The sequence below is a fragment of the Battus philenor genome, unplaced genomic scaffold (genome assembly GCF_028537555.1).
Source record: "Battus philenor isolate CCGP_79_NKW_IND1 unplaced genomic scaffold, ilBatPhil1.0.hap1 SCAF_17, whole genome shotgun sequence".
In the NCBI taxonomy this organism is placed as follows: Eukaryota; Metazoa; Arthropoda; class Insecta; order Lepidoptera; family Papilionidae; genus Battus; species Battus philenor.
In genome coordinates, this window is record NW_027181679.1 from 3,354,935 (window position 1) to 4,428,568 (window position 1,073,634).

The 1,073,634-nt window shown below is 34.0% G+C and overlaps 32 protein-coding genes, 1 non-coding gene and 1 pseudogene across 36 annotated transcripts; 17 read left to right on the top strand and 17 right to left on the bottom strand.

Moving 5' to 3' along the window:
* Nucleotides 1-9,151: 9,151 nt before the first annotated feature.
* Nucleotides 9,152-58,679, top strand: LOC137920075 (uncharacterized). Its single transcript, XM_068763306.1, has 48 exons — nucleotides 9,152-9,314; nucleotides 12,811-13,021; nucleotides 13,963-14,049; nucleotides 15,136-15,368; nucleotides 16,238-16,451; nucleotides 19,996-20,091; nucleotides 20,162-20,391; nucleotides 22,723-22,939; nucleotides 23,787-23,882; nucleotides 24,183-24,412; nucleotides 24,963-25,179; nucleotides 25,372-25,464; nucleotides 26,557-26,786; nucleotides 28,331-28,538; nucleotides 29,134-29,229; nucleotides 29,759-29,985; nucleotides 31,082-31,301; nucleotides 32,171-32,266; nucleotides 33,637-33,866; nucleotides 34,654-34,867; nucleotides 35,365-35,457; nucleotides 35,840-36,069; nucleotides 36,900-37,107; nucleotides 37,588-37,683; nucleotides 38,546-38,775; nucleotides 39,302-39,521; nucleotides 39,975-40,070; nucleotides 40,740-40,969; nucleotides 41,051-41,267; nucleotides 42,764-43,086; nucleotides 44,108-44,315; nucleotides 44,738-44,833; nucleotides 44,972-45,201; nucleotides 46,751-46,967; nucleotides 48,293-48,385; nucleotides 49,113-49,336; nucleotides 50,023-50,236; nucleotides 50,438-50,533; nucleotides 50,684-50,919; nucleotides 51,902-52,115; nucleotides 52,730-52,825; nucleotides 52,985-53,211; nucleotides 54,057-54,264; nucleotides 55,301-55,381; nucleotides 55,468-55,694; nucleotides 56,348-56,570; nucleotides 57,521-57,625; nucleotides 58,386-58,679. Exons 1-48 carry the CDS (start codon nucleotides 9,189-9,191, stop codon nucleotides 58,595-58,597), a joined length of 8,721 nt encoding a protein of 2,906 aa, XP_068619407.1. The 5' UTR covers nucleotides 9,152-9,188; the 3' UTR covers nucleotides 58,598-58,679.
* Nucleotides 58,680-60,562: 1,883 nt separating this feature from the next.
* On the top strand, nucleotides 60,563-72,052 carry PpD3 (protein phosphatase D3). Its single transcript, XM_068762807.1, has 9 exons — nucleotides 60,563-60,769; nucleotides 60,898-61,139; nucleotides 63,514-63,661; nucleotides 64,893-65,014; nucleotides 65,791-66,061; nucleotides 66,586-66,816; nucleotides 67,079-67,298; nucleotides 68,616-68,697; nucleotides 70,069-72,052. The coding sequence occupies exons 1-9, from the start codon at nucleotides 60,676-60,678 to the stop codon at nucleotides 70,126-70,128; spliced, it is 1,470 nt and encodes a 489-aa protein (XP_068618908.1). The 5' UTR covers nucleotides 60,563-60,675; the 3' UTR covers nucleotides 70,129-72,052.
* An 8,234-nt stretch (nucleotides 72,053-80,286) lies between these two features.
* On the bottom strand, nucleotides 80,287-85,159 carry LOC137920026 (uncharacterized). Its single transcript, XM_068763258.1, has 5 exons — nucleotides 85,080-85,159; nucleotides 83,491-83,638; nucleotides 82,562-82,718; nucleotides 81,975-82,158; nucleotides 80,287-80,443 (listed from the first exon to the last, which is right to left on the bottom strand). The coding sequence occupies exons 1-5, from the start codon at nucleotides 85,157-85,159 to the stop codon at nucleotides 80,287-80,289; spliced, it is 726 nt and encodes a 241-aa protein (XP_068619359.1).
* A 3,859-nt stretch (nucleotides 85,160-89,018) lies between these two features.
* On the top strand, nucleotides 89,019-89,090 carry TRNAE-UUC (transfer RNA glutamic acid (anticodon UUC)). Its single transcript has one exon. It is a non-coding gene; the product is annotated as a tRNA-Glu (tRNA).
* Nucleotides 89,091-94,731: 5,641 nt separating this feature from the next.
* Nucleotides 94,732-101,876, bottom strand: LOC137919975 (uncharacterized). The gene is made up of 5 exons (XM_068763208.1): nucleotides 101,809-101,876; nucleotides 97,636-97,733; nucleotides 97,414-97,520; nucleotides 96,520-96,744; nucleotides 94,732-95,320 (listed from the first exon to the last, which is right to left on the bottom strand). Exons 2-5 carry the CDS (start codon nucleotides 97,718-97,720, stop codon nucleotides 94,772-94,774), a joined length of 966 nt encoding a protein of 321 aa, XP_068619309.1. The 5' UTR covers nucleotides 97,721-97,733; nucleotides 101,809-101,876; the 3' UTR covers nucleotides 94,732-94,771.
* On the bottom strand, nucleotides 99,271-101,292 carry LOC137919967 (uncharacterized). The gene has a single exon (XM_068763197.1). The coding sequence runs from the start codon at nucleotides 101,290-101,292 to the stop codon at nucleotides 99,271-99,273; it is 2,022 nt and encodes a 673-aa protein (XP_068619298.1).
* Nucleotides 101,877-105,482: 3,606 nt separating the features above from the next.
* On the bottom strand, nucleotides 105,483-135,459 carry LOC137919669 (L-asparaginase 1-like). Of its 2 annotated transcripts, XM_068762809.1 has the most exons (14): nucleotides 135,071-135,449; nucleotides 123,633-123,758; nucleotides 122,767-122,879; nucleotides 121,530-121,655; nucleotides 120,779-120,903; nucleotides 119,415-119,644; nucleotides 118,155-118,309; nucleotides 117,258-117,371; nucleotides 116,504-116,560; nucleotides 115,759-115,903; nucleotides 115,371-115,500; nucleotides 107,685-107,910; nucleotides 106,458-106,676; nucleotides 105,483-105,559 (listed from the first exon to the last, which is right to left on the bottom strand). In XM_068762809.1, the coding sequence occupies exons 1-13, from the start codon at nucleotides 135,324-135,326 to the stop codon at nucleotides 106,524-106,526; spliced, it is 1,956 nt and encodes a 651-aa protein (XP_068618910.1). In that variant the 5' UTR covers nucleotides 135,327-135,449; the 3' UTR covers nucleotides 105,483-105,559; nucleotides 106,458-106,523. The 2 variants fall into 2 exon arrangements, with proteins under 2 accessions (XP_068618910.1, XP_068618909.1); XM_068762808.1 differs by lacking the exons at nucleotides 105,483-105,559; nucleotides 106,458-106,676; nucleotides 107,685-107,910 and adding an exon at nucleotides 113,612-113,763 and having other exon boundaries at nucleotides 135,071-135,459.
* Nucleotides 135,460-138,617: 3,158 nt separating this feature from the next.
* LOC137919865 (uncharacterized) lies at nucleotides 138,618-141,076 on the bottom strand. The gene is made up of 4 exons (XM_068763079.1): nucleotides 140,808-141,076; nucleotides 139,461-139,628; nucleotides 139,242-139,391; nucleotides 138,618-138,915 (listed from the first exon to the last, which is right to left on the bottom strand). Exons 1-4 carry the CDS (start codon nucleotides 140,892-140,894, stop codon nucleotides 138,871-138,873), a joined length of 450 nt encoding a protein of 149 aa, XP_068619180.1. The 5' UTR covers nucleotides 140,895-141,076; the 3' UTR covers nucleotides 138,618-138,870.
* A 1,534-nt stretch (nucleotides 141,077-142,610) lies between these two features.
* LOC137919811 (N-acetylneuraminate lyase-like) lies at nucleotides 142,611-147,372 on the bottom strand. Its single transcript, XM_068763008.1, has 6 exons — nucleotides 147,248-147,372; nucleotides 146,954-147,099; nucleotides 145,041-145,209; nucleotides 144,215-144,360; nucleotides 143,093-143,264; nucleotides 142,611-142,904 (listed from the first exon to the last, which is right to left on the bottom strand). Exons 1-6 carry the CDS (start codon nucleotides 147,351-147,353, stop codon nucleotides 142,759-142,761), a joined length of 885 nt encoding a protein of 294 aa, XP_068619109.1. The 5' UTR covers nucleotides 147,354-147,372; the 3' UTR covers nucleotides 142,611-142,758.
* Nucleotides 147,373-150,990: 3,618 nt separating this feature from the next.
* On the top strand, nucleotides 150,991-163,389 carry Sgf11 (SAGA associated factor 11kDa). The gene is made up of 4 exons (XM_068763026.1): nucleotides 150,991-151,432; nucleotides 157,954-158,143; nucleotides 159,095-159,244; nucleotides 162,102-163,389. Exons 1-4 carry the CDS (start codon nucleotides 151,078-151,080, stop codon nucleotides 162,334-162,336), a joined length of 930 nt encoding a protein of 309 aa, XP_068619127.1. The 5' UTR covers nucleotides 150,991-151,077; the 3' UTR covers nucleotides 162,337-163,389.
* A 6,272-nt stretch (nucleotides 163,390-169,661) lies between these two features.
* Adss (adenylosuccinate synthetase) lies at nucleotides 169,662-199,866 on the bottom strand. The gene is made up of 10 exons (XM_068762778.1): nucleotides 199,621-199,866; nucleotides 188,587-188,689; nucleotides 182,786-182,919; nucleotides 175,428-175,573; nucleotides 174,631-174,836; nucleotides 173,481-173,635; nucleotides 172,942-173,066; nucleotides 172,181-172,307; nucleotides 171,327-171,447; nucleotides 169,662-170,904 (listed from the first exon to the last, which is right to left on the bottom strand). The coding sequence occupies exons 1-10, from the start codon at nucleotides 199,807-199,809 to the stop codon at nucleotides 170,852-170,854; spliced, it is 1,359 nt and encodes a 452-aa protein (XP_068618879.1). The 5' UTR covers nucleotides 199,810-199,866; the 3' UTR covers nucleotides 169,662-170,851.
* A 335-nt stretch (nucleotides 199,867-200,201) lies between these two features.
* LOC137919854 (post-GPI attachment to proteins factor 6) lies at nucleotides 200,202-209,727 on the top strand. The gene is made up of 4 exons (XM_068763065.1): nucleotides 200,202-200,597; nucleotides 202,307-202,555; nucleotides 206,972-208,120; nucleotides 208,752-209,727. Exons 1-4 carry the CDS (start codon nucleotides 200,315-200,317, stop codon nucleotides 209,483-209,485), a joined length of 2,415 nt encoding a protein of 804 aa, XP_068619166.1. The 5' UTR covers nucleotides 200,202-200,314; the 3' UTR covers nucleotides 209,486-209,727.
* Nucleotides 209,728-215,671: 5,944 nt separating this feature from the next.
* On the bottom strand, nucleotides 215,672-217,806 carry Saysd1 (SAYSVFN motif domain containing 1). The gene is made up of 2 exons (XM_068763033.1): nucleotides 217,454-217,806; nucleotides 215,672-217,229 (listed from the first exon to the last, which is right to left on the bottom strand). Exons 1-2 carry the CDS (start codon nucleotides 217,595-217,597, stop codon nucleotides 216,861-216,863), a joined length of 513 nt encoding a protein of 170 aa, XP_068619134.1. The 5' UTR covers nucleotides 217,598-217,806; the 3' UTR covers nucleotides 215,672-216,860.
* Nucleotides 217,807-218,231: 425 nt separating this feature from the next.
* Bili (FERM domain-containing protein 8 Bili) lies at nucleotides 218,232-226,952 on the top strand. Its single transcript, XM_068763195.1, has 11 exons — nucleotides 218,232-218,362; nucleotides 218,613-218,830; nucleotides 220,118-220,243; nucleotides 220,486-220,725; nucleotides 221,021-221,186; nucleotides 221,998-222,159; nucleotides 222,862-223,047; nucleotides 223,463-223,592; nucleotides 225,118-225,258; nucleotides 226,503-226,620; nucleotides 226,724-226,952. Exons 1-11 carry the CDS (start codon nucleotides 218,232-218,234, stop codon nucleotides 226,906-226,908), a joined length of 1,803 nt encoding a protein of 600 aa, XP_068619296.1. The 3' UTR covers nucleotides 226,909-226,952.
* An 889-nt stretch (nucleotides 226,953-227,841) lies between these two features.
* On the bottom strand, nucleotides 227,842-458,037 carry lobo (lost boys). Its single transcript, XM_068763185.1, has 15 exons — nucleotides 457,612-458,037; nucleotides 457,069-457,194; nucleotides 242,734-242,928; nucleotides 240,698-240,859; nucleotides 239,701-239,886; nucleotides 238,498-238,708; nucleotides 237,487-237,634; nucleotides 235,961-236,070; nucleotides 234,976-235,123; nucleotides 233,570-233,711; nucleotides 232,859-232,993; nucleotides 231,309-231,530; nucleotides 229,939-230,148; nucleotides 228,859-228,950; nucleotides 227,842-228,039 (listed from the first exon to the last, which is right to left on the bottom strand). The coding sequence occupies exons 1-15, from the start codon at nucleotides 458,035-458,037 to the stop codon at nucleotides 227,889-227,891; spliced, it is 2,664 nt and encodes an 887-aa protein (XP_068619286.1). The 3' UTR covers nucleotides 227,842-227,888.
* On the top strand, nucleotides 452,089-456,600 carry LOC137919716 (protein distal antenna-like). Its single transcript, XM_068762875.1, has 2 exons — nucleotides 452,089-452,342; nucleotides 453,878-456,600. Exon 2 carries the CDS (start codon nucleotides 453,894-453,896, stop codon nucleotides 455,472-455,474), a length of 1,581 nt encoding a protein of 526 aa, XP_068618976.1. The 5' UTR covers nucleotides 452,089-452,342; nucleotides 453,878-453,893; the 3' UTR covers nucleotides 455,475-456,600.
* A 1,160-nt stretch (nucleotides 458,038-459,197) lies between the features above and the next one.
* elm (calcineurin like EF-hand protein 1 elm) lies at nucleotides 459,198-464,340 on the top strand. The gene is made up of 4 exons (XM_068762934.1): nucleotides 459,198-459,553; nucleotides 462,918-463,181; nucleotides 463,588-463,681; nucleotides 463,762-464,340. Exons 1-4 carry the CDS (start codon nucleotides 459,487-459,489, stop codon nucleotides 463,904-463,906), a joined length of 570 nt encoding a protein of 189 aa, XP_068619035.1. The 5' UTR covers nucleotides 459,198-459,486; the 3' UTR covers nucleotides 463,907-464,340.
* A 1,474-nt stretch (nucleotides 464,341-465,814) lies between these two features.
* Nucleotides 465,815-480,725, bottom strand: Sec23 (transport protein Sec23). Of its 2 annotated transcripts, XM_068762909.1 has the most exons (14): nucleotides 480,584-480,725; nucleotides 480,212-480,499; nucleotides 479,467-479,722; nucleotides 478,450-479,020; nucleotides 478,146-478,288; nucleotides 477,373-477,512; nucleotides 476,637-476,755; nucleotides 475,507-475,660; nucleotides 474,462-474,613; nucleotides 473,644-473,818; nucleotides 473,182-473,337; nucleotides 468,461-468,526; nucleotides 467,704-467,724; nucleotides 465,815-466,549 (listed from the first exon to the last, which is right to left on the bottom strand). In XM_068762909.1, the coding sequence occupies exons 2-14, from the start codon at nucleotides 480,488-480,490 to the stop codon at nucleotides 466,460-466,462; spliced, it is 2,322 nt and encodes a 773-aa protein (XP_068619010.1). In that variant the 5' UTR covers nucleotides 480,491-480,499; nucleotides 480,584-480,725; the 3' UTR covers nucleotides 465,815-466,459. The 2 variants fall into 2 exon arrangements, with proteins under 2 accessions (XP_068619010.1, XP_068619012.1); XM_068762911.1 differs by lacking the exon at nucleotides 467,704-467,724.
* A 446-nt stretch (nucleotides 480,726-481,171) lies between these two features.
* MTA1-like (metastasis associated 1-like) lies at nucleotides 481,172-556,303 on the top strand. The gene is made up of 18 exons (XM_068763018.1): nucleotides 481,172-481,559; nucleotides 497,660-497,821; nucleotides 518,942-519,049; nucleotides 542,321-542,514; nucleotides 545,257-545,374; nucleotides 545,934-546,136; nucleotides 546,979-547,167; nucleotides 547,524-547,657; nucleotides 548,231-548,361; nucleotides 548,954-549,054; nucleotides 549,707-549,826; nucleotides 550,573-550,789; nucleotides 551,854-552,072; nucleotides 552,919-553,044; nucleotides 554,019-554,179; nucleotides 555,223-555,329; nucleotides 555,636-555,807; nucleotides 555,917-556,303. The coding sequence occupies exons 1-17, from the start codon at nucleotides 481,532-481,534 to the stop codon at nucleotides 555,802-555,804; spliced, it is 2,487 nt and encodes an 828-aa protein (XP_068619119.1). The 5' UTR covers nucleotides 481,172-481,531; the 3' UTR covers nucleotides 555,805-555,807; nucleotides 555,917-556,303.
* A 48-nt stretch (nucleotides 556,304-556,351) lies between these two features.
* H (Hairless) lies at nucleotides 556,352-565,975 on the bottom strand. Its single transcript, XM_068763037.1, has 3 exons — nucleotides 565,326-565,975; nucleotides 560,559-561,929; nucleotides 556,352-559,115 (listed from the first exon to the last, which is right to left on the bottom strand). Exons 1-3 carry the CDS (start codon nucleotides 565,498-565,500, stop codon nucleotides 559,087-559,089), a joined length of 1,575 nt encoding a protein of 524 aa, XP_068619138.1. The 5' UTR covers nucleotides 565,501-565,975; the 3' UTR covers nucleotides 556,352-559,086.
* An 804-nt stretch (nucleotides 565,976-566,779) lies between these two features.
* LOC137919633 (eukaryotic initiation factor 4A-III) lies at nucleotides 566,780-570,683 on the top strand. Its single transcript, XM_068762750.1, has 5 exons — nucleotides 566,780-567,099; nucleotides 568,548-568,883; nucleotides 569,268-569,490; nucleotides 569,912-570,166; nucleotides 570,319-570,683. Exons 1-5 carry the CDS (start codon nucleotides 566,949-566,951, stop codon nucleotides 570,569-570,571), a joined length of 1,218 nt encoding a protein of 405 aa, XP_068618851.1. The 5' UTR covers nucleotides 566,780-566,948; the 3' UTR covers nucleotides 570,572-570,683.
* A 124-nt stretch (nucleotides 570,684-570,807) lies between these two features.
* Nucleotides 570,808-573,780, bottom strand: LOC137919634 (ubiquitin-conjugating enzyme E2 J1-like). Its single transcript, XM_068762751.1, has one exon. The coding sequence runs from the start codon at nucleotides 573,639-573,641 to the stop codon at nucleotides 572,883-572,885; it is 759 nt and encodes a 252-aa protein (XP_068618852.1). The 5' UTR covers nucleotides 573,642-573,780; the 3' UTR covers nucleotides 570,808-572,882.
* A 434-nt stretch (nucleotides 573,781-574,214) lies between these two features.
* Nucleotides 574,215-583,908, top strand: Sf3b2 (splicing factor 3b subunit 2). Its single transcript, XM_068762795.1, has 13 exons — nucleotides 574,215-575,077; nucleotides 576,342-576,475; nucleotides 577,069-577,232; nucleotides 577,924-578,119; nucleotides 578,367-578,576; nucleotides 579,310-579,512; nucleotides 580,609-580,759; nucleotides 580,995-581,198; nucleotides 581,734-581,809; nucleotides 582,251-582,419; nucleotides 582,777-582,883; nucleotides 583,198-583,400; nucleotides 583,770-583,908. Exons 1-13 carry the CDS (start codon nucleotides 574,354-574,356, stop codon nucleotides 583,836-583,838), a joined length of 2,610 nt encoding a protein of 869 aa, XP_068618896.1. The 5' UTR covers nucleotides 574,215-574,353; the 3' UTR covers nucleotides 583,839-583,908.
* A 1,419-nt stretch (nucleotides 583,909-585,327) lies between these two features.
* On the top strand, nucleotides 585,328-588,959 carry Etfb (Electron transfer flavoprotein beta subunit). Its single transcript, XM_068763001.1, has 6 exons — nucleotides 585,328-585,513; nucleotides 586,541-586,699; nucleotides 587,685-587,843; nucleotides 587,917-587,997; nucleotides 588,360-588,500; nucleotides 588,657-588,959. The coding sequence occupies exons 1-6, from the start codon at nucleotides 585,463-585,465 to the stop codon at nucleotides 588,825-588,827; spliced, it is 762 nt and encodes a 253-aa protein (XP_068619102.1). The 5' UTR covers nucleotides 585,328-585,462; the 3' UTR covers nucleotides 588,828-588,959.
* On the bottom strand, nucleotides 588,956-597,573 carry LOC137919804 (DDB1- and CUL4-associated factor 10 homolog). 2 transcript variants are annotated; one of them, XM_068762999.1, is made up of 11 exons: nucleotides 597,198-597,573; nucleotides 596,690-596,803; nucleotides 595,633-596,002; nucleotides 595,296-595,451; nucleotides 594,580-594,639; nucleotides 592,774-592,934; nucleotides 592,124-592,256; nucleotides 591,481-591,563; nucleotides 590,985-591,113; nucleotides 589,943-590,096; nucleotides 588,956-589,676 (listed from the first exon to the last, which is right to left on the bottom strand). In XM_068762999.1, the coding sequence occupies exons 1-11, from the start codon at nucleotides 597,419-597,421 to the stop codon at nucleotides 589,401-589,403; spliced, it is 1,860 nt and encodes a 619-aa protein (XP_068619100.1). In that variant the 5' UTR covers nucleotides 597,422-597,573; the 3' UTR covers nucleotides 588,956-589,400. The 2 variants fall into 2 exon arrangements, with proteins under 2 accessions (XP_068619100.1, XP_068619101.1); XM_068763000.1 differs by lacking the exon at nucleotides 590,985-591,113.
* On the bottom strand, nucleotides 593,725-593,832 carry LOC137920111 (U6atac minor spliceosomal RNA; annotated as a pseudogene).
* Nucleotides 597,574-598,011: 438 nt separating the features above from the next.
* Gle1 (nucleoporin GLE1) lies at nucleotides 598,012-600,180 on the top strand. Its single transcript, XM_068763067.1, has one exon. The coding sequence runs from the start codon at nucleotides 598,039-598,041 to the stop codon at nucleotides 600,013-600,015; it is 1,977 nt and encodes a 658-aa protein (XP_068619168.1). The 5' UTR covers nucleotides 598,012-598,038; the 3' UTR covers nucleotides 600,016-600,180.
* Nucleotides 600,181-601,937: 1,757 nt separating this feature from the next.
* On the top strand, nucleotides 601,938-633,434 carry PolE1 (DNA polymerase epsilon catalytic subunit 1). The gene is made up of 41 exons (XM_068762938.1): nucleotides 601,938-602,060; nucleotides 602,133-602,256; nucleotides 602,415-602,633; nucleotides 603,701-603,930; nucleotides 604,464-604,784; nucleotides 605,409-605,509; nucleotides 606,148-606,289; nucleotides 606,916-607,048; nucleotides 607,795-607,908; nucleotides 608,015-608,189; nucleotides 609,272-609,539; nucleotides 610,608-610,717; nucleotides 611,829-611,947; nucleotides 612,030-612,169; nucleotides 614,000-614,182; nucleotides 615,005-615,123; nucleotides 615,490-615,608; nucleotides 616,407-616,608; nucleotides 617,352-617,673; nucleotides 618,203-618,434; nucleotides 619,207-619,392; nucleotides 620,115-620,279; nucleotides 620,373-620,460; nucleotides 621,057-621,175; nucleotides 621,888-622,120; nucleotides 622,490-622,615; nucleotides 623,097-623,190; nucleotides 623,450-623,631; nucleotides 624,189-624,385; nucleotides 625,013-625,163; nucleotides 625,256-625,411; nucleotides 625,925-626,130; nucleotides 627,106-627,250; nucleotides 627,585-627,769; nucleotides 628,686-628,810; nucleotides 629,394-629,471; nucleotides 629,744-629,901; nucleotides 630,840-631,005; nucleotides 631,321-631,496; nucleotides 632,711-632,843; nucleotides 633,214-633,434. The coding sequence occupies exons 1-41, from the start codon at nucleotides 601,978-601,980 to the stop codon at nucleotides 633,379-633,381; spliced, it is 6,693 nt and encodes a 2,230-aa protein (XP_068619039.1). The 5' UTR covers nucleotides 601,938-601,977; the 3' UTR covers nucleotides 633,382-633,434.
* Nucleotides 633,435-633,964: 530 nt separating this feature from the next.
* Sec13 (secretory 13) lies at nucleotides 633,965-635,708 on the bottom strand. The gene is made up of 2 exons (XM_068762998.1): nucleotides 635,063-635,708; nucleotides 633,965-634,759 (listed from the first exon to the last, which is right to left on the bottom strand). The coding sequence occupies exons 1-2, from the start codon at nucleotides 635,630-635,632 to the stop codon at nucleotides 634,388-634,390; spliced, it is 942 nt and encodes a 313-aa protein (XP_068619099.1). The 5' UTR covers nucleotides 635,633-635,708; the 3' UTR covers nucleotides 633,965-634,387.
* A 215-nt stretch (nucleotides 635,709-635,923) lies between these two features.
* Nucleotides 635,924-639,284, top strand: LOC137920093 (uncharacterized). The gene is made up of 5 exons (XM_068763336.1): nucleotides 635,924-636,060; nucleotides 636,129-636,188; nucleotides 636,265-636,438; nucleotides 638,121-638,264; nucleotides 638,796-639,284. The coding sequence occupies exons 1-5, from the start codon at nucleotides 635,989-635,991 to the stop codon at nucleotides 639,156-639,158; spliced, it is 813 nt and encodes a 270-aa protein (XP_068619437.1). The 5' UTR covers nucleotides 635,924-635,988; the 3' UTR covers nucleotides 639,159-639,284.
* Nucleotides 639,285-639,514: 230 nt separating this feature from the next.
* Nucleotides 639,515-642,377, bottom strand: Rab8 (RAS oncogene family member Rab8). The gene is made up of 5 exons (XM_068762976.1): nucleotides 642,186-642,377; nucleotides 641,880-641,940; nucleotides 641,601-641,805; nucleotides 641,139-641,279; nucleotides 639,515-640,202 (listed from the first exon to the last, which is right to left on the bottom strand). Exons 1-5 carry the CDS (start codon nucleotides 642,307-642,309, stop codon nucleotides 640,098-640,100), a joined length of 636 nt encoding a protein of 211 aa, XP_068619077.1. The 5' UTR covers nucleotides 642,310-642,377; the 3' UTR covers nucleotides 639,515-640,097.
* Nucleotides 642,378-643,611: 1,234 nt separating this feature from the next.
* Polr2G (DNA-directed RNA polymerase II subunit Rpb7) lies at nucleotides 643,612-645,709 on the top strand. The gene is made up of 6 exons (XM_068763115.1): nucleotides 643,612-643,762; nucleotides 643,837-643,946; nucleotides 644,231-644,390; nucleotides 645,151-645,201; nucleotides 645,342-645,479; nucleotides 645,600-645,709. The coding sequence occupies exons 1-6, from the start codon at nucleotides 643,751-643,753 to the stop codon at nucleotides 645,648-645,650; spliced, it is 522 nt and encodes a 173-aa protein (XP_068619216.1). The 5' UTR covers nucleotides 643,612-643,750; the 3' UTR covers nucleotides 645,651-645,709.
* A 676-nt stretch (nucleotides 645,710-646,385) lies between these two features.
* On the bottom strand, nucleotides 646,386-778,528 carry Myo81F (Myosin 81F). Its single transcript, XM_068762901.1, has 39 exons — nucleotides 778,421-778,528; nucleotides 736,169-736,227; nucleotides 679,790-679,914; nucleotides 678,053-678,115; nucleotides 677,657-677,746; nucleotides 676,265-676,424; nucleotides 675,082-675,272; nucleotides 673,291-673,512; nucleotides 672,928-673,092; nucleotides 672,122-672,364; nucleotides 671,482-671,607; nucleotides 670,570-670,830; nucleotides 670,313-670,446; nucleotides 670,017-670,223; nucleotides 669,383-669,524; nucleotides 668,487-668,719; nucleotides 667,605-667,842; nucleotides 666,767-667,139; nucleotides 666,459-666,624; nucleotides 666,228-666,381; nucleotides 665,246-665,414; nucleotides 664,278-664,432; nucleotides 662,728-662,856; nucleotides 662,141-662,374; nucleotides 661,525-661,760; nucleotides 661,021-661,159; nucleotides 660,450-660,626; nucleotides 659,440-659,587; nucleotides 658,851-659,022; nucleotides 657,859-658,095; nucleotides 656,864-657,032; nucleotides 656,071-656,256; nucleotides 655,016-655,201; nucleotides 652,370-652,577; nucleotides 651,559-651,691; nucleotides 650,416-650,551; nucleotides 650,073-650,312; nucleotides 649,530-649,733; nucleotides 646,386-648,880 (listed from the first exon to the last, which is right to left on the bottom strand). The coding sequence occupies exons 3-39, from the start codon at nucleotides 679,907-679,909 to the stop codon at nucleotides 648,776-648,778; spliced, it is 6,651 nt and encodes a 2,216-aa protein (XP_068619002.1). The 5' UTR covers nucleotides 679,910-679,914; nucleotides 736,169-736,227; nucleotides 778,421-778,528; the 3' UTR covers nucleotides 646,386-648,775.
* A 451-nt stretch (nucleotides 778,529-778,979) lies between these two features.
* Nucleotides 778,980-791,745, top strand: LOC137919930 (lysM and putative peptidoglycan-binding domain-containing protein 2-like). Its single transcript, XM_068763153.1, has 4 exons — nucleotides 778,980-779,168; nucleotides 779,253-779,548; nucleotides 789,877-790,101; nucleotides 791,482-791,745. Exons 1-3 carry the CDS (start codon nucleotides 778,998-779,000, stop codon nucleotides 790,082-790,084), a joined length of 675 nt encoding a protein of 224 aa, XP_068619254.1. The 5' UTR covers nucleotides 778,980-778,997; the 3' UTR covers nucleotides 790,085-790,101; nucleotides 791,482-791,745.
* Nucleotides 791,746-1,073,634: the final 281,889 nt, after the last annotated feature.

Genomic DNA, 1,073,634 nt, shown 5'->3' on the forward strand with positions numbered 1-1,073,634 from the left:
GGTATATCACATTTATTTGCTTATATTTATTATTTATTTTGCTTCAGTCTTTTGTTTTCTTATGCCTAGGTTTGGTTTTTTTGTATTGCTTTTTTTACTATTATTTTGCAATACTCTATGAAATCTTTCCTAATTGTATTATCGCCTATCAGGGAGGCTATTGTCTCCTCCCTGATATCCTCCCAGACCGGCACTCGAAGCCGAACCGGAGTCCCCCGAATGCGGGACACCGGGCCACAAGGTGGATCACGGTCTGGTCCACGCCCGGTTCACAGAAGCACGAGGGGTCCTCCTTGAGCTTAAACCTATGAAGGTACTCAGAGAACCCCCCGTGCCCCGTGAAGAGCTGGGCCGAGACCGCGTCCACCTCGATGCTGCGGAGCACGCGGTAGGCTGAGACGGCGTCCGGGAAAAACATCCTCGTTACCGAAGCCGTCGTTCCTTCCACATACCTCCTGTTCCATTCGTCGAGCGACTCCAGTCTCAGTTGCCGCTTGACGAATGAAACAGGGCATCTCTCGTACTCTGGTCGTCTTTTACTCTTCAGGGCCGCTTCCTTGGCCAGCTGGTCCGCCCTCTCGTTCCCCTCCATCCCCGCGTGCGCTTTCACCCAGAACAACCTTACATCCTTCCCTTTTTCTCTCGCTTTCATTACATTCTCCTTCACTCTTAACGCTAAGGGATGGAGGGTGTCCGATCTTGCGACAGTTTCGAGAGCGGACCGCGAGTCGCTCAGTACGGCGCAGACTTGCGCCGACTCGCCGGCCGCGTACCCTGTTGCCTCAGCTAGAGCCAGCAGCTCTGCCTGGTATACGGTGCAGAAGTTGCCCAACTTGAGTTTCTTTGTGTATGACTCTACGGCGCCCCGCTTGACGCAGAACGCCGCACCCACCTTATCCTCTATGCGGCTGCCGTCGGTATAAATTACCAGATCGGCAGCTGCGGTGGCAAGTCGGACTTCCTCCGCACTTTCCCCCAGACAGGAGAACTCCACACCAACTTGACCAGACGGGTGTGGTAGTCTCAGGTAGCTGACCGGTACCTCCAGGTCTCGGTCCTTTACCACCTGCCGGGAATGACCCTTTCTTATTTCAAATAAGCGGGCTGCTTCTTGGACCCGAAGGTCCAGGGGAAGCAACCCGGCAAGTATAAGGGCCGAGTGCAGGGACGCGGTCCTGTGGGTCCTCGCGATCTTCTGCGCGAAGCCCCGCTGGACCGCGTCCAACTGCCTGCGGACCAGCAGCTTCCTAGCCGCCGGCGCCCATGCACTCGCTGCATACAAAATCGTCGGCTCCAGCACCGCCAGATACATCGCTCTGATCACCTCCGAGTTCAGACCCCAAGATACCTTCGCAGCCCTGCACAGCTGACGATAGAGGCCCTGTGCCTTCTTGCTCACGTTCTTCACGTGACTGTTGAACGTGAGCCTATCGTCAATTGTGAGGCCTAGTATCCGGACCTCCCCAGTCCGGCCAAGCGGCTCGCCCCCCATGCTCAGTAATGGGTAGTCGAACTTCTGCTTGTTGGTTAGCACCATCACCTTGGTTTTGTGTGGTGCGAACCTCAGCTTGTTCCTAACCCCCCATTCATGAACATGGGCGAGAACGGCATTGGCCCGACTCGAGATGTCCTGGGCCTTCTGCCCCGAGAAGACCAGCACGACGTCATCTGCGAACGCCTGGCAGTGTGTCCCGGTCTTTACCACCTCCTCCAAGAGAGGGTTGATGAGGAGGGTCCAGAAGGTTGGGCCGCCTACGGATCCCTGCACGCACCCCTTGGTGGTCTCTCTGGCCCACTCTGCCCCCGCGTACCGTACGGACACCTTGCGATCGCTAAAATAGCTGTCGGCAAGGCGCCGCAGATTCACGGGGCAGCGAATTTCTGCCAGTCTGCACCGTATAGCAGGCCACCAGGCGTTATCGAAGGCTCCCTCTATGTCCAATGATACCAGCACTGCGATCTCCTTCTCCTTCAACCGAGTTCGCAGATGCTGGATCAGGACATACAGGGAGTCCTCGGTACACCTCTGCGGCATAAAGCCGTATTGGTGGCTGCTGACATACGGCGCAGTGTACCACCGGATCCTACGGACCATCATTTTCTCTAGGACCTTGCCGAGAATCGGCAGGAGTCCGATGGGCCTGTAGGATTTCGGGTGCGTGTAGTCCTCCTTGTCCGGCTTCCGCAACGCTACGACCACTGCCTCCTTCCATCTCGTGGGGAAGTGGGAAAGCGCGAGACACCGGTTGGAGAGCGCGAGGTACAGAGCGGGGTCCACGGCGACGGCCGCTCGGCAGATGTCCGCGGTGAGTCCGTCAGAGCCAGGTGCCTTCTTGGCATTGAAGGTCGGTCGTAAACGGGGGATCGCATGTTCCGTCATGGTCCCCCGAATTGACTTCATCGGCCTTAGCTCTTACAGTTCTGTGGTCCGCATTGTCCTTCCCGGAGTCATCCTCCGGGAAGAAAACCTCCGCCAACAACCTGGCTGATCCCGCTGCGTCCAGCACTTTACCTGACTGGACGAGGGGGACGTCCTCTCGCCTCACCTCCGTGCGACGCATCACACGGTGGATCCCGTCCCACATGGTCTCGCGATCCTGCCTCTCGCAGAAACGCTTTCAGCTATGGGTCTGAGCGCGCCTCGCCACGAGGCGGTATGCCTCCTTCGCGTCGCAGTACTCGCGCCAGACCAGCTCCTTACGAGCCGGCCTCGCGGCCCTGATCCTTCTCTTCTTCCTCAAGACATCCGCCTTGAGGAGAGAGAGCTGTTCGGACCACCAGGGCAATTCCGTCCTCTTCCGCTTGGAGGCCTTCGGCAGGACATTCAACATTTAGAACCTGGCAGAAATATAAGGATAAAATTGTGGCCAATAAATGCTATGTATCAATCAATGTTTTGACTTTTAGAAGATAGGAAATAATAAATAATTATTTCAATGTTTGATTAAAATCGACACAGTCTTATGTTTGCTTTTGTCACAACAATACATTAGAAGAATGTAATATTAACTTATTCTATACATATTTAGACTGACTTATATTTATTTAATCAGAGTGCCTTTAAATTAACCTATCTTCTCTATTAAACTTTCATATGGTTTCTTCTGCTACACTTGAAATATCATATTTCATCGCCTAAATGCTGACCCGCGAGTCCCGACCGATGTCACACTTGACGCAAAAAGAAAATTATCGTCTTATTGATACAGGACACAATTACAATGGCCTAAAATCCAACAAGACTATATATCTCCCGTGATATTATTCTTGTAGGTGAAGCCATGTAACTGGAAATATAAGTTTACCACAGGTTCTTTCGCGACCGAGATCGGACATTTGACATTTGATGTATTAGATGTTGTGCTGCTAGCCGGTCTAGGTTTAGACAGCTTCATCGAAATTGAGCCCGTGGAAACAGAGGTCCACGAACTAAAAATTTTACGCTGGGGATCGTACCTCAGTTACGAAGAAGACGTCTACACGCGGAGAACTATAACCGTATAGGTGTATAGTGTAGTGAGTGGGGTGTTGAGTATGTAGCACAAAGCGAGGACTACTCGGCGGTCGGGAGAGACACGGGCCTCTCCGGACCGCCCCCGCTTGAACGCGGGTTAGGCGGACGCGGCCGCCGTGTCATGTGTAGGTAAGTAGTGCATGACATATGCATCGGGATCGCCGGGTCGCGGCGAGAAGGGCCGAGTGTTCCGCAATACAAAGAAAGCGCTCCGAGGGACCGAAAGCTTTGCGGAGTTTTGCGGCGAGAATGTAGACCTCGTTGAGGTCTACATTGGCTAGGTATTAGGCGAGGGCTTGTGTGTCGTGGAGAAAGACGGGCGGGGGAGGTTTAGTCCCGTTTTCGGGAGGGCCTTGAGAGGTCGCTTGTTGGGGATGGGCGGTCGGTTGCTTGGGAGCAACCGTTGGAAACGGCTTGCGTACGGCTTTTTGGCTGGGCTAGCCGATGGGGAGGTAGTTTTGGAGGTACTGCAACGGTGAGTGGGAGTGCGAGCAGCACGGAGTGACCCCTTCCTCTTACCGGTGACGAGGGTTAAGTCTTCGGTTCGGGTAATAGACTTCGGTCCGTCGATCTCCATCTCTGAGTCCGAACCAAGATACTCGGACCCGGAGATGTAGTCCGACGAGCCGTCGCTCAGGTGTGGGTCGTCGACGGGGAGGGATTTTCGCGCGTCATAGCGAACGGGGGTGTCTGGTGACTGCGGGGAGTCACTCAGGAAGCGGGTGGGACGGTCCTTGGCATCTGCCTTGTACTCGTCCGGGTATTTCATGGCCATCTTACGGTTAAAAGTGATGACCGGATCTTCGCCGAAGGGAAGGCCCGTAAAATGACGCCAGGATTGCGCCATTGTTGGGTGTAGTGGTGAGGTTGGGGTGGAACTACTCAGCACCTCCCTGCCGAACGGCAGAGGGGAGAAAAGGACACTGCGAGCACGGAATGATGGAGAACGCGGGATCGCGGTAGTCTAAATGAAGTCACCTCTGAGGTCACTCTGGGCACTTCTGTGCCGTACAACGGTGTCCGGCGAAAGGTAAACCCGCGTAGATGAGCGTCAAAACGCGTCAGCAAATCTAACTAAGCTCGGCGAAGACCGAACTCTAAGTGGTCGCACGGACGTGGAATCACCTGGCGTCAGTAAAACGCGCCTAAAGGCCCTAGCCTTACCTACCTAATTCGCGAGGGTGCCGATGGCGGGGAGAACAGTGTCTAGTCACACGCGAAACGCGGCCCCGTTCCCGGGGCGGAGGATAACAGCGACGACGCGCGACGGATGTCGGAACGCAGAGGCGCAGGGAGCGGGCAGGCTGCCAGATGTTGACCGAACACGTGGTTCGGGTGCGGCTTGCTTCTTGACTTGGCACGACGAAGGAGCCGTCAGGACCGAAGCAATAGGAGCAGCGCAGTCTGCGACCGTTCACAGGCTGAATGTGCATTCAACAATAATAGGTCAGAGGTTTGCAAGAGAAAATGGCCTCCTACGCACCGCCTTTTACCAGACAGGTTTACCATAAAAATGTTAAAAGCGTTTTAACTAGCGCTTTCTGACTGTAGTAATTCTAGGGGTCCTGGGATTATCCGCCAAATAAACCTCAAAACTTTTCGACCTTCTAATACAACAAAATAATAAATATAACGGCTCGAACCGAGGTCTACAAGAGAACTGTCGAGCAGTCACTATAAATAGGTGAAGCCTAAAAGCCTTTTGCTACCTGCCATCCTAAAAACTATGAAGTCGTTAATGTCTAATAAAAATGACTTCTTCGTGTACGTATCAAAAATATTCTTTGCCTATCGCTGATTCTTATATGAACTCAACAACTAGAAAATATCAATCACTGCAAACGTGTGTTGCACATTTATGTTATCGTTCGGTGTTAGCAACTATGAGTCGAGTTGTCGGATACTTTTATTCATTACTTCATAAGCCACGAGTGCGATATAGGTACACCATAAAGCAATTAAAATTATAACGAACATGGGAAGTACCTCGTTAGATAACTTAACGTATTGTATGATTATCGCTAAGTAAACTTTGGTCCATTACTTTGAGTCATTCTTAATCCTCAAGGACGACTTCGCTAGTTTCACTTATAACACGATATATTATAGTCCAGGAGCCTGCCACTAAATCTATGTTTTATTAAAGCTAAATACTAATATGTATGTTTATATACACAAGTCATCTACCCATTATTAGCACTTCTTCCTTTTCCATATTATGATTGTCTGTAAATGATTGCCTTGTGTGATGAGACCGGCCTTTGCACTTTTTTGTATATTATTGTGAAACTATTTAAATGTATCCTAAAGTGTACTATAAGGAATATTAAATAAATAAATAATATGTATAAATTTCACTCAGATTAAATGAAATAAAAATATTTTAGCAAATCTTTTTATTCAACATTGTTTACGTCAAGTTGATTCTACCATTTGTTCAAGTGATAAATTCAACACAAAATAAAGCGAAACGAAATTCTTTAGAACTATGTATTTTAAATTATATAAAATTATAAAGATTTGTAATATTTTTTTTTTATAAATAAGCTTTAAAATGGTAGGCGAAAACATCATTCCTGAATTGTGCAATCATCTGTGAAGCCATTCACAGTCTAGACCCTGTTAACAAAGGAAGCTTTCTTGAGTTTCTTGACTTGCCGACACGATAATACCAAGTCTTAATAACACAAAATTTATTGTTGCTCCTGTTATTTATATCGTGTATGTCATACTTTCCAGAAAAACCCTTAATGTTTTTATACACACTCATATGCGCATTGAGAAGGAACACACACAGGATTTGACGGTGGCAGTTGTGTAATTCGCATTGTTTGCCGCATACGCATTTATCAGCGGACTGGCGAGCGGTGCAATTTGTGGCACGACTACCACTGCATGTGCGGAAGTGGCTAAATATTGGTCCTTTTCTTACTTAGGATGTACTTCCGCAAGGTAACGCCTGATTCCATTAAATAAATGAGAAAGAACAGTCAATATATAACTTTTTTTATCTTGTTTTTCTATAAAAGACACTACAACTGAAATTGTAAATATATTGATATATATTGCTTTAGTTAGCATGATTCCTCAATAGTATGCCATAAGATATAATACTATGAAAGTAATTGAAGTAAACAATCTTCATCATTTCAACCCATAGAGCCCACTCTGAGGCACAGGCCTCCCTCGAAGATATCTATGGAGGAATATACCATAATCGCCACGCTTGGGAGGCAGGTTTTTTTATGGCTTCCGCTATTAGTGATCTCTCCTTCCATCCCGATTTATGTGGGAACAATGATTTTTATTTTTCACATTCCAACTTTATTTCCGTACTCTTCTTTCATGCACCACATTATATGTTTTTTCGTTCTTTCACTCTACAAATCTATCCGTCTTTCTCTTCCAATCTATTCCATTCATCCATTGACAGGCAAGTTGGCGATCGCAATGTATGCATATGTATGATACGCAAAGGACGTTGTGGCCCATCCCCTGTAAACTTGTTTATAAGCTGTGGTAATCCTGTAATTAATGCAAAAAATGTGAATTATATACGATTGTATCCAGGGAATCGAACCCATGACCTATCTATGATCGCTAGTCTTAGTATTTTATCAGAATATTAATTGTTAAATTTTTATATGAAAAGAATAAAATTAACTATAATTGTCTTTTTTTCAAATATTATTAATGTAGTGCACTGAAAATTTAATTAGTTGCTTTAATAGTATAAACAAAATAAGTTATTAATATTTAATCTATAATATAGACCGTAATTGATTATAGATTTAATAGCTTTAAGGAAGTGAATGTGTAGCTTATTTTTCAACAAAAGGCTTTTACATCTATTTCTATTCAACCTGTATAGAGTGATCACTTAGATATATTTTAAATAAATTCTCTAACACTGCAAAGCTTCTAGCAGTACAAAGTTTAGCCGAGGTGTCGGATTGGGTGCACCATAGATCACAATTGTGTGACTCAAATATGTGTATAAAAAACGAATTCTAATTTTTGTATTTGTCTTTACTAGAATAAGTAGCGATGCAGAAATAATTTAAATCAACACTTATTAAATATGTCTGCCTCTATTTTTAAAATAATCTTTAAGTCTTTGCGACTACTCATCGATCGCTGCACGCACCATATTGTCTGTTTTGATAAATATTTTTCTTAAGTATAATTTAAAACTCTCCAGGTTTCTACAAAGTCTAGCACAAACTTTAGCCTCAAAAACCTGACAAATTTTATAATTCAAAGGATCAATCTTCATGACTATTGACGTTAATTCACGTTCATTGATATTCAAACCAAGCTTGAGTGATGCACGCAATGGGTACCGGTACATAGTCCTGCTGAAATACCCCAGGTTACTTTCGATTGGCGTGGAAGACAGATTGTTCACTTTCCAAAATAGTTTTAGTAAAATTTCAAAAACTTGATGAACTTGTTATACTCTGGCATTAGTTTTTACCTCTTTCTCACAGAAATATTACTCACTAGCCCTATAGTATTAGATCTCAAACTGAACCATCACCGACGATGGATGATGACCACCTTGATCTCTCGGAAATGGTAAGCTTTTGTAGAACTGCGTACGCTAATGACTTCATCGATTAAAAAATACTTAAATATCGAAAAATTATCATCGGTAAATAAAAGGTTCCTGGCGTAGTTTCAACGCTTTAGCTATTTTCAACCTTGTTATATTTAACTCATGGGTGAGTAAGTTGGAAAAAACCTTTTTTTTGTAAGCCCGCAGTCCTAGATCGTCATTAAGTATCTTTTTCACTGTTTATCTACTCAAACTATTGAAGAACCAACAACTTTTGCTTGCAGACAGCATTTCGCTTTTGATGGCTTTGGTAACTGCTGGTGTCCTATCAAATCTACGCCAACTTCGTGCTATTGATAGCTAACGACTTTATTGTACCTTTTTAACAGTGCGATAAAAAAAATTTTTATATTTAATTTTATTAACAAGTCGAAAATTGTTGTTGGCCAGTGACTACAACGGTGTCCTGAAATTTTAGTATTACATTCCAATGTAGAGAATGTACTAAATAATCTAATTTTAGCATATTAAATTACGAGTATTTGAAAACCAAATGCATTAAAAGAAAATACAACTTATATTTTGATAATAATTTTTCCCAATTCCAAATACTCATGTACGAGTACAAGAGGTTTTTAACCATGTAAAGACTCATCACGATATCTCTGGAATCAAAAGAAAATTTCTTCAATAATTGTGGAAATAATTTCCACTTTTCTCAAACAGAGGTCAGCTAAGAACGAATTTTACGAGAGAAGTGACACACAATTTTTTTATTCGAAGCCATGCGTAATAGACGTGAAACTGCTAGTGATCGGTATTGCTCCAATTTCCCCAATAATTTTTTTTAGGAACAATTAGATAATTATCGATTATATTATCGGTTTTTGTGAGTCATTCATTTAGTGAACCTATCACGTAGTCGAATATCATATGATAAAATTTATCGAATATTGATTCTACATTCTTTGGTGCAAGTTCATTATGATTAACTCATAACAGTCATACAAGATAAATCCATTGATAAGATTTCGTATAAAGGTGATAATTTATTAAACATATCGCCATTTTTCCGATCTCTCGCGCAGTGTTGTGAACGGAAACTATGATCTCAAAATGATTAGTGGAATATTAGTATTTTTTAGTATTTTAGGACTTACTAGATTAAGCAGTGCACAGTTAGTACAATTCGGACAGTGCGACCAGAACATCACGTTGGTTGAAAATTTCAATGCATCACGTGTAAGCATATTTGACAGTTTATAAACTTAGTAATTTATTAAACATATCACCCGGCATTTCATTAGACACATCGGTGATGTTAATTTAGTATACCTATACTATATCATGTTTAAGTACGCTATATACATTTAGGAACAACGCAATCTTTTCTGTCAAAAGATATTTTCGTGTGAAATGAAATGCCGGATTATATTTTCAAATATGTGATTTAGATGGTGTAGATCTGAATTGTTTGGCTTAACTATGAATCAAAAAGTAATGACTCTGAATTTTAAGAACAGAGACTTATGTCTCATGAATATGTTATTATGTCGTATGATCTTTAAATAGATCTTTGAATAGATTTAAATAGATTTCTAAATATTGAGAGTGTAAGCCTTCATCAAGAGAACTCGCTCGCCTGGAAAGTTAGGCACAAAGTACTGAAGATGTTACTTAGTAAATCTTATATAACCCTATCTTTCGCCCAGAGGGCAAAGTACCGATAGGATATAGTAATATCAGATAAGATCTTTAAGAGTATGTAATCAAAATATCACAATTATTTTTGCTGACCAAGTTGATGCAATGTTAATGTACATATCTATATAAATATTCATAAGGTTTACAATCAATGTGTTACCGTTGACTTACGGCAGAGAACCGTGGTCACTCGCATTGGCATCAACTATGAAGAGGGCTTAAATTGGGTTCCGTAGACTAACTGCAGAGTCCGACATAACCCACCTTATTGATAATTGTAAGTGTTAAGCACTATAGCGCACAACAGATGGCTGATTTGGTTCAGGAGTGAAGAGTTTAACCGGTAAGCATAGGAGGTCCATCCACAAGGTGCATAGATGACCTTACAGAGGTCATTTGGAGTCGCTAGATGCAAGCCGCTTTTAATCCGTCTGATTGAAAATCTATGGCGAAGACCTAAGTTCAATAGTGGACACCGTACGGCTGGGCGCGGTTATTACCTTTTATTAGCTATTAAATATCTTTCCGAAGCAAATCGTGTGTCTTACACCTAAGCATAAATTTGTTTATCCAAGTTGATTGCTCATTTGATAACTGATTTCGACTTCGATCTTAACAAAATTAAATCATTGTAAAATATCGATTCCTCCAATGGTTATTTCTGAAGGAGGGTAGTGAACGGTGTCACACAAATAAATAAAAAAATACAGGCCGAGTAAGCCACCAAGTATATACGAAGTAAAATTAAAATTAAACGTTAAGAAAATAAAACGTTAATTTAAACATGGCGATCTTTGATATATAGTAGTAATTAGCAAATTTAAGGAGGATAAAAATTTTAATAGCATTAACAAATATACAAACGTGATAATACTGTGATAGTTGAGGAACTAGGCGAAAGAAGTGAGGCGATGAATGAATGCAAATTAGTATGAAAAAGAATGAAACAAATTTGTAGAATGAAATAATATAAAAGATAGATCTTAAGAGGAATGATACAAGAGCATAAAAATAAAAAAAAATTAAAAAAAATTAATAAAAGTGAAATAAAAACCCTGTCCCAAATAAGATAGGGGTGCGAGAGGTCCCGAATAGCGGAGGCCATTTAAAAAAATGATTATGTCTGGAACGCTAATATGTTTTTTACAGGAACATACTTCTAATAATTTTGCTTGTACTAAGAGAGCGCCTTCTAAGTGTATTTTTATAAATATTTTATAGACCATTTTTTTGTACGTTTAACATTTTCTACTTGTTTCTCCGTGCTATCATTAAATAAACGGGTGAATTAAAATTATTGTATTATTAAAAATCAAAAATTTACACTGTTTACCAAAAACACGTACCAAATAAATCGATAATAACAAAAGTTTTGAAATATATCAGGCATGCATTCTCGCATATTTGTTACTACACTACAAAGTGTACATCAAGCAGTTTAGCAGTTAGAAGTAACTGAAAGATTAACATTATCAGATTAATTCTTCACAGATACAAGATAAAACATAATGTCTCGAAATGAAATTTTAAATATGGAACTTTGATAAGTATTTACCCCTTAAAGTTGAATTTAGTTACTAATCATTTGAAAGTCATTTCTAAACGTTCTTATTTTGATTTCGGACTAGCTGCTTTTTATATAAAATATGTAAATAAACACTATCATCATCATAATTATAATTTTAGCCGTTTAAGCCTACTGCTAGGCATGAACTTTCCCCAAAGTTCTTCACGGTGACCTGTCTTGCGTTGCCACTTCCTGCGACCCTAACTAATATGTCAGTCATCATAATTGAGACTCTAAAAACTGTTTGTGTAACACGAAATAAAAGAAGAAAATTGTAGTACAAAATTTATTAAAACTAACACACCATCCATTGCTGCCGGTCTCGCCGTAAGTCTACATTAAAACCAGGTGAAAGCGACCTGGATACAGCGTCTTCCGATGCCTTTATTAAAGGGTCTCTTGTTTATTAAGTTCAGATCTTGCGATACACTTGCCGGCCCAAGGTTTCTAATCCAAAACCTTAAGGTCAATGCGATTCATGTCAATGCCACGAATTACTATCAGCGGCAATTCGTTTTACACTTGCATAGAAAAAATACAATAAATTTATATAAATAGTCATACGTTTTACGCAATAAAGAACTACTTTATTCGCTTGAGTGATAAGAATACAAATGAAATAGTGCGATAAATGCACTTGAGACAGTTGTTGACAGCATTCGGAAATCGAGGTAAAGTGTGTTGTGTTTTGTAACTACAGATTAGCCTATTGACATCCGTAGACAATAATCCAATATTTTTATTATACGTATATGTGTTTTTAATACAGAACTTTAATAAACAGAGTGATTGGTTATAGGTGTAAAAGTTAAATAGGTGAGTGTATAGCTCAGGGGAGGCCAAACTGCGACTCGCATGCCACATGCGGCTCTTTGAACGATTGATTGTCGAATTATTCCAATATTTAAATTTATATTACCTATGTTAGCACCAGGGAAATCGAAACAAATTACCGTTGTGAATAATAGTAATTATTATTCCACCATATAATTAGCGAAATCCAAACACCGATCATAATTAACTAACCAGCATCTTAAGTATTATTAGGAGTGCTGTCATATACGTATGCCATTATATCTAACTTCAATACACATATTTATTACTTTTATTTAAATAATTTTAATAAATTTGATTTTGTCGTCTATACATATATAAAATTATTTTTGTATAATAATTATATTAAATACATAATTATTAATTCATAAGAATTTTGAACTTATCTGAGAGAGAGAAAACAAAGAAAATAATTGAAAAAGATCATAATGAATCAGACCATTTTTTTTAATTTGTTTCTGGTGTAAATAGATCCTAACACTACTCTTAGATTATAAATATTACGATCGCATACATCGAAATGTTGTTAATCTAAATAAAATTATATATTGTTCTTATCTTATTTACTTAAAAAAAAAAAAATTTATTGTACGCGTTGTCCTGTCAAAAAATTAATCAATTAAATTATTTCAGTTCCTCGGCCAGTGGTATGGAATCGCAAGAACTGATAACGCATATCAAAATGGCGACTGCGCAAAATTACAACTGACTCAAGGAAATAATAACATTATAAACGTACGAAATGAAGCGGTCAATAATAACTTCTACGAGGAATTCACAGGAACGGCGAGTGTCGAAACTGGAACAGCTAAATTCAGATTGAACATTTCCGCGGTTAATGAACGTGAGTGACTTAATTTTCTTTATCTATGGTATTGTTACAGCTCTATTAAGTTTTAATTGGCAGAATATCTATTTATTTATTTAATCACACTTTTCACAACTTGTGTAATGGCTTACTTAAGGCCTTTTGCCATTCTGTACCAGTCAACCTAAGATGGTGCACTTATAATTAGTAAGTAGTTGTCTAAATAAGAAAAGTACCAATATTTAGCCACTTCCGCACATGCAGTGGTAGTCGTGCAACAAAGTGCACTAATGTCTAACTAGACCTCTAAGTATGAATGTAAAACCTATATAATTAATAACGAGCATGCATATCGAAAGACAGTCCTATTTGGTAGTAAAGATCTATTAAATAATATGTTAATAAAAATATATGCCGGCAATAAAATATAAAATCCACCGATGTAATCCCACTGCAAAGCGTGGGCACTGAAAAAAAAACTTACAAAGAATATTTTTGAATGTATCGTATATTCTTACATATTAAATTAAACTGCGTAGGTTATTGAGAAAGAAATTTTTGTGCAATTCTGCAAAGTTGTTCTTTGTTACGATGTGCGTCTCTCCTCACGAAAGAAGTGTCCATTTTCCAATGTTCACCATCATCTGCATCTTGTCTGATGGTAGAAGCTACTGCAAGGCATAGATGCTTCTCAGATGTGACTTCACACACGTGTGTTTGCCGAGGCTACTGTCTCCATAAATTAAATTAGGTCTTTTGTATTTAGGCTGTGGTTGTTAAATATACTTCAGATAATCCTGAACGGGAGCCAGAACGAGTCATAGATAGCTTTGATATTCACTTGTCGTCAACAGTTACTGAATACGCGTTCAGCATTTTAATTCTTTGGCATCTAAGAGACAACAGCTTGACCTAAATCGTAATTTTATTTGCAAAAATATATGGATATTCATTTTTATTTTTTGTGTTTTGCACAGCTTTTGATTTCTGGATACTTGTGACGGACTACGACAACTTCGCTGTTGGTTACTCTTGCGAAAACCGAGGAGCAACATTGAGAGAAAGTAAGTAATTTTTTTTTAATAAAGAGACTAGATTTATCTGGACGGTTCTACATAGAATTTTGTAATATAACACATCGGTTTTAGTCGAAAATTGCCAACCATGGCTTTCTTAGTACTGTCTAATTGTTAAACTGTCGTATGGGATCCGAAAGGGAACCAAACCGTGGTACACATTACCACCAGCTGTCCTGTGTTTGGAGGACTCCTCCTTGATTTCGAGGTTGACATTGGCAAGAAAGTGGAAAAGGAAAGTTTCGCCTCCCTCATGTGCGACTACAAATATTGTTCTACATTTCTGAGGTTCTTCAGAGAAGTGGTGCAGCAAACCATTGCTCGAAACAGGAGCAAGGATTAAAATAAAAATTCCAAAAATATTTACACCCGTATTATAACTTCCCTGTCCCAAACAAAGCAGGGGAAACGAGTATTAACAGAAAAGTTTAAAAAATATATCTATTCGATAGTACATAAGCTTGGGATATTAATAATACGAGTTATGTTTACAGAATTAAAATCACCATTATCGCACACAAACCTCACAATTATTTCAAATTACTCAAATACTAATCTTTTACAACTTCCTCTGTTTCACTGTTTGCATTTCTATGCTGTAACGCAGGGTTGAATAACCTTTTTAATCAACGACCCAATTTGAACTTTTAAAATATTTGCGATGCGCTCATAAAGTAAAACATATAATTTACAAAACATTATCTATAATAAACATTGGTATGAAAAAGGTTACGTTTACAAATTTTAATGCGTAATAAAAACACGAGTAAGGAAGAGAAAAACGAACTTCATATTTTTAATGAGAAATTTGGAACTGTTATTTCGATATAAGTTGATCAATATTAGCAATTGATGAGATGTCGGAAGTACATGCCGGCAAATTTTGATTAATTTAATGGTTAAAAATATGTTACTTACATATTTTTAACCAAACCATCGCAAACAGTGTGCTTATGAACAGAGACATTATTTTTCTATAAACAGAATTTTCCCAGGATTCAAATAAGATTTTCTATACTGTACGAGGAATACTATGACTGTGGCTATCTATTAGTACAATTTATTTAATTGCAGTTAACATATGGCAGTTGGGAAGAGAAACCTCTTACCCGACGGAGATGATGGAAGCGCTGGTGAACACAACTCTAAGCACACTTCTCGGCATAGATGGTTCAAACCTTCGACGAATTGATCACTCTGATAACGCTTGTTACATTTTACCTCTTATACCGAATAATGAGGCCATTATACTGCCTGGACAATGCAATCCAAATATGACTGTCGTTCAGAATTTCAACGCGAGTAGGGTAAGTATATATACAGATAGTTAACATAAAAGATATAAATGAAAATAATTGATGTAGGTCTAACAATATCTCGTTTGAAGTGCTATTGGGCGTGGCACATTGTGGAAGTTTCTCGAGTGGCAACTAGGAATACTCATTCGTAATTGCCACTCACATCATTCAGGTCGTTGTGACTCAACGTACTCACGTGCAGCGCGAGTTCGTTCAATCGTGGTAATCTTTAAATGAAGCTTATGCCCTGCAACGAACGTCTATAAGCTGACGTGATGATAATGAAAATAAAAAAAATCTTTAAATAGTTTTTCCTAAATTGATTTTAACGAAAACTCATATTTAGTATTTTTGTTAATCTATTTTTGATGTTTGTTTTCTTCTCATATCTCTTTCTCCTGCCAAACTTAACCTGGACAAATATTACTATAGGCATTTGCATGGTGTTCTATATATACGTTATATCCTCTAAATGTTAACTATATGGTCTCTGTTCAACAGTGGACATTCTTTGACTGAAAATACGGTGATAATGATATGTTTAGTAAGAAGAGGACCAATATTTAGCCACTTCCGCACAAGCAGTGGTAGTCATGCAATAAAGTGCACCGCCCGTCAGCCCGCTGATAAATGCGCATGCGGCAAACAATGCGAATCACACAACCGCCACCACCAAATTACTCAATACGTGTTTCACTCCTCCACGGGGCATCTTCAGGAGTTATGTTACTCCGATTAGTGCCAAACACAGAACGGTGTACCACTGCATGTGTGGAAGTGGCTAAATATTGGTCCTTTTCTTACTTAGGGTGGACTTCCTCCAGGTGACGCCAGATTCCATTAAAAATGATATGTTTAACTTTTTATTATAATTTCAGTTCGGAAATGTATGGCATGAGATATCTAAATACTATACAGAAAACGAAAGAGGTACCTGTAATAGAGCGCGGTACACTTTAGCTGACGACGGGGTCGATGTCCTTAACAGTCAAGTGGTTAACCAAACACTGGAGACAATTAGCGGTAGAGCCGTAATCTCAAGTACTGACGGTTCTGCCAAGCTTAATGTCACCTTGGAAGTTACTCCTAATAGTAAGTATTTTGTGTCTATATGCCCGTACGTGGTTCACATGCATATTTCTTACATTTAACCCTGTTCCAGTAGTTTACAACTGTGGTTTTCTCAGCTATGGTTTTCTTAAAAAGGATTCAAAGTTAAACTTGTATATAATCTCTCTCTGCTCTTTTAAAAGTCATAAGGTGATATGATTATATGGGTGACATATAGATAAAACAAAGGTATTTTTAAACGGTTTTATTTAGTTCGACCCGTACGGAATTTGTTTGGGTCAAAATTAGAAATTGAAATTTAAGCACCTTCCCGTTGTCAGATTGATCTGAAATTTGGTACGCACATTTAATTTAGATGACAATACAATATAATAAAATCAATAATATTATAAATCTAAGATGGCCGCCGATACAAAGTGGGGGATAACATATTTTTCCTTAACCCCCTCAATATGGGTATCAAATGAAAGGGCTACACTAGTAAAACACGATGATTATGTCAAAATTTAAAATTCAAGATGGACGCCGTTCCAATATGGCGGACTAGGTACATATTTTTCCACAACCACCACAATATGGGTACCAAATAAAACCGTTTAACTTAAAAGTTTTATTACCTATTTTATATATATATTCTTTGCTGTGGTGTATACCTGTAATACACGGTGACTGTAAATATGTGTCTTTAAAGATGCCAATATACAGCTCACTTAATGTCAGTTAATGTATGGTACTTACACCCTATTCAAAAGTCAATGGTGTCAGAAAAAAAATAAACAAAATAAATTAATTGCACCAGATATACGTAATAAATTATTTGATTTATTACAATTGAAAAATGATATTTGCCTGTCAACTGTGGTAAATTCTTCACGAGATTGCAATAGGAATGACGAGTCGCATATACGGACAATGGTAAGGAATATATACCAGCAAATTAACAATTGAAGTGGAGGTGAACAAGCCACATAGCGCTCAGAATTAAAAGCAAATGGGACTTAATGTTCTGGGCTGGCAGGACCAACAAGCGTTGGATGTCCACAGTTAGACAGATGACCTTGTTAAGGAAGTCGGAAGACGCTGGAGACAGGCCGCTTCCAACCAGTCCATCAGTGAACATCCTGCGGCTAAAATGATGATGATGATTTCGCCCATTTGCATTTACAACCTCACCTAGTTAAAAGCATAGCTAAGAAGACATTCAACCTTCTTAGGGTGTGGTACCGCCAGGCTCAGCTCGTTCTCTATTATAGGATATATTTTCATTCAACAACATTACTCTTACAACAATATGTATATTTTGTGTATACATACATACATAACTTTTTACATTACTTTGCAATATTTCACTGGCTAGAATTCTACAAATGCCGGTCGTCGTTGTTGTCAAAGGAGTGTTTTAAAATTACGATAATTTTCTGTTACAAGCGTGTGGTTAGGCGATATTCATGTAATTATTCGATAAGAACAATTTCGTAGAATTTATGATAACGTATGTTTTTATAAAATTACTGCCTACTCTATGCTTTTATTATTAATTTTCTTTATAAATAAACATAAATATCCGTTAAAAATTATTAATTTAGTTGCATTACGAAGTATATGATTGTTATAGTGTTGAAGTTTTTGGCAATGTTAATTAACTATGCTATATTAAGTGTTTTGAATTTGTTAAAAATTAAACAATTATCTTTACATTAAAACATGTCAATAGATGGCGCTGTCAATATTAAATAATTTATTCTAAATACTAGCATCACAGTTATATAATGCCCTGGATAAAGGTGTTTACCGCCGTCGCCTTGATTAAGTTTTGTAATTTATACATAAAGAGGTTACTCTTTCAGTAATAAGGGCATATAAAAAGTCACATCGAACAAAATACTCAACAATTTTGTGAGAGAAGGTTCAAAAAAACATTTATTGATTTTAGTTACTACTGCATCATTATGAATGTGATGCACATAAACTTAAGAAATCGTTACTATACGTAGTTTTGTAATTCAATTTTCCATGTAATTAATTTCCATTATATAATTAACGTTCATTACGACAACCAGAATTATTATCGTCCTGACTTTAATACGCTTCGCACTCTCATTTACTAATTTAAATCTCTTATAGTGCTACCGTAACGGCTGTACCGCGCCTTAGGTATGCTCGCAGCGAGACGGGGGGAGGTATCAACCGCTCCCTTCTGTCAGTCTCCCTGTAAAGCTCACGTGGGCGACGAACATGCTTTTTTTACCTCTCCGTGCTTTCCTAAGACGCGTTACAGCGGTGTCGGTGGACCTATAGTAGAAGTAGAGATTTATAATAAATATTTTATGTTATCTACAGAAACCTAAAATTTTATAAATTTTTAAATACCTTCGCGCGTTTTTATCACCGTTGATCACTATCTGATTTTCCTGTAAATACAATAATTTAAATGCATTATCACTTCCTTCCATGATAATCTACTTAGTTAAATAAGTCAAACATTTAATCCTACAATATATTAAAAGAAAATTCACCATCTTATTACATGTTTTGGCACATTTAAAATAGCATTGTTACATTTAATGAATATAGAAAACCATATTTATTGTATATTATTCATTTTGAGTTGTCGAAAACATATCATTTGATACTTGAAAAATGTCAAAGTATTATGGATACTTTGATATTTTTCATAAATATTGTCATCATTTAAGCCAGATGACTCTTCTGTCCACATTGTCTTATGCTTCGTTACGTTGTCAACTCCTGAACATCACGGCCCTGACGGCCATTCGTTATGCACTCTATGCTATATATGTAGCTTGCTCACTGCTCCTTCAATTTGCCAAACTGCTGGGCTATGTTCTGCACTACGCTTTTCCAAAAATAAGGAACAGTGTTTTTTTTTAATGCCGATCATAAAGATAATGTTGGTTATGAACATAATCTGCAATAAACGATGCTGTAAAATGAGATAAATGCGATAAGATACATTCTAAGTAATTTGCTACACAATTCTCTTTTTAAAATTTTTCTCGGGATTACCTTTGATACTTTTTCATAATGTTATACCTGAAACCGCTGCACAGCGGTACAGCAGTTTCGGTCATAGTTAAAACACTATTAAATTTGGTTCATTACTGTATCGATAAAATCAATTAGACATTACTAAATAAGCTTTTTTTATTTAGTAAAAATTAAAAGAGAGATACATGGTTTATACTTACGCTATCAGATTTGGTATTGAAAGATGAAATAAAATAATGTGCACATATACAAGCATTTATAAAGAGTGGCGTTGAAGTCAAAAATATACAGAATGATTTGGTTATATGTGTAAAAACTTTAAGATGCACCTATTTTGAAACAACCTGTTTAAAGTGATCATTCTGAAACAAGTTACATTAATTTATTTGTTCTGATATTACAAGGTCTGCAGGGACTGGCAGTAAACAATAAACGTCTATCATATTTAGGACGTGCCTGATGGGGCGAACTTCAGCCTTCATCGACTTTGAGCAGTTATATACCCTCCTGCATCTATATAATATTACAGAAATTCTTTAGTACAAATATTTTGCAGATTTTTCAAATTCGGAACTATGGATAATCAGTACTGACTACGACAACTATGCCATCTCATACAGCTGCGTCAATCTACCTAATAATCGAAGACGAGGTGAGAAATCAATAATTTTTAATTCATAACATACTTAAATAGTTAGTAAAAATGTTTAATTGTTTTCTAGTGTTCAGTTGGATACTCAGTCGAACAAGACAAATGTCGAGTACCGTGCAAGAGAGAGTGAACCAAGTAATTAGGTCGGAAATTGACTTAAACAACAGATTCTACCTAATTTCCGATCAGACTGATGAAGGATGTTTCTATTTTCCTGAACCAACAACGGATAGACCGGTTGTCTTCCCTGGCCAGTGTGATATGAATATTCGCGCCATGCCAAACTTTCAACCAGAACGGGTGAGTTTGTTTCTTTTTTGAAAAACACGTCGTCGTTCCCACCGAATAAAATATACATATTACAGGAGAAATAAATAAACAAACTTCTTTAATAACTTTCATTATATTTAACCTACAAAGGTAATTAATTTATATAACAAATCAAAGCTATTTTTTTCCGCATCCATAGATTTAATTTCTGTATATATATTCTGAAAATTATTAAAGTCATTAGTGAAAATTTATTTTAACTGTAATTAAATTTAAACGTTTTTGAAAATATCTTTTACGATTTTATTTGATCGAAATTTAATAATAAAAAAATAAATGCATGTGTACATTTCTACCAAGTCTTTCTCCGCAATAGTTTTTTACAGTTTTATTCCAGTCACATTGGCTTAGTTTGTGATCGATTCTTTGAAATCGATTATGATAATAAGATGTTACTGTAAATACATTCATTAAAAAGTACAAAAATATCATACTATACCCATTACTGGAAACTTCTCGAACATTTTTCCTGCGAATAATATCGTACTCGCAATTTCGTTTCCTTCATTTTACAATAGAGAAATTTCAAAAAAAAATCATAAGGTTATTACGTGTAGATGCCGAATTTAACAGAAACGGAATAAACCCTCAATAGCATAATACGGGCTTATTCGGTGGGAGCGACGACATATAGAGTGATTCTTTTTAGTTATAAAAACTTTAAAGTGGTAAACGTGTAGCATATTTGCCGGCAAAAAGATATAATGCTTCTTCATCTTCTTATCAACCCGTATAAAATTACTCCGAAGTGTGTCACCTTCTTGTTCTTTTTAATTACGTGACAATGCAATAACATCTGGCAGTAAAAAGTTTGCGGTGGGACAAACAATAAATAATAATTAATTTGATTACCATATTATTACGAGGTAACCTATTATTATTAGGTAACTTCTATTATTTTGATGAAACAATTATTAGATAAAGTGTACTATATATTAGTCGACGGCAAATGAACTATATACATTTAGTTTAAAATTTTTACAACTATAACCAGTCAAGCTGTATAAATTGGACGTAGTTATAAAAATAAATACATTTAAAAACTTTTAAGTTAAACGGTTTTTTGATACCCATATTGTGGTGGTAGTGGAAAAATTTGTACCTAATCCGCCATATTGGAACGGCGTCCATCTTGAATTTTAAATTTTGACATAATCATCGTGTTCTACTAGTGTAGCCCTATCATTTGATACCCATATTGAGGGGGTTAAGGAAAAATATGTAATCCGCCATTTTGTATCGGCGGCCATCTTAGATTTATAATGTTGTTTATTATATTGTATTGTCATCTAAATTAAATGTGTATACCAAATTTCAGATCAATCTGACAACGGGAAGATGCTAAAATTTCAATTTCTAATTTTGACCTAAATAAATAAACAAATAAGGGTCGAACTAAATAAAACCGTTTAATAAACTGTCACACATTATATTAGACTATTGTTTTAGATAAGAAAGTTTAATGGAAAGACTGGCGACTACTAAAAATTTTAGGACGATGTAGTCATTTTTACTCGGTACTTGTTGACATATTTGTGTACTAACATATGCTTGGCATCATGGATCTTTGCTTTTGTAATCTCATTAACATATATAGTTGGTATCTTTGCGATGTAGTTATATTTGAGGACATTCAATGATCATTCACTAATTCTTGTCAGCCGCTAGACGCCCACTGTAGGGCATGGGCCAATGTTTCCTCAGAAGATTGCCAAATTGGCCGGTTTTGCGCTGCCCGTATTCAGCGACTTATCGCAAACTTGGTTCGTAGTCGCCACTCAAGAATTTTTTGGCCTAAATGGCAGTTGGCCGCACGAGTGATGTGTCTCACCATTTTATGGTGCCCTTTCTTCTTCGGGTCTCCTTATCTCTGACTCTCGCAGCGAAACTACGACCATAGCCCTCTCCATTACTCTCGAGATAACTTTGAGTCTTAAAAAAGCACCTCCTTGCATCCACGTGTCAGATTTGTCTGTCATCACTGGCAACACACATTTACACCTTCGTCTTCAGACATTGCGAGATTTTTCCACATGCATAACTACGTCCAATTATAGAAGTAAAATGTCGAGCTCTGTGAAACATTTAATTATATTAATATCCTAAGACTCAATGAGTCTAAATAATTTAAGCTGATGTTACAACATCGTTATGAACTTAGACCAGCAATCGACGATCGATTTTCTACAAGGACATAATTTAAAATCTATATATAGCCTAGTAGTATATCTTACAATTGATTAGTCGGTTACTTTCTATTTAAAAATTTTAAAAATTTTGTGGTATTAATATATTCAACAGTACCTTGGCCTGTGGCATGACATCGAGTCGTATCCAACATCGTTCCAACAAGGAACTTGCAGTAACGCTCTATACTCCTTGTTCAACGGAACCGTTCTCGTTAAAAACACTCAAGTAATCAACGAGACGTTAGATACCATTAACGGCGAAGCTATTGTAATATCAGACGATGGAAGTGCAAAACTGGAAGTTACTTTCCCAGTTATGGGTACAAATCGTAAGTATAATTTGTCTTTCTATTATCAATGATTCTTAACAATACTGGGGTCTGAGTGTGGAAGTTTCAAACACGTAATACCTAAATTTCTTCTTCAAAACGTAAATAAAGCTTTCATAGGTGTACGCAAATAAAAAAAAGCTTCAATAGATATCTCAGATGTGCTTTTTTTAGTTTTGACAGTATATTATAGAATACATCTTCGTTCAGTACATGTGAAACTTGGTTCGTTGACTCATTTGTTGGATTTATATTATAATTTGTACACCAAACTTTATTAAATTAAAAAAATACCAACTGTCGTGTTTCTTGTCGGGTCAGAATGCTTTTCTTTTCAGCGATTACAATTCTATGACAATGGTAGCTTATTACTAATAATGAAAAAATAATTGCTAATTCAAAAGTGGGTGTATGCCTACTTCAATAAAGTATATTTTATTTTTGAGAGGGCTTATGTAAGACAGTCCTTAGACCTTAGACCTTAGACTTCATTTACCGCTTATAGAATTATTAAAAATAATAAATATCAAAATTACTGAATCAGAATTGATCTGCAGAAGAAACAAAGTCGCCGACGTAGCTAGAATACTGCCTCGTCTGAAATGGCAGACGGTTTATATCGCTCGTGTCACCGACAGCTGTTAGGACCGAAAACTTCTAGTTTAAAGATCACAAACCAGTAAAAGTGTCATGGATAGGCCCTTCACTAGATGGACCAACGACTTATATATGGTGTAAGGGAGGTCGCTGGGACCGGCCATGTTGTAGATTTTTAGCCTAAGCTTTGCAGCAGGCGACTATTGACTGACATTGGTTATATAATATTATTGTATTGAATTTCTTTCAGTTACCAATACAAGGAGCTACTGGGTTTTGGGCACGGACTATGATAGTTATTCCTACGTGTATACATGTAGAAATATCAACAACGATGAAAGAGAAGGTATGTTAATTTATCTCTGTTGCTATAGTAATAGTATGTTAACGAAAAGAAATATCAAATGTATACATAACATACCATCCCAGAATTTCTAAGAATTCGAACTTGCTGTGATTAAGCGTGATCGCATTCTTATTTTTACTCTTTTACAGATAATTCAGTAAGCTTAAATAGCTAGATTTAAATGTTTCTTTGCAAAAACTCCGCATCCATTTACAAATTAAGTGAACGTTTAAAAAATGAACAGCTAAAAAAAATTTTTAATCGTGAACATTAAGTTATCTAAATTTAAAACGTTTTCAGTTTACGCCTGGAAGCTTAGCCGAACCAAACAATTGACCGCAGCCGGTAATGCTGCTATCAATGCAATTACAAATAACATTACGGTTCTGGATCAGCGTTACTTCATTACACAAGATCAAACTCCTTCCGGATGTTTCTATTTTCCGGAACCAATGGAGAATACACCTGTCGTTTTTCCCGGACAGTGCGATGAAAACATTCAAACTGTTAACAATTTCAATATGGCACAGGTACTGACTTCAAATTCTTTTCCTATTTTAACTAAAATATATTTAAATATATTTTTCTCATCTATTGTAATCTTTATCATAATACTTTAATTAACTCTCGGACTCTGTATCTGGCACTAATCGGTGTGGCGTGGCTCCTGAAGATGCCCCGTGGAGGGGTGAAACACGTGTTGAGAGATTTGACGGTGGCAGTTGTGTAATTCGCATTGTTTGCCGCATGCGCATTTATCAGCGGGCTGGCAGGCGGTGCACTTTGTTGCACGACTACCACTGCATGTGCGAAAGTGGCTAAATATTGGTCCTTATCTTACTTAAAAAAAATATCAACTCAATAACCCGCAACATAAGATTTCAAATTCATCCGAAAAAAGCTCTCTATAATAACATTTAAGTTTTTTTTATCAAATGTTCCATGTTATGGTTATGTGGCATTATAGAAAGGAGGTACTTATTTTGTGAAGTCTACAAAAATTGTGTATATAACTTTATTTTAATGTTTGTCACTATTTTATATACACATGAAGATTTATGTTTAAAATTTTCTCTCTAGTTCCAAGGTGTATGGTACGAAGTTCAGGCATATCCTAAAGAACAACAAACGGGACAATGTATATACCATAACTACACATCTGGGTCAGCCAACACATTGAACCTACAGTCATCTAGTGTCACTGAACAACTGCTTGGAATTACAAACGGAGTTTTGTCATTTAATTCAACAAATGCCAACGGTAGATTGAACATTAGAATGCAAACCAGCGCCGGAGGTACATGTACTTTACTATTTAATTTCACAATCCTAAAAGATTATAATTAACAGAATTATTATTAATTTACGATATTTAATTACATATTTTTGAAAAACTTTTGTACAGCCTATCCATATTCGAAGGCAAGTCTTTCACAAAATAATTAATAAAAAAAATAAAATTATTTTTAACACATTAACAATGTTTCAGAAATTAACATTCCGTTCTGGATTCTCAGCATCAACTACAACGACTACGCATTAGCTTATAGTTGTATCAACGAAGGGAACGACTTGAGAAGAGGTAATTTATTTGAGACTTTAAACTTCTTTAAATTTAAAATAATATATATCATACATTAAAATAATTTGTTTTAAAAAGCGAGTTGCAAATGCAAAAGTGGATCGTCATTGTACCGCCTATCCAACATGCAACCGTTTTTTTTAATTTAGTCACTTTACTAAAGAAGACATTAATATGGTCGTTGGAAGACGTTTAATGCAGGCCGCTTACAACCGAACATCTACAAGATCTCTCCAGGAATCTTTGTAACTCAACAGTGACGATCATGATAATAATGGCGTCCTTCAATTTGAAATAACGATCAATAGATTCCAGAGTAGCCCTGATCGTAAAAGAGGCTACGACAGAGATCCTTTATTAGCCGTTACCTTCAACTGTTCACTTTGAAATTATCTTTCAAATAAGTATGATGATCCACTGCATTCTCGTCGCGAACCTACTGTACTAATAGATGACCGTAAATTATTCGTATTAAGCTTTTTTCCACTAGAAGATATTAATACAACAAATCTTATGAAAAAAAAAAATTATTTACTATTTATCCTACATCAACATTGGATGTTAAAATTAATCAAACGATATGGTGATGGATGGATGATAAAGAGAGAGTTGCAATATTGTAATCGAAACAAAAGACTTCTGTGTAAAACTGTGGGATGTTTTTACGGAACGCTGCTAGGGAAAGCTTGTACTTTCAAAGTTACATAGGTTTTTACAAACCTGTGGAAAAATATCGTGCAAGAAGGCTCTTTATCCGTTACTAGACTTCCGAAGTTAACAACAATAAGGTTGCTCTGGTGTCGGTTGCGACACACAAGTTAACGAGCAAACGATAAAATATAAAGATTCAAGTTGAAGTTACATAGACAAAAGATGAAGTACAAATGGGGGTTTTGCCGCTAGACGTAAATTTCAGAGAACCAATAGATGGACTTCTCTATAAGAGAAAAAAAAATTAACAAATACGTAGTTTTGCTTTTCTTTATCTGATTATTTGCAGACTAGATTGCAACATTTTGATATGGAATTTAGTTCAAGGGCTTATGTATGAAAGGCTATGCTTCGAAATAATCAACAAAATTGTCTTATCAGTTTTCAGTTGGAAACTCAGCCGCACAAAACAGTTATCTAATGCAGCTAATGTCGCCATAAACAACGTTACTTCAAACAACATCGTGCTAGATGACAGATACTATAATAACATCGATCAATCAGATCGGGCTTGCTTCTACTTACCTGACATCCCGCCGGGACAACCTATCATATTGCCAGGACAATGCGATCCAAATATTACAGTTATTCAAAACTTCAACGTTTCAAGAGTAAGTAAATTTTAATAAACAGATTCTTAATAATTGTAATTAAAAAAATATATTCTTTCTTCTTAATTACCACTAACTGGGGTAAGAATTGTACTAACAAGTATACATACGACTCAACTTTTAAACCTATTAACAATGTGTACGCACTTATAACAGAATCTTAGAAAATGGTCAGAAAAATTTAACTAATCTCTAATCTTTCCATAGGACCGGTAAAATTAAAAAAAATCTAATAGATTCAGGCGTTACCCCGCGGAAGCCCATTCTAAATAAGAAAGAGACTAATACATAGCTACTTCCGCTATGCAGCAGTAGTGCACCGCCTGCTAATAAATGCGAGTGCGGTAAACAATGCAAAACACAACTACCACTGTTAATTTACTCTACATGTGTTTCACCCCTCCACGGGGCATCCTCAAGAGATGTTACACCGACCAATGACAAACACCGAGTCAGACTCGCTCGGTGTTTGTCACTTCATTGCACGACTATTGCTACATAGCGGAAGTAGCTACATATTAGTCGCTTTCTTAGTTAAAAAAAAATGTCAAAGACTATTCTGTACTAATGGCTATTTTACTATAAACGATTTAAGAGGCAATATGTATCCAACATCCAGGCTATTTGAATGATAAATAAATACATAGTTGTATTCCTTAAAATTAAATATTTATATATATATAGTGCATACACGTATATATAGTCCCTCTGAGTTTCTGTCTTGATCTTCTCAGGTATGAGACTTTTTTGAACAGAGTATATCATCTCGATAGGAGGTATAATCTATTACATTATAAAAAAAATTATGCCGGTATAATTTACTACTATAATAAAAAATGTCACCACAAAACATATGAAGTTTCTCTATTCCGCACTAGATGGCGCCAGTAGTTTTGACAAGGCGCTATCATTTGTACACTGCCTGATACATCAGCAACTCAAACAAATATCGATTATTCGGATCGGAGAGTCGCGAACCCTGTGACAAACTTGCAAAATCGATTATTGCTTCGAAGATTCTTCGGACCTACAAGCTCTGAATCCGACAAAGCCAATCTAATATATATCTAAAATTTATATTCAGTATTAGTTTATTCTACTCAAGTACACATAGCTAGTTATGGGTTTGTTTTTACTAAAATCCTCTTTGAATGCTTACATAGACACTCCCACTTTCCAGATCTATCGTAATAGCCACAATAGAAGGGTGAACTTAAAAATAAACAAAGCTAGATTGGTGCGTTCTAGATGCACGAAGTCGTCGGCACGTAGTAAAACTCTGTACCCGAGTAGAGCTGTGTAGTGTTTATGAGCTACGAGCCAAGGGGGGATCGGGATCCAACCTCGGTTCGCCCACGCTCTAACCACAGTCTACGTAGTAGGAAAATGGAACGCTTTAATTATTTATAAATACTTTTAGTGTTAAGAAAATCACTCATCTCATATGTTCGACTGTCAATTGCGTATCTTTTCACACCATCATCCGCCTCTCTTACATTACTTTAGTAGTTTTAAGAATAACGACAACTTTCTGAAATTTTCAGTACGGTGGTCGCTGGCGTCTAATCGAGAGTTATCCCGCCGAAGCTCAAACCGGTACTTGTAACGACGCGACCTACACTTTAAACAGCAGTGGTGTCGTCGAAGTATTCAATACTCAAGTTATAAATCAAACTCTGGACACAGTTAATGGGTATGCAACAGTTGCATCGACAGATGATAGTGCGAAATTGCACGTATACTTTCCAGGAAGTGAGTTCTTCTGTTTATCATTTTATATTCATCATTATTTTATTACAGTTTTCGTAATGTTTTGGCCCGTTTACAAAATCTCAAAACAAATCGGAATGCTTAACGAATTTAATTACATCACTAGCGAAAGTACTTTCTCCATCATAATTACAATTTCAGCCGTAACACATCCACTGCAAGACTTAGGCCTCCTCTATAGATTTAAAGTGGGACCGGTTGTAATCAACCTGGATACAGCTTCTTCTATCGACGACCTTGCCCACACTCCTGAACTTTAATGCCCAGCTGTAATCTCTTCTGCATATTAAATGACATGCCCAATGACACTTTAAATTGGCAATCAGCTGGACTATGCAGGCATCTTTTGATCATTCACAGATTTCCTCATTCTTGATTTGATTTAGTAGTTAAATTTTCAATGTAACCAATAAAAACCGAAGTTAGATATCTCGCATTCAAATTAAAAAAAAATAATCATCACATCACTCTTAACGACTAACGACTCTTGACTACTTACTACCGTTATAATATCTAACATGACTAATAAAGTTTATTATAAAATCAATAAAGTGTACAAAAAACGTTTTCATTACAGGTACAACACCCGCGGACTATTGGGTTTTGGATACAGACTACGACTCTTACGCATTGGTATACGCCTGTAGGAATATCAATGATGAACAACAAAGAGGTATTTTTAACTTCAACTATAAATAAATAACGTTTTTTTATACACAATAACTAACATTTTAAGATTTTATCGTCTACAACATGGACTTAATTGACTAAAATATGATTTAAAATACATTTCAGACATTTTAGAAAACATTCCATATTTGAAATAGTGTCAAAAAATATAACCAATAAAGACAATAACTCTTTAGAACGCAACAGTGTTCGATTTTACAATAAGCACCTTCGTAATTCTTTTAAATAAACATGCAATAGATTAATTTAATTTATTTAACGAAAATTTATTAGAAAACTCTTTGTATATAATACACGATTTTGAATAAAAATACAATGGGAGAGTCCTTCTCACTGATAGCGTCCGAATTCAAAATGGCGTTCAAATCTGAATTCAAACGCGCAAAAATAATTTAATTCTAAAAAATACTGCAGCCATAGTGGCCAGTAATATGGAGCATTCACAAGTATACTTGAAAAATAAGCTATAATGTATAAAGGTACATGAAATATTAATAAATGTTCACGTAAAGTTTTCAGTTGGAAGCTCAGTCGTACGAGGGACTTGACAGCTAACGCAATAACAAGAATCAATCAGGTCATCAACGAAGTGGACGTTCTAAACAATCGCTTTTATGAAATTGTTAACCAGTCGGATGATGGTTGCTTCTATTATCCAGAGCCCGATGGCAATCCGGTCGTTTTTCGCGGACAATGTGATCCGGACATTAGAGTCGTTACCGGATTTGACGCTGCACAGGTACATTATGTTTATCTTATTATAATATTAATAATTATACAGTACACACACAAATTACAAATTGATTTATGGTCAAATACCCGCTAAACGATAATTCATAATTATTATTATTACAGCATCTTTATTTCCGTAAGGAAAAAATATTACTATTAATAATCATTAAATATTAATTGCAATCATAATAAATAATTTCAATGTTTACACATTTTAAATGGTAAATAAATTAAAAAGAATTAAGATCAATATTCATTATTAATCATAAATCATTATGGACCCCTCTACGGGTGAAGGCCTCCTCCGTATTGCTTTACATCTGTCTGTTTACATCTGTTTTGCATTAGTGATCTAGTTTTCTCCAGCTTTTCTTTTTATATTATCCATTTTTCCTTTGGTCTACCTCTTAATTCTTTATTTGTTGATAGTTTCCAGGTAGTTACCCTTGGTGTCCATTTTTTTTTGTTTATGCGTGCAATATGACCCGCCTAATTCCATTTTTGTTTTTGATAACATTCAAAAGCTTTTATTATTTTTGTTGTTTTCCTTTTTTCTGTATTTCTTATTAGATTTTGTCTTTGTATGTTTAGTAGACTCCTTCCCATCGCATATATGACTTTATTAATGAAACATATAATAATAGTTATAAATAAGCAAAAAATCTATTGCCCACTGAATTCTCGAAATTTCTACAGCAATACCTATTAAATGGTAAACATTTATCGAATAAATGTCACTTATATACATACTATATATACTATATATATGTATATACTCATACTACCGTTACTATATATATATATATATATATATATATGTGTGCGTGTCTTGATTTCTTCAAATAGATAGCCAACTTAGATCAGCTTGGCCAGACTAGATTTACCACGAGCTAACTACTAACTAACTTGGACCCCTGTGTGTGTGTGTGTGTGTGCGCGCGCGCGCGCGCGCGTGTGTGTGTACGTGTGTGTGTGTGTACAATCTAAATGTAATTTTATTGTATAACTATAATTCAAATTCATGGTTTTTGTGTAAACAGATATTTGTTTCATATTAAATATTTGTAAATTTTTTATAAATGTAAAAACTTTAATGTTTACAGTACATGAATCTGTGGCACGACATCGAATCTTACCCGACACCGTTCCAAATGGGAACATGTCCCAACGCCCGATACGAAATAGTAGACGGAGCTGTAGATGTATTTAATACGCAAGTTATAAATCAACGACTCGATACAATTAGAGGCGTAGCTGCGTTACAAAACTCAACTGACGGCAGTGCAAAACTCGATGTTACTTTCCCAATCGTCGGAACAAATCGTAAGTTCACACGAAAATATTATATAAACACAATTAAAAAAAATTTCAGTAGTAATACTTTGTATATTATATCACAGACATTCCTTTTCTTAGTTCAAACATGTTTTATAAATATATCATTAGAGTATCAGTGACATTACGGTTTAAAAAAAACATTTTGTGTACCAAACGCTTGACTCTATAGAGTTAGCTAATCTTTCATTAGACAATGTATTCTCTTTTACAATAGGCTTCCAGATAACGTGCATATTTAACACGTTCACTGCGGGCCCAATGTTGTAGAACTTTCAGCTGGTGCGGCTGAGGTCGAATCAGCCTCAAGCTGAACTTCCTAGTAGTGCGGTTGAGGCCTTTTCTGCCTCATGCTTCAATCATTTTTTTTACAATATTGAGTCAATGTTTCGCAGACATAAAGAAAGCTATATTTGTCTTTGTCATATCTCATACGGTTGAGTGTAAACAGCCGCCGCACTAGAGAGAAAACACGAGTTTTACGCGCCGCACCAGTGCAAAGTCTACCATGAAGCTGAATCGGCCTCAAGCCGCAGTGAACGTGTTAAAAAAACGTCAAAGGGTTTTGTATGCTAGTGCCTACTACAGCGTAAACGACTTATTAAAACAAAGCATACCTTGATAATGACGTTAATATACTTAAACCTATATTATTAAAATATTAAAAATATGTTTCGCCTGTTTTCCTCAGATCTGAGCCATATATTATCGAAACAGGTAGTAGTCCCATGGTACGTCGAAAATAAAAATTCTTTAAATTTGAATTTTCGGCATCAAGCATTCGTATTTCAATGAAACCTAAAATATTTTTATACGATAATTTATATATAAGGAATTTCATTTTTTTTGTGTTTCAGAAACTATAACAACTGAATACTGGGTTTTGGCCACGGATTATAGTTCATATGCTCTCGTGTATAGCTGCCTCAATATTGACGAAGAATACAGACAAGGTGAATATTTTTTACAAATCTCAAGTATGCAAACAGAATGAAACTGAATACTTTATTATGATTTCAGCGACTTCCACTGCTAGATATAAGCCTCCCTGATATATTTTTACTATGACTGTTAAGAAGCGGTCTGCATTCAGCATCTTCCAATGATCTTAAGAAGTTCGTTTCTCCACTTTGTGGGTCCTCCACTCCATCTGTTCTGCTCGCTATATAACTTTATATTTTATTACTACACTAATTAAAATTACTAGTATGTTCCTCAATCATTATTTAATGCTATCACAGTTTACTCTGGAAATATTGTTACAAAAGTAGACCCCTCATAGAAAAAATATATATATATATATAAAAACCTTAACGTTATTTAATGTCTAAAGTAGAAAACAAATACGTATTTTTTACTATACAAATATCAATAGGTTTGTTTAATATTCTGTTATTTTTGATCATCACTATTTTTTAATACATTGATAATGATATATTGTTTATACAAAGAGTTAACAAATTTTCCATGGGTCTGAGTTCACGCTTATATTATGCAACATATCTTTGACCAGGGGTGAACAACCTTTTTAATCAACGGGACAATAATTTTTTTTACTTTTTTATTTACAATACTTTATTTATAATAAACAATATATAATAAACAATTAATGAATAAAATTTTATATAAATAAATTCCAATGCAAAACAAACATCAAAATAAATAAAAAATAAATTTCAGTTATAATTATTATGACAAAATTTTGACAATGTTATTTTGACACAAGCTGATCAATATCAGCGGGAATTGTTAAGGTAGAGCATTGATCGGTGATCATTTTTGATTAATTCTTTAGGTTTAGTACGTTTATTTTTATTATAATATAAATAATTTTGTAACAATATGTACCATTTATATTGTATAATTATATTACAAAAATAAATTAAATTCCGAAATGATTTGTGGGCCATATAAACATGTTACCGGGCCGCACGTTGGTCATCCCTGCCTTAGACCATCCTATTCTTAGTTTTAAATCTAAAATTAAAAGTATATTGTAGCATTATGTAAAATCATATGTCATATAATAGCATTAAATAGCTTTTAGTTGATTTGTTTAAATTATTTAATTTCCTAAAATATAAAATCCATTTTATAATGAGCAACTGTTGAGTTTCTCTCAGGCTTTTCTTTGTAAAACAGCGTTCTGAGCCAGTGGTAACTTACTAATCGTATACTGTAAAAATAAAGAGATTTTGAATTTTATTTCAAATTGAATTTCTTCAGAATGAACCTATTTTTATGTTAACTAAAAGTATGTTAAATAAGAATGTAAATTTCCAAAAGCATTTACTAATGTATATACCTTTTTACTGTTCTTCAGTTTCGAGTTGGAAACTCAGCAGAACTAAGCAACTCACAGCTCAAGCAGCGGCCGCTATCAACACAGCTGCAAGTAATGTACCCGTATTAGATCAGCGCTACTATGTTACAAGGGATCAAAGCACGGATGGCTGTTTCTATTATCCAGAACCGCAGCCAGGAGTACCTGTCGTTTTCCCTGGACAATGTGACGACACAATAGCAGCAATTCCCAACTTTAACCTAAGCAGGGTAATAATAGATCTTAGACCTTTCTTTTCTTTGTTATAAACCTAAAATTAAAAGTATATAGCTTTCAAGAGTTTTTGGTTAATCAAAATGTTTGGTTTACATTTTACACATTTTATGTCAAAAATTGTTAAATTTCATTTAAAAAGAGCATTAATTGAATTTCTTATAATGTTAAAATAATTAACGATTCTTATAAATGCCTATTTGAGTAAAAATATTTTGAATTTGTATTTGAAAAATGATATATTTCAAATTTACGTTGACGATATATTTATAGATCAAATTATTCGTATATTACATTGTAATATTTACATTTTAAATCCATCTACTGGCAATAAAAATGCGAAACTAAACCTTAGTTCAATTAGAGATGATATGTGATCTTTTTCATATTAATTATAGCTTAGGATATTAAATAGCATATATTATCATTGGTCAGTTATCTCATTAGCAGTATCAATATTGTAATTTATATATCAAACATTTTTAAATTTTTAAAAAGCAACTGCATAATTTAGCTAGAAGGTTGTGGTGTTCCACAGACAAAGTACGTAAACATTTTTATAATGTATGTGTGTGTGTGTTTTATAATGTGTGTAATAAAATAATTAATGATACAAAAATGCGTGTATATGCCTAGTAAAATAAAGATACTTTTAATTATAATATGATATAGTATGATAATTTCAAATAACTAAAATAAACGATAATCATTCTTCCAGTATTCATTATTCAAAAGTAATGAAATGGCTTACAATAATTTTAAACTGTATTTTTAATTTGGCAGTTCGAAGGTGTTTGGTATGAAATTCAAGCGTATCCTAAAGACCAACAATCAGGACAATGTATCAATCATCAATACAGATTAAATCCGTCCACAAACACTTTCAATCTTGAATCGTTGAATGTTCTCAATGAAACTTTGAGAACTACTAACAGCGTGGTCAACACTACAGACTCTAGCGGAAGACTACTAATTACACTCACCGAAGGCAATGAACGTAAGTATTTACAACTTAATTTATTTTTGACACTATGATCTTAAACTTGTGAAGTTACAGCCTAGCAGTTCTATTCCCGGAATCTTATTTAATTCAAACTTTGTGCATGAATTGGATTTGATTGACACTGATTATTAACAAGTTTCCAGAGGATTGCAAACAGCGTCTTGTTAGAGTATTCGTCATCATGAGGCGACATTACATGGCCTTTCTGACAGTGTTCTGCCATCTTTACCTCGCTGAAGAACAAATATTTAAGACCTGATCTGTTTTTCCATCATTTATCGTTCTATACTACCCTATGGGTGCTAAATCAGATTTGTTACTATTATATATACTTCTCACGACGTATGCAAGTGAATACCGCAAATAATTTTATTATCGTACCTTCACATAAAGTAGCAAATGAATTTGAAAGAAAAATGTCTTTACTTCGTATATAATTGCATACACTTTTAAAACAAAAATCAATAATCTATCTTCTTTTTGGTTTCCAGCTATTCAAATTCCGTTTTGGATTCTAAACACAGACTACACCGATTACGCTTTGGCATATAGTTGCGTGAACCGAGATCCAGACTTCAGGGCTGGTAAGATATGATTAAATACTTTATATACCCTATCTTGTATCTCTGCTCTATAATATTTCTTCATTATAAATTATTTTCAATGATTTTATATAATTTATTTTTTGTTTTATAAATCAATTTTATATTTATAGCGTAATCATTTTTAAATATCACTTTCTAGTATTTGAACACACTTTGTCCAGTTAAAACATTTATAGTGTTTTTTTTTATCTCGTCAAATTTCGGCCTTAAGGTTTAGAAGTACAAATCACAATCCTAGCGCAGCGTTGAACGTCCACTTGAAATGTGCATAGGCTTTACCCAGCTGTGCATGTCGTACGGCTGAAATAATAATGATTGCCAAGTTTCCCTTTTGGCTTCTTAATTTTTTTTTTTGGTTCAGTCTACAGTTGGAAACTCAGCAGAACTAAACAGCTGTCTGCCGCTGCTAACACGGCCATCAACAGCGCAATCGCAAACATAACAGTTTTGGATAACATATATTACGAAAACATTGCACAAACCGACCAGGCTTGCTTCTATCTACCCGATCTTGGTCCGACTCAACCTGTCATATTCCCTGGACAATGTGACGTCAACATTGAGGTCGTGAGAAATTTCAACCCTGTTAGGGTAAGTTAAATGTCGTTTATGGCATCTACAATCTGTATATTTCAAGAGTTCAAATGTAACAAGTGATCTTAAAAATAGGCAACAATTTTCATATATTAGTTTCTTTGGTTTAAAAAACAAGTATTAACGTAGGCTTAACAGAAAGAACGAAACTAATAGAAACGCATTTTTATGTATGAACAGTTTTTGAGTAAATAATATCTATGAACATATATAAGAGATTTCTATCGATATACTGACACATCAAGATGTCTTTGAAGACTTAGATAATGCTTAGAGAATCTTGAATTTTGTAGAAGCATTCCTATCGAGGATCAAGACGTGCTCTGTGACGATCTATTAATAAAATTATTTGCCTACTTATTAATTTATTTATAAGACCACAGGACTAATAATTTAAGTAAATTAAATAATAATTTTACTTCAAATTAGTAGTAGTAGTGGTAGCAATAGTCATAGTGGTAGTGGTCGATGCAACAGTGGCAGCAGTATTAACACATCGCTTATGCAACCGATGATTGTTGGGACTGCAAGGGTCTTGAGTGATGACCACGGTAGACATGATGTGGGTAGATACCCCCTCCCCCCTCAAGCGGACACAGTTAAGGTCGCGGGGAATTGCTGAAAGCGGGCAGCGCAGGACGGGTTATTGTGGCGATTTTTGATAGTGACCTATGCTATGATTGCAGAGAGCGTCTATCGGCTGACATGATTGATTAACTACGACTTAGTAATAGTGGCGTAGTAATACTCTTAATAATAGTAGTAGTAGATAGTAGTATTCGTTATAGCGGTATTATTAGAAATAATTACAAAGTTATGCTTTCCAGTACATGGGGAGATGGCGTATGATCGAGACGTACCAATCCGATTTCCAATTCGGTGCCTGTAATGAAGCCAACTACACACTTCTGCCAAACTCGACTGTTGACGTCATTAACACGCAAGTCGTGAACCAAGAGCTGCAAAGTGAAAACGGTAATGCTGTACTGGCTACAACCGATGGAAGTGCGAAATTGCTTGTCACATTCCCGAGCGGTAAGAATCTTATGTACTAATCCTTTTTAAATGTATTTTGACCAAAATCTGTAATATTTCGCGAATTATTATTCCGAAGCTATGATTTTTATACCTTTCTCCAGGCGTATTGTATTACAATGCACTCTTATGTCATGTTTCTAAATTATCTTGTAAGAAAAATAAGAAGTTGAAACTAAAACATTTAAAAATGCAATTCAATTGTTTTTAACGTTTTTAACTAATAATTGACCTTGAAAATGAATTGCTTTAACTAATGTATTAAAAATGTTGTGAAAGTGACCACAGAAAAAACGCGTTTGAGTTTGTTGTGATCCTTTCTTAGATCATAAAGCTTTTGGAAACAACGCAACTTCAAAGAAAAAGATAGCTTTTTAGGGGTATTAAATTTGATTTTACTTTACTAAAAGGAGACTTTATATGATCCTATGATCCTACGCAGATAATTGTATGAATAAATTAATAATTAAAATGTTTCAGCGCCGGAGCCATCTGAATACTGGATCTTGGATACCGATTACGATAACTACGCATTAGTTTATAGTTGCAAAAACTTGGACAATCAACGCCGGAGAGGTAACACCATTTTTTTTCCTTTCATTTATACCTTTTTTTATGTATTTAAGATACATAGAAAGACTAAATACATAGCTACTTTTCTTGTAACTAACATATACCGTTTGCCTGTTGGCAAAAAAAACTTCATCAGATTGGAAATGGGTAAGGATTAGGTTAGCCCTAACATCTGCAGTAACAAACTCGGGGTCTACTTCGGGAGTACAGGCAGCTAAATCAGATATTACCTCATATTTTTGCCCAGGCTAAAATTGTAAAATTTTGAATAGTCTCAAGTTTATCATCACTTTAAGTTGAATAATGTATTGAATTGCTACAAATGCTGGCTGGAATCGCGATAGCGAGACTCGAATGGCACCATCTAGCAATAAAATTATTGTTCACCTTTCCCTTAAATTATATCGTCGGTTGGGATTCATCGGTTAACAAGTGTGATTTTTTTATTAAATCTAATTTGTATCCATATAATATTTATTGCCGCTATTTGATACGGATCTTTCTTCTCCCTGCTGCAAGTCGTGACAGCGATTTTTTTTGTATTTATATACAGCTAAAATTTATTTATACAAACAATAAATGTAAGACTTTTACTCAAATATTATAGTATAATATTACTTTCTGCTTTATTTCATTTCAAGTCGCTACCCAAGAGCTACAGATAGTTAAATGCCTTTATAAAGTGTGTTAACAACGTGTTGTTCAGGCATTACTCGAAAATCGTTTTCTATTAACAAAACCATTTTTTTTGGATTAAAATGTGACACCAAGGTCCCATTTCATGCATCTCGGGACTCGCTTGTTAGCAAGTGTATGTAACTTTAAGTATAGTAGATAGAAAGGAACTAATAAATACTGTTTTCAGTTTGGAGTTGGAAATTAAGCCGGGACAGGCAGCTCAGTACGAACGCTATAAACAGCATCAACCAAGTCATCAACAGAGTGAACGTATTGAACGATAGATATTACGTGCGCATCACACAATCTGATGCGGCTTGCTTCTATTACCCCGAACCTAGCCCTGGCAAACCCGTGCTATTCCGCGGCCAGTGTGACCAAAACATGACCGTTGTGACCAACTTCAATCTAACCGGGGTAATTACCTACATAACCTTTATTTTGGTTTATTTTATTATATGTAGAGCGATGATAGCTTAGCGGTAAAGACTAAAACTTGCGATAGTAGGTCGTGGGTGCGACAAAAAAAGTTTCCAAAAGACGCCACACTGCGATCGCCAACCCGCCCGCCAAGCGAGGCGATTATGGTATATCTCCCGATAGATATCTTTGGGAAAGGCCTTTGCTTTGCGGTTGGCCTCTATAGGCTGTTAAGACTTATGTATATCATGAGAAGAATTCTATAAGAGCCTAATTTGAGAGAAATTAGAATACTACTGAGTTCCCCTGTAATTACATCTTTTAACTTAAATTGACAAACTTAGACAGGTTGTTTTATTTCTTCGTCACTTTTAAAATATTCTCAAACCGCTTAGTTATCGCTTCAAAAATACTTTACATTACAATAGGATTTTGTAAAAGTTTTTTTCTAAAAATAAATCTAAAATCCTGCACTAGTATTATGAAATTTATTTTAAAAGCGTCTTTTTGCATATATTTACAGTATTTGGGACAATGGTACGATATCGAATCTTACCCTACTGAATTCCAAGGTGGCACTTGTAGCAACGCTTACTACGAACTAAACGGCAACGTTGTCGACGTATTAAATACGCAAGTGGTACAGGAGCGCCTGGAAACAATCAGAGGAACCGCAACACTCACGAGCGACCCGAACGATAGTGCTAAAATCGTTGTCACTTTCCCAGTCGCTGGTACAAATCGTAAGTAAATTATATAGTATAACATGTACACACGTGTATTTAAAACAACATTTTGCAAGATCTCGTGATCTCTCATTATGGGCTTCATAAGCAAGCTCACAGTCCTTCAACGAGACAAGGACAGAGCTATGCTCGTTCAGCAATGAGGATATATAATGACGAATAAAAGTCACCGTCATGGTCCTGCGAATTGGCTATTTGAAGTGGCAGAGGGTATGCCACATATCGCGCAGAAATGGCCGTTGGAGCTTTAAACATTCTGGTGTGGAGACCACGTATCGGTAACCTTACAGACGACTTTATTATGATCAGAAGAACGACAGATGTGGGCCGTTTCAAACTGGTTCTCTTGGAAGATTCTAGGGGAGGCCTATACCCAGCAGCCGATGTCATAAGGCTGAAATGATTATGATGTACGATTTCACTTTGATATAACAACTTTTATAATTCCAGTAACAATCACAACCGATTATTGGGTACTAAGCACTGACTACACGTCGTATGCGTTGGTGTATTCATGCAGAAATGTAAACAAAGAATACAAACAAGGTAATGAATTTCAAGTTACAAAATATTTTATTTATATACAATATTATAATAAAGATTTGTTTACACGTGGTTTTTTATATCCCCTGTTATTAGGGGCTTTATTTCCCCTATCTTGTGAAAGGACAGGGACATTTCTTTTCGTTTAATAATTTTTTCACACCTTATTTTATTTCCGCACGATGCATCCATTCATCTTAATTCCTTAGTTTTGCAATATTTTTTTACAGTTATTGTTTTGTTTGCAATTCATTTTTATTTACATGTGGTTACATTTTCGTTGCACATTAAAAGTATTAAATTACATGTATATAAATTAACATAATATTAAATTAGCATAGAAATGGTAAACTTAAAAGAATATATGATTAATATAAATTAAAGACAATCAGTGGTTATTATGAACACTACTGCACTAAATAAAATGAGTAACTCCTCTGTAGCAACATTATGCTTTTATAATAAAACCCCATGTAATGCCAATCAATTATAATGAAATAAATCTTAAACAATGTTCACCCACAAAGTTCACAGACTACTTCGTTAATGTCGTCGGAAGACGCTGGATTATGTCCGATTCTTATCGGTTCTATGGAAAATATATGAAGGAAGCCTGTGTTCAACAGATGATAAATAATGTCAAATATGTTTACAAGTAAAAATTTATTCCAGTTACCAGCTGGAAACTGAGCAGGACTAAACAACTAACAGCCAGCGCTAACGCAACAATCAATAGCGTGATAAATAGAGAACAAGTACTTGATTCACGTTACTACCAACAAACAGACCAGAGTCCAGAAGGTTGCTTCTACTTCCCTGAACCTCAACCTGGAGTGCCAGTTGTGTTCCCTGGGCAATGCGATGAAGGCATCCAAGCCGTTCCTAACTTCAACTTAACTCAGGTAAAATCACTAATTCCATACATGTTCACATTTTAATACATTCTTCATAATTGGACGTGTGCATTGTAAAATCTACTTTAGTTCCAGGGCATTTGGCATGAAATTCAAGCGTATCCCAAAGAACAGCAAACTGGTCAGTGTATCAATCATCAATACTCACCTGGAGTTGATAACACATTGAATCTGCAGTCGTTAAATGTTCTTAATCAAACGTTGTTCACCACAAATAGTGTTGCCAGGTTGAACTCGACCGATTCTAGCGGAAGACTATTGATCACCCTCACGCAAGGCTCCAATTGTAAGTTATTCAAAGATATCGTTCTATAGGCCTTTTTGTAGATAACTGTTTTGTAGTATAAGAATATACTCCTACAATACGTCTCTAAATTATCATGTAATAAATTTAACAAGTATTTAGCGTTCACAAACCGTATAACTGGCCATTACAGCCACAATATTTTTATGTAAAAACATTCTAGAAATTTCAAATTCAAATTCGAACTCCTATCGAAATGAACGAAGAGTATACATACATTAAACAAAATGTATATAAAAATCTTATTATAATTTGAAAAATTTTTTAGTGATCACAAAACTCGGAACCCTCGGAAACCTAGTTCCTTAATTCGGAGTGGAATAGTCCAACTGTTTTTTTTTATAATTAATCAAATAATTAAATTTAAACCTGTTTATTCTATCACTAAATTCATTTATATTGTTAAAACATTTGTAGCATTGATAATAATAGTAATAATTAAGCTTTATTTCATTCCATACAAATGACTTAAAATTAGTAATTTTAAATGATAGTTTTGATAATTTTGTACTAAGTTTGTATGGACCACCTCAGGGTAAAAGCTTTCCATTTTTCTCTATCTTTTGCAACTTGAAAGGTCTACCTCTCGTTCTGGTACTTCGTGGTCCCGTCCATTTTATAACTCTTTGTGTCCACCTGTTATCAGCGTTATGTAGCATTAATAGGCCCATAGAATAAATTGATTTTTGGCAAGTTTGGGGGAGTCATGACACCAAGTTTCTAGTTCTTTACACCGAGAAGTTAGTTTTCTTTACTTTATTTCAATATTGCTTAACAAATATAGTTATTTTTATTATAAAAAAATTTTGTATAGATATATCAAGTCTCTGAGGCCTTGATATTAAGTCGCTGCATACACTAGATGCCTTGCCAATAAATCAGCTGGAATTTCACATAAGCACACAGACAACCTTTTTTAACAGCCATATAATTTCGGACTTAATAACAACAATTTTTTTTACTAAAAATTTACATCACTTTATTAACCTGAGAATACAAATGGAGATGTTCCCTATAAAAACCTAATCTAGGACTACGCGACCTTTTTATCAGAATAAACAATATTTACAATAATTATGTGCAAAATAGCTAAGTTCGACAGTTTTGAAGACTCTGACAGAGTGCAAAAGTACGAAATCTGGGCTATTATTTTAACATAGATTCCACGCATCTTATTAATATTAGGACAGCCGATTTGTAATCATTCTGTTCTGTTTTATTTATATCATTTCGTTATTATAGCTGGCGCTGTATAAGTTTTATAATAGGCAAAAAAATTTAATTTTGTAATATTTGTACGTAACTAATTGCATATTTTTTATTGTTGGCTAAATAGGCATCTATTTAGAATAAAAAATTAAATTATGTCGATTTTGTACACTACTATTTAAATTATTAACGACGTGTACATAATAAAAAAACAGATTAACATGTGCTATATAAATAGTTAAATATTTTTAATTTTTTTTTTGTTTCAGTAACCGAAATCCCATTCTGGATTATAAATACGGATTATACAAGCTACGCATTGGCCTACAGTTGTGTTAATCTAGAAGGAGATTCTAGAGCAGTCTACAGTTGGAAACTCAGTAGAACAAAGCAACTGTCAACAGTTGCTAACACAGCTATCAATAACGCCATTGCAAACATTACAGTTTTAGACAACATGTACTACGAAAATATTGACCAATCGGACAATTCGTGCTTCTATTTACCAGATTTACAACCGGGTTCGCCCATAGAGTTCCCCGGACAATGTGACAGAGACATTCCAGTAGTGAGAAACTTTGATCCCGTTAGAGTAAGTAATTTGAACTACTCCGATACCGTTTAAAATTGATAAATACATACCATCGTCCTTTATTTGAGGTCAGCAATTATACTTATTTAAAGCGAAGTTTTATTAGATAGATACCGTGCCTTACGCCCTTAAGGAGCTTCTATTAGCAGCGCTTACCTCATAGCTACTAAACTATTACACATCTTTAATCGCCGAGGAAAAAAGAAGAGGCCTGGTAGATTTCATGTAGATAGAACTAATTCTATATGTTGCTAACTAATTTGACTCGACAAAAAAAAATATTCCTTAAAGCCATTAGAACAACATTCCATTCATCCATGAAACAAAATATTGCGAACCGAAAGAAAATTAAAAACTACACTGAATTTAATCTGTTAAAATTTATATGAGTTCTGGTATAGAGATACGTTCTAAAAAGAACTATAAAACCATTGAAATGACTGAAAATAAATATATATATTTTATATATAAGTTATTTTAAAAATTTAGTGTCAATTGTATAAATTGAATTAAACATCTTTTGAAGGTCATAAAACCAAAAAGAAATGACTTTGACCATAACAATGAGATAATGACTAAAAATGTTATTATTAATATAAGAAACCTATACACTGACAGCGATAAAGAAGAATTTTTGAATTAGATTAGAAAAAAACTGTTACTTGCATTAAAAAAGTTACCGTGTGTAAACGTATCTTAATTTTTTTTACATTGACCATCTAATGATCGTCACATTAACACGGTCACGAAAGTATAATAGAAGGGTCACCATATAAATTTTATTCAGGCGATAGAATAGCTTCTCAGGGTTTTATATTTGAAAAAACCGCTGTTCCGCGTCTTAGGTATACGCAAAGAAACGGGACGATAACCAGTCGTAATGTTAATGGTCATCTTCTTTTGGCCCCTCCCCCCACCGCGAAACCCTTAGGCGCGGTACAGCGGTTTCGGTAGGACTAAAACATTAGTTTTAAGCTTGCTTTAAGCTACAATTTGTTAGTGTAGTTCTTGGTAATTCCAGTACGCAGGTCGCTGGCGATTGATTGAAAGCTATGCCTCGGACTTCCAATCGGGGGCGTGCAATGAAGCCACGTACACATTGACACCAAACGGAACAGTCGACGTTTACAACACACAAGTCATCAATCAAACTTTAGACACAATGATTGGATCTGCTGTATTAGCGACAAATGACAGTTCTGGAAAATTACTTGTCTCTTTCCCCACCAGTAAGTTCATTAGATAAATATTTTTTCTTTTAAAATTCAAAGCATTCGACTATCTTATAATGTCCTGTTTAAAAATTATAAAAACCGAAAAGCTCGAAAGCTATTTCAACTATCTCCAAACAAATTAATCTAAATGTGATAGATATATACAAGTATATTGAGAATTTATACTGCTAGGTTTTTGTTATAAAGAATTTTAGCATTTTCTTTACTTCTTGTCGAAATAATCTACGCAACTGAGTAAAAACTGAGTTTTTTATAGTTGATAACCAGCTAGAGAATTAAAGCATCAAGTCCGCTCTTTTATTCAAAATTTCAATGAATATATCTATACAAACTTACGATTGTCTGTATGTCATTTTTAATTAAGTCTTTCCTTTATTTAGTCACTATTGACACATTGTTTTTTTTTTTTATTCCAGGTCCTGAGCCCGCGGAATATTGGATTTTGGATACAGACTATGATTCCTACGCTTTAGTTTACACTTGTGTTAATATTAACCCAGAAAGACGAAGAGGTATAGACCTTGTTTAATTTATTATTATGCTTTCGTTCTTTACTACATTTTATTTTCCTAATTTAAAAAAAAAAGTATTAAATTTACAATGGGTGTTTATAATCTATATCGATATGACATATTTAAAACATGTTTTAGTATGGAGCTGGAAATTAAGCCGTACGAGACAGTTATCAAATGATGCCGTAATAAATATAGATCGGCTGATTAGTAATATCAATGTTCTGGATAACCGCTACTACCAGAGGATTGAACACAATGACAACAGCTGTTTCTACTATCCCACACCGAATCCGACCACCTCTGTCCGATTCCGGGGACAATGTGACGAAAGCATTCCCGTCGTTAGGAACTTCAACCTTACAATGGTATAGTATATTAATAATGTATTCTTTACGTGCTATTGTAACAACATATTTCCATGTATTATCATGAACCATAAAAAATCGTAAATAAGATTTTTTAGTGATAAATTAGACCTTAAAAATAAGTAATAAAATAAGTAATTCTACTGTATTAAGATAAAGGAAAAATAATCGAAAAAGATACGTACTCGTCTTGGTTTATATGTAGATCAGGACATGTTTGGAAACCTCGTAGCTTTAAAGTAAAGGATACCATTACAGGAGGAACTCTTTCTGATCCCTTTCTATCAATTTAGGTTCTCAACCCATTTTTCTCATTACACTAATGGTCACTGTAAATATTAGTATTATGTGGATAGTACTTTGAATATTATAGTATTATATATAAATGGTAAATAGATAGGGGCCCGAGTGCCGCTAGGTGGGTGCAAGCTTATAAATTGGCTATCCGAACAAAATGTTTAAAATAAAATAAAGAAATGTTAAACTGAGGAATGAGGTGAGGAATTTAAGATATCGAATGAAAAATAAAGGTTGAAGAAATGTAGAAAGAAACATGAAGTACGAATGATTATAAGAAGAATGCAAAAAGAAGAAAGAGCGAGCAAATAAAAGTAACATGGATAAAATTTATTAAATAAAATAAAACGACCTAAGTTTTCACTTTTTATAATTAAAATAAATACCGGAACGTGATGATTTTAAACGTGTCAGTTGAGATTCCAAATTTATTATAAGGAATTCTCACAAAAATACTCACACATATTATTCTTTATTTATGATTTAAATTCAATTATAATAAAAATAGTTGGTAAAATTAATGATATAAGCAAAATAACAACAAATCTAACACTCAAGTACATGGCGTATAATTGAATATCATATTTATTAGGTAATAAAAAAACATTTCTCCACGATATTATCCGCTTGCCTCGTCCGAGGCGTTACCTTTTAACCATTCATCATCATTATCATCATCAATTCAGTTGCAGGACATCCATTGCTTAACATAATACTTTCTTATACAATTCTTATAGAACTAGTCAATCCACCTTGTGCTTGGACGTGCTATACTACGCCTGACGGTTCATGGTCTTAAGTCTAGAATCAAAAGGTCACATAAGATCTGCGTGGCTAAGTAGATTATTGACAATCGTCTACGGATCTCGTCATTCTTAATACAATTTTAATCATTCAAGTTGTTACTAGTTAACCGTTGTGTTTGAAAGTAGATCTTTAACTGGTAAAGCAGACTTGAGTATTGAATTACGATCATTCACTGCATTTTTAATAACTGACTATAGGCCGCCATTAGATCAATTATTTAATCATGATTATATCAGCTGATAGACGCTCACTATAAGGCATGAGTTTTATTCAAAGATCGTTACTGTTAACGGTCCTGCGCTGCCTGTATTTAGTGACGTCCCGCGAATTTGGCTATCTAGTCGGTCTATTCAGTGGAATGCCTATCCAAGCTGTGTATCAGCTCGTAATAAAAATTAAATTAAATAAAGTTATTAGTTTATTTTATTAATGTGTTCGGTTTTAGTATATGGGTCGTTGGTATGACGTTGAAAGCTACCCACAAGGATTCCAAGGGGGAACTTGCCCCACCGCGACTTACACTCTCACCCCCAACGGTGTGGAGGTGTTGAACACTCAAGTTGTTGGCCAAAGATTGGACACCATATTAGCTAACGCTGTTCCTGCTTCAACAGATGGCTCTGCTAAATTTACTGTAACTTTCCCCATCGCTGGCACTAATGGTAATTATTTATTTCCCTGTTTATTATTTTATTTATTTAATAACAAACTATTCGTCTGGATTTCCACAGCTTAGTTCAATGATTCTCAAAAACTGTACTAAAAATATTTTTTCTCCGCGGTGTATTTGCCTTAAAGACATAGTTTTCGTTTATTGTCCATGGAAGGACACAAAAGCTTCGTTAACATATATGTAAAAACTTTAAAGACGAGAATACATAGCTTATTAGCCAGCAAAAAGCTTTCAAGCTTATACAGCTATTTCCAATAACTCTGTATAAAACGATTAGACAATCTGAAATACGTTACATTAATTATTTTTTTATTAAGGCGAATAATTTCTGGCAATAAAATCTTAGTGACAGATAGGAAATAACAATATTTTTTTGTATATAACACTTCGAATTTTGAAAATTTTTTTCTTTCTTAATTAACCTAATGTTATGCATTATTTCTGAAACAATTGAATTTTGGATAAAGAAAAATATATTTTTTTTAAATTTTAAAGCTCTTCTAGTTAGTTTTTTTTTATGTGACTTTCATGGCTATTTTTAAAATTTCTTATTGACAGCATCATTATTAATAAATAGAAATTAATATTTGCATAAATAATCTATTATTGTTACATTCAAAATTATGATTAAACACTGACAAAAAAAAGTTGACAAATATTAGTGTAAAAATAAATATACGGATTCTTTTCCGTTAACCGGGCGCAAGCAACAATTATAAAGGTAATGACTGTTTCATAGTGTTTAATTTTCTAAATTCATTCAAAACAAAGCACATTCTTTTCGTCAATTTTTGTCAAAGCACAAATTCTCCCTTGATTTTTTATTTATCTAGGATCAAATAAGAAGCAATCTCTTCGTTTAGAAAGATATATGAGCAAAGTGCAACCTGCGGTCAGAATGATTAGGTTAGGTTTTTTTTATAGCTCCGGCTTTTAGAGGCCCTCGGTTTACCATTTTATTATTTGGACAGGAACTTATACTTTCCATATTTTTAATTTTTGGTTTTTATAACGTTCTTTATCCAAACCTTCATTTTTTTACTTTTTTTTTTATACAATACACGCTTATATACAATTAGATTAGTTAAGGTTATCAACAAAGTTTTGTCTCGGACGACACGATTGGTCTCTTTGACCGGAACATAAAGCAGTCCCTCCATTACCGTCGGGTTTTTTGAACATCCAAAAAATAGGTTAAACAATAAATAGGTAAAATAGTTTTACAAAAAAAATATGTTTATTATAGCATTTGATTCCCAACTAATGCCATTTAAGCCCTACTCATATATTAAAATACTATTTTTCTTTTTTCAGAAACCATTAGCACTCCATACTGGGTTTTGGCCACGGATTATTTTAACTACGCCTTAGTCTACTCATGCGAAAATGAAAACGAATATCAGAGAGGTAGGTAACATGAATGAATTTTGCTCTCTAACGTTAAATTATATTCTTTTGAAATCCATATATAAAATAAATATTATTCATAACAACGCTGACGTGAAAAACGAATACTGTACATAAATATATTTAATTTCGTATTTAAAAAATAATGCGTCTACATCGAGCAAATCTTTTTATGCGCAATATGGTGCACTTTAAAAATCGAATCATACTGCAAGTCATAGTGCTCTTCCAGAAATATCTGTCGAAGGATATACCATAATCCACACCCTTGGGAGATGGATTGACTATCACAGCATAGTACGCAGAGAACACTCCCTTGGAAACTTGAACTTGGAAATGAACAAAATGTGGATGATTTAAAATTGTATCTCTGAAGTCAAACCCGGGACCTACGACCGCACGTGTCGTTCCTTTACCGTTGGACCACCGCTATTCAAATTACTACATTGTAAATGACTTTCACACCTATATTAACTCCACATACATATATAAAGTGTCGCTGCATTTCTTTGCCTGTTCTCGGACGTGACGAATTTATCATCCGAACAGGTGATAGATTCAACTTGACGTCAATAAAAGATAAATAAACCGTTAGTTGAATAAATAATTTTTGGACTTATTACACTGTTCATAGTTTTTATCCTTAAATTTATACATTACTGTGTTGTGGTTTTAAATTTCTTTTAACAACATAATATTTAATGAAAAATCTATTGTATTGCAACAGTGACAACCTGGAAGCTCAGTAGACAGCCAAGCTTAACTTCAGATGCAAATCAAGCCATAAATAACGCCATGGCTAATGTTCAAGTCCTTCGTCAGCAATATTTCGTCGAACGTGGACACACCGAAGAGAACTGTTTCTACTACCCCGATAATAACGGTGGACCTGTAATATTAGACGGAGTATGCGAAGAACAAACACCTGTAACTGGTTTCAACATTGATGCGGTAGGTTTCTTTTTATACTTAATAAAGTTCCTTGAGATATCCAAGAACTTCCCTTTCTTAGTTTGCGTAAATCTTAGTGCAGTCTTCAAGAGTTTTTAGTTTATCGACATGTATTGATCTTGGTTTGTTGGCTTATTTATATCGAAAATAGTAAAAATTCATTAAAAACTGCAACTATTAGGTTTCTGGACGGCTTTTGTAAATAGATCATCATTTTGAGCCGGTTGTAAATTCTTATGTAAATAATGTTAAACTAATCGACGATTTAAAAGTGTATCGTCGTTTCAGCCCATATACACCCACTCCAAGCCATAAGCCAACCCCTAAGATATCTATGGGGGGATATACCAATCGCCAATCTTGGCTGGTGGGATGGCAATTGCATTGTGATATTATGGTACGCAAAGGACATCGGTGCCTATTTTCTAAAACCTTCTTTGTAAGCAGTCGCAATCCTGTATCATGAACTGACAATGTGTGAATTATATAAAATTGTATACTAGGGAATTGAACCCGTGACCTATAATCGCAAAACTCAGCCCTTTACCACTGAGCTACCGCTGCTCAAGAGTGTATTTAAATGCCTAATTCAAATAAGGAAACGAAAAAATTAAGTTAGAAACAAATTTCGTTACTGAAAAACCTAAAAATATTAGGACCTAACTGACATCTTTTTTGGTTCACAGTTCAGAGGCATCTGGTACGAAGCTTCACGATTCCCATCAGAATTGCAAACGGGCCAGTGCGTTGCAAACGAATTTAACAACACCGGTCAAAATACGTTGACCATTTCGCAAACATTTATAGTTAATGAAAGATTGTCTACACTTACAATAACAGCTACAGCCTCCGCTGACGGACGAGGTGTTTTAAATGCAACAGTAACCAATCCTGCAGGAGGTAAGAAACTGTTCTTAGAATTTGTATTAGATAAAAAAGGTACTTCAGCCAATGCTATAACCATGTGAAGAGTAACAGTTCCATTCAATGAGTTGCTTTCAATAGTCAACGCATATGAACATCCAAAGATACTTGCTCCTTGGGGAAATATCCTTTACAACACGACTATATTTGTACTAATATATTTTACTTCACTTTTAGAAACATTTGACGCAACCGTCTACATACTGGCCACTGACTACACGGAGTACGCCTTGCTGTTCAGTTGCAGAAACCTCGCGAACCAAACAAAACAAAGTAAAATATTTTTTTTTATTTATTAGTTCTTATTTCGATCTGCTTCTAATATTTTTCTGCCAAACAATAAACCATACGATGTTTCTTACACAAACGAAGTATCCAGTAACTAATCTGTTACTAATATTTTTATTTTATTTTCCTTTCTAGTTTACAGTTGGAAGCTTAGCCGATCTCAATCCGGACTATCGCAAGCCGCTAATAATGCTATAGATACAGTCGTCACCAATACAACTGATCTATTTGAGGATTATTACGAAAGAAGTGATCAGAGCAGTAATGCTTGTTTCTATTACCCGGTGTTTGATCAACTTCCTGCAACAATTACATTACCAGGATTGTGCGATGCAAGCATACGAGCAAAACCTAACTTTAATGCAGCAAATGTAAGCATATTTTCCATTATCATCAGCGAACCCGATGAATCATCATTGTCAAAGTATTAACCAGATAGATTTTCAAAAAGACCAGTGGAAAACCGTCTGCATATTATCCGAACATCTTTACCATGGTATCCATGTCCATCTTGTATGTAGAAGTTTTACGCTAGCTAGCCTGTGGTCTTTACTACAGAACTTTAAACCCTCAACAACAGTCTGTTATACGCAACAGTTGCAACACTGCCTCTTTAACCTACAAATCTGCTGGGCTATTTATGTGATAGATCTGAATATTATTCTCTTCCCATTATCGAACAACTGAGTAAAACATATTGATCACTTGTCTGATGTACACAAGTCTGTATATAAATACTGAAACAATCTAATTTGGAACTGGTATGAAATTGAGCCCGTCTATAATGATGTCCCATAACTTAAAGATTCAAACACGCTCATATCTAAAAAGATCTTGCATTAAACCCGATGTGGTTTTTTGTGATCAATTTCACCGACACCCTTCAGTACCTTTTTACATTTTTATGAAAATTTGTCAAACTGTGACTATTTACAACATTAACCAATTTTTGATTTATTTTTAAGTATATTGAACAGAATGTTCTGTAATTTGCCTTGTTATCTATTTCCCTATTTTTCTAACTATTATAGTTTATAAGATTACGAGAAGCTAATAAAAAATTACTTTAATATGTTCGCTTCGCTAATCTATAATCACAAGAAACATACAAGCTAATTTGAACTTTAATCTATTTAAATTAAATCTATTGTCAAATACTCTAATACCATCTGAGCAATAACAAATTTTCCACAGCAAATTTCCTATTTCACCGCATTCTATATCTTACAAAACTATGGCTCTTTTCCTGATTACTTCATTATCGAAACTTCCAAACAAACAAGCTCATTAACGATGTAAAGTTCGTATTTATTAACCAACTTCTCACAATTAAACTATTTTTCCTATTGACAGTACGCCGGAAAATGGAATGAAATCGCTAGATATCCACACGTATCCCAGCAAGGACAGTGCAACAGACCCGAATATGTTCTAGGAAATAACAATGTTGAAGTGATTAACACACAAGTCATAAATAATACATTAGATATAGTAAGGGGATCAGCGGTTGTAGCTTCAACAGATGGAAGCGGAATACTTGAAGTGACCTTCGCTTTGCCAGGTGGAAGTAAGTATTATATGTTAAATCCTTTACTATTTTTTTTCTTAATGTTTAGTTTCTGTGTGATAGTTAACAAAACGAGAGAGACTAGTCTACTGTTTAAGTCAATAATATAGCCATCCAGAAATTATTTACCATTACCATAAGACGAGTACCTTAAAATTTATTTTCAAATTTGCTTCCGTTTAATTTTTGTTACTTCGACACATCTCAAAATAGATATCAGTAACTGCCAAGACAATTTTTTACCACAACACCTGTTCCTAGGGGGCGGCCGCCAGCTTCCTAACTGCAAATAGCGTGGGCGGACCAAAGTTGGATCCGGATCCATCCTTGGCTCACCTGTGGCACACGCTGCCATTCCAAGCCACATATTCACAAAATAAACACTATACTCGGGTAGAACGGTTTACTACGTGCGAATTCATCGTACAACTGGAATGCGTCTGTCCAGCTTCTGTTTTATTTTTAAGTTCACGGAGCCGAAGGCCTGATGAAGCTGTAAAAGCCTCCTGGGCTAACAGCATTAACTTCAACCTAAACCAAACTTTCAAATTCTTATTGATTTACCTTAAATATTATAAGTTTTTCTATAATTAATGATTCTTTTTTCATTTCAGTCGTCAATGTTGCCACATTGTACATCCTGGAAACCGATTATGTGAACTACGCTTTAGCATATAGTTGCCGTAACCTACCCAACGGAAATAGACAAGGTAGTAACTTAATATTTTTAATAACTTGTCACTATCTTTTCAATCATATTCTTTATTTAATAAATGTTGAAATTTTGCAATTATTCATTCTGATTTCGATCCATTCTTAAATTTAACTTATAAAAATACTAATGCGTGTTTTCTATAATGTTCTAACAGTACATAGTTGGAAGCTTAGCAGAACACTTACACTAAGTGCACAATCGAATACTGCAATAAATAATGTAATTAGCAACACCCAAGGTCTATTAAATGATTATTACATGACAACTGACCAAAGTGACGAAGCATGCTTTTATATACCTGAAGTTGATCCATCGCAAGCTCCGGTATTCAGAGGACAGTGTGAAAATATCGATGGTATCCAAGGTTTCGATATACAAAGGGTAAGTTTAAATACCATAAAAGTCACTCTGCGTTTGCGTATCCGATAAACATAAGTTAATTTTGTATAAAATTGTTGAGAAATCCTGAATATTGATATCTATTAATTTTTTTCTTTCGATGTCTTTATTTTCTCTCAGACAACTTCGGAGTTATCCTAATTAAATTGATGTTTTTACTTGTTGTTGTATTTATATTTATATATTATAATGTATTTTTTATTAGTATACATTAGTATGTTTATAAGTACGTGTTGACTGCTTGTTTTACTGCCTGTTGAGTGATAAGACCACTTATTTAGCTTTTTTCAATTATATTTATCTATATATATTTCTTTTTTGACGTGTAACATTAAATAGGTAAATAATTCAGACTTCTGGAGATCATTTAAATCATTAAGTTTAACTTATTTCGATCCAATGGTGATAAATTTGATTTTGATCAGGTTTATGAAGTTATTACAAGTAGAAAGATATTCTTTCCTAACTGAAATGAAACACTATTGTGTCATGACATGATAGATATGCGAACTATCCCATACGGAAAGCTTGCATTTGTAAAACTACATAGCCATTTATAAATCCGCGGAAATAATAACAAATAATTTCATCAGTAGCTCTACATGAATGGCTATGATTGGCTGTTGTTAAGACTTTTGTCAACGCGATGTCCTGTTGATGTGGCGCTCTTGAATGTTAAGTGTTACTACTGTCAGGTTTCACGGGTTAATTGTGCCATAATGTGCCATTGCAGCTTCTAGAGTGACAGCAGGCTATGTAAAAATTCGTTATACTGTTAAATATATAAATAATATAATATAAAAACCATATTTTCATCTTTGTTTTAGTATTTGGGTTGGTGGCATGAAATCGAACGATACCCAACTGACGAGACGGTCGGCGATTGCCTCAGCTCAGAATTCCGTGCGTCTGGTAATCAGTACCAGGTGGTCGATACCGGTGTGTTTGGTGACAATGCTGTAGTCAATACTAGTTCTTTGACGGCGACCAACAACGGCAGACTAAGAAAGACGTTAAGTAATGGAAGAGTTATAGGTATGTTTTATATTTGTTTTTATTTAAATAGAGTAATTGTTCCTAAAGCGCTCGAGATGCTACCTCAGACGTCCACAAAAGATTTGACAGGGTTTATGTTGGTGTTATAGATGACCTTCATTTTTCCAGTTGGATTTATTTCACCTATCAATGTTAGCAGATAATGTCTCTGGTCGGAGACTGTTGTTTTGATACCGTCTAATCTTCACATTTTTGTCGAGTTTTTTTTGCATGGGATCCAACAAAACTGGGTAAATTTTGAAAGTAGGTTATGTAAAATTCTGGGAACCTGTAATTAAGATATAGTTTGTCTTTCGACGTTTACTATATTATATGCCGCTTATCGAACGCACAAGCAATAATATTATTACATACCTAGAGAATTAGCCGCATAGATATCAATTAAATAAAGCGCTATACGGGGCTCGAGTATAAATGAGTTTATGACGATGGTATTTTGTTACCAGCACTTAGATCAATATCTCCCTTCGCATCTCTCTCTCTCTCTCCCTCTTCAGCGCTCTCTGTCTCTTTCTATCTCTATCTCTCTCAGACTCTTAGAACGTGTGTGTGTTTGTGTAAAGTGTTGGTATTAAAAATAATAAAAATTAGAATCAAACTCCCACAAACGCATACATTTCATCTTCATCATTTCAACCGTGGTACATCCACTGTAGCTCCATCACAGATTTCCATTAGGAGGCGTTACACGCTGCCTGCATACACGTTTTTACACAACTTCAATGAGGTTCACTGTACACCTTGAGCAAGGACGTCTTACTCTGCGACAATCCGTTCCTCCGTCTCCACTCTTACCTCAAAGCTGCAGCGGCCATCTGTTTTGTCCCCTACCACTTGTCAAAACGCTGGACTATATCAGTTAGTTTCGTTCGTGTGCACATATTAAGTAATAAAATAAATAAAAAAAACCATTACTACAATCACTTTTTTCAGTGCTTTGTACTTCAACAATGGAAGCCCCGGAAGGTTAATATATACGTATACTCATCATTTTATGTTTTATATATTGTTACAGATATCTGGGTTTTGGCCACCGATTACGAAACCTATTCTCTCCTGTATTCATGTGAAAACATCGATACAGAACATAGGCGAGGTTCGTGCTAACCTTTCACTCATTTTATGTTAAAAATATTTAGTTCTAAATTTAAAATTATTTGAGTTTTAATTAAATAATTTCAGTATGGAGTGCCAAGCACAGCAAATCGCGACAATTGAGCGCAGCGGCGCAGAATATCATGGCGCCCATTATCGCGAACAACAGTGTTCTATATCCTCAGTTCTATCAGACGGTAGACCAGAGTGATAATGCCTGCTTCCACTACCCTGAACAAACTGGCCGTCAGGTCATTTTACCCGGTCAATGTGACTTAAACATCCCGGTCTTGCGAAACTTTGATGCCACCGAGGTACCATATTCACGTTTTTTATTTTTATTTTTATTCAATTTGCCGCAATTATAATAATTTCAGTAAGCTTTTTATTGTTTAACATAAGCCTCCTCTATAGATTTTCTATAGAATCAGTTCCCGACCTTAAGAAGGTTGGACAGACCACCTTGTAGGCCTGTACTTCTGAACTTTATACAAGTCTTAATTTATCTATGTATACATATATATATATATATAGGTATCTTAAAAAAGGTTGTAGGCAAAGGGCCATCTGCGCCTTGCCCCTTTGCACCCACCGAAGTTGCAAATGCTACTCGGGCAGCATCGCGAGTCACGACAAAAAAAATTAAACACATCCATTGCTTTAAAGCATGTCTCCAAGTGATCGCCTTCTCACTTGACATTCTTGTTAACAACGATATAATTGACTGCGTTCTTAACGCGAGTAGCACTAGATAAAATGGCGGTCAAGCCAAACGACCGTCACAAGCGTCAAATTTGAACCATTTTAATTTTGGAATTCCAAATTTAAAACTTATCAGTTTTGACGAGACGTAAATTTTATCATCGATTGATCGCTTTTGTTACTTATTTTTTATAATTAGTCGCTCAAAACTCAGAAACAGGCCCTAAACGCAAATGAAATATGAACCATATTTTTCGTTCACCAGTACACTGGCACGTGGTACCAAATCGAACGGTATCCGCAAATACATGAAAGCGGCACTTGTACGGGAGCCCGGTACACTTTGAATGAAGCTACGGGTGTTGTTACTGTACTCAACTGGGAAGTCGTTGATGGTGTCTTAGACACCATAGAAGGAACAGCAACCGTTAATTCGACTGACGGTAGCGCAAAACTGATTGTCACTTTACCGGATAGATCTACTAATGGTAAGTCGTACTTTCTAAAACATTTCATAAAGATACCTCCTCCTCCTTGCTTCATAATCCTCATTGATCGACGAATTCAGTTTAACGAACCTGCGTCATCGGTTGCGATTGTCGGCTACATGCATCTAAAACTTTGCTATATATAGTGAGGCAGATTTAATCCGTTCAGCGCACTGGGCTTTCTTTTCTTAGTCTTTTATCTTCGATATTATCGATAATGATCTTTGAGGGTAATATGACCACAATACTCAAGGACTCTTTAAAGATAAATAGATAAAAGCCTCGTTGTCACACTAAGTTCCTAAAGTATTAAGACGTTCGTTCGTTCGTCAAGCCTTTGACAGAATGCTCCAGCGCCATGTAACTTTTTGCACAGAAACTATAATTAAAATAATAAATTACGTTTTTATTCAAACATTTTGTTATAATCAAAGAAAACTATTTTTTACGCATTATTTCACGGTTTATTTATATTTACATATTCCTATTTTCCTATTTTTTTAATGCCTTGCAATACCCATATCTCAAGAAGGGCTGTCGTGTTATACGTACATATTCATAATGTACATATGTCATAGTTTCAAATTCATTTATTATTGTTATATACGTCTGTTCTAGATAAAACGATATACGGTGCCGGTCGATCTTGCAGTATCACAGATAATTTTCATTTCTCGTATAAATCACACAGTTAATATATGTCTGTAATACAATATAAATGTACATATAAATATACACACATGAATGATAATTTCGCAACGCGTTACAATGTATGAAAATGAAAACAAATTTTAGTAGGAGTTAAATATATTGTGTCATGTATTGATTGATAACTTTGAAATAAGGCTTATTTTGTTGTGTACACCGTCTAGGCAATGACTTTTAGCAGCAGAAATTCTGTAACAGCAAGTATAAAAAAATTAATGCAATATTTATAAAATATTTTACAGATACAGAAGCAACAGTTACCACAAGACTTTACGTCCTTACTACTGACTACGTATCCTATTCTTTGGCCTACAGTTGCGTAAACGTCGACCAGTTCCATAGAGCAGGTAAGTCCCATTCTATTCAAGCGCACACAGATAATATCTACAAAGCTTGCCCCAATGTATTCAGGAAATAATAGATAAGAATAAAATTGAAAATGATGATTTCATATACCTATTCTTTTTCCATAGATCTAAAATCATTTTCTAGCTATTTATAATTATTTTTCTTTCTCAATCTCTCTAAGTTACTTGTTACAATTAAAACATTGAGGCGCTTCAGCTTTTACGAAAAGATTATTATTCTGCAGGGAGTAAACGAATATACATTTGTCACTTTTGACATAAGGAGTGTCGACTTCATTATTAATGTCAAAAATGACATATATGGCAGAAAAATTGTTATCGGGCAACATTAGTATAGAAGGAAGTAAGGGTTGACATTAACAGGGAATGTCACGGGAACTGTCAGATTTGCAATGTAAATCAAACGTTTTCAGTGCTATATCCCCACATATATGTATTTCTTAAAACTATGTTAATGATGAATATATTAAATTAATCATTTAAGCTGGAAGCATAAAAAGATTGTAACGAATAAAGGAAATTTAATAAAACATAATTTCATTTTTAGATAGAAATAAAATCACCTACTTCGTTAATTTTTAATCGAAACCATTATTTTCTCTAATTTTAATTATATCACTATTCAATGGTTATTTTTCCAATATACGAATATTTTAGGCTATGGATGATATTATATTTTAGAACTAAAAATAAGATTGATTTTATTTTCGTAGATTATTTTAATAAAAATGTTTTACAGTTGGTGTATGGAAACTCAGTCGCACTAGGACTATGCCCACAGCTGGAACGACAGCAATAGATACGTACATGGCAACCAGAAAAGAACTACATCAACCCTACTTTGTTCAAGTTGAACAAAATAATGATTGTGAAGAGCCCAGTTCAGCTATTTTAGTCAAAAGTAGTATTATAGTAATGCTAGTGTGTTTAGCTTTGCAAATGTTTAAGTAATAAGTGATCTTACCATGTCTTAGACTTAATAATAGTCTTTTTATTAATACTTTTGTAATAACTAAAATAAATGTTTTTAATATTAAACAGAAATATGGTTTCATTTCCTTACCTGAAACTTCTACATAGATCAAATTAATTAAAAGGAGCAGAAAGATATATTTACCTTTTAAGGAATAGAGAGATTCTCTATCCCAACACCTAAACCACGTGCCTAATCCAAACGCTTGTATTGACAAGATTACATGGCGCCATTCCCGCGGTTATGATATACTAAAAGGTTTCAACAAAGCGGCGTATCAAATTGCGTTTGTTGTGACATCATTTACCAACAAGGTGTCTTGTCGCAGTGTCGTTCTACGAAGGGCGGTTCGTTACGACGGTGTTTTTGAAGGCGGAATAACACCATCTCGGTAACCAAACCGTCTCATCTTGGCTTCTAAAACCGTATAATCCGATCCCGACATTGCTGGACGAGGAAGAAGCCGAATACTATTGCTGTGTAATCTGGACCTCCTGAAGGTGGACCGGGAAGTCAAAAGACGCTCCTGAGAGACCTTACTAAACCCTATAAATTGGTTCCGTGTGTCAAAGCTGACGATGTTATCCACAATTTACCTTCGCGAAATTCTGGGATCTGATGGCATAACCAATAAGGAGTATACCGGTCCAGGCGCATGTGACCCAATGATTGGTCCTTGGTCTGGTTTTATACACGCTCTATATCAGCGTCATCCCACATGTCACAGGTATACAGCTCGCCCTATTCGCATTGCTATTGCATTTATACTCCTGATGTCAACACGGGATCCCTTGAGTGCAGTCACTCTTTAAAGCGTCAACCAAAACGATCTAAAAGCTCGGTACCCTCTCAATCTGTTGAAAAGTTGTATGTAAAACAACAAAGTGATATTTATAATTTTTTAACATCTTTATGTAATATTTGTTAAACTTCAGCTAACATACAAGATTTACAAGGCCATAGCTCTTCCCCGAAAATTGCCTCGATAACATATCTTGCGCAGCCTTCATCTATTGACTCGAGCTTAACTATGTCGTTGATTCATCTAGCGGGGGCCTACTTGCGCTGCATCTACCGGCTTGTGGTCACCACTCGAGTACTTTTGGACCCCTTTCGCCATCGATTGCACGAGTGATGTGCCCCACTCACTGCCACTTAAGACGAGCAATTTTTCGATCTACGTTAACGACCTTAGTTCTATATAGGATATACTTATTTCTCATTTGGTTTCGCAGCAAGACTTCGAAAATAGCTCTCCCCGTTGTTCTGTAGTTTACCTTGATCCTTCTTTTTCTTTTACCATTTTTTTCTTATGTACTCTTCCTAGACCTTTATTTAAGACTGAGCATAATACCGTTTTTTAAGTATTGCAATTTTATTTTTATGTATAATTATAATAATCTAAGCGATCCTTACAATCGCTTTTCGATAAATCTAAAATTTTTGAAAAATATAGACTTTGTTAAATAGAACCAATTCCAGTGTAAGCGCAGTGTAATGACTAATCAATAAACTGTGATTTTCTAGAGTTATATAATTCCGTAAAATATAATGTTAAACTAATTTCCATTTTTAATATTTAAGTAAAATGTTGCGATTTTAATAATTATATTAATGTACAAAAATAATTTAGATCTTAATAAGCGAATAGTTTTCTAATTACATTTTGTAACAAGAATTTTTTTAAAAGATTGGCAAAACGTGTTTTAACTCGAAGGCCATATGCAATAACCTTGCACTCTTTCATCTTATAATAAAAAAAATAATTACAGTTCAATATTATGTCTTTATTCACATTTTTCTTTAATTTAATTCAAATGTTTTAAACATAGATAAAACGGATCTTCGTAGTATCGGTAATTTTAATCGTTATATAACCTGTGATTAAATTTAAAACAATAGCAACACAAAACATTATCAGTCATTCATTGTTCTATCGCTTAAATTCTCATGAATTACGGACGAATTACGTTTCGCTATAAATCACATTATCTCGATGTTTGATACATTTAACAGTGTATCTCTTTAATTTTATTATTAATTTAATTAAATAAATATGGCTACAAACGCCGAAGTAACCGGCCCTGTATCTCAGGAGGATATAGACGCAGCTGAAGAATTGAAAAATGAAGCTAACGAATATTTTAATAGTGAGTCCAGAATTTTATTTAAATAAGTATATTCAAGTGAACTGTTTTAACTTAACGCCACATTTAAATGGAAATAAATTTCGGCAAAAAGATAAAAATGTATGGTGTAATCTAACCTCAATTTTTAGAGCAAAATTACAACGAAGCTATCGAATTCTACACAAAAGCCATAGAGAAAAACCCTAATAATGCAGTCTTCTACGCTAATAGAAGTATAGCGAATCTAAGGTTAGAGAACTTTGGGTATGCTCTTCGGGATGCAACCATAGCAATTGATCTGGACAAGACGTATATTAAGGCCTACTACAGACGAGCGGCTGCTCACATGTCTTTAGGAAAGTACAAATTAGCCCTTAAGGATTTTGAATATGTAAGTATTGATAACATATCCAATGGATGTGCATATGACAATTCACTCACTACAAAATCATTTTAATGTTTTGAACATATGTCAATGTGTTATTTAAAAGGGCAAATTCTCTATGACCATAAAAATCAATTTTTAACTTTATTATCATATATCATTATGTCCTCACCAAATATTTTTTTTTGCATATAAAAATATGCTAATATTTATTTGTGACATGCTATGATATAGGTATGCTTAACTTACTTAAAATACTATGTATATGTATAGACATATATATTTATTTATTAAATATAACAACAGTTGTTGACAATGATTATACTTATATTTCCAAACAAGGAATTCATATTCACTAAATATGTGTATAATGTTCAAACCTTCACTTCCACCTTTTATTTCTCATACTATTTCATAATAGCCAGGTTTTACTCTATTGATGATAAGTGTTACACGAGTTTTTTTTCACCACTCTTCTCTACTTTAAATGGTAGTAATGCTGGATGTAAAAGTTTGCCTTATCAATAATAATTTAATTTTTATTAGTATATGTCTCTGGATCACATCCAAATCTGAATACTAAATGCATATTAAGTGAAAGCCAAATCGGTACCACAGCTTTATCGGGGCAATTTGAGACCAAGCAAACTCCTGGCAATTTCAATTTTTTCTTCTGTTATCAGTCTCAAACTATAAGCATATTTAATCTTTTCCCTTTTTCTCATTGAAAGCACTCCTCAGCAAGAGATATCTCATCCTTCACCATCTTTTACTAAGTTCTGTATGTCTTGGCTTTTTACTTGATTTTGTGACAATTAGGTTTTCCAGTTTATTTTTAAGTGAGTTCTACTCTCTGGTAGCTTTCTTAAGTGCAGTCTTATGACTTATACATAATTTAGTGCCATTTGTATCGGATTAGTAATGTATTGAGTTTCATCGTCTATCTCATCAAGTGTTTTAGACAAACTTTCAACTCTATTCAAGTAGGAAGTTACATGTACTTTTGAAATGTTTGTGGTTTTAATGTTATAAGAAGTAAGTTACCAGCTTGAAATGCTGATCTGTTGAAAAGAGTCAGCTAAAAACCCAACAGCAGCTCTTTTTCTTACAATCATTCTTACAATTTTTCCTGTGGGTATGTGTTCTCTTAAGAAACCATAAACCTTTATGGAACAACAACACAGATTAATAAATAATATTACATCCTTAGTGAAGACACCAGAGAGAACCATCCAGCTTATTTACTTTGAAGAGGTTTAGACTTGTGGGAATCTTTACATGTTGAATTAAGAATGATGTAGGAGCAACTTTACATCTTCATCAGCGAAAAGGGGAATTTCACAGAAATATAAATCTTTATTTACCTCAATATAAATATAGGCTCAGCCAATAGAAATATAATTCTGTTTTTACATCTGTATAAAAATGGATGAAACCCAAAGAAATATAGTTCTTTATTTATGTTGGTATAAATATAGGTGAAGCTCGAATGAAAATACCAACTAGTACTTTGGCCTTGATGTTATATATACCTCAATACCTACCGGCCCTAGGAAGATTCCCACAGACTAAACATCTTCAGTATTTAGCTGTGTAAAAGTTACCGGGATCTCTGTGACATTGTAAATTTAGAATATATGGTTGCTATGCTATATCCAAATATATATAATTAAAAAAAATCTTTTGGATTACAATCTATTTGTCCTAAAATTTAAAATTAACATTTACACACTATTCACACTATTCGACACTATTTGATTTTGCAGTGTGACAATTTTAGTATTGCTTGTAGTATTCAGGGGCTATATATCCTAACATATTTAACATCAAGTTAATGGTGCTTGGCTTTGTATTCTAATGGTGCTTCAACTACTGAAAATGTAACTAGTGCTTAGATTCTAGCATTGTATTATCACTAGTAGTTTTAATTTACATTTCCTTCCTTTATTCATATCAGACCATAGATGCCTACTATATGGCTTAGGCCTCTCATAAAAAATGTCATGTAAATGAAAATATTATTTATAACTATTATTAGAGTAATTATCTTTATTATTTATCATATTTATTCTAAGTATATTTCCATTAACCTTATATTGAAGGTCTTCACCTTCTTCCTGCTTCTTTTTTACTGGAATGTTTAAGTTGTAGTCATTGGGTTGAATATTCATTTCGGGGTTAAGTTTGTTATGAATTATGTTGTACTTTTATTGTTTTTATTTCTGTTTATTTATATGGTTGGTTTCTAGTTGTTCTAGCTGCCTTTAGCGGTTTTTCCAATGCAGTGAGAAGTTTACTATAAATTCATTTTTATCTGATGAAATGTTTAGTTATTTTGTGTGTTGCGTCATGTTAAAATATTTGACTACAATTATTTCAGGTAACCAAAGTTAAGCCAAATGACCAGTTTGCAAAAAATAAATATGATGAATGCAATAAAATTGTGAAAAAGATTGCATTTGAAAAAGCAATATCTGTAGACAAAAAGGAGGTTAATATAGCTGATTCAATTAATCTGGATACTATGAGTAAGTAATTTGATTCATATGGGCACTGGATTGCAAAGTAGATATTTTTGACCTTTCAATTAGTCTAATGAATTTTATTTAAAAAAATGAGAATTTGATAGTGCGCGCCATTTTTAAATTTGATATGCAAAAGAATGTTTATTTTTACAAAAACCTTTTTTATTGAAAACATTTAAACAAAAGTACAAAATTGTGTATCGGAGTTAGATATAATGCACACATATATGACAGCAATCCTAATAATACTTAAGATACCGGTTAGTTAAGTGTTTGGATTTCCCTAATTTTATGGTGGAAAAAGAATAATAATTATTCACACTAGTAATTTGTTTTGATTTCCCAGGAGCATAGGTTATATAAATTTAAATATTGAAATAATTTGACAATCAATCGGAGCCTAAAATAGTTGTTCAAAGAGCCACATGTGGCTTGCAAGCCTAGTTTGGCCACCACTGCCATTTGTTGGTTTAATGTCATAAATTTTTCTTAACATTTAAAAAATTTATCCACTATGCTTTGTACTAAGAAGGCATATTTATTTTAACTAACACCCTCTCAATACCTCTTGAAATTTAAAAAAATCCATTCTTAGCTGGCCTTTACTCAGTAATAGAACTATTCCTTAATGTAGTTGTCATATATATATATATATATGTATATAAGCTGCAGGTTGGATTCCCGAGGATACATTCTTATATAATTCACATTTTGTGCATTATTTTTATTGGATTTCCACTGTTCACAAACAGTTTTTTAAAGGATTGACAATATTCTCTACATACCAAGTGTGCTAAGCATGGCGATTATGGTATATCCCCTAATAGATATCTTTGGAGTAAGGCCTTGGCTTCGGCCTTGCAGTATGGGTGTACAGGCTGAAACGACGACGACGATAATTATATATTGTAAACTTTCTTAACAAACAAACAATGAATTAAGATTCAAACAACAAACTAGATATGTTATTAATAACTTAGATTGATAGGTATTACAAACTTTAAAGGAGAATTTTTTTAACAAAATTAACTAGTGCAGTAAAATTAAAAATTGTGTATAACGTTATTGAAATGTGTTAGTTATCTTCAAATTATTAATACACCAAGTTACACAGGTGACCAAGATACCATAGGCATAACTAACAATTTTTCAATTTAACCTTCAATGACATAATGATTCGATTATGAATGGTTTAAAATGTATAGTTGTTATAAGATAATGTATTATTTCATAGCTATTGAAGATGAGTATCAAGGTCCAGCATTAGAAGATGGGAAAGTGACACTCAAGTTTGTTACTGACCTGATGGAACATTACAAACAACAAAAACGTCTGCACAGGAAATATGCTTACAAGGTAGACTTGTTTATGAATGCATTATTTCTAAAAAAAATAATAAAATCTTAAAATTGTTACGAAATAATGCAAGATTTTTTAATAACAAAATAAATTAATTCTTATTAGTAAGATACTTAGACATGTTACTTTTACATTTGTAAAAAAAATAGTAGGTTATTAGTTTTTGTTACCAGTAACTTTGGTAGTTTTTACTTAGAAGTTTCGCTGGGCTGATTTATATTTGACTGTAAAATAGCCACTTGAGTTAGACTATTTCTGCATGCAAAGGTGTGGTTATAAATACTTTTTTACTGTTCTACAAAATATTGATTATTGCTCTCACATACTAAATTACATTACAGGCTATAATAACAGTTTAATAACAGTTTAAGGAAATCAATACAGTACCCGGCATTTGATTTGGCACATTTTAAATAACTATCAGTATTTATAAAAATGAATCACACCAGTTGTTTATAGAGTGACTTCACAAATTTCATTCCTATAGGAAGAAAAACTATATTATTGCACAGGAACTGAAAAAAATATACAAAATGTAATAAAAAAGAACTGTGTATTTGTGTATTTTCTTTGAAATTTGTGAGTTTAACTGTTCAAGCATTTACCTTCTTGCACCCACTAGGAGACTATACACCTTAATTTAGAGCCTCTCTATTAACTCCCTCTCACAAATAAAACACAAAAAGAAGTGATTTACGTAAAAAAAAATCTTCATTGTAGTCTACCAATAATAACCAATATATTTAACCTTTATTTGATATCTTTTTTTTCAGATTCTAATTGATGTGAAATCGTATTTAATGAACCAACCAACGCTTGTCGACATAAAAGTGCCTGATAACAAAAAGTTTACAGTGTGTGGAGATATTCATGGACAGTTCTTTGACTTAATGAACATATTTGAACTCAACGGCCTGCCGTCTGAGTCTAACCCTTACTTATTCAATGGGGACTTTGTTGACCGAGGGTCTTTCAGTGTTGAATGCATTTTCACACTCTTTAGTTTCAAATTACTGTATCCAAACCACTTTTTCATGTCTAGAGGTAAGCCAAATATTTTTTGATTAAATCCATAAAGACGCAGCCTATAGAGCCCATTATCTAACTTAACAGAACACATAGCTGCAACAACAATAGTGGAAACAAAATATATCAATGAGCTTCAAGTTTTCTCGGATCAGGATGTGTTTAGATCCCTTATTGCTTTCTACGAAACTTTAGGATGTTATTAAAAGAAAGCTCAATTCTAGTTTCAATCAAATTGGATCAGATTCGGATCATCTGGCCTTATTCGCCAAATGTAGAGAAGCAAATAACTAGTTCATTGGTATACATGTGTGTGTGTGTATATATATATATATATATATATATTACCCAAATTGTAGACGGAGTTTTTGGGCGAAAAAAATACATTAATATTATAATATTAACTAATCTTTTGTACATTATTTAAAACGTGGAACTGAAACTGTGATACTGAAATTCATAGTAAGGCCTATGTAATGTAAAATGTCACATATTTGGCCCGATTATTTTATTGATTACATTATATAATTAAAATATTTCAGGTAACCATGAGACCCTGGATATGAACCGGATGTACGGTTTCCGGGGCGAGGTGATCTTCAAATACACGGTCCAGATGGCAGACCTGTTCACTGAGGTGTACAATTGGTTGCCACTGGCGCATTGCATTAACAGCCGTGTTCTGGTGATGCATGGTGGATTGTTCTCCAGTGATGAAGTCACTCTCGACGACATACGGATGGTGGACAGGAATAAACAGCCACCCGAAGATGGTGAGATTTTGCAATATTTCACTACTGTTCATTAGTTTTTTTTTTTTCCAAATGCATTAATTTCTTATACCAATATTATCATCAACATCCAAGGGACGTCTAATACTCTTTTGTCTGATTAATGAAAGTTGATAGAATTCAAAAATATTTTTAGTTCAAAAATTTTAATTCATTGTATTGTTACTAAAAATAAAATAACAAACTCTATTTAGTTTGTAATGATCTATATATAATAAAGTTATTTTGACTGTATAAATTGCAGGTATAATGTGCGAGCTACTGTGGTCGGACCCTCAGCCGATGTTGGGCAGGGCACCGTCGAGGCGCGGCGTGGGCTGCCAGTTCGGTCCGGACGTGACGGCCAACTTCCTGAAGCGCAACGGTCTTGACTACATCATAAGAAGCCACGAGGTCAAGAACGACGGGTATGAAGTCGCGCACGACGGCAAATGTATCACGGTATTCTCAGCACCCAATTATTGGTAAGTGCCACTGCTACTGGTCCTTCAACTAAACATAGTATGGGCTTGGTCGCCCGAGACCATGCTTAGTGATCCGGGCCACCCGAAGTAGATTCCAAATCCCCTTCTTTGATCAGCGAGTAGTCCTCTCTGCCATTCAATTTTATACTTGCACTCACTATACTCTACAATCACATGCATGATGTACTACCTTCGCTCAATCATCAGTGAGAATCTGGATTAACTAACCAGCAAGTTTTGTTAAGTTCATTGATGATTGGAATTGAGTTTGCAGAAGTAAAAAGCCTTCCGGGCTAACACAACTACATGTACAGAAATAATGCAATTAAAGATTAAAACCCTGAGAACAGTGTGATAAGATAAATTCACATAAGCAAGATGTGTGGTGTTTTTAAATCTAAAACATCTGATACCCTGTCGCTAGGGACGTTAAGAAAGACTAATATAGTAAGGTATGGGGCAGAAACATAGTACCCGTCTTATTTGGTCCATATATTGCAAGCTGCAATTTTGGTAAAAGTTCACCATTGTCTTGTTCATATATGTTAAGTAAAATTGGCATTGCAATAAACATGGAATACTTTAAATTATCATCTATGTACTTCATTCATCAAAATCATAAGTGTTATAAATTCAAATAAGAAAATTGTATATTTGTCATATGATAAATTTCATCTCTTGATGTCAAATTGAGTCTACCGTCTGTATACATGATAAATACCACAGACCAGATAAGTTAATAAGTTAATAGGAAACTCAGCAGGAATATATATATAAAAATTGTTAAATAATACTAAAAAACACATAGCCTGTAGGTGATCATATCATTACTAAGATGTGTCGTGTTCTATGAAGTTATTAGATACCGTCCAAGTCAAAGGCGGTACATAAAGTATGTCACCAGTGATTTCAGTTTTTAAGCCTCCTCCCTGGCAATATTAATATCTATAATTGGTAATAAAATGCCTTAACCATGATTGTCAAATTTTGGTAGTGGCAAGAGGCTTTAGAGTTCTGGAGTGAGACCATGGACTGGCAAATTAGACTAACACCATTGCCAAGATGCTGGATGCAGACTGCTTCCTACTGCTCCTATTGTAAATCTAAGGGAGGGAGGCCTTTGTTGAAATTGTACTGTGGTCGAAACTTTGTGATAGTTTTTGTTATCTTTATTTTGTAAATGTGTTGACATGACACTGAAATTAATTCTATTTTCGATACAGTCACCTTGTGCTGAAATGTTCACCATAGACAAAAGAAGATAATACAAAAAAAGTGAAATATAAATCAAATAATTTGAAATATTTTTCATTCCAGTGACACAATGGGTAATCTCGGAGCATTTATAACAATGAATGGGAAGGATTTGAAGCCGGAATTCACAAAATACGAGGCTGTGGTAAGTGATCCAATCAAACTTATTGTATTTTAGAGTCTTTGGGAGCACTTAAGCCTATTCACTTCATAGAGTGTCCTGCAAAGCTTTATATTCAAGTAATATAGTAGTATATAGCAGTTCGAGCCGAGGCCCCTAGAGCCCTAGAATTTTGCTACTTTAAAATAAGTCTTAGATGCCCTCTATACCCTGCCAGCCCAACCGGCGGAATCTACAAATGCATAGAGTGGTTGGTGAGCAGGTAGTTCTAAATAAACATTAATTAATATGTAATGATTATGTACATGATCTCAAGCTATCGCACAGCTACAAAATCGTTAAATCTTACTTAATAATTTCTAGATGTAACTCACAATCCTAAATGGTATATTGCTTCAAGTCTTATTGATACCGTTAAGTCTAACACCCAAAATAAAGAAATTGCCTTTTTGTAAGCTTCATAAAATTTATTATTCATTTGTGAGCAACTGTGTACAGTACTACAATACTCTCCCATGTAATGTCACTAAAATAACTTAAATAAATTTGAGAAGTTCGTAAAATTTTATTTAATATTCTTTACTGTAACTGCTAAAATACATATTGTTATAAAGCACGAGTTACAGAACCCTCTAAACAATAAACACGGAACCCGAGTAAACGCCAAACATAAAAGTTCCGTAAACACTCAGGACCTTGAAGTTATTTAAAGATTTTTGTGAGTGGTTCTCGAAAATTCCCACCGAGAACTATCGCGAACTTTTCCGAGTCAGGACCGTGCCAATATAAATAGTTTCACAATAATAACCAAAAAAAGTAAACGGTTTTATCACACGAGGCAATCTCTCAGACAACCTTAGTGTGGGAATAGTAGAAGTATTAGGGGGACCAGAAAATAATGTCATTTCTGTCGACATATTTTACTGAAAAACCGATTAATTTTTAAAACTCCGGCATTGAAAATTTGCCAAAAGATGGTTGATAACATGAAAACACAAAAAATGTTGAAAATATGGACATGTGAGTTTAAGTTAAGAAACCCACATTACTTTCCGGTCCTCCTAATAATATATATATAATGGGTAGTTAATGTGTACAAAACACATTTACATAAAACATATTTGATATGAAAATAGTTCATTGAGGACTCCTTTCAGATCAGAGCGAGTTGGAAACAATTTTAGATTTAAGTTAAAGGTTGCCTTACAAGGAAGTTCAATCTGATTCTGGTTTCTATCAAATTGGACTCTTCTAAGCATTCTTTCACGTACAAAAGTGGTCACCTTAAATGAGCATTTGAATAAATAAATTTTATCTTATGTGGTGTCTACATAAAAACAAATAAATTATTGGATTGTTTGTATAAAATTTTAAATATTAATAATTTGTTTTCAGCCTCATCCAAACGTCAGACCAATGACCTATGCCAACCCATTCTTCACCATGATCTGCTAGTGAACTCTCCTGATCATACACTGAGTACGGTCAATGCGGGAAGATATTATAATAAAAACCCAATATGTTTTCAATGTGATTACATTTAACCAATGCAGAATCCAGGACTTTAACTTCATATGTGCGTATGAACATTTTTCTTGTATAAGTTACATGGTCGAAGTATGTGAAACTTGAAAATACAATACATACCACCGCGGCAAAAAGCCAGCCATTTAAACTTGCTCAGATCAATTCCAAATCTTAAGCTATATTTTTTTAAACACTAAATTAAAACAATGTGATCATGGAGTGACTTATTAACTTGATTTGTTCTTATTTTTATTTGCTTTACTTTCGTGTTCTTCTAAAATTATGTTTCATTCAATCGGGGGCTGGGATATGTCAAGAATGTTGAAATTAATGTGCGCCCGTTATATAAAATATTATTTTGCATTTTGCAATATCTTATTTATGTGAATGTTATATTCCAGATGATTTCGATAAATGTCAAATAATAATTAGTTAAAAGAACTTATTTTAATTTTAGCTATATAACAAATATAGGGATTGTATATAAACAATTCTTAGTTCTCAAACCCAACCATCGACAATTTAAATATGGCGGATAAATTACATTTCACACGCGTATTGTATTAACATTTAAAATAATATTTATTTCAAATTAAATCATCACAGAGGTTATGTATGAAATGGTTACATAATTTTTTTTAAAAATTAGTCATGATCAAGTTAAACTTTTTCGTCGTAATAATTATAAATATAAAGCAGTTGATGAAATTCATTTTTTATATATATAATTATCTATGAAGTCTTCACTTTGCTATCGCTTGCACATTATGAAAAAAACAATTTATTTCGTATTTTCAATGATTGAATAGATAGAGAATGAGAGACATTTCTGATTATGAGCTTAAATTTCAAACATGTGGAAGTAATACACTCATATAGATATATAACGGACCAGTTTTAGATGTAGTATGCCTAATTGTAAATGATCATCTACTAATGTCCCCAACATGGTTCATCATTACAAACGATTTTAACTTTTCATTACCTAAATCAACTTGATCATACATTCGAATGTATTGCCTTATATATATATGTGTTTAAGCTTAGAAATTATGGAATGGAGTTATGTAAATCTTAGATAAAACAGGTAATTTTCGAAGATCTCACATACTTTTTTCATCTCATTGGACCATTCTCAAAATGTTTTTCAACCCTCTAGGTATGTAATTTTACAGAACTTCATGTATTAACTGTGTGTTTGCTAGGTACATCTTGTAATGCATAAGTGTTCACCTTCACCGATCAAGCCCCTTTATGCAACTAACCAAATATTTAAATAAATCCTACTAATATTGCTTCGGAAGCCTGTTCTGATTAACTGACCTGACTCACTTTTCACTGGCCTTAATCTCTCAGGTTATAGAAAGATTTTTCTGTTATGGGACCTCTCGCTCCTAACTCCCTAGAGTAATCACTATGGACTTATTTCTATTCATATCATTGACCGCTCGTTCACCTTGTATGGTCTTATACATTTGTTTCCCATCTACACATTTCTGTTCTAAGAAATGAGAAATATGATCTCCAGAACCTAGAACTCTAGACCTCAAGAGAAGACTTCATCTCCATATCCTTAAGGGTTCTATATTCAAAGTTTAATTTTGCGCTTTCTCTATTAACAACAAACAAACTACAAACTACAAACAAACAAAATTTAACATTTACTTTGATGGTGTAAAAGTTGTTTCTAAGGTCTGGGAATATTCAAAAAAATATTGTTTCGCCAACACCTAAGCATAATTAAATTTTTATTCTATTATGTATTACAATATTGAACTAACCAAACCTTTGATTGTGAAATTTTTGATACAAGTTTTTTCCATAATAACACTTCAACATGGTACATATGCATTCGAATATTCTATTATATGTAAATACATATATATATATATATATACATATATACATACATATATACATATATATATATATAAATATATATATATAATGAAGTCATTATTTCAAGTTATAGTTTTTTTTTTAAATAATATGTATGTGAAATTTCCACCTAAACACTAACTCATCACGATATCTCTAACACTACTTGGATTAGTGATGTGAAAATTGGTAGAGATATTCCTTTTGCTAAATAGAAGCCAGCTAAGAATGGATTTTACGAAATTCTACCCGTAACCTCCTTGAAAGGGTATCCATTAAGTTCACGAAGTGGGAGACGATTAGTATCATATTTTTTTTATATTATATAAATAATTGTTTTTGTCCGTCTATCAAATTAAAAGGTATAATTCACAAGATTGTTTTGTCAACGACGTATATTTTATCTTGCCTATATTCATGTGTTTTACTAGGAATGAGGACCTTGTATGTAATTAATCAAAATAATTTCAAATTTGCTATGTCATAATAAGTACGAAGTGGCTTAGATTAAAATAGTTTTTTTTTTTGTAGCTAGCTGTCATGTCAATCATACTGTGTTGCATAATGAATATTTTTTGTACATTAGATACTATTTTGTTTTTTTTTAAATTTAGTAAAATTTTAGTTGTTAAAAAAAATTAATGTTCCGCCATTTTGTATATCAGTCCCTTTTTTGGTGAAATTTGCATTGTTTGCTTTATTAAAAAATAATTTGTTTTAAATGATATCCAATGAATTTTCCAAAACTGTTGCGATATGAAATAAAGACAATTTCGTCTAATTTTTTTTTGTTTATAAATTCACTATTCATTATTTTTGTTTTTTATCATACAATTCAATTAAATATAATAACCAAGATTACAAGTGAGTTTTAATGACAAAATAAATGAAAGGAGTCAATCATTAATGACTTTGAAGTTACTTTCCTATATATTAATCAAATTATTATAGAGTTGTAAACTTTCACTAAACATTTAATACCCAGTGATAGAAGACAGAAACTTGCGGTCGTAGGTAGCTGGTTCAATTCCCGGAATATGATTTGATATAATTCACACTTTGTGCATTATTTATATGGCATGGCCACTGCTAACAAACAAGTTTCCTGATATGCAGCAGCGCCCTCTGTGTACCATAATACCACACTGATCGCTAAACGTGAAGATTATGGTATATTCCCGTATAGATATCATTGGCCTTGAAGTTGGAGTCTATGGGCTGAAACGACTATTACGACTACGTTATCATTTCTGAAACCACCGATTTTTGCATAGGATGTACCGTCACACCTTTAAACTTTTATATTTATTACCATAGTGTTTACTATTTTCTCTAAACATATTTCAAAGCGATCTTGCAACCGCACTGTAAACGAAAAAGGACAAACAATAGTTTTAGTCGTCAGTGTTAATAAATGTAAAGATGCGTCTACACACTTTACAAATACATTTTGGAAAGTAATAATTTTGTTTAATATACTGAAAATAATTGTCGCCGTCTGCTTCCCTATTAATGATAAATTTCATTATAATTCGCCTCATACAATTTTTTATTTGTAATTTTTTTAACATCTTGTTTTATTAATAAGTTAGTTTCAGGCTATGTATTTATGTACTATATTTTATCTAAATTTTCAAAATCTACGAGCATATCTTAGAAGAGATGTTAAAAATAATAAACTAAGAAAGGACAGTCTTCAGTTATAAATTACTAAAAAAAATATTTTTATGATTTGACAATAATTTCATTTATTTTTTACATTTATCAGTTAGACATGTTCATTTTAATTTACAAACATGAATTTCTATGACTTGAAAATATTTACTTTCCTTTCGTCACCTCCGTAATAATATCTACAATTGTATAATACTGTCTTAATAATAGAATTTTAAAATACTATTATTTACGTTTTAATATTAAATTTATTACTACAATAATATGGAAATGTATAATAATACGCGGGAAAACAACGATAATGACATGAAAGTGTTGCTATATTCCAATCGATAAAGCAAGAATAGGGTTGTGAATTAATATTATGAATTTATAATATACCGGTTAGGTAAGCTTGGAATATAACGTGACATAAAATTAAGCGTGAGTAACGCTTATAGCGGAGTTTATTTTTGCTTTTTTTATAACAGGGGTAGCCAACCTGCGGTTCGCATGTCGCATGCGGTTCTTTAAACGATTAGTTTTGACTTTCTACAAATGTACCAGAGCTTTTTGTGTTATTATATTTAAAGTAACAGAAGCCGGTAGACGAGACGATAACGACAGACATATTTTAGACTTTGATTTACATGTCATGTATACATATTTTTTAAAAATAATCATTTATTCTGTCATTGCAAGATGTCAATAATTATACAATATGAAAAAAATGAAAATGTCAATGTGAGTGCCCACATTAGCCGCGCCCCGGGAACGGCAAATAAAACCAAGCGATCCGATCAAAGTCTAATTGGACACTAATTTATTTTATAAAAATAATCCATGTGCAGTCAAATGTCAATGAACTTAAAATCTAAGTCGCGATGAGGCGAAGCAAAAATTAAATCAAAATGCATTTGTACACATTTTGCATACTTTTTAAATACATATTTATTAGTGGTATTCGAAGAATTAAAATAAAATTGAAAATTGCACCAACTGTCAAGAAGTTTGGCCACCCCTGTTATATAAGATATTCATTTATTTCACACTACAATTCGACAACATGCTACAGACAATACTTAAATAAAATATAACAAAGTAAACGGTTAATAAAAATATTTTAGCAAGTACAATTGATGTGTCGCAGTATTGTGGAATGGTCATCATGATTCAACGATAAGAATGTATTTACACTCAACTCAATTTTACACGGTCTCTTTTCTAATACGAATGCTTCAAAATTAGTATTTTAATTCTATAAGAAGCATGCATTAAAGTTTCAACACAATCTTAAGTTTAGTGTGGCTGGATATCAAGAGTTATATAAGCAATTAAAGACAACAAAACAACAGCCGCTTATAGCAGACTATAACGCTAATAGCAGTTTTGATATGTATGTGGCGCATTATCTATTTAGGATTCTATTTTTGATCTAGTACTTTATTAACGTACGCAGTTTTTATATTTTATGCATGTGGATTTAATATTTAATGTACACTATTTTTTGATTAAATTGAATTGTTTTTATTTAATAAACATAACATGGATTTAATTATTACTTTTTCTGCACGGTTTTTTGAATAAAGTTAATAGTAATTATTTTATAGACATTGAACCTAACCTCTAATGTACAATGTCACGTGTATTTTTATACGCATTTTTATAGAACGTATCAACCGTGTAAATAAAGAGTTGGGTGTATTACATTTTATTAATTAAATTTTCCTTAACAATATTCATTGTACGTTTTGTCTCATTTGACGAATTCGCATTTACATACTTGATTTGGTGCTCCTTCCATTGTCTTTTTTTATATAAATCGCCGTAATTAAAAAATAATTTAGTGAAACTAATTTAAATTGTGGAAAATTACTAATATAAAGTCGTTGTGAACGCTTTAAATTGATTTAGCTTTATAGCTAGATTTGTCAATTATAAATAAGATTAAAAAAATTTGAACTAATAATAGGGTAATAGCTCCGTTACGACCCGATTTTGAATCTAAGGACAATAAGTATGCGGGATACAGTGTAGATATAAAGGATCTTCGGATTGTGAATAGACTCTTTAAGGCGAGTACAAGCCTATCAATTATAAAAAAAAGATGGGTGCTATCAGAGTGAACACATAGTGGTATATCGAAAGTTGACCAACTGTGTATACAAAATAAATAAATTTGTATGTAATTATCGTAATGCGTATTTAATTTATAATTTGTATTTTGGAAAGAATATAATGAATGACAGTTCCAAATTCAAATTTGACAAGTAGAACAGATCTGTCATACAAATTTTTATATGTCATACGTATGCGTTGTTGGTAGATTGGTACGATTTGATTCGATTGGAAATAGGGTAGTCAGGCATTATCACCAGCGCAGCAAAAGTTGCGTTAACACGTTCATTTAGGCCGCCTGGGACGTATACGACTCACTTTAAAAATTAAAAATAAGTCGTTTAAGATTCTTTAGTTTTTTAATATTACAAAGCTATAATTACCGGGGAAAAGTTATAAATTTTAATATGCCTTACGCACGCGGCATACATGATGTGAAGTTATCTATATTCGACCCTACAATTCATTTGTTTAAGAATCCTTTGTTTTTCATTGAGAACTGCAAATGGCCTGAACGGAAAGTGCAGCGGAGCTCGCATATGCCCCACATGGCTTGGAATGTGTTAATGAGAAATCAATTATCACCCAATCTCAAAACTGTACAAATTGAAATTCGGCTTCCCTCAAACCAGTTGACTTTTCTAGTACCTATTTACTGTTCACTCTCTTAAATTACATTTCCAAAACTAATGGTTTCCCAAAAAAAGTTTCATGTGATGGTTATTTTAATAAATCAATTCCCATGGCTTGGTTTATTTCTTTAAAACTTTATGTTGTACACTACAGAAAAGGAATACGTAAATGTAATAAAATAAAAAAATATATTTCAATTTTTTTTTTTGGAAATTAAATTGCATATTGTTCGATTTTTTATCCATTTTCGTAGCACTAAAAATGGCGTCCAAAATAAACACAACATGGAATCCAAAAGATAACTGAGTGTGTATACGAACAATATTATTCCTTACGCATTCGTATTAGCTTAACTTATTCTGTGGTGACGTTAAAACGTATCCGGAAAAGTGAATAAAAAATATGGGAGCGCCAAATCAAAAGTTTTACACAATGCTAAGCCAAAACGCGTTTGCCAATGTTCTAAAAAATATACGTATTAGCAACGCTCGGAGGCGAAGTGTTCGTTCGAGAACATTCCTTCAAATTCATTCTAAGTCCTGTTCACATTTAAGCTTGACTCACGCATTTATAACTTAAATTGGCTATACAAATGCCCCCACGTGCTAGCAATAAATATAATAGAATTAAAACAGAACTTTGATCTGTGTGAACAGGTCTTAAATTGTACTATACATATGGGATAACCTGTACGAAGACATATACAGTTCGTCCCATAAATCGAATCAGGCCAAAATCGGGTGATAACTTAAGAAAACTAAAAAATACAGTATTAATATTACATGATACATAAAATTGATTTACTTTTCCTGGTCTTAGCTACTGTCACTTGATTTTGGCTTGGAGTTGATTTTTGATACACGCTGTATATTTATGTTGAAAACGTATGTTCTACATACGAAATAGACGGACATATATACGAATTATAAACACTACGAGGTAACCATAATGCACCGAACGGTGAAACAAAATAACCCGGAACCTATAGAAATAGGTCGTGAATGAATGTGTGCAAATGATTTTATTCGTCGATGATTGAATTGCCGAGCATATCAGATGTAGATAGGGTTGGGTGTTAACTTAATAAAATTGTTAAATTTGTACATTCGTTGTTTTATTTTCGTAAACCCTCACACCTCTACAACCAGATGACTTCCTTTTTAAAGTCCAAAGATCTAAATGACCCTAAAAGTCTGAGAGTGAAAGGACACAGAAACATCAACATTTTCCCAAGAAAACATTTAAGGATATCATCCGCATAGGATAATTTTGGAGTGACCACTCGTGTACGTGAGAACAACGCCGGTGCCTTATTTGACAGAAATTAAAATCAGATTGTACTCCCCCGTATAAGAAACAAATACTGTTTTTTTCTTACATGTTCACTTTTACAGTATTCTTAACAGTTTACCGACCGGCCGTCAAATAACCTATAAAATCTTTTGATGTTTCTGTTAGATTTGTTTAGACAATACCAGTGATTCCCAAAGTGGTCTATATCGACCCCTAGGGGTCTATGACAACCTGCAAGGGGTCTACGTCAGCAAAAAAAAATTTGGGGGTCCATGAAATGAAAATGGGCGTCTACGATAGTGGATCTCAACACATACACTGATAGAACCTATTTACTTACATCATACTATCTTATAATATCAAAACATTTAATGTTACGTATATTTTACATAACAGATACAAAATTTTATTTTGAATAGTTTTAATTGAAATTCAATTAATAAATGTATAAATTAACATGTGTTTTTACTTTAAATTTTTAACGCTAAACTTCACTGCAGTTAGAAATTTACAGGAAATCAATATCAGATAAATAGGGGGTCTACCCAACACAGAATAACATGGCAAGGGGTCTACGACACAAAAAAGTTTGGGGAACTCTAGACTATACTGACAAATAGCAAGCAGCAAGCATTTCGCATTCTTTTTAGGCAATCGGTGCTTTTTTCTAAGCTTTAGCTTTTAAAAATTAATGAAAAGGATAAAGTCGGTGAGTGTTATCTCGACGAACTGTCAGATTGTTGAATGCCGTATAGCAAGTAATACTGATGACGAATAAAAGGGCAAAGAATGCTCGAACTGCTACGGGTCGGTAAAGTGTTAATACAGTAGTAAAAGCAATTCATTCTCAAGCTTTATTATCACACAAAAATCCTTCACACACTTATAATTTTTTTTTTTTTTTTAATTTTGATAAGTTAATTTTAAAAGAGATTTACTAATTTTATGAGGCCTAAAGAAAGGTACAAGTTTTTTTTAAGATTGTAATATATTACGACAGTGTAAACCTTCTAGGGAAGCATTCGTGGAGGAAGTCACGACCATCAGCATTAGATTACGAGTAGTAAGTATTACGGTTGAATTAAAAATGCCTTTACGAAAAAAATAGCCAAAGTAGTCGTTCTGAAATTTTGTACTGAATTGTCAAGACAACGTATGTAGGTAATCAAATTAAATTTGGATTATAAAGCTACCGAAACCGCTGTACCACGCTTTGGCTATGCACACGACGAGACGGGAGGAAAGAGGGGAGTAACAGCCACTTGATAGAGTGATAAAGTTCGAGATTAGACGTCAACACTCACTAAGATCGAGAGCTCTACGAGAAACTGGCCTAGGCCCGAGCAGTGAATATTTCACCAGATTGTAAATGAATTGCCCTCATCGGTATAGGCCAGTGATGGTGAATCTATGACTCAATGCTGACACGCAAACTAAATTTAATGACACGTATCTTCACAATTTAAATATTTGTATCTTAACCTCCGGATTTGATAAGTTATATAATTTAAATTAATTATCATTCTGAAATCAGATGCCATGAAACAATACAATAACATTGTGTTACAAATATACATATTTACAAAAACATTTAAATACTTTGTATAATTTTTTTATTTCTAACAAATGTCGTGTCTTCTTTGATTCTTTTTTGTAAATTTACCCTTTCGTTACCAGCTCCTAACTTAGTCGGCGTCCACTGGACGAACCGTATGTACCAGCATATTTACCTTGTAATGTGGACTTATATGTAGATCCCTGTTTTAAGATTTATTACAGCCAAATAAATTACTTATCCTAACGTCCATTTTTAATTAATATACCAGTAAAATCTTTCGGCGGAATGGACTGCGATAAGAATAGGGTTAAAACCGACACAGCGGTGCCGTATTCGACTAACCGACGTTGAATGATCGACAATCGACTACTAGCGACATCTATCATCATATCCATCACTGTCCGAAGTAATAAAGTATATTAAGTCTCTATGAAATATGTAAATGTAAATCACATTTATTTATATCAAAGTAATTTCAAAATAGCTTACGTAAATTTTAAATGCTCATATTTATTATTGATATCTCGTAGCTCATAAAGTCCGCCATTACTGGTATAGGCAGATGAGTTGACAGATATTTGGCGCTATTGATGCGTGAGTATATAAAATAATGGAATAGAACCACAGACATTAAAAACAGATCATAATCTTTATGGTTACATAAAAATTTATTTTTTAGGTCGTTAACATTAAACTGATATTATTTTATCTACAAAATTACATAAACGTTTAAATGAGTGGAATAAAATTTATAACGTGTAGTTTAAGGATTAGTTATACAAAATGTTGTTTCAAACAGAGACATTTATGGAATGTATATGGAAGAAAAATATTATGTATACTATTAAACAAAAAGTTCTTTATCTACTTCATTTCTCATTTATACAAAACATAAAAAATATAACCTAATACATTGATAAAGTTTTTAATAAAAAAAAATGTTAAATTTATCTCTAAGAGGGTACTAATTGAGTCATAATTTTTATCACAGTTTTCTTGTCAAGCTTACACTTGGGATACAATGTTTGACAATCCGTATCTAAAGATTTTCCAGCAGACATTGCTTCGAATATTGAAGTACCGTCTATCATGCGACGCACTAGGGAATTGCTGAAAAAAAATATGAAAGAAGAATTATATACCTCTGAAACTGTGCAAAAAAAACTGTGCAAAAAAATGCAAAAAATCTTATATTGCAGTTATAAATATATCTTGCAAATTCTTACAACTGCATTGTTTTTGTGGGAATTATTACATCAAAACGTCTAAGACTGATTATACTTTAAGCCAGTGCTCCGCAACCGGTGTGCCGTAGGTCGGATACAAGTGTGCCGCGATAAAAATTAATAAATTGAAATTTTACAATTTTTCATTATACATATTTTGTATTTGAGTGGCACGATACGTTCATTCGTCTCTTAAATTTTTCTTTCAGTGTATCGCAAAATTTTAGTAACTTTAGTGTCGTAGATGAGAAAAGGTTGCGGAGCACTACTTTAGGCTTTTCTCAGAACAGGACGCGTTCAATACCAATCAAGTATTTTAAATTAAATTATGCCATTACGTTGTACTTTCATAGCGCTCTTCTCATGAATTACACAAGTAATAACTCTAAACGATTCTTACTACATAATATTATTAATAAATAAATAACGAAAATCGAAATTGAAAAGAAGCAGCAAATAACTAGAAATTAAAAAAAATGTATGAATTTTTTTCCAATTATATTTACCTGAGTATTTATATACCCTAAAAATAGTTTTAAGTACAGTATTCATATAAAAATATATTTGCATAATATTTACTGTAATAGGACATCGTAGTTGTCACCGATTTATTAAAGTTGACATAATCAAGGATGACGTAACAATTATGCTTATTTATAATAATTTATCATTTCATCCGTAGGACGTTCACTGCCGAACAGCTTCTGCTATAAATTGTCTTTCATTTGAAACCTTCGTAGCTTTTGAAAGATGCCAATATAGAAGAGTTCAATATGATTCTAGATTCTTTCAAATCGGTATCTAGCATTATTTTTGACGTATACAAGTAGTCACTGTAAATGATCTCTGACGCCCGCCCAAATATCTAACACAAAAGAGACCGTCAGAAACAAAGGTTGCATTCCGCGATCGAGCTAATCGGGGCTAACGGCGACACATCGAAAATGTACAGGTGAGATAATTAAGGCAATATGGTTATGCGGACTCTATTGTCTATCCTTCGCATTTTTCAAAGCAGCTGGCAGGCGATGAGAAGAAATAGAGTAATGACTACAATATAGGCTTGTCCTTCAGGTAGATTTATTGTTTTTTTACCTCACCTCCCAACCCAACGTCGAATCGTCTAGAAATTACAAAAGCAGGGGAATAAGTCAGACCTCTTGGGGCGACAACGAAGCAATATTCAGCAAGTTACCGGGTTTCGAAGTGAAGTACCATTCGTGGAGTTCCAGTCTACTGTTCGCGTTGTTACAGATTGTGCGCGGATGGCGAATATTCCATTACTTGTTTAAACTCATCGCAATAAATAAACACATCTTTTCAGTACAAGTGGCATTTTAATTAGACCCTCACCCTGATACGTAACAATTACTATGTGGCTAATAATATGGTTAAAATAAAAGAATATAACTAACCTGGATAAAGAAGTCAACAAGATGTCAAAATCTGTAGCGTTTCCTGAATGCATGTTCTCATTAGCTAGCTGCAGGTAAGAGCATGTAAGTCGCTGCACACATGCAGCCGAGTCGATGTTGTACCTGCTTAGTACATCGTCCAGCTTGCCAAGCATATCTGACACTGGCAACTCCGTCTCTGCGCCTTTAAAAAACAAACTATGTCTATTCCCAGGTTTTTTTTCGACATCAAAAAAAATTGTAACGTAAAATAACTAAAATGTTGTTGATCTTAAAATCTTGAAGTGTAACGGATCCTGATATACAAGGTGTAAAATGTAATGTTTGTGGAATAAATTATAATTTACACAAATTACAATCTGCCCTATACCCCTTAACAAACGCACGTACGTCAAAGTGAACTGTCAAACGCGCGAAGTTCAGGGCATAGTGTCAAATCTGCCAATTTTCTATTAAAAACATTCTGCACAATTTTGTACTACCGTATTCTTAAGAACCTTTTATAAAGGTAACTTATAAGAAGGTTAATGAATCTGTAGACGTTCTCGATTTAGGGCGTAATTTATTTAATCAAAATTAAGACTCACTCCTTCCATATCCACCTCCGTACCCATAAGAGAAGGCGTGAATAATTTTGGGCAGTATAATAACAGCGCCAAAGCCCAAAATCGAGCCCAAGAGAACACCTCCGAGGTCAATTTTCACTGGTCCGTATATACCGGGAGCTGACCCGCCATATGGAGACTGAAAACAAATTTAAAAATCACATATCGCCATCAACCTTTCAACCGTAAAATCAAGATCATCTGTCTTTGTCGGTGGACATCCTGCCGGTCTGTGGTCTTCACTCCAGATTTTTACAGCCCCTGCTGCCTTCTGTTCTGCGTGCGCAAGATCTTAGAGGACTTGTTTTGTACCGACCGCTGCTGAACATGTGGTACAACCTAAGAATTGCCAAAACACTGCCTACCTAGACTGGATAGTGCACCGGTGTTCAAGAGAAGCAATACAAGTTGATCATACAAAAGGCTATCTAGATAACTTACAACGTCGAAGTGCACCGGTGAGTTTTTGGAATTTTAGTAAACAGAAATTCGACGTATCCCCGAAAGATTCGCATATTAAATAACAGTGTATATACTGTTGTATATATTTTCACACACACACACATAATATAAATAATTCCAACAAAAACTATTAGGCTCAGAAGACTAGTTGTTTCTTTACAAAAGAGAACAATTATCTTATACATATATACAAAATAATGTATATAATAAGATTTCAACCTAAAAGAACGAAATACAAGAAAACTCTAGAATATTCGAAAAATAAATAATCAATTATGGTACTTTTCCGTTTGCCGCAGGCGAAAAATCTTGCAGTGTACATTAATGAAAAGCTGGTGATTATTTAGATATTCGTAGAATGAAATGAGTATTCAAATTAATTAGTTTCTATAAATAATTAGAGAAACTAGTCCGGCTAAAATAAAAGCGCCTCAATTTACGACACTTACCCCAGTACTGCCGTATGTAGAAATACCGAAACGTTGAGTTCTGTCCGACTGGTTGTCTCTCTCTTCCCTGCTGTTCCTTTCCGCCCTCGCAGAAGGTTCAGCCAGTTGGTCTTCGGTGCGTTGGAAAGCTGCGCTTGGCACGAAACCTCTGTGATACCTCAAATGATTATCATAAAAGGACAGGAGAAAATTCAACACCGGCCATATATTACTACAAGTTCATAGTTTGACTAAGGTCGCTTATAATTAAAAAAAATTATGTAAGAAATATAGTTTTTATTTTAGATCACAAAAAGCTCCATTGGAAATCTCATCTCTGAACAGTAAAACAACACAGAAGTCTTTGAAATTAAAAAAGTAAGACAAATATCGGACGTTAATACGGCTAGACTTGTATACTTTAGTTATTTTCATACCATTCTCTCTTACGGTATTTTAGTATAGGGCAAAGCCGCGGATATTATTTCTATATTTATTTTAGAGATGTGTGAGTGTGAGAAAAAGACCTGTGTAGGATATTTATAACTTACATGTAGGAATACCAGTTTTAAAACATCTCCCAGGAGATCTACCTGGGAGATGTTTTAAAACTGGTATTCCAACAGTTGCTTCACATAACATATTATTTATACGCCATAATTTAAAACCTTTTTTGAAAAATAGTGACAGACATAATAAATATAGAAAATAAAATCGTAATGCAATTACGTCTTCAAAATATACCAAATCCTTCATGGGCTGATTGTACTACACATGTATCATAGAGTTCCACAAGATATATTACACTTTCCTTTTATTACTCTCAAATCTTAAATTGAATATACATTATTAAATTAATGTTATTATAGCATTCAAGTATTTTTAGTTAATGGAAATGTCTGAAACTTGGTTTGTTGAATCATTTACATGGTTATTATAACATTTACGTGAAAAATTATTAAATTTCATTTAAAATTGCAACTGCTGAATCTCTGGCTGACGTTTCTCTACAGATCAGCGTTCCGAGCCGGTGGTATCTTACTAATTACAATGTTAAAGAGTTCGACGATTCAAAAGTACTTGTTAACGCCTACTTACATAGGCAAATAAAAAATATCATTCCGATTGAATATGAATAGGAGCTACTAATGAGTTAGCAAGGATTAAGTTACCTGGATCTCCTTATAAATAAGGATTGGTTAAGATTAATAGAGTTAATAGTAAAATTAGATTGATAAATCTAATTAAATCTTTGAATGTAAATATAATAGATGGAAAGGTATTTTATCTAAAATATTATTAATTCCTATGGAATCATTGGATCCTGTTTGATGTTAAAATAAAAGATGAATTATTGTAACAATAAGAACAAGAAATAAAAAATAAAAAAATAAAAGGAGCATTATCTACTGCAAATTCTCTTCAAATTCAATTTACTAGCATAGTTCCTAGGGAATAGCAATATTTTGAAATTTTAGATAAGTACAAGTTTCCTTACAAAGATGTTTATGTTTGTGTGCTATACATTCAACCTTTTAAAGCTTGCACTAAACATTCACTCTGCGTGATTTCTGAAGAGCACTAAGGCGAAGATAAAATTAAATGCTCACCCATCGGACCTATAGTTCGACGCTGCCACAGCCAAGCAGAGTCCAAGGAGGGCTACCACTAAGGTTATCTTATCACCCATCGCTACAAAGCTCAGTTTCCGACTGCCGCGTTCCACACATCCCATTAATAATTTATACGAGACGTTCCAACGCTTGAGTCGGAACAATAACATGGGGAAACGGCATTGTCGCGTCTTTATTACACAATAACACTTTTACTGGAGACAGTGTTACGGTGTTTAGACCGATGTGGAAGGAACTGAAAATGATGGTACTTCTGCAAGAGAGAAAAACAGCGTAAACTTACCACAGGGTCGAGTTAAAAACAATGAACTGTGCTTTAAATACCATTATTAACGTTATTTATTACAGCTTCAGATGCGATAATATGTAAAGTTTTGACTTCTACTTAGAGAATTAGATAAGAAGCTGGGTGATAACCCAGTTTCTTATCTAATTCTACAATGTCGTCAATTGTTCAACCTTAGTGAATTGGCAAAATTTGTATCGATGCATTTATTAGAGGAACCGGAAAGTAATGCCGTTTCTGCGCACGTCGATATTTGTTTGTTATTTAGTAGCTCATTACCACGGAAGACGTATACTAAATGGCAAAAGTTTGTTGATATCGAAGGTGAATATATCGTTCATTAGATATAAAAACTTGTTAAAATGAAGTCGTGTGGTTTTAAACTAAATAAAGCGACATTACTTTCCGGTTCCCCTAATATAAATAACGGGTTAACCTGTACAAAATATAAATATATACCCACATACATACATAAACATTTTTTTTAAATCTTTTACAAAATCTTTTTTTTTATGTATTTTATTTTGAATGACTGTTGTGAGCAGTAACAACCAGTCATTAAAAATAAACATTCAATCAACTGGATCTCTTACTGAAAATCAGCGCAGTAGTACCGCAGTATCTTAAAATATTTTTCTTTTATTAATTTTAAAATGAGCCACCAATAAAAACCTACTTTTGTTCTTTCAAAATACTTGTATAAACAACATTTACGCCGCTATAAAAAAGAAAAAATATATGTCATAATTATATAACCAATATTCTTTACACACAAGTTATAGTGAATTAAACTTGTTATACCTGGCGCAAATAGTCAAATAAGGTAGGTCTAACTTCAAGAAAGCGGTCTATCGTTGAATCTAACACGGCTACACAGCGTTCGGGAAACTACAAAACATGTCGTACTTTACCTAAAGGCGAGAGTCTTCGACCAATGTTTGTTAGTAAAAATGACTTACAGGCTGTAACCGTCATAGTTCAGCATATTGGTTAGTGGAAGTGGCAGTGATCACATAAGACGCAAAACAAATGGTCGCTTGGATCTTGAGGTTCGGAAGTGGAGACCACAGATCTGTCGACGTCCACCCACGAGGTGGACAAACGACTTTTTGAAGGTCGCTGAAAGACGATGGAATCCGATCGCTTTAAACCAATCCTATTGGAGGCCTGTGAAGTAGGCCTATCCAACAGTCAACAGTGTTCTTTTAACAATAGAGGCCCAAATCTCGAGGTGTTTTCACAAAATTTGTAGAATCCAAGCGGCGAAGAAAAACATTTTATTTAGAGGTCCTTTTAGTCATTTATAAGGAAACACGTTACAAAAAAACATAGCCATCTAAATGTCGGCGTTAAAAACACTTTTTGAAATTAACAAGTTAAAAAAATATTTAAGAGTTATGTAAGAAGAGAAGAACAGAGAATGTTAACTAACTAAATGAGCAAGTTATTCATGATGTAATTATTCGCTTTGTCATCTGATTTCGATTATTTTCAAATAAATTATAACTCTACAAGTTCTGTGCTCATACGACATCTTACTTCCTACCCTTATATCCTTATGATATATCTACATTCAAACCGTAAATTAGAAATGGAACTTGCCTCTCACGAGCAATATATTATATTCTGATCACAAAGTAAAAATGTTTAATACCCCTCCATAACTTGATGTTTGAAGCTTGTTTACTTTTAAATTTACCTAAAACCAGGAAAAATCAAAACATCAAAAATACGTTTTTTATATAATTTTACTCAGATAAATATAATGCATTGATTGGTTGGGTCTTACGCTGTATGATTTTCAACAGAACTGTTGTCTTATTTGATATTAATATACCAGTAACCAGTGTTCTGGGTGCATTTATTTCTCAAAATACCAATACAAGATTAAAAACAAAAGCGACTACAATTAAGGAAAATATATTATTATATAGGAATGTTCAGGAATTTTGGTCCAGCCATGAAAATTATCCAGATCAAACGTTTGTGCAAACTGTTAAAGATGGAAGTTCTCTTAAATTAATCCATAAGATTAATCGTCGCCTGAGCAATTGTGACGACACAAGCATATTTGTGATTCAGAGCATAACCTAAGCAAGTGTATTGTTCACATTAATCGTATTTCTGCTTAGAAGCTTATATAACAGCTTAGATTTTTTATCTATTTTAAAAAATATATCACCAAATGTGTTGCTATGCACATAACTCTAAACAGAGCATTTCGAACAAAATCCATTTAGTATATATTTATTTACGTATGCAAAAGTAGCAAGGAAGATAGTAAAAACAATAAACAAATGTTTATCTATGTCTTTGTTGAAAGTCAAGGCATTGATGTAGTCTTCTCATAATTGAATTTACATAAATCTATAACCAAGAAAACAATATAATAAAGTTAGATATTAATGTAACTATTTACCAAATAACACTGACTTTACTGTGGTGCGTGGTCGTTAAAAGAATATATTCTTCGCGGTACCCTGACAATCGAATGCAGGTACATGGTTAACTTTCTTTACACCTCTAACCACACCCACATCTGTTATGTTCTTAAATCACCAAGCGTCCTTTATGTATATATATACATACATCTATATGTATATATATATATATATATATATATATATATATATATATATATATATATATATTCATATATTTTATAATCATAATATTAGAAATATCGTAAAAGAGAAACTCATGGCCATTTAAAGGTTTTTACTGTAATGTTACAGAATGATTGTAAGTAAAATTGATTAAATATTTAGTATGTCGTCATCAATTTAAATGAAGTTACTGCGTAAAGGACGAAATGATTAGCAATAGCATCGTGTAGAATCTTTCTTTAAATTATGTTAAAGCTCCTGCTTGCTCACACCGCGTATTTTGTCTGTAGGTAGAGGTTCCCAGACTTTTATTCTTATAGACCTCTTTTAAAAGTTATCTCGTTCTGGTGGACTACCTTTTCTTCTTGGACTATCTCTGCTCCTTTCAGCTACATTTCTACCATATTCGGAAAACTCAACTAAAATGTGAAAAAATAGATATTATTATGAAATTTTGCGTTGCGGCTGAATTCCAAATTTATTGTAATTTTTGGATAAAAAAAATTGTGAATTGACTTTTTACAACAGGCGCTAAGGGTATAAAATATCTTACTCATACTATCTTATCTATGTATAGGTGAAGTCAACATTTTAGTTTTTCAATATAGTAAGCATAAAATTTTAGTGGTCACTCGTTTACGAATTTTAATCATCAATCTTTTTATCACACCAACTTAGGACCCCGTCGAGTCTCCCGAGGACCACAAGGGTCCAACTAGACCACATTGGTAGCAAAGGAATCAGAGGAAGCTGGTGGGACTTAGATGTAAAGTTATAAGCTAATATTCAGCTAATAATCACCTTATACGGGATTCTTAAAGAAACCTGGACATTCAATTTCTTTACATATTCATTAAAAAAAAAACAATATCTAATGAAAGTTATCAGTAACTTCAAGACTACTTGTTAGCGGCAAAATGTAAACAAAACTTCAATAAATTATTAAAATTATAATTTTTTTCTATGAATGTTTTATTTAGTATTTTCTGTCTTTTGTTGTCTAATTTTTACCTGATGTTCAAATCCCGTATGGTCTAGTGACTAGGATACCTGGCTTTCACCCAGGAGGCTCGGGTTCGATTCCCGGTACGGGAAAATCTTCTTTTTCAGTTAAATAGTTATTTTTTCTAAATTTGGATTTTAACCTATTCCATTTTGACATTTTTTTTCGAAAAAATTTATAACTAAAAGTGTTTAAAACAAATTTACATTTATAATAGAAATCTTAGTTTAAAAACTTATCTCCCTGTATTCCTTCCTTCATTGGTAACTATAATAATCGATTGACCAGCAGATAAAACGTTAGAAATGGAGCTGGATAGGTCACATCCTCTGGATAAAGCATTTCCGGTGGCAGACCATAACAGCAGAGGCGGCACAAATAGAGAAGACGTAGACAGAGCTGAAACACGAGTCACTAGATCCTCTGCTCCATTTGGAGGATACATGAACTTAAATGAGATAAATGAATAGCGATGATGGTATATTTTTGTAATATATAATGAAGATTCGAGCATCATTTATCACATTGAAATTAATTTATTTTGTTAAAAAGTATGCGAAAAAAAGTATTTTCTATTTGTGATACGATTGGCCGATATCGAGGCCTATGGCCGAAATATCTATGGTGTCATATATAAGTGTCTATTTCCGCATCTGCAGGCGACATGATACTGGGATCCAACAATATTATGTATTTGTACATATATGTGTATATATATATATGTATATATGTTATATATGATTTATGTTAGTTGGTTTTCCGATAAATATATAAAAAAATACGAATGAGGAATTTGTGCAAAAGTGTATTTAAATAATTATCCTCCTTGCGTCTTATTCTTTCCTACTGAGTCGTTGTTTCAACCCATAGACGCCCACCGCAAGGTACAGGTCTGCCCAAAGATATTTATGGGGGAATATAACCGTTACGCTTGACAGGCGGGTTAGGTATCAAAATGTCGTATTAGGGTACGCAGACGACGCTACTGCCCATCCTCTGGAAACTTATTTGTGAGCAGTGACAAAGCATATAATTGATACTCAAAGTGTGTATATATTATTGTATAGCGGGAATCGAATCCGCACCTACGATCGCTCACACTTCCACACATCTTTTTGTCCAGCCTACCTACTGAGTACCGTGACTCTTTTAATAAAGCTTGTCGAGCACTGTTACGCCATTTGCACCAATCTCCGGTGCTGTGTATTGCTTCGGCTACTATGGTATCAATCGTAGTCTGGACCTGTTCACATCAGCGAATAAGACTGCGATCTCGTGGTCGCCGTCCATCTACATTTCCAGTGATCAAGTTTTTCTAAATTATTTCTGTCTTTTCTAGCTATGTGACCAAAAACTAGCATATGAGTGAAATCGTATACTTTGTATAAAGACGCAAGACTCTGGATAGATATCGCTTCAAACCGCTTCTATTTAAAATTTACGAGGATGCCTTATCCCAGCAGAGAACGTTTTAGGGTTGAAATGATGATAATAAAACGCAAATATAATCGTGCAACACCAAGGGATCGAACCCAGAAAACTTGAACAGACAGCATCCACAATAGTAAATTGCGCATACTAAACAATAGTTGCACCAACAAAGTTGCATAATAAACGTCCATTTGTTATTACAGTACAGTGTTTGAACAAGAAAGGCAGAATTAAAGCACATCGCTCCATGTGAAATTATCACAAATTACCTTCACTGTATAAAATAAAAACATCGGAATTTCACAGACATGTCATTTAAAAATATAAACTTTATAACACGATTTACAATCTACCGGATGTTTCAAATTGTCGGTAAATATGCTATTCATTCAACCGTTTAAAGCTTTTACTTCTATTTCCAATCATCCTGTACAAAGTGATCACTTTAAAATATGTTACATTAATTTATTATTTCTACTGTACTGTACTGCTTCGAAGAAATTAATGCTCCGTGCCCTAAGACTTTTAAGTTTCATGTGACACGAGTTCGGAGCGGAAGGGTCTGTGAACTAAAAACTAAAGCGTTCATGTTTCAGAGTCTACATGTGACACTTTGACGCAAATGAAAGCGGTCGCGAGGCTTACCTGATCATGTCAGTGTTAATGTTATTGTTTTGATTGTGGATTGTAGGGCAGCGTGGACCTAGCGGCAATTAAAACGGTAACTGCAGGACTGTTTGCATGTAAGTTTCAGCTAGTGCGTTGTGAAGTCATATAGAACCTAACAGAACATTTTTTCATTGGAACGTGAGGTAATATTTGCCCACAGACCTGGCGGTTTAAATTAACTGTCAATCAATAACGCATTGAAATATCATTTTTTTTAAATATAGAAACATAAAGTTGAATATTGGATAAAGCTATATGTAGCTGCATTTTTAAATTAGAGGAACAGTATAGGTATAAAAAAAGAATGAATTTGTGAGTACAATTCGACTGAGATATTGTTGCCGTAATAAGGGAGAGAACGCTATTTTTCTCTAGGCACACGATGCAAGCTATGCGTAGGTCAATATGACCGCGTGCAGCAGTAACCGTGTTAAGTAAATCCAACACTGTCCTCCCCCCAGAGGCGGGGCATCTTGAACGTCTGGAAGATTTTCCCCCCAAAACCAAAAAAAAAAGGATACTGATCGTACCACGGATCGCCCACACTGTTCGCGAAAACGAGGTCGGCAGCCGACGCCGTTTACGTGCGGTACGGTGTTTTGGTTTAATACATCGCACGCATTTTTTCGTGCGGTGAGCGGACGTCAGTGGAGTGGCTATTGCTGTAGAAATATTTGCGCTTGAAAAGTTGAAAGTGTCTGAAACGTGTGGTGTGCAATGACTGATTTTCTGAAGGAGGTGCCGGGGGAGTGGCGTGTACAGTTATTATAAGTTTATTATTTCTATTCGAATACGAAAAAAAGCTGTTTTTATCTCCAAATCTTAATGCTCCCAGCAGCTGTCTGTTTTGTGTGCTATGTGGTCAATTACTTGAGTTACAGAATACGAATTATAAAACTTATTTTTGTAAATAATGTCATGAAATCAGTGCGCAGGGCACATCGCTCGTGCAACTGATGGCCGTTGAGGCCGACTAGATGGACCGACGACATAGTTAAGATCTCGGGAAGTCGCTGGGTGCAGGCAGAACACGCCTAGTGCTCTTTGGGGGAGGTGTAGCAGTAGGCATCTTTCAGCTGATATGATGATAATTATGATGAATAGACATACTTTATTTAAATATATGTCAATTCTATTTAATTCAAAAGTCAACAAGCTCTTGCATCTTCATGTTTAAATGTTCTAATTGTTATTTCCACACAATACACGGAAACTTAGCGCCAACGCTCCCCGATTGCATTGCTCATGGACCGCCATTACGCTGGCAGAGTGGCGCCAAACACATAAATGTCGTGGAGCGAATGACATTGCGTTTTATTAGCTGTATTTATTCCACATGTTTATAATGTTCTACTTATTTTTTTTAGTTTGCACGATGGTAAAGTTTGTTGCCAGCAATGAAAAAATAAATGAAAATTCAAGATCACCGAGACATTTAACTTTCAACTCGGTAACCGATGATATTGAAGTAAGCATTCCCAAAAGTTTAAGTAATACTAATATAATATACGTAAAAACGGATTTAGTTAAAAATATCTCTTTTTCTTTGCAGATTAGTTTAGATTTCACCGTACCATTTTTGAAAATTCCGTTGAAAGAAACTTTAAATTTTCCACAAAATCTTCACATGGTAAGTACAAACACCTTATTACTCTTTAGTTTTAAAAATGACTCGCCAGTGTTTGCACAAATGTATACATTGTAATATCAATTGTTGTAACTAGAGCTATTATCTCCCCGATATAAATATTTAATTCCTTCCAACGATAAAAACACATGTTCTTGATTAAAGTAACTATAGAGGACATTTTCCGAAAATAAATGTTTTCCGAAGTGGTAGAAAAAATCATCAGGTAATATCAACCGACAAAGTTGAGGTTCGTCTCTCAGGCGCCCTTGGGTCGGAATGCTAATCGAGTATTATCGACTTATAACAGCCCAAGCCAAGGTTCCTTGAGCTTGGTCACACAAAACCTTGGCGACCTCCCAAACCAGGAAAACTGCAGTACATAGCGGCACGAGCATAATCTCCCCAGGATGCTCTCGAGATTCACTACTTTAACAAAAGATTTAGGCTATTCACCTTTTCAACCCCGCTGCCTCGAACACGCTGAATCTCCAAGTGTCACTTAAGTAGAAGTCAAAAAAAGAAAATATTTACAACAATTTTACTTACTTAAATATACTGACATAGACAAAAAATCAGTTTAAAAACAAATTATTATTTTGCTAATGTAAAGCACCAGAAACTTGTAAAGCATTTTTTTCTTTACGTAGATTTCACGGATTAATTACACCATGAATTATTTTTAGTAATACTTGAAAACGTAGAGTGAAATAATTTTTACCTTATTATTTGGTTACCTATAGGTACATTTCGTTGTGATGGAATTTTCTTGATTCCTTCTTATTCCAGAAGCAATATTTTAGAACTGACAAGTATATCAGGGATATTTTTATTTGGATTTTGGATCTGATCTTTGTCTCCGCCGTCAAACCATTATTCGGCCGTGGAAAATGAATATCACATTCATATGATCATCCATTTAGAAGATAAAAAGAAAGAATTTTACCATTGACTTATCTTAAAATTAATGTAACCCCTACTTAGCTACGTATTGTACGTCATAAGAGAAATGTCAGAAGAGCTCAAACTTTTTTGCTATCGTGCTTTCTTGAACTAATTTTTAGGATACAACGAGACAATTTTGTGAAGCTAAATAAAAAAAACTAGACAAACAAGGTTATACAGAGGTTTTACTGTTTTTGTGTAAGAAAATATTTACATTCAAAGTAATAATAATGTTGTGTTCTCACAGGGCTTACCAAAAATAAACATCGACCCAAAATCATTGGCGCTTGGAGGTGCAATGGTGGTTGTAACGAGTGTGCTTGCCTCCATCTTCAGCAAAGGTTTCCCTGTACACCAGGATTTTCGTCATAGCAGAAGTAAGTAAAATAATCAACCAATACTCATTTTGCAGAACATAAGTGGCAAAAATTATGTAAAAACAAAGTGACGATTTACTTTCAAAATTGATTATGTTTCTACTATGCTATTTTTACGTATCTAATTGTGAAAATGTTCACAATAAAATATACTTACGTTTAATGTGGACTCTTCTACGAAGATATAACTGCTTACCGAAACCCTTATTATTTTGCCTTATTATATATGCGTATTTAAACTATCTGAATTATTTATTCAGCAAATACGAGAAAAGTTCTGGAAATCGATAATAACACTAAAGTGTTCAAGTAATCATGCTACAGCTTGGATACCAAATTTAAACTGTAGTTAAAAGTACATTGTAAAGGATTGTTGTGATAATAAAAGTTTGAAAATAAATTGCTTTAAGTCTAAAAGTGATCACAAAATCATTCATTTGAATGATGAGAGAGAATGGTTCAAATCATTATACTTGAAACCTTTAAGTCGAAGGACATCATTACAGAAAAGCACAGTTTGATACTAGTTTCTATCAAATTTGACTCTTCTTTTGATGTGCATAGGTGAGTGTTATAATTGATTCAAAGTAAAATAAAATGACTAATCTTAGACACGTTTATTAAATTTGATAATACTTAAACTATTATTAAACAACCGTTAACGATAACAATAATTATGTTTGTATAATAAAATAAAGTATAAAAATATTTCACGGGATATATATTAACCAGAACACGGGGGACAACTTTTCCTCGATTTCTTTTGACCGCAAGCCTTTTTTGGCTTTATAGACGTGCCGGATTTCTTGTTAGTCTTCGCTGCAGACACGATCCCCGCGTCTTCAGGCACGTACTGCGTTTCCACATGCACAAGCATCTCACGTTTCCGTGGCGCCAGGTCGAAACAACCGAATGGTGGAGTATATTCGATATCCCACGTTGCATTACTCGACAACGAACTTAGAGACTCCTCTTTACAAATGCAATCAGGCTCCTTGAAAGCCGGGCAGCTGTCTATGACCTTGTCTATCGCACTCAAATCGTTGCAATAAACGTCCATGTATGCACATTTGCAAATGTCTTCCACCGCCTCAGCCAACGCCTTTCGTATATCGGCATCTCTCTGCTTTTTGAGCTTCACCATTCTTCGAGCTTCCACCTTTGCTTGTTCCTCGGGACTTCTTTTCTTGATTATCTTGAAGATCATGGGGTCGCAGTCGACGTAAGGGTCTTCGTTATGTGCGATTTCAGTGAGATCTTTCAATGGATTTACCTTTATGAAATAAGTAATTTATTACAATTATGAAATTTACGTTACATTTATGTACACAACAAACATCTATATAAATGAAAATCATTTTGCATTCTATCTGAAAAAGTGAAATTTGCTTTAAATTTCTACTGTACGTACGGTACATCTAACGAAGTTAGTTTAATGCCTTGCATTTTGTCAAGAAAAACTACTTGTAACGAAATTTTGGAAAGAACGGTCAGTCTTACATAAAACACGGTTGGCGTTGTAAAATAACTAATAAAACATTCCATGTGTACTCATGTACGTACATAATACATTTATTTATTTATTTTTTGTAGGACTTGTATTAACTAAAGCCCCCTCGATGTTCCTCAATCATCGCTATATGACGGAATCCCCACGATGTTCCTCAATCATCGCTATATGACGGAATCCCCACGGGAATGTTCTCATATATGCAACCCCACAAGTGGCGGTCACCCACACAGCTTCATTTCAGAGAACAAAGTTACCCTCTTCTTCTTCCAAATAAAGGCACGCCGGAACCTAGCGGACCTTAATTCTCCGCCTATCTTAACGCAACAATGGACTCATCCGAGTCGGGAGATTGTGAATTGTGGCATGATCAACTATGTGGGTCATAAAAAGTAAATCAAAAGAGTCCTACTTGTTAGAAACTAATATCAAATTAACCTTCTCTGCAATGATGTCCTTAAATTTTTAAAAGTTCTAAGCGCGCGATGAAAAAGAAAATCCCACAACAAACTCAGACTGTTTTTGTAATTATTTTTACAAATTTTCTTGACACAATAATTGGATATCTAAAAGATTCAGGCGTTACTTTGCGAAAGTCTATCCTAAGTAAGAAAAGGACTAATATATAACTACTTCCGCTATGTAGCAGCAGTCGTGCAATAAATAGCATCGCCCGCCAGCCCGCTGATAAATGCTTTACAAATACAATAGTTGGAGCAACCCATTCCTAACCTTGTTATCACATAAAAAATCCTATACATTGTAATACGATTTTTTTCCAGTAAATTGCTCGGAAGCGTTCAATAAAACTATACAAAAACAAAAATTTACTAATTAAAACTTAAAATTAAAGTCGGGAAGCCGCTGTAGACCGCTTCCAACAGATCTTATTTGAAATCTAAGAGAGAACTTTATGATCAGTAGACATCTTTCGTCTTATGATGATGGAAAATGTAGCATACCTGTATAGTGAAAATATCTCCTTTCCTCTGCACTTTCAACGCTGGCTTAGGCTCCAGAGGTTCATCGGGCTCGGAGTCACCTCCACCCATGTTAGCGCCCGGTCGTTGACCTTTTTTTTTCTTCTTTTTGCTCTTGTCCTTGTCCTGACCGCCTCGAGGGCATTTGAAGGTCATCATTTTGGACACACTCTTACCAATCACGCCGGGCTGCCAACCACGTCGAGGCTAAAATAACACACCATATTCAATACACAGTGGTTAAAAACTTGATTTTTATATCTCATCACAAAATTCTATCTATCTACATATATTCTCGAAATAATCTAGCACATACTGAAAAGGTTCTATAAAGCATAGGTCAATAGTTCATAAATCTCTAATTACTACTAAAAAAAATAGTCGTTCGATTTAAATAAATTGAAGTAAAACCTTTTATTTTAACATTAACGGGAGGTCAGTGACTAGACAAGATTCTTCAAAATAGGTTTACATAATCGGATAATCGTAACCTATCAAGCTGAGGTTAGATCTGCACGGTGTTTTTGAATGGAAATACCGAGGACAACGTAAGACTCATTTATTTATATGTTTATTTACCCTTTTCACATTTTGTGTAATGTCGGATGTAACGCCTTTAGGACTTTTCTACCAACCATCCCAAAGCTTACTTTTACTACCAGACAAACCAAGTCTACCTATAAAACTTAACAAGACCGTCAACGTCTCAATACGGGGAAATAAATAACGTAAAAAAACCATTAAAAGGTTCCTGAGGGTTCTTCGCAATCGTCTTTTGTGCTTTGATATAAAAAACCCATTCAATGTATAAACCCCTATGAGTAAACAACAACAAAAATTCCAATCAAATATAACTTCAATAATAAATAATAGCACCTTCCAACCCGGTATATCTGGAGCGTTCCACAGCCAACCCATACCGGCTGGGACAGGAAGACCCGGCTTTTGAAATGGATTGCATGTCTTATGACCAATCACGATACCTATAGCACAAAGAAGTATTATTAGAAACTTTGTACTTTGTACTTATGTAACTATAAACATTTATCATTATCTATACACTTACAACCTTCTATTGCTACTGTGTCTCTAACATACCTGGATATTCATCTCCAAACGAATAATTGTATTTCGACGAATTTTTCTTTTTCTTCTTCTTATCATTTTCTTCGTCGTCCCCCATCTTGTCGGGTAATCTTAAAACAATTCATTAAATAATAAAGAAAATATCTTATTTATTGAAATAATGCTTTAAAATGTCCATTATTCTGAAGATGAGTAAGGTAACAACTTGTGGGTTACATTTGTAAGAGTCCCTATAGGTATTACTTGAACAACTATTTCTGCCCCTACCTAAGTAAACAAGTGTAAGGTCCGATATGTCCGCCCAAAAACGTACTTTAAAAGCTATAAATAATGATATATGTCGTATCTGTCTACCTAAAGTGCCTATATTATAATTATGAAAATGAAAGTTTTGCACATTATAATGATCAGGACTCAATATCTTTTGAATGCGTATCTGTTTTAAGTTCTAAATAAAAATATCTGCCGTGATGTATGAACTTTCACTCCTATTTGATATCATAAAAGCTTATATTTATATTTTTACTTCCTTACTCAAGGCTTATATAATAGTTCTACTAAAACTGCTGTACCGCGTCTTAGGTATGCGCAAGGCGAGGAGGGTTGGAGAATCGGTCACTCCGTTCTATTAGACCCTAGAGCCCACCTTTACCTAAGGCGCAATACAGCAGCTTAACTAGCACTATAACTCTTACATACATGCAAGGAGTCCTATCATATCTATCATATATATAAGTTTTTTGTCCTATCATATATATAAGTTTTTTAATACTCGTTGCCCCTGCTTTGTTTGTAGCCGGGCCGTTACAATGCGGATATGAATAATTTCCGAATTTTTTACTTTTATTACTCTCTCAACATTCTTTCCTCACAAATTCTATCTCTCTTTTGCCCACATCCTATACAAGTCTTTCATTCTTCACATCGGTTTGTTAAAATCAAGTAAAGCAAGTACAAAAACTGATGCCTCACAGGATCAAATTGATATAGCTGTCCAAAAATGAACGTTATCGTTAATAAAAAGAGTTATCGCATGTCATTCCCATCATCATATTCACATCAACGGATAGACAACCACAAGGCAAGCCGCAAGGCAGAGCACGCCTCCAAAGATTGCCACGATGGTCGGTAATGCACGGTCCGCTTCCAGTCCCTTCTCGCGACCTTTGGTATGTTGTCCGACTACCCTGTGGGAGATCCCTACTACCGCCATCACTCCCACGGCGTCCAAGCCTAGAAATCTAAATAGCAATGCGAATGGGATCTGTCGAGTAATGGAAATCAGCCAGCGTTTGACTGTTATGAACATCACTCACAACTATACAAATCTATTAAAATATTTATTACTAGATGAGAATTAAAATTATGGTAATTATATGAATATCACTAAACGGGCAGCTTTACCATATATATTTTTTCACAATGCTTAGATTCAAATGTAATAGTAGAGAGTAAATAATTTTACATGAATAGACATTATAATATACATCCATTTGAACGAAGAAAATAAAATTTAAATCCAGTTAAATAATTGTTTATTTCAATGTAATATGTCAACAGATGTAGTAATAATTATTTAGTTAATAATATATTAATATAGTTATTGTTTCAGGATTACGAAATAAAATGTCAACGAATTATTCAACACTATTTCTTATCTTCCTTGTATTTTTCTTGGACAGACAATTTGTGCGATCCGCAACAGTCCCTACCCATCAACGCCATCAAGTGTTGCTCTTTGTCGCAACAGCGTTTTTCAGTGTCGACGTCAAACTTATTTATGCATCTGTAGTCATGGTCTTTCTCGTATTTCATATACTCGTATAGTGCTTTCCTTATTCTTTCGTATTCTTTTGAACAGCAAACTTTGCCTGCGTCGCTGTAACTCGGTGGCTGAGCAGGCATTATACCAGTCTTATACATTTTGGCAAATCCATCAGGTACGCTACATGGTCTGCCCAAAACAGGACAAGGTCCAAGTGTTATCGGAGGTAAACCGTAAGGTAAAGGTTCAGCTTCATCTTCATCTTCCTCTTTCGTAGCTTCTTCCTCATTTATTTGTGTAACAGGACACGTGCTCTTATGCTTATATAAAGGACAAAACGGTTTATGCGCTTTCCTTGATGCAGCTTCAGTCATTTCAGTAATACATTCACAATCAAAAGTCCTGCATAGTGGAGTTGGCTTCGGCGGTTTACACGTGCAATCTTTTTCATCTCGTACAACGACACAATTGTAAACGTTTATATAGCGCTTAGAGTCGTCAATGTCAACATCTTTTTCTGTTTGACTTTGATTATTCGAATACGTACTATGTGACGATTCCTGCCTACTTCTTAAACACTTAACATTTTCCGATTGACATAAAGTAGCAGTCTGAGAACAAGAGCACCCACTTCTGGTCGAATCGTACTGGTAATAAGATCCCAAAACTGAATTCTGAATGATAAAGTCGTTTCTCAATTTCGCCGCATGCTTACGCTCTTGAAATTTAACAGTACTAAATAAATAATTGATTTGTGTTTTACTTTCTCTCGGTGTTGCACCAGTGCCATGTAACTGTTGCTTTTTATCTTCACACGTTTCCCCGGCTTCGGTTATACCACAACAACCGGGGCATACTGCTTTTTCAGCTTCCTCTTGTTTCACTGGACATGTATCCCTGTGCCACCGATCATCTTTGCAAACACAAGAACCGCATATCTTTTTAGTTACGTCACCTTTTTTATCACCTACTTGACCCGCATCTCGTTTGTAAGTATCCAGGTTTCTTATATACATTTTCACTTTATGAGCTAAGGGACAGTTTGCGTTACCACAAGGACCTTTAATGTCACCCATTCGGATTTTGTCTATAGGATATTGTTTTTGATTTTCATCAACAGTAGGATGTTCGCATACATTATCAGCATTTGATTTATTTGCACCGCAACTGGACTGTTCTGTACATATTTCTATTTTTGTTGTTGCGTTGTTTATAACATCAGGATCTTCAAGCGTGGTCGTTTCGTATAAGCTACCAACCATACAGAAGTTAGGATTACCTTCTTCGATCCTTTTACATTCAAACATGCTAGGGGCTTTATTTGTTCTGAAGACAAACGTTTCTGGATTATTTAGTGGCTGTTGAAACTCTGTAATTATACTATTGCCGAGAGCACTGATTCTCAATATAAAAGAAATTTCCCCCACTTGCTTGCAATTACAGTCAGCCATCAATGGTGTGTTTTCTTTAATAGATAGCGGTTCGTGAAGCTTGCAGATATCAGCGGTGTCCTTGAGCATATGGAAGAATTCCGTTTGCCAATACATAACTCCATGGCCAACAAATATGTCTACTTCTGTATCATCGTCATTCCATGCCTCTATTTCTAATGGACATGTACTGAGTACCACAAGCAGTGTGTCAGGGTATGATGGGAAAAGATAGGATTTACCGACTCTAATTGTTCTTGACCATTTCCTTCGTCCCTGTTCATCTACTTCGATAACATCATCTTTTGCTCCTTCGTTAACGGCTAGTTGACCTTCTTTTATGATGAATTCAACTTTAGGTCCGAATTTGACTTTAATGATCATTTTTTTGTTTGTTGAACTACTTTCATCATCATCGGATACGAATATGGTTATTTTATCAATCATAATCTCTAGCATGTATAGTTGCTCCATCACCTGTCAAATTCAACAGATGTGTATCAGATTGTGACCCTCTTGTTACACTTTGTAAGCAATCTTGACAAGCTGAGAGGTTACAAATTTTAATCACCAACATTTTTTGTATCAATTCATATATTTACTTTAGTCCTAATAATACTTTTCACGTAGTATTAAGGAAATTTTCAACCAAAAAGAGTATCAGACGTCTACGCGATGTTATTATTACAATATCTCTAAACAAACAAAAGTATGTTTGTCTGTAAACATAATATTTTGATTTTAAACACGGATTAAGAAAATCAATCACGTAAAATATGCGATGTTTTCCGGCAATCCAAAAGACAATTTATTTGACACAAAAAATCAGTTAATTTATTTGGTGTTTCGTTGTTGTACATTGTAATGTAATAATGTGTAATGTAGTTTATTACTTACTTGTTTAGAAAAAGTGCAAGTATAAAGAGTTAACATAAATATTATAAAAAGTCAAAAATATGTACCAGAAATGTTATTTATAAAAATACTTACGAATGTAAACACTATATAGTATCGACTGGTTGAAATGGTTAAAAGTAAATGTAATCACTGAAATTTTATTTTGTAACCCCTAAAAAATTTTAAGCCATGTTATTGATGTAACTGACAATTTTGTAATAGATTTATAATTTAAATTTAGAATTCCATAGCCGATTATTTAATGTTTTCTTTTTCGTACGTCTTCATAATACAGATAAATTAAACACAAGAAAAAATTTTGAAAAATTTTTGATCTGCTTTGAAAAATATTTGCAAAAAAGTTAAAAATTTTTTTAGCGTTTGTTATATAACTGGCAAAAATAAAACTTCGTGCCTTAAATTCTTGAAACAATTTGATTAAAAATTTATAATATGTACATGTAAAACTGCAATATTGCGAACTTCGTATTGTAAAGTTCTAGATCTGTTAAAGTCCTATAGAAAACTATTTATTATAAACAAGATGTATTATAGTTTCCTTATTCATTGATTAAATGTCTAAATTGTTTATACTTACGTTTATACATGTTTATACTTACATAAAATAGTTAAAGCAACAATTTTCTTGTTCAATAAAACCACAGATAAAATTTAAGTACCTTCCTTAGCTACCAAACATTTGATCTTAATGAAGAGATTGTATATATTTAAACGTATATATATAATATACACAAGGGACATATTACAAAAGGTAATTTTAATATGCTTTTTTTATTGACATCAAATGTTTGATAGGAACAGATATTTTTATTACAGGTATTTTGTGATTTTATTAATCAAAAAGTGTTATTTTAACAATTTTCCTCGCATTTTTTTCTAAAAAAAAATATGAATAAAATGCCAAATTAGTCGAACAGCTTTCGAGTTTTGCTTTTAGCAACATATTAACGCAAACTAACTTTTATTTTTATAAATTACTTGAACATCCTTATATAAAAAAAGCTATATGTACTAAATTAATATTCGAAAAAAAAACTTTTCGATAAATTTAAATTTTTTTTTAAATGATTAGATCTGAATGGCTACCATTTTGATTTTTGCTCTCTTCTATACGAGTGTGGAAATTTTCATATACTCGTCGTTGATGTTTTCTTTCAGTTGATGAAGCGTATTTTGTTTATGGGTTTAGATACGACTTAAATAACCTCTAAAAAAGAAGTCTGCTGGGAATAGATCTTAGCTTCTCGATGGCCATGGCAAATCAGCTTTTCCGGAAACGTCCCCGTGGCTTCATCTTACTGAAGTCATATGTTACGATTGTTGTCTAAAATTCCAGAAGCATCAGTACCAAGAGCTTGTGCGTTGTTTGCTTGAGATGTCAGATTTAACTATAAATGAATTCTTAGCCCACCTTTTATAAATAAACATAAAACATATTCTATATTATAATTTATGATAGCCCAGAATAATTCTTTATTTTTTAAGATGATGATAATTACTTGGAAGAATCCATTATGGACACAGTGAACATGTTGTTGTCAAGAAGCCATAGCTGCCCTTCGCGGGTAGCTTGTTGGGCCGGTCGCAATTACAACAAGCATAGTATTGCTCGCTGGAAGCAGATAACCAGGTATACGATCAATTTTAATTAGTGGCCGATTTATACAGGTGTTCCATAAATCAACGACAAGCCAAAATCAAAGGATAAAGTAAGTGGATGTTAAAGTAAAGCCCGTTTCTATGCAATAATTGAGAATGGCGCATCTAAATAGGGAAGCATTGATTCTACACCAATAAATTAAAAACAATATCAATAAAATTATATATTAACAAATTAAAGTAAGTTACGACTGAATAGTAGTTTCAAACAGCGACCGGGAGAGTCTTGTTATTATCCAGTGTGTACGTTCAAAAAGTAAATTATTGTCGTCGTTTTAACTCATAGATGCCCACTGGAGACACCATAATCTTCACGCTTGGCTAGTTGGATGACGATCGCAGTGTGGTATGATAATACGCAGAGGACGCTACTGACAATCTAAAAACTAGTTTGTGAGCAGCTTTAGAATTATTTAAGACTATCCCTTGAATCGAACCCGCGACTTATTTACTACTTTATTTACTTAATTCAACCATGAGACACTACTGGTTATATTTTTATACATACTAGACTTGACTATATATTAGGAGGACCGGAAAGTAATGTCGCTCTCTTAGTTTAAATCACACGAATATATTTTTAACAAGTTTTTATTTCTAATCAACAATTTATTCATCTTCATTATTAATAACCTTTTGTCATATTGTATACAACGTCTTTCAAGTACGTAATGAGCTACCAAAAGACAATGTATTTCGACATGCGCAGAGACATATGTGGAAGTAAAAAAAGGACCAATATATAGCTACTTCCGTTATGCAGCAGCAGTCGTGCAATGAAGTGCACCGCCCACTAGCCCGCTGATAAATGCGCATGTGGCAAACAATGCGAATTACACAACTACCACCATTAAAACACTCAACATGTGTTTCCCCCTCCACAGGATGCCCTGACAGAAGTAATGTTACACCGATTAGTGCCAAACACCGAGTGCACTCGATTGCTATATATTGGTCCTTTCCTTACTTAGGATGGACTTAAGTAACGCCTGAATCCATTAGACACATATATGGAAGTAAAAAAAAATCTTTTTTACAGGAACAAACTACTGGCAACAATATTTAACACTACGGAAGTCGAATACGCATTCAGAGTCGGAAGGAAAGGTGGAGAATGTGAATCGTTCAGACCTTGTCCCCTGAGCGAAGAGCAAATGACAAACCTGTACAACTTCTCTTTACATAATTCACCAAGTGTTACCAATAACTGATTTTATTTCATCATTGATTATATATATTTAAATACTTTGGATTGAAAGTAACAAAAATAAACTTTCTTCATGTTGGAGAGATGGTTATACTAAAAATAATGCAACAGGATGATGTCAATATTGTCATTTAAGCCGTAGCACGTCTACAACTGGTCGTAGACCTTACCTACCAGGACCAGGTGGGAGCGGCCTGTATCCTGCATCTTTGACCACATCCTAAAAGCCAAGAAAGCAGCCTGTGTCCTTATGGGTGGATGTCCAATACTACGCATGTCGGTTCGTGGTCTCGGCTCCATAGCTTTGTGGCTCCAGCGACTATCTGTTCTACGCACTATATGACCTGACCACTGTTCAACATTCCAATCCGCGTTAAATCGAATACCTTGAATATATTAGTAATTTTACTACCTTAATGCTTTTTAACACCTACATACATATTATTCCTCGTAGAAAATACCTAAAGGGCTACCATTTCCATAGCGGTAGGAACGAGTCTAATACCGGACTTCTCCTGGATATATCCCCATGGTATTCTTTTCATCTGGTCAGCCTATAGACGCCCACTACATGAAGTCCTATTCCAATGATCGTCAGGATGACCAATCTTGCACTGCCTGCATTTAATGACTTACTATAGCCTTGACTATGCCTCGCGCCGCATCCACAGGCACCAGGTTCGCATACTTAGTTTTAACGGCACCGGCCTTGTGGCTCTGTTACTTTAAAACTTGGCGCTAAACTCATTATAATGCGAGCAAAGTTAACTCAATGCTTTCTGATGATTTTAGGAGGACCGGGAAGTAATGCTGCTTAATGAAGTTAAATTCATACGACTACATTTTTAACAAGTTTTTATTTCTAATCAACAATATATTAACCTTCGTTATCAACAACCTTTTTCGATCTAGCATGTATATTTTCAATTCCGGAGCGGTACAAATCAATCGGTTTTTCTATAAAATATGTACAAAATGTAATGACATTACTTTGTAAATTACATTAATTTTGTAAATGACATTACTTCCCGGTCCCCCTAACATATACACGTCACAAGTGAGTTGTCGCTTAACCCTTAATAGCCTGATTTACGAAAGTGATTTTTTTTTTATATTACTGTGTTTGCTTGATGAAGTGAAAAATAGATTATTTTTAAATTTCGTTGGAAAGAATATATACAACAGTAAAATTCGCCAACCTATAAAAAAACTAATAGTAATGTGAACATTCGGTTGAAAAGATTGGTATCACAATTGAAACTCTAGGCTATTGAGGGTTAAACTGCCGTAGCGTCAGGATCTCTAGATCAGGGATGACTAACACGCGGCCCTTTTAAAATGTTTATGCGGCTTGTCAAGGATTCCGAAAATTCATTTTATTTATAGTTTATCCCATAAATATATTATTATAAACTTAATAATAAAATGGTAGTACCTTGCTAAACTAAACCTAAACAATTTGTTTGTGACGAGTTACTCACACAGTGACTTCAAACGTGCACTACAAAATGTGATTTTTTTGTATTGAAATTGCATATGAAAACTACATTTAATTTTACTTTTTTTTCATTTATTATATAGTTTTGAAAATTATTAATAAGTTACTTTATATGCAGCCCGCCAATTTTAAAATTTGCATCGGCATGTTGATTAAAAAGATTGCTCACCCCTGCTTTAAACATTCTTACGCTGTTAGCCTAATTAAACTGTTGTATTCGAAGTGTGTTGAAACCAAGAAAATTAAATAATTTTAATGACGACACACACTGAAAAACTTAAAAAATACTACTTGTGCTATTTCCTTCGACATATACGTGTATAATACTTACGCTTTACAAGAAAAGCATTCATCTACACAGATTGGTGCAAATAAAATACTACACATAAACTTTATTTTATAAATAAAATGATTCAAATTGATTCATTCGATTTTGTTCCAACAATCTACAATGTTATTGAGTTGTAACATCTCCGCATACTGGAGCGCCGTGTGTCCGAGTAAGTCCACTTGATCGATATTGACTTCATGGGCTAGCAAATAGCTCACCGCAGTCTCTTGATTACATAGAACAGCCTGGAACACATGCAAAATAAAAACCATGATTTACTTAGTTACACTAACATATTGTGTAAATAATGTATAATAAAAAATCTATAGTAAAGACATTCCTTCCATTCAATATGACCTCTGTAATGTCATAATATTGTTATGATGCTGGAATGTTTTCGTAGATGATTTAATAAATGACTACTATATGTGTAAAAGCTTTAAAATGATGAATATATTATATTTTATTCATTGCAGATGTATGTTATTTACTTGTGAATGTATGTTTGTATATATGAATGTTTTGTACACGATAACTACCCATTATTTATACTTCTACCTTTTCTATGCCATGGTTGACAGTAACAGATTGCTTCGCGTGATAAGACCGCCCATTGTACTCTTTTGTTTATTATTATGAAACTATTTAAATGTATCCTAGCGTGTACAATAAAGCATATTAAATGAAAATAAATAAATGTATAGCTCATTTGATTTGAAAAACCTAATGGTACATCCTGTCCAATGGTCAAAAGTTTTAAAAATAATAAAAACCTAATGATAATGCAGTTAGAAACAGTGTTTACAAAATTCAAATTACTTCGTATTATAATAAAATATTGTTAACAATTTGTCCCCGCAGATTTTATACTGCCAGAATTTATTGACCTCTCGTGTCAAGAATAGAAAATACACATTAATGTAACATATTTTGGAGTGATTACATAAATAGTTTATATATATATATATATATATATATTATAGGTAGGCTTGGTAGGCTGTTGCCTACCTGGACACAGTATTGAGAAATATTCTATGGAGTGTAAAAAAAATATTCATTGGAAATATGATTTTAATCTATCACTCCGTATATTCTAGAAAATTGCAACAATCTTCTAGAATAAACGGGGATTGCATGTAGCATCTAGTATAGCAGGTGCAGGTGCTTAGTCCTAAACCACTTGAAAGCGAACATTGATCTCGGGCTCCTCCTATTGTCTTAGTATGGCAAACAATGAAGAAATATTTACCAACCTGATGCAATGGTGTCTGTCTAAGTTCATCGCAAAGGTCCAGATCAGCACCAGCTCGTTTAAGAGATTCCAACTTCCTTATATCTCCGCTCCTGGCCGAACTTGACATGAGAGCGCTCACGATTTTGTTGTCCGCAGACGTGAGGTGTGCGCCACATTGAACCAATAGATTGATTGCCGCGTAATCGTCTTGCTTCACCGCCGTCAGTAGCGGGGATTCCCCAGACCTAGTTTATTTGCCATAATATTTCATTAAACATTTTTTTTAAATATAACATTTGTTAAGTGCCCTAACTCCTGTGTTAGGTGTAAATTATGTTGCTGTGTTACAGAAATCCGGACTCTAACCCGTAGTAAGAATGTATGTACCAGTAATAACACGTAATTAACACAATGAAAGAACAATTCTTATAATATATTTATGATCGCAACGACACATACGGAGAGCCATTTCTCCTCTCCCTTATGCTAGGCTCTCTCCTCGACTCTTAGGTTAGCTAAGCGTACGGATAATCAATTGACTTTCGGTGACTTTCGGAATAAATAACAAGTTTCAGAGTCAATTGACTGTTCGTACGAGTCGCTCCGCCCACACATGAATATATATATATATATATATATATATATATATATATATATATATATATATATATATATATATATATATATATATATATATATATATATATATATATATGTGGGCTATGTATTATTATGTCTATGTTATACATATAATATTTAAAGACTCAAATTAATTAGGTAACATGCCAATATTTACGTATAGACGAAAGTATACCCGTATTATTGACACGATGCGAAGGAATGAATATTAAAAATATGTTGATTGTTATACAGGATCTCCTCGAATTTTGATGTTTTAATTATTCAATTAATTACATGTCGATTTAATTTACAACAGTTGCATAAAAGATGAACAAATTAAGTTATTCGATGAACCCAAAATTAATTAAAACTATGTTAGACACGATGTTATTTAACCATTCATAAATTAATTAAACCCTAGACCTGTAATGTATGGTAATGTTTTTAGTTTTAAATCCCAATGTCTGTATTAAATTAATCAACTATTTATCTTACCTAATATTTTTACTCGTAAAGAGCCTTCATTAACGACGCCGGGGCGGCCATTTTTTATATTAGAAACAGACAGTGTCCTGGACTTTCGCTTGATAATAAATTATACATGTTTACGTTTTTGTCATACAAAACTGTAAACATATACACCAATACCTCGCTTTGCGTCGTTTCGTTTTGCGTTTTTTTCGAAGTTGCGTTGCTGCTTAATTTGTACTAATTTTCACTGTGCTTCGTTAGATTTTCGAGGTTGCGTTGTTTTGGGTTCGAGTCTTTAATCATTTTTTTTTTAAATTTTCTTTTTTTTTTTCTAAAAGATGGCAACACTTGTTTCCTATTGTGCCATGCCATCAAAAAAATCAACTCAATTTGAATATAGTTTTATTTTCACTTTGTTTTGCTAATTTTAAGAGTTCAATTTTAATTAAGTAATATTGTAATGTAATGTAGTGTGTTGTGCTTTTTTTTAAAGAGAATTATGAATTTATATAAATTTTTACGTGATGTTTCTGGTAACAAAAAGGTTAAATATTATTCCAATTTATTTATTGCCAGAATTATATAATTTTTGTTTTTTTTTTTTTAATGTTTACTTTGTTCAATTTTCTTTTTAAAAAGTATTTTCGGGACCCTAAAACCTATCTTCGATCTTTACATGGTTTGCTATAGAAAATCTTAATTCACTTTGCGGCGTTTCAATTTGCGTCGTGTTTTTTAGAACGTAATCACGACGCAAAGTTAGGTATTGGTGTATCTCTTTACCCTGATACTTGAAATTGTTTTATTTATTTACATACAGCTTAAACATTTATATTACATTTACAATGATTGTATATCCATATAAACTAGCATTTATATACAACGTCATATAGGTCGATCACAAGACAGCCACTGCAAGGCAAAGGTCACGACGATAACCAATCTTGCGCTGCCCGGACCCAGCGACTCCTCTCGAACTTAATCATGTCTTCAGCCTTTCACTAGGTGAACCGCTATGGTCTGCCAACCCAAGCCACGTCTACCGGCACGTGGTCGCCACTCGAGAATCTTTCGACTCCAATGATCATCGATTTCTCGAGTCTGAGTTGAATTAATCTTTAAAATTTAATGAAAATAAACTAAGGTTCACAATTATAATTAAAATAAAACAAGATCACTTAAAATATTTAAGGTTACAATATCTGTTACAACTTCAAAACCTTTTTTATGGCTAATGAGCTTAAAAGCTGTATTAAAATACTGCTTTAATTTTTACAGTGGCAATGCCGTTTTCAGAATGAAACTCCGTAATGTTTACACTCCTCTGTATTTGCATGTATTTGTTCACTGTTGTGCCGTATTGATATTTAGTTTCTACGGTTTTCAAAGAACAAGAGGCAGATACAGCTTAAATTCACCTTGATTTTGGTAGCCAAATTCGAAGCCTCAATAAAAACTCAATAAAAACCGAAAAATATTAGGGTGACCAGAAAGAAAGGTCAACTTTGTCGATATTTTTTACAGAAAAACCGATTGATTTTTACCGTATACTACAAATAGCTGTTGATAACGAAAGTGAATATATTGTCGATTAGAAATTAAAACTTGTTCAAAATGTAGTCGTGTGAATTTAACTTAAGAAAGTGACATTACTCTCCGGTCCCCCTAATGCATAAAAATGTTCACTGAACATACATAAAGCATATAAAAAATTAATTTCAGAAGTAGGACATGGTAAACCGCGGGCTATGTTTATAGGTTAGAACACGTGTCACCTACCAACGTGTTTATAAACTTACACGGCTATAGTGAAATGATTATACGAAACAAACACAACTTGAAAACATATAAAGTATATTTATGATATACTGGACAGTACAAAGGTTTAAATATTTTATAATTTCTTATCCAATATTAAAGGTAAAGAATACGAATTATAAAGACACAAAAAAGATGACAAATGTATTGTATGATGACATGATAACATTAGCTAGTTGTATGATTATATGTAGCAACCCCCTTATAACGCGGTATTATTACACGATTTTCAAATCCATCATATAACACGTGTACATGGGGATTTCCGGGAATTTTTTACTCAGCACTCCAAAAAAGGCGGGGATCCCCCAGCAGTCTGTACATTGTATCAATGTCAATGTTGTTCTTATAAAATATATCCGATTTAATCCTTTTTAAATGGAAAAAGTTAAACCAATGTTTTCCTACAACGCTGAACTAATCTACCATGTTATGAGGGAATTACTGTTCCACCTGGTTATACATCATTATTATTTTAAATATTGTATTAATACAAAAATAAAGTAGTATAAATTATTTTTTGCTTACAATTCTAGGCGCTTTGAATGTCTCTTATTAACTATTTTGGTGTTTTTAAAAAAAATTATAAATTAAAGTTTATATTCATGAGGTTTTCAATTTTGTAATTGGCTTTACTTAACACGTCAATCAAATAAGTAAAACTAGAGAAAGTTTCTATATTTCTGCTTTAATTAAAAATAAGTGGCGAATTAGAATTCTTATGGAGGTTTATAATTCTCTCGAAAGCTTTTTCGAATACAGTACCCGGCGATAAATATTGCACATCGAACTTTAGAAAGAGACACTCGGCTAGTTTCGGATTCGTAGAAAGTTATCTCTGTCGCACGAAATACGACTGACAAAACGTCACATAGGTAGTGTGGGACAGAGATAGTGCTCTGTGAAGCCGAAATTAGCCAGTTGTCTCTTTCCAAAGGTCGATGTGCAATATTTATCGCTGGGTACTGTAATAGACATATATTGATAAAACTACTTCTGTCTTTATATCTGTATCCACCAAATTACCAACAAATATTACGAAATCATGCGAGTTGGAAGTTGTCACAACTTGTTGACCAGGACTCTGATATATAAATCAATTTTAGCAGCCATTAGACCGAAGTAACATTTTGACAATATAGATTTAATTTTCCTAACATTAATGCAAATAATAACAATATTTGTAAATATATGTTAATTACAATACTAATAACAATCGTCATTATTTCAGCTGTAGGAGATAGAACTTCTTGGATTTCCAATAACCTCCGAAGTTTACAATAGGTCTTTCATCCTTTTGACTGGACTTCTTACTTGTCCAAAAAAGTAACTTAACCTATATTAATACTTTTGATAAAAAGTCTATTCGACCCGTCCACAATTCGCCGGTCAAACATCTTCTGATATTATATCTAGACTTTGGCATAGTTTATGATTTGAGTTATGTACGCCAAGACCAGCTGACGTTTTACCAAAGACAGAATATTATCAACAACTTATATGTCGGCTATATGTCAAATGTCGTAAAAATGTGTATAAACGCGCAAAAGGGATAACAGATCGCCCATAGCGTTTCAAGCGGAACTTCCATCTTCTCCACCGTTGAACAAGTACATCACTTGCACTTTCAATTCTTCCCCAGAAATAAAAAAAAATAGTTTCTTATAAATTAAAACAAGAAACGACACTTTTAAACACTACTGAAATTTCTTTTCTTAACTTTAAAACATAAATCAGGCCTTTTTTCGACACTTTTTTGAGTGACTCGGTAATTACCATTCTTCACCATTGTACTTGAGATAAAAATAGAAATAAATTGTTTTTTCTAAAGTAAAATTAAATTAAATAATTTTGACTAATTTTTTTAGGTAAAAGTTACCAATATAAATTTTTCATATTTTCGAAATCTCATTGGGTTATATTGCGTGCCACCACAAAAAGAGCCCTGATATAACTTATATATCTAATTGACATCACAGGCATTGTCATATTTGTAAACTCCACATCAAAGGCTATATGTCTACTCTTCATAAGTTTATTATATTATACTTAACGAAATTAGTAGAAATATTACATTTTGTTTTGTGATCAAATTATATTATACAAGATATATCAACAGCGCGAGCGCAACCCCAGCAGAAATCAGGCTAACGCAACTGCAGCGGCAGTTGCACTTACGCAACTGCAGCAGAAGTTGCGCTAACGCAACCGCAGCAGAAGATGCGATAATGCCTCCGCAGCAGAAGTCGTGCTAATGCTTGGTGCATTAAACAACAATTTTGTTGTTCGCACACATATGCAATAATCTTTCAAGTTCCTTGTTTTCTGATTTTTATCATTATTTTCAAGTGCAACTAAGTTAGTTAATAATTGATATCAAGTTTGACTTTGAACCTTTTTAAATTATAACAGTTAAATACCTAAACCTACGAAGTATAGATTTAAAATTTTAAACAATAAATAAAGTTATAAAATTATTAATAAGATTCAGACAATACGTAATAAATCTTACAATAACACAGTCAAACATCACAGTTATATCACATACGGTTTTTTTTTTTAATACAAAAGAAACTGAAACGTCAGAACCAGAGATGGATATTGTCGCATATTACCTATTAGTTGAAATGCTGGCCTATTTTGTTTTAAAAAAAATTGATATAAAATCAGAAGCGAGATGGATGTATGACTATTTGTGCTTGTGTGAGTGAGAGGTCTTATGATATATAGTTCCACATACTTTCGCGCAGTTTCTTTCATTTAACCCAGGACCAATTTTTTGAAATTGACCAACAGCATCGAGTCTATATAAATACACGTCACGGTGAATGCTCAAAAGTTTTTTTTATATATTTTTTACGTTGAAATACTCTGCTATGGAACCACAGAAACCTACGTGGACTTTCTTCGTATCATTTTTACAACACTTTTGACCATAGCTTCCCTTTTAATAACTTCAGAAAGTGCAAAAAATGTGCCCAATGATCACTGCAATATAGGTCCAGAATTCTGCATTTTTCGCGCAAGTGCAAAAAGTGTAGCAAAGCGGTTCCGGTAAATAGTCATTAAAACCGTCTCAATCTCAAATCATAAAAATAAAAATAACTTTAGGTAAATATGCATTACAAAGCTGTTCATGATAGAACTAATTTATTAGGTCCTCTAGAAGATCCAAGCTCGAAGACATCCTGTATGTATAAAAAACATTTTAAACTTTAAAATTATATTAATTTTTAATTAATATGTGGAGAAATTTATTAATGTTTATATTTCAATAGTGATATATAAATATAAAAGTAAATTATTTTTTATAGTAATCATAAAATATTTTAAGTTAATAAAAAATACATAAATCAATAAAGCTTCCACTTAAAGAATTTATACAGTGCAATACAGGATATTGGTGAATAAAAAAAAACAGTTAACAAAGGCAATGTTATTTAAATACATGTAAGATATGCAACTAAGTTGTTTCTCCAAAAATAATTAAAAGTTTACACAAACACTTCAAACAAGTTCAGAAAGGACATATTACTAAAATGGACATTTATCTGCCGATTTCACGTTGGCTTCTACACATAATAAAAAACAATACACGTGTGAGTGGGTGTACAAATGAAAAATTTTAGTCTAAGATCAAATTAGAATGCATATTCCCAAAGGGAACAAGCCAGGAAGAATTACGAAACAAAAGGAATGTCTCCAAGAAACAGAAGGGAAGATTTGGATTGGAAGCAAATTTCTGAAAACAAAGCATATTAAAACATCACGCATTTGACAGTTCGCTATGAGCATTGCGCGTTTGACAGTAGACATGCTTCAAATTTACAGACGTGAAACTGGTGCATGTGTCTGCATTTATAGATAACAAAATTTATTTATCTCACATTTAATTAATAAATAAAATAGGCATTTGAAAATATTTCACATTAATTTATCGATTCGATTCTACAGATAATGATTATATCTTTGAGCAGATTAAACAAATACAATAATCAAGGATCGAAACTTGATCACGGGTCACGGGTTCGAATTCAATTTAATGCATTTGTGTATGATAACATCACCACTGATCATCATCACTGATCATGATCAGGAGTAAGCAACATTTAATTAACGAACCAATTTAAATTACTAATATCTTGACACACCGCACATAAAGTAACTTCGTATTAATTTACAAAAGTTTGTACATAAAAAATAATACATTAAAAATATTTAATAAGATGTTTAGATATCATATACTCATTTTAATACAAATTAAAAACAAACAAGAATTGAACAGAAAAACGAATTTACCTCAAATTGTTAATGAAAAATTTGAGGTAAATTCTCTTTTTTTTTCGATAAAAGCTGATCAATACCAGCAGGAATTGATGAAGAGCTCAGTATTGATCGGTGATCATTTTTGATTAATTTCACGGTATAAAATGACTTTTCAAATCAATGTACTTACGAAGAACAGACACATTGTTTTCTTTACATTTTGTGAAAAGCGAAAATTTCCAATAATAAAAATTTTCTGCATGTCAATCACTTCCATTTGAAAGTCGATACAATAAATTAAATTTTAAAAATACTTGGTAAGCCGTATAAACATGCCGCGTGTTGCTCACCCCTGACATAAAGCTGGCTACCAAATTAGAAGAAACACGGTAACGGTACAACACAAGAATTTCATAGTTTTACATACTGAACCCGTAACATTGATTGACTATATACTCTCCGCAATGAAATTTGAGAGTGGAAACTTCATGAGCCTGATGATAATGAATAAAAATACATAATTCCTTGCCTTGTTTTCAGATGAACGCTAGCACCGTTCTTTAGCAAATACTCGATGATGGTCGTGTTCCCTTTGATAACGGCTTCCTGTAGCGCCGTCTTACCGTCCGAGTCTTGCGCATTCACGTCCGCGCCCATATCTACGAATAAATTTTTATATATATCCGTGTACACTTTACACTTGGTATAATAGTGGACTTAAAATCATATTACACGAGTCAACTAAGAGTGGAACAGAGACAATAAATATAAAGATATGTAAATGTTACGTCACCTTTGCAGAGATCACAAACATATTCCTGGTGATATAAAACAAACAATACAAAGCAGTTTATAACACTAGCTATGAAATTTAATTTTATTTGTACATAACTAACTACCATATTAACTGAACTAACCTAACATTTTTTTAACACCGCGGAAGTCGTTATTCTCGATGGCGTAAACCAAAAGAGCTCTGTACACCTTCTCCGTTATTTCTACCAACTTCTTCGGGCACTGAATATTCAGACTGGATGCTATGGCGTCGATAATTGTGTTGTCCTGCGAAAAGAGGCGTAAATTCTTTACATTTCATAGCATTAGGTCTATTGCGTTGTAGAGAGACAGGTACGGTGCTCTGGATTGACGAATCGTGCAGCAATTTTAAAATACCCTACTTGCAATGAATTACCTGATGTGATTACCTTCACCGACAACTCTTACTCTTACGCAACTATATTCCAAATAGTTCCGTCAATGCTACTTAAGAAACCCGTTTCAAAAATGAGACGATGATCGCATTTGGCTGGCCTAAAGATATCCTCTAGCGATTTTGCGATGATACCTGTCGCTCCTACCGCACTATATAAATTATTGGATATTTTATTAAAAAGATTTCGATAAAATAGTTATGTGCATAAAAAAATGTTGAGGGTACTACAGCATTTTGAGTTTACAAAGGAAATCATTTTTTCCAAAGATACCTTTTTGATATACGGAAAAACACAATTTATCCGGTAAAAACTGACTTTGCAATTTTAATAACAAAAACTTGATACTTGGTACTTGATGATCTTTACTTTTTAACATTGGTTAAGTAATCCTTACTAAGGAAAACGCGCTAGATTTGAACAATTTATATTGTAAAATATTAACACTTACCGCAATAGCTATAGTAGAGGTATTCGTCAATTCTCCTCTTATATTCGTCGACATCATCTGAAATAAATAATAATTTTAAAAAAAGAATTAAAATTTCGCATAACGATTGGTCGATAGATCGTTACGCGGGGAATTCCCGTATCTCGCAGCACCGCGCGGTCGCCAATCGCTTTTAACCCACGCACCGCGAACCACGTACATTTGGTCAGGCATCACAGTTCACCGAACTTATTTAATTTGAAATAACTACGTTTATACAAGTAATTTTGAATTATCGTCATGTATTTTAGATGCAATAGAGACGCTCGGAGCTTTACTATGAGATCGAATCAGAAATGAGAAAATCGAAAGAAGAACCAAGGTCATCGACGTAGCTTGAGGAATTGCTCATCTGAAGTGGCAGCGTTGCAGAGCTTGTAAGATTCTCGAGTGGCAGCCACGAGCCTGTAGACGCGGCGTGGGTCGGCCCTCCACTATTTATCGACGACATAGTGAAGGTCGCGTGAAGTTTCCGGATCCGGACAACGCAAGACTGGTCATAATAGCAATCTTTGCCTTGTTGGGCCTATACCTTGCTTCTGTTGGCTGTAATATTGTAGACGCTGTAAGCAAGCCGCTTCCCATTGGAAATCTATGCTGAAGGTCTATGTATTTCCAGCAGTAGACGTTCTAGGACTTAAATGACGATAACCTTGAATTACTTTATAGGTAATTCAACCGATAGTGACTAAAAAGAAATTTATTTAGAAATCACCTCCATTTTCTGTTGATAAGTAAGCTCAGTTTTAGATAGCACATACGACAGCTTGGTCAAAGCTGCTTCGGGCGTCATATCAAAACCAGAAACGACACCGCACTCAGCAACCAACTGTGAAAAATTCAAATAAATTCAAATTCAAAATAACCTTATTCAATTAGACATTTTGTATTTTAAATTAAAATTAAACTATGTTTAATGTATACGTTATTATCTTTAGATATATACTCATTTATATTATATGGTTTACCATATAATATAAATGAACTCATTTATATTATATGGTTTACCTTATAATATAAATGAGACAACACACCAAGTTTCACATATTTCTATGAACAATAAACTCTTTATTGCAATAATAAGATTTATTTAATAATATACTTTTAGTTTTATATTTAAAACTAAGAAAAAGATCATCTAAGATATCTTGCGGAACTTATTTATATATATGTACACTGAAACTCATGAAGAATTTTTTAAGTGGTTTAGACGTTTAAAGTCTGTATTGTAGAACAGTTGTCACATCAAGCAGCTGGTGTAATTGACGTGTTTCCTAGTAGTGGGTAGTGGGTATAGGTCATGATTCAGTAACAAAAATCGAGTCAGTGACCAGTATCGATTAAGACAACAAGAATCGATTCAGTGATAAGAATCGATTAAGATAACAAGAATCGATTAAGATAACAAGTATCAATTCAGTGACAAGAATCGATTTAGTGTTAAGAACCGAATTAGTGATAAGAATCACCTAGTGGACAAGAGCTGTTTTTTTCAATCATGACCCCGCAGACTCTCTGAACAGTGGAAAGAGCTGTTCCTAATGTTGTATGTACAAAATATTGTATCTATCGAGACGGACCTCCTACCAGTATTACAAAACAAGCAACGTACCCGACCAGTCTCATACAGCGACGCTACTGCACCCGTATTGCACTGAGTGATGTTGACAACGATGACGCCGCGCTGCACGGCCGCCTTGATCTCCTCTATGATATCCTGCCGATTAGATGGCATGTTTCCTGCGCCGTAGCTCTCCAAAACAACACCTTAAACAAAACCACGTACATGGTAATTGGTTACAAGTGTAAAAGTTCTAAAAGGATGAAGATATTACTCATTCGTAACTGCAAAAAGATTTATAGCTTTTACACCTATTTTCAATCATCTTATGTAAAATCATCCACGTGTCAGCATAGACGCCCACTACAATTTTCAAACCTCCCTCAGATATTTATGTAGGGATATACCATAATCGCCACGTATGACAGGCGGGTTGGCGATCGCAGTGTGATATTATGGTATGGAGAGGACACTGCTACCAATCCTAGTGCCAATGGATGCACAAAATGAGAAAATTATACAAGGCTGTATCTCGAAAATCGAACCCACGACCTACTATTGCAAGTGTCAGTATTCTACCGGTATTTCTTTTGTTGAAATCATTACTGTTAGTCTGGAAGGCTTTTGCAGCTTCATCAGAACCGAGTTAATAGAACTAAAAGATCCATAAACTTAACAAAGTTAACTGGCCGATCCTACTCCAATTGTACGATGGTGTTCGCACAGAGACCGACTTTACCCGTGTAGGTGTACAGTGTGGTAAGTGAAGTGTAATGTAGAACACTCTGAAATATGTAAGCTTAATTTATTATTTCGATAGGCAAATGACCTTTTGCAGTACAAAGTCGGCAAAGACAGATAGTAAACAACGATCAATTCTTTCTGGTCTTGTAGGAGGTGCGGTGGATACGATGAAATTTCGGAGCAAAACATAGTATCCTTACAAGGTGTAGGTAGTTGCTAACGTCAAAAAATTTATGCAAAAAACCAATGTAATAATAAATACATGATTTTGCAAAAGTGCAATTTTCTATCCACAAAATTTGAATAGAAATTTTTTCTTATAATATCCAAAGTTTCTGAACAAGTTTTATTACATAACAACCTTTTTCAAAGTATTAGAAAAACCGGATCTGAAAATGTATCTAATACGCACGAAATATTTTATAGGATAGTATACAAAAATTGTTACCAAAAAAATATATTAAATATTAGAAAAGTGCGGAAGCATCTTAAACTTCTTTACGATTGTTAATGATTACTATTAACTGTTTAAAATAGTTAAATAATTCCTAGAAAATGTAAACATACCTTCAATGGGGGGCTGACAGAAAGCTCTAATGACCGACGCGCTTATACTCGGGAATATTCGCAACAGTCCCACGTTCTTAGACATCTTTGCGTGAAGCTGCAACTTCTCGATGACAGTCGGCTTGAAGATGGCTTTCTTGTTCACTTCGAAATCGATACCAACTTCCACTAAAGGAACACAGTTCGGCGAATCGAAAGCGAAGAAGTTGTTCACTGAGATCTTACGAGTTCTAGAACAAGATAGAAGTAATCAAATTTCAGTTGAGGAAAACGATATTGATGGACCAGTATGCGGTGCAGATGACAATGATGAGAAATCAGGTATATTATTATTCACTGGTATTAGGTTCAACTCAATAGAGCCCACAATAGTATTTTTGTAATGCTGCGCCCACACTGCTTACCAAACATCCCTCTCCTCGCTTCGTTTATCCAACACTGAGGGTCATGACATCAATCACGAATTGATCATACGATGTTTCTTCATCTGCTCCGCTTCTTCCTAACATATACGGCTTCAAAAACATTCGTGTTTAAATCAGACGATAAGGAACCTCCTTACCCTCGATTTTACCCGTGATAATTTATATTGGAGGCCGCCGCCAGGTTTTTCAGGTGATATGTCTAAAAAACTCGACGAATCTCCTTAGGCAAATATTTGAAAGCCTCTCTTATCTATCTTCAGTTCTTCAAGTATGGATTTATTAGTTCTGTGCGTAGGGATGCATAATAATTTCCGCCGGCACCACATTTCAAAAATGTGAACGCGCTTGTTGCAGCCTTGAGCGTCCATGCCCCTGTATAAATATATGAAGAACACTAGACTGTTGACCAAACCTCAAAAAACCTTCACGAATTCAAACGCGTAAGCAGTGACTTGATTTGTGTAGGATAGCAAAAGTTTGTAGTGGAATTAAAATTGGATTGGCTCTTCAGAACATTTCTAGACAACAAACGTTTATGGAAGTCAGGAGTTTGCACTCAGTTGGAAGCGTGTGAACGCAGCTTTCTGAAACCTTCTATCATTCCCAAATTATTTAACTGATTCATTATCATCATCATCACGTTAGCTGATCATCAGCAAAACTTAGGCCTCCCACAAAGATTGCCATGATGACCAGTCTTATGGTGCCCGTACCCAGCGATCTTCTGCCACCTTGACTACCTCGCGTCTACCGATTCGTGGTCTCAACTTCAGAACCTTTCGACCCCAAAGGTCGTCGGTTGAATTTATTTATTATTATATGAATTTTATTTAAATTTATTACAGATAGATAAAATTATTTTTAGTTACAAATATACTTATGAGTATAAAATGGAAAATTTATCATGATAGTATAATATATGAAACGATAATATACTACCTATTTCCTCTGAAGAGTTTACTTCCGAAGAAAATGGTTACTTCAGGGATATTTAGAGTTCCCGCGATCATCAACGACGACACAAAGTTGTCGGCACCATCGCTTCGCGGCTCAAATATCGGAATCTACAAAAGAAAATTGTCATTGCCACCATCATTTCAGCCATAGTTCGTCTACTACTGAACAGATACGTAAACTGGATTTGTTACAGGACCGGTGGAAAACGGCCTGGATTCAATGTCTCTTGACGAGCTTCACCAGTTCGTATGTCCACCTTGTAAATGAACGTCGTACGCTACGCCTACCGGTCTATGATCTCCTCTCCTAAACTTTAAAGCTCTGTTCTGTTCTGTAAAGTTCTGTTCTATTGTGCGCTGTATTTGCCCAGTTGTAATTAATCTGTATTAATCAGATAATTTTTGAAACGGGCTTCTGAAGCAGAATTGTCGGAACCTTTTAAGAAAAAGAGAGAGAGAGACGAAAAGAGTCTGGTCGGTGAAGACGAACGCCAATGCATTGTAAAGGCTCCTTAAACTTCGTAAGCGAGTCGTCAGTTCCGAGCGATATTCACTGCCCCTCTCCCTACAACGCGATGGATCTGATACACAGAGAATACTTACTAAGAACAACTTTTCGTCGTGTTTTTTTTTAATATTTGTCAAGTTCTAGTTTACCATAAAAAACTTTTCCTTTTAACAGTACGTAAATCTAGTAGCTATTATATAAAATTAAAAATAATTTGTAAATATACCTGTGATCCAGTGATTACGACGCACTTTCCAATATTCTCAAACATGAAGGACAGAGCTGATGCTGTGTACGACAGTGTATCAGTTCCTTGAAGCACTACAAAGCCGTCATACTTTTCGTAATGTTTCTAATACAAAAACAATCGAAATTTAAAAATACTCTGAACAATTTGATATAGACAAATAATATAAAAACTTTTTAGACAATTGTTACAATATTTACTTTTGGAGCGTGCAAAAGGTCATTTAAGTATAGAACTTAAAAGAAAAATGTTTTAGGTGCGCAACTTAGTACTCACTGTTTGTTTATTATAAGAGTATATCTCTTGAACTAAAATCTTATAACCAGCACAGACCAATATTATAATACAGAACTAAAATATCTAGCAAACTAAAACCAAAATATGCATTTTAAGGCAGAAAAGTTGTTCATCATCACTATTTAAACCGCTGCTGCACAGGTCTCTGGAATCAGTCTGCGTCTTTTAACGATCTTAACAGTTCCATCTTTTGGGTGGAAATTTTACTCTCCACTCTGGAACCTTTAGGCCCAACAGGTTACTACAGCCACTAGATCTTGCCAATCCGCTAGTTACTTTCGTTTCGAGTCCAAACTGAGGTCCCTTAAAATACTTTTACAAAGCACGAGTTACGTTTGTTATGAACCTCAGAACTCTCTTAACAATAAACACTGAACTCTAGAATCAAGAACACGCGTGACCTTAAAAGTTATTTATAATTTTTTGTATAAGATTCTCGATAATTCTAACCGAGTACTATCTCGAATTTACGAGAACTATATCCGTAGTATAAATAAGTGTACGCCCCATGACAACAGTTTAGTGTTGTTTTTCAAGTTATAAGATTAAGATCTACGATCAGTGATACAAAGTGACCATTTGGCAAGTTATTTGGACAATGATTTCTTAAGCGATTTGGAAGCCTAGTTTAAACTAAGCGAAAGTACACTTTATGTTAAAATAGTGTGACCATTTTATTTGTGAATAAAAGACTCGTTGTGAACAAGTTGTGTTTCATTTAGAGTCAGAACCCACAGTACATAACAATATTTTGGTGTAATAAAATATTGTGTAATTTGGCCAGAGCTTAGACTTCTGAGGCTTCATTAGCTATCATGCGATCTTTATTATATGAAGAGGTTCTAGCTTAAACGTCGTTATCTCATAGAAAGTATTTGTCCATGACATAATAAAAATAGCACACAAAAACAATTTTTACCATAATATCCTCGGCAATTTTTATCCATTCCGCTTCTGTCATGTTGGAGGAGTCCATCAGGTCGTCATATTCTATTATTTTGTATACTACCCTCAGACTTAAATCTTTAGTATCTAAAATTAATACAAAACAATTACAGCACATTTATTAAAAACTTAAACATAAATTTACTTAAATTAGTTAACTATAGTGCTACCGAAACCGCTATACCGCGCCTTAGGTACGCGCGCGGCAAGATAGATAGCATTATCGGCTACTCCATTAATTTAATTCTCCGTCAACGATCGCGGTTGCGGCGCTCATTCTTTCTACTTGGGTCCAGGTACCACTATAGTTAAAGACTAAAAGATTATCTCGATCAAGAATGTAATTAATAATTATAAAATGGTATCAATATCTTAACCAAACTTCGTTATTCGGACCTTTTACCTAAAGTTGAAGAGGTGGCATATAGTAGCAGTTACTTTTGTATCTAAAATATCCCGGGATGCAAATTTAAGACGGATTAAGACACGAACCTTATGCGATAGAAAATAGTTACATTAGTTCATCAACAATCACTAAAATTTACTGATTCAATGTTTTCGACGGTATTCTATGAAAAGCATTTGAATATTAAAGTGTTATGAAATGACGGTATTCTTGAAAGTGACCTTTAGAAATAGAGGGTAATCTAGGAAAGTAGTAATAAACGATGTCCGTTTAATTATTCGTTGTAAGGACTATTACGAGGTAATCGATCTTCATTAGATCTTTGATACATTAGGTAAACATGGATCTAATTATCGTATTTCTGGTTATTTCCATGTAAAATTTATATATTTTTTCCTTTTTCTAAATAGTAAAAAAAATTACAAGTCACTAACCTGGCAACACTAGATAAGAGGTGTCAAAGTCATGGTCACATAACTTCTGCTTCCATAGCGCGTTGTCGTGAAGTTGCGGGTAGGTTCGAATTAGATTTTCGAATGCACCCTTTTGCGGGACTAATACTGTAACAAATATATATCGTTACAACAACTTATCATTAACTTAAACAAATATGAAATTTTATTCAATCTATTACATGTACATGTAGGAAATATCAACATATGTACTGAGTCGTAACGATATCTCCAGAACCCTAAGGCTAGACTTTTGTACGAATCTCTAACAGCTTGTAGTAGATAAAGTAATATATAACCAAGTAAGCAATTTATTTAAAAAAATATAGTATTACACGGATTCGGACGATGGAGCAATACTACCACTACGCTCGCGCAATTCGCCGACCACAACAATTACAATTTGAACGAAGGAAAGTTTGTTGATGGTAAATTACACCTTAACAAGAACTCTGAGCAGTAGGGGACAGACTTGCAATCGTAAGTTCGATTCCTAAGACACAATCTTATATAAATCATACTTTGTACTTTAATTACATAGGATTGCTACTGTTCACAAATAAATTTCCAGATGATGAACAGCAGCGTCTTCTGTTTACAATAGTAGCGTGGCGATATATATTATGGTATATTTAACCAAAGATATCTTTGAGGGGATACACCCATCTTTATGAAGTATTAGCAATGTTAGCTAGTTCAACCAAACCGAGTTACCATCCACTCAGGAGCTTTTGAGTCGGAATGATAGATGGGTATTATCGATGGGTGATAAGCCGAGGAGCACCTACAGCCTTGCCGTGGAGTAACATCGTCTTCCCGTGCGAATTAAGAGCTCAGCCGCCTTACAATCCAGTTAAACTATAGTATAGAGATGCTTTCCTTTAGCCTTGGAGCTTCGCTACCTTTAACAACTCTCACCTTTAACGCCTCCACAAACTCTCGAAATTCACAAATTCAGAACACCATCTGCTCTGCTGCTGAAATTTTAAGATTCTAGAGTGGAGACAAGGAACCGGCAAGCGTAGCGTAAGACGTCCACCCACATGGTTGACAAGCTATCCAGTTAAGGTCGTCAAAAAACAATAGAAGCATCTAAAATCTCTGTGGAATATATAGCTCATTTGTCAGCAAAAAGTTTTTAAGTTCACCCCGTATAAAGTGACCATTGTAAAATTATATTATATTATTTTTTTTCTATTGAAATGCGACAAGACAATAATTTTTAACAGTTCAAATTCTACAGGGAAGCAAATCAATCAAGCAAATTTAATTTTTTGGAGAGACTATTTTAAACTAACGTGTTTAAATTATTAAGAATCGATTTTGGGACTCTGTAAGCCTAATTCAGAACTGACTCTATCACCGTCCGATGTTCCCTGCGTTCTTCAGTTGTTTTTCTCGCAGAGGACGTCGGATGTTTAGACAATCTTCCAGAGAGCTTACTCATTAAAGAGAAGTCTAAGATAATATATGTTATGACTAAGCAGTCTGCTGTTTTTATAACTATATAGTAAACGATAATTTTAATGTGTAGTAATCCGAATTTGGAACGTTTATTAATTATTTCTTAAACCGTTGATTTTTATAAGATATTTCATTTATTATTTGATAAAATACGACCGATATGTTCCTCCTCTTTTAGGATTTTACGTCTATAACTAATCATTCTGCATATTAAATTACGTAGCCTGTATTTAATAAACAAAATAAAGTTGCATTGACGCATAACTGTTTATACAGTAGTTAACCATGTTATGATTGACTTTGAACCTCTGCGCAAATGTTTTCTACCGGTGATTCCCTTCATGATGTCATTTAATTATTGCGACGCAAGCGAGTCATGGCATGTAATACTAACTATTGTAGCCACGTGGACCGTACTCTTATCAAATGTATATCAAGTTTCAACTGAACTATTTAATATTAATGTTTATAGGTTTTATCGTGAATAATATGAATATGTATGACTGACTCGATCGCGATTATATAAGCTATAGAACTGATTCAGTACGATATACACCAATTAAAATTTATATAAATTTATTATTCTCTTTTAAAAAAAGCAAAACACACTACATTACAACTCCAAAATTAGGAAAACAAAGTGAAAATAAAACTGTATTCAAATTGCGTTGTTTTTAGTTAGAAAGAAAATCCCCGAGTTTTGATGGCACGGCGCAATTACAAACAAAAGTGTTGCCATCTTTTTAAAAAAAAAAAAATTAAAAAAAAATTAGACTCGAACCCAAAACAACGCAACCTCGAAAAGCTAACAACGCACAGTGAAAATTAGTACTAATAAAGCAGCGACGCAACTTCGAAAAAAACACAAATCGAAACGACGGAAAGCGAGTTATTGGTGTATAAGAAACTACACACTACAATACACTGTCTGAGATAAAGAAGAATTTTTGAATTAGATTAGAAAAAAAAGTGTTTAGTAATATTTATGTTGTATTGTACAACTCCTTGCAGCTATCCTCGGAACAGAATATCACCTCTGTCCTGCTCGGTTTCTCTATAAGAATGATTCCGGGGCGCAAATAGTCAATATAAAAACTCTACCAGTGAGCAGTAGAAAGTCCAGTGATAGAGGACTGAGACTTGCGATCATAGGTCGAGATACAATCTTGTATAATTCACACATTGTGTATTAAATATAGGATTGCCATTGTTCACAGGCATGTTTCCAGATACCACACTTTGATCGCCAACCCGCTTGCTAAGCGTGACGATTGTATCTCCCGGAAATGACCGGCCTTGTACCGCCCGCGGCGACTTCTCGCAACCTTAATCATGTATTGGGTTCTCCTAGTGGTGGGGGGCATATTCACGCCGCGTCTATTGGGTAGTGTTTTACCTAACCTAACCACTCACGAATCTTTTGGTCCCGATGGCCATCGAACGGATTATATTATTATTAGTTTTTTGAGATCAATCGAAGGATTAAAGTGGTATAATAGTTCAGAGAAACATTATTTTTCAATTCAAATAGCACGTAATGTTTTACGGTTAACTTATTAACTAAATAAAACATCATGACGACAATGTAAATAAACGTGTATACCAAAATATCTATTTTATATAAACACAAACTATACTGAGATGCTTAGCAGTAAAGACATCGTATGCACCTCACATCAAGCCCCGGCGGTCTCGATGCACATGTTATGCACTATACACTTACACATGATACGGCGGCCGCGCCTGCCTAACCCGCGTTCAAGCAAGAGCGGTCCGGAGAGGCCCGTGTCTCTCCTAACCGCCGAGTAGTCCTAGCTTCGTGCTGCATACACTACACCTCATTCACTACACTATACACCTACACGGGTATATTTCTCCGTGTGTATACGTCTTCGTTGTAACTTGGGTACGATCGCCGGCGTTAAATTTTTTAGTCCTTGGACCTCTGTTTCCACGGGCTCAATTTCGATGAAGCTGTACAAAGCCTAGATCGGATAGCAGCATAACTTCTAATACATCACAAGCAAAGACATCGTAATGTTCGCGGTACGCGATACCAAGTCGGATTGGCAATTGAATGCAGCTAGGTACGGTTTCTTTCTTGACGCCTCTAGCGACACCGACATCTGTTCCTTAAATGATATGTAGGAGTGGTCGTGGTACGGTAGCTTCTTGTTCTTCGGTAGCTTCTTGTGCTTCGGTAGTTCGTCGGTTGTATCTTGTTCGTCGATTGCTTCTTGTTCGTCGGTCGCTTCTTGATCTTCAGTTGCTTCTTCCTGTGTTGACCGCACCTCCGCTAGCCCTTATAATGAGCGCGGAGACTCTCAACAGCGCGATGCAGATTTTCGTTGCGTCTACTGTGGCGCCATCTGTCATGTATCTGTTTCACTGCCGCCGCCGCCATGCGATTGACGGTCACGTGGGTAAGAGCTTGGTGTTTGAGTGGCGCGCGATATGCACGCCACATCACTCCCCCGCCCAGACCGTAACTATGGTCGATAACAATTTGGTAACCTTACTCTTCTGCCGCTCCGGGTCCTCTTGTCTCCGTCTGAGGTAGTAGCAGTTGAAGTGGTTGAAGTGGCTGTAGCGGTTGTGTTTCTCTGTCAGGAGAGAACAGGATAATGTCATCAACATATCCGTAGCAGAAATCCAGGCCTGATAGTACTTCGTCGATGAAGCGTTGGAATGTTTGAGCCGCGTTTCGAAGTCCGAAAGTCATGAACGGGAACTCAAACATTCCGAATGGCGTCGTGATCGCCGTTTTTTGGATATCCTCGGGACTTACAGCGATCTGATTGTACGCTTTCACGAGATCAACCGTAGAGAAGATGGAGCATCCTGACAGCTGGTGGGCAAAATCTTGAATATGTCGGATAGGGTATCGATCAGGTATAGTCCTGGCGTTAAGTGCTCTGTAGTCACCGCAAGGTCTCCAGCTGTCATCTTTCTTTTTTACCAGGTGAAGAGCAGAAGACCATGGACTCTCTGAGCGTCGAGCTGTACCAGCTGCCAACATTTCCTCGAACTCCTTCTTGGCTGCCTGAGAACGAGCTGGATCTAGACGTCGTGGCTTACAAGAAACCGGCTGACCTGGAGTGGTTCTAATGTAGTGCATCGTGGAATGTTTCGAGGCACCACGCATGCCTGCAGGCCTCGTAATTTCGGGGAACTCGCGTAGAATCTCGTGGAACTCTGTATCTCCGCTAAAGGCTTTGACGGAAGAGATGTCGTCGATAGTTTCTGCGTTTTCTGAAATTGCGGCTACATGTAGAGTAGTGATACCATCAACCAGACGCTGGTTTCTGCAGTCGACTAGCAAGTTGTAGTAGCTAAGAAAATCTACGCCAATGATGGGCTTAGACACATCAGCTACCGTAAAACTCCATGAAAAATCGCGACGAAGACCGAGGTTGAGATGCAGGTGAATAGGGCCGTAAGTGTGAATAATACTGCCGTTGGCTGCGATGAGATCGTACTTGGATTGAGTGCAGGGCGTCTTGACGGCTGAACGTGGAAAAACGCACAAGTCTGAGCCAGTGTCTACCAGGAACTGCATTTTTGACACACGATCGGTAATGAAAAGGCGGCCTGCGGATGGCGGGCAGTCGTTGACCGCTACTTCCGACCGCCCTGTTCGTTTCCCGCCTGGAATGTGCAGGGTTGTCTGCATTTAATCGCTTTGGAGCCATAAGTGTAGTGGTAAAAACAGTATGGGTGGTCTGGCGGTGGTTGTCGTGGCGTCGAACGACTTCGGAAGCGGTTCCTCTCGTATTTAGATTCTGAGCGAGCACTATTTCTGCCGTTTCGAGATGTAAGGGCGGCTACTTGTCTAGTTAGCTCACTGACTTGTCTGGTAAGCTCCTCCAGCGTTGAAGACGAAGCGCTGCCAGAGGAAGTAGTCGCCATGGAGATCTGCGGTGTGGTAGGGGCGATTTCGTACACTTTGTCCGCCAGCTCCCCCAGCTTTTCTAAAGAAAGGTCTGTCTGTGAAGCAATCACTGTTTGTATGTTTTGAGGTAGACCGTTAGACCATATTGATTTTACTATATGCGAAGGTACTGATGGGCCTGCTAAATCCTCCAAGTAGCGTAGGAATCGTGAGGGTGTCCTATCTCCGAGCTCTTCGAACATTAGTAATTGCTTCACGCGTTTCTCTTGTGAAGCTGACAGGCGTCGTATAAGTTCCGTTTTTAGTTTTTCATATTTTTCTCTGTCTGGAGGACGAATAATTACGTCTTTCACTTCGACGGCGACTTGGTGGTCTAGTTGTGCTACCAAGTAATTAAATTTGGTTTCGTCGGTACTGATGCCAGACAGGCTGAACTGGCACTCCAGCTGTGAAAACCATAGGGCCGGCTCCTCAGGCCAAAATGGTGGCACTCTTACGCCAACGCGTAACATTTCGGCGATTTTGTGGTCGTCGTTTCTAGGCTGACTCATATTGTGGTTTATCTGCGCGTCTTTCGAGTGTGGTATCAGCTGGGTCCAGAAGGTGCTTCTCGTTGTCCTTACTCGGGGTCTCCAGTGTAGGAGTGGTCGTGGTACGGTAGCTTCTTGTTCTTCGGTAGCTTCTTGTGCTTCGGTAGTTCGTCGGTTGTATCTTGTTCGTCGATTGCTTCTTGTTCGTCGGTCGCTTCTTGATCTTCAGTTGCTTCTTCCTGTGTTGACCGCACCTCCGCTAGCCCTTATAATGAGCGCGGAGACTCTCAACAGCGCGATGCAGATTTTCGTTGCGTCTACTGTGGCGCCATCTGTCATGTATCTGTTTCACTGCCGCCGCCGCCATGCGATTGACGGTCACGTGGGTAAGAGCTTGGTGTTTGAGTGGCGCGCGATATGCACGCCACAGATACAATCCCCACATTGCTACCCTTCAGGTAGCCTAAATAATATAACGTATCTAACTTATGTATAAAACTTGTTAGGATAGATATTAAAATAAAGAATGGTGTTACTAAAATTTTTGGACAATTTTTTTTTTCTTTAAAATGAGTAAATTTATTGAAAAAATTTAATAAAAATAAAGTGAATAATACATGTGACGCTGACCTAATATAGTGTCTGTAAAAGTATCACAAAAGCGTATGCAATCTAAAAATTTTGATATCAATGGTGCACCTTGCCCTGGTCAACCAGTTACTGACATAATGGACGACATTTTATTAAAAAAATAGATCGATATCAATATATAGTAAGTATCGCGAAAATACACTTTATGATTTGACATGAGGGTAACATGTCTCGGGGGCTCTTATGTCCGTCCAAGTGAAGCAAGTGTACTTCGGCCTACTAATCTGATATTATTGCAAGTGATGTAATGTAACTCACCGAGGTTCCTGGAGGAACGACTTAACATAAGGTTTAATCTAAGCGCCTTCTGTATTGTTTCTGAAGATGATAATGCTGATAGCCCTAAGGCTTTTACAGCTTCGTCGGTACTGAGTTCACGGAGCGGAAGAGTCCGTGAACTAGATTTCAAAACTAGAAACTAAGGCTGGTAGGGCGCCTACCAGTTGTACGAGGACGCACGCACTTTGTTAAGGCTCTTTCGCGGTAGAGCTTTGACGGTGTGCTTGCGGTTTGGAATGGGCAGCGTGGACCACCGGCGAGCCTAAGAGGAATCCGGATCCAACCACGATCCGCCCACGCTGTTCGCGGTTAGGGAGCGGGCGGCCGCTCACTAAAAACGGGTGCTAAGCACCCCCTGCGCTCTGCATCCTTAAGCAAAATTCTGTAAATGCCAGTAAAGTAAATATGGTACTTATTAGATTCTAAAGCCACTATATTAAATTCCTGCTATTCATTTCCTGAATGCAAACAAATTTTCAGCTTTTATAAAATAACAAGTCTAGTGTTCTTGCACTATCATCATACTAATCTTCACTTATAATTGCGATGACGTCACATGTTACAAGATATGAGGAAAACATTTACTTGGTACTTCGCAGAATTATTTCAAAACAATTTCAACGAGACGATGTTTAGAGAACAGATGCATAACACTTGCGTTGCTTTTGTTGCGTAAGATAAGTACAACATAATTCACAATGACCATTTCATTTATCATTTATTGGTTCTTTCATAGTCGACATCAATTCTCCCGTATTTCCTCTGCCGGACCTATGTCCGATCTATCTACATCGTTCCTAGGGTTTCGGAGAAAGGTAGTATGCACTATATAAAAACAAGACTCAAGAGTTGTACAAGCGTCGGGTAAGACCCTAAGGCAAGTAGATTAAGTAAACTAGTAAATAAAAAATGATACCAAAATTCATCTGTGATTTAACCCGTGATCTAAAGCGAGGATGAAAGAAAAAGGTGATAAAAGACATGATATGTAAGAGGTGGAAAGATAGATATTGTAAAGGACGTAAGAAAATAATTTGTGAAGAATAGGGGACAGATAAACATAAAGTTTTAACTTAAAAAAATATTTACCCGAATATGTTCCTGCCGCACACATGGCAAGAGGAACGAGAATTCACCAAATACGGGGGGACATAAAAACATTATAGCAATAACAAGATTTTTTATTTATTACTTAACTGTACATCTTATAAATATAACATAGAAACATTCCAATAATAATACAGAAGTACAATTGGCGGTCCTATCGCATTTGTTGATTTTTCATGGACAAACACTGGATGGACTGAAAAAGATTTGTATTTTTACAGAAAGGTGACTATTGAACGGTAAGCGAAGAATTATGTAATGTATGAGAAATGTATATGTGCCTGTCTATCCGTCAAAAAAATTTATTGCGCCTTTAAACTATTGTTAATTTAGACAAGAAATTCAAAACGAAAATTTTAAAATTCCTAGAATCCGTTTAAGAGCGGGTAATTCGTCATTCCGACCATCTTTAATATACTTACAAACATTCTTCTGTATTTATTTAAGATTGATAATAACCTTGTTCTGTAATTAAATTTATAAATTATAAAATTAATAAATGAACATATTTTATAAAGGTCATATTATTTTTATAGATTGGTTAGGTCAGAAAACAGTTGGCGCCCGCTATAAATTTTTAATTTAGTATTTCACTAGGGACATTAAAAACGTTGCCGACCTCTGTCTTAGACTATCATTTATTGGTTAAAATCCACGGTGTGGCCCTACCAGGAATATAAGAAAAAGATGCAGGATGTTATGTTATATTTATTGTAATACAATAATACGAACATGTGACGCTCACAGGCTCCGGTACTGCAATCACAGAGTAAACACCACGCAAAGGCTACATCAACAAACGTCACTGCGATAGCTTTGCTTTGATATTTATAATCTGTCACGGTAATCTATTGTCTTACTAATCAGTGCAAGCGTTAATTACATCTTGACGCCTTGCAAACTTATTAGCAGAGATCGGATGTACGCAAATTTACCTAGTTAGTTTAGATAAGAAACTATGAAGGCGTATTCAATGATTGTTATATATCAATTAAATCATGCTCAATTAGAAAGACGCGTTCACATTGACCAGTTGTGTCCTTTGTCAAATTTAAAAATGCAACCTACGAGCTTAATGCAACGAACTTTTGTTCTCTATTTTTGTTAAAATATCAAACAGAGTAAATGATGAAGCCTGCTCAAAATTTGACAATAATCTATTGATAAATGGTGGTTGACGACAATGTTGTCATTTAATGTTACTGCGAGAGAAATTCAAAATTCACGTAGTTATCAATAAGCGTTCATAATATATAATATATATTATATTATATTCATATATATATAATTTCATAAACGATGAATCTCTATTTTCTCATCGTAATAGACTGGAATAGATAAATTAAAAGAGGAACTATATCAGGGTCTGCAACTGTGCATATAGCCTTTTATTTCGAGAAATTAACAAAAAAAGGCATTTATAAAATGTCCGAGAACGTTATGCCTCTTGGCATAGGCCTCCTCTAGCGAATTTCACTGTAGTCTGTCTACTTTTTTCCTTTGCTCAACAGATAGGAAACTGTTATTTTGATACCTTCTTTCGACCACAGCCGCTGTTAACTTCGACTTCTATGACTTTTTTTGGTACCAATGAATCATAGTCGCACATCCCTGGATATCTGCTAGTTTATTTGACTTAGAATTTTTTTTAATGGGGCTCTTCTGTCATCTTTTTGCAGTCCGAGGGCTGACGCGGACTTTCCATAAATATGCTGGTAGGGCCTTCGAGAGTCTACCGGAGATGGTGTTTGATCACTAGCTGTAATTCGATAAGCTTTTAGAATTCCGATTCAAATGTGCTCGAAAGATTCGTTTATGTAGTTAATAATAGTACTACCGAAACCGCTGTACCGCACATTAGGAAAACACGGCGAGGGGAGGGCCGAGGAAAAAACAGCATGTGTGCCGCCGTCGTAAAAGTTGATGAAACGGAGAGGCCGATACTCTCCCCTCTCGTCGCATAAATACCCAAGACGTTATACATCGATTAAGGTATTACAAAGATTACGGATCTAGGGTTTTCCAGACCCACTCTGGTGCTGTTAATGTAGCAAGGCTACAGGCATAGATATTTTTTTTTAAATGAACCTCTCGTTCCACTAATATTTATGTGGGAACAGGGATTTTATTTTCTATATAAATTTATTCACTTTCTTTACATATATCACAGTTATTATTGTATATATCACAGTTCTTTAATTTATCACGAGTACAATATTGTGGTTTCCTACATTTCACTTTTCCTGATATAATTAATTCTAGTTGTCATTTTTTCTTGCCTGTTTTACTTATTTATTTTTATTCATCACAGTTTTTGCTACCAAACTTCAGAACTTGAGCAAGGATTCTTTCTCTTTCTTCTTCTATCGTGAAGGAGGCAATGGTCGCCTCCTCAATCTTTCTCCCCAACCGGCACTCGGTATCAATTCGGGGCCCTCCAAATACGAGGCAATCGGCTACCAGATGGATCACGATCAGGTCCACGCCCGGTTCACAGAAGCACGAGGGATCCTCTTTGAGCTTAAACCTATGAAGACACTTAGAGAATCCTTCGTGCCCCGTGCGGCATCGATATTATTCGAAGATATATACAATTTTTCACTGGCGGCAAGTATGAAAATTAAGTACCTCTTGTTAATAAATTAAATAAAATGAAGCGTTTCTTTATATATCATTAATCTTTTCATTGTGTTGGATATATAGCATGTTAATATTATTTTTTTGATATAGTAGACTACAATCACCATACAATGCTGTTAGCACTTAGTCATTCTTATTAAAACAAACAATGAAACAAATATTTATTACTTCGAATAGGCTTTGCAAGGCGTCTTTGAATAATCTAAACATTGGCACAAAGTATTTTGGTTATAGTCGATTGCTTATAGTTGACCTTTTAAAATTTTTTGGAACGAATTTATGAATTTGTTGTATATAGGACTGCTTGCTAATAATTTCCTGTTTTTAATCTATTGATTTTATGTGACAATTGTCAAAATAGAGATATGTTATAGAACGTGGTAACACTTTCACATGGCATCGCTTGACAGTGAGAATTTAAATACGAGTGTATAATTATAACTATAATAAAAATGTTATATTCAATTATGAAAGGAAGATATATTGAAAATAATCATATGAATATTTTTAATTATCGCACTGTTGTAACTCTAATACATAAATAAGTTACATCACAAACTTCCGACATTTCAAGTTGGATTATGAACCGCACACGGTTAAAACCGATTGTTACAAATAAAGTTTTTATCGAAAAACGTTACAATAAATTATTATTTATTGTTACTAATTTGGAGTTAAAAACGTGGAAATTAAATCAATATTATGCGTAATTTATTCGTAATTAAATTCCCTTTTGTAGGAAATTATAATATTACTTTCATAAAATGAAAGGTAAATTATGCTGTCACAAAGAACTTTATTATTAATTTTGAGAATATTATATATTGTACTCACTAGTCAATTTTGCTGGTACTTACCGCCTTTAACATTTTTCACCATGCCAATCGTTCCTCCTGTGTAAATAACTAGCACCCTCCTCTCATGAACGTTAAGACTCTGTGCAGAGCTCATAATACTCAACTCGATGAAACTCCTCGACTTTTTAAATTTCGCTGTCACTTTGGCATTTCCATCAGACTCGCCCGTGCAGTTTTCATATTTCGCACCATTTTTTAAAATTGCACCATTAATTAAATACTCTATATTGTGTTCCGTATTACCATTAGTTTCCATGTCGAAATTAACAATCGAATTAACTATTTAGCATTTATAACCTGAACTAAATTTAAAATCACAATATAAGACGCACGCGCACGCGACTTTTAGCCGCGAACTGATCTGAAGTAATAAATAGCGAGATAGTGGTGGGATACGTAAACAATTGTAGATCACAATATAATGTACAGAAGCTGGTAATAATGTTAAATTGAAACACTAACATGTAATAGACTGGTTGACACTTTTAAGTAAACATTAAACTTAAACAAAAAATATTCATAATGAAAAATCTGATTTCTTATTGATTCGACCGGACATTACCACTGTTTTTTAGGTTATATTTCCATCGTTTAATGGACTATACTTTTTAATTTGAATCCATTATTAATATACAAGAAACAGAATTTTTAGATGGCATTTTATATTCCCTATTCTTAAACACACGTTCATGACTCTTCACCTCCCGCGGAGTATTTTTTTAAATCACTTCATAATTAATATAGTTGTCATAACTCTATTTTTACGGCCAGTATTAACCTGTCAGTTCAGGTATATGGAGGAATGTACTTTGATCAATAATAAAATTATATAATATTCAATTGAATGTCAGGAACACGTATTGCTCATGCTTTTTTCAATAATACTACAAATATTGACATTCTATCGTCTTAAATAATATATTATGGTTTCAAAAGTGAAATAAAAGATTCATGTTACTCGTAATGTCGTAATTTAATTTAACCTACGACATTACGGAAGATATCTTATCTGTTATTACTTAAAATAATCCCACAATTTGTCTCGTGTAAAAATAGGATCTACACATAATCAAGTGATTCATTATTGTCACAATTATTTTAAATGTTAGTCTTGCTTACTATCTTAATTTTTCATTAGCCGTATTTTTAGTTCTGTTAATTATGTCCAGGAAGTTGATCTCTGGCTGATAATTAACCTGCTCAAAAATGTTTTATCGTCGCCTTCAAAATTTAAATTTACTTTAAATTAATTTATAGAATATCGTTCCAAATAAATAAATATATAATATGGACAAATACATAAATACAAGTATAACGGATATTCTTAAATAATACACAGTGAAATTTATAATAGGTGTAAAATCTAAATATATAGTTTCATTTGCTGCCAACCGTATGGTATACTATCGACAAACAAATGGTTTCAGAAATAATAAAAAAGAGTTTTCAAAATTATTATTGTTTACTATTTGTCCATTTAGACTTCGTGCCGCTAAAATTTATTAACCTGTTGCATTCCAATAGAAAAATATACTAATGTAACATATTTCAGAGTGATCACTGTAAACATGATTGTTGAAAACTGGTGGTAAAAGTTTTAAAAGATTTTGCTTACAAAAGAGATATACATATACTCCTGAGCTTTTACATTTATAACCAATCACTCTGTACTATGTATATTGCAACATAACTGTTTTAGCTTTAGATACCAAATATGAAATTTGTAGGAGTAAATAAATACTTAAAAACCATTTAAAGATCTTGAATTTTAATTACCAATGCTCAAAGTTTAAATACTAAATATAAAAGTCAGTGAACGTTCTAGATACTTACGACGTGTTATTGACATTTTGGTTCACAAAATTTATTAATATCGCGGCCATTCGCTTCACTAGTATCATACATTTCTACATCAAAATTCTATTGCATCTCCAGTTTAAATAAAAGGAGAATGTTTGTTAAAATTTAATTATCTTTTTTACTAAGCCGACCGACGAGACTAGTGATAAAAAAAATCTCATTAGAGTTGGCAAACAATACACTTTAATAAAAGGCAGTAAAACATTATTTTATTTACAAACAATTTACAAATTAATTTTCAAAATTCCAATAATATTAAATAAAAAACAGAAGTGAGTAACACAAATACATTTCTTTGGACCATATGCAATACAGATTATAAATCAATACAATTAACAATCAAATGAAGATATATGAATGATATTGAATAGACGCTCATCATAAATTTTTACTTTCTTCGGTTGGCTCTGATAGCTTTCATTACCAGATACAACTATAGGTAGGAACTTCTAAAGTAATATTAATTTAAGCCAAAGTTTCTTTTAACTTTTTCCATAATAAATTGCTTGTGTGATATGGCCACTGGGTTTTATTCAAGTTTTTGTCAATATATCATTCTGTTACATGTTTGTGAACAAAACTTTTTACTGAAACACTATACATTTGATACTACTGTTCCAACTTTAAACATATAATTTGAAAGTTCTTAATCATCAGAGTAAATTTGTTAACATATGGAATCTATTTCAAAATGTTTCATTATTTATTCTTCACCAAGTTAGAATTATGCATAGTCAATGAAGGTTTCATAGGCAGTGTTTACCAAAATTGTTTTCACAAGAATATTACTTAAACATAACAATTACAAAGTATGGCAGCCTTATATTATTACATATAATTGAATAGGAACAACCACACAGGCAACGGGAATAAAAACACAAGTTTCATTTCACACTGTGTACTGTTAGTATGATATTATTATTTCTCAGGATTGAGACAAGTACCAAATTTATTATTACAAAATGTCTATTTCAGAATGACTAACATCTTTCACATTTACAAATATAACAATTCACTCATCAAGATAAATAGATAAAACCACATACTAACACATTTAAATGGTTTCTCTCTAAGACTATTACAACATAATCCCTAAGTAGTGTATTTTCGTTTTAAATGTTTACCTAGCTTACAATAAAGATATTTAAACATTGAGAACTTTAATCGAAACCAAAATTTAAAATCAGATTATAATTTAAAAGAAATTATACCTTACATTATGTACACTGTAGCAATAAAGCTTACAATGAATACTAATCAAAAATAATTCTTTTAAACAGCAGAATGATAATGTTCCAACATTACATGATACATATATATATGAGAACTAAGGCATTTGATTAACCAGTTATGGTTCAAATATTCACAATAATAGCATAGTTTAACTTGTAAGGAATTGATAGACATGCAACCAAAATCTCGCAACCAAACTCCCAACAAAGTTTAAAACAACAAAAGTTAGTCACCTGTATTGAAGCATCACATGATTTCTAGTGTTCAGTGAATCAAATATATAGAATTAAACATCTTAAAATTGTAGGATTTGTCTAATTATAAGACTATACCTGGGCCACTGTGATTACCCATGGAGCTTTGCTGATTTTTGACAAACAAACTAAATGTATATATTTTTTAATGAACATTTAATATTTAAAATATTTTATAAATTTAAATAAATTTAAACCTGTTAAAATCAAACAGTCTTAACATTTATATTCGAAAATTAACAAGAGCAGCAATAACTTGCTTGCACGCTGGATGTAAAATCAAAAATAAATATTTAATTAAAAAAATAAAATGCTTTGAGCAAAGCATACTTAATATTTCAAGGAGTAAAAAAAACTTGCTTTACAAGAGAACAGTGAGACAATGGAAGCATAATAATATAAACAAAAATGTATGAACTAAATATCTGTTTTCTAAATTCAATAAGAATGCCTTTATATTTTTCTGAGCTGTCCAATTCTTCTTTTTTGTTTTTTCATCTGGAAATAAATTTATATTTTAAATTTTCAATAGTAAAAATTTAGTTAGTAAAAAACGCTTAAATATATTTTGTTACATTACACATTCATAAAATTCAACTAAACAATTATTGCAATTACATGTTCTAAGAGTATATTTTGCATGTGGGAGAGTAATTAACTTGTCAAATGCCATATTGTAAAAATCATATTTTTTTCAAACATGGCTATTTGTGTAATGTCGGCTATACATTTTTTTATCTTGACATTACTCTACTTTATTACTAAGCTAATTTAATTATACAAGATATTTGTAATCAATAATGAGTATTAAAATATGTACATACCATAGCCTTATTCCTTGGCAAGTGTTCCAATGTGACTTCTAATGAATGGTTACCTTTGCTATCTATTTCATTTGGTTTAATTTCATTTGACAATTCAGATGGTTCAAGAGTTGCCATTTGTTTAATTATGGCAATTTCAGATAGAGGCAACTATAACAAATTGTAAATTAAAATTAAATAAGATAAATATTGTGTAAAAATAGATCATTGGATACTTACCATAGATCGGCCATTTGTCCGTGCTAATGCCGTCATCAAGTGCTCTGGTAACCTCTCAAGAACAACTTCAGGTGTCTGTTTACATGCAGAAATTTTTCTTCGCAACATCATTGCAACTGTAGCCATGTTTAATGCAGGCAGGGACTGAAGTGCCAAAAAATTTTGTTTCTGCAAAAAATGTTACTTACCGACTTATATATTTTTATATAAATTTAACATTTTATTTATTTTATAAAAAATCTTATTTAGAGGAACAATCGTTAATTTTTCCACTACATAAAACATTTATTAACGTAAAGTGTGCTTGTTTAAATATCAATATAAGAAATAAAAAGAAAAAAATAAACTTGTGTCTATGAATAACCGCCTTTTCCCATAAAGTACTGTTACTCCCTGCTAGGTAAATGTGACTGTAATTGTTTAGTAGACTGTAAGCGTACAATCTACTAAACAATCACTTCAGACAGATGACTAAGTAGATAGCTTCTATAAGGCTTTGAACATAAACTGGGTTATTCCAGGTATTAAAACATTGAAATATGTGGTTGTAAAAATTTTCTTTTTGTGAATAAAATTTTTCTTCTACTATTCTCTTTGCATACTGCTTAAGAAGTAGTTAAATTAGTTAGTAAATTATCTTTAGTATATAAAAAACAATGCTTGAGTCTTTCATATCATATCCCCAAACATATGTTTTAGCAGACAGGATTAAGAATTTTCTTCACTCTTAATCATAGAAAAATACAAATAATATACGTAAAACCCAATCTTTTTCTGTTATAAAACTGTCCAATACATACAGAGGTGTTGTACCAGTTTATAGCCTGGTACAGAAACATTCAACTAAATACACATTACAAGCCCGATGACGAATTTCAAAAATTACTTTCAGTTACATCTCTTATATGTAAATTGGATCTCATTATCAACCCACTGCATTTTAATACTACAATAAAACATAACAATAATTAGTGCAAAAATAAAACAATAAATATTTACAGAAAAATATAAAAAATCGAAATTGAAATGTAAAATGTTTTTTTTTTTTTTTAAAGTATTAATAGCCAGATTAATTATAGTCAACTATAGTAGCTAAAAACATGCTATGTGCAAAAGTACTGACTCAATTATATTTTTGCACATAGCAGATGTATTAAAAAAGAAAAGGAGATAAGAAGACAAATGTACTAAAGATAGGTATATACTGTTATTTTTAGTTATAAATACCTAAGTTTCACATTTTTGAAGGCGGTAAGATAAATGCAGTCAACAACTTCTCGAATGGTGACTATTAACTCAAAACATCGTGTATTAATGAGACGAAATAAAAACTGCAAATACACTTACCACAATGGGGCCTTCAAGAGCATCTATAACAGCTAGAGGTAGTCTTTCTAGCCTAACTGCAGGCATCAAAGTATCTTTTTTAAGCATACTTGTTCTTTTTAAAGCCTCTTTTACGAAACAATACTAAATTCGTGGGAAACTAGAACAGAATTATATAGTGTACGGGATTTAAATATAAATAATAATTTTCCTAAAGACTTTAAATTAAAAGAGTGTTTTCCGGATTAATATTAAAGATTATTGACTGATATATACATTTATCAATCTTAAGCACTAAGTATACTTTTGACACTGACAGCAAAAGGCAAGACTTTACTGAACACAGAATCAATATATCTTCGTGTTTATTGTGACATTAATAAAAGTATGAATCAATCATATGTATTATGTTAACAAAAGTATTATATTCACATACATGTTTATTATAGGTAAATTAAACTATTTATATTAATCAATGCTTTCTTTGATTAACAGACAGAAAGCGAGCTGAAATATTTGGCACAGTTACAAACTCGGAACAGAATTTTTTTTAATTGAAAAATCTACAGTTACAACGTTTGTAATATCAATACAATGAAATAATTTTGGAGTATTGTAAAGTAAAATCAAGTTATTTACCCGATAGTAAACATTACATATATTATTTACGCTCCAAACCTTTAAGATCAAATTCTGAAACCACGACGTTTTCCCGTTTCCTGTATATGGGATTGACAGATACAATTTTCTCAAAATTGACGATATTCTCAACAAGATAATTCGATAATAATTGACGTTCGAAAAAAGCGCCACAGAAACATCTAGTTAAATCGCTTCCAGTGTGAGACAAAAACCTAGCAAATATTAAACTTACTTATTGTCTTAGAATTTAGCGTCTTTTATGTTTTTTACATATGAATCTCATAATAACCATATGAATATCAAAATGAATAAAAAGTTGTAAGAATGACGCCACTATCTTTGTAAAACTGACTGACTGACATTTCTGTCCTAAAATTAAATATGGCAACACTTTATTTCTTTTCATGACTTTCTTGAGAGACTGTGTGTGTGCATAGCAGTCGGCGGTGGCTCTCTGTCGGCAAACTCTTTGAACAGAAATTGAGGAGTGGACCTTTGAGTAGACCTTAACTACTTGAAAATAAAGGTCAAAATTCCTATCCACAATTTCTTTATGATTTAGGTACATATTTTAATCTATTGTATGTAATATTGTTTCTTTATAATTATAGTACTTTATATGCAATATACTTACCTACATAGGTATAAACTGCATAGGTAACTAACACAAGACCAAGTATTGTCGATAATGATGTGTAAAAACACTGTTCTTATATTTTAGTAGGCGAGTTTTAAACCGTTTAAAAAGATTTATTTGGGGTTTTAAACCACCACTTTTGGTTTTAAACGTTTTAAATCGGCTTTTTTACATCTATACCCATACCACAGTTCAATTAATTTCAGAAGAGAGCTGTGCCATAACAAAAACTTAATGTTCAATTACTTAAGCAAGATTACTACTTTAAAAGCTGACACAATGTCAAATTTTAATCGATTTTTTATTATATATATCATACAGTAAAATATGTCATCTGTTGTTTTAAATTCTCACAAGTTAACCTGTATTCAAAAGCAAAATGTTAAAATTATTAACGGAAATTTTGAATGATACACTTTCACAAGAAATTTATGTAGTAAATATTATATTGGTGACAGATCTAAATAAAATAATTAAAAAATTGTGACTGATACTAATAAATACAATTTAATATCAGGTCAGTTAAGTAAAAATTGCATTAGATTATGATAGCATTTTTATTCAAGTACTAATTTATTATTCAGTTAGATAAAAAGATTGTGTAGTACATATAATTTCAGTTCATATAATTTTGTATTACATTGGAAGGCTATATTTTCACAAACAGATAACGAAAATTGTCATATTTTAATTTTAGTGGATAATTTTTAATTTTTTCAGTCTATCTTCTATTCTTTTTCTCGCTTCTTTTGATATTGGTCTTTGGGGTAAAGAAGGAGGACCAACTTTTATACCGGAAACGATTTCCATACCAGCTTTCATAATAGGCACCCATGGACCTGGAAAGAAAATAAATTAAAAAAAAAACAATAAATCATTTTGTATCTGTAAAATTAACTGTGAAAACTAGTTTATAGCAATTATGCAGTTTTTTTAAACAATTGTTTTGTTACTTTTTGATACGACCTCAATTTTATTTTTATTAACCGTTACTTTGAGGTGATATTGCCATAGTCAAATACACTACCTTCAACTGTATGTGCTTCAATTGCTAGACAGAGCTTCTCTTGTAATTCCCTCGCTTTGGCGACATCGTTTCTTTCAACAGCCTCCAGTATATCTGAAGCTAATCGAGGGAACAGGTTCCACGTTGTACCGATACTGGACTTAATACCCAATAATGCTGCAGGTGCGATTAACTAAGAAAATAAGAGATTTAAAATAGTGCAAATTATTTAGAATAAATAATTTTGTCTAAATTAAAAATATTTCTAATTAAACAAATGGCATAAGATCACGCTGCTTTTCCCGCCGGGGAACCCCAATGTGGGATTCTTCCTTTCCTTAAAACTATGAAAATAATATTCTACCAATAAAAACCGTCAGCCAATCACATGGCGAGAAATATTGTGGTCTGGCTGTATTCGAATGTTGATGCGAGCTGTTAGCCGTTTTGGCTTTTACAGCTTGCTCGGGGTCATGGCTTGCAGATCCGAAATCCGCGAGCTAATAAACTAAAAAAAATCTACGTCAGATGCTTCACCTGACTTATTGTGGTACGCTCTCTATCGCCTGACGTAAATACAGGGCGCTTTGGTGTGGGATTCCCCTGTTCCTTACGCCACTGCCCATGACGTAATGAAGCTTGCAAGGCAAACGTTAAAACAAACCGGATGAAATATTAATGTCCGACATTTTTATCGAAAATATTTATTATTTTATTTAATTCTATCGGTAATGTTTACTATACTACTCACCCCAATAAAAAAAATAGTATAATTTATTAAATACACTGCGATGCGGCTCCGCAAACAGAAAAAAAATATGTAACTTATCCGTGCAGCTATCTACAGCACCCGACGATAAATATTGCACATCGACCTTTGGAAAGAGACAATCTGCTAATTTAGGCTTCGTAGAGCACTTTCTCCGTCCCACACTACCTATGTGACGTTTGTCGGTCGTTGTATTTCGTGCGACAGAGATAACGCTCTACGAAGTCGAGACTAGCCGATTGACCCTTTCCAAAGTCGATGGGCGATAAATATCGCTGGGTATTGTAATTTCTTTTAATTTTTTACAAATTTGATAAAATAGTCGTTTCTTATCTAGGCTTACATCTATTAGTGTTCTTTGATTATTATCTTACAGTATCAGCGCCAAGAAACATCTCCTGATCACTCTTCAATGCTCTCAACACTTGAGCTCCCTCACTCAAGTCGTTCGACGTAAACTTAATGCCTTTGAAGTTGGGAATCTGGGCCGTGGCTGCTGTCACGAAGGCAGGCATGTTGACTATGCAACAAAATTTATGTGTAAAGTACTTTATTAATAGAGGGGTTCCTTACTTAATTGAAATAAGACTTATGTGAAATAATCCGCATGATTTTTCCATACTATTGCAGAATTATTGATTTGACAAAGTTACATAGTTATTTATAAACCTGCAGGAATAATTTCATGTAGGGTTCCACAGTCGGGCGACATATGTACAGCTCTTTGTGGCGACGTTTATCGACGCAATGTCTTGTTACACTTTTGGCGTTATCTAAGGTACGTAGTATAAAAGATGATTATTAACTCCTCGTTTAAAATGTTGTCATACACTCTGGGATGTCGTGCTAATAATTATATATCCTTTTTATTTTCGTCTGTGAACAAAACGATATATCTCTCCTAGCTTCACGTCGTGAGTCGTGTGTCAGGACAAGCAGATTTGGAATTTAACCATAAAATATTAAGATTTATGTGTTTCAAACAAAACGACCCTTCAGTTTTCTAATCATATCACAAATTCTAATGGGGAAAGTAAATGGAAATGGGGAATGATGCTAAAGAATCATGAAATTCATTGGAGTACGAAGATGATTCTTGATATCTGTAATAAGTCGTTGATAGAATATAACAGCTTCCGTCACTTTAATGTAATAACATGTTTGTAGAAATTCCTCCCAAAAAAAGACCTCAATACTTACTTTCCACCTTACTCATGCTCGGTATGTGGTAATAGAGAACAGGCAGATTAGGTGCGGCTTTCGCGACCAACTCCACGTACGAAACCAGTTCTGGCACATTTTGCGGCTTAAAATACAATTCAGGGAGTGTCAGAAGAGAATCGGCACCAGCCTTCTCACAGTAAGAAGCCTGCAAGTTAAAAATGAAGCTTAATTTCAAACACTCTTTTTATATCCTGTGGATAAAACGGCATTAGCAAAGATTGACGTTGTGTCAAAATTATTAAAAAAAAGTAATATATTTAGTATACGTAGTAATGATAGGAGATACAACCAAAGCTTCCTTTCCTTACATGTAAAAGATTGATTTATCAAACTTTCTTAAGCCGCATAAATTTTCGACAATGTTTGAAAAGATTTGGGAATGATATTTCTAGCCCACATTGAAAATATAACGAATATTTAAAGTTAGAAGTATACCAATACCTCACTTTGCGTCGTGGTTACATTCCAAAAAAACACGACGCAAAATGAAACGCCGCAAAGTGAATTAAGATTTTCTATTGCAAACCATGTAAAGATCGAAGATAGGTTCCAGGGTCACGAAAATACTACTTTTTAAAAAGAAAACTGAACAAAGTGAACACTTAAAAAAACAAAAATAATATAACACTGCCAATAAATAAATTGGAATAATATTTAACCTTTTTGTAACCAGAAACAACTCGTAAAAATTTATATAAAAGCACAACACACACTGAAACTGAACTCATAAAATTAACAAAACAAAGTGAAAATAAAACTGTATTTAAATTGCGTTGATTTTTAGTTAGAAAGGGAATCCCCGAGTTTTGATGGCATGGCGCAATTAGAAACAAATGTTGCAATTTTTTAGAAAAAAAAGAAAATTTCAAAAAAAAAATTAAAGACTCGAACCCAAAACAACGTAACCTCGAAAATCTAACGACACACAGTGAAAATTAGTATTAATTAAGCAGCGACGCAACTTAAAAAAAAACGCAAAACGAAAAGACACAAAGCGAGGTATTGGTGTATCATCATGATGTGATCCAATATCAATACATGCGAGATCTGGATATCCCGAGGCTTTGCCCACGTAGTCTAGCAACATTTTTAAAGTAGCCAAATCGTATGAAGTCTGGCATAACAGGCCCGAAAACGAATTATATGAGTACGGCATTTGCATCACAGCGTATGCATAACATGAAACATTTTTAAGAATCAAACATTTAAATTCAAATATTTGACAAGTGGGTATGCTAATAAAAAAACAACCAGTTCCAATACCTCTATCTATGCAAGGCCCAGTGTATCAATGACACGCATTAAAGTTGGCTCTTCTAGACCATTCCTGCTTATAAGCTTCTAGTATTCACATTGTTGACAAAGTCGAATAAGAGCTGTCAAAATCATAGGACACTAGTTTCGGAGATGGAAGCTCCAAAAAAAACTTCAGATACGAGGCTTTTATAAGCGATAAATGAATAGCTTCGCTTAATGTTTTATTATTATCATTATTATTATTAGATATCAACTCGATATGTTTGAGATTATTATTGAGAGCAACACAAGTCACAAGTCAATCAATTTGACAACTGAAAGTTACATAAATGATAAAATTCGATTGTTCTGCACGGCGATAACAAAATTACTCCGCGTGACCTTCGCAATTGTTTACCAAATCAATAACAAAGCAAGAAAATCCAAAATTTTTGTTATTAAACACATTCATGAGGTTTTAATCTCACCAAGTGCAAGCGACTATGACGACGTTTTCGTCGTATAACTTTTGTGATCCATAAATACGTCGGAATTCGAAATTTCGTCCTTGAAGACTAATTCTTTCGCCGAGCCATTCTCTGCAACCATAAATACAAAACCAGAGCACTTAAATCCGTGTAAAAGGTCCTTACCAGATCCAGAACATCAGCTAGTGGCGCCCCACCAACTTGAACTTGGATATGCAGCCCATTGGTTTTACCAGCTTTCACCCAAGCATCGATCACTTTCTTTCTGTCTGCGACACTAAGGGACATGTGCTCTCCCGTAGTGCCTCCAACTATGAAAACGTAGGTTATAACATAAAATTGTGTAAACAATCAACTAATAAATAACCAATTAATGAAATTCTTAAAAATTAAAATTGATTCTTGCCATATTTAATTTAAAAAATTGGTAAACTTTTTTTATACTGTCATTTCACTTACCGAGAACGGATTTAATACCGGCTTTTGCGAGATAAGAAGCATAACCAGGTATGGCTTCGTAATTAACGGATTGATCTACGTTTAACGGTGTAAATACTGGAGGCATCAAGCCACGAGCTTTGAAAACCACCTGTAGAATACAATTATAAAAAGTATTACTTTTAAATTTTTGCAAAACAAATTGCAAGAATTTCGATAAATATTGGTTTTTAATTTCTTTCATATTTGTATTACTATAGCCAAAGCAAACAGAGTTAACGATAGTTTTTATAAACAATAGATAAAGTCTTTCAAGAAATAATAACAATAAACATATATAACCTAAAAAGAACAAAAACATTTTACTTAAGGCACTGCTTTTTTGAAACACTCTCAAAAATAATATTATTAATTTAACTCCAATTATACAAAGAATTTCTAAAATTAATGCTATTTTTAAAAGTCTTGTTTTTGTTTTATCTGTTATTGTTTTAAGTAAAGTTTTATTATAATAATCCACCAGTATTCATGACAACGGAATAATTAATTCAAGATTTAATGTAAGAAAAATTTATAGAAAAAAATTATTAAAGTTAATATAAATAATTTACTAATATCCTTACCATTATTGCCAAATATGGTACAGAGCTGTAAAACGTGCTAACGGGACGATGTACTTCGTCGAATTGTCGTTTGAAAGCAATATTACGTTAATATGAAACTGTTATCGTATATTTTATACTTATCAAATGTTTAATGTGAACAAAATGACAAAATATTTATGTAAACATATTTTCTTGTATGTAAAATTTTACAAAGTTAAGTTAAAACTTTATGAGTTAAGATTTATGATTACAGAATTTGCTTCGATAATTCTATATATAATTAAAAGGTTAAATTTTTGAACACTTCAAAAACACGATTAGAAGAATCGTTGGAGATCTCTTGCACCCGCGGAATCTGCAAATGCTACAGAATAGCAGTGTAAGACAGGACAAAAAATATAAATATGAAGCGCCATCTACATTTCTGTATCTCTTAACTTAAAAATAAAGTTAACTCAATGTTTTCATGATAAATCATATATAGAGAATATGTCACATGCTTAATGAATTTGTCGTCAATGTGTACGACAATTATATATAGACAAATTAATTATTAACTTTTTTTTATTAACCTGCAATCACAATAAACAAATTAAGGTAAAGAAGAAGTGCCTTTTAACCATAAGTATTTCTATACTTAAAAATATATTCTCAAACGAAGTTTGAATTAATTATTTATAGCTATGACGAGACAACTTCTGTTTAGTGAGTACTAAATAAAAATGGACAACCCTAATATGATACATGAACAAAAACGTCACATATTTATTTTGTTCCCACTCTAGTATAACACTCGTAGAGAGCCTAAAGAATTGAGTTACACGACGTGTTATACAAGAATTTATAAACTTTAAATTTATGTTATTCAGGGTAATGTGACTCCGAAGTTTATTGAGAGCACCATATTATCACAAGTCATTCGATATGACAAGTGAAAGTTACGTAATTAATAAAACATGACCGTTCTGTTCAGCGATAACAATTTAATCCGTGCGACCTCCGTTTATTTATTTAATTTGTTTATACAAATAAATAAGAAACCTAAGAATATAACACATTTATCGTATATTAAGTAAATGAAATAAAGTGTGAAAATATAAAGTGGAACCGGACAGTGGTCCCACTAACATGATTTTAGGTTACACAATCCGTTCAATGATCCGTAGTGGAAATAGACCAGTGTAATGTATATAAAAAAAGATCTCCTTGGAGGCTATTTCTTTCAAGAAGCAATACTTTATTGCTATAAAATTGCAATACTTGATATACTTAAAAGCCGTGGTTACCTTTGCGACTTTTTCATAGAGAATTTTCAGTGCAAATTTACGTGTAGTAATTTAATAGTCCTAATAATTCTTGGGAATAGATTAAAGGTAATAATAAGATAAATAAATATTGTAGCTATTAAAAACATAAACATATTTTAAAATATTAAAAATTCTGTTTATATAAAAACTATAAAATTTTTTAAATAAAGCCAAACGGATCAACGAGATATTTTTGTTTGTATGTGAATAAAGGAAATAAAAAGTATTTTTAATGTTTTTTTTAACATTTGCCTTGTCCGTTATGTCTTCGTTAGCGATGCATTGAACACGGGAATCCCACGCCAGAGCGTTCTATATTTAGTCGGCGAAAAAGAGCGCTTTACAAAACTTATTGCTTTTTATGATTCGCTGGCGGATTTTATTTGTTGAATATTATTTCCATAGTTTTAAGAAAAGGAAGAATCTCACATTGGAGCTCCTCGGCGGGAATGGAAGCGTATCTCATGCCATTTTCTATTGCTTTCATAGTTATAAGAATTATTATAGACATGGTTTGATCAATATAAACCCTAAAATCTTACATCGGACCTCCGTCGGGCGCCATGAACTGCACACGCATGACATTAACACTCACATTGGCGGCCGTTTCCACCTCGCTTCATGATGGCGGTCAGGAGAGGCCTGTGTCGCTCCCGATCACCGAGTAGTCTTCGCCTTAAACTATACTAGTCACAACACTATACACCTGCGCAGGTATACTCCTCGTCGTGCAAACGTCACCTTTATAACTGGAATACGATCGACTATGGTATAAATTTTAGCTCAATTTCGATAAAGCTGGAGAAAGCCTTAGCCAGCTAGGAGCATAGCGGCAATCACATAAAATTCATTTCGATATAAACCCTTATATTTTGAACTTGCTGTAGCCATTACCTCCTAGACCTACTGGCCCTAGGAAGAAATCCACGAACAATTAAAAAATGTTCAATAAAGCAAAAAAAAGATTTATTTAATATTTTATTTGTCCTTAATTTGTCCTCAATCTTCAAAATAAGATGCAAGTAAACAGTAGTAGTATAATAGGATCCGTCCCCACTTTCTAAAGTCGGAATGTTCTGTGTATGAATTTTTATATCCTTATTTTGTTGTAAGTCTCGCACGTGAATATTCATGCTTGGTTGATTGTAAAGAATTCAATCTATTCTTTATAAGGGCAAAATCTAGAAATAAGGTCACGTAATATATTAAAACGCGAAGTTACACCTATAGTTGCATGTGCCAGATAAATAATCTTACGAACAATTCTAACAAATGATTGCGTTGCAGCGACTATGTTAGCGCCACCATCAATAGTGAAAGAAACGATTTTACTTTTATCTATGATGAATTCTTCATATATTTTACTCCAGGTTTCTTTAACATACTCAGCTCTATGACTCTGAAATAAATGTATATTTATACTGTATGTTAAATATTACCAGTTGAAGTAATCGAAAAGAACCTTTGCATGTTTTAATTTAAAAAATTTTGTTGAAATATACATGGACAATTCCTGCACACAAAGATTTAATGTCTAAACAGTAGATTTTTTCTTTTTATATATAGCAATAAGGTGGACCTTTAATACTAATAAACCTCTGAATTCTTTATTGTATGTTATTTGTGAAGCACAAAAAAATTGCTGAATCTAAAGTTTTCATCAGAACCTTATGTGTAATTTTATCTGTTTTCTATTAAATAGGTTACTTAAAATTAAAACCCTTAATAAGGATTTTCTCAAAAATGTCAAAAATTCATCATTCGTTCATTGCTACCATCGATTTATTGATATATTTCGTGCGTTTTCAGAGACTACGCCGACGCAACTAGTCTGTGGTTGACTTTGATTTAATTTATGATTTGATTTCAACTCAGCTCAGCTGTGTTTTTGATTTAGTGTTCTGTCCCAGAAAATAAAAACAATATTCATGTATATATTATGAATACAATCCATAGTGAACTCAGTATGAATGATTTGAATAGCAAATTTTTTGAAATAATGCAGAACGAAAATAGCGCAGAGGAAGCGGCTAATTTTATTTATGATAATGTGTTTGACGATGTTACTTTGGGTTTTGTTTTCGAGTTTCATCACGGTCTTAAAACTGGGCTAACAGATCTGCTTGAAGGGGAGAAAGAGGACGATGATACTTTTAAAATAGTTAATTCTCCTGAGTGTGATGTTTTCGGTCTTTCCATACTTAAAAAGACCCAGGATTCAAATTGTGCGTGTCCCAACTGCGATAGACCCGTGTCTGCTACGCGGTTTGCTCCACATTTAGAGAAATGCATGGGTGAGTTAATAGAACATTAAATAGTTAATTGACTAGATAGTAGTACCTCTAACCTGGTAAAATTCCATTTTGTATAATTGATTTGCAATAGCGAACTCCTAAAATTACTAATTTTGTCATGCTGTTTATAATATTATAATTATACTCTTAATATTTTACCTATTAAAACATACGTATTACTTTCGCCATTACAACTCTTACATAATATATATTTTGATCATATAATAAATAGAAGTAGTAATATATAAATAAATTCAGAATGCTTAGTCAATACTGCCACAGTAAATTTTTTTGTGTTGTTCAAATAAAAAGCAATTTTATTATATTGTATTAAATTGTAACAATACATTTAAGTTCTTGTAAAACTAACCCTCACTCTTGTTTTATATCATCGATAATATATCTTTTTAAATTTCTAGATAAACTTAATGTTGTATTAATAAATTAATATGTTTATTTTTCCTCCCTTCTGTTCCTTATTATGAAAGTTGCTATTTATATAATAAAAAAGACATGGTTATGTTTTCTTGGATTAAAATCTAGCCCAGATGTTAGTTTTTTTCTATCAGACAAGATGTACTTGTTATGGTTCTGGGAAATACTTTATAACACAAATTATATGTTTCATAATCAGATGTAAAATAATGTATACTTTCCATCTTTTTGAAATTTCCTGTATGTGATTATGTAATTAGTTTTGTTAATTGTTCCAATGTTAAATTTATAATCCTTGGCAACCTGTCTGGTGAAATTGATTCTACTATTTTCAATTGTATATTAAACATATTTAACATTTGTAGATATTGCATGAGAAGCAAGAACATTCCAGAATTTTCTAATCCACGTTTTTTTAAAAGAGACAGGACTGTGATTAATTTGGCCTGACATATACCCATCTTAAACATTTATGTGGTGTACTTAAGTCTGTCTTATTCTGTCTTTGAGTAACAAATTATTTAGGGCTGTTGGACGCTTGTGATATTAGTGCTGAGACATACTGTACTAAGGTTAATTAGAGAGCTTTTACACATAGTTACTGTACTGTACTTACACAGTTAAAAAGTGAACCTCTTTTCGCTGTCTATCGATGAAATATCTATGGATAAATAACATTAGTTCATTCATATAAGTATAATTGGGCTTGTTGTTTCATTCTCCATTATAAGTTTAATGGTTCTTCTTTAGTTCTTTAATCTTACAAAAATTTAACAGTACAGTGGCCTGTGAACTGATATCACCGCACCTATCTCTGATAAACCTTTAGCTGTGATTCAGAAATATTTTGTTCCTCTTTTCCTAAATGTTTCTAATAAATTTTTTTGGTGTGATTGTGTTCATGTACTCAATTTTTTTGATTAGTGATAAATGTAGTTTATTTCTTGACATTGACAACCATGTAAAGCAATGAACATGCTTAACATAAAAATAGTATTAGCAATAGGCGGTAGGCTCAGACAGGAGCGTAGTTGGGGCCATTAAATTGCATGCTCCACTGAAAGGGGGGTCACTAAGCTCTTAGCAACTTTAAAGGGGCAATTGTATAGCTTATTTTCCATGAATTATGTATCAACCTATCCAAAATTTATAAATAATGATTAATGTTATATTAAAAAGAGCCTTTTTTATCATTTGGATAACTATGTTTAATATCAATTATTGTTTAATATTTGTCCTTGCAGAGTTTGTACTGCCTGAAGTTAAATAGCCTTATTCCAATAGAAAAAATAATGAAAAATTGTTCAGAGATCACTTTAATACAGTATGATTAGAAATAGGTATAAAAAAATTAAAGCATTTGTCTGACAAATGAGCTATACATTCACCATTTTAATTACACATATAATCCATTATCCTGTATAAGCTATCAGTTATGGCATAATATTATGTGTTAATATAAAAATATCATATCCCATAGCTCTTTAGCTAGAATAATGCTACACTAGGTATCCAATGAACCAAAATTGATAAAATCTAGAATGTGCTGGGAAGATGAAAACAAAACCATAAAAGAATTTTTATTTTATTTTGTTTTAACAACTAAAAATTATGTTATAAGAATTAACCTAATTACAATAGTAAAAAATTAAAAAAAGAAGAGTTGTTGCTATATTATGGGAAATATAAATAAATTATTAAATACAAATGTTTGAAGCCAGATAAAATTTTTACTCAGAGATATATCTTATTTAAAATCTCTGGTGAATATATTAAACAACTTATAGGTTCATGTCAAAAAGGTTATTAATATTGGCACTTACATTGTAATAACATTTTGTGAAAACCATGAATTAATATATTGAGCAGTGGTTGTCTAGTGGTTTAAGACTAAGACTAGCTATTCTAGGCTGTTGGTTTGATTCGTGGGATACAAGGTTATGTAATACACACTTTATGTATTAATTATAAGGGATTATCACTGATCACAAACAAGTTTTCATAGGATGGGCAGCAGTGTCATCTGCATACCACAATAGTATACATATATTGCCAACCCCCATGCCATATGCATATCCCCCTCATAGATATCATTGGGTGAGGCCTATGCCTTGCAGTGGGTGTCTATGGGCTGTAATAAATGATAATTTGGTATCCTAATTTTTATATTAACATCAATATTACTAATCATTTGTAGCTTGAGTCTTCATATTGCTTCTTATTTAACCCTTTCACGACCACGGGGACGCCGGTGTCCCAAGCAAAAATCATGGATTAATTAAATATTTACGTAACAATTGTAAATTATTTTTTTGTTTTAACATTTCGGAAAGTACCTTTTTATTATTTTTTACTGGAAATACATGATAACTAACACCGTTTATTGTCTATCGTCACCGGAACATTAGAGTTCTTTTGGCGCGAATGATCTGCTGTTTGGAATAAATAATTAATATTGTAAAAGTGCTTTTCAAGTTTTTACAGTGTCAAATTATCATTACCTGGTAATTAAATTGTTATTCTAAATATTCAGTAGTAACGTATTTATGTTGTATTCTGTGATAAATCGTTATAAAGATTATGGGACACGCAGTGGCGTACCTAGGGGGGGGCGGTGGGTGCGGTCCGCACCGGGCGGCACTTACCTAGGGGCGGCATTTTTTAAATTTACTTATAGTTGTAAAAAGCAACATATTCATTTCATATTTATTTTCTTTCTTGAATAATAAATTAAATTATCTTCGTTCTACAATGAGTCAATTAGGACCAAAAACTCTTGCAATATTGCCAATAGAACAAGAAATTACAAATAATTTTAATTTTGAGAGCATTATACACGATTTTTCTAGTATGAAAGCTAGAAAGAAGAGTAGATTTTATATAAATATGTTTACGAGTGCATACACATATGTCTAAAAAAATTTACTTTGTGTATTAATTAATATTGATTAAATAACTTAATAATTTATTTATGTGTATCAATTTATAAAAAACCACTATTTGATTGAATTATAATAGAAGGGGCGGCAAATTGGAGACCGCCCCGGGCGGCAAAAGTTCTTGGTACACCACTGGGGACACGGATGTCCCTGTCGGCGTAAAGGGATACTTTTTATACGGAATTTCTTAACTTTTGGCCTGGTGATATACCAAAATGCTATCATTTTCTTATTCATATTCTTCGCAGAATATGTTTCGTAAGGAACGTGAAGTTTTTGAACTTCGAAAAAATAAAATTCTTCAAATTTTTGTGGGTGACAATAGCGATGAGGAAAATGACTTAGTGCTTGATGACGAAGACCAAAGACTTCTAGTACAGGATGATGACTAAGGGGTATTTGATGTCGAGGTTGAAAAAACGACGACTCTTCATCGGCAAGAATCACCTGAACCTTCAACATCTCAAAACAACAATCCATCTAATCACTAACCAATCATCTAACAACAGGAATTGTTTCGTCGAGTACCACAAATAACTTGCCCTATTATATTTATATTATTCATAAAAAAGTACACTAAGTAACAAATGTACATTATTTACAACAAAACAGACTTACCAACAAGTAAACCAAAATTTAGATGTTTAAGTAGAAAGTAACCCTTAGCGACCATAGGGACATATTTGTCCCATAAATTTCCAAAAAAAATGTAAAACGTTTTTGAATTTTTAGTGTAAATTATGTTTTTAGGATGCCTATTAATTCATTACATCTAGCTAAATTGATTAAATAAGGTACCGTAACCTTATGGTCCTGAAAGGGTTAACAAAACAATTTCATTGAAAATGTTATTATGTAATCCAATTAAATAACATGTTGTGCCTAGTGTAGAGCTATTTATTTAATATTTATGTTAATCATTTTGATTAATTATAATTGACTTGTGAAAGTCTTAACATAGTTTTGTTTTAATTTAGTGTTAGGAAGAAACTGCAGAAGATATTGTTCTTAATGTCTTTCATGTCAAGACACAAGTTTGTTGCTAAATATAATTCAAGTGCTAGATGTAATTCATCATGTCAACAATGAAATTATTCACTTACTTCTTACCTTCTGACTTCTTATACAAGTGTTCAATATCAAATATCCTGTAAAAAGCTAACAAGCTACAAGCTAACTACATAAACTAAAGTAATTTTCATTAAAAAGTTTTTCTCCTCTTATTTGTCTTTCTTTTTATACTTTCAATGGTTAATGTTATGACAAAATTGAAAAAAAATAACCTCTTGTTGCAACCATTGCAGTGATTAGGTTATATCTATGGAGAAATCTTCTTTATTTGTTTATAGATATATTTTTGATAGACTTAATTTACCTAGTTATCAAGTCTTTTACCTGTAATATTTGTAACCAATTGTTTAATTAAAAAAATATTAGAATTATAAAGGCTCATATTATTACCTAAAAAATACATTTCTTTACCCCATTTTGTAAAATAATTCATACTTGTGTTAACCCTACTTAATTACCATAGGTTTTGTATTGAAAATCACAGACCTGAGAACACCAGGCTAGACAACCTTGTAGAAGATATGAGGCAGAGTTAAGTAAATAGAAATAGATCACCTTTAAAAATAGTAGATATTAGATAATGGAGAAAGAAATTTGATTTAACAGTGTTCCAAATGCCATCTATTTGTATAATAGATGGTACACATACAAACTAAGATGAAAATAGTGTTTATTTAAAACAATATCAATGTTATGGTAATATCTTTTTTATCTTAATTTTGAGAAGGGTTTTATCTTTAAAAGCTTTGTCAACTCCACAGAAACTTCTCTTCTCAGAAATTATCATCAGCTGGGATAGTGTGACCATGTCATAGACTAAACTAGCGGTCTCAGTGTAGCGTTTTGATAATATGGCTTGAAATAAACCGACATTGAGCCTAGAAATCCCAGGCCTCCCAATAGAGTCTTTCTATGGATATGATTCACACTATATTATCAAATGTTGCATATTTTCAATTATGGTAATTGTTGTAAATCTGAAAAACAACAATAATAATTACTTATTTAATAGTATTCTTAATATTCCATATTTATATAAAATTGCCAATTCTTTTGTGACATTGTATATAAAAATATTGATGTGGTATTAAAACCTTTTTTGCTCTGTCCACTATGTATTGTTGCATCGAATTTTCGTAATGTAGACACTTTATTAAAACAATTTTCAACGGAGCTTGCATTTGTAATGCCGATAGATATGTCATATAGCAGGGGCAGTCCTCGAGTGTTTTAATTTATTTTATTATTACTATATTTTTCACATAGCCAATTGCATATTACATGATTGCATGTTTTAAAAGCATTGACATATATTTACGCATTAAAAATATTGATTATTGGATGTAAGACATGACAACAACTGTGTGTATGTGCGAGTAAATTATAATTACAGGGTGATTATTTATAGGTGTAGAAGCTAGGAGGGGTGAATATATAGCTTATTTACTGTTAATTAATGTATGTTACATCTTATCCAAAAATCAATGGTTTCAGAAATAATAAATAAAAAAAGTGTTTTGAAAATGTGGATTATTGCACAATAAAATTAATTATTGAATTCTATCCATCGCTGTAGACTTTGTATTGCCATAATTTATTAGCCTGTATGCAATAAAAAATATGTAACATACTTGAGAGTGACCACAGAGTGAAAGACTTTATATATGGTGATTGAAAATATGAGAATAAAAGCTGTGTTTACTGACACATGGGCTGTAAACTTACTTTGCCGTTAAAGTTTTTTTTTTATCAATAATCAGTCATCCCAGTCTATAAATTCAACTGACTATAAGACTGTTTGTAGTCTTCTGGTTCCAGTATTTGCTTGCAGTTAAGGCATGTTCCTTTTAATGCTAACTTATTTAAAATCAACTTATTGGTGCTCAAATTGTGCGTAATCTAATGTAACTTCAACTGCTGACAGTGTAACTTCTGATAAGATTCTCTTGTTGTATTGTATACTATTGTACTGTAATGGACTGACTTACCTCGACAATAGGACCCCTATTAAATTATTATAGCATTTTCTGAAAACGAACTTATAGACACTATATAAAAAGTGTGGTTTCTCCAAAGGTATGGGACGTAACAGCTCCCGTATCGCGTCGCGTAGGATCGCATCGAACAGCCGGGAGCCAACGTCGTACGCGGGGCTGCTGAGCGACGACGAGGATGACGCAGACTGGGCGGGCGGATCGCTGCACACCGAGCGACGCAAGCGCAGGATCAAGAACAACAACAACAGGAAGCCGAACAAGCTTCACAAGTGAGTTGATTACGTTGGTTATCTGGCCCTTTGTATTATATTTCATTTGAAGTACAGGCCATAGTTATATTTTTAGAGCCTCGTGCGGTTAGCTATTCTTTACATGGACTTTAGATATATACTCACCCTATTTTGATACAGACACTGCCAGATACCAGTCTATACCATATCCATTTGAATCTGAAATGCAAAGATTCACCCGAGTGTCTTTGTAAATATATTTTGGAGGAATCATGTGTACTCATAATTTGATTACCCAGAAATCCGAAGACCTGGCGATTACCACCAGTTGACTACGTAATGTCCAGTGGTTGATCACGCAGTGTGGACTCGTGTTTTTTACTAGTGCCACTTACTTGACTTATTTGCGCTCGTCGATCCGAAACCTGTTAGCTTAGTGATTTTAATCACAACAAATCACACGATAATAAGTGTGTTTTCCACCAGTTTTCTTTATCAAATTAAGATAAACAAAAATACCGCTGTACCGCGCGTCAGTGATATAATGTCAAATAATTCACATTTTGTGCATTAATTATACGGGCTTGTCACTCCTTTAAAAATTCTCGAGAATGGAGAGCGTCCTCTGCCTACTATAATTTCACACATTGCAATCGCCAACCCGACTGTCAATCGTGGCGATTATGGTATATCCCCAATATATGTCTTTGGGAGAAGCCTATTCCTTGCAGGGGCGTCAGCGGGTGTCGTGAAGCGACGACAATTGGATTTCTAGAAAATCTTTGAATGCCGGCAGCATGCCGGCTATCATAGCGATCTTTGTGGGAGCCCTATGCTTTGCAGAGGACGTCCGTCATCTGAAATGTTGATGATGAAAGACAGTCCTTACTTTATCGAGAAGTGAACATAGAGTATTATGTATTAAGAGGGCCCCAGCGCACGAACTTAAAGACCGTCACTCTAGTAAACCATTTTTCTGTTAAATTGAAGCGGCAACAGTAGGAATAACAATGGAACTCATAACTCCGACGCCAACGACGGTGGCGCCACCTACGAGACTATGACGGCCAACGAGAAGAAGAACCTCTTGCTACAGATATGCGGCGTGGTCTCCGAGCATACCAAGAAACTTTGTACAAGGTATTTTGCAATTACAATAACTAGATTCTTCTTTTTTATTTAAAAAATGTTTTCTAAAAATAGAGATAATATTTTCTTTTGTAATGCTTTATAGGGTGTATGATGGCAGATTTATTTCTTTAAATACGAATATTTCAAATAATAATAAACGGTGCGGGGGGAGATCAGATGTCGTTGGAATCGCTGACCATATAGATTTTTGTCACGATGTGGCAGCGGTCATGTGACACCGCGTGTTCGTCATCGAGGAATTTATTAGCTCGTCTATAATTTTGTTCACATTGTATCGTTTCATGATGTGGGTGGGAGGTGAAAAGAAACAGCGAACTCTGCAACAGAAGAAAAATATATTTTTATTAGAAGGGTAGTGAGCAGAAGGCCTTGTCTGATTTTACACCGTAGGTCGGTGTACTCCCCTGATGGTGGTAGTAAGCAGCCGCATGATCTCCCAGGACTGGTCAGGAGGTAGCAGGTTGAAACGAGGATCGCCGGTAGTGTAGACAGGGATGAGTTCGTGCCGGTGCGAGGTACGAATAGATTCAACCTCAATGACGGAAGATTATTTTAATAACAAAACTCGCACCCCAGAAATGCGGGGTGATATAAAGGTTATGGCGTCATTTTAAAGATGCTACGAGAATGAAGTTGGAGAAGGGAGCCGGGAATTTATAACGTACATTCAAATTAGCCCCGGCGCATGAGACGTCATATAGTTGTTGAACGCAACTAGCACAGAGTGTGCGTCGGTGTGTGAGACGTCACCTAGCTAGTGAAGGTGACAGAGGCCAGGGTCCTTCTCCCGGGCAATGGATGTATACTTCTGTGGCTGGCGCGCGGGCGCATTGAAATGTAAGTTATGACGATAGCACGTTTTCACGATCCCACGCCACTTGAGATGTACCGTGCCCCGCTAAGCATTCAAACATTTTTTTTTATATTACAATTTATGTGACTTTCGCGCTTTTATATTTTTTTTGTTAAAAATTTTAATTTAGACATATGGAACGCTAATATGTAACGTTACAATGGTTATTTAACGGATTTATGAAGGACCGAGTGTAAATTTAATTCGTTCCTGAGTGTAAAGATTCCTAGTTATGAACACCCCAAGACCATAGCTCAGTCGATCTGGTTGAAAGCAGTTTATGTGAAAATCACGACTTTTAATACGGGAAAGAGCAGTCGCATTGGAACTTCCAAGAGCGATTATTCAGGAAGTTTCAAAAAAGGACCCGAAGTTCAATGTTTTGAAAATGCAAATCGTTTCAAGAACTAAAAGAAAGCGATATTTTTTTACACAACAATTTTTTGACAAAAAATTAGTGGGGTTTTCGCAACGTAATTCTTATTTTTTGGATCGACGAGGCTTATTTTCACTTAAACGGCCCCGTCAAGAAGCAAAAATCATGTTACTGGTCTGCGAGGATCCGCAACCTTCGACTGACACATATAAAAAAATCACTGACCTAGGGTAACTGTTTGCCTACGAATGGAATAATTTGACCATTTTTTTTTTCGAAAATGCTCGAGGCCAGGCGACGATTGTCCAGGTGTGGGATGCATCGAAGTTTGATTGCAGATTTCTTTTTGCCGTACTCATTGTTTGCACTTGTAATTCCAACAGGATGGTGCGACAGCGGCTAAAGCTTCGATAAATTTCTATCGGGAAGCCTTTCCCAAAAACTGATCAGTTACATTCGTGATATCATTCAGTAGCCTTCTAGATCACCCGACTCAACTCCAATGTATTCTCTTATGTGGATACCTCAAAGAGAGAGTTTACAGTAACAAACCCTGAGCTCTCGTGAATTTAAAATAAAATATTCGTTTAGAAATCAGTTCAATTGAACCAAGCTTACTGCTGCGTGTGTCGCAGAATACGAACAGTGAACAGCGTGTGCAAATCAATGGAATACATTTGACATCGTTCAATGTTTTTTTTTTTCGTTAAAACTATGTGTCTTATATTACATTTATTGAGGATCAAAACGTAAATCTACCACCAGACACCTTGTAAAGAGTGGGTAATGATAATCATCATCATTTCAGCTGAAGTAAGTCTACTGATGGACGTAGGCCTCCACCTAGATTTCCAATAGGACCAGTTGGAAGTGACCTGGTTTCCTCTCCAGAAACTTAAGGTCCCAGCGGCAGTATGTTCTGCGCGCTATGTGACCCGCTCAGTGCTCCTTCAACTTACCATTTCGAATACTTTAAAAATACACCACTACCTCACTTCGCCTCGTGGTTGCGTTCCAAAAAAACACGACGCAAATTGAAACGCCGCAAAGTGAATTAACATTTTCCATAGCAAACCTTGTAAAATCGAAGATAGGTTCCAGGGTCACGAAAATACTACTTTTTTAAAAGAAAATTGCACTAAGTAAACATTTAAAAAACAAAAATAATATAACTCTGCCAATAAATAAATTGAAATAATATTTACCTTTTATATAACCAGAAACAACACGTAAAAATTTATTATTTATAAATTCATTATTATCTTTAAAAAAGCACAACACATTACGTAATTGAAACTGAACTCTTAAAATTAGCAAAACAAAGTGAAAATAAAACTGTATTCAAATTGCGTTGATTATTAGTTAAAAAGGGAATCCCCGAGTTTTGATGGCATGGCGCAATTAGAAACAAAAGTGTTGCCATCTTTTAGAAAAAAAGAAAATTAAAGACTTGAACCCAAAACTACGCAACCTCGAAAATCTAACAATGCACAGTGAAAATTAGTACTAATTAAGAAGCGACGCAACTTCGAAAAAAACGCAAAACGAAACGACGCAAAGCGAGGTATTGGTGTATAAATATACCTATTTTAAATCACCTATATGTATGTTGGCAGGTCCACGCGTTGTCCGCAACACACGGAAGAACAGCGTCGGGCCCTGCGCAACAGTGTATTAGAACCCTCTACGCCGGAGTCCCAAAGCATGGCGGCCGACGAGGCAGGCTCCCCACCCGACTCCAGTCCCTCTTCCTCCTGCTCCTCCTCCAGCCGCAAACGTGATCGCCATCGCGCTCCGCCCAAGCACAAAAACAAACGAGAAAGGAATATGTCTCCTAACGGTAGGGATTAAAGTCCTATTTCCCTTTGAGGTTTTTCTTTTTCTTTCTGACGTAAAAAATGAGAGTACTTAATTAATGCTGAGTGTATATAAATTATCAATATTTTATTGCTTTTATTTCAATGACATGACGAAAAAGATCTATAGCTCGTTCGCGTTAAGAATGCAGTGGATAGTCGTTGTTCGCTGAACTAGCCACGCCCCTTAACCAATCAAACCGTTGCTAATTGGTCGTTGCTTTTGATATGTCTGTTTTTGACCGGTCACTGTCATTCTTAATATGAACGAACTGTAGTTTAAATTTATCTATAATAAAAATTATGAAATATACCCATTAAATTGTATCAAAAGGTAATATTACCATAATACACGGCATTTGATTTGGCACTTCGGGTAGAAGATGACTTGTGACAATGATCAGCCGGGTTCGATTTTGTAGACCGAGTAATTATAATCGACGGTGCTTATAAAAGATTATACGTGCCAATTCAAATGCCGGATACTATTTTATCATAATCAAGTAAACTGAGGGAAGTGGTTTATTGAACAAAAATTTGTTAAATAAGCCAATATTACATTGTGAAGGATTTTAATTGATAATGATCCTTGGAAATAAATTGCACTATTATTGTATTGATGTTATTGTGGAAGTGAACACACCGAAAACGCGTCTGAGTTTGCTGTGGGCTCTTCTCATATCTGGGCGCGTTAAGAACCCTCGTAGTTTTAAGTTAAATGATGCTATTTAAAACGGCTCATTCTGATTGTAGTTACTATCAAATTGGTCTCTTCTGACTTTCTTGTAAATGTTCATATGTGGTTGAAGAGAAAATCATTGAGAATTTTCACTTACCCAATTTAAATTAAATTTCACTTATCATTTATGTGAAAACCTAAGAAATCTATGTTAAGTGTTATTTATTGAATATATCAATAATATAATTTACCTCGATGTAAATGAATTATGAATACTATATGTGTAGTGACGTATTATTAGATACTTGTATGAAATAATAAAATGTAATACACTTATATCTAGTATAAGGTATCTTTCCATAATTTCGATATGTGCCATATATCACTGATGGATGCATTTTAATTGAAATTGAATTTTTATTGACATTTTTATTGTGATTCTCGTTTTTATATTTGATTCCGAATTTTTGGTACAGATTTTTATGAAATAGTGTTATATTATGTCTCAAATACGGATACAATAGCATTGATGCGCCATATTTTGCATTTCAAAAATCATGTAGTCCCGTTATTTTGTAGTGTAAAATGTAATAAAAAAATTTAAAAAATAATTATTGTATTGTTTCGAAAGTTAATGCTGTTTAGCCCTAAGGCTTTTACAGTTTCGTCGGACAAGAGTTCACTGAGCAGAAGAGTCCGTGAACTATAGATAAAAAATTAAGTGTTATTTATAAATACAATGGTCAAAGGTTTTGGTGTATCTTCAGATACATGCATTGGACTTGGTGATAGCTGCATGTCGTCACGGATGTGGTTTATTCTCACAAACTTCTAGCCGTGTCCCAACGATGGACAGATGATGACATGTCTATAGTAAAGAGAACTGCAAAATATGTAGCGGCCACAGGCAGGGTTAAGTTTAAACCCACTACACCTTTAATGTTATTCTCAAATTTAATGTTCATTCTAAATGTGTATTATAGTGTTTAGTATAAGAAAACTATAGATGGTTGATTTTAAGGTAGTTTATCATGTATTTATCTACAATCCAAATTATATGTTGTAAGTCGGGACAATTTATCCGAAAGTTTATTACTTATATTGACCATATTTTAGTCATTGACGAGTGTATTTACAGCTTTACTAAATTTGACCTGGTAGAACGAGGAGGGTATAAACCTTCCTAGCTTGGAACTCGTTAACAGTCTGGGACTCTTAAGAGCTGGTAGGTCTTGGAGGTATTAACAACATAAAGTCCAAAGTAGAAGTTTGTATACTTTTCAAACATAGCCCATGTTTATACTGATTTAAAAATATGAAAACAATATTCAACGTAAGCCAATCACTATTGTAAAGCGCTCTCTTTCGTCCGATATGTATAAAGAATTATATTTCTGTGGGATTCCCCTTTTCGATGCGCCGCTGACGATGACATTCAACATATTCATCGGACAGTGTTAATACTAGAAAATACGTATCTCATTACGTACGATGTAAAGATGTGTTTATATTAGCATCAGAATGTTGAGAAAAATATTTTATTATTGTAGGAATTCTACCAGGTGTCCACGGGATACTTGTCGGGGAATTGTGCAATTAAAATTCGCAAACAGCAGTTCATAAAAATTTATCTGTTTTCGATAGTAAAGAATTAAAATGTTGACATGAAAACATGTATCAGTTTTCTTTTGGTCAGGACTGTCACTGCTGCCCATATGGCATTTGCAGATTTCGCGGGTTTCTTTTTCATTTAATACTCTTTTCCTATTTTATTTTTGGGATATTTACTTTCCTATTTTCACACCCTATCTCGGATCAAAGAAAAGAGAAATTTTGAATGATGAGACCTTAACAATTTCATGTTTTCTGTCATTCTCACAGCATTCATTTACATTACTTTCTTGCATCGTCTCCTATTACTCGCCACATTTCTTGTTACACGATGTTGTTACAACAAAGAATACGATTTTGTTGTAACAAAAAAGAAGAGATGCTGCCGCAAACAAAGCTCCAACCCATTTCCACTTCACAGGCCACTCTAAACCCACCATATACGGGACAAAAAGTAATTGCGTGCACCACGGTCTGGTCCACCGCTGTGTCACAGATGCACGTGGGACTCCGTTTGAGCTTTAACCTATACAGGTGCTGAGAATCTGAGAATCCGCCGTGATTCGTGAATATTTGAGCCAGACACATATCTAGCTCCACTGTGCGCAGTAGGGCTTCTCGGCGTCCGGGAAGAACTTCCGCGTTTTCGAAGCCGTCTCGCCTTTCACATACCTTCTATTGCATTCGCCAAGCGTGTCCAGTTTTAGCTGCTGCTTAAAAGAAATGGGGCACTCCCCGTATTCCGGTTTTCTTTTAATCTTTAGGGCCGCGTCCTTGACCAGCTTATCCACCCTGTCATTGCCCTCCAATCCCGCGTGCGCTTTTACTAAGCGCAATCTTACGTCGTTCTTTTTTTTTTAGGGCCCCCGTTGTTGAGGGCCTCTCGTACTTCCCTATTTCGTTTAGGGACAGGGAACTTACAATTTTTTTCCTCTTCCAGTGTTCTTAAGATCATTAATTCAGTCTTCTAACATATTTCACATGATTTATATTTCATTTACTTTTTATATTTTACTTTCATGCGTCGTTCTCACTTCCATCACCTTGTTCTTCGACTATAACAGATACATGTATTTATTACTCTAATTATTATTGACTTACATTTTTGCTTTGGTATTCAATATCCTTAATTTGCCTAATTAATTTCACATTTTACGTCTGTTGCTAGTAAAAACTTGCATATTCCTGGTCTTACTTCCACATGTTTGTCGAATTTTGGGAATACGGTAGAACAAAAAATGTATGGGAACTTCTGCTTTACATCATATTTTTAAAAATGTTCAATGCCTACCTTTTAAGTCGCGACGTATAAACACCAGTTCACACCCACTTTACTTCTCTCTAACTTGCTTAGAAAAATAAGTATATTACGTTACCTCTGTCCAGCATATATGGCTTACACATAAGCTCCAGAGCTCCCTAATTGTATATTTCACCTAAATCATTTGGTTCTTTCACAAGAACCAGTAGCGGGAATTGTAATTTTTATGGCCGCTGCCATTCCCATTAACTTTAATGTCGCTATGATATTGCTAACGAAACCGCTGTACCGCGCCTGGGGTATGCGTGCTAAGGGGCGGAAGTATCGGCCGTTTAGTTATATCAGACCACCGTCAACGCTTGGGGCAGAAGCGCTCGTACACTTTTTGACCTCCCACTTCGTCGCCATTTCCTAAGATGCGGTATAGCAGTTTCGGTAGTACTGTCAGGGGCGGCTAAACCTATAGTGCAGGATATGCAATGTACACGGGCGCCGCGGCGCTCCCTGAGACAGCTAAGAGCATCGTATAGGAATCTATCGTGGCTCGCCGCTTAGTTTCGCAACAGAGATGTGCTACAGGCATAAATGCAATGAGTGTAATTAATTATTAGAAAGGGTAGTGACACCCTTACCATACTGTAAGCTCTACTACCTACTTATATAATAGCTTGTAGGAATATGAAAAAACTTTCTTGTTACGATGACAAAGGTAATAGTTATAGCCGCGGATGGGGGGGGGGGGTCCAGGCCTAGAGCTATAGCCGCCCCTGAGTACTATAGTCATTTAATGCTTGGTTAGAAAGGAACTTACAAGTAGAAGGTATACCAGGGTAGGGTTCGGCCCGAGAGTTGATATTTAATGTTATAGCATACCTTGAATTTCATGTACACTTGTGTAAATAAACTATACTGTATTAGATGGGTGAAATACGCATTTAGATCTATGTATAACGCACCATGTAAATTGTTGGCCACTCGCCATTACTTTTGGCTTGAAATCTCTGCGTTGCGCATTTCGTTTTAAGCTAAACTTAAGTTTATGTTTAGTCATTGGACTGATGTATATATATTATGTTATTAAAATCTTTCGTATTGATGTATATACTAATGTTTAATTTTCCTTGTCCTGCGATGTTAATTTTTTTATTTAATTTTAAGTTGACATCCTTTTTAACCTTTTCAAGTAATGATCTGATTAAAAAAATATATGACAAACTTTTTTGACATCCATTTAAAGAGTTTTTAGTCTAAAATCACTTTATAAGTGTACTTTTGTTTACAAGGAGCATATGCATATAGAAGTAATGATAATATATATGAATACCTGTCTCCTTCGGTCACGCACCTTAACGGTGTCAGTGATTTCATTCGTTCTTTTTTTAAGTTTGCAAACATTTTTGGATGTTTGAATGAAAAAAAAAATATAAATTGCACAGATACTTGAAAAAATTTCAGAACATGTAATGACTATTGGGACTTCGTGCGTTTGAGGCTAGGTTGATGGCTAGGTCCGCGTTTTAGTATTCCTTCTTTACAGTCTTCCCTCTGAAATATGTTACATTCATCAATTTTTTTCAATGAAATGTGCCAGACTAATAATTTGTGGCAGAACAGTCTGTCTAAACAGCTAGTATAAAGTAAAGTAATTGTCTGATTTTAATACATTTTTTGGTTCAAATTTGAAATGTTATCAAAAAAGATAAAATTTATGTCTTATACATCACATATGAATCATTATTAACTATGAAAATAGTCCTTAGCAATAATGACGCTTGATTATTTTCATTTAATTTAGGATATATCTGTATAACTTTATTAAAAGATGTGTTGTTGTGTTTTTCTTGCTTTTTCTCTATAAATATAACATTTTGCGAATCAGGGTAAAGTCAACAATAAAACAGATTAAAAATAAGGTAATGATCAATAACTAGTCTTGTTAAAAGTTCCAATGTTGAATAATTTAATTTTATCTTTTATCTTTAAAAATACAAACATCGTATTTTGTAATAGGACAATGGTGAACCAGTTGGCTCAACAACTGGTTAAAAAAACACCACATAAAAGAATAAACCATTATTTTATTGGCATAATAGTAACTGTAATGAAATTATTTACATTAAAATAGTATATAGATATCACATAAAAACACACCATCAAAATATCTGTAAAAGCTGTACGATGATGTAGTTAATGTAAGTACATATAAAATATTTCGAAACATTTTTCGGAATGAGACGCGCGGACAAATTTCAATATGCGTGTTCTCACTATACACATATAAACTTGACGAAATTATCCGTCCGCCAATGCAGTATATCGTCATTGTCCACGGAACTAACCACGCTGTGACCAATAAAATCGTTATTAATTATCTGTTCTATTCAAAATATATACTTACAATTGGTTAATGCGCAAACTTTAATTTAATTTATACGATTTAATTGTTTTAGGTCTGCGGACAATGAGTCACTGCATTTTTAACGCGAACAAACTAGTTGCAAATGGAAATAACTTTACTATAAACCGATCTACGATTATAATTAGCTATAAAAGTATTTTTTTTCTAAGAACGCAGCATATAAGATGTAATATTTTCTGAACGTATTTCATCCCAATAGTAAACTTACCACACATTTTTAAACTGGCAATCCGTTTGTGCATTGCATTATAAACATTAGTGTTGCTATTTAAAACGTACAGCGCAGACGCCGCTTAGGAACCAAGCTTTTAGTAATATTTCGAGTGAAGTGCATTAAATATGCAATTTTAACTCTAGACGTTTATATATTATTGCTGCAATGTTCATCTCATTTAAGCACCGATGAGAAATAACGGATAACAGATGTTAGGCCTTAAAATTATTCTAGTAGTCAAACAAAAATATTGAAATTAAGCATGATTATTATTACACATATTTTAGAATTTATAAATGGAAATCTTGTACTCTATATTAACAGAGGCAGGTATTAAAACAATATAGATGTTATAAGCAGAGATCAGATATTATAATTCATATTTAACTAGTGTTAGATTAATATAGAAAGCACTTCTGTGAAAGCCTTTTGAATTATGTCGGCATGTGCTAATCAGTGTAGAAACTCAGGTGTATCATCGTAGGAACTACGAAAATAGTTTCATTTGTTATTTTATCTATTAGCAACTGCATAGTAAAAGAAGCCACCTTCGTTACAATATTAGATGTCTCCTTAAGAAAGGAAGTCTTCTCCATACTCAAAGGAGCCACCTCCATAATAAACGAGGAAAATACGTAATTTAGGATTCTTTTCTCTGCTTATAAGACGAATAAGATAATTGATCTTATAGAGAAACAATTAATAAATATTTTTGTCCCATTCAAATACAATTCTAAAATTAGTTTCCATCTTGCTTTGTTTCAATAAACAAAATATAATTTGTTTTAATTTGACTAAGAATAACACTTGATATGGCTTTTACAGAAGGTTAAAATTTAAAATATATTTTGGAAGCGGGATAGATGCCGAAATTGAGGCTGTAATGAGTTCACAATGTTACAAATAGGTAGTTTATTGTTATATTTATATAGTTAAGTTTTTTTATTGGCATAAAAATGTATGACATTTATTCAAGTTCTTTGAAATATTCATTTCGGATAAAGATAGTCAATATAATACTAATATTTTATTGATACAATAGGTTTAGACCTTCATTAATGTTAAGCCTAAATACAATAAGTATTAATAAAGAAAATACATACAATATTGTATTTAACAAAAAATGCATTAAAAAAATATATGGAAAATAAGAAGAGTACATCAATTTCAGCATCTATGTAAAGCGAATTGTTTTAACACTAGTTTATCGACACCCTTTTGTTATAATAAATACTAAATGAAAAACAATACTGTCAATTGATTTATAAGAATATTAAGGTTGTTTACAAAATTGGCATATTTTATTTTAAGCGCTTTACAGAAAAATTCCCATTTGTTATGTTTAAATATTTCAGATAATCTGAATAAAACATCATTCCTAGCTTCAAATAAAAAATATTATAATAATACGCTATATAGCTCTCGCCTCTTTGAACATCTGAACTATTTTTTCAACATAATTTGAATTTTAAAGGAGACAATCGAATATTACAAATGATTTTAAAATTGGAAATTATACAAATTGTAATATAATAAAATAAAAATGTATGTAAAAGAATTAACTTACTGAAATTTTTTACATTCAAGTATTATTAAGTTGCTAACACACTAGTGTAATCGAGCGTTCATTATATAATTAATCAGGGGGATCTTGAGGGGACTTGTTATTTTACTAAAATTAAGTTTTTCAGAGTATATCCCAAAGAGAATCCTTGCAGGAGCAACTCCTAGTTCAAGGCTCTGGCAACATATGCCATGATATAAGTAAGTTCTCATTGGGCAAGACACAAGACAACTGGGGTATTCAGGTTCTGGAGCAGAGAATATAAACTGACAAGCGCAGTGCAGAATGTTCACCCACAAAATGGAAAGACGACTTTAAAGTCTGGAGACACTTGGGCCTATTCCAAATCTCTGGCTGAGGCCTATGTCCAATAATGAACGTCCTATGGTTAAAATGATGATAAAGGTGTTTATTTTATATTTCTTCGATACTTGTTAATTTTTAAAGATTTCAGTAAACTTCCTAGTAGGCCACTACTTATTCCTGTATTGAAAGCGCTTTCTTTCTGCTTTTATAAAATAATAATAATTTGAATTTTCAAACTATTTTAAGTGTATTGTGTTAAAGAAATATAATAATTTATAAAACTCCTGAATGTAAGTGTGAATGCTGATAGCACTAGTGTGTTAATAGGTTTACAGTGAACTAAAGTTATTTCCAATAATAACCTTAATATTATGTGAAGATATAATTGGCTAATACGCACGAAGCGGCTGTGCTTTAAGTAACGATTGGCGGCGCTGGGCCATTGACGCGGCGTCGTTATTCGGTACTGATGATCGACTCCCTGCCTTGGCCCACGCCGATGTACTTTACTGCAATACATACAAATTTCATATTAATTGATGCAACCATTTTTTAACTATAAATAATAACCACAACATTCACATTATACACTCGGGTGCAAGCAAATCGATTAACTGAGATCATTTTCAAAGTCACTACATGTGAAAATATGAAAATATTTTTTCTATAAACTATGTCTTCCTAAAGGCTTTTTTTTATTTAATGAAATAAAAACGTTATGAACAAATTATTTTCAATTATATTGGGTGGAAGCCTGCCTCTATTGGTGTGAAAATTAATTTGCACAAAAACAAAAAACTAGATCTTTAATACTGTGGTATATCTCATATCAATCATCATCACCATGATTATTAGCCGATAAATGGCTAATATGGCCTTATATAGGCCTCTCCCATATCGCCAGTATTATAAAAATTAAAACAACACTAACCAGGTATTTGTAGGAAGTCCTCAATGGTCTTGACATAGTTTCTCGCCTGTTCCGGCAAATTGTGCAATTTTCGTACATCTTCTATACTGCAATCCCAGCCGGGTACTGTGATGTACTCCACCTAAGAAACAAATACATTGAGTTTAATATACATAGAAACGTGGTAGTAATGAAGTCTGTACGAATCTTTTACTTATTTACAATAATAATTACAGCGCAGATTATCCTTCAAGAGCATGATATATATGATGGGAGGCCAAACTGCGGTTTGCTAACCACATGCAGCACTTTGAACGATTATTTTTGGCTCAGATTGATTGTCGAATTATTTCAATATATATATTTATAATTTAACCTATATCAGCTACTGGGAAATCGAAACAAATTACTAATGTGAATAATAATAATAATTATTGTTCCACTATAAAATTTGCAAAATCGAAACAACGATCATAATTAACTAACCGGCATCTGAAGTGTTATTAGGAGTGCTGTCATATACGTGTGCCATTATATCTAACTTCAATACGCATATTTTGTACTTTTGTCATACTATCACAATAAATATAATTTTTGTGTAAAAATATCCGTTGGTGTGTTTTAAACGCGTATTAAATTGTGCATGCAAAAATTTAAAATTTCGTACTCGAACTATTAAGGACCTTGGCCACCCCTGATACATACATACATACATACACATATGTATATATATATATATATATATATATATGTACACACACACACATACATACAATCTAGTGGGAATATTTTTTATTTTGCCCCGTATAACTATGCCAAGGATGAATTATTCGAAATTCCCGCTGCAAGATGGTTTAAGGTGGTTCATCAAGTACCTCAACATTACTCAGCTCGGTCATCGACGATGGGAAATAGTCGATCACTTTGCCGTTCAATTTGTATGCCACGCCTATTTTGATTTCCTTCAACGTGTCCAAGATGTCCAACTTTGTTAGGCACAATCTGAAATAAAAAAATATTTCATTACTTTAAAGAAATACCTAATGGCATAGTTCCTGCAGTATTTGACAAATAACGTGAGTATTTGTTGGGCAAGAATAAAAAAATATGTATACATACAAATGAAACTGTCAAAAGATTATGAACAAATTAAGAAATCTAAAGACGCATTTATACAAGGCAAGCAATATTTTTTCACTAAGCGCGTAAATCGCAACTAAATTTCACTTAAAATAAACAATATCACGTCCTTATTAAACTCGATGTTTCTGCGTTTTTCACTCTAATATTTATATAAAATTTGATATTTTTTCGTTTTCGACAATGAAACAATAGCAGTTTTATTTTTATCTCGACAGGCGCAGACTACTTATGTAAAATAAATACTATTTTGTCACCAATGTAAACACATCTTTACATTGTTGAATAAAGTGGAAGTGGCTTTCATTTAGTATCTTCCATTGAAATTAACAAGATCTGTCTATCTTGTGGGTCTCGCTCCGTGATCTATATTCCAGAAACTGAAGGTTCAAGAGGCCATCTGTTCTGCATACCATGTGGCCTGACCAATGTCGCTTTTAAGTTGATTACGAGCAACATATTTGATGACCCATTTTTTAAATAAATTTGTACTTACGACGTGTATCCATTGACCATGGCAGTATAACGCACCACGACGAGATCCAGCCACCCACAGCGACGCACCCGCTTGGTGGTGACACCCACCTCGTGCCCCCGGTCTTGGAGCAACCTGCCCGTCTCCTGAAAACATACATAACACAACTTTACTATAATTGTAAAAAATAATTTATTACCTAATTATCAAAATACATCTATCGTTAAATTGTATTAAGAATCATTTTGTATGTCAACACATAAAAAAAATCCTGACCTGAGTTTGTTTTGAGCTCTTTTCAGATCAGGGCATGTTTGGAACCATCATTACTTTAAGTTGAGGCATATTAGTAACTCGCATTGATTATATTTTCTAACAAGATTTATCTCTTATGGAGTTGTTTACTTGAAATACACAGGTGATCAATACATAGATCCAAAGTCGAAGTAACAAAGACAAAGTTAAAATAAAAATCATATGAATGGCGCTCTTAGTCTGTTTTTTTATTTGCACATACAACTTGTTTAATATTGTAAAAGAAAAAATTCTTTAATACTAACGTCATGCAGCTCGGTGGGGAAAGGTCCGTCGCCCACGCGGGTGGTGTAAGCCTTCACAACGCCCATTACCTCACCGATGACGTTCGGAGGCAGGCCCAGCCCGGTGCACACGCCGCCTATACTGCAGTTTGATGATGTCACATACGGGTAAGTACCTATGAAAGAAAACATACGATATAGTATTTGGAAAATATGTAAACATACGAATTTCTATTTAAGGTATCTAAGCCTATATAGGTATATATATAAAAGTAATAAAATTATTAAGACGTGTACCACACAATGTGGTACTCCAACTTGTCTCAACGGTCTTTTCATTCCTGAAAGCCGTATCTCCTTTTTGAAATGTCTTAACAGAAGTGATGATAAACTTTTTTCATACTAACTTAACCACTAACCACTAACTACCTCACACAAGGCAGTAGCAACGAAGAGTCCAGTTATGTATTTAACTTGATCAGACCAGCAGATACATAAATATATTTTAATGTGGCCTCCGTTATTGGGGACCTCTTGTACGCCCTATCTTATTTTGGGAATAAGACTTTGTCTTTAATAATTTTGTTACATTTATTTTTATATTCATTCTCTTCTATCGATATTCATATTATCATTCATTCTCCTTTATTCTTAATTTCCTTCTTTGCATCGCCTACCATCCACTCCTCAAGTATCATAGTAGTAAAAGTGGATATATCGTTGATCACCAACATGGTCTTCTACATTTACTTTTACCTCTACTAAGTGGTTTGTCAAAGTTGTACGGTTCTCTACCGGTGACATAGTGAAAATAAGTTATGGCTTGTTGGAAGCAACTTGTGGTGCTGTGTCATTAAAACTTTTTTTCTTACTAGGGGGAAGGACATTTTTATGTGGGTTTCTTACCCACTAAAACCTATCAGTGGACATCTTCCATACTTTTTAAGAGGCCCCCAGATTTCCTATGGAACGAGCAGGACCAGCTCGCTAGCACCCTCTAACAGCATGAGCTGGTATGCTCTATGTCACCGACGTCGTACTAAGCGGTTTTTAAGTGATTTTTAAGCTGGAATGTCTATCAGCCTTTTGAAAATGTAATTTTATTTTTGTTTGAACTACAATCCTTTGCTAGTTTTAAACACCACGCCTCAATTATTCAGTCATTAATTACCAAAATCAATATCCAACATCGCAGCATTGGCTCCTTCTACCAAGACTTTCTTGCCGTTCTTGATCTCCTTGTGCAGGTAGGTGACAGTATCACGAACCAGAGGTCGGATCTTGTCTGCGAACACACGGTACCGCGCCAGCTCGCTCTCGATGTCCACCTCCAGCGCTGGGAACATTCGCTTGTACCCAGCAGCCAGCGTACGGAATCTGAAATTAAAAACAAATTGATGTTAATTTACATTTAAGTTAAAAAAAATGTACTTTTAAATTTAGAAAGATTGGTTATATGTGTAGAAGTTTCAAAGTAGTGAATGAAAAGCTTATTTCCTGTCAATTAATGTATGGCACACTATATAAAAAAATAAATGGTTTCCAGAAATAACAAACAACAAACAAAATGATTATATTGTAAGTGATTTCAAAATTCAGATTACTGTATTAAAATAAATATTTTTTATTATGTGTCCCCGGCAAGCTTTGTACTGCTAGAAGTAATTTGCCTCTTCCTTTCAAATAAGAAAAGATAAATGATATTTCACAGTTATCACTTTGACTTCATATAACTATCTATAAACTTTTTATATCTCTTTCCAATCTTTATATACTTGATACTATTGTAAGATGTGAACTTGTCTTAATAGAAAAAAAACATATTTTAGAGCGATCACTTTATCGATTTAAAATTTTAATTTAAAAATAATTAACGACATTTTTTGTGTGTGTTTGATACCTATTTTGATCAGCATTTTGTTATCTCAATTTTAGTTTGTCAAACGAAATGTAACATTAATAACTCACTTCTCTTCAAATATGGCGAAGTCGCCCAATAGATCACCGATTCTGACCCCATTGCGCGTTGCCTTGGACGAGTAAGTTGGCCCGATGCCCTTTTTGGTGGTGCCCAGGGAGTTTTTGCCCTTCTCCGCCTCTTGCAGCCCATCAGCCTAGATTAGATAATTATTATTATTTATTACTATATTGAACATCTTATAAAACTAACAAAAAAACGTTACAATAACAGTACAGAAGTACAATTACCGCTCTCATCGCATTACGCGATTTCTTATATATCAATATTTGAACGAGTTGGAAAAGATTTGTATTTTAATAGTACGGTGTCGATAAGAATTATATAATGAATAAAAATGTAGCTATTGTTGTAAAAATAACTGATAACGTATGACATAATAAAATACTTAAAAATAAACGCACAATATTGCAATACATGAAAAACTTAAAAAAAAAACATAAATAATACGGAAGACTAATGAATATACAAATCAAGACATTGACAAATAATGCAACATGAATTCCCTATCAGAAACGAGCAAGGTTAGCGACGTAGCTTGAAGAATTGCTCGAATGAAGTGGCAATGACCCCAGTGGCGATAACAAGCCAGTGCAAGTAGACGCGGCGTGGGTAAGCCCTCTACTAGATCGACCAATGACATATTCAAGATCGTGGGAAGTTGGTGGATGCGGGTGGCTCAAGACCGCTCATCGTGGCGATCTTTGGGATGTGTCTCCCCCATGTCTCTCCAGAAAAAAGAGGGATGGCGTGTCTCATTATAAAAGTAAATATAATCTAATGTAAAATAACAGTTGCTTATCAATGTTTATTGATTAAATAAATTATAATTAAGTTAATAATATAAATTAATTAATTAAATGAGTTGTGTTCGATCGATACTGGCTTGTAGCTATTTTAAATGGCAACATATATTTGGAGCGCGTCAAGTATCAGACGCGCGAATTTCAAAACGAACTGTCATATACGCGAAGTTCAAAGCGAACTTTCAAACTGCCGAATGCAGTTTCAATATCATTACATTTTCTGAAAATCTTACAAGTTTCTTCGCCATTTTTTAAGTTATTTTTCCCATAAGAACCTTCTATAAAGTATCTAATCAAATCGAATCAAATCGATAATCATTCTCAGGTTATTGGCGTGACCAAGAGAAATTGGGGTTATTTATGATATTTAGAAAAATATGAATTTTTATAAGTTTTTGTCCGTATATAGTGGCATTGGTTATAGGTTACACAATTCGATGGTTTAAAGTTATGATAATATAATAAGAAAAAGTATTTTAAAAATTCTGATTATTGTATGACCATATATTAAAATTAATTAGTTTATTATTTATCCTCGCAAACTTTGTACTGCCAAAAAGATAAGCTTGTCGCATTCCGACAAAAAAGAAATATGTTTGATTGATCACTTTATAAAGGGGCTTTTACACTTATAACCAATCACCTGTATGTAGTTTATTATTCCATTCAGATTTATTACAGTGACAAATTAATACATTAATATGTAATTAATAAAACAGTAACATAACCACTAGTTGTATTATATAAGCAATTGTAAAGGTAATTAACATTAAAACTAAATTAAGATTTAGAACTAATAAAGTTGACTCAACACAATTGTTGACCTGCAAGCGATAGTTACAAATAATCTAATTATTATATATTAACTGTTTCTAATAGATTGATCGAATCAGACATGAGGTTCTCAGAAGGATCATGGATAGGGACGTAACTCGAAGAATTGCTCGTCTGAAGTTTTAGTGGGCGTGGCATATGTCGTTAGAGGTGAAAGATTCTCGATTGGCGACCACAAACTGGTAGATGAGGCTTGGGTTCGCCCCTCATAAGGTAAACCGACAACATAGTAAAGCTGGCAATTTTACGGAGACCTAGGTCTTGTAGTGAACATATATCAGCCGAAATGATGGACTAATTTCATTTAAAAATTTTCTAACATCCACTTTCATATAGAATTCATTACTTAAATATCGCAAAAAAAGAATTTGTTCGTGTAAATGTCACCAACTAAGGTGTGTGTTACATTAATATTTTCTTTATATAGATAAAGGGGTATTTTCTTCGTTGAATTACATTATAAAACAGAGTACCCCAAACTTTTTAGTGTCGTAGACCCCTTGCCATGTTTTTCCGTGTTGGGTAGACCCCCTACTTACCTGATATTGATTTCCTGTAAATTTATTTGTTTGTCCCACATTCGTATTTATAGAGTGACGAATTGAACAAGTCAGTGCGAGGTAGCGAAGCTTTGAGACTGCGACACTCAGGTTTCTACATGTTCAAAATGTATTGCGACCACAAAGCGAATACCAACATCCTACAAGTTACACAATTTTATAAACATATATAATATTTTATTTACTTCATAGGTACTTTTATAAATAATGTATATGTTTTGATATTATAAGATAGTATGATGTAAGTATAGGTGCTATCAGTGTATGTGTTGAGATCCAATATCGTGGACCCCCATTTTCATTTCATGGACCCCCAAATTTTTTTTCGATGACGTAGACCCCTTGCAGGTTGTCATAGACCCCTTAGGGGTCGATATAGACCACTTTGGGAATCACTGTTATAAACTAACAAATTCTGTGAACAACGTTTAGTTGTTTATAAATATGTATTGTCCATTATTCCACACACTTCTTGGTTCTAAGAATAATAACAATACAATATAAACGCACCAATCTCTCGAAATGTTATTGTTATGGTTCTATACATCCTGGATTTGAAGGGTGTGATTGTTAGACGAAGTACTATCTAAAATAGTTCAGTCTTTGTGCCTTTTTAAAAACCACGTGAAGGCGTTACATAGATGAAGAGAAATCTTAACTGAGTGCCTTATAAACCGATAGAGTTGTGTTTCGGTCTCTTGGCGCTAATTACAAAATAAATAAAGTAAATCAGTACATAATATTTGGTAATTGGCGGTAAAAGAGTACCTTAAAACGGGGCCAAAAATAAACCTAACTTCAATTAACCAAAATAAAGTAATTAGGTTTGATATCTTAATTTATTTTTACAATTATTGCCATGTACAGTAATACCCCGCTTTACGCGACCCTGTTATACGCGGTTTCACTATAACGCGAATTGTAAATTTCGCGCTCAAATGCCTTGAATTACGCGAAAGAGTGCGTATAAATATAATGTAGTCATCAACTTCTCTATGGTGTCTTGACCATCTGCCAAACAATTAAAAACAGTGTTGGGTGGCACGAACGTATTTTACAAGAACGTAAACAAAACGTTACCCAAAAGACAATAGATGTATTTTTCCGTAAAAAATAAGAGTATGTATTGCATAAAGTGCTCCTAGAATTAAAGTGATTGATTAAAATGATCTGTATTTTTTTGTAATAATTTTTGACTGTGTTTAATCATAAACCTCGTTATACGCGAATTTCAGTTAACGCGATTTTTTTTTAGAACGTATCCCTCGCGTAAAGCGGGGTATTACTGTACTCGATGAGAATACAAAATGCATATAACTATTTTCTCCTTAACATGACTTGAAATTATGTAACTATATACCATAAAGAGTTTCTACAATTCAAACAAGTGGCGCAAAAGTAATAATGTGAACGCGCCTTAATTTTTACAAATGGCGCCAAGGTAACTGTGCATTTATAATGTACATTTATAGAGGATTAGTTGCTTGTTGAAGTGACATTTTAATATTGTTGTGTAATATGTATAATACCTTATTTATTTTGAGTAGATACGTTATGTACATAAGTATGTAGGTCTATTTATGTTTATGTATGTATGTGTGTACATGTGTATGTTTTGTTCACGTTAACTACCAATTATTAGCACTTCTACCTTTTCCATACTATGGTTGTCTGTAACATATTGCCTTGTTTGATACAACCGTCTATTGTACTTTTTCGTTTATTAAGAAACTATTTAAACGTATCCCTAGCGTGTACAATAACGAATATTATATTAAACTAGCTGATCACGCAAACATTGTTTTGCAAAAAAAGTTAAAGTTTTTAATTAACAAATAAAAAATAAGGGTTAATCGTAGAGGGGTGAAAATTTAGGGTTGTATGTATTTTGGCATGCTGTATCATAATAAAATAAAAACCAAAACTAAAAAATTTGTTTAAAAAAAAAAAAGAAAAATTAGGGGTGGACCACCCTTATCACTTAGGAGTATGGAAAATAGATAGTAGCCGATTCTCATACCTACTAAATACGCATATAAAATTTGGTAAAAATCGGTGGAGCCGTTTCAGAGGAGTTCAAGTTCGAACACCGTGACACGAGAATTTTATATATTAGATTAAATGTATGGAAACAAATGGGAGAAAAGGCGCAGTGTTTATATCCACACAGTCTTACGATAGACAGCTATTGCTGACTTACGGAAGAAATTAGCATATTAACGCAAGTTAGTAACAGGCCTCTGACGTCATCGACAGGACTAACATGAGTCAGGTAACTGAGTGCACGCTTATCAATTTCAAGGGTACATTATGGAAAAACACTGATGACTTAATGCCTCTAAGTGTATATATTTACTTATAGATACACTTTTACAAAATGCGAAGTATAATCTTGATATATTTAATCCTTCGCGAACGAATGCCACCATACTTGCGACATTGCAAATATTCTAAAAAAAATCGAAGGCCATGTATAGCGAGTATGGCGGCATTCGTTCTCTAAGGGTGTATGTACCTTTTCTCGCTCTGGAAATAAAGCAATTTCTTAAAAATCCGCCGATCAACTGGTCATCGTTCTAGAAAAATGCGCTCGTTCTAATATAATTTTTTTATGTTATTTAATATATCAGGAAAGAGCAACATTAGGTCCGCGCGCCGATTGCGGCCCGCCAAACGTTTTGTAAATTGAATTTATTTATCGTCTTTCTCCCATCAATATCTTATTATAAACTTAATTATAATAAAATTACTAGTTATTAACACAGCGACTTGTTCAAATTTTTTTGTATTAAATTTGTTATTCACTTTTAGAATTTTACATATTTTAATTGTAATATTTATTATGAATATATTTTTGTATATTATTAATAAGTGTTACTCTATATGCGGCCCGCCAAACTATTTTAAAATTTAAATAGAATAGTTGATTAAAAATGTTACTAACCCCTGTAATATATGTATCTTCTACATATTTCCCCGAGTCATTCATAGGCTATTTAAGCATGTTTAATTTCATTGGTATAGTCGATTTATTCAGTTGGATATATTAGTGAAATTCAACTATATTTTTTAACTAACAGGACGCAAATGGTCACTATCGTTTAGTAATTTTGTCGTACTTGAGATATACCAGCATTATTTATAATAATAGTACACTCAACTCTTTTTTTTGCACGATAAATACGTTCCTTAAAAAAGTGTGAAAAAACAATTATGCAAAATAAATACGTTAGACTTATGGTTTTAAGTTTGGCAATATGTTCCAAAATTTTAAAAATATCATGTAATGGGACTACATGTCTACAAGACCTTTGGATTGTCTTAAAAATGGCATATCATTTGTCGCCATATTGATAAATTTCTCGAACTACCGTCATATATTTTCCCGAAGTATTTACATGTACATCATATAATGCGCCCAATTGTGGACTTATGTATATGAGTAAGAAAAGGACCAATATTTAGCCACTTCCGCACCTGCAGTGGTAGTCACAGAGACTGTGTTTGGCACTAATCGGTGTAACATAACTCCTGAACATGCCCCGTGGAGGGGTGAAACACGTGTTGAGTAATTTGGCGGTGGCGGTTGTGTGATTCGCATTGTTTGCCGCATGCGCATTTATCAGCGGGCTGGCGGGCGGTGCATTTCATTGCACGACTACCACTGCATGTGCGGAAGTGGCTAAATATTGGTCCTTTTCTTACTTAGAATGGACTTCCGCGAGGTAACGCCTGATTCCATTAAACTATGTATATGAATCCTGGACGCTGACACAGAGGAACTAAAGCTGACAATGTTCGAAAGGAAAAAAGAAAATTTTTCGGACCAGTTTAAGTATAAATGACGAGTTGAACTATTTGAAACACAACGAAAGGATTGTAAGTTCTGCAAGTCAAAAAGGTTCAGAAAGGTAGGCCGCTTAAAAAATATATGAGCAACACCAGGGTTGTTTACGATAAGAAGACCCGGGACGAGGTGGCTGAAAAGTGTAGACGAAGTCCTTAGGTTTATTGGAAGAAAAACATCTTGGCGAAGAGCGGCTGAAGATAGAGCGAGATGGAAGAAGATGTTAGGGGCCAAGATTTACAAGGGCTGTAGAGCCATAAGAAGAAGGCCTTTATCTACGTGTACATTACGTTGATGATCCTTATAATACATATATGTAAAACAAGCAATGAACGGTGTATCTACTTTATTATAGTGATAACCTATCTATTTTCGACTGGCATTAGAACATATTAAAAATACATTACAAGCGTTTAAATTAATTACACAGATATGAAGACCGCGTAGTGCGACCAGAATTAGTCAGCAAAAATATAACCTTAGAAATATATGAGCAAGTTAAAATCCAGTTCATTTTAGCTTTCGCGGCATAAGTTAGTCTAGTAAATAATGTTACTTGTACATGTAATTTTTTTTATTTCGTTCCCGTACATTAAATCTTTAACAAGGACTTTTTATACACGTGTGGTCATTTGTTATAGGCGGAAAAGGTTTAATGTGTTGCTCTTTTTCTTCTTTTTGACACACTGCAAGGCGACGACCAGTCTTGCGCTGTCCATATCCAGCGTCCTTAATTATTTAAGAAAAGGACCAATATTTAGCCACTTCCGCACATGCATGCCCGCCAGCCCGTTGATAAATGCGTATACGCCAAACAATGCGAATCACACAACTGCCACCGCCAAATCACACAACACGTGTTTCACCCCTCCACGGGGAATCTTCAGGAGTTATATTACACCAATTAGTGCCAAACAGAGACTATGTGTTGGCGGGCGGTGCACTTTGTTGCACGACTACTATTGCATGTGCGGAAGTGGCTAAATATTGGTCCTTTTCTTATTTAGGATGGACTTACGCAGGGTAACGCCTGATTCCGTTAAAGACCTTAATTATGTCGTCTGACTGCCTAGTGGTGGTTTACGCACTCTGCGTCTATCCGCTCATGATCGTCTAATAAGACGGATTATTTTAGATTATTTGCAAATTGCTTTGTAAGTTATATTGTCGTCGGGTTGTCGGAATCGAGTCTAAATATCCTCGGAATAATTATTTTATAGGTGACAACACCTGGATGCTGAATAACAACACGAATTACACAAAGATCTTTGAGGATAGATAAAAAAAAAAACATTATTCACCTGCTGATGTAAGTCGAACACGATGTGTGCTCTGTCGGATATTATGAGACGCTCCTGCCAGCCTTGCATTCCTTTCATCTCGTTCTTCTTCAGCTCGTCGAACAGCCCCGGCAGATGTATCACCACGCCGTTACCTGCGAACATTGACCACTGAATAAGCGATCGTAAAATGTTTTATAATATTCATATTTATTAAATAATTCTTATACACTGTGCATTGAAATCCAAAATTTTAACTAAATACATTTGTATATGTCTTAGTAAAGTATTTATACAACAAGCATAAATAAGCAGAATGACGAAGGTAATTTGCTATCAACTTATAAGAAAATAAAAACCAGTTCTGCGTAGTGATCCAGCGAACCGTAGAAATGAATTACATAGGTGATCTGTTATAGATGAAAAAGCTTTAAAGGGTGAATGTTTATTTTATTAATTTTAATTTGTACCGCTAGTGTTTTTTACTTTTACAATATTTTTTACTGAACGCAGACAGTTGGGAGAGGGTTGCCGCTATTTGATACGGATCTTTATTCTCCTAGCTGCGACGTGCCAGCATTTTATAATTATTTTCAATTTTCTCTTATGGGTAAATACAGCTGCTCAAGCGTTTCAGTTACAGACCGTTAAATGCCTTAAGGTTTAGGACAATGTGCCGGGCCAACTCATCAAAAGATTTAGCCGTAGATTTTTTCTTGACTCCTCAAGAAAAATCTATAAGGAATTGTAAAAACTGACTGTACTAAAGTTATGACCGCTAAAATTCATTTGTAATAAACAGATGTTTTAATAAAATTCTGCGAAACATTATTGAACTACCATTTATAAAATTCAAAATGCATGTTAAAAGTAAAAAGACAGAAAAGGCAATTTAATAAACGAATATTTAAATGACAAAAATCCTTGACAATGACGTCGCTTGATTATTTAGTTTTCGTTTAGGATATATCTGACAAAAGTAATGTATTTAAATCGTTATTGTTAAACTCTTTAATAAACGTGTTGTTGTGGAATTTTTTCCAACTTCTCCACAACACCTTGTAAGAGTTGAGTAAAGATAAAATAGATTATAAAAACAGGTTGACGATTAATTATATACACCTTAAAAGTTCCACTGTTGAATAAATTAATTTTATCTTTAGAATTTAAATAAACAAAAGAAATTACATCGATTTTAACATTAATTTAATTTACTTAAAAAAGCAAACAGTGACATTGACTGATTACACATGATATGTTCTTATACGGGGAGGATAAAATATTCCTTAATATTGCATTTATGATTAACGCACGCAATAAATGAAAACGAAACATAATTTCGATTATCATACAACTGACAAACCTTTAAGGATCGTTAATTTACAAATTACCATTAACAATCGTACCTTGACGTACCCGGCACAGATTACCTTCTGCGACTGCCGCCATTTTTTTTTTCAATATTCCCGCCATAATGTTAACTGCAGGTTATATTTACTCGCATGCAATATAAAGATTTATCAGAGTAGTAATGAAATTGTAGGTATTTGTTTGCCTTCAGAAATACTATTCACGGTTTTAATACGGCCTGTCACGGCACGCGAAGTATTTTGTAATCAACTTACTTATGTCATATATACAAAAGTAATTTAAATGTCACTAACATTTCTTTGTTAACATCATAATAAAGTTACTATGCTAAACTTTATTATTTCTTTTTTAACGTAGGATATTCTACAGACTTTAACGTCTGTACCTTTGATATTTTTGCATGTCATAATGTTTACTAAATCTCTTAAACAATAACCTAACTGAAATCATAAACTCTTGAAATCAACTATTTTTTTTTAAATGATAGGTTGTTTGTTTATTTTTAATGACTCCCTAACAGTGTCTAGTTTTTTAAATTACAGTTCGTGACGAAAGATTATAATGGATTTGAACTTCTAAATTCTATTTAATACTATAGATATGTGAAATTAGTCTTGAGAAGTAATAAAAATATCGTAGGCTCGTCTAAGATCAGGACTTCTACGTTACGGATGCCAGTTCACTTTTGTGCACTATTGTAATTTTTTTTCTATGAATTAATTACTTTACATCGTGATTATATGCATGAGTCAAAGAGAGGGCGGTGCTGAATTTCAAGGAGGAAAACCTAGCGGATTGGTCAGTTAAAATGGCACCTTAAAGTTCTGGAGTGGCGAGCATAGTGAAAGAAGTCCACCATGGACTTACGACATTGTGAAGGTCGACGGACGCTTAATGCTGGCCGCTTCTAATCGATCCCATGAGAAATCGATGGAAGAGGACATAGGCCAGAAGTGGATTTCACAGCGAAAATTATGAAAACCTTTGCCTTATTTAAAAATAAACTGGAGAGAATTGTGTGCTGTTATCAGATTAAGATGCGTCATAATAGCAAAGCTAAATTTGATTCTGATTTCTATCAAATTGGACTATTAAGTGATCACTATATATGTTCAAAAGTGAATAATAATGGAATAAGTGGATCATAATATAATTACCTTCGGTAGATAAAAACAATAAACTTATTAAAAATGTTGTCGCAACGTCTTTTTTCTAATTTCCGCTTTTCTACGTACGTAGTTTGCGCATAGTATTTTTTTCCCTGGTAAATCATGCGTTGTTAAATTTTGTTCGGTTCTAAAATAATTTTTGGCACGACGACGTATTCTTTTTCAACAAGTCGTCACGAGCAACACGCCCTCTCCGATGCCTGGGATTTGTTTATTTTTGTCTGTTACATATTGGATTTTACCGCCGGTTGTAAATTTCATTGAGGGTAGATACGATTTAGCAAAGTTTTACGTAACGGATGATGAAACATTTTGGGGCCGCGCCAAGGACGGGAGGCGGGTCGTTATCGGTCACAAGTTTCTATTGCTATCAATTTCCTTGACATTATTGTGTAAATTTAGGTAAACATATGTATATTGAATATTTAAATATATATATATATAGTATAAATTAAACATGTTAGGAGTTAAAGGCCCTACTATGGTACATATATGCTGTGTGTGGTTTCTTGCAAAACCAGACTATACATGCACTTATCGAACATGAGTTCGGAGCCATAGCTTCTTCAATCGCGGAAGCGACAGAACATTAGTTCTAATTACCTTTGAAACATATTTGTAAATTAGTTAAAAAACTTCTAATACCAATGGTTCAAAAATGTTATTACTCAATTCAAGAATGGCTTACCTAAAACAACGATTTATTTTTAACATTGATTAACAAGAAATGTATCATTGTTACTTATTGAGCAGTTGTAATACAGCGGTAGAGAAGATACCTCCGAGATCGCGGGTTCAATTCCCGGGATACAATCTTATATAATTCACACTTTGTGCATTACTAATGCATGATTGTCGCTCCTCAAACAAGTTACCAGCGGATAGATAGCACCGTCTTATATTCCCCCTTAAATATTTTTAGGGGAGGCCTATACCTTGCAGTCTTGTCTGAAACGACGTCGATTATTCTCATTAGAAGAAAAATTTAAATTTGTGTAGAAAATAGTAAAACTGCCTGTTACAAAAAAAGTGATCACTCTGAAAAACACCTTATTTGTTTATCTTTTCAATTGTCTTGTTTCCGTCCAATACATTATGATAGTACAAAGCCAGTCACAAAAGCTAGTACATAAATACATTACAATTATTTATGAAATTTTAAATGCTGTACATCCATTTACCATTAATTGTTGGTTCTACATTCGCCGACATTTTTCATTAAACGCTTTTCTTCAGTTGTTTAATTCAATCATTTTAATATTCCTTAGAAATGCAATTATTTAGTTGAACTCACATTAGTTCTTTGAGATTATGTGCAGTTTAGTTTTTAAATGGTTCTATTTCTTTATATTATTAACTGCATTTAATAAGTTATTTAAGATAGTATTGTTTTAAAAATAATATCATAATAACGTATTTAACGTTATTATGATATTATTTTTAAAACAATAATCAAAATCAAAATCATAATAACGTATATCATAGTAACGTTATTAATGATGTAAGTTATAGATTTTGTGATATCTCTTTACGGCCAGTACAGAATAAATACTTTTATATGAACTTGGCCAATACGTTTCCTGGGTTTAATCTATATCTGTATACGTTGTATTAGTATTAATACTTCTAGTACCATGATACGCTAAAGGTTCGGGAGAGAAGACCACGGACAAGAAACCATATTCCTTATAGGGGGCCAGACGCCAGTGTTAAGATCGTCGGAAGACATTGGATACGGGCAGCATAAAACCGGTCCTATTGGAAATCTGTGGGATGGGCCTATGTCCAACTATGGACACCCCATGGCTGAAATGATGATGAACTCCTCAAATAGGAAGATAACACTTTTAGCCCACTGTTCCTGAAAGATATTTGTGCCTCTAGTAACGGGATAAATAATTTTACCAATGCTACAATTGGTGCAATAAATTTTCAAGATGTTGCAAGAGAACGATATTGATTTGAGGCCAGTGCATTGCAGTATTGACCTTGCTTGCTGCACTGCAGTTTCAACAAAGGACCTTGATGCTATATAACGTTAAATTGGAAAACATCTCAAATTGTAGACAATGTTTGGCAAGGGAACTTTCACATCTACATTTTTAGTTAGACTGAATGAAATAAAGACGATATCGTCTTTCTTTATTTATAGGATGATCGGTTATGGATGTAAAAGTTTTATAACTTTTAAGCCTATTTTCAATTAACATATTAAAATTATTTTTTATTTACTATCTGTCTCCGCAAAACATTGGAAGTTATTTAACCTCTAGCATTTTAAAAGAAAAATAAATGTTACATATTTAAGCATGACTTTATACAAGGTAATTGGAATTTTTTTCCGTCAAACGAGATATACATTCACACCTTAAGCTTTTACATCTACTATTGTTTCGGTTGAGGTTTTTATTGTAAGCGCTGGAGCCTTTTACAGCTTCATCGTTCGTTTGAAGAGTTCGTGTACCATCTTACGTCTATAACCGACGACAATGTGTATGTTTTATATTCAAAGTAAATGTTTTTAGTAATTAATTTCATGTTTAGAACTAAAACTGTTTGCAGAATGTGAAGCTGGTTTGGTGAGGTCAGTATCAACGTACACTGGTCAAAACCGACGCAAGCGAGCTGCCTCGTTCAAAAGCAATTGGCGTGTAATTGAAAGCAAACGCTGACAGCTCCGCGTGACGCCCTTTCACATACTTCAGCACTGACGAGCCAAAACAGTTACAATAAAAAAACAATATTGGCAGTGTAGTTGTTGTCTAGTTTTCCAACTGACATTTACATTTTTACGTATTTACGTATTTTATGTCGCTTTTGTATTTTGCATACAAGTTATTTTCCCCCCTTGTGTTTACTGAACAAATAAGAGATTGCCGCTATTTGATACGGATCTTTCTTCTCCCAGCTGCAAGTCACGCGACAGCCTTTCATTTTACTCTCAAAACTATTTTTGTGCGGTGCATAGAATCCGCATTAAAACTTCACATTATATAAAAAATTGTTTTCGCAATACATTTAAAATTTCTTACGCGACATAAAAATTCTTGCGTAGAAAACTAGTCAAAACCTTGGCATTGCTAAAATGTTTACTTTTTTGCGCTAAACTATTTCAAATAAAATAGCTTTCATCACATGAAGATATTACTACACACACGTTTAGAGTCGACTGTTGTTTCTCTTTAGATAATAATTTTCAATGTTCATCAACTTTTTATACACCGCACAAAAAATTTCCCGAGTGTATTTAAAGTAGAAGAAAAAAATTATTAAATCACTTACCAATCACAGATGTACATTTCGAATTAATGATTCCGCTAGGAAGTAGATGAAAATCGAACTCTTTGCCGTCAACCACGACCGTGTGACCCGCGTTGTTTCCTCCCTACAAATAATAAAAAAAAATATATAAGCATTTGTACATCTTCTGTATACACTGTTCATACACATCCTGTTCCTTTATAATTTTATCCAAATAATCCTATCGATGAAATGGATTCATTAATTTAATCTATGATTGTTTTTTATTTACCTTTTTTTACATAATTATTCATATAAGGGTGTACAGTACCAGGCGATAAATATTGCACATCGATCTTTGAAAAGAGACAATCAGCTAATTTCGGCTTCGTAGACTGACAAAACATCACATAGGTAGTGAGGGACAGAGATAGTGCTTTACGAAGTCGAAATTAGTCGATTGTCTCTTTCCAAAGGTCGATGTGCAATATTTATCGCCGGGTACTGTAACCAATATTTGACAACTGTCTTATTTAAAATAATTGTGCATTAACCCTTTAGGCGAGTCTCACTCACCATGTGTTGCCCGGGTTTGGAAATTTACACAATAGTTTCATATATACTGTTTATTTACTTGTGATATTTGTCCTGAAAAGCCGAAGATACATTTCGGCAATTGTTTCATAAAATAACATAAAAAGTAAAATTACAAAGACTAATGGCTAAGAAATAGTATATGTACTTAAATATAATTGCTTTGTGTGTGTAATTATTTTACGCCAGGAACAGCAAATTCAACAAGAGTGTTCCGAATCGTCTCTAGTTGCTGGTTAGCGTGCTCGCAAAGGTCCTTCAGAGCAAAGAGTTAAAAGTTTAAACATTATTGTAAGGTAGTTTTTAATCTAACCCAATCATAGATAATAAAGCACAAGTTTTGTAATAGAATTGTGAACAGCGATAGCCCAGCGGTAGAGGACTGAAACTTGCAATCTCAGATCACGAGTTCGATTCCCGGGATATAATTGTATGTAATTCACACTCTATGCATTGATTATAAAGGATTGGCGCTGTAAACAAGTTTCTAAAGGATGGGCAGCAGCATTCTGTGCATTACCACACTGCCATCGCCAACCCACGCCTGCCTGCCAAGCGTGGCGATTATGGTATAGAAACAACGACAATTGTAATTGATTCATTTACATCACCTATTAATGTATCACATTACCTTCCTTTTTTAAAAAAAAGTATTATATATTAAAGAGTTAAATCATAACGTAATTAGTTAATTTTTAACGAGTTTTAATAAAACACAACACGTAAATTTATTAAAGATTTTTGTTTATATTCAATGTACAACAAGGGGTGTTTCCCGCCGGGGAGACTCCTTTCAAAGCTATAACCACTCAACAAATCCGCTTATAGTCCTGGGACTGATCGCAGATGAAATAGGGAACACAAAAAAAAATTCAATGTACAGATAGCAAAAAAAAAAACACCAGTCTGTCTTATGCGAAACATTTTTGTTAATAGGATGAGAAAGATATTTCTTTATCAAATTTAAATGTTTGCTTATTTGTACGTGTACACAACACTCACCTTATACCCTCTAGTCTTAAATACTGTGAACGAATAAAAAAATAATAAAACTGCTCTTTTGATAATAAAATAAGCTATAATTATTCGATACTAAATTAATTATAAATATGATAATAGAATACAATAAAGCAGGGAGGGCAAACCTGTGGCTCGCGATCAATATGCGGCACTTTGAAGGATTACTTTTGGGTTTTAATAAATGTACTCATGTTACATTTTCATTTTATCTTATTACATTGTAAAAAATATCACGAAATTCAAGCACTGAACAGTATCAACTAACCTGTATTTGAAATATTAAGCGTGAATTGTCGTCACCAATTATTCACCAAATTTTAATGAACTATCAAGTTTTCAACCTTTTAAATACGTATTAGGGGGATCAAAAAGTAATTTCGTTTCTGCGCATGTCAATATTTGATTGTCATTTGGTAGATCATTACGTACTTGAAAGACGTTTTGTACTAGATGGCAAAAGGTTGTTGATAACGAAGGTGAATGTACTGTTGATTAGAAATAAAAACTTGTTAAAAATGTACTCGTATGGATTTAACTTAAGAAAGCGACATTATTTTCTGGTCCGCCTAATATTTAATAGCTTGCGAAAATATATAAATTTTAAAATATGACACGGACAATGGGCTTGTCCACTAGGTAACATTACCGTGATATTGTTGATAACTAAAATATTATTTAAGATTAAATTTGTTTATGTATGAGGCTTATGTTATATATGTGACATTCATTGCACAGAATTAAATGAAATAACGATGAAGGAGGCGCGGTATCTTTACGATCCAATGTTGATTTAAAATCGTTTATCGCATATACTAATCGGTCACAGTGTTTTGCCAACGAATAGACTTCTATTTACTTACACGTGTTTGTTAGGTTGATATCGAGTTTATGAATGTTTTCATTGTTGCAAAACACAAAGTTAAATGCAATCACGTGTCTTGTTTCAATGTTAACAATGTCAATTGTTACGAAGCCAAATGCGTAGTTGCAGATTTTGTGTAACAGGGTTATCCCCCTGTACCACGGTACATTCATAGCCCTCATACAGCAAGTTTGACTTCCGGTACAAAAACATTTCGCGGGGACTCCCCACTTTATATTTCTGTACTGTATTTACAGCGATATGTAAAGTTGATAATCAATTCTGCCTAAGACTTTTTATTGTCTCAAATATGTTTTTATAAATTGAAATATACTCGATTTAAATCTATTTTAACGAGATAGAGGTCTAAAATTTCTATAATACCTTCTATAACTCGATACAGTGATTGGTAATGTTATAGGAGTAAAAACTACTTACATAAGGGGGGTGAATGTGAATTCATTTGCCAGTAAAAATTTAGATGCTTTTACACCATTTCCAATTATAGAGTATGAATCGGACGCTTTGAAATATAGTACGTTATATTAACTCGCGAAATCACTGGACTGGCAGCGTGAGACAGATCATTTTGGTGGTTTTTTAAAGGATGCCTATGTCTTGAAGTGGGTGTCTATCGGCTGGCTGGTGATGATGATGAATTTATTTTTTCTATCGGAATTTGTCACGCCAATAATTTCACTGACAATATAGGCCAGTAGATAAAAATTAATTTTAATAAATCGTAGTTCGAATTTTCAAAACGATTTTTCTTGTTATTATTTCTGAAATTATTATTTTTGCATACAGCAAATGGCCCATAGCCAGTCATCCCGTATGTAATAATTTTGTCTATGTACATAACGTAAATACTAGAAATAAAGTTAGGCCAGTACTTGAGTTAAATAAAATTAGTAACTCTTGTAGGCGACTCTGCACCGGTTTTACAATATACTTCCCCGTGCAATGACTGAATCATCGTCTAATAAATTTAAAGTTTATTAACCCTATCGTTACGGAGCGCCAAAAGTGAATTACTCTTTCAGCCATTTACTCATGATAGGGGCGAAATTGATGAATAATTGTATTTGGTCATGTGACAAAACATCTGCACAGGAAGCGTATGCCAGCTGTCGCGATGGTAACAAACAAACGCTCGTAAAAATTTCCATTACAATGTAACGAATTTTCAGTGATAAGAAAACTTAAGAATAAATTGTTTCAACTACTGTATTTAATATATTTATTTAGGTGATAATTTAAAAAAAAATCTTGTTCTGAGTTTATTGTGGGCTCTTTTTAGAACAGGGCACGTTTTGGAGCCCTGCGGTGGCACGCGAACTGCATCTCGCGTATTTATGTTGGTTGGGCGACTCCAGCTCTAGTCTAAGAAGTTGAGGCACAAGGTCACCACCGTTGAAACTATGGTAGTTTGTGAAAACGTTCCCGTAGTTTTAACATAAAGTGAAATAACGGTAGTATGTGGAAGCGTAGTTTTAACGAAAACCGTTAAAGAAGATCGTAGGGTTTTAGCTGGTAAGAGTCCAGCATAATCCTTTCGTTGCCCCCACAGCGGCGGTGTATCCCATGCAGGATTTCCCCCATAAAAAGGCACGTTTGGAACCCTCGTAGATTAAAATTAAATGATGCCAGTGCATTTTTGTTGTGCAATTTTGTACTTGACAAAAAGTTATCGACATAAAAGACCTTAAGTGGTTAACACAACTAAAAAACATGAATAGCTGGTTTGAGCGCTAACTGTTGATAAGAAAAAAATACTGCCATTTAGTCACTTCGAATAATTGTCCACGTGCGAGATGTGCCGTGGTAGTCCGGCGGTTAAGACTGAGACTTTCGATCATAGGTCGTGAATTCGCTTTCCGGGATACAATCTTATATAATTCACACTATGTGCATTGTTTATATAGGATTGCCACTGCTCACAAACAAGTTTCTAGAACATGAGTAGCAGCGTTCTCTGTGTATACGACACCGTGTTTGTCAATCTGCCTGCCAAGCGAGGCAGCAATTGTGGTAAATCCCTCTATAGATATCTTTGGGGGGAGACCGGTGCCTCGCTTTGGGTGTCTATGGGCTGAAACAACAACGTACTCCCATATATTGCATAGGTTAGAAGGGATATTCTGTAGTATTTCAAATGAAAGTATTTGAATTTATTTATTAAAATGTATGTTTAACATTAATTAATTGTATATGCTCCGTTATATGTTACAACTTATTGCCACCTTTCAGGTAACCTGTGTATTACTGTGAAGTTCTAAACTTTAAAGTTAAAATAGTCAGCAACTGCCTTAGACACTTTCAAAAGACTTGATTTCTTTTCCTGTTATTTTGCAGGGACTTCTGTCCAACGCAGTCAGTTTTTTTGTGTCACCATTGCAGTATGTGGTCGAGCATTATCATAGTGGAACACTATTCCTTTTCAGGACGTTAATGCCCTATTTTCTCTGATACCTGCATTCAATTTAACTAGGTGATTGGTGACATTACAGATACACCTTGATAGTTTTTCCCTATTTCAGCAACTCATTGTACACTGGACCTTTCCTATCCCTCCACAAACAAAGAAGTACTCGATACTTGGTTTTGGAGGTATTGCTGATGATATTCCTATTTTGCAGGAAGACGTTTTCTCCTAATATTCCCACAAAGAATCCATTTTTCATCTTCAATAATCATCTTGTCTAAAAACAGCCCCACATTGTGTCTAATCAGACGTGATATTCTTACACGATCAGATAAATTGTTTTCTGTTAATTTATTTGGAACTCAAACAATGCTTTAATAACGCAAACACAAGAGATTGAATGTGATATCAAATTGTTGTATGATAAAAGCCAAACTCTTCAGCAATTTCTCGGACGATATCCAGATTTTTTTTTATTTACAAAAAAAATATATCTATCTATTTAAAATGTGACAGAACTTTCCCTCCAATCTAATATAAGCCGTAGTACGACTTTGTAATAGCAAATTGTAATAAATATTACGACAAGCACAAATTACATTATCTTTTTAGAAAACAACCTTGTCATGGTTATTGTCGATTGCCAGTTGCTCGGCGACTGAATAAACTTAATTAAATTCCTAATAGAATTGATCTGTGAAGAAACTTATCATTTAGCGAAATTTATGTACCACAAATATTTATATAATTTTTTGTCTTTGATTCAAATTTTTCTATCGTTTTGCGGTATTTCTCTGCCAATATAATAATACAAACTCAATTAAAGAGAAGTAATTTTTATAATTTTTTTTTATTGCTTACTTTATTTTTTAGTTTTTTTATTTGTTAACATGTGCTTTTTTGTTTAAATTTATTTTTCCAGTTATATGTTGTATTTCAAATCATCGTTTCAACTTCGTTCCACTTGTGGTAATAGGCCTTCTCAAAGATTTGCAATAAGAATCACAGAATTGTAACGCGTCGCTCACCTTCAAGGAACATTATTACAGTATAGAACCCCCGCTGATTAATTCCACAAACTGACCTTTCAAGAGGGAAACATGATTATTTTTAATAGTGCAATGGTAGACTGGCATCTATCCGAATAATTCAACAAAGTTACTAGGCCCGTCGGATTCCTACAGAAATTTTTTTTTTTCAGAATGATGACTGTATCTTGTGATCGATGTAGAAACGTGGGCAGTGTCCTTATGTTTACTGAAAGAATATTCTACAAGCTGTTAAGAAAGTTATTAAAAAGGATAAATGAAATTGGTAATCGTTCAGGCTATGATGTGTGTATTAATTCTTATACATTTGGATATAATACAGAAGGTATTTTGAACCAGTGATTCAATACAGCCTTTGAACGGTCATCGACGGATCATCGACTTTCCTCCTAACACGCTCTTGTACGTATAGAGTCAAAATATTTATTTTGACATCTCTGCGCTCAATCACAAAGTTGCTTTATGTTTTCGTTGCTTGTGTTTTGATCAGTATTTGCCTTGCTGTGATATAAATTTAAAAAATATCCTACTATAGTAAATTTTAAACACAATATAGGGAAGAAATTAATTACTCTAATATATGTATTTATGTTTTTACCGATATAATCTAATATATAAAATTCTCGTGTCACGGTGTGCGTGATTTGGACTCCTCCGAAACGGCTCGACCGATTTTCGTGAATCTTAGCGTGTATATCGGGCAGGGTGGAGAAACAGACGTCTATTTTTCATCTCCCTAAATGTTAAGGGTGGTCCACCCCTTGTCTTTTTTTATTTTTCAGACAAAATTTTTTGATTTTATTTTTTATGATACAGCATACAAAAACACATACGACCCTAAATTTTCACCACTCTACGATCAACCCTTATCTTTTATTTGTTTATAACATACATGGCAAAACAACGTTTGCGGGATCGGCTAGTATATATAGTAGTATGAATTTAACTTAAGAAAGCGACTTTACTTTCCGGTCCCCCTAATAGATAACTCCGTATCTAGGTCACGACCCACAGCAATGGGCATAATGGATGGGAGGAGGAGGATAGGATAACCGATGTTTCGTCAATTTTAGCCTCACTAGACCCAGTAAGTTTCCTCTTATATCTGTTTTTTGTTAAGAAGTAGGCATTTTAACTATATCCAACTTTTCTTGTCAATTTCAACTGATTATCGTCGTGGAACGCGTGATGTACTCATGCTACAATCAGTATGGGAACCTTCCTTGTAACAGATAAGGCGTATCATTTATCTACAGGCGGCCGTACTATTCATCTTTTCATTTGACAAATATCCGTTATTAAGCTCTCATGATAAACTGTATATATCAGGGGTGGCCATGTGCCTTGATAATACGAGCCTATTTTCGAAATTTGAAATTTTTGGCGAGCTACAATAAATAACGTTTCAAAAATGTTTTATTTTTTTTAAAAAAACTATGGGAAAACTATGGGTTTTGTAACATACAAAACGATAACAATTTTTTAAATATAATTACGTAAAAATAAAAATTGTACTCGGTTACATTTATCGCGAGCTATAAATAATCTTTCAAAGAGCCGCAGGTTGGTCACCCTTGGTATATATCGAACAGATTGATTAAGACTCGTGCGTTGACTATGTTGAAATCAAGTTGTATATAAACACATTAAATAAGATCATCATCATTTCAGCTATACAGGGTTTAGTGATGGACATGGACCTCCCCTAAAGATTTCCAATAAGACCGGATGGAAGCGGTGTGTCTTCAACATCTTCCAACGTCCTAAAATAGTTATTGCAGAGCTTGCCAGTTCATGGTCACTACTCCAGAAGCTTAAAGTCCTATTGTCTTTTTGTTCTGCTTGCTATGGGACCAGAAATCACATACAAATACAATTTATACTAGACTAATTAAAAGAAACTGTGAAGACACAAATTGCAGACTGCTTTCAACCGGTCCTATTTAAAATCTCGGGAGAAGGTCTATGTATAGAAGTGGACAATTTACGACCGAAATTAGAATGATGATGATGAATTAAAAGAGTGAGCCAAGTAAAAATACACCAGAATGTAATTACTTAAATAAAAAGATGTTTTATGATCATTTTTTGGTTGGTTGATTCAACTATTATTAGTCTTGCAGTTTATGCAATTTAAACTCTTGTCTTCTAACAAATTCATTTGAGTAAATATATTACCAAATGAACTGCATCTCATAAAACTTAAGCTTAAACATTAAATCAATTAATAAAGTCATTTCTCCTTAATAAATTTACTATAATTTTTTAATTGGATTGAGATGGATTGGTAACTTTTGAATAGCCAAACTGTTGGGGCAGCTCAAAGTAATTAATAAGGGAATCGGAAAGTGCTTTTTTAATTTAAATTCATACAACTACATTTTTAACAAGTTTTTAATTCTAATCAACAATATATTCACCTTCTTTATCAACAACCTTTTGCCACCATGCCGGAGTGGTAAAAATTAATCAGTTTTTCTGGAAAAATATGGCGACAGAAACAACATTACTTTCCATGCAAAATATTTCATAAGAGCCCAAAGATATAAATGTGACATAATTATAAGCCTTTGAACCTAATTTTAAATAAAATACTTATGATATTACATATTGGACAAAGACTAAAGTTTCCACTTCAGTTGTAATGACTAATAAAAATGAAAAAATTGTTTATAAAGACCAGTCCTTTATGATAAAACTAATTAAAATTCATATTAAAAAAGTTAACATACATATATTACAATTTAAATTCAATGAGAAAAACCACATACATACTCTATCTCAACTATTCAGCTGTCAATGCCATTGTATCAATAACAAAACTCCATTATTATCATGTATAAATTATTTTGTAGATCTTTGTTATCTATTCAAGGCTGTACTGTCTTAAGTATGAGACAAATATAAGCTGCAATTATGTGTGTGTGTAATATTCATGTGACAATGTTTTTTATATAACATGCATTATATGTCCAACTCACATTGAAGGTTTTTTTTACATTAACATCTAAATGTTAATCTAATATAATTAATCAATTTAGCCAATCAGGAAATATATTAGTCTGAAAGAAACAATGTTTTCATCTTTTCTTTTAAAAATCCTGTGTGCCGTGCACATTTCTGATTATGACTGGCCAAGGAGTATGCACAAAAAAACAATACTTTTATCATGTTCATTTTTTGAAAAAGATATCCTGGTCATTGAATGACATATAGATATTTATTTTGTATTTGTAACTTTGTGTGTCAGAGTGGTGTAAAATATACATACATATATTTTATCTATCTACTTTATAAAACCTTTTTTTTAAACATAGTCTAATAAGATAAGGTTGACATATTTAAAAACAAATGTACTAAAATAATCAGGGTTGCAGGACCAGCAGGACAAACCAGTTATTGCAGCAAGCATCAATCGGCATATGTGAATGAATCAATAAATGAATACTAAAATAGAATGCTATTCTTATATTTATTTGTTTTTAGTTATGATTGTGGTCAAAAGGCAAAGATTATAAAATATATAATCTTTCACAGTAATAGAACACACAATTAACATTCAGCTCTCAGAGATAAACTTAAATGAATGCAAAATGAATATTGACTGACAGGCTAATCTAAGATCTAGTCTTAAAAGCCATGCCTATAATTACTCCATAGAGAGCCTCATAATTCTGTGAAATAAATAACTTAAAAGCCCAAGGTAAGGCTCTTGATGAAATCCTCAAGATTAACTAAACAATTTTAGTGCTCTACCATTTTAAACATGGCAGAGTAATAAATAAGCAAACATATTTTAAGTGATGTTATAATGAAACTTAACCATAGGTTACAGTTCCCTGAACTTTGACATGGAGGTGACAGCAATAGTAAAGGCAAATGGACACATTATGAAATCTCAATTCCTCTATTTCAATTAAAAAATATCTAGACATTTAGTTTATCATATAATTTTAGCATAAAATCAAAACTTAAAAGAGCAGAGGGATTATATGTTTTTGCAAAGGAGATAATAACTAATAAGCGTCTAAAAGGTTGTGGATGTTAGTTCTAAAAAACAAACATAAAATTTATATACCAATAAGAATTTAATTTTTTTTAATGTGATTATAATTCAAAAGAGTACAAATGTAGTAACAACTATAATAAACTGGACCAGGATGTGAGTAACATAAACTATCTGGTAGAAGCCAGTACAATCATAAGTTCAACTGGGAACTAATTAACATAAATATTATCATACCTCATTTAGTGTAAGGCAGTTTAATCCAGATGTGTTATTACACAATCATTTTATCACAATACTATCCATACAATGCAATTTAAACATTACGAATATATGCATAGAAGTTAGTATTTAATTTTCATATAAATTGATACATTTTTAATTCGTATATCATCATAGTTCGATGTGTGAATGATTTCAATTAGTAACTATAAACATAGCGTGATTTGATTAGTGATTTAGATTTTAAAGTTAATACAATGTTCTTATAAAATATTTTAAATATCTTTGGAAGGCGCATTTTTTTAGAATTTGTAATTAGAAATTGCTGTAGAGGCCAACAAAAAAATCAGATTATATGATGCGGCCAGTAACCATGACAATAAATGCCCAAGACCTTGGCAGTCATCCATTGTTTAGTTATACAAACTACATCACGAGAATTATTTACGTGACGGTCAATCAATGTTCATCACATGACTTGAAGAAAAAAAAACATTTCGCACCGTTTGCAAGAAATATGCATATACTGTGTTACGTAAGTGATTTAATGTACAGGCGCTTACGCAAGTTCCCGCCTGAACTCGACAATTACAAAAATAATACAAAAACATTGTTACTATGTTTTCAAACATACTGGCGATGTGCCAGCCCTGTTTGTATGCACAGTGAATTAACCGAATTATAATATTAGGAGGAAAATAGCAGAAAATAACAAGAAAACATGAAAAATATTAAAAAAAAATTGTTGTTGATAAATATACACTATAATATTAAAAAACACAACCCTAACCTCAACTTTGTGTTGAATGTTTGTTTATTATAAATTCATGAATCTCATAAAAATATAATAGTAAAATGTTTAACAAATAGAAGTTTCTAATAATTATAAAAGTATAACCTGACAACGACACACGATGTCCGAGTTTACAGCCAATAAATCTACCACTTTTCCTTTTCCTTCATCACCCCACTGAGCACCCAGCACCACAGTCACTTTGTTCTTATTTTCCATATTAAATTTATTAAAAGGATAGCAAGGCAGCTCCCCGTTAACTCGCGGGTGCTTCGAATTTGTGGGCGAAGCCATTATTCTGCGAAGTGCAAAATTCCAAAATTTATACCAGCAAACGGGACATGCGCGCGCACAAACCGAAAAGTTGAGAGAGAACCACAGTCGGAAAACAATAACTCTTACAAGTGCTACAGATTATAAATAATTACAAGCAATAAAAGTGTATAAATAAAAACATAAAACGAAATACTTAAATTTACTAAAAATATATTAATAATAAGTGAATATTTTATAAAATGCACACAATACATTTTAAAATAAATATAAACGAAATGTTTCTAAACGAAAAGTTAATGTCAGCTTGACATTGTTATCAGTAGTAAGAATTTATCGTAGCAATGACTTACGGCGGTTGTCGATCGATTACGTTCAGTTGTTAGGTGCCGTCCGTTAATCTATTATTAAAATAAATATCTTTAATTACATTTCAATAGTGAAGTATAATAAGGTAGTAAAATTTATACATTTAAACTGTGCAACACGCGAGTTGCATTTCACAGGTAGGAGAATTATAAATACAATGAAAGTTTACTATTTATTGTTGTTATGTGTGTGTTGTGTGACAAGTAATAGTGATAAAGAATCTGAAGACGATAGTAAAAGAAAAAGAATTATAGAACAGTTAACAAAAACACGAACGGTGATCCGTGATAACTATACATTAGTGACACGGCAGATCGCAACAGATGTGTATACTTACAGGAGTTATCGCACTGTTTCTGTTATCTTTTATCCTATCATGAGGGACGTTACCGATGCACTTTTTACTTTCCAGTCAGAAGAGCTTCACTTGAATAACATTGGTAGGTTACATTTACACTTCTATACTTGCAAGTTAAGATGTTAAGCTTTCGAGAAATGTAGGTAAACAATTCATCTAACAGTAATATTTATTTTAATTTCATAAAATGTTGTTAATTTAAGTAACTATGAGCCCGTACCATCTTTTGTTACTAATGCAACCAAGTTGTTAGTTTGTTTACCTTAGAGCTCTTAGTGTGACCAAGTCCCTATTTAGCACTTGGCTTATGCTTTGAACTCCAAGGTGTTTGAGAGAGGCAAACCAAGATTTGATTATTATCAAGAGTAGCTGATGGAGCAAGTAGTTGATGTAACTAAAGCAATGTTTCTGAAATTAACAGGGAGTGTAACTTGTTCACTGTAACAACTCCTAGATGTGTTCTATTAGATTTGTGTTGAGTTTTAAAAAATAACTATCATATGGCTACTTATTATGCCTGGAGCTCTAATATCTAAATACTACATATGAATTATTGAGTATACTACTGTATTTCAATAAATAATATATAGTGCATGTATTAGCTTGTTAGTAGATGTTATTAATATGCATATGTAATCATAAAAGCATGCTGCATTATATAACTAATTATAAGTCTGTATAACTTAAACATAGTTATTTTAATTATCTATAGATAGATTTTTATAGTGGTGCATAACATAATAAGGAAAGGTATTAATTCATTTGGCAGTAACAATATATATAGAGTTAAAGAGTTAGAGCCTTCTTCTGGAAAGTGCTCTCATATTAAAAAATTTGAAGATGCAAATAAATATTTTAATCAGAAAACAAAGGATGGGCAAAACTTTGAAGATCAAGAAAGAAAATTTTTATCTATAACAAGGGCATTTTAAAGTTAAAAATAACAACACTAATGTATCTGCTATCTAAACATATTCTGCTTGAATCTAGACTACAAATTAATGAAAACTCAATGGCATATTGCTTATTTGATCGCAGACATTTCTTTGCAAATGTTGCTTTTGGGAAGGGGCCATGATCATAGGTTTATTGGCATAAACCAACCAACAAATTTATTGGCACTACTTGGTTACACCCAAAGAAAAAAATTCAATGTTGTGAGATCAGGGCTTCCAAGAGGCCTTGGCTGTGTCCCCTTAACATGAGTTTTCCACTAAACATTTTATTTACAACAGCTCAAGGCTAATTGGATGTGTGGAATGTTAATGCCCACTTGTCGGATCCAGGTCCTGGTTGTAGGTTTCAAAATTATATAGATGTGTTTATAAAGACATTATCTAAAGTTGAATTTGCCAAATATTTTTAGGTAATAGTTTTCTATGGTTATATTTCAATGCTTGAAACTTGTTTTAGTGATGGACATTTTGTGGCTTTGTAGCATTCTTTTCACTAATTAAAGTATTTAATGTTAATTGCTCTATGATTGACATAAAACTAATGAGGTTTTTTCCTTAATTGCTGATTTGATATTTTAGGAACAAAACTTTTATAGTTTCATCAACATGCTGGGCATGGGCACCCCATAAATTTCAAATCAGACTGGCTGGAAGCAGCCTGCATCCAGGGCCTTTAGAAAACCTTAACAAGGTTGTCTACATATATATTAATGTGTAAATAAGTGTCCTAATGAAATTGTGTTACTATTTCTCTATACTTCATATGATTATTATTAAAAAAAAATAAGCATTGATTGTTAACAATTTAAAAATTACTCAAGTCTTCTATTTGCAGGGTCGTGCAGCCCACAAGATGTCATTGTCAACATAAAACATGGATCATATCCGGCGGTAAATCCAGATGGCTATGAATTTCCTAAGGGTTTTGTTGACCCAACGGTTAGGGAAAGGATCCATACAATAGAACTATTATCAGATGGCAACAATAAAACTTACTCTATAAGAAACCCCAAGCCTGGGAATTGGTATGCGCTTGTATATTTAAAGTGGGAAGACCCAAGAACACAAAAAGTCGAGCAACAAGGTAAATGTTTAATTTTCAATTATACTTTTAAAGGGTAGATCAAAGCCTTCCTTGACAGTGATTTTTGTATCTAATTTTAGGTAATAAAATTTGACTATTCTGATATAATTATATGGGGAAAAAAGTTTTGTATTTATAATAGAATTTGAGTCATATTTTTGTAAAGTTTATTTACATTTAATTATAGCATATAATTGCCATTCTCTTCAATGACTTTTTGTTAACTTGTATGTATTGATATGATTCTGTGGCTGTAGAAAATTTGGGACTTTTGATTAAACAAACCCGACAAAATGTTTTGATAGTCCTCTCTTGATGTTAACCTGAGACTGCCTAAAGATTTCTGAGAAACCAAAACTGGTATTAATTATGGTATTAATATTATTGGTATTATTATTCACCACCACATTGGTATAAATTTGAAGGTGCAAGGTCATGGTTATATGGTGAATGCAAATGTATGTGGTTTAGTATTATCATAATAAAAGACTGAATCCCTTAAATTGATTAATTCTAGCAATTTCTTCTCAACTTTTACTTTAATACCATCAATTGTTGGCAGTACATATCCGAATTGTTGGTTTCGGTCAATGAATGCTCATAATAAACCATGCTCTTCTAATCTCATCTTACACATAGCAACACCTTATTGTGAGTTAACCTGAGTTTTGTCAGTTTGTAAAACTTAATCAATCTTCGACCACCACCTTTTTCATTGGTTCATCACTAGTTGTCTATGTGTAATCTCTTAAAAAATGGTTCTGTTTCACATCTCAACAAAGAATCACAAAACCTCATGGTTAATTTGGTTTCTTTTAGTGACCTTGTATGGTGTCTGATCTTTCTCTCTCTCTCTCTCTCTCTCTCTCTCTCTCTATATATATATATATATATATATATATATATACATACACACCTACTTATATATATGTATATATATAAGTATGTATATATACTACATCCTACATACTACTACTTTCTACATCGTAACTACCAATATGCCGATCTAGGTCCACTTTTTCAAAATGGCGTCCATTTTATACCTTATTGCATCAAATCTAGCCTATTTCTTGTCGTTTCATATATATTCAACATTCTTTACCTCAGACGCTTCGCGTGATCCGCACTGCTTTCTGTTAGTATAATTTCATAAAATCCATTTTTGGTAATTATAAATAAACAAATTTGGTAATATAAATAAACATACTATAAAAATATTTTGACCAAGTTTATGTATCTCTTTATGTATTTATAAGAATTATAGTAAGAAAATATGCTTTAATGAACTCCCCAACTAAGAATTTCATAAAAACCGAACTTTTTCTTAGCTGACCTCTACAAAACGACAGGAACATTCCTACCAAATTTCAAGTCTCTAAGCCTTATAGTATTAGAATAGTTAGAGATATCGTGATGAGTTAGTACGTATTTGGAAATCTCATATATACAGGTTTATTAGTTATAGGTGTAAAAGCCTTAAAGTGGAGAAAATAGCTCAATTGTTAGCAAAAAATTTTCAAGCTTTGACAAGTTTTTCCAATCAACCTGTATAAAATGATCACTCTGAAACTATTACGACAAGGCAATAATATCGGATAGTACAAAGTCTGCAGAAACAGATAGTAAACAATAATTATTTTAATACGCGGAAATTCCAATTTTGAAAACGCTTCCTATTTCTTTATTATAATTACGTTATTTATCATTTGTGAAACAATTAATTTTTGGATCGAGTGTACCTTACATATTTGAAATAAAATGAGCAATATATTACCACATTAAAGCATTTACACTTAAATTAAAATAATTTATAAATGCGATATTACATCAGTCTGTGTTCAGACAGTCGCAGTCATCTATAAAATCAAATTCGTAATTGAGCGACCGCTCGGCGAGGCCCCGTTGCCCACGCCGGGCTACATTGACGCGACTTCCTGTCCTACTTCGCTTTCAATTGTATCATTATCCCCTAAGTACACCTGCGTCTGTATCTATCAACGCTTTATATCTATGATATTGTATAGGCCACACAAATGTATGCATATGATGACTTACTAACATTTATTTTTGCTATATATAAAGGAAAATAACGCATTAACGTCAGAGCACCTAATTGGCGGTTTATAAGTCCCACCTAAAACTTTAAACGTAATTTTTTTGCGATCTTAACTACTTCATAATTCGAAACACTCTTGAAACCAACCTAACCTAACCCAATTTTCTGCTTCGATGACGTTAATACGAAAGTACCCAATTAAGTTTACGATAATTTATAGTACTACATTTATAACACTTTTTATCTTTACTAAATTATTATAGAGATTTATTTATAAAGTAAGTTAAAAAATAAGAAAAATATAAGCAAAAATTTTATTTACACATATCGCGTTATATGTCGTCATATGGTGATGGATACTCCTAGAAAGCTTTATTCTTTAATGCAGAATCAACCTATCGTGTTAGAGGGAGATTACTGTACTGTAAAATACTATAAAAAATAATAAATAGACTTGAGGTAGAAAATATTTTTTGGTTTTAAAATTTGGGATGAAGAAGAACATGATACTGGTTATAATATTAGTAAAAACTAAACTAAATGATGAACTTTGTACCAGAATGAATTTGCTATAAGAAATTTTAAGATGTGCAACGTCCAAATTCAGTTGGCCACGTTCCATTTATAATGTTTAACACTCGCAGTCTCTTTATCTTTTAGCTTAGTCATATATTTCCGAATGAAATGTATATGTAATTTATCAAAGGTGAAATGTTTCCGTGATATGTAGTTGCAGATATATCCGCGCCAGGTAGTCGCGACTTTTGTCTGGGGGAGTCTCTTTTTAACGTATTTGTTTTAGTCTTATTTCTGGCGATACGACTAGAATTGCATTTACCTGATGATAAGCGGTAAGATCTATCCCACATTATGTAGAGATTCTAAAGATTTTGTTAACAAAATACTGAGACTTAGTATGACTTTCATCAATGTCATTTGATCCGTAGAACGTCTATCGCTTGACTTAGACTTCTGGCATATTTTTCAACACACCCTGCTGAAAGGCAGGCCGCCCAAATTCAATTCTTCCAAATTTGACAAGATCATCTGTCCATCTTGTAAGTGCACATGTGCCATACGCTGCGCATCCTGGTCCGTGGTTTCTGTTGTGTGCGCTTTGTGGACTGTTCACTGCCACTTCATATTGCCAATCCATTTTATTTCGTTACATTTTTACTTCGGTTAGGTATTGGAAGATTTCAATACCACGGACATACTTGATAGGAGCGTTTCTGGAGTTTCTTCTGCCATTTTTCCCAGCGCTAATGATTTTTGAAGTGATAGTAGTGATATTAGCCTGACGATAGCAACCGCTCAAGCCGAGGTTTGGACCTCCCGGTCGCCTTCGTGTCGAATGCTAAGCGGATATAATCGACGAGTGACACCTTAAGCCGAGGTCCCCTCTTGAGAGCCCTTGTACTTTTTTACCCCTCAGTGCGTTTACCGAAGTGATCTAAGAGCACGGCGACTTCCCAATCTGGTTAGTAATATGTAGCGACCCGAGAAACCTCAAGCTTGCTTCTTGGGCTAGGCGCAATTTGCGCCCTGCCACCTCATACCCGCGGAATCTTCAAATGCCATTAGGACAGCAGTGAGAGTCCATTGAAGAAGTGTCGTTCGTCTAAGGACTCTCTAATTTAGATGACGTCGTACTAATTGAATAATCGTACTTATATTTAAGGCTATGCTTTAAGGCGAGAAAATTTGTACAGTACAGAGTTAATAAAAGCACAGAATTTTTTTGCTCAAACTCTGAATAGCATTATTTTCCCCATTCTCCAGCAGCACATGACCTTAGAATCAAGAATCGCTTTTTGTCAATCGTTCAATTGAATTTTAAAATACTTTGATTACGTTTTGAGACAGAAAGACGAAGCTATAAAGAGAATTCTTGTCCAGGGTATACTATAAATCTAAATCTGGTTTGTCTTCCAAAGGTATTGATCCAAACGTTGTCCAGTGATTCTAATGTGCATATATCAATGTAATTGGGTGTAAAATATACATGAAAATATGCATTGCATTCGTTATAATTTAAGTTTGGTGTTATTTAGAATTGTATTACAATATTCTACAATCTTTATTTTCCTCCTTGCTTTTATTGAGAGGGAAATGTGTTGACGTAGTTGACGTTGGAATTTATACAAATGTGTTTCCTTAGGCGCTCGTAAACAACATTCTGCAACCGGTATCTACACATTTCTTTACATCTTTGATTTTTGTGTTTTTTGTCTTATCTTGTTTGTTTCTTATAAATAACTCTGGGTAATTTTAGCGCGATGAACGCGAGGTAGATAAACAAAGGTCAGGTTGAACGTTTAAATTTTTAAGTATCTTATTTCAACTTGTTTTTCTTTCAGGTCTTGTCGCGGACTGTCACACGATTCTGTACACTGATTTGCAAGTGAAACAAGAGGAAAATGTAGAACTTATTGACTGTTATTCAGGGCTCACAATCGACTACAGTAGGTTACCAAGAGCTTTCAAATGTATATCTTTAGATAGTAGCGATCCAATAACGTTAAATATAACTATTAAAAATACATCGGTAAACAATTCAGAAATACTATTCAGAATACAGTCTTTATCTTTGCCGACGGAAGAAAATTATTTAGTGTCCTGCGCATTCGATCCGAAGCTGAGCAACGAACAGACGATTACCTTCAAACCTTATCCTAATAGTTGGCACTACATGCAACTTGATAACGTCGTGGGCAATGCAACAAGATATGCCGACTGCGAATCTTACTACCTCCGTTATGATCCCGATGAAGCAAGCAATCAAACGACTTTAGATCTTATGCGAGACGATAAAGGTAGGTTTTTCACTTTCAATTACGGTCTGCCCACGACCGACCTTCAGGATGCTACAAGTTTAGTGAATCTGACGTCAGGCGAAGTAAAAAGTTTGAGGTTTAAGGTCAATCAGTTTCTAGATATTGGGGGCAATTTGGCAATAGAGATCAGTCTGCTCATGAGCCTCAAATACTACATGGGATATAGAAGAGAGCTGAAAACTGATGGCTTGCTCGCCTTCACTGATGAAGATCAGTTTTATAAAGTTGTCGTTTGCTTGGACATAGGACACGCGAGTCTGCCTTTGGAAAGCGGTAGATGTAGATTTAACGATCACGAGAAACCTGCTCTCTTCGTATTGAATAGTACGGATTCGGAGTCAATTTACGAGAAAGTGATCATACCATACCCAGATAGTGGTACATGGTATATAACATTTCGAATGTTCTGCGACGAGATTGCCTGCCCTTGTCGAACCTCACATAACGGTACCGTGTATTACGTAGATCCTGATGGAATATATAAGAATGATCTTTATGTAGGCCGAACGAATAATACAAGACAAGGAGAGAGTTCGTGTAATGCCACTGCAGTTTTATCTTTATCATCTACTTCATGTGTAAATGGAAGGTGTAGCAATCATGGCAATTGCGGTTTAAATACGTTTGGCGGTTTGGTGATGTCCTTCTGTTCCTGTTCTGCTGGATACGGAAGTAAGTATGATTTTATATATAAAATTATCTATTATCATTTATATACATAGTCAAGACAATATAGCATCTTGTTTTTTATAAATACAGGGTGATTGGTTATAGGTGTAAAAGCTGTAAAGGGGTGAATTTATAGCTCATTTATTGTCCAAATAATGTATGGTACACCCTAACAAAATCAATGGTTTCAGAAATAATAACGTATTGAAAATAATAAGTACTAGCATTTATAAAATTCAGTAATGTATGTTAAAATTAATTGTTTACTATCTGACCACGCAGATTTTTTACTGTTATTGGCCTGCCGCATTCTAATAGAAATATTACATTAACACAACATATTTCAGTGTGATCGCTTTATATAGGTTGATTGGAAGTAGATGTAAAAGCTTTATAGCTTTTTGCTGACAATTGAGCTATACATGCACCCCTTTCATAGCTTTTACACCTATAATTAAATACAAAATTTGATACAATACAATGTTGCATTAGGTAAGAGATCCATCAACGGAAATAATTATAATTCTTTCATTAGAAGAACGTGTGTCGCTTTGAATGTCAACTGTTTTCAAATTATGTCGTATTTTTGTTTACAGTCGGTTTTTGTGTAATCATTTTTTTTTTGATATTTCAGGTTGGGATTGTTCAGACGAATCAAGAATGGACAGCCGCGCGTATATGCTTGTCTCCGTTCTCCTGCTTACTCTAAGCAATCTTCTGTTTCTCTTCTCAATCTACGTGGCTGTCATCCGTTTGTATTATTCCGAAGCGATGATGTACACTTTTACAATGGTTTTCTCAACATTCTACCACGCGTGCGATGCTCCCGCCCAAGTCGCGTATTGCATCACCAGAGGTAACATTCTACAATTCGGTGATTTCTACTGCGGCCTCATGTCTTTCTGGGTCACATTACTGGCTATGAGTATTGTAAACGAAAAAATTAGATCATCATTCCAACTGACCGGTGCAATTGTTATAGCGTTACTAACAACTTGGAACATGCATTCATTCGTCGCATTTTTACTCCCTGTTGCAATTGGTATCACCATTCTTCTTATCTCCTGGTACATGGACTTCAGAAGAGTGCGGAGTATGCGTTACCCTCGATCTTATTACACCATGTACTTGCCTCTCGGCGTCGCTTTCGTTTCTGTAGGTCTTATTTGTTATGCATTTTTGCAAACGGAGCAAAATTATAAAATAGTTCATTCCTTCTGGCATATGATCATAGCTGTAAGTGTTGTATTTTTATTGCCGGACGTAAAACGGAACGGCGTAAACCCTTTTTTACCCAGTCCGGATTATTTCAAGTCGCCATTTTGGAGAATTTTTGACAGATCACAGACACCTATAGCTACCGATTGAAGGTTATATATTTTAATTAATCTTCCAACATTTAATAATATGCATAGCAATAAATAAAGAGGCTTTTAGTTTATTAATAAGCATCATTATTTGCTATAATTTTTATTCCTTTTCAATTATGCGGAGTAATAAATTTAAAACTATAAAATTTAAATGTTCCGGTACAACAACCGAATAAATCTTGCTTCCGCCTAAGAAACGATATAACTTACATAAATATGTCGAAAGTCATACTAGTTTCTTTTTTTAATTTAATAATAATCTTAGGTATGTCCTATACGTCTTATCCTGTGCTATATGCGATAAAATGAAAACAGAAAAAAATACACGAAATTAAATTAAATTTGGAATGACCGAAGCATACTTTGTATATTTTAAAACACTTTATAACATCAACATTTCTCTGCTCTGATATAGTAATTTTATTTATGTTATTTTTTTCCTGTAATGCATAATAATCATATTTACGTTCCTTTCAATGCTGTGGTATCTAAATATTACTGCCACTAATGTCAACTATTGCATTAATCAGAGATTATAAAGTACACTTATAACCAAAGAATCATTGAACTTTTATTATCTGTGATTAGTAATTATTGGTTAAAAAAAATTGCGCCGCGAATTAGCCATTTTCCCAATAATTCTATGTTATTATTTTCGGATTTAAAACATACGATGATCCATTAATTTACTATTTAATCATATGGTGTAATTATAGTGATTATTTTTATAAATACTGAAATATTTTCTTTACTTTTATTGTTAATTCATTCATATAATATATACCAATATTATTTCTTTAAGAAAATATTAATTTGTATTTAATAAATATAAATGTTCTTCAAATTATAATTGAAAACTATTCTCAATAATTGTACTATAATATATTGATAGCTTTTAGTACAAGAGGGCATTTTTACAATAGATATTGCCAATTTATAATATACTTTAACATTCATTTTATATATGTAAATTCAAAATTTTTAAAATTTTTATCATAGTTGTTAAAAATTCAACAACAACAAAAACGATCGATCACAGTTTAAAGTTTAAATCAAATTAAAAAAATATTATCAATTAGATTAAAAATGGCGGCTGATATAATTTTTTTTTGCTTTTAGAGCAATCATGTGTTTATAACAACGAGATGTTAAAATTATGACAATAGACGCGCAGATTAAAAATAATCTCTTAAAATTGGAATTTGTTATTTTTAATCTGTATCTCTCGTTTTTATGTTTTACTATTGGTATATGTATTGTATATATTTTATTTTAATAACATCTTATATTTCATTTAGTAATATTTTTTTATTTATACCATGACTCTTTTTTAAATAATTTAAATTCGAACAAATAAGTTTTAGATCGAAAGACTTGTATGTTAGTTATATACATAAGTAAATATGTTTTATTTGTAAAGCAATGGGTTACCAATCTCAATGGTCTTCAAAGTATACACATACAAAAACCTAACCTTCGACAATAGGTTAGATTTTTGTAAATGTTTTTCGAAATTGTTATATTTAGTTAACTAGTTCGTAAAATCCTATTAAAAAAGAGAATTAAATGCAATTTTGTATGAGCCTGTAAGATTAAAAAAATACCTGACTTGTAGCATAATAATAAAAGTAGCCTTTACGATAAAATTAAGGATTAAATTAATAAGTTAAAAGAAATTACAACTAAAATTTTATTTTCATAATCCATTAATTATATTATTAATAGATTTTGATTAAATATTATTTAGTATAGCGTTATACTAAATATAATATTAAGGTAAATGTTTTATAAATACTTCCCTCGTCATTAAAACAAAGTAAAGGGAACCTCAAGTCTCAATGTCCATCATACATTAATACTCTGTGCCTTATATAGTCTACTACAACTTAGAAAAAAAAAACAATAGTATTGTGCCATTAAAAAAAGAACGATGCATGACATTTTAGACTAGGGCAATATTTTAAAGCTGTTATGTAGATATTTTTTTTACAATTTATAATCTTCTGCTTTTATTTTTACGTTTAGTTTTAAGACAAATTATGTTAGGAACTTTTGTTCTCATTATAAATGGCATGAAAGTATTACTTTTTTTATTAAACTGTATTCGTCGGAGAGTTAATATAGCGCTCCTTATACTTTTGTAAGCAGATGAAACTGACGGATGAGATTTATGAACGACGGCAATCATGTAAAAGTGTACAGATGTTTGTACAGGTGGCTTTATATTTTAACATTTACTGACATCATTTTTTTCTAGGACTTCTAGTTACTGGTTGACTAGAAATCAGTACAAAAATATGTCAATTCGTAGCGAAAGTTATATACGTAGACTGACATAATTCTTTAATGTAAACGCATGCTTACCTCATTATTAACTAAATATTTATCAATATCATAAGTTGCGTATTCTCTGTTATTAACTCTCCGGCGAATACAGTATAGTGGCAGGTTTAGGATGACTAGTTGGTACCTATTTCTGCCGCTGGTGAGAATGAACAAACAATATTGTATTCCAGTTTGTTGGCTTTAGCTATAGTTTTTTCGCGTTAAGAATGTTTCTGCATGATCAGCAATACACACGTTGTGAAATCGTTCCTAATTTGAAATTCTAGTACAAGTAATCGAGAGACGGACTAGGTCAGCGGACAATGATGATACACTGCATTCTTAACGCGAATGAACTATAATGGAATTAGTACTCTAAATGACACGTAAATAGCGTTCAAATTAAAACGCTCTATATTACAGGCCACTACAATTACAATATGTGGTTAAATTGTTGAGCGTTTGAATTTAAATCTGCTTTCGAAATAACGGTGGGTGTTAACCGTGCATTTATTTGTTTTCCCTTCGATGACGAGGAAATTGAAAGCCAGATGTAATTGAGTTGTGTATATTACATACATATAATCGTTGTGGACATTTACAATTTTAACCCAAATATAATGAACGCGAATATTTCACTGCTATGATTTCAAATCGAAATTCGAACGCTCAAGAATAATTCTCTAAACTCTGAAAAGTATTGTGGTGTGGTTGCCAGTAATATCGTTATAAATAATAATATCATAATATATAATGAACGCTGCATCTGTTTAGGGCAATAAGTGTAAATGAAGGGTTGCATAACTTTTAGAACCCTAATATGACATCGTGACACTTGAGTGTGTGTTTACGTTACTTTAGAAGCTTATATACTCAATTATGCTGGAATTACGCAACCATGATATGTGTTATATGACCGTTAGTCAATTATTGTTGAATTAAAAATTGTATGGAGCGAAAACGGGTGTATTTTCGTTAGCCGGGCGCAAATTCAAATATGAGTGCAATAATTATTTATTATACATATTAAAAAAAAACCTTGGTCTTTGGGTTTCTTAAAAAGACGGTCACTCGACGAGCCTTGGCAGGGGTTATAAATCAGGGATCAGTAGATGAACAAAAGTAACTGACAAAAGTAACGCAGCGGATTAGCAAGTTGAGGTGGCAATAAGCAGGCTATATAGCGGACAAAACAAATAGCCGTTTGAACCCAAGATTCTGGGGGAATAGCCACAGGCAGGCAAGCGCAGCGTATGACGTCCATTAATGGTGGACAGACGACCTTTCTACTGAAAAAAAAAATAGGACACTGCTATATCCAGTAGTAACCATCTACGGCAGTAATGTTGATTAAAAAATTAATTTTAGCAATAATTTTAAAATATTGAATTCAAAACAGCAACATGAATATTGTTTTTATGATTTTTCGCTTGCGCCCGGCTAACGGAAATATACTTTAAACGATTATATAGAAGATTTAACCTCCTTTGAATTGATGCTATAATTATATATTCTTACTGCCAGTTCGTCTTTAATGTATATGTTGAGGGAATCACTAATTCATTCACAGATAGAGTAAGTTTGTTATGTCTACCAGAGTTTGCAATCATTTTCTCCTATATAAGTAATTTTCTTTATTCCCAACATTCCTTGGCATAGTTTGCTCAAAAGTTAAATACGCTGTTATATTATATCATGATCTCACGTAATGTGTTTGCATTATAACTCATTTTTGTATTTTTGCTTTAGTTATTTTTAAAATTTGATAAATTATATTTATTAATATGTGCCCCAAGACTCCAGACGTGGTTTCCGATATTTGGACTGTTTTTGGGACCAGATTTGTATTTACATCAAACTGAAATTGTTAAAGTAAAATTAGGTTTTAAGTCCACATGTATATGCCCGTTTAGATTTAATATCTTACCTTTTTTTCTTAGAGATTTTTTGTTGTGAATGTTTATGCTAAATTAGAGTCTAAAATGCTGAACGGCGAAGGAGATTCAGACAATATTTGTATCTCTCTTTGTCAATAACGTGTAGGTGATTGAATGCTATATATACTAATTTCATTCGACCCTAGCGTTTCTATAATGCATTCGCATTAAAAAAATGGCTCATCTTTGTCACCTAACCAATAAGATTATAGTAAATTAGAAAGCAGTGTTCACATTTAGTTGAAGTAAACTCATCGTGAAGTCCGTACGCGCTACTTTCTTCCATTTTAATAATATCTCACCTATTTATTCATTATATTAGAGCATATGTGAATCTGACTGTAAGCAGATGGAAGGTAGTAGTATAAAACTTCTTAATTACTTCCCTAAGTTTAGTGACAACGATGGGTTACATTTTTAACGCAAATAGTAAGGTTATGCAATAAAAGTTACATTAACTGTTATGTAAATGTTAAAAAAATATATAAATATTTTGTATCCGTTTCTTCCTGTAATCTATATAGTTTTTATTATAAAAGATTCTTTAATTTGTTATTAATATTACAATAATGATATATTCATAAATCATTGTAATGTACCTGTGTAGTAACATTGCTTTAAGCCGTTTTAAGTCACGCCATTCAAATAAGCAATAACGAATTATCTCTGTGAATATTTACAGAAAGTTCTACCTACCGTATTTTAAAATTGATTCTACAATTTTTAGAACGATTGTTAATATATAACTTATACTATTTACAAAGAAAATTCATTCAACGTATATATTAACCATAGTAATAATGAGATGTCGGATGTATATTTGCCTAAAATACAGTTAATACAGATTCTTAGCCTTGTTTACTATGCTACCGAGACCTCTGTACCTCGCCTTGGGTATGGCCGCGGCGAGACGGGAGGGAGTAATGGCCGCTCCGTTCCGTCAGTCCGTCGTCAAAGCCCGCGGCGCTTATGCTTATAGCGGCAACATTTAGTTAAGTTAGGAACGGGGCGTGACAATCAAAATGACAGATGCATATTACAATGTCGATCATATAAAACTGTAAAACATAAACAAGTAATAAATACAAATTGTACACAGTAGGAAGTTTATATTATTTTTCACAGGCGGTGACCCCGACGCATGTGGCTATTCGCTACACCCTCTATTTACCTCCGCCCTGCCTCGTCTCGCTTACGTATGGCGCGATATAATGTTTTTGGTAGTACTGCCATCAATAAATTAACAAAAAGCAATTATTTTCCTAATCTAATCAGGTACAATTTGTCGTCTCACTTGCACAAGCAGATGTAGTTATCGGTCTCACTCAACTATTGGCAAAAAGCCTTTCAATCAAAATCTTGTTTTCGAGGTGTTAATTAAAAATAAACTAATCTGGCTTCGGTACCTGATTGTATAATGTTTATCTACCACCAAAAACTAAAATAAAGTTGTTTACGGCGGAAATACTGAAAACTTGGTTATGAAGATGCTCTGTGAAATATTTTTATTTTTGAATCTATAGCATAATTACAAAAATAAATTTACCAATTTCAAAATAGCGTTATTTTTTTTCTCAGATTCTAAAGTGCTTTCCATAATAGACAAACCCCTTGATTTTAGGCAGAAATGCATCCATATGTTAGATCTCTGGTGATAATGCCAAATAATTTTCATTACATTTAGGAGTTATGTTGCATCGCATACTTTGTGATGTAAACGGGTATTTGTAAAAGAAATAAGTGAAAATATTTTAACGAAAACTTTTGTAAACTATGGTTTAGTGATAAAATGAATGTGAATTGTAAACACTATTTAATTTTATTGATTTATCATTGTATTGCTGTTCCATGTGTATTCATACTTGTTGTCAATCTGTAAAAGTGATTAATAAAACTACATTTTATTAAAATTAACTGTTGGGTTTATTTTCAAAAAATACTTTTCCAGATATGCCTTAATGGTGCAGGTGAGACATTCAATGCACACTCAAATTTGATTATTATTGAGCTCTTCTTTTCTTACGTTAAAAGCCCTTAAAAGTACATAGATATCTTTGTTAAAGATTCATTTAAAAGCATTACTGGGCACTGGTTAATAGGCAAGATAATGTATCTATTGGATTAAATGAGCTAAGTTTTGTCAAGTATAACACATATGTCTATATTAACTACAAACAAAAACACTTTTTTCTTATATTGCTGAGGAAATTTAAACACCTGTTCTTAGTGTCAAAGGTTTGATGATAATCAGAACCAGACATTTAGGATGTAATATAACAAAAAATATTTTGTACCATAAAGTATTGCAATGAAAATATAAATAATGCTTCTAAAATATTAAAGTGTGCAAATTTACCCCATTTGGTTTTTATAAATACATTTACATCATAAGTGTATATATACATTCAATTTTTAATATCACTAGTGTAAATATAGGGCAGTTGCATTCAACATAGTAACCAAATATTTAAATAATAATAACACCCTCCCTAAATGATATCACAAAGACAAGCGCCAATATAGATAAATGATGATTTTATAATATGGTGTTATTTTGCTTCTCTTTGTTGGTAAATGAATTTATTTGTTGCCTAAAAAAAAAGGGAGATAATCATTAACCAGTGAAAATTGTAGTGGCTGTATGCTTTTTACTTTTGAAATATGGCCATACTGCACAAAAAATAATGCAAATATGACTTCTTTTTTGTATTACACAATTTACCACTTACATCATAAAAATATTTGGTTATCTGATAATGTAATAAATAAAATTATCACACTGAAATATGTTTTACTAATTTTTCTTTTCAATAACCAAAAGACTGACAAAAAAACTTAAATTAATTACATGTGTATTACATATTTAACGATGGTTAGTACAAGTAAGGTGATGAATAAGACATTGTTTTCCAAAATTTTATGGAGCACCAAACAATGGGGCAAAATATTTACCATTGGCACATACCTTTAATGTTATCAAAAAATTTAGAAGTAGCAACATCCATCCTATTATATCATTGAAGAATTTATTTCTATAGCTAATTGAAGAAAGACTTTTTCCCTTGCTTATAAAAAAGTGTTTAGAATTACCATTGTTTAACAAGACATCTATTACGTAAAACTGACTGGTCCATACATGATTTCTTTTACTAATTGTTCAGCATTTAATGTACCTTCTATGCTTGTACAGTTTTCATTAAACACACTGTATGCAGATACCTCCCCTTTCTTCTTTGGCCCTGTTCTTGTGTTCAAATAAATGCCAATTAATACAGAGAAAACAAAATATACAGCGCCAAATTCTAGCTTTAAGGAAATAATATAAATAGTTAGCCATATAATAAAATAAATGGTCCATTTAACTGTGAAATATGTCCAGGATTCTTGTGTTGCATTATCTAATTCCCTGACTTCTGACAAGACATCCTCCTCTGATTGGATTAAAATTTTTCTTGTAGGCTGAACTTCTTCATTTTGTAACTGAAATGGTTAATTAATATTACTTAAAAAAGATATTATAATAGTTAAGAAAGTTAAAAATTAATATTTACATGTATTCGTTTAATCGCTATTCAATATAGAAAAATTTAACATAACAACCATTATAAATAATTGTTACCATTGATTAGCAATATTGTTTTATCAGACACGAACAATCTTTGATACGCTTTCTTAGAAGAATAAATCAAGTATTTATAACTTACCAAAACAACTTCTTCCTCCTGTTTTTCCTGGTCCATGGTCATGTCCTCGGAATTTTCTAACTTGTCATTAACATTGTCAGCAAGGTATTGGCGTCGTCGGCGAGCGCGATATTCTTTTAATTGGGCTTCCAAACGCGTCGCCATATGATTCTTAGAAAATGCGATAAAACTTATACAAATTTATAAAGACGCGATCTTAGCGTAAAAAATGCGCAGTTATTTGTTAATGGAGTTGATATGTAACAAGCTTTACGAAAGATATTCTTAATTCCGTCAATTATTTTATTTATCCTGTAAAACTTCAATGGGTGTATTTATTTGTATATCTTCAAAATCAAAATTGACGTGTTGGCAAACATATATCGTTAAATGACAGTTTAATCGTATACAGTGTCTATGAAATGCACAAGGTACATCGTCTTTTTGATTAAAAATAAAATTATAGGAATATATTTTTATATAAAATAAAAGTTATTACTTATTTTTTAAATTCTATTATTCTAATAATTTATCCAATTCTCGCATTAATTCTAATAACAATTAATATGGAACTTACTGGTACTTTAAAATAAATATTTTTTAATAAAGTTAGTTACTAAACAATCTAACATGTAATACGCCGACAAATTTAGTTATTTTTTAATAATGTTTTACGATTTTATTATCTACACTAAAATTAATCAATATTTCAGCGTTGGTTCACATCCATTTGTGTCTTTCATGTTACAGTATCGATTATTTAAATAGCAATATGATAACTGTGTTCTGTTGAAAATAAATGGAACATAAATCAGAGATGGGAGCTTACGGTGAGAGTTCAAGTGTGCAGAATAGCGGTAATTATATTACTATCATACCAGTTGAATATTCTCGACGCGGTTATCCTATTCAGGCCGAATATCAGTACAAGTAAGTTTAATCCAGATATTTTCTTGGTTCATTAAATATCAGTAGGTGCTATTAAATAAGAAAAAAATATGAAAGAAATATTTTTTTGGTATAAATTAAAAGAAATGCTTTTATTAGTTATATATTTAGCATGTTACTGTGTAGTTTTATTTCATCAGTCTAACTTATTTGCCATTATTAATACATAAGCAAAAAATATGCATACTTCATAGTAAAAATAATTAAAAAAAATTGTTCTTGTATGTCATAGCGAATTTAGGTCCCGCGAGGAATACTACAGTGTTCAGAGCCAGAAGCTCCAGGCCGAAGTGAATGCACATTTATACTCTGTTTCGCAGCGGCTACCGCATTTATCGTACAGCCCGTTGGGACGTCATAATGAGTGGGATAAGCATGATCCTCACAAACCACTCCAACCAGACTCTAAAGAAAGTAACAGCTCGGATTCGTTGGAGAAGAGTGTCATGGGTACATTATTTACATATATATTATACATTAATTATATATGGTGGACTCTTTGACAAGATAGAAAAAGTCAAATAGTGTTACCAGTTAATTGTGTTCCGTTTCGTGTGAAATATGACAAGGGTAACCCTATTCAGCGCATAATTTCGAACTTAAAATTCAGGATGTTGCACTATTTTGACTCCTTATATAAGATTTTTTATCAGTTTAATAATATAATAATAATGGTTACCATTTTAATTACGAATAGTGCCCAAACAATTATCCATATTTACAAACCTGCAGGGTTAATATCATGAAGGCTTGTTGTGACACGCATTATTTGATGTAATTCTTCTGTCAACAAGTGGATTATTCTTTATTCGCTAATGGAGCAGTCGGGACTTGCGTGTATAATATTAGGCAATAACATACGTAGGTTCAAGTGTTGTAGCTACAACGTATTGCCAATATATTGTGTTCCGGTTTAAAATGCGACAAAAATAAAGAATTTGATTAATGAGATAATACATCTTGTGTTATAGGGTGACTAGGGTATGGGATATTATCTTCTGTTTTATTGTAATAAAGTTCATAATGTAACACTTAGCGTATGTAATATAAATCCACAATAAAATCGTAGAGTTCAATATTTTCAATGCGAGTCGTATGTCTTCAAGTAACGCGCTTGAAGTATGGTAACACTAGTTAGTATTTTCTTTCTGTCAAAATTATAAAGAGTCTCTATATGTGTGTACATATACATCGAACGCATCTGTTGATTATTTTTCTCGTCATCAAAAAGAAACAAAAATATGCACGTATAAAAGTACACCTAAACAAAAATAAAACAAAGTTAAAAAACCAATAATATATAACGATAATAATAAAGGTATTAATATATAAGTAAATAAACAAAATGAAATATATAATAACCAGAAGTTTTTTTCTATAAGACGCAGTTTACATTGTCTATGTAAATAAACAAAATGGAAATGTCTTTTAGTAATATTAAAATAAGCGTTTTGTACTAAAGGCATATGAATAAATAATTATATTATTTAAAATATTTGCCTGTCTAGCTTTTTCTTGCTAATCCCTGAAATGGCTGGACGGATTTTGACGGGATTTATATCGGCAGGTAGCTAATGTAATAAGCAGTAACTTAGGCTAAATTCTGAAACAAAAAACTAAACTAACTAAATATTTTTTTGTTAAAGTCCACGCGGGCACTGCCAGTATATTATAAGTTTTTTAGATGGAACATTGTTTACATTTTTTATTATCAAGTTGTGATTGATTTTGTCTTAGGATCAAACCTAAGTAGTTGTTCAAACCAAACCGGGTCAAGTAGCATAGCAGCTGGATCATTTAGTACCACGGAGCCGATGACCAGTGGCGGCAGCTCGTCCAGTGCTATATCACCTCCCTTACCAGGTAAATGATTAGTGACATTGTCGATACTCGAATGCTAACTAATTCGCAAAGTTTTATAATGCTAATGAAGCTAAAACAATATCTTTCTTGATGAACTTTTAGAAAAAGATTAAATTCTATATTTGATAAATTATTCTGTCCTGGCAGATTTATACCGACATAAGTTGCCGGCTGTGTATTAGTTATCAACTTATACAAAACCAGTTTCGCAATATTATATACGTAATTTTGAAATCGCCCAGGGTCTTCAGGCAGCACTGCATCATCATCGACTGTGTCGTCAAGTCCTGTGACGTGTGTATACCTGATGTCTCGTACTGCGATAATGGTGGAGATGAGTTCGGAAGAAGTGCCTTCGAATGTAACTGCGGCGAGGTTCCTCAACGCGGTGCTGGCGACCGAGGAGATGGGTCTAATTCAGCCGAGTACCAGGAGTTTGGCTGCGAACGTTTTCTCCTTGTGGATGTGCAGCCCTCTATTAGGCGAGTTAACGAAAAAGCATTACTCTGCTTATGTTATAACACAAGCCCATTTTGAATAATTTGCGAGTTATAACTCATAGGACCAGTGAGAGTAAGGATGTCGCATATTATTTGTACTTTTTTCGGATGATATGACAATTTTCTTATGTTGTCTTTTCTTCAAAGTTTTTGATAATCGTTTATGTTCATATAAAGTCGTTAAATCCGTCTCTATGCACTCCATCATTTAAGTCATAGACATCCCCCATGGTTTCCAAGGTATATAGCTTTTACTATGGCAGCAATTATTTTGCAGAGATTCAACTGAAGCCGCATCATTGTCCATGGCGCATCTGGGCCAGTTGGCAAAAGCTCCTGCAGCGCTACGGACATGGGTCGGAGTCGCGGCGAGCTCGGGACCAGCCCGTGTTGCGGCTGCAGAGGAACGTCTTCTTCCCCAAACATTTAGAGGAGGGGATCAAGTAAGTGCAAATCCGGTAAGAGTAAGATAAGTAAGTTCTATACTTCACAAGTTTAGATATTAAACTAAATGTAAGAGATAAAAATTAGAATCAGGCATAGCTCTCTAATAATGGCATCATTCAAAGTAAATATAACTGAATTCCTTTTTGGGTTTTTTTTTCTTGAGATCATCAATTTATTTGCAAGCTTTATCATCATCATGATCGTAATTTCAGGCGTAGAAGGACCTCTGTTGGCCACCTCATAAGTTTCCAATGTAACTGATAGACGGCTACCTTCGTTTCAGTCTTCCGACGATCTTAACAGAGTCGTCTGTTCAGCTTTCGGGTGAAAGCCTTACGTGAGGCTGACAGTTCGTGGTCTCCACTCCAGAAGCTTAACGCCGAGGCAGCCATCTCCCATGCGCGCTATGTAGCCCACCCATAACCTCTTCATCGTTCGTTCATCAACGGATCTCTGAAAAATGGAAAATCCGGAGCATATTCCTCCTCTTGGATCAATTAAGGGCTGTGAACTTCAACTTACTATTGCTGAGTTATGTTGGTTCCTTAGTAAGGTTCCTCAACCTGATACGATCTCGTTGAGAGATGCCGAGCATAGATATCTCTATGGGCGACTGGCCAGCTTGCTAATGAGCGCCGAAATAATAAACAACGTTTCACTGCATTAAATTATTATTATATTAACAAAAGAGTATTTCTTTGGGAGAACTATGTTCAGCAGTAGATATCTTACATGTATAGTTATGATGAATGGTACGTTGCGTAGTACTGGCCACCGGATCTACTAGGCATCATTTTGTTTTTTCAGAGATTCAAAAATACAAGAATTACTTTACGAAGAGGCACGATACAACGTTGTAAACGGCAGATATCCTCTTGAGAGCGCCCAGGCGGTGATGTTGGGAGGCATCCAGGCGAGGGTACAGCTTGGACCCTATGATCCTCATAGGCATACTGCTAAATTTTTCAGGTATTCTAGTTCTAAAATTTTTTAGATCGAAATTCTATCATTTTTTTTAATTTATGATTATATTTATTTAAATTACAATTCGTAATTTTATTAAAAAGCTGATATGGACCATTACAGTTCTTAATAAATCAAAATAATTATTTCCTCATCATATCTTCGTCATTATAACAGCCGTAGGATATCCATCGTAGGACATAGGCATCTCTGGGAGGTTTCTTGCTAGGGTTCGCAAAATTGATGCCTCTAAAAATAAACAGTTGCGCCTTTTCGATCTATTTATCGACTATGCAAATTCAATACTGATATTTGTAATTATTCCATAAGAATTTTTAACAGGTAGTAGGAAACTTTTTAAAAAAATGTGTCAAGTTATTGCATGACCAAGAAAAACAGGAATTCTTTTTTATATTCATTTACTCGTAAGATTTATCCATTGATTTGTATTTTTCAAAGCTAGGTGTCAATTTGCAATAATACACTGACTTACTCTGTCCGAGATCTGTATTGCTACTCGAACATAATCAACCTTACCGTTTCGTCTCCCTTTGCGAAGAAACGATTGCTATTACCAGAAATGCATTCAACTTCCAACATTCCAATCCAAAATCCGAAAATCCAAATTCCAACTAAAGACCTATTTCTATACAAAGCTGTTGAGGTGGAAACGAATATAATAACTTTGATATACAATTCGTTTGGCAGAGAGAACCAAGATAAGTACTTGCCTCTGCACGCGAGGTCCGGTAGATGGGCGGCACTGCTTCCTGCGGGGCGGAAGGGGAGTCCCGAGGCGCGATTGCTGGAACAAGCGCAGCGTCCGGCTGCTGCCCCACCGCGGAAGCTTCGTCACAAGTACCTCGCCCATACCAGGATGCTACCTACTTACGGGTGAGTTTTTTTTTTTTTAAATCAGAAAGCAACGACATTTAAAATCGAGGTCGAAATAGCTTTATTAAACGATAATTACAATCATCTTTTATCGTAAGGTTAAAATTAAATTTACGTTAGTTCGTAACGCTTCACCTACTATGGTGAAGCGTTCTTATAACTAAGAATAAATAAATCTCTTCATTTCGGATTTGGTTCGAAATAATCATGACACAAATCTTGACCTCTGGGCGAAAGAAAGCGTTAAGTGGTATTATATGCTCTTTGATACCAGGACATGGGCCTTCTCTATAGATTTCTATATAAACCGGTTGGAAGCCGCCTGCATCCAGTGTCTCAAATGATGATGATACGGAATGAGGTGGTGTCGAATCATGGCCCTTGTCGGAGACTGAACATAAAAATCCGTTTCCAGAGCAGCGTTCTTCCAAGGTCAAATCGAGCAGCCAGTGCGAAGCCTTACCAGCCTGCTCACCCATGAAGACATTCCTGTTCTGGTCGCTGTCAACTCCAATGGAGTTTACGTCATTGATGATACAGAGAGTGTGAGTTAATTCACCTTAACAATAAAAATGCATGTCTTTCGCTGCTTATAAACAAGATTTCGTTGTCGCCAAACTATTTAAATGACAATAATATTTTTTATATATTATTACATCCTATAAACAACTAAATTGAATAGTAGTATAAAACTCTGAAAGTTTTTAGAATACCGAAAATGAAACTAAATTGAAACAAATATAAAAATGATTAATTGTTTTCAAAATAGCCCCTATAAGAATCGATGTACCGTTGCATCCTGTAATAGAATGAAACAGTGGGCCCCTTCTTATTTGAAGAAAGATTTCTACGTAAGAAAAAGTAAATATTGGTTATTTAGCTACTTCCGCACATGCAGTGGTAGTCGTGCATAATGCATGTGCGGAAGTGGCTAAATATTGGTCCTTTTCTTACTTAGGATGAAATTCGGCAAGGTAACGCCTGATTCGATTAAATAAAGTTTTCTACGATCTAATAAGAAGCATATTAGTATGCTTAATGACGCTGAAACTTTTTTTTTTGTGGGCAAAGAATGTGGTAAAGTAATTAAAAATCGTAGTAAAGTATCATAGATTTAAAAAAAAATGTTTTTGTATTTTTTTACCGGCCAGCTGTTATAAGTTCCATTTATGTTATGGTATAACTGTATTATATAAAATACAAACGTATGCTGGAATAGTATCATACTGATATTCACGTGACAAATAGATTTGTAGGCGATAAAAGAGTAACTATCGATGTTCTTGCCATATTCTTCACAATGAAACCAATTTTCCGGACCAATAACACTATTTATACATACGTACTTAAACGTGTATTATACTAATGTCTTAATTTAACAAAGCCTGTTCGCAGAATAAATATGTTGTTTCATTCTTTCATTATTTTATTTTTGTAGCGTGACGTTCTTTTTGGCCTATTATGAAACTTACAAAACTTGAAATTGAAAGAATCTCGAACAGTTAAACCTTTTTATCTTTATAATCGAGAGATTCAATAGTAATTTAGTTCATTCAAATTCATGAGGATCATGAAAAACTTTTGGATACAGGTTAGAAATTTGAGCACCGTGAACCTTTTTTTACGGTTTTTTCAACACCTATCACTTTATGACCGTACGTCGTTTGGAAGAAATCGCCGTTTATAGTGAGACCGTTGTTTGAAATATTTCCCTTCTCATGTAATTTTTTTCTTATGATATACAATAAAGTATAATTCATTTTTTTTTCTTTCTCTATTGTTTTTTGAGACAAGTGCAATCTAAGTCAGTTTAACGTTTTTATATATTATTGTATTTATAATTATATATTATACCGTATTTATTATAAGTATTTATGTATATGTATTAGTATGTATGTTTTGTCTATGTGTATACGTAAATTACCCGTTATTTGTCCTTCTACTGTTTCGTTTTTGAAATTGCCCTCGTGTCATAAGACCGTACATTGTACTTTTTTACATAGACATAATTACTAATTAACTATTACTAATTTTCTACAACATATCAATTAAGACAATACGCCATTGCAGACTGTACTCTTGGGCCTTCTTTACGAGGAATTGTCTTGGGACATCGGTCTCCCGTCCGATGACAACGAGGACTGCTTGCCGTGCCTCTTCCTCCAGTTCATGGTGGTGGAGAATGGTCTACGAGTATCTAAGATATTACAGGTATACTTTATGAATAATAGAAATTTATTTACATTTATATATAACCTATTCTTAAGTTTTCTAGTTCGAATTGTAATAAGATGTTTTAAAAGGATATTTAAAGAGAAGTGTTTTGTTTGGATATGACGATCTAGTCATATACCTTAGATATAATACACAGGAACTCTCTAGTGTCTAAAACACAGGCTAGACCTAGTTTAGATACTACTGCCCTATGATGACAAAATAATGCAACCCGGGTTACGTAGTTTTGTCGTGCGCGTGCGTGCTCATTGAATTTTTCGTGTCCCAATTTGTCACTGAAGTGTCGAAAACTTTTTTCTATATTATAAAGCGAACCAAAATAAAGAAAAAATTTCATCGCTTTTTTTGGTAGAGCTACAACAAAATAAAGTAAATCTTGGTTACAGTATTAAATGAATAAATTGTAATTTTAATTCTCACGGTATATTTATGTAGGTATATGTATATAAATATCTAAGTAAATATATTTAGTACTTATACAACTGTTAATAGTGAATCAAATTGAATAATGTCTGTACTTTTTGTCTCTTCAAGAAAAAAATATATTTAACAAGTGTCATTAGGTCAAATAATCCTGCAAATTATTTAATACAATCCCTCCTTAACAAAATAAATAAGATATTTATAATTTAGGATCTGAAAACTTTAAACACAAACTTTAGTACTTTTGAGTTGCGTTATTTTATCATTAAAGGACAGACTAGTGAAAATTCAATTTAATCCAAAAGCAACACTTGTTATATATACCCAACATATTGTATATTGTAAGTAGTTAGACAGGCGTTGTAACTTTTTTTTTTAGTATAAGGGAAACAGACTTAAATTTGTGAGTTTGTGAGGTTTTTATATAAAATATGTCAAAAAGTTCACCGCTTTATTAGCCAAACTCATTTTTTGTATATTTTGGTTCTACCTCTACGCTGTGATATTATGTTATAATATAATATATTTCTGTTACAACAAAATAGATATCTTTTGCTGCTTAGAATCAAGTTTTTACTGCCACCAAATTCTTCACAAAATGACAATAATATTACTATCTATGAATAAAATAAGACAAAAATTATACACACAGTAATATCATTTCCAATACTACAAGTGACGCTGAAAGTTTCTTTCTATAATGTACGTGAAAAGGTTCTTCTTCTCTGTTTAGAATTTTAAAAATGTCACTTCTAACTTTATTTAGAGCAATTGCTCATAATGATATCATTATCCAGGTGTTCTCGAAGCAAGCGGTAATGATGGACACGCTCATCGAGCACTTCGCCGGAGAGTTCCGCAAGCGGTTGGGCCACGACACGCCCAGCGAACACGCTAATTACGACTACCATTCTGGTAATTTATCCAATGATATATCCCACAACAAATTATCTATTTTTTTAATACGTAATTATTGCACACAGATTAAAAATAAAGCTTTAAGTTGTTTTTATGTCAGATTCTGGCAGCATCTCCCTGCCGCCTTTGTCTCGGCCAGACTCTCCGCAGCGGCGATTGGCAAATAAGCTGTCGCGGCTGGCACTGGCCACGCATGATGGTCGTGGTCACCTGCTGGGCGGCGCTGGCGACTGGAATACCGACTTAGACCACCCGCAGCCATCTTGGGTGCTGCCCAAACATTGACCACGGGGGATATTTGCTCGCGGATTCCGAATCTGTGTATCCTGAGTTTGACGAAGCTGTAAAAGCTATGAAGGTAGGCATCCACGAATGTACGTGGAAGAAACATGAAGAAATAAAGAGAAAGTAGAAGATAATACTTCACGCGAATGTCATCGTAATCTTTAATAAAGATATGTAGTTTAAAACTCATTGAAGATAAATAATTGTTTAATTAACACACAAATAAAACATTTTCATGTATATATTCGTTTTATTTAAATACTTAATAACGTTGTACATAAATTTTGTACTTTAAAATAAATCAACTCAAAAATTTAACAAAGATATATATATAAAAACAAAATCATAGTAACAATTTTATTAAAAAGATACCAATATATATATATATTGAAAACAATAGTTCTATATAGGGTTATTGGTTATAAGATGTAAAGCTTTGGTAGGGTGAATTTATTGCTTATTTGTCAGCAAAAAACTTAACACATAAGTGTTTCCATTCAATTATTTATTTTTACTATTTAATGAGACGGACTATTTCAATGTAAGGTCTGCAAAGATAATAAACAATAATTAATTTTAATATGTAGTAATTTGAATTTAAAAAAATCTTTCTTTGCGATTCGTTATTGGTTATTTCTGAAACTATTTCGTTTTTGGATAGGGTGTACCATTAGTTGACAGCAAATCATCTATATATTCACAAATTTAAAGCTTTTACACCTTTAACTATTCATCCTGTGTATAACAAAAGTTACAATATTAATATTTATCAGAAGACTTGTAAAGATTTGTGTAGTTTAATAATAGCTAAAGATTCTTTATTAAATCGTTGATACAAGAGTATTAGTACTATTAATTAAATATTCTCACTAATACTATTGCTAATGCATTAACAAGATTTATGGAGCCTTCATTCAACGTCCTATATTTGGTCCTAAATATAAAAACCGGTTTAAAGTTTGTTATTGATACTTCTTGAATTATTTGTAGCTTCTTTTCACGCGGTTATATTCTTTTAGCAGAGGGTGCCTGTTGAGATATTCCTCCAGCGCCCTGAACCTTGGCCCAGAGAGGTCCCTGTGCCTCGTCAGCCGAACTTCCAGCGAATGCACACGAAACGCCAGTTCCGCACTGTCAACATATTACTTTATAGGTGTATTAACGTACATTTTCAATTTATAGAAATATATTTTAGGGTATTTTTACTTCGACGGTGTTGTTCCAGCCCATAGACGCCCATTGCAAGACATGGGTCTCCTCCAAAGATATCTATGGGGGGGATAATATCAAAATGGTCATGCTTGGCTGGCGATCATAGTATGCTATCATGGTACACCAAGAACCCAGAAAACTTGTCTGTAAGCAGCGGCAACCCCATATAATTCCCAATCCTGGGAATCGAACGCATGACCTTCGACCGCAAGTCTAATATTACGCTTTATACTATTTTACAAAGTTTAAAAATTTAAACTAAGAAAGGAACTAATATATAGCTACTTCCGCTATGCAGCAGTAGTCATGCAATGAAATGCACCACCCGCCAATCCGCTGATAAATGCGCGTGCGGTAAACAATGCGAAACGCAACTACCACCGTTAATCTACTCTACACGTGTTTCACCCCTCCACGGGGCATCCTCAGGAGATATCAGATCGACCAGTGCCAAACACCGAGTGGGAAGTAGCTATATATTAGTTCCTTTCTTAGTTAGGATGGACTTCCGCGAGGTAACGCCTGATTCTATTAGATAAAAAATTAAAAACCTAATAAATAGTACATTAAGACCGACAAATGTAAATAATAGTGAAGAAGGAAGCTAAAAACCTTTGACCCCAAGCGAGGAATATTTGATTTTAAAAATCATTCGCTCTGAATATGCTACCTTTTGTTATCTTCTATGATTCATACGTATGTTGAATACTGTTTCAAAAAGAAAGGAATTTTTTTTACCTTGCTGCAAAATAAGCTGTTTCTTTTTCTGGCGTTAGAATAAACTGGTTGGCCAGGTACCACAGTCGTTTCGCTTTGTATTCGTTGTTTAACTGAAAATAAGCATTAATAATTTTATCGACATTGAATTTTTTTATTTAATTATTTATTTGTATACAGTGTAACACGATCGGATCAAACGTGAACTAGGGTGTATGTAGACCGTTTGTTACACCCAACATATGTTTTAATTTAATTTAAACGTCGCTCGTCAATAGCTGGACATGGTCTGTTAAAGTTTCCAAAACACGACACTCAATGTTATAGATTAAATTCTACTCTGAAACAGAAGTTGAAATGCTTCCGAACCGTCGTAATAGCACAGGTTATCCAAATGATAACCGTTGATGACTCAATGCGAAGGGCAGGAGAGATCATAACTTCTGTAAAAATTAAACACCCCATCTTAGGCGGCAGGGAATAGCATCACCATTCACAACACGTAAAGCGGTACCCAGTTTTCAATGTCTAAATCCCATTAAAAATCTGATCCGGAATAAAGTGGAAACCCATCAGCATTGTTATCCCAAGAAAATTTCCCTCAGAAGAGAGAAGGATGTAAGGATTCAAAAGGTAGCGTGAGTGGTTTATATTTTAAAACAGTATAACGTCAGAAGCTATGGTTGCGTTCCTAACGGAGATTTTGTATCTTGACAGATTATACAATGGCTACGGACATAGTATTAAAGACGAGGTTCGGTTTTCTTTATTTTTTTTTGTATTTTCGATATAAACGGATTAATCTCAGTGCTATGTTTTATTATTGATTACTTTTTCACGATACTAATAAAACTAAATTTAGAAACAAACTTAACCTAGAATCACACTGATGCCACATAAGTTATCGTAGCTCTAACTTAATCCAGAAAGATGTATTTTGTCCAAAGAATATTTTGCACATGATACCATACATGCTAAAGCTTTCTTGGTAATTTCCGTCAAAGTTCGGACATCCACCTCTGATGTTTTCTGGTAAGCCTATAATGACATATTAATTGAATATTCCCTGGAAAGCTAAGATGGTAATACGTGTTAACTTACCTTATCATATCTCGCCTGAATGAGGGTCTGTCGCGCAAGTTGCCTGGTTTTGAAGTCGTTTATGCACTGCTCGCGCACGAGGCTTGCCTCCTTGAACGTGAGCGGTGAGCCTGTCCCGTGTCCTGATCCGAACATGCGCGCTAAGTACGGTGCCAGCGGGTCTATCTCGGCCTCCTTTTCACGCTCCGTCACTTCAGCTTTTTGTGCTTCCTAGATAGGAACGAAGTAATATAAAAGCATAGTGCTAAGATAATTCCGAATTCTAAAGAAACCTTGCATTGCTGATAGAAAAGTTACACTAGTTTTTAACTGGGTATAATATGGTGGATTTTATATTTATATTCCCGACGTTTCGAGTGCGTTACAGTATGTGTGTATTTCTCATAGTCTTGATTAGGACAGAGGTCTTGAACATTTTTATGCCTTTGTCATTCAGGGATACCTTCAAACTTGTTAATATTTTTTTATTTTTAGTTAAGTATTTTTGTCCTTCCTATCGACGCTTTGGTTTTTAGTGTAATTATATTAATTATAGGTCACCAGATAGATAGAAGCACCTAGCTATCTAATCTATTTAAGTTACGATCTCATAAAAAAATCTTTCAAAGAAGTCTACAGTCTGAGTGTTAGACAGGCCCATACATTAGATTTAATAAACTTGATTCATTTACACGGTTGATTTTATAATATATATATCAAACATTGTTAATTTTAATTTAAAAAGAGCAAATGTTGAGTTTCAGATGGTGGTTGTTTACTACTCATAATGTAAAATAAACAACCAAGCAAACGTGCGTTTAAATGCATGGTTGAATATAATCATTTGTATTTGAAACCATAAATCCTCGTGAAAGAACATCGATTACTATTAATGTTATCGAATTGTTATTGTAATCAATAATATGAGTATTCACGTAAATCTAAGAAATCGTTAAGAAAATTTAATATGTAAATATTTCGGAAAATGACCACAAAAAGAACTTTGATATCGTTCCCTAGCATAAGCTTTAAGTTAGGTTGAGCCATTTAGTCTTCGTTGAATTGTTATTCAGAGGACCACTTAACATATACTGATACAGATAAGCGTTCATACAAAATTCTATTTTCATTTATAGCTTCCTTTTTTTAGTTTACGCATAATCACACTTGCGTATTCACACACATACACTCTCAAGTCAATTTAAATTTTGAATTTTATTTCCAATCAAATTTACTATTACTGTTTTACTATTAATATATATAATTATAAATAATTATATTATACGTTGTCAACCATACTAACGTTCTATATCAATGTACCAATAAAATAAAAATTGTTATTATTTGAAATAGATATTCTTCGGGAAAATGTTGCGTATCGCTGGTCTGACCTGTTCCTTCCACCCTCGCTTAGCTTCCTCGTTCCTCTCGGTGTCGAAGAGTGCGACGTAGAGCTTGGGCTCGGTGAGCTCGCGATGCCGCTGCACCAGGTAGTCGTTGACGTCGGACTCGCGGTCCCGGATGTGCTTGTTGGTGCGGTTCTCCCACTCCATGTTGTCGCATAGCGCGTAGTAAACATTCAGAGGACGCGGCTGCTTCGCTGTAGGGTCGGCCTAAAAACAATATTTAATAAGAAAATTTTTGACATATATGTACCGTAAAATAAAAAAAAACAAAACAGATTTTGTCACCATACGATGGTTTTAATGACGCCTTGCTTGTGTTTTATATCAGAATTTATCTTGATGTGACGTATACTAAAATGAATTCTACAGTGTATAGTTTTTTTTAAAAATAGACAGTAAAGTTGGGAAAGGACTGCTTTTACTATTGTTACAAAGCTCTAGTTACAGAACCCTCTAAACAATAAACACAGAACCCTAAGATCAAGAACACGCGTGACCTTGAAGTTATTGATAGATTTTCGTGTACGGTTCTCGGAAATTCTAACCGAGTACTATTTCGAACGTACTAGAACCTTATTTGTAGTATAATTAGGTGTACTCTCAATGTCTACAGTTCAGTGCTGTTTTTCGAGTTATAAAATTAAGATCTACGATCAGTGATAATGTGACTATTTGAAAAATTGTGAAAAATTATTTGGAGAGTGATTTCTTGAGCGATTTGGAAGCGAAGTTTGAACTAAGCGAAAGTAACACCAGATGTTAAAGTCATCTGATTTGTAAATAAATGACTCCTTGTGAACCAGTGGTGTTTCATTACAAGTCAGAACGCACAGTACGTAACACAATGTTTTGGTCATTTGTGAAAATTATCACAAAAAAACGATAGAGTTTGTTATAACGTCAAAGGTGCTCTTTATGCATGTATTTTACAGTATTTACCTTGCTATTACGTGTATTGAAGAAATTCTTTACAACAAATAATTTTTAAATTTTTATATAATAGAAATTGTTTAAATTTTTTAATTGGTAGAACAACTTAAAATGTAAAATATATAAATAAGCTACAGTATTAGCAGTGGTAGCCCAACCGTGAAGGAGTGAGAATAGCAATCGTAGGTCTCGGGTTAGATTCCCGGGGTACAATCTTGTATGTCACTTTAAGCATTATTTGTTTAAGATTGCCACTGATCACAAAACAGTTTCCAGAGGATGGGCAGCAGCGTCCGCTGCATACTATAATATCACACTGCGATCGCCAACCCGCCTACCATGCGTGATGATTATAGTATACACCCCTTAGACATTTTTGGGGTATATACCATATCCCATACCTTGCAGTGTGCATCTATGGACTTAAATGACAACTGTATTAAACATATCAGTGAAAGCGATTATAAGAAAAAAAAAACTCTTTTACATTATTTTGCGGCCACTTCTCCGTCATATAAAAATTAAGAAGCAAAGATACTTAATAAAATAATATTATGAATTAATCACAATAAAATGACGTGATGTATATAATAAAATATACTTACAATATATCCGGATGTTTTGTCCGGATAGAAGAGTATCTTTCCACCGGTTTCGGCGAGATTGGGCTTGATGAAGCTGCGGGTGTCGTTGGTGACGAAATTATACGCGTAGTGGTACAGGAGCTCTATGGTGTTATCCTGTAACCAAAATTCTATTGCTATGCTATTTTTCTAAAATTTAGCTTAACATTTCTCAGTGTTATGAATATATTAAAAATTAGTGAAGCGATAAGGACTGAGACTTACGAACGTAGGTCGCGAGTTCGATGACCGGAATACAATCTTACATAATTCATAATTTGCGTCTTAATTATATAGGATTGCCATTGCTTCCATTGCATTGATTCTTAGAGGATAAAAAGCAGCGTCCTCTGCGTGCCCATTATACTACACTGCGATCGCCAACCCGCTTGCCATACGTGGCGATTATGTTACTTCCCTCCATATTTATCTTTGAGCGAGGTATTTGCCCTGCAGTGGGCGTTGATCGAATCAGAAATGAGGTGATCCGTGGACGAACGAAAGTACGAAAAAGAACATAGTCTAGTTGATTGGCAGGTTGTAGCAGCAGTGGATGTTCTGCGGATGAAATGATGATGATGATAAATTCTTTAATTTGAGAAATTAATTTCTAATTTAAATGATTTTTATAATCATCTTTATCATTAAATGATTTTATCATCTGATTAACATGAAACAAATTCTTCAACATACTTGCAGATGAAAGATCCTTTTCCAAATATCGTCTTTGGACGGCACCGTCGGGTTCCTCCCGTACGTCTCAAAAACGTCTTTCACTTGACGTTTCGGTTCGGCCTTGGTTCCTTCCGTGTACAATATTAGCCGGGATTCCAACCTACAATTAATTTTATGTCAAAGTTGTTACGATGGACCGATCTAGTGGCAAAATACTTTGGTAAAAGAGAAGAAAAGGGCCATGGGAAACGCTTTACTTCTCATTATTGAATCTCTACTAATTTATTTCTAGTTACACTTTATATTTGTTAGAAGCTGTAAATTTGCTTATTACCGAAAGATGGCGTTAGTAGTAGAATGCCTTGAGTTATTGTTAGGCGCAAGTGTCGTACAATAGGGTAACGTGCATTGTGAAGTTATTAAAATAGATTCATTGATAAAATACATATCCACGAGAAAATAATTAAACCAATTAAAACTGTGATACTGGTGAGAAATGGATAACTGAAGTATTTGAGGATGTACGAAACGAATGGAATGATTGAGAAAGGAAGATGGAATTGTAGAATGATAGAAGGAGGAAACAAAAGATATTGTGTACTGTGGAACACGAGAATGAAAATAAAATTCAAGTGAAAAAATTATTATGAAATACAACCCTGTTCCCAATCAGGGGGTGGAAGGAGAGGTCCCCAATGGCGGAGCCAAAAAAAAATTGGATACCGCTGTATTAAATCAAGAATAATCATCGTGATCCGACATATTTAAAACATTCCTCACTTCCAAAAAGCTGCTGCTGTAACAATATCACTACCTACCAGAGCATCGAGTTCATCGAGAAAAACTGAAATACTTTATCAGCGGCATTAGCAACTATAGCTTTAATAAACAAGGCTAAGCAGACGCTGCTTCAGATCGTAGCACATATCTATCACATAAATATAGATATTGACAATTTGTATCAATTAAACATTATCTTTAAGTAATTTTAAAAGGAACAAAAGTAAAATATGTGCTTTGTGATCAGGAAAAAAGCCTGAAATTTGTCGTTAATTATTATTTACAACATATTAATAAAACTATCGTTATAAAAATAAGTTGGCGTGATCGCGTATTAAAATTTCCTTACTGTTGAAGTTAATTATTATTTACAACATATTAATAAAACTATCGTTATAAAAATAAGTTGGCGTGATCGCGTACTATAATTGCCTAACTTGAAATTTTATTACAAAAGAGTAAAGACATTCTGTAAATACATGATCGTTAAAAATAATTATTATATCATATCTCCGATAAAATAAATTATTTCCTAAATAAACTCTGAATTTTACATCGTTATTTTTTGTTGACGTTTTGTCATTTATTCAACCAAAACCTAAAAAAAAACTCAAAGTATTAATTTCTTAATTTACATATTTTACCTATCGGCCCTGTCGGTGTAGTACTCGTCGAAGGTCAGCGGCGTGCACACTATGGTGGTGAGGTGGTCAAGTCGCGGGTAGTAGTTGAAGTGAAGTGTTCGTTTACCTTCCACTGACGTCACGGGGGCGTCCATAGAATATTCATGCTCTGTATGTTTGCAAAGTAAAAATGTAAAATTAAAATCGTAAATCACTGAACAGTACAGTACAGATACAATACCGATATATTTTTTTATAATATAAAGGAAAAACTCAGTTACATATTAAACATCTTTTCAAACTTTGTAATTTCGGATAGCGCCGATAGATGACGCAAGTCGTCGATTGCCTCGCGCATTTGTTTCACACGATAGTCGCGCAACACAATGACAACCAATCGCTAAAGCTGGCAATTAAATATTAACGACGAATCAATGAAGACCCAACATATATCTGTATATCCTCGTACTGTCCTCTCATTGCTCAGGATCATAATTCTCTGAAAACGGAGTAATCTTTGACATATACATAATGTGTATGTATATGTCAAAGTATGAACAGTTACATATATTTACATAGTTATACAGTGTAGATACAGATATTCTATCTCTAGCATTTGAAGTTTGGTATTTTAGTACACGATCTGTAAGGACTACGACCGCCCGTAGGGTTGCTGACTTTTCAGTTACTACCAATTGTTTCTACCTTTCTTTATATGACTGAAAAACTAGTTGAAGGCCTGATATTGATTTTGAGATCGCTTAAAATGGACTTATTAGGGTGAAATTATTACATTTCACCCACATACAAAATCAGAAGCATCTTCATCCAGTACCACATTTCGAAAGCATTTTTACGATCTCGGACGGCCTTCTTCAAAGTCTATATTTTAGACCTAGATATGAAGACAACTAAGGACTTAACATTTTTATTATTACTTTAATAATTGTAGATATTAACTCGAGTAAAATATTACACATGTTCCCACTTTGTTCACCAAACTTACTTAACAAATGGTCCTTTCTGCCTATACCGAAGATCTCTCGCACCTCCCTCGCCTTGTGGTCTACGCGACATGTTTCCATCTTGTCAACTCTGTTTCTGTACCATTCGTAACTGTAAACAAAATAGGTTAAATATTATCGAACGAACTCGTATCATTAAGACTACAGTAAGTTATTTATGTAAAAGAAACGGTGGGTCTCTTTTTAAATTGATGCATATCAAAAGTTTAATAATACACTACTTTTCATCAGTCGCCTCGGAAGGCCTGTTCGTCACTCCCGAGCGCCATTGAGTTGAATTGCTAAACACACCTCTAGTGACAGCCCAAGCTAACATCCCCTCTCTGGTGAGAGAGGTACCAGGTCACGCACATGAAGCGGCGTTTGCCAGCCTAACAATCCGATTATATAGTAGAATGCATAGGCCCAGGTCAAGGTTCCCAAGGGAACTTTCGAAACCTCTTCGCACTGCCCCCTCAACCCATAGACATGCAAATGCTATTTGGCCAGTGTGTGTCCAGTTAAAAAAAAAGATCAGTCGTGGGCACAATTTTGCGCTTCCAAATCAAGCGTGAAACTGAATAATTGTTGTTCATGCGTAACACCTGCTACCTGTTACTCTTCGTTTTGTCGAAAAGTTAAACTTCTGTAATCTCTAAAACTCTCGTATGAATCTAGGCAAAATTTACAGTAATGAAGGTGCAAACGAAACTTACTACCTATTCAAGCCAAAATTCTCAAGCATTAGGCATTAAAAAATAAGAAAGGGTGAATTATAGCATATTCTTCTTTTCAGCCGATAAACGCCTACTGAAAACTGGCCTTCCCCAAAGATTGACACGATGACAGATCTTGCGCTACCCACATCTAGCGACTTTCGGCGATCTTAACTATGTCGACGGTCCATCTTATTGGGGGCCTACCCACGCAGCATCTGTCGGCTCGTGGTGACCACTCGAGAAACTTTTAGCCCCAATCGTCGTCGGCTGCAAGAGCGATGTGCCCAGCCCACTGCCACGTCGAACTAGCAATTTTTTGAGCTATGTCCGTGAATATGGTTCTTTTGCAGATCTTATTTCTGATTCGATTCCATAGTATAACCCCAAGCATATGTCTCTCCATTACTCTATGTGCGTGCGTTGCGGACGTCTCAGATCCGTAAGTCATCTCTGGCAACACACATTGGCCAAAGACTTTCGTCTTTAATACAAAAAAAAGAAACCGAAACATAAGTAGTTATACTCGGGTAGACCAATACTATTACTATCTAGAAAATGAATGTAAACGGGCGTATTGTCAGGGAGGTCTAGGGAGTAATATGAGTTTACATAAACTACTATTGACTAGCTAAACGAAGGTCTAAAGGTTACGTGCGTTGCGTTTGCGTAACTTAATAGAATGTCACACAAGTTCTACACAGTTTATATTGATTCTCGCCTAACCTAAAAGAGATTTGAAACAAAATTAAAAAATTACATGTTTTGCATTGTGGTTTCTAGATGGTATGTGAAACAATTATTATACTCACGTAAGAATCGGGACGCTCAATGCGTAATCTTCGAATATTTTGATTCTTTTGACGACCCCGTCACACTGGGAGTACGGCGAAAAGAGCTCTAACAAAACCTTCTTGTAATGCACAACCTTGTGTGAGCCGGGGTAGCGTTGTTCGTATTCTGTACAAAATGTATACATTAATACCCAGCTTATGACCTATATATTCACCTCCTTAAGGCTTCTTTAAAGTGATCACTCTGAAAAATGTAACATTTTTTTTCTAGAGGAATGCGTTAGGTCATTAACTTCTAGCAGTACAGTTTGCGGTAACAGATAATAAACTATAATTAATTTTAATATACAGTAAACGGAATTTTAAAAACAAAAATTTTCTTACTAATAATGATGACGTTTGATTTTTGAAAGTAGTGTACCATGTGACAGCAAACAAATAAATTCACTAATGTTGAAGGATGTACATTATAAAACCACACCGCACACATTAACTATACTTAATAACTATATTAATAATAATAACTAATTATAACTACTATAAATAAGTTATTCATTCACTTTATATTATTGCTTAAAATTGTATGTTGTTTTGTCCCCCCCTACCGGGGGCCTGTCGTACATCCACGCCTTGGATACACAGGGACATTATTTTTCTTAAAAAGTTTTTCATAAACAATTTAATTTTTATCTTTTGTCCTTTTCGATATCTTCCAAACATCTTTTTACTATTCATCACATAATCTATCGTTTCTTACCATACTTAATTTTCCTTTCTTACAACGCCTTCCATACTTCGCCTTCACTTCCAGAATACAACTTGTTACATTTTTATTTTTGTTATATACTACATTTACTTTTATTTATATTTGTTGTATTTTATTTTATTTAGTTCTAATATTCCATAGTCTCACAATTTAAACCCCATTCTAGTTTTATATAATTAGGACTTATTTCTTTTAATTACGTAACTTATAACCTTTTTGCAGTACTCTTAGAATATGTGGCGTCTTTCTTAGTATAATCTTACCGTCAATACTGATGTCCAGTTTCTCCACCCAGCTCGCGGGCGCGTCCAAGTGTTTCTCAGTCAAGATCGCAGTTGCTCGATCCGCGCAGTCCACGCCCGTCAACTGCCGCCGATGATTTGGCTCGCCGGCAAGGAGATGTTCCCAGCAACTCAAGTCACCCAGGTCGTAATTTAACGACCCTAAGCCATTCTCATACGACTGTATATTTACCTAAAAGTAACTTTAAACATAATAACGTTAAGAATATTTACGATAACCGTGATGGAATGAGATAAATGACAGGTGGTTTTTAAAAATAATTTTGTTTAATCAGAGATATATAGGTTGATTTATTACAAGTGTAAAAGATTTAAAGGGGTGAAAGTATTGCTCATTTCCTGTATCCTATAACTAATCACTCTATAGTTATAAACTCGCAGAATAAGCATTTAAATCTTGCAAATATCTTTGATTATAACACGCTTTCCTCTCTTAAATGGAAGGTGCATAAACGCCCGGTTCCTGGGGCCCAAAATCGATTCTTAAAAACCGTAGTATCTCTTTCAGGGGCAAATACTCGACAACCAAGTAGGGTCACTTGAACCAACAAAATTGAAAACTACACTCCAATAAATGCAGTAGTTCGACACCGTTAGACCTATTTGAATATTTGGGTTGCTGATTCTAGATCCTGTTTTTATTCCTTCAGTACTCATTGGTGCTTTTTAAACCACCAAGACGAGCTGTAGGAGGGTTTATACCACATTTATATCTGGATGTGATTCTATTCCGATGTCCTGATCTTCTGCTGCAGATGAGGAGCTCTATTATTCTTACGATTTAACATCACTCTATTATCATTTGTTTGGCATTTTTATATAGCGATTCATTGTAACCTCTTAACTCTATGATGTAATTAACGAAATATTCAATCAATTTGCAAAAATGTGATTAAAATTTTTGATAGAGGAATATACATCTAGACGTATAGTCGATTCTGTCCGATTTAATTTTACATTTATACTTAACTTATCTAACGCGATAAATGACTGTCACATAAGTTGTAGGGGCTCTTATATAGCATATTTTAGTTTCATGTCATACTTTTCATTTCATTCACACACAAGCACGTACGCATGCATTTAACAATACTTGCGAGTACATTTTTGTTAATATTACTCCTAAATTATTATTAATTCTATATTATTTATTCTAGTACTTACGTAATAATTTTCATTGTTATAAACAGATTCCAGAAATTGATATTGTTGTGCGTCGACTGGATAGCCCTTGCCTTCGCTTGGTTCGATGAAGAAAGGCGCCTCGACGCCCATGAAGCCGGGCACAACTAAAACCCATGCGTGAGAGCGCCAGCCGTCGATACTGTCCGGCGGAGGTTTCTCTAACTCCTAGAAATGTACTTGATTTCATTGGCTATAGATTCGTACGAAATTATCATGTTAAGGTTTAAATATAGAATGTCTGAGAATAAAGCTGTTCCGTTTCTGTACCGGACTTACACCTAATTTCAATAACATTGGAACGTGCGGTACACAACAGAACTAAGGTAAACAAGTACTGTGACCTAGTTCATAAAATAACATGGAATAATTGAACATTGAATTTGTATGCGTAGAGAGAGCTTATAGAGATCTCTCTATAAGCAGTTGAAGAGTTTAGGCTCGCCAAGAGAGAACATAAACTCGTTCCTGGAAGGTTTTTCAAAGCAGCTTGGCAGAAGAAACTCTGATAACCTATCTATCTATACGCTTGACGTTTGACCACCAACTAGCCCACTGAAAGGCGACGATGTGGTCAAAGATTGAGAACGCAGACTCAGTAGGTACCTATTTACTCTGACCCAAAATGGCATGGGTTTTAATTCTAGGGCAATAAAGAAGCTGGTAGAACGTTCTATATTCGGTACTTCTCCAAGGAAACTTCACAGTGTAAGGGTGGCAGTGGGCCGATTTCCTACTCATCCTATAGAGAAAAGATAAGGTAATGTATTCCCCAAAATTAATCCTGCAAAAGTTGACAGACACCAGATAGAAAGATTCCATGTTAACATTTATATCGACCATCCAACATCTCGAAAATATTAACGCATATAAGTTTAATTTGAGTCAATGGGACATACCTTCTCATGTCTGAGAATGAAAAAGGGCAGATTCTGCATTATGAGATCATGTACGATTTATTTGTATTGTTAAAAATTACCGCAATCCTCTCTTGTCTTGCTCTTTCGATCTTGTCTAACTCTTTCTGTCTGAGACCTTCTTCCTTAATATCCATATCCCTGCAGTACTTAGACGTGAAGTCGGGTAGCGGTACCAGGCGATACCGCGGCTCGGTATCCGGCGGCTTAGGTGCTTCTACAACCTGGAATATTTTACGAAGAAATTTATAAAAATACACATTTTTTTAACATCTAACCCTTTGTCGAAAGAATTTCATAAAAGCTGTTCTTAGCTTATATCTACGTAATTAAGGATATACTATTACAAAATTAATAGTGTTTAAAAGTTATAATTCCAGAGATATCGTGATGAGTAGGTTCGTAGGTGAAAAATAGATAGATAGTTATATATGTTGTACCTTAGTTATTTTTAAGCCATTCCATTTCGTAACACATTGTATAATTCAGAAGGATATAATTAAGGGGCACACCTAGTGTGATAGCCAAAAAAAAGGCGATTTTTGGGAATTATTAAAAAAAAAACTAGTTAATCAATCGTTTTAAAATTTTGAGAGTATGTTTATACATGTTTTGAGAATACACAGTAAAATTTTCAAAATAATATATTAAATATTTTTAAAATAACACGCGATCTCCGGCGGCGCCAAAAAAAAAGGTCCTCCACTGCTGGAGTGATTGCAGCCTTTTCCATTGATAAAACCTAAAAAAAAAAATTCTCGTTAAACAAAAACATATTGTCTGTACGATGACCCTCGGGCGAACCAAAAAATCAAAAATTGACAAAATGGCTGCATGTTGAAAAAAAAAGTTAAATTTTACCCAAAATTTTGGTCGTTTTTGGCCTACCAAAATCCGATTTTTGATCAGATCAAAAAACTGGAGGGTCATCGTATGGAGAACTATATAGAGAAGATGTGAAAAAAATTTGATAGCGATCGGATCATTTGTCTCCGAGTAATCACTTCAGCAAATTCGAAAAATGCTGTTTCGAGAAAAACGCGTTTAAAGATAAATGATCGTTTTCACTGTTATAAATGGATTAAAGTCATACTTACAGCTAATCTGCTATTCCAGGCCCATATATTTCACCTTCCTCTTCCTCAAAAAGGTCTTGTTAAGCTGAAGAAGCTTTTCTTCGAGATGATCGACCCTCTTTTGAAGAAGCCCGTTGGCGATGATCTTGCTAGATCCATTAGTCCGCAAAAAAGATTGATCCCATTTATTTCGACGCCCAAAAGACGCATCACAGCAACAAGATGTCTATTTATTTCAAATGCATTATCGATCATTGGTCCAGAATTAATGTACGAATTACCACATTCACAAATGACAGCTATTTTAAACCCCAGGCCTCTTGGACTTGCCTGATTAAAAGTAATTTCCTTGTGACAAGTTTTGCACATCACTAAATTGCTGATTGCACTAAAAACTGAGACAAACTGTAGAATACAATATCCATGGGATGGGTCAATCACAATATTCTCATCATTTTTATGCAATCGTTTCTCTGCGGACGTACTTGTATGCCGTAGATTGCTCAAATGTATGTTGGTTTCCAGTAAATTTTCGTTTTTTTGTTTTTCATCGGTATCTGGCAACATCGTGAGTTCCCTTTTGATTTTTTACTTTTATTGTTTACTCATTTTTATTTAATAAAATGCGCTTACGAACTACTCGATACAACGGTCAGAATAAAACTAAATGTATCTGGCTCCGAAAATACGTGACGTGGCAGTAAACGAAAAATACACCGAAATAATTATATTTAAATATTTCTGTATACTTGGAGGTTGACAATAGAAACCGGAATCCTATTCGCAAAGGTTGGAAAAGACTGTAGACTCCGAACAGTAGCTCAGGAATGTCCCGTAGCCAATGCAACTACCTAACTGCCGAGCGGCTACTCTTTTAAACGGCTGTAACTCAAAAACTATTTAAGATATCGATTCAAAATTTTAGTATGTTATTTTTAAAGGTATAACCTATCGAAATATGAAATATAAAAAAAATCGATTTTTTGAAAATTTCACACTAGGTGTGCCCCTTAACAACTCACAGGTCTTTCATCTGGTAAACAAGGGCATTCGGTCCGGTAACGGATGGCCATGCAGACGTCGCGTTTTGCGCAGCCGACCACCACATACGCATCATATCCGCCGCCCAGCAGCCAGGAGACCAAAACGTGCGCCAGCTCGAATGGATTACCGCTGCGTCGCATTATTACTGTATACGGCGACATGATGCGTTCCGGCTGAAAAAATATTGTGTTGAATTAAACGCCATCTATTAATATAAAACAGTAACGTTGACTTTATTACTCTCTAAGATTGAAAGGTCACAGTAGTTTTATAAAACAACACTAGGGGGCGCTATAATATATTTCTTAAATTTTAATTTATATCTAAAGCATTTGTTACATGTTTGCGCCATTCGCAAAAGTTACAATTGAACGACTTTTTTAGTGAGCAACAATTTTAATAACACAAATAATATTTTAAACCTGAAACAATGTAAACCACTTTTTTATTTTTTATTCATATAAAATATACGTCCATAATTTTATAGGTACAAAAAAGTAGGTATATATTAAAAATATATACCAACAACCACTATTCAACAATACTGATTTTTATATAAATTATACCGGTATGATATATACGTACACAATTATTGCATCTTAACCCGATTTTCTTATTTATTTGCACATATATTTTAAATATTGTGAATATTGTACACACGTTATACAAGCAGGTGTATCGGAATTTTTAGTAGTTGTAACTCTTGTATGATTTTAATCACATCCTAGCATCTGTTTCTGGTGTGCCTTTCTAATAAATAAATAATAATACCATCTCTTGCCATGTTCATAACATAAAAATTACAATAATTTAAGTGGTTAAATGGAACTTCAGGTGATAGTTAAAAATACTACCAAAAAGTGTAACTTTTCAGCTAACGCGCGATTTTCTTTAAGACTCTAGAAGTCGATATGCTACGCCGCAAATCACAGATTCTTTCATACGAGTCATACAAATCTAAAATTTTCTGCATATAAAATATTCGCTGTTGTGATATTTAAAACAAGGTGTTCTTAAAAATGTCTCCGTCTCAAAATAATAAGCGAATATAGCAAACATTTTTTTAACTTAACAGTAAACAACGATAAAGAAACGTCTATTCTGAAAGAATCTAAAATTTACTTTAGATTTATTTTTGTGTAGTCTACTGCTTAGACATATTTTAAAGTGTCGATAAAAGTGCAATGAGTCAAAAAAAGTTTGACTTTTGTAGGTACATCCAAATACATGTTTGAACTCGACGCCAACATGGATAGTTATCTAAAAAACATGTAACATTCCATTTATTAACCGCAAAGTCACCGAAAAGATTCATTCACATAAATAAATAAAATAAGACGCATTCAGACCATTATTATAATGGACTTACAAACGTCTTAACCGTACAATAAAGATAAACAAATTGCGACACTTGTTCTCGAATAAAATCATAAACGGTTCATTGTTGCGTGACTACCCCGCGCCAAGGAGGAGGGGGAGGGGAGAGGTCTGAGAGGCCACCCGGCAAATTGAATCTAAAGTTGAGTGAAAACAAAGTCGGTGGCCGCAACTTTTGCGACTGCCTTTCGCTTTTCGCTGAAAACTTTTGATCACTCTCACTGGGCGAGCTTCTTTCTTTGTCGTTTTCTTACTACGGCATCCATTGAGAAAAGTTTTTAATGTCTCCGCGTGTAGTTTCATTGAAGCGGTTTATGTGTTGCGACTTGCTGATTCTATTTTTAAATTATTGCAGTTATTTTGTAGAATATGCAACATAAAAGTAGATCATGTTTTTACGTAGAGATACTTGATATAATAACGTAATGATATACTCTCTAAGTCGAAAGGAAAAAATTATCTTAAAATCAGAACATGCAAATATATTTATATATATATATATATATATATATATATATATATATATATATATATATATATATATATATATATATATATATATATATATATATATATATATATATATATATATATTCTCCAGAATATATAAATAGATATACTAGTATAAGTTAAGCGATGAAATAGTAACAATAGCGGGTAAGAAATGGAGAAGAAAGACGAATAATAGAGAAGTTTGGTCTGAAAAAAAGAAATAAAGGAAAAACATGTGGGAGCGTAAAACTTTAAAAATAATCATACATTTATATATCAATAAATACTTCCGAAGAAGAGTATTTTAAATAAAATTTATCCTTATTTTCTGTCTGTATGTTGTAATTGAGTCGAGATTTGATATCAAATTTTTGCTGGTTGTTCAAAAAACAAAACATAGTTTATCCCATAATAATTGTTAAAAATCAAGTTTGGTTAGGTTAGCTATGCCCGACAGAAGTTTTAACAAAAAGAATGCATTTGACCAAACATAGATAATGTACTAAGAAACAATAAGAGGTGACATTAAAGACATTTATATTTAGAGTACAAATGATGTACCAGTAAAGTCACAAGAATAATAAATAATTATTTAATACAATTTCAAATTATTATGTAAGATTTGGATTTCATTTGCGTGAATGAAAAATCACGTGCATTATTTTTTTAAAAGTGCTCCGTTACATGTAGTGAACGACAATGAATTGTGAATTAAAATTTCACGTCGCATAGTTTCACGGAATTCAGCTGTTTATTGATCACTTCTATTATGCGATTTAAAATTAAAGAATTATTCTTTGTGGGAGATAGCAGAATCATTTGTAGAAAAACGTTGACTGTCACGGCTATTTCTAGAAATCTGGCCTAAAATGACAATTTGATTGAATAAAATTATATTGTTAAAAAATCTCATTCTACATCACATTACCTATGTAACGTTTTGTTAGTCGTTGTATTCCGTATGACAGAGATAGTGCTCTACGAAGCCGAAATTAGCCGATTGTGTCTTTCCAAAGGTCGATGTGCAATATTTATCGCCAGGTACTGTAGCGTATAGTTATCATAAAAAAGCATGAAAATGTGTTTTTTTTTTATTAGAAACAAAGTGAAGTAGTAAAATTATATTTTATTTTCTGATATCGAACGTTTTGTTTGTTTTTTTTTTAAATCTGTTCGTGAAAGTCAAAAAGGATTTTTTGTTCTTTTCCCAGATGCCGTCTATCGATATTAGCACTAATATATTTCTAGTATAATCGTAGCGGCACAAAAATGCCAAGTAAATACAGGACGAGATAACTAGTAGTTGGCGTCCTAGAAAACGCAATCTACGAATTATCTCGCAGTTGGCATTCAACGTGTTAATGCCGCTGCCAACCGATCCTAATGGAAGTCTCTGCGGGAAGTCTTTGCTCAGTAGGGGACATCTAACGGCTGAAATGCCGATGATGATGACGGGACGATGATGTCGAGTCATAAATATAGCTTTTGTACACGAATAAATAAAATTTAAAAAATCTATCAAATATTGTAAATGATTGTCTTTAGTTTTATTTTTTTGTAATTATGTTTCATTATAGCGAGAAATGGATTTTTATTCTATCTTATTTATTTATTTTACTCCCTTTAAATTTTGAATGACGGCTTATAGAAATATAATTTACCGAATTACGTCAAGAGAAAACGTATTAAGAATGAACCGTTTTAAAAGTACAAAGGAGGGAAGTAGGTGATAGCACGTAATGCCGGGCTGGATTATATAGCTGCGGGTGCAATTTCCGTAAGTACGGGGCGCGGGCCGCGCAAATTGGAGCAGGACACGTTCACGGGGTCGACCGCTTTACGGGAAGCTTGTAGTCCGATGTTCGTGGTAGTTTCTCTAATCTCTACAATGTGGTGTTCTTATTTCAAAAAATTACAGAGCGTAGATGAGCTTTTGGAATATCTAAAACAGATCGTTGCAAAAACTGGCACTGATCATTTTATTTTTTAAGAGGATACACGTATCGTTATAATTTTTAAACATAATATAAAATTGCGGTTGAATTTATACTTGCATCCGATTTATTCTAAAATAAATATGTAAAATATGGGGCTCTTTAGAATTAGATATAATTCATTCATTCTACGACCAATGTCACGGAACTGACACGTGGTCTCTTACTTCGGTTCTCATTGGCAAGCTCTCTATCGCTCAATGAGCCAAGAAGACAGTTAAAGTCGTTTCTTTACGAGATCTGATTTGATGAATTTGATGAGAGCAAAGTAGTTGACATAACCCAACTAGTTGGCAAGTAAAAAGTGGGTTACAAAGCAGGAGTGGAGGCCCCGGGCCGCCAAGTACAGCTATGACATCCATCCAAAAAGTGGACAGACGATGTTATAAAAGTCGTTGAAATCTATAAATAATCGAATTGGTAAAGTCGTTCTCGGGTTTTGTGCGTTGCAAAACAAATTCGACAATTAATATTTATTAATATAAGATAGTATACTATAGTTGAAGGTGCATACACGCCTTCACCCAAATCTCTTAAGACACAAAGACGTCACTCCAAAATGAGAGCTCTGCCACGTGTCCGGCACATAGGGCGGCCAGTACATAATGAATGCAGGCGGGTACATAGCGTACATAGTGAGTACCTAGTGCTCCGAGAATACGGGCACCGCAGAGCTAGCGCAAATTAGACCGTACCACGTTCCTCGCTTTGAGATGCGCTTGACCAAGCGTTATTCGAATTTCAAGCAAGACGCCGGAGCGATAGTGTTGCGCGTGCTACCTTGCTGTTATCGATACGCTACGCTCGCGATGCCTTAGGGATGACACTCGATCTTATTTATAGTTTACCGTTTAATGAAATATATTCACAGTTAGTAAAATAATTTTAATCCTAAATCAAAAATATTTTTCTATTCCGTAGTAATAAGTAAGATTTATATTTTCAAATTATTACTGGACTCTCCATTAGTAATGCTCGAAGAAAGCAAAGGATGGGATAGTATGAAAAGACCTCTTCATCGATTCCGTCAAACCCTTTCAGCAGTGAAGAGATGACGCGGAAGAAGTTTTTAAAATATTGGTTCGAAAACCAACCAGTGTCGTCAGAAACGTGTTCGGCTTGGCGACCTCCGTTTTCAACTTCCGACTACTTTTGTAAGAAGCGATGCTTTAGCTTCTTCTACCGCTTCTCCTCCCAACCCTAATGCGTTCCGAAGCGGTAGTAACATCAACCAGGCAATAGCAACCTCGAGGGAGCCGATGTAAAAGCGATCTAAGAATTTAGCGGCGCATCTGGTGAAACTATGCTAGATAGCGGCTCTCATAGGAGCCCTAGAGTTTCGTCACCCCTCCCCACAACCCGCGAAATTGCAAATGTCACATTTGATTTCACAGACAAGGGCACAAAAAAAATTGTTAAGGAAAATATCGTCGGTTTAAATTGATTATGACGACGACATAATTAATGAAATTTAATTGTCAATTATTTCCTCCACCTACCTGTTGACTATAAAGGGAAAGGTAATGTTTAGAGAGACTTGAATTAACGGCCTTTATCTTCGGAGAAGGGTTTGTTGGCAGCTGAGCGGACCATCAAATTCTCGACTTATCGTAAGTATCGATTCCAGCGAGGGTCCAGCGGGGAGCGAGGCGGGAGAGGGGAGCGGAGGGGGGGACGGTCGGCTCTAGCGCGAACAACGCCGCCGGCGACGCGCACAGATGCCACTCATGCGAGACCGTGCTGTGCCTCTAATTGAATGCGCTGCGACTTTCTTACTATCGACTATCGATGTTTTTATATACAGATAATATATATACAGATATAATCTATCAACCCTAACATTTTTAAAATGGCCTGCTAATAAACGGCATTATACTCTATAAGCTTATTTTTTTTTTGACAAATATAAAAATGCTATTCTCGATAGCATATTTTAGGAGTAGAAATATACTCTCTCTAAAACGCTCCAGTTGGAACACATACATACAAAATTCTGCTGTTATGTATACATCTGTGAGTATAATATCACAAAGGTTCCTATGTTGTTCGGCCATGTTCCTAAAAGCTCCTTGTCGGTTGTGATGGTATTTTTCAAGACGAGTAACAGATCGAATACAAGCCAAAGTGATTGAAATGAGTTCATTTTGCAAAGATTTGACTACAGCCGCATCGTTGGGGCAGATGTATAGTAGGTATCAAATCTATATTTATATAAAAATTACACATATCATTGAAGCTGCCACCCTAATTAGCTTCTAAAGTAGGAGCAACAATTGACGCCTCCTTGCTATCTAAGTTCGAAGGTTTCCACGGCAGCTTCAGATTGGGTTGTTACACTATTTTTTCCCGGATTAAAAGGCTGATTAGTTCTTATGTCGATTAGGCGGTAGCACCATAGGTAATTTGGATGCCAGAGCCGAAAATAAGTTTAAAAATTCAACTCATATCTAAAAATCTCAGGATTCGATTCAAGATGAACGCTAGAGCAATTTTCATACTATGAGATGCTTGATCATCTCAGCAAGAAGAAAATAAATTTAACAATGAAGAGCGATCTTTTTCCGGATTTCTCAATTCTCTGTTTAATCTTGCTAGTCTTTCAGAAAAAGATCGAGCTCATCTTTGTCTTGGTCTGGATCAAGAACAACAATTAGAATATTTCCTTTAGCTTGTCCTGTCAAATGTCTTAGTCCATTTTCATAGTTACGTAATTAATTATATTTTAAAATAAGTTTACAACGATGGATTTTAACCATTATTGGAAAATAACAATAAAATTAAAATGTAGCTTTTAACTCGCTAGAAGTAAACAGGTTTTTTTTTTTAATTATTTAAAGAATTTTAATCATTAGATTTGAATTTTTTATCTATTCATACGTAACGTTAAAATATAGGCTTCATCTTTGTTACACAGTTTAGTAACGCCCGTGAACGATTAGATCTTAATAAATTTAACTCGTATTTACTCTCTAAAGTGCCTAATGCAACTGGTCAATATGAACACGGCTTTCCTATCTAACTTGTCAGGGGCCGAGGAACAGTAGCCAACCATTTAACATCTAAAAACATTAACCATTTTGTAAATTACAATCATCATTAAATCAGTCGATACAAGTCTATTGCAAGGCATAAGAGACTGTCAATGTCGTTCGTCACATAGTGGGGCCCTTATCCAAGCTGCGTCTACCGGCTAAACATGAATAAATTTTAGTAATTAATAATAAAATTTATAATTATTCTTAACAAAGATATGTCATCAAATAATTTGCAAAAAAACACAGTTCATTTATTTGTCAAACGTGGCGGGTGGTAATTTAAAATCGCTCTCGATAAATCATGAATCAGGCTACCGTCCGAAACCTCCCGGCGCATGACGTTTTTGTCGATGAATAGAAATAAAAACGCGAGCAAGCGGTCGCAACACGGACGGGGGAGCTCTCCAAGAACGGCAGTCCGCGCGACTGATTTGCACCACCCGACGCCACGCGCTCGCGAATTAGTGATGTTATTAATTTCAATTTTTTTCATATCGATATTTAATAATTTAATTTTTAAATAAGATTTGGTAGTGAATTTTTTTAGTGTGTGGCATAATGTATGCATGTATGTTTATTTAAAGAAGTGTGTTATAAGAAGTCGTAGTTTAAAGTAGGGTGAGCGTTTAGGATAAGATTGGGGAGTCGTTTAGGAGCTGAGCCCTTTCACGGCGGGGTTTCGCGTCACGTCGGCGAACAAAGGAGTGTTTTTGTCACGGCGCCACCCTCTCGCGACGCGTCCGTGGCGTCGGCCGGCCGCGGATCGATATCGCTCGAGATGTCGGCCTACGCTCGCCGCGCCGGCCATTTGCCTACCTCGACGCCTCGGGCTCGTGTGTACATAACCCACCACCCACCGCCCGCTCCGATACACCCCCGCAGATTACCGCCTACAAAGCAAACTTCATTGGTACGTGCATGCAATATGCGCAAGGAACGCTCCGAATTGCGCCGCCCGTCCGATTGCTTTGATATTGCACCCGACCCCGCGTGCGACCCCGTACGGCTCCGTGCTTTTCGGATCTTACAGGCCGTTCCTGATCCGTACGAGTGACTGCCCACTAATCACCTTAATTCTCAAGGCAGAAATGATAACAATCGTATCGTTGTGTTAGAATGCTATGTGTTACTGGCAACTAATCTCACGACACTTTTTAGACTTCAATTATAATTGAGCGTTCGATCGAATGCTGATTTAAATTTGACGTTACGTCGTCGGTTTGGGTCAAACCCATGATCTGAAAATAGTAAACATGTAAATACTACCTCGATCGCACCTGGCTTTTATTTACCTCGCCATCAAGAAGGAAAGGATACGCGTTACTAACCGCCTCCTGCATAACACGTAAAGATGGAACCAAATTGTTACAATGTAATAATAAAAATAATCCCATTAACTTTTTAAAAATTTCCTTTTGATAGCGTTGGCTACATATCAATATATGTTTTATATCGGAGCCATTATTTCTTAAGTAAATCAAGCAAGAATAATATTTAACCACAATAAACTGAACAGTAACAATAAGAATAACAGTGTATGCGTCTCATTAAATGAGATATGGAGTTCTAACGAAATAAAAAAAGATGTATTTATAGTTACTTAACAAAATATTAGAACAAAAAATTATGCTTTTTGTCAAGTGAGACGAGAAGGGCACTCATTGAATAACTTGAAAGATTTTCCTTGCTGATATCGATGCAGTACACAAGCTTTTAAAATACATTCTAACGTAATACCGGCCAAATCTTGGACAATACCATTTCTGCAATCATCGTCATGAAAGACGTCAAAATTTTAATGAACGCCTCAACAAGAGATCCATTTTAAAATTCTATAAAAATTACGAATGTTTCAATATAGTTACACGAAAATTTCGAATATTTTTTTTTTATTTTATTTATATTTATGTCATAATAATATACAAGGTTTTATTATAATATAATAACAAAATAGTGTAGTTGCCTGAATTCTATGACAGGTGGACCTGTATTACTGAAGTACGAATCCTTATTCGTGAATAAAAATTGAATATTAAATCTTCATAAAAAAATTAAATAGAAATCAGTGGAAGGTATGATTATATATTTAAATGAGTGGTTTTTAACTTACTTACTTTACTAGCTGTCTATTAAGATATGTAACTGTGTTAGTTTTAATTACAATATGTTGAAAAATAATTCTTGAAATTATAATTCAAAAATTGACCTGATCGTTGACGAACCTTTAACTTGTTATTTAAAAAAAAAACAAATACGTGGAAGCATGTGTGCTTGCGTGTGAATTCAAGTTCAAATTCGGAATATGTTCATCCGAGTATGTACGTGCTTTGGAATTGTTTTAAGATTATAAGTAGTAGTGTAATTAGCTTGCCAGAAAGTCAACAGATGCTCTTTTTAAATGAAATTTAACAATGTTTGATGTATACATTGTAATATCAATCATTTGAGTTAGATTTATTTACGAGTGCCTAAGATGCTTGAGGACACTAAAATAGTTATTTGTTTAAAGTTAAATCTAATAACTGTTTAATTAATTGCGATATGATAAACGAAGCGTCGTTCAATAACAATAAATGTAACAGGAATGCGACGGCGAGCGTTGTAAAAGTCCGTGAAAAGTTGGTGGCTCGGGAGGGCCATAAATCGGCCAAGTGCAGCGCGCTCCCTCCCCCCTCCTCGCGCCTCGTTCGCTTGCCAGGGAAAGTTCACATTTGCATATTGGCCTACGCCGCCAACTCCGACTCGACTAACTCCGTTCCACTAATACTGACGTCGTTCAAATGCCAAAATAAAGGTTTTTTTTTAAGATACTTTCATTTAAATTATATACCCATATCAATCATATAATCAATATATAAATATGAGATAGATAAAAATACAATTGGTAATTTTGCCTATACTTTTTTCAACAATATACAGATGAATATATAGCGCATTCACGTGAAAAAGATTTATAACTTTTACCCTTAATTCTAAATATTCCGTATAAGTCGAAACAGTACCTGAAGGTTATTAGCACAAAAAACGAGGGCCCATGTTATATACATACACGTGTTGTGTATCACAAAAACAATAGTGACTCATTAGTACAATCGCAAAGAAAAGTCATAACCATTCTGTATTAACTATTAAACAATTAATATTAGAATAACGTTTTTATTGCACACTATTTTAATGTATCAATGTTATTCACTCATTCATAATTATTATCTACTTAAGTCTACTTGTATGCGTCCTAAGAAAAATACCATAAGAACATATAAATCGGAATCAAATAGATCTCCCCTATGGCATTTTTAACTTAAATTACATGACTACAAGAGTTTCACATGCAACTTAATTTGAACAGAGCCCACTACAAACTCAGTCGAGTTTGTTTTTGCGATCACTTTCGTATATATAAGGTAAAATTATATATTATTTATTTATATCTATTGGTACACCAAAATTATACATGTCGATTACAAGTAGTAAGCATCTAATAGTTGTAAGTTGTAGGTACTATAAGTAACTATAAGTACGACCGGAAATGTACTGCGCTATCGGTACAGCATACTGCCTTCACAGGCTGATTGTGATTCGTTCACCCTTCTAAAGCCTAGCACTGTACAGTGTACCTACTGTACTTTTTTTATAAACAAGAGTACTTCAAGAAGACAATGTCACGTGGTTGCTATTAACATACGATAATTTAGTTTGCATATTTAGTCGGTAAAAATTGCAAATAAAAACTCTGCATTTGCTATGTTAAATCCAAAAAGATTTGAACGTTGTTAAAAAAAGTTAATAAATAGTTTTGCGTTGAAAGTGTTCGTGCAGTGCGGTGGTTCGAGTTGAAACTAAATACGGGGTTAGAGTCAACGGCGCACTCGTTACGGTATCGCAGTGCAGCTAACCGAAAAAACAAATAATAAACTGAATGAAAGGAGTTGTAACGCGGTCTGAATGTGAATGAAGCGCGGTCGGTTTGCTGTAGAATTAAAATGTGTCCACTGTTGGAACAACAATGCATACCTGGTGCAACCGGAGGCCGTTGGAGCTGTAGAGTTCTCAAATGGCGCACAGGAACTGATAAGGGCGATATGGGTAGGCTCTAGGTCAGTGATTCCCAAAGTATAGACCACTTTCGACCCCTAGGGGTCTATGAAATGAAAATGACCCCCATTTTACGATGGTGGATCTCAATACATACACTGATAGTACCTATTTACTTACATCATACTATCTTATAATATCTAAAACATATACATTATTTATAAAAGTACCTATGAAGTAAAAAAATTATTAATGTTACGTATATTTTACATAACTGATACAATAATTTATTTTGAGTAGTTTTAATTTAAATTCAATTGATAAATGTATAAATTAACATGTGTTTTTATTTTAAGTTTTTAACACTAAACTTCACTACAGTTAGAAATTTACCGGAAATCAATATCAGGTAAGTAGGGGGTCTACCCAACACTGAAAAACATGGCAAGGGGTCTACGACACAAAAAAGTTTGGGGAATTCTGCTCGACAATATTGTCAAGGTCACGAGAAGTCGCTGGATTCGGTCAGGGCAAGACCAGTGATGGTAGCGTTCTTTGGCGGAGGCCTATACCTTGTAATGGACATCTATCAGCTGATATGAGTTGGAATAAATATATAATGCCAGGAGAAAGTGTGACATACATAATCCATCATAAGCATAAAATGAATTTGTAGATGTAATAGCTTTGAAGGGCTGAATGTATGTGCTCATTAGTAAGCACAATTCTTTAAAGCTTTCCTATATATATTTATATACAACCATTCTATATAAAGGTGTTACTATTAAAGTTGATACATCAGTTTATTTTTTCTGTTGGAATGTGACGGACCAAAAACTTCTCTACAAAGTCTACAGGGTCCGAGTGTAAAAAATAATGAATTTTAATATGTTATACGTATGAAAATAATCCTAATTTTTTTTTAAAAAAATTCCTTAATATATTATCATTACGTTATTTGTATATATCCGAAACCATTGGTTTTTAGATAGTGTGTACCATATATTAATTGACAGCAAATAAGATATACATTCATATATTGCTCCTAGAATATATCGTATGTCAGTAGTGTTGATTTCATAATTATTTATTTAATAATTTTTCTTAAAAGTGTGCTCTTTGAAAAATCGTGTATTATATTAATGATGTTGGTCATTGAAAAGCATTTCTCACAGTCCTCTGTTATCTTTCCATTCAGGCACTTCGATACCATGAGAATTCATCCATTCCAATGCTGGGCGACCTATGGATCTAGAGCAGTGTTTCTCAATGTGGGACCCACGTCCCACAAGGAGAGAGACGACAATATGACTATTAAGGGGTGCAATTCAAAAATGAACTCGACACATTTTAATTTTGCGCTATTATAAAAAAAAAACATGCTATTACATAAGTGGGCGTACGAAATTTAGAAAGGCTTAGGTAGTGTATGACACATAAAAGGTTGAAAACACTAATCTAGAGCCAATCACTCTACCTTGAACAGCAAGTATTTCCATAGCGACATCTTTTATTTATTCGGACTATGTATACGTCATTAGACGAATACCGGAAGAGGGCGATTTGATAGAAATTATAACAAGATTAAGCTCCCCTATAAGGCATTCCTCAACTTAAAGCTGCTAGGGTTCGAAACGCGCATTTTTGTGGTAATTTTAACTATATCCTAATGCAGTACAGATTTTCGTTGTTAAGCTTTATTATCACTTAAAAATTACTTCACACGTTTATAGGATTTTTAAGTTAACACGGTTGCAGCTAGACTGATTTTTGCGCACTTTCATACTGTTTTAAGCCAGGTCGGCTCGACCCGATAGAGGAATCTACTAGTTTGAACCAGGCATTTAAGACCTGGTGCCATTTTCCTAATAAAACTCAAATACAATCGTGAAAAAAAAATATGTCATTTTTGTTTTTATATACATATTTTTTGTTTATATATATATATATAACTATTTCTTTTATACCGCAATACTAACAGATGCTACAGCTCCCGCATTGAGCGACAGGTGACAACCAGAACAAAAAGTCCTGGTTTTGCAGCAAGCGTATTAACTAAACTTTATAATTCTTCTAAGGTCAGTAAAGCATTTGACCTATTTCGCCTAATGTTAAGTGATGATAATAGCTACGATGGTACATGCTTGCCTAGAAGGTACCTATTCTCTCTTGTCTTATTACATGATAATTCAGAGATATTACATAATTTTTTCATATCGTGTCCAAAGTATTTTAAAGTTTGAAAGTGAGAGTGCAGAGAGGTTTTATTCAGTATTATCTCTCTATTAGTTTACTTATGATAAATTATACTAAATCTGAAGACGTAACGTTAATATAACCTAAATGTCAGAATCCTTCAAATTAAGAGTAACATGTTCAAGAAGGCATTTTTGTATCGTAAATTATTTTGACTTTACAAGTATATGCTACCACTTTATTGGAAGGCTAAACGAATAAAAAGAGCCGGCCAGAAATCCAACAGTTGGTCTTTTAATATGAATGAACAATGGTTGATGTATACATTAATATATCAACCGTAGAAATGAGTCAACAAACCAAATTTCACACATTTTGATCAATTTAAAACTCTTGAATATTATTAAAATGTTGATTTAATACTTTTAATTTTAAGATTGAAACCTTATTACATACCAGATGCACCGGTTCACGCGTACCAGTGTTATACATCTAATTAAAGATTTAACAATAAGATAGTTTAGGTACCTTAAAGGAAACTGATAAAAAACTATTTTTCAAAAACATGCCCGGAGAAATACCTTATAATTTTTCAAATTTTCGCCGATTGGACATTGTTTTTGAATATAACGAGTATTTGCGTGTGTAGATGCGTATACCCTATATGAAGGATTAGTTTACTTATACAAGAAAAAACTTTAGCGTAACGAGTTTAAAAACTAACTTGAGTATATAATTATTATGCAGGCGTTGCTTGATTCTCGCAACGTTTAAACAACATGTCTCTTTCCGGACGTCGAGCCTGGGAACTACGGCCGTACGCCAGACTTGTATCAGTGAGCCACCGCAGCTCGCGTACTTCGGGAATATTTTAGCGTATTTCAATAAAGCCGCGACATCTTTAATCTAGGCGGGATCGGGCAGGGGCATAAATCTTGCAGGTCCGGGCGAGTTTTGAATCATTTAGCGCGGTGCGGCTCGACGCCCCGCGCGACTTCCGTCCGGCACGTGCTGCGAACGCCCCCCCGGGCCCCGCGCGCCTCCCGGTTCGCCCCCCGCGGTTCAGACCCTCACTGTGCCACCCGCGCCACGAGCGCGTCTGTCTTGCCGAGACAAAGGGGCGATAGTGATGTCATCAATTCCCATTCAGTTTTATCGATCTTTATTTTTCAGCAAAAAAACTTTACAAAAAGGATTACGACTCTCGGTAGTGAGGGAGACGATGCAAGAATGAGAAAATTTTTTTCATAAAAACCTAAGAAAGATTTATTATTACGTCAGTAAATAAAAATGAAAACCCTACTTGTCTTAACTTATGAATCACTGGTCAGTAAATGGTACGTATAATAATTACAAATAATAGCACCATTTTGAGGTAAACACTGCCAGGCATAAGTCTAACTGTGAATTATATATAAGATTGTATCCCATGAATCAAACTCGCGACCTGCGATCGTTAGTCACAGTTGTCTACCGCTGGGCTAGCACTGCGCAGCTGTTATGCCGGTTTTTCCTTAATCTTGTTTTACTTGGTAATAAGTTACTTATATAACTGACAAATAGTCAGTAATGTAATAACAATTATGTTAAAAATTTACAAAGAACATTGATTTTTTAAAAAAAGTAAAAAAATGTTTATGACTTTGTCTCTATAGTTGTACCCATGCGCGAGACAATTTCAAACAGGGCTACAAGTTTTTAAGAAGAAGGTTCTAAAGAACTTTGTCGAAACAATTATTTCAAGATGTCGATAGTTTCGCAACCCTATAGAGCACGACGTCCGAGCTGCCTCTAATTTGAATTCACGGAGACTCCGCGACGCGTCCGCCGCGTTGGCCGCGCCCGACTTAATGAATCGCGAGGGGTGGTGGGGGGATGGGGAGCCGGGGGCGATCGGACGGCCGCCGCATCCTCCGCGCGGATAAGTGACGCCCGTGTTGCTCCCTACATAGGTACATAGCTCCTTATCAGGGTACCCACACGACAGGAATTTTGACGAAACTGTCCCATTTATGTCTAACCAGAAAACTTAAAATCCTATCTCTAAACTGCAATATCTTTGTTATTCCTTGACAATATGATTTATTTTACTCATAATGGTAACTGATTTGTAAACAAATACGAATTTTTCGTCTTATAAGATTGTTTCAAGTTAAAAGAGGGTTGGTTAGAGACGATGTGATAGTTTTTCCAAACGGTATTTGTCCGAAGTTTTACTGCTGTTGCCATGGGTGTCCTAACCTTATATACCACGGTACATAGCCGGCCTGTACCTACGTAACGCTCGCCAAATTTATGTCCCGCACATGTCTGGAGACCGCGGCGTACCTTTAGAGGGATTTTGCGTGTTTACGTACAAACGGGTACCCCGCCGAAGATATTCGAGACGGAATTTCGCACGGACCTTTATTGATGAGTCTTAGCCGGGATTTTCTACGTTCCACATGATACAAATACGTTTACGTGATACGCCGGTCTACGTGTAATACGGTAAGGGTACAGTAGTTAAGTTGTCAGTAATGATCTGACCTTTACTTATGCCGGTGTTGAGTTACTCGTTAAAGTTATCCTATTATTTTACGAGACACGCACAAAGTACGCAGCATCCGATGCGAGGCTGTTTGATATCATTTTTCAGCATTGTATCCCGCGAGTTCCGCGAGCGAGAAATTAAAATCTCACCGTACAAATTAGATCTGCCTCAAAGAATATAATATTAAGATTTTTTTGATAAATACGTAAAGTCCTTTAAAGTGCACGAGTAAAAAAAAAGGATTAGTTAAAGTTCATAAAACAGGATGATTACTGTAAAGTACAAGTATGCATCATAGGGATGAGTATAGTATTTTAGAAAACAAAAGACGCGCTAAAAATAATTGTATACACAAAACAATTACTTCCAGCGACGTCGATAAATCTTGTGCAGACAAAGAAAAAAAATTACGTGTCAGTTGTAAAAGAGAACCCAGGAAGGGCGAGTTCAACTTCCCTGGTGTCCCTCTAAAGGTACGAAGGATTTCCTCGATCAGGTTACCATAAGGCACCCCATAAGGCATCAACAATATATATTTTGCGTATATTTTCCCTACCAAATTAAAAACACGCAGATCGTAGCGATGGACAGCCGAAGATATATTCGAAAATATTTTTAGTCGTCATATAAACAATTTTCAGACTACACAATAAATAGGAGAAATAATAAAAAAAACTTGTAGCGCTAAGTTTCGTCTTATAAAGTTCAAACAAAACAAATCTACATGATCCTTTTCTAAGTTTATAAACTAAAATTGAAAGCATATTATTAAATAAATCTTACTGTAGTGTCAAAAAGTTTTTAGTTGATCAAAATGTGTGGAATTTGGTTGACTCATTAGCAAGTTTGATATTATAATGTACATACAAAATATTGTTTAATTTCATTTTAAAAAGAACAAGTGTTAGATTTCGTTCGGTGATAGCTTATTCACGTACTGATTTCACTTATTTTTGAAAATGTAAAAATAACGATCGATATAAAAACGCGTGTAAATGCCTGCCTGATTAAAGATATTTAGTATTTGAATATACAAATATTTTAAAAAAGAAATAACGTTAGTACAACGTCGATGCGTACATAAAAAAAAAACTAAACCTTGCGTAGCATTTCACGTGTGGGGGCATCCTTAATTTAGCGTATGAACACACGGTTCTGTCACAAAGAATTTCAAAGCCGCTAATGCAGACTGTCCCTCTGATGAGTTAACACAAACCGTACTCATATTGATACAGTGGTCTAGTCTTGTTAACTGTAATTTACTAACTAATCTCTAAGGATTCGAATGATGTTAGCTAACTACATATCTATTTGTCTACTGATTCACACAAGCAAGTTTAAAGTCATTTGTGTTTTGCAATGGGCACGTAAATAACAACAATAGCTATGTTTTCGTCTGTTTTTCTTAGGTCTGAGACTTAAATTGTCGTCCACAAGATATGTAATTATCGTATGTCGAACATAAAAAATCATTTGAATAATGTCACCAATTTGTATTTATGATGCATGTCATTATCACCATAGAGCCCATCTCCCCACAGAGATTTCAAATAAGATCGTTCATCTGCATAAGTGTATATACACGCTAAAATTTTTTAGTTACTACTAAAATTGAGGTAATAATAACACACTGCCTAACAACAAGTAAGTAAAGCAAGTACAAGATTATGCATAAAAGCACTGATACTGAAAAACTGTTAATGTTTGTTTTGTTTCTTGACATTGGTATACATAAATGTAGTATATTTTTTATTTCTTCTAATTTATATCGCCCGGTTTTTTTTTCCAATATTTTTTTTTTGCATTTACTAAACGCAAACAGTTGGGAGAGAGTTGCAGCTATTTGATATAGATCTTTCTTCTCCCAACTGCGAGTCACGGCAGCGTTTTCTCATTATTTACAATATTTGTACATACTCACACAGAATTTTATGCATATAAACGTAGTATATGTTAGAGGAAGAATTTTTTTTTTTAATTTTGACATGCATAGCAGAAAGGTTAAATGTATGTTTCTCTTTGTTTTTGATAAAACTAATTCAGTATTTTACTCTACACCGGGGTAAAGCCCGATTATCGGCGTTAGGTTACTGCGTTGCGTAATGTATTCAGCTGTGCGGCATCGCAGCGGAACTTATCGCAGCGGCCCCTAATAGGTCCGCGGGCGTGGAATTATCCGTCGTCGGGGGCTCGGGTGCGTCAAAGCGCCGTGGGCAGCGACCGTGGGAGTCCCGGTGCCCATTATTCTCGATAATCACGCGATATCGATTGTCGACATGCGTGCGTCCCTAATTTAGGGACGAACGGACGCTTTGTTTATAATAATGTATTATAAAACGCGAGATCTCTTCAATAAATTATCTGTACAGTACGTGTGAGAAACTACTATATATATATACACTTTCGTACACAATTACATATTTTTTCTTAATATTCGAATATTTTATATTAACTTTTGGACTTCATTTTAAGAATATTTTAAATGATGACACTAGCAACTATCACGTTGAGTGCCGCGTACTTTTATAACGACTTATCAGACAGGCCGCACGGGATGGTATCGAAGCAATACAGAATTTATTAGATTCAACTGTATATTATCCAAAAATTTTACTAAACAGTTCGTAGTTTATCATGTTGTAATAAAGTCCATAAAGTTATCTGAAAACATGTTTAATTATATTGATACTAAAATATCGCATTAATTAAAAATTAGGTTGACTTAATTGTTGGATAAACTTTAAATTACAACTGTCAGTCACTAGTGATTGTCGGGACCCGAACGAAAGGTTGTGTCAGCCACTGGTGACTGACACGGCTTAAATGGAAAGCTCAGTGTCAGTCATATGTGACTGATGTGACACTCAACGTGCTATTTAAAATATTTTGCATGCTGCACTGGACGTGTTAAACTGGGTTTCATAAATATAGTTTAAATTCCTTTGGTAGTATGAAGTATGGTCTAGCTTAGGCTTCTTTTTATTTAGAATTAAAAAAGAAGATAAAAATTTTTATTTATATAAGCCTTTGTAATACAAAAAGGCCGATTTTTTCTATACAACCTTATGATGGACTTTGTTACTATGAAAAGAACGAGCGGTCATGAAGTGATATAGAGGCTAAACACAAATCCGATGTACGTAAATAATATAATAAGTATTCTGTTGCTTATAGTACACATGTATCAAAAATTACTTCGTACTTAAATGCATAAACTACACATATAAATATATTTAAAAATCAAAATAACATTATTCTTAAAGGCTTTTACATGTACTTTTGAATCGTCAATATCCAATACTAGGCAGAATAATAGAGACAAAATTTTACAGTAATAAATAAAGAAGCTTTTCTAGTCTTACAATTTATCTAAAAAAGATATCTTCTATATCTTATATCTCCTTCTTTTCTGCCGACAGACGCCCATTGCGAGGCATGAGGTTGCTATGGTGATCGGTTATGCGCTGATCACATTCAGCGATTTCCTATGACCATCAGTCCAGCTATTGGTAGTCCACACACGCTGTATCTACCGGCCCGTCACTCGTTGGTCGTCACTCGAGAACTTTTAGGCCCTAACAGCCGTCGATTGCAGGATTGATTGCATGAGCTTCGCCAACTGTTACTTCAGACAAGTAATTCTTCGAGCCACATCCGTGACTTTTGTATTTGTTTGAACCTCTCCATTTCTGATTTAACAATTTTTTTAATCAAAAATACCTATATTATTCTAAAGAAAACTTTCATGTTGTTTTCGTGTTTTGTCAATTATGTCGAACAGTATAATATTTTAACTTATATCAGCTGGTAGAGTCTGCGAAGATCGCTATTTACTGATAAATAATTTTAAATCCTGTTTATTAGCATTGTAAAGTTTTTTTTTAACCTTTAAGCATTATGTTTCATATTATGATTCATCCTCGCAATCTATAATCTAACGATGCTTACCTTTTTGGTACTCACGCATGTAAGGGCTACAAACCATATAACAAATAGTTTATAAAAATGTATACATATATGTTTTTTTTACGGAGAAGGTTTATATGCTAACTCCGTCGTTGTATTTCGCCACCAGGTGACGCTGCAACCTATTAGTATTAAGTTATCTTCGGTTAATATTATTATTTATTACTTGATGTCGTATTTGTCAGCGTATTTACTTAAATGAATCCATTATTAGTTTATTACCAACGCCCGATATTAAGGAACTAAACTTAATATATTTTTAAATTGTAATTTTATATCTATATACACATATAGATGCCACATGCGGGTAGTCCGGTCATCATGGTCACCTTTGGAGGGGGGGGGGGCTATACCTTGATGATGATGATGATGGTGACACAAATTAAAAAAGATCAGCTGATCATATAATTAAAAAACTTCGGTTAACAAAACTAAACTAACAGTAAACAAAATTATTAACTGACAGGACTTCTGCCAGATTAATCTGGTTTATTGTAAAAAAATAAAACAGACATTTCTAGTAAATTTACATCTTCGCTTGTAACTGGCGCAAACCGGATGTTTTGTTATATAACAAGTCGCCCCCTGGCGGCGCGATAAAGCAACAGGTGGTGTCACTACAAGTTATTTTATAACTCTGCAGTGAAATAAATGCTTACAATTTTTTATTTCTTAAATCCATTGCATTGATATTTGCAAACCAATTTATTAAACACATACCACTTGTATTTTGATAATGTAATATCACTTCTATAGTCTTAAATACGTCTTTCGTTTATTACGAAGCTGTATAATAGGTTGATGTTGGGTCATTTTCATGGGGCAGTCATGTAAACTGTAAATCATCTCAAATCACCAAAGAATGACTAAGTTTGTCATTCAAATAAATGAATGTTTTTTTTTAATCCTAACTATGTCTTATTTAAACCTATTCAGTTTAAAAGCTTTTATAGCTTCAACCAAGGGCTTAGCGTTTTTGCTACTATTCTTCATTTGATTAACAGAGTCTACTTTTAATCTGATAACATAGTAGTATATAACATCCCGTGTCGAGGTTCATGAGCAGGCCAACGAGCTTCAGGCAGAGTCGAGATTAAGCCATGTACCATCTATATACTGAATTTTCAAACCCGCGGCATTTGTTAGTGAAAATAGTAAAAAAAGTTTACAAAGCTCTCTTCCAACTTATTTATATTTAAACGTGTGTAAAAGGAAGGAGACTAATAATAGTGGTCGTAAACAAACGTAAAGAAATCTAAAGATGCGTTTACACATTGATACTTTTTAAAAGAATATGTAAGAAATTAACATCTGTCATAAATTTTTAATAAAAATTCATTTGTTATCCTACCATCGTCCTTTTGGTTGAAGATAAATACAGTCATAATTTTTCTGCATTATTCTTATGCAATATTCTTGGTTTAAATGCATTTGGGATAAATATTCTAAAGACACTTAAAAGAAACCAATACACGTCTTTACAATGAATAAATAAAAATTTGTCCAAGAATACATCAATTACTTGGGTAAATAGCAATAAGCAACATATATAGCGAGATGCATGTAAACACATCCTTAGCTTATTATCACTAAGAGATGAAATAGGTTGTACATTTTCCGGTATTAATTCTGTCCAACGACAATAATATAGTGAAGAGACTTTTTTCTTCTTCAACAAATCTGATATTAATGTAACATATACGGGAAGATGAAATCAAAGGAAGTCACGGGAACTCTTTATACTTCATTATTAATACAAAGCGTAGAAGCGCTGAGCTCGAGTTTTACATTGCTATTCAAAGGGAGACGCTTAATTCTCGCCGGTCACATATCTAATTACCGGTTTATTCTTATCTGCGGGACGGTAATCTAGAATTGTTTACTCAGTTTAGAATAATAAAATCATTACACGAATTCGTATAGTAATTATTTAATTGACTACAAATTAACAAATTAAAAAAGAAATTAACTGCAATAGTTGCCGATTTGTAAGTTTCTTTTGATACAAATAATTTATATTTAAAAATGTATCATTGTTTTTCATCTTTGCACTAGGTTTGCAGGACTGTATCTTTATGTATTACACTGTTTATTAATTACTTATGTACTTAATTTTAATTCATATTATTTACCAGGGGTGGCCAAACTGCGGCTTGCGAGCCACAGGCGGCTCTTTACTAGTATTTTTCGCTCCAATTGATTGTTAAATTATTTCAATATTTATATTCATATTACCTGTATCAGCTTCTGGTATATAGAAACAAATTACCGGTGTGAATAATTGCTATTATTATTCCACTATATTATTAGCGAAATCTAAACCGATCATAATTAACTAACCGGCATCTTAAGTATTATTAGGAGCGATGTCATATACGTGTGCTATTATATCTATCTTCAATACACACATTTTGTACTTATGTTTAAATAATTACAATGAATATGACTTTTGCAAAAAATATTCTATTGCGTTTTTTAAATTCGTATTTCATTGCGGCTCGCAAATAATTTCAAATCTAAAAAAATCGCTTGCATAATCAAAGTGTTTGGCCACCCTTGTTATATATTAACATAAATCAAATTGAAGCTCAATAACATAAGTTTTATTTTTAATTTCGTTTATTGTTGTCAAAGTTAAGACTAATTAAGAGGTAGGTTAATACAATGCAAATTTAGTTGCAGTCGTAGATAACATATTCGGATATAGCTTTTATAGCAATAACGTTTCATCTAGCGGTGGTCAGCGAGCTTTTTATGGAGCATATGATTAAGGAGGTTTATGTTTTTAGCTTTTATTTTTAGAGAATCATGATTAAAATTAAGGGTACGATTAAATGAATGGCATTAAATAGTTAAATTTACAATCTCTGTTTTATTCTTCTCTATGTTCTCTAATTACCAGCTAGGTAGTTTGATTTTAGCCGCCGTCTACACGTGATTATCGGACCCATTGTGAGGTACAATTTGACCGCTCGCCAGGTGCGTGGCACCGCTAAGCGGACCTCTCGTGGGAGGGACGTTCCTCCCAGCTGCGCGGGCGACGATCCGCGTCGCCTGCGATTGTGTGGACCTCTAGTGATGAACCTATCATACTATCGATAAATCATTATTCAAAGCTATGATTGGTATATACGTAGTTATTTTTAAATGCAGAATATCGTTGCTGTAAAATGAAATTCTTGTGGGTGTTTGATGTGATTGGCGTTATGCTGCTAGCAGATTTAGGCTTTCTGCAGCTTCATCGAAATTGAGTTTACACAAATAGAGTTCTGTGAATTTAAAAATTTACTCTGGACTATTGTGTTTCAGTTACATTGTGTACAAAATGATTATATTTAATGGAATCAGGCGCTATTTTGCGGAAGTCCATCCTAAGTCAGAAAAGGACCAATATTTAGCCACTTCCGCACATGCAGTGGTAGTCGTGCAACAAAGTGCTCCGCCCGCCAGCCCGCTAAAAAATGCGCATGCGGCAAACAATGCGAATTACACAACTACCACCGCTTAATCACTCAACACGTGTTTTACCCCTCCACGGGGCATCTTCAGGAGTTATGTTACACTGATTAGTGCCAAACACAGAGTATCTTATCCATAATTATTATATTTGCGATTTTAGTGATTTGGAAATTTTAAATGTTATTACTTTTTTTGTGTTCATTATATGCATGCATTCTACGACTAATGTGTTCTACCAGTAATAACTTATGGCACTAAATCATGGTTTCTTACTTCTGGCTTTATTGGTAAGTTCACAGCCTCTCGTCAGGCCATGAAATGCACTATGCTCGGGAACTCTCTATGAGACTAAATCAGGGATGAAGAAATCTGTAGATGAATGAAAATAATTTACATAGCCAAACGGATTGACATGTTGAAGCGGCATTGATTAGTTCACGTAACTCACTGAATGAATGTCGAGGTATTGGGGTATTGGAGCGGAGTCCATGGATTGGCAATGCCGTTAAAAGTCGCTTGTTATAAGCCGCTTTAACGGTTTATATTCAGTAATGGATGTCCGTGGAATCTTTTTTTGAATTTCGAATACTTTCTCTTTAACAACTTTGTAAATCGATATCGATAAAATTTCGATCAGATGCAGGCAAACAAGGCGATTTCTCTGCGACGATATCGCGTGCGGCCGTGATCCCCGGCGGCTGCGATGCAATCTCGCGGGCGTGCGTGACCGCATCCTGCCGCGTCCTGCCGCCGCGGGCGATGCGCTAGCGCGGACGCTTGCTTCCTGTCGCGGTGGCCCGCCACACGGCCTCGTATCCTTCCACCAAGTATTGTTTCACTACAACCCACGCTACTACATTACCAGCCATACAACAATATCTACCCAGTAGTTATATTTCATTATTTGATATTTTTTTATATGGTCCCCGCTGTTGGGGACCTATCGTTCCCCTATCTCGTGTGGGACAGGGACTTTTTAATTCTAGTAATTTATTTATATTTTTTATTATTATCATTCTTCTCTTTCATATATCATCTTATCTGTCGTACTGTTTCTTTCATTCTACAGTTTTCCCAGCCTTTCTCTTTCATTCCATTAGCCATACATTCATCCTCAACAACTACAATCTAGGTTTCCTTACTATTTTATTTTGCAACATTATTTATTGTTCAAATATTTAACACGTATTTTCTCTGTAATTATAATCTTATATTTATACTATTTATTTTCATTATTAGATCAGCGGCTTTATAACAATGGCTTTGTCCATATTTACAGAGAACTTATATTTATTTATTATTAACCACTTGTCTACGACACGGGAAGAATGCCTGAAGAGCCAAATTAGACAGAGACCAGAATCAGATTAAACTCTCCTTTATTAGCATTTATCATTTTAAAGCCACGAGCGTTCCAAACGCGCGCTGATTTGAGAAGAGCCAAAAAACTCAGGTGGTTTTTTGTGGTCATTTTAAAAACATCCTTAATACAGTAGTATTCATTTCGAAGCCTTATCATCACACAAAAAATCCTTCTTACTACTGTTTTTTACAAGTGTTTTGTTTAATGCACTTCTTAAATACATTGCAAGATAATTTAGAAACATTACATGTAATGTAATACCAACTATGACACGAAAACGATTCAACTTTTTATTGTATTATAAAGACTAAGACGAACGATTAAAACGATTTCAAGCATATGTCTACTACGAGCGATATAAATGTCCATTATTTTATATATAAATTTCAATAAGATTTTCCGCAAAATGTCGGGTTTATTTCCTTACTAACTTCACGGATAAAGAGTTTTAAGGCTGCAATCGATTCAATCGTTTCTTTATAGGCCTATCACTAGATATATCACACTGGTGTTAAGATGCATGATTATTCTAGTTATCACTAGAACTATGTGAAATTATGCAATAGACATTGGTTATAGGCTTAAAATCTTTAAATAGATGAATATATATATCTTATTTGTCAACAAAAAAATTTAAAGCTTATATGCCGATTTCTGACCACTCTGTATAAAGTGATCAAATCTGAAATATGATACATTAAACTTTTTTTTTCTTATGGATTGTCAATAACCTCTGGCTGTATAGTAAGCAGTTACTGAAAAAATAAGAATAAAATAATGGATACTAGAGTCTGCATTAAATTCATTCATTGTTTTGAAGGCCCCGTCCTTTTAAAAACACATGTCGATATCTACTTTTCTGTGAAAATAAAGTTCACGTAACAAAAATACAGAATTCGTGCTCATTGATACTGGTAGAATGCGATATAGATATTAAGTATCAACGTTATAATAAATCATTTCATGAAACACTTCACGTAAATTTGCTATGATATTTTAAATACTTTATAGAAACTTCAGATCGCATCTTCCTCCTCATTCTAATCACTTGCACTTCAGACAAGTCACTTTCATAATCCGAATCATCTATTTGAAATATTGGCTTTTTGCCACAGCGTATTAACGACTGCAACATGTTTTAATCGAATTATTTTATAATCTGTGGCTATGCTTGCACATGTGTTGTGCTATTTTAGTGAGTTGTGTAATAAACAGCTGATTGGCAAATTTAAGTAGCAGTGGGCGTGCGTCAAGTTGCGAAGAACAAATGGCCGCTGAGGTCTTAATGTTCTGGAGTGGAGACCACAGACTGGCAAAAGCAGGGAAGGAAATGACACCACAGACGTCTTAGTAAAAGTCGTCTGAAAACCCTAGATGCAGGTGACTTCCAATTGGTTCTTCTGGAAATCTATAAACCACATGTCGTCGTCAGGCGGCTGATATGAAGATGATGAATTAAAATTCAAATTCAAAATGTCTTTATTCAAGTAGATATTTACAAGCACTTTGTAATACATGATTATTTTTAACATTAAAAAGAAACCAGTGTAGTCGATCTATGGTTAAGCTACCTCCGGCTCCAAATTGTGATATTCTGTGTAGAGCCGCCTAGAAACTCAACTGAGAAGAGATGATGCTTAAAAGTCAAGTAAGGTAATAAAGAATTATAAAATACAGTATACATTTACAAATTACCTTTAAATATGAGACTTGCATTTAAAACAACATTGTTGTTTGTTCTAAACATGAACGGATCGAGTTGATATGGGAAGCCTATCAAGACAGCGTCCGTTACTATAAGTGTACAAATGGAACAATTTAAAACAAAAACATATATTTGTTCTAATAATATTTTTGTTTTAACTAACTAAAATAGAATTATAATACACACATATTAATAACATTTACGTAACAGGTCTGAATAAAAGTTTTTTTTTCATATTTATATATCAATCTACATATAACCATCATATCGGCCGATAGACACCAATTGTAAAAACGAACCAGGTGCTGTGAGATAGGGTACAGGAAAGTGTGAATAAATTTAGATAATATTGTTACAAAGCACGAGTTACAGAACCCTCTAAATACTAATAAATAAACAATGAACCCGGAACCCTAGGATCAAGAAGTGCCGCAAACACTCATGACCTTGAAGTTATTTATAGATTTTTGTGTACGGTTCTCGAAAATTCTAACCGAGTACAATCGCAAACTTACTAGAAGATCCGTAGTATAAATAGGTGTACTCCCCATGTCGACAGTGCAGTGTTGTTTTTTGAGTAATTTCTTGAGAGATTTGGAAGCGAAGTTTGGACTAAGCGAAAGTATACTTTGTGTATAGCAGGGTGACCATCTGATTTGTGAATGAAGAACTCCTTGTGAACCAGTGGTTTTTCATTCAGAACGTAATAATATAATAAATATAATTAAGATGTTTATTATATTATTCGTTTTTAAAGCCCTGTTTTTGGGTGCTCTTGTTTAACCATTATTATGGATGGACAGGGTCTATATGCATTTATATTTTTTAAAATAGTTTTACTAATTTCCATAGTCATCTTTCGTCCTTCTCAATGTATTTCTTTGTATTTTAATTATACTAAGATGTAGTTGAAAGGATACATAATAGGTGGTAACCTTAAATAAAGAAAGTATATCAAAGTATGCAAGAAATCACCTATTATTGATAACAGAATCACAGGCATTTTATATTGTAAGAGAATGGTAAATAATAAAGAAAAAATAAAATAAAAATGCGCATAAAAGGATCCCTTTTTTCCCGTAGTCACTTAAGAACACCATAACTTGAGAACGACTCCATCGATTTTATTCATCTTTCTTTTATAAGTTTCCTATTACTTCGCAGAAGGTTGAAACTTGAAATATTTTAGAAAATATAGTAACTATTGAAACTTTGTGTATTTGACAGTTCGCTGTGAACTTAGCGCGTTTCTCAGTTTACTTTGAGGTTCAAATTGATTGATAATAGTTGCGCCAGAACAACATCTAACGGGTCAACCAGTAAAATATAAATTAAGTTATTTTTAATGATTGTTTATTTACATATGATTATGATACATTAGTGCCTGTTTTTCTGAAGCGTTTTGTCCCATTGTTATAAAAATTTCAAAGACAAATTGTTATAAAAATTTCAAAAAAAAATTCAAAGACTTATGAAAAAAATAAAACACTGCCGTGTAGTTTTTTTTTTGCATCTCATGTTGCATTTTTTGTAATAACACTTCAAAATATATTGAATATCTTCGTTAAGTACGAATAGCGTTTGTTTTTTAATATTTTTGTAATTGTGTCAATAACAGCCAGAATAGTATATTCGAACGATTTTAATTGAACTTCCATTTATAAAACACGAAAAAGCTTGTCCACCAAAGTAAGAATCATTTATTTTACTAAACTGAATAGTTAGTTCGTGCTTTTTTTATTTAATTTCACATATATAATTAGCAAAAAAAATTGTGCATACTTAATCCAAAAATTGTGCAGATAGTTGACCAAAATAAGCGACCTTATAAATAATTATTATTAAAGTAGGATATATTAATATTAACTAACTTGGGCCACACAGTTACATTACAAATAAAAGTTTATACACATTCGTAGAGGATTATTCACGACAATATTTTGTAAACAAAACGTGTCTGTCGGGTCTATTCTTTAAAGTTTATCGCTAAGGTATTTGGTCACATTTTATACAAATTCTATTTTATTAATATATCATCACACTCAAATATTTTCGACTTATTTTATCATAATAGTTTCTTACCGATGGTATCACCTACTTCCTTTGTTTCACTTGCCGATAAGCCATAAATATCTAACTATTTGTCTTAGATATTTCATCATCATCATCATATTAGCCAATAGAAACCTACAATATATCATAACTATGTTGCCGGTCTACCTAGTGGGTCCATTCACGCTGCGTCTACCGGTCACTTCCGGCTCTCACAATACACACACACACACACATACTCATATATATATATGTAAATGTGTGTATGTATGTATATAGGTATTTGTTCGTATAATATTATTCAATATAGCTATTGTTACTGATACATACTGTTCTCTACATTAGATTGCACTGGAATGCAGTTACAGTCAATATATTAAATAGGCGAGTTTTTATTGTAAAATATTCAATAGTGTCTCTAATTCGGTCATTATCGCCGCGCATATAATTAATGGTTGCGCATTAGTTAGCCCCTTAGTTAAATATAAATATGCCGCTCCAATCGTCTGCTTTATTCTGCGGAGGAGGGTTACGCTTTCAAATTTTTTTAGCCCGTAAAGACGAACTGATGGTTGAATAAATTTTACGACAATTTGAATAAGTATTAGATTTTGCTTATTTTGTTAATGATTAATCCCATTTTAATTAATTATTATACAAGCTGTAGTTAATAGCTGTTTTTAAAGAAATAATTTCTTGTACATGCATAACAGTTGTAGACTAATTATTATTCAATAAAATAATAAATAAAAAAAATAAATAATAAGGTATACCAATATTACATCACATTTTTCGAACGTTTGCTGTTTTTCTAGATTTTTATTAATATTTTTCTCAATGGCTATATCAATTAGGATAATCTTAACATAAGTTGCATCTTATTTAATAAAAGCATCATTAAATTAGTCATGTTATGTCTGTTTTGACGAAAAATTAAATTATATATATTACGAACGATAAATATTTCAAACGAAAATATAAAAAAGTAACACATGTAAATAAAACATTTATTATATATTCTGTAACACTCGTCTAAATACGTTAATAAATCATTTAATATATTAATTTTATGTCTTAATAAACAAGAGTTACCAAAAAGGTCCTATTTCCCACACTGCAAGATTTTAATAATAATGTGATTATATTTTCATTACTTTATTTACACGACGATTGAAACGCTATGATATGATATACAATATACAAATTATATACATACAGATGGTGAATGATGATAAAGGAACAGGAACAAATCTACTTATAAGCAGACTATAGTCTGAGATTGATCGCAGATAAACATTGGTTTAAATATAGTACACCATTTTTATGTCTTCGATTTTGACTTTTTGACAATTAGATACATTTGTTTTAATGTACCCTGTAGTTGTATCCGCAAATAAATACTTTTATTCTCGCTCTTTTCCATTTGCTTGAACGCATCAATTTTTTTGAAAAAGAAAAAAAAGACAACCGAATTTATCGAGCCAAAGTGTTTTAGCAATATATTTTGCGATTTGTTTTCATTTATATTTAAAGGCATAGAAAAAAAATGTCTAACCACGAAAACGTAGTGCCTTTTTTTAAAAAAAATAGCAGTGATTAAAAAATTCGCAGCGGGACCGCACCTGCGAGCCGCTAACGGCTGCCAACGTCGTAAATAGATCGTAAAATTGTGACCCCACCTAAAAGGGGTCACATCGGGGCTCGCACACCTTTCGGGATTACCTACTTGTATATTAGAAATTACGAGATTACTCTGTGCGCATTCAATACTTTGAGCAGGTTATTCATGAAATATGCTTTCAAGCTCCGTACGGAATTTATTTGGATCAAAATTAGAAATTTAAATATTAGCACCTTCCCGTTGTCAGATTGATCTGAAATTTGGTACACACATTTAATTTAGATGACAATACAATATAATAAAATCAATAACATTATAATATTATAGTAAAACACGATGATTATGTCAAAATTTAAAATTCAAGATGGGCGCCGTTACAATATGGCGGACTAGGTACATATTTTTCCACAACCTCCACAATATGGGTATAAAAAAACCGTTTAACTTAAGTTTTTTTAAATGTATTTATTTTATCTAATTGCGCCTTTTTTTCGCCTCTGGCGCATCTAGAAAGGCACTCTGTTTCGCGTGCTATGTGGCTTACTAACTGCTACTTCGGCGTGTCAATCCGCTGGACAGTGGCTGTTTCTTTCGTTAATCTACCCATCTCATCATTCCTGATTCGATCTCGAAGAGAAATCACAACATGACCTTTTCACCGGCTTATTGAGCGACTGTTAGATTGCCATTATAGATCGACTCATTACTACTTATGCTTGACTATAAAATATTATAAAATATTTATTTAAATATAACGAACAATGGTCGCCTAGCGGTAGAGCATTTACAATTGTAGGTCGCAGGTACGAATCTTGGGATACAGTTTTATATAAAATTCATACTTTGTGAAATAACTTTGCTCACAAGCAAATTTCTAGAAGATGGGCAGCAGCTTCCATTGCGTACCATAATACCACACTATGATCGCCAACCTACCTGCCAAATGTGGCGATTATGATATATGGATATACCCCTTGTAGATATCTTCGGGGAAGGTCTACGCCTTGCAGTGGGCGTCAATAGTTGAAAAGATTCTAATAATATATTGATTTAAATATATAATATACACACATACCCATAAAATATAATACAATTTAATTGCATTTAAAATAGCATTTTGCGAAGTATTACAACAATATGATCCGAGTAAAGAGGTGGCATAATAATTTTATATATTTATAAAAGGTTTTGTTCATCAAAAGTGAAAACACAAAGAAAACGCGTGAGATCGTCCAAGACTTAAGTCAACTTGTTTATTCAGCTACCTTGTACCACAACTTCTGCTAACTAGCTTATCTTAATGTGCGAACATTGCTTGATAGGCACTTAGATTAATGACCGTACAAGTAATATCCTCGATAACTTTTAAGTGTCGTTAACTTCCGAGTTGGTCTTACAGACCAATTATTACACTAGACGAAAATAAAAAGGCTTTGACGAATGTTTCAAAGATCTTTTTGATTATTTCATGTTCCGGATTTGATTACGCCTCTTGATTGAAATTATGACAATGATTTGATTATATTATCAATAATATATTATATCAAAAACATTTGGAGTTATTAAAAAGAATAAATACGATTTCCTGAATGGAACATAACACGTCTTATTTTAAGTACTATACAGGGTGATTTGTTATAGATGAAACGTATTTGCTTGCAATTATTTTTATGTTACACCGTATCCAAAATTCTGAGAAATTATTAATAATTTAATGATAATATTGAAAGAAAAAGCATTTTATATTCGTGTTACTAGATGTTAAAGTTAATTATGCAGACTTTGTACTGCTGGAAGTAATTGGCCTGTTATATTCTAATCGAGTTTCAGAATGATCACTTTATACAGGATGATTGGGAATTGGTGGGATAGTTTAAAAGATTTTTGCTGAGAAATGAGCTGTTTATCCAACCCTTTACAGCCTGTAAAGGGCTATATAAACCTTTAGAAAATCGCCCTGTATAAATGCAGTTTTTATTTAAATCTTACAGTTCATGTTCGTTCAATTTATTTATTTATTCTTATAAGTTTTCATAGACGAAAAAAAGCTATTTAATTCACAAGTTGAAGGGGCATGGGGAGACCATATAGCACGCAGAACAGATGGCCGCTTAGGCCTATACGATTCTTGTCCAATGCTCTATACATTCATATCTTTAAAGTTTTTTCAAATGTAATCAAACAGTCTTTATATGTAATATCAGATGTCCTAACAGATTTCCCACAGTCAAAAGTTATTTGTCTTGCTGCATTCTAATAGAAAAAATATTTATTTAATCTCTTAATAGTAAACAGCGATAGCTTACATATATAAATTTACTATTTTGCGTATTTCAAGACGTTAATAATATTATATGTATAATTTTAAAACATCTCACGTTTTTTTACAAGGTGTTTTGTTACGTTGTCTATATTGGTATGTAAAAGAAAAGTACTGGTTGTTTTTAAAAAATCGTCAATAATAATATGAATTTCGAACTGGAAACCAATTTGAAAATTTAAAAGAAAAAATACGGCATTTAAAATGCGCGTCCGTACAGAGATGCAGTTGGCGCGCAGATTACTTGAGGCCGTCGCATCGCGTCTCGCGGGAGTCGCGTTTTTTCCGCCGGGTCAACCCCCCGGGCGGAGGCCGAGCCACCCGGGGAGGGCCGGGAGGGTTAATTAGTCGCGAACGCGGTCCGGCTCCGTTCGATCCAACTTGTTTCCTTCTTTATTTGCCCACTTGATACAAATGTGGGGATTCGTCGGGTTCGGCCGATAGCAAAATAAGCAAACGGAGCGAGCTAAGCTTTATATAGCGTTCCCTGGTATTTAATGGCGTGTAGAATTTAACAAAATTCGTATGGGAATTTACTTGATATTTGATATTAAAGGCAAATGGCTGACTATACTACGTTTTAAAAATTTCGAATGAACACTTCATACTAAAATAAAAAAAAACATTTTTATTCGTATTTCGGGCATCTTTTGGCATTTGAATATGTGATTATATCTGCGTTAATTAATGAAAGACGCTGGTTGCAGTCGGCTTTCAACGAGTCCTATTGGAAATCTATGGGGGAGGCATATGTCTAGCAGTGGATGACCTTCATCTGAAATGATGGTGCTGAACTTTTTATATATTAGGCTGATTCTAAGAATTTAGATAGTGACGAGCTAAAGATGTTCTCTGGGCTTCACCTATATACGGATAATATGTTAAAAAGCTCAGCGATTGTTTTTTGTAAAACTTTTATATTCCATATTCACGCAACTCAAATTTCTATAATAAGATCAAATGTTCACATTTGTTGTTTAGGTATCGCAATATGATAGAAATAAAGTTGCAAAAGATTCACCATCACTAGGCAAATTTTTAAAAGTTATCTATGAGTTTAAAAATAACGGAACCAACTCTGTAGACCTGTAAAAGATCCAAAGTTTGTTGATTGTATTGCTCATAAGAAATTAAACTATATAAGCTATAAGCTTGTTTACAATAAATCAAGTTATATTCGAATCTTATTTAGATTTATAAAAGTGCATGAAGTAAAGATATGTGTACCATTACACATCTCGTTCATTCATGTTCACTAATATTTTTTCCTATTCACCGTTTATTCTTCGTTGAAGCTTTGCCCTATGGAAAACTCTGATTTAAATTAAAAGAGGAGACAAATAAATAAATGTATGTATAGAAATAAAAGTATGTAAATAAACTAGTTTCATTAATAATTATATTTTTTAATGTGCCGCGCTTATTTAAAGTCGGTAAATCAGTGGCTGTTTAACCTTAACACATGATGCCGCTGTAATAATGGTGTTTTGATGGCGTCGATTGCGGTCGCGGGAGTTGGTTTTTTGTGACGACAGCAAGATAAAAGATATCGGAGAATAAAGTTTTAAAAGCAATCAATAATTTAAATAATATCTTTAAATGTCTTTTCTTTGTTTTCAGGACAACGGCGACGCATTATTTTTTTTATTTTAAAACATACACCTATATAGTTAAGAGAAATTTTTTATATATGTTGGTATGAACACGTTGACTATCTACTATTTGTCCTTCTATTTCTATAATATAGTTGTCTGAAAGAAATTGATTTGGGTGGTAAGACCGCCCAATGTAATTTTTTTGTGTCACTTATTATGCAGGTACTCATTTCTTTTCTGTACAATACAGAGTATTAAATAAATATTCCAAATTCTTTAGGTAAAAATTGTAGTCGCGGAGTTGTTTGCGTCGGTACACAGGGAGCGCGGGGAGCGGCAGGCCCGCGGGGTCAGCTGTGCTTCGCATTAATGAACGGCGATCTTCAAAGGCTAACAGTTCGCGCCGCCGCCGCCCGCGGTCATCTGAATCTTTAAAAGGGTCGCAGAGAACTCCGACCGAGCGAACGTTGGTGGTATTATAGAATTTTCTCGAAGTATTTTATAACGTTTATTTATTTTAAATCATCCAGAACTGGTTAAGAATTTTTCTGATTACGTTTCTGTATTGATGTTTTTTCATCGTTTCCTTTACAGAACTTGAGAATATTATATTTCTATTTCGTATAAATGGGTTTCGATTACTATTTTTCATTTCTTTTTCTTACGATATGGTAATTGCAATGGGCATGGTATACAATAATAATAATAAATAATAACAATAATAGCTACGATGACTAGCTGACTTCATTCGACCTTCATGTCTGCCTAGTGGAAGGCAATTCGTGGTCATCACTCGTGAACCTTTCGGCTCTAATGAGCAATTCTTGGAGCCACGTCGTTGATCTTCGTTCTTCTGTGGATCTCCTCATTTATGATTTGTACTATACATTCATTGACGGTAAAATTTATAAGGCCTATAGAAGCCAATCATCCTATAGACAAAGTGACTTTTGTCATGCAGTTTAATGATAATCAGTAAATTAGAAAGCGGTGTCCACATTCACCAGTTGAAGTAAGCTGTTCAGGGGTTACGCACGCGACTCCACAATTTACCATGGGAGGTTGGTAAGTCCAGAATAATTAATTTAAAACTATTGTCTAGTGTTCGAAGTTTTACTCTTCCGTGTTAACTTTTTCCCCAGCTATACGTTCGAAAATGAAATCACGTGTGTGTGCGTATGTTATATGTATGCATGTATGCGTGACCTAGTAATCGAAGTGGCGTTCGGTTTTTGCCCCTATATAGAGACGTTTAGGTAACAAATTCGAGTGGCCATATCCGAACAGTTCATTTAGGCGGGAATGCAACTCGGCAATATGGCCGGCGCCTCACGTTCCCGCTTCCCGCTCAAAGGCCGGAATCCCTGGGCGCCTTTTATAAACTGTGCAGTTTGCGATGCGGACTCGAATTGAGAGCTCGCTATTCTCGAAAACGCTGAAAATTACATGAGGACATTTCACCGGTCGTTTGCTGATATATTCGTAACGAGACGCCTGATTATTTTATTATCTGTATTCACAAACATACAATTTATTATTAAAATTATCTGTCAAACCATGACGTATTTAATACTATTAAGAAAAGTATTTAGTACATTGTTTTTAATAATTCTATTAAGATATTTATTGCAAAACATCATTCATTTCTGAGGTTCTTGATGTCATTTACGTATCAAACAAAATTGGTTTAAACATAAATGTTTTGACAACCCTGTAAAGTAAATATCCTCCATTCAGAGAATTCTAGAAGCATTGTTTAGATAAATACGGAAGTGCTAATTCTTTTACACTGTTTATACAGGAACCTTTACCATCACCAGAAAAGTTTTTAATTAGTTTTTGTTTATATAAATAAATTAAAATGTACATAACAATATTTATTAAATGCGTTATAATTATTGAAATATTTTAATCGTGCTTTTTATATTACGACCAAATAATATGATATACTATATCGTTGGATGTATGTTCTTATAGTTTTCGTCATTCAAAACGATATAAGAGTTTTAACAAACTCATTGTAAGCTGTCTAAGTCAGTTCCGATAAAAACCGAAAGTTTCGTTAGTTAGCGTACATGCAAATTAATTTAGAAAAGTTCACGGGTTATTCTATATACGATCATTGTATTTCTACACGAATAGACTGGTACTGTAAATTCCAAGTGACATGTATATACGGCAATTATAGATATTGTTCACTGTACATTGCTGGTCGTGCATACATGGCTTCGAACGTCGTGTTAAATAAAAACGTAATCGGTCAACGTGTAGAATTTTTTTAGCGTTTTTTATAACATGGTGACGGCGCGTTAGAGGTCCATTTAACGACAGAACCACTAATGGTGTGATGATTCATTCAGAGTTTTTAAGCTTAATAATATGCGCAGGAGTACTCAGAGTGATCGTTTTATTAATTCATTGAATAAAACAGAACAGACAACGCAGAGGCGCCTGAGGTGCTATCTCTTTAATTATCTTCAAGACTCGAGTTGACTCTTCGAGACTCGAATTCGGTCGATCGATTAGAAGTTGAGCTAATATTATTAAAGTAGCAGGAAATAATTAAAAGTACTACGCATAAATGCCTCATTATAATTTAAAATGTAAATAAAACCTATATTTAAGGCATTAAAATAATAATGTATTAGGGCAACTGGAAAGTAATGTCGTTCCTGTTGACAAATTTTACAGAAAAACTAATTGATTTTTACCGTATACTACATGTCAAAAGGTTGTTGATAACGAAGATGAGTATATTGTTGATTAGAAATAAAAACTTGTTAAAAATATAGTCGTGTGGTTTTAACTTAGGAAAGCGACATTACTTTCCGGCCCCCCTAATAGTTTATCCTAAAAATTTAATTATATAGTATAATGGATCGTTTAAATTTGATTAAAAGTATGAAAACAATAAGGAACCAAAACATCAATGTACCTCAATAGAATGCATAGATATTGAATCAAAACCCGGCAAAGATACGTCAAAGCTTTGAGGCGACCCGTATCTATAGATGTTGTGCTCAATTCACGTTTCGGAACACCTCAGGTACTCCTTCGGACATCGTCGGGTGGGCGGAAGTGTGGGAGGGCGGGAAACATCGCAGCACACAGCTGACTTGGCGCACGGGCATAATGTCTTCTACATATCTGATAAATATATACAGCGCTAGTTAATTTTTGCTACAGCCTGTACTAAAATATATAAATATGCGAATCACATATATGTTTAAACAAAAACCTATAAGTAAGAATATAGTGAGAGAAGAAGAAGATCGCGGTGAAAATTAATGAATTGAAATTTTACAATTTTTCATTATTCATATTTTGAATTTGACACACAGTGGCACGTCATGTACTCTCGAATTTAGCTTTCGGTGTGCCGTGAAGTTTTAGGAAAGATTTAAATGTGCCGTAGATGAGAAAAGGTTGAGGAGCACTGCTATTAACGACTACGACGATATAAGATAGAAAGAATAGGAAGACCTAGGAAGACCTAGCAAGGAGTGCCCTTGCTAGGTATTAATTCGCTTCCATGATATAAGTAATTTTAAATTCTGTATTAATATATATGCGGTATTTACATAATACATATCAATAGTTATACTATTCTCTACTTTAGATTTCACCGGAAAGGAATCAGTCAATATGTTAAATGGGCTATGAAATATTCAATAATGTTTCAAATTATCGCCGCGTATATAATTAATGCGCAACCGCCCTTTACTTAAAAATAAATATGCCGCTGCAATCGTCCGTTCTATTCTGAGGAGGGTTTCGGCTATATGTATAGTCCCCCAAATTTTTTCAGTCTGTTCTTCTCAGGTCTAAAGCATTTATAATTCGGAAAGATACTAGACTCAATTCGACGTTAATAAGACGTAATCATTCGTATGTTGAATAAAGAATTTACTTTTGAGTCAAATAATTTTTTTTCATATGATTATATTTATATTAACAAAAATGTAAATAAAGTTCTATTCTGAAAGGATTTATTGCTCACGCATGAACCATTATATCACGTTTTCTTCTAAGATAATTTTCTTGTTACATATAAATATAGTTTTGTTGGTTTAGTAGTAAAAAGGTATGCCTCCTCTATGAACTTTATGCTCTGTGGTAAACCACGTCACATAACGTCAGTGGCGCGGGTATGGATTTGTGTGCGCTAGTGTTTCACAGTTGACATATTAAGACTAAGTCTACATATCGGTTCCCGTGATTGGAATATACGTTTGGAATATAGCCGTTGTTCAAATAGATTTGTGTTGTATTGTGCAATAATTAATGCAACTATTTGCTCTCCACGACATTCATACAGGAAATATTCCTGAATTTGTGCTATCTTGAGGCCAAAACCATAACTTTAGTGTTCTACTATAGTATTATAATATAGCTAGTCTTATTCGATAAGACGAGAACATAAATATAAAAATAAAAATCGCTATAATACATTGAAATTTGAGACCGGAAAGTAATGTCGTTTCTGCTGACGTAATTTACAGAAAAACCGATTGATTTTTACTGCTCTAGCATTGAAAGTTTGTATACTAGATGACAAAAAGTTTTTGATTACAAAGGTGAATATATTGTTGATTATAAATAAAAACTTGTTAAATATGTAGTCGTGTGAATTTAACTTAAGAAAGCGACAATACTTTCCGGTTCTCTAAACATATTTGCTTGAATCTACAAAGTTACTGCAGTGTGATTTACGTTAAAAATTGTAACTCATATTTCCGCTAGCCATGTCCCTTGACTCATAATTGAATATTATTTTAAAAATTAACAAAAGCATATCCGTAATTTCTGAAAAATATGACGCAACATGTCAATGTGAACACGACTTTCTTAATTAGTCTAATTCAATAGGTATAAGTAAAGTATCAAAACTGACTCATTATTTATTCTTAACGTGAATAATCAATACTAATCTCTTTTTAGTGGCAGCCGGAATGATACCATCACGGCTTTTTAAGAGAACATTATTGTGTATTTACATTAATATAAGAAGAACCAAAAAAAAGAATTCTAATTATGAAAGCGGATAACTAGAGTGCAGAAAACATAAATAGATAAACTCGTTGTGGTCATTTCGCTACATAGACGCCCACTGAAAGGCATAGGCATTTCCCAAAGATATCTATAGGGGATATATTATAATCGCCATGCTTGACAAATGGGTTGGCGATTCCATGATTAAAAGCAACGATGTATCCTTAAAGTTAAAATAGTTGTAGTTTTCTTAACAGTCAAGAACTGTAAACAGTTTTTTATTTTTGCCGCTTAAACCATTTTTTTCATTATTTATTTATATTTTATTTATCAATTTACCCTGTTTGCTATTTGCATGGTGGCGGACTTAATACCTTTAGGTATTCTCTTGTAGGGTTTGTCTACCAGTCAATCCAAAAATATAAATAGTATAGTAATAAATTTATGTAAATCAAGTTGCTTTTTTTAATTAGTCGCATTGTTATGAATAAACGGATGGCCACAATCGAAGCAATCTTCGCGCGTCGATTAGAAAGCTTAGCATTGTTAAGACGGGTTCATCCTACAGTGACTCTGTGCTTATCGAGAACGGGAACAAAGGCAGTAAGACAAAGGGGCTGCGGGGCCGCGTGTATAGGGTGTTCGGAACATCGACGGGCTGCAGTCCGGCCGCGGTCCGCGCACTAATTAAAACACCCCGCGACCCTCCCGCTGCCACCCGATCGGCACATGGATCAATTATGTAGATGCATAACTAGGTACAAAATTGCTAAATCGTAGGTCCATATTAATTCTAGTTATTCATTTGTTTTCGTTTTAATCATCTACAAAAACAAACGGCATAAGAAACATACGCAGACATAAGTCCAGAACAAATCTGCTTTTTCTGAGGGGCGATATAAAAACCAATCTGCTCCTATATACTTATGTAGGTATTATTATGTATAGGTATGTATATATATTGCAAGTTGATTGTACCTTTTTTTCAGTTATAACCCTGAACCACTCTTGCATACTTGCACAGACTTTGAAGGAAATTTCTTGGGTATATTCCTGAATGCAATTTTATATAAAGTGGGAATATTTTAAAATTGTATTTCGGGAATCCAACCCGCGACTTACAATTGCTAGTTTTAGTTCTCTACCTCTGGGCTACTATTGATGTTGTGGACGGTTGTGTATGCATTAATTGCCAACGAAAGAGTTATATTTTTACGCTTTTAAAGCTTTTACATCTGCAACCAAAAATAAAATTTATACTATTTTTCTTTGCTATATGTTTGGTGTAATTTTCATACCAGTTTATTAGTAACTAGTTTATTGTTGTATATAAAAGTATTTTAGTGATTCTCACACGTCTACATTTTTATTCTTTGACGGGAACGGGCAGCGCGACGTAAAAAAGGACAGCCACGCACCGCGCGAGTAAGATGGCCTCGTAAAACTCCACACATCCACTCGCCGTCGCCCCCACGCCTCTCGCACGCACTTATCACCACGGCCCGCCATTTTAATTAACCTTTATGGATCACGTTTCTTCTTTATACCTATTGAAGCTTAATTTCAAGTTGAAGTCGACGAAAAAAAAAACTCATAGTGAGCATAGCTGTCGTTTTTCAGCGGTGATCGTACTTTTTTAATTTCCCTTTTTCCAGTCTTGTAACTTAAGCGGCGGAAGGCTATGTTCGTCACCAATGAGTAAGTATATATACGCGCGAAGAACAAACACCTTGAGAATCAACGCATTTTGATTCATAACTTGAAGAGTTCGTTATTTTTCATCCCAATTCTTTCACTCAATACGTCTCTATAAAGTAAATCACGTAAACATTTATATACAGATTGATTGATTATAGGCTTAAAAGCTATAAATTTGGGTGAATGTATAACTCGTTTGTCATTAAAAATATTTAAAAGTAGTATATCTATTAAAAATTATCCTTTATAAAGTGATTATTATAAAAATGTTACGTTCATTTTTTTCTATTGTAATACGACACGCTAATAACTTCTGGTAATACAAATTCTACGAGGATATATCGTATATAATAAATAAATGTAAGATGCATTTATCCGAATTCAGAGAACGGTTTTATTACCTATTTTATTTCTACTAGTCTTTTAATGTCTTTTTATAATATTTATCAGTATAGAAAAGTGGAAAAAAGTTTTATTTACTCATAAATTGATTTATTATGCACATACGGAACTCTGTAAGATATATTTACAATTACTTAAATTTTGAGAAAATAAATTATTTAAGATATTATCAAATGAATAGAACAGATAGCCGGTTGTTGGCCTTAAGATTCTGGTAAGTAGACCACGAATTGGCAAGCGCAGCGTTGGATGTCCCCTCAGAAGGTGGACAGGTGAGGACGTTGGATGCAAATCGCTTCCCACCGGTCCTATCGTATGCGCGGGAGGCTGATGTCCACTAGCAGTTTTCCTATGCTTAAAATGATTAAACTGGACAAAAACTACTAAAAATTCAACAGTATTAATAAAGGCAGTTTCGGAATTAATATTTCTTACTACTGTATTAAAGTCGACCGTGAAAGTGATCGTAAAACTAAGAAACCTAGTAAACTTTATTGAGGGTTCTCCGATCGGGGACCGTTTTGAACCCTTGTACTCATGTATTTTAAGTTGACGGACGACAGGAGATCAATTTATTTCTAGTTTACATCTAGTTGGGCTCTATAAACGTTTTTCGTATGAATTTATTCTATTTTATACGTACATATGAGATCACTGTAAATAATGTGAAGTATATGAATAAATTAATATAGTGAACCGGCCATAATTCACCACTGAGGCCTTTGGGTTATTGGATTATTTATCATTCGAATTTTTGTCTCCATAGGTTTGCTTATAGCACGAAGTATTGCTCGTTTGAAGTAAAGGACGGGGCACATCGTTCGTAACCTTAATGTTCTTGAATGGTGACCACAACTGGTAGACACGGCGGGGGTAGGTCCTACACTAGCTGAATCGACAACGCAGTCAAGGTCGCGAGAAGTCGGTTGATACACGCATCGCAAGACCTATCTTTGGGGATTCCCCCTATGACTTGCAGCGGGCGTTTATTGGATGAAATGTTATTGATGTATACATGATGTATGTATGTTTGTTTGTAAGTATCAATACTCTGAGTTTAAAAATATTTAACTCAATGAGATCTGTGAATACCAAAATGTAGTATAAAAAATAAAGGACAGTGTAACGTCGGGCTATGTAGTCTAGTATTTCCCTATGTAACTCATAAGCGGTACATTGAGTTGGCTAGCCGACGTGGCTACATGCATTTCAGGCGCTAGATGGCAGAAGCTACGCGCGCGGGTGCCAAGTGCCATCGTGTACAGATAAGGGCGGGGCGGCACGACCTGACTCGGCGGAAATTACAACGCATAATCAAAGCGCGCTACGACGTAGCTAGGCCTCTACGCCGTGCATCATGACGGTTCTACGACGTAATTTTTACAATGCTACGCGGAAACACAACATTTGTTTTAACGCGCACACAAGTAAACTTTAACTTAATACTTTAAAATATTTTTTTGCAAAAAGTACCGAATAACGTAGCGCTAGTTAATATAATGCATTATACTAAGATATGTAAATATACATATACACATGTAAATATATATTTATAAAAATTTATAGGCTATACATTTAAACATTATATTTTTCTCCAGGCTTTATAAAATTCATGACTCTCGTAGGAAACTATGTATTATAATACTCTCCAAAGTTGTGTCTCTTAATTATCTTGTAACAAATATAAGATTATTAAACGAAATTAGTGAAAATATCTTATTACAATTTTAAGGATTTTTAAAGACAGCAAAAGAATTAAAGATATTGTAGAAGTGACCACAAAAAATTGTCTTTGTTGTGGGCTCTTCTTCGATGAGGAAACGTTTGCAGCTCTCGTAGGTATAATACTATTATAGCAGAGTTAAATCTGATTCTAGCTTCTGTCAAATAGGACTTCTCTGGCATTTTTTCTTATAACGTATTCAATTGGTCACTTTAAATGATCCTTCGTGGATAACAGTACTAATAATTGAATACGTAAACCGTTAAGTTAAATAAGTTATTAAGAAAATAAATTATAGCAGCAACCAAAGCATGCATTTCCAGCCCTTTAATCTTTTTGACAAATAGACGGATTTCATAATGTATTAATTAAAGATTTAACTCCATCAAAAAAATTGGAAAAATAATTTCGTAATCCACGAGTAAGTATTGATACGAGCAAAGAACAGCATTAAGCATCAACGCATTCTGATTCAGTTATTTCACTAGATGCGTCTCTATAACGGAAACCACGTAAGAATTTATGTATATAAAATCTTACGTGTATATGTTGATTAGTTATAGGCATAAAAGCCTTTAATTGGGTATATGTATAGCTTATTTGTAAACAGGATTCAGAGAGTGTTATGTGTATTTACAATTATCCATTACAAAGTGATTATTATAAAAATAATAGAGTTGGAATACGACAGAACAATAACTCCTGGCAATTCAGTCTGCATGGATAGATCGTAACTAATAAATAAATGTAATCTGTATTAATCCGATTTATGGGAGTGGTCGATTTTTGGATAGGGTATACAATTCATTAAAAGGTTTTTAATAAGTAAATATACATAATATTAATAATTTTATAAGTAATTGTTAAGTTTAAAATGTTATTAGGAAAATAAATTATGGGCATTTAAAGTAACATAAACATACATTTGCCTTCGTTAAGTGTTATACAAATAAAAATTATTAAACTCAATGTCATAAGTATTAGACAGATAATAATTATTAAAGTTCTTGTAAAAAATTCTCAATTTTTTAAAGATATATAAATGTATTTATTAAGATGTAGTGTTGTTATATAGCGAAAATTCGAAGCACGCTCCGCTGTACATACTCGTAGGTATATACGACTCGTGAGGTCGAGTACGAGACAAGGGTCGCTCGTCGAATCCCGCTGATGAAGCCCGCGGCGTCGCGAGAGGGACGCCGTGCGCCTCCGTTGCTATACCATTACACCCACATACTTATATACTCTATACCGTCTTTCACGTCTTTATACCGGACATTTAGAGATAATATACATAGCTTACCGTGTTTACATAACTCGTATGTATTTCAAAATTGGCTCACTTATATAAGTGTATAGCTTTAAATGTAATATCCCTGGATAAGAATCCTTCATTTCGTTGTGCTCATTGTTTCAACCGATATATGCTCACTGCAAGGCATAAGCCTGCCCCAATGGTATATATTGTGGGATATTATCGCCAAGTTTGGAAGGCGGGTTCTAGCATCCTTTGGAAATTCGTATATTAGTTTCAGTTATTACAAAGCAACTTTATTAGTGTACCAGATATTTACGTGCCTTAATGACTCTTTTTCAGCTCTCTTCGCAGAAGATCAAGTGTTTTGCTCCCACTCCTGAATGTGAAATTAACAAACGAATGCAATAACTAAACACACTTCCTAATTCTGTATTCTGGTGTTTATATTTTATATTGATAATTATGTCATTTTAGTTTGTAGTTAGATAATTCATGAACTTATTACAGTCCCTTCGTGTTAAGATCGTGGTAATATATTGTTCGCTATCCTGTCCATGCCCCGTGTTAGTCCTTGCATTTGAAAGTATGCCTTCAACTGATCACTGTTTGTAAATAGGGACATTTAGATTATTACGGGAACGACTAGGTCGACGGATAATGACGATTCTTTGCATTCTTAACACTAACGAACAATGCAAGCATAGCAATATAAGTGCATTAACAAAAATGTTACGATGAGAATATTTTAAAGAAAATAGTACACAAACAGTTAAAAATTTTATTTAGAGACAGAGGTTGTACTGTTTGTTTTATTGCACTAATCATCTTCAAGTAGGAGGTCTAGCATTCGTCAGATTAGATAATGTATTAAAAGTGATTTCTTTATTCGTGTCTACGAATGTCTAAAAAGACCACTGCGGATTGGAGTGTGGACTCGAAACAGAAGCCGACACTAATACATCGTGAGGTAGACAGCCCGCTGATTGCCATCTCCAAGGTGGAGGCGAGGAATTTTTGTACGTCGCCGGCTCATGGGAGCGACGAGGGTTGTTTACGAACACTCGAGTCCCCGAGGCGTCCTCCGGCCCCTCCGTGGCCCTCTGCAGCCCCTCGAAGATCCCGCGAGTGATCGATCCGCCGGCGCAGCGGCCCCCGGCGCGCGTCAATTTGGCCTCCGCGCCGTCAGCGCTAAATTATCCCGACATCTTTAAATGGAATTTCGCGAACCTCGCGTCCAACAGTCTCCGCACGTTTGCCTAAAGCCACGTTCACACTCTACACGCTAAGAGCCAAAATTTAAAAAAAAATAATCTTTGTTCTGCTGGAGTCGCAAGGCGCTCAAACCGGAAACGCGGCGTGGATAGCACCCTCAATAACCATTAACAACAAGATGATAATGAATATCTTTGCAAAAATATTATGAAATATTTCTTTATTATTTATTTATTTTAAAGAGCCACGCCAACAGCAAAACGTACATGTTTACATTAGTTTCGTATCACATAATTCAGATTTAAACATTGTCCCTGGTCAAGATTATGTCTATATAGAACACTTGAAATATTAAGGAAACAGAATAATAACATTAAACTAGAGAGTCGTTTATTAATAAAATAAGAGATGAATAATTTACGTTAATTAATTTCACATTTTTACAGTTTCAAAGTTTGTTTGCTCAGTTTGCATATTGTGGGCGGCATCGTGTTGTGTAGTCCCAGGTTGGTATTATTGGTGACTTATCTTTTCTTTTTATTTTCTTATGAGTCTGTGTTTTTTAGGCTAACATACATCACTTTGTTGAAAGAGCAGCCTTGTATCTACACGGCACTTGATCGGTAGTCCGATTCGACCCTGAGTACCGCTAACGTTACCTGATTTTATCTGCCACGCATCAAAGTCTAAAATATTCACTTCGGCAGCAAAACCACTTTCTGTAACGAATGAATTTCTATAACGAACGACCAACCGAGCGACCGACGATTATTTTAACATTTTGAATGATTTGATGAAACTAAAAACAGACGTTGAGTTTCTAACCGTAACAGTTACGTCACACTACTTTCTTATGGCTAAACTACAAACAATGCCGAAACAAGGAGACTAAAATTTCTAATAGTGTTATTATAAACAACATATTTTCTTTTAGACAACTTTTAAAATGTGTGTCTTACTAAGAGTTCTAATTATAGATTGTAAAATATTTATTATTTGAATTGTTTCAATACATTTAAATGTGGCGATAGTGTGAAAGCGGTCTTAGGGCTTTCAGAATGTAACGAGGGTAGATGTTCGGGCAGCGAGTCCCCTGTCGCAGCACGCGATGCGCCACCTGGCCTCGGTCGTTTGCTCTTCTGTGCTCTCAGCACAGCCAGTAACACAGAATTTATAACTATGTAGTAAGTTTTCTTTCTAAAACTTCATATTTATTTCTTATTAATTTTTATCTTGTGAGATTATTGACGGTATATTAAACAATGACGTCTGGTCGGCTCCACAATTATTACTTAAATATATATTTAACAATTTTCGACTTGTACATTGTAATATCGACAATGTAAACGAGTCAATAAAGTACACATATTTCGATCAACTAAAAACTGTTAAAAATGAATAAAATTACTTTAATAATATATTTATAATTTTAGATTTAAAGCTAAGAAAAGGAAGGTTAAAGATACGTTTTTAGAAATTTATTATATAAACTCGTGAAGGGTTTGTTAATTTTTTAAAGAATGTAGAAAAAAAACATTGTTACACATAGTTCGTGGTGACCCTAATGTCAAGAGATAAGTCTAGCCAACCTAATTAAAGTTGGCTATCAGTGACATTATAATGAGAGAATCAAATCATTAGTTACATTCATTATCTGAAGTATCATTAAATTATCAAATAAGAGCATAAATTAGTCCGTACTTTAACTACATGGAACCAAAAGAATTAGATTAGTCTTTTAGATTAATATCAGTTGGAGACAGGATATGCTTTGTTCTGTTTTAACATAGTATAAGTTCAACTGAAAAATAGAAAAAGAATGAAGAAGAGATTGATAAACATCATTATATATTCCGATATCTCGACCAAGTCATCTCTGATGATTTTTACTATCTTTACATGACAACTTAGGTTTTTTTTTAGTGTACGTTTTTGCAATAGACCAAGGTAAGTTTTGTACTAACAAAAATTGATAATTACAACAAAATTATTTTAAACAAAGTTTTTACTAGCTATGTGTATGTTATTATATTAATTATTTCTAATATTTTTTTAAAATCCCCGTACACAGACACGATCAGCCCTAAGCGATACGGATCGCAAACAAGTGCGCACGATACAATGCTGCGTTATATCTGCAATATCTCTGCAGTTGTGCCGTTGAAACGGTAGCGGTTACGACTGTGTTCTGCTATGGTAAACACTCGTGAATACGGAACGTTTTTATCCGGAAATAAAACAATTGTATTAAAGAGTTATGTTTTAATGTAATAATTAAATATAAACAAATACATCTGTATTTTATCCAAATACCTGTCATAGTTACTTAAGATACCTGTAAATAGGTTATTTAAAAATATTGGCCACCGTTAATCCGGGGACTAAGACTATCGGCACGCTTTGCGCGAAGTCGACTCCCTTTGTACAATTGCCTTCTTTGACACGCGACTCACCTACAGGCACGCTGCTTTAATCGACAAGGCGCTCCGAAGAACGTCGCCGAAACGGACACCGCGCTTTGACAATCGTCGCTCCAACAAATGGCGTGCCATTTGACACGCCGCGAAACTGTGGGACCCTTTACGATGTAATTCCCTCGAGTGTATATATAATTATGTAATTTGCAAATATTGGAATGCAAAAGCCATGTTGTTTACTTTATTACCAGACTTGCATTTTTTAGAATAGAGAACCATTCTATTTTTGGCAATGTCAATTACGACTGGCAACACTAACAAGGATTGGATAAGCCTGATAAATTATTAAAAATGATTTTTTTAGTTCACACGGATCATAATCATGGTTTGAGAGAGATGAGTGTTATAATAGTACGAGTATATGGCCCTAGCATGACAAGTTTTAATCTTATTTTATCTAATGAAACATACGAAATTATCTTCGAAATTGTTTCTGCTCTTAGACACCCACCGCAAGGTATAGGATTACCCCAGAGATATAGCCACGTTTGGCAGGCGGGTTGGCGATCGCACTGTTGTATTATGGTACGCAGAAGACGCTGCTGCTCATCCTCTGGAAACTTGTTTAGGTGCAGTGGTAATCCTATATAATTGATCCACAAAGTGTGAATTATGTAAGATTGTATCTCAGGAATCGAACCCGCGAACTACGATCGAAAGTATCAGTCCTCTACCACTGGGCTATCACGGCTCACAACATCATATGATCAAATAATAATAAGAATACATTAATAGACACCTAGTTCTTGGAAAGTGTTAAAAAACAGTAAAGTTTTTTGAATTTTATTTTTCAGTTCTTTGGGTTATTCAGTAGCGCTCCTAAACCTAAAGATTTTCCATGTTAATCTATTATTAACTGGAAAATTACAATGGAAACTGCATTCAAAATTTTGTAAACGCTTTGGAGCTTATACTCGCGATGTGGTTTCTTTGCGAATTTGAGCATTGTTTACGCTTTCTTTGCGATGTTAAACCGGATTTCGAAGCAAAGAATCTTTTGCAACACTTCCACAATCAGAGTGGACAGACTTCATTGGAAGATGGACAAGATCCCCTTCTATTCGGTCCTTTTGGAAATTTATGAGGTAATCTATGTCCAGTAGTACGGCCAGATATGACGGTATGATGATAATAAAATACATATTTTGTAATCAACGGATTGTTGAAAAGCAATTGTAAAAAAGTAAAAGTAAGGACGCCTCGTCAGCACAGAGAGTTATACCTTGAATAGCCTATGAAGCTGTGGATCTATGAAGATTGGTACACTGCAACTCGAATATAAGGTTCTCACGAAAATGTGTTGAGTGGTGAAAGGCATATGTTCAGTAGTGGACATCCTATGGATAAAATTGTGATGATTATGTGCAACACCGTATCTACTTATGCATTTAGTAGGCGATTATTCCTAAAGAATCACCACTTTTGCAACGGTATCTTATAAATTTAATTGTTTGCGAAGTGTACCCTGTGAGAGGCAGCGCTAAATACGTTACAGTGATATATCGGCCGAGTGACAGGTCGGCGGCGACTTCGAACGGCATACGTAATTAGGCCAATGGTCGAGTGTAAGGCTTCGGATACAGTAGTCTACAATTAGCGGAGAATTCGTATTAATAAACACTTTCTTTTCGTAGTTTTAACATTTTGCCAAAATTTAAACATGTGTTTCAGATACTTGGTATATTAGGTACAACACATTATACATTAGTTTGAAGTTATTAATAGCGCACAGAACGGATGGCCCCTGGAATTTTAAGGTTCTAGATATCGGGGAACGCAGCATGGGACGTCTTAAGGCTGAAACTATGATGATAATGATGATCAATATAGTAAAACGATTAAATTAAGTATTGTGTACTTAATATACTTTGACGTTTCTGTCATGTTACAACATATGACATTTATAAATAAAAACACTCGTTAATTATCTATCTTTTGACGTAATGCATGCTGTCTCCCTTAGTACAAGATACTAAAATTGTATCGTATTTATAACCGGTAATTATTATTTGTGTAACATTTTTAGATGAATTTAAAAAAAAAATAGTCAACTATCATCTAGAAAACAACATTCAGTTCTGGAAACAGTTAAGGATACACAAAAGTATGTACAATAAACAAGCAGTGAGAGAAGAAAACTTGATAAGGTAAGAATACTAAAACAAATTCAATTCTCGCAGCTATATAATTCGCTCAACGTTCAGCGAAACAAAGTAAAGAAGTGGATATTTACGATTAACATAATAACAAGTTGGATTTTCTCACTCACTTATAAGGACAGAATAACTATTAATAATGTTTAACACAAACACGCAAACACGCGTGTCCATAATATACATTATAAAAATCTAGTTTTTGTTTAATTAATAATAATTTAATCGTTATTATACAGAGTAAAATTTACTTCAAATTAATAATTTATTTTACATTTTTAGCAGTGGTAACCAGTAGAGGATTGTGACTTACAATCATAGGTTTGATTTCCGCTATACGATCTTAAATATTTACAATTTATTCATTATTATAAAGGCTGCCCACTACTTACAATCATATTTCTACAGGATGGATAGCAGTTTCATACCGCTAACCTGCTCCGAGGTGATTATGTTATATTCCCCATAGATATCTTTGGGGGAGACCTAGGCTTTGCAGTGGGCGTCTATGGGCTGAAACGACGTCACATTTTTTTATATACAATCAAAATGTAATGTCTTATTTATAAAAGAGCGGAGTCTTTTAATATAAGACACATGTACTTAAATGGAGGCTCTAATAATTAGTTCGTTAATTAGTAAATTTAATTACAATTATGTGGTCAGATTAATATTATATGTATAAACACAATATCGAGGAGAAAGTAGTGATATTGTTAAAATAGAAACTATTTGCTTAAGCTCACCTTTTGAATTTGTTTTATTAAAAATAAATGTCACTCAAGTAAGGCAAATTTGTATAACGTTTCAAATATGGAATGAACCAAAAGAATACATACATTCAAATGACATTCCTCTGCGATATGTTATGGGCGATAATGATCAATATAAGAAAAACTTGTATCACTTTCATGTACTTATTAATTATTTATTCTAAATTAAGACACGGAAAAAGAAAATAAATCATATAAAACAGACCAATGAATCAAAAATGGCGATCATTTCGCAATCGGAAATTTCTTCCAGAGGACCATTAAATTAATTTATATATCAAGAAAAAACCTAGAGCCGGCGGTCATCAAGTAATAGAAGAAATTGAAAATCCAACGTACAGTTAATTTATACATATATTAATGAATGTTTGTCTGTTTATTTGTTTGCACTCGATAGATTTAAAAAAACATATTACATTACATCCAATCGCCGTATATATTTGATAAATTAAGTATATCTCCGAGAAGGTTTTAGAAATATTGTTTTGTTTTTTCAGGTATCAAAATTAACTTTTAGAAGCGTCAGCAAAGCATGAATGTGTACACCTAGTGTCAAATATAGATTTCTCATAGTAACTACATACCATAATACATAAACTATCATTAAATTTACAATATATACACACATCACGAGGTAAGCAAAAGTACAGTTTTAAAAGAGAGCACTTTGTCCTTTCTTACAGACACCGGCAATTTGTTCCAAAAGCGTGCAGCTTTGCGAAGAGTTCAATTTAATTGAGAAAACAATTTGTATTGGTAATTTTGGGAATTAGATATTTCGAATTTTTTATACCTCAGGTCCCCATCTGGAAAGCTCTCTTTATTTTTCCTTTCACATTTAATCGGCCGACAAAAGTACTACATTACTACAATATTTCATAGCTATGATAGTAAACTAAAAGAAACGAATCAGAGGAGATCGTACTATGAAAGTATGTATGTTGAATATGTGTCAAGTGTGTATTTGAATACATAACTTTGTTATAGTTATAAATAGTATAAAGTATATAGCGTACCATATGTAGGATATAGTGTATTATTACCGCAAATATAGTCTAAATTTGTAGGCATAACACAGTGCTTTAGAAGATCAAAGTCCCAAATCCGTCGCAGCCACTCGTCCGCTGTCCCCGCCGTCCTCACGCCGCACCTGAAAGCTTCACAAACAGCACCGACCTCCCCCCGCTCTGTGCCACCCCACGCCCCCCGGTCCACCCCCCGCGGACGCACACGCGCAATCTTAATGACCCGCGTCGCTAAGCCGGAGCCAATATTCGCCGGGCAGTATCAGCGACATAATACATTACTTCGAGTTGTCCACAAAGACGCATTTAACGTAGTAATCTTTATTTTTATAAAGTGATTCTTAATAATGTGTGGACCACGGGCTTCTCAACCAGCGTTCACTGTATTACAGACACTACTACCTATTCGTCATAAGTATAATAATAAGTCGCAGTAAGGCCAGTCAACGTGGCAATCGTTGGGTCTCCTGTGACTTGCAGCGAGCGTTCATAGCCGGACAGGATAATGATGATGATGGTAGTAATCTCTCTTATAACACGATATGTACACGTAACACGTATATTTCGTATAACACTCTCGCATTTGAAGCAAGAAATTTATAGTGTTTTGTAATGTTCCCAATCACATATATCTTTCTTTACGCTAATTTACAGAATTTTTTAATTGGATTTTGGCCTACTATTTAAAGATTACTTAATGGGATGTTTTTTAAAACAATTACAACTCTTGGATTAAACCCTAAAACTAAAAAAATAAGATAGATTAACATATTTTTAATTCAAAATTTGTTATAAGTAATAGTCATCTGTCCATTTACCGTCATAAGTGTGTATATTCAAATGAAACTGATATTAAAACCGGAGAGCGTGAGTGGCCGGCTTTATCTGCGAGAACAGCCGCACTTAAACAATTCACGTTATCAGGTTCGAGCAACGTCGGCAGCCAGCGAGCGTAATCACCACCAACGGTGACCGCTCACGCGTAAATTACTGGCGGAGACCAGCGGACTGTGACCCGCCATACCCCCGCCGTCCCGCAACACTCGCGCTAGATTACACCAGCGTCGTGGGAGGGTCGGGCTCACCCTAAGCTGGTCACTTGCGTCCTTTACTAATGCTCGCTTAGTGCCCCGGCCGCGGCTTGCAAACATAATACTGTCGCCTTCTGTCGTGACCCCTTCTAAGGATGGTATGTGATGTCTACAGACAAATTGATCGAACGTGAATTCAAACACCATTTATTCGAAACAACAGTATCACAGCTTCACTCTTATGGAATATACCTACGTAATAAAATATTACATTTAGTTAGAGCATTAATCCTCGTTCTCCGACCAATTAGATCATAGTATTATAAATAAGAGAGATTTTTTCGTATTTATCAAGGTCTTTTGGTTTTTTGTGGAGGAATGCCTTACTATACTCTCAATGTGGGCGGGCAGGTGACCTTGTAAAGGTCATCAGAAAATGGCGAACACAGGCCGCTTCTACCCGGTCCTCTTATAAATCTATGCAGGATGCATGTCCTGCTGTAACCAAACTACGGGTGAAATAATGATTATGATGAGTGAAAGTATTAAAAAAACATAGTTCAACTTTTATTTAAATTATCTTTATTTAAGTAGGCATATAAATGAAGTTTTGAATCGCCAATTATTTTAACATCAAATGTAATAAGCTATCACCGGCTCAGAATGCATTTGATTAGAAGGGCCGGATAAAAACTGTGCAGATGCCCTTTAAATCAAAATTAACAATATACGATGTGAATATTATAATATCAACCAAGTAAATGTCAAAAAGTTTCACGCATTTCGATCAGTAAAAAACTCTTTTAGATTTAAATTCTAGATTTAAAATCAAGAAAAGGAAGATCTCAGATATCACTTGGCACTTTATAATATACACGTACACGCAGAGAAAAAATTAAAATTTGTGTTTTTTATTTATTTGAATTTTTGAAGCTTATTTTTATTTCCTGTATTTATTATAGGTCTATTACTATTTTTATAAGATTTCAGATTTTGTTGCACTATTAACATGTTATCAAATAAGTATTGAGAAGCAACCAATACCAATTTTTTAAAAACGTCTCTCAGAGAATCTCAGGCCTATAAGTTATTAATAGCCTGCATAGCTCTTTCTTCGTAAAATAAACGTATAATTAATTTCGGAGGTGCTATGCTTGTGCTAAAATGCTGTGAAAATAGCTAAAATATACAAGTCGAGCTATATTAACGCCCGTTAACTGTTTTAATTGCAAAGCCGGCCGACCTGAGTTTACCTATGAATGTTCAGAAATGGGGAATCCCCTGAAGCTTTTCATCAAAAGTAATGCTCAAGGAAACAGTTGAGTCAGATACCTATAATACTTTATTATTCAATGTGTAAATGTGTTCACTTAGGTAAGGAGTAAAATTAGTAATGTTGCAGAAGGTGGTTGCGGATCGGGGGTAGCGTATCCATGCATACCCCGGGACGGGCTATCGAAAAATAGCACAGCGCGAGGGAAGAGCGCGTGGCGATTCCTGACCGGGAGATACCGCGGTCCCCCGTTTAGCGCAAAGGGCGACCACCGGGGGGGGGGGGGGGGTTAGTGGGTAGGAATCCCACATACCCCTGTCCTCCCCTCAGAGGCAGGGCATCTTGAATACCGGAAGATTTCCCCCACCGAAACAAAAAAAAAGGTGGTTGCGGATAGAGACAGAGGAAGAACATCAGAGCTCCTCATCCGCAGTCAAAAACTTAAAAAGCGAAGGAGGTTTTAACGCACTCCTCCAATCTATATAAAACCTTAGAAGTATCTATGGTGATTCTAGATGTTTGCGCACGTGATAATTGTGCTCACGTTTTGATGATAACGAGTAGGGAGCGCTAGCCTAAGACCTTAGTAAATAAAATCGATGTGGTCTACTAACAAGGATGAGGAAAGGAAGGTGATGCACGAGAGACGATTTAAACGTGAAGAAAGATGGAGATTGTGAAGGACAGAATGAAATAGCAATACTTGATAATGGAGGATGAAGTAGAACATGAAATAAAAGTATAAAATGGAATTTTCCCAAGTTGTAACGTCGCTACACCACATGTGGCAGTAACGATAGGTCCACAAAAAAGGAGCTCATTAAAAAAACCTAAGATGTTGAGACACTATAACACCGCGTTGAAACTACGGCAGCATGCGAAAATGTTAGCTGAGACTTTTGAGAAAAGGCGTGACAGAAGACCGGCACGTTTTAATCGGTAGGAGTCCCGCACACCCATTTCGTTGCACCCGCAACGGAAGTAGAAACCGTTGTAGGTTTTCCCCACGAGACAAAAAAAAAACCGGTAGCCGGTCTAGACCTCCATAACATCATCACAGATTTTAGAAATAAGTTTATCCTGAAATTAAAAGTTCGCTAATGTACATCCTGTTATTTTAATCTTTGTCTAGACGTCGGACGGCCGCCGACCACACATAACCCATTCTCGTCTTAAATGATTTTCTCTTTTAACAAATAAAATGCAACATGTAATCTTTTAGTAAATATAATAATGATGTTTGTATGGTTAAAGGCATAATATCTTTGTAGGGGTTAATATATAGCTCATTTGGTAGCAATTGATGGTATATATGATTTATGATAACATAATAAGAAAAAGCGTTTTAGCTTCATCCTGGGTGACCACTCCTGACTCGATGGGGTCTAACTTTAACTTGACAATGTGAACTTGGGTTTTTAATTTAATTGATTTTTCCTAATTTAATATTGCGTATAATATAATACTAATACTTTGTATTTCTAGATGATCACGTCGCTACCGTAGCACAAGTTTGCAAACGAGACTATATACACACCATAAGACACTTTGGCACGTTTTCATATGTGCAATTTTGTGTTTAATTGATACTTAAACTTTCTTATTCGTGTCCTTATGACCGGGGGTTGTGACCGATCATGTCAGCCTCCGATACCATTTTTCTCCGGGCTTTTCGCTTTTATAGAGCCATGTTCGGTAGTGTTGAACGTTTTTGTAATTGCGTCCGTCCAACGAGTAGATGACTGTCTTCTAGACTTTTTCATAATAAATTGTGTACAAGTTATAAACCACTCTAGATTTTAATAACTAACTTAAAAAAGTAACGTGTATACTCTACATTTAGTTATTAAATGATTTTTTATCATTGTATACCTCACGAGAAACATAACAGAAGAGATCAAGTTTATAGAAACTTGAACAAAATTTATCCCTTCTGATCTCTTTTTGCATGGTTTAGGTATATTATTCCAAAAAATCCTTTATACAGGTTGCAGGAGTTGTGCGATGCTGCTAAAGTATATTAAAATAATGACATTAATTGAATATATATAGTTTTTACAATAAAATCTTATCTCAAACCGAATAAAGTTACGGAACAGCCCGCAAATTCAGTGTGTTTTAATATGATAGCCCTAAACGACTTTAATATGTTGAGAAATTTATTATGAATCTACAAAATACAATAAACAATCCGATACTATTGTGAGATTATTCGTAGACTTTTGTATGATGAAATTCTTAAATGCAACACAGCGTATTCAGTTTGTATTGTGAACTTTTCAATAAATTCAAATTTAAAAAATCGAAAAAAAAAACATTTTGACATGTTCCTTTTTAATTTTAAAAATTGTCAAAGCGAAAAAGGGCGGATAATAAAAACGATCGTGAAAAGAATTTCGATGTTTGTTATTTCACACACAAACTATAACAAAAATAGTATAAACGAAATTCGTACAGAATAAATTAAATTATATCTTAAATCTTTTATTTTATACAATAGTGATATAAAAAAATTTTGTTATTTCCTTATAACTTACATTTATACATAGTAAGTGATACATACTAGATTCAACACTCTTTTCAGTATTTAACTACCAAATTATTATTAATATATTAATATTATTAAATAAAGCTATACTCCTGTTTATGTAGACATGGTACATTTATATATTTTCGTAATTTACTATCATATTTCATCATCATTATTTCACTGCATAATGTCCACTGCTGGAAATATGGATATATGGATGGATAGGTCTCCCAGACTTTACCAATATGATAACCAGGTCGTCTGTTCAATTTATGGGTGGACGTCCCACGCTGCGGTTGCTGGTCCGTGGTCTCCGCGATAGGATCTTAAAGCCCAAGTTGTCATCTGTTCAGTGCACTATATGGCCTGCCTGCTGTCACATCAACTTGCCATTTCACTGGGCTACGTCGTGTACTTTCGTTCGTCTACAAATCTCCTTATCCCAGATTCAATTTCGTAGAGCAATCCTGAACATATCTTCATGGCTCCTTAAGGCACAGTGAATTTACCAATAAGGACTTTCATTAATTATTTTAATGTTATTATGAGATGTTCATAACCGAACAAATCTGGTGCCATACTAAACAGACAATATTGAAATACATAACCTGAAAAGAGATCAAGCACGAAGCTCAACACAGGTGCTACTAAAACCTCACTGTAGATTAGGCGAAACAGTGTATTAAGTTCGACTTATCTTAATAAATTAATGGCAAGTACACAAATCAGCAAATAATAGCGATATATAAAATAAGTTCCGAGTTAAAAAAGTAAAGTAATATGCAGTTAGAATCTATCTAGGAATGGGAGTCAGCATCTAGAATAGATAATAATAGAGCTTTGATAAAATAGGTGCTATGACCTGATAAGCTAGGATTCAAGTTATAAAAGATTAACTAAAGGACGCGGAAAGAGAAAATAAATTAAGTTCATAAAATGTAAATAAAAGAGCTTGCTAAAAAAAATTAATAAGAATAAAAGACTGTTATTAGGCGGTAGTGGTACAAAGACGTGATTTAATAATAAAAAAAAACTTCTCTATATATACCTCTATATTGACTACTACACGGGACGAAAAATTCATAACGTAATAAGTTGTAAATATTAAACTCGAAATTATATTTTTTTACCGTTATAAATAAAATGAAGATTGTAACCTGAGCACAGTCGTTCAGTTTAAGGTGTTCCAGAAAGAGGCCAATTGAATTTGGAACTGGCACGGCAGTGGCATCATCTGGTGCACATTACCCCGCGACGTCGGCGCGGGCCAGATCCAATATCCCGACGCGTAATAACAATCGCGATCTATCGGACGCGAGTAAATTATGCACGACGTCTACACAAACATTACTTGCAGACGTACACGCGGATATCAACTCTATATTGTACATACATAAGATGTACGTTAGCTGCAAAGGTTAAAGTTGTCGCGGACACTCGCCGAGGACACCGCCGTGCTAATGGCTTAGAGACCTCTCCCTCCCCCCTCGACCCCCCAACCTAGCACACTTTCCAAAATAAAGGAGGAGCTCTTAATTGTGCATCGAATCGGTCCGCCCGTGTCCAGTACCTATCGTTGCCGATATGCAAGCCACTGTGGATCGTATCGGAGTCGGGATTTAGTTTACAATTCGGCGGCAGGCGCGCTTGTACTGCGGCGCTGATATTGAATAATAAACGAGCTCGGTTTCCACCGTTTATTTTAGGGTGAGAGTACCTTGAAACTAAACCAAATGACGGAGCTTCGCGGACGCAGAAATAGCTGAAGGCAGGTAACCGCTTTGACTCGCCAATACTAACTGTTACTAACAAAGTAGAATTTTATTTTATTTTATAACTTTATAAATGACAGGCCTTGATAAGCCCAAGTAACTACTGTCAATTCCATTTACTAATGCGCTGGTATATGCCGGTTACTCTCCTTCCCCAAGAGTCTTCACTTATGCATCGGTAGCCTATTTTGATTCGTAGAACAATTCAACATTGGATACCTTTACTGTTATACTGGACTCCTATCGGTTAAGACTCCATGGTCTTCTTTGTAGAATTAACAGCATTGGCCCAGTGCCTCAATGTTTTAGAGTAGAGCTATACTCACCAACGGATATCATAAAGACCCAAGCAAAATTAGCTCACGCGCCACCGCGGGACTATCACTGTTATGAGAGTTGAAGTTGCGTATCAACGACAGCCAATACAACAAACATATAAGCTTACCAAAGCAATTGTATAACACAAAGACAATGTAAAAATTAATTTTCAGGTTATTCGCGCTAAAAATAGTTACTCAGTTATCCCGTCTTCACCACTAATAGCTATAAAACATTTTGAAATTTATTTAAGAGCCATCAGTAACTTCTGAAAGGATCATTTTATCTGGCAGATGTGAAAACGACTATCCAATTTATTACACTATAATTAAAAATCGCTGCTTAGCTAATTGACAACATTGATCACTACTTCCTTAACACGAATGGATTAGATTTGTAATAATTTTTGTTAAAGATGAATGAGGACTAAAAATGTTGTTTTATGGTATTAAATTGAAAAACAATTGTTATGTGATTTCATTCTTTTAAATAATACTACGGACCTATTCACCGCGGAATCAATCGTCCAATATTTCCCTTATATCTACAGGGTGATTGGTAATAGGTGTAGAAGATATAAAGTGGTAAATATAAAGCTCCTTTACAGTGAATTATTGTATAGTTCATTCTATTGAAACATTAAAGAAATAATAAATAAAGTAAGGAATATATAAAAAGATTGCATTTTTCGAAATATTAGTTACTAAATATTATAATTAATTATTGGTTATTATTTGTCCTCGCAGACTTTACATAGAAAGAAGTTATCAGCTATATCAGCATTTCAAAAATAAAAATTAATGTAATGGTTTTATAGATTTTTGCTAACAAATGAGCTATGTCTTCACCCTTTTATAGCTTTTACACCTATTCCCAATCACTGTGTGTATTCATGTAGTAGTTAAATAATAAAAACAACAATTATTGAATTTTTTATATTTCGCTGTTACGTGGAAAAATCTAGAAGCTCTATAAAAACGTCTCATACGAATGTACGTAGAAAGTCTCCCCCGGCGCGATAGCTCTGTGACACGTTCTTTGCCCGCTCACAAAGACTAGGGCCGGAAAACTCCGTGCCCACGTGGGGACCCACCCCCGTTCGTAAATGCCTGCAAATCGCTCCTTAATACCGCTCCGGGGTAATGGATGTTGGAATAAAATATGTTCTGTTTACTAAACAACTTGTTAGTTATTACATCAATGTCAGATAACAAGTAATTAAATTATTACATGTTTCAGTTTCATGCTATTTTTTCTCTTATAAATGTAAAGTATTTTTTACGAAATGTATTCTGTTCAATTTACTATAATAGATACAATGATTATGACTTTTAGCGATTCCGCAAATTGGAGGCGGAAGGTCGTTTCGGCAAGTTTCAGGGTCATCTTAGAATTGCACCTTAGAACATTTACGCAGAATCATAACATGCGCCTATTTACTGCTAGCGGCACCTACCGTCTCTGTTAATAATTAACCGCCTTGAACGCCATCTTTGTACGACATGTACAAGAGATAATTTCTAATAAAAGTCCACAAAAGAATTAAAACAATAAACAGTGTGACTCTGCGTACAACACACCGACAATTAAAATATATTATTTCAAATTATTATCTCCTACACAACATCTTATCTTTGCAATAAAATAAAATTATTGTATTCTAATATTCCTCAGTCGTAATTTACAAATCGTACATTGCTCTTCATTGACACTTTCACTTTACTCTTATTATAACATTGAACTTAAAAGTGTGCATACCTAAACAAGTAACAATATTGTAAATAAATGTAATAATTTTACACATATCCCGCACTCGGCTAAAAAATTACTGTTTTTTTGTTGTAAATTATCGATAAATGTGATGTTATCTTTTTAAGCTATCTACTTTATATTTTGAATGGAAGTTCAAAAGAATTAGCATTGCAATAATCACACAATATAAGCACATCATTTGTAGTTTAATTTTGCCAATTTCAATTAATGGCTATATTAATTTCGGTTCGTAGCGTCCCTATTATAATTATTGGTTCAATGTGACGTCAATATCCGTGGATAGCATCTGCTTGTAATGCACTGAGAGTCTTAGAGCAACTCAAATGTTTTGGGATCAAGTAATTAACTTTGTTGTGACCTCACATTATATTAGCATCCAATTGAAATGGCAACCTAGTTGAAATTCACGCAAATAAAGTCATCTGTTAATTACCTACTAGTTGATCCAAAGAATTTTTTTTAAAAAAAAGTCCGCCATGTTTAGCAGCTGCTATTCCTCGTTGAATATGTCTGCTGGTTAGGCTAAAAGCGGTGAAATGATCCAGCGGAGGCAGAGACATCGTTCCCCGAGCGCGAGGGCCGCGGGTACAAAGAGAGCCGAGGGTTCTCGCCGCGTTGCGTTCTAATTCCCGCTATACCTACGTAGGGTTGTAACGAATGCCTGTTTTTAGGCCAACGACTATTAATTTTTACTAGAAAATTTTAAAATTTAAAATATTACATCAAGAAATATAATCTTAAATTACAACAGTGCTTAAATATATGGTCTTTGCACTCCTTTCTTATCTTATGTCGTATCTCTCCCTACTCACAATCACACTACTGACAATCGTGATTTTTTTTGGAAAGTTTTTGCTCAATATTTTAAGCAATTTGTGCTTATATTCAGCGATGTGTATGACTTAGATTACTGTAATATCGAGCGTAGGTTAAACTTGTTCAAGCCAGCGTATGGGATCGTGGCCTCGTGGTAGCCGTCCATCTGCCAAGCCTTAATACTAGGCATTATCATTATCATTTCAGTCGTAGAATGTTCAGTACTAAACAAAGGCCTCCACTACAGATTTCCAATAGAACCGGTAAGATAAACCGTGCTTCAAACTTCTTCCCATGACCTCATGGTAAATGGTTATAATGAAGAACTAAATCTTAGTTTTCAACAGTAAAAAGTACTCCATTAAAATTAAAAAAAGAACAACAAAATTGCTTTTCATTTTCGTTATTATTATTTCAAGTACCTATACTTGTCCTATCTATACTTCCATTACAGGATATTGGCCTCGTCGTTAGATTTCCAATCTGATTTTGTATTGACGATAGTAGGTACATAAATTTGGTAAAGATAGTATTTATGATAACAATAACATAATAATACAATTGAAAAACTTTGACTTTTAACTTGAAGTTAAAAAATAAAAAAATATAGAGAACTTCTTCGCATTCCATTTGATCATCATAAATCTTTTGATTAAAAAGAATGCTTACTATTTTAACTATCCACAAGTGGCCATTTAGTTGCAGTGAAAATTACATCTGAATTTATGAACATTCAACGATCTTGACTTTTGTGCCCAAATTTATTAATCAAACCAAATGTATCTAGGGCATTATATGCAACAATTATTTTTGGAAAATACAGATTATAACCAAAGAAAAGAGGGCAATGGTGTAATATCATGTGGTCGTAAACAGGCTATTTCACTATTTATTATAGAATTTTCCATCCGAACTGATGGTAGAATGAACGTGATGTCAAGAGATTTAATCTGTGCTATGATTTTTTTTTATTTTAATTTATCCGTTATTTTTTGTATTTCGATACGCAAGTAGTAATTTAATTTTAATTTCCTTGGTATAAATAAACATGGGAATAAATAAAAAAGTACAATGAAAAAAAAATTAAATATTATTTATTCACATGAAAACAGTTATTCGTAACAAGCCCAATAACAGCGACAGCCCGCGGGTACGGAGAAATACACTGCCATTTGTACTCGGAGTCGAGCTCCTAAAGCCGCTGCCCATGTACACAGGCGACGAGAAATATGTACCGTTTATACATGTACAGTTTCGAAATGTACATGTGTACTCTTAAATTCGTAGCGAAGCACATTTTTCTTAGAAATCCTATTTACTATACCTACAACACAATTAACCTAGTAAGTAATACACATGAAAAAAAAATTAATATAATTAATGAAATACTGTAGCTCGACAATGACGGAAGATCCTTTACCTTTGAATGCTAAACATTTATTGGGTGAAAACACCATTCAATTTAACCAAGCCTTTGCTAAAGCGCCCTGAGAGCTCGGCAGTAAAGGGAGTGTTTGAGATTTCTCTATATCTCCGTGGACTGGCAAGTTGTAGTGGTAGAGGATACGCAGAACAGATGGCTGCTGAAGGCTTAAGGTTCTGGAGTGGTGACCACCGACCAGCAGCTTATGACCATCACTCACCAGGTGGACATATGACTTTGACAAATTTGGAACACTGGAACTACTTTCAATTGGTACTATTAAATCATAAATCAGCAAAAATCAGCAAAAAAAAATTCTCAGCGCTCTGCTAGCAACGGCAGTGTAATGGGTCAGTAAAACAACCAGAAACTCTTCATAAAAATCTGGATATGTAATTGCAGCAATTGTTGCAATCGAAAAAGAATATTTAGTAGATTAATATTTAGTTCCGAAAAAAAGATTAATATTTTCGGCAGCGAATTCGCACGCCTTTAAGTATAGTGAGGGGCAACCTCGGCGCGACTTTAATGTACAAAGCTCCGAACGGGTCCGCGGCCCGCATAGCTCGCGTGTGCTCGCCGCGTAATCCGTATAATTCACGGGGCCAGTGTACACGCGCAATTTACGTAGGGCTGTCCATTGTGGAAATAAAATTATCATTATATATATTCGATTTATTTAATATCTTTTAGCTATTACCAAAAAAATCTCCGCTATTATTCCAAAAAATTTTCATTTAAATCGATAAATATAGCCGATGTCATCAATGCATTATTTAAAAAAAAATTGTTGTTTGATTTTTCAGAACTTCTATGTAAAAGGAATTTTATTATTCCTTGTTGGATCCTGCGATATAATCCAACCATATGTTTCTATAATCATCTGTAATCTAACACATCGAATTATTATAGGTAAAATAGTTTTATTGCGAACGAGCAATAACCTTAATAGGCTCTGTAAACAGAGTATCGCATAGGTACTTCTTCAGCCATCGTTCATTTAGTAAGATGTCTGAACCTAATTTTTTTCAGTAATGTCTATAAACATACTTTACTTTAAATTTACAATCAATTGTAATGCTTTAAATGAATAGTTTTATAGGCTCCTAGTACGAATTACAGCAGTAAGTCTTCCATGCAAATATATAAATTTATGAATTAAGTATTTTAACTTTATTTTTAATAACAATACTCTATTAGCATAACAGTTTTTTACTTTTCCTTTAGGCCACTATGAACGCCGCATTACTATGGTATATTGCCATTTTTAGTACTCTAATTCATATTCTCTCCAATATATGTTCCCAGAGATGACTTTCACTTCGGGCCTTATTGTATAGCTAATTATCGTACAGCTTGAGAGGAGTATGTTTGGGAGTTCTCTGCGAGGTCAAGTCAGGGATGAGGAGATTCGTAGGTGCAGCAAGTTGAATAATTAGAGGTCAGGATACATAGTGAGCAAAGTAGATTGACATTAGGGCTTTAAAGACCATGGACCGGCAAACGCAGTATTGTCGAAAGAGGATGGATGCAGGCCGCTTCCTGTAGGCTCTATTGGAAGTCTACAGGCCTATTTTCAACCATGGATATTCTTAAATATCCGTATAAAGTGATCTCTCCAAAATATATCAAAATAACTTATTTTTCTATTTTAATTCGACTAGCTAGTAACATCTCGTTGTAGTATTTAAAAATGTTTACAGTCGCTGTACACTTTCTGCAATATACACAAACATTTTTCAATATTATTACAATGGTAAAAATAATTTCAATAGTAAAATTAATCCAAATTATAAAAATGCATTCTTATTTTACTACAATAACGTCGTTAATTATTTCTGAAACGATTGATTTTTGGATAGGATGTTAAAAACATTATTTGACAGCAAATGTGGCTAACATTCACCCCTTTACATAATCAATCATTCTGCATAGCACCGTAATTTTATGGATCAAAGTGTGTTATATATCTCGGTTTATTATTCAATTGTATTTGTTAAAAATATGTTTTAAGTACTTGCCCATTAAGTTCGTTAGTTATCAAGCTATTATGGTACAACTATGGAGCCAGAGTTATGTTTGCTTATACTGTGCCCATATATTTTCGGAGTTCGTAGAACCTAAATGATTATAAATAAATAAGAAAAACATGTAAAACTGCAACCAACGCTTAAGTTCAATTAAAATGTATTTCATAATTTCTAAAGATATTCGGGGACCTAAAATTTAAATTTCGTCATTTCACCTGCGTAAAAAAAATTAAAGAAATTTTCGTAAGTACCACCGGCAAAGTTTGGAAATAATTAGGCTAATTAGCGTAATATTAATTTTGTTATGTTTATTATCACATTTTAAAACTAATTAGATTTTTGAGAGTAGCAATCTATTTGGTTGAATTACAGAAATATTTAATGTTTCGTTTTTATAGTATGCTATTTTTATGTAATATTTCTACAAATATATATTTATACATACAGGTACATACATACCTAGCATATTTAATTAAAGAAGTGTATAAATTTTCTATAGCATTTACGCATGTCCTACAAGATATTGTCGTGTGTTAGGGTCATCTGACATTACACAATGTGTAAAATGATTGAATAAACAAACAAATCAATAATATATATATATATATATACATATATATATATATATATTTATATGTATGTGTGTGTGTTTTGCATATTTAGATGGTAAGCTTTTTTATAGCCTTTAGTGATTTATTCGTTCATTTTATTAGATAATATTAATAAATATTAATTTGAATTTACTCATTGATATTATTACCCGAAAAATCCAATTTCACAGAAGCTTAGCATCACATCGAGTTCCCCTGTATCGGCATCCTTTGGTTTAAAATAAAGTTACGAGGGTTCAAACCGCGTCATTACCTTCGTAAAGCGCACCAACAAACGCAATACGTTTTTTTTTTGTAAATCTTTAATACAGCAGTGAAAGCCAATCATGCCTACCTGTATTATAAGTAAAAAATAATTTACATTTTACAGTTATTTTACTAGTTTATGTAACATAAACTTTTAAAATTTATTGCACGATTATTCATCACGAATAGACAGGTAAAATGGCAGTGAAAAGGCCACATACGCATAACAGATGGCTTTGACGTTCTGGAGTTAAAATCAAGAAACAGCAAGCGTGTCGTCGTTGGTGGACAGACTAATCTTCGGAAGACGCTGGATGGCCACTTCCAACCATGAGATGTATAGTTTATGTCCAGCTCCAGATATCTTACGACTAAAATGATGGAGTAAAAGTAAATGATGGAGTTTTTTGTATAAGCAAATAATTATCCATGAAGGAGTTCTAATTTTGAAATTAGAGAATGCCATATGCTTTTTTTCTAATGCTAACATTTCGTATATTACTATTTATAATTTTTTATTACTATTACATAGACAAGACTTGTGCATGTACATAGTTTTCATTATATTAAACTTTATTAAGTGTCCCATACTGTATATTGCAACAGACCTCTTTTGAATATTTAACTTTTTGTTACTTTTTTTGGGACGTGATAATTCTCGAAATTTGTAAATCAGTGTTTTTTGTACGCACTCCCCTCCCCTTACGTATGTTGAGGACACAGTCGAAGTAAATCATCGTTCACAAACATAAATTGTAAATAATCCAAAAAAAAATACATTATTTTTTTAAATTCTTATCACCTTTTTAATTTGTTTTACAAGTTTTCGAGAATTACGTGTCTTCATTTGTAGACACTGGGTGTCCCTATGTGCTGCTACTACAAAAAAACATGATATGTATAAAGAAATTGTTTTACTTTTCATCATAAAATTGTTAGTGTGGAACCTGCCATGAAAACTGTAGCCGCCGAATATTTCAATCGGCAAAATCGCCGACGAAAGTAATAGGTATTTCTTAATTGAAAAGTCACCGTTTAACATTGACGTATTGCAGGAAATAGGTTATTTTTTTCCCCTCTCGGGCGCACAGCCCTGACGCGGGCCGCGGGCGCTGGAGGGTAGGAGACGGCGGGGGGAGGGGACAGCCGGGCGGCGCCTTGACAGCAGCGCCGTTAATTCCTGAGCGCTCCTCGCGAGCGATTGACAACGCGGTCGGAATTTATCGACGCGCACACTCGCCGCTCCCGACGCCTAGTGATGTACCACTTTCTTAACGAATAAATTACGAGTATGTTCTATTATGCATTCGAAATATCTTTTAATCAAAAATATCGCAACGAAATGTAGTTTTTTAACCGGTGTTGCTGGCGATGTCTTGCACTTAACCTGGTCCTTTACAATGGGCCTTTTAGAAAGGCTCAATGGCACCCAGAGAGCAGTGGAGAGCATTATGCTCGGAGCTTAGCTGCGAAATTAACAGACGCTGCATATAGAACTACAGTCTCCGATGTAGCTCCAAGAATTTTTTATCAGAAGTGGCAGTGGGCAGAGCTCATCGCTCGACTGTACTTGGAGCTGATAGGTTCTCGAATAATGACCACAAGCAAGTAGATGCGGCGTGAGTAGTCCCATTAAGCGGTCTGATGACATAGTCAAGATCGGGGGAAGTCATGTTTGCGGCAGCACAAGACCGGTCATCATTTTGATCTTTGGGGGAACTCTATGTCTTGCAGTAGGCATCTATAGGCGGTCATGATAATTAGACTTCAATAAAAAACCAAGTCCTTAAAAAAGATACGAAGCATTCGTTATTAACTTTTAGGTAAGGATGTAATACACCAATCAAATTATATTGTATGTGTGCTTCATACAATATACTATTTTTTAATATTTGTGTCCAAAAAGAATTTTCTATAACAATTTGTTAGAAAAAGATGTAATACTAGAAACATTAATTAAATAATAAGTAATTACTGTTTTTTTTTATTAAATTTGTTATCTATTTTAATTTGTAAATCTACTTTTATCACGGTATTTTTCTCTTGATAAAATAAAAACTAATTATTGGAGTACGTGAATATCTGTTGTTCCTCTATATATATCATATACAGAGCCTTTCGGCGCTTACTAAGTAAATCAATTATGATATAAAAGTCATTTTTATCTGCTAGTTGTCTATTTTTGTATCTTTTTCTAAAAAAAATAATCCAATAAACGTTTCTATGTAAATTGATTACTTTAATACCCAAATATTTAATACATTTTTTTCATTTCATTTATATATTTCATATGCCAAATCTCCCAATTTTAGTTAAATTATTAAATGACGTGTTAAAATATTTGTCAGCTAAATAGCTTCCTTGTCGTTTTTTTATAAAAACAGTGATGTCATCTTTGTCGACATCGCTAACATAATTTCAATAATTAATATACTTCTAATAAAATACGTGGAATGTCCTTCATCTTCTTTTCAGCCTTTGGGCGCTCATTGCAAGGTATAGGCCTCCGCCTAAGTTCTCCACGATGACTAGTCCTGCGCTGCCCGCATCAACCGACTTCGCGAACTTAAATATGGCGTCTGCCCACTTAATGGGAGTCTACCCACGCCGCTTCTACCAGTTTGTGGTCACCGCTCTAGAACTTTTCTGCCCAACAGCCTTCGGTTACACGAGCAATGTGTCCAGCCACAGCCACTTACTTCAGAGGAGCAATTTTTCAAAATACGTTGGCTATGTCCCTATATTAGACTAACTGCTTACTCAGACTCCAGAGATAAACGAGATTACTCTACTTTTGGGCTCTCTGCATCCTTATTTATACCATCCAAAAAGCAACTTACTATTATTCGTCCAACTACGATAGTCAATACTCAATAATTACAATTTTATAATGCGGTTACACCCGACACATAACATGTATTTTATTAACATTTTAACACTTAGACGTCCATTGCTGGAGATAGTCCTTACGCAGAGAGTTCTGATGGGACCTTTAGGAAGCCGCCTGTAACCACGCTACGCTTGCCGTTCCGTTGTCTCCACTCCTGAGTCTTGAAGTCTTAACAGCCACTTGTTATGCGCGTTATAAACGCGTCTATAAAAAGCCATAAAAATGTATAATTAAATACGTGATATCTCAATAGTTAATTAGTAATTTCTTTAAAGAAAATATCGATGTCGATGTCTAACCTAAAATAAACAAAGGTCGCATCACTAGGCCGCGTTTCTGCGTTCAGTTCACCGTCGAGTATATACCGGCTATGTGCCAGGCGGGTAAATAGGGGCAGGCTGCCTTTTAGGTCCGACCCGGGTTACCTAGCCTTCTGCCTCGGTGATGCATGCACGGTACGCCTAAATGCTTTCGCAGATTAAATGATGTCGCTATGCCGCCGATCAAAACTGTGGCTCTCTGGTTAACGAGGTATGCGCGCTTAGGGGAAAATATTCAATGATTAGATGCCTCTTTATGCGGTAAACTATGTAAGAAATTAATTGAAAATATGATGTGAGGGGCGTTTTGCGGCGCCCGTGTCGCCCGGTGACGCGTTATCGATATCGAAAAAAATATAAAACCTTTTGAAAACATTCTCGGAAATATAAAGTTTTTACATACCCTATTTCATTCAAAACATATTTCAATTTTTTTTAAATAAAGAAATACGTAGTGTTGATGTCCTTCCTTGCTTTCTCTTGTGAGAACATCATATATTTGTAATTCGTACCCAGGGCTATTACAAGCCTCTGGAAAAGACCTATCTTCATCGATGGATGTCTTATGGCTTAAATGATGATTATGATGTAACATTACGTGTCGATGACTTAATATGACGTAAAATAATATCATTATAGATAGTTAAACGTGTGTGAGTTTGTAAAGAAGTTTCAATGCAAAAAGTTTTTATATAAAAAAAAAGTTATCTGTACTTTTGTCTACACCACGCAAGTAAGATACAAACCAAACCAAAAGTTTTTGCTTTCCTATATATTCCAAGGAAAAAAGAACAGGAGTAACGTAGATTGATTGAAGACATCGATCTACAAGTTTCGTACACTTGCAAACATAAATATCTGTATGCATGGACGTAACGTGCGAGTGGGTGAGTGGGTCAAAACCCTCGTCCACAGTTATTTGTGTACTCAAGCTATCCAGTTTTAGCAGCAAGCGCGATTCGTTAAAAGCTATAAGCTGATTCGTTAGTCGCTATTTTCAATTTTAATTAAGCTAAAATTAGCTCAGATAAATATCTCGTATAAATCGTATTGTCGTAACGTGGTGATCTTTGGAGTAATCCCATGTCTTGCAATAGGTGCCTATTCACCGACATTATGATGATGTATTGAAAATAGAGAAGTCTAGTTAGAAGTATTTCGATCATGAAAAAAATGTGCAGAGATAGTTCAACTCAGCTATATTCAAACAGCCTTTTTATGTTGAACCATCTGGTGTTACTTTATTTTAAACAGTATTGAACTTTTCACACGTTGGAAAAATTAAGAGCTGAGTAAATAGGTTTGAGTATTGATACGGTAATTTTCCTATACATATCGCAACGTAATACATTTATTTTGAACGACTGCTCGAAACTTTTGACATTATAAATTGTTTTAATTTACTGAAAATGATAAGAAAAAATTTTAAATGTACGAAATGAAACCGTTCTATTTTTAGTTCAATTTGTAACGACCTCGAAAGCTTTATAAATTAGTAGACACATTTTTTTGTAAATATCAGATTGTTAACAGGTAATTATTAATGGTGGATAAATATAAGTTCTTTGTGAGTGACTATCTCCTTCATCATTGAAAATATTGTTAGCTGAATATAATAGAATTCTCTAATACTGTGCCGTATTTAAATTGTTTTGTAGCCACAAAAGTTATTTTATTGTTGTCAGAGTTGCGGACTTCACGCTTTTTCCTTTCGTGACATTTTTACTTTCTATGTCAACCCGTGACAGACACGTGTTTATATAAAAGTAAGGTGCTGTACCACTGAAATAAAATTATTATGATAGTGATTATTACATTACTACAGTAATTGCAATAAATATTAAAAATCAAATTCGACAAAATATCTTTATTCAAGTAGCCATTTGCACAAAGTTTTGATTCCGCAATTACTACTACAGTCTTAGAATGATGGTCTGCTGAGAGGAGACCTTCCGACCGGAAACCCAATAGTCAATGTCTTAGAATGTTTTTATAAACATTAATAAAATACAATTGAATACTAGCGAAAACCGATTTTCGTTGCGTGCGAGTCCGTAGGTAGCCTAACGTATACTGCAGCGTCTGCAAGATGCCTAATCGCTATCGCGCGGCTGACGCGAGTGCGGGGATTAAGATGGGATGGCCACCGGTCAGCCGCCCGCCTCCCTGGGGTGGTTCGCCCTCCACTGAGATATATATCCACTGGAAGTGACAGTCGAATTGCAATAAATAGACTTTTTAATACCTGATCACACCCGTTCTCAAAAAAGACGAATATTTAAACAGCCCTTATATTGTATATAATTTACCCACAACACTCGCCAGTCTACTGTTTGCTCCTTTCATATAAAAACATCGAAAACCAAATCGATAACCCTAGGATTTTTCCTGTCAATGTTTTCTTAATGTTCACATAGAGAAGGTTGCTCACTTTTTTATACATACGTCAAAGTCAATACTATGTGTTTTCAGCGCTGCAATTACTTTATAAAACATAATTATTATAAATGACGTAAATAAACTGATGACAGCGCACTTAGACGCTATATTTTGAATAAGGTTTGTATTTACAAACACTTTAAAATTTTAGACATGCTGATAGCCGCAGTAGAGGACAGAATTGCGATCGTAGGTCGCGGATTCCATTCTCGGTAAACAAACTTAAGTAACTAACACTTTGTGCGATAATTGCCTCCACTTACAAACAAGTTTACTCACAGTGCCGGCAATAAAATATAATTAATGATATTATTAAAGTATTTTTTTCTTTATTTAATATATATCATATCCTAGTATTTTGTGTTTTGTTTCTTTGCCTATAAAGATACTATTAATAAAAACATATATAGAAATACTCATAACCATTGACTATAGATTTACAAAGAATCAAAAGAAAACAGATCTAAGTGTAGTTCGTAGCAGTCTACGGTATAAAATGAAACGCGGGCTAGGAAAGCACCACCAGCGCCGCGCCTCCTTAAAGCCGCGGAATCTTTAAATACCAATAGGGTTTTAGAAGTAGAGTACTTAGTAGAGAGAACTTCTCTCTACTCTAACCTAAATGTGTACTTTGTTATGAGAGGTAATTCGCATGTATGTCCCGCACGATATTCTCTTACAGAATGTTCGTTTTGATAAAAAACACGATACTTTATAAAACTGGGGGAGTAATGTCATGAAGGGTTTCCACAGTAGTTCGACATGAGAATTGCTCGTTATAGCAACGTTTGTTAAAGCAGTGCCCTGTTGCGGCAGCCTTACGAGGCGAGTCGCATGACATACAAAGTGTATTATAAAGTGACTCGCGGGATAATATTCGTGCCATTGCATATAGCTTTTAGAATGGCAGCTTTATAGTAGCAGTGATTACCAGTTTACGACTTATTTTAGCGAAAAATTGAGGTTACAACCAACAATAATATAAATTCTAGAGTTGAAAAAAATTATTTGTTAGACACATCCAGACATACAATATCTATGGACGATACGTGGGTTGTCTCTAACGAGCGGCGACCGCGCGGGACTCGCCTAATGTCTTCATTTGTATTCAGATTTACCTACGCAGACACGTGTGCGACGCTATAGCAAACATTGTGTACCTGATACACGAACACACACACATCACTACGCTACGTAAACAAAAGTTGCAAATAATTAATATAGTTTCAACAATGACGTGACAGAGACGTCCAACTGTAACCTAAAGATCTAGTACGCAGGGAGTTTGATACAGAATCACTATTTAATATTTGCTGTAGATGTTTACTAATCCCTGTAAGATTGTTGGAAAAATGCGCTACTAAAGAATCTATAAATATAATAACAGTAGAATAAGTTTTGATTAAGGAAATTAAGTATAATACATTCCCAACCTAATTGAACGTTGGTGAATCTTAAACATGATCATCATTATATCAGCTGATAGATGCACGCTGCAAGGTATAGAGCACCCCCAAAGATCTTCGCTATGATCGATCTTGCGCTGACCGGGTTCTGCGACTACTTGCGACCTTCTGCGACCTTGACTATCTCGTCAATCCGTCTAGAATATGGTTGCACAGAGTTATTAAGACTAGGGGCCACTCGGGAAATCATGAACTGATGGCGGGCCGGCCGCCAGAAGTATAGGTACTTAAAAACAATAAAGAATTGATAATAATTAGAATTCAATATTTTTCGAATGTACGGGAGTATTATTTTTGCTGGCGGCGGGCGACCAGTATTCGACCAGCGGGCCGCGGTCTGTGCATCCATGGTCTAGAAGGTAGCCTAACTGCACCGAGTCTACTGGCTCATGGTTGCAACTAGAGAACCTTTATGCATCAATGGCAATACTTCACCATATCGATGACCTTAGTTCTTTTTCTGGTCTTCAATTATCTAATTCGATCTCACAGCGAAGCTCCGTAGTCTCCATATTGCTGTTTGGATTACCTTGAATCTTATATAAAACCCATCGTAAGCGTGTTCAATCTTATCAAAAAACAATTCATCAACACGTGTATTAAATGCGAATATATTTTGCCGTTTACAGTAAATTTATTCCTTCAATTTGAGAAGTAATCTCTTCATATTGTTTTTCGGACTTAAATCGTTGACCTTTAAAATATTATTCCTTTTATTTTGAAAGGAAGAGGTAACTCAAAAATAAGAATACAATGTAAATTGATTACCGTCTTGTTAGAAAAAAAAAATGACACGAAAACTTGGTTTCAACACGGGGCCTACAAAATGCACCTCGTCAGCATTCCATGGTTTCGCCGTCGGGTTTCTGAATTCATCGCGTTGTACAGAGAGTGGCCGGGTTAAAGACACTGGCCTCCTTGTATCATGTGGCGCTGGCGTACATATTTACCGATCAGACTTCTTATCCTACGTAAACGAATTATTAATGCTTCCATCAATGTTGCTCTGAAATCCATTCCAAAAGACAGTTGATGTTTTCTCTGCAGAACTCATATCTCTTCAGCAGAGAGACATTTCGCTACAATACTTCTCGCTCTTACCTATACCACGGTAAAAGCATATTATCGATTTATTTTTAGTTATTTCGTTTACTAAGTTAAAGTATTTGCTGATGTTAGATATATTTATTCGTCATCCAGAGATCAGTAACTTAAAATATAAATAAGTCCAGTCTAGAAAGCATCACTTCAATATCCTAAGGGGTCCTGTGTTGTTTTTTATATATTAAAAATAACCAAACATTAAGCTTCCTCTAAATTAAGTAATTAATTTCAAAAATAGAACTGAGATTATTTTTTTAATTTCTAGCAAGGGAGAAATCGATTGACCTTATAACCTTATATTTTCCTCTTCCTTTAAAAAAAGAAGGTCTTACGAGGGTCAAACTGAAAGTTCTTAGAAAATCAAAAACTAAGCATTCTAGCAAGTTATTAGTTTTATTATAACTTTTCAAAATAGCGTCCATTTACATCAATACATCGCTGCATTCGATGGAACCATTGAGAAAAGCACCTTGCCCACTCGGCCTTAGGGGTCTCTTCGACGGCGTTTTGAAACGCAGCCACTGCTTCTTCGGCGTCCATAAAATGTTTTCCTCGAAGTTTTTCTTTTATTTTCGGGAATAAATAAAAATCGCAGGGTGCGAGGTCAAGGCTATACGGCGGGTGACCCAGTAATTCCACGTCTGAGGTCGCCAAATAGTCGATCGTTTGCCTGGCGGTGTGCGACGAGGCATTGTCGTGATGAAGGAGGATCCTGCTGCGAGGTCGTTTCTCTCGAACTTTTTCCAAGACAAGTGGCAAACAGTTGTTAGTGTACCACTCTGCATTAACCGTTTTCTGATCCTCTAAGACAACTGTCGCGTAATGACCTGTCTTTCCGAAGAACGAGGCCACCATCTTTTTTCCAACACTTCGACCTCTCTTCACTTTAGTTGGCAACTCTTCGGAAGGAAACACCCACTGAGCAGACTGTCTTTTGGTTTCCGGATCATAACAGTAAATCCAGCTTTCGTCACCCGTTAGTATGTCGAACACAGCATTTGAGTCACCTCCGTTAAATTTTTGGATCATTTCTCGGCACCAATCAACACGGCGGAGTTTTTGAGCCTCGGTCAAATTATGCGGTATCCAGCGGGCACAAAGCTTCCTGACCGCTAAATGTTCATGGAGGATTTTGTGCACTTGACTCATACCTATGCCTAGACTTGTCCGAATCTGCTGATAGGTCACACTTTTGTCAGTCTCTATCATACGCCGCACAACACTGATATTGTCTTCAGTCGTCGCTGTAGAAGGCCGTCCCTCACGCAAATCATCGGTGAGATTAGTTCGACCACGTTTGAATTCATTAAACCAGTTGTAAACTGTGGCACGAGATGGGGCTTCATCGTGAAAAGCCATTCGAAGTCTATTATAACTTTTTTGTTGACTTATATGACATCGAAAGTCATAAAAAATCATTGCACGAAAATTTTCTCGGCTTAAATTCATTCTGACGTGCACAGACAATTTTCAATTTGCCGCCAAATCGTAAAACAAATGACAAATGAATGAAATGTATACTCAATATTATTGGTAAAGAGTTCTATTTTCAAAATTTAAACTTATTTTTTTAATATAATGCTTTTAAGTTACCAGTTCTAAAAACTTTCAGTTTGGCCCTCGTATATTTTAAATGTCAATGTCAGTCCGAAAAACAATATGGAGAAATTACCTCTTATATTGAACGGATAAATTGCTGTAAAGGCCAAATTTTATCTACATTTAATAGACATATTGATGAATTGTTTTTTGATAAATTTCAATAACCCTTACGTAGGTGGGGATTGTAACTTCGTCGTTTGTAACTATTGATTCTATTAAAAGAGACTACCGATTTTCCTGTTTTATAATAATTGAAATAGTTGTAAATATAATATTAATATTTTTAGATGTTGCGTGGGCTCACTGGGAAGTCACTGGAAGCGGGTAGTGCTAGACAGGTCATGGTGGTGATCTTTGGTTTATGTCTTGCAGAGGGCTTTTGTCGACTGAACAGAAGAATAATATTTTTATATATCTTTTAAAAGTACATAGTAAGATTTAACAGACCATTCTGTTTGCTTATATAAGAACTCTCTTTCGGAGTTTGAATAACATTTAGGAAGCATTATAGCTATTTTAAACAATATATTCTAAACGAAGTATAAATTAATAAAAAGGTGCTACACTAATTTCAGCATATGAGGTGGTAGTAGACAGGCCACATAATGCGCGGCTGCTGGAGCCTTAATACTCTAGAGTGGAAGGCAGGTCTTGTATAGGTCATCGGAAGAAGCCTAGATGCAGACTGCTTCCGACCAGTCCTTTTAGAAATCTGAATGATCTGAAAATAGGGGAGACCTAGATCAGGATATGTCCTGTTATCGGTATAAATAGATATTCTAGGAATGTTTACTGATTTTATTTTTAACATTTTAATAGTTTTAATTGCAGAAATAATAAATTTTAGTCTATTTGTTATATAATTCGGCTTCATATAAAAGCAGAAGCGTCCATATAGGCTGAGCGAAAAGTACTAGTTGGAAATATTGCAATAACAAACGTATATTTTGGCGTTAGGCGTTTGAGTTCAGTAATGGTAACTTCTTTTTGGTATTCTAGAAATCTTCTTCGAGTAAATGAGTGCCTTTTAATGCAAAGAACCTGAAAATTACTTAAGGTGTGTTGGGAACCAGAAGTGTCTTATAGAGATGACCTTAATACGTCATTGACATTATTATAAACAATAAATAAAATTAATTAGATTACAAATTACACTAAAAATTTAAATTAAAAATAATTCTTATCAAATATTATTTACATATATTTAAAATAGGTTATTAGTTTAATTTCATAATAAGCAAATGATATTACTTATCACGTTATAAAAGTTTCTGCGTATTCATGAAACACATTTCCAATCATTCGCAAACAGTTTGAGAAATACTGGCAAGTTAAAACGAATTAAAAGTAAAACCGGTGAGTTTGCAAAACGGGAGTTAAGAAAACGTCATAAAAGTCGAAAGATGCCAATTAAAATTATGGATTCGCGGCGCGTAGTATCGCAGACGGGTGGGCCAGACACCGCCCGCGTCGCCACGCCAGACAGCCCCACTTACATATATATTATCCACCCTCGCAACTTTGACCCACTTCGCACGGCCCAACAACTTTTATTGTGCCCAACTTTTGCTTTCCGCAGTCCGCTCTTATTAATGTCGTTTGTCGCAGCGTTCTGCGGCGCGCCCGTGTTCCTGCTGAGGTCGGTCAGTTACCCTACGCCTAGTTGCCGCACTATTACTAAATAACAATAATGTTCATTGGCCTCTGTCATTGTTTACTTTCATTGTCAAACTATTCTAAGCATTTTACAAGCATAATAATCATCATTTTAAAGATGGCTACTATTGGACATAGGGCTTGTTCATAGAATTCGAGAAGAACAGGTTGAAAATGGCATGTATCTATCATCTTCCCATATCCACTTTACACTATAATCGAGTTGCTGGTTGTTGTTGTCATTGCGATTTCCGTTCCGCGTTCTCCACTCCAGAACTTTGCCTTTTGTTCTGTTCGTTTGGCAGTAATATTTTTTTTTTTGTTTTCACAAAAATTCATTGCTACGACAATGTATTTGTTGTTTATTCATTTATTTGTTTATTTGTATATACATATTTATGAATAATTGAGTGGACTTTAGCTATTTTGGCGGTTATAACGTGAAATCTAAGTAACTAAGTGTGAAAGTTGCTTACATCTATATTTGACACCTCTAACGAATACAGAGCTTATTCCAAAATAAGTTTTCTGAAGGAGCTTTAAAAATAAATATTCTTCATAATATATTTGTATCTAAGAGCAATAACTTTGCCTTTCGCCTAGTCATTCAATATTCTGATATTTTTGTAAACTCTAGTTGAGTATATTTTTTTCATGTGTATCTTTAGAAGCTCTTCACGTTAACCTACACTGTATTGTACATGGTCTTGTATTATTACCAGTATCGTATAAATAAAGCTTTAAATTATGTATATTAGTTAACTTTTTTCTGCTTTTTTAAAAGTGTAATAGTTGTGGGCATATTTATAATTCCCTAAGCATAAGAAATACAAAAAAAAAGTCATGCAAAATAGGCAAAGGTAGAGGTACAAACGGCGGTCCTTTTGTAAACAGCGATTCCTTCCAGACAATCATTGGATGAACTATAAAATAACAGAACTAGCGGTAATCATGTGATAGATATATATATATATATATATATATATATATATATATATATATATATATATATATATATATATATATATATATATAAATCCGATGTATATATCATAAATTTACTACATGCTACTACTACTACATACTACTATATTATACTATACTAATACACATTGTTATAAAATATGAATTATATCGACATCGTCGTTCCAGCCCTTAAACGCCCATTGCAATGTATGGGCCTTCCCCAAAAATATCAATACCATATCGACCACACTTGACAAGTGAGTTGGCGAACGCAGTGTGGTACTATGATAGACAGAGGACGCTATGGCACATCCTCTAGAAATTTGTTTGTGAACAGTGGGAATCCCATATAATTAATGCACAAAATGTTAATCATAGAAGGTTGTATCCTGGGAATTGAACCCGTGATCGTAAGTCTCAGTCCTCTACCGCTACTTCACCACTATTCGAACTGAACTACATACCTAGTCTAGCCATAATTTCTGTTACAAAGAAAATATCCGATAACTTCTATAAAAAATAATTTATTTTAAAGTTTTATATGTGATTGTGTAGAGTGAAAAAGACATTTTAAAATACTAAACTAATAGTTCAAAGTGTCGACCCTTAGCTTTAACGCATGCTTTTAAACGGTCGGGCCATTCTTCGATGGATTTATTTAGTTTCCACTGGAAACTTGGTCATTGCTGCCTTCAAAGGTATCTTGAGCGACTCAATATTTGAGTGACGCTGAGAGTAGGCAATGTCCTCTAGCACAAACCACAATTTATAGTCCAAAGAGTTTAAGTCCGGACTAGCTGAAGGCCAATCGTCAGCATTTATGAAGTCCAGAACATTTTGCTTAAGCCAAATTTGGGAAGCGCGCCCCCAGGGCTGAATACTTTTGGAATGTTCACATTTCGTTTTTGAATAAGGTGTTGTTGAGAGGTTTAACTATCGCTTCTAACACGGTATCCTGATACACTCTGGCTGGAGTTTTCACTCCTTTTTCGCAAAATGGAGTTTTGTAACCCCTTGGTAGGAGACACCCCACCAAACCATGACGTGTGACTCAATCATTTTGTTTGTTGTACTGCTATTCGATGCTAAAAATTTTTTCACGGGTAAAGAGAATTTTTCTGTTTTTCGTCCGCGTATCGAAGTAACAGCTGTTTTGATCTTTCGACTCTCTTTTGTTTTAGTGCCTGATTTAAGGTATGTGTAGTATATCTCCGGTAAGCCCCTAGACCTAAGTCTTGTTTGATAATCCAAGAAAGTGTCCTCGGGATTCTCATTTCTCAGGAAAGATTTTCTGCTTCCATAAGGGATTTCAACGATTTCTGGCCTTGACTGCCTTAACGGACTGATTTGTTGGAATATATGATACACAAACATTCGGCTAATCCCTAGCTTTTTCAATGTATGAAAAATGTCAGCTGGCTCCTTACCTACTTTGTACAGTGTAATTACTGCAACCCTATTCTCTTTAGTACCCCACTCCATTTTCAGAACAAATAATTTTAAAACAAAAAAACATACAATCATGGCGGGAAAAAAAATTATCTTTTGTCGTAGTGATGTTCGAAATTCAAATTAATGTTTTTTCTAATGTATGGTAACAGCCAGTAACAGAATTGATAGCATATATACTTATAGCTAGACTAAGTATATACAAAATAGTATAATATTAAGTAGCGAAGCTTTACTAACTATTTGATAACTAGCTTAGCCTTTCTTACTGACATAAGCAACTTGTTCCACAAGTTTAAAGTCTGAGCAGAAAATGATTTGTCAAGAGAATTAATTGCAAATTTGAATATTTTCAATTCCAGATTCCATGACAATTTTAAACACTGATAGTATGTTTTACTTAGAAAGTGGAAGGTTTTTATTATTTAAAAATGAAGAAAATATAGAATAAATAATATATAATGGATCGAAACAGAAATGAGGAGATCCGCGGTAAAAAACAAAGTTACCGTCGTAGCGCGAGAAATTTCTCGTCTAAAGTTACATTAGCCGAGACACATTGTTCGTGAAACCAATGGCCGTTGGGACCGAAAGGTTTTTGAGTGATGACCACGGGCTGGTAGACGCAGCATGAATAGTTTCCCGACTAGGTTGACCGACGATATAGTGAAAGACGGAAGTCATTGGATGCGCACAGTGCAAGACCGATCATCTTGGCGAGTTTTAGGGTAAGCCTGGCGTCTATCGGCTGTCAGGAAGAAAAAAAAATGTATACTAGAAATAAAATCCGAGTATTCTTTTTAATATTTTTACACCACTAAGTTTATTAGGGTATAAATAATAATATGAATCTTAATAATTGAATTTTACGAAAATTGTTTTTATATACATAGGAACAGGGTAACCCTGAGACTCAATAATCAATAAGGAGGCGTAATCGTTCCACTTCTGCTCTTGATGACAATATCTGGCTTTTGTCGGGCGGATTTTGTCTCATTAGTTTGTACTTGATATGAATGTCGTTTTAAGTACCATCCAAACGTAATATATTATATCCTTAAAAATATGTGAAATGACTATACTTATTTATTGGTTATGCTTCAATTAAAAAAAAATCATAGTGTTTATAACAAGCACCTGTTCGTTATAGGAGCAGGAAGTAATTAATTTAATTATTATCTCTTGTCGAATTTTTTTTATAAAGAGGATACTAAAACAATAAAAACTCTAAAGAGAACTATATGTAGTACTTATTCAGAAACATAGGTTAAAGGTGTACGAACTTTAAAGAGGTGAATGTATATTTTCAATCATCCTGTGTATGAAATATTTATTCTTTTCTATCTAAATGCTTCAGACCGATAACTCCTAGCAAGACAGTCTGATAGGACATTATAAACAACAATTAATTTTAATTTGTAGTAATGCCTAAAGCATTTAATTACTACGATATGATATTGTTGTTTATTATTTCTGAAAGCGTTGATTTTTGGATACATACATTAATTGACAACAATTCACTTTTATTCAGCTCTTATGTACAATTATAACAAATGATTACACTTTAATTCAGGTCTTAATATTTCAAAGCAGTTCTCATACATAAAGCGGCGGCTCTCCAAAGGCCTTGCGCAGATCGGCTGCGAGAGATTCGTACAAAAATAAAGGCGAACGTGACACAAATACGCAACGGCAGCCGAGCGATAATCGTAACGAGCGCAACGTCCGCCAATTTACATTCGCGCTCCCAAACATTACTGATGAAAAAGGCAATTCCAGGGCTGTCGACCGCCCGTAAACAGACACCTTAAAATAACAAAAAGTCACCTGATTTCTTACTACGCATAACACGTACATAGCCAGTGATAAATAAGAATTATTTTTAAATATATAAATGTATTGTAATAACAATTACAAATAATTGTCAAGAGAAATAAATGTGGTAACTAACAGGATAATTATTTCGTGCGTGTAAAATTTTTCGTAATTATCTATCAGTCAACAACCCTGCCCGGCTCACGCGCCACAGCTCCCCTGCGTGTAGCGATCGTCGGACAACCGTCCGCCGCCAGCATAAACAAGCTTTGAGAAAAACTCCCTGAATAGTAATCAGGGGTTGAAGATTAGGCCCGGCGACGGTGTTCGGCCTCGCAGAGTATTAATTACGGCCCAAGGCGTGCGCTATGTGCTGTACATAGGCTCGAGTTTCCGGGCGTGTACCTAATACGTGGGCAGAGCGGCGTCTCGCGTGCCACCCTCGACCCCCTGCGAGCCCCCGCGTCTAATTGACGCCGGACGACGCCCGCGGGGACTGCGCCCCGCCTTCCGGACTCCGTGCTCCGATTTACAGCAGCGCCGGATAATCTTTTCCTGATGACGCCAGCCGACCGATAGTGCTGGACGGGAAAAAACATTCAGCCCTTAACGACCCTGTTGTTGGACGCGACGTTATCTGTCCACAGGCGTTTCATACGGTTTATGCCCTCTTGGTACTTTGCGGTTATGTTTGACTTTAGTTAGTCGCTATTATTACAATACGATATGAATAAATAACAGCATTTTGATTGAACAGACATATGGACAACTTGCTTGATGCAAACCACATTATGAAAACATGGAAATCTGTGAACAGTTTCTTAAAAATTGTTTTAAAACATTATGAATGAAACAATTGCTCTGAAAACGGAGAAATGACTTTTATAGTTGATTATTTAGACTGTCGATTCTTTTTAAATCACTGCGAAATCTGCTTTCTTTTCCAAAAGTACCTGTTTTTGCGGCCGCCTTTGTCATAGCATACAGTGGCCTTTATATAGTATTTCCAACTACATCACACAAAGGATATCTCTATTTACAAAGAAAGCTCTATGAAAAGTAATTAATTAAGGAAGAAAATTTTCGCCAAAATTTTCACTCATTTAAATTTATATGAATATACTAAACTTTAAAATAAATTTTGATATATACAGAATTAGCATATTTTAAAATTCTCAAGAGTGAAGGCAAACACTGAACATATAATTTTTGAGAGCTTGGAATGGATCAACACGTGTGAGAATATTGACAGTGATATTCTCAACATCTTTAAAAAATCTTCGATACGTTACCAAAAATGTACGAGGTTTTTTTCAACGCGTAATTTTAAATGTTTTTAGTGTCATAACATAAAAACAATGTTAGAAATTTTTTTTGATGAGATATTGAAACAACAATTATGCATGTATATTAATAAGTAATATTACGTCGTCGTCAATTTCATTGCAAATAAAAAGGAGTAGGAATTAAAAAGCAATTTTTCAACCATGAAAGTTTTTGCATAAAAAGCTCGCAGTACTCAATGCTCAATCTCACCTTTATTAAGTCTTAGGTGTCACGGCGTTGGCGCGACCAGTTGAGTTGGGGTCCTAATTAAAAACGTTCATCGCGAGCTCGGAAAGGGGCGCGAGGGGGCAACCGGGGGGCGCGGAACATCGCGAGCGAACGCACTAATTAATATGGGTCCGTCGATATTGATTTACGAGGCACCGCGTGTGCCCGGGGTAACCCACCGATAAGTTTCAATGGACAAGGTTTTGCCACTTACAAGTTGGAAGGGTTCAGCATGTGCATTAATTATTCATTTTCATTTGGTGATTCATTATTTAGCGTGTTGTGGTGTTCGATCACTTTATAGCTGGATATCACACTGCGATGGGCAGTCCAAGCCTCAATCAAGCCAAGGAGAGGACTTTGCTCAGAATTTTCCTACCAGTAATGAGGATATAGGAGTGAAAGTAGACGACATAGCCCAACAGATTGGCAAGTTAGTGTCAGTGGACAAGCCACGTAGAACACAGATCTGATGGCCGGTGTGACTTTAAGGTTCTTGAGAGGATAGCACAGACCCGTAAACTAACCGTAATACGTCTTCCTACAAGGTGGACAGATGATCTTTGAGTGATTTGACGGTGTCAGTTGTGTAATTCGCATTGTTTGCCGCATACGCATTTATCAGCGGGCTGGCGGGCGGTACACTCTGTTGCACGACTACTACTGCATGTGCGGAAGTGGGTAAATATTGGTCCTTTTCTTTCTTAGGATGGACTTCCGCAGGGTAACGCCTGATTCCACTAAAAACAAATAACCTTGATAAGGTAGTCGAAAGGTTGTTTTGGAAATTTATCAGAGAGGTTTAGTCCAGCATGTTGTTATGAATATAATGATGGCATTTATCATAACGATCAGAGCAGTAAGCCTTCCGCCAAAAACGGCTGCGTTCAGTTTTGTAGAGCGTTACCTTTATCGCACAGTGCTCCTACAACCTGTTAATAGATAAAGATAACACTTTACGAAACTGAATCTAGCAGAATATTTCACTCGTAACTATAACGTGCCAAATCAAATGCCTCGGGTACAGCCATGTAATAAGGAACAGGCTTAAAACCTTTACCTAGTCTTTCTTCTTCAGAAAACCGGTGTAAAAAAATTACACGGATCTCCGTTAACAGGAGTAAAAATAATCTATCTTAGATTAATACATATAAGAGATTGACGCTATTTTGCTTCTTTCTAGTCGCCAAATATTTTAATCGAAACATATAAAATGTTCGTATCCTTGATGTTGACGTTTAATATGACTATACAAAAATTACGACTTCTAAAAATCTCTAATTCATTTGTAATAAATGAAATCAGATTTTTTTTATAGAATTTCCTAAAATCTCCTGGACTAGCATTTGAAATTCAAAACGCATTTTAAAAGTGGCATATTATTCAATAAACGAACATTCAAATGACAATAATTTTTAGGCTATGTCTGATATAGCGTATATGTACAAATCTGTGTTATTATACTATTAAAAGATGTGTTGTTGTGGAGTTTCTTCCTGCTTCTTCTCCGCAGCTATAAAACCTTGTGAAGCAAAGTAAAGATAAAAATAAAATAGATTTTAAAAAAAGTTGACAATCAATAACAGTCTTGTTAAAAGTTTCCACGTTGAATATATTCATTTTATCCTAATTTTTTATCATATGCATTGCGTAATAAAGACTGATTGTGTTTAAAAACGATTGTTATTGCCAACGAACGACATTTCCGATGTGCCAAACCAAATGCCGGGAAGCAGTCGTACTTTCTGAAAGTATATAAGTAATCACTCATTTAAAATCTTAAGACGGCCCTCCGTGCTCCTTAGCAATGTTTGTGCTGCGCTTTTCAGTCCGAGACGGCAATGAGTCGTTATAAGTAGGGGTAGGGTTCTTCTTAAAGCCATGGAAACGTTTTGTTTGTCTCTTAATATTTGAAATACCAGAACATTAATTCATAGCTTATTTTATGATTAAGTAAACGACTAAATAGAGTGCTATTTCCAGATTATGACGGTAAAAAACCTTGTAAAACTTTTTTCTATTTATGCGAACAAATTATTCTTTTACTATTAGAATGTTTTACAATACTAATTATGTTTTAATTGACAGCCCTACTAATAGAAAAAGAACGAATGGGTGGCGTAGAATGTCCTTTTACAAGTTGGACAGAGAACTTTGCTAAGTTCGTCGGAAGATGCTGGATACAAGCCGCTATCGACCGGTCCTATTGGAAATCTGTAGTAAACCCTACGTCGAGTTAAACCAAGATACATCGCTCTCCTAGTATCTCTTCACTTCGTCCTTCACTCCTCTTACAAGTTCCAAATCTTTAGAGAGACATAAAGTATGATCAACTATTCGAATCACCTGTATAAAGTGATCAATTGGAAAAAAAAATAATTTTTCTTATGGAATGCAATATGCCAATTATTATTGGCAGTACAAAGTCCTCAGAAGCCGACGGTAAACAAAAAATAATTTGAATATACATCTCTTAAAAAATTACATAGATAATTTATTAATTTTATAGTAGTCCGAATTATGAAAACTCCTTTTTCTTATTTTTTATTGACATTATTTATTATCTATGAAACCATTGACTTTTGGATAGTGAGTGGTATACATTAATTGACAGCAAATAAGCAATGTAAAGCAATTCTTAAAAAAATTTACACCTGTAAACTTATATTTATGAGACTTTAGTCTCTAAAAACATACTTTTAAATGAGTGTTACCTCCCTATTCAGCTGTGCTCCTTTGAAGGCAAGAGAGCTGGTGTTTACTTGTGGAAGTTTACCCTTGCAGGGGACAATCTAATTGGTTGAGAAGGCGTTTATTTCTCTTGCCATGTTGTCGCATGCAAACATTATTGTATTTCAGTTTAAAACGTTGCTGTAATAAAATGAATTTACTGTCAAAATATGTATATAATAATATTGTTTCTTTATAGTCAAAGTTAAAATGCGTGTGCGTGATTGCGTAAAAATTAATAAAGCCTTTTACAGGGGAATCGGAATGTAATGTCGCTTTCTTAAGTTAAATTCACACGACTACATTTTTAACAAGTTTTTATTTCTAATCAACAATACAATCACCTTCGTTATCAACAATCTTTTGCTGTCTAGTGTACAACGTCTTCGTACGTAATGAGTTACCAAATAACAATCAAATATGCCATGTCCAACGACATTATTTTCCAGTCTCTCTAATATTTTCAAATTCTTATTTTACAATTTAAATGTTAGTAATACATTAATACCTATAATTATGACTAGTTGTTACAAAGTGGTTTGTTTGTAATTGCGGGATATGGACCCTATTTAGGTGAAGGACTTCCCCTTCTTCCTTGCCTATTTTTCTTGTTCAACCAGAATTTCCTGCTATGTCGATTATGTCATCAGACCACTGTCTATTTCGCCTCTTACCTGTCTACTTCCTACTGGTCACTTGCTATTTGCCTGTATTGTCCACCGGTTATCAGTGTAACGAAAAATATTTCCAGTCGATTGTCACTTTAGTTTTGGGGCCAATTGATTGTGTAAATATATTATAATCACAACTCCTAAGATGTTGCAGTGTATAAAATATTTTTCCCCTGTACTTGCTATTAGTTACTAAGCAACAAATAAAGTGTCAACTATTTAATAAGATTTATATTTGTTATCTGTATGTATATTTATTTATCTGCAACAAGTCAATGACTTGTCAGTATGAAGTCCATCGAAGAAGCTAAATATGATTAATCATTTATTGTAGAGAATAACGTGTAGCAGTTATGTGCTAGACCTATCACATCGTTTTCATTTGTATTAAGGTTACTGCATAACTAAAAAAAAATCGTACAAACGTTACAAAACGTCACGAGAATCTACCAATGGAAGGTAAATTCGATCGAACGCAAGAGTACCCGCCGCCTGACCTATTTCCCACATTTCAGTAATCAATCGCAAGCGCGAAATAACGAGTAAAAGTTCTCATTGTGAGGGGACGGGGGCGTAAAGAGACTGGAATCACCAATGCACCGGCCCCGCCGACGGGGTGCTATTCTGAAAAGCGCGCGCTCGCGGCGGACAAAGACCGCGCCGACCGCGTCATCGAGTGCCGGCGCTTAATTAAACTTTCTTTGTTTCGACGAAACTGATATACACATGATAAAAAAAAACTTCCGAGAAACGCACGACTTCAGTCAGGAAATCTACTAAATAATTTGCAGAATAACCTCACCCCTCCCTTCCCTCCTTCCTGTCAACTTTCACCTCTACCGTAACTAGCGTCTGTGTAATTTGAGCTGCGTGTAATAGAGTCAAATAAAAGCAAGTTTGTATCACCGCAATGACAATTACGTGAGTTTTGTCGTGGTCGTTTCAGACCATAGACACCCACTGCAAAGCATTGGCCTACCTAAAGATATCTATGGGGGGATATACCATATTCGCCAAGGTTGGCAGGCATGTGACGATGCCAGTTCTGTATTATGATACACAGAGGGCGCTACTGCCAATCCTCTGGAAACTTGTTTGTGCGCAATGGCAATCTTATATAATTAATGCACAAAATGTGAATTATATAAAATTGTATTTATATCGATGCGTATGGTCAAGTTTCGATGTATTAAACATTAAAATAATAAGCAAAATTGAAATGATCTAAGAAACGGAAAATTCAAATTAATGTTCGGATAATACTATTTGGAATATTTTCAAACTAATGTCAAACTTTTTAAAATTGGTTTAATTATTTACTAAATTTATAACTGTGAAAAGAAAATTATCAAACTATCAGAACGCAATAGTTGGAGAAAATATGAATTACTTTATTATTCATAATAATCTTTTTTAACAATTAAAAAAAAACCTTTTTAATCATATTCGGCCAGTGGCGTATCAACAGATTGGTGTATCTTTTATAATCCATATAAATAAAATTTAATATTTTTCTGAATGTTATTTATTTTCAAGTCGATAGATGCCCACTGCAAGTCGTAGGCAAAAGACTGTTATAATAATCAAAGTTACGTTACCGCAACCAATGACTTACCACAACCTTGATTAAGTTGTCCACCTAGTAGAAGGCTCGTGAAACTTTCGTCCTCAACGGCCGTCTGTTGCAGAGCGTACCCGCCCGCTGCTACTTCGGATGCGCAAGCTTCGAGCAACATCGATGACCCGGCATTTTCGTTTCAAATTCGATCTCGAAGCGAATCTCCATGCACAGCCCTCTCTATTCCTTTCTGGATGATTTTGAGCATTCTCATAAGGCTCATTGTGAAGGACCATCATGTGTTTTATGGATGTGTGATATGGATTTTATATATATATATAGATAGATAGATAAATCATATTCCAAGATAAACGATCTAAAGACGAAGTTGTATAAAGATTGCTCTTAATTAAAAAGAAATGCGCACGAACTCCCCCCCGCCCCTGGCCGTGTCAAGCCCGAAATGCATTACCCAAAATTCCCGATCCCTTTTCCGCGCCGGGGTTCCAATGACGTTGAATTTGCATCGGAAAGAAACACAAATAGAGCAAGACCCGATACCCCCATCCACCCTCTGAATATCCCTCCTATATATCTCATCCGCAGACGGTCATTTATACATTACGTTTACTTTTTAAACACGCTGTATGTAATGATAGGTTGATGGATGCTTATCAACTATCGGGATCGTTTTGTAAACTTGAAAACATATTATACAAGATGATTGCTTATATATCTCGTGGTATATCTCATGGTTTCAGTAATAATAAATTACGTAACAATAATGTTGTAAGAAAAATTGTTTTAAATGTTCGAATTGCTACATGTTAATTCTATCCCTGTAGACTTTGTTATACAAGGAGTTATTGGCCTGTTGCATTCTAATAGTTTCAAAGTATTCACTTTATACCGGGTTTTTGGAAATAGATGCAAAAACTTTAAAGTTTTTTCTGACAAATTTGCCTTACCAGATTTCGTACTTCGATATAAATAAATGAAACGTATTTCAGACTGATATTTTATAATTTTTAGTGTCTTAATAATTTACAATGATCTAAGTACTGTTCTCTTTATTCCAAAGCGCACAAATAATACGTGAGTTATATTTTAATTAATAATCAAGCAATCAATCTAACTAATTATAACTCTTGAGCAGTGGTGCACAGCCGTAGAGTACTGTCACATGATAGTAGGTCCCGGGATCGATTTCCAGGATATAGTCATATATATAATTTACACTTTGTGTATTAACTATTTAGGATTGCAACTGCTTAAAAACAAGTTCCCTGCAGATGGGCAGTAGCGTCCTCAGCGTACTATAATACTACACTGCGATCGCTAAACCGCCTGCCAAGTGTGGCGATTATGTTATATCCTCACATAGATATCTTTGGGGGAAGCATGTGCCTTAAAGTGGGCTTCTAAGGGCTGAAACTGAACCAGAAAAGCAATCTCCGGACTGTCTTAAATACTCCTTGTTATTGGTCTCCATTTTGATGAATTTATAGAAGTGTCGCTATAAATTTCCCTGTAGTGCCTACTTATACCTATGGCATAACGTTAAGCGAAGTCTACTGCCTTTGAACAGCCGTCTTTTTTGACAAGCGACTCGCCTTGAAGGACGCCACCGCAACCCACTACGCGCTTCGAGGAACGCCGCCGCAATGGACACCGCGCTTTGACAAACGTCGCCACAACAAACGGGGTGCCATTTGATACGCCGTGCAACTTCATCCTTTATGATGTTATTCCCGCGAGTATATAAATAGTTATAAAATTATCTAAATACAAGCATTCCGTATGAAACAGCTACGTATTTCACTGTGTTTTACTTCAGTTTATAATATCTCTCCTCTTAAAATAACATATAAAGTTTTCTGTCACCTACACAGCGAAACTTTAGAAATAATGTTTATCACTTTCATGAATGCTATGTTCTCCTTTGAGAGGGTTTTGTGTCAACTTATTTATTATTATTCTAATACACCTATAAATTCAATATTTATTAAAACAAAAACTGTAGTAGATATTACGTTCAATTATTTTATGGTACATACCCTTTCTAAAAATAAATAGTTTCAGAATTAATACATTACGTAATAATGATATAGTAAGAAAAAATGTTTTCTAAATTTGAATTACTACTTATTAAAATTACTATATCTCCCGACAGAGGCTGTTCTGTCAAAGTTATTACTCCGTCAAATTCCAATTAATAAATTATGTAACATATTTCAGAGAGATCACTCGATACAAGTCGATTGAAAAAAGGTGTAAAAGCTTCGAAGCTTTTTGCTGACAAATAAACTATACGCATTTACCTAAAGCATTTACATCTGTAATCAATCACCTGCATAGAGACGGCCATAGCATTGTTTTTAATATTTTCGTACAATCAAAGATTTAAGAATTCAATATGGGCTAAATGTTACACATCTAATGCTAGCATAAAGGTCATATAATAAATGTACCTAAGTCATATCGAAGAGTGGTGTCGTACAACTAAGTCCAGATTTAACGCCTTGTGATTTTATTTATGGCCATATTTCTACGGCAGTCTTATGTAACTCTCTGAAAAAACTTCAAAAATTACGATTTCTATTATTAAAATTTGGATGTTTTTGAAAACCTTCAGTGTTTTTGAAAGAATGTTCCCTTATTTCTGGTAGATACCATTCTGTCTTTTGTTTTATAAAAAAAATTATGTTCGTGAAAGAACAACATATTTTACAAAAGAAACTTTTTTAGTATATACTTTCGATTCGAATGACACTGAATGTACGTAATTCAAGTCCGTGTAATATATTCTTATATCCTGCGATATCCACTCCAGTGCGGTAGATGTCGTTACGAAATAGTGTTGTGCCTGACCCACTTCGGGAAGCTGGTTATCGATGAAACAGTAACAGCGCCGAGCTCGCGGGAGGCGACGCTGGATCTCCCGCTCGTTCCGGCATCGCAACGGAAGCTATAACGGCTTATAGCAGCATAAGCGATGCACCTCTAGCGCTTGCTATATTGCTATATCTGTAGTACGCCTTACTTTTATAGACTATAATAATGCTGTTTTGTTTATTTATAAACAAAAACATTAAGATTCAGTAAATGTTTTTGTACGTTATAATAATCATAATTTTTATTTCTAAAATGAAATTAAATTTGATTTTTGGAAATATTTTTCGTTCAGAATATTTATGTTAAACTTTTATAATTTTTTTTTTCATAATTAAAAAAAATATTTTTTAACTCTAAATTATTATATGTATATACTAAGCTGGCTATAATGTTTCTTTTGTTTATTTACTATTTATTTCATTTCAATAATTGTTTTTATGTGATTAATACACATCGGTACATTGTGTGAAATACGGACCACAAAGTTCTTTAGTTTTTATTATGAATTTATGTATATATATATAAAATATATATATAGCTAAGACGAACGGCAACAATGAGTCACTATTTTCTTAATTCGAATACAGAACATAGGTTATAAGATAACCTATATATGGATTTTAATTATAATCTATGTTTTTTCATATTGGTCTTTCTTGTAATTACAAGTTATCGTAATCAATCAATTCAATATTTAAATATTTTATGTATAAAGTTGATATTATCACTAATAGTGTTTAAGATAGACGAGGCCGAGTGTGGATTTGTAAGGCTTCGCAGAGTGCGCCCGTGGTAATACAGTTAACACGTATTTAAAATAATTTGACCTTCAATTCGCATACAATAATTTAAATAAATAAAAATGTGTTGCTACGCGCGAAACTTCAGAAAGCCCAGTGCAATTAAGCTATCTGTTTAATGATATCATCTTAGACATGTGGTTTGTTCTTATGGTAAGAAATGAAAATTTTGAGAGGAAAACAGCTAAAACAACAATTTCCTTTTCACATAGAAATCACAGAGTAAATTAAAACACCTGTTTTTAAGCATTTCTTTCTTTAATATGTAAAACATTTGTTGTCAATCAAATCCAACAATAAGTCGTGTTAATATATAATCAAATAAAAATATCGTGTCATGTAAATTATTTCTAATATTCATAGAGATTGATTATTTATAGATTTTTACATGTTAATGGTTTAAAGAGGTGAATGTATTGCTCAATTGCTATGAATTAATGTATGTTACACCATATCGCAAAATTAATGGTTTCAGAAATAATAAATAACTTAAACAGAAAAATCGTTTTCAAATTTTTTTTAAAATGGATTATTGTTTATTCCCCGTCTCTGAAGATTTTATACTGCCAGAAGTAATTGGCCTGTTGCGTTTCAATAGAAATAATACATACTTCAGAGTAGTTATTTTATATAGGGCTATTATTAAAGTAGGTATTGAAATTTAATAGAATATTATTGAGAAATGAAGTATACATTCACGCCTTTAAAGCTTATACACCTATAGCCTATCATCCAGTATATATGTATCTATATGTTTTGCCAAGGTATACGTGATGTTAAGACACCAGTATATATTAGTTATAAGTTCTGCGTCAGGTTTGAATTTTTGTAATTTTATTTGAAATTGAAGGGTGCTCTTACAATGGCACTTCGATTTTCTGAAATTTTTCTCTTGACATTATCAAGAGATCACAAGTATTAAAGATTGAAAAGTAATATGAGTAATTTAAAAATTAGTTAATTGTTTTATCATTCCAGTTTTGTGGATTGCGACTTTTGATTAGTGGGATACATTGTGTATGCAATAATGTTTTTAATTCTTTCGTATTGTATAATGTTAAACAACCTTTGTATCTCGCGACTTTCACAGTCGTATAGCTATAGTACAGACCCGACGACTCCCTTACGACTCCCCGACGACGGCACTATGCAAATGCGACGCCGTTCAAACCGCTACAAACAATTCCCGATGCTGATTACGGCAGCCAATACGACAGCGTCCTCGGTATTTGTTTACTAAACTAAAAACTTTCGAAAATATTTCTAGAACATTCTCTAGGTAACACATACCGAGGTTTTTAAAGTGTAGATAGCTAAACGCAAAAGTATAGACTGTTGAACAACTTGGAGTGATAATGTTATTGACGAAGGGAACAGTGAACTTGTCAGTCCGTTATCCTCAAGTGGTCGTCAAGTTTCGGCTTTAAGGTTTTAGGCTTAGGCCCTTAGGCTATCTTTTCTACGCGATATATAACTAACTTTACTTTTACTTTTGTTCCTCTACTGATATCCTCATTCTTGATTGAGAAACAATTTGCCAACATATTTAAAGTCATGCAATATCATAGACCTCTCTCAAAGATAACTATAGTGAGTTGTACCATAATCGCCACGCTTGACCAGTGAGTTGGCGATCGCAGTATGGTATTATGGTACGCAGAGGATGCTGCTGCCTTTCCTCTTAAAACTTGTTAATGGACAGTGGCAGTACTTATATAATTAATGCACAAATTGTGAATTATATAAAATTACATACCGGGAATCAAACTCGCGACCTACGATTGCAAATCTAACTCCTCTACCGCTAGGCAACCACCGCTCGAATATTACATATATCTTATGATAATGTAAATTAAGTTGTAAGAAAGACACACGACGAGGTTTCCGACGGAATATTTTATTGTGGTATAATTCCAATCTTTTATGTTACTTAGCGACAGCGTTAGCGATTTTTTATTACTAGTCTATTTTCTCACAAGGCTAAACGCTAAAGACTTTCTATAAGGAAGAGAAACAGTGTAAGGTTTATAATTCGCACGCGGAGTGCAGAATGAGGGCGGAAACATTTACGATTTTTTGACCCAATATGTGCTGGTTTTCCCTAAATATTTTTAATAGAAGGAGCGGAAATGTTTTATATTTCACAAATTTTTGCACCTATCGAACGAACTGCAATATAAGTACGTTTACGTATACGCAAAAATATTCACTCAGCTGCTTAGATTCTAAGAATACACTATTAGATCTATTATTATATGTAAAATTTGCAGTCATACAAGGAACAAGGAAATGGTAATGCCAATGCAGGTATGTATGTGATCAGATAATTTTTTTTTAAAAACTCATATTTTCGTCGTGGCACGAAGAAGGTTCTAAGAGAGAAACTAGTGGAAAATAGTAAAAATAAGCAAAAGAGTAAATTAAAACCCACGTCTCCAAGTCAAACATTGACGACAATAATTACCAAAAAAACGTGTTATAATGTAACCTATGTTCGTAAAAAACATTGTCTTTTTCCAGTGCCCATCTCATAAGTTGAGAACGATATTACCAATTTCAGTCATCGTTTTTTTGTAAGACACCTTATACTTCATAAAAGGTTCGAACGGAAAAACACAATTACGTGTATGGATAAATAAATCGCAAAGGTAATTGTTTAGTGTTTATGGCATCATGTTTGAAAATCCATGATTTTCATATTACGGGTGTGGCCAAGCTCTTTCACAATTTGAGTTATTTTTCAAATTAAATTTTTGCGCGAGCAACAATTAAAGACGAATTTAAAAGCTAAGGTATTTTAAAGGTAATTTTTTTTAAAACAAAATAATATTTATTGAAATTATACAAACGTTCAAAAAGTATGTGAAGTACAAAATATGCTTAATACAACAAAAAAAATTAAACACTTTTATTATACTTCTGTTGATAAATATTTAAAATTTCATGAATAATTGGTGACAGCACTTTTCTATAATTCTTTTGTTTTGCTGGTAAGTTAACAATAATCAGTGTTTGAATTTCACAACAATATTTATGTGAAAATATACCACAAAACTTTGAAGAAAATCCTGGTACACTTGTGTACCAACAGCCACAAATATTCCTTCAAAGAGCCGCAAGTGGCTCGCGGGCCGCAGGTTGGCCGCCCCTGTCACATAACCAATTATATAACACCTGTTCTCGTGTTCAAAACCATCAAAATTATTTATTGATGAATCAAAAAATAGAACTAACAGTGTACGTATTAAAAACATTACATTAAGGTTTGTATATCAATACGTATATATTGGTAGTTATTATAGAACAACGCCTGTTATGTCCGCTAATCAAAAATGAAATAATGAGTACTACATAACAGTGTAATGAAAATATAACCAAATTGTCATTGAAATCTTGCAAGATAAGAGATAAAGTGAGGGTCATATAATCTCTTGAAAATAATAAAAAACTTGCTGCGCTTTATGGAATATATTATTTGTTGTGAAAAAAAGAAAGGAATGTAATTTTTCTTGTAAAATTATATTGACAAATTGTTCTTAAGATATTCGAGAAAATTCTTCCAAATAACAAAGAAGGTTTTCAAAAAGATGCCTGAAAGTTTGAGCTATTGGAACCGCTACCGTTTTTCTATATTTTTTTTACAAAAGAATCCTTTTGAGACATTCCAAAGAAAATTAGGTGGTGACAAATTACTGCGTTGTTGTAGCGACCGCTCAATGTGGACACTTTTCTTCGATATGACTTTTTTTGAATCATTTCTCACAACACCGAGTTGTTACCAGCGATTATATGAATAACATTACCGAAATATATTACGGTTATAGAAGCTTATGTTAATAAAAGATATTAAAATTAATGAATATAGTGACGACTCTGAAATAGGTTTCATTTAGTTATTTTTTCTATCCCTTTGCTTCCTAAGGACAGATAGTAAATTATAAATTTCGCCAAAAACATTTAATGGTTCTGAAATTCGAATTCAATTTAAAATGACTGTCGTCATTAATTAGCCACCACATTAACCCCTATATAAAGATTGACAAAGTAAGAATAAAAACTTTAACCTAATTAACCCAAAACGGATATCAAAAATAGAAGCAAATAGGTAAAGTTAAGCTCCAAGAGTCCTTTTGCTCTTTTCCCGAATTTCGAGTACAAAATTAAAGAACGAGCAGAGAGGAAGGAGCGTAGGATTGAAAAAAACAAGACCAGCCTTTAATCAAAGATGAAAGTTTTGAATGTTTGCAGTGTCCGAAGTTCGTTAACGTGAAATATAAGAGCATACAAAATTGAATGCGACTGTTCGTTTTAAAAAATCTGATAGACTATAATGCTTGATATATGAAACGAACTTGAAGCAAAATACCTTTGTTCATATACCAAATTAATAATTGGTATCTGCAATTTGCCTCCTTTTTAATATTTTGTACAATTACGCAGTATGATTGGTTAAAAGTGTAAAAGCCTTAAAGGATTGAATACACTGCTCATTTGCTGTCAGTAAATGTATAGTACAAACAATCTAAAAATTAATGGTTTCATTAATAATATATAACATAACTATCATACAGTAAAAAGCGTTTTCAAAATTCGGATAAGTATGAAATTAAAATTAGTTTTTGTTTTATATCTCTACCTGTAGACTTTATACTGCCAGAAGTAATTGGCCTGTCTTATTCCAATAGAAATATTTTATAATGCAACAAAAGCTTTAAGATTTATTATTTTTAGCTTTTTCAAATTAATTATTGAAATCTGCTATAATAGTGTCTTACTTGCGAGCCACGCTTAACCGGTTCTAATGGAAAGGTAGTGGGGAGGCCTATGTCCAGCCGGGATAATGATTTGTTTACTTTATTATATTTTGTTTATTTATACATTAGCTTTCCAGGTAGACTGCGTATTATCAAAGATGTTAGCTTGTCAACAGACAGTTCAACAGAAAAAATATGTAAATAAAACGTAAGAAAAAGTTAAAAAAGATAAGTCTAATATCACAAATATAAAAAAAATATTATAAATTATAATATATTTTTATAGTAACTCTTATCATCTTACACACCTTTCGGTTTCAATTGGCGACAAATGTTTGGCAGCTAGGTACAGGTGTTGTAATTTACTCTATTATATGTTTATGATAATAGTAGTATTTTTTAATGTTTTCATTTCAAGAACCTTATATACAAATAATCAAAACAAACCCTTATATCTTAGAGAAAATATGAAATTATACATTTTCTAAATTACTCAAGCGGTTTTCGGATTATCCGTCAAGCAAAACATTTAGCCTTTCATATATTTATGGAAATATATGTTTATTCAAATAAAGTATCTGTTTTATAATAATAACGATGCCGAAGCAAAGAAACCAGAAATGACAATGCAGCTAATTGGCATTCGATGCACGAGATGCGGGCGAAGTGATGGAGATGTTTATAGAGATAAAGATCGTAAAACTAGAAGCCCTCTATAGAGGCTCCGCCAGCCGGCAATAGAACGAAACTTTACACTGTGTGACATGACGTCGACAATATTTTTTTTCAATATTACCTAAATATACTTATTTAATATAACTACCTGAAAAAAAGTTTATTAATTTTTAAATGTTATTAACTCGCTCTACTATTTATTACGTGCTATATGTGACTAAATCCTTAGTTTAGAAACTCGCTAAGGTCTGGAAACACCGCACAATAACCAAAACACAAAAGTCGGACTCATGGGAAGCCTGGTCTTTTCAATCTTTATATACGGAGCTAAAAATTAATTCAATATGCAGTGCTTATGGCATATTGTAAAATAAAAAAAATATGTAACGGCAGTCGTATCGCTGTCGTGTCGTAGGGCTGTAAAACAGCTTCGTCACATCGCGAACTGCTCGCCTATAAAAACGGGTAGCGGAAGGGGGCGCGAGCAGCGGCGTGCAGGTTTTCCTCGTCCACACTCTGCAGCCCTTAACGAGCCCGCGGTGCCGTCTGTCGCTTGGGACGCCGCTATAACTCTATATTATTCAGTTAATAAAATTTTTACGTTAACGGAACATTTTTTAAAACAAACATTTTTTACCACTTTCACAGTATATCTGTGATACATCACTTTTTCTTTTGGTGCAAATATCCTCTCTCTCTGAGGAGAGGGGAAGGTTATGGTTGATTCCCCCCACTCCCACCACTGTGACCACTGGTGGTTGCCCTTTGCGCAGTGTGAGGGACTCTGGTAAGTTAAGGAATACTCACAATCCCTCGCGCTGTACTCTACGACATTTAACTTAACGTGCCAAGTGCATTATAAGGGAGCTCAATTTGATACTAGTTTCTATCAAATTGGGCTTTTCCAGCATTCTTCTTGTTATACAAGTCACCATATATGAATCTAAGACGACAATAATATGAATAAATGAATAAATTCGAGGAATCTGTAAATGCAAGTAAGAAAAAACAATCGACAGGCAACTTCTAGTAGTCCAAATTTTCAAATTGATATTTTTGTTTGATTTTCATTATAAGCTCAATATTTTTGCTTAAATAATGTAATTTAACAGATAGAGATAGTACAATGTCTCTAGGGATAGCTAGTTACATACATTATTCTATATAGTGATAGAACCATCATATCTCATTTGGAAACCCATCATACGGTTTTTCTCTTGTGGTTATTTACATCATTAAAAATGTCTTGAATATAGGTCATTGTCAAATACCTCACTATAATGGTACACTAAATGCATTGTAAGTAAATACTAATACGAGAGGCCTCTGTAAAATGCTGCGAAGCAGTCAACCTCGGCTTACCGCCCCCCGACATGCATCAGTGCAACTAATCGCCTTTGTTATTGTAGATCCGTTCCACACGGCGCCGCGGTATCACCAAACAAGTATTTATAAAACGTTTCATATAGATATTTAAAATATTTCAAGATAATTTATTTAGAAAACTAAATAATATCTACAGGCTTTTGTAGAAGAAATACTTTAATGTTTTTCTATTTACTTTAATGTTATTGATGTAAAAATCCAATAGAGATACATTTGATATTTTTGATTATTAGTACATATATTATATTACATGGTATAAAGCAGGGCATACCACACTGCGATTGCAAACCCGCCTACCAAGCGTGGCGATGATGACATTTTTCCCCATTTAAATATTTAGGGAGACCTATACCTTGCAGTGGGCATCTGTGGGCTGAAAAGACGACTATTTACTATTATACATGTACATTTTGACTACCCGCTACTTCTCCTTCTATTTATATACTAAGTTTGTCAGTAAGAAATTGCCTATAACATTGCCCATTGTACTCTTATAAGTTATAGGTTTGTATTTATTTTCTGACGTGTACAATAAAGAAGATTAATTAAGTTAGTAAATACAGTGTAAATGATTTTACGTGATTATAAAACTAATTGCTCGTACTACTTGATAAAATGTATTTGTGAGAGTGATAAAAAAAACTGGTTGGAATTTATTGTGGGCACTATTCAGGTCAAGACGCATTAAGAACCCTCGTATATACATATTATATTCTGATATATTTCATTACAGAAGAGATATATTGAATTGAACTCTTCCGGCATTCTCCATTACGTACACAAGTCACTATATATGACTTTAAGTCGACAATAACATGAGTAAATAAATGAATTCGACGAATCTGTAAATCCAAAAAAAAAAACAATGATTATCCGTCATAAAAAAAATCTTTATAAATATTACAAAACGCGCAAGAGTCGAGATATAGCGGTCGCAAGTGGAACAAAATGCTGTCAAGTGACTGCACCCTATCAAATACAAAGAGAAGGCGTTTCAATAACTTCGCGCCGTGATTACGTGTACCTTGCCGTGCTGCGTTTGCTGATTGCACCTGCTGTCCAGGGCTACCAACCAATCCCCAATGTACTCTGGAAATATTAAACAGTTCGGTCGCGGTCAAGCGTAAGCTGTGTAACGGTCAACCTAAGCGGGATTCCCCCTTATCGAGAACAAATTCCTTTCTTATACTCGTTGTATTGTGACGGTGAGGGTTTTCCCCAATCTTGTCGATCCATATATGTATAAAAGGGTATATTTAATGACTCCTTTCGTTGTCTTGTTATTCCAGATAAACGAATTACACAAAATTCATATTAACTTTTTTTATATATGGCCAACGATTTCTGGCATCTCTCTTCTACCATGGTAAAGCAGAGACTATTTATACAATTAATAATTTTTCACTAAATATTTTTATTGACATACTCATCTCTCATTTTCCTTAATATCTTCTATTCATTCCTCTTTTTTTCTCAATATCTTGCTTTCCTTTTCTATCGTACAACGCCTCACTTCCATTACCTTCGCAGGATCCCACACATTATATTTTTTTATTTGTTTATTTTAGATTTATACATTTTTTGTCTTAGTTTAATATTAATATTATTTTGTTTCCTTATTATCTATATCAGAGATTATTTTAGACGACTTTTTAAAATTATCACCGTTTAACGTATCTCTTCTTTACTTTTTTGTCTTCTCAAAATTATTTCTATCATCCCTTTATTTGTTGGCTGTTATTGTAGATCATATGACCTTCCTACCTGAGAAGGCGTGGCGACTCTCTTATTAATCACATACCGAATTTTAAAAAATAATTAATCTTTAGATATTTAAATTAGTCACTATGGGTATAAAATTACCAAAAAATTTAAATAACCTTATTCTTTTCAGCTATGAAACACCCGTTGCAAGTCAAAGACATCCTCCGAGATCGAGACAAAGATCGGTATTGCGCTGACCACGTTCAGCGACTTCTCGCGGTCTTGACTATGTCATCCACCTAGTGAGTAACCAACCCACATCTCGTCTACCGACTCCTGATCGCCAATAAAAAACCTTTCGGGCTCAACGGTCCTCAGCTGCACGAGTGAAGTACTCCTGTCTCTTCGAACGAGCAATTCTTCGAATTACGTCCGTGATTTTGATCGATCTCACAGCAAACTCTAGATTGCTTTTGAACTTGAACCTTATTCTGAGGCCTATTGTAAGCGACCACCTCTCGGATCCGTATGTTATCACCAGCGATACAGATTGTTCAAAGACCTTCGTCTCCAGATAATACGATTTCACGGAGCTTCCCGAACGCAGGCAACGTTCCGAATTGGACTCGGCGACTGGTCTCTTTCTAATAGTTGGACTTACTTACCTATCTGTATAAGCCAATTAGTAAAAAGTAAATGCTAAAATTATCTATATCATTAATAATTATAAATTTTCTCTATTTTATTCGGTGATGGACGATATATTTGCATGAAGTTTTAACACATTATACTTTTCCATTCTTAAGTTTAACTGTTGTCTAAATTAGTAAGTTAAATCTAGTGGAACTAAAATCGATTTCAAATAAAAATCTTAAAACAGGTGTTTTCTCAAATATGACTGGACAATTATTACTATGATTGTATGTTATAGTGTAAAATATAATGTTAAAATACCTAGCCGGTCGAAATTAGCCGATGTCTCTTTCCAAAGGTGACATTGAACATTTTGACGTCCGGGTTCAAAGGTTGGCCAACGCCAACACAAACTTCAAAGCTTTTGACTTTTTTAATGAAAATATTTACTCTTTAAAACTTACTACTGCCTCGACAACCCTGGTACACGCGCAGTACATAAAATCAATGAAAATAAACGTAACGGCGCCACTTCTAAGGCATTCGCTGCTCGATTATATAAGCTTCGGTATAACGTCGACTTCGATCTGCAGTAGCATTTACAGTGTTCGTATTGGTGCTTTCTCGTCGATGTTTTTCATGCACCTGAACATCTTTTAATCTTGAGCCTTAAGGTATTAAAGATTGAAAATAACAACGATACATTTCGATTAATCTGACGCAAAAAGCGCAAAAAGTGTAAGTTAAGTGAAATTCTTCGTACTCTTTTTCGGTTGGATTTTAAAGTGCATGAACTGGTTCTTATAACTGCTTACTATAAGAACTCTTTGACACACTGGTGAGTTTCTACTCAGAGCAGAGCGCGTCTCCCTGAGTTTATTTATTGTGGGCTCTTCTCAGAACAGAACACGTCTCCCTGAGTTTACTATGGACTCAACTCAGAGTTCTCAGAGTTTGTTGTGGGTTGTGTTTGTTTCTGAAATCAGCGCGGACCACGCAAAGTTTATTGCAGCCTCTTCTCAGATCATCGTGGGCCTCTCTAAGTTTTTGTGGGCTCTTTTCAGATCAGAACGCGTCTCCCTGAGTTTACTGTGGGTTCTACTTATATCAAAACGTATTTCCCTGAGTTTGTTATAGGATCTTTTTAGATCAGCTGAAGTGTAAGTTTTAAGGGTTTTTACTGACAAATAAACTATGTGTTCACGCCCTCTAAAGCTTTCATACCAATCACCCTGTATAATATATATGTAATAGCAAAAATGAGACGTAAAGTATTTATTATTCTATTAATTTTAATACATATAGCGCCTATCGAATCAAGATACGACTTTAGATTACTATTCTATTAATGCATGATTACCCCTAAATAATATTAATGGAAGTTGCAGAGTATTTACATTGGAATCGAGATTAAAATATGAGTGAGCTTCACAATATTTGTAGTTTCCAGCTGAGAAGACGCGAAGTCCACGTGTCGTGCATGCAGGCTACGGGCTGTGTACATGTACAGCCAGTGTACGTGTGTGCGTGCGTGTGTGTGGCGCACAATCGAGCCGCGCCGGTAAGACGAGCGACCGCAGCGGGCAGGCTTTGTGCGGGCTCGTTGCTAAATTACACCAGCGACATGTTAACAAGCGCAGCGGGAACGTTAGCGTAAAACATTATTTTTTTTTATGAGCCACATTTTTGTAACACTTGTTAAATATATCACGACAGAAAGCTCTTAATATTTAATTATCATATTTCTATAAATGTAAAAACAAAGTAAAAAAATCGTTTAAAATTATAAACTTATACTTAATAATGTTAAGTAATATATAGGCTACTTACAATCGGTTCTATCGGAAATCTAAGGGGCACGTTTTCGATTAAAATGACACCCATGAATTATGATAATATTGTTAATTTGTTATTTTTAGATTATTTTTAAAAAATATTAATTATGCCAGTAATTATACAATCATTAAATTAGTTTATGACTAATACCGAAATACAAATTCGATCGTGTAATATTATCGTATGGAGTGCTTATAGCTGTTTTTTAAAAAGATCTAAAGCATAAAATCAATCTTACCAAGCTTGTTCGAATTAATCGTAGCTATTTTTAATATTATAAAACGAAAGGCGTTTGAACAGATTAAATACACTAAGACTGCAGCTTTTCTTGTTTGTACTGTAGTGATACTGAGCCTTAAGAAAGCGTGGAGACGAAAGGGACAAGGATAGATAGAAGAGCACTATTCGAGCATACCACGAGCATATCTAAAATGCAATACAGCGGTTTCAGTATCATTATAAGTTGATTGAAAACTTCTTTATACTCGTTCCGCTTGTCAACATAGCCACCGCTCGAATCGTAGTGCGGGCGTCAGGTGCCCGTATTTTGGTTGCTATGGTCGGCACAGCCTTCGGCCCGGCTTATATAACGTACATAGCCTTATATAACCCTGCCTTCTAGCCCGGACCCGCCATATCTACAACACTGCGGCAGCTTTCCTTCAAACGCAAACCCCATCAGCGGGGTAATTAACGTTTTAATACTTGATAGAGGAGACCCGTTAGTTATGGTGGCTCCGGTGTTTTTTATTTCCCTCAGATACCCACGGGCGAGGAGGGCCGATGTGATGCAAATAAAAACTGTACATACTTACTGTACAACTTGTATAAAAGTATTATTTACAGCAATTTTAATTACTTGCTATATGCTTTATGCTTATATTCTATTATTTTACGACTCACAAGTGTCTGAGATAAAATTCTATTAATGGTGTTAATATAGCTACTAAGGTCTTAGTTGTTTGTTATTTTCGAAAGAATACCTGCCGGGTGACTTCAAAAACATAAATAACGCTGTAAAATTATTAAAAAAAACACAAACAAAATTTTTAAAACATTCAATCATCTACACTATTTCTAGTAATTCACACACATTAAGGTAAATAAAAATAAATGAGCGTACTCGTATTTTATAATCGCGTAATTGTTTAAAACAGATTATACAACATATTTTGTAAAAACTGGATTTAAGAAGTAATTATTGAGAATAAACGAATATAAATTGTTAATAGGTGTGATGACGCACCAACAGCACAAATGTGACAAGTCATTAAAAAAGGAACCGGTGGTCACATGTGGTAGCCAAGCAGGAGATGACAGATTTGTGGTCGTAACTCGCGTGTTTGATTCCCGTAATGCAATCTTATATAATTCACGCTTTGTGCATTAATTAAATTGCCACTGTTCACAAATTCACATACCAATCCGCCCGACAAGCGGGGCGATTATGGTAGTTCCACTATTGTTATTTTTGGGAGAGTCTATGCAGTCTTGCAATGGGTGTCTATTGACTGAAAAGAGAGAGAAATGAGGAATAAAATAGTACAATGGGCAGTCTTATCGCTCAAGACAATTTCTAAAGGACAACATAGTATGGAAATAGAAGAAGTACACGTAGTGAACGGATAGTTGTAAACATCAAAATTATATTAGCGATGTCGGTAAAGCTCACATCGCACATTCTTAAACACTACTATGGTTATTATCTTGACGTATTTACTAAAAACAATAAGGATTGCTATTAAAAAAAAGAGATAAGATAAGTAATAAATGAAAAAAACGCTTGCAAATTTACACATTGATTCGTTCGCTGCTACGTATCGAAGGCGCCGCGATGCCGCCGGCCGATTGGAGCAATTACAAAAGGCTCAACACGCTGCCTAAACTCAGCATCCGGGGACCTTATCTCAGGAGACATCAGTATGGGCGACTTTATCATAGTACTATTTCAAATAGGTCTAGCTTATGTCTAGTCTAATGAGAAGAATTGTTCTGAAGAATCTTTGTTATTAATGAATTGATAATTTTTCATGAAATCTTATTTGGTGGAAAGTCCGCAACAGGTTTCACAATCAAGTTATAAAAGTTACACACGTTTTACACGTAACTCCATAATGACTTCTAAAATATGCGGAATGATTACGATATTAGAGCAATTTATATTCTCTTTATCTGATTGGTTAGTGGTTGCTTATATGTATGCTTACACGCGCAAGAGAGTGTTGTGCAGTTTTTAAGATAGTCAGTGGGAGCATTACTCTGAAATGCAGATGTCACTATGGAGAACACAATTGGAATCTACATATAAATAAAGTATATCTAGTATACAAAATTAAACACCCGTAATTTTAGCGCTAAGAACATGTTAAAAAGACACCTCATTTAACTGTTTCGTAATCAACGCAGCGTCATCGTCATTTCCGCCCATAGACTCATAGTGCAAGGCATAGATCTCCCCAGAAGATATCTATGAGGTGATATACCGTAATCGCCACGCTTGGCAAGACTGGTATGGCGATCACAGTATAATATTATAGTACGCAGAAGCTGCTGCTCGTCTTCTGGAAACTTATTTGTGAGCAGTGGCAAAACTATATGATCAATGCACAAACAGTGAATTATAAATAAGACTATATCTCTTGAATCGAGCCCGCGACACGCTCATAAGTTTCAATCCTCTACCACTGGACTACCACTGCTTATAGTACATTTACAACGCTATAATTTCCTATTCAGTGATTATTTAATGCATGACTATTTATTATATTTTTACCTTAGATTTATAATTTGTAAAGCAAAGTACATAATAAGTGTGTTACGATACAGGACAGTTGCAACTGTTAAGCGTCAGTGGAGTGAACTTTGTAGGGAGATAATTTGAAAGTGTGAAGCAAACGTCACGAGATCTCTGTCGCGCAACTTGAAAGAAATACCGCGACAACGATAGTGTACTTTAGTAGTTTAGTGTAGTTCATTGTACAATTTTGTTCCCTAGCCAGAGTGTGTTCAGCAATATTCTATTAAGTAGAAAACCAAGGATTTCTACTTCACTGACACCATTATACTATTCTATATATCATAATAATATAATGTTGCTACGCATTTTATTATTCACAAGAACTTATGTACCAGTAATGATTTTAAAAATTCACATCTGTCTGACTACATAGGCTATTTACTTTCCCCAGGTCTTTCTTCTACATTTCTATATTATATTCGACATTTAGTTTCAGCAGTATGATGTCCACTGACAAGACATAGAACTAACTAAAAGATTCGCAACAGGACTGGTTGAAAGGGGCTCGCATCTAGCATTCTGCGACGACATTAACAAAGTTGTGTGCCCGAGGAAGTTACACAAATTATATCCTACGTTACGGTTACCAGTGCGTGGTCGTATCCCCAGAACCTTAAAGTCCTTGCGGCCTTCAGTTCTAAACGTTATAAGGCCTATTGCCAATTCAACTTGGCAATTCGCTGAGTTATGTACTATATACTATATAGTTATACTTTTATTCATCTACGGATCGTCGGATCTCCATTACACAGTGGAATCTCTCACCGTTCAATCTAACGAAGAATCTTTCAATTTCGACCCGGAAAGCCACGACGGCTACGTTTAATATCCTGGCACTACGAACAACAAGTACAGAACAGTAAGTAGCGGTAGAATTAAAAACGGATATGGCTACAAAAGCGGCAAACATAGGATAAATGCCTACTTCTGTCTTTATCCCATTCATGCCAACATACTACATCAATATTTCTACAAATACTTAACCTCACTGTTTGTTAATCTCTTCAGTCTATCACGAGCCTAGCTGTTAATCCAACCCAATAAGTAGAGCATCCGCCTAAGCGATCTATAACCTCGGCGGCCTCCTAATCGGGTCATACCGTAGTATGAAGCTTCTAGAAGTGAGGCTCTTGAAGTTCGCTACCTTAGAAGAGCTTCTAGGCTAAACCCTCTGCGCCCTGTCCCCCCCCCCCCCATAAGTCCGCGGAATCTGCAGATGCCACTTGAGCAACTATGTAAGCCGGTTAAAAAAAAGAACCTAAGTAAAGACGTAAGCAGCTGCTAAAAGATCCCTATTACCTTATTTGTTTTTTTTTTCTTTTTATGCCATCCATACTCTACAAGTATGTCGTGGATTTAGTCTACCAAATGAAGCATTTTATTAACGGCTTGCGAGCCAAATACACACCCAGTGCCGAATCCATGTACCGAAGTCTTGCTTATTTACTGCGCTGTACATAGAACAGAGACGGCATGTACTCCGTTAGGCTAAGCGCGAACGTTTGGCTGAACGGGCGAGCTTAGAACACCGACTCGTCTAATGACGTCTTTAGGGTCTGAATATAGCGCATTCTGTAGCGGATACATTGAGGAATTTTAAAAAATGGTCAAGTATTTTTGTCAATATTTCAAACGAGCTGTTGTAATTGTTTTGACATTATCATTTCAAATCTTAAAGAACATATATTTAGTTTACCAATCTTTTTAAGTAGTATACGTTTTAAGTATATTTACGACAGGTTATTTCAAGGAAACTTTATTTCTATTGTATTTATCTATTTTATTATAATGTATTATTTACTTCACCTAATATATTTCTGCAAATCCCAAAAAGTTATCTCGCGGAAAATGCTTTTGCTATAACGTTCGTACTTCTTTATATAAGAAGTTTTATACGTAGTTTAGGTAGGTTGTATAATAACAAAGTTCTTGAATTGTTCAATTAAATATGGCCTCTGTATCACTGCAAATCTGGCGAGAGAAAATATTTTAACAAAAATAATTATTTTATGGCAGAACTATAAAATTCCATAACAATAATACAAACAATATTATCTCGCAATTAACAGGATAAATAGACTAGCTTAGTGCATTTTTGCAAAAACGGTCATTGATATTACAACAATTATCAACGTACTTGAATTACTTTTGTTAATTAAAATTTACTGATAACCGACTAATTGAAGAAATGTTCATCTGAATAGGCATCGGAAAGGATACATTGCCAGTGCAACCGACAAGCGTTGAAGCCGAAAGATTCTTGTACGGCGACCAAGAGCCAGTAGACGCGGCGTAGGTATGCCCCCCTACTAGGTAGATCAAAGACGTGGTCACGATCACAGGAAATCGCTGATACGACCACCACAAAATCGGTTATTGTGGTAGACTTTGAGGTAGATATGATCATGATGATGATGATAATGATGCCTGTTGTCGTATTGTATTGTGTTATAATAAAATCAATTAATTTAATTATAAATTCATACTTTAAAATCTTTCGTATTTTAAAGTATGAATTTATAAACGCATGTATTTATAGATATAATAATTTTTATTAATATTTTAAAAAAATCCTATCAATTGTTAACACAACATGCTGCATATATAATTAATGGTAGTTTGCCCGCTCCGCTTGTCACCGCATCGTGACCTCGTTTGCGGCTGTCAGCTGCAACGTCGTAGAAACGGACCGCGGCTGCGTCACACCTAGAGGACTTACGTAACCACCTTCGGCTTGTTCCATACCTACCTAAAGATAGCACATACTACCTCACGGCCTTTTAGAATAACCTCGAAAAAACCGGTAAATAGTGCACATTATTTCTCGCGATACTTGTGGCTTTTTGTAGCGCCTTTTATGTATACCAAATAACATCGTAAAAGACACAATGTACGTTTCTTACAAAACACCTGACAAACCATATTAATTCAAATTGTAATTTAATTATTCGTATTATTATCTAGTGACCACTTGTGTACACCATGAGAAGAATACCAAAAGAGCACAATTTGATGGAAAGAAATTTAACCCCCTTTTAATGGCACTCTTGATCTGTAAGTAAATCTACGAAAATTCCAAGCGCGCCCTGATAAATTCAGACGGGTTTTTAATGGTCACTTTCACGATATCCTTAATAGCATTATTGGCTTTTTTAACTTTTTATTTATTTAATTTATTACAAAATAATTCATTGTAATACCTTACCCAGTTGCTCACAAGAGACCTAGAGAAAGGTATTGTTGTCGGTTCAGTCCATAGACGTCCATTACAAGGCATAAAGACTCAAAAATATCCATGATGGGATATACTATAATCGCCACGCTTAGCAGGCTGATTAGCAATCGCATAGTTATATTATGGTACGCAGAGAACGCTGCCGCCCATCCTCTCGAAAATTGTGTGCAACAAAGAAAAAAAAAAGCTTAATATTATAGATTTCTATCATAGTTCCGAGTGTTAACCTTAGGAGTCTAAATCTACTCTATTATTTATTTATGAAACTAAACAAAACTAAATTGTTTTTGCTAATAATATAGTAGAATAATAATATAGCAAAATGTAAATATCACATCATAATCAGTAGAACATATAAAATTTTTTTGACAGTGCTGTACTAAAAGTAACCCATATAATTAATTGAAAGATGTCGTCTTCAAATTGATCTGTTAACATCAAAAAAACGTCATATTTTTCATGCAAAGTGGGTAAGTTGGTAGACGTGATGATCATGTGGTTAACGTTGTGAATATCCTGTTTAGAACATACTATACATCATCGTTCATCTCTTATAATTCACAGCGGTAACTGTCTATCTATCTATCTATCTTAATAAGTTTACGGCTGCTTCACCGAGTGTTCTTTATTGTTTTCTTCCATCACACACTATAACAATTTCTTATCGTTGCTTATCACAATCAATTTGCAGACAATAAATTTATCATATGATTATACTTCTATTTTCAATGCTTAGTTATATAAAAAGATATTTGAACAAATAAATATTTAATCACCTACTCTTCTTATTTTTTTTCCGATGGCTATAATGGAGTAAATGAAAAATTTATATATTTCACATTCCTTTACTTTTTGTATGTTATAAGTTCATTCCTTATTCTGATCCGGGTGGTGGATTATAATCAAATTAGTATTAATTGAATCGAACGAACGGCTTTTGAATAACCAACCGCGCGATAGCGCGAGGCAATTCTCTGGCAACGCCATCTATCGACGCCTAAAGTTACAGTGTCCCTAACGCCGCCTATGTATATAACATTATATAAATAACAATAATAAAATTATATAAATAACATTATATAAATGTTATATATATATAATAACGAATACGAACGAGGAGTCGGTATTTATTATTTATCTAAGAAAATTGTTCATTCTAACCACATATCATCCGTTCTGTCTGTTTTCATATTCTGTACAGAGATTGATGATATGATTGAATACGGATTCGGATTCTGATCCTAGATACCAAGTTAGAACCCATCATCGGCGTTAATTGCGGTCACCAAAGCTACCAGGCGAGCATAATCGCGAGGTAGGCTCACAGACGCCCGAATGACACGTGTCATGGTCCCGGGCTGCGCATCCACTTATGCGTCACACGCGGCCCCCGCACAAACGGCATACTAATGCAGCTGCCGAGCCGCGCTCGGGCTGGGCATGCCTTTGCCGCAGCGCAAACCTCCAGCATACAGATTATATTTAAATAATTCTCAAGCTTTATAAATAGATGTTAGCAAGATGTAAGATCTTTAATATTACCGATGTCATTAACAGTTTTATTTCACCTATTGTAATTGTAACAGCTATGTATGTTCTTCCTACTAGGATACAAGTACTTACTTAGAGAAAAAAGAAGAGACAGCGAAAGCGAGAGAGACTTGAAATAACATTTTTTTAAATAAACCAACTGATCTAGGTTCTATAACATTTGCGTAGTCTTGTCTTCTCTTATTGTCTCGTTATTTTCAGTCCTTTGTTGATAATATGGAAGAAAATGTATCTTGGAACTTAACGTAAAATTAATCTAAATCTAATTAATTATCCTAATTCAGGTAAACGAGTTTGTAAATCAATCGCCATCATCATTTTTACTGTTGGACATATGCCTCCCCATAAAGTTCAAATAGGACTGAATGGAAACGAACTGCATCCAGCGTCTTTTGACGGCCTTAAAAAGATCATCTGTTCACATTGTAAACGTTCATCACTGTGCTTGATGATTCGTAGTCTCAACTTTAGAATCTTAAGGTCTCCGAGACCTTTTCTATTGTTTATTCTTAAGTTATTTTTTTTCTATTATTTTTAATCTACTCTATTATTTTTATTATTCTATAGTTTTATATTACTCAAATTTTGCGCGCTATGTGACCTGCCAACTGCTGCTATGGCTATGTCCAATACTTTCATTTGTTTTTGAATCTCCTTACTCCTATTTGAATCTTCAAAACAGATATTCCGAACATAGCCCTCTCCATAGTACGTTGATCAACGGTGAGTTTGCCAAATTACATTTCTGTACCGTGGAGGTCATCACAGAGATATTCAACGAGTAGATTTTTCGTAAAGACATTACATGACATAATTTATGTCAAAAAAAAAACCAAGTTCGCAATGGTTTCCACCAAATTCTCTAATTGAAAATGGAACGCGAGTAAAAAATAGTTCTAAGACGCGGGAATCATTAATCATTCAAACAACCGTGCACTCGTAAACATAAAAAAAAGTTTTCATAACGAGAATATTCCAATTTGAGCGAAACAGCCTGCTAATACAACCACGCGAAAGTTTGTTTTGCCTAATTAAAAATAGGTATGTCAGTGGGACGTAACAATATGTAAAAACAACACACACACAATGGTTGCTGAGTTGACGTATCATGTAAAAATTATGCGAAACGATTTATATTCTAGGTCATTTCTATTGTAAATGCCAGTTGAACATCTCTACAAGTTTTTCTCCCCATCCTGGCTCCTTCAAGTGGCAGGTGACAATATCCACTTAAAGTTCTTCAGCTAAATTGCCTACGTTAACATAAACATTTGTATTTATATTTTTTACATTATTTATTTTCGTACAGGGTGATTGGTAGTAGCTGTGAAAGCTTTAAAAGAGGCTTTAATTCATTTATTGCTTCGTACACCCTCTTAAAAAACCAATAGTTTCAGAAAAATAAATCACAAAATGATAATGTAGTAAAAGTGTTTTCAAACTTTGGATTGCCGCGTATAAAAATTAATTATTGTTCACTATCTGTCCATGTAGACTTTGTTGAAAAAATAAATGAATATAACATATTTTAGAGTGTTCGGAAATAGATGTAAAAAGGCTGTACTAATCTTTCTGTTCATAATGGGAGAAAAAAAATTAGGAATTTTAAAAACAATAATTACGCAACTGCATTCTCTCCATTTGTCAATAGATGGCTCTGGCAGTAGCTGTTTGTCCACTTTGACATATCTAAAATGTCATGAACCAAGTTTAGACATATGGTAAACAAACCACTCAGACACCAGTAAATTTATAGCTGTATTTTTAATTGTGTGAAAATGTCTGATTCATCATCCATCACCTCTCACCGATGCTTTTTAATTTTCTTTTATATAATTCGAGCCACATGGGTTTTCGGGTGACCACATTTTTGTCTTTTTATTTGACTTGAAACAAGAAATGAGCAGTGAAATGAGTAATTAAAAATTTCTCGTAGGCCGCTTCAGAACAAACACAAGTGGGGGTCGTCATGAATTATCGCTAAACATCACAGCGATCGCGGCGAGTAGTTCAGCTGCGGGACATTCGAGAGCCGGATTGCTGTGCAGTATTCATTTGAGCCGGTTTAGTTGCCTTAGCGACGGCCTAGTTAGCGCGGGGGCGGCACGTGTCTCCCTCGGCGCTCAAAGCCGCCGTCCGCTCGCTTCATACCTCTACCTACGCATATATACTCACAGCACGGAGTGTTTGACGTATTAGGTAGCGTGTATATAAACCGATCGGAGAGATCTCTACCTTTTATCTGCACGCTACACGTATTGCAAGGATTCGACATACTACATTCAAAATCGCATGTTATAGTTACGTACCATGTTTATGGAGATAAACATTGTTATTTCATTTCATTCTTTATGCCTAAGTACGCCCACTGGACGTAGGCCTCTCCCATAGATCTCCTAAAGAACAAGTTGGAAGCTTGCATCGAGCGACTTTCGACAACTTTAACAAGATCGTTCGTCCATTTTGTGAATGGTGGTCCAACACTGCGTTTGCTGGACCATGGTTAAAATATTTATTGTATTTTAACTATTATTACTAATAATAACAATAATAAAGCCGTTTGTTCAATTCTTTGAAGAGTAATATTTAACAGATATGTATATTCATATTTCATTTCATTTTATAAAACTATATCAGCGCATAAAATATTACTACTATTACGATCACTGTAACATATTAGTAATAATCAATCTATATATGTCTTATGTCCTGACTGAATACGTTGTCTCTGGAATCGTAAGGTTTAGAGGCTAAACATTTTAAAGGAATGTTCCTTACGAGGTCAGCTACGAGATTTTATGAAATTCCACCCGCATGGGGAGTCGAATCCGATGTAACATAAAAGCTGTTTGCCTGTTATAGGTGATACAAATATATATATCTAAACCAAAATCAAGACGCTGACAAAGCCTATTGGAACTGTAACCAAGTTTCTCTTTAATATCATCCTTCAACTTAAAATAAAGCTTCAAGGATTCCAAACGCAGTTTTCATATTTGTTCAATACAAATATTGTTTGTTGTCAAATGTTGTTATAGTAAGGTGACTTAGTTTTTATTCAAAGGAGACCAAAAGATAAAAGATAAAATATGGTTTTATCTAGAATTTACAAGTACAATCACTTTCACAAATATGCAACAGTTGTTAGAGATATTAAATCCAATCTGCTAATAGAACATACACTAAGAGGAAGTTTTGATGAACTTTTTAAATTGATTGCATAATAAATCTATGGCATTTTAAATGGTTTTATTGTAAACGTTGCCTTAAGTTGTATAAGTCGCTATTTATCCTAATTTTATTATTAGTTTTAGGCACATGAAAAAAAAAAATTTAGATTACTGTAATTTTAAATTTTTTTAATAAAAACCGGCGACTCACAATATCTCCATTATCATATTACTAATATTCCAAAAAAAACTTGTTAATTTCTGGCGACTGCAACATAGTTCCAATTTTTATCTTTCCATCCTTTAAAAAGAAGTGGAAAAATATATTGACAGTGATAGTTTGCAGAAACAATAACCGTTTAATAAATAATTTATTTTCTATTCAAATCTATTTAATATTGGTTAAAGCACAGAAAACTTCAAAGTATGAACGTATATCGAGTGAATATCATCATAGGGAGAAACGGAACTAGTCATATTGTCCAATTGGACGTGGGAACGGATGCAACGAGGGTGTCTTCATCAGTAGTCATTACGATAACAATAAAACATCGAAAACAACGGCAGAATTTATTTAACAAGTGTCGATAAAATCTAAATTCTTGCATAAATATAAAATAAGTGTCCAAAACATAAATAAACAATCAATAGAATGAATATATAAATAAAAAAATCCAAGGCACAAACATAAAACAGATCTACTCAATGTCTACAAATCACGAAATATTTCTACACGATGACACATAAGAAATAAAAGTGAATTAAAAGAAAAAAAAGTCGTAAACAAAAAGAATTAAACGCAAAGTCCGTGAATGCGTTGAAAAATATAGAGACATTTAAAACTGCTACACACGCGCGCCATTGCGATGCCGTAAATTATGTCGAAATGTTATAAAACTAAATGCATGAAACAAATCGTCGGCGGCGGCGGGGTGAGGGCGGAGCGGCGCGGGGGCGAGGAGGGACGACCGGGAGAGGGGCAGCCTACAACTTTACTACGGGCACTCTCGGTTTCATTCATAACTTTTTACAAGTTTATCTGCGACGATACCTCCTACATATTTATGTGTTTGCGACTGCGATGAATCAAAGACTAAACATCATATTAAATAACGCAGACGCACCGTGGTGTTTTACCTTGGTCTATTTCATCGTGTCTTCATATATTTGTTTAAAGCCCGCCGAAGGTAGACAGACGACCTTGTTAAGTTCGTCAGAAGGCACGAAACACTACTTTCAACCAGTCTTATTGCAAATTTATAGATAAGTCCTAAGTCCTGCTATGAACATCCTATGACTGAAATGATAGTGATTAGCCATACTGAGATAAAAATTCACTCCAATTTAATAATCCTTGTTAAATTTCCAAAAAACACAAGAATACAACAAACTTTTCGTGTTGTTAAGGCAACTAATAGCTAGCAACATTCTAGGGAACATGTAATCACTTACATTCAAATAAAGCATTTGCTTATTCGTTTTAAAGATGCGCTCTCTTGCCTTGCCCAAGGAGAGTCCCTTTTCACATCAGGTCTGGGGACAGGTATAGGCGGAAAAAGGAAACCACGATTTTGTACAGTTATTATGTCAAATAAGTAAGAAGTCAACATTTTCATTCAAATTTTCATCATCATTTTTATCATGCTTGTCAATATTTTTAAGAGCTTCGCATAAAACTAACAGAGGAAGTTCACTGCTGGTCACACTTCAAATATAATTAATACTTAGTACTTAATACTTTTTACTTTAAGATATGCAGCATATTATTTTAAACATAATAAGAGTAAAATACATAAAAAAATAATTTTCATTAAATTTAATCCCGTGTTATTGGAACCTAATAAAAATAAAAACTATTTAAAAATATCATTAAATGTATCACTTTACATGGCACAGTTTAACTTAAATGATTGAATATTACTAAACTTTTTTAAATAATAAAAAGCAAATAAATCTCACAAATGTTCAAAGAAGGTAGGCATTAACACAAGAGTTTTAACAGACCTCTCTACGGAAACGAGTCTGTGATCAAACAAACCGCACACATGCGCAGTCGAAACTGGCACGGTAAGACACACATTTATAAATTGAAATAAAGTTTGTTTTAGTTGGGTACTAGGCATGAATGAAAGCGAAAGGGCGGGAACTCGGGAGCGGGTGATTGTTATCAAAACATTGGCTGTTGCGCCACGCGGCCCGTTTGTCATCCGATTATGATTTAGTTTTTTATGGAATTACGTATTCAATAAATCAAATGGAGCTCCGTTGATTTATTTTACTTACACTCTGACCGAGTTTCATTTGTCTTTTTGTTTTATTGTAACTAAGCATTTCCGAAGTTTATTTAATATTCACTTTCTTGATTATTCTTAGTATGTTATGTGACAAAAAAATATACGAATTGATATTTTCTTTTCTTCTCAAAGAATTTTTATATATGTCAGAGTAATGGCCTCTGTAGTGTTGTTTGTTAAAAGAATGTTAGCTCGTGCAACCAACGGCCGATGGAGCCGATAGATTCTCGAGTGGCGACCACAAGTCGGTACATACAACACGGGTAGACTTGCCACTTGGTGGGCCGATGACATAAGCAAGGTTGCTGGTAGTCGTGGCAATCTTCTATTGTATAAAGTGATCACTCTAAAATATGTCACATTTTTTTCTAGCAGAATGTGACAGGCCAGTTACTTTTGAAAGTACAAAATCTGCCGGTACAGAATAAATAATAATTAATTTTAATATGTAGCAATCTCGTAATTACTTATTTTAACTAAATTATCATTACGTCATTTTTTAATATCTGAAAGCATGGATTTTTGGATGTGATTTACACAAATTGTTTAACCAGGAAATATATTCAACCCTTTAAAGCTTTTACACATATAACCAATCACCCTGTATATTATATTTTATACGTGTAAGACTGATAAAAATGACCCAAACAACTCGTTATTATCGACAAATAACAAAAACACATGCATAAAAATAAGAAAACAAGATGTAAAAAAAGATTCCTGATCTACCGCGGTATTTCTGTCGACCTTTGCAGCAAGTTGTGCGCGAGCTGTCCTTGGATGGGTGACCGCTTTAGTGCCATTTATATCTGATGGCTCCGTGCACACGATAAGCCTCCGGTGTCGCATGGCCGGGCAGATTAGAGAATAAATTAACAGCTACTAACGTTGCTTCTCCCTTATTATTTCTCGCCAGAGAGCATAACAGATGAGCTGTACTATGAAAGGTATAAAGAAACAAGCCAAAGAGATGATCAGTAAACTTAAACAAAAAGCCATGCAGTTAAAAAATGGTGATAAACCAGTCACATGATCTGAGATAAATACGCTACGGCAAATAAAACAGAGAACGTCAATATATAAGATACGAAGACGATCAAGCGGTCAAGGTCAAATACTATTAGAGAAGAGTTATAAAGGATGGAATGATGGATAAGGGTTATAGGGACCAAAAGGCACACAGAATTATTTGCGGAATATAATTACATAAGAAAAATAATTATAATGAAAAATAATAACCACAATTTACAAAAGGAAGAATTGAGAGAGAGAGCAAAAGCAGGAGAATAAGAGAATCCATGAGATAGTAATAAAGTCAAGGGAGACAGAGCCCTAGATGAGCTAAAGGTGACTTTTTAGGTGCCTTCTCTTATCTGAAGTTGATCATTACATTCATATATCATCACATAATTCGTTATAGATGTTAAAACTTTAAATGTGTGAATGTACAGTTAACTTGTTAGCAAATAGCTTTAAAGCTTTTATATCTATTTCCAATCATCTTAAACACAAGTGAGCTTTGTGAAACATGCTACATTAATTTACTTTTTTTGCAGAATGCGTTAGACCAATAGCTTCAAACATTACAAAGTCTGTAGGGACAGATAGTAAACAATATTTAACCGTGTAGTTATACGTTTTTTTGTGTATATTTTTTCTTGCTTTATTATAATAACGTTATTTATTATTTCTGAAACCTTCGATTTTTGGATGGAATTGGACATACATTATTAAACAAAAAATTATCTATATATTTATCCTTTTAAAGCTTTTACGTCAATAACCAATCATCTTGTATAGACATCCCCGACACTACAATTCTGAACAGCGCTTTGGTGATTATCTTGAGTAAGAAAAGGACCAATATTTAGCCACTTCCGCATATGCCACTAATCGGTGTAACATAACTCCTGAAGATGCCTCGTGGAGGGGTGAAACACGTGTTGAGTGATTTGACGGTGGCAGTTGTGTAATTCGCATTGTTTGCCGCATACGCATTTATCAGCGGGCTGGCGGGCGGTGGACTTTGTTGCATGACTACCACTGCATGTGCGGAAGTGGCTAAATATTGGTTCTTTTCTTACTTAGGATGGACTTACGCAAGGTAACGCCCGATTCCATTAAATGATTAACTTGAACTTAGACCTGAGGTTCCTCAACTGCTCAGGTTTTCCGCCTGTTTACATTTTCACTTGTTAAGAAAAGATGTCGGCAAATCCAGACTGGAAAAGAATCATTGAAGACAGTCACCGGTCTTTGCCATAACGCAAGCTGGAGTCATTTTATAGTCCTGTGCGAATATTACGAATTATTTACATTATTTGTACTTAACTATATTTATTTTACCAAAGCCGCCGTCATTCGACACCAAACTTAACGCCTCAAGATTTCAAAATTAGAACAGGTGATGTAGAGTATTAAAGACTCCTAATTCCGTGTCCAACGGATCACGACCCTCCGCAAAGAAAACAACGACGCGAGGAGGAGGGGGATGTTTATAATAAAAGATAATTTCAAATTAAAAAGTAATGACAACAACATTTCATAGACATAAACACATTATTTACAAGTAAAATGTTCCAGTTTAAAAGCTGAAACATATAAAATTGTTGAGGAAAAACATAAGCAACTTTTGTGTCGCATCTACGCGCTTTTGAAACCTCAATAAGCCTTCACAAATTCAAACACATGTATGGCGTTCGACTTGTAAGTATGCTCACAAGCGAATGAAGGCGATCTGATCGAATGTCGGTTTTTGTCACGAAGACGCAAAGTGTTGATTGAAATGTATGATTGCAAGCCAATCATTTGTAGCTCGTGGCCAATTTCTAGCGTGTGTCGGCGGCTTTAGATACGCGTCATATTGTTACAGTTGTAGCTAAAACTACTTATCGAGTCGGAAAGTTTTTGGTATCATAAGACACTTATGGTGGTTGTCATCTTTACGTAAAGACATCAGAATGAAAGGACACTAAACTATCATAGTTAAATAGGACCTATTATTTTTATTATTCAATTTGTAATTATAAGCTATCTGTATAATTTCATAAGCTTGTAGGGCTGTCAGCCCTGGCAGTAAAATCGTATTATTGACAGCGGCAAGTTTTGTTACAAAATCCAGTGAGTCTATTCATAAAGATATGTCAAGACATTTTATAAATTTTCAGGGTTGCGTTGCCTAATGCAGATGTTACTCTCGTGAAGATTACATAAGTATGTTATAAAACTAAAGGAATATCTTGAGAAGCATTAGTTGCTTCGGCACGAATTATTACGCACATCTCCGCTGAAGGATCGATATTAGTCCATTACGCCGGAGGGTTTTAAGGCTGCCCATTAATTTCGCCATTCGTCACTTGCCGCGTCCGGTGAGAACGAAACGGCTCAGCGGGTTGCTGACCGTCATAGGTAGCGTGACGCGGCCAGCGAGGGAGCGGAGACGGCGGGGCGAGGGGGGAGGAGGAAGGGGACAGTGGGGCGGCGGGGCGGGAGGAGAGGCGCCCTTGCGCGAAGGTGAGGCGACAATTAACGCGCGGTCATTCCTCCGCGACTGGCGCGGTGTCAACGATTCCGATCATCCTGCCGCGATAGCGGGCGACCGGACGCGACGCCCGCGCCGCCGCCGCGTCGCGTCGCGGGGCCCAGGGCTGCCGCCACAAACATTAATTTTCATAAAACAATATTATTCTTTTTTACTCCACAAATTTCGTACAATTTTTTAAATATTAGTATAGTATATGAATCATACATGTCGATTCGTTATAAGGGTTAAAACTTTGAGCAGCTTTTAAAAGCTGTATAGCTCATTCATCAAAAGCTTTATAGCTTTCACACCTATGGCCTTCAAACTGTATAAAGAACTCAACTCTATATTTATTTTTATATTGGAATACGACAGACCAATTACTTCCAATAGTACAGTCTGCTGAGATAAATAGTAAACAATAATTAATTTTAAATATGTAGTAATCAATAGACCTATAACAATCGTCACTCTATGTATAGCAAATTATTTTAAGATTTCTTGGAATATCATGCATAGTTTATTTGTTGTCAATTACAGTATGGTACGCCCTATCCAAAATTCAATGCTTTTATAAATTAGAAATAACGTAATGATAATAAAAGCGTTTTTAAAATTCGCATTACTACACGCTTAATTATTATTTACTATCTGTATATTCTTGCAGACATTATACCATTACAAGTTATATTTATACCCTAATTAATTTAATAAGTGATACGTTGCAATAGATAGCAAAACGAACACAATCTGGTGTGTCAAAAAAACTATATCGTCCTTGAATTATCAATACGTGAATACGCGTATTTATATACCGTTTATATACAAATAGAGATGGCATTGAAGCTGTACAAAGGCCGTCGTGGAAAAACAATGTTGCGTCGGCAGCGTAGCTTCGATTTCCGGCGAGGCGGCACGCAGAGCTGCCGGCCTCGTTCGCCGGGAACCAAACGCCGTTTTCCGATTTATTCTTTTTATGCCTTGTCTAATACATCTTGTACGTTTTGAAATATTGTACAAAGTAGTTCAGCCTGTTTTGCCTAACTTAACAATAAAACAATGAGTCTACATTAAAATTACAAAAAAAATACATGCTGTTGCTTAAAATGGAGCCGACTAATCGAAAGAATAATGTTTTTACATATATAATATCAAAATTTCATCTAATAAAGTACGTAGCATGACAAACTTTGATGATTGTTATCATTATCATCATCATTTCAGCAATAGCATGTTCAATGCTGGACGTAAGACCTCGGCACAGATTTCCAATAGGTCCAGTAGGAAGCGCCCGGCATTCAGCGTCTTCCAATGACCTCAACAGGGTCATCTGCTCGCCTTGTGGATAAACATCCGTTCACTATCCGGTCCCGTATCATCTACTCCAGAACCTTCATGTCCTAGTGAAAACAATTATTACATTATAGAGTAACCAAATGAGCATAGCTTTCCTCTGGTAGACATATTTTGGGGGCACCTATTTAAACAGAAACAATGAAGCATGCAAACTATTCCATTTAAAAATGTGGTGTGATAGTCTTTGAACGTATGCGAGGATAATCCACAGCAAAGGTATTGATTGATAAAAGAATAAGTTTATTGGTATAGTATTGCTTTCAGACAAAAATTAATATAGAGGTGCCTACCTAAATGGCTTCCTGTAATGTAGACGAATAAAATTAGTCCTTTAAAGAATTTGTATCCTTTCTTATTGGAAACCGATGTTTACAGTCCGCCGAATAAGGTGTACGATAGATTACCAGACATAGAGAATTCCAGTAGGACCAGTTGAAAGCGGCCTACGCTACGCTTGCCGGTTTGTGGTTTTCACTCCAGAACCTTAAAGTCCTAGTGGCCATCTGATCTATGGGCTATGAGATAGGCCACATGGCCTACCTGCTAAGATTTCAGATATACAACCCGCTGGGTTTTGGATCTGTGGTAATTTGAACAAAGTGGTTTGTCAACATCAAATCGATAGTTTCACATACCTTATCTAAACCGTAATGTATGAAGTTAAAATAACAAGTTTAGAAAATTGGAACACAGTTTACATTACTTATATAACCTAACCAATTAAATAATTGAACGCATTAAATGATATTCATACGGCGTGAAACAACAAGTGATCAAGCCGCAAAAAACAACACCGTCAAACGATTGCGACATTTTATCGCCGGAGTCACATTGGACTGGCCGTTTTTTTTTATTGGAACGAAAAAAAAAGATAATTGTCTAATGGCATGACAGCACGCAGCCCTGCGCGACGAGGCGGCCATGTTGCCCCGCTTAATTGCGCGCCGCACGCGCCTTTGCGCGGTTATCGTCCACAGCGGGGATTCTGCTCGAGTAGGTATGGCCGAATTCGTCGCTCAACTACTACTTTTCTAACTAAATATACACAACATACTCGTGCGCCCAGAACATTCTAAAGCAAGTTATGCGTTTTTAAATATGTTGTAATTCGGATTGTGAAAAAACTTTTTCCTGCTATATTATCACCATAATATTAATGACATTTTTATTTTTTTAAAAACGATAAGAAAATTTATTTTAACAATTAGGTCATCTTTTTCTCGATCAAATGCAACAAACTCAAAGCAGTTGTCAAATTGCCTCTTCTTTTTAAGGTGATCCGTTTGAAACAAATTACATTAATTCATTTTTTCTATTGCAATACGGCTGCCAATACCAATAACTCCTGGTAGTACAGTCTCCAGTGACAGACACAAAACAATAAATTATTTTAAAAAGTAGTTATTCGAATTTTTAAACACTTTTTATTTACTGTATTATCATTACTGTATATCTTTGAAGCCCTTACCTTTTTGCACAGAGTGTATCACATATGAATTGACAGCAAATGAACTATGCGTTCACCCCTTTAAACCTTTTACATCTGTAACCAATAAACCTGTGTACTAGCGCTTGCATTACATTTCTATCTGTATCCTTTACTTGATTTGGTATCAGAAAATGCATAACTTTTCTCATTAGTTATAACGACACAAAGCTGCATTTACATCAGTGGCAAAACAGATTGTATTATTTTAAGTTTCAACAAAAGAAAAACCTTTTTTTTATGTAACATTATAAGAGACAACATTATAACTGACAATGAATGTAATTATGACAAATTTTTGATTATTTTAAAAAAAAAATATTTGTTAGTTGCACAGCTTTGAGACAAAATAGTCATTTTAAAAAGCTTATTGAAACTTTTTTACATAGGTTGACGGTCACAAAAACGACCGTCTATTTCACTTGCTTATATCGCGAGATAAAACTAGAGACTTGGCATCACTAGTGGTTATATTGAAATTTAAAAAGAGTTTAACATGGGAGGTATGTGTAGTGGGATACGAAAAGCTCACTGAACATGACGGAGAATGGTAACAAGGAACATTACAAAAGAGAAGTTGCAAGAGCTCTATGTTTACTCCACTCGGCGAATTAGAGTATCCATACATTAAGCTTATTACCCTGCTTATGATCCTGGACCACTTGTGGGCGTAATGAGAAGAATACCAAAATAGCCCAATTTTATAAAAAAAAAACTAGGATCAGATTTGACAACTCCAAATTGTGGTGGATTTTTGAGTTTTTCAGTCACATACGAAAATTGTGACAACTTTAAAAGTTTTGATTACTAGAATAGATGGACGACAACCACGAGGCCGTAGCCATATGCGTTGGTCAGACAAATCCAACCACTCTGGATACTACAGTAGCAGAAGCAAGTGTGCAACAAACTTTCCAAAAACTATCAAGATACTCAGTAGTGCACGCAAGGAGAAGAAGAAAGATAATGGCGTCTTTCAACTTAAAGCTACGAGAGTTCCAAGCGTTTTGAGGAGAGACAACAATAAACTCAGACGGGTTTTTTTATGGTTGCTTCTACAAGTAACAAAGCCAATGACAGTTACTATGTTAATGTAATAAATCAGTTGCAAAGAAGCCGTGCATTATATGCACATTACCCCGATCGGCAGTAGATACGGGCATTCGGTGCCCGGGTTCGATGCGAGTAGTTACGTAAGTTCGTAATGGATGCTAGGAGACGCGAAAGCACAGGTGGCGTTCGGCGCGTCCCATCGATCTCGGTAAAAATACGATAATGCCGTATATTGCCTACACCGCTCTTTCTAGCTCGAGCCATGGCCGCAATTCACAAGTGGTAGCGATTTTGAGACAGCGAAGAGAAAATTAAAACGTTAATAAATACATTTCAACCTGATATATCATTCTCAACTACCGCAATCGTACTTTGTGAAGTCTTCCAGTTCCGGTACTGCTTGTACACAGATTATAAGATCAACTTATTTAACATCAACTTAATGATGTCGAAGTTATTATTAAACTCTCTCGTTGCTTATAGTTGGTAGAGTTAGATCAACTTGACTGGATCTTATCCCGAGACACTAGGTCTTAGTGAACTGAAACGCGTAATATTAAATGCTGGATTTAGTTACACTTAGTTTATTAAGGAGTCAATTTGTATAAATTATTTAACACCACCATTTCAATTTTAGAATCAAGATAAGTACTATAGTTTGCCGCCAAATAACATTAGGAACAAACATAAGTACTTACTATTTAAGTAATCTAACTAATGATTGACATGTACTCATAAATACATGTACTTAACTCACAGTCTCGCTCGTTGCTAATGATCCAACTTAATTTTGATAACTATACTTTAAATTGATTACTCATATAGTTAATTAATAATAGTTAATTAATAAAAAAATATATAAGGTGTATAATATTTTTCCGTTTAACACGCTCCGAAGTTGTGACTTAGCCGCCGCCTCGTATTGCCTACGCGGCGGTAAAAATACACGCGATCCGTGGCCGTCAACGATAACGCGGAGCCCGGCGCCGCCCACGCTACCTTCCACACTCCTACACGTGCCCACACCACGCGTACTTTATACGCCGTTCGTTCATTAGGGAGCGACGAGACGTTAAATATAGGCGACTGGGAAAACGTTCGCGCGAGAAAATGCATCGCGCGCCCCTCCCCCGCTCCCCCGCCGGTCCCCCGCCGCTAAGACGCTTCTAGATTTCAGCCGGCTAAATTTATCAGCGAGCCGCGGATCGCGTGCTCGTAAAAAAGCGCGGCTCGATTACAAAGCGGCCTTTATGAGCGCGCCCCTCGTTGTACTTTTTTAAGTCGCGAGGAGCTGCCATAAACAAGCGATCGCCGGCGTCCATGCCCCCCGCGCACCCCCGCTATGCTGCCCGCCGCTCCTCGCCGCCCCCGCGCCCCGCTCGTAAACTGAGCGATAGCGAGAGGACCTAATGGCTGATCGGATTTTGATTAGCGCGGGCCGGCGACGCGACCCAACTCCGGGGCCCGAATTTGAATAGATAAGTGGGCACCCGAGGACGGCCGTCCGCGAGCGTAATTTACATACTTACCGCTTTCGGCGGGCGGCGAGGGTGCCAAGTTATGGACGACGCGAAAACGATAAACTTGATATAGGGCTCCGGTCATCGATTGGGGCGCTTCGAGTGCTTTTTCACCGAACTGTGTTTGTTATCTGCGCTGTTTTTTGCCAGAGCGTGGCGGCGTGCAGTAACAGCTTACTTTTGTGTTTTCCTTTCCCAGCGGCGGGCGAACGGGCAGCGCTTTTCGTCGATCGTTTCGATCGCTCCTCTAAATTAAATAAAGTTTTGGGTGATTAATTACGAGTCATTTGCGTACAAACTGAAGTTAAAATGAGTTTTTGATTTACGCGGCTTACGCGTTGTACTATGGTAAAATAATTTATATGGGAAGCGGTACACGTTTTTTTTACGATATTTTGCTATTATATATGTGAATGCAGAATGAACAACATACAAATTTATTACTGATCACACGACACATGCCTTACCTTATCAATACTGCAATTCGTTTGTTTTTTATTATTGAAAAAAAAACCAAAACCAAACCAAGTTACATAACACCTGCAATTTTTTTAAAAGTTATAGATTAATTTCGCAAAAGCGATATACGTAGGGATCGAACTCAAGACTAACAGGCTAACAATCAGCTGATTTTAATTTATCTACTGTGCCCAGAGAGAATTAATAAAACTTCGTCGAAGTCGTTTAAGTCAATAGACGTCGCGACTGCATATCTATGGGGGGATATATCATATTCGTCACGCTTGGCAGGCGGGTTGGCGAAAGTAATATGGTACTATGGGATGTGGAAGAAGCCGCACCCCATCGTCTAGAAACTTTTATGAATTATTTAAGATTATATCTCCGCAAATCGAACCCGCGACCTACGATTGTAAGTTTCTTTACACTACTACTTGGCTACCACTGCTTCATTGTTATTAACATAATTAAAATAATCTACGCCTTAATATGAGATTTTTAGATGGAAAATTACAGTTGAAAGGAGATGGAAAATTTCACTGACATATACAAATTCAGCGATTTTGACAGGGCAGAGCCTAGAGAGCGCTTAGCCTAAACATTCGTAGGTTACAGAGGTCCTTGCTACAAATTATTTTCATATATATTATTGGGATGCCGCTGAGCTTGTACTTTGTTTAGTCGAACGCTCCGTGGAGGGCTGGTCTAAACGCAAAGCACAGGAGTTCACCAGAGAGTTCCCCATCTCAGAAGACCGAACCTTGATATATACGGTTGCTATTTTAACATTTTAATTATAAGCTATCACCGGCACGGAATGCCGATCTGAGAATAGCCAGCCAAAAATTCAAAAGTTGCTCTTTTATACGAAATTTAACAATATTCAATGTATACTTTATAATATTAAACATGTAAATGAGTCGACAAATCAAGTTCTACACATTTCGATCAATCAAAAACTCTTGAATACTATTACAAGATATATTTAATATTATACTTTTAATTCTAGATTTAAAATTAAGTAAAGGAATGTCTAAGATATTCTGTGCTTACTTCATTTCGGTTGAAGTTTATGCTGTTAGCCCGGGGTCTTTTACAGCTTCATCGGAAACGAGTTCACGGAAGGATCTGTGAACTTAAAAATAAAACAGAAGCAGGACAGACGCAATTTTAGTTGTATGATGTCGTCGGCACATAGTAAACCGCTCTACCAGAGTAGACATGTGTAGTGTTGATGTTGTGTATGCTACTTGGGACGGCAGTTTGGACCACAGGCGAGCTAAGGATGGATACGGATCCAACCTTGGTTCGTCCACGCTATTCGCGGTTAGAGAGTGGACGGCCCTAAGAACAGGTGTTATGGAGATATTCTGTGAAACTTTATTATATATGTACACACACAGGCACATGTTGTATTTTGACTTGATGCATTGGATGAAACATGTACTACGTGGAATACGTGAGACATGTGAAATTTACTTTAACGTAACGCAGAAGCTAGTTTGATGCAATGCCACGGGCCATTCATTGTTTTCCTAAAACCTACTAAATTTATCGATTCACTAGCCTGATCGCCCATCTCCGCTCGCTGCGAGTTGGCAGTGTTTTTCCCAATCGATTTATTATCTGGCAAGTAACGTATCACCTAATGTTACGAAATATATTTATCACCAAAATATTTATACACCGCGACATTTTTTTTATTAAGTAATAAAGAACGAGTTACAAAAAGCCGCCGTCTCTCACGGTAAAAACGTGGTGGTGGGTGGCTTTAAAATAATGAAAGACCAAATACGTTTCATTTACTGTCGCGTTACATTTATTAATTAGTGGAAATGTCCTAAGGCATTCAAATTTTATATAGAGGATTATGGAAATTTTGCAGCAGCTTTCGCGCCTTTTACAAACATAAAGACGTATCAATATTTATATAACCAGTAAGTGTCTGTTGCAAAAGGTTACTTAGTGGTATAAAATCATGTTAATCCTAGCTAAGAACTATAGTGTTAAGAAATTAATCAAAATATTAAATACGAAAATGGGCTATTCGCCATCATTTGTCGTTATTTCAGTCCATAAACGGCCACTGCAAGGCATAGACCTCTCCCAGAGGGGGATATATACTTATTACTTACTTATTCTCTTTTGATGTAGGTGCTGTTAGTCCGGAGGCTCTTACAGCTTCATCTGAGCTGACTTCACGGAGTGGAAGGGTCGGTGAACTTAAAAAGAGGGGGGGGGGAGATAAATGTACCTATGAGGGAGTACATATATATATAAATCGCCATGCCAGACAGGCGCGTTAGCGATCGCAGTGTGTTATTATGGTACACAAAGAACGCTGCTATCCATCCTCTGGGAACTTGTTTGTGAGCAGTGGAAATCCCATATAATTAATGCGCAAAGTATGATTTATGTATAAAATTGTATCTCTGGAATCGAACCCGCGACCTGCGATTACATCTGTCTTCTACAGTTAGGCCATCACTGCCCGATCTTATATCATTAAAAACATTAAAATCTATGAATAGGACCGTCTTCAAACACTGGACGAAATTCGTCAATTAATTTGCGTGAAGAAAAAAAGTGGCTCAACGTGACATCAAATGCTACCTATTATATTATAATAAATTGACCATATACCATTCTTCCAGATTATACCCGTTAAAAAATAATGACCCAAATACATAGTAGTAAATTAAAAAGACATAAATCATTTAAATGAAGCTCTCCAAAAAAAAATACGAATTGTTTTTGAAAATTAATAACTCAGTTCCTTCTTAACGAAAATGCACTTTAGTTCTAATTACAAGGGCAATTGCACGCGGCAACTTTTTTCAAAGTTAAGAACACAAATACTGAATACAATTTTTTTTCCTCCCCAAAAGTTCGAACAACACGTCGTTATTGATACGTATCTCGTACCAGGTAAACAACCAACACGTCAGCTTACTTTATGGCTTGAAAAAATTCTTTGAAACATTTGTTATTGTCGGAACTTTGCAGAGAGCCGAAAGCACGCATCTCAAATAATAAGGAGTAAAACCCCGCCGCTAGGCGTCCAGTGCGCGACACAACGTCCACGCCACCCTCGCCCCTTACACACCCCATCGCGCCCCGCGTACGCTCCGGCAGGTACAACGCAGTAGAGGGTCGCGTCGTGGCGCCGAAAACCGTCCGCGATGAAAAATACTAGAAATGTATTATAGCTCGCTAACACTTTCTTTATTTAAACTTCATACATTCAAAAATTTAAAGCCATAGACACTTCGGCAAGATAACCTTCGTAAACATCTTGTATTTATTTATTTATATAAGGTGATTAGTTATAGGGATAGCTTCACCATTTTACAGCTATTATTTTTTTGTCATCTCGTTGTCAGCTGTTTACTTATCGAATATTGGCAAAGCATTTGACTTATCTCGCATGATGTTAAGCGATGAGACATTTATGTCTAGCTTATTTGACAGCAAAATACTTTAAAGCATTTACATCCATTGTAGCCATCTATGAGATGGATCGATGAAGTACCAGCTAGAAGCTTTGGACTTCATACAGAGACAGGCCAAGAGGTTGATTGGCAACAATGCTTTGGTGAACGCTTATCTTTAAAGTTTGAAACATCGGCGAAAAGTTACCCTTTATTTTCTATAGCCTGTATTTTAGAGAGCGTGCGTCAGAATTACAATAAATAACTCTCCCATCTCCCTTCTTCCATCGGACAACAAGACACACGGATTCACGACTTCCGTATGCCAAAGAGTGCCACAACCTGCCGGCCTGGTTGCTTCCAGCAAAATATACATTGGGAATCTTCAAGTCAAGATTGAATAGGTTTCTTCTAGGCAAGCATGTACCATCATAGACCACATCGTCGCTTAACATCAGACGAGACAGAGGTCAAATGCTTTGCCTATAAATGATAAAGAACAGCATGTATAAAGTGATCACTCTGAAATATGTCATATCAAATGACTTTATAGGAATGCATCGGGCCAATAACTGATTTCTGAAAATATTTTATTTTAATATTGTAAGTTTAATTATTCATTCGGAAAACTTTGATTTTCAATAGGATCTCCCATAAATTAATCGAAGGAAAATGATCTACATAGCTTATTTCATTTTTTCATTCGCCCCTTTAAAGCTTTTACAGCAATAATTAAACACCATGTATACTCCTACTTAATACAATTAATCTTCCGAAAGTCTAAAACTGAGCAACAAGTTATTATTACAATTCATATTAATGTTATTTTATTTCCATTATACGATTAGATCCCGATGCCGATCCATGTATTATTAAGAACATTATGTTATATTAACGAAATAGCCATGGTCGCGGTCGTTCAGAACCCAGGCGACATAAACACGGAGTGCGGCATCCGCTCGCGCCTCGTGCGCTGTTTAAACGACCATCAAAGCGGCGTGTACATAAAACGGGACCCGTTTTACATTCGGCGCTAGGACTCGCCTTTATAGCGGACCGACTGGAATTCGACTCTTAATGAGGAAACCCACGCCCCTAACGCTTGCTCTCGAACGCAATTCGAATAACTAAAACGAAATTTAACTCGAATAAAAAAACTTGACTTTGGCATTACTATGTAACTCATTTTATTTTATAAAATTCATTGCTTTAATTACAAATTAATACCTTTTTTTTTAATAAAAACACTAGATAACCAAATACTAAAATTCAAAAATTATCAAATATATAAGTATATATAGAAATTATCAAGTAATTGTCGATAAACATTAGTAGGGGCTACACAGTAACAGTTATTTTAGCTCTTGGCACCTTATCTGCGTCAAAGGCAAGCGCGAATCTGCAGCGCTCTGCATCTTCAAACACGAACAGGGAGATAAGGACTGAGAAATTCTCACGTTGAACCGGGAAAGGCTTCGGCGCGGATATTTTCGACCTCCTTACTAACGTAAGACGTTAACGACTACAGTCCATACAAGTCATGTGAAATTGAATATTGAACGCGTAAGTTTTTTTTTTTAAATACAGTTAAACATTAAAGACGCGAAAGATTTTTTTTTTTAAATTCACTTAAATAATATTATTAAAATACAACGATTATGTTTGTTTCAATTATTGTTTTAACTTCATAACTTACTTTTAACATCAGTGCAATGTAGCAACTAGCAGTTATTTACTTTTAAGTATATAGGATAGGGTTCAAGAAGACATTAAATATTATACAGAGTGATTGGTAATAGGTGTAAAACCTAACAAGGGGTGAATGTAAAGCTGATTTGCCTACAAAGAACTTTAAAACATTTACATCTACTTCTAGTCACTCTACATAAAGTGACTACTCTGAGTATATTACATTAATTAATATTTTCTATTGGATTGCAACAGGCGAATAATTTCGGTCAGTACAACATCTACAGGTACATACTGTAAATAATATTTAAATTTAATAATAATAATTCGCATCTTTAAAACATTTTGTCTTATCATGTTATAATTACGTTGTTTATTATTTCAGAAACCATTGATTTTTGAATACAGTGTACCTTACATGTATTGAAAGCAAATGAGCTGTATATTCTACCCTTTAAAGTTTACACATATAACTATGTGTAATAAAAATAAAACCATTATTGATTACTTGATGTTTCGCTTATTGTTTAAGATTGCCGGCAACTTTTAGGATTAACAATATGTAGTATGAGATAGATAGATAAAAAATAATATTCTTTGAATTTTATTATATATATTTTATTATATTAAAATAATTAATTTATAAACTTGTTAACTAGTAGAGCTAGTGTATATAAAACAAAAGCCTTTATTAAATACATTAGTATACAATTTGTTACGTAGACGTAATAATTATTGACACATGTAACAGTACAAGACGTAATAATTATTGACGCATGTAAAAATCTGACATATCATATTCACAAAGCTTTTAAAAAAAGTTAATAATCCATCATCGTTAAAACTTTAAATGTTTGCCTTATTTATTTATATAAACGTACATAAACTTTTAATAAAAATTGTTACAAAAATATTTCATCTCTTACGCCTGACCACTTGCGTCCCTACTGGAACACGTTATCCGCGGTCCGCGCAGTTGAGCGCACAAAAAGTTTTTACACAAATAACTCTATTATGAAAGCTGGCGTCTGTCATAAAAAAAACAAGCCGGGGCTTCATGCGGCGAGCGAGGCCCAAAAACGGTTCGTTTGCGAGCGCGGCCGGAGACTGCGGTTGTGATTTAGTCGGACAACGCAATCGCCAGTCTCGGCGCCATGTCAAAATATCCTCTACCACACAATTCCGATATCGTTACCTGACATAATTTCCATTTTCATGTCAGTCGATAGACCACAGGGCAAAAGGCCTCCCCCCCCCCCCCCTAAAGATCACCACTGATTTTGCGTTACCCGCACCTAGCGACTTCCCGTAATGTTGACTATATCGTCAATCTACCTACTGGAGGACTTATTCACGCCGTATACCTGTGATGGCCATCCGATAACTCTTTGGTAGACGATGTGCCTCTCCAACTGCCTCATCAGACGAGCAATTAACGTCTACCTTGGTGACCGTTGGTTCTTCTCCACATTTCTATCAGATATTCACCTATAGTTCATTCGCGTTAAGAATGCGATCAAATCTTCTGTAGTAAGAAAGTCGAAGAACAATTACTAGTAGAAAACATACTTTCGTACGCTTGTTCAAGGATTTTATTTTACACCGACTGACAATGTTAATTCACTGCATTCTTAACGCGAACAAACTACAAGTGTATTTTAAGCGAAATCTAAAGCTCATAAGGTTGGGAAATTTATTTAATATTAATTTTATGAAGTCATTTAATATTATGATGTATTGAAAGAACATGTATTTAATAGGCTAAATATTGGGGAAAGGAAGGGTTTTTGGACAAAATTTCTCTAGAGAACTTTATTAAGTACTGTTCATTTAAGTATCCTTCAAACTATTCTTGTCGTATGTCTGGTTACAAGCAAGTGATTACAAATAAAATTGTATTTTCACAGCTACCAATGTATTGACTGGACTTAATTTACATAAAATGAAAATGTAATATCAGATATCGTATCAAGAAACTTTAGTAATAAGAATATTTCCTCGCTCGTGACAACAAAGTTAAAATTCAAGCAGATAAACATATTAATATAAAGAAAAAGTGCAGAAGTATAATTTACTTAAGGTTTTATTTCGAAAATCTATTCCTTGCGTTCACTTGAACATAAAGTAAGGACCTAAAACCCCAGACACTTCCAATATCTGCACACTCGAAGCTATCTCAAGAGCCACGTCTTTTCTAACTTACGCAACAGAATTTACGCTTAAGTGAGCTGAGGTCCACTAGCACGGTGCTCACTCACACCCATGCAATTTGTATGAGCTACCAGCAAACGACGACAGACCTACCGCCCCTCCCCCGTGCCGCTGTACTACAGACGCCCGAGGGGCTCAACGGAATCGCGGTCAGGGCTCTGGTTTGGAGAAACTATGGAATAGTGTGGGATTGGCGACCGCCAGTGTAACTTGATCTACCTCGCCCCGAACGGTGCCCCATAAATTGTACGTTGCGAGGGGGCCTCGGATGCAAGAAGAGGTTCCACGGTACGGTAGTTTGGTGCAACGTATAGTACGTAGGTAGTACGGGTAGATGTAGCGAGGCGAGAGGCGAGCGGGTGCCCGCGGCGTGTGGGTGAGACGTTTACGGTCGGATCGCTGGTCGACAGCGGTAGTGATACCATAAATATCTTAAACAATATCAGGATAAGCATTAATAACTTCTTTATATATACGCATTCCTTTAGTTATATGTTAAGTACAAAACTAACAACACATTTACGTTTTAATATTTTTATTAAAATACTTAGAAACAATTGAACAAATTTTTTATCTTTCGAGTAAGTTTTGCTAATGATCCTTTAAAAGCTGGAAAGGGTCGTTGCGATTATATATATATTTTGATTTGTTTTTATAAATAGTATTATTGGTTTCATGTTTTTATCATACATTTATTACCAGTTCTGAATGTTCATGTAAAAAAATTAAAGGTATTGCTTAAATGTTACAAGTTACTGCTATAAGGATATTTAAATGAATGTCCAAAAATATATTACCAAACTACACGTTTGTATTATGATACGAGCGAACGGGACGAAAAAATGTGGAAAAAACATATTTATGTATAAATTCACGATGTCATAAACGCTGTAGAAGTAAAAAGTAATGTGACGTCTAAAATTTAATAAAAAAGTACTGTTATCTAGCAAAAACTGTAGGAAAGCATGGTCACTTCTCACGCGGGCGCAATACCGCGTTGAGACGCGCCGCGGTCGGCCCCTCGCGTCGCGCCAATTAATTACGGTGGCCATCTTACCTCCCCCTACCACCCCCCGCGCTCTCCACCGCCCCTGCCGTGCTGACGGACAATAATCGCCGAATCTTGCCACGACCTAACCATATCTACATGTACACACACCGTCCACGCCGAAACTACAGTCTCTTCCAACTCTAATCTACGCATATATAGTTCCTCCTTAGATCCTCTCTGGCGAACTGCTAGGCCACTTATCATCATCATCATCATCTTCATCGTGTAAACGCTGTCTTTAAGGCATAACCGTCCACTACCACTTTATATAAGCAATTTTTGTATTTGTCTTCTGATTAGGCCAAATTTACATTTATACAAATAGGTAGTTTATTAGACAGTGTGGACGGTTTCATAACGGCTTTTGTGATAACCGTGTCTTGCAAATAAGCGGTAATTGCAGATACAAAACAACGTGATTAATGTCGTTAAAGTAACAGTTTAAGCCGAGTTCTATATCTAACAAAAATCATGGGTTATATTAATCCAATTGATGGTCATTAGTTAGTATATCACTTTCTTTATCATTTTGACTGTAGAGTATATCCAAAGAAAACCAGAAGAGTTCTATTGATAGAAACTAGTACAATTCGATTTCCACCAACTTAAAACAAAGCCTCGAAGATTCCTAACACGCCTAAATGCAGGAACCTAAAATTCCATGGTCTTTGGAATATATTATTTTTAACAGAATAACGTAAAGGTTTATAAGGAACTTAAAATTTTAAAAATAATAGGTTCATAAAACTATTCAAATAATTCGAATCGTCGAAGGTCGATTTAACAATTTCATTCAATTTAACAAAAATTCTTCAAAACCCGATAGTGCCTTCCAGGCCATATACATTATAGTAACCATTGAAGAACCCTGCCACATCTAAAAACTAGGTATACCATAAATGGATCAGCTCGAACGAGAACGGGGACCACACCTTTGCGAAATACCATTTTAAAATAACTTATCAACGAACGATGAAACCGTATTGATCAAGATAAATTCTTTTCTACACAACACAAGAAGTAATATGGGTAACTAGAAAAGTCACTTTAGAGCATCATCTCACCTGCGTTAAAGACACAGAAGAAATAAACGATAAGATAGTATTTAAAGTAACACTAATAAATTTTGCATAACTCCTAAAATGTTTACATAACTCCTGTATAAAGACAACCTGTTTGTTGTATTGCAGCACAAACATATACACTCCTCATTTACACTTTGAATAGCCTATATGAATTACAAAATTCTAAATTTTTATTGTATATTGTAAATAAATATCCTTGCTGATAATATTAATAGAAGTACCTCTAGTGCCCATAAAACAAGTTAATTATTTATATTATTTTTCGTCCGCTGATACATTGGATAAATTTATTAAAATTCTTGCATTTTATTTCATAGAAAGAAATAAATTGAGCCTATACCGTGAAGACGCAAATCTCAACCAACAGAACAAATTTCTTTTTTGAAACTGTTCTTATCATAATATTGGTTTTGTATGTCTTCAACGTATTCTTTTTCTCATTGCCGAAGTTCGTAATTAACACAAAAATGTTTTAGTTTTTATTATACTGCTATCTTTACGTATGTTTTGTATGGTTGAGCGCAACATTAATTTGGTCAGATCTTATAGGGCAACGACCTCCAAGAAATTTGCCCTCGACTTTTCTAGTTGCCAATTGTATGAGTTATGTCTATTCTTCCTGGCTATGTAACTGAAAGATTTCGACATTCAGCACCAGGTAGAAAGCCTGATTTTGATTATGAAGCTGCGTTCCTACTTCTTCCTGCGAAATGCAGTCCACAGAACCTGTAGCATTTTTCTCCAGCAGTACATCTCGTGAATATCTACACGATCTAAATTGTCCTTATTCAAAATCTACGTTTCTGACCCTTAGCATGAAAAACATGTGAAGACAAAGTAATTGACTAGTTTCATTGATCTTTTGCTTGTGATGTTGCGGTCTTCTCAGATTTTTGACTTGACGTACAGGTATGGTAAAAAAACGCAATTTTTTACCATATCTTTATTTTCTTTCATTCCTTTTAACGGGATTGTATTAAAGACAACAGTGCCCAAGTAATTAAAATCTTTGCAAAGGTTTTGTGTATTCGTATATCACTAACATGAATAGTGACACGGACAAATTGTACGTGAGTCAAATAACCTGAAGGTCATTAAAAATAGATAAATCGGTGATGGAAATGTCATCTACATCCAAATTGAACTCGTGTGCGCAGTAAACTTACTTACAAAGATGCCATCTGCTCTGAATTCGGGAACGGACAAAAACTGATTGCCAACCGCACTCGATATCGACCCGTCCTGCTCCCTAAACTGCCGCAGTGCTTTTCGACCAAAATAGTAAAGGTTTTGGAAACTCAATAGATATTTCTAGAAATCTGCTTTATATTAAACAAGGATCTTTGGAAAAACGATCTATTCATACAGACAACTGCGGCCACATATTTATTTCGCGAGGTATATGAATTTATAACTTTTAAATTGTCTTACTAGTGTAGTGATGACGATCGCAAAAAAAATTAAATTAATAAATTTAGCTAAAGTTCTTTACCATCGTACGATGGTTTAAAGTCATTGTATAAAAACAAATTAGTTAAGAATTGACTTACGTGTACTTATCGGTGTACAAAGATACATGAGCGATAGATATTGAAGCAAAATTATGTAATTGTAATAACCAAGTACGTTACTGGGTAAAGACCTCCGTCACGTGACTAATTTTGCCAATCATACTAAAAAATCTTCGCCACCCTTCCATTACTTCTCGTCCTACAAAAAATCTAACCCGGGCATCAATTTCATATAGCCCTGCCTCTCTAACAAAAGATCGAGTTAGTCTCTCTTTTCTATCTAGTCCTCTCCCTCCAGTATAGTTTTGCGAACCTTACAAATGATTGAACTCATCCCTTTATTTCTCGATGTGCCACTTCTTATAAATTTCGCTTCGTCTCTCCTTTCTCCGTTTTTTTCTGTCTGTGTGACTCCTTTAATGTTTCTAATGTGGTACTTCAGACAGTCGCACATGAACAGATGTCGTCATAATATTATGTAGAGTATGCATGAGAAAGATATCATATTACGTTCTATATGGATATTTGTCTTTAATTCAGCATTCCTGCGAATTAGTAAGTTGAATTGACAGTGGGTCATACAGCGCGCAGAATAAAAAGTCGCTGGGGACTTGCGCTTCTGGTGAGGAGACCACCGAACGACAACAGTAGCGTGTGACGTCAACCACCAGATGGATTGATGACCCTTTACTATTGGAAATCTATGGGAGAGACCCATATATGGGTTTATCTGTGTAAGTCTATATTATCAGAATTTTACTGTACAGATTCTTGACCACACATGCTCGGTCTTTACCGAGTATTGGTTTTGAAAAAAATCTGACCGCTTAGAGCCGCCCACGTGCGATGTCTCGATTGAGTGGATAGCATGACTAAATCAGTAGAAAAAAGCAATAAATTTAACGAAACGGTCGCCCTTTAACGGTCCACACAAAAGCGGGCGGGCGTCGGGTCGGCGGACGGCGCGCCGGATACGACAGATGCGGCACGCATCCACTGCAGATCAGGCGTGACGCGACACGCCACCCCGCCGTACAATATTATAACTTATTCCCTAAGTCATAAGATTGACAATCGTCGACTATATAGCCGCCATAGAACCGCTACCAACTAATTTTTGAATATTGGAAACAACAAAGGGCATATACACAAAATTATCAGTCTACAATGAATATCCGTAATGTAAAATTTATAACTTTCATTTATGTATTAAAAATAAACGACTAAGGTACATCAATATTTATTACGTTTAGGTATTTAACTACCTTCGGGCTTCATTGGCCAGCACAAAGTTACTCAATCAGCCACGGAGCTGGGCTGTGAATTTCTTTACGAGCTAAAATCAAGAGTAAGGAGATTTGTAGACTTATGAAAATATCCGACATGGCTTAGTAGATTGGGCAGTTAAAGTGGGCAAGCTACATAACGCACAGAACAAATGAACATTTGGGCCTTAAGGCAGTGGAGACCACGGATCGGCAAGAGCAGCCTACGACATCCCCCCACATGTTGAACAGATGACCTAGTTAAGATGGTAGGTCTGTGTCAACCAGCATACATCCTAGGACTGTAACAATGATGTCTTAACTATATATAAATAAGATTTAAAGGTCACGTTTGATACATTAAAGACAACTTCAATTGCCAGGTGTCACAAACCTTTTATTATCAATTAATTTATTTTAAGTATCGTACGAGATAAAAAAATAATACCTAAGTTGTATTCACCTCAAGTCATCATCATTATTTCAGTCGCTGGACGTCTACACCTGTAAATAATCCTCCCCAAGGATTCAAATCAATTAGATCAAAATCTTCAACGAGGATACAAAATTAGTAACTAATTGAGCAGTGGTAAACTTAAATAAAACAATGCCATCAACGTTACAACACCTATTTTAAATACTTTTGAAATTTAACAATACAAATAATATAAATAACAAGTAGGGTCTTACTTATTCTTTTGTAAAAGACATCAACGAGGCTTTTAACACAGGTACACAACTTCAACTAAATGTTCATTACATTTTAAGCCTGGTGTACAATATTTCTGTCATCGACTATAAACGTTATATGCATTTTACTTCGCTATTGAACTTTTTTTTTTAAAACAAATAGTTTATGCCATTTTGGGAGAGTACCTTCAGTTAAAGAACCTCTGAACAGTGACAGTGTACATTCACGAGACATTTCTCGGAACATTGACTCAGGCCGATACAATAATTATTTTACAAGGCGCTCCACGAAATGACTGGGTTCTGGCTCCCGATGGGGAAATTTGTATTGAACTAGCTAGTCTTGACAGGCTGTACTGGTAGAAGTTCTAAACCCGTCGCATTTGCAACAGAAAAAATAAATCAATGTTGCCTATAAAAGAGTAACCAGTAAAGTAATTTATTTATTTATTGAATGTGAAATAAATTAATAAATATTTTGATTAAAAAAAGCCAATGCAACTGTTGAGACAATATAAATGTACAGCGTGTGAACTGTCAAAGATGCAGTGTATATTTTATGAAGAAATTTCAAATGTTTTCCATAAGAAAATTCATCAAAATAATGGGAGGAGAGTTATAAGAAAAGGTGAATAAAATTGTAAATTCGTTTTCAAGTTATTGCGCTTTCAAAGGAAGTAATGGCACTGCGCTGTATTTTGTGAGCATCACTGCTATTAACAGTCCGGATCAGTTCACAGTTGAACAACCTGTATTTTAACTTTACACTTCAAGCCTAATTAGAGCAATATAGTTTATTTTGTTATCACAATCGTAAGACGTCCACCGCTGGACATAGACCTCCCTGAGACATTTCTGTAATTTGACCAGTTGAAAACGGCCTGGATTCTGTGTCTTCCTTAATGTAGTCGTATGTCCAACTTGAGAGAGCATGTCAGTTTGGCATAAAAATTATTAAAAACGCATTTTAACTGTAAACACGAGAGCCAGTTAACTATTCATACCCAATAACGTCACTTAACGAGCAACGGGTCTGCCTCTTTATTACAGGAATCTAAAGGGCACTATTTTTACGATAGCTTGCTGCTTTTTATTTGCCGTTGTTGTCTCTTTATGATTGTTCTGCGGGAAACGCTACTTCTACGTTCTCTGTGTATTTAATCTTTCATAATATAAACTCTGGTTGACCTCTTTTATTCATATGTCAAAGAAATATACATATCCATAGTATATTTCATAAAAAGTGTACAATGGCAACTTTGTCGACTTTACTTATATAATTTTTGGGAATAACCACTTCTAACACCACATCGTTTCAGAGAATTTTCTTATGTTCGACAAATAAGGTAACGACATCATCTATAACGAAACGAGTGTTCCTTATGCCGTCGGTGCATCGTTATATTTACCCATAAGCTCCTATATTTTCGTCCACCAGATATAATTACTTTTTAACCATCAAGTATTAACAAAATATGTCTCCATTATACAATAATCAACTTTTAACAATTACAAGATTTTACAACGAGATCATGTCAGCACAAAAAATATTACTTTTGTTTATGATAAGTTTCGATGCAAGACAACCATTATAAGTGCAAGAGACCGTGACAGAAAGTGATTGGATAAAATTAGTCACGATCCAGACCTGTGAGGGAAGAAATGAAAATAAAAAGAAACAAATATGTAAAACAAATATCATACTGTTTTGTAAAAACATCAAAGCAGTGAAACTATCCCGATGTGTCCATTATGTCGACTGAAGAAAAAACCGCGTAACCCATTATCCATAAAAGATTATAGATATAAACAACATAGAACTGCTTAAAAGAAACTTAATGAGCAGTGAAAGTGCGGCGGTAGAGGACTGATACATACAAACGTATGTCGCAGGTTCGATTCCCCGGATAAAATCTTATACAATTAACATTTGTGCATTGTTTATATACGATTGATACTAACGAGTTTCCACAGGATGGGCAGCAGCGTCTTCTGCATAACATGGTACAACACTGCGATAGCTAACTCGCCTACCAAACGGGGCGATTACGTTATATTCCCTCATACACATTTTCGCAGGCCCATGCCTTTCAATTAGAGTTAATAAACAATATAATAAAATGAACATATCAAAGTATGCACATAATCCGACACGGGTATTATCTTGAATAATTTATGATTCAACTAATAATATCATTAAAAAGGTTAACAAAGATGTTGTTCTATGACAAACTACCTTTACACTTCTAATTATAAACTGCAGTTATTACAGAAATTGTGTCAATGTCTTTCTCAAACTTTGTTCGAATAGATACAAGAAGTTCAACCTAGATTTAATAATATTAGCTTATAGGAAGCACGCATAACTGGTTCCATCATCCATGGGTGTAGCGAGGTAAATTTTACTAGAGATAGAAGTCACGGATTTTGGTGTAAACAATTGATGATTTACTTGGGTGCTTCAGTCTTAAACTGATCCCGGAGATTGGTTAGAATACGGGATATATTAAAAATAAACTGCCAATTATCTGCTAAATAACTTTAAAAAGCGTTTAGCAACTTTTTCTTATGTATTTATTAATTTGACGGATCTTCAACGAGGAATACACTACATGCAATTAATTTTACATTAACTTCAATCAACAATTCACGTTGCGACGTGTTCCTTAATTACAGAAAGTCAAATACAAAGACCTAAGAAATAGAGATAAAATAAGATTGCAATTCAAATTAGAGGATTGTAGTCATTTAATTAATGTATAAACAGAAAGTTGCAGGTATAATATATAAGTACACAGTGTAAATAAACGACAAAAGTTATGTAAATCACATAATAAAATATCTTTTTCAACGCAACGTATAACTTCTAATCATAAAGAATGATTATAATTGATATTACTTTTTCACATATGCGCTATAAAGAATCAGTGAATAGATTTTCAATGCAACGTCTTACAATGTCAATTGGCGGAGAAGTTTGAATGATTACAGTAATTAAGAATTAAGAGTTGTAATTATCATAGAATTAAACAAAGAACATAAAACGGGATGCTTGCAGGGCGGTACCCCGGGACGACACGTATCCTACATCATCTATTCAAACAACCGATACATCGAGTGATCCCAAGACAATCGCAATGCGTTGTAACGAAATCCATCAGAGCGTAAAACCGGAATCATGTACAGTTGAATTGTCCCGAATGCGATGCATGAATGTTATTAGTGCACAGACAATGTGCCCTCGTGTCGAGGACCTCTTGCGTTCTTCCAACGGGCTCCTTTTGTGCGTGCATGTTGAGCGATGCCGATGGCAATCAAAAAATAGAAGCGACTCGATTTTACGATACTGACTGTAGTTGGGCAATTCGACTGCGCCCGCTAATGATTGTTACCGTTGCATCTACTCGTACTGCATCGCGCAAGCACGCGCATACATGCGCTGACGTTCCACTTCATCGTACATGAACTAACGGTAAAATGATCTCTAAAGCTATGTACGCGATATCGTACTGGCACAAGAAATATACTTACCTTATTTCGTTAACGTGCGTTTAGACAATGTTGTTTACACCTTGGCATCTACAGCTTTAGTGTTTTTGAAACTGTAGAAGCCAAAAAAATCAAAATGAAGGAAGGAAAACGAAATTTCGTTCTTCCTTAATCGTTAATTCATTTTTAGTCTCTGAAAGTCACTGATATTTCCGCGAGCATAGCGTTATCGGCGCTTACCCCTAACTTCTTTGCAATAGTCATGCTCGTGAGCTTCCTCTGGAACATCAGCTGAGACCACCAAGCTCATAGATCATTCTGGCAAACACTCAGTTGGGGTATCACTCGAATCAGATTTAACATTCCCATTCAAATGTATCTGAGAGGGCAGAACATCTGCTCTATCGGTTCCTTTTATCGGACTACCGGGAGAACTTACAAAACAAACATTACAACCTCTTGGGAAAGTGTTAGCGCCGGAAGAAGTGCCAGAAGACACTTACTCCAGCAATGCTTTTAATCTTTGCTAAGGGGAAAACTGTATAATACGTAGTCAAGCTTACCATTTTTAGTAAAAGTTTATTTAGAAGACAATAATGATGCATAATTTATACTTATTAGAAATGAGTAAAACGCTTATAAGTGTTAGATGAATATTATAATTTCTGTACTGTACAGAATCCAAATTTTTTATAACTTTCCTTATATATTTCTAAATTTGAAAATCTTAGAAGATTTGATGACTAATGTAACTGCAAACATTCGACAGTTCACGATGACTTCACACGTTTCGTAGTACGCTGTAAACTTCGCGTGTTTAGTAAAACAAGAGCGAAAACCGCATCTTAACAGTGTCGCTTAACAGCAGTTTCGATCGCATATTTTATATATTTATTTCTCATTTAATCTACAAATGTAATGACTTTAAAATATATTACATTAATTTTTTTTTCTATTGGAATGCGATTATCTAATAACTTCTAAATCTGCCAAGATAGCAAGTTTCTCAGAAATTTTCTTATAGGAAAACACTGGTTAATACCAACCAGTTATGTTGATACCAACATTCATTTTAATTTCTGATTCGATCTCTGTAAATTCGATACGCGTCCGTACTTTCTGAAGAACTTACATCAAATGGTAAATGTGAACACGACTTTCTTACTCAATCGGACGAATCTTGCTGAGCGGTGTGAAAGAAAAGATGAGTCACTATTTATTTGTAAATTACTGTATTCTATGATTTTTGTAAAATAAATCTTGAACACAACCAGGGAAGATTCGTTTTAGAATGGTTACAAGAGGCAAGACACGTGGTTATGCCGTATAACAAGGATGAATCACTATTTACTTAAAGCTTGACTTTAACGATGTAAGTGTTAATTACTTTGTTATACCACAATCCAGTGTAACAGTGGTGAGTAGTAGTCCAATCCGAAGCCTCCCAGGAAGCCTTCGAGCTTCGCTACTCTTAAGAGGTTTTAGGCTAAGCGCCCTCTGCGCCCTGCCCCCATATACCCGCGGAATCTGCAAATACTACCTGGGCAGCAGTGTAAGCCAGGTGAAAAAGTGCTTTGCGATTTTTGCAGAATAAACTTTAAGAACAGTAGGGGAAGATTCATTTTAGAATGCCTGCAATAGGCAAGCACAACAAATTGGTCGTAGTGTACGAGTGACGCTAAGCACAGGCCGGCCGACGCCAGCTACCCCCGCTTCGCTGCTGATAAAATTTTCAGGTGTCGATTCGTGCTACGGGCCTGCTTACTCGGAGTTATCTGGTGCAAGACGGTGTCCGGCCGGGTACATATTAATGAGGGCAGGTAGCCGTGGGCGGCGGGCGGTCGGTTGCCATGACAACGCGACGCGGCCTCGGGCACGGTTCTACAATGAAGGCTGCGATGCTCTTGGGATAGGGTTGTCGATTACAAGTTTTATACTTGCATATATCCATTCCATTACGAGTGCAGACATTATGAAATTGAAAAAAAAGAGAGTCATCGTTATCACACAGGTTAACCAGCCACTTGATATTTTAGAATATAGTAAATTAAAAACTTACGTACATACCTTCTAAAGGCTTAACTTCAATATATTCTCAAGAATTCTAATCAAATTATTAAATGGAGCTAATGATAAATATGAGTACATAAAATTTAACAAGGAAAAATCCCCTATAGAATATACTGACTATTACTGACTTTTTAAGAAAGGCCTAAAAGTCTGTATAATTTTGTAGATCTTATAAATTTTGTTCATTAGACAAAATTTACTTTTTTTACATAATCAATGATATATATAATGATTTATGTAAAATAATGCATATATAAAAACTCTCTATTTTGCTAAGTGAAGAAGGTATAGTGTAAAAAAATATCTCCTTTACTTCCGTAATGAATATAGTAAATGGTTTAGTAGTTCTAAATTTAAATTCGATCTTTATCGATTTAATGTACATAAAATTAAATTGCAGTGATAATGTAAGGAGCAAATGACAACCCTGTGTAGCCGATCACCGCCACCCCTATCTCGAGTCGCGCGTGATATTCGCGAGGGTGGCAGGCGCAGAAGGCGGGCTGGAGAGAGGCGCGGGATTCCCGGAACGTGCGGCGACAAAAAACCCGTCGCTGACCCGGGTCCGGCCGCCATAAAGCGCCTGCGAGCGTAATAAGCCTCCCCCGCCTCCGTCGCCCCCCGCCTAGCCGCCCGCTACCCCCCGCCAGCCCCACGGTTACGTCACGGAATTAAATGGAGCTCGAAGGAACGCACGTCCGCTCTAATACCGAGCGGAATGAGCGCGGCGCCGATTTCTAGCTGATTCCAAAATTCCCCGACTCGATACGGGCGCGCTTTGTTAATGAGCAACAGACAATATAGAGCGGCGGCATTGTGGCGCACAACACAAGCACCGCATTTAGGTGTATTATTTAAAAGCTAGGACATGAAATTCAGGTCGCAAAAATCAGCGGCATAATCACTTCGGCCATGAACATTTTGCCCGCGAATGTTTTGGTACGCGCTGCTGTTTTTTTTTTTGTTTGCGATCTTTTTTATCTATTGAGATTTTTACTATTTTTAATATTATATAATACTTGCTGTTATGACAGAGTTCGTACTGTCCAAAGTTATTGGCCTGCCGCAACACAATGTAAAAGAAATATTTTATTGTAGTTTCGTACAAAAATAAATTATTTCAGCGTGGTATATATATGGGACAGTGGCAGTAGAAAGACTACATAGTGCAGAAGAGATGACCTTAGGGTTCTAGAGTGAGCACCATGCACCACCAAGCGCAGCGACGTCCGGAAGACGCCGGAGGCACGCAACCGTATTAGAAATCTACGATTGTATTTCAAATCTATGCAGGAGGCCCATCCATCAGTAATGATGATTTATGTTTTTACAGTTTCCCTCACACTTTCTCATCCACAAAGTTTCCTGGTCATTTAACGTGATATGAAGAAAAATTAGCTAAATTAGACGAACCGTTCTTGAATTTTGCACGTACCAAGATACGTAGCAATTAATTTTTATTTATATTAATTACAATATACTTAAGTAAATTAATTAATTAAGTCCAAATACGCTGCATGCCGCTTCCGACTTTCATAGATGCCTGGCAAACATATCCAACAGAAATGTCCTGTTGTTGAAATGAGAATGATAATAATTCTTGGTATTCTTCTTTTCAGGCGATAGATGCCATCTGCAAGACATAGGGCTTCTCTACAGATTGCCACATTGACCGGTCTTACGCTGCCTGCATCCAGCGACTTCCGAAGACCTGACCTGTGTCGTCGGTCCACCGAGTGGGAGACCTGACCACGCAATATTTACCGGCTCGTATTCTCACTCGAGAACCTTTCCGCCCCACCAGTTACACGAGCCACGTGCCCCGCCCATTGCCACTCCAGACGAGCAATTCTTCGAGGTAAGTCGGTGATCTCTGTCAGATTCTTCTGCGGATCTCTCATCTCATTTCTGATTCGATCTAGAAGCGAAATTTAGCATAGCCCTCTCCATTTCTCTGTGTGTGACCTAGGGCTTTTTATAAGGCCAACTGTAAACGACTATTTCTCGGATCTGTAAGTCATCACCGGTTTCATTCATCCATGATGGAACAATTTGTTAACCTGTTTCGGCGCATATAACAACCATATTGTACGGTAGTTACACAAAACATAATATAAGTTCGTCATTCAACGTGACGGATGGAAGACGTCTTATGAATTCTAGTCCAAGATGTGATTCAGTATACAACTCTCTATGTACGTGATACATAGCGGGCAAACGTCTTGGTCTAAATAAGGCAGTAGGCAATCAACATTCTACTTAACAGTAGCATATTCGTGCGTACATATATAATCTTCACAACTACCCAAGCACATCGTTGTCTTGTACTTTTTTTAAATCAGTTTAACGAAAAAAAACACAAATCTTTATATGATTTATAAAGTTAACACTAGAAATAAATGTAAGCTTGATATACTTAAGTGTAAGTTTATAAAATTAGTAACTTGTTTTTGGGCCACTGTGTATGATTTTAAAATACACTCCTATGTCAATCTCTAAATTGTTATGCAATAAATTTAGAAAGTCTAATAAAAACTTGTAAAAACCATGTTACAGTGTATGTATGTATATGCCTATACAAAACTGCAGTCGTTCCAGTTTGTTCTGGGCTCGTCTCAAACCAGAAAACCTTTAGAACTCTCGTAGCTTTAAGTTAAAGGATGCCTTAAAGAGGAGTTCAATTACATCATCTTCTTCTTTTTTTCACCCGATGGATACCCATTGCAAGGCATATGTCTCCTCTAAAAATTGCCACGATGACCGATCCTTCGCTGCCTGCATCAAGCTTCCAGTAACCTATGTCGTTGGTCTGGGCCTCCCCCCCCCCCCGCGTCTACCGGTTCGTGGTCAATACTGGAGAAGCTTTCCGTCCTTATGGCCATCGGTTGCACGAGCAACGAGCCCCGTCCACTGTCAATTCAGACGAGCAATTCTTCGAGCTACGTCAGAGGTCTTGGTTCTTCTACGGATCTCCTCATTTCTCATTCGATATCGCATCGAAACTCCTAACATCTCTCCATTGATCTCCAAGTGACCTTGAGTCTTCTTATTCTTCCCGTCGTAAGTGACCACGTCTATTAAATCCATTTTCTATGAAATCGGGCTCTTCTAGCATTTTTACTAAGACTTACATAAATCATTAATTACAGAAAAGATATTGCTGATTTTATAATACAAGTATTATTTATAATAGTTGAAATAAAAGAAGGTTTTACTGAATTTGAAATTATATTACTTTTTGTTAATAGCAAACTAACGCAATAAACTTTTAAAAGGAAGTTTAAACTCAGAACGTAATTTATTATAACAACAACAATATAATAACTACAAATGTAAAGTCAATTATAACTTTAGCGCACTTGGTTACGCATGTTGCTGTAGAAGAAACCACAGATAGCAATAAATTTTGCACTCACAATAAATAAAACGCGCAGAATAAAAACATCAATTACGAAACATACGACTTGCGTTTCAACAGGTGGCGTTATTCGTTTTAATATTGTAAAACTTTTTGATTCGGCCGCAATAAACGACCGACCTCTTCTGAACTTTCAAGCCAGCACTACGTACCCTTTGTCCTTCGGCGTCAGGAGATCAAGAAACACTGGTCGTTATTTTCTATGCTTTATTGTCCTTGCCCTCAGAGTTGCATTCAAATTTCAACTTTATGTCCTTGAGTAAAGGTATATAATGCAGTAAGACAACTGTAGCAACATCCATCCAGCTCGAGGTGCTTGTATTACATATGTTTACATTATTGTAATGAGCGTAAGTATCAATTGACCATGACATTACGAACCGACAAACAATTTGCCGCATACGTATAATCGATTGCATAGACTTTGCTTTTCTTTTATAATACTTTGATAAATATTTTTGAAAATGTAAGTGTAATTTATATACAAGATGATTGAGTTAGGTACAAAATCTTTAAATAAACGACCGAGCTACCTTTTACCAATCAATCCTTTATAAAGTGATCATTTATAAATATGTTAGTCATTTTGGCTATTTTTTTTTTCAAATTTGTTTAACAAAATTTCCCCTGACATAGTCAGAGCCTATATTACTAATTACAATTTCTAGACAGAGAGGGGTAATCCTACATAGGACGCCTGGGAATGGAGGGCCCAGGCAGTGTCAGATTCTTATTGACCAAAACCCCCCTCCGTCGGCTCTGTTACAATTAAATTTCTTATAGTTATACATTTCCTTACTATCTAATATATCAATGGTTATTTTACGCTTACTCAGTTACTCTTATTTGTACAACACTAGATATCTCTTATGCTATTAATAATGTTTTTTGGCTATTGGAATGCGACAGGCTCGCGGCGTGGGTAGGTCCCACGGCTGGGAAGACAACGACATAATTAAGTCCGCAGAAAGTCGCTGGATGAGGTCAGCGCCACACTGATCTTTCAGGCAATCCTTGGCGGAGGCTTACGCCTTGTCGTGGGCGTCTATCAGCTAAAAAGAAGAAGAAGAATGCGATATGAATTAATCTATACAGTACGTCAGGTGTGACGTCTGTTTTTTATCTATTTTTATAATTTATTACCTCGCGGATTCTGAATCCGTGAGCTTCTAGTCCAACAAAGTTGTAAAAGCTAGAAAGGCTTTTAGCGAGCACCTATCGAACGCTACCATTAACTTCCGTCGCAGCAGCTAGTTTCTGTTAAAATAAACAGAACGACTTCTGGGAATTATTTACTTCTAAGTCCCTTCTGCGAACAACTATGGGAACATGAAACCAAAAATAAAGAAGTGATGCTTTCCGTCAAAAATGTTTTATCAACATTTTTGTTAAATATTAAATACCTTATTAGTGACTAGAGCTCAGTATCACAGTTGAATTAAATCAAACAAAGCATAGCTACATCTGTGGCGAAATATTTTCACTTACTATTTTCTTGGCTCTCATGTACATTATTTGACTCTACTTGGGGGAAGAACCTACTCAATTACTTGGAAACTTTTTTGCGTAGCTGATAGTGACGTAATCCATTACGGATGTAAACGTGGACCCATAACAAAGCAAAGTTAAACCGGATTTTATAATACGGAATCCTATCTTAAACCCATAGGGTTTCGATTCGTAGCCTAAGTTCGTTAATTCGTAACCTATTCAAGACCTCGTTGAAGTACATCATTAAGGCATCATCTAAGCCCAAAATGAGATAGAGAATATGTGAGAAATCTGATCATCGTCGTCATTTTAGCTTATAAAGGCCTTCCAGTAGGCATAGGCCTCCCCCAAAAATCTCTATGGGGGGATATGCCATAATGGCCAGGCTTGAAAGGCGGATTGGGGACCGCAGTGTGGTATTATGGTAGGATGCTGCTGTCCATCCTCTGAAAATCTGTTTGTGAGCACTGGCAAACTATGTATTTAATGCACAAAGTGTGAATTATATTGTATCCCGATAATCGAATATGCTACCTACGATCACTCAGTTTTCTGCCACTAGGTCACCACTGCTCATCTGATTACTATAAATCACCTGCTTAACTAATAACAGTAGGTACATCTAATTGGTCGGTAGACCACGCATTCGGGGTGTGGGAGAATTCTGTACCAACATACACTTTAATTCACTTCTAGCCAAGGTCCCCTCAAGAGAGCCTTAGAGCTTGCTTCATGGTGTATTCATCTAAGCGATCTTAGAACTCAGTGGTCTCCCAATTCAATTAAAATGTGGTAAGTCTCGGAGGTGAGACCTGCCGGGAAGCCTTCGAGCTTTACTACCTTAAAAGAGATTTTAGGATAAAAGTCTTGTGCGCCCTGCCCCTTCAAACCACGCAATCTGCAAATGCCATTCGGCATTTATTTTATTTGCGGATTACATTTACATTTTATTGGACTTCCCACAAGCTGTATGACGGCTGTGTTCTTATAAAAATGAATCTTCATAATGGTAACCAATTAGAGGGTCATTGGCCATCAGTAAAATAGGCTTGTTTACTTATGAGTTTCTTTGTTGAATGACTGAGCAATAAAGGCGTTAAGATACTATGTATTATTGTCCAGATTATAATATATAACTTTCTTTGTTTAATATTGATTATTATTTGAAAAAAATGTTTCAAGACTTTTATGGTAATCTACTTCTTTGACTAGTTTTTTATGAATGAATGACATAAATATTGTCTTTATTTTTCATCGTTATCATAATTTCACCCTCAAGACGTCCACCAATAGACATAGGCTTTCCTGAGAATCTTTCAAAACGACTGGTTGGAAGCGACCTATGTCCAGCTTCTTCTGACAGCTTTAACGAGATTTACTGTCCGCCTTGTAGATCTTTGGAAAATACTTTTCTTTAATCTAAACAATAGGTTCGATGTAAAATGAATCTATGTATGATGTATGTAATGCGCCGGTGTCAACGTGTTAACAAAGAGGTATCTCGGTGTCGCCACTGCAGACAATTCGATCACCGCGTCGGGCGTAACGCTTCGTGGAACCGGAGTCCGGTGAATTGCGCGGCCGCGGCGAGCGATGCGAAACTGTCCGTTCGCGTTTTCCCCTCCGAGGTAACGCACCCGCCGCGCGTCGCAGCTGCGCCGCTTTTGCCTTGGATCGCGAAAACAAGCTTCAAGTCATAAGCGGAAGCGAGGACACGATGTTACACATTGACTGCATTTATATTTATGGTCGTCTATGAAGTACACAACTAGTCACTTTAAACGAGCCTGTATGGATTATGATATGAATCAATTCTTATATGTAATAGATATATAATCTTATAGATCAGAACTGAACCGAAGACTAGCACAGACGACGAAAGATTCGACGCAACAAACTTTCCCATATGTTTTCACGATCCACAGTAGCGTAACGTAAGGAGAAGGATAATTCTATAATAATTACACAAAATAATTAATGTTGATATATTAATTAAGTTTACGCTATTAAATTTCATATAATCCATATATAACAGAACGTGTGACTGAGTTTAAACTGTTAGTATTTATAAATAACAGTTTTCGACAACACATTATTAGTAAGATAAAAAATTACGTATTTAATCATTTATGTTTATTTAACATATCGGCTACCGAAACAACTGTACCGAGCCCCTGGCACCCGCCTCGTTGTTTTTTCCTCAGCTTCAATCTCGCACTTGCAGTATTGCTTGTAACTCATCGTGTAATAAAATTATTATTATCATCTTATCTCAAAATAGAGTTGAAACCTGGAGATAATTTTTTTAGGTATCGAAAGTGACAAGTGTACATGATCAATGCATAACCGATTTTATTTAATTAATTAATAATTTTCAATACGTAAATAGTAAAACAAAAACACAACATTTCTTTATAATAAATTAAGCATCATTAACTTTGAACTCTACGTCGTAAAATATAATATTTGAATCAAATAGATATCTAAAAATACTTTGTCATCAGAAAAACGCAATCAGTTTGATAAATAAATTTGAACTCGAATCTAGTTTAAGCTTATTATTAAAAAAAAATTTTTTAATAAGAATAAAATATTTTAAAAACGCCGAAAGGTTGTCGCTTGTAAGCGCGGGCGCGCCGCTATCGGGCCACGGTGAGTCACGCGGAACGGGGCGACGCGACGCGACGCGAATCAAAACCGACGTCTGGTCATTACCTGCCGCATTATGCGCAGAGGTGACTCGCGGCGCCTTTTTATCACGGACGCGTACCTACTTGCGCGGCGAAGGCGAATAAATACTTCAAGAGAAACATGCCACGCAGCCGCGGGCGACGCGCACCGCGCTCTATCTTATCGCCGTTGGCCGATTCCATTTGTCTCGACTCTCGCATGCGAACGATCGATAGATGAATATCGGAACTCGCTTTGTTGTTCGCTCCCTATTTATTACCACAATTATCGAATTAACCAAATCCTCACCGCAACCGCCGCATACATACACAAAATAATATCACGCCCAATATAGTGATGCGTATATGTAACCAAAACATTTGTCAATAAGCAGTGGCTCTGATGAATCTGACGCAGTAATATTAATAGACTTACAGAGAAAAAGTATCCAATGTAGGAATAGATATAAACATTACCAAAACGACAAAGACTCGCTTTGTAAGATTGTTAGTTTCCAATGTTGCTTTGTGGATCAGAAACAGTAATATCGAAAGAAATATGACGCTAAAGATAAAAGTTGTTGATCTCATGGAATTAGCGTCACACTGACTCCATTCTCCAAGTGCTAAGAATCTAACATCTTTCGGAAATCATTCCTTCTCAAATTTTAAAATATATCGACTGCATTACGAGAACGACAGCACTACGGAAAGACTTGCGAAGTGACGGTAAAATCAAGTTATAGATAAGAAAGAGAAATTTAGTAAAGGACTGTGAGGAATGATCGCTACGACTACCGTGTTACTACTGTGCTACTTTAGCTTACTAGCGATGTATTTCAAAGATCAAACATCAAGTAAGTTCCAAATATAACATACATGGCAACGTCAGAACGAGCTCACCGGTACAATCATTGCCCAATAAACATACAGCGCGAAGCTAATGAAGATATAGCGTCGCGTGGTGCGACGAATAAAACGTTTCAAACTCATTACGGGCAAGATTTGGAGGGTGTCAGCGGCGCGGCTGGCAGGACCCCGATAAATAACCTCGCCGGGCGAACGTTCGGCGCACAATTAAGTAACGTACGAGGGGCGACGTGCGCTGCCCACCGCCGCCGCGCAGGGCTGCCAAAATATGTTTTCAAGAATATAATATTAAGTTAAATATTTATTTCTTCAGTCTTGTATTCTCTCTCCGTTACTGTAGTACCTTGATGATGATTCATCATCGTCATACCTACCGATAGATGCCTACTGGAAGACCTATGTAGGCGTCTATACCCCCAGCAACTTTTCCCGATCTTCATTATGTCGTCGATGAACCTTGCGTGGTTCCACTCAAGAACCTTTCGGATTCAATGGCGATCGGTTGCATGAACGATATGCCCGGGCCATGATGATGATCATTAATTAAACTAAATCTAGAAACTTTAATAACATATATTTGTCTCTCTTGAGTGTATCACCTAGCTACACTTATTTTTTCACCAGCAACAAATCTCCAAAAATTTATTGTCTAATATGCAAATATACAAGTTCCTCTCTTTTAAATATAATTTTACATATATACTGTACGCCAATTTTCCGATACTATGCCTACAGGCCTATATCCAGCAGTGAACGCTACAACTAAAATGATGATGATAATGATCACGCTGCACCCTCTCTTTCACCCTTGTGTCAGAATGCTAAGCGCGTATGAGTGACAGTCCAAGTTGAGATCCCTTCCTGTGGGCCCACATGCCTACTCACTTCATATAGCATCAACCTAAGCGATCTAGGAGCTTGGCCGCCTTCCATTCTGGTGAAATTGTAGAATATAGCGGGCATAACCGTGGCAGGTTTTACGCTAAACGCTCCTTATGCTCAGCTGCATCAAATCTTTGGAATCTGCAAATGGCACTTAAACAGTAGTGTAAGTCATAAAAAAAAAACTAAAAACTATGTTACACAAGTTCATTGTATTTGTGGCAACCCTACGCGCGCGCACATAATCGGGCGGCGTGGGAGTCACATGTGAGTCAAACTCGCGGCCGCAGCTCGCCGGTGTCATGGACCCAGATAGTTTTAAGCGCCAACATTTTTCCTCGTACGTTACACACCCGCCTCGCTACCGGAATGCTGCAGCCATCTTTTGCATTTCGTTTATATTCTGCACCGGCACATGCCTTGCCGAGCCACTCTTGTTTACCGCAATACCTAACTACGCGGTTTCCAGGCAATAATTTCCAATCGAAACAAGCACCGCGTATAACAAATAACCGAGTGATATTCCTACAAAGGAATACCACTTACTTTACTATCTTCAAAACTGAACAAAATCAATGTGTTTTGTAATAGTTAAAAAGAACTCAAAGTAATGTCATACAACTATGCACACAATCGATGTTTCGACGCATCACAGAACACATACATAACTCAATGTATTAGGAATATTAAGACAAGCCACACAGTAAATTGTAAACAAAACAATTTTTATTAAATACCAACTAAATGTTTTTTCTTTTACGATATGAAAAAATAGAACACACAATATACTTTGTACACGTACTAAACAATGAAATAAATAAAAAACAATGTTTACAATGTTACTTTACATGAAGTCTATAAACGCATCTTTATCTCGAATATTAGAAAACATTTAATCAGATGCATTATTCATTCACTTCAAATAATATTATAAATGAAACACCCATAACAAAATAGTAACGGAGGTTCTAAAATGTCTTTAACTCTATAACATTGTTGGTTGATGAGCATTATTACCGACATAACCCAAATCTATGAGAAAGAGACGTATGTGTCGTATGGATCTTGCAGCTGAAATGATCATGATATTGATTGTTTCTAGTTTAATTCAAATGTTGTATGTTTGGTAATTGGTGAAATTATAATAAGAGATAATAAAGAGATGGACCATCAAAGAAAGCAATCACGAAAATCGGTGTATTGTTCGTCGTAACTGACATTAGTCGCGCTGGAAGGGACATTTCGACACATCGCCCACTCGCACGGGAGCCGGTGCCAACGAGACCCCAACACGTGGACGGGAGGCGCAAAATAAAACTTCAAAACTTATTGCGGAGTTCAGACGAGGCCACCTCCGCTTCATTACATTTCCTACTGCAATACGACGTAGTCACAACGCTCAGCGTAACATACATTGAACAAAACGCTTTATGTACCCTTGACTTCTTCCAAATTAAAGCTTCAATGTACAAACGCAGTCGTTCGCGTCGTTTTTGCGATAGTACAGCGGTAGCGGACCGTCTCGCTGTTGCACCCACGCTTGCGAAGTTAACGAATACCTCGCGCCGTATTCCGTCGAAGGATAATTAGCCGGCTAAAATGGCTCCAGGCGAATCTCGCCAGCAAACAAATGAATTTTACACGAGTGTCGAGCTAATTCCTTAACCCTTACAAATTTCGGACACTCTTGATGCGCCGGCAAGAGTTGAATACGGTAAACCCTTATAAATAACCCGTTTTAATTTAACACCAACTTTATTACTAATCTATACATGTTACAGGTTGAACAGCTATATTTGTAAGAGCTTTGAAGGAGAAAATACATAGCTCATTTGCCGTCAACTAATGTCTACCCTATACTAAAATCTAGGGTCTCAGAGTAATGCTCGATCATTCAGATTAAATAATATTAAAATTATTTATTGTTTAGTATATATCCTTATAAATAATATACATCGTTTAATAAAATGATATTTTAGTATACCAAAATTATTTATTACTGCGTATTAAAACCACACACAAATATAAAGCAATGGAACTATAAATTCACCAGTTTATAGCAACCACCTGTGTATTGAAAATTTCCACCTATATACTGACTCATCGCGATATCTCTGGAACCATATGTTATTCCTTTCACCGGCTTGACGTCAGTCAAGAACGGATTTTTTGAAATCCTACCCACCAGGGGTCTTGTGCGTTCATAAAATAAAATGCCTATTTTTATATTGTCGCTTTTATGGATATAAAACTTGGCCAGAATACTTTTTTGGCATGTACGGATTTCTCTCTACATTTTAAGCTACGCGAGCGGTCGTAGAATAGATAGTAACATATATAACACGAATAAAAACATCTGATGATACGAGTGCCGTACAAGGCACACATGCGTACATCGCTCTCTCATTGTTACCAGTAATTATAATAATACATTTTTCCAATCCGGTAATAACGTAGTATATAGCGGTCCAAGCCCAGGCTTCCAAGGAAACTCCTAATCTTTGCTACTAAAAACTAGGTTTATGCTCAGCGCTTAGCCCTGCTCTCAAACCCGCAAAAAGTAACTGTAGCATTTACGAAAGTAGTCACAATACTTTTTGTCCAATGTTTAATGAAAAATATCATTATTTAAAAAGTCATTGACATGCGCTTTTAAATCAGCAATTATTTTATCATGATTAGCAAGTTACCACCAGCTCGGGACGCTAATCTGCTGCGAAAAACCGGCAAGAAACTCAAATGTTGCTCTTTAAAATGAAATTTACAATTTTTATGTGTACATTGTAATATCAATCACGTAAGTCAACAAACCAAGTTCCGCAACATTTGGGTTAACTAAAATCTCTTGAGTACTATAAAAAGACATCTATTAATATACTTATAACTTTAGATTTATAACTAAGAAACGGAATGTCTAACATATTTTGTGGAACTTTATTATATATAGCACCAGACCCATAAATGACATGTTGACTTTTTAAATACGAAATTTATTTAAAATTGGTTTTGCGTGTTCGAATTTAAATTCGAACTCCAAATACTTCGGATGCCGTCAGGCGATGTGATCGGACAAATACATGCACTAATCGCATATATAAGTAATCTCGTCTTTAAGAAAGTGCCCCCAATCGCTGAGGATCCCCAAGCACCACTGCCTTAAAATTTTGTTCCATCGAACCCACAGAAACTGCACAAGCTACTTGGGCAGCAGTGTAAATCATGCGATGTAAGTTACAATGTTTCCTTAAAGCCTATGTCAGCTGTAGAAAGTTCTATATCGAATTTAAAAACTTCGACATTTTTAAACTTATACTAATTAAAAATTCAGGTAGTCAAAAGATAGGTTAAAGTCACCCTCCGACAACCAAGCATAGTCATCAGCGATCAGTCAATTCGTAACAGTTCACCCATAACATTACCGGCCGCCTGTCGCTAGTCACTAATATGTACAAAAAAACAGATTGGATGACAGCTAAGGGGGTCCGGATTTGAGCCCAAGTTACACTGAACTAGGAGACAAGCTAAACGCTGATCATCAATAGAAGTTTTAAATATAATTATTGTTTCTTGTTTGAAAAACAATATTTAAGAATGAATCCATATTTTCCTTTTTCATTCATATTTTTTTCAAATTTCTTAATACTTTGTAGAATGTTTCTATAAATATATTAAGTTAATAGTCATATATAATATATTATTTATAACTATTAATTTAAAAGCTTACGTAATTATTTATGAATTTATTCATATATTTCACCTTTAATTCAATCGTTTCAGCTTCAATCGCCCACGAAAGACATAGACTTTCCCCGAGATCGTCACGGCCCTTTAATTAATAACTAAAGTGATCACTTCGAAATACGTCACATTGATTAACTTTTTCTATTGGAATATGACAGGCCAAAACCTAGCAATACAAAGTCTGCCAGGACATTTAGTATGTCTATCCAAAGGTATGCGTACCAGCAAATGCAGATGAACTTTTTAAGGTTTTCAGAAGATACAGGAACAGGCCGCTTTCAACCGATCTCACTGAAAATCTATAATAGAGGCCGAGTCCAGCCGTGGACACCGAACTTATAATTATAAACGAGAATGCTTATTCTAGAACAAGTACTAAAAGCTATAGTTTTGTTTCTTCGTGTAGCGATAACAAAAAAATCATCCAACAGTTTTTGCACACGTTTTTGTACAGGTCTTTAGTAGATTTTCTTTTATATTATTTGCTTACAAAATATGGTTTGTAAATGTGACTTTCTATCGGCAAAAACCGCACGCGCTTCAGTGATTTTCGTGCGATGCGTGCACAGAGTCGAAGATCGTTTTTATTTCTTAATAGGGTTCATCAAAAACTAAATTATGATAAAGTGACGAAACAAGCGAGGAGTTCATGTACAGATAATAAATATAGCTTTTCTATTAAATCAGTTATTACGGTACTGTCCAATGTTTTACATATACCTTATCTAACTTCGGCACCTGGGGACATAAGAACTTTACGTTTTATTATGTATTTTTATGTTGAAACAATGAAATTATACTTATTGTCTATTATTACATTTATCTATTTATTATATTATTATCCACAAAATATATTATTTATTTCCCATTCTCGCTCTCGTGTAGAGAGCGATTATGTTTATTTTTTTATTAATAAATTAAAAACTATAAAGCATGTTAAAACATTCAATGAGATAAAAATATTTTTTATTTAATATAAATTATGAAAATATATATTATTTAATATTTGATTTACACTGCTACCCAAATGGCATTTGAAGGTTCCGCGGGGATGTAAGGGAGAGCGCTGGGGGCGCTTAGCTCAAAACCTCTTTTATGGTAGCGAAGTTCGAGAGCACCCTGGGAAGCCTTTACTTGAACCGCTACGTGCTACTATTTCCCGCTTCATGACTAGGTTCCAGGTCCACTCGTCGATAATATCCGTTTACCGTTCTGACTTGAGGGCATCTGAGAGAGCCGAACCTCGACTTTATCGGTTGCAATTACCTAACCAACGTAATTACCACTTCGGAAATCTTTAGTGCTGGGAGAAATAGCGAAAGAAACTCCAGAAACGCTTCTATCTAGATGATTTGTTATATTTTACTACAAAAACTAAGCAACCATTAAGTTCATCAAATCAAGATTTAAAAAAAAAATGTATTATGTATCGGAAGTTTTTGTTTAGGTGAATAAAATTTATAACATTGACTTCGATATTATGTACACAGTACATAAAACGCATTATGATAGTTATAATGCGGACGGAACCCGAAACTTTAATAAAGTATTACGACATTAATATTTTTAAATTCAATATCTTTATTCAAATTGGCATTTACGCGCACTTTTGAAACGTCAATTAATTTAAGATTATAAGTAGTAAGCTATCACCGGCACATAATGCTGATTTGCTAAGAAGAACCGCCCAGAAACACAACAACTGTTCTTTTGAAATGAATTTTTAAAATGTTTGATGTATCACTATTAAAGAATTTAGTCTTTCAATCGGACAACGTGTTATCGAATGAAGTATATGTTCATCAAGTACCTTTACCCCATTTTGGGAACATTTGGACCGTGCGGTCTCGTGTTCTAAACGTGAAGACGCATTGAAAAACTACGCGTTTTAACTGCTAACACGTAGGTATATGCAGATGGCAACGCTCCGAGGAATAGAAAGGCAGCAGGCAGTGGGCAGCGGCGTCGCAAAAAGAAAGGAAACGCCGTGATCGATCGCGGCTATATCCGTTCGATGCGGTGACGCAACGATGCAGCGCCGTCGGATTGCAATTCGTACCCTAAATCTTGCTGCGACGAAATAACATACCTACAAACATTAAACTCGACGTACATTATTATTTAATTAGACATTATGCTAAGCCCTCACTTAAGCGCTTAAATTTAAATGTTTATTCATTTAAATAATTAATACCTAGCGGAAGGCCGGATGGACCCGCCGCAGAGGATCTTGTTAAAGTCGTCTGAAGACACTGGAGCAGGCCGATTTCATCCAGTCCTCTTGGAAATCTATGTAAAGACCTAAATCCAAAAGTGGACTCCGCAGTGTATCAGCGGTAGCTGATATAATTATTGAATAATGATCCTATGATCTCACCGGAAGCCAACTAATGATTAGCGGAACTTAGCTAACCTGTCTTGAGACAGTCGGACCCTTTGTACTTCTTGGTAATAGAGTCATAGTGTGTCTACCGCTGAGATTACCTCTTAATTTGAGAGCCATGAAATTTATTTTTCATCGTATAAATAACAGTAATTTAATCTAATAAGATCTTTTCCATATGGATTTTAATGTTACCAAATTTGAGATTGTAATTCATTTAGTGTCCTACACCTTTCAGTGGGCTTTTAAACATTGAATTATTATACACATTTGGTATAGTCTAAAATTGGATAATATCTTAAATATTGCGTTAAAAATAACATCGCAAACGCACCATTGTTTAGCGTATGCACTGTACCTGCGCCCGCGACGAGGCGGCGCGCCGCGAGGTCACCGCGCCGTGCGCCTCGCGCCGAGTGACGCGCCTAACTGTACCATCGATGTTTCCAATACGCTCCACATTTCGTGAACAAACCTCCATGCATATATATACTGCTCATTATACCGTCTGCCTTAAACTGCTGCGCCGAATACACCAAAAATCGTCGCGAATTATAAAACAAGTATAATATTGTTATTTAATGATTTTATGAACAAATTAGCTTCAAGCGTTTTACGTAATTTATAATATGCAAAAAAATATTCTGGGCAAGTTTTATATCTATAACAGCTACAGATTTATAGTAGTGGTCGTCTTTCAGCTAAAAGGAAAACGAAAAAGATGAAGTTATGATATGCGATATTTTTTATTTGATTATGTCCTAACTTCATTCAATCTTAACAGATATCAAATGTTTGACAGCTGGTTAACAGGGATTTTATTTACTTTATGGTTTGTACAGAAAAAGAAAAAAAAAACTTTGTTTTTACAATATTCCTTTCTTTTTAACTTTTTGTTTCGTAAATATTTTTCTGCCGTTCCCGAGTTTTATTCTTAGTGTAGATATAATTTTGAATATTTATTTACTCTTGCTAAGATAATAAATAATAAATGCAGTATTTTTTTTATTCGCGTGAAGAAGCGCGAATTCGATAACCGCCGAATAATGAATATATCGACAAACGACACATCACCAAAGCCCTTGGGCAATCGACGCTTGCGCACGCGTCCACCGCGTGACGAGCGGGTCACTGGCTGCCACTGTCTGTCTGGACGGTTAACGCCGACGAACTTTCTAGAATCCTGTCCATGCATTGTCACTAGTTTCCGTAATGAGTGCTCCCAAATACCAACCGTCGTCTTGCATAAATTAAATTCAACGAATTAAACGTAACAAACTCGCCACGTAATCATACTAAATGCATATCTTAGCATATTTAACAAATCCATAGCAATAGTTTACCAAAAACTCACATAATAATGGCTAATATTAGTCAAAGTCTATAAATTTCAGTCTATAAGTTCTCGATTATTCACCAAACACCTGTACAGAACCTATATTGTTGTAACCTCTGTTGATGGTTTCAAATAAATAAATAATATAAAACAATTAAGTACTATGACGTATATAAAATAAAATGAATAAACATATGACGTAGTTGTGAACTAAGTACACTACCATATAAACGGTTTGTTATAGCTTGATGACCAAACATCTAATAAAATTGCTAATTTCGTCTTATTGTTAATATCCTTTACTGCCTGTTGATATCCTCTATTATCACTAGCATGTCAGCCATAGGAAGTCCTGGACATTGGCCTCTGCCATAGATTTGGACCGGTTGAAAGTAGCCAGCATTCAGCATCTTCCAACTGTCCGGGTAAATGTATCTGTTATTATATATTATATAACTATGTGTTATATATATCATATAACATTTACAATTATATATATAATTGTCAAAATATAGTCCATTTACTTCTCCTGTTTTTTTTCTCTTCTGCTTTTTCTTCTTCCTCCTCATTTTCGTCGAGTCGATCATTTGCATTGGTTGATTTCGTCTCATTACTGTTACCTCTTAATTCTTTTGTCGTTACTGGACTTCTTTCAAAAGAGCACGAATTGCAAACTTTACACTACATTTTACTTTTCGCGATTGATAATATATGCTCCGTTTATAGGAAATCGGACATCAGATATCAAAGGATGATACGAAGTGATCATCAAGCAAATATGGCTTATATGCCGCTGAACAGTCGTTTTTTTTATCATTGAGCAAAACTCTGTCTATTTGGCGTTTATATGATCGGGAAATGAAGTCCCATCGCGCTGATCTAACTATACCCATTAACAGATAAGTCCAAAGGCTATTTCGAGAGTCTCAATCTCTCCCGCATTGGTATACCACCAAGACCTCAGATACTATGACGGATACTACATAGTGTAACTAGACGCAAAGGCATTCAGAAGAGGACCTCTTGGCATATCATTTGATACGCATTTGACAATCCGAATTGAACAAAAAAATTTTTTTTTTCGTTTCTATGAGTAATAATCTTCTTTGGAACGCGTTCCGCTTAGATATTAGGATGATCAGGAAACGTTGCACCTTTAAATCAGAGGTTCGAAAGCTGTTGTTTGACAAGCTGACATCACGATAATGTATTTTTATAATTTATTTGAATTATATAAATAGAATATTTACATATAATTATATTAAGTAGTAGCCATTTGTATATTTATATAATGTGTTTTATCTGATTATTTTCCCTCTCAATTTTATTTGACTTTTTTTATTTTATTTATCGTCTTTTATGATATTACTTGTTTAATCTACCTTTATCAATTTATCTCTGCACCGTCTAACGGTTAACTGGTAGAGAATGCCTGCGGCATTAAGTTCGCCGTCGTACATAAAATGTGTAAAAAGTGTTAAAATAAGTAACATTCACGTTAATTTAAAAAGTCATAAGCTATAAATATTGATACATATCTGAGCATAATTTCACCTCACATTAATAAGGATGTTACCTTTAATATTACTGCCTACTTAAACGGTCAAATTGCCACCATAATAAATTTTCGGCTTCAAATTTAAGACAACCGAGAGAGTTAAATAGCGAACTATAATTACGTTCTTACTTCCGTTTCCGCGTTGACCTGTATCTTCGCCGATAAAAAGTGCAAAATAATTAATACCCACCAATAATTCTGCGACGTACACCGAATCATGGTTATAGGATATTCAATCTTATGACATATGTAATAATGTCCACAGAACATTCGACTCTGATAAATAATCCTCGGAAATAGCGGTGAAAATGATACAGACTTCACCTTGGACATGTCGGACTCGACTTTGGATGGGCGACGCCATAAGGATAAGTTTCAGTTTTAATAACATACGTGACGCATCAACATGGAAAGGTTGTTTTGATCCTATCAGCTTGAACATTCCAGCTCCGACCATATCATCCAATGTTTACGTTCACCTGGTTATCTGAGGCTGATTTTATTATTGCACCAATATTAGTACGAAAACAAGCGCTGCCAGCGGTAGGGTGGACACTGCTAATTTATACTGAACTGATTTATTACTAAACTTTCGTGAAGAAAAAAATATCACAAAAAATTTCATACTTTCAATTATTCCCATCACTAAATAGTAGTACTATTTACTACTATTTAGTAGTAAGTAGTATTTAGTAGTAAGTAAATACTTAAGACCATTAATATTGCATAGCTTCAATCAAATTGAGAGCCCTGTTTACTGTCATTTTAAAGCTGTAAAGACTCCGAATGCGCCCTGGTATGAGAAGAGCCAACTTCAAACTACATACAGTATTGATCTATGTTCGAGATTTCTCTACCAGAATGAATTTAATTAAGAGATCTATAGTCGAGCGGCAGTTACCTACAAAGTCCAGCGGGTTTGAAAATAATGGCTGTGGTTAGGCCATATAACGCGCTGGACTGATAACCTTTGGATGCTCAAGATTCGAAGTGGAGACCACGGACCTTCAGGAAAAAACAGACGATCTTTTTCATCGTCAGAAAACGCTGGGTGCAGAGCTGTTCTAGCCGGAAATCAACGAGGGACGTCTATGTCCAACAGTATACGTCCTATGGCTCCTATGGCTGAAATGGTGAAGGACTACACGAGTACACGTTTAATCAATTACATATATAATTAACTACAGCGCATATCCATCATAGACGCTCCTTGTAAAGATCAAGTATTTAACATAATAAAACGATGGAACGTAACACAATACCGTGACAAGTACGGTCCACTCATAACAAAGGACTGCCCAGGATTTCTATGCAACACTGCGTTTGCGTTCGTCATTTTGATGCGTTATAAGGCGAGTTTAATTATCCCTGTAATTTCTAATTCCACGGAGACAATCAAAATGGAATATATAAACGTTTTGACGCTATTGCTGTAAACCGCTGCCTGCTACAACAGCGATCGCTCAAGCGCTATTTCATACATACAAAATAAGAAAACCAACAATGGTTTAAAGTTGACTACGACACGTTATTTTGTTTTTTTTTTTCTTAACCGTACATACGTACATTTCTCTATACACATACAATATATTTATCAATATTAAATTAGGTATGAACCGTATTAAGAACTTATATTTTTTTATTTTCTGCGAAACTGGAGCTTTGTTCAATTATAGCCCAGGATTATTGTAATATATATGTAAAAAATATATTGTACAACCTATAATGCTGAAAATTATTCCGACGCCACGCACACTGCAGGTACCGGCTCCATAGCAGCGAACTTAAAAATATATCCAATCCGTAAAAGAAGTCGGATGCCTACCTCTAACTTAACTTAAGAAAATACCACCAATGTAAGTTCTATGTTCTCATCAAACTTTATGCCTTGCTCCTTGCTGAAAATGGAAACTTATGGTGTAATGAAAACTAAGATTTTTGCGAGTCCATGAGATCGCGACATTCAGCAATGAAAACAACGCAAGAGAATTTCAGTTGAAGAATCATCAAGTTTAACTTAAATAAGGTAGCATAAGTTAATCTTAACAATATGAATCACAAGCAAAGCCGGAACGGAAAGATTGCGACACGTCTGATAGTTTAATTTGGGGAAGACGACATTAAAGTATTTATTTTCTGAGAGGGCGTAACCTTGTTTGGTTGCTGTTATCATCCTCCATTGATATCTTTTTTATATGTAAACAATTATTACATACATGAGTTTGTTGAAGAGACGCGCAGTGAGACAGTACACGGCCGCGTTAAGTAAAACGGCTTCGCGGACCACTTTCACCGCGTGACTCGTATGCGATCACCTCTATAAACCGTGTACCCCGAGGCCAGCCGTCACTGTCGAGTGACACTAAGATGCATTGTGCTCGCACCCTTTCCTTGCTCTCGCGTGTACCTCCGTGAACAATACTCCCCAACGCTCTCGTACATACTCACATATATACATAAAACTGAGGAGAAATAAAACCATTTAATTTTATATTAATAAAAATTAATCGCGTAATGTGTCGCAAGTGCAAAACTCGCAAAAGCCTCCATCAACTCGACTATTTTTTCTTTTATTTTTCATTAACATAAATAAAAAAGTAAAGTTTATAACAACCCTTTTATTTCCATATATACCAAGATTTTATTTCATACAATTATACCGCGCTACCAAATATTTAACATCAATCAAAACCAATAAAAGTGTGTAGAAATGTAATAAAAAAACATCGCGTACCATAAAGCCAATGATTCTATCACTGAAGCTGCCTAGAGAAGAATGTAAGAAAAGACTTTAAGCTTCATGATGAGATAAATCAAAAACACTACTCGAAATATCGGTAAAATATTACGACAATAAATTATCAGTATGTATATGAAAACTTTTTATGTTACATTCATAGAATTGTAAGAAAAATAACGCTGTGCCTATGGACAACGAGCAGCGACAACAAGCAGCGACAACGAGCAGCGACAACGAGCAGCGACAACGAGCAGCGACAACGAGCAGCGACAACAAGCAGCGACCACGAGCAACGATTACATGTAATTAAAACCCACAGATAAATATTATGTAAGTTATATATATATATATATTACATGGCACGTCTCAGTCATGCTAAAACCATGGTCTTTGGTATATAACCTATACAGTTTTGAATCTTTAGTACCAAGAATTTACCATAAACCCGTATAAAATTATTTTGTTAAATTTTTTCCTTACATACATAGACATAAGAATAGCGCAATAGCGCGTACGCAGCATTGACATCACAAAATTACATGAATATTTTAGGTGTAATAACTACAAAAACATGAATTTTTAAGTTACTTGTCTGCAAAATGCTTACAACCAATCATTCTGTATATATTTTTTTTTCATATGCTAGCAGAGAATAATGAACATTAACATGAGAAGTCGATGCCGGGAAAACAGGAAGCGGTATATAGCGCTGTTTTTGCGCGGGTCGGCATATCAAGTGAATCGTCGGAGCGAGCCGCGCCAACAATTAGCGGAATGGCCACCGGAAAGGACGCGCGAGAGCCGAGGGCCCGCGGAGTGCCCTATTATTAGCCCGTTTGATCAATATTCCCGCAGCACCACACCCTCGCACACAACACGCTTCCCGGAATCCCACAAGTTGTGCAACGTGGTCTTTCACACACTGCTATACTGATATACAAGGAAAAGAAATATTTAAAACTGTGAAAACCTCGATCGCATCATAAACTCTGACAAGCAGAATTTTTTGGAATAGAAAATGTTTTCGTTCCAATATTCTTTATAGATGTACGCATATATAGCAAACTTCCACAAGATATCTATTACCTTCTTTTTCTAAGTCTATCTAAAATCATAAGTATATAATTAAATAATTGTTATTATAGCATTCCAGTTTTACAAATGATCGCAATGTGTGGAACTTGTTAATTAACTCATTCATATGGTTGAAATAATAATTTGTTTGAAGTATAAAACTTTATTAAAATTTAATTTATAAAGAGTAACTGTTAGTTTCTGGGCGCCTCTTCTCATCAGAACACCATTCCTGGTCAGTGATCAGCTTACTATTTATCTAATGTTAAAATAACAGGCGATTCAAAAGTGCCAACTTATACTAACCACTAACCAACTATATAATAAAGATCTTATGAATTTTTATTTATAAAAGAATAACATATGAATTTGATTCTAAAACAAAACACTGTCGCGGTTATTAGAACGACTACTATTACAGCGGCAACAGATATTTTAAGGGCCTGCTAAATGGGGATATAAGGTTAAGATTCGAATATATGCCAATCAAACAGAAGCAGATACCCGCGGTAACCAAAGCAATGTGACTGTCCTGTAATTAGAGGAAAGACCTGAGAACTTCAAGCTTATCGACGAAAACGGGCATTATATTAATGAACGTCAAAAAAAATAAGACTGCTTAGGCTTTCTAAAGGCAGCACAAGAATAAAAAAACGAAATCCTTTATTCAGCTGAAAAAAATTATGATGCGAAAAAAATTGCAACAAACAAAATCATTACCTACAGATGCCGATTGCTTAGAGGCTTAGAGGTAACGGGTGAACGTATAACACATTTGTCAGCAAAAACCTTGAAATTGGTCATCTGGAATATGTTACTCGTATATTTATTTTAGTAAACAATAACATATTTTAAAATGTTGTATCCGAATTTTAAAAGCATTTTATTTGTCTATAATATCATTATTTTGTTATTTATTATTTCTACAACCATTGATTTTTAGATAGGGTGTATCATACATTACTTTATAACAAGTAAGCTATACATTTAGCAGTTTAGAGCTTTTCTATCTATAATTAATTACCGAATATATACATCATTGAAGAAACGAGCAATTGATATGACTTAAAATTGAATAATTCATGTCAAAAGTCCTTAGGATCTTTTAATGTGTAAAACGTTCGCTGTTATGTAAACACAATACAATCCTTACAACATTAGGGAACCTGTTTGTCAAAGATCTTTGTAATACAAAGAATGGATATGGTAAATTCATCATATGGTTAATTGAACGCCTGTTTATCGAACAACAAGTAGATTACTCATATATTTCTATTGAAATCTTTTAGCAGATATTTAAATTTTTGGTACACAAAATACCATAACTATTTTACTAATTACAAAAATTTCATTTGGTTTGAAGTGTCAATTTAGTCGCCGAAGCGTACCTCGATGGTACGTCAACACATTGTATAGATACATCTGCAAAACTATTAATAAATGTAACTTATAATTGTAGGTGAATTCTACAATAAAATGCATAGTGATTTATCTAACATAACTGCACACTTGAATTTTCAAGGACAAACAAAACCCGTAAGTTATGTAACACCTGCCAATCTGAACAGACCGCGGATATCACGCATCGTGTCATACCGTTTCTCTACCTTTAAATTTGTATCTTTCGAAATGATAACATGAGGCAAATCTAAAGACTCAAGAAATCTAAGTCATGAGGCGTGAACATTGTACAATATAATACAATAATACTTTTACTGCATAACAATCACTCTATACAAAGTGATTAGTTACACGTGTTAAAACTTTAAAGGGTTAAATGTACAGATGATTTGCTGTCAAGTAATATATGATATGGTATCCAAAAATCAATGAGTCAGAGATAATAACGTAACAAACGTTTTTAAAATTCGAATAAAACTAACTGTCCATGCAGAATTTGTACTCCTAGAAGTTAATGACCTATCGTAATTAAATTAAAAAAAGTAAATTAATGTAGCATATTTCAGAGGTATATACACGTTGATCGAAAATATGCATACAAGCTATAAAACGTTTTGCTGACTAATGAGTTAAAAAGAGCAATAAATCTTTTGTGCAACAACCCTGAAATTATAGATACAGTAATTTTCGCTAAAGGATTAGGTTATTTGCTTTCGCGACAGTTCGTATTACGCGTAGTGTTCCTTAGACTCGACATTTCTTACACGTGTATGCAATGAGAATAAGTACATGATTATCTAAAATAAAGATTCACTTTTACGATTACTTCTAAAAATAAACACGCGACATGAACTATTGTTGCTAGTTGCAGTTAATTGTTGATATTTAATAGTAAGAAAGACGAGACAACAAAACCAAAAGTTTCATAGTGTATGTAATTGCAGCAAGAGAATACGTAACATGAACACACTACATTATTTACGACTTTAATTTCAATATACAGGTTGATTGCTTTCAAGCTTAATATATAACTGATTTATCCGAAAGGAAACTATGGATTTTACATCGATGTTCAAAGTGGTCACTTTGAAATATGTAAAATAACTTTTTTTCTATAGAAATGCGACGGGCCCTTAACTTCTAGAAGTACAAAGTTACTACCTGGCCAGATAGTAAAGAAAATTTAATTTTTATATGCAGTAAGCCGAATATTGAAAAAGCTTTTTTCGCGTTACGTTATTTATTATTTCTGAAATTCATATTTAGATAGGGTGTTTATATGACACTAAATGAGCCATATATTCACCCCTTTGAAGTTTTTGAACTTATAATCAATCATCCTGTAGATTATTTCAACGACACCAATGCGGTGTTGGTAACACAAATACAGATTGGCTTATAGAAAATCAATTAAAAACTGTGTAAAAATTTGGAGCGAGCGCATTGTTAGCTAAAAGCTTTTTTAGGATTCGTCTATCGAATGCACATCCTGTTTGCGAAGTCTCAAAGCACGTCCATGTCGACTGACGTTCGCTGGCTGCCGCCCGTCCGTTGCTACACGTGCAGCCAGGGTCGCCACATCAATTATTTCTTAGGACATTCCTTAAAATTTAACATATATATGTCTTATCTCTTATTAACACAATCACTTCGAAAACAATTAGTGAAGTAATCAAAAAGCAAGCTGATCATATGTTTAATACAATGCTAACGGATTGGGGGGCCAACAAACTCTCAGGTAGTTTCGGCAACGCTTCGAAGAATGACACGGTGCTAGGGCCCCCGAAAGGGGATATCGGTATGGGCTGTCATTCGATACCAGTTTAGAAGTTTGATTTTTGAGGAGAGTGTGTTGTATGAGACGCGATTGAGTTATACATTTATCATTTTAAAACTTTTACACCCGTAACCGTTCATCCTGTGTTTATTAATGCAAAATTTATATGTGAATGTATTATATTTTGTAATTACTTCAGAATTAATAAATGTATAAGTGTAAGCTAGATGCATGTTATGTTTTGAGCAGGCAGGACGTCCGCCGCGGGCCTCACTGCGTGGTGACCGCGGTGGCCGGGGCGCGGCCCCCGGCGGCGCCGCGCCTCCATAAATCTCCGCGAGGCCGCGCGCTCTCCGCCGCCGCTTCCTTTGTTTTTTTTTCCAAGCCGCCGCGGTAATAAGACCGCGCGCGTCAACGTCAGGTATAGATAGGGGCGAGCTACGGGCAGCCGCTCGGCAAATGCAAGTCACTGACAAACACTTAAATCGTGCATTTACTAAACTGTCCCGGATCACGTAATGTTTTATGATGGCAATACTTATTAAAAACAAATGTACTAACACGTCCATTGCTATATGCATACAGCTTTCATATGTTAGGTTAAACATTCTGGAAAGCTATTTATATAATATTGAATCTATATCTGTAAGCCCGATATCAGAAAAATGTATGAAAATTAAAACAAATACTAAATCATTCACAATTTCTGAACTTACTATTCCTTAGATTTTATTGGACAAAATCTGTTAACAATTTAAAGAAAAATAAATAATATAACCTATATTATTTTTATTTAAATCGATTAACAAAACTGATGTAGGATAGAATAATAAGTAATCAGACTTATCTCACAGATATTTGAATTATTTTATTTTTCTCATATTATAATATATTTAATAAACAATAGGTGTGTACAGTATAGAGGCGGTTCGTGAGTGACACGTGGGCATTTGCTAAAAAGGCCGCCTGCGCCGCGGTGGGCGCGCTGAGCCTATTGTCCGTGCAGATGTACAATTATAAAGATGCGTCGGAAGCGCTGCCCTCCACCCCTCATCCCGAGCACCGCCGCGCCCGCCCCGCACGGCGCCCAGCGCCTCGCTTGGCCGACTCAGACGCGGCGGTCGCCATAATTATAAGGTCGCCGTTCCCGGAATAGGGTAACCCTGGAGGAGCAATCGATTTTACTACACTTTTAGGATATTTAATGAAGGGATGATAGTTATACTGCCAGCCAACAACTAAAATAGTACCTCTACATATGTGTAATCAAAACTAAACGCTTTTAATGGCGATTATCTCTAAAAAATGAAAGATATTTCCTTATTTACAAGTAATTATTGAAACAGGTCGGTTAATGTCTTGTTCCAACCGGTCCTAATGGAAATATATGGAGGAGGACTTAGTAATCGTCTGTAAGAAGCTTTTACCAATTCCCACTAAGAAAATAATTTGTCAAATAAATTATAATTCTTGGCAATAGAACACAAAGATTTATTATTTAACTAACGTGATATCTATTTCAACATCTGTAGACCGCGTTGATTGTCTGGTAGTAACAAAGTCACGTAATTGAAAAATCGTTGCGTGGTATAGTCTATTTGCTGTTAGGTCAGACTAAATTAAAACGAAAGTAACTGACATAGCCCCACGGATTGGCAAGGTGAAGTTGTAGTGAACAGAACACATGGCCGCTGGAGCCTTAAGCTTCTGGAGTAGAGTCCAAGGACCGACGGGCGCAGCTTAACATATGCCCATAAGGTCCGCTTACAAATGACGCTATTAGTCCTATAGACATCCACCATACATTTAGGTTAAAAATTCTCCGATTTTTTGAAAGGGCAATTACTGCTACCCAAGTAGGATTGGTAGCTTCTGCGGGTTCGAGATGGCAGCGAGCTAATGGCGCTTAACCTAAACGTCTTTAGTACATCGTAGGTTCCTTCTGAAGCCTCTGCTCGTGCCGAATTGGTCGATCCGTCTTCGATTTTTGCGCTGGCGCATTTGGAAAGATAAATCATTTTTATGCATCCTCATTATCATCACTTCAGCTATAGAACATCGACTGCCGAACATAGGCTTCCGCCATAGATTTCCAATAAGTATGCTTGAAAGCGGTAAGCATCCAGCATCTTCTAACTTTTTTATTTACATGGATTAGTAAGATTTTTAAATATTTAGTTAGCAAACAAGGCTTTTAAATTAAATGTTTATAACAGTAAACCAAATGGTCGTGAAATGTTCCTTCAGCAGTATCGCGAAAGTAATAAATGATAAGTATGTTTCGATCGCGCAATGGACGTTCATTGTTAATAATACCGCAAGGCGAACCTGCCGAGTGGCGACTGATAAGGGAGCACGGCCGACCGCGCACGGCCGCAAAGATAACCGCCTGCTGATAAGGCGAACGCGCGATTACGTAATCATGCTCCATGATTAAAAATGCATTTCTCATTTCACAATTCAAGAGTTACAAGCAAACGCGTGCACTGCAATTTGACTTCTTCTTTAAACATAGAGTAATTATAGCCTAATGGTTGATTACTATTCAGGAACCATCCGGCTTTAAAAGAGATTCCAACCGATAACATCAGAAATATGCGTTGTTAGTTTTACTTTCATAACTTCAAGTGCTAACATATTCGAAGTGGTATTGTTACCCAGGCCCTCTCCGGCGTCCTTGAGTCGGAATCCTAAACAAGTATCGTGTGACAGCCCACGCGGAAATCCCTTCTCGGGGGCCGCTACGCTAGGTCACCGACCTAAGAACTCGGCGGCCTCTAGATCCGGTAACATAGTAGAACGCGGATAATCCCGAAGTAGGTCTCAAGTATTGTTACCAGTAAGAAAGGATTAGGCTTAACGTCATCTGCATCATCTCCCCCCGCACCCGTCAAAACTGAGCAGCTGATCGCCTGATAGATATTCTCACATGGCCACTGTGGGAAATATATAACTACGCATTAGGACAATTAGGCCGCTGGAGACTGAAGATTCTGGTGTGAAGGACTGCGGAATGCGGAAGCATACAAGATGATTGATTACTTTGTCAAGGTCGTCAAGACGCAGGTAACAGGCTGCTTCCAATCTATAAGGGGACAGCCTATGTTCAGATATGAACACCAAACAGTTAAAATGATGATCACAGTTTCATAACAGAAATAGACAATTAGGTTCGCGGATATTTGGAAATAGCTGTTGACATTGTAACAGACATTGCAATATCCACAAAAAGACTTTTAATATTCCCTATTTCTTATATACCATAAAGTTTTGGGAGTTCATAGTAGACGATACGGTCCGAAACAAATAACTAAATGGCTTCTAAGTTCGGAAATCCAATAACTTGTTCAAGCCATCGTATGACTTTGAAAATCGTAACAACTGACATATAGTTAAGTACAGCTGATGACACATATAGACGCGACAGAGGTACTAACATAAAGGCTTGATAATAAGAAACAACTAAGTTCGTTTGTTTAATGCTAATCCTTTTGTGCAGGTAGACTGTATTTAAAAAGAAATGCGAAACCATATACCGATTCATAATGACAAAATTAAATGTATAAAGTCGATGGAATCAAATTTTTTCGAAAATGTATTGACTAGTTAGTACCAAAACGTTAGTATGAAATAAACAAGGGTCCAATCAACGCGTAGCAACGTAATAATTGAGTCTCACGCGAATAGAAACACCAAGCTTTCTATAATAAATTCAGGAAAAGTTTCGTGTAGCATTTATGCACAATTCATAAAATATAAAACGTGTTTAAAATATTTCTAACTATATATATTTATTTATAAGACAATTTATATGTTCGACTGTTAATTAAAAGCGTTATTTACTACAAAGGTTATTGGCCTCTCGCATTTTGATACAGTAAATAAATAATTAAAAACAATTACACAATGACAACTTTATTTAGTGCTATAAATAAACAACGATACATATATAAATAAATTTTCTATTTCATATAAGAGATTAGTAATAATTTGATTATATTTCCATTGTAATTCTATGATGGAAGCATCATGGTACACCATTCTCCTATCTCTCTATCGTCTCACCATTCTGTTTTGGTTTTGAACTGACGTTAAGTTTTACTATTTAATTTTTCTTTTTTCCGTTTTATATTCTCCATAAAAACCTCTAGTATAAAAATTTAACCGAATTTGGCAAAACAATCTTTAGTTTACTCTTAACCCATTTGGCTACTCATTTTTATGTACAAAAATGATTATTTGCAAAACCGGCATAATCTGTAAAATAGTGTAGTCTCTTTCGTAGTGTGGAGTCTCTAGCCGCGATAGCGAGCGCCCGATATTCATTAGTTTTTTGCTAACCCGCCGCGGCCGCGTCGCCAGCCCTACGCCGTTCCCACGGATGTACCTACCCTACACTCAAATGCCTTATTGTACACGTACGCCGCACCGCCAACAAAAAATATTCCAATGTTACTTTCATCTCGACCTGACTAACAATGTTACGCATCAAGCACAATCATGCGAAATTAATTAAATACAAACTCCGACTTTAATCACTTGTGTTAAAAATTAATAAAATATTCTTGTAACTAAATAGACACAAAGCTTGTTTATTGTTGTAGTATCCGGCACATGGTATGGCACATCGCACAGAGTAAAACTTGAGACAAAGATCAAGTTGAGATTCGAAGAAATTTATCGCTTATTAATTGCGCTAGACGAAGATAACGCTTGATAAATCTGAACATCATCTAACTCTCTTAACACCGTCGTGCCAAATCAAGTGCCTTACTTTACGGTTCTTCCTTTTTACCACCAACGAAAAACTTTATGAATGGATATAATAAATATAATATATATTTACGAAAATCTTTTGTCAAACATATTAAGGTTTTAAATAGTATAAACCTATTTTACTTATTCATAACGCATTTGGCCCTCTCAGGCGCCCTTGAGTCGGAGTGCTAAACGCGTGCTGACACCCCAAGCGAGGTCCCCTAACATGGTCTGTCGCACCATATCACTCTATGGAGCGACCGCCTATACGAATTAAGAGCTCCGTGTCCTACCAGCACGGTAAAATTTCAATTCACATCCCGTGCCTAGGTTCCCGAGGGAACCCCTGAACACAGTTATGTAAACCAGGTTTAAGGTAAGCACTTTCTGCGCTCTGTCCTTTTGAGTCCGCGGGAATGCCACTAAGGTAAATAGTATCTACACTAGTTAAGGGACGAGGTGATGAAGGTGACGCGACGCATGAAAAGAAAATTAGTATGGTATGGAATGCTAGAAAAATTGTAGAACGTAAGATGAAGAAAGAATATCATACGACGAATAAAAGATGAGCAAAGAAATATAAGATAAATGTGAAAAAATTAATAAAATTGTAATATTCAGTCTCATAAATACGATGTAATAGCGGACCATTTAAAAAAACTTTAAATAATTTAAACGATATCAAGTACAAAGTGTGTTATTAAATATATTTATTTATTTAATCATTTGGTAATCGTGGAGGTCTTTGGTTTCGTGGAGGTGGGAGACCTAGGCCTTGCAATGGACGACTATCAGCTGACATTATGATGACGACTCTACCGTCATATTTGTTTATTCATGATGCATGAAATCAAAATAATCTTCAACGAAACAGCACAATAGATAACGATGAAGTGATATCTCATCGGTCGTCTGATATCTTGACCGCCTTTATCACCATTATTTTAGCTGATGATTGATACTGTCTACTAAAAAGTATTGCAACCTTTATACGATCTGTCTAATGTCTATATAACGAGTACTTAAAATACGTAAAAGTAAAAATAATGTAATGTAAAGTAAAAGTAATTTCTTACTCCTGCGGAAAACAAATTCAAACATAACCGCAGTTTTTTTGCATTACCCCCTAAAACACAAAACTAATGCCACTTATACACGATAATTTTATTATAATCACAAATTACGTAATGATTGATAATATAGCAAGAAATAGCGTTTTCAAATTTGTGATTATAAAATATTATAATTAATAATTGTTTACTATCTATCCCTGCAGGCTACGTTCTGCCGGAAGGTATTGGAACATCGCATTCCAATAGGAAAAAATACGTATTTGAAAGTGATTACCGTATACAGATCAATTGGAAATAGGTGTAATATCTTTAAAGCTTTATGCTGAAAAATGAACCCCTTCTAAGCTGTTAGATATATTTTCAAACACTCACCAGAAATAGCAGAACTTTACTTAGCCATGACTAATATCAATGAGTCTAAGAATTTTGGTTCGAAATACCAATAATATAGCTCATGTTCGCATCACCACCCGGCGGGCGACGGGCGCGTTCTCAGTTCAAAAAACCGCCCGGCAGACATTGATAAGGCACGTCCGCGAGCTACGACGCCCCCTAATTGATCGCGCATACGACGCCGCTATGCGGGCAATGTCTCCAATAAAAATAGTACAACGTGGCTATACGCATTATTTTGATTCATAGCGCCAATTCCAACGAGCTAAACAAATTCGCCAGAAAATAAAAAAAAAAAGGTATACAGAGTGAGAGTGAAAAAGATCATTCATCAACAAACTCTAACTTTTACACCAATTTCCAATCACCCTGTGCAAATTAGTCAATCTGTGCTAAACTAATTTAATATCTCAGTGGAATGCGACAAACCTATAACTTTTGTTCTACAAAGTTAAGGAACAAATAGATAACAATAGTTGATTTTAATACAACATTACAATCCGAATTTTAATGTATGTCATTACACTATTTTATTATTTCTGTAGCCATTGATTTTTGGATAAGGTATGCTGTACATTAATTGACAGCAAATGAGAAATTATGACAATAACTTTGTATATACACAAATGACAGAGGACGTGCGTTATGACAACAGCAAGCAATAAAAACAAATAATTTTTAAACAGTTTTAACAAATTTTTATATATTAAACTTGATTCCACTCGACTCGAGTTAGTAAATCATTCTATAGGCTATATATAACGCTTCTACAATGATCATCATCAAAAAGTCAGTCGATGATGTCCACTGCAAGCCATAGGCCTCTCCCAAAGATAGCCTCCATATGATACGCTATTGCTTTAGGGTTCTATTTAATGTTCAGAAACAGATATTTCTAGACTGTCAAAGAACCCCAATAGCTGCATAGAAGATAGCATCACATCTTTGGGTTATTTTGAATGTTCTTCTTAGATCAGAAGCATTTATTACAAAACAACAATAAGATGTATAATCCTTCACATCAAGATTTATTTACAACAAAAAGGTAATATAGATATTTATTTAAATTTGGCGAATAGAACGGAAGAAAAAGATTGAGAAAATTGTAGAATGAAAGAAGCAGAAAGATAGATTATGTGATAAATGAAAGAAGAGATAGATTATAAAAAAGAGCGTGAAAAAATCAATAAAGAAAACAAACGACCCTGTCTTTACTAAATATAGGGATACGAGAGGCCTTCAATAGCGGGGGCCATTTATTTAAAAAAGTGTATCAACATAGGAGTTACAAACATCGATACATAGATACCCCAAGTATAGTGTAATAAAACAACGAAATATCTTTACGCACATAGAAGGTGAAAGTTCAAATCTTAGAGCACGGTGTCTGATGTCACTGCATTGCGGCTGCCAGTGGCGGTGACTACGTGAGACATTCAAACGAAACGCGCTGCATACTCACAGCGATTGAAAAAAAAACATTTAGGTATCACGACTAAGCTCTGTGGCTACTACCGCTAAGTTGTCAAGTGAGTAATGTCAACTAACTTTCACAGCATCATCTGGAATTTTACAATAAAAGCGTGTCTTCAACGGAATCAAGTTTTATTATGGTGATCTATTTACGATCGGACTTCCTATATTTATCATTCAATGTTTTAATTTGAAGAAAGGATAACAAGTACATAGTCTTTTCTAAAATCCTTCGTAGTATTGTTAGAAAAACGGTTGCATCGTAATATAAAGTTAGATCTTATGATTAAAACTAATACTTCAATGTTTGATTGTTCATACAAGATTATTGATTATAGCTGTGAAAGCTTTAAAATGGACATAATGAGCTATGCATGCTCATTATGTCTATTAATGTATACTATCCAAAAATCTATGGTTTAAACAAATATCGTAGAACAACCGAAGATATAGCTCACGAGAAGTCATTGGATGTGGGCAGCCCAAGACTGGCCATGTCTTGCAGTGGGCGTCTAGGAGCTGAAAAGAAAAAGAAGTTTGTTCCAGGAAAAACTATTTCAAAATTGGAATACATAATAAAATAAAAATTAATTACTACTTATTGACTTTCCTATAGAAAAAATAGATTAACACAACATTTTTCAGAGTTATTACATTGTACAGTGTGTTTAGAAAAAGGTGTAAAGCATGGATGCACAGACCGCGGCCCGCCGGTCGAATACTGGTGGCCCGCCTACAGCAAAAATAATACTCTCGTACATTCGAAAAATATTGAATTCTATTCCAGAATAAAACCAAAAAAAAAATGTTCTTTACCTATACTTCTGGCGGCCGGCCCGGCATTAGTTCATCATTTGCCCGAGTGGCCCCTAGTCTTAATAAGTCTATGCAACCATGGTGTAATGCCTTTAAAGCTATTTGATAAAAAGTAATAAATACTGTCTTCCTCCAGCCAATGACGTGATTCTTGATATGTCTGTACTTTTGAGTGTAGTTACTTAGAAACTATAAATTAAGGAGATAGGAGTAAATAGACTAAATAGATAGATAATAGAAAGAGCGAGATTTTCAGGAATGAACACCGGAAAAAGTTCAACGAGTATTTCCAAAAATGAAATATTACGAATATACGAGCTACGAGTCTCAACTTCCTTTATTTTTTCCCTTACTGTGCCCCTTGAATCTCTCATCGCTTTATGTTTCCCGTAGCCCGGGGTACAGGGGAAGCTCTCCTGTCAACTCTTCAGGTGCTGTAAGGAGCTTTTATCGCTGCTAAGGTAGGGAGGTTCTTATAACAGATTAAAAAAACATAACTATAGGAACAATGGGGTGTTTCTGTAAAAGGGGTAAAAAGGTTCATATTTATTGTTACAACGAAGACAAAAGCTCTGGGTGACGTCTATTTTCCTCTAATGAAATATTTATCAATTTTTATCTATGGAAATATAAGTAGTTATTTCATAATGTTCTCGTTCTAATAATTAATATTGTCGTTTTTGATTTATTTATTACGCATGTGGATGCGTCAAGAGAAGCAGGAGGTGTACGTTACCGTAAATGATAGGACCCATCTACAGGCTGTTTGGTTATAGATGTAAAAACTTTAAAGTGATAAATGTATAGCTCACTTGTCAAGAAGCATTTAAAGATTTTACACCTATTTCCAATCATCTTGTAAAAACTGATCACCATATAGTGCTTTAATGTATTTTTGTTTGGTGCAAAGACACCTAGTAAGCAATGATTAATTTTAATTTGTGGTATTCAGAACTTTGCAACTGACTATATTATTATTGTATTATTTATTATTTTTGAAACCACTGATTATTAAATAAGGTGAACAGTGTGTTCTATCAATATTTTTAAATATATAAATAACACACCCGCAAGCACAATTCGGCTCTGCAGGAGTGCGCGTGTGTCAAGGTAAGCTAACCATGACGACCTAGGTTGGCCTCGATATAACAAATAATTATTCAAGATGCATCAGTCTGATTCTATGTTAAGTTATGTTTAGACTAGATGTATGACCTAACCGGAACCGCTGTACCGCGCGTCATCATCGAGAACTATAGAATAAAAGAAAACTAGACTAAATAAATTCTGTTAGTATCCATTAGTGTACACAAAGTATTATAGTCCAATAGTATTAATTGATCATGCTGTGTTTTAATCCTATAGGGTACCGTTGCATCGCTATGCTTATCGTATTTATATTTACTGCACAAGTCGAGATCTCTTACCGCATTAGACCTCAGCAGCTTAACTGCTTGGTAAACTAAGAGCCTCCTGTCCCGAGGACTTAGCTACCGAAGAGCATGGCAGCCTTAGAGCATGGCGGCCTGAAAGCTCGAAAGCTTTAGAGCTTGGCAACTTAGGAACTCGTGGAATCTATTTACATCGACGCCTTTCTTTCGCCTAACTCAGCAAAAATATTGAGAGTGACAGTTACAAACAGGCGATCCCAGATTATAAGCTCATGGAGTACATAATAAACCTGGTAGCTGTAAATGCCGACAAGCAAAAAACATTTACAACAATAGATTAACAATAACAAATGAACAGACTTCAGTAATATAATAACATATTTTGTTATACGACTAAAACATTCGTCACCTTGAGACTTCAGACAGTACGTACTATTTGCCAAGCATTTTGACTTGCTACAGCGGCCCGCGAATTGGAACACAATAATGCTTACGCGTTACTATTTGACATTTATAGACGCCGCGATATCTATCTAGATGACCTGTAGCAACAGGATACGTGGAGTTCATCAATATATCATCTATTATATACATATTAAAAATATATATAAATATTTTATATGTGTAAGTAGGATAGAAATTTTGAAAACATACAAAATGTTAAGCAACGGCTTCGACACATTTCTCCAATCTTTCAGAGAATTCATGAATACATTGCCATAAAAACTGATGGTCTTTTGCGACAAACCATCCATTGAGCCTTTTTTCAAGTTTCTAGAAATTGCACTTTAAGTACGTCTTCCGTTGATGCGAAGAGGTTATAGTTATATGGCTTCAAGTCTGGAAGTGCCTAGAAAGTATATCGGGTTCGGCTGGATGTCCTATTTCAAGTTCAAAATTTCATATATTTAGTGAATAATATACAAGGAGGTTGTCAGTCGGTCTAAAAGCTTTAAATGAGTGAATGTACAGCTCATTTTTCAGCAAAATATTAAAAGGTTTTTCACCTACGTTCAAAAATCCTTTAAGTGATCGCTATGAAATATGTTAAATTAATGGTATATCTCTTCTATAAGAACGCGATAACCTAGTAGCTTCCAGCAGTACAAAGAATGCACAGTTAGATAGTAAGCTATTATTAACTTCATATGAAGTAATACAAATTTTGTAAACGTTTTTTTCTGAAACAATTGCTTTTTGTACCACTAATTGACATCAAATAAGCTGTACGTTCAGCTGTATATTATAAAAGTTCTAGTGTCATCATCCTGTATAAATGGCAGACTTTAGTTTTTTGTGAACTCAACTTCTACATGTATATCGTTTAATATGAAATAAAATGGCGTGTGTCAAGTTAATATGCTGCGTTCTTTTGGTGCCATCTCGTAGTTAAATCAGAAAAAAAAACTTATGCATACACCTGGTATGCAGTAAGTTTTATTGTTTTATTCTTAAAGTATTATATATCCTTATAAAAACCGCCATCTTAATAGAAGCGTACGCAGGGACTACGTTACTTAGCTATATACAGATGAAATAATCCACTTCGCTCCAAGGTTACAAGTAGCGTACTTGTGAGAGATACTTTCATTTTTCCAAGAAAAATTCGTCCGCGTTCAAGTTACAAAAGAATTAATATAGTTTCCGTAAATGCTTTGATATATGTCCCACTTTTGAACACGGGTCACTTCTCTAAGGCATTGGACTGTCTACATATTATTTCAAACACTCTTATTACATATCAGCAATAATTTAATATAACATTAACATATCATTAACTTGGTATCGATAAAAGTACTTAAAGTAAAATGTTATTAAGATCTTCATAGTGTATTATTACAAAATATCCTACAGATTAGGTACATATAAATATATATACATACTAGAAGTAAGTGACAGATATAAATTAAAAATATAAAAAAGTCAATCTTTTGGTTTTGTTTAACTTTTAATGAATAATCAAAGCGTAATACTCGTATAATGAAAAAAAAAATCATAAACAATAAATAATAAATGTGATTATTTACGGAAATTGCATATTGTATGATATTTTCGTTTAAATGGCAAATTCAAATGTATTTTCCATATTGCAACAAATGCTTTACAAAACATTATAAATGTATGCTTAAAAATATTAACAATAAGTATTTTAAAATAACCAAACTGAAATGATTGATGAATTATTTTTCATAGTTATAATCTCTGGAAATATCAATGTAAATAATGTGAATTAAATTACTAGAAACATTTCAAGAAAATTCTATTTTTTTTTAAATTGTATATCTTTAGATTTTGTCTTGTCCTGTCCTGAAAATATCATGTGACATGGATAGTCGAGTCCATAATGACATTTCAACAAAAGTTGTGCAAAGTAAATAACGGATCTGAGTAATCTGGACAAATTGGTGTTGCCAGTATCTAATGCCTTCCATAATAATGTATCATCCTGCTAATTGTGGATAACTATATCTACCTGTGCTTAAGGCACCATAATAATTTATTTCTAGAAAGTCAAGGGAGGGAGTTCCTGTTATAACTTAGACTGCGGGAGAAGACCACATTCCACTATCAAAGACCGATAAAGTAAGTATTCTTGGTACGCAAACTTGCTTGATTGCTTAGTTAAGGCGATTGAATGAAGATATGCGGTTGATAAAAACTAACTTTGATCTTATCCATTTAATCAAAGTAATTAATATGCGGTTCAATGTTTTTTCAACATAAGATGGATGACATGTCTTATTGACGTTAATATTAATCCACGTCCTGTTCGAAAAACAAATGCCTCAGATCTGAAAACAGGCGAAAGAAATTCAACGGAACTAAGTATTTAAAAAAAATCGTTGTTTATTAACTTTGAAATAACCTAGTAGCGCACCACATTCCTAAGGAGAATTGAAATGAAGTAATTTAAACGACTGTAATTAACAAACAAACGTTGTTTAACATTTGTTTTAAAAATCTAGCTATAGGAACTTACTTAACAGTTTCAGTGATGCTATTATAAAAGCTCGTATATTACCTATAACAACATTGTTTTCATTATTTGTTTCACAGCTCGAAATATACACCAAGCTCACAATAATGTTCATATAAATAAAATCGTGTAATTCCTAAAACATAGTAAAAACGACATACAGTTAAATAACGAAATAACTCGACTTCATTCAGTTAACAAATCGATAAAGCCAAGTCTTGTACAATATAATTAAAACGTTGTAAACATCACGCTGTAAACATTAATTTCCGTTAGAGTTAACTATCAGATAGATTTACCCAGAGGGAATTTCAGACACCACAGAGCTAACAAAGAGCAGAACTCGACATAATTATATTAGTACGTAACCAAAGACTCCGAAACTTGGTGCAGTTGGCGCCGGGGCGCTTCGCCGCACTATCGAACTCGACCCCTCGACCTTTGAACAAACTGACAAAACCCGTCCACAATGTACATATAAAATATAAAGTGCTTTACATGTAGACTCACCTAACTATTCTTTGGAGTCGCTTGCTTTACAAACGTGCAACAAACAACTTTTATTTTCTCGATACACATTATTATTTTATTATCATCATTACCTCAGCTGATATACGCCCACTGTTAGGCCTTCATCAAAGATCGCTACAATGACCGCCCTTTTGCTGCCCAAATTCACAACTTAAACTATCGCGTCATCCACCCAGCGGAGAATCTTTCCACGTTTCGATACACATTTATTACGAATTAGTTAACTATGATCAACAACAGATCAATCTTGTAACACTCTCTTCAAACCACGATCCTATATTTAAAAATTAAATTGCTGCGTGTTCCTGAAAGCCTGTAAAACACGCGTTGTAACGAGCAGAAATATTAAGTTACTCATCGGTTTGTTAATAAACAATTTGTAAATAATATAATACATATTCTATAAAGTATCAAGGTGGTTAGCAAATTTAAAAAGTGCACAAAATATGTTAGTCATAAATATAAAAAGGATATCTGTGTAATGATTAAGCCGTTTTAGAGCCATTAGTTTAGATTTAGATTAGCCATTAGATATATCTACTTATCAATGTTTGTTTCTAGTAAAAAAATAAAATGGTAGTGTGACTGCATTACACTTGGTCAGCCAACCGTCACGATACACAAAGACCTAAAAATAAAGAGCACTTAGCGTTTAATTAAAATCTGCTTGGACCTGTACTGCGACATTTTGGACACTTGAGGACCGACAATAAGTTATTGTACGTCTTGTGGTACGTCTGATAGTGACGGGGAAAGTAGTGAAGGAAGGAAAGAGGCAGGATATCACTAGAGCTGAGTTACCATTTAAAATTTATATATTCATTCACTTCATTTGCAGTTAGTAGTCATGTAAAAATGCCAGATGAACGGATTTGACAGAATTTAGAATCAGATAAAGCTCTTCCAAAATGGCGTTCTTAAACTTAATGAATAAAAACTAGAAGTTTAAAAAAAATTAGAACAACAAACTCAGAAATGATTTTTAATGCCCCATACAACAAGCAACGGAACATAATTTTTGGAGACAACTAGTAGATTGAAGCAAAAAGAATCTATCTCAGCCCACGATTCCCAAATGACAGGTAACAGTATTTATCTCCGTTTTATTCACTAATATGCATTATAGGCTTTAAGTACAATGTCAAACTCTCCACTAGTTTTTTTTTTACTCGTGGGGAAAACTTGCATGGGATACCCCTCCGCTGCGGGAACAACGAAAGAGTCATGCCGGACTCCTACCGGCTAAAACCCCACAGTCTTCTTGAACGCCTTTTGTTGAAACTAAGGGAACATTTTCACATACTACCGTTATTTCAACGGCGGTGGCCTAGTGCCCCAACTCCTTACGGATCACCCCGAATCCGTCACCAAAGCCATGCTAAGGGGGTTGAAGAAAAGCGCGGTAACACCCTTCGATATCCAGGTCTCCGACTGCTGAAATGGAACTCAGATGTTCTCTCTCTCTCCGCAGCCTCCACCTGCGACATCACTTTTTTCGCAGAAGGTTATACCAGCGCTCCATGACTGCTTTTTCTGTACCATCGACTTAACTAACAAAACCTGGTAACGAGAGGTCATTCCCCCTACACTACAGTCCTAGCCAAACCGCACCCCGTAATCAATCAAATCGTTCTTAATTTGTGACCAGTTGATGGTACTCTCGGATGCAACGGCCGGTTTAATAACAATTCGTAGCATTCTTAACGCGAACGAATTGTTATAAATTTAACTATTAAAGAATATCTTGTATATAAGAAATTTCTGAAATCAATGTAAAACGATAGATTGTAAAGATTATATTTTTAGCTTTCTTTAAGTAGTACTTAGAGCTCCTTCTGCTCGATGGACTTTAATACATTGTTACGTGACAAGAGGACAATCGCCGTGGCTCGCGGGCGATTGTACTGTTCATTTTTTCCGCCTGTCTTTTTGCGTGAACCGCTAATTAGTTTGTAATTACATACTAAAACGTTTCGCGCTTGATTGACTGCCCGCCGCCCGCGGTTCCGTCTCGGCGTGTTGCTGCAATCGTTTGTAATTGTTCAGTTAACCGCGTACTTATTATATACATGTGCGATCTATAGTTTATACAAGTCACTCTGTTATTCGCTGTTGCTCCACTTACTATGCTTTGTGTGGCCAACTATTGATTTTGTGACAAGATTTACGTAGAAGGAGGCAAGACGCAATGTTCATGTCGACGCAAGATGAAAATGTAGTAACCGACAAATATATAATTCAACAACAAAGCCTTTCCTAATGTCACGAGCAGTAAAAATATAGTAAACCCGAAATAAAATAAGTGCGTTTTATACAGGGCGATTATTTATAGGTGTAAAAACTTTTTCTTTCTTATATCATATCATCATAAGTTTTTATCGAATAACGTCTTATCAAACTCGTCTAGGAAGTGTTTGGGAAATTACGAAACTTGTTTTCGTTCAATATGCCTCAGTAGCATAGGACGAAGGTCTACAACCAATATGACAAGCATTGATGGCTTACTTATTCACTGGGAATGTCACCGTCGCTGAACAAATCACGTAAAAGGCTATGCACGAGATTTCTCTGCGATACCGAATTAACAATGAGGAGATCATCGTATCATCACGAATCAAAGTTACCGACATAGAATAGCGGATTTGCAAGTAGCTATGGGCAGGCACATATCGAGAAGAAGGGATGGCTGCTAGAGTCGTAAGGTTTTGAAATGGAGACCACGGATCAGCAAGCGCAACGTAGGATGTCTATCCATAAGGTGGATGGACGTTATTTAGATCGTGAGAAGACACGATATAGGACGCTTCCTATCGGTCTTACTAGCTCCTTAAGAAGTTGAACGAATATATCACTAGACAAAGACTTTGGAAGCAGGCCGCTTCCCACCTTTGGGGGGGGGGGGGGCAGATATCCAGTAGTATATTTCCTATGTCTGAAGTGATGATGACGATGACCAAACAACATACTAAGCCATGCATAAGGGATCGATCAATCTGGAACTCTATTAAGGACTCCCCTTCTGGGGAACACTCTGGTAAACTAAAACATGGGAGAAACGACCATAATTCAAGTAAATCACGTGCAACACTTATAGCAAGAGTGGCTAGTTCAGGTTTCTTATTTATGTAGTAATTAGTTATTGGTATATTAGTGATGTATTAGTGAAGTGAGGGCTATGCTCGTAAATTCGCTGAAGAATTAACATCACCGACGCAGCTCGAGGAATTGTTCGTCTCAAGTCTCAGTGGACGAGGCACATCGCTCGTGCAACTGACGGCCGGTAAACTCGGTGTGGTTAGAGAAGGTGAACCGTCGACAGGAAATCGCGGGTAGCAGTACCAGGTTGCTGATGCAAGACCGGTCTCCGTGGCGCTCTTATGCATAGGCCCGTGCCTTGCAGTGAGTGTCTATCGGCTGACATGATGATGATATTAGTACTTATTTTAAAATGATGTATGTTGGCAGCGAGTATGCACAAGGCGTGTCCGGTCCGAAGCCCGCGCTCGGCGGAGCTCCTAAATGTCGGCGGCGCGGGCGGCGGGACGCGGCGCGGCGACGTGACCGGATGGCGCGGCGCAGCGCATTTACATTTACGCATTTACGCGGCCGTCACCGGCCGATCGCCGCCATCGCGGCCTTAGGGTTGTCACCACGTAATAAATATATATACTTTTACTCGTTATCATTTCCGATGACGTCCATAAATGGCTATGCCTAACACAGCCTCTACGTTAAGAACAGCCTGTCTCGTAGAGTGAATTAGGTTCCAATCAATTTTTGGACTGAAGTGCAGCGTTAGTCAGTCTTGCCATAGTTAAGCGCTACTAAGTGGAGGCCAAGGAATGAGAACCTAAGCGCCGAAACGGAAGGGAGACTCTGCAAAAGGCTGATACTCTCTCTTCCCTCCCCTCCGCGCCGATCGTGTACCTTTGGCGCGGTACAGTGATTTCAGTAAACTATCCTCCTCCTCTTCCTTGCGTCGTTTTCCCAATGTTGGAGGTCGTGACCTATATCATACAGTGATTTTGTCTCTTCAGATGTTCACCACTTTACCACTTCGGAAAGTGTCGAAAGTAGAGGAATATACAATGTATAAGTTGACATTATTTTGGGGACAAAAAATGAAGGCGTGATGAGCGACAGCCCTAGGCGCTCCATTAGCGGCGCGACACAGATACACGCGGGCAGCCGGAGGGGCTCGGAGGGACTCGGAGCGCCGCGGTAATTACGAGCGCCGAGTTCCGCGACACGACCAACCGCTTTAATAAAGATCCCGAGCGAGGCCGCTTCGAAAACCGCTCGCCAAGCAAAAAACGGCGGGAAACGTTTTTACGGCTTCAGGAAGATCTCGCCCGATATTCAGCACGGTCACGGCGACAACATTCAAAATTCCTTTATACAAGTAGACATTTACATGCATTTTTAAATCGTAAATTATATAGGTATAAGCTTAATATACGAATAATCGTCAATTATCTAAGTGGCAGCTCCCACCGGCTCTGGGTGTTAATCTGCTAAAATGAGCGCACCAGAAACTCAACAGTTGTTGCAGCTTGACCGATACATTTTCATATCAACCATGTAAATGAGACAACAAACCACGTTCCACACTGGATCAACTAAAAACTCTTGAACGCTATAATAAGATTTATTTTTAATTTTATATTTAAAACTAAGAATAGAAAAGTCTATGACATATTGTGAAACTTTCTCACGTGCGTACAATCAGACCTATAGAGTACCTTTTCAAGACAGATATAAATCGAACATTCGTATCTATCGTTTATCAAACGAAGTTTAGAATCAAAATCAATTATCTTAGTAACATTAAAATTACGCATTTCTATAATAAATTTCATTAAAAGACGCCGAAAAAAAATATTTTTTTCAATTAGTTGCTGTCTAATGAATCAATCTATTGATAATTTTATCATTTTCAAACAACTTTTATTACAATTTGGCTATTGTTATTGACGTTGATGATATTACAATATTCATTGTCATATGTACTCGGAAAGGTTCTGGAAATAACTGGATAGAATCGCCGCGGTCAAAACTGACCAGGAAAAAACACCTCACGATGTTCGAGGCAAGTCGCAACACAAATAGCTCGCCTACAAACGAGACGGAAGATAATTCGTAATCATTAAAGCGTTTAAAAGACACGCTTCTGACGGTGGTGGCGAGCTAGCCGGCCGTAGGTAGACGCCGCGTCACGTACGTACCTGCCGACTCATTATCCCTCGCCGCTGAGACACCCTCATTTTTGAACATTGCGGATAAGACCTGATTTTACATGACCTCATATTTTTTACCATTACACTATAAAAACGTCGTGTAATTTATTGCAACTTAAACGTTCACATTTCTTAAACTTTTAAGTTAATTTGTCTCAACACAAAACATTTAATTCTTTGGTACATCGAGTAATTAGCTACATAAATTATATTTGCCACAAGTATAAGCAGTATAGCTGAAATAGTTCTTGTTGTCAATTGTAAAACTGTATTATTTTACATTTAAAAGGTCTTAGTTTTGTAGTGCAAAATTTCGGGTTAAACTTTTTGATACTATTCCGTCAACCGAAATGCAACGGCAACAAGCAAAAAATCGCCAAATAACATATAATTCCCCAAATATATCATCATAAAGTTATTTTTTTATTTGGGGCCATGGGCTCTACTGTTTGAATTGTCTTGATTCACATCTAGCAACATCTGGCTCAGCTAACGGAAAAGGTACAACTTTTTATATAATAAGGGCAATCAATTTAAATTTTAGGACATTAATAAATTCGAATTAAATTTGTCCTGAAATATAAGTAAAGTATGTGGAGTTCCTAGCACTACCTGCACCGTCGCCGCGGCCTGCGCTCGCGTTCGCGGCAATTACAGCCCGCTGACAGGTTTTAGCGCGCCTGCACTCAATTTACTGTTATATGCGCGCCGCTCTATAAGCTCGACCGTCGGATGCGTCCGTGCCTGTGCCCATCCCCGCGCCCACGTCTACCCCCCCGCAGTCACCCCCTCCCGCAGCCACGCCGATCGTCAAGCTACCATGGCGGCAAACAACGAAAACTTTACGACGTTTTATTTCCAACCTGTCTTCTTACTAACTGCCCCACTTTCAGACGTATCGAATTCACTCAGTTACGGTGTCCCAGGAGATGAAACTCTACCGTCATATGAAACGTCAATTATAACATATGAGTATTAATACCACAGCGTTCAGAAGGCAGATATGAGCCGAGAAAAAACGGCAGACGTCTACACGTGGTCTTTTAAAAAACCTAAGAACCTTGCATTAATTAACTAAGTTCCGTATACTATTTCACAAAGTGTTAATAAACATAATTATATAAAGTATTCTTCTTAATATGTCTATACCAGTTTTATACCATTCTACGATTTGAAAGAACAATAAGGAACGACTGAAGTTTCACTCTAATTTCAATTTACCTAAGAAAATATTTTCATACATCCAAGTCGCTAAGGTTCTTTTTTGGGAAGCAAAATGCAAAAGGGTAACGTTATTCGCTGTGCCCTTTCGCATGACGCGCTTCCCATAGGGTCTTTTGTTTGATGACTCATCAGGGCCAATGTTTGCGGCACGTCAACAGTCGAACAAATGTTTTCTTATCAGTCAAGCTATCACAACACGGTAATGTTGAACATGAATAGATTTATAGGAAGAGCTTAAATAGGAACGGGCCGAGTAAAAATTATAGGTGTAAGAATGTTTCAGGCATATTCTATCGTCCAAAAGTATGTAATGTTAATGTAATAAAACTAGGTAATGTTATTTCAGATGAAGAACGCGGGTCTGCAAGAATGGTTATGAGGAATTATTTGCTTTCAAATCCCCCTTAATAGTAGTCTTCTACTATAGTGAAGATATCCGAGTTCTACGTTCGGAAAACAAAACAGGTATTAGACGAATTATTTAAAGCACAAGGCTCAATGACTATATAGCAGAGCTGTTGTTTAAGGATGTTGCGCAGGATCATACAAAAAAAATGACATTCCACTCGCGACCCATCCGACCCCTATCGACTAACGCCACAATGGCGCAGTCTTCCGGTTCCGGTATTGATTTTGGTTAAAGCTGGGTCTCATTTATGTTAAATTATTTAACATGGATACCTAGGTCACCGACACAGCTCGAATAATAGCACGTGTATAGTGGCAGTGGACTATGGGGCGTAAGGCGGGGTAAGTCGCTGAATGCGGGCAGCATGAGACCTGTCGTCGTGTCGTTCTTTGGAGGGAGGAGGGGGACTATGCTATATATACTTAGCAAAGCAACTTAAATCAACTTGGTTGGAATAATCAACGTCAAGACACAAGTAATACATGGGATATCTGAGACATTCATGAACAGATATCGTTCACACGCTTAACACAAAATAGGCCTTAACGAAATGCGCTATTACACCTTAAACTTTTTTTGTTAAATGAACAATAATCTTCTGCTCTTTTATAATCTATATGTTGCTCCGGATAAAAAAAAAACTAAAATATAATATTCAGATGTTATAAAACTAAAAAAAAATTCGAACAATATGGAATGCTATAAGCTCGTGAAGTGACAGTATAATACACCAGGAAGTGTATTCCATTATTAGACACAGTCGTGGTCGGCGCGAGTAAGGTGACACGCGCGGCTCTTTCAGGGCACAATTCGTCGTGCGCCGACCCAACACGCCGTGTGAAAGCTTTTACGTTTCGTTTATATAACACATGCTCACGAATTCAACAAACATCTAAATATGTTCTTTCGACTATCCTAAAACTAATATCGCGAAAACCAAATCGATATCTTGCTATATACAGGTTAATTGGTTATAAGTGTAACAGCTAGCGTGAATCTATGTCTGTCAACCAATATATGGTATACCCTATTCAATTATCAATGGTTTCACAAATAATAAACGACGTAACGATAATACAATAAGAAAAAGTGTTTTTAAAATTCAAATTTAAATATTCAATAAAATCTTTCCCTACAGACGTGTTACTGCCAGAATTGACCCGTCATATTAGAACAGAAAAATATATTAACGTAATATATTTCAAAATGATCACTTTATATAGGATGATTAAAAATAGGTGTAAAAGCTTTTTGATTATAATTGAGCTGAGCTATACATTCACTCCATTAAAGGTCTTACATCTAACCAATCATCCTGTATAAGAACACGATGGCATGAATTTTCTAGGTTCGTTTTAAAACACTGGATTTATTACCGGAGCTAATATTTTTTCAGTTGGCTGGCTAGACCACGTATTGAACTCCTCTGTGATTTAAATTTCATAGCGATACACAATTTTCTAATGACCCAAGCTACACAGAATTCTGTTAACAGTCAAAACAGTTTCATGTTCCAGGATTGATGTATAAACGAATGCCGCACCGCAATTATATTTCGCAAAAAATTGGGCCTAAAATCGAGCAGGTTGTTATAATTTATGAGCGTAATACAAAACCGCGACCATAATAACAGGGAATTGACCGCCTGATAATAAAACAAACGAAAATATGATTTGTTTTGTTTTATTATGCGTACATATATGAAGACTTGGTCCAGATAATCCCGGAAATTACGTCTTGGTAATTTTTTTTATCTCTTTCTTTTTATTAACTGTTCGTTTTTGGCAGTGAAGATTTGTTGGAAACCAATAGATATATATTATATATCAGGAGTGGCCAAGCTCCTTATCAGTTTGAGCCATTATTCGAAATTTGAAAATTTCGCGAGCCGCAACTGAATACGTATTTAAAACACGCAAACGAATATTTTTTTAACAAAAATTATATTTATTGAAATCATATGACAAAAGTACAAATTATACGTATTGAAGTTAGATATAATGGCACACATATATGACAGCACTCCTAATAATACTTACGCCAGTTAATTAATTATGGTCAGTGTTTGAATTTCGCTAATTTTGTAATGAAATAATAATAATTATTCACACTAGTAATTTGTTTCAATTTCCCAGGAACTGACATAGGTTATATAAATTTATAGATTGTAATAATTCGAAAACCAATCGGAGCCAAAAATAATAATTTAGAGCTGCATTTAACTCGAGAGCCGCAGTTTGGCCCCTCCATATATTATATGGACCTTAAAATATATATCTTAGAATGTGTCAGAATTGTAAAAAAAATAATAAGAATCCAAGATGAATATGTCACGCACCCATACATATGTAGATAAAAAATAAATGTAAATGCATAATCAAATCTGTAGTTTTTAGTAGAGTAGGACTCTAGTAATTTTCTAAAAGAATCCTACTTAAAAATGGCATTTCAATATACATAGTGCAGTCAAAAAATTGGCGTTACTCCAACTATAGGCACCGCACACGCCGCGTGTGAGCCCGCGATAGAGATGCATCACAAATTGACAGCAGAGATTTTTCAACGTGAATACATTCTAATTTTAAAATCAATTTAAAATAAATATATATTATATGCGATACATTTATAGTCTGTTGAAAATTTAACAAGACTTTTTTAATTATTTTATATTTAATGCGTCAAATAATATTTAATACAGGGTGATTAGTAATAGACTTAAATGCTGTAAATGTTTAAATGCATAATTAATTATGAAATAACATTAAAATTTTTTTGTTTAAAAATACTACGGGTTTATAACTTCTAGCAGTAAAAAGTATACAGGGACAAATAGAAAACCATAATAAATTTTAATATCTATTAAAATGAACGAAAATAATTTGAAATATAAAAAATAATGAATTTTTAAAACGCGTTTTCTTACTATAATATCATTTGGATATTTATTAAATATTTCTGAAATCATTGATTTTTGGATAGGATGTAACATATGAGCCATACTTCGAACTCTTCGTAGCTCTGAAACCTATAATCAATCAACCTGTATATAATTAAATTTTCATTGTTTGATTATTTAAAGAGACCTTTCTTAAATATAAAGTTATATTGTAAGTATATAGTTAAATAAGATATGACGTTATATGATATTGAGTTACTGGAAAGGTTTATCTATAAAGCCAACATCCCCAAAGTCGCGTGAACAGTGCATTTGGGAGCCAGCCGTGACGCAGTACAACGAAAGTACATTATTATTAGAGGGAGCAAACAAAAGGCGAGGCGGGTCGCCGCGGGCGCGCTTTCGCGCCATTGTCGGTTTCCGGGAAAAGATGGCCGGCCGCGATTACCCGTCGACGACTCGACCGTTCTAAATCATTATCTGCGCCGCGAAAAAACTAATTGAAAAGGACGCTACTCGAGCATTGTTCGCGCTCATTACACCTATTACGGCGAAGAGACTTTGGGGGGAGAAAAAGGCCCAAGTTTTGTGAGGATACGATAAGAAGGAATTTCGATTGTATTGTTTCTCGGAAGTGCATCTACTACACGGATAAACCGGAGACGACACGCGCTTCACGTACTTAGGGCCATAACTCATTATATTATTCCCTACAACAATGGCTTAATTTGTTTGCGTTCTAAAAATCCCAACTGAATGCAAATTGTTAGTTATTTTTTTAATTCGACTATTATCGCTTCTAGTGTCTTTATCTATGATACAGTTAAAATGTCTCAACCCCTTTGTTCCACCAAAATAGTGACACTCGACCGTACTAGTAATGCAAAAACCTATATATATGTATATATATAGATATATGTATATATGTATATTCATGTGTATAGTCATCTGGTGATACATGTATATATGCATATGTATAAATGTATCATAATTTAGTTAATTACAGCTAATAAATTTAGTAATTCATCATCTTTTTATTTAACATTTGTTGTTTTTCTTTGTTCTTTCACTGTTGTGTACAATAGATTTAAATTAAATTAGATAACATATATTAAAGAATTAATATTTTTTATTTAAAATATACGACATATAATAAGATATAGTTTATGGGAATCAATAACTGTGTGCGGACAGATATGGACACGATGTTAGTACCCTAACAATGGTTTTTTACGAGTAAGCTAGAAATTTATTTTTTAAACTTACAAAGCTTAAAAGTGAAATGCGTTTGTTATAGTTAGATTTCCTGATATAATAAAAAAAAACTATTCATGCATTATTTTATCATCGAAAAGTGGTTCTATACATAAAATAGTTTACAAGAGAAGAGAGATATAAAGTTTATTATTATCAGATTGGATCCGACAAAGTTCTCTCTTGCTTAAAAGAGTCACGTGGCAAATTTAGCAACTCGTATTTGGCGTTTGCTCGATTTACATAACATAGTTTTAATAACCGCGCACGGCGACCTGTTGCACGCGCCCTCTCGCCGCGCTGTTTATACTAATTAAAACATATCAAGCCTTTGTTTAGTTCACAATATTAAAAGCCGTGATGAAGCGACGAATTAATGTTGTGTGAAATGTTTGAAGCTTTTTGTTGTTTTATGTGTGGAAATTCTTTTGTGTATTCATAAGGTGACAATGATAGACTTGAAAAGTATAAAACGCCCACGATTTTATTGCATTGCAATATGATAGGTCCACCAGAAAGCTTTCATATATCTACAGCCGCGCTATCGACGGCTTTCCTGAGTCCGTCACTCAGAGGCCAACTGGCCCATACCAAGAGAACGAGTGCCCAAAAGTACGGTCTGTACTCGTACCTGCCATAATTCGACCATAGGACATACTTATCCCCCACAGTATCAACGTCATCGCATTCGCGGTACGTTCCCGTTTAATTGTGGAGAGTGAATAGAACGACAGATCGTAATACTAATACTTCTCTTCCTATGCGACTCCATCTCCATTGTGGAATCAGGGGCAATCTCTGCTTCGCAATCCACCTGGTGGTTCCATTCGACTAAACAAGCCCACAATTACTTACCGCCACGAGCCAGCTCTACACCTCGACTGCGTAGGTTGGTCTTGAATTAGAGTTAGTAACCCAGTGCTACTGAGCACCCGGGCACTATAAGGCGGAAACCAGATCGGAGAGGAAAAAGTTTAAAGTTCTCGAACTACAAAGGAAGAGAAATCCGAGGCGTTACTCTACAAGCTATAAGATCGATAATAAGTCGAACTATACAAGGCATAAAATAACTCTGAAGTTAAACATACAAAGATTCTTTGTAAATTAAAATTCATTCGTATCGGTTTATCAGTTAAATCGTCACGTACTTTACGAGCCCTAAGAATATCTATAATTTTTTTGTAATAAAACGGAAATAGAGAACTGTTTGTAAAATTATAACTTATCGTTGTAGGTAGTGTCACTGAGAAATTTATTAACGCATAGTCAAATGCGAGACAACTGCTCTGCCCCGAAAGTAACACGAGATGCATGAATGGTGACAGATGCCGCGGTTCGGTTTTTTTTGCTCCAAATAATATTCACGGAGCCGTCATTTGAACACGTTCCGAGTGACCCTTCCAGAAACCCTATTGTTTCACTTCGGGAAATGGCAGAACGAGCGTCTAATAAAAATCCTCCACGGCGTCACGTCGCCGGCACAATGGGGGCCGCAATAACGTCTTTTTGTCGTCCCTGTAATAATTGTAAAAGCGGAAAGCTGCACTGACTTTTGTTGCAACCGCTCCCGCCGCGATTGCGCGCGTTTTTTATGCACCAAACCCTTCACTGGCCGCTATACAAGATAACTTTATTTTTTTTTATAGTTCCCAACCGACAAAGATACGCGCGGGATAAGGCCTCAACCGATTGTTAAATCATTTCTATTATTTGACAGTGAAATGGTTTATTTTTTTTTTTGTTTTCGTGTACGTGAAATTGCCATACTACTTCACAATCCACGTCATGTAAAGAAAGCGTTACCTCAAAGTAGTGACAACAGAGCTGAGACACTGAAATATGAGTTAAAATAATTACAATGCGATTGCCTGTCTTTTCGAATAACTGACGATTTTTTTCCCTCTGAAACCACATACACAGACTGAAAACCACATACATACAAGTCTTTGTTTCGTACTGTTCTAGCTCCCTGACGCAGGTTCGCTCTCCTCCGAAAACATATCGTAACATATTCCAAGGCTTAGAATTATGTCTGCGAGATTAATATGAATAGGTAAAAAATTCTGACACTGTTCCACAACCACCTGAACGTTTCTTCTTAATAAGAAACTACACTAAATTATTAACATATTGCAACAACTCTCAATAAAGGCAAAATATATTCATCGTCAGCATCATGTCAGCCGATAGACACCCACTGCAAGGTATGTGTATCCCCCAAGTGAAAAATATTCGTTAAATATAAGTAAAGTTTCCTTTTAATGCGTAAATCTTTATTATTAACCTTAAACAGACAATGGAAAATTATATTCTATACATGATAAAGATGAGAACGAAAAATTAAAACAATTACATACACAGTATTTACGAGAAAACTGCATTACGCAATTTGTTATTATATATAAATAATTTACAAAGTCATTCATGAATAATAATTATATATATATATATATATATATTTTTTTTTTATTTATTTATATATATGTGTGTGTGTGTGTGTGTGTGTGTGTGTGTGTGTGTGTGTGTGTGTGTGTGTGTGTGTGTGTGTATATAAAATAACCCGTACAATATTATATGTAACAACTTTTCAGATTCTTAAGTTTTAAATTCAATATAAATCGCGATTTATGTGCATTATTATTATTTCTTAATTGTCATGGTTCTAATTGATGGCATGACTTTTTTTTCAATAATTGACAACTATATTTTACTGTACGCTGTTTACATTTATTTAAACTTATTCATTTGGAACTCAAGCTCGTTTATCGTACTTTCAGTAAAGTCACTCAATAGTAATTATTATCAAATATTAAATAGAATATCGTCCATATTTATATAAGAAATATAAATGACAGTTAAAATTTTTTATATAATTAATAAAATTATTGTAATTTCAATATTTAAATTTGTATTTCTGACACGATTCAGAAATAAGTAAATCAAAGAGTTGGTCAATTAAATTTCAGATTATAATTAGTGGAATGAAAACGTAAAAATATTCCGGACAATATATCCCTAGAATAGTGTTTTATTATCTGTGGGCGGCAAGGCAGGTGACGTCAGAGCGCACTTTCCGCGTATTTACGAACGCATCTGAACCGGCATGGCGTCCGCGTCAGCATTTCGCTATGCTGACCTTAAAAACATAATATGCCACCGTTTCCGAGAATTGCGCTTACCGTTAAGCTCGGACTATATTTTTCTCAATGCTAAATGCACTCATTTGCATTGTGTACATAATGACAAGCGTCCGATGCAAAAAACGAAAGGAGCAATTCATCGATAAAATATAGAACCATTAACAACAATGTTCCATGATACATTAAACAACAAAAGGTGAAATGTTAGTTTTAATACGGGAGATGCGTATTAATATTAGCTTATTGAGATGCGATGTGCCGTGGAATTACAAATGCTAATCACAGATCTAACTTTTTATACGTACGGCGACGTGACAGCCAATTCAGAAAAAAAAATAATTTTCAAAAGTCTAAAAATATATTTTGATATTAGAGTATATAAATAAGGAGACATCAAAAATTCGAATTTCTCGAAAGTGTTTTTAATCAAGCTTTGCATGTGTTTAAAATATTGTAGGCACCAACAAATTTGATACTTATTACAAGTCGTTTTGGATATAGAGAAATAGACATATTTACAAGTACATAAGGTAAAGACAATATATTATTCTTTCAAATTCAGGTCTCCATAAATAATACCTAAGCTTCGTCTTGCTGTAAATATTTATAAAAACAACATGTGTTTTATTGTACGTTTATTTAGTTACCATTATAGTGTGTTAGTTTAATACATTAATATGAAAACGTTAAAAATATATAAAAGCTTATTCGAAGTGGTCTCTATTAACTGCAAGACAATCCTTTAAACGTTGTAGCCAGTTATAAACAGCAGCACGCATTCTTTCTATGGGAAAATGCTTCACTGCCAATCGTGTAGATTGTTTTAGTCCCTCAAAATCATCATGCCTAACTGTCTAAAACTTGCGATAAATCATAATTGAATGGATTACAATCAGAACTAGACGACGGCCAGTCTTCAGCTCTCATGAAGTCCAGAACGTTTCTAACCAAGATTGGGTGGCATGAGCTTTATGAAGGCGCGGAGTCTTGCTGAAAGAACTAATCTTGGTTATTGAACATGGTGTTGTTAAGGCGCTTTACTACCTTCTAGAGAATGGTATCTTGATACACTTGTTTTGTACAACCACAGCGATTTGATTCTCTTTATCACCCTACCCCTATTTAATATGACAAAATATTTTAAAATATAAATATATAAAATATATAACAATTTCCAAATTCAAACGCAACATATTGCATTTTTAATTATAACGTATTTATGAATCGACAATATAATTACTACAACTATTTGTGAATGCCCAATGTTTCTATACCGCTATTTCATAGGTTGTTTGTTTTGCTCACGGTTACGCTCTAGTTAAATTTTGTGGATTAGCCTAAGGAATCCTAAGCCTGACGTAGAAGGCGGCTAAAAGGGGCGTTGAATTCGCGAACGTTCCGGACCCCCAACCACATCATACAGTAAAGTGAACACGAAGAGGGCAGCAATTCGAAATGGTCTCTTGTAACATAGTGGAGGTCGAAGCAATCTCCGGGATATAACTTGACACAGTTCCGAGGGACACCTGCCATTTCGGTAAGAGATCCTGGTGGCCCTACAAAGTACTCAAGACCACCGAGGTTCGTTTTAAACGCAGCGTATCTTGTGCATACCAAAAAAGATTTGACCAACGCGTAGGCACGAACATATGAAATGATATTCGCTAAGGATACAATAAGGATCTCAAATAGGTATCTGGAGCCACGTTCCTCGCAACATGTTGTCCCTCGATAGCTCACCGCCTTAATTATCAGCCGTCGCGATCGTCTTTCGGCCAAACAGCCGCGTTCTGACGTCATCGCTCGACATCCCTAATAGGACGTTGATTAAAAACCAATCGTACGGCGACATGTTAAAGTTAAGAATCCCTGGTCGCCGGCAGTGAAGGTTGCGGGGTTGGGCCGCTATCTGCGCGCCGGCGGCCGCCGCGGCCCCGCTGCACCGCCGCCAGTCGCGATAACAATTAAACTGAGACCACATCCACGTATATTTCCATTGCTCTGTCACGTCAAATATACCGGTTTTCGAAGACTAAAGTGTACAAATAACAAAAATATAAATATATATCTCGTACATAGCCTAGCCGTAATAGCCCAGCGTGTTGACAATTTTTTTTAATTATAGTCTACTTAGGTTCATAAACAGGTTACACCACTTAAATATACATAGCAAAGAGTTTAAGGTACATAGCTGTTTAATGTGAATACAACTTGCATTAAGTTTATTAAATATGTGTCTATCACACTCTTATAAAAAAATTGAAGTGGCAGTTGTCAGGACAGATAGTGGAAGTACAGTAGACGGCCAGTAAGTTCTTAAGTTTCTGAAGTGGACCGGCAGCACAACGTAGGACATCTATCCAGATGGTGGATAGACACCCTTGTAAGGATCATCAGAAGACGCAGGATACATATCGCTTCTTATAGATCCCTTTAGAAATCTATTAAGCTTGTGTCTTGTGGTTGAAATAATTACGACGATTATTATTTCGTATAAAATATCAAAGTTTTTTTTTTGGGTTTTGCAGGGAAACCTTCTGTATCACAAGACTTATATTACTTTTGATCTTACTAAATTCCTCTCAGCCCTGCTATTAACCTATACTATGTATATAATACGCGGTACTATGTATATAATGAACCCGTCATACGGTGTGCCAATTCAGTAAAAAAATGCAACAGCATGTGACGAAGTTGTGGAAGAAACTCTCGTCTTTAGCATCCTGCTCAAATTCACGGAATCTATAAATGCCTGTAACTCAAACTAAAATAAAAAAAAACAAGGTACGCTTACACGCTGTGGTACCACGTGCAATTCAAGCTGCCATCCTGCAACTGATTAGATATATCATGTGTTATCAGTGTGATCAATGCACAAACCAAACCCGCGTTGCATTTATGCACTTTAGCGAATGCACTTTCTCTTAAGCGCCCTAAATCTGTTCAATGGAACAATGGACTTGTAACTGGCCGCGGATTCTGGTTCATCTCTATACAAGTTTACCCTTACCGGCTGTTGATGTCTCTCAGGCAACCTTTCTGTTGTAAAAGGAACAACTATATACTATCCTTTCCAAAAACATAGTACACTGCAAATTTGCTCTTACTACAACTGCATAAAGTTCATTATATTTGTTGTAACACTTGGTAAATGATTGCAGCTTACGCGGACGAGGCTCGCGAGTGTAACCTCAGTGTTACAGAGAAGCTAAATCTGTTGTTTATAACAATCTTGCAAGCTAATTTAGTCTTTAAATCTATGGACATAAAAGTCGTAGCTGTATGTTTCTTGGTACACAAATATACGCGTAGAAAAGACGCATTCTGCAGACCAAGCTATCGCTTATTGAAACATAAAAAAATGTTTAAATTTGTGATAAATACGTTTTTGTATATATATTATATCAGTCAATCCAATATGGTCTAGTGGATACGATACCCGTCTCTTAATATATACACTCTGGTTCAATTTCCCGCATCAGAAGCATTTTTCTCTCAATCTGGTATATTGTAGTATATAATAGTACAAATCCAGATACTTGAGCAGATCCTAAAGATTAAATGCTTTCAACTCTCTTACCTCAAACTGTGAAACTGTATTTAAAACACTTTTCGTTTGCTATAAAACAGTCGACGACAAAGCCGCAGAGCACGTAAGGATGTAAGTAAACAAAAACCACGTGGCATTCGTGTACTTAAATCATCAAAACTTAACAACAAAACTTATTACTAATTGATTACTTATTAATAATTGGTGTAAATAGTGAAATTAAAATTAATCGCTGTTTGTTATTAAGACATTTTATTAGTTATTAACTGATCATTTAAAAAAAAAAAAATCTTTTTCTGTAATAATGCGACTGGCCTCTATACAAAGTCTGTCAAAGTAGATAGTGTATGATGAAAAGGAAATAGTAAGAATCCTTATATTCTCCAGTATTCACTTATTGATCTTCTTTCGAATGTAGAAACTACTACAGCAATATAATAGAAAATAATAGTAACACGTCTATGATAGACCGATGCGTCGGCGCGGGAAGAGCTTCCGGCGTATTATCTCTACCAAACGGCGTTATCTGGCGTCCATCCACAGCCAAGAGCCGCGTGCGGTCTTTGTTTTAGAAAGTGGAATGGCAGGGCGGTCGGCCGCGGTATCCGTGTGCCTAGCTGCGTGTGTATAGTAAACGTGTCTAAAAATTCAAGTCGCGGCGTCACCGAGTGCAGCCGGTCTCGCGCCATCGGGCTAATGAGCGGGCGGTGCGGGCGGGGCGCCGGCGGGACGAGGGGCAGAGCAGGGGGGGTAATGGCGCGCGGCGTCGGATGTCGCCGGGGGGTGCCGCCGCGCCGCCGATAACAAAATCACTAGAGAACGTGCCACTCGAGACGCGAAACGATCTGTACTGGATGCGGTGAAATGAGCAGACTCGCGAAAACTTCTTTGTAAAAAAAAATCAATATTTTCAATTTATTACAATAGTTTTCGATGGGTCACCGAGCCAAAAGTTACCGCTTGGGTAGACCCCACACTAGATGGAATGGCTATATATATTTAGATTGCAGGAAATCACTGGATGCAAGCAACGCAAAGTCGGTAATCGTAGCTATCAGCTCACAGGTGACATCCATAGTCACAAAACTCAAACAACTGAAAATTTATTAAAAACACTTAACTTTCTTAAAAGACAAGTTAATACAACAAGAATAAAAAAAGTTAATGTTATTATGAAACAATGAATTAGATACCGCATCCAAAATATTTCGTTACTCCGCGCACATCGCCAATGCCCGAAATACAGTGCGGGCGACGCGTCGTAAATCGCGGCGCGGCCCGGCGAGGGCCTTTGTGTGGCCTCGACTTGGCAAAAACATACCTACGAGCCGCTAGCCTCCAGCTACCTACAGCCGTGCCTAAACTTCGGTCCGTGCGTGCAGCGACCCGGCCATCTCTAGCGTCTACCGGCGACTGGGAGAATATTTCAAAAATACCGTACATACACATGGATCCAACTGATGTTCTTCCTTAACTTTTTTAATTTTTAATAAACGCTAACAAAGGATGCGTGCATTTTCTGTCAATTAATATATGGTATTCCTTAAACAATAATCAATTGCTTAAAAAATAATAAAGCTAAAATAGCGTTTTCATAATTCGGATTATATATACGAATATTTAAAACTAATTATTTTTTACATCTATCCCAGCAGACTCTGTACTGGCAGAAGCCAATCTGTCGCACACCAATATAAAAAGCGTTTAAGCTTTTTGCTGACAAATGAGCTTTACATTTACCTTTACCCCTGTATATATTGTTGCACTAAATGTAGTAAACGAAATATAGTTATTCTTCATAGTTTTAACCCGATGACGTCATCATAAAATCATGCCCCGATAAACAAGTGCAACGTCGCTCGCAGGCAGTTGTGTCGCAGTACGACGTGTTCAAAATTTTACCCTCAGCGCGACTCGCTCGCGGCTAAATCCCAGACGAGCGCGGCTCCGGCGCTAGGCGTCGTCATTATTGTCGCATACTAAATGCTGTGCTACGACAACCCTAGCGCGGCGGATACACGGCGTACGGATACGCGTTCCTATTCCAGGACTCTCTATCTACCTTTACATCTCTCACAACTTCAACGAACTTAGGTATATGAGTCCCAATCAAATCCTAAATATGATTGCTTGCCGGTATGATTCTCCTCTTTTGTACCAATGTTTACAAAGGTCTATATCTACCACACACCTAGTAAATGAGTTTATATATGAAGCTATTCTTAAAACTTGAAAATAATTTTAAGGTTTGTTTTATCTTACATACGTTTAGTACTGAACATACGTTACAGTTCAGACCGTGGGCTTCGTTCCCTTCTATATTTGCTTAATCTACGTAAACGCTACATGTATTTTTAAATAGATCACAAATATTGAGCAAAAATGTGCTGTGCCTATATATAACATCACATCATCACAGGATCTCAATAAGCTGACGTTGATATCATCTTCTATGAAAGTCGACGCTGATAACCTTGCGGGCTGTTATAGCTCCGTCAACGTAAGTTCGCGAATTCGCGGTCAGCGAACGATAAATTGACGGTGATAGTTCATATTCGATACTGACAGCTATTATGACTATTTTAGATTCGTCACCCGATGAAACCTAATATTCTAAAGTGAAAATCACAGACCGGCAAGTGGGGCGTATGACATTCACTGATAACGTAAACAAACGAATTTGTTATGGTTGTCAAAAGACGCCGGACAGCTGCTTCAAACCGGTCCGATATTGGAAATAAATAGTGGAAGCCTATACCCAGCAGTGGACGTCCAATGACTTAAATGATGATGATAAATGATCCAGAAATATGCCTCTACGATTTCTGTCGCCGTTTGAAAGTTGGTTCTCGAAACTGGATCTCGTAAATGTAAGCCACATTCCTTAAATCTGTCTAAAGTCTACCTAATGAGTTTTAGACGCATAGTTTTGATTTTGTGAATTTAAATATTATTGGAGTAATATTTGAATCGTACATTATGTTTCCTTATTGCTATTTTTTATATCAAAGATACATTTCCTATATAGTTTAGTCTTATGAAGTAGACATTTATGGATTGTCAATCGCAAAAGATCTATGTGGTACGAAAAACGTTCACTGCGATCTGCATGATCTGATAATTTACCAAGCGAACGTGCTAAACAGGTATCCATTCAGAGCAGCTCTCATGAAAGCGCCATGCACTCATTATTCAGACTAAATATTTGTAATCTTGGAAAACCGGCTGCGATGGTACAGACATCAAAATGAGAACATTCGAGGACATTGGCAATACGACAGTTAACCCGACATTCTCGATAAACGGAGCTGAGATACAGCAAAACTACGTTAAGTGTCGTAAAGAAAGAAAAGCAGCGGGCTCTCCAGGACAGAGCAAAAAACCAAAGCAAGCATTTCTAGCCACAATAACAAAGCACTTAATTAATATATAACGAAATCTATATCGTCTAAGCCAAGTGTCACAATTGTGACCGAAAGTTTTTGACAAAATAGATTCTGATTTTAAAATTACATATTAACAGATTGAATACATATAGAATGAACATGCAGGTTTCATAAGGTATTTCGATGAATCCAACGGCAAATGTTTTTAAAAAGTTTTTGTCAACTAACTAATAAGTGTGACAAATAAAGTACATCGGGCGCGCGTACGAGGCGTGTGCCAACACGGGCAGGCATTACTCAAAGCCGACGTCGCGACAATTAACGAGCTACAACGCACAGCGCGCCTGTAGCCCTTGCTAACAGAGCGCCGCAAATGGTGGACTAAATACCGCTAATATCCGCGCACTGGAAGAATAAACCGGCAACACAAAACGACTCATCACATACTTCGCCCTCTCCTTCATAGTATACAGGGTGATTAGTTACAAGTGTTGAATCTAAGACGAATATACAGCTCATGAATCAGCGAAAAGGTTTTACACTTATCAACTACCCAAGTAACCCTTTATAAAGTGATCACTGTTAAACCCTATTTGAATACGATAGATCAATAACCTTTGCAACGATATATATTACACAATAAATAATTTTAATATGTTGCAATCCGAATTTTGAATTTCGAAACTATTGATTTTAAAATATAGTGTAACATAAATTAATTAAATGAAATGTACATTCAACAATTTAAAAATTTTACACCTATAATCAATCACCCTATGGACAGATAAATATACAACGATATTTAAATCTCATTGTATGTAACAGCTTTTTTGACATTGTTATAGCATTAAAAGTACATAGGATGTTGGCTCCCAATCCGGTCATATAGTGGAATGTAACCTTCAAGCTTTGGTCCCTATGAAAAAGGTTTAGGCTAAGCGTTATCTGCGCCCTATAGTCCCAAAAACCTCGGAAACTAGAAAATTTGAAGAAAAAAAGCAAGATATAAAAGATATTATGAAGGACGGAAGGAGTATGTAAATAAAAAACCTGAAAATCATTCACCCGAAATGTAACGTCTCTGCCCCACACAAGGCAGGGCAAACGAGAGGGCCCCAAAAACAGGACCCATCCAAACACCCCTCGGAAACTGCAAATTACTCTTGGAAAGCCCAAAAATAACAAGTGTTGGTAAAAATGCGATTCATGTACATCAAATCGTTTCAACAATCATACCAAAGTGTCTTTTGATGAAAAACGTGATACTCATATAACTACGACTTAAAACAAAACTACGGAATAAAACGATTATTCTTCTATTCCATTTAGCAATCATCTTCATTGGTCATTACCGCCAGTGTTGCCTTATTTTATAATGCATTACATATCAGCCCATAGACGCCACTACTAAGCTTAGGCCTAACCCGCAGGTTCCACCGATGACTGACTGATGACTTAACTGGAAAACCTAAACTCGACCCTAATATCAAGTTTCTGCATATTCATAGCTTACGATGTATATACATTGAAACAATATTATTCTCCACTCGGTAATTCCCGCACGAGATTCTCTTCGAACACGTGGCAGGACGCCTTCTATCCAACACCACGTGTTATCGGAAAATCGAAACCTTCAAACAAGTATCTGTAAAATTATTAAAGCAATCTTATATAATAGAATCTTTGTGCATTAATTATATAACATTTCTACTGCAGTAGCGTTCTCTGTGTACCATCATACTACACAGTGACCGCCAACCTGCTTGCCAAGTGTGGCATCTATGGCGAGGCCTATGCCTTGCAGTGGGCGTCTATGGGCTGAAACAACAACCACCATGTCGTCGAATATTTGTTCTTAGGAAAAATAGTGATCGTGGACTTGTTAATTGATTGTTCTTAGGAAGAAACAATTGTTTAAAACACCTATTTGTTGAAAAGCAATAGTCGAGGGTAGATGAATAAGAAGTGACTTGTTTTATTTGTTGGAAGTGTAAGTTGTTTGTGGTGAGTTGTTTCAAGACGTTGTTACGTTGTCAGTAGAATAAAAGAAAATTGCTTAAAATTGTATTGCATTGAAAATGTGCGTTTATTCTACAAAGCTGACATCTAACGATCTAAAAAACAACCTCCGCTATTTAATCTCTTATTAAAGTATTTTGCGCGTGTTACGGAAGGCGTATTTTTCTAAAGCCATTGTTTTGAAATCGATTGTTCATTATGAAACGTGAAATACTGTGCACTGCCCATCTCATTAATCGTGGATCCGGTCCTCCTCTTCGCGCCGCTGCCTCGCGGCTGAGGGACGTGACCTCTCCGTTACATTCTCTAACAGATTACAATCTGTCTTCTGTCGCTAACAGCGTGATAGGTTTTATTAGTTACACGATACCTACTTACTGTTTACTGTGTATTATATAACATATAAATGTATCAAAGATTGAAGGATAACCGAGATTGTTAAAAACCTATTAACTGTTTAAATAAATTCAGAGAAATTCACACTACTCTATCAATAATTTGAATCCATCCATAAAAAACTTAGTTCTGCGGTAAAATGACTAGATACAGTCACTATAATCAAACTATAGCTCAATAAAAAATATGAAAATATAGGTAATTTCCGAACTATTTACATAAATGTGGCACAAAATTGGATGTATTAACAATTAAACATTAATTTAAAGAGATGTACTATTTTGAGTCTCAAAAAGCTGAACGCGAATCCGGTATTCTGCAGAATTTTCACGGCGTACACTTAAGACAATAGTAACTCAGTTTGTGCAGTGGTTGCCCAGCATTAGAGGACTGAGACCTGCGATCGTAGGTCGCGGATTCGATTCTCGGCATACTATGTTATATAATTTACACATTGCGCATTAATTATGTACAATAGCCACTGCGTACAAATAAGTTTCCAGAGGGTAGGCAGCAGCGTCCCATGCATACCATAAAGTCACATCATCAGCAACACGCATGCTGAGCGTGGCGATTATGATATACGCTCCTATAAATATCTTTGGGGGAAGCCTATACCTTACAGTCGACGTCTACAGGCTAAAATGATGACGATATCAAAGTGCGGCGATTACTTTGAACATTTTAATACTTATAGTTAGTTTGTTCTACAAGAAAAATTAAAACAAAACAGATTGAATCTTTTTAATGGAACTTACCATGATACATTATGCTTTTGATAAAGATCAAAACGATATTAACGAAAGAAGTGAAGATATTTACTGACAGATTACTATTTTTTTATTAATCACATATTTTTACTAGGTACTTTGCAATAAAACATAGAATTTAAAATTAAAGTCACCAAATCTCACTCATTATGATGAGCTTACTAGTTTATGAAACTTTATTTAGATATACATAGATGATACGTTTGCACAATTTTCCTAGAATACTACAGTTTTCATTATTCAATTGAGATAAAAATTTATATGAGGTAACCTGTACATTTTCCATAAGAAAAACTGCCATAATCAATTTCTACAAACTAATTCTCCTCGACGGCGAAAAAAAACATAATCACAACATTAATTGAGGTATAAAAATCTAAAAGACATGAAAAATCCATCAAAAAGCGTGGTCATGGTACATTTCATACCCTCTACCTGTGTGGGGGTGTTGGGTACAACCCAACTCAGGTAGTTGCAACACTACAAGGCCTACAGCGATAACAACAATTGCTTCGTCCAAAAACACACCCTTTTATTGTTTACTTACAAGCTGCCCAGTCTTGACTTCGTTCTTACAAAAGTCGCGGTACAATAAAAAGACGTATTACGGAGTAATCACTTTATTTATTGTTATAATTTCTCTAAATATCTAGAAAAGACGAGGATAAACATCCAAGAGTTTGTAGTTCCATCAGTTGGAAGGACCAAATACGTTTTACTCTTAACCCTTAACTTGGCAGATTTTTTTTAACAATACATTAATATTCATACCTCTTGACTTTTAAGACCCAAGGATGCCAACAGAAAAAACTGAACAAGCGTTCGAAAATTAAGAAATTACCTAAACATTCACATACAAATGGTTACTTTGCGTTCAAAATTAATGCAACTATTTTTTTTTAATTCTGATGTATCTCTACAGATACATTATCAAGAAAAGGGTTAACAGAAATGTTCATGCTACACTTTACAACACGAAGCTAGGAATAGGTTGCGTAGCTTGATGAAGATTACTCCGTATCCAGGAGATCACAACCCTTGGCAATGAGGACAATGATGCGAGGATGAGGAATGTTGCAACAATTAAGAAGGATTGTAAAAAAGAATATAAAAATAACTTTTATTTTTTATTTGATTACATCGTGACGTCAACTATTTGAAAGAGAAAAATATGTTTTAATTAAATTTGCGGTTTGTATGGGAATAGAAATGTGTGGTTTGTGCTAATCTAATTGCAGTTTTTTCATATTTTCATCGCAACGGATCTAGCCCCGTACCAAAACGAAGCAATTGAATAATACATTTGGAAAGACATTTGACGATACGATTATATTTATATGTAAGATATACAATTGTAAATACTGTGTTATAATCAAAATAGATCACACTCCACTTCAGATCTCTCCCTAGACTCGGATGAGGGTAGTTATAAAATGTGTCAGTCCATAAGGTACGCGTTATATCCGCTGTCGCAGGAGGTAAAGGGTTAAATCGTACTTTTGATGATTAAAACCCTCACGTTTCATCATCCTTCACCAGGAGATGCTGCTGGTCCGTGGTCTTCACTACAAAATCTTATATCAACAGCAACCAACTCATTCCACGCACTTTTAAATCAGTTTATTTTATAAGTTTAAGCTTCTTTTAAGGTAAACAAAGATTTCCAGGCCCAGCTACTAAAGAAACTCACGTATGTGACGATAGAACGTGGTTTGAAGTACGGTGAACCCAGCATTAACAATCTTTAACATCATGGCGCTATGAAACAAATATGATTATCTTACCTAATATACACCTTTTGCTTTATTGACAAAGGTAAAATCAATAATTTTTATATAAACACCAGTCTTTGCTTAAAAAGACGATTCAACATCGATGAATAACGATTAATCATTTTAAAATTCGAATGGATGTTTCTAGAATGATTCAAAGCAACTCTCTTTACAATAATTGATACAAACCTTATAAGCAGATCGTTATGATAAGACAAAACTGCGCAATTACACAAAAACTTATTATTTAGGATCCAAATGCTCCACATAACGCAAAGGTAAAGGTCAATAATGGTTTTAATGTACAAATGGAGATATATTAAAACCATTTGATGAACCCAATTTCTTTTACTGTATTAAAAATAAACAATCGTCATCATCTTGTCAGCGGATAGACGCCAAGGCCTAGGCCTCCATCGAAATTCGCTACAATGTTCCGCTACCCACATACAACGACATCCCGCGATTCTCTCGTCGAAAAAAAAACATTTCATACAAATACAAGGAATAAAAATTTAAGACAAAACAGATCAACAACATACATTGTTTAAAACAAGAAGGTAAAATAAACTGACCTACATTTATAATTCACAATGTTTAATAAAATTATTATTGCAATGTATTCACAATAGGATACAAGCCGTCTTTAAGATAAATGGTAAAAATATTTTTGGTCATTTTATATTTCACCGTTTACCAGAAGTAGCTATGTTATATAACTCGCAAAAATTATCCTAACTGATAATTGAACCAGCGTCCTGATTGTAGACTCTATATTTCCAATACAAGGCGATTTCTGGTAAGAATGAAAAACCAATGGAACAATTGTAAAGAAGTCTTATATAACCATGCACTTTCAAATCTACTTAAAAACAAAAAATTCATGGGAATTACTTTAAATATGCCACATCAGGTTACAAGTTTGCAGAAATTTCAAGGTTCGAGCAAATAAAAGTTTCCAACAAAGTAGAATGAGCGTCCGACAAACAGCCGAGAATTTATTGCGGCAATTATAGGTTCAACAACTTTCTACGGATTGTTTACAAACGTAGCACAGACGCTACGCCTTCGTAGCCGCTCGCAAAATAACATGATATAACTCATTTAATCAAAATGCTAATAATGCATCATATTGTTAGTTAAAAAAAAATTCGAAGCGTAAACAAAGTTTTGGAGACTTCGAAAGTCGAACGGCGGGGAGTTAAGTTGGATGCAGTTTTTGAGATCGGTAGAAAGTCGATGCGTTCGGAATTAATTACGTTAATAAAGCGCAGGGGGCTAGGCCGTTCGCGCGGGGTCGGCGGGGCGCGGAGGGGTGCGCGGCGACGGCGGGGGTGCCGCGGGGCGGGACGGGGAGGGGGGGCAGAGTTGGACGGACACAAAGGAGAGGCGCGGCCGGCCGGCGGGCCGCGGGCCGGGCGGCCTTATCACCGAACGGCACACAGTCGCCTCGCGTCCCCCGCGACGCACGTTCCGCGAGTGTCAGCCGATCCGCGAACCGAACCGCGTCAGTGACTCGTGACAGTGAGTGGAGCCCGTACCCTGTGAACAGTTCCGAGTGTTGGGCGAAACCCGCCGGCACTGAAGCTGCATTTATTTGTGGAGCGCGAAACGGACGACCTGTCAAAAATTGTAAACACAGCGCACGTGACACCGGCCCGCAAGTAAGTTCACATTCTGTCGTTGTACAACGTATTTGCGTTAGAAGAAATTATTTCTACAACGAAAACTACGTAAACTTTAAACATATCGTAGTTATTTTATTTACTACGTGTTGCAGTTTAAACAATTAATTACCTTTCCACCTGACATTAAAAAAGTTTATTCATAGATATTTATAAATTTAATTTGGACCAAAAATTATTATATACATAAGTGACGCAACAATGTTTATGTTAAAAATGTAAGAAAAGTTTTCCGAAGCCGCAGATTGAGCACGCGTGTAGAAATAAAATATTTCAATGTTTTGAAATACACGTGATATTTTCGCTCGTAAAATTTGAATAGGCACAAATTGTTATTAAGTCACGGTCCTTACATTGTTGTCTGGATGCAGTAAAACCTCGACTAATCAATGATATTTTTATTAACGCGACGTAAACACGTAAAACTTACAAAGATGTTTATCGCGGAAAACAATTCATTTTGTACCCGGTGAAACGCGGGATCGTCTAAATTCCTAAGTACTCAAATACCTATTACCTAATTTTTAAAAGTCTAGTTTATTTAAAACTTTAGAATGTTTATTTTATTTATTTTCTGCATTTCTTCGTCAATATTAAAAACAAAAATAACAAATATTCGCCTGACTACATAAACGAATTATTGATAGAAATAAGTTATTAGCGCCTTTTGGATAGAAGAATAAAATAAAGCTACGAACTGTAAATATATTATACACAAATATAGACTTTAAATCCATGTAAACGAAATAATTGACTTAAGTATGTAAAGTAGATCTGAGATTTTAAAATAAAAAAAAAGTATGAATGAGAAACGACAAGTGTAACCACAGAAATATAATTAAAAATATAAATATTAACACATTATGTATAATCTGTAGGTGAATATAAATAATTTGCAATAGAAAAGTGAACTTTTGAATTTCGGGAAAGTGGCTCGGCGCTGGCCGTGTAGCGCCACCTAGCGGCGACCGCCGGCAGCGCCGCGCTCGCAAGGTCACCGTGTCAACGACCCGACAACTTTTGCCGTTTACTGTTGTCGTAGGTCATAATTTTATGTCTTCTTTTTGTTTATCTTTTCGTAACTTTATAGCTTCCCGCGCAAACACTTTATCGCTCTTCGAGCCGTTGATATTGCTCGTTATTGGTTATGACAAATATTTATTTTAATAATTTTCGAATTGTTCGCGCCTTTTCATGATACAGTCGGTCTTCCTCCCTAAACTTCATCGCATCAATTATCTCCATTGATGACGTTACTTTTTTATTTTTTTGCGTTGCGATATTAGAAAACTATTTGAAATTGCCACTAAAATGATAACTAACGTAAATAGGATTTGTGAATTTTATTATACTTTGATTATCTTATACATATTACTGTTCATAAAAGCTCTAACACAGAGTCAATAAACATTAATACCGTTATTATGGTAAGCACAGAGCAACTAACATTTAAGGCAAAAAATGAAAAGATGCTAAAAATAAAACAAGTAATGATTTTGTTTGTATTGTTGCAGCAAGCGCGACGCCAAAATGGCGACCAAGGGCAAACGTCCAATGCGCGCGCTCACACCCAGCGACAAGATCGAGGCGATCCAACGCGTAAACGACGGCGAGTCCAAAGCGTCCGTGGCGCGCGACATCGGCGTGCCCGAGTCCACGCTGCGCGGCTGGTGCAAAAACGAGGACAAGCTGCGCTACATGACGTCGCGCCTCTCCTCTCCCGACACCGACAAGAGCAACGACGGCGACCCGCCCGACAAGCGCGCGCGCACAGAGTCGCCCGTCGCTCCGCACTCGCCGCCCGCCGGCCTCGACCTCTCCGCGCCCGCCGCCCCCCACGCGCCTTTGGCACCACACGCCCCGCACGCCATGCCCCCCGCGCCGTCGCACCTCGATGCGCCCGTCGAGCTCACCACCAAGCGCACCGAGCCGCCCGCCCCTCACGCCGCGCCCCGCGAGCGCCGCCCCGACCCGGGCGCCAGCGTGTCCATGAGCGCCATCAGTCCACTGTCTGGACTCGCGCACCTGCCCGGCCTTACACACTCACACCTTGGTCTCAGTTTCAACGAAATCGCCACAAATCTTACGCTTCTGGCTCAACTAAACCCTGGACTATCAGGCCTCTCGGCACAACCGGCCAGCCGCGCCCTCCGCTCGGTGCGCTCGCCGAAACCCGCCCACAACGGAGTCCTCAACCTTAACGAGAGCAAGCATCGAAGCAAATCCCATCATTCCTCAGATCATTACCGACATAGCAGCTCGAAATCAAGCCATCACAGCAGTTCCCAGAGTGCAAGCCAACCTGTAGACGACACGCTGTGGTATTGGCTAAAAACACAACAAGCTATGCTTGATCTAACAGCACAAACGACAACTGCTCATTCCCTGCAGCTCGGCAAACCGAGTGAACCCAGCTTGCCGCCGAAACCCGTGGCGCCCGCGCCTCCCTTGAACTCCCATCTGGATTACAACAGGAACTCGTGGTTATGGCAGTACTACAAACAATTCGGCGGTGCCATGCCACTTCCCGAAGACAAACTTAAATCCGCATCGCAGGTTCCAAAAGACAAGACAGCAGAGAACATTTTATATTCACAACTCACCAAAGGAAAAACAGAGGAGGAGCACGCCGCTACAACAAGCCCTCTCCATGCGCAGCCACCCGTACAGACAAGTGAAACCCGGGAACCAGTACCAGAACCTCGTGTACCAGAACCTCGTATACCAGAACCTCGTATACCAGAACCGGTCGCCAGCCCCGACGTGGGAACGGAGAATAAAGAACCCCCTCCTGACAAGAACGTGGACACCAGCAGAAGTCAAAATAAAGCGCGGATCGTTCTAGATAATCTGCTGTTCAATAACACAAGCCAAGCGGCAGTGGAGGAGATTAAGGCGGGCGAGGTTACGAACGAAGAGTGGGAGTCGGGCGCGGCGGAAGCGCTGGAGCACGGGGAGAAATTCCTAAGGTGGCTAGAGGCGAGCGGCGACCCCAGCGTGACGCGCATGCACGTGCACCAACTGGGCTCGCTACTGCACAACCTGCGCGCGCGCCGGGCGCCTCCCGCGCATGCGCCATGCGCCGCCGAGCACGTCGCGCGCCGCAAATAGACGCCCGCCGCCTCGCGCGCTCGCTACAGGGAATATTTCAATTATATCTGTACATATTTAATTACGTCGTCGCCAGTAAGCATTCACTTGTGATATGTGTAGCCAAATTTGCGTAATTTCTTTGTTCTAAAAAGAAAGCTATGCATTGTATTTTTAGTTTCTAAGACTTACCGTAGAAGCGCAAAGGCTTTGTCGAATCTCTACATTGATAGTTAATCTTTTTCCGAGTCTATGAACAAACCTAATTGTGTTGATGTTTGAGTGATAACGTTGCTGCCCCGCGGTGATGTAACGGTCTCCGAGGGCGCGGACGCCGCGCGAGTGCCCCGCGAGTACCCCGCGAGTGCCCCGCGAGTACCCCGCGAGTGCCCCGCGAGTACCCCGCGAGTGCCCCCGCGTGCCCCGTGCGTAGGTTAAGTAGTGTCGCTGTACGTTGCCATTGCCGATCACATTCCTAGCTGTACCCTACCGTAGTGCGCTCCCTATGTTCTACCTCAAATCAAATCTTATACTAAGTCATGGCGTCCTTTCGGCCGTTTAGGGGATAGTTGCGTGCGTGGTTGTTGTGGCTAGTGTCGTATGCCTATAGAAGTACCAAATATTGAGAGGTTGCGAGTGCATCCCACGTGCCAATCGTGCGAACAAGGTAGTATATTGTTAAGACATAGTTGACAGTGGTATCGACACTCGTGTAATTGTTTTTTATTGCTCAGTATTTTATATGGTAGACAATCTCCAAGTCCCGACGCGGAATTGTATATGTTAAACGTTAACAGTTAAGGACTCTGTGATCAAAATTATAAATTATTGAGAGATTATAAATATTATAAGTACATTCCTAATGAATAGAGTGTATTATGGTGATGTTAAAGCGTTTGCAGGCGCGAGCGCGGCGCGCGTGTAGGGACCTCCCCCCACGCGCGACGCGCGCGCCCTCTGCAGAGATTCTATCTCCTTTCCATTGAAGTTGGTATAGTTGTATTGCGTTCGTTTTGATTATGTTAGCTCCATTGGAAACTATTCGAGAGACGATATTTTGTACAAAATTAAAAATTGGATTATTGAAGATACTCCTTAACGCAGAGTTTGTGATCTTAAAATGTTAAAGAATTAAATTTGAACCTTTAACGACATCTTGCGTTTCATTTACGAAGCTAAACTGTCCCTTAGATGTATACCTACAACGACTTTATATGCAGACATGATAGACACAACAGATGACTATAAATAAGTAACCAAGACACATCATGATATTAATTATTTTATCTTTGTTGTATTAAAATTTGTTTTTGCTCTTATACATGTTATAAACTTACTTTAACATATCCGACATATTTTTTAATTTGTTTTATTCTCATTACCAATCGTATATTTTCACCTTACAAAATTAAATAATATATTCATTATTTAGAGTTTAAGATTCCCTTGTTATACTTAGTTAACCTTTTGTTTACACACCTAGCGCCATCTATTATATTTTAATCGTACTATTAATGAATGAATGAAAATTTTCTTTATTGACTTATTTTGAAATCTGCTATAAATAAATTATATTCTAAGACCATGTATATAAAAATAAAGTTGTAAAACTCACATGCAACATGGGCTTCGTAAGAGGTTCATAATCAAAATAATCTGACACCAGCGTCGCTATGCCTTGCCAAGTGGTGGTGTCTGCGTAGCACAACTTGGTAGGTCTAATCGTCGTTATGACCATTTTCTACAAGCAAAGCTACTAATTAACTTTTTTCATATTACTTAATTTTGATAATTACGACATCTAGGTAATGGACAAAAACTACTATTAAAATCTCTTAAATGAAATCTTCGTTTTCGGAACCCCGTACTAATTTCCAAATATAACGTAAGAGGTCGCTTTTACAAATTTATGTAGTTAAGCAATCATTTTACTTAACATATGATGATCAGAATAGTAAAGGTAGAAGATTGACTTGCAATCCTAAATCGCGGGTTCGATCTCCAGGATATAGCCTTAAATGAAATTAACACTTTGTGCATTCATTATATAGGATTGCCACTGTTCACAATGTTTTATGGTTTAAAAATAAATGTACTTGATTTCAAGTTACGAGGTCATTTTTCATTCAAACTAATTTTTATTACGTATTAAACCCACCTGCAAACCGCATTCATTCGGAGCTTGAAGTAATAAAGGTCTCCGAAACGAGTAAAATAGTTGATGTTGGCGCCTAAAGTTTTCAGCGTATGCTAATAAAAGCCGTTCCTTATCGGTATTTGTATAATAACTTTTTGGAAAACACGATCTAGTTTCAAAGACTGGTTCTTTTATTTCAGGCCAACACAGATTAACTACTCCGAGTTCATAAATTGAGTTAACTAAGGATTCTATTGTAAGAGGCTCTTTAATATCTATTAAACCGAATATTCTTGGTGGTATTTCATTAAATTCGCCTTCTTCACATGGTCTATCGAAGATTTGGTCAACTATACTCTCGTTTATTTCAATTACTGGATCTAGTTGTTCAACGTCCGATTTTTTTTCTAATGAAAACGTTTCTGAAGACAATTTAACGGCACTCATTTTTTAAAAACGAACTTGTATAGTAGTTTAGTTAAGGATATTTTAATACACGTAATTAAAGGTACAATAATATTTACAAGTGTTGTAAATTATGTAACTAAGCAACAACAGTTTTCGTTCTTTATGTCAAAACAACAAATTGACAGATTTTAGACTAACGCGTATAAAACTGTATTTCACAAAAAAAAATATTACAAACATTACATAATTTTGTTGTTATGAAATTTGAAAACGATGGTCCACTTTTTAAAATAATTATCGATGAAGTTGCAGTCAATATTACTTATAAGGGATAAAGTAGAAAATATTAAGAGAGTTCAGGATATTTTTTATACGCTTCTTACCTCCACGAGGGCCAACAATTACAATAATAATACCGTCAACACGTGGAAATTTTTTTTTCCTTTGACCACTCAAATATTTGTGTATGTGCGCCTTCCATGCATTTACCATAGAGGCCGAAGCTGCGGCATGGTTTCGGTAAAATAATACTATATAGCACGATTACTTTTTGAAAAAGTTCGCAAGTAACAATGTTCATAGTTAAATTATATTTTAGGCCAAACATAAGCAAAACATTAGCATTTTCTTGTCCTGAACATAATTTAAATTAAAAAAACTGATTAATAACATATACATTCAATATAATCCAAAAATCCATTGATTCACTATCAGTCAAGATATATATTTACTCACTCTTCAACTCAAGATATTTCTATTACAATTTAAATAAAAATCTGCCCAAAAATCCAAGTCCTAGAACATCAACATATGAACAATAAAACGCGACTGTGCCGTACAAATATCTGATGCAGATTAACATTGTACTACCGTCTCAACATATGTTTACCGTATTTTATATTTTATGGGTTTATATTTGTTTATTTTTAGATATTTTCTACATTTTCTGTTATTAACTCTGTGCTACGGCTGTAATGTAGACGGCAACTATTTATCTACAGTAATAAATTATGTTAATATAAAATTGTATTCATTAAGATGCATTATTTGTAAATGCACTTATTTAAGAATAGAGGAAGTTATGTAAGATTAATTTATTTATTTTCTAAAATCAGTTTTATAATTTGACAATCCTACCTCCAATTTTGACAGCTTAAATTCTCTATGTTAGCTATAATGTCAAAGTCAAAAGTGTTCATTTGATCAAGGGTCAAAAAGTGGTAATGATTTAATTGTACTTAGTAAAATATGGACTTGGCTAATCTAATCAGCAGCACATGACTTTAATAGGAATTCCTTGTAATTGTTATAGCTTCATTGTTTTGTTTCATATACGTTAAATAAGTGGTATCGTAACAATGCAATCTCATGACTATATGCAAAACTGCAACTAATCAATTACTATTTACGTATTTACATTTTCTGAATTGCGAACTTATTTGTTGCGTCTATCGTGAAAGGTCACTCTAGGAAGTAAGATACAAGAAAATGGGAAATAAATCGTCATTATTGCTACGCGAAGAAGAAATTGCGCAAATCCAAGAAGAAACTGGCTGTAAGTTAATAATTTTTTGACTATGTTTGATGTTGAAATTCAAGTATCAACTAAGTCAAAATGAAAATTGGTTTTAAATTTGAAATAGTCTATCCAAGTTTATTTTGGTGTTATATGGATATTTACGAATAGTGTTCAAATGTTCTTGTGCGAATTACGATGTTTAAATTAAACTTTAACATGTTTGCTATGCAGTTATTAAATGTATAGTATGTATTCATCAACTTTTTAAACCAATAGAAATAATAATGTTTTGCTTTCTGCCTTTTTTCATCTCAAGCATTATTGTGTAGTGATTTAAGAGTAATTTTTGTTAAAATATGTAATTCCGACTTTAAAAATAAAGAACATACCAAATAACATTGACCTAGACATCTAAATAAAAGTTGTCAGTCTGCTAAAATTTCAATCAACTATTTATAATATTAATCATTTTTAAAACAAACAAACTTATTCAGATCCTTGATTTTAATAAAAACATGCAAATGCTTACTATAATTATCCTTTACGTATTTACTTTTTCAAGGTTAAATAATTGGAACTTTCGAAAAATTGTAGTATTAATAAAAGTACCAAATACTTATAAAATAAAATACTTCCTGGTTAACTATGTCACTATACTATATGCAGTTATCACAAGATTTTTGGAAGATACTCAAAAAGTGTTTCGAATTTAATCTTACTGCTTTAGGAAATACTGTATTCAACTAGTTTATAGACACTCCAAATAATACAGAAGTAAGAAATAAAAAAAATATATATTTTAGTTTATTATTTAAAATTGATAAGAGATAGGAACACAAGTATAAAGATATAGATTTCCGGCAAGTTTTCTTATCAATATAGGGTATTAAGATTAAGAATTCTTTTTTAATTTCTATACATTTGGATGACATTTTAAGTACATAACAAAAGGATCTAATCTTTTATAATTGTAACATTGTCAATATAATAGCAGTATTTTTTAATAAAACATGGATGAAAATTTTCTTTGTAAGAGTAGCCTATTCACTTTGTCTTGTGCTTTTCCCTAATGTAACCAACCAACTTGAATGGTTTGTGATAGAAATTTAATCAATTTTCGACATTGAGTGGTTCACCAAGTTGTAATGCAATATTATTCATAAAAAAGCCAAATTGAGTTTTTGTGTTAAAAGTATATGAACTTATGTACAAGCACAGGTTTTGCTTAAGCCACTGCCACATTTGGATATAAGTTCCCCAACATTATCAATCATTGGCCTTACTGGAAATATGAATTGTAAAGTGGTGTTCAAGACTTTGTGTCAAATCTTAAGTCATGAGTAGTCAATTTTACAGTGTGCAAGAACAGTTCTCCAATCCCTTTGTATTATCAGGCATTACATCTGTTATATAAGAAAGATATAAATTAGTTAGCCTGTATTCTGGAAGAAATATGTTATAAGCGGATACCTTAAGCTTCTGTTAAAAGCTAAGAGAAGAGTGAATATGTGTTTTTGACTAAAATGCACCTCCAGTGAACATCACATGGGGTAGTCAAGCATTAATCTGAAATATATATTATCAAATTTGTCTTTAAGAAATACATGAATTAAGCTAGCATTTTTATTTATTTTATTTATTAATCTTACATAATTCATAACCAATACATATCTAACATATGATTTTTTTTTCATTTAAATATCAGGCACTGGTGTATAAAGGTTTATTTCTTGTTATATATTTTATTGGACTGAAAGATGAAGTACCATAGCAATAGACCTTTATTAATGAGTACAACTCAAAGCCTTTGAATTTTTTTTAAAGAAGCACACAAAATCATACTACAATATCCTTACAAACAAATAGACTGTTGTTCTTAAAGCCAAGTGATCAACAAAACTGTAAAAACCATAATGGAAAAACTGATCAACATTGAATATTAGAAAATGTTTCAAAGGTTAATTAATTACTACCATAAGTTCATTTGCAATTCTCTAGAGCCATTTATGTTACTGCTGAGGTTTGCTGTACCTTCTGGCAGTCAAATGTCTCCATCAATTACACTCACACTTGCTTGATGTAGCATTATGTAGGTGTATAGTAACTTCAACCCATATCACAATATCTAACTAAAATTGTATTCAACTATGAAACTGTGTTTTAGTCTTCCTTTTATTTTAATATTATTACCATTCCATATTTCTTCTACTGGAATTGTTAAAGGGTTAGACTATACTAGCAACATCTAGTCAAAACATCTATAAATCCTTCATGAGATTGTTTTACTATTATACCAAATAGTAAAAAAAATATTCAAATTTACTTAAAACATTAGTGCCAAAAAAATTCAGTCAATGTCACTTACTAATATGTTGCAGAATATATTACACATTAAAAATTATCTCTAAAAGCTACATTATTACAACAATATTTCAAAAGTGACAACTTGTTTTTATTGAAATAAAAAAACTGTATAAATGGAATAGTGCAAGTTTTTTTTTTATCAATGCAATGTTAACAGACTGCAATACCAATTAATAAAATATGGAATCATTGTCAACCCTGATAAAAAACATAATTAGCGAAATATTCTGCTAGGCCCTTTTATAAGCTTGACTTGTGCTGGTACATTGTGTTATATCAAATTAGGATGCCATCAAACTCTTAGATTTAGTGACTGGCACACTCCATGGTGTGCTGGGTTTCGGCTTCAGTTAGTTTTGATTGATGAGTGACAGTTTGGGCATTTCAAATATTATATGAGTATTAAGAGATGCTTAATACTCATAAGTTTAAGCCTTTCATTCAAAAGGGCCCTTAATGACAAAATAATAAATTAATACATTATTGCAAGATTATTTAATGATAAATAGATTAAATAATCTTGCAATAATGTCAATAGAACATGAACTAGTCGACACTATTGATTTTGAAAATGTGATAAATGACTTTGCAGGCCAAAAAGCGAGGAATGTTCGTTTTTAAATTTTCCCAATAAATTTTGCTCAGATCTAATGTTATTTTATAAATATTTATTATTATTTTGAACCAAAAAATATATATTAACTACATTCTGTTCTGAATTTTGAAATTATTTTCTCTTTTTCACCAAGCCTCAATCTGCCCCAGGCCCCAAATACCATAGTTACGCCACTGAATGTAAATGTTATTAGATAACTAATGTCAATCAATAGAAACTAAATATATAACACTAAAAATTAAGTATAAAGTTAAAATATGTATCCATAAATTACATAGACACAAAACTGTACCCAAAGTTTACCCATAATAGGGTAAATGGAGGGTATGTGTATGTATATATATATATATGCTTAAAAATATATTCTTTTACATTAAAAATCAAAGATTTTAAAACTGTCCTTAACTTTTGTATTTGCAGTCACTCCAAATCAAATAGAGCGCCTTTACTCCCGTTTTACGTCGCTCGATAAGAATGATTGTGGCACCCTCTCTCGGGAGGATTTCCTGCGAATACCGGAGCTGGCTATCAACCCACTAAGCGAGAGGATAGTACATTCGTTCTTCGCAGAGAGCCACGACGATCGGGTTAATTTCCTACAGTTCATGAGGGTCCTCGCACACTTTCGGCCCATCCGAAAGAACCGCGAAAACAAGTTGAACAGCCGAGAGGAGAAGTTGAGGTGTAAGTCATTATGAATATTGTATATTATAATAATATATCTATTAATTCTAATAAACATAACGAGTGACAAGATGGCTGGCGATTTGATAAATTTGATGAGTTGTTTACCCGCCCAAAAGTTTTGTAAGTATAGGTAGCACTATTTGTTTAACTGCTTCCAGTTGCTCTATTTCTCCAGCGCTGGTGACTTATTGGTGCAGCAACATGCTATTTTATAGTTCTTAATATGTATAGTGTTAACAAATTAAAAATCTGTGAGCAATTCAGTATCAGATGTTAAACAAAACATTTAATAATTTTAATTTTTTTGCAAGTTATTAATGAAAAGATGATTTATAATTGTTATACAGTAATAGATAAGATTTATTAGACTTTAATTGTATGATGGTGATTATTTGACTTGCAGTTGCATTCTCTATGTATGACTTGGATAATGATGGAAAGATCTCTAGGGACGAATTGCTAGCCATTCTTCATATGATGGTGGGGGTCAACATCAGGTAAGTTAAACAAACATTTAAATGTTTATTATAATACATATATAATATAAACAATTTTGTATTTTTTTTCCCTATTCCAGTGAAGAACAGCTTACAAGCATCGCTGAGCGCACAATACTGGAGGCAGACACGAACAATGATCAGATGATATCCTTCGAAGAGTTCTGTCACGCGTTGGAGAGGACAGATGTGGAACAGAAGATGTCCATCCGTTTTCTTAACTGACCACCGCACCCCTAATTCAATACTAACATTTACTCAGTGTGGTGCTTGTGATCTTTGCATATGGCCTCATGAATGAGAAAATTAATTTGGTCACTTTAGTTAAATGGTTTATGGAGAAGATTTATTCTTTTCATTTGTTGGTGTTAAGTGTTTAAGTGTTAGTTTCAAAATTAGTTTGAAGGAAAAGTGGTAACGTTTACTATGATATTTTTTTTTTGTAATGTATATGGGCTTTTAGATATTTGTGGTATTTTGATAGGGCTAAATAATACCATCATGTTTCAATTTTAACTTATTTTAGCATTAAAAATGCATCAAAATATGTATGTGACTCATTTGCAGGTGCAACCAAGACATTCGGAAATTATTCTAAAGAAATATATTGTACAATGTGTAATATAATATTTTAATCATTGCCTCTATGGAATAAAAAAATACTTATTTATATACAATGCTGTTTTATTTTATATAGTCTCACTTCCTCTTAAAACTTGGTTGGTAAATAATTATTGTCACCTTGAGTTGAATAGTGGAACAACAAAACCAAAGATATGATTTCCTATTGTTAGTATTTATATGCAAAAGGTAAACAATAATATCCATTTGTTGCACCAGAAGCATTAATCCCACTGTCAAAAGCACAAAGTTGTATCATCAGTCTGTACAGTAAGCAGATCCAATAGTGGATTACATTTGTATAATTTTTTTTTAAGGAATTTTCTATTTTTTTTTCATAAGTTGTACCCTACCGTGACACAGGGTACGCCGCCAAGGAATCGACACTGATGTGCAATATCTTAAGCGACTCCCAGTCCTCCCTCGAAACTGTGGCAAGATTGGACAGCCTCCATCCCTTAGCGCTGGAATACGAGGTATACAGAAGGTTCGGCTGCATCCACAATTAGGAATTTCTTCCCGGACGCCGTATAAGCTTATCGCATACTCTGGAAAATCCAGCTGGACACGCGTCTGGTCCAGATGTTCACGGCGCAAGGGCGATTCTCTGAGTACCTGTATAGGTTCGAGCTACAAGAATCCCTTGTGCATCTGTGACCTGGAGGTGGACCAGACCGTGGCGCGCATCATTGTCCTCTGTTTGGAGGACTCCGCTCTGATTCCGAGATCGAGGTGGGGAGAGAGATAGAGGGAACAAGGATCGCCTCTCATGGCCTACGACAATCTGCACCCTTTCATCACAATAAATTAGAATAAGGATTTAGATACTCTAGACTTTCGGTCTTAACGACCTTAGGTAATAAGGGTCCGTAAGACGAAGGAAATAAATTTTGACAAAAATCATATAAAAAAATAATACGGGATAAATAATGATTTAAAAACTTTATTTATTCGAAATGTAACGTCTCTGTGGAATTAACTTATTTATGTATAAATATATATTATGTATGGATTATTTTATTTAGGTCTTTAATGACTTTAAGCAATTTATAAGTGAATTTGTACGATTTCGTAGTTTTAGGGCTATTTTTTATACAATACAGGTCAGTTGTTGGGTGGTTTCTACATAACAATTTCTAAAATGTAATTAAAACACATTTTTGCTGTTATTATTTAAACTAGTTTTTGAAGAAACATTACGCAACTTAGTTTTTACAAGGTGTCCCTCTTCCTTTTCTAATTTTGATTATAATATTGAGACTATTATTACTGACAAGAAATATAACATAATAATGTTATAAGAAACTTAACCATAAAAATGAATTTGTACTTTTAGTCCAAAAAGAAAAACGTGTTTCTGTTGTCACCTGATGCTAATTCCACATTTACACTCACCTATAATACACGGATCTGCACACTTGTTGGTTTATTTTATGTCAGTGTAGTATGAATAATCAAATATAAATTATTTATAATTAGCAACATCAAGAAGTTTGTAAAACTGAAACAACATTATACCATAAACATTTTTATTTCATTACATAATTTACAGTACACAAAATATAATAAGAGAAAAATTAAATCGGACATAGACGCGAGCTATCTACAGACCTGCATATCGGCGTGTTTCAAAATGTTTGATATTAAAAACAAAACAATTCTGAAGTAATCTAATTATGATGATTGAAAAATTTATTTGCCCAAAAACGTTAATAATTCTTTATTACTTTTTTCATTTATTTACTGATGTGTTAGTTATTATACAAATATGTCTGTACACCATAAATTTTTCATTATAGACTAGACACGATGCCCACATGATGTTAAATAATTGTTGACATGACTTCATAACAATGGTGTTCTTAGCCATAATTTTGTAATATAAAATCCTGCTTCGCCTTTTCCTACAGATAACTACTGTCTTATCACATGTAACTTAACATGTTATAAATAACCCGCTGAAAGTTACTAGAGAAGATTGTTTTTTTTTTTTTAAATAGTCACAAAATATAGAAATACTGTTGAATATATTTTCATAGATAAATGAAACAATGAGTGATAGCTTTATTTCAAAACGTTTGTTTATGCCTCTTGCAAGAGGTGTAAATTAAAAAAAAACAATTCTGTTCTGCAATAGTTGAGAATAATACCACCCACTTAAGCAGTGGAGGATACAGCTAGCTTTTTCAAGTGTTCCATGAACACTTGGAGGGAGACGTCGTCTGTCAGTACTGGAGCGCCACCGTCCTGGAAATTTATATTATTATTATTTAAAATTAAATGTTTTATTATCTCATGTAATTAAATACCATTCAACTCCCATCACCACTTACTTTTATTTTTTATTTTAAAAATAGAATTCATAAGAAAAGCACAGCAATAAAGATATAAAAAATATTCAAATTGTGTGAAATATAGCTAAGTTTATTATTATTATTATTACATTTACCCTCATAAGCTTTGCGATGACATTATAAATAGAAATCGGATATACAGATGCATATTTACACAAAATCAAAGTATACTTTTACTATAGAATGCACTTTTATTAAAAAAAAATTATAAATTTTGTACACTCAAAATTGCAAAATTGTAGTAATTATGAAATTCATTATTTATTTAACTACATTTAGACATTGACCATCATGAAATGTATTTTGGAAAATAAATAATTTTTTGATTCCAATAATAATCTTAAATGTTTTCAATTTTTATAATTTTTCGAAGCTTCACAATTACGACGCTGCCTTTACAATTTAAATTTAGGCAAAAATACATCCTACTATGCTGTCTCCGATTATAACCTACAGATATTTATAATTTAGAAAACAACATTTTTGGTTATTAATAATATTTATAAAATGAAATTGTGTCATTTTTTCAAAATAGTAATTGTAAAAATGTTCATGAATATTCGCCTGTTGAAATTAGTAATTATCGACAAGTAAAACGATCCATATACAAAGCTAGAAGCGAATCCATTTTGTTAGAGTCAAGCAATAAGCAATTTGTTGCAACAAACATTTAGCTATTCTGTCTTAAACAAAAACTGGCAAAACACCAACACGAGTCACATATTTAAAGTAACAGAATCTTTATTTCATATAAAATAAATGTAACTCTGACTTATAGTATACGTAATAACGTGCATTAACATATGTTTCATTGTTTTTCTTTTTCTTTTCTATAAAAGATATCAAATTAACAATAACGGTACTAAAAGCAACAATGACTTAAAATTAAAACATTTTGAAAAAGCACTTCATAAATATATGAAAAAACACAGCAGATGCCTGAATTGCCATAAATAAAAATAATAAATACATAAACGCTACATCAGAATATGTTTGTTAGTTACCCAAAACCGAAAATTAATTGAATTTAAAAAAAAGGAACACTACCGCAGATGGTATCGGCATCGCCTGGTTTTCGTAGCAACGGCGATGGAACAAAAAAAAAAACAAAACGTCAAAATCAAACCATGCTCTGGTGCTTACAATACATGCAGATGATTTAATAAGAAAAAAACATTATGCTAAATGCTACATTTACACCAGCTGTGTAAAATAAAAAATGCAACGCCGTACATTGTTAGCCGCAAAGTATAGCGCTGTGTTTTTATTTGTTAAACTATCGTATGGCGTACAATGACTTGATATCGTATGCATACTTTAAGACACACATAAATAAAGAAGTTTTATTAAGAAAAAATGTTTTAAGTAACTAACTCAGGATTAAAATGTCCTCATGTTGCAAACAAACATATATTCTAACATAGAATAATGCGAAATCAAACAATCGAATAAGGTTTATTTTAACAGGCTTAACCACAATTAATTGATATTTATAGGCATTTTTAATGTAACGGTTCTAAGAATTTTGATTCTATATTCTTTTTTTAAATGAAGATGCTAACTTGATGCTAAAATAAAACTGTCCGTGTCCAAAAATATTCCATGCTTATTTGTATTTCATGGATTTTTATGAAGATTTTTTCTGTCTTAGTTAACAAATTCACAATTTGCTAATTTAGCAAGTATTTCTAATTATTAGATTTTATCTGGCCTAATCACAGTTAACCCTGTTGAAGAAATCAAGTTCTGTGACCTGCCAAACGATTTTGGTTTCTTAATGTGTAATAAATTTGTATTAACTTACCCCTCCATATGCGTACATATTGTTATGTGTTTGCGATGGATTGACCTTCGACAGGAGGAATCGAGCCTGAAAATACATAACAGAAACATTAGTGATATAATTCCAGTTTGCTTTATTTTTAAGCACTTTAGCGCGCCATCTAGTGTAAGTAAGTCATGAGTATCAGTGTACGTTTTTCAGAAATAAAACTGTGGGTTAAAATAACTTTCTAAATGCATTTAAAAATAGACGAGTGCAATTAACCGATTTATTAAATAATTACATTATTCATAATTTTAAAAGTAAATTATTATTATAAATAACAAAGTCCCTTGTTTCATGATCATCACTTCAAACATAGAACATCCACTGCTGGACATAGGCCTACCCCATAGATTTTCAATGTGACCGGTTCCATCTTCATCCTGGTTTTATCAACGATCTTGACTAGATCCTCTGTCTACCATGTGAGTGGACGTTCTGTGATTTGCCTGCTGGTCCATCTCCATTTAAAATCTTAAGTCCCCAGCGGCTATCTGTTTTGCGCGCTATATGGCCTGCCACGGCCACTACAACTCGCTCCATCTTTGAGATATGCAAGTGGTTACTTCCGCTCGTCTACAAGATAGAAATGGGAGATTTGAGACCCAGAACATCTTCTCTATGGCTCTTCTCTTCATTAATTAACTAAATAAAATGACTTAAGGGAATCAACAATTTAGTTAAGTTTCAAAGTTGACAGACACAAAAGCCTATCAGTAATTCACAGCGTAAGCAATTGATAGAGAAATAAAGAATAATTAATTTAAATTGCAGCGTGTTGCATTATCGAGTATATTAGAAGGTCGTCACATCCACGACGAGGAACATTAGGCGGGCATTGTCGAAGCGGACTCATAATGAAAGTCCCGAACAAAACGAAATAATATTTATATTTACAAAAGCGATAAGGTCGCAGTATGTTCCGCCGTGCGCTCCTGGCTGCCGCCGTCATCTCATGTACGTTGCGCGAATCGATTTACGTTCACAGTGAGAAAACACAGCGCTTAGCGATAAAAGGTTCCAATAGAAATCATACTGTCAATATCTCGTAGTTTTTAGTAGAGAGTGAATTCAGTGACGTTATCTGTGGTGATTTTGAAGTTAATGATATTGCAGATTTAATATGCGTGTTGATCCTGAGCGGAGGACTAAAGGACAACGTAGAAGCCAACCCGCCGCAGAAATTACAGTCGCCCAATGTGAAAATACACGTTTTAAATAACGAGTGAGTATAAATTTTAATCTTTTTTTACATAAATAAAATAATGAAAAATCTTATATTCAAATAACGTCTCATGATAATACCAATAAAATGATCGATTAAACATAAAAAATTGCTATTAACCCTGTATTTTATGACTATTTTGTATTTTTACATTATATTGTAATGTAAATGTAAATGTTTGTTGGCAATCTCTGGTAAATAAAAGCAAAGTAATGATAGATATAAAGAAGGTATTGACACAAATTTTAAATTTTAATAAAATTCATATCGGTGTTTTAGGAACTTGCACAAAAAATGTCTCATAAACAATAATGTAGCTGGCGTGAACAAATCGGAGATGTTGAAGACGTTACTAAATTCTACTTCTATTCGGCTATTAATTAAACAATTGAAGAGTAAGTGATTTTATATATAATTTTTATGATCAAAAAAACTATTCGAAAAATTCGTTTGTAATATTTCAGATGTGGACTTTGATGATTTTTATACAAGAAACACAACAAGCAATCGGTACGAAAAACCTGAAATTGTTGGAGTAAATTCGACTGTGACTCGTGGTAGAAGAACGGTTGTAACAGATGTAACAGATACCAATATCCAAGAATCTACAACAATTTTAATAGAAACAATAAACAATAAAGAACTTTTGAAATATAGCAACGAAAAACCCAATTTAAGAAATGTTATCACGTTTTGGCAAGCACTTGTTAAAAGAAAAAATATTGAAACGGATTCAAAAGAAAAAGCTTTTAATGATACTCAAAAATCGAATGTTCCCAAAATACCTACACAGATAAAAGTTGACAAGCTTCACGCTGTTGTAAATAATTATATAGAAAATAGAGATAGAATCGAAGGGGGATACTTGAAGCACATGTTACCTAAATTTATTACTGAAGAAAGAATATCACCAGTTAAAACAAGTACAACTCCCTCAACCTCTCAAGTTGTAACTGATGACGACACTGACATATTTAAATATATTTTAGATTCACGTGACAAAGAAAGTTTGGAATCTCATAACATAAATGCACATTTAAGCAAATATTCATATGAATTCAAATACTCAAACATAAAATATGGGAACAAGATGTTGAAACAAAAGAATAACTTTTCAGATGACGCCAAACCTAAAAATACGTTTATAGAAAATATTGAGGAATCAAATGATGCAATGCGGTTGAACATTAAAAACAATCCCAAATACAACACAAACCGTTTTATAGATATGCGTGCTATTAAGGAATTTAATGCACCCGATAGAACCTCTGTTAACCATTATGAGGATTTCAAACCACATGATACAAGACAACTTTTTAGAACAAAATACGAAGATAATAGTCAAGAATTAGATGATATTCATACTACAAAGTACTCTAAAAAATTCGAGATTGAAAGGCATCGCGATGAAAAACCAACAAGTACTCTACCGCCAGATTTGATTAAACAGATAGCAGAAGATGTTAAAGCTTTAATTTTAAAAGATTTACATAAAAACACATCAACTTTGCCCACATTAACAACATTAAAAGGTAAAAATAATTTCATTATCATCATCATGCCCCTCGATAGATACTGGCGCCTACTGCAAGACAGATGACTGGTCTGAACTTCCCACAATCTTGACCGTGTTGTCGGTTCAGATAATGGCGGATATAACCCTCGCCAAGTATACCAGTTCGTGGTCGCCACACGACATAATTTGAAAAGTAAATTATCTTGAATATATTGTATCGAGTTAAATTTTAACACATGTCTCTTATTCCAGGTACAACAGAGTCAACAACTATGAACAGCCTTGAGAAAAGTTTTGAGAAGCCTCACATTCTCAAAAAGATACTTGAAATACTAGAAAAATATAAAACCATAGAGCAAAGTACTCTTGTATACCAAACAGAAGCCAATTTATACATGAACACTCCCAAAGCTATGTATCCTGTAGTACCTCAAAGTGAGAAAAAGACAATTTCAGAAAACAATTTACCTTATTTAAATCCGTATTATCCTTATAAATCTGCCAAAGGGCCAAAACCATTTGTTCCGGAAAGAAACCTATCGCCTTCCATTTCTTCGATAGACAGAACGAAAAACTTTAAGTCTCCACCAATAATGCTTCAGACGAATCTGTTGGAGATTCCCCCTCTTGGTGTTGGAGTGTTAAATCCATTACCACTAGTGAAACACGATGTTATAGTCAGACATCCAATTCGACAAAAACAACGCAATGTAACTTCTAGAAATGCCAGACCAAAGGACAAAAAATCCACAGTAACTAACCCGGAAAGAATCCGTAATGCGAAACGCATCAAAAATTTTAAACATAACAAACATAAAAGTGATAAAATTGAGCAACATAAAGTAACAGACAATAAAGAAATTATTAACAGATACGACGATAAAAATATAAAAAAACTTAATTCAAACGGGTACAGTAATTATCAAATACGAACCGAAAACAATATGAAAAGACTCCATGAGAAACTTGAACATTTTCATTCAAAACCTAACAAGAAAGAGAATACGGGTGATTGTTGCAAAGACGAAATATTTACAGAAGAACAACATTCTTTTAATGATATGAAAATGCGAGACGAAACATCGTTCAAAAATTTGCTCAAAACTCAAGAAAGAGTTACAAATATGCTCGCGCTAATGCTGGCTAGAACGAAAGACCAACCACTGAGTGTTGAAACAACATAAACTTTGCACAAAATTTGTTACATCATTCAACTTTTTGACTTAAACAAAAACTTGTAATTGATACGTTTTAAATTAAGCAAGAATTAAAAAAAATCAGTTAAATGTGTGAAGAATATTTTATGTGATACAAAAAAACTTATGGGTTTGTGTATTGGGTCTATTAAGATAGAGGGTATCCCGTAGCTTTAAGTTGAAGGATGCCAATATAGGGGAGATAATTCTGATTCATAGACACGTGACATACAGAGTGGTCACCGTAAATTGTAGGTGATTAATAATATTGATATGATTAATAATATGAATAATATTGTCAAAAGGTCTACTACATTTAATATCATAAAACACATAAACATACAAAATCTAATAATATTAAAATATTGATCATTGATTACCGCGAATATGAGCCAATATATATAAAAAGAGCCAATATAATTATATACACAAGAATGTCACATTCCAAATGTAATATTACTTTTACTTTTCAATTATAACTGTATTCATGGCCAGAGTATTTTTGTCTTAATTACTCTTCACTTTTCCATAATTAAGAGTAGTAAAATGTACAGGTATTGACGGACTCTTAATTAATATATATAATTATGTATATAGTAAAAATAAGAACAATCATTAAAAAAAACTTTAATATTCGTGTCATATAATTAAAACGAATAAGTATAAATAAGTAAATTTTAATAAAAATGTATGTTGTGAAATAATATTTTTTGCCATCAAAAATTACTGATAAACATAGTTTTCTGTTAATGCAATGGGTCACCTGTGAACCGCCGTGTTCCGTGTCGATATAGCGCGGCACAGGAAAGCGGCTTTGCAGAATCTCCTGGGCGTCGTCGACGGGCGCGCGTAGCAGCTGCGCGAAGCTCTCGTACTCTGGCATGTCTTGGTAGCGCAGCGCTCGCCATTGCGCTATTGTCTGTGTAATGTAAAGTTGCTGTATATTACTAAGCCTCAAAATTACCAAACTGCACAACCTTGTTTAATTTGTTGATGAGAAATCAGATCACACAAAACCGCCAGTGAAAACAATTGAAAGTTAAAGGTGAATAAACGAGTATGTGAAGACTGGAAGATGAAAGTGAAAATAAAAGACACGTGAAAAATGTATCAAAAATGAAAAAGTCGCTTTCAAAAAATTGTCGAATTTAACATTAATAACCATATCTCTCTTTATACATTTAGTCTAGTTATAAGTAACTGTTATATTATGATCTATACAAACCTCCCCATGATATATGAGAATCTGGAAGAATGTGTCCATAAGAAGTATTCGGTCGGGTTGTATAGAGGATGTGTCAAGAAGAACTGGCTCCGGTGGTCCTCCGAATGAGTATGAGTACAGGATTGGCTGGATCATGATCAGCGATTGGGTCAAGTCTTCACGCATAAGCATATGCCTGTAAATTTATTTATAATAGTTTTAGCATAAATTGCCAACAAAATTGTTGTTGTTAATTCCATGCACTAAAATCTCTGCATCTCTTATTTCTTGTGATTTATGATAATTGTTTACATGTACAGCGATGTTAGGTTTTGCCAGTGGTTTAATCCGATTTTTTTGGTCAAACAGTCGTGTCTAAGTATTTTAAGACATCATTGACAAGTTTTACTCATTATTTTTCCAACTAAAAGTTACTTTCAAAGTATCTATATTTTTTAATTCATATCTATTTATTAAGACTTACTGAAATAACGGTTTTATTTTAACTACTATACTGGTAAATTTAACTAAATTAATCATTTGTATAAATTTTTATATCTCCCTTACGTTAAAATGTTTGTTATATTTCTTAACCATTAAGACAATAATACTCCCGAGACTGAAATTGTCTTTATGGATTGATGAGGGGAATTTAACATTGTGGCAACAGTAGGCATAACATAAAATTAATATAGCAAATTGCTAAAAATATACTTAATAGTCAAATAACATTTCAATCTATATTTGAGAAGTTAATTTCGACTCCAATTATAAAAAGTACTATAATATATCCATAATATTAAAAATTGTAAACAAAGTTTTTAATACAAAGGGCACACCTGTAGAAGGTAGTCTCGTCGGGCGAGTTGTTGAACACCTGAAGGAACTGGGAACGACGCAGATGGTACATGAACTGCGGGTACAGGCTGAAGTTCTCCGACAGACGGAAGCTGTTTGGATCATCTTTACCATATTCACCGAATTTCTGGCACTATAATAAAACAAACAAAAATCATTATATTTTAACTTAATTTTATTTTATTCAAATCAGCATTTGCATAAGAATATATTAGAAACTTAAAATAGTCAAAAACTTGACTAATCTACTCTTCGCCGATGACCTAATTGAATTTTCTGACAGCTCGGGGATATACAAAAAATATTTAAATTTAGATTAAAACAGCTAATGGTGGAAAGGATAAAAGGTGATAGGTTTGACAACGAACTGTCTGTCACTTTTACAAACAGAGACCAATAATAAACAATGAACAAATAGAATATGTACGTGAGCGTATATTTGGAACAACTAATATCTACCGAAAATTGCATGCGGGAAGAGAGTTGGTAATACTTGGAAACGATTTCGTATTCTTCACAATTTTATAACACAGAAATACCAATGATAGAATAGAGGACAATATATAATGTGTATTTAGCCTTGTTTACTGTAAGAATATAAGACAAAAAAATGTCAAAACAAAATAGGGAAGAGCAAAATAAGAGTTAATAAAAAAGTACGAAAATATAAAAACCAAACTAATTTAAAAAATTCGTATACAAAATAAACATATTAATAATATTACCAGAAGGGTATCAATGGTACTGCAAAATAGGTTGAAGTAGACAGAATTAGAGAAAAGAGGATGACATTAGAAAAATTACGCGTCCAACATGGATGCACATAGCAGAATGAAAAGCTTTATCGGCTGCCTTAGTCGGAAGACAAACTGAAGGTATAACGGATTGTCGATGTTTATGTTATTATTAATGCTGATTTCGGTAATGAAGGCTATTTTTACCAAAGGTATGTTGACAATTTTGCAGTCAAGGTGAAAAAAAAAACTGGTGTAGAGCGGCATAGTGAATGTAAAGAAAATTACTCACGAGACGTATAAGCATTCTGTCCAGCCAGCGTAAAACATCAGGCCCATCTTCCAGCTCTGCGCGGTACACGACGAGACGTGCCATCACCACGGCTGCAGCCTCCTGGTCGAAACCAGCTGCGATGTGGTGTAAGTTCACCGCTGCATCACCCCAACTGCGAAGAATAAGAATTAAAGACTTCATATATTTTATTACACCTACTATAAATACTTTTTTTCTGTCTGAGAAGGTCATATGTTCCAAAGGGTCTTTTAAAACTAGTTATTTTTTTTAATATTTAACCCTTTTAGTACCATACATATTTTACCAATATATGCTAATATAATAAAGTGTATTTTCATAGTTAATTTATATGAACAAGAGAAATGTTTTTTTATTTTGAATTTTCATTACAATACACCAATATTCATAATTTTTTCAACATCATCATGAATAATATATATTTGTTGACAGCAAAATCACAGAAAGTATATAGAAAATGAAGAAGATTTATTAATGTGTTTTCCAATGCAAACACTGCAGTCCTTTTTTATACATGGAGCAAATCATGTTGGATCTTTTCACTGCACTTCTGCTTTTACAACGTACCACACGTCGTCGTAAATTTTATCCTGATAATTTTTCCAAGCCATCGGTTTCAACGAAGTATGTGATTCTGTTTAATTTCTTCTATCTAGCAATTTTTCTCTCTAGTGCACTTATAACACCGGTAGGAAATTCCAGCCTGATAATTATCTTGTTATGGGAATTGTGCTGATAAATTATATATGAGTTTAATAGTAGCCAAAGGAGTGCCATTACGTCGCTGGCATTTTTCACACAACTAGCGAGAGCATCGCGATGGGCACCTTGGCACTAAAATAATTAATAAAGTGGTCATTTGACTACTGTCTCTCATTTGTCTGCTCGTAAGAAGATACTAAGACAAAATCCCCCAGATGCTCTCACAATATGGTAGTAGTTAAGTTCAGCAAGGCGGACAGACAAATTTGTCAGAAAACATTGGACGCAGATCACTTCCAACCAACTCTTTTGCAAATCTATAGTGGAAACTTATATCCAGCAATAATGACCTACAACGCAGAAATGATGGTGATGATTATTTAAGTATGTTAAAAAAATCATCTTACTTGCGCGCGACGGTGGTAACTCTGACGCGCCGCTGTCCACTGGAGTGCTGGTATTGGGTGATGAGCTGTACGCAGCCTCGGCCTCCGGCTGGCACTGGCGCTGCGTGCTGGCTTACCACCTAAAGAAACACTCACAAATATATACATTTTCCATTCCTGAAATGAAAAGTTCTTTCTTTTCAATTTAATTTAAAGACGTTTTGTTAGCCTTGTAATATTCCAACAGTTGGGAATCTGGGCTAATGGCTAAGTGTGGACTTTGTCACATATATTTTGGCTTTTATCTTATTTTTAACCATTACTGGTAGTAAAAAACAAAATTATAGTTTATGTAAAGAGTGCACTTGCAAAACCTGATATCTGCACACATAAACTACAGTCCTAAATACAGCTATGACTGGTTATTGCTTCCAAAACTTAAACTAACGAAAATAATACGTAATAAACAACCAAGATATGTAATAGCTTGCTATCAAGCCAAGAAGTTCTAGAGACCATGGACTTGAAAGTCCAATGTACAACAACCACCCAAAAAGTAGACAGACAACGGTCTTAATGTAATTGGAAGATGCTGAAAGCAGGCCACTTCCAAATGGTCAGCACCGACTATGTTGATAAATCTTGGTGTCTAAGCTAAATAAATAGATGTTAACTAGATTAACCAATTTTAGTTAAAAAATTGTACAAATGTACATTTGAATGCAAGTATGGTCATGTCTTTAATGCCTTCTGTTACCTCAAAAAAGATAGCCATTGTTGTGCTGGGTGTGAAAGTACACATCTTCCATTGGCATGTGTTACCCATTCCCACTTCTTGTTCAGATACACTTGGGCCCTTGACGTTTAAAGATACACATGAACCTATGGCACCAGTTACTGTAAACAAACAATATTACATTTTCAATCATTTATTATACCTAACCTATTTCATACAAATGATGGTTCCCAGCCTGACTATATGTCAAAATTTTACTTTACTTATATGGACTCTCATTTAGTTGTAAGTACTAAGTGATTTTTTGTAAAATAATATTAATATAGTCCAACACCAATATAATAGCTTTTGGAAGAAATAGTTTCTTTGATGCTAGATGTAATGCCAAGTTATTAAGAGTTTAATCACTACATTGTTTCTATGCAATAGTGCAGAATCAGAAGTCCATGTTTTGATTATAACGTGCATCAAGTGGAGGGGCTAGTCCTTTGTCAGTGGTCTTTGTTCACTGTCATTCCATGCAGTATCTACCTAAGCAACAGAATTTTGCATTCTTGCAATCTGATATTGTAAATGGCCTGACCTGAGGCTATCAAAACAGTCACTTCAAGTGATGTAGGCTAAGCACCTTTGCCATGTCTAATTTTTAATCATTAAAAATAATTGTTAAAAAAACTGTTAATAAACAATATTTTATTTGGCAATTTAATTAAACATTATTGAAATCAATAAGAAAGGTTATAAAATAAACCCATTTACTTTATGTTATTAATGATTAATAATGTTTAACTTACTTTTAAGTTCTCGGCTACATTTCACTTCTAAACTGCCATTAAAGGCCATCTTGTATTCTCCTTTCTGATCTTTTGCAAACACTCTTTGGAATGTCTGCTTGAATAGTGATGAATTGAATGAATCGCCCATCACCATGTGTCCCCTGAAATACAAAACATACAATAATACCTTAAAATGTTTTTCATTTGCATGATCTGTTGTCTGCATATTTGCATACATTCAGTATTATTTTTAGAAGCTAAACTCACTCACTATGAATTATTTTAGCATTAGCATTTATACTCAATCATTAAAAAATGTTACCCAGTAGAATTACAGCACTGCTTCATCTCCATCAGTCCAGTCTGATCCAAAGCACAGGAGTATATATCTATGGAATGACCATTAGTCGCTGCCCTCAATGATAAAGCCTCATAGTGTTTAATTGCTTTTTTCATGTACTTAGCATTGTCCTTCTGGATGTCATGATGAGACCGAATAGGCTGCTTCAGCTCATCATTTACAACTTGACCTGGTCCTTGAGAGCAGGGCCCACCGAGGAACAGCATTATTCTTGCACCAGTATTTGGATAAGTCACTTCAAGCAAACCAACAGCAAGGGACAGTGCCACTCCGCTACTCCTCAATGGACGTTTTCCAACACCAAGAGGCCAAGGATCTCGACCAAGCTCACTTAATAAATCTGTTAGAGCCATGTCACATTGCTTTACTGGTTGCAAGAATCTATGTGCAGGTGATTGCGGTGCAGGTGCACCGGGTCTTGCTTGAGGGTTGGCAGCATTCACTCGACCAATTGCCAATTGCTCTTGAATTTGTTTTGAAGTTAAATCTTTGGTGCCTTTGAAAACATAGCACTTTGAAATTTCTTCAGTGCCTGAAAAAAATATATGCAATGTCATTCAAGTTTTAAAATATTATACACTTCTAACAACACTAAATTTTCTTTTTGTATAAAATTTGCTAATCATTATTGGACATATTTATTTAAGTTGAAGTGTGAACCTAACACACAAGTGAGATAACTATATCTGGATAGGATAGTGAGACAACATAGTACACTTGTTAAGTAAAAATTGATTCATATTAACTTTATTCATATTTGCCAATTGATTATCCAATATTATTAATATATAATAACTTATTTATATTTATTTTTAAACCATGTCATATTTGTTACTGGCAATTACATAAAGTATTTTTGGTTTGGCTAAAAATGTTTTTGCATATCTGTGTTTTCAAAAAGTACATAATTACTAAGTTGGTACCTCCAATTAGAAACGGATAAACACCCAGAATGCGATTGTTTTAACTGACACTTACCCAATTCATGAATTTGGACCATACGACCAAAAGTAATCAAACCAACTAATGCATTTTGGGGCATTAAACTCAGAGAGGTCTGCAAAGAGTCTACAAGAGCCCCAAGTTCTTCTTCATCCAAACAGGTATCAACAACTAGCAGGAAGATTGGAGGCATTGCCTGTGCTCTTGTAATTGTGTACTCAATGGTAGAGAAGTTAGGAATAAGTTCTGCAGGTTGATGCTGCTCAGAAATTGCTGCATATTGTGGCGGAAACTGAAAAATTGAGACAATATTTAAATTTAATGTCATAATGATACTTTTAAGATCTCTATCACACCCACCAAAAATATATAACTTAATTTTAAAATTAATAAGCATTGATTAATTTGAATTATCATAGACAAATAACGCAGTTGAATATTTCATCACACAATATCACTAATCATGACTCATCTGCTTTCACATCAGCTTTTATATGATGTCAAACCATAACATATTATAAAAATGAATCCAGTTCATTGCCCAACATAATGAAATTTTGAAAATGTTAACCTAATCAAAGGATATTAAAAATTAATTATGAGGGATGTAATAAATTGAATCGGGTAAAATGAATTGCCCCTTATTCAAATATATTACCATTTAAAACACTGTCTTACAAGATGTTGCTCTAAACATATAGGCAATTTTTACATTAAATTATTCATTTGATTGTTTGACAAAGTAATGTTAACATGCATTGTTATCAATCAATGTACTTACAGGGTTTCTCTGGAAGCAAAAATTGCAGACCCACAACTTGGCGCGATAATCGACCTGGCACATAGGATTCAGGATTGCACGGCATGTATTACGCGTACATAACACTGGTTCATATTGTATCGGAGGTAAGTCAGGCCGCTCTTTTAGCGGCTGATACAAGCAAGCTAAGGGCACAACTAGCCTTGTTGTTTCGATTCTGCTAGAAGGCCAAACATTCCATGTAAATCTAATACCATCTCTATCTTCATTCTGCTGAATGAACTCTTCATAAGTCGCCATATCGCCAGTCTAAAATGAAACAGTGGAAAAACATCTTAATATGGACAGTAACAAATTATGCCAATTATACCAATCTTTTATCATTACACATACCACATACGCATATGCCAATCACACACAATTCGTGTATATGTAAAAGACCGTCTTCATTCGGTGTCCATTCAGAAATTTATTAAAACTGTGAAATGAATTTAATTTTTTCTACTTGTCGGGCGAGACTGGCTGATTTGGCAATTGTCAAAAACATAGACACTACAACTGTCACTTTAGCCACGTCACTCTGGCAAACGTAATTATATTTTGAAATACATTAAATTAATTATAAATTTTCGTAATAACATTTTGTTTAAGACACGATATTTATTTGATAGTTCTTTAAAAATAGGCAAAACTTTGAAATTTGTTCTAAAACCAACTTTATATTATTCTATAGACAACACAAACTTTTGTTTATGGTTTACGTTCCTTTACATGGTAGCGGGTACAGAAATATTTCCTTATTTCTATTTAAGCAAAGTAGTTATTTTCATTCTAATAAAAATAGGAAAAATGTTTACAGATAAATTGTTTACTACATTTATTGCTTTATCAGTAAATAAAAAAATTGTTTACGAAAGCTTTAGTTATGAATTAGGAACGCTCATATGACATAAACGATAATCGGTAGTAATGAAACGTTCTTGAATGAAACATTTTTTTTTATTTTTAGGACATAGTAAATTATATTTCAATTGTAGGAGATGATTTATAAAATTACGTTTTATTTAATTTAAAGCGCCGACAATTTCGTTACAAGAAGTGAATATAAAATTACTGACATGTCATTGCTTTGTTTTAAGAGCAGGAAGTTTACGCCAAAAAGTGCGACTGCGCACTGGCCAAATTAGTAGGTAGTGTGAAAGAAAATGGCGATCAGCGAAAGGCGTCCGGAGTTAACGTGATGAAAAACATTGTTAAAAGCTCAATTACATAGTGTTATAGTTATTAATTGTGTCAGATGTAGATTAATTAAGTGTTAATGAATAGTGATTGTGTATAAAAATGGCTGCGAATATGTACAGAGTCGGCGGTAAGTAACAATAATTGGTTATTTTTGTTGAAGCTTCGCCGGTTCACCGCCAGCCGACTAGCGGTGCTTTGGTTTGATTGTCGTACCTTTATTAATTGCTTACATTAATTAGATCAGTGATGCTATCTTGATATTTACTTATAAATACATACAAATTCGCGGGTAAACTATGTTTATACCTGAATTAAACTTTTTTTATCCATAACTTGTATTTATTATACCAAATTTTAAATACCATGTTAGTAATGAACTTAGGTATCGTTATAATGGCTTGTGTATCTTTGTGCGTTCTCCAAGATGTACACATAACTACAAGCGTCGAATAAATATTGTAATTTAGTGTGGAAATAGTTTTGTTGAATATTGACATGAGATTTTAGGTTATATAAAGTGTTGTCAAAACATTTTTCGAAAGTATACGGTAACGAAGTGGAGAGTAGTAAAGGATTTTGGCGGGTGTAATTATATATCTACTCGATTGCGATAATTCATGTTCGCATATGGGCGCTTCGATGGTATAGTTGACGGCGTTGTGGCGGGGTCCCCGGGCACTTCATGTGCCGCGTTCGGCGGTCGCCGCGCCGAATGCTAATTAGCTCTTCCTTTTACATTACTTCCTATTTCTAAATGGCGTGTCATTGAGAACCCGCATTTTAACCATCCTAATTGTTTAGAGTATTTTTATTTACAAATAATATAATTCTCAATTTTCGTTTTCTCTATACAGTTTTCGTATCTTTCATTTCATAATGACCTTAAAATACCAACAAATAATTATTGTATCTAACAAAGAATTACTTGACCTACTCTGATCACCTTGAATTTTTTTCTAAAGCTTTGAGTTATTGTTTATCTAATATCTAATGACAAACAAAACATGATAGAAGGTTTGTAGTTAAATTTATAAAATAAAGCAGATTCTTTCAAGTACATAAACTATGTAATTTATTGGATTTTTATTCCCAAGATTATTTCTATGTAGCACATCATTAAATATGCCATAAGAGTATCATGCCTTTTTTTTTAAGAACAACAGTTAAAGACAAGATTAGTTTATAATCATACATAAGCATGTATAACCTTAATACCACTGAACTTTATCAAATGTAATGGCTTTGAGTAGTTGGTGAATGTAAAAAGGGTATTCCCAATTATTAGTAATTTTGTAAACAGGTACATAAGACTTCTGTTTACAAGAATGATAGTGAACTTACCCCTTCTATTATTTTGACTAAAGCATATCAGTCGAGAAACACTTAAAGAAAATATTTAGTCATGAGGGATTTATTTTATAAAATTTACAATAGTAGCTATTAATAATGGAAAACTCTAATTGTAAGGAATTATGAGATTATATTAATATCCATGATAGAATGTTTTAATATAAGATAATACATAGACTATATGCAAATCAAATATTTTACAAGCCTTAAAAAATATATTCATAAATTGCAACTGTTAACAAACAGCAACACAATATCTTCACACTTAATGTTCATTTTTGTAACCGAACTGGGTACTTTGAAGTTCAATCACCTTATTTTTTACTCCTCCCATATTCAAATGTTAGCTGTATCACTTGTCTTTGTTATTTTTTGTTTTGAATTATTATTTTACATTTCCTTTTTGCTGATAGAGGTTTTAGTTGCATATTTTTGAGTTGACAATATTTCATTTTTATACTATATTCTTAGGTATATTGCACGAGGTATTTTATTATGTCAAATGTTAATAATTATTATTATGATATTCTTTTTATAAAAGAAAAGTTACAATCTTGTATTTTTACAAAATATATTGGTATGTATATGTAACCTATTATTTTGTAAAACAGTTAGTAATATCCTTATAATAATTAAATTTATTTAAAATCATTTTAAAAGCCATGTCATGCTTTACTCTAACCTATTTTATGTACATAAAATGTATGTATAAACCAGACCGAATCCTGTTGTTTGGGGTCATGTATATACAAGTGATTGAAACTTGGTATGAAAACTTTAATGAAGCAAATGAATAGATCATTTGTCAGAAAAGGATTTAAAACATTTACAAATATTTAAGATCTTGCTATATAGTATTTTTCTATTGAAATGTGACAAGCCAATAACTTCTAGCAGTATAAAGCCTACAATAACAGATAGTAAACAATAGTTAATTTAAAAAAGGAGTAAATCAAATTTTTAAAGACTTTTCTTATTATATTTTCATGGCATTATGCATTATTTTTATACTTACAGACAAAAACTATACACACCCTTTTATAGCTCATAACTATAACAATCATTCTGTATATGTAAACAAACAAATTTTGTTCAAAGTATGTTTTATAAATTTAATGTGACAGTTATTTTATTTAATAATTCAGTCTTAAATTTGTATGTATATAGTAGTAATATAAAAATATCACATAAGGTGTCTCAAATACTCCTCTATTATTTTTAACACTTACAAAGACAGAGATACTTATATGTTTATATATAATCTAAGCATGAAATTTTAAAAATATTTTTAGCCTTAAAAATTTTTGTTCTTTTTTTTTCTCTATTTTGTTGCATGAAATAAAAGTTTGTAATACTTAATCCAAAATGTGGAAGATTGACTATGTATCTAGAGTTTATATATTCGTTCTTATGTTGTAATCTTGAATTTAAATATAACTAAGATAGTCAACAATAGCTACTTGTACAACAATATCTGATTTGTATATTATATTTAATGCTGCATGTAATGATTTTTACAAAAAAGTTGATTTTGGGAACATACACTATCGTTATAAACTATATGTACATTTTGTAATTTCATTTGAATTTAGGAGACATGATTATTGTGGCGGAGTTCAATGGCTAGCTGAGATTGGTTTTTAAAATTGTTTATTGATACACGAAGCACTTGCACACGTACTGGAAATACGCCAAACGCGTCCAAGGATAGTTGTTTCATGCTTTTAAATATAAGTATATTAGCTAATTAAGTGATTGCCCATAGGCATCAGTTACATATGTACATGTTGATAACAGCATTAGGTAACTCTTATCGCAAACGAACACGTCACCGGCTGTGTAGGAGAGTTCCGCTGTGGCGTCGGTTATAATTTGTCTGATGGAGTCTTGAGAACAGAAAAAAAAATGATTTTTATGGATTTCTCGTGCAATATAATGCTACCTTGGACATTTCATCATATCATATATCATGTATAGATGTAGTAAACCTAAACCTTTACCAAAAAAATATATATTTATTTATATCTTAAAATGTGGAGCAATAAGACTAAACTACGCACATATTAGTTAACTAGACGATTTTCTACAGTTTGTTCTTTATATGCCGACAATTTTAGCTGTTTTATAATTAATTAGGCATCTGTCCCGTGCAGTAAATATTGTTACATGTGTGCGCGCGCGTCGATTCCGTCAAACCGGCGGACGACTCCGAAGCGTTGCGCTCCCTTGACAAAACCGTTAGAAACGCTTTGAATTAACGAACGAGATATCGCGATCGTTTCCTGTACATTAGGCCGAACGCCGCAACGTGTTCGCATTACTGTTCACACCTTATTTATGGGCACAAATATATTGTGAAACCTTGAAAAAAAATTCGAATGAAAGAATACGAAACAGAATTTTTGAGTAGACAAATTTTTGAAAATATACAGGATGATTGGTTACATGGTGTGAATGTATAGCTTTATTGCTGTCAAATAACGTATGGTATACCCTATATAAAAATATATCTCTATCTGTACTTGCACACTGTACTGTCATAAGCCAGTCGCAATCCATTAGAAAAAAAATTTTTTTGGGAGATATCACTCTATACAGGGTTATTGGAAATAGATGTGAAACCTCCAAAGCATTTTCCGGGCAAATAAGCTATACATATACAACTTAAACCTTTTATACATTTAACCAATCGTCCTGTATGTCATACATTTGTCTTAATATTCTTTTTTACAGACAATTTTTTGACAAGACACAATTTCGTATGTTTGTACCACAGTCTGCGTAGATCGGCGTTTCCAAGTCGACCATATATTATTAATAAATTGTTTTGAGATGATAATCTTTAAATGAAATAATATGCTTTTCATCGCGTGACTTTCGAATTTAAACCACTTATAAAACATATTCAACTCTACATACAGTCACAATAATACCGGTACAAATTAACATATCAAAAATGAAATTAATGAAACACTTAAGGTTATTTATTGTTCTGCTGATAGCGCAACATACTTTCCGCGAGCTGGTTGGCGATGTCTAGTTATTTTGCCTATTTTTATTAAAATTGGTTTTGTCACTGTTTAATATTATCCACCCATTGAACACTTGTCAGAGGCGAAACGTCTAAATAATTCGTTAACAATGAAATTAATATGGAAAGCAAGTTTGTTATTATACCAATTTGTACATCGAAATCTACAGTAAATTTGTGTAGTACATACTAAGTAATGACGTCATAATGTTATTCTATATTGTAAATAAACTATTAGCCTGATTGAATTGTTAATAATATGTTTAGAGAATATAAGCACCAGCACAAATAGCTCTGATGATACAATTAAAGAAAAAAATATTTTTCAAATATATGTAATTTTAAAATGTAATGTTTTGTCAATCTGTCCTTTACGTTCCTAAGTAAATAATCCAATATTTAACCACGGCACACAATTCTGCCTCGCATTTTTAACACATGTAGCAGACAAAATAAAGATAGTTTACAAACAAGATAATTTTCAATAATACTCTGCGGTCAGTTGTAGAATAGGTTACGTGTTCACAGTACGTTTCATCTGCTGTAGGTAGTATCTCGAAGAGGGCAAAGTTTAGTCAGAAACGAAGCTTATTTGACAGCGTGGGTGTCGCGAGTTGTAGCGTTTTTTAAAGGCTTACAGAGCAAAACTCAGTTCTCGTTACAATCGTGGTTCAAGACTCCCTACTCGAGATCGTCTCAGATTCTCTCGAAATTATCATAAGACATTTTGGCTACTGTCTAAAATAGCAAAATTCGCTTTGTAAATTATCGATTTTGATGCATCTTCCAAATAACTGTAGCCCTGAGTCATTGAAGATAATACTTTTTTTAACGTTGAAAGCGCAAAGCAAACATTTATTGAAGTGAATGGACGGACCATTCGACTAAATTTAGTCTTCCCGAACGAAGTTTGGCAAGAGTAGACACAATTTTTATTGAGATTCCTTGACGTTGGACAAAGGATTGTCATTATAAAAGTTATCTATCTCTTAACTTCATATCGATAAAAATCCATGTTCACGGGCGCTGGAATTACAGCACTCGGTAAACTGAACTCACGCCCATCAAGGGCAAGTAGACAGTCTGGCGGCGTTTGGCGCTATAAACTTTATTACGACCAAACAGCTCCTTGATCGCATTATAAACTGCATTTAGTCATTTTGTAACATCGCTTATAAATCAGGTGTCTTAAGAACTTTTTTACTCAGTATTAACAGAAACAAACTCTAAAGGATATCTCCAAAACTCTATCTGTGCCACCAATTCTACATAATCTGCTTAATGTTGTTAGCGTAATTAAATAAAATGAACATATGTTGATTACCAGTTCTGGTTAAATAGCTGCAAGTTCAGTTCGTAAAATGCTCGCGCAGGCCTTCTAAGAAATATTGCGTTTCGATTTTTCAGAAGCGACGTCGACCTCCGTTATAGCATAAACACTCTAGAAATTCGTTGTGTTAAAATAAAAATATATGTGTGATATAAAATAAAAGAATTAACGATGCATAATTCTTTTAAAACCGAGAACCGTGTACCTTTATGGTAATTAGTATATAAGAGTACGGCGTCTTTCCATATACGTGCGGCGCTATATTGTTAGTGTGGGATAACAAATAAATTGACGGCAAGTGGCCGGCCTGGCTTAGTCTGACAGGACCAGTTTATTGTTCGAAAACGTACTTAGGTATGCGACTTTCACCGATGGACGTCGGTGAGTCCGTAATTGCGAACCGTGGCGTCAAGCGTTCATTGTTGACCGAACGCGTTCTCAGCCTCTTCCAATGTCAAATGCTAATTTAAATCATCTGCACAGACTCTATAGTTAGTGCTTTTCTACACGATAATATTTTTAAACAGCCTTTGTGGTCTTACAAATTACAACTAATTACAATTGTTATAAGAAGAATAATGTGAATGGTGTCTTCAGCAAGTCGCCGTATAAATGTTTACCGCCGCTGCACAATCTAATGTCAAAATGCGCGCATTGGCATTATTGCCATTCGATACAAAAGACGACGTAGATCATGATCGACCTATAGCACGTCATATTTAAACTGTAATTTCACTAAATTACTGGGTAATTTTGACGTACCATCCTAAGGCTCAAGGTCATCGAGAAAGCAATGGAGAAAACGATGCTCAGAGCTACGCTGCTAGATACAATAAGAAATGAGGAATATCAGCAGAAAAATCGTGGTCACCGATGTAGCTCGAAACCCGGTCATGGTGATCATTGAGGGAGGGCTGGCTATACCCCAGTGCGAGTCTATCGGCTCGAAAAAGAAGAATTTTTAAGGACAGAAAAAACTTTCCATTTTGCTTGAATTTATTTAAGGACTTTTGATTGATTTTGGTTTCACCGTTGTTTACAAACTTAGAACTGTTTAATATCAACTGTCGTTTATAAATCGATGAAAACTCTGTAAAGTTCAAAATCGATTACATATGGCCGTTGAACTAACGTAGAACTATTGTTCATAGATTTTAATGTATGTATCTACTAGAATGTTTTACCTGATTGACGACTAATTAAATTGCATCATTATTATAAGCCGCCAGTATTTCGTCTACTAAATTATTTTCTCGTTCGCCGTTTTATATTATAACGACATCAAAACTAATATTGGATGTTTTTTAAGTATAATATTAAAATGTTATTTAACATATCATGGAGAACGTGAAAGTCCTGGTGACCTTTGGTCAGTGTAATAATGCAATGGCCAACTCCATTTTTACTTATAACTTACTTATAAATATATATGCATGTTTCGAATTGCACGCAAATGTTTTTTTATAGGACCAACTTATATTTTTTAATTTATTCAAAGGATTTTGACAGTATTATACTGTAGAACTACACCTATTACGGTAAATTAAAATAATTTTCAAATCTAAAGCACTTGAAGGTGTCCAGAATATTATAATTATCCAAAGTAACCTTAGAAAACTGCAATATTTTTAAAACAAATTATTTAGACACGTTTCCAGTTATTATAAGTAAGTTATGGATTTTTTTTATAACCAACATCACCTTGCGTCCGCTATTCTTACAATTGATCATTGGACTAATGTGTGTTCATTACTTATGTAAGTATTAGGCGACGACTTATCTCATTATTGATGTTTATTTTAATCATTCGATTAATAATGTGATTTCGAAATGTCGTCTTAAAATACATAAAGAAACCGATTCAGGATTTGATACTAATAGTTGATTTCCCTGTAGTTACAATTAAAAAGTCACCAAGAACGTATTTTTTTAATATTCAGAAATTGTCGATTTTTTTTTTCTAGTTACCAAACGCTTTTCAAATAAACTAATATTAAGATTTTTTGATTAATCAGTCGTAGTTAGTACTTATTTTTTGAATATTAAGTCTGCAGAGACAGATAATAAATTACAGTTAACTTTAATATGTACTAAAAAATTTGGATTTTGAAAACGCGTTTCTTACTTACGATATTTAATATTTATGATACTATTAATTTTTGGATAGGTATTAGTGGTATACCATAATTTGACAGAAAATGAGCTGACCAAAGTTTTTACCTATGTATTTGAAGTTTGTGATTAAGTAAAAGTTAGTAGTAAATAACTCAAATGTAAAATTCATGATAATTCAAGCAGTACATTGAACATCATCTAAGGTCTAATCGATTTGTTCATAACTTCATTAGTTACACGCCTACTCGCCGTCAATTATTCGCTTCACTTGTAAGATTGCACCGCATGCGTTGTCTAATGTGCACTCTACATGACAAACGTCCGGCGATATCACTATATAAGGAATTAGTACTGGTGAACTTAGTTTAAGCGGGAAAGAATTAATTGCTATATTCACTTTATTTGTTGTTATATTGCCGAAATCGACAGCGCTTTGATGACTATCAATATGTAGATATCATTACATTGCCGAAATTTATTTATTAGGATTACAAACTTCTCTAGAATGGAGGAGTCATAAATCAAATGTGAAAAAATCAAATTTACTGGTAATATTGAAAATGATTAATACATTTATATTCATTAAAACGAATCATCAAATGTGTTGCAAAACTAAAAACTCTAGAACTATTCAGCTATTTGTTGTATTTTTTCATATTTAAAAGGGAAAATAGCGGGGAAACTAGCGAAAACAACACTATTTTCCCATAAAAACCGGAGAGTAAACTAAAATACCTGTCCCAAAACATCAAGCCATAGAGTGTCCACTGTTCCCCATAGATTTCCAATAACAATGATTTCAAGTTGCCTTTTCGACGGCATTAACAACATCATCTGGTGATCATGAAGGTGAACAGATCAGGCAGGCGTCTGTGGTCTTCACTCCATAACTAGAATGTAATCAATATATATTGTTCTATAATTATTGCAATGAAAGTACAATCAAAATATCAAAAAATCTTACAGAAAAAGAGCGAAAATTAAATTCAATGCGTAAAACGTTTTTTTTTTCTATCGGCGCAGGAGTATAACAATATTAATAGAAAGTTTATTTATGATCTATAATTATGGTTATTTACTTAGGACACTTGTACTGTTTATCACGTTATTGCAAATCGTTGCGCTATGTTATAAATCGGTGCCGGCAATATTCGTTAAGTGAAAATTTTTAAGTGTTTAAATATTTGTCATTTATTAGTTTTCCATCGATTCGCCAGCATTTATTTAACTTGCGTAGCGTTGGCTTTAATTGAAATATCCAACATGTGGTTGCGGCTTGAAAAGTATTTGATTCTGTCGATGTACTTTCAACACTTTATAATTTAATTTGACCGCAATTTTGACAGCTTACCGGCACAATGCGGTATTGTATATAACCGCAGCAAATGCACATTAAACGACATTACCGACCCGATATCCAAAAGAAATTATATTAATTAAGCTCTTTCAAATTTCTATTACATTGTCATCACCTTTTGTCTAGTCTTGTAAGGCTGGTTTCCGCAATCAAGCGACTCTACACTTATTTGATTTCAAGGTTGGCTTTACCCCATGATGTCGCTGGCGATCTCTATGAACCGAGATGGGTGACCATGTAAGTTGCGCTTCCCCGGATACTGGAGTTGTGTGCATGTTCTGCACACAAAACTATCTGTAATACCCGAAGTAAACAGAAGTTTGTTATGAAGACCATAACAAATTAAGATCCACGCAGTCGGGGTCGCGATAGCCGGCAACTTATGGCAGGCATTTTATATCCAACGCATCAACTTCGTTACGCAGAAAAGATAGTCGTTTATATATAACAATACTAATTCTTGCTTCTTTCTCTTAAGTCAAAACGCAAAATAAACGCTATCTAGGTATATAGGTCGGCTAGGCGTTGACAGCGTACAACACCGCAAGATACGGCGGCTGTGGTGCGTTGTGTAGGGTGAGTGATGAGCCGACGTTCCTTACTTATCAAGCAGATATTTTACCTTTCTTTCGTTATAATGTATCGATTATGCTGGCCCCCTATTCAAAAGATTGTAAAAGTCGTAAATATTTATCAGAACTCTCGTATTACTATTACAAAAGTCAGTAAACACTCATAATATAATTGCGATACTATAACAAAATAAATGTATATATGGGACGTACTCTAGTTATACAAAAATTTCTTCCAATAGATATCACTTGCTCGTGCCTGGAATAAGTTTTCCCTGGGTGCTATCAGAACGTAATATTGAATCTGCTTTTATTTGCACCATCCCGGAAGTTAAAAGTAAATTGGAATGGATTCTCTTTTTATACAAGATGGCTGTGAAACCTACTAGACGGAAAAGTGTTTTTGTTTAATATCGATACAAAAGCCAGATGAATCATCATGCTCACTTTTATTTATTTCGCACTTTATATGTTAAATATAAAAAGGCATTGTCCATCAGCCATCCCAGAGATGAACAGAAATAACCGATAGGCATAGTCAATTTTAAAAGTACACGGAAAGTAAAATGCATACTTAATAGATGCCGTGGGCGAACAAAAATAATCGACATAGCTCAGCGGATTGGCAATCTAATGTGGTAGTGAACAGCTCACGTAGAGTGCAGTACAGATGAAAGCTGGGGCTTTTAGATTCAGGAGTTGAGAATACAAACCGGCAAGCACAGCGTTCACTCATAAGGTTGATAGACGACCTTGTTAAAATTATGCCGTTGTTGTTTCTATATATACATCCAAAATCGTGAATGATAAATGCATCTTTGTTCATTCAAAAAAAAATCGAAGTATTGAGATGAGTAAGTGCTTCAAGAGCTCTTTAACATCAATTTTCAAAGTTTATACCTAAATAAAAAGTCAAGCTACGGCTTACTTTTATCGACCCCGAGTCGAGTTCTTAATGAACATCTTTACTCAAATGTTCGACCCATAAAAGACGTTTGTGACATGTCTCTTGCAAAAGTCATTATGGACATCATCGCGACATCGATTTGTCACCAAACAGTATCTGAACTAATAATGTTAGGATACGTTCTAATGCCTCGAGAAGTCTAGGTTATGGCTCAGCAAATCATTGTTTCCAATGTCATCCATCAACGCACTGTTTCGTGTATAGCTTAGGTTTTTTTTCAGCGTTTTTCACATCGTTACCGTAACTTGTTTTACTCGCATTCACCGATAAAGTAGGCTTGAGGCTAAAGAGCGTAGAAAGCGTTTAGACCAGTATGGATTTTAGATAGAAAGAGCCTCCACTTGGGTCACTACATATTATTTTCATTATTAGATTAGGAGATTGCTGAACTTTTAATTCACTTGGGCAAACGCTACATGGGGGACAGCTTGGGCTGTCACTCAGTATGTGTTTAGCATTCCAACGCAAGGGCGCCCGAGGAGACCGAACTTAGACTTGATAGATCTAATGCTTGGCTATCATTGCTAACACTTTAGGAGCATAGTACCTATTAACAGGTGAACGCTATTTCCTCCTCACCGTGTTTTATAAACATCATATTATAAAAGTAAGTTTTATAAAAGCTCGTAAAATATCAACATAAAATACTACAAATTTAAGTCCTTTTATTCCTGTATTGTAATGAGCTGTATTTTCAGTGGCGCAAATTATTTTATTCAGTCGTCGCCGCTGCAGGCGACCAATGTTTCTTTAAACAATAGTTTTTCATGTTCCTAATTTTAATCTGAATTCGACTCGGGGGCTCGATAAGGTGGTCTCTGGAAAGTGAAGTGTTTTCAAAAAAGTATTGTTATGGGGCGGATTCTCTAATATGTAAAAGACAAAAAAGTATTTAGATTAGCCTATTTAGTTATTTAATTCAGTATAAATGCGAGTAGTTAAGTTACGACCAAATATCATCATCATTTCTGACGTATGACGTCCACCGCTGGACATTGGCCTTTCCCTCAGTATTACAAGAAATGTGACGTGAGAACAACTACAAAACGCTCTTGTAAAGATTTATAAGTCCAGCTTACGCTTAACATTGTTAAAAACTTGGTGTTTCATGAATAATGACACCGTTGACTAACATCAAATTTGAAGTAATGAGCCTTCCCATTACTTCAACTTTTGCTTGTAATTGTAAGCACGTGTCCATTTTATTTATCAGCTTTAATAAAAGAGTCCGCTGCGATATTCCATGACAATCTGGTCACAGAGCAGATGTAGTGTTTAATTTACACTATCTCGCCAATCGTAGAAAATCTAGGTTTTTAGTTACTAGAGATGTCTTTAATCCTTCCTTGTCGGTTCAATGTGTTGCCATGCGATTATTACTAACAATCTTAATATTTCGGCCGATTTATTTTCCTCAGTGATCTCTTAATCCAAATATCTTATTATTTGTTCACTTCCACGCAACTTGTATAAATTGTTTTTACCATTTATAATTGTTTATTTGTAATACGAGTACTTTAGAAAAATTATTATTTATGTCTTTCATTAAAAGTAGATGCTAAAAATTTGACTAAGGGACACACAGTATTACATGATGTAGACACACGAAGTGAAAAGACGACCTTGTTAAGGTAGTCGGAAGACGCATGATCCAGGCCGCTTTCAACTGGTCCTATTGCATATCTATGGAGTAGGACTATGTCCGGCAGTGGGCGTCCTGTCGTGTTGACAAGAAGATGATGAAAGGGCACATTTTCTTGTAACTACCATTTCGCAGTGTACCATAATAGTGTTTAAGCTTTATTTCAATTTATAATTATGTAATTATAAAAAGCAAAATAATGTTGCAGATTAATATGCTAAAATAAAGTAGTGATAAAGCACATATGATTTGACCTTTAAATAGTCGATACGTATGATCTTCGGTTTTATAATTAGGAAATCGAGGTTAAGAGTTCCCAGAGGAAAACCAATCACTCACCGCCCTCCAGTGACGTGTCCAATCTAAATTTACAATACACTTAGTTATTGACGTGATCCAAAAATACCAGCGGTCTTGGCAGAACTGAACGGGCGTTAACATCGCTATCAGCCGCATAATGCCCAAACTTACGCGTGCCCGGGTTGCCTCTCGGTACATCTCTATAGCCATCTGCATAGATTCTTGCGTCGCGCTCACATCTGTCTGCTTGAGTGTGTACGTGTGTGTCAGCGGCGCATTGTATAGTGCTCGCGTATACATGTTGTTCTTACAGTCGCTAGGTCGCTAAGCGTCGCTACTCTATATTTTACCAGTCGGTATAGCAGTACGAGCTTAACAATCCGTATGTATTTCAATAGTCACATTTTTATTTTATCTGTCAACATCCAGTTTTCGCAACTAGTGTAAAGATTTCGTATAATTCATATTTAAACAAACTTCTGTAAATTTATATTTTATAAAATTGACGAGTAAAACTCGTAAGTGCAGTGAAAATTATGAGGACCATTAAATATAATTATCATTTTTTTTTCTTACCTCATATTCTTCTGTATTAATGAGTGTATAATACTATATAATTTAAATCTTTTGACGAACTTGTAGTTTTCTGTTGCAAGAATTAATTATAATCTGCGATATTTTTTAAAGTTAATTTGGATTTTACTTTGACCTACATTGGTCCAAAACTAAATTAAGAAACTTTATCGTGGTGTAATATTTTATATTAGTTGTGAATGAATCTTCTTGTCGAGCCATATGAAACTATTGCAAAAGAATCTTGTAAAGACACGTTGCTGTAGTGTTACAGTACCGGCTTGATCTTACATCTAATTTTAGAACAATTTTATAAATTATATTTAAACACAGATACGTTTTTTTAAAATTGATTCAGAATTCATTTGCTACGACAGAAGTAGAATATACTGAAAGAAACCGTAAAATTTATTTTTGTTATTTAAATATAGCTGTATGAAACGTAAACCAATGAAGGCCGTTTATTCAACACTGAGAGAACTGAACAGTGCGACGTCCGTGTCCACCTTAGCTGTGGGTTTTAACAAAGCGACCACCGAGGCATTGTCCGCGTCGCGTGTTATTTTATTGCACGTAACGGTAAGCCGCCATTTTCATCGGGCGTGTGATATGGACGCCATGGCGCGGTCGCGGACTGCCGCCGCACGTGCACCGCGCTTTGGCCCTCTCGTTCCTGATAGACGCTCCAGGCCCGTGCATATATTCTTCATCCTTTCCTAACACTTTAACTTAATTGCTTAAACTAAATCCTAACAAATTTTATTTCTTTATTTTCATTTTATTAACATTGTTATTTTTTATCATCATTATTACTGCCGTCCTCTGCCGGACATAGGTTTCCATCATCATTTCAGCCGTAAGACGTCTACTGATCTCTACATAGTACCTTTACATACATATTCAATAAGACCGGTAGGTAGCGGCATGTACAAGAAGCGTCTTTCGGTGACTTTAACAAAGTCGTTTATTTTGGACAACCCTAAATTCCGGTCCAATAACCGCTGCACAAAATTATTTGTAGAAAAAAGCACATTTTATATTGATCTTTGTATCAATTTAAAAACGTTTATTAACAACCATTAGAGCCATGACAATGCATGAAATATTTAATTATATTATCGATAAACTATTAACTTTCACTTTGGAAACAACTTAAATATATACCAGGCCCACAGCCTTTATAGTTAGTTCCTTCCACATACACAGCAATCGGGATTCCTCCTCTGTGTAAAATTTTGACTCAATAACATACATTGATAGTTTCTTGCACTACAAACGAGTTATCTAATAAAATTATAAACATCATCTACTCATTGATAGAAATTTAAATTTATGAGCCATTAAACGTATTATGTTAGATTATATTAGTGTAGTGGGTTTTGGATGCAAATGTGTCTACAGGTGTATCGCTTTTATTATAAAGACATAGTATGCTGTTAGCGAAGTATTCTTAGGTTTAAATAAGCTAAAACCAAAACTATTATTTAGCAGTGAGAGAGGAGGCCAACAGCCGTGCGTACTGTGCGAATCTGTAAATCTTAACACGTTATGTGCCACGGCAATTTTTGAAGATTTTCCATTCAAGCCGCGTGGGGCGTATACGACCCACACTTTAAAAATTAAAAAAAGTCGTTTAAGACATATGCTATACACTATTCAATACTGCAAAGCTATAATTAGCGGGAAAATGTTATAAATTTTAATATGCATTACGCATGCGCACACGTGATGTGAAGTTATCTATATTCGACCCTACAATTCATTTGTTTAATAATCCTTTGTTTTTCATTGAGAACTGCAAATGGCCTGAACGGAAAGTGCAGCGGGGCCCGTATACTCCCCGTATGGCATGGAATGTGTTAATACATTAATTATTTGTTTATAGTTTTCATTACTAAACAAACAACGGCATTAACAAAACTATCTATGACGAGGTTTCGTCTAATGATGACGCAATTAGACAGCTTCGTCCTCTTAGGGCTAAAACTTACTATGACCTGACATTAGAAAGCAGAGTTCAATGGAAGCTGTCTCCTGATGTACTTGCTAGGACAAAGTCATAGTCGTCTGAATCTTTTATATGTCCAACAGCTGTTCTTAGTGGTGTGGTGTTGTCATAATAATAATAAACTTCTGATACGTCGTAAAACCAGGACGTTATCATCTTTTCACAAAAATTCGCATTTTTTTCTCATTTGACAATACTTTTGCCAGTTTTGAACCCATATATATATAATGAGTTTTATTAATAGGCTGTCATTAAAATAAGCTACAGTAATGTTTGAAGAAAAAATTTCTGCTCCCCTAACCATTCGGTGTAACGTTTGTACAGTCACTATCGTTTAAATCTTGAAGTCTTTAAAGGAAAAGTAAGGGGAAAGGAGAGGGTACTTGAAAAAAAAATCATTTATTCAAAATTAAAACTTTTAACAGAACTCTTATTGATCGTCAACTTATTTATTTTTGTTTATATTTATTTTTAACTACTCTTTTTTTTTAAATACCCTTTTTCGCCACGTGTTATAAAGAAAAAGCAAAATAAAAATCCACAATAACAATTAGAATATAAAATTGTCCCTTGAAGGTCGGAGAGTGCAAGTTTATTTAATAAAAGTTCTACTAAGACAACAAGACTTAGTAAATTTAAGAAGATTATCCAACAAAAACTTTCAAAAAGTTCATACACTGTAATAATTTAGTTGAAGGATTTTTAGGTTATAATAAAGCTTGAGAATGAATTGCTCTACTAATATATTAAATATATTGTAAAATTATCTACAAATTAACTTGTCAGATGTTGTGGTCTCATGATTAGTAGATTTCAGTTGACGTATGCCATTGACATGACATGCACACACAAAGGAGCTGTTCCGGCTGATTCCAGCTTGAATCGAATTGAGCGATCTTTGAATTTTATGTAATACTTTAATGAGAGTATATATATATATATTAGAACATTCGTAATTTAACCGAAACACTTTTGTCCACAGACTGCGTCTATTTCGAGACGTCGTCGACGTCTCCGTACCAAATCCGGCGGATAGAGGAACTGAACAAGACGGCATCGGGCAACGTGGAGGCAAAAGTCATGTGCTTCTACAGGCGGCGGGACCTGCCGAACCCTTTAATACAGTTAGCTGATAAGCATCAAAGTGAGTACCATCTCTTTAAACGAATTGTTTTTATTTCCTTTACTTTATACTATATGACAAAGATTACCCGGTTCGAGACAATTTCCTACATTATTGCATATGATTTTTAGGTTTTCTTATCTTGTAAACATAAATACTAATGATTACCAAGATAAATATAAAATTGTAGGTGTTTCCTCCACGTATGGTTTCTCGTAATTCGCAAAAAAAATACCAAGCATTTTGTAGTAATAAACTATTCAAGACATGCTGTAAACCTAGCTACGAGATTATTAATTAAAAGAAAAAATCCTATGTAGAGATCGGCCTTCCGTGTTACAGATTTTATTTATTTATCAGAACTAAAATTGTAGGCTAATGTGCGAGATCTGAACGGACGGTTTTTACTCCCTCGATTATTACTACGCTGCAGGAACTATACTTATTGGAATTATAAAGCTAGTGAGGGAATGTGTCAAGCCATTGAAATTAACATGGTGGAGATTCTTCTTGCTTCTTCTCCACAACTATAACACCTGGCCAAGCAGGAAATAGTCAAAAATGAAATAAATAAAAATAAGTTGATGATCAATAAGGGTTCTGTTAAAAGTTTCAAGATTGAATAAATGAATTTTATATTTATCTTTAGAGTGAAAACTAGGGTAACGTATTCATGAAACCTGGATTTCATTATATAGGGAGCATTTGAAGCAAATTTTATGACATAGACTAAATGCCAAACTACTCCCGTAAATTTTTCTTTTTTTTTTTTGTAGAATAGTAGTAAATGTACCATACTGAAACAAATTTTGCATACAACACCTGTGCTAAACACGTTTTCTATGATTGTTACTATTTATATCCAATGAGTGTGTAGGTCTCAAAGCGACCTTGTACCGATAAAACTACAACATAGTATCGATTTCCCGCACCAAATGAACTGATGTAACATGGAAGAGGGAGAACTAATTTCGTAAAATACTTCAATCTGCGAACGTTTCCGCGTAACACGGGCTCCACGGCGGCTTGATTCTTTTCTATAAATAGACGATTATACTGCATTAAGAATGGCGTCTACGAATTAATACACTGCGCGTATCCAGAACTTTCCGTACGTTCACGCAATTATCTGAATAGCGTACCAAAGTAACAACCTGTTTAAATGGTTTGTACAAAGAGTTTTCGATAATTATACTGTGAATATTCTTGAATTTTTATCTATTTATAAAATAAAACGATTTTATTCCAATGAAAATATTATAAAAACTCTTCATTGTTCCGTTATCACCCACGTATGGTATCTTTATTTATTGCTACTACATATCCACTTATTTAGTTGTTAATTTGAATTTTTGCTTTGAGGTATAGTTGTTAAATGTTTAAATTAGAACAAATATATGGGTATGTTATCACAGTATTAATTCCTCCGTGTACTGTCGGTTGTTCGCATATATTCATCAACTCTACAGTAATCATAAAAATTACCATCAATTCCTGGAATTCACAATGCAGTCACGCCTGTATGTAAATTTATAGCTGATCGTCGTTTCAAGAAATCGCTTACTCCAAGGCATAGGCATTCCCCAAAGATATCTACTGGGCATATACTTGCAGGCGGGTTGGCCATCGCAATGTGGTATTATGGTACATAGAGGGCGCTGCTGTCCATACTGTGGAAACTTGTGAGCAGCGCCAATCCTATACAATTAATGCACAAAGTATAAATTATACCAAATTGTATGCCAGGAATTAAACTCGGCACCTAAAATTGCATGTCAGTCTTCTATCGCTGGGATGGTGGATCCTCCCAGGCAAAAATTATAAATGAAATAAAATGATTTACCAAATCTAAATTATTATCAACTCTTCATTTTTAATACCAAGATTAGTCCGCTGGACGAAGCTGCGCCCTGTAATAGCTTGCACTATTTCATTAGTTAGAATTTCAATATTCTAGCAGAGGCACGTTAACCCTTGTATAGAATATATAGGCGGCTGTGTTTAATATTAATATCATAATGCTCTAGTTAATAATATGTTAAATTTAGATTATCGCTCGTGTCCCACCAAAATTGCACACCAAAATGTTAAATTTTTCCCTGGTCGTATCGACTTATAATTGATGAGCGGTGCTAGCGCAGCGGTAGAGGGTTGAGACTTGCGATCTTGGGTCGCGGCTTCGATTCCTGGGGTACAATTTACGTCAGAATTGTTAATATAATTCTTTTAAAACGTCAAAGAGGCTTAGTGCAAAACTCGAAAGTAGTTTTATATCCGTCCTATTTTTATATTTTGAAGTCGCGTGAAAGATTCTTACGGAGATGATAAATTGATAAGTTAAAATAAAAAAATGACACAATTTGAGTCAATTTGAGTTAGAATGTAATGAAACGAAAAATATCATGTACCGTATAGCATTACTATAAAAATATAATTACTTAATTACTAAGGCATTGCAATGTACAAGGTCGGAAACATGTTTAATAATTTAATATCAATAAACAAAGCGGTCAATCTGAATTATATTTTATTTAAGGAATTTTTCTACTGAACTGCGCCAGTGCGTCTGTAAGAGCAAGTGGTAATAAAAATCATACACCGCATGCTTTCATGTTAGGCATATCGTTAGTCCAGTAATGTTTGTAACTGCTGCGCCAGTTAAACCGGAGTACATTGTAGTTGGGCAGTAATTCCAAGCCCCGATTCAATTGCACCTCTGACGGGGGTGTCAACATTTGGTGAGAAATAATTTAGAGTAGATCAGCTCATAATTGTGTAATATTTAAGATATTCAAAATTAGTGATAAAGAATGTATCCGTATATGTATTGATCTGGATTAAACATTAAGCCCCGGTAACGTGGACTCGAATCTGAGGAGTTCGACGTCAGTTCGGCCGCGGCCAATCAGAGTGCGCAATGCAAATCACGTGGCCGGCACATATCACTTGTGATTGTCTAAATTTGAGTGGGGCCGATTATGGATTTTCTTTGTTTCCTATCGCCCGAGTGACTGTTATTTGATGATTTCGATTCTAGTGTAATTATAACAATTGTACGAAACATTAGCTCACCTGAAAATGGGGAGATTTACTTATTAATTTACTCTGGGCATTATCCTCTTTGTATCATTTATAATATTCACTTTTGTATGGCATTCGAAGAATATACCAAGAAGCCTAGAAGAGCCCAATTATGATAGAAAACATTTGTATCGAATCTATTTGGGCCCCCTTACAGTGGCACCCGTAAACTTAAAATACTTGTCTACGAGGGTATGAAACGGATCCTGCTCACAACTAAGTCTATTTTTTTTTGTAATTACCCTCACAAATACCCTTAATTCAATAATAATAAAACAATTCATCTAAAATTTATTGTAATTTAAAAAAAATCTTTGAAATTTAAGGATTTTTGGTTAAATAAACTATGTAAATTAATTACATGTTTATTCAGAGGCACAGAAGTTTATTGCAGACAAGTAAGTCATATTGAATATACCGACGTCTGATGAAACGTAGATAATCAGACGTTGCCTAATTACCTTGATGGCACACATCCCGATTCTTCTCATCGTTGCAAAATCAAACCCTAGTTGAATTGATAAAATTTTACATGTTCAACGTAACCACAAAGTTTAACAGATATCATATTGATTTAAAAGGTTCTATAGTTTCATACCTTCACTTCTTTAATACTTTTTATTATACCTTTGATCAATCATTCTGTGTATAAATTGTATAAATTATATTATAGACAAACCAGATATAAACGTATTATATTTTGTGAAATATCAGAGTATTTTAATACGAAACTAAATTTTTATAAAAACTGATAAATAGGAAATGATGACGGAGCACACAAAAAGACGATGCACTTTTACATGCTACAAAGATATATCGCAGATGTAAACTCTTTGAAATTTACAGTGAAGAACTGACTTTAGTATGTAAATAGATTCGTAACCCTTTTCAGATATCGGACAAAGGCAGCAAAGTAATGGCAAAGAATCTGAATGACATATCATTTGCTGTAACATTTGTTTGCGAGCGCCGTCATTAGGCCGCCCCGCGCGCGCCGAGCATCATTGCAATAGCATTTAGTGATCCTCATGTTAAATAACGAATGTATTCGCGGGGCGCCCGCCCTGGAGCTGTTCTTTACATCCTCAGCGGCGGCTTTAATCAATTCTAATTAAAACCGAAACATTCATCTCATCGACGTTCATCAGGCGACCGTCTACCTGAATAGCGTTATTTACTCACAACTTCGCAGACGAGGCCGCATGTGTGTGTATAGCTGTACGTCTTATTGTGTGAGTGCTTTGATTGTGTTGCATCGTGTAAACAATATGTTGCTTTTAGCTTTTGATGGTGTGCGTGCGATTTCAATGTAGGGCCCGGCAGTAATGTGTCGCTGGAGTAGGTTTATATTTAATTTTATAATATTGTTATTACTAGATGTGAAGGGCAATGGGGTCATATTCGTAGGTTAGCAGGGCTATTTATTAAAGTAATTTAGTATTAACATCTGTCTTACAATTAATGTTATTTTATTTAATTAAACTAATATTGCACTGTTATTACTTTTGAATTATATACAACAATTTATTATCTTAAAAAAGTATCAGTTTGCAATCAGATGTTGTAGGGCATTCAAAAAGTGGTACCAGAATAGATCGCAATTAAGAGAAATTATTATCCTTAAATGTTAATTTTAAAGAGGAATGAGGGTTATTAATTTTATTTGTATGTTTTTTTATGATAAAAACTATTATTACCCCCCAAATGTTCATGCTATTATTCTAAAAAAATATACACTATATTTACTCACTGAAATAACTTCTTATGTATATGAAAATCTGTTTTAACCAAAAAAAAAACTCCAAATATTGTTTAGAAAATATAAAAACAAATGGGTTTCTGAATGAAGTCGATAAAAAGCTAGAATACGCACAGTTGAACTTGTGTTTATCGAACACTAGCTGGTTAACTATCTTGATTACTGATCGTAAGCCTGTAATAGAAGAGGCCGGTTAGGTAGACTTTGCATATCGTGTTTTGAATCCAAAGCGACGTAGCTAATAAATTAAATATTGTTAAAAAAAATCTATGCAGTTCCGTAGTTATTGACGGATGGTATTGCAGACTATCATAAAAATCATTAGTAAACATATCTTGTTAAGTTATTTCGGACAAATTGCCAACCAATATGATTTGTTTCACCTGGGACGATTTACCATTACCCAGAAACCACAAATTTCGTCTTAACGAAATAAAGCGCCTGTGGTACTGAGTACGACGGTAGCGTGATAAGTACAAGATCGAAAAAAGCGTCTATCCCCAAATGATCTGAATAGTTAAAACGAGGTCCCCGGGGCGACTGGGACGGGGCCGCCGTCTCCGTTCGCATTCGATGGCGGGCGGCCGCGACCATGTTTACGCGCCCCGCTCCTCCCTCACCCTCCCCCGTCCCCTTTCCTGACCGACGCGCCCCGAAATTAACACACGATATTTGTCTTCAAGTATCCCGTGGCACCGAGATAACAAAAATCAAGCTGACTTGGTTTTAAAAAATTTTAATTTTGGTTTGTTTCTCGTAAAGCAATATGGTGAATTAGTTAATATATCACATATAAAGTATCTTAAGACCTGTAACAGACATAAAGTTAAAAATTAACTAAACAATATACACGCGTTGAGAAAATTGTGAGTCATTATTGTTACTTCGCTAGACAGATTGAAAAGCTGTGTTGACATTGACCACACGAGTACTTTGTGTTTTTTATCAATTTCAAAAGGTATACCTCATTATATATATATATATATATATATATATATATATATATATATATAAAAATCATTCCTCGTGTCTCTCATTTTTGAGTAACCTCTTAACTTTATTTATGGATATAAGATATATGAGAGGCTAACAATTATGTAACAGAATTCTAAACTTAAATGAATTTGTACATTTTGCTGTACAAATATTTGGATCGGACAATGCACCCGCAACGCATAGGAGCTTCCCATAATCTCTGCGACTGTTTGAGCTTTAAACATCACGTCGGCCTCCGTGGATGTGTAACGTACGTACGTGACGAATAAAACTCCACCGCGCGGCGTCACGGCGCGCCGGGAATCACAATGGATGTTTTTACGACCGCATCCGAAGCGGCGGACTTTACTTTCGCATAGGTGCGGCTTTTAATACATAATGACACTTATGTAACACATGTACACCATACTTCTTGTTGAGTAAGCTCTGTTTGAAGGACCTACATGAACAGCAAAGCCTCGTTATCCTCAACAGGTCAGTCTTATAACGTCTACTGCTGAACATACGCCTCTCTCCCTTAGATTTCCATTCTGCGGAGAAGACTGGCTTTATTGAACTTAATTTCATGCAAAGTATGAAGTAATTTATAATAAACTAATGCATATAATGTCATATAACACAATTATTTTTTGTTTGGCAAACCATTGGAGTCTACATTACTCTGTAACCTAATATCGAGAATGTATTACTTGAATTTGTATAAAAAAAATCTCTAACTGAATTTAACCACAGGGCATATTTAAGTTTAAAACGTTTAATTTTCTCATAAATAATGTGCATTGAACGAATAATTTAATATAAGACTCGAATTAAAATAAATTAAAACCAAAATATATTATAGAACACCGTAATCTTTTGTTTCTGTTTCCAATTTAAAACAAAGAGGCAGAGAGACATCAATACTCAGTGAGTCGCATTCTAAACTCCTTAACTAGATGCCCGGAACCCCCTCCCACCCCGCATACCCGGCGTGCCCGTATCGACCGTGGCGCCCTCATCTCGCAGGTACACGCAACACTTATCCTGGTTTTAATTGTCGCCACGCGCCGATGACCCGAGCTTCCAACTCCGATAGTTGTAGTGTCACTAACTATGCGGACTTTCCTGGGCCAGTCCTAAACTTTGCACCTGGAAGTCAGTTTCATAAAATATACAATGAGGAAATAGATAGCGAATGATCGAACTTTTTTGATGTTTCGCTCTTCGAAAAGGGTCATTAATTTTCATAAAATTACTTTTAACAATTAATAAGCTATTTTCAACATTTTACTTTTAGATTATCGCTAAATATATTTTAATCACTAGCTACACTAAAGCGTGTATTTGGAAATTTTATACCTTATTTTAAAATTATTTGTCCATTATTTATGATCCATCGTCAGAGCACCCTTACGGTTGCTGTCCGTAACCATGGCCGACCAACAGACACCCACCTAATTTGAATAATGTGTACTGGTCGAATTGTAATCCGCCATCTTCATTTTAACTTATCTAATTAATTAAAGCCTTCATCGTCGTTGAGGATTTCAATATGGCGCGTCTGGTTTTTTTGCTTTCGTATATAATCAGCGTTGCTTGTCAAAAAATACCTTTACAATTTAAATAAAAGTGCTCTTCATAGAGAATGTAACAGCATATTGCCATCTAATATATATATACACACACACACACACACATATATATATATATATATATATATATATATATATATATTCTGAAAATGCAACCGTCCTTTATGATTTTGCGATTTACTACCACTGGATATTTTTTTGCGTGCTATAAAGAGCCAATAGGAGGATCGATTGGAGCGTCAATATTCAAATTCAAAAATTGTGTTGCCATGAAATAATGTCGCTCTTTTGCTGAAATATGATTTAATTTTTTGATAAATCGTCATGAGTGTTTATCCAAAACCCTTTTCCTCCCTACCTTACTCTGTTCAATACTATAAGCTCTATCGTCTACTATTTTAATTCCTAAATTAAAACAATTTGTTGAAAATTGGTATAACAAACGCATAAACGATTTTACTTTTAAGTTTAAGTTTAATAATATATTTATATGTAAGTAAAACAATATTATGCCGCTTACTTGTCACATATACGCAGTATCACACATTTGTAAGCAAGCGGTTCGTTTGACAAGGCATCAGTTCGTTTGTAGCTACTCACATTTGCTCAGACGATTATTGCGCAAAGCTCGCCTATACAAGTCCTTTGGATTACTGCAACGTTTAACTTCGCCGAGGGTTTGCGCAACCGAGTAGGGAGAAGCGGTAGAAAGTAGTTACTGTAATTAACTTATCAAATCGCAAAAAAAAAAAAACAGATACGCACATACGTCAACTAAGGGATGTAATGCACAAACCTTTAAATTCTATGACAAAACATTACTAGTACTGCACTTATTAAAATGGCAACTATTATTCTATAGCCTGTTTTAGTTATAAGAGTAAAACCTTATAAGGTTGAATGTATATCTCCGTTGCGGCGATTAACGGTCAGCATACCTTTTCCAAAAATCTATAGTTACAGAAATAATAAATATAGTAATGATAATATATTAGGGAAAAACGTTTTTAAATTTGCATTATATCATATTAACATTAATTATAGTTTATTTTGTCTCTCTGCAGACTCTGGACTTTTTTAGGTTTTATGAAATGAATGTATCCAGAAATAAACAGGTCACTTCACGTTTTGTTTTGTTTGTGAACGTCTGAGAATTTTCATTTTTATATTGATATAACTGACAAACTAGATGTTCCGTCTATTCGTAAAAGTGAAGCACCATACGATGATTCGTCATTTAAGCTTTTGTATTCGTAGCTAAGAAACTGAATTATTGTTGTTTGGGCGTGTAACGCCATGACAATTTCGTTACTGCTTAGTGTGAAATAGTATTATATTACCTAAGTCAGAATTTTTTTTTATTTATTATATGATTCTCTTTACAATTATGACTCCGTACTGTTTATACTTGTTATAGTTGTAATTCATTTTGTAATTTATTCACAATTATTTCCAAAATTATCGAAGGCAGTAGAACTTCTTATATGATTTAAGATTTTTTTTAATGCTTTACTCGAAATTCATTTTGAAGTATAATTACACACCATAAATACAAGTTAACAAAAACTGAAATCAGTGGCTGATGTTTTGTTTGTCTACGTCTTCGTCTACTTGGCATTTGCACGGACGTGCGATATTTCGCACTTTCTTAGCGCTCGGCAAACGGCCGCTAAGTTGTTACTTCTATAATCAGATGAAGCGCTAGTAAAGCCAAGTCTTGTTCAAAGCAATAATCATGTAGTATCAGTATAATAAATACTAACGAGTTCGATCTTCTGGTTGCGCGTGTGCTGTAGCGATTACGCTCCACGTTACTGGCCAAAATGGCCAAAATATTTTTGCATTAAATCTTGGTGTCACGTATGAGCTGCCATTGCGTTCGGGTCGAAATAGTAAATTGAAAATAATCGATGTGCACATATAAATACACTGTCTACACCTCCATCAAAGTCCCCGCTTCTTAGGAACAAATGCTGCTCGGGTGGTATCACACCTCCGCCCGTTAATCTCGTATATAACCGTTTCAAAGTCAATCGCTGACTATGAGTGCCTAAAGAAATGATCTATTTAATTTATAGTAAGACGTCATTAACACGGTTCCCATTAGCGTCACAAGCAACGCGGCCCCGCTGCTCGCACCGTTGTGCCGGCGCGTCCTGGAGGCGGTGACGTCACCGGCGTCGAGGCACGTGGGGCCGCCGCGGCCGCGGGCGCATCGAAAGTGAGACTCGGGGCGCGGGGCGCGCGGGGCACGGGTCGACGACCCCTGCGCATCCGATCGCGCCGCACTTGAAAACCGTCTCATCGCCTCCGATATCCGTACACTGGTCTGCTAGCACCGTGCCGTGCTAGATACGACCATGCAATAACACTTTAAGTAAAACATATAGTTGCCACAAATTATAATTGCTTCTGTATAAGCATACGCTTCATTTTAGGAATAGTTCTTGATTAAGTAATATATTATTAAAATTGCTTTTAATTTTATGGATCATTACTTCCTAGCCTAGTTTTCTAAACGGGTATGTCCGTTTACACTGAGAGATACATTAATTTTATATATACGAGTATAAAGATATATGTAGACAGCGAAACATTTATTAAGATAAAAACCTGATGTAAGCCCAAGTCCCCGCACTTTTGCTGGGTCATAGATACAGGCCGTAGACACCGTTGTGTGCAGTTATGCCAGCTCAGCATTACCGGGCGAATCGAGACTGATGTAACATGCCATTGACTCGTTGCCGCATTCTCCATGCCAACACCGCGACTATTAGGGAAAGCGACATTAACGAGCTGTACTTGCAATTATCCAGCGGAAGCGAACACGTGAAGCGAATATCCGCTCGCGCCTGGCTTCGTTCGGCGCGCCGTGCGAACGCGACGCTCATGCGGAAATGTTTCTGATAAACACTATTTATATATGTTTCTAATGTTATAATGGCATCAGCCGGGCATTGTTTTACTCTGCTAGATGATCGAAAGGTAGAATTCTTCATACTTCGCTATTTTTTTTAAATAGACTCTTCGTTTGTAATTTGGTTTTGACTCGGCTTACACGGCAAATACCACATGCACTTACCTAGTCAATCCAAAACCTCTTTTAAGGTAGTGAAACTCGATGGCTGCCTGGGGAGGCCACGGTTCAGGTCGCTACATAATATAATTTCATTGAATTGGGAGGTCGCTTCGTTCTTTAACACTAAAAAAACTGTAAAGCGCGATCAAATGACCGTTTTTAAAATTTAGTTTAAATTTTTTTATATATAATGTTGTATCACAGTGTTACTTATTGACTTTTCCTATTACGTATATACAACCCATTTTTCTATTTTTACAACTTTCTACATAGTTGACTTTACAAAAAAAAAACAATTATAGTAGTCTACCACGAATAGTTAATATAGTACGTTGTTAATTGCAAAACTTCAGCTGTCGGACGTCTACTGCTAGACTAGACACGGGCCTCCTCTATAGATTTACAAATGTTCCGATTGCAAGATAATAGTCAGTTTTACATGGTTTCAGATTTTAATAAAGACTAACTATTTTAAAACCATTTACTCCAGTAACAGTAGAAATAAATGATGGTAGAGTTACATTTTTTTGTCTATATCCAAACAATAGAAACAACAGTATAAGCGACTGCGGGCTTATGAATTATGAATGTGCGTCTGCATTACGAATTCGGAGGTTGAGATGTTGTGAAGTGGCTCACGTGTCCGTCCACTGTTTGACGACGAGCGTATTCCTTTTATTAGCTACTAACATTTCGTGTATATAGTACTTCTACTAATCTTATAACAAACAATAAGGCCACAGTATAACAGTTTTTAGCTTTTGGAACTGTTCATTGCTGATAATAATTGCCTTGCTAGAACTGAGCAAAGATATATAATCATTGTAAATAGATGTATAATCATTAACATTTTCTGGATATCGAAGGATTAACTTTCTTATAAACTTCCTGAGTTCATGCCATTAAACAAACTTTTAAAATTTTGTTACAGTATAGTAAGTAAACAACTCAAAGAAAAATTACTAACTTTTTGTAGGTTTTTCTTAAATCAGGGCGCGTTTGAAATCCTCGTAACCACGTAACGTGGATGTTGAATTTGATTCTAATTTCCAACAAATTTGACTCTTCTCAAAACAAAACTTTACATGCTCAAAATTTGATGAACATACATATGTTAATGTTAAATGAGTAAATTATACTACTTCAATCTCATACTTCTTGCTAAAGGAAAGCGTTTTAGTCATTTAATTGTGGAGTATTTGCATTATTATTCTAATAATCTAATGTGACTCTCTACATAACAAGCAATTGTGTATTTAACATATTAAATTTCTGACAGATGATATTTCTCATGGAGGAGCGTCACGTGTGTTTTTGAGACGTCTATGTGAAATGTTCACAAATGTAGATTTCTACTTGCTAGATATTTTTCCCAGTCCGCAGTCGCAGCTTGAATTCAGATTGACTAAGATGCCTCGATAAGTAATGGTATTGTTAAAGATACTTCTTCATAGTATTTACTTACTATGCTAAGTAGCTTAATACGCAATATTATCTTTTCTCCGCTGTGACGTTATGTGTACATTGTTTGGAGCATACAGCCTTGCGAATTGCTTAAGGTCGAAGAATAAGTTTTTATCTCAAAGGTCAACCGTTCCAAGTTCCACAGGTTTTGGCTGATCCTCGCTCGATAGCACATGTAAAACTTGAAAAATATAAATCAAATAAAAATTATTTACATTCTTAAAAATAACGTTATCTATACTGTTTACTTTTTGCGCATAATTTCCTAAATTTCACTTAAGACTATTATTGTTCATAACTAAGGGATATAGTCTTAAAACATTTATTTATTAATTATTAATAAGTGTTAATATGTTCATAGTGTGATTGGTTGTAGGTGTAAAAGACTTAAAGGGTTAAATAGGTCATTACCTGTCAATTATATTAAATAAATTTTAATAAAATAATAACGAAGTAAAAAAGACCGTTTTCACAATTCGGTTTCCTACATATTAAAATAAATTATTGTTTACAATCTGTCGCTGCCAACTGCCTAAAGTTTTGGTGTGTTGCATTGGAATTGAAAAAAATTCAATGTGATCACTTTGTAGAGGCTAAGTATTAGTAATTGCAACAATTTAAAATTTTTTTTCCTGGCAAATAAGCTATACATTTATCTCTTTAAAGCTTCGACACTTATGACAAAGCATCCTTGTACAACATTTTCTTAAAATTTCTAACAGCATAAATGACAATATTCAATTGTGTTTGTTGACAACCCTGCAGTCGCCGCGTGTATGTCCGTCCAACATTGAATGAGCGTACGCACGCGTCGCTTGCGCCCGCGCAGACCCACATCGTGTTTGGGTGACATCTGTCGTATTTCATACTTACACAAATATAAAACGCTATTATGTCTTCTTTTTCTATAGTTGGATACAAACATCTGCCGGGATAATTTAGAGAATAACTTTTGAACCAAATTGACCAGTATAGAACGACAAAGGAGCGCTAGTTCACTGTTTAACTAAAACAGGACGATGGTGATGTGTGAACACGACTTAGTTTTCTACATTTATTTATTATAAAATTATCATCATCATATCAGCTGAAGGACTTCCACAGGTATAAAGGCTTTTCCATAGATTTGCAACAGGATCGGCTGGAAGCGGCCTACATTCAACGTCTTCTAACGACTTTAATCTGGTCGTGTGTTTAACTTGTGGGTGGACAATCCTTGTTAAGCTTGCCAGCCCGTGGTCTCTACCAATGCCCTAGGCGGCAGTATTTTATAACACTAGAATTTAATTTTGCCAAAAATTTCGGATAACCTCATAATAATCAAGCAGTCGTGGGAAGTATGCTGCCGTCGCTACATTTATATGAATACAGGCTTCAATAATTCACATTCACGTTTTATTTTTAATTAGCCACCTGGAAAGATTTCACACGGGGTTTTATATTACTTTTAAAATTCGCTATAAAAACTTAGCATAAAAAAATGTAACAGTCATGCTGTAGTATGAAGCTTAGAGATTCCGGCCCCTTATGTTTTCCTTCTTCATCATGACATATATTTTATTTGTTTTAATGGTACATCCAGTCGTAAACACATAAATAACAATAATGTCGCTATTTATTCACAACTTAAAAATGTCACAGACATTGAAAACAAGCAACGCCAGTATAAATTAATATTAAATAGATAGAAAGATTAAATAGATAGATAAAATGAGAAAAGCTTAGAGAAGATTAGAGAATTTGGGGAACATGCGACTGTCCTTGTTAAAATATGTTTTATGATTAAGGATATGCAGAGTAATTGGTTATAGGTTTGAAAGCTTCAAAGGTGTGAATAAATCTGCTGTCAATTAACCTAACCCAACCGAAAATCTATGGTTTTAGAAATAATAAAGAAAATGTAAGATTATTTACATAAAGCAAAAAGATTTTACAAAATTCACGAGTATTAAAATTATACTGTTAAAAGTTATTGACGGTAGTATTCCAATAGAAGAAAATAAATGAATGTAACGTATTTTACAGGGAACACTTTATACAGAGTGATTAGAAATAGGTGTAAAAGTTTTAAAGCTTTTTGCTGACAAATGAGCTGTATGTATCCTTTAAAGGTTTTACAAGCAATCAACAAATATATCCAACTATTTATTTTATCCCAATTAATTTATTGCAAATAAAGATCTAATGACTTTGGAGACCGAACTTTGGTGAAGAATTGTTTTAGGATAGTTCTGGCAAACGGATGATGCAACAACCTACATTACCGAGTGTTCGCCTCGGCACAAGACACGCAAACTAAATGAATCCTTCTTCAATAGCCGATCAATTTGTGATGGCATTAGCAAAATTCGATGTCTTTTATACTATCACAATCCTGTTCTAGTTCGTCTTCGTAGGATTTCGTAAAAAAAATTATCATCAATATTAACGAGTATAATAATGTTAATGTAAAAGTAATGCCATTGACTTTTAAATGCAATTTGCGGAAAATTCCGCTCAGTGACATATTACAACGTCACCGATGTATGTATATATATATATATATGTGCCCTGGGACTAAGAAACGTGTTTTTTATCAGCACGGTGTATAATACGGACACAAAAGAATAATACAGCGCACCTTCTACTAAGAACATCTTAATTTATACTTTGGTAAATGAAAAATAGAATAGAAAAAGGCTATACGTTTATTATTAATGATGGACATCAACTGTAGAGGAACTGGAAGAAATGCTCGCCCGAAGTGGCAGTTGGTAGAACATATCACTTGGGAAAAGTTCTCAAGTGGTGACCACGAGAGGAAGGCTCCTTATTAGGTGAAATGACAACATAGTCAAGGTCGTAGAAATTCCCTGGATGTGGAAAGCGCATGAACGGTTATCGTGGCGATCTTTGGGGAGGCCTATGCCTTACAGGGAGCGTCCATTAGCTGACATGAAGATGATAGCCCTTCAATGTCTACTTGTTCCCTACTCAATTTGCTTAACTATCACGCCTGAATACAATATACTCAAGTACAACCAAACAATTGTCACGATGGTTAAGTGGTCGACTCTCCGATATCGCCATCTACTAGAGGAACCGAAAAGTAATGTCGTTTCGGTCGACATATTTTACAGAAAAACCGATCGATTTACCGCTCCGGCATTGATAATTTGTATACTATATAGCAAAACGCTGCTGACAACGTAGGTGTATATATTGTTGATTAGAAATAAAAAACTTGTTAAAAATGTAGTCGTGTGAATTTAACTTAAAAAAGCGACATTACTTTCCGGTCCCCCTAATAGATAGCCTACAACATTTTTTTACTACTGCAAATTACATTGATTGATGATATATTAATTATATCAATGCGAAGTACTCTTGTGGCGTATAGGCGGCACCACTTTGCATGAAATCTACCTAAAGAAAATGACATGCTTAAAAATATTTAGCGCGTGTGCCATGAAACATAGAGCAATCGCATAATAGTTCCGTAGCTAGGAGCTTATTAATGTGCGCCGACACCGTGTCATTAGAGGGCGTGAATATTTAAGCAGAGGCGGCGGTCGGCGCGCGCTCTGCGGACTTGTCTGGATTACTCTTTCATTGAATTACTTCCGTTTGCCCTTGATACAAACATAACTATTGTCATTTTCTCGGGTGTAATTAAAGTAACCTTCACTGAATGAACACTTCACGTTTGATGAAGCAACCACGTTAGGAAGGCAGATTTTAATTATTCTAGTTTTTAATGACATTATTTTGTAATAAGCGCACATAAAATTCGCGGGAAGAAATTGAATTTGTATTGTAATTGTTTGTATCTTTGCATCGGATATCGATAATTACTTAATTATAATCGAAAATATACAGTGGGAACGTTAGTGTTGAAGCTCTGTTATTTAATCGATGGGGGAAGTATGAGAGAATCGTTTTCAGTTTCCATAAATCATGCCAGTCCTCTTATATTCTGTATGTCTTGATTCCACTTTTATATACATTGTAGTTGTGGTGTTTATTGGGCTGTAGAAGAAAAACGTCTCATTACCATAACTGTTTATTCAAATTTAACAATTTTCATTCTAAAGCGCATCTGCTAACTGTACTGGAGAAATAAGTGTGCTTAAATGTACGTGATACCATATGATTACGTTTTTTTGTTGTGCAAGTTCCCCGCAGAATAATTTTTCGATAATTCGTCGTCTAGATAGCTCCCAGCCGCAAACAGACGAATCTTGTACTGTTGTAGTTACGCAACCAAATGGAGGGGGGTCATCCCGTCCGCGCCCAAAAGTCGCACCCGCGAAGTGGAGAACAGTCATATCCTATCGATTTGTTAAGATGGCGCGCATGGGTGAGGCGGGCGGGGGGGTAGGGGGCGGAGAGGGAAGTCTCCGTTCGGCGCAGCGTGCAGCCGCGCTTGCACCTGCCCGAATCGCATCCGCGACCGCGGCGACACACTAGCGACATCTCGCCCATTACACGATTATGAACGCGGCCGCCTCGCTGTCGGCTTGCGTTTGAACGTAGCGGAAGATTTACTTTTATATCATCGTCTGTCGTACATTTTAACCATAAAAAGTATTTAAGTAAAAGTATTTTTTTAATATTATTTATAAATGAATTTGGTCTTGTTACTCTGACTTTCTGAAGTAATGGGACTTTTCTTTTGTTAAATAGGAATTCTTTTTGATTTTTTTTGATATGTAATGAACAGATTAGGCCATGTTTAGATACTAGAGAAAACACGATATGATAATATATAACATTAGTACTTTATAACATACAGTAATATCTAACTTGCTTACAATAATATTATTACAAAATGATATCAAGTTCACCAAAAAACTCACAGTTAGTGGTCAACTTCGACACATACAATGTTTGTTTGTATTTCTTAGTTCTACCTTCACTTTTTAGTATTGATTTATACCGTTGTATATTTTTTTTGTTAAAAAATAAAGTTAAGTTAAGTTCTTACTTGCATCGAAATTAAACCTTTAGTCTATTTTAACTGTCAAGTTATATTTTGATCCTAGCCATAAAAATTTATTGTTAAAATAATAAAACACGACAACAAAATTACAATTTTCACTCGCTCAACAAGTGTCCCGTACCGGCATCGTACGCCAACCCTCCCCGGAGTCGAGTGTCGCGCCCTTTGCGACCGTGTCGTACTCCCTTTCCCAGGCGACGTCTCCAGCGCGAAGGTCGGCGTAATGTGACCTTGATTGACACTAAACTATTCCAGAGATCCTCCCGTTCTGACGAGGACCGGAATTAATATTTGTGTCTGCAATTTATTTAATTCATGTAAATAACAACACACGTGATCGTTTCAAAACAAATATCTGGTGTGTGCCGCGCTACGCATTTTGTAAAATTCATTTTTCACTTTTTGTCTTTAATGACATAAAATAAACCTTAGTTTTGTTTTACAATGTGACTTATAAGTCTTGACTGCGTTTGCTAAAGGTATGCTATGTAAACAAGAGATTATAATATAAAAATCATACTAGAAAACTTTTTCCTACAATATTTCATTTGTTTGTTTTTACAACCAAGTGTTAAAACGTTGGTCATAAATAGCTTAATACTTTAATTTAAAAAAATGTAAGATTATCGATTATTAAATATGTAATAATTTTCTTATTTATTTATTTAATAACAGAACTCTAGAGAGGATTGAACTACATACAATAATAAATTTATATTGCAATGTATGGAAATTAAAATTTATTTTCCATTATCCCTGTTTATTTACTTTAGTGTAATATCATCGTAATAATATAATAATTATAAGTTGCTATAAAATGGGTGTGTCTATGAGTTTTTTCATAATTTATCAGTAGTTTTAGTTTTTCGTGTATTGAGTAAATTTAACAGTACTTACTAAAACTAAATAAAGAAATTAGATGTCGAAGTGAACTATTTTTTCTTATATGAGCCGCTATCGACTCTTAATTCTAAGCCCGCTTTATCGTAAGTTTGGAGTATTAAACCTTAATTGGCCATTAGCTTTCAAAAGATTTTATCCTTTTAATGAAGTCATCGTCGAACGTATGTTTTTTTTTTTGCATCATGGTAATCTAATACCAACTTTATACGGCGACTTACTTTGATTTATGATGAATGTTTTAGTGACATAAATTGAAAACGTTGAGCATATTCTAAAAGTGTAGTAGAACGTATTGAATAGCTATTACATAATAATTTCCATGTGCCATATTTATTTGAAATTTTTTTTTTCGTTAAAATGCTTGATTCCGTTGTGATTTTTGAATATTTTAATGGCGAATATCTATAATACTCACAACGAGGTTCACATGGATAAAACCCCACCCAGAAATACACTAAAAAAACCTTATAACATAATTAAATACAATCTGCACGCTGTCATTTGTTAATGGTTTATGCATATTTTTATAAACCATTCAGAAATTATGTTACCGTTATTTGATTCAACTCACTGGTGAAGACCGACAACATAGTAAAGGTCGCGAGGAGTCCACTATCTTTGTTGCTTGGCCTATGCCTTCCATTGGGCGTCTGTCGACTGATATGATGATGGTGATGACTGAATTAACCATCTGATCAGACAAGAATCACGATACAACAGTTGCCATGCTGCAATGTAGACTACATTGCTGCCGTGAGTTTATGAAACCAATGATCATTTTATAATGATCGTTGAAGATAACTGTGATTAAATATTACAAGCGCGAGTTACTTGCAAGTTGTTACGCTGAAATCACTTTTTGTCACTTCCAGTTAAGCAGCTCTGCGGTTTCCGATTTAACTGCTGTAAAAAAATTATACTGCCGCAAATAAAATTGAAATGGCAATAAGCAAGTGGTTGTATCATTTATTTAATGCCGTGTTATAGAATTTAATAGCGCTGTTAAGTCTCGTTAGCGTTCGTCGGCATTATCTCGAGCCGTTACAGTTCTTCTCACGCGAATTATAAGAAATCTGTGCATTTTTGGTGTATGCTCAAATAAAACTATGTCTTGATGTGCAGAAAAATGTTTAACTAGTCTTTTTCATATTAACCAAGTACACCGCAAACTAATGAATGATTTAAATTTAACATATAGATGAAGTTTTTATTTTTATGAGAATAAAACATACCCGCGCATTTTCGCATTATATGTCAACAGTTAATGATTATAAATCATGACCATTATAGTATCTTTGCATGTTTTATTTGAGAAATTTTGAATATTTATTCTAGTGTGTAACAAAGGACCGGCTTTTTACAGGGTTTTCTTTATAGGTGTAAAAACTTTAAAGGCGCGAATATATAGCTTACTATAATAGTAAAATATATACTTAAAGTTTGTCAGCAAGAAGTTTAAAAGCTATTACAACTATTTTCAATCACTATATATAAAGTCATCACTCTGAAATACATCATTTTTCTTATATCGGAATGAGACAAGCCAGTAAATTTGAGTAGTATAAAATATATAAATAACTTTTCTTACGATAACTTTGTTACGTTATTTATTATGTTTGAACCATTCATTTTTGGATAGGAATACAACCTATCAATGTGGTAAATATTAATCGGCAGCAAAAGAGCTATGGCTATATTCGATTACTGCTGGACGTTGTTAGCCGTTTTGGCTTTTACAGCTTCGGGCTCGGAGCTCGCGGATCAGAAATCCGCTAGATAATAAAGTAAAAAAATCTACTTCAGATGCGTCGTCTGATGGTAATAATAATTGTTTAATTGTTATCTGCTCGGTTTTCAGAGAAAGATGTGATCCTTTCCTCCGTAGACATTTCAACTAACTGGAACTGATCCAAGCTGAAGGACAAAAGCTATACATTCACTACCTTTTACCATCTATAACCAATTACGTTGTGTTAATGTTTTTTTTTTTAATAATATTCATTTCTCGTTTTGTTTATAATAAAAGTAATAGTAAACAGTTAAGTAAATCAAACTTCAATGTTATGGAATAATAGATATTGCCCTTAAAGGTTGAATATGAGTAGATAAACTATTTCACGACATGTAACACACAATGCCCGAACCTGCGCAACAGGGCGAAAAATCATAACTTTGTATACAGACACTAAATTGAGTGGGAATTCATAACCCGCTTTGCTAACGTAGTGGTATAGGTCAGGTTTTTCAACACGGATTCTCAACAGAATGATTTATGTTACACTAATATTCAACTATAGAAGTAAATGAATAAAAAAACTAATTCCATTTTTAAATAACCTCATCAATCTAAATAGTTGAGCATTGATAGGAAAGACGCATAGAATATATGTGCAATGTACCACGACGTTGATAATATAAGTTTATATAAATTGTGTGCACGTGGATTACGGTTTGAGCGCTAGGAAGGATGTTCTCGCATTTTTATCGAATAATGTTGATAAAGGATCTTGCGGTTGATGCATTCTGTTTATTGCATACTGGCAGACGCGTTGCATTTCTTTAAGACTAAAGAAGTTTTGATAGTTGTTTACAAAGGACGTTTACGCATTTAATTTAACCGCATAAAAATAACATTTCCGTGAAGATTTGTCATCATTGTATAAAATATTATGTAACAAAATGATATTATTTACCGTTGTATTTGCAAATCATTTTTTACATTAGGATATCCAACATAGTACTTAAGTTTAATAGTCCGTATAATAAGCGTGTTGCGTCATAAAAAACTATTTGTTTGTTAACCCTAAAATAAAATATCACTGGAATATTCCACTTAAGTACTTTTTGTTTACAAACTGTTCAATTTGTATGGTCTGTTAATGCAAAATATTGGAAGTTTGTCTGGTTTTCTCAATATTGTTATACGGTGATAATACCTGGCAAAGAATATGCTTATTTATTTTGATAAAACTTAATCATTATGTCATATGACATGCTTTTAAATGGAATATAGCAGGTTCGCTTACAGATTGTTAAAGAATCAATAAATGTGGTTCAAATAACGATGATGTAATGTTTAATTTAATAGTATTGTATTCAACTAGATATTACGCAGTGATATATTTGGACAATTTCAAGTTTTTCTTGTACAAAGATAGCTCCAAAAATTTCTATACTTTGTTACATTTTACATCATTATTGAAAGCTATTAAATAACTTTGCGTAACTGTTTCTTTTTACCGTATTATGACAATTGCAGGTTTAAAAATAAGTGTTAAATTATATTAAAACCAATGTCATGTTGCAGTGGCTCAGTCGGAAGACTCACCAGTCGCAATGAAACTCAAGAAAATTTGCCTTAAGACGCCGATAGGCGAGGAACAGGCGGCACAAGCAGTCCTCGACCCAGCATTAGGTGAGTACTAATATTATTATTTAGCCAAATGTCCGCTGAAAACTGTGGACTTACTTTTTGTGTCTCGTGATAAAAAAATCACAATTACATAAGAAATGTGTAGTGGTGAAGTACTAAATATTTACACCGCAAACTTATTTGCCGGCCGGGCTGTGTCGGTTTCTGCTAGCCAAACTTGTCGACTCTCGAGGGCCGGAAGATTCGTAATAGCTCTTGAGAAAAGTGTTGGCACAGATCGCATGACCGAAAAGGCTTCCATGACAACTTTAAAAACAATACTCGATTTTATTGCACGGCTAGCGTTTCTCGCGATTCCATTCGATTGTACCTTTTTTTAACAAAAGTTTCATTGGAATTTTAGATTGTATGTTTTTTTATATTATCCGAGCTAAAAAAAACTCTGGTTTTCCGTAAATAACTGCATTTCTACTTAAATAATAAACAAAACCAAGCACTTTTTCATCTCACTTTGAAATTTCCATTACGCGTCATCAGTTGAATTATCCTCATAATGAGAAAGTTATTGAAATATTCAAATATTAAATTATATTTATATAGCTTAGTTGACAGTAATATGACGTGTGAAAATGTGATACATTAGGTGAATCCCGCATTTGTACCGACAAGGTGTCTTATCTTTCGGTTGCGACGTAACGTGCACCGAGAACTCTGAATCTTTGACCGGTAGCCATATTGCAAATAATAATTTTGTTGGATCGTTTAATTCGTGTGCGATACGCGCTCGTTATTGGCCCACCGGCGAGAGATACGGGAGTTTTATTGTGCACTCGTTTTAGGACATTTTCAAGGTGACGCGGCGCGCGTACCGGTTTTCTTGAACGTTGGCTCGGTACGTTTTCACACGCGGCCGCCTCCAACGCGACGCCGTTCCGTTGATTGAACCGTGCTTTTATTCCCCGCACGCACCGCGCTGTGATGTCATCAATTTAATTGCGAACGCCGATACACCCAATATACTTGCACACATTTTCAGACCTTTGTCCACACCACACACATACACTCATACGGGCACATGAAGTAAATTATATGTTGCAGCCCTGTACAAGTATATATATAAATGTCGAATTGATTTCGGTACCAAATTGGATTCATTTTTAGTCCAGATTTTCTGAAGAATTTTTTTACGGTAATTAGGATTGAGACACATAATCATGAAGTTTATAGACATCAGTACAGAGAAAATAATGGTTATAAAAATTAAATACCCCTTTGAATTAGTTATTAGAAAAATTAAAATCAATTGAAGCTTATTTACTTAAGACGTGACTAAGATTTTTTCAATTTTTATTTTATATTTCGATCTGATACCTAAACTCAGGAGAGATACTAGATAACTTAATTTAATATAAATAAAAATAAATATTATTTATAAATGAACAGAATATAAATTAACTGAAATTATATGCACAAATTCCAAAATGTTATTTAATCGGCGGAGACAATGTGTGCAACAAACATTTTGCCTATCTATATAATAATCGCAAAATCATAAGATACTCGTGATCATGATACATACTCGTAGGTTGACATTGAATGAACATTTTATCTAATGTTATCTTTAAATCGAGCAATTAATTTCATACGCTGGAATGCGAGTAAATTATTAAAATGAAATTCTTGACCAAAATTGTCCTCTGATATTTTATGAATACTATTCGTTTCTACATTGATGTTCTAAAATTGCAAACAAAATATTTCAATTATATTGGTTTATTCGCTTATATGTGTACACTACTTTTCAAACCTTATCATCGACTACTCGTCATCGGTGGCTGCCGTACCGCATTATATAATTTACTTCGTATACAATCAACATTATGTCGGCCGATTGACGCCTACTGCAGGGTACAGGCATCCACCAAAGATCGCCACGGTGACCGGTACTGCGCTGCGTCCACATCTATTGACTTCCCGCGACCATATCGTCGGCCCATCTAGTGGAAGGGCCTACCTTCGCCGCGTCTGTTGCAATGTACGATAATTCCTTTGTTTTCGGACCTATGGGTGGCCAGATTATATTCCGTCACTAACATCCAATGCCTAATTAACAGATAGAAATATAACGACTTAATGCTTCATGAAAAATATACGTATATCGGTCAAAGTACACCGAGTAGCAAATATTCGCCAGCTGGCCGATCGATTCGTGGAAAGTTTACGATGTCGTTATCTCGTTATGCGATTTCATTGGTGCGTTTTCAATGTCAAGTTCCGTCGTTTCATGCACTCCGGCTCTCCCGGTTTATTACGCCCGTCTCTTTATTGCCTCTGCGACAAGCGGCACCGCGGAATCGTTTCTTATCCGTGTTACTCCGGTGCGGCGGTGTGGCTGCACGGGCTGCACGGCGGTACCGTTCTCGTGTGTAGCAACCGGACTCTGTTGCCTTTTTGTTATGCTAACGTTAACAGTCTTCTTCTATACAGAGTTATTGCTTATAGGTGTAGAAGTTAAAAAACGCTGAATATATATGTTATTTTATATCAACTCCTGGTATGTATCACTTATCTAAAAGTCAAAAGTTTCAGAAATAATACATATCGTTATGAAAATATAGTAATTAACCGTTTACAAAATTTGGTACTACTTGGTACCTGCAGACTTTGTACTGCTAATGGCTGTTGGCCTGTCGCATTCAAATAGAAAAAATAGATTAACGTAACCTGTATGTGACGAGCAACGGACGTTCAGCAGATAGGCCGCGTTGTCGATGAGTTGTTGAAGGATGGAAAGAATTAAAGAAAAGTAGTTCGTACTTGAACTATTCATTCTTTCTCTACTAAGATATAAGAATTTCTTACAAGAAAAAGCCAAAAAGAAGGTTGGCTTATGTCAAATTATATCGATAGTTTTATAATTTCCGAATTCATTTATTTAAAAATTCTGGTTATTGTTATTTTTTTAAGTAATTCAACAGTTTGCATTAAGAACGCAGGTAGGGTTATACATCAGAGATAACACAATAGGTAATACGTCGAAGCTACACCACACCTATCAGCGCACATTAGTAAAGCTAGAAGCTTACCATTAGACAGGCTGCTTTCGCACACCGGCTTGTGACGTTTGTAGCAATACCCGCCGGCTTATATTGAGATAATTACGAAATCACAGTTGACTGACCCCGCCAAATGCCAAATGACTATCATAACTAAGCTTGCACTTACATTTATTACGGTATTACATATTCCAGAGGTAGTCGTAATTTAACATTTTCAATTAAAAAAGAAATAAACTCTTTGTTTCGGAAAAAAAAACCCTCCTAAGATCTTACAGTAAACGCGCATTATTGTAATAGAATAACTTAATTCTACAACAATGAGCAAGTAATATTTAAGAATTTAATTTTTTTTCAAATTTCTTTAATTGAAATTATTACTCAACGATTAATATTTTTTAATATTTTAATGAAGTTCACGGAATACGAAACTGAAGTTATATCAATATTTAAAAAAGGTTAACAAATCCTTCATGGATTGATGGATGACCTTCCTTTTCTTAGTTTTAAATCTAAAATTAAATGTATATTATTAAATAAAATATAATTATCAGTTTTTAGTTGATCGAAATGTGTGGATCCTGGTCTGTTGATTCAATTTGCACGATTTTTTATATTATAATACATCGAACATATTGCATTTAAGAAGAGCAGTTTTTGAGTTTCTGAATGACTCTTCTAAGTATATCAGCGTTTTGAGACATTAGTAGCTTACTCACGGACTGACTTCAATGATCTTTTCATCATCATCATATCAGCCAGGCCCCAACCTCGACTATGTTACCGGTCCATCTAGTGGGGGCCCACGGTGCGTGATCGCTATGTGCCCCGCTCACTGCCATTTCAGGCTAGCAATTCGTCAAGTTACGTCAGAAACTTAGATCCTATCTTCTGGGAATCTCCCCATTTCTCGCAGCGAAGCTCCGCAAAACATCATCCGCAAAGCATCACACAAAATGGTGACCTTTTATATTGTTAATAATAATTAACGATACAAAAACGAGTCGACATGGCGGTTTTGAATTAAAAAAAAAAACTAATAATTGAGATTAGTTAGGAAAGTTGCTGCTATAGTTTCGTAGTTGTAGGTAATGTCGAGTCGTCGCGATTGCTCGTCACGGTTAAAAACACGAAATTGTAACGTCGCGTTTGATGGTGCAGCGCGGCGACCGTGGCGCGGGTGGAATAACCTAAAATTAGATGCGCGCACGCCGGTCCGCGGACGCGGAACTCGCATGCGACGCGCTCGCGGCCCGTCTGCGCTCTCCGACGCGTCGGGCGCCGGCGACAGCAACCACGCAGCCTCGGCCAAAAGTATTAGGCACACCGGTGAAACACGTGCACACAAAAACTTACAGTAATTTAAGTTACCTATTTAACAACACAACTAGCGGCTATAATAATAATTATTGATCAATTAATACTTGATTTAACAATATGTAAAGGTTTTTAGTGATCCTTAAAACATCTGATATGTAGATATCAGAATTGTATATCTGTGGTACCGACAGCATAACTATGTATGTATTGTTTTTCTTTTCACATTGTGTAAACTTTAAAATGACCTTCTATTTATATGCTCTCTTATTATTGTTTATTCTAATTGTTTTTTGAAAAATAATAATATATAAAGATTAAAAAATGTCTTACTAAAAATGGATTGCCATAGTCGCGGATGAATCCTAAAAGCTTGTAAACAGTTTGCTTCAACGAATCTTTGTGGTCATGAAAGCAAAGGGTAGACCCATTAAATATTGTTTAAATTTTCCTTCTTGCTTAAAATAAGATTTTTAAGAACAATATCAATTGGGATGCCTAAAACTTTTGGCCGAGGCTGCAGATCGAAAACATTATTATATTATTAGAATTATATCCCGTAGTTATACTAATGGTTTATTTGAAGATCACAAATTTTTAAATATAATTAAATTATTTCTGGTAAATCTTTGTTGTTAGAGACTATCTTTATAACAGACTATCGTATCGCCTATTTCTGCTGCAAAAGTAACGTTAATCGTGTTTTACGGACAGTCATGATTTAACTAGATTCATCATCAAAACGTTGTGAGATTCTGGTTTTAAATACGTCAAGCATTAATGTTCATCATATATAAAAAAGAGCCATATTGTCTATGACAATATATAGTATGATTAAAGTATGCAATTTAGAAATTTACTTTTACGCAGCATTCATATAACTACCTGCGTTTTTAATAAGGTACCAAACTTTCGTCTTAAGTTTTTCAATAATGAACAAATTCCTTGTAGGGTAATCAACTTGTTTTCGATATTACATTTCGTGTCTCTTATTTTGTTGTATATTATCTGTGAATGTTTTTTAGGTATGTTTTCATATATTTTGACGGCACAAAATTTTTCTTAAAATTATTACAACTCTTATCATGATGTCCACAACTTTGATACGTTTTGAATTCAGCCTTGGTTCTATTTTTAGTATCCATAGAACAAGAAAAACCGTTCGGTACTTTTTAATAATCGCGTAGGCCGTGTCATTTTCGTATCATTGAAATACTTATGTAACATCTAACCGCCCTCTACTGATATTTATATAGAAAACCCCTGCTGAAACCGCGGTAGGCATGGACCGACAGTACCAAAAGTATAAAGAAATGGTTTTGTTTCAATGGTACTCATGTCGTAATTAGTATCGTAAGAAGCTTTACGGAGCGAAATCAAATATCGAACGGCATGCAGGGGTAATAAAAGTGCCACGAAGCGTGTACAGCTAATGTATGTACGCAGCGATGGAATAAATTGCCAAATCCGAAACGGCCAAGTGGGTGTTAAGGGAGGAACATATAGGCCGACGTGATAAGTGCAAACTATCCTTTAGTATGTTGCACCCGGCCCGCGGGGTGGCGGGCGGGGGGTGTTTCGGACAATAAGCCGTTGCGTTGCCACGGCCCAGCGGGTTACAACGGGAACAATTTAGATTGCATGCCTAGCGAGTAACGATTCGGAATTCAAGATTCGTCTACTATATGTTTTTCAGTGCTTATGTATTAAATAACTGTCGCTCCAATAGGAACAGCTTTTAGTTATATCGCTAATACATTGTTGGAATGGGAATATCGATGACTTCTTACAGATAAAGTTAAGATTTGTCCGGTAAGCGGGTGCGGGGTGCGTTAAAATGCGCGGTATTGCGGTCCGTTGAGATGTGTCTGGCAGGGCCAGCTCCTCGGCTTGCACGTCGGCGGTAATTTGATTGGGGCCGGGGCTGTCACCTATGTGCCGCAGCCGGCCGGCCGTCGCTCGGCGGCTATCGATTAGAGACCCCTCCCCCGCCGCCGCCGCGCGCCTCGCCGCCCGCGAACCGGATCTCGTCACGCCGCCATTGTGTACCCGCGACGCTTAAACGCATTCGTTTCTCCCGATGCGAAAACGACGCATTCCTTCCGCGCCCGAGCGGCCCCCCGCGCGCGCCTCTCCCCGCCTCCCCCCTCCGCTCCCGCGCTGCCGCCCCCCCGGCCCGGTCGTGCCACCGCCGCGCCGCAGTGCCGCGGGACCGCACCGATCCTTGCGTTATACTTTTACACACCTCTCCTCTCGCTGCTGTATGCAGCCCGGGGACATGCTTCGCTTCGTGTGTAATCCTACGCTAAAGTACCATGCCTGCAATGTATCCATGGATTGTTTTTTTAACCAATCTTTATAACGATCATTTATTCGAAATATAACAAAAAATATTAAAATTTTCTTTGATATTTTTATTAATGATATTTTTTTAAAAAAAATGGATTTTTACGTGATATGAGAGCTTGGCTTAATAAATTTTTTAACTATTGTATAAAGAATATTATAACAGTGACCACAAAAAAACCTGCTGAGTTTGTTAGGGGTTCTTCTCAGATCAGGTTGCAATTTTAATTTGACTCTAGCTTATATCAAATCGGGCTCGTCTAGTATCCTTCTTATTACGTACACAAGTGGTTTCATTATTAATACCGTGTGACTTATTTTGAAGAACTTAAAACATGTCTTCGAGGAACTGATAGAAATAAACCATCGACGTAGATAAGTATCGAATAACATTTTCGACTATATACATAATAAAGTAAATAAGTGCCATTGGCATACTAGCCTACAAGTTGAGCGTGCTTTTACTTTCTGCGAACGGCGGAGAAGTCGCACTCCAAGAACGATCGAAATAAATAAAAATATAATAATGCTGTGGAAAGCGGGCCGGGGCAGCCGCAAGCGGTGACGTCGCCGGCGCTCGTTCGTTTTGCAACTTGCGTTATGCCCGCATTGGTCAACGACATTAAGGTTAATCGCAACTCGGGCGCCCACTACGCCAGTTTGCATTAAATTTATTCACTTATATGAACCCAAACCAATGCACCTTTAAACTGAAACATTACGCACATACACAGCTTCCGATAAGTACAAAAACGGCAAGGACTTGTCAACTCACCGATGGAAATATTCGACACAAACAAACAATTCAAAAGAACTTTTCACTTTTATGTAACGTGTAATCGAATGTATATTGCTCACCGTAAAGTATGATGCAAATATAATATTTTGAGAAATTATGTTTCTTCCGGGGCCTTAAGGTTTTGGAGTGCAGACCACAGACCGGCAAACGCAGCGTATGACGTCTACTCATAAGGTAGACAAACGACATTGTTAAGGTCCTCGGAAGACATTGAATGTAGGAAGTTTCCATCGGCCTTATTAGTAATTTATGGGAGAAGCCTATGTCTTGCAGTCGATTTTTAACGGCTGAAATGATTGGTGAAGAAATAGTTGGTGAAATCGTCACAGAATCGCATGTAGGATGTTTCTAATAATTTAAAAAACAAACATTATTAGCAAATATAGATTAATATTAGTTACATATGTTATTGTGTAGTCCTTCGTTATAATATCTTAAGTATATTAATTCTAATTAACCTTGTCAATGTACCACGTATAAAGTTAAATAAATTATTAAGTAAAGTTGTAGCCGAGGTCATACTTTCTTAACCGTGACGCGCTAAACGTATAAGAAATGAAACGACGCCCTTGCCGACAGAGGTTACTCGGGTCCAGTCGCCGTAAGTTTTGCTAGCAGCTACTTAAACGAGATCGCTCTGAGAAATTTGATCAAATTATACGTCTTCAAATTGAAAGTAAGATTAGATCTCGCTTCACTTAAAACCTCCATAAATTCTTTATTGGGCCTTTGTTTAAATATCACACGAATGATCTGCGTGTGACGCAATAACATGGGAAATTGTCGTCTTAATATATATTTAGCTAATTTATTGGTTGAAGACGTAAAAGCTTTCACCAAAAGCAGCACCCCTATCCAAAAATCAAAAATCAATGATTTCAGAAATAATAAATAACATGTATACTTATGATAATGTAACAAGACACTGCGTGCTTAAATTCTAATTACCTCATGTTAATTTTTTTTTCTCTTTACTGTCCCCGGGAGACTTTGTTATAGCAAAAGTTATTGAGGTGTTATAGACCTGCATTCCTATAGAAACTATAAATACATATAACATATTTCAGAGTGCTAACTTTACAAAGATTGGTGGGATACAGGTATAAACACTTTCTGCTAAAAATGAACTATTTATTCACCCCCAATAAAGCTTTAACAACCATAACCAATCACTCTGTATCACTATCTTTAAATAGAACATATAGAACTGATCAGGCTATTCTTAACAGAACCGACAAATATGCCGATCGCTCAGATTATTACATCGTGCTTTCCATGTCACAATAGTGAACGCCCGTGAGTTGCCTGTGCGCATTTGTTTAGCGTTCTTTTACCTATGCACTGTAGTTGCAAATTTTTATTTTATTTTTCGTTTTTAAACAGAAAATTTGGAGGGCGTGATTATCGCTACGAAATTCTTTCTTCTCATATTTTGAATCAAACCGACCTTCAATCTAATCTCCAATCTATTGCTAAGAGAAATACTTTTTTTTTTAAATCTGGTTCAAAAATTGTTCTTTATCACGCGTATCCTATACTGTGTACTTTGGTATCAAGTCTTGTATGTTTCTATAGTTTAATTTAGATTGACTAAATTAAACATTTTAAATTTACAACAATGTTTTTTTTTGCTGTGCTACCTTATGTTTCTAGCTTTGGGGGATTAAAATGCTACGTAGGATCGTCGTAAATCACGGTCTCTAAACACGGGTAATAACATTAAGTGAATAAAATTATAATTTTATAGATAAAATAATTAAGCTGTATGTATTTTGGCTCGCAGAATTCACGGCTCATCGTGTGGTGAACCCCAATTTATAAAAAGACTATTTCACATTAGTCGTAAATAGCGTTCCTCAAAAATCATAAGGGACTGGCGAGATATACCATCGCGTGTATAAGTGCAAGTGCTAGTTTTACCGATTTGTTTTAAATAAGGTCCATCTTTAAAACTTGACCAGTATTAAGTAATTGCGTAATTTAAAAGGAATCAAAATGTCTATTATCAAACATTATATTCTGGTTACTACGACACTGAAGTAGTACTTATTATCTATTTTATTAAATATTCTCAAACATTAATGTAATGATATAAAAGCAAACACAAAAAACATCCAAACAGAAAAATTATATGTTTAATTTAATTATAATAGAGCTTATTTACTTAATTTGACTCTCACGACTAACACATGTAATCACTACAATGTTTTAAAATAAACAGAAATATCAACAAATAATAGTAGTACTTCTTGGAAATAATCACTATAAAACAGAAGAAGAAACAGTACGAAAGTTTATATGAAGATGAAAAACCGTGAAGTGTTTTACGAGAGTCTTGCAGACTTGTTTCATGAGCAGAGAACGTTAATTATGGCGACCGCTAATTAAAGCCAAGCTAGCCAAGGTATACCCGGTGGAATGTAGAGTTATCTTGGGATATATAACGAATTTAATCAAGCGACGCTGGCTGCCGAGAGGGAGCCTACAACGTATTAAAATGGTTCCTTATACAGCTACGGATCTTGGCTTTCAATAAACTTCAACTATCTAAGAGGCTTCTCGGATTCTTCAACAATTTTGCTATAATTGAAACATGATAAAAAAAGTTAAAACGTGTCGAGTCAAAATACAAGACGAGATTGCTTAATTTAATTATATATTCGTATTACACCTCTTCTCGATAATCTTATATTGTCGTCAAAATTATTTGTTGTAATACAAAAAATATTAAAAGAAAGTAGATTCCGGCAACTAGCTAACAGGATTATAGGCTTAGTCGGCATCGATAGTACATAAAATAGCATTGATACGTTTATAAACAATATATAACTTAATCTTATCGATACATACATACAACGGTATGTATAATAAAAATATGCCAATGAGTATTACTTAAAGATATGTAACCCCTTACTAAACTAAACACGTAAAAAAATAAAAGTATTTAGTAATTTGCATTGAAATAAAACAAGTTAAGAAGGTGCTATGCGCAAAGTTAAAAGGTCTAGAAATTTATAGGAAAAATTAATTCACACCGGAAATCTTCTAACGGTTAGGCAAATGAATAATTAAAAGTAGGGCTACAATACCTTGAAACCGTTTTAAATTAAATAAACTATTCCAGGAATGGCGCCAACTTGGTAATGATACAAATTATACAAACTCATAACAACGTCTGGAGAGAAAAAATCCTAGTTTACGTAACTTTAATACGCCATATTCACAATGTAAGGCACAAGAATGTGTAGTGTGTTTTTACTAAACTTTCGAAAGCTCGTATAGTCGGCTTGGTATAATCTTCTATACCATCTAGGATTTTTAGTATTTAATAAACTGAACTTTATATTGGCAACGGACTCATTTGAGCCAGATAAATCTATATAAACGAACATAATGGAAGTGAACAAAAATAATTGAGGTTTTTTACCTCATTACTCTCTTAAAAGCTCCAGAAGAAGAAGTAAATGTAAATGGAGAGCTCATGGTTATAGTATATAGATATTAAACTTCGTCTTTTACACCTTCGTCAAAGACAGAGCATCCGAAATCTGCGAGTTGAATTATAGCAGATATCAGACGAGTTTATCAAAACTTCGACAAGCCTGACATTGGAAGTCGAAACTCCCAAAACTGGATTGTGATATCGTTTTACAAGTAAATATAAAATACACCAAGCTTTATTGGTGTGAAATTTTATTTGCGCAAAAACTAGGTCTTTTCTACTGTATTGTATGTCTCATTCCAATCGTCATTATCTTATCAGCCGATAGACGGTCACCTGCAATTCATAAGCCTCCTACAAATATCGCCACGACTACCGTTCCTGCGCGGCCAGCATCAAGCGACTTCCTGCGACCTCCTAAGTCGCCGGTCCACCTTGGGGAGGCCTGCTTACACCGCATCTACCAGCTTATTGTCGCCACTCGAGAACCTTTCGGGTCCAATGGCCTGTCGGTTGCGCGAGTGAGGTGCTCCGCCGACAGCCAACTCAGACGAGAAATTGTTCTAGCTACGACGGATGCTAAAAAGATGGTGCACTTACCTATCTAAAGATAAGACTTATTTTAGAACTTTTCGCACGTTAATTATATTGCGCACTGAGAAGTTATTAATTACTAAATTAGTGCAATATCTTACCACACTGATATGGTCTTACATCTCTTAAAACATTACACTTTTCCTGGCTACGGCACTCTCAATCCGGAAACCAGTAAGCTAAGCAGCAATTGTTATTTGATTCAACTTTGACTACCTACACAGCACGCCGTGAAGACCTTATAAAAAATCTATGCGCAAGTTTATTACTGATTAATTCGACGATACGGAATAAGACGTCTTTTACTAGAACTATTTTTAAAATAGCTCATAGATCAAAGCAAATCAATTGGATAGATGTTGCGTTGGTACAACAGCGAGTGGGATGTTGGAATTTGTGCACACGTGCTACATGTATTAAAATCTGTAGAGCAGGCATTTGTCGAATGTATTTATTATTTTCAAATCTTACGGATTGACCGTCCACGATTTAACGTGAAATTATTTAATAGTCCTATAGATAATTCTAGCAAAATTATTTTTACCGAACACTACAATCCTGGTAAGAACTTTTAATATCGCTGTCGATACGAGTCGTGAAATAATCATTAATGAAGAAATTTATTGTTTATTATGCTCAATGAACGCAATACCTGTAACAATTTTTGGTACTTGAAATAAAAATGAATATGCCTTTACTGAAGTTGTAATAGATGTAGCTTAGCGGATATCCGACGAGAATGACAAATGGCGATTGTTTTCAGAATCAACTTGGTCCCCGTAGCAAATTGGTGTCGATCTCCATCAATTGTATAAACAAGAACGAGAATAGCAATGACCTGTCACTAGATAAATTCCAGTTTCCGGAGGTGTTTCTTAAAATTTTACAACTCGGGAGGCACATCATCGTCAATATTTACATTTCAAATCATTTTCCGTGTACATCTCCACCTATTAGAATTATATGGTAAAATATGTGACAGCTGATGTTAAATTCTAAATACAATAAAATAATATTTCGCTTCAAGTAAAAAATCCGGAGGTCCATTGCTGTCTACGCGACTGTGATCGCTGTCGTCGCAGCGGTTTATAGGAAATATAAAGAATCATATCACTTGTTACGTAAAAACTTTTACTCCCGCAATGTGAAAAAGTAACTAACTAACTAATTAAATTAAAACCCAAGATCTAGTCATAACATTAATCATCTTTTCTATCATATTACACAACTTCTTAAAGCTATGCTTATACTCCGTGTGGGGTAAAAATTCAGTTTTTAACTTATTCAACATTCATCAGCCAGTGTGATTTACTTACTGAACTTTAAAGTAGTTGTTGTATTTTTATTTAATGTGCACACTGAATAAATATGGAAACGGGAACAAGAGACGAGCGAGAATATATGAATGACAACGCACACAATCCGATATAAAGTGCGTTGTTGTTTCTTTTTTTTATTTATTTAACCGTGATACTAAATTTGTTTTAAGAACTGGCAAGTTAAAAAAATAATTGAAGCGCTACTAATCTTTTCACGTTATACTTCATCCGTACATTTATTTTCACAAATTGGCGGCAATTTAAATATTATGTTTCAGTGTCATTATGAATGTAACACGAGAAAATATTAATTTTATTATTTTTAACAATTTTCGTTGCGATTGCAACAACAAGGTCACGATAGACTTCGGTTAACATTTGGTGATGAAGCTTTTCGTGCAATTAGCACTGGTTTAACGAGTTCAGACGTGATCATATTATCTTATTGATGATCCTCCAATAGTGACTACTGAAACTAAATTCGCAGTTGTAGTGGCACCTGATACAGTCGGAGAGGAATTACACCTACCAGCACATTTGGACAAGCTTGAATGTTGTGTACGGTCGTTAAATTTGGAAGCTTTGTATTACATTGACACCTCCGAATATTTTGATCAAAGCATAAAAATATCATCGCATTGATTGGTGCCGTAAAATGATGTTAAAATTCGACTATAAGGCCTTAAATGTTCACATGGCTGAACATGCCGAAACATGAATTTATTAATCTCGAAAGCAAGGAATAGTTTTCACGGAAGTTTCCTTTAGAAAAATGTCTACAGAAATTAAGAGAAGACGAAGCGTAGAGAATAAGATAATCACTACCTTATTTAGCCGGACAGACTATTATGCAGCATTTTCGAAAATAATAAATCAAAAACAGTTGAGTGGTACAGTAGCATTTGTTCGCCTGTTGTTTTAGAAACAGTTCGAGAACAACGTCCACGAAGCAGAGTCCTGCGACCCGCCGCGAAGATTGTTTCTGGCCAGTTCTAATAACTTTCAATATCACCTATGTAATGCTTTACAAGTAATATTTGTTTTCTTGAATACGCATCTCATCAATCTTTTATAGATATATGCATACGGCACACAATTTCTGTACCAGCTTTGTTTATTGATGAAAATTCTAAGAAAATTGTACTAAAATAGCCTGTTCTAGAAAAAGGATTTGGTATCAGTAAAAAATTAACTATTTAAATAGAAAAGGCTAAAACAAAATAAAAATCCGCTTTTATTTTTAACAAAAAAAATATTCCTGTAATGATATTCGCTTTAAAAAGTACAATTCTACAAAAACACAAGAGCACAAAAGTTTGTAATCACGAATACTTTTTAAGTGCCTCGAAAAAAGAAGAAAAATGTTGGAGGTATGCGTATACAATCGTTGTACAAAAATGTTTGATCGAAATATACTTTTTAAAAGTATTGTCTGCAGTTTCCTGCTAACGCTGGTATAAACATGAAAGGTAATAATTACACTTTTGATATGGATTTTGCTAAGTATTAAAATCTGCTGTCATCAATTTTTTTAACAGTATTTAAACATCCTTCATAAGTCATTTAAAAAAGGGAGATCTTGAATAAACCAATGTTAGCAAAACATAATCTATGCAAATAAATATTATTATTAACCTATTAATTAATATTTATTAATAAATACCTTCATTGATTTTTGTATGTTATTGTTCTGTACCTTTGATCTAGATTGTTATACAATCATCATTAGGTTACTTTAGTTCATTGTAACAGATCAAGGCAGAAGTATCTCCAGAAGTTAAATTCTACTCTTGGTATCTAATAATAAATCAAACATTTCTGTACTTTCAACGTACTTCCTGCGCTGTATTTGGTCTGTTCGGTGGAAAAGACATATTATATACAAAAATGTTTCGTTCTTTTATATCTCTCGTGCCAGTTGCTGACACGAGTTTGTTTGTATTATAAAGCTGAAAAAATCATTCATTTCATGGTGCTTGTCTCTATTAAAGTATTAGTCCGTATCCACTGTCCTCTCGCGTATGGCTCAAAGCTACTGTACGTAATGGTGGAGTAACATAATATAATTTGACAGTCGGTCATATCGTTATCACGCAGGCCCGTGAGATCGGACAGCTTCTATACATCGAAGCATTACGTGCAACTCATCCTGTGCCCTACTGAGATAATTTTGTTACTAAACAGACGGTACGTGTTCACGAGTGTAATTTATTTACATTAGTCTTGCAACATGGCACACTGCACAATTTCCTATAGGGCAAGTATTACAAAACGTTTAATAATAATTCTTTGAATAATTCATAACATATATTGATCGGACCCTAATAACCATTAGTTTGAAACTATAATGAAAAAATGAGTGTCTGAAATGTAAGTGTTAGATCATTTGAGCCGTAAGATATCAACCTATGTCCAACATTATGGACGAAAACGAACGTTGGAAGCGGCCTTGCATTCAGCACCATCCGATGACCTTAACCAAGGTTGTCTGTCCACCTCATCCCGACTCAGCAGATCCAAATGTTGGCGATGTCATATTATTAGTGTGTGTTTTTGGGTGTTTAAATATATGAAAAATATATTGAATGAAGAACCGTCTTTTTATTTAACACAAGCCCAAATACATCGTTGTGGTCATACATATTGCTGTCGGCGGATATGTTGTTTAGTCCGACAACTGTAATTATAATCTCAACCAGTACTTTCCCTTATCAATAGCCGCCGATAAAATTGTTTATTCTGATTTCGTCATTCTAATTAAAATTAATAAAAAGCCAAACTATAAGTGACGATGATGTCGCATGGGTATTTAGTTTTTACGTGCACTTTATACAATAGATCAGAGATCGTTTCCGTTGTCGTCTTTATAATTATTGCAAAATATTCATGGCAGAAGGAGAAGTGGTGAAGGCACGATTACAATTTTTAATTCAGAATATTATTCTTATTTTTAATGCGCTTCGGAACCATTATGTATGTTTTAGGTATATTTCTGTTTTACACCTAAAGGTAACTAACACCTAAACTAACGCTTTAATTGAATACAATATTCACAGCCAATAATCTGTAATGCTACCTTAAGGTACAATACAAAATTCTATAAAATATTTAACTCGCATTCGTCGTAGCTCGCCTTTACGTACAAGATCGTGACTTGTTGTTTAAATAAATGCAAGAGTAATAAGAACGAGAGCCGAGATCGAAACTCATTTGCACATGTCGTGTCTTTTGTTTAGCGGCGAAGCGTCATTGACCTCTATGAAAATAGCAGAACCTTCGCGCGGTTAGAACTAGGTACGTTGTGCGGGCGCGCGCATGCCTGTCTGTAAGGTCGCGCCCGGCGTGCCTTCCGATGGAAATGATTTCAATTAAAATGGCACTCGGCGGGAACGCGTCTCGGCCGCCGTGCGACGCCACTGCGTGATTGCGGGCCCCCGAGATGGGCTCGGTGAGGAGACGGCGCGACCGCATCTTACCGCCGGCCGCCGTTGTCACTGCGGTGTTTCGCGGGCGGGCAGATTTATTTGGACGTACCCCCTTCGGGGAGAGGGCGCGGGCGCGCCACCCACCGCGCCACCTCCACACATTTGACTGGATCAATAAGTAAGCAAAGGATGCCCGAGTAGAAAAACCATACGCCCGACCACCCCAAGGGGGTACACGTAACAGTCACCCCCCCCCCACTAGCGGGCGGAGGACTCCACAGATTGCCATTTTCTCTTTGCCTACGCTTTAATTAGTTGCGTAGTGACGCGTGTGGGTCCATAATCCAGTATTATTAAATTGTGAAACTAGTCACATTGAGCGATCAAGCGATCAAAAATACCAGGAGCCTAACCAACTTGTTTCAATATCGACTCTTTACACTTGTTGTCATCGTCGTACGATATTTAAACAAACCTTATATTAAAGACAACAACTTTCTATAACGTACAACTAAAACATTTTGCATCGCACCAGCACTAAACAGTGCCAATCCACCGCACAAGTAAAAGATACAATCACCAATATCCTTACTTATAAACCCACCCCCGAGATTTTCAATGGGAAATTCAGTTGGGAAGGGCCTGCATCCAGCGTCTTTCGACTGTTTTTATAATAAAAATAAGATACCTGTTTTACCAGTATTATAAACATCAATATATAGACGAATATAGACTCTCGAAAATATAGGCAGACTATTTGTTTATTTATTCAGTAAAGCACACCAGAAGCAGATGTATTAGATGGTATAATCGTGCGACTATTATCAGGCCGTATCTTATTTTAGAGTTCTTGATAAAATAACTTAATTATCTTATTCCATCGATGATAACGAAGTCATGTGCCCAGTGACCGACCATTTAGATACTATAAGAGCTTCTATTTTTTTAAAAATTTACATATTACTTAATTGCTACTGGTAGAGTGTATCATGTCACAAAAGTGAATAACCTGTACTTGGTGTAATTGAATGTAAAAATAAAAAATAACAAGTAAGATTCAATAGACATTCCCTTTATACGTAAAAAAGTTAACTTCCGTTTTTCTGGTAGAAGTCCAGAAATAGTCTTTAGCTTTTTAAAAAAAAAAAATCTGGTGTAGACGTAGGCTAACACGTAAATTTGAACTCTGTGATGATCTGATTTAAGTGTCTATCAAATTGGACTCTTCTGGCATTCTTCTCACGACATACAAAAATTTTTAATAATCCTGTATGGATAAGAACAAATAAATAAATACATTTCCAAATTTATGGCAGCCACCCCACAGCTACTGGCGTACAACCTGAGGATGGCAATTTGGAGTAGGTACAAGGAAATAGTTACATTACAGTTAATACAGTTAGTATTGTATAAAAACTGAACATTGTTACGGCATCGTTAAACGCAAACAGGACTTCAGAATATAATAATAAGTTGACTTCAACTTAGTTATAAATAGTTTACAATTTAAGTTAGTAAATAGTTCAAGAGCTTAAACACATTGAAAAAACGTGAACAAAAAAAAATCGGAAATATTAAACGTAATTGTAAAAACAAAGGCACGCCCGCTAATGGCTGTAAAATACAGATCATAATAAAAATCTATGCATTTTTATATGGCTTATGGCCAATATTGACACGTCAAACAAGTGAGTACACTTGTAAAGTGACATTATAACTGTTTTGTACGCACGTGCTAACACGACGCGTGCGTCTCCGTTCGTCATAGGGAATTTTGCAGCCACCACACTACCCGCAATCGTCGTTTCAGCCGATAAAGAAAAAGCCTCTTCCATAGATGTCTTTGAAGGGATGAATCATAATCGTCACGCATATTATAGTAGTTAGAAGACGCTGCTGTTCATCTTCTGAAAACTTGTTTGTACGCAGTGGCAATCCTATGTTATGAATCCAGATAGTGTTATTTATATCCTGTGAATCGAAATAGCGACCTACAATCACGTCTTATTCTTTACCGCTGGGCTGCTATTGCTGTCCGCTATTATTTGACGATTCGTGAATTCCGCCTTAATATTCTTAAATCATCATCATTATGTCGGTTGTAAGAGGCCAACTGCAAGGCATAGGCGTCTCCCAACAATCGCCACGGTGATCGGTCTCGTGCTGCCCACATTCAGCGAGTTCTCGCGACCTTGATTATGTCGTCGGTTCACCTAGTGGATGGCCAGAGGCCCACGCCGCTTCTGCCGGCTCGTGGGCGCTTAAATAAGACATAAATCTGCACTCTTGACCATAAATTGCACCCATCAATCAAAGAATGTATTCTTCATTCACGTGATCTATAAATTCACTATTATTGACTAATTGTTTTTTAAAACTCGTGATATCATGTACAAAATCCTCGCCTGGAATGGCTATCAAGTATAAAATAAATATATTAAATAATCACAATTTGTTCAACATATGGTCAAATGGTAAGGGTGCAAAAGCAGCCACAAAGATGGTGATAGTTTACGCCGCAGAGCGTTAAAAGAGAGAAACTAAAGTGCATTAATACCTTGGAGATGTGATGCTGTAGAAAAATATTGCGAATTCTATAGACGCCCTACTGCAAGAGCGCAAGATAAAATAGTGCCTCTCGCGAATCGTTCTATCAATTCGGCCGTTGTTAAAGTAAGACATTAAACTTAATATAAAGATCACAACTGAAAAAAAAGGGGGCGATGTATAAAAGGTAACGAGGTATGGGAACGAATGAGAGAAATGAATGAAAGATCTCAAGAAGGACTAAAGAGGGTAGAAATACCAAAAAAAAAATTACAATTTTATTGTAAATAATGTTTACACGTGGCAGAGGAGCACGAGAAGTCCCCAAAACGAAGATCATACAAAAAGAGCTAAAGGGACTTGTTGTCCAGAGTAGGTTAAATAGCTTTAGATCCAGAAGTCGCCCTGTCCAGCTTTGCGAGTAACAGATCGGGTGAGGACTCTCACGGCAATCGCTCCTAAATAAACTGGAGCGAAAGTCATTGTGAACAAGATGACGGGAAATGCTGAGAATGTCTGTGCACCGACTCTACCGAGAGTATACGACCAAGGAAAAAGTATATTTGGTCTACTATTGAATTATGAAATCTCTAAAGATTATCTCATTATACCAATTAAGTTTTTTTTTAAATCGCGAGTCGGCAGGGGCGGCTTTGACTATCTTAGAAAATAATCTATCTGTGTCTCAAATAGGGAAATGCGTGTCTAATAGTCTATTAAACTATTGATACATTTTTACCAAATTTGATGTCTTTTTTACTCTTACGCAATGATTTTTAGGGATTATTGCATGTTTTAAAAAAAAGAAAATATTTTTATTGAGCATCTTTGGCACGTAAAACTAATTAAACCGATCCCTTTTAATTTTTAAACTGCGGTAAAGGGAGGACAGAAGTAGTAATTTTACGGACGCTTCGCAGCCGTCGCCTCCAGATCGCGTCGGGGTTGCCCCGGCTCCTTCCCGCGCGAGGCAATCCAAATAATTATCATAAAGTAAATCCCCCGCAATTCAGCCGCCGCCCCCGTACCCGACGGGCCCTTTGTCGATACGCCACTAGTGATGGCTATCGCGCTACAATTCCATGTTTATCGAACGCACACTACCCGGTCCCTGAAATTATGACATTTATTTTAATGATACATGAAAAAACACAGTAAATTTAATTTCATTAAATTATTCCATGAAACTTAATTCTTTGGAAATTTCATCGATCAAATATCGATATTGTCATTAGAGTTAATTCGCAACATTGCCTCACAGCAATTTCGACATTCGTTAATCCCTTTCACCCTCCTACTAATTCCAATAATGGTCCGAGTTTTTTTTAATACGTAAAGGCAGATTCTTTATTTTATCGATTTGGAATTATTTTTAATTGTATTGCTTTCAATTATATTCGTAACAAGTATATATAAATATAAGAAATAAAATATACAGACTGTTTTAATATTATGACCTTTGCGGCGTCTACGTGAGACCGCGTGGTAATAATAAGTCGTCGATGCCTACTCACCCACCCCTCCGGGCGACCCTCGCGCCGGTCGCACGGGCCACTCGACATTCAAAACTCGTCTTAAAACTGCTCCTTTGTATTCGTGTTATTTATTTATAAAATAATCGATATGACCCAATTGTTCGTGATGGGTTTGTCGAGCGCGGAACACGATGGTATGCAGAGCTACTCACAGCGCCCCCTGGGAACCACATTCTATCTGCGTATACATTTATCCTTTGCTGCTCACTTTTTGTCCTTCGCTCGCTTCGATTCTTTTTCAACTGTATATTCTGGCAACAGAACCAATGCAATGAATGGCGAGCAACAAATCTTTCAGCTCTTTGACCATGGAGCACAAAAGACTTTTAATATTTTATAAAACCTAATCGTGTTATGTATATATCTACAGTACCTTGAATATTTACAGCCTTTTTTGGTATAATTAACACCGTATATACACGACGAATTCTGCTTATCACGCGATGTACAAACTGTTTATTCGTAGAAAAGCGGGCGTGGTAGTAATCGAGCAGTTCATTCCGTTCTGATAATGCAATGACTGACACGTTGTGATTCGAGCATGCGTGTCGTAATGGCGGTCGGGTCGGCACATCGGCGCATAAAAATCATAAGCTGACGTGGGCACGTTTCCCAACACCTGCCCGTCGCAGCCGCCCGCCCGCCGCCGGGGCCAACCCCGCGCCACTAATTAAACTATATAATATTACTCGCGCACATCGAGATGACAGACGTTGCCGCTGACTCCTTAATTCACCAACAAATTGCAAGCAAACATAGTTTCGGTGTACCGACGTCTAGACAAGAGCAATCTCTATGTATAGTTTACAAAACACATCTATATTTTTTGTACAACCTGTTCTCTGTGACTTGATTTAAGTAAGTGTAGTTGCTGCAGCATAGGACGCCTACCCACAGGATGGACAGACTACCTATTTAGAACGCTGGATGGATACGGGCCGCTTCCAACTGATCCTATTGATAAGACCTGGGCTAGGCCTGTGTCGCGCAGTTCATGTCCTTCGGCGGATATAATAATGCTGATTTGGAGTGTATTTTTTTTTCATACATATTACCTTGCAAAATTATAATATATTTCTTATATTTTGAAATAAGTGCGGAATGATCTAAATCCGGTTTTAAAAATATTAAAAAAAATTAATAATTGCAAATATAATTATATTATTTCGTAAACTTTTGACGTATATTTTTAAATAATTCTGTAATTTACATATAAATGTGTAAACACAAATTGGCGGCAATTTAAAAATTACGTTACAGCTTCACTTTAAATACACGTGATAATTTTTGTTGTATAATTTTTTTACGGTTTTCTTTACGGTGTCAGCAAACAAGGTGCGATAGACAACGGATAGCTTTTGATAATAAAGCTTTTTCTCGTGCTCCTATCTAAGACTTATATTATATAACGAGTTTGTCAAACGTGACGAAACGTAAAACTATTGTAATGATCTTGAAACCAAGAGATAATATTCACAGAGGAAGTTTTATTTAAAGGATTGTCTACAAAAATTAAGAGTAAGAAGACATTGAGAAAAAATATAGAAACGTTCTATGTTCGAACGGGCTAATATAAAACAATTGTTTACGAAAACGAGAAGACTGTAATAAATAGCATACTGGTACAGTAACATTTGTTTCCTGTATTTTCTGGATATAGTTCGTCTACGCAGCAGACTCCTCGAAATCGACTCAATCATATGTCACAATCTACCTCTTTATATATAGTAGCAAGCCTAATATGTTCTCAATCTATTCTGACGACTAATGATTTATATTATAGTGTGTAAACAAACTACAAAAAATGTACTCTGTTTATGTTATCTTATATAGATAACCACCAATAATTATTGGACGCCATAATTATCTTATTAAAAAAAGATCTAAGAAAGTAACGGTTACATACATTTTTGCTAACGTAATATTATGCATTGCATTTAGGTTGGGATAAGAGCGTAATAAAAACTATTCCGGCTTACAATGTAAAATGTCAGATAAAGTAGAGCATTATCGTTTAAGTAGGCTTTTCAATCAGACGTTAATTAATGTTTCCGTCTAGACATGCTTACCAAAACCAATTTTTTGCTTTTTAATTGACGTTGCAATGGAATACATCGCACGTGAAAGCAGCAACATTGTTTCAATTCTGTGCAGTGGTTGTTTTGTGAATCATCCCTAATTACCTACCGACGACTACTACTAGAATTAATGGGATTTTAGTAATATCGATTGGCTTCGTTCTCGAGCGCTGCATTCACTTCAATTTGCATTCAGAACGCGCTGCTCTCTGTCTCTGCGTGTATTGTATTACATTCCCTATACCATACGGTTTTAGATTCAACGTGATTTCGTATAAATCGAAACTTCTCGTCAGCTTACACGATATTTTCATGTTACAATTGTTCTGTATATGTTCTGCTAGTAACTGTTTATACCCAAAGCAACAACTCTTAACATTTGAAAGAGCACGTTTAAAATAATGTAGCTTGCAAAAATCAGACCAGCTTTACTCTTATGGGTTTCCAGTGATGTTTGAAAAAAGATTAGCCAACCCCCCGCTAGGAGGCTCTTGAGCCTAGTTATTCTATGCAGCGTCTGCCTAAGCGGTCTTGTTATCCGAAGAAACTGTACTGTGTTGCTACATCAGTAGCCCGACTATGGCTCCCCAGGAAGTCCGCGAACTTCACTATCTGAACAGAGGTTACAGGCTAGGCTCCATGTGCGACTTGCCCCCTCTTACGTGCGTAATAGTATAAGCCTGGTCGAAAAGAAAATAATAAACTTCGAAACGGAAAGTGATATCTACTTTGATTTCCCTTAATACAAGAATCTCTTGTCTGTAAGCTGCCTCCGCTATGATATCTGCTTTCCATTTACAAGTCATTTCTCAATTTATGTACAATCGCTTAAAAACTCACCAATTTATTTCGCAGCGGCGATGGAGGAGGAATCTACGGAGCTGCCGGGTACGGACGGGCTAGCGCCGAAGCAGCGGCACCAGGCCAAACACCGTGAGCTGTTCCTTTCTCGCCACGTGGAGACGCTGCCCGCCACGCACATCCGCGGCAAGTGCACCGTCACACTCCTCAACGAGACAGAATCGCTGCTCAGCTATCTCAATAAGGATGTGAGTATGTACCGACACGAAGCGCGCCTCTGTCTGCGCATTCAATACTTTCGAACATATTTTTATAACACTCATGTCAGCCGGTAGACGTCCACTGCATAGGTCTCTCCCAAAGATCGCCGCGATGACTAGACCTGCGCTGCATCCAGCGACTTTCCCCGACAAAATCGATAAAGCGTAATTGCGAACATTTGTCAATGACACAATAAAGGAAATCTTTTAATAATACTTCGTAATAAAATAATATCAAATATTCATAGGTATAACTATATACGTATGTCCTCTCGTAAATCACATATTAATCATTACGTGTACACATGTCAATTAATGCATACATATATAATACACACGTACATGTACGCAAAAATATTTGCATTCAATGATGTACGGCGATAGCTAGCTAAATCATAATAATTAGCGCTTCATTTGTAAGAAAAAGACAGAATGTTGAATGTTTTAACCAGATAAGACTTTGAAATGTTTAAGTATGTTGTGTAAGCGGAATTTCCACAGTATGTCGTTTGATGATGTATTTGAGTGTTACAAATGAGAGAGATACAGCTATACAACGATCACTTAGTTCCAAAGCTGTCTGTCTGTCGGTCGACGTAAAGATTTTTATATTTTGTTCGATCTTAATAAAAATGAAACTAGGCACACGTTTTCACTCATCAAGTAGGCAATTACATGCATAATCGAGGTGAAGAAAAAAGAGTGGCAAAGCATCTTAACTTGCTTGAAATAAAAAGCTTCGGAAAACTCTTAAACAAAACATGTATCGATAAATAACATTATTTGTATGATGTTGATCTGATTTCAATATTTCGAACATCCTGTTCGAATTCGAATTGTAATTTAGTCTTCTTGCCGTCGTTTGGCTACTACCACAGACGACATAGTAAAGGTCGCTGAAAGTCGCTGGATGGGAGCACCTCGGTCATCTTGGCGATCTTCGGGGGAAACCTGTGCCCTGCAGTAAATGTTTATCGGCTGATATATGATGATGATTGTCGATAAAAAGACGAACATGTTTTCTGGTGATTATAATTTTAATAAATTCAAGGCGTAATATTTAAAATAAACCATCATGAACGGGCATTATCACATTACATAGACTACGTCAATACACTCGTGCTACTATATTATATGCTAGCAGAACACAAACTAATAAGGAAATGAGCATGCACTTGGCGGCCTATCTCGTATCGCCGTCCGCGCTTCCTGTTTTGTTTTATTGATTTATTTCTAGCTGCGCGCGGGCAAACGCTGCCGGTAATATTGTTACACCGGTTTTTATTAACGCCACTGCGAGGAGCGCGACAATCGATCTCCAACCTAAACAAATGACACTGTTGTATACGAAAAAACTTAGTAACGAATAATTCAATTATTAATATTATCACAATATATTTATTCACTACAATGCAATTATAATCATTTAACTAATAAAATAAAAGAAAAAACTACACTTATTATAAATACACTCACTTTTTAATAGGAGAAATTCTCATAAACATTCTTCGTTTGTCCCGAACGGAATAGTGTCCGTGTACATGTGTGCGTGTTCGTTCTTGTATTTTTGTGTGTATACAAGCGAAGCGAACCTATTCACCATGGGACCGACATAGAGCCGCGACGCGCTGGTCTTCCATATTCCTGTGCTGTTGAGTGCTTTTACTTTTACTCGTGAAGAATATAAAAAGAGCATTTGACAATTTTATGATTTTCTTCGACGTTTTTGACTTATCGCCATTTGATACATTGTGATTACTGTTATCCATTAATGTCCATAAAACGTTATTATATATTATTTTTACGTAAGATATAAGCATGCAAAATTATGCAGATTATAGACAAATATTTTAATTAATAAAGTTCGTTATTATGGTAATATATTGATAAATGTTTATGAATTTAGTTTTAGTCTGCAGAGCTAGTAAGTGAAAAGGTTAATTATGAATCCAATTTCTTCTATGCAAAACGTAACCAAACTGACGTAAACTGGAAAATAATAATTTATCTATTGCACTATAGGTAATCTTTAATTCTCAAATATAAATTATTGCGTTTTTTGTTTACTAATATAACGGTTAGTAACAAGTCAAAATGTTCATCTCATGATACAATACGCAGCCGTGCTTTGCAATGCTTCTTAAAGTTGCCAATTTGGTAGGAGATAATGAGACTTATTAACTAAGTTTTTTTTTTAATTTGACGACCTTAAATTGGAACACAGACACACAAGCATGACGGAGCAATAAAATACGCTGCGTCAACTATTCTGCATAAGCATTTTATTTAGCGATATTCATGAAAGCTATTTGCTTTTGAATTATGAATTTACGTACCTCTTGTCAAGTACAATGAAATATAAGAAATATATATACCATATTTCTTTTTATACTAAATAATCATTGTTAAAATTTGAACGAGTCGAGACGGCCCTGTGCGCCACCGATGCCGTAACTTTCCTGTGCGCCTATGGTGACGTCGTTTTACTTCCAAGTAGCTACATTCTCGTCGAAGTCGAAACTTTATCATGATTTAGGCGGCTTGCGGCTCGCGGCGCGCCAATCGTTTGCATATTAACACAAAAACTTGAACATTTGCATAGATACCGGACTGTACCACAACCGGTTAAATTAACCGCGCAAACTGTTTTAAAGATGATTTCAATTGTTACAATTTATGTGACGTGATTTTTGATATTCCGCACTAACACCATCCCTTTCTTTGTTTCAGGACGCATTTTTTTATTGTTTAGTATTTGATCCTTCACAAAAGACTTTATTAGCAGATAAGGGAGAAATCAGAGTTGGAAGTAGATATCAGACTGAAGTAACTAATTTATTAAAAGAAGGTATGTATTGAATGTCTTACATTTAGTATAAAATGTTTTATATTCTCGCAGTGAAATACATTCCATCCGTTACTTAATTAAATCAATTTTATTGAGATAAATTATATTCTTCATTAATTTCTTGCATAGCCATAGCTAATATGATAGCAATTTTAATCAATCTGGTTTTACTCAAACACACAAATGTAAAACAATTATTAACCACATAATTTAAAAAAAAATTCTTTAACTCTTATTATATTATATTAATATGTAGTATCGGTGTAAACTGCTATACTACAGATTTATTATATTATACGTGAACCGTAAACAGATTGATATTCAAAACTACCGGAATATTTTATGATCAGAGCGATCGAAACTAGGACTAGATAGATTACAATATTTATTGAATGTGAATTTTGTTTGTGAGTTTTTTTTAATACATTTTATTTGTACTATGAAATAGTAATGATGTTTTTTGCTTGCCCAAAAACATATCTCCGTAGTATTATTTTAGTATTTTTTGAACAAAGTTTCGTAAAAAAAAATTAATTTAATATGCTGTTACAATTTGCAGGCGAGGAGGAGCCGCGCAACAACGAAGACCTGGAAACGTTGGTGTGGACCCCGGAGCACGGGCTAACGGACCGACAGATCGACCAATTCCTGGTGGTGTCGCGCTCGGTGGGCACGTTCGCGCGCGCGCTCGACTGCTCCTCCAGCGTGAAGCAGCCCTCGCTACACATGTCCGCCGCGGCCGCCAGCCGCGATATCACCTTGGTAATACCTTCCCCATTTAGCTTATACAGCCACATCAGTATCATCTTCATCATCATTTCAGCCTTGACACGCCCACTGTTGGACTAATGTCCATTGTACAATTGTTTCATATCATAATCATTTGCTTAACATAGGGTAGATATGATTGTCAATAATATGTTACAAGCGTCAAACCAAGAATATTTGTGCATGTAGTGGTAGTTCAGTTATTAATTTTTATCAAATATTTTTCCGTGAAACGTCAACACGATACAGGGTGAAAACTACGCCAATTTAATAATCTAAGTCAAATAATTAGATACTATATGCATTATAAATGAAAAAATAGGGAAAAAGTAACAATTAATCTAATTAAATTTGAAAGTTACAATTGTATACATGTTTATTTTACACTAATAAAAATTATAGTATGTAACTAACTATATACTTCAATTCACCACTTTAATTTTTTTATGTGAGAAACTATCTACTTAGACGTTATTAACAAAGATTTTTTGTAATCAAATGTTAGTCTTATGAAATCCAGTAGAAGAAATATTATCTTTATAGATATAATGTAGAGAGAAATCAAGTAGAAAGTATTTTTTTCGTGTTGCTTGAATTCCAATGTTTCAGAGGTTTGAATGGGAAAAGAAGTGTTGTTTTTATTAATTTCATCGCAGTTTTCCCATTTTTTCTTCCCAAAACCGTAACTTTAACAAAAATATATAAAATAGCCTAATTTGGTATAGTGTTGATCTTTGGCAATAGTAGGCAACACATTTGGCAATATTTTTAAAGTGTTAATTGGAATCTCACGTAATATTTACCTAAACTAAATTTAACAAACTATCCGATTTCAGTTCCACGCGATGGACACACTCCACAAGTCTGGCTATAGCATAGAGGCGGCGCTGTCGTCCTTGGTTCCCGCGTCAGGCCCAGTGTTGTGCCGCGACGAGATGGAGGAGTGGTCGGCCTCGGAAGCCAATCTCTTTGAGGAAGCACTCGACAAATACGGCAAGGACTTTGCCGACATACGACAGGACTTTGTGAGTATACGTCACATTATAGATCATGATGACTACTTTAAAAATAGTTTCATATTCAGAAGTCAAAGAAATTTATAAAAAAAATTACTACTATTACTAGAACATTCAATGAGAGTTCTCATAAATAACTATGTTTAAATAAGAACACTTAAGATCCGTAAAGATTTAAAAAATGGTACTATAATACGTTTACGTATATTAAGTGTTGTAAAGTACTTTCTGGTATAGCTATGTATTTTAGAATTATTTTTATGACAAAAACCATTTTAAATGACAGTTAATATATTGTTCAAATTATTAAATTTGACATATAAAGTATATGTATAAAATAGTACAACTGTAATATTTTGGTACAGTTGCCATGGAAGACGCTAAAGAACCTGGTGGAGTACTATTACATGTGGAAGACGACAGACCGCTACGTGCAGCAGAAGCGAGTCAAGGCGGTCGAGGCAGAGTCCAAGCTGAAACAAGTGTACATTCCCAATTAGTGAGTGTTTGTACCAACCGTCACATTATCTATTCTAATTATACTTTTAGTTGCAAACTGAAAAAACTGTTTCTGTTGGTTTGTTTTATTCAAGTTGTAATTTGCTTCTTCCAATTAGTGGTTTGTTTTAACCTTTTGGACTCTGTGGTTGCGTAGCAGTAAATTTTTGCGATCAATATGGAAATACTTTTTCTGTTCAAAATTATTTTTTTGATTATAAAATTGTGTTGTAAATTGCTGGTAATTTATTATTCTAAAGTTTAATATTCGTAATAATAATAAAAAAAACAAGAAGATTATAATACATAATTTATTACTATATGTGTCTTAAGAATACTCAGTTCAGTTTCGTCTAAAAGTTTTACGTCCTCAAAAACAATTACGGCCTCGATTTAGAACAGGAAAGGTTGAAGTAATTTTTATTTTTGTCATTAACGTTTGGTTTGTTATTTACCTACGTAATTGTATGGAAAAACATAAACACTTTAAAATATGTGTTGCAAAGAAAATAATTTAGTAAGTGGTAATTGTAATTTGAGCAGTGTGTAATAGTGTGTGGGTGTAACGTTGCAGCAACAAACCGAACCCGGCGCTGGTGGCGAGCGCGCCGCCGGGTGCAGGGGCAGCGGCGGGCAAAGCGGGCGCCGTGCTCAACGGCGGCACCAACGGCACCGCCGCCCCCAACTTGTGCGCCTCCTGCCAAGGTTACCTTACTTCTATATTCATTTAAACATTTCCATATTTATTATTACACATAAAATACCAATAATTCATTTGATTGATATAAAATGCCCTAACAACACTACAATGTATGAAACCGTTCATATAATAATATATATTTAAAATAGATAAATAAATCAATAAAAATCCGAAATATAAATAAATAAACTATTATTTTACTGTTCTTATGGTTTCTTAAATTTTCTGACATATGTTATTATTGTTTTAATATTTTATATGTAATTAATAAACCTTATTGAGAATTATATTTTCCTTTATAGCTTTGAATCATAGTGCATATTAATAAATTTATGAATAATTTCATCTAACAATAGGCAATACGAAAAAAACTTATACAATTAACATCAACATGTTATATACCAGCCGTCAGTTTAAAAAATCCGCTCGATTAATGCATGAACATTATTTTTACATTTTTTTTAGCTCATTTTATTTGTCCATCCTTCATCAATATATCTTAAGAAACGCTAATGTTCCACAGTACTTGGATGTCGTTAGTTTGTACTGTGGTATTGTTGCACACACTGTTGTAATGTTTTTTTTCTTGCATTTTAGTTACTAATTCAAACCAGTGGTATGCATGGGGGCCGCAACATTTACAGTACAGACTCTGTGGCTCCTGTTGGCAATATTGGAAGAAATATGGAGGACTTAAGGTGAGCGCATGTTTAATTTTGATTAAAATGAAATCAGCAGATATATAATTAACCTTTTTTAATAGCGGCTTTTTTATTTTACGTAGAGAATACACACCCATGAGTGCTTATGTCTGACTTCATCTAAAACAATATTCCTGCATCATCGCTATGACAATGCCCCAGACACCAACCAGTTGTGGTCAGTGACACTTTCTCAAAAGACAAAGATCTCCTCTTTACCTTCTAAAAAATTCAAGCCACACTTAGCCCACTTTTCTTCTCAGTCTCTGTATGTATGGCAATGGACTTTGCCAAGGATCTTTAAGAAACCAAGAGAGCTAATATTCGCAAACACAGATCCCCCTCTCCGCCTTTCGGATCTAATCTTTGTCTCCGTTACCTACCATAGTCATCCGCAGTGCAACTCCGTATTGTGGTGGATGGTATATCTCTTGAGCAATCTTGTAAATATACGAGTATAATTTCAGCCATAAGACGTTCACTACTGGACATAGGTCTTCGATAAAGATTTACAATAAAAACTTTTGCAAGCAGCTTCCATCTAATGTCTTCCCATGACTGTAACAAAGTGGTTCTTCCATGTTGTGAGTGGACATTCTACATTGTCAGTGTAAATACATATTATTAATTAATTACTGTGATATATCAGACGGCTGGAGTCTTTGGCGAAAGCGAAGCGGAAGCTGCGAAGAGTGCGCGTGAGGGAGATGAGACCGCGCTCTCGGCGTCGCACCGCCCGCACCGCTGCACTGTGCTCAACTGTGCCAAGGTGAGCTTACACCACTGCACACACACCCTATGGATGGATGTCATATTGTACATATGTGCTTAGTATGGGACTTTGAACTAGTCTAAAATGCTAAGGAAATATATCTCTTAAGAAAAGTATGAATCCACAAATTCAAAGAAAAGTAATATAACAAACAATTTCATCTGTATGTATCTGATTCAGAAACCAACTATAGACTAAATAATTTTATTGTGCAAGCGAGCAGTAGCTTACATGATGTCGTTAAGCAGCATTACCTGGACGCGATTTAGGGCCCTGGTTCTTTTTTTGAAAATGTTATTTTTCAAACAACATCTCTTTATTGGGAGATCAGTTAGTAAGCGTTAACATTTTTAAGAAGACATTTTCGTTGTAGGACCTCAAATACATATAGTAATATTGTAATTGAAACTTTGTAATTAGCTTTCTGAGTAATTACACAATTTTTTCATTAAAATGCTTCCAGTAAGTCTTTCATATAAAATAAGTAAATATAGCTGGAAATTCATATAATGCTTAATATCTTAGGAATTCTTTTAAAAATGATCATCATTATATCAGCTGACAGACACACTGCAAGGTATAGGCCTCTCTCAATCATATGTCGTCGGTTCACCTAGTGGGCGGCTTTCTCACGACTACCTAAGTCTACCGATTCGTAGATGCACGAACGATATGGCCGGCCCACTGCCACTTCAGACAGTTATTAAAAAAAAAAAGAAAATTTAGAGAATATGTACTTGCAGGAATTCAAGCTTCGCGCGCATTTGGCGCGGCACGTGGCCACAGCACACGGCGCGGGCGAGGGCGCGCGACCCGTGATGAAGACTCGCGCCGCCTTCTACCTGCGCGCCTCGCCCTTCACGCGTCTGGCGCGCAGGTTGGCGCGCGCCCTACGCCGCCCGCGCCACTATGCTCGTTCGCCCTTCTCGCCCATCAACCTGCACCAGGTCAAGCACGAGTGTAAGTGCACACCTACTACGTGACCAATTCGTCCCTATCTTTTTATTTGTTATTATTTTGGTCTTAACTTTTTCAAATTTAATAAAAATGTGTCCTGAGATATAATAAAAGTTAACATATAACATAAGTTAGTTACTTAGGAACCAAATTTTGAAAATTGTGCAATCCCTCTAGACTAGCGTCCATTCCTACACAGGAAGGTAGTAGACCAAAAAAGAAGAGCTATTAAAATTCATCCAAATTCCAATTCTTTCATTAGCGTTAGTCAAATCCCTCTGGGTCGGACGCTAGTCCAGAGGAGTTGCACAATTTTTCAAAATTGTGTTCTGTCTAGAGCAGTGTTTCCCAACATGATGGAGCCTACGCCCCACGGGCGGCAATTCGATTATTAAAAGGGGCCATTAGAAAATGGACTTGACAGGAATTTAACCTTTCACTCTTAGTCATTTAAATGCAATGTTAAAATAATGGTGCTAAAATTAACTAAAAGAATCAATTTCTTTAATAATTGCAGTAAATTAGGATTAAAATTCTTATTATAATCTTTTGTAATTTGAATTTTATTTTTATTACATATTGATGTTTCCTTTAATGTTTAAGTTTCATAATTGAACAGTTACATTTTTTAATATTAATTACTATGTTACATGGGCGTGCTTAAGAATCTTTATGTGTTAAGGTAGAGCATAGCACAAAAAAGGTTAGGAATCACTGGTCTAGAGAGACAATAACATATATCTGAAATTGATTATATGCTTTATAACTTATTTATGTTATAAATATACACTCTGCATTTTATGAAACTTATTAATCTAAAAAGATAAAATATAAAATGAGTACCACTGATAAAAATGATAAACCTGTTTTGTATTGTCTTTTTAACAGTAGAAATTTTAAAATTTTTTTTTGAAAACTGCAAAATTAACTGCATGTCTACTTAAGTTTTTAAAAATATTTTAAAATATACTAGTCTGCTAATAATTAAGAAATTAAATAATGCGGCGGATTTGGCGTGATTAAGCCAATAATTAATTGATAATCTGTACCTCGTGTATAATTTGCAGGCACGATCGCAATGGCAGGCGCGGGCGTTGGCGCCGGCGCGGGGGCGGAGGTGCGCGGTGCGGCTCGTGTTCGGGGCCCGGTGGGCGCGGTGGCGGCACGGCTGGCGGCAGCGCACGGTGGCGCTGCGCCCCGCGCGCAAGAGTGGCTCGCGCTCACGCCACGCGACCGCATGCCCGCGCCCAACCACGTCGCCTTCCCCAAGCCGCCCAAAGCCCCCGGTCAGGACATTCACATCTTTATTAATAAATGACGGCCACTTACAATCCGGAGTAGCGATTGCACTCTTTGTACTTTTGCTATGGTAATGTGCTCAAACAAAATGACATATACTATTATACATTGACTTCATCTATTAGCGATCCTTGGACACACGTATCGTCACGCGATCGGTCGTCTATAGGCGGCGAAAGGGTTAATGCACCGCAAACATTTTGATCACTGCAAAGTTGAACGGCGACCACAAGACTGTAGCCTTCAAACGCTTGTCCTCTCAGGTCCGAACCACGCTCTATTACCTTTAATAATAATATTACTTATAATAGTAATAATACCGGTAGTCGAAAGCAATACACACCGCCGAAGACCGTTACCAATTGCCTAACATAGTGCATAAACTAATGTTGCGTTAAAAAATAGTTACGATCGACGTAGTGAGGAAAATGATGCAAAGAGGAGAAAAAAAAATTATGAGGATAGGAGGTTCTATAAACTCAAGGATTTCGATAATAACAAACAATGATATAATTAGCTTTATAACATTCCCACTGTTAAATTACTTTACACAATAAGCTCTGGGGCATAATGAGGTCCTAACACAAACTTTATATCTACAAAGTTATTGCATGTTTCGGAATTTTGCTCATTAGATTTGCGGCTTTTCTTTCTTGTTTACCTTAGTTATGTGTGAACAAAGATAATTTTATTTACGTACCCATACGACATCTGTGCCCCATGGACCAAAACCTAAAGTCGCAGACAATAAGGCACCACTTCTTACCTAAACAGTGTCTACTTGAATTGTGTCTATGGTACTGGTAAGTAAATAAGTGTGGTGGTGTCCGCAGACGGCAGCCTCATGTACGAGCGCGTGGCGTCGCGCGCCGAGCTGGAGGCGCGCCGCAACGAGCCCGTGCCCGCCGCCGCGCCGCCCCTCAAGCGCCGCGCCTACGACGACATCAACGGGCTGGACAGTCAGTACTTTCAGTACCCACATACGCGCTCTACGCTACACTATAAATAAAATACAAAATAATAACAAAACATTTGTAAAACTGACACGTGCTTGTTTACATTGGCCTTTATAAAAAGACTCAACGTCACCCAGAGAGCAATGAAAAAAATCAGTAAATGAGATACACAAAAGAACCAAAGTTTTCAATGTCGCTCAAAGAAATTCTCGTCTTAAGTGGCAATGTGGACATTGCTTATGCAACCGAAGGCGGTAGGGTCCAGTAGGTTCGCCAGTGGCGACCACAAGCCGGTAGATGCAACATGGGTAGGTCACCCACTAGATGAACCAATAACTCTCAAAATCGTGGGAAGTCGCTGAATATGATGGGCAGCGCAAGTCCGATCTTCGTGGCCATATTTATGGGAGGGCTTTGCAACAGGCGTCTTATCGGCTGACATGAAGATAATAATTTTTGGCTAAGCTTAAAACTTTTGCTGTATCAACATTTGTTTTATACAATGACAAATTGTTATATTTAAACTCATCATTAATATAGTTTTGGTCAATAAACAGCAGCAGGTTTTATTCCAAACTGAGTTCTAATTTTGTACATTTTCATTAACTCTCAACAAAAAAAATCTTACTCTTTGACACAGTTTTTGGCACATTAGACGGAATCTCTGAAACAGGTGTTCACCATATAAGTCTATTAAATGAAGATACTCCACTTGATGGTCTCTCATGATTTTGATTACTTTAATATACAAAAACTAATGCTTTAGTTATATTTTAAGTTGTGTTAAGTTGAAAATAATAATTAAATCTAATTATTCTTCCTTTTTTCAATGCTCTCTTTGATGAAACAGCCACAGGTTAGTACAACATACAAGTAAAACGAAATGCCTGCGAGTGCTATTTTCTATCTCAGTTTATTGTTTAATAAATTGTCATTAAAGTTTCATGAAATTGACATTTATCGTAACCTGGACACAGGAGCGGGAATGGGTGCACGCGAGGCTCCGGCGCCGCCACCCGCTAAGCGTCCTAACAAGCACCCCGCGCCCATGCAGCGGCCCTCGCGCGAGCAGTATGCCGCCATGTGTGCGCGTGCGCAGGCCACCGGCCAGCCGCTGCCCGCACACGTTTTCACACATGTAAGCAACGCTACCATAGTACAAATATCGCATTGTATTGCACACCGACGGTTGCATCATTACCTTCTATATCTTTGATCTATCTTACCTTATATAGCAACTCAAAGAATTTAAAACATATACATATTAGGGATGGCAGTAATCAGCAAAGTATGTTGATATTATTTTCATGGGAAAGTAGAATTTCGACCATTACAAAAGAAGTCTCCAGCCAATACGTATTTTCTAGTCAGACACCAATCACTAATACAGTTAGTAATTACTTTTCATCACACCTTTTGCCAGTAACGACAAAACCATAATATCCATGTAAATGCTAAACGAGCTTATTTCTAATGATACATCTCCAGTGGTCTAGTTATACTCATAGTTATGAGTTCTTTCAGGCAGTTGCCAAAGAGGGTTATTTATTATAATAATGATTACTTTAATAAGCATTAATCATTTCATTCTGGATTTCAAACGTCACCTACAACTACAATGAATTTACGTATTATATTTATATATATATATATATATATATAAACAGTGCGTTATATATGTATTAAAATATGTTGTTTTAGTTATCTCAAATCAAGGAGTGATTTTTTACTTTTGTTATTAATACAATATGTAAAACGATTCTCTAAATGTAAATCATTGGTTTCAAGAGTTTTGTGTTTTAACGAGTTATATAAATTATAAATATTCACATTTTTATTGTTTACTTTTCTGATGGGAAACACCATTTAAAAAAAAATACACCTAGAGCTCTAAAAATTTACCATCGCCGCCTTTTAAACTATTCCTGTATAAATAAATTAATTAGCATGCTCCGGTTTACAAAAATACAAATTTAGACTTCAACATCACTTTCCAGAAATTTTCAACCAAAACAAATTCTTTATATGTATTCATTGAATGTAAATCATTGTTATACAAAAGTTTGAGGATGGAACGCTTTTCAAAGTACTTTAGTTTGTTCTGGCGTCACTTGATGGTGTTTAAGGCAAATTTGAGGGACAATTTTTTAGGTTTCTTTTTATAGTAATATAAAATTTCAGGTAAACGGTAAGCCCACAAACTTGACGGGACGCGGTGGCCGCCGCCACGTCATCTCGTGGATGGATGCCCCAGACGACCTTTACTTCAGAGCCACCGATGTCGCCAAGTGAGTATTGCTCTGTAGCAATACACAACTTGATGTTTGTCCCGAGTACAGTGTCAGAAAAATAAATTATTCTCCATCCTATTCGTTATTATCCTGAAGCTTTATTAATTACTGTTATATGGGTTTTGTACAAAGCACATTTCCAAATTGTTTAACATTTAACTAATCTTCGGATTTTAATTTCATTTATTTGTCACCAATAACATGACTCATTGAAAAAACTTTAAACACGTCATTAACATAAAAATTACACTTTGTATTGAACAAACGTTATGAAGATTGATTGCTAAATAAAAATGGTGTCAGGGCGGGGCGAAGAACGCTGAGTAGCGGCGAGTTGCGTCGCGGGGCTCGCGCGCCGTGGCGGGCCATGCGCGGCGCGGCCGGCCCTGCGGTGGGCGGCGTCGCGGGCGCCGCAACGGCCGGCAAGGCACCCGCCCCGGCGCCGCCGCTGCAGCTCGTCATTCTCGACTGACAGGTGTGTATAAAATATATTCTTAATTAAAAAAAAAACCTACGATGTTTCGATTATTTCAACATAAGACGCTGTAATTTTTAACTCATATTTATATTTTCTTATCCATCAGGAGCCGCCGCGACCGCCGCACCCGCCGCACCCCTACACCATGGAGGCGCTGCTCGGCTGAGCGGCCCCGCTCCCTTGTACATTCGCCGTGTAAATATGTCCGCCGCCCGAAAGCGCCCACGAGCGCGCGCCGTGCCCGACCGCGCCAGAACGCGCCCAACCGCGCCGGACCTCGAGCCTACGCTCTAAACGAAGATTGTATTTTTGGTAATCGAATCGCCGAGAACGGATTCTGTAGATAATAATTTTAAAACTATATTGTTCTTATGTGGTTTGATCTGGCGACGAGCAAAATAATGTATTTGATACATAAAACGATATGTAAGTCTATTTCATTCGGAGATTCATTGTAGGATAATTTACAATTTTTTTCATAAATAAAGCACAAATTGGATTATTGTTTTTTTTATTTAACTTCCATTATTTCATCTTGGATTTTCCATACTTGACATGGGTATAAACAGCAAAAGTTTTATATTTCCATATGCAAACTTACTACTATTAAAATATATACTTCTCCACTACCAATGCCGTATTTTATCAAAACCCCACTTTCATGACTGGTATTAAGATATTTACATGTCAAAGTTATGGAATTGAATCACCGAACCATTGATTGAATATATACTATTATTTTTAATTACTGTGAACTCTGCCAAAGATAAGAAATTTGAGAACACATTTTTTTTACATCTGCTGTGTAATAGAGAAGAGAGAACACACCATCGGAAAAATAATCGTAAGTATTACAAAAAATTACGAAACCACCTTGACATGACACCAACCAAAGGACTTGGCCATCCGCCTTATATTAGAAACTCAAAACGTTTGCGTTTTTCACAAATTACTTTTTTAAAAATAAGTCGGTTTTTGTGTAGGTAAAAGAATATTTATATTTTTTTAATTATTTTTGTAATTTAAATTGTCTCTTCAATGTGGACAGTCCAAAGTAACTTTTATTATTATCGACAAATCCAAAAAATGTTAAACAACGGCGACTCGATGCATATTTATTCAAAATAGAATACATATCTTTTAAAAGTATAAACGTATTCAAATTGCGTTATATCTCAGGGTATCACCAGTAATAGACAAGCAAATCCTTTTTTAAAAAGTTATATTTATTCGAGTACATAACTACATCTTACGATAAATGGATAATAGCTATTATTTCGTATGATAAATATGATTTAAGTGGATTTTTGACCCCTGCTTCGCCACGTCTCACTTTATTCGAAAATCGCTATCACATACTTCATAGGTTACATGTTCACGTATAAAAATATTCCACTTCCCAATAACAGCGGTGGAGCGACGTCGTCGCCGGGAGCTAACTGTATTTTTAAAACAAGAAACATACAAGCGTTGTTTCCTAATGGCACTTGACTGTACTTCCTTGTTTCGACTCCTATATACAATTCCTACAAGACATTCGTAAATCCCATGTCCATTCTCACAGGTAATATGTTAATTACAGTTCCGAAACCTAGACACTAATTACCAACTAAAGCAAATGATATACAACTTGCTCACCTAACAAAGCAAATAAATAATATCATCGAACATTTTTTCAATGTTTTCATTTCACAAGGACAATTTTAAGTTTTTTTTGTTTTTCGTGTAAAAGGTATTACAAATTCATAAAGCAATAAAAGTGTCCACATGAAAGGAATAAAAACATTTCACTTTACTAGTCTCCGAAATATGAAACGATGTCGACAGACATACCCCGAGCTGTCGACCGCTAAAGCACGCTAAGTGGGCAAAGTTAAAAGACAGTTGGCTCCCACCGCGACGACAGCGCCGCTCGATCTTGATCCCTAACTCTCTGTGAGTTAAATTGAGCAGAATGTTTTAAGGCTACATTTACACTAAGTCAACTTTGTTGGTGGACTATATGGTTTGTTAGAGTAGGCCTCCGATTACAAAACTATTTTATACAATTCCATTAATAATAATATTACATCAGAAGTCAGTCCCTTACCTTCGTTTAACTGTCCTTATAATACATAACCCCGTACTCCAACTAAAATTGCAGTAAACTACATTACTACGTTTTAATCTCAAAGCCTTGCCGTCGGCGCGAAGGGTGCACGCCCTCCCCCCCTTCGCGCGAGAGGCACCGATTGTCACTCCCATATAAAATACTCAATACAAAAATACTGTACAAATTACATAATTATTATTCATAGGTAATAAACTCGTACCGATAAATCTTTAGCGGGTCGCGCTCTGACAGAATCTACCGCCCCGCTCTCTCAATATTACACCATTCACAAATTATATACAATGTCTTTTGTTTAAATATACAGTTAACGACACACATCCAAATTTGATCCCAAAGCTGTAGTCTTTACCTCGTTTTATTTTCTAAATTAAATAATGAGATCGAACATAGTGATTGCGGACTCTTAGATGAGTAGGGACCGGGGTGGCTTCACTTTCGTTGAACGTCAATCGGTAAATCAAATTCAATCGATCATAGAGGATTTTAATTTAGCCCGAAAAAGGTAGACATCAATGAAATATATACCTATAAGTTAATACTTTCTCATTCATAAATATGTTTATATAATATCTTCATTTGTTTCAAGGCACTGTTCGCTAACAATTGATAACTGTTTTGTTTATTTAGACCATCTTAGTATCTTACCCTAAAATAATAGCCAATATTAAAATATTCAACTTGCAGTACAAATAGCTCGTACGAAAATACACGTGTGTACATACATCTATACTAAAATAGTAATATTTCAGTATTTAATATACATTAGTTTGTAAATAGACTTCCAGACTATCAGATCCGCCGGAAAATCACGTTCCATACAAAAATATTGTTTCTTTTTATTTGCCGGTACGCAAAATATATTCGTTACAGCTATTACAATAAAAATAAGCCGCGGTGGTGGCACCGGGGGTCGGGTTAGGTGGGATTCGATTTTTGGACATTTTGGACGCCAATCGTTTGTGTGCAACCATGGAATGTTTACAGGACTACGTTTGATCCAAGACTGCAGTCACTCGCCGCGACAACATCTCCACTCGAGTACGACGCCGCGGAGCTTCGGGTTCACGGGTACTCCTCTCGAGCGCCGCCCGTGCGCGCCGACGACGTGCTGACGTCACAGCTTTCTACAATTTTCTGGACTAACGAGCGCACGTTGCCCCGCTTCAGTGCTTGGACAAGTTCAACGGCAAATCTGTAAACAGTACAAATATATTGTAACGCCCTGCACGTTAAAAAAAGTACATACTACTATTTATAACTTATTCTAAAGCCTAATAACTCAAATACACCTTCATTCTTCTGGTTCTACGACCTTAGCAGGAATTTCATTACGACTCTTCTAACAATGTTGTTGAAGCTGCACCTGTCAAATTAGTCTGTTTTGCCAAGTGACCTACTTTGCTACAAGTACAGCAACACGTGTATAAAATATTTTTTTTTAAATGGGTGGTCTGGTCATTTTATGGTTGCCATAATAGTTCTATCGAGAAGACTATTCGCAATGTAGTTGATAAATTTGAGTCCACTGGTCGAGTAAATGACCAACCAGACCCGTACGTCGACCACACGCAGTCTGCCGAAATCATTGCCGAAAAGTTAGCCCTACGCAGACCACAATTTAGCGAACTTTGTGCCAGCACCCGTTCATACTGACTCAGTAACGACCACAGTCAACGATGTGTGTTTGCTGAATGGGCTTTAGAGCTGCTGGGAACTAACCTTAATTTTCATCCAACACAAATGAGTAGTACCATTTTTTGTTAAATTTAGGACGGTACAAACATTCCGAAGAAGTCGCTGTTCGGTGTGGATTTTGCGCTGGCGGCGTCCTAGGTTCATATTTATTTTAGAACAAACTTCGTGTCGAGTCAAAGGCGAGATTATTACCGAATTATTTCGGGCGATTTGGACACCTACGACATGTGGTTTTAACAACAAGGCGCTACGTACCACACAGGTCATACAACATTGGATATTCTGCATGGGTGATTTAAGTGACATGACCGAGCCTGTCACGTGAAGGTGATATAAACTGGCTACCGAGATAGTGTGGTTTATGACCGCGAAAATGCCCATCATTCAAATTCAGCGTTATTTATGCGCCAGAGTCATGAAAAATGGGCGTTTCGGTTTGCTTTCTTCTCAGAAAAGCGGTGGCTGACATTTGGTGCGTAAGATTCGCAAGTTTTACCATGCCGGGCCGCAAAGACCAGGTAGACGTTCGGTTTTCCTTTTGGTTTTTTGCAATTGATTTATTGTAACAGATATAATACGACCGGTGAATCGAACGTAACCCGTGCATGAACCTCAATCCTATCCATTTTACACCTACGTATATTCACAAATATTAAGTTGTTATGAAGATATGTAAATGAGTATTGATCATTTTTTTAAAAATATCCGATTCTATCAGAGAACTTAGTGATACTATATATATAGACAGATAAATATTTTTTTAACAAAGTAAATATTACATGGCCATGTTTGATTCACTGGTCTTGTTCAATTTTGTGAAAAGGTCCCTAATAATGACCGAATGTCTGAGATCATTAATAGAGACGAGTTTGAAGTCAGCGCAGCACCCGTATGTACAAATATTAATGGAGACAAAGTATGATTAGAATGCAGTACTGACCGGAGGTGTGTTCGTCCTTGGGTATGTGGTCTGTGAGCAGCGGATGCGGGTGCGGCAGCGGCGCCCAGGGACCCGGCGCGTGAGTCGCGTGAGCGACGTGCGCGGCGTGGGGCGCATGAGCGGCGTGGGCTGCGTGCGGGGCGTGCGGCGCATACTGCAGCCATAGAGGCGGCGCGCGGTACAGCGGCACGTAGCCGTAGGGGTAAGCGTACACGTCGCCGCCGCGATAGGCGGGCGGCCAGGCGCGCGCGTACCCGCTCGCTGCGCGCTGCCGCAGCTCGGGCGGCGTGGGCGGGCCCCCCAGTGCGCCATACCGGTACCGATACCCGTCCGGACTGCCGCTTGGCTCCGACGTCGCAGCCCCGGGCGACTCCGACAGCAGCGGCCCGTACGACTGCGGCGAGCGGCGCGATGGACTCTCGTCGGGTCGATTTAGCAGCGAATGGATGCTGTAGCTGCACACGTTCTTCGACGGCGCTTCCTTACGGGGGCCGGTGCCATTGGACCGCGCGGGCTCAGGCTTGGCGGCGTGGCTGGGGCCAGGAGACGGCGGGTAGGAGGCGGTGCTGAGCGCTGGCACTGTCTTGGCGCGCCGCTTCGTGGCCTGGTCCTCAAGGCTAACGCGCTCCATTTCCCGCAAGATGCGTTTCCGCGGTGATACCATCATGTGCTCCTGGCGACAGTTCGCCAACTTGGCGTTTACGAGCACGGGCAGCGAGGATATCTTTTCGCGCAGCTTGTCAATAGTCCTGTTTAACACCTTACTACGCATCTGCGGCCTCGTCTTTTTGTACACCCTTAACTTATGATACTGATATGGTTTCTTGAGTTTCATATGGAAATATTTCTCGCGCTCGTAATCCGTCCGCCTATCGTCAGTAGAGTTGGTCTTCGTCTTGGTCTCGGAGGGCGCGGCGTCGACGACGTCGTCACCCCCGCACGGCTTAGCGTCGGGCAAGGCGACCTCGCCGTTCCGCTTCTTGTCGCAAAGGCCGTTGCTGAGGGTCCTGGGCGCCGCGCCGTTGAGGAGCGCAGCGACGTCCAGGTGGGTGGTGTCGTATGGTCTCCGGCGCTTGAGACGGGCTGGCGCGGCGATGGCGGCGTTGTGCAGGGTGCTGGGCCTGCAGTAATACATGGCTAGCTCTTTGGATACGTTGCGGCGCGGCGTGGGCTGCTTCCAGCAGTGGTCGCGCTGCCAGGGCGAGGATTGCACGGAGCTGTTGTCGTCGGACACTGACAGCGAGGCGCAAGGCGGCGGCAGCGCAGGCGGCGTGGCGGGCGCGGCGGCCGGCGGCCAGAACGTCTTACGCGGCACCGACACCCAGCCCGCACGCTCGCCGCCGCGCACCAGCTCCAAGATGAACTTGCCGTCTGCAACGCACGACAGCCTTATTAACGCAAACTCCAACAAAATTAAATACTTTCATAACATAAGACAAAATTACTCCTTAACACTAACCACAAAAGGATAATTCTTATATTATTTTAATAATTATAATAATTACAAGTTTCATTATTTCCACAAAACTCCGTTCTCAACTTCAGAGGCATTAATAAATACCAACGAATGATTTTTTTTCCACAACAACTAGTAAAAACACAAATTACAAAGTATAATTTTAAAACTCCACTCACATTTTAGCATATACACATAATATTCATTCATATTTAATTTACTCCCTGTGGTTAGGGTGAAGGTTAAAATAGTTGCCTACTCCTACTTTTACTTTCTTCAATCATTTGTGTGTAGAATGGAATTAATCGTTAATTGTACTGCTGTGATAATATTATTCATAGTACCAATAATCAGATATACAATTTCTAGTTATGTAATAAACAGAAGAACTTGTTTTTTTTTCTAAAATCTTACATATCAATACAGAAAGTTTCAATTTTTAAAAATGAATTTGCATGTAAAATTTATAAGACATACATTTTACATACCCATACTTATACATGTATATGTAGACAAATTTAAACAAGCACAATAACTTATTATTTAAAACAGTATAATCATGGAATTTGGACACATGAAACTTGAGACTATGTTTATGCATGTATATTTAATCATTCTATTTAAGCACTTGCAAGTTCAAAAACAAAATCTGTAAGTAAAGCAATTTAACAGTAGACTTTAGATTTATTGAACATAAGATTCAGTATTGTTACATATAGGTTAATAAAGCACTTACAATGTAAGTAAACATTGATAGGCAAGCAGTGCTAGGTTTGTTCTTATCAAATGTATTAATCACCTGTCTACAATGTTATTCTGAATAACAGGCTTATTGACAAAATGACTATCTTCTACTTTTGGATAGTGAAATGTGAGTGACACAAACTTTTTGTATCACATTGTTTCTATTATTGAACATTTATTGATATTTTCAATTCATTGAGTCAAGGATGGATCAACTCAAAAAAAAGCTTAGTCATGCAACAACTGCTTTAAAACAACTTTGTTAACAATAAAAAGAGAATTTGATTTTATTTAACAAAAATCTACAATCATGTGTTTTAGGTAATAGAGATCATTGTTTGGTGTATTGGAATTTAATTATAAGAAGTAGCAGAGCATTATAGGCTTAGTAGTCTTGAAAAACTTGATTTGGCTAACTCATAACACCGCTTTTGAGGAGTTACCAAACTCTTAGGCCAATGCTTTCTAAACTGACAGGGCATTTGAAAAGAAGCAACTTCATCTAGTTAGATTCTACCCAACTAACTTTGGCTTGATTGTTAGAATTTGTCAATCTTAGTTTAAGATCAACTCTAAATTATAATAATAATTTAAAAAAATAACACATTACATTTTAATTTATTTAATTATTTTTATTATTCATTTCAATTGTTTTCTTTACAAGAGCTTACATAGTTATATTCCTCACAATGTGTAATCCTTTCAGAAAATACTATTGTTCTAAATTCACAAATATCTTAATGTGAAATTAAAAAAATGTTAAATGTTGCATGAAACAATGTGAAAAGAATGAATCAAAATTAGGTTTATATTGCAGAAAATCAATTGAGTATAATCCTGCTACAAATGCTGTATTAGTTATCTAATTTATATAATGTGTCCATAAATATAATGTCACTAAATGAATGTCCTTTTTTTAAGTAAATTAATATCTAAATATTTTGTCATTTATCTCCTAATACTTAGCATTCCTAAAACTTACCTATGAATAGATATAGGTTTTTTAAAAGTCTACAACTAAGATCTGATATCATGATTTTTTCTTATTTTTGTGAGCTGCTATTAAAATTTAGCTTATACTAATAAACAGTCAAGAGAAATACTGCACAGTCCCTGATTAAAAATTAAATTATGTTTACATTTCAATTTATATATACATTTGAACATTCACTTCAAATTTTAATTGTATTTGATTTATACATTCCTCCAAGACTTCTTTCATTCAGTCTTGATTTAGATTCACTTTATTTTAATAGCATCTATAGATCAAGGCAGGTTATTTTTAACCTAATTATAATGGTAATTTTATAAATATACAACATAAATTTGCAAATAGAATTGATAAATATGTTATTATTAATTTTTGTTTTTATTGATTCATTCTTCCTATGACACCACATTAAATTTTAAGTTTATCCAAATATCAGTAATATTTCCACAATAAATCTTGTTATTATTATAATTCAAACAAGTTAATAACTACAAATAAAAATACCATGAAAAAAAAATATTTATCCAATGAAAATATAGAATAATATCAATTTAATTTCAGAATAATAATAATATTTCATACACACAAATAATTTATCTAAACAAGTATAAAGATATAAAAGATTACATAATGCATTTAAGTTTTATTAGTTATAAAAGAGCTTATGTATATATATGGCAAATAAGTGATTACATATTTCACCTGTACCACTGATAAAACTTCGGGAGTTTCTACTCTTGACTAAAATAGCTTGTAAATATTTATGTTAATGTCAAGTATTCATCATTGTAGGTTAATGTTTTATTTATTTAAATGATGAATCATGGATTATGCTAGTAAAAAATGCACATATATTTAGGTTTATTACAGACCCACAATAATTAAAATTTGCCCTCTCAAGAACTTGTTACAGAGCAATATCTTGAAAGAACATTTAAATTTTATAAAGTTAATTAGAAAAGACTAGTTTATCTTTACTTGAGAGATTCAAAATAGTAAGGAACTTGTTATTGTCTTAGACGCCACAAAATGTTACAGAGTTTAAACAGTGAAGAGATTTGTTATAACATATAATCTGTGTGTTATTATTATGTACACATGTAAAGTTAACAAAATTCCACAATATTCCTTAAAATAATATTTCTTAAATAATTTTGTTATAAAGCTTCAGATGTCAGATGATCATTGTAATTTGTTGCAACATATTTTATTTTAAATCTGAATAGGGTTATTGTAGTGATTTATTTAAAATAATGCAGCCGTTAAGACAATTCAGATTCACCCAACAAGAAACAAAACTGTCCTTATATCCATTATATTAAGAATGTTAATAACAGCAAGGCACCAAGGCAATTATGTTTGTTTCCACTAGAGTGCCTTCAGCTTCTTGCAAAACTTAACAATAGCACAGAGGCTGTACTCGGACAATTGGCAACTGCTCAGTCAAATGTGGCCGTGTAATGCTTATCAGAGCATAAAAGACTTTCTAGTCTTTATCAACACATTAAATGAAAAAATCTCTAGTCAATGATGAGTTCTTATAAGTTTTGATCAAAAACTACCTTTAAAGACTAACCTTTAAAGAACTTGAGCCTCCCTCCAGTTGCAGCGAGAGAAGGATTGTGACCAGAAACATCCTCGCTCACAGCTTTGTTACTGCTGTTACCATTTACACCATGTCTTCTGTCTACTTCTTCTGTCATTTTGGTACATGTTGTCAGAGTTGTATCCGTTCCTTCCTGTATATGCATTTCATTTCTAAACGCTCATACACACGAGCAACACATTAGATGAAATATAATCGCCATGGCACATTCAGCCCTGCGGACAGGGGCTCCTTCGTTGCGAGTCGTGGATACAAGTCGACACTTAGTATTTCCGTCGAAGTCCTCATCCTAATAGGGCCACCTGCGGGAAGCTCGCCCGATACCTTCGTATAAACACATTACCGACAAGGCGACAGCCAATTTAGACAATTGTTTCGATTAATCCTAAAATTAATAGCACATTAACAGGTTTGTCACTACCTAAATAATTACAAAACAAAACCGCGACGCCGGATTCCCGATTATAATCGGACCCACGACACAACTCGATAAAAAGCTGTTCGTTTTTCAGTACATAGTTCATTCACACCCAGCATCCATTTTGATTCGTTCAAAATCCAAATATAATCGTTCATTTTGGCCACAAATAAACTTGAAATTCGAATGCGTTGTAAGGAACGTTCAGACAATGGTAAAATCGGCCAAATCGACAAAATTCTCTCTGAGGTAGCTATGTAACGTAAAACTACATTAAATTAAATTTGGTTTGCAACTATTTTCAAAATCCTGTCATTTTTAAAAACAGTCAAAAAGAATACTAATTGAAATTAAATAAACTCTACAAAAATTGAAAAACGTCAAATACGTATTTATGAAAGATAAAAACAAAATTATTAAAAATAATGTTTTGATAATAAGAAAGCCATTTGTAATTTTTTTAATGAAAAATAAAATATTCGTAATAGTCTTTCAAAATAATTACTTCATAATTCATCATTCGAAAAAAGCGGATTTCCAAAAATATGTCACCGGTACTTGTTCACCATTTTGAATTAATTGTTAATTTAATGTTTTTTACGATTATGCTTAATTTAATATTATAATACTTACAAAATAATAATTATTTACAAAATGATAACCATCATCATTATTCCATTAACACAAAATTAAAATATTATTTTATGTAATAAATTAATAACTATTAGTAAATGGATTTATATAAAAATCGTAATTTAAATTGGCCAGACTGGACACATGCTCTGGGGAAATCGCATGTTTATGATAGTGCACTAAATCGCATGGGGTGTACTAAAGTAGTAGTAGTAATAAAATAATAAAAAATTTTAATGGAATCACTTAAGTAAAGTTATATTGAATAAATATTACATTAAAAACAAGATCAATGAATTAGTGAGGTTTCAAGTTAATTTCCATTGCCGCCATTTTGTTTTGTGTGAACTGGCCTAGTTACATTAAGTCGACTGTACATGTCTGCTACAATGCTTAGCCATAATCGTGTATACTCTATATTTGTTTATTAGACAGGATCATAGTGTTCGTGATACTTTCCTTTCGTGCGTGCATTTTGTTTTCGTGGAATTGCCTCATTAATTACAGAAAGTTATTAAAAACTAAACTGATAAAAACGAAAAATGACATCGTCAGAAGTATCATTTAATCGTAAAATAATATCAGAAGATTTATCGAATGTTGAATTCGACACAAGTGAAGATGTGGAAGTCATTCCTACATTTGATTCAATGGGTTTGCGAGATGAATTACTACGAGGAATATACACTTACGGTAAGTTAATTAGTATTCAAGCGGTTTGTTTTACCTCTTTTTTTTTAGAAAGTATCAACGCACATTTTTTTTTTATTAAAGATTTAGAATCGTTTTCGCGTGATACTAATATCCGGTGTATTAGTATTATGTTAATGCAATTCTAAATCCTTAATTCTAAAAAATATGCTAGATGACCGATGTAGAATAAGAATAGGAACTCCGAACATAAACATAAATATTCTTGTCAACCTATAGAATATTGTTGTTCTTATTTATAGTCAACTAGTTGTTTTAATGTTAATTCTTTTGTTACAAGTATGACAAATATATGTACTTATACCATAAATATTGAGTAAATTCGAAGATGTGTATTCTAATAAGTGAATATCAATATTGATGATTGATAATAGCAAATTTTTATGTGAGAGGTTAAATTTTTAACTCTGGATTTATTCCCTAAACGCAAAAACTCTTTAGGTATAATTTATCATGAGACAGTTTTATATTAAGTTGCATTGTGTTTAAATCTATACCCAGTAATGCATTAAAATATGATAAAAACTCAAAAGTGCTTAAAATATTTCATTTTTGTAGAAACAATCATCAAATTCAAGCAGTTTATAATAGCATGATAGCTTTTATACTAAAGATGGTATGGGCTCTGAGACTTGGTTGCCTTTAAATGTCTCCAGATATTTGGAGTTACATATTACCACTATACATACTACTGAGGACTAAATACAACAATGTTAATCATGTATTGTGAATCAATTTCGGTCATTTATCAAGATTGCAGTGATATTTTTAAGATTTTAATTAAAACTGTTATTAGTAAGGGGTACATTACAGAGAGAGATTCATTAAAGCGAAAAACATGTTGTCTTTGTCGGCCAAAACTAAAGAGAAATTTCAATTACACTTGTATAAGTTGTAGGCAGGTCATATGTTTACAGTGTTCCAAACCCTTGTGCAAAGACTGCCAATAATTTTAAGCAATTGGACCACTGTCAAAAATTTTGTATTTTAATTTGAGAAGACTTTTATTCGTTTTTATATTAGGTGAATCCTTAGATTTATAGTTTTGATTGTTATTTTTTCTAAAAAGTTTAATTCATTCGAGTTTTTCGTCCTAAAATTGATCTCTAGTAAATGTACGCCAAAAAGTGCCTTTAATTGTTAGTATGCTTTATTTTATTTACAAATAAGGTAAGATTGATAAAAGGCCTCGAAATTATTTAATTTTAATATATCTAAAAAACGATAAATACAAAAGTGTACAAATAAAATTAATATTTACGTAATATTTGGACTTCAGAACATAGCGGTCCGAGAGACCGCGCGTCCATGGAAGTGTGACAAAAAAATGACGTCCATAGTTAAAGGTTAAAGAGTCTCGTAAAAATACATTTGTCCATGTAAACAAAAATTTTGTTATGGTTGTTATATTACAGTTTGAATGTTCACAGGTTTTGAGAAACCATCTGCTATACAACAGAGAAGTATTCAGCCAATTGTTAAGGGCAGAGATGTTATTGCTCAGGCTCAGTCAGGCACGGGAAAAACTGCTACCTTTTCAATCTCAATCCTACAATCTCTTGACACCACTCTAAGGGAAACACAGGTTCTTGTATTGTCTCCAACTCGCGAATTGGCTACACAGATTCAAAAGGTTATTCTTGCTTTGGGTGATTTCATGAATGTACAATGCCATGCTTGTATTGGAGGTACTAATCTTGGAGAGGATATCAGGAAATTAGATTATGGTCAACATGTGGTCTCTGGTACTCCTGGAAGAGTATTTGGTAAGTTAATGCTTTCTTATAATTAGGTGTATATCATTAAAATCTGTCTTAATCCTAAACTTTAAAAATATATAAATTCCAGAAACAGACATAATACTAGTATATAATATACTTATAATTGTTTAATAATATATTAAAATTTGAGGTAAGTAGAAAAAACTTTGAGGCCAAGTTTTTTTTTGCTGGACATAGCCCTATAGATTTTCATTTGTCTATAGATTTTCTAGTTTTGGATATGATCTCATAAAAATATCCTAGACTTCCGTCCGTCTTCTTGACTTGATTAGGTAGGCGCTACACTAGATTTTTAGGGCAATATAAAAATGTTTGACTATTTGACTTAGAATGACATTTTTACAGATAGTTAAAATGACTTTATTGCAGATATGATAAGACGACGTGTACTGCGCACCAGATCAATTAAAATGCTGGTCCTTGATGAGGCTGACGAAATGTTAAATAAAGGATTTAAAGAACAAATATATGATGTTTATCGCTACTTACCCCCAGCAACACAGGTTGTTCTTATTTCTGCCACTCTGCCCCATGAAATACTTGAGATGACATCAAAATTTATGACAGATCCTATCAGAATATTAGTTAAACGGTTTGTATTGTTTAAAATAATATTTAGTAAAACTGAAAAAAGAGGAAGCATAAATGAGAAAAAAAAATCATTATGGTACTAATTTTGGTTAAGTTTTAGCTTTAAATAATTTTGTGCTTATATATATCTATAATTAATGTTAAACAATGGAATAGATATGTACCTAGTGTTTGATTAGATACAAGAGATTGAACACAAGATTGGCACAGGTCATTTTGGTTTGGTTTTAAAGAGTGTAGTCTTAATTGCAAAGTACTCTAACTAGTAATTGAATGAGTTTTGGAAAAATAATATAGTAAAATCATATTTAAATTAAACAACCTTTATTTATGATAAACTGTGTCCTTTAATTTTAGTTATTGTAAACACAGTTCTAATTTTATATGCTTTCTATTATTAAAAACAATAAATTTGTCAACAGTGATGAATTGACATTAGAGGGCATCAAGCAGTTCTTTGTGGCAGTGGAAAGGGAGGAATGGAAGTTTGACACTCTGTGTGACTTATATGACACTCTGACCATTACCCAAGCAGTCATATTCTGTAACACCAAGAGGAAGGTTGACTGGCTGACCCAAAAAATGCAAGAAGCAAACTTTACTGTCAGCTCCATGCATGGAGATATGCCACAAAAAGAGAGAGACAACATTATGAAAGAATTCCGTTCCGGACAAAGGTAACATGAATTTCAGTTTACATATTATATTTATATACCCAGTATATTAAAATCTAAGTACAGTAACATTCAATTATTTTAATATATACATTCAAACTTCTTGGTATAAGTACGACTTTTATTGCAATTTTAATAATTTTTTTTTTTTGCAGCCGCGTCTTAATCACGACAGATGTATGGGCCAGAGGAATTGATGTTCAGCAGGTGTCGTTAGTCATTAACTACGACCTTCCAAACAACCGTGAATTGTATATTCACAGAATTGGTAGATCTGGTCGTTTTGGACGCAAAGGTGTTGCAATCAACTTTGTCAAATCCGATGACATAAGAATCCTGAGAGATATTGAACAGTACTACTCTACCCAAATTGACGAAATGCCAATGAATGTTGCAGATTTAATATAAGTTGCATATAATTTAAATAGGTTTTATTAACTATTGGCTCACTTTGGTGGATGTTTCATTTCCTACCAAATAATACCTTCGTGTATCCACAATATTAATATAGATTTTTCTAAATATTTGTTTCATTTCATTGTACTTAGTCTTGATTAGAAATCAACTTTTTAAAATTATTTGATGTGGTACATGTTAATTACCAAGATACTTTAGTTTCATAGAAAAATTAAATAACTTTAATTTGGAAATTTTATTCTAAATATATTACAAAATAAAACTTAATTAGGCATACAATTGTAAATATACAGAAATAATCAAATAGTGACAAAATAACTGCTAAAATGTGATTTAATGAATGACACATTTAAGCTCTTGGAATGTTACTAGATATCATGCAATAATAATTGGTAAAAGTAGGTTAAATCCTTGTTATAGTTTAAAAACAATTATTTTGAACACTAATATTTCAGTCAAACTATCAAATATTAAAAAGGGTTTCGAAGTGCAATCATCATTTCAGCCATACAAGGTCCACTACTGGATGTAGGCCTCCCTCCATAAATTCCAATAGAACCAGCAGGAAGCGGCCTGCATTCAGCGTCTTCTAATAACCTTAACAAGGTTAACATACAAAACCATACCTGTTAGACAGTTTTAGGCTTTAAATCTAGTAAAAATATATTATAACCACAAAGTCATAAACAATATAATGTGAAATTTACAGAGAACCATTTATTTGATAAGTAATGTTCATATATTAAATTTAACTACTATGATTTTTTATAACCTAGTTTTTAACACAAATAAATAATTTACATCTACATGAAATCAAAAAGCTAAATAAAGTCCTTTGCATATAGCCTATAATCATTTACAATATATTTTAAAAGGACTAAAGATATAAACACTAAATCAAATAACATCACATTAAAAATTAAGATAATAGAAAAGGTAGATATTTTAAATATAAAAATTTTACCCTTATCAATTGTTTGTTTTACTAACAAATGCATCTATTATTTTTTCATATGGCAAATCGTAAATCACCAATTTATACACTTATTTTAAAAGCAAAATTGACAAAGAACACATTTTACAGGTCTTTTTAACTAACTAAATATGTAGGCATTTGTTTCAATGGTTTAACTATTCCGGCACTGAAGCCCAGTGATTTGTGACATTTATAGGGCTGCTGAAAGCATTTGCGTTGCTGTTAAGCCTTCAATAATTGAATACATACCTACTATTAAATATATATGGTTTTTTTTGAAAATTGCATTTGCCTACTGCATACATCCTTTACATTAAACTAAGTCACATTTAATGTGAATGTAGCAAAAGCAAGACTTGTTTACAGCTAGCACTGGACATTTTATGGTTACCCATTATAGTTACCGGGGTTTGATTTGGCATAATGGGCTGAAGAGTAAGACATCGCAAAAATCAACTGGCTTCAGTTTTGTAGAGTATCGTGTTTATTGCATGGTGTTCCAACACCTTATATATATGAACATTAGTTTAAACCAATTATATTTGATCATATTGCTAATATTTCCAATGTACTGAATCCGATGCCATACCTTCATCTTAATTAAATAAGAAAGAAGTTCCTCCATTACATTAAAATTGAGTAATTGGTCAATAGGCTAATATCCCAATAAGTAGTGTTTTGTCTACTGCATAGTACTACCAATTGTCTTAAAAGGAAATGTCAATAGCCTCATTATTGTTAACCTTTAAACATTTTGAGACCAAAGAGAGGAGAGACAGCATCCCCTCTCAAATAAAGAATACAACTTTGCTCAATTTAGATTACATTAGCTCTTGAAAATCCATATGAGGTGTAAATATACTTAAAAATTTAAGTTCTCATTTAAAATTTAAGACATATCTGTAAATTCTGATTTTATATTAGTCATATTATTATGATCCATGCTTGGTATGTGTATTGGTAATCCGATGGAGTCCAAGCACTAGAAAAAGGAGCAAACTATTTTTAATAAATCCAATACAATGTTAAAACTGCTACAGAAAAACCTCAATTTTTTATACTCTCCTAGAGCAAACTTTGGTATCATTTTAAATTTTAGGAAAATTACTGTGTATTTTACAATATTGCCACAAGAGTATATCCTCTATGTACAGGATAACTTTTATGAAGCTTAATATACATAAATAAAAATGACCTTAATGAAATTAGAACAACAGAAAGGCCCCTTTTTTGTATATGCAAAAACCCACAGTAAGTGGCAATGCATTTTAAATATTGTCACTTTAAACACTGCTATTGATTCTTGTTAAAATCCAGACAGAGTGATTACAAGTCTTCACCAGTTGTAGTTTGATGTGAATTCCAGCGTCTGTATATAAAAATTCCTATTGCTCCAATAAGCAATGCTACAAGGATTTCTGTTAGTTGGTCTAAGAAAGTAGTTGTATTATCAGAAGATTCCATAACTTGTGGTTCTATGACCTCAGTAGCAGGCTCTTCCACAGGTGGTTTAGCAGCTTGTTCCTCCTCTCCTTTGAATGCTATCTGGTTTAAGACTGATTGTTCTTCTTCTGTTATCGGTTTTGCTGCAGTTGATGATAATAAATTAGATATTTCTCCACACTGAGGACAAGTCCAATTCTTTGATTTTTTTGCTAAAACTTTTCGTTCTGCTGAACTGTAGTCAAGGGATCCAATAGTTCCCTCGGCAGGAGTAGGCATAAACGCAATTAAAGCCAATAAAGCAGTTCTTATAGACCAAGATGGCTGCCAGGTTTCTGGATGATGTCCAGAAATTGACAAACATATTTTTTTATTTACTTCAAATCTACCATTAGGTGTTAATAGTATTATATGTGGAGGATTCATAGGATATTCTTTCGGTAACAATATTCGTCCATGGTAGATTCCGTCCTCAAAGTCAGTACCTTTAGGTCCTTGAATAGTGAAATGCCACTCAAACAAATTATCTTCTAAAGGTCTAGCGCAGTATTCCTCGGTTGCTTCAGCCAATTCCAAGGCCTCGCGCATTAGTCTTTTCACTCCAGGACATTTCGTGTTGTATTTTTCTCCTATATCTGCCATATTCCACGAAGGCAAATAATAGTTCCAGAAATTATTATCAATGCAAAACCAATACTCGAAAATACGTAATGATATTATATCTCAAGATTTTTCTGAAATTGTAATATGTATTGTAATTAGTAGTAAACTGGTGACGAAACCTTATGTACCAATCACAAGCGCACAGATGTTAATTTGAAATAAGTTAAAAATACAGATAATTTTAATTGTATAGCATAATAACATGTCATCTTTTTTTAAATCTCATTTCAAATAAACTTCCAACCTTATTTTATAAACAAAAATCGTGTAAATTGATAATAATAAATATACAATTTTTATTGTCATAAATAAAAAACATATTTGTGTTGAATAATAAAACAAAATTATTTTTTTATTATTAGAAAGTAATTTAAAAATGCTACAAATTGACTTTGAATACAATATCCATTCTTCAGAAAGGAAATAAAATTGTTTGATTAAAAAGTTTGTTAAAAAAACTATTACGATGATCATTGTAAAGGACTCGATTCTAAACCATTGAAATACGCTTACGCTGGATTTAAAAACTATACTGTCAAAGTCTCTAATAACCTGGCGTCGATATTATGGACTTCTCTTGTTAAACTGATTTTTTATAAAGATAAGAACAAATCGGTTTGTCGGCTTATATATAATAAATGATAACAAGTTGATGTAACCACAACTAGGTGCTCGTAATTTTATTTAAATAATGGAGCCCCCTGGTACGGGTTCTTCTAATAATGGATCGATGGGACCGCCCGGTATGCCTAATTTTCCTCCAATGCCTCCGCCACCCGGGTCTATGGGTCCGGGTAATATAACACCCTCGCAGATGGGCCCGACGGGGCAAATACCTCCTGTAAGTACGCAAAGTGGACCACCAAATATGCCTCCTGGATTGGGACCCCCTCCCGGTATGATGGGTATGGGACCTCCTGGATTAGGACCGACACCACCTGGTTTGGGTCCTCCAGGTATGGGCATGGGGCCTCCCATGGGTCCACCTGGGATGGGACCAAGGATGCCACCTGGTCTTATGCGCAGTGGGCCGAATATGAAAGGCATGAGCATGGATATGGGTCCACCGGGAATGGGGCCTCCTCCTAATATGGGACCACCAGGAATAGGTCCTTGGGAAGGTTCCGTTCCACCTGGTTGGGGGAGACAGAATCGATCGGATGGTCCACCTGGCTGGGATGAACATAATGATGAAGGTGAGGAGGAAGATGTTGAAGAAGAAGATTCAGGAACACAACAAAGTTCTGCAGCTTCATTGCCATCATTGTTAACAATGAAGATTGACACTCCTGAGGAATTTCGAAATAAACCAGTTGGTGTTGGTGGAGTTGTACTGCCCAAGGCCTTAGAAGAAGCCCTTGCTTACAAAGATCAAAGACAAGCAGCATTAGGTGATGAAGAGGGAAAAGACACTGGTAATTATGTATTTTTAACTACTAAAGTATAGGTTCCCAATGGGAAATGGGTTAACTAAAAAATAACGTTAGATTATAAATATTTTTTTTTATAATTTAAAATAAAGATATGCTTAAAATCACAGGTACACCTGATTAAATAATATTGAATAAATGTAATTATTTAAAGGTTACCTTTGATGGGTACAGTACTAGTGGATATTAAATATTTATTAGGCTTATTAGTGAATCTAAACCCTACTGTATTATGAATTACTCCATTGTATGTAAATATAAAAAAAAAACATTTTCTAGCCATCTATAATGTTTATGTTCATATTAACATGGTCCATGCCACAGCAATTTTGAATATTTTTCATTAAGGCTGCATGAGGCTTATACAACCCACACTCTAAAAATAAAAAAAGTTGTTTAAGATGTATGTTTTACACTTTTTCAATATTGCAAAGCTATACTTAGTGGAAAAAGCTATAAATTTTAATACACATTGCACATACATATATGTGAAGTGATCTGTAATCAATCCTCCAATTCATTCTTTTAAGAATCTTGTTTTTAAATGAGAACTGCAAATGGCCTGAACAAAAAGTGTAGCAGGGGTCGTACATGACCCACATGGCATGGAATGTGTTAAGGAATAAATAAACATTACACTTTAAAACATCTCTATATGTAAATCTGTCTGTACCCGATAGATTCAAAAACCATAGATCCGATAAAAATTGATTGATTGATTGCTGTGAAAATTTGGTAATTTTTTAGGTATATTCCCAGGAAGGTTTATAAAAATATGTTTTTATCAGCTTATGTTTGAGTTACCAAATCAGCTTTTGTTCAGATTTTTAATTAGATGCATAACAACAATGCATGAATTGGTACACCCAGTTAAATATAAAAAAAATTTTAGTTTACAATCATGAGTAAGTCATTGGAAATTGTTAGATAACATGATTTATGCAATCAAGCATGCCTCAATCAAAATATGGAAGCTGCATCTTTACAGGAAATTAAATTTTAATATGTGATTAACTATAGATAATATATAGTTGTATAAAATTAATATAATTGCCTATTTTATATAAGATGGCTTTGGAATCTTTTTTTAGTCAATGATAGTCCTTAAAAGAGAATTCTATGAGTTAGACAAGTTAGTTTACATGTATTACAACATCAAAAATCACACACAAAATTGTTTAAAATACAAATAAAGTTGGGGTAGAAATACAACAAAAATATATTCAAATACACTTTCTCTTTTAAATAGAATCAGAAACTATTGTAGAAGTACCACCTGCCCCAGTCATTAGTACTGAATATGATGCAGAAGAAGATGAAGGTGATTCTGATGATGAGAACATTCCAGAGGCTCCGTTACCACCTGTTATTTCCAAACAAGAGGTATGAAATTTTTTTATACAAAATGATTAAGAAATAGCAATCTTACAGCACCTTCTCGCGACCTTAACTATGTCACAGGTACACCCAGTAGTTCCTTTCCACTCTACCACACTTCTACCATCTCTTGGTCGCCATTCGAAAACATTTTGGCTTCAATGGCCAACGGTTGCATGAGTGATGTGCCCTACAAGATGAACAATTGTTCGAGTTATGTGGGTGATCTTGGTTGTTCTTTCGGTCTCCTCATTTCTGATTCGATCTCACAGCGAAATTCTGAGCATAGCCCTATCCATTGCTCTCCAAGTGACCTTAAGCCTTTTTATGAGGCCCATTCTTAGTGACCCTGCCTCGTATTTATATGTCATCATATGAGTTTATACTTTTTGCTAAAATCAGTTTATGAGTTGTGTGAGCTCTTAAGTTATCAGAGATGCACAATGGAATAATTAAAAATATTGAGTCTTGAGTATAGACAAGCTAGGCCAACAGGTGTTCTCCAATAAAAAAGAGTCAAACCTTAATCTTTAGTTAGTATCTGATAGTTTCTCAGAGGATTAATAGCATTTGTTATTACCATATTGTTTCTATTTTAGGGACAAGCTAATAAAGCAAGTAAAAATAAACGCAAAAAGAAGAAGAAGAAGGCTGCCAGACAGAAGAGACATGAAAATAAAAAGGATGAAGAACAGAAAAGTGAGCAACAGGATGGCGCCAAAAAGTCAAGTGATAAAGAAAATGAAAAAGAAGTTGAAATTGAGTTAGTATTTCACATAATTTTAAAATGTAAAACATTCCCTTGTAGTTGTTGCGAATGTTATTCCTGAAATCAACAACAATTAACTGTGAGCCTACTTACTCTACACTCTCTTCTCTCTCCTTGTGACATATTCCTCATCTGAGGATGATGACATAATGGAAGGTGCCACCGTATGACCTTATGACCTTCCCTCACAATTGTTAGCTACCTATATGGTACGATCAACTCTGGTATGATCTAATTAGACACTTGGGCTGTCTTCACATTCTCGTTTTTTTGATTTGAGATGATTTAAGATTGAGCAAAATATTTTTGTAAGTTTTACACAATTGTTTAAATTTTTATTTGAAAAAAAAAATTACTTTTTTGGCTGGGTGTTTTATATATTGAAATATCTATCAACATCATATGAAATATTGATGGTGACAGCAACTATTCTAAACAAATATTCAAATATTGTTGATGAATGTCATTTGTTTGTATGAGTTATTAATTTATTCCATGATTAAGCTGTTTTCTTTTATTGTTTTTATCTGGTAGCAAATTATTGTTCATGCAATTTATACCCATAACTGATTTAACTCATATCCTATGGATAATCACAATCTTAAACTAACATAGACACAATTGTTTACATATGCTATTTATACAAAATAAGTTATACAATTTCTAATTGCCTATTTTTCATCAGATATGTGCAGGAGAATATACAGTTCCATGAACTTGAGCCAATGTATCGTCAATTCCACCGTATTCTGGAAGCATTTAAAATCACAGAAAAAAAGGAGGATGTTAAGGAAGAGGCTGGTAAAGATACACCAAAGACCAGCTCTAAACCTTTGGAGAAAGTCCAAGACCAGTTTGCTGCGGATGAGGAAGCTGTAGAGGTAAAAATATATTTTAATCATTAAAATAATAGTATTTCTGTGGCCTAAAGGATAGTTCTTTGTTAATCTTCCAATAAAAAAAATATAAGGGACTTCAATCTTATTCCAGTTTTTATTAAATTAGTCTTTTTTGGCGTTCCTCTCATGTCATACACATGGTCACTTTAAATTATACTATGTGGATAAGAATATTAGGAACCAATAAAAATATAGTTGATATTTATTATATTATTTATTTGGTACACAGAAACATGCGGCGGACGAGAAAGAGCGTCTTTCGAAGCGAAAGTTAAAGAAACTGTCGCGTCTGTCGGTCGCGGAGCTGAAACAGTTGGTGTCTCGGCCGGACGTGGTGGAGATGTATGACGTGACGGCGCGCGATCCCAAGCTGCTCGTGCAGCTGAAGGCGCACCGGAACACCGTACAGGTTCCTCGACATTGGTGCTACAAGCGTAAGGTAAGGGATGAAATATTTTATATTTTTACTAACTCTTAAAATGTAGGTATTAAAATATCTTTGAGATACCACCTTCATTTACCAAAACGATTTATAAGGAGGTAATTGGTTTACAGAAAACTATCACCTCATTATGAATCGCTAGGTTGTAATCATATTCGCCAATCACATGTTTTCATGTAATCGAGATTAATGAACTGAATTACACTCCAAAATAATAGAACTTGTAATAATAAAACTTGCAGAAATAAGATTTAGCTAGTACTAACAAGGTCAACATTATTTTAATTTATGCCACAAATTCATGAGTTTTTTTTTACAAATTGATAGTTGCTAATTATATTTTTTTATAATTTCATTACAAAAAATATTCCGGTGATTCATCATAGCCTTTTAAACCTAACAGTGCAAATTATAATAAAATAAAATCGAAAAGGCTTCTCAATTCCATATCATTAATTATATATTTGAAATGTTAGTAATATTATTACAGCTCTTGGTTACTGTCTTCAGTCTATTTCATAAATATTCGTCATTACCTTTGAACTGCTGTTTGTTTTCACTACTTTTTTGATTATATCGTCAGCCCACCATCTCTATTAGATTTGTTAACATTTTCCTTTACTGGTGCACCAATCAACTTTGTTGCTGGTATGTTCCACCAAATGTCTTAATAATGTGACACATGCATCAGTTATATCATTTTCTTTTCATTGCTTGAATCTGTTTGCAGTATTTACAAGGAAAGAGAGGTATTGAGAAGCCACCATTTGATCTGCCTGATTTTATTAAAAAGACTGGCATTATGGAGATGCGCGCCTCTTTACAAGATAAGGAAGAAACTAAGACGTTGAAGGCCAAAATGCGCGAACGCACTCGTCCGAAATTGGGAAAAATTGATATTGATTACCAGAAGCTGCATGACGCCTTTTTCAAGTAAGAACATTGATTTTATTCTATATTTTCTAATAAGTTACACAGATGAATAGTATTTTTCGTTGCAATAAATTGTAGAACTAAAAAATTACGATAATAAAGAATTAAATTAGGTTATTTTCATAAAATTAAAATATTTTTTTTGGTGAAATTAAAACTACAATGAGAGTAAGATAGGAAATCAGATAAAACTTTTTGATTTCATGTTTTTGTTGAAGTTCTTTATATTTTTTATTAATTTAACGAAATATATATATCTGTAATTTCAATAGCTATAGGTTTTAGATATTTAACTTATTTTATTTCGGTTCAGTCCCTTCCGACATTTATTTTTTTCTCAATAAGATCAATAAAAAGTAAATGAATACTTTTTTATATTGATCTAATTGCTTTCCAGTTAAACACTGGTTTTGTGTGTCCTAATTACATACAGATTATGATAAAAGAAATCTTTTGCTGGATTATCTCTTATGGGTAAGTAATTAATAAATTAGCTTACGATCATAGATTGAAAATTTGGTTGCATGGTTACCTAAATTTGTATTGGTTTAGAGTGGAATTGTTTTGAAAAGAATTTTGCAAACGGGCGAATAAGATAAAAATCTACACTTCTTTTTTATTAAAATTAATTTTTCATTTATTAAATTTCCTAATTCAGCTGTCTCAATAATTTTATAAAATAATTGCTTTGGGCAAACATGCATCCTGATTAATATTTTATTTATATAATTTTTATACAATATTTAATTACAATATTGGCACTGGATTTCATTAAAAACATTTTCCGAATAATTATTATTTATCAACATCTTTCCAAAAAAAAGATTAAAAGGGCGCTCACTGTTTGTTCGAATAAATAGCGTGCAAATAGAGAAAAAGCGTGCGAACGAATTGTAAGAAGATTTACAGCAACTATAGCTAAATAAATATAATGCGACCACTTTAGGACACAAACGTCACAAATATGAGATTGATTAATTTTATTCACTGAATAAAGAAGTTTTGTTTGTTTATTATTACTATCTGGATATTCATAAGAAATAAAAACTCTTCTCGCATTACTTTATTTTTTGACTAAATTTACATATAATTTTAGATGGCAAACTAAACCACGTATGACTATCCATGGAGATCTTTACTATGAGGGCAAGGAGTTTGAGACTAGACTACGGGAGAAAAAACCTGGTGATCTGTCAGAAGAGTTGCGGACAGCTCTCGGTATGCCTGTTGGACCTGGATCACATAAGGTAAGGTGTGACTGTTTTATCAACGAAAAATGCACAACCTTAGAATATCTGGAGACATTGTAGTAAAGTTTTTCGCCATTATTGCTATTTTTGAAAAAAAAAAAATAATATTTAGGATATTTCGTTCAATTTCTATACCGTAATAGTGAGGTAGGTGGCAGTTTTCTGTTGTTTTTTCTTTGTTAAAAAAAAACGTGAATTTATATTTTAATAATAATGTAAAATGTTTTTCCAGGTTCCACCTCCTTGGTTGATTGCCCAGCAACGTTATGGACCTCCCCCATCGTACCCTAATCTTAAGATCCCGGGTCTCAATGCGCCAATACCCGAGGGCTGCGCCTTTGGGTACCATGCTGGTGGATGGGGTAAGCCACCTGTCGATGAAGCTGGTAAACCACTATACGGTGATGTCTTTGGACATCAAAGCAGTGGGCAAGACGTAAGTTTCATATTTAGAAATAATGTATTAAATAATTTTTTAGACTTATCTCTATAAGTAATAATATGCAAAATGGGTATTCTGAGCTTATTCTCCATATCTGCCAAACATAATTGTCATATGATACTTGAAGCCAAGTAATACTTTAATTTTGTTTGAATTACATTTATTTGAATTCGCCTTAAGTCCCGCCTTGCATAATTGATATCTTCAAGTCTTCAACATCATAAATATTGCCTTCCTCAAAACGTAATCTTATTTACACTATCAAAATCTTACAACGCCTTAAAAATAACGAATATAGCTTTATTGAAAATCATATGGCCCTATAAATTATTTGTATGTATTTGATTTCATAATAACTAAACCGCATTAAAATATATTTTAATTACAAAATAGGATAATAACACCATCAGGACCCTGTCCTTTTTGACAATTGCAGTATGATGTAAAGTTATGGGATAAACAAATTCCATAGTATTACGACAGCATTTCCATATGACACATTGTGACAAAATCGTAATTTTTATGACAGGACAATGAAGATCAAGATATTGACCGAACCATGTGGGGCGAGCTTGAATCTGAGTCTGAGGAAGAATCTGAAGAAGGTGAGTCAATGCAAACAAAACTACTATTAACCCATTTATAAAAGAAGTGTAAAAATGGTATAAAAGTCTAAAAAATAATTAATCAGCATTATTATTTAGTAATTAAAAGCAGTATGGTAATGTTTAAAATAGGGGAAAGCCATTTCAGAATTTTCACACCGATAAATTGTTTTCCTTCTTTGCTTTTAAGTTATGAAAAATTTCAACTACTAACAAAAAGAAAGCAATTTAACAGTTTTATAAGTGCTTATCAACATTGTTTAATATTGTTAGCATATACTATGCCATTAATACTTAAATATTTAGTTGCAATGCCAAACGCAGCCGCGTATATATACGCTTCGGTGATAGCGACCAAGAACATTGAGTGTATAAAAATGTTATAAGTTAAATAACGAAAATATTTCTTGTGCTTTTGTTGTAATTTGATGAAATTTGTAGAGGAGTCTGGATCGGAAGAAGAAGCTGGCCCAGGCGCAGCCGCGGCCGGCACGGCCACACCAGGCGAGGGGCTAGTCACACCGCTGGGCATCAGCTCTGTACCACCTGGGGTTGAAACGCCAGACACTATTGAGCTGCGCAAGAAGAAGCTCGATAGTGACGTCGAGGGGTAAGAACATTTCCATTTCTACAGTAACGCTTTGGGCTACATATAAAATATATAATTTCTTCAATAAGCAGCTGTGAAGTTTTTGGCCACTTGTTTACAGTAGGTCAGCATTCTCTTAGCTTACTCACAGACTGTCTACACTGACATTTTCATAATGTTAAAATTAATTGATTATTAAATAGTGCGTGTGAATGCCTCGTTGAATAAAGATATTTTGATTCAGACATAAAAATGGAAGTGAATTCACACAAATGTAAAAACTTATTTGATTATCTCTTTTGCAATGGCGAAATTTAAGTAATCCTGTCATATGTTTAATTATATATTATAAACTAGTTATATATCTCTTATTTGCAGCGGTGACACACCAGCCCTTTACCAAGTATTGCCGGAGAGACGCGTGGGGCTCACGTCGGGGATGATGGCTTCTACCCATGTGTACGACATAAACGCCGCGAATCCCGGTTTGTTGTTTTAAATTTTCACCCTTGTATATTTATTTATATATTTAATTACTTAAGGACCTCCAATGATTGATTCACATTTTATAATGACCAGATTTTTTTTATAATTCACTTTATAAAAAAAGACAAAATAGCAAAAAATATCTCATAATTTCAAAATTCTTTCATGGTAGTCAACATTTTTTACAATTAATACTGCTTTAGTAGTACAGATTATTGAAGAAAATAATAAAAATAACGATTAGAACTAATACTTTAAAAATAATAATAAATAATAGGTTTCTTACATCTGTATTGTACAATTTATGTATCAGGCAAGCGAACAGCAAGCGCGGCTGCTTCGGGAGGCGTGTCGGGCGCGGGAGAGGGCGGCGTGGAAGTAACGCTGGACCCGTCCGAACTGGAGCTGGAGCCCGAGGCGGTGGCGGCACGCTACGAACGACATCTGCGCGAGCAGCGACCGCGTCACAAGGAAGACCTGTCCGATATGCTTGCAGACCATGTTGCACGCCAAAAGGTAAGTAGCTTGCATTGTTTTTGATTTTAATTCTCATTCATCATCATTTAAGACGTAGCTCGTCCTCTAGACATAGGCCTCACCCATAGGTTTCCAAAAGTACTGGCTGGAAGCAGCCTGCAGCGCCATGACCATAAGGTCGTCCATAAACCATGTGGGAGGGGATGTTCTATGCTGCGCTTAACAAATTGTCGATTTTTTAGTTTATTAAATCTTTATAAAATAACCCGAAACACAATTACAACCCGAAACACATTACACAAATATTTATAAAATTGTGCAATTAGGTTTTACTGTCGAAGGTTTAGTAGTTTTTTTAGTTTTACAGTATGTAGGTATTTTTTAATAAAATTATTTTTCTTTTTACAGAACAAGAGGAAACGTCAACAGAATACAGATTCAAAACAAGCAAAGAAGTACAAGGAATTCAAATTCTAAACATGTTCATTTTGTGTTTAGAAATAGATTTTAATTTCATAAGTATAATGAGTTAATTGATAGAAATAAATAAAACTCCAAAAATGTTCTATGTTTTATTTATTTAACAATATTACCTATACCTATTTTAACAAAAATCTTATCTCTACGAAATCTTCGATTTCTAATCATCAAATTTTATAATTCTGCTAATTTTTTTTCTGGAAGTGACGAAGCAGTGCCATGGTTTTAGACATGTGCAGGGCCACCCTTCTATCTTATTGACACCACGTAACTAAAAGCAGGATTTTATCTTAAAAATGGTATGAAATAATCATTCAATATTTGCCTATGAGAAAAATCGATCACAATTATGGATAGTCCTCATCAATTTTCTAAGAGATATGTCCCGATGATTCCATTGCCGGATAAAGAGCACCACATCGTCACTTTGGGACCGTGAATTGGCTGCTGATGCTTCAATCGTGGGTTCTGTCCTTTGGCCGACCAATTACGACAGTTTTATTAATTGGGGCCTCCATTTAAATAAAAAAAGGCTTCGTTACTCCAAAAATATTGTTTATTATACGAAATTGCTGTAACATTTTATAACTTTATAACATTGTAACATTTGAATTTTAAAGGGATGAAATATGAGATCTTTCGACGTTATTTCAAGCACAATGGTCTAGGAGAGCCTTAGAGCAGCCGTTCTCTTGTGCACTACTGATAGGGGGATCTCGACGAGTTCAATGTTTTCATTTCATCCTTGGCCTTCGGCTAGGCACCAGCCGCAGGTTGTTTTTTGTTGAACTTTTTGAATTTTATTGAAAATCCAAATCTGCTACTGTGTAGTAGCAATTAAATCCCACAAAGGTACTTATTTTGTAACTCATATCACATTGCAGTAATTCACAAAACGTTAAACGATCATCACTGAGAAAATCCGCTTTTTTTACCTGACTTAAACTGTTGCCCAAATGGCATTTGCTGATCCGCGGGTGCGAGAGGGCAGAGCTTTGACGGCGCTCAGCCTATAACCTTTTCTAAGGTAGCGAAGCTCGAGGGCTACCCTAGGAAGCCCCGATTCGGGCTTATATATTACATAAATTCAACTGATTGAAAAACTGGTAAATTGTGTGTTATCTACAATCTGTACTCGGCTTGGATAATGAATAACAACCCAGGCCATTAGAGTGGAAGTACTTATATCACAACGAACGGTGGGAACATTACAAGGCAATATTAATGATATATAAAAAAAATTTTATTCCGAGAAAATTTTAACTCTTAACCAATAAATAATTTAAATCTATCGAAGTTGTAAACAAACATTTCGTTCTTAATTTGTTCTTATTAAAAATACATCGTAATGATAAGTATACAATTTCTCATTAAAATTCTTAGATCTTTAAGTAATAGCTACTAAAATATTTCATTCTATGCACAGCTTGGGGAAAGGATAGAAGTTTATAAGACTTTAGTCTTTTGTATGTATTTTATAACCCCTTGCAACACTTTCAATAAGATTGTCAAATAGTTGTAAAATTTATTTTGTGAACTTTTCTTATAAGAGTAAAATAAATTTATTTAGAAAATTTAAGTTTTTACTATATATTTTTAATTAAGATTAATTATTACTAAAATGGCACGAGTTTTAGTCGGAGTAAAAAGAGTTATTGATTATGCGGTCAAAGTAAGTCAAAAGTACAAAGGTTACTGCTGTTTCAAGTTCATCACTTATACTACTAATATAAACTAAAAGAAATATTTCATCATTTTATTAAATACAATCAGTAATCAAACTATAGTTAAAATTGGGGAAAATAATTATTAACCAACCTTGCGCACATGACGACAAGAATGTTTTTTATTTGGAGACTGTTTACTTGTAGAAATTAAGGAAATGCTAAATAATTATAACCTAAGTAATAACGAACATAAAAGCTATCTTCAACCTCGTTTATCTACTTTTAGCGACATACTTATAATCATAGTTTTTTTTTATACATTAAAAAAAGACTAAAAAGGGGGAACTCTGTAGATTCAATTATAATGACATTTATTATTACAGTAAATGAAACAGAAAAATAGGCAACTAATGTTGAACTAAAAAAGAATGTATTGTTTTATAAATTTTACTAAATAAGCTTGCAAATGGCCATTATTTTAAAGTTGGTAAATTGGTCAATATACTATTGGACTTGATTCTAACTACTAAAACTTTCTAGATTAATGGAACTTTCTAGATTTTAAATTACCAAAACTAGTTTCCTAAAATTGTGAATTTTTTTAAAACCTAGACATTTTAAAGAAAAATAATAGATTTTTGACTGGGAGATTAAGGGCTTCTAGATTGCTTAATTTATGTGTGATTTTTCACAATATTACATTAAATAAAACTTAGATCATTTAGGTGTTACACATAGAAGATCCAAAATCTTCAGTAATTGTGGTATTTAAAGAGATTGTGATAATTTATATAATATTCATTCTCTCCATACTTAGGATATAAAATTAGATATCTCAATAATACCAACTATAATGGAATTTAATGCATGAAATCTATCACCAGTTAAATATTAATCACATATACAATACTAATCTTTATTTTTTATTTTATTCTTTATTTTTTTTTCTTTTCTATTTACATTTAGAGCACAATTGATATTTAATACTTGATAATAAGAAATTTATGAATCTACTATTTTATTTTCACCAAGATTCGAGTTAAGCCAGATAAGACTGGTGTAGTGACAGAGGGAGTCAAACACTCTATGAATCCCTTTGATGAGATTGCAGTGGAAGAAGCCGTACGGATGAAAGAAAAGAAATTGGCCAGTGAAGTTATTGCAGTTTCATGTGGCCCAACTCAGTCGCAGGTAAAGAACTTTAACCAATAAAACTTTTAAAATGGTAAAAATTTTATCTAATTTAATTTTTAGGAAATTAAATTAATAATTTATATATCATATTAATAAATTATTATCTTATTAATAATAATTTATTAATAAGATATATGATTGAAAACAAAGTGATGTTTGACATAATAAATTTTAACCTTTTTACTGCTAGGTAAAATGCAAGAATGCATGAATAATTCGTAAATTGTTGTCTGCGTCTGCTTTTTTGTGCGAGAATTATTCAAAACATTGATTTCCTCCCTAACAATGGTTTAAAGTAGTTATGTAGTAAAAATTAAATAAACATATGTTATGAGCGTCGAGGATACGCGCATATCTAGGTCCAGGATTCGAAGAAAATATTTGTTGCTTTGGTAAACACATTTGCCGAAAAAATGTTCTTAAAATTTGGTCTTTCTTTGGTTTCTGAAGATAAGATAGAAGACTTATTTTTAATCCTGTCTATTTCTTTAATAAGTTATGATAATTCTATCATCACTACTTTTCTGTTCTTTCACCATCCTCAGAATCACTGGCCAAATCAACCTGTAAATTAATAACCCGTAACATGGTTATTTTTTTAAAATAATAAATTAAATAAAAAAATATCTTTTTATAAGTATAAAAACGGTAAAACGTGATTATACGTGAGACCATACCGACTTTTATTTTACACTGAGCAATAAAGAAACACTGAAACTCGTAGCGCTAAAGCATTGCTTCGTATTTTTCAAAACGAAATAACGCAGCGCTTTTGCGCCGCGTAGCAGTCAAACGATTAAAATATTTGAACTATCTCAAAACAGATATTCATGTAAAAAATTGATCCAGTTATTTTGTTCAATATGTAATGTAGAACAAAAAATAGATAGAGAATAATAATAATCTGAGGAATATATTTTTAAGAATATGTGGAAACGGATTACAACATAGTTTTAATTAAGAATTTTAATTTTCTCTTTAGGAAACTTTACGGACAGCTCTTGCAATGGGTGCCGATCGCGCAATCCATGTCGAAGTTGCAGGTGCTGAATATGAAACAATGCAACCAATACATGTAGCTAAAATTCTAGCCAAGCTTTCAAAAGATGAGAAAGCTGACATTGTTATAGTAGGAAAACAGGTATAAATTATTTTCATGTTGGTTAAACTTAGTAAAAAGCTGCTCTTATTAAATACAACTTATTTTTTTGCAGGCTATTGATGATGATTCCAATCAAACAGCTCAAATGACAGCAGCTTTGTTGGACTGGCCCCAAGGAACATTTGCCTCAAAGGTTGACTGTTTATTTTAGATAACCCCTACACTTGATAAGATTTACTAAGTCTTGTCTTGTAAAATTATACAGAGATTTGAAAAATGTTTACATGATGATATTGATAAGAATTTTTATAATAGTGTATATACATTTGTGTTATATTCCTTTTAATTCTTGTAAAGAATTTTATAATGTACAGACTTTTAATTGTCTGTATCAAAGGTATGTCTGCACACACTTCATTGAAAAATTTCAATGTAATAAGCTTATGTAAAAGTATTGTTTTTCTATTTTTTATGTATTTAAGCATGATTATAAAGAAACCTTTAATATTGTGTAAGATAATGTTCCTGTTGACCTATAAATAAAAATCTTTCTAGGTGGAAAAAACGGACAATGGTTTGACAATTACCCGAGAAATTGATGGTGGTTTAGAAACTATAAAGACCAAAGTTCCAGCCGTCATCAGCGCAGACCTGCGCCTCAATGAGCCCCGCTATGCAACTTTACCTAATATCATGGTATAATTTACTTTTCAATGTAAAAATATTTTTTGAGTTTTTTAGTGCTCACACCTATTCTTTACATTTTTCGTCCTTTCATATCATTGATTCTTTATTTATAAGAAAATAATAAAAATCTTAACATTGTGAAATTAACAGATTAATATCTTTCAGAAAGCAAAAAAGAAACCATTGAAGAAATTGACTGCAAAAGATTTAGGAGTTGATCTGACTCCCAGGATTAAAGTAATCTCTGTTGAGGATCCTCCAGTGAGGCAAGCTGGTTCCATCGTACCAGATGTGGATACTCTCGTAGCTAAACTTAAAGAGGGAGGGCATGTCTAAAAATACCAAATCCAACCAAATGATAACTGTTTATTATGCAACTTGTTAGTGTAAAAACTTTGTACATCATGTTTTATATGAAGTTAATAATTTGTAGTTTATTGTATAATGAGAAAAACATTTATTAAAGGATTTGTAAAACAAATTATTTTATTTGCATTATATTTATCTCTAATTTAAAGTAAATTTGCGTTTATTATTATGCAAAAAGAGTAGCTTTGTAAAATTAAGAAAATTAAAATCTGCTTTAAGTTTTAATAGTAAAGAATCATATATAAATTTTGAATGTTTGCTGTTATAGATTATAAAAATAACATTTTATCATTTGTTATATCCACACTACATTCGTACAAACAGTATTTACAGGTTTTTTTTTAAATAATGTAATTATGATTTGTTATAAATGGTATTGAAAACATTCGAATCACTGAGTGCTTTACAGCATTACTTTTAGGCTACTTACAACCTAAATTCATTTTTTTTTAAATAAGAACTACATTGAACTAATATTAATTACAGTCTCAAAATAGATGGAATGAAAGACTAGAGTCTATCAATTAATTTATTAAGTAATCAATAAAGGCCTTCTCCACTGTAAGGCTCATACCAGACTATTTTTCCTTCGAGGCACCCTGTGACCAGTAGATGATGTCGCGGACTGAACTTTGAGCTAACGACGAGGTCCTGATGTATGCCGAGGCTCTGGCCCACATCCACGAGAGGCACGGGGCCCCGGAAGTCCTGCACGCAGTGCGACAGTTCGCTGCAACTCCCATTCAGTGCTAAAAGATGCATGCCCCGACCGAATGGCGAGCAGACCAGACGACCGTCTGCTGAGAAGCACAGCTCCTGATTTGTTATAAAATCGTTTATTTAATGAATATATCCTAACGAGATAATCATGAGTCCTGGGAGTAGTGCAATGCAATTAGATACATGCATGCATAATAAAGTTATTTAATTTTTTTTTGTGGTAGAATAAAATGGTAATAAATAATAAGTAGTGGTAGTAAAAAGTATATCAGTAAAATTAAAGAAGCACAGTAGGTGTTTAAAGTGCGGACACTGATCTAAGCTAGTGTAAAGTTGGGGAAATTGATTGAAAATGATTGTACCTTAATAAAACCCCTGCCTTCGTTGGTCTCCTCGATATAGTACAGTAGACGATCTCTATTCTGGCGGATGTAGTGTTTGGTTGCGGTGTCGTCTTCAGACACCGGAGGCCCATGTCTAGGGAGCGGCGTTTGTCCGGAAGTTGAAGGCGTGGTGCTGGAAATGTAATTATTGATTACAATTCATTTAGTTATTCTCAAGATTAAAAGAATAGATTCACCATGACATGAATAAGTATTCAAAAGTATTCAAGGATTTTTTTCTTTTTTTTTTTTTAAATTTTAGTACTTCCATACTAATTTCATTTATGCCACTGGAACAGATTACCGTGACATCTTTCTGCCACACATTTCTATTATACATTCTTACACAATATTTTTACTTTATGTTTCTACTGTTCGAGTATAACTGGTTGTTAAAACAAGTACACTACATACCCAGTCAGAACAAGTTAAGTAGGTTGTAACTTATAAATTTGTTTCTAAGCTTTCTTCTTCGTCGCTTCCTCGCATATAATCACTATACTTTGTTACAAATCAGATCCCTTCCCGCAAATTTGTCACAATTTGGGCCGTTCGTAGGGACGGCGTATCCATATTAATTGTTACAAAATATTAGTCGAGTTTAAAACTCTAATAATCAGTACTATTGGTAACAATCAATTGAATTGCAAAAGGAAAAAAATGATCTAATTTCATAGTAATTGCACACAAATTACACACGATTTAGAGACGAGGAATAAATTCTATATAATATAATTTTATTTGTTGAATTCTATTTCTAAAATTTAGTTTTTTTTAATAATGGACAGTCTCGACATTTTCATTTAGCTTAATCTAAAAAATTTGCATACTTATCAAAAATAATTGTTATTGAAATAAAAACAAAAAAGTAATCTTGAAATTTGACGCAGTTTACAAGTCCATCAATGCATATTTTCTATTAAATAATATTTTCTAATTATTATTGTACAACTTCTGTGTATTGTACGTAAAACTTGCGAATAAAGGTGGTAGGAAGTGGAGAGCAGAGGGTAAGAGAGACCTGTCGGTAGCGCGCTGCAGCGGCATGAGGCGCGGGGCGGAGCGCGACCGCACGGGGGTCGCGGGTGGAGCGATGCCCGTGTTGATGCCCATGATGCGTTGCATGTTGAAGTTTCGGCCCACTTGCCCCCTGCCCCCACAACCACAACATTATTTGGTATAATATACTATATATATATATATATATATATATATATATATGGTATAATAATACAATGTAACTTAACCAAATATGAGATAGAAGAAAAATTTACTATTATTTTTTATAATAATTCTCTTAGAAAGAAGTAACTTACATCTGCCACTCTCATACTTTAGTACTACCAAAACCGCTGTACCGCACGTCAGCGAGCGGCGAGACGAGGGGGAGGATTAGCTGTTTTTCATTGGCTCCCAACTCACCGCGCATTCCTAAGCGGTACAGAGGTTTACGGTAGCACTATAGCGTAACATTGTTACTTAGCCTATTTTTTAATAAAAGTCGGAAAATCTTTTACCTGATATGCATTTCCTGTACCATCCTATGCTGTTTTATTGTAATTGAAGCTTCCCAAACGTCATTCTGTATGCTCGGAAGCCCCTAAAAATTAAGTTTAAAACACATATACAGACGAAATCAGTGCATATATAAGAAATTAATCGTTAAATGTGGTGCACGATCAGAAGAAGAATTCAGGAACTACCCATTCAGCAATATTTTTCACATTTTGATTAAGACATGAGAATCAAGAAAAAAAATTTTTTTTTTTAGGTAATCATTAAAATAATTACTTGTTTTATCCTATACAAACCACAGAGTAAATTAAAACATATCAATCTCTCTATCTATTTAATATTTAATGGCAAACAAAACAAAACAAAAAAAATTAGGATGTAATCAGACAAGTGGTACAGTTAAAACGTAATTACATTATTACTAAAGTCTTGCAGTATATGGAATAGATAACCTGTAAGCAGTCACTTTAAATTACGTTTTATATATTAACATTATTATCCAGGATTATTATGTCAGCCTGTAGACGTTCACTGCAGGGTATGACTATGCCTTCGGTCCTCCTTGTGAAGGGGCCTAACCCAAGCTCAATAAGCTACGGTCACAATAGCAGCAAGCTAATAAATAATATATATGTTTCTAAGTACCCGTCCCAGTCTGGAAGTAGCTGCCGATGCCGCTGGCGCTGGAGGCGTTGGTTCAGTGCGCGAGCCGCTTCCACTGGTCGACTCCGTCTCTTCATTATCGGCCTCTCTTTGACTTGTACCTTCAGCTCTAGTACTGCACAAATACATTTTAGGATTATATTAAAGAAATTAAATTATTTCAGCATATTTGAAAAGTTATCGCATTAAAAGCATTATTACATTTCTTTACATATGTCGTCTTTTATTATATCGAAGATCTTAAAGTCCCAAGTTAAGTCCATCCCAAGACCTGATATTAAAGTTGTGACTTGTACCTGGAGCAGAGTCAAACTAGGTCTAGCTTTGAGAAAAAAAGTCAATCGTCGAATCCGTCTCAGGTGGTCAGCGCTCGGGAATACATATAGCATCTTCCCGGCAAATATCCTTCAATGCATTGAGACGAAAGTCTTCGACCAATGTATGGTACCAGTGTTCACTTAAAACAGTGAAAGGTAGAATCTCATTTCGGTTCTTATTGGAAAACTACCACTAAACTAGATACAGAAAAAGCTACTGTCGGGATTTCCCTACGAGATCGAATCAGTAACTAGGATTTTGGCTTGTCAGTCACATTGTTAGTAGCTTTGTACATGTAAGCATGGGCGGAATACCTGGTTCGTACTGCATGTGGGCGCAACGTGCGGAATGCCAGGTGGCGCGGAAATCGACGAGCTCGGCGCGGCAGCGAACGACGCGGGACCACAGGGGCGGAATCCCGCGTCGACTTATCCGACACCGGCTCGCTCGGTTGAATGTCATGGATGCAGGACCACTGTGCATTAAAACAATTATACAAAAGCTTACGACATTTAACTTTTTTGCTACTAGTAAACTATACACCATCATATACTGATATGATATTTTACAGACACAAAATCTTTAAAGAGAGTGAAAGTATAATCCAAGGGTGGCCAAGCTCCTTGCTCCATTTTAAATTTATTGCGAGCCACAATTTTTACAAAAATCATATTTATTGAAATTATTTAAACAATAGTTCAAAATATATGTATTGAAGTTAGATACAATGGCACTTATATATGTGTATATAACAACACTCCTAATAATACTTAAGATGCCGATCAGTTAATTATGATCTGTATTTGGATTTCGCTAATTTTATGGTAGAGTAATAATAATAATTATTCACACCAGTAATTTGTTTCAATTTCCCAGGAGCTGTCAATCGGAGCCAAAAATAATTGTTCAAAGAGCGGCATACGGCTCGCGAGTCGCAGTTTGGCCACCCCTGGTATAACCCATTTGTCACCATAAACCTTAAAAGATTTTGCACCTATTTCAAATAGCCTTATATAAAATGATAATTGAAACTATTGGAATGCGACTGGCCAATAACTTATGACAGTACTAAGTCTGCAGTAACAGATAGTTTACAGTATATATTTTAATATGTAGTAATCTAAGTTTAGAAAATGGTTTTTTAACTACTTTACATTATGATATTTCTAAATGCATTAGTTTTTAAATAGCGTGTGCCACACATTCATTAACAGAAAATTAGCTACATATTTACTATTTTATCATACATCTATTTCCAATGAATCTGTAGTCTCCTAATATAGGCACCTACACTGGCTGCAGCGCTTAATTAAAGTGGGTACATAATTCCCATCCTTGTCACGGAAGTGCTAGCCGTCTCTTTTAATAGACACAAACACAACAATAAGTTTTAAGAGTCACATAAATATGAAAGGAGTCTACTTGTAAAGTTTAATATAACACTTAAGCAACAGGATTTATTTTATCTGTCGCCCAAAATTGCATATTTGTATCAGTGAATATTTTTTTTACAATGCGATACATATAAATATAATATGCCAGGGATGGAAAAGCTACTTGACAGCACAAGACATATTTTCAAAATTTGTAATTTTTAGCGAGCCGCGTTTAAATAAGTATTTGAAAGGTATGCAAAAATATACAAAAAATTACATAAATCATATTTTTTGATATCATTAAATAAAAGTATCGAATATTTTTAATGAATTCAAATATTAAAAAGTAAATATAATTGTTTTACTTATCCTGATAATTATTTAAAATATCGTAAATAGCTGTTGCCTTTGGTTACCTCTGTATTGAGACAGACTATTTCAGACACTGGTTAGTCAATACTGATTAGTGTTTGATTTTTCCGACACATTTTTTAAATTAATAAAAAAATCAAAAGGTAACTCTAGATACATTTATCCGGCCGGCTCGCAAGCCGCAAATTGGCCATCATTGGGAAAATAATATGGGGCTACAGTAGATCTTTTACCCAGAATACATTAGTAGCGATGAGTTTTGAAAACAAAAATAAATTCCATATTAGACTGTTAACTTTACCTATAAAATTAAACACTGGTTATCTACTGCAAGAAAGAATTATAAGAAATGACTCTTTGTTTTAACTGTACCTCTGAGTGGTCTCCGTGGCTGATATTTCTACTTAAGGCACACCAGCCCTGTGGATGAATCTGTAAAAATTGTATATTGTGAATACAAACTATATATAAATAGTAGTACTGGAGGTAGAAAAACATAGATTTTAAGAAATTATACCTGTGTACTAATACACTGTGCATGCAAGAATTTTCATTTTTAATATCTGACTAAATATATACTATTATTAGGTTTAACATATTACATTTCTTACATACTGCATAGCTATTTTTATGCTCAATTACAATGATGTGTAATTAAACCAAATTTTGGAAATAATTTACTACAAATTAATTTTTAATGTGTAAAAATGTAAAAATATGCAAATAGTTGTACAAAAACTTTATAATTTTGGAGACTTTAATAAAAGAAAATTAAGTAGTTTCTTTTAATTAAAATATAACTGTTACAAAGGTTAAAAAATTTCTTTTACAAGATTAGATTATATAGAGTAGTAGTAGTAGTTACCAGTTTTAATAAGCTCATGGTTAAGTATTTACGGTGAAGCATGACCTCTTCTAGTCCCTGTTTATTTCTTTTTCACAGATTCAGGGGTATTAAAAACTAAACCATGATTCAAAACTCATTTGGTGCACTATTAACATGGTATCAAAAGCGATTAAGATGTATGTGATTGCAAACAATAGAAATATTATTGAAAGCATTCTTTTTATAACAAAAATATAATAACCTGCAAAGCACTGACGACTTTGGCGTCATTACCCTCGGGGAAGTCGGAGATGAGCTCCACTCGGTTCTCGCGCCGCTCCTCATCAAATAGGTGGTCGTACATTGCTGCGATCGGGAGCAGCTGCTGGCTCATCTGCATTAGCCTGTACAGGTTTGGCTGTACGAGACATACTTATATAAAGTACTGAATGTTTTACCAATTTGGTTGATTTCTAAGTCAAATTTATGTGTAGTAAACAACCTCAAATCAAGGACAACAGTATAAATTTTAATAGACAAAATAATAACTAAAATGTAAGAGCTATTCATATTACTAATTATAAATTAAGTTACCTTACCTTAAATCCATGTAAATCTCTTGCTAATGTGGACAAATTTAAATTGTGTATGATAACAAGGAGTCCACCTGTTGTGCACATGACCATTTGCTTTGCATCTGGTGATAGTCTACACCTCATTAAGTCAGCTGCATGGAAAACTCTGTGATGAACCACATTATATTCCGTGTATGAATTTATGTCCCAAGTATATATACTACCATCTAGACCAGACGTGACTAGTAGCTTATCCTTAACTGAGAACTCTATATTTTTCACCCAGTTGGAATGTCCAAGGAGTGAACTGATCTTCTTTCTCAAATTCCTAATATCCCAAAGTGCTATGGTCGCATCATCAGAACATGTTGCAAACATTCTACCATCTAAAAACCTGAAACAATTTGTTGTTTTGTCAATTTTGTACCTCTTAAAAGAATTATTGAAGTGAGAGATTAATTTGTCTCTCAGGTTCACCATGAATAACACCAAATTTTATATAAATTTTCCATTTAATCAACCAATCAATATCTAATGATAATATTTAGATATATGGATTTTTGATGCAAAATCAAATAAATGAGTTGCTTGAAGAATTGCTTGTCCAGGTCCAATCAATGCCATTGAGGATGAAAGGTTCTCTAAAGGAAACCAAGAACTACTAAATGCAGCATAAGCTCCCCATTATAAGGACTGTGAAGTTGTTAGATGGAGGCAGCACAAGACCAGTTATTGTGGTGATTTTAGGAGGCCTTATGACTGGCAATGGGCATCTATCAGCTGATTGAATAAATGTGAATTTTAAAATGTGCTAGTGAATATGGTAAACTCACCAATATATGTGTGTGAGCATGAAATTGGAAATATATCCATTATGTTATATAATGGATATATTTCCAATAACATGACATTTCATAATATTTGGTATAAAAAAGATAACAAAAGGTGATAAAAAATTGTGAACCTTACAGACATATCACTATTCTCTCTATGTACACCAATGTCTGTTGATTTTTTAAATCATTTCCTTTTTTACAAAGATCTTGATTGAAAACAAATATTTGTTCACATTCCAACTTACTTGACACAGTTAACACAGTCCGAATGTGCTCCATTAACTGAATGAATCCTTCGATGTGTGAGTGGGTCAAATATTTGGATGGATTTTTTTTCACATGCTGCCACTAACAGAGACCTAAAATAAATTAGATCTATATATTATATACTATCTAAGTATTTTGCTTGTTATATCAATATTTTACTTTTAAATGAATATGTACACATTATATTATATACATTTTATATACATTATATACATTTAATAATATTCCTACAACCAAAAAGATATTTATCACCTACTACCCCCATTCCAAATAGCATACACATTTTTATACAATATCTCTACTAGAAATTTAAACAAATTTCTTCGTCGAAATTCAGCAATATTTCTATTGCAAATTATAGGTTTAAACGCTTATATTATTTCTTATAATTATAACCAGTTGCTATGTTAATAGTTACATATTATCATTTCAGCAAACAATATTAATTATGAATCTGTTTATTGTCTATTTAAAGTTACTTCTTACCCTTCTGGAGAGAACTCAAGGTTGAACACCCCTCCGGTAGGGACGTCATTGGCCTGTTCAGAGTCCCAGGAAGCAATGGGTTTCATGCCACAATAAAGACTTTTCGCTAATGCATTCTCAGTACCAACAGGGTTTTGAAATCCAGTCTCTCTTCTTAGTAGACGATAAGGACTGAAAGCTGAATTTCTAGCCATGAAAGTCGAAGTATAACTAAATGGGTCCATTTTTATTTAATAATGAAACGTTAAGGTTAAAAATGAAATTTATTGTTTAAGTACTCCACATAACGACTATAAATAAATGCTGTTTGATCATTATCAAAACCTTGGCATTACATTTTTCTCTTTTAGTACAAAATTAGTAAACGTAAAAAGTATACACAGATGATAAGCATACCCATATGCGGAAATTCTTTTCGTTGAAAACTACTCTGTGATACGCAACACCAAACATAAAAAATAAGAAACCTTTTCGCCTATGTATAAAAATATATGTATAAAAATTGATAAAGATTTGCAAATAATTTACAAATAAATGTTTAATATTAACACTGTTTTTGTGATTATTAAACATTTGAAAAAAATATTTAGTATTCACACATTTTAATATTTCATTGAATAATTGTAAAATATTGTAATTTCATTATTTCATATTTTCTCGGGTAAACAAATTTTCAATTTTATTGAATATTAAAAATACCAAAATGAACCATACCTGTGTAGGCAATTGAAAAAAAATGTGTCTGTTATCTTATTAATTTGTTGTGAACCGTGTGTTTGACACCTGTCAGTTTGACAATATTAATTCAGTTGCATTGCGTGTTGTGTTTTAAAATGAATTAATGAGATTCAAATACTCAATTCATATTGAACGGACTAATATTAAAATGAACTCAACTTCTTTACAAAATAGTTATAACAAAATGGACATTTCTAAAGAAGTAAGTAAAAAACATGATTTGAGCGTCTTAAATCAGCTCGCAGATTTTGAAAAGTTACGTATATCGGCATTAACAAAAGCAGCTGAAATAAGTCCGTTTGTAAATGAAGTAACAATAGGGCCTAAAAGTCCAGATAAGAGATTAAGTGTAAAAGAAAATATACCTGTTAAAACCGAAGAAAAGGATGTAAGTTTATTAGAAGATAAAATTGGCGAAGACCTTCGGCACACTCTCTTGTTAAAAGAATATGAACTGAAAATACAGACGAAATCTGGAGAAATGTATAAAAATTTAGTTAAAAGGATGATAATAAATCACACTGAAACTATGCTAAATTTTCAAAAAAAGCAGAATGATGAATGTCAGCGTAGAGCTTTAGAATTACAAGCACGAAATCTACAAATGTTAAAGCAGTTAAGAGAAAATGACAACATGTCTGTGTTGGACAAAGCTAAGCTGGAAGAAAATACATATCAAATCAAAAATAAAAAGACTATAGAAAACATGTATAGAATATTAGAGGAACAAAACAAAGCTGCTAGTAGATTTGCTTCTGTGACGGATAGCCATACAAAGATTTGTATTTGTTATAATGAAATAAACAATATTTTGAATTCTGATCCCCTTGCTAAAACTGTATTTGGTAAATATGAGTTATCTGTCAAAACAGTTCTTGAGAATATTAATATTATTATGGAATTTTGTAAAACTGGAGCCATTACTGACAAAGAAGTAAAACAGGCTGAAATATATTCTCTTAACATAGAAAATATCCATAAGAAAATTATGGAAGACTTGAGTGAGTTGCAAAAACAAGAGGTGCTAAGAAAGCAAAAGGAAGAAGAAAATAAAGCCCTCATGGAAAAGAAAATCAAAGAAGAACAAGCATCTGTAGATATTGGGAAACAAATTACAAAACAAGTAAATAAAAGCACACCAATCTTTTATTCATGCAAAAACTATGCTTACTATGAAGAACTAAAGGATTATTTGACTGCATATGAAAATTATTATAAACCTCTGTTAGAAGATACGAATTTAAAAAAGTTTCGTTTTGATTGCCAAAAAGCTGTGAATACTCCAGTAAATGCTTTGTCATCTGTTAGTGGAACACATATTCGAGATAAATATGATAAATTATCAAAGTTACTCAGAGGTGAGGGTGTACAAGTGTTAGACATAATTGTGCAGGCGACACAGCATCCACAAGGGTTACATTATTGTACTGCTCTTTTAGCTAAGAAAATAGTGAGACAAGGAGATCTGTTAGTTTCAAGTAAACCAGAGGCCGCTTTTCCACTTGCTGCTGTTGTAGTAGCACTGTGGTCACAGTTTCCAGAATTTGGAAAACTTCTAGAAGCTAATTTTCATAGACAATGCCCTTACTTGGTACCAATGTTGTTACCACAAAAGGAAGGGCAGTCTGAGAAGGATTTCTATTTATCACGAGGTTACACTTACAGTGAGGATGGCACAGTAGAGAAACAGGACAAGTTTCTAAAACGAATGTCAGGTATATTTAGACTTTGCTGTGCAATTTGGATAGCAAAAACTCCTAAGTTTATTAATGCAACAAACCCACATGGCTTAGCCAATGGCTGGAAGTGGCTAGCATCATTTATCAATCTTAAACCAGAGCCAGATATTTGTGCTACTCTTCTACACGATTTCTTTTCTGTCTGTGGTTCTGAATTTTATAAGTACTATAAGAAACAGTTTATTAAGATTATAAGATTAATTAGCACAGATTACTTAAAGATTCTGGATGAGATTGATGAAGGTGGACCAAAGACCAGGCTAGAGGTATACCTTCAAAATGTTTTAAAAACCAGCACCATACCTCCACCTAGTGGACTTTTACCACATAATAGTTGGTAGAATAACATTTGATTTTATTTTTCTAATATGACATTTTAATATTTTATAATATCATATCGTTTTGACACATTGATAAAAGTGTAATTTTAGATTAATACATGCTTGTTTTAATTATGTAATTTAATCAATTAAGATTGTAATTGGTAAAAAAATACAATAACTTGAAAGCTATATTTATTTATTATATTGATGGCTTAGTGCTAAAACCTTGTTAAGTAAATTCTACAGACACCAAAAAATAATCAATGTTAGACCTGTAAAAATTACTTATAGCTTGTGATACTTAAGTACCTCCAAGTTTTCTTGTACTTCAATGAACAGTTTCCGTTATTTAGCGCAGTGCTGAGAACGAGCCACCTACTCGAGACTCCGGACGACGCGACGACGATTCACTTATAGCCCAATTTGAAGCTTCACCAGCGATGTCGGCTCATAAACCACAGCAGACACGATATTTTTGAGATTTAGATAAAAACAATGCTGGAATTTGTTCTGCGACTTTAAATAGCGCTAAACCTTTTCGACCTCAGTCGATTTTTTCCTACCCATGCGCCCTTGAGTCGGAATGCGAAACGAATTCTATTCTTGTGGGCTCGAGACGAGATTCGTGGAGGAATTTACGAACGTCGCTATGTAAAAGAGGTTTTAGGCTAAGCACCATCTTATTTACTGCTGGCTCCAATCCGCGGGTACTGCAAAAACCTTTAGGGCAGCATCAGGAAGATAGTGTTTAATTTTAATCCCTGTGAAACGCGACCTGCATTAAGAAAGTTTTAAGAGTTTGAGTAAAAATGTCAAATAGTCTATTCAAGTTATATATTTCACCGTACAGGGTTGTTGCTGCGTTTTAATGTCGCTTAGGCGGATGCTACATTGAGTCGAGCAAGAGCGCTCAAGAGAGCATCTCGAGTTTTACTGCTACTTACCATTCTAATTCATGTATAATAGTACATAAGTCATAAATTGGGTCAGTTGAAAGCAAAGTCCTAAAAACGTCTTTTATATAAAACAAGAATTAATCTGGATAACGTATGGTACGTCTTACAGACCGCATGATCCATCCTTGTCAGCTGGACGGTGTGTTTACTGGCTCAGATTATCCTCGTGTTTATGGTAGTTGCATTCGGAAAATTGAGTATCTATCATGGTCTTAAGATGGTTCGACATCTAAATATTTGTTGCCTTAGACTTATTCGCACTAAGCCGAAGTAGTGTCGGCATATAGTGAACTTGGCCGACTACGAAAAGATACAAAAACATAGATTTGGTATTCGAAACGTACTTTCGTAGTGACTTTTTTTCATAACTCTGTAGTTGCCACATTTTGTCAACTGCCTGTTAACCTGTGATTTCCGACCGACGCCAAAATAATCGTCTTGTTAACAGACGACGGACTTCGAGCAACGTCTGAGTGAATGCTGAGGAAACTTTTCATTATATTATTCTCGCATCCGACAAATACAAGCATTCCGTAATAGCGTTCTTTAGGGGACAGTCATTCAATCTACTTCACGGAATTGTCTTTTATTGCACACAGAATAAAGAACCTCCAATACACCGAATCGCACAAATAATTTCTTTACCACATTAAAGTAACTTAATATTAGTAAAAATCTACGATTTTTGATAATAAGTAATCACAGCAAAGTTGAAATCTTGCACGATAAACATGGTTTTGTTTTACTGGATTAAAATACGTGTTTATAAAATGCATTTGTGACAATTATATTATTCAAATATTGATATTTTACGTGAAGTCAGCTAAAACAGTAGGTTGATTTGGAAAAATTGGTTGGGGTTATGATAAGACAAAAGACAAAATCTATTCGTGTATCCGAATTTTTCAAACGGCGGGAAATAATGGGTACTTTCTGACGTATTACTGACATTTGAAATATGTTGAATGCCATTTTTAAGCGATATTAATGTTAATAATTCGCGTTTTTACTATCAAGTTGTATTATGGTTTTGCAAAATACTGGTAAATTTAGAGCGGAGAGAAGTGAACATAAAAAGGACGCAGGAACATCTTCCTCGCTTACCAGGTATTTGTTATTATTTACAAACAATGTTTTGGTAGAGAGATATCTATTTAATTTTTTTGATACTCATTTTAGGGAAGAATCTTCAGAATCTCGGATTCGTACAGCCGTAGAAAATGATAGAATTGATTCGAAATATGGCTTTGATAGAGTACGCGACACCAAAGAACGAACAGGCTATCTCATCAACATGCATACTGTAAGTAATATTGTTACAAACAAAATTATTATTATAATGTCATTAGTTTTATTTGAAAAATTTAAATATCAAAAACCTTAGGCATTTTCAAAAGTATTTGTTTCAATATTTCACCAATTTAAATTGTTGTAAATACATGAAAATTTTATTTATTCTAGGCAGAAATACTTGACGAAGACAAGCGTTTGGTTGCAGCAATGGATTATTACTTTATTGAAATGGATGGATCTCGGTTCAAGGTGTCTTTAATGTTTCAGCCCTATTTCCTTATTTCATCTAGAAAAGAGTGTGAACAAGAAGTTATACAATATTTATCAAAAAAATATGCAGGGACCATATATAAAATAGACATTGTTGTGAAAGAGGATTTGGATTTGGTACGTTTTATTGCTATAAAGTGTTTACATATTTTTTTTTCATAGAGCAATGAGTAACACATCATACATTTTTTTTTTAAATCAATACCATTATTCAAATATAAATATAAATTTAACATACAATTCTTTAAACAATTTTAACTAACTATATACTTATTTTAACTAACTATATTTTTAAAAAAGTTCTTTTAAAGTTCTTTTTTTTAATTGGACTTTAAAAATACACTTAGTTTAAGTCGTAGACCCATAGCGCCCAATAAAAGTTATACAATTGTTCAATTTACAAGATATTTGTATTTATTATAGTAACCTGGATATTTAATAATTATATCCATCTTGGATCACTCACAGTGGTCACTTCTACATGTCCCAGTGCCATCTATAGAGCCAAATTTCGAAATTAGAATCATATTGGGCTTATCTATATTAAGATAATTTAACTAAATATACAATTATTATATATGTATTCCTTTTTGTTATGAATGCTACTTTTCTATGGACATAACATTGTGAGTATTCATTATTTTGTGTTTAACTATTTTTGCAATGAAATTTCTGTTTTATTTTTTGGTATTTGCAGATGATGTTATTTCTTTTGTATAATGTTGTTTTATGATTCTATCAGCTTTAATTTTTTTATATTATAAAATATAAATTATTGCTTTTGCTAATTTGAAATTTATGTATTTTGTCATATTAATGGTTAACATAAGAGATGTTATATAATTAGCAACTTTCTGTTAATGTTTAATGACATTGATTATAAAATCAAAAGATCTTTGATCAACCTTAAATGATTACCTTATCTTTCTCTCTCTATCTGTTGTATATTTGCCATATTATTGCACACAAATTAAAAGTGAAATTACTTGAAAGAGTTCAGTATAGTACCCAGGCATTTGATTTGCTTGTTTGATTTACCTTGTTAATTTGGATTATACCTTTTGGAATTTCAGAAACATTATGTAAATGTAGTTAAAAGCTATTGCATTTATGAAGGGTTATTAGTTCCAATGTTTCAGTTTTTCATATGTCAGGTACTATATTGGATTGACTTTTATTTGCAGCTTAATCATCTATCAGGAATAAAGCAGCGTTATATTAAATTATCCTTTATGTCACAAAATGAAATGATGAAAGTAAGAAAAGAGATATTGACGGCTGTTAACAAAAACAAGGAGCGAGAAAAGAAAGATGTGATTTATTCTGAAATGTTGACTAATGCACTGACTAGTGCTGCAGCTATTGAGCATGCTAAAAAGACCACTGATCATATGGAAAATATTATTGATATAAGGTACATTATTCACTATATTTATAACTTTTAACATAAAGGATGCTGCTGAAATTGAGCGAGGGGCAAGGAGTTATAGATGACTAAAATAGTATTGTAAATTAATGTTTATTGTATAATAACACAATTAATGGCAATTTTAATTAAGAACATGAATAATAGAAAGACACTTTTCTGATTCGACTATGTGTAATACAATGTCAAAAAAATGTGGATTGTTAACTATTGGACAAGACTGCTTTTAGGAATTATAATTTTAAAAGTATAACTTAATTTGATACATCTTTAGATGTTCTTTATGTTACTTTGTGTACAAATCTTTACATTTCCAGTACTGCTTTGCCAATAGTTTAAAAAATTCATACTGTAATGGCTTTTTAAGGATAATAGTACTCTTTGTAAGAAAAATATTTCTAGGGGTTAGCCACTATTAGCCCAGTCGCTCCTTTTCAGTTTGACAATGGTTCAAACAACTGTCTACATGTTAACCTTATGTGTCACCAGTGTTATAATTAATAATTAAATGTTATTTAAAGGGAACATGATGTGCCATACCATGTCAGAGTTTCAATAGATATGAAAATATTCTGTGGTACATGGTATACAGTAAAGAGTCGAGGAACTGATGTCCCTATATTTACAAAAAGAGATGACATACTTGAAAGGCCGGACCCTATTGTTCTTGCTTTTGATATAGAAACAACTAAGCTTCCACTTAAGTTTCCTGATGCACAGACTGATCAAATTATGATGATATCTTATATGATTGACGGACAAGGATATCTGATAACTAATAGAGAAATAATTGCTACTGATGTTGAAGATTTTGAATATACACCAAAACCTGAGTTTGAAGGGTAAGATTAGTTTTTATTTGACTATACCTTTGCTGTAACGAAAAACAATTTGTTTTTAGGAAACATATTTTATGGATAATTTTTAAGGACATTTTATTTTTAATTATTACATCTGTAACACATATCTCTATGATAAAAGTTTTGTTCAATGTACTGTTCAATGTAATGTATAGTTTTAAACAATTAATGCAAGCTAGCATTGCATATACCGTAAGGTGTCGAACCTTGAGGAAGAGTACCCAGGCGCAGTCTAATGTACGAGCGGAGAAAGAGTACTGCCTCTCTCATTCGCTGTGACGATTTGTAGTCAATCAATCCAAATAAATATAGCCAAATTTTCAAAATCAAAACAAGTAACAACTTGGACTCTGTGAACAATATATTTCTGCCTCATTTGAGCCATAATAGTGCCATTAGTACAGATAAGCTAAAGAATACACGCAACCCCAAACATTTCCTTAAAATTATATAAAATCAAATTGTTTTGTTTTTCTTGTTTGGTTATTTTGGAAAACAAGTTAACCCTTCTTTAATAGAATTTTCTTCTAGGGCAGTATAAATTATGGATTTGTGTCATCAAATTATTGATATTTTATTTTCATGCTCTATTTCTAAAATTTTCAGACAATTTATAGTATTCAATGAAATAAATGAACTGGATTTGATACAGAAGTTTTTTGACCACATTATGGATGTAAAACCGCATATTTTTGTCACATACAATGGTAAAGTGAAATTTTTGATAATAAATCTTTTTCTGTTCGTTATAATTTAAGACTTCTTGTTAAAGATGTGATTTAGTTTGTACTAATATTATTTATACGTAATTTGTCTTTAAGCACTGTTACAAAGTATGTTTTTCAAAGATATTCTACTTGATCCATTCTGCTTGTGGCAAGGATTTCTAACAATTTGCTTCATATTTACTTTGATAACTGCTGGTATTCTAAAGTACCAAGGCTGGTCAGATACGTTCTTTATCGTCATCACTTGAGACTTCAATAAATATTTGCATGATTTTAAAACTTTATAACTAGTCGAAAATCGTAGCTGAATAGTGACCACAATAATGTAAACCAATTACTGTTACCATTTGTTAAATCGTTTTTTGAAAACTAACAAAATAGTCTAAATTTTGCGCCAAAAAAAAATTAAATTCGAATACATAATAAGAAATTTAAAAATTATTTCCAAATAATATTTTTTTTTTCGTGCCAGTGAACATTTTTTAAAGTGTAATTTAAACATTAAAACATTTTTATATAGATTAATTAAAACATATGAGATTGTTATTACAGGTTATAATTGATATTGTTTTCCAGTTAATGTTATATATGTAGTTTATGCTATATACTTTTTACAGGTGACTTCTTCGATTGGCCATTTGTAGAGGCGCGTGCTGCTGCCTTGGGCCTGGACATGAAGTTGGAGATTGGGTTTAGTAAGATTACTGCGAGAGATGGAACTTACGCTTGCCGGCCCGCCATGCACATGGATTGTTTATGGCAAGTGATAATTTCATACAATTGTATTGTACAGGATGATTAGTTATAGATGTAAAAGGCTTATAAGGGATGTCTGTATAGGTTATTTGTTGTCAATTAGTAGTATGGTACACCATATCCAAAACTAGTTGTTTTCTGATATTATAATTGACATAATGATAGTATGTGAAGAATTTTGTTTCAAAATTCAGATTACAGTACCCAGCGATTAATATTGCACATCGACCTTGGGAAAGAGACAATCAGCTAATTTCGGCTTCGTAGAGCATTATCTCTGTCCCACACACTGTTTGTATTTAGTGCGACAGAGATAACGCTCAACGAAGTCGAAATTAGTCGATTGTCTCTTTCCAAAGGTTAATGTGTAATATTTATCACCGGGTATTGTACTACTTATTGAAATTAATTATTGTTTACTGTCTGTGTATTCAGACTTTGTACTACCAGATGTTTTGGCTTGTCACATTCTAACACAGTTTCAGAGTGATAACTTTAAGAATGATTGGACATAGTAAAAGTCTAAATTATTTTCTGATATGAGCTATACCGCTCAAAGCTATATCCAATCACCCTGTATATTATGAAAGTTGTTAAAAATAATAGACTAATTATGAATACATTTGCAGTTGGGTGAAACGTGACTCATATTTGCCAGTAGGTTCTCAAGGCTTAAAAGCCGTTGCCAAGGCTAAATTGCGTTACGACCCTGTGGAGCTGGATCCTGAAGATATGTGTAGAATGGCGGCTGAACAACCACAGGTAAAACATAGTATTCACATTTTATTCAGTGTTGCAACATTAACAAAGATGAAATTCTAATTCATAACCACAAGGATACTGCCTAGCTTTGAAGACATTATATTATGTAAACGATTTAAAATTTGATAAACACTACAGAAGTGTTAGAAATTGGTTTAAGGTTCTTTCAAGATATGTTTTACTTTTTTTATTTAGTAATGTTTTACTTTTTATTTTACATGCTAGGATACATTTAACTAGTTTCATAATGATAAACAAAAAGTATAATGACAACCATAGTATAGAAAAGGTAGAATTATAAATATGTGTATAACATGTGCAATATATACATATATACAAACAAACATACATATGTATACAACATATACACTTATAATAAACACGGTATAATATATATAACAGTATAATACATATTATAAATATGATACAATAATAAATAAAAACATCAAACTGATTTGAATCGCAATTGCCTCAGAAAGAATAAAAACAGAAGAAGAAAAAGAAATGAATTAATAGATAGATAATCATAGGTCTAGTAAATAGTTTTAAATAATTTTCTTAAAAATAAATAGGTTTTTCTATGTTATATTCTGTTTTACAGTCATGTTTGTTATTTATGATTCGCCTAGACTACTAATAAAATTTATAAAAAGCTATTTTTAATCCTGAATGTATTACATACTTTCTATTCAAATTAATGCTAAAACTTAAATTGAAGCAGGCGTTAACATGTTAACTAATTCCAGGTGCTGTCAAATTATTCTGTATCAGATGCGGTGGCAACATATTATTTGTATATGAAATACGTGCATCCGTTTATCTTTGCGCTTTGCACCATCATTCCTTTGGAGCCCGATGAGGTAAACAAACTGTATTTGATTATTTAAACATTAAATGTAATGTCCGGTGACACAGTTAGGTAAAGTTGCATTACAATTAAGTAAGGTAAGCCCGTTCACGTTACAGGTGCTCCGTAAAGGCTCCGGCACCCTGTGCGAGTCGCTGCTAATGGTGGAGGCGTTTCACGCGAACATCGTATTCCCGAACAAGCAGGTGGAGGAACTCAACAAGCTTACTGCGGACGGACACGTGCTGGAATCCGAGACTTATGTTGGCGGCCACGTGGAGGCTCTAGAATCTGGTATAAACATCAATTAGTAAATGAATTGTGGTAACTGCTATTAGCAGACATCGCCGTTTCTTTAAAAGACATACATATGTTTCTTGAATATGTACATGAAAAGTAGTTGCGTGTAAATACATCTTGAATCTTATTTGCACTTGTTGATGCTCACTATAATTATCTGTCTGTCCCTTTCGTCGATTCATCCCATATACGCCCACAGCAAGGCATATGCTTCCCCCATTGGGATGTACTGGTACTGTCCATTGGAATGGGATATACTGTATTGCCACGCTTGACAGGTAGGTTGGCGAAGGTAGAGTGATATTATATAGTACAGAGAACGCTGCTTCCATCCTCTGGAAACTTTTTTGTGGACAATGGCAATGCAAAATGTGAATTATATATAAGACTATCCCGGTAATCGAACATGCGGTCCACTGACTCACGAAAGAGCTCTTGCCAGAGCTATGTGTTACTAATGCTTTGTGTTATTGTTTAAAGAAAAAATTACAGTGTCATATATTATATACACATACTTACTATATATACGCAGTGTACATATAATTTTATGACTCGTCTAAACAATTCATAAGGTATATACATTAATATATATACATACATAAATAATAATATATATACAGTGGTAGTAACAGGTACAAAAGCTAATTTTAATAGATATGTACATATATATTTTAATATGTGTAATTGCGGTATTTGTATGTTATGTTGCAAGTATACATTTTTATATATATATATAAAATGTGTAATAATAATAAGTTAATATGATATAGTAATTATATATAATATATTACAAGTTGACTTCATTTAATAATCATATTAAGGGATATATATTAAAGGTTTAAATTTAACCAAACAAAAATGTGTCTTAGAATTTGAATTCACTCTATGTCTTCCCTTCTTTTTAACTTTACGGGATCATAGATACAATGTTTATTTTTATTGAGATTGGTATTTATTATAAACTACAAAATTATTTTACTAGGAGTACATCATATTAGTAACATAATTTATATTAAATTACAACATTATTACAGATTATACATTACAGATTATAAACAAAATTGTTAATGTTTTAGGTGTGTTCCGTGCCGATATCAAATGCAAGTTCCGCATAGTGCCATCAGCTGTCGAGAAACTAATAGAGACCACGGAGAAGACAATGAGGCATGCTATAGAAGTGGAAGAGGGTATACCTTTAGATCTGGTGACGAATTTCGACGAAGTCTGTACCGAGATAAAATCCAAGTTGCAACATATGAAAGATCACCCCCGGAGAGATGAAAATCCTTTGATATATCATTTGGATGTCGGCGCTATGTATCCGAATATTATTCTTACTAACAGGTTTCTATTTTTTGTTGTTCCGAAATTATTTTTCTCTACGGTTAAGATACAAAAATAAATATGGTGCATATAATGTACATATATGGAATGAAGGGTAGACGGTGAAATATTTCGTGAATGAAAAAGAAGCCTTTGCTTTTACTTCTTGCCTGTCTGTGGACATATATTAGCTTTCAATACAAGAGGGATACTAATACATTAATACTTTTTTGACAGACCACACCAATAATTAACATCAGGTGTATGTATAAAATATATATGTAATGTATTTTTAAACCAAATAAATTAAATGTAACGACATATGAGATATGCAGGGGTTAGTGGAGGGTTTAAGAGTTTAGTTTACTAATGTTACGGTCTTATAAAACTGGTTAGAAGCGGCTCGCATGCAGTGTTTTTTAACGGTCATAACAAAGTAGTCCATGCACTTTGTGGACGGTTGTCCTATATCCAGAGGTCATCAGTTTTGTGCATTATATGACCTGCCCACAGTCACTTCAACTTGCCAATCCATTTATTTTATGGCCCCCGTTATTAGGGGTACCTCTGGTACTCCCCTATTTTGTTGAAAGACTTCATTCTTTTTATAAAAATATATTCATACAGTATTTAATGGAATCAGGCGTTACCTCGCGGAAGTCCATCCTAAGTAAGAAAAGGACCAATATATAGCCATTTATAGCAGTGGTAGTCACGGTAGTCAGTACAGAGTCACTCTGTGTTTGGCACTAATTGGTGTAACATAACTCCCGAAGATACCCCGTGGAGGGGTGAAACACGTGTTGAGTAATTTGGTGGTGGCGGTTGTGTGATTCGCATTGTTTGCCGCATACGCATTTATCAGCGGGCTGGCGGGCGGTGCATTTCATTGCACGACTACCACTGCATGTGCGGAAGTGGCTAAATATTGGTCCTTTTCTTACATTCATACAGTCTTCTAACGTAATTAACATAATCTTTATCACTCATCTATTCTTTGTTCCTTTGTTTTCATCACCTTCCATCCATCACCTCACCCCTAATTACCAATCCATTGGGCTGTGTTAGTTAATTTCGTTTGTTATAAAGGCTGCAGCCGTCTGCGATGGTGAATTCCAGCGTTTGCGCGGTGTGTGATCATAACCGTCCAGAAGCCGCATGCCAGCGACACATGGACTGGATGTGGCGTGGCGAGTATTGTAAGTAACGCTTAACATGTCTATAAAACAACAAACATTTAATATTATTAATAGGCTCTAAGAACCTTCGAAAAGTCAAGACGTTGATATGATGTCCATTTAAATTTGACGTTCCATGTTCGGAATGTTGATTCTATTGAATAGATTTAATGTTTGAATACCAGTATTGGGGATAATTGTCGCATATATATTTTTAATGACGACTGAAAAATATGAGTTTACATGGACATAGCTATTGACATATAATTTCTGTATGTGTTTATCTAAGCGATCTTAGAATTGGACGGCATACTATTCTGATGAAATATATAAATAAAACATGTATCCAAAACCAAGCATTTTGGAGTTATATAGATATGAAAGGCTTTGTCGAAATATGTTGATGTCATTAAAGTAGATAGTGAACTTACGTCACGTATAAAAATTATAGTGAAGGCAAATATCGAGTCAAAAACCGAAAGCGCTGGTCTAAAAAAAAATTAAAAACATAAGCGCCGCCGCCTCGAGCGTTGGCTGGATATTGATAATACAATCATTACTCCCCCCCACTTTTCTACGCGCGGTACAGCAGTTTCGGTACCATTAGGAAAAGAAAATATATTTTCTATAACTATGCTGTAATAGACCACACGTCGTGATGGGAGGTAATTTTAGTAGCAGAAAGACTCGCAAAGATAATAATATCTTATATGTTCTTTGCTTTTTGCATTGCACAGGTTATTAATAGCTTGTCTGTAAAGGCAACTCCTCGTCAAAATCTGGAGTACTTTATAGTTAAGCTATAAAGAGTACCAAAAAAAAAAAATTCATAAAAGTATTTCTAATCTGTGCCAAAAATATGAAGTTTCTTTTAAAAAAAAAAACTTGTTTTTATTACCTTTCTCTACTTTCATGTAGCACAACAGTAACAAGTTGATAAGTTTGAGTTTTTATCGTTGCTGTATTTCTCATAAATTCTAAACAGAAACCCCTTACGAGTAAATATGTGTATAATAAAACTTTTATCGACAGCAACTGCAGTATACGAAAGCATTAAGGTACCATGGCGGCAAGGAGTAGATTTTTAAATACTTAATATTCGTTAATTGTCGAATGAAACAAATTATTCCAGTGCCAGCATCAAGAAGCGAATACCAGCGCATCCAACAGCAATTGGAGACTGAAAAGTTTCCACCTCTCTATCCCGGCGGACCCACCAGAGCTTTCCATGCTTTACCTAAAGAAGATCAAGTACTGTAGCATATATTTCTGAATTATTATCGGCTTTTTCTTTATAAATAGAAATATTTATATTATCCATTTATAATTTCAGGCGGCTTATGAAAAAAAACGTCTAGCTGATTATTGTAAGGTTGCGTATAAGAAAACGAAAGTGACTAGAACCGAAGTAAGAACGACTACAGTTTGTCAAAAGGAGAATTCTTTTTATGTCGACACAGTGCGAGCTTTCAGGTAAAAGCATTTATTAATACTATATTAAATGAGTTTTTCACATTTCAAAGCGTTCATCTATGGCTGCTTCGTGTTTAATTACACCAATATCTCACATTGCTTCGTGGTTATGTTCCAAAAAACGCTTCTCGAAAATTGAAACGACGCAAATTAACATTTTTTTATAGCAAAACATGTAAAGATCGAAGCTAGGCTACTTTCTAAGAGAAAATTGAACGAAGTAAATATTTAAAAAACAAAAATGATATAAAATTTTATTACATACATGAAAAAAACATAATAAACTATTTAATTGATTAATTCATAATCATTCAAACAATTAAAATTAATCTTTATCTGATGACTCCATAGTTGTTGCTGCCGTAAGTCGACTTTCTTTCACAAACAATTGGTACTATGTTTGTTGAACAGATTTTTTTCAATGTAAATTTTCTTGTAGCAATTGATATTCGCAGCTATCGCCTGGGACGCTTTAAAACTCAGACTTTGACAGGATCGTTTTTTACAAAAAAAACCTACATAGCTTCGTCAATCAAACACATCGCTTTGGAAATTTGTTTGGAAGTTAAATCATCTTCTTCATTAGCAAGTTGCAATAGTTCTTCATAAGAGAATTCTTGGTTATACAAGATCTTCTCCATACCTTCAAAATTAGAAAAATTAAAGATTCTAACCCAAAACAACACAACCTTTAAAGTCTAAAATTTTCACTGCCGTTAGCATAGTGAAAATTAGTACTAATTAGGCACCGATGCATCTTCGAAAAAATGCAAAATGAAACGACAAAGCGATGTATTGGTGTACTGTACAGTCATTGGAAAGTAAAACGCTTCAGTTGATTCTATGTGTTCTTAAGATCTAAAGCTAATGCTCTATTTATGGGTGAAAATTGACGTTCGCGATTGATAAATGTCATACCTGTATATATGGATAGCATTCATTGTGTAAGGGTAACATTTTGTTATATTTGCAGCAGTAGGAAATCACAATCCAATTTCAAAATTTATTTATCCAACATAACATTGAAAATGGTTAAGATCTAATTCCTAGACCTATGATTATTAATCTGTTAATTCATTTCTTTTACTTCCTCGGTTTTTTTATTCTTTCCGAGGCAAATGCGATCCAAATCAGTTTGATGTTTTTATTTATTATCGTATTACATTTATAATATGTATTACACCCTATTATAAATATATATATATATGTTTATGTTCGTATGTTTACATATATGTTCCGTACACGTTAACTACCCATTATTTGCACTTTTACCTTTTCTATACTATGGTTGCCTTGTGTAATAAGACCGCTTATTGCACTCAGTATGCAAAAGAAACTCAGGAAAACCATGTATTTTTTTAAATAAAACAAAATTTTATATTTAGTAAACATTGAAACAGTCTGGATACGAATATATCATTATTAAGGTTTCTTTAAAGTGAAGTGTAGTAACTTGTAGCAAATAAATGTTATTTGACTTTTTTTTTTAAATCAGTCGCTCGTAAACTTAATTGAGCTTCGTATAACTTAGGAGCATAGTACTGAATGTAGCGTAGCGGTAGAAGGCTGAGACTATATGATCGCCATAGGTGCGTGTTCGAATCCCGGGATACAATCTTATATATAATTAATACCATTTGAATTAATTATATGGAATTTTTACTGCTGATAAAAAACGTCCTCATCGTACCATAATACCACACTGCGATAGCCAACCTGCCTGCCAAGCGTGGCGATTATGATATATCCCCCATAGATATCTTTAAGGGAGGCTAATACCTAACAGTTGACGTGTATGGGCTGTAACGACGACATCTGGATATAACACAGGGATCGTCGGTACGAGTACAAGGCGCTGAACAAGCAGGCGAAGGCGACGGTCGCCGCCGCGATTAAAGGCGGCGACGCGGCTGAAATCAAAAGCGCAAAGAGCCGCGAGGTGCTGTACGACTCGCTCCAGCTCGCCCACAAGTGTATCCTCAACTCTTTCTACGGCTACGTGATGCGACGCGGGTAAGTCCCCGCTTAAGTGACCGTGCATTCCTTTACCTCCACATTTACGTGCCGTTATAACCAGATGTCGTATATGTATATATATATAAATATATATACATATACGACAATAATACATATGTATATTTGAATAAAACGTTAACATACATATTTTAATTTACTTTCAGTATGTTGGTTGACTAAAAGCTTCAAAAAAGAAGATAATCGAGTGCATAGTTGCATACAGTTATTGTAAAAGAGATATATAAGATATGAGAATATTATAGAGGCGGTTACTTTGAGTCACTAAAAATAAATTAACGACAAATTAATTATTTTTTGAATCCCTAAATTAAGAGAGAGGGATAATCGCTTTATCACCATTTTAGTCGCAGGACGTTCACTGTTGGAAGCGGCTAGCATTCAGCAGCTTCTGACGACCTTAACATGGTCGTTTCTCTACCTTTTGGGTGCACGTTCTATGCAGCGTTTGTCGTGGTCTCCAATTCATAATCTCAAGATCCAAGCGGCCATTTGATAATCATTTGTCCGTTTATAACTCTGGATTTTGAATATCTCTAACTATAACATATGTATTAAAATAATAAATTTGTTAATAATTTTATGTGCTTTTAAGGTTATGGAAAAAAAGATATTTTTTTATAAGGAAATCTTTTATAAAACAAAATTAAATTCACACTTGTAACGGCTGTTGGCGGTATATATTTGATCTGTTATCTTTTCAATGGCTAAGATTATAAAGTATACACTAGTAATTATTAACTTTAATTGGTAAATAGAAAATTCGAAATGAATACTTTCAATAAATATATTGGTGTCCAGAGCTCGCTGGCACAGTATGGAGATGGCGGGCATCGTGTGCTACACGGGAGCTAACATAATCATGCGCGCGCGAGAGATCATCGAACAAGTTGGCCGTCCCCTGGAACTGGATACAGACGGTAATGTTATTTTTTTTTTTGTTGCTTTCTTTTCCCCCTTCATCAATTAAACTGATCACTCTGACTGATCATTGCAGTGGGCATCTAGGAACAGAAACGACGACGACTTATTAGGTAATAGAGAGAGAAGTTTAGTTTAATATTCTGCCAAATGCCATCTTTTTGTGTTGTGGGATTCTTCTTATTATGGTCTTGTAGGTAATGACAACAAAAAATCCAAAGTAAAAGTGTATATTTTGATTATCATGACGTTAATATAAAGCGCTCTGGCGTGGGATTACCCTGTTTAAAAAAATATTAATTAGCTGTTTCGTTAAAACTCGGACTAATAATTGCACGTATATATGTTACTGTTAAATATTTCAGGCATATGGTGTGTACTGCCATCATCGTTCCCTGAGAACGTGACCATCACGAGTACGCATGCCAAGAAAAAGAAGATCAATGTGTCTTATCCTAACGCTGTCCTCAATGCTATGGTCAAGGTATCCTCTCCTTTTTCTTTTCAGCCGATATACTGCAAGCCATAGGTCTTTCTCAAAGATCGTCACCACGATGACTGGTGTTGCGCTGCACGCATCTAACGACTTCTCGCAACGTTTTAACTATGTTGTCGGTGTACCTAGCGGGGCGCCTTCCGGTGGCGCGTCTACCTGCTCGTGGTCACTCGAGAACCTTCCAACGTTACATATTTTGGTTAGAACTTTGTCTTCAGATATTCCGGTATTTTGGATGAGAAGATATTTTGGTCAAGGTATAAAAAATATACACATTCTTGATATTATAATTCTGAAATTAATATGCATTAGAATCTAGGCGATAACTTTAAGAAGCTATATTATACCATCTGTATTTGAGTTATGATTATTTTAGTATTATTACATAATTAGCATATTTTTTTCATTTGAAATACCTTAGATGGACCATCTTTTTATGGGTAAAGCATGTTACTTACCATGTTTTTCTGATATAACGAAAAAAAATTATCTCCTTCTTATTTAATTTTATTTATTGTTATTCCCAACAATTAGCTCGATTAAGTAATAATAAAAAAGATAAACATAAGAAAATTATTTAAAAATTTACACAGCTATAAAATAAAATATTTTTATGCCATTTGGTACTGACAGTACCATAAATATAGAATTCTAATATCTATATATTTTTTTAAAAAATTATCAACAATTTTTCCATTTTACTATTTTTATGCTTTTGTTATAGTTTTTACATTATTTATGGAGGAATTTTTTAAATTCTTTTTATTTATGTAATAATGTGTTCAGGATTATTTTACGAACGATCAATACTTCGAACTGAAAGACCCCGAGGCGAAGTTATACGAGCAGCGAGCAGAGAACTCTATTTTCTTCGAAGTGGACGGGCCGTACCTTGCGATGGTGTTGCCCGCTTCCAAGGAGGAAGGCAAGAGGTTGAAAAAGCGGTACGCCGTGTTTAATTTCGATGGTTCGCTGGCAGAACTCAAAGGTATTGTATTTAGAATCTTTGATAGCAATTTATTGTTTATGATAATTCATCTGATGTAATCATCAAGCTGGTGCTTGGCTATTTGTAAGTTTTGCTAAGGTTCAAGTTAATTTCAATGCTCGTGTAAAAATACGATTATAGATTATGAAGTAATAAACCTGACAAATCTTTAACTATTATGTAATAGTATTTTATGTTCGAATTTAAATCATTGAAAATATCCAATTTTTTCACCTTGGATCTATTATACTAGATATACAAGAACTCCATATGAGACCAATTTGATATAAACTGTAATTAAATTGAGATACCCTTATAATATCGTGCTTCTACTAAAAGCTCCAAGGATTCAAAACGCTTTCTGGTTTGAGAATAGCCTATATTAAATTCGGAATTATTTTGTAATCATGTTCAAAATATCACTTTAATAAAGTTATTTGTTCACAAGTTTTGTTGCTATAAAATGTTTATAATGTGATAACATTTTTTCACAAAGTCATTGTTTAATAAATATTGAAAATTGATTACATGATAATTCTGAGACTTTATAAAGGAGTGTATTGTAAAGCCGTAAAAAATTATCCACAAAAAATATCTTAATTTGTGCAGCCTTGATAAAGGTGTAGTAAGCTTATTTTTATTTTTTTATCTCTTCTCTTATGTGTATATAACCAGTAATTATACCAGGTAATTATCAGAGATATTCCAATATATACATGGTAATTAGCGATTATTTATTAAAGGTTTCGAGGTAAAGCGTCGAGGTGAACTACAGCTAATTAAGATCTTCCAGTCGTCTGTGTTTGAAGCCTTCCTCAAGGGGAACGATTTGAAATCGTGCTACGGTGCGGTGGCTAAGGTAGCGGACTATTGGCTGGATGTGCTGTACAGCAAAGGATCCAACATGCCGGATTCGGAGCTGTTCGAGCTGATATCCGAGAACAGATCTATGTCGAAGAAGTTGGAGGACTATGGTGGACAGAAGTCCACATCTATATCTACGGCCAAACGGCTTGCGGAGTTCCTGGGTGATCAGATGGTGAAAGATGCAGGGTTAGCTTGCAGGTAGGTTCATAATAAAATATGTGCTTTCTAATTTTTATTTATAAACATTGCTCCTCTTACAGGCACACTAATCAAACTAAGCCATAGCACTATAATAGTCTAAATTATATTGATTTTTTTGGAATTTTAAAACGTTTTCGTTATAATAAGTAAATCAAATTACGGGGAAACTTTTTTACATTGCAGTAATATCTACCTACACACTACTCACATAGCTTTATCTTAGAACATGATTCTGGTTTTGTGTGTAAGCTAAAATGCCTGTATTTGTAAACAGATAAATAATATAGAACACCATATTCTATGTAATGTGATTATATTGAAATGATATATTTTTAGAAATTTTTATTAAATTAGTACAATAGTAAACATTTCATTGTACTTTCATGTATTTGTACATTTATTTTATTATCAAAAAATTGTTTAAAATAATTATTTATACATTTAGCCACTTTTCTAAAGCATGGCGCAGTTGTTTCGGTGACACTACTTAAGTAGTAAGTTATAAATTAAAATGTTTTGTTCTCAGGTTCATTATCTCTCGTAAACCGGACGGTGCGCCGGTGACTGAGCGAGCGATCCCGCTGGCCATCTTCCAGTCGCCTGCAGGGGTCAAGAGGCACCACCTGCGCCGCTGGCTCAAGGACAGCAGTGTCACGGAGGACATCGACATCCGCGACGTGCTCGACTGGGGCTACTATATCGAACGACTCAGTGGCGCCATACAGAAGATCATCACTATACCCGCTGCCATGCAGGGGGTTAGTACAACACTAATTCACGATAAAATCTCTTATTTATGTCTAGATTTGTCTTTAATATTAAATATTATTAATATTGAAAACTCTATGGATGAATTCTATATATACACTCGCAATTAGGTATTTAAGAATACATTTGAACTGGCGTGTCACAGTCATCATCATCATTTTAGTCGTTGAACGACCACTGCTGGGCAGGTTGAAAGCGGATTGCATCCATAGTCTTCAAACGACCCCTCGTCTGTCGTTGAGGGTACCTGACCGCACCCGCACCGCATTCGCCGGTCATTTGAACAATAGCCATTTGTTATGCTTGCTCACTCCAGCTTGCAAATCAGTTGTTTTATGTCGATTGCATTACTAATTCGATTTTGGTGACAAATCCCAAGTCTAGCCCTCTACATAGCTCTTTTAAGTCTAGGACATTTTATATTTTATATGGCTATGTATAAAAGTATCGAAAACCGGATATACTCATACAGCCATTTACTTTCAACTATCCATAAGAAAGTAAATAATCGCTTTTAATAATTATATTTCCATATGCTATTACACTTTCTTATATTAAGTGTATATGTTATACACATATTTATGTCTATGTATGTTTTGTACACGTTAACTACAACTTTTGTAAGAGATTGCCTCGTGTGGTAAGACCGCAAGTTGTACTTTTTTGTTTATTATTATGAAACTATTTAAATGTATCCTAGCATGTACAATAAAGATTATTAAATAAAAAAAAAATAACTTGTTTAACGTAATTCTTCTGCAGTTGGACAACCCAGTGCCGCGCGTCCAATACCCCGACTGGCTGCACAAGAAGATGCTGGCCAAGCAAGACAAGTACAAGACTAGGAAAATAACAGACATGTTCAGTGCAAAGCCTAAGGAGTTGGAACAGTCGCATGATGATGACGCGAATGATGAGGCGGCGGGAAGTCAAGCTGGTGATTGCGTTGTAAGTTTTTTACGTTTATATATGTTGACAAAGACTGTGTGGATATTAAATTGACTGTCGGCACAGTCAATTAATACGCAATACGGATACTTAATTGACTTCTGGTGTAGCAACTTTTTAATTAATCACATTATGATAATAATTTCAAGAAATATTTTAAAAATACTATCTACTATATATAACTATTTTCATTCAATGCATACAATGTAAAAAAATAAACTTCCTTTACATTGTTACGAATAAATATACAAGTGCACCTTGAAATATAGATGTGATAAAAGGATGTAAAACAAGTAAAAGAATTTCCTTTACACCCATTTATGACTTCAAATGTAGCTGGAATTGAAGAAAAGCTCAGTATTTGACACCCGATTTGCCGAAAGCAGGGGAAAAGGGCAGTTTAGGTACGCTGGTTGAATGCTGACCTCTCAATGCTCACTCAGAGTCACTTAAGGCACTATTTTATTAGTTTTATTTTGCCTTCTTTGCTGTATTCACACATTCTTTCATTACCTAGTGAAAATTTTCTTTTCAAGTAGATTTCGAAATGAATGTCGCGTCTCGGACTTCTGAATATTCGGCAACGGAGAAGGCACTGCTATGTTAGGCCAAAATTTGTCAAACATGAATTTTTTGAGACATCTTTACTATAGGTAAAAACTCTTAAAAGTATAGGAAAATCAAAAAAATAACAGTAAATGACAGTCATTTTAATGTTCCAGAACAAGGAGATAGACATCGAAGATATCGGTAAAGCACCAACAGCAGCGCCCTCAATCCGGCCCATAGTGCACACGGTCAAACGTAAGCGAGAAGACTCCCCGATCAAGGAGTTTGCCACCTGGAGGGAAGCGCTTGGAGCGCCGCCGCCTTTCGGAACCACGGAGGTAAGGTTTTAGATATAGATTATGCAACATCTAATATAAGATGCAACATGGAAAATGAATTAATTATGAACATTTAACATCACTTGTTTGCAGGAAGAGCGAACGGCGTGGATCGTCTTTCAAAAGAAAAAATGGAATTGGCAAATGGAACAAAGAGGCCTGAAAAACCGTAGAAAACGTGGTAAGATTCATATCAAATTTTTATTACCTGTGGAAATATACAAAATGGAAAAAGGCTGGGTTAAAAAGTATAAAGCTAAAATGGACATTGGCCAGTCACATATTGACAGATGTAAATGATAAATGTTCAGTTCAGGCAACATAATAAGTAAAAGACGCAGACGCTACACGCGGTGGCGTTAAAAGAATTGCAGGGTAACTGTGAACAGTCTTGGCTCGAGTCAAACGCAGATGCATGCAATTGGGGTAGGCATATACGATAGCGAGTTGCGCTATTTAAAACAAAATGAAAAAAGTTGTAGAAATAGCCTAGTGGATTACAAGAGCAGTCTGTAGGTGACATAGCGCGTAGAACAGATGACCGCTGGGGCTTTAAGATACTAGAGTGAAGACCACGTGTGGCTAGCGCAGCGTATGATGTCACCAACATCGTTTAAAGACGTAGAAAAAGCAGAATTTAAACCGGTTTCAATTGTAGACCCATTGGAAATCTATGAGGGAGTTTTATGTCCAGCTGTGAAAGTCCTGTGGTTAAATTTATAGTAAAATTTAAATTATCAAGTCTTTACAAATAACCGATATTAATTATTCTTCCAGGTAAAATAGACCAGTCGACAGCAGCCGTACCTAAGAGTACCGGTCCCGTGAACACTTTGGGCGGCTTCATACGGCGAGCGCAACGCACCCTGCTGAACACACCGTGGCAGATCATACAGGTCAATATTACAATGCGCTAGTACACCTCTAAAAATTTAATGAAGGTTATTTTGTTCTAGATAACATATACAAGCAATGTATATATATAAATACATGTATATACATACATATAAATACACATAGATACATATATACATACATATTTATATTGGGTCCGTAAATAAGTCGTTGCCGCTTTTGTCGATAGAATCACTCTACACTTTCTTTTGTTGAAAGATGAACCCTGAAAAAGGCAGTGTCGTAATTTGTTTGAAAGATTTCGTTCTGGTGATTTATCATTTCTTTTTAAGAGAAAAGACCAGACATTTTACGAACGGGGAATTCTTACATTGCCATTTCCTTCATATTTAAAATCAGCAATGATTTAGTTGCTAACCATATGTAATATATATGTGTATATATATACACTAACTCTAACATTTAATTAGCTTCTTTGACACATTTACAAACTTCAAATAAAATTTTATGTAAGGGCGTTGTTCAAACTCGCGTAAAAATTGTAAAAAATGACGCGCATCATTTTCAAATACAGCGGATATAATCTCTCCCTTCTAGTTGATAGGGAAGTTGCAACTTGTTAAAATTTGCTACAGACCATCTCAATGAATTAGACTATTGAACGTATTCATTCAAATGGGCGTAGATAGTTTACGGATATAAAAATTCATTTACCGTATTTATTGATCACATCTCATACATTATGTGGTATAGGTAGCGGAGACGTCGGAGCCAGGGTTGTTCCGAGTGTGGGCTCTGTTGGGCAACGAGCTGCATCAGATCCGACTGACGGTGCCGCGGATCTTCTACGTGAACCAGCGCGTGGGGCGCGCAGCCGACAGCGGTCCCTACTGGAAGCGCTGCAACCGCGTGCTTCCGCGCGCTCACCCTGCCATTCACCTCTACCAGTACAGCGTGCCCGAGCAGATGTACAGGGAACACCAAGAGTGAGTCCAAACCAACGAAACATTTTAATTTATAACTAAATGATCAAGTTCTATAGTCTACTAAAACTGCTTAACTGCGTCTTAGGAAAGTGCGGTGATATGGAGGTCGAGATAAAAAGCGTATGAGTGCCGCCGTCGCAAAAGTAGTGGCTGACAACCTACCCCTACCTTCGTCTTAGCCGCGAGGCAGTTTTTAGTAGATAAAAATTTCGTAAGATGATAACCGTAGATTTTACCTGAGGTCAAGCAACTTAAAAACTTTGGAACTCCTTTCCGAAGCTAAAAAATTAGTATTCCTTTTTATAATATAAATATTACACTCCGTTTTAATTTTTGAATTGCTTATAATAATAGTTATTATTGTTACAGGGAATTGATGGGTGAACTATCAGCTCCGGAAATCGAAGGCATCTACGAAACGCAGATGAGTCTCGAATTCAGAGTACTCGTCCAACTGGGATGCATTTGCGCAGTCGACCCGCAAGAGGCTAGACGGTAGGGAGAATAATTTTGTAATTCTTAAATCATTTTATGTAAAGATACTTCTTTACAGCCGATAGAAACTCAAAACCATATGTCAAAAATTGCATATATAGACGCCTATATTTACCGAAAATGCAACTATTGGCCTGTTGGGAATGAGAGATTCTCGAATGGCTGCCATGAGATGCGGCGTGTGCAGAGGACCCCACTTAGAAGACGGACGTCATAGGTTCAAGGGAAGTCGTTGGAAGTAAGCAGCGCAGAACCGGCGGTTATCGTGGCAATCTTCCTGACTGTAAAGATGATATAGTTCAAGTATTGGTTTATTATCAGTCAGTTGGATATTTAGGAAAAAGAATGAGATGGAGAGCGAAGTTATCTTTAGTTCCGAATGTTTTAATAAACACTTCTCCGGACATGCAATCTGTGATATTATATCAATAGTATTTCATACAATTCTTTAATTAGTGTTATAACTGTAATTGGATTTCAGGTTAATTCAAACGGGCTCAAATAATATGGATACCTTTACGTTAAGTCAGCTTCAGTTTAAGAGTGTCGCTCATCAGCCTTATTTGCCAAAACAAGTATGTATTACAAACATTATTTAAACAAACATTACAAACACTATTTTGTAATATGTAATAAAAATTATGTATATATATATAATTCTCATATAAACACAACGGTAGTCGCCAACCTGTGGTTCTTTGAATTATTTGTGGCTCTAGTTAAATGTACCCGAATACGCTTTTCATGTTAAAAAGTTTAAGGGGTCCGATTATCACGGAGAATGGTCTCCCCTGCACTATCTCATACAATATTAACTTATGACAATTATTCTAGGATGGAATATCTCCAATTAAGTACATATTCTTATATCAACATTCGGCGTTAAATTCTACTCGGAGCATGTGGTCGTTAATATTGGGACCTACAAAGAAGGCGTACATATTCGTGCTGGACACAGTCAAAACAAATCAGGTGCCCAACATGAACACATTGTTCTCCGCCGAAAGGACCGCTAAGTAAGTTGGAAATTAAATATTATTATTAACGTATAAACAGATCCAGATTTTTATGGATATTTTTTGTAATATTCAAATCGTAAGATGAATTTGTTTATAGAATGTAAATTCTTTATTTATTCTTCCAGATCAATTTAATCCCCTTCAAAGTAATCCTCGTTCGATAAATCGCATTTTTATACTTTTTTTGCCAAATAACTGTGGCTAAAAAATTATTAGGGTATTAAACTTTATCTTAATTTATTTTATAAAACAAAACTTTTTTATTGTTAGTATAAGTTAGAACACATAACAAATTATACAGTAACTCTAGTTTTTTTTTTTTTTAATTTTTATTATGTTTATTTTTATGAATTGATTTATAGAATTGTTTGGCTTGCAAAATCTATTTTTGTTTTATAGACCCCTTGTGTTTAACATTAACAGTTCTTTTAGTATGCCTTTCTAAATTACCTCGCTAATATTTTTCGTTTTTGCAATAGCCTTGAATACACAAGTATTCAAGGCTATTGCATCGGTTTTGTATTTATGGTTAGAGTGTTTCATTAAATGTGCAGGATAAAACTGGGTACAGCTGAGAGCGAGGTTCCGGGCGCGGAGCTGACGTGGGAGGTGGTGGCGGAGAGCGAGGCGCGCGCGGTGTGGCGCGGCGTGGGGCGCGCGCTGCAGCGCTACCGCGACGAGCGCTGCGGGGCGACGCTCGTAGCGCTGCAGACAGCGCTCTCACCTGCTGCGCTCTTGGCGCTCGTACCCGGTGCGTGCGACTACACGCCCTTCCACATTGATCCATCTCTGTCTTATAACACTTACGACTCCCCCACCCCCTGAACGTATTACGTCACAATAATAGTTAGACACTCTACCCATGAAATGATACAATGCAAGGCGCCTATCAGTCTCCTTCAAAGATACATGATGTTCCGGTTTTGCGCTGCTTTTCGACTCGATTATTAAGAGCAATTCTTGAAGCTATGTCGGTGACCATGGTTTTTCAGTATTCTACATTTCTTATTCGATTTTGCAGTGAAACCGTGCATTGACCTTTCCATTAATTATCGGTTAATCATACTATTTTTTTTTATATTTAATAATGACAAAATTTAAATAAATCACTAAATTAGTGCCGTAAAAATTCTTTAATGTTCAAACAACCAGAGGTTTCTTAAATATTTTGTGATATCTATAATCTGTATTGAAGTATCTCTGTTACGTCAAGTTTTCTTAGACTACTCTGTACCTTCTTTTCACGCTCTTAAAACGCTAATTAATTATTTAAATAAATGTTATATAACTAAATTGTCTCAATATCATCACTTTGAAAAAAAAATTCTGAAACCAGAATGTTCTGGCATTTTTAACATATACAAAAAACTTTTGACAGGCCTGTCAGATTTTCCTCTGGTACCACTGCACGTGCGAGACGTGGAGACACTCTACAGCACATTGGAATGGCAGAAAATTGGCGCCAGAGCCATCGTCCGTCATTACCTTAATTTGGAATCAGTTTTGAATTTAACCATAGAACAGTGCAGGTAATACTTTATTTTAATTATTATAAATATATTGGATATTAAACAGAACACATAAACTGTTTGGGTATTTTAAATATGTTTTTTTTTTTCAGATACTTCCACGTTCCATTGGGAAATATGCCATCGGATCCGACTCTGTTCGGAGCAGATTTATTCTACGCACGACATTTGATCAAAAACAACTTTGTACTTTGGTGCTCAAACTCGGAAAGACCCGATCTGGGCGGACGCGAAATTGATGATAACAGGTGAATAGGAAACCTGTTTATATATACAATGACTATATAGCTTAATATATACATGTGTCTATATATAAGTATATATATATATATATATATAATATCCAATGCTGGACAAAGTCCACTTTCAAAATCACTTTTAGAAGCAGCTTATATCCAGTATCTTCCGGCGACATCAATAGAGAACGTGTATTCATGTCGTGGGTTTTCTATACTGTACTTGGTGGTGCGTGATCTCCTCAACATTCAAAAGCCCATCGGCTATTTTTAATGCTCGTATCGTTTCCCCACAGGTATTTCAAGTTGCTAAATCACGTCACCATAGTTACTTCTTATTTCTGATTCGATCTCAAAGTGTAATTTCGAGTATAGCTCTCCATGTGGTTCATTGAACGACTGTTTGCTTACCGATGAGGTTCGAAGTGGGAGACCATATTTCACCACCATAAGTCAACACTGACACTGAGGGTATTGGACTGCATATATTAGGAACCAAAATTTATAGCTACTTGTGTGATCTAGGTTAGTGAGTGAAGTAGAAGAAATGTCCGGGTGCACGCACAACGCGAGCGGCGCGTACGGTGTTTGCGTGGAGCTGGAGAACGACGCGCTGAGTGTGTGCGCGCTGCTGCAGGCGCACCACATCCTGCAGCTAGAGGGCACCAGTGTCGCTACCTCGTTCGGCGCCCACCAGCACACGATACAGGATGCCATCGCAACGCCCTCCGGTATGTACTGACACCATACGGGACACGAGAAAGCATTAACAACGTCCGACCCTACTAGATTTACCCTTGGGTAGTCCAAGTGGCATTCGCATATTCTATGGATGCGAGAAAGGTAGGGCGCTGAGGGCGCTTAGTTTACTTCCTCTTAAGGCAGCGAGGCTCGAGAGCCCCTTGTGGTGCCTTCTGATAAGTCTTTCTAGCTAAACTCAAAGTGGTTGGTTGTTGGCATCTTGCAAGACCAACCACTTGAGTTCACCGGTGGACCTTCATGAAATCACCAGCGACATCACATGTCTGCTGGAATTTCTGTAAGAGTTGGGTTTAATAGATAGAAAAGCATTTTTTTTGGTTTCGGGGAGGAGGGAATCTTCCGGACGTTCAATATGCCTCGCCTCTAGGGGGAGGACAGGGGTATGTGGGATTCCTACCCACTAACCCTCCCCCTCCTGTGATCGCCCTCTGCGCTATACGGGGGACCGCGGTATCGCGGTATCGGTCAGGGATCGCCACGCGGTCTTCCCTCACGCTGTGCTAGTCTAGATAGCCCATCTCGGGGTATGCGTGTATGGTTCACGCTACCTCCGAAACCCTCGTGGTGCTATCTCCATGGTTCGAACCATCGTCCGCCACAGAGTCGCCTAACCCACCTTAAACTCCCGCGACTCCGAAGGTCCCGTTTATGATAGAGAAAAGCCTATCCCGAAGCAGAATAAGGGCAATGTCGCATGGCTACGGAAACTAACCCGTTGTACTAATGTCATATGATAAACTCAGTACTACGATAAGAATGTGGTCTCAATACACTACACTCTAAGTTTCTTAGATGACATTACAGGTATAACAGCCTTTACACCTATAACCAATAATTGAAAATTTAAATAAATTTATTATGTGATACCAGCAAGCCATATATTTGCCATATTTTATACCCTATTTTTGAACCAAAATAGAGTATGATTAAGTTTGTCTGTAAAGGAGCGAACGCCACCGTGAACTACGACGAGACGGCGCAGTGCAGCGCAGCCTTCAAGATCCTGCGCACAATGATCGCGTCGTGGCTGCGTGACGTCACAGTCTACAAAAACGTCTTCGCCGATTATCAGATCACACACTTTTATAGGCACGTGAAGAGAATTAAACGTTTTGGTTTCATTAAAGCAGGGGTGTTAAACATAAAAACTAACTTTAGCAAAATCAAGTCGATCAATTAAGTTATTTAAATTTATTTATAGAATATGCATAGATTTATATTTATGTTTACGTCCTGATATATGATATATATTGTAACAACTATTAAACTATACCTAATATATATATATATATTGGCCGCAAAAACGTTCATTTCTGGCCGCGTTTTTTTTTGACGTTTGACACCCCTGATTTAAAGTAATTGTTAGGCTTATGATTATGGCTTATTACATGTAGATGTAATCAAATGAAATAAATAAATTCAGATGGTTAAAGACGCCTACATCCCTGCTATATGATCCGGCACTTCGCCGCACCTTGTATAACCTGATGAAGAAGCTGTTCCTGATGCTGGTGGCGGAGTTCAAGCGGCTGGGCTCTACCATCGTGTTTGCAGACTTTAACAAGATCCTGCTTTATACTAAGAAAAATACTGTGCTGGACGGAATTGGTAAGATTAAAAGAGTTTTTAATTATAGCATTATGTATCATTGCACACAACGAATGCGATATTTCTTAATTTTGACTTGGCTCATATATTATTATTATATTTTCGAAATATTTCAGAAATAATTTTTAATGTCATTTTAGTACTTTTTGCCTAAAAGCTTCACGGGGCTAAAAATCTCAAGTTTGAGCTTAAACTCACTTATGCAGTAACTAAACTAAGGCTCGCGCTGGACCCAGAGGTCGGGTCGACTCCGCTAAACAGGGAGTCCTCAAAGCTTAGATCGCTTAGGCAGACGCCTTATGGTCGAGAACATTACTGCTTGCAAGTACACACACACACGCACGCACGCGCGCACACGCACGCTCGCACGCACACGCACTCACGCACGCACGCTTGCACACACACACGCAAAGTAAGGTGAAATTGTCATTTAAAACTCCCGCACTAAGAAGACGGAAATTTTTTTTTCATTGGTTGGTAGGACTGTCTATGACAGTGTTTCCCAACATGGGACCCACGCCTTATTGAGAGCAATTATATTGTTACGTGGTGCAATTCGAAACCGGACTAGATACAAGTTTAACTCTGTCGTTTTAATATAAAAAATATATTTTATATAGGCGGCGTAAGAATTTTAGAAAAAACTAATATGGGGTATGGCACATAAAATGATGAAAAATACTAGTTTACTCTATGGTGTAATACTGGTTTACTCTAATGTGTAGTATTGGTTTACACTACGGTGTAGTACTGTTTTAGTCTATGGTGTAATACTGGTTTACTCTAGGGTGTAATACTGGTTTACTCTATGGTGTAGTATTGGTTTACACTACGGTGTAGTACTGGTTTACACTATGGTGTAGTACTGGTGTACACTATGGTGTAATAAAATCGTTAAGTTTCTAAAATTTTTCAGGTTATGTGGAATTTGTCGTGCAGAGCATTAGGAACAAGGAGCTGTTCCACGGCATCGATATCCGGTACAAACAATGCTGGTCATACCTTTTGTGGTTGGACGAGGCCAACCACGCCGGTGTAACGGTATTGAAGTATTTTCATCTTTAAACCCAATCTCTACACTTGTTTCCAATCAACCTGTATAAATATCACTTTGAAATATGTTACGTTAATTTATTTTTCTATTGGAATACGACACAACAATAATTTCTATCGGCACTAAGTTTAGAGGAACACATATTAAACAATAAAAAATTTTAATATGTTGTAATTCGAATTTTGATAACATATTTTCTTACTATATTATGTAATAAATTATTTATGAAACCATTGATTTTTGAATAGAGTGTACCATACATTAATTGGTGGGTGATAAGCTATGACATTTTTACCGAAGTACTAACTCATCACCATGTCTGTGAAAAAATAATACTGAGAGATTTGAAATTTGGTACGAATATTTCTTTCGCCAAGGAAAGATCAGCTAAGTAGGGATTTCGCTGGCATTCCACCCACACAAAGCCCCGAGAAGCGGGCGAACGACAGCTAATGAATGATGATATCAAGTATATATATCCATTTCCTGATCCCATAGTCTACTAATGGTAGTGGTAGTAGTTCATTATCCATCAGGGTTGGTGTGCCTATACATATGTTTATCTTGCAGGGTAAATTGCCGCAAGGTTTAGTAGAGGTCGGGTCATCGCAAGTGCCGCCATCTTCCGAAGAGGAAACATCAGATGACGTATGTTCTCATATTTATTATCTATCTATTTTGACGTTTTGGTAAACGTCATACCTGGTATTCATTGGTCTCAAAGATATGTAGGGGGGAGGGGGATATGTCATAATCGCTACGTTTGCCAGGTGGCCTATGTCCAGCAGTGGACATGTTATTGCTAAAATGATGTTTTTGTTGAAAAAAATAATATCTGTGAATATTTTGTTTGTCTTATTATATAATAATTTGAACAATTGAATTTATTAACTCTCCCTTATAAATGTAATGTGTTGCAGGGCGAGGTGACGATGCAGTGGAACCTGGCACAGTTCCTGCCGCGTGCGGTGCGCGAGCAGTTCGCGGCGGCGGTGGCCGGCTTCGTGAGCGCTGCCTGCACCGCGCCCGAGACCCTGCCCGCGCTCGTCGCCGGCGAGATCTCACAGAAGCTGTTCCAGTGAGAGCTACACCTTTGCTAAACATTATCTCGTCTGCCAAATAATCCTGATAAATCCATTGATGCTTTCCTCTTTTGCTTGGTGTCTGTCGTCTGATTTAAACGACATTTTCTTCATAGGCTTTTATACTTTAATTATTACACTCGATAATTTGTTTGTATTTCATTACATATTATGGCCGTAATGTATGGTTTTTAAACTAGAAAACAAAAAAAATTTTCAATATAAATTAAACATAAAATTAAGTACAATAATTTTCTCTGGACTCTTAATAGTAGAAAGTATTTTTTACATAATATTAAAAAATAATAGGAAGATATTATTTTGTGAATTAATACTTTATGATCGAATGGTTGTTCGATCGGTCGTGCTGAAGTATCGTACCGTGGCGTACTCGACCCTGCCTGGCCCGCTTACCGCGATAGTCATTGTCACATATTCAAACTTCCACGTATAAGTCTTCTCGTGTAGTTTTTGTTTACTGTAAATTTTACGTCATAATACACGTAATATCGTATTCGCGTTGCTACTTTTGATGTGATTTTATTCGTGTAGTACAATTATGTCCGTAGATGCCACTTGAACCTTCTTATTTTATCAGCTGAAACTATACAACCGTTCCGGTATGGCGTTCCGTATGTCCGTTCCTTACGTACTGTCATGTTGTATACTTCACATCACAGTCTATTAGTTTGTTTAGGACAGAGAACCTTTCTCTACTCCTAAGTATATATAAAGTCGTTTAAACATCCCCACGTCATAGTCAAGATCGCTGGATATGGTCAGCGCAAGACCGGTCATTGTGGGGATCTTTGGGGAAAGCTTGGGAAGAATTTTGGGGACCTATAGGTTGAGATGCTGATGACTTGTTCAAGGCAAATTAAACGGTATTTCAATAAGGATAGGTACTAATTTGGAATAAAAAAAATTCACGCAGAGTAACGGAGAAAATCAACAGTCGTATGCCGACATTACGTCCGTCGGATATCGAGCCACAGCCCGGGCTCCGGCCGGACGCGTTCAGCAGCGACGCGACGCCAGCACTGCTGTTCGTTAACGCTGTCTGCAAAGTGCTGTCGCTGGATAGTGCGCTTGACGACCAGGTACCAACTGTACACTGACTCACCCCAAAGAACCTCTCAACTTTATCACCTAAAATAAAATGATCTACATGCTTTTGATTTTTTCTCGAAATACTACCTACTGTCATATTAATTTAATGACAGTAGGAAGTTTTGATATCATAAGGTGGCAGTTCATTGGAAAAAAAATAAAACCTGTTCCAAAAATAATACTTTTTTCTTGCAATTTCTTTTTATTTCATGTAATGAAATTATAGGAAAAATATTGTAGCTTCTATTATATTGTCTTTACTGGTGAACCATAGAAAACAATCAATTGTATTGGTCGAACAATAGTTGACGCTGCTACGTCGCAACCTGCTGCGTTTGATCGGCGTGGGCGAGTTCAGCGAGGCGGCGCAATGGCGCGAGCCGTGCGCCGCGTGCGTGCTGCCCGAGCTTATCTGCAACGTGTGCAACGCCTGCCGCGACCTCGACCTGTGCCGCGACACGCACCGCGACACAACCGACACGTGCGTACACCACCATCACCACGACCACCAGGCTTTGCATGCACACATGAGCGCCCAGCATACTCACACATACGCCTACACTAGTGTGATAATGCGTTACATGCACACTTTCACATTACAGTTACCACTTAAGCTTTCAAATTTTACCGGCCGCTTGCTAGTCCAAGAGTCCCGACGAACCCCAAAATTAATCATCTAGTTGGCAGACTACGGCTTGCAACAGCTGCAGTGGAACAGGACAATAACTTATGCGCCGCGCGGCTGTAGAACACTAATGTGAAATAAAGCCAAAATAAACAAAACTGAAACTAAATAAGTAAAAATTGTTTAATCGTAAAAGTGAATAAGTATTTTAATTAAGAATGTTATATATTTATTATAAATAAGATTGTAATGACATGTCCCATAAATACAATAGGGAGAGAGAGGCCCCCAATAGCGGAGGTTATAAAAAAGCAAATTCATGCATGTCATAATGCGGTTTACATTAATTTACAGCCCTTATATAAAGCCCCTCTCTATTCCTTAAAACATAATGAGTAAACCATCAAAACAATTTTAGGTGTTTGGCAACTCTGATATCACACGCTTTAAAAATGCTCTAAAAGCCTTTGCTCCAATATGTATAGCCTTAAACGATTTTCTATTATATGACAATAGAGTTACTTATCATCATCATCGCCATTTCAGCCGTAGGGCGTCCACAGCTAGACATAGGCTTCCTCGTTTACCATTAAGACCTTTTGGCAGGCCTACATCCAGCGTCTTCTGACAATGAGAGAGGCTGTAACAAGAAAAAACATTTATTAGTACTAATTAGTACTTTATTTTCTAAACACGAATATAAATCAAATCTGTTTTTAACAACAACGAAAGAAATTATGTACAGAAAAAAATGTAAATATGTTATACTCGTATAGTAATGTAGCAATTACATTAATTTATTCAAAAGGTGAGTCCAAACAATTAAATACAAACAGCGTAGCATAAGAGCGATAACATGGCTGAACGGGGAGTAGTAAACTCGGAATCCAGTTGTACTGCTTAGAGTCTTTTTGGTTAAATTTAAGGTCATTTTTTTATTATTCGTGCAGTCAGTTTGTTAATTGTATCTTTTTTCTATTACCTGTCTCCAAGTGGCATCTACAGCTCTTACTTCGAAGTACACATAATGTGATGAATATATGTAAATTACGTAGACATTTTTATTGCAGGCCGGTGTGTTTGTGCTCTTCCTGCGGTACCCCTTATGATAACCAGGAATTAGAATGGAGACTTATAGAGATATTGAACAGACGCGCCATGACCTACACTCTACAAGATCTTGTTTGCACTCGGTGCCATCAAGTAAGTACAGAACTCTATTATCATAGTTTCAAATTTAAGTTAATATTAAACATATTTATTATAGAGATTATAGTAAAACAAGAAATACTACAACATAAAAATATTGGATAGGTAGTGGTGACTTCTAAGTTTATTTATAATAAAAAAATACCTGTATGCTTCTATTTCCTTCATGTTCATCAAACATTAGTGTGCAAATATTAATGTTTTCCAAATTATCATTTTGTTTCTCAAAATGGTTGTTGCGTTAAATTTTGTATTAAAAATATAAAGAGAAAGAACAATAACATCATAATGAACAAAATGTAACATTTGTTGGCTCTAGGTGGGGTGAAGAATCCACTTTTAATCTTACTACTATTTATTACAGGTTAAAAGAGAAAATTTGGCCGTTGTTTGTGACTGTGCTGGTGACTTTGCTCTCATGGTCTCACAGAAAGAAATCCAAAGTCAACTCATCACTTTTAAATCAATAGCTGAATACTACAAGATGCCTTTGTTATTAGAACTAATTGAATTTAATTTAAGTAATATGTGATATAGCTTTAAGTAAAATTAGGCATATGATGAATTTTTTAAATAAAGTTAACATTAAAAACGAACTAGTTTTATTTAAAAATATTTTCTAGTATTCTTACATATATTTTCTATATTTATAATATAATATATATATATATATAATACATTCTGATTTGTACAGTGGATAGAGACCAAATAAAAAACATCTCACATAGAAAATAACTGAAACTTTTACTGGTTGGACTGGTTCAGGACAGATCAGGCTCCTTCCTGTTCAGCCTACTTGTTAAAACAAACAAAACAAGGATGGGACTAGTTGGCAACTATGTCATTAGCAAAATACCAACTCGGCAACATAACAGGACACAAAAATGTAATGTGATAAATAATGTACACAACAAAAATCAAAAAAATTAAATGGCAAATGCTTTTTATATTTTTATTAATTGTGGTCCAATTTGACTGGAATTTTTGTATACTGCAAAAAATAGATTGAGTATATGTACATAGATAGTAATTTAAACATTACTATATTAATAAAATTCCAAAAAAAATCAAAGCATAAATTGCAAGTTTCCCCTCCATCTAATGCATATTTTAAGAAGAACTCCATCATTATTTTCTGAAAAAGTTATGAATTTGGAACCAGCTGACCAACTGATGTTTTTTACTAAAATTTTGTATTTTTTTTCATGAGGACCTTCTGCAAGTCTAAGAAAACTTAAAAAATTTTTTTGTAAAAGTATGGTATACTCTTGATCCAATTAAACCCAGCTTATCCTACTATTCTTGGTTTATGGCAATCATTTAAAAGAATTTATATATATATATATATAAATGTAATGTTTTCATTTTATTAACAGTTACAAAGTTATATACAATCATTATTATTATTATATGTAAGTTCTTTTCATAGAAAGTAAATACATGAAATGAAACAAATGTTAGATGACATTAAGCTATTATTACAAATATTTCACAAAATTAGGTATTACAACAATTATTCAAAAATTAAAGTGATTAACTTAAAGAGTGCTTCTTTCTTCATTAGTTGTTTGGCCCAAACCTTTGGCAACTTCACTGATACATAACCATTGGCCATCAGCATTCTCTCTCCAAAGGCTGACTTTATTGTCACCACCAGAGACTGCTAAAATGTTACCAGTGAGTGACCAGCTGACGCTCCATACCACATCATCAAATGTGTTCAGGATTGTTGGTGTCCATGAGACATTGTCATCACTTGTCCAAATGACTACCCTTTTGTCTTGAGAGCAGCTAGCTATCATAGAATGTTGTAGTCCGAGTGATGGAGCCCATGCCACATCCCTAACCCAATCCATGTGCATTTCTAGACGATTTTCTTCCACCCACTGATCACCTTGTTCTTTCCATATCTAAAAATAAGATTATATATTATTTATGAATAGGTAACAAACATGAAATCTATGTTATGTTTTTTATAGCATAATGAATTTCTAATTAAATTTGAAGTAGCTTCTAATTTAACTGAAAATAGGATTAAAAAAATTACTTCTAAAAATCTGTAATATTTTAATTTACGTAGTAAATATCATAAATAAATCATATTATTTTTACATTTTTAGCTGTTTAGATAAGTATCATCAATAAAGTGGAGAAAAACTGTTTGAATTTTAAATAATTTAAAAATATTATCAAACTTAAAAAGTAAATAATACCTTGATCAAGTTGTCACATCCACCAGATACTATCCTTTTAGGAGCCTCCTTATTACTAAGAGGGTCTAAATTTAGGTCTGCTGAAATTGCCGGACACCAGCTAATTGAATTAACACCAATAGCATGAGCACCTGGAATCTTTTTGACATCCCAGTTGCCACCTTCTTGATTGTATGTAATAATCGATATGGATCCATCTGAACTACAACAAGCGAGTATAAGGCCATACTCGGCAGGGGCCCATGCTACGGAGTTGACTGAGCTTTCATGTCCAGTATATTCGTACAATTTTGACCATTCGCCAGATTCTTTCCAAATAATAACTTTCCTGTCATATGAACATGAGGCGAGTAAATTGCCATATTTCGGGTGTGCCCATGCAACTTGCCATACTGGTCCGAAGTGGCCTTTTAAATCGGCAGCAAGAGTCTGTGTGCCGCTCTTGATGTCATAAATCTTAACCGTGTTATCTGATGAACATGTAGCTAATCTTAAACCGTAATAATCTAACTCAGCATCATGTATCATGTCTTCATGGCCCGTATCGATTGTATTTAAAACACTTATCATTTTGTAAGAATATTTTGTTGAAAATGTAATGCAGTTTTCCGATTCGATCACAATTATTTGAATTGTCAAATAAGTTGACGTGGAATTTAGTGTTGCCTTTTAAACTCATTAATTTCAGTAGAATAGTTAAGAAACAGTACTTCTATATTTTTATTGTAATATACTATTACCTTATTAACTGCCTTTTACACTAAAAAAATTAATTACTTCGTGTAAGACTGTTGTATAATTTCAAATAAGAAAATTTGTCATTTGTTATGACAGTATCACTTGACAATTATAAAACTTCAGATTTCTGAAAATGTTGATGAGCTAATGATGTAAAGTCCTAAAATCATTATTGTAGTACAATAAAAATGTCGGAGAGAGAAGGAGGGATCTTTTACAATTTGCAAGTTCTATTAGATCAAGATTATCGAGGCGTAAATGTACGTGTCCATAGGTCAGTTGATATCGTAGAGTAAAATGTTTTCTTACACCTATGTAATACTTTCAGATAGCGGTATATGCACTTGCTACAGCTTCGCTGGCATTCTCTATACATAAAATACGTCCGGTAAATATCTAATTATCATTGTTCTACACTAAAGATTACATTACATAACATTGATTTTAAAATATTGTTTTATAAGGTTAGCAAGTTCTCAAAAGCTACTAAAGTTCCTGACCATTTCATAAGGAATCATGAACCATTAAAGGGAGTGTATACAGGCGTGCAGCACTCGCCTGTGCGTCTTCTTATTAACCACAAAGCTCCAATATTTTTACCACTATGGCATTCCAGTAAACCACCAATCCCAGTCAAGGTGAGTTTCAGTTGTAATAAGTTAATGTTGTACTTGACCCAATTAAATATTTAAAAAAATTTTAAGGACAAGATCCTGTTAGAGCATCCCTATTCTATTCAAAATTGAATATAATAATTTAAAAGATGATGTATGAAATTTCTATTGAAATCACCTTTTAATAGAAGAAATTAAAACTAATAAATATTTTAAAGTATTTTTTGAAAATAAGAATTATTTTTTTGATCTTCTTTTTAAACATTTGAACTGTGAGTATTTGGTTAAAATATGTTTTACAACCATTTATCTGGGATATCTTTAAGATTATGGTTGTATGGGAGCACATTAGATTAACTCTAGATATAAGTTATTTTTTTTTAATCTAGACAAATCCTAGTAAATTTAAGTCAAATAGTGACAGCCATCAACATAATCAAAGGAATAAAAATTAACTTGCTGTACTTGTAAATTTATCTTTTTGTAAAATCCAAAATTTATAAAGCACTGGCTCAGCCCAGGGGTTTATTATTTATTTTCAGAGTATGTTTGCAATAAAGATGTTTGAAAATAAACTATTCTAATTTTAAGGAAAAAAGTTATTAGTAAAATCATCAGAGTTTCTTGTTAGTTTAGTAGATGATATGTTACAAACTAATGAAACTTAATTATTCTTAATTAGGCTGATAATTATAAATGATTAAAATAATCACATTAAAGCTATTTTGACTTTGCCTTTGAATACTTGTTTTTGTTGATGAAGACAATTTTTGAATATTTTCTGTCTAGCCCTTATTTGCTTATTAGTTATTGAATAAAAAAATATTTAACTTGAGTAACTAGTCAAATATAGAACATACATAACAAAGCATATTTATATTTGATGTAATTAAATTGCTGAATAAACTGAAGTAATTCCTGATGGACTTGACATGAAATTCTTTCATATTTACCACATATAATTTCGTTTAAGTAGTCTTTTATATTTTTAATCAGTAATTACTGATTGGATAATTGGATTCATATTTGCATAGTTATCATTTGACTAAAAGGTTTCTAAATTTAAAAAAAAGGTACAATTTTCTGAATCCATCTGCACATAGATGTTATTTTTTCACTAGTAAATGCATGCACTTTCCAAGTTCTTGAATCTAGAGTAGTTTACTTTAAGTGAAAAATTTTAATTGACCTTTTGTCACTTATAAATGTATAGATAATATGTCGTAGCTGTAAGTTTTCCAAAATAAGTAAAATGAAATTTAACTTTTAAACTGCATCTCAAATATGCATACATCGAAAAACATTAATACTGAAAAGTATCATATACTGTGTCGCAGAGTATTAAGATATTGCAGCCCAGTTAATGTAAACTTGCAATTGAGTGCTTTATATTTTTTTATACATTTAAATTTTATTTTATATTTGCTAAATGGAGATGCTGAGTCTACTCTCAGGGAAATAGTGTCATTAACAGAAAAATAGGTTTAGGTCAAGAGCCTTCAATCACTAAATAGCATTTGCAAATAGTATTTAACTATTTAAAAGTGCTATAGCAATTTATACATTTTAGTTAACAAATATGCATCCAAACATATTGAGTCATACAGAAGAAGACTGACATATTATATATGCTAATAACTATATTTAACAGAAGTAATGTAGAAAATAGAGATATACTTATTGGTTTTATGTAAACATGTTTTAAGCTATGGGGAGTAGACATTGTGAGCGGCAATGCTGTGAATTGGTTGGAATGTGTGGCCAAGGGACAAATGGTGACCCTCAAACCGATTGGAAGAGACAAGGATGATCTTGTTTCCACAGTCTTATTGCATTTACGACAACCTGGGGTAATTATATTTTTTACTTAATTAAATAGCTTCTTAATTGACATATAAAATTCATATCTTAAGTGAGCTACAATGCCTGACCATAAAAGTTTTTAACATAACAGTCATAACCTAATATTTTTTATCACATGGATATACAATTTGAGTTGTGACATTAGAGTATCTCAGCTATATGATCTAAATATTTCAAGAGACTGATAATTTAGTTACATAATAACGGATAATTGTTTATTTGAATGTGGTGAATGTGTAGCTCATTTGCTGTCAATTAATGTATAGTACACCCTTTCCAAAAATCATTGGTTAAAGAAATACTAAATTATGTCATGTAAACATAGGAAAAAGCAGTTTAAACTTTTTCAATTTACCAAGTATTCCTGCAGACTGTACTGCAGGAAGTTATTGGCCCTTTCAGATTCCAAAAGAAAAAGTTACCGTTAAATATTTTAAATGATAACTATACATTTAGCAATACATTCACACATTTAAACCTTTTTATGCCAATCACCCTGTGTATTAATTTTTTTTCAGACAAAAGCTGTTGAGACTTTAGATGTTGGACAAAAATTAGTTGAGTTGGGTTTTGCACAGGCATCGGTTCCTCAAGCCATAAAAAAGAAAACCCTGGAATCACAACTAGCACCAGCTATATTGTCAGCAGAGTCTTGTGCAAAGAAATACCGTAGTGGTATCTGGTCTGAGAAACTGCCTCCAATACCACTATATGTTATCTATTGGAGAAAAGGCTCACAATATTTGATTAATAGTGTTATTTTCACTGCCAACAAGTTTGTCCATTTATTAACTTTTGCTTTGAAAAGTGCCTTAATTGGAACAAAAAATCTTGCACTACGTCCATTCAGATCCACACCTAAGCATGTTAAAGCGACATGAAGTTCTTACTAGAAATTTGTTACTTAAATTAGAGATATTTTCTATGGAATAACAAACATTAGATCTTCCAGATTAGGTCATCTAAACCTCTGTACATATTGTTGACTGATAAATTTTCTAAACTTTTTTTTTTCTTTTATTTCTGAACAGGTTTTTAATGAAATGTGATTTGGATGTAAATGTATCAAAATAATTAGTTGTGATATTCTTAGTAAGATTATATTGGTAAAGAAATCAAACATTATTGTTCAGAATAAAATGTTGTGCAATAAGTGAATGAGCTTTTCTATATATGTATCTTGTACCAATATTTCAGCAGGGTATTATGAAGGCTAGGTTAAAATAAGAACAATCCGTAAAAAAGCACTGTTTATTCAAATTAAATATGTTGTATATATTACATTAAAATATATATCTTAATTAAAGTAGCAAAAGAAAAAATACAGCTAATAATCTAACAAATGAAATAATAATATCCTTTGAACCACATTTTTATGTAACACCAAATAGTTTTGCCCTAATAAAATAATTGTCATTTGAAGTAAAAATATTTTACAGATAATTTAAGACAAAAATACTGTTCAATGAAACAGCAGTCACCGAAGCTCAAGTTAATACTCTCACAATATTGCTCACTGAACATTTAAAATCTAATAGATATGAATAACTTCTAAATATTACACTGTTTAAACAATGTAACATTTGATTTATTATAAGTGTGATTGAACCACGGTACCTTTAACTCAGCTTTGTGCAACTGCGATTCACAACAAATGAATTTGTGGATATAAAAATACAAAAAGCAAGTCTGATCCCCGGTTTGGAGTTGTCGCACCGATAAAATGGTAGGTCGAAAAATATAGTCGAGGTGGGTGGGCTCGGACACCGCTACTAGTGAGTGGGCGGGGCAACGAGCGGCGCGCGGGCAGCGGGGCGTCGTCAGAGCAGACTGCACCGGGACAGCCACGACGGCGGCTTGCGTTGCTGCTCGTTCGCTCGTAGCTGGTGAGCGCCACTCCTAGCACCAGGCGGATTACTTGCCTCCTAGATTTATACAAAATAAAACAGCATTAAACAAATACAAATAAATACATTAATCTCGTCACACATAAATATTTTATTACAATGAAATATCAACCACTAATTATTAAAATGAATAAAATTTTATTCTGAAAATGTCAGATTCATGCATGTAAAAATAATATATGACAATGAAATTTCAAGTTTAAAAAGAAGTACTACATAAAACTGGATAGGTGGAGGGCCAACAAGTAATAGTCAAGGTCGCTAATAAGCTATAATAATAGGATTATTCTAATAATAAATATTTACAGAAATACATTATTTTCAGTGAAAAGTGGCTATGGTTTTAACTATTATAGAATAAACTAAGCTGAAGAATAGCATGCATTAGACTATTTAAAAAAGAAAACTAATGATTAGGTTTAATAAGTGGATTCATGCATTATCAATTAATATTAAAACATTAAAAACAGAAAACTAAGCAATATGTAAATTAAAGATTTAATTAATACATGAAAGCATAATAAAAAACGTCACAACAATACATAGCATCTGTAACTGGAATTACCTTCTGTATATTTTTGTAAATGGTGCATGAAACAAAAAATACGAGTGAGACAAGGAAATTTAACAACTAAGAATTAAAATTTTAATTGTAAACTTTACATAGCTTTGTAAATAATGTTTTTATTTAATCTCTTATATAATAAATAAATAATTTGTTAGCCTATATTGTACACTTTACAATACAAATTAAAAATTAATATTTTCAAACAAGTCTTTCACATATCACTAAAACAATTTCTTCATTATTATTTTGACTATACTAGAAGAAGAGATTGTTAAATGTATTTACATTTTATTTTCAAAGATTGGTTTTAAATTAATCTCTTATACATTAAAGTTTGAGAACATTAAATCATCAATTAAAATGTATATAAAAAAGTGACTGTATACCTGTTTCTTTTCCATTTTCGCTTTTATATCTCGTGCTAATGTATAAAACGCATATTCCACATTTAATGAGTCTTTCGCTGAGGTTTCTACAAATTTTATTTGATATTCTATTGCTAATTGCTCGCCTCTCTCTTTTGATACCTGAAATCAAAGTAAAAACATTTTACATTTACAGAATGGCTATAATATGCATTAATATTATATGAAGGAGATATTAAAAGTCAGTTTAATGTTAGATAACAGATTAAATAATAACTCTTATAAATATCTAATGTAAATATTAGTTGTACAAAAATTTTAAATATTGAATACTTCTATATTTTGCCGAACATAATATTTGATTCACTTATATATTTGTTGACATTTTTAGGTTTAATTTGAAGTAATTTGGGTTAAATTAATATAAAAGTTCAATAAGAGATACATTTTCCATTAAAATTAAAAAAGTCAAGAAATAGTTACCTGTCTTTTAGCATCTAAGTCACACTTATTGCCGAGAATCATTTTTTCAACATCAGCACTTGCATTTTCTTCAATGTTTCTAATCCAATTCTTTATATTTTCAAAACTTTTTTCATTTGTCACATCATAAACAAGCATAATACCCATGGAACCTCGATAATAAGCCGTAGTGATAGTACGGAACCTCTCTTGTCCTGCGGTGTCCCTGAAAATTAATTTTGAATAACATATTTTGTGATAAATCAACATGAAGTGATAACAAAATATTAAATATCTCACCATATTTGTAACTTGACTTTTTTCCCGTCTAGGTCTATCGTCCGTATTTTAAAGTCAATACCTGTAAACAGAGCAATGTTATATACGACAAGCTGCTAATTAAAATTAGTGAGTATGATGTCATAAACAGTTCATTCATTTAATTTGATAAGGGCCTTATTTACGTAGTGCCGCGCCCTTTTGCTTAAAACGTAAGGAAACATCGCCACTTACAACAAAATGTTAAACTCTGCCAACGACAATTATATACAAAAAATACAATTTTTCTGACAATAACCTTTGGTACAAAGACCTAAAGGCACTTACCGATGGTTGATATAAAAGATATATTAAACGCATCTTCGGAAAATCTAAATAATATAGACGTTTTACCAACTCCAGAATCACCTATTAAAAGTAATTTAAATAAACAATCGTAAGTTTTTGCCATTTTTTACAACAATCTGATTACAGAATACACGGTCACTCATTTGGCATTTTTGAGTAATCTCTAGGGATGTATCTGCTGAAATCACGGGAGTACCATCGACATGTGCATTTCGAAACAAAAAAAAACTTATATTCAAATCATTTATCATATTTTTGTAAATTCGACATTTCGTGCATTTAAAAAAATATTCTCATCTTAACATAATCGTTATAAAAAGAATAATAGTGAAAATTATCTTCCTTATAAGTTAATAAATTGTTTATTATTTTAAGAAAGATTAAGTACCTAATTGTTGCAGATTTAGGACAATTAATTTACATTTTCATGTCCTCATATCAAGCTTTTTATATGCAGGATTATCCATTACAGTAATAAATGAATATGTAAATGTTTTCGAAGTTGTTAGCCCTAAGGATTTTATAGCTTTATCTGACATATTTCACGGAATGGAAGGGTTCCTGGAAAATAAGTTACATTTGTATAAAATAAAACAACTAGACAGACAGGAACATTAACTGAGGTAATTCAAAAATTTACCATGAGGCTAATCAGTAAGTCTTGTGTAATGTGTTGTGTAAAATTAAACAAGCCTTTACGTAAACTGTTTACGTAAGGAAGATACACTAAATAATCATTTGGTCTTATAGTTAGTACTATTCTAAAATCTACATACAGCATAACATGCGTGTTCAAATCGACAACAGACTTAAGCGTAAAAAGGAGAATCGTTTTGGTCGTCATGCGACTCTTCTTCAAGAGTTTCAAATAACGCCTAATGTATTTCACAGTATATTTCGTTGTCAATCGTCGTTACAACAAGACATTCTTACGGCTCGTGACTGTATTTAAACTGTAGCAGGTGTTTAAATACCAATATAATTTGGTCAATATAAGCATAACGTCTGGAACAGCGATTTAGTTTACTTCGCACAACGGTGTTATATTTCAATTAAGTTTAAAATATATATATATTAAATAAAACTCTGATACCGAAGTTTTTAATTATATTTTTTTCTATTAAAGAAGATTTAGGAAGTGAAGACTATTACGTGAAAAAAACCGGAGATTGAACTGATCTATTCCTGTTATTGTAGTGACTTAATTATTATTAATTGATTATTTAGATCTGTTAATAATTAACGAAAGTATTGAAAGAGATTAACGTCCAAAAATAAAAATATAATCTGCTAATATGCACATACTTATGTAAAAGTAGAAGAGTCATTTAATTTAATAATTTTCACTTCGGCCAAAGTTTCGTATCTAATGCATTTGATTGCACTAGAAAAAACAAAACATTCATTGACGTCAAAGTTCCATCAATCGGAGACGCGGCAAATATAGTGATTTAATTGTTTTTTATATTATTTTCGATATGAATTAATGCGGATATTTATCCATTACTCTTACAAATTGATTTTTTACTTTATGTTCTAATAAAATGTTCTATCATGTAAGTACTAACTAATTACGTTATTTTTGTTTATCCTGTGTAGAACGTAAACAATAACTTTGCCGAACTTACAGATATCTTTAGAACATGAAATTTTACTTCATCCTCGGTATTTTGGACCACAATTATTAGACACTGTTAAACAAAAATTATATACAGAAGTTGAAGGAACTTGTACTGGCAAGTACGTATGTTTTGCTTTTATTATTTTAGGTTATTTAGTTCACCAAAGTTTTCCTAACAAAATATTGTATGACAATATTTAGCGAACTAATCCTCAAGATCAGTTAATCAAATTTAATCTCAATTGCTTTTTATTTGTACTGGCACATTTCTGTAAATTGTAAATGGTTTTGGTTTTTAATAAAGTCGAAAGTTGTGTTAAAAGTTTAGAACTCTACTTTAGATGCATCGAATAAATATTAATGGTTACATTTTATTTATAAGTTCTGACTATTTTTTTTGTAGATATGGATTCGTAATAGCGGTGACCACAATAGACAGCATAGGAGCAGGACTCATCCAACCAGGCCAGGGTTTTGTTGTATATCCTGTTAAGTACAAAGCAATTGTGTTCAGACCTTTTAAAGGAGAAGTCCTTGATGCTATAGTCACACAAGTCAATAAGGTGCACTTAAAATATTAATTAAAGTTATGAATTTTGGTTATTTAAATTTATCATTTAATTAATGGTCTAATTCCTTGACCTTTATTTCTCTTTAACCTGATGTGGGTAAGAAATATGTTGTCAATTCAGTATCATACATAAATAAAGTAATTATAATCTAAACTACCATCAAATCTCTGAAAGTTTATACACTACACATATCTTAGACTGTTCATTAAAATTAAATTTTAATAATGAATACTCTTGCACTCTGCCTAAGTTGTTGAGGTACAAGGCCAGTGACATAGAAACAATGGAAGGTTACAAAAGTGTTTTTAATGTTTTGTCCAGAGATAACAAGACTATGGGGTTTTATCTAGTAAGACAGTGGATTAATGCCAGATAAGAACTCCCTTTGAGAGATTTAAAAAAGTTGTACCACATGTATAACTTCCTGACTATTCAACATTTTTGACCGCTAAACTTTGCAGTAAAGTATTAAAATCTATGAAATGTAAAACAGCTGCCATAATAAAAGTAGGTCAATTTATTTAACAAGTGTTTCATTTGGGAAAGAAAAAGCAAAATTAGTAGATTCTTGTTTGATATTTTCCTTTTTTTCACAAGTCATTATTATATTACTTCTTTATGGATGGTATTTTTTATTAAATATGTAAAAATAGTTATTATGAGAGAGTAGAGGTGCAACAACACATGTTAAACACTGATTATCTTTTGAATGTTGATTATTTTGCCTTATTAATGTTTATTTACATTACAGGTAGGAATGTTTGCCCAGATTGGACCACTTAGTTGTTTCATATCCCATCATGTAAGTTCATTTTTTTACCAACTGTGGTTTAATTACTTTTAAGAATTATCATTAGTTTCCTAAATTATCTTAGTTATATTCTTAATTATATTAGTTAATACATTTTTCAGATAATATTGAAATGTTTATTATTGTTCTAGTCTATTCCGGCTGATATGGAGTTTTGTCCAAATGTGAATCCCCCTTGCTATAAGAGTAAACAGGAAGATAATGTCATACAGGAAGAGGATGTTATTAGATTGAAGATTGTAGGTACAAGGGTGGATGCCACTGGTATTGTAAGTTGATAATTATTACTCACCAGGATGTATATGCTTTGTAACTGACAAAACAATATTGTGATATTGCAGTTGGTACATTTAATTACGAATTTTTATATATTTTCTTTTAATTTCCAGTTTGCTATTGGAACGCTAATGGATGACTACCTGGGTCTGGTGACACAATAATACTAATTGGTTATGAAATATTTATAAGTGTAATAATAAAATTTAAAATGAAACCAACATTATTTGTTATTATTTATTTGGCATTCAATTAAAGGGATAAAAATACATTACACAATGTAACAAAAACAATTTATCAAAAAATTAATAAAATATTTGGACACTTTCAGTCTATATAGGCAGTATAAGTGGTGATGTTAGTAAACTTGATTTAACTTACCTTCAGCGGTATAAAATAGTCTCTAAGCCTTAAATAAAGTCTATTTACTATTAGAAAATATTGTCTTAATATACAGTGCTGAACACAACATTTAATTGTGAATTTTAAGAAAACAAAACAGAAATCCCTCACAATTAATATTAAAACTTTATTTCAATACGCTGTTCTGGTATTGAATGCCAAATTTTTCGTTTCTTTATTTTATAACGTTCATTAAAATAAATTAGTATAGGTCATTACAGAAATGTTTTAAATAATTTTCTGCAGTAAAATAAACAAGGTCATAATTAAATAATTGCACAAGGTATTATTAAATATTTCTGTAATGAGCTATATTAACCTATTTTACATGAAGTTTTTAGTCAATGTTATGCTTGGAAATATATATATACAAGTTCCATAACCTAAACAAAAATTTTAATTAATTACAAGATTATCAATGATTATGATTCATTCAAAGGGATAATTTGAAGAGTCTTTGGTTTTTTTTTCATTCATATACATGTCAATACAAGGAATAATAAATAAACCTAAACGAAACCTGCTCATGCTTTAATGTTATGGCATCTAAATAAATAATACTTAATATGAGATCAGAACAAATGAAGCAATGATTCTATCTAAGCACCAATCTGGCCATTTTCATAATAATACAAATATTACGTTACAGAGCAAGAGTATCTACAAATGATCGCTAGATTCGACATTTTCAAAGATACATAGATATATTAATTTGCTCACCTAATTTGAAAAAAAGGCTTACGTTTATCTTAAATTTAATCATCATAAATATACTTCAATATAAAATATTGAGAAATAACATTGTGCAATACGTGTTAAAATATTAATGATAGAAGAAATATTTCAAACAATTGGTAATTATTTAGCAGTTAATAAATTTTCACAAATTTGCTTCTGATATCACGCTCTCAAAGTGGTTAAAGCAGGCTAGCCTAAAAGACATCAAATTTTTATGTACATGATGTAAATTCAGCAAAAAACAGTCAATTAATGCAACCAAATACTGAACATTCCAATGCTCAATTTAAAGACATTAAGTTTCAATTGTTCAATTCTATGAATTCTGCTTAAAAAAAAATCGAATATTCCGACTATGATGGTATGATAGGTAGATATAATTGCAGTAATTGTGCCTTTAACCCTTTTTTTTAATTTATATATATATATTAGGTTTTCTCACGACATGACAAAACCAAGTCGAAAACGCTTGCAATATTGCAATTTAAGTACAAAATAATTTATGTCCAGTACATGCGTATTAAGCTAAGGCTAGCCGCAATTCGAAACACCACTGAAGCTATAACAAACTTTACAAGGCACAAAAAAGACTTCAGGTTTCAGGAAAACTCATTTATACGATCACTATTTGAAACAATGATATATATGTGTATATCTATATAAATGTGTACGTGCGTACACGTAATACATAAAGAAGCGAGAATATATAATATATAGAATAGGAATCTGAGACAAGATTTATTACATAGGAATACTTCAGGACATCTACACGACACCGTGCTACACATAGATAAGAAAAGGCTTCACGCCAATGTTAAGGAAAAAGTGGGTTGGTAGTAATATGATACCGACATTTTATCTCTTAACTAAATATTTTTTACTACATTACAGTTTAAAGAGTTTACAACTTTCTACGCCTTCACTATTTAATCTAAACTTTATTTTCCTTGATTAGATATTTGTTGAATATTTCCTATTGATTCTAGGTCGGTGAATGCTGATAAAACGTCGATACATCAAGGGACCTACTAGTTAACCATACTAAGGGGATAAAGAGGGATTACAACACGAATCTTTAACATCTTAACAACCTTAATAATCTATGAGACAAAAATTGAGAATTTTTATAACCACATAACATGTAATTTAATACTGATACAACATAGTGTATGTCTATAGATTGGAATATATCAACTATTTTATTGGATCATCTATTTTACTGAAGTTTATACTGAGCTATCTATAATGTGTTTATGTGATTAGTTTTGCTTCCCCGTCTTCTGGCAACTGTAATCGTCCATTCTGTCACTCCTAACCGAACTTCTCTTGTAACTGACCTACTAATGAAGTAAATGTGGATTGATTGAGCACTTATATAAGGATTTAAATAATTTTGAGTCTTGAATTTTTCATTAACCTATTCTCTTTGTACATCACAATGCCTCCCGTGTGGTAAGAACACGAATACATCATATCAACATTTACTTCTCCAACGTTACCTACGACCAAATCCAACTAACAAATCCGGACGCGAGCGATTGCCGCCACCGACACACACGTACTGTACGATTGATATCCTTTATAGCTTGAACATGTATTCTCATCAAAAGTATTTTGACAATTCACCTCAGGATTATACCGTCTTCACTGGAAAGAATTAATACAAGACAAATAAATTTTAAAAAGTATGCATATGTAAACGCATGTTTACATTTCTTTACAACTTTATATCTATCCCTTCACTTGCTTTAAATAGTTCGGTTGAAAGAGCGCTGTATTAATTCTGTCCAGCAATAATAGTATAATTGATATTTTTCAAGTAATATTTGGCGATCAAGAGCCGGTAGACGCGGGGTGAGTAGGCCTCCCATAGATGCACCGACAACATGGTCAATGTCGCTGGAAACGAGCAGCGGATGACCGGTCATCGTGGTGACGTTCGGCGGAGGCCTGTGCGTTGCAGGGAGCGTCTTTCGGCTGACGTGATGATAATGAACCATATTCAGGTTAAGGGAGAGGTGAAAATGAGATGTTGAGTGAGGTTCAGCTATAGAAGGGTACATCGTGCGAGCAAGTGGGGGCGGCGGCAGAGCGCGGGGCCCGAGGCTCAGCGGCGGACGTGGAAGCACTGGCACTAGGCGGGCGGGTGTCACGAGGTGCGCGCGACCGGCCCGCTGGGCTCGGCCACGGCGGGCGACACCGGCCCGCGCACCGCCTCGATGTAGTCCTTTATCAGAGTCGCGATCTGGTACGCCTGCATAGTACAACACACATTACATAAGGTGTTTAAAATACAAAGGGATTAGCAGTTTGCTTAAATACTATGGTGTCTTTTTAAAACGGTATGTTTTCCATAATTTGTCAGAGCGTTTGAGTTGAGTTTACAAAAAACGATCATGAAATATTTCAAATAGATTTTATAAAAAGCTATATAAAAATTAGATGACATCACTGTTTAAAAAAAGAAAAAACAAAACAATATTTACATATATTACATATTTATTTAAACATATTGGAAAATGATAGCGACGAAAAGTGGTTATCTAGATCGCATTTTGCGATAAAATCTTTTTACTTTTGTAATCTACTACATGTGATTTCTTTTTGTATCTCGTTGATGAATGATGATGAAAAATAAATATATAAGCAAGAGAGATTTTTACTGTGCATTTGACGTTCTCCGGCTAAAATGAAGATGATGAAATAAATAAAGATGATATACATATTTGATCGTTTAGTGGCGTGTACGTACGTAAATATGTAACTTTTTTATAATTTATATCTCCATTAGGCTGACCAACGACGTATTCAAGGTCATCGTGGCATTCATTCTTTGGAAGATACCTTTACCTCGTAGTGGGAGTATCTGCTGACATGATGATGATGATCAGTAGAGGCATTACCTGGTCCGTGGAGAGCACGAGCTTGGCGTGCTTGCGGTCGGCGCGCGTGACGAGCAGCAAAGCGCGCGGCGCGGGCGACACGGCCAACAGCTGCTCGTGGTCGTGCGACACGAGCGCCGCACGCGCCCCGCGCCGCAGCAGGGTCAGCCCGCGCGCGTCCACCGCCAGCCACAGCGCGCGCGGCCAGTTCGACGTGAACGATTGCTAGTACACACACGCATACATTATTTTAATGCCATTTAATCACAAATTTAATTGCTTGGGCAAATTATTAAGTAGTTTGTACTACAAAATGATTTGCTCAAGCAAATAAAATTGAATATAAAAAGCAAAAAGGCATGCAGTCCTGTTTTTTACATGCAAGGAAGTTAATTTTATATTGTTGCGATGAATGTAACTGATGAGCGCCCTCATAGAATTACCTCTAGTGTGAAGTATCAAGAAGAAGGAAAAATGGCGGCAGATTGTGAGAATTGCCGTGCTACATGATAATCATGATTGCTCTATCAAGAAGAACACGAATAAGAGGTTAGGTTGAGTTACCATGACGTCAAAGACAGTGGCGCGTGCAAGAGGCCAGGAGGCGGCTAGTGTTAAGGCACGCTGCATGGCGGAGTGGGGTGGTGTGCCTCGCAGCGCCAGGTGATGCAGTCGTACGGCTGGGGCAGGTAGCGGGGCTAGCCGCGGAGGCAGCACAGCCCGTGCAGCCGCTAACCACTCTTCGCCGCCCTCACCGCTGCACTCGCCACTTACCACCTGCGCGTGTAGCGCTGCCACCATCACCTGTAACACAACTTCTATTACTATTTGTCACTTATGATATAAAAATTATATGATTTATTAGACTTAAAGTGTTTTAAGTAACACAGCGTATTAATAAGCTTACTGCTTCATCGGTCTCGATGGGTAGACGGTCATGTCTGATCGCGTGAAGCACTTGGTAGTACAGCAGTTCCATCTCAGCCACGCACGCCGTGTGCAGGGGACGTTCGCCAAGGAATAGTCGCTTTTTGAATACTAATCTGAAATAAAATATACCAGTAAATACTACGTTATTGCGATATCTATTTATTCTTTTAAATTCATATATTCTAATTGAAAGGCACAAGCCTTCCCCAAAGATATCTATGGAGGAAAATACTATAATCGCTGCGTTTAGCAGGAGGGTTGGCGAGCAGAGGTAATCCTACAATATCATATAATCAATGAAAAAGTGAAGTGAGAAGAATGTATTCCGGGAATCGAACCCACGATCCACGATTGAAAGTCTTAGTGCTCTACCGCTAGGTTATCACTGTTCATTATATAAATACATATATTCATACATATAGTTATCAATTTAGAATCATTTACAGTGATCTGTGAACATTTAGAGTGATCTCTCTTTGTGTATGTCATAGAGAGGTCAGATCGAGCGCCCATCATGGCAATTCACTTAACTAGAAATCGGGATTACTCTATGAGATCGAATCAGAAAAGAGGAGATCTGAAGAAGAACGAAAGTAACCGATATAGCCCAGACAGATTGACAAGTTGAAGTAGCAGAAGGCAAGCCACATAGCGTGCAGAATACCACATAGCCTTTAGGTTCAGGAAAGGAGATTATCGAGCGGCAAGAGTAGCGTAGGACTTTTGCCTACAAGGTAGACAGACGACCTTGTGAAGGCAGTTTCAACCAGTTCTCTTGGCAATCTATGGAGGAGATCTATGTCCAGTAGTAGAATTTTGTGACTGAAATTATGTTGATGATGATTATTATCATTATCTTCTGAAGACTGATTGTATTAATCTCTTAAGAGAAGAATGCCAGAAAAGCAGAATTTACTAGAAATTTAACCTTCACTTGAAGCGAGGGTTACAACGTGCCCTGGTCTGAGAAGTTCACAACGTTATCATCATATCAGTTGATAAACGTCCACTGTAAGACCGGGCTGCTTGACATTAACCCTTGTGTATCCGTCGACTACCAGCGACCTTGACTATGTCCTCAATCCGGTCTACCTAGAGTTGTACACGCAGTAGAATGTACCTGCAGGAGGCGGCGGTGGCGCCGGCTTTCTCCCAGCGCGCGAGCACGTCCCCTACGCGCTCGCTGCCAGCCAGCGCGCGTTCGCCGGTGCCCGCTGGCGTCGAGTTGGCGCAAACCTCGTACAACGCGTAACCTGTGCATTGTTTGAAGGCACTCTTATCTGTCTCGTGTGAATGCAATAAATCAGAGAGACAAGGGGATTATCAACTGTAGCTTGGCTTTCAGTTACAAATAAAACAGGAGAGTGATCTTATTTCACTTTAAATTGTGAAAGAAGTGTCGGTTTGCTGTTCGCTTTGCATTAAATCTATGGCACAAATTTAATTGCTATGTTACTAATAATTTAATACTTTACGAGGAATGTTATTTTTAGGCTATCAGATGTGGAGTAACAGAACCGCACTCAACCACTGGAGTGCGGTCCGGTTACCACAAATTTTACACAATTTTTAAATGTTGCGCAATACAGTCTGGTTCGTTTCCATTGGAAAACCGCAACCATAATAATAAACTACAATATCAATTTAAGTATATCCACTATAGAGAAACCACACTATAGCCCCAACAAGTCCCTTTTTGTGGAAAATTTATATTGTTGAATGATATGTTTCAGAAGCATTTTTAGTAAACTACGATTGATTGAAATCAAACTGTTTTTTTTTTAATTATAATGATTGTATACATTATGCTTTCACTATAGCGGATATTAAGAGTTATAAACTCATATTATCTTTTAAGGATGCTTGATGACCACTCGGTCAGACGAATAATGGTCAGGGGCGTGGCGACTGATCCTTGAAAAGTATGTTACCTGCTGCAGAGTCGCTGAGGCCGATTTTCTCGCGTAGCATGGCCACGAGGTGATCCGCGGTGGCTGCAGGGCCGAACACTAAGCCGTGCTGCTTGCCGTCGAGGAGTAACACACGCACGTGCATGGGCCGACGGGCTGCGGCACACAGAAGCTCCTCCCGCGACGGCGCACTGCCGCGACGTCCCACCTGCGCTATGCTCAACGCCACCTGTCAGACGACATGAAACCTATTAACTTTTAGGTTAGAATATTCTCTACATTAGTTATTAGCAATCGCCCGTGTTAAACACTTGTGTCTTCACAGTACAGGAGACTTCAAAAATTAAATAAGCCCAACATTTTAATAGCGGATAGGATTTACACAACAAATATCTCACAATTTTTTGCTCTTCTTATGCTGAATATTTAAAAAATATTTAAATAGATAACTATTAAAGAATTATAAAGTATCAAATCTTTAACGTTTTCCACTGGTTTGTATTCCTGTTCTTTATTTAGTAATGTTTATCATAAAAATATTTCATTTATATTTAATATGTCCTTTTACAGTATCTTTAATAGACACTAAGTACATGTTTTGTTATGTACAACAAACAGCTAATGCCGAAATTCGATAAAAATCTCAAAGAACAGATTGAATAATATGTTTGTGCTTTAGAGATTTATCGCCTTCTGTATTACGTAAAGCGTCTTCAGGATCATCAATTTTTGTCTTTAATACTCTGTGGCAAGTACACGAGCTGGATGTGCTACACGGTATAGGGATATAAAATAAAACTACAAAATATTTAAAGCAATTGATTTATTTCTAAATTTAGTAGGAACTTATTAGCACCATAAAGAGATGTTAAGTATGACGGAAAGAGATTCGCGGTCTCGAAATTGCGAAAAGCAATAAATCAGTTCGATCTTCTTAATTTTATGAACGAACTGTGAAATTGTGGTAACAGTCAGGGATACAGACATCCGAAGCTCCAACTCCACTGATGTAACCTATAATAGGTAGAATCTACCTCAGATGGAAACGCCTGGAAGCAACCAGTAAGAAATTCAAATATTATACATTCTATATTCTCATTAAATATAAATGCTTTAAAAACATACGATGCTAGTAACAGACCAAGTGGCTATGTTAATAGCAAGCAGAAGCATCTGCGATGGTCTAAGTCAAATAGTCTAAATTCAAATTTATTCGCGTAGATTAAAATTTGTTAACTCCAAACAGTTATGTGATTTTTTCCATTTTTTTAACTGATGTCAACTTATACTTTTTTTTTTCTACCTTTTATACCATACAACTAGTTTTTTTTAATATAATAAACGTTAAAGACGACATGATGAGCTGGAATTAAATAAATTAAAAGCTGCATTGTTTCTGTTATTAAAAACAATCAAAAGATGTTACTGATAATCATCGCAAAAATAAAGCTATTTACGAATGTTAATATGTATATTCTCTTCGGGTTTATACATAGAAACTTTTACCTATACTTGATTTAAGGTGGCAGTTATTCGATTAGAATGAAAATACTGAAAAAATATACCACTGAGAGGAGATTATATATATGAATCTGTTATAAGTTAAAATATTTGCCAACAATTTCAAATTTTCTGCTTCCTTTTAAATGTCAAGTATTATTTTTTAATGGCTAAAGAAGAAATGAAAATGTCTGTAAATGCTAGGGAGGTAAACAAACTTAAAGCCATCCGTTCTCAAATATCACATGTGCGTCTTGTCAATCAAACCAACTCCCTATCTCACCTCTAACATGTCTCGAGAGGTAACAACGCTACAACGAATATTATAAAAACAAAAATACACGCGTAACAGACAATAGTTTTTTATCTGTTTTGTAGTTATTCCGAAAAAAATGAACGGTTGCTATTTGTTAGACATGTATTCTCCGCAATTATGCTACATTATGTCTTTTTTTTGTTTAACAGGGAGTACGAGAGGACCTCAATGACGGGGCCGCCGCACGTCTTTGTTGTAGAATAGGGTTGGATATTCTTAAATGATTTTATTGATGATCTATCTTTCCACTTCTTTCATTCTACTATTTTCTATCATTCTTTTTACTAATTACCGTTCATTCATTGCTTCACTTCCTTCGTCTCGTTCCTCAAATATCAAAGACCTTGGTTATATCACATTTCTTTATCTTAATTTATATTTATTTGCTACATAATGTTGTCAAGTAACATTTTCCGTAGAATTTCCGGAGAGTTTGTGGTACCTGACAATATAGGTTTAATATATTCAGTTTTATATTGCAATCTTTTTTACATTTAGCTAAGTACCTAAACATATGAAGTGAAGTAAATTAATCTTAAGGTCGCGTCACCTGCCTTATGAAAGTTAGCAATGATGTATTACTGATTTGTGCAGCTTAATTAAGTTACTATATCCCTCAAGCGGGACAGGGAACGCCCACAATGTTTTCTTTCCCGGTTGGTCTCGAGCATCGTGTTTTAATCACCTTTCACGTCTTACCTATTTGTTCCGCTTCTGCAATTATATTCCGCCACCAGGAGTGCTTAGGACGACCACGTTTCCGCTTTCAATGTCATTATCCCGTTGTGTCGAAGAGCGACAGCGGGGCGTGTCTTCGTTGTTGGCTATAGGCTTATAAAAAATGTACGTACCTGTTCGGCGCGGCGAGCGAATTTGCCTTCCTCGCCGGCGTGCAGGGCGGTGCCGCGGTAACGAAGGTGCGCCAGTAGAAGTCTACGCAGCGGCTTGGCGGGCGGGAGCGCAGCGCCCACTGCCGCACACAGCAGCGCCCAGTGCCGCGCAGACACACGCGACGACGGCTCAGGGTGGTCCGTCGTCTAAACACATTTAAAATACAACTCTCAGATTCTTAAATCAGCTACAGTATTAATAGGATAGATATTATGTTAGTTAATATGATCTGATTTATTAGCCTTAACCATTTTTTTCTTCTTATCAGTCGATAGACGCTGATTGAAAGGCATAGGCCTCCCCCAAAGATCACCACGATGATCGGTCCTCCACTGCCGGCATCCAGCGACTTCTTGCGACCATAGCTATGTCATCAGTCGACCTAATGAGGAACCCACTCACCACGTCTACCAACTTGTGGGTGCCATTCAAGAACTTATCGGCCCTCAAGCTCATTGGTTCCACGAGCGATGTGACCAACCAGCTGGAAATTAAGACGAGTAATTCTTCCAGCTACATCGATGACTTTGGTTCTTCAACGAATCTTCTTATTTCTGATTCGATCACGCAGCGTTACTCCGAGCATAGCTCTCCTCAATGCTCTCACATTTTTACTTGTAATCTAGATATAATTATCGGACTAGTGGTTTCACAGCGTTTATCTGCGAAGTATAGTTTACCGTAGTGATGGACATATTCTTATTTATGTAAATAACAATGCTGTTCGCACGTAACAGAGTAAAGGAGGAGCTTATCCTAGACTTCTTTACAATGATTAAGTTCGATGGTTGTTTTTGAAAGTTGAATTCAAATAGAACCACCCCTTAAGATTTTACAACTATAGCTGTTGGCTATAGACAATCATCTTGTTATAGTACAGAGACGTTAGACGACAGAGTGCTTACAAAATAGTTGCAAATTATATATAGAGTAGAGAATGGAATTATTTTAAGTGCTAACCTAATGTACTTGGTTTTTCTCGAGAAAAATAAGGTTTTACCGAGTGAAAATTTACCTGCTTGATGAGCTGCATGTATAATTCGCAAAGCAGCGTGTCTTTCTGCAGGCAGCGCTGCAGCAGGGCCTGGGCCAGCGCGACGCGGTCGTCGCCATCGCCCTCATGGCTGCCGGAGCTATTATTATTCGCCAGGTTGGTAGTGCTGCCCTCATTCGTATTCAAGCCGGCGTGACTCATTATATCCTACACAGATTAAAAATAAATGTGGAAACAGTATATAATACACATGGTGCGACCGAGAAAAGGAAGACTTTGGTCAAAAACGTAGTGCAATTTCTAAAGACATCTCTAACGTTATTCGATTTTTTTACTTTTTATTCACTCTCTAGGCGTTTAACAGCGTCGTTTGATATTTTAAAAAAATACAGACTTGGACCTCATGTTTGATCACTACGTCGTAAGTAGTAGCCTTTTTGAAATAAATTTTCAGTTTGACATTGAAACCTGATACCACATCTCAAGTTTAACTTATGAAATTCTCTTCACTCGATAGAGATATTTTTTGTAGAAAAGGAATAACTATTTTTTAGATTAATTTTATCTGATTACATAAATATTAAAAAAAGAATTTCGAAATCTAAAAAATTTGTATCAGATGGAAAGTTTTATTAAAATATTTTGATTTAGTAATTCTTTTCTTTTAAATAAATAGTACTGGTATAATTGGCCTGTGTAAAACAAAATACCTTACAATATTATGTTATTCTATCTTTTTCTTCCATTCCTCTAAATATGCACATGCGTATATATAACATGTTATTGTTATTTGAAGACAGAATAAGAAAGATACCTTGAATATCTGCATAGCGGCCACCTCTTCAGCCTCGTTGAGCTTAGTGAGGCTGTGTGGTAGTGAGCGCGCCCAGCACCAGTAGCCCGAAGGGAAACCCTTGTAGCTCTCGCCTTGTGTTTCAGTTGCGGTGTCCAGTCGCACGCGCTCTAACCTGTGTTTGCTTAACCTAAACACACATTTTTTTAAATTCCAATTATTTTTTGGCCATACTGATAAAAGGGTAATTAAAGGTTAACTTTCATTTATTTATTTAAGACGATGAGATTAGTAAACAAAAATATGAGGATTAGAACCCAACGTGGTTTACGATAATTGGTCGCGTGTTCGATACAATAGAGTGAATTTTAAAATAATTATTGCATACAATTAATGGACAAATACAAAACGAGGGCAAACAGAATATTGCAGGAAAACATCAACAGCCACAACAACACAAATCACACTATAGAAAATTCGCGTTGGGAAAATAGTGATTAATCGTTGTCACTCCGCTTGTCCACTTAAATTATAGTAAATTAATAAGTTAAAGTGACAGTAAGAAGACCACAGTTGCGCAGAATAGCGAAGTCTACAGATCAGCACGTGTACGTGCAAGCACTTGGTATCTAATAAGGTGAACAGACGGTTTGGTGATGTCAACTTTATGATAGACTATTGGAAATTTATGGTATGGTGTGATATAAATTTATGGTGGTGGTTTATGTCTCTCAGTGGATCTTTCGTTTGAAATGATGATGATGATGGAGATGATCTAATTATAAACATCTGCTTACATTGACCAGTTGATCTTAGAAAGCAATCTTTGGCCGATTTTCAAAATTATAATCACACCATTTTACCGAGAAGCGTGGCTATGCTGCATCACAAACACGATAAACCCAAGTATTATTTTTATTTCTTATAGATGGTTTATGTTTTAACAGTAATAACGCCATAAGGCTTATTTAACAATTGTTGAATATTGTGTTGATATTAATAATAATAATGTAAACCTTCGTAAGGTGTTCCTGAGGAATCCTCCAGCGGATAAGTCAGTGGGGCGGCGCAAGAGGCCAGAGTCGACGAGAGCGCGGCGTGCCGAGCGTAGCGCAGCCGCTAACCGAGCGCGCTCCCCTGCGGGCGCGGCGCGCCTAGGAGGCTCCTCTGCGAGTCCGTTCGCGAGGGTCGGGCTGTACGCAGCCATCAGCCAAGCGGCTTCTTGCTTTTGTGGTGACTCCAGTACTATACACCTGGGTACAGATTTAAAATTAAAATTCAAAATTACTTTCTTCAACATGCAATGGATTATATCTCTTATTGACATCATTAGCTTGGATACATTACTCCCGAGGTCCGCTATCTTGTATGAAGTCATTTATAATGTAGTAACTTATAGCACACAAACATTCTTTGAAGTTTTTTTCAGGAATTTTATAAAAATGCTTTGAGATCCTGTTATAGGTTTATACATTCTCTAAAGAAAGATTTGGTAACTCTATCAAATCTAGTCTTTGGTACTATATATACTATATATATGCTATAATCTGCTTTTGCTTCTTTTTTGCCACTTTCAAGAGTTTCCTTTGCCTTTGATAATATCTCTCCTCCTAGTAATAGAGTCATTATATTTCTATTGTAAAGTTTTCTAATATTGATATTTTCTGATATTTTTGGTCTGATTTCGTCCTAGCGCGTTTTTTTTATTAAATTTAGATTGACGGCAAACATATTTTGATTTTCTCTGTAGTTTCTATGGAAATAGTGCTATTTTTCTTATCTTTTTGTCTCACTAAAAGTTCAGGTAAAAATTAGTCCGACTACTCGAACCATTATCAAGTTTTACTTCCTCTGTCTCGTTGTAGTTTTGATTTGCACCTGTATCAAATTTCAAGGGTTTACTTTGCATTGCTGAAAACTTTTGTCTGCATTTTATACGTAAAAAATAATATTGTAATAAGCTTTACAATGAGAGTAATAAGATCAAACAGTTAGGTGATTTTTTTACCTCAGACCGTCGTGCTGACCGTGATGAGTCAAGCTGATGGTCAGCCCGTTGTCCACGGGGTCCATCAACAGCGCCGCGATGTTGCTGTATGGGTATTCCGCGAGTACCACTTTGTCGGCAGGTCGTACTAATACCACGCCTTCAGCTCCCACGCCAAGAAGAACGTTAGGACCTATTGTCAATACGAATTGTAATCACCGTTGTTTTTTTGTTAAGTTATTTCGTACAAATATAGTATAATATATTTAGAGTGTTAAAAACTGTGAACGCGATTGCTTAGTTGTATATTTATTTTAATTGATGCTTAATAAAGATCATTGTATGTCTATGTTTTAATGAAATAAATAAAAGAAAACTTTTTTGTAGTAATAAATAACCAAGAGACACTACTATTTATCCTTAATAGATAACGTTAAAAATCAAAACGGTTGACATTAAAACATAACATGATATAAATTTGTATTAAGTGGTTTTCGTTTTATGCCTTTATGACAAAAAAATACACAACAATACCAATAATTTTTCGACTTTATTGTCCATGTATAAACGATATCTAGTGAGTTGTTATTTAATAATTTAAAAAGCTTACCGTGCGCCCAATATCCTTTGTAGGTGACTGGGAACAGGGTGACGCCATAGAGTGGGTACTGCATGACGCATGAGAGGTACAGAGCTTTCGCAGTTAGTTCAGCTCGCCCGGCGCCATATTGTCGATGTGCTTGCGCAAGAATCGTGGCCTGGAGTTAAAAGTTTTTTTATGAACTTTATTTTCATTCCCAATTTTTTTATTGTATCTATTACGTAATATTAATTTTTGGACCTTAGTGCACTGAATAGCTAGGTTAATAAGCTGATATTACTCACGGGTAAAAATGTATATGAGTAGCCGTGATAAATGGGTTCGCGTTCACATAAGTGACCCCAATAATTCCAAAACAAAATGGTCTTATGAAGCTACGACACAACAGATCGTCATCATCACTTCTCTTTAGCAGTACGACGTCCGCTACTGGACTTAGGCCTCCCTCATAGATTCCAAGCCAGTGTAGAAGTCAATCAAAAGAGGGTGATTCTTGTCACGCTTGGCATGCGGGTTAGTAATCACATATTTCATTCCAAATGTGTTTGGAATACGCTGCGGTGGTGGTACCAAATAGAATAGTCTCTACCTTCTTCTTCATTTTTTTTAACTGACTAACATTGCTGCTTGACTGGCATTTGCAGATTTCACATGTGTGAGGTGGCAGGGCCCTGTGGGTTCTTAGCCTAAAATTTCTTTTAAGGTAGCGAAGCTCTATGGGCTCCCTGGGAAGCCTCGGCTTGAGCCGCTACCGCCTTTCATTTTGCTATAAGAGCCGGCTAAATCAAAAACTCTCACGGACAATGAGCACTCATTTAGCCAAAGGAATTGAGCTTCCAGAATATTTTTAAATACAACTCTCGTGGAACATGAATGCTATTTGTAAGATAACCATAATCTATTCAAAACTGAGTAAAGATTTAAGCCGCCATTGGTGGTAGGAATGGGTCTAAATTTATAACGCATAACCGCATATAAATTTTTCCCGAAACAAAAAAGGTTTTAGCTTTAGTACTAACCCATTGATGAGCTGGTCGTGCCCTGGCGATCCGCTGAGGCAAGAACTGCTCAGGGTGCGAATAGTAAGCGCGCGTGTGCGGCGGCGCAGGGCTCGGCGGCGGTTCGCCAAGAGACACTTGCGCCTGCAGTCCAGCCAGTTGCAGCGCCACTTTCTCCGACACCGGGAACTCGTCCAACTGTTGATTAAAATACAACAATTTAGCAAGAAAATTACATTTGACTCGAAGTGCCAAAAAGGGAATATCTTTGTTTAATAGACATTTTTTATATTAGGTTCACAGACTGGGTAAAGAGATTACATATAACTAAAGTAAGGTCGATGTGAATACGACTTGAATTAAAGTTATAAATGATATAGATTTGTAACGCTCTTACAACTAAAGATTTAGATATAGTAACGGTTTAGGATTATTACATTACAGAGTAAGTAGTAATTAAAATTTTTAATCTAGAAAATATTAGATTTCGACCTGGTTTTCAAGGTAGTTATACAAAAGGCACATACAGTAGACTGAGGAGTGTTGTCCATGAATGGTGTGACTTAAAGAAAGTGAATTATCATGTACAAACCTTGACAACACTATGTACTGCTTGCGCGTATAGTAAAGCCACTTCAACCGGGTCGTGCGGTAATTCTCGACCGCCCCTGAACAGTCGCCGTTTGAACACGAACCGGTTGTCTGCAGAACCACCACCGGGGCCTTGCTGCCTGTGATTAAATTATAAAATAGAATTTTAATTTACGTGAAACCTTTTATCTTCGGTTTTGTGAAATGTGACGGAATTTTTTTTACAGGAAACGGCACGTGCAACGTGTAACATACTGTCAGACAACATAGTATATTCGTGAATGTGAAGAGAACGAACTTAATCTAATATGTATATTGTTGTATAAGCTGGCTGAGGTTGAACGTCAATAAGCGCGTCAAGCAAGTTAAGATTCACTATTTGTCCTGTCATCAGGATAAGTTCCATTCATTTCAATATTAGATCGAACCAACAAGAACGATCTTGAAAATTCTATCGGACACAATGGGATAAAGTGTCGTAATGTAGTCAAATACTGTCACTTACATTTCCCAGGCAGCGATGACGTCATACAGGTAATGCGTCGCGCGCACGTGGTCCTCTCGCGACGCCCTCTGTTGGTAGACGGCCCAGCCGGCGCGAGAGTGCGCTGCGAGGCCCAGCTTGTCAGCGAGGCGTGCAGCTGCCGCGGCTGCCGTGTCCGCAGGGTGTACGTCGATCGCTTTCGTGCGCCCGTCCAGGAAGAAGAAACGGCACACGATGGTTCCGAGGCGACGCATTGCCTTAACAAACATTCATAAAATCATCATCATGTCAGTCACCATATTGTGAATATTGTCAGACCTTCGCTATGAAATCGATTCAGAAATGAGAATCGGCAGAAGAGCCAAAGTTATTGACTTGCTCAAAGAATTGTTTGTTTGAAGTGGCAGTAAGCAAGGCAAATCGTCGATTCTGGAGTTGCGACCAGGAGTCGTAGACGTGGCGTGAGTAGGTCCCCCACTAAATGAACCAACGGCATAGTCGCTGGATGCTGGCAGCGCAAGATCGTTTATTATAGTGGTCTTTGGGGGAGGCCACAGGCATAATAATGTCTATCGCCTGTTTAAAAGTACTTAATGTTGCGAACTTATGAAGAGCTCCTTAGTCAATGAATACTTACAGCGATTTCCACAGTGCTAGGAGGTAGAAGTCGCGGAGCTGCACCTCTGCAGTTGTCGAGGCACCACTGGGCGCAGTGAGCGGCGCGCGGGGCGCTGGGCGCGGCCCGTGCGCGCACGCGCAGCCAGGCGCAGTAGTAGCGCGCCAGCCCGCGGCTCGGCTGCCACGCCACCGCACAGAGGCACAGCACTAACCATACCCGCTCGGCCCACTCTTCCACAGGACACTCTGTAATCTTTTAAACCAAGAAAGCATAAATTTCAGAATTTTATTCAAACTATGTTCCTTAACTTTAACAAAGATGTATTCTAGACTACTTTAGTAAACAGCGTTAGTATTGTGTAAAATTTCTGGTATCTGTAAAGATATTGTAGTTAAGAAAATAAATAAATTTATATAATAAAAACATTTAAATAAAAATGAAGAATAATGGACTGCCGGGTACTTTCGCATGAGAAAATTTAATACACTTCGTGTGTCGGTTCAAACTGCCGATAGCGACGAAAAGTTAATTTTGTTATTATGTTGTTAAATAAAGTAAATATATTTTTTTAAATCTATTTTTACGGATACATTTTTCGACCTCACCTGTCGAACGCATTGAATCAGTATTTCATCCCTCAGCTCCTCCCGCTCCAGTCCTTTCCCGATCAAGGACTGTATTACTTGCGTTTCCTTATCCGTTGTTAATTCACCACGCATGTATCGGCATAAGTCCTGTAAGAGTTAGTGATAGGTAATTAAAATTTAATAATTATATTTTCTTATTAATTAATTCTTAGTCGGCAAGCGAGAGTAGTTTTACATATTTTTTAATTTATTGTCCTGTCACCCGGTTTTACATTGTCCTTGATTTATGGGACAACATGTATATTACTTCATATAAATTATGAGAGTAATATAACTAGCCGGCATCGTTATAATCATCATTTAAGTCGTAGAACGTTCAATAGGACCAGTTGGAAGCAGCCACCATCAATCATCTTCCGATGTCCTTAATAAAGTCCAGGATGGTGATAATATACTTGTAGATTGAAGGTTATCTCTTTTCTATATTTAGAAGTAAATATATATCTTAAAGATATTTATGAACATGATGCATCTATCTTACAAGATTGCAATTAATACCTCTGCCTCCATTTAGTTTTGCTTGAGTATTGCTGTGTTCTATACAAAAGCTTTTCTTTTTTCTCTCAATTTAGTGAAATATTTCGCTAAGCGGTTTCAGTAGCACTATGATTACCCAGTCATTATCTCTCGTTTTAAGGCGCCAAAGACAGGGCCACATAAGGTTTTCTAGTACACCAATACCTCACTTTACGTCGTGGTTACGTTCAAAAAAAAAAAGGCCGCAAAGTGAATTAAGATTTTCAACAGCAAACCACGTTAAAATCGAAGACAGGTTCCAGGGTTACGAATATACTACTTTTTAAAAAGAAAATTGAACAAAGTAAACATTTAAAAAACGAAAATAATTTAACTCTGCCAATAAATAAATTGGAAAAATATTTACCTTTTTTGTAACCAGAAACAGCACGTAAAAATTTATATAAATTTATTATTCTCTTTTAAAAAAGCACGACACTCTACATTACAACACTACGTAATTGAAACTGAACTCCAAAATTAGCAAAACAAAGTAAAAATAAAACTATTCAAATTGTGTTGATTTTAAGTTAGAAAGGAAATCCCCAAGTTTTGATGGCATGGCGCAATTAGAAACAAAAATGTTGCCATCTTTTGGAAAAAAAGAAAATTTGAAAAAAAATTAAAGACTCGAACCCAAAACAACGCAACCTCGAAAATCTAACGACGCACAGTGAAAATTAGTACTAATTAAACAGCGACGCAACTTCGAGAAAAACGCAAAGCGAAACGACGCAAAGCGAGGTATTGGTGTATATTCCTATTTATAAACCTATCCGGTCCAGTGAAATAATTTATGTCCTGAGTGTGGTCACTTGTATCAAAGCTTGGTTACTGAGGAGAATAAGTGCTTTCTACGTTTGGACATCTCAAGAACCCTGTGAAGCTATATGTTAATGAGCAAGAATAATTTATCTATGAGAAAACACGGATGAAAGTCTTATTGGGCTATTGATACATGGTTCAATTTAAGTTATAAAATGAATACTTGCCCGGAATATGTTGACTGCGGCTGTGACACTATCAGGATCGTGCAGCTGTATGTGCGAGGTGGGTATGTTGTTGCCCTTGTGGTATGTGATCATTTCTTCCTTTGTTAGGAGTTCCATGGACTTGCTCTTGCGTGTCAGTGTTGCGATAATTGTTCCTAAGGGAAAAAATAATAATAATTATACTTCTTGCAGTTTAGAAATTGTTTTCGTAGATTTTTTTAAAATTAATTGTGTACATATATTCATTTAAATATAGTCTACATTTTGTTTTCATTTTGTGAACAATTTTACGCGACAAAAATTAAACAAAGTGAACACTGTAAATTATTAATAAAAATATCATCATTTTATAATTAAATTTTTTTTGCAAATCTCTTTGAAATCTTTTCATATGATTTTTTTTAACATTTGTTCATATTACTTAGGACGTTCATTGGAATCGACCCCTGATTCGTAAAGAAAGCTTTATGTGGTTTTACTTTGGTTTCCTCGGATGCATGTCATTAACGAACATAAAAATCATTATATCGTTTTCACTCTAATCTGTTGAAATAGACTTGTAACAATAAAATTAAGGTATTCATTTATACATATGTCCATTCATTTGTTATATTATCAACTTTGAAACAATTTTAGTGAACACGTACGTAGTGAGTAAAATTCTAGAAGTTCCCAATTTCATATAAACTAGAATCAAATCAAGATCACTTAAAAATACTTCACAATGTATAATGTTTTCTTTTTAAATTTTACATTATGATTCAGAAACATAAGGTGTAGTGTAAAACCGTACATACATAGTTTATTTGATATAAGAGTTACTAATTTTATAGAGCTCAAGAAAGAAAGGAACATAAATGATGTTAAATTTTAAATATTTTACTATTTAGTATTGCATATAGGTATAAATACAAAACATTTTTGACGTGTTTCATTGTCATTATGAACTTTCGTGCCTATTAGCTTACCTTCAGGAGACCGTGGATGATCATTGAAATAGAGCTTTGCGAACTCGGTAAGGTCGGTCGCGTCCGCCGGTGGAGTGGTGGGCGGCGCGCTGGTGGGCGGTGAAGCAGCTTCCATCTGATGCAGACGTCTCTCCACACGCTCTTTGCGCCGAGCGTTGCGCTCTGTGCTCTATAAATATGATTTATTTTAATACCTTATTGTAAATATTTATAGTATACTAGATATCTTCCGCTCGCTTATCGAGATTCATTACCTATGAGACTATTCATTACCTTTGAGAACAACAGTTTGAAAATATGGTTTATAACAAATGTGTCCTACACATCCCTGACAAAAAAAAATAAAATAAATAGAAAATTTAAAATTTCATAAAATTCATACTTAGCTGATCTGTACTAGGCAAAAATAATTTTCCCACAAAATTTCAGTATAATCCTTATGGTTCCAGAAATATCGTGATGAGTCAGTATAAAAGTGGAAATCTTATATGCATATATATGTTATATAGAGATAAACCAGTAAAAGTTAATGTGCCTAACACGGGTAACTTCAATATTTAGCAATGAGTGTATAACAGGAGAGTTAAATTGTAGAGAAAAGTTTGATTAATAACAATAATAATACGTCGTATATGCGGTGAAGTTATTTAAAAGCATAAGAATGTTAATATGTTATGTACAAGAAAATTTGTAATTTAAATAAGGTTAATACTATAAATAAAGATAAGCTAGTTTATATTTCTATCTAGGTTTCATAAGATTACTAAAATTCGAAGAAATATACAATTTACACTTTAATGATACAATTTTCAAGTTATAAGTTGTAAAATATTATTTGAAAAAAAAAACTAGAGAAAAAGCCTACTTTCAGTGTAAAGGATTCTCAAGTGATAATACAGTTTGAGAATGAATTGGTCTAAATACTGTATTAAGGATATTTGTGGAAGTTTTAATGTCCTGTTTTATAAATAAAAAAAATTACATTAGAGTCTCCATTCATCATGGGCGGTGGACTGATGCAAGAGTCCAAAGGCATGGGTGTCGACTCGGAGTTGTTGTCAGGCGAAGTTACCGCACTGGGCAAACCTGGTAATGGCTCATCTGACTGTTCAATATCAGCTTCTTTATCCAGAAATCTAGAATAAAATGCCAGTAATTAGCTACCCTTGAAAGCATGTCATTCTGTTTAAAATACCAGATCCGGTTTACGTACCCATTGTTTTCTGGAAGTAGAATTGGTGGAGGTGGAGGTGATGTGGAGGGAGGTTCGTTTATTGGCGGCCGAGGAATAACAGCTTCGTATATCGGCTCTTTCCCATTAACAACTGAGAGTTTACCGTTGGGTATTATTCCGTTGGTTAGCTCCGGTGGAGTAGTATCTGTATAGTGAATAATTAAAAATAAGGAATAAGAAAGGAAGGAAGTGTTGAGTTTGGCTTTACGTCTTACACTAGAATGATGAAGTAGTAAAAAGATCATCAAAGAGTTCAGTTCATAAATTATAAACATAGTATTTCTTACCTTTGGCAGCTGGTGGCGGTGGTGGTGGCCCTGCAGGCTCAGGTAACGTACACGTCGTAGGTGGGGAAGGGAATATTGGTGAATCCTCCACAGGTGGCTCCATAGGCGGAGGTGGAGGAAGTATCAACGATGACGTCATTGCGTCACCGTTTGACAGCGGCGACGAGCCGTTCGTTAGCGATGACGACATGCCATTAGTTAAGGATGAGGTCATGCTGGCCAACGGGGTTGCAGGTTGGAGTATGGACTGCAGCGCGAGGGTTGATGGTGGTGGGGGGAGGATGTCATCTGAAGGCGCTCCGTCTGGTTTCCGTTGCGCTTCCGTATGACATTTGCTCAGTTCATTCATTTCTGCAGCCAGTACGTGTTCCAACTGTAATCATAAAAAATAACTTTCAAGCAAAAATTTTAATAGTGACAAGATGACTTACCAAGTTTTGACGACTTATATGAAAAAGTAAACAGACGATACCACTTTATTAAGTTATAAGCAATTGTTAATTTCATATTGTGAAAAGTTATTATCGGGTTGTTACAGATAAAATAAATAATTAAAACATATATCAGAGCCACTACTTTATTAATCGAATTTATCAATAAATTATAAACCACAATTAATTGGTGTTATAATTAAAATATAATCATATTTTTAATAGAATTTAGCAGATTACGAAATATAAAACTTATCTTAATTATTAATAATTTATTTTGTTTATTACATCCTATTTTTCACGTAATTTTCTACGTAAACAAAACTCTTCAAGTTCCCTAGAGAAATAATGGTAAAAATCGACCTGATTGAGTTTTGATGATTGTATAAACAGTTTGGCAAGCTCACCTCTTGATGTAGATCATCAGCAAGCCTTTCCATGGAATCGCCAATCTCCGCGATGGTAGGCTGGTGAGCTGGTTGGCCATCGGGCGCGCCGCGCTGTGCGGGCACGTCCGCAAGAAAGTCGAACAGGTTGTCCAGGTTCACGGACTCCGCGCGGCCACTGCCGGGGCAGGACAGTCCGCGTAACTGATCCGCCATGTTCTCAAGTTCCGCTCTCTCCAGGTCCACTTTTTCGGCAAGACTATTCCATAGAAACAGAAATATTTAAGTTCTTATAAAAATGTTACTACAACGTCGGCGAGGCATCTAATATGATAATGCAATATCGAACAAATTTATGGTCATTAGGCTATCGAAGTTAATTAAGGATTATGATTACGTTCTCCGGACAGTTTAGACTTTGTCCTTTGAAATTGATATTTATATTGTTTCATGTTAAAAAAATTATGAAGCCGATAGTACAATATGATTTAATTCGGTTATCTGTTGTCAAAAGTGAGAATAAAGGAAAAGGAATGCTGAAAATGAACATAAAATTAACAAGCAATGAGTCCATAATTAATTCACTCTGACATTGGCAAGCTTGTAGTCAAACGAGCATTTGAATGGAATGAAGTAGCAATAGGATGCTCATATAGCTCGTACAATAAATGGCCACTGAGGCCTTTACGTTCTGTAGTGGAGACCATCCCTAAGGTGTACAGACAACATTGTTTAGGCCGTCAGAAGACCCTGGATGCAGGCCGTTTTCAACCAGTGCTAATGGAAATCTAAGGCGGAGGCCCATCTCCAGCAATAAACTTCCCACGGTTGATAATGAGTCAATAATTAAATGGATATATTATATAGATCAAGGATTAACAGAATGAGATAACGATTAGTTACCTGTTGCGTTCTTCGCGCAACTTCATCTCATCGTTGACGCGGCGCATCTCACGCAGGGCTGCGGCAACTTCGCGAGCGAATGCTCCACGTAGGTGGCGCTGCAGTGTCAGAGCCGCCCTGCGCAGGCGCAGGAAACAGGCGCGCTCCTTCCATCCGCGCCACGCTGATTGCAGTACTACTGCTGCGCTTCGATGTTGTAAGTACTGACGTCGCTGCACGCAGCCTTTGTACCACTGCAGACATGTAATTTTGGTGTCATAAAATAATTGACTTACAAAAACACTGAATATTTTTACTACACCGGTCACGCAAAAAGAAATATAAATTTAAAATTTATTCACAAAATAATTCTAATAATATTTCATGACACACTCTTTGCTTAAAAGTAAAAAACAATTGAATATATACATATATTTAAGTACTGGCTATCCCCGCCGGTTTCGCGGACTTATTGGACTCTCCCTGAACCCCCATTGCAGGTAGAATTACTTACGTAAAGTCTGCTATACAAATTACACATAACTATAGTAAATATATGTACCTCTAATAGGCAGAAGGAGTATTTGAACTAAATTTCAAGTCTCCAAGCGTTATGGCTTAAGAGTATCGTGATAGATAGATATAAGTGATTCCAATAGTACATTATCGGATACTATTGCAACAATTTTCTTTTAAAGAGATTAGGTTTTGTAATATAGTCCGAATATTAGCAGGACAACAAGAATTTTATCATAGGAGGTACGGATTGATAATTCACCACGCAAGTTTATTATGTTTTGGTCCTTGCGTATGATGTTGATCCACTACGTTTTCTGTTATTGTTTCTCATGAAATAATGTTTAAAAATTAGCGCATGTCTTTTCAGATTTAAATCAAAATATAGCCTCAGAACGTACTTTCTGTATTAAAAGAGCCGAAGCCTGAAGTAAGGCCGATCTCTTAGCTTCTAGAGGTGAATGCACTGAACTTCGCATGAAAATCTTCGTGTGTCCGATTTGCCAGTCGTTTTGTGGCGCGTTCACCAACGATGTTATAGTTCTGCAAAAAAAAAATATAAATCTTCACAAATTATATTTTGTGATAAATGATTGAATAGACAAGAGAAAATGAATGTTGGAATGAAGATAGAGAATCATTATGATAGAAATAACACGATTCTATTACAGACAGGATAAATATACTAAATTCAATTGATAATATTTTACCATACGCAGAATAGTTTAAAGAATCGCAAATAAACATAGAAGCTAGCCTGCGATATAAAACAACGCCATCTAGTGTTGTATTTATACGTTTACCGAAAATATTTTAATGATTTTAAAACAAATGGCGACAAAAACATTCACTTTAGAGATTTAGAGAGAGAGAGGCCGTGTGGTCGTGGCAGAGCTGTTGTAGTAAAAAAAGTACAAAGATAGTTGCGAGGGCCTTGGAAATACCTCTTTTTACAGTTTCTCCTTTATTTCTCTCTTATAAAGACATTTTGAATTGATTTGCATGTAATGAGATATATTAAAAAAAATAGCTTACGCGATATCCGGATGCTTTGGCCTAGGATGTGGCAGCAGACAACGGTAACGCGCCTGGAACATGGGCGCGGGCAGATGCACAGGGTAACCGTCCCGTCGTATGCGCACAATTTCGTTCATACCAAGGTACCGCAGCTGTTCAAGCACCAGGTGTTCGCTGTACTTACCAGCTTCTTTGTTCTCGTTCGGCTTTATGCAACGGACATACCTGAAAAACATGAAGTATTTAGATGTAATATATGATGCTACTTAATACGGCGATTTTTTATTTTAATTTTTAAGAATAGGTACACTTACCAAACATCTGTCGCTTGAAGCATGTCGACTAGAGACTGTAACTGCGCTCTGAAAGTGTCAACGACTGTAGGGCGGCCTTTCGATGTCCCTCGCTGCGTAGTACTTGTGGAGTTAGGACTTGAAAGCGACAGATCCTGATAATATGTTAATTTTTAAATTAAGAACAGTGAATATTTGTTATGCGGTTCGAAGGATTATATATATATAATGATAATAACTTAAAAAATAAACAGCGAACTAACAAAAAATACACTAACATTCCCTGGTGGTACGAGGTCTTGGGCATAATCTGCAAGTTCTCTCACAAATGGATTAGCAGATCGGCTGAGATGGTCTATAAACGCATCCTGTTGAGTGTCTCTATTCTTATCGACAAATCCTTGCACGCTATACGTGACGGTTCCAGCGTAGTGTTGTACCCCGAACTCCTCCTCCCATTTTCTACGGGAGCCTTTGACGAAGCTCTGATGGTCGCCGAATTCACTCTGTATGTTTGTTAGATATGCTCCATCAGAACCCTGGAAATAATTTCACATAAAGTGATTAAATATTTAAATTAACGTATAACGTTGAAATTAGAAGTTTGTAAGTACAAATAAGTATATTGGAAAAAGAAAAACATATTTTATTTAATGTCTTATGATTGTTTTTAAACCTCAATTTTATGAATCTAACACTTGGTAGGATAATAAATACCACAGACTTAAGAAGAGCAGGCGAATTAAATTACATATTTTTTAAAAACAATTTGACTTTAATATAAAATAGTCTGGAGATGAACACATCATTCCCTGGATGTGCCATCTTCAATGGAATTATTAGCAGAGATATATGAATGTTCCTTGACGATTTTTAACATGTACCAACATGACAAAAAAAAGTCCAGTAAAAGTTTTTTAAAAAAAGTAGCAAAGGCTTTGAAAATAGAAACATTTACTAACTCGAACTTGTTTTCCATCTTGTATTTACATTCTGTATTTACATAGATACAAAAAAAAATTATACACGTCAACAGCCATAATTTTTGTCTCGTTAAAACACTATCAATTTCGCTATTTACGAAACTTAGGCGAGATTTGAAATCATAATATAGTTAATTATACTTTTTTTATTTCATACCATACTATTTATTTTTTAAGATAAATGTATTATTCAAGAACATCTCTTACCTTTGGCATGTGACATTGTTCACTTAGCAATTTCAGTAAGCTCCGTGGTGGCTTTTCCAAAAGCTCTAAGCACGCTCCGTTGTCCGTGAATTGTATTTGATTATAAACAATTCCCTCTTGTCGATACTGAAAACCCAAAAATGGGTAACTAATTAATGTAACGTTAATCACATTCCCTATTTTTATTATGCAGATACGAAGTATGTTCGTAACTGTTGGATAGAGGTTGACAGAGGACTTTGACTTGTGCGTGTTACCAGTGATGACATATGGATATGAGACGTGGTCGTTTACGATGGATCTTATAAGAACGCTCATGGTCACCCAGATGCAACAATGGAGAGGACTATGCTTGGAGCTTCGCTGCGAGATCCAATAAACGGAACGATGACCGTTCGGACACAATGGTTCTGGTGTAGTGGTCATGAACTAGTAGACGCGTTTTAGTCAATAGGTGCACCGAGGACAACATCGAGGATGCGGGAAGTCTATGCTGACAGCGCAAGACCGGTCAGAATGTCAATTTTTAGAGGAGGCCTATGCCTGAGGCATAAGTTAGTAATAGTCATAGTCGTAGTCATTAGTCATAGTCAATATCTATCGGCTGCATGATGATGACTGTACGCACAAATATACTTACGATTTCTTGCTCGAGCGCGAACACATAGTTATTGAAGAACATGTGAAGCTTCTCGTTAGCGTAGTTGATGCAGAGCTGCTCGAGAGAGTTGGTGGCGAAGTTCTCGAAGCCGAAGATGTCCAGGACTCCAAGCGACCGCGCCGCCTCGCGCCCCGGCGCTGAACAACTGTTCACGTGCCGCACGAGCCATGCGAACGTGCGTGCATACAGCGCCCTCGACATTGCATGCCGATTCTCGCGAGCCTGGAAACGTAACCATATTTCATTTAAGCCTGTGGAAATATAACCTACTAAGCTAAAACCTTGTCCCTGAAATATATCACTGAAATTTTACTATCATAAACCCTTTCTTCCCTCGTCACACCACGTTACACTTTATTTGACCACCACTGGAAAATGGCGTTACAAAAACTAATCCCCATACAATAATGAATAATCATCAATAATATCAAATATGCTATAAAATTATGAATATCGAAAATATAAAAGAGATGAACACTATTTTTATTGTTAGAGATGTTCAAGGGTTTCCACAAATATTCTGTGATATCTCTAATCTCGACATTGAAGTATCTTGGCAGTGATTGTCACGTTTTTTAAACACCCTTGCTCTTTAGGTTGTGGACCTCGAGCAGGATTACCTATGAGTACTGCCATCCAACACTGTGGAGGAAAGATATACCATAAAAATATTTCTGCCCACGGGCACGTATACTGTCCTCATTAAATTGGTATAACCTAACGGCTAGATACTATGGGGCGAGTATAAACAAAATATTCAGGAATAGGTATAAGGGGGTCCTGACCTCGGGCAGTCGCAGCGGGATGTCAGTGACGTTGCCGCGCACGTTGATCTGCCGCTCGAGCAGCACGCGACGTGCGGTGGGCGGCGCCAGTCCCAGCAGCCACGCCGCCGCCTCCACCGCCTCCGCGTCCTCCGGGCAGAGGGCACTGCGCTCTCCATCTACGTCCTACACGTTACATTCATTAAAAGACACTCAAACCTGTTTTTTGTGCGACGTATAGTGAACACAACATTTTTTTTGGCATGTGATCAAGGGACGCATAAATAGTCTTATTCTAAAAGTAATCTATTTTTCGCTTATGATGTGGTTAGTGAGTTTTCATTATGGGAATATAATGTTATTAAGAGACAAATGTTTTACTACCTGAAATTGTATATTTCCGAGCCACAGGATCGCCGCCAGCACTTTGAACAACCCCTCGCACATGTGCAACGGGACTTGCAGCACGGTGAGCGCCAGCTGCAGGGCTTCCAGCTTGCCCTGCTCACCTCCCCGGCCTTTGTGCGCTTCCACATCATCCATGCGGAGGTACTTGTACTGCACGTCATCGCGCAGTCGCAGCGAAGAGCGTAGCTCTGCATTGTGCTGCACAATTATTACAATTTAATCTTCCACCGATTGTTTATTAACTTTTATTACTATTTTATTTATTTTTTATTATTAACGACGTTTTCATGCGTATAATGGAAATTCATTTTTATTGCGTGGGGATATGAAGTTTGTAGGCGTATAAAAATTTATTTCTCTCATTAATAAACCTAAATAAATGAAATTTTTTAACGATAAATGTTTTAATTTTTTTTGACCTTTTCATTAATAATATACATAGGGCATCATAAATTTGACTAAATTCGACTTTCGTACCTAATTGAATTACATTTTGCCGCTAAAAATAAAATATTTTTAGGTAAAACTCTGAGTTTGTTGCATATGTAAAAACCATAAAATTTGATAACACCGAACATCGCCTAATAAAAATGTAACTTATCCATTGTTGTAAATGAACACTAACTAATTTACCACTATATTCACTGATCTTTATCACCCAATGAATCTGTGTAATCTTTGTACAGTGAAATGTGGAACCGTACATGTTAAACAAGAGCATTTTTTGTTACTTAGACTTTATCGCGTGGAATTAAAGTATATTTTCAAATGTAATGCAATGCAATACTGGTTTCAAAAGAGGGTGTAAACACCACGAGGGGATAATGCACGATGAAATTACATACTACGTTTTATTTGCTTGAACATTTTTTTTTATAATAAACAACGATTTACATTATCATTTTTATATGGCTTTAATAAAAATATATTGTAAAATGAAATTATTAATTTCATTAACAATATTCTAGAGTTTCTAAAATTTGTCCAACAACTAGCTAATGACAATTTATGGCTATATATACAATCTTCTAATGTTTTGTAGTTCGACTTAATAATTTTTTTATCATGGTCTGGGATTTTTTATTCGTTCAAATCATATTATGTTAGTCAGGAGAAGGTTAAAGGAGAAGACTTTTTGACAACAAAGAAACTTTTAATGCTAATTAAGCTTCGCTATTATGACACCCTCCTTAAAATAGAGTTCGATCGTCCCAGGTGCTCTGACCTGAGAGTATACAACTCCAATTACACAAATATGCTTAATAAAGAAGTTAGAGCAGTGTTTATAAACGAAGGGAAAATTTAATTGTTGGGAAAATCGAATGTGGACGCGACATAACTTTTTGCTGTAATATAAAAATATATATGTTACATCGATGGGCGTAAGACTTTTAGAAAGGCTAAGTTGGAGCATGGGACATAAAAGTTTGGAAAATACTGAGTGAGGGTGTGAGGGGGTAGGGCGCTGAGAGCGCTTAACCTAAAACCTCTTTTAAGGTAGCAAAGCCCGAGATCTCCCTGCGGAGACTCGGTTCTCGGGATTGAGAGACCGCCGTGCCCTTACATTGCTTCAGTGGACGCTCCAGTGATTAGGCTCAAACGGACCTCGGCTTAAAGGCCTATAAAAGCCTATACCAGTTGGATTCAAGTCTGTATCCAGCAGTTGATGAGAGAAAAGATGATGATGATGACATAGTTGCCAACAAAGGAGTTACTAACTTTAAAGCTAATAAATATGTTTCATTGTATTCATGTGATGTGACATACCTTAGCTCCTTCTACCAGCTGGTAGAAAACATGGTAGTTGGTCTCCCTTGGTGCAGGTCCTGTGATGCGAGCGCGTTCCAGCAGGAAATCTCTTAGCACGGCGCCACGGATGCCGCCGCGGTGGTCTAGACGCACCTCCACGAACTTGCCGAAACGGGACGAGTTGTCATTACGCACCGTTTTAGCGTTACCTGTGGTAGTAATCGCAAACGTGTTTTCATTAATACTAAACATTATATGTCCAGCCAATGATTTGGCCCATTTATAACGGCGATATAGGACACAGTGTTTTATTGTACAAGGTATTATGAACCCCATATGACTTTAGATTACTTGAAATAATCTGGTACTTGCAGGCGTTCACAGCTTTTTGTGTATGTGGTAACAGAGCCTTGATGGCGCCTAACGTAGACCTCATTTCAATAAATAAGGGGAGTCCTAGGGCACCTCTAAGGGTCTCGCCTCGAGCGGTTACATTATGTATTCATAGGGATTGGGAGATTGCCAAACTCTCATGTCGTTTAGTCGGACGTTTCAAGGAGATTCAGACTGGCCGCAAGAGTTTACGAAAGGATACGGTATGACTCACACTCACATATACACATATCCGTTATAGGTATAAAAGCTTAAAGGGGTGGATGTATCGCTCATTTGCTGTCAATTAATGTACATGGCATCTAAAAATCAATAGTTTCGGAAAGAATAATTAACGTAATAATAATACAGTAAAAAAAGGGTTTTCAAAATTAGGGTTGAAATACACGTTGAAAATATTGTTTGTATTATTTGACCCTAAACACTTCGTATCGACAAAGTTGTTGGCCTTTCGCATTTCAATAGAAAAAAAATATTACATATTTCAGAGCGATAACTTTATAAACGGCGGTGGGGAATAGGTATAAGGCTGTAAAGGTTTATTTGGCTAATAAATGAACTACACATATACACATCTCATTCCTTTGAAGATTTTACTCCTATAAACAATCACCCTGTATATCTAGCACCTCCAGGAATGATACAGATAGAACAAAAACGTAGGTAAAGGATAGAACAACGCAAATTCAAAAAAATATAAGTATAAGTGTAAGCATTTGTAAAGTTTTAAGAATTTATTATGTATCTGTCTGTTTCTACTTTAAGTGGCACGACAAAGCTTCAAAAATTTCATGACGGGTAAATTTACCAAAGGCTTCGAGTACGGTGTTTGCCTCGAGGATTTGCTGTTCAGCCCATGTGGCCTGCCCGCCGGCTGCACACAAGTACTGCAGAATCAATTTGGTTGTCTCCGTCTTACCGGCGCCGCTTTCACCCGATATTACCACCGATTGATTCTTTTCACCATTCTAGTAAAAATAGATCGATTAAAAATGTCTTTTAATTTTTAAACTTATATGCAAATTTATTTCTTATAAATAATATTAATTCGCATGTATTCAATTGATTTAAAAAAAACCGCAAGATCCTGAATGTAGACCACTTTCTACCGATCCTATTGTAAATCTATGGGAGAGGCCAAGGTCCAGCAGTGAACGTTGTTGTGAAATGATGGTGATGATGATGAAAAAATATTGTTAAAGTATAAACCGATTTCCATCACTCTCAACTACTCGAAAAGTTAAAATTCTAATGATGTCGTTTTACTTTTTGTAGACACAGAATAAATAATTTATTTCAGACTTCCAGGAGATCAATTAACTGTGTAAAATTTCATGATCGCGTAGCAAAAAGGCATTAGACGCATAACGTTTCTCAATCCAACCACAATTTAGGTACCAATGGGTTAATACACATACAACATATATAACAAAATTTGATTTAAGAACATTTTTGTATGTTACATACACACTGTTGCCATAACAGACACAATTTGGTTTAATCCTTTATTCTCGGAATGGCAGGACTGCTGGCATGAAGCTTTATTCCGGTGGTTCAGAATGCCAGCAGTGCTGGCATGAGGTTTTATTTCGGACATTCGAAATTCGAATTGGGAAATTAGGTTGGATGTATTAATTATAAGGAATCCAGTAGTGATAAAGTCCGACCCTAAAAGAGTTTTAAGCGGTATCACATTCTAGAAAACTATAAGATGTGAAATTTTACAAATTCACTCAATAAATTTATGTAAAAATCATGTATTTTCATATTTTAATTTTTTAATTGAAAAGTTAACTAACATTTTTTTCTGATAAAATATTTATGTTAATATCGAGTTGCTAAAAGGAAACGTGAAAATAATCTTCGAGTGTAAAGGGTTAATCATAGAACGTAAACCTTTCGTATGTTTTTTAAAATACATGTTTTTTTTGCTACTTGATCATTCAATATTTTAAATTACTAATAAATACTTAAGTTTAGGTTGGTAAAGCCGTAAGATGATGAATGCAGGCCGCTTCTTACCGGTCCTTATTGAAATCTATGGAGGAGGCTTATGTCCAACAGTGGGGGCCTCCAAGACAGAATTGATGATGATTAATGATATATAGATTTAGGTACAATGAAGCCATTTCTGAAACACTTAACTCCAACAGGCAAGCGTTTACGACTTTTCCATACAGAAATATTAATGAATATTTACCTGCAGCGAACTATAAGCTGATTCGGCCAGCGCGAATACATGCGGTGGCATGCTTCCAAACGCTTTGCCGCGGTAATTTTGCATGTCCTCCTGTTGAGAAGATGATAACAGAATTTACAAGATAACAGCGATTGCTTATGTTATTGTAAATGGTACCCAAAACACCGAAAAAAAATCAGAAAATATTTTACTTGTTATCGATTAGCGTCTTCGACATAAAATTTCAATTGTGTAAAAAACTCAGGATTTTTATATCCTTTCCCTTTAAGATTAGTTGCGTAACAGACATGTTTACTTATGAATATATTTTCAAGACTTCGGGCGGTTTTAATTCAAGAAATAATATCTACTCTGTAGTATTTTTGCAAGTTAAAAGTATCGCAAAGATATACTCACCATTGTGTAACATCCCAGCTCCTTGTATGGATTCACAGCGACCAGGATGGAGCCCGTGTATGTCTGATTATTTACGTCAGGAATATTTCTTATTAGGTACGAGTATACATACCACATTAAAGTGTTTGTAGAGGTACGAGATTTTTTTACTAAATAATTTTTTTATACTAGATAGAAAACATTAATATTATTATATACAGATACTATTAATGTTTTAACTTAGCAGCAGTATCATCGGTCATCATGGCGATAAGTGGAGGCCTATACCTTGCAGTGAGCGTCTATCGGCTAAGATGACGATAAAAATAATTCTTTCGTAATGGTTGACAACTTTTTTCTTTCAGTGTTTATATATTAGATTATTGTTATACTTAGGGGTACGGAAATTTCGTATTTACGAAATAGATGCGAATAAATGCGAAAATTACTCATAAATGCGAATAAATGCGAAATGTATGGTATTTTTCTTTTATCCAAGGTCTTCCTCAAAATGAGCTAATTGATGAATATGCACACTATCATAGGCTAATTATTCGGTCCATTAATATAAATAGAAACCCCAATGTGCAGGACATATTGTTGGCCGTCAAATGCAACTTTTCGTTTTTTTTTGCTGAAGCAGCATTACATAGTGTAATTAACAGCGTGGACGCTTAACGCTTCTTCTGCATAATCTAAAATCTCGTCGTACAGACCAAAAAACGACGTTTAAAAAGTCGAATCTTTATTTTTTACAATGTTATTTTTTAATTAATTAAAACTGTTTGATGTTAAAATTTGTACTTTAAAATGTTGTTAAATTTTACTTTCATATTTAGCAATAAAATGACTAAACAAAAATTTTTGTTTAATAAATGCCTAATTTACCCAAATTTTATAATTTCAAAGTATACATGCGAAATTTGCAAATTTTAAAAAATATAAATGCGAAATTGGTGATTTTTTTTTGCGAAAATTCCGTACCTCTAGTTATACTATATTCGCCGGACAGTGTTAAAGGCTTCTGATTATCATTATTATTAAAGGTTTGTTTACACATGGCTACTTTAAAAAAAAAATGTCATTACTTTATAAAATGTCATTTTCTGTGTTTCTTACAATATTGTATGTGGAATTAATTTTCGTTTTACTACCTCCATAACATGTTTCAATCATAGCTTGAATGTAAATCAGTTCCAAAACAGGAAAAGTCGCAGGGTAAACACGAGCGATCAACGTAGGAACAAGAGGATGCAACTACGTTATACAATCGACATGTCGCATATAAGACAGTTATGCTGTATATTTTGTCCTCGTGTAAACGCATCCTTAACTTTATGACTAAACAATGACATATGTTGTATATTTTCTGGTATTAATTCTGTACGGCGAATACTGTATAAATTTACTAAAGTTATAACAATAATAGTAGCCAAACCATATAAATTTAAGATGAGTCGATCAACCGTCACTGTAAGTTAATTGTAAGATTGTCACGATTTGTTGATAATAAAGATATATTAGGGATTTTGAATTATAAAATTTTACATTCTCATTTTGTCCGTGTCATCATCTAGAGATATTTGAATATTTGTTACTCATGGCGTCTTATATGCTAAAACAAAGTCGCATGACTAAAACAAGTCCCAAGTAATGTACTTGTTTTGTCGACCAGTAGAATATCTTTGAAGTCGTAGATGTAGCAGTTTTGAAGGGTTCTATACTAGATTATCATTTTAATTTATTTTTAAAGGATACGTAAACGAGGTCGTGTACGTAGCGGCGCTTGAGATTGTCATTGATGGCTCCCTCGGTGATCTCCGGCATCATGGTCATGTCGGGGACGCCGGGGCCCTCGTCTGCGTCGCGCTCCTCCATCTTTTCTGAAACAAAAAAAAATATTTAGTCGTAAAGTTAATGCAATGGAATTTTTTCAAATCACATTTTTAGTCTCCACGTTAAGGGTGTTTGAAGCTCAGGACTTCGCTAGAAGATTGAATCAGAAATGAGGAGATCCGTAGACGAACGAAAGTAACATAACTTAGCGGATTTCCAATTAGAAGTAGCAGTGGGCAGACAGACACATAGCGCGCAGAACTGATGACCGCTGGTGCTATAAGGTTCTGCACTGTAAATTACCCATAAGGTGGACACACGGCATTACTATGGTCATCGGAGTCGCTGGATGTAACCCTTTTTCCATCGGTCCTATTGGAGATATTTGACGCATATTTATATGCAGTATCGGACGTCCTATGGCTGGAACAATGTTGATATTAATGTTGCTCATGTACAGTAAAAATATTTAAATGATAAAACTGTTTTATACACGTTATTTGTTGGCTATAAAACCTAAACATTTTTTTTCTTCCTTTATTTCAAATTGGGAAATAATTAATAAAAAGTGTAATAGATGAAAGAAACAGAAAGAAAAGAAATGAGTGTATAAAATTGAAGTAATTATATACAGAATGAAGTAATGCTCGCTTACATTATTAGCTAGTTTCGTAGAAGAAAAGAGTTGAGAGAAACTTGTAGCTGTAAGTTGAAACGTACCCGTACGTAAAGGGAAGCTCAGGCTGATATGATTCAGTTTTATCAAATAGGGCTCCATTGTCATTATTTTTGTGACGTACACAAGAAGACTGTACAAATGATCCGATGTGGACAATAAAATAAATGTAATATGGAACTTTCTCTCAGTCAAAGTTGTGCTAATTTAACATTCAACTTTGACAAAAGTAGATCATAAAAATAAGCCTATTATCATACGACGATGTAAACACGAAAATATGTTTATCTTCTTAATCAGATGACATCGTGCATCAATAAAGCCAGGATTGCTCCCCCTCGGCTTTAATGTCGACTACAGTTGAACTAGTGAGGGTTGGAGGGGACTATTTCAAAGTCATACGCCCAATATCGAGCGAGTCACTAACAATTTATTACTCATTATGTTATACGAATTGAAACGAGGATTTGTTAGTTGTATAATTAATGTCTCTAACAAATGAAGCCAATCGTCAATCTTCGTGTTTAAGCGTTGCAGTATATTGGACAAAAAGATGTTTCGGAGCATCCCGAACGTTGCCTATCGGTGTTGATCAATTTAACAAGGTATATAGTAATTTTTATTATTGTTGATGCATTTTTATTTAAATGTGTTGGTAAATTATATATAAAAATATAGGAAACAATAAATATAGGAAAAAATTAAAAAATTAAAATTGTAAAGAAAATTAATTATCGAACGTTTGATTTCGGAATAGGCCCCGCAGGTACATCAGCCTACATTTATCTCGATTCAATGTCCCGGCGAATGCGATTCTCGGCTCCATCGGAGTGATGGTTATTTTCATTAGGGGTGAGTTGTGGCGCCGGAGAGCATTACGCGGCCTATCGCACTATAATACAAACATACAACATTTGTCTGACACTACGTATGTATTGAGTCATTCATTTCTATGAACAGATTTCATTAGCTTTGATATCCGTGCGAGATTGATTATTTCTAGAAACCTGTTTGTGTAACAAAATATAACTGTGTTTACGATTTCTTTTGCTTTCGGGTTAAAATGGTAGGTAGACAGTAAAATGTTTAAGTGTGCCGATATAGATTTCACCTTTCATATGTGTACAGGCTGATTGAGTAAAGGTGTAAAAGCTTTAAAAGAATAAATAGCTCATTTGCCAAAACACGTTTTAATAACTATTTACAATTAGCCTGTATAAAGTAATCAATCGGAAATATGTTACATTATAATTTTCTATTGGAATGCAACAGACCAATAAAATCTGGAAGTACAAATTCGGTAGGGACAAAGAGTAAACAATAGTTAATAATAATATCTAGATAGGATTTTTTTAAACTATCGATTTTAGGATAGAATGTACTCATACATTAATTTTACTATTTATCCATGGTACGAATTTTGCATTTTCTTGTGTTAAACACTATCCTGCTAATACATAATAAACAGATACAAACTGTCTGCGTAGCATTGGACTACCCTCCACTAATAGTAGTTTTTACGTCCTGCATAAACCGTTTAACATTTATATCTAAACTCTTTGAACATTATCCCTTTGATGTTTAAATATTGAAGTTAAAAATTAGCTCCATCTTTAAAACATTTCGTGTTTAAATAGTTTATAATGTAGAACTAAGTCCGTCTTATTATTTAGTTCTACATAATGTTTATACTGGCATCAACAAAGCGACATTACACCTCCCTTTACCCTTTAAGCTGCAATGGGATTATTCAAGTGCCCGACGTTCATTACCATCCTTGCATTAGTAATCCAAAATTCGTGCCCCTTTAACTAAGTAATGTAAAATGCATCGATTATTTATCGTTTAGATCGTCTATCTTCCACCACTAGGAATCGTAAATCATAAACAAGTAGACTATAATTTGTTTAACGCCTACAAAACGACGCTGCGTAGGATTCGAACGTGGGATACTTATTTCCGAAGATGCTATCATAGTGTCAGAACACGTCTTATATATAATTCCAGGTTTCGAGTTCAATGGATTTTTTTAAATAATATACCCTTCTGGCGTTCGAAGACTTGTTTTTATCGGCTATAGGCTTAGCATTTGATCTCCGTCTCGCTTGATGTTAAGCGATGACGTGGTCTACAATGCCAAGAATACCTTTCACCCTTGACTTGAAGATTCCCGAGTTATAGTGAGCTGGAACCAACGACGAAGGTAGATTGTCCCATATCTTGGCTGTTGGCACTATAAAAGTAGCATCAAAACGCCCTAGTACTGTTTGAAAGGATTTCAATCATGTATAGCCAGTACGTGCTATGAACCCGTTATCCGAAAAAAAGAAGATTTAGTTGTAACAAAAGTCATAGTTACAGGCCTAGTCCCATTAAAACGAAAAACTTGTTCAGTGTAATCACTTTATTTATTGTTTTAATATTTCAATAATACACAACGAATACTTAAACATGATTTTTATTTCGTAATAAGAATTGAATATTCTTCTTCTTTTCAGGCTATGAGCGTCCCCTGCAAGCCATAGGTCTCTCCCAAACATCGCCACAATGACCGGTCTTTGTCATCCAGCGACTCACTGCGGTCGTCTGTTCACTTAGAGACCAATCCACGCCTCGTCTACCGGCTCGTATTAAATAATTAACTCTAATATTAGTAATTATATTTTTATTTTAATTCTGTTATTGTGCATGGCTGTTTATTGATTAAAATCCGATATGTCTTTGTATAATTAAAATTAAATGTTTTACAGCTAGAAACACAGTGTTTCAATTTACACCGCAAAAATCCGCTCCGCACTTGATGTCAAACTTTATGCTACTCTATACAATGCCAAAAGGAATAGGTTGCTATGCATAATGAATATCAAGATTACTCCTCATAATGAAGATCAGATATAAGAAAAACTATGCGAAGAAGAGCAAGTGGCGGAATATATGGAAAAATTATGTTGTTTATACTATTTTTGTCCGTTTTTTTTTTAATTTTTCTTCTTCATAAAAACCTTTATCGTGTATTAATAAAAATATTTTAAAAATATCTGAATTGTTTAAGCATAAAAATGCAAGATATGTTATATTTAATAATACATACAAGACCTCATGATGAATTAGGTTGATATCTATGAAGGCTACAGTTTGACCGGAACATTTTACCGCGGGTTAGGAAAGCGCTTGAATTTCATAATCATCATTTCAGCCATAACACAACCAATGGTCTCGTACAGAGATTTGCAATAGGAATGGCTGAAGTGAAGACCACGGACTGGCAAGCGCAGCATAAAACGTCCACCCATCAGGACTGACCACATTTTTAAGATTGAAGGAAGACGCTGGTTGCAGCCCACTTCCAGCCTGTCCTATTGGCTATTTAAATTTAGTGTTTATAAATTGGTTACGATATTGCCTCTACGCAAAATCATATAAAATATTACCAAATAGTAGACCATCATAAAACACTTGGGTCAATAATCCACTGGTCGTGATTTAGTCAGGCACTTGTGGACATGTGAGCCGGTCCGTTCATTGTGCTTAATACGAATTAAATAACATTATAGCGGCGTCTCGGCACTATCGTTGTATAAATAATGACATTATAATGTCCCTGGACGGCCGGGGCGGTAAGTTATCGGACGGAAATATCACTTGCGTACGACGGCACTCCGCGCCCTCGACGCACTTATCGACGTTATTGGCGAACTTGCAGTGGTCGCACTGCAACTATATATATAACACCTTCGTTTATTACGCTTGGGATCGGTACTAAATAGAGCTCTATACTTCTCCGTTACTACAATAGATTTTTTATACTTAAGATATTACTCAGTTGTTCGAAATGTTTGTAGTTAAATAAAAGCTGATTGATTTTAGGTGTAATAGTTTTAATGGAATATAGATAAGTATCGATGATTCGTAAGAAAAACTTTAAAACTTTGATATCTATTTGCAATTATCCTGTATAAAGTGATTAGTATGAAGTATGCTACATGGCTAATAACAAAAGATAGTAAAGCCAACAACTTGTAACAATAGTTAATTTCCATTTGCAGCAATCAAAATTTTAGAAATGCTTTTCCTTAACATATTATCATAATGTTATATATTATTGCTGAAATCTTTGATTTCTGGGTAGGCTATATCATACATTAATTGAGAGTAATCTGTAAGTTCAACCCTTGAAAGCTTTTACATCAACCGATCGACTGGTAATATGGGGTTCATGTAAAAATATTTTTTTCCTTAAAAAACGGTTATCGGGAAGATATTCTAAAGAAGTTAAGATATATCCAGATTCTATAGCGTGTTTAAAATTCTAGTATTATATACATCACGGGTGGGCGAAAAATGTTCTCTTCGGGTTTGACATCGCGCGTATTATGTTCCAGGAGTTGTAAGCGTTCGGACACATGAGATTACGCAAAAGTCCTAAACTTATGTTACATTATCATACAGAAATATTTTTATACTATAAAGTATCAAGACGCGTTGGGTATTTTTGTTAATACTTATGTAAGTAAGTCCATCTAGACTTATGTTTACTTATGTAATATATTGGAGGTTTATTCAATGGAATTTTTCTTGTTCTAATAGATAACTTTAGTCAAAAATTACATTAAGTAATTAATATTATTATAGAATAAGTCTAGTAATCATTGTAAATCACTGTAAACTGTATTACTACTGTAACACTGTAGACCTTTGTATATCACGAGAACAAATCCAGAAGAGCCTAATTTTAAGTAAACCAAAATTAGATTAAGCTTCTTTATAATAGCGTTATAATTTAAAGCTACAAGTCACAACGCCCTGATCACCCTGATCCGAGAAGAGTCCACAACAAACTCAGACGATACAACACCTTGACGCCCTGCAAAATTAATTCCTGTTTGAATGTGCGTCTGTCTGGCTTCGTATAACAAAATATTTGACACAGTATGGTTAACAGCACTAAACATGAAAGTAGCATCTGCCATTATCATTTAAGGCCGTAAGATGTCCATGGCTGAATATAAGCTTCTCCATATAGATCTTCAATAGGAGCGGTTGGAAACGGTTTATATTAGCTTTTTACTATGCTCTTAATAACGTCTTTTCTGTAGGATGTAGATGTACATGACATTCTGCACTGTACTGCTGGTCTTACTGGTCCGTGGTCTCCATTTCAGATCTTTTCCTCAACCTGGACTAGATTTTGTAGAGAAATCCTGAGCAGTTTACTCTCCAAAGATCATATAAACAATTCATATTTTACTTCTAAAGGCACTGGAATATTGGACGAGAAGATGTTAATAGATTTAGTGTAAGATATTTACTGGCACATTAGATCGAATGAATATAGGGTACTTACGGAGGCCGCCATCTGCGTCGGTAAGCGATATGTTTAGCTTTGATAAATTATAAGCTTCAGTTCCCACAGTCGCGGAATGATTAGCGCGCTTTGAGACTGCCGATAATTAATCCGCGCCTGGTGGCAGCGGCGGCGAGGCGTCGATGCGTAATTAATAGCTGCCCACGTTGCCATTAAACGAGGGCAATTTATCACTTCAGATGTCGATACTCTTGATCGGTACATCTTAATCGCTACCATAAATATTGTTTGATGGTTTAAATTGTAGCATTTAAATACATTCACTTTTAGACCAGCGCTTGCTTAATGGTAAATGACTATGAAGTCTTAAAACAGATCTCGGGATAACATCGCGACGGGCGCACACTATTTAAATTGTAACTTAGCAGTTGTTCACAAACTGAGATAGAAAATATGTTGAAACTCATAAACATAAAGTAGGTTTACTCCTGTGATTATATGTTAGATCTAAAATATCCTATGTAACTATTAGTAGCACCGCCTAAACACGTTTTGGAAAAAAGCGAAGAATTGGATACCAAGGAAAAAAGAGTACGAGCTCCGCTGCCACGAGCGTTGATGCCGGACTGACGGAACGGAACGCCCGGTACTGTGGTACAACAGTTTCGGTAGCACTACAATAATCCAATAATAGCAACCGATCGTGCTGAGTTAAATAGCCAAGTTGAAGTCCCAAACCTTTACGCCCTGTCACGCCGTTGAACATTACCTGTAATCTAATGAGCATCTAGTTTGATAAAATAAATAAAATATCAAAATAAACCGAGAGCTCTGGGGTAGTCCCTGAGCCCATTTCCTTTAAATAAGCCTAGGTTAATTGGCTTTAGCACTCTGTCACCTGAAACTGATGAAATTGAACGTAATCAGATAACAGCAATAGTTTACGAAAACTAAAAAAAGAGTACCAACAATCCGAAAATTCCACGCAATCTCCCATGCTTACTAAGTATGACTTGGAGTAGTGGATTCATCATTATCATTTCACTCATAGCACGTTCGCTGCTGGACATAGGCCATGTCTATATGTTTCCAATACCAGACAAGACCAGATGGAAGTGGCCGGTATCTTGTCAACTTTGTGGGCGGACGCCCCTGTGTTGAGACCTTGCCGGAACCTGTTTTCCACTCTAGTACCTTGAGTTTTTATTTTTTTCCCCGAGGGGAGGCTTATGTTCACGTAGAAAGAAAAACAAAGTCAATGTTTAAATAAAAAAAATATATATATTTAACGTTGTAGCAATTTACTAAAAGAAATACCAAAGTGATTGCTGTTTGTTTTCTCAGGGACGCATGAACATATTTAAATTAAAAAAATATCTTTAATATCGGTGCTTCAAATAAAGCACAATTACATGTTGCAATAAACAAGGAAAACGAGTTCTAGGTACGATATGGGACGCCATGTTTGTGCACTTTAATGAGGCACGGGATCACTACCGCATCCATACAGAGTTATTGTTGGTCAATTTATACATATCTTTGTTTTGAATTCCTGACAAGAACTTATTTTGCTTAATGTTAAAGCGGAAAGTTTTATAAAATATTAAGTATGTTACAAAGTTATATATACGTATGGACAAACTAAAACTGGACACATAAGTATATATTCAATTGTAAATAACTTGACGTAGGTTTTGAATAAATAATTTTCACAAAAATGTTACTTATTACGCGATGTTAAATAATTCCGTTTCATAGCGTTCGTTGATAGAAAACATATTTTTTTAATGTTCTCTCGCAATAATTAATTAGGTAGGTAATTATTAAATAAAAAGGTAGATAATTAACAATTCAAAATAAATAATTTGAACTCGATCAAAGTTCCAGTCATCGTCCTTTATAGTTAAGTTAAGACTAGCTTGCGAAATTTACAAAGTACTGCACATTGGCCTAAAAATATAACCAAATATAATGTTAACGAATGAGCTTAAACCCCGTTAACGTAAGTTAGCACGAGGATTCCCTTGGGAATCGCACTTCGGGCTATAAAATCACATACAATGTTACCGAATAGAAGATTTGGTTTGGCGAGTGCTCAATGAAGTGACCTCGATCAAGGGTCCCAATAGACGACCTCGAATGGGACTGTCACTCAATACGTCGTTAGAATTTCGAATCAAGGACGCCCCTAAAGAATCTTTAACTTGGTCAGTTCCTATTGTATGGATGACTTTACCATTACTTCTAAAAACGTTATCGCTGGTTGAAGTTAAGAAAGAAACCCCAGAAACGCTTAAATCTACGATGAACGTTAATGCTAATGAAATTGCTGGTTTAATTAGACGTTTTTATATCATAGTTTGCAAATATTACATTCTGTAGTCGCTGTTAATTTTCGTCCGAACAGTAAGTAAACTTGAAGTCTAGTCGACAAGAGATATAATCCATCATAGATGGAGTAATTTTTTTTTTTCAATTGAATTATTGAAAGTACGATATCTTTTATAAAGATCTGAACAATGATCTTATTTTTTTTATTAATTCTAATTTGTATCGTTATTGTTTTTTTTTTTTTTTACTAAGCGCAGACAGTTGGGAGAGGGTTGCCGCTATTTGATACGGATCTTCTCCCAGCTGCGACGCACGACAACGTTTGATAATTTTTACAATTTTTCTTACAAAATTTTCTCTTATGGGTACCCAAGGATCTTATTTAAATTATAAATAATGACAACGTGTGGACGCGAAGATAATGGAGGTGTTGATAATCGAATTACATGTACGCAAACCAGTGATTCAGTTATGATCAATGGGCAATTCATCGCTCGCTGTGAGTCAGAAGCCTCGTTATCGATTAAATCAAGTTAATATTGACATACATCACGAGCGCGGACAAATAATAATAAATGAGATTATAAATGCTTATGGTTTTTCGACGATTTTTTATACTGCAAAATGTTGATTCGTAATAAGGGTAATTTGATGAATAATAAACTACATATTCTGCAGAGATTGTTTATTTAATAATGAATATTAGGAAATAATGTCCCCATTCTCCAGGAACTTAAGGTCAATTTGAATCTGGTACCTAACCTAAATATCGCTTACCGCGAAGGCCTCTTGGGAAACCTCGGCTCGAGTCGTTACCTCACTTACACTATTACTAGATTGGGAGACTATTGGGCTCTTTAATAACTTAGGCAGATACTCCACATAAGCCTGGCATAAAGGCCCAGGAGAGCCCATCTTGGCTTGTGTTTCCAGAACGCATTTAACGTTCAGACTCAATGCGCTGAAGAGGATATAACAACTGCTTGGTGGATGGTTATTATCTGGCTAATAGGTCAAGCAATTTGTACGAATCTAGTGTGGGCCTTTACGGAGTATCCCCACTGTTATAAATATATGTAAATAATTTTTTATAATAGTTACATATGATCTTATATCGATGAGCGTACATTGAGATATTATTCATCAGGTCAGCCGGCAGATGCCCGCTGAAAAACATTCCCCCCCCCATGTCGTCACGATGACCGGTCTTGCACTGCCCGCGTCTAGTATATCTAGCTTTGATGTATTGCATTAATTTTGTTTATTACCTAAAGATTGAAGAAGTTACGTCTATCCTGTAATCACACTACGATGCAATCAAACCAGAGCACAATGATACCACATGATACTGGCCAGTAACATCGAGTTAATCATGGTTTAAATATAACAGTTGATTACACGGTGTAGACCCGTTCCTTTCTACTTAAATAATTTTTTCAGTTTATTCTATGATGGTGATGTTTTTGGACTCATTCATCATTCTTTAATCCGTAGAATATGTACTGTTGGATATCGATGTGCTCCATAGATTTCCAATAATGCCAAATGGAAGCGGTCTGTATTCAGCGTCTTGATTTAGATTCAGAGTAGGTAAATAATCTGCGCTTGAGGGTTTCTTATCTTTCCAGAATCTTAAAGAAACCTAAGAGAGATAAATTTTTTTGGACTAATAATTAAAATTTTATATCTAATTTATATATTACATTATAGCTTTACTGAACATGACGGCAACTATCAGGTGTTTACTATTAAGTGTGTCTCAATTATACTATCGTTCTGTTACAACCATGTCTAGTACGTACTATGTTCGTGCACCTTTTACCTTTCACGCCCACGTCCTATTACTTATATTTTAAGGTCCTTTCAATCTAGCATCTTCAGCGTAACACTAAGATACGTCACTGCTGTAGAGTAGCCTGTTTAGAATCCTAGTGCATTTAGGAAAACATTTCTTTAAGTAAATACTTTGAGCTATGCACTTCTAAGAGGGATTTATTACAGGGGTACAGGTTTCTTTGCAAAAAGTTTTTAATGAAGCTAATATGCTTACGGTTGCGTCACAAAGTATCTATAATAATGTTTTGGTTTTCTGCAATTAAAATTTATTAAAAATTATTTGAAAAACAGCAATTGACGTGATATTGATACAAGTAATAAAAATAAACTGTGTTAAGAAGTTTTCGTCTTAAAAATTAAATAAATAATTTATGGCACAACCTATATGTATGTACAATTAAATTATGTAAAAAAAATTATTTCTGCGATTGGAGAAATTTAAAATCAATATCCAAAATATTTTATTGAAAAAAGTATAATATATTATTTTATCCAAGAATAAGATACTGATACGTGGTATTACATGTTGTTGATACTCATTCAGGAAGCTAATTGTCGTAAAGTCTATAGTAAGTTGAAGTAGAGTAAGTAGAAAGTCTATAGAAGTAAAGCTATATTTGAAAGAGCAACTGTAGTAGAACTAACAATACTGATATTTTATGTTCATTAACGATTCAAAAGTGCTGCTACAGCATATTTGAAAAAAGAATATTTAGATTTTGAAATGTTTTAAAAAAAAACTGATTTTAATTAAATCCCGTTAAACATTTCATTAGAACTAAAATTTGATTGTTGGTCAGAATTTTAGCGCTGCCTTTTATTTTCCTCGTCAAAAATGAAGACATACGTACAAATTGTTCACAGGCATCCACAAAACATGTATACGCTGTACATGTTTATTTTGATAGCAGACATTTATAAATGTAGACGAATGAAGCCGTATAAGGGTATGTATCAGTAAAGGCTAGCGATACTCTGTCAGTTTTTTTTTTATCAATGTACGAGGGTCACGGTACGCCTGCACGCGGTGTACACACCCTCGCCTCCGTCTGCCCAAAATCCTAAGGGAGAACGCAGACAGGGTCGGTCCCTCCAAATAAATTATCACGCAAAAATTTTTAACGATCACCCCGACTAATGAATTTACGCGATATTCGGCTGTTGTAATTGTTTTTGTGACATTTTCGTAATTGTCTTTTGATGTTAATTAATAACGGCTTCTTTTTTCTTCGATAAATATAATTCGATTATTATCTCTTAATTTTAAATAAAAATCCTATTTAGTATAATTAGATTTACAAATAATTTCAGATTGATTTAATTAATTATTTGTACCCAATAAGGCGCAGATGAAACAGATGGCAAAAATAATTTAATACTTGCCGTTATGGCAAATAAACCTAAAGAACATCAATAATATCAATAGAGTATAAAATTGAAATCAATAGTCCAAAAAGGCGCCATTAGTTTCTGTAGTGGGGGCCACAGATCGGTAAGTGCAGCTTCCACCTACAGGTAAACAGATGACCCTGTTAAGATAGTCGCAAGATGCTCGATGCAGCCTCCTTCCAATCCGTTCTCTCGGAAAAGAAAAATAATACGCTTGACATTATTTGCTTCGCGGGCCTAGTAAGGGATAATATTGTCTCAAATCTTTATGAATTTTTTTGGTCTTAGAATTTTTCACCTTTACACCGATCTCTTTATGCGACAGACCTATAACTTCTAGCAGTACGAAGTCTACAGTGACAGGCAGTAAACAATATTAACATGTTTTATTTAGAATTTTGAAAACACTTTTTACGTAATGATTTTTTGATATGATATGTCATTAATTGACAGAAAGTGAGTTATACATTTACATTTTTAAGACTTTTACACTTGCTTATAATTAACCAAATTATTTAAGCGATTCTGTATATGCACGTGAGAAATGATATAATTCAGTTTACATCGAAATTGAATTTGAATTTTTCATTCAGTGTTTCTTAAATAAAAATTATTATTTTAAATTAATATATACGTACGTATAAGTAACTAAACTACACGAAAAACTTTAGCGTTATTCTCGTCATATTTCATTTTCACTAAATTAGAAGTCTATGAAATTGCGTCATCTAGTTTTAAAGTAAGATTTTTTATTAATTGATGCAATACCTTAGTAGGTTAAGCTGTGATGCGAGCACGAGACATCTAATAATCGCTTAGAGTTTTTTCAAGCAAGTACAGAGAAGCCGATCAAACAAAATGGGATTAGTGTAATGGGGCGTGAAAAAGAAATATCCTAATACCGTTTTAAACGGATGAGTCTTAACTATTCAAATTGAAACGAAATTTTCGTTAAAGAATTTTAAATTCTGTAGAGATAGACTGTCAAACGATAACGTTAATAATATTATATAAATTTAAATACGATAGTATTAATGTAGAAATTTCAAACATATCGTCAATGTAATGTAGAAAATACCATATGTTATATTTTACTGTGTATACATAGTTAGGGATTATAAAAAACTGCTGGCTCGATCCTGATTTATGTATCAGATAAATAAAAACCAACTTGCTTAGTCTTAGTATCAATTTGGTTCATCTCGTAATAAACGAATAATGACCAGACTCTCGATGTTTCATAATTTAATAATAAAGGAAATTCACAGGAATTGCACGATCTAATTCGTTCATTCCCTTTTGCCTGCCGGACGTCGACATGTATGGCCCTTATTAATTCCTTCCTTGTAGATATTTCTCGCATACGAATGACGCATTCAGTTACGTCGTTTTTAATTTTATATAATGAAGGAGAGAAAAATATGTGTTACCGTGAAAAGTGGGTGTTTTCAAAAAAAAAGTGAATAGATTATTACGTATTTTACTGACGGAGGCGTGATGCAGCCTTTATTTGTTATGTTTTCGGACCACAGCTAATTCCATCATGGTTGAAATAGTTTCCATTTTCGAGATATATAGCATAATATTAAAAAAAAATCTACACACATTAGGACTTTAACATGTAATAAATGAAACGTGAACTAAACTAATATGTTAAAGAAAAAAATTGAAACTGGATTTACTTCCTTTTTCTATCTAGGTTCGGTAAATTTATCTCTAGGTAAATTCAAAGAATTTTTTAAACACATGTTCTGCCAAAAGGCATATTACTCTATTTCAGACTATATTCACAATAAATACGTTTATGAATAAATTGATGTAACTTAAATGATTAATTTTTTGTAAAATTAAATTTATAAAAAAAAATTACAAATCTCACTGAAAACTTTTTAATAGTTCTTCTCAGTGGGTGGCGCGTTACGACCTAACGTATACATTAATTTAAGCTGACGATTATAGTTATTGTAATTATCTTACATAATGAAGCTATTATGACTTTCACTTCATTATAATTACGTTATTATTAACATTAAAGCAATTTTCAAAAATATTGAAGCAATTCTTGAAGGATACTGTCATCATTTAGTAGTAAATGATAAGCCGCTGCTGAAGTCTATGAATTTATTCTTCGTTTCCTTCGTGCCGATTCAGCCATTAGACGCCCACTGCAAGGTATAGGCACTCCCCAAAGATATCTGTAGGGAGAATTACCATAATCGTCACGGTTTGGCCGACGGGTTGACGGTCGCAGAGTATTATCATATTTACTATATAAATTTGACAAGTAACGCCGTACTGTGACGTTACTTCAAACTCAGTGTTTCTTTTAGGAGAGTAATTACAGTTTAAATCAAACAAAATAACTCATATTATTAATCATTCGTGTAGTAATTGTAAAAAAGAAATCACACTCTTTGATCTTTTTCATATTTTTAAACATCGTGGAACGCAGTATGAAGTTTGGAGTCATGTAGATTATGTCCGATCATCTATCGGACATAATCTACATGACTCCAAACTTGTTACTTGTTCGATATTTAAGTAATAACTGCTTTTAAAAATGCGACATATTCTAACAAAACCTATCATACATATGTAATTAAATATCGATTAGTTGTTATGTTACATATAATAATAATCATTGAAACGTTTCATAATATGCCTCTATCAAGTTTGTTAGCAACAGATTCAAAGCTAGCAACAGAACAAGGACAAAAAAGGTCGAAATAAATTCGTTTGTCCCTTATTAGGACTCCAGACGCCGCCGCGGGTAGGCACGGGTGCTCTCGCCCACTCCCTTTTACGATTTTTATTAGAACAAGGCCCACCCTCGTCCCCCCCTTTACCGAAATTGTAATTCAACGACGAATATCATTTAAATAGGTCGACTGGCATATAAGAATATTCATATTATCCCGTAAATAAGCGTATTTTTTAATGTGTACAGGGTGATTTATTGTATGTGTAAAAGTTTTAAAGAGATAAATGTATAGCTTATTTGATGTAAATTAATATAAAGTACACTGTACCCAAATAATGAAATTTTAAAATCGTTAATTTTTGCTATTTAAAAATTTCTATTGCAAGCATGTAATGATCTTTTCAGTATGATCTTAGTTTTTATTTTCAGAAAACTTCTTTGAGACGATCTCGTTACTGTCAATGAAATGTGTACTAAGATGTTGTTTCCGGATTTTTAATCAAGAAGACTGTTCTAGAACAATCGAGATATTCTGAGTTTAAGTGCTAATTAAATTTCAAGACAGAAAAGTCGTAAAATAATCGTAAATTATTACTATTCAAAAAAATCTTCATATTTATTGCTTGTTAAAATAAAATAAATTATGCAAATGTAATTATGTAAAATGCAATAAAATAAGGAGATATTTGTTAATGCCCTTTTCTCACTATGGAATTTTTTTACGAAATAAAAATGCATTGATGGCTATTGATTGATGGATAGTTATTTTATTATAGTGATTGGTTGTGGATCTAAAAGCTTAAAGGCACATTCATACTTTAAAAGCTTTTACACCTATAACTATTCATTCTGTACAATAAAAATAAATTTTAAATTAATTAATATTAAATAAATTAACTATATTACCAAGTAAAACTTATAAGGTCTAAGAATATGAATACATATGAGTAGTTAAAAATAATAGCCTAAGTATGACTTGAGCGGTCTCAAAACGGGAAAGTTAACTTGGTGAAGATTGGTGTTGGATAGTTCACACCATAAATTAATTGAAAAGTAATGAGTTATATCTCATCCATTTAAAGGTTTTACACGTTTAACATCACCCTGTATAGTAATAAATAATATGACAATGTCAATTCATTTCTAAAGAAATATTGTATGGATCTATATACAGAATTAATAAAGAAAAATCATGAACCGTACATAGTATATAAGCTCGCGTTAATGCCGGCGTGGGTAGATAGCCCTCGTTGTGTAAGTGACGAAAAGAAATTTCTGGAACCCGTCTAAAGAGGTATTGGCGTGGGTGTACAAAGTTCGAGCCGCTGTGAAGCAAAGCGTTTATTTATCGTCTTTTCTCAATATTCTTTTAGTACAACGGTGAGTGGTTCTAGGAATTGGTTTAGTCTAGGAATTTCGATATTCATGTAAGAGTTCCAGTCTCGTGAAAATAATATTTCAGAGTAATCGGCGAGCTATCAACAAAACCATGATAATCACTTTACTATAAGTAAAAGATAATGTTTATATTCAGAGTTTTGATAATAAATAATTACTGTCTTTTTTCTTCTCGACGTTTTAATACATGGGTTGAATGTTACGACCGGAACCGCTTGGCTTTTAGAAAAAACGTCGTTAGGCGCGGCCGAGGGATAAAGAGTATGAAAGCCGCTGACACCGGTTTTAACGGCGGATTGACAGAACGGAGCAGCTCACCGTATCGCCGCGCGCATGGCTTAGGCGTGGTACAGCGGTTTCGGTAGCCCTGGTCCTCACTATAGCCCCCCTATTTAACATTATTATATTACTGCTAGGCAGATTTTTTGGTAATAGACATTTACAGTTAGTTTGTTAATGGCAGAGCGGTGAAGGCGTTCAAAACTGTATTTCACGAGATCTCAGCTCCTGGTGTTACATTAGATATTCTTTTAAATTAAGAGGCCGGTAAGCTATTAGATAGTCGCTGCGCGGAATGACGTAGCGTAAGGATCAATGAAAGAGAAATTCGGCTTAGTATTCACATTGTAGGGAGCCCAACTACGTCTCAATTAGTTGCTGTTATCGATTTAGTGTCAAAATGATGATGAATGAAAGTAAGCGACATGGCAACGAAACGCAGCATAGTACAGACGTCCACAAGGTGGATTGACGAGCGTGTTAAAGTCGACGGAAGACGCTGAAAGCGGGACGGTTTCTATCAAACTTATTTCCAATCTATATGGATCCCATTTTTAAGACATGTCTTGCGACTGAAATGATAAAGATAATAATCAATAAATTATGTATCGTTGTGTACTCTTTTATTTAAAATATTATATCTAACTAATACACTAATAATATTTTTTATTCCCACAAGATTTAACTTATTTAACATTACACCAGGCACAGACTGTTAAGTAAGTAAGTTAAGACTTACTTGTGGAATAACATTTTGGACTGGCATGCGGCGTCAGAGAATACGGAAAATTAAAAAAAAAGAAAAACAGTTTTAACTACTACTAGTCGTTATTTAAAGCTTTTAAAAAAATGATCAGATACTTTCAAAACGTTTGCTTATAATGATATATAATAGATCGAGTCAAATTAATGCCACGTCGACCAGTACGCAGGCGGCCAGTGTATTATGTTATTTGCGACCCCATCGTAATATGAACTCATATGCGGAGCTTGTAATTAGTATTTCGAGAAGCCTTTGTCAGTTTCCGCGCATTTCACACGTCCTACTTGGGTAGCAAGATGATACCTTACGTACCCCGACCGTTGTTAAAACGACAACCACATTATATATCTTGCGATTTAAGTTTTATATACGTCATAGAGACAGGAGTCGTAACAGGTTTATGGAGTTTGAGAGCACTTCCATCGACTATACTCCTCTCTCTAATATTTTTATTAGTTGATTATATTGACGGCAAATGTATCAGGGTACCGTATCAGAATAAGTACAAACTGTAGTCTTATAATTAAGATGTACACTTAACGACCAATAATTGGAGTAATTACTTACAAAGTTATTATCCTGACTACTGTACTTCATGCGCAATTACCTTTTTGCAATGCACATCCAAGCGCCGGAACACAAAAACACACCATAGTTGCATATCGGATATTTTTAAAATTAGAAGTCGTGTACCGTATACAGTTTTAATAAGGTGGATAATGCAACAATCCGTTGTAACTTCGAAACACTATCACAACATGTACAAAGCAGTTTTTAATGGAAAAATTGTATCTATTTAATCTTAGTTACAATATTTATTAATCTCATTAATTTAACAAATGGTAAAATCGATTTTGGCCGGGTTTTTAAACTAGAAAAAGCTACACTTGTATTGGTAAAAATGGAGTAAAAATATTCATTGTTCCGGCTCATAGACGCCCACAGAAGACAGGCCTCCCCCAAAGATATATATGAGGGGAATATACCGTAATCGACACGCTTGGTAGGCGGGTTGGCGATCGATAGGCAGAGGACGCTGATGCAGGATCTTCTGGAAACTTGTTTGTGAGCAGTGGCAATTCTATATCATTATGCACGTAGTGTGAATTATATGTAAGGCCATTCCAGGAATTGAACTCGCATCCTGCGATCGCGAGTTTCAGTCCTATACCGCCGGGCTACCATTACACATTTATATATTCGAAATTCGTTATTCGACTCGGTATCACTTGTTCGGAAAATGAATGCCTGAGACATGAAAAGGTTATCATTATTTTAGCTTTAGAACCTCCACAGTCCATGTTAGAGATTTTGTACATAAGTCTCCCACGTGTATTTCCAATATGTCCGGTTGGAGGCGGCCTGCATCCACCAGCATGATCTGAGAAGAACAGTCAAATGGAAGTCAGAAGACTACATACATTTTAAATAATAAAATTATGAATTTAATTGACAAAGAAATGGCGTGGACGTCGTGCTAATCATTGGACGAGGCCTAAGCCCAAAGTGGGTTGTGGGCAAGTGGGGATCAATATAGTAAGCAGAGGACGCTGATGCAGGATCTTCTGAAAACTTGTTTGTGAACAGTGGCAATTCTATATCATTATGCACGTAGTGTGAATTATATGTAAGGCTGTATTCCAGGAATTGAACTCGCATCCTGTGATCGCAAGTTTCAGTCCTTTACCGCTAGTTTACCATTACAAATTTATATATTCAGAAATCTATTATCCAACTCAGTATCACTTGTTCGGAAAATGAATGCCTGTGACATGAAAAGGTTTTCATTATTTCAGCTTTAGAACCTCCACAGTCCATATTAGAGGTCTTGTACATAATTCTCCCACGTATATTTCCCATATGTCCGGTTGGAGGCGGCCTGCATCCACCAGCATGATCTGAGAAGATCAGTCAAATGGAAGTCAGAAGGTTCCATAAATTTTTAATATTAAAATTACGAATTTAATTGACAAAGAAATTGCGTGGACGCCGTGCTGATCATTGGACGAGACCTTAGCCCTGCAGTGGGAGTCTATCAGTTGAAAAGTAGACTCCTTGAGTTTAACAGGCCATTCCCAAGCACAACTTGAGAATAGTATGTTATTCGAAATCAATTACAGTATAGTAAACCTTACATAAACGATCTTTTATATATTTTTATTATAGCAATATTACCTAGCTTTGTCAACATTTCTGAAAACCCTTTGTAAAAGTCTACACATTGCTCGTAAAAAGATTTATTAAGTCGATGAAGTCGAGTCTTACTTGTACATTATTTGTTTCTGTTTCTAGTATATGTATTGTGTATATCACACTTGTTGGGTAAATCGCTAATGTTTTAGTGAACGTGCAATACTTTTTCACATACGTATTGAGAAGCATCAGTCAATATTTTAATATACATATTTTTTAAAAAGATTATTTCAATACTTATGTGATAATGATGACAGTTCTGGATGACAGACGCCCCTACTTTTTTTATGCGCATACAATTGCTTATAAGAAAGCGGAAAGGATTCTAAACAAAGGAATCATTCACATAGCTTTCGAACGCAACAGAGCGTCAAGGGCCGACGCGGTTCCCTGGGGAAGCTTCAAATCATGTCTCTCGATCGATAACATGGAGGTAAGTTGTTATCATCGAGTTTTCCCACATAATTTGTACTGAGATTAATGTACACGCTGAAGTACTACAAAAATTAGTCGTATGTATTCGTCCAAATTTATTTCGTTTAATATATTGATTGATTGATGACCGTTATTTATACGTCTACTGTTTCCATATAATGGTTGCCTGGAAGAAATTGCCTCGTGTGGTAAAACCGTCCATTGTACTTTTTCTTTACTATTATGAAATTATGTATATATTTTCTAGCGTGTACAATAAAGATTATTAAATTAAAATAAAATAGATTGTCATACATAAGTTATTACTACATGGGTGGAGTATTAATATAATAAAATAATACTCCTTCTTTCTCTGGTTAAGACATTCGGCATTTTTATTTGTGGAATGTTATCAAGGTAGTTCGTTACATAACGACCTTCAAGTTCAAGCGCGTATTTTACTCTAGAAGAATCACAAATAGATACAGCGCTGTGCATAGCGTCTTTGGGGTTATTTAACTTATGGGGATTTGTTCCCATAATCTCTATGTACAAAGATCTGAGAAGAGATTACAATTTGGAATTACCGCATTTAATGGAATCAGGCGTTACTTTGCGAAAGTCCATCCTAAGTAAGAAAAGGACTAATATTTAGCCACTTCCGCACATGCATTTTGTCGTGTGAGTGATTTGACGGTGGTAGTTGTGTAATTCGCGTTGTTTGCCGCATACGCATTTATCAGCGGGCTGGCGGGCCTGCACTTTGTTGCACGACTACCACTGCATGTGCGGAAGTGCCTAAATATTGGTCCTTTTCTTACTAGGAATTACCGCATAAAATATAAAATAAAACATTTTAGTAGCAATGAAGAATGTCTATAATAATAAAAATCAGATAGCTAATGTATTCCTATATCCGCTATTAAAGTGCAGGAAGTACCATTTAGTTTGTCTTAGCCAGCTAGAATAATAGGAAGTCTAAATCGACGCATTCAATGCATTAAACTTTTACATATAGAGAAACGGCTTGTTAGTCAGACACAACAGGAAGTCTAAATGTTATTAACAAGTCATTCGTCCCGAAGGTAATGCGCTTATAACAAAGCTAACTGACATAGGAGTCTAACTATTATATTTATTTACATACTGAATCACATACTCATAAGTTAGACTTATTAACTCGAACAAACATGAGTTAGTGATGCCGAAACATATTGATTTTCAAAGAGGGTGTGTCCTTTGGAAGAAATATAAACATGAATAGAGGTAAAAGTAAAAACAGAAAAAAAGATGACCGCCTTGTTCTTTGGCCGGGAAGTTTATTACGAGTACTACTCGTATACCAAATTGTTTTGAAAAACAATAAAACATCAAAGTGGTACACTAGCATTTGTTTGTCCGTTGTTTTGAAAAAGTTCTAGAACAACGTCTACGCAGCGGAGTCGTCTTTCAGGATAACACGTCAGCATATTTGGCCAAATAATTACACACCTGTTATAAACAAATACTCTATTTGTTTATAACAGGTGTGTAATTATTAGGTCTTGATTAAGATGCCTTTGTTAGGTTATTGAAAGGAGGTTCGGACCTACCCCTGACTACTTGTTCTGACTCTGCGGTAAGAACTGTCGTAGATACAGTTTGAGCTTGGCTTTATGATGATATAGCTTTTACCATATTACATATGAAGTGCAGAAGTAATACGAATATAGTATAAGTATCCGTTGTGAATTTCGCTACTTAAACATTTATGCACAAATCCCCACACACACGAGCGTATTCCCATGCACGCACACGTACAATAAGATATTAATTGATAGCATTACCATAAATTTCAAACATTTTAAGGTGACTTTGAAGAAAGCACTAAAAGAGCAGCTCGATGAATAATACAGCATGTTTAATAACGCCATACATTATACAGGTTGTTTTCTCAGAGAACGCCGAAGATACGTGAGCGCGCAAGATGAGCGACGCAAAGGAAACTAGTGATGTGCCCGTCAACCAAAGAAGTTCTATCTATCTTAGCTATGACCCATATTCAAGTTTTATCGATATCGTTAAAAATTTCACCTGACTTAAGCAGTAATTATTAATTTAATTTTATATTTTTATTTATACATATTTATACTTCAACTAATTTCTAATCAAGGACATCAGTAAAAAAATCATGGCCAGTGCATTATTAATCAGCCGAGAACACAATGATAAAAAGTTAAAAGTAAATACATAAATTGTAATTTATACACATTAAAAGTAAATTAGTCGCATGTAAACACTTCTTTACGTCTCTTTACGAATGCTATAGCCTACTTCAATTACCTTTCCATTCTACTTATTGAGAAAAGTGCGGTTCAAAGAACGCTGATTAATTGTGGTTGACGAATAACGCTTTGTAATATCCCATTGTTGAGACACAAGCAAAGAAAGAGTGCTGGTAGTATCCCGTGGATGGTAGTAGTAATTTACTGGCTGTTTTTAAGTATAGTAAATTATATATAAGTGTGTATTAATGTTAGTATAATGATCATTTCAGCCCTAGCAAGTCCACAGCTGGACAGAACCCCTCCCTCAAAGATTCCTAAAAGAATCGGTACTCTGCGTCTCCCGGCGGCTTCAAAATAATCGTCTGCCCTTCTTGAAGGTGGGCCATCTTCATTTCACTATTGCCATTTCAACTTGCCAATTCTCTAGGCTTTGTCGGTTATTTTCTTTCATCTACGGATATATTTGACTGATCCGATGTCATGGGAAAATTTCGAACATAGCCTACTCTGTGGCAAGTAAGACACTTTTTAAATAATTAATTAATTAATTTTAGATAAGTAATGCATTAGTTTATATTATCGATGGACTATATACATAAATACAGTTCGATGACAGTGTTTCTATATCGGCATTTACTGGTATTTCCGATTTTATAGTCCCATCACTAGCACACCTTGCCACAATGAGGAGACATTCCTTTACCTAATGTGGAAAACAATGCGGGACGGGGACCATGCGGTGCTATTTCGGGAGCGCATTTCGTCTGACGTTTTCTTTGAAGCAATCAGTTACTTTCCGATAAGAAGTGGACGATGCGTGTTTTAATTCCGGAATAAAGAAACCTTTTGAATCGAATCGGTTTTTAGTTTGAGGTAAATACAATTCGAGAATTACGTTATCTGAAGATTTCTTGTCAGACTTCAGTACAATAACAGATTTCTTTCATTTTAGACATTGTACTCTGTGTTAACGTTTAGTAATCTCTTAGCCTTTATTTTCAGAAAACTTCTTTGTGAAGATTTCTTTGCTATTAACGAAAGGTGTACATTTCTCCTGGATTTTCATTTAAGAATAGTGTTAAAGAACAATGGAGATATATAACATTTAATATTGTCAATTAAACGTAATACATTTCATGATGTAAAATTTAAAAGTCGTAAAATTTTACTATTTCAAAATACTTTAAATTTATTACTTGCTTAAATGAATTTTTCGAATACGCTAATAAAGAAGGAAAATATTTGTAAATAATTTCTTACATTGTAATAAAAAAACAATATAATACAAAAACTTATTTTTAATAAAACAAATATACTTTGATTATAATATTTAGTATATTATATAGAATATATGGTAATAGGTGTAAAAGCTTTATACAGGTGTATGTTATATGTGGTTCACCCCAACCCAATATCCGTGGATTCTGAAATAATAACGTAAATATAATACTAAACATAAAAATTAATCGCTTACTTTCTGTCCTTGCACCGTTTGTACTGATGGAAGTTATTGGCCTGTGACATTTCAATAGAAAAAATATTTAAGGTAGCTTATTTCATAGTGATCACTTTATACGTTTGGAAATAGGTCTACAATTTTTAAGCTATTTGCTGAAAATGAGCTACAGTACCCGGCGATAAATATTGCACATCGACTTTTGGAAAGAGACAGCGTTATCTCTGTCGTACACTACCTATGTGACGTTTTGTCAGTCGTGCGACAGAGATAATGCTCTACGAAGCCTAAATTAGCCGATTGTCTCTTTCCAAATGTACATGTGCAATATTTATCGACGGGTATTGTACCATCTTATACGTAGAAGAAATAAAATTAAACTTTCTTTTTTAACAAGCCATAAATATGTACAATGTCTTGAAAAATTTTAGTATATTCTATTAAGGTATACCAAAAGGAAAATAATGATATACTGAAGCGGTTACACTGGCCACGGTTTAACTTAATTTAAGCTAACCGCGTAAACGGATTAAAATAGCCGGACGGCTATCAAAACGCTCCTAAAATAATCGCCGACGATGAACCAGCGCTGACAACGCAAATGGGTATTATCTGACGTGGTACAGCACAGTGTTCAAACGGATATATCTGTGATAGTAATATCCGTTAATATTATTTGTGAATTTCGGCCAGTGTTGACTGAAATTATCATTGTATTTTTAAAACAACTAAGTTATTTCTTTATGTGCTAAATTGATAAGTACCTCAGGCAATGTAATCTAAATACCTCTTAACCTTTGAAAAGTTTTAAAAGGGCTATGTATAGCTTATTTTTATTTTAAAGCTTTTACATCTATTTGCAATAATTGATCACTGTGAAATAAGTTATTTTTTTAATTTTTCTATCGAGAGTAGAAAGTCTCAAAACAGATAGCATACAATAATTAATTTTATTATTTAGTAATACGAATTTTAAGAACGCTTTTTCTTCTATATTATGATTATTACATTATTTATAATTTCTAAAACCTAATTGTTTTTTATATAGGATGCAACATACATTAACAGTATATAAGCTATACATTAACCACCCTTTAGTTTATACAGATATATCGAAGGAATGCAGCGATTTGAAAATGACGTAAATATTAATTAAGTTTACCAAAGGTATATTTTACATCCTCACATATAATCTCTAGGTGAAATAATTAGCAATTTTCATCGCCAACAGTATAGCTCGAGGCGAAAATGATACAATAATTATAGGAGAGGCGATTTATAATCGCAGCACACTGAGAAAAAGCCCGAGGAATGTGAGTCTTGTCATAACAAACCTCGGTACTCTGTAGTTAATGTATGATGCTAGACGATAATTTATCCTATGTATATATAATAAAAATAACATAAATAACCCTCTAACAAGAACGTTATTTTTTATATTTGTGCATACAAAAAAGGTTGTATATACAAAATATATTCATACATTATAATGGTTATAGTTGTAAAAGTTTTAAAAGGGTGAATGTATTATGGTCAATAGCATTTGCTACATTTGATTAGATGACTCTGATATATTGTTCATTCAATCCAAAAATCTATGGTTTCATAAATAATAAATAACATAATGATAATACAGTAAGAAAAAGCAATTTTAAAATTGATATTAATAATGTATATTGATGTTAAATCTTTGTTATATTTGTCCTTGAAGACTGGTACAAGATATTCGCCTGTCTTGAGGTTTAAAGCTTTTTTTACACCTATTATTAATCTCCCTGTCGAAAATGGTCGAGCATTTCAGAGTTTTTAATGAAACTTATGCGTTACTGGCTATCAGAGATACGGTTGCTAGCGGTAGAGAACTGTGACTTGCGATTGTGAGTCTTGGGTTGATTCCCGGGGTACAATCTTATATAACTCACACTATATAAATTATAAAGGATTGTTATTGCTCACAAACAAGCTTCTAAGAATGGGCAGTTGCGTCCACTGCATATCATAATACCTAAATGCAATTGCGAACCCGACTACCAAGCATAGCGATTATGGCATATCCCTCCAAAGAATTCTTTAATAGAGGCCTGATGATGAGTTATTATTTTAATAAGTAAAAATTTAGGGAAACAAAAAAATATAATGTTTTCATTTTACTTAAAATAAACAATATTCGTTATAATAAAAGTTGATTAACACAACCAGTGGTAACAAGTGGCTAAACTTTTTCCGTGTTCAGCAAGTATTAAATAATTAAAAAATGTTTTTAGTTCTTAACGTAAAACCTACTACATTTTAGCATTTATTTATTCAGTCATTACTTTTGATTCTCAGTTTTTGAATACTTTTTTCCGACATGCGGTTTTGTGGCACTGGTTTTTTTAACTCCAGCCGCAATTTTCCGGTTTATTTCTTGGAGCTGACAATCGATATTGATGTTCACAATCACTTTTAGGCTTACACACTTTAAGGCTTTAACTAAATAATACCAAGTTTATTTATAGTGAAATAATTATTTAATGTGCTTAAAGGTGATTAAATTTGATACTTAATGATTGTGACCAAAAAGGTTAAGTAGCAACTTACAAAACATAGTATTTCAAATTATTTATAGAAGATGTTTATATATTTTTTGTTAAGAGAAATGATAACCTTTAGTTATTTAAGACCCATAAGTCTTGGGTTCAACTCCCGGCAGGTTAATCACATTCAATAACATAAAGGTAATGCTATAATAAGCTGAAAGAATCATCGCTATAATAAAACAGTGAAAGAGAAATTCAAGAACCTGACATACCTTCGTCATTTCAGCCGTAGAACGTCCAGTGTTCGACATAGAACTGTACAGATTTCCAATAATACCTGTTGGAAAAGGCAGGTTTTTAAGCGCATTCTGACAACCTTAACAAGGTTGTTTGTCCACCTTATGACATCCTGCGCTACTAATCCCGCTACCAATCTCCGCTGTGATTTCCACTATAGAACCTTAAGGTCCAAGTGGCAATCTGTTCTATGTATTGGATGGCCTGGCCAACGCCATTTCAGCTTGCGTATCTATCAGCTGACATAATGTATGCACATACTAAGACTTAATAACCTTTCATTATTTATAACAGCTAGGTTAATCACGAGATGTGTATACCTTCATGTACCATAGCCCTTGAGACACGGTATCTCGCCATTGATAGCATTACATGGTTGATAAACAAAACCTTACTGTATATCTTAAATAAAATCAAATCTATTAAAATTTTAGATGTTAAAATATTTGATACGGCCCGTTTTGTAACGCAGACGGAAACATGGCTTCCGCAACGCGAGTTATTAATTCCCTTATAGCTTTAACTGATGTATTTATAGGATTATTATTTTAAGTTAATTAGAGTGGCTTTGACATAACGATCCACACGAGATGTTGTACGTGTTATACGGATATATGATTATCATTTCTGCACTAACATCAAAGAGTAATTAACTATATGTTTATTAAACATATAGGCTTTCTTCCTTTAACGATATAAGTGTTTTGGACATTGTTCTGACCCTTCAACTTCCAGTTCTAAAATTTAAAAAATGGTAATAATGCTCTCAGGATCCTTACAATAATTCGATAACTAACGTTCAGCTTTTTGTGCACTCTCGAATGGGAAAAATAAACAAGTTATGTCTCAAGCCGAAGTCTAGGCACAAGTGAAGAGCTTAATGCCTACAAATTCAAAATTAAATATCGTAATGACTTTAGCCTAGGTTCCTGAGAAGCCTTGGAACTTACTTTAAATTTACTGCAAATAGTTCTAGGATAAATGCTGTTAGCGTTTCTATTTTAAACCCTTCAACGACTCCAATTGTATTTTTCAATGGTAAAAAAATCTGTACGTATACAGGCAATTAAAAATGGAATCTGATTATTCCTAATCAATGATTTATGCAGCAAATATTAAAGAGAAAAGGGATGTATACTTTCGAAACGTGTACCGTTTTGTTATAATTTTTCGTCAGTTGTCAAGCTCTCTTTAGAAAATGTGTTATGATCAATATGTTTTTTTCATCTATTTGTCGTTGGACCTTGAAGACGGCCGGTCAAGGTCGAGCTGCATGTTTCACTTCATGATACCAAAGGTACGAACTGGTGTCGCTGTGTAAGAAGACGGAGGATGAGGATATTCTAGTTAATGGCATGATGTTCTCGGTGCATAGCATTAAAATAATATATACAGAAAAATAGGTTTAAAACATTTTAGGTGTAATTTAATAAGTACTTTAGTAAACTTAGTGTTGTATTAAACCAATCAACGCTTCCTACGGTTATGTATCACCGCGACCTCTTTATCTATCAACTTATACTTACTTTATAAGGAGTAGAAATGAATCTGCAAATTAATTCAAAAGACATAATTAGTTCTCAATTTCTCCAAACCATTATCTTGTGCTATCGAAACTTGGAGCCACTGTCTGTGATTATTTCAAAATAAGCTGTAATATTTCGCAATTCGCACGAGGCAAGGAATAGAAACAGTAAAGAATCCGCTATAATTGGACGGAAGTGGTCATTAGCATGCGCGGATTGAATTACAGCAATTGCGGCGACAAATGAGCCGCCAGGTTGCTGATCACGTACCGACGCGCCTCTCGTGCGATGCTCTACAGTTTCGCAGCATTTTACAAGCCGCCATATTTGGCACGCCACCAGCGGCGACGAGATTATTAGTGGCAATTTCAATCACCTGTAGTAGAAATGCTGGTTCATGTTGATTTATAGTAATTTGCGGTCCGGTTTTAGTATTTAATCACGAATATATTGCGAAATGTAAACATTGATAAATGTCCATATATTTAGAATTACACTCTTATTACCACATGCAAACTGTCAGGCTTTGTAACATGTATTAAAGAAATTCCGTAACACGTTATTTACCTGAATAATCGAGTATATTTCAAAGCGCCTAATAAAATGATATTAAAAATAAAATAACTTTTACTAGTACTACGTACTTGAGTAGAGAGACTAATATGATTCTAAAGCAAGACGAAGAAAAAGAAGAAGATCATTGTGACGATTTTTGAAGCAGGCGTATGCCTTGCAGCAAAGGTCTATTGGCTAAAAAAGAAGAGGGAGAAATAATATATATTAATTTATTATTATAATATATAATAGAAGATTAAGAATTCTGACATTTTCACATGTGTGTGTGTGTTTGTGTGTTTTTTTGTGTGATAATTTCGGTACATAGCCAGATGATGTCGTGACTTCAACTAAATAAGCTAAATATGGTCTATCAACTGAACCGGGGTAGATCTCAGTTATGACGTTAGAGGAGCATGACTTTCAAGTCGTTCACAAGCGAGGTTTACCAGCCCATTATCTCAAATTTTCGTCTCAACATGCTTGCCTAAAAGATACCAATTCACTTTTTACTTTAAGACTCCCAAAATATAGCTAGCTCGAAACAACGACGCCGGTAGGTTATTCGTTTCCTTGGCTGTTAGCACTATAAAAATAGCAGCAAAACACTTAATGCGAGTTGAAGGGATTACAACCGTGTAGGGTGTCTCGTGAATCCGTGAGTCTATATGTCCGATGGAAGAAAGGAGATAAAGAGATTAATTCATACAATTTCGACGCACACTCTCCAAAATGCCGTCTATAAGACACTGATAAGCTGGCAACTTTTCACCAATGCTCCAAGCTATGAAGCTTAGCGCTCACCACAGTACTGTTATCAAATATCTTCTTGGCTCATGTCTGAATGGAGTCCAAAGCTTCGAGGTGATATTTCACCGATCCATCTCACAGATAGCTACAGTATTCTACACATAATCGAACTTGTACTTCATGCCCAGGTTTTTGGCAGCAAATTATAATATTATTGATTGGGGTACTTCGGGATTAGGTGTTTTAATTTATTCTTCAGTTTGTATGGGAAAGAAAGAGTGTTGCTTTTCTCAGAATATTTTTAATTTATCCTTCATAAGAACCTCACATTTTTAAGTCCTTATGAAAAGCAATGAACAACTTAAAGTATTGATAACTGATAACATTAAAGTGAGCGGGTCTAAGTTGTATCATGGATCCTTATTTGGTTACGGGTACCGTACTACTGCATTAAATCGATCATTTTTTGCAGCAATCGTTAATTTTATCTGTAATCTATTAGAACGGCCTTATTAGCAGCAATAGACATTAATAAATAAGACATTGTGATCACGATTTATGACTTCCTCCTTATATACTTTTAAAATTTTAAGGAGTGATTTTTTATTTACATCCTTATAAAACAATTAAGTAACTAAATAAAATAGAAAAAGTAGTTAAACATACTCGAGACGAAATAAACCATAAAAATACCATTTACAATAATCGACATAAAAATCACGATTTTTCTCCTTAAAAACAAACAAAGGAGAAATATTATTTACAATATTCCACATAAACATCACGAACTTTTATAGCCAATCAATACATGCGCTGACTGTTAAAATTTGTAATCAAAGGGTGAAAATGTTTTGAAATTTTTCAATTTTGCACAAAGGTAATATTATATTGCTTTTTTATTCATGAATATTAATATACAAAAATATGTAAATTATTGTTTGTGCATGATTAAATGAAATGTTTGGCAATAGTCCAGCGTTTGGTAAATTGAAATGTCCCACGAGGAGACACATGCACTGTGTCTATGACTTTGCCGGAGAATTATGCAGTAAAACCTCTTTAGTGGTCCATATGATTGTGTGTTGTCTACACAGCAGAATAATTATTCATTGTTCTCCTGTTAAGTACTACTGTATTCTGTTCAAATCTTTGTAAAGCTAGTACGTTATCCAAGCTACAAAAAATAAATGTTCTTTTATATATTCCAATAGAAGACATAGCATTGCAAAAATAAAAATGTATAATTTAGACACAAAATAAATTTATTTCAATTTTTATATACAAGTGGCAACACTGTCGTATTCTTTACTAACAAGTGTGATTCTAGCTCGTTATTTTCGATAGTCTCATGTTATATAAAATAACGATACGTCTGACGCCAGTGTATTCAGCTTTATACCTAGTACCTTCACAGGTAAGATTCATTTTACAATAACCAGAATCATTCTGAAATTTAATTAATGCTTTATCTTATATGTAAATCGATAATAGAGTACCCACAGATAATTAAACGATGTAGCATAAATATGACAGACTAAAAAATTTATGATGTAAGTAATAGATAAAGATCACGGACTGGCAAACGCATCGTAAGATGTCCAACAACAAGGTGCACCGATAAATTTTTAAGATAATCTGAAGATGCTGGATGCAGACCAACTCCTACTGGTCTTTTTCGTAAACTCGGGGTAAGCCTATGTCAAGCAATGGACGTCCGACGTCAGAAAAAACTAATTGAAGAGACGAATCTTATCATTACTTTAATATAAAAATTTTAATGTTCAGTCACGTAAATTCGGAGAAAATCCAAATGCCATTTGACAAATATCAATTGTAACTTACAAAATATTCATAGTTTTATTTAAAGAGTATGTAAAAGCGGTTTTTCGAGGACTCGTTGATCCAACGCATCGACACATTTGATGGTACTCAGTGTCCACTGTTTTTCCACTATAAGCACTAAGCGTAGTTTTTAATTTTTCATTTACATAAAAAACAGTGACAACTTCGAAAAACTGCTGACACAGCAACACGCTGGTACGCATCTACCATAAAACGACGTTTTTTAAGAATGTGTGAGTGAGTGAGTTTTTTTAAGAATGACGAGTGAGTGAGGGATACGACGCATGGAGGGGAGAATGGAGGTGTACAAGGAAAAGCGAAATACACTAATACTTAAAGACAACAACAGCAGCTGAAAATATCGATTCCTATAATCAACAGCATATCAAATGTCTCACTCATCATCGCAACACCAATGAGGTCAAAAGGATGAAGAGACCACGTGTCTTAATTAGACATAAGGCATGTTCTTCTACTCTATTATAACCTCTGATTATCGGACATCTGTTGTTGGATACAGGCCTGCCCCCTGGATTTCTAAATAGATCAGTTGAAATTAATTATATTATCACTTCTAAAGGTACAAGTAGAAGTTATTAAGGATTTTATTATAGAAATCCAATTAACTATTAGTCTAATAACAAGGTTTGTATGGTTTTTCTTTATCTTCATGTCCATTCATACACGTACATTTAAATTTTAATTGCCGTTTATTTTTAAACTGGAGGAGAATAGTTGTACAACGAATGGCTTTAATACTACCGAAACAGATAAATTTCCTTCCATGTACAAGTGTTTTTACGAGGCAATTAGATAATAGTGATTTACGGCGACTAGAGTAATCGCACCGCACGCGTCGGACTGTTTTAAAACCTACACGCTACAAATAAACTAGTGTAAAAATATATTTTGTATTTACTTTTATATAGATCACTGATTAAGATATAAAAACTTATTTAAGTTTGGTTATATACTACGGTTTTGATTATTTAATTCAAATTGTAAATTAAAAGTTGTACATAATATAATTTATGATTTATTTATCTATTCTAATGACAATTTTAGGGTAATATTTGTCTGAAGTGATAGTGGATGGAGCACATCTCTTGTTCAAACGATGGTTTTTGGAGCCGAAAGATTCTCAGTAGCGACCACGAGCCAGTAGTCGCAGCGTGCACAGGCTCTTTCTCTAGGTAGACTGACTACATGGTTCAAATATTTAACGGAATCAGGCGTTATTTTGCGGAAGTCCATCCTAAGTTAGAAAAGGACCAATATTTAGCCACTTCCGCACATGCAGTGGTAGTCGTGCAACAAAGTGCACCGCCCGCCAGCCCGCTGATAAATGCGCATGCGGCAAACAATGCGAATTACACAACTACCACCGTTAAATCACTCAACACGTGTTTCAGGGCATCTTCAGGAGTTATGTTACACCGATTAGTGCTGTGTGTTTGGCAGGTAGTGTGTGTACTGTGTTGCGGAAGTGGCTAAATATCGGTCCTTTTCTTACATAGTTCAAAGTCACGGAAAGTAGCTGGTTGCGGGCAACGCAAGACCGGTCATCGTAACGACCTTTGGAGAGGCATATGCCCTGCAGCAGGCTGATTAGATAATGATGACGATGATGATATTTGGATATGAAGTACCTGTATAGACATCAAAATGTTTTTATTGTTATTCCAGCGTAAACCAACATTAAATACTTTAAGTAAGTGTTAAGTAATTAATGCGTTTTGGGACTATCTGTGACAAGTACTCGTAAATAAGACAACGAGATTTACTAAAAGAGAGTAAGGGAGAAAGGATTATTTGTTATTTTTCGATTATTTATATAAAAGAGACAGATATAACACAGAAATTGGGATAAATAAGTATTTCGTAAAAGGAGACATTGGATTTTTTTTTCTCATAAAAAGAGCTTACGTGGTACCATAGAAGATTGGAGAAGAATATTTTACAGCGGCATACACCACCAGCACTATACTATACTATATGGCATATACACCTGTATAAATTATCAATGAAAACATTAAAATAGGCAATGCACCATTGAAGTCTTTTGTGGTATAATTGGACATACACTCGTACGTTAATATATTAGTACGATAATAATATAATTATTACTTCGTTAAATATAATTGCAGCGCAAGATACTTCCAGTAAGTTTGAAACACGATATAAATGTGTTTAAATGCTATGTATGATATGGCCGATGGACAAAACTGGCAACTTTCAACTCAGATATCTGTAATTTTGTTTTGGAATTCCGAATACAAAATAATAATAATTAAAGTTATATCAAATTATAAATATAAAATTTCTGAATATTGTTTCTTGCGTCTTTTTTGTAATTAAAATATTAAAAAAATTTTTAGCAAAATATTAGAAGTACGTAGTTAATCAAAACAGGCTTCATTATTTTCATTCAATTGAAGTATGAATTTCACAAATATCTTAATAAGTTTAAAGCCTAATAGATAAAAATAGTATAAATATCAAGTGTTAATATAACCACAAAAGTATATCCAGTTATGTTGCTGAAAGAAGATTAAATGAAGTAGCATTTCTCTCCGAGCGACAAGCCACCACTAAGAAGGTGTTAAGAGGATTTGCTGCTTCGTACTTCGACTAAAGACTCGCTAACATTTAATTTTTATTCTCTACTAGACAGGAAGCTGTTTTGTGACGTCAATGTCTCTTAAAGGCAACATTTATCCTTTACAGAAAGATTTTAATTGCACAGACATTTGCATTTTGTTAAATATTTACGATAATTATTTGTAATATAACATTAGTATTAGTAGAATTTTTGTGTTTAATTTTTCTGTTCGACATTGAGATTAAATCTTATCTAATGGATTCAGGCGTTATTTTGCGGAAGTCCATCCTAAATAAGAAAAGGACGAATATATGGCTACTTCCGCCATGCAGTAATTAAGTAAGCATGCATGGCGGAAGTAGCTATATATTCGTCCTTTTCTTACTTATTAAATCATAGTCATTATTTCAGTCGTAAGATACCCATTGTTGGACATAGGCCTTCCCCAGAGATTTCCAGTAGGACTGATTGAAAGCGGCTTACATCCAGCGTCTTCCGACAAACTTACCAGGTATTCTGTCCACCCTTTGGGTTTCTGTCGCAACACTTGAACCTAAAGACCACAAAGGCCATCTAACCATCAATCCAACTAGAGATTATCTAAAATTGCCAAAATAAAATACTGCAAATAATTACAAACGCCACATGGTTAGTGACTAATGAACAATTACATAATGACTTTAAAATATATACGGTAAAAAGTAATTATCCAGATATTCCAAGTCAAACAAAGATAAAGTCCTGAATCGTCCCAATGTATTTGCGCGATAACTGGCGGATAATCTCAAATGCAACGCCGGTTAAACGCAAATATTAAGAAATTTACTGTAAATACCAATGCGAATAAACGTCACGTAGTGCAAATGTAGACAGATCGTAGCATATATGTAATTTAAAATATACAGTGCGATTTGTTATAAATGTAATAGCTTCAAAAGACTAAATGTATAGCTCACTTGCTGTCTATGAATATAATACAATTGTCAATAGTATCAGAGATAATATATTACGTAATGTTACAATAGTAACAAAAAGTTCCATGAGAATTCGGATCACTGCATATTAAAATTAATTATAGTCGTCTGTCATGGCAAATTTGTACTGCCAGCAGTTATTGCCCTGTCGCATTGTAATATATAAATAAATAATAACTAAAATAAATAAAATAACGTATTTTAGAGTGATATGTACAAGGTAATAGTTGAAAATCTTTATTGGTTTTGGATGGGCTACACTTTCGCACCATTCAAGCTATAACTCTTTATAACTCATCACGCTGTATGTAATAAAAATATGTAATTTATTTATTTTAATTGCTGTTTGAAGAATACACTTCTATTTTTTATGGAAATATTTAAAAAAAATATACTAAATGCTATAGTAAACGTTCTTGGACAATTTAAATCTTTTAAGAATTATCATTCAGCGTCAGAAAGTGCACACAGCATTGAAGGTACCTGCAACAAAAAAGCAAACATGTGAGCTGTTGACAAAAAAAAAAAACTCAAGGACTTTTCTTGTTTGTAGACTAGAAAGTGTGAGACGGGGAAAAAATCCTTTTGGAAGACAATATGTTGTTTTATATCGCTATTCATTTTCTGTAATTAAAACTAGTATTTCAGTGTAGTTTATTATCATTTTTAATTATCCATATTATTTAAATAATATTTTGTAATAATTTTTTTTCTCAAATTTATTGTAGAGAAGTCTATACTAAATGTTTCGAATAAGTTTCTTATTAAACATGTTTATTTAAGATTCTATATTATTTTGCGGCTTTTGTTGTATATTATCTTTTGTATTACAATTAAAAATTGCATAGAAATTTTCGTAATCGTCTATGCTCAATTAGACGTACAGAATGATAATAGAAATACGCGATAACTGTTTTATACCTAATTTTTCAGAATGTATTCCGTAGCTCTCGTTATAAGACACGAATATATCGGACTTGACGTACTAGAATAGAACGATCACTTTCCACATCAATATTCCTAATGACATTGCTTTAAAATGAAAACAAATCATAAGCCTTCTAGATATATGTTAATAAGTATACAAACAATATTTCGGGCAGTAGTAGTCCAGCGGTGGGGAATTGCGACTTGCGATCGTAAGTCTAGGGCACGATTCCCCGGGCTACAATCTTATATAACTTACGGATTTAACTTAAGGATTGTCACTTCTTACATAAGTTTCTACAGCATAGGCAACTGCGTCCTCTGTGTACCATACTAGTGTGATCGCCAACCCGTCTGCCAAGTACGACGAATATAGTATCATGCCCATGGGGGCACATCTATAGAGATATCTTTAGGGAAAGTTAATTGCCTAAACTTTGCAGTAGGCGTCTACGAACGTAGACGACGGAACAGTATTCCTATCGATTTGCTTATTTAAATAATAAATCTACTTAAGATCGCGTAAACGTATTTGGAAACAATTGTTTGCGCAATAAAAATAAAACTTTGTATTAAGTGGTACGCGTGTGAAACTGACAATTTGTATTTTCGAAAATGCACCGCATATTTTAGTATTTACTCATTGTTTTTTTTTTCGTTCATGTTAAATCGTCGGAGTTTCGGACGGGACGCTATCAAATGCGGGAAATTCCGGCGGCTACGTGAGTGCCGTCTGCTTTTGTTACAATCAGTTTGAATTTTTTTTGCTAACGTGTTGAAAGTTTATTGTTAGCTTTATTTTAAAATTTCCCCGTGAGAGACGGATGAATTGTACTTTTTAACTTAGATCACCAATAGTAAAAAAGGACAGTTTGTAAAGAAATATTGTTGTTATTTTTATATAACATCAAGTATTACGTAATATTTTTTACAAGTAGTTTGCAAAGTTTTATTGACAAAATGTCATCATAAATAAAACATCACTAATAACATTCATTATGTACTATACATTGTAAAAGCTTTACCATCTTCATAATGTACAATTGTAAAACAATACTAGGTTAGTTGAAATGAAATATAATATTTATCACTTTTGAAACTTATTGGATACGTAACGACAGGGTTTGTGATACCATGATGCCGAAAAATGAAAAGATTGTATCTTAGTTATCAAATACAAGAGTGCTTGCAAACTTTTTCTATCTACGACGAAAATCTACGACCACTGAGTTACCATCGATGATTTACGTCATTGAAACGTAGTATCAATCACTTAACGAGCTTTGGAGGATGTTATGTTCTAGATTTTTCTATGAGACGGAACCAGAAATGAAGAGTTCCGTAGACGATAGAGAGTAACCATCATAGGCTAGCAGATGGTGCAGAACAGATAGCTGCTAAGGCTTTAAGATTTTAATCTCTATTATGAAGACCACACACAGACAAGCACAGCGATATACGTCACATTAAAAGGTGGATGAAGATCTTGATAAGGTCGTTTAAAGACGCTAGATGCATGCCTCTCCCAACCGGTCCTTTTGGAAATCTATGAGGGAGGCTTATGTCCAGAAGTGGACTCCATACTACTTTAATGATGATGATGACTATCTTTGATTGATATGTATGAAAAACCAAATCAATGGCAGTTTGACAATATTTTTATTTGCAATAGACACTATGTATATTTTTTGAAATAAATTAAATAATTTATTACGAAACCGACCGTGACCTAATTTTGACACAAGATTCGCTCAGTAGATACGAGTGAAATTTTAAATGTAAGCTTCACGTCCATTAAAGTGTAATTTATTTTAATTTGCAAAATTGTCGCTTGGCCTAGAAAAATACGCGAATCTGTATGTAGAGTAGCCAGTAGGAGGAACCACCCACATCCTAATAACCTGTGTCTTGGACGGATTGTTGCTTGATGTTTTGTGCTCATTTATTCAATCTTACTGCGTTAAAATAGAGTTCAAATTCAGTTAATTTGTAAGAAATAATTGTTTTTGCCAGCGTGTAATAAGCGAATGGAAACAATCTAGAGCGTCCGCAGATTGAATACAGCGCTTGACCCTTGACTTGGTAACATTATAATGACAATGTCGGTTAATTAGGCTCGCGGGTTGTCTGGCTACAGTATTCCCTTTCTCTATACGTCGTTTTTTTCAGATTTAACTCCTTACCATATTATTGGCTATGAACTAAATATAGCATATTCGTGCGGAAAATATCAACTGGAATTACTTATAAGATGAAGTCATACTTCAATTCGGATGTTAAAAATAGATTATAACTCAAACATTTGTATAATACATACATCATTATCTTATCGCCTGATAAATGCTCACTGTATAGCATAGGCTTCTTCCAAAGATCGATGTGATGCCCAATTTCAGCGACTACCAGCGACCTCATCTATATCGTAAGTCCACCTAGTGGAAGGCCTTACTACGCCGTGTCTACCGGCCAGTGGTCACAAGTCCAAAACCATCTGGCTTTCGGTAATAATATTAATAACGCATTTATTAACAATTTTTTTTTAATCCAAGACACCAGGATATCCGGTGTGGTTAGCATCTTTCTATCGCGTAAGGTTATGCCCTAGTCCTCGTTTTCCAATTACCTTTTTTTTCAACCATTATTTCTGTTGCTATTTATTATTATTTTATTAACACTCTAAACGAATTTAAGTTTTATAGCACATCCCAAAAAAATTAAAATATATACAAGGCTATGCAGTTAAAAATTTGTAAGGAAAACTACTACCAATGGTATTGAAAGGGCTGCTTCTTTATGGCCCCCGTTATTGGGGCCCTCTCGTACCCCTATCTTTGGGAAGGACAGGGTCGTTAAATTTTTTTATTGATTTTTTCACGCTCTTTTTTATTATCTTTCTCTTCTTTCATTCATCACATAATCTATCTTTCTACTTCTTTCATTCCACAATTTTCTACTATACTTACATACATCCTCAACCACTGCATTCTAGGAATTTTTATTCACAATTTTCTTTAAATCTTAGTTTTATGCTGCTTTACATTCTATTGTTTACATATATTTATCTTTTATCCTGCTTATTGCAATATTTTTATTTACAATTTAATTTACTTTCTTTACTTAAGTGCTTACTTACTATTTAATTTCCTATCTGATGAAAGGGCTGTTATAGGTATTAAACTTGAAATGAGTATTTTTTTGCTATGTTAAAAATTACCAAGAAATGATTTATTGAATCTACAACAACAGGAGAATAGTCAATCTATATTTTGAAGTAAATTAAATTGGAGACCATTTGATATTGCACACGAAAAGTCGTTTTCCCCCTTTTGGCAAGAAAGCGAAGTATCGTGTCCCGACTAAGCCTGCAGGAACTCCTTGTTGTGCACGATTTACGGCCACGTAGAAGCGAATCACGAACCACCACTCCACAAGAACAAAGGCACAGAGGGCGGTCACAGCGCGCCTCTTTATCGAAAAGATACAGCTATTGTAAGGCAAACGCGTCCAAGTGCTGCCCGAGGAAAACTAAAATGAATCACACAGAACAGAAGTGCATTACTAATTAAGCTTATATTACTTCGCAATAAACTGATTACACTTAATATTAGTTGAACATGATTCATGGCGAAACCCCTATATCAGAAAGTTTCATCTCATTCAGACAAGCTGTTTATATATATATATATATGAGTATATATATATATATATATATATATATGAGTATATATATATATATATATATATATATATATATATATATATATAAATTCTTGTAATTGTGAGAGTACATTCTTTACGATTTAAATAATTCTTTAAATTTCTTAAAAAAATTCTTTTCTTAAAACATGCCTACATATGTTTTCTAGTATTCGCTATTACTTACTCTCTAGATATAGATTTCCAAAAATAACTCTTGAAGAAGTCTACAATCAACCTGAAGATTATAAATTAGATAATGACTATCGGGATTTTAATTACGCTTGTATAAAAAAAGGTAAAACCAACAAAATTATTTAACAAGTATACCCTATAATTTACTTAAATATAGCGTATTTACGGACATGATTTCTGCATCAGCTATATCGGATTATACGCATCAGGTCGCATTTCCTAGTATCGATTTAACATGTATGTTATATCAATATACACATCTTAGCACGTGTTATATTTATAGAGGATCCGTGCTTAGTAATGTTACGAAAGTTAATTGTACCATGTAGCCAGTAGTTACAACTGCAATGTAATCAGATAAAACACTACTGATAACAACGAGCTAAAGATGCGTTTACATTAAACCAAAATATGCAAACATATGTTTATAAATTCGGTTCATTTTACGACTTGAGATGTTATTCCAGTAATTTCTATAAAATTTTAATACAAACATGCTGCGGAATTAGTTAAACAAGAAATAAATGCCAAGAACATGTGCATGAACATGCCAATGACATGAAAACTGTTAGTAAAATACTTGTGTCAGAAACCCAGCAACTGACAGAGAAGCCGAAAAAGGTTAAATTTTTGAATTTCATTAGATAAATATTACTTAATAAAGCCACAGTTTTTATAAAGCCGTGTCAAATCGGATCTTTATATTGTATTAATGTTTGTATAGAACAATTGTGAACATTGGATATTGAGGTTGATCACAATATACAATATTCAGTACTTACGGAAGCCGTTTCACAGCTTTATATAAGATGACACAGAGTACACAGGTTAGTCATGATTGTGATATCATTAATCCTTGATATGACTTAACTCGATTATTAATGTTAACTGGTATTAGCATTGTTCATTTTATTAAAGCACTTATTTATGGTTTTCCAGTGAAATGAAAAATATCCGAAAAGTGTAGTCATGAGTTTTTATTACAGAAATTAAGACGAAATTAAACCATTAAAATCGAGGGAGCAATTTGGTTGCCGGTAGAGTTAAAGAGTAGATTCGCCCCGGAGGGCAGAGTTGACCCAACAACAAATAGTGGAGTCCATTTCGCGTGAAAAAGCCTAAAAGTACGGTGCGTCAGGTGCCAGCGTCTATACTTGTAAAGAAAGGTATAAATTCCTTTCTCATGAAAAGGTACTGTCTGGGCGGCCGTTGATGCAGAGCTGAGGATATGTGAATGTGTTCCAATCACCCTAGCTCACAGCAACAATAAAGGAAAATAGTGGGGTTATAGTTGGTACAAAATGCCAGAGCGATTATGCTAGGGAATATTCCTCACATAAAAGAAAGAAAAGGTGAACTCTTGATAATATATTTTCATAAAAGACTTCGTAAAGTATATTTATTTTAGTACATACTATATAAAGCATATTTTGCAATGTAAATAAAGTACTGTACTCGTCCCAAAAATTTGAACGATATTCTATTGAATAATACGTGAAGTTCGTCGAGGTGAGGTGTAACAGATCTAGTCGTACAATTTCGATTAGTTTTGTCTTAGGACGTCCACTACAGTACATTGGTGTCTCCTATAGATTTCCAATAGCACCTATTAGATGTGGTGTATATCTAGTTAATACACCTTATCATCAAATGCATCTTGCAAAATAGACTTATCACCATTAAAATGTTTACACAAGCGCTTTTATTAAAAATGCAACTGATTTGTTAGTTAAACTGGGCGTTTAACAAACAAATGAACTTAAAATGTAGCACAAAAGCATGTTTTAAATTCTTGTTTATTGTAGTATAAATTTGTTTTAACTGTAGTGAAATTGCCAGACAATGGGGGGTAAGGAGGCAGGCGGGAGACGCACCGCACAAATACCCTGGCTAGCTCGTGCCCTGTTTCCGAATGAAGATAATTTGTTAAGGTGCGGGGACGTGCGAACGTGAGGCCTTATTTGATTTTTACTTCAAAGATTTTCGATAGGTTCTATATTTTTAAACTATCGTAATTGATTTATCATCATCATTTCAGCCACAAGACGTCCACTGCTGGAGCGCCATCAAAGATTTGCAATGGGATTGCTTGGAAGCCACCTGTATCAAGTGTATTGCGGCAATTTAACAAGTCGCCTTTCCATCTTGTGAGCAGACTTTATGTTGTGCTCGCCGGTCTGTAGTTTCCACGCCAGAATCTGAAGGCGCCAGCGACCACTCTCTGCCATGTTTGGCGCGTTATGTAGCCTGCCAACTGCTACTTCAAATTGTTAATCAACAAGTACTTTCGTTCGTCTACTGATCACCTAATTTCTTATGTATACATAAGTTCTTTAATTGGTTTTAATGTGAAAGAGTCTTTCTCATCATATATGAGCCAATCCTATTTGAGTTAAATAGAATCATAAGATATTAGCAGTGTTAATATAATAGACATAGTAAATTTTAATAGATTGGATTGTCAGTTCTTAAGGAGAGAATCATTTACCAAGTAGAGAATGTTTCAAATTGAAGAAGAATTCAGTTTTATACGCATTTAACATTGGGTAAAATAATGCATTGAAAAATATTCAAACAATAAGAATTACACACTTTTTTTGAACTGTTTGTTATAAATGTATCCTTGATCGGAATCGCTTTAAAAATTGATGTTTTAAAATTCAAGACGAATTCTGAAAGTTACAAAATTGCGTTCTGCTACCACGACATTAATTTTAAGCTTTTGTACCCTTTCATCCGGATTCTGTCTTTATTATCATTCAAATGAAATTAAGTCTCTACAACTTAATTTGTTTCAGCATTATTCTCTTTTCAGGTTTTTCTTTTATTCATTAGCCTGTGTTCATTTCATCGGAATACTTCAAATTGCTGCATTTGAGTTCACTTCGCAGTCGCTTGACATTTGACAACGGAGGGGTTTAAAAGAGGGTAAGTGTAAACAAAACACCTCTAGCAGACACTTGTCCCGCATAATCGTCCTTTCAAAGTCGTAAAGGATAAACGCACACATTCATAAGCAACATTCACTGTCTATAAAACCATGTTTGATGCGTGCTTTGTTATGTTGTATATTTATATTTTGAAGATTAAACTTTTTAATTCTTACTTAAATTTATAATAATTAAATTAATTTCCATAATGTAAGAACCACAATAGAACTTATTGCTTAACAGAACATCCTACACTAGGCTCAGCCTGTTTCATAGGGTCAATTAGATCGAAATAGCATTTGGATTGGTGTGCAGTGTTAAAGGTAAAGATAAGTATAGACAATTAAAATTGTTGTTAATAAATATTAAAAGGTTACGGCATTACAGTTACCTATACAATCAGATTCAGTAGAGGAGATCAGCTGAAGAATTTGTTCGTAACATCACTATTGTAACTCGAAAAATTGTACTTTACTTCTAAAAAGGTCATAGATGGGCCACATCGCTAGTGCGACCGACGATCATCAGGTAATAAATTTCTCAAGTGGTGACCACGAAACGGTGGAAGCGGCATGGATAAGCCTCCTACTAAATGTTGAGATGACTTAGTCTAGATTGCGGGAAGTCGTAATCAGGCTTGTAAATAGGTATAAGAGCTTTGAACGTTTTCGCTGATATACGAGACATAACAATAACATAACATTTACAACTTAAAAGCTTTTTCACCCATAATCAATGAACTTGTATAACTAAAAAACGACAAATATGCTGCTACACGAAAAGAGAACCACGTACTCCTGTGCAGAGTTAAAATTGCGAAGATGAAAAAACACTTTTGTTTCCGAAGTAAATTAAAACACTCGTCTATTCATGTACCGCAAAGTATTAAAATACAAATATATATAATTACACAACACTGCATAAGACTTCCAATGTACAAAGTATTAAAGATATCGGATTTGTCATTTTTAGTTTTTGTATATAATTTTTTATTCATATACAATAACTAAAAGAATCCAAAGAAAAAAGTACTATTTATGAAAATATAAAACAATAGATGGATGCAGAACGGCTGTTTCTCCGCTCCATGCATTACGCACACACTAGAGATGCTTTTAAGGCGTCAGCGATCGAGTATAGGCTAAGAAAATGTAACATAAAGTGCAGACGTGCAACTGTTCATACTTGAAAATCTTTAACGTAACTGTGGTACATATTTTTAACCGGATTTTAAAAGGGAAGCAGTGAATAAAATTTAATTACAAGTCTTTTTTGTACAATTAACATTGTAATTATTATCATATGATTAACCACTTATACAATTTAGAAAGAAAAATAACGAGATATTAAAATAATAAAGTACAGTAGGTGATCTTATCATTCGGAACAATTTTTTACAGACCATAGTATGAAAACAGAAGCACAACTGAGTAATCGATGAGTACATTGTACGAGATAGTTTAGAATATGACCGACATGTAATACATACACACACTCACACATTATATAAATATACATATATATATATATATATATATATATATATATATATATATATATATAGTTAAAAAATACTTTGAAGTGTGTGTGTGACGCCTTTTAAAGCCAACTATAGACTCCTACTGCAAGGCATAGGCCTTTTTCAAAGATGGGGACCTATAGAGGATAAACCATAATCACCACATTTGACAGGTGGTTTGGCGATCGCAGTGTGGTATTACGGAACGCAGAGGAAGTTGCTGTCCATCCTTTGGAAATTTAATTGTTGGCGGGGCAATCCTATATTATTAATGTATAAAGGAGTTATATAAGATTGTATCACGAGAATAGAACCAGTCCTCTACCACAGGGCTACCACTGCTCACTGCTGTATATAGTTTCATGAAGATGAGTTGCTAATTTTTAAATGTTTGTTATGAAAAACACAACACAGTGTATAAACCACGGATAATAGAATATTAAAACTTAATAAGCTGTTTTATAGTTTATCAAAACAGTTTCCAATACATCTACCTACGCAATGTCCGTAGTAAGTTTTATAAATAACTATAACGTTATATGCACGAGATTTAAATAATTGATGGCATCAAGAGTATATTTAAAAGTAACATTTATGGGCAATAAATCTACTTGCTCTGCTATTAGTGTCGAAAGTACAAAAAAAATTTAGAAGATCGAATGGCGTTTTTTAAAAGAGGGTTCCGTAGCTGTGAGTTTTAAAGTACTAGTGTACATAGAACGACATACATATATTCAATCAAAAAGAGGAAATCCGTAGACGAAAGAAAGTTACCGAAACAGCCTAGTGGATTGACAACTTGGTGTAGCAGTGATGTGGCCTGTTTACCATTGCACGCAGAAAAGATGGTCGTTGAGGCCTAAAATGATCTAGAGTGGTCATCACAGACCGGCAAATGCTACATAGAATGTACGCTCACAAGTTGGACTGACGACTTTGTTAAGGTCGTCTCTGGAAGCTTTCTTCTACCAACCGGTCTTATTAGAAATCTATGGGGGGGACTATATTCACTAGTGAACGGCTGAAACGATGATGACTTGGATGATGAACATATTCACATTGCGTATAAATATGCATTTAGAAAAATATTTGTTTGCTGTCAATTATGATGGAATATTTGAGTAAAATAATAAAATACATATTTTTTAAATTCTACGGAACCCTAAAACAGTGCATAAGGCGTAGAGTTCAGTAAAATATCTATATATTAAAACGGTTCGAGTTGTATCATCGTAAGATTTATGTCCGTTCATTGATAACGGGATATAAATAACGTTTATGCGAATTCTAGGGTTATTGCTACCACAAAAGGTTGCACTTGTCGGTACTATTTTAAAATCTTTGTCTATGTGTCATAACTATATTTTATCGTACATTACTTTAGACGCGTCGTAGTAGATATATGGACGCCTCGTGTTATTATTCAAATAATAAGGATCTATTCCATATTTTAATCCAATATAAAAATCTATTTTATTACTTATCCTTTCTTGATATCGTGAAAGTTTTTGAATAATTTTGACAGGGACGAACTTAAGTGAAATAATTTTATTGCTTATAAAAAATATTGATTTATCACATGATGAAAAATAAATTTATCCTTGCTTAGTAGTCAGGGTTATTTCACAATGATGCACGGAACACGCCCCTGGGGGCGTTGCTGTGATACCCTCGAATTGGGTCACACCTGAACTGCGGAGTGCCCGCTCCAGAAACCCGCTGACCTTTGACCCGCAAGGCGAATGTATAGTGACTATTTAAAAAACATTTCACATTAGATTAAACTGAGTTAGTATAATCTTTACTAATCCTTTTTTTAACAAGATCTAACGTTTTCCAAAAGGTTCTTTTTGTGACTTTTATTTGAATATTTTTTTAATAATTTTTTTTTTCTGCAAAACGTTTATCGCAAAATCGGGTAAAGTTTTATCAATTAGGCTAATATTTTATAAGAAACATGAAAGAAACGAAATGGCTAATTTTCTTCTTCGCCGCTTCCTCATGACTGAGGTTCGTGGCCAAGCACGTCAGTTTCTGTTCCCATCTTTTTTCGGGCTTCTCTATTCTGAGAAATTTTTAAAGAGAAGTACACAGTAGTGCAGTGTTGTACGCCTTTGAAAATGTGTTGATATTACGAGAAATATAACAAAACAATTTTTTTCTCATACCAACCCAAAGGATAAAATGAAAGCAAAATGAACGTGTTTACTAAAACATTACAATAATCGCGAAATAAATACATGTCTTGCATTACAAAAAGTAGAAAATTATTTTTATAAGTTTTAGTCGATCCAATATATATATATTAAATACATTAAATTAATATACAAATCAACAAATACAACGCTTACCTCATACAGATTTATAATTTTTTTTGGGTTGCTATATGCCAGTAATTCTAGATGTAGAGTAAGTAGAAATAATTTTTCAAGTATTTAATTTGAAGGCAGTTGCATATTAAACCAATGAACTTGCAACAATAAAAAAAATCTTAATTCGTGAAAGTATATATACAATGCCCGGCGATAAATATTGCACATCGACCTTTGAAAAGAGACAATCCGCTAATTTCGGTTTCATAGAGCGTTATCTCTGTCGCACGACTGACAAAAAGTCACACAGGTAGTGTGGGCATTTAAAATTAATGAAAAACATCGGTAACGGCATTTAAAGGAGAATTAAAACTGTAATTATTTAGTTTTAATTTAAAACATGTATGGTATATTACTATACTAGCGATTCATGTGGATGTTTTACACATATTGCATATATCTCAGACAAAAAGTGCAGGAGCGGAGCGGGAACAAAGGTATTAAAACCCACGACCCGTGACTTACGACCCATTTACTGCAACCCTGAGGTCATCAACACAGTTGTAAGTACATTTAGGTTATCTTGTTACTTTTAAAGGGATTCACGAGTGGAAGATGCCCAGTATATGACTCCCCGTCAAGAAGAGACACTGTCTCCACTAGCTAAATTCCCAGTGGTGAACCTTCTTAATTTGGGTAACCTAAAACCGAGATTGTGGTAACTCTTTGGAAGTATAGGTGTCGACAAGCAAAAATAAGAAGTGGAGGCCTGGACAGTCGCTTAGTCTGGAGTTCGGATGACTGTTAGTGCCGGAGGCAATGAAAACCCACTGCATTAACCATCCAAAAAAATCGATTATGTTAAAAGTTGTAAAAATTATCATCGATTTTGTCAAAGTGTTTCAAGCGACTGACGATAAGATTACATTTATTTTTGTTTACCAGATATACATTGCTGCCCAAGTGGCATTTGCAGATTCCACGGGTGCGAAGGCGCAGAGTGCTAAGGGAGCGTAGTCTAAAACCTCATTTAAGGTCGTGAAATTCGGCACTGTCTGTTACATACTACAATTTCACTGGATTAGGAGGCCGCTGAGATCTTAGATTGAATAAGTGGATGCACTATGGAAAAATCACAATCATATTAACGATACTGGTACTGCTTGTAAAAAGTAATGTCTCGTTACTTGTAATATGGTCTTTGTGATCATTATTACACAACCGTCTTGTACTTCAGTCTATTTTTGTATTGTATTTTTCTCACAATACTTTTGAATAAAATAATTGGGTTAAAACAACAATACGCCCCAATTAGCTAAGCAGAGGCCAAGGAGGGAGGCGATGACAGAATAATAGAATGGAGGGCGCTTTGAGTACGGTTTTATTGTTTACTTCGCAACTTAAGTCCGTAAGTGCTTAAAAAGAATAAAAAAAATATCTCACGGCGCTGGTTTTAAGCATGCCGCGTTTACGGTTTAAAAATAACTGATGAGGCGTTTCATTTATATGGGATGGCTCGTTTTAAGACGTAATCATTTTTAAATATTCGCATAAATATTTTACAACCACGTGTACTACACTATACATAAATCAATTTTCATATAAATCGTCATCATCATGTCCGCCGACAGAAGCCTTTTGCGAAGCATAATGTTGCAGTGTTCGATCGTTGTATGTTTGCCGTCGAAGCCTTTTTTAATAGTAATGATTCTTACTTAACTAATCGCGTACAATTTATACAGATGGGCCGAGTGTAAATTAAATTCCTTACTAGCTTACAGAGGTTCCCCGCAACTGCTTTGTCTGTGAACATCCCACGGTTAGGGCCTAGTCTTTTCTTTATATTTTAATCTCAATTGAACCAAGTTTAGCTCCTTTTTGAGTAGTGTGTGGAACTCTACTGAAGATATTTACATGATATACTCTTTATAAACGAAATCTGAGTTTATATTTTATTGTTAAATGCTTTTGTTAAAACTATATGTCAAAGATTAATTTTTTTCTTTATGCTTGAAAACACATATCTATCAAAAGACACCTTGTACTATAACAAAAAGGTAAAGAGCGCTATATAACTTACAGCAGTGAAATAAGAATAATTTTAACTTTCGTACTCGTCTGTTACGTGATCTTATTAAGTTATTTCATTGCACGGCTACCGAGGAGACGTCGGTTTGAATCGAGTTACAAAGTAAACAGCTACTCGATTCAACAGACGCCCGTTCTCTGCAACCGAACCCCGCTTGTGGATTATACGCAGGGATAAACGCATCTCGCTTGAACGAGCATTTACGTTATTTGGATTTAAATAAAACTAGAAAGAATTTATGGTACTTATGTATATTCATTGTTTTGATACTTTAATAATAAGTTTTAATATATTAGCTGTCCCCGATAGCTTTCGTACTGTCAAAACTTAATGGCCTTGTTTAAGTTCAATGCGTAACATCTTTTTTCGTTTTAAAGTTAACAATTACTTTATGGGTCTGAGTGTTACGCATGATAACAAAATCCCACAAGATATCTCAGACCTTTATTTACTTAAATTTAAACCTAAAATTTGACTATTACACTTAGGAATCTCCCTTATGCCTTAATGATTAATAAAAAAGATGCCGAATTAATAAACTAGTTCCCGACTAAATTAGCAATATATTCAGAAATCAATATTTATATATATAAAATAATGCTACGGTTTTTGGACAACTTATAGTATTTATAAAAGTATTTTTATACATAATTCTTTTGCAGCAAGAATACACAGTAATATAAATGTAAAAGCTGTAAAGGTGTGAACGGATAGCTCATTAGCCAGCAAAATTCTTTTAAGATTTTACATCTATTTCCAATCAATCTGAAACATATGTTACATTCATTAATTTTTTTCATTAAAATGCGTCGCCTTAACTTTTGGTAGCAAAAAGCCTTCACGTATACATAATGTCATTACAACTATAAATAACCTTAATAAGTAGTAATCTAAATTTTGAAAAGGTTTTTTCTTACTATATTTTCATTACGTTGTTTATTATGTCCATGTGAAACTAACCCCTTTCAAGTGTCTTTTAAAGCTTTCATATTTAAAAGCAATCACTTTCAATACATATAAAGCGATGCAACGATTGACCATCTTATAGTCCTTCTAAATAGTTAAAAAGGAAAATATTCTTTTCGTATAACTGCTTTAAAATAATATATATGGTACGGTAGTAGGATCTCGTCTGCCACGTCAACGATTGGAACGGGCCATAAGGAATCTGTCTATGATGTAATAGTTTGAACAGGGTCGCAGTTCCATAAGGCCTAAATCCAAAAGACAAACTAATATGCAACGCAGCGACGGCTGCTCAACTAATCAAGTGAGGAGGAAGTAGGTCGTGAACGTTCGAGTGGCGTTTGCGCTTGAGCCACATATTGAGAGCCGCTTGGGTTATCGTTTCGAAAGGGAAATGGAGTGCTTTCTATATTTATATCTCTATTGAATGTCCAAGAAATTACTCAGGCGATTCCATTTTATTGTAACACGTTCGATAAATGCCAAAGCTCGGAATAGAGACGTCGCTGGTTCTACGTCACTACGAACTAAGTAACAAAGATACGAAGTATGATTTAAAAATACGGAGACTTATTTTATCGTAAACAAGGAACGCTTACATCAGATTTAAAATAATCTCCTTCAAGAAGTTGATCCCACGACCACTTTGAAACAATTCTGAAATGCTTCTTTAGGAAGGTCGTTCAGCTGCTGTTTCAATTTTTGCAATTGTGTCAAAACGGTTTCTTTTAAGTAAGGTTTTTATTTTTGGGAAGAGCCAGAAGTCACAAGGTGCTAAATGCTAAGAGTGAGGCGGGTGTACACTTATAGACATATACTGTTTGCCAAAAAAAAATGGTATTGTCGTGATGGGGGCGGAAAAGGTTGGGCCATTTTCCGGGTCTCTTTCTCCGCACATCGTTTAGCTAATGAATTAAGCCCCTGTCGTCTATTTAAAGGTCAAAAGACATCCCGACTTTTGTGCATCCGCTACCGATTTATTCCTGCTTTTGAATCGTTCCCATCACTTGTAAACTGTCTCCAAAGTTACCACATTTTCATCATACATTAATTTTAAGATTTTATGACCTTCTTTGAAACTTTATTGCAACTAAAAAATAATATGTCAACGCGATGTTCAGTGAACAAATACAGCGAATATCACCTCACTCTTCAAGTTGTAAAAATTGTACAATCGAAGGTTTTCATTCAAATGGACGCAGATACAAAACTTCCTAGTATAAAAATTCATTCACTGAATTTTTGGATCGCACTTCGTATCTTTTGAAATTTAAAAACGGAAATAATAGACTTCCTCGTTATGACAGTTATAATGCGATTAATTTAAAAAGTTAACAAAACAAAAATTGCAAAAAAAAATTTGCCACTAGGTTTTCAAATTATAATAAAGTTTGAGTCAAAGAGAAATTGGTCATAAAAACATCTAACTGAGTTTCATAATTGGGTCGTCCATCTATCTGCAGAGTAAACAAATAATCTTGTTAGGTTTGTCGGAAGACGCAAGAAGCAGCTATTTCCTACCAGTTCTATTAAAAATATCTGAGAAGGTCATGTCAAGCAATGAACGTTTTATGGTTGAAATGAAGATGATTCTAGATCTTTCTAGTAGACCAGTTAGTCTACTAAAAAAAGATTTTAGGACCAACAAAAACTGCGAGGTTGGCTAAAAATGTGATAGAGAGATGATATCATGAAGTTAGCAAACAGCAATTGGACCCTCACTACCAAAACAGGGAGAGACATAAAAGAGAATTGCACTGAATTTTCAGTAGAGGAAAGCTGAAAAATAAAAACAAAAATTCAATTGAAATGGGTATTATATATGTAGTTAATAGTGTTTGTGGTTAAATCTGGGAGTTATTTAGTAGATAAAAAGTATATACAGTAGCGGGTAATGAAAGCAATAAAGTGGGCCGCACTTCAGCGGGAGCGAGTGGCGGATCTTGCGCCCGGCCGTGCAGGGTTACTGAACTGTCAAGTCGCGTGCTCTGCTGAATAATTATATCGAATTTTCATTGCGCTGATGTTTAAGACCGTGAACAGTAACTATCTCTTCAACGAATAACTAACGAACTGATGTACCTTCTGTTATATTCAATCGAATTATTTATTTGTTAAATATAGGTTACATGAAATAAACATGTGTTTTTTTTCGATCTTGGACCTTTCCTTACAAGTTATTTCTCTCTTTCTTCACACTTGTTATTTTTAACGTTCTGATCTTCTTTTACATTCCTGATTACCTGTTCTTATGTCACAGGATATTAATTTATATTTTGTATCTAATATTTTTTCCATAATCACTGATAATTGATCTTACTCTTTTATAACGTTTAACCTTTGGTTTCTTGTTGTCGGCCTTATCCGACACCTTAGTTTCTTACTGTCGATTGTCTGTTGTATCACTACTTTAAATTTACAGGTGTAATGTGAAGGTCGTCAGAAGACGCAGGATGCAGACAACTTGTAACCGTTCCTATATTCTGGAGAGGACGATGACTGCCTCGCCATATACTACCCTATTGGGCGCGCAATTTACATCAAGTAATGCTTTAAATACAATGTTAATAAATTTAATATTAAATAATATGTACAGAATTATACCACAGCCTGATATCATACCAGTTACATGTATGATTTATACACTACATCAATAAAATTACATCACTTACAACGGTGCATTTATTATGACTTTAAGAAATCGTCAATTTAATAAAAAGTACTGATAGATAAGAAAATTCTTGGGTTTTGTATAAAAGAAGTTAATCTTTATTACACTTTAAATAGTTGGACTAAGTTTATTACAGATTGCGGGCGCCATTCGGTAGATACTCCGCTGCAGAATCGATGCATTGATTTTTTCTATAGATAACATAATAACGAATATATTTTGTGAATTGGTGCGTTCACATATTTGTTAATCTAAAACTAGTGGTTGATTACTGAGAAAAAATGCTGCTGTTAAAAAACCACATACCTTCTTTTGCTTTCGTAAAAATCATAATTGAGAAAGCATACAAAAAGATTTATAATAATTATATTTTTAGGTATCTGATAAGGAAAAAGTTATATTTAAGTTACGTTTTAGTTAGTTTTTTATAGATATACAGGCTGATTTATTATAAGTATAAAAGATTTAAATGGGTTAATGTATGCTCATCTTATCAATTAATGTTTTGTAGATCCTATCCAAAAATCAATGCTCAGAGATAATAAATAACGTAATGAATAATAAAATAAGAAAAAGAGTTTTGTAATTTCGATTGGCCTGCTGCAATCTGGTGAAAGAAAAGTAATGTAACATATTTCATAATATGTAATAATAGTTAATTTACATAAATTGATTAGAAATAAGTGTAAAAGCTTCAAAGCTTTTTGTTGACAAATGAGATCTACATTTACTTCTTTAAAGCTTTTACATCTACATACATAAAGGTTTCATACCCAGAACTTATCGGTCTTGAATATATAACAGTATGTCAGTCTTGAAAGTTACTATCACCACAGAAGCTTACAAATTGCACTGTTGTCTCTTAGAAAGAAGACCGCGACTTTCTACAAAAAGTGTTTTTATTAACATGAACTGCACACTCGGAATTTCAATTGGCTATCGGCAACTTAGGAACCTAAGTTCGATTTAGGTTACACCCTACGAAGTGCAAAGGAACCTTTGACAGTTCAACTTGTTGTCTTATAAGGATAATGTAAACATGTTTTATGGAAGCAGTCCTATTGTGCGCCATGAACGCTCGTCTCCTAATACAGCTGCCCGAAGGTAACATCGTAAGATGTTTATCTTCGTAACAATAACCTAGTGTTACAGTAAATGAGAACGAATCGGTAATTCTTTATTATTGTTTACAGGCAAAACATTTGACTTCAGTCACGCTTGCCTGAAGAAACGTCCTCACTCTTGTCTTGAAGACTCTTAAGTTATTGTCGGCTGGAAACAATGAAGCCGGTAGGTTGTCCAAAATTGCTTCATTTGTCTTACAAAAGTCTCTTAAAGAATCATGTAAAGCGCTATGCTCAGAATATATACATACATACACACACATACATATATACCAGTACAGTTTTATATAATATACATATATACATATATTTATAAATATATGTATATATGACTACCAGTAATGAAGAGATCGGTAGACGAACCCAAGTAATCGAATTGCCCTGCGAATTGGCAAGTTGTTGTAACAGTACGCAGCGCACTATGTCGACTGTAAATCGCCTATAGGGCCTTAAGGCTGTGAAGTGGAGACAACGAACCGTAAAGTTCAGCTTAGGACGTCCGTCCACAAAGAGGCCAGAGGCCGCTTCTTACCGTTCCTATTAGTGGTGACAATCTATGGGAAGGCTTACGTCCGGCATGACGTCCTATAGATAAAATAATAATTATGATGATATTATTGCAACCACAACTTGCAAGAGTAATTTTCTTTTTAATGTTAACATCATCATGTTATTATTATATGGTTGTCAATTGGTTTAATCTAACGAAATCTCTAGTATATTTTTCAATACTCTCCCTCTTTGAATCTGTAGTTGCGATGGTTCTACGGTATATTTTTTAAACATGATAAATTGCTTAATTTCTTAGTTTTTTCAATATTATTCTAGGGGTCAGAAACATGGACCTTGAAGAAGACTGAACGACATCTTGTAGATGCTTTCAAGATGTGGTGCTAGAGGAAAACACTGCAAATTCAGTAGACTATAGCATCAACGAGTCTATTTCTCGCGATTTTAAAATAAAAATCTGTGTTCCAACTGTCCGAGCCGCGTACTGGAGTTTTAATTTTAGACATAATTTCGAGCAATCAATGGTGACTGCAAAGGTTGAACGCAAATGAGAGGTCGTAGTCGAAACGATCTGAAGAGGAAGAATGACCTCTCTAGAGCGACTTCCAGCTGACGTCATTTTGTGAAGTAGCAAACTTTACACAATATTTGTTTAATAAAAACCAAAATACTCAAGCTTGTGTTGTCTAACTATTGATCACAAACGAGTTAAAATACATTATAAACGTTTGTGTTATTCCTTTAAAGTATGTAAGCAATGATTACATGAAAAAAATTGAATTAGTTTCTATATTTCATGTTCGATTTTTAAATTTAGAGAAAGAATGAACGCACGCAAAGAATTAAAGAAGTTTGACGTGTGATTCTTTTCGGTAAACGTAATAATTTTATGATAAGTCATTCAAGGTAGAAGTGGACGGTAAGGAGTCAGTGGAACGGAAGCGTTTCCCGCGCGGCGCTATTGCACTTGCTCGGTGCTGATACTGACTCGGAGCCGCGCTGCACTCCTAGCGCCCTATGCACCACTCCACTGCAGGGTTGTCACTTATTAATTAATAACTTTTTTAATAGCTGGCCTTTGTGGTAGACATTTTTATTAACTATTATTACAATTATTTAGTATGTTCTTGTTAAAGTAGAGGACATTCTAGGAAGTGATTTTTGGAAACGGAGGGTAGTCTTAAAAAAATAGGCATTATTGTCATTGCGACAGGCAGTATAAAGTACCAAAAAGTAAATAAAGTTAATATTTAGTAAACCGAATTTTCAAAACCACTTTTCCGTACCATATTATCATTACGTTGTTTATTATTTTTGAAACCATTGACACCAATTGGGTGCACCATACATACTTGACAGAAAATGAGCTATACATTCACTTATTTAAGGCTTTTACATCTATAACTAATCGTCTTATAGAGTGATGTTCTTTAAAGAAAGTTTTGTATTGAATTTTAATTAAATAGCTAAAAGTGACAAACAGTTATTTTATTACATATTTCTTTAATTAAAATTATAATATCATTAAGTTAACCCCATGGGTTTTATTGAAAAGGCTAGTATGTTCAATATATTTTAAGAAATACAAAAGTTGTAAGATGCGATAATTGTCCTTCACGATCGTAAACGGCAATTAATTTAAATTTTTACAACATACTGATGTTTTTATGATTAAGTAATTTGTACGGTGTACGAAAGCATCAGTGTATGCCATTACAAATTTGGCAACCCTAACGGTTGGTATAGCGCAGCAATACAAGTCAACACGCATACATTTCCGTAGAAGACTACCGCCGGAATGACAATCAGGCCATTGTCTATTGTAAACGGAGGCCGCTCCATGGTGTAGGATACTCCTTTAGGCTTAGCGGCTGATCATGTAGGGATGCGATGAGTAATGCTCAGCGTAACACATTCACTCGGCAACCTGTCCCCGGGACAATAACTTTTGTTTTGCGAACTTTTGTTGCAGCTGAATACGAACCTGGTTACGGAGTTGCTGGTGCGATATCGAGAGGGCTCTCAGAATCAGTGCTGTGGATAGAGATAAAATAACGTACCATTATGTAAACAAATGAGAAATATTCGATTTTCAACCGTGTACATTTTTGTGAAACTGAAGTAATTTTTTTCCCTGTTTAACTCTTGAATGAATATATAAATTGGTTTACCTCGTTATAAACTTATGGTAATTTGTCGTAACGTCGTTAACAAGTAATTATATTTCATCAAATGAAACAAGTCAATATAAAAGAATTTTCCTTCACAATCTGTCCAACTCCACCATTGAAAAATCGCCCCGAGATTTACTTGTTTAAATAGGTCAGTGATTCGGTTATTCGTTCGTTTATTATTTATTTAGAACAAAATATGAAGTATACATAAGTTTACATAAATACATGACCGTAACATTTTCATTGCATTTTTGATTACGGATGGACAAACATGTTTAAATCTAGGTGTTATGAGACGGTAAAAATAGTTGAAAAACAAATCCAAGTTTACTTGTTATTTTGATCAAAAAAGATTCTATATTTTTTTTATTTTAAATAGTTGACTCGGTAGTAATATTGGAACATTCAAATTCAAATTCAAAAAATAAGTCGTAATTTGTACACACGGAATTTTTAGAAAATACACACAGATTTTTCGAAAATTTGAGAACAAACCAATTTGAATGTTTAGATTAGAAAATTAAATATTGTAAAATAAATTAAAAATTTTTTTACATTATTGAAAATATTCGAAAATTATCAAATTCGGCACTTGGCGCTTCTCTCTCGCAGACTGCACGGTTTTGAATTCGCTTAAAGTTACTTTAATGTAGTTTGTAAACTTTGCGAAAGCCGAATATTTTGCTATGAAATTTATTACGGCGAAATAACTTTTATATTTGCTTTAATATACAGGACCCAAATTATTAAAAAATCAAAAGTTTCTGCTGCTGCCGTAATCAGTAAAGAGATTAACACCGATGATTAAATTTGTTGTTAATTGCGACGCACATAAAACTTTTTTAATACTAGTATCAAGGAAAGTCAGGAATAAATAACCGAACTGCCGCAAGTCTGCTTAAAAATAAATTTAAATTTTGAATAAAAACCTGTTCTTTTATTATTACATACATTACAAATATCACAAATACACAAAATTTCGTTTTATATTTACAACGATATTTCTTATTATCGACGTTTATGGTTGACTTTACAAGTATTTCGTACATTTTTAGTATGATGTTAAAACTACGTAATATATCCCCGTGACTATAAACGAAATAACTGCGTCTTACCTTATTTTTGTTTCCTTTTTATGTAAATACTTCTTTACGGCTTCTTCATGTTTGTTAATCTGAAAAAAATAAATTAATTAAATCATGTGAAAATAATACATTTGGTGTAAAATTTAAATATAATTACTTTATTTAAATAACCAACGAGAAACATTCGTTAATATAAAAATAATATTCTAGGCGACCTTTTTAAAGTCGCTGTAAAATGTTGAATGTAAGCCGCTTCCAACCATTCCTATTGGAAATCTATGGGAGAGGCCTTTATCCAGCTGTGTGTCCTACGACTTAAAAGATGATGATGATGATATATTTTTTAAAACACAAATGCAAGTTTCCATGATCGCACATTATTTAGCACAAATGTAAGAATTGATATAATATGGTTGTGGGACAAGGAAACATTACTTAATGTGTATCGACTTTAATTCAAAAAGTAGTACAATAAGTAACAGTTAATAGTACAACTACATTAAAGATGTTATGAAATTGACCACAAAAAACATCTGAGTTTGTTGTAGTCCCTTCTCGGATTAAGACGAATATGGAACCTTTGTAGCTTTAATTTGAAGGATACCAATACAGAGGATAATCTTATTCTAGTTTCTATAAAATTGGGCCCTTCCGGAATTCTCTCGTGACGTACATAAGCGGTCATTTTATATTAATAATAGGAATACCAGAATAAATGTATCTTAAATTCAATTTTTTTTTGTACCCCGTTCTTGTCCGCGTTTGGTTACCAACTCGCTTGATGGAAAGCGACGACGCGTTGAAGATAAAGTACATGACTCAGTAGGAAACTATTCATTAGTGAAGAGAACGGGGTTATTATTCTCGGGAAATAGGAAAGCCATCGTGGCAGAAACGTTGAGTAACGTTTAGTACGTACCAAAGAAAATCCATAGTGTAAGTGGCCCGACTCTCAAATTGACAGTTGCTGGATTGTCAAAAAGTTCGGTTTAAATATTGTCTTTAAAATTCAAACAAACAAGACGTAGTTTTAATTTTGAAAACTTTGAACATAGTAGATTGAAAATCAACATTGAACCAAAGCAACTAAAGGATATAAAAGCAGATTCAATTCAGCGCATTCCGCTTTCGAAATAGTAACTTTGTACAGGATATCAGATAGCAAACGCCAATCAGGATGCGATCGGATAGTAACTCGAAGGTTCTATCAATTTGTAGATTTTATTCGGAATAAGTTAATGTAGTAGCCAAAGTTAAAGACCAACTTTTATTTAACAATGTTGATTATTCGATAAATCTTTGATATAAGTGACGTGTTTTGTTAATCCATAATCTTTTTGTAAGTCATTGAAAATGAGAACGGAGGAACATTCGAGAAATTAATTCGCCTATTTTTGTCAGTGTACTTAGCCAGACAATTTCTTTACTGGGTTTAACTGGCTGTAGATAATATACAAGACAATAACAGTTAAATTTATACATGCTATACGGAAAAACAACTGACTTTATTGAATTTTCTTTGTACAAGGTTCTTATCACAAAAATACAATATTCGGTGCGATTTACAATTTTCAATATTTATTTTGATTATAGTGATTTCACAAGAGCAGTCGGTTAAGTGTTAGTGGATCAATTTTGAAAATCAATATTTTTCAATTGGCTATTCGTATTTCGTTTGTTCCCGTATTGAAAAAGAATCAACATTATTTATTTACGCACTAGAACATTGAACTGACAATATTGTGTAACAAAGAACATGAACATTCATAGCTAAGACAGCATATTATAATCAAAATCTAAAACGATTTATTATTGCATAAATAATATTGCAATAGCAGACAATTTTCGAGATTTAGATTAAAATCAAAGCCATTTATCCAAATAAGCGAAGAATCCAGGTCGAATACCGGCGGAAATACTTCAATCGTGCTCTGGAGGTGATATCAAATATTGAATTTGCAAACTCGACGCTCATCGCTAGGGCTCCCATACTTTATAGAAATATAGGATGAAGTGTAGAAATTCAAAATAAATAAACACTCTGGTTTTGTTTTATCGAAAATATCTGGGTTTCAGAGACATTGTAGAAAGATGCATATGCATATAAACATAGTTTTTACTTTCATTTGACACATTGAAATCTTCATTATAGTCTCTGTTTTTTTCTCTCTTTTTTTATGAGTTATGTTTCATTTCAAACTTATGGTCTTATTTTTATGTTCGATTAGAAGAAAAAGGTACGAAAGAAAAGACATATCCTGTAGAATTGATATTTTATGGTTACCCTATTTTTGCCCGCGCAAGTTTAGGAGACGAATACAATTTCTTCCGGTGTTGATTTATAACGTAACGCGAGAAATGGGATATATATGGGGGATTTCATTCGTAAAAGCCCTGTCTTTTACATTGTACCAATTTTTATGCAGTATCCCGTAATCAACATAAAGGTAAAGAAAATTGGAATGTGAAAATACAGAAATACAGACATGTTTTTTTTTATAAAATGACAAGGGACAAAGCTTCGATGAGTGACGGCCTGTCTAAAGCAAACCAAAATAAACAAAAATGCACTCTCAAGCAAAAAGTAGTGTCCGATTACTTCAGCCCACGCGAGCGAATCAGAGCCGCGTATTAAAAATTCATTACACAGTCGTTAAGCGAAAAATTATAATTTTGTGGACGACAGTTCCTTTATGGCGGGCGCACCGGAAAATGGCGGTGGTACCGTACGGTTTGACGCGGTTTATTTTTTCGTGAGAGGTTTGTGAACTTGTGCTGTGATTTGAATGTTAAAAGCGAACGCGAATAGCACAATGTAAATGGTTCACGTTTAAGTAATAACAACTAGTAAGTGTACAGAAATTGGTAGTAATTTCGACAATAATAGCTAACATAATACAATTTTGTTGAAAACATATTTTTGTTATTTGCAAGGATTTGTTTTGACGGCTAAATAAAGTTTAAAAGTTCGTTTTTTCGTACACCTTTTTATGATGATTTATTAATTATTTAACAAATAGGCTGTGATAATGTTATTATTATCATTTCAGCAGTAAGACATATGCCTCGCCTATTGATATCCAATAAGACCGGTTGGAATCGGTTTACATCCAGCTAGACGCAGACAGCAGACAACTTAATAATGGTCTATTGTTGTTTAAAGTTAGTTGCAATAAAGCCTTTTTTCGAAATATGTAGCAAAATGTGAGTAGAATTGTAATTTTAAATCGCCTTAAGTAATTTTAAGTATATAATAAGTTATATTCTCGCTAAAGTTACATAAGTAAAACGCATAAAATACTTCTTAAGGTTTCTATCTGCGGCAGATACTCGGAAGCGTAAAAAGGGCGTTGAGCACCACATCAAAGACATTGCATGTTATTGCCGCGCATTTAAACACTGCAGAGCGAACAGGAAGGAATTAATTGGGTAATTAACGGAGGGTATTCCCCGCCGTGCATGAATTTGTTCAAATCGTTTATTTCATTATGCTTCGTATATACACAGTATATATATTCAATTTGTATGTAACTATTCATTGTAATAAAATAAACGATAACTGTGCAATACATATAAAAATGTAATGTTGTATTAGGTAAAAAGCTTTTAATAGTCAGATTTAAAATTCAACAAAACGAGCCGGTTTTAAGAACATTTTCATCCATTTTAGCCACTTATTCGCCCGACGATTTATCCCGGAAACAACAATCGATCTTATTGAGGTTTAGCATTCCGGATATCCTTGAGTCATAATGCTAAACACCTATTGAGCGACAGTCCATGTCGAGGTACTCTCGGAGGCCCTTGCGCCAGCTCGGCAGCCCTCCAAACAATATGGCTTGCGAGGGTGCAACGATCGATGCTATCTAAAATTATATTTAGGGTATGCGCTATCTGCACTTTGCCTCTTTAAGCCCGCGGACCTGAAGATTGATAAGTAGACCAATAAGCCAACGGTGACTGTTCAAATAAAATCATTGTGAAAATTGGGTCCACTCGTGATTGAAAAAAAACTTCTAAATATATTATTTTTTAACATTTGGTTTTTGGTTTCAATAAAGTGTGTTGAATAAATAAGTTGCATCGTAAAACTATTAAAAAAGTTCAGTATTCTTGTTCAATGAAAAATCGTTATTTTTAATTAATGATATTATTAGCGTCTTCTTTTGTATTATTGTAACTATATGTACTGTATTGAAATTAATTCATAACTTTATAAATAAAAGCATGAATTGATTTAAAACTAATTTTTATACAAAAAATGATTTCTCAGCCATGTTTTTAATGTTTGTATTGAGTAATAATTAATATTTTATGTTATTTTATAAATAAAAATGTTACGTTTAATATTCACGACATAAAATTGAACCTACTTATTGCTATATAAGACAAAGTATCAGATACCGTCGACTGATGGCGATACACATTAAGAAACGAGAGGGTCAAAGAAAAAGAAACAAAAATTCGCTTCTACGGCGTCTTAAGACAAATACAATGCAACGCAATATTGTTCTTTTTTGTCATTGATAAATGCCGCCTGTCCTTTGGTATTCATTGACTCACCGGGTTTGAGGTGCCAGTGTTCTTAATGCACCTATTAATATACTCATTACTGAGAAGTTCTCATTAATAGTAAAATAACAACACGAACGTAGTCGATATAAGTTTATAATCATCATAATTTTAATTGTGAGACGTTCTTTACTGCACATTGGCCTCCCTTGCCGATTTTAAATGAGACCAGTTGACCAGTTCATCTTACGTCTGTTTAATATAATAACGAAGAAATAATTTTCAAATATTGTTAATACAATTGCAACAGGCAAAGCATGTCAAGTTAGATTCAATAAAGTAATGAATTATTTTTAAATTATTTTCTATAACCGTAAATAAACTACAAAATCGTACTCAGAGTGTTGACGTTTCAATGAATCCTACCCGATTCATTTATGACTTAAGTGTGATTGATTAGTTTTAACTGATCATCATAATTTTATATACATATACAATGCGGTGAAAATGTAAATAGCTACGTAGCCATTCTTTATTATTCCATATTCATTGAGGTGGTTTCGTGAGGTTACTCGAACATTGATAAAGATTGAGTGATCATAATGCATTATACTATAATTTTCAGAAGCAAGTTACCCATCATCAGTCAAGAGTGAACAGGTATCTTGCAGGCAAGCATGAACCATCGTAGACCTCGTCATCGATTAACACTAGGCGAGACAGAGACAAAATGCTTAGCCTATAACAAATAATAAAAGGAAATCTATTCTTTTAATAGATAGGCATGACGCATAGATGAAGGTGTCTTCTACCGCACCGCTATCCTCTATTCCATTGAGAGATAGCCAACGGAAATTGCTCATTGCTGCACACTTTTTAATGACTACTTCCCCGATGGAAGCTTAATGAGTCAGTGGCGCACAGACGGCGTTTGTTGCTATAAATACTGTTTAGTTGAGAGGATCGGCTGACTAGGTAAACTGAATTATTTGTAATTTTTTATGACAAAAATTTTCAAATTTTTATGACACACACACACACACACACATATATATATATATATATATACACACATATATATGTGTGTGTGTATATATATATATATATATATGTATGTATATATATTTACTTAATGAATTTTGTAATTTATAACGGTGCCGATAGATGGCTCTAGGAGTTCAGTAGCCACGCGCTATCGTTTGACGCAGGTAGTCGTACAAAAAGGCATCGTTTCGTTGGGACAGAAATTAATTAATAACGAAAAATCAACGAAGACCCGACGAACTTACAGACGTACGTAACGTACGAATGATGACATATGTATAGGTTTTAAAGCGATGAATGTACAGCTCATTTGCTGTCTATTGTTGTCTGATACACGCTATCCAAGAATCAATGGATTTAAAAATAATGAATAAAAAGATATTATAGTAAAAAAATTGATTAAAAAGTTCGGATCATTACGTTACAAAATTAATTAAAACAAAAAAGTCTAATTAGATGTATACTGAGAAATGAATTATCCTTAATTGTTATTAATATGGTAAACCATTATCCTTATTAATATGATAGACCATTATTTTGTTACTAATATAACTGGAAAAATGATAGCAGTTTTGACGTGAGAATGTACAATGACGTCAAAATCTATTATTAAAGGAAAATAATTGTTACGCATATTATCCGTTTTTAAAGCTAAATGTAAAATTCTAGACAAAACATAGAAAGACCACAAAATTTTTAGAAAATATAATAATAAAATGGCCAATTTCTGAATCTTATCCATATCTAAACCGTAAACTATAAATACTTCGTATAAATACTTTCGGAATATTGTGCTGCAGAAAGATGCTACAAATTCCGTAGACTGCATTCTGGACCAATGAGTCTACAAAACAGAGTTTAGAAGATTTTCAGACACGGCCAGGAAGTTGACAGACAGACAGACGGACAAATGCCCTTGTAAAGATAAGAAAACGCTTTATGCTACTTCTTACTGTTCTTAATGGAATTTGGGGAGGCTTGTGTACAGCAGAGGCTGAAATGATGATGATGATAGCTGTAAAGGACGGAAATGACCTCGGACAACTGATGTTGGCAACGGAGGCAAACGTTGAAGAAGTATGACTTTAGACGGCTGGGCGAAATCCGCTCGCCATTTGACACAAAACTTCACGCTGCGCTCCTAGATGTCAAAGATATGAACAGGAGGCGCAGCATAATGAAGACGAAGTTAACTCCGCTTAAAGAAAATATCGACTATCACCAATGATGGTGCAAGGAGGGAGGATAATAAAAATTGTTAAATTTAAGAAACAATGTTATTTCGATACGAAGGTTTTCGAGTCAAACAATGCCGAATAAGGTGATTCCATATTAGTGATTTAATTAAGCATGGCCTAATAATATGATATCAAAAGTTTCTACCTTTTTATCATTGATTGACTCTAGTCAAGTATATAAAATAATGGAAAAAGAATGAAGAGGTCTCTACTGAAAAAGGAATCCAAAACTAAAAATTAGAATACTTACACGGCTAGTCAATATATAAAAGGTATTTTTTTTAAATGAAATCAAAATGTGTGTTATTACTAATTTATGTAGTTTTTATTAAACATCACAAATGATGAAGAAAATTATGCCAAATAGGCAAAAGATGGACCGACGACATAGTCAATATAGTCAAGGTCACGGAAAATCGCTGGATGCGGGCTGTTCTAGACCGGTCACCATGACGATCTTGGGGGGAGGATACAAAAGGCATACCTTTGACTATCTATCGACTATCTATCATGATGATGATAATGAGACAAAAAATGAAATAGAAGTAGAAGGGCGATAATTGCAAACGGAATTTTTGTCCAGACAATCATTACTATCTAAATTTATTATATTATTGGAAAATAACAAGTCCCAAAGAATTCTCACCTCGCTTAATTAATATGTGAATAAGTTAAGTATATAAACAAGTAACTTCTGAAAGTTTCAACGACACATTCATTAGGTTTAAAAAGTGAGCTCGACAGAAGAACATATAAATGTTAACACAATTCTATACAATTATGATGGGAGTACTCTTACACTCGGCAACATAATTACTACATATCTCTACAAAAACTGATGCTGTTTTAGCCTTTATTGCGGAAACTATAAGGACGAAAACTGTGTGATAGTGATAAATAAATGCAGACTAGATAAGTGTGTTTACTACTAGCATAGCGTGCAGTCACGCGAACTTCTATAGGTGGCTTTTTACGTTGAACCTATGCAAGTGAACGGTAGTTTAATAAAAGGTAATGAGTGTTGCTTGTTAGAAAATTAGTAAACGGACGTATTTTCTCACTGGTATTATTTTGCATGAATTACAAATAAATTCATATGTTTTCATGTCAACCCTATTCAGATTAGCTTTAGTATTTTGCTTATCGATGTCAGCGTTTAAATTATAAAATCTGTATTCTAACTCTCTTCTTTCTCATTGCTACTAACAATCGAACAAATGTATACGATAAAAAAAAACTGTTACACAAATTTAAATAAAGAAGCTTGGACGTGAGTGCATCTCCTCTTAAAAATATGTTTCTAAAGTATATCTACACCGGAGCCTTTTTAGAGGTGGTATATCTTGGACAGTATGTTTGTTTTTACTACCACGTGCTATTTATTTTTATATATTCTTATTCTAACTTTTTAATAACTTCTTATGACAAATGTTTCCGTTTAAGCAGTATCGAAATTAAAATTACTTTTTTGTTAGTAAATAATTTTAGTTTTAAATAAGTACTGCAACATTTGTTTCTAACCCCACTAGTTGTGTTTATACAGGGAGATCACCAATCAGAAATCGCTGAAGAATTTGTTTTCCTTCCTTATTTGTATGCAAATTATGTGCTGAATTAATTCATGATTATAATTAGCATAACATGAATGTGGATATAGCACGACATAATTAAGAACATAATATGCTTGCAGTAATTTTCAATAGTTATGGTGTACGAATACCAACAAAGGGATCATCATATTTTTCATTTTAGTTATGAGGAATCTACTGCAGGATATAGATTTTCTTCTCGTTAGATTTTCAAGATGACCGTTTCCAACTGTTTAATGGAATCAGGTGTTACCTCGCGGAAGTCCATCCTAAGCAAGAAAAGGACTAATATTTAGCCACTTGCGCACATGCAGTGGTAGTCGTGCAATGAAATGCACCTGACTTGACTCTGTCTCTGACTGACTTGACTTTGACTCTGTGTTTGGCACTAATCGGTGTAACATAACTCCTGAAGATGTCCCGTGGAGGGGTGAAACACGTGTTGAGTAATTTGGTGGTGGCGGTTGTATGATTCGCATTGTTTGCCGCATACGCATTTATCAGCGGGCTGGCGGACGGTGCATTTCATTGCACGACTACAACTGCATGTGCGGAAGTGGCTAAATATTGGTCCTTTTCTTGCATTTCTAACTGGTTTGCATTCAGTCTTTTTCAATGATCTTGAAAAGGTCGTCTGTCCATACTGCGGACGTCGTACGCTGTGCTTGTCTGTGGTCTCTACTTTATATTCCTAGGGCCTCAGTGTCTGTTCTTCTCCTACAAATCAGCTGGTATATATCTGTTAATTCCGTCCGTCTACGGATCTCCTCATTTGACACAAGTAAAGTAAATCCGTCTAATACAAATTAAAGACAAAATATGTAATATTCAGTGCATATTATTGTAATGCTCTAAGGAAAATTTACCAATATTAAGTACTAAATAATATTTTATGAACTCATTAAAACGATTTATATTTATTTATTCGTGTAACTACAAGTGCTGTCTATCAAACAAGCAATTATCTTCGTTCGTGGTATAAAACAAACATTAATTAGATTCGTTTTAACGGTCCCGTATGCAAAGTAGCTGCGAGTAGGCGACTTCGCACGTATCGTGAATATTAATTTGTACCCAATTTACACGCGTGATTATTGCTATATAATTAACTCATTCATGATTTCATTTAAAAGTTTCACAGACTATATATATGTATATATATGTATGTAAATAATTGAAGTATGGAAATAATTGAAATATTTTGAGCTATTTAAATATTATGCGATATATACGACCATCTTAAGGTCGTCGGAAGACGTCAGATACAGGGAGTTTCCTACGGGTCGTACTGGAAATTAACGTAGGAGCCCTTTGTACACCAATAAACATACTACGGCTACAATATAGACGATTTAAATATTGCACTTGCTGAAGGATTAATTTTTAATAACAATTTACAAAACAAATTGTCAACCCTATATATTTACCGATTCAAATTGGTCATTTTTTTAAAATCTTAATGCTGACTATGTTTCATGTTAATCTGTTTTTAATGTAAGCATGTTAAATAAATATAAAATATTAAGTATTAACGTATTGACACATATTTAATTTGCATATTTTTACTATTGACGTTTCTCAATAAATAAAAAAAAACCATTTAGTTCCATATACCTCCGTTTTATTCTATTTTTTATTTGTGTTTGTATTTTATGTTTACTTATTTCTTGTGTTGTCCAATATATTTTAAATTAGTTTTTAAACTTTACATTACTGTAAACTCTGTCACCGGGAAGCGGACTTTGTTTTATAAAATAAAAAAAATAATTTTATTAATGAACTTCTTAGTCACCTGATTTACATTGATTTATCAATTTTTAACAAAAAATATAACTGATGACGGATATTAACAAATTAAGGTTTCGAAAAGTAGCAGGTGGTAGTACAAAAAAATGAGGAACAAAACGACTCATATTTCAAATACAAATATATATTTGTATTTATAAGTAGTGATAATGGTTTATGTATGACGAGGTTTAATCCTAATTTATAATAGCGCTTATTTTCTGGCCCAAACTTTAAAAGGCTTGGCCCTTTTTTTAATTAATTATACGTTTCACGAAAAAAAATTGTGAATATCGTGCTAGAACTATTGAAGCAAATTATTTTTCAAATATAAATTACGTTTTGTACAATAATTTATCAGTTTAAAGTACAGGTACATGATTTGTTTTTAATTGTTTTTCTAATCAACCCAGGAAATAATCTACCAAAATGTGAAATAAAGTACCAAAATGTCATATTGGGTAAATCTATTAAAAGCTTGTAATACAGGGTAACATCACATTAACATATAAGATTACTATCTTTGTAATTGTAAATTCTGAGTGTTGTAATTAATACGCTAATATATATTATACCTATAATAACTTATCACCACCGCACAAAGCATATTTGCTATGATAACTTCACTTCTAGACATCTCTTTAAATGGAACCTCGGGGATCTCGTCCCACGTTCGTTCACCCGCTATTAGGTCTACCGTACATCTGAATTTGTTCCGGATTTAGACGTAGGCTGTAAAGTCAACACTTTTACCTTTTTTTTTTAATAGAAGGCACTCCGATTTCTTATATTTTGTAAATAGGATCAGATAATTATAATCATTATTAATTAGGGAAATAAGTAAAATAAGTACTGTATGTGTACAAATTACTTGAGTGACCCCACATCGTACATACTTTTCGTCTCGGCATCCGACGACAGCAAGAAACTCTTTTCAAATAATTCTTAACATTTTGTATCAATTTAGTCGAAAATTAAGACAATTATAATTTAATAAAAGCAAAATAATACATTTGATTTTTGTTACATATTTATTTTGTTTCATAAATAAAAAGTATCTCTAACAACATAGAAATTTTAAAAAAATTCACAAGGATTTGTTTTACAGTTTAGCTTAATGATATTTAAAGAAAAAGTTCACTTTTTTATTCACATAATTAAATACATATCTTAGTGTTTCACCAACGATTCTATTATAAGTAAAGGTTGTTAATTTTGTACGCAAGCATTTTGTACGTGGTAGGAGTTTTCAAAGGTTGTTTTGGGTGTTGGCGCCATAAAAGGGCACAAAGCGGCGAGTGTTCGCATCTGTCGTAATGTAGGACACGTGCTCGTATGCCATCAACGTTGCGCTGTTAGCATGATGAACACGGCGTCACCGCCTGCCGCCCATTTTGCCACGATACCTGGTATTTTTAATAACGCGCTAATTGTTTCCGCGAACGCGACGCACTACAGCGGTAATGAGCATCACTTCGCGTAACCGTACCGGCTAAATGTTGAGAACCATAATTTTTTTCGACGTTCACAATTTTTATGTGGTGTTTCACGTGGAGTAATTTTAAAAAGAGAGTATTACGGACGGAGTAACACATATTTTAAACAGCTAATAAAAATTATATCAACTAAAATTATAAACAAAATTATTATGTGAAACACCAGCATCCTAAAAGGGTGAGTAAAGTATTTTTGTATCAAATTCTGTAATTTTTAATTTTTCTTATTTATTTTGATTCACAAAACTGATGTCCAATAAAAAAATTGCAGAGATGTCTGAACTTATTTACACAATTATTGCCATATATTTAATTTGGCATTGTTATTTATTATTTATAGCACATTGAAATATTTACAGTCTAATAAAATTTATTTACTAATAAAATCACAATAGTGAAACTAGATAATATAAAAACAGAATTGTATCGTGGTCGTTGTGTTGTAAGCTTTGTGCGGTTAGAATGGATGTCGCAATTGAAACGCTTTGATCTCGTCGCAGTGTTTGTGCTCTAATTGTATGCATTTTTCGTTTCTTATTTACGTTTTTATACCTGTTTTAGATTTAAAATTTATTGCAGTTAAAGGGTACGATGATGATATGCCGGATCGTCTTGTGTGCAAAATACGAGACTTTATAAGCGATTGGACTTTTCTTGCATTTGAGTCTTCGAATGACGCGACGACCTTAAGACAGGCATCGTACAAAACATTTTACAGGCGTTAGAAAACCAATCAGCCTCGTTAGAATCGAGGTTAGCTCGTGTGTCACATGGGTCATCATTCCAGATAGAAGTGTCCCTGGAGTTTTCTCTGCCTTCATCTCCAAACTCTTAAGCTTTCCGAAGTCGTAGTAATATATTTACTACTGCCTGGTAATAGCAACCGACCAAGTCGAGGTTCGGCCCTCTCGTACATACGAGTCGGAATCGTAAATGAATATTATCGACGTGTGCCCAGGTTGCGCGTCCCCCGTCAGGGCCTTTGAGCCTAATAACTTCATGAAACATCCGCCTAAGTAATCTCAGGGCTCGATGGCCCCCTCGATCCTGTGAAATTGTAATACGTGGTCCGGACCAAGGCTCTCCAAGGATACCCCGAACTTCGCTACCATAAAAGAGATTTTAGGTAGGGCGCCCTCAGCGATCTGCCCGTCGTACACGCAGAATCAGCAAATGCCACTTGGGCAGTAGTGTCAGGTAAAAAAAAGTTAATGCCTTTGTTATTACAAAAATAAATTTTGGATTTCGTAGACTGCAAATACTAATGTTGCTGTAGTTTTTTGTTTGTTATCGAAAGTACTATTTTTTACTTTCTCTTTAAAACTCTCCTGGTGCCTTAACTAAAACATAATAAAAATTCAAGCGAATTGGACGAGCCAATTTCAAGCTTGGCGCTTAGCAACACATTTGGCGAAGATTTACTGTTATTAACTTAAAATGATTTAAATATTTTAGTTTAATATTTAAAATATATAATATATATTTATATTTATATATATACGAGTATATATATATATTTAAATATATTTACATACATATACATACATATATATATATATATTTATATCTACACACATACATATATATATATATATATATATATATATATATATATATACGGTACCTAAAAGAAAAACTAAAGATAGCTTTCAAGTGGTTAAAACGATAGTAAATACAAAAAACTAATTACCACGTAAGATGGAGAGGTTGAGAACGCCATGATGATTTATTAATGTCTTCCATTCATACGCCTTTGTTTTTAGTTCGTAACGCAGTAGGCGCGAACACTGAAATGCATCTGCTTTAATATGATACTTTCCCTCAGCGCCTGCAGCGCGGCAGGTGTTGTTTGTATGGCGAGATTGTTAGCGGTAAAAATGCCTTAAAATTTATATTTGTTTTGTATTTTTGATTTTTGATTTTTTTAATTATGTTTAAAATTACATTACCTGTTTTTATCTGCACTTTTTAAATGTATATTACATTATTACTAATATAACTTTTTGTAGTGAAAAAGCAATTTGACTGTTAGTACAGTAAACTGTTAGTATCAAGTAGAATGTTGTGAAATAAACAGTTATGCGATATTGTGGATCAAGACCGTAGGTTGTAGGAGCGTACTATAATGTTACCGAAAACCGTTGAACCAGCAATAAATCCATGCAAATACCTAAGGCACGGTACAGCGGTCACGGTAGCACTATAATGTAGTGGCTATTTTTGTAATATTAAGATCAATGGATAACGAAACTATAGAAAAATATACTAAACTATTTTAAATTGCATGCAGTTGATATTTACGATAACTAGTGATAGATCTTCATATAAAAACACGAAATCAAATAAGAGTTTGATTATTATTAAGATAGAGGAGGTTAAACAGAGTGTTATAAAGGGGATACAGTGAAGATTAGATAGTGTCAATGCCGGGCAATGTCAATGTGGTCGTACCATGCGTTATCAGTGATAACTTACGGTAGTAAAACGCGATCTCTCACTTCGTGCCTCATTAGAAATCTCACAGTCGCTCAATGAGTCATGGATTATTATCATATTTCTCTAAGATATCACCAGGAAGTAGGATATCCATAGACGAATTAAAATAACCCGAATAGTCCAGGAAATTGGTAAGTTGAAGAGGCAGTGACCACGCTACACGGTACGTAGAACGGATGGCTGGCGAGTTCTTCAGGTTCAAGAACCCCACTTCAAAGTACGTTTTATAGGTTGTCCACCAACGAGGTGCATAGACGACTTTGCTGAAGTTGTCGGCAGACGCATAATGCCATCTGCTTCAAACTGATTCTATTGAAAGTTTTTGGGAAACGCCTATGTCCAGTAGTGAACGTCTTACAGTTGAAACGATGATGGTGAATGCCATTTTATAAAGACTGCTTATCACAATAATTATTAATTGTAAATCCTTAACGTTCTTGTTCATAAATATTTTTGAAATATGTAATAGAAACAAACACATTTTATTGTAACAATTGAATAAATCTCTATCAATCGCTTGCACTATGGCCACACTTTTATAAATTACAATTAAGATTTCAAGCAGTTATTTTTTGTCTCCAGCCCCTCGCTTTGAAACTACTGACCTCATTCACTTAAGGATTTTTCCACTTCATCTGCATGCAACAGGATTTTCATAATGAATATTTATAAACTTTTGTTCGTACCTCCTTGTATTAATTAAATTTTTAATGAAATTACCCAAAAACTTTGTAGGAATCTCGAAAATAGTAAATGACGCCTTTCTGTACTATTTCGAATAGCTTTTAGTAAAGTATAAGTATACATCTTCCCAATATTATGTTACGTAAAATTCAAGACAAAATATCTTAAATAAATATTATTGGGAGGTATATAAAAATATATGGGTTCACAGTAAGTACCAAAATTTTTATTTTAAAAAAATCCTGCTTTCAAATGTAGCGTCCCCTAGGGATGAATTTGTAGGGGATGAATAGACACTCTGCGTCCCTAGAGTAAAAGAACAGTGACGCCGGAGTCATATCAGAATAAAGTGATTGAACTTTGCGACGATTGTAACGGTGTCAGGGAAAACTTCAACAATAAATCATAGGTATATACTTCTGTTTACCGCTAGATATATGTACATATATAGTGTAACCTGAGAAGTTAATATATTATAACAGCATGAAATTGATTTTCAACCCCTTCTAATCACTTGACGACAGATTTATTTTTTCTTGACAAGTTGCAGTATCACATAAAAAGATGGCCGCTAGAGCCTTAAGGTTCTGCAGTGGAGACCACGGCCCGGCAAGCACAGCTTCCTCAAGGTGATAGTTCTGTTAAAGTCGTCGGAAGAAACTGGACACAGGCCGCTTATAAACGATCCTAATAGAAATCAATGAGGGAGAGCTATATTTAGTGAACGTTCTATATTTGTACATCTCTTTCTTTTGTCTATGTTGTATGATATCTTTTGTCGATTCTGACATAATGTATATATTATATATGAATGTTATGTTTTTGGCCACAAAATAAAATCTAGTAAAAATTTACGTATTTTTATCGTTTATTCCTTCTCTATAATACTCGTAAAACGAGATACCTTTAGATTTTCATAACAAAATTCTCAGAATAAATGAAAATTCGATGTCATGTAAGATAATCAAGATATACAAAGAAATCGACGGCCTGCTGTCCGCCGCAAGGACTTTAATTTGTAAAAGTGGTTTTTAATATTCATATCATGCGGTGCACTATATTTCTATAGCAAAAATAACAAAATAGCGTGTTATTTACATCATTTATTTACAATATTATCCACATGGAATTATTAATAGTGACCACTTATGTATGTACGAACTCTAGAAGAACCTATCTAAATATAAACTAGAATCAGATCTAGTTCCCCTATAATGGCATTCTCTAACATACACCTACGAGGGTTTCTAATGCCCCCCTAACACAAAAGTAGAGCAATTATTTCCCAATCTTTATTTTTACTTAAAATCACACAATATCAGTTTTTTCACAAGTTTTATTTAAGATGATGTAATCAACTTCTTCAAGCATATTTCATAATAATTTGGAGACCATGCGTGAGTACTACTTACTGTACATTACAGTACAGTCGCCCACAAAAGAATTATTAATTTATATCAAGCCTTTAGAATGCTACATTATATGCATCGTTATTTCTAGTGCTAACTATATGTACGTTGCTATTTTTCTTGCATTTGGTAATTAAATTGGGCAATGTCAATGGAAAATCAACAAGTCATTAGTTTAAGCTACAATTTGCTTGTATAAATTATGTAATTAAATATTGCCGTCAAAACAAAATAAAAACTGTAAAAAGTTGAGATATTAAAAAAAATTCTCACACAAAATTTATAAAGTTCACAAAGAATTGGACAGAATATATTGCCAAGCCCAGCGTAAAACGTCAACCTGAAAGTTGGACAAACAACCTTGTTAAGGTTGTCGGAAGACGCTAGATGCTTGGATATTTATAAAATGTTGTTGAAGATGTGATAACGATTTTACAACAACTTATTAAAAAAAAAATTGTTAGTAATTTTTATGCTTGTGTTTCTGGTTCTATATGTTTTAGGTTAAATAATAATAGGAGCAAGTCAATAAATAGATCGCCATGCATAAAAAGCGCGAAAATGATTCAATCCCTTTCCAGTTTTCAATTCGTGTAAGCTTTCAGAACCCCGTGCCGGGCGCGTGCATTCACCCTGCGACCCATTTTACAGTTGCAGACGTCTGAGCCGCGAAATGATGAGCCCTTTGCTTAACAACAACTTACTTGTACATCACTGAATTTTAATTTTAATTTTGACTTAAACATTTTTGTGTTTTGTTTAAACTTATCTATACCTTGTTAATATATAATTAAAAATTAATGACAATATGCAATGATTTTTTTAAAAGAAACTTAACAACAGCTAGATCAATTCGAATTTTTACTTTATTTAATATTTTCGTTAAGACACGAGGACGATTGTTATGGTGAGATGAAATCGAAAATTTTCTTAAAAACTTGTGTAAACATCACCTATACTAAAAATAAATATCAAAGATTTGTCAAAAAAGTGTAAGGAATAATACACGACATACGATACAGAAAACTAACTTCGTTTATCATTGTTTATTATGTATGTACAGAAGTAATACAATAAAAAAATTATTTTGTAATTTAAAATGCGTTTTAATTTATGTATGACAAGCTAATAACCCGTGACAGTACGAATTCTTTTGGGGCCGCTAGTAAGGTGTATAAAAGCCTTTTACAACATCATCATTTCATCCATTTCAGAACTCCTCTAAACATCACGATGACCAATTTTTTTAAAACATTTTATTCCTCTTTAATTAGATTTAAAGAAGTGACGAGAAATGCAATTCATTTATGTGAGCCTTCAATTTGATGTTTTTAAAATATCAAATTCATGATATTACATTCGAACAGAAACATCTTAGAATCATTTCTGTTGATATGTATATGTCTTCAAGTATTTTTATTTAAATTAGAAAATACCAAAATTAATAAAGAATATACCAAGACTTTGTTGTTATGTGTATTATGTATATATATATACATACATACATATATATACACATATATAGTCCTGGTAGTTTATTATATATATACATATATATATATATACATATATATATATATATTATATATATAAACTACCAGGACAACATAAAACTAATGAATACACTATGCGCGACAAATACCACGCAGTGTCAATATGAACAAACGACTCAGACATCGAACAGTTATATTGTCGTGGATACAATGTATCTACTCTATGAGAACTCACTTGTCCTTTAGTTATAGTTTCTATGTCAATAATTTTAACGTTTTCTATTTCATCATAAAATATGGATTTAAAATATATTTTACATTCTCCAATGTATACTTTTCAATTTTAGACTACCAATTTTCTTTTACGCCTTTTTCATATTAAATATTTGTAATAATCAGTTTTATTCATCGCATGAGTTTTTGTAAGTGTATAATATCAATTTGTTTCATTCGCGTGGTCATCGAATAATGATTAATCTTTAAATATGAAATCAAGAGCTAAAAACTAAGCAAATATTTAACACAGATTTTTTAACAAAATCCTGTCATGAAAGACTTCTATCTTGTTATCAATCTTGTCATAATTTTGCATCTATAAAAAAAGGAAATTTAAAGTGTTTATTTTTATTAAGTTTAGTGTTTCCATTCGCACATGTCTATTGCCTCCAAAAATAAATCCCATCCTTTATAGACAACACTAACATATATTGAAATAAGCGTATTTATTAATACTTTTTTTCGTATTTAGGTGGAAAGTATGTAGAGAATTAGCCTGCTACACAAGTCGAAGTAAATGTTTAAAGAAGAAAACACCTACACACAATTTACAATAATTATTATGTGGGTTTATTTTTGTTTACGATTGTATCAGTCACATACCAGGGCTTCAGAATCGAGCAACACTATATTAATATTAAAAATTACATTAATTTCCGCGAATTCGTGCTCTTTTTACAACTGCATCGGTTGTCGCGTATATAAAAATATATGTTTAACTCCGCTCTGCTTACGTGCATCGACGTTTTAAGTGTACAATTACGGTCTATATTTGTACCGGTTTTACGTTACTAATTTGTTATTTTTTTTAATTTAAGCTTAAACGTGAAGTGTTATTGAAAAAATGTTTATGGCTTCTGAAATATTTTTTATTTTTATTTTCAGATACACTATTTTATGATGATCTCATTTTGGGAAAAGAAAAATACTTGATGGTTGTATGTTGGTTTTTTCTACAATCGTGCGTTTAATATAATTAAATGTAACATATAAAACATGAATTGTCATATGTATAAAAAAGAAACAGGATTCAAGTATTGATACAAATAATACTACATTTGCGTCTTTCCATTATCTCAGGAAAATGTTGATCTCGGCTAGATATAACACAAAAAATAGGCCGGATTTACTCAATAAAAGAGATAATAACTTCCGTAATTGACTGGTGAACTATCATTGAAGATTATATTTATTTATTTTGCCCGAGGAATGTTAGCCCAGTGGTTGTGGACTGAGACTCGCGATCGTAGGTCGCGGGTTTGATTCTCGGTTTACAATCTTATATGATTCACCCTTCGTGCTTGCTCACAAACAACTTTCCAGAGGATGGGCAGCGGTGTCTTCTGCGTACCATAATAAACGCCTGCCAAGCGTGACAATTATGGAAAATAATGAATATAAACGTAGTAGAAAGATATGTTCAGTTCAGTTATGTTCTTTATAGCAGGTAGACGACACGGCAAAGGGTCGATGTCATAGTGCTATAACATTGACACTATAGTGCTACACAAGGTAAAATAAATCGAATTTCTAGGAAGTGTCGTCTGTGCTCGTCACCTTAAAATATGTGCTGTTGCCTTATTAGCTTAGTTGGTAATTATATTAGCAACGTCGTTGTTAGACCCGTACAAAGTAATGCTTTTATGTACTATTGTTTGGCTAACGGCTTCTCGAAGAATGTTTCTTCAACGATTATACATATATGACTTTTATATATCTATTTACGTAATAAGCGTGTTTTGTTAATTATTGTACATGTATGTATAAATACATATTAATATATGTACACATACTCTCCATTTTCTTTAATAGTGATTCCTTCATATGGTTGTTTAGAGAAGAGTGCTCAGCGATAAGACCCTTGATACACTAGTAATATATACTTGTGAAAATAGATACATGTATCCCAACTTATTGCCAAGTGGAGTGGTAGTAGGCCATACAACGCGCAGAATAGATAAACTCAGGCGTCTCAGGGTTCTGAAGTAAAGACCACGGAGCAGCAAGCGCAGCGTATGACGTCCACTTACAAGGTTTACATACGACCTTTTTGAGGTCGTTGTAAAGCATTGAAGATATATCGGTTCAACAATATTCGCAAACGCATCCTTCTAATTGGACATCTATGGGGAAGGTATATCCGAAGGTATGTCCGGCGTAAACATCCTGCAGTCGAAATTATGATGATGAATCTGAGAAATTGTGTCTTGACACTAGTCAAGGTAAATTAATTATATATTTCAAGATTCTACGCAATTTTATAATTCTTTACACATAAGAATCTTCTGTTAAGTATTAAAAAACTTTTTAAAAATGGTTAATAGAATTGTTAAAGTCATAGACATAGTCATAGAAATAGACATTCACTTTTACATACAAAGCGCGTAAATACTTAATAAATAATAACAATGTAAGTTTTCATGCTGCATAATAGTAGTTCTAAGATTGAACTTGTACGAATAATAAAAATAATTTTAATAACGAATCGATCAAGTCAGTATACACCCTAAAATTAAAGAGTGAAGTTTTACAATCGCTTTAACATTCATCGTTGTCCGTATCCCGGCTCGCAAAAGTTTGTTTACAAATATAAAAATTATGGCCGATAAATTGTTTAGAGTAAACCTTCCAGACAAAACACAAGCTTGCTGTAACGCGGACGTGTTGACTGAAGAGACAAGTGCATGCGCTGTGGGAGCTTCGTTTTCGCTGACGAGGTCGCCGACCCCGCCACGTGTTACCCGCACTTTATTAGCCATAATTCGGACATGGCGGAATTAATTTTTTTAGGTTACTGCCAAACACACGTTGGCCGTTTATGTGTAAAACGGGCACATGTGCATAGCGATCAAAGGGAAATTAAAAGCCGATGAACTTTGAATTTACAACAAAATCTATAAAAGTTATATTAAGTAATTAAAGTCGAAATTTCTAATACCTTCTCCACACATAAAACTCTTATATTATCTGCTAAAACACATTCATCCCAGAAAGTTTTTTTTTGTCGTATTAGTTATGCTGACCCAGTATAGTTTGGTGGACATCATTTAACTTTATAATTGTTGGTCCTAGAATTTAGTCGAATTTATACAGAAATTTTCTTTACTTTTTTACATAGACAAAGAGTGCACCTCTCGGGATTGAATCCTCCTCCAGTGATGTATAAATAAGGACCTAGCTCTTCATATAAGTTCAAGACATATAATAATCTAATATCTTTAATTTTCTGTATGAAAATTTAATAACTAACAAGAAATTTGTGGATGTAAACCGTTTCAACGCAAATCTGGCAATTTATCTCGTACCGCGCAAAAGAACAGCTACTTGCCATCATATTCATACGTCATTAAAAGTTTAAAAAAGAAATTCGTATAAATCTGGCCACTTCCTTAACGCTGTTATAGATTACGATGAAACGTGAAGTGTTTTAAACACGAGTGCAGTTTTTTGTTTGGGTTTCATTGGGCGATGACTTTTGACGTCTTAATTGTAGTACAACGTGGAAACGTGTTATAAAGTCGGTATCTCTAGCCAAAACTTGCTGCTTTTTTGTTATTAATATATTTAAGTAAATTGCAGGTCTAACAAGACTTTTTTTTTTGGGTTTGTGAATGTTTTCTAGATTGAAACAACATAACATGTTTTATGGGGAAAGGACTAGGTTATATGAAATTATAATATATACCCACTAAAACTTTCTCGGAGGGTGTCTTCCGTACTTTTGGAGGGGCCGCCAAATCTCCTTAGGAACTCATAGCTGTCCTTAATTAGATTACCTACCTACTGATGTTGCCAAACAGTGCCTATAACTGTTTTCAGTCTATTATTTCAATCCCCTCACTATCTATCCAAATTCATTAATTTCAGGTAGAGCTATCTTTAAAACAATCCCCTAGGGGACTTTAAAACGAATGACGGAGACACGTTTTATAGTAAACGAGCTTTGTACCTTTAAAAGAAGATTATCCTTGGATTATTAAGCTTATAATTGGATACTCTAACAGCTTGAGCTCATATTATCTAGAATTTTCCACCAAATCTCTTTGTTAAGACCGAAAAAAGGCAAACAACACGGTGAACCTAGTATCAGAAAGACACAATCACAACCAGGAAATATATCATATATTACATGAGTGTGGAAACATCGACAGCATCTACGAGTTATAAGGCACGGTTACACAACGCCGATGTCCAATGTAAACAGAACAAGGAACGCTCTAATCGTAATGGAGCGTGAAGAATTTTTATGTGGGGCGCGAGACAACGCGAGACAACGCACGTGATGTAACGGGACTGTGTTATATTAGAGAAATTCAACATACGACTCCATGATTCTTTCATGCATTCAAAAAGAAACAGTTTTTGAACAAACTACTTTTAATCACACCTATAAGACATTTTAGACAATCAAAAATTAATATTTCGATGCATATTTATTAAAGTTTCATCATTACAGTCGTAGATCATATACTGCTTAGCGTAGGTATTAGGTAGCCGCCTGCAAAAGCCTCTTTCTACGACTTTAAAAAGGTCGTCAGGTCACCTTGTGGGTGGTAGACCAACGCTGCGCTTACCGGTCTGTAGCCTTCACTCTAAATCCTAGAACCTATAGTTTAAGTGTTTCATATTAAGGAAAACAATTTTGTATCGGAAAAATGCTCGAGATGTGAATGAGGGACATGAAACAATGCGCTATGGACGGACATGTTGTCCAGTGTATAAATATATGTCCAGTGTATATCTACATTAATTGTTCAACATCAAGAGTTGGTAGTTTGCGGTGGATTGATTAGGTGAGCGCCTTCACGCTCCTAGAGTAATGTGTGCTAAATGATAAAGAAAGATGGATGGAAGAATGATCGTGGTCACGACTGCTCAGCTTAAAGAGGTAGAAGAAATGTGTGCGTAATTGAGCGACGGAATTATACTGTTCCCGGAACTCCATACAAAAAATAAAGTAATTTTCATTCAACTTAAAATAAAAAAGCCTATACGTAAATAAAATAAGGGTTATTTAACAAATAAGATGAATCTTTTTTTTTCTATTTACGTCCTGCTCGTGAACATGAAATAATTAAAAATGTAACGGAAAAACTTTGAGACGTCCATTATTAACGACTATTGAAATATAACTTATCATAAATTCATTAATAAGTAATTATCACTTTTGGACGTACAAGAAAAAGGTACGTGTAGACATGCTAGTAAATTTTGTTCATGTAAAAATAATACACAGGCTAACACATTGCATTGTCATTATTAATCTAAATTTAATTAATTGTTTTTGTTTATTTTAATTATAAAGTATAGAGGTTACGACTAAACTACAATAGAGGTCTTATTTATACAATAACAACAAATAACTGATGAATCCGGGATGCAACCCTTACTATTTATAAAAACCAAACAAGTTTTCTGATTTTTAATTGCAATGGGGTAAAACCTATATTTGTTATTAATTTATTAGAACATCATATAGAAGTTATAATAAATACCAAGTATAAAACAAATGTTCGTAAATATCTGAATTAGTTCACACGCCTATGTCCGTAGTTTAAAGGCTAAACTGTCGATTACTTCATATAAAATCGATGAACTAAAAAAAAATGTAAAAGCAAGTAGTAGAAAAAAAAACGTATGTGTTAGGTATGTGCGTGTAACTGTTATGTGCATGTTAGTGACGAAGTAGAAGACGAAGAGATATATACAGATTTTATTAGCGAATTGAATAACAGTAATTGCAATACGTGAATAACGGGTAATGTTCAAATTATCCTTATAGGGGTCGCGGTGTGTGATAAGCGTGGCGTTCCTGTCACTGTTCGCTGATAACAGACGATACGGCACGAACAGCGTCCGGTTTACGGTCAAAGGACGAGTGTAAAAAGTTGTGTTTTTAAATCCTGTGTTTTTTCGGTAGCGGTAACATTAAATATTGCATTCTATATTTAAATTATTGATAAAAAAATATTACATTTTTTATTTGGTTATAGTTCTTAAATAAATCAACGGCAAGCCTAAAACTGGTAACAGTAGGTAGTGATATACCCACTACAAAGTATTTTTAAAATAATTGCCAATGAAAAAATATATGGGATCGAATTATTAATTATGAGATCTTTAGACGAAGAAAGTAATCGAAATAGCTCAGTGAATTAGCTAGTTGAAGTAGTGGACAGGTAAAATAAAGCACAGAACAGATGTCTGCACCGCGGACGACTACGCTTGCTGGTACAGCTACCCAAAAAGGAAGGCTGACGATTTTGTTAAGTCGTTGGATGATGATGGATGATGCTTGATGCAAGATGCAGGTTGCTTCCATCCGGTCCTATTGAGGATCTACGGGGAAGGCTTATATCCAGCTGTGAACGTCCTGTGGCTGAAATGATTCAGTTGATTGTAATGTTTTTTCTACTATAGTACTATGAGTATAAATTTACTCTTTATTTTTTTCAACTTTACGTCAAGCATAACCATAGCGTATCAGACCTATCGACAGAAGATAATTCATACTGTAATTGATTTATTTTAAAAGATAGCATTTTTTGTCTGTGTGCTACAAATTATTACTTAAACCAAATTAAACCAACCGTGCTATAAAAAATATTTTCTGGCATTAGGTATCACTGGGTTTTGACTTGTTCTTAGTTTATAAAAAATCCTACATGGCTTAACCATGTCGCAATATAACGGTACTACACTATTTTTTTTGTATATACAAACAACAAACATTACATAATCAAGTTGTTCTTGCTGCCATATCTACCCACCCTCGTCTTAGCTCCATTTAGATATCGAAGGGTCTATAACTAACTTGAGCAATATAAATGTTAAACAATGAACGAAATTATTAAAATATATAAAACAAACTTTATTTTTTTCTTCTACTAGATAGTTGTTATGATAAGAAAACCACAGTTACAGGACCGTTGGCTTCAATTTACGAATATAGCAGATTATATACGCCTCCATTGATTAAAGAATATAAATTGCGTGCATTAAAAGCGGTTTTTTAATAAACTAAAATTCAACTCGTAGTTTTTATAACAATCAATATAGAAGAACCTGTTTCTGATCATTATTCAAAGTTTAAAATTAATTAAAACCTCTATATCTTTTTATGGTAGATGTTATGTTCTATTAACTGTTCAAAAAATTATTTTGCAAAGTTTCTTTTTATTTTAATCTGGTCTAAGCTGTTGACCAAGTGGCCTTTGTAGATTTGTGGAGACGGCGCAAAGAGCGTTTAGCGTAAAACCTCTTTTAAGGCAGTGAAACTCTAGAGCTCGCCTGGGAGCGTCGGCACGGTCATACTGTTTAAAATTTTATTTATCGTATTAACTGTACATTGTGTGCATTTTTAACATCATTATTTACTCTGACTTTGTTTTTGGCACTAATCGGTGTAACATAACTCCTGAAGATGCCCCGTGAAAGGGTGAAACACGTGTTGAGTGATTTGGCGATGGCAGTTGTGTGATTCGCATTGTTTGCCGTATACGCATTTATCAGCGGGCTGGCGGGCGGTGCACTTTGTTGCACAACTACTACTGCATATGCGGAAGTGGCTAAATATTGGTCCTTTTTTAAATCATTATTTACATTGCAACACCGTTAGACTTAATTAATTCACTGTCCCTAGACGGCGCAAGTATTTTGAGCCAAAAAAACGCCCCCTCGCGTCTTTCGCTATCAAACAAATCTTCTGTATAACTATAGAAAGCTTGAATCTGTAATCCTTGACGGAACTTTATTCCGCATGTCTGTCCGCTTTTAGCTGTTTGTAGACTTTTTGTTGTTGTTTTGTTTAGAGTAACCTTGTTTGTTTCGAGTTGTTTTATTTATTGGAGTTATTTGTAGAATTTTGTGTAAACATTTGAGACTGTGAAGTTTTTATTCCTTAAAAAAGTTACTTAAAGCTGATTATATTCAATTTATATTTATAAATAAAATCTTGGTTACAAAGTAAAATTAAAAATGGATTTGTTGATATTTACGAAAAGTTTTTGTATAAATCATAAAAAGAAGGGAACAAAAAATATTATCGGTTTAATTAAAAAAAAATATGAATTTTTAGGTGATTTCATTCTATTCAGAAATTCATCTATATATATCCAGAAGTTAAGCTAATAGCTTTTATTAAATAAAACGTTAATAGAAGTATATTGTTATTCATAGTATTATATAAATGTATTCTTGTCATTCAATTAAAAACACAAAATGGTAGGTTTTTTTAACAAAAAACATCCACTCGCGGCTACCTACATAGCCACTAATAAAAGAATTCTATTTCCAATAAACTAACTCGACCAAAGTTTTCTTCTGCAATTCGTTTATATTAAAAAAAGATTTCGTTTGTAATTTCAGTCTGGAATAGTACAATAGTTGTAAAACCCTTCAAGCAGAGCCTTTGTTTTCTGAAGGACTCGCTACCAGGTTTTTTATAAAAAAATCGAGACGAAAATGCCTGTCTGACTGCGGAGCATCTATGTAAATTTTCTGAGAAGTACCCTATGTATACGAGAGTTGTAATTTATATTATAGAAGCACCATTTTTCCATATTCCTTGACGAAGCACAATATTTTTAAATAAGATTTTCAATATTAAAATTGTCTCCAATAGCATAGTAATATTGAAAACTTTGTTGTTATTTATACAAGATATGCTATAGATTCGTCACAGATCTAACGCCATTTTAATTTTTATTTAAGACATTTAATGCCAAGGTATGCAGTTGACGTCACGTAACTGGACTAAAAGGTGAAGTTTCCATTCTAAAAATCAACAAAAGACACGTCTGTAATGCCTGAGGAGCTGACTGCAATTGGTCAATGTGAACGTGTTTTTCTAATTTACTACAATGTAATTGGTAAAGAGGCGCAGCTATGTTGAGTGACAAAGAAGAGTCACTGCTTTCTTAACGCCCATAAACTTTAATAATGGACTTTTTAGTATGATCGCAGAGCACCCTAGTAGCTTCATATTTGTGATATAATAGCCACATACATATATATTTTTACCGTTTATATATATTTCTTTTCCAATTCTGCGGGCTTGACATGGATGGACACAGATTGCGCTTTCTTAGATCTTATTTTAAATAGAAAATTATTAAGCTATTACCAGATTTAATACATGGTGATTCATATATATATATATATATATATATATATATATATATATATATATATATATATATACATATATATATAATATTAAGTACCGAATTGTTGGATATGGTATTATTTAGTCGCTGCACATTCTAGGAAGGTTAAGGTATAAGATCAAATTCGGACAGGTCACGTATATATTCCGGCGACTGTAACAGAATGTGTTAGTTGAAACGATCACTTATCGATTCTAAGTAACGATGACGCGCTCTATTCGACTTTGGGCTGTAAACTAAACGACTTAACAAGTGTAATTTGAGTCGAAAGCAAATTACGCTGAACGGCGCTGACTGTTTAGTTCCATTAATTGCCGGATTAATGTTTAGTTTTATTTTTTAATTTACTTTGAAATAGTGGAGTGTTTGTTTAATCATTAAACAGTGTTACTAACACTGTTATTAAAACAAAACTCATTTCTTATACGTCTGAGCTCTCTCAGGCATCAAGTTAACAAAATGCTAAAGACCTTTCAATTGACAGCCAAAGCAAATGTCCACTCTTGGGGGCATCAGTGCCCAGTCACTTGCTGGTGCTTCGGCCCAAGTAACGTAAGAGTTTGGCAGTTCTCTCTGTCAAATTAAATAACTTCTTCGACACTCTGCCCTTTCAAACTCAGTGAAGCTATAAACATTAATTGAACAAACATCATTTGTAAGTAACAAGGAGAACAGCCAGTCAGGAGTCACATATCCTTCACAATCCATAGTTCTTGGTTTAATAAATATATAAATAATTATTTGGAATCATTCACTAATTGAAATCACTGACAGTTCCGGCTCGGGTTTTTTAATCCTTTAATATGTCGCGTGTTATACTCATCACATTAGTATTTACATTTCATTTGCAGAACGCACACAAAAATACTTATTATTTATAGTAATTTAATTAAATTTAATGATTTCAAATATCGTCAAGCAAGTTATTACCAAATATTTTCTACACGGACATAATAAATTAATATTTAGGTTGTAAATAAAATTAAAAATAGAGTTCAAAATTAATTTTAAAATCCTAAAAAGATAGCTCAAATTAAATGGCAGTGGACAAGCAGCAGATAAAATAGTTGGCTGTTGGGACCTTTTAGTTCTATAGTAGAGACCAGGGAAAACGCAGGGTAGGGTGGTGGACAGACCTTGTTAGGGTCGTCGGAAGACGCTAGAAGTGGGCCATTTCCAATCGGTTGTTGGAAATCTATATAAGTGGTCTAAGTTGAGAATGTTTTATGACTAAAATTGTGATGATATAAAAAAAATACCACTATACCACCAATGTATTAACCAAGCATATGTATAAAAAATTTCATTGTTTAATAAAAAGGCGTCGGTCCATTTCGGAAAATCGATGTTTATTATTATGAATGTTATGAGTGCTTTGCATAAAACCCCTTAATATTCAGTACTCCATTATAGATGATCGTATATTGTGAGCGGAAGTTGCTTGATCCAATTTCCTTAACCTTAAGGCTTTTAAGAAAATGTCTTTTATTACTTCAGTTTAATGAAGAATAAACGAATTGATAGGCCACTGTAGTGTTTTTGTAGCATTGAATATCATATTTAAGATTATTTAGTCATTTGGCTACACATGCGATGTATACATTAATAGTAATTATAGATTTAATAAAAATTATTAACATAAATATTATTATTATTAAAGTTGAAATTAGAATACATGGATTTTTTGACACTAAAATTGTTTATAGAAGATCAGCGTATCAATTACGAGTAAATATTCGATTGATGTTTTTATACCCATATAATTTTTTCCGACAATTTTTTTTAATTTTATTGGATTTATCATAAAAATTAATGCAACCTTAAATTTTTATGTTTTATACTAACATTAGTACTTCGATTATTTTTTACTCTTGCCGGTCGATAGTTGATCACCTACGTATAATTTTTAGTTTTATTTTTGTAATCAATATATAGAACTTTAAGGAATAATTTATAAAATATAAAATGTTCAATGTTTTGTGATTTTTATATTCCGTCATTGTTCACAGAACTTCCTGCCTCTATGACATATATACCACACCTTCACATGTTTACAATAACTTACTTTTAATGTTATATAGCCTAGAAATAATTTATATTGCAAAATAACGTTTTCCGGTCAGCTAGTAATCAATATATAAAAATAAATTCTTAATCTTACTTAACAAATTTATTACGCAGATTCAGTGTTGCAACTAAAAGATTGGCTGAAATTTCATGTTCATAATAATTTTAAATAGTACTTATTGAATATGTAAGAATACGCGTTTCTTCGATACTAAATACGTAATTAACATATAACGCAGATGTTCAATTCTTGATCAAGAATTAATAAGAAAATCTTTGTACCTGTCATTGAGGACTGTAACGAAAGCAGATGTGGATCTATCAGTTTGAATTTTAGATATCAGAAAAATCTAAAAACAGGGAAGGAAACTAGAGGAAAGAATAAAAGACATTGAGAAGGACGAAAGATGAGAATGGAAATTATTAAAATAATGTAAAACATTACAATGTAAATAAACCCTGCATGATGCCTGATGAAAGGGGTTGAGCAAGCGGCCTCAAAAACGAAGCCATGAAAAAAAATCTTTGAATTCTTAATTACAATAACACCCACATACACGTCACGAAAACGTCCTTTTTGTCTGTATTTTATGGATTGTTATGCGTAATTTCGAAAAGCCTTATAACTCCAGCGCGATCGAGATGAGTCTATATTACCATAGATATATTTATATATGAGAACATCTTAGTACAAATAAAATTTTAAAATTTCACTGTCTGCTCGTTTCATTGAAACTAACTGATCATTACCACATAAATAAGTCGGTAAGGTGTTGGGAACCAACTGCAGGTAGCGACGACAAAGGTCGGGCTTGCAAATTGCGAATCAATGTCTGCGTCCGTGTAAAAAATTTAAATCTGTAGCAGCTGCGCCCGTACGTGCGCAGGAGCAGCTTTTTTGTTTCATATCTCGTCGATTGTATTTTTTATACCGACTTTACTTATCGATATTTCGGTTAACTATCGAAACGTGTTTTGAAACCTATATGGTTGACGATTTTAAAATAGAATATGATCGAAAAATATTACACATTTAACTTTAAAGACATAGCACAAGTTGATAGCGTTTTAAGCATAATTTAACGTAACGTACATGAACATATTTACCAGAACTTTTCGACCTTTTATTGCCATGGTGAACCTATTTTAAATTTTTACGCCCCTATGTAACATAAATGTTTTATATTTTAAAATAAAGGGTTAAACTGGTGACGAGTCCACTTTCAAATTGCGCTCCTTAACAATGAAATTGCCCCCTATAAGGCGTGGGTCCCGCGTATGGAAATCCTGCCCAAAACCATTTGTAATACGTGTAGTAAATATATTTAATATACATTAATTAATTTGAAGGAAACGTTACAAACGCGTTATAAATCTATTTTAGGTATTTAATTAAACAGAATAATTTATTTAAAATATTTAATTAAAATAACAGTAATAGTATAAATTCTTTTTATGGTATGTATTCAAAATGTATTAAATTTATAAATACTATTTTTCATATGTTAGTGTTCCTCATGTTAGTTATCCGTCATAATTAAATTGAATTATTTTTTAATTTAATAAATAAAATATTTAGGTATATAAATTAGTTAAATTTAACTAGTTATTTAAAAGTAATTGTGATAGAATACGTTTAATTCAGTTTGTCATCTAACACAGGCCGATGAACTTCGAATGGTTAAAAAAAATGTCACGATACGGAATATTAAAATCAGAATCACGAATACGTAGTTATCTCTAACCGAACGAGCGAGACGGAAGATATGTACAAACAAAAAAAATGGGAAGCGAATGCACCTGTTATGTTAAAGAGCTCATGCAGCTGTCCCATTATTTGGTTGTCTGATAGAAAAATGCAGCTTATTATGTATTCAATTAAATTTGGTATTTTACCGTCGATCTATCAAACCTTAAATATATATCTTATATATTTAGGGTTAAATGCTATATGGGGTGATCGTATAGCTCGTTTTGACAGCAAAGCTTTGAAGCTAAAATAAAAAAATAAGCTACAAGGCAAAAAAATATGTAACAATAATTATTTTTTCCTCTGGAATGCGACAGTTTAATAAATTTGGCAGCGTAAAGCCTGAAGAGACAGATAATAATCAATACAATGCGATTAAAATAAGAATAGGACGGACTCTCGGCTAACTTCACTCATATAAGTACGGTCAGCATTAAATATATAAAATCGAACGTCTGACACTTGAGTCGATCGCATCAATCACGAAAGATGACTGGAAGAAAGAAGTAAACCATGTAAAAAGGATTGAGAAAGACTACTTCGAAAGGGAATTACTTGAAGACGATGACAATGGCCCATTCAGTTTCATTATAAACATAGGTGACAGTAGTAGCAGCAGCAGTGATGATGACGACGATTACGAGGGGTCTGATTCAGTTGAGCATCAGGACATGAGTGGAATTGAAGAGCTGAGCGATTAAAATACTTTGTTTACTTTAGTTTATCTACCAATGATTCGTTTTTAGACTATTTTTTTCTCTACCTATCAGATAAAAAAGTACGTGCTATTACAATATAAAACAAGCCAATATTTTTTAACATTGCCTTTTTTGCACACTATACCAAGTTCCCGTTGTGACGTCACAACATGGCGCTAGGCCGGTCCTATTCTTATTTTAATCGCATTTTAATTCATTTTAATATGTAGTAATATACTATAATTACGCTATTTATTATTTGAGAAACCATTGATTTTTAGATATCGTTACCATTACTTGACAGCAAATATACATTCACCCTTTCAAAGCTTTTACGAGTATTTCCAATCTGTATAGGTACGCATGTGCAATTGTGCATGGACGTAGGGTACAACGGTTAAAATTGTTTCGCTTTTATCTACAGCAAATTTATATTGAAACGAAAAAACGAACACGGAAAGGTTTTACATCGACTGCGCAATTTATTTTCACGGGGCTTCGGCTTCGTGCCGCCCCTGTTGCAATCAATGGCTTCAAAGTTTGCTTAATAATGATACTTTCCAGTGGTTAGTGCTCGAGACTTATAGCTTTGATTTTAAAGTTCGTTAACTTCATTCTAAATTAATCGATTTATTAATACAGCTGTTGCGACAGTATTTATACTGCCAGCAGATTTCGTGGTTTTTGTATACTGATCGAAGCAGCTTCTAAACGATCGTTGAAATTTTTAGCGATGCGCAGTTTAACTATTTATATTATAAAAAAAAATTCGTCCCATTTTCTACTTTTCTGTTTTAAAAGAAACCCTAATAAATGTAAGCAAACTTATAAAAAAAGGATGAATTAAATTGTTGAATTCATTCAAATAAAACAGTTTTCTTGTTTACGCCATAACTTTTATTCCTAAATATGTAGATGCAATGAGATAAAAAGGAATTAATTTCTTTGTGACTAAGAAAACATCTTCTACTATTAATAATTATAGCATAAAAGTGTTTCATGCAATGACTTGCTCAGTAATTTAATCTATAGCAGTAAATATTTTTTATCGGTGCTGCTTCATTCTTTACTGTTTTATTACGTACGTGACATTGACGATTGAACCGATATGATTTACGATTTATTTAGAATGATGTAATTATCTCTTACAACACCTTATTAACATTAGAATTATTGTATTAAAATAGCAACTTATTTGAAAGAATACATTGACTAACATTTTTTAATAATTCAAAAATTAATAACTATAATATTAACAAAGAAAAAGATATATACCTCTTAAAATATTGAAGTCTTAATTATCTGATAAATAGTACAATAATTTTATTAAGGTAAAGAAAACAAATCACTTGACTTTCTAATACCCCTAGAAAATTAAAACTATAATTTTTTTTAAATTTTCTTCGATTTTTTGTGCCTTCTCTGGCAATATGAATAAACCTGAAAAGCAGGTTTCTGTTATATGTCGACGCTGCTATCTTTTTGGGGTTGTGACAGCTTCTTCAGTCAAAGAGCTAAAATTAAATTTCTCCTTCTACTAGTTTTGCCCCTTCTCGTGTGCCACTTGTATGTTATGTGGCGCGTCTGTGTTACTCGTATACAATATTTCTTCGTTCCTCCTGGTGTTTGTGTGTGTTGGGGGAGCAGTCCTCGTTTCGAAGTTTTCTTCATTCTTAAGTTTCTTTTTTCCGGTGACGTTTTTGCATGGGCCTGGTATCTTACACATGGATAATTTACCTATTAAATTACAATTACCATACTTTATATCAATTTAAGATATCGAGATATAGCAAAACTAATTATAAGATAATGAAAAACTTTCTTTCTAATTATTGGTTTATATATCGTTTAGTAAACAGCTTACAATAGTAAAATGTAGAAATTAGTTAAACTAAGATTAAAAGAGAAAACTAAGTAGGTAACGATTTAAATCCATGTTATAACAATATAAAAAGGCGTCTACCGGAGTAGAGTTGATGGCCCCCGAAAACTCCACGGAGAAGGCCATAAATGCAACTCGATGGATAAGATCATGTAGGTAACAAGCCGAAATTGGACCCTCGTTGCCTAAGATAGGGAAACATGAGTATCGTAAGTCGAATAAGAAAAGAAAGAACAAATTTCCATAATAGCAGAATTGCAACAAATTTTATAGATTTAACAAAATGATATACTAGGCACTGTCTATTTTCAAGAGTAAAAGATGTAGAAGTAACTTATTGGACTGGTTGTCTGTGTTAAGCAATACTAAAAAAAAGCGTCGAATACTGAACAATCCAGGCCGGGGTCCCCTGGTCCGCCTTAGCGATCTAAGAGCTCAGTAGCCTTCCGATTTGATGAAATTGTAGTATGTAGCTGTCTGAGTCGGGACCTTCGAGGAATCTGCAAATCCTACTCAGGGAGCAGTGTTAGTCTGGTCAAAAAATTTGAAAGAAGTAGGCTCGATACAGGCGATAAAACTAATGTAGATATAGCAAGGTCAAGAAACAATATAATTTCAAAAGTCTATTTTTACTTTATGTTTTTCATAACATTCTCATTGTGTAAGTAGGACCAATTTAATAATTTCTTTGCGACAGTATTCAATTTTTTTTTCATAGTGTTGTAATAGTAATCACAAAATAAAATAACAAACAATAAATAAAAACGTCTATAAATTGGCCTCGAGCTAAAAGAGTTTATATTTGTTTAATGACGTTTGAATAAGCAATCAGAAAGCATTGCGTTGATAAAAAGTTAATTAAGTAAATGGATGCGCTGTGGACGACTCTAAGTGAATGTTTTGTCCACAGAAGGTCAATGAAAAGTATAAATTGCCCTTTTTATCTTTTTTTTCATTTCACATGTTTGTAATTCAAATGCTAGCGTTTATTTACAGTGACTAAGCCGCAAAGAGTTACCTCCAGAACTTCAACGTTACAATATTTTCTATCAATAGATTGGAATAATTGCAGATTGAGTGTGAACTCTTTTTCAGACATGCATACGCAGTTTCTTTATTTAAAATTACAACAAGTCATTTACTTTAGCGTTCTTGTTCTTATAAAGTACAAATAACTATGTACTATATGAATTCAGATTTAAGTGAAAACATTACTTCTGTTCTGTTGTTCAGGGTTGTGGCCAATCATGTCAGCCTCCGCTGTTATTTTTCCTCAGTTTTTTTTTGTTTTATGAAAGTCACAGTAGTGTTCCAAGCATTGATAATTGCGCTTATAGAAAGTACCTTCTACACAGTCGACAACTATCGACTTCTCCAGATTTCTGGTCTCTACCGTGCAATATGGCCGAAGTACTTGAGAATTCACGCAAGGAAACTCTGGACAGTGCAGCGCGCTGTTTATGGGATTCTTAGTATTAGGCGTCAACATCACACTTATTTATTATTTATTTATACGTTAATGCGTGTGTGATTGCGTATAGGTAAAGTTTGTTTGTGTGTATTTTACATTACTTCGTCATCATCAGCATATAGATGAATTGGCGATCGCATTGTAGTATTATGGTACGCAGACGACGCTGCTGTCAATACTCTGGAAACTTGTTTGTGAGCAGTGGCAATCCTATATAAACAATTCACATATTAAAAATATATAAGATTGTAACCGCAGCTTACGATCGTAAGTCTCAGTACTCTATCGCTAGGCTACCACTGCTCTGTGTCATTATTTACGAAAAAGTTATAAAATCTATTCTCTTTAACTGTCATATACTTCAAGCTAAAACGTGCTCTATAAAGGTTTACTCATTACACTGCTGTTTAAAGTTAGAAGTATTACAAAAAACTAACACGAAACATGTGAGTAAGCATTTCTCAAGTATTGCCAACGCGCTAAACAATTTACAAATTAATTCAATAGAGGCAATAATTTTTATAGCCTAGGTATGTGACTCTTAGATAGATTTTATGTTTATTTGTGTTATGTTATATCTATGTTGTTATCCCAATTAAATTCTAAAATCTCCTCGTCGTTTTAGATATAAGATGATATATCTTTAAGGACTAGTAATAATATTACGTCGTACTTTAAATTTAAATGTAATTTTTTATATCTTTAACTTTATTAAGAATATTTGTGAAAATTATAAATTTATAGCTATATAAAGTTAAAGGTTGGCAAATGGAAGAGTGTTAGATTAAAATGACTCTACAATAACAAAGTTCGTTTACTCAGGCCACCACAAAATTCATCAAGAGCATTTAGTTTCAAGGGTATCTTGGAACGGCCAAGTCGCGGTTTATTACCAGATGAAGAACTTTTAAGACAAACCTTACCACTGTTAAAACTGTTTACCGTAACTATATTAAACGTTAGCTTAGAGTAGGCTAGAGGTGAATTAGAAATAAGGAGAATCAGCGAGGTAGCTCACAAGATTGCTCATCGAACTTAGCTTTTAGAGTGAAAGGTTCTGTAATGGCGACCACAAGCCGGTAGACCGACTACTTGGTTAAGGGAAGTCACGTGATGCGGGTAGTACAAGTTCAGTGATGGTTACTTTTCGGCGAGGCCTATGCATTATAGTGGGCGTCTATCTGATGATCATGGTGGTGGGATCGCGGGCTGCCGTCGAGGACGGCTTGATCCGTTGATATTATTAAAAGAAATATACGTCACTACGACCTAGATTAGCTTGCTGCAGAAGTGGGTAGCATTTACAGATTCTGTGTTTGGCACTAATCAGTGTAACATAACTCCTGAAGATGCCCCATGGAGGAGTGAAACACGTGTTGATGGATTTGGCGGTGGCAGTTGTGTGATTCGCATTGTTTGCCGCATACGCATTTATCAGCAGGCTGGCGGGCGGTGCACTTTGTTGCACGACTACTACTGCATGTACGGAAGTGGCTAAATATTGGTCTTTTTCTTATTTACAGATTCCGCGGGTTTAGCGCAAACGGCGTTTAGCCTGTGACTCGTTTTAAGATAGCGAAGCTCGTAGGCTTCTTGACGAGGTTGGGCTTGGCGGCTATATACTACAATGTCATCGAATTGGTAGAAATAAATGATATACCAGAGAAAACACAAGTAAAATAATTAAATCAACAAATACTAAAAAAGTGGTGTAAAGAGAGTTATTACAATAGTAACGTCATTACGTGTTCGCGGAAACGGCGCACTGGATCCGCGAACTCGATGCATCATCAGTGGGACCGGTACGCGTGACGTCACAGAAGCAAAAAATACGCTTTCGCTCCAAATGGAACTTTTGGCTCGTTCATTTATAACGCCGGTGTCAGGTTTCTTTGTTCATTTATTGTTAGAATACAATGAACGGAAGAGACGCACTGGATTATAGTACACAAGGCTTATTATAGTGCGAGCGTGAGGAACAGCTACGTATATATAATTTCTTTTGAATGGTTCTCTTTGGAGTTAATTATTGTTAGAACGGTGTATAATTAATAATATACTTTATTACTTTTTTATATCTCCAAGAAGATTTATTATCGTTACTATTTGTAAAACACTCTGTTTTTTATTAAGGGATGATTAGTTATTAACTTTAAAGAATGAACGAATATCTTACTGTTCAGGAAAAAGCTTTCAAATTTCGACTCTTATATCTAATCACTTGTATATGATCACTTCGAAAAATGTAAGTTTTTTTTTAGAATTGGAATGCGACAAGCCAGTAACTAAAGGCGGTAGAAAATCTTTAGTCACAGGTAGTAAATGATGATTAATTTTAACATGTAGTAATGCGAATTTTGTAAACACTTTTTCGTGGTTTATTATCATAACGTGATTTATTTATTTTTGAAAACATTTAGTTTTGAATAGGGTATACCATACGCATACATTAATCGACAGCAAAGGATCTAGAAAAATCGACAAAAGTTTTATTGCAGTTAGTGTTACGTTGTGTTGGCGCTCAATTTGTGCAGTGAAATGAGATAACTATGTGTACATTGTCGAATGGAAGCGTCGGATATTTAGAAAATGTGCAGGATTTTATTTGAACTTTTTTTTATTAAATTTTTTTTCATCTTCCTATCCGAAGGTAAACGATGCTAATTGCGACAGTTTGTTATACTAACTATAGAAGCTAATAACAGAATGTTACTAAAAACTTAAGTATGTAAAATCTTTGTAGTAAATAAATAAAGATAAGAATGACAATTTATGGATCTTTATCTTACATATTGTATTTCAGCTTCAGCTACCACATACATGACGACTTGAAGAGGACTAATTCAGATGGCGAAGCATAGAAAGGCTCCAGCTACCTTATGTCAGTAGGAGAGTTAAGTGAGTTCTGTCTCCTACAATCCCAAGGAAGAATTTTTTGTAAAAGAAACCAAACTATATTTTTAACAGCACACTACGGTAAGTATTTTTTTTATTGCCATCGTAATTGTCGTCGTCGTTTAGGCTCTTAAGACGCCTACTGCAAGGCCTCCCGTCAAATATATCTATGGGGATTATACCATAATCGCTACGCTGGGCAGTCGGTTGGCGATCGCAATGTTGTTTTATGGTATACAGAGCTACCTATCCTTTGGAAATTTGTTTCTCAGCACTGTGTAATCCTATATAATTAATACACAAAATGTGAACTATATAAGATTGTATCGCGGGAATCGAACTCGCAAACAACGGTCGCAAGTCACAGTCCTCTATCGCCAGGCTACAACTGCTCGTCATTTAATGTACGTTACCAAAATAAGTCTAGAAAAGTCAAATTTACGGAATTTAAACTGAAGCTACCCTGTAATGACATTCTTTAACTTTAAACTACGAGGGTTCCAAACGCAGCCTGACCTGGAAAGACCTCACATCAAACTCAAACGTAATTTTTTTTGTGAACATTTAAAATTTTGATTTATTTAACAATTTTTTTCTTTAATTCAACTTAGAATTTAAAGTTAAATTATTTACGGAACCATAGCAATTTTTTGTGCCATTTTACTCTAACTTCTGTGTTTTTATCACAATTTTGAATGAAAAAGAACTTTGTGTGGCAAATTTGTATCAAGTTTTAGTTATATGGGGTAGCCGCTAATACCCGTGACACATCTAAGTAAATTTAAAAGTGCATTTGAAATGCTGTACGCGGTGGAGTGTCGAAGTGGTGTAGCACAAAGCAGTGCATTATTATACAACGTTTGCGACCCGTTTAAGAGGTAAGTACGAACGCATAAAAACACCGCAGGACTTAATTTTAATATATATATATATATATATACATATATATATATATTTATACATATATATAGAATCACAGCGATGATTTTAAGTTGAAATTACAATTTTTTTTCTGTAGCGTTTGTTGTGAAATAAAAAAGTCGCTACTATAAAATTTGAGTTCAAGTTCAACAAAATTCACTATCATTATTTCCTTAAGGTTTTGGAGCGGAGACCAATGGCTAGCAAGAGCAGTCTAGAACATCCGCTCGCAATATGCACAGACGACCTAAACAAGGTTTATGTCCAGCAGTGGGTTGAAATGATGTTGATAATAACGATCATTATTTCAATCGTAAGTCTACTGCAGATCTCCTCTGAAGATTTTCAATGAGACCGGTTGGAGGCGGCGGGGTCCAACATCTTTCGAACTTTAAGATAGTCGCCGGACACTATACTTGTGAGTGGACGTCCTGCGCTGGTCTGTGATCTCCATTAAGGCCCAAACAGCCATTTGTTTGCGGTCTATATGGTCTGCTAACTGCAACTTCAACACATCCTAACCCGCTGCGGTATGACGGTTACCATTTATTCATATACTCATCATCTAATTCGATGTGGTAGAGATATCCCGAGTAGGCCTTTTTATGGCTTGTTGAGTAACTAAAAGGGGATAATATGCAGTAATTTTTATTTTGTTGAGAAATTCCCTGAATCAAAATACCTTTTGGAGGGAGGACAGGGTTATGTGGGATTCTGATCCACTAGAATTTTGTCAGTGGTTGTATTATGTGCTGCTGTGAGGTACTCTTGTAATAACTTATACATAACTTGCTGTTTGGCATATGCATATTTTTTACATTTCAATTCCCCATAGCATGTAATAACACGTAAATATGTCCAAAATTGACAGTTAATCCAGGCCTAAGAAATTACGGAGACAGCTTCATTAAGTTATTAATAGATAAATAAAAAATAACTATTAACGGAATCTCTACCTGCGCTTAAGCATAGTTTGTTGTCTCACTCGAGGGATCGGTTATAGTTATCTATCTCACTCGCCCAATTGTCAAAGATCTAAATCCTAGGATTATAATGAAATAAAACTACGTTCCATAATAACCCAGCAGTAAAAGTTAAGTAATACATACCCTAACATCAAAACAAAAAAATATACCCGATGTATAAACATTACAGTAAATATTAAGTTTTGAAAATATTTAAAAACCGAAAAAGAAAACGTGAGTTCTAAACTTTAGTATTAAAAAGAAAAATAATGCTTTTTAGATTACTTAATGACAATATGGTTTATCTCATCTGATAACATCAACGGACGTGATTCAAGATAAGATCATTCGAGGTCAAATGTCGGCTTCGTGACTCATTACAATGTAATTTCGTTAAATTTAAAACCAGTCTTTGTTTTCGAATTCCGAATGCTTAAAATTATAAAGTTCTTTTTTGAAAACATAAACATACACTTGCATGTCATCGCGAAATAAAAGCTGAATGTGAAGTCAACACACAAAAAAAAAACAAATAAATCGTTGCTTTCTGTCAAGTTAAGGAATTCCGCGTTCCATGACGTGAGACACACGCATATCATTTACTGTTTTCTTATTCTTTTTGTTGACATAATAACGAGATATAACGGCCGACGTAAACAACAGGTTTTCGATGACTCACTGGAATTTTAATTGCCTGAGGTCAAGTATGCTTTAAAGTTGTGAAAATTACTTAATAAGTTCTATATATTATACTATGAATCATTCATATTTCAACCATGACTATAGAATTGCAACATAGTTTTAAATTTAATGAGGACATTTCACAGTAGTGTTCGATGTACCTACGTAAGTTATTTTGTACTTTCAATTTCGAAGTCAAGGGTGTCCTACCAGTGTGGATAGTACGAACTTCTTCAGCTCATCTTTGAACATCTAAGAATTTTCAAACAATGCAAGTAAGTTTGTATTAATACAGTAAAAGTCGTATTACATTATTTGTACCCAAAATAATTCTTTGACTTGTGAAAATTGGCATTTAATTTGGCATATATATCATCTTTTGCAAAGCGATTGTTCACATTGGAATCAACAGCTGTTAAACCAATGACATTACACATGTTTTAAGTTAACAGACAGATTAAATATATTTTTTTTCAGTCAATAAACAATTCACCAAGTTTTTTTTTAATTTTCCGATGAAAATTTTCAGTTACAACGTACGTGATATTTTGGTTTCTTTAGACAAAACAGAGATTTTTTATATATTTATATTATATACATACATTTATATTACTGTTTAGAGAAAAAAAAAACACTCACAAAGTATGGTTAAATGATGTATGAACTTCAAATTTTAATTAAAATTGACCCTAACACTTGGCGTAATATTATTTCTGGGGAACGCTTTAAGCACCTAGCACTTGGACCTCTTTAACGATCTTTCCAGTCATCGAGGGCTGCTTATTTTACGCTCAACTTACCTCTTTAAAACTAATAGTAACTGAAGTGTTCTTGGTTCAATTCGGAGACCGATTTCGAATGGAACGTTTGTATATGTTGTATATGTAATTCTTTTATACAAAAGACTAGTTAAAAATTAGATTTTACTGTTCAATTATCATATACAAGTATATACGAATGCCGTATCACATTTCAGTGAATTGAGCTCAAACCAATTTTATTCAAAATCATTTTTGACAAATAATCTAATGAATTTGAATTATTAACATGGAATACGTAACGACATAAGATTTAGACAAGATCTTTATTTCTAAATTTGATGTTCTACACGACAGCAAAATAGGGGATTTTATCTTTGCGGATTGAATCGCTGCCATTTCCAAAGTATATTTGTTTCTGGATATTAAAATCTTTTCCATGTGTAGTACATTGGACATCTGCGAACTTATTAATTAGGCATTGAGAACCAGATTTATTAGATCAAAGAAGGTTGTATTTGTGGGCATAAAAATGCCCATAAATATTTCATTCACTAGTATATCTATATTTTTAATATTATTCTCTTATTACAAACCCATTTTAAAACCAAAAATTGCAAGCATATTGAGTGGATTTGTAATATATTTTTTTTAATAAATTGACTTAAAAGCACGGTATTATCGGTTGAATTATAAAGAAATTATTCAAGACGACTAGGTGAATACACACGACTTCTAATATATTAGCTTTATAAAATTGTAAAGACACAAATAGGTATTTTTGCATTTATATTGAAATTGTTATTGAAATTAAACAAAATGTGCAATAAATAGCGATCACATAAGCACACCCCAAAATATGGTTCAATATAAATCTGCTTGTGCCAGCAACCCTCGCGGTATTTCGCTGCGGGGCGGGTGCGTACCACACTGGGGAAACTAAACGCCTTGACTAAATAATTTTGGAGTGCATATACTAACGTTCAAAATGTTTTTAATACATACCTTCACACATCATGAAATTTACACTGATTTTTATTAATTTCACGTGCTTAAAAAAAACAAATAAAAAAGTATTCTATGCTCTTATCACTTAAAATTATTTACTAAAATAAAAATTATAGTAAATTTTAAAAAATACACAAACTTAATTTAAACACTCCAAGTGAACCAAAACAATTCAAATTTCAGATGCAACCACAAAACACACCTTCTTTCACAAAAATTACCCGGGGACTAACAGAATGAAGTGAGTGAATCAATGAATTGAACGGGGAACGGAACGAAAAGCGTTGACACTCAAGATTGAAAGTCAGAATACATGTCAGAACTACTGCCATCTAGGAGCGTAATATTAAAACTGCCAGAACTATCAATCAGAAGATATTAAACATGCTTTTTACTTGAAGAATTCTTATAACTATTTAAAATATACAAAATTTAAAAAAAAAATTAAATCCAGAGCATAAGAGCTTAATTAAAAAGAGTTAATTTATGTATTACCTGTATTGTGTTTGTCAGCTGAATCTCTTGTCATTATGACAATTGTCATTTTGTGATTTCATTTTCGTATACGTCAAACATGGAGGAGGAACGTCTTTTCGACGAAAGGATTTCAATTCGTGATTCGGCTCGACCTCTTAAAAAATATGGGAGTACGTGTAACCACATGAAAAGAAACGAAGAATATATAAAACATGTTATGTCCAAAGGGGACACGCTACAGGGCATTGCGCTTAAATATGGCGTTACAGTAAGTCTACATGATAAAAATTGTATGTTATTAAAACTATTATTATACAAGAGTTCAAACTATAGACAGATACTTTAATTTTAGATGGAGAAAATTCGACGTGCTAACCGATTATTTGCAACGGACAGTTTGTTTTTGCGGGAGTATTTACTAATTCCTGTAACCAGAGATTCTCCTTTTTATGAAAACGGAGAGCGAGTTATGGAGCCCGCTATGCCACTGCATCGCGCTTCAATGTCCGATATGTCGTCCAGACATTCTCGAGACTTTTCTCCCGGGAGCCCCGACGAAAAAAAGAGCTTTGATAATTTTCTGAATAGATTGGACTCTTCTCTTGCTGATATCAAGAAACACGTAGAAAAAACTAAGGAAAATAGCGAGTGAGTATATTAATAATTTAATTTAGTTTCAGTAATTTTATCTATTTTATCAATCTTTCAAAACACAAAAAAATCTTTCCTGATAACTGTTCCAATCTAAATTTTTTGCATTCATCAGCGAAATTTTTCATAAATTACCGAAGCTTACCGAATGATAACGGATCTTTGAAAATAGTAAATATGTACAACAAATAATTTAACTATGATTTTTGTCAATATATTTTTCATTGCGTGATAAAAATTTTAAGTGTTGACAAAAAGACTGTTTGATTGGGATTAACTAGAGGTAGGCTTTTTTTGAGGCATTCTCTTTTTCAAACTTGTAAGTCCATAATGCTTCATGTCCCCTCCCTGCCCCTCACTATTGTTAAAAAAGAAGAAAAAATATATGAAAAATTTCAAAATTTTGTTAAAGTATGCTAAATTTATTTTTAGAAAATCAATATTTATTTTGGTTTTTATGGCATACCCTCAATGAAAAGCCCCTTGGTATAAGCATTTAATATGATTGTTTGTGAATGTTATAGTATTGATTTATTATTGAGTGTCAAAAAGAGTGTCTATTTTTATTTAGTACTTTTTTCTACTAAAGCTTCTGCATTATATAAACATTTTTTTGATAATTCAAATATAAAGAATTGTGAAAGGTTAAGTCTGTTTTCAATATTTAGTGACAATAAATTTGCTGTGATTTTAAATTATCTTCTTCAATGATAACATAAATGTAAATATAGGCTTTATTTGATAATTCCTGTTTGTTTACTGATAAAGTGCTTATATGAAAGTCACTTAAAAGATTTGTACTCCAACATGAGTTGTACATTAGAGTAATAATACTGCATGACTTTTGTCCTCTTTGTTGTAACAATAGATAATATTGAGATATGTTTGCATGTGTTCATTATTTGGGTTATCATGCAAGCTGCGTAAATGACATGGTTCCCATGGGTTTTATAAGCTTTTGAAATATTCTATTGATCTAACACAGACTTAGTCACTGCACTGATATAGTTAACACCTGAATATTTAGAATTTTCATCTATGAGGGAGTAGTTAGCAAGTATATTAATATATATTCTGAACTATAATATATGCTTATACATACACACCTAAACCTATTCAAAATTATTAAAGAAACAGTCTATGTTAAACAATTTATTTAGTCAGTGTAATTATAGTGCATCTAATGCTCTTAAATTTAGAAGACCAGCACCATTCTAATAAGTTAGTGAGCCTCTAGATAAAGATAACTTTTGTAATAAATTATATTACTACTTTTCAATTTAATTCAATATTTTTTAACTATGTAAAAGTTAGATGAGTTTTTAATAAACTATTCATGTAATAGAAAACTATTCATTTAAGAACTTTTTATCCGTTCCATAATTATAGCTTTGTTAAGAGACTGGGAATGTCAAGCATAGGTGTTCTCTAGAAAATATCATGTGAAGAAATCCTAAGTTTTAATTTAGGGCTGTGATATGGCCACTTACAATGCTCAATGCAGTTATTTCTTTAAGTCACAACCATGTTCATATGCATATGCTGCTGCTGATGATCTGATATTGATGCTTGTTTCAATATACAGAATTTGTTTTCAAATATTGTCTTGGGCAGCAGTTGCCATGTTTGTCTAAACATTATTTTGTTAAAAAAAACTGCACTAGTTTTAGCATTCTGCATATTTTCTTAAAAAAAGCTCAAGTATGCCTGAACACAGGGCTTAAATAAATTATACATTAAGGAGGATAATGCCTATACTGAATTGCCAACTTATGCATGTGTTTTTACACATTTGTGGACTTACACTTTGTCTTTTTCTGTAACATTCCTGAGCTGTAAAATTTTGATTTTAAAAAGGAACGACCCAATATTTTCATCCAATTTTAACACAATACCTAATTGGTTTTAGATGCCTATTTAGAAATTGCAACATTTTTGTTGCTAAGTTTCATAGTTACCAGTGCTGTATTTAAACATTTCCGAAGTGAGTACGTCTTTTTTAAGCAGAACTTGTATGAAAAATTTGCAGTGCTGATCTTTAAGAGACTTTTTTTACACATACATACAAGTTTATTTTTTATGTATGGAAATATAATTCGTAAAATCTGATTGCCATGGTATATCATACCAGTCCTCTAATATCAGATAGCTGAGTTGCAAAAAGTTTCCATTGGTGTTCTGCAAATAAAGCATTTAACAACTTTTAATTTTATGCAATATACATTTGATATATTGTTCTAGGAAGTACACAAAGTTGTAGGTACATTGCACTGATGAAATGTGCAGTGCGGAATTTTTTTTTGCAAATCTTGACTCAGCGTTCAAGGTTACGAGTGTTAGCGTTTTTGCCACTTTCCGTGCGTCGGCGCAGTCATGTGACGGTTGCGCCTTTCTTATTCTCACTTAAGTGACCAACCGTTATTTTACACGATTTATTGTAACAGCATAAAATTTTGTTATTGTTATCATTTTTGCATTGTTTACATTAGAGTTATCTTTTATGTCTCAGCTCCGGCTTTATGTGGAAATTTCTTTTTTTTATTTTAATATGGTTATTTTAAGATGGTTATTGGACAGTTAACATGAGTATGTTGTGGATTGTAGCAACCTTTACATGGTAAACGGAATGTGGATTGCGTGGTACATTATGTTCTCACATAGCGGTAACTCAAACGTCATAGAAGAATATTTTTTAACATATGTGTCATATAATATATGTTTAATAAAATCATAGCGAACTGTGTGGTGAAAAGATTGGATTTAAGCTGTTACCTGGTTCTTTTCAAAGAAAATTATATTTAAACTCCTTGCAGTTGTGCTAATAATTAAAAATTCTTTTCGATTTTAAACATTGAAAGAAAAAAATAATGTAGAATAACTTTGACGAATGTTCGACGCAGTAGTTTGCCAATATATCTGTGTTTTTATATATATTGCATACAGAATAATTCACGTAGCGATATTCAATTTGTGTTTGTCTTTCACTATTAAAAAAAAATTAATAAGTATAAAAATAGCGTAATAGCAGCGGCCACATTTGGCGTGGACATAACACATCGTTAACTGAAGTCTCACGGTCAATGGTAGTTTTTGGGTCACGGAAGATTTGCGCCACTTGCCTCTACGATAAAATTCATAATGTTACTATGACAAATTGCTGTCTGATTACAATTTAATGTGTTTCTGATAAGCATATTTTTAAGTTTTCAAATGAATTTGTAGAGATAAATTTATAATGAAATTAGTTAAAGGAATACGACGTATTTATAATATATTTATATGTATGTATGACTCATCATGATATTTCTGTAATCATAAGGCTTATAGACAGTGAAATTCGTAGGAATAATTCTTTCTGCCAGCAAATAGGCAAGTTTAAGTAGTAGTAGTGTAGTCTACACGAGCGCAGAACTGAAGGCCAGAATGGAGTCTGGTGGACAGAAAAACTTGTTAAGATCGTCGGAATATGCTGGATCCTGGCCGCATTCAACCTGTCCAGTTGAATGTCTAGTGAGTCCTATGCCCAGCAATGAACTGATTTTAAGAAATTTCACCCGCAACGAGTGCTGAGGGCGCACTTGTTAACGGGCCGATTACAGTTATGTTGTAAAGAATTGTTTCCTAATTTACGATTACGTTAATATGTTATTATTTAAGTTAAATTTTATTAAATCTACCGTCAATCAAATGCGTTGATTAAAAAGATTTTTTTTTAAATACGCTCAGTCCTAATTTAGGTATGTACTCAAGTTTCAAAGTTTTGAAGAAAACTTAATTACTGAGGTAGGGAAAATATTTTTTTTACTATACATGAAAATTACAAACTATTTCAACATATACTGATTTTTAACGAATATATACTTACACAACCTCGCAAATTTCTAGTGAAAAAATTGCCTAAGACTCGTGATTTAATAATCGTAAGATTACACGGACATCGTGCTAATTGATACGTAATTGATTCCGTTAAAAGGAAGTAATATCTCCTTGTAAACAGAATTCCATAGAAATATGCACTCGCTGACGTTGGAGGATAAATTGTATTATTATTATAAACTCTGTCCATATAGACCATTTTCTTACAGAAGTTACTAGTCTTTCGCTTTCAATTTGAAAAAAGTCGATTATTGTAACTTATTTAAGAATAATCACTTTATTTATTGTGTAAGTGACATAAATACATTAATTTTGTGATCGATAAATACAGATGTAGCTGTTAAATGACAAAATAAATTTACAGTGTGCAAACTGTTAAACGCGCGAACTTCACACCGAACTGTCAACGCGTAAAGTTTATAGCGAAGTGTGTAACGTGCAAAATTTTAATAGTTTTACATTTTACGCAATTTTCTACCTTCTTTCTATAAGATTTTCCTTCAAAATATTAGAAAAGTTATAAGAGAAGAATAATGAAATCGGTATAGTCCTTCTCACGTTATGGCGTGCTCGAGAGAAATTGGGATTATTTTTAAAATGTATAGATTGAATGTAAATACGTTTAATTAGGTTATCCGACAGTTTTGCTTTTTTAGTTTAGTTTTATTATTTAGTTTAGTTTGGTTTAGTTTAGTTTTGTATGTATGAGATTAGCTTGAATGTCACAACATTATAAATTGACTAAAAAAGTTAAAATTTTATTTCGTTAAACAGGTTGTGTAAACTTGCTGATAAAATTGTAATTTTATTAATGCAAGTCAAACCTTTTTTTGCGGCGTATGAATAACTTAATCCAACTAAAAAAAAGTTAACTAAACGATAGAGCGGAAATACCTTCAAATTCAAAAAATAAATGAATCGATTTTGAACCAGTTCACTACAAGAGTTCACGTATTGGCAGACTTATTATTTCTTAAAGTTTTAAGTTATTTTCTAGGTGGGACTTGTATCCGGTCCCTCTTCATTGCACAAAAACAGATTTTAGTGCATTATTTTCTTTACTGCATATTAATTGTTTTTTTTGTCACATTTTATAATATATACATAAATATTGTACAAATTTTAGTACATACATTTATATTACTATCATGTATATATACACAAAGGTGCACGCGATGGTATACCTCCCCCTGTAACTTGTGAAGTTTAATCTATAAACCTTGGTTTAAAACGCTTCATGCCGTGCCTTCGTTTATTGACCTTTCGGTTGATAAGAACTTTGACGACGCATTTACTTTGATATACTTTAAATAAGACATTCAAATATCAACGGTATGTTGTACACGGTAGAGTTTTTTTTTTAAATATATGTTTTCGTAAATAACAGTGTAAAATATTTGAATAATGAACGTGGACGCAATAGCAAAGGGTAAATACTGTGATCTTCGCAAAGTAATTTGTATTATTATTAATGTATCATATATTCTGGTCAGTTTATGATTAGCTACTTTTGGCCATAGCTTGAAGCTTTTTTTACCTGTGATTACTTATTTTCAATCGCTGTCGCTACTTCAGTTCTCTGTCTAAACATTGTATCTTTATTGGCCTTTTATCTTATCATAGAAGGTTGTTGTACCCGTAAACAACTCATGATAGCGATCACATTATTTCTAGTGCCATTCTATAGTAGTCAAGCTTTAGGTTGTGCAGAAAAAAAAGTTGAACCACCCAAGCTTATATATACTTGCTATATAACCTAACACAACGGTGATTATTTCGTATATTTATAACTTTCTTATTTTTATAAATAACACTACCTTGTGTTTATTACCCTTATATATTTCTTTTCTTTTCACATCGATTTCACTTTTCTAAACACTATTATTCTATACTTTAGAGTGCACTAATAAACAATTAAATATATAAATATAATAATAAATAACACAACATTACACTCAAATATAATACACTCTAAATCTTTAGCAGAGCTATTTGCATTGATTTTGTTATCAGATCAAATTTCTCAAAACTGGAAATTCATTAATTAGTAGTAACTAATTAAGATGTGTTTACACGGAAGCAAAATGTCATTTTGCATTTGTAGTTTGCACGGCGCGGACGCGGTCTGTTACTTTTATGTTAACAATTCCTATTTACTTTACGATTTTGTGTTGTTGTGTGTTGATCTATAAAAAACAAACCTACTATCGCGGCCGTAGGATCAAAAATTACTCGGAAACAATAACTGTTATTATTAATGAACATTAGTCCAATAGTTTGAACATAAGAACGCTTTTTCTCCTAGCGAAAAGAACCGTAATGAGAATATTATGACAATACGTAGACGCTATATTCATAATAATCTGGACTATGTGCAGAATGATATTAATAAGTATGTCAACAAATGAAAAGCGATGTACATATGCCTACCACTAAAAATAAACTTATCTTTGTTTTTAGTGTTAAATATCTAAGCTTGGTATATCTTCCTCTAGGCTCCATAACTCTTTTACAGGCGACTGCATAATAGCTTTGATTTATCATGCTGTAAATATATAATTAAAGAGTTTATTAAATAAAAACTTCAACGACAATCCTCGTCGTTTTACCCTATAGACGCCCACTGCAAGGAATACTACATCCCCTAAAGAAATTTATGAGGAGATATACCATAATCGCTACTCATGGTAGGCGGGCTGGTGATTGCAGTTTAATATTATGGTACACAGAGGACGCTGCACCCCACCCTATAGGATCTTGTTTGTGAGAAATGGTAATCCCATATAATCAATGCTCCAAGTAGCCTATTTGTGAAGTTGTTAAAAAACACTTTTATGAGTTCGAACATTTTTGGATACCACGTATCTTTAAGTTGAAGAATGCCATTGTAAGTCATATCAAGTTAATCCTAGTTTCTATCAAATTGGGCTCTTCATTTTTCTGATGTCTTTGATTTATTAATTATGAATTATATTTAGTAGATAATGATACGAATAAATAAATATTAAGATTAAAAGTTGTTTGCACTTTTCAACTTAAGAATAAACATGAACCGGTTATAACAGATTAGACCAACTGGCATTTGGTCTATATTTAATAAGCCAGTTCGTTCCATTTTAATGTAAATATTTGCAAAGATACAAAGCATCATTTGACCAGTCTCTTTTTTTTGTATAAAACCTTTATACCATTCGTCTTTTTGGTAGCGATTTAAAGTGATAAAACTAAAACAGATAGGTCAAATTATATTTAAATTTACATTCCGACGAGATGGTTCCCACGCGAATGAGTTATAAAGTAAGAAATGAATTCCTTTCATACGATATGCATTGCAAAAATAAAAGTCAATGACCTATTTATTAGGTTTCGTTCGGAGATGAGAAAAATCTGGAAATGAGCTTCTAATATTAGTGCACTTGCGTTCTTTTGCTCCATTGAGAGACACTTGCACGCCGAGATACTTTCATTTATCATTGGCTAAATTTAGTTCCGAGTTTGCGTGCAAGCAGATTTCTTTTTATTAAAATTTAAAGTTGCTTGTTTTATACAGACTCTTTGGTTATACGGGTGAAAGCTTTAGAGGGATGTAATGCTCATTTATCAGAAAAAGTTATAAAATATATAAGAGTGATCACTTTGAAATATGTTATGTTCATTATTTTTTTTTATTTTTATAAAAATGCGATAGATCAAGAAAGGAATTAATTTTAATATGTCATAATCCGAATATTTAAACCGCTTGTTTATTGTGTTATCAGATATTATGTGTGTTTTTATTATTTCGAACCATTTATTATTTTAAACCATTGACTTTTCAATGAATTTATATTGATTTAAATTCAAAATATCTTTATTCGAGTAGGCATTTAATTGCCCGTTCAAGTAAAATTTAACAATTTTATGTGTACTTTATAATATAAATCAACAAACCAAATTAGACATATTTAGATTAACTAAAAAATCTTGAATGTTATTGTTTACTTTATTCAATAACATAATTTTAATTTAAAATTAAAAATTAAAAACGGAAGTTCTAAGAAATCATGTGCACTTTATTATATAACTAATAGACAGGGTGTAACCATCATTAAATGACACCAAATTGCCCCTGTATAATGTTCGCGAATACGTTAACATTTATCCTAAACTTTCATTTCTGTTTATAAAACATAAACTGTTTGGTGTAGGAAAGTGGTAGGTTTAATTAAAAACTATAATAGAATATTCTGTATAATCCAAGTTTTCCCAGTAAATAGGCCAAATGAATGTAATAAATTTTATGTGAAGTCATGTGATCAGGTAGGAAACTAATAAAACACGAGTAATATATTTGAGACGGGAAGTTTTGCAACGATGCGTGCACACTACGGTCGGAAGTGCCAAGTGGTCAATTGCGGTACCGGTCACATGTTGCGACGAGATTCACGTCTAAAAATAACGTCTTCTCGGATGGAGAGCGAATTCACAATCAACCCAATTTCAAATTATAAACAATTTAATAAATTTTGTTTCAATTATTGACGCGCTTTTAGTTAGGGCTTTTTACTTGAATTATAGTTTTAAATATAAAATTATAGGAATCAGAATGACATTTAAACTTAACTAGATATCAAATTGCGAGTAAAATATTATAAAGGTATGTAGGCTAATTCAGTTTTTAGACTTAAAAGTACAAAAATAGAGTCATTAATATTCTATGTTGTATGAAATATGGTTTACGCAAGTCAATAACAATGTACACCAGATAAAACAAAGAAATAGTTTTGGTGCACTGTTTTAATTCTTTGAAAATAAATTTTTACTTGGACGGGTTTCTTCAAATTATCTTATGTCTTAATATAACACCCACTGCCCCAAGATGTGCTGTATATCATCTTCATTTCGGTAAGACGTCCACTGCTGGACGTAGGCCTCCTCTATAGATTCCCAAGAGGATAAATCATGGTTTTGGTCCAACAGGATTATTTGTTATGGTTATGCCAGGTCAAAAAAAGAGTAGAATAGACCAACCTTTTCTGTGGTTGTTGTAATAGCCGGTTTAGGCAATTGTTCAAAAACAATGACAGCATTCATTTGCCGAATATATTTGTAATCAAATTTTTTTTCTTATCGCTTGTCTGCGTTTTGACCACCAACTCATCTTAAAATGAAGGAAACAGATTCGAAAAGGCCTGAGTTATAATTCTTGAGAAATAAGGAAGCCGGCAGATCGTTGCATACTTTTAGGGTTCCGAGGAAACTCCTCAGTTAGTGGCCCGACTTCAAAATAAACCGCACTCAGCAACCCGCAAGTCAATCGTGGCAAGAATCTGTTACATTTTGCTATGTAATATTATACGATTTATCTAAAAAAAAAAAACAATACAGGTATATCTACTATACTCGATCGCCGAAGTGTGCCGATTATCGAAAAAGGTATCATGACCACTTAGCCTTTCAGTAATTAGGCCAATTAAAAGATTATTTGATATTAAGATACCTTATATTTAAACAGCTGCTTAATTACTGTGGGCTGTGTGAACTTATCGTTCGATTCGATACGATTTCGTGATAGTAGCGATGTACACTTTTATGAATCCGTACCATTAATATTCTTAAAGAGCAAATCTTTGGCAAGATATTAAAAGACATTACATTCAAGACAGTTTAGTCTTGTCGGGAATCATCACATACATGTAGCAATGGTGCTTCATCGCAAATACGGAAGCTATTAGCTCCAGTTACTGTTGAATAACTAGAATGGGCGCTTAATTGACTTGTAGCAGAATGGTCGGTGTGGTGCCTCTGGCAATCTGATTTATACAGAAACATTTAAAGTCTTCTGATTTATTATAGTATTGGGCTGTGTAAGACCAGCGGTAAGGGATTCATTCAGACTTGCGATAGTAGGCCACGGGCTTGATTTCTGTGATAGTCTTATAATTCACGCGTGGTGCATTATTTATATATGACAGCCACTGTGTACAAACACATTTTGATAGGATGCGTAGCAGCATCCTCTGCGTACCATAATACCAAACAGCGATCGCCGACCCGCCAATCAACTCTGGCGATACGGGATATTTTCTTTTGGGGTAGGGCAATGCCTTACGGTGGGCGACTATGGACTGAAACGGCGACGAATTTCGTGTTTACCAGAGGGTTCGACTTGCTTAATATGGGTTTTAGTCGGTTAGAATCTAATATCATCCGCCTATACGTGACAAGGAAAAGGCCATGAGAAATGGTTGTCGTATATAAGATTTCCGAACGAAACAAAAATTGTGGACTGTGGACCGTTTCGCAATATTAATTTGTAATTTAGTTATATGTGCCTGATAATGTTTTCATATCAAAAATGTCGTTCGTGTATATAATACATGGAACTTTTGGATTGAAGAATTAGTCTTCCTACAAATAAAAAAGCCTTTCTAGTCTCTAACATTAAAAGAACGTTTATTTCCTTCCAGATTTGTGAAAGACCTGGAAGATGGCTTCGTCCGGCACCGGCCGACGGCGCGGTTACGTCAGTCGGCGTCGATGGGCGCTTCCACGTCCTACAACGAGGTGATACCGCCACCCCTGCCGCCCCCGCCCTCCGCTCTGACGCAGGGTCGCCGGGTCGACAGCTCTCTGAGGCGCCTGGAGAGGGCTCACGACGACCTCTTCCAATTGTAGCGGTCGAAGTAGCGCAGGTGTAGTATATCTACGGAGTTTTACTTAGCACACACGATCCGAATATCTATATCCTCAGCTTGCTAGAAAAAGTATTATTGTAGATATTGTTGGATTAAGTAGACATACCAAATATTGTCTCAAAATAGCGAATTGAAATACTATGTATTGTCGGCTTCAATACTTAAAACTGTCATTTTATTTCTTTTATTCGATAAAAAGGAAAAATATATTTCTGTATTGCGTTATATATTTTATTAATAATTATATTACCAGTTAATTTTACATTAGCATGTATTGCATAAATCCTTTTACGTCATAGTCCACATCCTCTATTAAAATACAAATCTTTTCTAATCCATCCTAAGGTTGTTTGTAAGAAATAGCAAAATACGATAAGACAGTTAATTGTATTTTATTGTAATGTTAAATTTTATATTCACAAGGTACAACAAAGTATTAAATAACAATCTGGGTCAATGACCTGTGCGATAAAGACATCAAAAGCGCTTCCTATATTCAACTTAATGGCGAGGAAATCTGAGTCTTTATATTGCTTATGCAATCGTCGTCGATTGCAAATGTCGATCAATTCGATTAATTGATAAACTAGACCACAGACTTTTGCAACGAAGATTCAATACAGATGCATAAAATTGCTTTAATATCAGTGCTTTATAAACATTCAAATTCAAATAGTTTTTTTTTTACAATAATTAAATATCAACAATAAGGGGCTGAAAGGTCCTCGAGTGGAGATCACGATCCGGTAGACGCGGCGTGGGTAGGTACTCCACTATGTGGACCGACGACATGGTTAAGTAAGGATGCGAGCAGCGCAAGACCGGTCTACCAGGCTATATTAGGGGTACCTATGCCTTGCAGGAGCGTCCATCGGCTGAAAAGAAGAAGGACAAAGATGCATCCCTAGTTATGTATAGATAGTTTCATAGAGGAAAAATAAAACAATGTTATTTTGTATATTGTAATATTTAATGTGTAGCCTTTGGGGGGGAGGGGGGCAAAGGTTGTTGATGATTACGAGCCAGTAGACGCGGCATAAGTAGGTCCCCCACTTGGTGATGTAGTCGGTGATGTAATCAAGGACGCAGGATGCAGACAACGCAACACCGGTTATACTAGCGATCTTTGGAGTCGTCTATGCCTTGCAATGGGCGTCTACCAGCTAGAGATATAATGAAAAGCAGCGGGATAAGGGTTAAACATCGGTTTCGTCTTAGTTCGATTAGGCCGGTAGAGTTTGCTTACGAGTAGTAGTATACGCAAACAAACTCTACCCGCCTAATAAGGTTTGCTATCGTGCGTTTGGTATTCAAACCGATACTCGAATCAATTTGTTGCTATTGGATTATTGATTTTTTTTTATTATCTTATTGCAGATATGCGCGGTTCCAGTGAACGCGATGTGCCTGTCGTGTCTCCCACACGCGTGTCCAAGAAGACCGTCGGCAGTCGCGGTCCGACCTCGGTGCGGACTGGGTGTGTAGCGGTAAGTCCAACGGCGAGTGATATTAGATAGTGGATCTTATGTCTATCGTAATACATCTTTTGATGTTGATCTGTTTTTCTACGAGTAAAATATGTTTACGGAGTGAATAAAAAGTCAAATAATATATACCATAAGTAAATGTAGATAATTTTAATTTCTGTGCACCATTTTTATGTCGTTAAATACGTTTTCATAAATGTTTGATTGTATATTTTGTTTCCATTTTCACTGTCAGTAATTATTTTACATAAGCATAAAAATTTTAATGTTATTTTCTTTCAGAGTGTATTTCACCTTAATGTTCTTTTATAATAATACCAGCAAACAATTATAATATTTTTCATTATTACTTTCGTTTTATTATTTGACAGCAAAAATGTATTTATTGTTAATAATCGACATAAAATGGTTCGTTACTACAAAATTTAGAATATTAAATAATTTTTTATTCACTACGTAAAACATAGGCATTAAAAATGCATTTCTATCAGCATATTGTTATTGTATAAAATTATAAATAAGAAATACATCCAGTGTGATGATATAAATATTTTAGTTTTTTTTTTGTTTTGAAATAATTTTTATAAAAAAATGGCTTTTAAATTGCATAACCTAATCTTTAAATGTTGTATAAATGTGTGTATATATGTTATTAAGCGAAATATACGTAAGCATATATCGGTATATACATTATGTGGTATAAATTATGGTATTTGTTTCACTCGTCCAAGAGCCATAGAAAGCAATATAAAGTAGATCTAGTTGTCGTATATTTCTACGTAAATGTATTGGACGTGTAAAAAATATACACCAAAATTAATTTGCTAAGGACAGATGATTCTGAACAATCATCTGAAATTTCCTATCCCATAGTTTAACACCAATTTGTTCTACACTCATAATATAATCATTCTATTTAATTATGGTAGTACCGAAACCATTGTACCGCGCCTTAGGTATGCGCGCGGCGAGACGGGGGAGTATCTGCCTCTCCATTCCGTCAGTCTACCAATGCTAACAATGGCGGCGCTCATGCTCTTTTTTCCTCGGTCCCTACCTCGCTGCGCTTTTCTTAGGTACGGTACAGCGGTTCCAGTAGCACTACAATTATGAATATGTAACATAACTTCATCTTAGCAAATAAATTTTGATACAGACGAACTATACACGGTATTTTATGATATCCAAAGCGTTTAGTAAGTAGAAAGAAACTAGAACACGGCTTGTAAAAAAATTAACCAAAATTGCAATTGTTATATTCCATAAATCGATTTGCATAAATATCGATTCAAAATTATGTAACTGACAACATTAAATTGAAATCTTTATGTATCAATTATAATCATTTATTCTTTATTTTTATTTATTACGTTTAAAAAGTGTCTATTTTAACATGATAAAAATAAATATGAATTCACTAATAACTCTGTTATTAGTCACAAAAATTTTGTTCGAAAGTAATTAAAATATACTTACCGCTAAAAAATATTTAATAATTTTAAAAAAGAATGTAAAATATAAGAAAGTTAAAAGGATTATAATTACATTACAAAACTACTTAAAGCCTAACCTGAAAATAAATGATGATGTTTGAAACAATGTCAAAATGTAAAGATGTTTTCTTTAAATATTCTATTTCCGATAATGAATTTGTTTCTCTTACTAGAATATGACATGTTTATTTAACTGTATATTTCTAAAGTTTTGTTAAGAAATTATGGAGTCGGATTCAATGAAACTATTTTCAGTGTACTTGCGCACAAGCAGGTGTAATTTGTCATCTCACTCTCCATCTATCCAAAAAAATGAACTACAGGAGTCATTATCCATTTATCTTACCTACTTGCATCTGCAATATTTTCAATACAAAAGCGCTTTGAATACTAAGTTATTACTTCAACTATAGCTAAATAAATAATCTCTGATCTTAACAAAGCCTTGTTTCATGGATTCATTTTATTCACATTATATAAGGAGGACTGTAAAGTAATGTCGCTTTTTAAAGTTAAATTCACACGATTACATTTTTAATAAGCCTTTATTCCTAATCAACAATATATTCTCTGTCGTTATCAACAACGTTTTGCCATCTAGTATACAAAATTTCAATGCCGGAGCGGTAAAAATCAATCGGTTTTTCTGTAAAATATGTCGACAGAAACGTCATTACTTTCCAGTTCCCCTAATAAATACAAATTTATTGACCAATAAGGATAAAAACAGTTTCTATATTATTACAACCAAATATTTAAATAGACTGAAGATTTATATAATATATTCTGATTATTTGTTTTGTTGTATCAGAAGAAAACAAATTTTATAAATTTGCTGTTACGTGGTAATGAAGGCCTATAAATATAGAATCATAACAGGTAATAAAAACAGATGATTATATTTGCTTCCATTAGAATGTAGACTTTCAATATAGAATATGCTCTGGTATTCAATAATTTTACATAATTTGATATATACTGTTACTTATCACAGTTATTTATACTTATTACTAAAGAAAATAATATACCTGGTCGAAAAAAATTTCTTCAGTTCGTTCGCATTATTGTATATTTACCTTGTGACCAATAGCATTGTTTTTAATTAGAAAGTCAATCTCATAGTGACCAGTTAAAAGCATTTAGAAGCCAGCAGAAAATATTGTTTTAATACATTTTTAGTGCAAACTGAATTGTACAGCTATAGTAGCCATTGAATACTTAATTTTATTAAACCCATTACTACATTTATTTCCTTTTATTTGACTTTTGTAAAAGTGTCTTTTGAAAAATTTAATAATAAGAAGCGTGGTAAAAATATTTTTACTTTGATAAGAAAGAAATGGCGTTTTTATAAAAAGGCTTATAGTAAAAATAATTATACTAATGAACAAAGGCATTGAGATTTATTAATTAATAGCATTTGTACCAAATGTAAAGATTATCTGTGATCGGAATTGTCGAGCGGTTAATGTCAAATATACATGGTAATTCGGACCTGCCTTGGAGATTCTAGAAATTTGAATTTGTTTTTAAAAAATTATAAATATGCGTGAAATTAAAGGAGGTTGTCGTGAAAAATAAATATAAACAGTCTCCAAATTGACTCTTAAATATTTGTAGAAATTTAAAACTATAGCCGAAATTATTACTTTTATTTTCATTTATTCAATTTTTCACTTAGGATCATTTGTGTACATTTGTGTAAAGAATGCTAGAAGATTCTCATTTAATAAAAATTGCATTGTTTTATTTAATACTAGGCTAAAAAATAAACCTGGGCAGCTAAAAAATAAACGGGACTCCATTTGAAAAGAATCCGCTACAAAATCGGTTGAATATCTTAAGATCACTTATAAATAAAATATTAGCCAGTGTAATTGGTTCACAGACTGTGTCAATAATTAAGAATTCTTTTACTACACTAGGGTAACTTGATAAATGTATTGCACAATAATTATAAACAAAGGAGTTTATTGTCAATTTTGTGTTCCAAGGCATATTTAAGTTATAACTCATGAAGTATCAAAAATCGCTCCACCTTTTCCAATTACCATGACCAGTAATTGTCAATGTAATCAAAATTAAACTCGACTGATAAACTACTTTTTGAATTGGAATACAGTTGTCCTTATGTATTTTTGTTTAGCGTCTAATAAAGACAGTGACACTATTCATAGTGGATTTTCGTTAAAAACCATTGCATAATCCTGCGTTTATTTATAATGGCCCTATACATCCTACACAATTTAAAAAAGTCTAATTATTTGATAGGGTCTAGAAATATAACTTCAAATTATAAGTATATAGTGGCTTACCTGATTATATTAGAACTTTTTACATCAGTTTTAGTGGTTCTTTGCTTCAAATGTTTAACGAAATTTTCTTATTAAAAATTGTAATATCTCATGTAAGCCAACTAAAGGAATAATTCATCTTGGACACGTATTTTTTGGTCAATCACGCTATGTAGCTGGTTGTAAGACATCGTTACGTTCGTCAATAGAAGTAATAAACATATATCAATATACTTTGTAAATTAGTCCTTGTAAATTGACTGTAACAAATGTCACAAGATGTTGTAATATAAATGTCAACCTAGTCTAGGAAACACTTATTAATGAAATATTATATAAATGTAAAGAGTATCGTGTGTTATCGCTGTCGTTATAAATATATCGTTTATATCATCATTTTATCTGTAATATGTTTTTTTTGTTGACAATAAAGGTAAAACTAGATTGATTTACGAAGGCAGCCGCTAGTATATTATTTTTAAATAAATTTTTAATGTTGCCATATCACCTGATGTATTCGGATGCATATTTACGTAAAATATTTTTCAAAATATGTTACGAAGGCAGCACAAATGAGGTAATCATTAATAAATTATTTAAAAAATGTTATTCAGGTAAACGATTTTTCAAAATCCATTCACATTTGGAATTTTTTTTAATGCAAAAATATTTTCTGAAAAAGTATATTGCAAGTATATGTAATTACGCATCCAAATATCTCTATGTTCATATAATACGTATAAATTAATTTCTTCTTAGTTATGTTTAGTTCGATACCTTATAATTCAAACTGTTTTAATTAAATTCATTCTTTGTTACAAACTTCCGAAACGGAATAATGGTATAAATATTAATTTAGGCTTAAGAACGTCCCAATTACGTTTTTATTGTCAAAATATTTTGTAAATTATTGTTCAACCATAATGTACTTCTGTAACATCTTTCGTATGATATAAAGCTGATGTGTAAGTTAGTACTTTTTTTATTTAAATTAAGAGCTATATCGTTCACTAACTGTATGTATATTTTTTTAACTATCTCGCATTGTTTATGCTAGTTGAGCTTTAATAAATATTTTATTACTCGTTAACTGTTTATTTTATTTAATAAACATTTGAATTTGTGTACCCATCTTTGTTTTGTTTTTGGCTATTCTAATTCATATGAAAACCATATCAAATAATCAATTTAAATATTACAGTTTGCTGTTCAAATTTTTGAAATCAATCTTAGTTTCATGTAAGAAAATTTGTGCCTGAATGAAAAACTATTAAATACCTCGTAGAGTGAAGTTGCATGTATGTTCTACATGCTACCGCTAGATAGCGTGATAACAAATTTCTTTGTCAATTATATTTTTGCTTTTTAAATTGCATAATGAACTTTCTAGTAATAAGAGTTATATTTAAAACATAATTATTCACATTTTACAAGCGTCTATAAAAGTGTTATTTTTTCGGCGTTTCTAAACTATCTAGTGGGGTCATAACTTCTGACCCATGTTAGTAAAAATAATTGTTTTTATTATAACAATTTACATACAAACATCGACTCTAACATATATATTTGTAATGCTGAGTGATGTTCACACACACAATTTTTTAGTATTTTTGACCAGTTTTGCGTGTTTGTTAATCTACAAGCTGTCGCAAAATCATGCTGTAGAATACAAGGTGTCTGTTATTGGCCATGGTACAAGAAATGTTTCGCAAGGCTTGATACACAACTGCTTTTGTTTTTACATCTTCTTTACTGAAAAAAATTAGTTACGCCTGAACATGAGCCTCCCAGTGAAACTATTGATGATGATGGAAAATGGCTTCGCTAATTTCCTCACTGTTACGGGAATATGCTTTTTTAATTATACCTTAGTTAAACAGCAAACCATGTTTCGAGTGAAAAGAGAATTTATTTATTTTGAAGTAATATTCTTAAGTTGCTTAACCACTAAAGTTTTACAATAAACTTAATTAATGGTCAATTAACAACTGACTTTTGTAGAACAATGTTACTTACGGAACGATAAAAATTCTTTTACGATCACTGAGTTTGTGTTTAAAACTATAATTTATAACTTTTTTGAAAATTAGCTCATAGCAAAAGGCAATCAGAATTGTATTAAGCTTGAACTATTTTATTTTAACGACGTCTTTAGCTTAACGAGTCGAGGGTAAAAGCGAAGTTAAATATTAAATAACAAGGCTAATGTCTACTTTGTTAAAGTTAAATATAACGGCCACTTGTCACAGTACCCGGAGTCTTGGTGGACGTCGCCGGTGGCAAGCGGCCAAACGTTTCTACTTTCTTATATTACACTTGACTAAGACGTTCTATGAGACAGTCTTCTTCCACATCATAATATATATATTTATTCATTCTCATGCAGTGGCGGTATTGGAATTTACTTTTATTAAGATCATACGCGTTTGCCTATATAAACGATTTCCAATACTGTATGCGTAATGTATATTGAAGTCCCCGGGCAAGATCATTGTAGCGATCTTTGTGGAGATGCATAAGTTTTGCAGTGTGGATACGTAAAAATTACATTGGCTCTAATTTTCCATTTTGGATAACTATGACCACTTGTGTATATCATGAGAAGAATTAGTAGAGCCCAATTTAAGCTCCATTGTATCTTTCAACTTAAAGTTACGAGAGTCCCAATCGCGTCCTGATCTAAGAAGATCCTGTAATTAATTCGCACACGTTTTTTTGTGATCACTTCTACAATTATTTTTATATTGTAGTAGTTAAAGCAGTTCAAGCTTTATTATCTCATCAAAAGTATACTATACACTTTTGTAGAGTTTTTTCAATATGTCGTTGAATGAAAATTAAGAATTATTACTCGGCAGTGTATTGTAGTACCATACATAGTTTCCCACAATTGAGTTCATCATTTATTCCCATGTCCCCAAGATGGGGCAGAGGGCGACCACAGAACGTTGCCATCCCGACCGGTCTTGAGCCTCGCGCTTTACTTCGCTCCACGTCATTCCAACTGCCTTCACTTCTGCAGTGATCGCTCGCCGCCAGGTTTGCTTTGGGCGGCCACGTTCTCGCTTTCCTTGAGGATTCCACTTTAGGGCTTGCCTCAGTATGTGATCAGGGTCAGGGGTATTTGATAATGGTAAAAATAAATCAACATAGGAAAAATATTATCATCATCATTACAGCCGTAGCACGTTCACTTCTGGACTTTGGTCTGCGCTATTTATAGTTTTAGGGCCAACTAAACCTTAATAAATGAATGCTCTTACTATACTAAACACCGGGCTAGATGGCGACGCATAGCGAGGGCAGCGGGAGCACCAGAACTGACAGAGGCGTGAACACGATCACACTGACGAGAGTCAGTAACGTTCCTAAACATGTGCAGATTAAAAATGTGCACTACGATTACGGAAAATGTGATATAAAGAAACAAAAGTTGAGCTAAAATTATAAAATTGTAAATAAAATTGTAAAACAAGACAGACAAGTAAATAAATAAGTAAATAAAATAAAACATATAAAAATGTAAATATAGAATAGATCAAAAATGTGATATAGAATAAAAACAAAGAATTTGCAATATTTAAAGTATGAGGAGAAGAAAGAACTGTATCGAATAAAAGGAAAAATGGATATGAAAGGAAAAAAGGAATGAAAGATCATAGGAGAAACAACAGAAGAGTGTGGAAAAATATTAAATAATAATAAAGTCCCTGTCCCACAATAGATAGGGGGGTACGAGGGGTCCCCATGGAATGGGCATTATAGAAAAATAACAAGATTGAATGACTGAGAAGAAGAGCCAACTTCACAAACACCTTTGCGATAAGGTATTTAAGCACAAGTAAGAACAGGCCAGCGACATTCATCTTTATTTACATATTAAGATGTCGATTGCTGAATATTGACCTCACCTATAGATTTTAAATTGAACCGGTAGATAGTGGCCTGAATGTAGCATCTTCCGCCGACTTTATTAGTAAGAGTACGCTGCGCTTGCCGGTACAAAGTTATCAAAAAACAAATTTGGTTACTTAGACAGAATAAGAATATATCTTAAGACATTAACATTTTTTGTCACAAGATTGCCATTTAGGCTAACGATATTGCAGCATGTGGCAATAATTATTCGTTTATATTATAATTTGTATTCAAAATGAGTATTTTTAATAAGACAGTAAAATCCAAAACATAAAATTAATAAACTTTTCTTAGCCGATTTCTCAAAGGACTTTGTCTCAATAAATCTTAGTGAAAGAACATTGAATACATTAGTGTTGATTGTTGATTAAAAAAAAAGAAAATGTATAATATCCGACGACCGAAAGGCGATTCCGGCGAAGTGTTGAAATAAATTATGGGATCAGGTGGCCCGGGTTCTATTGGGGAACTTTTCTTCAGAGATGCCCAGATTTGCATGAAAATGGCTCTGTAGGCGCTGTCAGTTTCGGATGGTAATAAAGAAAAATTTATACATGGCTCAACATTTTTTTTGTTTATAAATAAGTTTATCAGACATATTTTATACTTCTTAGTAATAAATAACATGAAGTTTTTTTTTAAATTCGAAGTAATTACTTCGTGTTGTATATTAAACATATATTTATTATTTTACGTTAATAAAGTAATATTTACAGATTTTTAAATGGATGTTCTATGGCTAAATTGATGATAATAATGTAGGAGTTACACAAATAACGTTCAACAAGTGACACACGGCCTAGCTTGCAGGATTTTCGTATGAGATAAGATAGAAAAATAAATAATATTGTTTTACTGATCATGTACGTCTGTGTTCATTAGTCTAGTCTTGCACAATCAACATCGTTATTCGCAGGGTTTTATCATTGTTTCTTAATGATATGCATATAATTATTATATCTCGGAACAGACATAATAAAACCCAATCTCTTTAATGTAATACTTGCGAAGCATCTCAGTATATTTAATGTCGAATACAATAGGTATTTATTAACAACATTCACTTGGTAAATGCTTCTATGTTACGTTTAAGATTAGCTAATGCGATTAAACGATTAAGTAAATGTATTGCATACAACCAATGATTACGCAGAAATAGGTCAAATTGTATGGCGTGTTGACATGTCTATGAAACAAATTAATACAATAGAATTTATATGATGATTCTATCCCGCATTTTCAAAAAAAGTAATAAAATAACACTTTATTTTTCATAATGTTTAATAAAATCAATTCAAGAAATTGTGAAATGGTTTGGATGGTTTTTTTTATCATAAATACGTGACTTAGGTCATTGTTTTTTGAATAAAGTTCTACGTAATCTCGGGAATTCACTCATCATAGTAAGATATTACTAAAACATGTAATAAAATCTTATTATATTGTACAGTGCTAGGATATCGGTAAAGGACTGACTAGCGATGGTAGGTGGTGGGTTCCGTTCCCGAGATAAAATCGTATATAACTAACTTTTTGTGCATTAAACTAAAGTATCCAGAGGATGGGCAGCAGCGTTCTCTGTGTACTATAATATCCCACTGCGATCGCTACCTCGCCTGCTCACCTTAGCAATTATAGTATATCTCCTATTGATATCTTTTGGGGAGGTCTGTGCTATGCAGTGCAAAATGACTGTAGAAAGCGTCACTGGAGCCTTAATGTTCTGGAGTAAAAGCTGCGGAACAGCAAGCGCACTGCAGAACGTCCAGTGATATGAAAAAAAGACAATATTGAAATCTATGGGGTAGGCTCGCGTCCTGCAGTGCATATCTTACTGCTGAAATAGTGGTGGTGATTGTGATATAGTGAACAACTTTCAAGTGATAACAAAATATGGTAATTAAATGCTTTAATGTTTTAAAAATACTTGACAGTGTTAAAAAAAAATTGAGTGGCTTTTTTGTGGACGTTTCTCAAATTATGGTGCGTTTGCTACGGCCGACACGAAATGTTGATAAGCTGAAAAGATATCAGCCGTGAAACGTGAAACCAAAATGAGTCACTCTAATCAAGTTCTACATTTTTAAATCAATTAAAAACTCTTGAATAATTCATTATGATTTAATTAATAATGTTATTTTAATTTTAGGAAAAATACTAAGAAAAGGAAATTTAATTATCCTCTGAAATTTTTATCAAAGATTGTTTAACTTTTTAAAGACGGTATTTAGACGTTACGAGTTTTTTTATTTGTTATATATATGGTATTTCTGGGCTGTTACTATCGTTATATAATTATTTAAATTTTGGATACATATAGAACCAACTGTCAGCATAATAATTTCTTTAAAAATAACTCTTCTTTCGCATTTTTTTTATTAAATCCTTTTAAAAGAGCATTTTCTCAGACAAGGGCACGTTTCGAACCTTGGTAGTTTTAAGTTGAAAGATGCGGATAGCGAAATTCAATTTAATTAAGTTTCTATTCATTTACACTCTTCTGACATTCTTCTTAAGACGCAAGTAATTATTACGAATAATCATAACTTGATTACTACAATTCGTGTCTCCTTTCTGTCTCTTTTTTCACGCAATATATAAAGTTAATAGATTTAACTGTATAACATAGTTTACTATACGTTAGACTTTCATTTGCAAGTCGAGCTGGCGGTCACTTGCAAGACAAGCTGGCGGAATGTCATAAAAATTCTTGATTAGTTATTTTTCATTTCTGTTTTTAGAAAACACTGCGTTGCCTATAACTCTATAGCGGCATACGCTATTTCAACGTTTCCTTTATTTCAGCTAAAATATTCTTTGAATATTTTATTTTTTTATTTTATTTTTAATTATATTTACTCGTTCAGAAAACTTAAAAACAAGTTACATTATAACAGGCGACTTATACATCAAGAGGTTATTACACGTTTTCGCCTTTACCGTTATTTACATATAAATACGTGCAAAAGGATCATAATTCTACATAGAAGAAAGTTACTCAATAAGCAAATACAGGACGAGCAACAGTCTTATAAGATACATATAAACATATACTTTTATACACATTTATAGATATGTGCATGCACACACACATGTGCATACAATGTATAAATAAATAAGAAAGTTGTTATTTTAAATATACTGTTTTATCCGTGAAAAAATGAATTTTTCGTCTTAACATATCTGATAAAAGCGGCTTAAGTTAGTAATTGTAGCACTTGTAACGTTTATAAGAAAGTACCTCATTGTTTAGGTCTTCGGTGTTGGCTGGGGGCCAAGTCTCGGCGCATGTTTCTAATAGGTAATCCCGTTAAAGACGTTATTCTGCAGGAAATGTTCCGGTTATTGCCACTTCTAATGAAACTTATTCGTTCTAACTTATTTCCCGCGGCGAAGCGTATCAGAGGTCGAATTTATAATTCACTGATGTGCCGCTGTTAGAATTTAACTATTTACTTAGAATCCAGCATGAAATCGATATTATTAATTCTTAATAGTGTTGTTGGCAGCCAACCAAACATAAAGTAAATAAATATTGACGTATTTGAACTCTTTCATGCTATAATGAAATTGGTGACCAAATAATATACGATAGTTGAAAAAAATATTAACCAGTTGGATTGTCTCTAGAGATGTGAAAATATCAAATGATATTTTGGACTTCTTCGTTTATTTGGTTTTGAATTTATATTGTAATGTATAAGCTGTTTTAAACGCAATATATGTATGTAATTTTTAAATTGGTTTTCTCCCTTTCTGCTTACTTCTCCACTCGGCTGCTTATTCTTTTTGTTCGAAGTATGATGAATTTTCCCTTATTTTCCTAAGTTCTTTCGAAGTCTCTCCTCTCTTTTTTAACTTTTATTTAAGTTTATCCATTCATTTCTTTCAAAATCACAGCTTCTAGCCGTTGAATGTTTTGTCAGATCTAATACTTTAATAGAACGACTTGTTTTTGGAAATTTTGTATTAAAAGAGTGTTTCTATTTGCGTTAAAAATTGAACGCATTCATTACTTTTACAGAGATTATTCTAATAAATTGAACACTGAACCCAGGGTTGTAAGTAAAGACAAAATGGAAATTAAAATACACACGAAAAGCAAATCCAAATCTGAGGAATTGTAGAATTATGTATCCTTCTACGTAAGTTTAAGACAAGTATATCTTATCTTAAATTTACGAAGAAGGGGATGATTGAACATTGGCGCAGTTCCAAGTAACTGAGTTATTATTTCTAACAATGAGAACTGCTCGTGTAACCGAGTGGTCAGATCTGTTTGTGCTACTACCGATGTTTGTGGCACAAGTGTTTATTGATGGGATTAGATGCCGAGGTCATAATCGATTTTTAAAACAAATAAAGGTTATATATAAAAACTTTTTGCTGACCTTAAAACTAAGGTACAAATGAACGTAATGTTCAGTTTTGTGAAAGGGTTAAGAAAAAAATTAAAGGTAATAGGAGAAGCAAAAATTATTCTAGTAAAGATACTCATTGATTGTCTTTGAACGAACAGCTCAAAAGCCTTAAAGCTTTTGTACTTATTTCCCACAGCCCCATATATCTATAATCCTATAAAAATCTGAAATATGTTGTATACATTTATTTTTTTATCGGAATGGGACAAGCAACAATTTCTGGCAGTAAAAAGGCTGTAGGGACAGATAGAAAAACGATAATTCATTTTAATATGTAGTAATTGCTTTTACTTACTATATTACCGTTACTTTATTTATTATTTCTGAAACCATTGATTTTTAGATAGTGTTAATGATACATTGATTGACAGTAATGGAGCTACATACATATTTCACCTCTATAAAGCTTTTAAACCTGTAACCAATCACCATGAATAATATATCGATGTGACCGCGATGTAAAATAGCGTAATGATTGAAAATTGGTTAATGTTGCGTAGACATAAATTTTGTATACACTTAATAATAATAAAAAATATTAATCATTGAGAGTGAACAAATATTTGAGAGTCTTGTGGTGGTTGGCTTCAATAACGAGACAAACAGAGAGGTGAGTTTTTACCGCCCTAGCGTTTGGTAGATTCAACGAAACTATGTGGTAATGGAAGTGTCTAATGACCGTGATAGTTTTAGTAATGTCAGAGTTGCTAACATCACGCCACATATTTTTAAAACAGTGTCATCTTTAAAATGACATCACAACAGTATAGAATAACAGTATACATCATAACAGTACAGAATATATTAATAGGAAAATGACCTGCTTGTGTCGTAACTCATTGATCTAATAATATTATTGGTCACTATTATCTATTGATACGTATAGCATATTAGTTAAAGACATATCGTGAACAAAAGATGCTTATAATTAGAAATTGCAGCAATCGATCGAAATATGGTCACTAAGATTACAACGTGTTTATTCAGTTCTATAAGTTTTTATATCTCCAGGACAAATATGTGAAAACACTAAAAACGTTTTAATATTCAACGGTACATTTCCGGAAGGACAAAGTTTAATTGCTGCAACATAAATGCTTTTCTTGTAGAACGCAATCGCAAAGGATTCTGCAACCTACGTCACCACTTCCTTTTATTATTTAACTTCATAATGACATTGTGTTTGTCTTGTTGTTGGCATACATTTGCGTTTAGTTTTTATTTCGCTACATTGTGTTTGTCGGAAAAACTTTGTTATTGTACAAAAGTTTTTATGACAAAGCGTATAATAGAATACGTTTTACTAATTTGCTAATGTTATTTTAACTTTCAAAATGAAACAAATTCAATTAACTGTAGTTGAATCTTGCTCTAATTTTATTGTAAATATAATTCAATTCATTTACACTAAATTATTGAAACAAATTTAGTTTAAATGTATATAATGTAAAAAATTTCCTTTTCGTGAATACCGGAGAGCTTTTAAATAACTTAAATGCGGAGAAAGCAATAATATTTATAGCATTTTGTGGACTTCTAGGAGATTATATAAATATAAAGAAATGTACATTTTTCAGGCTAATATCTAACAGATTATTAGTTTATAAAACAGACTGACCAGGGAAGGTTGATTTTGTAAATGTTTAAACTAACAAAACACCCTCGGATTGACTTACTGTTCCGGTTTCACCTTTGTGGATCGAGTTTTCAGTACCAGTAAGAAAGGCTTAAAACTTGTTTTTACTATTTTGCACGCAATGTTTATAAAAGATATATACTTCAGCTTATCATTGGATAAATGTACATATTATTTTATAACTGTGTAGTTTATATGTACTATTGTAAGTACTTTGTACAAAACAAGTAATCTGAAAAATGCATGTATATCTATTTTCAATTTCTTCTACCTGCCTGTTTTATTTTTCCTAATAACCATACAATGGTTGTATGAAAGATATTTCTGTTTGCAAACAAGATCGCCCTTAGTTTAATTTACATACGATGAACAATAAAGTGTAAATAAATAATTAAACTTTTTTATATTATGTGATCAGAGCTAAACAGAGCTTTAAACTAGAACTATATGACATATGCAGTTTTCTCATAATGAAGCGGTGTTGCCACAGAAGTTTGTAACAAAATAATCTACATAGAACCAAGTCCTCTCAAGTCGTCTTCCTAATTTAAGATTACATGTGCCGTTTGCACAGCAATCCCACTCAAATTAAAACCAAGTATTGTTTACTCAGTTTCATCTCTGACCATCTTGTATCACAAGAATCCTTTGATAAATGAAAATGAATTTATTTTTCAGACATTTCATTTTCTCACATTTTATAAGTTTTAATTTTAATTGTTTTTTAAGGTTAAATCACAAACTGTTCGATCTGAGAATTGTTGGCTTTTTTGTGGCATGCTCGTTATTATCATTACTTCAACCATAGAACAATCATTGCTAGACATAGGGTTCCTCTATTTCCTATGGGGCCAATTTTAAGCAGCCTGCATCCAGCAACTTCCCCAGACCTCATAGGTTAGCAGAATCTTAAGACATCAGTGGTCATCCGTTCTGCTAGCTAGATATGTTTTCTTTTAATAAGGAAATTATTTAGTTTGGACGACTTCGTATTTTGAAATAAAATCTTAAACATATGCAATGAACTTTGTCATTCTTCTTATAAAATAAATTAGCTACATTTAAGTATTCCATTCACTTAAAAATTAATTTTTCTTACTTATTTATTGCTTATTTATGCGCATTTCAGAGTATATGGTATTTCATACCAATCGCAGAAGTGACTAATAACTATTTAGTGTCTTCTACAATACTGGTTCGCGTCTACTCAAGGAAACCTAGAGAAGAAAAGCAAGGAAGAGCTAAGGTCAGTATGGAAAAGAAAAGAAGAGCAGTGAAAATAAGAGATGTCACTGTGGCATAATTACGATGTTGAACGAGGCAAAACCTACTTGCGGTACGGGGCTTATTGAGAGGCATAGGTTAGTTTCGTGTGAGAGCCTGGTGCCGCTCCAAGGTCTGACGATCAATGTGACGGTTTTTTTTAAGAAGAAATATAGAATCTAGTCTCTCCTCCAGAAGGCAGTTATATACAGGAGATTTTGTTACAAAAGGAGTTTCGCTGGTGTATGTCACAATTAGATTTATAAACCAACGTAGTATGCAGTGAAAATGCTATGAATGTAATCATGTGTACTTATTTTGTCTCTGCGGGCTTGTTTCCGCAACCTAGTGGAACAATCATTGCGTCGAGGTTAGCTTAACTCGCAGCAATCTAACTCTGGTGATTTCGGGAAAGTACCTCGGTGATGTGTACCTATGTGCATTTGTTGTATTTTCTGTTGGTGGTTTTAAATAAATAAAAATAAAATAATATTTACTTAAACTTTATTTTATTCCCAGGTAACGACATCTATTAACAGTGTTAATGTTATTATTTTTAACGATGATTTCTTATAAATTCAATTCAAGCTGATGTTATTTATTTAATCATGCTGTTTATACAAAGTCGATAGTTAACGGTTTCCATCTATTTATATTAATATCTACACAAATAATTACCAATTTATGCGTTGATAGGTACTTTACTTTTTTTTTATTCATTCATTTCCGTCTATAACTACTCTATTTGATTTTTGATGCTACTTCTCATTAGTACAGTAATTACAGTCACTGCGTCGTCTTCAAACTGGAAAATTAAAGATATGGACTTTCTGTTTGGCGGCAGATTTATACGACGAGGATATTCTTGGTATTAGAGATACGAAATTATCCGAGAGACTTAAAATTTAAGGTGGAATGTGAAATACATGATCATCGATTCAATAGGCATTCAAGGTTAATAGAAACTAGAAAATAAAATAAAACATTGATTTGTTATACATGGTCTCAGTTCTAAACTTGATTTTAAAACAAATTATTTAGTTATTCTCTACAGAAAGCCGAGAAGTTTTTAATGTAAGTAACGAAGAATTTTATTTATAGCACATAAATATAAAAAAAAAAACTACGAACCAGTAGAATAAATTGTAAGTTTAAATTGTTTGCTACATTATTATTAAAACTATACAGAAGGCTATTGGAAGAAAATGTCTTAACTTTATTGTTTTACTTGGATTTATAAATATTATTATTTTTAACATGTTTAATACACATAGGCTTATATTTATATGATCTTTTGCTATTCTGCGAATTCGCCGCTAGCGGGACTGTAATTTTATTTTATTTTGAGGCATATCAACAACGTTAAAACAAAAATTAAAAAAAAAATAATAGCAAAAATTAAAATTATGGCATACATCAATGATATTTCGCAATAAACAATTTTAGTTAAATTAAGTACAATAAAACTTTATCCTAATTTAATCTATAAGCAAAACAAAAAATGAAACATTGACAACTAGACAATAATTCATTTAGACAAAATATACTATTAAAAACCAATAGTAACTATGTATTAATCAAGAATTTTTTCTTAGTGACGAGGTTAGTCATAAAAAATATCCAGGTAAAGCAATCTATGCAACTGTTAAAGATGGTAGTGTCTGACGTTATTATGATCAATAGGAACTTTAAAAATATTTTACTAACAATTGTCTATGTTTTAATCATTGTGTAAAACTTATACTGATAGAAAAACATTTTTAAAAAGAAAGAAAATTCTTCCAGTATTTTATCGGCTTAAATCTATGGTAACTCTGTGGTTGTAGAATCTCGTTGAACTCTTTGAGTGGATTACGCGATTGCGTCTATCATACGAATTTCTCTAGCACGTATTTACGAAATGACGTTCTCAAATCCGTGTGCCATATTGAATAGTTCAATTTGATGCAAATATTAAATTCTAAAGTAATCTGTACTTATCGTGTTCATCACCATTTTAGCCATAGGAAGTCCGGTGCTGTGCAAATCTTCCCCATTAAATTCCAGTACTTAAAAAAGGTTATAGTCCGTGTTTGGGTATGTATTACCCTGCACTTGCTAATCCGTGGTCTTCAGTCCAGAATCTTTAGAATTCTATATGACCTGCCAACTGCCACGACTCCCTAATCTGTTGGTCTTCGAATTCTTGATCGATCATTACGTATGTGCTGATAATTTTACATAACAAAACTGAATGCAAGTGATAATAATTACCATTGCCTTTATTATAGTTCACCGCTTGCCGTTAAGAACAATAAGACGAACTAAATGACTTTCTAGTTCTAGTCGAGTATGCATAAACTAGAATTTAAGTGAACACTACAACGCTGTTTATGAACGAACGAGGCGTGTTGGTTATTATAGGACATTTTCATTACGGAAGACCATTGTAGTTCGTGTAGCGAAAGCAATGAAATATGTTCTAACCAGGAGTCGTATCAAATGCTATTGTAAGTTCAACACAAATAATTGTTCATTTCATTCGAGTGTAAATATGATGATAATAAGATGTAAGCAGTTGTGGTCTGGAGCTCTTCAGGTGTGCTCTCAAGGTGTTATTTAAATTTATTATTTAAATATGGATAAGTTTTGTTCAAAACAGAGTTTTATTTTAGCCTGCAATATACGTTTATTTTCTAACAATTATTTTTTTATGTGTGTAATTCACAGATTTGACAAAAAAGACAGTAAAACCTTTTTTGTTATTTACTAAATTCTTTATATTCACCATTTTGCTAATAATAAACTCAGTATTTGATAACACATATAATAATAATAATAACAAAGCCTTATTTCATTTTATAAAAATCACTTAAAATTAATAAATTAAAATTTTAGATAAGCGTTTATAATTTATATTAAATTTGTATGGACCTCCTCAAGGTAAAAGCCTTCTCCGAAGATTTCCCATTTTCTCTATTTTTGGCAACTTGATGCCTCACGTGACCTGCCATAGCCACGATTTCGTCAGCCTATCTGGCATTAGGTTTAATAACATGTACTGTATATTAATTATTACATTTTTATCAAGGTTTTAACTTTTTTAATTTAGTTGGAACTCGTGAAGTAATACTGACTTGCAACTTCTTAGCATTCGATGGACCATGCGGAGATTTACAGTGTGGGTGCTAGGTTCATTATGTTATAGAAAGATAGGCCGGGTCCGAAGCCCTGGGCTGGTGACCCGCGTAACAAGTTAAGGGAGACCTCTTTGTAATGCAATAGGATTGCCTTCACCGATAAGACGTTATTACTACAAATAAACACTAAGTAAATTCTATATTGTTCTTTCGATGCTACTTTATAAATTTGTTGATGTTCGCTCTTCACAGCATACAAATTTCCCATGAGTTATTCCAAGTCTATTGACTATGTCGTCAAATATACCTTTGTTGTATGATATAGGTTATATTTCCTAGGCTACAGTAAGTTTACTTATTACTAGACTGGATAAAATCGAATCTTCCATAACTAAAATAGAATTGCTGGTTCTTAACACGCCGCGGCTGAATATTGAAATCGTAATTCTCAGATAAACTCTTCGTGGTTTCATAGCTTCATGCTATTAAAATGAAAACTTTCTATATTAATACAATACGTAAGAGGTTTTACTTATAAAAAGTTGAAATGAATCTTTTGTCGGTTACTTTGCGTGGGCGTGGGCGGCGGTTCATATTTTAGGTAGCTTTGCGTGATTTACGACGACAACCCGAGCGTGAGGTTAAAAGGTTTATTTCATTGACCGCCGCTAATTTATTACACGATCGCCTCTCAAACCGAACTTTTCACATAAATTACTTTATGTGTTTTCATCTGAAATATGGAAATGAAAAAGTTAGAGACATGAACATGATCGGACTTATTTTTCATCTAAGTAAAAATAAAAGTCATCAAATATTTGTACAGTTCTTTATTCTAATTCTATAACGCTGTAATAAAAATACATTAGTTTTATTTATTAACAAAGTTTTCTCGTTTGACACAGGATTATTTTTTTTCCGACAAAATAAAAAAAAATGTTATGGCCAAATATAAAATACAACATAAAAACAAAGGCTATGTAATTAATTTCATGAAATTATGAATTTCATTATATAAAATTAGAACACAATAAAAATTTATAATTAATGTTTAAAATTCATTTGCGATTTATAATAATGTCAATATTCAAAAGAGATTTAAACTAAAAACGAAATCAATTATAAATTATTAAGAAATATTCACAAATTTTCTGTTACATTATAAAATAGATATTAATATAGTAACGACTATTACTAATTAAAAAGATATGTCTATGCTAACTTATACAAATTACTTATAAATGTAATAAAATAAAAAATGAAATCTCATTATGTGATCGTAGTTCGTTAAAAGACCATCTTAAATGTAAAAAATTAACTTTGAATAGTATGTGCATAGCAGTTGTTGCTCAGTGGCAGAGGACTGTGATTTGACGCTCGATTACCAGAATACATTCTTATATGTAGTTTACACTTTGTACATTAGTTATATAGGATTGCCACTGGTTATAAATAAGTTTCCGGAGGATGGACAGCAGCGTCCTCTGCGTCCATAATACCACACTGCGATCGCCAAGCCGCCTGTTAAGCGTGGTGATTATGGTTTGTCTACTTAAGATATATTTGAGGTAGGCTTATGTCTTACAGTGGTCGTCTATGGCCTGAAACGACGAGCATGTGTATAAATCGTGTGTTATCAATAATTCAGGACGCTTTACATGTAAATGGTGAATTTCTTACTTAACGTATCATGGTGGATACCACATTCGCTGTTAACCAATAGTGACAACAAGGACTACGTTCAAGCTGTGCAGGACTACGAAAATTCTCGTTTGCTTAATCCTACGTTGATGGTTGTAGGTTTTAAAATTGATTCTAATGAAAGAAATAACGAGTTTAGTTTGTAACAATTATTGTATATTAGAATTCTTTTACAAAACTCGTTTATCTAACGTAACCTGGCCTTATTTACTTTTGTAAATATGTAAATAATCTGGTAGTGCAATCTAAACTAGAGTTACGAGGTTTGAGGAACAAGGCCTAGCGCCATACACGCACTGGTTAGGATCATCGTATCAACCGATAGACGACCACAGCTTCACACGGGCCCCTCCCCTAAAGATCACGACGATGTATCCAAAAACTAAAAATGATGTTGACTATTTCGTCGGTAAACCTAATGGAAGGCTTACCTGCGCTGCGTTTACTGGATCAAGGTCGCTACTGGACAATATTTCAACCCCAACGACCGTCGGTTTTGCGAGCGATGTGCTTATCCTATTACTACTCCAGATGAGCAGTTCTCCGAGGTGAGTAGGTAGCCGTGGTTATTCAGCGGATCTCTTCATTTCTAATTTGATCTCAGAACGACATTCCGAGCTTAGATCATTGCTCTATGAGTGACCATGACCTTTTTATAAAAGCCATCGTAAACGACCACGTCCCAGATCCATGTATTTACATACTTTTGTTTTAGATGTTGCGGTATTTATATTAAATATTTCATTTATTATTTACCAGCAATTCTACATACATACATTAAGAACACTTATGATCAATCTCAGGATTCAACATTTATAATCTAATTCTTGTATTTGTCATTTTAGTAGAAGAAATTAGACCAATATTTGTCAAAGTATGCCAAACAAAAATCAAGGGCGCAAATAAAAGGAATGAAGAAGTAAACACAATTACAATAATCGAATAGAGTAGGCGGGTTCCAGCGACGCTGGAAATCAATTCTTGCCGTAATCTGTGAAATGGTTTTGTGAAAGGCAATTAGTAATATTATAAGGAATAAGAGAAAAATCATTTGCAGAAACATAACATTTGTCTGTCTTTCCATTAGATTTTTTATTTTGTATACTTGCATACTCACTATATTTAATAAAATATGTGTCGACGTAAATTGATTATTGTGGAGTACACGGGTAAAGAGGATGTATATTTGTAAGTCTTATAGTGGAATTATATTTTCATTGTACTGCTTTGTGTACTAATGGTACACGATATTTTTAGTGTGATTTCATCCTAACGCGCCTTTTTTGATTACACTTGGCGTCAAATGACGAATCCTGAATTTGAATCCTGGGCACAGGTTTGTTTAACTTACTCTGTGGCATGTTTAGAAAATTGTCATTTCGCTGTTTTGTTAAAGGAAGTATAAAATAAATATATATATATCTCGAGCCAGTAAACACGTCGCGTGTAGTCTCTTCTCTGTGTGTATCGACGACATTGTTAAGGTCGTGGCGATTCGCTTAATGCGGGAAACGCGTGTGTCTTCGTAACGATCTTTGTAGGAGGCCTTTTCCATCCAGTGGGCGTCTATAGACTGATATGATGATGATATAGATTACATGAAAATGTTAGAATTTTTTAATTAAAACTTATAAGCGAAGAAGCCTTATTAAAGCCGTTCTCGAGGCATTATTTTAGTTTTAGATGTTGCAGTCATTAATGCAAAGGCTCGTAACGTCAGTCATGTATGATACCCTCTCACGTATCCAAATGTATTAGTGAGATTCAACTGTAATTAGAAGCGTCTACGCTGAAACTGCACATTCGGTAATGATACTGTAATACCGGCGCTGCACATTTGAATTCTATAAATCTACCATGATTACCGTTGCACTAGCACACGCTAATGGATTCAACGGTCATAGAATGAAACCAATTTATTAACGGAAATTTTGGAGTTAAACGTATCAATGCTTTAGGTCTCTATGATTAATATCTTCTTATTATGATAAAATGATTTGTCATTCCATTTTTAAATTAGTCATATTTATTAATATTTCAACATCCTCAAAATAACAACAGATAACAACTAATTTATATGAATATATAAAAGGCGTAAACTAAATGTAATGGTTTTAAATTATTCCGAAAAATACAAAACTAAAACTTAAAAATGTTTAAGATAGAATTATGACTTTAAAGAAGAAGTCAAGACTAAAAGACCTAACCTACTTAATAAACCTGTTAAGCGACGTATGTCTTGTTTCACTTGCGTATTTGTGGAGGTCAATTTAGATCAGCTTAACCAGACTAGACTTACCCGGAGGTACTAGGACTTCAAACGATGTATAAGTTGACAACACAAATAATTTTAATCCTATTTATAGCCTCTTAGCTAAAATCTAGATTTCCTTTCATACGTGACTCCCATGATAAGTTGCTCAGATCATCGGAAAACTTGAAATTGACAATGTACATACATTTATCTTATTTATGAAAAATTATTTTACAGTTGTCGTTATCAGTTTATGGAATGAGTTACTAGAATCAATAAGATGGGCTAAATAGCTGACAGCATTTAACATAATGGTAATATAGCACTTCCTAGACCTCTAAAAAAGGATATTGCATTTGTTTTTTATAAGTATTTATTTAATACCGTTTCTACGTACAAACACACACACAAATACATAAATATATCTGTGTGTGTAAATATGTATGAGTATTTTTGTGTATGTGTATGTGTGTATGGTAGTATATGTATTTGTATGCATGTACACTCTAAACTGCCCTATCCTTTGTCTCAATGGCATAGGTCTCCCCCAGAACATCACGATGCCTGGTCCCGCATTTAGCGACTTCCACGCCACGTCACTTAATGGATGATCTGGTACTAATTAATACATTATTACTGATTATTATTTATCATCAAGCATATTAACAAATTGAAATTTTGCTGTTGCGAGCAATAATAATTAGTGTCAATTATATAACTGTATATAAAAAATAACATTTGTGTTTTCGTATTAGCTTACCATATATTCGGACAGCAGACATAAAATTTATTTACATTACAAACCTAGAAACTTCCACACACCTTTAGATAACATCCCAATTAAGAAACGAAGTAGGTTCCATACAGTTTGACGTTTAATTATTGACCTTCGGTTAAGGACCCTTATAATATGTCTTCATTAATAAGGCTGCCGTAATATCCTTCGGTTAACTGATGCCCCAATAGTAGAGGCACAAAATGTTAATATGGGAGATAATGTAGAGGGACGACGTTTGAGGGATAACAGTGAAGGCCCTTTAATTACGGTTTATTTTACCTGCTACATTTTGAAATGTAACACGTGTGACAATTATATTAAATTTTAACGAAGTTATAACTTTGCTTGTTATTTATAGGAAGCGTTTGCGAATATGATATATTAACAATGTTACAGTGAATGACACCGACATAATACTTGCTTTTTGATTTGTTTTTAGGTTATGTGTACCGTAATAGATGGATTCTGGGATAATATATCCTTTTTTGATATTCCATCAAAAACCTGTCGTAAAACATGTTTCGTATATACATAGATGAACAGTGCGTTTATTACTAAGAACGACTTTGTAGTGAAAGCACTGCTTGTAGAGTTACCAGTGCTTATCACAGGGTAAAGTGAACATTTATCTCATAATACGATACCTACTATGGATTTGAAATAGAAAATATTACGTTAGCGCTTGTTACATTGGGAAATAATATAAAATAAATAAGTAAAAATAAAATATAAAAACAAAGTTAATACCAGAATACAATATGCAGTGCTTTTAATGAAAATAAGGATGCGTTTACATGGTTTCAAATTATCAGTTCATATTCGTCATATTATTTTGCTGTTATGTTGATTGTAGGCATTTACATACCTACTGTAGTTTTCGGACTGATTTCTATTATTTCACAACAAGCGATGTAAATAATAGATGTATCAGTAAAAGAATATAACAGAATAGTGCTTAGATTACTCCATAACCACTGAACCTAATTTCATTGAACTTGCTCACCTTTTGAATAGTAAGCCATCTGTAAACGCATGTTACAACTTTTTAATATTTATATGAGGTTAAAAGAGCACTGTATAAGCTTTGTCCGGCGAATATAGTATTACTATACTAAATTGTATAATAAGAATTACTCAATGTGTCTATATATTCTTTTAAAAGTAAATCTGTGTGATGACATAGTACAAAGCAAATTTTTTGGGTAATTTTTTTTCGTTTTAAAATAAACACCTTTTTAAGTTAACATTTTTCCTCTAAATAAAGTGTTTTAATATTATCTTTCTTAACAACTGTAACAAATTTTATAAAGAAAATTTAAGGTTTATTTTGCCTTTTAGTTTAAAGAACTTTATGAAGGCTGTCAAGCCAATAAGGTTCTTTGTCTTAGTTCATACTTAGAAAATAACGACGGTTCCGCCTTTTACCACAAATAAAGAATAATACAAAAAGGGGATCGTTACTCTGAAACTGCAAAGTTGCCAAGGAATTTTTGTATAAAATGTTATTTATATACTCGACAGGGGCGCTTTGTTAGAGCAACTTCTAGCCGGCGATGTTTTGACATGACTCTTTATTATTCCAATGAGACGGTCAAATAAATTTGGTGAGATGTCACAACTTTCAGCGTAGTAAGTTTATCAAGAGTTTTGATTATAAGCATGCCTGACTAAAAACTTGAATATTTACGCAATTTAGAAATGCAAAAATGTTTTGAAACTACAGAAAGTTGTTATACTTTTGTGTATTCCATTACAATTATTATTGCACATTTTTTTATATAAAGACACGTAGATGTCGATGGACACACAACCTTGTTAAGATTGTCGGAGGACGCTGAAAGCAGGCTGCTTGTCTTTGGTTTTATTGGAATTGTCTGGAAGAGGACTTCTGGCAACTGAAATGTTGATGATATAGTGGAGAGAGAAGTATCATAACGATATTTCCCTATAACCTGTAGGATGATTAAGGGCTTTCAAGAGTGATCATCAGCTCATTTTTGGAAACGGGTTTCTGAAGCAGCATTGGTAGGATTATTTCAAGTTTGATTAAGTAGGGTTTTGAGTCTGGTCGATGAAATCATCTTCGCCAATGCATTGCAAAGATGCACAAGGATAGTCATCCACAAGAACCACACCCGGTTCCTTTTACCATAACGTGATTTACCCGACACCCGCACGATGAATCTATAGAATTTTGAGAAGTTACTCATTGGTTAATTTTTAAACTAAACTTATATTTATTAAAATGCTTTTGGATTAAATAGAGTAACAGTTTATATTAATGTCAATTACTACAAAGAAATTTTAACTTGATGACTGTTTATTTTTTTCTGCATGTGCTTTTCATTTCTGGGAAATCATGGTCACCTACTTTTGTTACTAATGTAAATTATTAATTTCTAAATTAATGGTATTTATCTAACATCTAAAAAATTACTGAATTTCATAAATTTTTTTATACATTGTTATTTGAAAATGTCAACACTACTATACAAAATTAGCCAACAATTGCCGATTTTAAAATAGTCAATAAATAATCAAGAAACATAATACAAAATTAATGCAATAGTTTATTTTTCATAAGCATTTTTGTACGAGTTCAAGTATTATTCCGCGGTGTTTTTAATGAGAAGAATTTTTCACTTACGAATGTAACTGCAGACCGCCTGCAGCCAGTTTACGCGGTAATATAGCTTCATAAAGTATGTGTTTTAATAACTCTAGCATTTAATTAAACGATGTAGGGTTCTCGATGAACATACATCTTAAATATTGCACAGTCATTTAACACGGTAAATTTAAGTTATTTTAAAATTAAAACACGAAGCGTTACCATCGAAAATATATTTAACTTATAAACTGTAAATATATTTAAACCTTATAAGAGCTCTTCCATTGAACACTCGAGGCTAACGTAATTGCTCTTGAACTTTTTCGTTCAATTAATTAAATTCGGTGCGGTATGGTTTATTTAATAATATTTCCTATATATTTGTCAAGATTGAATTTTGTGAAGATATACTATTGTTGTTGAACTGGTTTTTTTCTATTTATGTAGAAAAGCTAGATTTTAAAAGAATAAAACCGTTCTTAATGCATATCCAAGAAAATTAGTGACCGTTTGGTTATTAAAACAATTACGTAATATTAGTTCACGTCTATGCCAAAAGTGGATAGTTGAAGTTATTCAGGTTATTGAAAAACTCTAGACAAAGGCTGCTTCCAACTCATCGTTTCAGCCCATAGATGCCCACTTTAAGGCTTTGGTGTCAAAGATATCTTTGGGGAATCGCTGTGTGGTACTATGGTACGCAGAGGACACTGCTGATCATCCTCTGGAAACTTGTTTGTGCGCAGAAACTTGTTATGGCAATTTTATTTAATTAATACACAAATAGTGAATTATATAACATTGAATCCTGGTAATCAAACTCGCGACTTATCATCGTATGTCTGGTTGGACTACCGCTACATGAACTCTATATAAAATCGATCATACATGGCACAGTCTGACGGTTCCAGTTTTGCTTGTAGTTAACTTAAGCTAACTTATTTAATCAACTTAGGTTAGATCGGATTACATTATCTTGTTGTTCTTACCGCGCCTGTTTAAGATCTTTAGTGTAGGCCTATCTTCAGCAGTGGACGTCATACGGCTGAATCATTATCGATTAATAATTTCGAAATCATTTCGATTATTCTATTACTACAATAAAATTTAGCCTCTAAAATTCATTTAATTTACTGCTTTAAAGATAAAGTTAAAAAGATTAAAGTTTTCAAAATTGAAAATTATTATTGACACGTGTATATCTACTGTAAAAACTGATTGCAAATATGTATTCGTAACTACAATGTTAAATATCACCTAAAGTGTTATTATTTTCAGTGTAAGTTCAAGTGTCAGCAGGCAGGCTATATAGTGGAACCGTGTAGGTCCTAGGTCCTTGTGGTTTTAAAGTGAAAACCGCTGACTGGTAAACGCAGCCTAGGCCGCCTACAAGGTGGACAGAATAACTTCTTAAGGCTGTTGTAAGATGCCAGAAGTAGGTTGCTTCTTACTTATCGTATTAGAAATCTACGAGGAAAGCTTATAGTCTGGACCTTCTATGGCTAAAATGATGATATATGATCATAATCATCATTTGAGCAGTGCTCGAGGACAGAGACCTGCGATCGTAGGTTGCGGATTCGATTACAATCTTATGTAATTTACACTGTTCATTAATTATATAGCTGCTACTGCAATATAATAAAATAACACTGCAAATACAAGTTTCCAGAGGATGGACAATAGCGTCCTCTGTGTACTACATTACTAAAATGCGACAACTCGCCTGCCAAGCGTGGCGATATATTCCGTTGGCGTTGTATATTCCTCATAGATATTTTTGGAGGATGCCTATGTATAGCAGTAGACCTCTATGAGCTGAACGCCGATAACAACGAGAGAGAAATGAAAATAAAAATATTTTTGTAGCTTTTATGTGTATACAAATATTTAAAAAAATACAAAAACAAGTATTTTTATCGTCGTTATTATATTACATCCACATTTTCAATTGTTTTAAGAATAAGAATCTCGGATTTGGTTTATTCTCTGCGATAGCTTGTGTTAGTAGTTGCTTTTGACAAGCGACATAATTCTTCTGTTACGTCCGCAGTGGAAAAGTTATATAGGTGGTTGGTTTTTTACAAGACGTTATGTATGTGAGTAATATCGTTGTGTAGTACAACGATGTTTTGTGACACCTTTGTTTCTGTTTAAAAAGTAAATAACATTAATCAATATAAATACAGGGTTGACGAAAATAAAACTAGAGTATATATGTATGTTGTATATATTGTATGAACATAATTACAGTGACCATTGTTATTCCAAAAAAAAATGTAATTGTATTGTCTTGTTAATTGGTTATTAGACAACAGTGGGCGCATATCGGCTGAAAAGAAGAAGATAAATAACATTCGATTGTTGAAATGTAATTGTTGTGAAAAGATTAATAAAAGGTAATTTGTTTGATGTTCAGATAACGACGCACCGACATTAGAGTAAGTTGTGTTTTGTCGCTTGAACCACCGTAGTGTTAGGATTTCTCAAGACGAAGATTCTCCGAGATTGTGTTGTATTGAAATTGTGTTTAATTAACAAAGTCATACCGGTGATGTCGGTAAAGCTGAAATTGCACACTTAAAAAACATTACTCCGTGATAAACACAAATGTAGCTTTGTTTCCTTAACCTGATGTCTGTGTAATAGTGACAGAATCTGCTATTTTAATTATGCTGAAAATTTCAGTGAACTTGATAGTTAAGCTATTTACTAGATCGGTCGGGTCGCTTATGACTATTTTTTGTATTTTTATTATTTTTGGTTAACTAAAGTTTTTAAATGCATGTAAAGTGTGGTATTATAGAGCGCAGAGAACGCTACAGCCCATCCTCTGGAAACATGTTTGTGAGCAGTGGTGATCCTTTATAATTAATGCATAAAGTGTGAATTACATAAAATTGTATCACAGAAACCGAATACGCGGCAAATGCTTTTTTGAGGAGTAAACACTTGTTTTGTGAGACACAGACATTTTTTAAATACTTCTTAAGGCTAAACGAATTAAATTGAGTATAAATAAGAACTTACTAGGGGCACAAAAACAGAGATAATTGCTTGTACCGCCAATATAAAAAGGTTCTCCGAAACTATTATATTGTAAGTGCGGTTTACATGAATAACTCTTGTCAAAATCTCATCGAAAAACTTGCTTCGCACATTCTTTCAGAAAACTACTGTGAATGTTTCTAAACTTATAGTTAATATTAGGTTTCATTTGGATTTTGCAGAGGCAAGTCGAAGTTGGATTCACATTATTCTAGTTAGAATTAACATTTCGAACCTGGTAGTAGTACATGGAGAAAATTGGCACTCTTTTAAAAATATATGCTTAAATGTACACTGTGCCAATATTTTGACAATGGGAAGGTACTCAGTCAAACCTATTTAAAAGTATGAATATTTTTTGTATTGAAGCTTGAACCTAAATAACACAATAGTGTAAGAGTTAACAACAATAGCGAATAAGAGTTTTGTGTATGTGAATGTATAACCGCTAATGGACTTACGCGACTCTATTTAACAGTAATGTACATTAAATGGAAAGTAAATATATATTTGGAGAGAAACAACTGCATTTAAACTGAAACAAAAAGGTCTTATTATTCACAATAGAACCTTTGCCGGGACAAAACTGACAGTAAGCATTAAGTACAGAAACAATTTCCAGCTCCGTTCATTGTAGTGGGCCGCCGGGGAAATCGGCACAGTTGCCGTAATTGAAACATCTCTTTTAACCTGCGAGACTCTAACAAAATATTGAATTTCACTATTTTCCATTATTGCTTCTTCACTATTGATATTTACATTAAAAGCGTACTACATAAAAGACTAAATAACGTTTTTACAGCGATATATATTGAAATGATATTTACGTTGGCTTTGGAATTTTAACTTATGTTTTTAACTACAAGATTAATTACTTTTATTTATTTTATTTTACTATGGAGACGGCCTATGCTTAGCAGTTGTCGTCTACCAGACGTGAATACTTTTTTAAAACGTCATGAAGAGGTAAGACAAGCCAATATCTTGTTAAGCGTCAAATATTTGAGGAATGCTATTCTTTAGTAAATGAGGTATACCTCCAAACGCGCATAGATTTAGTTTTTAAAATATAATTCCAATTCCCCAATAACTTGGAAGATTTTTTCCGTGTTATAGGAAAAAGCGTTGTAAGTGCGATTCTTGTTTGACGCGTTATGTACATATCGGTACTAAAACCAGTATCTTTCTTTGATTACTTATAACTGGATTTGAGGTCTCAGAACGCTGAAGGCGTGGGATTTAGAATTCTTTATGGTATCAATGTTCACGGGCTTCACGAAGAGCCTTATGTTTGGAGTATTAAATTAGTTATTTCACTGCCTCATCAAGGTCGCTTACGAGTAAGGCCTCGTGTCTTACGCACAGCCGCACGAGCTTTTGCTTTATTGTTAATTACGGAGAGATATATGCTCTGCTCAAACACATCGTTTTCATGGCAATTCCAGCATGTTTATTGCCTTCCAGCACACGATATATTTACAATAGGACCGGGCATCATTAGCCATCTACATCCAGTAGTCGTCGGGGTGGATAAAAAGAAAAAATCAATTGGAAGAAGAATTCGTCGCGTGCCTAAATCAGTTCTAAATGCCATGTACTGTCGAAAATATAATGAAGATTTAGAACAACGTCTGTTTTAGATAGTAAGCAGCCAATGATTGCTGTGCTATTAAAAAAAAACCTTTTATTTACCTTTTTTATAAAAAGAGGCTCGAATCGATAATATATAGTTAAAAAAAAAAATGAATTTCAATATTTTTAAAGCTTGCTATTGACATTTACTTTTACACCTTATATACATAGAAGAGATAATGAAATTTAAAAAAAAATGTAGGTTGAAAATTTAACCATCGATGTTCAACCATTATCTGTAAATTTACGTTCAAACAAAGATTTAAGTTACACAAAATTAAAGCCCGTTTTTTCTTTGTTTTAACATAACTTCCAAGGGTATCAATAGTATATTACCTATAGTAATGATACTACAGTATTAAAATAGCACACCTCCAACGTACATGACCTGATGATATTAGAGAAGTGTTATATGTTTTAAAATTAAAAATATATAACATAAATACTCAACAATTTGAACTTATATAGCCCGTACACTCTTTCTCTGTTGGAGGAGGCTTATTTAACAACTGCGGGAATATTACAAGACCGATAACAATTACTGATTCTTTGTGTTGCTATATTTAAAATTAGAAAATTATTTTTTCTTTCTGTTTTGACAATAATATCATTGGTATTTAGAAATATGGTTATTATTAAGTATGGTATTGGTAGTTAGAAATATGACAATTTCATGGTGAACGATTTTTTATTGGTTTAAAAATTGAAATTAAAGGAAATTTGCAAACCATTTAATCTCTGATGTTAAGCTACCACGAGATCTAACGTGGTATATGATAGCTGAAAACAATTACACCGGCAGATTGTTCCATTCCTTGGCTGCTTGCGTTATAAAAGAAGCAAAACGCTTAACGCAGGTTGAGTTCGACATTATTGGATATAATGAATCTGTGCGTCTTCATGTCTTGTTGAAGAAAGGAAATTCGGCATGAAATGCAGTGAAAACGAAAAAACTGGCAAATTTTCACCAACGCTCCAAGCTTTGAGGCTTAGCGGTCTACATAGCATCGTTCACTAGCATCTTGTCTGTGTATGGTAAAGAATCTATGAAAAGTTCCGACTTTAAAATAACTACTTTTAAGGCGAATTAACTTTAATACCACTGATGAGCTAATACATTTCTATTTCATTCAAAATTTCAACCTTTCATTAAAGCCTTCCTGGATCTCTCAATTTCGTAAAAGGAAGTTCTATATATTAAACGGATGTTCGACCGGAAATCTGCTTTATAGGATTTCGCTGTCATTAAACGAGATTAGTTTTAAAAGTTAAACATAACCTCAAATTCTAAGGAAGCTTTAGTGAAATAATTCTAATAAAAAAGATGTTAAAAAATATATAAACAGAGAATTTTCTTTATACTTTTATTAATTATTTTTGTTGTTTATATTATAACACACAAACATAGACATAATACAATATCAAATATAATACATATGTCAAAACGTGTATGTTTATACACATGAATAATGAATTAATAAATCTATCTTTGTCTTGTATTCTTAAATGTTGTTAGTAATCGTCGCTTTTTAGATAATATAATGAATAATTTTATATGAATAAGGAAAAGCAACGTTCCTAAATACAAAATTAATAAAATTGATACGGAATTTTTAACTGGAAAAATAAACATTTTTCTATTCTGTTTTTTTTTATGTAACGTATTCCAGAGGAGCAAATCTTCTTTATGAGATTTGGTGACATGTTCTGCCTGTTAATAACCTGGTACCGAATGTGATGTTCTACAGGGTGTTGATATTCAAAATTCTGCACAATACACCATACTTGCACGCGATGCGAATCTTTTTACTCACACTAAGGCCCGTTTATATCAGTCATTGCATTCGTCACTGCGTTTTGAAAACTATCCAGTAATGATTTGAAGTTGAACCGAGCGTTTTTAGTCACCTTCTACAATTAGTTACTGTCTTCGTTATTTATATTAAAACTCGAGACTTGTGAAATTAGTCCTGGATGCAACATAATTTTAGATGACATTAATAATGAATGGACTGGTTACATTTTTTCTAGAGTAAACAAACATACTTTTTGATTAAATGACCATGTGTACACAGTAAAAATAAATAGAAGTAGTAATAAAGACAATTCCTTAAGGCAATAGGCCATACCAGATAGCAGACAAGGTAAGTTAAATATGTAATATTCTACAGCCACTGCTAATTCATTAATAATATCAGATATTTGTATTAAATCATGAGATTTAACTACAATTGAATGGTATAAAATAGAGTAAAGACTGCTTCGTGCTACGTTGAATTCACTTATTTAAAAAAGAAGAGCGCATCGACTGCTCCCTGCGGAAGAGCAAGTAATGAGATTCTACTTTACAAGATAAACAAGTCATAGCAACGCTATTTTAAATGCGAGCTATTTTAAGCTGGTACTTAATAGGTTAGCGACCATGCTATTTTATTATATTTAATTTATTTAGTATGTTATAGTCATTCGATATACGGGCAAACTCTTTTAAAGAGCTGTGAGTACAGCTGTCAAAGCAGCCAAAAATAGCTGGTTGCATAAATAATAAATAGCGTAATTTAGCATTATAATGTAATAATAGTAACAAAAAGCGTTTTGAAAATTTGGATTACTACATATTAAAACTAATTATTGTCCACTACCACTACTACTTGTCCATATACACACATATTACTTACTATTTGTATTGCAAGAAGTTATAGAAAAGAAAAAAATAAATAGATTAATAACGTTACTATATATGGTGATTGAAAATAGATGTAGTTTTAAAGCGTTTTGCTTAAAAATGTACTATACATTGACCCCTTTAAGAATTTTACATCTAAAATCAATCACTCTGTATAATTTTATGTTATTTCGACGGCGTATATACGGCGATTTTAATTATTTATGAGGAAACTATTTAGTTTGCTTGCTCCTCCCACGGCGTGTTGTGGTTTGGACCCTTGTTGGATTTGCATGTCGTTAGATATTTCGATTGCTTTCGAAATATAGGTTAATGTTTCGGGTCAATCCGGACTTAAATCTGGAAATTTATTTAGAAGCAGTCGGAAAAACGTTTGTAGGCGCAATTATCATCATCATATCAGCCAATAGACGCCCACTGCAGGGTAAAGGACTCTTCAAAAGTTCGACACAGTGACCGGCCTTGCGTTGGCTGAATTTTGCGACTTGCCGCGACCTCAATTATGTCGCGGTCCATCTTGTGAGAGGCCTGTACATACTTTGTTTTCCGGCTCCAGTCCTCGCGTCACATTTTAAATGACACGAACATTGATGACACAAGAGTATAGCTTTTGTGCAAACGTCTTTGATGAACTGGTGCATAAAAAGGTTTTTATGTTTTCGCGAACTCATTTCGACGGATCTGTAACAGTCCGCAAGGCGCAAAGCGCCGACTTTAATAGAAAGAGAGCTACCGACTCATGGTCGCAACTTGAGAACCTTTCGACCCAAACGGCAGTCGATCGATTTGCATCGCCCACTGCCACTTTAGATGAGCATTTCATCGGGCAACGTTTCACCTTGGTTCTTCTATATATCTCTTTATTTCTTACTCAATATTTTTTCAATGGTCCCCGCCATTGGGGACTTCTCGTTCCCCTTTCTTGTGTAGGACAGGGACTTTTATTATTATTATTTATTAGAGACTTTTATTATTATTATCTTATTCAATATTGCAGCGAAGCTCCAAGCGTAGCACTCATCTATTGCTCTCTGAGTGACCTTGTAGGCACAATAACAAGTGTAAACACATGTGGAAGAAATTATTAAACATAATTTTTCTAGTATGAACTTACTTAATCAATAATTCAATTTTAATTATCAAAAGATAAACAAAATTTATCCCATAAAATAAATACGTAGAGAAACTTAAATTAAACTGTCGGGAATGCGTATTCATTATTTATCCAAAACTGTTATTATTCTCGTTATATTTTATTATAATAGTACATTTTAACTACACTAATTTAAAATTGTTACCTCTATTTGATGTTACTGCGAGTTTATATACGTAATAAAATTTGTTATTACAACTTTTATAATTGACTGGTAGAGAATACCTATTAGGCATTAATTTTGCATGTTGTAACAAGAGTAAATAAATAAATAAATATATGCTGAAATTAGAACGAGTGAATCTTTCAAAGAGAAAATTAAAAGAAGGAAAAAAATGGTAAACTTTACAGTTTTTAAATGCTTCCGAATTGCTAACAATATCCCGGCCTAAAACGTCAAGGCATGAGCCCAATTCATGCATGCATGAACTCTTTGTCCCCTTCCGCTTCAGTGATTTTGTGTACAAAGCGTTATCATAGGTCTTTGATTTACAATGCGGCTGCTTCTGTATGCACGTGATTGTGAATATTGAAGCGCATCACAACCTTACAAACGTTATTTATCTGGTAAAAGTTACTGTACTTTCGTGAATATCTTTTTTGTGACTTATAAGTTATAACGGCTTTTCGTATTTATAGCTTTACCAAATATGTAGTTTCACAGGGCTCAAAGTACTTACCCCAAACCTCTTGATTAAGCTCGTGGGTTCATTGCATATATTGGTTGTCAGAAGACGCTAGATGCAGAGCGCTTCCAACCGTTCCTTTTGGAAATCTGCAGGAAAACGATAATGACGGTTGAAATGACGATGATCAAATAACCCTTATCCGTTTAATTGAACTAAGAAAAGCATTCATGAAATAACAATGAATCAAGATCCTGTCTTTATCGTAGCATTTATTATCATTCGAAATACAATCTAGTTCGAAGGTAACTCAGAGAGCCAAGTTACTACCCTTTTTTAAGTCCCAGATCATTGTTTTGTTAATAAGACGACTTTCCAAAACTAAATAATAAAAAATAGTGTTTAAATAATAGCATAACTCTGAAAACAGAGAAACTTCAATTTGAAAATGCAAGATAAGGCATATATATGGTTAATTCTTTTAAACATAAAATAAACCATTTAATAAAAAAATAATTCTACCATTTGCTTAAAGACAATCTGTTTTACCGGACGTGTTAGGCGGTATTATTTTCTATGTTATTTATAGAGTATGTCTGTAACTACATCGATAATTGTTTACAAAGACAGCCGAGTAAAAATTTATAAAAGAAGTAATTAAAGAAATGTATTTTCTTAACATATTTAAAGATGATTGTTTGGACGAATCAGTTCATGACGATGTCATTGGTGAGCGTTAGAGTTTTGGTCGGTTATGGGTCCAAAGTACAATTGGGGACATTGAAAATAATCTCTATTTTCATGAAAAAGCAGGCTTGGAAAAACAGTATACCGCATTGTCCTACCGGAACCGCTACACCATTTGTTTGGAAACGCACGAATACCTATACAAATAAACATTTTACCAGTCACTGCAATTATTAAAATATTCTTGTAAAATTGAAACTATCATGGCCTTGACTTCTTGATTCCGATATTGCTAACGGTCAAGATTATTGTTACAGCAAGCCGGTAGACGCAGCGTGGTTTAAACCCTTCACCAGGTTGATCCAGGTAACAGTCAAGGTAGTAGGAGTTCGCTAGATGCAGGAATCGTCGCGACCTTTAGGAAAGGACTATATCTAGTAGGAGGCGTCCATCGGTCAACATGAGGACGACGAAAGCAATCGCTCAATAAACTTATTTATCACTAACTTTCCTTAAAGATGTTTTCATTAATGATGCCTTATGTTTAGATTCCCAAGTCAATATCACGGGTAGCCTATTTAGATTACCTTGTATAGACTAAGTTATCTCGAGGCATTCGGACTCAGCCACTCGACCAGCATCGAATAACTTGATAAATAAAACAATTTTTTGTATAACGAATAATATATATTTATCAATAATAATAATTAGTGTACGGAGCTATATATAAATAAACATCATCAGGATTGGTTTTTATTTACCGTTATTAGTCACGCCTGAGCTATTTAGCATGTACTGAATTTCTACAAAGTAAGAAGTCATAAGAAAACCAACTGGTCGTCCTGACATTTCTTTTGAGTTGTTGATTAATAATTAGTTTTCCGAATAACATAGCATATAACCCGGATATTTTCCGTCATTACATAAATAAATTAAAGCACCATCCGCATTAAGTTTCTAGCGGGTTTACGAAACTCCGCGCTATTCTTCCTAAATACAAAATACTTCCATCGCCTTAACAACCTCGAGTCTCTGTTGTACAAGTTTTATCTTTAATTCGCGCCAAGACAAAGTTATTTAACTCCGTCGAGTAGCAAAAGTTGAAAGCACTGTTTAAAGTAAGTTTAAATACAACGGAGCTGAATGTGAGTACTTTATGCCGGTTAACATTACCTTGAGCTTTTCAAAAAAAAAAAAAAAAACTAACAATAGTCTTTAAGCGTTAAGAGTGCGGTAAATAGGTCTCTGCCATGTATCAGAATCAATCAAATCGTCCCCATTACCCGTTGGGTTGAAAGTATACCTTCTACTGTTCCCTGTAATAGTTATTAAAAAAATCACGTAATCATTATAAAGGTTGGGCTATCATGTTGAACGGATTATAAAAAATCATAGAAATAAACAAACAAAAAGCTTTTACACAAAACGAGCGCTGCTCATCGCTGAAATGATCCCTAGCGAATAAATTTCCGAGAACCAAGCTAGCTATCCCCGCAACCCGTACCGTGCTCCAAGTATCTTTTACGAGTATGCGATATTTAAATCGCACGCCTTTTTGGTCCAACCTGTATAATAGAGACTTAACGAGAGGTGTTGAGTCCATCGCGATGCAAGGGGCGCGATACTTAGGTCGGAGCTGATGACCGGCATAACAAGTTTAAGGAGGCCTTTTTGCAATGTTCACAATTACTGACCTCTCATCTCCTTATCTAACTAAATTTTCAATGATCCTGCTAATATTGCTTTGAAAGCTGGCTTCAGAAATGAGCAGATATTCACTATAAATATACCTAAATCCTTCAGCAGGTTATTAGAAATTTCGCTGTTATACCTCTTGTTACTAAATTCACAGCAAACAAATTCACTATGAATTCAAATTCATAGAAAATTTTCATAACACGTGAAGTACTTACAGAATTTTTTCTTGAGAAAATAAAATAAGTCAGTGTAAAAGATATCACCGCCATATTCTCAGAGATTCCGTATTGTTTCTCAAATGTATCAGTCAATTGTAAAAAATATATTTCTCAATTTAAGCAAAGCTTTGGCAACTTATCTGAATTTCGAATAACAAAGACTTCAAATTAGAAATTAATGAGTTAAGTAATAGCTAGGAATTGAGGTTAGTAGGGTTGCTTCAAAGGTAAATGTAAATGTAGTGCTGGCAAAATTTGAGCTTCATTTTGCCTTCGATCAATTCCTTTGTAGGATTTATTATAAACAAGGTTTTAATTCTTGTATATCTACCACAAAACAATTTTATAATGAAGAATTGTGACAAAGATTCTCATATTTAGTCTATCATCATCATATCAGTTGTCAGATTTCCAAAGCCGGACATAAACCCCTTCGCACATTTCCTATAAGGATAGCTTCTACTTTACATTAACTTACTTAAGTCAAAACTAATATATTTTTTCCAAAGCGTTGTTATATTGGTTTATCTGTCTTTATTAGATGTCTATTATAAATGAAGCCGGATACATTAACGGGTAAAAGGTATGGACGTTCTGTTTTTTATTATTTCATTTTGTATCGTATCATATGTCATTATTTATTCTTATTATACATTGGCAGTACATGAAAAGAGACCCTATGAAATAAATAAAAATAAGAAATACAAGGACCGGTCTTTTAACAAACGGAAATTTCTATCAGACAAGCATTAAGTTGTGTGATAGAACAGAAGGATTGGTTATAACTCTAAAAAATTCAAAATTCATTTGCTCTCAATTAATGTATGGTAAACTCTATCAAATATCTATAGTTTCAAACTAATAACAAATTACTTTTGATAATATGCAAAGTAAAAAGAGTGTTGCATTCCAAAAGAAAAAATAAAATGATTTTACATATTCCAGAGAGATCATATTGTCAAGGATGATTAGAAATAGGTACAAAAGCTTCAAAAAGGTAAATTTCTAGCTCATTTGTTAGTACCTATAACCCTGGATAATTAACTAAACTATGTATGTGGCTTCTGGAAATCACAGCCTCCGACCCTTCGCTTTAAATGCGCAACAATTTCTGATTATCCTGATATCGAAGGGAAGCGCGTTCAAGAGAAGAATAGATTGTATTGCGGAGGAGTGAGTCAAGTTGAAACTATGGGAGGTTAATTTAAGTATACGATTGCTCGAGGAGCGAAGAGTTTTTTGGTGCGTTCTGGATACAAACTGGAATTGAGATGATAAGTAGACAGGGGTAAGAAATAAAAAGGAACCGAGGCCTTTGGAGCCCACGAGCTTTGCTACTTTAAAGGTTTTTGATTAAACGCTCGCAGCGCTCTGTCCTTTGTTTCCGCGGAATCTTCGAATGTCATTTAGGCTGCAGTGTAAACTAGGTGGAAAGATTAACATGGATACATATTATCGTGCAGTCCTATATGCTACAAGCGGTTTTACCTTTTTCATATTAACATCATTAATCTTCATAATCTTAATACTAATTTATTTTAGTTACATACTGACTACATAAAAAAAGGGCTGTAAATATAAAATTAAATAGGTTTTGTGATAAAAAAACACAATTCGTCTCAAGCCGATTCCACGTAGCGCGAAAATATTTATTGTAGTTACACCCGTGTATTATATAATGTCCTCGGCATATTTTCTTAAAGCTACCACTTTAGTGATTATTTATCGGTTCAAAGTTTCATTTGTTTTTTTGAATAATTTCCACACGGAATGATTTAGTTTTGAAGAATAATTTCCATATGTATCTGACATAAGTACGTTTAAGCTAGATTAAATAATAAGTTATCATAAACCCTTACGTTATATTAAAGCTTATGAGTCATAAAGAATTTTGAAATTTGAAAATAAAACCAATATATATGTTGGTTTTATCTCGTTTACGTAATTATCATAATAGAAAGAAATTTACCAACGATTGCGGAAATTTATTGGAAGACCCGCGTAAAGTTATTACACAAAGCTCTTCGGGGAATTAAAATATTATTGAGATTAGACACATCCTTCTTTTGTTCAGCCCATTGTTTCCAGGACAAAAGGTCGCAGGCGTTGTGCCGTGAAAATTAAAACGATGTAATGTCCCTACTCACGCAATTACAATGCATCATTTCTTTTATTCAATATGATCGGTCATTTTGAAACTGACAAACTACAAACATGTTGGGAGTTTTATTTTTAATAAAAATACTATACAGAATTTTTATAACTTCTTTAAAAATCATTTTAACTGACGACTTGTAGCTACTTTGAAAAGCTGTAACTCTGTAAACCATTGACAGATTTTAAAAACAAACATTAAAATATGTTTAAATTTTCAGCGCTCGATTTTCCTATTCGCTCATAGTGAAAATAAGCGTAACGAACGATAACCTAATGTTTCTGAAGTCGTGTTTCTGTAAGCTAATTTGCTGTAGAGGATAAGCTAATGCTAAGTATAAGCTAAGTAAAAGCTAATCTTGATACAAATACGCTATGTGCAATTACTATTTTAACGAGATAAGTCAATTTATAGTTTAAAATACTTAATGTAATTGTAGTCCTGTGTAGAAAGTTGTGATATAAAATTTAGAAGAACATTGTCCGATCACGGGGAAGGCTGAAAGCGCATGGTGATTATTTATAGGTGAAAAGTTATAAAGGAGTGAATGTATAACTCATTTGTTATCAATTAATGTATCAATTGAAATCTATTCAAAATTAATGGTTACCAAAAAAATAACGCAATATAGTAAGAAAAATCGTTTTTAAAATTTAGATAATTATATTTTAAGATTAAATACTACCAGAAGTAACGGACCTGTCGCATTTCAATATGAAAAATAAATTAATGTGACAAATTTCAGAATGATTTCTTTATATATGGTGATTAGAAACAGATGCAAAAGCTGTTAACCAATAAATAAGCTATATTATTACCCATTTAAAGATTTTACATATATAACCAACCAGTCTGTTTAAAATTTATACAACACTGCCTGTTGGCAAAGGGTACATATACACGAGTAATACAACGATTTTTTTTATTTTATTTTGTGCACAAAAAAGTTATAGTTTTTGTCAATATTGCAACATGCGAACTTTGTTTGAACGAGTGCTCACATTCACATAAAATAAACAAATACAATAAAAAAGATATAACTTTCAGAATAATCAGTATAAAATAATTATAAACTTACAATTACCTTAATAATAGCAAGAAACAAAAAAAAAACAGTGACGATATGGAACTGAACTACATCTTAACTACAGTAGTTATTATACTTATTTATTTGTGTAACTTTGATATAGTATCTTATAAATAACATAGCATGTTATAAAGCTATATAGCGCTAAGCATTGACGTTCGAAGTGTTTGATTGTACTTAACCCAGATAGCAAATAGGCCATCAAAATATGTGTAAAAACACTTGCAATTTATTTCGTAGTTTCATTCAAAAGTAAATATAACCTTTGAAACCGTTGCAAAGCGCTGTTTGCATTTCAATTTGGACTCAACTCCCGCTTCCAGCTGCGGCGTATGTAAATAGAAATATAAATGTCCAGCTCGCGTTGATTTTACATCAATAAACAGGAAAGTGCATGCGATTAAATGTTCCTCGCGGAGCTACAAATGTTATCATTAGAATTGTATACTAGATGTGACAAAAGCTTCTGAAACCTATAGAACTTTATGTCAACGGTGTTTATTTTTGACTTTAATTACTGTTCCGAAATTGTTCGATGCCTCAGTGCTTTATCACGAATGAAAGCACTACAGTATAATTAACTTTGGTTATTGAGTAAATTTAAATAACAGCATATTTATATCACCCCGTTTATAAATATTTAACAGTATTCCAGAAAGAAATTCTGTCATAATATTAGGGTAGGGAAAAGATTCTTTCGCATTTTATATGAACATTTGAGACATGTCATTACAAAGGCTTTTATTGACAGCTTTTGTACGTAGGTACCATTTTGTTCGTTGAATTTTTAATGTTAGCAAGATACAGACAGTTTCCCCAAAGAGACTTAATTACAACTTTATACATTCTATTTTCAAAAAAGCTTTTCCCCCGTCCTAATATAATATAAACAATTATATTTCTTCAATGAATATTTCATATACAGAAAAATTACTTTATGCAGCCGTATATTTCCGGATAATGTAAGAATAGTAACTTGAACTCACTACAATAACTTTCATCAGCACAGAGACAGAGTTGAGTAAGATTAAGTGGTTTGACAAATTGCCTATTTTCGCATGGAGCTCGATTGGCTAAAATCCGGCGTTCACAATGTATTTCTGTCTTCGTGATGTTTTGCGACTTTAGCACAAATGTCACAGACATAGACAGCTGAGATTTCTAGAACAATTTATACGAGTGGATATGAAAATTGTTGAGGGACACCAAAACATATTCGTTCTTGTTGTAACAATTAATTACGTCAACAACTTTATCTATCTAGATATTGTTGTACGAAATATGAACGTGCTCTTTAGTCGTTAAAACAAGAATGAACATTATAATTATGAGGTCATTTATCTTAGTAAAATTTAATCCACTTTGAATCATTTATAATCGCCGTTCGTGTATGTTATATCAGGAGAGGCCAATTTGACAATAACTAGAATCTAATTTAACTTCCGTATAATAGCATCCTTACATTTAATATAAAACATAAGTTATGAGTATCCGAATAGGTTAATTTTTTGTGTCCATTTTCACAAAAGTATTTAATTATTTGATTTTATATAAATAAACGGTTTCATCATCAATATTATTTCAGCTGACCGACGGAAGACTACGTTTTCCTTCCATTTGTTATCATCGGTAGCACACTGGTTATTGACGTTCGTTTTTAGGCACTGATATTGAACGGGACGGTGTTTCGTGGTTTCTCGAACGCTGCCGAAGAATGGTTTTATTCTAGACTAAAGCTTGTGTCGGATCGCCATTTAGAATTTAGTTCAAAAATACCGTATTTGTTTAACTTCGGCGTGAAGGGAGAAAAAACAGCGCAGCGCTTTCTTAAAGAAAGGAAGTAGCGTGGACTCAATAGTGGATTACACTAGTTCAAAATCAGTTTTAATTAAGCTGTGACTACTGACCCCCTGGCATGGAATTTACGATTTGTAATTTTAATTAGTGTGATTTGATTAGCACTGTCTTATAAGCTTTAAAATTTTGTGTTTGAATTAGACTAAATATCCGAATATACTACGTAATTGGCTTTCCGATAGTGAATAGTTCATTTGGTGCTAAATAATATATGGTACATCCTATCTAGAAATGGCTAGTTCCGGAAGTAAATAAATAACGCAGTGATAATATAATAAGAAAAGCGTTTTGAAAATTTAAATTACTACATATCAAAATTAATTATTTTTTACTATTTGTCCGTGCAGACTTTGTACTATCTGAAGTTATTGGCTGACGCATTGCAATAGAGCTTCAAAGTGATTCGAAAAAGCTTTAAAGCTTTTTGCTGACAAATGAGCTACCACACCTTCATCACTTTTAAGTTTTTACATCAATTTAAAATCATCCATCTTTGTTTATTTTGATGTAAACGTGTATTTCTTGATAACGAAGATACTAAAGATTTGTAAATTCAGAAAAGTGCATCGTATTTTACATCTGTAATTATGGAGCTTTTAATTAATTTTAACAAGAACAAAAAAATCTTTAAACTGGGTTAGGTTTTATCGTTGAAAATGTAAGTTGAATTTGTAAATGTAAAATTTAAAATTTTTCTATTTAATTTAAAATATTTTTAACAATACTAATTGCATTTTAATGGTACAGAAGTAGTGTTTTGGCGAGTTATGCAAGGAGTAAAATTAAATTGAGAGCACAAAAATAGACCGAAATAGTCCTAAGGTTGCGTAATAGGGTTGAAATGAATTTGGGCCAGCCGGCGTCGAAATAATCCACATTATACATCTGAGATGAACGTTAGTACGAATTGCCTTTTTGATAGGGGACACGGTATTAGATTACTTCGGAGTTGTTTCCTACACTTGACGAAAGTGTTAGGAAGGAATAAAATAACAAATCTTTCATAAAAACCTAAACAATTACATCCTTTGTCTTGTTTTTATATTTAGTGATTAATAATACTTATTATTAATGAAGTCATGTTCAGAATTTTCTATTCTTCACTGTGAATAAACGAATATGTCTATTAAGCAATATACAAAAACTTATTAAAATTGTCCATATATGAACATATAATACTATTCAAAATAAAGAAAGTTCACGATATGATAATTGTATGCCGAATTTTCCTAAAATTCAACTATGTTATTGAGTTTATATACAAAAATGCAAAATATATATATTATCTATAAATATTAAATTTTGTTAGTTAGGGCTACGAAGAAAGCGAAAACATCCAAAGTATGTTATTCAGATTTGGCTTAATAAAATATAACAGAACCTTGTCAATACGAAGTAAGCTTTTATTTAGTTATAAATAAAATGTAAAAATTTCAAACATATTTACTTTAACAACAACAACATCCATATTACTTTTTTAATTCCATTCATATTACATATTTAATACTTTAATATTTTCAACATCCATATATACTTTATTAACATAAATTAAAATTTTTAAAAATCCTTTTACATCATCGATATATTAATAATAACAATAGAAAATAAATAGTGCGCCAAATCGTTTTATTACTGTAGTAAAGTTATTACCTAAAAAAACTGGCATTAGTTTTTAGAGGGTTCTGCTCAGATGCGTGTAAGGAATCTTCGTAGCTTTAATTTCTATAAATACGGGTTCCTTCAGTATTTTTCTCATGATGTACGTACACAGGTGATCACTACATATGATCTTAATTGAAAAAATATGCACGAATGCAATTCCCGTCTACATATTGAATACGAGTATAGTAAAAATGTCAGAAAAGTAAAATTTTTCAAAAACTGGTCATAATTTTAAACACTTTAAGTTTCTTTGTTTATTTTTTTATCAATTTCATTACTCCATATACTTTATCAAAAGTAGCCGTAACATATACCAAATTACCACAACTCAACTATAATTTTCACCGGTTTTATTGCGTTGTGAAGTGTCATACAATACTTATTGTGAGAGTTAAAGAGTACTCTAATTCGACGAATTGCGTGGGTTCTCTCAATATATTGTTAAGAAAATTCTTTCTTAAACCTTATGAATAAATTCAATTCCAAGGGTCACCAGTGTGTCAATAAGAGTTCTTATCTTGGTATTGGAATTAAGGTGAATAGATGGATTCTTTTGCAATTTATCCTATAAATATTTGTCAACAGTTATTTTATATTTAAAAAAATAATATTATTGCATTTAAAATAAGCTATGGAAAGATATATTAGATTTTCGACAATTTTTTGACCAAAAAAAGGTCAAGATAAATACAAAAAATCGTAAATTTTTATCTCTCTGTCTTTCTTAGTCCTTCTTTACAATTAATTTAGAGTTGGCCTCCTTACATCTCTCTAACTTTGCCTGCTCTGAGCAGTGAGACTCTCACTTCACAGCCTTCTACCTTCTTGATACAACTCGTACAATAGCATTTGTGGTTTTCCTCGTGGCATTTTCTGGTTTCATTAGGCGCGTTCACAAGGATTTTTTTCTACAAAATCCATCCCATGGTTTCACAACTGAAAACTGAAATAGCTTTAATATGGAACTTCTTCCGGCTGAAAATTCTGATATTATTTAATTTAATTTAATCTCAAGATCCAATATTGTGGACAATTCTATATCACTTAATTACAAATATTAAAACTTATTTAGCAAGTATCATTCCAGTAGCCTCTCATGTCTTGATATAGTTCATTGACTTATTGACATTTTATTGGCTTTATGATGTTTTTATAAAAAAAATACGTGATTGGTTAATAAAGTAAATTATGTTATTAAATACTTTTTTGTTTGTCATGTACAATTTATCGCATTGGTCGCATTATTAATAATAAAATATCTGTTGTGGTTTACGGGTACAATGAAAAGGTAAATAAAGGTATATAAAAAAATTGCAAATTTCGTGAGCATATTTTGATAGAAAATTTTACATTTTAGAGGTATCCCAAATATTTTGATTAACGACGTTTCAATTACAATTGTAATAATATTTTCCACTCTAAGGTATTTAATATAATAGACGAACAGAAAGAAAATTATGAATTTAATAGGATAATCGGTTCACCGGTTGATGAGGAAACTGAGGAGGAAAAATTTAAACCCAAGGACAGAGATTCTCGATCGTAGGTTGTGGCTTCGATTCCTAGAATCAATTTTATATAATTAGCTGCAGCCTCCTCTCCCTACCATAATATCACATTGTGATGGCAAACACAACCGTCAAACATGGCGATTATGGCATTTCCGCTCATAGATATCTTTGGGGAAGGCATATGCTTTACAGTGGGCGTCTATGTACTGAAACGAAGACTGTTATATACTCCTTGTATCCCTTAGGACGTGACAGGAATAGCTTTTCGTCACATAGATAGGTGCTAAGTACACGTCTATCAAGTTGTTAATTATAAAATATCGAAATACAGTACCGATAGTTCTTCGAAACGAAAATGGATAAATTTCAGTAACGTATTTTATTAGCGAGGTTACGTTTTTGGTTAGTATAATGTATACTAATAATCAATTTCGGCGCAAAACCTAACCATATTGGTGCACCAGAGTCCTGCCTAACCGCAGTAGGCTGAATTCACTCAACGTAGGCAAAATACATCAAATTGAATACAAGTGAATAAATTACATTTTTTTTGCTTATCTATTATTCGAGATTTAGTATTTAATTGTAAATTTATTTGGTATTTATAAGTCAACATAGTTTTCCGTTTCCATGAGCTACATTGACGCACAAAATTATTTAATAAGTCTTTTTTTACACTGACATTTTCTGACATTTTAAGTGTACTTAATATAATATTATCATCATTTAGAAGCAGTATAAAAAGTAGATATTCATATATCTTAGTTTTTTCTATATCCTCACTCTTTAAAAATATTTACCGAACTCTAACGCTTTACATAAATTAAAAATAATACCACATGTGATCTATGATTTAATCAAATTATGTTACTAAATTTAGTTGCTTAGTAAGAGAGGCGATACTTAAACTGATTATGACATCAAAAATTTTATAAAAGTTTCGCTAACCCCGCTAACTTCGTTCTGCCTTACAGTCAACGAATGTAGAAGATTTTAGATTATAAATTAACACAGAATTATTAAGTACAATTTTTATTAGGCGTTGGCTTAAATAAAATAATAATTATAAATCAAGTATTTAATGACGTATTGGTAAGATATTTGCTAATTGACCGTGTATTTTAATGCATGGTTACATTTTACGTAAAGTTTTGGTCCAGACATTCTATGGTTAAAAAAGGTGTAACAAATACGATTTTTTATGTATTTGTAGATGAACGGTTGGATCAATGATTTGATTAATTTTAGATTTAATTAATTTTTTTTTGATTAAAATGATTTATCTTATATTAAGTAATATCATATTACTAACGAACGAAAAGAAATTCACAAATACAAAAATCTTAAAAATTAGTCTCGACGTTAGTTGAATTTTAAATAGTGTAACTAATACAACTTTATTTTATATATTTAGTTCAATTGTTTTTAAAACTGTCCTCTTGACAATCCATGCACTGCTTCAATCTTTAATACTATTGAGAGAAGCATACGGTCCATTCCTCTTTGAGAGCTTCTTCGACATTTCGAAACTGTATTCCATGAGGTTGTTTTGTTTTTGAGAATAAAGTCGCGTAGTACCAGATCAGGACTGCAAGGAAGATAATCCAACAATTTTACATTTATCATGAAATACTTGAATACCCGAAAATTCTATTAGATAGAAGCGTTGCTGGAGATTCTTTCGCCTCGTCTTCTTCTAGTGTTTACGTTTTTTGAATTGGTAAAAATGTTAGCTATAGGTAATAGCAGCCGATCAAATCGAGGTTCGGTCCACTCAGGTGTCCATTAGTCGGAATACTAAACAGGTATTATCAACGAGTAACAGCACAAGCCGAGGTTCTCTCATGGGGACTCATTGGCCTAGTCATTCTAGGGAGCATCAGTCCGAGTGATCTAAGAACTTTGCGGCCTTCCATTACGATGAAACTGTAGCATGTAGTGCCTAGAACCGAGGTTCTCCATGAATCCCATGAGCTCCGCTACCTTAACATAGGTTTAGCCTAAGGGTCATCTGCGTCCTGCTCTCTCGACAGCAGTGCAAGCCAGGTAAAACAAGGTTTTTTTTGTAAGTCTTTTTTGTATTCAATTTAATTAAAATGGAAAAATGCTTAGTTTTATATTAAAATTCAAAATTTTATGTAAATATTTATAATCTCCATAGAAATTTTAGGATAATCACTAAATTTTTAACACGCCTCGTTTTATGTTGGCTTGCAAGAACACGTGACTGAAACTTTGCATTGTAGGTCACAGTGTCTCATTGTTTTAAAAGGCTCCAGATACTAAGAATGAAGTAGGAATCGGATACGACCCGTCTGTTTGATTGACTTCGCCGTGTTAGTATGTAAATATCCTTCGGGGAAATCCCTTTAAAACCTCGCGATGGTAAACAATGCTCAAGGATATGTAGACAGTTTTGTTTCACTGTAATCATATTTTTATGTATGATTTAAATCTAATACATTTTCTAAAAGTTTTTAATGTTATTGATCGGTCAAAGGATGGATCAGTGAAGTTATTCCTATGTGTATATCTAGAGTTTTTGTTAACATTTCTCTGGTTAAACAAGATGATATTTGAATATTTCAGTGAAAAAGATAATGTTGATTCGTTTAAAACAGTATAGGATAAAAATAGTTAGAGTTTAATTGAACTCACTGGTCAATTATATTAAAAAAATAATAATAAAGCCTGCGAAAAGTTTTACGAGAGCGCCGAAGCAAACGTAATTAAAACAATCACGGATGCGAAAAGAGATCGCGCCAGCAACCAACGGCTATTCGAACACAGATCCTCTTAGAAGTAAATTTATTGATAATTGTTTCTTTTCATATTATTATTATAAGATACGTAACGCTGTTATAGGAAATTATGATGATATAATTAAAAATATTTTCAAAAGTCTTTATTTAATTTTTACTATTAAATTGCAGTGTTTGCTTCTCTTTTATATGACACAGTAATGAGACATCAAATATTTATTTGATGGCATGCACTGATCCGCATTTTTTATTTAAATGTGGTATATCTATACATATCGAAATGAATCGCTATTTCTCTTGGTTACACTATAACTAAAACCGACTACCGACTGCGTAAAAAAATTGAAATAATAAGTCTAATTATACTTCGAGGACAAAAAAAAAATGGAAATTGTGACAGATACCCGAAAAATTTTAGAAAATTCAAGACATGAAACTGTTAATTTGATAGTTCGTTATGAATCTTTCCATTTAACAGTTCACGCGCTGCAAGCGTAGTCGTTTGTTCGTCGTTGTCGACAAAGGAATTTATTTTATATATAATAAGTAAATAAACTAAACGTTCTGGTCTATCTTACACGATTTATTTTTAGAACGTGTCTGGCCTTTAATTTTCAACAGTATGGTTTACAGTCTTACGTACAATGCGTATATAGAAGATTGTAATATATTTTAGTGTTAAACTTGTTGCCTCATCATGATATGATACCTTCATCTCATTTGTGGCCTTCCTTGTGATCTGTATTTTGTAATATATTTTATAGCTGTATCGCTTTTATTATTAAACAAATTGTATATTATGATACCAACTGATGTGGATAAAGACCAGTTAAATAAATAAATAAATATTGTATTATTGGAAAAACTAGAGTTATTTATCATCAATTAGTTTTGTTTGTCCATTAGTATGTACAAACCTTACGACCATTGAGATGGACAAGCGTTGATGGCGTTTAGCCAGAGGATCAGCTCGAGGGCGTCTTCGAGAGACTCAGCTCTTGGTCGCGTCCGGGAGATTCAGGTCGTGTACTTCGTCGGAAGACTCTAGAGGTTGTTTGGGAGTCTCAGTTTGAGAGTTCCTTTGGAAGATTGCTCGAGGGTTCCTTTGATAGACCCCGCTCGAATTGTTATATTACTGATGTCACAGTATTTGGTGTAAAACTATGAAGATTTAAGACAAGACATACTCTAGTGATATTTTGGATGACTACAACTTAACGATGTCATATAACTCCAACTTAAGCAACTTGCTCGTTACGCCTTTTATAATATGAGCAATTAATTTTTTCTTTTGACAGAAAAAGTTTGTTTAAATAGAGGCTGTGGAGCAGGTAATAAATTTTGAGGTAATTTAAAAACATTTCCTTGTGGGTCCGCACCACGTTTGCGGAAGAATGCGTCATCTAACAACGAAAAAAATTACTGTTTTCCACAAACGCGCACTTTTATGTTGATGAAAAATTTGCAGCTGTTCCATGAAAATAGTAACGTAATGGGAACGTATGGAATTATTTCCTTTGTTAAAATGTACTTACGAAAATTATTCGCAAATTATTTTAAAAAATAGTTAAAATCACTCTGTGGGTATTGGTAGAGGAACTTTCGTTAATAAGCAGTCCACTAATGGCCTATTCACTCAATACCTGCCAATATCATATTTGTTCGGAAATGTCGCGAAAAACTATTCGATTCTCTTATGGTTTATATTTTTAGTCTGTTTGTTATGTTTGGATATTCAGCTTAATTTTCATGTAATAATAATAAAAAATTTAAACATTTAAACTTGATTAACACTGGGATTATTACCGTAATGACTGAACGACTAGACCATTTACGGTGGCATTTCATACAACTGACTAATACAAGTTGATTTATAATATTGAGCATCGTCAACATATTTATCTTTTACAGCTTCAATAATTTCAAAGCTTACAGATTTTGGTATTTATTTAATGGGCGCAATTACCCAAGTGAGTCACGACTTCCGTCATCATACGACGACTTCTTTTCCGGTCGTTTACAGAATTCCATGTTTTAGCGTGGCTGAATTTTGGAGATCCTTTACTAAATCATCCATCTAGGTATATTTATGTCGTTTATAAGGGTACATTTTTTAACTTAAAGATACAAAAGTGTTTTATAATTACAGATATAAATAAAGAGGATCTCGATTAAAAATTAACTGTTAACATTAAGCTCATTTCCAGTAGCTGGAAGTAGGTACTTCGAAATACTTTGCGCGAGTCGAGATTGTCTAATGAAGATTTATCACACGTAGCCGCCGCGCTCGGCTCCGGGCCAATTTCGCTTTGTTTTCTTGAAAATGCACCGTTTAGCAGTTGGTAGACAGCTGAAACGATGCAGAACCGAGTAGTATCACGACAACTATTGGGCGACAAAACAGAAGCGCTTCAGCTATATTTGTTAAGAACACCATTCAAACTTATGTAATGGAAGGTTATTACAAACCGTTCAAAATATACTTGTAGCAATGAATAACAACATTTTTTTGTATTTAATTTTACTTTTATAGAAAAAATTGTGTTAAAATTTCGATAGTTTTACATGAAAGTTAATTGCCTGTTGTAATTAAATATACATACGATATTGTAAGAAATTAATAATTATACACTTTTAGTCCAAAAAAACTTCTACGTAAAACTTTTTTGGAATACAACGCGCACCTTACTTAGTGTTTCCCAACCTTTTTTGTGGCATGCCCCACCATAACCTTTCTAAGATTCTTACACCTCCTCCCACCCATTGTAGCGTACATAATTTTTTATTAAAGTGAACAGGCTGAATACGGTTGAGCAACGTCGTATTGTCCCCTTTAACAATCAAATTGTCGCCCCGCGGGGCGAAGGCCTCACGTTGGGAAACACTGCCTTAGACGGTGTCCCTCCGTCACTAACACTCGCTTCTTAAAAGTAAGTATCAATATCACTTTCTTATATTACCATCAATTTAATACAATCACTTCTATAAAATAATTTCACTTCAACATTTATCGTAGTAATTATTTATGAAAATTAACATATTTAAGACGAGTAATCATGGTATGACGTATTAATATTAATCCCTTGTTAGTGTAGCTTGTAAACGACGGTTATAATTTAATATTTAAGCAGCAGGATAGCGTTTGGCATGCCAACATTAGTCTTTTGGCAGATGTGAGTGTCTATACCTGGCTATAATTTAGAAGGGAATATTACGGTGGGAAAAACTTAGTTTCTTTTTTAATAATTAAATTGCTAATATAATTTTGGTGATAAACAGCTGGAGAAACTTTTTTGACTAATAATGTAAGAACGTTTAAAGATATCTGATCGTCCTGGAGGTTCAAGCGATATTTTTTTCTTTACTTTTAGGGCGCTTAGTATGCAATCTTAACTATATCATATTCGTCTATCCTTTATAATGATCTTTTAACAATTACTGTTATATTTAATAAGTGTCTACTTCGCAATAATCAATTTCATGGTAGTCACATATTATATGTAGTGGCGCATTTATATCGTCTCTATTTTTTTATCGAGAGATTTCTATAGCTTCTAGAAAAATAGGGAAGAAATAGGTCACCTCACTCCGAGCATGGTTTGATGTGACTAGCTATGTCTAGGGGGACCTACGATGTAGCCAAGCTCGCAGGAAATCGTGACTTTTATAGGCGTTTATCAGCTGACATTTTGTTGACGGTGAAAATAATGACTTCAAACATTATTCTGCGAGTTATCAAAGAAAAAAGTTTCGTGTTTTTTAAACGATATAAGACGATTATTGCAATAAACCTACTAAAGATACCTTATTAAGATATATTCGGAGTTTCATCATTCTTTGTTCCTGATTTAGGGAAATGTTTATAGCAACCGTTGCCGGAATTAGTGCAGAGATTTCTGTAAATTAGTGTAGTTTAGCTCTAATTAGCATCAACTGCTTTGGAACTGCACACTCGTTGCAGACTCGAATCGTTCATGTTCATGGCAGGAACGAAATTTAACGGAGCAAACAAAATTCAGAATTCTGAATCTGTTCATGTCTGATTTATTAAAATTATACGAGATTTTCTATTGAATAACATGAAGTATCAGACATTCGGTAATAAACAGAACACATTTTGCAATTGCACCTGAATTAGCTGTTCGGTTTAAAAAAAAAAATCGAGAATTTTCAAAATTTTCTCTAGTACTTTCTAGATGAATTTTAATGACTAAAAGGGACCTTAGATGTTATTGTGCGATTGCAGTTAATAGATAAATTTTCATTTCAATTTTATATTACAGGTTTAAAACTTATGGTAATATATATTCACAACTCTCCTCACTTTATATAACTATTTATAATCTTCATATTCACACACTTAACTGTTTATTAATAATATTTTTTTTCTAAATGAAATGCTTGGTGGAGCACACAAATGCTACTCCAATATGTAAGAAATATTCTGCCTCTTGACGTCCTATTGGAAATGTATGGGGGAGTCCTTTGTTTAGCAGTGGAAGTCTAATGGTTGAAAGAAAGATGGTGATTCTACGCTAACCAATCAATATTGCCTATGTTGTATAAAGTACTAAGATGTACTTTATCAACTCACAGCACAGCGGAACAATTGAAAGATGCGTGTATCTTTTTATTATAAACGGGTCACTACTTGCGTCGCATATGCCTCTTATATATTGTTTTTAATTACATCAGCCGTTACTGTTTCCAAACGTAATATTGACTTGGTAAGCTCAAAATATTTCCTACATACCAGAGAACGGTGTGCTTAACCATTAGCCATTTTGTCTTACATTCATTCCTGTTATTGAATTAATTTTTTCATTAATATCTTACGTTGATTATCGTTGGTAAGTTATTCAACAACGGTTTCTGTGAAGTGACAGTGTAAAACATGGTTCCATATGTTTTTCGTTATGATCTTATTATTTGGAAGTTAGATCATAAAAATAATCCGCCAGAGTTTCCTCTTTCCATATTAGACCGCATGAGGAACCCTTGTAGTTTTTAGTTGAATGATGCCGTCATAGGGGAGCTTAGTGTGATTCTAGTTTCTTTCAAACTAGGCTGTTCAGGATTTCTCTTCATAACGTTCACAAATTATCATTGTAGCTTTTGTATGACTTTAATCTTTATCTATAAACCTTTTAAGGCTAAAAGAGGCAGGCAATATTTTCTTTTTGACTTTTCATCATAAATTATAGCCCAGATATTATCTGAATAAAATAATCTCGATGATTTTAATATAGAATCGAAATAAAATTGTATGATTTCAATATAGAATAATTCCATTGACCATTGCTATGGAATTTAACAGAATCGCCGGAAATGGCGCATTACGCAGACAATTAAAGCATCTGATGTGTTGCGAATAATGCAAACGTATGTAAATTTAAAATTTGCGTACAATGAGTGAATTGTTCTCTTTTGTTCATAACAGATTCAATATTTTTGTAATAATAAATCAATTTAATTCTTAAAACAATATTTTTTAAAAATAAAGTTGTCGTAAAACTTGTATTTACTTGTATATTTTTGATTTAAATAACGTATCTATTTAAAAAAAATAATAATTTTTAAGTACAGATGTCGTAAAACCAGTTTTTATTTTTTTTATTTTTGTTTTAAATAGACATGTCATCAGCAATACATAATATATGTTTATATTAGTTTCGTATAAGCCTTGGTCATATCATGCCAGCTTATATTTAAATTTTAATTAATTAATATAACAGAAAAACAACTTTAAACAACTCTCTGAATAAGACACGAACAATCTTTCTTTTTCTTTTCAGCCGATGGGTGCCCACTGCTAGGTATAGGCTGCCCCCAAAGATCGCCACGATCTCTTGAAGACCAGTCAGGTGTGCTGTCCGTCTTCAGCGACTTTACGCGACATTAATTATGTTGTTCGTTCATCTAGTGGAGGGCCTTTATTGGCTTGGGATCGTCACTTGGGAACCTTTCAGCCCCAACAGCCATCGCACGAGCGATATGCCCAACTAACTGCCACTTTAGATAATCTATTATATGTTAAATTAAATATAACAAAGGTTTTTTTACCTTCTTTCTTAATATAACGTTAGTTTAATTAAAAATATTTTGTTATTCTCTTCTGTTATTAAATAAATTTGCGTGTCGAATGAATTTACGCTTTTATGAATATCTTCTTAGTAATTAGTCCGTCCTTCAGGTTTTTGTTGCACCGGTCATCTAGATAGTATTTCGTATCGCTTCAAGAAATGGTAAAGTGGAACATCTTTACAATTTGGGTTATTCTTCACTATTTCATTTCGCTTTCATTCATCTACATGACAATTGATATAAACAATTTAAAGAGGTGCTCATTTGTTAGAAAAAAAGCTTTAATGCACCTAATTCCGATTATACTATAAAGTATAAATTGATCATCCTCCATCAGGATTCCATGGGAACGCGGTAGGACAGGGACAGATAGTAAATAGTTATCTTTTTTAATCTGTAATGCGCGAAATTCGATAACGTCTTTTTTACGATATTACCATCATGTTGTTTACAATTATTGAAACCATACATTTTTGACAGCAAATGTATTTTTATTACTTTTACATCTATAATCAATCAGTCTGAATACTTCTTTATCTAGCTAGTTATTCGAATTTTCTTCATTAGTAAGTCGAAGTTACGAACTAAACGTCTATCCAGTTTTCAACAATGTTTGAGACAGTCTTCTTAAACCAACAACACTATCTATAATATTTTATCTATTGTATTATACTAGCAAGTATTTACAGTAGCAAATATGTACTTAGTATTATACGTAATATTTATTTCTAATTTCATCCCTTTCTGTCACTTGATGATTGCGTGTCGAGTTTTAAATATTAACCAATTCCACTGTTGTTGGTTGTCTGTAACAAATTGACGATCTGATCCCTTTTTATGTCTTTTATGATGTAAATAAATGAAATAAAATGGTAATAAATTATTTCCATTTAAGAGAATAGAAAAGACGTTCAAAGAATGAGGCCATAAATAAATATGAACTGAGGAACTTACGCAGGCAAACTGCTTAGCATTCAATACTAAAATCAGATTCAAACACATCTCAGGAATAACTTCAGAACAAGTAGAGGCCATAAAGTTCTTGTTCAAGACGCACAATTTACATTCGGCTCGCTTTCAACGATCGTTTATAATAAGTTAACAACTTATGAACTCACTTCTACTTTGTAGAACACCTATAAAGTCATCGGAAACATGTTAAAGGAATAATATAAAAAGGAACTTTCAAGTGGTAACTTTTATCTGATGTATGAATCACCTAATGTTAAATCAAGTCATGACGTATGGTTATAAATTAGTTTTTTTCTCTGAGAGCCATCTAAGACGTCATAAATTTACAATGTATTACAAAATACACTTACATATTTAAACACACACCACTTACGGATTCTTTAGTAGACTGTGACTGTGTTTAATAATATATATGATACAATGTCAAGAGTTAGCGCTGTATGTCCATTATACTGCTATCCGGTTTAGACTTTGTGCGGCTTCATTGCTGTTAAGTTTGCGAAAACAGGTCGGCGAGCCAAAAAAATTACGCTGGCCTAGGGATCTCCTGCTACAACGAAGACGTGTACACGAAGAGGGACTCGAGTATACCCGTGTAGGTGTATATTGTGGTGTGTGTGATGTGAAGCAGCTACTCTGCGGTCGGGAGCGACACGGGTATCTCCTGACCGACATCGTTTGAACGCGGGCGAGGCGGACGCAGCCTACGATCTTTTCGATTCGATACGTCTTGAGTGTTAGTGTGATGCGTATTCGGGGCATTGAGCCCGACGTGGGTCCGATGTGGGACGTTGGCATTAACTATTTCAATTTGGGTAAGGTAGCAGACCGCTGAAGTAACTATATCTAGACCTCTTCATAGTCAGCTCGAGAATAAAGCTTGACTCTGACATTAACAATACACTCAATTGGAGTGTTAAGGTCGCTAAAGCGGACGTTTGCGGGAATCTCCGTAGAATTCAATGTCCAGCATTGAACTACTTAAGAATCAAAAGACCGATGTTAAAGAAAAATATTTTATGGAGTGTAACGGCGCAAGATATAGCGACAGGCGTCCCCGGCTTAACGAGTTAAATGCATTTTCTCAACCCAAGCCCGCATAACGGAGAACGCTGCACCCAACTTTCCCTCTATGCGGCTGCCGTCGGTGTAAATTACCAGATCGGCAGCCGCGCTGGCAATTCAAGCAGCCTCCTCACCTTCCTCCAGGCAGGAGAATTCCACACCAAACGTACCAGACGGGTGCGGAAGTCTCAGGTAGCTGACCGGCAACTCTAGTTCCCGGTCTCTTACCAATTGCCGTGAGTAACCACATTTTATTTCAAATAAATGGGCTGCTTCATGGATCCGTAGGTCTAAAGGAAGCAGCCCAGCAAGGATAAGAGCCGAGTTCAGGGACGCGGTCCTGTGGGTCCTTGCGATCTCCTGAGTGAAGCCCCTCTGGACCGCGTCCAACTGCCTGAGTACCAGCAGTTTCCTATCCGCCGGCGCTTATACGGTCGCTGCATACAAAATCGTCGGCTCGAACACCGTCAGATACATTGTTCTGATCACCTCAGAGTTCAGGCCCAAAGATACCTTAGCGGCCCGGTACAGCTGACGATAGAGGCTCTGGGCCCTCCTGTTCACGTTCTTCACATGGGTGTTGAACGTGAGCCTATTATCAACTGTGGGGCCTAGTATCCGGATCTCCCTAATGAGACCTCCTGACGATCTGACTCCCAGCTATGTACATGCGAACTTCGTTGGTCCTACTAGAGATATCCTATGCCTTCTGACTCGAGAAGACCAGCACGATGTGTCTGCGACTGTCTCACCTTGAGTCTCTTGCGGTCAGTCTTAGTGTTGTAGCTTAAGTCGTAAGAAAGATAAAACGTTACTCTGATATTGATTCAGCTAGGATAGTGTATTTTAGTTATTTCCACAGCATTATGTCCTATAGATTGATGCCTTAGGGCAGAGGATTTTATTATATTCGGATATTGAAAATATATTTATTTCACCAAAGAGAGGCGTTCGAGGAACTTACGGCTTAGAGCCGCAAATCGCTTTGAGAAAGCAGTACAAAGAATATTCTTATTGTGGCCTCACAATATGTTTATGGTAATATTTGTACGCTTACAATTATTACATTAAATTAAAAAAATAAGGGACGTCCGTAGCCTCATTACAAGATACCGTGAAAAATTGGCTGTATCAAAGTTTCGCCAACAAAACTCTCTAATTCATTTGTAATAATCGTATTCAAATTGTTAATGAAATTCCGCAAAACATTATTGGACTACAGCTTGAAAAACTCAAAGCATATATTAAAAGCAATAACGGAAAAGACTTATTAATCAATAAACACATACAAATATAAGAATTCTAGGTAATAATGTCGCTTGATTATTTTATTTAGGCTATATATAATAAAGTATATGTTTGTAAATCTGTATTGTTAAACTAGATGTGCTGTTGTGGAGTTTCTTCGTGTTTCATCGCCTCAACTATAACACCTTGCAAAGTATAATAGAATCAAAATAAATTCATTAAAAAATTGACCACTAATAAGAGTTCTGTTATGAGTTCCAATGTTGAATAAATGAATTTTCTGATTAAAAGGTGCATTATTCAATACTAATTTTTTCCCTCGCCCTCCACTAGGTGGACCAGCGACATATTATAGGTCGCGAGGAATCGCTGGATGCGAATAGTACAAGACCGGCCTTCGTGGCGATCTTTAGAGGGGGCGTACTTCTCTATGTCATCAGTGAGCGTTTATCAGTTGATATGATGATGATTATTAAAATACGACATCGATTTCAGATTCTTATCTAAAACTGATTAAAAAATCCATTTGATAATTGTCAATGTATTTAATGATATACTGAAAAGATTTAACTAAAAGTATGAGTATACTTCCAATGCAAGACTACAAGAGTGCTATTTGAGTAGACGTAAATTAAAAACATCGCTCGTGCTATTAAAACTACCACACGCTCTCCAAAGGTTAAAAATAAACAGCTCATTTGATCGCGGAGGAAAAGATGAATACCGTATTCTGTATTCATGACCACAAATGTTCTACATTTCATTGTTTTCAAATGATATTGCTAGTCAAAAAAAATCTCTGAGAAATTAAAACATTGCGCCTAGTGCATGTATTGTTAACAGAAAAATGAAAAACTTTGTGGCATATATTTCAACGCAGATGTCCAATGTACATTTTTTTCAAATGTGTTAATACACATGTATAAATTTATAGAAACCATCTAACGCTTATTTATAACGTAATTAAAAGCGAATAATTAAAGAAAATGAACATAAATTATTAGACAAATAAATGTAGAAACTAAAGAACTGCTCGACCTATTTTAGTATTTTTTTAAGTGTTAATTAAGACACAAAGAAGGATTTCATGTAGAGAAAATATTGAAATTAGAAAGAAAAATGTTAAAAACAACACCTTTATTCCAGCAGCATAAACTATAACATCTGCCTCTGATCACACACCCTTGCCTGCAGGTGCGTATTATTTTATATGTGTAACATGGGCTCTGAACATAAACTATGAAATAAAACATGGTTACATTACCGGCATCTACAAGTGCTGTTATAGACTGATATATAAATTTATCTGACATCCACAATTTCGCAATAATCTGGACTGAATTATGTGTCCTGTCTCTGATTAAAGACTTGTGTCTCAACAATGAAAACTAAAGTCTATAGACAAACATAGTGAAAAAATTCAATGATCCTAATAGGTATACATTATATAATTACAATTATATACTATACTTTGTGCAATATCAAAATAAAAACAGGTTTTAGATGACAAATATAGTGATAGGAAAAGTAGGAATCAAACGTTCGTGACACAAATCCGCCCTACAATTGAGACAAACTTTAATGCTGCTCTTCAAGATGTCAAAGGTAGGAGAGAGAGGAGCATACATACATGCATGCTTCGATGACTACGGCACACAGCAATGTGGACAAAAATACAAAGAGGGTAACATTAACAAACCTACTACAAAATTACTCGCAGAACATATATACACGCGAAATGTAGGAAAAGCTTTTCGATGTTATAACTTATTACAGATGTCAATATTTACCTAATTGGTTTTCATTTCATTGCACTCAATTAAAAAATAATAATAAAAGGTCGTACATTTATATAAAATGATAAGAATATTTCTGACATTCAAAGAGGAAGGAAATAAACAGTTGAATAAATTGGAAGAATAACAATAATTTGGTCCTCAGCAAATTTCCTTCAGATTCATTATGATTTTTCTTTGTAAAAAATTTATTGAACAAACATTGACGGGCATCGTTAAAATAATTATTTAGTCGTATCGAAATTTACCGAATACGAGACAAGAATGTTAGATATTTATTTTGTTAGTTCACTAATATTGGCTAAAATGCTTATTAACACAAATATTAGTGACGTGTATTTATACAACTATAATATTCAGCAGCTGTGGTATTCAAAGAATATCAATTTAGCTTTGCATACGTAACGAGAATTGGAATGGATTAAAATGTAGATGGTGCACAAGGGGAAAATCATTTCGAGCTTTCAGCGTAGCTTTTCATTTTTAACCCTCGTTTAAAAGCTGGCAATTTCCACTACGATAAATTCTCAATACCTTTTTTTTATACTTATATTATTCAAGCCTTCTGCGGAGGTATAAATCAGTTCCAAAAATTAAGTTAAAATTATACCATTAAATAATGTTTATTTCTTTACTTTTTATACATCTCTTATAGGAATTCTCTACTTGTCAACCCAAGGTAACGCAAAGATAGTTAGTAGGCATTTACCTAAATATTGAAAAAGATTACTGGCTTGGAAAGTAACATCTTTAAGAACAAAGTTTAATTATTTTCTAAGATCGATTAAAAGGTTTCAAGAATTTTTTTTTAAATTATGTCTTCAAATTACGTATACATATCTAACCAGAAATTTGTATTGCTAAACTCTGTAATAACTAGGTCATAGCCCGATGTTGATGTATCATCAGGTACGACGCGTAGAAACTTTACTTGACATAATCATACCATTTTTATTTCAGATGATTGAATGACTACCTAAGTCATAGCTGGACATAAAATCATCACAAAGATTTTCTATGACCTTGATTAAATAATATAACGTGAAACCAATTTCTTTTTCATAATTTCAGCTATATCTCGACCTCCGTTGTTTATAGACTTCCCCTAGAGATTTCTAACAAGACGCCTTGGAAGCGGCATACATCCGGCGTCTTTTAACAATCTTAACAATGTCATGGTAGATCAGCGGTATTTATTTCAGAACCTTTATACCCCAGTGTTATTTAACCTACTTACTGCCACTTTAATTAGTCGATCTGTTGGACTATGTCGAATACTTTCGTATACGGACATCCTCATTTCACATTTAATTTTTTATATATACGCTTTTAAAAAATATTCTATTAAATGTTACAACTAGGGTTACAATGGTAAGTTTGTCTAACATGAATTCATTTACCAAGAACTACATAGCAATAGAAACCCTCCGAGATAACTTTAGCCATCAATTACACCGCAACGTTATCGAAACTTGCGACAGTAAAACTTGTCGTGTAGCCTATATTGTGAGGGCTAGGAGAATTTTGTCACTAACTCCGAGTATACATATGTTAAGCAAAAATACAATGTTAATACAATGAAACAAGTAAAAGTTGTGGAATGAGGCTCCATTTAAATCGTAACACCAATTTAAACAATGTAACTTTGTGTTATTCTATATAAAAAAACATCATTTACCAAATCATTTGATGACATCGTGTTACTAACATTATATATATTCTATGACGTTTTTTCCCACTCGGCTATTTATTTCATTTATGTGATAAAGATGAGTTATCTTCTCGTGCAATATAGGGCTTTATGTCATCCAAGCCAATCGAATTTGTTCTGTTAATTTAACATTCTTCGATATATTCCGACCGGAACCGCTGTACCGCATGTAGCGCATGAACTATAGAGTTTTCTACAAAAAAATTTCCAAGCTCTGAGATCTTTTCGTGGCAAATAGATGGTTCTAATGAATATTTTATGGTATGTTTCTCAAGATTAATTTAGAAATATACTAAATAATGTTGTATAAATTTGCTTAATTGCACTTTTTAATCGCCGATGATTTTAACATTAAAAGTTATACATATTCTACTAACGGCTCGGAATGTTAATTTGATATGAGCCGGCCAGAAACTCTATAGTTGATGTTTTAAAATGAATGTCAACAATTTTTGATGTGTGCATGTCATAAAATGTAAATGACACAAACCAAGTTCCACGCATTCAAAATGCGTCATCCGTAAATTTTTGAAAGCTACGTTTAAGATTAATTTAATAAAATAATTTTTTTTTATTTATAACTAAGAAAACGGAGGGTTAGGATAGATTGTGGAACTTTAATATATGTATCTACACACAAGCCCATGAAGGATTTGTTTTTTTTTTTTTTATAATTACAAGTTGATTTTTTATTTTTTTGTGTGTCTTTATTTTTATATAAAATTTTAATATTTGGTGCATAATTAATTAGTTATTAAATGAGTTTCCGAAACCGTCAGAGTATCAATTTCTAAAAAAATCTCTTCGGGAATCCTTACTTTTTAAGATATATCACACCCACTTACCCAGACACCTATTTTTTCTAATATAAAATTTCGATTGCAATATAGTAAAATACCGTGAAATTAGCTATAATATACTAGTCAAGCTGTATTAACGTTCTTACTTTTTTAATTGAAAATACGGCAGAGTCGAATATATTTGCCATTGTTGTGAGATAACAGTTCTATTGGAGCTTTCTATGTGAAGTTATACCTAAAAATTCAGTCTTTCAGCTTAAACATTTTATTGTTAATAAGAAAGTCAAAATTTTGATTTTATTATTCGGAAGTGGACACTCTTTTTATATTTAATACTGTACTATTAACCAAATTAATTTTTATATAAACAGAATCATTAATAATTACTATTTTTGTACATCCTCACATAGAATAGAATGATAGAAGAGCTCAATTTTATAGAAACTAACATCAGATTGAGCTCCACTATTGTGGCTCCTTAAACTTAAAGCAACGAGAGTTCCAAACGCAACGTAAACTGAAAAAAAGGCTGGTACTAGGGTTTTTTTTTCATTAAATTTTTACTATTATAAAAACATATTAAGTTTTTTAAAACTGCTGCTATCCGTACAACGTTTCCGTTTTTATAAGATTTCTTGTGTATAATTTGTTTTATGCTTTACCATTTTTATCTCCCATCAAACAGAAGTACATAAGAAATACTATATCCTTATTTCGGAGTGCTATGGAAATAGTAGTGAAAATCCAATGACACCCGTCAAATTGTTTCACAATTTAATTAACGAAAATGAGTTGTTATGCAGTACCTTTTATTTCAAAATTCTGTATAATACTGCAGTGGACTGACTTCATCGGTTATAAACCAATGAATGACGACTCATGAATTTTATGTTTAAAAAAATAACAACCTAATGAAATATGCAATGTTATTGCATTTCAAATCCTTTAACTATTTTATTACGAACCACCACATAGAAAGTAAATGGATCTAGACCAAGAAGCTTTTCTTACATCATAGGGTCAACGAAAGCCGAAACCAAGAAAATAGAACTATTTGAAGTGTGAAACTGTATGTACACAAGCCGAGGATCCTCGGTGAGTTCAGTTAATATGTGCTCGTAACTTTGACGAAATAAAACTTTGTGATAAGGGTCAGGCGGCTACAGCCTAAATCGAATAACTTCGCCTAAGAGTCATTCACTTCGAGATATAAATAGTTGGCTCGATTACAAACTAACCTCGGTTGCGTTAAATGTTTCTTATTCAAGTTATTGTATGTATTTTCAAACAAATTCTGCATGGTCGTGTTTTTGCATGATGGCTTTTGATTGATACCATAACACGTGGATGTAACAGACTGATTCATCTAGTTTACCTGTTTTTTTACTATTATAAAATTGATAATACTTCCTCCTAAAACCAAAACTATGGAGTTATTACGAAACTAATTTAACATTAGTTGCTAGTTATAATGCTATTTTATACTAGATATATACCTGGATTATTGTCGTGAGTAGATAGGATTCAGTCTGTAAAGGTGCTGTCAAGTCAATTGCAGCCGTGATGCTCAAAAACGTCACAAGGTGCCTTTGTTTTTGCTAAATTCGAACTAAATTTTTGAAATAATAATTGACATATATTGTGGGTGGATATCTATTTGGTTTTATTTTTCAGTTATTATTGCTAAACTTTACGCTTTCAGACATTAAAATAGTGTAACAAAAGATAGTTTAATGATCTTTGTATAAAAGTTTTAATTTTTATTTGCTTTGAAAAACGTACTTCTTGTTGAAAAAGTTGTTTTTGTTTTAATTTACCTTTAAAATACGGCTTTATAAATTCGATCTTATAAGAACATAGCTCTTTTGTGTAAGTCTTGCAATTATGAAAAACTGTACAAAGTATGTCACAGAATTGTGCTGGTTTAAATATTTTATTATTTAAATATTTATTAATTATAGATATAAATACCTTTTCTATTTACATATTTGAACGTGATACTTTTTTATCACATTTTTAATTGATGCCATTATTATCTTATGAATATCATCCGAGGGCAGCTTTTTATAAGGTTAACTACAAACACTTTCAACATATGTTTGATAAAAATCTAGAAAATTAGAATTTATCCTAAATTGTATTAAGTTACATTGTTCTTAGAGGAATAAAGAAATATGTCCTGGGGTATTTTTGTCCTTATCCGTCATGTTGGTTTCACTTTTTTTAATAATATGTGACGATGTCCTCCCTCCACGAGAATTCTAGAACCAGTTCTGAGGAAAGGGTTAAATTACTATATTGCTTGATACTGTTAGTCTTTGGTACTAAAGGAAAGAATGGGTTTAATCGTTTACAATATAAAAACAATTTATTTTAGACTACGGGTGTTAAGAATGCAAATGCTTGAATTGTCTATTGCACCATCAAAGCTCCGACAAAGAAAAATCTAAATAATCATTGCCCCTAAAATACCGGTACACGGTCTGTTATTTGTTGAGAAAAAAAAAATAAAGGGAAAAAAGGCTGGCCCTTTTTTATTACAGAACGAAATGTGCAAATTATACCGTTCCCGGTTCTATTCAAGGAAAAAAAATACAAGGCCTTCAAAACATTTTTAGTAATACGAAGGACAATTGTTTCCGTCGCCAGTTTGGTAGAAAATCAAGTTATGCCATTATATTGAAAGCCGTTTTACAAAAGATAGGAAACTAGTACTTAATTCGTTTTAGGTCAAGTATTATCAGCACGTATTGAATCTAAGTTATGTTATGTGGTATGAAGGTTTGCAATGCTAATTCTGGCATAAGTAATAGGCGTAGAGGTTCCTGGGTTCCTTTCGTCAGACCGTCATGGTACAAAAAACTACTAAACAGATTCGACATGGCAATAATCCCTCTGCATCATCGAGAAGCATCTCGTAGCGTTCGAGAATGGGGTATTCCTACTAGAAAAGGGACCTTCGTAAAAGCAGGTGCTTAAAGTGGGGGCTCTGAATTCCCACTAGTTTGGGGTTTAACGTGAAACGGATCGACGTAGTCTTAAATCACCGTGATAGCACAACGAGGGTTTCAGAATTAACGCGAATAACGTATAACCTGGCTATTCCAGGTACTATATACTATATATATATATACTATGAAAAATAATGCATGGCAAAGGACTGTTGAGGGAAAAAATTTTTACATTGAGTTACCGGGGTCTTTAATACCGCACAAAGGACGGCATTTTGCAATAACCTCAAAAAAATTCCGAAATAAAAAATAAACTGACATGCTTATTTGTCTCTTTATTTATCTGACACTTCGATATATTAATCAAATTATTGCAGGTTTTAATTTTGATTACATATGCATTTATACATATTATTAAAACATTTGTTATAAATAAGTTACTTTATTTTTTATATTGTTCCTTTGTATAAACTGACGAGTCGTTCGAGACATTTACTAAAGAGGGTCATAGATATCTAGAGGGACATCGTGTAAAGTTCCTCGGAACTCCGTTTTCAAATTTCACATCAATCTTTGATGTTTGAGGCTTATTTAAAAGAGTAGTTTCACTTAGGTTGATCACAATAATAATAGACGTTCTGTTTTAATTTTGAACTTTTTATTTATTTAATAAGCGATTTAGTATATACTTATGCGATGAAATACAAAACTGAACGTATATGTAGGAGTCTTCCAACTGCTGATTGTAAAATTTGTGAGACATATCAGCTGTCCAGCTGTGGTCGTCATATAGAAATGATGAAGAGCCTAAAACCGAAATTTATTAATGCTTACCAACCTAACTCAGGGTATGCTGGAGATAATGCTCTAAAACTAAAACAACAATGAGAGAAAGACAACAGTGTCATATAAAAATGTTAAAAATAGTTGTTTTTAGAATTAGCCTTGCGTATTTGACGAGCTCAATAACACATATTTGCATTTATAGTTTATTTTATCGTACATTGAAGTTTTAATAAAAGTGCTCTGGCGTGGCGCTGTGCTTTGTTCCGGCGCTGCGCTCGAGTGATGCCGACAGGAGAAAAATTTATAGCACCCGTGCTCCGATAGTGCCGCGGACAAGTACTAGACTTTTTGGTTTGAGTATTTAGCCATTTGTTGGTGAGTTTTATGTTTGTCTCCTAACCTGGCTTAGGTTAAAATGTATTTATACTTTTTTATTTAGTTTTAGTCACATGCCAGCAATTTTTAAGAATGTAAGGTACGTTAATAAAAGTAGACTCTTTAGTTGTTAACAATAGTTTTGGTAAAGCTATCCTATATATTTTCTATAGGACCGATTACAACCAGCCTCCATCCAGCGTCTTTCGACGATTTTAATACGGTTATCTGTTCACCTCTTGGATGAAAGTCCTACGCTACCTCACCTGTACGTAGTCTGTGTTCTAGGAACCTTAGTCCTCAGAGCTATTTTTTTTGTGCCATCTGTGGCTGTCCCGTTGCCACTTTAATTTGCCAATCCGCTGAGAAATGTTATTGGCTGGCATAGCCTTTTTTACAGTTCGTTGAACGACTGTGAGCCTATCGAGCCTATGTCTAACAGTGGACGACCTATGGGTGAATTGGTGATGATGATGATGATTATGGTACATGTACATCATTTAATTAGGATACTGTATGCTATAACTACGGAAAAATAGTTTTATAGGTTTTTATAGACAATCTTTTAGAGAGTAATTTTTCATATATGCGGACATATGAAAAGGAGGTTAAAAGTATCTTATTCAATAAAACAAGCGCCACAATGTTATCAACAACGTATACAATGAGTTACAAGAAACAAAATCACTTCCTGAGATCTTCATTCGGAAAATATTTTATCCACTTCGCTTCGAAAAATTCCCTTTGTGAATAGAGAACAAACTTTGAATTACGCGCACACTCGTATTGTATTCACAAAGATACCGTACAATTTATAGTATGAAGGAAATCACTTACACATAAGAAAAAAGACGAAAATAAAAGTTTATTAGAATACTTAATGTTGTCTCTCAGATGTATATCGGAATTCGCGATAAACTAAAAAGGACTTTTAAATTGTTACGTGATTCAAAATGAAACTAATAATTAAATTTTATCGGTAAAATGGTTAATAAATATTTACGTACTGGCAACATGATTCATGTCATAGCCGACTTCTAAAGTAGAAATAAACGAAATTTCTCAGCTCTCCATGGTTTCACTGTGCCGGTGCCGGATCCATGACGTAACAAGAACAAGGGCCGGGTCCATCACCAATATTGCTTTGGAAGTCCGTTCCAGAAATGAGTTAATCCCGTGTACAAAATTCTCTGTGAATTTGTGCCCGTATGATATCAACAAATTAATTTATTGACAAACAAGATTTATTGACAAACGGTTTGTATGTACGAATGTATGACAAATACGACAATATTTCAATATGAAGAAGTATAGGCTCTATTCTCAACACAAATATTATGAAAGATTGTACAGGAATAACTCGATATTAAGTCTAATAAAGGTCGATAACTCTCTTACTTCTACTGTACTTATACATTTACATAATAAATTACAATTACTTTCGAAGTATATGCAATACAATATTTAGCCTGCTATTTATTTATTTTTATAATATTTAACATGCTATTTGTTATAGCAGTACTTGTGTATAAAATTACTGAATTATTGTAACAAATTAAAATATATAATTACTTTTCAATCTATAATTATTATTACACGAAAGTTTTCGACAATCTTTGCACATATAAATATGAAGAAAAATAAAAAAATAATAAAGTACTGTTTTTGATACTATTTCTTTAAATTATGAAATCTTCTATTTTTTACTTTATAAACTAATGGACTAAAAAATATTCAAACAACTATAAAAATAATAAAAAGAAATTGCAACTACACAAACACAACAACAAGGCCAAGAGTTTTAATTCTAAATGTCGTTCGGTCATAAAAAACATCAGCCTGTACCAACTGTTTGTGAGCAAGTCTAGCCAGGGAGTTTTTTTTGCGTCAGTTTTTATGGTATTTGGGAACTTTAAAAAAAATTATGTCCAATGTGTTTCAGTAGTTCTTTAACTGCAATCGAGGCATTGAGTATCTTACGAAGGAATAATAAGTGCAACATAATTATGATAATTAATAAAATAAAAGTTATTTGCTTTAAATCATTGATCTTTCGTAAGAGTTGATTAAGTTTAATTTTAAGACGTTGTTAGTAGAATCGCAACCGGTGTTGTTTTCCTTCTACGCCGACATTAGCAGTGTTTGATCGGGCTCAGATACGTTGTCCCATTGATTGGATCATTACGACAAATGCTATTGTAATTATCATTTTAGTATTTTCTTCTCAATCAAGATGGACACAAGTGATGAAGATGGAGATATTAACGTTACTCACCTAAGTGGATACGTGTCAATAACTTTAATTGTAAATAAATGACCTTGTAATTTAACCCTTCAGTGCCATATTTTATCAATATATGCCAATATAAAAATGCCAGTAATAAAGTGCTTTATTGTAGATGATTTATATGAACAAGAAAAATATTAACCATTTCCTATACAATATACAAAACCAATATTCATAATTTTTTCAGCATCATCTTCATAAGATGTTATACATTGATAATAGAAACATAGAAAATGAATACTACATATTTATTGACAATAAAATTTCAGAAAGTATATGGAAAATGAACAAGATTTATTTAAACACGTGCTTTAATACGCAAACACTGTGTAGTCCTTTTTTATATATGGAGCAAATCATGTTAGCTCTTTTCATTACATGTCTGTTCTTATTGTTGCTTAGCGCACATCGTCGTAAATTTTGTCCTGCTAATGTTTCTGCAAAGTATGGGATTCAGCATAAAGTTATACATCTAGTCATTTTTTCTCTTGCGCATTTATGACACTGGAAGTAAATTCCATTCTGGTCATTTTCTTATTTTGGAATTATGCTAATAAATTATGTATCAGTTTAATAGTAGCCAAAAGTGAACTATCAAAAGGAGCGCTATCACGTCGTTGGGATTTTTCACATATAGCGATAGGCACTATAAGAGTTAAGAAAAGACATAACCATCACCGGCTCCAACTTTTTGTACTGCTTCCATATGATTTTGTCATAGATCACTTTCAATACTAAGATAGTTTCGGTAATTGTGTTGTGACTGCATCTTATTAACGTAAAGTAGGCATATGAAAGTATGCATATGTTAATATACAAGTTTTATCAAATAACAGTCGTTGAGCTTTTTAATACGGCATCTGCTACAGCGCACATTGATAGAGGAAGTCAAGTCAACAATTTAATTTTTCACTATTGAAAAAAAAAAAATTTTGTCAACCCTGCTTACGAATTGTGAGCCCTCATTATTCTGCTACGGTTACATAGACCCTCGTCGAGTCTCCCGTCGACCTGTGGGTCTTTAGATATCTGGAGGTTTTTTTTCCTCTTTTTTTCTGCAAGACATAGGCCTCCTCCAAAGATCGCTGCGATGATCGATCTTGAGCTGCCCGCAAACATCGACTTTCCGCACCCTAACTATGTCCACTTAAACTAGGTCCACCTTATTACGGGCCTATCCACGCCGCGTCTACTCACTCGAGAACCTATTGAACCCAGCGACCACCGGTTGCAGGAGCGATGTGCCCCACATACTGGATATCTCAATGTATAGACTTAAGCAGAGTTATTAAGATTTTTCCTAAGAAATAGCTATATATCAAGTAAATTTTAAAATAAAATTCGCAAGTCTTAAACATCCTATTAGAGTTCTCACATATATTAAGTCAACGACACAATTTTCAGACTAATTAAAAGTTCCCACACAATTATAAATTCAAATTCTTACTTGACATCGCGACGGCCCGAGGCGCTCGCTCGACTAAATCCGAGACACTTTTGTTTACGCCCGGAGTATTCGCTTGGAGAATTTTAAGTTACAAAAACTACTAATGAATTTAAAATTTTAACAACCACGTGAACTTTGCTGTTTACCTAATTAGAACTTAACATTTCTTGTTTTCTTCAATCGATAATTTAAAAACAAAAATTGCATATCATGCTATTCCCTGTTATTAAAACGTTGAGGACTTTCCTATACTGTGTACCACCATAAAACTGTTGTTAGTTTTGGTGTAAAAGTTGTAAGTATTAAAAGTAGTAAAAATTGAGCTGAGGTAGTTAAAAGTATAAAGAAGATCATTTCCATCTATTACAATTGTTTCTGTAGTTTGTCTCTTTAGTATATCAATTTCTATATAGTATTATTTTCAACTAAGCATCGTTTACAGTAATCACTTGTTAACGCCATGAGATGAATTGCAGTCTTGATAAAACTTGAATAAGATTTAGTTCCCCTAATTCTTTTTTCAATTTTAAAATATTTACCCCATAGTTTAATGTACCCTGATATAAAAACGAAAGCGATACTACTACGTACTAGTAGGGATGAGGAAGTGGTCGCACGAAACGTAATCTTAAAAACTGGACATTGTTACGGCGTTTAAAAAGATAAATAGACTTACTTTTTAACTTAAACATGCAAATAGGTAAGTAAACAAATCGGAAACATTAAACGTAAATGTAAAACAAAGACGCGGACGCTAATGTCTGTGGAACATGGACCCTAATAATAATTAAAAAAGATATAAGAAGTACTTAATAACTAGGAACTGTCGCAAAATTTACATTTGGCGTAAACCATAACGTCAATGTTTGTTTCGGTTTGAGAATACTAGCTAGTGAAATCAGTAACAAGATATGCCATCTTTAGTGTCAAGGAGACTGCAGATCAGTTATTGCGCAGGAGTCTATCGAAATGTTTTTTGCAATATTGGTGGCACTTTACCTTTAGTAATTTTACACAAAATATAATATATTAATAATATTATAACAATATACAAAGTCATTGATTGAGAACAATTTTTACTAGAGCAACATAATGCTCGGGATTGATATTAAAATTTGCCAGACAGAGCCTGTATTAAACACATCGACGAGTTTTTTTATAGTTTGTAGAGATAGCAATATAATTTAATATTTATGTATATATCGCAATATAATTGCACCTTTTATGCTTTTCCATGCATATCATCCAGTTTGTTGGACACAGACCTCTTCAATTTTCAATATAGCAGCTTAGAAATTTCCGAAGACCTGTACTAGATTATCTTAACGTTATTAATTAAAGTTTCAGCTTAAATATTGCTATGGTTTTTTATTGTCACGGTTACGGTAAATTCCAAGTATGGTTCATTTTTTCTGTTTACCGTGGGAATAAACACCATATTGTAATACAGGGTTTAAGGTGGCACCCCTCATGAACCTGGGCCTATATTGTTAATTTCACCGGATTGAGGAGTCAAGCTTTTAGGACGCTGAGGCAAAAGCTCCATGGAATAACTGGATCAGGTAGGCATACATGGGCTGTCACTAACGCATTTCATCATTTGGAATTCTGATTAGAAGGGCAGAGCTTCGGCGCGATCAGAATTTATTATTGGAACATAATTGTTATGCGCTTCCACGAGTTTCGTCATCAGCTATTAATTACAATATAGCAGCACTTATTCCTGTATTCAACGTGAAACCGCTATTTATACAGTTCCCTTTGACTTACAAAACTGTTGATCTTGGTCATTATGTATACTGCGGGTTCGTATGTGTAATTAATAGCGTTTTACGTGACGGGAATAGCACGTGTATCACCCGTCGGACGAAGAAGGCGAATTGCGGCTGTGACCAAGCTGAGGCGAGTGTGAGTGCGAGTGTCGCGGACGGACGCCATTGCGCATTATTTGTAAAAATTGAAAAAAATATTATTACTTCTATTAAGAATGACAAAAATGACCATCTAGGATTTAATTATTTTCAATATTATGGAGCTGTTAAGTTACATATTTTTTTAAGCGTTAATTAAATAAAGACATAATCTTCCGTTTATATTAGTTGAGCATATTTTTCAATTTATTTATAAAGGATATACTAGTGTATTATCATCATTATTTCAGCAGTAAGACGTTCACTACTGGACATAAGTCTATACCATAAAAATCCAATAGGTGGACGCTAATAAAAAGATTTTTGATAAAAATTTTGGAGAAACGTTAAGGAATTATTATTTTTCTTTAACACAGATCAATATTCATTTTGTTTAGTGTTTGCTTGTATTGTTTGGTAGTTCATTAAGAGATTTAGATATATCAAAATTCTTTTCAATCCATATACGTTAATAGTTGTAATGTCTTCTCAGGTTATTAATTAGTCTATATTAATTGTATAAAATAAAATTTTATTATTCATTTGAGAAATTTTGTAATTATGGTACAGCCTTTAAGTGTCAAGACGTGTTTCCCTACGTACGGTTTAATTAATTTTCAAACTCTGATCGTTTTTCATATAACTTTAAACACACACATGGTGTATGGTAATAACTTTGTTCCCTTTCTCTTTGTCGCGTATTTTAACCGAAAAAATCTTGTTCTGAACAATAACAGGATTTAATATGTGTTTTTTTTATTGAGAACTGTATTTATAAACTGTTGTAACTATTTTTTCCAATCTTTAAGGACCTCTGCACTTGAAATGTTTAGATAACTTTGCCAGCCTATGTTCTATTTATTACTTTTATTTTTTTCCTATCTCTCTTCCGTTTATATCACTTTGAAAAGAGAAAAGAGACAAGTTGACTTGATTTTAGCATTGCACGATGCAATTTTGTGCGACAAAAACTTGTACCGGCTTAGATATAATATGTAAAACTAATGGGAAAATATTTGTTTCTTTGAAGACAAAAATATTATCTTACTTTTTATCTAAATTTAAGAGTTGGTAGTTACAATGGTGCTTTTCAGTTTTAATAAATTACTTAAGAAAGAAATTCATCATCCTTTGAAATTTTTTTTGTGTTTTTATAAAAAGTCGTTTTCTGAGAAAGAGAATTTCTTTTCATACAATATCAGTGTGTAGCGATGTGACCTTTGATAGAATGTCCCTGACAACTTCGATACAATGGCGTTAAAGTAAACGTAATTATAATAGCTACGCCGGGGGAGCGTTCGGAAATCGTATTAAGCAATCAATTCTTACAATGGTAGCCGAAGATTTACTGCGAGAAAATGCTTGTTTTTAAACAAAATTTGTGTATTATATCGTCGTTATCGCGTTATAAAATCATTCATCAAGTTAAAGCTTAATTGTTATTGCAACATTGAAGTATTTGGTAAATACCTGATTATTAAAAAGTAAAGGTTAATTGTGTATTAATATTTAATTGCCACTTGAACCCGTTATTGGGAGCTTCTAGTTTCCGCAATCGTATTTGGGACAGGGACTATATTTATAGAAATTTTTGTATTTTTTTATTACTATTATATTTTCGTTCTCCTCTCTCATATTTCACACTTACTATTGCTACACCTTTTTCCATTAATAATAATTTCTTTTGTTCTCTTCCCTTCATTCACAATCCTTACACTCATCTCTCTCTTCTTTATATAGTTAGTTTACAATTACAAATTCCTTATTCCTGTTTTATAATTATTTTTTTTGTCTTATATTTTTTAACCAAATCTTTATTTTTTTATAAATTTCCTAACAACTTTTCTGTAATAATTTAGGAATTTGCAGCGACGTCCTTTTTATTCATCACATTTTAACAATCGCTTGCTAGCTTAACTTTTTTTTAAGTCCGACCTTGTATTTTTAATCTGGTCCTTATTTTTGTTTATAACCTATTTGATAACTTTCATTTTCAACTTTATCAGCCGGAAAGCGATAGTGTCACTTTCCATCAGTTTCTTCAGTTCTACTTCACACATATTGAATACGGAACAGCTCGTTCCAACGCTGCGCCAAAATAATCGTCTTGTTGATAGACGACTGGCTTTGAGCAATGGCTAAAGTGCACTAGGTTGATAACTTTTACGACACGCGACTGCGGAAACTTCCCATTAAATGAGTCCCGCAGGTGTATAAATAACCATAACTTGGACTAATACAAGCATGCCGTAATGGCGATTCTTAGGAGCATTCACGCGGTGTCTCACTTCACAGTATTAGGATAGAGAACCTCTCTCTATACCTACTGTCCTCTATACTTAAAAATATTTGTAAATCTTGTTGGTTGATAGAAATAAAAACTGACGGTACACAGAAGAGTAGTCGCTTAGCAATAATAATAGCTGTCAGTATATTAGTCATAACGGCATGGCTTATTATAATACTGCTTATGCATTACATCAGACAAACAGTTTAGTTTGCAGTGACTACGTTAAGTTAATAAGACCCCGGGGATTTTAGACGACGCTTTGTTCTAAACATGTTTGTTGTTATGGTATTTATATGTCAATATTAGCACGTCAGTTACGTTTGTCATTTTAACAAAGAGGCTACGTCTATAAATGTAAATATTATTACAACATTTTAATTCATCCGCGAATGTGTGGTTATGGTATCATATGGCATAAGTTAGATTCACCGGAATGTCTATGAACCTTGAAACTCGTTTATGGTAAAGTACAGGCTAGAATAAACAAGAATTTCTGCGAAATAGATAATGCGGGAAATACAAAATTTATTAAAAAATATTTTGCCCTTTTTCTGTATTTGTCCCAGTAGTTGGACGTTTATGGCCAGTGGAATATTCAGTAGGTTCAGTAGGAACTCAGTAGGTCACATAGCCCGGAACAGATGGCCACTTTAAGGTTTTCAACTGAAGAATGCGGTTAGCGCAGAGTAAGATGTCTACCTAAAAGGCAGGCAAACGACTTTATTATAGGCGTAGTAGCTACAAAAATGTTTTAAATTGTAAACTAAATATTCCAACACCTTAACTTTCAAATCAATTTTCGAATAAAAATAAAATTCGAAAAAAAACTTTGATTTGTTTTTCATAGAAATAATTAATTAAAAATGAAGGTTATATTTGATTAGAAAACTGTCTTTAACTTAAAAAAAGTGCTGTATTAGATCTAAAACCACGGTTATAAGAACGCCATGTTCCACTCGAGAAACGTCAAGTACGGCTCACGGTAAATTGGATTTATTATTGTGATGAACCATGTAAGTGAAATTCATTATCCGTGACGCCAGTTAGCCTCAAATTGTTTTGTAATTAAAAGCATGAATTTAATTACCTCAGAGTTGTTTTACAGAAATTAAGGGGTTCCGTATTCAAATAATATTACACACCTTGTTTACGTTGAGCGGTGGCAACTTAGGGGTTATAAACTGTTTTATTTATAATCCGTGGGATCCGGGTTCGATTCTTGTTAGGCTACGCTATACTAGTTACTCAATATAACTGAATGGGTCTAAATTTATGATGAAAATAACACGTTTTTTGATTCACTGACTATTTCATATATTCTGGTTACATTGTAAGTAAATAAGGATTGAAATGAACATTCAAAATGGGCAGAGTATTTCTTGTAATTATTCCTCCAGTGTGGATGGCCAGAGATTTTGCTGGATGTAGAAACTGAGTAACTAATTCTGTGTCTACATTATTTCTTATGCTACTGTACCTCTGTACATGTACCTCAATCACTTGTCAGAGGTCAGTCGGTTACAACATTTATTATATTGTGGATGTCTAGAGTAATATTCGTTCGGTAAATAAAATGAACGATTAACGTTTGAATTGAATAAATACTTACTAAATATTACGTATATTCAAATATGTGTTTTGGGCGATATCTCTATACGATTATTACTCCTCACAAACAATGAAATTAAACATTGTGAGTCAACACGGAAAATCTAAATTCAAATTCAAGAATTCTTTTTTCAACATACTTTCGATTACATTTGTTGTTGATGTCAAGTTGAGTCTATCATCTGTTTTGAAGAAAAGTCTCAGATCTGAGAAGACGAGTCAAAAGAAACACAGCGGGATTTTTTAAACATAATATAGAATTACATAAATTAATAATTATTAAAATAAGTCGGAGGTGAATACATCATTGCCAAAGTGTACGACGTTCTAAAAAGTCAGTAACCCTTAGCATATAAACATTCTTTGACAATTTTTTCAAGTATAAGCGGCCCGAATTATTGGTCAGAGAGAAAGCTTATTTCCAGTCATGAGAATTGTAACATCAAAACTTCATTATGTACTAAATGGTAAACCGTTGCACACTAGATGGGCGACTATGATAATCAAAAAATACTTCTTAGCATTAAATTGTTTCTCTATTAGTTTTTAATATAATTTTATTGAGGCATGGGTATACTTTTTGTTAGTTAAACATTACCAAAATTACTTATAAAAATCAACAAAACAATATCAACAGAAATCATTATAATGTATTCACTAAATAAATCTTTGTCTGTCCTAATTTTTTTTATTTTTCAGTTTTATATATATATATATATATATATATATGTATATATACATATATATATGTGCACATTTACTACCCGTAATTTATACTTATACTTTCCATACTATGGTTATCTGGAAGAAATTATTTTATGTGAAAAGACCGCCCATTGTACTTTTTTTCTTTACTAATTTACAATTTTGTATATATTTTCTAGCGTGTACAATAAAGAATATTAAATAATTAATATGCGATGACAATTAATTCGTTGTTTGAAAATTAGCCTGTGTCCACATAATTATCAGCATCATTTATGATACTGCACAGCTGATAGACACCGACTGCAACGCATAGGTCTCCCCAAAGATTACCACGAGGGTCCAGGGACTTTACGCGGCCTTAATTATGTCGTCAATCTACCTAGTGGTTTACTTACGCCGCGTCTACCTGATCGTGTTTACCACTTGAGAATATTCATCAAACACTAAATGAATGCTTTAATTACGATTATTTTTAGAATATGATTGATAAGAAGGAAATCTATCACAGTATATTGTTTTAAAAATTATAAAGTAAACATGAAACACAGTTTCCGTAGAATTTTATAAAATTTGACTATAATATAATATAATAAATAAGATTACTGTAGTTATAGATATATAGTGTAAAGCTCGTGTTTGGACATGTGAACACGCCCCTCTTATGGTAGAGAACCGCTAATGGACTTAATTTAGTCGATGGAAATGCTGTGGTGTACGTGAAATGACGTGTTAAAATTTTACATTCCACGTTTTATTGGTCGCTCCATTATAAATTATTTAAAATTTAAACAGTACAACTTCGTGCTACGTAAAATATATTAATTACATTAATTACGTTAATACAAAAACACTTTTGTATTTAAATAGTGATTAGTTTATTTACTGTCAATTAATACATGGTAAACGATATCCCCTACTCAATGGTCTCAGAAAAACTAGGTAACACAATGTTTACATACGAGGGCCTAACTGAAAGTTTTTAGAACTGGCAACTTAAAAGCATTATATTAAAAAAATAAGATTAAATTTTGAAAATAGAACTCTTTACCAATAATATTGAGTATACATTTCATTCATTTGTCATTTGTTTTACGATTTGGCGGCAAATTGAAAATTGTCTGTGCACGTCAGAATGAATTTAAGCCGAGAAAATTTTCGTGCAATGATTTTTTATGACTTTCGATGTCATATAAGTCAACAAGAAAGTTATGATAGACTTCGATTGGCTTTTCACGATGAAGCCCCATCTCGTGCCACAGTTTACAACTGGTTTAATGAATTCAAACGTGGTCGAACTAATCTCACCGATGATTTGCGTGAGGGACGGCCTTCTACAGCGACGACTGAAGACAATATCAGTGTTGTGCGGCGTATGATAGAGACTGACAAAAGAGTGACCTATCAGCAGATTCGGACAAGTCTAGGCATAGGTATGAGTCAAGTGCACAAAATCCTCCATGAACATTTAGCGGTCAGGAAGCTTTGTGCCCGCTGGATACCGCATAATTTAACCGAGGCTCAAAAACTCCGCCGTGTTGATTGGTGCCGAGAAATGATCCAAAAATTTAACGGAGGTGACTCAAATGCTGTGTTCGACATACTAACGGGTGACGAAAGCTGGATTTACTGTTATGATCCGGAAACCAAAAGACTGTCTGCTCAGTGGGTGTTTCCTTCCGAAGAGTTGCCAACTAAAGTGAAGAGAGGTCGAAGTGTTGGAAAAAAGATGGTGGCCTCGTTCTTCGGAAAGACAGGTCATTATGCGACAGTTGTCTTAGAGGATCAGAAAACGGTTAATGCAGAGTGGTACACTAACAACTGTTTGCCACTTGTCTTGGAAAAAGTTCGAGAGAAACTACCTCGCAGCAGGATCCTCCTTCATCACGACAATGCCTCGTCGCACACCGCCAGGCAAACGATCGACTATTTGGCGACCTCAGACGTGGAATTACTGGGTCACCCGCCGTATAGCCCCGAGCTCGCACCCTGCGATTTTTATTTATTCCCGAAAATAAAAGAAAAACTTCGAGGAAAACATTTTATGGACGCCGAAGAAGCAGTGGCTGCGTTTCAAAACGCCGTCGAAGAGACCCCTAAGGCCGAGTGGGCAAGGTGCTTTTCTTAATGGTTCCATCGAATGCAGCGATGTATTGATGTAAAAGGACGCTATTTTGAAAAGTTATAATAAAACTAATAACTTGCTAGAATGCTTAGTTTTTGATTTTCTAAGAACTTTCAGTTTGACCCTCGTAGTATGAAAAAGCATTTTAAAGATTCGGATTACTACTTATTTAAATAAATTATTGTTTATTATATGTTCCTGTAGACAATATTAAAAGTTTTACACCTATTTCCAACAACCATGTATAAAGTGATCATTCTTTTTTGTCTATTACTTGTTATGCTTAGCAACATATCTTGCGATTATTTTTTAGTTATATGGTGTAGTTAAAAACAATTAATCATTTTTGAAAGCAAAATATTTTGATGAATGCTTTTAATTTTTTGTTTTAACTGCAAATCTATGATTTTTTTTGTAAATATAACAATATTAATTGGAACTTTCAAAGCAATCTCGTTCAATAAAAGTTATGGCGTGATATTGCGCCGACGTGCAGCCATACCGCGTTGTTTGGGTTACAAATTATGATTTACTCTTAATTGAATTTCATCTCGTCTCAAAGTACGTGCCAGCACACTTATCATGAAGCTTTAGTTTATCAAGCAACGAATAATTCATCATTGGAAAGCGGGAAATGGATAATTTTTCGTTTGCGAGTAATTATAAAGTGCAGAAATTTCATTTTATAACAATGTCTGTAACGTAAATATTATTTTTTTGGAATTGTTATTAAATTGACTTTGGAATATTATTAATGAACTATTAACTGAAAGTAATCAAGAAGTAAAAACAAAATGTTAAATTATACTTGTACATCATCGTTATTTAAGCAATAGGACGTTTACTGTTGGATATAGGCCTGTATCCAGCGTCTTTGAGCGACCCTTAACTATGACCAGTACACTAGGTTTGCTGGTTTGTAGTCTAGAGACTTAATTCCTGAGTGACCCACTGTCCACTGTCACGACAAATATCCAAATTAGTGGTAATTTAAAAACCAGGATCGGTGATATAGTATCAAGTCAATGGTAATCTTGGATGTAAGCGTTGCAGGGTAATATAGGAATTGTTGACCTTTATTTAAGTAGACGTTGGTGTTATATTTGCTTTATAGGCCGTTGAAATTAAAGAACGCTATATATATTTTAATTGACGTTTCAGTTCATGATGATGCCTACTGCCCACTGTAAGGCATAGGTCTCCGCAAAGATTTCTATACCATACCATATATATATATATACACCATACAATACCATAATCATCAAGCTTCGCAGGAGGGTTCGAAATCGCAGTGTAAATATAAAATAATTAATTTTAAAAACGATTGTCTTTTATTAAGGACAAATTTACGATTCGATATTTTGAAGTTGTCCACGTACGCAGATATTTTTTGCGTAACGTGAAAAATGAAGATTCAAAATCTTGAAAATTTTACATGAACGAAATGTCTGTGGTTAGGTTTAATCAAGCACAAGCAGGATCACGTTTTTTTCAGTAACATCCTACTAAAATTTAAAAAAATTGTACTTGTTATCCAGGTGCTAAAGTGTAGGTACCTTAATATATGTGAGAAAAGGACCAATATTTAGCCACTTCCGCACATTAATCTGGCTAAAGTGGCTAAAGGCTATTGGTTCTTTTCTTACTTAGGATGGACTTCCGCGAGGTAACGCCTGATTCCATTAAACTTTAATATATATTTTAAATTAAGAATAAACGTAAATTACTGGTAAAGTCTTAAATTAGAGGCATTCTAAAGCCTAACGTATAATAAATAATAATAATAATCATGTAGGTTTTTGATTTTTTTAATTTGAGCCAATGTCATGTGGCTTGTGTTGAAATCTCGTAACGTCTATGTTCGATTTTCAAAGAATATTTCAGTGAAAATGAGCACATAAATTTGTTCGCTTTCTTCCAAGAAATGAACTTACATTTTTATTGTTAAAATATGTTACGTGATATTAAAAAACACTGTAACGGAAAAATAAATAGGATTAAGATTAGTGCGATGTAATAACAATAAAGCTTGATTGCATTTTATACAAATTACCTAAATAAAATTCAATAGAACAGATTAGATAATATTAAGTTTAATTAATTTACATTAATTTATATATATTACAAATGGACGGAACGGTGATGATAACTGTTATACTTTTTCTTGATATTTACTGTAAATTTCTTTGTTACCATTTAACTTTTCTGAAAAACTTTTGACGTACGTGTAACCTTTATAGCATAAGAATCTTCTCCTTATATATAGTACTAACTATGCCTGCGACTTTGTCCGCGTGGAATTTAAAGAAAAAGATATTTAGTTTAAGCTTTTTTTTCGTATAAGAATTTTCCCCGTTCCGTCAAAAATTTTCTAGCCCTTCCAGAGATTACCTGGAACAAGCAGACAGACAGATAGACAAAAATAAAAAGCATTTTATTTCAGTATATGTACCGTACATATATATGTATGCAGTAGAAAGCGGATATTTTAATATTACGAACAGACACCACAGACGTATAAAAACATACTCCCATTATTTTAGAAAATCAAATAAACAGTCATAAAACTTGTTCGGCAATCATTATAAGAAGTCAAATAAATACTATCTGTATTAGAATTTCGTGATATTCAATCCAAAACTAATAGTTGCTGATGATTTCGTATAAACGTGCTTTTTATGTGTCCACAAGTCCAACTTTAAAGTAATAGGTGATCGCTTCTATATGTGTTGTGAGGATGTCATAAGAAATATTTAGCCTTATATAAAACCAAATGTTTGCTAACAGGCTGTGACTACAATGTTTACAATAGATTTTATATTCTCAAAACAATCGACGAATTTGATTTTATTTATTCTAATTTAAAATACCTGGAGCTTAGCAAAATGGTAAGATGTATACGATATAAAACAAACAATAGTATTGTACTGGAAGATTCGTTCTATAAATACGACAGTCTTTTGTACATTGGAAGATTGGTGCTGTCTCGAATGTACAGAAAACACGGTAACATTTGACGCGTGTTACTAGTACCCATAAATAATTAATTTTAAACATAAACTTAATTTTAAATTTAGTTTTCTTTTACTCACATGCATATACGTAAATATATTTATAATATGAATAAAATAGAATCGTTTGAATTTCAATTGATTATGAAAGTAATGAAACATTTAATGATAATAAAATACTTTATTGCAAGCACATCTCAATAACTTATTTAAAAAGTATATAAATAATCCGATAATTACGCTAAATTACAAGAAAGAAGACTTAAATCTTTATGAGTTAAAAATGGTTGCAATTTATATCAGCAGTGTTGGTCAAAAATCATTTCCATTATTTCATCTTTAAGACGCCTACAGCTCTACACGGGTCTCCGAAGATTTCTGAGCGAACCGCTTAGTAACGGCTGTATCCAGCGTTTTACAAGGGACATATAAAAACATGAGCCATAATATAAAAAAATGCAACATATTATTTTATTATAAAAATAAAATTCTCATTAATAATGCACTCACAAAATGTTCCAGTACATTAAAATTTTGTTTTATAGAGAAATTTTATTGCAATTCTGTTCACATTAATTGTATTATTAACTTATTATATTTTAAATATTTCATAGTTTATTGAATAATAGTACAGAAAGATAGTCAATTATCGCGCGTAATAGATTATCGTACAATTTTTACCGTGGACAGGCGCCATATATAAGAGTATTAAAATAGGTTTATTCTAAAATAATCGATTTTGAATTTCTCTTGTGATGTGTTAAAGGTACCGTCTCTTTAACAACACATCAACCTGGGATTGAAAGAGGCTCCCGGATCTCTGCCCGCTTAGGCCGTTGTCTCGCTGTTACCTACGTCGATTCTTATTGTAGCATTAACATGTAACTATAAATATTTGATTCTTTTAATTGTAAATTCAGTCTACGTCATTGGTAGAATAAAACACCAAAACAATTTTCATTAAACTAGCCAATGTATTTTTAGTAAATAATTTACCATGTATCATGCCTCTGTTCCTTCTCAATAGTCAATTAATTCCGGTAAAATTTTTTTTACACATGACTTACAATGTTGTCTATCACATTTGCAGATTCGCCGAATTCGAGTTGGCAGGATGCCGTCCGAAGTAGCCGCGGTTAAAATATATGTATATATAAAAATAAAATTTCTAGTACTCCTATTGTTTTCGTAGACAGTTCAAGTATTAGAATATTCGTGTCATCCAATTGCCAAAATGACCGGTCTCGCGCTGCTCGCATTCGGCGACTTCCCGCAACCTTGGTTATGTCGTAAAAATCTGAAGCATTATTTATTTACGCTTTTTGTACATCATACATGATAACTGAAAAAAAGAAATAATTCATATAGAGGTATAAGAGACTATTTCTACCAGATCACCTTTGAATGGAGATAAGAGACAAGAAGGAGAGAACAATTCAGGATGTACATATGTACATACAAATATATTACTTTACACACATACATACATACAAAAATACTTATATATAAATATATACACATAAAACTTTTCTTTTTTCTAAAGATGTTTATAGACACACAGACACACACATATATGTATATTTGTATAAATGTTTATATAAATAATATCATATATGTAGATAAAGGATAGAGTGTATATATATAGAGCTATACATTAATTGAGAGAAAATGAGTTATAAAATCACCCCTTTAAACCTCTTACATCTAGAATCAATCAACCTGTATATGACATTTTTCAACGCGCATTGTATTTGGCGAATCAATGGCCCAGCAATAGAATTATAACATGACTGTTGACAAAAAAATGTGAGTAATTTCAAAACATGTCTCTGATTTTTATACGAAAGGTAAAATAAAACCAGTCTAGAAGCACTCGTAAATAAAATTTATTTGACGAAAAATATTGGCACGCACCTTAATGGTTACGTATAAACTTACGTATGTTTTTGTTTGTCTACTTTACGTTAATATACAAGCAATCGTGTAAACATCTAAAGTTGTAATATGTTAACTTTGATAATAACGCTCAACTTATGCCGCAAACTTTACAAAAGCATTATCAGGACAATATGTAAATATTAATTAGTCATTTGAGATTACCAAACGTCGAGCGTTCGTCAATTACCAATTAATTTAACAATTTTAATTAGACATGAGAGACTTTTCGTTTTATTATAATACCTTGTGTTTGACGCGAACTTTGTGTAAGACGCTGGAAAAGGTTCCGCTTATTTAATTTTTAATCGAAAGAGCCGAATGACATCAATAAAAGTCAGGTTATGAATATCTAAAGAAAACTTTTTAATAACAGTTTAAATTTTATTTTGTCGTGTTTACTTGATATCATTTTGCTGACTCGAAACAATTGGTAATAATACAATTAACAAACTAAACAGTATTGTTGAGCAGTGGTAACAGTATTGCAATCGTAGGTAGCAGGTTCGATCCCCGGGATAGTCTTATAATAATTCAAGCTTTGTGCATTAATTATGAGAGTTTGCCACTGCTCACAAACAAGTTTCCAGAGGATGGACAGCAGCGTCCTGTACGTAATATAATATGATTCTGCAGTTGCCAACCCGCGCTCCAAGAGTAGCTATTATGGTATATACCCCATAGATATCTTTGAGGATTCCTTTGCCTTGCAGTTGGCATCTATGGGTTGAAACTACGATTAACTGGATATAAATAAATTTAAAAAAACTTTAAAAATGAAGTTATGTGAAAACAGTAAACAAAATGTTAAATCAGCTAATTTAGGTACAGTACAGGGTGTCATCTGGCCGATTTATGTTTTTAAATACGATTATTTTAAAAAGCATTAATTGGTCCACGGAAAAGGCGATGCCGATACATAAAAAAACCATTGCATTGTCTCGTGGTAACTGTTTGATTCGTTTTATTCACGAATGGAATTATTTGAACTTTTTTTTTCGAAAATACTCGAGGCTAGGTGACGAATGTCAGTAGTGATAATAATCGAGGTATGATTACGGATTTATTATAGTTGAAGCGAGCTCATCCATTTTACTTATCCATACTCTTAATTCCGATAGGATGCTGCGACTTACCGCACGGCCAGGCTTCGATGAATTTGCCTTAGGAACCTTTTCCCCGAAAACAGATCACTTTGCACAGATTGCGTTGGAGATATTTCGTGACCACTGAGCTTACCTCTGAGTGAGAGAGTTACCACAAAGTCAGAGTTTACAATAACAATACCCGAACTCTTGTATATTTAAAAGAAAATGTAAAGAAATCAGCTCAATGGAACCCAGTTTACTGCAGCGTGTGGTAAGGAACACGAGGCTCTAACGAGAGATTAGTATAACATACTTTTAAAAAAATCTTTGGATTTTTTTTTCGGTTCAATGCTTTTTTTAAGTGTCTGAGAAAAAATATTACATTTATGATTAAAATTTAGAAACATGAATTTGCCACCAGACAATCTATATTGTGTAAAAGCTCTGATATTATTTTATATTTCAATACACGTATACACGAATCGTTTAAATTGATCGTATCGCACGTTCTATGTGCTCAATTGCCATTAGTGCACTATTCGAAATACAATTATTGTTAATAGTAGTAACATAAAAGTTTTATTAATATAAAGTGTGTACATAACATAGCATTAAAAAAACTTAAGCAGCTACGTTTGAACCTATAATATATATAATTGCCCTAAAATAAACCTATGAGTCCCAAAAAACATAACACTTAAAGCGAAGAGAGAACAATAATTTTGTTGATACACCACGAACTTCGTGTAACAGGACACCGTGTTGATGAAAGTCGCTACATGCCACTCATACGCCGCGTGGCTGCGGGAATCCTTTATGATATTGTTACTGAAGGTGTATATCAAACCACGTACGTTTTTTTCAATACAAGCATTCCGTATGGAACAGGAACGCGGTAAAACTTCACTCAGTCAATTCAAAGATTCTCTAGCTCTCTAGCATGTTAAAGTTCACTATTAAAAAACTTATTACGTTAAAGTTTACGGACCCCTCCGTTCCGTGAACTCATACCGATGAAGCTGTAAAAGCCGCAAGGTTAACAGCAATCACTTCAACAGAAACAGTACAGTAATATTACGTGGATAAAAGCACTAAAAATAAAACACTAATATATATATATATATACTTATTTTTATTATAATGAAATTAGATTATGCGGTTGTAAAATTTATCCAAATTTAATAAACTCAACGTAATCCGCGTCGCAAAAATTCAAATCAAAGAGATTTTCTTAATACACTACGTATTGTTCACAAATCTTCATATTCAGCGGGTAAATTTCCTCGTACAACAAATACATTACCATGGCTTAACTTCGGAATTATATTTTGATAGCGGCGGATTAAATTGATTACGTAAGTTGATTCCACAGAGGTTTAAAACTTGTAACAATGTGTTCACACACCAGCTATGTGTTTGGTGAATTTATATTTAGATGCGTAATAATTTTATTTAATTTTCTATATTTTGATAATTATAATTTGATGATGTTCCATATATAGTTTACGTATAAATATGTATCTGTAATTTGTGTAATTTTATTTATTTTTTATTCTACACGTAACGCGAAAAAAAAAAAATAAAGTCATAATACATTAAAAAGAATAATGGTATGGAAACCGAAGAAGGACGAGTAGCGGGCAGACATATATATGTTTGTTTAACTTCGTCGTCAATTGTAAAGACCACACGAATAAAAAACCATAAAATCAACTTGGAAGAAGTGTAAGTGTTTGTGAGTATTGTGTGTATATAATATAATATAATATAATATAATATAATGTAATATAATATAATATAATATAATATAATATAATATAATATAATATAATATAATATAATATAATATAATATAATATAATATAATATAATATAATATAATATAATATAATATAATATAATATAATATAATATAATATAATATAATATAATATAATATAATATAATATAATATAATATAATATAATATAATATAATATAATATAATATAATATAATATAATATAATATAATATAATATAATATAATATAATATAATATAATATAATATAATATAATATAATATAATATAATATAATATAATATAATATAATATAATATAATATAATATAATATAATACAACATAATATAATGCTATATTATAAAATATAATACACAAAAAAGTTCCAGTTTTAAAGTCGATGCGCTATATTAGCGCGAAGTACTGGCCAGTGGAGATTTAGGGAATGCCGGCAATGCTGTGAACATGCTGTAATTCTTGTTAACAGCTCTAATTAAGCTTAAACGCTCTTGGGGATAGTTTCGGACAAAATATGGACGCGGATATGTGAATAAAACTTTGCCAATACCGGTTTGGACATTTGAACATAACTGGTACTAGTGAACGACTTGTCCTTACGTTTTCTTGCACTAAATTGTTTAGTTGGTATATATTTCAATGTTCTCTTAACATGGTGCATATTCTAGTTGCCGAATTGCAATTAATCCTATGTTTTTATGACTATTCTCTACTTGAATTATAGAAAAAGCAATAGAACGGATACGATCCAATTTCTTCGATCATTCGTTTGTTAAATATTCATTACTTGATAACTGTGATGTAAATAGAATTTCCGTAACTTTTTTTTTTAATGGCCCCTTTATAAGGGGCCTCTCGTTCCCCTATCTTGCGGAAGTACAGGGCCATTTCTTTTCGTTTAATAATTAAAAAAAAAACTCTTCATCCATTTATCTTAAGTTCTTTCATTCTTTTTCTTACTTTTCACATTTCGTCTGTCTTACCCTTTCATTCCATTTCCCTCTTTTCCGATTCCTTTCTTGCATCACCTTAGTTCTCAGTTTTACAATTTTCCTTTTTTTTCTTTTATTTAACAAAATTTTTACAGTTTTTTTGTTTAAATTTTTTTTTTTGGTGTTACAATCTTTTCAAGTCTTGTTTGGTTCTATTATCTATATCTTTTACACAGTTTTAGGAATGTAGGTCTCGTATCTTTATCTCTTATTATTACAGCCATTGATTCTTCGCTAACTTTCATGCCTCACCGGCTTTTGGAGTCGACCTGGAGTCCTCTGAATGCGGGTCAGTGGGCTACAAGGTGGACCACGGTCTGGTCCACGCCCGGTTCACAGAAACACGAGGGTTCCTCCTCAAGCTTAAATCGGTGAAAGTACTTTGAGAACTCCCCGTGCCCCGCCAGGAGCTGGAAAGACCGCGTCCACCCCGACACTGCGGAGTACGCGGTAGGCTGAGATGGCGTCCGGGAAAAATTTCCGCGTTGTCGATGCCGGCGTTCTTTCCATATACCTCCTTCTATTCCATTTGTCAAGCGTTTCTAGCTGAAGCTGTTCCTTGATGAATGAGATGGGGTTTTCCTCGTAGTCTGTCATCTTTTTCACTTCAGAGCCAGTTGATCCGCCTTCTCATTCCCTTCCGACCCGCGCGCGCTTTAAACCAATATAATCTTGCATACTTTCCTGCTTGTCTCATTTTCATAATATTCTCTTTCACTCTTAACGCTAAGGGGTGGAGGGTATCAGATCTTGCGCTGAAGACTGAATGAGTCGCTTAGTATGACTGCGCCGACCTGCCGGCCGCTACTCTGTCGCTTCCGCTAATGTTAGCAGCTCTGCCCGGTACACAGCGCAGAAGCTGCCCAACTTGAGTATTTTGCTGTGCAGCTGTGCGGCGTCCTGCATAACGCAGAATGCTGCACTCACCTTTTCCCCTATGCAGCTGCCGTCGGTGTATGTACGTATGACCAGATCGGCAGCCGCAGTGGCAAGTCGAGCAGCATCCTCACCTTCCTCCAAGCAAGAGAATTTCACACCAAACTGACCAGACGGGCGTGGTAGTCTCAGGTAGCTCACCGGTAACTCCAGGGCCCGGTCCCCTGCTACTTGCCAAGAAAATACTCTCTTTAATTCAAATAAATGGGCTGCTTCAAGGACCCGTAGGTCATTTCCGTAGGTTTAAACATGGTCGTAATATTTCATCACTTCGTGATTTTAGTGGCTCGATTACGTTTTATATCAACGAATCGAAAACAGAGTCGTGTGACCCTAGCAAATGTTTAATTTGAAACACTCGTTAAAATTAAATTATGGTTAGTTCTCCTTTGTTTACCTATTGTTCTATTGTCTTTTTTATTATTGAGGTAGCCCACCGTACCTTTGTGGTATAAAAAATACAATGTAGAGCCTGCTCAAAATTCGGGTACAAATGCAGAAGTACATCCCAAAGGTAAACGGATCATTAAACCTATGCCCGCAAGGGTTTCCACAGGGACCATATTTGAGCGTAATGTTTTCACAAACCCCTCGCGGCATACCTCGGTTTTGTTTCTTAACTTGCTCGGTAGACTTTGAAAAAGTTTTTGTTGATATCCATTAAGCAATTTATTGCTAAATTAAATTGAACGCGACTTCTTTTGTTCTATTAAGTGGACAAATAGGAAATAATTAATCGAGGATACGGCAGCCTTCGCTTGTAAATTCTTTTAAAAGGAGTCTAGTAAAAAATATATAAATTGAATGGAGTTACAACACAATTGTTTGTAAAACAACTAGCCTAAATAAGACTAATATTTCTTATTAAAGCGCTGGTTGGTATGTAAGCAATTAGTAGTTGCAACTCAGCAGTAAAGGACTGTGATTTACGGCCATAGTTCGTGGGTTCGATCCCCGGTTATAATCTTGTGTCATTCACAATTTATGCATTAATTACATAAGATTGCCTCTGCTTCCAACAATTTTCCAGAGAATAGGTGTTCTTTGTAACTCGTCCAGGCATAGCACCTTATGGTACTTTACCCTATAGATGTCTTTGACGAGGGGACTATCCTTGGTTGTGGGCGTCTATGGACTGTAACGTCGACGTTGTATATCTTAGATTTTATTAGATCAAAGGTAATAAACTGAATGGCTTGAATTAAATCTATAATTTTATTACGAACTTAGTATAGTGCAAAATATTGCATATATATCAGGTGTAATCCTCGACTGTTTGTTTTATTTTGTTATTTAAAAACATATACTCGAGTAGCGTTAGAGTTAAACCTTGTTAAATGGTTTGCCCATGACGTCAGCAATTTAGACTGAAACATTTATGTTTGATTTTAAAGAAAATTGAACAGGAAGTCGTTAGTATTTGAGTAGGTTATTACTAGTTATGTTAGCACTAACATCGAATTCAGTATGAGTGGTTAACAGAAAAATAATTATAATTCTATTAAAGCAATATTTTGAAAAAAGATTGTTTTTCTTTTACCTTGTAATTTTTGGAAGAAAAGAAAGTAAAAACATAAAGTAAGATGGATAGTATTCTTTGACGTTGGTTTCTCGCACATTATTGCCTTTGAGAAAATAGCACGTTATCATTACATTCCGTCTGGACAAAATGACTTTAAGAGCAATATCATTTGGGAAATTAGCTTTTTTCTTTAGTACCTTTTATTGAACTGCCTATTCGGGTAATTGAGGACCATATTTGAAAGGGAATGACGGTTTGGAGAACGTGAGAGTATTTCACCAATACGGTCAATTCGAATTATAAAAGTAATCGATTCGTATAAATATTTGTACTTTGTTTTAAATTAATTGAATATTTTTTTAAATAATTTTGTTTTCAATCTCGAATGGCGACCATGAGTAGGTAAACGCCGTGGGTAGCTTTCCCACTAGGTGGACTTAAAATGTAATTTAGGTCGCGGGAAGCCGGAATGCGGTCAACGCAAGACCGGTCTTGGGAGTCTTTTTTGGACAATCCCTATGCCTTGCAGTGGCCGTCTATCGATCAAAAACTAGAAAAAGATCACATATTAATTAAACAAATATATGATATATATACATCTAAAAACTGAAAGTTGTCTCAAGAAGCTGTATTTTTTTAATTTAACAATTTCAAAACAATGCGAGAAAAAAGTGGCCGAGTGATAGTCGGTACTGCACTTATCTTGGAATGGCTTCATATGCGGTAAGAAACTTTGGTGACTTGCTGAGAAGCGTTGAAAAAAAAAAAGTTTATATAAAATAACAGTCTGACCGCTCACGGGGACTTGGTTATAACTTTGTCAGGATCCTCCTCTATGCTATGATTCTAATAGATTAACTTAATACTTTAACTTCTTTATAAAAAACATCAACCTGTTTTGTAGAGCTGCTATGTTGTCATGTAAAATATTTCTATTGATAATTGCGTTATTAAATCTAATATCTGTAACGATTATATTTCTTTTCAGTAAATAATACAAATAAAAGCACTTTCTTTAACGATAACAGCTTACTTGTTTAGGGATCATCCTGCCTTATTGCCACAATATCACAGTCACACACTGTTTCATTAATGTTTAATATTATTTCAGTATCATGTTCTGTAGTGATTAATGAAGACTCCGTGGAATAGATACTAGGTAACTAATGGGTCCCTTGTTAATTTAATACATACTTTCGTATAGATATACTACGGGCACAATAAATATTGAACTAGGAATCAACTGCAATAAATAATAATGCCATGAAGACAAATATCCCGGCACAGAATAACAGTTGGAACGACACGTGAAAAATGAAAAAGACAATGTCGAAATCCTTCGCAATCTTATTGGAATATCCAGCTTTATTCATCTTGAGACAAATAACAGCTATTTCCATAACCTTATTATATCAAATACTAAATTGAACTGAATAATGTTAGTTTTGATGTTTTATCACATTTTTATAATAACAAGGAATAATTTTATATTCATACTTAATACTTATACACTGTAATGCATCGTTTATTTATTTTATACATAATTCCATATAATATAAATACATTAAGAATGATTTATAGCTAAAAAGATGTCTCATGTTCATGTCAAGCCTACTCAAGTAATTGTTGGAAGTGCTATGTTCGAAGTTGTAAACGATTTTAAATACCTGCGACATTCCGTCCAGATAGGTCCATGATATAGGTCTAGAGAATTTTAATTTCGAGTAAAAGATCACCCGCCGAGTTAGATAACTCGGATTGACAGCATTCAGGAAGTTCCGAAACATCTGCTTGCCCAAAATATCGCAGTGTCTGAAGAACAAGTTTTAATTTTCTTTGATCAATGTCTGCAAGGGATATAATCCGAGCTGTGGTCGCTTAAGATGGACCTCATAAAGAGGTTTAAAGTGTTCCAGAGAGCAATGGAGAGAGCTATACTCGGAGTTTCGCAGCGTGATCGAACTATAAATAACAAAATCGACAGAAGAATCAAAGTCGCGGGTGTAGCTCGAAGAATTGCTCGCTCAAAGTGACAGTGGGCGGGGAACATTGCCCTTGTAGCCGTCGGCCGTTGGGGCCGAAAATTTCTCGAGTGGCAAACGCAAAGAGCGTGGGTAGGCCTCTCACTGGGGCGACCGATGATACAGTTTAGTTAACGGGAAGTTGCTGTATGTGATCAGCGAAAGGTTGAAAATAATATTAGTAAGTTCGTAATTTTTTTTCATAAATGGTTATTTTAGTAAATATTATATACAATTGAAAAATAATTTAATGTTTTAATTTATTTCGTATTAATTGTGTTGTAAATATCCATCGAGTACAAAAAGCATGAGTCATATCGGCCGGTATTTATCTTTAGAATTCTATTAGGATATCGGGTTATTTAAGATCACTAAGTATTGGATATTTACATCCTTGTAAAAAATAGTAACTTAGCAAATTACATCTGTTTATGTTAGTTGTTACTATATTGTTATAGACGTTCTCAAAGTAGATATCAATTTCGATTTTATATAAATGGAACATAGTTTATTATTGTTAAGCAAGTCAGAAGATTCTAGATGTAGGCCACTTCCAACCGAATGTACTGGAAATTTATGAGAGAGGCTTACGTCCAGCTGCGGATGTCCTGCGGTTAAAATGTGGATATATAAAGTTTACATTCAGAATAGGGTTTACATAACGTCGCATTGTTACTCCGACAGCTTTAAAGATGCAACTGTGTATACTTTATGTGAAACAAGAAACTCCTCGTCTAATAGCATGTAATATTATGTAAATATATGTTTGAAGTCTCCGAGCACATTTGGAATTTAAATTTGTGCACGGAAGTTCTTCTTTTGCATATGTTTGTAACATTAGACGAATTGTATAATGAACAGCTTAAGGCATACATGAATGAAGAGCAAAGTTAAGTGCTTCAAATTTTCATACACACCTTAATATGACCAATGTTTTATTCAGCGAATCAATCTAATTACGAGGGTAAGAATTTTCATCTTATTATAGTGTGAAAGTACAATGTGTATATCTGAAAATATATTATATTATACAGACGTATATATTTTTTAATTTTCTTTATAATTGGTTACAAATAGCGGCATATTTAATGTAATATATGTTTCATCATTATCATCATTTCAGCCGCAGAGAGCAGTACTTTAAAGCCAAGGCTTGTGTGGCCTGCTCCTTCCACTACATTCCACTTCAACTAGCCAGTCCTTACTAAGGTAGTAATGTTAATGCTATGTTTTTACTCAAATTATTTATTGATATTATCTGAGTTCTGATTTTGAATTTGATAAATAAATGGCCTTCATGCCTCCAAAGTACACATAGTACATAAGGTTTGTGCTATTTAAGTATGTCGGTTTAGTATTATAACATTACTACAAAAATTACCAATTTAAAAGTTTAAATATTGTCTATTTGAATAAAGATATATTTATTTTATAAATAAAGATATATTTAGTGTCATAAAACATATAATATTAGTTTTTTTATTTAAATCAAAATAAATCTTTGTACCGAAATGAATGGCTTATAGATCTAAACATTCAGGATTAGTTCAGATAATAAAAAAAATGTAGTTTGTTCTTGCCAGCATCGCATCATGTTCGTGTAGCAAAAAATAGAAATCAGTTTTGTAAGAGGCAAGCTTTTACAAAGTCCGTGCGAAAGTTACCGCTGTAATGGATGGATGCAATCATTCTCGCGTGCCTCGTGCGGAGAGAAAAATGAGTTTTAAACTAATTGGAAATGTACTTCGACACTTCTTGATATTAAGCAGTTTTTAATTTTTCTTTTGTTGATCTAATATAAATTGCTGAGTAACATATATTAGATTTTATGACAGACTAAAGTGTAAAAACTGGCTTGTCATAATTTTTTTTAGGTTCTATAAATATGTAACTATTTTGTGGGCAACTGTATGTAGTTTTACAATAAACTTGTTGTAGAAAACTCACTAACTTTTTATTAAGCAGTGGTAACTCAGAGATTAAAGACTGAGTCTTTTGGTTGTAGGTCACGGGTTCGATTCCTGGTAATCAATCATGTATAATTCACACTTTGTGCATTAATTATATGGGATTATCACAACTCTCAAACAAGTAAGAGGATGGGCAGCAGCATCCTCGGTGTAGGATAATATCACGGTGTGACCGCCAACTCGCCTCTACCAAGCGTGGCGATTATAGTATATCCTCCGTTGATATCTTTGGTGCAGGTCTATACCTTGCAGTGTACATCTATAAGTTGAAACGTCGACGACAAAACTCGACTTTCTAATTTTTTAAGAGTAACTGATTGAATGTGGTAAAAACCTAAATAACAAAAAAACAACTTGACAAATAAAATTGGAATGTTTGTAAAATGACCAAGTTAATATGATTATTCCTCTTATATGAGAACTCAATGAACAATATAAACAAAAAAAAAAGAAAGCACCGCCATCTTGAAAACAGCAACGAAAATTATTTTAAAGAAAATAAAAAATGAAATTACCTTTGGTTGTGTTTTAGTGTAAAAAATATCATTGACTACAGATAACGTTATAGCATTAATCATTTGATATCGAGTGCACTTTTGTAGTTCTATCTTCTTATCTGATATTTTAAAACTCTTCGTAAATCGGAAACTAATCACAAAAGACTTTCCAGACACATCGGCGCCGGTTTACATCGGACCACTTTGATTGTTAGTCGGTCTTGTACTTGTTTGGAGCTTGTAACAAAGAAATAAAAAGCGATAAAAAGCATTAGAGGAGAGACTCTCCAGTTCGAAAATGTAAACGTTTTATTTAAACTTTGTCCTAAATTCCCGTCGCTTCGTCGCTGGAACGTAAATAAAAAGAATTTCACTTCGACTGAAGTTTCACAACGAGTAAATAAAACATGTCTAACTAGTCAATACTTATTCTGTCATTAATTTATATTTAGTTAAATTGCTACAGAACGTTGTAGCGTTTGAGTGAGAAGAATTAAAAAATAGAATTCCACGTCTTAGCAATACTAGCCACAATAATCATCAATACTTTTTAGAGTAAATATTGACGGATATCAATTTAGGCTCTGACTTATGTTTGCGGTAATTCTTGTTGGGTAAATTATCAATGTAAATATAATCTTTCAATTTATTTGTAATGTTCTCAATCCAGACTGTGCTATTGACAATCATAGTTATCCTATATATAAACGTTGCTAGAGTTACTTCTGTTTTTTGTCAATGCTAACGCTTTTCGACACATTTTTTGTCGGGCCTTCTTGGGCATCCTTCAGCCAAAATGCTACAGATGCCTAACGACAGTCTAAGCAGAAGTACTCTCACGGGATCCTTATTCCAAGATGCCAAACCATGGAACGTAAAAGCTCGGCAACCATATGAATACAATAATATCGCAAGCGACGTACCAGCTCAAGCCTAGGTTCTCGAGGTAGTAGTACTCTATTTTTGCCAACTAAAATGAAGGCCTATAAGGCAACTTTAGATCCAGTCGTAAAAAGATGTTTTTTTTAAGCGTTTGTTGTGCAGTGGAAAATGTTATTTTATTCTTTCAGACTCTATGAGACTAGTTAAACGGTTAATTTTAGTACTTGGGGGGCATATAACTCTTGCAGCTGTCAGCTGTTGGGGCCAGGAGGTTATCGAGTGGCGACCACTAGTCGGTAAATGCCGCGTAAGGAGCTTTCTCACTAAGAAGACTGACGACATAATCAAGGTAGGGGGAAATCGTTGGATGTGGGGAGCTCAAGATAAGTTGTGGGGATCTTTGGGTGTCCTAAGTCTTGCAATGGGCGTCCATCGACATATATAAGTAATTAAATAAAGATAACTTATATTTGTTGGCAAATACATGTACATATAATATATTTTCCACACATTCTTACACATACACACACAAACGCGAACACGCTGTAATACTTAGGCAAATTATCTTATATATATGCATACTATTTGTTTATGTAACATAATATGAATATACCAGTCGGCTCTTTTTGTTACAGGCCTGCCCAAAGCAAAGATCAACATCATAAATGTTAAAAAAACAAAACTATGTGCCTCAAAAATATTTAAAAGTACTTAACTAAATAATGATTTTTAATAATATCTTAATGTATAGAATTTTAATAAATTGACAAATAAATAAATCAATAAAATATGCGCTGTGAAATAATAAAGGGGGATTTTTAGGCGCCATTTAAAGCTTCCAAATTTGTGACGATTTATATGTATCAGCCATTTGTAATATATTCAACAATACGTCACGTCTACCCCGAAAGAAATACGCGACAGAAATGTTAAGCTTGTTCGTTACTGATTTATTTTTTCGGGCCCAGGCTTGGAATTTTATATTGTGTTGCAAATATTTATTATATTATTATTATCTAGGCTTTAAAACTTATTGTTGTATGTAAATCGACGATTAATAATAAAACTGAGATAGTTTACCGTAGACTAGACCAGCATTTTTCAACTCTATATGTGCCAGGCCGCACCTTATCCGTTCTTAAATTGTTACGCCCTCCTATGTAACCTAAATATTTTTATATTATAGTGAGAAGGTTACCCCCCCCCCCCCACCCCTCTTAAGCGTGAGCTCCGCGTTAGGAAACACTGGTCTTAATCAAAGTGATTTCACAAAAACAACCGAACCACTAGGGGGACGATTACGTATATATTTATTTATAAGTTTTCGATCAAGTATGAAGTGGTCGCCTAAAGGGATCAAAACGTCACTAATTCTATATACTACCTTCTATCACTACAAATTTGCTTACACGTAGACTAGCGTCTGGACATCAGAAAAAAATATTAAGGGGACGTTAAGGTTCTGCAGTGGAGAGTGCAGAACGTCTATCGACAAGATATACGACCTTGTGGATGCAAGCTTCCAACCAGTGTTTATATAAATCTATGGGAGAAGTCCTGAAGTAGATGACCTGCGGCTGAAACGATGCAAGGTATGCTCGAAGATCTATGTTTGTGTAGTTTTTTTTTAGTTTAGATTTATTTTTATTCTTGAAATAATCTGCGGTAGCCTTTTATACAAATTGAGCAGGCCATATTATCTTATATCTAGAAATATTAACTTTAAAACATAAAGAACTGTAAAATTTCTTAACGCGGACATTTATAAAAGATTATAAAATCAAACTTCAGGGTAATGTTCCATAACGTCTATGTAAAAAATAAAGAGTGTCAATTGTCTTCATTGTTGAAACTATTTATTGCGACTTACATAATGCAGGTAATTACGTTATATATTATCTGTTGGAGCACATCAAATTGCTGAGCAATTACACATCCGTCGCTTTGTTACGGCTTATGTGGCAATACTCAATCCAATTCTCGTGAGAATTGAACAGTCGGTAGAACAATGCCTTGATTCCAATTAACCGCATTAATCAAATGGTTTTTAGTAAACAGTGCGTACATAAAGGAACCAGTTGCTGCCTTGTCATTTTGGCAATGTATTTGTAATGACTTTTAGAGGGATGTATTTTGAACTTAATATTTTAACGGCCAAGCAGGAATTTGCGAGTATAGTAGTATACAGTACCCGAAGATAAAAATTGCACATCGACCTTTGGAAAGAGACAATCAACTAATTTCGGCTTCATAGATCGTTATCTCTGTCGCATGAAATGTAACATATAGGTAGTGTAACAGTAGTGTAACTGTAGTGGGACAGAGTTAGTGGTCTACGTAGCCGAAATTAGCCAATTGTCTTTTTCCAAAAGTCGATGTGCAATATTTATCGCCGGATACTGCACTACCTATCGACAAATCTATAGGTAGTAAAATTACTGTTACGCATCATCATCTCATCCTTACACCCTTAAAATCTACCGAAAAGGTAATTTAATGGTAAGTAACAGGATTTGCTATAACATAGTTGTGATGTTTAGGGTACAACTTTGAGGCATTTAATTATAATCTGTCATCGAATTGCACTGAGCGAGCGGTAGTTTCGTCTTTTCCTGAACCTTCAAGTGAGAATTAGTGATTATTTTTGTGATGAAAGTCAAGATTTATATATTAAATTTACCAATGAAGATCACTTAACATATTTTGAGCTTTATTCAGTCGAAAGATGCTGAAAACATAGTATTGAGAGAACTAACAAACACTTGTTATGTGGTAGAAATTTTTTGAGCAGTATTATATTTTGTAAAATTCAAATGAAAATTACATAAATGAATGCGTAGTCCAGAATAACCTTGGAAATTTTAAAACTAACATGCTTTTAAAGTATACAGAGAACTAAGAATCTACTTATCTCCGTACCAAAGTAATTCCTGCATAATGAAACTGCAGCAGACGGTTATGCGCTTTACATAAACAGTACTTTTAATGGCCACTTATACTTACAAACAAATGCTACGTAATTATAATGGAGTACGTCATTTAAGTACTTGGTCTCTTTTATTTCAATACCTTTAGACCAACTGCGCGCTTGCATTAAAAAAAAGTTGACCGTCGAGCTTTCAAGAGAGTTCAGATTGCTATCGTGAATATATTTATTCATCTTGTTAAGTAAATATAAGAAAAGTTAAGATATTTACCAAAAATAAATCCAGGTATATAAAAAATATCGCGTAAATATAGAGAGATTGTTTATAGGTGTATATAAGGAAATGGATAAGTAACTTGTTTGTGGTCAATTAAAATATACTCTATGAAATATCAATGGTTTCAGAAATACTTTTTTCAAAATTCAGATTATTATGTATTAAAATTAATTATTATTTGTTATCTGTTCAACACACTTTGTTTTGTCAGAATTTATTGGCGTGCCGCATTCCAGTAGGAAGAACTGAATTCATGTAATATATTTTAGAATGTTCTCTTTATATAAGGTGATCGGAAATAGGTGAAAAGCTATGAATTTGTCCCCCTTTAAAGGTTTTTCACATAAAACTAATCCTATATCTTTGCTTTATTTAGGCCTTCTCCATAGATCCAAAAGAACCGGTTGGAAGCGGCCAGCTTTCAGCGTCTTCCGACGACTTTAACCCGGTCGACTATACATCTTGTATGTTGACGTCCGACGTTATGCTTGCCAATCCGTGCCATCCACTTCAGAAACTCTCAACCCCAGCGAACATATATTCAGAATGCGATGTGGCCTGTCAACTGCCTCTTTAACTGGCCGTTTCGCTGGACTATGTCTATAACTTTCGTTCGTATATTGATCTCCCCATACTTGATTTCATCCATAATTTACACGTAACAAAGATTATTATTACTGTTACAGGTAAATATTTGAAAGCTATATATATTAATACATAAGTAATATAAATCATACTTTCACTCTATATCAAAAAATGAATCCGTAACGAGTAAGTTTTTAATATATAAGTCACGTATTTCGTTCGTTCAGTACGTGACGAATGCTTGAATATTTTGAAAATTTGTTTTTACCTAGAGATTCTCACAATGCGCTTATCAAGGAAAATTTTAAAAGTTTGCTACTTGTGTTGTAACATAAATTATTCTTAAAGTAAATAACATATTGTAAAGAAAATGCCACAATCGAATTGACCGTTATTAAAAATAAAACAAAATGGCGATGTCTTAAAATTTAATTTTCGTGTTGTGTTGCCCACATATTTTATAATCGATACTATTAAGTGACATTTATTTTAGATTGCTTTAAGTTTGAATATGGAAAATGCTAGAAGAAATGACAGAACTCGTCAACTACACATTTTAGTAAAATAAAAAATAATGAGAATAGCTTACACCTAAATATTGAATAGCGTTTTACGTTCTATTCATAGCTGGCGTTATAACAGTAACTAGCTGCTATAATGTTCTGTGTTATTGTTTTGAATAAAAAAAAAACAATGTATGTAAAATATCTATCGACGTCAGTTGTTGTGTCTCCAAATGTCTTTAATTTAATTTCCAATTATTCGTATGTTACTGCCCAACTAGAGAAATAAGAAGTGGTTGTAAAAGTAGGTCTAAAATAGGCCTCTGAGATTAACTTAAATCTAACGGCATAGCGCAGATGTGCGGCTCTTGTCGGCCATTTCGAGAATGAAAGTCCCCTACCAAATGTATAAGCAAGTAGTTTTAGCTACTCTGCGAAAGACGATGAATCAACTGCGAAGTCCTTGTTCCGTTAGGAAAATTTACAAACACGAAGATCCCTTACAACTCCTAATATAGAGAATAGACAAGTACAATAATAGGAACGTAAATACTTCATTGTAATTTTTGAAAAATGATAATACAATTTGGTATAGAGATGTTCATTTAAGTCATTACAAAAATAAAACCCGACTAGGTTGTGAGTTATTCTCAGATTAGGGCCAACTTGGAAGTTTTATTTAACGTTATGAGTGGTTATAATCATATATATATGGGTGTGTGTATATATAAATATATATGTAAGGGGGAACGGAAAGTAATGACATATCTGTAGACATATTTTACAGAAGAGCCGATGATTACCGCTCCGGCATTGAAAATTTGCATACTAGATAGCAAAAGGTTGTTGATAACCAAGGTGAATATATTGTTGATTAGGAATAAAAACGTGTTAAAGATGAAGGAGTGTGAATTCAACTTAAGAAGGCGACATTACTTTCCAATCCCTCTTATATATATTAAACACCATATTTATATATGAATATATAAATCAATTTTGTCCAACATATTCAAAAAACCTAAAATTGAAATCAGGATGCTTTGCCTGAATTTTCGGGTGAATTGGATTAGGTATTGCTGCGTTAGCTGTAACTAAGTATATGTAATTGCTAAGCAACTCAGAGTGCCTCTATAGATAATGTATTATGTAATAACATGTATTATGCAGAAGCTTAGCTGATGCTTTTGTTGTTTAAATTTCACAGTACTATGTATCTAGCGTGTGACTTAACATGTTTTATAACTTTTGTTCGAAGTAAATTGGTATATAGTTCTTATATTAAAAAAAAATAACAAGTTTGTTTTAAGGTAAATATCAATAATATGCTTCTAACCACGTCTATAGAAAATTTTGTACGGTAACTAGGTTATATTTAAACGTGTTTAACGAGATACTAAATTTACAATCCACACGAACTGAATTGGAGGATGCGTGGTTGTTTATATAAGTAATGTTCGCGATACGCAAGCGGGACGTACTGAAGGCCGTAGAGCAAATGTTATCCGAACACGCTTACAATAATGTCTGTAGGCTACTGTACACTACCTTTAGGCATAATGGTTAGTGGAACTTTATGCGGACATCTGTTGTTGTTACTATAACATCCTCCTACATACAGTGTTTTAAATCTTTTGTAAAAAAGAGGGTAAGTATGTAATTGTTTACTTATATATATTACGATCTAATGGTAATTCTTAATAGTTGAAAACTGACTAACCTGCTTGTATTTTAAAGTGATTGCTTAATAGGGATAAGATATATATCACTTTAATACATACTAAGTTTAATGAAGTCAGAAAACAACACCAGATAACGCAAACGATCAAGTAATTTGTTCGTTTATTTATTTCAGGTAACAATGGAATGCTGAGTGGGAGCCCAAGCCAAGAATGGCTTTTGGAGGTTGCCTTTGTGAACGGTAACACCTTGGAGTAACGCACCAAGCGATCAGGGAGTTCGACTGACTTCCTCGAGTACAATTGCTCTAAAGAGTTTTCTTTTGGTTTCGTCCCCTCAAAGCAACTATAAATGCTACCGGCAAATGCTGTCCATTACGAAATCTCTAAATAAATGACAAAACGTTATAAAATTAAGATTTAACACGTCCTTTTATTTTTAATCTTGTTATTAATTTACATATAATATAGAAACATAGAATACTAACAATATTGCGACTTTAGGCAAAATTGGCAATTACCGCCGAACTAACATAAAAGGGGCCGCATTCAAGCCAGTTTATCACTGGCGCCAGCCATAAAACTGCTCATCCGATACATTTAATAATAATAGACAGTAAAAAAATTCTAATAAAATGTCTTGCGAAATACACGGCTTCTCGTTACAGGTGATGGTTATGTACTCGTAATATAGTAATTTCAACTATTGCGACCGTAAATCTTGATTTAAAATTAGATCTGAAACTTCTTAATACAAAGTGTTTGCGAAAATTTTGGCGAATAAAAAAACTTTAATTATGTTAATATTTTTACTTTTATTTTATTAAGTTATAATTATGCTCCCGTTTAAATAAACATGTATCAACTTATTGTGTATTCTTTATTATCTTCAAATATGAAGGATTTACGTATTTAAAGAAAGTATTGGAGTCATAAAAGTTGACATTTCTCGTTAACCTGTAAATGTAATGCAGATTTCATAATTGTTCAGAGCTTTCCTCCAATCGTAAACCTTAAGCCCGTAACAATGCTATTAAATAAATGCAAGAAAAAATTAAAAAAAAATCTTTCAGAACACGTAACATCTTTTAACTAAGCTTGACACGTTAGATAATAGTCTTGAAAGTAGGTTGCTCGTTTATCTAGTAGGGGTGATTCATGCTCGAAATTAACGTGCAGAATTCATCTAAGTAAGATGTAAATGTTATTTTTAAACTTTTTAACAAATATAAAAAAAAAATTATAACTGGCAAAACACACTTATATGACTTTTTCTTTAGAGTAATTAAACAGGTTGAGCCTGTATTTTTCTAATCAATAAATAGACTAGATGCTCTAATGCATTTTTCTAAAGGGTGTATATATATTTTAATTTAAAATTAAACTTCAAAATGTGTTCAAGTGAATAACATAAAATGTTTCTATTAGGTACAAAAAATTATGTAAAAAGAGTAGTACTTTTTTCATTGTTAAAATTATTTATAGTCAATTATAGAACTTTTTTAGACGGAATGTCAACAATCGCCTTACTGTCATAAACAGATCTCGTGGATTGAAACCGGCGGGGCGGTGAAGATGCCTAGATTAATTATCATCTTTAAAAACTTAGTTCGGGGTTTGGCTTCGAACTGGGCCAATACGTATGCTTTTAACGGATTAGGCATCACTAAGCATGCATTATTGATAACAGAGTACTTTCGTACTTATTAGCAGGATTTTAATAAAGTAAAAGACAGGATTAGTATAACTCCTGGACTAAAGCAGTAAAGATCAATTGTCATAAGACTGGAATGTCCATAACATTGCATTGCGTGAAATGTTTTTTCTATATTTTCGAGTTACTTTAAAGCAGCATACAAATATTTTAGTAAATAATACTAGATTCGAAATCCATACAAGTTGACTTCAAAAGCAATGAATAATAATTGATAGGTATAAAATAATGTTGACTAAACAGTAATTGCTGTAGACATAACATAGATTTGTTATTGCCGGTGCATAGCGTTGTAGGAGTTTCTTCCGGCACTTCTTCTCCCAGCGAAGATACTTTACGAAATGGTAGTAATATTAGCTGGACAGTAGTAACCGATAAAATCTAGTCGGTCGCCGGCGTAGGCGATCTAAGAACTCCTAGGCCTACCAATTCGATGAAATTGTATGTGATGTAACGAGTTGAGGCTTCTAGGACTCCTCAAACTAAGTCATGTAAACGCTTTCCGCTCTCTGTCACCTAAAGCCTGTAGATTCAGCAAATGTCAATTATTCAAAAATGTAAATGAACATTGAAAAATAATTACAGGTTTCGGGTAAATACCAATCGAAAACTGAAGACGTTTACTGGCTGACATGATAACTGCACAACTAGTTCAAAAGTAAAGTAAAAAAAATAAAGTTTATTTTTTTTTGTTGACCAAATTGTCACTAAGTTACCAATAGTAAATAAACTTATGAAATAAAATTATTTAATGTTATAATCTTACTAATGGCAGGAAAATTTTATATGATGTATTGATACAAGCTTCATGCTAATCGTTTCTCGTTAGAGTAACTCGTTACAAATTATATAATTAGATATGTGATTTATTACAATTTTTTTTATAGTACTGTAAAAAGTCACTTGTGACATCCCTAATATTTTACGATTAGAGCTTACAAGTGAGTAGATTCAATTTATAACATGGGCAACGTCAATTTAACACTATAATGAACATATTACTTTTTTGTTGTTAGGTGGTATTAAAGAAGATTTACGACAGTGATTATTACACAAACTCTTCACAAGTAGCTTCAAGTTGTAATAAAGAGACATAATTTCTTAGGACTCTATGGATTCACTGTCTGTTACAAGTTCCATCGCATAGCAGGGGGAAGAGCTGTGTACGGTATTCAGGTCTGACGACTTGCGCAGCAGGTTTAAGAAGGCATTAGCGTTCACATTCACTAGCCTTCTACATACCTTAAATATTTACATAGAAATGTAGATATATTCAGAATTTGCATGGACGATAAACGTACCTCTAATGAGTGATAGTTTTATTTCCAAAACTCGCAGAAATAACTGGGTAAAGATATCAAAGGTTTCAAAGGTAGAGTTTTTAGGTCATTTGCTGTTAATTAACGTATTAGGTTGACCTGAAAATAATGTCGTTTCTGTCGACATATTTTACAGAAAAACCGATTGATTTATACTGCTCCGGCATTGCAAAATTTGTATACTACATGGCAAAAGGTTGCTGATAACGAAGGTGAAAATATTTTGTCGATTAGAAATAAAAACTTGTTTAAAATATAAGTAAAAATATAAGTAATATAAAATATAAGTAATATAGTATGATTTTAATAAGAAAGCGACATTACTTTCCGTTCCCTTGATATATTACACCCTATCTAAAATAGGATTTCAAAAATAATAATAAACATAACGATAATAAAACAGACTATACTGCCAGAACTTATTAGTCTATTACATTCCAACAAAGAAAATAAATTAATGTACATTTTTCAAAGTGATCGCTTTGTAAAGGGTGATTGGGAATAGGTTTAAAAAAAGTTTTAAAGAATTTTACTGTATGGTTATATATTCATCATTTTCAAGATCTTACACCTATTTCTGTTCATTCTGTGCATCTACATCAACTGTCTAAGCAAATTCAACCGAGCGTAGCGATCTTCAGTGCATAAGCTTTTCGTTTATTATGATGAAGTGGCGAAACCAACAGCGTCATCACAGAAAGGCAAGATAAGATATACACAGCTATTTATAATATAGAATATTCTAATACTTGCAGTACAAATATCTGCGTCACCCGTTTTGAGACATAAGTCGCTATGTTATAAATTTATAATTAAAAATTTTAATAGAAACAGTGAAATAAAGAAAGTTTTTATAGAATTACGTTTTACGAATGTATTATTATACGACTTGCTTTGACGTAAATACAGATTAGGCAAGTCTGCAGAGGCAAGATATGTAACGGAAACATGAATATTATTATTCTAGCGCCAGCGAATGTCTCCGTCAAGTAATTTAGCTGTGTGGTTCTCTCTGAAAATGTATTTAGTCTGTGCTCTGCGTTTGAATTTGGTTGGTTAGTGTTGATATTACTATATGAGAAATGTAATTGCCTTTTTTATATAGGCCATCTCTTTAACAAGGAAGGAAGATCTTTAGATGAAAATTGTTTTATGTACCTTTCTCATAAACAACTTTGAACCAATTTAAATGTCTACTTGTACATAAATAAAAATGAATAGCCAACTTGCTAAGCGCTGAACTACTTTTCTGTATATTTGTGATCGCCATAGATATCTTTAAGGGAGGTCTATGCCTTGTAGATGGCATCTAAGGCTTTAAACAACGACGACGATTTTAGTTAAGGGCCGAGGAAGGTTTGTATGGAGAGGAACCATGGAAAACTTGTATTTAAAAACGAATTTCTTTTCCCGTACAAATGACAGCATAAATATAAAAAAAATACTTAATCAAGCTAATAAATATTTGACGTCAATCAAAACAATAAATAGCTGTTAAAAAGTACCGGGACTTTTACTCCTGCCAAAGAGGCATGAAAATATTCCGCGTTCAAAGCGGCAAGGCGAGTAGCCTCTCTTTAGGTTAGCATAACTCAAGGGCTCTTAGAGTTAAGGCTCGGACCGCTACTAACTACTATTTCACCGGATTCGGGTTACACTAAAATATAAACAATTAATATGAAGTCCCGCAATGTACGAAATAGAAAACATTAGATTAAATAAAGAACAAATATTTTAAAATATTATTTTTTTAATAATTGTTTTTTTATTAAAATATTAAGTGGACAAATATAGTGATCATAAATATCTAATAGTCAGGTGTTACCTCGCGGAAGTCCATCCTAACTAAGAAAAGAACTAATATATAGCTACTTCCGCTATGCAGCAGCAGTCGTGCAATGAAGTGTACCGCCCGCTAGCCCGCTGATAAATGCGCGTGCGGTAAACAATGCGAGATACAACTACCGCCGTTAATCCACTCCCTCCACGGAGCATCCTTAGGAGATGTTAGACCGTAACGTGCCTATTCAGCTACGCATGCTGATCTTAAATATCTAATAGATTCAGACGTTATCTCGCGGAACCCGCGCGGAACCCCGTGGAGGGTGAAACACGTGTAGAGTATATTAACAGTTGTGTTTCGCATTGTTTACCGCACGCACGTTTATCAGCAGGCTGGCGGGCAGTGCACTTCATTGCACGACTACTGCTGTATAGCGGAAGTAGCTATATATTAGTCCCTTTCTTAGTTAAATATAGTGATCTCTTTGAAGTTTTTTAAAGGTTTTTATTTACCCTTACTGTCTTACTGATTAAGTTCATTATCGTTCAATTTTTAAAATTGTGAATCATTAATTGATGATTTTTTAAAATAAAAAAGGCCCTGAAAGATATTAATGTGCCATATTTCAAAGCTATTTTAATTTGACACGACGTGAAATTGGGGCTGCGGCCGCCGCTACTGCGAGTAATATCGTTATTTCAATTACAGACTCGCGTAAATTGAGTATCGAACGCACAGATGCTTAGAAAATATTGTCACTTCAATGTTCTAATATTTCAAAGTGTTTTTTTTTTTACTTTTTTAAAAAATTGTTATAAAATATATTATTCACGCAGCTACAGAATAATGACAAAAGTATAAAAGTATCTTAAGCGAAGACTTCAACTAAATGTGGCAGAATAGACCGCTAGGGTTCTAAGGCTCTGGAGTTATGATCACAGACCGACGAACACAGCCTGGGACGTCCACCTACAAGGAGAACAGACGTTCTTGTTAAAATCGGATAAAGCTAGATGCGTGCCATTTCCAACCATTCTACTCGGGAGGCCTAGACGTCATGCGGCTAAAATAATTATGAACTATTGTATTTTATGATATCGTCTTTTTCATTTTATTCATTAAATAAAGAGTCAATGTTTTTACTAAAAAAAAATTTACAAATTTATAAACAATTTTCTCTAAATTCGACAAATTTACACTGAATTAGCCATACGTTTAATATCTTCTACGCTACGCGGTTTTCAATACCCTAGGAAAACATAATTATGAGCAACATCTTCAATTTAATTATCGATAAATTTAGTAAACAATGAAGTTGAGACAAATCTACTAAGTGGTTGGTAAATATAATTTTTTCCCATAGTCATAATTTTAGTTTCGATTCGCCACTTGTTAATTGCTATGGTAATTGACATTCGATAAGTTAAAAAAATGGGATATTAATGTTACGAGCATATTTCAAATTGTCTCTCGAACAGAGTCCAGATAGTAAACAATAATTACAAATATTTAAATTAAATTTTTAATTCTATATTTATTATTCATAAAAGGACATTTCATGTCTTGTGACTCATACTTTATTTTATTTACGTAATGTATGTACATACAATTTATTTAAATATAAAAATATGCAAATATGAAGTAAAGTAAGTTTTAAAATAATTGTGCATTTAATAATTCGGAAGACGCTTACATAAATAATGGTAAAAAATTTAAAAATAGAAGCTTTGAGCATGTTTTAAAATAAAATAAAAAAGTAAAAAATGTACCGGCCAGTCGACGTACGGTCGTGCTGTAAACATTTAAATTTGATTCGATGGCTGGTAAAAATGCCGTAGGCGTTTTCAGTTAACGATACCCAACACCGCCCTGTCCAATTATAAAGCGGTTTCAAACTTTTCCTGGTGGTTTTACTCCTAAAACTTTGGTCGTTTTAAAGTTAATATGGTAGACCGTATAGTAGCTAGAGCTCTTTTGTTAGGTGAAGAAATCAGAGTTCAACTCAATTTATGCACACAAACATTTTAAAAAAGGACACATGGATTCATCGAGCAATCAAGTCCAAAGACGTTAATAATCAAGCAAGGGTTGACCTTTCTTAAACTGTGACAATCGTCCGCTATTAATGCACAGATCATAAACGTCTCCATTTTTTTGTCAGCATTGAACAATTTATTTTGTTTATTTGTCGTTACGTTTTGCAATGTTTTTAATAAAACTGGTTCGAGGCGGTGATAATAAAATATAATTAATGTAGTAATCGTGCCAAATTTTGCTAATTATTGACGTCATTCTGAATCCAAAAATATTTTTCTTTTATTCTAACTGTAAACATTTAAACTTAGTTACACCGGAGAGGTTAAGAATTTCTTCAAGGAGGTCGCTGCAGTATCTGAATTAAAAAAGATATTTCGGTGTATATGCAAAGGGCGTAGACATGCCGTAAACATATTGATTAATTTAATTATCTAATTTGGATAACTTACGGCATGACAAGATTATGAGAAGAGCTTAATTTGATAGAAACTAGAATCAAGTTGAGCTTCCTCTATTATAGAGGAAGCTCAACTTGATTCTAGTTTAAGAAAGCCATTAGGCTTTCTTTAACCTAAAGGCGTGGTTACGAGGTTCTAAACGCCACCTGATTTCTAAACCCGTCACAAGTTTAGTCGCTTTTTAATGAACATTTTCACAAATGAATTTCATCATAATTTTTTATCGTTGCGTAATAATTTTATAATTCAATATTTAATTGTGTTTGTTGTTTATTAATAATTAAGTCATGGCATAATAATTTTACTAATGTAATTTTAAAAGAGATTTATAATAATTATTAAATAATGGAATAAATGGGCTGTTAACCTAATTGTTTTAGTCCTTGTAATTTGAAATAATGTTTTAATTAAGTAATTAAATGAAAGATAGGTAATTTAATGTTTTTAAATTATTTAGGGGAGAGTAGATGACCATTTACAACTTCCAGTTGGTTAATTCTTAAATGAAATTATTCTGACCGTATTCGACTTCTAACCCTAAGTAAGAACTTTTGGGGTAAATCTAAGTTACACAGAAACTTTTGTGAGGGTCCAAAGCATGCATAAAATAGCTAAACAACGAATATTGAGTTATACATAGATTATACTTATCTATATGCTATCCATTACTAGTTTTTACATAATTGTTAATTATTTAATCGACCTTATAAAAGTTAGAATTTTCAAAATTTTATCATTTTCTCCATTCAAAATTACATATGCTAAAAATGTTAACTTGCAATAGGTCCGTACACTTCTATGCTGATTTGCGGTAGCAAATTGAAAATTACTGAAAATTTTTGGTCTGCGGTCACTGTTTACGTAATGTTATCTTTTTGGATGCTATTGCTACATTAAGGCAAGCATGTTGATTGTCTGTAGTGTATGATGTAAACCATTCTTAACTGTTAAGGTATAACAGTGAAATCTCTTAACAAACTACAGATAAATTTGGGTCTGTTTAAAGTGAATAATAGCTAATTTTTGGAACGATCTACTGTAGGTGTAGCGGTGTGCTGTGGTAGACCGTTCCGTTCGTTAGCAAGCAAAATTGATAGGATTATTTAAAATTAAGTAAAGTAAGGTGTAGGTGCTTGGTCGGGTAAGTTGTACTTATTGCAAGTAGGTCTCCTTGAAGTTGCTTTGCGGGTTGTTAGTTCTGAAATTCGAACCAGATCCTAAGTCCAAAAACGCAATAGACCCGGCACCTGTATGTATATTCTATGAAATGCTGAAAAATAACATCTCTCTAAGAAAAAGAATTTCTGACCACCATTAAAACACTTGTTCGTTAATATCTTGTAGATAAAGCTTTATGACATTTATACAACACAAATGAACCTACTGAGACTTATACCTCACAGCGAAATCCGCAGAGAAGCAATTTATACTGTTCCTTTATTTACCAAACCGGATCGAGTCTCGACGAGTCATTATTAGATGAAAGCTACTGAGAATTTGAGATGATTTTGCTTTGTTTACTTTTGCTGTTGAAACGTTTACTATTGCTATTATGACGTTAAATTATGTCGAACGAAAACTAAACGCCTTCTAATTGTGTATGAAGCGCTTTTAGGTAGTCGTACTTTATGGCCAGAAACTTTTTTTGTAATTTTTATTACATAAAATTTTTATTATATAAAATTTTTATATATAAAAGTTTTTTGTGTAATTATTGTTCAATTTATCAGTTTCAAAAAATATTACTTTCATCGATTTTACAGTTGCTTTATTGAAAGCATGCGCTTGTTCTTCATATATTTAAAGGGTAAACATGTTAGGTAGACTTTCATCATCATCATCATATTCATAATCAATAGGTAACCGAAAGACTTTCTTATTTTAGATCCAACGCCCACATCCCCAAATCTTGTAGGATCTGCAGGTCATAGGCCATGTACTTGAGCGAGGTGCAGATCTGATCTTACTGGCCCATTGTAGTTTTGCCTCCAGGTGTTTTACTGTCACCTTTATCATTCACAGTCGTCTTTTGATTGTTTCGTGATTTGCGAGTGTTATCGTCCAGAAACTTGAAGTAAATTCGGAGTCATTATTGTTGTCGAATAGTTCTCAACCATGATTGTTTTCAGAGGCAGTAGATAGTAAGTATACTAAGACAATAAGACGTAACATATTTTGGAGGATGATAAAGGCGACGGAGAATTATATTGCGCAAGATAATATCACTGCACACTTGTTAGGTGCATGTATCGCTTATTGTCAAATGGAAACCCTGCTGTATTTACTTGATTGGTAACAAATAGCTAATTTAACATGTTAATAGTAAGCGTTTCAACGGATATAAGACATGCACTGTATAGAACGTCTACCCACAAGGTCCTGTTAAGTATAGATGTCCTGATAAGTGTGCAGGCTCTTTCAAAAGGTTTTATTTGAAATCTATAGGGGTGGCCGTTATCTAGGAGTCGACGTTTTACGGCTGAGATGATGATAATGGAGTTTTTTCGATCCTTAGATCTTTTTTTAAATTGAGGAATGACATTACAGGGAGACGCACTAACGTGTTCATCAATTATTTAACAAAGAAAAAAAAGAGATGAATAAGTTAATAATAAGGGACATTTATAAGACATAAAGGATGTTTTCACTTGACTATAAAATATTAGGTGTCGATTCATATCATATTTAGTACCTTATGTATATATGTATTTCATGTACATATTCGATGAATTGTTATATAGTAAGAGTATAAACAAGAGTGTAAAAGGTAATCGATTTTAAGAACAAAATTCGTGAATGTACAGCACGTAGCGTAAGGAAAGACAAACTTTCGGAAACAATTCGCATTATGAGGGCAAACCAAATAATATAACGTGCAAATCCGAAACAAACAGTCTTTACGTCGTATGCCTTCTGATTACGAAACTTGGTCGCCTATATTTATAGGCTCTTTCACAGGGCGGGAGTTTTGTCCGTAGCGGGATACGTTGGGCGGTATTCTAATGAGTTCGGAACGCAATTGAACATTTACATACGTTTTGGGATGCATACTGCTCATTTGCACAAAGTTAAATATGCGTATATACTGTCGATATGAATAGATTTGGTACCAATTTTATAACAGGAGACGAAACGTTAAAATGACACAATTAAATAATTGTACTTCGATGTTTCGTTCGTTTCATGTTAAGATGTCGATAAAATGTATATTAAAAGATGGTTTTTTTCTACATAAAAAATTCTATCAGGTACAGGATTTTGTTTATATCGATAAGAACCTAACTCTATAGTTTTTTAAAGCCAATTTTACATGTCATAATTTTTCTATTTGTCTTTGTATATAGTATTATGAAAAAAAATTGGTGGTTTTTGATATGTGCGATATTTCAATCGACGTAATTGAATTGTTGATTTTATTCTTAAATTTCAAATGAGTATTCGTTTTTTGAATCTTTGTCAACTTTGGAGGCACCAAGGCTATGGATAATTTGACTTACCGTCGTTCTTCAATAGTTTTATATTACTTGTTTAAATCGTTATACAAAACCATTTGCCTTATTTAAATGCAATTGTTTTAATGAGAATGTTTCTAAATATGGTGTACCTTCTAAGTATTGAATAAATATTCCATTATTTTTTTGGATAAATTTATTTAATTTAGAAGGTTTAAGATCACCTCCTTGTAATACCATAGCGATTACCTTCACCGAACATATTACTTTCGCTATTTAACCAAATTTAAAATTATTCTACCAATGTAGTTTTCTACACAAAGCACGTTCTAGACACGTCTGAATCCTTCAGTTGGTTTAAAGAGTTTTCGCCTATGTATTTCTCGTTTCTTTTTGCACTGCATACAAATTAACTGATTGCTTTTCTATAAATTCTGTAAAATTCTATGAGTTTCAATTACAAAAATTAGAAGGATGCTGTTAATTAAGTAAGTCACATAATTTAGTATGTAACACACAAAAGTAAACATGGAAGTGCAATTATTAATTGTATTAAAAAAAATTTAAAAATGTCATTAAAAATAAAGTAAGCATAATTTAAAAAGGGTTTCATATATATCTATGATAATAAAAGACAAAAGGTAAACAAAAATTTTAATGTAACACATGAAAAACGTAGACGTCTCTGCGCATAATGGCCGTGTCAGAGAAACACCCTTATTTCTCTCATAAAAAGGTATTCCAAATTGATAAGCAATGAATTTTTATGCGACAAATGGGGCTTTTCTGCCGACGCATACATTTTAATTTGGAAGATGTCACTTTGCATTCATTCGTATGATAACTGTAATTATTCTTTGTTTACGCTACATATGATACTCCTTTTATTAAAATTTCATAAGAGCTTTTTGATCAACTTGAATGGAATTCGATTTTGACGAAACTATTCATTTTAAATGCAAAATAAAGAAACTAGTAAGGCCAGTTTTAATAATTTTCAATGTCACAAACGTACCTAAAAGATGTATTTTGTGTCCTAGTAGGCAGCAACAATATGAGGCTTATACGTCTAATACATCTCAAATTCCTTTTCTATAGATAGAATGCTATCAAAGAGGTTTAATAGGTAATACATAATTTATAAACTCCTCTCAAGTCTTTGAAGTAGATGTATATGTTTATTAAGACACGTTCAGACGGCCATAGATAATTTAAGCTGCTTGAGTTAGCCTTTAGACATTAATATTCGAACTTACGTTTATATAATTTAAATTAAATAAATCATATTACCTTGTCTCGAAATAAAATAGATGCTGTCATAGATTATGCAAGACACGAGGAACAACAAACACGTTTAAGGAAAAGAAAACTTAAAAAAGCCGTATGAAATTGCTTCGCGTTATGCTGACAAGGCTTTTTTGAACGTATAAAAGGAGGTAATTTTATATTACATAAGGAAATAATTCTTATAACGATTTCTTATTATGTTTAATCTTAAATTTTTCAATCATCATTAATAAAAAAACATCACATGATGGCATTAAAAATGTCGTACAAAGCATGTGTATTTTAAACAAGAGCTTTAGGTTAAAGACATTGATATATTAAAATTTAAAGTTATCATCAATAGAAATTTCATAAAATATGAAAAAAATTAGAAAATAATACTTGACACACTACATTTTCGCCCTGATATATCACATAAAGATTTTTAATTATAATAGATAATTACTAATTATATTATAGGGGGTCTATTATCTTCTGACTAATATTTATCAGATTTGTTTTCTCAAAAATCAATACGAAATTATCGGCTTTCCATTAATGTCTTCTGTATAATGTAGATCAATGTTACCCCAGCGGTAGAGAATTACGACTTGCGATCGTAGTTCCCGGGTTACAATCTTATAATTAACACATCACAATAACGTACATCGATTCAAACAAAATCTATCCACGAAAAGAATATATTTTTAATTACAGCATTGCAATTGAAGTTAATTATAAAACATAAAAAACCCTTTTAATAACATGTAATTATAGGTTAATATATATGAAACTTATAATAGCGCTATTAGCAATCTAATTTGAATTGGTTTTATTGTTAACAGTCAAAACATTCCCGCTTCACGAATATAAATCAACTCTCAGTGTAAGGATGACAGTGTATCCATATATATGTACCCACGAAAACAGAGCAGTTGGCTTGCGATCGTTGGTCGTGATTTCGATTACCGAGTAACGATGTTAAATAATTCACACTTTGTGCATTAATTATCTAGGATAGTCACTGCTCACAAATATGTTTCCAAAGGATAGGCAGTAGCGTCCTCTGAGTATGATACCACACTGCGATAGCCAATGCGCCTGCCAAGCGGTGGCTATTATGACATACCCACAATAGATATCTATGGGGGAGGTTATGCCTTCCAGTGGGCGTCTATATCATAGTTTAAAAGCATCTATAGTTGATATCATTATTGAGCCTTACGGGAATATTCCTACTTATTACTGAATATGTCCCCGTTTATGCTTCTTATTTAGGGAACCTCAACTACCTAGTTCAGAAAACTCGTGTGTGTGTTCCAAATATTGGTAATATATGTATGTAATATCTATTAACCCATGCTATTTCATATGGTTGCTTATTGAATTGAATCGCATTAGTATATAGATCTAGAGAATTAATTGCTTTGGCTTCTGTATTGAGGATACTGTAAAAGAGACCACAAAAAACTCATCTGAATTAGTTATTGGCTATCCTTAGATTATGGTGTGTATAAAACCCTCGTAGATTAAGGTTGGAGGATGCCTTATGCCTATCAAACTGATTTTAGTTTCTATCAAATTAGGCTCTTTTGGAATATTTCTGATGATATACAAGAGGCTAGTGTAAAAAAAAACGTTAAGTCCGAAAATGCAACTTTTAAGTAGAGAGGAAAAAGTAAATATATGTTGTATCTCGAAGAGTAAATCACTTAAAATTTCACTACGAAATCATGATAAAAACATAAATGTATCTATTATAATCATGCCGAAAAGTAGTAATGTTTTTACTCATATTGAACATTCTTTTTATTCTAATTTGTAGTTTACCTTGTTCATTTAGAGAAAAAACAGATGACGTTGTCTATTTTTGTGCTAGAAAATTAAGAGAAAAAATCGACCAGTTGTGCTTTGTAGATTGCAAATATTTAAAAACCCAATAAAAATGATTACGGCGAGTTTCATTTTATTCGGATGGGGCGACGATATGTAGATAGTCATAAATATAAATAAACGTAGGTTTATATTAGAACAGTCGAAATTTACAAATGCTAATATTGAACAGCGCAAAAGCTTGTTGACGACTATACTCGTAGAATACAACTTCCATAAATACGAAACACCATTTTGATCTGTCACTTAGAATTAAAAAACAAATTGTAAAAATGCATCGGTAGTTATCTTTAAAAATAAAGAATTAATTGGTGGTGTTATATGTAAAACGAATATCCTATTTTTACTCTTTGTTTATTTTTAAATATGGATATAGAGACGATTTATCTCACAAGCAGCCGGATAAAAAAAACCGATTCTCCGTTCAAAGTATATGTGAGACACTTATCAAGTTATGGATATTGAAGACAAATCCTTACCCTAAGTGTAGGCTTGAGTTCGAACAGAAAATTGACAAAGGTTAAATATAACGTAATTAACAAAAAAAAATTAGGTTTTAAGACATACCATTTTGGTGTTCTAATTTACAAATGATGGATTGTTTAAAAAATATACGCCTACAGATTATGAATAAAGCAATTTTTCAAAGGAGCGGGAAACGAAACAATATTTTTTTATACCTTTAATGCCTAATGGTTGATTTATAATCATTGCTTATTTCGGCTTAGTATGCTGCCACTGGTTTAATACAAAAATTATGAATATCTTTCAATTTAAATAATGCTTTTACATATTTTTTAAACGAACAGAAAACTAGGAAGAGACTAAAAAGGGCGAGTTACTTCTAAATCAATAGGTGCAAATAATATATGGATTACTAAATTTATGAGATAAATATGTTTTACAGTGCAAGCACTTGTAAGTGCAACGTGAAGCGGAACTGTAACAATATAACTATTAAGTTTTATTACATAGATAAGATGAAAACTATTTCAAATGCCCATGTTATGTCCATTAGGATATTATTTACAGGCTTGATTCTTGAAGTGGTTGATTAATATAAGGGGCAAACATTCATACTATGCAAATCTAAGATGGTCAGACCATTTTGTGGTTGGAATCGATTTTGAAGACACAGTCAATCGTCAGTTGCTATAATCAAACAAGACACACACAAGTTAGCACAAGTTAGCGTTTTGTTTTGTTTCTGTATGATAAATAGCATGGCGAGATCATGTAAGTAAAAAGAAAATCTGTATTACCGGCAGATAAAACAATGTATAAAAAAGCAACTGAAGAAACAAAAGCAGAGATTTGCATGCGTACAAATCGATATAGAAAAGTTTTGTTATGTTCCATCTATCGGGACACAAGCCGCCTTAAGAAGATTACGGTAATAAAAAAGTTTGTCGCCATTTAATGCCGGATAGGTGAATGTTGCCTACCTTTCTGATTTTCATAGTCTGCCTAACGTCGACAATATTTAAGAATTTAGACGTTCATGTTAGACAATGTTTTTCATATAATACATTTACCTTACTGTCTTTTTTGTACTCTTGTTAAATATAATTATAAGTATGTTTTGTAACAATGACGTTATAAATGTGATCCAGAAAGCTTATATCTACTACGTCGTTTCATCCTTTTGAAATAATAATCTACGAGTTTTATTAAGTTTGGGCTTTTCTTAACGACTGTCATGAGCGCCGCATTTGCGACTTTTACTGTACTCAATTATACGCCCCCTAAAAGCAGACTAAAACAGAAAGACGGTTTGTGATACTCTGCAAAAATAAAAGGGAATAAGAATCAAATGATATTAGCCTTAGGAGTACATAGTTTATGACCAAATCTTTTATCACGAAGACCGTTCGACTGTGCGATAATTTACCACTGAATATAAGATGCCTATAACTCACTACCTATTTTTAAGGAAATGGTTAAGAACTATTTACTAGACCTATAATTATTTATCCGTTAATTCATTTGTTTTTCTTCTTTCTGAGATTCTTACCGAGGCACGTGCGATCTAAATCTAAAGTGTTTATGCTACATTCATATGTATTTATGTATATTTAAATATGTTTATGTGTATGTGTTTATATATAAGTATTTTTTGTACACGTTAACTAACCATTATTTAAACTTCAACTGTTTCCATACTATGGTTGTCTGCAAGAGATTGCCTTATGTGATAAGACCGCCTATAGTACTTTTTTGTTTATTGTTATGAAACTACAGAAATGAATCCTAGTGTGTACAATAAAAAAATATTAAGTAAATAAAATAGCCGAAGATATCTCTAAGATTTTATTCATATCATTGAAGCCGACATCAAATTACAGAGACGTTACAACCAAAGGATTTGCCAGTAACTGATTAGTATTTTAAAATTGGAACTCGCAAACTCGAACGAAACTCTATGTTAATACGGCTGTTGGCCGTTACGAGTCTTATCGAGCAATTGCAGACGTAAATTTATCCCAAATTTTACACCTATAGATTAAGTTTATCGTAAGCAGCAATATCTTTTATTACTTATTATTTTCATTAGTTAAAATTTAGGGGATTTTAAAGTTAATTATACTTCAAAATTTCACGACTCTCTTTTTCTTTCAGTAGAAAGGCTTACAATTATCTCTAATAATGCAATTTTAACCTTACGACTTTCAGAACCATATATTTTTTTTTATATATCTCGGGTGTTTTAAGATTCTTCTTAGTCAGTTAATCCATATTCATTCGACCGTTACCCAGCTACCCATGTCAAAACATAGCTAGACAATCGACTACTACCGCTATGTATCCTCCGAAATAGAAGCATTAACATCGTTACAGGTGAAGACTGTCCAGAAAGAATTACAACAAACAATACAACGATATAATGACACAATTTGAAGTGTGTCATTGTACCGTAGAATATGTTTAGGTGACGAGACAAAATAACCGATTTCATGTCCTTTTATATATTGATTTTGAAAAACAGGCAAGAACTAAAAATATACTTTCCGAAAATTATTAGGCAATTGTCTGAGTAGAGTAACAAAACATATACAAAATAATATAACTCAAATATAGTTTAATAGGTATATATTCATCAAAGATTAAAACTTTATAGAAACTTTATAATCAGATGATATATTAAATAAGAAACTTACCTGAAAGTTATTTGTAAAAGACGAGCTATCTGATGCTAGGATAAGTTTTGCGGACCGCAGGTATTCATTAGTATAGATAGGATACATAAACTTTTACAAGAAATAGTACTTACAAAACTAAATATAACTTTACATTTTTATTACATTTATTCAGATGTACTTTTAAAATGATTCTAAAATAATCTTTGTAGATATGAATGTTTCACAATACTATACGTATTTATTTAAGACAAACATTGTAAACAGGTCGACTAATTCGGGGGACGGATATGTTTCTTATGTAGAAAAAAAATATGTAGAAGACAAAAACAGTTGAATAATTTTTTTCCGTACAAACCCTATAGTAAAATAAAATACTTTTCCACTAAAACTGTCAACATCATCATTACTTCAGCTGCAGCACGACCACTTCAGAAATGACGCATCTCACCTAAATTTTAAACAAGATCAGTTGAAGTTACGTAGGTTGGGTTCAAAAGAAATATATCGAAATGCATTACATTGAAAACATAAACAAATTTTTAACTAAGTCTGCAAAAAAAAAATTAAAAACCTTTTTAATTATAAGAAATCATTTGTATTATTAATATATTAAATCAATAAATAATGTGATCACTTTGAATATTTTATTTTGTTTATATTTTATATTACACTGAGACCACAGCGCGTAGAATAGATGGCTGCTGAAGCTTTAAGGTTTTGGACAAAGGGCCGGTAAGCACAATGTAAGACTACTATGTGGACAGATAACCTCATATAGTTATAAAATGTATTTCTATCTTAATATCAGTATCAACTTTATCACTAAAATTATTTATAATATAGTGACAATTATTTTATTTTATTATTATAAAATGCTTTACTAAGATGCGTTAATTTTTATTTCCTCTCTCTTACTTTTATTTATTGGAGATCTATAAAGGAAGTCTATGTTCAGCAGTAGAAATCCTACGGCTGAAATGACAATGTCATAAATACGATTTTAAGCTATTAAAAACGATATTAATTTCTTTTAATTTAAAATGAACTATTATTCTCTCTATTTATATAAAGCTGAATAGAATTGTGTTAAGTTATTTTTTTGTAAATAACTCACTGCGGTTATGAAGTGAAATAGTTTGGCGTCGTTTAAACCAGCGATAGCCAACCTTTTGTTAAAAGCCGTGCCGTTTTTTTTAGGTGGGAGCAGAGAAAATTAGAGCTGTAGTTTTTGTCGAATTATAAATAGTTATTTTTTAATAATCTGAACGGTAAAGACTTTTAACTTCTCTAAAAATTGTTGCAGTCTAAAGATTCTCAAAGATTAAACTCCATTTCTAAAAGTGCCAAATTATAAAGTTTGCAAGAATAACCATCCTTACTTCTAACACTTCGAATTTATTTCATAAACTTTCGCCAAAAGTATATAAAAGTATGTGCATTGAAATTTTTTCAAGTAATTTATTAGGTTTAAGATCCAATTCTCTATAATGCTTAAGGATTACCATCATTGTTATCTGAGCACTTGTTTCAGCGTTCATCGTTTTCCAATATAAATGATCCGTCAAGATTAGTTTAATGACATGGCTGAGATAACTTTGCATAATTTTTTCAGGAACATTGTAAAGGCATGAGTTTCACGTGCTTTCATATTAGAACTTTGTTATGTAATTGCAAACGAAAATTTGAAATCTGACTCAAACGCTAAAATTTAAATGGTAATATGGAATCCAGAATTTCAAAGAGGAGCTCTACCGTATCGAATTCTCGTTGCAGGTGCTTAATTTGGTACGTATAATCCAATCACTGATTATTACAATAATGGTAAATTAATTATAATGACTGTAAATTAATACTAAATGCATAACTTTGATTAAGGTTTAATGTACTTAATATTATTATTTTAAAATATAGTTATCACAATAGATTACTTGCAGAATAGTTATAATGGATACGCTTAAAATTGATATTCGTGGTGTGTAAAAGAAAGAAAAAAATCGTAAATACATACATTAGGTGTCTATAATAGTTTTAAATAAATAATAAATGGTACATATTAAATATAAACGAATTCCTGTTACATCGGAGTTGTTACGAAAAAATATATCTGTATTAATAATCATTTTCGTATCGCAAAAATTAGAAAAAAATAAACATTAAGTGTGTTAAGATTATGCGCATTTGACAGTTTGGAATGACCTTTGCGCGTTTGATAGTTCATTTGTCGGAAATTTATGTAATTGTTTAAAAGATTAATCGGTTGTTATTATTGTATAAAAATTATTGATAAATATCATATTCAATAAAAACATAATTGACCAATCTGAAATATGACAAATTAATATATTTTTTTATTGAAATGCGACTTTTACTATTGGTAGTTCAAAATCTAATAAATCAAAAATTTCTTATCTTTGTAGATTGTTCAATTTCATAAATGTGTTAAGGAGCGATAGCAAAAGTGTTGCTAGTTTGGTTTGAAATAAAACTATTGTACACAAAAATGATTTGAACAAGAAAAGGGAGAATGTTAGTGCGTACGGGCCCGTTTATTCGATTCGTTTCGGCTGATTCTTGATTGTCGGGGACGGCACTACAAACGCGCTCTGCGATTTTTATTTTCTTTCCAAACTAAAATAAAAATGAACTCTCAACACAGAGCAATATGGAACATCGCTTGAATTTATACATACTTTTTGATGGTGATTGTTAACTTCTTAATTGATTTTTTGCTTGTTACTAAAATGAACTGCTGTAAGGGGATGGCTAACGGCATAAGTAGATAAGCACCTAGTATCGTCTCCATAATAAAAAATGAAGGATGCAGAGTAACCTTCTTCAGCTACTGCAGGGAGGTTATTGAAAATGTAATTTGAAGAATTAAAGTTAGAACTAATGTAGGGTCAGGTAAACAGATTTACATAAAGAATAAAAATAAAGCATAACCGTAAGTATGAAAATAGAATAATAAAATAAAAAGCCAAAGAAAACAATATATTATAATAAATGTAAAATGTGTGATAGAATATGAAAATTAAATCGTTAGAATAATAAACACTGTAATAAAAAACATGTACTATGATAATTGAGGAGAGGATAAGAGGCGGTGCAAAGAATGTAGTTAAGAAAAAATGAGAATGTAAGATTTTGTGACGTATGATAGAAAATGAATGAATGATAATGTGAAGATCGATAGAAGAGAATGACACAAAAAAGAATTGTGAAAAAATTATTAAAGACAAATAATTTCTTTTACCAACAATAAGATAGGGTACAGGAAGTCCCTAATAACGGCGGCTATTAAAAAAAGAAAAAAGTAGACAAACAATTAACAGTCAGAGATAAAATAGAAAAGCTATTTCTTACTATTAGGTATATTTGTTACTATTAGGTATGTACAAACAATTAAGAAATTTCTCTTTGTGCATCCTTTTCTAATAATCCAACGAAGTGTCATATAACGACACTACTGGTTTGAATTATTTGACGTCAAGAAGATTATTTGATGCCATGTTCTCAAAACTGAGAGTTTTCGCCTATGCGTTGAAAGAGGAAATCTATAAATACTAGGCCTTAATGCAGTCGTCCCTATAAATGGATAAAAATATATTTTTAGGGTCGGTCTTTCACTGCTCGAGTCTAGGTGGAAGGGCGTAGACGGCGCCCAGCCTAAAATCCCCTCTGTGACTACCATAGTATTATTCATTTTAATAAAGACTTCACTCGTGTTATTATATTTTATAATATTATCTGTATGATAAGGATTGTAAACTTGTTTAATAATAAAACGATTTGTTCTGGTTATTGCAATGTTAATAAATCTTTTTAGCTTTTGGTGTTAAATAAATAAATGTACGGATCTAAGTAAAATGATTACTAAAGGCGAAAATTCGTGTCAAACAGTAACAATAATAAGTCGTACAAACTACTTTGTGAGATTCGGTGTCAAAAAGCGCTGAGAGATGTCGTGTCTTGCAAGAACAAAAAAAAAAGATACGTCAACCTTTTGCGACTTTGAGAAATCAGCACGAACGTCTCCGAAATATATAAAATGCTTACTTCGAAGAATTTGATGAAATTTGATCTGATAAAATGAATGTAAATACAAAACTAAAAACAAATTACAATACAGTTTGTAGAAAACTAGTTAAAATGATAAATGGATGATTGTTAAATGGAACAAGGCTACGAAACTGATTTCAAAGTTGTTTCAAATATGTGTCTGTTATGAATATATGTTGTAAAAGTATTGAGCTATGAATGTAATATCTAGTTTAAGATTGATATAATTTGAAAATTTGTAATGTTTGCATGAAATGCATGGAGGAAGATTGTTCGTCCGGCGGCGAAAATCAAATTTGCAGCTCGTTGTCGCATGGTAAAACCTGGTCGCTAGATGACTTTTTCTGGGTACGTTAATAAAAAAGGAAAAAAAAAACACTGCAACTGTGTTTTATTTTTATTAGTTGAATCCCAGCTGTATATTGAATTGGATCGAATGAAATTGTTAGGAAAAAAAATTTAATCATGTTCACTATTTGATCATAGCTAGAAGCTTGTGAGATTGCAAAACTAAACAGAGTAGGTTTTGTTATAATATAGATTTGAAGGCAAAAATTATAAAAAACAAAAGGTTGAAACAAAATTTTATTTTTGTCGGTTTTTACCTTAACTACTAAATGTTTATGTGTAACAAATGGCATGATTTTTATGCATTTACATTTTTTGGATGATTATAACTAACTTTTAGGAAAATATTCTTATACTCGATTAACAGCGTTACGTCTTGAGAGATCAAACAACTCTCTCGTTGTGCCACTGTTATGTTATTATTTATTTACGCCCACCGACAATATTTACGTTCGATCACCCTCAATAATTATTTTTTAACAATCAGTTTATAAAATTCGTCTATTAACTGCAATACATACTATAAACTATGTATGTAGATACATAGTCAATTTAGAAAAATTACGTCACATATATTTACAATACTAAAAGCCTCATGTCATTGTTTATAGGTAATGGAGTTTTGTAAATATAACGTTAACAGACAATATCTGTTGGAATAATAAGCACTTCTGATAAGACATTTAACGTGCAATTGTGTTAAAACGCCGCATCGATTGCCATCAAATGAACGTCGTGTTTCTTTTATGTTTTGTATTATATAATATAAAAGTCTAGCACGTAATCCGGCTGCTCCGGGAATCGTCTTTCTCAAAAGAATTTCAAAAAAGTCGGAGATTTGCTTAAACTTCATGAATATGCATCATTAAATTGCTACTTTTACCGTCTCCATTAGTCGGAAGTACTTGTTCTTCTAATTAAGATTAAAATTAGCAGTTGGTTTTCATTATAAGCCACTTGAGACTGCTGAAGATTTATGTACGAAATGTTAAGTTCTGCTTGTTGTTTGAAATATGAGACGGTTAAGTATCTTTAGCGTGAAAATTGCGTGCCAAGCATTTAAGAGTGTTGCTCGTTTTTTCTTATTTATAAATAAATTAACTTACGCGATTTTTATTTTGAAGTAAATACAACATAAGTACTCCAAAGTTAAAAAGTATTTCAACCTAGTTAAAGAAATAACTAGAAATAAACTTGAAGTAAATTTGTATGCGGTAGAGGTACAAGTGAGAGATATAACAGTGTATTATCTTAGTAACATGCTTAATAATTTATACCTGTTAAAAGCAAACATCAGCTTATATTTGGAATTTGCTATCTGCATTTGTATTATTAAAAATTTGGATAGGTAGGTATGTCTGGTCGGTGATGCGAAACGTTAATGCATTGCAAAGAGACTTCCTTTATCCTGCTTCGCGGGGCGCTGTAACCGAGTTTCTCCCTACAACGCGGTAGACTCGGCACCCGTGAATTAATGGAATATTGAGAATTTACGTCTGAGTTATAAAATCAGGCGGTGTACATGTTAAAATTAAAAAAAAACCTTAAACGAGTTAGACTTCTTAAATTATCATAAGCTTCTTTGATCTAAAATCATTGTATATTATATACTTTTCATTGCATATCACCTTTATTATTTATAATATTCCTTGTATCTCTTGGAACTGAAGCAAATACTTGAACTTCGTGCCTGTAAACTATTATAGCCACTGCAAGGAAAGGATTAGGCAACCCTTTTTAACGAGTTTTCACACTTTTTAAAGAAAAATTTTTAACACTTTGGAAGAACTTTTGTAGGAAGTTTATTCCACACCATAATTACTCTCGGTAGAAAATTTTCCGAAGCAAAGGTTCTAGGGTATAAGTCAGGAATGAAAATAAATTTTTCATTATCTCTTTTTTCTTTTCAAAGCAAGACCGGCATTCTCCATTACCGTACACATTCTTTTAAACATCTACTCACCCGAAGTTTTCTAATTAGAGAAGCATATTGTGCGGTAAGGTTTCTCTCGTAAGGCATGTAATTATGTGAAAATTACAAAATTCTCAAAGGTTTTGACGAGTGCGTGGGTACAAGTTGCGTGTTTTTTTTGGGATACCGATGTAATAATGAAATTTCGATGTGCGTTGTATAATAACAATACAATTGTGAGATATTTACATAAGAATTTATTTTAACTTCGAAGAGTTTTCAAACGATGCACGGTACAATATGATTGACTAAATGCACCGATGATCCGTAAATGTACTGATTATTTATTATTCAACAAATAAAGACTAAATTGATTAATTTAATTTTTGCGTCAATTTTTAGACAACGTACGTACATGTGTAATTCATTTATTTAGAATGAATCCATTTTATTTGAATAAATCTACTATCAAGTGAATTGAAACTTTAAAATAAGACAATATTATTTATAAATTACAATAGAAGCAGATTCTATATAAATTTAATATTCTAAAGTACGACATGCTTTCTTAGAATAATGCTCGTGGAATTGTAAAGCAATTTTCCCTTCAGACATCTCCAGAGCAATTATAGCGAGAATGCAAGTTTCATGTCAAGAAACAATTTTAAACGACTAGCAATTATTTCCAATAATATTTTTTTATCATTACCCTCGGGACAGATATTAAAAACTATTTTAAAGGTATGGAGGTTCAGAAAGATTTATTGTCAAATCATCAAGTGGAGGCTTTCACATGTAAAGATAAAGATATGGATAAAATTCATTTATTTAACATTTTAGCTTTTAACAGACCTCTTATTGTTCGTCAATTTATTATCCATTTATATCTTTAATCCGATTTACTTTTGACTATAAATCAAAATATTTAACGCCTTGATGAAAAAAGTAGTAACAAAACTGTCATAAAATTTATTTATTGTTTTTCAATGAAATACACTGTACGATGCCGCGTTTGTTTAATACAAATCTCTGAAGTAATTTATGAACCTGGATTGGCAACTTGAAGTGGCAGTGGTTAGGCCATAAAACTCGAGATTCGATATTCCTTTTCTATATAATATATTCGATAGTCTCTTTCTTCTGAATGATATATCTGTTGTTAGCTGTGCAAGGCTGTTACAACTTCGTCGAATTCAGGGCTAACAAAATTTCCCCACTGCTACTTATTAAAACTATTTGCGTCTCCTGGCGCGTCGGTGCGCTGTGTGGAACTCGGTGCGTTGCCGTTGTCCCCGCTGCTGCTCTCCGTTCTTTCTGTCATTACTCTTCTTCTTCCTGGTAGCTTCTTTATGGTGGGCCCGCTTGCTTGGGCCTGTCTAGTCACTTTGTATGTGACATTTTTTGGGGGCCCCCTTGATTTTTTTGGGGGACGTCTATTGATTCCTTGCGGGATCGGTGCGTCTTCGTCCGGTACCGCGTGGCGTGGCCTACGCTTTTTTGATGACGGGTTTTGTTCTGGTTTGTAGCTGGCCGCTTGGGTCACCAGATGGTTCGGGTGGTGTACGGCGTCTTGGAAGTATGTTCTTGACGCATCTCCGAAGAATTCTTTTATAGCCGGGAGGCTTATGTCGCTGTGAATGTGGACGTTCTTCTGGTAGGGCTCCGCTCCGGTTGCTTTCCGGGCGAAGCGGTTATAGATCACTTGCAGGCGATTCAGTTTGCCCTCACTGACGTGGGCAAGGTGACGCTCGTGTAAGACTTTATTGGTCTAACGCAAGCCTTATGTAGGTGGGTTTTGTGTCTCAGCGCTAATTTTCTGGAGGCACAGATCAATGGGTGTAGTTTATCAAAACGAACGCGGTCTTATTCCTCACGTTCTTAATGTGGGATGTAAAATTTAGTTGGAAGTCCATGGTAACTCCTAGGTATTTGACCGATTTCTTCCATGGGATTGGTCGGTCGAAGAGGGTGATGTTCCCGAGTTTTCTTCTCTCGAGTATTGGCTTCAGTCGGGGCTTTTTTTTTCTTACGAAGCCTCGATGGAAGAGTATGGCCTTGCTCTTGTCCGGGTCGAACGTTTCCGGAACCATTCGCCTAGGCGGTTGGCTGCGGTTTGGAGTCGGATCTTGATGCGGCCCTGGTGCTTGTTCGAGTAGAACAGGGCCCATCCGCGAACATGGCTAGTCTGACTTGTGGGTCTTTGGGTATGTCGCTAGTGTACAGCGAGTATAATAATGGGAATAGGAAGGATCCTTGCGGTACTTCTGTTAAAAGTGGCCGTCTGGAGGATCAGGCATCTTCCACACGCTATCAAAAGGTGTGATTCTCCAAGAAGGCTAGTATTGTGAGGACGAGCCTGTTGGGTACTTTGAGTTGGTAGAGTTTGTATATTAAGCCCTCGTGCCAAACTTTGTCGAACGCCTTCTAGACGCCAAAGAAGAGCGCGCCGGTGCTGACGGGTTTCTTCTTCATTGAGAGACCTGGCAGGATGTGTTCAGTGGTCTGTGCACTTGATGTACACATGAGTGATTCGGCCTGAATCCCAACTGTTCGTCCGAGATGTACATCATCAATCATTATTATGAATTATGATTAAAAGTTTAAAATAATTGTAATTGAGTTACATTTTTATTAAATATCAAACCGAGAATTTGAAGTTACCTTTACAAGCAAGTATTTAGATAATTATACGCAATAGAAATCTTTATAACGAATTTATAAAACACTATCATAAGAGAACAGTGATTAAAACTGAACAATGTTATCTTTTATAACATTGTACTTGAACCAGATTAATTAGATCTTGGTAATAAAACAAGCTCGCAACAGTGAGAGAGGTATCGTTTAATTAATACGCCGGATTTTACATCACGTATCAAATCCAATAAATCTGGACATGATCGAAGCATTGTTTTATTATAATAAAATTGCAGGAGCATGATAAAGAAAATCTACAGCTACTATTATAACGATATATTTCTATTAATTGAGAATCAATGGCAATAGGTTTGTGAGCGGCGAGCCGATAGAGTCAGACAAATATAAAGCCGTCCCTTCTCAAATATCTCGCGTGCGTCTTGTCAATCATAGTCCTCCGTCTCACAGCTCAGATATCTCAGTCGTTAACTACCACTTCAGGGCATACTACAGGACTTTGATACACGATACTAGGTTTGATTTAGTAAGTTCAATTGTAGACAGGATTTCACAAACTTTGCGTGAATAATATAACATCGTCATTACTCACGAACACCACAGAATATTTCTTCCTTCGCGTATATTGTTTTACTTTCTTCGTGTTTCTTATTGCGTGTTCTGCTCACTTCTTAGATGCATTAACGTGTTATTTCCCTTATTGTCCTTGTTATTCTCTTATTGTTTCCTTATTTTTAGTATGCCACTAATTATCTAAATGTATTATTTTACTTAACTGTTTATTGTTTGCATAACTATATTTTGGCTACTACACCATATGTACTTGTAAATGAATTTTAGCGTAATAATAGTCACTATTTATTAAGATGAGAATAAAAAGTAAATAAAAATTTAATGTTTTTAGTTTATATTCATAAAAAATTACTTTTTATATTTATAATTTTTTCGTTATCATTATCATTTTCGTGTTTATCCTATTAGTAACTTTTCGGAGACTATTAGGCAAAGGAGGAAATTCAACTAATTGACCATTGTTTGTCAGAATCAACATTCGATCGTTATATCTAATGTAATAAAAAGATACTATTATTCTATCTTGTGTAGGATTCATATTTTTAATAACAATCTTGTAAAGTAACTTCATGATGTTTTTAACTAAATAACATTTGATTTTGTCATATTCTTAGACGATGCCCTATTTCACGTGTGCCAAATACCTCGTTACGAGTCAGCGGTATCCGAGTGTGAGATTTCAAAGTGGATGATAATAACTAGAATTAAATTGCACTGATCTCTTTGAAACGTAACTCTAGCTACAAATTTAACAATTGTCAGTTTCATTAATTATATTTTAGTTTGAAATATACAGGATGATTTATTATAGGCGTAAAAGATTTCAAAGAACTGATTTTTATATTAATTAATGTGCAACACCCTTTAAAAAAAATCAAAAATATATTTGCTCATTTGCAAAGTTTTAAATTAGTAAGTACTATTATTTGGATACTATACAGGCAAAGGGTACAGGAAATAAACTAGAGAGAGAATTTTTAAAGTATGTATGCATTTTACTTAAATTTTTTTTATCAAGATCACTGGAAGTCTGTGTATGTGGGCAGCGCAAAACTGGACATTGTGGCGGTTTTCGAGGGAAGTCTATGCTTTGCAATGATTTTTATTCAATTTCATCTGAAGTTAAGTCTGAAGGATATATTCGAGTCTTGTGATATGAGATGACATACCAAAATGTATATATAAGTTATCGAGATATGATCGAGAAAATGAGAAGTCTAAAAATGAAGTCGTCTTTTGTTACATAATCATAACTATTAACAATTTTTGAATGTGTATTCCATGTTTGTCGTTCATTAAAAACGCATAATTTATATTTTTACAAAAGAAAATTTAATATTAATACAAATGAAAATTCCTGTTAAAATATTTAAACGAAATTTGCGTGTGAAGTATTTCGTACATTGTTACATCGTTAGGTAGTTTCTCCTTTCGGAAGCGGGACATCGAAGTACGAGAGCATGAAATTCAACGGATTTTAAATTTCCTTTGCTAAGCTAAATGGATTTTCTCTTTGACTTTTTGTTGGCAATTTGTTTCGTGTCCAAATTGTTGCCAGTCAGGAGTACTTAAATATTACAAAAGCTTTCATTCACAAAGCTAGAAGTAATGTACGGCACCGATTTTACCTTATACAAAGGCTTGTAAAGTTATATAAGAGAAAAACAATTGGTTTTTTAATTACGAACGTGTCCGTTGTATTAGCTTTTGTAATATTTACACTGGAAACTTGCTTCCATTTTCAGAGTATGGGTCCTCTGAGTCAAGTTTGGAATAGCAAAAAATATTTGTTTGTTTCAGGGTACATCTATTTCCTTACGGGATAAGTACGGATGTCTTAGCGGTGCTTCTTTACCGGTTGCAATGACCTATAATTCTTATCATTTCGGCCACAGGATTTTCACAGCTGGACATAGACCTCTTAATAGATTTCCAATAGGACAGGTTGAATGCTGCCTTCACCTAGCTCATTCTGTGGGCGGACTTTCCACGCTGTGCTGGTTTGTAGACCCCACACCAGAATCTTATGGTCCTAGCGAGATATGAGTTCTGCACGCTCTGTGATCAGTCCATTGCCATTGTAATTAATTTCCGCAAAACATTATTGGACTATCGTTTTTAAATTTAAAATGCATATTTGAAAGTGATTTGAAGGAAAATGCTTATTATTTAATAAACAGATGATTAAATGAAAAAAATCCTTGGTTATGTCGCTTGATTATAAATCAGTGTTGTGTTAAAATATGAGTAGTTGTGGGATTTTTTCCCATTTCTTCATGATTATAAAAGCGCCAGAAATAGAGAACAGTGAAAAATAATATAGACTTGAAAAAATAAATGTTGACGATAAAAACGAGACCTATCAAATGATCTAATGTAGAATAAATGAGTCTTATTTTTTATCTTTTTCTTTATCTTTACTTTCGTTCGTCTATAGATCTTATTCCTGATTCGATCTCGTAGAACAATTCCTAAATTCGCCCTCTACATAGCTCGTCAAGCGACTGAGAGCTTTCCAAGATATGAGAAACTACCAATGCTCCACATACTAATATCATTTTAAAATTTAATGGGAGTTTATTCAGACAATTAAAAACTAGGTTATGTTATTACTGCAGCGCTGTGTAAAATGTTAAGAAAGAATAATCTTTTGATTTATTAATACACTATACTATAAAAATAAGAAAATTCCGCTATTGATCGATAACAAAGAGCCAAACGAATTTTCAAATCCATTTAGCAGAAGGTATTTGACGCCAGCGGGTATACAATTTCCTGTTATAAAACGTTAAACTATGGGCCAAATTCATGCATGAGCAGACTCTTTGTGCGCTAGCGCTTGACCGATTTTGTGTACAAAGTGATATGCGAAATATCGCGAGTGCGCTATGGGTTTGATTTTAATTTCTGAAGCTTTTTTTAACTTTCTACTAGCTAAATTGAAGGCCTTATAGAATTTTATGTAAACACACTAACATTTACTCTTTCTGGCGTATTAAATAAACTACCAGTTTTATTAGATATTATACCAGTATTAAATAAACTGGTATATATTTTCTAGCATAGGACGCTCCTCCATAAAGTGCATTTTTACTATATTGGTTGGTTGGTTGGTTGTAAAGGCTTTGTGCAGGGTTTTTAGGTTATGGAGTGGAGACGACAGACTGGTAAGTGCAGCACAGGACGTTCACCTATAAGGTAGACGGACAACCTTGCTAAGGCCGCTGTCAATCGGTCTTATTTTGGACCGTGGTGCACTTGATCACCGGCTTGTATTTGGCGTAGTAAGTGGGAGGCGTAGTAAAAAAAGAGAAAAAGAATAAGTAAAATAATAAACAAGATGTTATAAAATAGCTGTGATATTAGAAAGGTAAATTAAATGCAATGTAGATAGTAAGAAAAGAAATAATAATTAAGTATAAATAAATTCTTAATCTAAAAAGCTAAAGAATAGAGTTAAAATTACAAATAATTTTGTGAAAAGAAACTCTGTCCACCTAGGATAGGGGATGAACGGGAAATTCCTTTTCGAAATTTACGGACGAGGCCCATCCTGCAGTGAAAATTCTTAATAATAATCACTCTGAAATGCCACACAGCGTCTAGAATAAATGGCTACTAGGGCCTAAAGGTTTTAGAAAGGAAACAATGAAACGGTAAGCGGAGCGTAGAACGTTTACCTGCTAGGTAGACAGACGACTTTGTTTAAGTGTTTATTTTATATACATAAATAGGTTTTTATTTATTTTTACATTCATAAAATTTCTTACTCTACTTTTCAATGTTTCGTTATGATGTCACTACATAGATGAATACAAAACAATTGGTGGGTAAAAGTTTATTATGAAAATTTTTCAGTGTCCCAAATATGCGGAAAATTTTATGCCGAACAGCCAAATCATACAATAAAATCATACCCAAACAACATTATCAAATCACTCTAGTAAATCCTGTCAATATATTCTGAAGTATTATTATTCCATTTGGGTTCACAAAAAAATCTTTTCTTCGCTTAAATCTGGAACGAAAGCTTCTTGAAATAGCAGTCAAAAGAAAGCTGACTTACTATGGATATGGTACTTTATTTTGTAATATTGTTATACTCTAACAAAATGTACAGGATTTTCACGAAAGGAAGTCTCAAGTCAAATTTTGTATTTTTAGTGACTACTTCCTTATCATTACGTAATAGACTTATTGTTACATTTAAAAGGCTTTCATAATTTACTTTGAACTTTTATGATTGCTTTCCAAAATCCCTATAAAATACAGTTAATTGTTAATAAAAATAAATTGAGATATTTTTTTATTAAAACGGACAAATGGAGCATTATTATCTGTATATGTATCTATTCTTAAAAGAGATGGCAGTGTTAGAAGTGTAAGGAGTTACCAAAATTTTATGATTCAATTTGGTACCTACGAAGTACATCATCTTAAATATAATTCTGCAACTTTTCGGTTTGTAGATTAATATTACCAATTTGCTCTAAACAATTAATGCTGTTTTTAAAAATGTATCAAATATCATACCGAACATAGATCTCTACTATAAATTTTCAATTAAACCTAGTAAATAGTCAGCATCCAGCATCTTCCAACGACGACCATCAAAATTAAACACACATAGTCTTATGGGCTTATGGGAAGTCTTACAAGGCATTTGCCAGTTCGTGGTCTCCTCTGCAAAATTTTAAGGTCATAGAATCCACTAGTTTTGTGTGCTGTGTACCCTGAACTTTTCAGTCCGCTGGGCTATGAATCCTCATTATTTAGTCGTCGACCATGACCCGCCCAATGTCTCTCACAAATGTATTCACAATGAATGTTAAAAGGAAATTCTCGAAGTATTTTATCACACCATATCACTTCTGTTTCTAGGGCACATTTGTTAAATTGAAACTAAAAGGCTAGGGATTTATCGGGGAGGCATAGATTTTTTTTTCGATGCCGCGCTAAATATAACAACCATCAGTAAAAGCTTTTGTACGAAAGTCACAAAAATATAGAGTACAAATATACATTGTAAGCTCCGGCTTTTCGCCAATCGAGCTCTATGCGAAAATAGGCAATTTGTCAAACCACTTTATCTTGCTCCACGCACTCCTTTGTAGTGATAAAACTTATTTTGCCAAGTTCTCGCAGTGTATTGAACTGTCGCTGATTACAATAACAAAGAATTTTTAGTGAAGCTTTTTTAAATGAATTTTCACTATAGTTACCTTTATCAGGTTAAAAGTAACATTTAGTTTTATTAACGAGATCAATAGATTTCTCATTATATTATCATTAAATCGATTAATCACTAAACTATTCTTTAAGATAATTTTGATAATTTATATCAGAACACCCGTTAGGTATATTCAATATTTACATTGAAGTAAAGAAACCTATTAGTTGTACATAATTTATTATACCATAATTAAGTTTTTTTTTTGTAGACCTCAGAAACCGAAAACTGAAGTTAAAGTACTGTTGTGAAATCATATAGGCAACGTGACTATAAACTGACCTTGTTAATTATTTAATTTGAAACCAAATTATTTGTACAATTATTTATGCTGTTTGGTAATCTTGCGATCTCCTGGTAGAAAATATTCTAAACTTTTTGGTGCGGTGTCATTTATATGATTGTAATTATAACGAAATGCTCAAAAACCATCCAAATTTTGAATGACGTTTGCTGTAAAACAGTAACACATGAACTTATTCTTTATGTTCTTTCCCTATATTTTATTTCAGATGTTTTAATCTCATGTACGCCTTAATTTAAAATTATTAGATATTATGGGTTTATGTATAATTATTTGTTGTGAGCAGTGGTAGCGTAGCGGTAGAGTACTTAGATTTGCGATCATAAGTCGCGGTTTGAATCTCGGGATAAAATCTTATGTAATTTACATTATCGTCCTCTGCGTACCACAATATCACACTGAGATCGTCGATCCGCCTGTCACGCGTAGCGATTATGGTACATTTCCCCATAGATATTTTTATACGAGGCCGATGCCTTGCAGTGGGCATCTATGGACTAAAATAATGAATTTTTGAAATAGAACACGCGATTTAAAGTTTGAATTATTTTTATTTATTATTTATGTTAGTTCGGGATGTATGTGTAGTGGGATAAAAATTGTTACATAACTGAAAAAAGATGAAAAGGGAACAAAAAATAGGATTTTTCATTTTTAAATTCTCTCTTTCTTTGCGAAGTATTTTAAGTCGAAGACGAATAAAAATGTTGATAATTCGCTACAAAGTAAATTATTAAATTATTTATTAATAAATTACGTGACATAAATTTGGAAACCTGTAAATAGCCTGTAACAATAAATAATGTTATGTAGATAATATTATTATCTATATAAACTATAATATATTTGATTAATAAATACATAATTCTAGACGGCGAAATCATTTCGCAATCGATTTAAGTCAAGCATTGTCTGATTAAATCTTCGACTGATTTGCTTTAAGCATTTTGTAAAAAATGTATATAAATTTTAAAATACATAGGAGCATTTTGCCCACGCATCACTGCTTATTACATTCCACGGGCGTGACAGTAGATAGACGGGCGCTTAATGCGGGTTAAAAGATCTGTACAAATAATGAAAGTAAACTTGGGACTGTTTGAAGAAAATGTTATGTTTTAGAAATGTATTATCCTTTATAAATACCGTCTCTATGTAGATGTCCTTGTAAGATTCAAGACAGCGGGTTTTACAATATAATTTTCTATATTTGCGCGTTTTTTGTAGCTGAAGATTCGAATTATTTTCTGCTATTTCTAGACCTTTTCTGTGTTTCTTAATAGAAAGGCATAAATAACAGAAGACGAGAAATGGTGTTTTAAAAGTATTTGATTCAGTTACTGTCGTTGCACATATTTTGAATCCATAAACTCTCCAATGAGATCGATCTCCTATCAATGTATACGGCGCGGAATATTGAGTAGAGTAATAAGAAACGAAGTCGCATATCATGGACATATTGCGGCCATGATACGCGACTCATCGGAAGACATTAACCAGATATAAGGTGAAAAATGTGCTGGTGAAAAGTGTTCGAGTGGTATATTTCCACTCGAAAGTGGACCGGCATTATATTTACCCGGAAAATAATTATCTTACGTTGTGCCGTTCTAAAGGGGAAATAATTTCCTTATAATTATTAAAAGGGTAGTAGTAGATGGCGACAAAAAAAGCACACAAAGAAAAATATATATGTGTTTAATTATCTAAGGGTAGTGGGCAGAAGGCCTGGTCTAATTTTACACCGCAGCTCGGTACTCCCCTGATGGTGGTGGTGGTCAGCCGCACGATCTCCCAGGACTGGTCAGGCGGCTGCAAGTCGAGAGCAGGGAGCGCCGGTAGGTAGCAGGATGTGATGGTTCCGGTGAAAGTTGATATGAATTTCAACGGTGTAACACTTGCAGTGTAAACTTGCAGTCTAAGACTCGCAGTGTAAAACTTGCAGTGTAAAGATTGCAGCATAAAAATCGCAGTCTAAAGGTCGCAGTATAAAACTCGAAGCATTAAACTCGCAGTCTAAAACTCGCACCCCTTGGGGTGCGAGACGATGTAAAGGTTGTGGCGTGAGCTAAATGATGCCCAGAGAATGAATAGGACCAAGGTGTGAATTTATAACGTAAATTCTAATTGGCCCCGGCGCGTATGAAGACACATAGCTGGTGAACGCAACCGACACAAAGAATGTGCGTCGGTGCGTGAGACGATACCTAGCTAGTGAACGCGACCGAGGCCCGGATCCTTCTCCCGAGCACTCGTGTAAACTCTGTGTGCTGGTGCGCGGGCGCATTGGAATTTTTGTTATAAAAAACAAAGATCCGTTAAACCAATAGCATGCTCCCACGACCCCACGCCACTTGAGACGTACCGTTACCCGCTAAGGGTTGAACAATTTTTTGCTGTATTGCGATTTATGAGACGTTTCTCGTGATTATATTTTTTTGGTTAAAATTTTAACTAAGATTTATGGGACGTTAACTTGCAACGTTACATTACCCCGCGCGTCACCGAAGGATTTTATTTCATTTAAAGGAAATAAAATCCGAACTTATTGATAACAATTTCATTTTTATCCTTTTAAACTCATTCTTTCATACTTCTCGCAAACAAACTAGCAATAGTAATCATTATAAGGATTACTAACGCGACCAAACAATTATGAAGGTTATAGATTCATTCTAATAACCCAAACGAAATATTACGCGGTTAATGGTAATGCTTCAGTTTATGTTGTGTCGCATAATGTTTGTTATTTATTCAATCCTATTATTTTTAAATCCTTTCTGTGCCATGTTCCAATATTTTTATCGGCCGTGTCTTCTAATACATACACTAAGAGAGAATTATTTTTAATTATACATTTTATATAAAGAATCAAGAATAACGTATGTCTTAACAAGCACGTCTTCTGCGCTATCGGAATCGTCCGAAATTTGATTGACTCTATTAATATAAAACATCCCCAGAAGGAAAAAGAGGACCCAGTGTAGCAATTTGTTTACGTAAATTGTTAACAATAGCGCCATGTTTAACCTACTTTTATAAATTGGTAAAGAGAGAAAGAAGAAAAAATTAAATGCACCACAATAAGGAAGGTGTTGAACAAGTATTCTACTCAATCTACTCCGTTCTGTTACAAATTCACTAACGAACGTTATGGTTGCTAGTATAAGAATTAAAAAAAATAACACAAAAATATGAAAATGATGCCTATAACTGCAACTAATGTGTACGGTCCTTTGAAAAAATAGCAGAAGCAAAAAAAGTTACAACATAAGAACAAAATGTATGTTAAACTAAACAAAAACTTTTTTAAGTGAAGGATGTACACTTCAGTTGCTGGCAGTAGAAAAGGCAAAAATAACGTTTTACAAAATTATATAATAAGAAAACAATCACATAACTACACTACAATGCAAAATCAGACCTTTAATTCCACGTTGGGCGCCAGTGTGCCGTTCTAAAGGGGAAATAATTTCCTTATAATTATTAAAAGGGTAGTAGTAGATGGCGACAAAAAAAGCACACAAAGAAAAATATATATGTGTTTAATTATCTAAGGGTAGTGGGCAGAAGGCCTGGTCTAATTTTACACCGCAGCTCGGTACTCCCCTGATGGTGGTGGTGGTCAGCCGCACGATCTCCCAGGACTGGTCAGGCGGCTGCAAGTCGAGAGCAGGGAGCGCCGGTAGGTAGCAGGATGTGATGGTTCCGGTGAAAGTTGATATGAATTTCAACGGTGTAACACTTGCAGTGTAAACTTGCAGTCTAAGACTCGCAGTGTAAAACTTGCAGTGTAAAGATTGCAGCATAAAAATCGCAGTCTAAAGGTCGCAGTATAAAACTCGAAGCATTAAACTCGCAGTCTAAAACTCGCACCCCTTGGGGTGCGAGACGATGTAAAGGTTGTGGCGTGAGCTAAATGATGCCCAGAGAATGAATAGGACCAAGGCGTGAATTTATAACGTAAATTCTAATTGGCCCCGGCGCGTATGAAGACACATAGCTGGTGAACGCAACCGACACAAAGAATGTGCGTCGGTGCGTGAGACGACACCTAGCTAGTGAATGCGACCGAGGCCTGGATCCTTCTCCCGAGCACTCGTGTAAACTCTGTGTGCTGGTGCGCGGGCGCATTGGAATTTTTGTTATAAAAAACAAAGATCCGTTAAACCAATAGCATGCTCCCACGACCCCACGCCACTTGAGACGTACCGTTACCCGCTAAGGGTTGAACAATTTTTTGCTGTATTGCGATTTATGAGACGTTTCTCGTGATTATATTTTTTTGGTTAAAATTTTAACTAAGATTTATGGGACGTTAACTTGCAACGTTACAACGTAAGATACGCGGGTTTTCAGACCATCTTCAACTATAACGCACTTGAAGATCTTAAAGGAAAAACAATAATTTACGTAACATTACAATGTTATTTTGGTAGTAATGCATAATCACTGTATTCTAGTAGCGTGACCATGCCAGTGAATTTTATAATCTAATAATCATCACAATTTCAGCCGCAAGATGTCCACAGCTGGACAAATTCTTACCCGCAGATTCCTTACAGGACCAGTTAGAAGCCTGCGTTCAATATTTGACATAAACAACGTAGTTTATGTACCTTGTGGGTGGATGTCTTACTCTGCGCTTGCTGCTCCGTGATCTCCACTACAGAACCTTAAGGCCTGGCGCCTTCAGTTCTAAGTGTTATGTGGCTTGTCCACAGCCACTTCTGCTTGCTATGTATATGTCGGTTTTACTAACTAATAGACTAATAAGAGGTATGTTTTATTGTCTTAAAAAGATGTGCGCATATGTTAAAAAAGAGTTTGTGTTTTAAAAGACAGAGTACCACGTATTCAAGGTAATCAGTTGTATATAAATTCAAGATTAGTTTTAAGTAATCATATTATTAGATTGTAGCAATAATGTATTATTTTAATAAAACTAACAAAGATATTTCGGTTTATAATACTGAACTTATAATAAAGCATTTCACTGCATTTCCATGTATTCACAATTCTCTAAATTCTATATATACACAATTCTGCAAAGTTTTGCAACTATAATACAAATGTCTTATAGGTTGGCACGAATTTCAGAATAAACTTGTGTCGCCGTCGAGATTGTTAAAACGGTGGAAGCGTCTTAGAGCGGTTGAAAGTTTCATTGGTTCCGAGAATGCTTCTGGCTGTTAAGACAACTAGTGAGATTTATTTGAAGACTCGTTTCATGATTTTCATTAGCATTCTTAATACGTAATAATTATTAGACAAACATAATTTTTCAAAACTCAATTCGTTCTAATAATTTATCCCAGAATTTTACTTTTCATTGATATTACGTAAGTCAAGTTTCATATGATAGGGTTATGCTATATCTTCTTTAGTTTAAGATGCAGATAATTAACAAATATGTGTGTATTTCATTGTAAACTTACATCATTATGCAGTTGGTACACTGGAAGGTACATACAGTCGTTCAATTGCAAATCCGCGAGTTTAAACCGACAACACATTATAAGCAGAGTGAACAATCTTCTTATCGACAAACAAAGCACAATGTGCAGCGCCTAAAATGCAACAAGACACTACGTTGACAAACGTTACCACAATGAGCCACACATACGTCGCATGATTGTGGAAACTCTTAATGATATCTTTGCTGGTGCAATAGACATGTATTTGTCAAGAAAGCATTACGCGTGGAAAATTAGTTCGGTATACTTCGCAAAACTGTGTTTCGTTACACTTATTTACTAGCTTCTTTCTGCATACTGTTACCAATAATGCAATGTCAGGTCCTGCATTGGTAATACTTATAGTTTCTTAATAATTATTTTTAAAGCAGAGAAATATAATAAAATTTACAGAATAACATTACTACGGTCATTACATTGTTACTTTATTACAAAAAAATGGACACAACATTACCAAACTATATCTTAAATTAAGCATATACAATAACAATATAATCTTAGATGTAAACTAATCTTTTACGCCATTATATTTTGTTTTGTTTTGATAGGAATATCCATTTTACTGTTTCATTCACAATTTTATGATCAATGAAGATTGAAAAAATTGTATAACTATATATTGTCGTATTTGTCGGTAACGTACAGTTTTATTTTTTAAATTAAAGTTGCGTCAGTTAGGTATAACACTATTAAGAAATCCAAAAAACATATTATTGAACAATTTTTTAAGCTATCGACAAATAAATTTTATAAAATGTCTAATAATAAATGATCAAACTAATGTTGTAGATGTAGGTAAAAAGTAAACTTTAAAACAAATAAAAGCAAATTACTACATTATAGGATAAACTGAGATCACATGCATGTAAATATAATACAAAGTTATAGTTAAAAAAAAAACATAATATTAAACTACCACACATCTCTAATGTTTTCTAAAGCTGATTCTCTTATTGATCCTTTGTATAATTAAATAGTTTTTACAGAGTCCGGTACATGTATTTCATATGAATGTTTAAAACAAGAATTTTAACAAAATTCTTAATTTAAACATTAAAATTTTTACAAAATTAACATAAGCAATTTTAACAAAGTTTTTATTTCAAACATTTATTCTTTTTGTTTAGATTGTTTTGATCTTTTATTTTGATTCGTTATTGTTACATAAAATATATTACATACATATACCTTTGAGCATATGATGACACTAATATAATTAGATGTATATGACGACACCATCGCGTCGCCGTGCTGTCAAAGTTAAAGTCAAGAGTGACTTGTCAGTCACTAGCGAAACGTTGATAGGCACAAGGTAGCGGGGCGGCCATCTTCGATAAAGGGAGTTTTTGATAGAAGAGTCGCCAGCGCATCGCGTCAGCGACGAATCGCTCAATATCTTATCAATCATTATGATTCCCTACTTTTTTGTGATCTAACTATGTAAAAAAAGTAGTTATAAAGAAAATACAGCGATAATTTGAAATCATGCGTAAGATTATTTTAATTTCCAAATTTTCATAACCACCCTCGACCACGCCCACCTGACATGGATTCTGATGAGGGTCCTCCTACGTTTTCAAATATTAAACAATGCAAACTTGTTTTTTAAATATTTGCTTGGATAACATTGTACAATTTTTACCAGACTATTGGAAAACTCTGTTATACAGAAAAGTTAACACAGGAAGTATTTGTGTTAAGCTTTATTGAAATATTAATTGGTTTAGTGCATATCGAATATAGTCGGAAAACGAATGGTGAAGGTATGAAACAATTTTTTCAACGTGATTTCATTTTTACAGTGATAACGGTATTTTAATACTGTTGTTTGAATATTTATTTTTAGTAAACAAATTAATTAATATTTGATATAAAAAGTAACATCAAACATTCATTTGTACGATTTGTTTTAGTAAATTCTTAGTGGAATCGTATTGTTGTTACGATTTTATACCATTCGGAAAACGTCTTGAGCACCTTAACAATATATAACAAACAGGTATAGGTGAAAACAAGCGATTGTTTCGACTCAGTTCGCCTTGCCTTATTCCGACTGAAATTCGGTCTATGGATGCAAGATGGTGTCAAGAGTCAAATCTTAACACCATTTTATAAATAATTGTTTACTTTTTCTGACATTAATGCAGAATAAATAAAAGTAATATAGACAATCTGGGTCTGTCGATGATTGCCTACTTGGGGGAAGATCTGTACCTTAAAAAGCTATACGGTAGTACAACCGTACTTTGCGCTAGTAAGCGTCATCCGGTTCTCCGTTCCGAACTTACAACGTTTATTTACGTTTACGTTTATTCTACCTTTCTCTTTCATTCGATATCATTAATTCCTCACCTCATAGCTCAGTTTTAAATTTCTTTATTTTATTTTAAATATTTTGTTCCATATACATTTCATTTTTATTTTGCTTCACTCACTATTTTATTGTATATACTTATTCTGATTTTCAACTTTAATTTCTACTGATTCGCTAACTCGAGAGACTTTAGGCCACAAAAGGTTTTGTCCGATGTCTTACAGATGAATCCGGTGTTTCTGGCACGGCATTCCACAAACGTGTGCGAGGCGGAAACTTATTTACGTACATTTGGCTATTTGAGTTATTGTCCGTGGTCAAAACGTCACTTCAGTGAGATGTCTATTAGCCAAATTGTTACTAAACAATCATTAGTTCGATAGCAGCGAGGTTATCTTTATCTGTCTATTGTTCTGTTTTCAATTCCCACACGTGACGATATTTTTGTATGATTATGTCTATTACATGTCGGTCTCTAAATTCGTTAAGTACTGGGTTTTAGAAACTTAACTATTATTTCTTTTATAGATTTGTTAAAGATGTTGTCGTTAAAAGAGGTTTTATGTTTTTACATAAGATCTCTTTTCTTTTGAATACCCAGGGAAAAACAATTTGATTTATTTCTACCGCGTTATGAACTAATAAGGATTTCGACAAACACATCACGTAAGTATAAGTTATTTTTCCGCTTCAGCGAAATGTTATTTCCGAGAACATGAACAAAATTTCATGTATGAAATTCCTGGCAACTTTACAGTTTTCTGAAACCATCCTCCTCTTAAGGTTTTTGCTATTTTATCAATGCTCGTTGTGACAAACTGGTTTCCCATAATAGCACTTCGCACAATTTAAATGTACTGCATATATATATATATATATATATTGAAATTATACCGCTCGTCTCGTTTTTTGTGATATCAATTGACACTTAACGTGTAAATAAAAATTAAAACATAAAAAAGGTGCAAAAAGAAGTAATAATAAAGATTGAAATACAAAAAAATTTGATTATGGTTTACTTTTGTTATAAAATTGTAATATGAATTACTAATACATACAACGTATATTACTATTGTAAAATGTATTTAGAATAGAGACAAGACAAGATCGATTATATAAAAATTCAATATTAGTCACGTTTAATAGGCGGGATGGTGATCACAGTGTGGCATTATGGTACGCAGAGGACGATGCTACCCATCTTCTGAAAACTTGTTTGTGGACTGTGGCCACTATAATGTATAAAACATCAGAGGAACTTAAAATCTTATATGCATAATTAGCTTACTATGTATATGTATATGAAAATGAAAAAATCTTTGTTGTAATTAAAGTATGGCACAAACATTAAATTTCGAGGCGTACACAAATCAGTTTGAACCTTTGTATTAAGCAAATAATTATATTATTAAAAAAATTATAATTTGGCGCGAACTGGTGTGCTTATATATGTTTTTTGTTCTTGTTACTATGTGGATTCGAGTGTGTACGTTTTTTTACACATTAACTTTAGAGCTTATAATAGTCGATTTATATCACGCCTATATATAAATATGTTATTCTGCCTTATACATAAAGATGTATCATCTTAATAAATTTGAGTAGCATAAAAATTGGTTGAGTACAATATTATAAATTCTGTTAATGTAATCTGTAGATTTCCTAGCAATCCAGGCTGTTCGTTCTAAAATCGTTGTTGATGTGGTGAATTTTGAGAAAAATATGTGATACACGTAAAGAGACCATCGAAACGGAGCACAACAGTTTCACGCACAACTACGCTTAGAAATGAAATGTCGTTAGCGGTTTTTCCGGTCTGATACAATTTTGTATTTTTGTTGAAGCTAAGCTTTATCTTAAAAGCCAAATTCTATCTGGGACTCTTACATCAACTACATTATTACAGTCGCTTCCAGTGGTAGTGATGCATTTTGTTATTTGGACACGAAGGATTTCTAGTAACTAAAGATTGTGAATAAAGTTATAAAGATTGTTTAGGTTGTCAAAAGATGCTGGGTGTTGGCCACACAGTTGATCCTATTGGAAAATTGTGAGTTACACCAATGTCCAGTTAGGAATGTTCTACGGTTGAAATAATGATGAGATAACATCACCACTTTATAGACGATATAGGAAAACACCGAAAAGTATCCTTTACGTCGTGAAATAAAAATTAAATAAATAATATTAATATTGAACGACATTTATGACGTCACTCGGTAAAAAGCTTCATCACTTCAGCTGTAGTCCACAGCTGGATATACGCCTCCCCTATAATTTTGTAATAGATCTAGTAGGAGACCGAACTGAATCCAACGATTTCGACTAGACTGTTATTCAGTCAGCAAAAGTAACCATGACCACGACTATCAAAATTAAATCCCTAAGCGGCAAGGACACCATCATAAATATTTTTTAATTTATTCCTGTATCCAGTTGTAATAAATTATGTAATAAAAACTAGATAACGAATACTTCGGTAATTACAGGCCGCATAATGCGAAAAAAGAATTATACTAAAAATAAATATAATATAAATATAACCAGGTAAAGGCGTGGGCCCAGCAAAGAAAATTACACATTTTCGCAGACGCTCATTACGTGAAAAAATAATTAAAGGATGCGAGTCGACGCACTCGACATCATTTTATTCAACAACGAACGCGAAAGCGTACTTCTAAATTATCACCAAAGGAATGTGAAACTTTCTGAATCTTTTAATTAAAAAAAATATACACATCTTTCGTCGTTTCAGCCCATGGACGCCCACAGCATAGCAAAAGCCTCCTTAAAAGATGCCTATGGGATAATATACCACAATCGCCATATTTGACAGACGGGTTCGCGATCGCAGTATGGTTTTATGCCATGCCTATCCTCTGCAAAACATGTTTATGTATAGTAGTAATCCAACACAATGCAATGCATTATGTGCAACACAAAATGTGAATTATAAGATAGTACCCCGGGAATCAAACCCAGTCTCACATTCTATACGGCGGGTCAGCCTAATCAAGATGTTAGAGCAGTGGTAGCCGCTGGTAGCCGTCTTTACTGTATCCTAAGTTTTACTTCATATATCCCGTTTATTTTATGTATCGACGTATCGACGCAGTGTAGGATGTTTACTAACGATGTGGACAGACAACTTGTTTAGAGTTGCTGGAATACGCTCGATGAAGACAGTTGACAAGAGGTTCTATTGGAAATCTATGGAAGAGGCTATGTCCAGCTGTGAACTTCCTGCGGCTGAAATGATGATCATGAATGATATTTTTACAAAATACGTGTCCACCATACAAAATAAACTTTTAAAAATTCTGCAATTGTTAACTGTGTCACTCCAGTATACTTTATATTTTAACGTTATCAACTACCAAATAAAATCACGATAAGTAAGATAAAAAATTGATTTTTACTTTTTATCACGTTCTTATCTAGTGAAAGTTATAATCTAAACAACTTTCAATTTATTTTCACTTTTAAAAAAATGTTCTTCTGAGAAAATAAATAGAATAATTTTCTCGATCCTAAGACTAAAAGTTTTAAAACAGCTGTTCGTTATAGACTTCTTAGACATGATGTATATAATAATTATGTCAAAAATTCTTAAGAAATCTTCAATGTTTCAGAACACGCACACAGACTTGACTACAACATTTTCTTTGTATTTGTATTAGCTTCGTTATTTTACCAGGGCAGAAATAAGAGTTCTTCTCTATCAGGGAGAAGGTATGGAATATAATCGTCCATAAGGTAACAGTTCGATGTGCTATTACCCTAGGCCCTGCGGTCTCTTTTAACGTTTTTAGTCATCATTAAAAATAATAAGCTTGTTATATCTTGCTTTAGGCTTCATAAAATAAGTATCCCATTTGTGGGCAACTATCTACGGTATAATAATATACTCCAATATAATGTTGTAATGTCTCGCAATTATTTTGTAATAAATTAAATAATTAATAATAAACAAAGTTTTAAAAAACCTATAATAGTATGTAGAATTTTAAGGGCAATTAATGTTTAGGAATAAATTGCTCTATTACTACCTATATATTATGTACGTACGGAGAATAAAGTAAACCACAAAAAATCCGTCTGAACTTGTTGTGGGCTCATCAGATCAAGGCGCGTTTGCAACCCTCGTAGTTTTGAGATGAAGACGTCATTATATTAGAGTTCAAATCGATTATAGTTTTTTTTTTTAAATTTGAAATCTTCTGGAATTCTATAACAACATTTAAAAATGGTCACTGAAAATGAATATCAGTGAATAATAACACTGGAATATGGATATAGATATACGGAATAAAACTGGCACGGTATAAATATACAAGCAAAATAAACCCGCGTACAATTACAGGACTAAAACGTATGTACACCGGATCACCTTGAATTTGCTGCTTCTCCAACATCCAAATCTCCAGCAGCAAATGTAAAGCTTTGATGTTCAATAATCTAATGCAAAAGTTGTAATTAATTTTCTTTCGTAACGATTCAGGAGGTCTGAAGAAGGATAAAAATTTTCGTCTACCAAGACAACGTGATTTTTCATTCCCTTTTATCTCAATTCGTAAAGCTCAAGTTATTGCTAGGATATCGATCAATAGTCGGATGGCGGATTCGATAGATTCTACGCTAAGCCATTAGGCTTTTTGAGATTTATGTTCACACACGATCGCGCACCCTTTAGTTACGTACGTGACATTCGTATCTACAAACTAAGTACAACAATGTTCTCAAAGAGTAAGTAGCGTTAAGTCAATTGAATTTTCGCCAAAGTTCGCTCAACCGTTAGCCGTAAATTTAAGTTGTCGTGAAGAGTTTAATCGATTACTCTATAAATTCTTTAGATCATAACTCTTATGTAAGAGATAGTTACTGTCGCTAACGTTATAGAGAATGACAGCGTTCATCAATTTTTAGATGATTAAGGGATATGAGTTTTAGCCTGTTTATTTAAATGGAAAACGTTATTGTACGTTACAATGTATAGTGTGCAAATTTGAAAGCTATGTACGGAGCTTCGTTGCGAGGTCGAATTAGAAATGAAGATTTCCGCAGAAGAAACAAGGTCACCGACGTAACTCGAAGAGTTGCTTATCGGAAGTAGCGGTGACGGGAATATCTCTTTAAAAACAGACGACAAAAGGTTTTTGAGTGACGACCGGGAGTCGGTAGATGGGGTGAGGATATTGGGGAGCGCAAGACCAGTAATCATGGCGATCTTTGAAGGAATCACTTGCAGTGGTAGTATATCAGCTAGAGGGATATTGATGTTGTGAAATTGTTTTATGCGCTTTTACCGTGCACGATTTATATTTGATTTGATAAAGCTGTTGTTTAGTTTACCTTCTTGGTAGGACACTTTTTAACGATCTTTAAAAGATTTGTTGCTAGTAAGTTTAAGAACGAGCTAAATTTATGGGGAGCTACAGCGGCGCCTAAACTTTTGATAGATATCGTATCTAGTGAAATAAAGGACGAAAAGAGTGTGACACAACAAGTTAGAGAAGTTATTTGGTTCTAGGTTATTTGTTAAAGGTAAATACTCATACTCAAAAATACAAGATAAATCCTCTTGCATGATTTTATAGAATAAAAATAAAAGGGATTAAAACTATCCCTTTCAGTATAAAGATCATAATAGGTGACAATTATGTATATAAAAAGTAAGAACGTCCTAATTTGTTTTATATCATTCACATTATATTCTATAATGAAATAGGATATCTATTGTGAGCAATGTCCTATAAACAAATTTTCAAGACTATGGGCAGCAGCGTCGTTTGCATGCCATAAAACCACACTGGGTGAAACAATGACGACAATTATAATAAAATAATTATTACAGATTAAATTTATTTTCAAAATTGTGAAGAGATATACTAGCGAACAGTACGGCTCATAACTTAGCTGTGAATTGATCGGAGAACTAGGGAAACTTTATTAAAGTACTTGTCGTCGACTTTGTTACTTAATGGTTACGTGGTTGTGAAGATAGGCTCCAAGCTTAGGTAGTGATGGATGAAATTGATGAGCTAAGTTTGGTTGAGGTAAAGTTCCATATCGCTTTGTACAATGTTTAATAATTCATAACAGCTGATAAACGATTAAATATATGTAAACCGTCAAACTTGTATTCAAAAGAAATTATTACGTTAATGATTTATTAATATATGGCACATTAATTAACAAAAGCAAATTAGTGTCTATTGTACGCTTTAAGAGAAAATACGATATGTAGAATGAATTTTACTTTGTCCCTAATAATATTGTCTGATAATGGATAAAATATCAGTTATTTTATTTTGTTTTGTTCAAATTTATAACCTAAATTTTGTCCCTAGGTTTTAAAATTGGGTCCATAGTTATAATTCTGTTATTTAAAAATCCAAGGGATTCATTGAAAAATTAGGAGAGATTATACAGTATTAACAAATATTTAACGATATGTTAAGATATCGAAATGTGAAATAATCTTGTACTTATTTTTTGTTGCTCGTCGCATAAAAGTCAGATTTCCGGTTCTGTGATACATTGCTGGTACTAAGCGGTGGTTTTTGCTGTATCTGTAAAGAGGACTTCCTTTGCTACGAAGACGACGAAGCTGAAAAAACAATATTTATTATTTTTCGATCTTAGTAAAACATCTACAAACAAAGAGATTGTCGTTTATAATAATAAATACGTTTAACCTTACTTAATGGGAATATACGTTCAATTTTTTAAAAGTTGTTTTTTTAACTTTAAAACATCGCATTATTTAATAATTCTAGAACACCACACTCACTTTGTAGCATATTAATTAAATGCTTTATCTTAATTTTTTACTACGCAGTAGATTATTTTAGGCAACAAGTTTTTCCAGACGTTTTAGATTTGCTATATTTTATTTTATTGGCTTTCAATCAAGTAATGATTCATACTATACTCCTGGCCTTGTTTATAAAAATAACTTACACTGAATCTCCGTTAAAAAGGGCTCATTTTTATTTATCGATGTAAACGTAATATATGTATGTTTACGTATTACAAGGAAAGAAGAAAACAAACTTCTGAAAATGTAAAAACGATCTGCAATTGATTACACGTTATTTTATAGTGTCTAACTATTAAGAGTACCATATTAATATTCTACGTACTATCTACGTAAATGTTTACAAAAAGTATTAATCTGATTAAAAGGTAATATAGAAATCACATTCTGTAATACAAATAAATAATTTCAGATAATTTTTTGCGGATTGATATATTGTCTGTGAAATTTACCCTCGCGATTTCTTTTGTTAGCATTACGCCCTCGGTAGTTGTCATGGGCTTTTGATAAGGGTCTGGTTTTAAAAACTCCGGACGGCGTCAGCTATTGCAAAGTAATGTCTGATTAATTTTTATATCACCATTTATTACAATAGAATATTCAAAAAAAATTTCATTCGGACCATGGATACATATTGAATTTGTTGCGTTCATTAGAATTGATATTCGAACGCCGATTTGTATTCGAACGAAATGTGATCGAGTGAGAATGTCGGTGCTATTTCGCTCGGAACGGAAATTATCTCGTTATTCGTATAATATAAAACACCTCAACCTCTTCTGGCTATTCTTGTCCTCACCTTGAGAGAAGGGACGGTCTCAAACACGTGGGTCAACGTCAACACTTATCCCCGCCTGCTCAGCGGATGGATTGATGATCTCGTCTTTTAGAAGTAACAAATACGTGTACTGGTATAATTTATCTCCTCCCGCTAAAACTATTTATATCAACCTACTTTTTCAATAAAATAAAAACATTTATAAAAAAAAATGTTTTAGTAATCGCTCTGATGAATCGAAATTTGAAATGGAAAATGCAATTTCATTTTATCGAAACGTCACAGAATTCGTGATAAAAAACGTTTGCCAATTTAATGGCTTGACATACCTCTGGTGAAACGAACGCTTTAAATTAGTTTCAGATAAAATGAACAGTGTAACTCTCATCGGGGATTATAGTTAGCATAGCCCACTCCATTACTTTTGTTTTTGACCTTGACCCTTATATTCTAATAAGGTAATTTTGATGTCAAAATAGAACTACATACGTATGCTAAGTACATAAATATATTTATGTCCTCTCGGCTTATAATTAAAAAATATAGTAAGTGTGTTTATATATAAAAATATAGAAATTACATATGGTGTTAGAGGTAATATACGGAGCAAATATTATATGATTAAACCAATTATTATGTCGGATTTTTGCAAAAATCCTAGTTACCCTGTACTCCTCAGGATTATTTGCTAATCTTCTTCTCTAAGGTCCATTGTTTGCTACTCTGTGCCACATCTTTGCAGCAACTTGTCAAACTTTGTCATCCCTTGTTTTAATCATTCGTCTTCCACTTTTCCTTAATTTCACATAACCAATAAATTTAAGCTTATAGCTGTTAGGCATCGCCATTGATATACACAAACTAGCGTTCAGAGCTAGAAGATCGAATTGACTAAAAAAATTACCAGACGAAGAAATATCAAAAGACTCCAATGGCGATGATCTGGACATACAGTAGGAGAATGAAGAAAATTGGGTAAAATAATTGTTTGTTGGTTTCTCAGAACACAAAGTAATAAAGATAGACGCAATACACGAAACGACACTTTTCTCGTAACGTTCTTTATTTAGTACAATATTATAGGAATTTATTACTAAAAGAGAAACGCTACAGCTCACAAATATTAATTACTCTACGTTTTAACCAAGATTCAATTTGAAAATTAGTAAAAAAAAATCATTTCAGTTTATTGTAAATGATGTATTGTTGGTTTAAATTTATATTATAGATAATGTTATATTATATAAAACCGTAAACACGAAACATTTGACCATAAGAAAAATATGAGTTTTCAAGATTATTGCCACAAACACAGATCGACTCTCGTTGCGAATAATTTTTTGAAATTGCTAATGTAAGCCTAACACGAAATTTGTTATTTCGATAAGAACCTAAAAATTGATGTCAATTTGTACCCCACTTAAATCATCCCCTGGATTTATAAATAATTAAATTAGACGGCGACAACAGACGCATGCTGCTTTACACCTAATTTAAATCATCCCTTAGGTTTATATACAGTGATATTAAATATATAAAAGACTGCTTTACATCCACTTGAATCATCCCTTGGATTTATAAATAATTAAATTAGATGACGACAACACATACATGCTGCGTTACACCTAATTTAAATCATCCCTTAGGTTTACATTTTAAAAAGGCTGCTTTACATTCACCTAAATCATCCCTTGGATTTATTAATAATTAAACTGATAAGTTCGTTTTATAAATATAGAGTTAGTTTATACATGGTACTTGGTTACAAGTGTAAAAGTTTTAAAAAGGGTGAACGTATAGCTAATTTGCTGCAACCATACTCTTTGACAATTAATGTAGGGTACAAACTATACAAAATTTATTGCTGTTAGAAATAATAAATATCGCAAGAATAATATATGCACTAGGGGAACTGGAAAGTAATGTCGTTTTCTTAAGTTAAATCGAAACGACAACATTTTAACAAGTTTAATTATTACCAATCAACAATATATTCACCTTTGTTATTAACAACCTTTTGCTATCTAGTATATAACGTCTTTCAAGAACGTAATGAGCTAACAAATGACAATCAAATATCGACATGCGCAGAAACGACATTACTTTCCGGTCATCCTAATAGTGAAAACATCGTTTTCAAAATTCGAATTATTAGATATAACAATTTATTACTGTTTACCTTCTGGTCTAGCCATTGTACTGCTAGAAGTTATTGCACAGTCGTGTTGTAAATTGCACAGTAATATCTATATGTACAATAAAAATAGGTACAAAAGCTTTAAAGATTTTTGGCTGAACATGAACAAATACATGCCCCATTTTAAGGCCGATCACCCTGTGTAAAAAAAAATCTAGACGATAACATGGGTCGTTCCAGCGACGTTAACTCTGTGACGACGCTGTGGTTTCGATGTCGTAGTCGTTGGTATATATCACTGGCCCATAATAGCAGTTATGCTGAGAACATCGAAGCCTGAATGACCGTTTAAGCGCAACGGGCTTCTAGAATATACATGTTATGGTGAAACTAACAGTATTTACTACGAAGAAGTTTCTTTTATGTTTTTTTTTATTTACGTTACAAAACAAGCTTAATTAAGTGTAATATTCGAGTGTGCTATGCGTATACGATTTTTAATAAATCCCTTATTATAAACGAGTCAAATTATGCGAGGGCTTGCTAGTTATATCAAAAATAAGTTTTAATGTAACACATATCGATCGCATCGAAATATATTTGCATAGAGAATATATTTGTAACTGTAGCCATACTTGAAGTTAAGTATAAAAATTAAGAAACCTTTTAACAATATGTAATTACAGGTTTATATTTATTAAACATATAGTGTCACTATTAGCAAGTTAAGATTGTTGCTATTCTTAATTTTTAAAAAATTCCCCTGCCCCGATACAAATCAGTTTCATGTAAAGGAAAGGGCGTAACCACTTAGAATACCTATTATAAATTACCCTCGAAAACAGAGCAGTGGCAGCGCAATTGTAAAGAACTAAAACTTACGGTCGTAGGTCGCGGGTTTGTTTATATAGATACATTATATAATCCACACTTTGTGAATTAATTATGTGGGATTGCCATAGCTCAGAAACCAGTTTCAAGAGGACGGGCAGCAGCGTTATCTCCGTACCATAATACCTGCTATCGTTAACTTGCCTGCCGAACGTAGCGATATATATGGAATATTCCCCATATATATCTTTGGAGGAGGTCTATGTCTTGCAGTGGGCGGCTATGTACTGCAACAGCGACTCACGTAAACTAAAAAAGTATTTTCACATAGTTTAATATTGTATTAATCAGCATAACTTCTTCCCGGACGCCGTAGCAGCTTATCGCGCGCTCCGCAGCATGGAAGTGGATGCGGTCTTGGTCCAGCTCTTCACGGGGCACGGGGGCTTCCCTGAGTACCTTCACAGTTTCAAGCTCAAGGAGGACCCCTCGTGGACCAGAACGTGATCCACCTGGTAGCAGATTGTCCCGCATTTGGCTCCGATACGAGACCGAATGCTGGATAGGCTTAAAGATAGAGGAGGCAACACTAGCCTCCACTATAAGGGCAAAGGAAGGGAGAGAGTCTGTCCTCAAATTCTTCAGAGTAGAGACAAAATATGCAATAGAAAGAAATAAAACAGCCAAAATATAAAATATTGTAAATTTAATAAAATAGATCTCATTGAAATAAAAATAAAAAATGTATAACAAATCTGTAATAAAATATTGATGTATACCAGTAAAATAAAATAAAATCTCCGATAATTTAATAGAAATAGATATAACTGCAGTGTTTGAGGATGGATGAAAGAAACGGAATGATTGAGAAAGAAAGACTGAAACGAAATGAGAGAAAGGAGGATGAAAAGACAATGTGAAGTACGGAAGATGAGACAGAAAATTAAAAGAAATGTGAAATTTTTCCCAAATAAATAGGGGTGGAACGAAAAAAATCAGCATAACTTACACGCCTTTAACCAAATTGATTGCCTGATTATTTCAGAGTTTTATTGTTTTTTTGCAGTGGATGTTCTACAGCTGAAACGATGATAATGATAGTTGTAATTTTAAATTGTTATTTTTTATTGTAGAACACGTTCTAATAAAGATACACCCAACAGAATACGACCTAATCATAAATCTTGTAAAATAAATTGTGTGTAAGTAAAAATGCTAGGCGAACATTTCAATACTGTAAGGAAATATTGAAACAATTTCCTTTGTGAACAATATGCTCTTTGAAATTACGAAAATACTTGTTGATTTTTATATACACGCTTTTGCATGCAACACCTTTGTGATGTAACCCGTTTTAGTTACGACACGAGACGCTCGTTCAAAATTTAAATGTTTCAACCCGAGTACACTACAAAATATCTTTTGAAATGCGTGTATATTCTTATATGCTTCATGTACAAAGTCTTTTTAGGTTACTAAAGATATATTTCGATTATTGTATCAATAAACAGTAATCCAAGGAAATAAATATTTAAAAATTGTTCTTTTTATTTCAATAAGCCGATTTGGAAGTTGAAGTAGCAGTAGACAAGCCACATAGACACGGGGCACGGGGGGTTCTCTGAGTACCTCCACAGGTTCAAGCTCAAGGAGGACCCCTCGTGCTTCTGTGAACCGGGTGTGGACCAGACCGTGATCCACCTTGTGGCCCGGTGTCCCGCATTCGGGGGACTCCGGCACGGCTTCGAGTGCCGGTCTGGCGTTGAAATCAGGGAGGAGACAATAGCCTCCCTGATAGGCGGCGATGACAAACAGGCGTCCATATCCCTTTGTAAAGAGATCGCCAACAGGGCGATAGAAAGAAATAAAACAAACAGAGTATAAAAAGATAAATAGATTAAAAACGTAAATAAAAACAAAACGGTGATAGAAATAATTATAGAATAAGTAATAATGTGTAAAAAAAATGTAAAATAAAAATATAAATCAAAAAATGTAAAAAGAAAATGGGAAGAATGATAGACGAACAGAGCAAAAGGGTAAGAAAGAAGAAATGTGGTATAAAAGAATGGAATGAGAGATCATGTGAAGAATGGAAGCAGAGAACGGAAATAAAAAAAAACTAAGTGAAAAAAATAAATTGCCCAAAAAAGACCCTGTCCCACCACAAGATAGGGGTACGAGAGGCCCCCAATAGCGGGGGTCTTAAAAAAAAGTCACATAGAGCGCAGACCAAATGATCGCTGGGATCTTAAGGTTTTGGAGTGAAGTCTACGGACAATCGGAGGCAGTGTAGAGTGTCCACCAGGTCTAGGTGGACAACCGATCTTATTGACATCGTTAGAAGAGACTGGATGTAAGCTATACAATAGAAATATGTGTAATGTTTGTATGTATTCAACAGTGAAAGTACGGATGAAATAATGATAATATTTAATTTACGTTTGAAACTTAGCTTTTTGAATTATCCACATGTGTCCTAAGTACTATGTTCTACTGTTTCTTTAGAGCAGCAAAATTGCAGTTATCAACCGAAAACTTAAGTCTCGACACGTACAACGGATCACGATCCCATCTCACATTGCTTGCCAACTTTAGATACATCTATGCATAATATTAATATGAAATGAAATATTTTCAATTCATTTTCTACAACACGTCATTAACTTAAAATAAATACTGCTATCACATATATACAAATTTAACCCTTTTCAAAATTTCCAGGTATTCAATTGATTTAAAGATTACCTGAATCGTTGATTTCCGACTGTTTGAAAAATTTAAAAGTCGTAATTCTCCAACCCCGTGCCTTTGACATCACCGAGACTTATATTCAATTCCACTTTATAATACCATGAACGTTACGCTGTACGATACAACACGCCTCGCACCCTTGTCAAGTTACGTGACACTGTGACTACCATCATTCATAACTAGCTAATCCGTTTTCCCTAAGAAGGTGTCACATTAATATTACGTATCCAATTACAATATTCAAGATATGTATATAATAAATTATCTCTTATTTATCAAAACTTATTAGTTAATAATAATTATTTTTTTAAAAATAATTTTTTGTTATAAATTCATAGTGTATGCTGTTAGAAATTAATTTATATAACGTGTTTACCTGATAATAAACTAATAAATAGTATAATGTTTTGTTATCTATCATGCATTGAAATACATTTAGAATGCTATAACAATGTGATATTTCAAACTGGGGTTCTTAATGTGGATGCTTCACTTGTCAAATCGTTTAACTCCATAAAACAAGAAGTTAGAAAAATGAAAAAAAAATATATTAAAAGTTGGTTTTTAAAAACTCTTTTCAAATTACAATTTAAAAATACGATGTATAATTTATTAATGCAAACGCATCATTTATCTGACGACATATAGAAAGGGTAAGATGAAATATACTAGGAGTATTTGTTATCATTACTATAATTTTTTCGTGATTGGGGCAGTTAATCGATTTGGCAAGTGAAAGTAAATTCAAACGCAGTCTTCGAATTATTTTTTAATTACGGTTAATTTTCATTACATAAATATATGTTATATTAAATATTTTAGTACAAATGAATAATAACATTCTGTTACTCTTACAAAATAATACGAGTATTATAACTTCGTTTAAATTAAGTTAATCTTTATAAATGATGACATCTTCGTTAGCTGCATCTGGGCTCCCATCCTATCGTTTTGTCTTTTAAGTTTTCTAATACTAGTTTTAATAGGAGAATAAATTTCAACTAGTCCATCATATCTTTCCTCTTTTCTCTTGTTATTTTTCTACCTGTTGGAAGCATTTAAGGCTAGATCACATTTTTTAGGAATTGTGGTACCTGCTACACTTTTTCGTGTATTTATGGCATTAAGTTAGGTAAGTTTGTTAAAGTCATACTTAAATTGTATTAAATGGGGCTTCGACTTTTTTATTTTTTTCTAATTTATTAGTGTCCCTGTAACTGATACCTTTTTTATTGATAGGATTCTCTAAAGTATTTCAAAAGAATTATTCCTTAAGTGTCATTCAAACCTAATGAAACGGAGCTTTCTTTTTACAACTTAACATTTATTTGTCTTTAGAGTATTTAATATTTTATAGTATGGAGTTAATCAAATTGGCTTCTAACATAAATATTTTTTTGCTAAAACAATTTTGTCATTTATTGGTGATAATACTTATTATTAGAGACATTTCTTTTGAATACGTACCGTTAGGAGCTAACGCGCTTTGATATTAATTTGTTACTATTAAAATTTAATATTATTTACTTAATAATATTCAAAAAATGAAGTTAATCGATATGGTAATTAAAGCATCCATATGTGGCTACAACAATACAGAAAAATATCGCCGTAACTAGTCATGGAAATGTAAGAATCAATCAGCGTAGTCAACACCGATAAGGATAAAGTTAGTAAAAAAGTAATATTAATGACCACACTCAGTCAGACTGATTCTTTCATTTCAAGCCTCATTAGCTAGCTCGTGGTCTTTCAACGAGCGACGGAGAGGCCTACGCTCGGAATTTATCTACCAGATCGTATCATCGTTGAAGATAAATGAAAGAAGACGACATAGATCAGTTAATTGACAAGTTGATGTGGCAGTATACAGGCTACATAGATCAGAGAACCGCTGGGGCTTTAAGTTTATGGAGTATGGATCATAGCGAGCAGCGATCAGCATCCACAAGGTGGGTGCATCTCACATGAGTACATACAAGTTGGTACAGGATCTGCCTAAGTTAATAAAGTACAAAAGATATAGTACGAAAATTACATGCATACTCAAAACTAATTTGCTACATGGTAACGAGCAGAAACGTCATATGGAATAAAAACCTAGAGAGCAAGGCATGGTAATAATAAAGCCGTGTCTCTGGTCTTATCAGGTATAGATACGATTTTCTCTTGCATATCTGTTAGTTAATACATTTAAAAAGTAACAAAATTAATGTGTTATTTATTCAATTATTTTACAGTATAGACTGCATTGAAAATATTTGAAAACACTTTATTAAATGTCTTATTGGGTGCGAACAGCGCAAAAGCGATTATCGTGGCTATCTTTCGGGAAGCGTATGCCTTGCAATGGGCGTCTATCGAATAATTCATCTTCTGATCATATGGAATTTTTTGGTTAATGCGAATCTTCGCTAATACAGCAGATATTTCACTATCTGTAAAAATAATAAATGGAGAGATTGATTTCCTCGGTCTCTTATTCAAAATAAAATAATATACCTCGCAAGGCTGTTCGATATAATTTTACCTAATGCATGAAATAATGTCTGCAAAATAATACTATTGTGCGAGCGAACGATAACTTTTATACAAATCATATTGACGTATCATAAATCCGTTATTTTAAAATAAACCTACAAAATTTTTCTACTGTAGATGTAAAACATTTTTAAAATGTATTTCCTTGTTTACGGATGCCTACGCGTCTTTGGGTAGCTTATGTAAACCTTTCAGATATTTCATTACAATATTATTTAGAAAAAAGTAGGTTTATTTTTTCAACGTATATGCGTAACGTCGAAATAATGTGACATTTATGTAGTGTAAGTTTAATGCAACAGTAGGCAAACGGTAGAGGAATGAGACTTATGATTCTAGGTTGAGGATTCGATTCCCATCTTAAACATTTTACATTTTTTGCGTTAATAAGATAGGATCGCGATTGCTCACAAACAAGTTTCCAGAGAATTGGATGCTGCACGCGTACTTCACGTACCATTACACCATTGTGTACACCATCCTGCCTGCCAAGCGTGGAGATTATGATGTATTCCCATATAGATATCTTTGGGGGAGGTCTTTTCCTTGCAGTGGGCGTCTATGGGCTGAAACTACTTACATATACGACGCGTAAGTCGCTTCTAAATTATACGTATATTCGTTGGACAGAATTTATATAGCGTTTGCTACTTGTATAATTTTTTTTGTTAAATTTGTGCAAAAGTTCGTACAAATTTATAATAAATTATTTTGGTTTGTTTCTACATAATAGGATTCTGTTCGCCTTTTCCTTAATTGTTCTGCGAGAGAAAACTAGTAGTTTTCTTGGGAAAACTATTATATCAATGTTTTCGTACGTCTTTTTGGATTTTTGTAATGATTTTGTCCTTACGGTCAAAGGGAATTCTTCTATGGACCCTGGAAAACCATGACGTTATTTCCCGCTGCCTGAAGGTCGATGTTGGCCTTCTACAGTAGATATAGTTGTAGAGTCTCTATCCTATTTCATTCGCATAAGGTTTTACAATCGGCATCGACGAAGCTTTACGTGGTTTTTAATACATCTAAATTTAGTATTTTTTAATATCTATGTTTCAAACGACTTGATTAACTTTCTATATACCTTCACCCGAGATTATATACAAATAGAACTATCTATACTACTATAAGATCAATCCCAAGAACAAAGTAATAAATATATAAACGTAGACTTATAAACGTATGTTTCTGTAAAAAAATATATTATCATTGCCTATTGGAAATATTTTGCAAAAAAAATCAGAACGAATCAATGTATGTAATGTGTCAATCATGTTCCTTGAAACATTTTTTTTAAATCTCTCGGTGGTTTTGAATGCAATCAGAGGCTGTTTTCATAAACATGTAAATATCTTTACGTCGTTTGCACTGACTTATAAAAAGATCGCAGCTTTCTTGAGCTTTTTCCGGTGAATAGTGAAGATTCATTGAAACATACTTATAGAAGTGTTTGAGATGTGGCATTGGCGCACAATATTAAGAATCCCATGGATAGCGCGCCAGAGTAATTCGTCCATCCTTAATGAGGAGATAAGGACCCGCCTATCCGCAGATTGCTTGCGCTGAATCTTCAAGGTTTTTAGATACATAGCGCGGAGGAGCTAAGGTAAACGGGTCAGAGGACGATCTACTCATTGGACTTAAGCAGTTCCAAAAGCGTGCACTATCGCGCACATCTTATAAAACTTGCTGAAAAACAAAAAACCTGGGATGAACAATTAGTGGAGATTGACACGATTGGCCACTTCCCATGACCACTCATTCATGAGGCTACGGCTATATATACAGGCTTCAATACTAATATACTATGAACACTTTCAGAGCTTTTAATTCTAGCTTTCTATACTCAGTTATTTAACCATAAAAATTTCAGCTTTGTCAATAATTGGTTAATACCTTTGGACTTCATGTTTGTCTCACTATCCCATTTTGCCAATCATATACCTCATAACGTGGCTAGTACGTACACAGGTGAAATGTTTCAGAAAATAAGGCCTTGCTTTATTTTCATTAGTGTTAAAAAGGTTACAATATTTAACAAATAATAACGAATATTGAAATTACACAAGTCCAAATCAAAATCGAATATTTCAATAGTAATTTCAAAATTTCTACCCGAATAACGAAAGAGAAATACCTTGCTTTAGTGGAACGAAAGAATTAAATTGCGCGTGGAGTCAGTTAGTTTTCAATTTTTTCATTCATTGCTTTCAATTTCCTCGGCGCTGCCACGAGATTTAAATCTACCGCTCCGACGAAGGTAAAGTCGCTATTTAAATTTCATTTGTATTTGGAATTTTTAACATCCAGATAATAACTTTACAGGGAACGCAGAAATAGAACATTGGTTGTATTTTATTAACACGTGGAAGAGATATTTGATAATCATAATTCACAGAGTTTACATACTGCTATATATTCAACTAAATTTATATTAGTTACATCTATAGAATCAATTAACGTGATTAAAATAAACATTGTTATACATTTACAATATCCACTGACAAAGTAATTGAAATAAACTCATGTGTTGTTTATAGTTGGGTTTATAAAATTTATACAATTTTTGAAACCCAGCAGAAATGAATTGTACAAAACAAATAATTCTAATTGTGTTCCTAGGACAGAACTAAAATTTATTTATGTGTTAAGCTATATATTGTATTTCATAACCAATACAATATAGTATTTTAAATTCTTAGTATGCTTAGTTTTAATTTCTCATCAGTATTATTATTAAAGGATGGGTTGCTTGAAGCGACGTAAGCCTCCTTCATATTATTCCAGAGATTTCGATCTCTGGCTGACCTCGACCAAGAATTTTCTGAAACTTTTATGAGGTCAGCACTTTTGACCGATTTACTTCTTGATCTTTTCTTGTAAAAAATGAAGTTTGTAATAGTTTGTAACCACCTATGGTCTTGGGCCTTTTATATGTTATGTGACACGCTTACTTTCATTTTAACTTTAGTGCATGTTTAACAATATCTTCGTTCGTTCTTTTACGTATCACAGTGTTTACCTTGTCTCGTAGATTAATACTGAGAAAACTTCTTCTGATACTTCTTCTGATACTTCTTTGACAAGACATATTTTAAGATTTGTTTTTGTAAGTGTTCACGTTTGACTTGCATATGTTAGGTCTTGCTTAATCCCTTGGTTAGGCATCTATTCATTGCTTTTATTAAACTAGTAAGCCTCCTTTAAACACTTCATTCATTCACAATAGTTGTTCTATGTAAATTTTCATTAATTCTTCTCTCAGTATGTTTATCCACACAAAATTCAAATGATATTTTATATCCTAAAGGTAAGTACTCGTTCAAAAGGATTTTTTTTTATTTTTCATTATCATTTTTTCACTGTTAATCGTAAGCTCTAACTGGAAAATTTTCGAAGGCATCGAATATCAAAGGGTATTTTTTTGACCCCAGCCATGGAGGCCCAGTGGTAAAGGACAGACATTTGTGATCGTAAGTTGCAGGTTCGTTTCGCGGCATACAATCCATTGTAATTCACATTTTGTGCCTTAATTATATGGAATTGATACTGTTCACAAACAAGTTTCTAGAGGATGGGCAGTGGTGTCTCAGGATAGCATAATACCAAACGGCGACCGCCAACTCGTCTACCAAGCGGGGTTATTATGATATCCTCCCTCAGACTCAGATATCTTTCAAGGAGGCCTATAGCTTACTGTGGCCATATATGGGCTGAAACGACAACCCTTTGATTTATTTATAAACTCGTTTGCAATTATAAAACTGTAAATATTCATAGTTGTGTAATCTTTTTCATAATAATTCAACGTACATGTGCCGTAAATTCATATCCACTTAAGTTATAATTAACAGGCTAAGACAGCCATTCGCTGTCACATTCTTTTTAAAGTCGTCTCTCCTTGAAGTATTTTAATTAGAGAGAAATATTTCACCGTCGGTTCGGTTCTCGTAATGCCTCTTAATTAAATTAAAATCGCAAAATTCATAAGACCGCTGAAAACCGTTTACTGCATCCGCAACGTGACGTCGTGGTTAAAGATTTGACTTTTGAGCCAGTTCATAATCAAAAGTTTGTAATCATTTTTGAACGTAGTATTAAAGTACAAAAAATATTAAATAACGCGCATTAGTTTGTACATCGTACATAATCACATTCAGAGAAAAATATAGTGCTGTGTACAAATTAAAAAAACTTATTTTTTAACTGTTGTTAATAATTATGTCTTTAATTCAATGAATAATGTATTTTTTAACTGAAATACGTTTTCCAGCGACTAGCCAGTAACTTTCGACAGTTGAAAGTTTAATACGACAGTTAGTATTAGAGAAATTCAACAATAAATTAGTGTTTTATTTGGAGCGTCTGATAAACCGATTTAAGAACTCGGCGACAACTTAATCCGGTGAAATAGTAGGGTATAGAGTCCCAAGCTGCTCCATCGGGAGCCCTCGAGTTAGGCGATCTTAAAAAAGGTTTTAAGCTAGGTTCCCTCTGCGCCCTGCCATTTAGAACTCGTAGAGTCTGAAAATACCACTTAGGCAGCAGTTCTGTACAGAAATAGTGGTTTAACATATTCCTTAACGGCGTATCTAATCATTAGTATGTCAGATATAATGGCTAACGTTATAACGTATATCCGAATAGTACGAGGTTGTTTAATTATTTAAGCATTCTGTAACTATGAATTGCTGTTTCGACTTCAAAGGAATTTGCATCTGTATTTCAGATACAATATATTAACACTATTGACTAGTAGTGTCTGTATTTCCATTATATACTGTTTATTTCTCTTGTATACGAATTAAGCATGTAAAGAACCAAGTATACGTACAAAATTATTTTCACTTTTAAAGTATTTCACATAATATATTTGTTATTATTAGCGAGCAGTAACTGGACTAACTGGCAAGAACATTGATTTTTTCTTTCTAATCATTTCATCGTTTCCTTTTACAGTCTGTCGTAATTTTTTTAAAACATATTAGATTTAATTCAATAAGAGATTAACTTTTTGTATGTTGCAGTAATTGTATAGGCATTTACACACATATTTATGAAATTTTACAACGGAACATAGTATTGTATTGTCATTTACACAGTAATATAACTCAGCAGTGTAAATCTATAGCCATATAAAATTTACACATTTTTACTTCATACACACACACAAAAGCACATATCAACCGCAACTTATAAATGTATAAATAAATTTTAGACGAAAAAAATATTTTTCATCATGAATTTTTTATTTGGTTATTGGAACATTATGTCGTCATTTTAGTCCATAGAAGCCTAGGACTGGAGATAAACCATAAAAGCCTTACTTGGCAGGCGGTTAGGCAATCACATTTTTATATATCGTTTAATTATTTCGCTTTTTAAGGTCTATCTTATAGAAATTGATACAAATATTTTTATTAAATAACGTTTAATAATTAGTACAGTGCGAATAAGATACAATAAAGTGATAATATGAACATCTCTTTTCTGTTATTTGGCAGAGAGAGCTTTTCCGATATTATTTTTCAAAGGCTTAATTATTAATTGACGTAATACCAAAGTATTAATCAATTTCTTGTCATGTCTGTATCATATAATAGCCGTAAATAATATTAATGATCATGCCGGTTTTATCTTCTAAATTACTATTATATTTTAGGCTTAATTAAAAATCTAGCAGTGAGTTTTTAAAAAACGGATATTGATGTTTCTTATACCGAATAAGTGATAAAAATTATTAATTGTAATTATTAATTGTCAATTTGAGTTCATTCACGTATATATGAAAACTCGAATAAAAATATTTTGTTACAACATACAGGATATGCAGTTGACTAAGAGGTAACTAACAAGCTTGTCATTAAGGCATGCCGTTACAATAAATTTGACGGTAGAGCGAACAGTACTTTTGGGATCAGGGAATGGTCAATTCAGGAGTAAGCCTCATTTGTTTTTATATAAAGTAATAAAAGCAGGGTTGACGTAAGGCAATCTCGTTTTGTAATATCCTAATGTTTCCTTTAGAAAATGACAAATTTTGAAATGATCATACATTTATTAAAATAATTTTGAAGAGAAAGCTATATACTTTTGTTAATCCAATTCTCTTTTAACATGTAAAGTTAAAGAAGGATTGAATTTTCCAAAAACTGTACTGTACTGTACTGTTCGAGAAAATTCTCAAGCTAATCACGAATAAAGCAATATAGGTTTAGTAAATAAGAAAATATAATAAAATATTTGTAATAGAGTAGTGTAAAAATAAATTTTACAACGACTAGTAAAATGTAAATAAAATCGAAAAATTGTGTCAAAACTGTGATAATGCAACAAAGTATGTTCTCGGAATGAAAATGAGAGAAGAAAGGTTATGCACAGGAGACAATTGGAATGCGAAGAAAGATAGAGATTGTAAAGGACATAAGAAAATAATATAAGAGATTGTAAAGGGTGAAAGAAGAAAGTGAAATAAAAGAATAAAATGTAAGAAGTCGTTACCACAGATGTAACGTCTCTGCTACACACATGGCAGGGGAGAACGAGTGGTCCCTAAAAAGGAAGGTTCAAATAAAAATATTGTCTTTAAAAAGATAGCAAATCCTTGATGGGTCTGCGTATATGCATATATAGTTAAGTTCCACAAGATATCTTAGACCTTCCTTTGAGTAGTTTCAAATCTGAAACTAAAAATACGTTATTAAATAAATCCTTTTTTTATTAAATTCTATATTTAAGAGTTTTTAGTTGGCCGTAATGTGTGGAACTGTGTTTGTTTACGAAATGAGTCAAGATTGATGTATACACATGACATATCATTAAATTTAATTTAAATCAACTATTTTTATTAACTGTTAAATTTATGGCCGACTCTTATCGACAGATCAGCGTTTCGAGCCGGTAGTAGCTTACTTCTTATCGTGTTAAAGTAATTGGCGATTCAATAGCAAATGTAAATGCCCGATTGAATAAAGATATTTTGATATTTTTTTTAATTTTGTTATCACTAACTAAAGCTTTCATACACGGTCTGAAGATATAGAGAAGACTTTGGCCGCACTGTCACAATTAAAACCAGCAGTGCACGTCTTGAACGTTCTATCCTAGATTTAAAAAAATGCTAGATGGAACGAAGAAGAACTAAGCACTATAAAACTAAGACAGTAAGATAAAAATACCAGTATTATAGAAAGAGTATAAGCCAAGCTCGGTTTTGTCGACTTGTAAGTGGAGCCAAATTATGACAATATGGAATTCAAAAAATGGATAGAAATATACGTGAAGGATGTCAAGTACTTAGCTAAAATTTACCGCGGAACCTAAACGGGAGGAGTTGTTTAAGACCGCACATATCAGGAGCTACTTGAGGAGGCCTTTTTCAGCAGACACATTGCAGTGAGAGATTCATACCCAGTTCAAAGAGTTAAATAACTAAATAAATTCTTATTTTAGATATAAATTAAATTAGCTAATTCCATCTTTGGCATATATGTATTTATACTAACATAGGCACGTGGCGAGGTTCGCTGATAACAGGTGAACACAAAGGGTTATAAAACGGACGGAACCACGAGGTACCAGAGCGAGAGGCAGACCTAATGCCCAATGGCCTGACGAGATCGTGGCTACGATAGGTCACGAAATGAAAAGCTTTGGGGGAGGCTTTTACCTTGAGGGGGTCCATACAAACTTAGTACAAAAATATCAAAACTATTCTTTAAAATTACTTATTTTAAGGAATTTTTATTGAACATTTTTATGGAATTAAATAAACCTTTATTAATATTATTATATATATTAACATAGTCTCCATACAATAATTATCCTCTGCATTTATATTATATAATACGTAATGTCTATTGATCCATTGTTCTCGCATAATACAAATTATTTATAAATGATATTATTAATTGTTTATAAAAAATCGAATTATATTTATAACTTTAAAACGTGCAGTTTCGTACATGTATTCGCAGTATAGTGTTAGGGATCAATTATAATGAAAGCGCTTTTATAGAAATCAGAAATCGAAAGCTTTGAATGCACAGAATGCCTATCTTTGTATACACGAGAGTTTTAATTGATTTTTTATTCACTTTGCGCCTATTCCCGCGTTATGCCAAATCATCATCAATTGCCGATGTTTAAGGTAATATCCGGATATTTTAATTCACTAACATTGGTTTTGATAAATGAAGTATTTAAGTAAATCAAAAAATGTGTAATTTTTTTAGATTTTTCTTCTCGTTTTTGAACTCTTGACAGAGTGGTCGTAATCGTGCGTCTATCGGCTTGATATACCCAGCTGCTCTTACTACGCGTCGAGTGAGGGAATTCGTTTATTAAGTTTTTAGTGGTAGATTTGATGAGATCTGCTCATTTTGTTAGTGAACGTTCACGAAAACGCTTACTTTTTCACGCACCACCTAACGTTCTATCGAGTCCTTATTATAGGTGACATGTCCAAAGATTTTGAGATAACCTAACTTTTATGTCCTATGTCCAGTCTTTTGAGTATCGAAACATTGGTTCGGTGCGCCTTCCACGTGGTTCTTAGCATCCGTCTTCAGCCTCACACTTACAGGGCATCAATTTGCGGACATTTCAGAATCCTCAGCGTCCAGGTCTCAGCTTGATTTAGTTACTCTAATCCAAATAAATAATTAAATATTACATATTTTTAATTTTTAATTTAAATTTAAAATATACAATATTGGAAATAATAATATATTATAATTAGTCAAGTTGTACAATAAATATTAGAGTTAGTTACTGATGTAACATTATTCATAATATAGTACCGGTTGTAAACATAACTCGCGACACTATAAAATTAACGACAGTTGGAAATCATTTTGTATTTGAAGCTATATATTTTGTAATAACAATGTAAATGTTCATTTATTATGGAGCGACTATTAAACATTGAAAATATAGCTTTAAATTTATCATTGTAATCTTATAGACATCTTCTTCCTTCTGTCCTTAAAGTGGTCCAATGAGCCATGGAAAGGGCTGTGTTCGGGATTTCTCTACGATTGCATTAAGAAGGGGGAGAGATCCGTTGATGAACAAAAGTGACCGACAGAGCCCAGCGGATTAGCATAGAGCGCAGAACAGATGACCGCAAGTGTCTTATGTTTCTGGAGTGATGAGTATTAAGATATTATTAGAAATCTATGAGAGAGACCCATGTCCAACAGTGGACATCCTGAGTGAGAATTGGTGATAAATTAAAAGTTGAAAGTAATCATACTGGCTAAAAATATGTAACATATATAGATAGACATATATAGATGAAATAAATTCACATGTAAACGAACTTATCAAATAATAATAGAATATAAGACAAGTCTAGCAATGTTTTAAAAAGTTAAAATCCAAACAAATCTGTGATATCAAAAAATAAAGATAAAGATTGCAAAATAAAAATGCACCTAGCCACCTAAGAGTAAAAAAGACGAGGAAAGGAAGGCGATGAAAGCAAGAAGGAATGAAAGAACAAAAATTGCAAGATATTGTGAAGGATAAAAGGAAAGAATAAAAGAAATTGAGAAGTATGAAAGTGAGTAAAGCCGAATAAAAATAAAACTCTGAAAAAATTATGTGTACATAAAGTCCCTGTCCCAAACTAGATAGGGGGTACGAGAGGCTTCCAATAGCGAGATCCAAAAAAAAAAACATAGATTGTAAAAATAGCTGAATAGCTGAAGCGTTAGGTATCTTAATGCGACAAACGGGTGTAAGTAAGAGGTATGAATTGATGTACCTACTCTTCAAGTGAGTATTGAGTGGCTAGCGTGCTATCAGAGTAAGTTAGAAGCCTTCTCCACGTGCTCTTGGCCAAACAGGTCTTTTCAAATAAAACCAAAACTTTCCTTACTTTCTGAATTCTGAATTCTGAACCCCAAGCCCGTATAAGTATAAAAATTTTAAATGATGCAGTGGCTTCTTAGTTTTTTATTGTTATTTAAATTCAATAGAATTATCATTTAAATATGCACGGCTAAGGATAATTATTAACAGTTAGTTTGTATGACTGACTGACAAAGGGATAAAGTTATATTTAATCTCTGTTACACTCTTTTCTTTGATTCTCTTGTACACTCAATAGGTTTAGGGTCTGAATTAAATATAAACCAGAGAATTAAAAGTAAAGTATAAACTTGATGGATTATAATAGTTAGTTATAGGGTTACTAATCATTTATATCTGTGGTAAAATTATAATATACAACACTTTTATAAGAGATAAACAGAAAAAAACAGACGCGAAAACATCGTCATCAGGTTATTTTTTAAGGTAATTTAATCATCAAAGTCAACAATTGATGTTCATGTACGTGTTAAGGCTAAGTTGCCAAATCATTTCTGTTGCTTGAGACATTGTGTAAGCTTTTACATAGGGACATGTTTTTCCAGCCAAAACCTCCTCCTTTAGAATTCGATCTTGTGACTAGCATTGGGAAAGTTTTTCAAATATATTGACGATTCGTTTTCCAGACAGCCTTCTTAGCACTTGGCCGTTGAGTAAATCACATGCCACGTACCGACCGAAGAATGGACGTCTAGGCAATTGCATTTTGCCGATTTTCTACTTTTTTCCAAGTCCTATTTCATAAAATAGAAGGTGCGCAATTCGCAATGGTTTTTCTTTATTGCGTTTTGTCGTAATTATCGTTTCAGCTGAAAGACGCCCACTGTAAGGCATGCGCCTCCCCCAAAGGTATCTACGGAGATATACCCGCCTGCCAAGCCCGGAGATTACACCGCTTGGCAGGCGAGTTGGCGATCGCTGTGTGGTATTATGACGTGCAGAGAAAACTGCTGCCCATCATGTGAAAACTTGTTTACGAACAGTGGAAATCCTTTTTTTTCAACGCACAAAGTGAAAAAATTTACAATTACGATTCTTTACCATAAGAATGTATCTTGGGAACCTGCGACCTATTAGACCTAGGGCTACCTTTGCTCAAGTAGTTATAATCATACACAATTAAAAAATATTGATTAAAATTCATCAACTATATAATTATATAACGATATTAGTAAGGATAAAAATTTGTTACAAAAAATAACTATTGCTTATGTGTATACATAGCTCTTAGTCGTATCATGACATAGGCCTTTATATGCCTAAAATTTAGAAATTAAATACGGAACATTTGTTTCCGAATGACCCGTATTTGTCCCGTATGGAGTGTAAACCGCAATATTTAGAGCAACGACAGTTAAAACAAATGGCAACAACAAATAATTGATACCCGGTCTGAAATATTTTTGATGATTTACTTCTACTATAAATACAAAATTCTAAATAATGCACCATAAAAATAAATTATTTAGGAATATCTAAGTTATAACGGATCACATATATACATAATTTGCTCCATGAATTTCATTGTTCACCTCTTTTTGACTCTTCGAGCTATGTAGTTCATCATTATCGATATAAGTAAAGTCGTTTCTGTCGACATATTTCAGAAAAACCGATTTATTTAAACCGCTCCGGCATTGAAAATTTGTATACTAAATGGCAAACGTTTGTTGATAATGAATGTATATGATAACGAAGGATATATTGTTGATTAGAAATAAAAACTTATCAAAAATGTAGTCGTGTGAATTTAACTTAAGAAAGCGACATTACTTTTCGGTCACCGCATTATAATACTAAATCTTATATCAATAAAAATAAATTGCCAAATGTGCTAAGTGTCGAAATCATGGACAACTTGTGTTTTTTTTATTTATATAAATAAATATTTATTTCTTACGGGGAAAAAAATAAAAATCTTCAGAATAGTAGTAAATATAAAACATTTCTTTACTCAATAAACTACAGAGTAAATTTAAACGCTATAAATACTCGAATGAAAAGACCGACGCCTTAGAATGTAATAAAACAAAAAAGTGTAGTGTTTTATACCATTAAGATGAAAACATAATCTTGGACTAAAGTGTTAAAGTTTGCGAAATAGAAAATTTATTTTTATAATAGTTTTTTACTGAACTAAGTTTCATTGAAGTGATTTCTCTGAAATATATTATTAATTAATTATTGAAATATACTATTTATTAATTTCTACAGACATAGTATAATAGTTTTTTAACAATACGCAGTATATCGGAGTTGGGGGTAATAATAATCGATGGATTTGTAACGAAATAATCACAGTTGTCAAAATGCTTTCGCTTATCAACCCATCGGTCTACGCATGCGCAAAAACTAAGGACGCACGGCGTATGATTTGTAGGCGGTTGTCAAAACCGCGTCTCACGCCGAAAAATATTATGAAGTATAATAATGGTGAACGGCGTCAAGTGACATATGTGTTGTTGTTTGTGAATTTGTATTAAATCTTTGGAATATTAATTTTGAATCAATGTTTAATATTTACAAATGTGTAGTGAAAGTTTTGTATGAAAATTATTTCATTCGTATGACAATTAATTTATTACGACGTTGGTGTATCTGAAGTTGTAGGCGGGTGACTTTTAAAATAAACTGTGTCTATCTTTCTTCCAAGCGTTTTAATTTTTGTGCTCTAGCTCATTAGGTTTTGTCTCTAACATTGCCTACCAAACCTGTTAAACTCCACCACAGATTAATGAATTAATAGTTGCGCTTTACTTATTTTTGATATTTGGTTATATTTGACGTTTGGTTATGTTTTTGATTTTACATCTATACCGAATTTAGGGCTCGTGGATCCAGGAATTGTTAGCTCAAAGCTTACTTCTAAAAACCGCCTATAGTTCCAATTCATTATGAAACATACATAACGACTTGAAGGGGTCATATTCAGACAGTGTTGGCTTAGAGCGGCTCTCCGCCACGACCGGTTTACGGCGTAGCATTAGACTACCTTAACCATTTTTAGTAGGCCGAAAAGCGAAGTTTTATTTTCTCTGAAAACGAAATCGTTTGGTAGAAAGTGGTTTAAAAATATGTTGGCCTAATGAAAGAAAATCTTAACAAGACAAATGTGTTGGTCAGAGTATATTGGAGAGACTTTGTAATCGATCGCCCTGCCCTCCTCGCCGCAATTTTGTGCTTGGCTAGTAGCCATTATCAAAGTAATTGATGTTGTACAAATGGGAAGAACAGACTTCAATAATTTTTTTTTGAGGTCGCCGATTTGCTATATTAAATTATCGATTACGAAATAGTACAAAAATAATATTGGTGTTTATATATTACTTTGTTATAATGTGTTGGCACACATTAAATTTTTACATATTACATATTATTTTATCAAATAATTAATAAAATTTTCTGGCAATCGGCAAATCATCATAATGATTGTATAATTAAAACGTTGTACCTACTCTAAAAAATAAAACTAAACGTTGGAACGCGTCCGTTATGCGATTTGCATATTAATTAATTGAATTATGAATTCCGCTGTTGTGTTGAAAACAATAGTTCCATTTTATTTAGTTTAGATTAAAAAATAACAAACAAGCCACTGATACGGAATATTTTGTAGTTTTGGTGTAAATTAGTTGATTGACTTTAGTGAAACATAAAATGTTCTTTAGGTCCGATTGGTAATGGTATCCATTACAGTATGTCATCGTTATTTTTTTAATATCATCATCATTATTTTAGCCCTATAACGTCCACTGGATATAGAACATGTTCATATATTTCTAATAAGGCTGGTAGAAAGTGGCCTGCATTTCACTGTTTCTAAAAAAACAGGCCTTATTGGTAAAAACAATGCTGGCCAATGCGTTTTTTTTAACATGTATGTATATTTTTAAAATTTTTATAATGATAAGTCTAGTCTACGGATTGTATTTGAATGATTTGTATGATATATGTTAGTATAGAGGCGAATCTCAGCAAAGTCCTTCCACGCCGAGCAATATCCATTCATACAGGTTCGTCATGCCTCTTCAGGTGATTGGCAAAATTTGCTGAAGTTGGGCAGCGAACTGGTTGGATAGTCAACTAGCCGTCTTTGATAGGATTAAGCAAATGTTTTGATCTCTTTGGCTGTTTGAAGATCTTAGAATTTGTTATGCATTGATATACTGTATAAACTAAAGAAAGATTCAACAATTGACCCTTTATTTACTTTTATTTCGTGAAAATAATTTAACACGACATTGCGCTCAGTTACAAATGTGGCCAAAAAATACGCGGCCAAAGCTCCCACTTTTAGCCAATTGAGTGCTCGTGAAAATAGGCAATTTGTCAAACCACTTAACTTTACTAGCGGTAGGCTTTGAACTTGAGAGTGTTTTTAACGTGACTTATGACTTTGTTACGGTTACGAAAACAAATTATAGAGTTTTAACTTTGTTTTATGACACTGCCAACTAAGTAAATATAATGAATCGTAAATTTTTGGTCCCGATTATTTAATGATATATAACTAAAAATCTTGCAAGCTAATTCTATAATTTTGCCAAACGTGTCAAAACGCAACTAATCAATAAAAATATAATATAGCTTCAAATTTGTTGCTTAGGTCAAAACTCGACAAAGACTGGTCGAGTCGTTTTAGAGTTTTGCGCTAAAGTTCGACTAAGTTTTATTGCTTAGTGATTTTTTTACGCTACAGTAAAAAAGTTTGCACAAGAGTAAAATTGCGTGTAAAATAACATAATATACGGTGACGGGACTCCAACGTGAAAATATAATCTTTGTTTTATTTCTTGTCTACATTCTTATTTAACATATCAAGAAATTTAAGTCATCAAGAAATATAAATAGGTTAATAAAATAATAGGGTTTTCTGGATAGTAAACTACAGGTTATAATTATTAGTATCTACGTTTCGATCGAAATATCCACTTTGTTTAAACGGTTTAATATTATAATTTGACTTGTTCAACTTACTGACACCGACGTCTGCAATTCTCGAATTGTTTCCCGGGATAGTCGGAAACACTTGGGGAGCTAAATTCAATTAAGATATCAAACGCTGAAAATTTATTACTATTATTATCTAGTCTTTGGTTTATTGTACCCAGGAAACTATCACGGAACTCTAACGCGCTGTGATGTTAATAAAACTTATAACAGTTGTATCAAAAATTGGAGTCAGATTTTTTTCTTTTTTTCTGTTTATATTTTTGAATATGTGGTGAAAATAGATTGAGTTGCATTTTAACAAAGTTTTTAAGTCTGACATAACTAATATAATTTTTGTGAATAAAACATACCACCAATACAGTTTCGGAGAATTTTCATCTATTTGTAATAGCGTAACGTCTTGAGAGATTCAAGCGCTTTGACGTTTCAAGCGGCAACTCCCCCTTGCCCACGTAGATTCGTCATTATTTATGTTCAGTACAATAAGTTTAACAAATAATTACTTATTCATCCAGAATAATTACTCTTTAATAATCAGATGCTTGTAGAATGTGTTTAACCAACAATAATGTATTTTCAACAATTACACTATTTAGCGATGCAATGATGCCGATATTTAAAAAACCTGTTAATACATTTTACTAACACAAAATGATATGCAATTGAAATAAATATAAATCTTAGCTTAATGGGAGTTGCATAACCTGAATACAGAAGTATAAAAATAAAAAAACACCCGTTTACTTAACACTTAACGATGTACCGTACGTTATTTTTACAATTGTTAATTTTTATGACGAAAACTATGAAAAAATACATGCAATAATTTTATTTCATAACCATTTTAAGCCATTTCCGAACGTATTTATAAACGTTAGAACTAACAATTTGATAACCGTCATTATACTAATTAAAATGTACATTCATTATAATACATATGCAGTGTATAATACATTTGGTCTAGCTCTTCACAGGGCACGTGGGTTCTCTGAGTACCTTCACTGGTTTAAGCTCAAGGAGAACCCCTCGTGCTTCTGTAAACCAGGCGTGGACCAGACCGTGGTCCACCTGGAAATCTGATGTCCCGCATTCGGAGGACTCCGGGTCGACACCGAATGCCGGTTGGGCGTAAAAATAAATGAGGAAAACATCGCCTCTATGTTAGAAGTTGCCGAAAGTAAGAAATCGTTTCTTAGTTTTTGTAAAGTAAATGTTAAACATGTTACAAAAATAAACAAGTAAAACAGTGTAATAGAGTAAGCATAAAACTGTAATAAAAATGTGAGATAATGTAAACAAAATTGTAAAATGGAGAAATAAGAAGGCGATGTATAAATGAAAATTAGAACGAAAGAGAAAGATAGAATGAATTGTGAAAAGAAAGAACGGAACGATAGATTATGTGAAGAATAATAGTAGAGAACAAAAAAGAAAGGACAGTAGAAAAAAAAGGAATAAGACAAAAAACGACCCTGTCCTTTCCAAAGATAGAGAAACGAGAATAAAAAAACATATGCATTAAAAATATTTATTATGATGTAATGTTATGAAAATATTTATACATTGTTATAGTTGGACATAATATGGAATACTCACGCCTTTCTAATCAGGATTTTATCTGGAATGTAACACAGCTGGAATGAGAGTTTATAATTACAAAATATTAATTTCTATTCGAACAATGTAAGTTATGACTATGTAATATTTCATACACACGCTTGAATTACAAGCATGAAACAATGGCTAGCTGCGAAATGTTTTCAAATAACAAAATGTAAATAATAAGCTTGGTTGTTTCACCAGAAAGCTTTTTCTTTGATATCTCGTATGAGGTATGATTTTTTGACTCATCGACACTATATTTATTAGAATAAATTACCCCAAAATTCCTAGACCCTAAATTTCGCCATTGTTATTAGACAGTAGGATTTTCATTATGTATGATATTGTTATTACAAAAGACCATCTTTGACAAATTATACAAAGATTTCTAGAACCTATACTTTATGAGAAAAGACTGTACTGCCAGAAGGTGTTAAGCGGACGCATTTAAATATAAATTTATGAAAAGTATTTCAGAGCGATCATTTTATTTATAAAATAAACGTGGAATAAATAAATAAACTTTGTTATATATTGATATTGATCGCTGAAGCAGGTAACGTGTATTTTCAATAGCCAGTATTTTTAATAAAAAATTGAAAATGTCTGTGTTCTATTTATTTTCTATATGAACCTTATGGCTTGTAAAAAAGATGAGTAAAATCAGTAGAGTCATTCTCCAGTTATAACATGACAAAAGGAAGTAGGTATTAATTTTTCTACTAGTAAATATAGATGCTTGATGGTTTTTAAATGCAATGAATTGTATGAGATATGACGTCATGATTTATAGACGGATTACGTCATTAAAATCGACTCAACTAATAAGTCAACGCGGTCGCATAAAATCACTATGCATTACAATTACCCTGAGCTCCATATAATCAAACAATTAGCCTAATTAACACGAACGGAGAAAACGTTTGCTGAGGCCATTAGTGAGTGAAGTTGATTGTAAAAGTTTCTAGGTAATAAATTTTACTATCGATAAAATTAAACGCATTTGTAGAATTTATGACGGAGGCAATCACCGATTAATAATATTTAAAATATAAGCTCATGACAGTCAAATATTTCACAGACTGTTTTATGTGATGATAGGTGTAAAGAGGTCGGTGAGTAGATATCACAGAGATACGTAAGGCATAACTGTGTTCTAGTATCTCTAATCCATATCCGTCGTTTTATAATATTGAGGTCAAATCAGGAATGATAAGTTCGATGTACGAAAGAAAAGGATCTATCCCAGCAGATTGGCAAGTGGCAGTGGGCAGTTTACATACCTGGACATGTGGCCTCTGAGGCTTTACCCCCTTGGCCTACACGAGTTTTGCTAATATCGAGAGCTATAGTTAACAAAAAAATCAGTCGCGCGCCGTGCCATGCAACTGTTCAACCGTCTACCTAAACTGGTGGTCCTAAATCAATGAATATTTAGTTAATTAAACCCTTGTCTTATAACCACAAGTCGGTCTCGTGGCTTTGGTTTATGGCACAAATTTTTCACCTCTAGTTAGACTAGTGACTTCCGTTTATGGCATAGTATTTAAACCACGAGTCAGACTTGTTGTTATAAGCCAAAGGGTTAAGGTTCTCGAGTGTAGACCATGAATTGGCAAGGGCATCATAGGACGTCCACACATAAGGTGCACAGATGAGACTCGATGAAGGCTGCTTCAAACTGGAAATTTATGACAGAGATCCATGTAAACTGCTATTCCTGAAATGATGATGATAATAAGAAATAATAATAATATTTCCTTATCAATTATTTGTCATTTATTCTCGAATAAAATATTTTTTAAAAGTTTTTACACATTTTATTAATTTCTGTAGAAGACCATGTGCTGTGCCATTATTTCACTCGAAACACTTGACATTCACTTCGTTGAAAGGTCAGCGGGTAGCCTACGTCAGTCGACTAAGAACCCTAAAGCAGACCGCAACGAAACTTCATTGTTATCAAGCTACGGTACTACGGTACTCCATATGTACTATTTACAAGGTATTCTACATAAAAAATACACTCGATATTTAAAAAAAATTGTCAAAATAATCAAAATTATTCATTAATTAATTTAATATTTCATGGATTCATATACGTACTTAAGGCATGTTGTCTAGATGATGAGAACATCTTCTGAAACATCACCTGGAAGTAAACATATCATGTTCACCTTCTCCGTTAAACATTTAATTTATTATTCTGTTTAAAAAAATATATTTCTGTTGAGTTTCTTTCTCTTAGTCTATTTTGGTCTGAGGCATTCATTTTACGAATAAATGGTAGACTCATTTTAATGTGAACAAAAAATTTTATCCGATTATGCAGCAATACAATATAAGACTAATGAATGTACAAAAATAAAAGGTTTAAAAGTAATTTTAATATAATTATTATAGGTAATCATTAAATATAACTTTGCAAGGGTGTGCTGGCGCATTTATTATTATTTAATCTGTAATCCAACGTTTTTCTAGGTAACCATGAATTCAATCTTATTACTTGTTTTAAGTTGGTCTACATGGAAAAGTAAATATTGTATTTATTGATTAAAAGCGATTGAATGCGAATTGATAATTTGGTGTGGATAATGGTAAAGTGGATAATGTCGAGCAGCGGTAGCTCAGCGGTAGACGACTGAGAATTTCGATCCTAGGTCGCGGGTTCGATTCCAGGTATACAGTGTTATATAATTCACAATTTGTGCATTTCTTATACAGGACTGACACGAACTAAAAAAAATTTGCCGGAGGATGGGCGGCAATGTACTCTGCCGTACCGTAATACCCGCCTGTCTACGAAAGCGATTATATTGTATTCCCCAAAGATCTTTGGGGTAGGCACATGCTGTACAGTGGACTTCTATGGGCTAAAATGTAGTCGATACTAAAATATAAATAAAGCTTAGTACCAAAACATTTCATTCAAAACTTCAACCTAACTCACGCAAACTAATTTTTCTAGTTATATCGTGAATTTTAAATCTTATACAATGTGATTGGTTATATGTGTAAAAGTTTTAAAGAGGTAAAAATATAACTGATTTGTTATCATTTAATTTGTGATGCATCCTCCAATAAAATCAATCGTTTCAGAAAAAATAAATAACGTAATGATAATGTTTCATAAAACAATTTTTTTTCATAATATTGATACCTACATATTATAATAAATTTTTGCTATCAGTCTCTGCAGTTTTAATATTGACAGAAGTTATTGTGCCCCGTTCCTTTCCAATAAAAAATTCTTAAGAGCGTTCACTTTATCAAGATGATTGAAAATAGGTATAAAAGATTTTAGCTTACAACTTTACAACGACATATTTTTCCACATAAAATTCGTGCTTGTATACAATACATGTAAGAAAATGTGAATACAAAACAAAGCGAAAATATGTCCATAAAACATATTTTACTGCTTGGGAATTTTATTTAATCTCCGTACAAAGTGACAGGTGGGTTTTCCTTTGGGATCAAATTTAAGGATCATGTTTTCACGAATCCCTTGCGGTGTACCTTAGTTTTGTAAGCTTACCACAATACAAACTTTTGTTAGCTAGAGTTGTTATCTATTAACAATGCCCTAAGCATAAGGTAACCGCTTACAGAGAGAACTTTCCCATAAAGTATAATTTTAGGGCCATTTTTTATAAAAAAAATTGCAATTTTTTTTTCGTATCAAGTAAACGTAGCGCTTTTAGAACGTTTCAGGAATAGATTTAGAGCGATATGCTTAATAAGATATGTGATAAACACATAAATGACAATCAATAAGTCAGAATGTATAATTTCGCAATTGTTAAAAAATATTATTTCTTTATACATTTAATGCTCCTTATTGTCCCTATTAGACAATATATACAAAGTTGCATAATAAGAATGAAGAAGATTCCGCGCCGGAGGAAACTATTTCAAATTAGGAGCTCTTTTAATATCTAAAGCCATAAGCCAAAAGTTTCCTCTTACGTGCGATCACTTTTCTCTTCAATCTTTTTTCAATCAATTTATTTGTATTTGATGTGATGTGATCTTTCTACAATGTTATACAAAATAAATTTATAATGTTGTATTACTTTTAAAGGAACATATAACAGAACCACTATTTATACAGTAACTTTTAGAGTAATATTTATAAATGTGTACTGCTGGTGTACCTAAATAAAACATAACAAAGAAAGATATAATAGGCGGTTTTATCACTCAAGGCTATTTCTTCCAGAAATCCATACTTGTGTAATATGGAAATAGGAGAAGGACAAGTAGCGAGTAGTTAACGTGACTTATAATAACATAATTAATAATATTATTATTGTAAATAAAAACATCAAATTTACTTAAATTGAACTAGCCTGAGAGATAAAAAGAAGCAAAGAAATAATAGATAAGTAATTAATGGTTGAGTAAATATTTTTTAACCATTTTATTAAAAATAGATAGCGACAGCACGTCTTATATTTAACGGTAAGGCATTTCACAATCAATGCACCGACATTAATCTTAGATTGTGTGATAAGGTCATTCCCTGTGTATCTTAGAAAAAATTATATCTAGATTTTAGATAAGATAGTGTGTGAAGAATAAAAAGGATATTATGGAGTAGATAGAGAATATAATCATTTCAGCGAGTGGGTAAACAGTTTAACGCAAAATTCATAGACATGATTATATTTATTTAGTTAGTATCCAATGAGGTCCAGATAGCAAAATTTTTTTGTAAATCATGTATAAGTATATAAATATAACATATGTATTTATAATAAATAAGGTATAATACATATTATAAATGTATTACAATTAAAAAATAAAAATTTTAACTTATTTGAATCGCACTTGTCTCAGAAAGAATATAAAAACAGAGAAAGAAAAGGAAATGAATTAACAAATAAATAATCATAGGTCTAGTAAATAATTCTAAACCATTTTCTTTGAAATAGGTAGTGAGCTTGCGCGTTCTATATTTAGCGTTAAAACATTCCAAAATCGAACGGCCTGTGTGGTGAAAGATTTGGCCATAAACGAAGAAGAATACGCCGGCATTTTATTTCCCGATTCTTTGATGATCTTAAAGACCTCTCATGTGTATCATGAAGAAATTGAAACCTTGATTTAAGATAAGAAGAAGTGAGCGAATTTAAAAGAATATTATAGAGTAGATAAAGGATGTGAACATTCTGGCAAAGCCTTATTGGTAGCAATAGATCTTAGCGCAAAATTCCGAAACACGATCATATTTTCGGAGTCCAAATATGAAACGAATACAGAAGTTTTGAAGGCGCTCAAGTTTATTTAGTTCGTTTTCAGTGAGGTATAGATAGCTGACATCTGCATAATCAAGAAGGGAGAGAAGGAGTAACTTTACAAAGGAAAATTTAATAGTAGCAGCTAAAAAGTAGTTTAGTCCTAGCAAAGATTCTGCCCATGCAAAAAGTTTACGACTTGTTTCGCGAACCTGTGAACACCACGAAAGAATTTTAAGATGACTGTACCGTAACAAGCCACCGATGGTACGCTCTGCTTAATTGGGATATCATATTTTAAGTAGACATATATTTTGTAAAAACTTGATCGATATAGAATAATTATTGACAGCATATTTTTTTTACTAAACAAGCATGTTCGTACTATTTGGTAACATATTACAGTTAGTGAATCGTACTATCATGTAACGAAAGAAATATTTTTTTTCGTTTTGAGGAGAGGTCCACTAGTAGGGGAATGTTATTCTTTTCACTTTTTTGGTAATAAAAAGAAAACATTGCAAAGGCATAAAAATAACCCTACATAGTTTCTATCTTACATATATATATATTAAAATGATCTGCTATTTTTTCCAATAGTTTGCAGAGGATTTTTAGGAAAATAACTGAATATTTCGTGGAAACCTGAAAATTTTCCGTAAATGTTATGACTATTGAAACACTGCATTTAACAGCTCACACGCCCTAAAATTTGTCGTTTAACAACTTACGTCTCTGCAAGGCTTAGGCCTGCCCCAAAGATGTGTTTTGGGGGAGGGGGAGGGGATATACCAAAATCGCTACGCTGTACGCAAAGTATACTGTTGTTCATCCTCTGGAAAATTGTTTGTGAATATTGAGAACCCCACATAATGAACGCACAAAGTATGAATTATACCAGACCTATGATCGCAAATCTCAGTACTCTACTGCCGGACTACAGCTCACAATACTGCAACTGTATTGGTGAATATTTATCGACCATTTTTTTAACATTTAATCAATAAATAAAGTTATTACGCGGAAAAAAAAAACATTATTTTTTTTCTATTGGAGTGCGGCAGGCTAATAAAAAGTGGAAGTATAAAGTACGTCATGACAACTTATTATCAATAGATAATGAAACGTATCGATGAATAAAATATATAACCTAAGTATTATTGACTACTAATATTGACGCCCAAATTGTAAAATACAAAAGCTGTGTATGTTATTGTAATGAAATATTAAATTTGCACGCGATGAATACGGCGGATATCGTACTATTACCGCTATGCAAATACCGGCGAAGCAGAAATTTCCGTGAAAATTGTGTTCTCTCCTGAGAGCGTCCTCGAGGATGTTTAAGCTTCACTAATGGACGTAATCATGTTGATGGAAACGCTGACTCCTCTGATGAGCGCTATGATCGCATCAGAAATGTTTTGGGCACATTATGTATGCCCTTAACATTCTGTTTTATTTAATTAAGCCCGCTTATTGTGTTTATAATCTCACAATAGTAATACGAAATATACAAAAAGGTTAACGTAAGCGACACATAAGACCTATGTATTTATTACATCTTATTATACTTATGTTATAACACTTAACTACATTGTTATGTTTTATCTAACTTCGTTGATATACCATGTCTTGTAAAAAATAAAATAAAACCAACTGTAAGAAAATACCAAATGCATATAGAATAAATACGATGAAAAACTGTCTAAATACGAATAATACCAGCTGCTCAACACATCATCTCATGAATTAATGTTATTATCACAGCATATGATCGGGAGATTAGTGTGATAAAAGTGAGTATCATGTATGATTCACACTAATATTACATTTAATATTTTAGTCTAGATATACGTCGTCGTCGTTTCAGCTCAAGTGGGGATGTACCTTAATCGCCAGGCGGTTTGGCGATCGCATTGCGGTATGATGGTACGCAGAGATCACTGCCGCCTATAATCTGGAACCTTTGTGAACCGTTGCAATCTTATATAATTAATGCACAAAATGTGAATTATGTAAGATTGTGTAGTGGGAATCGAACCCGCGACCAACGAACGCAAGCCTCAGTCCTCTTCCGCTGGACTACCATTTCTCACTGTTTGGATAGATGATACGACGTTATGATGATGTTACATACATATATATTTTAAACTTTAGATAGTACATAGCTTACAAGAACCGATAAATTAATATTTTTGAATGACTTTTTTTTGGAAGAAAATCGTTTATGTACTACACACAAGTCGCATTTTGATTCTCAATTGATTTATTTAAGAAAGATGGGCGAAGCTAAGTAAGATACAACGTAAGACGTCCACTGTTAGAAATAGGCTTCAAACAAGATCAGTAGAAGTGGACGCATCCGGCGTATTCCGATGACCTGGACTTAGTACGCTCAGTTTTCCGATTTATGGTTTCCACTTCAGAACTTTAGTTCCAGCGGACATCTGTTCTGCGTTCTACGAGGACGCTTTTTTACCTACATACATAATACAGTAAAAAGCGCCAACGTATTACAATTCAAACTCAAAAAAATTGGTTTTTTAGATTTAGATACAATCAATTAAACAAGATTAACCCGTGCGCCGTAGTATTCATGTATAATTTAGATAAGACAGAATTTTTAATCTCATTGAGATTGCATATAAATAACGACACGGCTTCGAAAAAATTTGCTATATCAACTGTAACAATTAAATATGAGAAAACATTGTTCTTACAAGTTACATATGTCACTTGCAATGCAGGAATGTGCATAATGAATTTCTATAGAAGTACAGGACGCAATATATCTCAACGCAAACACGGTATTTAACGTCGCTGTCAAGACCACAGACTGAGTGCATGCCGTCAGCCTTTGTGACTTGCGAATATCCGGTGATATCTTCTCAGACGACCTTTTCACATGCGGAGAAAATTGTTTCCTAAACTTTCTTTGACGGATGAGAATATTATCCGGTGAAGCTTGAACTTAATTGCACTAGACCATCTTAATATAAATTTGTGTACACGTTTTGCGCATTAAGTACTTTTTGATTACTCTCTTCCTTTCTCTGTTATATTTTCACATTAAAACCTTTTAGACCTTCTCTATCTAAAGTAATGTATAACAAGTAGACAGATGTGTAAATGCCGTAATAGATAAAGATATACGTTTAAAAAGCTATACATGAATAGTACGTAGGGGAAAAAATGTTACATTTTATTTAATTGGTAATAAAAACTGAATTTTTAATGGTTAATTTTTTGTAAAGGCGTATGCTAAACAACAAAAATCAAACGTATAAATGTAATGGTTAAATTGGTGTGGTAAAGTATAGCCGGTAGTCTGTGGTACCGGCGGCACAATGGACGTTACATAGCTAATTGAACAACAAACGCTAGGTGAATTCACTTGATAATTCTGTGCTTCGAACGGGTCGCATTGTTACGTAGCTATTTATTCACACCTCAAGGCAAGCATGCCTCATTAATTTATGTAAACTCCCCAGTCATATCGCTGGAGGTTGTGTTCACAACCTTACTTTGGGAAAACTTCATTGTTAGTTATTCACGTCTGACAGAACATTTCTCGCCCACGGCTGTTTGTAACATAAACAGCGGTAATTCCAATTGTTATCTAGTTATTAACAGCTGTTTATATTAATTAGAAAATACCCAATGAGGGCAAATTAAATTAATTTATGTAATAAACATATATCGGATTCCATTTGAAATTTCATTTTGAAATTTTATTTATTTTTAACTTTACAGATACAGTACCGGTTCAATTGGAAATTTAGGGCGCAAGCCTATGTCCAGCAGTGTCGTTCGATGGCAGAAATAATGCTGATGGTGCCCATGGAAGTTTTGTTCTACAAAGATCAGTAAAATCTATCCAATTAGCAAGTACCATCTATCAAATTAGCAAGTTCCAAATGTATTCTGCCATAGTTAAAATGCAGTAATGCTAGATTGCAGAAGACAGATCTATTTGAATTTATTGTAAATTTTTAAAATAATGTTTCTAGTATTAGTTTATGGAAATTGTGAAATAAAGAAGTAATTGGGTTTAAGCTCTATTTTAGTCATTTTAGAAAACAATACTTGCAGTTATAACTAATATTTTCTTTTAGTATTTAAATCACAACCGTCATACGTGCGTTCTGAGAATGTCTGGCCATATATTCATAGTACTATCCAAAGAGATGACTTGTTAGTTTGATAGAAAATATTACATATGTGAAAGTATTTTGGAGTATTGCTTTGTTTAATGATTTAACATTTTAATGAATAATGTAGGGGAGAGTTTCGGCCGCTGCGTTTCGTCAGTGGACTACTCTCTACTCTCACGTTGGCGGTGGTCAAGCTCCATTCTGCTCTGTCGCCATCACGCATCGCTTTCATAAATCGCGGTACAGCGGTTTCGGTAAGACTATTACACGTTTATTTCATAGTTAAAAGATACGATAAGAATCAGAGTTTAACTTCATATTTAGAGTCCAATTTACCTTCGGATATTCTTTTGATATATTGTTCGATGACTATTCGATAATCCACTCTCATTAGGTGTTATAATATCGTACAGCGATCGCCAAGCCACTTGCCAATGGTGGCGATTACGGTATATCCCCTCATAAATATCTTTAGAGTAGACCTAAACCTTGCAGTAATTGTAAATAATGTCTTTTCATTTATTAAACATAAGTAATAAATCGAAAATTCTTGTGATATATAAAAATTGACGTTTGTACTATAGCAAAACTACTTTGTAATGTACGAACAAATGCAGTATTTAGTCTTAGACTGGTTACAAATAGTGTATGTTTTGTTGATGACAGATTTTAAATTACTCCGCGGAGGAAATCCTCGCTCCTTGGAAAAAAAAATGATATTGTACACGAGATATTCATAAACTTTTTTTTCACAATGTACTTTTGAGTTTAATGAAATATCGTTACGAAATATTATGTTTAGTTTACCTAATATTTATTATAATTTTTCAAACTTTGGCTATGTTGCGGCTAAGAATTTGTCAACAAATATTTAGTAATATATAACATCAAGATTTTTTTATGCCCTGCTATTGGGGGTCTCTCGCATCCCTAACTATTTATGGGTTAGGGACTTTTATTTCTTTTTAACATTTTTTTCATGTAATATTTTTATTTCCGCGCTCTTCAGTCGTTCTTCATATTATCTCTCTCTATACAGTTCTTCTACCTTTCCTTTTCATTCATTTTCCTTTCATTCGACCATTCATTCTTTTCCTCATATCTTAGCAATTACAATTCCTCTTGTTTTAATTCTAGTTGTCACATTTGGTACATTCTAGATGTACATTTTTACAATATTGTTTTGTTTACTTCTTAATTTATTAGCCTTTTTTAATTTTATTTACAATTTTAATTTTAAAAACCTTAACTTTTATTTGTATTTATTACATGTATCATAATTTTTTTGCAAAACTTTATGAACTCTGGACGTGTCTCGTCTTTAAGCGAGGCCATAAAATCCTACATCATGATTCTAATTATAAAAAAATCAGATAATTGCCTCTTAAGTATTGATTTTGAATGTTATGTATATGTACTAAATCAGCTTCACTGGGCTGATTTAGAATATCTGTGACACTCAGAAAGTTGCAAAATCAAAATGTGCTCATGGCTGATTTTCTTGGGATTTTCCGAACAAATTTCGAGTGCCAGAAATATTTCGCGATTAATTTTCTTTCTACATTGTTACATGCTTACATCCCCACCTTTCATAAACAGCGAAGAAAAATATTGTGAGAATACACTCATATCTTAAACTTCGGATATATGTGATGTGAATAATTCGTACTGAGCTGTACCTAGTTACACGCATCCTCTTTCTGAAAAATGATTTCCGGTCCTGCGGTCAAGATCAATAATGATTATTTTACTACGTAAATATTGTCTATTTAGCAATCTAGCTAAAATAAAAGTATAATATTTGTTTTTCGTCACCTTCACTTAATCAATAATGGCGGAATGTAGCTTGTGTTTTCAATTTGTGTTTCTTTATATGTATTTTCAATTTCGATCGAATATATAGGTTCTAATAGAATTTTTAAAACTTGTTCATTTTAATTTTAGATTTGTTAACAATTGTTTGTGCTGAGCGGTGCAGACGCAGCGTTAGACAGAAGACGTAGTGAGGTCCCACAACGTCCCACAACGTCGCTAGACGCGGTATCGCGAGATCGGTCATCGTGTGATCTTTGTCAGAGGCGCATTTTGCAGTGCGCCTTTATCGGCTGATAAATTTTGATGATGTTTCTCCCCCAGATGGAACTACATGCTATCACTGCTAAGTCTGGTAATGTGTCTGGCGTTACTATGGTCATAACGTAAAAGAGTGACGAAGAAATATCATAGAGGTTTAATCAGCGCCTGTCCAACATTACTCGTAGAGCCTGTAAAATGTGAAGGCTAAGCCTTGATATAAAAATTGTTTTAGTTTAGCGGCATTATTAGAAATCATGCCCCTATAATAAACGCAAAGTAAACATTAAATTCCTCTGATCTAGTCTCAGTACATATGAGTTAACGCTAAAGGAACACGACAACGTCTTTAGCAAAGGCGTAAAATAAAATTCCCCGTACAATACGGCGCCAGATGGAGTTCCTTTATCTCTTTTATAGTGCTTTAAGTATCTGCGGTAAAGTATCCTTAAATCTCTAGCAAACGCAGTTAGTTAATAAATATGTACGTTTTGCTGTTAGGAAAATATTCGCATTTTCATATAAAAATGTTCTGACATAATTAATAGACGATAATGCAATTTATCTACCCGTTTTTATAATTTGATACAAAAAATGAAATATAGTAACTACCTGTAAATATATTATAGCTTTTTCTAACTGTATTTATAACATTAGAATTATTTCGATAATATTTTATCTGTATTTTTTATAGGTAACATAAATAAAGATTTTCAAGTACTTCGGACTCTTGTTATAAAATCCGTGATTTTTCGACTAAATTTTATTTTTGTTCGTTATATGCTGTATAAGTAAATATATTAAAGTTCTGGTAATGCTATTAATATAATGTTCATATTGCTATTATTATCACGTTTATGCTATTTCGACAATATAATATTTTTGTTTGTTATAGATTATCTCAATAAGGTATTTCGTCTATCATGCTATAGCCACATTTGCTTTATTTCCGTTATATATTTTCATTGTTATATATTGCTATATTAGCAATAAATATTTTAAAACGCTGCGAATATTTCTATGTGAAATACCGCGTGTTCTCTAAACTGCGCACTAAAATTTAATGAAGTAGAGTTCTATTCCAATGTTCTGGTCTGAATAAAAAAAAAATGGAGGAAACAATGTTGATATGTGCATATATAACGAAGGTTTAAAATTAATTGTAATCGTTATTTACCAATGGTCTATAATCTACATATAAAAAGTGTGTAAAAATGCGATCGATTCTACAAAATGAATATTAAATATTTTTTTTGCTGCTTAAAATTGTATTGTGAATATTAAATATTTTTTTTGCTGCTTAAAATTGTATTTTACACAACGTATTGAATTTTAAAAACTATTAATTTATTTACTTTATAAAATAAATCTCTAATCAGAAATGTATCTGTTACTCTGGTGAAAGCATCATTTCGGACTAGAGTAATTACAAATGAAACTTCGTAATCGTTTTTGTTTGTATTGAAGTAGAAGCAAATGTGTATTTAACTGCTAACGACTTTTTTGTTGACGCCATTTTTCATCAATCGTTACGAATACTTCTTCAGAGAGACAATGGAAATGTTAAATAAATTACACTGGTATAACTTTTAAATGAAATATTTAGTAAGTATAGTAATATTTTTTGTTTTAGGTTTTTACTTTTGTTTTATAAAGGTTTGTTGGAATTGCACCGATTAAAATCATCACGATGTTCTTCCATTATGGGATGGACAAAAGGTCACTGCCTGCAACGGCCACTCACAAATTCCTCTGTCTTTGGAGTAGGAAGATGTCCTTCTCTTTCCCGACTTCTCCTACTAGAGAAAGCATCCCTGAAACATGGCATCGGTTACTGATCTACGATAAGGAAAGAAGAAATTCCAGAAGTTTCAGAATTAGATTCTGCGTCTTGGAAAACCATTAATTACATCAAAACAAAATTTGCAGTAAAGTGTCAACTATCAAGATTTGTGTTTTAGTATGTGCGTCTATGAATACGAGTGAGCCGAGGTGGACCAGTGGTACAGGGCTGAGAATTGCGATCGAAAGTTGCGGGTTCGATTTTCGGGATACAATCTTATATAATTCACACTTTGTGCATTAATTATATAGAATTGCCGCTGCTCACAAACAAAAGGATTTTCCAGAGGATTGGCAGCAATCATCAATATAATTTTCAACAACATTTCTGCCGAAAGATGTGTACTGCTCGCTTTCTCCATTGATTTCCAATAGGACCAGTTGGAAGCGGATTGCAAAAGTAAATAACGAAAGATATTGTAACGCGTGAAAGAAAGTGATAAATAAAGAAAAGACTGAAAAAAAATCTGATCCCAAAAAGTTATAGTACGAGAGGCCCCCAATAGCGGGGGCCATAATAAAAAAAAAGTGAGACACCATGTTTCAATAATTAATCACTGGTAACACATATTGAGCATAAACTAAGTATAAATATAGAAACATGACTAGAAAATTATTTTTAACATGTGTCCATGCCACGAGAAATGCTTTGAAAATTTAATATTTCTAAATACAACAAAAGGCTTAAATTGATCTTATTTTAACTACTTTTGCTATTATCATAAGTATAATTTATAATAAACTTCAGTTTCTTTATCGTTCCTCGGGCTAGAGTTTTATAACAAAACTATTAGGAACAAAGTTTTCACTTCACTGACGGTGCCCGCAGCGGTTTCAGTGTAAGGCGGTCAGCGTTGTGATGCTCAGTCCAATTATCAAATAGTTATAAACTTTTAAAGACGCTTCTATTGTACTTCTAAACTTTCGGTCGAGAAGAAGTTAATATATAGGCGATAAAGTGCAGCTTATTTGGAAGGAAAACGTTTGTTTGGGAAGTTAGAGTAACGATTTATTTGTTGTTTTGAATTTTTAAATATCGCATATAAATACAGGTCATTACATAGCTAAGGAACGTGAACGCAAAGTATTTTTTTTATTCTATTATTTTAAAAGCGCTACTTAAGATGTTTTTAAATGTCAATCACATAGCGTTCGTAAAAATAATTTGTTTTCGCATTCAAATCGCTTGTTTTCGAAAAGAAACAAACAATAATTCTTTGAATGTGGTATTCATAGGTTTCGAGCATAAAATAACGTGATCTTTCAACAATAAAACATCCTTTGAGCGACATAGAGAATAAACCGGCAAAGCGTTCATTTCATCATATCTGATACAAGATAAGATAAAAATTAAAATTCATTTATTCAACATAGAAACTTTAAACAGATATTTTATTGGTGGTCAACTTATTATTTACTTTTTAATCTATTTTGTTTTTGACTCTGTTACATTAGATGTTATAGTTGTGGAGAAGAAGCAGGAAGAAACTCCACTACAACAAATATTTTAAGATGTAACGGGTCTATTAAACAAAGTACTCTGGAACAAGGACTCTTAAAATTCAATGTCTGATGTCTGGTCATAGCCAGCAATTTAAAAAAATTGAATGTAGAATAAGTCATTTTAAAAAAAAATTGTCTATTATCGAAAAAAATATCTTATATACAGTAACTAATAAATCACTTCCAGTCCATTTCCAGTTACTTTTAGACACTTTATGACAATCCTTTTTGACACACGGAGACCAGGCTAGCACAGTTTTCATTTTATCCCACCTGATATGACGTATGTTACAATATAGATTTGACAAAGATTTTAAAATTCAAATTTCGCATAGCAACACAAATAAAAATTTAAATGTGACCATTATTGTTGGGTTTATAATATTTTTCGTGACCATTAGTCCCTAAAATAATCTCGCAAGGTTGTTACTGCGCAAAATTAACTCAAGTATGAAATAGGAGAAAAGTCGTTAAAAAGGGAAAAGTTATTTATCCAATATTCATAAGCGGAAATAGTCCAGCATTCGAACAATAAGGGCTAAATTTGCTTCAAATTACACGGTTACAGTCGAAACTGTACCATAGTTAGCAATCAGAAAACTAGGTTTAAGATTAGGTGCTTACGAATAAATATGTTCATAAACACTTGAATTTTACGATTAACGAAGTTTTATGCAGCAAGTTTTGGTTTTGCGTTACTACTTGTTGAACCAAAATCATCGTATCAACTTATAAGTGATATTTTGTTTTCAAGAGATACCCTATGACAATGCATCGTTGCATACATATTGTGAAATACTTCTCACAAGAAACTGTGGACCCAATTCTCTCTGGGGGTATTCTCTACGTCATATTGAATACAGCAACCGCTTCCTTGGCATCTTCAACATGCATTTTTACTGTTTAAGAAATTTAATTTTTTTAAATATACATATAATAATAACCAGTTCCCAAAATTTTCAGTGTCACAAACATATCAATCAATGTAAAGACACAAAACATTTTCTTTTGTGTATTTTGTAAGAATAGGCGTACCGAAATTTCTGTACATCGCTTTAGATATGCTTGCTGCTAGTCGTAGGGGAGTATCGGGCGCTCAGTTCTGTTACTCCGTCGATAAAGGTCACGGATCATGCTATTTTTTCCTCGACCCCCTCCTCGCCGCGCTTTTGTAAGGTGTGGTACAGCAGGTTTGGTACTGCTTTAATTAAGCTATGTGGAATTTGTCTGGTGGACTTCGCTTTGTTTTATAGGTAAATTGTTTAAACTTCGAATTATTATTTATTACTGTTTATAAACGGTAAAGGAAAATATTATGCCCAAACCGGTGTATACTAAGTTCAAATAATTCTTTATTGGTTTGATATATGATTAGAATCTTGTCCTCATCCTTTCGGTAAATAACAAAGGACAACCTCAACAACTTAAAAAAAATTAAATTTTACATCAACATAGATCTAAAAATACTTCCAATTTCCTTAACATAACCCGCTACAAAGTAAATAAACTTGCGACGTTATTAGGCGTTTATGTTAATTTTTATGTCGGAGTCCGGATTTATTTTTATCATGATTACCTTTGATCTAATTACTGAACGGGAACGGACGCTATAAAATATGGTAATATTGTTCAAGTTTAATTAATGCCCGCCGTTGGACGCTGTCTTCGTATTAAGGACGTCTGAACGCACGGCTCCGTGTTAAATTGAACGATGCATTAAAATGTTACGAACTAAAATGAACGCAAATAGTGCAACATATAATAAAAATTACGATAGTATATTTTAGGTAAACCGAGTTACATTACCTATATTAAGAAATGAAAAATAAATGTGCGTAGATTTACCTCTATGTGTGACTAATCGAAAGTCCAGAAGTTATAATCCATTGCATTTGTGGGTGGAGTTTAACAGGTTAGGTAGGCAATGTTAGAGACATCACCCAACGAGCTGGAGAACAAAAATTAAAACGCTTTGATGAAAGATAGACACAGTTTATTTTAAAAGTGTCCGCCTACAACTTCAGACACACCAACGCTAATAAATTATTTGTCATACGAATAAAATAATTTTCATATTAAACTTTCACCACTTATTTGTAAATATTAAACATTGATTCAAAATTAATATAAGATAGTCTTCAATTCAATATTTTATCAAGCTCTAAAGATTTAATACAAATTCACAAACAACAACACATATGTCACTTGACGCCGTTCGCCATTATTATATTTCATAATATTTTTCGGCGTGAGACGCGGTTTTTGACAACCGCCAACAAATCATACGCCGCTTGTCGTTAGTTTTTGCGCATGCGTAGACCGATGAATTGACAGATAAGCGAAAGCATTTTGAAAACTGTGATTATTTCGCTACATATTCATTCATATTCAGTTACATTTTTTGTGTTAATGTTTATGGTCCAATTCGCCTAATGTATAATGGAATTGTTATTATTATATTTAACTGTGTAGCAATTGTTATTTATTCGTATTTATGTAATACCTTTTCTATGCGTGTAGAATAATGTAGATATTTGTATGTATGTACACCCTAAACTGCCCTCTATATCTCTCATCTCATCTAAAGGTTGTTTGATAGAGATCGATGAGACTCTGTTATACAATAATGTGTAAATAAATAAATAGCCGTCGTGGCCAGTGTATGCACTATTACAGTTCATTGTCTTCTGAGTCCGGCTCTTTAATCTTATACACTTGCTTTTTAAAAATTGTTTTCTGCTAAAATCTCCACAGATTACCTATAATAAATTTTTTTGACATGGTTAAATAATTTTAACTTGTAGCACAAAATGTTTTACATGACTAGTCCACAAGGCACAACAATGTTTGCACATTTTTGCTTGAAAATTATTTTCAAATAAGTCTCTCCATATACTTACTACCAAATATTAAACGGTTAGATTACTCATTACTAGAAGTTAAATTCATCCTCATCATCTAAGCGATAGAACGTACACTTCTGTACGTATATTTTTTCCATATATTTCCATTAAGAATCCTATACATATGAATCTAACCAATCCTATAAGAATAGTTCGATGCGGGCTGCATCTAGCTTTTTACGACGACCTTGACAAAGTCATCTGTGTATATATACTATACTTAAAGGTCCGGGGTCTCATTTCCAAAGATCCTAGCAGTTATCTGTTCTGCGAGCTATATAAAAAAATATAATTTAAACAGAAATGTTAGTAACTTAAAACTAAATTAATAGGAACAGATAGTTACACAACAATTTAGTTTACTTTTGTACGAAATACAACTTGCAATTTAAACAACCCCACTGTTCCGGATTGACCTCGCTTTAACAATTACGGATATATTAAATTTACGGACAGACTAAGTAACGACCGCGTAAATATTTACAGGGCGTAAAATGCTTCCGATTATATTTGTGTGAGCTGAAAATTGAATGTTTAATTTTAATAACTAAATGTTATGTACATATCGTTGAAGGTTCTGCGTTAGTTATAAGCTAATAAAATTATTATTTTAAATAGATATTTCTTATTTGCAATCATAATGGCTATAATAACTTCAGTTGTAGAATGGCCACAGCTGGACACAGGCCTCTCCCATAGGTATCCAAAAGAACAAGGACGATCTTAATAAGGTCGTTTGTGAAACTTATGAGTGTACTTACTACGCTCCACTTGACGATCAATGGTCTCTTACCAGAATCTTAAAACTCTAGCGCCAATAAGCATTGCGCGCTATGTGGTTTTCCCACTTATTTTCATTCGTCTACGGATTTCCTTATTTGCAGTATGAATATTAATTTTGTTATTTATATCATATTATAGGTATGCGAAGGAAATATGGTATTTTAGACTTAATTTTTAAGTTGATAGAGGTCTCCTTATATTTCCACTGTTGAGCGGCAGAGCTCTTTTTGTAGAGAATACAGAGAGTAAATGTAAAATCAAGTTATTTCCAGTAATAGCTTTTACTATAAGATGAAACAACTACATATATAACGTATTCAAATCGTACTCCCATCTTTATAAAAAACAGACATCTACAGATCGTAATTTAGTCTAAATAAATTTGTTTACGAAACAAATGTTTGCTGACTAAATCATGTTTAACTTTGTCTTCGATGTAACTTGATGTCTTCGAAACTGAAGCGGTGTTGTGTAACAGCGTTTACTGAACTATACTCTGTTATAAAAAGTATATAAATATATATCAGCTGTAGTGAATTTATTAGTAATTTGTTTTTAAATTGGAAGAGAATGAACATTACATTATATTAATAACTTTTTTTGTGAGGAAAATTACTGTTGGACACAGTGGTAAAGACTTATTTTTAAATCTTCCTTATTTTCTTTCTACTCTTAGACGCCTACTGCTACACACTATTAATATATAAAGCTATCAAGATTGACCTATTTAATTCTATCTATAATAAACGGGTAGAAGTTAATCCTAATAGTTGTGATTAGGTAAATAACTCCGTCGACTGGACTACACTATGCGTCTAGTTTATGTAAAGTGTTTTTGCAAAGATAACTGTATTTTAGTGCATCGCATGAGTTTTTGGTTTCAAAATTCTGTTATAAGTATTAAAACATAGTAAATAGGATTTTCGTTATTGACTATTTTATTTATTTAAGTTGTTGAAAAAGCTAATAAGACAGTGTACTTTAGTTATTAATATAGCAGTCTGTGACTATATAATGCAACATTTTATTTAAATGGTAATAAAAAAAATATACGATGATGGGTTAAATAACAAGATGTTATAACATATTTCTGGTACATAGAATATGTAAAGTATTCAATTATTGCAGTGGTAGCCTAGATAAGGACTAAGATTTGTTATTGTGTGTTATGGGTTCGTATCCAGGGATAAAATCTTATATAATTCATACTTTGTTTATTAACTGTAAAGGATTACCACTGGTCACAAACAAGCTTCCTGAGTCAGTAGCAGCGTCCTCTGCGTACCTCACTGCAATCGCCAATCCGTCTACCAAGCGTGGAAATTACGGTTTATTACACCATAGATATCTTAGGGGGTGGCCTTGCAGTGATCGTCTATATTTTAAAAGGACTAGAATTAAATTATTGTATTCATAATTAAGAAGTATACGTTTCATTGAATTTCCTCAGCGAAAAGTAATACAAAATTTAGGCGTCGTTTGCTACCATATTGCCAATTATAAAGATAGAAATATAAAAATAACGAAAGTTGTAGCGCGATAATAAAGTATAAGAATCCACATAGTTTTAAATTTGCAGGCAACAATAAATATTGACCTCCGTTACACGAAAATAAAATAAATATGAATAACTATGAAGTCTTTGAATTTGCAAGCGCTCAAACTTCATCAATTTTGTACTGAATAATCAATTGTGCTCAACCTTTACACACAACAAACACATACGTCTTCCTGGATTATAAGTAAACATCGAGAGAGATCAGCAGTGAGCAAGGGCGCTTTGTATAAGAACATCATTAATAATACATAATATTCGAAAAGAACGGATATACTGTACGAGGGAAAAATGTGGAACTTTTGCGGCATTCTGATATGAAGAGGCTGACAGCGAGAGCTCGTTATCGTGGCCTTGTTTGATCTACTTCTTCATTATTTATGGTTTCATTCACTATGCTTGTAATAGTACGCATATTTTTATGTCAATTCATTACATAGTAACACTGAAGTTGTTTTAAATAACTTGACGAAAAGGATGAACAAAAAAGTTTAAATAAATTGTTTCACTTGTAACATAATGTTAACAATTTATTTTATATTATCATCATCGACATTATTATTTAAGTCACATAGAATGTCCATTACTGGACATAAACCTTCACCTTTAGATTTTCTATATAATCTGTTTAAAGCGGGTTGTACAGCAATAGATATATAGTAAGACGTATAACCGCCTAATGGCTACGTAAATTGATTTGACTTTGTATTGGTCGCGTTCGTTCTTAATTGAAACTGTCAGCCCTGATTAGACGAATATTTATTGTAAATCTTAGTCAATAACAACGGCTAGACCTTCTATGGATTGCTGTTAAAAATCGCCTAGATTTAGACGGGACATAACACTTGGCTATCCAAAAACTTGGCTCACGTATTGTATAGAACGAAGAAGTAAAACAGTTGTAGCCAAATGTAACGGGTTGGATTCTCTACTACCGAGTTCTTATTTTTATTTTTTTTTCTTTTGGAGTTCGAGTATATTGTTTCGGTCATAAGACAGCTGGACATAAATCTCACACATATATTTCTTGTAGAACTATTTGAAATGAACCATTAAACGTCTTCCGATGACATTAAAAAAGTTGTGTGTCCACCTTGTCGGCAGACCTTATACACCGAGCTTGCCGATACGTGGTCTCCACTACAGAACCTTGTGGTCTCAGTGGCCATTTTTCTGCGCGCTGTGTCGGCTTCTTTTGTTCGTCTACAGATCCATTCTGTCTAGACTTGATCTTGTACAGAAATTACAGATAATCCTTTACCATGGAAACAATATATTATCAAAAACTAATTAGAGAGGTCCAAAGTAAGAGACCTCATTTTAATATCGTAATTCATCATCGGTAACATACATTGGTGGTAGGCTTTCGTGTCAATATATTTACTATTTTAAAATGCTTGAGAGCATAGATCTTTTATATAATAATTTAAGTAGATTAATGTTAATTAACTTAGGATTTTATAAGTTTTAAGCGATTAAAACATAAAAACTCTTTTAAAATTAATTATAATTAATGACGTAGCATTGAAGCTTTGAGTGATGATTAAATAATTAGTCAATGATTGAGTGCTTTCATTAAACACTTGAAAACCATATGTTAATACGGTCGATCGATATTTATTTTTAAAAGGTTCTAGAGTTTTTTTAAGTAAAGGTCGACTAAAGTTATATTCAAAATAGTTTGTTTATTTAACACACAAGTAATGTGGTTGAACTATAATAATACTACGCTGCACAGAGTTTTTTTAAATGAAATCTGTTTAAAAACTTGTACATTTTTTGAATGTATTGTAAAAGACCTATTTCGCATCCTCTTTTGAGAACTTTGAACCAGCATACATAGCTAGGATTACCCAGGCTTGATTTGAACATTAACCTCAGAACATATCCTTTGATTTATAAACGTATGAAAAGTTTTGGACGCGAAACAGTATGTTAGACCTTATAGTAATCTCAAAGGCATGAAGTTATTGACTTGTGAAAAGTAGTTACCGAAATAGATATTAATATTGTGGGTGCAGCAGTTTATGAGTGACCACAAGTATAGCAATAAACCGAAAATTCAAGCAGACTTTAAATAAATTTTATCATAAATTAATATTAACTTAAAACGTTATATTCCAGTAAAAAAGAAGTTTTGATTAAAAATCCAAGTTAAAGATTTAAAATATAAATTACACTTGCAAAAGTATTTAGAAATCGACTACCATCACACCATGAACCGTAAATTGAATATTCTGAATAATTCAATAATTACATTTCCTGTAAAGCATTCAACACAAGATGATCAAAAGTTATTTTTAAGCGTTGTTTTGAGCGTTTTAAACTGTGGACGGATTAGGGGATAATTTCGAAGAAATTTTCGTAGAGATTGTGCGTCATAAAATTACTTCACACTTAGAAATAATTTAATTGTTTATACATAGAAATGAAACCGAACTTGTAGCATAAATATTTCTTAAAAAAGCAATATTTTGCCGAAAGTCAGGAACGTCTTTTTAATTTGTAATGATGGCAAAAATTGTTTGAAGAAGAACATTAGAATACTCCCTAATCTTTAATTGTTAATATTACAACTTGTAATGGCTTTTTAATATTAGAAAATGAACTGGCATCCATACTAAAGCCGAACTGAAATAAATGTTATATAGTTAAAGATAAAAGGAAGTATGCGTTCAGCATTGCCTACCTTCAGTAAATGGAGAAGCTATACAAGAAAAGCAAGCCACAAGAACTTTCTATATACTTATAAATCTGTTTATTTCTAAAATATTCATAGTAAATTAAATATAACAAACTCTCTTTGCGTAACCCAAGTGCCAAGTTACAACAACTTTTGTCATACTAATTTATTAGTGTTGTGTTTTCGTAACTTACGCGACAAAGTGAAACTCGGAAAGTTCAAGTTAAGTAGCTACAGATAGTTCTCGAGTTTCTAGCTGCATTAAGGCGACAAATATTTTTCTATTTGCATTTGTTTGATTTTGCACTCTTAAAGTTTTAAATGTACTACAAAAATTATCAAAATATGTACTTTGAAAAATGAACCAAATTGTATTTTACCAATTTGTATAAGAAATGACTACACGGAGATATTCTTTAAAAAAAATGGGGATGGCTGTACAGGTCCTAAGTACCTCAGCATTGTTTATTATTGGCAAAGAGTAGTGCGTAAGTGTTAATATGTTCTGGTGTATAGAGCATGATTTAAAATTAATATGGACTTAAAAATACCATCTTGCAGGTAAAGGCAGACATGTGCAAATTCTTTTTTCAAAAAAATATTGCATTGTAGACAAGGCTCTCTACAACGCTCAATGCAGGCGGCTTTCTCCCGTTGTCATTGGAAATCTATAGAGGAAGACATATCTTGCAATGGATGAAATGATGATGGCGAAGGGTTTGTTTGTTTTATTGTGGCATAAGAAAACTTTGAGCATAACAGTTTTAAATATACTAATAGCAAAAAGTATATACATAATAGTAAAGAAAAAGTACAATGAGGGGTCTTATGACACGAGGCATTTTCTTTCAGAATTTGGTTTATGGAAACTGGAGAAGGGATAAATAACGGATATATATATATTGTCTTTATGTATTTTTACAAAACATACACATATATATATAAACATACATACATAAACGAAATAATTAAGTATGTACTCATAATAAAAACAGTATACAAGTACAACAAAAAAACAGAGAAAAAAATGAATTATAGAATAAATAATCAATGTAAATATTTAATAGCTACTCTTTGCTCGTGTCGTAGATGATAGAGGGGTTAAGGCGATTAGACCTCTCTATTTCAAAATAAGCTAGGGGTCTCACTAGGCAGCCTTGTGATTGTTACAATATTTGTTGTTTGAAAGACTGTTGACTTCTTAGATCCAGATATAGATAAATGATTGAAAGAGAGTTAAAACAACGGTTTACATTCCTATACTAGAATGTCTCGGCGGCTCTTCTACGGCTCGATTGTGTTCTTTAACAACAAATATGTTTTATATGTCAAATTACACGTAACGTAACTGAGTTAGTTATCTTAAATAGTAAAATTAAATTTGTATGAGTTAAGCTCTATGAAAATAACTGAAGAATAATAACAATACTGAAACTGTTTGAACTCTAACAATTTACGCAACAATGAGTTCATGAAAGTTGTATAATTTAATTTTATCTTTAGACATTAATGTCTATGAGAGCAAAAACGTTATAATTTCATCGCGTAAAACGGATTTTCACGATGAATTACGTTCCTAGTTGCGGTGTGTGGTGTTCGAATAAATGGGATTCCCGGGAATCGACACGGTCTAGATCTCTCGGTTGTCGTCCAGTGCATGCTCTGTCATGTGGATTGAAATTGAAATGTTTCGCAATATCCGTTCAGAGTTTTGAAAATCTGATGCCTGGGTTAACCATGACTTATGTCATGTGTAGATATGAATTTGTCGAAGGGGCCAGTAACATGGTACGTTGTTATATTAGTGTGTATATTTCTTTATAATCAATATCTCTCAGTGTCTCAAAACAAAGGTCTACAACTAACGTTTTTTTTTAATGCCCTCGTAATTTGAGACCGCTGGTACACCCTGTGTTACGTTGATAACAGATGGCCACTGGGGCCTAGAAGTTCTGGAGTCCACCCATAAAGTGAACAGACAACCATGTGCAAGTCGTCGGACTATGCTGGATACAGACTTTCCTTAGATCTAATTTGAAATATGTGGATAAGACCTATATTTAATAGTCGATATTCTACGGCTGAAATTATAATGATGATGATAAGGTTGTTTCTTCATCGATGTCTGCACTTTCCTCGCCGTGGTATAGACGACAAGTATAATCTCGAATATATTTTCGTAATTCCACTTTCAAAATTGACAATAATATGATGTTTATTAATAATTCACACATACGTTTTTTTTTTGCCCCCGCTATTGGGGGCCTCTCGTACCCCTATCTTTGGTGGGACAGGGACTTTACGGGCAATTTATTTTTTCACATAGTTATTTATTATTTATATTCTCTCCTTTTTTCTTCACATATTCTTTCAATCTATTCTTTCATGCCACATTTCTGCTATCTTTCCCTTTTACTCTGTGACCTTTCATTCCTCACGCATACGATGTGTATCTACGTATAAGATACTGTTAAATAAAAAATCAGCCAAAAAAAGTTAGGCAACTTTTTAGAAGGAGCGCCGAGGTAGCCTACTCTTACGATGTCTTAAATCCGAGGAATGTAATATTCATGTATTCTTAAAGCTTCGTTGGTTACTCTAAAGAACGTTCAAACGTTACGTGTATTTTTAAGCACGGGTCCACATTGGACTATTGTGCTCGCAGGGCAATCGAAAACTATCAATGCGAGGTTACTAACAAATTGTAAATAAGTTCAGAAATTCTACATTTCTCTGTAACCAAAATATTGAACTTTATTAGAACTTGAAGACAATTAAACGAATTATAAGATACTAAAGTTATATCTGTAACAATTAGCGTATTTGACACCGTTGCAGATGAAAATAAAGGATGTTGAAATGTCATCTATATATAAATAGAGTTAACAAATTAAGATTGACGATAAGAAAATAATAAAATTATCATATTTTAGTTATAACTTTTAAAATGACTTGTGACAAATATTTAACCTTTGCACCTTAAAATTTAAATTACTATAATAATATACTGATATGTGAAACAACGTGGCGAATAAAATGTTAAGACATATTTTTTATGTCAATAATATAATTTTTTAAAATATTACTTATTCTACTTATTTAGAAATTACTAATTTAAAATATTACTTTCAGTTCTTTGGATTACTTATAATCACATATGTTTACTGTCTATTGCATCAATACAATACAATAATAATAATATAAATACAGTACAATCTACTGCATTTATGTATATATATTTATATGTATATGTATAATTAAAATTCTGTAAAGTTAAAAACAGGAAATTGTTTCTTTATAATATACAGAACTTTATGTACATATGTCTATGAAGGTCTTTTAAAATTTTTTTTATAGTTTACAGAAAAGGTTTGCATGCATGTTATTAATGCATTATGCAAGTTTGTTGTAGCTCGGGGAGCCGTAAACATAGATATGTGCAGTGCAGGATGCAAAACTTTCTTATGAATTATTCTTTAGATAAACTAAAAACTAAGGTATTTTAAACTTTAAGCAATTGTTTTTATCACTGAGGCTAGTGAACAAATTACAATGTCATAAAGAAAAATCAATTTTATTCGTGTATTTTTTTAAGAAAAAAAATAGTGAAGAAAAGAAATGTGAGGTGTCTAGTTTGTACATCATTCATCATCATCATTTCCACTGATGCCCCATGCCGTCCGCAGATAACTCTACAATGGTCTAAACCTGATTAACTCTGTATAGAGTTTAGTGTTGAGATTTTATTACTTCGGTACTAATTAAGTGGTGAAGTGGTGAAGTCCAAAGTTCTAGTCCTGTTGAAATAAATACAGTACTGCAGTTATTACAATGTTGACTACATAATGTTATTGTATTTGAGGATGCCTTTACCAAGGTTATAAAAGGAAATATTATTATGCTAAAACAAAAAGTACAGTAAATTGATGTAAATTTGTTAAGAAAGAGTACTGAGACTTGCAATCTTAGGTTTCAAATCTGATTCCAGGTATGTATATACAATCTTATATAATTCACACTTTGTGCATTAACTATAAAGGATTGCCACTGCTCACGAACAACGTCCCAGAGGATGGGTACCAGCATCCTCAGCGTACCATTATATCACTTTGCGAGCACCAACCTGCTTGCCAAGCGTGGTGATTACGGTTTTTCTCGCCGTAGATATCTACGACCATGACATATGATGATGATGATACAGTTAAATGTCAGCTGTAAGAATTTTCCACAAAATAACGGGACTTGTGAAAAAGTCGTCTGCAGATTTGCTACACAAAATAAAATTATAATAAAAAAAAATTAAGATTTATTAAAAAAAGTTATTAGTTCTGGTATATATTTATTCTACGTTAATTCCAAATGCCAGAGATTTATTTTATTGAATAACTTTTGTGATTTATTAAAATACAGAAGAAATTGACAAACACTCAAAATTTATTATGAAGGTGATATAACTCTATCGCTTATTGACGTCATTTACTACGCAAAAGAGCGGTAAGAAATATAAAAGTTTTAAGTTACCATATCCAAGCGGTGCCCGATACCGGTGGCAAGATAGTCACTAACATATGTTTGCCATTGACGATGAAAAACATTTAGCATGCAAAGGGGAAAGCATTTCAACTTGACGAGTCAGGTGTTCTCCCGTGTATCAGTAAAAACATAACCGATGTAGAAGTGTAACCTTGTGCATTCAGACCATGACGATTTATCCATTCAAAGTTGTCAAAAACGTCGTACGATTTTTATAAAATCCAAACTTTAATATTGACAGTAAAATTGAAACTATAAACACCTTACATAATCCGTGACTACCTAAACCATCCGGTCTCGTCTGCATATTTATCTGATAAAAAAAACTCGGACGTATCACACTCTGACATATCTAAATCTGGAATTTTTTTTTATATTTTACGTAAACTTTTATATACAACTTTCTTAAATTGATAATGTGATTTATGTACCTTATTCCTTATTATTGTCAAGAGAGAGAGAATGTAAATTGATAAATAAGAGATAAAAAAACCTTTTATTATAAGAATTCAAGCTGAGTCTTGTTTTATAGAACCGTTCTTAAAAAAGGCGACCACTTTGTGAATAATTAAGCGCACTGGCTTCTTCCTACCCTTTGAAAACTGCTCGCTTTTGTACTTTGTAGTTTTATTTGCCGGAATAAGAAGTAATAGGACGATATAATGATATTAAAATTTTATTAGGGTACAAATCAATAGCAATCTTAATATTTTCTTTAAGGTAAACGGATCCTGGAACTTTTTGTCGGCCAAAGCCTGGCACATGATGGTGACTGGAATAATCAAGCGTAAATGTCCAAGGGGTTGTAGTGCCTTCAAATGGTCAGATTATATTCGCTCGTCTCATGATACCAATCTTGATACTGCACTTCACGATGCAAACTATAGGAACAGGTGGCGCAGCAAAATGAAGATGAATATACTCATGTTCAGATCACTCAATGAGGTCATTAATGCAAGGATGAGGAACCGGCTCCCCACGGTCGCCGAGCAGCACGTCTGTAGACATTTTTATTACTTTTAATTCATCTTGTATAAATCAATGGATAAAGCATTCTTGATCACAGATTACTTTAGATTAAAACCTACGACTACGATTCAATTCAACTCATTATAATAGGTATATATGTATACATGTGTATAACTAAAGTTTCGATTTCTAGTTCAGTATTGGTATCCATTGTTAGTTTTAAAAGGAGTACGTAGTATGCATATGCAGATGTTTTTATACGATAAAAACCTCCCTTCATCCTGCATTAAGCGTTTTGCTAATATTTTTATAGCGCAAACAGCCATGGAGTGGGTCGGAGCAACCAACTAAAACTTAGGAGTCTTCAAGACAAGAATGAATAGGTTTCTTCTTGGCAAGCATGTACCATTTTAGACCTCGTTATTGCTTAACATCAGGCGAGACAGAAGTCAGATGCCTATGATAATGTCCACTACTGGATGCCCCTTAATTTTCAATAGGACCTGTTGAAACGGCCTACATCTAGCTTCTTCCGACAACTTTAACAAGGTTCTCTGTCTACCTTGCGGGTATAAGTCATTATTCCGCGCTTGCCGGTCCTGTGTTTTGAACGTTATGTGGCCTACAATGGCACTTCAACTTAACACTTATATATGTCTACGACGGAGGCTAATATTAGAAGCGGACATCTTATCGCTGAAATGATAATATTTAAATATTATTTTCATGACGTCCATAAGTAGTCACTAGAAATGATGCAAAGTGGAAAAATATTAATAAATGAACATTAAGTACCTTCTGTGATACAAAGAGGTAGATAAGCTGAATTAAAAGTAAATAGATTCATCTCGAATACGACTTGATGAATTTCCTAAGACCCTAATACATTGTTTAGTGGCCCTCTTTTTGGCTCTGAATAGTTAAGGTAGGCGTCCAAAACACCAGCTCCAACCTGATGGTCGTTAAACGGAAAGTACCCTACATTTTCCTAGTTTAAAACTTACACCAGAAATACCAGTTAAAACTATTGGAGTATTATATTTCATGTAGTTACAATTTCACTTAGTATAAATTTGCAGCATGGTTTTATTGTCCTATATATTTCTGAAGTACGTTGTTTCCGGATTTTATTACTTTCGACCGAGTTTATGATCAAAACTAATGTTTACAGCTCAAACAGAAGTAACACGTGACTAGTTTTTCGACAAATATACTTCATTATTTTGTTGAAGCATGAAATTGTAAGGAACTTTGATTTATGATCTCAATTCATGAGGTTGATTCGTATAGCGGACTAATACTATGTAAATTATAAGTTTCACAGCTCACGAAGAGTTTTCAAGATAATAAGAAAATAAATTACATATTTCATGTATGGTGTCCTGTTTTACCTTGATGAACAGCATCACTCCTGACCTTCTGGGATATCGTAAAAGGCGACTAAACTGGCGATTTCGCCCGTGCCTATCACATATCCGGCCGCACACCAATCAGTGCTGATCATCAGGAGACAGCAGTAATAACTTCTTTGATATTCAAAGTACGAAGCGGCTTCAGGAGTCCAGAGAAGCCAAATCACCGTAAAAGTCTGAGTGTGAAAAGACGCGAGAACCTACCACTTAATAATTTCCACGAAAACCTTCCCTATAAAAGCATTCGTGGAGTCACGATCTACAGCAATGAAGATTACAACGTGAGGAGAAGGTTGCAGCACCACGTGACGACTTTTATTCACATTTAACCTTCGTTACTCTTAACAGTTTCTCTTCATAGTGTTTGTTACGTCACACGGTACTCTTGTAGTCTCTGGTGGCTTTTGCCGTTAAAGCTTTTATATCCGTAGTTAATCGCAGGACGGCATTATTTTCAGTACCTTCACCGAAACCCGGCCAAAGTATGTTATTTAACTTAACAAACGTAATCCTTGCCGGGGTAATCCCATTGGGTCGTTTTATATGGATATTCGCATCTGGCTATCACGGCTACTTATATGCTAATATTTAAACAGGATAGCACATCGCGGACCCTAGGAGTACATTCAAATAAATTTATTTGCATTTTTTGTGTAAAACGAAATAAAGTTAATCGGTAAGCAAATTTGTTTGTGATCCCTTTTATTTTATAAAACATAATTTTGTTTGTAAAAATTTCCAACGGAAATATATATTTAGGTTCATCTTATTTGGTAGGATAAGTCCAGAAAACGTTTAATTCAAAACTATCCCTTCCCGCTTCGCGAACTTAACGAACTTCCTCTTAACCACCTTGCTGGTAGAGTTTTGTAAAATTTATTTACTCTCACCTTTATAAGCTAATAAAGAATTAAAGAAGAGACTCGAGGAAAGGCATACCTCTTATAAGTTTCTAGTGTTTAAGCCATGAATGCACAGACCGTGGCCCGCCGACAGCAAAAATAATACTCTCGTACATTCTAAAAATATTGAATAGTAATTATTATCAATTCTTTATTGTCTTTAATTACCTATACTTCTGGCGGCCGGCCATCAGGTCATGATTTGCCCGAGTGGCCCCTAGTCTTAATAAGTCTGTGCAACCATGGTCTAAGCCGTAAAGTTTCAGAGATATCGTGACGTGACTTGTAAATAGGTAAAAATCTCTAATATACGCTCTCACACAATTATATATAGAGTGATTGGCTACAGGTGCAATAAGGTGTTTTAAAGGGATCGCTCGTTTTCTTTTTTCTTTCATTTAACATACTTATACGAAAAGCAGTAGTTATTGAAGTAATAAATCTAGTGAGAAAGAGAATTTTAAAAATACATTTAAAAATAATTATTTTTTACTATCTGTCCCAGCAGACTTTGTACTTACAGAAGTTATTGGCTTGTCGCATTCCAAAGAAAAAAAAATTCGTCGTTGTAGTTTTAGCCCATAGACGTCCACTGTAAGTCAGGTCTCTCCAAAAGATATCCATAGCGGGAATATACTATAATTACCACGATTGGCAGGCGGGTTGGCGATCACAGTGTGGTGTTATGGTACGCAGAGGACGCTGCTCATACACTGGAAATTTGTTTGTAACCTGTGGAAATCCTATATTTGATAATCATCATGGAGAAAGTGTGAATTACATTAGATTGTATCACGGGAATCTATCATATACGATCACAAGTTTCAGTCCTCTACCGCTGGGCTATCACTATGAAATAAATTATTATTACATATTTCAGAGTGACCACTTTGTACTGGATGATAGGTGGAAAACATTTGAAGCTGTTTGCTTAAGATGAAATTAAAAATAATTAAATCTCAATAATTTGTACCGTTTACGTACTATTTTTTTGGTTCGAAATAAAAATACTAAACTCGTCTTTTTTACAATGTTAAAAAAGAATACCATAAATTTTCTTCCTTCTCTACATTAAAAATGCACGACGACGCCTGTACATCGCTGTATGAATGAAATGATAAAATAAAAATACACCTGGTTATTTCTGAGACGCAAAATCCGAGAATGTCAAACATTTCTCGTATCTTCAGACTGTCAACTTAAAGTTACACGGCGGGAGGAGCGAATAGGATGTAGTTTCCGATAGTTTACGGAGTGTGCGGTAGTAAATCTTTGTTACGTCGAAACACTGTCGTGAATTGGAAGTTGTCTTTGCTGTGAAGAGTACGTTCGATTTGTGTCTATGCGATTTTTATTATAATCTGATATATTTTATTTCAGTATGTCACTTTATTGACCCCAGAGCACAATTAGATGAACTCTGGTTATAAATGTGGTTATCATAGCAGATTTTATTGTTGTTTGCACGTCCTTTTATTTAAATCTTAATGAAAAACTGAAGAAAATTTTGTGGCATCTTGGTATTATTTGAATTTAAATGCTCATAACTAATTATATCACAAGTAATGGAAGTCAAGACAAAACATTACTATTTTTTTTATAAATTGATAATTACTTCGTAAGACTTATTGTATTACATTTATTTACATTTCTTTTTACTATAAATCCAGAACCATTACCGCAAGGCGCATTAGGTATGTATGTGGTACTCTTGTTTTAGATTGTTGAAACAACATCACCAAATTTAAAATTAACTCGGGCATAATGAACGTTACCACAGTTCGTTCCCTGAATTGCTTGCTTTCCGAGCTACGACACTGCTACTACATAATAGAACTACAACCAACTGCTCTTAGCTAATGACCACTCGGAGCCTTACTTGTGTAGATTTCACGTAAACAAAACACAGAAAATGTAAAACAATTAAAATATTTGTTGCCCTTGCTTTTCGTCGTCCACGTACTGATGTTTTGACTGTGACGAATTTAACTCTCATCTAAAGGTCAGTGACACGTCTGTTCCAAAACGTCCTGTGAGAATGTAATTAAATACATTTAATTAAAATATAAACTGCATTAATTTTGCCCGTACAGTAAGTTCTATTAGGCGGCAAATATTAGCTCTGTGGTAGAAACATCTTTTTTATTTCTTTTATTTATTCGAGTTATTATCTACAAAGGATCATTTACGGTGATCATCTGTATATCTGAAAAAAATGTCAGAAGAGCAAAATTACATCTAGCTCCGTTTTATCATGTTTTAATGTTACTTATGTTAGAATTTAATAATTTTCAAGCAATTTAAAAATGTATGAATTTATAAAATCATAACAAAATCCATACATACTTAAGAAGTTTTTAAATATTACATTCATCGGTTTGTTAAATCGTTTTTCTACCCTTACATTTTGTTAAAGAAAAGTTTTGCTTGTGAATGTAATCTTTTTATATGGATTTATTACTAGACAATAGACCAGTAAATAGAAAAACATTGATTTATTAAAGGTTCAATAAATTTTAAATTCTTTGTTTAATTTTACAATAAACTCTTTTGTAGTACCTCAAAATTATGATAACTGTTATGAAGAATAACAGTTAAAAATGTAATGGACCTTACAATAAAAATATACAAATAACATTTGTGAAACTGATAAAAAACCGACATTTTTTTGTCGATTCTTCGCAGGTTATATACGTTTGGAACTCTCGGGATTTTATTTTACGATGCGGTGTTAATACAGGGGAACTCCGAACCTAATTCTGCTTTACAAGAATTCTTTTCTTGACGTATGCATGTGGCAAACTCTGATCCAAAAAAATCCAATGAGGGAAAGATATGAACCAATGAATGTATCTTTTCATCAGCATAAATATCAAGCACTTGGAATTTATAATTAGAAAGGCAAATAATTTTGTTAAATATAATTAATAATTGACTCACAGAATTCGTTGATTATTTAATTTGCTCAGAAGTGAATCGCTCTGAGGCGGTACAAGCAAACATTTTAAACGAGAACAAACAGCCCGAAGCTCATTCTTTAAACATGTTGAAGGTTTTGAAAAAGTAATTACTGTTATTGTTTTATTATATTTTATTTATTTTAGATACTTGTTTAACATTAAATGTATTCATAATGATATATGTATGTACAATAAAGTGTGTTATTATTATATGATATACGAGTTTATGTCTATTTATTAACAATACATATTAAATATTGACAAATCATTATAGATATTTTTTATTGTTTATTTACGATTCGGTAAAAAAAAAAACTAATAAGCGACACGGTAAATTGTTGCAAATTCAAAATAATTTACTAAGCACAGACTACGTCAAAAGACATATTACTTTATTTCAGAGGATATTTAGGACAAAGAAGTTTGGAAATATCTTGTTATAATTTTGAAGAATAAATAAATTTACTGTAATTAAATTCATTAAAAATTGCTAACTCTTCTGTATTTTTTGTTAGTTATTCTCAGTCGGTAGCGCATTACATATGTAAACTTACTTTTAAGCTTAAGATTATAGATGATTGTAGTGATCTTATATAATAAATGTATTTTACCTCTGACTTTAACTATTTATACTATGTTATCGTAAACAAAAATACATCTAAAGATATGTATATTGTAGTAAAAATTTCGATTACAATTTTTACAGCAATGATACAAGAAGCCTTTGTTTAAAGTATTCGTCTAATAAAATTTTCAGTTTTTACAGCTTTAACTTAAGTCAGGCTTATAAAGACCATGGTTGAAAGTTTGTATCTAGGCTACTAAGTGCTTTTGGGATTAATGCATTTCAGGTGAATGTTTTTAATCTTTAGTGGAGAGATAATTAATAATAGAAATATATTTCTTGAAAAACGGAAATGCATTATTATAAAAACTATTTTTTATTTGATTGTCGACATTTATGTATAATTATTTCAATACAAAAGAAATAGCACAATCTCCTAGCCCGACTTTTCCTGATAATAATGTCCGTATCGCGGAAAATTGTTTTGTTCTCGTTACATTACATTTTATAGCTTTCATATTTTATACGTCTTGTTTTATGAAATACATTCTTCTGTTTTTATTTTATTCTTTATTTAAATCTATAACGGAGATTGTCTGTGTGGATTATGTTGTTGGCGTAGTGATTTGGAATTAAACAATTTAAGAAATACGAAATCTTAATACTCTGCTAATTAAAATGAAACATGATTTCAAAATATCTTTAATGAATATTTTAGATATGAGCGACAGGCAATGTTATTAAATTGTAAGAAGTGGAGAGTCATAGTTATCAGTAAACATTCAAATTCTTAAACAATATTTCCTTTTTTTCTTTTTTTCTTCCGGTTACGTAAATATGAATATATGTGTAATTTATATTAATATATGTTAATTTATATTTCTATTACAGAGGACGATGTGGTGAGAGCTTCGCCATCTATATCTGCTGTACAAATACATGTTTAGGTTGCATATATCTGCCTATACATTTACAGAATATTCGTTGCTGTTGCGTAAAATATTTCATTAATTTTGATTAAGTATGTTAACTATCACGACCATGACGAGACACATTGTCCGAGCTTATGAAATTCGGAAATGATAAATTAGGCGTCTCTGACTCGGGGTGACACAAAAGAAAAATTAAAATTACCAGCATTTTATTGGCTTGTTTCCAAAACTACCAATAAGATAATGTAAAAAATTAGAACTGGCCAGCTAAAACTAGCTTCAAATAATTCAACCGCGATGTTATGACTTTGTTTTAAAATATATTATTACTATATTTATTTTAAGTAGTAATTGTGAATGATAAATATTATTTTAAAAGCACGAACGATTCCGTAATCGTATTCCTTATCCATAACAACTTTGACGCATTAAAGAGGGATTGTTTTTAACTATTGACTTTGAAATATATTGCTGGTCAATTAAGACTAACGGTGACAAATACTTTGAGTTTGCGTTTGTCTAGACAAAATAACATCTTTGGTAAGTTAAATGTAAATGAACGAATAAAACAGTAAATTTAATGTTACTTAAAAGATGAAAAAGGATTTACATGCCATCATCCGTATGTCAGTAATTAGTTCTCCGTTTTTATGTGTGTTTCAAAATAAAGGATGGACACAGCTGAACATTTTTTCTAACAGGATTACAGTATTAATTCCCTGTTACGTTTGGGACCAGAGTTACCGTTCGGGTGTGTAGGCTAATCGTCAAATTATCCATTTCTATGTTCTAGACGGTTCATTATTTAATTTAAATGGATACATTACCTTAAAATAAAATATAGCATGTTTAATAAGGCCAAGATGAAAGTTTTATTTTCAAAAATTTGAATATCTACGACATACACGCATGGGTTTTACAAGATTATATTATTTAAAAAAAGTAATATTTTTTTCATAGCTGAGCGCAAAATTTTAGAACGGTTGAGCAGTTCGGCTTTTTTATATTTTGTGATAGTCCCAAGAAGTTTATCACGGAAAGAAAAAATGAGAAATTCGCGATTAATATAGTAGAAAAATCCCGGTCCCTTGCTGTCTAATATTAGACGTCAACGAAAAAAAAAAAGCGGGTTAGGTGTAATCAAACATATATATACTAATGTGTCATAATAACACGTTACATTAAAATTGTCATAATGTTTCATCCAAAATCAAATTAAAAAATTATTTTTCCATCATACGATCAGATACGTATCTGGACTACTATTTACGTGAAATTGAATCTACCACCTGTTAGGATGTTAAATGCCTCGCACTTGAGAAGAACAGGCGAGAGAAAGTCAGCAAGGCTATATAAATATATTTTTAAATAATACAAATTCAAATTAGAAGCGAACTTATCATTAATGCAGTGTGATGTTTTCTATGACGTTACTTACATTGTAGTAACTGTATCAAAAGTTTTAAAGTGAAAACTAAACTCTTGAGAGTACGAAATTTGAATAGCTTGTTACATATATTTCAAGAATTGATATTTATCCAGGGATTCATAGCTGAATAATAGAACAAAATATTAAGTTAGTAATATGTCCTTTGAAAGTTTTTACGAGCCTACGCCGCGACATAAAACTTGTTTATATTCAGAGAGATAAAGTTACGTAACACAATTTCCGTTGAATTGATTATAACAAACTTTTGGCCAAACAACTTTAATTATTAACTATAATGTCCTAGTATGAACGGAGACAATTTAAAGGCAGCGACAAATGGAAGTTATTTTTGTATTTGAACAATGGGAAACCAAATGGTGGATTCTTACATGTAAACTTTATTATTTAAAATTCACTACAGATTTTTAATATTTAGTCGCAAAGTCGATTGCGCAAGCCAATTATTTCTTTGCGGTGTTGGGGAAGTTGCGACTGGAATGGTTCCGCTACTCACTGTGATCAAGGTTATTATCAAGCTCTACTATTACTTTTGTCATAGTTTTTAATTCAAAATATTGTACACCGCACCTAGGATTTTTTAACTAAAAATCAACTAACGTGTAATGAAAATATTATATACTATTAATTAATTAATAATATATAGACCATTCTATATGAAAATATTATATACTATATACATAACTATATATGTAACTTTTACCATCTTTTATTTTTTGGACTCTTCCCTCGATGAAATTAATACACGTAATCCTTTTTTTCTTGTTTCTTACAATTTTTAAAAAAGTGATTTCATATCTAAGAAATGAATTAATTTTTAGATGTAAATCAATAGTTTAACAGCAATAGGCACTAGAAAACGCGGTAGCTTACTTTGTGTACAAACGCTTTTACAACTCAAAGGAAAAAGTGTCAATAAACGAAAAAAAAAGTGAAACGAATGAAAATAAAAAGTCTGTCGTTCTACAAAAGGTTCCAGTCTAATACAGTATGTTACAAACTTATACAGTGTGCTATTATTTCTACATTTATTAGCAGAACTCAGTACATACAAAAATATCAGTAATTTGATTAAATATTACAAAAGATAGAACCTTAAAAAATAATTTTATTAAGTTATAGAGAATGTCGTAATATTTCGGACAATTTTTGACTGTTTCCACACAAGTCTCTAGAGAAAATTTTTAGCCAATATCTGTCTACCACGCCGTACTTCTGAACTTTTGGATTATCATGATCGCTTTAGCTGAAAGACGCCCATCGACTGAGCAAAGGCTTGTTTTATAGAATTTACAATAGAACCGGTTAGCAGCAGCCCGTTTCCGGCATCTCCTGGTGTTATTAACAACCATAAAGTGGATAGAAGACCTCCACGTCCACTTGTGGGTGTTTAGAGCACCTGCTGCCTTCAGATGTATGTTGCTAAATTTCTTTTCTTTACTGTTTGTGAACAACTGTGATATTTACACACATAAATGATATGGCCTGTCTAAAAACAAGCCTTTTCAATGTTACATATTTATTTTGTGAGATAATAAGAGTGAAAAACAATGATTTCTTTTCTTTGTTAGTAGTTTGACGGGCAGAATATGCTTAATGGTGTTATTTTCGTCTTTAGTTATTTTTTTGAAGTTAAATAGAAAATTCCATTTGTTTCTGAAAAAAGGCTCCGGGGAAGGCCAAAATTGATTAAAAAGTCTGGAGTGACGACCAATTACCGGCAAGCTTAGTTTAAGAGGTCTACCGTATGAACATGCTAAACAGGTATCGAGTGATAGTCTAAGCAAAGGCTCTCTTTTAGCAGCCGTGGCACCATGGAGTGTCCACCTAAGCGATCTAAGATCTCAGCGTTCTACCATCCCGAAGAAATACCCATGTAATCAGTTAATTTGAGGTTGCCAAAGGAGCTTCAATTCTACTAAACTTGTTACCTACTTATTAACAGATTTAGGCTAAAAGCAAGCCTACTCAGGTTCGCGGAAAATTAAATTAAAAAAATGAAATGTCACTGTTTTATAAATATAGTTTCATTAAAATTAATAGATAAATACGATAAAAATATTCGTAATCAACCATATTCTATTAAAGCCATTATTTCAGTCGCAGGATATCCACTGTTTATACATGCACATGTTTTCGCTGTAGATTTTCAATAGGACCAATCGGAACAGCTTGCATCTATCGACGTCCGAAGACCTTAACTAGGTCATCTGTCCGCCTTATGGGTATATACGGTTACATATCTAAATGAAAATATTTGTTATTTAAACTGGTCTAGTTTTTTTTACAGTATTCAAAATATTGTGAACAATAATGTAATTTTTAATACATTCGTTACAAAGCGCCTCAAGCATTAGACAGCTAAATTGGAGACATTTTCGGCCCTATGAAATTTTTAAGATTAACATGACTACTAATAAGATTTCTTTCTTTACGCTTTTTTTGAAGCAAAAAATATCTTTTCGCAGAATTTTTATAATTATGTTAGGGATAATATATTAGTCTTTATGCTAGTGTACATTTTTAAGATGATATTTGTGGTAGTGCAATGAAAATGGCAGGGTTGAGATCAGACGGCGACATCATTTTCGCTTCATCTTTTTCACTTTAACATAGAAGAAAATCGTTAGAAAAAAATAGCATTTATCGTATTACATATATTTATTATTTTCAAATATTGTTTTTAGTAGATTTGTCATTTTTTCTATCATTGAGATAAAAAAGAAACGAGAAGAGAAATGAAGAATGAATAAATAAAATTAATGAAAAATACATGTGTACATTAATATTAACACAAACATTGACGGAAAAAATACAGTAAATCTTTAAGCTACTGCACAAATTAATAATAGATGTGCAAAATTTGTTTTTATTAAATATAAGAACTAATAAGTTAACAAATAAGAAAGCATACAAACTACAGTACATGAACAAACCATCATACATGCAGAAGTTTTTTTATCTGAAAAACTTGGTATTGATGAATAGTTGGCGCCGTTTACTTATTATTGTCTGAACATACTAGACTGTCAATTGTCGCTTAAAATTGAAAGCGCATACAATTTTAGACTCATACGATACAATATATTCATCCGTGGTCCGTCGAGAATTAAAGAAATTCGACCAATTTTCCATACGCGTTTTTTGATACACAAAAATCAAGTTTATTAAGATGATCTCAATTACGTTGTGTCCAGAGGCACTCAGGCATCGGTATAGACCGGGTTATAAAGGGATGTTTAATTTATTCAAAAACGGTAACGGAACAAATATTCTATTTAAATAAACTGGACCCTACGGACCCTCAGACTAGATTTAATCGAGTTAGTAATTCTTTTATGGGCTGTGCATATGCTTTTACATTCCAGATAATGTTATTAGAGCTACTATTGCTACATTTAAATTTATTTTCAAGAAAGTTTTTGTGGAAACGGTTACAATAATGTCAGAAGCTGCTCTAGCTCGTGTAGCGCCCGTGTGCAATGAAACCCTGGCGCCCCCTAGGCCTGACCACCCCTACCTGCGTCTATAACTGTTAACTTTGCCGTCGTAACAAGAAAGTTTTTTCATATTCCAACAAGCTATTATATAAGTAGGTAGAGCTTACAGTATAGTATTAGTTAAGGCCTTTTCTTCTTTTGATGACAAAATAACACTCGTTGTTCTTAAGCCACCCCTGAATAATGTTGATGACTTAATAAAAGATAGCACACCTTAACACAGGCTATTTTAATTTAAGATCTATAGACGAGCGAAAGATACCGACATAGCCCGGCAGATTGGCAAGTTGAAATGGCAGCACGCGAGTTACATAACACGAATAGATGGCCGCTGGAGCTTTAAGGTTCTGAAGTCCGTTCACCCAAAAAGTGGACAGACAACATTGTTATTTTAACATCTTGAAAGAATTTATGTAAATGGGTGGCCTTTATCCAGCTGTGGACGTCCAACTATAAAAATTATATGAAATAAGCAAACATTTGTACAAAACTAAATATTAAATGGTCTCGAATTTAGATGCCGCATAATACAAGCCCGGCACGCTCTCTTTAGACTTAGGTCATTTCTGTATAATAAAGAGCTGAAGCATGAACTACGAATGCCACTAGCACGCTGTTACGTGTTTTATGTTCTCCTGTACGGCGTGGACTCCCACAGAATTAATAAGCAAGAAGATTAAAGCCTTCGAAATGTGTGTATACAGAACAATGGGAAGGTTATCATGGAGAAATAAAATTAAAAATGAAACAATGTTCAGGAATGTGAAGAAAAAATCAAAAGTGATAAATAATAGAACAAAAAAACAACAATATTTAGGTCACTTGGTAAGAAACTCAAAACACGACCAACAGAAACTCTTAGTATCGGGTAAGGGTAATTCAATGAAAGCAAGGTGTGGGTTGAAGACGAATGTCCTGGCTACAAAACTTACGACTATGTTTTGGAAAGAGCGCCCGGTCGTTTTTCAGAGTCACGCAACCTTCGTAAGAAGGCGGCACTTTAATAAGAAAAAAAACTGTAAATCGTTACTTCAGAGAAATTACAAAGTACAACATCTGTAATTATAAATAAATAATGTGATCTAATTTTGTTAGCCCCTTTTCGCTATTTAAAGCCGGTTTAAGCAGGGAATCCGTCTTGATTCCTTAAGAAAAACTTTCTTTATTCCCTTTACTGCGTATTTCTTGTAAATGTATTTGGTTTAAGCGTAATAACACTGTATTGAAAAGTTTAGTAAATATAAATAAAGTTCCGTAAATATACATTACAAGGTGTTTATTAATAGATGTAGATGATAATGATAGAATATGTGTATGATTTTATGTATTGAGTAAATTTTATTTACAACAAACTGGATTTGGAAGATCATAAATTACAAATTCATCGCATTAAATACAATGTAAAACAAAAGATATACTTTCTTATTTTGTATATTTATATATATGTCTTTATTGTATATATTTGTTCAGAAATAATTGTAATTAATGTGAAAATAAAAACAGCACACATAATACAACAGCTTTCCTAAGAGAATATCTCATTAATTGCAAAGGGAATTCGGGAGACGAATACGCTGTTAATAATTTATTATTGTAATTAGCATTAATAATTTATTAATATAAATAAATGAAGGATAAGTAAACGAAATCTTAATAAGAATATACCTTCAATATATTTACACTTGACAAACTTTAATAGAATAATCATGCCATATATTTATTGTTTATGATTTAATAACATTTTAGTAACAAAAAATTGGTCTTTAACAGTTGTGGGTGTGTCATGTTTTGTAATGTGATGTGTAAATGTAATGTCTCTTATGTATGTATCTGAAACTAATAAAGATATTTATTATTACTTTGTATTTTTATAAAAGTATTCGAAATTTGGTTTTGCATCAAGATTTAGTTTACTCAGCGATAATTGTTACATGTTACATATTTGGATAATCATCATCTTCCTCATATCAGCCGCTATAAGCCTTCCAAAGGCTTAGGCCTTCCAAAGATCGCCACTCTGACCGGTCCTGCGTTGCCCTCATCTAGCGACTTCCCGCAATGTTAACAATGTCATCGGACCCTTGCACAAGTAATCATTGCCACTATAGACGAGTAATACTTTGAACATCGTTTCTGATTCAATCTTGCAGTGATACTCCGAGCATAGCCCTCTTCAATGCTTTCTAGAGGATCTAGTCTTCTAATAAGGCCCATCGTAAGCGACCACATATATATATACTTAGTGTTTGTAATAATTAAATTATTTCTATTGCGCAACTTCGCTTTAAAATAACATAAATAATAATTTGAACATATTTATAAACAATGAGTACAGAATAATACGCGTTGCGTTTCCATGTTTGTAGAGATAGTGTTGAAAAATATTTAAATAATTTATGCTAGAAGTAGCTTTCAGTGTATAAAAGTCTGTTTCATTACTTTTAATTTGAATTTCACTGAACTCGAAGAAATTGTTGTACACATGACGTGATATTTAAAAATATATGTTTTACGTCGTCATTCAAAGTAAAACATCGGTCGTTCGCTTCTTTTATTCAGTTATTTATCTCTAAACAGACCATTAAGTAAACACAGACTGTATTAAGCTTACAATACTTTACTGGTATACTTTACACGTTCTGTTCTCTTTAAGGCGATAGTTAAGGGCTTCTGATAATCCTTCATTTTTGGTCTATTTAGTTTAAAATATCTAATTGTTTTCTTTGATTTAAGAATAGTTCTTAATACGAGAATTTTATAAAAGTCTATTTTCCCAATTATGCACGAGTATAGACTTTTTCATAAATCAACGATAAAGCGAATTCAAGTATAAGTAGAGGCAAATGGTCCCTGACCACAGAAAATTATTTATAAAAATATATTTAAAGTGTGTTTTAAAAATTTCAAATTCAAATGGAACTATGGAACTTTTACGAAACTTGTATCTATTGCTATCATCCTAAAATCAAAAGGCAATCATCCAAGTAGTTGTTTTCTTTAGAAGAATATCCTACTAAAACTTAGAAAGGAAAATTAGTAATGAGAAAACGAAGATTTATTTATTTATTTATAATGATCGTCTCGTTCTTCAGTCGGACATGTAATTACTCAACAATTATTCTGAAAAACTTTAAAATAGTAACAGCCCAGTAATTGTTTGCCAGTGTTATTGGAAAAGTTCTACAACAATATGCAGCGCACACGGGTGAACGAACACAAACTACTTGACTATAACAGGTGTAAAATGGAAACCATGTAACGTGAAATGAGGTTTTAAGATGACGAAAAAATTTATGGCTGTGTTTGAAAATAACCATGCAAAAACCCTCAAAAAAAAGTGAACCTGTTTCTTCTGATAATGGTTTTACAGTATGCAGCATTATTGAATTTTAAAAACATTCACAATCACCTCTCTGATATAGTGAAGGAAAACATAGCAAAGTAGCCTAAATGTTTATCGTATATGTAATTACGGTTATAACAAATCAATTAATTCATATTATTTTTATGAATATTATGTGTACGTCACGAAAATATCAGATCTCATTTTAATAGATGCAAGAGTCAAAATGAAATCGTTAAATGTTTCAACTTAAAATAAAGCTGCAAGGGTTACAGAGCTCTTCTCGAAAAATCCCACAGTAAAATTAGTCGATTTATTGTGATTCACAAATATTCTTAATCCAGTAGTTAAACCAATTCATTCTGGAGCTCCATTTCAAGCTCTATTTCAATTCAAATAATATCATACTATTACATGATTTTTATCATACTGTTATAGGATATTTGACGAGCTGATTTAAGTGTTACATGATGATTAAAAAACATTAAAAGTGAGTGCATTGTGTTGTGTGTACACAATTAGCCGTAATCTTATGTTTACATAAAGTCTCAGATACTTTTAACAAATGTGTAATCTGCATAAAAATTGTTTTAATGAGGTAATTTTCCATTGTACTTTTTTAAACTTTACAGCTGCTTACAAGGAGCATACGTTGTAGTTTTAAAAATAATTCTGGTTTAATGTGTGAACCTTTTTTATTTTTTAAACCTCTAAGTCTTTTGTAAAATATTTAGTGATATTAAAACGGAGCAGGGTGATAAAGACAACCGAATCACTATGATTGCATTACATATATTAGATGCGGTCACAAACACAATTTTTTTAAATCCTGCATAACCTTGGTATTGGTCTAATGTTTGTCTATCGGGCTCTGTTTATGATAGAAGAATATCTGACCAACCACATAGTGTTCGTGCGAAAAAGGCGATCAAAGAAGTAATGGAAAAAATTCGGAAAAATTCTGCCTAAAAGAAAAATATTTTATCCGCGAGATGAAGATAGCACCTAGAACCATGTTATGTGTTTTAAAAGATGACTTAAGACTTGCAACCTATAAGAGACGAACCAATCATTTTTAACTAATAATTTAAAAAAAGCCTAGGTCGGTAAAATCAAAACTACTACATAAGTTACTACATAACTATATACATAAGTTACTACATAACTACATACTATAAGTTGTACGACAAGTGAGTTCACAGAAAAAAATTGTTTACGTATGAGAAAAATTTTCATACGTAACATACGTTCATCAAATCAAATTCATACGTACGTGATCAGTCAGTCAGTACAGTGTGAGCATTATCTGATCACTGTGATTGTGAGCTCTTGTGATGCTTAAACTCGTGGCGTTGGGAACTTCGAATAGTTGAGTATAAAAACCCAGATTTATTATGCTTCAAATTTATGAAATCAGATATTGTAGCATATTGAAAAAAAAACTTGCCGATTACAGAATCGGCAGGCTATATTAATTACAATCAGTTAAATGGCTCGTGTGAAAACTGAATTCTAAACGGTCTCCATTAAACTAAGCGAAAGAGATGGAATTAAAAGTTTTAATTAGAAAAAGACTGAAATTTAAAGTGGTCTTTAACCGACAACCTCGATTGTTATTTCCAGGAAGGAACTAATTGTATATTTCATTTATCTTACTTAAATAATTATTTAATAATATTATGCATTACGTGTAACAATTAAAAATGTATTAAATTTAAAAAATAGTTGCAGCAACTTTGTACTATCCGGCGTGCTTTAGGATATAACACTTAAAAAGAGAATAATATATTATGTACTCTGTTGTGTTTTATGTCTTCTTTTATTTAGTTTTTACGTGAGTATAAGTAATATTGAAATTTAGACACCCTGTTGAACAGTGTATTGTTATCACTAATATCCGGATGATAGGTTCTAGATTTTATACGTGCGCATGTATTTGCAAATAGCTTTTAACCTTTTACACTCATTTCCAATCATTACATATGAAGTGATTCGTTTGGAATATGATACATATTTTTTTATCGGAATACTCAATAAATTCTAGTAGAATAAATTATACAATAACAGATAGTAAACAATAAATATTTTTATATGTATTTATCCAAACTTTGAAAACGCTTTTTCTTACTATATTGTCATTATAAAAATAATTGATTTTTAATAGAGTGTATCATAAATTAATAATACCTATGAACAAGCAACAACAACAAGCCTGTATATCCCTAACGGAGGGATGACCAGGCTGATCACCCCTCCGTCGGGTTTTTATTTGGTACTAGCAGAACTTAATCTTATGATAGATAAGTTTTCGTTTCATTTAAAACCAGAAGTTATGTTTACCAACTTTACTTTTTATCCGACGGCTAGCGATTAATTATATACATGGATAAAGTATAGGATTATATTTTTATTTAGGTTTTCTCTTAAGTTTTGAACATGACTATCATACGTAAAAATAAGATCAACAGGTCTGATATCATATTTACTATTACTAAACTTATTAATATATTTACATGTTTTATTCTTTAAGTTATTTCATTTAAAATATAGTATTATTAATAATACTTAATTATATTTAGTTTATTATTGAAGCAATTGGTTTTTCAATGACCGCAATGAATTTCAGTCTAGAAAGTTTTGGATATATAGCCCGAGGTATAGAAAATAAACCAACAACAAACTAAGATACTTGACGAAAATTATTTACTATTCTAATTTATTCAAATTGATCATTAGATTTTATATCGTACATTAAAAATAAATACTGTAATAATAGTAAAATGAATATTGTAAACATTAAGATTTCATTGAAATTATTTTTAATTACTACGAACAAAAATACAAATACAATACACGGCGATCGAGTTACGAATTACAACAATACGGATTTCACATAAAACCTCTCAGTGAAAAAAATCATATTCATATAAATTTTTATGGTGTACGATAGTCATTTTTATTTTAAATATTTCAGATGTAAAAACATCTTCTCTCTTATAAATATGTAGTTTAAATACTTGTCCATAACTGATTTTTAATTGATAATATCTTAACCGGAACCTTGATGGTTTCGATGTCATTTAAATAAAGAGAGAGAACAGGTTTTTATTTAATTTTTTTATTTTAATTAGTCCAATAGTAGTATGAAATTTGGGTAATGCGAGAATATGTATAAACGTGAATGTTAAGCGAAAATTTCGTGCTCCCTCATGCGAACGCAGTCGTGAACATTTGAGCACCGCTAATGGACGTGATTCTGCTGATGAAACTGCTCCGGTCCGCTGATGTACGTGTTAAAAAATTACTATCCGCATTTAATTTTCACACGTTTAAATTTTCATTACGTTCCACGTAACTGTTTGGGAATTGGTAAAACAAAAATAATGTGCATTGATAGCTGTCACAGGATATAAATCATTCCCGCCGGCTGCTGTGAAAGGGTATTCCCCGGTGTGCTTTTTGCATAAATTTTATTATATACTTATTAACAATCTTTTTATAATTACAAAGTTGTTAATTGTTACTATTTTTCAATGTATTAGTTTGAAAATCTTTATATATAATATACCTGTGTATTTTTGAACGTATTTGTAATTTTAGCTTTAAGATCATAACAGGACTTGGGCCTCCTTCAAAGATTTCCAACAGGACCAATTAAAACTAGCCTGCATTCTGCGATCATAACAAGATCGTTTGTCTACCTTGTAAATGAAGGTTTTAACCTAAGGGCAACATTGGTGTATCCAATGCCACTTCAACTTGTTAATCCTGGGCTGTGACGGTCACTTTCGTTTGTCTAAGGAAAATCTTATTGCTAATTTGAGAGACCCTCTAGGGCTCGTTGAGTTCGATCGCTCGTTCTAATATTTTTGGCCTGAAAGCCCGTAGTGAGAGACCACCTCTCAGTACCATAAGCCATTACTGGTAACACACATTGGTCATAAAACTACTACTGTTTTTTTAAATTTATTCCATGGCAATTTATAATCGTCAAAAATGACTTTATTTTCAATATCAGTGGTGTTCAGTTAATTAAAACACTGCTTAGAATCATTTCCATGTTCATGAACTTGACGCTTCAGAAAACAATGATTGCTTAGGTCAGTACTTAGTTGCCCGAGCTTCGTGATTCGTAAATATTGCAAGAAGTTTAAGCTGATGTTCTTGACAAGCTATTTTAAGCATTTATTCGAACGTAAATGAACTTTGGCAATGTGTGAAGAAATTTTGTATTTAAACTAACGAAATAAGAGAAAATAAGTTATATATTTACAATAACAACATTTTATATAAAAATAACTTTTCTGTTTATAAATCTATTTAAGCTTGCATTCAATATTAGCTACGTAACGTCTGTCCGTCTACGATTAATTTTCAATATGACTGGTAGGAACGAAGTCGTCTGACCACCGTCTGGATTGAGATCTTACACTGCGCTTGCCGGTTCGTGGGTTTCACTCTAGAATCTTAAAGTCCCAGCGACCATCTCTATTGTGCGCTGCGTGGCCTTCTCACTGTACTTTCAACTTACCAATCTGTTGTTCTATTTACTACTACTACTACGGATTTACTCATTCCACATTCGACCTCGTAGAAAAATTCTGTGTGTAGGCTTCTCGATTGGTATTAACTTAACGAACATTCCAACGAGAGCCGAATTGGGAGACCACGTTTCTTTGACATCATTGGTAACATACATTGGTCCAAAACCATCGTCTTAAAGTTCTAAGAGATATTTGGAAGAGAAAATATTTCGTATCTTCCTAACACTTTAGAAACGTGTTGATTGACGTGTTGACGATTGACCACTTTTTTTTGTCTAAAGATAATTTATAGCATAAAGCAGAAATATTAATGATATACGAGTCAAATCATAGTACTCAACATTGAATTACATGCAAGGCAATCATTTAACATCGATACAGGCTAGTTACAAATCCGGTCAGATTAATTATAGATTACAAATAGAATGTAGTGATGGTTTTTGAAATGTTTTAGAAGCTCTGTTTTCGTTTCATCTCTATTGCTATTAAATTAGTTTATAATTATTGTATCTATGATATCAAATTGTAAAGAGAGCAACCAATGTTTTGTTCACGTAAATGAAAATTCACAATAGCCAGCATAAATTTCCTAAGATATTTACAGATCATAAAGCTTGAGATTCTTAGTACTGACCGAAGTGGTAATCGTTTTTCAAAGCAAATGATCCTTCAAACGCAGTGACACGGGTTAGATTCTGTCAAAACAGTGTCCTTTAGAATAAACAATAAACTATTGATTTCCAATCATGATGTTTTATAAACAAAATGAATGGAGAAATCAGCGTCTTGGAGAAATAGCCCCAGTAGTAGTGACTTTAAAATCTCTAACAAAATTTCTATGAATATTCCTATTGATATGAGTTTTAGATTAAGACGATCTTCTTTTATTCAATCAACAGCGTGGAAAAGTCTCAGAGATTGAACACTCTGGCCGTTTCAGTAATAACTCTCTCGTGGCTGTCGGTGGGTCGTTATTTATACACCGTACAAACTAGCTTCTTGTATTCGTCAGCCTTGGATAATTACTTTTTAACGAAGAAGTATTGTGAAATTGTTGTTTTACTCAAATATAAAAAAAAATTGTCTGTCTAAGCTGTGTTAGTGTGTTTTGTCATAATTATTAAAATCATATCGTCATATCTGATAAAACAATAATGATGTTGATTGATAGGTATTTCTGTATTTACAATAATCTCTCTATAATCCTTACAATAATTTTTGATAATTATGCTATTCCGCTTGGCTGGTGTGATGCCAGCGACGAAGGATTTTGACTTGCGATCATAGGTCGCGTCTTGACTTCTACGATTCAATCTTATATAATTCACACTTTGTTCATCAATTACATAGGATTGTCACTGCTCACAAACAGTTTTCAAAGGATGAGCAATAGCGTCCTCTGCCTACCACAATACCACACTGTCGTTGCCAACCTGTCTGGCAAGCGTGGCAATTATGGTATATATCTGCCCTTAGATATCTTTAGGGAGGCCTATGTCTAGTCTAATCTAAACAGCGACGTGATTTCACGCCGTGGACTGCGTTGTGAAATATTTAATGTGCTTACCAAACGATATCTTTGCACGGAAATTATTGTTTAACGTAACTTGTTAACTTATAACTTTAGGTAAAATGTTAATATTTTCATAACACCTTTAGTTGTGTTTCAGGAAAGCATAATTTAGAACTTATTTTATTCACCGGTTCATATGTACCGCCTTATTTTAAATTTAACTATAGTTCTATTTTGCTTACAGTAAGTTTTTAATGAAACAGTAAAAACTTTTAAACTACCTATAAGAAAAAGTTTGTGACCTTATGAAATTAAAATTTTGTATTTAAAGTTATCTTAAACATCCTTGAATCAAATTTTTTCATATAAGTATTAAAAATAAAAATTACTTAGTTATCCTTGAGGTAATTTTTCGTCCTTAGGTATGGACTATTTAATTATAATCTATGTTAATTTTTACATTAAGAGGAAGTCAATTTTTGGTTTTAATGGAATATTCATTTCATTAACATATTCTATGCCTTGCAAAATGTAATTCTTATCTCCTTGCTTAGTATCGCGGTAAGGATGCAATTACACGTGGAAAAAAAGTCAGCCTTTATCTATCGGTTACATTGTGCGAATAAGTTCTCATGGCTATATTGATTGTTATTGTATATGCTAAAACTTGAAGTGATTTCTAATTAACCATTGAATAAAACATGTTATTGAGATCCCTGAAAAACAAATAAGGTCCGTTGTAAGGGCGATATATTGTGTCTAGCAAAAATAGTACAAGCGCTTGATTACAAAATTCCTAACGTAGCAATAAATCTATTACGATGAATATGTCGTTTGTGTGTTCTTTTTTATTAGAAAGTATACCAAAAATACCTAATACGTGTAAAGTCGTTTGTGTGATATTAATTGGTCTATTGGTTGCCAGTGTGAAAAAAATTTCTAATACCGTTCGATATGCATTGGTCAAACGTTTAAATCCACGTTAAGCTGGTAACCCATTACGTGTTCCCTAACTGTTCAACGAGCACCGATCCAATTCAAATCGAAATGCAAACTTTGTAAGAGCGACGATTTCAAAGCTTTCTGTACAGGGCAGCGGGCGCTAAAATGTCGTGTTTACTGTTCTACCGGAATTGGGAACGGAATTCATGTCATTCATGTCGTTCTACATGTGAATTTAGGGTACAATTGATATTCGTGACTTTGGTAAATGTTTTGGTTTTTACGCTGTAGACTTCGATGTGTTCAACGGTGATTATTGGATTATCTACTATTTTACAGACTCCTTAACACTGCTAGTATGATATCATAATGTATAGAGCGAGTTACTGAATTTTAGTAATATAAAAAAATCATTTATGTTTGTTTTTTATATGTCATTATTTATAGCTTTTATTATTTTTAACACATGGCTGAAAAGAATACGAAGAAGAGTTATTATTCTCAATGAAAAGAAGATGAAAAAGAATAACTCTTCTTCGTCTTCTTTTCAGCCAATAGACGCCCATTGCTAGGCATAAGCATCACCCAAAGATCGCGATAAGCGGCGTAACGCTCTCCAGATTCAGCGAATTTAAGTATGTCATCGGTCCACCTAGCGAAGGAACTTCCCACGCCGCGTCTGCCTGCTGGTCGTTACCACTCGAATACCTTTCGGCCCCAGCGCCTGCATGAGCGATATGCCCCAGCCACCGCCACTTCTGACGAGCAATTCCTCGAACTAGGTTCCTGACTTACGTTCTTCTTTGGATCTCTTCATGCTTTTATGAAGTTTTTCACCTACATATATGGATAAATAGCTACATTAGTTTTAATAATAGGAGTGAAAAAATACCCAGGTGTGTTACTGACAGTACTTATTCATATACTTGAAAGTTCTTTCTCACGAAAATTTGATTTGAGTAATACATTCAAGAAATATTAAACGTAAACTAGGCATATCATTCATTTTTAGCGTATTATGAGCCAAAGCAGAAATTAATGAACTGTTTAAGAGTATTATATTTTATTTTTCAATGGAAGTAATATAAATTTGATTGGTTACTTGCACAAAAAAATGTTTTAAGTAGTATGGAACCTCAAATTCGTCCAATAAACTTAAAACATATCTTTGGAGTTAAAAAAAATTTGGAACACCGCCAACATCCATTACACCAGTATCTCTGGACACGCTCTAATACCCTTCTTTAACGCTTTCTCTCGCGTCAATCAGGGAATTGACGTATATTTTTCGTCTGCTTTCTCCAATCACGATATTGATATGTTTTTCCTCTTTTTGTGTACTAATATAAACAATTTTAAAAACTAGAAGTCATGAAAGTGATTTATTAATAACATTTAATCCATTGAAGTTCGTAAAGTATAAAACCTTCATGGATTACATTTTTTTATGTAAACACGGTCACTGGTTGTTGGTGTGAAAACTTTAAAGGTTGAATGATAACTAACTAAATATCAATTAGCGTATTATATGACTATCTGGTTTAAAAAATAATAAACAACATAATGATTATATAGTTATAAAAAGCGTTTTTAGCATACGAATTGTTTTAAACATATAAAAATTAATTAATATTTACCATCTGTCCCTGCGGAATTTGTATTGCTAGAAGTTTTGATTTACTCCATTTCAATAGAAAAAATAAAATTTTCAGAGATCATCTTATACTGGGTGATAGTAAATGTGTACGGTTTAAAGCTTTTTGCTGAGAAATGAGAAGTACCTCAGGGAAAGGACTGCTTAAATAGCTTGTAGTTTCTATTATTTAGGCACTTTAATTATGACTTTTTTGGCTTTATTCGCTTCTTCTTTCCATGCAGATCATTGTATCTTCTCTGACTTACAATTACTTACCAAATTGCTTTTATCGATTGTTACTACTGGCGATAAGACCTACCAAGTTGTATGTTTTATCACCAGCAGTGACATACCGACCTCCGCTAATATTTTCTGTAAGTTCTCTTCCTCTCATGTGCCAAATCAAATGCCGGGAACTATAAAAACGTGACATATTGAGGTGCTACGCGTTTATGTGATACAATTCGCTCCATAAAAATAAGCTATAAAAATAATTTCTAAGTTTTTGGCATCACCGCCTATGTTTGCAGGAAATTGCCGTGGCTTATCACAGACGCCGATCTCGGTTTGGAAATAGCTAGTGGATACGTTTATCTTTATACTAAATTTAACCTTCCTTTATCGCGGTTGCTATCCCAGCATCGTTCTGTGAAATAGTGTTAGGTCTTGCGACATTTTAAACACTAATTTACACTTTTATATTAATTATTCCCCTATGCGACATTTATTTGAAAATTTTACATTTTTTTTTTATTGAAACATGAGCTATGTTAGGCGTGTGAGATTATGATTGTCGGATGAAAATTATAATCATCAAGTTAAATTTGTCGTGTATTATCGTTTTGAAAATTATAATTTATTTAAAATTTCTGGGGCAAGTGCGGTCCAAGTCAATTTGATGTTTTATTTATTATTGTATTATATTCATAAAATGTATTATACCTTAATATGTGTTATACCTTATTTATAACAAGTATAAATACTACATACATCTAGATGGAAGTTTTGTACACATTAACTATCCATTGTTTATACTTCTAATGTTTCCATACCATGGTTGTCTGGAAGAGATTGCTTCCTATGATAGGACCGCCTATTGTAATTTTTCGTTTATTATTATGAAACTAGCGTTTTCTGGTGTGCACAATAAAGAATGTTAAATTAAATACAAAAATAAGTTTGATCGATGTTCTGGAATTTACATATTGTTATAATTTCAGCCATAAGACTGATGTTACCCAGAGAATAAAGGACCGGTTAGTAGCGGTCAATATATACGATGACCATCCACAAGGTAGACAGACTACCTTATTAAGATTGTCAGAAAATACTAGACGCCGGCCACTTCCAACTGGTCCTAATAAATATTTTTAGGGGAGGCCTATATCCGGCAGTGAACAGCTTGAGATTGCAATGATGATGATAATGATATTTCCCTCAGAATGAAAATATAATTGATCATTATTCAGCACGCATACGTTTCAAAGTAATTAGCAAGACTTTCAAGTGTTTGTTATTATTGTTAAATTAAAAGAAGAATAAAATAATTATTAGTATATGCAGCACGCTTCAAGTTATATAATTAAATAAAGTCCGACTTTATGAGGGTTTCGACATGATAATGATGTGGAAATTATTTTTTACATAAATTAACCTATTGTAATAATTTTACAAAAGGTACTTTTATTTTTCTTAAATGGCAACACTACTCGACCCCGTCAACTCTTGTGACAACTTCCGGTAAAAGCATTGAGAGTGATGGGGGTTGAAAAAGCGTTTTGATTATTAAGTCGGGAGCTCAGTCACTCTTTTGATAACCATCGAAGTGATAAGTTGTCTAGTGGAAACTATGCTAGTTTGCCTATAATAGTATTAAAAAGTGGAATAAAAGTATTTACTGTGCTGTGAATTGGAGTTTTTCTGATAATAGTATCAAGCGTTTTCTCATTAAAAAGCAATAAGCCTAAAATGAGTCAAAATTCAGAGAGAACGTTAACGAAGAGCTCGGGTTTTTGATTAAATAAAAGAGAATCCTTCTAACATCGGAGCACAATGCCTGCGGCTAACAGATATAAAATTTAAATGACAAAGCTGTTAATACAGCCCCTGTTATGAATGACCCCGGGAAAGTAAATTCAATTACGTTGTAAATAACTTAATACAGCTAATTTTGGAACAAAGCATTGCGAATTGCGTATTATTTTATCATTGAAATCTCCTCAATTATCTCTTTTCAATTATGCCAGTATAAATATCAGTATTGTTGGAATATTTTAGCCTACGGGTGAACTCGAGTGTGAAAGTTTTAGTTAAATCTAATTAATTTGTCGGCTTACTAGCCTGCTCGCGGCGTGATCAAAGTAACGTACGCAACTATTTGTTATAAACTTTGTAAAGTTCCCATGGATGAGTTATTTGCTTCCTTTCTAAAATATAGGGGTTTAGTTGGAGAAACGCTAGCTTAAGAGTAAAAATAAATACCGTTTTAGTACTGAAATGTTTGTTTTCCTTTGTTGTTAAAGATTATCGGTGTTTCAGCTGTTAGATTTATGTTTCCTCCAATGATTTGGTAATAAGATCGGTTTTCGACAATCTTAGGAAGCCGTAACAATGTAATGTAATATATCTGTATTTTCTATGTAGTAGGTGTAAAAAAAACATCAATTTTACAATATAAAGTAAAAATATTTAAAAAAGTATGTTATTGTTTCCAGGAATATTGACTGTCCAAGAATGAAAAAGATGTTAAAGTATAGAACTAAATGTTTTTTCTGCTAGCTTGGGAAGCTAATTATTATCAAGGACTCTTTATAAAACTGTATTTATAAATAGCAACTCTTGAGTTTCTCGCCGGCTCTCCTCAGCAGAACTATTTTTTAAGCCGGTGGTAGCGTTCTGTATGACTGATAATTTTATTTTGGTTGACGATTCGAAAATGCTTGTAACAACCAATTTGAATATTTTGATTGCCAAGCCTGGCACGCGGGTTGATGTTCGCAATGTGGTATTATGGTACCCAGAGGACGCTGCCCGTCCTCTAGAAACTTGTTTGTGAGCAGTGGCTATCCTATATAATTAATGCACAAAATGTGAATTGTATAAATTGCATCGCGGGAATGGAACCCGCGTTTTACGATTGCATGTCACATGCACTCTACCGTTGGTACATCACTGCTTATTTTGTTTTACTTATTTTGACTTTCATAGACTTGGGAACTGATGAATATTGACAATTAAGTCTAAAACTCCACAACCGCATGATTTCGTGACTATGAACTGATTCTCTGTGGATTAGACCAATACCAAAAGTTAACAGTTTGAAGGTACCTTGGAATCATCATTATTTCAGTTGTAGGAGAACCTGTAATAGACATAGAGCTTACCATCGACTTTCAAAATGATCGATTGAAAGCGGCCAGCACCTTCTTACGATATCTATAAGGTCGTCCGACACCCTCGGAATGACTATAACGTATGGACGTCCATCACGTCAGTAAAAACCGCCCACAAGTTCTGTAAAGATCTTGAAACCTTTGAAACATGTAAATTAAATCAACACCAATACAATCCGTAGAAATTTGGTTTATTAAAAATATTTATATTATGCCTAATTTAACTCGATAAAATAATTTCTGAGGTTAAATTAGCAACAGTATATCCCAAATAATTTTTCAACTTTAGACTCGAGCTGGACTGTCTTATAAAATCGGCCAGTTTCTAAGCAATGGCAATCTTTAAATTAAAACAATGATTGTGTATAATGTCGATGAGTGGACATCTGTTTGTCAGGATTTTAGTTTTGATTTACAGTGCGTACATTTCCCCAAAAAATTCAGAACATGATTGACTTTATATGATGTATAAAAATCATTTCCTTTAGTTTTTTCAGATCAAGCTTTACTTATATTAACGGATCATTATTTATCGATGTTAACTTTTATTTTTCGAGAAATTATTCATAAATATCAGATAGAGGATAAGCTGACCGTTTCCTTAAGGAAAATACATCAAGGCGCTTATAGCTTTTTGTGTGACCCAATTTCTATCCACACACAAATCAGAAATGGGAATCGTAGTTACCTTATGAATTATTTAATTTTAATGTAAATATCGCAAACTTTAATGTTCAACTGTTAATATAACTTTCCTAATAAAGAAATTTTATTTTATTCAAATAAACATTATATACCCCAGTACTAGTTCTACGACCAATAAGCGCTACCAGCTAAGTAAAGGGACCACCATACTTAGGGCTTCACTCGCAAGCTCAAAGTCACTCGACGAGCTATGAAGTGGATTATATATTTACAAGTTGAAATCATAGTGGGCAGTGACTACAGCGAGTGGAACAAAATAAAGGCTAAAGGCTTGAGGTTCTGAAATGGAGACCACGCGTAGCGTTTCTCTCGGACCTATTGAAAATCTATATGGGAGGCTTATGTCTGGCAGTGAACGTTGTACGGCTTATATGTTGAGAACGATATGATATTTTTGAAAGCTTCTAAAAATCACCAAAGTATATTTGTGACTTATATTGACTTTCAAGACTCGATTATCAGGTGAAGTTGTTTAAATTGGTGCCCCACAAATATATGACGTAAATAAAAATAGCAACAGATTAAGATATATCCGTGTTTAAATTTTTGGGCACGAAAAGGGGCAGCTTAAAGCGAATAACGACCCAATTACTGGAAGAGGCACTTCATACCGAGGAGTGAGCGCATCTGCTCTCTTTACTGAAAGTTATGGACGCTAACCGCATTTCGTATTAGCCTTGTAATAATTCCACTACTGATACCCAAGCCTTCTATTAGAAACAGTATTATTAAATTAACTAATTAATTAATTTTTGTACTAAATAAAGGATATTTGATAATAAAGGATATTCTTTCTTAAGTACTCTTGAATACTTCAATACATACCGTAAATCAATAATTTTAAATCCTATGACATCCACTGCAGCGAATAGGCTTCCCTAAAAGGGTTTATTGACGAGATTAGCGTAGTATATAAATCGATATTTTAAACCCTGACATTGGAGCATTTTAAAACACATTAAATTAGATTTTAATTTTTGAAGCATATTAAAATGCAATAAATAGATAACATGCTATGTTTTATTATAAGATGCTATTTAAATATAGTTTATTATTTGTTAAATATTTCCTATAATGGACTGTGTTTATAAGAGTAAAGGATTTATTGTGGAATCGTCGCTTATATATTGTTAAAAATAAAAACTATTCGATATTGTATTTTGGCTGTACCATACGTATACCACTATATACGTACTATGAATGTAAAATAAAAAATTCTTTAGTACTTGATAAATAACTCCTCGCACTTATTGTTCCGATGAGTAATATACACTCAACATTTGCTATTGAGTGAAGACATCATACACATTTCCTGGTATAGCGATCTGTTTCCTTAAGATATAACATATGAGCATTTCATTCCGGTGATAGTGCTGCTTATAAAAGACGTAGTTATTTATACTGGCTTGCAATTCTCGGCCTTTTACCACCTGAAATGTGTCACGAGATCGGGAAACCGTACTTTGTCAAAAGCGATAAAATAAATGAAAGAAAAGATTGGTTCTCTTCCGTCCGCATTTCTTATGATATCCAATTTAGTTTATTTTTCTTATTCAATAAAGAAATGTCCTGTAAAACGCTTCTCATGACTCGGAGTCTTACGCAACGAGTAATGTCCGCAGACCGCTACGAATACATTATCACAATATTTTCTCTATTTTCTTTCATTCTCTTACATAAATTAAATTGTGTTATAGTGGTAATAAATAAAACTAAAAAATATATTTCCATGAAGTTTATTAATTCATTTCTATAAAATCATTTTTCATTTTTTATAAATATTATTTTATACTTTATTGATCTAGTTTACTTACGCTTGATTTCTAGTTAGATACTGTAGTAATATACTTTGCAAAATTATGATAATAATAGTTAAAATAATAAGGATAATAATACTAAACTATAAAATTTGAGATAAAGACTGTCTGGACAGCAAGTATTAACTATATTAATTTATTAGTATTTTTCTTCACTTTAGATAGAAAATAGAATCAGATTCAGTTTGAGATTATAGGGGATAATGGTGTCATTTTTAAAACTGATGGGATCTAATCGCGCCCGACATGAGAAGAGTCCGCAACAAACTCAAACGGGTTCTTTTTTTGGTCACTTTACAGTATATTTAATACAATCATAGTACAATTAATTGCCAAATTTTTTTACACTAAAAATCACTTACGTAAAACATAAATCCTTTATACAATTGTTATAGCATTCATTGCCAAGTTGTATTTTAAATTAAAATTCTTTTTTTACATTGTAATAGGATTTTTAACAAATTTATGTTTAGTTAATACGTCAATGTAATCTAATATTTTTTATTGTCTAGGTAACATAATATGTATATTTATATATTTATATATATATATATATATATATATACATGTATATATACACATGTATATGTATGTATGTATATATACATACATATATATATATATATATGTATGTATGTAAACAAAGAGAGAGAGAGAGAGTTATATGAACCAAAAATGAACAATGGGCGGTTTTATCACTAAATAAAATTTCTAACAGCTATGATTTTAAAAAGATATAATTAGTTAGTAGTTCCTAGTTTTGTGGTTTAGCTCGAAGTACAAAATCAAAAATGTATTTTAATAACGATTGGACAAAGTTTTAGCAATAGTTAATTTTAAATATTAAATAATAGAGAAGATCTAAATAACGATCGCTATTCCGATGTATTATACTCGGATCCTCTAAATTAGTAGTATTAAATAATGTACAACGTAATTGATTTCATTTCAACGGGTCTATTCATTACAAAGGGAGTTCTAAAAGCCATGTCATACAAAATATTTCACTGATCGTGCGTATTGTTTATTGATATTTAATTGAAAATGAGTAATGTTTGGAGACATTTAAAACATTGTTTTTCGTTACAAATGTGACACGAGTATGTTTAAATTCAGACATTAAGGCACACGGGTGTAAAAAAAATATTCCTGTGTGTTCTCCCGTAATTACCACGTAATAGATTCAAAAAGTTTTTTCAACGAATACTCATGTTCAATATAAACAAAATAATTTAAGTTATAATAAATCATCGGAATTAATTGCTGTAATTATTGGACGAAGAATATTTAAGTAAACGATTTCGAAAAAAACCAAACAATGTTAGTCGAGGGTTCATATCAAACTAACGCTTGGAGCTTAATTTTAAGCTAAAGGATTCCTTTGGAGTTTCAATTTGATTTTAGTTTTCAGCGATTTGAGCGAAAATGGATACTTACAAATAAAGAATAAAAAATACGAAGTCCCGATAATAAATATAATTTACACGGTGGAACGTCAATTCTGCAAAACATTTTCAAATGAAATATAATTCTGTGTAAAGAAACTAATTTAATAACATTATTATTACTCTAAAAGAAATATTATTATATAGAAATACATTTTAAAAAGATGTTATTTATGTGACATGATAAATACAAGAAATATAAATAAACACTTAACGCCTATTTTCTCCTTCAATAAGCTTACAAAACCTTCATGAGTGTACGCATATAGAATTAAGATAGGTCTCAGTTTAAATATAAAAGTAAGAGCGTATTATTGATTTTTTTTACTATAGCATTTAAGTTTTTACTTTTTAGTGCATCGAAATGTGTTGAACTTGGTTAATAATACAATGTAAAAATAAAAAATTGTTAAATTTCATATAAAAAAATAACTGTGGAGATTCTTGTCGGCTGCTATTAACATACCAGCATTCAATAAAGTTCGTTTGTAAATGCCTAATTGAATAAAGATATCATGTGTTTTAATTTGATTTATATATACTTGAGGAATAGTGACACAGCGGTAGAGGATTAAGACTTACGATCGTAGGTCGTGGGTTTAATTACCGGAATAAATTATTATACCATTCCCACTATGTGCATTAATTGTATGGAAATGCTACTTTAAACAAATTTCCAGAGGAACATCAAGACGGGCCAATATGTTATATCTCCTCATAGATGTCTTTGGGGATGCCTTTGCCCAGCAGTGGGCTTCTACGGACTGAAATGATGACGGAATATACTTTTCTGTATTCCCAGAATTGGTACCATCACCCGTTTTTTACATTTTTAACAAGAGTTTTCACATACATTTTTTCGGCAGTACATTATCCAATTTTTAAAATAATCACTCTTTAAAACAAAAGTATCTTTTGTCACAACTTTGTCGGCAGGCTAAATACACTAATGTTATGAAAACTGCTTTTAGTAAAGCAAACTACTCGCGATTAAAAGTTTCTTTCAATCAAGAATTTATTTTCTCCTCATCTTTGACATTTTAAAACTCAATTCATACTAATTTAGGAAAGTTATCATAGTATACTGTAATTTACTCGCTGAAGATTTCCATAATGTACTTTCCTAATGATACTTTCCTATAGAACTGAGTTTGCGCCATTTGTTGTTCCAGGCAACATTGAAAACAAATGAAAAAGTTGAATCGAGAGTTGTTTCCTGTTTCTTAATTTGTTGAAGAATGGAAAGTTGGAAAAAATAATGAATAAACAATAAACTTGAGATGAAGTGAACAACACTTTCTTCGTTTTAAATTTTAGATTATTTTTATGCACGACTTAAAAGCGAAAGAATGTTTATGTATTTTTTGTTTCAAGGGATCTTTAAATATATACTTTAGTAGTAAAAGCAATCATCGCACTGTTTTGGAAACAAAGTTCTTTGACTAGTGTGTTGCCGTTGATAAAATATGGAGCTAAAACATGGTCGTTAATGATGGGCTTTATAAGAAGCCTTAAAGTCACTCAGAAACCATTAAGAGGGCTTATCAGCAGGTAGATCGACTGCCAAGTCAAGGTCGTAGAAAATCGTTGAATGCGGTCAGTGCAATAACGGTCATCGATACGGTAAATGCCTTTGGGGAGGCCAATGCCTTGCTGAGGCATCTATCAGCTGACGTAATGATGATTATAACGATGAGTAAAAGCAATAAAAAGTAATAATTCTAACAATCCTAATAAATAATAATTATAAAATTTTATACTGACGAAATGAAAGCTCACAAGGGACGTTAATAACAGTATTATGGTAAAAATAATTTTTGATACCAAATATTGGATGTTAGACGTATGTGCTAGTTTTAACAATTTGCTTTTACACTTTAGATCGTCTGGATTCATCAGCCACAATCGAAAATTTGGACGTTGAAGGTTATTCCAAACCTTAATTAAACCTCTGTATAAAAGCTGAGGCTGCAGATTTCAGAGTCGTTGGAACAGTTCTGTGTAGTGACCAAAGGCTTAACATAAGCCTTTTGTGACTTGTGAATTATTTCTGCACGCACTTTTATTATAACCTGCTGAGTACCTCTAGCTCCTCGCTAAGTTTTTGAGACATGTCCTGAGCGTCAAAAGAAGATAATGAAATGATAGATGTAAGTGTCCGGCATGTGCAGTGTCATGCAGTGTTATTGCCCCGCCAGTAAACAGGTTTCATCGAGGATTCCCCACGAGAGAAAATCTTTTCCTCATCATAAATTTAAAATGGCAACGATGATTAGCGACATTAATATTTCGAAATTAATACTTATTTATTTATACCTTATGTACCGTGTTATTTTGTATGATTATTTTATAAATAAATACGATTTTAATTTATTTATTAATTTCTACGTCTATTAAAACACCGGCTATGTTCAAATCGCTCAATTTGTCACCTCAAATAATTTCATTTCATCATAAGTTATCTTTTAGTTATTTGTGTTAAGAAATTTAGTAAATTAAAGTTTAAATTTTCTGACTTTAATACTAAGTCTAGCTACCTTTGTAAATAAAGTTTACTAGTAATAATACAAAGGTGAAAATTTTAAAATATCACACAATTTAGTCGACGACAACATTACAATCCGTATTAAAAATTAATGCGTACTATTTAAAAATCATTAGCAAAAAATAAAATTGATGAGCATACATGATTAGGAATATATTTAAATAAATAATTATTTCCATCTTGACTTAAATTCCGACAAAAATTTAATTTATTCTATCTTCTGGCGGTAAAGTTCCTATTTACGTTATTATTATTATTATTAAATATCCTTTTTATACATTATTGTTAAAATATTAGCGTTGTTAAGTTTAGTTTTTTTTTCCCCACTTTAACCATAAGACTTACGTAACATGAGATCAGTGATTTTATTGGTAAATCTAGAAGCCTCGTTGCTATCGAAAATAAAAAAGACAGTAGTACTCGTAGTAGTGTAACTCACTAATCATTGTTGCATGGCTTTGCATTTTTTGTATAAAATTAGCCATACTTAGTAGAATTACCAGAATAATAACGTCGTGGATTTGAAAATGCATAAAATGAGACATAGATAATTATTCATTAATAGTTAGTTTATTATTTACACTACTAGTTGCCTGACAGATTATGGTATCCTCAAAAGCTTTTGGCCAGTCGTAATTCAATAGATTAAATAAATATAATAAATAAAAAACTCGCTATAGAGACTCTGTTTTGTAAGACTCTCGTAATGATTATATTTTGATTGTAATGCTTTATAATATACGATATTTTTGTTTGATTACATCGTATTAAATTTTTTTGGTCCTCACTGACGTCAAATATTTGTCAGTGCTAATTTAATCTAAGGTTTGTTGTGAAAAAACAAGTATCGTTTTTTATATTTGTCTCGCTACTTTAATATTTATTACCTACATAATAACCTTTTTCGTGCTTCATTAAAAATAAATGTATAAAAGTTAAGTTCTACTTATTGCTAACATGCCATATTTCTTCAAAATGACTTTACCAATGTCATTCATATTTTTTATAAGTTTCACTAAGGAACTTTCTTAAGATTTCCAGTCGTCAAATGTCGACAATTTGCAATGGCAGTTGAGCCTTTGAAAATATAATGGCCAATTTGATGTGTGTCTGTTCACATGTTTAAAAACCATCAACAATAGATCTAACAATGTTATATAAAAAAGCATTACAATAAACACAATGCTAATGAAATTACTTCAATTTCTTATGGATCGAATTAATAATTTATTTTTTACAACGTGATATCAATCGAGCTAGCTCGTATTAAATAAAAATAATCAAACGAATCGTTCACAACGTTTAACATTTCGGGGTTTTCATTTATTCAATTATATATCAAAACAAGCGAATCGTGTTTCGAATGTACCATAATCAAACAAGGAGATGAGAGAAAAGCAGACACTGAAATAAAGGATTGTTAGTAGCAATTAGCTCTCATCAACCTCTGTGACATGCAATTGTAGCGGCCCTTTTAATTATAACGTCACGCGAAATATGACGCGGGCATTATTAACGCTGCAATAAATATGACAGGGAAATAATTCGCTATTTCGCCTTTGTAACCGTTGTGTTTAAACACAATTCGACTACACAAGAGCTTAAGGTAAATAAAGATAAAAAAAAAATAAATACTTTATTCTACATCAATAAAGTACATATAAATTATCATCCAGGGCCTGCTTGCTTTTACAGAGTTATACGTAAAACAAATTATTCCAATAGGACTGTCTTCAATAAAGTAATGAAAATATATAGTGGAATATATAGTGGATATATAGTGGAAGTGTTGAGTGTTCCAGCGCGGCAAGAAGGCTAATGTAAGAATTGCACATCGAGGTACTCTAAGAATGGCTATCGGAGGTTCTGCGTAAATATTAAGGACTTTACTGCCTCTGCAGAGCATTGTCAAGAACAGTTTATTCCTATAGAACTTATAAAGTGAAGCAATGAAAATAGCTAAATAGTGAGAGCTTTTGTAAACAGGCGAATGTGAGACGTTTTTACCGAGATACTATTAGAGTGAGCAATGGACGTTTAGTGCGAACCAGAACTTATAATTGACTTGGGTTATCCAAAGCTTTTCCTATGTTTTCAGCAACTAAAATGTATTCAAGTAAAATTAGAGATTATTAACACCTTTTACAATAAAGTCAAAAATAGAGTCGTTTTTCTTTCTTTGCAACATGAAATTAATCATTTATTTATTTATTTTCTTAAAGATCTCGATCTTCGTCATAAAAGTTATAAACATTTTTACAATTCATACTACGGTGTGTTTCTTAATTATAAAAAACCGCAGCATATTCATCACATTTATAACTTTTATAAAATGTATTTTATATGTAGAATACAATTATTCATTAATATTTTTTTTGGTGATATTTTTTTAGTTATATTTTAAATATACAATAACATGAAATTTCATACCTGTATAATTAGTCATATATATATTGTTCGTATGATACAAAATCATATTATCGTGTTACATTTGATACTCTATGTTTGTTACGTAAATATTTAAAAATATATGATTATTTACACTCAAATGTAACTTAAGGCTTGTTTAATAATCAGGATATAGTTACTTAAGTTTCTGTATATGTTTCACACATACATGGGGCTTAAAGTTAAAATTAACATTTGAAACATTGTAGTTAACCATTGTTTCAATTGAGGAGAAGACCGCTGTAATGGTTCACGTGTTGGAAGTCTTCCAAAGGCTTTTGCTCTAGATAATGTCGGTCATCAAACAGTTACGTTTTATGGAGGGTTGAAAAGTTTTGATAGCAGTTTAGGCGTTAAGCAGAACCAATCGTCTTATATAGATCCTGGTTTGACGCCATTAAACGTTGACAGTGTTGCTGTATGTATATAAATTTACATATTTTCATGAATTGGGGACGAAGTTATTATTTTAAATAATGTTCTTAAAATTTATTTCGATTTTGTTCTTTATATTTACTCTATTCGTTGAAATTTTTATGAATTGATTTAGCACAGAATTGAATTATATTAAATGAAAATAATTTTATTAAGGCTTGAGGCGATGTTGTACTCGTATTTTAATCAGTGGAATAAGCAGACATAAAACAAGAAAAGAACAAATGCATGTAGTATATCTAGGTGTTTATATATGATCGAAAGTTCATAAGTTCAGTATGTAAAAATTTAAAATTAAATTTTTAATTACATTTTTTGTAAATGTTTTAAATGTTTTCTTTTAAATGAATATAATGTAATAAATAAATTTAAAAAAACCATTAGTCAAATAGACGAATGAACAAATAGTTAAATCTATAAAATGTAAACAATATATGACGATATCTCAGGATTAAAAACCTACTGTTCTTTTCCATCAAGTGAAAGTGATTATGGGGTGATAGAAATGAAAATAAAAAAGCAAATTATATAAACCTCGTTAAACTGACAAAAACTAAATAAGAAATGCTATTTTTTGATCAAACTCGCGTCGAAGTCAGATTTCATTCTAACAAAACCATTAGAAGAATCAACAAACACAGTAACAAATACAATACGCGAATCTCTTCTCTATAAATTCAGCGGACGAAAAAAATAAACTTTATATATTCTATTAAAAATAGGGGATATTAAATGAAAGAACTGCTATTCTGCAATACGAAACCGGTAATAAAAACACAGATTTTTATTAAATATTACTAAAAATATTGTACACTGCCACAGCGACTACCCTCTACCATATCTACATCGTCCGTCAACCTAGTGTGGAGGCAAATCACGCCGCGCCCACTGGATCGTGGTCACCACAATATTGTTATGGATTATTATTTCGTTAATAAGAGTAATACCATACTTATTGTACACAACACAGTGTTTATAATTAACGAATTAAAGTAAATAAAACACACACTCACATTTAAAAAAACTTGGAAATAAAGTTAGCAGTCCTCAATTGTCCCGAACGGAATAGTGTTTGTATACGTGTGCGTGTGTGTGTAAGTGTGTGTTAATAAACATTTTAAACCCTAGAAATTTAAATATATTATTTAGAATTATTAAACATTAACAAATACTTATAATATACAAACAGAAAATGTTACGTTTCATAGGATTTCTTTAAATTCAGTATATTAAATATAATATCACAAAAAAAATTCATAATTACGGCATATCCTTCAAAATGATGTTAAATGCAACGCAAGTAATAGGTGTAAAATATAGTTGTCGGAATGGACTATCAAATCTAAGTCGTGAAATTAATTGTACACTTTACATACAGGATAGTTTTTTAGATAGCCAAATCTATTTCGATAGAGATTTTACAAACGCATACGCGAGTAAATTAATACAGGTGTTAGTAAAATAACTTATATAATAAATAGTTGGGATTTATATCTTAAATTTCTCTTTCAATTATTAAATTAAATACAATAAATATCCTAAAATAAACTTTTTTTTTGATTATTTGAAGAAAATTTAATTATACATATATTACTCTACTTGTATAATGAAATAAAAAAACACGTTCATTATAACGAAACAAGAGGAGAAATGTAGCTACAAAGCGGTAGCATAAATTGTACTTTCTTCAAAAAGTAAAATTCTTTGTCATTATATAAGAAATTTAATTTCTTTTGAATTTCTTTTTAATATATTTATTTGAGAAAAACATGGTTTCGTACGAGGCACCTATCTTCATAAATATACCGCCACACGCCGCGGTAAATAATTTGATGACGTGAAATATTACTCAAAATCCGTAATAATTTACCTTTCAGATGTTATGTTATGTTCAACGAATGAAATAATAAAAAGGTAATGTAACTTAATGTTTTGATTTTACTCTGCCTTAGGATTAAGTTCGTCTTTATTCGTAGAGTTTATAAAATTGTTTAAAGAAATAAATAATAAATAGTGCTGATTAGATTTGACCTCTTAAAAACTTGAATTTATAATATTGAAAAAAAATTGCGGACAGTTTACCCACCTATCAATCTGTTATAGATATGGTGGACTATTTTGATATAAATACTTTATGAATATAACTGTTTATGAAATAATGGCCTAAACTAATAGAGGCTAAATTATAGTATAATAATATAATATAAAAGAAAGAAAACCATAGTACGCTGGGTTTAATTGATTGATTGTGTTCGTTTATGTATGTATTTGTGCGACGGTTCTTCTGCCAATAGGCCTCAAATCTTTCTTTTTAATCATATAACGGTTTGGTGGCTTTGACAATGAGGAGAAGTTATTTCCAAAGCAGAACACATTAGAAAAGAAAAGAAGAAACAAAGTCAGATTTTTGTGAAAGACAAAGTTGTAAAAGATTAGCATTTAAGTTACTCATATCATTTATTATATATAATTTAACATAAAAATGGATAGATACAGATCACTCGTGTTTCTGGCATCAATAATAAATTATACTTATTGCCATCGCTACAACATTTAAAATTTTAGTTACAGGATTATTCATATTACCGTGATCTCCTGAACACGATGTTAACTACGTCAACATTATGCTGCCACCTGTTCCTATATTTGGCATCGTGGTCCGAAGTTTAATGTTTAGTATATTTGATTATCTACCTAATGGGACTCTGACCTTTTAGATGTATACCTTAGGTTTATCCAGTAACTATTATGTATTCCTTTTACATTTAATGGAATCAGACGTTACCTAGCGGAAGTCCATTCTAATCATCAAATCATCCCTCCTGACTCTGTCTTTGGCACTAATCGGTGTAACATAACTCTTGAAGATGCCCAGTGGAGGGGTGAAACACGTGTTGAATGATTTGACAGTGGCAGTTGTGTAATTCGCATTGTTTGACGCCTAAACATTTATCAGCGAGCTGGCGGGCGGTGCACTTTGTTGCACGACTACCGCTGCATCTGCGGAAGTGGCTAAATATTGGTCCTTTTCTTACTTATTATGTATTCTAGTTTGTGAACATCTTTATTGGCTATGTGTATCCAAAATCCAGAATTTTCGTCATCTTTCTCTACCGCAAGTCGGAAAGATCTTTGCAATCTCGATTGGCCTATTTCCGGGTTCACGTTCCTGACCGGTAGCTGAATATGATATTAAACATAAATCATTGTTTCATATATAGTGTTACAACTATAAATAATTTTAGATTGACCCGTAATGTAAATGATACTTTTACCCAAGTGAAGTTAAATACTTAATTTAATCGATTTAAAAATTCAATAATATAATGTTCGTTGGTAGGCTTCGTGCTGACCTTTATCGAAACAATGTATTAGTTTTCAAACATTTAAAATTTAATATGCAATACGAGAATAGCTAAATGCAGTTTTACCTTTTTTTGGTAATGAACTTTTTTTTATTTAATATTTAATTATTTACCATACATGCCTTTATTTATTATTACAACTATTGTTATCTACTTGATGTAAATACAATTTGCATATTATATTAATATACGTATACGTAATTAATTTACGTATTAAAACAATGAATTGAAATATAAATTACAACTACTACAATTCTTTAAAAAATTTGCATCTAGTCCCATCATCCCTTTATTAGTTAACGAATACATTCCATTAATTAACAAACAACTGATGATGCAGATATTACTGGTAGTATCACATCTGCATAATATCATAGTGTGCTAGTTTAACTAGAGACTAATTTTATACACACGTTCGGAGCGCGCCGATAGATGGCGCTAATAATCTGTTGCCTCGCGCTTGTGTTTGACGCGGGAAGTAGCATAAAAACCACTGCTTGATTGAGTTGACAGTCCAGAATTATAGTAGAATGTAGCGTCTTCTTTCTGAACTTTGTATATCTGTCGCAATCAACAAGGTGTTGAAATATTGTCCCATAAAAAGCTCTCCAAAACCGAAGTCAGCCAATCTTTGCCATAAGACTTACGTTGAAAATGTTGCGAAATGTTTGAAGGCTTAAAGCGTTACAGAACATTTCAAAATGTAACAGACCGTTGCTTTCCACGGCAGTAATTTAGCTATTGCCTCGGGTCGCAGTTTATATTTATATTTAAATTCGCAAGGTGATGCAAATAAAAATCTCGTAATAAAACTTATCACGTACAGATCCCATTTCTTGCTTAGTACATTCCAGCTCGTCCCTTATAATGTGAATTTGTTTTCTGGAGTTTAATGCCGTGTTCGGTACTTCCGTAGGTACAGCGCGTATTGTGTACGTGCACTGTGTACAAACTGAAAAACTTGTACATTTTTTTCTTTAATTTCAATTAATAGTTAGTTTTAAAGTGTTTTCCGTATCTTCTTACCAAAGTAAACCTAACACTATAAAAATAAATCTAATATTAATTAGACATAGGAGACAGCTTAAAATAAATCTGGTATTATTATGCATATACACAGTATGTATATTTATGTATAATTATATAAGCCGATAGAAGTACACTACATATCAAAAAGCACGGTATCCTGTGCTAGGCGCATCCAGCGACTTTCAGAGACTCTATGTCCAACTAGCGTGGAGCTTACCCTCGCTGCGCCTACTGGCTCGTACTCGACTATCGACAATTTTCAGTCTTAACGGCCATTGGTATTTTTTTGTCTGGATTTATACTATTGTCGTATATATATATACGAATCCCACAGGCTTAAGAGGAGCGAAAGCTTAGCGTTAACTTTGTTTACGTAACTAACCTTGGAGAACCAGAGAACATTGACTCAGGATTACATGCCATGCGATATTACCGGATTTGAAGGTTGTTAAGTTTTTAGGTCGCTGTGGCTTGCGCTCCATGGAGTGACATTGGGCAAAACCATATACATTCTGTGTATTGTTATTAGAGAGAATAAATGAAAGATAGCGTTATGTGAGTATATTTAAATACTTTAAGAAAATAATCGTACAAAAAGTATTAGTTGCCGTGGATTTTAATAAAGTTTAAAAATCAAAGTTAAAACATTGATCGAATGTGATCGTAATCTGCGTAGACGCCTTAAGTAAAAGATAATTGGTTTTGTTAGTTTTTACAAGATACAAAGCCCATCAGATACAGAACAAAAATTTAAGCTTATTTTTGATTAACTTAGGAAAAAATCACAGTAATTATTGATGTAATACTGCGTCCGGAAAATGAGACCAGTATAAACAGGATTGCTCAAATGATGTACATGTGATATAGGTGGAGTAATACTACGCCGGTATATCAAAATGGTGTTGTAATTTTCATATAATTGAGATGCATAACGACAGCATCGTGCCGCAGGAATAGCGTTCGCTAATTGAAATAATTCCGGGAGCCTGCGGCGGGGCGAAGTTAATTACAGGCTTTTCGCCAGACGTCGTAAGATGTAGCCTCTGAAGAGACGAGTATAATTTGCTTCGAGTATAGAACATTGCGGCTAGTAAATTTATAGTTAGAAATTTACAGTACATTAACTAACTATTAACTGAAATTACAAACGATCTTAAAACTAAGTAACAATCTGGTAACATACATATCCAGAAAGATCGTATTAATTTCAAACAACTAATTCTGAGCGAAAAAAAAAAGAAAACATAAACTTATACCGCAGACAAACCAAGTTCGTACGGTTTCAGACACATCAATGTCATATATAAACAAATATTGTTTTATAAGCTTTGCTAAGCACCTTCTAAAAGTCAAGAAATTAATATAATATAATGTACAATAACATATGTATTTAGATGTAGTGTTTTTGATCCCAATTTTATCCAATTAAACAGCCAGGTTGATAATATTGATTCTAAAGTAAATAACCAGGCAAGAAATTTGATAGTTACTCTTTTAATGCTAATTTTACAATTTTTATGTTGTAATAAGTAATATAGTTGCCACGAGAAAATTAGCATGATACTCCGCCGCGTGTTTCTCTTGTATATAAAATTTTTAATATGCATAAAGCACTATCAGAAATCAAATAGACAGTTGTGTTAATCAGTTTTACTATTCGCCGAAATCTCATAAGCGAATGATCACGGTGATAACTATACAAGGAAACACGGGAGAATGAATACCATAATTATTGCTGTCAGAAGGGCAGGGACCGCGCATCCTGACGACGGAGTAACGAGGCAGACTTCCTAGGGGTATTAACGTTTAACTTCGGTAGATAATATTTTTGTTTGAATATTCTTTTAATCATTGCCGTTCAAGATATCTTGGGTGATAGAATAATACCCACGCTTGTCAGTTGGGTCAGCAATCGCATTTAATATTATGGTATACAGAGGAAGTTGCTGCCCATCCTCTGGAAACTTGTTTGTGAGCAGTGGAAATTCCATACAATTATTACACAAAGTGTGAATTACATTTAAGATTTGATCCCGGGAATATAACCTGCGACCTACGATCGCAAACGATAGTCCTCTATTAATTGGCTACTATTGTTCATCTTTAACTATAGCGCCTATTTTGGTTACGCCATATTGTTATGATTATAATAAAAATTGTTATCTCATGGAAGCAACTAAAAGTAGGTCTAATCTGTCTAGTCCATTTAGAGGGACGATTCGCTAAACATTAATTTCAAAAAGTTCACATCGAATGCGCCTTCTGTATAGAACATTAATTGCACACGGTATCATGTCTTTGGGCTCGAGGCCAAATTCTGTGCGTGCTACTAAAGACAATGTCCACTTAGTAAGAACAACAGTAACTAAGTTTACATTTAGTCCACTAGTTTAAATACAATGGTTGTGAATACTAAAATTAGCTACGCTTCAACTACATAAATGTATTTATATTTCAATGAACATATGTATGTATATACACATACACATATATAAAAATGTGTATGCATGAGTGTGTGCTTTTGTGATATTTGACACCTAAAGTAAAATACTTTAATGGAAAACGCAGGATACTTCCAACTGGTGTTAAAGAAAATTTATTGAGGTCCAATGTTCAAGAGTAGAAGTCTTACAGCTGAAATAATGATGTACTGAGTGAGACGGAAATCCATCCAACAGACCAGGATATGGAGAGGTAATAATTTTTAACACGAAAACGAACGCTTAAAGTATTTGGAATAGCGTAGAAAGAGCTGTATGATTAGGACCGATTTTTAGCACGATGTCCTTATTGTATAATGTTATAAATATATATCTTTTTACATTTTGTGTCATAGCCTAGATATGTTTTAGTACGGCATGCTGTTATGTTATTTTATTTGAAACTATAAGATTTTGGTGGATTAAAGACTCTTAAAAAGTTAAATTTGTCTGTGCCGAAGTTGTTGTATTCGATAAAGAATAAACAATAATTAATTCTCATCTAACACCGTTAATTACCAATGCTATTTATTTAATTATAAACAAAAGTATAACATCGAGCAAGTATAGCATAGCATCATTAATTTTTAGGTACTAATCAAGTCTAGGTTCGGGATTCCCCGGTTCCCTTGAATAATAATATTAAATTTTGCTAAATTTTGCTGGGCGGTGGACCAAAAACATTTGAGAAATCGGGGGCTTCTTAATCCAGTGAAACACTTAAAGTGAGTCTGGCCGAGAGTACTTTTACTTGTTATTAAAGATGAGGTTATGGCAAAGAGGCCACAGCCCAATACCATCTTTTGTCCTTAAAAATTCCAAAGCTAAGAAGACGACCTGACTTTCCGCCTCTAGTAAAAAACATTGAAAGAGTTTTATTTGTTTCCAATGGAAAATCGATGTTGACATAAATGGCAATAAGGAGGAGTCAGCAGTTATTTAAAGGCGGTTTTATTGTGAAACTGAGAGTAACCAGACGCGCCCGGGGAACACCGCGCGATGACGTGTTTACTGCCAGCGATTGGACACCTCGTAAAGTTATATGGACCATTTCACTGCGGTACAAAAATAGAACTGTAATAACTAGAATACTAGTGAACGATGATAATTTGAATTTTTATTAAATATCTGGACAAACATACAAAATATGAGCATTTCAATCAGAATGGTCAATGATTATCGATACCGCGTTTCATCTATATACATAAGTATTTATATGATGATGGTGGTTAAAACTGATATAGTATTCTGATTACTATTACTGATGGAGTTTTGTTTATAATGGCAGCTCCAGATGATATATCAAGTGAGAAATGCGATGATCCTTATCCTTAAACAGGATCCATTTTGAAGTCAGTAACGAACTGAAATTGCTTGGCATCAGTGTTTCCGTCTCGTAATAGACGCAATATACTTGATTACGCGTATTAGAGAGATTTACATTGCAGCTCGTTTTACCAATGACAATATCTATAGAGCAATATTTTAAACCAGTTGATCGTCTAGATTTATAAAAATTGAAACAATTATGGCAATAATAAATAGGTTGATATAAAGGGATGGCCAACAAATTCACATGTGTATTTTAAATAACTGTATACAGCCACAGCTTCAAGAGCTCAATGTGTAAAACTTTATGACTTATATCAGTTGACAAATCATGTCGAAAAGGGGTAACATTGAGTAGCCACCACAAACGATTTTGACGCCTAGTGATTTTTTTACGGGGACATTTTAAAATAAGAGTCATCTGTAACTTTCACAAAAATGCTGACTGAATTGAAATAGAACAATCAAGAACGTATGGCGATTATCCTAAAAACCGTAACTATTTTTTTCTTTAACACGAATGCAGGTTATGATTTGCAGGTTTGTTTTTGAAAACTTTTAGTGTCGGTTCCAAGAGTTTTTTGGAAGTTCTGGAGTTGACGTTATGATTAAATAAAATACATTCTTTCGTAAGTATATTAATTTTTTTTTCCTCAAAGTACAACAGGTATTTTTCGAACTATTTTTGTAAGTAAATTTTTTTATGGCCCTCCCTTTACAATGTACAATTTTTGATAGCGGCTTAAATTAATGACTTTATTAATATAACAGTATACTCTTAAGAAAAGCGAACAAATACTTCATATTTCCGGTCCATTATTTTAGAACTGCGCTTCTCTAAGAGAGTTTTAATTTTATGGCCCTTCCTTCCTCAAAACGCCCGGTGGTCGTGTCGTCGCATAATTTTCGTGAGAAAATGGAATAATGTTTTGTCTTTCTGTCTATATAAAATCATGTGTTCATACATTTTCAGCATCACGGAAATGTATGAACACATGATTTTTCTTTTTGTATTTTATAGATATAATATTTTTCATTTTATCTTGAAAGGAACAAAAAGAACCTAGAGTTACCAACATTTTACTTCACCTAGGACTCTATTTCAATGAGTTACTAAACTTTTATATCGGACATGTACATGTTTTTATAATAAAATCTCAGATAATATTAATAAATTTTCTACTAATATAGTTTAAAACAATCGGCAAACAGCGATTGCGTGATAAGATTTACAACAATATAAATGACTTCATACAAGATAACATACCTTGCGAATGATATGGTCGTCTCTAGCCTATTTTAATGTTTATCAAAGATGTTATTTTAATTTGTTTAAAAATATATGGCCTGCTGAATTTCTTTCGCTTGTTCTTTTTAGATCTGCGGCAAATGTTACCAAACAGGTGGTAGATTTAACTCAAATTCGATAAAAAATCTTATCCTGCGTTTGTTGAACAAGGAATTTTCAAATTCAAATTTATCATTTGAAATCATAGAGAGTGTGAGAGAGCCTTATGTTTAGCGGTGAACATCTTACAGCTGAAATAATAATCCTACGGTATACTTAAGTTGACGATAGTAACAGATACAATTCATCAAATAATTAATAAAGAAAATTAGATTTTGGATTTGATTACAATACAATGCGGTGCTATGTAAATAATTGGAGATATATAAATATTAGAATTTACGTAATTATCCTTCGTTTACATTAGTCGAATTAATGTCAAATCTCGATTGCACTGGCTAGTTATATATTAACATTAACTGTGATTGCAACTTCTAATCAAGCTCGAATTGAACGTAGAAGCAAACATGGTAAGCAAGGCAGACCACACTAGACCAGTGTCCCAATTTGGTTATTTACTCTCTAATTTAATGAACTTTAAATACGCTAAAACTAATATTTAATAAACTGATATTATAACTGCTGCGAGTAATGACGTTATATGTTATTTTCCCTCTAATAACATAAAATTTTAGTTTTTTTTTTACGTACAGTCACTATTACCTAATTGACGTGTTCAGATTGATGAAAAAAGCTCAGATAGCGCTTAGTCTAAACCATGTTTCTAGTTTCAAAGCCTTAAGAATTTCTTAATAGTCTCAGCGTGGGCCGCTTCATTTATTGGGAGATCTCCAAGCTCTTGCATAGCTTGGGTGGAAGCTTCGATGATGCAATGGGTTGTAGCCCTAGATAGTTTGTCTCTAACTACGCTTTCCATTTAGATTAAAAAGCGCCCGGAAGTACGAAGTATGTGCCTCGGTTTGATAGGTTACTTTTGCCCAGCTAACATTACTACGACATGGGAAATCCTCTGATGACAATCCTCTACAAAAACAATAATATTACAAAAATTTTCATTAAAATATAAAACACTGTATTAAAATAAAATATTGAAAATATTGAAATAAAAATATTGTATATTAATGTAAGTACGAGTAAGATTTGTATGACATCATATTATGAGGTTATATTTATGTAGTTTTGAGCGTTAGGAGACATCTTAATTTGTTCAGCGGTCCTTACATTAGAGGCTTTTTTTCAAATACCATTTTACAGTGCGAATCAGATATCCTTTGCATTTTACATGAGAATTAGTAACAAATATAATTAATATTAATTTTAATTTGAATTACTCCATTTCTTCCCGCATGGAGGCAAGAAGCTCCTGGTGCAAATTTTCGCCTCCGTTGTCTGAGTGCATGTCAGCAGAGGCGGCGCGGCTCTCGGACGCCACAGCCACGCGGCCGTACACGGCCCTAGCTCGACGACTCTCCTCAGCGGCGAGGACAATGAGTCTTTTGTTCGCTGCCGTTACACTTTTTCCCTCGCTGACCGCTACTACTATAGATGGAGTGAGAGTGTTGATTACCGCGGTTAGGGAGGCCAGGTCGGAGACTTGATCCGCTGCAGCCGGCAGAGCTTGCGCAGTTGGAGGCGCGCACGCTTTGGATGACGTCTGTGGAGCGGCACGCTCTGCGGGTGATGCCGCTGGCGTGGCGGTGGCCAGGCTTGCCTGGCTCCTGTCGCGCTGGATAACGCCTGGTGAATTCTTAATTTCCACCGGTATTTCGGCTATAATTGCTCCCTTACGTTTTACTCATATTAAGCATATGAGGCAATAACACAATAGAAAAAAAAAATAGTAAAAAAAAGGTTGCGGGTTGCGACGCAAACCACTTGAGCGCGCGCTGTCGTTCGTAGGGCCCCGTCTAAATGTAAAACAAAACACTTGTGACTTCAGTTTAAATGAACAATGTCCGTGTTAGGCAGTTTTTCGACTATAATCGGTTCAATTTTTTACTGAATTTATTAGTTGGTTCACAATGGCACTGCTAATATTTTTGCACGTCTTTTCATGTATAATGTATCGAGATCGGAGATCTTTTTTTCGCAACTACTATTTTTCGTACGCGGAGCCGTTCGAAATGGTTGCGTTAATAATAATTTATACATTATTCATTATTAATGATTAAGAGAACCATACCGCAATCTTTTTAAACGATTACCGAGCAAAGTCAAACGATGTTTTGTTTTAAAACATTAATAGACCTTATAAAATATATATCATTCTAACAGTTATTGTTTATGAAGTAATATTATTCTCATAGAAACAAAATTACTTCAGTATTTTATTACGAACCTATTCCATTCTTTCGTCTGCTTCTATTTGAGAGTATTTCGAGTTCTAAGTTATTTTAACTATGTGTACATTCAGCGAGCGTGTCTGAAATAAACTATGTATTATAACTTTCTAATTTAGATTTCTCCTCACATTGCGTACCCCATTTCGTTGCGATCCAATTCCACATAACAAGAAAAGTTTCTATTGACTTTATTAAAATTGTTTTCGGTGGAAGCCATACGCTGCTCGGTTAAGATTATTATTATAAAATATATTGTTCGCGAAGTTAGATTCACGTCTTGCGTTTGGAAAATTTACAAATAGCTATGAAACTCTAAAGGGTTTTCTTAGAAACGTCAACATGATTTTCATCATGAGCAGTGATAGCCCAGAGGTAAAAGATTGAGGCGATTGTAGGTCGCAAGTCCGATTCTCAAGACACGGTGTTATGAATATAATTAAAACTTTTTGCATTAATTGTATAAAATCGCCACTGCTCACATACAAATGTAGAGAGGATAGACAGCAGCGACCTCTGCGCTGGTACGGTATTATGATTAATACCATACTGCGATCCTCAACCCGCATGGGTGGAAAGAGACTTTTTTACATAGTAATTTTTCATATAATTGATTTATTTCTATACTCATCTTGCGTCCTTCTTAAAGTCTTTAAGTCTTTTCTCTAATTTTCTTTAATAATTTCTTATTTCTTCCTATAAATCACCTAACTTCCTTCGCCTTCCTTCCGAGGTTCTACAATTTTACATTTATTATTTCAACAATTTATTTGCTCCTAATTCTTATTTATTTTCTTTTTTCATTTCTCATATAACAAATATTTTATAATCTTGTTTTTTATTTTCATTATTCTTACTTCATTTTTTGTTATTTGGTTCTTTTTATTGTTTTTCCTACAACATTTTTGCAGAACTCATAAAAGGTTTGGAGACAATTTTCTTTACTCACGTGTGAGACACGTTATTGATTATATGTATACAATTTAATATCAATATAAATAAACGAGGCATTAAAATAATATAGGCGTAGATAAATAAATAGTATTGGGAGGCCGAACAAAGAGGCACCGCGCGCACAACGGTCGGCCGGCACGCGAACCGAAAGCGAGATTTCCAATTAGGAAGAACACAATAGCGCGGATCGTGTGGTAATGATTTATTGACACCCTACATCAACGGTTAATTATGAACAAACGCGCCTGTTTTCAGCGCATGGTGAAATTACAAGTTTAATATTTGCACGCGTTTATAGATTAAAAGTTCAATCTGTAGTTTTTTGTTTGGTGACAAACATTGTATTGAAAAATAAAAGGTGATTGGTTATAGGTGGAAAACCTTTAAAGACCTATTTCCGGTCACACATGTATAAAATATCATTTTCAAATAAGTTATTTGATTTTTTTTCTATAGGAATATTACACGTCGGTAAGGTATGGTGGTACAAACTTCAGGGATATTTAGTAAACAATTATTAATTTTAATGCGAAGTAATCTAAATTTTGAAAACAATTTTTCTTACTTTATTATCCATTCGCTATTTATTATTTATGAAACTATTGATTTTTAGTAAGGTTCATATATTAATTGTCAGCAAATAATTTATTACATTATATATTATACATTCAGCACTTTAAAGCTTTTACAATTATGACTAATCATCCTGTATATGTATCTATGTCAGTGTTTTGTACCCAAAGATACCTATAGGATAAATTCTAAAATCGCCACGATTGGTATGCGGTTTGGCGATCGCTGTGGGGTATTATGGTACGCAAGAACGCCGCTGCTCTACCTCTGGAAACTTTTTTATGCGCCGTGGCAATCCTTTATAATTAATTCACAAAGTTTAAATAATATAAGGTTGCATTTTGAGAATCGAACCTGTGATCTACAAGCGCAATTCTCTCAAGTTCTCTACCACTGGGCTACTACTATAAGATACACAGTAAAAATGGTATTTGTTCCAAATTTAAATGCTCTATGCCGGAGATACGAACCATAAAATGTTTCAAAGCGATTAATACATGTATTGCGCAATTGTTTACATTATTCTGTATAAGGAAGCACATATGAATAAATTGTATCAGAATTTATTTTCTCATTCCACCATTTTGTAGTATGAACAGAAGACTTCTGTGAATCTGATTCGGATATAGAGCATTTCAAGTAGTTATGAAATATCTTTTTAAATAGTTAAATTTACGGAACTTTTAAAAAGAAACTACGTCGCGATGTCTCCTAGTTGAGAATATTCTCTTACGAAACATAAATTATTAAGTTATTCCAAACGTCAAGTCTTGTCAGTGCCATTTATCCCGCGACGTCTTTTGTGAGAATCTCGCCTCCGGGTCTGTCAAGTGTCCACTTGATAAGGGCCCGGATTAAAAAAACTCTGCTGCTGACAACTATATTGTAAGAGCGAGTAATAAAATCACATTAATATTCCTGTATTACATTAATAAAAATTGATTTCAACGAACTTGTAAAGCTGCTGTGAACACATATACGACTTTTAATCATTATCATGATCATTTAACCCGTATGACATTATTAAAACTAGGCCTCCCCATAAGTTTCCGGGCGGAAGTCCTATACAGACATTGTAATATATTAATCTGAAAGAAAAATAGCGAGAAATAATCAATTTGAAAGAAAAAATGAACTGATAAAATTTTGAAGTTAAAGGATTTAAATTAATAAATGGTTAAAAATATATTTTACATTTTGTAATCCGCTTGAATAAATACACAAAAACAAAACATAACACACTCACGCACACATACACGGATACCACGGAATAACTAAGAAATGTTTGTGTGTGCCTTTTTATTATTAATACAGTTTTTTACTCTTTTGTGTGTTACATAAGTAATTACAGAGGGCTAACACATGCGTTGGGAGTTCTTATATAATTCGCACTTTGTGCATTACTTGTATAGAATTGCCACAGCTCACAAACAAGTTAAAAGAGGATGGGCAGCGGCTTCTCTTACGTACCATAAAACTACAATACGATCGCCAACATGCTTTCCAAGCGTGGTGATTATGATATGCTTCCATGAATATCTTTGGTTGATTTACAGGCTTCTATGGGCTAAAACAACAACGACGACGACTTTCTTAAGTTAAAAACAATGATTGAAATTATAGTTTTTTTTTTTTAAATACTGGTGGATATGAAACTTTTAATCCTAATAAGTATAGTATTTACGAAAGGAATTTTTGTTAATATTCTGTATTAAGTTCGGACGTATTGTACAAGCTGCACGATGTCTCGACACTAAACTATGATAACACTACACTACCATTTTGCATTCATTTATTTTATTTTTCATTTATGTTTTTAATTTTTTTATCATTTGGAATTTGGAATGGATCAAAGGAAAATGTTATAAAAGACACAAGCTACATATATATTATATTTAATAAAAATCGTATACTAAAATTTTTTTTGAATTATCGGGACTGTTCTAGAATAAATGTGATTATTATGATCGGAAATGACACCTAACACTTAAATGCTTCAATAGTTTTGATTTGTTACAGATTGATTTACCTGCGGCTTTATCCTTATGATATCTTTTCTACGTAAACTCAAACATTTAAAAATATAAAAGATATAAAATGTCAGCATTTGACTTGAGACCCTTTTCACACATGTCAGCTATAACTGAGAATAAAAATAGTTGTCTGCTATTTTTATTCTCAGTTTATAAGACTAATACAAACAAACAAAAAGGTGGCGGACGAGAATCACACATTATTTAGTATTTTAACGAATAAACTACAGGTTGATTGGTTATAGGTTTAAAATATATGGTAAATGTAGAGCTTACTTGTCGTCAATTAATATTAGGTACACCCATTCCTAAAATCAATGGCTTCAGAAATAATAAATAACGTAATGATAATATAGTAAAAAAAAGCATTTTCAAAATTCAAAGTACTTCATTTTAATAATTTTTTACTATCTATCACTGCCGACTTTGCAATGCCAAAAGTTATTGACTTGTCTTATTCTAATAAAAAATATAAATGTAGCATATTTGAGGAAAATCATTTGTTTACATTATGCAGGTGATTAAAAGTATATTTAATTCTTATTACTGAAAAATGAGCTACATTCACTATCTTAAATCTTTTTCACCTATAAATAATCACCATGTATACGCGGACTAATGGAAAAATTTGTTATAAAAAAAGAGACAGTTACATCACTTTTGTTTGTTCGTACAGTTGTTTTTAGCGCTGGAGTTTTAGTTTTATTTTCTAAATGCCTTCAGTTCAGATTTAAAAACACACCTGTCATGCAGTTGCGACGTACACGCTGCGATGTTGTCACACAAGTCACAGAAAGTAACTAATTCGCAGTCAAAAACGTAGTCCGTCTGACTTTATGTAAACGAAGCAATCACATTTTCGATTTCGATTTGGAATAGGAAATGACTTTAGCTTTGTAAGCGAAATCAAAATTGCACTGCATTTTACGCGAGAATGGTGTGGATTTGCAGCTGTGTTGGAAGCGGAACGCTCGTGACGTCATCGCTGCTAATCATTGAATTATTCAAATAAAGAAAACGATTTGAGTTTTCAAATAACGTTTCAATTTAAATAACGGATACACGCCTGAAAATCATTTCATTTATATATATTCTTCACTATTTTGGGTAAAATAATTGATTGTTATTGTATTTTAATAGTACATTGTGAGTACTCTCATAATATCGATTATTATTAAATTTTGAAACTTCATTTATTATATGCAATAACTGCAATGAACTTTTAAATATTTATTAACAACTCTAAGTCTCAATTGTAGTTTTCATCCCATATGCATACGTTATCATTTCGCAAACGTAACTTAAAGATCTTTGAGGAGGAACTGTGATACCTGGTTGGTTATTTAAACTTGTCAACGCTTAACGCATAACTGTGAGTTGTGGATTCAATTTCCAGCAGACGTCACTCTATATCAGCAGCGAAGGAGAACATAGTTTGGAAACCGATGTATCCCATAGGACCAACATTTCAAAAGCTTTCTACAGTCCGCATAAGTCTTGTTTTATAAACCAGCTTAGCTTACTATGCAGTAAGCCTGTGCCTTCTCAGATTTCAAGGTTTATATTAGCAAGACAGCAAAACTTGTTTAATCTTGCTGTCTTGGGGATACTCGTATTATTATATATTATCTAGTTAATAATTGCAATGGACTTCATTTTTTCAGTATAAATTCACTTCAGACGACTGAAAATACAAAAGAACACTTCGGCTATTGAAGTTGTTGAATAAATCAGACGATACTTTGAACGTTTCCGTTTGTAGTTTTAAAAGTACTAAAACTCAATTTATGATCAATTCGTTTTCGTCTCCTAAGTTTAATGGCTCTAAAATGAAGAATAACAACGTATCATTGAAACCTTTTATAGATAACATTATTAATGTCATAAAATTTTATATATTCTTATCCAAACATATCCTATGTAGTTGTTGTCTTATATCAGAGAGGGTCATTTCAATGTAACAACAACACAAACACATTGAGTTCAAAAAGGTGCCTTCAACCGGTCACTGAGAATTTGATTTTTTAATTGGGATCAATTTGATTAAGGAGCTAAATTTGAAAGGATTCTTAATGCCAACGGACTGACAATCAATATTCCCTTTCTTTTTTGTTGATATATTGTTAACGGATAACTATGTATATTTTAAATTTAGGCATTAGTTTTTAAAGAATCAAATGATATTAACTCACAATCTCATTAATTTACAATCTTCTTGTAAAACATTTCTATCATTATTTTTGGTCGCCACTCGTTATCTTTTCGACCCCAATGGTTATTGGTTGTACGAACAATATGCTCCGCTCACTGCCACTCAAGACAAGCATTTCTTCGATTGATCTTGGTTTTTCTGCAGATCTCCTTATTTCTGGTCTGATCTCGCAGCGAAACTCTGTGAATAGCCCTTTCCATTGGTATCTGGGTGACCTTGAAGCCTTCTCATGAGGCTCGTCGTATGTGACCATGTCTCAAAAAAAAATGTCATACCTATATTACTTTCATCTTATATGTTTTTTTCTACAATAATGCGACAGAGCAGTGGTATTTGTAAATAAAACTTGTTAATTTAAACGTAAATTCGTTCCGGTATGCATGCGGCCCGTGCGCCACTCACATCTTCGCACCCACCTCGCGTCAAGTGTTACATCACGTTAATTAACTGTCGCATACACTGTATTTCATTTATGATGTACGGTGCCGACGTAGCGATGTATTTCCGTACGTCATTACGTAAATCTTGTTCAACGTAGTTTTATATCGATCTAAAAATTTAACTATACTTCATATTTTGAAAATATTTATGATCTATATTTTTATCTTTCGTTTTATTTATAAAGTAATTAAGGCTATGTAAAATTAGAAGAGTCTCCGCTGGAACTTTTAAAAGAGAAAGTAAAGATAACATAAAAGTATAAAATAAAACTATGAATATAATTTTTAATTTAATGTAGTTCGTTATAAGAAATTCAGGAGCAAGAAGTTCAGTGGTACTTTAGACTCACAGATCCCCTATAAAGTAAAATGCAAATGCGCTGTTATTGAGATGGGACAAAGAATTCCTTCTCGCAGGTAATTGCTTTTCTAATTTGTGACATGTCAGAAACTTGAAAGTCAACAACCGAGGCTATTCATCAAGGCTCACTAAATTCTCTTTGACTCATAGTAGGCGGTGCATCCTATGTAATATTAAACATTAAAAGAAACTTCCAAATTGAAATAGTATTAATTCAAACATAACCATTATTAAATTTTATTCTTGTAAGTTAGTTTACACGTTTATGGTAAATATAAAATTATTTGTGTCAAGACAACCACAAAATATGTAAATGAACCCAATTAATTTAAAATAAAATGAGTTATGCAGTTGCAAGATGACATGTACAAGAAGAAGGCGAGTTCGTATTGTCATCACCATACTCTTATCATAACTATCAAATGAATTGAGCTGTGCAGTTAGAAGAAAGGTTCAAAATAAGGTGTGAAAGTAAAACTAGATCCACTTCTAGCTGATCATCGTAAAATAAACAGATAAGCATAGAAACTGGTGTACCAGAGGTGTGAAAGATGTCTTTAATATGAGATTACAACTATAATTTAAAATATGCATTCCAAGTTGGTATCACATTGAAATGGCTACTTATGGTAATCACAATACTAGAGAAAATCATATTCACATGACGATGACAACCACTAAGTACTAGGATCATAATTAATAGCTGTTAATGAATTGTTAAGGTAGTAAGTGGGTTCACACTAAGATGAAAGCTATAAACGAAACATAAGTAAAATTTTTATTCATACAGATATGTCAACCATCATATGAAGTATACGAGTTTGTCACCTCTGTATTATAATACAAAAGCTTTACATTTGCAGAAATAGGGGCTCAGTCAATGTATATCATCTTTATGGAGCAGTAAGTTACGTTCGTGCGGGTACCGGCGCATAAGCTTTAAGACTATGCGTCTTGGAAAATGGGACAGTGCTTTCTTACACGACACTTCTGAGTGCGATAAGGAGTAAAACTTTCAGAAGTCGCTGTTGCGTGATAGCGTTTTCATAACTTATTTATTCAACGTATTGTCTCGCGGAAGAGAATCGTTTTTATTCTATTTCCTGTTTTATTGTACTGATAATAATCTAAGCTCGTTTTCATTTGATTTCAGGATCTACAATAGGCATTAACTAAAAGAAATCAGATTCAGAATTAACTTTTTTTCTTCACTGTAGCTTTACAAAGAATCAACTCTTTATAGACGACTTTTTCAAATATGATTTTTTGTACATTCTTTTTTATCTTTTTCCCTTTATCCTTTACAATTAATTTTTCTCTTTCCTTAAATCTTTCATATTTTTTTTCATTCCTTGCTAATCTTCTTTCACACATCAATTTTTTTCCCTCGTCTACATTAAAGGTAACATGTTGGTTTTTTACATTTATCTTTTCATTTAGTTTTCTTAAATAATAATTTTAATTCACAATTTTGTTTACTTTTAAATTCATATATTATTTATTTTACTAGCAAATTTATATTTGACTATTTATCTTGTAGTCGTTTATAGACAGCTGGGTTCGATATATAAACTATGGCGCTTTTAAACCGGTATATATTAATGCTTTAGTACTATTATTTAGTTCCAAATGCGGGCTTTTATTAACAATACGAATCTAAATCGTATTACCGAAAGTGACCTAATAACACAGAGCAATTAATACGAGCAATGATATTTGACGATTGAACTGTTATTACACTGATAGAAAGTGCAATATGGACAAATATAATTATAGTGATATAAAACAATCAAAGATCGAAGTGATGTGCCTATACTATTTTCTTGAATTTTAAATGACATCGACATATATCTGATGTAAAATAGTAGACAATGACGATAATAAGATTCTGTGCCTGCTTTTGTATCAACTTTGTTCATTAAATTAAAATGAGAAACAGTTAATCCGTGTTATTCCAGAATACTAAGACATCGATCATCTTATCACATCGAGTTAAAAGGCAGATCATTAGTTAGCGGTGTTGTTTTGCCACTCCAGCAATGGCATATTCCATTGATGTTGAAATGAAGATTAGAGAAAACTGTTTTGCTGCTTGACAGTTGTCAATGAGATATAACTTTGACATTTGAAAATAAACAGTCGATGACTTCGATTGAGCGTTTAGGTCATTTGTTCCATGACAAAGTGATATCAGCAATATGTTTCATTCATTTATTTTTTTTGTGGGAATCTTATAGGCCAATAATTCTAAGAAAACTCTTTTCCTCACTATGTAATCGTTATTTATTATATATGAAACTTGATTTTTGCACAGAATTACGGTTATTGACAGGAAAGAACTATCCTATATGTATACCTATTGAATTCACCTCTTTAAAATTATTACATTTATAACCAATCATTCTATATATATACATAGTTAGAAATAGGACCCGAAACACCTGACATTTATAGGCACGGTATCCTAATAAATACAGAAGGCCGCGTTTTCTACTTTGTTAGTGCAATTCTTCTTGGGTCGTTCTTTCGAAAAAGGTTCAGTTCGTTATTCACCACGAGGGTCAAGCGCTTACATATTTATATATATATACATGTACTAACATGTCGCATCTTTTTAATGTTGTTTCTATTAGGATATGAAATTCCTCACGATGATCCTACTTAACATTTATAGAGAAAGAAATTGTTCAAACGAAGCCTATTACGATTCATATATGAAACTAACCTTTAATCTAGGGGGCAATTCGTTGTTGGTGTAAAAGCTTCACGAGGGTGAATTCAAAAATGAATTGAAAAAGCTTCAAATACAAATATTCCGATCACTCTGTATTCCTGTGTAATACTCTCTTTTTGACCACTCTGAAATGTGTTAAATTAATAATTTTTTGCTTTAATAGTAAAAAGTCTGTAGGCTGTCCCTACAGATAGTGAACAATAGTTAATTTTATTATGTACAAATTTGAATTTTGGTAACTGTTTTTGTTATTGCGTTAATTATTATTTACGAAATCATTGATTTTTGATAAGAGAGTACCATATTTTGATTGAGAGCTGATGAGCTGTACATTCATTCCTTTAAAGCTTATACACATATAATCAATCACCATGTATTCTTTTATCAATATTGATGAATTTATTTGGAAAAACGACAAGATCATGGTGGATGTTTATTTACAGGGTAGTAGTCGACTTAGCGGTAAAATGACCGGTTGCACATAAATTCTCGTTTGTGAATCCAACCGATGCACATATCCCAACATGAAAATTATTGCTTTCGTGTGAATGCACTGTGCCAATATCTCTTACGCCAAGTTCGACCCTGCACTTGATTTATCTGTTGGAAACACAACGACACATGTTAGTATATTCTATTCAAAGTTGTTCTTTAATTACTGGAGTATAAACTTGTTGTTATTATTACAACAAAACAAACAGTATTAAGTAAGTAAAGTAAAGGTAAAAGTAACTCGAGAAGTACAAATGAAGTATCTTAAAATGAATTGGTTGAGTATTGGGATTTCCCAATCAATAGTTGGTGCTATATAGAAGGCGCAGGTAGACATATCCTGTGTTAAACACCCTAATTAAAAATTAAGTAGGTGTTAAATAATTATTAGCAAAATGATTAATTTATGATTATACATAGCTGTGAAAAAGACCAGTATAAATTAAAAACATAGATAAAATTATCGTTTTGCTGTTAAATAGCGTAAGCAGCGCATGCCTCCAGATAAAATAATTTTATTACTCACTTATTAAGTTAAAATATTTTATTGACATCTTTGATGAACGCGGTTGTCGGAGTTGAATAAATATAATGTCACAATATATAGCTATAGCAACGTCCTAATTTGTAAAAATCAACAGTATTATTGTCATATATATGACTTGGGTCTTTTTTTGTTCTGAGCGATGGATCTTGGGTATTGTAAGCGTCTCTACCAAATTTGATGCCCATATTTGTAACTTTGAAATTTTCCAGTCTGTAAACTCAGGTCGTGGAGGTATAAAAAGTTTTACTTTCGACAGTTTTTTTGAAACAGCTCTAAGATATTCTACATGTGACCGATAGGATTAAATATAATACGAAAAATGTTAGACAAGGAGATTTCTCGCACTGTTTTTATGTCGCTTGATTATTTTCTTTTGTCTCGACTCTTTCATTCGACTCTTGCAAGTGTGTAGGCTTTTGGAGAGTGGGTACACGCAGTCGTGCTGCACAGTAGCGCACGCACAGAGCAGCCTATATTCTCTAGTATATTCTAGTTTATTTAATAAACTTTTAGGAGAATATTAATAATTCAACTAGCTAAGTTTTAGATGCTTTGCATTAATTAATCTTACTTATCCGTGTAGAGGAAGGAGTGAGAGAAATTGAGAAGGACGTAAAAACCGCAAGGAAATAAAATTAGAAAGTTTATAAAATATTTGATAAATTGTCCCTGTGTACCCAAGACAGGGGAATATATCCATAAAATCATATCCATAAAAAGCGATTTGAAGCTTTAAGGATATTCAAATACTTAATAATATTTGTGAATACTTTAATTTAATTTAAAGATGTGAATAGTGACGCATACCTATTGATTTCCGTGCTGTTAGCACAGAAGCTCTTACAGCATACAATTGCATACGGATTTCGCAAGCTATATCTCCAAGAATTTATATAGTACCGTTTATATAGTTGCAACGGCGAGTATGTATCAAAATTACCTAACTGATTTGGCAGTTCAGTGTATGACGAGATCTAAGTACTATATGGTATATGTATATGGTGTGATGTATTTAGGTGGTCGGTTCGGTCGAAGGTGGAATACGTATTCGCTTGTGATAAGTATGTTGTAGTGAAGCGCACTCGTGGTAGAGTACGATGTAATGTAGCTGGAGTAGTTGGGGTGTTTGAGTATTGTGAGTGAGTTGTAAAATCCTCAAGTTGAAGCAGTAAGGGAATTCTTAGGACAAGAATGAGAGTTTTTGAGCCAGAAAGAAGAGTATTGGGAGACGTTAATCACCTATTCAATCTTTACTAGTTAAGTAATAATTACCAAATATTAATAGGTACAGAAGACGCCCAGTAATTAAAGCAAATAGCGAATTACTGTGTCGACACAGCTTTTACTTTAACTCGAAAGTATATATGCCAACGATAAATATAAATATATTCGTAAAAAAATGCAACTTATCAACTGGCCAACAAAAAGACAGGCGCGTCATAAAACATTTATATCGGATGCAATAAAAAATTCTACTCCAGTTTCACAGGTGTTTTACTAGCACACATGGTTTTAGTACGCTTAATTGCATATGCAAATTAGAACAACATGAAATTTTGTAGTACAGTTTACACGCATTCAACTCAAATACCATTCATTTTAATCTTTATTTGATTGAGGCGTTGTTATAATAAAATTAAAGCAGTGAGAGTTTTGTATTTTACCAAAATCAAACAATAACATTTGATTTTTAATAAAATAAAAAAAAACAGCGGTGATTTGATTTGATTTTCTTTTTAACGTATGCTTAAACATGGCGAACATATTAAAAGGTTCGTTTGTTTCAGGTAGTCTATGACTACCACTGGAAGGGATAGGCCCCGCTCAAAGATATCTATGGGGAGATATACCGCCACGCTTAGCAGGAGGGTTGGCTATCATAATATGGTATTATAGTAAAATTTTTCTAACACCATGGGAACGCTGCGATCATAATGGCTGAAAGAAAACTTGCCGAATAAAAACACAGAACTCACTGATATAAGTTATTTGTAGATAGATCACGTCAGTAAATTTGAAATCAGAACAAATACGTATACGTAATGAAACGGCATAAATACACAATTAAAGGGAAAAGAAAAAAAAAAGGTTGGATAAACAAATGGAAATATCATTTTCATCCCATCTCAATATTATTTCATACCATTTCATTCCCTATAGATTTCAAATAGGATCAGCGGGAAGCGTTCATCTAGCATCATGCGAATACCTTAACATGATCTTTTGTCTTGTCTTTTGTACTTTATTTGTGGACGTAAGAAAAGTACTAGTATATAGCCGCATACGCATTTATCAGTGGGCTGGCGGGCGGTGCACTTTATTTCACGACTACTGCTACATAGCGGAAGTAGCTATATATTAGTCCTTTTCTTACTTAGAATGGACTTCCGCAAAGTAACGCCTGAATCTATTAGATATTATTTGTGAACGTCCAGAGCTGCGCTTGCCGGTCTGTGGTATACACGTTACGTTACAGCCTTTTTTATTTTTTTGTTGCTCACACATTTAATAAGCGGGTGCTTTACAATTTGCAATTCTTTATAATCTTTACCTAATATTATTTTAATGCATGTGCGACTGATGGTTTTTTTAAAATAAAAATGTGCAGTTCATGCGAGCACTCACTAATGTGAAAGTATTCCTTCATCTTACTTACAACCATAGGACGTCCGCTTATAGACGTAGAACTCCTTACTTCGGTTTAATAGCACATAACGCGACAGGTGTTGAATATCGTATTAAGTCCAAGAAGACTTTACGCTGCGATTAATTTCCCTCAGGTGAAAATCTTACAGCTACTCTTTAAAAAAATTGTCTTCATAGACTACCATCTTTTATAAAAGTCCAACAATAAAGCAAGAATTTCTCGATAAAATATCAACTAGGTCGATTTGAATTCTCTACACAATTTGTTCTATTCGCATTTCCTAAACGGTTTACGCTTGTAATAGACAGGAATAAATTGTTGTATAAAGGCACATTCTTTCTGTGGAATCCTTAGAGGAATCATTTGTACTGTTTTATTATTTACTGTAGCGAACTGGGACCATATCACGCCATTAATAACAGACCAAGGCCAAAGGGAATCTCCATTACTGAGAAATTCTTAGACGGAAAGACAGATATAAATAATGATTTTCCTCTTCTTCGTATAAGTCTATAAACGTTATTGGCGTATGGAGCTAAGTATAAATTATATATTGACAATAACATCACTGTTTCATTGAGAATCTTGTGATATAACAAGTTTTTTATTGAAGGTAAAAGTTTTTTTTCCTATTTATTTATTTATTTAAATATTAATAGTATATATATTCAGTAGTTGCTACAAAACTTAGGTTAAATACAAACATAATCTTATATATATAAATATTAAATAGGTATATTCCAAGAATACCTCAACGTGCACTGAAAAAAAGCATTATCTGTGAGAATTCATACTAGAAAGATAAATCACAGAACAAAGAAAAAACTTTGGTATGTTATTCTTTTTCCCTTAATTGCCCTTTTTTTGTTCGCATGTAAGTTGTCCTAAATTAGTTTTTAATATATTTTTAATTGATTTTTGAAACTAAAAATCCTCTGAAAAAATGCAAGCAGCAAGTAAATTTACCTATTTATTAAGAAAACAGTTTGTCGGTGTCAAATATTATATTATATTAAAAAGCAATTCAAAGTGCAAAAAAAGCATCAGTGTAATACGTGATATCTATTTTTAAAATTATGTCACAAACAAAACAATGCATAAATAAACTATATTTTGTGTGCGATGCCACCATCCCATAGGCATTCATCATAATGTTCATCATATCAGCAATATACAAGGCACAGGCCTCCTTCAAACATCGCCACGATGACCGATCTCGAACTGCCCTCATCTAGCGATTTCCCGTCACCTTAACCGTCCAATTAGCGTAGGGACTACCCACGTCTTCTGGCCCATTGTGAACCTTTTGGCTCCAACAGCAATCGGATGCTCAAGCAATATGCACCGCCTACTGTCACTTCAGATAAGAAATTCTTCGAGTTATATCGGTCACCTTGGTTCTTCGGCAAACCTCCTCATCTCTGACTACTTTTCGGATTATCACTGGCCGCAAACGTTGGTCAAAACCTTCGTCTTCAGGCAACGAGGTATTTACCATTCGTATTGGATTCGGTAAGCGATCTCTTTCTCGATATTGGACTTGTGAACCTGGAAGGTTTCTCCGGTATACATAATTGTCGAGAATTTCAAAGGTAGCACCTGCTAGAACTACTTGAATAGGCACGACATAGGCATTAAACGTGAACTTCGTCTTATCCATATTTATTGTAAGGCCTACGTGTATCGAATTTAATCGAACTGAATATCTAAGATGGTAACGACACATTACCATAAAAATGTATCAAGCTCTAATGCCCTTAAAAGTAAAACTTATATCGTGTTACGAATTGTTCCCTATTACCGTCTCTTCCAAAATACACATGCATTCTCTATGCGTCTAAAAAAACAAATGTTTTTGTAAATTTTATGATGTGAAAATTAGTATTGTTTTATTCTTAAATAATAATGAGGTGATCTTGTAAGAGTTTCTATACGAAGCAAGTCGAGGGCAAATGCTGAGATAACAAAGAAATTCTCGTCTTTATATATGGGAGCGGAAAAATTCTGATACAAAATGTAATTGCAATTTCCCCTATATCACTGCTTCATAAAGCGAAAAATTGCTCAATGTGAATCGAGATAAAAGAACTAGATTTTTTTTTTGTCAGCACCCTATTTTTGCACGTATAAAAAAATATAAAAATACTGGCTCAAAATTTCTAACATCCGCGGGTTGATTTAAAAATAAAGGATTTTCGGAAACCTCTAGAATAATTTTAAATAAATATTATAGTGGTGGCGTTTATTAAATGAGGTTCAAACAAAGATGTTTTTAATTACAATCGCTTAATATTATACAAATACGTACTGGTTTGTTATAAAATTCATTTGTACTAATTTTTCGCATAAATTTCTCTTGCAATTTAAAAATAACACGAAAGGTGATATTTGATACTGATGCAGTTTAGTGAAAAATTAATTTATATAACGTTTCAAGTCCTTATCTTAGAAACTCATGAAGCGAATGTTCTCTCTTTCTACCCTGTAAGGACTTTGTGTAACCGCCGAAACAAAATCTTTCCTTTACTTCCTCACCCTAAATAAATTTCATTCAACGATGATTGAGACTAAATGAGCTCTTCCTGGACCGTTACGCTTGGATGCGTACTTTTACGAAACGAATCTTTGTGAGTGGAGATTAAATTATGACAATTTACCGGCCCACCAAGATAAGAGATTAAATTGTTAAGAAAATTTCAGTTTTATATTTGGTTACGATATGTACGTGGGTCTGAATATATCTTTTATTATTATTATGCATCAGAGAAAAACTTTTGAAAATCTCCTTAGATTGGATCAAAATAATAATTAAGAGGAGAATGTATTTCAATGTAATAAAGTCTACACTGAGTCTCTTTTGCCAGTTCTTCTCAGGTCTGAGGCATTTATCTTTCGAACAGGTGATAGAGTTAAATTGACTTCAAATACAAATATAACCCATTGCATGTTTAATAAAAAAAACTTTAATTTTACATCAAGGTAACGTAATCAACTAACGAACAATATGATTAGATTCTCTCTCATTATCTTTCCAGTGGCCAACTTAGGTCAGTCTAACCTTGAGATGGTTTTTTATTTTATTTTAAATTATCATTGTTATTATTGGTTCTTTATATAAACCACTGCATGTTCATCTCCATCTGAAGGAAAATAAAATAAATAGTCTCAATAGAATTAAATATGACATAGTAGCTTATAATGTAAATTGAACACAATAAATTATTTGTTCAGATCGTAGTGGTAAGAACTAAATGTACATACAAATTAAAAATGCAAATAGAACAGTTTTTGCTTCCAGAATATTAAACTCTATCTTTTCTATCTGCACAAATTAAAGGCGTATTAAGTATTATTGTTCCAGTAAAACGTGGACATAACAACATACCAGTTTGATATTCCTCCAAAAGTCAATGGTTTATGTTATTCCAGTCGTCGTTGCGTAGCCAAAAGCTATTTGGCAGACATCTAGCCTTCACATCCGCACGATTTCGGTAAAAATTATTAAGCAACAACTTTTGTGTACACGATTCGAATTCAAATCTCATTAAAACAGCAAAAATAAAACCGAATTTTCTTAAAAATCTTGAAATAAAAATAGGAAATTATTACCTTTTCATGTTACGTTGCATTACTTTCTCTACATAACAAATATTATAGGATACGATACATACATACATATAACGTCTTCTTATATATCACTGTATAGCTCTTGACGTATAGAAAACGCTTTGATAGTTTTCTAAAAAAAAGGTTGACTTAAAAGGACCTATTATATTGTTTTAAGTGTATTTTTTTATTCTACGCTCCTGTATACATGTTGTAGTGATTCATCATTTTCATTATTTCATTCCTAAGATGTCCACAACTGGACATTGGCCTTCCGTATTCATTTTCAATAGGACTTGTTGGAAGCGGCTTGTATATAGTTTTCAGGCGGTTTTAAAAAGGTCGATTGTTTAACTTGTGGGTAGGATGGAACTAGGCAGTGGAATCACTTACGGCAGCATTGCATTCCTCTAGAAAAAAGACGATAGCCACTACATATATAAATTAAGAATAATTGTAATAGCGAATTGTATTATATGAAGTATCATTAAATTTAAGGCAATGTAAATAAAATAAATATAGAAAATAATTAGGAAATGTATAATTGCAAGAAGTGTGGCAAAAGGATGGGATGCGATGCGTGAATGAAGTTTAAACAAATGCTTTGAGAATGATAAATAATTTGAAGAGTGTGAAAGAAGAAAGGAACTGGGATGGACGAGAGAATGTATTAGAAGAATAATAGTTATTTGTAATCTAAGTCCCTGTCCTAAAAATATGATAAGGGAGATCTCTTCTTCTATGGCCCAAAAGTGGCCCATAAAGAAAACATGTGGATGGAAGTCCTATGCTATGCTTACTGGTGTTTGATTTTTTAATCCAGGACACCTTTAGTCCACAGAAACCATCTGTTCTGCCACATAATGGCCTGCACACTTCTACTTCAACTTTCTATTAGGCTAGGCTATGTCGGTTAATGTCCTTTCACAGATCTAGAAAAATCCCCATCATACCCTTTTAATTAATACTAAGCAACTAAACTTGCCAATTAGGTCCAGAGTAAGAGACCACGGTTTCGATGACATATTACTTGCAGTAAATTGTACCCATTTAAAATACAAATACTCAAAAATGAAATCTAATATTCGAGAACACGAGCGCAAGTAAATTAAATCGAGTGAAGGAAAGCAAATTAATCGCAAGGATTTTTTTTTGGGCAGTCTTAATAAAATTGAATCCATTTAAATTTATCCCGTAGATTGTTTCGATGGGCAGCAGCCTGGAGCAATTTGAGAACCCATATTAAATTTAATTAACCGTTTCCAATTTACACCGTAAACGAATATTACTTATTTTATGGTTTCGTTTGGGTTACATGATTTTTTTATGAATGTCAACACAGTATTTTTCTTCAAAGCTTCATGAAAAAAAATATTTGTTCTATATATTTTATTTAACATCAATCAATCAGAAACTTGACAAAAAGTTGACAAATATTTCTTTTAGAGCACTTTAAATAAATTCATGTACATCAGTTGCTAAAATGTTCATGCTATGAAAGTAAAAACATTATGCGTGTTTATATTGACACAGTATTTCAATGTTTTTTGTCATCATACTTTAAGCAGTCATATGTGCACAACGTCTACAGCAGGATACAGGCCTTCGCTATAGATTTACACTAGGATCAGTTGGAAGCTACTTGCATATAGTTTTCTGACAGCGTTAACATGCTGCGTTTACCGGTCCATGGTATAGAATCTTAAGACTCCAACGGCCATTAAATATTTACGCTATATGACCTGCTCATTACCACAACAACTTGCCAATTCGCTAGGCTATCGCTCTAAGTCAGAACACACATCTCAGTGCAGTAAGTGATCATTGATAACACACATTGGTTGTAGACCTTTGTTTTAAGTGTCTGTGACATATTTGAGTTCACCAAATATAATAGTTAGCATATGTATTAATTATTATTAACTTGATTTACTAGTTAAGTTTATATTTTTTCGTAATAGCATCGGTAAGTTCAAAGACACACAGTAGGTGCTCATAGGCGGGTACTAATTTTTCATCTTAGTCACTTATTTTTATTTTATTTCGTTTTAGTTTTAAACCTCTTTAATGTTGTAAATACTAACTTAATCTTAAAAAGCATGCATCAAAGACAAATATACAGGATATATAATTATTATTATGATGTTATGTTAATAGATTATTTTCACTAATGATATTTAAGAAAACAAAGATAGACATATCAATTTGTAATAAATAACTTGTTTGTAACAGTAGACAGACGTACTCTAAGAATATTTCAACCCTTGTTTACTTCTAGTATGATCTTCTATCAATATTGGCCTGTAAGATCATAAATTATCAGATGAAGGGTCTCACCGGCATAAAGGAATAAATCTAAATTAATTGCTTTTCGTCGGAGGATAACCACGAAGAGATTTCTGAATTAATCTTATCATTATTTCGATAAAGATAAATTTAGTAAATTTAGTTTTAGACAAACAATGTATTTTAATAAATATTTAATATAAATATTATCGATATTTTATTTAATATTATCTACCTATTTATTTGTATAAAATTGATTTGTCTACCTATATGCCTATGTACTGTATAAAAAGGAGTAAGGGAGCGTTCATTAAAAGACGTAATACTTTTAAACTATGGCTCTCATAGGTATAGAATTTTGCCGGATTTTCGAAGGCATGTTCACAAGATTCTTTTAAGTTCACAGATCCTCCCGCTCTGTGAACTCAGTTCCGATAAAGAATTAAGATTCCGACAAAGCCCGCGGGCATCAACATCAACCAAAAAATAAGTCACAAGGTTCGATTTTATGTGATTACACAGAAAAAATTTGAATATTAAACCGCCCGAAGTGGATCGAGAAAGTAGTTCTCGTAAGTAATATAATATAAAAAAATAAATATTAAAGTATAAGTTTAAATATACTTCACAAATCATTCTCATGAGTTAAATAAGTAATGTCGCTATCGTTTATTTAAAGTTAGTACGAATGAAACTGCTCCAGTATAATATCTTTCCAAGAATGTCTTTTTATAAATATATAATAACATTTACTGAAGAAATAATACATGTCTTTCGCGTTTATATTAGTTTTAATACACGTATATTATGTATAATCGTCGTCGTTTCAGTATACTGCAAGGTATAGGCCTCCCCAGACGATATCTATGGGGGGATATACGATAATCGCCACGCTTAACCGGCAGGTTGGTGATCACATTGTAGTATTACGAGACGCAGAGGACGCTGCTGCCATTCTCTGAAAATTTGTTTGTTAGCAGTAGCAATCCTTTATAATTAATGCACAAAGTGTGGATCGAAAGAAATTGTATATCGGGAATCAAACCCGCTCCTTACCATCAAATCTAGTCCGCGATCGCTAGGCTACCACTGTTCACAACTTACTGTGATATGTATATAATACAAATAATAATAAATCTTGTTTAAAAGAGAACTGTCAGTTAAATAAGTTATAATACCGCACGATACCAATGATAAATTGACCTTGTAATTTCATTTGAACGATTAGACAAACAAAAAACAATGTTTAACAGAAGCGCAAATCAAATGTATTGCATAAAAAGAAAATGATGTATCAATCAATCAACATAATAGCTCGGTCCATTCTTTGTTCTTTGTTTCGTCATACAATAATCATGGTATATGTAGCATTTGCTATCCATTATTAACCACGTAAATTACAATTAGAAGTATAACAATATTAAAAGCTCAATTTATTTCACTATCATTGCGTTTATTCTATATTTAAATTGTACGTCATTTAATTGTGTAAGTATTTAATCGTGTATAAGATTTTATTATTAATTAAGTAAAACTAAAATTGTCGAGTGACGTAACTTCTCAGCGTTCCATGGATTCATATTACGCGGCAGGGAGAGAGGTTAGGTAAGGTGCTCCTGTCTTATGACCCATTTAGCAGGTTTGTGAAGGTCTTTCAATAAATTGATGTTTACTTTCACAGACCAATCATATCCAAATCAATACTCGACCAAATTGGAAATCTAGAATTATTACAATTTCTAATCATGTTTTGAAAACCATTCCAAAATTGAGCTGATATTCCTTTGCGACTGACAAAAATGTTTCAGATGCAAAATGTTTCAAATGCAGGCTTTAAAAAAGTTACAAAATTTTAAACTACGATGTCATACGTCTCGCTCTTACTTCCACCACGTATAAATTCACTATGAATTTGCTCCTAGTTATTTCGTTGCCTAAGTTTTAATACTTATATACCTTAGTGGTATAGACTTTCAGGATATATATTTCCTAAGGAACAGGATTTTTTATTGATACTACACTACTTCTTACTACTTCATTGTTCTCAAAAATAGGAATTTATCCGGTGTATCGTAATTTTTTTCATGTGTCCGTTAAAATATACGAAATAGAAATAATATGGCAGACATTAGAAATTTCGTGTGAACCACAATAACGAAAATTTGTTTAACTTCTCACATACATGTGATGTTAAAGTATTTTAAAATTTTCAACTTAAATACTGTTTTTATCAAATTTTGTTTTACCATAGATACAGATGGATAGCCTAGCCAACACAATGAATTAATTGCGAATCGATTTTGATCAAATCGGAGCGAATTCCGGTCGCATAATTTCACGAAATTAAGCTGTTAATTGTCTTGTAATTTATATTTTACAGTGCTATAACCACACATATAAAAATAAATGCCCACTACTTTCAATTCCGTAACTTAAAATAATTTTACCGACGTTATTATTTAAAGATTTTTGTTAAAAAGGTTCCTAAAACGTTTTGTAGGTTGTTATGGGTAAAAATACAATATATAGTACAGCTAGAATTTGTAATGTCAATAAATAAACTGCAAGAAATTCAACCTGTACTGCGTTTTGATGCTACTTTTATAGATCGAACCATCAAGGCATGGAACAACCTATCGGCATCGTTGTTTCAAGCCAGCTATAGCTTGGGAGTCTGTAAGTCAAGAGTGAATAAATTTCTTTTAAGCTATCATGTAGCATCGTAGACTTCGTTATAAGTTAACATCAGTCCAAAACCTTTGCTGATAGTCGATAAAAAGGGCATACTTTGAACATATATGGCATCAATTCTGTCATAAACCCTTGTTTTTCTTGTTCTTGTTGTTTGAGATTTAACATATTAGATAGTCATTAACATTAAATATTTACGCACCAGAGACTACAAGTAACAAAGTTATGTATCAAAAAGTTAGTTGTGTATCAAATATCTTTTGTTTTAATTAAGTTTCAATTTGATTATTCGTGGCTTAGACAGAAAAACGTCTTTCCAAACAGTTAGTTAAAGGTAAAATCTATGAAGAGTCGATAGAATCGATTGGAATCTTATTATTTTACGTCGCTTATAACGAAAAATTTTATTCCATTTTCTTAAAATGTCATTGAAAATTTTAAAAAATATACGTGTTATGCATTTTTTTTCGTAATCGCTAATTTTTTTTTTTTTACACAAAATATTTAATGATTTTAACGAGAGAAAAAAAACAAAGTCATTGTTGAAAATTCCCTCAACTACTTGGTTGAAATAAATTCATTATTTGTTCTTAGGTTTCTATTAATTTGTTTCAAGATACTGATGTTCATTTGTTTTACTAACGAAATATTTGTAGGTTACCCTCGAAAAGGGATCTAGATGCTTTATCATCCTGAAGCACTGAGAGTAGATAAATACAACACTGGCACGCAAGAATCTATTACTCATCAAGTGTTTTACTGTGCTTAGATGTTGCTGGTCAATTGTTCTATAAGGGTTAATTGTTTTATAACGTATGATGGAACTATGCATTTTTTTGTGCTCATATTCTATAAATATACAGAATTCAGATAATATTTATTATTCTTTGAATAAAATTAAATCAGTTGTAAATCAAAATATTTGCTTCGGAATAAAACGCGAATGCCTCTAAGAGAATATTGAATTAGATTTCCCATTCAATATTCTCTTTTAAAGTAACCGCCGAAGCTGATCCTATACTTTTCGACTGGGATTTTTTTTTAATGTTTTCTCATATTACATTGAAATACATTAAAATAATAGGTAACAATTCGGCGAACTTAATTAATAATGTTTGCATTGTATCGGCATACCACAATAACGTGTAATATGGCTTCTGCTACTCAGAAGTGATTGCTCTGAGTAATTAATAGCATAATTGACTAAACTCATACTTAAGCGAAGCCAAGTGGGGTCTATTTACCGCTAAAAGCTTTGCGATTTGAATATTAAAGCAGCTAGAAATGCGTGAGGATATGCTGTGTGTATTGACATAGATACAATATTATACCTCGCCCTTTATTAATCGTTCAATTTATGTATATAATATTTGCAACAAATTAAATCCAGGTGTAATTATACAGTGATTGGTTATTGACATAAATGTTTTAAAGAGATGAATGTATATATAATAACTTTTGATCCGAGTCTCTCAGAGCAGCTAGTCATTTACAAAAAAGTTTCATTTTATTTTGTGCTGTTATAAAAAATATTACAACATTTATATCGTCGTAGTCGTTTTAGCTCATTGACGCCCCCTAAAACACACAGGCCTCCCCCAAAGATATATATGGGGCGATGTGCCATAACCGACACGTTGCAAATGGATATTTTGGTACGCAGAGAAAGCTATTTGCGTATTCACGCGAAACTTGTTTACGAGTAGTGGCAATAATGCATTTATGCAAAAAGTGTGAATTATATACTGTATCCCGGTATACGAGCCCGTGATCTGCGATCGCAAGTCTCAGTTCTTTACCGTAGGGCTACGACTGCTTCATATAAACCTTAATTATAAACAATAAAAAAGTGTTATGGCAAGGTTTTAGGGTCTGCTTTTAAGTATTTCAATTATAGCGCATAGACACACATTTATTTTAAATCCATAATAAATCATTTATTATGTTCTAGACAGCGATTGGTACAACTATAATGCTTAAACACAAGTGACAGAAAAAATTATGTACTAATATCAGTGCGTATAGAAAGTGCAATTTTTCTAAAAGAAATTTTCACCAGAGTTCTTCTAACTAACAAACTATAAACTAAATCCACATAAATTAAAATTAAATACGGAATATACGAGTATGTACAGTGTGACGTTAATTAAGGTTGGAAAACGTATGTCGTCCTCAAAGGACGAAATGTCATCACACGAGTGTCGTCGCACGATACCCAAGTCATATTATCGCGTGTCGTTCATACCTCTAGTGGCTTCGCATGCAAGCATACGGCCTTTTAACTAAGTATGAACGTGAACAGTGATGTGAAAACAGATTAAAACAAAATTTACTTTTATATAGTCTGTCTGTAATATTAGTTTCATTTATTTATTTAAGGTTTTTTTATAGCTACACAGAGTATTACATAATAACCTTTTGAATATATCCAAATTTAACAAATCAAAAGGATGATGTCAAATGTCAAAACGAAAAAGATGGAGAATGAAAACTATCGTGATATAAAATTCGTTGTTTGTTATTTCACACACGAACTATAACTAAAATAACGAATACTATATTCGATTCTCTAAAGTAGTATATTTTCGACATGTTAAGAGTATTATGTTAATATATATTATATAGTTTCAAAGGTTTTTTTCAATTGTGGCGACACGTTAGCAGTGGAGGCTTAGCGGAAGAGCACTGAGATTTGCTATAGTGGGTTGCAGGTTGGACTCCCGCTGTTCAATTTTATACAATTCACACTTTGTGCATTAATTATAGGATTCACATTGCTCACACACAAGTTTCCAGAGGATGGCCAGCGGCGTCCAGCCTGCCAAGCGTGTCGGTTAAGGTATGTTCCACCATAGATAACTTTTAGCGAGGCCTATGCATTGCAGTGGGCGGGTGTCGGCTGAAACGACGACTACATAAAAGAACATTATAAGGTGCAACGAAAACATGTTGCAGGCGGACTTAATGCCTAGTGGCATTTTCTCTTAGTCAACTTTAGAAAAAATTAAAACTAAATCTTGTCGCCACAAAATATACTTAATAAATAGATAAAGAATTAATACATATATAATAATATACAGGTAATATAGTTTTAATAATACATGTAATATGACAAAATACAATTACAAGGATATAATAGGACACATTTTACTCTTATAATCGATAACGAAGATTACGTTTATAGGTAGTGTTCACGTATTTTCATTTTGAAATATCTCTGCAACGTAGATTTAATAATAAATGTAATATCTACTTACATTTCTCTTGTCACAGTATGTCACGTTTAATAAATAAGCTTAACATTTTCACAAGCACACCGCTGGGTTTAGTTTTCAAACGGGAAACTAAGTTACCTCACATTTCACAAATTCACTCGCACATACTATGTAGTCTTTTTGATTGATAGACGTACGTGTAAAACATTAGTCGCATTTATAAACTTTTAAGACCTTTACTATAACATTTTTTAGCATTATCAAACGCCAACATTCAAAAATTCCCATTTAAACATTGCATATAATGTAATATATTATGAACAATATTATTATAATACTCTTTTGATATTTATTCGGGCGTCATTGAAGAGCTCATAGTAACTCAGTGAGCCATGAAAAAGGTCATGCTTGGAATTTTTTTTAAAAGAATGAATAAGCAATAATGTGAGCTGTGGAAGAAAGAAAGTAACGTTTAGTCCAGTGTATTGGCAAGGAGTAACAGTAGGTAGGTCACTAAGCGTGCAGAATAGAGAAAAAGTAGAAACCATCGGAAAATGCAGCGTAGGATATCCACGCGCAAGGACAAGTGACCTTATCTAGGTCTTTGGAGGACTCTGGGTGCTCCGCTTCCTATCGGTCTTATTCACATTTAATATTCAGCAGTTGACGTCGTACAACTAAAATTATGATGACTTCATTGATAAATGTAAAACGTACAAAGGGGCTGTAGAACAAAATCAGCTTCTTACACATAGTGAAACGAATGCGTACGGTGACAAAACACCAATTCATATTTTTTCTCGACTTATTTATGAATTGATTACTGACATGATTAAAAAAATAACGCCTTTAATTATAAACTGTTAACATTAAGAATAACACAAATATTAATATTCAATAGCTTATTTTTAATGTATTATTTATGTGATTTAATAAGTTATGAATGTAATTTTGAACTTATCTAAAAAGAAGTGTTGTTGATTATATTAAGTGTTGATATTTTGTTAAATTCTTATTATCTCCAGTAAAAACATCTGCGGTTTGATGGATACTATATTATAATTGATTTATTTTTCTTTTTAAAAACAGGTAACACTGCAACTTAATTACATAATAATTCATTTCAATTAAATGCTTCTGTGTTGCTGGAGTTTATTCTGATTTCTCAGACGCCCATGCGTAGAGATACTTCACTCGTTTATATGCGTGGGCTCTTGCGTATAATCACGGAGGTCAATCAAGTAATGTTTAATGTTATGTAACTACCCGTGCCGATATTCGCCAAGACCTTGAGCTAATTTAATTGAGATTTAGGCATTCTGTGCTCTGCGCGCTAAGTCTCCGAAAATTTGTATATGCTAATAAGGCAACAGTGTAGATTCAGATCGATAAAGAAAACGTTGAGATAATCTTTCTTGGGAGATACGTTAAAGTTTCGCAAAATATCATATCGCAAGCTCCTAGTAACACTGCAGAGACTATATCAAAGTATTATATCAAGTTAAGGCTCTACTGACTATACTTTTTAACATTTAAAATAAAATGTTTGGTTTTTGAAACGAATTACCAAGGATGAACGGAAAAAAAACAGATTGCACCGGAGATAAATCGCTGACGAATATCCGTTCTTCCGATTAAACATCCCCCAGTTTTTCAAGTCAAATAAAATGTTAAGAAAGATGCCAGTTCGTGTAATAATGTGAAATAGTTAACTTATAGTTTTATTACGTACGTGAAATTCGAATAAAATACTAATGTAAAGTCTCTAATGATCTTTAGGACATTTAAAATATGGAAATGAAATAAAGAATTGTATTACAAAAAATATTCAAGTACATTATAAAACAATCATGCGAGTATTGTATCTCTTGGGAAATCTATATCGCCGCTAGAAATCTCAATTCCTTTCGTCGTATTTATGGCACGATCCGGCTATAAACCAGTTACTGTAGAACATGTATTACAAAATAAAAAAGTAAAAAGTTAATCTTTTAAACATTCTAGGAGTTTGTCGAGCGAAATACAGCATTTTATTCATGAGCGTATTTATAATACATTATTTCAAAGTATATTAAAAAAGTACAGGAAGTTTGAAAAAGAACTTTCTCGTTTTACGTGTCTTAGAATGTATTCAATATACACTGTTTTTGGAGTGTTTGGTTCATCTACTCTCTCTTGTTTAGCTTCTCTACAGGTGGCAGGACTTCCTGACCTTGAGAAGGCACCAGTATTGCTATTTTTCTCTTTATTCTCTCAATGCAGTCTAGGCGTGCATGCAGTACGGAGCACCTAAAAAACAACAAATACTCAGCAAAGGAAAATGAACTTTGTTAAAAAGCTTGTGTAAACTGCGTCGAATCAAATAAGGAGACCTGCTGAAGAACGAAGACACTGACGTAGCTCGAAGAAGTGCTCGAAGGCCGTTGGGGCTGAAAGGTTCTTGAAAAGTGACCACGGTCCGATACACGCGACGTAGGTAGGCACTCCATTACTTGGACAGACGATATATTTAAGATCAAGTATGGTCGCAGGAAACGGACAGCGCGAAACCGGTTATTGCTGCAATCTTTGGGGGAAGCCTATACCTCGCAATGGCCTTTTATCCGCTGAAAAGAATCAGAGGGACAAACCGTGTCATGTCAAAGCAACGTAATTATTGACTTTTAAAGGGGAGTCATTGATTGTCTCGACGTAGCTTGCGGTCGTAATTGTCCATTTCGCCTGTACCTGTAAGCACTTAGCTGCAGTGTAATGAAATATTGTCTCGGTGTTTGCCTAGCAACAATCGAATCCCTCGTTGAAGTTTAGTAACACTACATAAAACTTGAAAGAATTCTTTTACATTACGTTTCCTCATTAAAACAAAACACGCTGTATATTGCATACAACTTTCAACGTCTTTATCTGCCATAAACGAACCTCGATCTTCGATAATTGTTTCTAACAAAATATAAGCTGGTGGGTTCAAAAAGTTAATACATTTTTAAAAAGAAAAACTGTATGGTAGAGAAAAACAAAACCTTAGATGATAGAGACTTACTACTACTATTACTTTTAAAAAAATATATCAATTTTTCCCCTTAGTTTAGAGCAAAGTGGCATAAAGCCTAGCTTGTTACTTTATTCAAAAAAATATTTCACTTTAAATAATATAAGATATTTATTTGCATAATAATTAGTATTTTTCATAGCATATATAAATTAGCGTCAGACCCGTAACATAATTTTTGTGATTAAAACTAGCTTACAAAGAACCTTATAACATTCGACTAAGAGCATGATAGCGTCTTCAGAATTCTAAAGACTGCTGCGGTTTAAGCGCCTGCTCTCTCTTATTGTGCCATCGTATTGTTATTTTTTATATATAAATAAACAATTGAGTTGCTTACACTTCCTTACTTTTTAACCATCAGTTATTTATATAACATGCGTCTACCAATTACTAAAATTTGAATTGAAATGGCGCAGGTCACATAGCGTGAAGGCCATATAGCCGCTGGAGACTTAGGTTTTTGTGTGGAGATCACAGATTGGCAAACGCAGCGTAACACGTTAATCCACAAGGCGGACAAATAACCTTCTTGGGGTCGTCGATAAACGGTGAATACAGACAGTTTCCAATCAGTTTTATTGGAAATCCTTGATGCAGGCTTTCGACTAGCAATGGACGATAAGAAATAATGATGATCGAGTTTGGTGGTAAAGATAAATAATCATCAAAATATATTATGTTACTGTACTATATACATATCTCGATAGGCAGGATTAAGCTAGGAAATCATCCCACAAAGAGTCGAAACTTGATAATGTCGTCGAAATATACTGGAAGTAGTGTACTTTTAATCAATGCTATTGGAAAATTACGGGTGAAGCCTATCTAGCAGTGGACATGCAGTCTTAACTGAAATAGTGATGATGGTGACATCACTGCTTCCACCTACAGCGGAGTATCAAAAGTAGGCTCAAAAACACCAATGATTTAGTTTTGACCCTTCCGATCCGTGAACTCATGTTAGATAAAACTGTACAAGCCTTATGGTACAGTACAGTACAGAAGCCAAATGAAGCAAGAGAAGCAAAGAACAAAGAAGCGTAGGAACAAGCCAGAAGAGAATCAAGAACCAAATCGATTAGCAACAATTGACTAGTAATATTGAATACACTGTACATACGTTTTCGACGAAGTCAGCGACCTATATCCCGCAAATTAAAATTATTTTTTTCTATACTAGGTGTTGACAAGCCTACCGTATACTTTTTGTCAAGCACCGATAAATTCAGTATACGCTTTGTATGTGACGTTTTAATTAGAGAACATTTAGAGGAAGAATTAACTGGGTGGAAAACATCTTATGAAAGTTGTTTTTCAACCGCAGCACGAATAATATTATTCAGAGCGCAGTGAATTTGGCGGGATGCAGTGGCAGTTCGCACCGCTCGTAATGAAGAGTTTGCGTTCTGCGGCTGAGCGCTTAGACGCTGATAGTGCCATTATGCTGTTTTGAGAACCTCGACTTGCCTCCGTCTTTGAATTTCAACGTAACGTTAGATGCAGAAATTTATTTTCTGGAACGCGATCATAACAACAATGTTCTACAATAAAATATCTACTATTAATAATATCTCTGAACTGGATTGTAATTTTTTATTGAAAAAATTAATTTCTATTATTTAAAGTAGTCAATTATTCCAATAAGAGTAATTTTGCTATTTTATAGGTTATTTATAAAACTACGATGATTGTTATTTCTCAATAATTATCTAAATAAAGTCACGTATAATCCGAATCTGTGTTTATTATCTGTTAGCAAGTTAAACATGTATTCAGGTTAACAGTTACGATTCGGGAGGAATTCCTGTTATTGAAATTAAATATGAAATTCAAATGGAATGTGAGCAATTTGCGACAAATCCAGTTCTGTCGTTGGTCGATAAGGGTAATAATACTCATCAATTGTACCATAACCACACGTAGCGACGTTGGCATTGCACAAGCTATCTCATTACTATGAATATGTTACGTTCAATCACGAGATCTTGTTCAAAATAAATAACTTGTACTTTGTTATTTAAATAATTGAAAAAAATACTGTAATATTCAGTTGCAAGTTCGGTTCATGAAGTCGTTGATTCGTAAGTATAACTGGGGCAAACAGTCCAACTCGATAAGTTAAAATTTCACAAAGAGTTCTATCGTCGAATCCAACTTGTCGGGGCAGCGTTCGGACAAATCCTAAATATCTTCTCGTCTAATATTCCACAGTGCCTTAAATTGAAGGTTTACGGTCCTGTGTCTGTTACAAAAGATAGCTTAGGCAATAGAAACGTGATCTCCCACTTTGGACTTTCATGGGCGAGAGGACTATACCCGAAATATCTTAACGGGATCAAAATACAGGAATAAATATTATCAACATAGCCTTGTAGATAGGCAAATCGAAATGGCATTAGGCAGACTACAGCGCAAAACACAGATGACCGCTGGGGCTTTAAGGATCTGAAGAACCTTTCGGCTGTAGAATCTCTGCTTCCAGCAAGACTTATTGGAAATCTACAGGGGAGGCCTACGTCGAACAGTGTAGCTAGTAATGGTGCTGATAATGCGACTGTGAAGTTCTTTATTCTACTGCACACGAATATTGTTTAATATTGTATCTCATGCAGTGAACGCTACTTTATGTAGTGAATGCATACAGATGCATTCACTAAATAAAGTACTCGTAATGTTAAAATACATCGATAATTTTTCGCGTGGGATTTGTTTTCTAAATAACCAGAAATGTAAAATACATGCGGATACGGAATTCTACATAAGTTTCCTATTTTAGTTGCCCAAAAACGACAATAAGAAAAAATCCAAATGTACGCCAATCAATAGATAGGATCGTGATAATATTCCTTCCTAAACGTTACAATACTTAGAAATCAAAATTTAATTTTGCAACACGAAGATATTAAAAATGCCAAGACGGAAAAAACAATTTTAGCAATATCCTTTCGTAAACCGTTTTGCGGATACTTTTAATTTGATATTTATTTCATTTGCTATTTTAAATCATCACCATTTCAGTCGTAGAATGTCCACAGTTAGACATAGGCTTCTACGATAAATTTCCAACAAGATTTATAGGAAGCGGCCTGTATGTTGACCATTTATTTTTAATATAATACAATTCGTTCTTTAGTTACGAATATCTGTAGATACCTTTCTATTTTCTTTACACAGGGTAATTAACTTAGGTTTAGCTTTAAATGGATAAATATATTACTCATTTGTCAACAAAAAGCTATAAAGATTTTACACCTTTTTCCAATCACCTTTATAAAGTGATTACTCTGAAATAAATAACATTATTTTTTCTTTTAAAATGCGACCAAATAATTTCTGGCAGTATAACCTTTGATGGACTAAAGGCTGATAGTAAACAATGATTATTTTTAATGTATTAATCTGAATTCTGAACGATTATTACTTTATTATAATTATGTTACCATTTCTGAAATCACTGATTTTTAATTAGGGTGTACTGTATATTAATTGACAACAAATGAGCATTCAACCCTTTAAAGATTATAGATCCTTAACCAATCATCCTGTATGATAGTGTTTTCTTTTGTTATTAATTTTTAAAAAGTTTCATTATTGATACTAAGCATAGGCAATCTTAAATTTTTAAGCTATTCTTTATCGTTATTAGTATTTAAAAGATAACTATTGAACTTGTTAACCGGAATTGAACTTTAATCTTGTGCTAAAACTTCCCGAACAAATAAATTAGAAAAGCGATGAGAAGTTCAAGGAATTATCTTTTTGTGGATTGCAAACTGGTAAACAGTGTGTAAGTAGTTGAAGACCATAAAGTTGTTATTGCTAACAAGAATATAGTCAGCGATTTTGATAATTTCACCGCGTATTGCTTTGCTCACAGTTTCATGGCTGTTGGATGTTTGTTCGTAGCTATGTAATAATAACCATTTTGTTGTTAATACAAACAACGGTATAATAAATCACAAGCTAATTTATAATATTATGAAAGGTTTTGTCAAATTATAAGCTACAGGTAACTTTATGATGATATGATGCCATTATTGGCGTGTTCAATCTGATTTTATATAAAACGCACACGATCGCTGTTACTGATTCTACGTGGATAAGAATATGTGCAGTGGTAGCTTAGCGGTAGAGAATTAATACATGCGATCGTTAGTGGATTTGTAATTCGCGCTTTGTAATAGACGATATTTTTTATGTAGTTACAAAAAGCAAGACGCTAGATTCACTCCGCTTTCTAACAGTCCTATTAATGATTTATGATGGAAGCCTATGTTCATCAGTGGACGATAAACAATGAAGATGATCACGGCCTTTTGACTGTATGGAGTTCTTTTAATCTACTCTGTT

Coding starts and splice junctions, on each gene's coding strand:
- LOC137919633 (XM_068762750.1), top strand. CDS start 566,949: ATGACATCGTCAGAAGTATCATTTAATCGTAAAATAATATCAGAAGAT. Junction 567,100..568,547: donor ACGAGGAATATACACTTACG/GTAAGTTAATTA, acceptor GAATGTTCACAG/GTTTTGAGAAACCATCTGCT. Junction 568,884..569,267: donor TACTCCTGGAAGAGTATTTG/GTAAGTTAATGC, acceptor ACTTTATTGCAG/ATATGATAAGACGACGTGTA.
- H (XM_068763037.1), bottom strand. CDS start 565,500: ATGCATATACAGGAAGGAACGGATACAACTCTGACAACATGTACCAAA. Junction 561,930..565,325: donor GAGGCTCAAGTTCTTTAAAG/GTTAGTCTTTAA, acceptor CGTGCGTTGCAG/ACGGCAAGTTCATCTTGGAG. Junction 559,116..560,558: donor CAAGGACGAACACACCTCCG/GTCAGTACTGCA, acceptor TACTGTTTACAG/ATTTGCCGTTGAACTTGTCC.
- LOC137919967 (XM_068763197.1), bottom strand. CDS start 101,292: ATGGAGCAACTATACATGCTAGAGATTATGATTGATAAAATAACCATA.
- LOC137920093 (XM_068763336.1), top strand. CDS start 635,989: ATGTCGGAGAGAGAAGGAGGGATCTTTTACAATTTGCAAGTTCTATTA. Junction 636,061..636,128: donor AAGATTATCGAGGCGTAAAT/GTACGTGTCCAT, acceptor TAATACTTTCAG/ATAGCGGTATATGCACTTGC. Junction 636,189..636,264: donor CTATACATAAAATACGTCCG/GTAAATATCTAA, acceptor TTGTTTTATAAG/GTTAGCAAGTTCTCAAAAGC.
- MTA1-like (XM_068763018.1), top strand. CDS start 481,532: ATGGCTGCGAATATGTACAGAGTCGGCG. Junction 545,375..545,933: donor AACTAATTTATTAAAAGAAG/GTATGTATTGAA, acceptor TACAATTTGCAG/GCGAGGAGGAGCCGCGCAAC. Junction 554,180..555,222: donor CCGCACACGTTTTCACACAT/GTAAGCAACGCT, acceptor ATAAAATTTCAG/GTAAACGGTAAGCCCACAAA.
- Etfb (XM_068763001.1), top strand. CDS start 585,463: ATGGCACGAGTTTTAGTCGGAGTAAAAAGAGTTATTGATTATGCGGTC. Junction 587,844..587,916: donor TTGTTATAGTAGGAAAACAG/GTATAAATTATT, acceptor ATTTTTTTGCAG/GCTATTGATGATGATTCCAA. Junction 588,501..588,656: donor CAACTTTACCTAATATCATG/GTATAATTTACT, acceptor AATATCTTTCAG/AAAGCAAAAAAGAAACCATT.
- LOC137920026 (XM_068763258.1), bottom strand. CDS start 85,159: ATGGGTGATAAGATAACCTTAGTGGTAGCCCTCCTTGGACTCTGCTTG. Junction 82,719..83,490: donor CTACATACGGCAGTACTGGG/GTAAGTGTCGTA, acceptor ATTTGTTTTCAG/TCTCCATATGGCGGGTCAGC. Junction 80,444..81,974: donor TTGTTGACTTCTTTATCCAG/GTTAGTTATATT, acceptor ATTTTTTTTCAG/CAATTCCCTAGTGCGTCGCA.
- LOC137919930 (XM_068763153.1), top strand. CDS start 778,998: ATGGAGGAGGAACGTCTTTTCGACGAAAGGATTTCAATTCGTGATTCG. Junction 779,169..779,252: donor CGCTTAAATATGGCGTTACA/GTAAGTCTACAT, acceptor CTTTAATTTTAG/ATGGAGAAAATTCGACGTGC. Junction 779,549..789,876: donor AAAACTAAGGAAAATAGCGA/GTGAGTATATTA, acceptor ATTTCCTTCCAG/ATTTGTGAAAGACCTGGAAG.
- LOC137919854 (XM_068763065.1), top strand. CDS start 200,315: ATGAAAGTTTACTATTTATTGTTGTTATGTGTGTGTTGTGTGACAAGT. Junction 200,598..202,306: donor GCTTCACTTGAATAACATTG/GTAGGTTACATT, acceptor TTCTATTTGCAG/GGTCGTGCAGCCCACAAGAT. Junction 208,121..208,751: donor CTGTTCTGCTGGATACGGAA/GTAAGTATGATT, acceptor TTGATATTTCAG/GTTGGGATTGTTCAGACGAA.
- LOC137919811 (XM_068763008.1), bottom strand. CDS start 147,353: ATGCCTCCAGTATTTACACCGTTAAACGTAGATCAATCCGTTAATTAC. Junction 145,210..146,953: donor TAGCTGATGTTCTGGATCTG/GTAAGGACCTTT, acceptor TTTAACTTGCAG/GCTTCTTACTGTGAGAAGGC. Junction 143,265..144,214: donor TGTTTCTTGGCGCTGATACT/GTAAGATAATAA, acceptor TTATTTTCTTAG/TTAATCGCACCTGCAGCATT.
- lobo (XM_068763185.1), bottom strand. CDS start 458,037: ATGAGTGCCGTTAAATTGTCTTCAGAAACGTTTTCATTAGAAAAAAAA. Junction 238,709..239,700: donor ATAACAATGAAAATTATTAC/GTAAGTACTAGA, acceptor AGTTACTTTTAG/GTAAATATACAGTCGTATGA. Junction 228,951..229,938: donor TTCAGGCGAGATATGATAAG/GTAAGTTAACAC, acceptor GCTTATTTTCAG/TTAAACAACGAATACAAAGC.
- Sec13 (XM_068762998.1), bottom strand. CDS start 635,632: ATGATAAGTGTTTTAAATACAATCGATACGGGCCATGAAGACATGATA. Junction 634,760..635,062: donor GATGTGACAACTTGATCAAG/GTATTATTTACT, acceptor TCTTATTTTTAG/ATATGGAAAGAACAAGGTGA.
- Gle1 (XM_068763067.1), top strand. CDS start 598,039: ATGAGATTCAAATACTCAATTCATATTGAACGGACTAATATTAAAATG.
- LOC137919634 (XM_068762751.1), bottom strand. CDS start 573,641: ATGGCAGATATAGGAGAAAAATACAACACGAAATGTCCTGGAGTGAAA.
- LOC137919716 (XM_068762875.1), top strand. CDS start 453,894: ATGGCGACCAAGGGCAAACGTCCAATGCGCGCGCTCACACCCAGCGAC.
- Myo81F (XM_068762901.1), bottom strand. CDS start 679,909: ATGGAGGAGCGCGACGCAGACGAGGGCCCCGGCGTCCCCGACATGACC. Junction 675,273..676,264: donor CACCGTACTCGAAGCCTTTG/GTAAATTTACCC, acceptor TTACTACCACAG/GTAACGCTAAAACGGTGCGT. Junction 669,525..670,016: donor CCAAAGCATCCGGATATCGC/GTAAGCTATTTT, acceptor TTTTTTTTGCAG/AACTATAACATCGTTGGTGA.
- Sec23 (XM_068762909.1), bottom strand. CDS start 480,490: ATGGCGACTTATGAAGAGTTCATTCAGCAGAATGAAGATAGAGATGGT. Junction 476,756..477,372: donor CAATGGCTATCTTTTTTGAG/GTAACAGAAGGC, acceptor GTGTTTCTTTAG/GTGGTAAGCCAGCACGCAGC. Junction 474,614..475,506: donor ACAGAATGCTTATACGTCTC/GTGAGTAATTTT, acceptor GTTTTATTATAG/TGCCAGAAATTCGGTGAATA.
- LOC137919669 (XM_068762809.1), bottom strand. CDS start 135,326: ATGGAAACTAATGGTAATACGGAACACAATATAGAGTATTTAATTAAT. Junction 122,880..123,632: donor CTCTTATCTAGTGTTGCCAG/GTTAGTGACTTG, acceptor TATTAATTTTAG/ATACTAAAGATTTAAGTCTG. Junction 119,645..120,778: donor AAACTCTTCAGAGGAAATAG/GTAGTATATTAT, acceptor ATCTTGTTCTAG/AACTCGTAAGATCTCAGTGA.
- Sgf11 (XM_068763026.1), top strand. CDS start 151,078: ATGAATACAATCCATAGTGAACTCAGTATGAATGATTTGAATAGCAAA. Junction 151,433..157,953: donor ACATTTAGAGAAATGCATGG/GTGAGTTAATAG, acceptor GTTTCTCCAAAG/GTATGGGACGTAACAGCTCC. Junction 158,144..159,094: donor AAGCCGAACAAGCTTCACAA/GTGAGTTGATTA, acceptor GTTAAATTGAAG/CGGCAACAGTAGGAATAACA.
- PpD3 (XM_068762807.1), top strand. CDS start 60,676: ATGGCTACAAACGCCGAAGTAACCGGCCCTGTATCTCAGGAGGATATA. Junction 60,770..60,897: donor AGCTAACGAATATTTTAATA/GTGAGTCCAGAA, acceptor CTCAATTTTTAG/AGCAAAATTACAACGAAGCT. Junction 66,062..66,585: donor CCACTTTTTCATGTCTAGAG/GTAAGCCAAATA, acceptor AAAATATTTCAG/GTAACCATGAGACCCTGGAT.
- Rab8 (XM_068762976.1), bottom strand. CDS start 642,309: ATGGCAAAAACTTACGATTGTTTATTTAAATTACTTTTAATAGGTGAT. Junction 641,941..642,185: donor ATCTTTTATATCAACCATCG/GTAAGTGCCTTT, acceptor CTCTGTTTACAG/GTATTGACTTTAAAATACGG. Junction 640,203..641,138: donor CGAAAATGGAAAAGAAACAG/GTATACAGTCAC, acceptor GTATAAATCTAG/GAGGCAAGTAATCCGCCTGG.
- LOC137919865 (XM_068763079.1), bottom strand. CDS start 140,894: ATGCTTAAAAAAGATACTTTGATGCCTGCAGTTAGGCTAGAAAGACTA. Junction 139,629..140,807: donor CTCTTGAAGGCCCCATTGTG/GTAAGTGTATTT, acceptor CATTTTTTGCAG/AAACAAAATTTTTTGGCACT. Junction 139,392..139,460: donor GGACAAATGGCCGATCTATG/GTAAGTATCCAA, acceptor AATTTGTTATAG/TTGCCTCTATCTGAAATTGC.
- Polr2G (XM_068763115.1), top strand. Junction 643,947..644,230: donor GAAGGAACTTGTACTGGCAA/GTACGTATGTTT, acceptor TTTTTTTTGTAG/ATATGGATTCGTAATAGCGG. Junction 644,391..645,150: donor TAGTCACACAAGTCAATAAG/GTGCACTTAAAA, acceptor TTTACATTACAG/GTAGGAATGTTTGCCCAGAT.
- Saysd1 (XM_068763033.1), bottom strand. CDS start 217,597: ATGGCGACGCGTTTGGAAGCCCAATTAAAAGAATATCGCGCTCGCCGA. Junction 217,230..217,453: donor AGGAGGAAGAAGTTGTTTTG/GTAAGTTATAAA, acceptor TAACCATTTCAG/TTACAAAATGAAGAAGTTCA.
- PolE1 (XM_068762938.1), top strand. CDS start 601,978: ATGGTTTTGCAAAATACTGGTAAATTTAGAGCGGAGAGAAGTGAACAT. Junction 611,948..612,029: donor CTTTACCTAAAGAAGATCAA/GTACTGTAGCAT, acceptor TTATAATTTCAG/GCGGCTTATGAAAAAAAACG. Junction 622,121..622,489: donor ATGTACAGGGAACACCAAGA/GTGAGTCCAAAC, acceptor TTATTGTTACAG/GGAATTGATGGGTGAACTAT.
- elm (XM_068762934.1), top strand. CDS start 459,487: ATGGGAAATAAATCGTCATTATTGCTACGCGAAGAAGAAATTGCGCAA. Junction 459,554..462,917: donor AATCCAAGAAGAAACTGGCT/GTAAGTTAATAA, acceptor TTGTATTTGCAG/TCACTCCAAATCAAATAGAG. Junction 463,682..463,761: donor ATGGTGGGGGTCAACATCAG/GTAAGTTAAACA, acceptor TCCCTATTCCAG/TGAAGAACAGCTTACAAGCA.
- LOC137920075 (XM_068763306.1), top strand. CDS start 9,189: ATGATTAGTGGAATATTAGTATTTTTTAGTATTTTAGGACTTACTAGA. Junction 29,986..31,081: donor CCGGATTTGACGCTGCACAG/GTACATTATGTT, acceptor TAATGTTTACAG/TACATGAATCTGTGGCACGA. Junction 37,684..38,545: donor GGACAATCAACGCCGGAGAG/GTAACACCATTT, acceptor TACTGTTTTCAG/TTTGGAGTTGGAAATTAAGC.
- LOC137919804 (XM_068762999.1), bottom strand. CDS start 597,421: ATGGACCCATTTAGTTATACTTCGACTTTCATGGCTAGAAATTCAGCT. Junction 592,935..594,579: donor GCCACGGAGACCACTCAGAG/GTACAGTTAAAA, acceptor TTTAATGCACAG/TGGTCCTGCATCCATGACAT. Junction 591,114..591,480: donor GTACAGGAAATGCATATCAG/GTAAAAGATTTT, acceptor TTGTGGGGGCAG/GGGGCAAGTGGGCCGAAACT.
- Bili (XM_068763195.1), top strand. CDS start 218,232: ATGGAACATAAATCAGAGATGGGAGCTTACGGTGAGAGTTCAAGTGTG. Junction 218,831..220,117: donor GTTGGAGAAGAGTGTCATGG/GTACATTATTTA, acceptor ATTTTGTCTTAG/GATCAAACCTAAGTAGTTGT. Junction 220,244..220,485: donor TATATCACCTCCCTTACCAG/GTAAATGATTAG, acceptor GAAATCGCCCAG/GGTCTTCAGGCAGCACTGCA.
- LOC137919975 (XM_068763208.1), bottom strand. CDS start 97,720: ATGGGGGACGACGAAGAAAATGATAAGAAGAAGAAAAAGAAAAATTCG. Junction 96,745..97,413: donor CAGATATACCGGGTTGGAAG/GTGCTATTATTT, acceptor GTGTTATTTTAG/CCTCGACGTGGTTGGCAGCC. Junction 95,321..96,519: donor GAGATATTTTCACTATACAG/GTATGCTACATT, acceptor TATTTCATAAAG/GTAAATCCATTGAAAGATCT.
- Sf3b2 (XM_068762795.1), top strand. CDS start 574,354: ATGGAGCCCCCTGGTACGGGTTCTTCTAATAATGGATCGATGGGACCG. Junction 579,513..580,608: donor CTGCATGACGCCTTTTTCAA/GTAAGAACATTG, acceptor ATATAATTTTAG/ATGGCAAACTAAACCACGTA. Junction 580,760..580,994: donor TTGGACCTGGATCACATAAG/GTAAGGTGTGAC, acceptor ATGTTTTTCCAG/GTTCCACCTCCTTGGTTGAT.
- Adss (XM_068762778.1), bottom strand. CDS start 199,809: ATGGCTTCGCCCACAAATTCGAAGCACCCGCGAGTTAACGGGGAGCTG. Junction 188,690..199,620: donor ACATCGTGTGTCGTTGTCAG/GTTATACTTTTA, acceptor TATTATTTGTAG/GGAGGAAACAACGCGGGTCA. Junction 170,905..171,326: donor GGACTTCCTACAAATACCTG/GTTAGTGTTGTT, acceptor TATGTATTGCAG/TAAAGTACATCGGCGTGGGC.